Raw genomic sequence first — 1,153,433 nt, forward strand, 5'->3', positions numbered from 1 at the left:
GGAAGTGCATGCATATTCTGTGCTAAGCATTAAATTAAAAATGTTGAACAGTTACTGTCTAGACAGGAGACACAAAACAGGCAATTACAAGTTCAAGTGCTAAAATAGAGATAAAATATATGGTGGTTTAGGAAACAAGAAAGGCAAAGGCTCGAGTAAGAATTTGAATCCAAGCATTTTGATTCCTAATTGTATTTTTCTTACAAATAGAAAGGATTTTATTTTAAAATAGATACTGTGTAGTGTGATTAAGAAGACAGAAGAAGGGAGGGAGGGAGGGAGGGAAGGAAAGAAAAAAAGGCAGACTGAAGCCACAGTGGCAGAGGGTTCAACTTTGGTTCAGTTATTGCTGTTACCTTGGGCAAATCACGTCAATCTCTCTGCTTCAGTTTCCACATCTGTAGCATGGTGCCAGTATTACTCACCTTACCTCTTAGATTATAAAAGATTATATATACTTAAAACTGTACCTAGTGTATAGTTTGTACTATACAAGTGGTTGCCAAAGAAATTCTATTAGCGAAAGAATGGAGTTAATACTGAACTCCCCCAGGGTATGCTTATCAGTTTCCTCAAAAATTATAAAATGCTTAACTTGCAAAAGCTGAAGTTGACTTTTCAGAGTATAGTGCTTGCTTTATCAGTAAAATTGTTCCGTTTACATTGACAACAGTGAGATTTAGGGCTAACTAAAAAGAACAAGAACTCTTGATCAGAAATAATGGGAACTCCTATAATCTTCCAGGTTATTTGTATATTGCTGTATGGTGATTTAATTTTATTTTTTTAAGATTTAAAAAAAAATTTTTTTTTAAATATTTATTTTTGAGAGACAGAGCATGAGCAGGGGAGGGGCAGAGAGAGGGAAACACAGAATCCGAAGCAGGCTCCAGGTTCCGAGCTGTCAGCACAGAGCCCGATGCGGGGCTCAAACCCACAAACCGTGAGATCACGACCCGAGCCGAAGCCGGACGCTTAACCGACTGAGCCACCCAGGCGCCCCTAATTTTAATTTTTTAAAAGTATTGTTGGCACACAGTGTTACATTGGTTTCAGGTGTATACTTAGAGACTGGACAGCTCTCTACATTATGCTAAGGTCACAACAAATATAGCTACCATCAGTCGCTACACTATGACAATACCATTGTTGACTATATTCCCTATGCTGTACCTTTTATTCTCATGACCTATTCCATAAATGGAGGCCTGTACCTCCCACTCTCCATCTATTTTGCCCATTCCCCCCCACCACTCCCCTTTGGCAACCATCAGGTTGTTCTCTGTATGTCTATTTCTGCTTTTTGCTTTTTGGATTCCACATGTAAATGACATCATATGGTATTTGCCTTTGACATACTTCACTTAGCAGAATACCCTCAAGGTCCATCTATGCTGTTACAACTGACAAGAACTCATTCTTTTTTACATGAATAATATTCCATTGTATTTGTGATGCCAGTCAGGCTGAGGACCCAAGAAAGAGGACCTCAGGCCCCACACTAAGAGGGTTCTTGGCTTTGTGTGAGAAAGATTTCAAGAGCAAGCCATTTAGACAAGGGACAAAGATTAAGTATACAAGAAAGGAGCTACTTCATAGACAAAGTAGCAGTCTCCTCCCAGGAGAGGAAGAGGATCCTCTTTTGCCTCTAAGGGTTTTAGAAGTTTTTGTTTCATTAGCTAACCATTTATAGGGAAGGGATTACTCTTTAACTGGGTTTCTTATTCACATTGAGCAGTTCATTTTTCCACTGTCTTAGAGTTGTTCCCACAAGGAAGCAATTTTAAGGAAGACCATCTTTGTAGCTTTGATTACCGTCAGGAGTGGTGTTTTGTGGTCTTCCGGTTGGATCTTGTGACTTTTTATGTCCTGCTTTTAGGTTAAGGGTCAGCCTAAAACCAAAATTGCTTTACTTTGGTCAACTTGTCTTCTAAGCCTCTCTTCCCTCTGGCCCCATATATATGCCACATCTCATCCATTGAACTTACATTGCTTCCAGATCTTGGTATTGTAAATAATGCTGCAATAAATTGGGGTGCATATATTCTTTCAAATTAGTGTTTTTCTTTGGGTAAATACCCAGTACTGGAATTACTGGACCATACAACTTTTTGAGGAACCTCTATACTGTTTTTCATAGTGACTGCACCAATCTATACTCCCACCAACAGTGCACAAGTGTTCCTTTTTCTACACATCTTTGCCAACACTTGTTATTTCTTGTATTTTTATTTTAGCCATTCTGACAGCTGTAAGGTGGTATCCCGTTGTGGTTTGAATTTTCATTTCTTCGACTATTAGTGATGTTGAGCATCTTTTCGTGTGTCTGTTGTCCACCTGTAAGTCTTCTTGGGAAAAATGTCTATGCAGGTCCTGCTCTTTTGTTGTTGAGTACCATAGGGTGATTTTAAAAACATGATTTGTACTACAGAATACACTGAACTAATGCAGTGCTAAACTGATCTCCTAAGGCAGGAAAATAAACTGAAAGTGGTTCAAAACATAGCCCTCAGCCCAACAGGACACAAAATCTATTTCTAAGTCTTCCACCCCTACCTCTATCTCCAAAGATCTATATTTTCCTGGAATAGTATTCTATGTGGGGTATTAAGTGCCTACCTAAACCCTGCCTATATTTTAAAGTTTAGAATATTTTTATATTTTTCCTCTCTTAGAGCCACACTCTTATGATCAAAAAACTGCACTTTTTTAAATGGAAAAGTGTATCTTATTTTATTATTCCTAATGTAAGCATTTGATGCCAAAGAAACAAAGGTAACTTTACAAACTCAGAATGTTTGCAAGTACATGAAATTTCCATTTTATTGTAGTTTTCTGTCACATGAGCTCAAATGTGTTTCTCTACAACAACTTCAGCATAGCTGCTTTGGAATTATTTCAGTCATCTTTAACACGTGACTCTACCAAATACTTTAAATCTAAAATAAACATAAAATTTTAATTAACTTTTAGATGAATGGGGTAAGAAATAAAGTCATCAGGTGATGGTTGGGACTGTTAATTTCCAACAAGAAACTGTTGAAATGTTTCTTCTGATACAATAGTTATAAATAAAAATTTTCAAAAAAACAAGGGCAGAACAAAAGTACAATAAAAGAAACTTCTGCAGCTTAAGCCTCCCATAGTCCTAAACCTGAGAGAAGCAAGTCAAAGCACCTTTCCTACAAATTAAGTGGGTTTCCAGTATTTCCATGTAGTTAAGTTTTAGAAATACACACTCAAGACCTATCATTAATATATCTACTACCTTAGCTCTGGTTGTATTAATTATGCCTGAAGAGTTTAATACCCATCCAAGTCCAAAGGTGGAAGAACACATAAACTGGTATGGTAATGGGCAGGAGCAGACTGTAAAAGCACAGGCTTGCTGTGCTAGTGCAATCCTGTGGGAAGTTTTCTTCCACAGAGGCTGAGTAGAACAGTCCTGCTAAAGAGACCAGTGGAATAAGGACAGTCAACGTAGGAAGAGACAGAAACATTATTCTCCCCCACTTATTACCTGCCAGTCTGACTTTTTAAAAGGTAAGTGGTATTAAGAAAATTTAGTTGTGTGTGTTGTTTTTAATTATCATCTAGTGCTGCTCCATTTCTTCTTGCTTCTTATTTTGATGTGTCATCCTAGCTGCCTGTGGTATCATATTAGGAATCCCATCAATAATTGGATAGGCTATTCCCAATTCTTCATTGATCAATTCATTTGTCGATGCTTCAAATCTGAGGGGGGCAAAAGGAAAACAGAATGAATTGTGGAAAATAAAATGCTTGGAAGAGCTTGCTTTTCAACAAACACCATTTATCCAATTCTTGACAGATTTAATTCCAAAAAAAATCAGAATTAAACTGCTTTTAATTCTAAAAGCAGTATTAGCCAATTGAAACATTTCTCTTAGAAAATGAATCTCTATTTTCATTTTAGTCAGTTTCTCTCATATTTTATTTTTCCCTTTATTCTCAAGCTATAGCTGAATATGCATTCTTTAAATCCAGTCAAAAAGATCTCCCCTTTTCATCCAAACATTCCTTCCTTACTCTGGTCAACCCCAAAACCATCCCAGTTAATTTACTATTAAACAGTCACTACAGAAAAATTCAATTTCCCCGTTTTAGAATGCATGCATGCTTAACAGAGCAACCCTACTGATCCATTAGAAGGAAACCACTGAAAAATCAAGATATACAAAATAAAAGTTTGAGGAACATGAAAGCACAGAAAGAGGAAAGTCTGGAAAGCAATGCGTCTGCAGTGTGCCAGTTACACAACGAAAAGGTAGTTTGAATGATTATTTCAAGGTATAAGAAAATGAATGAGTACATTCATTATGGAAAAAATCTAGAAATAAAAATGCAAGAAGAATGAAAATTAAAAAATGGCTAGCAATCTACCACCCAAAGATAACCACTGATAACATCTTGGTGTTTAGTATATTCAGTTTGCAATACTAGTGTTGTCAATGTTCAGTTTTAGTAGCCTGGAACTGTAGAGCTGTTTTCCTTAAAGGTTAAAGCCTTTCCAAAACCCAGCTTGTCCAGAACTAAGACCCAAAGAGGCAGCATACACAGCTTAAACGTTTACAATCGTCACGCATCAGCTGAACATTTTCACAAGAATCTGGAGGTTACTACAGTGTTTTTCATCATCTTGTTTTAAAAATCTGAATGCCTTGGACCGGTCATGACTCCCAACAGCTCAAAAACCTGGCGATACATTAGAATCCGTTAGGGTCCTTTTAAGAAAACACCTTGCTGGTCCAGCCCCCAGACCGCCCAGCTGGGTAGGCCAGGGGTGGTGCCCGGGAATCTGCATTTAAAAAAAAGGTGCCCTGGCGATTCGACTGCGAAACCAGTAAACGCTGCGATCCATCACTGTGGATCTGCGGTTTGATTTGGGCGGCCTAGGACTCGACTCCCCTCCAGCCTGCCCCCGCCCTTCCCGCCTCGGTGGGAGGTGCGTGATAGCTGAGCCAGCCGGGATCCAGAAAATGGCAGCAGGAAATACTCGGACTGACCTGAAGGGCGCCCCAGTGGCTGTGAACGGCCGCACGGCCATCCCACCCGGTCCCCGCCACCGGAGGGCGCGAAAGGAAACTCGCAGCCACCGAATCTCACCTGAGCGGCTTCTTGGAGAGTGGGCACACCAGGAACTCGAGCAGGGCCGGGTCGAAGACGCGGGGCGCATTCCCCGTCTTCTCGCTCTTGTCTGCGGACCGCCACGACCCCGACGCGTGAAGGCACCTACGGGCGACCGCGGACGGCAGCGTGCATGTACCCCGCAGCGATAAGGCGAGGAGCCAGGCGCGCGCTCCGCTCAGCATGGTCTGGCAACCAGCGACCACACCGCAGCCCGGGCCGCGTCAGCGATCTCCGCGGCGAGCCCCTCACCTGCCAGACTCCGCCCCTGGTGCTGTGGAAATGCAGTCCCGGGGCCGAAAGGGGCCAGCGCTTTGGTTCCGAGGGCGCTCCCGCTCCGACCGCTTTTTCCGCCGCACCGTTGGGTAGTTCTGAGCGCGGCCGGCAGCTGGTAGCCGGAGGACTCTAGTCACTGTTCCACCGCATTTACAAATTACAAACAAAACCAATACTTAAATTGGGTGAGTTAAGTTTTCAAACAAGGGGTTCCAGGCAGCCAGCGGCCTGACCTCAAAAGTCGCACAGTGTTAAACTTGGCCTTACGTGGTAATCTCCAAAAGGAGGTTTCAAACACAGTCATATTGGGTATGTTAAAGCATTGGTTTGTTTTATGTAAATCTTTACCATACCCCGTGTGACCTTGTTTGTCTTTTATTTTTTCTTGTTTTATTAAATTAAAAGTTTAGAACCCGAAAAGAATCCCATAGGCCTCTTAATCCAAGATTCTTACCCTGTGGGACTCACTGTTCAACTGCATAATGAGGCACAACCAGTTAACTTCTATAAATGAGCTTGGAGTCAGCAAGGAGTCTAAACAGTGTCATCAGGCGGATGTCCGTTGGTTGAATGGGATATCCATTCAATGGATTTTTCAACCCCAAGTTTGCCCTAAGGAAGTGATAACAGGTTTGATCTTCTTACAGTGTAGTAGATTTGGGCTCTGGGCCCTGGGAGCTTGGTTTCTGGTCCATAGTTTACTAGCTGTGTGACTCCAGCAAATGACTTAACTACTCAGTTTCTTTATCTTAAGATAATGGCACCTACCTCATGAAATCTCCTCCTGGGGACCAAAATGGGATAATGCATGCAAAGAACATTTAGAAAATTGAGATAACTTAATGCTTAATTAATGTTATCTGTTAATTTTATTTCCTCTGTTCTTTCCAGTTCTGTATGCTAGAAGATTCTTTTGTTAGTCAAAAAGTTTTTCCTTTTGTTTTGCTGCATATTGACTTGAACCTTTTTTGTATCATTGGATTTTATCATTTTACACTTTGAGGTCTTGGGAGGTAGGAGAGGGAGGGGTGTACACCGATACAAATACAAGATTATATTTGCAAATTTCCCTTCCACTCAGCAATGTGAAAATGAATTGAGAAATTTTTATACTGTTTATTTACTTTATTTTAAAAAATACACTACATTATTTGATGCTGTTTGTTCGCTAATGCTCAGAAGACTTCAGCATCAAGCAGTTTTCAGGGAGGTAGCCTCAAGAGGGACCATTGTAAAGTTCCTATGTTTGCTTTCACAGTATTTCCTACTAAGGCAGTAGCAGGAATTAATATTTCAGTTGTAGTTAGTTGATACTCTGAGTCCTACAGAAGGAGTGGACTATAAGAAAGATATATTTTAACTATATTTCATCAAGCTGTGAGGAAGCAAGCCTTGACTTCTGCCAGCACTGATTGGACCCAAGCAGGCTGGGCAGCCTTGGGGTCTTAGCCCTTGTGGGGCAGAGGCAGGCAACTTTATTTGAGACCAGTTTTATTACCCTCAGTTTGGCCTGACTGGCTGACTGATTGCTATCACCTGGGTTTTCTAACCAGTTATAAATAAATTAGTTTCAGTTTGCCTCCACATAGAAGGTTCAAAGCAGGTCAGTTTACTTTCATTTACTTCAAATTTGTAACACCAAAAATCAACGATCAATATTTAGGAACATCTGAGTGTGTAATGTATTAGTCCAAACCATGTAAATATTAATTTATACAATGTCCTTAAATAGCCCTTAGTAATTAAGGAGTATAACTCATTTCTGCATGAAGTATATATACTAAGCTCAATGTAGATGGCAATATAGAATTGTAAAGTCATTAGTCCTTTTTTACTGTTGGCATGACTATCATCTTTCCCATCACAGAGCACTGTGCACATGTGTAATTATGTGATGGGTCCTGGGTTCAGCTAGTGTAGAGCTGTGTGATCTTGGAGAGGTTACTTAAACTCTGCCCTAATCTTCTCATCTCTAAGGTAGTATAATAATAGTACCCACCTTACTAGAGTTGTTGGGAGGATTAAATAAAATAATACAAGTGAAGCAGTTAGCACAGAGGCTGGTGCACACTGTACATTTAAAAATGCCAGCAGCTGCAAAATGACTTGTTGTGGTGAAGTTGGTAAAAATCTGGTGAAAAAGGGAAAGCACGATGTACCACTGGGCACCTTAATTTTAACTGACATAGAATTTTTATCTTTTCCAATATGGATAATACTGACACACAGCTCTTTGGCTATCATATATATTAAGTGAGTTAATAATCTTCGGGCAGATTAGAGTCTAGAATATATATTTAAATAAATTCCCATAAATACCAAATTTGAGGGGCATTGAAATTTGGAGTCTGATCCAGGGAAAGTTAAAATCCATTTTCCACTAGATGGCATCATCCAGTAGTTGAACTACTATTTATTCCTGCTTGTATTTTTCTTTCTGTGATTACAAGGGTAATAGATGTATTTATTATGAGGAATCAGCTCATATGGTTATGGAGGCTGAGAAGTCCCACAACCTACCATCTGGTTGGTGTTCCATGGGATGGGACAAATGTGTAATGACATGTATCCACCATTATAGTATCATACAGAATAATTTCACTGCCCTAGAAATCCCGTGCTTTACTTGCTCATCCCTTCTTCTCCCCTAACCCCTGGAAACCACAGAAATTTTTACTGCTGCTATAGTTTTGCCTTTTCCTGAATGTTATATAGTTGGAATCATACAGTAGGTAGGCTTTTCAGATTGGCTTCTTTAACTTAGCAATATACATTTAAGGTTTCTCTGTGTCTTTTCATGATTTGATAGTTAATTTCTTTTAACTATTGAATAATATTTTGTTTTCTGGATATACCATCATTTATTAATCCATTACCAATTAAATGACATCTTGGTTGCTTCTAAATTTTGGCAACTATGGGAAAAGCTGCTATAAACATTCATATGCAGGTTTTTATGTGGACATACATTTTTAACGCATTTGGGTAAACACCGAGGACTGTGATTTCAGATCATATGGTAAGAGTGTATTTAGTTTTGTAAGAAACTGCCAAACTGTCTTCCAAAGTGACTGTACCATTTTGCATTTCCAACAGCAATGCCTAAGAGTTTCTGTTGTTCTGCATCGTTGCCAGCATTTGGTATTGTCTGCCTTTTGGATTTTCACCATTCTAGTAGGTATGCAGTGGCTGTCTCCTTATTTTAACTTGCAAGTCCCTGGGGATGTATGGAGTTGAACATCTTTTCCTATGTTTATTTTCTACCTGTATATTATCTTTGGTGAGGTGTCTATTCAGATCTTTTGTACATTTTTTAAATTGGATTATTCATTCATATTCAGTTAATGCAGACTCTTGATCTCAGCTCGGGACTTGATCTCAGGGTTGTGAGTTCAAGCTCCGCATTGGGCCCAGTGTGGAGCCTACTTAAAGAATAAATTGGATTGTTCATTTTCTTACCATTGAGCTTTAGGAGTTCTTTGAACATTTGTCCTTTGTCAGGTATGTCTTTTGAAATATTTTTCCTAGTCTGCAACTTGTCTTTCATTCTCTTTATATGTTTATTATACCAGAATAAATAAAAGATCAGAATCCTGAGACACATATAAATCCAAAGTATCTTTTCATCAAAGATCTTTTATTTTTACTCAAGATAATCTTAAGTAACCGATATCTATTTCCTCCACACATTCTTTCACCTTCTGTTTGCAGGGTTTCTCTCCTTTGTTGCTGAACACTTTCAAAGTTGTGAGCAGAGATTTTTGACCCCACGTAACCCTAATCTATGAGAGGCACAGAAAAAAGAGGTGCACCAAGATAAAGCATTGTGGTCCTAATTGAGCCACTGTTTCTCTTCCTGGAGTGACTGCAAGATAGTTGACAGTGATAACATTCAATTACAATTTGAATGTTCTCATTTGGCACATTGAATGTCAAGTCTCCTCCAATCTCATACAGTGATATTACAAGGTAGAAAGAATGCAAATATTTCTCATGGCATAATGTAAGATACAAAAATGGCAGAACATTCCAGTCTCTGTTTCATTCCCTTGTTATAATGAACACAACCTTCTTATGGGAATGGAGTGACCTACTTCAATGTACCTTGCTTTGTATGTGATAGTTTAACAAGTTATTCACAAGTGTAGACAAATGGCCAAGAACTCCCAACCTATTTCCATGGGATTGTGCGAAGGTTCTTAGCACAGTGGCTTATGAGTCCCTCAAAAAACTAACCTCTGCCTCTCTAGCAGCTTTTCTCACTGTGGCCACTTCCCATCTTGGATTCAGCCATTCTGAATCATTTTCTGTTCCACTAATAGCCTAGGCTGTTCTACAGCTCCATGTCCTTTGCTCATGCCATTACACCTGCCCTGAATATCTTTTTCTCCTTTTGTCCACCTAAAGCACTTACTTGTCTTTAAGACCCAGTTTTAACACTGCTTCTTTTATGAAGATTTTTTTAATTTCTTCCTTTTCCCTGTACCCTAGGTATTAGCCAACCCATCCATCATGTACAATGATACACTACACACGGACACACATAATGCCTGTACTGCTTCATCGCCATTATTCATTTATATGTAAGATTCTTTGGGTCACATACCATGTATGCTTTATTTCTTTCTATCTGCATCTAGCACAATGACTGGCCCATAGTAGGTTTTTAAAAATGCCTATAAAATGAATGTAGTATGTCAGTACCAGATGTTTCATTGTTCCTCTTGTCAGCAGAAAAAAATTATTATGCAATTATAAAACATGCCAGGAACATAGCTACCAGTGAAAAGAATAGCACAACAAATTTCTTTTTCAATGTAGAGAAATTTGAAACACATAAACTATTTTTCCAGACTGGCTATAATTTTGAGCAACATAAGTTAGGGCAGAGGTACTAGAAGGAGTATTGTATTAGATCCGTCTTCTAAATTATTTTTTTGTTTGAGTTTATGTATTTTTAAAATTTACATAAAAGTGGGGCACCTGGGTAGCTCAGTTGTTTAAGCATCTGACTTTGGCTTAGGTCGTGATCTCACGGTTCATGAGTTTGAGCCCCATGTCAGGTTCTGTGCTGACAGCTCAGAGCCTGGAGGCTGCTTTGGATTCTGTGTCTCCTCTCTCTGCCCACCCCCTGCTCACACTCTGTCTCCCCCTCTCAAAAATAAATAAACATTTTTTTTAATGTACATAAAAGTTACAAAAGTAAAACAAATAATTCTTATATACTCTCATTGAGATTCCCTAAGTTAACAACTCTATAGCTAGTTTTTAGAAAGCTATTTGAGAGTAACTTGCAGAAATGAGGTTTAACCACTCCAAAACTTACCAGAAAACATTTTCTTACCTAACCATGATACAATGATCTAAATCAGGAAATTAATATTTATACAATGTTATTATAAAATCTACAGATTAAAACTTTACCAGTTGTCCCATTAATGTACTTTTTATAGCAAAAGAAAAAAAAATATTTCTGGTCCAGGATCCAATCCACCATCAACCATTATATTTGTTTCCCATATCTTATTTGTCTCTTTTAGTATGAGATAGTTTTTGTTTTTTTGTATTCCATGATCTTGACATATTGAAGCATACAGGCCAGTTACTTCTCAGCAAGCCCATTCCTTGACTTGAATTGTGTGATATTTCCTCATGATTAGATTCAGGTTATACATTTTTGCCAGGAATACCAAAGAGTGATATTATGTCCTTTTCAGTTCTTCATACTAAGAAGCATCACTTGTGATGCTCATTCTACACATTTTACTAAAGTGGTGCCTGCAAGCTGTCTCTGCTATAAATTACTATTTTTCTCTGTGTAATTAAAAATCATGGGGGTTACATAAATATCATATAGAGATGAGTTTATATGTAAGGCAAAAACAAGAGAGCAAGTTTCTTAAGTGATCTAATGGGAAATTGTGTAGTTCTGTGGCAAATTGTTTAGCTCTGTTATTTGATTTTTCTAGAAATTGCATATAAAAATTAGAAGACTGTTTAAAATGGCAATTTTCTGGGGTGCCTGGGTGGCTCAGTTGGTTAAGCAGCTGACTCTAGATTTCAGTTCAGGTCCTGATCTCACAGTTGTGAGATTGAGCCCTGTGTCAAGCCCCTGCAGGCTCAGTGTGGAGCCTGCTTGAGATTCTCTCTCTCTCTCTCTCTCTCTCTCTCTCTCTCGCTTGCTCTGCCCCTCCCCGCCCCTCAAAATAAATATAAAAAAATAATGAAATGGCAATTTTCTGACATTTTGAGTTTAGCCTCAAAATTATTTACAAAGACAAGATGTGTCTCTGTATTCCCATAGAGCTGAATATTAAAACCTTAAGTAAATGGAAGTTTTGCATTCAGCAACTCCTCAGGGAGATGACACTTGAATAGCAGGAGAACTCCCTATTTCTATGTCTATGCATTTGGCTCTTCAAAAACCCTCTGACAAGAAGATAATGTCCTATGTTATTAGTCATACTTTACAATCAAAAGAACAGACTTATGTTGGTGTTGATGAATCCTGAGTTCCAGTTTCCTTGTTCGCCCACATATTCTTTTTTTTTTTTTTTAATTTTTTTTAATGTTTTATTTATTTTTGAGACAGGAAGAGACAGAGTATGAACAGGGGAGGGTCAGAGAAAGGGAGACATAGAATCTGAAACAGGCTCCAGGTTCCGAGCTGTCAGCACAGAGCCCGGCGCGGGGCTTGAACTCATGGACGGCGAGATCATGACCTGGGCCGAAGTCGGCCGCTTAACCGACTGAGCTACCCAGGCACCCCGTCATATTCTTAAAGAGAGAACTATGCTGAAATTATGTTTTGATGCCTGTTTACTTATTTTCTGGAGTTATAAATCTAGTACAATAAATAGGATGCTTCAGACTATTCTTTCAAATGCATCTATGTCACTGTAAAGGAATCGTGGATTTCTTTTTAATCCTTAATTGTTAATTTTTTTCTTTATTGAGGCATAATTTTTACAAATAAAAATTGCATATATATATATATATATATATATATATATATATATAATGTGATGTTTTGATATACATATATACTGTGAAATAATTACCACTATCAAGCTAATTAAAGTGTTCACTACCTCACATAGTTACCATTTTTTGTGTGTGTTTACAGTGAGAACATTTAAGAGCTACTCTGTTAGCAAATTTTAAGTATACAATACAGTATTAATAACTATAATCACCGAGCTATATATTATATCTACAAAACTTATTCATCTTGCATAACTGAAACTTTATACCCTTTAACCACCATCTCTCCATTTCCCCCACCCCCCAGCCCTGGCAACCATCACTTGACTGTTTCTATGAGTTAGGCATTTTTAGATTTTACATATGGGTGAGATCTTGCAGTATTTGTTTTTCTGTGTTGGGCTTATTTCTCTTAGCATAATATCCTCTAGGTTCATTCATGTCACAAATGACATGATTTCCTTATTTTTAAAGGCCAAATAGCATTTCATTATACATATATAAAATATATATTATTTATAATAATATTTATAATAATATATTTACACATCAAGGAATTATATAATAATATATAATATATTTTATTTATATAATATTAATAGAATGTAATTATATATTATATAATATATATGATATATGATATAATATTTCATTACATATATATTTCATTCTCTTTTTAAAATTTTTTAAATGTTTATTTTTTTTGAGAGAGAGAGTGAGACAGAGCATGAGCTGTGGAGGGACAGAAAGAGGAGACACAGAATCCAAAGCAGGCTCCAGGCTCTGAGCTGTCAACACAGGCTTGAACCCAGGAACTGCGAGATCCTGACCTGAGCCAAAATTGGACGCTTAACCCACTGAGCCACTCAGGCACTCCTATTTCACATTCTCTTTATCCATTCACCTGTTGATGGACACTTAGGTTGATTCCATATCTTGCTTATTATGAATAATGCTTTCAATGAACGTGGGAGTCCTGGTATCTCTTTGAGATACTGATTTCATTTCCTTTGGATACATACCCAGAGGAGGGATTGCTGGATCATATGGTAGTTCTAGTTTTAATTTTTCAAGGACCCTCCATACTGTTTTCCAAAATGGTTGTACCAATTTACATTCCCACCAAAGGTATACATGGATTCCCTTTTTGGGGGGATGTTGAGCACAGGTGGTAGAGGGAAAGAGAGAATCTCAAGTATGTTCTACACCCAGAGCAGAGCCCCACATGGGGCTTGATCCTACAACCCTGAGAGCAGGGCCTGAGCTGAAATCAAGAGTCAGACACTTAACCAACTGAGCCACCAAGGCACTCCCTTTTTTGTGTATCCTCACCAGTGTTTGTTGTCTTTTAGCCATGATAGCCATTCTAACATATGTGAGGTGATATCTCTTGGTTTTGATTTGCATTTCCCTGATAATTAGTGATGTTGAGCATTTTTTCATATACCTATTGGCCATTTGTATGTCTTCTTTTGAGTAGTATCTATTCAAGTCCTTTGCCCATTTTAATATTGGGTTATTTATTTTCTTGCTTTTGAATTGTTTGAGTTCCTTTCATATTTTGGATATTAACCACTTATCACATGTATAGTTTGCAAGTATTTTTTTCTCATTCTGTAGGTTGTTTTTTCACTTGTTGATTATTTTCTTTCCTGTGCAGAAACTTTTTAGTTTGATGCAATGCCTTATATTAAAAAAAAATTTTTTAGCATTTTTAAAAAAGTTATTTATTTATTTATTTTGAAAGAGAGAGAGAGTGTAGGAGAGGGGCAGAGGAAGAGAGAGAGAATCCCAAACAGGCTCCATGCTGTCAGTGCAGAGCCCGATGCAGGGTTCAATCTCATGAAGTGTGAGATCATGACCTGAGCCAAAATCAAAAGCTGGATGCTTAACTGAATGAGCCACCCAGACACCCATCTCTTTGTGTATTTTTGTTTTTGCTGCCAATGCCTTTGGGGTCATATCCAAAAAATCATTGTGCAGACAAGAAATATTTTTCCTGTTTTCTTCTAGTAGTTTTACAGTTTCAGGTAAACATTTAAGTCTTTAATCCATTTTGAGTCAATTTTTGTATATGTTGTGAAGAATTTCATTCTTCTGCATGTGGATAACCAGTTTTCCTAGCATTGTTTGTTGAAGAGACTACCTTTCCCCACTGAATTTTCTTGAGATCTTTATGGCAGATCAATTGACCACAAATGTGTGGATTTATTCCAGGCTCTCTATCCTGTTCCTTTGGTCTATATTTTTATTTTTATGCTGGTACCATACTTAATTGATTACTATAGCTTTGTGATATAGTTTGAAATCAGGATGTGATACCTTCAGATTTGTTCTTGTTGCTCAAGATTGCTTAGGCTATTTGAGGTCTTTTGTTCCATATGAATTTTAGGATTTTTTTTTTTATATGAAAAATGCTCTGTGATAGGAATTGCGCTGAATCTTTATTTTTATTTATTTATTTATTTTTTTTATTTTTTATTTTTTTTATTTTTTATTTTTTTTTTATTTTTTAATATATGAAATTTACTGTCAAATTGGTTTCCATGCGCTGAATCTTTAGATATCTTTGGACAGTATGGACATTTTAACAATATTAATTATTCTAATCTGTGAACATGGGATGTCTTTCCATTTATTTCTGTATTCTTTTCTTTCTTTCACCAGTGTTTCATAGTTTTCAGTGTACTGATCTTTCATCTTTTTGGCTAAATTTATTCCCAAATATTAAAATTTTTTGGATGCTATTGTAAATGGGATTGTTTTCTTAATTTCTTTTTTGGATAGTTTGTTGTCAGTGCATAGAAATGCAACTGATTCTTATGTATTGCTTTTGTATCCTGCCACTTTGCTAAATTTATTTATTTGTTTGTTAGTGCTAATAGTTTTTTGGTGGCATCTTTAGGGTTTTCTGTATATACGATCATGTCATTGACAAACAGAGATCATTTCACTTCTTTCCTTCAGATTTGGTTGCCTTTCATTTCTTTTTCTTGCCTAACTTCCAGTACCATGTTGAATAGAAGTGGTGAGAGTGGACATCCTTGTCTTGTTTCTCATCTTACAGGAAAAGCTGAAAGCTTTTCACCATTGAGTATGATGTTAGCTGTGAGTTTTTCATATATGGCCTGTATTATGTTGAGGTATGTTCCCTATAAACCTACTTTGTTTAGGGTTTTTATCATGATTGGATGTTGTACTTTGTCAAATGCTTTTTCTTCATCTATTGAAATGATCATTTATCCTTTATTCTGTTAATATCATGTCTCATATTTATTGATTTGGATATGTTGAATCATCCTTGTATCCAAGGGATAAATTCCACTTGATCATAGTGTATGATCCTTTTAATGTGGTCTTGAATTCAATTTGGTAGTATTTTGTTGAAGATTTTTGCATCTGTATTCATCAGGGATATGGGCCTGTAAGTTTCTTTTTTGTAGTGTCTTTGTCTGGCTTTGATCTCAGGGTAATGCTGGCCTTGTTACATGAATTTTGAAGTGTTCTCTCCTCTTCAATTTTTTGAAAATTATTGACATTAAATTTCTCTAAATACTTATGGAATTCACCAGTGAAGCCATTAGGTTGTAGACTTTTTATTTTGGGGGGTGGGGTAGGATTTGACTACTGATAAAATCTCCTTATTCATTATTAGTCTGTCCATATTTTTTTAAGTTTATCTATTTATTTTGAGAAAGAGAGAGAAATGGGGAGGGGCAGAGAGAGAGAGGGAGAGAGAGAATCCCAAGCAGGCTCTGCACTGTCAGTGCAAAGCCCGATGTGGGACTTGAACCCACAAATTGTGAGATCATGACCCGCGCCCAAATCAAGAGTCAGATGCTCAACAAACTTAGCCACCCAGTGCCTCTAGTCTATTCATCTTTGTAAAAATATCTTTTATGATCACGGGAATCTACCCCCAAAACCGAGAGCACACTGTATACACTGTATGTTAGCCAACTTGACAATAAATAATATTTTTAAGAATTTGCTTTATGATTCAATGTTGGTAGTTTGTGTTTCTTTCTTTTTTTACTTTTTAATTAATTAACTAATTTATTTTTTAATTTGCATCCAAGTTAGTTAGCATATAGTGCAACAATGATTTCAGGAGTAGATTCCAGTGATTCATCCCCAGTATTCATCCCAACAAGTGTCTTCTGAATGTCTCTTACCCATTTAGCTTTATCCCTCCTCCCACAACCCTTCCAGCAACCCTCTGTTTGTTCTCTACATTTAAGAGTCTCTTATGTTTTGCCCTCCTTCCTGTTTTTATATTATTTTTGCTTCCCTTCCCTTATGTTCATCTGTTTTATACCTTAAATTCCTCATATTAGTGAAGTCATATGATATTTGTCTTCCTCTGACTAATTTTGCTTAGCATAATACCCTCTAGTTCCATCCATGTAGTTGCAAATGGAAAGATTTCATTCTTTTTCTTTTAATGTCTGTCTGTTTGTTTGTTTTGAGAGAGAGAGCACAAGTTGGGGAGGGGCAGAGAGAAAGGGAGACAGAGAATCCCAGGCAGGCCCCCCACTGTCAGCACAGAGCCTAATGCAGGGCTCAAACACACAAACTGTGAGATTATGAGCTGAGCCGAAATCAAGAGTCGGATGCTCAACCAACTGAGCCACCCAGGCATAACCCGGCAAGATTTCATTCTTTTTGATTGTTGAGTAATACTCCATGGTATATAGGTACACCACATCTTCATTATCAATTCATCCATTCATGGACATTTGGGCTCTTTCCAAACTTGGCTATTGCAGTAGTGCTGCCATAAACACTGGGGTGCATGTGCCCCTTCGAAAGAGGGATAAATACCTAGCAATGCAATTGCTGGGTCCTAGGGTAGTTCTGTTTTTAATTTTTTGAGGAACCTCCATACTCTTTTCCAGAGTGGCTGCACCAGTTTGCATTCCCACCAGCAGTGCAAAAGAGATCCTCTTTCTCCATATCCTGGCCAATATCTGTTGTTGCCCGAGTTGTTAATTTTAGCCACTCTTACTGGTGTGAGGTCGTATCTCATTGTGGTTTTAATTTGTATTTCCCTGATGATGAGTGATGGCGAGCAGTTTTTCATGTGTCAGTTGGCCATCTGGATGTCTTCTTTGGAGAAGTGTCTATTCATGTCTTTTGCCCATTTCTACACTGGATTATTTGGTTTTTGGGTGTTGAGTTTGATAAGTTCTTTATAGATTTTGGATACTAATCCTTTATCTGATATGTTGTTTGCAAATATCTTCTCCCATTCCATTGGTTGCCTTTTAGTTTTGCTGATTCTTTCCTTCACTGTGCAGAAGCTTTCTATTTTGATTAAGTCTCAATAGTTCATTTTTGCAAGTTCTCTTGCCTCCAGAGACATGTTGAGTAAGAAGTTGCGCTGGCTGAGGTCAAAGAGGTTTTTGCCTGCTTTCTGCTCTAGGATTTTGACGGCTTCCTGTCTTACATTTAGGTCTTTCAGCCATTTTGAGTTTATTTTTGTGTGTGGTGTAAGAAAGTGGTCCAGGTTCATTTTTCTGCCTGTCGCTGTCCAGTTTTCCCAGCACCACTTGCTGAAAAGACTGTCTTTATTCCATTGGATATTCTTTCCTGCTTTGTCAAAGATTAGTTGGCCCTACATTTGTGGGTCCATTTCTGGGTTCTCTATTCTGTTCCATTGATCTGAGTGTCTGTTTTTGTGGCAGGTAGTTTGTGTTTCTAGGAATTTACCTTTTTCTTGTAGTTATCTAATTTGTTGGCATATAATTGTTCATAATAGTCTCTTATGATCTTTCATATTTCTGTGGTATCAGTTGTAATGGCTCTTCCTTCACTTACAATTTTATTTATATTAGTCTTCTCTCTTTTTTTATTAGTTAATCTAACTAAAGATTTGTCCATTTTTTTAATCTTTTCAAAAAACCAGTTCCTAGTTTCATTGATCTTTTGTATTGTCTCTATTTCATTATTTCTTTGATCTTTACTATTCCTTCTGCCAACTTTGGGCTTAGTTGTTGTTTTTGTTTTTTTCCTAGTTCCTTGAGGTGTAAATTAGGTTGTTTGAGATTTTTCTTTTTTTTTTAAAATGTTCATTCATTTTTAAGAGGGAGATCACATGCACTAGTGGGGGGATGGGCAGAGAGATGGAGAGAGGATTTGAAGCAGGCTCCACACTGACAGTACAGAGCCCAACGTGGGGTTCAAACAGACCATGAGATCATGACCTGAGCCAAAGTCGGACGTTTAACTGACTGACCCACCCAGGTACCCCAAGATTTTTCTTTTTTTTAAATGTAGGCATTTATCGCTATAAACTTCCCCTTTAGACCTGCTTTTGCTGCATACTATAAGTTTTGGTATGTTTTGTGCTTGTTTTTGTTTGTTTCAAGATACTTTTGATTACCCTTTTGATTTCTTCTTTGACCCATTTGGTTATTCAGGAGTGTGTTGTTTAATTTCTACTTGTTTATGAATTTCTAATTTCCTTCTGTTATTGACTTCTTTGTGGTACCACCTGAAATGGTATCTTTTGAATTTGTTAAGACTAGTATTATACCCTAACATTTTATCTATTTTGGAGGATGATATATGTGTGTTTGAAAAGAATGTGCATTCTGCTGTGGATGGATGGAATGTTCTGCGTATGTCTGTTAGGTCCATTGGGTCTATAGTGTTGATCAAGATTGCTGTTTTCTGGGGTGCCTGGGTAGCTCAGTTGGTTAAGTGTCTGACTTCAGCTCAGGTCATGTCTCACAGTTTGTGAGTTCAAGTCCCATATCAGGCTCTGTGCTGACAGCTCAGAGCCTGGAACCTGCTTCGGATTCTGTGTCTCCCTCTCTCTCTATCCCTTCCCTGCTTGCTCTCTCACTCTCTGTCTCTCTCTCAAAAATGAATACACATTAAAATTTTTTTTAAAAAAGATTGCTATTTCCTATCTTGCCATTTGCAATGACGTGGATGGAGCTAGGATGTATTATGCTAAATGAAATAAGTCAATCAGAGAAAGACAAATACCATATGATTTCACTCATGTGGAATTTAAGAAACAAAACAGATGAACATATGGGGAGGGTGGGAGAGAGAAGAGAGAAAAACAAACCACAAGAGACTCTTAATGATAGAGAACAAACTATGGGTTGAGGGAGGGAAGTGGGTGGTAGATGGGCTAGATGAGCTAGATGTGTAATGGGTACTAAGGAGGGCATTGATGAGCACTGGATGTGGTATGTAAGTGATGAATCACAGAATTCTCCTGAAACCAACATTGCATGATATGTTAACTAAAATTTAAATTAAGTTTAAATTCAAAAAATAGTTTGCTGTTTCCTTATTAATATTGTGCTTTGATGATCTATCCTCTGAAGAAAGTGGGATATTGTAGTCCTCTACTATTATTGTATTGCTGTCTATTTCTCCCTTCAGTTCCATTAAACTTTGCTTTATATATATATGGGTGCTCCAATGTTAGGTGCATCCTTTTTTAAAAAAAAAATGTTTATTTATTTATTTTTGAGAGAGAGAGAGAGAGAGAGAGACAGAGAGAGAGAGAGAACAAGCAGAGAAGGGGCAAAGAGAGGGAGGGAGATACAGAATCTGAAGCAGGCTCCAGGCTCTGAGCTGTCAGCCCAGAACCTGATGCGAGGCTTGAACCCATGAACCATGAGATCATGACCTGAGCTGCAGTAGGCCGCTTAACCAACTGAGCCACCCGGATGCCCCTAGGTACATCCTCTTGATGAATTGATCTATTTATTATTATACGATAACCTTTGTCTCTTGTGAGTTTTTGACAATGTTGTTTGATGGCTATCTTCCTCCAGTGTCTTCACATGGTCTTTCCTGTGTGTGTATCTATCTACTGTCCTAATCTCTGCTTCTTATAATAACATCAGTCACATTGGATTAGGGCCCACCCATATGATCTCTCTTTACTTTAATTACCTCTTTAAAGGTCCCATATATAGTCCAAATATATAGTCACATTCTGAGGTACTAGGGGCTAGGATCTCAACATATTAATTTGGAGGAACACAATTCAGCCCATAACACTGCACTTCCAGTTCCACTGGCTTGGCACAAAAACTTAAGCTCTACAGGATTTAAAAGAAGGTTATCAAACATCTTAAAATCCCTTAATAGACTATAATACATATTTAAATATGTTTAATTTTTAAAAGGAAGCCATTTGTAGAATTCTCATCTATGAGGGAATTATGCATGAGAAACATTCATTTTTAAAGTAATGATGGCTCCAAGGAAAATATCTATTTTCTCTTTTTATATACTTGAAGGTAACTTGACTATAAAGAGCTTTTATAGTCTGAATTAAAAATAACTTTTTCAGGAAAAATTCTAAACTAAAGCCTAATGTACAGTTCCCCTCATGTAAAGATGTAATAATTCAAGTACGTTCCATATCTAATTTCTCCTTAATAGTGATATAAGTGTGAATAATGATCACATATTTTAGAAAGGACTTCCTTGCCCTTTGGGAAATAATCAGGTAGGGTATGCTAAATTATAGTACAATGAAAAGAAATCAAATATCAGTGGCTTGAAATAATGAGTTTATTTTGTGTTCATGCTATTAGGTTAAATCACATGAGAGTAGCAGTATTTAATCATTTTTAAACTAGGGATACTGCAACTTTGTATAGATAAACCTAATCTGTATCGGTCATAGATTGGTCTGGGTCTCTACTCCTTGTTGTCCTTGCTCTTTGTTTTCACCAGCTAAGATGTGGCTGGTTACTTTGAGGCAAAGAAAGGAACTGAAGAAAGTGCACATATTCCACATACTCAAATATTATTGGTCAAAAAAAGTCACAAGGCCATGTCTAACTTCAGTGGGGTGGAGAAGTACTATCTAAATTTCAGGAAGAAAGAGAACTGGAAGTATTTGTGACTACCAAATTTGGTAATATTTATGTCAATGTCAGTCTGTAATAAGGATTCTTTTATAGACTTTTCTAGTCCTCCTATGCATCATAGAACCTGCTTTTGAACAATCACACGACTTGATTATCCAGATAATTGTTGTTGGCTTTTGTGTGTTACAAATATGGAAATGCCCTAGACATTGTTAATCCCAGATGCATTTGATGTCACTTACATAGACTTTGTCACAGAGTTTCAGAAATAGTTTTTGGACCTTGCTATTGTTGAAATAGTAGATTTCCAGTAATTCTTCAATACTGGGTCATGTTCTTCCATAATATGTAATATAATTCCTATGCTAGGGCTATTTTTTTCAAACTTTTCCTGTGTCTAGAATTGGAATGCCGTGATAAACATTGAAGAAACCATGTTTCAATAGTTTATTTACTATTTTGTTTTTCTTATTCCAAACTTGACATATAATATGATGTAATATAATGCAAATAATATAAACTATATTCCAGATGATATTTATGTTTAATAATGAAATAGATGACATCTTTATTAAACTGGTTGGTTTTATTAACCAGAAAGAACTTGCTGGTCTAGTGAAATTCCAGTTCTAATTTTGTATTCTTTGTTAGAGTAGTGGTATAAGAATTGCTTTATAATATTTTGGTTAAAAAGTACAACAAGTATCTAGTTACTGTGTTGTGTGAATCAATATCAAAGGAATGTATGCTTGTAACTTTCAGTAACAGCTTTACTGAGATAAATTCATGTATATACAATTTAAACATTTAAAGTGTACAATTCAGTGGTTTTTAGTATATTCACAGAGTTGCACAACCATCACCAAGATCAATTTTAGAACATTTTCATCATTCCGCGAAGAAACTTCTTAGCAGTTACTCTCCATTTCCCCAATCCCATCCCACCACTGGCCCTAGGCAACCACTAATATACTTTCTGTCTCTACAGATTTGCCTATTCTGGATATTTCCTGTAAATGGAATCATACAATAGATAGTTTTGTGACTGGTTTCGTCAATTTAGCATGTTATCAAACTCCATCCATGTTTTTAAAAAAATTTTTTTTAATGTTTGTTTATTTTTGAGACAGAGAGAGACAGAGCATGAATGGGGGAGGGTCAGAGAGAGGGAGACACAGAATCTGCAGCAGGCTCCAGGCTCTGAGCTGTCAGCACAGAGCCCGACGTGGGGCTTGAACTCAGGGACCGTGAGATCATGACCTGAGCCGAAGTTGGACGCTTAACCGACTGAGCCACCCAGGCGCCCCCAACTCCATCCATGTTGTAACATGTATCAATGCTTCATTCCTTTTTACTGCCAAATAGCATTCAATTGTATGGATACACCATATTTATTTATCCATTCATCAGTTGGTAGACATTTGGGTTGTTTCCAAGTTTTGGCTATGAATAATGCTCTTACGAACATTTGTGTTAAAATCTTTGTATGTCTGTACATATGTTCTTATTTTGCTTGGATATGTACCTAGGAGTAGAATTGGTAGGTCATATGATAACTCTATGTTTAATTTTTAGAGAAATTTTCAGATTGTTTCAAAACAGCTGTACCTTTTTATATGCCTTTTTTAAATGTTACAAAAAAATTTTTTAACGTTTATTTATGTTAGAGAGAGAAGGGTGGGGAGGAGCAGAGAGAGAGGGAGACAGAGAATTCCAAGCAGACTCTGAGCTAACAGCAAAGAGCCCAATGTGGAGCTCAAACCCACAAACTGCAAGATCATGACTTGAGCCAAAGTCACGCACTTTAACCGACTGAGCCACCCAGGCATCCCAAGATTTTTAAAAATATTTATGTAATCTCTATACTCAACGTGAGGCTTGAACTCACAACCCTGAGATCAAGAGTCACATGCTCTACTGACTGAGCCAGCCAGGCATCCCCCCATTTTACATTCCTACTAGCAATGTTTAAGAGTTTCAATTTTCCACATCCTTGCTAGGCCTTGTTATTGTATGTCTTTCAGATTATTGTCATTTTAATGGGTGTGGTATTTCCATGTGGTTTTCATTTGGATGTTGAGTGTCTTTTTTTCATATGTTTATTGGCATTTGTCTATCTTCTTTGGAGAAATGTCTGTTCAGATCCTTCCAACATTTTTCAATTGTGTTCTTTGTCTTTTTATTATTGAGTGTAAGAATTCTATGTATAATCTGGATACAAGTCCCATGAGAGATACATGATTTGCAAATATTTTTGCTCAATCTTTACGTTGTCTTTTCAGTTTTTGGTGGTGTCCTTTGAAGCACAAGTTTTTCTCTTTTTTTCTTTGTTTGCGTATGCTTTTCTATTTGTCTTTAAGGAAAGATTGCCTAATCCAAACTCACAGAGATTTACACCTGTGTTTTCTTCTATGGCTTTCATAGTATTAGCTCTTATATTTAGATCTTAGGACAATTTTGTTAATTTTTAAAAATTTTCTTTTTAATGTTTATTTATTTTTGATAGAGACAGGGAGACAGAGCACGGGTTGGGAGAGGGGCAGAGAGAGAGGGAGACACAGAATCTGAAGCAGGCTTCAGGCTCTGAGCTGTCAGCACAGAGCAGACATGGGACTCGAACCCACAAACTGTGAGATCATGACCTGAGCTGAAGTCCCACACTCAACCAACTGAGCCACCCAGGTGCCCCAAATTTTGTTACATTTTTTACATGGTGTGAGGTAGGAGTCCACCTTTATTCTTTTGGAAGTGAATATACAGTTGTCCCAGCACCATTTGTTGAAAAGACTATTCCTTACCCCTATTGAATTATCTGGAGACCTTTGTTGAAAATCAACTGACTGTAAATGTGAGGGTTTATTTCTGGATTCTTAGTTCTATTCTACTGATTGATATGTATATACATATGCCAGTACCACACCATCTTGATTACTGTAGCTTTGTAGTAAGTTTTAAAATTGGGAAGTGTGAGTCCTCCAACTATGTTCTTCATATCTGAGACATTATTTTGGCTACTCTGGGTTCCTTGAAATTCCATGTGAGTTTTAGGATCAGCTTGTCAATTTCTGCAAAGAAGCCAGTTGGATTTTTGCTAAGGAATATTGCTATCTTTATAACATAAGTCTTCTAATCCATGAACATGGGATGTCATTCCATTTATTTAGGTCTTTTTAAAATTTTTAAATGACTTGTGATTTTCAGAGTATGAGTTTTACACTTTCTATTAAATTTATTCCTGAGTATTTTAGTCCTTTTGATGCCATTACAAATGAAATCATTTCCTTAATTTTCAGTTTGTTATAGAACTGTAAAGCTACTATATAGAAATGTAATTTATTTTTATATGACTCTGTGTCCTGAAACCTTACAGAACTTGTTTATTATTTTGGTAGTTTGTTTTTTACTAGATTCCTTAGGATTTTCTATATACAAGCTTATAACGTCTACAAATAGAGATAGTTTTACTTCTTCATTTCGAATCTGGATGCCTTTAACTTTATTTTATTGCCTAATTGCCCTTTCCAGAACCTCTAACACAAGGTTGAATAGAAGTGGCAGGAACAGACATCCTTGTCTTTTTCCTGATCTTAGAAGGAAAAGTTAAATCTTTCACCATTAAGTATTGTTAGCTATGGTTTTTTGTAGGTGCTGTAAACAATCTTTTAAAGAATTTATAATTGTTACATTCTTCTCTTACATAGTTTCATTACCTAAATATAATAGTAGAGCACAATTTGGTAAAATTAAGAGAAATATTAAGCAAAGAATAAGATTACTTCTTATTTTCTGCTATGTAACTATTGGGCATCTTCATCTTTGTTCTTGCCCTATCTATAACCTCCACCAAGGAAAGTGATCCCCCATTGGACCCTACCGTCTCAGAAGCCATATTTGATATTGTGCTATTTTCCGTTTTTCCTCACCTTCCAACCCCTTTTGTTGGGCTGGAATAACCATCTAACCTAAGAATAACCAATCCTCAGGTGAGACAGTAATCTTCACCCTCAGACGCCAGATTAAAAAGCATTATTTTCACTAAGTGAATACTCTTTCTCATGATTGGACATAAGGAAAAAAGGAAACAATTTGTCAGTTATTGGTGCAAGTTCTAGCTGAAAACTTATATGAGAACAGAATCGGCTTGGGAGGCCATAATGGATCATGTATAGCTAAAATTACAAAAAAGTAGAAATTATAAATAAGCAGAAATAGTTACTAAAGCAGGATAGAAAGAAGTAGATACATAGGCTAGAATTAAGTAACACAACAGAATAGTACAGGAAAAGTTCTTGAACTCTTACATCTCAGGTATCTAGAATGTGCTTAAATTCAAAACCAGTCTTCTCCAGCCCCAATTCTTGGGCTTCCGTGAGATCTTAGTCTTTTTATCCCTCCACATGAGCCAACTTGAAAGAGTCCTTGTTGCTAGAAAATAAATGAAATAACTAAAAACAGGATAAACTCATTATAATAATTTTTTTTCTCAAGTGACCTGAACTCTAATGAGAAAGACATGGGAAGAGAATGGAAATTATTTTGGGGAGAGTAAAAATGCATGAAAATAATGAAGAAAGAAAATAGATGAACCTTAGGGTCCTTGCCCTTAAGCAACTTATGTTGCCTAATGTTGCCGTTAGTTGTTAGAAATGCAATTAGTATTGACTAATTCCTATTTAAGAGAAATATTTGATAATGTGGTAATGATGAAATTGTTAAAATGACAATATTGTGCTTGATAAATTCTTCAAGGATAGGGCATTTGGGAAGAAACCTTGTTAATGGCAAACATCCCTTAAGGATTTAAAATGGTATGGGTGGCAATATGAATTATAGATGATATAAATGGCAAGAAGCTGTGTCTTGGCAGCTGGCACATGGTTTTAGATGAAGAATAAAGTAATTGTGAAGATGAGGTAAATAAAATGATTGATATTAATTACAGTTGGGCTTTAAGCAATAATGACTGCTATTTAGTCTTTGTGAACAATTGAGGTGTAGGCTGTAATTTTTCCCAGCTGAATTTACTAATTCTGCTCAGCTGCCAGGTAAAGTTAAAGGACTTTACTAATTAAAGATAGGAAGAGCTAATGGTGGAAAGTGTATGTAATTGAGATTGGGGCAATTTTTGACATGTTAGAGGAGTGTATGAGAAGTTAATGAGATACCTTGGCATTTAGTTGGGAAAAAGAGAAGGCCTAGCTCCATGGGCAGTATCAGAATGGCGATTGAGGTATGGGGCTTACATTCCATTTATTGGCCTAGCAATCATGCCTTGTTGATTATAGCAAATTTACTAAAATGTACTGCTTTGAGATGGTGATTTTGGCTAGGGTGTTAATTTCCAAGCTTCCTCAAGCTAATGTTCATGGAAAGCCAAACATAGGACCTAGAATTGAAGTAAATGAAACAATGGTCACACAGGTGAACTTTAGTACAGAAATAATATGGTATAAATCAACATTTTTAGAGTGTGGATTCAGCAGTCTAATTAATTGACTTCGCTGAATTGTAGTGGAGTATGAGAACATGGAAGTTTTGCATTCTCCTGCAGGTTTGAGTCCTAAAATTTCTTTCTTCAAAGTAACTCTTATCATTCATATTTTTATTGCATATTACATTAATGAGTGTTCTCCAGAGAAACAGAACCAGTAAGATAGAAATATAGATATGTAAGAGATTTAGTGTATGAATTGATTCATGCAAATATGGAGACAAGAAGTCCCATAATCTACCAATGCAAACTGGAGAACTGGAAAGCTGGTGGTATGATTCAGTCCAAGTCAAAAGTCTGAGAAGCAGGAACGTTGATGGACTAGTTCAAGCAAAGAGAACAGATTCTCCCTTCCTCTGCCTTTGTGTTCTATTCAGATCCCCAAAGGGAACGGGATGATTTTTACCCGTGTTGGTGACAGGGATTTTCTTTACTCAGTCTACTAATTCAAATACAAATGTCTTTCAAAAACATCCTTATAGGCACACCAGAAATAATGTTTACCAGCCATCTGGGCATCCACTAGCTCACTCAAGTTCACATGTAAAATTAACCACACGTATACAAGTTATTATGAGGCAGTTTGAGACATGTTGCAACACATGATTTTTTAAGATGGAGGAAATTTGTTTTCAAGTGGCTATTGGGTATGTCACAAGTGGGGATTTGGTTACATTCATGGGATTATGGTGTTATAGTTTTATATGCTAACTATATAGAGTTTGATATAAAATGCTCTTGAAAGGTGATATTTATTGAGAATGATATTGTCGTATTCTAACAAAGCATTTAAAGTGAACACAAAGAATTTTTCATATAACCCGAAATAAATTTAAAAATTCAGTTCTGGTGTGATTGTGGTTGCTTACATAAGAATGCAGATAAATTCTATCATTATCAGAGATTTAAGAGGAATATTATATTCCTTAGTTACAATTGATATGATGAGAAAAAGAAGAAAAAGTATAGGAAATATTACTCTACAGGAAATTAGTGGCTTGTTAAGGTCTGGTCAGAAGCGGCTTAGTTTGGTAAGCTTATCTAGGTGAGAGAATAGAGTAGCCTGACAGATGTAGTGAATATGAATAGAAGCTTCCAGTTTATATTTATAATCAGATTAAATTTGGGGAGATGCATCAGAACAAGAGTTTGGAGGGGCTCCTGGGTGGTTGAGTCAGTTAAGCATCTGGCTCTTGATTTTCACGCCTTGATCTTGATCTCAGGGTCGTGAATTCAAGCCCTGTGTTGGGGATCCACACAGGGTGTGGAGCCTACTTAAAAAAACAAAAACAAAAACAAAAACAAGAATTCGGAGTCAGACTCCCATAGGTGTTAGGAGCTTTGAAATTGATGATATTGGAAGCTGTAAAAGTATGGAAAAGAGTCATGGTTATTCTTCCTTTGTTGATGCTGGCTTTCCACGCAACTCCTTGGCATGATCCATAATATTTTTCTAGCCTTAAGAAACACCTTGCCATTCTCCAACATTGTTTAGTGAAAAACAAAGCAATCTGAGTAGCAGTAGTTGTGCTACATAGGAGGTGCACTAGAATTGCTAAACCACAAGTGTCATTGTGAAAAGCAATAATTTTGAACTTAGCTATCCAAAAGTTTTTGTGCGAACATTTGCAATAAGGGATTAAAACATGAATAAAATGGTAGTAAACCCTAATAGTTCTAAACCACATTATTTTGCAGCATTAACTGCAAATACTCTTGTTTTACAAGAATTAGTTGGTTGAGACAAACACTTTCAAAAGAAATAAGCAGTTTGGTTACATGCTATCAACATTTATGAGTGCCTGTTATGTGAAAATAACCACTATGGTAAGAGCTGTAAAACGGGCGTTCTTCAACTACTTCCTTTTCGAAAACCTCCCCCTCAGATCAATCACAAATCTTATAACTTCTACTTCTTTATCCTGGCCTTGATTTAGACCCTCACTTGCACTCAGTTCCAACCTCATTACTGATCTTGCTTGCTCATCATTCCATAAGCCATCCTTCATTCTGCTCCCACAGCTATCTTTGTAAAATACCAATTAGGTCATGTTGAATCCCTGCCTAAATTTCTTCAATGGTGCCTTGCAGCCTTCAGAATGAATTTCATAGTCCTCTGTATGGCACAGGCCCTTCTTATTCTCATTTTGGTTTCTCTTGCTTTATTTCTCCCCATATTTTCTCACGCACCTTATGTTCACGCAGAGCAAGCTATTTGCAGTTTTGCAAAATGAACTTACATCACTCCTTTCCCTGTATGTATCTTTTCAGGTTCATTTATTTCCCCTCCCCTCTTTACTCTTTTGCTTCTTTCACTTTCTTGCCCCAGTCTGAATTAATCGGCCAACCAGAGCACCCATAACTATATCATAACACTTTCTATATTGACCTGTAATTGGTTAAACTGTTTGCATCTGTCACTGGACAAGGAGTTACTTAAGACAAGAGCTATTTATTTTATTTTTATTTACTTAGTGTTGGCATAGTGCCTGGCTCATAGCATGGACTCATTAAGTGGTCATATGTGCAGTCAAACCTTCCTCCTCAATATCTTTCATGTAAATCCTCTCTTCTCAATCTCTACTGCCATTGTCTTAAGTTCTTATTGCTCAGTTGAAATCCTAAAACAACCTCTGTCACCATTGTTTTTAGTTCTTTGCGGTGATGATTCACTCTTCATACTGTCACTACTTAATGTATTTTAAAAATATGTAGACTTGATCATTTCACTGAAGGACTTAAAATCATATGTGCCTCATCATTATATTAAGAATGAAGTCTAAAAAAGCCAAACTTGGGGTGTCTGGGTGGCTTAGTTGGTTAAGCATCTGACTCAGGGCATGATCTCACAGTTCGTGAGATCAAGCCCTGCATCAGGCTCCACCCTGTCAGCACAGAGCCTGCTTGGGATTCTCTCTCTCTCTTTCTCTTTCTGCCTCTTCCCTCTGTGCTTTCTCTCTTTCAAAATAAATAAATTAAAAAAATAAATTAAAAAGCCAAGCTCATAGAAACAGAGAGTAGAATGGTGGTTACCAGGGGCTGAGAGTGGAGGATGGGGAGAGGTTGGTCAAAGAGTACAAACTTCCAGTTGGATGATGAACAAGTTCTGAGGATCTAATGTACAGCGTTGTGATTACAAATAATAATACGGTATTATATAATTGAAAGTTGTTAAGACACTAAATCTTAAATGTCCTCACCACAAAAAAGAAGTGGTAATTATGTGCCAGGATGGAGGTATTAGCAAATGCTATGGTGGTAGCCATTTTGTAATATATAAACGTATCAAATCAATACCTTGTACACCTTAAGGTTACACAGTGCTATATGTCACTTATATCTCAATAAAGTTGACAAAAAAAGAATAAAGTCCAACTCTTTAGCAAAACATCTAAAGGCTTTCAGGGGAGAAATCCTGTCACCCTTTCTAGTCTTGTCATCCACCATGACTCATACTCTGTGCAGCCCCATGCTGCACTCTGAAAGTGCCTGTCCTGCCTCCATTCCTTTGTGTGCGTGGCTAGCTCTACTAGTGCTCTTGTCTCTGCACCTACTGTATTGTGATGGTTCCCTTTCTAGTCTTTCTCCTGTACAACTTTTTACTGACAGGGATTTTGTCCTGTTCATTTGTCCAATTGCTAATCAGTAGGCATTTGTTGAACAGGCAAATGAAGGGCATATTTGATACAACTAGATATACTGAACTAGAATTTTATTTACTTCTTTGTTTCCAATGGTAATTACTTTAAAGTACTTTCTGTGGGGGGCACCTGGGTGGCTCAGTTGGTTGAGCATCTCACTGTGGCTCAGGTCATGATCTCGCAATTCATGAGTTCAAGCCCCACATGGGGCTCTCTGCTGTCAGCACGGAGCCAGCTTCAGATCCTCTGTCCCCCTCTCTCTGCTCCTCCCGTGCTTCTCCTCTCTCTCTCTCTCAAAAAATTAATTAATTAAAAAAAGAAACTCTTTTTGTTTGTGTAAGAACTCCTGATAGGTCTAGGCTTTCAGTTAAACAGGCTCAAAACAGAAGTGTCATATTCATATTCATTCCAAGAGACATATTTGAATACTGGCTATATTTTAGCTAGCACACTATATTGCAACAGTTTTTTTGTTTGTTTGTTTCCCTTAGGTGTACAGTCTTGAAATTATTTCTATTAAACTTCTTCTGACCATCTATTTATCAAAGTCACTTTGAATTTTCTTTACTCAAAACATTAGTAATTCTTTTCAACTTAGTGTTTAACCACAAATCAAATAAGCATGCTTGCTATTCTACTATTTGAGTTCAAGTACAAAAATATTAAATGACATTAGCAAAAGAATGACCTCAAGTTACTGCCCTTCAGTCCCTCTGCCAGAGTAATAGTAAGTCAATGAAGATTATTGTGCTTTAATTTCTGATCTGTGGTGTTTCTACTTAATAATATCACCAATATTTAAAAAATTTTTTAAATGTTTATTTATTTTTGAGAGAGAGAAGACAGAGCACGAGCAAAGGAGGGGCAGAGAGAGAGAGGGAGACACAGAATCTGAAGCAGGCTCCAGGCTCTGAGCTGTCAGTACAGAGCCCAACATGGGACTCTAACCCAGGAACTGCAAGATCATGACCTGAGCTGAAAAGTTCAGACACTTAACTGACTGAGTCACCCAGGCGCCCCATTTTTATTATTTCTCAATAATGATCATGTAATTTCCCACCAAATTTAAACAGGAAGTTTTCTTTGCTAGGAGTTGCCAGTCTCTATTAGAAGATGATGCTTTTGATTTCAGATCAGGTTGTGATCTCATTGTCATGTTCCCACAGTCCTGAGATAAAGACCCACATGGGGCTCCACGTGGGGCTCCAAGGTCAGGCTCCATGTCAGGGTCCATGCATGTCTGGCTCTGCACTGGGCATGGAGCCTGCTTAAGATTCTCTCCCTCCCCCTTCCCTGCTTTCTCTCTCTCTCAAGTAAAAACAACAACAAAAAGATTCTTGTTCAGCAGATCCATGGCAATATTTCAAAGTAAGTGTTTTCATCTTATTAAAATATAATGGGCTAGTATATATATACGTATATATATATATATACGTATATATATATTTTAATGTTTATTTATTTATTTTGACAGGGTGCGGGGAGAGGGACAGAGGGAGAGAGAATCCCAAGCAGGCTCCATGCTCAGCATGGGGCCTCACTCAGGGCTGGATCCCATGACCATGAGATCAGGACATGAGCTGAAATCAAGAGTCAGACACTCAACTGACAGAGCCATCCAGGTGCCCCAGTATTTTTATTTTGTTTCTAGTTATTTTTTTATTCATTAATATAACACCTATATTTTGGACATTGGATCTACAAGCAATTTATGGTTTGCTTCATGATTCTATAAAATATTTATAAAGTAATAAACATAGTATACCTGACTCAGGAATATCATAAAAATAAATTTTTTTTTTTTTTTTTTTTTTACTAGAGTGCTTGTTTTAATTTCCTAGTGCTGCTGTCATAAGGTACTAACTATATCCTAGGTGACTTAAACGACAGAAATGTATGTCTCACAGTTCTGGGAGCTGGAAGTCTAAGATCAAGGATGCAGGCTTTGTTCCTTCTGAGGGGTATGAAGGAGAACATGTTGTTGCCTTCACCAACATTCCTTGGCTCATGGATGGCATTTCCCTGAGTCTTCATATCATCTTATCTTTGTACATATCTCTGTGTCCAATTTTTCTCTAATTGTTAAGTATACAGTCATATTGGATTACACCCCTAATGATTTCAACTTAACTTGATCATCTACAAGGACCCTATTTCTGAATAAGGTCAAATTCACAGGTACTGGGAGGGGGATTAGGACTTCAGCATATATCTTAAAATACATTTTAATGTTTATTTATTTTTGAGAGACAGAGCATGAGTCAGGGCAGAGCAGAGAGAGAGGGAGACACAGAATCCAAAGCAGGCTCCAGACTCTGAGCTGTCAGTACAGAGCCCAACGCGGGGCTTGAACTTGTGAACCATGAGATCATGACTTGAGCCGAAGTCAGACGCTTAACTGACTGAGCCACCCAGGTGCCCCTAAAAATACATTTTAAAGACAATTATTGTTTAAAAACTCAAAATTACATGGAAGACAGCTCTTCCTTTACATTTTCCAGGTTTTACAAATGGTAACTTCTGAATCCTAATCATTTTTAGTCCTTTGACTGTTTCTACAGTTCTAAACATTGAGGTTTATAGAATGAATGAAGCATACCTTTCTGAAAATATGATCCCCAGTGTCCACTCCTATATTGTAAGTGATATGGTTTAGAAAACTTCAGTTATTCTTTCAGCATACCAACATATTCCTGGATTTTTTTAGTACCAAATTTCTGTTTAATAAGAACATGACATTTAAGGAGTGTAATTAATGTTTAAGGGTACATTTCACAACGATGCTACAATACTGTGGCATCATGTCATGTGGTTTGTTGAGTGAGTTTATTGGTAGACTATGCAGTTTCAAGTGTAAGGTAGAGAGTTATGCTCCCTGGAGCCCAACTGGTTTCGCTTTTCTCATGGTTACAGAGGGCTTACACTAACCAGCTGTCTTGAAATGTAGAGCATGGGAAGGGACGAGGAAAATTATAAAAAGGAGTACCGATGGTTCAGCACCAGCCAGTTATCGCTGCTGGAAGGAACAAACGTCTGTCTTTTCTACTTCTACCAATGCCATTTTACCTTCATGGAACTCTATCATAATGTTCTCATAGTATTCTGAAATAATATGGCTTCCGTGCTCCTAATTTACTATCTTGGAGTGATTTAAGTATTGGAAGGCTGATTCTTATCACCTTAAAATCAAAGAATCCTAGAATCCAGGAACTTTGAAATGAACCTTATGCATCAGTGGGTTCAAAGTTCCAACCCAGTGCACAGAACCTGCTATAGCACCCTACAAATGTTATATTGTGCTACTTTAAAATATGAAGAAATAAACTATAACTGATATTTTATGATATAATATTAAATAGAAAATGCTAAGTATAATGACAAAAATATGATGACTTCCACTCAAGAATTTATGTTTATGCATGCCACTGTTAAATATATGTATTTATGTATATGTATATGTATATGTATATGTATATGTATATATACATATATATGGCTTAGATGTATTCAGGTATTTGAATATAACACTGAGCAAGACAGACACCAACGTGGTTCTCTCAAGCATTTATAGTCCCTCAGAGAATGAACATTTTATTTCAGTAAAATGTGGAAAGTTATAAATGGGGAAGTTAAGAGTGCAAGGAGCACATAACAGGACCCTTAAATTATTCTGGGATAAGACAAGGAAAGTTTCCATGATGAAAAGTCAGTTATGTCAACACTAATGAAAAGGAGTCAAGCATTGAGAGGCGGAGGAGAGAGGTTAACAAGCAAAAGCTGCAGTATGCACACAAAGACCTGGAAGTTGGAGAGAGCATGTTATTGATGATTCTTGCAAAGAATATAGCAAGTTATTCCATGTTATATCTATCTTACTTATTCAATCACAGTGTGGCTAATAGCCATGAACAGAGATAGGTAGATATCGAATATTTTCTTTTCAATGAATTTAATTGTGAGCCATCATCTACTCCTTTCATTTTTTACAGCTTTCTCTCTCCATCATCTCAGTGAAATTTCTCAGTGACAGTGAGTGGTTCAAGGTCCCTCAGTTCACATTTTATTGAAGCTTTTATTTATTTCTTGAGCATGATAAACGATGTCTATGTTTTATCTCATATAATTCTCATAACAACCTTGCCAGCCAGTACTATTATCTCCAACTTATAAATGGGAAAAATGAGCTTCAAAGAAGTTAGTTAAATAATATGCCCAAGGTCACACATGGCCAGATGCCAAATCCTGCCTGTCTGCTTCCCTAGTCTATTCTCTTTCCACTCTGCTTTACTACCTATAAATTGCACAGTGGATCGTGAGAGGCCAGGTTCTGAACATGAATTAAACTTTTTGAAATTGAAAGTCTCAGCCACAAGATTCCTCTTTTCTTTTTCTTTCTTCTTTAGAGAGAGAGAGAGAACATACGAGCTGGGGAGTGGGGCAGAGAGAGAGAGAGAGAGAGCGAGAGAGAGAGAATCCCAAGCAGGTTCCACGCTTGGCATACCCTGGGGTCATGATCCGAGCCAAAAGCAAGAGTTGGACACTCCACCAACTGAGCCACTCAGGCATTCCAAGATTCCTCTTTTCTATTCCCCTCTCATTCCTTCCTGTGAATCTTCACTCCATTCTCCCATATATATCACTGCCTTGGAAAGACTCATCTCTCCTGTGAAAACTAGAAATTCTTTTTTCTCTTTTTAAAAAAATTTTTTAAAATGTTTATTTATTTTTGAAGGAGAGAGAGACAGAGCATGAGCAGGGGAAGGGTAGAGAGAGGAATACACAGAATCTGAAGCAGGCTCCAGGTTCCAAGCTGTCAGCACAGAGCCCAACGTGGGGCCTGAACCCACAGCCATGAGATCATGACCTGAGCCAAAGTCAGACACCCAACTGACTAAGCCACCCAGGCGCCCTGAAACCTAGAAATTCTTTAAGCTCCAAAGTGCTTGATTTACCTGTTTTAATAATTGAAAATATACACCATCAGGAAATTTTTTCCTTTAAGTAAATTCATTCTTTCATGATCAGTTCAAATCAAATGTCTCATTAAGATAGTCAATGGCAGGGGAAGAACAGAGAGGAAAGGGAACTAATAATTCAGGCCCCCTTTGATAGACCCTTTATGTTAGACTATGTTTGACCCTTTAAAAGTCAGTAGCTCGTTTCATCCTCAGCGTATATGTAGGGTAGATATTAGAATTCCCACCTAGCCAGTAAGCAAATGTTGGCACAGTTGCCTTAGTTGCAGAGCTGGGATTTGAACTCTGGTCTGTAAGTATCCAGTGCCCATGATTTTTGACTATGATATGCTGATCATTCATTACTTTCAAAGTTTTCATTGAGGGATTCTATGTGATAGCACTGAGACTATCAAGATGAGAATTGATCTCAGTATTTTACCTTTATTTTCCAACTGGGTCTGAATTGGTGATTGGTAATTTGTGGCATTAGTGTCTGGCACATAATGTGAACCTGAATAGTTGATACATGACATATTTATTTAATTTTCATCCTAGAATTTGGCCACTTGTCACCATGTCTATATGAAGCTTCTATCCTTTAACTTTTCTCCTTAAATATCCTGTTTGAACTTATTATTAATTTGCCCCCACTGGATGCAGTCATATATCTATATGCCCATGCAAGTCATTATGTGTGTGCCCTAAATCTTGATCCTTTCCTCTCCAGACTGTACACATCTGTTCTCCCAGCCCTTTGTGTTTGGCCAGAAGAAGGATCTTGAAGTGTATAGACCTGGCGGCATTCCCCAGCATCACGGTTGCTCGTGTTTGGGAATTGGACAGTTCCTACTCACGTAGAACTTCGCGTGCGTCTGTGGGAAGCCCTGTACTTAAGTTTTTCTTTGGTTTGTCTATTGGTTATCATGCTGTCCCATAATTTAATTCTGAGTGGGTGGGAACTTGTCTATGTTCAGTATACTGTCTGCTTTCTCCCTATTTTATTTATTTTGTTTAATGTTCTCATCTCTACACCACACCTTTCTAAAGTGATGTGCAAACTGGAGGTTTCAGGTAGAAAGTCTCAGGTATATCTAATCAAAGCCTTACACATGTAAAGACCCCAATATTCCTGATAGGCCGTTGATATCCTCAGGCTTGTGACATTTGTTGGTCCCCAAATCTGCCATCCTTAACAATTAAGCATTTAGGCATCTTCAAAAACAACCTATGTCTGTGTTGTAATCTGACTCCAGTTTGAATATAATTTAGATGTAAATTTTCTGTATAGGACTAGTTATCTGGGACTACTTTATTCCATGTAAACCAAAATAAAAATATGGGAAATCAGTGAATTGGTTAAAATTAAACACAAAATGGAGGCTGGACGTGAAAATTCTCTGGGTGACAAACCATTTAAGCTATGTAAGCAAAACTGTATCTAACGTATTTCATGAACACAAGTAATAGCTAACTTAGGTAATTTCTTGCAAATGCCTCTGACATCATAAAAGAAACTTGTCATCTTCCTAAAAATGCTGTAAGGTAATCACTTTTAATCAATCCCCTGCCATGTGGAAACCCCCATTGTAATAGCCAGTCATTATAAAGGTTAAACAACTTCCTTATTTTCACTTCATAAGCCATCCTGTAACATTCCTGCAACCTGAACTTCCTATTAGTTTCAAATTTGAAAGCTCCCAATTCTAGAATGGTTCTTATATGCCCAATAAGCTCTTACAAAATACTATTTATTGATCTGATGGTTTTAATTTTTTATTTCTGGATTTTTGACAGTATTATGGGTTCAACTGTGTCCCTCCAAAATTCATATGTTGAGGTCCTAATCCCTAGTACCTCAGAAGGTGACTATATTGGGAGATAGGATTTTTATAGAAGCCATTAGTTAAAATGAGGCTGAGTGGACCCTAGTCCAATATTAATAGTGTTTTTATAAGAAGAGGAATTAGGACAGAGACACATTCAGAGGGAAGGACCATGTGAAGACAGGGAGAAGATGGTCATCTACAGGATAAGGAAAGAGATCTCAGAAGAAACCAAATCCTGCTGATACCTTGATCTCAGACTCCTAACTTCCAGAATTGTGAGAAAATAAAGCTCTATTGTTCAAGCCACCCAGTCTGTGGACCTCTGTTATGGCAGCCCCAGCAAACTAACACAACTGGCTTTCAAATGTGGGCAGAGTGGTGTAAATTTTCAATTAGACCCACTCAATTTAGGTAATATAGTACAGTACCAAAAAAGAAATCCTCCAAAATAATCAATTTTGACAATATTGATTTATTTTTCCTGATAATATTAATTATACCTTACTATGGAATAAGCCTCAGGAATTGAGGGTGATGTCCCTTGTTCAGTTGATGGCAGTAAATGAAGTCTATGTGGCCTTATGCCACCATCTAACTAAAATAACATTTTTTTAAAGATTTTATTTTTAAGTGATTACTTAAACTCAGTGTGGGGCTAGAACTCACACCCTCAAAATCAAGGGCCGCATGCTCTACTGATTGAGCCAGCCATGTGCCCCTAAAAATTTATTTATTAACATGTAAAATTGATACAAGTACAGTTTTTTTCCTTCACAAAGTCTATAAAGTTACATAAATGGGGCAATTTTAATCGTAAAATCTATATTCAAAATAACGGTAATTTGATTCTGTTATCTGAAAAATTATATTCTGGCAATACTTTCTTTTGGATATCAGATGCAAAAAGTATGGGGAAAGACTGTATAAGGAGGAAAAGAACAGGAAAAGCATTCACTAGATTTTAATCAAAACATTATTTGTTGAGTATTGCACTTTACTAGAATGAAAGATATGTATATGTTATAAAAACTAATTAAGACTGCTTTTGCTCACAAAAAGAAGCAGCTGGGTTTTAGCATTTGTGTGTATTCAAGATCAGTGTTCACTAGAAAAAGAAAATCCATGGCCATTTTAGAAAAAAATAAAAATGTAGCTTACTCATCAGTCATTAAAAACATTCTTTATGTGCACATGGAGCAGAAAGCTCATTAGGTTTATAATCCAGCCACTTCTAGTTCTTACAAAGCTTGATTTCTTGATTAGATGCAATTTTTAGTTGGATAGTTTAAACCTGAAATTAGAAATTTGTACAATATAACGATTTGGTCTTACTGCCACCAGGCAGTATCACTTAGGGACTCGTAAACCAAGGAATTCTGGCTTCTGAAATTCTGGGATAGGATGATAGGATAGTGACCCAAAGAACTCAGGTCTTCCTTTCACCCCCACATCTTTGCATTGTTTTGAAATCTGATTCTAACAACTCTGAGAATCTGGGAAAAGGAAAGTCCTCATGACAGATTCACTGATAGCCCTAAAGGTGATTCCCTGGGCTGTAATCTTCCCTTTCCAAAACAAATCAGCAGGAATAGAGAAAGTAATGATTTTAAAGGCTATCTGACTTGCAGCTCTTACGGCCTTTCTTAGCTGTCAGTAAAAAAAAACCTGTGATGTTCCACAAAAGATGAAAACTTCAAACTCCCCTTCCAAAAATGGTAGGATTTCAGAGTCTATTGCCAGGATCTAAAAAGCATTTCCACCATCCTTGAAGCAACACAACCAAATTGAAAAACGAAAATAGTTGACAGACCATGTGCATCATGCTGCCAGAACCAGAATAATCCTTCTTAATTGAAAGCAGATATAAAGACCCCTCCCTCATCTTCTCTTCCTACCATGCTTCAAATATGCAGGCACTACCTTCTAAGGCAGCCAGATTGCAGGTTTCCCTATCTCCACCTACCTCTACTCCCTGAATCAATCAATATTCACCTGAGAATCGCAACTTCCTGAAAGCAGGATCTAGGAAGGAACCGAAGTGGCATTCTGGGATGTATAAATCCCACCACACCCCAAACTCCAGAACACTGAAAGGACAAAGATAAGAAGAGTCCTTGTGACAGTGCCCACTGAGGGTTGCAGCTCTATGTACCTTCCAACTTTTCAAAGTATTTAGGGCTCTGGAAAGTGAGAGAAAGAGGATATACCATCTTATTCCTTTAGAGTTGCAGTACATGAAATCCTGCTGGTTACCAGAAATGAGTCTAGCTCAGGATTTCTCAGCCTCGGCACTGTTGGTATTTGGAGCAAGATAATTCTTTGGTGTGGGGTGCTGGCATGTGTAAGGTCAGCAACATCTCTGGATTTCTGAGATCTCTGGCTTCTACTTTTTTAAAAAAATTTATTTATTTGAGTAATCTCTACACCCAATATGGAGCTCAAACTCATGACCCTGAGGTCAAGAGTCAAATGCTCTTCTGACTGCTGGCTTTATTAGGTGTGAGTAGGACTCCTTCCCCCAAGTTATGACAACCAACAATATCTCCAGACAATGCTAACTGTCCCTTAAGGCAAAATCACTCTTGGTTGAGAACCTTTAGAAGAAGACAATCAAAGACATGATTAATTGAAGAAGAGATTGTTGGGCAGAAAAAAATGACCTAGGTATATGGGTCAAAATGGGTTACTGAGGTCCAGACAAAAATCTATAATTACTAATATTTATTGAGAGATCATTGTATGCCAGATATTACTGTAAGTGTTTCATCACATTATCATTATCTCATTTAGCCTGGGACCACCCTATGAGGTAGGTACTATTATCGCCTCCATTTTACTATTGAAGAAATGGAGACACAGAAAGGTAAGGCAGGGGTCCACTTTTAAGTTGAATTGAATCGAATCTGATCCAATCCCCCACAACTGGACTCCAGAGTCCATTAGTCCATTATCTAATCACTAAGCTGTAAACATGTGTATATATATATATATATATATATATATAGATATAGATATATATATATATATAGTCTTTTATAAATTGCAGGGCATTTTTCCATTTTAGTCCTGTCTCTCCCCCTGATTTATCTGTATGCCATGATGGTTTCTTCCTGCAGGTGTAACCTCAGGCAGGTAAAGAGTCTATTTTGTCTGTTTTTGTTTTTGTTTTTGTTTTCGTTTTAGTGTAGATAACTCTATTTTTTTTTCAATATATGAAATTTATTGTCAAATTGGTTTCCATACAACACCCAGTGCTCATCCCAAAAGGTGCCCTCCTCACTAACCATCACCCACCCTCCCCTCCCTCCCACCCCCCATCGACCCTCAGTTTGTTCTCAGTTTTTAAGAGTCTCTTATGCTTTGGCTCTCTCCCACTCTAACCTCTTTTTTTTTTTTCCTTCCCCTCCCCCATGGGTTTCTGTTAAGTTTCTCAGGATCCACATAAGAGTGAAAACATATGGTATCTGTCTTTCTCTGTATGGCTTATTTCACTTAGCATAACATTCTCCAGTTCCATCCCCGTTGCTACAAAGGGCCATATTTCATTCTTTCTCATTGCCACGTAGTACTCCATTGTGTATATAAACCACAATTTCTTTATGCATTCATCAGTTGATGGACATTTAGGCTCCTTATATAATTTGGCTATTGTTGAGAGTGCTGCTATAAACATTGGGGTACAAGTGCCCCTATGCATCAGTACTCCTGTATCCCTTGGATAAATTCCTAGCAGTGCTATTGCTGGGTCATAGGGTAGGTGTATTTTTAATTTTCTGAGGAACCTCCACACTGTTTTTCAGAGCGGCTGCACCAGTTTGCATTCCCACCAACAGTGCAAGAGGGTTCCCATTTCTCTGCATCCTCTCCAGCATCTATAGTCTCCTGATTTGTTCATTTTGGCCACTCTGACTGGCATGAGGTGATATCTGAGTGTGGTTTTGATTTGTATTTCCCTGATGAGGAGCGACATTGAGCATCTTTTCATGTGCCTGTTGGCCATCTGGATGTCTTCTTTAGAGAAGTGTCTGTTCATGCTTTCTGCCCATTTCTTCACTGGGTTATTTGTTTTTCGGGTGTGGAGTTTGGTGAGCTTAAAGAGTCTATTTTGATCATGACAGAGTACAGTTGCAGCACCAGACCCAATATCTGGGGCCTGGCACTCATCTTAATGCTTTAAGGCTAGAATTTGAAATGCAGTTGGCCCTTGAATAACATGGGTGAGAACTACACTCATCCACTTACACATGGATTTTTTTGGATAAATACAATACGGTACTGTAAATATATTTTTTCCTCCTTATGATTTTCTTAGTAACATTTTTATTTTTCTATGGCTTACATTATTGTAAGAATATAGTATATAATATATATAGAAAACATATATAATGTGTCTTAATCTATGTTTTTTTTTCTTTCATTGCATTTTTCTTTTCTTTTTTTTTTTAAATATGAAATTTATTGTCAAATTGGTTTCCATACAACACCCAGTGCTCATCCCACAAGGTGCCTTCCTCAATACCCATCACCCACCCTCCGCACCCTCCCTTAATCTATGTTTATGTTATCGGTAGGTCTTCTGGTCAATAGTAAACTATTAGTATTTAAGTTTTGGGGGACTCAAAAGTTTTATGTGGATTTTTGGCTGTGTGGGGGATCGGTGCCCCTAACCTCATTGTTCAAAGGTCAGTTGTATCTAGGTTAAGCCACAGATTTACTCTGCTTATTCGCGTTGGCCACACACGTAGATTCTGCTGCTGCTTCTCCTTAAGTGTTTCGAATAAACCGAATCCCATCCACTTGTCTGAGACCTTGACCAATCTAGAAACACCACCGCAGGGATTGTTTTCTATTCCCCATACTCCCTGGCAATATATGAGAATGTACTCTTAAGGCATTGCTTCCCTTGTGGGATTGACTTATCATAGGTAGAACTCTGACCTTCATCAAGCCTGAAATTATTATACCTCATGGGACACAGTGTTTGGGGTTAATACTGCCTTACCCACAGGGACAAGCCCTATAATACAGCCAGTTCCTCTGGTCCTGGTCCCTCAGAGCCCAGACTTCCATCCACCTTCCCCCAGGCTTTCTCTTAAAGTTCGTGCATGACTTCTTGCCAGTCAAGGTAGCAACACGGTTAGTTTTCTTGTTTTGTTTCTGGTATTTGTTTTAAAATATTATTTTGATTGTCTACAGAATTTATGTCACAAGCAAGGTGTGTGATATAGTGCCATTTGAGCAAAGCAGCTAAGTGATTTTACCTTTGCTAAGTGGCAAAGCCAGGACTTAAACCCAGATCATGAAACCATGGATCTTCAGGGTTCAAAAGACTTTTTAAAAGTCATCTAATCCAACGAAGTAAATGAAACTCGGATATATTCTGTAACATCTCTGCCAAGAAGTTAGCTAGCCTGTGTTTGAATCCCTTCCCTCCCAGGGCAGCTCAGTCTCCATCTTTGGCTATTCTGAGAGTCATTTGCTTAATCATTGTCACACTCTTTAATCATTCAACAAGTATTTCAGGGCCTGATATGTGCACCAGCAGGTACTATGTGGATTTTAAGGTAATTTCTGGAAGTAACTTCAATTAAAGATAGAAAGTGGAAAGTTCTACCAGAGGAGTACTGATAAAGTGCTATGGAAACTGTCAGACAGTTCTTCCTTCTATTGACCCCAAACCTACCTGTCTTACTGTGTAGCTTCCAAAATTCGGTCTTAATGCTATTCTTCCTAGCCATAAAGAAACACGTTATTCCATTTCATTACAGCTAGTGTGACATTCTTTAGCTGTTTCTCATAAACTGTTTTTCAGATTACTTTTTTCTTCTGATTACACCTCTCTGAACCCATTTCAGTTTCTCCTACGTTGCTCTGCAGGGAGATCCCTGTCTCTGAACAGTACTCCATATGGACTAGTTAGAAGAGAAGAAAGGTAGACTAACTTTTTCTCATTCTAGATAACTGTCATTATAGGGCACATAAAAAACTACATTTGCTAATAAGTTACCATGCTCATCACACTGTTGTCTCAAAGTGATCCTACTACTCACTAAAACCCACAATGCCAGACATTTGGAAGATAGTGTTGTGACTAGGGTCCCACTCTCCCTTTTTTTTAAGTTTTTGTTTGTTTGTTTGTTTGTTTATATATATAGAGAGACAGTGCAAGTAGGGGAGGGACAGAGAGAGAGAGAGGGAGAGAGAGAGAATCCGATGTGGGCTCCAACTCAGGAACTGTGACAAGGTAATGACCTGAGCTGAAGTCGGATGCTTAACCAACTGAGCCACCTAGGCACGTACCCCTCGGATCCCACTCTTTTACATTTTTTTAAGTGTTTGTTTTCTTTTTGAGAATGAGAAAGCATGAGCAGGGCAGGGTCAGAGAGAGAGGGAGACACAGAATCTGAAGCAGGCTCCAGGCTCCAACCTGTCAGCACAGAGCCTGATGCCGGGCTTGAACTCACGAACTGTGAGATCATGATCTGAGCTGAAGTCGGATGCTTATCCAGGCATCTCTGTAGGATCCCACTCTTAATCATCTTATCCTATCAGATTATATAAAATTGCTCATATGACAGACCACTTACTACTTAAAGTTAATTAATTATTATATTTAATTGTGATAAGATATATATAAAATTTACCACCTTGACCATTTTAAAATGTACAGTTCAGTAGCAGTAAATATATTCACATTGTTGTGCAACCATCACCACTACTCATCTTTAGAACTTTTCATCTTCCCAAATTGAACTTCTATTTCCATTAAATACTAACTCCCCATTTCCCTCTGGCAATGACCATTCCACTTTCTGTCTCCATGAATTTGATCACTATAGGTACCTTATGTAATGGAATCATATATTTGTCTTTTCTGTGACTGTCTTATTTTACTTAGCATGTGTTCAAAGTTCATCCATTTTGTAGCATGTGTCAGAATTTCCTTCATTTTTTAAAAAGTTTATTTATTTATTTTGAGAGAGAGAGTGTAGAAGGGGCAGAGAGAGGGCAAGAGAGAGAGAATCCCAAGCAGGCTTTGCACTGTCAGCAAAGACCCTGACACGGGGCTTGAACTCACAAACCTTGGATCATGACCCAAGCCAAAGTCAGATACTTAACCGACTGAGCCACCCAGGTGCTCCAGAATTTCCTTCATTTTAAAGGCTGAATCATATTCCATTGTACGTATGTATCACATTCTGTTTATCCATTCATCCATTGATGGACACTTGGGTTACTTCTACCTTTTGGCCATTATAAATAGAGCTGCCATGAACATGGTGTATAAGAATCTTTTTGAGACCTTCGTTTCAAAGGGCGTATTATTTTGGGTCTTTTGTACCCAGAAGTGGAATTGCTGGATCATATGGAATTAATAATTATTTTTAATGCTTTGAGAATATTTTTTAAAATGTTTTGCTTGGCTATCCCTGGAGATTTTTTTTTTTTTTTTGTTTCAGATCTCAGACAAGATATAAAATGTCAGGTCTGGATAAATTTAACTCAGTTTGAAGTCTCTCTGATCAAATTTGATTTTCAATGATAGCTGGTGCCAATTTTTGAAAAGTCTTTATTGGAATAGTAAGGACACTAGATGCCAATTACCTGTTGAAAAGTATTGAAGTCTAGATACTTTTTGGCAGAACACCAGTGAAGATCCTTTTGTGCAGGATTTCCTGAAGAGGAAATTATTCATTGTGTGAAAACACAATGAATAATCTGTATTCTAGTAGAGTTGGGACATGCAAATAGCATGCCAATGTGATTATGCTAAACACAATGTTGCCCTCAGAGTTTAAAAGCTGAATACTTATTTGGTCTCAATGTCATTTGAGGGCTCCTCTTTAGCCTGTCTAATCTGACAAGCATCAACAGCTGACACAAAGGTGATGTCACTTGCTTCCTTGTTTGCTCCCCACGTCTACTAAAAGCCAGGAGTGCTAGGCTCCCGTGACTTTAAGAGTCCATTCTCTAAAACAATAGAATTTAAGAACTTCAGAGAATAATAAAGAGCCCGCCTCTACATTGAAGTTCTTATGACTTTTTCTTTCTCCTTCCTGAAATACCAATTTACAGCATCAGACATTCTTTATATCAGTTACTCTATAAAAAAATTCCCTTGCTTTACATAAGGCTCATTTATGTAGAAGCCATTAACTTGTCACTGTCACTTTATGCATACATTTGAAACGTGAATCTTTTAGCTGTGTATATCCCAAATCCATTTAATATTTCATTTACATTTACTGAATCCCCTTGTATAAATGATGAATTGTCAGGATGTCACAGAATTGTCATCAAACCCAATTCCGTTAGTATTCATTGTGTCAGCCAGTGTGCTATGTACTGTGTATATACTGGTAAGTAACGTTTAAATACAGACACTCCCTCAAGGATCTTATACTCCTGATTTACATTCTAAAACCTATATTCTTTCAGTCTGCTTCACCTTAGTAAAAGGGTATTGCCATCTAATCAACTGTCCCGGCCAGAAATCTAGGACTTTTCTTTGGTTTTCCCTCTCTCAACTGCCCACTCTCCCTCCCTTCTTTGCTTCCTCCAAAATAGATTTGGCGACATCTACGTCTCTTCATCTCTACTGCCATTCTCTGAACTGAAGCCACTACCGTTTATAGCCTGGATTACTGTAATAGCCTCGATAACTTCCTAACTGGTCTTTCTAGCACTGCTATTGCTCCCCCTCTATCCCTTACCATCTATCCAGGAACCAGTGATCTGCTTAAAACCCCCCAGTGGATTTTCATTGCACTTACAATAGAATTAGAACCCCTGTAATACTCTGCATGGTATGTCCCTGACTTTTTTCTCCAAGCTTCTCTCCTGCCCACTCTCCGCTCTGCCCACTCTGCTCCTGCCACACTGGCAAGCTGGCAATCCTTTCAGTGCCTTGACGATGACAAGCTCTTCTCAGCCTCAGAACTTTGACACATGCTGTTCCCTCTGCTGGGGATGCTCTTTCCCTGCCTGACAACTCTTCACATCCTTAAGAATTAAGCTTAAATGTTTCCTCTTCAGGGAAGGATTCCCTGAAAATGCTGGATAGGTCTCTCCATCAATGTGTGTGTGTGTGTGTGTGTGTGTGTGTGTGTGTGTGTGTGTGTTTTACCTCAAGACTTCTGCTATTTTTTAGAGTATTTTTTAAAATTTATTTGTAAAAGCCTTTCTCATATATGGTACAGATACTTTCCCAGTAAGATGCTGCCTTTTAACTTTTTTTCAGGTTTAATTTTTCTTTTTCTTTTTTTATTTATTTTTTTACTGTCACCCTATTTATTTTTTAAATTTACATCCAAGTTAGTTAGCACATAGTGCAACAATGATTTCAGGAGTAGATTCCTTAATGCCCCTTACCCATTTAGCCCATCTCCCCTCCCACGACCTCTCCAGTAACCCTCTGTTTGTTCTCCATTTCTCCATATTTAAGAGTCTCTTATATTTTTGTCCCCCTCCCTGTTTTTTTATTATTTTTGCTTCCCTTCCCTTATGTTCATCTGTTTTGTATCTTAAAGTCCTCATATGAGTGAAGTCATATGATATTTGTCTTTCTCCGACTGACTAATTTCGCTTAGCATAATACTCTCTAGTTCTGTCCACATAGTTGCAAATGGCCACATTTCATTCTTTTTGATTGCCGAGTAATACTCCATTGTGTGTGTGTATATATGTGTGTGTGTGTGTGTGTGTGTGTGTGTGTGTGTGTGTGTGTTTGTGTGTGTGTATACCACACCTTCTTTATCCATTCATCCATTGATGGACATTTGGGCTCTTTCCATACTTTGGCTATTGTTGATAGTGCTGCTATAAACATGCGGGGGCATGTGTCCCTTCAAAACAGCACACCTGTATCCTGTGGATAAATGCCTAGTAGTACAATTGCTGGGTCGTGGGGTAGTTCTATTTTTAATTTTTTGAGGAATCAGGTTTAATTTACTGCTTTAAGTTTCAAGTAATAAAGCCCATTAATCTTTTCCATTTTGTTTTATGGTACCATGCCTAGAGTCCTTCTCCTCCACAAAATTTTGTAAGTAATCACTTATTTATTTATTTTTTCTGAAACTTCTGTTGTTACTTCTTAAACTTCTCTGGAATTTGTTTTGTGTATGGTGTAAAGGAGGAATTTATCTTTTTTCCCTCAAGTTGTTGGCCATGGCAATTTCTTCTTTCCTCCAAGGAGAAGAGTTTGTTATGGATTGGTAATGTTAAAGGACATGAATTGGGTCATGCTTTCTCAGAGTAGAGTCTTCTGGTAGAGGCATATATAATATTGTAGTGGGCATTAGAACAGGAGGATCTAAGATTTGGATTTGAGTGGTAGGGCAGAAATAGAGGAAACAGGTCACTATTTTGCCAAGCTAATGAGCTTAGGCAAAGGCACTTGTTCATCAAGTTTTAGACTATTCTCTAAAGTTCTGCATTGAAGTCTGGTATTAAAGCCTTATCCAGTAACAAGTGTGTTTGTTTGTTGTTGCTTATTTTTTTTTTAGCAAGGTGTTTATTTTTTTAAAATGTTTATTTATTTTTGAGAGAGAGAGAGAGAGAGAGAGGTAGAGAGGGACAGAGAGAGAGAGAGAGAGAGGATCCCAAGCAGACTCCATGCTGTTAGCGCAGAGCTACACATGGGTTTTGAACCTAAACCGTGAGATCATGACCTGAGCCAAAACCAAGAGTCAGATGCTCAACTGACTGAGCCACCAAGGTGCCCCCAAAATGTTTATTTTCATTTGCTTCTTCCTCTGTGTATATATTTCCCTTGTAGACCTTTAAGGGAAGAGGTTGTTAACATAGACTAAGGTTCAGATATTTCTGATCAAAGATCATGTTAATTATATCTTTCCATTTTCAACTCCAATTATACATTTGTTTCTAAGAGTATATTTTATTACATTATCTTCAATCAAATGCACATTTACAGGGGTGCTACATATATATGTTGGTTAATTTTTTTTTTTTTTTTTTTTTTTTTTTTTTGCATTGGAACAAAAGATATATCTAGAATGGCAAAGGAATAGGGAGAGAGGCTGAGGTCAAAAAAGCCAGTCAGGGAAATGTTGAAGTAATCCAGCATTACAGATAGGGACCAAAACTGGGGTTGAGGACGAGTGATATAGAGTGTGGTAGGCTGAATAATAGTCCCCAAAGATGTCTGCATCCTAATCTCTGGAACCTGTGAATATGTTCTCTTACATTGTCAGAGGGACTTTGCAGATGTGATTAAGGGTCTTGATTGAGATGGAGAAATTATCCTGGATTATCCAGGTGTGCCTACTATAATCACAAGGATTTTATAAGAAGGAGGCAGGAGGGTCAAAGTTAGGAGAAGGTGATGCTAGTTTGGAAGTAGAGATTGGAGTGATGCCACCATGAACTAAGGAATGTGGGCAGCTTCTAGAAGCTGGAAGAGGTAAGGAACACATTTTCCTCTGGAGCTTCCAGATGTAATCAGCCTTGACAACACCTTGATTTTTATCTCCATTAAGACTCACTTAGGACTTCTGGCCTCCAAAAGCATAAAAGAATAGATTTTGTTTTGTTTTAAGCCATCAAGTTTATGTTAATTTGTTAGAGCAACAATAGGAAATTAATACATAGAGGAAAAGATGAATAGAGGAAAGCCATTGTATGGTGGAAAATGATAGTATTTGATGATTGACCAAGTGAAGGGAGAAAAATTAAGGATCAAAGTAATTCTAAGATTCTGAATCTAGATTATGAAGGCAATGGAAGGGGAATTAGTTTCTGGGGGAAAGAGGAGTTCAATTTTATATATTTTGCTTGGGTTCTAGGGAAGGCATCCCAAATCAACTTTACCTTATATGAGGCTTTGATTTGGGGATTTCATGAAGGTGTGTTTAGGAAGCAAAATGCAGCTCCCTCATTGCACAATGAGGTTTATATCATTCAGATCAGTTATATCAGTTAGAGATGAAGTCATCTCATTTAAAATTCCCTTCTAGAGAGAATAGTTAAATATTAAGCCTTACTGCATTTTAGGACAAATGAGCTTATTTGATTCTTAGATTTGGTAAGCAGATTAAGGCAAAGGTTCACAATAAAGAGGAAGAGAAGTAAAAGCTCCATAGGGTCAATAAATACTCTTGGAATGGTCTTCATAATTATGTGAGTATATATGCACCATTTCAGATTCTTGAAAGGATAGAAAATCAAAACGAAAGTTAAGAATCGTGTACTAATGGCGTGGGGTACCAGAAGATGGAGGAGGAAGGGCAAAGGCGAAGGGGAAGAGAAAGGGCAACACACAGAAACTCCACAGTCATTCTTTTGCTGTAGCTTTGTACTGCTAATTCCTGCTCCTCTTTTCCTGTACTAGACCCATTTCAGGGCTTTTTGTGTTTCTAGAACCAGTTTGCAAAGAGGCTGCAGAGTTTGTTCTGTTGAGTTATTTTATTTGCTGATAATGTATTCTTTAAAAAATTCTGTTTTGGTGTTTTACCGAATATTTCATCTATATTTCTCAAAGGACTTTTCTAAATATTACAAATCTACTGTCTCCACAAAGTGAATATTAAAATAACTTAATAAATAATTATCATTGGCAATCTCTTCAAAGAACAGATGAGGCATAGAAATCTTAGGGAGCTTCTTCTTTTTTTTTTTTAAGATTTTATTTTTAAGTAATCCCTACACCCACCATGGAAGTTGAACTCACAACCCAGAGACCGAGAGTCACATGCTCCAGCAACTGAGCCAGCCAGGCACCCCGTTAGAAAGCTTAATTAACGCAACTATTTGTTTTTCAGTGATATAAATCATTGAGTTGCTTAGTTGATCTCCAAAGTAAACTGTTTCTGTGATTAAATTTGATGTCAGTCCCGTAGGCTAAGAGGTCCTTCTCAATATAGCTTAGATTCAGCATAACGAAGCCCACTGAATGCTTTAGAGGCTGACCTAGAGTCAGAATCTCTTCCCTAAACAATTTATTTAGGTAACTGGTTTTCCACTTCTGTATGGACCAAAACTAACAGTTTCCATTTTGTTTTACATGTAATGTTGACTTTTCAAAAAATAAAAATGATTAATGTCAAGATTTCCTTTTTAAATACTATAAAGGAATGGACTAAGTTTGTACTTGATGGAGTTTCCTATGGGCATGATTGATTTTCTTGGGTCATCTACATAGACATGAAGTTTCACTTTAACATTCAAAGTCTTACTTTGTGGGATAAATAAAATAAATTTAAATATTTTCCTGCTTCTACTGTTATAGTAATTCATAAAGGGTACTTGCTCTGCTGTAAGATCAAGGAAAATATAATGATTTGTCTTTGAAATGACTAGAATTTCAAGGTCAAGTTTTGTATAAGTGCCATCTTATACAATTCATATGCTTTCCGAGTGAAACTAATATGGAATTATGGTTTTACAGATACTATAACAAAATATCAGGTGGCGAGAGGCACTTTGTAAAACAGATTTGGCTTGCCTACATTTGTTTACAAAGGGATATCAATGCTTGTTGGAAAGATGTAGCCCAGGGAATATACTCGCCATATATCTTGACTAAGAATAGACTATGTCAATTTGGAAATGTCATTCTTTTTGATTGAGTTGACACTTTGGGAAGAACACACACGGAGCTCTCAGAGAAAGGGAACTGTAGGCTCAGATGCCAGATCAGTCAGTCCTGGCAATCAACCTAGTCACAGATGCCACAGCTAGACTGCATTAAAAGCCTATTTTGGATGCTTTTTGTAGCAGTGTACTTACCTCTGTACCACAAACTGGTGGCTTAAAATAACGGAAATGTATTATCTCACAGTTCTGGAGACTGAAGTCCCAAATCAAGGTGTTAGCAGTTTGGTTTCTTCTTCTCTGAGGGAGAATCTACTCTCTTTGCTTCTCTTCTCGCTTCTGCTGGTTACTTGGAATTCCTTGGCTGGTAGAGACATGTCACTCCAATGCCTATTTTCTCATAGCAGTTTCCCCTATGTCTCTGTGTGTTCACATGGCCTTCTAATAAGGACATCAGTTATTGGATTTAGGGCCCTCCTAATCCTCATGTTATGACTTATGACCTCATTTTAATGAAAGTAATTACATCTGTAAAAACCCTATTCCAAGTAACTCACATTCTGAATTTCCAGGTAGACATGGATTTTGGAGGAAATTATGTAATTCACTATGCTATCCAAGGCATTTACCCTCAGAAACATCAGTACAATTCATCAGAACATAACGCTAACAAGGCCCAGGGTAAAGGCTGGGTAGGTTGCTTTAAATGGTTCTAGGCTGGTAGCTATACATCCACCTTGAAATTTTATCTAGTTAATCAAAAAGAGAACCAGGCAAGAACTTGGATGGAATAGTACTAATCCACTTCTAAAGGCTACAGAAGAACTCAAAGTACGTGCCTCTCTAATAGTTGGTCAGTAAGGTCATTTTCTTCTATAAAGCCTGGGACACACTGGTATACATAATAAGGTGATTGATGGCAAAGGTGATTGGACCACAATGGATATTACAAGTCATGACACTACATTTTCTTTTTGAGAAATGGGCAATAAAATACCTTCTCTGGCTACCATTTTATTGATGGACAACATAAATTCTGACACTTTGTCTTCTTTTCATTTTGCTCTGGAACTTGGTGAACCATCAACTGATTGTTATTGGTATGTGCGTGTGTGTAAATAAGAATATGATTAACAACAAAAAAAATATGATTAACAAGAGTTTGAGTTTGTAAAGGACTTCCTTCCTGGAACCTTTTATTTTTGGCAGGTATGTGGGAAAATTGGGGAGTCACATGATATCAAATAATTTCAGCAAAGGACCAACAACACTAATCATACATTTTTATGCATTTAGTTATTTTTTTGATATGAATATGTAGAAACATCTTACCTAAGCTAATCTTCAGATGTGTGCCACTTGACTTTTTACTTTACTAGAATTTTTAAAAATTTTATTTTTAATTGTTTATACCCCACATATTCTAGTTGAGACATAAGATGACTTATAAAATTAATACAGTAAAAAAGATAAAATGAAAACCAAACCAAAGCAACCCCATTATTGGTAAGGGGGTTGGACAAAGGCTACTTAGATATTGTGTGTATGTTTAGCTGGTGCCATCTTTTGTCAGGGAGTATTGGCAATATAATATAAAGCCTTGTGAGTTTGCATTCTGCCTGACCTAGCAATTATTCTTTTTTTAAATAATTTAATTTTTTTTAATGTTTATTTATTTTTGAGAGATAGGGAGAGACAGAGGGCAAGATGGGCAGAGAGAGAGAGAGAGAGAGAGAGAGAGAGAGAGAGAGAATCCAAAGCAGGCTGCAGGCTCCTAGCTGTCAGCACAGAACCCGATGTGGGGCTCAAACTCATGAACCATGAGATCATGACCTGAGCTAAAGTTGGTTGTTTAATTGACTGAGCCACCCAGGCACCTGGCAATTATTCTCTTAGGAATTTATCTTAAGGAAAGAATCAAGGGTGAGGGCAAATATTTAGTTATATTCACTGTGTGTAACTGTGTTACACTATTGTTTATAATGGCAAAGAATGGAAAATAAACACAAAACGAGAAATTGGTTAAAGTATATTCATTTTGTAGATAAATATAATTTACATGAAATTTAAAATGATGTTATAGAATAGTATTTAATTTTATTGAAGATGTTAAATATATTGTTCAGTTCATAAAGCAGTGTAAAATATTATGTATAAAATGATCCACTTTTAGAAATGCATATATATGCAATAGAAAAGGATAAACAAAATAGTAAGAACTAAAAATGGTGGTGAATGGACTGATCTTTCCTTCTTATTTTTTAAAATATGGAAGCTTCATGAATCTGTGTGTCATACTTGTGCAGGGGCCATGCTAATCTTCTCTGTATCGTTCCAATTTTAGTATCTGTGCTGCCCAAGCGAGCACTGGACTGATCGCTTTTCTTTTCTTTTCTTTTTTTCTTTTTTTTTTCTTTTTTTCTTTATTTTTTAATATACGAAATTTATTGTCAAATTGGTTTCCATACAACACCCAGTGCTCATCCCAAAAAGTGCCCTCCTCAATACCCATCACCCACCCTCCCCTCTCTCCCACCCCCCATCAACCCTCAGTTTGTTCTCAGTTTTTAACAGTCTTTTATGCTTTGGCTCTCTCCCACTCTAACCTCTTTTTTTTTTTTTTTTCCCTTCCCCTCCCCCATGGGTTTCTGTTAAGTTTCTCAGGATCCACATAAGAGTGAAACCATATGGTATCTGTCTTTCTCTGTATGGCTTATTTCACTTAGCATCACACTCTCCAGTTCCATCCACGTTGCTACAAAAGGCCATATTTCATTTTTTCTCATTGCCACGTAGTATTCCATTGTGTATTTTCTTCTTTTTTCTTATACGTATTTTATACATCTTACATAGCTAATATCTATTACATTTATGAAGGGAAAAACAAGTTTGTTTTTTTCTTTAAGTAGGTGGGAAAATAAATGAGTACACGAGGAAAATGGCAGAGGAAAGTTAAAATGAACCTTGAAATGACGTTACTTCTCAAAATGCACACAGTAAGATTCTCTACAGATGGGACATACATTTTGTTCCAGGCTTTCAAAAGCCAATGGAAAGAGGAAAACAGAATTAGCTATAATATCTATAAGATACTATGGTGTCTTAAGTATCTATAAGGTAAGAACAACTTGTTGGTCAACCATTTAAAAGTAAATATAATGGCTGATTTTACTGGGCTTTTACTTTTACCTACATGTAGGATGAAAACAAAATACTGAAGACCAATAGAAAGTTAAATACCAGTTATCAGTTTCCCTTTATATAAAGGGTAGCCATAAAGTTTAGAAATACAAACAATACTATTTTATTTTTTTACAGATTTATATTAACGTATATTATGTTATATATCAACTTTACAGATAGAACCCCTCTGATTCCTTGTTTCTTCTGGAGTATGCTAAAGGTGTAGGTTTATTTAGTAAAAATGAGAGAAGTCAACCAAGATAACACATTGAAGATCCTTCTGCTAGGATGGAGAAAAATTGCAACAAGAACTATGTATTGCTACAAGAGAAAATACATTTAAAACATATCAGGTAATGTCTCTGTCATCAAACATGTCACATATTGTCATGGTAAAGCAAGAAATCATTTATTATGCATATTCACTTTGTTTCCAGAATTTATGGTCAAGTTATAAAGCTGCATAACATTGTTATATGTGTGCGCCTTTGAAATTCCATAGGATCACTTTAGTTTTTCTAGGATATAATAAAACTCCTTAAATTTAATTTGACCCAGATTTAATTTTTAACTTCAGAGAAAAAGGGTTTTTCATTTTGATGAAATTATTTTATTTTGATTTGACACAAGTAAACTTCTAGAGAATTTGTTTTTTGCATCTAGAAAGGTAAAACAGTTACCTCATTTTTCACAGTTAAAACATTTATACACTATGCAGTCACACAGGAACCGACATTTGCCATATTGCTCCAAGGACTTGTTTAGTCAGTGTAGTCATAGTGGTAGACTGGATGCTACTTCCAAGGGTACAAATTTTGGGACCTTTTGAAAAGAGAAATCTTCATGAAAGATGTTACTTCCTAAAGACTTTATTGCATCTTCAGGAACAAACCAAAGTTCATCCTAAAGGCTTTCTTAGGAAATGCTCAACCATCCCATCTTTTTAACATTAATTAATATTAACCTATATGATACTACTGAGTTTCTTAAGTTTAAAGTAAGATGGTTGTGCTTTATCCAAAAGGCTTGATTTTTATTTTTTTTATTTTTTATGCTTATTTCTTTTTGAGAGAGAAAGAGACAGAGTGCGAGCAGGGGCGGGACAGAGAGAGACGGAGACACAATCTGAAGCAGGCTCCAGGCTCTGGGCTGTCAGCACAGAGCCCAAGTTGGGGCTCAAACTCACGAACTGTGAGATCATTACTGGAGCCAAAGTCAGATGCTTAACTGACTGAGCCACCCAGGTGCCCCCAAATGGCTTGATTTTTAAAAATGCAAAATTAATTTATGAATAGTTTCAAGAAACACGGGGGGATAGTCATAGTTGCTGTGAGCTCTTTGTAGTCAGGAATAATGCTTCTTGTCCAGCAATACATATAGAAGACACTGAGTAAATATTTCATAATTATTTGATTGATGGCTATATTGATTTACCATGATATTTTCCTTCCAAGTTATTTTTCACATTAATAAATTAAGGCTGTATGTTATAGGACACTTTTCAAAAGCTTAGATAATTCAGCCTGGCCATACATAGGCTTCTTGAGTAAACTGTATAAAAGAACAAAAAACAGTGAACATATGTAAAACATGTTTACAACCAATTTTTCCTTTGAGTATTGACTAGATTGACAAAATGAGTATTTTGGGGGGTCGGGGGACAAAGAAACATCTTTGTCATTGTGTAGCTTCATAGGGTGTGCACACATTACCTGGCAAATAATCCTTTCCTTTCCCAGAGGTGAAGACACTTAATTCTTCAAAAGTATACCTCAAGTCAGAATGTTGTGGCCAACATGCTTTTTTCCCACACGTTTGATCTGAGATACCAGAAGTTTGTCTCTCTTTAAATTTACCAAGTGATGTTTGTCTGCAGGACAAGTAGGTTAAATATAGAAAACAATCATTATTACACAGGATTCCTACTGTACTAAAGATTTCTTGCAATTTGAAATAGGCATATGCACTTCAAGAAGTGAGCTGTAAAGAATGGGGCAAATCAGCATATATTCAGGCGGAAGCCCAGCAGCGCTGGGTATCATCCTCTGGTCACTGGGAATTCCTCACCTGCCCGGCGCTAGAGCTAGACCACATGATCCCTTCTGCCTGTCAAAGGCTACAGTGAGAACTTATCACACCTTTTATTATTTATTTTTTGTTTTCCAAAATTTTTCAATGTAAACTTTTTAAACATACAGAGAAGTTAGAAGTAATGTACAATGAACACTATCTACCTACCATGTAGCATCTACAATTAACATCTTGGTATACTGGATTTATCACATGTATATACAGCTATCCATCCCTCTATCCATCCTTCAATCCATCTTTTAAAATGTACATTTCAAAATAAGTTGCAGATGTCAGTATACTTCCTCCTAAATACTTGAGTGTGCATAGCACTAACTGGAGATCAATTTTGTTTACAGTTTTTTTTGTTTTGTTTTTTTTAAAGACAGAGAGAGCATGAGCCTGAGAGAGGGGGCGACAGGGAGACAGATAATTTTTTTTTTAAGTTTGTTTATTTGACAGAGAGAGAGAGAGAGAGAGAGAGCGCAAGTGAGCCAGGGAGGGGTCAGAGAGAGAAGGGAGAGAGAATCCCAGACTCAAAACTGTCAGTGTAGAGCCTGATGTGGAACTTCGGAACTGGAACTCACGGTGTGATCATGACCTGAGCCAAAATCGGGTCAAGACGTTTAACCAGCTGAGCCACCCACACGCCCCTACAGATCTTTTTTAGGTTAAATCTTTTATTTTTAACATGAATGCTTTTCTTTCATAAGATTTTTCATGGTTAGCATGTATGTTCTCCTTGGTATGTTTATTTGGATAATGTTTGCCTCCCTTTTGAAGGCAACAGGGACTGTGCCATTTTGCTCACCAACATATCCACAGGGGCTGGTATTGCAGCAGATGCACAATATACAGCATATTTGTTAGGGAACACATGGGAAGCCAGAAAGAAATGGAAGATGGAGCTATATAAATGCAAAGAAAAGGTAAATTATGGCCTCTCAAACTAGTTAAAATATTTCCTATTATGACTATTGTTGGTGCTGGGGCCATTTAAAGCCATTTTGGTAAATGGAGTAGGACATGTTTGTTGAGGAAATTGCCATTTTACATTGGTTCAATTAAGAAAATAAAATGAAAATGGATGGCTCAGTCGGTTAAGCATCTGACTCCGGCTCAGGCAATGATCTTAGTGCCTGTGAATTTGAGCCCCACTTCGGGCTCTGTGCAGACAGCTCAGAACCTGAAGCCTGCTTCAGATTCTCTGTCTCTCTGCCCTTCCCCTGCTCACGCTCTGTCTCTCCTTCTTTCTCAAATTTAAAATAAAACATAAAAAAATTAAAAAAAAAAAGAAGTACTCTAAGTATCTTCATTGATTCTTCTACATATAAGTAAGTTCATAGGGTTCTGGACGTTTATTTGGTAAGGAAGCTTATAGTGCCTCGGTTTGTAATTTAGACATCATTCATATTCCACCTCCAGGCTTGAGGTTTTGATAGCCAACTTTTTTCTCAAGATGAAATTTCATGTGATAAACATGAGTCATAGGGCAAATATATTGACTTAAATGCTGATTGATTATAAACCTCATATTTGGTACATGATTATAGAATCTCACTCTCTCCTTCTTAACCATGGGGTATCCCCCTTTCTCCCATGACTCTTCTCTGGCTATTCCCCTAGCTTCTTTTTGTGATACCATCACTAAATTAGGATTATGTCTTTGTGAGACACCTAGACTTCTATGAAACTGCCACACCTCTGGGATATAAGGGAATCCTGTTAATTTTGTCCCCGTGTATCTAAAGATGTCCAGTGTGATTCAAACTTCAAATGCTGGAACTATTTTCTTAGATGACCTTAGCTCCCTGATAACTTGAGATTTTGCTTTATCTTTCTTGTCTCAGGAGCATTTGACAACTTCCTTTATTTCACTGAGAGTTCATAGGCCTGCCAACAACGACCCATCCCCAGGATACACCACTCCTCAAAACTTTTTGTTTTTCTGGCTTGGTCGATCTATTAGATTCCCAGAACAGGTAACGGCAGACTTGACCTGATTTGAACGTCCTTAGGAAGAATCTGGCCTCAAAGGACCTTTCAAGTTCAAATGACAGGTTACAGAAATTCATCCGCTAGGAAAATCATTCTGTTGGATTAAAGTGGTACTCTCCTAGTGTTCTGCTTCTATGCTTCAAATTTAAGGGGTAAGTGGGGGACAACAGATACATGAAGTCATCTGTGAGAGTGTTTTCTTCAAAAGGACAAGGACGAGGACTACTCTGAAAGCCCCGTGACCTTGGGGAAGAGAAGAAAGCTGGGAGATTCATTGCCAGGGAAGGTAGGGAGGACAAACTTCTTTATCCATTACTGGGTTTTAAGCCACATGGTGTCTTTCAGATGGTAAGATTTAGTATCTGCTCTGCGACTTCTTTTCAGGCTCCTCCCCAGCCACCACCCTCCAACCCCAAGCCTTCCTGGCTCCTGCAGCACCGTTCTCCTCTTCGCACACCCCCCCCTCCCGCAACTCTCCAGGATGGCCGAGGCAGAGCGGGCCTCCGCACCGACTTCCTTCCCGCTTCTCCCACCACGCAGCCCGGCGTTTCGGCAACGCGCTTCCTCCAGTCTTCCGAAGGGGTGTGAAGCCGAAGACTCCTCCACTGGGAATAAAACGCTTAATAATTCATCCTCAGTTGTTACCCTCTAGATTTTTCTTGAGCCCCACGCTCAAGGCTTTTGGTCACCTCTGCATAAATATTAAGAGCCAGAGCCCCAAACCTAAAAAAACCGACCCCTAACCTGTCCCGCTCGCTTCCCCGCCTGTGAAAAGCAATCCTATTCCAGAGCGAATGCTCGGTGTCTTGCAGCCGGATTCCGGCCGACACACGCGGGGCCCGCGGGTCCTGTCACCTCAGGCTGCCCCCGCCTCCCTCCCGGCCTGGGCCTCTCCCCGCCTCCAGCCCGCGGACCTCGCCGCCCCGCCTCCGCCACGGCCGCCATTGGTGCCAGCCCGCCCCAGAAGGGCGCCCATTGGCCGGGTGGGAAGTCATTCGCCCAGCGCATTCCGCCGCCCGCAGGCTTGCGGGGAAACTTCCTTATTATTGTGACGCCGAAAACCGAGAAACCCCGAGCCGGGCCGGAGAGACTAAGCTGTCACAGTCGGAATCCTGAGCCGTGGTTCCGCGGCCGCCAAGGTGCGCGGGTTGGAGGTCGGGGTTCCAGGGAAGAGGGCACCGCGGAGCTGCAGCCGCGCGACCGCCGCGTTCCGCCGGGCACGGCTGTCAGCCCGCGGCTCCGGTAGGGGCGGCTGCGGCTGCGGCTGCGGCTGCGGCTGCAGCTGCAGGGCGCTCCCCGCGACGACCTGGGGCCGGCGCTCGGGGAGGTCGGGGCGCGGCGCCTGCAGCGCCTGCGGGACTCGGGGACGCGGGCGGCTGGGTTGCGCCGGGCTAGGCGCGCTAGGCGTCCCTCGGCATGGTGCGCGCCTCCCTGGCGTTCTCGGGGCTTGCCCTCTGACCAAGAGAGCCCCCGCGCCCGGAAAGGCCGGAAACCGCTTTAAAAATGGGAGCGCCCCCCACCTCGACTCGGCTGTCTGCAGACCTGGAGGAATTGCGACGCAGAAAGTCCAAAAGAGGATCCTCCCCTTCCTCCTCGCCTGCCCCTATTTGAATTCGGGGGCTCCAGTGACTCCTCGCGGTGAGGAACGCGGACGCTTCCCCGCGTAATGGGAGCCGGCTAGGCCTCCTCGTTTTGGGGAACCCCGGCGGCCGGGAGGACTTTGCACCGAGGACGCGGGGCTCAGCTTCCAAGCTGACAGCGCGGGTGGGGCCGCGGCGCCCGGCACCACCCACCTCGCGGAGGCCGTGCCCGGCCCTTCTGGCCCGAGTCAGCCTGAGGGGCGGAGCCGGGGCGAGGGTGTGTGTGAACACGTGTGTGTGCGTGTGTGTGTATGTGTGCGGACACGTAAGTGCGTGGACGGACGCGGGGGTGTCAGGAGCTGGGACTTTCGGTAGCAGGGGGCACTTTGAGTCATTTGTAAACGTGTGGAGTGGGCAAACTGGGGCAACTGACAGAGAAGAGCCTGTGTAACCTGAAACAGATGAGCCAGGGAGCGCGGTAGAGCAGCACCTAAAGCAACTGTGCAGTGATTCTGGGTATGCACCGCGGGACCCGGGGAATGTGTGTTTGAACTTGGCTTTTGGTCTGCCACTGATTCTGGCTGTTTTCTGGTTACGTTATACTTTAGCTTTTAAACCAGCCCCATTCGGAAGTACCTTGAATTCACAGCTAAGCAAGCCTTTCAGGATTTTGCTTGCATTCGTTACACACGGAATGTTTTAGGAAAGACGATTCGAGAGCTCTCTTCCATTTTTGTATGTCTTCTCGCTCCTTCCACAAATAGGAAGCTATTTCTAGAACCTTTCATTTGATGATTTGATAACATCAAGAGGGCTGATTTTTAACTCCAGACTGAGGGGAAAGAAAAGTGAAATAAAATGAGGATTGGCAGCCTTTTTAAATGCAGTGACTCTAGAGAAACATGTCTTGTTTTAGTAGGAAGATTACTGTGAAGCCCTCTCCTTTTGTACCTTATTTTACCTTGGGAAGAGGAAATGGCATTATAAATCAGAAAAGGGGAGTAATAGATATTTAACCACCTTTTAAAGCAAAATAGATGAATTACACATTATCGTCTGACCACACCGAGGCTAGGAACCTTCTGGAGAAAGTAGGCAGGATTCAGGGAGGAAGGTTTCAAGCCTCTTTGGCAAAACTCCTTTGCCATGTAAAAAAGAAACAGTTGATTAGCATACAGTTTTACTTGTTCTGTAAGTAGTTGGGTTTTTATTTTTGAAAAGAAAAACAAATTCTAAAATGTTCCAAATGGTGTGGTGGAGTCGTTGGTTATAGCCTTTCATTCTGAGTAACGAATGTAAATTTAAGATTTGCATAATAATTAAACGTTTTTTAGAACATGAGAGTTGCACTCCTACTGGAGGTACAAGATAGTTTTGCTGCAGTTTCAGAAATAAAAGTAATATTCTCCAATGAATGGGATTTTCTACACAAGAAGATTGAAATAAAGTTCTGATGATAATATATTAAAATTTTTGGAGGACTTTTTCTTTTGAGAGACTTAAAGTGGCTCTCAGATAGTCTCATCTTGTTTTGCATGAAAGAGGATGTGGTGATGAGAAGAATGAAAGAGAAAGTCTTCAGAACGGTTGTGGCAAAATAAGCTATAATGTGTGTGGTACATGGGAAAAATGGAGGAAAATAGATGAAATTGAATTATTTTTCAATAATTTCTCTTTTTAACCCAAATGGGAGATTTAAAAATAATATTTTTCCTTTATATCTACTACAATGCCAGTAATTTTTTAAGGTGCTGGGTCTCAAGTTCACGTTTAGAGATGACATCTTTGTAGTTGCTTAGAGGTTATCTTATTGGTCTTTAACCAGACTCCAGTCTTGAGGTACAGTGTTTGGGGAATATTTAAGCTTGCATAATATATTCTTATTTTCAAAACTTCTCATTTTCTTTTCAGTAACATGAAAGCACTGTGCCAATGTTAATTATGATTTCTTTAACTTGCAGGTCTGCAAGGTGAGGTAAAACCATCTGGCTTCTAGTCCAAATGCTAAGGGTGTGACCTGTGGTGAGTTACTTAATTTCTCTGAACCCAGTTTCCTCAACTTGTACATGGAGATAATATCTGACTCACAGAGTTGACAAGGGGATTAAACAAGATAAACTATGTAAAGGACTCAGGTTAGTATAGCTGCGTAGAAAGGGACCTTAACAGATCCTTAATGACTTCGTTCTGCTGTGATGAGGTGAACAGAACAAGGTGAGCCCAGGAAGTAGGAGACCTAGTTTCTGGTCTCTGCTTCAACCATTTACTTCTCAGAGGACCAAAGTTACTTGGCCTCAGAAGGCCTCAGCTGCCATTAAAATGAGGTTAGGAATGTAAGTCTCTTGCCTGGAGGTTGGATCAAATGGACTTTATGGTCTCTTTAATAAGATGATCGCTTTGATGATATAATTCTGGTCCCTTTAGATATTTACTGCATTTAGAAATAGTACTTGCTGGTGTCAGAGGCATGTGTTTCTGTGTGTGAACCAGTAACTGGATTAATTTTATTGTAAGTCAAGATGGATACGGGGGTAAAGTCTGACTGTCTCTTGGGATTGTTTACTTGCCTCTCCCCTGTCTCTGGCTAACATAGGTTCTGTTTGCCTGTAAATATCACCAGCGATTCAGCTAGTGTAAAATCACTGTGGGCAGTTTTCTTTAACTGTTTAGTTTAAAAATTGGTGAAGGGGTGGAACTTGGCTTCATTTTGTCTGAGAGATACTATCGCATTATGTTTAAGAGCATGGACTTTGGAGTCTAGATGAGATTTGAATCCAGACTTTGCCACTTACTAAGTTTCCTTTTTACCTACTTATTTACATGTTCTTCGGCAAGTGACTTAATCTTGCTAAGCCTCAAAGTTATTGTAAAGGGAAAATTAAATAATTTCTGTAAAGTTTTTAGCCAGACTCAGACATATAGTAGGCTTGCAGTAATAGTAACTATTTTTCTTTATTTAGCAAATATTTATTGAGCCACTACTGTAAGCCGGACACTTCTCTAACAGTAGGGAAATGAACAAAAGAAGCTCAGAATTACATTCCTGAATTCTAGCATACTGGTGATATTGAAAAACACCCCCATTTAATGACAGCTTCAGTTGTAGAAAGCATTCTACTTTCTATATCTGCTGAAATGTGCTGAGAGGAGAGTGCATGTTAGAATGGAGGAAATACAGTATTATTTTTTGTTACTTGATAGGGAATGCTTATCTAACATTACCTGGAAAACAAAACTGTGAACAAACTTAAGTCGTGAGGGTTCTAGTTTTCCCAGGTCTGGATTCAGTTCACTAGGTGCTTACCAAGCATCTATGGTTCTCCTGTGCTATGCTAATTAATGGAGACACAGAGATGGAGTGAAACCTGTCCCCTCCACAGAGAAGCTCCCAGTCTGCATGGGTGGAGAATTGGTGGACACGACGCAAGAATCAGCAGCCCTACCTTCATAGTACTTTTCATTTTCTTTATTGTGAAACAATGGTAAGCATAAAACCATATATGTAATATATATGCTAAGAAACAACAATAAAAGTTTAGAAGCAGAACATCAGCCATGTTATTGAAGCTCCCACTGTGCTCTTTACAGATTGTACCCTCCAACTTTCCTGTCCTCATAATCATTCATTACCTTGTTTTTTGTATTTATCCTGGTTTTTTTTTTTTTTTTTTTTTTTTTTTTTTTTTTGCTTTTCTACATGGCCTTGCCACCACTAATATGTTTATCTCCTAGTACTTGTTGTACTTTGTTTGGATTTTGTAAAAATTCATCATATTCTAAATTCTTCTGTAACGTTCCCCCCCCCCCCCAACATTGTTTTCAAGATTTAGCTTCAGTGGGGTTTGTGAGGTGCATTTATTTTTCACTGCTGTGCCACAGTTTATCCATTTTTTTTGTTGCTGGATATTTGAGTTGTCTTTGTTTTATCTATTTCAAACAATGCTGAAATGAACATCCTTGTGCATTGTATCTTGAGGCACATGTTAATGGGGTTCTCACTTCATTGTACAATAAGATAACCACAAGCCATATATGACTTACATTAAAGTCAAATACGCCTCAAATTTCAGTTCCTCAGTTCATTAGCCATATTTCAAGTGTTCCAATAGCCATGTGTGGCTAGTGGCTACCATATTGGACAGTGTAGGTATGTAACATTTCCATCATTGCATAAAGTTCACTTTTCGGGTTTCACTCCATCTTTGTGTCTCCAGTTCTCAGCATCGTGCAGGAGCACCGTAGATGCTTGGTAAATTGGACAGCGTTGGTCATAGGCGTAGGAGCAAAATTGCTGTCCTGTGGGCTATTCACATCTTCACCTTCACTAGATAATGCCAACTTGTTTTCCGAAGTGGTTATGCCAATTTACACTCCCACCAGCTGTAAGAGTCCTGGTTGCTCCATATTTTTGACTTGACACTCACACTTTTCAGTTCTTGCCAGGCTGGTCAAATGTCTTTTGAAGGCAGCCCACAGCTTAAACACACAGTGGAGAGATCATTGTTCTGGTTTCATGAAGCCCCAGCACCAAGTAATGAAGAAGGCACCACCTATAATAGGCTCAGCAGGGAGGAATAGAAATGTTTCCTGTGTTGGCTAAAAGAGAGAACCAAAGCTCAGCTGAAGTGAAGGAGAGAGAAAACAGCAAGGAGTGGATTCACATTATTGAAAACTTCTTTTTGCTTTCTGTGCCATTTCTGTCTGGTAGTAATATTTTTGACATTCACCAGAGTGAATTTTCTTTGTTACTGGCATTTGAATTTTGGCTCCAAATTTTTTTAAAGCTTGGATTTGGGGAGGGCCTGTAGAGCACTGAAGCCTTGGGAAAAAGCCTTGCCTTTTCCCGCTATTGAATAAGACTCCCCTTCTCCCTGTACACCATTTAGGAAATGGCTTCTAAGCTTATTTCAAAGGCAGCTTATCCATCTTATAAATGAGATTACAAGTCCTGCCAAGTGTTATTTAGGTTTCAGTGACTTTCAGACAAGGAATAAGAATCAGTCGTTAGGCTGCTGTGGGCATAGTCTGATTAATAAGACAAAGTTTAGGAATTGTAGCTTATCTTTTAGCATTCAACTTGCTAGGACTGATAAAAAGAGCTTTATATACTCTCTTGCCCTACGCAGAATTTAAAAAACTTTCTCCTAGCAACCTCGAATCCCCTTCATGGAAGTTATGACAGATGGCGGTAGTGGTGCTTTGCTATAGCACAGATTTGGAGGAACATAGCTCATGCTAACCACAGGGAGGAAGAAAGGAGTCATTCCCCCAGCCTCTTTTGGGAATTGTCCTGTTGGCTGTGGTCTCGGGAAGAGCACTAGGGCTAGGGAGTAGCAGTGATACAGCAGTTGACATTTATTGGTCACTTAGTACTTTATAGGGGCATCATGCTAAGCACTCGTTCTTTTCCCCATTTTAGAGACAGGAAACAGTGGCTAAATATCTTCCCCAACGTTTCAGAGCTAGCATGTGGTTAATTCAGGCTTGAACTTTAGTCCTTTTGACCCTTAAATAAGCCCTGATGAGATTATCCTGAATCTTTTACCAAAAATAGATGAGGAGAAGGGCTGGGAAAAGTACCAGGTGTGCCATTGAAGGAACAGAACGTCTTTCTTCTTTTGCTTTGTGATGGGAAAATAAGGCAGGAAAAGGAGGGGCTGGGACTGAAGTGGCTGGTGTTAGGTTCTGAACTAGAGTGCAGTCCTGTGTTCTTCTGTAGCATCTTTCATAATTTTGTGTTTTGTAAGGAAGGAAAAGATTCTACTCCTCTAGGAGCAAGGGAGAGACAGTGAGTGAGGAAAAATGGGTAGAAGGACCTGGGAGAGCAGAATGCCATTGATGAACATGGCTGAACATAAACCTTAAATTCTTGGATGCCAGTTGCTACCAGATTTTAAGTTTATTTATTTAGGGGTACCTGGGTGACTCAGTTGGCCAACTATCCAACTCTTGATTTCAGCTCAGATCATGATCTCACAGTTTGTGAGATTGAGCCCTGAGTGGAGCTCTGCATTGACAGCATGGAGCCTGCCTGGGATTCTCTCTCTCTTTCTGTGCCTGCTGCTCTCTTTTTCTCAAAATAAATAAATAGAGCGGGGGAGGGGCAGAGAAAGAGGAAAGAGAGAATCACAAGCAGGCTTCATGCTGACAGGGACTCGATCTTACAAACCATGAGATCATGACCTGAGCCAAAATCAAGAGTCAGATGCTTAAGTGACTGAGTGTCTTGCAAAGTGTCCCTTTTTTTTTTTTTTTTTTTTTTTTTTTAAAGGAGATAGAGGTTTATTGAATATACCACAAGGGAGCAGCAGACAGGACAGCAAAGGAGATACTGTCTTCTAGTTGCTACTAGATTTGGGGGTTCTTCTAGAATGTACTTTTAAGTGAAAGCTGTATTAATAGCTGCTTCTCTTCACTGCATTGAACTCCTCTCCTGCAAGCTAGATGATTTTAGGGCCTCCTGCTATATAGTTTTGGCAGAACACCATGATGACCTAGATCACATTTCTAATTAGGGTTGTTAATCCATTCATGGGAATACATTTTATTTGTGGTTGCTATTTCATTACTTCTCTTAGTAAGTAGTTTTTATTTGGTTACTTGAAGATTCCATTACTATAGCTCAGGTGGGAAGGATTTTTGAAGCTTTTTTGAACAATAGTTCTATTTGTCTCTTTTGAAATAAATGGTAGTTAAATCAGGATGAGGCCATACATTCGGCTGCTTATTCAGGCTTGTAGTTGGCTAAAGCACCTGGAGTTCAGCTGACTCTTAAGGACTGACTCATGCTAAACAGACTTATAAGAAGCTGATATACTCAGGATGCCAAATTAATAATGAGAAGTAGAAATTCCAAGAAGGCTGGGACTTTAGGGTCAGCCTGTCACAGTGTTCTGTACCCATAGTAGGAGCTGCCTTGGAAACCAAGTTATTTAAGGTTGCTTATTAATCATGGAATCTAAGCAAGGCAAGTGGCTGAGTGAATTTAATGACTAATGTAACAGAGTCTGATCTACCTACCTCCACTATTCAGCAGTGATTACTTAGCATTTCAAATAGGTTGACTGGTAGTGGTACCCTTTCTCTCTGGACAGTGCTGGAGACATTGGGAAGTTCTGACCCTATGGCTGTCCGTTTTCTAGGTTCCTTATTATATGGCAGACTCTGGGCCGAAACCCTAATTCTCCAGTTACCTAGTTGTGTGATTTAGTCAAGTCACTTCACTCTGTCTCACTGTCTTTTTCTTTTCCCTTATGCTTCTCTCTCTCTTTTTTTTTTTTTGTTTTGGTTCCACTTTTTTTCATCTGGAAATTAGACATGATAATAGCACCCACCTTACAGAGGTTTAAATGAGTTAATATCTGTGAAGCACATAGAAAAAGTGCCAGACATAGAGTAAGCTCAAATTAAGTCTTATCTGCTGTTATTCTTAATAATGTAATTATTAATATTATCAGTCAGGAGGTTTTTTTAATATCAAATGATAGAAATCCATATCAACAATATTAAACAAATAAAAAAGGGAGACTCCAACCTAGATAGAGTTGATTTTCATTATGCACGGTAGTTCTATGAAGTTGCTGCAAATGCTGTTAGTGAATACTGAGCTACTGCCTCTATACAGGGTTAGTTAGGTTCTTGCTTAGAGTCTCTGGTCAACCAATCAGTGTATAATCTTTTTTTGTGTGTGTTTATGTATATTTCTGTTTAGACACCTAGTTTAATATACATTTCTTACAAATGATTAATTGTATGCAGTATTTCTTTATGCTCTAACACTAGTCAAGAGGATTTTTAACATTTTTCTGACCCTCAGTAAGTGACAGTGTATTTCTTTGGTTATCAGCTTCGTAGCAGTGCTGTCCACCACACACTATAATCATCTCTGAATCCAGAGATTCAGCTATTTTGAACATCTTTTCTGTAGCTTCTTTATGCCGTACAGATGTTACTTTAGCACTTTCCAGAGTTGCTGCATGTATAGATCAGTGAATTTCTTCTTCCCTTTTTTAGATATATCCTGTTACTGATTCATTAACATTGAACTCACAGCCAGTAGCACTATAACTCATGTGTGAGTGAAGCTCGTCCAACACATGTATTTTCTCTGTGAGACACAGCACAGCTTTGTTGTACTTAGGAACACTAGAGATAGCACTTTAGTGCCAGGCCCAGGGGCATAGCAAAATCACCAACAAAAATGTAGAAATCTGGGGGCACCTGGGTGGCACCTGTTAGTCGGTTAGGCGTCTGACTTTGGCTCAGGTCATGATCTTGTGGTTCATGAGTTCAAGCCCCACCTCAGGCTCTGTGCTGACAGCTCAGAGCCTGGAGTCTGCTTCAGATTCTGTCTCCTTCTCTCTCTGCCCCTCCCCCACTCATGCTCTCCCTCTCTCTCTTTCAAAAATAAACACTTAAAACTTTTTTTTAAATACAGAAACATGTAGACTGCAGAAAGACCACTTTTTTACAGAATGAGAACATCATTTTGTTTGACTTTGGCTGGGAAAGTGCATGTAGGGGTGACTCAAATTTTTCCTCTCTTTGCACATGTCTGGGAATGACTGAGAAATGACCCAAATATTGCTTTTGGGTTACAAATAAATTTTAGTGAGTAAATTCACAAGTATGGAGTTCACAAACAATGAAGTACAGCTATCGTTAGGGAGAGTGAAGGTAGTAGTGCTGGCACCAGGCAAGAGGGGGTCCAAGGCTAAGTACCGTTACTAGGACCCTTTCTGTCCTTTGTCTTTGAAACTTTATAGCTGGTAGAATCATAATGTCTTTTTTTTTTTTAACTCTATTTTGATTTTTAAAAAATTATCTTTATTTTAATTTTTTAAAGTTTATTTACTTTGAGAGAGAGAGCAAACAGGGGAAGGGCAGAGAGAGATGGAGAGAGATCAGGCTCTGTGTGTTGGCAGCACAGAGTCCAATAAGGGGCTCTATTCCATGTAGCCATGAGATCATGACCTGAGCTGAAACCAAGAGTTGGATGCTTAACCAACTGAGCCACCCAGGCACCCTGAGTCATAATGGCTTATAGGTGTCCTCATGTGGCAGGGCACATAGCTTCCAGCAGCCTCAGTTGTCCTTCAGAGGCAAAAGGCAGCCTTCCTTCAGAGCTCTGGTGAGCTTACTGGGGAAGGACTCTGGCCCCCCTGGGAGTGTGAACCTATCCCTGCGCCAATCACAATGGCTTAGGAGGTGTTCTCTGATTGGTTTGCTGTGGGTCATGTCCTGTGGCTTAGGGGTGGGATTCTCTGACTGGCTTGGTGTGGCTCATGTGTATGGCTTGTGGCAGGGGTGGAGCGGGGGTTGGGGAGCGGGTATTCTTTGAATGCCTTGGCCAGGGTCATGCTTATCCTTGTGCCAGAGAGGGGAGAGTTTGTTACTAGATAAAGAGGGGCTTCGGGACATGGGTAAAAAAGCAGTTGGTGCCACTCTTGAGTTGCAGCTTTCTTTTACATGAAGTACATTTTAGCTATGCCCCCTCCCCCTGTTTTACTGACGAGTAGTGTTTCTTGTATGAATATACTGCAATCTGTTTATCCATCCTCCTGTTGATGGACATGTGGGTTGTTGCCATTTTTGTTTAGTATGAATAAAGCTGCTGTGAGCGTTGTTTATAGATCTTTTTGCAGACATACAATCATAGCTTCTTGATGTCATATTTTTAGACACACTGTTTGTACTTGGCTGGTTAACGGGATGGCTTAATGCTACAGCTGCCTAATCTCAGCCATTATCTCTTAATTCTGACTAGTTTCACGCTCAGAGGGCAGTTTTATTTTCAACTTTACTGGGCATCCTGTATTGTATACTGACTACCGTTAGTCATTCTGCAAGTAATTTTTGTGTTCTTGCTCCTGTAGGTGACCTATAAATCAGCTTGGGTGGCAGTTGTAGCCTAGTAGATGAGACTGTGGACACTGGCATCAGGCCTAGATTCATAGCCTGGTTCCTACTTCTTGTAGCTGTGTGACCTTGAGCGTGCTTCTCAATCTCTCTGAAGCTTGCTTTATCTGAAAATGAAGCTAAAAATAGTACTTATGGCACAAGGTTGTTGTGAAGATGAAATGAGATAATAATATAAAATGCTTATTAGCACAGTGACGGTTGTATGCTGCTTCTGTAATCATTGGTAGGTGGCGGGAAAGGACAAATTCATGAAACATTCAAAATGAAGAAGTTAGTTGGGAATATTAAATTATGAAAAGATTATGTGCTCTTGCTGGTCTTTTAAAATGTATATCTTACTCCCCTGCCCCAGTTTGCATTTTCTCTCTCCTCCTATGTAATTAACTCAAAGAGTAACATTTAAGCTTAATATCCTTTTAGTTCTAGAGTCTAGACAAGGAGTAAGAATCTTGGGAAGAAACAGAACTATTTGGTTAAGAAAGCAATTTCAGTCTTACATTTTATTTTCGGTTTTCCATACTTTTCCTGAAAGCCTTAAGAATTTAAAGAGTAAGTCAGGTAACATTACCATAGGTAGTCAAAAAATATTCTATTGTATGGAAATACCACATTTTATTTATTCATTCATCAACTGATGGGTGTTTGGGTTTATTTCTTCTTTTTGGTATTATGAATAATGCTGCTATGAATATTCATATACAAATTTTTGTGTGGATGCATATTTGCAATTCTCTTGGATACCTAGGGAGTGAAATTGCCAGATCATATGATACCTATACGTTCAGTCTTTTGATGAAGTGCCAGAATGTTTTCCAAAGTATCTGCACCATTTTACATTCCCACCAGCAACGTAGAGGTCTCCAGTTTCTATACATCCTCACCAACATTTGTTATTAACTGCCCTTTTTGATTATAGCCATCCTGGTGAGTGTGAACTGGGAGAGAGGGATGAGATTTTGTTTTTGTTTGTATGAAAGGGAAACATAAATTTCTAAAAGGTAGTGAAACTTTGGGCTGGAGTCAGCAGTAATCAGCCAAAAGTTGATTGAGAAGCTGCCAACTCAAAGAGATATGCTATACTGTGTGGTCTTTGTTTAAGGCAGTTAAAGTCTGGCTCAGGAGTTAAGTTATAAGATACTGAGAAAGTCTCCAAGGCAGTATAGTAGATGTGTCAGAGGGATGCAGGCTAACTGTGGCTGGAATGGTCCCCAGAGGCTTTCAGGTAGAAAGTGAAGCTTGACTCTGAGCCAGAAGGATGTGTAAGAAGAAATGGCAGAGAAGATAACCTTTTCCCCCCCATTTTTCATTTTTGTTTCAAGTGGTGAATTATTACTATCCAAGCTAACAATAGACTACCTAAAGGGGTTAATTAGTTCAAAAAATTTTTTTAATGAAATAGGCAGGGGCACCTTGGTGGCTCATTTGGTTAATTGCCAGGCTCGGTTTCAGCTCAGGTCATGATCTCGTGGTTCATGAGTTCAAGCCCTGCATCAGGCTCTGCTCTGACAGTGTGGAGCCTGCTTGGAATATTCTCTGTCTCTGTCTCTCTCTGTCTTTCTCTTTCTTTCTCTCAAAATAAATAAACTTAAAAAAAAATGAAATAAGAAAATTCAAAAGGTGCAAGGAGAAAGGACACGATGAAGTTGTGAGGGTAACTTCCAGATACTTATTGCCATAATGGTTTGCAAAATTGTTTTAGCCAGTCTCCTCTCCTGTACTCGGAGTTCCTCATCAGTGATCTAAAAATCACATTGTGTCAGTGTTCACTGTTCATTAATACAAAATTTGTTTAGAAATATTTTTTTGAACTCTTACTAAAACACAAAAATAGCATCATTACTATGAACATTTTCAGTGATATTATGTTATCATTTTGACATGCAAGGTATCTGAAGAATATTAAGGGGAGTGTTAGTATTTATTTATTTTAATTTTTTTAATGTCTGTTTATTTTTGAGAGAGAGAGAGAGATATGGAGGGGCAGAGAGAGAGAGAAAGGGAGACACAGAATCTGAAGCAGGCTCCAGGCTCTGAGCTGTCAGCACAGAGCCCAACATGGGGCTTGAACCCATGAACTGTGAGATCATGACCTGAACCAAAGTCGGACGCTTAACCGACTAAGGCACGTAGGTGCCCCAGTTTATTTTTATTTATTAGAGTTTATTTATTTATTTTGAATGAGAGAGAGTGCATCCTCCAGGGGAGTGTTATTTTTTTTTTTTTCATTGATTATATTTACTACTTCAAAGTGATTTCCTTGGGGTTCCTAGTGGCTTAGTTGTTTAAGTGTCCAACTCTTGATTTAAGGTCAGGTCATGATCTCTCAGTTCTTGGGGTCAAGCCCTTCCTTGGGCTCTGCACTGACATTGCGGAGCCTGCTTGGGATTCTCCCCACCCCTCCACTGCACGTGCATGCATATGTGCACACACTCTGTCTCCCAAAATAAATAAATAAGCTTTAATAAATAAATAAAAGTGATTTTCTCTATTTTTTTTTTTTAACCTTTTTTTACAGAACTCTTTTCTCGGCTACATGACTCCCTGAAGGATAAGAACAATGTTATGTTGGGGATATTGGTCTCTGGGCCAACCTGGGATCAGCACCAACCTGCAAGGGATTGTGGCTGAGCCACAGGTGTGTGGATTCATATCAGATAGAAGCGTCAAGGAAGTGGCCTGTGGAGGAAACCACTCCGTGTTCTTGCTGGAGGATGGGGAAGTTTACACGTGTGGTTTGAACACCAAGGGGCAGCTGGGCCACGAGAGGGAAGGAAATCAGCCCGGTGAGTACACCTAGTCTGCCTTGATGATTGGTGAGGAAAGGCTGAGGAAAGGGGGAGAGCTGGTGGAAGATTTTTGAGTGTTTATCTTTCAAGAGGCTCTGACTGGGTGCAGGGGTCTACTGTTTGGAACTTTTGTGTTTAATTCAAGTCTTTGAACAAAAAGCCAGACTTTTCCTTTTTCCTCTTATTAGATGACATATGTAATATCACTGACTGGGGGAGAGAGGTTGACTAATTTAGAGTTAAAGAAATAGATTTTCCCCAGTGATTGAATGCTAAGACATTTTGATCGTTTTGTGGATTTGTAATCCTCATACACTCAATATCAGAAATATTTTCACCTAATTTTTTTTTTCCTAATTGCATGTTCATTGTTTATTTTGGCCACATGCTTTTGTTTAGCATTTTGGGCTAAGTGCTGTGCTAGTTGTGAGTAGATAGATAAGTGGGAGGTAGTGATGATGTGGCTCTAGGGATCCTCTGTGGAAGGATGTCTGAAGTAAGTCAAAGAGTATGCTGGAGGGAATTGGGGAGTGGGATTCATTCCTTCTGCCTTTGGGGGTCAAGGAGGAAGCATGAGTAAGACTTCAAGTGTGTGTGTATTAATGTGGCAGGAACATTAAGCTTATTGCACACACCTGAGTGTACCCAGTCATTTTTATTTATTTTTTTAAAAAGCATGGGTATCAAGGTGCAGTCCACTGTTCAGGGAATGTACAATAGTACGGCAAGACTGGTGATAGAGGGTAAAAGGTGCTGTGCATATTTAAAGTCCGTTGGTTTGAATTACTTTTCTTCCCACCTTTTTTGTGTGAGGTTGACCTTCAGTATACATCTAGTGTGAATCTATGAGGTACTTTCTCAATGTTGGATTTTGGAGTAGAAGTGATGATGTTTAAATGAGTCTCCTTGTGGTGAGAAATGGTAAGATAGGGTCTTCAATTGTGACCATGTTGTGTGTTTTTACACTAACATGGGCATATGTCATTTTGTTTGTTAACTATCTTTTTTTATTCAATCCAAATCAAGTGAGGCTACCTACCGAAGTTTCATTAAAGAAGAGCCTTGCTGTTTTTTCTAGATGATTTTATCTAGGAAGGTGTTCGTGTTCATCTAGGAAGGTCAGTTTGGCATTAGGATCAGCTAAATTTTTTCCGTGACACACTGTCTCCCTTCTTTCTCATATTTATTGTCTCCGATAGCAAGTGGCTGTGTTCCGTAGTTCACCTGTCCGAATGTCAGTATTAATTTATAAATTAATAATGTTGATCATTGGATAAAGGGCTATCAGGCTGGTCTTAAGGAAGGAAAATTACGAAGTATGTGAAGTATGATATGTGGGCTCCTTCCCTGTTCTTTGCTCCAGGTTCCTTCATTGGAGCCCTCCCTCAGATGTCCCACCAGGCCTGCTCCCTGGAGCAAATCCTAATATTTTAGTCAGGGGTTTTCTAACATGAGGGCCCTGGACTCTTGGGATTTCACAGAAAGAGTTTCAGCATGGGCCATGTGTATTTACATGTGCAATGCACCTGATACTACAGGTTTTCAAATGTAAGTAGATTCTATTCATTAAAATAAAATTTTAGTAATGGTGCTACCAATTCATAATTGAGTTAGTAAATCCTATCCATTATGTGTTTTACCAATTAATATGAAAGTATAATATGTAGGAAGTTTTTTGATTTCTAAAAAAATTTTTTTTTTTTTGGAAAAGATTAAAAACCAAGGTCTTTCCCTTTCTCCTGTTAAAACTCACTTGAGTCTTACATAAAACCCGTACTCTTGCTCCGTTGCCCCCAATGAGAGCCAGTATCTAACAGTTAATGCCTAGAGAGGGATTAATGGCAAGTCACAGTCCAACAGCTTGGTCTTTCCCATGGGAATGTGTACATTCAACCAGGACTTAGAGATGTGTAAGACCTACTTCATACCAATAGTCCTTAAAGGATTTGTACTCACCCTGGCCAGTCTTTGAAGGAAGATGAGGAGGAGATCTTTCCAGTACTGCAGAGAGAACATAAGGTGAACCTTGGAGTCAGACAAACTAGTGCAGGCGTTACTCATCTCTGATTGTATGTCTGAGCCTCAATTCCCTTTCCTATGAAAGGGGACTTCCTGTCCTAGTGTAGCTCTTGATGCAGTAGATTCGAATTGTAAAGACGACTCTGCAAAGCTGCCTATGACCTGTGAATCTGCCCTGCTCAGGCCCTCCTGTCTGTCTGCTCTGTGACTCTGCCTTCTGTGCCAGCCTCCTTGGACACCTTTGTCTTAGAACCTGAGGTGAAAGGATTCGACCAGGGGTTGCACCTGAGAAAGGAAACAAAGAGCTTACAGTACAAGGATAGCAAAGACCTGTGGGAGGCACCATGGTGAACACATCTGAGTGCAATGTGGCATTGTTCCAGTGGAGCCTTCTGACACAGCTCTATAGAGTTAGTGGTGGGAGGTTTGTGGGCTCTGCGAGTGAGTGAACAGGAGCAGTCACAGCTTCTGCCTGCATACCCAGTCAGGCCAACGCCTCGGCCTGCAACTGTTCCCTGTAGGCAAGGCTGAGTGATTGAAAGAGACTTGAGCCAGAGGTGCCTCAAGAAGGCTTTTGGATTCCACCACAGAACCCAGCCCATGCTTGTAATCTAAATTTGTAATAAGCAAGGCTGTAGTGTAAATTACAATAAATTCCAGAAATTTCTGTTGTTGGCTAAGCTTGTCTGTTAATTATAAACTCCATAGCAGCTGTGGAATAGTGCCTCTTTGAATGGAAAGATAATGTGGGTGGGCACCTCCCTCTCTTTAACTTTTTTCTTTGGTAGGTGGGTTCTAAATTGGGGACCATTTGGGTTTATTTTTAATGAGTGGGAAAAAGAGAATGAGCTTGTTTTCTCTGTGTGTTTATTGAGAACTGTGACCTGGAGAGCTGCTAGGCATGGGGCGGGTAGGGGTAGTTAGTGACAGACAGACCCTGTTTCAGGGCGCCTGTGCTGGCCCTGGTCTGCAGGAATGTTATCCCCAAATAACCCCTGTGGTGTTTGGGAAGGGAATTTGATAGCAGACCACTTCCTCAGGATGCTTCTGGGGGCAGTGGGTGGGTTTGTGATTTTAAGTCGGTATCATTGCCCAGACCAAGGGTGTGAAAGGCTAAAAAGAGCGAGGGGAAGGAAAGATGGAAGAAGATGGGGTAGGGAATACACTGTGATGAAACTCTTCTGTTAGAACATGTTTCCTTGAGTCTGTCCTGCCAATTGATCAATTTATACATGTTGCCTAACTGGCATGGTTAAAAAGTACACACATTTATTTTTATGGAGGACTCCTGTACCTGTGACATAGCAGTGGTATAAAGCACACACACAATGATTTTAAAGAGTTTTTTTTCTCCTTGAGAACATCTAATAGTTTCCTATTGCTTTTGCGGTTCCTGATGCTGCTGTGCTTTTCTTGTACTCTCATTTCTTCTTAGTTCTGCCCTTATGTGACCAACTTTGTGTGTGTTTGTGTGTGATGGGGAGAGGGCGGTTCAAGGATTCATCAAATACTGAAACTCCTTGTTATTAAAGGCCTCATATTTTCCCAGTGTGTTGGGCAGCTTGGGGTTCTAGCTTAGGTATGTCACTGACTCATTCATTTGTGTGTTGGCCAAAGGCAAAGAGCCCTATGATTCCCAGAAGCATTTTTTGTGGCCACAGTATCAAAGCTTCATCTAAACTCAGTGTCCAGATTTTTTTTTTTTTTTTTTTTTTAAGTGTTGGATTGGAGCACCTGGGTGGCTCAGTTGGCTCAGATCATGATCTCATGGTTTGTGGGTTCGAGCCCCGCATTGGACTCTATGCTGACAGTATGGAGCCTGGAGCCTGCTTCAGATCCCTGTCTCCCTCTCTCTCTGCCCCTCCCCTGCTTGCTCTCTCTCTCTCTCAAAAGTAAACATTAAAAAAAATTTTTTTTTAAGTGTTGGATTGTAACTGTTTTGCATATTCCTCTTCCATATGACTTTTCTGTCCTTCATTCTCCCTGTTACATGATGATGTAAATCTTACCTCTCCCCCAAAATCAGGGATAGTTTCAGTGACAAGGGCATCGTAGGATTATTACTAACTGATTTCCTCATTTTTTTGCCCATGAATTCATCTCATAATTTCCTGAAACCTAGAGTTACAGAGCTACATTATAGGAAGATTTGTGTGCCTCCCCTCCTTTTTAATTTTTTTTTTTTTTAAAGAGGAAGCAAAACATGAGTTTTTCCTCCTAAATTATGTTTCTTTTAATTATGGTTTTTTGTAAGTAAAGCTACTAAGCTATACCTGAACATTAAGCACATCTTGAAATATTTTATTAAACTAAAATAGAAACTGGTTGCCCATAGAAAAAAAAATTCAAGAATTTTACCTTAGTTTACTGTGCTTCTCTTATTTCCACCCAGCCACATTGTCAGCACTGTATTCTTCAGGTAATCCACAAGTCTCCTTTCCCCATGTATAACTCTGAATTTTCCTATTGGGATTTTAGCCCAAGCTAATCCTTGTGTTATTAGGGATGTCTGAATTTATAGAAACCTCTTCTAACCTTTCTTCCTATTTAAGTAGGCAAGAACTGTGATAGGTACAATTATTTAATCTAACTTGACTATGTTAAAATTTTAAAATTCTGCATTGACATCTCAGGAAACCTTTTCATAGCAAACCTCAAGGATAACCATTTGTAAGCAGACTCAATATTTTTGTGCAACCCTGTTTGATTCATATCTATGATTGGTTCCTTTTCCTTCCTCCTCACTTAGTTTCTCCCTTTCTTGCAGGTAATTTAATCCGATTCACATTCACACTTTGTATTCAACCTAAGCATTTCCATAACGCCCATCACCATATGTAACAGCTTTCCCGCTGTTTGATAAATGAGGTTTATAAGGCAGAATATTTCAAAAGCAGCAATTCCCAGAGCTGTGGTTGCTGCTAACCCTGGTAGAAGTAACACTTTCAGAGAGCTTATCAAGTTGCTTGAGGGCATCTGAAGGACACAGTAACTCTGTCATGTTAATCAGCTTTTGCCAAAAAGCAAACTAGCTGAGCTGAAAGGATATTGAAGACATCTTATAATGACTTCCTATTATTGAAGTGCATATTTCTGTGGGCATACTCTGATATAAAAGGCAGAAAGTGCCATAGGAAATGTTCCGATCTCAACATTGGACTGTTAAGAGCCCCATCCTTTCCTCATTAGAAGTGGCAGGTGGTCCAGGAGGCTGCACAGCCCTTTCTGATGATGATGATGATGATGATGATGATGATGACAAAGGTAGTAATCAAACCCTATGGAATGTGGTGACTTCTTTTTAGCTGAGTGGACAGCTTTCTAGTTCAAGAGGTTTGGAGTTCAGGAGCCAATATTATTTAATAATTTTATTTCCTGGTATGGTTAATCAAAAGTTACTTTTTCCTGTCTGTACTCAGACTACTTTCTTTAAAGATACTTGAAAGTTTTAGAAAATATGTACTTATTTATAAGCATATTCTTTAATGTGAGGTGTTATTTGTGACTTGTAAAAATTTGCAGTGTTACTTTTAAGTAATTAGCGCAGTGGTTTGCATCGTGGTACAAGAGACTCCCTTCATTTGTTAATTGTAGGAGTGGTTAACTATAGATACTATAATCGCTTTCTATGTGCTTGACATTTTTTAAGCTGACTAATTCTCATGACAGTTCTGTAAAGTAGGTCAGTATTATCATTCCAGGTATATATAAAAGAGAACAGGAAAGGGGGTTGAGTTTCAGTTTTGCTTGTGTGCCGACAGTTTGGTTTTAGTAATCCTAGAATTTTGTCGATGGACATCTTTTTAACCTCAGGCTGATTGGAAAGGCACAACAGAATTTTATTCTCAGAACTGTTTTTCTTGTTAACATTTAATTTCCACTCATTCCTTACAAAAGAAATAAAAAGGATGTAAACTTGGTCACTGAGAAACTTGTATTCTTTAATTTACTGGTTGAATAACCAGATATTGTCAAGGTGTTTTGATTAAAGATATGGAGAAATAATTCCCTTTTCATCTTTAAAATCATCAGATGACTGTCAGCTTGTTCTTTTATACTCTTCTGGGTGCCAGGTAATCTGGGGGAAAAGACACATGATCATTCATATCTCAGGCAGATATATATTGCCTTGCAATTTGCCTCTTGTTCTTTGTTCCTTTATTTCCTCGAATTATTTATTTCTTATTCAGTCACTGATTGAGCAGATATTTACAGAGTGACTGGACTACTAGGTTCCTCATTTGTTGTAGTTATTGTTGGAACACGATGCATTTAGTGCAAATCCTATCCTTTGGGAGTTTATAAGCTAGGAGGGAATGTAAGATGTGTTTCTGTAAGTATTACATAATACAGCTCACCATGTGCTGAGCAAGTGATCAGGGTTCTAAATGTGTCAAAATAAGAGTTGTAGTGAAGAGTTAGGTCTAAGTCAGGTTACCGACAGTACTAAATTCAGATTTCTAACAAATGGCATCTTTTACAACCACACACATATCAAGTTCATGTTTATCTTAGGATTGTGAGCTTGTGGGAGAAGTGAAAGCTAGCATTTCAGAGAAGGGGCAGCTTTGGTAATGGTGTCATTCTCCAGGGATTTCCCATGTTTTCAGTGGGTTAAGTCCACCCTTTAGTTCTGAATTTTTGTGTTGCAGTAACAATTTTGTCATTTGGCAGTTTTGATCATCTCTTGTATACCTTGGTGATCTGCGATCTTCATAGATCTAGGAATGATAAAATGTTTTTAAGAAATTTATCAGTCTGGATGGTATATGTCTCTTCAGCTGGTATTTTACAGTTCTTCAGGAGCTACCAGAATCTGAGTAAATGCACTTTCATAGCATGTAATGTTGAAATCTTTGGTAACTCTCCAACAGATAGACTGTCTCATATCCTTGCAGACTTTGAATCAGGTTTTGACTCATTTTAAGACATGTATTGTAATTTGTATTATAATTATTAAATGACTCATAGCAGTTGAAATTGTTATTCTGAGTGATTTTCATTTGGAGTGTTAGCTAATTATGGAGGAAGCATAGTGAATAAGAGCATGGATTCAGGAGCTAGACTTCCTGTATTGTTATCCTGGCTCTGCCACGCACTGATTGTGTGATTCTGGGAAGGTTGCTTAACCTCTCTGTGTCTCAGTTTTCTTAGTTGTGAAACATGGATAATAATATCTACAAATTAAGATTTTTGTGAGGATACAATAAGTTGTATCTTGGGTTTTTGGAATAATGTCTGGCCCAAAGTAAGCACTCAGTTAGTGCTACCAGTAGTAATAGTAGTATTATAGTAGTATGTGTTAACATCTTCCATTACATTTTTTTTGATCCTACTATTCCAGCATATTAAATTAATAAATTCATTATATATGTATATATTATATATATAATAAATTTATTATATATTATATATATATATTTTTTGATCATTTTTATAGGTTCCCTTAACACTATAGGATCTGATGAATGGTCTTTGCATACAGGGGAGGGAGGTGATATAAGCTAGGGTCATTAAGAGAGACTTCACATGTTATGTGAGTTCTAAAGGATGGTCTGTTTCTTGATCTTTAGTTTTTTGGGGTCTTTCACCTTATTGGTCCCAAGAAAAACATTTTGCATATATAGGGCACTCTGTAAAAATGGGTTATCCACATACGGACATTCATGTATATATGTAATCTTTATGCCATGGTTAACATTGCCTCCAGCATTCTGGTCCAAAATTGCAAAGAGAAGTGAAGCAAAATAGGCATCTGTGGACATTATAGTACACCAAGGGCTTCTTTGTGATGCTTCTGGAGGACTTGAAGTGGTTTGGCGACAGTTAGTGGGGTGATTTGATCTTGCCACAGGTTCAGAAAATAGAGTACAATCAATTTATGCTGAGCCCAGCTGAATTCTGTGTGTGATTACTTTAGTTTTCCTTTTAGCTTTGATGGGCGTGCATCTTTGGGCAGGGATCTAAATGACCTGAAGGAAGGTTAAGTGGTTTTCCTTTCTGCATTCTGCAATCACCTAAGAAGAAATCACTTTGGAGTCTGAACCTGTCTAATCCCTGCTTTCGTTTTCCCCCTCCTAAATGGGCCTATATTAGGATGCTCTCAGCTGTAAGTAACAGAATACTAAAATATGGCAGGAACAGTGAGTAAAACTGCATATCTCTTTATAGAGGTCTAGGATTGGTTAAATCAGTGGCATAACGACATCATCAAGGACGTAGGTGCTTCCCATCTTCCTGTTCTGCCTTCATCATTTTGTTGTCTTTCTTCCTTGGGCGTGTCCCTTCCTAGTCACAAGGTAACTGCCACAGTTCCAGGCATCACATTCTCACACAGCTGTATTCAAAGGCAGACAGGAAGGGGAGTTTTCTTGTGTGTCATTTTTTAAAATGGGGAAAACCTTGCCTAGGAGCCCCCTCGTATATCCTCTTTTGCCTCACTGGCCAGGCCTGGGTTACCGTAGACCAGTCACTGGTGTGCCTGAGTAAGTGAAGTAGGAAATATCTGTCTGGCACAGTCAAGGGTCATCTCCTAGGACTGGGGAGGGGCCCAGCAGCCCTAAGAGTTCTGGTACAAGGAAGAAGTGGGTGATGGCTGATGGGTAAGCAACACACTGTCTTCTGCAAGGTTGGTTTCATATTGTGTGCATACTGGTGGGATCTTTGACACCTTAAAGTGGAGTCATGGAGTTTTATTTTTGTTCCATATTATAATCTATAGTTCCCTTTATGGAATCAATAGCAATACCTTAACATCAGCTTTTATAACAACTGATGGCTGCCCTTATGAGGCAATGACTTTATGATGTTTATGGTATATGATACGGAATTGTGTATTTTTTTTAAATGTATTTTTCATGTTTGTTTATTTTTGAGAGAGAGAGAGAGAGAGCGAGAGAGCAAGCATGAGCTCGGGAGGGGCAGAGAGAGAAGGGGCAGAGGATCTAAAGTGTGTTCTTCACTGACAGCAGAGAGCCTGATGCGGAGCTTGAATTCACAAACCATGAGATCATGACCTGAGCCGAAGTTGGATGCTTAACCAACTGAGCCACCCAGGCGCCCCAGGAATTAGTATCTTATTCATCTTTGTATTTCATTGCTAAGCACAGTGTAGTAGGCACATAGTGTAGGAAATATGGTGAATAAAATGTCTCTTAGGCTTTACTGTTTTGTTGCTTTGCCACGTACTATATGGGTTCTGGGAGATTTCTGGGGTTAGGTCAACAAAGATCACAGTGGTCTTTAAAGAAAATCACAGAATTTTAAGGATGGAGGATAAAAGAGTGACTTGAGTGATAACTATTCCATTTATGAGGCTTCACAGAACAAACAAAGGGTTTAGTATCACACAGCAGAACTTCTCTAAAGGGAGCTTTAGTAGACTTGGCAACTTCAGCTCAGTAAACTTTATCACTTTTACCCATTTTTAATCAGACTGCAAAAATCTTGAATGTCTTGAGAGCATTGCCTTTAGCAAATAGTATCACCTGGGCCATGAATCAGGTGTTCATTTATTAGCAGTCCTCCTGCATTTAACTGTCAAACTAATATAAAGTCATGAAATGAGGCAGACACTAAAATACACCGTTTCCAGTGTCTTCCAGCCCTTACCACCGTACCTTTTCCTGGCAGTAAGTAAATTTCTAGGTGAATAAGAATATCCATTTGTTAATACAATTGATACAAATACCTTCCAGTAACGGGAGGCTTTAAAACAATTATTTTTAATGTTTATTTTTGAGAGAGAGAGCACAAGCGGGGCAGGGCAGAGAGAGGGGTACAGAGGATCCAGAGCCGGCTCTGCGCTGACAGCAGTGAGCCTGATGTAGGGCTTGAACTTGTGAACCATGAGATCATGACCTGAGCTGAAGTTGGACACTCAACCGATTGAGCCACCCATGTGGGTGAGTTTATGTATAAGGCAGTGGTGGATGGATGGGAGTGGAATTTTGTAGTGATGTGGAGATTTATGCTTCTTGCCAATTCTCTAGCTCACTGATATGGTTGTAAGATTTCTTGGGTCTGATTTAGAGTCTCCATTTATTCCTAGGTGCTTTACCAGCAAGGTTTGCTTTGCCACTATGCTGTTTTTTTGGATGCCAAAATTAGCCTATTATGTTGAAAGTTTAATTTTCTTTCTTGTGATATTTTTCTCCTTTGATACTCTATCAGGTATTGAAATGAAAACATTTGCAGTGGGCTCAGACTTCCAAAGGAATATGATTTACCTCATTAAAATTTGAGAGTGAGAACTTTCCATGAGGTCTAGTCACAATAGCATCTCAGCCCGTCAGCTATTTGGGGAGTTGTTCATACTGCTAGGAGGAGAGTTATAAGGCTGTATCTTTTCTTTTTTTCCTTAATGCAACTACAATAACATTGACTATATTTCCTGTGCTGTGCTTTTCATCCCCATGACTTATACATTCTGAAACTGGAAACCTGTAGCTCCTACTCCCCTTCACCCATTCTGCCCATCCCCCCAACCCCTTTCTCTCTGGCAACCACCTGTATTCATGGGTCAGTTTCTGCTTTTCTACTTGTTTATTCATTTGTATTTCTGATTCTACATATAAGTGAAATATATGGTATTTGTCTTTCTCTGACTTATTTCACTTAGTATAGTATGCTCTAAATCCATTCATGTTATCACAAATGACAGGATCTTATTCTTTTCTTATGGCTGAATCATATTTCACTGTATGCATATACCAATTTTCTTTTTTTTAAACAATTTTTTTAATATTTATTTTTGAGAGAGAGACAGAGAGAGAGAGACAGAGACAGAGAGAGAGAGAGAGAGAGAGAGAGAGAGAGAGAGATGAGCGGGGGAGGGGCAGAGAGAGAGAGGGAGACACAGAATCCAAAGCAGACCCCAGGCTCTGAGCTGTCAGCACAGAGCCCGATGTAGGGCTCAAACCCACAAACTGCGAGATCATGACCTGAGCCAAAGTCGGATGCTCAACTGACTGAGCCACCCAGGTGCCCCATATACCACATCTTCTTTATCCATTCATCTATCGATGGACACTTAGGTTGCTTCCATATCGTGGCTATTGTAAATAATGCTGCAGTAGACATAGGGGTGCATATCTTTTGTAATTAATGTTTTTGTTTTCTTTCACTACCCAGTAGTGAAATTACTAGATTGTATGGAATTGCTGTTTTTAATTTTTTGAAATGCCTCCATACCATTTTCCATACTGGCTACACCAATTTAGAGCTCTTTCCCCTCCCTCCCCCACCTCTTTTCAAAGTAATATTAATGAGAGCTTGCAGAAAGTCCTTAAAAATTTAAAGAACCTGTTTCCCACTTTGCATAGATTTGTGGTCGGTGTACTTTATCAAGTGAAAAGGATCATTTATTGGTTTGGAATTGGCCTAGTGCTGTATGAATAGTGCTGATCATGGTTAAATAGATTGTGCTGAGTGAGACAGCAGGTTCTACATTCTGCATATACTCAGAGTATGTGGGGCGCAGGAACGGGGCAGGGAGGTGGAGAGTGGGGGCCCATTATGCCTTTAGGTGCAAGTCGCCTGGTTTCCTTTAAGGAGGTGAAGGCCGCTGATGGGCCATCCTAGGTCTTCTCCAAGCCCAACTAGAAGTAAGAATATTGGCAACCAGGAGAAGAGAAAGGAAAGACAGGAAAAGTGAGATAGCAGTCATGCTGAGCTTACCAGGAGGCACAAGTTAAGTGTTCTTTTTTTCTTCATATGGAGGGAAGAAGGCAGAGGTAATTATGGAGTGTTTTTATTTACTGTGAAGTAGCACATGATAGAGATACCCCAAACCAGCTAGTCATGAATGAGAAATTGGAAGTTTTTCTATGATGTTTTTATGAGTATTACCCTATGCTTTACCCATCTTACTGGTTTTCATTCTTCACTGAGGGTAGTTTCTGAAGCACGAAAGCTTTGGTGAATGTGTTTAGTATTTGCACTGTGGAGATGTTAGTGGTAAACAGTATATAGGCATTCTGGCGATTTCATGCTCTCCTGTTGGTCACTGGTATAATTCAGATTGACTAGATGCCTGTCTCCTTTCTTCTTTAATATTCTAGCTTTAATATAAAGCTTCCTTGGCTAGTCTTATAGGGAGGATGACTCATCTTTAGGTTTTCTAAATAGCGACTTTTTATATTTCTAGACTGACCCAGTGTGACTAGGAAGGGGTGAGCCAATTCCCAGAGATCCGTGAAGGATAGGTCTCTCTTCCCCTGCCCCTGTTTTTCTGTCTCTCTCTGTGTCTCTCACTCAAACACACACACACACACACACACACACACACACACACACACACCAGCAGACATAGGTTGAATGAAGGGAGGGTTCCAGTACACTTCACCCAGGATTGGGCAAGGCCATTGGACCCATAGAATTTCTTTCTCTTATCATTTTATGAGCTCAAGAAAAAAATCAAACTCATTCCATCTCCTCACTGCCCATCCCTTTAGTTTTTTAAAATTTTTTTTAATGTTTATTTATTTTTGAGAGATAGAGACAGAGTGTGAGTGGGGGAGGGGCAGAGAGAGATAGAAAGACACAGAATCTGAAGAGGCTCCAGGCTCTGAGCTGTCAGCACAGAGCCCAGTGTGGGGCTTGAACTCACAAGCCGTGAGATCATGACCTGAGCTGAAGTCGGACGCTTAACTGACTGAGCCATCCAGGCGCCCCTGCCCATCCCTTTATTAAATCACTGTATGAATTACCATTTAACTGCCTTGATTTAGATATTTGGGTCAGAAAAACACTGTTTTCAAGTTTGTCCATAGTTTTAATGAACCATTAACTCTGGCAGTGTTCCAGCCACACACAGCTGTCTCGAGATCTGAGGACTGACCCTCTAGTGTCCAGCGGGGGAGCTTCAGGCTTTAGTGCATGTGGATGAAACCAACCAGGGAAAGCTCTGTGACAGGAAGGGCTGGAGGGAGCCAAAGACTTAAATGAATTCTTTTCTGTTCCACCGTGGGTGCCTCCTCTCTGTCCCTTGCTTGGACTGAGTGTCATCATGATCAGGCCAGAGCTGCAAATCAAGAAGAAGCCATTGGTCTTTTTTCACTTCTTTTGTTCCTCTTCCTTTACTGCATTCTTGATTCTGAATTTTGTACATCACTGTTTGTTTAATTTGTATATTTATATTAAGGACTAGGGCACTTTGACTTTCTTTATGCTTTTAATACAGAATTTATTTCTGGTGAGGATTGCATGGCTGCCCAGGTGAGTCAGGCATATGCTACCAAGGCATTTCAGTGGGAAAGGACGGTTCACTTAATTAATGGAATTGTTAGAGTTGGCTGTTAACCTGCAAATAGACCTAGACCCCATAGCTCACTCCATATTCAAAAGTAACTTCCAGATGTATGAAGGACATAAATGTGAAAAGTAAAACTACAAAAACAATAGGAAAAAAATTAGGGGAATGTGTTTAGAAGCTTGATACAGGCGGTCCAGGAGCCATAAAGAATAATGATTGGCAGGTTTGCATTAAGTTAAATTTTTTCTGTGATACAAGGCATTCATGAACAAAACCTAAAGATGAGTCTAGGTTGGGAGAAATAGTGCCATGAATTACCAGATAAAGGCTTCATATCTCAAATATACCAGGGCATCTTCTAGTTGATTAGAAAAAGATAAGCAACCCTGTAATGAAATGGACATTTTACAGAAGAGTATTTACAAATAGCCAATATGTGAAAGGAAATGAAAATTAAAATGAGATACCATTTTTTTCATCTGTTTGATTGGCAAAAAATTTCAGAGAGTAATAATATTCGCTGCTCACTGGTACTGAAAAATGGGCAGTCATGCGCTGATTGAGGAAGTATGAGCAGCTACAATCCTTTCTGTAAATCACCTGGCTGTATTTAGTAAAATTTAAAATGGTTATACCTTTTGAATAAGCGGTTCTATTTTTAAGCTTCCTTACACAAATAAAAATGTTAATATATAGCAGAAGGAAATATTTCTAAGGATGCTTACTGCAGCAGCGTTTTCAGTGGCAAAGTAATGGAAACAGCTTGCTCATCCTCTAGGGAAGAGGTTGAATAAATATAACGGACAGTCAGAAGATAAAGCTTTAAGTACCATCTTTTATGCTGTTGACTCACAAATTATTTCCAGCCTTAACTTCACCGAATCCCAGGCTTGGTATCCGTTTAAAATCTCTACCTGGATGTGTAATTGGCATCTTAAGTTTAACGTATACCAAGCCAAACCTGATATTTCTTTTAAACCTGTTCTCCACCCCTTTTTCTCTTATTTTGTAAATGGCAGTACCAGTCGTCAGGTCACAAACCTTGAAGCCATCCTGGAACCCACCCTTTTAACTTTACTACCCTGTGAATTATGCCCCCCTGCCCCCCCCCCCCCAACCCTGCTATTTTCCTTCCCCACTTTGTTTTTCTTCATAGTTTAGGCCTGTCTCATATCCTGCATTCTGTCTTTGTCTTGTCTTTGTCTTTCTCATATTTGTTTCAGCTCCATGAGGATCAGGACTGTTTTGTATCTCCCAACACCTAGAATAGTATCTGGCATATTTAAGTGCAGCCTTCAGTAATTATTATTATCATTTTTTATTTATTTTCTATTTTGAGGGAGAGAGGCAGAGAGAAAGGGAGAGAAAGAGAATCCCAAGCAGGCTCCACAGCATTAGCGTGGAGCCTGATGCGGGGCTTGAACTCACAGAACTGAGAGATCATGACCTGAGCCTAAACCAAGAGTTGGATGCTTAACCAACTGAGCCACCCAGGTGCCCCAGTAATTATTTCTTGAATAAATGAATGATTATATCATGAAAGAAACAGAGTTACTAATTAAGGACTATAGAATCCCATTTTGTAGAAATAAAATCAAGCCAAATAAGTCAGAGAAAGGCAAGTGCCATATTGTTTTACATATATGTGGAGCCAAAAAAAAAAAAAAAAAAGGAAAGGAAACTCAAGCTTATAAGTACAGAGAACAGATTGGTGGTTGCCAGAGACAGGGGGTGGGGTGGGGAAGGGTGGGTGAAATGGAAGAAGGTGGTCGAAAGGTGTAAACTTCCACTTATAAAATAAGTAAGTCCTAAGGATGTGGGGACTGTCAAGAACAGTACTGGATTGTATATTTGAAAATTGCTGGGAGAGTAAATCTTAAAAGCTCTGATTACAAGAAGAAATTTTGTAGTTAGGTGTGGTGATGGATGTTAACTAGACTTATTGTTGTGATCATTTTGCAGTATATATAAGTATCGAATTCTTATGTTGTACTTAATATAATGTTGTATGTCAATTTTATCTTAATTAAAAAAAAAAAAGTTAATTGCAGCTCCGTGAAAAAAAAAGTCAAGCCCAAACTTTATTGAAAAAATTATGTACCTTTGATTTTTCCGTCCTGTGACTGTTATGTGGAATTTATTTCTAGACAGGCTTACTGAACATTAGCTGTCAGACATTTGCTTGTTGGCCTGTAATGATCTGCATGCTTGTAGGTGTGAAGCTCCAAGAAAGAAAGGTCACCCCTAGAAGTACTGCCTGCACTCCTACAGCAGAGTGGCCTGATTTGCTTTTGAGGACGTTTTTATGAAATCCGTTGGAAATATAGTTGACTCTTGAACAACACAGTGGTTAGGGGTGCTAACCCCTATGCTGTCAAAAATCCATGTATAACTTCTGCCTTCCCCAAAACTTAGATACTAATAGCCTACTGTTGACTGGAAGCCTTGCTGATAACATAAATAGTCAATTAACACATGTTTTGTATGTTATATGTATTATATACTGTGTTCTTAGAATAATCTAGAGAAAAGAAAATGATGAGAGAGGGGCGCCTAGGTGGCTCAGTTAAGCAGCCGACTTCAGCTCAGGTCATGATCTCAGGGTTTGTGGGTTCAAGCCCTGTGTTGGGCTCTGTGCGGACAGCTCAGAGCCTGGAGTCTGCTTTGGATTCTGTGTCTTCCTCTCTCTGCCCCTCCCCTGCTTGCACTCTGTATCTCTCTCTCTTTCTCTCTGTCTCTCTCTCTCAAAAATGAACATTAAAAAAATTAAAAATAAAAACAAAATGTTGAAAGAGAAAATACATTTACAGTACCATACTGTGTATGTGTATATATGTGTGTGTGTGTGTATATATGTGTGTGTATATGTGTGTGTGTGTGTGTGTGTGTATATATATATATATATATATATATATATAAATCCATGTGTAAGTGGACCCATGCAGTTCAAACCTGTGTATTCAAGGGTCAGCTGTACATTGTTGGTGCTGGGGACCCAAATATATTGAGTATTGACATCCTACAATGTCTTAGTTCCCTTACCCAAACCTGTGTATTCAAGGGTCAGCTGTACATTGTTGGTGCTGGGGACCCAAATATATTGAGTATTGATATCCTACAATGTCTTAGTTCCCTTACCCAAATATGTATTGAGTTTTTTGTATCTTAAAACTATAAGTATTCCAGAGGTACCTGGGTGGCTCAGTCGGTTGAGCATCCGACTTCGGCTCAGGTCATGATTTCATGTTTCATGAGTTCCAGCCCCGCTTCGGGCTCTGTGCTGACAACTTGGAGCCTGGAGTTGGCTTTGAATTCTGTGTCTCTCTCTCTTTCTCTGCCCCTTCCCTGCTCGCACTCTGTGGTAGATAATTGTACTTGGATTGCTAGGACAGAGTGCTGCTGACTCAGGATTGTACTTGTCCTCCACTCTGAGACATCATTTTTTTTAATGTTTATTTATTTTTGAGAGAGTGGCAGAGGGGGCACGAGAGAGAGGGAGACACAAAATCTGAAGCAGGCTCCAGTCTCTGAGCTGTCAGCACAGAGCCTGATGCAGGGCTCGAACCCACAAACCTGAGATCATGACCTGAGCTGAAGTTGGATGCTTAACTGACTGAGCCACCCAGGCACCCTGAGACATCTTTGTTTTTAACGATAGCTTTATTGGGATATAATTCACATACCATACAATTACCCACTTGAGGTGTACAGTTCAGTGGTTTTTAGTATATTCAGAGTTGTGCAGTTACCACCACTATCAATTTTAGAACATTTTCATCACCCCCAAAAAGACCTCATTCCATTAGCAGTCATTCACTTGTTTCCCCATTCCCCAACCACTGGCCTTAGGCAACTGCTAATCTACTTTCTGTCTTCATAGATTTGCCTATTCTGAACATTTTATGTAAGTGAAATACAATATGTGGTCTTCTCTGACTGGCTGATTTTAATTTAGCATAATGTTTTTAAGATTTACAGCATATATCAGTACTTTACTCCTTTTTGTTGCCAGATAATATTCCACTGTATGGATAATACCACATTTTGTTTACACTTGCATCACTTGATGGACATTTGGTTTCCCACTTTTAGGATATTATGAATAATGCTGCTGTGGACATTTGTGTACAAGTTTTTGTGTGCATATGTGTTTTCATTTCTCTTAGGTATGTATATGTAGGAGTGGAATTGTTGGGTCATAGGTAACCAGGTTTAACTTTTTAAGGAACTGCCAACTATTTTCCAAAGTGGATGTACCATTTTACATTTTTGCTAGCAGAGTATGAGGATCTGAGAGATTTTTAAAAATCATATCTGTCCATAAGAGTGCCTACCTTATAGGGTTATTGTGAAGATTAAATGAAAGAAAAAGGATAAAGCACTTAAAACAGTTCCTAGTACATAGGAAGCAGTGAATAATGCTAGAAATTGTAGTATTATTGATACAGTGGGTGCTCCATGAGTATAGCAGGTTCAGAATCAATGCAGTGTTTTGTGTAGCAAAGTGCATGTAACATAAAATTCAGCATCCTAACCATTTTTAAGTGTACATTTCAGTGGTATTAAGTACATTTATAATGTTGTGCTACCATTACCATCATCTGTCTCTGAAACTTTTCTCATCTTGTAAAACTAAAACAATAATGCCCCATTTCCCTGCTCCTTTAGGTGGCCATTCTGCTGTCTTTATGATTTTGACTCCTGTAAACTACTTCATATGAGTGGAATCATAACAGTGTTTGTCTTTTTCTGATTGTCTTATTTCATTTAGCATAATGACCTCAGGTTTTATCCATGTTGTAGCATATGTCAGAAATGCCTTTTTAAAGCTGAATAATATTCTGTACTATGATATACTACATTTTGTTATCTATTCATCTGTCAGTAGACATTTAGGTTGCTTTCATGTTTTATAGCTATTGTGAATTACACTTCTAAGAATGTGGGTGTACAGATATCTTATCAAGACCCTGTTTTCCCCAGGAGTGAAATTGCTGTATCATTTGATAATTTTTAATTTTTTGAGGAACCATCATACTGTTTTCCACAGGGGCCAAACCATTTTACATTCTCATCAGTAGTGCACAGGATTCCAGTTTCTCCCCATCCTCACCGACACTTGTTTTTTTCTGTTTTTCTGCTAGTAGCCTCTTTTTCTGATAGTGTGAGGTGGCATTTCATTGTAATTTTGATTTGCATTTCTCTAATGATTAGTGATGTTGAGAATCTTTTTATATGCTCATGGGCCATTTAAAAATCTTTGGAGAAATGTATGTTCAAGTCCTTTCCCCTTTTTGAATTGGGTTGTTTATTTTTTTGTTATTGAGTTTTAGGAGTTTTCTATATATTCTGGATATTATTCTCTTATAAGATAACAGGTTGCAAATATTTTCTCCCATTCTGTGAGTTGCCTATTAACTCTTTTTCAAAGTGCCTTTTGATGCATAATTCTTAAAAATTCTCATGAACTCCAGTTTGTCTTTTTTTTTCTTCTTTTTTTGCCTGTGCCTTTGGTGTCATATCCAAGAAATCAAATGTCAAATCCAATGTCATGAAGCTTTTCAATGCAATATTTCTTAACATTAGAAGCACTTGGACAACTAAAAAGAAAACCCAAAAACATGTGTGGTCTTTGAAGCTGAATTTGTAATTCCAGTGTTTAGGATGGACCCAGGTGTTCATGTTTAGAAAAAGACTCCCGGGTGCCTGCGTGCCTCAATCGGTTGAGTCACCAACTTCGGCTTAGGTCATGATCTCACGGTTTGGGAGTTTGAGCCCTGCATTGGCTTGGAGCCTGGAACCTGCTTTGGATTCTGTCTCCCTCTCTCTCTGCCCCCCTTACTCGTGCTCTGTCTCTCTCTCTCAAAAATAAACAAACATTAAAAAAATTAAAAAGACTCCCTTCTGCGTGTTGACTCCTAGGAAGGTGTCTCTTGGCTCTCTCAGGCAAATTTGATTACTCATCCTCTGTCCTCATAATATGCTGTATGCAATTTTGTCATTGGATTTACCTCACTATAAAAGAATCTTTAGGTCTATCTCCTGTTACAGATTTTGGGTCATGATTGATGGATGAGTGGATAGATGGGTGGATGAATGAATAACCAGCTTCACTTAGGTCACATCTTGGATGTTTCCTCTTCTAAGAAGCCTTTCCTAATTCTCTCTCTCCCATGCACAGGCTGGATTAGAAGCCTGTCACATGGGCTGCCTTTAGCAACCTATTCATACCCCTTTCATTATGGTGTGCTTAGCATCAGTACATAGGTCTTGTTTGCCTCCTCAGTTGTCAGCGCAGAGCCCGACACAGGGCTTGATCTCACGAACTTTGAGATCATGACTTGAGCCCAAATCAAGAGTCAAATGCTTAACCAACTGAGCCACCCCTGGGATTCACCAATTCTAAGTGTACAATTTAATGAGTTTTAACAGTCCTAGAGAATCAGGTAGCCATCACAGTCGTGATAGAGAACATTTCTTTCACCCCAGACCTCTCTTGTGCCTCATTGTAGTCAGTTCCATCTCCCCCATCAACTGTTTTTTCCCTACATCTGCTTTTTGTTATAATAGTTTTGACTTTTCTAATATATAAATGTATAATCTTTTGTGTCTGGCTGTTTAGAATAATGCTTTTTTTAAAGTTTTTTTTTTTTTAAGTTAGGTTTTCATTTTGGGGGTGGTATTTTATTTTTTGTTTCCTTTTTTAAAGTTTGTTTATTTTGAGAGAGAGAAAGCATGAGCCGGGGAGAGGCAGAGAGAGAGGAAGAGAGAGAGAATCCCAAGTAGGCTCTGCACTGTCAGTGTAGAGCCGGACACGGGGCTTGAACTCATGAACTGCAAGATCATGACCTGAGCTGATATCAAGAGTCAGCTGCTTAACCAACTGAGCCACTCAGGTGCCCCTAGAATAATGCTTTGGAGATTCATCTATTAAATTAAAAGAATAAAACAGCATTTTTGGTTTTTTTGATGGATAAAATATTTGAACATAACTTTGCCACAAATAAGATATATGAATGGCTCGGGGCGCCTGGGTGGCGCAGTCGGTTAAGCGTCCGACTTCAGCCAGGTCACGATCTCGCGGTCCGTGAGTTCGAGCCCCGCGTCAGGCTCTGGGCTGATGGCTCGGAGCCTGGAGCCTGTTTCCGATTCTGTGTCTCCCTCTCTCTCTGCCCCTCCCCCGTTCATGCTCTGTCTCTCTCTGTCCCAAAAATAAATAAAAAACGGGAAAAAATTAAAAAAAAAAAAAAAAAAGATATATGAATGGCTAAAAATAAGCACATGAAAAGCTGCTCAACATCATTAGTCAATAGTGAAATACTAATTTTTCTTGGGTAAATTCCTAGGAACTGGTTCATATGGTAGCTTTATAAGAAACTGCTAGATTTCCACGGTGACAGTACCAGTTTAAAATTCCACCAGCAGTTCATACAAGTTCTAGTTGTTCCCTATCCTATCACTTGGTATTGTCCATCTTTTTAATTGTAGCCATTCAAATTGGTGTGCAGTAGAATCTCATTGTGGTTTTTAATATACATTTCACTAATGACTAATGATGTTGAGCAGCTTTTCATGTGCTTATTTTTAGCCATTCATATATCTTATTTTTGGCAAAGTTATGTTCAAATATTTTGTCCATTAAAAAAATCAAAATGCTGTCTTATTCTTTTTCTTTTTTTAAGATTTTATTTTTATTTTTATTTTTTTTTAATTTTTTTTTTTTTTCAACGTTTTGTATTTATTTTTGGGACAGAGAGAGACAGAGCATGAACGGGGGAGGGGCAGAGAGAGAGGGAGACACAGAATCGGAAACAGGCTCCAGGCTCCGAGCCATCAGCCCAGAGCCTGACGCGGGGCTCGAACTCACGGACCGCGAGATCGTGACCTGGCTGAAGTCGGACGCTTAACCGACTGCGCCACCCAGGCGCCCCCAAAAGTTTTTATTTTGATGAAATTCAATTATTACTTTTTACTTTTAGGATTCATGTTTTTTGTGTTTTAAGTATTTTACATGAGATCATGACTGACCTGAGCCAAAGTCGGACGCTCAGCTGACTAAGCCACCCAGGTGCCCCTGTTTCTGAATACTTCATATATTTGCTGTTATTACACTTGGTATTTTAAAAGAATTTAATACTTAATTTCTTTAGTAGTATATAGAAATACAGTTAAGTTTTTGTATGTTGATCTTGAATCACCTTGCTAAAGTCTCTTAATAGTTCTAGTAGCATTTTTGTGGACTTCTTACAAATTTCTGCATAAATGATAATGTTGTCTACAATGTCAGAACATTTATTTGTTCCTTCCTGTGCCTTTTATTTCATCTTCTTTCTTTATTTCACTGAATGAACTGTAGAACAATGATGAATAGAAATGATAAAAGTAGATATCCTTGCCTTGTTCATGATCTTAGAGGGAAAGCATTCATTTTTCACTATTAAATGTGATGTTAACAGTGGGTTTTTCTTGGATTCCTTTTATCAACTTGTGGAAGATGCTTGATACTTATTAATTTTTTTAAGCTATGAGTATTGAATTTTGTTAAGCTATTCTCAGTCTACTGAAGTGATTGTATGTATATTCATTTTTAGTATATTGAGTGGTGAATTTCATGAATTGTACTTGTTTATTAAGTTGAACTTGCATTCTTGGGATAAATCTCACTTGGTGATTTTTACATATTGCTTCTTTTGATTTCTAAAAATTTGGTAAGGTTTGTGCATCTGTGTTCATGAGGATTATTGATTTTCTTTTCTTTCAGTGTCTTTGGTTTTGTTCTGTGGGGAATGCCAGCCTTATACCATGAGTTGGGAGGTGTACCCCCTTCTGTTTTCTGGAAGTTTGTCTATATTATATATAGACTCATTATAGGTTATTATTTCTTCCTTAAATGGTTGGTAGAATCTCCAGTGAAGCCATTTGAGCCTAGAGATTTCTTTGGAGGACATTTTTAGTTACAATTTAATTTTTTTTAAAGATATGAGAATAGTCAGATTACCTATTTTGTCTGATGTGAGTTTTCATTGGTTGTCTTTGAAGGAGTTTGTCCACTTCACCTAAGTGGTCATGTTTTGGTGCATAAAATTTTTTATAATGTCCCCTTGTTATCCTTTTCATGTCTGTACGTTCTGGGTTTTTTTTTGTTTTTTTTTTTTTGATGGAGATAATTTGTGTCTTCTCTCTTTGTTTCCTGATTAGACTGGGTAGAGGTTAATTAATTTTATTAATATTTTTAAAGAAAAAGTTTTTGGTTTCAGTGATTTTTCTTCTGCTGGTGCTGCTGTTCTTGCTCCTGCTGCTGTTTCTTCTCCTCCACCACCTCCTCCTCCTCCTCCTTCTTCTTTTCTATTTTATTGGTTTGTGCTATTACCATTTCCTTTCTTTTATTTACTTACTTTGTGCTTAATTTACTATTTTTTTCCATTTTCTTAATGTGGAAATTTAAATCACTGACTTGCCACTTTTCTTCTTTTCTAATGAGAATTTCATGCTAAAAAGTTTCCTTTTAAGCTTCACTTTATTTAGCAGTATTCCACAAATTCTCAATAGACATGTTCTTATTTAGTTCAAAGTACTTTGTAATGATTTCCCTTATGATTTCTGCTTTGACCTATGGATTGTTTAGAGGTGTGTAGTTTAATATCCAAATACATAGGGATTTTACTGATATTTTTCATTTAATGATTTCTAGTTTAATACTCTATGGTCACAGTACATATTTTGTATGATTTCAGGCCTCTTAAAATTATTTAGATTTGTATAATAGCCCAGAATACAGTCTATTTTGGTGAATGCTCTGTGTGCAATTGGAAAGAATGTGTATTTTGCTGTTGATGGGTAGCTAGTGTTTTATAAATATCAATTAGGTGAAGTTGATGATGTTGTTCAGTATACTATATACTTACTGATTTTGTGTCTGCTTGTTCTATCCATTAGTGAGAGTATAGTGTTTATTTTTATTTATTTATTTATTTTTTTTTTTTTTATAAATTTTTTTATTTATTTTTGGGACAGAGAGAGACAGAGCATGAACGGGGGAGGGACAGAGAAAGAGGGAGACACAGAATCGGAAACAGGCTCCAGGCTCTGAGCCATCAGCCCAGAGCCCGACGCGGGGCTCGAACTCACGGACCGTGAGATCGTGACCTGGCTGAAGTCGGACGCTCAACCGACTGCGCCACCCAGGCGCCCCGAGAGTATAGTGTTTAAATTGTTGACTATCGTTGATTTGTTTATTTCTTCTTTTGGCTCTCTAAGTTTTGCTATGTGTATTTTGAAACTCTAGGTATGCACACATTTAAGACTAAGGTTTATTTAAATTATTTAAGATTATTAGGTCTTCTTGATAAAGTGTTTCTTTTAATGTCATGAAATGTCATCCTTTATCCCTGATAATATTCACTGCTTTGAAGTCTACTTTGCCTGATATGAATATGGCAACTTCACCTTTCTTTTGATTAGTGTTAAAAGGATATATCTTTTACTTTTCATTTTTCTTTGTCTTTATATTTGAAGTGGGTATTTTGAAGGCAGTATGCAGTTGGGTCTTGCCCATCAATACATTCTATCTCTGTTTGATTGGAGTTTTTTCACATGCATATGTTTTTAAGAGAAAATGGACAGAGGACTGCAATCTAAAGATAAAGTAGATGGATCTCAATAAGAAATGTTTTGCCTGCTGTGATAAAATTAATATTTTTTAAAATTTACTTATTTTGAGAGAGAGTGAGCAAGGGAGGGGGAGAGAGAGGGAGAGAGAGAGAGAGAGAGAGAGAATATCTCAGGCAGGCTCCACACTATCAGTACAGAGCCTCACATGGGACTCAAACTCATGAACAGTGAGCCAAAACCAAGAGTTGGACACTTAGCCGACTGAGCCATCCTGGCATCCCTGCTGTGATAAAAGATTATTAGGTCTTCTTGATGAATTGTTCCTTTTAATGTCATGTCTTTTGATTGGAGCATTTAGACCATTTATATTTGAAGTAATTTTTGATAGGTAATTGTTTTCTGATTGTTTTTGTAGTTCTTTGTTCCTTCTCTTGTTCTTTTCACGTGATTGATGACTTTGTGTAGTGTTGCGCTTGTCTTTCTCTTTATTTTTTGTGCACATATTATAGGTTTTGGGCTTGCGGTTACCATGTGTTTTATATATAACATTCTGAGTATATATCGGTCTATATTAAATTGATGGTCACTTAAGTTCAAATACATTCTAAAATAACTACTTTTTTGCTCCCCTCTCCCTCTATCTTTTATGTATATGTTGTCATATTTTACGTCTTTTATTCATACTTTTCTCATTTCTAATTATGATCTTTTATTTTTCATGTAAAGAAGTTCTTTAACATTTCTTGTAAATGTTTAGTGGTGATTAATTCCTTTGACTTTTGTCTGGGAAACTCTTTATCTCTCCTTCAATTCTGAATGATAACCTTGCCAGATAGAGTGTTCTTGCTGGTAGATTTTCTTCTTTGAATATATCATGCCACTCCCTTCTGGCCTGGAGGGTTTCTGCTGAAAAATCAGTTGATAGCTTTTTGGGGTTTCTATATATATATAAGTTTGTATATGACTTAGTGCTTCTCTTTTGCTGCTTCTAAATTTTTCTCTTTATCTTTAACCCTTGACATTTAAAAAAAAAATTTTTTTTAACGTTTATTTATTTTTGAGACAGAGAGAGACAGAGCATGAACGGGGTAGGGTCAGAGAGAGGGAGACACAGGATCTGAAACAGGCTCCAGGCTCTGAGCTGTCAGCAGAGAGCCCGATGCGGGGCTCGCACTCATGGACCGCGAGATCATGACCTGAGCCGAAGTCGGACGCTTAACCGACTGAGCCACCCAGGTGCCCCTAACCCTTGGCATTTTAATTATTATGTGTCATGGATTAATTTTTTGAACTTTCTGTGCTTCCTAAGCCTGATGTCTGTTTCCGAGGTTAGGAAAGTTTTCAGCTGTTGTTTCTTCAAATAAACTTTCTGCCCCATTCTCTATCTTTTCTCCTCCTGGGACCCTTATAATGTGAAGTTTTGTTCCCTTGGTGTTGTCCAAGATATGCTTTAATCTATCCTCATTTATTTATTTATTTTTAAGTAACAGTTTTATTGCATATGAATATAGAGAGCCCAAAAGATGTGTTAGTGGTGTTCGTTTTTTTTTTTTTTTTTTTTTTTACCTAGATAGAATCAGAGGAGTTGCTACAATGAATAGTTTATTAGAACATCAACTGCATTAAGTGTCCACTTTTTTTTTTTTTTTAAGTAAATTCTACACCCAACATAGGGCTCAAACTCACAACCCTGCACTCAAGAGTGGCATGCAATACTGACTGAGCCAGCCAGGCACTCCCCTCATCCCCATTTTTAAAAAATTCTGTTTTTTCTTTTGCTGTTGAGCTTCGGTGCTTTCTACTACTCTTCTTCTAGGTTGCTGCTCCATTCTTCTGCATCTGCTAATCTGCGGTGGATTCCCCTTAGTGTATTTTTCATTTAGTTATTGTATTCTTCAGCTCTGATTGTTCTTTTTTATATTTTTGTATCTCTTTGTTGAAGTTCTCAGTGAGTTTATCCACTCTGCTCCAGTGCAGTAAGCATTTTTATGACCTTAAATGATTTTGTTCTTTTTCTGAGGTTTTGTTTTGTTCTTTCATTTGGATCATATTCCTCTGTCTTCTCATTTTACTTGACTTTCTGTGTTTGTGTCAATGGGTTAGGCAGAACAGCTACTTCTCCTGAACTTGAAGCATGGTTTTGTGCGTCATCATCCCTGTGTAGACTGTGTGTGCCTAGTGGCTTTGCCTGCCTAGCTGGAATTGTGGCCATGGGCTTGCGGTCTCAGGGCACTCGGTACTGTGGCTGCCCTGGTGGGATGGTAAGAGCTGAATTGGGTGTGGTTTGGTGTTGTCCTGGGGGCGGTTCCCCCCCCCCCCCCCCGCAGGCCTGCTAAAGCTGAAGTGGGTGTAAGCTGTGGGGGTGGTCATGGGGTATTCAGTATAGGGGGTGCTCTGGTATGATGACTGGTTGGTCAGCCAAGGTTGATGTGGGCCAGGATGTCCCAGGGCACTCTGCACAGGGGACATCTGTGGTTTGGCTGGAGATGAGGTGGGGTATTGGCTCTGGGTTCGTGGGGCATTCCATTTAGGGGGTGCCCTAGTGGGGCAGCTGGAACTGAGGCAGGCATGGACTGGGGTTCTGGGGTGCTCTATCAGGGGGATGTGCTGCCAGAGCTGAAGTCAGTGTGAGCCAGGATGTCAGAGCACTCTGCATTGGGGGGGAGCCTTAGCCAAGCTATCTGAAGTCGAAGTCATACAGGCCTGGAGTGTTCTAGGGTGCTGTGTACTTGTGTCACCTTGTTGTAATGGCTGTAATGAGCACTGACCAGGGATGTCGTGGTGTGTGTGTGCTGGGTTTCTCCTTAGTGGGAGGGCTGGGACTTGTGTGGGTTAGGGGTCTGGGGCTCGCTGAAGCAGTAGGCTGCTTAGGGTGCCTGGACCTTGTTGTGATCCATGCTTTCAAGGTGGAAGGGGAACGTAAACCATGGTGCTCTTTAGGACCTCAGACCTGGAGAGGGTTTCAGCAGCTCCTCTGCTGTTTGGCAGGGTTTTAGGGCTACTTCTTATATATTCTTTTTGCTCTTTTTAACCATGGCTTTTTTTTTCTGGGCCTCAGGGCATCCAGGAATGTTGTGGGCTAGGGACCCTGTGCTCACTGAGGTGGCAGGCCAGCTATGGCATCTTGTGGCTATGGCCATGAGACCCTGCTCTCATTTGCACTGTCAAAGTGCAGGAGGAATGCTAACCATGTCACTAGCCCCTTCGACCTGAAGAGAGTTCCAGCAACTTCCCTGCTAGTTGATAAAGTTTTAGAGCTGTATTTCTTATGTACTTTTATGTATCAGGTTTCTCTTTTAAACTGAGGCTTTTTTTCCTGTGCCCCATGGCAGACATATCTGCTCACGGTCCCTCAGTACTGTCCCTCCCCACTGCAGTTCACAGTGTTGGGGTGGGGGTTTGGTTAGTTACTGTGTCTCCTGTCTTTCTTGCCATTCTCTATGTGGTTTTTTGATATGCTAAAGCTGTTTAGTCAGCCCTCAGTTCTTCAGGAGGAATTACTGTATAAATAGGTGTAGATTTAATATGTTCCATGGAGGAAGTGAGTTCAGGGTCTTCCTACCTTGTCATCTTGGACCAGAACCATGCTTGTCTGTTAAAACATGGCATCAAATTATGCCATGATTGGCAATTCTGAGTTCCTAAAAAATAACTGAGTCATTGCAGCTGATCTTATTCTGACTACTGCAGTGCTAGTGACTCAAAAACACAGTCCTCTCCCCTTCCATTGCCTGTGACAGGCCTCCATATGTCCTACCTGCCTTAGTGTGTCTGGTTTATTGCATCTGAAAGCATATATGGTAACTTGAAATTTATGGCTCTAAGAAGACAATATTATCAGAAACATTCTTCATAGTGTTTTTTAGGTTTTTTTGGTTTGTTTTTTTGGGGGGTGGGGTGGGGACATTTGTATATAAACTTTAAGGCCCAAGATAAAGTCACCTGTCTCTGAACTGAGAAATACTACTCTGAAGTCTGTCATAATTGGTCTTTTTCTCTCATTCTTTAGTTGAAACTATTTGGTTCAATGATTGCTTAAACTTGGTCATAGGATTGGCATACATAGGATTAAGCAAGTAAACATTTGATATTCCTGGATAATTTAAATGAAGTATCAGCTGCTCAGAGATGCTGCATGTCTCCAGGAATCCAGCTCTACACCATATAGGAAGGTTAATATGACTTTAGTTGGAGCATTTGTGAGAGAGCTGTGTCTTTGCTTTTTCTTTTAATTTAGCTAGGTTGAACAAAGATAGTTTGTGGACTTCGTCTGATTAAAAAAAAAAAAAAATCCATACATGTCGGGGAAGAAAAATGTTATTTTAAGATTCTGGCTCTGGGTTTCCAGTTTCAGGTACGATGGGGCAAGCACATTCTTTTCTCTCTCTCTTGCTGAATGTGACTATAAAACCTGGACAGAATGCATGAAGTAGCTCTTTTTGGGTGCTGAAAAGCAAATGATGGCAGGTGGATTGGGAAAGACCAGAATTCAAGGTACCACTGAACTACCATTGAGTTCACCACTTTCCCCCTCTGGTCTTCCTGCCATTTGGTCCCAGAGGCACATACAGCTGTGGAAGTACAGTATATTGACTGGAGAGTTACAAAGGAGCTCCAAGAAACCTGAAAGTATTGGGGAGATTTAAGGGAAGGAGGAGCTTGAGAAAGCAGCTAGATATAGTTATCTAAACTCCTGGGCTCACCCCTGAGCTGTGTATATGTGGATCTTATCCTACTTCACATATAAACGACTCTGAGAACTGAACTAACACATACATCACCACCCATGTTCCAGGCTGGCCACCATGTGCTATGTGCAGGGCACAAATCTGAATAGCAGTGCAGAAGCTTTGAAAACTAAAACACAATTGTCAGCATTCTCCAGAAGATTTAAATAAGTCACAGAGTCTTAAAATACTCAAAATGTTTATGGTACAATTCAGAATTACTCAGCATATGTAAACCCAGGAAAATCTCAACTAGTATGGTAAGGGACAATCAGTTGATGGCAAAACTAGAATAACATAGGTATTGGGATTATCTGACAAAGATTTTAAAGCAACTGTCACACAAATATTCCAATAGTCAGGCTCAAACTCTAGTGAAATAAATGGAAAAATGAAATTCTCTGCAAAGAAATAGATTATATAAAGAGGAACCAATAAGGTAGCCAAAATGGAAAACTCATTGGATGGCCTCAGTAGCAGAATGGAGAGGACAGAAGAAAGAATCAGTGAAGTTGAAGATAGGCCAATAGAAATTCCCCCATCTGAATAACAGAGATAGAACAGAGTGAAGGTAAAAATGAAACAGGATTTTGGCGACCTGTGGGACAAGGACAGAAAGTCTAATATTCATGTCATGGGAGTCTTGTCAGGAGAGGAGAAAGAATGTGGTACTGAAAAGGATAATGGCTGATAAACTTCTAAATTGGCAATAGATGTAAACAGATTCAAGAAGTGCAGTAAACCCAAGTAAGATAAACTGAAAGAAATCCACACCAAGATCATAATCAAACTTCTGAAAAAACACTTGAAAGCAACCAGAGGAAAAACACATATTACCTGTAGGACAAGATTGAATCAAATCATAGTGAATTTCACCCCAGAAGCTGTGGAGGCCATAAGCGGCACAGCATTTTTAAAGTGCTGCAAGAATAGAAGTCTATCCAGAATTCTCTGTCCAGCAAAAAAATACCCTTTACAAATGAATGTGAAACAAAGGCATTTTCAGATAAAGGAAAAGTCAGAAAACCCATAGCCAGCACACCTGTCCTAGACAATTGCTAAAGAACGTTATTTGGACAGAAAGGAAATGATAACAGAAGGAATACTGGATATCAGGAATGAAGAAAGAGCAACAGAAATAGTAGGTATATGGGTAAATATTATAGACTGTTCTCTTCTTGAGTTCTTTAAAATATATTTGATTTACAGCAAAAATTCTAACATTGTGGTAGAGTTTTCAAAGTGTACAGATGTAATACTTAAGACACAGGGGGAGGAGGATAAAGGGACCCATATAATGATAAATTTTCTGCATTCTACTTGAAATGGTATTGATTCTAAGTAGACACTGAAAAAAATAATTATTTATATTGTAATCCCTAGAGCAATCACTTAGGTAACTATACAAAGAGATATAGTAAAAAGCACAATGAATTAAGATGGAATGTTAGCAAATACGTAAATAATGCAGAAGAAGGTAGGAATGAGGAAAAAGAGCCATGAAAAACAGAGGGAACACACTGAAAACAAATAACAGAAAGGTAGGTCAAAAATCCAAACATATCACTAATTTTATTAAATATAAATAGTCTAAAAACAATCAAAATACAGATCTTATATTAGATTTTTAAAAATAACCCTACCACATGCTATGTATAAGAAATTGACTTCAGGGACACCTGGGTGACTCGGTCAGTTAAGCATCTGATTTAGGCTCAGGTCATGATCTAACAGTTCATGAGTTTGAGTCCCACATTGGGTGATCTCGTGACTTGCTTCGAGTGAGCCCTACTTCTCTTTCTCTGCCCGTTGCTCACTTGCGTGCACTCTTTCTCTCTATCAAAAAAAAAAAACAACCCAAAAACAACAAAAAACAAAACAAAAGAAAAAGGAATTGACTTCAAAAATAATAATCTAGGAAGTTTAAGTATTTACTTCTGGCATTTACTTCAGAAAATGAAAATTTATTCTTACATAGTTACCTGTACACAAATGCTTATTGCAACTCTATAATTGCTGCAAACTAGGAACAGTGGTTTGTGGTACATCCATAATCAGTGGAGTACTGGTCACTGTGGGATACATGCAACAACCTGGATCAGTCTCCCAGTCATTGTATAGAGTGAGAGAATCCAGACTTGAAAGGTTAGATACTATAGAATTCCATTTATGTGATGCTATAGAAAAATCTAAAACTATAATGCTAGAAAAGGGATCAGTGGTTGTCCGGAGTTAGGGATGAGAGTGTGTGACTAAGAGACAGCACAAAGGACTTTTTTGGAGTGATGTTCCATATCTTGATTGTGACATGTGCTTAAATTCATAGACTTGTACATAATAAAAGGCCAGTCTTACTGTACAGTAAATAAAAAATTTGTTTTTGGAAAGCTGAAGCTGGTTTGAATGCCTTGGCTCAGGAACAAGATAGAATTTCTCTTGTGGAAATAACTCTTTCCTGTTATTGTTGTGTTATAGAGTTGAGTCTAAGCATAGCCCAGACCACCTCCCGCCAAATGTTTAGATGAATAATTAAGAAAGTAGTTGGAAAAGGCTTAGGACAAGACAGATACAGAAGGAAATACTGGAGAGAGAGAGAGAGAGAGAGAGAGAGAGAGAGAGAGAGCGAGCCTAGTTGTGTTGTGGGAAGACAGGGGACCCCCGGAGGAGAATCAGGCACTAGGAAATTCTCTTTTTGGGATCTGCAGGAGAATTTGGACTATTTTCTGTTTTGAGTGGTTTGTTGAGATAATCTTATTTCCATCATCCCAGATCTTTAGTTCAAGTCGGCTGCACCCCTCAGACTGGGTTGAGAGTACTGAGGGAACACTGCCAGGGGAGAGCAAGAGTGTAGCAGCAGGAGATGGGGCGTGCACTAGGGTGTGTTCAGTGGGAAGCAGGAATCAGGGTTGCGTGAATGTAAGGATTTAGAATCCATAGGATGGCAGTGCAGAGCATAGGATTTCTCACAGCATGGCCTTGTCTTTTCTACTATTAAAGAAAAGTACAATCTTCGAATAGGTGATTGGGAGAAATTCAGAAAGGATACATTTAAGTAATGAGAGTTTAATCCTTTTTATCATACCAACTGCTGACATTTAATTTATTATAGTTTTATTAGTTAAAAATTTAGTACCAAATGTTGATTACTAATTTTGTATATTCTGTATACTTTCCATCCAACTGCAGACTATTAAATGTATTTCTCATCTGAACAGACAATGAAGAAAAAGAGTCATTTTTTTTGTTATCCATACCTAGATTAATCACTTTATTGTTACTTTTACCGACTTAAAATCTTTCTAGTCCTTTTCCATGAAAGAATATAACACAGCCTAGTGGGTATAATCGCTCTGAAGTTAGAAGGACATGGGATCCAGTTCTAGCTCCTCCATTCATTAATTGTGACTCTTGGCCACGTTACATGTTTTCTGAGCTGAGGCTTATTATAACCCTGCTTCACAGGGTTGCTGCAGGATTAAGTAAGTATTGACATCATCCATGTACCCTCTAGGTTCATACCATCCTTCTCTATTACCACCCTTTGATGGTTTAATGCCCAATTCACTATTAGCTTGAGAATACATTAAAAATTGTGGTAGGCTCAAAAACCAGGTAGAAATAATCCTGATGTTATAAGTCCAGTTGAACTGCTGACTTGCTCTAAGCGTATTCCACATTTGTCACTGTTCTGCCCTATTCCTTTGGCTCATTCAGTGTTGAGAGCATTGCTAAAGACTGTTAAAGACTTTAAAGGGTTGCTATGAGAGGATCAGAGAGAAAATATACTTTTATCATCAAAAAATGCCAAATATTTCTCAGTATGTTTAATTATTTTAATGCGTGGGTTGAGGTTCTGTCATGATCTGCAAAATATAGCATATAGTCCTGACAGAATGAACCAGAGAGATTGCATGTGAAAATGTGCGCTGCAGCCTGACTGTTCCCAACTGGGGCAAGGGAGTGTTCAGGGAGAGGTGTGAATGAAGCATTCATTCCCACATTGGCCCGACCTAAGGAGTGTATTCTAGAAGAGGGATTATAATTTCACTCTAACAGATCTCCAGTCTGAATCAGATAAGCTGGGTTTTCTGGTCAGAAGAAATAAAATAAGTTGGATGTGGTACAGTCGGTGGTTTGATTCTTCATAGATTTTTGCATTACCAGACATTGCCTTTGGGGCTGCAGGTTTTATTGTTGTGGCAATGGTGGTTTGATGTCTGTTTTGATGGCTAATATGTGATGGTACAGGAATTGGTTTGTCTTGGACTTGACCAGATTGGGAGTAAATGGTACTTGGAATCTAGACATGCCCTTTCGAGGCTGTTCAGCTGTGGTAAATAAGATCAAGAGGGATGTTATTGGCAGATTTTGAGGCAAGAAAATAGGTGGCAGATCAGGTAGAGAGTATCCTGTCAGACAGTGGAGAAACTTATTACTGTTAATATTAGGCTAATGCTAATATCCAGACAAGAAAAGCTAATGGTTGGCATAGGAAGTCAGGTATTAGGGGCCAGGCCTCAGTCATGGCTGATGTGTCAGGCCAGGCATCCAGGCCCAGGAGAACATAAAAACTGCCCAACTCCTGGAACTGTGGTGCAAGGTGGATATTTGGTCAGACGAGTAGAGTCTGAACCACCTGAGGTACTTTGATTAGGAGTTTCTTACCTTATTCCGAAATAAAGACAGGACTGTTCCTAGTGTGTGAGGCAAGGCTGAGTTGGAACATAGGTTCTAATGGTGAGTCGAAGTTAAAGAAGTTGGGCAATGGGAACTACAGGAGTTAAAGTATCTTTCAGGAGATTTCCTTGACGTGAGCATATTTTTAGTTGCTTATTTTTTTTAAAAAGCTTTTGTTTTCAAGTAAAATATTTACACTAACTATGTTTAGCTCAAATAGCAGCTCCCTGCCTCCCCTGTCTTCACTAGCAGAGACCATTCCTGTCAACTCTTTTATTTAGCTCTTTCTTTTAATATTTACCTTTATATTTCTAAATAACATGCTTATAATGCTATTTTTTCTCTACATATACTGTAGAGACACTGGGGAAGATTAGCATTCTTTTATATTCTCCACCCACTCTCTTCTCTTCCTCACCCCTAGACACTTACCCTTTCCCAAATAGTTGAGTTTTTAAATCAATTGACACGAGATTTTTAATTATGTAAATTACATGTATTTGGTTATTGTGGTTGTGTATAACATGATTACTTTTATTTCCTATAAAACATTTTATGTGTTTCATGAAGTTAATGATTTCTTTTTATTTTTTTTCTTTTGCATAGTAACCTCTTTATTTTCTGAAATAACTGTAAAACCGTAACAATATAAAATTCATCAGATTGTATTTCATTTTTCACCTTAGAGGCATTCCTTCAACTTTACTTCATAGGCCTGCTACAGAGTGTTTTGGAAATGTTTTTCCCCTCTTCTTGTGTAAGATTTTTGTTTCCTGGGTCCTGTATTTTCCTTTGTTTTGGAGGCATGATCTTATGGTAACTTTCTGAGAAAGGCAGCATCTGACATAAAATATTTTGAGAGCCTTACATGCCTGAAAATTATTCTCCCCGCCCCCCCCCCCCCCCCCCCCACACACACACATTTGATTCATGGTTGGTTAGATACAGAATTCTCAGTTGGAAGTCATTTTCCTTGAGAATTGTGAAGGCATTGCTCCATTGTCTTCTAGTTTTCAGTATTGCTTCTGAGAAGTCTGATGCTGTTCTGATCCTTGTTCTATTGTATTTAAACTGTTTTCTTCTCTAGAAACTTTAGAGTCTGTTTTGGTGTTCTAAAATTTCAAGATGAAATGCTCTGAAGTAGGTCTATCATCAGTCATTATTCTGAGTCCTTCATAGGTCCTTTCAATGTGAAACTTAAGTCCTTCAGTTATGAGAACTTTTCTTGTGTTTCTTCTTTGAAATATTTTACCTTGTGTTTTTCTCATACTCTTTTTGGAGTTCTTATTTTTCTGTTATTGGACCTCTTGGAATAATCCCCTCATTTCTTTCTTTTTTCCTGCCTCTGTTTTGCTCTTTGCCTTTTTGTTCTGTTTTTTAGAAAATTTCTTTAATTCCAGTTTGCCATCCTGCTTTTGAAGGCTTTTTCCTTAAGATTTTACTTTATTTTAATTTTTGTTTATTTTTTTAGAGAGAGACAGAACACAAGTTGGGGAGAGGGGCAGAGAGAGAAAGAGAATCTCAGGCAGGCTCCACACTGATGGTAGGGCTCGGTCCCATGACCCTGGGATCATAACCTGAACCAAAATCAAGAGTCAGAGACACTCAACCAACTGAGTCACCCAGGCGCCCCTCTTAAGATTTTATTTTTAAGAAAGAATGCTGAATTTTGTCAAATGTTTTCTGCATCGACTGACAGGATCATATGGTTCTTTTCTTTTATTGATGTGATGTATCACATTGATTTGTGAATGTTGAACCCGCCCTGCAGCCCAGGAATGAATCCCACTTGTTCGTGGTGAATAATTCTTTTTATATGCTGTTGAATTCGATTTGCTAGTCTCTTGTTGAGAATTTTTGCATCCATATTCATCAGGGATATTGGCCTGTAGTTCTCTTTTTTTGCTGGGTCTCTGTCTGGTTTAGAAATCAAAGTAATGCTGGCTTCATAGAATGAGTCTGGAAGTTTTCCTTCCCTTTTCTATTTTTTGGAACAGCTTGAGAAGGATAGGTATTATCTCTGCTTTAAATGTCTGGTAGAATTCCCCTGGGAAGCCATCTGGTCCTGGACTCTTATTTGTTGGGAGATTTTTGATAACGGATTCAATTTCTTCGCTGGTTATGGATCTGTTCAAGTTTTCTATTTCTTCCCATTTAAGTTTTAGAAGTGTGTGGGTGTTTAGGAATTTGTCCATTTCTTCCAGGTTGTCCAGTTTGTTGGCATATAATTTTTCATAGTATTCCCTGATAATTGCTTGTATTTCTCAGGGATTGGTGGTGATAATTCCATTTTCATTCATGATTTTATCTATTTGGGTCATCTCCCTTTTCTTTTTGAGAAGCATGGCTAGAGGTTTATCAATGTTGTTTATTTTTTCAAAAAACCAACTCTTGGTTTCATTGATCTGCTCTACTGTTTTTTTAGATTCTGTATTGTTTATTTCTGCTCTGATCTTTATTATTTCTCTTCTTCTGCTGGGTTTGGGGTGTCTTTGCTGTTCTGCTTCTATTTCCTTTAGGTGTGCTGTTAGATTTTGTATTTGGGATTTTTCTTGTTTCTGGAGATAGGCCTGGATTGCAATATATTTTCCTCTCAGGACTGCCTTCGCTGCATCCCAAAGCGTTTGGATTGTTGTATTTTCATTTTCGTTTGTTTCCATATATTTTTTAATTTCTTCTCTAATTGCCTGGTTGACCCATTCATTCTTTAGTAGGGTGTTCTTTAACCTCCATGCTTTTGGAGGTTTTCCAGACTTTTTCCTGTGGTTGATTTCAAGTTTCATAGCATTGAGTGTCTGTAAGTGTGCATGGTATGATCTCAATTTTTGTATACTTATGAAGGGCTGTTTTGTGACCCAGCATGTGATCTATGTTGGAGAACATTGCACGTGCACTCGAGAAGAAAGTATACTCCATTGCTTTGGGATGCAGAGTTCTAACTATATCTGTCAAGTCCATCTGATCCATGTATCATTCAGGGCCCTTGTTTCTTCATTGACCGTGTGACTAGATGATCTATCCATTTCTGTAAGTGGGGTGTTAAAGTCCCCTGCAATTACCACATTCTTATCAATAAGGTTGCTTATGTTTGTGAGTAATTGTTTTGTATATTTGGGGGCTCCCATATTCGGCGCATAGACATTTCCTGATGGATAGACCCTGCAATTATTATATAATGCCCTTCTTTATCTCTTGTTACAGCCTTTAAAGTCTAGTTTGTCTAAGTATGGCTACTCCAGCTTTCTTTTGACTTCCAGTAGCATGATAGATAGTTCTCCATCCCCTCACTTTCAATCTGAAGGTGTCCTCAGGTCTGAAGTGAGTCTCTTGTAGACAGCAAATAGATGGGTCTTGTTTTTTTATCCATTCTGATACCCTGTGTCTTTTGGTTGGAGTGTTTAGTCCATTTACATTCAGTGTTATTATTGAAAGATATGGGTTTAGAGTCATTGTGATGTCTGTAGGTTTCAAAGCTGTAATCATCAAGACAGCATGGTATTGGCACAAAAACAGACACATAGACCATTGGAATAGAGTAGAGGCTCCAGAATTGGACCCACAAAAGTATGGCCAACTAATCTTTGACAAAGCAGGAAAGAATATCCAGTGGAAAAAAGACAGTCTCTTTAACAAATGGTGCTGGGAGAACTGGACGGCAACATGCAGAAGAATGAAACTAGACCACTTTCTTACACCATTCACAAAAATAAACTCAAAATGGATGAAGGACCTGAATGTGAGACAGGAAGCTATCAAAACCCTAGAGGAGAAAGCAGGAAAAAACCTCTCTGACCTCAGTCACACCAATTTCTTACTTGACATATCTCCAAAGGCAAGGGAATTAAAAGCAAAAATGAACTACTGGGACCTCATGAAGATAAAAAGCTTCTGCACAGCAAAGGAAACCATCAACAAAACTAAAAGGCAACCGACAGAATGGGAAAAGATATTTGCAAATGACATATCAGACAAAGGGCTAGTATCCAAAATCTATAAAGAGCTCACCAAACTCCACACCCAAAAAACAAATAATCCAGTGAAGAAATGGGCAGAAAACATGAATAGACACTTCTCTAAAGAAGACATCCAGATGGCCAACAGGCACATGAAAAGATGCTCAATGTCGCTCCTCATCAGGGAAATACAAATCAAAACCACACTCAGATATCACCTCACACCAGAGTGGCCAAAATGAACAAATCAGGAGACTATAGATGCTGGAGGGGATGTGGAGAAACGGGAACCCTCTTGCACTGTTGGTGGGAATGCAAACTGGTGCAGCCACTCTGGAAAACAGTTTGGAGGTTCCTCAAAAAATTAAAAATAGACCTATCCTATGATCCAGCAATAGCACTGCCAGGAATTTACTCAAGGGATACAGGAGTGCTGATGCATAGGGGCACTTGTACCCCAATCTTTATAGCAGCACTCTCAACAATAGCCAAATTATGGAAAGAGCCTAAATGTCCATCAACTGATGAATGGATAAAGAAATTGTGGTTTATGTGGATCCTGAGAAACATAACAGAAACCCATGGGGGAGGGGAAGGAAAAAAAAAAAAAAAAAAAGTTAGAGTGGGAGAGAGCCAAAGCATAAGAGACTGTTAAAAACTGAGAACAAACTGAGGGTTGATGGGGGGTGGGAGGGAGGGCAGGGTGGGTGATGGGTATTGAGGAGGGCACCTTTTGGGATGAGCACTGGGTGTTGTATGGAAACCAATTTGACAGTAAATTTCATATATTAAAAAATAAAAAATTAAAAAAATAAAAAAAAAGTCACTGAAATTTGAAAACTCTTCCAATAAATCTGTTTTCAAAAAATAAAAAAAATAAAAAAAAAAAAAAAGAAATTGTGGTTTATATACACAATGGAATACTACTTGGCAATGAGAAAGAATGAAATCTGGCCATCGGTAGCAACATGGATCGAACGGGAGAGTGTTATGCTAAGTGAAATAAGTCATAGAGAGAAAGACAGATACCATATGTTTCCACTCTTATGTGGATCCTGAGAAACTTAACAGAAGACCATGGGGGAGGGGGAAGAAAAAAAAAGTTAGGGAGAGAGCCAAACCACAAGAGACTCTTAAAAACTGAGAATAAACTGAGGTTTGATGGAGTTTGGGGGGAGGGGAGGGTGGGTGATGGGCATTGAGGAGGGCACCTGTTGGGATGAGCACTGGGTGTTATACGGAAACCAGTTTGACAGTAAATTTCATATTAAAAAAAAAAGATTTTATTTTTAAGTAATCTCTACACTCAATGTGAGGCTTGAGCCCACAACCCCAAATGAGCCAGCCAGGTACCCCAACAGCTTTTTTCTTTAAATTTTTGCTGCTGTATTTTCATTTTCTAAGATGATTTTGTTTCTCAGATGTTTCAATGGTCTTTATCTTCTTTTATTTCTCTGACAACATAAATTTTTTTCTGCTCCAAGATTGATCTTTATTTTCACAGTTCATTTTCTTCTGTTTGTTTTGCTCTTTTCTTTCATGTTAGCATTTTCCTTACATGTGATAATCCTGGGCCAGCCTTTTATATTTAAAAGTAAGGTACTAAAACGTGAGTGGAGCTGTGGGTAAGGCTTGTTAACTAGCAGGAAGCTGGATATTTCACTGGGGACCCACAGATGTCAGTGTCTGTGGATCTTCTCTTTTGGGCCTGTTTTCTCAGGGAAATCCTCTTTTTTGTTACCTACGTATGTATGAGACTGTCCCCGAACTGTGGGGAGAAAGTGCTTCGTCCGTTAGGGAGGGAGGGCTCTAGGAGGGAGGGTCTTATTGTTCCCAGGCAGAATTTCACTCATTGTCACTGCTTTTAGTCATCTGTCTCATTCCCACTCACATTTGGGCCTCTCTGGTTCACTCTCTGCAAATAGTAAACCTTCGGACTTCTCGCTGGAGAGAAGTACCAGGCACAAGAGAAGACATCTGGGATATGTGTTGCTGATGCATGCATACGTGGTACCAGTGTAGCTGGGATCTGAATTGATTTCTTTAGAAACATATAAAATTTATAATCTCGATAAATATACCAATTTAGTAGTTCTTTCTGAAAAACAAAACTGCCTAGGAGGATCATTCTGAAGAAATTCTGAAGAAAATTCTGTGTGATTTCTAGGCTATACCTTTTCCTCCTTGGTTTGGTCTCTTTCAGAGCAAATTGGAGCTTTGGCAGATCAGCACATTGTCCATGTGGCATGTGGTGAGTCCCACAGTCTGGCCCTCAGTGACCGGGGCCAGCTGTTTTCGTGGGGTGCAGGGAGTGATGGTCAACTGGGACTCATGACTACTGAGGATTCGGTGGCAGTGCCCAGGTAAGAATGTCATGGACAGGAATCTGACTTTTCAGATATCAGTTTTATAAATTCTGTTTCTTGCTGTTGCTTTGTTAGACTCTTTGTTTTTGGTTCTACTTCATTTAATTGCTATTCTTTTTTGGTGCCACTGCTGTGCCTTATACTTTATAGCATGTATAACAAAAATTGTAATTATTTATAGAAATGTCTATCTCCAGTTAAAAAAATGTGAGTTGTTCAAGAATTGTACTTTATTTATTCTAGTAACCTAGTTGCTAGCATAGTATTTGAAACTCAATAAATGTTTGAATAAATCATCTTTTTACTTGCTGGACTTAGTAACCTTTAAAATTGTAAGCCTAAACCAATTACTCAGTTAAGGACTTTAAACTACAATCAAAAGGTTGACCCACTACTCTAAAAATAAGCTATTATGAGCATTATGAGCAGCTAAAATAGCATACAGAAGTTTTTTTTTAACACAAAAATATTAATCATTCATTTTGAGTCTCAAATATTTACTTAAATTCTGAATCTTAGATGGTTTAATTAAGTATCCATCAGATGCTTCACCACTAAGTAAATATTCAAAATAATGAAATTACTTCCAGGTGAACTTCTTAGGGGTGGAGTCTCAGTTTTTCAAGAGTTCTTGATGATTAAAGAGGCCACCAGTTTATTTCCTTCATTTAATTCCTGTGTTTTTTTTTTATATTACAAATATATATAGCTTCCCCCCTACAAGAGTACTTGTCATATTCTCTGTAACTGTTTTTTTTAATGACTATCTGTTGTACAAAGCTGGGAGCTCTTGATGGCATGAGACCTAGATTATTCATTTTAGTGTCACTGTTGTTAAGGGTGCCCAGCACATGTGCTGCTTATTGAAAATCTGTTTAATAAACAACCTCTCCTTCCCTGCCCAGTTATTGTCCCCTTAGAGAACCAAATACTCTTCTTCCTCTTCCTTTTTGCCCTTCTTCGATTTATATCTCTTTAATCAAAAGCTGTTTTAAGGAAAAGAGGAACATGAAGAGTGATTTGATTCACTTCCTGATTTAGAACAGCTAATATCTTGGATTTATTTTTTCCAAAAATTAGTTTAATTTGGAGGGGAGAGAGTGGCAATAAAAAAAAGGGTGCTATATATATTTTAATGAGACTGTGTGATAATTAGGGAAAAGATTTATAACATAAATGACAAAAATATTTCACTTGATTACCAAAGACTCAAAGGTTTTTAGTGGCATTTCATTTCTAAAAGTGAAGTAACTTGTGTTATAGGAATGATTTAATTTTTGTTAGTCATATCTAAATTATGGATGACTTCTGAGGCCTTGGTTTGTATATAATTTTATATTTTAACTTAGTTGAAATAAATTTGTTATTTCATATCCTAGCATTGTGGAAAGTAACATAGCTTTGAAGTCAAACAGCTTCAGATTCTATTCTAATACAGGTTTTATTATTTATTAGGTGGGTGACCTTGAACAAACTGTTTAACTTATCTAAACCTCGATTTCTTAACTTAAAAGTGGTATCATGTATTGTGTGCCTTTAAGAAGTTACTGGGAGAGTAGAATGAGATGCGTAGGTAAAACATACTATATGCTTGCATTCTTTATATATCCCTCCTCTCCACCTCAAGGCTATAATTTCTCTGTTGTTTATCTTTGTCCTTTTGATCTGCTTCCTTTCTATGTGATTATGAAGGTTGTGACAAGAATAATGGTTGACCCATGAAGGGAGAATCATAGGGAATTTGAGTGGAAACTGGCCAAGGAAAAAAGGACTCTTACTGCATAAAATTTCTGAAACATTTGTCCCTTAGGTAGTAATACATTTTCCAATTTTAAAAAGTAGTGGGGTTCTACATGCTATTGATACACAAAACAACTTGGATGAATGTCCAGGGAATTATTCTGAGAGGGAAAAAGAGCCAATCCCAAAAGTTTACCTACTGAATGCTTTCATTTGTATAACATTCTTGAAATGAAAGAATTTTGGAAATGGAAGATAGATTAGTGGTTGTCAAGGGCTAGGATAGGGGAGGGGAACAGTGGTTATAAAAGTATAACATGAAGAATCCTCATGATGTTTGAACCATTCAGTATCTTGATTGTGGTGGTGGATACATGAACCTATACAGGTAATAAAATTAATACACAGAATTGAGTACAAATAAAGCTAGGGAAATAGGAGTAAGATTTATAGATTTTATTAATATTAGTATCCTGGTTATGATTTTTATACTGTGGATTCACAAAATGTCACCACTAGTGGAAACTGGACAGAGTATACATGTGATCTCTCTGTACTATTTTTTTTAAAATTTACTTATTGTTTTTATTTGTCAACTTTTTATTTAAATTCTAGTTAGTTAACATGTAGTGTAACATTTCTATATTATTTCCTATAACTGTATGTGAATCTACAATTATCTCAATAAAAAATAGTTGGGTTCTATTTGGTGCTAAATGCATATGTGAACTCTGTTATATAAACTTTTCGTATGTGAGAAAATAAAACATTAACAAAAGCAATATGTCCTTGCCACTCTAAATAATTTCCTCCCCACTGGGCATCTATATTCTAAGACACCCCTCTCCCGAGGGCATGTCCATCTGACTCCTTTGTTCCGTTGGCATAGACTTAATGCAGAGGAACATGGCAACTTGCAAGCTGTTACAATAGGGAACAGGAGATATTCCCAGGTGCCCAATTCTGTGGGGCAGCACCAGGCACTTTGCATGGAGTTTTTTCATTTATTTTTTTACCACAACCTGTAAAATAAGTACTGTTCTTGTCCCTGTCTTTCACATGAGCAAGCAGAGGAGCAGGATTTGAAATGTATTCATATGATTTTCCTCTTTATCATCCTAGGGAATTTGGGTTTTGCCCTTATTTTTTAAAAATTGTGGTAAACAAAAATTGTAAAATACACCAAACATAAAATTTTCCATCTTAACCATTTTTAAGTGTGTAATGTTAAGTATACTTACATAGTTATATGAACAGTCTCCATAAATTGTAAAAACCTATCTTGCAAAAATTGAAGTCTACCCATTAAACAGCAACTCCCTGTTTCTCATCATCAGACTTGATTTGTATGAATTTGAGTACTCTTGATATCTCTCATAAGTGTATTCATAAGATATTTGCCTTTTGTTACTGGATAATTTCACTTAGCATAATGTCTTCTAGTTTCACCCATACTGCAGCATATGTCAGAGTTTCCATTTTTTCGAAGGCTGATTAATATCCCATTGTATGAATATATGACATTTTGTTTTTCCACTCATCTATTGATAGACACTTGAGTTGCTTCTACCTTTTGGCCATTGTGAATAATGCTGTTCTGAACATGGGTCTACAAGTATCTGTTTGGGACCCTGCTTTCAATTCTTCTAGATATGTACCCAGAAGTGGGATTGCTGGATCATGGCATTGCCCTCATTTTGAAAACCATTTAGACACCAGCCATATTCCTGGGCATCTCTGTTCCATAACTTACTCCATTTGCCCCTCAATTGGAGATGAGAAGGTGGGAATTAACAGAGTTATGGTGGTCGGTTTAAGTGCAGACATGTTTTTTATTTTGTTTCGTTTTGTTTTTTAACAGTAGCTGCCTAACAGTAACTCCTAACCTGGGAGGTTGGTGAAAGAACTAGTAGAATTATATCATGTAAGATCATGTATTTGATTTTTAAAAGTCTTCTAGGAAAGATGTTATTGATTACAACCGTTGGGAATATTCCTGATCATTGTGCATGCCTCTTAAGAGGAAAACCTTTTCTGTTTCAGGTTAATACAAAAACTGAACCAGCAGACGATATTACAAGTTTCCTGTGGCAACTGGCATTGCTTGGCTCTTGCAGCTGGTAATGTAACATTGAAATATTATGCTAACATTATGTTAATTTGGGAAACATTTCTCTTTGCATTTGTAGGTGATGTTATCTTACCGGACACCTTTAACTAACTGGTTAGGGTCTGTGCAGTGCTGTTGGACAGTGGCATTTCTCAGACAGCCTTTGTGCAGCTTTTCTCAGAGTGTGGACAATGAAGAAGGTGGTCATCAGTGCTCTCAGGGGAGGATGAGTAGGAGGAAGGACCCAACCTCAGTGCTCTTGAACATACAGAAGATTGTTTTTTTGTAGCTACAGTCAAGCTACATTCTACTATCAAGCTTCTAAATAAGTGAAAAAGAAGGTGTTAGAGAAACCTAAGCCAGCAAATAATAATGCATTCCATGTTAGAATAAATTTGAGGGGAAGTTGGTACCAACATGTGCTTGATCCTCTGTGAGATAGTCCAGGTAGAAGCTGGACCTTATGAGCCCTGGGTTTCATGATCTTGGTGTGGTTAGAACTAGTTCAGCTTGTTTAGTGGATCTAAGCCTAGTAACTGGCCTATTCAAAACCGAATTGACGTAAACATTTAATTTTTTCTTTGCGTAAATGTTCATAGCCTTCAAAGGGCAGTAAGACTCAGTTTATCTCTCTGTTGTCATGACAAGTGGGAATTTTGGTTTTGGCAGTCTTAATAGTATGAAGTGTCTGTCCCCTCGCTCTCAGGAGAGTTTGGTGCGTTGAAGGGGAGCAACTAACAAATGACTCTGCTGGGCAACTATGTTGTTCTAATGAGGTTATTTTTGTGAATGGAACTTGTATCATTTCTCATAATACTAGTTATCCTGTTTTTATTTCAGATGGTCAGTTCTTCACCTGGGGAAAGAATAGCCATGGGCAGCTGGGCCTGGGGAAGGAGTTCCCCTCCCAGGCTAGCCCACAGAGGGTGAGGTCCCTGGAGGGCATCCCCCTGGCTCAGGTGGCTGCAGGAGGAGCTCATAGCTTTGCCCTGTCTCTCTCAGGAGCAGTTTTTGGCTGGGGGATGAATAATGCAGGGCAGCTAGGGCTCAGTGATGAAGAAGGTAAGCAAACTCTTTGTATGTATCTCTCTCTCTCTCTCTCTCTCTTTTTTTTTTTTTTTTCAAAAGCCCAGCTTATTTGTTTAACACATGCTTCTTGAGAGTCTGCTATGTGCTGGACCCATGTTAGGTACTAAGGGTGCAACAGTGAACAAGAAAGATAATACCCTTGGCTTAGTGGAGATTGCATGCTAGTGGGCAGAAGTAAACAACAGACCAGTAAATATATACTATGTCAGAGGGTTTGAGAGAAGAGTTAACCTGTTTTACATAAGGCTTCCTGGGAGGGTTTGCTTGATAAGATATTTGAGCAGACAGAGCCCTGCAGTCAAAGGGAACAGGGTGTATAGAGGCTGTGATGTGGGAAGATAGATGGTGTGCTCGAGTGAAATGAGAGGGGAGAAGAGTAGCAGAACTGGAGATCAGAGACGCAGTATAGGCCCAGTGACGCAGGGCCCTATAAGGCAAAGGAAAGATTTTGGCTTCCCTCAGTGAAAGGGGAAGACACTGGAGGTTTTGAGGAGAAGAGTGCTCTAATTTCACTTTGGCTATCACGGGTCCAGGGGAGGCTAGAAGACCCGTTTGGAGACAGCGGGAATAAAGTTGGATTTTAATATACTTTGAAGGCGGAGCCAGTTAGTTTTTCACATTGTTGGGTGTGTGGTTTGAAATAAAAAGAGAACTAGAAAGATAAAGGTACCATTTATGGAATGAGGAAAACTGTGTGTGCGTGCGCGTGTGTGCATGTGTGTGTGTGTGGTGCATGCGGTGAGAGTGGGCAGAGTTGGAAAGTGTGGGGAAACCATGAGTTAGGTTTTAGATGTATTAAAAACGAGATGTCTGGGATGCCTGGGTGGCTCAGTCAAGTGTTAGACTCTTGATTTCGGCTCAGGTCATGATCTCATGGTTCTTGAGATCAAGCCTCACATCGGGCTTCATGCTGGTAGTGCAGAGCCTGCTTGAGATTCTCTCTCTCTCCCTCTTTCTCTCTGCCCCTTATCCCCTCAAAAATAAATAAATAACCCTAAAAAAACATGGTATCTGCTAGACATTCCAGTGGACGTGTAGGCAGAAAGGAGAATATGTGAGTCAGGAATCCAGGGGGACCCAAAATTCATGTCAAGATAGCTGTGTTTGATATTTCATCTCAAAGACAAAATGGTAGTGACATTCTCATTTTTCTCTTATTTTAGATCGAGAGTCTCCTTGCCACGTGAAACTCTTACGAACCCAAAAAGTCGTCTATATTAGTTGTGGAGAAGAACACACAGCAGTCCTCACAAAAGTAAGGGACTCAGAGCGTTCTGGTTTGTTCTGTGATGCTTTCTTTGGTGCTAGATATGACACAGATGATTATTATTACTTGATTATTTTTGATAGCATTTTTTAGCATAGTGATGGTGTTTAAAAATAGTTCAATATAATCTTAAAATATATAGCAACATTTTTTGTTCTGTAAAACAATTAAATATGTGAAAAATAAAGAGCAATGTACTTAATGTTTTAAAATTATCAACTTATTTCTTCTAAAACAGTTATATCTAGAGAGAATGAAAATGTATTTTTACATTGAACAAATACTGTTATAGATTCACTTTAGTAAAATGTCTTAGCATTTATTCAAGTACAGCAGGGAATAAAGTAGCTCACTCACCAAGGAGTTTGTGGAGCATTTAATTTATTATATATGAATGATTGTGCAAAATCATGCCACGTCACCTACCTCTGTTTCTCCTTATTTTGTTTGCTTCCGAACACATCATTGTACTTTTAAACAACTTTTGAAATTTAAAGATGGCGCCTATTCCCTTGAGCAGTGCTGTCTTTGTTCCATAAAGATATAGTTTTAATTTCCTTTATTATTATTTTTTATTTAATGAACATATTAAAGATGTGATTTGGGTGAAGGATCATGTGAGTGTAGTGTTCTTGTACAGACTGCTGTGATAAGAATTTTGCATACAGAGATTTTTAGAGGAGTGTACTCAAACTCAGAGATACAGTGCAGTCATGTGGTATTTGTCCCTTGTTAGAGTGGAGGTGTGTTTACCTTTGGTGCTGGTTCCTGTGGGCAACTTGGACATGATTCCATGAACGATGAGGTTAATCCAAGAAGAGTTCTGGAGCTGATGGGCAGTGAAGTAACGCAGATTGCTTGTGGCCGGTGAGTGCTCCTCAGAGCTTCCTAGTGTCTATTAAGACCCAGAAATGAATTTTGTCTTTGTCGTGACCAAGCATATGGATCAGTATCTTAAGAGATCTTAACTGCATACACACCTATGGGGAAAGTTTGGAGAGAGTCTAATCTGAGCAGTGTGTGACAAGGATGGGTTTGAGATGAGTGGATCAAGTTGGGGACATTAGGTTTCTTCTGGGATAAAGACTGGTAGGATAGGGGGGAAGACATGAAGAAGGGAAAGTGAGAGAGCCTCAAAGAACTTCTTGGAAATTTTGCCTGGTCCACCCTGCTTCTTCTCTGTCATCCCACAGGCCAAATACAGCAGGCCATGCAGCCTTTTCTAAGTCTTGCCCATCCTTCTTGTTGCCTAGAGTCTCAGAGAAGGGCAGCATTATGGAGAGCCAGCTGCTGCTTGCTTGCAAACAGTCACATGTAAATGTGGGGTAGGATTTCTTAGGGGCATCCCTAGGTATTGCTGTGCTCATATGTGGTGGTTAAAAGAGTCTGAGTGTATGTCCCTATTAGTAGAAACTATGCTGGTAAGTTATTTTAAATTATTTTTCCCCAGACAACACACTCTAGCCTTCGTGCCTTCTTCTGGACTCATCTATGCATTCGGTTGTGGAGCAAGAGGTCAATTGGGAACGGGACACACTTGTAACGTTAAGTGCCCATCCCCTGTGAAAGGTTACTGGGCTGCCCATAGTGGCCAGCTTTCAGCCAGAGCTGGTAAGAGTGATTTTCATTGGAATTTAATGGTATTTTAAGTGATAAAAAATTTTTATAGAACACATATCTGTTTTTTACCTTGAAGTCTTTTGGAGGAAATAAATATGAGATATATTATTTTAACATTGATCAACAAATACTTGAGTAGTTACTATGCATGAGGCCTTATAATTAAGATCCTAGAGATCTTGATTGAGATCAAGCAAAAAATGTTACTTTGGCCCTAAAGACCTTGGTGGTGGTATATAAATTTTATTTATTATCATTGCTGATAATGAAAGTTAATGTTTATTGAATGCTTAACCAAGCTCCATTACTTAAGCTAAGCACCAAAAACAACCTTAAGAATTGGTGGTTATGATTCCTATGTTGGAGATGAGGAAATTGAGTCTTAAGGAGGTTAAGTAACTTGCCCAAGATTACATAGATTCTGGGGACAGGAATTAAACCCAGGTCTGCCTCATTCTAAAGCCTGTGCTCTTTATGCTTGTGCTGTGTTACCTTTACTTTTGCTACTCTGGTCATAACATCATGACATGGTTTCTTTTTATCCCATTTTTTTTCTTCCCTTAAAAAAATAAGTTAAATAACATAACATCCATTTCATTGGAAATCCAAATAAGGCAGTCACTCTATATGAGTGGCTTGAAATAATAAATCCAGGGGCTGACATGGAGCTGGAGAGCCATTAAAAAGAAGTGTGATTTAATAATAACTTTGATTTTGAAGACTATAACGTGACTTATGGCTTGATTAGGATTTTTAAAAAATGTTTATTTTTATTTATTTTGAGAGAGAGCAAGCAGTGAAAGGGTAGAGAGAGAGGGAGAGAGAGAGGATCCCAAGTAGGCTCCATGCTGTCAGTACAGAGCCCAGTGCGGAGCTCAGTCTTAAAAACTGTGAGATCGTGACCTGGCTGAAATTAAGAGTTGGACGCTTAACCGGTGGAGCCATCCAAGTGCCCCGATTAGGATTTTCTTTTTAAACAATAATAACCATAAGTTTTCTGCTGGTTTATAACTTCAGTGCAAGGACTGAGTCTTTTCCTCTTTGTAAATCTGACATATAGCACAAGGCCTGACACAGACTTCTCAGTCAGTCAAGATGTATGGAATGAATATATGAGCATCTAAAAATGTAGTGGAACTTACAATATAAAATAAACAAAATTTGGTTTTGATGATGTTCCCCACAGTGAAGGAATGGCTAGTTGTCCTCTTCTCTGTCATTTGAGAATTTCTTTTACCCCAAGGCATTGTAGTCATGCTAGGAATGCATGTGTTTAAGAAATATACCAATTTTAAAAACTCAAGTGTTGTATCAATTAATTTGGAACCACAAATTCTTAAAGTTTCATTACGACCTAATTTATGTGATCATAAATTTGTGTTTGGATGTTTGCCAGGATGATTTTATAACGTTAAGTAGGTAAATTTCAATTCATTATGTAAATGCTGTGGTTTTAGGAACCTTCATGGTAATGTGGGAGCACAGAGGAAGGCATCAAGGAGTATTCCGGTTAGAGGAAGTTTGAGCTGTGTCTTAAAGGATGATTTGGAGTTAGCCAGGTAGAGGACTGTGAGGGAGTGGGCAGTGGTGAGTACCACGGAATCACACAATTCCAGGAGCACCGTTGCAACTTCGCCCTAGGAGGCACCATCATGGAGAGTACAGTGTGCACGGGGGGGTGGTGGTGGAAGGAAAAGATGTGGAGGTAGGGAATAGTGTGGTCTGTTAGCAATGAAAGCAATGTGGTGGTATTGGAAAGTCACCGTGGATATGGTGTGATGGAAGATAAAGCAGGGAGTAGGAAATGGAGGTCCTTACATGACAAGCTTCATCCTGAAGGGGCTAGAGACCACCACACTCTGATGTTGGATTATTTCTTAGGCATGTTACCGTTGATAGTAGTGACTATTTAAAATTTCAGGTCAGTGGCATGAAAGATGAGAATGAAAAATAGAAACAAGGTCAGGATTAGCTGGCAGTTAGGGAGGGGGTGGAGGTAGGGTTGGAGTGGGGGATACCATTTTATACATTTATTTTTAATCGAAGTAGAAACAGTTTTGGGCAGAGAGCCAGGCGAGAAGGTTTCTTCTCTGATATAAATAAAATGGATAGGAAACTAGTCTGAAGCGTATTTTGGAATATTAGAAAAGGGGATCATGGAAAAAGCTTAATTACTGAAAAATGTGCTGTTGAAAATTTTTTTTGACAGATCGCTTTAAATATCATATTGTTAAGCAGATCTTCTCTGGAGGAGACCAAACTTTCGTACTTTGCTCCAAATATGAGGTAAAATTTCTTTTCACTCTTCTTTGGGGATGGAATAATGGTGAACCAATATTTATTGTTATAAACAATTACATGAGAGCAATGTTACTCTTTGTTTCTAACAATTTTATCTTATTAAGGTAAGCCAACTAGAACTTGAAGACATTCTCTCTATTTTGCTTCTGTGAAGTACCAATAACTTTCCTGGTATTTTAATCGTAGGATTCTGATTTATAATTTAAAATTATTTGTTTATGTCTGTATTCCAAAAGATATTTAAGGAGGCCCAGAGAGTTTGTAATAACTTTGTTATTATTTGACTTTCCATTTCTTCCCTGTTAAGTAGCAACAAATGCTAGGTATTTGAAAATTTAGTGGGTGTGTTTGATGTGATTGAGTATATGCAAAATATAAAAGAGATGATACAGTATTCAGATATCCTTTATCATTTATCATTTGCTCACAGCACCACACTAAACTTTCAGATTGTCTCCAATGTCACTGTAGTGGGTAAGTCAGGAAGAATGACATTCCAGTATCTTTTCAGGGTTGAAGGGAGAAGAGAAAGTGGTGCAGTATCTATGACAGAGCTTTTAATTGATTCTGTTCTTCTTGGACAAAGGAAGTCATTCTGAAACCAGGGGCACAGATTTGTTTCCTGCCCTGCACTCCCTTCCTTATTTTTGTGCTTTCTCTCCTCTCTTCTTCCTCGCCCACCCGCTTTTATTCAGGAAGCATGTATGGAGGACCAACCATGTATCGTGCATTGATTCTTATCCTCTCATGGAAGAGCAGGGAAGGGTTACTAGTGATGACAGAGAAATCAGAATTGGTTGGGAGGAAAAGAGGAGCTGTGGAGACAAGGGCCCTATGAGTCCTGGAAATTCTCCCCATTCGACTGATACTTTGCCATCTTTAAATCTAGTCAGTATAATTCTATGATGTGGTAGAAGAGGTTGTGCTGGAGTCTGTGGCTTCAGGTTGGACGGTGGAAGTGGACAATTAGATATTTTGCAGGTCAGGAGCCTGGAGAAGGTTCTGTTTAGTGCTACCATCTGGGGTGATTTGGAACTGCTGTGTTAGACCTATTTTAGACCTGGCTTCAGTGCTTCACAGAGAAATCTTGGAAAACTGAGATGCTTTTTTGTTTCTTCAAAATGCGAGTAAAGTGAAATATGAAAAGCACTAAATCTCTGCAGGATAATAATTTTTTGTCCATAAGTATTAGAGTTTGAAGTATTCATTTCCCTAGGAATTGACTTGAATAAAATTGTCCAACTTTAATTTTCCTGTGAAAGTTAACATAAAAACTTAGTTTTACTACTTTTATAAATACAGTACCTGATCTAAGTAGTTGGATTTAAAATTTATTGTACTTAACACTGTTGGGACTGGAAAACAAAACATTGATGAAAAGAATCTAAAATAGTGTAAGGTTAAAGAAATAGGGCAGATTAAAGGTTAAACCACTGGTAAGAGTGGTATGCATTAAAAATGTAAGATAACAAAGAAAAAAGAAACTAAAGATAGACTATTATTTAGGAAGGTGTTGCTCTTTCTCTTTAAAACTGAAGCCTGTGCACTTCTACTTGAGCATAGATGTTTGTTTAGATACAGAGACTGATAAAATCATATGTTTGCCCTGTTACCATCACACTTGAAGAATCACTTAAAAGACCTAAGAGAAAAGCATCTGTGTAGTGACGGCCTCCATTTCTATAAACACAGCTTATTCAGTGAATGCTAGGTCTGAGGTGGAAGAAGGAAGGGGAGGAGTTGGGTATAGATACTGTTTTACTACCTTTGATTCCACGTCTTGGAAATTTGGTGAATGCAAACCATAGCCCCTTTTTTTCCTTTCTTGTTGTTCACTGGATAGGATTGAATAAGGAATGTTGGGATGTTAGGGTGCATGTGCACCTGTAGGTGACATAATTCTCTCTTTCCCAACAGTTATTCTCAACCTTGGTTGCCCATTGATATCAGCTAGGGGCCTTTTAAAAAACACTGATGCCTCTAGAGATTCTGATTTAATTGGTCTAGAGTGTGACTTGGCCATCAAGATTTTGAAGGCTCTCATGATCCAAAGTTGAGAAAAGTTGATGCTAGGTCAGTTTGTTTTTTCTTTTTGGCCTACATATAATTAGAAGGCACAGAAAATTCATATCCTTTCCTTGAGTCTTTAAGTGATTCTGAGATTATACTTCATTCAGGGCATCTGTAGTTTATTGGACATGCGATGAAGAATGAGAAAGTAGTTCCACGTGAAATGTTTTATTGTAAGTATATGTTAGAGTCTCTGTTCAGCCACCACTGTAAATGAGGAAAGTAATTAAAATTTAGATAACACCAGTGGTTTTAAGACTAGGGTGAAGAGGCAGTCTTGCATGTGTGTGTTCAAGTGTCTACTTTGTCTTATGATTTTTCTCTGTGTCATTCAAGATGAATTTGTTCTCTCTTAGATGTCTGTGGCCATTTTAATAAAATAATTATCAAGACCCAGATGATCAAAAACATTGTCAAACGTGTGATTTGTTATATGCCTTTCTCCTTTCCCCTTATTATATAATATCTTACAACTATGGGGGAAGTAACAAAGAAAATTTACTTTGGAAGTTGTATTTTCATGTGTAGGTACAAAGGAAAAAATAATCATGTTATGAATTGATGGATGAATGGTTTAATATAACCTTTTCCCTCTTTTCTAGTGACAGTTATGGAGGGTATAAAGCACTTTCAACTTTTTCTTAGTTCTAGATCAAGAATAGGTTTTGGGTAATATCAGTTGAATAAGATAAATTATAGAAAACAAAAGTGCTTATATTTTTTAAAATCTCACTGAAGAAAGGATGTATAATGCTTGTAGCATTTGGAATTGTCGAGGCCATTATTGACATGTCCTTTTTGGCACCTTCCTTACAAATGTATAACTATATACCTGGAACAAGAAATTAAGAGTCATTACGTTTTCATAGATTATTGCAATATAGATTATAACTGAACTTTTTAATAATATATTTTGTTGGAGTTGTGTGACTAGTTATGGCAAATGATCAATACCTTAAAAGCCTTGATGTTACAGTGATCCAAAGCAGAGGGGAAAGAAGTGTGGAAAAGCCCTATTGGGTTTGTTTCTCTGGGAAACAGGCTGTGAGACTGAGATTTATGTTTAAACAGTCTTTCAGGGAGTGTGGTAGGAAGGCATCTATTTAGGGATGAAGGAGGCAGCCCTGGGCCTGCAGGGAGAGACTGTGGATCTGTGTAACAGAGGCCTAAGCCAGTCTCCTCGGGAGCTCTGAAGTCAGGATGGCTCTTCAGCCAGTCCTGAGTGGAGGCAAGGAGGCTAAGCCTTTATACTACACCTCTACCTGCCCCTGGACATTAGAGGGATGAAGCAGTGGCCAAGGGCAGTTCTCGGAGTGTAGCCCAGCTGGGAGCTGTTGGGAGCTTACGCTCTCAGCAGCTCAGGGAGTGTAGAGGGGGGTGTGGGCAGCACACCCCAGCTCCTGTGAACACAAGACTGAGAATATATGAGGAGAAAGAGAAAAGATCCAACCTACATAATTTCTCTTTTTTTACTGTTATATTTAATCCTCCAGAATTCTTCCCCTGCTGTTGACTTTAGGACGATGAACCAAGCACATTACACCAGTCTAATAAATGATGAAACCATAGCAGTTTGGAGACAAAAACTCTCAGAACACAACAATGCAAATACAATCAAGTATGTGGCTGCTTGTTTTCATTTTCATTTTTCCAGAGTACGTTGGAATCTTTTAGCTCAGTAATTTCCCCTACTTCCGTATTGAGGTTATGAATGGAGTTTTACATTTTAGGGAATCTTTTTATTTTTGTTTTTCTGGCACGTATTTCTTGAGGATTTGGTGTCCTTAGGCCCAGATAACATAATAATTTTTGCCCCCATTCTCTCAGAGTGTGTCCCTTAACCTTACCTTATTCAGATCTTAAAAATCCTGACTGATGAAGGCATGGGTTGGCTTTTATGTTAAAAAAGCTCAGTATTATGGTTTAACCTCAAGAGTTTCTTCATATGTGGATCCCAAAGCATCCCAAAAGTAAGACAAATGTTAGCTTACCTAACCTGAATAATTTCTAGCATTTTCACATTCAGAATGATTAGTCAAGATGGTAATATAATGCCAAGTTGAGAAAATAAAGTAAAAAGGATTGATGCCTTTTATCCCGCTTATTTTAAAGGAGAAATTTTTTTTGTGCACATTTTTATACATTTTCATTGACTTTCCTTAGTATTTTCATTTTTCTGCCATCTAATATTTGGGAATGAATGAATCATGCTCTGTGTACATTGTACACTGAAATGTGTATATCTTCTTTATGACATAGAGTGTAGTAGGGCAAATGACCAGGGCCCTAAACTTTGGGGTGCACCGGGATCATTGGGAATGCCCTTAAGCAGCTCATGGCGGTCCTCAGAATTTCTCTAACCTTAGGTGGGTCTGATGAGGAATTCAGGCTGGAAGGATGTGGGGGTGAGGGAAGGGGACTAGACTCATCATGAGAGGGGCAGGATGGATTCCGCTTCCCTGGGACCTTGACAGTTTACTAGTTCCCAGTTCTCTCATTTATAAAATGAGGGGATGGAAGAAGTTATCTCTAAAGACCATTCTTGACCCAGAAGTTATTGCAACCCCCTCCTTAACCATGTATTTGTTGTATTCCTTCCCTTTTCTATATACTAGATGAGAGGGTCCAAGACTCTTCACACGCAGTTTCATTCTGGGTCTTCAGACACTAGCTATTTTCCCAGAGCCTCTGTTATCTAGGTAATAGGAATAAACACTCACTTCACTTATTTTCAGTTTCTTTCTCAGATAAGAAACAAAATAGAAGGCAGTGGTTGTTTACTTATTAATTTGCAAAGACAGTTTCTGTGTTTGGGAGATAACAGCTCAACATCTCTTTTTTGATTATATTTTGTTTGTGTTGGGAGATGAGCTGGGGAGTATCTTAGTTGATGGCAGAAGGTTGTTCGAGATCATTATCAGGTACAAGAATTGTTCTTTCAGTAGCTTTGGTACTTTTGATCTTAACATGACTTATGGAAAACTTAAGTACTTGTCTATTTTGAGATGTGACACAATGTTTCTCTACAGCAAATGTACGTTTTCCAAGGCTTCATCTGGGTAAGAAAGAGCTGCTATTAATGAAACCCTGGAATAGATGACTAATCTATTATTGAGGCTTGAGTAACCATTTATTTGTAATTATTAAAGGCTTACCTACCTTTTTCTTTCTGAGCAGTGGTGTTGTTCAGATATTATCTTCTGCAGCCTGTTGGAATGGAAGTTTTCTTGAAAAAAAGTAAGTGATTTAGAATCTTAAAAAAATACCCACATGTGATGCAAATACTTACTCAGTAGCAAAGGCAGTGAAAGACTTCTGTTCTCTTTGATGGTGGTTGGCCTTAATTCACTGATGATGATTTGTGCAAAACTTGGAATGCCTAATAATGATGAATGAGAGGGTGTCAGGAAGGGCAATGCTGATTCATGCCTGGTTGGCAAAGCAGCAGATTAGCATAGAGACTATCTCAGAAAGAGTTGGTGTAATCAATAGTAAGATTTCTCAGGTTTTTCTGAAATGGTATCCCCACACGTGTACTGTATTTGTTCTTAAATTCTTAATTCTTTAATCTCCTGGGTTTCATTGGTTTGCTTTCCCCATAGATTTTTCTTTTCTCAAAACCAGTGAGCTCAGGGGGTGTTCCAAGGAAGCTTCAGGAGTTCCTTGGACTTAGGTCTAGCCCAGTTCACCAGGAGATTATTCGGGCTGAATTTCCAGGTAGAAAATAGTGTTTCTTTGCTTGGCCTTATCCCTTCTGCAGGTATCCCCCTGAAGAACCTCATGCAGCAGAAGGGTTTTGTCACGGGTTTTGATCTTTGGGGACCCCAATTCTCGACTATCTCTCGATCCTTTTTGTCAGTGACCAGGCAAATGAAATCCCAAGAAGAACTTAGAATTCAGTTCTGTATGTGAATCCCACTCCCTCCCCCACCAAAAAATGATGTCCCTAACTGGGTTGCAAGAGGTCATCTCAGAAACTTTTCTTCTGTTACAGCTAGAGATTGCCAAGTCATTTGTTTGTATCATTAGGGCCGCTGGAATGAGCTCATCCAGTTTATTTCAGCTTTAATATTTAGCTTTTTCCTTTAGGGAAAAGTCTTCAGGATTGTGCTGATGTTGGTTTTTTAGAAGTGGTTTTCCACCAGGCTGATTTATCTTCTAAGAGGACATTTGGCAATGTCTGGTGACATTTTTTGGTTGTTACAATGGTGGGGGGAGGGTATACTACTGGCATCTAGTGGGCCAAGACCAAGGATGCTGCTAAGCACCTCACAATCCTGTCCACCCAACAAAGAATTACTTGATCCCAAAAGTCAATAGCACCAAGGTTGAGAAACCTTGTTCTAGAAGGACAGCTTTTAATGAAGGTTGGGAATGGCTCTTGGCCAGACTTGTTAGGTTATTCATCCTTAGGATCATGAATTCCATAGAGAGGTGGGTAAAGCCTTAATTTTTTTTAACTGACAACTGTACTATTTCAGGATTTCTGCTTATATAGCTTATGAACAATGCCTCACAGGAAACCGATTGAAGTAAAAGACCACTTTTGCAAAGAGTAAATACATTTAGATAAAATGTTTTATTTTTTCTTAATAGTGTGACAGAAAGTACCTCTAAGCATATAGAAGGTTACATATAGGACACCAGAATTAATTTCTGCGTTTGGGGTAGATCTATTTTTAGAGCAATAACAACAAAGGACCCAACAAACAAAGCCCAAGCATCTCTTGATTTGACCATTTAGGTTTCAATGCATATGTTGTTGTTTTTTTAATGTTAGAAACTCTCTGTTTTTATGAGTTACAGCATTGCTGTCAGATAGTGTTAAAACTATTAGATGTGTCCGTTACCCATCAACAGAAGTCTATTTTGCAAACAGGAAGTTATTTTGTAATTAATAAATTTGGTATATTCAAGAGTGGGAATTTAAAAGAGACATTCTAAGTCTCAAAAAGGCTATGACTTTATATAAAGTTAGGAAAAACGATTAGTTGCTAGGAAGTTAAAAACAGTATCAGTGAAATTAGTCCTTAGGTGTATGTAATTGTATCCCTTGTGTAAGACGTTAACTTTGTATTTGTTGTGGATTTGATTTTTTTAAAAACACTTTATTGAGAAAAGCTTTAAACAAGGAGTTTTGTTCTACCTGCCATTTGTTGATGATTGGGCCAGTTTGCACAGGGGATGTTTTTGCACCTAGGCACAGCATCTCTACATCTAGTTCAGTGTACCATAATTACAGAGAAAGGCAAACACACAAGAGTAAATCATGGAAATAACACTCTGCTTATAAGTTTCAAGATAATCTCAAGTCGAAATGATGACTTGCTTGTACTTTGAATTGAAGGGAAAAAACACTTGAAAACTTTAAGATCATCTTGGAAAAGGGGTTCCATCCAGAGCTTGATTCTGTTTGGCTTCCTTAAAGTGTAATATTTTTACACAGCTTGTCTGCTGGGTCAAATTTAAATCTGATCGGTATGGATAGACTATTTTGTCTCCCTACTTCTAATTCCCAACAGAGTGTTTGCTTTGTTTTTCTTTTATTAACACACGTTTGAAATTTTTGTTTAGAATTGATGAACATTTTAAAACAAGTCCCAAAATCCCTGGGATTGACCTGAACTCAACGAGGGTGTTATTTGAGAAGTTAATGAGCTCCCAGCACTCCATGATTCTAGAGCAGGTAAGTTCTATACATTTGCAGAATGTATTCTTTTTTTTTATTTTTTTAAATGTTTGTTTATTTTTGAGAGAGCACAAATAGGGGAGGGGCAGAGAAAGGGGGACAGAGGATCTGAAGTGGGCTCTGTGCTGATAGGCTGACAGCATTGAGCCCATCATGGGGCTCAAACTCATGAACCACAAGATCATAACCTGAGCGAAAGTCTGACACTCAACCAACTTGAGCCACCCAAGGCACTCCTGCAGAGTATATTCTTCTTTTTTATTTTTTTTAATGTTTATTTATTTTTGAGAGAGAGAGAGTGTGTGTACATGAATGAGCCGGGGTGGGGCAGAGAGGGAGACATAGAATCCTAACAGGCTCCAGGCTCTGAGCTGTCAGCACAGAGCCTGACAGGGGACTTGAACCCACGAACTGTGAGATCATGACCTGAGCCAAAGTTGGACACTTAACCAACTGAGCCACCCAGGCGCCCTCAGAGTATATTCTTAAAAATGCATTTTTGTATTGCAATAATTCAACTTTAAAGAGAAACAAAAGAGTGTAAGATAAGAAGGCATAAATCTTGTATAAATCTTAATTTTACAATATTCACTTTGGGAATTTGACCTACCTTGAGCTTTCTTTTTAGCTTAAATCTTTTGAAGGAAATGCCCTTCCAGAGAAGTCTGCACAGGTGGAGATGTTTGACTTTTCATTCCATTGGTGTATCTCCTAAGCACCACTAGTGCTTGGCTCATGGTTGATTCTCTGTGCATACCGACTGAGTGGGAGTTGAGACTCTATCAAATAGCTTATGAATTTAGAGATCAGGTAACTAGATCTCAGCAATGTTTGAATTTCTCAGTATTCTTTTCTCTCATACAGATCTTAAACAGCTTTGAAAGTTGCCTGATTCCTCAGTTGTCAAGTTCACCACCAGATGTTGAAGCCATGAGAATCTATTTAATACTACCTGAGTTCCCCCTGCTCCAGGATTCCAAGTATTACATAACATTGACTATTCCCCTGGCAATGGCCATTCTGCGGTTGGATACAAACCCCAGCAAAGTATTAGGTGAATTTGCTAAAATCAATACCAGTGGTTTTGTATTTTTTATTTCATTGTTGTGACCACTGGCTCTCAGTGGACTGAGATCTGAGAATCTATTTGTCGCCATTTAATATCCTTAACATTCAAACCTTTCTTTCTTTGCTGTTGTCTTCTAACTGGCCATATTTGCAGTATGAGCAAATCGAACCATCATTTAGGTTATTTGAAATGATTCATGCCAGACTCGTCTTGATTTTTAAATATTCACAAAGTTAGATTAACTTTATTTTTTCACCTCCTACATTTGCTAGTAGTTAATGGTGCCTCAAGAATTAGTGTCTATCTGTTGCTCTTTCTCCTATACCTAATTTAGGGGGTGGGAGTGAAATGAGTAGTTTGGTGTGATGCACAGGTCTCCAAAAGAGGAGAGGAAGAAAATGACCTAGTGGAGACTTACCAAATGTTTGTTCTGTTTTTCTTTTTTAGGACAGTTGAGTCCACACTGATTTTTGCAGGCTACGGACACTTTGCTGAGATAAGAACCTTCCGTTCCTCAGTGAATTGGAGAGTGTCTCATGGAAGTAGCGCCTGAGATGTTTTTATTAATCAAGTGCAGAAAGTCTGTCACCTGGGTTTTTCCCCTTTTTTTTTTTCCTGGTAAATTTTTTAGGTGTTCATTGCAACTCAGTAACTTCTGTGTTCCAAATGGACTAGGATGTTACTTGAGTGTGTCTCCCCATAAGTAAAGAGACCTGTGTTCCTGAGGATGGAATTCTGGCTTTTCCATACTGCTTCTACCTTTGCAGAAGATATAAAAACAAAGAATAATGGAAGCACTAGTAATATGTTAGTCCTTAATTTTGTTTTTTTAAGACCAAAGCCCTTCGTGGCCTATCTTTTCAGGTGTTCTAATAGGCTATGAAGTAGAGAGATGGCAATCTCTGAAGGAATTTTACCTGACGTTTAGGGTTTTTTTTTAATTTTAATTTTAATTTTTTCAGGTAGGACAGTACAAAGAGATCAGAGTTGTTTAGTTTTACACTTGTTTTTAACTTCTAATGAAAGAAATTTAACTTTAAAAGAATATCTCAGAGTGTGGAAAACTCTGTAGGTACCTATTCACACAAATTCACGATTATCAATATTTGGCCCTTTTTGTTTTCTATGTTCCCCTTACCACCACCTTTTTACTTTTGGTGAAATATTTTTTAAAAATCATAGACATCATGTCATCTCATCCTTTAAGTATTTCAGTATGGCTGAATTTATTTCTGACAATGTAGAAACCAATGGTCTAGCCTTCTTGTCTGGTTATGAGAAAGCACAGTTTGGGGAGAAACAGAAACAATAGTTTTACAACTAATGAAACCTCTTGATGGGAAGGCATGGCTTCCATACTGCTGCTGCTTCTGGAGTGTGTCGTCCTATGCATCCCTGGTACAGGATGTAGGTGGAGGCAGAGTTGAGGGCAGCAAAGATGATGATATCTGAATGCTCCTGCCTGCAACATGTGCCTTAACATCTTGTCCACATGGATCTTTGGAACTGAATGTTTAGCTTGGCCTTCTGAATGAGTCTTTGAGAAAAAAAAGCAGATCAAGCTTTACAAAAAAAGCTCTAGGGGGTTCTTGTGCTCTCCAGAAATGCTTTAATGGATTCTTTTTAAAGTCAGTTTTGGGAAACTATATTTTAGACTAATGTTTATTTTTTAGCCGGATCAGTTTTTAGCTAGTAGGCAGAAGACATAAATAATTGATCAAAAATACATGCTGAAACATGTCTTTTCTTTCTTTCTAAAGATAACTGGTGGTCTCAGGTATGCCCAAAATATTTCATGAAGCTGGTAAACCTCTATAAAGGTGCAGTCGTGTACCTACTGAGAGGAAGAAAGACATTCTTAATTCCCGTACTGTTTAACAATTATATTACAGCAGCTCTCAAGCTCTTGGAGAAGTTGTATAAGGTGAGTATAGAGAGGATCCAGTGGGGAGAGGGGTGAATAGATGGTAGGCTCAAATGTCCTACTGAGGTAGTCTTTGGAAAGCCATTTTCCAGTTGTTTGGGTTTTAATTGTCCTCATTTGGTTCTTCATCAGGTAAATCTTAAAGTGAAGCATGTTGAATATGATACATTTTACATTCCTGAGATTTCCAATCTTGTGGACATTCAGGAAGACTACCTCATGTGGTTCTTGCATCAAGCAGGCATGGTAAGAATTCATCTAAAGCATATTCTTAAAGCTTTAGTCTTTTCTCAGAGTACAAATGAGGACAAGAAAAGCCCAATCTGAGCTGTACAATTTGTCCTTGACTTTGGTGTTAATGTCACAGGGTTTTGGCTGGCTTTGCATTCTTGAAACTTTTGAAGCGTTTGAGACATCATAAATGGCCAATAAGGAGTCATAAATGGGTGATCAGCCAGAATGGTACAAACTTTAATTAGTTGCCAACATTTTAAAAATCAAGGTATCTAAAGTAGTCACAGTTGTAGAAGCAGAAAGTAGCCTGGTGGTTACTGGGACCTGGGGGAAGGAAAATGGAGAGTTGTTTAATAGGTAGAGAGCTTCAGTTTTGCAAGATGAAAAAGTTCTGGAGATCTGCATAATGTGAATGTAGTTAACACTACTGAGTTGTACACTTAAAAGTGATAAAGATGGCAAACTTTATGTTACGTGTCTCTTACCATAAAAAAGTCAAGATACGTAAAATGAATTTCTAGTTTTTCTTGGAACTTAGAAGATCTGGCAACATGACCTGTCCTCCCAGATGGTACCAGTTGGCTAGAGTTCAATAGTAGCTCTTTAGATGAGGCTTATATGTGCCACAGTCCACACCGTCACTGGATTTTGACATTGAGGAAAGGATCATTTGCTAATTACCATCTTCCAGTAGCTAGCTTACTTCAGTTGTCTTATGTCAGTGCCTGAACCTGGTAGGCCACCTCTGATTTGGGATTATGGGTGTGAAGATGTCACATATCCCCGACCTAGCTCTCAATATATGTTAAATGAGCCATCCAAGGGACTGAAGATTCCTGCCTGTCACCATGGCTCTGCAAGAGCTGCTCAGTTTGATTGCAGACTGGCTTGGGACCTGTGCAAGGCTTTTTAGGACCTCCCATCTGTGGAGTATGTATACATTGGGAGTTAGGTCAGAAAACAGAATGATAATTTGGCCACCATATTTAGTGAAGTCATGTGTAGCAGATACATTTGGTGTGAATCCTGGCCAGTTTAACAGCTACATCACTACATTGAGGCAGTATTTTCCCTGTAGAGTTTTTGGAGGTCAGTAGTGCAGTAGTGGTTTCTAATAACAAGGAGTATAAGGTTTATTTAACTAAGAAAGATTATTTGCTTTGTCAAATAATAGATGATCAGTGCTAGACACAGTAATGTGTTTTTAATAAGCTTTTATTATAACCTTGACCTTGAAAAAACAAAATACTTTTCAATAAAAATGGGTTAGAATCTTCTAAATGGGTTTACATGGGAAATATAACGTGCAGGCTAGCAATGAACTCTTGCTTTCACATGCTAATTTAGAAATTGTAAAAAGAAGCTTTTCTGTTTTATCAACTTGCAAGTAGCTAGTTGTGGCAAAATAAAATGTTAAGAGCTGAAATAAGCTTTATGAATTATTTAGGCTGTTTTGTTTGTAGGTGAGGAAATGGAGGCCCACAGAAGTTCAACAATTTTCCCACCAATTTAGTTAGTTTCATAAAAGCCAATTCTTCTGACTTTGAATCTGCCCTTTCTGTGACTGGATGCTGAATAAAATACTTCTAATGAACCCTAATTCTTTTTGACTCTGAAAAAGAAGTTGCTGGTGTTAGAAATCTGGATTATCATGATTGAAGTCTGTGAATGGAGGTACTTAAGTGGGCAACTTTTACAAATTTTTTTTTTGTTTTAATTTTTTTTTAATGTTTATTTATCTTTGAGAAAGAGGGAGCATGTGAGCAGGGGAGGGGCAGAGAGAGAGAGACACACACACACAGAATCTGGAGCAGGCTCCAGGCTTTGCGCTGTCAGCACAGAGCCCAGTGCAGGGCCTAAACTCATGAACTGTGATATCATGACCTGAGCTGAAGTCAGAGGTTTAACCAACTGAGCCACCCAGGTGCCCCTACAACTTTTTTTAAGTTTATTTATTTATTTTGAGTGAGTGAGAGAGAGAGAGAGAGAGAGAGAGAACAAGAACAAGTGGGGGAGGGGTAGAAAGAGGGAGAGACAGAATCCCAAGCAGGCCCCTGCTGTCAGTGCAGAGTCCGATGTGGGGTCAATCTCATAAACCATGAGATCATGACCTGAGCTGAGATCCAGAGTTGGATGCTTAACCAACTGAGCCACCCAGATGCCCCTACAGCTTTTTTACGTTTTTTCTCTTAACATATGATAAGCACATACAGGTCTTGAATACCAGATGCTCATCTCTTCTTTAGTATTGCAGGTAGTTATTACAGAAAGATAGAAAATTAGTAGGTCAAATTATAGTGTGGCCTTTTGTGATTTCTGTGGAATTTTCTTTTATTGTATAAGGTATAGTATTATTAGAAATTGAAGTTTAAATTTCTTGCTATCTTGCGTTTTAATCTAGAATGCTAAAGCTTTTTGTACATAAATTTATTTTATTTTATTAATTTTTTTTTTTTAATTAAGTAGGCTCCATGCCCAACATGGGGCTTAAACTCATGATCCTGGGATCAAGAGTCACATGCTCTACGGACTGAACTAGCCAGGCACCCCTGTTTCATACATAAATTTATATGCTTTTTAAATTACTTTCATTAAAATTTTTTTAATGTTTATTTTTGAGAGAGAGAGCGAGAGACTGTGACCGGGGGAGAGGCAGAGAAGAGAGGGAGACACAGAATCTGAAGCAGGCTCCAGGCTCTGTCAGCAAAGAGCCCAGTGTGGGGCTTGAACCTGGACTGTGAGATCATGACCTGAAGTCGGATGCTTAATAGACTGAGCCAACCAGGCACCCGTGTTTTATTATTATTATTACTTTTTAATGTTTATTTATTTTTGAGAGAGAGAGACAGACAGACAATGTGTGAGCAGGGGAGGGACAGAGAAAGGGAGACATAGAATCCAAGGCAGGCTCCAGGCTCAGCCATCAGCACAGAGCCCAACACGGGGCTCAAACTCACGAGCTGTGAGATCATGACCTGAGCCAAAGTCGGTTGCCCAACTGACTGTGCCATCCAGGTGCCCCTTATTATTTTTAAAATATTTTATTTATTTTTGAGAGAGAGAGAGCATGAGTGGGGCAGGGGCAGAGAGAGAGAAGGGGAGATAGAGGATCTGAAGTGGGCTCCACACTGACAGCAGTGAGCCCATGTGGGGCTCGAACTCATGAACCACAAGATCATGACCTGAACCAAAGTCAGATGCTCAACTGACTGAGCCACCCAGGTGCCCCTTAAGTTACCTTTAATTGTTGGTAATGAATAATAAGTGGATTTTCCCTCACCTTTATTGATGAATACTTGACAAATAAAATTGTATGTTTTTAAAGTGTACAATGTGATTATTTTTGATATGCATTATGAAATGATTGCCAAGATCAAGTTACTTAACGTATCGATCACATACCTAACTCATTTTGTTTGCTTTTGTGTGTGTGTGTGTGTGTGTGTGTGTGTGTGTGTGTGTGTGGTGAGAATGCTTAAGATCTACTCTCAGCAGATTTCAAGGATGTATAAGTAGACCTTCATACGGGTCTGCTCCTTCTTTTGACCAAATACCCTTTCTTCCTTTGCCTTCTTTAGACCTGGCACTGTGGTCCTCCCCTGGAAGGAGGAGGGTCTTATGGACCGTTAACTCTGGCCTTGGCTCTGGTTCCTAACTGAGGCAGTTCTGTGTTTCTTTCCAGCCAGCCCACCTACCTGAGAGGATGGTGACCTCGCTCTCATTATAACTGCTCTCCTTCTGCAGAAGAGACATGGGCCTACTTCCCCAACTGGGCTCTTCCAGGGGTGAAGGGGTCAGGCAAAGGGTGATGGGAGGGACCAGGCCTGCAGAGGTGGATCTAGAGGTGCCTGGGAGGGCTTGCAGGGAGGGGCAGCAGGGTAGTCAGAGATGTGGAGCCAGGACCTGCAGACAGAACTCCTGATTGATGTCTGAAATAACTATGCTGTCCTAACAGAAACACCAGTATTGAAGTATTTACAGCTAGGATGCCATAATGCCAGCAACTGTTTTTATAGTCACTGTGGTCACTTCTCTCCCAGTCCTTTTTACAGTTGAAGTGTTCAAAACTTTATCTTGCTTTTATAGGCCAACACATGTTAAAGATCTTTCTTATCCTTGAGAATAAGCAAATAATGCTTAAATAATCTCTTCTGAGAGGAAGATTAGAAAATTCTGAATATTGCCACCAGTTGTAAAATAAACCTGCTTCCTTAGGCTGCTCATACTTTTTTCAGGTACCTAGACTAGAAGATCATTTTGTGGAGTGATGTTTGATGGTATATGGGCTTTTTAAAATTTTAGTGATTTCAGTTCCTAAATACAAAGTAATTAGATATGTAGGGATGAGAATGAAATTAGCCTGGATTATATATGTGTGATTCCATACCTTGTCTCACTGGACTGGAATCATCTCTCCAGTTCGGGTTTCTCAGTCTAGGGAAATGTTCCAAGATCCCTAAAGGAACCTAGTTCTAAAGAATTAACAGGATGGATTTTAATTAAAATTGCTGTTAAATTATTTCATTGAAATACAAACAAACACAAAAGGAGCTAGTTATATACTTCTTATTCAATAGCCTTTAAATAGGTATAGAACCAAACCATATCTTACAAATTAAATAAAAACCTGTAAAATCAAAATGCAGATGAGCCTCATGATTAAATGGAACAGCAAAAACGTCTTACTGAAACCAAACCCCAGTTGCATTGTGGAGAGGAACTGCATACTGTCAGGCCTGGGTGCTTGAGTTCCCAGGCCTGTCGGCCCTGAGATGACTCAGCTCTATTCTCTTTTCAGCTGCTATTAAACCTTCCTTCATGCAGCGGGCCAGGACTGTTCTGGCCTTTTCCTGGGCACAAATGCATCACTTACAAAGGAAGACTGCTTTTCTTCTTTTTCATTCCCCTTGGACAATTAAGTATATGATACCAGTGCGATCTTTAAAATAAATGAAAATTATTATAAGGAAGTTGTTGAGAATGCATCTTCATTAATTTTGTTTAAGGATATCATTTTAAAGAACCCACAGAATTTTTAAAAATTAATGGAGCACTCTCAGATCTCTGAGAATAAGACTGCAGTTTTCTGTTCTAGAAATACTGCTACAGATCAACAGGATATATATTGTTGATGTTTTTGTTTCTATTAAATCAATAAATAATGTTTGTTATATAACCTGACAACCTTCAGGAAAAAGATTTCCTTTTTTTCCCTTGGTAAACGAAATGGTGACAGACCTTGTAGATAGGCTTCATTTGTGGTTTTAAAAAATTTGTTATTATTCCCTTGCTCAAAATTTTATTTAGATTTATTCACATATTGATGAAATATCTTCTGTAGAACAAGCACTAGTCCACATGTTGTGTTAGGGACAGCTTTCTAAATACTCGTTTTCTTCTAAGAGAAACAACTCTGTGTGTGTGTGTGTGTGTGTGTGTGTGTGTGTGTGTGTGTATGTGTATGTAAGAAGGAGATGTAACATGCTGACAAAATGCAATCTGCAACATCCACTTTACCCAACAAAATTAATCTCTGAAATCAAGGTTGTAAAGCTCCTGTTTTAGAATTAGATTTCTTATAAAAGAGAATTCTTTTAATGCTGTGAATTGTGGAGTCAGTGAATGGTCTTTAAAGGTCTTTAAAATTTTTTATAATTGTTTTTGTATTTTTTTCTCAGTTTATACCCATCAAAACCTCTGGTATGTTCTATCAAAAATCGAGTCAGCCATTCAAATGGTGTTAGCTCTCTCCATGGCCAAATAGATAGGTTATATGATTTGTTGTTTGTATTTTACACTTGCAGGGAGTAGAAAATTCAGGTTTTGCAATCTAAGTAACAGACTTTTTATTTTTCTTTATACAGAAGGCTAGACCATCTATAATACAGGTAAATGATCCTTTTTCATTTACTTATATATTTATCCAGCACTGTTCTCTGTGGAACACTGTAATATTGCCAATAATATGTTTTATTCTAGGATACTGTAACACTTTGTTCCTACCCTTTCATCTTTGATGCCCAAGCCAAGACCAAAATGTTACAGACTGATGCTGAACTACAGATGCAGGTATCATATTTAAAAAATTATTTCCTCTTCTTACTGTGTTTTGTTTATCCCAAGCATTCAATTGTAACTTTCACTTAACAGGAGAGAGTGTATTTAGATGAGGGGCCATTATAACTTTTTAGAACTATTTAAATTTTTTCAGCAATTTTATGTTGGATGTAACACATATACATGAATGCATGTTTACCTGGATCAGGGGTTGAAAAGCCTTCTCCTAAAGGGCCACATAGGAAATATTTTAGTCTTTGTGGGCCATACAGTCTGTCTCAACTATTCAACTATCTGTGTGGTAGCACAGAAAGTGTGATGGACAGTAAGTAAATGAATGAGCATGACATTATGCCTATAAAATGTTCTGTATACTGAAATTTGAATTTTATATAATTTTCACATGTGAAATATTCTTTTTTTTTCATTTTTTTCCAGTCATTTAAAAATGAAAAAAAATTGTTATTTCAAGAGCTGTACAAAAACAGGCAGCAAGCTGGATTTGGTCTGCAGGCCGTCGTTTGCTGCCCTTGCTAGAGACAGAGTGATAATTAAATGGAGCTTGGTAATTCTTTATTGAATAAAAACTTAAGTTACAGAGATTTAATTTATTTTAAATACACATTTTTATTATAAAATAGAATTGATTTTGAGAAGTCTACAAAGACATTTTGTGAATTAGCAATTCAGATCTACCTTCCTACTGTTAGTAGTAGATCTATTACTCCGTTCATCCCTCTCTCTCTCTCCATCTGTCTTTCTCTTGCTTTCTGTGTGTATCTGTATATAAGTATCTGTTTTCACAGTGACTTATCCATGTTATTGTCAATGTAAAGGTTTTCCAGAGAAAGTAGACAGTTTCAAAGAATAAAAACCATTTAACAAGTGGTTCTTAGGTTTCTTTTCCTGCTATTTTGAGAGTCATGGTTTTTACCAACTCTCCATCATGTTTCCTGTACTCTGATGACTATTTCAGTCTTAATTAGCTGGTCTCAGTCATTTTCGTGGAACTGGTTATGGGTCATATGCTTCAGCTGTTTCATTTAATTTCTTTTGGTTCAGATTAGAAAGATTTGTGTGTTTCGTAAACATGAGCAACTTGGAAAATCAGAAATAACAAAACGGAGATGCGATCAGCCTGCTCCCCACCACCCCAGGTCCAAAGGCACAGCCGGCTGCGGTCTGCACTTACAAGGACACTGAGTAATTGTGTTCTTCGATGTGATGTTCCAGGTGGCAGTCAATGGAGCCAACCTGCAGAATGTCTTCATGCTTCTCACCTTGGAGCCTCTGCTGGCCAGAAGCCCCTTCCTGGTCCTTCACGTTCGCAGGAACAATCTTGTTGGAGATGCCCTAAGAGAGCTGAGCATTCATTCCGACATTGATTTGAAAAAGCCTCTCAAAGTGAGCCCTTCATTCTATTCCTCTAAATGACTTCCAAGGTTTTCTTTAAACAGGGGTGATGAAACAGCAGAGGTCTTATCATTAAAATTACGGAGTACAGCCATTCTTAAGGTCTTTCATTCATTTTACAATCATTTAATCACCTCCTTTTGTCAAATCAAACAGAATATCTCAACATAACATCAGATAAGGATGCCAGAGGATTACTTGAGGGATTATAGGGCTTTCTTTGTCCGTTCTCTTCAGTGAACCTGCTCCAGCTCTACCAGAAACAAGCAAACTAGCAAAACTAAAGCTTCAACTAGGTAAAACTGTCAAGTCAGCATCTAGCTTTGGTTGTCAAAGATTGGAGAGAAAGAAGGAAAAAGGTAGAATAAAAAGGAGTGAAATTGTCTGGGAAGCTGTTGACCTATCATGAGCGCTCTTAGTACCCTGAAGTTATTGAATTACTGTTTTTTCTTTCCTCATGGACTATGCATGTTTGTTACCACTTATTATATTCCCAGGGCTTAACACAATTCTTGGTTACATAGTAGGTGTTTGATTAGTATTTAATGAATTATATGAAGTTGTTTTAAATCATTTATCTTTCCCTTCAGATGATTTCCAGATCTCCATTGCCATTCCTATTTCCAATTTCCAATTTCCAAAAGGCAGTAGGCAAGAGACTGATGGTCTTCATGCTATTGTCACCCTTTCAGAACATACCATGAGTAACATCAGTCTGCCTGGGAATTCTTCCTGGAACTTATGGGTTAGATTTTTGATATTGCAAAGGCGGGGGGGGGGGGGGGTTGTCCCTTTGCCCCTGTTTTCAGTTAGTAATTCAGATGAGACACTTGTTGCTTTGTAGCATGTCTGAGTTAAATCTTCTGCTGGCATCCATAGAATCGGGGTCCTAGTATCTGTCTCTACCTTTTCTTTTGTCCTGCTCTTGGCAACCTTGAACTCACCCACAAGGGTACACTTTCTCAAATACTATTTTTAGCTCTGTGTCTGAGCCCTTGCCTGTACAATGGAGATGATAATAGTAATCGCTATGCATCAGACTGTTCTGAGGATTAGGTTAATAGAGTTTAAGTCCTGGCATGTAACAAACTCTCAATGAATCTCATTTGTTGGTTTGCTGCAGTTGTTACTGGGATGGTCATTGTGGGTCCAGGATGCCCCATGTAGATCTGTTTATAGCCTCTCACAGAACCCAGGTCTGTGCTTCCTTAGAATGCCCTCCTCACTTCCATAAGCATCAGTTACTGCAGGAGCCCCACTGAGAAAGATTTTTTCCAGAAAGTGTTCCTTTATCCAAATTAATCATTGCTTTTCTCTGTGTGCCAGAACATTTACCTCTCAGTATATTTGACTCTTTGAAAATAAAATGTGTTCTCAATTGATTATTTTATATTTGCCTCACTGCCCCAAATAGATGGTAAACTTTCCATGGACATATGGTAAACTTCTGACTTCCTTTGTATCCCTTGGAGTACTTAGGAAAAATTTTGTGTGTAAGTGCCTTGTTACTAATAAGTAGATACACCTTGCAGTGTTCATTGTGTCAATGTATTGTCTGTTATATATCCCTTCCTTTGTCCTGACTTTGGAAGGAGTTTGCTTTTAAAAAAAAAGATAAAACATCAAAGAGTTCCCTGAAGTATTAATTCTGCTTTCATTATTTTAAGGTAATCTTTGATGGCGAAGAAGCAGTGGATGCTGGCGGTGTCACAAAGGAGTTCTTTCTTTTACTGTTAAAAGAACTTTTGAATCCTATCTACGGAATGTTTACCTACTATCAGGATTCAAATCTCTTGTGGTTTTCAGATACTGTAAGTTAGTGATATTGCAGTTAAACAGATGGATTGAATTAAACTTTTCTTTTTGTGGTCAGACCGATCTCCTGACTTCTGACTTTGCCAAGGGGAGCATAACAAAGATAATTTAAACAATCCACTAGGGTATCTAGTCTTCATATTTCACTTGTTGCCAAGATCTCATGTTTTGTCACTCATCAGCCCCATTTCCCTTTCTAATAGTTAAGATCCCAGGTTTTGTTACTCTTTGAAGGGTAAAAAGAACACAGTGTGATAAAGAAATGGGTTTTATGACATGAGGAAAGTGGTAGTCAAATATGTCTTAGCTTAATAATAACAGTGGTATGTATGTGTGTGAGTACTTCTACAGATACATGCACACACTGTATTTTTGGAAATTCAGTAGAAGAGCTAAACTTTCAATGGCATCCGTTTTTAACCAGACTATAATTTAGTTCTTGTTTTCTTTTTTTTATTTTTTTTTATTTTTTTTTTATTTTGAGAGAGACAGAACAAGTGGGGGAGGGGCAGAGAGAGAATCCCAGCTAGGTTCTGTGCTGTCAGTGTAGAGCCTGATGCGGAACTCGAACCCACGAACTGTGAGTTCATGACCTGAGTCAAAACCGAGAGTTGGATGCTAACTGACTGAGCCACCCAGGCATCCCTAGTTCTTTTTCCTGTTGGAGTTTTCTCCCTAGATCTCCACTGTTCTAAAAAGGTAACTATTACCCACACGTGGCCACTTAAATTTAAATTTTATTTTATTAAAATTAAATAATATGTAATGGGGAGCCTGGGTGGCTCAGTTGGTTAAGCATCCAACTTCGGCTTAGGTCATGATCTCAACAGTCTATGAGGTCGAGCCCTGTGTCGGGCTCTGTGCTGACAGCCCAGAGCCTGGAGCCTGCTTTGGATTCTGTGTCTCCCTCTCTCTCTCTGCCCCTCCCCTGCTTGTGCTCTGTCTCTCTCTCAAAAATAAACATTAAAAAAAAATTAAATAATATTTAAGATTTATTTTCAAAGTTGTGCTGGCCACATTTCAAGTGTTCAGTGGGTGTAGCTGGTGGCTACAGTATTGTATAGCACGGAATAGAATGTTTCCATCATTGCACGAAGTCCTATCAGATAGCATTGCTTCAGAAGATTATATGCTATTGTCTCTGTCTCTAGATGGAGCTGTAAATGCTTAATGTTCTTTGCATTGAATTTTTTGGTGGGATAATTGAACTTTTGCCAGGGTGTTTCTCTGCTTCAGAAGGTAACTAAATATTAATGGGGTCTTTATTCTTTTATACCGAAAGTATTCTGAGGTAAATGGCAGAGTGTTTGGAGGGCTGCAAGCACTGCCTTTCTTTTTAACACATTTGTATGCATATTGAAAAGTGTTTTGTAGAGCACAACTGGTTTCACTTGATCGGCATAACCTGTGGACTAGCTATCTACAACTCCACAGTGGTTGATCTCCACTTCCCATTGGCTCTCTACAAGAAGTTACTGAATGTAAAGCCTGGCTTGGAAGATCTAAAGGAGCTGTCACCCACTGAAGGAAGGTACAGAACTAAAAGATAGGCAGATTGGTGTGGGGAATTGCTCTGGCTACCTGTGGCACAAGGATTAAAGGTTGAAAATACCTCACGGACAAGCTTGAGCTTATCAAGACATAGGGCTAGACTCTTAAGACGCAGATGCACCACTCCTTGCTTGAAGCATTGCTGGTGGCACCCCAAGGGCAGAGGGGAAAAAAGGAAAAGGGAGGTCATAGTTGCCCAGGGGTACCAAATAATCCCAACCTTCCTTATCCTGAACAAAAAATAAAGACTTAGAGACTCGTCATGGTCCAGAAATACAGAGGGAGAAAGTATTGAAAAGGGAGCATTAAAAAGTTTTTTAATTGAGATATAATTCAAATACCATGGTACTTACTTAAAGTATAAATTCAGTGACTTGTAGTATATTCAGATTGTATAGCTATCACTGCAGTTGTAGAATATTTTCATTACCTGAAAGAGAAACTTGGTGCTCCTTAGTTGTCATCCCGTCTTCTCATCCCCAAGCCCTAGACAAGAACTAACCTAACTTTCTGTCTGTGTAGATTTGCCTGTTCTGAATATTTCATATAAATGGAATCATATAATCTATGGTCCTTTGTGTCTGGATTCTTTCAAACCCAGCATGTTTTCAAGGTTGATCCATGTTATAACATGTGCCAGTACTTCATTGCCTTTTATTGGCAAGTAATATTCCATTGCATGGATATATATCATGTTTTGTTTATCCGTTCATTAGTTAATAGTTGATGGAAATTTGTGTTGTTTCCACTTTTTGGCTATCATGGATGATGCTACTGTGGACATTCTTGTACAAGTTTTTGTGTGGATGCAAGTTTTCATTCCGCTTGGGTGTATACCTAGGAGTCGAATTACTGGGGCCATATAGAAGCTCTGTGTTTAGTCTTTTGAGGAACTGCCAGACTGTTTTCCAGAGTAGTGGAGCCATATGTATGTATATATATGCCATATATATACATACCCATTTTAATGTTTATTTATTTTTGAGAGAGAGAGAGACAGAGCATGAGTGGGGCAGGAGCAGAGAGAGAGGGAGACACAGAATCCAAAGCAGGCTCTAGGCTCTGAGCTGTCAGCATAGAGCCCGATGCGGGGCTTGAACTCATAGATTGCGAGATCATGACCTGAGCCAAAGCCGGACTCCTAACCATCTGAGCCACTCAGGCACCCTTTGGAACCATATTTTTTTGTTGTTCTCTTTCTGGCTTTTAAAACCCCTTTTCTTCTGAGTGTTTCTGCCTTGATTTTAGTTAGCAGAAGATCACATATATTTTAAAAAACTTGTTTCTTTGGATTTTTGTAAACAGTATAATCCTTTTGGCTTCAATAGGAAGGAACATCCCCTTTTCTAGAAAAGAGTACTGATTTTAAGATGGAGACAGAGGAAGTGTGATTTCTAAGGTACCCTCTGGAAATGAGAATGCCACACCACCTGTGTTGGACACTACCACTGAGAAACCATAAAGGATAGGAGGGATGTGTGCACACAGAGGAAGAGAAAACTTTAGAAGGAGTTTGAAAAAAATAGTAGAGGAGACCCTGGCAGGGGGTAACTGAAGGAAAAGGCTAGAGAGTAGTTGAAGTGTGTGCTATATACTTTGCCAGCCTGGCTAAGGATAGATTTCAAGTAATGATTTTGGGTGGTTAAGTGGGAGTGGATTTAAACTCCACACTAGGAATTTTCTTCCTGGGCCACTCTTGATGGAATTGTCAGACTTGGAGCTCACTAAAGAAGAAAGTGTGAATGAGGTCTGGTTACAAGGACGTATTCTCTTGAAAGCTAGGATGTGAACGTTACTGGCATAAACATATTCTTGTTTTCAGGGTACATGTTTGTGTTCTTTAGTAAGACAGACACTAGCGTGTCTTTACCATACAGAGCCCCTTGCATTAACAAGTAAGCCATTACGATTCCCACGTAGATAAGGTGACTTTGTGGCTTTTTTGTGATGGAAGGTTATTCTAATACATGTGGATGAAGACATTCTGTAGGGCCACTGCAGTACCATGTTCTCATATGGACTTTCAAGCAATACCAGGGTTAAATGAACACAGGTATGTCAGATCTAAATCCATCATCGTTTCTTCACAAATCCAGTAAGAAATGTCAGTGGGAAAAGAGAACAATTCATCAATGTCTTACAGGTCTACTGCCATATTTTTTTTTTTCAGGTATAAGTAACACAATTTTCTGTCAGTCTGGATTGATGTTTGTCCTAGAATCTTCTTTTAGTTTTTCCTTGCAAACAATCTGGATATATGACTGAGGTAGAAACACTGTTGCAGTATCTAACTTGCCTCTTTTCATTTCTCCATTATTCTATGATTAGGAGTCTTCAAGAACTTTTAGATTACCCTGGGGAAGATATTGAGGAGACTTTCTGCCTCAATTTCACGGTAAGGATTTCCACAGTTTACTTCTGATTGTGGCATTCTCTTTCATTGTGCTCACAAGTCATAATTAACATTTAGTTTTTCTCCAAATCAAAGAATAAATTCAGGGTCTCCTCTGAACAGATTTTATTTTAGTTATAGTGTCTTGAATGTTAAAGGAATTGAGTAAATATGTTTAATAAATGAGTGAATGATTCATCTGTGTAAAGTTACTGAAACATTAATCCTCTTTACTCTTGATACATAGATTTCTAGAATTGATATCATTTTCTCTTTGATTGCATTTATTGGCCACTGCATGTCTTAAAACACAGGATATCTTTTAAGGTGCCAATGTTTTCTGAATCAGGTTCTTTCTCTTTTCCCAAGAATTTTCTGTATTATAAGTAGTGATTAAGCTACATTTGTTCCTAAAGCTTCTCGCAGTCATTTGGATTCTAGAAAGATAAGTGGTGAACACAATTGACACATCTCTTTTTTTCCCCCCTTAAATATAGATTTGTCGAGAAAGCTATGGAGTGATTGAACAGAAGAAGCTGATACCTGGGGGAGACAAAGTGACTGTGCGCAAGGAAAACAGGTTAGTCCTGACCTCGGACTATTGTAGATGTTGCTACTTTATTTCTCTGCACTTTTAAGACCAAGATTGAAGTTAATCCTTAATCCCTTCTGCAGAGGAAGCAAGGGTAACAGAGCAAGAATTTGCAGATTGTAATTAATTTTTAATATTAGAGGAAGCACAAGACCAAGATTCAGGAGATAACTGTTGTAGATCTAAAAAACCAGACCTCTTCTTGCATCCTTTCACATTTTTAAAGACAGCTAGAAGATCGTGTGGTCTCATGTAACATTCAGTAACCTTCTCTGTCATGTTAGCCTTCCAGACTAGGAAGCCTCACCTTTGGGGAAAGTAAGTACCCAACAAAAGTGGCTTCAGATGATGAAATTACCTTGACTCCAGGAACCTATTATAGAGGCTACTCTAATGTCAGGTAGGGGTTTCAACCAAAACTCAATAAGAATCTCTTGGAGCTAAAAGTACTGTCCTTTTGTTTTCTGCATAACATTGGTATTTTGTTAACAGCTTATGATCCACTTTTTAAAAAATAAATAAACAGGCTTATAGGGGCAGTTGGGTGGCTTAGTTGGTTAAGCGTCTTGACTCTTGATTTCAACTCAGGTCATGATCTCAGTTCTTGAGTTCAAGCCCTGCATCGGTGTCTGTGCTGTCAGTGCAGAGCCTGCTTGGAATTCTGTCTGCCTCTCTGCCTGTCCCGGCTTACGTGCACTCACACTCTCTGTCTCTTAAAAATAAATAAATAAACTTAAAAAAAAAAAACAACAGCTTATATATTCCATATAATCTGATAATATTTTTAGAATTAGGAAATTTATGGCAGATCATAGAGGGGAGTTTTTGGCCCAGGAGATTTCTCTTTTAGTTTTGATGATTGTTTTATAACCTATGTATGTAGGTATCTGCCTTTAGTTTTTCAAAGGATGAGTGAGCTTTTGTATCAGGTTTCAGACAAGATAATGTGTGCATCATTTTTTAGAAGCTAACAATGGGCTAGGCAGGAGGCCCAAGGAGGGGAACATTCAGAATGTCTTTATGTTACGATGAGTCATCATAAAGCTCTGTGTTTGATATACTGGGTTGGGCAGTGGTCTAGTGCAGGCATAGGCAATTTGTGATGTAGTCTGCAGTCGACGCAGTTGGGACTTACAGTTCTTTCATATCTTTATAAAAGCATTTCTCTTAAAGTACTTTTTGTCTCTGCTTTTTTTCCCTCTCTCTTTCTGGGTGAGTTTTTCTCTCTTCGTGTCTCTGCTTCTCTGTCTGTCACCCACTATTTGTCCTTATTCAATAGACATTTCTTTGAATCAACAATTGGATTGAATAGTTCAGAGACAAGCTACGCAGGAATACTGAAATATAACATAGTTTGTTTAGGGTGTAAGCTGTTCTCACATGCAACCGTATTTCGGAAGTGAAATAAAAAGACTCATTTGGGTGGTTGAATCTGAAGGAGTTCAGAGAAATCAACTTGGACAGATGTACCTGTGCACCCGGGAGGACAGATATAGCATAGAGCTAGGTTAGGAAGCCTACTAAGATTGAATAACAGATAGAGGCAGAGACCACAGTAAAAAGTGAAAGGTGCTCTGTAAAGTGGTGGCTAAATCTTTGTTGTTATTTCAGGGAGAGAACAGTGACTGAATGGAGCGTGGGGGGCATTGCTGGGGGACTTCATTTGGAGGACTCACACTAGCTTAGCCTTGGGGGTTAGTTTGTAGAAGTCTTTGGAAATTAGGTGTGGACTTCACTCAGCAGGTAGTAAGACACCACTGTTGGTTTGTGAGCAAAGGAGTTGCATGATAGAAATAGGTTCCTAGGACACTTTCTTTTTTCTTTTTCTTTTCTTTCTCCACTGTTTATATCTGTTGCTGACACATACACACTCATGGACAATGCTTAAGCCCAAGAGTGGTGCTGAGTCAGTGTAGAAGAACGTGCTTTTGTTTACAAGGCATGTGGGTTCCTGTCCTCCTCCTTTGCACTTGTTTGACTCTAATTGACTTCAGGGATGCTCCTACAACACATTTTTCAATAAGGATGTTCTGATGGCACACAGTTTCCTTAAAGGAACGATAATACATAAATTTAAGAGAGTAAAAAGAAGGAAACCCACATCATTCTTTCACTTGTATTGTGAAACTCCATTATTCTATTACCATGACGTTCTAAAAAGTAGCTTCAGAAGTGTTTAGGTCTTTGTACAATGCAGACTGCTATAGTTTTAAATATTGCCGGGCAGAGTGTGGCGGATCCCTGCTTTGATCGCCAGTATACTGTGTTTGAGTTTAAAGTGTGGAACAGCTTCTGTCTTTGATGAAGTTTAGGTTTTGGCTTTTCTGGGTCACTAGCACTCATTGAGCACATAGCGAACTCATCCATGCTGTTTTAGGCGCTATTTATTGTACATGGCTTTGTACTTGTGTCGGGAGGCAGACCTTGTTTCTATCACACAGTTACCTATTAGAGAAGCTTCTGAGAACTTAGTGTGATTACTGCCACATTGCTTAGTATCACTGTCATGGTTAGGGACAACTAGAGAGACATGAGTGAATTTCTATTCTTTTTATTTTATGCTGCAAAAGTAGAAATCATATCAGTAAAACATTTTGAGATCCTGGTAAGAAATGTTGTGTACAACTGTGCAAAATTAATCATAGCAGCTGTTTTTTCCTTTTGTCTATTATATGTCATAATCTCATCAGAGAGGATTTGGGTCCTTTTGGTTATTTATTAGATGGGTCTAAGAAAAGTAGATAAAAGAACTATATAAGAATAATACCTTCTGGATTTTAACTTGGGCAGTTGAGTACACAGATACTGCTCACATTGAAGTTATTTTTATTGACTTACCAGTTAGTTATTTGCTGTCACCGCTGCCCTGGAGGAAAATGCCAGAAAGGTACCAATTCTTAATCCATAATTTATTGTATTCCATTTGGTCTTAAAATTGCATTCTGCCCTTGGATAAGAGCTTCAGACAGGCAAATGAGTTACAAGCATCCAAGTAAAAGAATATCCGTGGGTGATTGCTGGTGGCTACACCCTAGTCAAATCTTGCCACAGCTGGTAATCACATCTGGATAATGACCACTCGTGGTTAAGTATTTCTCATACTGTGTAACATGGTGTTATTACCATTAATGAAAAATGTATGTATCATTCTAGATTCCCCCAAATTGACTTCAATTTAATGTAGTCAAATTAAATGCAGTTGATGTCTTCCCCCATTTCTGTCATACCGAAAAAGGGATGGGGAGCGTAGTAAAAGATCACACAGTGAGGCATGCCAGGCTTAAAGTAGGTGCTCCAAAGAGCATTCTGATTCCATAGAAAGAACCTGAGAATAAAACTCATACACGACAAACACTTCCAGCTCCTTAACATCTACTGAAGTTAGGACTGCTCAAAGACTTGAGTTGATCTCTTCAGATGGTCTCTAAGAGGTGTAATCTTTAAGATCTACCTTGTATTTGCATTGGGCTGTTACGGGAATAGCAGATGGTTAAAACGCCAGTAACATTTCTTGAGTACTTAATACTTGTCCAGCACTATACTAAGTACTTCACATGTAATCCTCTCCACTTTACAGATGCAGAAACTGAGCCACAGAGAGGCATAAGTAACTGTTCAAGGTTACACAGCTAGAAATCTAGGATTCAGGGCCAGAGGCAGGATTCAAAGCCAGGCATTTTGAGTGAGAGCCTGTGCTCCATAAATGTCAGCAAATTGCCCCATAGATGCCAAGACCAGAACTTGAGTTTCCATCCACCACCCCCTCCCTAACCCAATATGAAAAATGACTTAGAAGAGTTTGCTGTTTTCCTTTCAGGAACACTATGCAGTTAAAAAAAAAAAAAAAAAAGTTGGCTTAGGTAAAAATGTACTATATATGTGTAAAATTATATGTCTGAATTTTTAAACTTAGCTTGAGACGATGCTTATATTTACCATATTATTACAAAGCCCTCATGGATACCTTTAATAATGACTACACAGTCTGCCTTGTGAATGTGTGTGTTCTGTTCTCTCACTTTGGGGTATTTGGCTTCTATGTTCTTTTTTCTCTCCTTCCTCCTTCATTTTTAATAAGACTTTTCAAGCATCTTTTGTGTATAAAGCTTTCTTTGTTTGCCTTTAAAATTGCTTTTTTAATGGATAATATCCCAAGGATGAAATTGAATTAGTGTATATCATTTTGAATCAGTTGATAAATGTTTTTGCTAAATTGATTTTGCTAATGAATTATATACAACTTACACGTTATCATCAGTGTATGAGAGTACTCATTTTACCTAATCCTTATAAGCACTAAGTATTCTCCAAAAAAAAATAATAAATTATCTTGCATTTGTAAAATTTTGCATTTCTTCCACACATAGTCTACTTTACATATTCTGCACAGCTTTGATGCATTTTACTGTGAATTAGATAGAAGTGGACAATATTGTGAATGTACTATATGCCACTGAATTGTTCATTTAAATGGTTAATTTTATGTTATGTGACTTTCTCCTCAATAAAAATTGTTTGTGTACATGTTGTGTGCACGTGCAAATGTGTCTCTGTGTCTGCCTTGAGTGTTAACTCTCAGGCAGGGAGAACTGCTGTGTCATGCTTAGGATGCGACACTTTTCTGCGTAATGCTCTGAGAGACTGAATTGAATGTGTAATGCATGTTGCTTTTCTTTCTGCCAGTTATTTTGTGCTTTAGTGACAAATTTGGGCATGTAATGGATTAAAAATGGTTTCTGAGTGATAATGTTTGACCCATCTTAAAGGCAGGGTATCCTGCTAGACGTAAACATCCAAGTTTTATGGCTGTCGGAGAAACTATCAAATGAGCAGTGCAGGAAACAGAGGGTAAACATCAACTCAGTTGGGAAACGGTGGAAATTGACTGACATTGGTGAAAGGCATCGTAAACATCCCTGTATCCTGGGAAAGTGGCCAACAGTGGTGTGACTAGTAGCTAGAAAACCCTACAGCTAAAGTCTTACCATAAGTGGAAGAAAGACTGCTGGCCAGAGCACTCGGCTGGGAATGCGTGTATTCCAGACCTCGCTGGAGCCCTGGTCAACCTAGTGCTGCCCTCTTGGGATATGTCTTTCTGCCCCAGGCAGGGTTGCAGTATTTCCTCTTTTTAAAGTAGTCTGCTGATGTCCTTTATGTATTTCTGTATTGGGACTAAATGATTTTCGTATGATTTGTAGGAACTCTATATTACATTAAGACTATTTTCTGTAAATTGGACTCCTGTTTGCTTTTGAAAATGTGGAGTGCTTGTGTTTAAATTTTTATAATTTATTAGTTTGTGTGTTGTCATGTCTGTTACTTCTTTTGGTCTTATATTACTAATCTCAGCCTTCCCCTGCCCAGTAATTGATAAATACATAATGTATTTTCTTCACTTAAAAAAAATTTGGGGGGGACCTGTACTCTAAGGTGAAAGCTTGAATTGTTTCAGTATGGCTGGTTTCCTTAGCTATTCATACAGGTGAACATTAGGTTAATTATATTAAGGTCCAGATTCAGTTTGGGTTTTGATTTGATTGTGATAAATTAAAAGTTAATTTGGGCATAATTGTCACTTTTGTGATATTCAGTCTTACCACCCAAAGACCTTAACATTTCTTTCTTTGTTTTTCCTTTTCACATAGGCTAGACATATTTTTTGTTAGAGGTTTTTATAAATATTTTGATTTCTTCTTTCTATTCTGAAAGTGTCTTTTCATTTATACTGATCATTATTAGTACCTACAAATAGTTAATGGCTTTTGTATATTTATCCGGCAGCTGGTCAATTCCTCAAACATATTCAGTGTTAATAATTTTCAGCTGATTCTCTTGGGTCTTCTGTATATAATTACATGAATGCAAAAAAAATTTTCCCCAATAATTATACTCCTTATTTGTTTCATTCATTTTTTTCTTTTTACTAGATGGACCTAGAAAAATATTAAACAAGTCTCTTATTTCTAGAGATAAGAAATACTGAGTTTTATTAGTTTGTTTTTTTTTTTTTTTTGCTTCTATTAAGATAATCTTTGACTTCTTATGTAAATATGTTATTTTGATTTTCTCTTTTGGTTGGCCTGGCCCTAAGGATGATTAATATTACATTAAGGTTTATTTAACTCTACTATTGCCATTAGCAACAGGTCAGAGCTGCCTTCCAGTCCTTAAGGTAAAGCAGTCTCATTTCGCTTCTGCATAATTTTAACCCTTAAAAGAAATGGAAGAAAATGCATTTCAGTTTTTTATTTTGGGTGTGTGTGTAGGGGGGGGGGGGGGTCTTTAATTTTAAACTATTTTTTCTTCATTCAGAATGCCCAAATGTAAAGTTGAAGTAGGCCTTTTTGTATATTTATAATATCACATTAAAAGTCTTTTATCTCTTCTGGGAGGAATTCAAAACCTGATTTTATACTGAGGAAACCAAAATGAGACAGTTTATTGAATTTCTGGTTTCTGAATTAAAAGCCACATTCTTCTCTGATGAAGAATCATAAACTTAAGAATATAATGTTGTCTATTTTCTCCCCTTTTGTACCTGGGGAGGGAAGGAGGATTGAATTTCCAATCAGTGTCTTTATCTTTCATGTAATAATAAAACAATAATAAAATAATAATAATAGCTGAATTTCTTGAAGCACTGAGTATGTGTCAGATACTAGCGTACACTTTGTGTATTAACCTGACTTTTCATAATTGTGAGGGACTGTTACTATCCCCTTTTATAGAAGGAGAAAATGAACACAGACCAACTGAATTGCCTGAGGTTCATTGCTTACAAGAGGCAGAGCTGGGATTTAATTCCAGGCAGAGTATTCTGAGTCCTTTTGTTTTTTGAAAATAGTTTTATTAACACTACAGTGGTAAACAACTTTATGCTTGTTTCTTCGTAGATCACGGAGTCACACAAAATTCAAAACCCACAAAGAAGCTAAAAGTCTTTACATTAAATGTGTCCTTCCTAAAAATCCTTAACTGTATGTCAGTCTGTCCTCAAGCAGTAAAATTTGAATATGCACCATTTTTTATTTAATATGTCACATTTACATAGCAAAATAATGAAGGCACAGCTAATACAAGCAAACTTAAACCCTTCTACTTCTGAGCTGGGGGTGGGGACACACACTTGGATTGGTTCTTCAAGTATATATTTTTTCCAAACATTAGCTTCGTTGAAGAGTTCTGGTAATTTTCACAGCTACATTCTAAAAGCTACATGACAAAAGACTTCACAAGGATCAAACTACATAACACTGAATACACATGCTTTACAGAATTGGCTACATTCTACATCTTTTCAAGTAAATTAATATTTCTAGAATGCTAGGTAAAAGGATTTAATACTTAAACATTTTGGGTTTGTTTTTTTTACACCTTTGTAAATAGACACTACCAAGAAAACACATAAACATGAGACTGTAAATAACAAACACATATGTTGACAATATTATACAGGTTATACACCCTCCCTCTCAGAACCATGTTGCTTCTCTAAATTCAAATATTTAGAACATTCTTTAGAATTTGAAGTGGCAGTTTTCCAGGCCTCATTAAGCAGTACTGTCATGATCTCCATCACAGGCTTCCTCCATTCGTCACTCTTCTCTCAAGTGTAAAGCTGATGTCTGGGTTACAAAAGCAAAGTCTTAAGATGAGAGTCTTGGGTTCTGCTTTTCCTGCACTGGAAAATGTCCAGACTAAAGAAACTGAAGAATTAAACACTGAGAACATGTTCAGTCTTGGCCTGGGTGTTCCGTGTGTAGTGTGATGGCTGTGGGATGAATAGGTTTCAAAGTGACATTCTTTACTTCACATCTACCTGACACCCTTACTAAGCCTCAGTTGCAGTCCTCACAGAAGAGATCATGAAAAACTCATTTTAAATTTAACTCGTTTTCCTCAACACCTTTTGATATATTTATTGTTTCAAAATGAAAATCAAATTTGAAACGGGCTGGCCAGGATCTGATTGCTTCAATTTAATATTAGGAATGTCAGTATTGATTCGTTGTATTTTGGTCCCAAACCTGAGCCTTATTTTTAAGTCCACCAATATTCAAAAAAAAAGAAAAGAAATAGGGTATTTGTTTTCGGCGTCATCCTCCTCTTCAGAATCTCTGCCCCCGCTTATTTCTTGGCGTCATCAGACACCGCAGAATGGGGACCCTCATCTTTGGCAGCGGCCGCCTCCGCAGCAGCCTCTGCCGCAGCTTCCTCCTCCTCCTCCTCCTCCTCTTCCCCCTCCTCCTCATCCTCGTACTCTTCCTCGTCGTCGTCCTCCTCCTCCCCTTCTAAGGTCCATGCACATCCCTCCATCTCACCAGTGAGCTCTTGGATCTTGGCAAGTAGGGGCTTATAGATGTCGTTATACTTTTTTTCCAGAGCCTGAAATTCCTTATCAAATTTGGCTTCTATCTTATCGCATCGTTTCTGCAGCTTTTTAAGGGCCAGGACTCGGCATTTCACCGAATTAGGCAGGCTCTCGATAAAGTCATTTTTCGGCTTTGGTGCATTCTCTGCTGGGGTCTGGGGCTCCTCGGCCGTCTGACCAGCCGCGCTGTCGGAGTCGCCAGCCGCGCTGTCAGAGTCTCCCCCCTGCGCACCGCCTTCCGCCATTACCTCCTCCGCTGCGGCCGCCTCCGCTGCCGCTGCCGCCGCCGCTGCCGCCGCCGCCTGGCTTGCCTCCGCAGGTCCCTGGTTTTCCGAGTCGGCCATGTTAACAGGAGAAGCTGCAGAGGTCTAGGGTGGCTCCCGCAGAGACCTGCACCCGAGCTGCACCAGAGAGATCTTGAGGATGCGGCAAGTGGCGGTGACGTCGGCCGCGGCAGTGACGTCGGCCGCGGCCCCGCCCTTTTATCGCCAGCCCTTGACTGGCTCTCTACAATCAGCTGATGGTCTTGCCCCCATACTGCGCCAGCTTCCCCCTGTTGCTACCCTGCCATCTCCTTGGCACTGCAGCTGACGTCAGAACCTGTTTCTTGGATACTCTGCCCCCAGTCTGCCCACATACCTTCCCCCCTGTTAAGCTGGGCTGGGAATGGCAGCAGTACCCACGGCCCCCTTTCAGGAATTGCTTCAATGGCCTCAGTCTTTCTCAGTTTGCTGCTCTATCCCACTCAGGTCCTTGTATACAACTGTCAGTGTATCTGTCTTGGCCTTTGTCTGCACGACCCCACAACTGGCGTTGGTTGGGTGTCTCTGGCTTACTCTTGTGGAGTCAGCTTCGATCACCTCTCAGATTCCTATGAAGTCCTGTACAGAAAGCGAAGGCACTGGAGAACTAACTGTACCCCTCTGGGGTCCTGGGTGCATGTGTGTGGAGAGGGCAGTTTGCATGTCCATCTGCCCACTTAACAGCCCTTCTTGGTCATTCCTCAGTTTAGCGGCCTATGTATTGGTGGTAAATCTTCTCTCAGCTAACTGGATCTTGGAAACCGTTTTGTAGCCATTTGGATAGGGAATCTCAGGACCGTTGGTATTCTGGAATGTGTTCTAGAAGTTCCCTCAGAAATCTTTGGCCCGTGGGCAGGAATAAAGCTGAAGGACCAAAGAAAAGCAAGGCCTTAGAAGGTGTTAGAAGCCTTAGGCCCAGGGTAAGGGCAGCATCTTATCCATGTGAATGCATGTATTAAGTACTGTGGTTTATGGGGGACACACAGACACACATGTGTACACACAGACATTGTCCCCAAGGCACTCCATAGTTCAGTATCTGCTTTGTGGTCTTGCTGGGGATTTGTATCTGAGAGCATTTTTAAAAGGTCTTAAAAAGGGAACTCTCCTTCTTTAAGAGCAAGGTGAGTAGTCATTTTATTTTACTTCCCTACCTTGCTTATTAGATAGACCAAAGTGATAGCTTCTTGAATGAGGATGAGGACACATATTTTAGGTATGGAAGAAGACAAATGATCCTTCTTGGTATTTCTTAGGAATAGTTTCAAATTCAGCATTATTGGTTTAAATGCTTCTCTTTCACTGTACTGGAACTTGCTGAAGCTCTTCCATCAAACATATGAATGTTAGGAAATTACTTCCTAAAGTACAGTTGGTGCTATCTTGTGGTTTTTATGAGTATTAAATTAGATAATAATATGTAAAGCCCTTAGTGTTGACATGTAGCAAGCACTTGATGTATTTGAGTGTTTTTTTTACAAGTTAATTACATTCATTAATATGCAGAGATAACCTGCAATAATATTCCTTTTTAGAAAAGAACATTTTTGGGGGTGCCTGGGTGGTTCAGTCAGTTAAGCCTCCAACTTTGGCTCAGGTCATGATCTCATGGTTTGTGGGTTCGAGTCCCACATCAGGCTCTCTGCTGTCAGCGCAGAGCCCACTTTGGATCCTCTGTCTGCCCCTCTCTCCGCCCCTCCCCTGCTCCTACTCTCCCCAAAATAAAAACAAACATTAAAAAAAAAAAAAAAACGGATATTTTTGTGCCCTTCCCCAAAGAACCTTTTACAAAAAGCCCAGTATATTCCCATTAGCAAACATCCTAGTTTTTTAAATGTATTTGTGATTCTTATTGTGTATTTTACTTTCTTATTTGTGCTTCAGATAATTTACTTTCTTCTTTTTTGTTACCATTTGTAGTGACAGGTCTTATTGTTAAGGCTGAAATTCCAGTTTAGCTGAGTTTAAATGTGATAATACATCTATATTTAGTTGGCTGACACTATACGTATTCCACGTATCACGTTATTAGTGGAAGAGAGATAATAAAGTATCCCCTAAATTGAGAAGGCACTCAGAGACCAGAAAACGAAGGAGGCCACTCCATGCAGTTTACACAGAGTTCTATTCAGGGTAACTTACTGATGAGGGATCCGGTGGTGGGCGAGCTGCAGTTATTCTCCGCAAAATCCAGATGTTAGTCCCCTGATTTTATAGAGCGAGGAGACAGGTAGATGGGCATTATAGTGAGAGCAAAGGGTTCCCATATACCTATATAAATGGCTTGCGTGCACCTGACAGCTAACCTATAACTTGTGGAACCATCTGTACATCAGGAAGGGGAAAGACCATGTTATCTCTATCAGATTCATAGGAGGCCAAAACAAGCCTCCCCCATAATTTTAAGGTATGTGTGTTAATCTCCAAGGGCCCGGAACACGTATTCCCCGAGAGTAGTCACTGAGCAAACGTGAACAAGTTGGAGGACCAAAGATGGAGTCAGTATTGTCAGCAATCCTACACATATATTCCATTTATCATCTCTTAATGGTTGCATTTACCTTAAGGTTAGGAATGCTTTCTCTCATTTTAAAGGTAAGGAACTTGGAAGCAGAAAAATAAAATGAAATATTCTGTTACTGTATGTATTACTTGATTGACAGAATCAGAGGCAGAAACCAGGCCTCTGACTGTAGTGTAGAAGTTGGGACAGACTTTTTATAAAAAGCTAGAATTTTAATAAAATCCATTTGACTTCCTTGAGTTGGTTGAGACAAACAGGATGTGCTCATCTTACAGGAATTTTATTTTGCCATCTTAAAAAATCTTAAACTTTAGTGTTAAGCTAGGCTACTTTTTTCAAAAAGGTCTTTTGTTGAGATATAATTTATTATATTTTACATAAAAATACAATTTAATTATTAATTTATGTGTAATAAAATTTGTCCTTTGCTTTGGCAGATAAAGTCATGTAAACACTACACTGAGATGTAGAACAATAACATCATCCCAAAAAACTCCTTCATAGTCCTTCCCTTGTCAGCCCTGCTGACCACTGATCCATCTCTAAAATTGTTTTTTTCCCAGAATGTCCTATAAATGGAATCATATGTGTGTGGACTTTTGAGTCTGGCCTTTTTCACTCACCATAATGCATTTGAGATTCATCTGTGATGTTGTGTACACTAGTCATTTTTTTTTCCTTTTTATTACTGAGTAATATTCCCATTTGGGCTGTTTCCAATGTTTTGTGATTATAAATAATGCTGCAGTGAACATAAGTTTTTACTTCTCTTGGATACATAGCTACAAGTAGAATTGCTTGGTCATATTTTAAATGTATATTTAGCTTTTTGAGAAAGTTCCACAGTGTTCCAAAGTGACTATACCATTTTGTTTTCACACATACAGTAAGTAATGTATGAGCTATAGTTATTCCAAAGGTATTTGGTATTGTCGGGTTTTTCCCCCTTAATCTAATAGCTGTGTATAGTATCCTAAACGATTAATGATGTTGAGTATCTTCCAGTATACTTATGTGTCATTCATATGTCTTCTTTGATGAAATATCAGTTTATATCTTTTGCCCATTTTCTAAGTTGAGTTTTTTGTTTTCTTATTTTTTAATGGTTTTATATATTTTAGTTACAAGTCCTTTGTGAAATATGTGTTTTGTAAATATTTTTTCTAGTCCATGGCTTAGTCTTTTAATTTTTTTCAAAAAATAGAAATTTAAAATTTTGATAATTTTTTTTTCTTTTATGGATTGGGCTTTTGGTGTCATGGCTAAAAGATATTTGCCAAATCTGAGGCCACAAAGATTTGTTCCTATGTTTTTTTCCAGGAGTTTTATAACTTTTACATTTAGACTGTCATCCTTACTGATTTAGCTTTTATATAAGTGTGAGGTATATGGATATATACCTTTTGCATGTGGATATCATGTTGATCCAGAACCATTTATTGAAAACACTATCTGCTAAATTGCTTTTGCAAATTTGTTGAGAACTAGCTGACCATATTTGTGTGGGTATTTCTGGACTTTCTGTTGCATTGATTTATTTATGTGTCTATCTTTTTGCCAACAATACCCTTAATAACTAACTTTATAATAAGTCAAGAAATTAGGTAATGTTGAATTCTCTAACTTTGTTCTTTTTCACAGTTGGTTTGGCTCTCCTAGTTTCTTTACCTTTCTATATAAATCTCAGAATCAACTTAATAAACTTTTTTAAAGAACCTTACTACCATTTGAATCCAGACTTATACAAACCATTGGCAATGGATATAGTACTTGTTCTTTTAAATTTATGTATTTTAAAATGTTACCTTGTTAAGAGTTGTCTCATTTTGTGGGCTTTATGGACTCTAGTGTATAATTGAGGCTGCAGTAACACAGAATTGTGAGTAACGTAGATGAGCTATCATGTTGTGAAAACTTTATCTCAGCATATTGTAATTTCTCATGTAGCTGTCATATTGGAAATGAAAAGAATCAAGGCAGGGGAAAGGGAGGACACTTAGATGAGGTGGTTGGGAGCACAGGTCTGTATTCAGACATCTGGCTTCAATTTCTGCCCCTGCCCATGTACCAACTGTTCGTCTTGGATTCAGTTCTGAAATTGGAATAATGACAATTTACCTGAAAATTTTTGAAAATGGAAAATAATTCACAATTTATCTCTGCGGCCTCAAGAAACTTTTTTAAAATTTATTTTTGCATATTTTTTTAATTGGGACATTCTTCTACCATTAAATCCACTCAAAGAGTAGTTTTGAATATTCACTGAGATAGTGTGTATCTAAGAATTTATTGCAGTGATTAGTACCTAGTAAACACTCTGTAACTGTTAGTGATCATTATTAAAAGAATGTGTTGAGAGCAATACTAATTGACATACAGAGATTAGAGTATATGAGTTCGCTAGGGCTGCTATAACAAAGTACCAAAGACTGGCTTAAACAACAATTTATTATCTCAGTTCTGGAAGCTAGGAGTCCAAGAACAAGGTATTGACAGGGTTGGCTTCTTCTGAAGCTTCTCGTTTTGGCTGCAGATGGCTGGCTTCTCCTTCTATCTCTTCCCATTGTCTTCCCTCTGAATATTTCTGTGTCCAAATTTCCCCTTTTTATAAGGACACCAGTCATGGTGGAGTAGGGCTCACCCTAATGCCCTTATTTTGAACTTGATTACCTCTGTAAAGATTATATATCTAAATAAGGTCATCTCCTGAGGTACTGGGGTTAGAACTTCAATATATGAATTTTAGGGGGAGAAAATCCAGCTCATAACACTCCACCCTCTGGTCCTCTGAAAGTCTTGTCCTTCTCACCTATAAAATACATTTACCCCACTCCAACATCCCCCAAAATCTTAACACAATTCCAGCATCAACTCTTAAGTCCAAAGTCTCATCTGTGATGGTTAATTTTAGGTATCAACTTGACTAGGTCATGGTGTACCCAGATATTTCATGAGGTATTACTCTGGATATATGTAAGGGTGTTTGTGGATGAGGTTAACATTTGAACAGGAAACTGAGTAAAGCAGATTGCAGTCCCTGATGTGTGAGGGTCTCATCAGTTGAAGGCCTGAATAGAACAGAAAGGCTGAGTAACAGGTACTCTTCCTGCCTGATTCTGCCTTTGAACTGGGACATCAGTTTTTCCTCCCTACAGACTCTAACAGAAGCATAAACCCCTCCTGGTTCTCAAGCCTCCCTGTCTTTGGACTAGAACACAATTGGCTCTCCTGGATCTGCAGCTTGCTGACTGCAGAGCCTGGGGCTTATCTGCCTCCATTTGTGTACATGTACACACACATACCTACTGGTTCTGTTTCTCTCTGGAGAACCCTGACTCATATATCAGGTAAATATTGTCTAAATCCTGAGGTAAAATTCTTCCACAGCTGTGAAGCCAGATTCAAGTTATCTGCTTCAGTACGATGGTGGGCACAGGCATGGGATGGACATTCCCATTATAAAAGGGAGACATCAGGAGGAAAGAGGTCATAGGTCCCAAGCAAGTCCTAAACCTAGCAGGGAAAATTTCACTAGATTTTGGGGCTTGGAGAATAATCTTCTTTGGGACTATGCTGTATCCTCTGGCTCACAGGGGTGGTGGCCCTACCTTCCGTGGCCAAGAAGTTACTGGCTCTGGTTCCTTGACCTAATAAGCCCATGATGGCAGTAGTAGGCTCACTGGACTCTGATTTGCCTTTGGGGGCATTCTTCCCTTTTCTTAAAAGGTAATGCCTGTTTGCAGAGTGCGTCAGTTGGGTAGGTTCATTTCATACCAGTAGAATTCCAGAAGTCCAACAGTCTTCCTTCATTTTGTCCGTCCCTGTCTCTTTGGTGCAAACTGGCAGTGTTTCTGCTCTTAAAAGTTTTTATTTTTAGTAACTTTGTTGGCTTCCCAGACAAGTCACAGGGATGCAAAACCCTAGAACACAATTTGGCCCAGTTCTTTGCCACTTGATAACAAGATCACGTTTCCTCCAATTTCCAATAAGCAGCACATTTCCTTGTAAACTTCTCCAGAGGCATTTCAACATTCTTTTTTCTAGCCACATTGTTTCTGATGTGTATTTATTTTCTGACAACAAAAGCTTTCTCTACAGCTCTCCTCTTGTCTTTCTGTGCCCTCACCAGAATCTCCTTTGCTGTTTATATTTCTGTTAACTGTCTCTTCCAGGCATCTAGGCATTTTCTGTCAAGTGTCTCAAAACTCTGACAGCCTTTACCTGTTATCCAGTTCCACAGTCATTCTACATTTTTAGATATTTGCTATTGTAATACACCACTTCCTGGTACCAAGATTTGTATTAGGCTTCTCCAGAGAAACAGGACCAATAGGAGATATATACGTACAGATACAATGCTGGTTCACAGCTGTGGAAGAATTTTACTTCAGGGTTAATCAAACTAACTCTCACCCATACCTAATTTAGATGATATTTACATGATCTGTTAGGTTTCTCCAGAGAAACAGAACCAGTAGGGAGTGTGTGTGTGTGTGTGTGTGTGTGTGTGTGTGCGCGCAGGTGTACATAAATGCAGGCAGACCAGGCCCAGGATCTGCAGTCAGCAACCTGCAGATCCAGGAGAGCCAATGGTTGTAGTTATAGTCCAAAGGCCGGCAGACTTGAAATCCAGGAAGCACTGATGCTTCTGTTAGAGTTTGTAGGCAGGAAAAAACTGATACCCCAGCTCAAAGGGAACATATATGGATGTGTATACATACATATATATATAGAAAGACAAAAAGAGATACTGATCCTCAGGAATCTGTCACACAATTATGAGGCTGGCAAGTTGGAAATCTGCAGGGCAGGCTGGCAGGCTGACCATTCTGACGGGAGTGGATGCTGCAGTCTTGAGTCAGAAGGCCGTCTGGCAGCCAGATTCCTTCTTCTTTGGAGGGTGTGGAAGACCGCAGTCTTTTAAGGCCTTCAGCTGACTGGATGAGGGCTTCCCACTTTATGGAGACTGATCTGCTTTACTCAAAGTCTCTGATGTTAATCCTATCTAAAAAATACCTTCACAGCAACATCTTGACTGATGTTGAACTAAACAACTGGGTACCATAGCCGAGTCAAGTTGACACCTAAAATTAACCATAATCGTCTATAAGAAAAAATCCCATTGATGGTGCTTCTCATAGGCAGTTGTACCAGGAAAATCCTCTTTAGTTTTATCTAATGGGTGGGTTTTAGGTAAGTTGTGCATTGGATGCCTGTGAGAAACTTTTAGCATCTGTGGTTAAGATGTACAATAATCTTTCTAGTTTAATGGCTTTTATTTTAAAAACTGAACATTTAACCCATTTTAAAGATGAGAAAAGAGAGGCTTAGTAGTTAGCAGATACACGGCAGAGCATATATTTGAATCCCTGTCTGCCTCACTTATCCACTGTATTATACTGTCTGTTGGTTAGTTATGGGTGTAGATGGTGATTGTGTAAGATGTGTTTGCTTGGAGGAAATGCAGGATGTTTCAGTGTAGTGTTATGAAGTGGTATCCCACAGTGAAGGAGAAGTAGAAAGTATCTGTCTTTATAAGGTCAGATTTTTTTTAATTTTTAGAAAAAAGTTAAAATATAGAAAAGTACAAAGACTAAGATGACGAACATCTTTGTGTCCACGAACCAGAGTAAACAGAGTATGTGCTTCAGATTTTGTAATAAAACAATGACTGATGCCAGTGAGACTCCCGTACATCTTCTTGATCCCTTTCCTCTCTTTCACATCTTCTTTTCTTATACAGACAAAACACTTAGGAATTTGATACATTTTCTTTCATGTTTTTATATATGGGTATGTTAAGACCAAAATCTTTTTCCATTAATGATTTTATTTTATTTTTTCTTAAATTTTTTTGGTGTTTTATTTTTTATATTTGAGAGAGACAGCGAGCAGGGGAGGGGCAGGGAGATGGAATCTGAAGCAGGCTCCAGGTTCTGAGCTGTCAGCACAGAGCCCGACGCAGGGCTCAAATCCACAAACCGTGAGATCATGACCTGAGCCAAAGTTGGATGCTTAACTGACTGAGCCACCCAGGCACCCCTAATGGTTTTATTTTTAAAAAATCATACCACATTTCTTATATATACCATATATATAATTTCATACTCATAAACAGAATTTTAAAGCCATAAGCCATATAATAATTGCTAATATTTATAGTAAATTGAGGATTTTTTTTAAATTTATTTGCTTAATTTGCTTAATTTACTTAATTTACACCCAAGTTAGCGTGTATTGCAACAGTGATTTCAGGAGTAGATTCCTTAATGCCCCTTACCCATTTAGCCCATCCCCCCTCCCACAAGCCCTCCAGGAACCCTCTGTTTGTTCTCCATATATAAGAGCCTTTTATGTTTTGCCCTCTTCCTGTTTTTATATTATTTTTGCTTCCCTTCCCCTATGTTCATCTATTCCGTGTCTTAAAATCCTCATATGAATGAAGTCATATGATATTTGTCTTTCTATGACTAATTTTGCTTAGCATAATACCTTCTACTTCCATCCATGTAGTTGCGAATGACGAGATTTCATTCCTTTTGACTGCTGAGCAATACTCCATTGTGTGTGTGTGTGTGTATATACACACACACACACACACACACACACACCATATCTTCTTTATCCACTCATCTGTTGATGGACATTTGGTCTCTTTCCATACTTTGGCTGTTGTTGATAGCGCTGCTGTAAACATTGGTGTGCATGTGCCCCTTCAAAACAGCACATCTGTATCTCTTGAATAAATACCTAGTAGTGCAGTTGCTGGGTCTATTTTTAATTTTTTGAGGAACCTCCATACTGTTTTCCAGAGTGGCTGTACCAGTTTGTATTCCCACCAGCAGTAGTAATTGCTAATATTTATAAAGCAGCCTTGGTTGTAAGAACTCTTCATGGATTAACTCATTTAATTTTTATAACAGTCCCATGAGTTTTATACTCTTACTTTTCCCATTTTACAGATGAAGGAATTGAGGCATAAAGAGATTAAATAACTTACCCATGGGTCACAGGCTGTAAGTGGCAGAGCCTCTGACTCTTATAGATAGTATTGTTGTAAACGTTAAAAAACTTAGTAAATGCTATCATATTGTACTTAACATTCAAAAACTTGGGTTTCACTTAAACATTGTTCTTGAGATTCCGTTCATTTTGATAAATACGGGTATAGTTAATTCCATTAGAGTGCCGTGCTTAAATGGTTTCTGTCATATGACCATACCATCTTTTTTTGTCCACTCTCATATTAGTGGATATTTAGTTTTGTGTCTTACAATTCTGTGTATTATAAGAAGATGGTGCAGTGAACATCTGTGTACTTGTGCACTCACATGAGAGTCTCTCTCAGCCACCCACCTGGTAGTAGGGGTAGCTCAGTCAAAAGGTATTTACGTTTTCAACTTCTCTAGATATTGGTAAGTTTTTCTCCTAGATGTTTATGTCTCAATTCACAGTTCACATTCCCACTAGTGAGACACTGAATGCACACAGATGACGGCACAGACCATGTATGAAAATAGAACTCTGACCTGCAACCTGCAAAAACCTGCTTAGAAAACCAACCCCTTATCTACAATTGCAGCCCAGGAAGCCAACTTGCTGTGAACCAGAGTTGCAGGAAGTTAGTGTCTTGATTTGCATTTGACTGATTATTAGTCAGATGGAACCCATTGTATAAGACAGTCCTTTCCAGAAATTACCTTTTAGAATAGGTGAGGATGCAAATATCAGATGGTTTAACTTTACTCATTTCTGAAGAGAAAGGAAGAAGCCTACAGTCATTATTTTAGACTTTTTTTTAAGCAGAGAGTCTTTCCTTTTTTCAAACTAAATTTTAAGTAGGACCCTAATAAGCAAGATGAAACCTGGAGCTCCTCAGGTAAAATAAAGTCAGTGGTACAGCTCTACCTGCCTTGCTTCCTCCCCTGCCTACCTGGCTTCCCTGCTCCCCGATCACCTGAAACTCTAGTGGGATCCTAGGGCTGGGCAGTAACCTACGGATGCCTCATGGTGTGAGAATTTGATGAAATTCCACTTTTAATCTCTCTCAACCTCTGTGTTAGAAGGTGAACTTGATAAACTCTATAAGACTTTGGGCTAAATGTATTCTATTTCTTTGGTCTTCTGGCAGGCAGGAATTCGTGGATGCTTATGTGAATTATGTCTTCCAAATCTCAGTTCACGAATGGTACACAGCCTTCTCCAGTGGCTTCCTAAAAGTGTGTGGTGGCAAGGTGCTCGAGCTCTTCCAGCCTTCAGAACTAAGGGCTATGATGGTGGGAAACAGCAACTACAACTGGGAAGAACTAGAAGAGGTGAGCACAAACGGCACTGTCTTTACCTCCAAGGAAGCAGCAGTGGCCTAGGTAGCTGTGCCCAGAGCATGGTCTTCCAAGTGTTCTGTGGTTGAGTAGGAATCAGAGGCTTCCTGTATCTCAGGGGTTCTTTCTTAGTCTCAACTGCAAATGGTACACAAATGTATGTCCTCTCCTTTAAGATAGGTTTTTTTTTTTTTCTTTTTGTCTTTTTTGGGCAGACTGCCATCTACAAGGGTGATTACTCAGCCACACATCCCACTGTGAAACTATTTTGGGAAACATTTCATGAATTTCCATTGGAAAAGAAGAAGAAGTTTCTCTGTAAGTATCAGTAATGTTAATCTGGTGTTTGTCCACACTTCAGTGTTGCATATGGTGTAGGATGATGTACTCCATAGGTTAAGGTCAACTCTTTTAAATGGAGAAGAGTAAATAAGGGAAATAATCTACACTTCTTGTCTTAATGGTATCTCAGGCAAACACAGCTTGTTAAATCAGTATTTGTTGCCTAACAGGATGTGTTGAATCAAGGAAGAAAAACATTTCATTGATTTTTCCATTGCTCTAAAAATATTAGTTATTTTATATGTGATACCTTTAAATATTATTTTGATGGAATCTGATTAACTTCCCTTATCTCTCTAGACTTTTGAAGATTTTACAGTGCCTGCTGCAGATATAACTGGGGAGATATGGTTTTTAATAGTTTTATTGAGATATATAATTCACAAAGCATACAACTCACCCAATTAAAGTGTATAATTCAGTGGTTTTTAGTATATTCGCAGAATTTTGAAACTATCAATAATTTTTAGAACATGTTCATCATCTTAAGAAACCTCGAACTCTTTAATCAATCCGCATTTCTTCCCAACCTCTCACAGCACCTCCTTCCCACTGCCACCAGTCTACTTTCTGGCTCTGTGGGTGTGCCTGTTTTGGACATTACACGTACATGGAAGCCTATAATATATAGTCCTTGATCACTGGCTGGGTGGCATTTAAGAAGGGTAATATCTGGAAAGGAGAATGAAGCCGAGTTTAGGTGAACAAATTCAGCCATTCTATTCTATTTTATATTATTTGAGAGAGAAGGAGAACGAATGGGGCAGAGGGGCGGTGAGGGGGGAGGGAGGCGGGGGGAGGAGAATCTCAGGCAAGCTCCACTCTCAGTGCAGAGCCCAATGCAGGCTTGATCCCACGACCCTGGGATCATAACCTGAGCTGAAATCAAGAGTCGGATGCTTAACTGAATGAGCCACCCGGGTGTCCCCAAATTCAGCCTTTTAAAAATAGTTGAAATCTTTGTGACTGTATATAATTGGACCAGAAATTAGCCGGTGAATAGTATAAAATTTTTATCCATATAAAACAAAACAATAGGATTTGAAAGGTAGTCCCTTTTGCTTTATAAGAATGAGCATATATTAATATTAATGCAGGATTTACCTCCACATTCTTGTGCTTCCATGGAGTAAGGATGGAGGAAGTTGGGCTCACACAAGAATGCTTAAAAAAAGCCCTGCCTTAAGAGACTGTTAAAAAACTGAGAACAAACTGAGGGTTGATGGGGGGTGGGAGGGAGGGCAGGGTGGGTGATGGGTATTGAGGAGGGCACCTTTTGGGATGAGCACTGGGTGTTGTATGGAAACCAATTTGACAGTAAATTTCATATATTAAAAAAATAAAAAATAAATAAAAAAAATAAAATAAAATATATAAAGAACTTATACAACTCAAAATCAAAAAACCAAAAAAAAAAAAAAAAAAAAAAAAAAGCCCTGCTTCCCCTCTGCCTAGTTACATTGGCTCTTGGGAATCAGTGGCATATAAGTCAAATAGGTTAAAGTGTATCAAGGGAGCTCATAGGGCTATAACAACCAAGAGGAGCCTGCTCGTGGTCATGGAGATTTCCTTAAAAGACATTTTTCTCTTCCGAGATCATTAGACTTGTGGAAATTTTTAGTAACTCTACAGATTTTGGCAAGAATGTTTACATATCATAGCCTCAGGTAATAGGTTAGTTGAAAGTGCTCCTTAACCAGTGATTTGTTTCTAGTAATTTCCAGCAATTAACTCTGAGATTATGTAGTGCCAGAAAACAGAGAAAGACAGCTGCGTTGTTTTTTTGTTTGTTTTGTTTTGTTTTTGCCAAGTCACAGTGTTACAAGAGTGAGATGTCTAACAGAGTATCAGTGTCAGCTCTTCTGTTTTAAAAAAATAGGGAAAGGAGCAAACAGATCCCAAATGGATGTTCATTAGCTAAGGAGGGTTATATGCACTAGACACTTGGTAAGAGGAGACCTTGAGGTCACATAGGTTGTAGTCTTCTTCCTTGTTTCCCCTAAGGTAAGCTCTTCTTTTCCTATATCAGCAATTCCTTTCCTCTTGGATTCTGTGAAGGCTCATAACATTTATGAGGACATACATTTGATTGAGGCCATCTTTTATTTGAGGGCATTTTTGAGCATCTTTCAATTGGATGGATTATTTGTATCAGTATATAATCAGGGTCTGAAATTAGCCAGTGAAAAACAGAATTTTTATCCATATACAACCAAAAAACAGGATTTGAAAGGCAGTCTCTTTTGCTTTATAAGAACAAGCATGTATCAATATGAATGCCATCCATGTTGGCACATGAAGGTGTACTTCTCAGGCGATCCACACGGTGTCACACCTTCCTCTCCTTTCTGCGGAGAGCAGCTCCTTGTTGCGCAGCTGGTAATGCCGGGTCCCTTTCTCCTCAGTGTTCCTGACGGGCAGTGATCGGATCCCCATCTATGGCATGGCAAGCCTGCAGATCGTCATCCAGTCCACAGCCAGCGGGGAGGAGTACTTGCCTGTGGCCCACACTTGCTACAATCTTCTTGATCTCCCCAAATACAGCAGCAAAGAGATCCTGAGTGCACGGCTGACCCAGGCCCTTGACAACTATGAGGGGTTCAGTTTGGCTTGAGGCTCCCCAGCTTGCCCCAGATTTCCCTCCCTTCCTTGGTGTCCACATTGAGGCCCATACAGAAAACCATGGGGAGGGAGTTCTATTTTTTTATTGTATAAGTGAGTTGGGACTTTTGAATCCTGAACCCAGTAGATGTGTTTCTGGGCTTGTGAGCAGTAAGCAACCCTTTTGAAAAATCAGGGGTTAGGGATGGGGTGAAAAATTGGCTCTTAATATGGGAGGCATTTTTGTCTTTAAACCAAATTACCTAGTAGTGTTCCTTGCACTTGTGAGTATGTTGCACTCTGCTGGATACAATGGCAGTGGAATTTTAAACTCTTACTTCCCAGATGTCTCTCTCAGCCCTGATATTTCCTCACAGTGCTTCCTGTCCTCTCTTCTCATTCCTCTGCAAGAATGATTTTGACTAATGTGTCCTTTCTCACCTGCACGTGCGGAACGTCTCCTTTCTCTGCAGACTTGGAAATGCTCCTGGCTTGTTGCAGCCCTACTGTAAGGACTAAAGGGGAAAGGACTACTTCAGAAATTCCCAATTCCAGGAAGCTGGATCTGGGTCCATTACTTTGGCTGAACTCTTGAGAATTTGTGGGAGCCTTTATGAACACATCTTGCTTTACAAGAAGTTATTGAGGGACTAGCAATCTCCCCCTGGCTCTGCCTGGACCTACTTAAAGATGTGTAGAGCAGCTTAGCGTTGCCGCTGAGCCAAATTTTGTTTTGTTGTTCAGCCAAGTACCTTCGACAATAAGGTGAGGTGATAGACCACCCCCCCCACCCCTTCGGTTATCTCGCTTCTGGAGCAAGTTGCTTCTCTAAGGAAAGTAGAAATAATAAATTTCTTGTCCTCTTTCCTTATCAATTTATACCTTCTACCACTTTCTCTTTTCTTCCTCTCCTTCCCTTTTGCTCTTACTTCATCCCATTGTTGTTATCTGACTTAATGCTCCCTTCCTCTCCTTCTAGTGGATGCATGCAGTCTATTTTTTTAATTTCTATTTAAATTGCAAAATTTCTATTTTTTTTCCTTTTCCCTAATTGCTAACACTTAAGGACATTCTATATTATGGATCTTTTGTTTATTGCATTTGAAATGTTTGTTTACAGTGGGATTTCAGGGGGGATTGTGTTTAAAGAAAATATATGTATCAAAAATAATGACATGCTCAATCTTCTTCATCATGGGATAAGAAAATTCTACATGATCAAAGAATCCATGTCAGCCTAATTTTAAATTCTTAGTCACTAGAGGAAAGACTTATTTATATAAAATGAAGTATTTATGAACCGTGATACAGTATCAAATCTCAATGAAGGATGTAGATTTTGCTTTTTTTTTTTTTTTTTGGTTTTAAAAGTTATTTCAATGGCTAAATTGGTAGTTTTTTCAGTCTTTATAATACAAGAATAAAAAAGATATACAGTTATATGAAATGTTTATTTTCTATGTGTGTGCATATAGTTCAATATTATGCAATAAATTTGGTGTTTTAACTTAAAACTATTTTTTATTGTATTTGCAGAACGAGTAGCTTGCTTTCAATAGAAGAGTTATCTACTCAAATAATACAAGGTTGGATTTGGTTCCAGTCATAAGAAAGTAAAAGCAAGCACTAGGGGAATGGGAAAGAAAGCAGGGGCAGTACCCAGGATCAGGGAAGCAAGTAGCCTTATGAATGGATGGGACTTCTGAAGGTTGTGATGAGTGAAAAGGCATTTTGCATGGAGGAGAAGCCCTTAGCAAAGGCTTGAACATGGGAGCATATTTAGGGAAGGGCCAGGAACAATTTGAAGAGAGCATCAGAGGAAATAGAATAATGGTAAATAAGACTGAGGAGAAAGAAAGTAGCTTTCGTGCTGAGGAACCAGGCTAAACATCGGAACTTGAGTTGGTAGCCAAGCAGGATTTGTCAAAATGTTCAGAACTTTGGGGTGGGGTAGGGGGCAGTGATAGGACTTGAGCCTGGTTTTAAGAAGAAAACTGTGGATGGGGAGGGTGCATGTGGAGGAGGAGTCAGTCCTTGCCACTCTGAAAGCAGTGAGAGTGGCAGCAGTGGAAGTAGAAGAGTGCATGGACTTCTGTTAAGTTTCTCAGGATCCACATAAGAGTGAAAACATATGGTATCTGTCTTAACAGAAGACCATGGGGGAGGGGAAGGGAAAAAAAAAAACAGAGAGGGAAGGAGCCAAACCATAAGAGACTCTTAAAAACTGAGAACTGAGGGTTGATGGGGGGTGGGAGGGAGGGGGTTGGGTGATGGGCATTGAGGAGGTCACCTGTTGGGATGAGCACTGGGTGTTGTATGGAAACCATATTAAAAAAAAAAAATGCATGGAGGGATAGTCCAAGATGGCAGCTCAGGAAGACCCTGAACTCACTGCCTGTATGGACACACCAAGCCTATACCTATCTATAGAGATAACAAGAACCCTACTCCCAATGCTGTGAATTGCAGCAGGAAGGACAGTACTAGGGACTGTGAGTCGATTTGTCTGTCCTGGGGCACAGGAAAAAGCTGTGGCTTAAATGGGCAATTAGAATATAAAGGAACTAACCCTCCACCAAACCATGGGATGTTGGAGAAGCTGGCAAGTGCCACTGTTTATGGCCTCTCCTCCACCAGCACAGGAAAGAGCAGTGTCTGGATGCCCTAACCACCCCACTGCCCTCAGCAAGTCCTGAGCCCCAGACCACACCAGCCCTGGCTACCCTGGTGCATCGGGAAAAAACACCACGGTTTAATGAGCAACTACAATATGAACGAATGAGCCTTAGAGCTCTACCAAACAGTGGGGGAGCTGCAGAATACTCTGGAGTCTAAGAGGCAGGTGAGTACCATTGTTTACATTCTCCCTCCACCTTGATAGTGCACATAGAAGTAGGGCCAGGCCATCCCCTAAAGGAGACTGCACAAGGTGGCCCCAGTATGGCATATACTGGGACACCCCTGGACAACACCCACCATAGAACTATGGCGGTCTCACCAAGGTGCAAAGTATCCCAGAATACCCCAGGCCTTCACCTATTTTGGCTCAAGTTGTCTTGCCAGAACCCTGGGGAAGGAGTACCCCAAGACCTCCCAGCATGGCACACCTCAGCTCCACTTACCACACCTAGGTACTCCCAGTATGGAATACCCTTGACCCCTTTGCACAAGCTTTACCCACTTTGGCTTTGGGCACACCCTGTGCAGAGTACCCTGGGACCCCTTCAACCTGTGCCCACTCCAGTTCTCGCCATCCCATCAGGACTGCCCCAGTGCTGAGTGGCCCAGGGACTCTAGTCTGTACCTGCTACCGCTCTAGCTGGCTAACCAAAGTCAAAAGGCATGTGTAATCTACATGGGATGACCATACACAAAGCCATTCCTTCAGGTCTTAGAGAAGTTGCTGTTCTGCCTGATTCATATAAACACAGAAAGTCAAACAAAATGAGGAAACAGAGGGATATGCTCTAAATGAAAGAACAAGACAAACCTTCAGAAAAAGAAATAAAATGGAGATAAGTAACCTATCTGATATGGTGTTCAAACTAATGGTCATAAAGATGCTTATCGGCCTTCAGAAAAGTGTACATGAATTGTGAGACCTTCAACAAAGAGATGAAAATTATACAAGAGAACCAATCACAGTTGAAGAATAATTGTGTGAAAAATACTCTGGAGGGAATCAACAGTAGATTAGAGGACACAAAGAATGGATCAGCAATCTGAAAGGGTAATGGAAAGCATGCAAGCTGAACATCAAAAAGAAAACAGAAAAGGAAATGAGGCTAGCTAGGTTAAGGGATCTCTATCAGAGTGTGAAGTATAGTAACATGCATATTCTAGAAAGTCCCAGGAGAAGAGAGAGAAAAAGGAGAAAACTTTAATAGCTGAAAACTTCTCTAATCTTGGGAAGGAAATAGATATCTAGGTCCAGGAAACACAGAGAACCCCAAACAAAATGAACCCAAGGAGATCCACACCACGACATATAATAATTAAAATGTCAAAGATTAAAGATAAAGACAAAATCTTAAAAGCAGCAAGAGAGAAACAACTAATTACATACAAAGGAAACTCCATAAGGCTATCAGCTGATTTTCAGTGAAAACTGCAAACAAGAGAGTGGTATGATCTGTTCAAAGTGCTGAAAGGAAAAAACCTACAACCAAGAATACTCTACCTGACAAGGTGATCATTCATAATCACAAGCTTTCCACACATACATAAGATAAAGGAGTTCATTACCACTAACCAGTCTTACTAGAAATGTTCAAAAGATTTTTTTTTTAATTTAATGTATTTATTTATTGAGATAGAAGTGCAAGTGAGCGAGGGGCAGAGAGAATCCCACAAGTGACAGAGAAGTGGAGCTCACCCGGGGCTTGTGTGTTACCCGAAGAAGGGCTTGAGCTCACCTGAAGTGGGGCTCATGCTCACCTGATGTGGGGTTTGAGCTCACCAAACATGGACTTGGTCATGAGATCATAACCTGAGCGGAAGTCAGATGCTTAACGACTGAGCCACCCAGGCGCCCCCAAGGGATTCTTTAAGCATAAAAGGAAAGGCCATAATTAGAAGAAAACTGTGAAGGGGAAAAAAAACACACACACACACACACAAAAACAAAACAACAATGTATGAGTAAAAGCAAACATACAGCACTTATAAAACTAGTGTGAAGGTTAAAAAACAAAAATAGTAAAATCCATTATACCTGAAAAATTAGTTAAGAGATTTACAAAACAAAGGATATAAAATATGACATATATAAAATGTGGAGGTAGAAAGTAAAAATCTAGTTCTTGTGAGAATTTGCTTAAGTGCCCATCAATATAGATAGTAAAACCTTGGGTTGTAACTTCTGTGAGTGTTCTGCAAGACGAGCAAACATTTGTAATAAATTTTAACTTGAAAAACAAACGATGTCTTGCAGTAGTAGTACATGACACTGAGTGTCACATGATCACAACCGAGCCAGTGGTTCTCTCTCTCTCTCTTGCTGTGGGATTGTGGGTAATTGTCTCCCATGCTTGGATGCTTGGTCTCAGGCTGCAGTGTTTGGCAGAAATCTGAGATTTTTCAGAACTTTGGAAGGTGCCCACAACTGGAACTAGTGTATTTTTTGTCACTTCAAAGCACGTATGGACAGTTTTTTGCTTTTCCATACAAGGAATGCTTTGCTTCATTGTAGGGCAGCCTGCCTTCAGATATAGACCCTTTCCTCAGCTGCCTTATTACCAGTTACATTAAATACAGTATATGACAAGAGTTTATTAATACTTTACTGCTGTCAACATCCGTGTGAGCATATACAATGGCCCCCATGCAGAAAAAGATTCAATTAGTGTTGGCTAAAGTCATCCTGCAATAATAACCCTCCCCTCTCTTGTCTCCCTCATACCAGCCATCAAGGTTTTCCAAAGTAAGTGCAGGTTAACTTATTTTTCTTTATATTTTTTAATTTCTTCCTTATTTTATATTACAGTATTGTAATCATTTTTATATGAATATTTTTGGGCTATGGAAGGAATCATCTGAGTTGCCATTTCTTATGGGGAAATTCACTTTGATATACAAGTGCTTTGGATTATAAGCATGTTTCTGGAATGAATTATGCTCACAAACCAAGGTTTTACTGTATATGAACATTATGGTAACCACAAACCAACAAACTCTGATAGATACACAAAAAAGTAATGAGAAAAGAATCCAAGTGTAATACTAAAGAAAGTCATCAATCACAAGGGAAGAGAGCAAGAGAAGAAGGAGAGAACATAGAAGAACTACAAAAATAATGAGAAAACAATTAACAAATTGGCAATAAGTACATACTTATCAATAATTAAATGGGCTAAATGTTCCAATAAAAAAACATAGGGTAACTGAGTGGATTAAAAAAACAAAACAAAAAAGACCCACCTATATTCTGCTTACACACCTACAAAAGACTTGCTTCAGACTTAATGACACAGACTAAAAGTAAAGGGATGGAAAAAGATACTGCATGCAAATGGAAGTGAAGAAAAGCTGGGATAAGCAATATTTATATCAGACAAGATAGTCTTTATTTTTTTATTTTTTTTTATAAAAAAATTTTTTTAACGTTTATTTATTTTTGAGACAGAGAGAGACAGAGCATGAATGGGGGAGGGTCAAAGAGAGAAGGAGACACAGAATCTAAAACAGGCTCCAGGCTCTGAGCTGTCAGCACAGAGCCCGACGCAGGGCTTGAACTCACGGACCGTGAGATCATGACCTGACCTGAAGTTGGACGCTTAACCATCTGAGCCACCCAGGCGCCCCTGAGACAAGATAGACTTTAAAACAAAGATTAACAAGAGAAAAAGGAGGATATTACATAAAGGGATCAATCCAACAAGAGAGTATATACTAGTTATGATTATGCACCCAACACTGGAGCCCCTAAATACATAAGGCAAATATTAATAGACATAAAGGGAAAATTGACAGTAATACAATGATATTACGGGACTTTAACACCTGATTTACAATAGCTAGATCATCCAGACAGAAAATCAATAAAGTGGCTTTGAATGACCCATTAGACTAGATGGACTTAACAGATAAATATCAAACATTCCACCCCAAAGCAGCAGAATGCACATTCCTTTCAAGTGCACATGAAACATTCTCCAAGATAAATCACGTTAGGCTACAAAAAAAACTCAATAAATGTAATAATACTGAAATCCTATTAAACATCTTTTCTGATCACAACAGCATAAAACTAGAAATCAGTTACAAGAAAAAAAAAACTAGAAAAAACCACAAACACATGGAAGCGAAACAATATGCTACTAAACAACCAAAGGGTCAACAGAGAAATCAAAGAGGAAATTTTAAAAAAAGCACATGGAAACAAATGAAAACACAACAGTCCAAATACTTTGGGACATGGTGAAAGCAGTTCTAAGAGGGAAGTTTATAATGATACAGGTCTATCTTAAACCTCAAAAAATAAGGAAAAGCTCAACCAATCCAGCCTTACACTCAAAAAAAACTAGAAAAATAACAAAGCACAAAGATATTAGGAAGAAGGAAATAATAAAGATCAAAGCAGAAGTGTGTGTGTGTGTGTGTGTGTGTGTGTGTGTGTGGGTGTGTAGCCTCTATTTCATTTATATATTTGGCCTCTATTTTTCGCCTCTATTTCATTTATATATATACATATATATAAGCGATCAGCAAAACCAAGAGCTAGTTCTTTGGAAAGACAAAACTGATAAACTGTTAGCCAGACTCATCAAGAAAAATAGGACTTGAATAAAATCGGAAATGAAAGAGAAATTACAACTGACACCACAGAAAAACAAAGGATTATAAGAGACTACTATGAAAAAGTAGTAGACAACTAAGAAGAAATGAATGAATTCATAGAAAGATACAATCTTGCAAAACTGAATCAGAAAGAAATAGAAAATCTGAATGGGTCAACTAGTAATGAAATTGAATCAGTAATCAAAAAACAACAGAAAGTCCAGGACCAGATGGCTTCATAGGTGAATTCTAGCAAACATTTAGAGAAGAGCTAACAACTGTTCTTCTCAAACTATTCCAAAAACCAGAAGAGGAAAGAAAGCTTCAAAACTCATTCTAAGAGGTCAGCATTACCCTGATACCAAAACTAAAGACACTATAAAGCAAACCAAAAAACTACTTGATGAACATAGATGCAAAAATCAAAATTTTAGCAAACAACATTCAATAATACATAAAAGGATCATTCACCAGGAGACCTGGGTGGCTTAGTCAGTTAAGCGTCAGACTTTGGCCCATGTCATGATCTTGCAGTTTGTGAATTCTAACCTGCATCTTGAGATTCCCTCTCTCCCTCTCTCTCTGCCCCTGTCATGTTCATGTGTGTGCTCTCTCACAAAAAAATTGGGGGGGTGGGGGGCGTGGGAAGGATATGTTTAAATAAATCAGTGGATCAATTATCACAAACAAATGGGATTTAATCCAAGGATACAAGGATGGTTAGATATCTGCAAATCAATCAACATGATACATTAACAGATGAAGGATAATAAAAATTATATCTCAACAGATGCAGAAAAAGTATTTGACAAAATTCAATATTCGTTTATGGTAAAAACTCTCTACAAAGTGTGTTTCAGGGAACATACCTCAATATAATAAAGCCATATATGACAAATCCACAGTTAACATCATACTCAATGGTGAAAAACTGGAAGCTTTTCCTCTAAGACCAGGAACATGAGAAGGATGTCCACTCTCACCACATTTATTCAACATAGTACTGGAAGTCCTAGCCATAGCAACTAGACAAGAAGAAGAAATAAACAGCATCCAAATTGGTAAGGAAGATGTAAAACTATCAGTATATGCAGATGACATGATACTAACTATAGAAAACCCTAAATACTCTGACAAAAAACTATTAGAATAAATGAATTCAGTAAACTTGTATGATACCAAATTAATATACAGAAATATGTTGCTGTTTCTATATACTTGGTGACCAAGTATCAGAAGGAGAAATTAAGAAAACAATCCCATTCACAATTGTACCAAAAAGAATAAAATACCTAGGAATAAATTTAACTGAGGAGATGAAAACTATAAAACATTGAAATTGAAGATGACAAAACAAATGGAAATATATACCATGCTCATAGATTGGAATAATTGTTAAAATGTCTGTATTACCCCAAAGCAATCTACAGATTCTATGCAATCCCTATCAAAATATTAACAAATTAATTGAACAAATTAATTGTTAGATCAAATTGATATGAAACCACAAAAGACCCCAAACAGCCAAAGCAATCTTGAGAAAGAATGAGGCTGAAGGTATAACAATCCTAGACTTTAAGATACATTAAAAAGCTATTATAATCAAAACAGTATGGCACTATCACAAAAATAGACACATTAATCAATAGAAGAGAATAAAGAGCCCAGAAATAAACCCATGCTTATATAACATAATGTATAGAGAAATTAAATCACTATGTTATAAACCTGAAACTAACAGTGTGTGTCAACTATACTCAAAAATTAAACATAATTTTTTGAGAACAAGATCAGCTCTGTTCCCTCTGAAGCCACAGATCATGGTCCTACACTAGAAATCTAGGCTGTCGTCTTTAGGACCATCCCCGAGCAGGGCAAGTAAAATACCAAAGCTCTCCTACCATTTTTAAGTTGCTGTTTTCCTGATTTAGCATTCACTGGGCTATTTTCAAGTTGGTTGTGACATTAAAAAAATAAAACAGGGGCACCTAGGTGGCTCAGTTGGTTAAGCGTCTGACTCTTGATTTCAGCTCAGGTCATGATGTTACTGTTTGAGTTTGAGCCCCATGTCCGGCTCTGGACTGACAAAACACAGCCTTCTTTGGGATTCTCTCTCTTTCTTTCTGTGTCTCAAAAATAAACAAACAAACAAAAACAACCAATGCTTATATGGACAATCTACAACAAAGGAAGCAAGACTATACGATGGGGGGGGGAAAACTGTCTCTTTAATAAATGGTGTTGGGAAAATTGGACAGTTCCATGCAAAAGAATGAAACTGGACCACCTACACCCTATACAAAAATAAAATAGATTGAAGACCTAAACATGAGACACAAAATCAGAAAAATCCTAAAAGAATACACAGGCAGTAATCTGTTGGACGTCAGCCTTAGCAACATTTTTCTAGAATGTCCCCCAGGCAAGGGAGAGAGAAGCAAAAATAAACTATCAGGACTATACCAAACTAAAAAAGCTATTACACAATGAAGGAACCATGAAGAAATAAAGGGCAACTTACTGAATGGGAGAAGATATTTGCAAATGATAATCTGATAAGGAGTTAATATCCAAAATATATAAAGATCTTATATAACTCAACACAAAAAATGAAATTGATCCAATTGAAAAATGGGCAGAGGGCCTGAACAGAGTAGACATTTTCCCCAAGAAGACCTATAGATTGGCTACCCAGGCACCCCTTTCAATAAATTTTTTAAAACAATTACAATGTATTGTTTTACCAGACTTAATAGATGGTTTAAAGGTGGCAGGGAGGGGCACCTGGATGGCTCAGTCGGTTAATTGTCCAGCTCTTGATTTCAGCTCAGGTCATAATCTCATAGTTTGTGGGTTTGAGCCCCACCTGGAGCTCTCTGTTGGCAGCACAGAGCCTGCTTGGGATCCTCTCTCTCCCTCTCTCTCTGCCCCCCCCTCCCCCCGCTTGTGTTCTCTCTCTCTCAAAATAAACAAACTTTAATAATAATAATAATAATAATAATAATAATAATAAAATGTGTGAGGCACATGTATGGCTCAGTCAGTTAAGTATCCAACTCTTGATTTGGGCTAAGGTCATGATCTGCTTGGGATTCTGTCTCTCTCCCTCTCTCTCTGCCACTCTGCTGCTCACACTCTCTCTCTTAAATAAAAAGAAAAAAAAAAAGGTGGCTACCCCTGAAACCAAGAGCACACTATATACACTGTATGTTAGCTAACTTGAAAATATATTAAAATAAATAAAATAAAAATTTTTTAAAGGTGGTAGGGAACAGTAGCTTTCCAATAATAAGTTCTATTTAGTAAATATCTAATAACATGCATAAGTTTGCTATTAAGTTTGAGGGACAAAAAAATGCCTCATTTAATTTTTTTTAATGTTTATTTGTTTTGAGAGAGACAGTCTGTGAGCAGGGGCAGGGGCAGAGAGGGTGAGAGAGAGAGAATCCAAAGCAGGTTCTGTACTGTTAGCGCAGAGCCAGATGCAGGGCTTGATCTCACAAACTGTGTGATCATGAGCTGACTTGAAATCACGAGTCAGATGCTTAACTGAGCCACCTAGGCATCCCCTGTCTCATTTAATTTTGAATGGAAATAGCCAAGTTATTTTAAATTTCTGGTGTTTGGGATCTTCATCCACAAAATGAAGAGATTGGACCAGATAATTTCTAAGAATTTATTCTAACATAAATTTGAAAATTTCTCACAGTAACAGTAGAGTAAAAACCTACAGTAGATTCACAAAAAATAAAGGAAATCAAAGCATACTATGTTGAAAAAAATCATCAATTTACAAAGCAAGGTAGGAAGAGAGAAGAAAGGAAGAACTTCAAAACAGCCAGAAAATAGTAAGATGGCATTAGTAAGTTCTTACTTATCAATAATTACTCTAAATGTAAATGTACTGAATTCTCAAAAGATATACAGTAGTTAGGTGGATGAAAAAACAAGCAAGCAAGTATACAAACAAGAACAAGACCCAACTAACTATATGTTGCTTACAAGAGACTCATTTCAGCTTTAAGGACACACAGACTCAAAGTGAAGGGATGGAAAAAGATATTAACATAAGTGAAAACTGAAAGAGCAGGAGTAGCTATACTTCTGCAAAATAGGTTTTAAGCCAAAAATGTTAACAAGAATTAAAGAAAGTCATTATATACTGACCAGGTCAATTCACCAAAAAAAAAATCTAACAATCATTGTTATATATGCACCTAACATTGGAGTGCCTAATTACATTAAGAAGATACTAACAGATATGAAAGGAGAAATAGACAACAGTATAATAATGGTAGGGGACTTCAATATCCCACTTTTTAAAAATAATTAATTTATTTATTTTTAATCTTTATTTATTTTTGAGAGAGAGAGAGAGACAGAGACAGAGTGCAAGCAAGGGAGGGACACAGGAGAGGGAGATACAGAATCCTAAGCAGGCTCCAGGCTCTGAGCTGTCAGCACAGAGCCCGATGCAGGGCTTGAACTCACAAGCTGTGAGATCGTGACCTGAGCTGAAGTCGGACGCCCAACTGACTGAGCCATCCAGGCACCCCAATATCCCACTTTTAACACGGATAGATCATCCAGACAGAAAATCAACAAGGAAAATTGGACTTTACTATACGTTAGACCAAATGGGCCAATACATACAGAACATTCCATCCAACAACAGAATACACATTCTTCTCAAGTGCATATGGAATAGTCTCCAAGATAGATCATATGATCATAGATCACAAAGGATGTCTTAAAATATTTAAAAAAGAGAGAAATCAAACCAAGTATCTTCCAACCACAATGCTTTGAAAAAAGAAATCAGCAATAGGCAGAAGCTGGAAAATCAAAAGATGTATGGAAATTATACATAATGCTGGACAAGGAATAGGTTAAAGAAGAAATCAAAAAGGAAATAGGGGCTCCTGGATGGCTCAGTTGGTTAAGTGACCAAATCTTGATTTTGGCTCAGGTCATGATCTCATGGTTTGTGAGACTGATCCCTGAGTTGGGCTCCACACTGACACCATGTAGTCTGCTTGGGATTCTCTATCTGTCACTTCCCCACTCATGCTCACTCTCTCTCAAAATAAAGAAATAAACTTAAAAAAAAAGGGAAATAAAAACATCTTGACTCAAACAATGGGAACAACAAACCAAAACCTGTGGAATGCATCAAAAGTAGTTTTAAGTTTATAGCAATAAATGTCGACATTGAGAAAAAGGAAGAATCTCAAACAATCTAACTTTATACCTTAAGAGACTAGAAAAAACAAACTAAGCCCAAAGTTAGCAGAAGGAAGGAAATAACAAAGATCAGAGCAGAAATAAATGCAATAGAGACCAGGAAAACTATAGAAAAGATCAGTGAAGTTAAGAGCTGGAAAGATCAAATAAAGATCTTTCAATCTTTATTTGAAAGATAAAACTAACAAATTTCTAGCTAGACTAAGAGAAAAGAGAGAGGACTCAAATAACTATGTAAATGACAGAGGAGATATTACAACTCCTACTACAGAAATATAAAGGATCATAAGAGACTTTTATGAACAATTATACATCAACAAATTAGATAACCTAGGAGAAACTGATAAATTCTTAGAAACATACAACTTATGTCTATTTCAAAACAGACCAATAACTGGGGTGCCTGAGTGGCTCAATCTGTTAAGCGTCCCACTCTTGGTTTTGGCTCAGTTCACGATCTCATGGTTTCGTGAGTTCAAGCCCCGCATAGGGCTCTGCATTAAAAATGCAGTGCCTGCTTGGGATTCTCTCTTCCTCTCTCTGCCCCTCCCCCACTTGTGCTGTTTCTCTCTCAAAATAAATAAACAAACTTAAAAACAAAACCAGACCAAAAACAAGGAAGGAGATTGACTCAGTAATCAAAAACTTCCCAATAAGAAAAGCCCAGATGGTTTCACTGGTGAATTCTACCAAACATTTAAAGAAAAGTTAATGTAAATACTTCTCAAATTCTTCTAAAAAATGGAAGAGGTGGGAACACTACCAACCTCATTTTTGAGGCCAGCATTGCCCTATGCCCAAAGCATAAGGACACTACAAGGAAAGTAAACTACAGACCAATATCTATGGCAAAAAGTCTCAAGAAAATATTAGCAAACTGAATAGCACATTAAAATCATTGTACACCATGATCAAGCAGGATGTATACCTGGAATGCAAGGATGGTTCAATGTATGCACACCAATAAATGTGATACATTAAACAGAATGAAAGATAAAAATAATATCATCTCAATAGATACAGAAAAAGGATGTGACAAAATACGACATAATTCATAAGAGCTGTCAACAAATTGGGAATAGAAGGAACATACCTCAACATAATAAAAGCCATATATGATAAGCCTACAGTTAACATTATACTCAATGTTGAAAGGTTTAGAGATTGAAAGCTTTTCTTCTGAGATCAGGAACAGGTCAAGCGTGTTCATTCTCACGTATCCTACTCAATCAATATAGCAATGGCCAGAGCAATCAGGCAGGAAAAAGGAATAAAAGGCATCTAAATCGAAAGGAAGTAAGATTGTCTTTGTTTGCAAATGATACGATCTTACATGTAGAAAATTCTGATGATCCCATCAACAAAAAGTTAGCATTAATAAGTTATAGGATATAAAATCGACAAACATAAATCAGTTGCTTCTATACACTAACAATGAAATACCTGAAAAAGACATAAAACAATCTTATTCATAATGACATCAAAAACAGTATTTAGGAATACATTTAAACAAGGAGGTAAAAGAAAACTATGAAACTGTGATAAAATAACTGAAGGAAACCTAAAGAAATGGAAAGATATTCCATGTTAATGGATCAGGAGTTAATACTGTTAAAATGTCCATTCTACCCAAAGCCATCTATAGATTCAATGCAATCCCTTTCAAATTTCCAATGGCATTTTTCCCAGAAATAGAAAAAAAATCCTGAAGTTTGTACTGAACCACAAAAGACCCAAAATAGCCAAAGCAATCTTGATAAAGAAGAGTAAATTGGGATGCATCACACTTCCTGTTTTAAACTATATTAAAAGCTACAGTAATTAACATAGTATGGTACTGGCATAAAAGACAGACACACAGACCAATGGAACCTAGTCAAGAGACCAGAAGTAAACCTTTGCATATACAGTCTGCTACTATTTTACAATGAGCCAAGAATACTCTAGTGTCTTTAATAAACGTTGTTGGGAAAACTGGATCACCACATGCAGAAAAATGAAATTGGACCCCTATCTCACACTACTCATAAAAATTTAACTCTATATGACTTAAACACTCAAACATAAAACTTGAAACTGTAAGACCTCTAGAAAAAAAACAGGAAAGAAGTTCCTTGACATTGGCATTGGCAATTATTTTTTGGATATAACATCAAAAATCTAGCAGCAAAAACAAAAATTAGTACATGTGATTACATCAAACTAAAAAGCTTCTGCACAGCAAAGGAAACCATCAACAAAATAAAAAGGCAACTTACAGAATGGGAGAAAATATTTGCAAATCATATGTCTGTAAAGGGGTTAATATCCAAAGAAAGGAAATCGTACAACTTAATAACAAAAATACCAAACAATCTGATTAAAAAATGGGCAGAGGCAATCCCATTTCAGAGTATATATCCAAAGGAAATTAAAACAGGATCTTGAAGAGATATCTGCATTCCCATGTTCATTCCAGCATTATTCATAATAGTCAAGATATGGAAACGTGTCTGTCAGTGGATAAAGATGTGTATATACATATATACAATGGATTATTCAGCTATGAAAAAGAAGGAAATCCTGCTATTTCAACAACATGCAAGGACCTTGATAGCATTATGCTAAGTGAAATAAGTCAGATGAAGACAAATGCTATATGGTATCAGTTATATGTTTAATCTAAAAAGCCAAACTCATAGAAACAGAGAGTAGAATGGTGGTTACCATGGACTGTGGGGGAGGAAATGGGGAGATGTTGGTCAAAGGGTACAAACTTCCAGTTACAAGATGAATAGATTCTGGGGATCAAATGAACAGCATGGTAATTTTAGTTAATAATACTGTATTGTATACCGAAAAGTTGCTGAGAGGGTAGATCTTAAATGTTCAAACTATGCAAAAGAAGTAATTATGTAACATGATGGAGTCATTAGTTAATGCTTTGGTGGTATTTTACAACATATATCAAATCAACATGTTGTATACCCAAACTTGTAAAGTGTTATATGTTCAATCATATCTCAATAAAACTGAATATAAGTAAATAAAATATAATAGTCAAATCATAATTAACCAGATGATAGAAATAAAGGTGGAATGAAGAGAGGGCATACAACAGAATACCAAAAGAGATTTGAGGTGAAACTCAGTGAACAGAATATCTTATGTTAGGGTCAAGCATAGGAGAAAAAGTAATTTTATCATTTCTTCTTAAAAAGAAATGTAAGTGTTGCCTGTCTCTAGTTTTGTTTGCCTCCTAAAAATGGAACCAAGCAGATTTTAAGCCAGTTGTTAAGTCTCTAAAATATCGAAGAACATGATGGCCACGTTGCCTTTGATAACCTTAGCTTTGTTAGTACGTAAGGTTGCTTGAGTTAGGAATCTTCTGGTTTGTGACTGTCCATTTTTAAGAGATTCCTTTGTGACACATTGCTAGGAGCCATTGTGGGCTCTGCCTACAGCCGTATCTTGGGGATCAGGATCTCAAAGAGTAGAGGAGCAGCTTGTAGTAAGGCAGAAGAGGAAGAGAATACGTTCCGTGTTTTAGAAAAGGTGAAAATAAATTCTCTTGTGCATATCAAGGGAGTTTTTCAGTTGGAAGTGACATAGAAGCTACCACCATGCCTTTCAAACCCTTTTGGTGAAGAAGGATTAGTTAACTTCATAGACCAGAGCCCTGTGGAGAGTGTGGAAAATGTTGGTCTCTATGACTTTCTGCTTTGGGGTGCTAACCCAGACTGGCTCAAATGCAGGTAGGGCGGCTTGGGTTCAGGCTTCTGGAAACCAGGACATGCAACAGAACAGGTGCTGGCAGAGGTGTCTACCCAGTTGTGGGCAGACTCTTTGGATCTGTAGTAATAACAGCCCTTCCCACTGATTAGCTAATCCAAGCTTGGGTGCTTTGTGTCCTTCCAAAAGTAATGGATTATGTGCTCCTGAGTTATGTGTAGCATGGAGAAAATTAGTTTAGATGTGACCTCTTTTTCCCCCTTTCTTCCAAAAGTGACTGGATGCTTGGCAGGGTGCATAATCACATGGTCTTCAGATCTTTTAAAAGCGGATTTTCCTGGGCCTAATCCCAGGGGAGTTGGATACATTCTCTGGTAATTACTGATTCAGCTCCCATTGGTGTTGAACTGAGAAATTTAAGAATTCACACACACACACACACACACACACACACACACACACACACACACACATCCTCAAGTGAAGGCAAACCTTAAACTAGATTAGTCTTCCATGGTCACCTTTTCTTTAGGATTAGGAGAGAAGGAAGCCCAAGAGCAGATTTGGAAATAACCCCATTCCCCATGGTATCATAAGAGGCTAGAGCTATTGAAGGTGAAGGTGAAAAGGAAGTGCCAGCCAGGTACTGGCTCATGGTCCTAGCAGGACCAGACTGTCGCTTCCAAAGGCTTCTTGTTAAAAATGGGTTTCATGGTCCTTCATGCCTGGGCATTCTCAGGAGCTCACATGTTTGTGTAGCAGGCTCAAGGACTCTCAAGTTCACATCACTGGCAGACTGCTTGGAGTTTCTACGTTTCTGAGGTAACGTGGGGCAGGGCTTTATTCAATGAGACACTAAAATCATTTGTACCCAAAGCCTGTTATGCCACTGAGCAGTGGCACCTTCAGTTTGTTCCTCTGGGGCTGGTGAGGGAGTGGGGGGGACCCCGGGTTTGGTAACATTTACTACACTGGTTAAGAGCGTGCCACAATCCGGGGTGCCTGGGTGGCTCAGTAGGTTGAGCTTCTGACTCTTGATTTTGGCTCAGGTCATGATCTCACAGTTTCTGAGATCAAGCCCCACATCGGGCTCTGTGCTGACAACACAGAGCCTGCTTAGGATTCTCTTTCTCTCTCCCCGCCCCTCCCCCACTCTCTCTCGTAAATTTTTAAAAAATAGCATGCCACAATCCAAGCAGCTCTCCTCCCTGGGGTATGCTTCGGTTTTAGTTGTTTAAAAATACACCCTGAGACAGAAATTTCAGGACACTAAGTGACCTAGAATCAGTTCAAAGGTTATTCTGTTCCTTCACAGAGCTCAGGCATTCCCACATTGGTCTCAACTGCCGTCTCAGACAGTAAATTCCTTTTATGTGTGTGAGCGGGATTGGACCTCCCAACGTGTTTTGGGGAGCAGAATCAGAGGAGTTTGCCCTGCTCTGTGAGGGAAGGAGTTTAACAAGCATAGATCTTTCTGAGAAAGCCACACAGAGGTTTTGATGCAATTTTCTTGAAAATATCGTCACAATTTTATTTTCCTCAAGAGAATGGGTCAGTGTTCCCCTAAAATCTTGCTTACCCCGTTAGCATGAATTTGTATTTTTATATTTTAATTAAAAAATTTTTCTTAATCTTTATTTTTGAGAGAGAGAGAGAGAGAGAGAGAGCGAGCCAGTGGGGGAGGAACAGAGAGGGAGAGACACAGAATCCAAAGCAGGCTCCAGGCTCTGAACCATCAGCACAGAGCCCAACACAGGGCTTGAACTCACAGACGGCAAGATCATGACCTGAGCCGAACTTGGACACTCAAGCGACTGAGCCACCCAGGTGCCCCATGAATTTGTGTTTAAAGTGCTGGAGGTACATTCTGTTTATGACTTACTACAAACAAGGAATCAGAAGGTGAGGAGAGTGATGTGTGGGAAATACAAATCTCAACATCTTGTTGGAGTTCAGCAAAGAAAGAATCTTTGTCTCAATGCTGATAATAATAATAACCCACCACCATTTTTTAGTGAAGATTTATTGTTGTGCTTACTTTATGTTCGTCCACATAAATTCCCATAATGACCCCATTAACTACTATGGTTATTCCCATTTTTCAGATAAAAACACAGAGACATGGAGAGTGGGCAATGTACCCAGATCGTAAAGCTAGGCTGTCAGTGTGCAGACTGGGCCTTAAGCATCAAGCAGTCTTTGGTCTCTGCTCGTCTTGTCACTTGTGCTGGTCTCTGTTAACTTTAGGTTTTTGGAGCTGCTCATTTCCACAAATGCCCAGGATGCAGTCCACACCCTCTACTTACAGTGGGATCTCTGGACCAGCAGCATGGCAGCATCTGGAAGCCTGCTGGAAATGCAGGATGTCAGTGCACTTTCCTACCCGCCTGGGGGCTACTGTACCACAAGACCCCTAGATACTCACATGCACGTTCAAGTTTGAGAGGCACTGCTCTCTGCTGCCAGAGAGCAGGAAGTATATCCTTCACACTTTCTCTCCCTTCCCTCCCCTCCACTGAATCTTGTCTAGTAATTTTAATTTCTTTAAAAGTAACAATGACAGAAAAATCACAATGTCTCAAAATATCTTACCAAGAGTACTCAAAGCTACCCCACAGAAGCATGACAAGGATTTCGGAGCATCTTTGAATTGCTTTTGAGAAATTAAAGAAAAATTCCAGCATCACTCTAAGGTGATGGGTTTCAGAATTCACAATCACCTACGCTTTATACATACACGGGCACAAGGGAGGCATGGAGGTCCAAGGGGTCTGAGAGATTCCATCCTTTCTTGTGTTTTGCACTGGGCCACAGTTCCTGAGCAGATGCTGCACAACACGGAGCCACCCTGTGGTAGAAGCCTTGTTGACGGAGGGGACAAGTGAGAACCAAGTTGTCAACAACCCCAGTTCATGCCAAACCTCATTTGTCTGCCTGCCAGCCAGGATTCTGAACATACATTTGGGAATTTTGCCTTTTGCCTTTTACTGAACGTGAAGTTCTCCTGTGTGTGTATGTGTTGCCTCGATAAGCTGACCCAGTTTAGGGATAACTAGAATATGTTTGGTTTACAAGATTCAGAATCTATTTCTAGAAGAGGTAAGAACTCTAGAACCAAAAGGGACCACCTCTCCCCACCGTGCGTAGGTCCCCCTTCTGAAATTACCATTCAGGCGGTACCAACATTGCAAACGTACAGGGCAGGACGCATCTGCTCTGGGGATGGGAGGGGGAGGGCTTCCAAGGACCACCTCGCTCTGCCAACCAGCTGCAGAGCCTGATGTACTTGAGGCCAGCATCGTGTCCTGGTCCCTCACAGGGGCAACTCGAAAATACGACTTAAGAAAATGGAGGCATCACGAAATGCTGCGTGCCAGTTCCTTCTAGATGTTGTTACTTTGGACCCAGCGTTTCAAAAGTTAAATTACTCAGGGTAAGCCGCAGTTTTGGCAGAATGGCATTAAATCGCACCATCTTTAGAGGTTCTGTGTCTTTCTTGGTCAGAAGACATCTGTTGGAATCCTGGGCAGTACTCAAAGCCTTTTTTTTTTTTTTTTTTTTTTAAATTTCAGGCTATACATATATGTGTGTGTGATACACACACACACACACACACATATATACATTCAATATTTATTTTTGACAGAGTGTGAGTGGGGGAGGGGCAGAAAGAGGGAGACACGGAATCTGAAGCAGGCTCCAGGCTCTGAGCTGTCAAGCACAGAGCCCAACGCAGGGCTTGAACCCACGAACTGTGAGATTGTGACCTGAGCTGAAGTCAGACGCTTAACTGACTGAGCCACCCAGGCGCCCCAGGCTTTATATTTTTAATGTTCACTTTTGGCATGTAGAGCCCATGTAACACGTGTGGCTTAAAGAATACCCGCATGCCTAACCATCACAGGGGTGTGTTCTTAGCTGTGCCCCCCAACTCTGGAGGCTGTTCAAGGTGCTCGTGAGGCAGTGCCTGGCTTGTGGCAGCTGACGCACGGGGCAAGATGCTCACTTCAAACTGAAATGCACCTTTTCCTCCGAGTCACAGTATTCTGCTGGCCTTATTAGCGTCAGAATAATAAGTAGCTAACGAATTTACTATAATGGCCTCATTGACTTTGCAAAGATACTTAATTAAACACGTTTTTTTAGCTTAATGCCTTCACTTCTGCCCCTTCAGGCCCTTCCATGAATAGAGCACAGAGCAAAAGCCCATTTTTTTACCTAGAACCATGGGAATGCCTAATTTGTAATGAGTTTGCTTCACCTTCCAGTGACCTCCCTGGAAACAGAATAACAAAAGCTTAATCCTCATGAAGCTTCTGGGGAGTTCAGGGAACAGCAGTGATTCCTTAACTTAAGGTCAGACCACATAGGCAGCTGTCATACACTCCTGATTTTGTCAAAAATCTCAGAACATTCACAGTTAAAAATATTTTATTTAAGTTTACACAAAATACAGTCATGTACAAAAATGTACATAACGTTTTTCATTCAGTTTACATTTTAAAAAAGGACAACTGTAATTTCAAATACTTTCTGCTTATATGTCGTGTAAACATTGTTCTGGGCCCATATTAGTAACTAAAATTGTATCTACTCTTGGAGATTTGCATGACCGTATGTAGAGGTGCTTTCAGACTGAGAAAGAGATCTGCCAAACCCATTTCTCAAGACGCGAGCATGACCACAACAGGCTGGGTTCCAGGCAAAATGAGAGTCTCTAGAGACATAACTGCAGCTTCCCAGCCACATGAACTTGTAGGTGTACAGATTTCATTTTACAAACATTTTTGTGTACATCGGTAATTGACCTCAGCCTATGTACATCTAGTATGAAGGATCGTGGTAGAAGAATGCAGGCACCCACAGGGGCACACTCTGGATTCTGCAAAATGGCCAGTGCCCCAGTGCAGTGCCTGACATATAGATCATTCTTGTTTGGAGTGTGCCAGGTTGGCCACCATGCAAGGTGTGAGTGTGCACAATTTCAATGAACACTTGAAAATATGTTTAGCTAGTCTTACATCAAAATGTACTCGAGTACATTTTGAGGGTCAAGTGGAGAAAACATAAAAGAAGGGAATAAAAGAAAACAAAGCACACTGAGTTCTGCCACACACAATGTGCTTCAGAAGAAACACTGCTTCACATTTGAGTACAGTTTTGTCTCCCCCTGTTGACGTAACCAAGTGGATACTGAAAAGAACATCAAGGAGATGTTGATCATGAGGCAGAAACCACCTCTCTCCACCTAGGGGTGGGGAAAAAAAAAATCCAGGAAGCAGTGTGTCAGGAAGATTCTTCTTGAAATCAAAACAGAATTTAGACTACAACCAACTTTTCATAAAGCAGTTAATAGTTTATGGTACTCAAATACAAATATACCATCAAAAGTAGTAAGGTCTTACTGTTAAGAAAAGCGGTATCTTCATTATCAGATTAAGAATCTCTTAAAAAGTTCATCAACCAACTGAAATTTGATTTACCTTGTAAATCTGATCATTTCTGGATACTGGGCCCAATTCTGTCTGCTGGGAACTAAGAAGTTCCAGAAAGAACCAACCTAATTGGCACCACGACTGCCCCTTTTATAAACCTAAATATTCGGCTTATTAGGAATTCTAAGCTCAACCACATTAACAAATGCTCAGCCCCCAGGGGCTCCAAGACTGCTGGCCTCAGGACATCTCAGTGCAACATTTATGCTTCAAGCACAGCCCTGCGGCATTTGTCCAGAAATGCTACACCTGGGAGCAGGCACGCCCTGCAAGAGCCTCTTCAGCCACCACGCAAGAATTGCATCAGAATGAGACAACGCAAAAATGACACCAATGTCACAAACAGAGACGTGGCTGAGCCCTGCCTAGGCAATAAATAATAACCTTTAGATTTCAAACTGTCAACGAAAGGGAAGAAATCTAATTTTTAGCTCTCAATGCGTTCTTATAGCTAGCAATTCAAAAAAATTAGTTCCCCAGCTTGAAATTTGGTTTGGTCTTCGATGGAAATTTCCCCTGAATTGGGAGATCACTGAGATTGTGTGAGCTTTCTTCTACCAGTTTAAGACAAACATGCTGTCTGAAAAACTCAGCAGGTCCTGATCCTAAACCCTGCACAAACATGTCTGCAAAGTGAGATTTGAACTAAATGATGCAGAGATGAAATGCAGTCATGATACCGTACTGAATATAAACATCTATTTCAATGTTTACTCCAGACTGAACACGATAAAAAGCAAATGTGTGTGTGAAAATTACAAGCCTCTGCTATTTCTCATTCTTACAATCATACCATCAAGTTTATTCACGCTTTACCTTTACTTATCATTGCTATTAAATAACCCTCGACATTTGTTTTGTTGGCATGTGCTAATAAACACACACACATTCCCAAGAGAGCACAGGAAAAACCCCAGTCCAGAGTATTCTGTGTGAAGCCAATTAAGACACTGCCTCTAGGGCCATGAGACCCTGGGCTGCAGAAATGGTTGCTGTGGAAACAAATTTGCCTCAGCCTTTCTGGCAGAGCCAAAACCCACTGCCAGGTCTTCAAATAGGGTCTTGTGTAAACAGGGCTTTTCCGCCTTTAATGTGGGCGCCATTCTAGGAAGTATACAGATGAGAAATTACAAAGGAAAACACAACATACCATGCACAATTTATTTGACTGTAACTTGGTGTTTTCTTTTATTCATCATACAAATTTGAATGGGGAGTCCTGGATAAGTCTTTTAATTAATTTACCTTTGGCAGAAACAACAGATTTCAAACATTTAGTAGCTTCTCATTTATATAGCATTTTTCTTTTAAAATTCTGTGTGTAGCATATTAGTATTTTCAAAACAATACTCTTCAACAGATGTGCTTTAAAGGTTAACTGGTAATGATTTGATTTATATTATAGCTTATTTAAGAGAATAATTACTTAAAAAGGACACACTAGACATGTATTTCCTTAAAAAATACGATTTTTGGTCATGTGAATGATTCATGTTCAGATTTCAAAAATAGAAAACATCCTAAAGTGCTTAATTTTATTTATAATATAACTCCTTGAAATTATAGTGATCTGTAATGTAAACAGTAGAGCAAAGAATACCAAACTATATATTCATGTACATTTAAATTTGTAGGAATATGTACCGTTTTTAAATGTGTGGATTAAAACAGGGCACTTCCAAACACAGCTCATGCTTCTCTATATGATTATTGTTAAGAGCAAACTTAAAGGTATTCTTTTTCCCCACTCCTGACTTAAAACGATTTTCAACTGACACCTTCTACCTCACCTCAGCAATGGAAAACACTGCTATAAATCCAATCTGACCAGTTTCTCAAGAGCCCATTTCGAAACTGACAACCGGTCTGTATAGAGTTTAGCGTTCTTTTTATTTTCTTCTTATTATCAAACAAAACAAAATGGTACCCTTTAAGAAAGCAACTCTCAAAACAGAGGAGGGCAGCCTTGCTCTCCTGTTCATCCTGCGACTTGATCTTTAAAAGGCAGAGCCTGCTGAAGTGCCTTCTCTTGGCAACCAGTGGCTGGTGTGCAGACACTTGACCTCAACCTCACAAAGCACAAAGGTAGGCCTTGGACGGACAGGCAGAAACAGAATTCATTTTCCTCAGTGCAGACGCAGAAGGTTAAAAAGGAACAACAAATCACAAGGTGACATCAGCACAGCGAGAGATGAATGGTTTGGTGCTTTAAATTCCCTGGTCTTCCCCAAATGTCTAATATAGACAGCTTTGTGACACAGTCTTTGAAAAAAATTATAATCATAAGTGACCACACACCCTTATTTTCCTCTTTATACGTACATGATCTTGAAAATAGTGTGATTTAGATTCTGCCTTGGGCTGAGTTCTGAGGGCTACATTTACCCCTCAGGGGATTTTAGTGCAGGTTTACTTAAAAAAAAAAAAAAATTAAACTCTGATAAGTACTCAGAAGGTTTAGAACACAGGCTCGCTCTTTCTCTCTCTCATGATCCTCAACACTTAAGCTAAGAAGTAAGCAAGATCTTTTATGTTTGGTAAGAGTCAAATGAAACCAAGCCCCAAACAGGATGTCATAGCATGCTGGCCTTGCTCAGTGTTTGGTGTTAAAATCTGAGACTGATAAGTGCAATCCATGTTCAGGAAAGAATTTTCCAGGCTCTTCACCCTGTTGCCTGAATTAAAAATCAACATTAATATAGCCACATTCCCTCCATCCTCTGTAGATGATCCAGTCCTAGTCAGGAAACAAAATGCTTCGCCAGCTGAGGGAGTCTTGAAGAAACACACCATCAAATAGATGACTGCACTGCCATTTTGGGCAGGTACGGCTTCCGTCTTCCTGAGAACTGAAGGGGACACGATCCACACGGGTGGGGAAAGGCGCAGCTCTGTGGAAAGGTCATGAGAATGGCCCAGGCAGCAAACAGGGCTCCAGCACGTGTTCCCACTTTCCTCGGAAAGAGAACACGGACCTGCACAGCGAGTTCGTTCTCTAGAGGGAAGTCCTGAGCTTGTTTTCATCACAGTTAGACAGAGAATGGTCTCCTGTTTCTCAGTTATCCAGGGAAGAATAGTGTATATTCTCTGTAGATGAGCGTGTCTCAACGTAGTGATTCAGCACGGCCAACGTTAGTAAAGCTTCCCCTGCAGTATCCACGTGCACCCGTGGGATCTTGACTGTTCCTTGCAACAGTCTTAAGTCGGAGCAAGTTGCCCTCTCCCATGCAGACAGCTTCTAAGGCAGGCGATGGAAGCTGGAGCTGATCCCAAAGGCCCGAGGCAGTAGGGCTGTGTGCTCTGAGGTCCAGCTCCCACGCTGCCTTCCGGGTTTCGCAGAGCTGCTATTTACCAGGGGAGGCGGGTAGCAAGTCCAGCCTGCACCTTCAGCCCCCTTAGTGCCGGCTGGGGCTGTGCCCCTTACATGGACTTGGAATCAGTGTCTCTCTTGCTGATGAGCACCTCCAAGAGCCTTAATTTTGCCTTTATGTGCTTATATTCATTGTATTCTTCAGCCATAGGAGTGCGGTCTTCCTTCTGGACACTTCTAACGGAAACAAAAGGAAAGGGGGCTGAGGATCGTTTAGATGATATTGCTTATCAGGTGAATTATCATCATGTAGAAACTCTGCAGTTATCAACCTGTAGAATCGGTGTTCCCAAGTGTCACTTGGTATCAAGACTGATGGTGGGCTTAGACAATCAGCGAAAGACAGCTTCCCCCAGAAGGCACAGTGCAACTGAGTTTTTGTAGTTAATCTGGCATCTTGCAGAATGATATGAAGGACTAAAAACCGAGAAATGTTTTCTCTCTGATGTTGGTGTATGAATTTGCATTAAGAGTCTCTGTAGACTGAAATCCTTTATTTATACTTAAATGTCTTTTCACTTTTATAGATTTCATCTAATGAACTATTAAGTTTCTAATTACCAACTGGGATACCCATAATTTATAGGTTTAAAAACACAGAGTTAATACCCTGGTTATAAAATTACTCTTGGAATTCAGCAATTGGATCACATAATACTAATAAAGCTTTACAGTTTACTAGGAATCTTATATGCATACCTTTTATATGTGCAAGTACTAACTGAGAGCTTATTGTAGGCCAGGAACTGTGCTAAGTACCCTGTGTCCATGATCTAATATAACCCTCACCAGAGCTTGATGAAATAGTGCTGCCGTCTACATTCTCAACCATGGAGCAATACAGCCCAGCTGCTTCTAATTTCACTTTGAAATGCACATGTCAAACATTCAAATACCAGGCTTCCTTTTCTTCTTAAAGAGAAAAACAGGGACCCCTGGGTGGCTCAGTCGGCTGAGTGACTGATTCTTGGTTTTGGCTCAGGTCATGATCTCAAGGTTTGTGAGTTTGAGCACCACATAGGGCTCTGTGTGGAGCCTGCTTAGGATTCTCTTTTTCCCTCTCTCTCTGCTCACTGCCCCCCTCTTGCACTGTCTCAAAAAAAAAATTAAAAAAAGAGAAAAATATAAGAAAGTAGATAGCATGGGGCTTATATAATTTTGCTCAATGAACTGAAAGTTCATTGATTCATGCCCTGCCTTGTTCAAGAAAAGGGCTCTAGATGGCTTCTCAGCAGAAGGCAATGAAAGGAATAGCCATCTGAGAGTTGACTTCGCCCTGCTCTTTGAGGGGCTTCACTGTCCTCAGATATGAAATAATGGGACCAGATTTAATGATATCTGAAGTCAGAGTTTTAAACGTGTATGATAATGCACCTGGCTGGCTCAGTTGGAAGAGCATGGGGGTCTCAGTCTCAGGGTCATGAGTTTGAGCCCAACACTGGGTGTAGAAATTACATACATACATACATAAATAAAAACTTGTATGATTATTATAAATTCCCATTAACTATACTTGCTTAAAACCTGTGAAGTTTACATAATTTTATACAGTTCCTCAACAGGATATCTGCATAAAGTGACTATAATTACATGGAAAAAAAGATAAACAGACAAACCAAAAATATGTTCAGAAAGAAGAATGGAAGAAACATTAATTCTGGTTTATCATCAGTTATTATTTTGCATATTATTTCTTTTGTCTGCTTGTCTATGTTTTCTAAATATCATACAATGCATGGAGAAAGAAAAACAAGTATTTATGTATAAAAACTCACAGATCCAAATCAGGGACGCTAAAAATACAAAATTTATATGATAAACTGAAATGACCTGGAATACATTTTAAATACCAAAATTGATGTTTACAGTGCTTTTATTTCCAAACACTTTTGAGAAGGATGAAAGGGGACCTTTTAAAGGGAAACTATATTTATATTGCTTAAATAATTTGGATTAAAATAAAATCATTTTAAAATGTTAAAACTGAACTTCCATGTAAGAGAGGCAAATAAATCCATTCCCTGTCCTTCCCGGTCTCAGGCTGTGACCTGAGTAAGAGCTGTCTGTGGTCACTAGCAAACAGGGGATGCTATTCCTTAGCATAATGCTCTACAAGGTTGATTATACCATGTCTTGAAACTCACCAGAGAAAGGCATACTGTCAGTCTCATGGACTTACAGCTTCTTGTCTATTTTCATTCAAACCTGACAACAATCACCTTTGCTTTTAAAATAAGCCTAAAAATACCAAGGTTTAGAATTGCCCTTTCCTTATTTCTCCTTCTAGTTTACGAAGACAAAACCAAACCCAAACCAAAAACCAGTGCCGTCAACTGGAAACTTAGCTTCAAGCTGCTCTTTTTAGATTAGAATTTGATGTGACAGGTTTTATAGATGTTAGGTGAATTTACATCAGTCTTGGATACTATTCAAGGAGGATTTCTTGCTGAAGGATCATACAAACCTCACCATCTCACCGTAAACTGCCAGGGGCCCTGGGCGCGAGCCAAGGGACTACGTTACAGAGAGGAGGCAGAGGGCTTCCCACCTTTGGAGCACTGCATAAATCTGACAGGAGCAAAAGAGGGGTGTGTGTGTGTGGAGGGGGAGAAGTGAGGGGAAAGGAAGCATGCACTACCTTCCATTTTGTCTGAAAAAATTGTCTTCAAAATCACGAAGTTTCTTTCGAATCCTTTTCTTTTGTTCTCTCATTTCCTGAAGATGTTCCAAGAGTTCCGGTCTGAGAGAGACAGAAAAATTTCAAGAAAATTGGGTTAAATTGGAATTGTTATAGATATAATGAATGTGCAATTTGACAGGGGTTGTGGAGAAGTGGGGGGAAGCATGGAAATGCAAAAGCTGTTAAGGGAGCTGAGGGTCAGCAGAAATGGCGGTTTCCCATCCCCTGAACCAGATAGAGCTCCCCGGACTCCCGCAAAGCTCCTGCTACTTATGAAGTCTTAGTGCCCATGGCACTTTATCACATTTTGTTTTGAAAGAAAGATCTGTGCTTGGTACATGTTAAATGATGAGTTGAAAAACAGAACCACAGAGTGCCATTCTAGAGCCCTGACTGTTGAAGCAAGATCTTGCGTGCTGCCTCAAATAACATGCAATGGAGAATATAAAAATGCTGAGCTGGAAGTAAAAGAAAAAAATTCACCATTCTATTTACACAGATGTACCCCAGGACAACTTATTTAAATACAAAGGCTAAAATATTTAAAAATGGTATTTTCATCAACACATTTCAACACCACCATCAAAATGACATACATACATTGAAGCAGCATGGAGGTTTGAAAGCCCGGTGTCTTGGCTGCATTTTGATGGTATTTTATCATCCATTGGGGAAATAAACCCATCAGCATCATCTTCAAATTGGTCCAGGAAGCAACGTGCACTGAAATCGGTTTTCAGAGTGACTGTGAAGTCCGGCTTTGTGTTGCTGTCATCTTCTGAGCCCTCATCTTCTTCCTGGAGATGTAAAACAACCCCAATAAAAATCTGGTTACTTTTCCTGGCACTCTTTCATTGTAAATATCATGTAACGACCATTTAATTATCCAGACAGCATATAGTTTCTTCTGTATCTACATTTAGCAACACATATGCACATTATCAATATATAACTGAGCATCTATATGAACACAATAAATAACACAAACACTAAACACAGCCACTCAGTAGGGGGAAAAACTATAAAACTATAAAAACTAGTGTACAGCACAACTAACATTTGTCAAGACTGAGGATATGAAGGAACCACCATTGTAATTTATACCGTAAATCAACTGCAGTTAAAAGAATCTAAAAATCCCCAGCTCTGTGATAACACATAACAAAATCCACCACCAGCAGTCAGTGCATTAAGGATTCCTTTAGTTGTGGACCTCAGAAAATGTGTTTTTTATTAAGCTATGAACATCTTGAGAAATTAAACAATACAGCCTTTCTGTTTAAGAGTTGAGATTAAAACATATTTTGTGGTTGCTTGATGCATACAATTTTAAGAAAGTTTTGAAAAGATCAAACCATTTATGTTCTCATCATTGGGGTCATAAAACTCAAGTATTTTTTTCAAGGAGCTTCCAAGGGACGCGGCTGTATTTTTTAGCATCCAAGACTCTCAGAAAAGCATGATATTCTCTGTCTGTCTTGGCAATGCAATTAGAAAAACAATGAAGTCAAATCACAGCTTCTTAGTGCCAATTTAAAGCTATGTAAATCTAAGGATGAAATGATATCAGTCTAAGTGAAAGATTTTAAAAGAAGTAATTTACTGCCAAAATGTACAGTCAGACCAGAAGAGGATATCCCAAGATCTGAAAAATTTAAAAAGTGGTTAAGAGCACAGATATGCGAACAACAGCAAGCACAACATCGGCGGTTCGAGTTGAACCAGGTGACTTCAGTGCAATCCAGCAAATTAATCGCAGGAGGTGGGAGTAGTTACCATTGGTGGTCAAAGTATGCAAAGTGCCAGGGGTGGATTTCCTTACCATAAAGTTTGGTATGTTTCTAATACTGCCTCTGAGGAGAAATAATGTGAATAAACAAATAAACAGGAAACACAAAAACAAAAAAAGGACTATTGCACAACTATGATGAAAGTACTGCTCTGAAGGCACGAAGATAAAACTGGTCAAAACTAGGTAGCTCTCTCAGATTCCCTTCTGCTGTGACGTCAAATCTTCAATCTCTTTGCTTAGAAGTAAATGCCTCATTATTAATTTTTAAAAATTGAAATTATTAAAGAAGATTTTAAATTTATAGTGTCAAAGTGACTTTAAAACTAATAATTTTAAAGTTTCTCTTTTTTTGTGAAAGGAAGTTAACAATTCCCACCTATGTAGTTTTTAGAATTAATGGAGATAACGTATAGACCTCGCAAGCTACATGGGGCACAGAGGCAGTGCAGATCAACCTCCTGCCCCCATCCCCTGCTCTCCTGGATGAGGAAGGACCAGGTGGAACTACTGGACAGAAAACTCCACTGAGGCGAGGATTTGGGCCTGTCTGTTCACTGCTGTTCCTAGAGCCTAGCCAATGCCTGCATATCATAGGTGCTAATTAATGTCTGTCAAACAGTCTAGTAATTCAGTTTTAAAAGAAAAATACAAATTACTGGAGGAGAGTATAGCCTTGTAGCCCAAGGAAGGTAAGAAATAAAAGTCAGGTGTTTTGGACTAATCAATTACATCCCAAGGCCCTAAGAGAACTTAAAAAGATGAGAACGTGTCTTGCACACAGTGGGAACTCAAAGCATTTAAAGAGGAAGCTGAATAGATCTATTCTCAGTAAAGCTGTGAAAATCATAGGGGAAAAAGAAAAAAAGAAATGATAAACCTAGATCTTCAAATTATAAGACCATAGGGTCCTTGTGCACATTGGGTAGATTCTAGAAGTTATCAATACTAGATAACATCTGAACGACTGAAAAAGAATCCATGATCAACAGTGACCCCTTTAGGAAAACCATTTTTCCTTTATTGACAGGATTGGCATAATATTTGGATTTCAATAATTAATGAGGTGAGCTGATCTACGAAAGGAGAGCTGATCGTGAAAATTGATGCAGGGTGATGATGCAGGGTGGCATGAATCTGGAGGGAAGTCTGTAACAGGTCCTTTGCCGGACCCAGCCTTACTCAGTATTTATCAATCACTTGGATAAAGACGCAAAAGGCATATTCACAGAATGCACAGAGAATACAAAGTAGGGAGGGATATCTGATATGTTGGAATAAAATGTCTAGATTTAATCAGTTTCACCAGGCTGGTATATAGAAGTGTGATAAGTAACTAATTGAAAAAATTCAAGGTGGTACAATTTAGGTTAGAAAATAAAAGATGGACATATAAATGACAAGCAATCCAAGGAAAAGCAAGCTGGGGACTGCATAAATCAGCAGTGAGATAGGGCCGTGGGCAGTGGTTCTCAACTGGGGGTCACTTTGACCCTAGTGGACCTTTGGCAAGGTCTGGAGACATTTTGGGAAGGGGGTGGAAGTAGTGCACGACTGGCATCTGGTGGATGGAGGCCAGCCCCCAACGACAACAAGTTATCTGGCCCCAAAAGTCTGCAGTGTGGAAGCTGAATGCACGTGCCCCAGAAAGAGTACAGCGAATTCACAATACATTGACAGTCATGTAGGCATAGAGTTGTAGGACGAACGGCCCTGGATATCCAGATAAAGATCAGGATCAGTCCTTGCTCCACTGTCTTGCTGGCTAAATCATATCTAAAACAATGTTCAGTTCTGGGTATCAGTGAGTCCGAGGGCTCTAGGTAAACTGGTATGTGTGTATACAGCAGAACCGGTGGGTGGCTGGGAGGTGACCTGTATCACATGAGGAACAGGAAGAAGAACTTGGAGAAAAAACTTCCACAGGCTGTGGGTGAGAGCAGACAGGGGAGGTGACAGTAAAGACATGAAGGGCTCTCAAGGAAGAAGCAGTTATGCTCATTCCATATTGTTCCAGAAGGCAACACTAAGCCTATTAAGTAGAAAGTCATACATTAATAATAACTAAGAATATTATAATTTTAAGTCATTTTTATAGTTATCAAAGTTATTATATTCTGAAATTGCACATTATATAATTATTATTTTTTAGTATTTCAATAATGATAATTATAAAACTAACACTATAAAATCACTTTTTAGCTAATATTGGCGCTTAGCCCATGGAATGAGTGACCTTACTTCTCCATTGTTGTAAACTTTTCAAGGGTCAGGATGGAATCACTTCTTAGAGATAGTGTCTCTATTCTGTCAGATAAATTTTAAATTAAATTCTTATATTGGGAAGGAGAACTGACTAGACTATCTCTAGGATTTTTGGGCTAGAAGATGTTGGGCTCCAGAACTTGAGCTGGCTCTTTGTCATACACAGCTGGTTTCCTACCATTTAAAACCAGGGATGGTTTTTAAGGGAACCATGTCGATACAATCTTCTGATCTGCATCCATATCAAATTCTAAATTATATCAGAATTGTCAAGAATTAGTACAATCCAAACACATGCTAATAATTTGGGCCAGTTGGAACAAAATGAACTGAAAGACAACACTATTTACAAAAGCAATGTAAGCATTGCAAAATTATCTGAAATTCTGACCACCACATGGGCCAGGAGAAGAGCCATGGCCGAATTATAGTTGTGAAAAAGATAAACTAAGCCAAACAAGAAGATTTGGGAGAACGTCATCATTGATATATCTTCCATTCGTTTAGTGAGGCAATTATTAACTGTCATATTTTGGATGTATTAAAGAACACATTTTTATCTAGTAACAGTTCTGTGGTGTGCTTCTAAGAGAATTTCTAATTTTCATACACACAACTGCCCAAATTTCTTCAGTGATGGTGATTTCATTCTTGTGTGAAATTACCAGACAAAATTTGTCTTCTTTCATCAACATCAAATCTTATTGTAAGAAAATAGCTCCAATTTTTAAAATATAATATAGCATATTTGCCTAAATTTTATGTTTAGAGCATTTTCATAAAACAAGGTCTATTTAAAATAATATGAATAGTGAGCACAATCATTGCCTAATACCTTCAAATTAGGTCCATGAAGTATTTAATTAAGACCCCCAAGAAGTAAGAAAAGGAATAGAATAAATAAGAGAGAAGATAGTGTAACTTCTGGTACCTTCCTTCCGTCATAATGATGAGGACCAGGTAAGACAATGGAGCAGTTCTCAACTGGTGTCCCTCATGGGAACAAGGCCCTTATATTCTGTAATAACCTTTCCTGACTACAGTAAATAAATGACCACCTCAGGCCTGAAACTTTCACAGAAATATGACAAGTGAAACTCCTGAAACTCACTTCTGCTTTGGGTTTGACATTCCTTTCCAACTTAAACAATTGCTAAAATACAATTGCTGATTTAAAAAAACAAAAACAAAAACAAAAACAAAACTGAATCTGACTTTTCATCTCTAGAGCCCTGTAGAAGGAGTTCAGTTCGTTCCAGTTGTCTGGAAACAAAACCAGGAAAGAGGCTGATCCTGGTCCAGGCCAGTTGGGTCCCTACAGAGATGTACAGACCCGCGAGCACAGAGTGTACTCCCTCTCCAGCAAAAGCGGCCGCTGAAGACAAGGATTACCTGCATAAACTCCATAATTACTATGGGGGCAGAAAACAGAGCATATACTCCAGTGACTGCTGGCAATCGTACTATATTCCCAGATCAAGAGCAGATTATACAATCAGCCCCGAGGACTAAATGTGTTAGGGGAAAGTAAAAAAGAAGGAAGAGTGGGTGAAAGTGCGCCAGCAAGCTGTCAAAGACAAGGAAGATATCGGTCTATAAAACGATAGATTTTGTTGCATGCTATATGTATTGCCCCAGTTGATTTTGGGTTTTCTAGTAACTCAGTAAATAAGATTTCTGTGGAAGTTACCCAATGAGTTAATTAAAAAGGATTCTGGAATACAGAAAATCCATTCCAAAGAGAGGAAAAACAAAACTAAAAAATATTGTGAACCCACCCCCACCCCCCCCCCAAATCCCCGAAAAGCAAAATAAAAACAAAACAAACAACAAATAAGACACCAAAACAAGCAGGGGAATGAGATGCAATAAAGGAAATCAGCTCGACCACAGTATCAGTAAGAGATCACAGGCGGTTCCGGGCACTACTGATTTTGAGGGCACACTACAGGAAGCCACCACCGAGGGCCCAAGCACGACCTCACTGTGTCCACAAGAGGAAGGGAGGCCGGGAGAGCGATGCAGATTCAGCACGAGGTGAGCAGCGGGAGGTCCTCACCTTTATCTCCTTGAAGAAGGAAGCAGTTTCGCCCTCAATAATTGGCTGCAGCAAAGGGCTTCTCCGCTTGCTGGAGGGGGATCCCTGCAACAGGCGGTGACAGTTGGTTACACTGCGAACCCCTCTCCCTTTCCCACCAGGCCTCTGCTTCCTCTGAATCACTAGGGTTTATTACTGCCTTCGAATTATATACTCTAAACCCTCCCCACCAAAAATTCCCAGGAAAACCAGAAACAACCAAAGTTCTCGTCCGAGTTGGTGCTTCGCTCCAGAGCCCACAACCCAAACCAAGGAGGCCATGTTAGAGCAAGAATGGCATGTGAGTATGTGAACTGAACACAGAACAAACCTGAGGAGGAATGTGTGCTCCTCACTCTCTCTGCTGCCTGATTGCAATAGGTACAGGAACCCTAGAACTGTTACAAGCTTCAAGTAGAACAACATAGGCCCCTCAGGTGATTCAAAGGTTGTGTGACTTCCCTGTTTTACACTCACCTTATTTAGGGACACTTACTTAGGGGCACTAAGGGCTCCTAACTGGAGAATGAAAGAACTCCTTAGACTTAATCCTTTCACTGGTTAGTTTACTAATTTATTCCACAAAAAATTCCTAGAAAAGTAGCTTTCTTCTAATGTACCTGCCTAAAGTCTCTGGAACCTCATTCCTATGAACAAGTACACTGTCAGAAGAAATACAAAGATCATATCTCAGGTTTAGAAATAAACAAGGAGGGTGGGGCGCCTGGGTGGCTGAGTCAGTAGGGGGTGCCTGGGCAGCTCAGTTGGTTAAGCTTCTGACTTCGGCTCAGGTCATGATCTTGAGGTTCACGAGTTCAAGCCCCATGTCGGGTTCTGTGCTGACAGCTCAGAGCCTGGAGCCTCCTTCAGGCTGCTTCAGATTCTGTGTCTCCTCCCTCTCTGCCCCTTCTCCTCTCATGGGTTCTCTCTCAAAAATAATGAACATTAAGAAAAATTTTTAAAAAGAAATAAACAGGGAAGGTGCCTGGCTCAGTCAGCAGAGTGTGCGGCTCTTGATCTCAGGGTTGTGAGTTTGAGTTCTATGTTGGGTGCAGAGATTACTTAAAAATAAAATATTAAAAAAAAAAAGAAAAAAACAAGGAGATTTACTTTTGTAAAAAAATTATTTTAGAGAGAGAGGGGCTGCATGAGTGGGGGAGAGGGGGAGGGGGGAGAGGGGGAGGGAGAGAGGGAGAGAGGGAGAGAGAGAGAGAGAGAGAGGGAGAGAGGGAGAGAAAGAGAGAGAGAGAGAGAGAGAGACAGAGAGACAGAGAGACAGAGAATCCCAAGCAGGCTTCATACTCAGGGTGGAGTCCAATGCGGGGCTCAATCCCACAACTCCAGGATCATGACCCGAGATGAAATCAAGAGTGAGATGCTGAACAGACTGAGCCACCTAGGCGCCCCTAAACAAAGAGGTTTAAAGCAGGAATGGAAGAGAGGCAGCTAATGTAAGCATGCATTTTAATAACAACATAAAAGCAAGGCCATGTCTGTTGATTGAAACGTTTAAAAGCCATCAGGGGAAGCCCCTAATATTCCTGGAGAGGAGAGCACTGGGACAGAGGCAAGTGATTCCCCAAGAGAAGGACAGGGCATTAACGCTCACGCATAAGCTGGGTGGAAAAGCCAAGACTGGAATATGGGAGGAGGGCTAGCTGGCCAGCGCCTGACAGGCCTTTCCAGAGCTGAGAGCAAGTTTCCCGTCCCTTCTTTGGCCAAAAGCCGTTATGCGTAAGTCAGAGGATGGTGGTCTCCTTCCCTTTTCTTCTACCTCACGCTTGTCTGCAGCCTCCAAGAAAAGGAGGCTCTCTTGAGTTCCTTAGAGGATTTCTCCCTGGATAGGATTCCCAAGGGGGCTATCCCTCGCTTGGAGGGAGAGAGATGATTATTAACAGTGGGCCCTTGGGACAGAGAGGTCTGTGGACTGGAGAGGCCTAGAGAAACCACAGGCCTGTCCTGCTGGCACTCTGTCTCTGAGGAAAGGGGTGGGCGGTCCACCCAGCATGAGTCAGATCGATGTATACGTCAAAGCATGCCACCCAAAAGAAAACAAAACTCTATCAGCTTCACATTTGCTCATTTTTGGCAAATGTAGCCTCAGTAGTCTCTGATAAATCCTTCATTCCTCAAGCTTATGAACCATAAATATTAATGGCAGGTTTTAACTATGAAAGACTACTCATTAATGAGAAGGCAGGTTAGGGCTCTCTTAATATAGCCAGGGCCCATTCCAGCAGGCAATCAACCACAGAAAGGCGCCGTACTCACAATGATGGGTATGGTGTTGGCTCTGGACAGGATCTGTTTGACCAGCCGGTATCTGTCATACAGCGGCTTCATGACCTGACGTTCGTTCTTGGTTACCTGAAAGCAAGAGCGACGCAGCTGAGAAGCCTGCCTCTGGTGGTCAGGCTGTCAGCAGCTCAAGCTCAGGGCCTGGGGGAAATACAGATGATTCAACTCCGCTCTGGCCATTCTTGCAAAATGTACTTAAACTGATAATATTTTTCAGCCAGTGAATGTTTAAAATATCGACTTTAGTTGCAGACCTTTGGAAATCAGCAGCATTGCTTTTCCTCAATCAAAACTACGACCAGAATTCCCAGGTGATTCAGGTTCAGGGAAGAAGAAAGCATGTATTTCTATAATACTTACGGTGCGGCTCTGTAATCCATTTTGTTTTACATGTTTGTCTCCCCATGAAGTTGTTTTTAAGGACAAGGTTCTGGCGAACAGTAGGTATTCAAGGAACATCTGCTGCAAGACTGCATGGACTGACTCTCCCCATAGCCCTAAAATCTGGCAGGGCGCTCACAAATGTTTAAAGAACAGCCCCTTCAGGCAGTGGCGGCGGGGGGTGGGGGGGTGACACCCAACTCCCTGGGGTTTGGTACTAGAAGCCTTTCGTCATTTGCTGCTTCTCCTCTCCTGTCATACCTCAAGCTTCAGAGATAATCTAGGCTGTCTCCTACCTCTCTGCCTGGTCCTGCATGCCCTGCAAAGGCTGCCTCCCTGCTTCTTGGTTTGGCGGTTTCCAGATCAAGAGCCACCTCCCCCGTGCAGCATTTTCCAACATCCCCCATTCTGGGACACCTGCTCACTCACCTGTGTGTCACCTACTGCACCCTGTGTATACTTTGTAACTTCACACATGCTGTGCTATAGACTGAATGTGCATGTCTCTGCCAACCTCCTTTACTGAAACATAATCCCCCATGTAATGGCATTAAGCAGTTGGGACATTTGGAGGTGATTAGGTAAGGGTGGAACACTCATGAATGGGATTAGTGCCCTTAAAAAAGAGAGCTCCCTTGCCCCGTCTTCTAAGTGAGGACAGTAAGAGAATGGCTGTTGGTGAACCAGGAAAGAGCCCTCACCAGACACTGAATCTAACAGTGCCTTGATCTTGGACTTCCCAGCCTCTACAGCTGTGAGAAATAAACTTTTGTTGTTTATAAGGCACTCGTCTATGGTATTTTGTTAGAGCAGATCTGTGGATGACACATTTTATACCCTATAGTAACTATGTGTTGGCACATCTGTCTCCTTTTTAAGACTGTAAGGCCCTTGAGAGCAGGTGTTTGTGTGTTTTTTTTTTTTTACATTTTTTCAACGTTTTTTATTTATTTTTGGGACAGAGAGAGACAGACAGAGCATGAACGGGGGAGGGGCAGAGAGAGGGAGACACAGAATCGGAAACAGGCTCCAGGCTCTGAGCCATCAGCCCAGAGCCCGACGCGGGGCTCGAACTCACGGACCGCGAGATCGTGACCTGGCTGAAGTCGGACGCTTAACCGACTGCGCCACCCAGGCGCCCCCAGGTGTTTGTGTTTTGTATCCCTGGAAACTATGTCAGTGCCTGACATAATGGAAATATTACATGAATATCTGCAAAATGAGTGAACATTTAAAACATAAATATGTATGCAAAATGTATAGGTATGTATGCAGTTCACTTGTTTACTGAAATGGCCAAAGGGATCAAGTATCTTTGTTTTGAGTTTGCTATTTGTCTTCTGTGCTTTATTTCGGTGCACACATAAGGCATGAGTTACAGCGGTAAGGAAGGGCAAATAGCATTAGCTGTGACCATTTCTCTAATGGGCCTTTTGGGCCTCCAGCTTTGAAGACAACTGTGGATTATGCATGAATGGGTCACTCCTTTGTAACCTTTTATTTTTGCCTTTCTCAAAGTGGTCAACAATAAGTAGACTTTGGACAAACTTCATGTGTCAGGATAGGATCCTGCCATTATGCAAAAACATCTTGTGGACTTATTTTCTATTCAGAGCACTAAATAATCTTTTCTATTTCTTCCTAATGTCACAATGTTAAGAGTCAAGTGGAATTTTCCTATTTCTTGTTACCATATCAAAAGGAGTTTTAAAATTTTTATTTCACGGATGATTGTCAAAAAAGAAAGGGAATACAGACATCATTTTACACAAGAAAGTCTAAGGATCAAACTATGGATGTTACTACTGGACGCATGTACCACAACGGCTAACATGAAAGGACAGACAGTGCCAAGCATCAGCAAGAATGCTGAAGAACTGAACTCTCCCTCACTGCTGTGAAGAGTGGAACACTCTGGACAACTATGTGGCAGTGTCTACTAAGGCTGGACATAGGACTCCTCAGTTCCACTCTTTTTTTTTTTTTAATGTTTATTTATTTTTGAGACAGAGACAGAGCATGAGCAGGGGAGGGGCAGAGAGAGAGGGAGACACAGAATCTGAAACAGGCTCCAGGCTCTGAGCTGTCAGCACAGAGCCCAACGCAGGGCCCAAACCCATGAACTGCGAGATCATCACCTGAGCCGAAGGTGGACGCTCAACTGAATGAGCCACCCAGGCGCCCCTCCTCAGTTCCACTCTTAAGTATATACCAAACAACCGTGGCCTTAAGCTCACCAAAAGCCATACAGAATTATGTTCACAGCAGCACCTGGAAACCATCCATATGGCTAACAATGGGATGGATAAGGTATGTTCCCCAAACTGAATACTATACAGAATGAGGATGAATGAGCCACAGCTACAGGTAGCATTGTGCATTGATCTCACAAAAATAAACCCAAGTAAAATAAGCCAGACACTAAAGAATACATACTATAATATTCTACTTCTGTAAGTTCAAAAATAAGCAAGTAGAATCTACAGAGTTAGAAGTCAAGATGATGGTTTTTCCTTCACGCAGTGGAGGTCATGGTAAGGACTGGAAGGGGCTGGGAGCAGGGTTTTCAGAGGATCAGCAACATTTGTTTCTCGATGCTGGTTACCTGGACTTGTTTACTTTGTGAAACTGCATCAAAATATGTATTTATAATTTCAATTCCTTTCTGTATTTATGTCATACTTCAGCAAGAGTTGAACAACAGCCACAGATAAGTCTGAGGAGTAGAAATGGAAGGACTTGTACAATCTCACGTGTAGAATGACAAAATTTAGGACTGGAACACATGGAATAACTTTTTAAATACAAGATGTATCCATTAAATGTGTTTCAGATGAGGTTAAGGCACATCCTAATTGTCACCACATAACATGTGGAGAAATACTGTGCAAGATAAACAATAGTTTAGTGACCAAAAGACAAACCAAAAATAATCATAAGGAGCTAGCATTTCCCCATTGTGGACTTGCATCCTATTACTTGTTGCTTGGCATAAACATCTTTGGATTGTAGAGGATGGTCTGGATTTTAGAAGGAGACTTACCTGGTAAAACCAGTCAGCTATGGCAAATTTAAAATATTAAATATCTTTAAGTCTGACGGATGGAAAGAACTGTTACTACTTGATTTACACCAGAATTATTTTCATGAAATATCTCTGAAGACAAAGGCTTGGTGATACTCCCAAGTTAATACAATTTTCACTCACCATAAAGCCATGTCACATGCAATTATCAGTAGTGGATTTGTTAGATGAGCCAAAATCTAACCAACAGTTACATAAACAAAGCAGGGCCTTGGCTGAACTGCTAAAAAAGAGTCAGCTGATATTAAATGGACCATGGGAAAACTGTTTGGAAGTCAATGTCTCTTATTCTTGAATCATGGGCTGCTTGGAGATTCTGTTATTGACCCAGTTCTTGGTTCTGGCCTTTAAATGAGCCAATAAAGTTCTCTGAGCCTCGGTTTCCTGATTGGTAAACTGTAGAATTCAGATTAGAAAATCTTTATGATGTACAGTTGCTTGAAGATAACTTTAGGCTAAGCATGTAATACATGGTATTTTCTATTATACTTTCACTCCTCTTGCCTCAAACCTTTATTAGATTTTCATTTAGGTGGTAGCTGTGAATGGCTTTCCAGTGTGTGGGAAAAGGGTTACTACAGAGATGTATTTTGCACACAAATCAGGACAACGTAAAAACCTAGATACAAACATCTAATGGGGGAAGGCAGCTCCTCCCATTCTGTCTTTGTTTTTGATTAAAAGAAATCTTCATTTACTGGTCTCTTACCACTTTATTTGGTTGCTCTGTAAAGTCTCAGATAATATTTCCAGGTACCATGGGAACACCAGACAATAATTAATCCACATTTAAGTAGAGGAAAGTCTTGGACAGAAATTACAAAGACCTGATGAGACAACTGTATTTGCCTGCATTTATCTTTTGTGATGGTTTTTGTCTTAGCCTCAGATAAAACTTCCCTATAGAAATACCCATTTGGGGTCTGTTACCTGCACAACACAACAAAGGTCAAAGAGAAAATGATTGATGCTTTTAATTTGAAGATAAAGATAGAACTAGAACCATGGCATGTTAGAGCTAGATGAGCCTTGTTTTTTCATATGATGAAACTAAGCACCTGAGAGGGTAATGACTTGCCCAAGGCAGTAGATCTGGGTCAAGAACTCAGGTTTACTGACTCCCAGCCCAGTTTTCTTTCCATTCACATATGAGCAAGATGTGAAGTAAAGTAGAAACTTAACATGGTTAAGACATACTAAAAATGTCACAGTGAAGCATTTTCCTCTAATAGGGCTTGACCAAGTTATCTTCTGAATATAAAGAATTCTGCCTTCCAAGCTCAGAGCTCTGCCTGTATTGAGTTCACAAGACCTCTAGCTATCAATAGTAGCACAGAAGCACTGTGCCACCTAAAAATCTTCTTAGTAAAACAAGTGATTTGAGTTTGTGTGTGGAGGGATACCTCTGAGTCATAAAACCACTGGCAGGAGAAGACAAATGAGATGGATTCTTAGAACTATTGCATATTGGCCCATCAACTCAGAAAATGGCAACTGTTTCCTCTTTATTATCAGGTAAAAACGGTGGACTGTGCGATGAGCTGATGGCAACAGCCAACTTCGGCAAGATCCAGATCAGGATTTACATGCAGATCAAGTGGATTGATGGGCTACTCCAAGGAACAAATCAAAGCACACCTGATGGAGGGTCCAAAATAGCACTACAAGTAGGGTAATAAAATAACCAAAGTCACAACAACAGAGAGCAAGTAACAATCTCTGAAAAAACACCTCCTGAAGGGCCAGGCCCTGGACAGTATATGACCCTCTTTTAATATAGCAGTGCTCACAGGTACAGAGCACACAACAAGCTTTTGAAACGCGTAAGGGGCAGAAAACTAGCCAAAATGATGAAACAGAAGAACTCTCCTCAAAAGAAATTCTAGGAAGTAGAGACAGCTAACGAACTGATCAAAAACTATTTATAAATTTTTTTTTTAACGTTTATTTATTTTTGAGACAGAGAGAGACAGAGCATGAATGGGGGAGGGTCAGAGAGAGAGGGAGACACAGAATCTGAAACAGGCTCCGGGCTCCGAGCTGTCAGCACAGAGCCCGATGCGGGGCTCGAACTCACGGACCGCGAGATCGTGACCTGAGCCGAAGTCTCAGGCTGCTTAACTGACTGAGCCACCCAGGCGCCCCTGATCAAAAACTATTTAAGCAATATAACAGAACAAGAATTTAGAATAATAGTCATAAAATTAATTGCTAGGCTTGAAAAAAGTATAGAGGACAGCAGAGAATCTATTGCTACAGAGATCAAGGGACTAAAATATAGTCATGAGGAGCTAAAAATGCTATAAATGAGGTGCAAAATAAAATGGAGGCGGCCATAGCACAGATTGAGGAGACAGAGGGGAGAATAGGTGAATTAGAAGATAAAATTATGGAAAAAGAGGAAGCTGAGAAAAAGAGAGACAAATAAATCCAGGAGTAGGAGGGGAGAACTAGAGAACTACGTGATGCAATCAAATGGAACAATATCTGTATCACAGGAATTCCAGAAGAAGAAGAAGAGAGAGAGAAAGGGGCTGAAGGTGTACTTGAACAAATCATAGCTGAGAACTTCCCTGATCTGAGGAAGGAAACAGGCATTAAAATCTAAGAGGCACAGAGAACTCCCTTCAGACATAACTTGAGTCGATTTTCTGCACAACATATCATAGTGAAACTGGCAAAATACAAGGATAAAGAGAGAATTCTGAAAGCAGTTAGGGATAAACGGGCCTTACCATACAAAGATAGACACATAAGGGTATTAGCAGACCTATCTACTAAAATTTGGCAGGCCAAAAAGGAATGGCAGAAAATCTTCAATGTGATGAACAGGAAAAATATGCAGCTGAGAATCCTTTACCCAGCAAGTCTGTCATTCAGAATAGAAGGAGAGATAAAGGTTTTCCCAAACAAACAAAAACTGAAGGAATTCATCACCACTAAACCAGCCCTACAAGAGATCCTAAGGGGGACTCTGTGAGTGAAATGTTGCAAGGACCACAAATTACCAGAGACATCCCTACAAACATGAAATCTACAGATCTCACAATGATTCTAAACACATATCTTTCACTAATAACACTGATTGTAAAAGGACTAAATGCTCCAACCAAAAGACACAGTTTCAGAATGGATAAAGAAACAAGACCCATCTATTTGCTGTCTACAAGAGACTCATTTTAGACCTGAGGACACCTTCAGATTGAAAGTGAGGGGATCGAGAACTATCTATCATGCTACTGGAAGTCAAAAGAAAGCTGGAGTAGCCATACTTCTATCAGACAAACTAGACTTTAAATTAAAGCTGTAACAAGAGATGAAGAAGGCCATTATATAATGGTTACAGGGTCTATCCATCAGGAAGAGCTAACAATTATAAATGTCCATGCGCCGAATACGGGAGCCCCCAAATATATAAAACAATTACTGACGAACATAAGCAACCTTATTGATAAGAATGTGGTAATTGCAGGGGACTTCAATACCCCACTTACAACAATGGATAGATCATGTAGCATCAATAAAGAAACAAGGGCCCTGAATGATACATTGGATCAGATGGACTTGACAGATATATTTAGAACTCTGCATCCCAAAGCAACAGAATATACTTTCTTCTCGAATGCATGTGGAACATTCTCCAAGATAGATGACAAACTGGGCCACAAAACAGCCCTTCATAAGTATACAAGAATTGAGATCATACCATGCATACTTTCAGACCACAATGCTATGAAGCTTGACATCAACCACAGGAAAAAGTCTGGAAAACCTCCAAAAGCATGGAGGTTAAAGAACACCCTACCAAAGAATGAATGGGTCAACCAGGCATTAGAGAAGAAATTAAAAATCATATGGAAACAAATGAAAATGAAGACACAACCATCCAAATGATTTGGGATGCGGCGAAGGCAGTCCTGAAAGGAAAATACATTGCAATCCAGGCCTATCTCAAGAAACAAGAAAAATCCCAACTACAAAATCTAACAGCACACCTAAAGGAAATAGAAGCAGAACAGCAAAGGCAGCCTAAACCCAGCAGAAGAAGAGAAATAAACAATCAGAGCAGAGCAGAAATAAACAATATAGAATCTAAAAAAAACAGTAGAGCAGATCAATGAAATCAAGAGTTGTTTTTTTGAAAAAATAAACAAAATTGATAAACCTCTAGCCATGCTTCTCAAAAAGTAAAGGGAGATGACCCAAATAGATAAAATCATGAATGAAAATGGAATTATCACCACCAATCCCTGAGAAATACAAGCAATTATCAGGGAATACTATGAAAAATTATATGCCAACAAACTGGACAACCTGGAAGAAATGGACAAATTCCTAAGCACCCACACACTACCAAAACTCAAACGGGAAGAAGTAAATTTGAACAGACCCATAACCACCGAAGAAATTGAACCAGTTATCAAAAATCTCCCAACAAATAAGAGTCCTGGGCCAGATGGCTTCCCAGGGGAATTCTACCAGACATTTAAAGCAGAGTTAATACCTATCCTTCTCAAGCTGTTCCAAAAAACAGAAATGGAAGGAAAACTTCCAGACTCATTCTATGAAACCAGCATTACCTTGATTCCCAAACCAGACAGAGACCCCACAAAAAAGGAGAATTACAGGCCAATATCCCTGATGAACATGGATGCAAAAATTCTCAACAAGATACTAGCAAATCGAATTCAACAGCATATAAAAAGTATTATTCACCATGATCAAGTGGGATTCATTCCTGGGCTGTAGGACTGGCTCAATACTCACAAATCGATGTGACATATCACATTAATCAAAGAAAAGATGGAAACCATATGATCCTATCAATAGAAGCAGAAAAAGCATTTGACAAAATACAGCACCCTTTCTTAATAAAGACCCTCGAGAAAGTCGGGATAGAAGGAACATACTTAAACATCACAGAAGCCATTTATGAAAAGCCCATAGCTAATATCCTCCTCAATAGGGAAAAACTGAGAGCTTTCTCCCTGAGATCAGGAACACGACAGAGATGTCCATTCTCACCGCTGTTGTTTAACATAGTGTTGGAAGTTCTGGCATCAGCAATCAGACAACAAAAGGAAATCAAAGGCATCAAAATTGGCAAAGATGATGTCAAGCTTTCACTTTTTGCAGATGACATGATTCTATACATGGAAAATCCAACAGACTCCACCAAAAGTCTAGAACTGATACATGGATTCAGCAGTTACAGGATACAAAATTAATGTACAGAAATCAGTTGTATTTTTATAAACCTATAATGAAGCAACAGAAAGACAAATAAAGAAACTGATCCCATTCATAATTGTACCAAGAAGCATAAAACACCTAGGAATAAACCTAACCAAAGATGTGAAAGATCTGTATGCTGAAAATTATAGAAAGCTTATGAAGGAAATTGAAGAAGATACAAAAAATGGAAAAACACTCCGTGTTCATGGATTGGAATTATAAAATTGTTAAAATGTCAATACTACCCAAAGCAATCTACACAATCAATGCAATCCCAATCAAAATTGCACCAGCATTCATCTCGAAGCTAGAACAAGCAATCCTGAAATTTGTATGGAACCACAAAAGACCCCAAATAGCCAAAGTAATAATGAAGAAAAAAAAACAAAGCAGAAGGTATCACAATCCCAGACTTTAGCCTCTACTACAAAGCTGTAATCATCAAGACAGCATGGTATTGGCACAAAAACAGACACATAGACCAATGGAATAGAATAGAGACTCCAGAACTGGACCCACAAAAGTATGGCCAAATAATCTTTGACAAAGCAGGAAAGAATATCCAATGGAAAAAAGACAGTCTCTTTAACAAATGGTGCTGGGAGAACTGGACAGCAACATGCAGAAGAATGAAACTAGACCACTTTCTTACACCATTCACAAAAATAAACCCAAATGGATGAAGGACCTGGGTGTGAGACAGGAAACCATCAAAACCCTAGAGCAGAAAGCAGGAAAAAACCTCTCTGATCTCAGCCGCAGCAATTTCTTACTTGACGCATCTCCAAAGGCAAGGAAATTAAAAGCAAAAGTGAAATACTGGGGCCTCATGAAGATAAAAAGCTTCTGCACTGCAAAGGAAACCATCAAAAAAACTAAAAGGCAACCGACGGAATGGGAAAAGATATTTGCAAATGACATATCTGATAAAAGACTAGTATCCAAAATTTATAAAGAACTGACCAAACTCCACACCCAAAAAACAAATAACCCAGTGAAGAAATGGGCAGAAAACATGAATAGACACTTCTCTAAAGAAGACATCCAGATGGCCAACAGGCACATGAAAAGATGCTCACCATCACTCCTCATCAGGGAAATACAAATCAAAACCACACTGAGATACCACCTCATGCCGGTCAGAGTGGCTAAAATGAACAAATCAGGAGACTATAGATGCTGGAGAGGATGTGGAGAAACGGGAACCCTCTTGCACTGTTGGTGGGGATACAAACTGGTGCAGCAGCTCTGGGAAACAGTTTGTAGGTTCCTCAAAAAATTAAAAACAGATCTACCCTATGACCCAGCAATAGCACTGCTAGGAATTTACCCAAGGGATACAGGAGTGCTGATGCATAATAGGGGCACTTGTACCCCAATGTTTATAGCAGCACTTTCAACAATAGACAAATTATGGAAAGAGCCTAAATGTCCATAAAGTGACAAATGGATAAAGATGTGGTTTATATATACAATGGAATATTATTTGGCAATGAGAAAGAATGAAATCTGGCCATTTGTAGCAACATGGATGGAACTGGAGAGTATTATGCTAAGTGAAATAAGTCAGGCAGAGAAAGACATACCGTATGTTTTCACTCATATATGGATCCTGAGAAACTTAACAGAAGACCAGAGGGGAGGGGAAGGGGGGAAAGTTATAGAGAGGGAAGGAAGCAAACCATAAGAGACTCTTAAATACTGAGAACAAACTGAGGGTTGATGGGGGGTGGGGGAGAGGGGAGGGTGGGTGATGGGCATTGAGGAGGGCACCTGTTGGGATGAGCACTGGGTGTTGTATGGAAACCAATTTGACAATAAATTATACACACAAACACACACACACACACACATATATATGTTAATATATATATAAAGTTAAACTAATTGATAAAAAAATGGTAGACTGTGCAAAGAGAAGATAGTCCTGAACAGCAGATAACCAGATAACCAGAGGGAAGTATTTACATAAAGCTTCAGAGTTTGCATTTAAATTTGAACATAGTGTGTTTAGGGTCATGTTAGTTCCCAAGGTATTAAAATACAACATTAAAATCTACTGATGAGGAACAGCATCAAGAAGAATCTAGAAGTTGTGAGCAAGCAACTCCTTCCTTCCCCTCTACATTACCATAAAGGTATGGTTGACAAAGGTAATACAGTGACATATAGTTATGTGTTGTACTTCCTGTGACATGGACTTCGATGAGACTGGTCCTTAAATGTTAAAAAGGACATGCTTTCCTAATAATTAATAGAGATTTATGTAAATGAGTGTTTTTGTTTTTCATACACATGTCAATCTGTAGAGTGCGCCGTTAAAGCAAACAGCCTTGTTTAAAAAAATCTACAAAGCAGCAGACAACTGTTTTGGTCTGTGATTTTGATATTCGTTGTCCTTTCAAATCAGAATTTGTAGACTCAGCAAAAACCCATGAGCTTTGAGCACCTGCTTTTCTAAAAAACAAGAAAAAAAAACCCCAAAAAAGCAAAAAAAACCCCACAAACCCATAACAACAAACAAACGAAAAACAAAACAAAACAAAATAAAAAAAAAACCAACAACAGCTAGGATTTGGAATGAAAGTTTAGCTCTGGGAATACATGTATTTTTCTTCTAAGAAGAGTTTGCCCAAATGGTATTTACAGTTCAGGGTCCACGGTAACATCACAGATCTAAGAATGAAAAGTTCACTCTTTGATATTCACACTGGCCAGATATCAAATGAACTCTGCTTTTTGTGAGGAGGCTGGAGCATCATGTTCCAGAGGGAGGCAGACAGTCTGACTGCGAACCAGCAACTAATGCCACTCAAAGTTCTAGAGCACTTGTTTCCTGCCCTATGAGATGCTAAAATCTGGACCCAAAAGGGTGTTTTTCCAACATCTAAAAAAACCATGAAAGAAAAGGGAATAACAAAGCAGGGCCAAGATCTAAGATTTCACATTCCTAATGATAAGAGTGCTAAAAAAAATTTGTGTTCTTTCTCCTGGTTCCATCATTTAATAAGAAGTAGGCCGTAGACAGCAGAACAGATACTTGTAGCAAAAGTGAAAACATCATTGATTGGGCACCCCCAAATCTGCTACCAAGCCACTGTGTCCCACTACTCAGGCCAGACAGCCCACAGGTAAATGTGTGCGTGTGTGTCTGTCAGCCAGTCTCCATGACAACCTAGAACAGACATCTCTGAGGTTACCACAGTAGCTCAAAGCCAACAGAGCTGGTCTCAGTAGGGCTGGGTTCTGAATCTAGGTCTTCCTATCCCAGTCCACGTACATGGCCTCAGGCCAGGCAGAATGAGAGGATCTGTGCCCAACTCTGAGCAACAAACATCTGGCACACAAGCGCCTGAAGTGGCAGTAAAGATTAGGATGTGAAAGCAGCTGAGAGATCTCAGGCCTCAGGCAAGGAAGTCTTTAAAGGAGTCTATCAATGTCGTATGTAAATATACACCACGAGCAGAAAAGGAACGCTGGAGAAGGAAAGCACGCGAGTCCTGCCCACCTGTCGGCCATGAGGAGAGCTGTACTTAAAAGCCTCTGAGCTGACTGTGGAGAAGGGGTCTCTCTCTTCTAGAAGGATTTCAGTTTCACTTCTACAAGTGCTGAGTCCTCCAGGAGAAAAGGACAAAGTTTCACAATATATCTGAGCTCCAGTGCATTTACTATTTGGTTCAATGCCTTTAAAAAATCCAAAACAAAACTTGACTTGAAACAGAACCATTATCCCAGAGCACCAGTATTTTTCCGCTGTTGGGACAGGCCAGCCAAATCAGTCAGCAGCAGCTCCAGCTTTTTTTTTTTTTTTTTTTTAATTTAAACCTGATAAATCCAGAACCAAAATACCATGGAGGATGCAATCTATAGACAGTTCATTGGGCACACGGTATGTATCAGGTCTCTGTGCTAGATGCTGAGGACCAGGTGCACTGCTCGGTGAACAAAACCCAGAATTCCGGCCCTCACAGATCTTAGAGTCTAGTGCAATTCCAGGCTGGAAACAAGTCTTTATTCAAAAGAGTGTATTTTACATGAAAATACCATCTCTGTTATATAGCCAGGGCTGTGGCTGCAGAAGAGATCTATGCATTTTGGCTATATAAAAATCCTCTGGGAATATAAACTTCATGCTTCTTTAACACCTGCTCTTAAGAACTTGTTTTGTTGGGTTCTTGGCAACACTCTTAACAGAAGGTCACTAGGAGTAACTGACAAAGATATCTGATTACAAGCTCCTTAAGGAATAAAGCAGAAGCCTATTGGGCCACCGTCTCTCCCAGGACTCACAACAAACATGCAGTAAACATGCTTGCTGAATAACAAATCTCTTCAAATGCTTCCTGTTGCTGTGAAAAGGCAAAGCCATATTTTGGACTCCTCACACTTTTGGTTCAGGACGATGGCTGAAATTTCTCTACAGATAAACACTGGTTGCAACTACACTGAAGAGAGACTGAATTCTAGGGTAGATCATAACTAGTTTAACACCTTCATTTTATGGATAAGAATGCCTAGAGCCCGTCATGACTTGTAGGGGCAGATCTGAGGCCAGGGAAATTTCTAGGGCTCTGTGCTATAATCTATAATCTACACCCCTCTATCACTGTCCCCCTGAAGCCAAACACAAGTGACTAAATGTTAGCTGCAAACTAATTTGTCTTTGGAGCTCAAACTCCACAACTGCTTGAGAGTGGAAGGCTCTTATCAGTTTAGTCTTTGGAAAGCTTAGTTCTGGTGAAAATATGTAATAATCTGATAAACATCAGGAAAACTCAAGTGTACAATACTGTTGTACACAGAAGATTCATTTCTAAGGCCAAAGAGTTCACCCCCCACCAGAAAATTCAGTACATTCACATACCGGCCGTCCATGGATGCTTTCATAATATAGCAGAGCTTTCTGCAGAGCTACCTTCTCATTAGCAATCTGGTCTTTGGTCATATCCTGAATAAACACAAGGATAGAGAAATGAAAGAGGGGGAAACATTTACGAACATCCCAACTTCTTTATTTAAACAAATTTTCTCAAGTAACGTTAAAGAGAATCATCATACAATAGCTCCTTGAGCTCTATTCAAAGCTCACTTAGGAATGAGCTCTTCCTGACTCTTTTACTGGAAATATGGATAGCACAGCCGAGGCATCATCAACTACTTGCATCTCCCATGTGGCAGCAAAGGTACGCTGAATACTGAGGTAAGCAAGGCAGCGAGGCACATGGGGGTCAGCTCAATGGCCCAAGCAGTGACTACAGTCACAAATCACAAGGTCCCAAAGCTCTGTCTATAATCCTTCTACTTCAGACTCATCAAACCGTCTGTTAGCCTGAATGAGGTCCTTCTGTGATCTGTACAATAGAGTTTTCTGCTTCCAGTTTGTAGTCATAAACCAAAGTACCTACAGTGAAAACACTCGAAAGCTGTTTCAGCAGCCTCCCTAGGCATCTAAGAGTGTGGAAGATGAGGGTGTGGGAGGTCTGCAAAGGTGTCACCACATCTCTCTTCCCATTGGGACCCATGTGTCAGGCCCTATGTTCCTACCATGTTGACTGGAATGGTTTAGGACTAGCAGTTAGCTGGGGCCTTCACCAAATCGCCACACCTTAATGTCCTCAGGACGGCTGGTTTCTGTCCGCTTCTCCTGGAGCTTCCTCTGGATGGATTCCAGTGTGGCTTCAACGCTGGGCTTTATTACTTTATCCATGAGCTCTTGCTTCTTCTCCTCTTCTTTCTCAAGCTGGGAACCAAAACTCTTGGGGAGCGTGTTACTTCGCTGCCGCATCCTGGGGGTTAGGTCCTCTTCAGATATCTTTAGTTTTGACTCTAGTTGAAAAGATTTGGGGGTGGTGATACATGAGAATTGATGTCTGCTGAACCCAGATTGCTTTTCTGTGGTGTTAATAACTGTTTAGCCCCATCTTTTTGAAAGAAAGTATCTAATTATATCAGTAGTTAAAATCCTTGGGTTATTATGTAAAAGCCTGAAAAAATGCTCATGTTTTCTTGGATTATCTGGAATGTTTTCCAAATTCCTGGGAAAGCTTTAGCTATGTAACATCCATGCTTTGTCCACACTAACAGGTTTGCTGTTCTCAGAATGTGACAGACGTTTCCTATCTTTCTCCCTTACTGTTTATAGGTACTTACTGATTCAGCACTCAACTGCTGGCCAACTTTTTCTCAATAACTTACATCCCTCGTTTTGGAATTACTTTCCCTTTCTATTCTATTTGGTTGTTTATGACTGTCTCCTAAAAGACAGCATGCTTTTTGAGGGACAAGGACCAAATTCTTTTCATAGACATCTGTGTTTATAGGTCTTCTCCTAACACCACAGCAAATAAAACCTTGGTACTTTAGTAAGTGTTGACTTGAAACCATCATCCTTAAATTCGTGATTTGGGGAATTGGAGAAATGTTTCAGAATTTGCATCTTAGCTGATCTGAGTTGACCTGTGATAGAGACCATGGACAGACATGGGCAAGGTGTCCCCTGAACACCACATGCACTGGGAAGCAGTGTTAAGGAACTGGTCTTTTCTGAAATACTTCAGCCCGTGGTCAGGATGTGGTGAGATCATGAATTCTGCAGGTGGCATGTCTTACAGAAGCCATGCCATGGGTCTAGAACTTTACCTACCTTTAAGTTGTTTCCGGAATTTGGCAAGGTCATTTGTCCATTTTAGAACCTCTGGATTGGCTGCTTTGTCACTGTGGGAAGGCTGAGAAAGGGAAAATTTAACATAAATGTTTTCAAACTGGGGCAGGAAAAAGAAGAAAAGTTTGATGATGAGTTTGTTTTAAAGAGGAAGGGAAAGTTGAGTCCCACTGGAAAAAGAAATTAAACATGAACAATCACAGCAAACGTCACAGGTGTGATTCCACTGTCTTTCTTTACATCTGGTTATTTTTGATGCTTTCAAAGAATTCCTCAGAGGCAAAATGGTGAATTTCTATGAGGTCCATGGCCTGTTTTCATGAGTTGTAGGGCTCAGGCCATCAGGCTAACAGAACAGAAAGCAGAGGGGTGTAGGTTTTACACTGCAATCACCATGCAAATGCCTTTTTGCTGCACTTGGGGGCAATGTTAAGATAGATCTGAGAGTAGAATGAGGTCAACGCTAATGAAATTTTAGAAGATAATCTTGAATGAAGTTTTAGCCAACTAGAAGACATCATTTAATGATTTTTCCCATTCCTTTTCATGGATAAATGTATAAGATGTCGACTACAACGTTCAATTATTTGTAAGAATACCCTGTACAAGGAAAATGCTGATACATGATGTTTGGGACTTATCAGGGTTTCCCATCCAGTTTTTACTGCCTTTTTGTCTTAAGGTCCATAGAAATCTCCCTTAATCGTTCATCACTTCTCTGAGCTGCTGACAGGCTGGCATGTCAGCATGTCAGGGGACAGGAGGGGACAGGGAGAACCCTGCGAGGAGGCACTTACTCTGTACTTCCTCTCTTCTTCAAATCTATCTTCAAACTTTCGGATCTTCTTTTTAAGGCTCTGAATCCGTCGCGTGAGCTGGGCAGGCGTCAGGTCCTCCTGCTCATCATCGTAGGACCCGAGAGAGGAGCTCCGTCGCCTGTGAGGGGCACAGCGTGGGGCACTCACTGCCTGACAGGTGGGGCTTGGGGAAGGGGATGCAGCATGGAGGGAGAGGGTCCCAAAGGTCTCCATCCTCTTGAATAAGAAAAAGTTGACTACCAGTTCACTTTGTGACCCTGGGCTCTAGATGTCCCATTTATTAAATAGGTCTTTCTCTTGCTCACATTTACGATTAGCAAAGGTAGTACTAAACTATGTGCTGCAGACCCCAAAGTTACATTTTAGATAAGCTTTGGAAAGGATGTGCTAATGGAGATTCAGTATGTGGTGATATAGTTGGGCCAATTGAAAAATTACAATGGAGCCTGCATACTGGGATGGAGTATTCCCCATAGGTTCTTCCAAAGACTTACAATGTAACTTAAAAAATTACTAGCCATCAACACCATTCCTATTCTTTCTAATGTTATGGCGATGATGCAACTGCTTACCAGCAACACAGACATACCTCATGAAAGAATGGGAATTTGGGGGAGAAGGAGGCACTTCTGTGTCATCCAGGTATTGCCGACTCTGCCCATAAGCGTAGAACCGAGGAGAGAGCATGGGGTCACTGTCCTCATCCAGGAGCTGACGAATCAGGCGCCCAGCCTGCGGGGAGAGGTGCGCTTCGTCGGAGTCCACGTTCTCCTGCTGCCACGAGAAGGTAGGGACTGGCTCTGGAAAATACAGAGGGTAAGAAGTCAAAACCACTCATAAAAGCAAATTGTTTCCAGAGTGTTGGGTGGGGGGATGGGCTAAGTGGGTGATGGGCATTAAGGAGGGCACTTATTGGGATGAGCACTGGGTGGTGTATGTAACCGACGAATCACTAAATTCTACTCCTGAAACCAAGACTACCCTATATGTTAACTAACTTGGATTTAAATTTAAAAAAGAAAGAAAGGAAGAAAGAAAGAAAGAAAGAAAGAAAGAAAGAAAGAAAGAAAGCATAATTGTTCCCTAAGTTTTCTGAATGGTTTAGGATGCACTGGATTTGGGAGGCACTGAACAACCTCTCACTTCAGATTTCAGGTGCAGATGAAGGGTGCTATACCCCAACAGAAATCATCGATAGATCTGACAACCTTCATCTACCTTCTAGCTCTGTCCTCACTTGCATTCAAAAGAGAAGGGGATGAGAACGTGTTCACATGAGAGCATTGTGGAGAAGAAAAGCAAGTGCGTCAGCAAGAGAGGTATTTGGCGTCATGGATATGTATCCATCAGTGAAATGACCAGAGAGTCAAATTCATCTTGTGAGAGCCCATTTACCTAGTCTGGACTTCCATTTGGGTCTTTCAGTAAGCTGTTCATGTGCTTCTGCTTAGCGCTGGGATTAGCACATTTAAGATGCATGTTTTGCACTTGAAACTTCAGAAGCTGCTCAAGACTACAGTTAAAGTAAGGTGCTTACACAGATTAGTTAAAAACACAAAGAAGAATGGCTTGCAAAGGATAAATCTGTACAAATTATTTTAGTCTTTAAGGAGAAAAACCATACTCAATACAACCTCCTGATTTGTCATTTTTGGAGGGAATAGTGATATTTCTCTTTCCCTCAAGACCCACCTCAATATATTCCTTTTTTCATTAAAAAAGTCCTACCAGATTTTAAAGATAGATCTCAGATGATGTAGGGTATTTCATTTGTAGTACTCCCTGCATTAAAAAAAAAAAGTTATGCCTTAAGTATACTTATGGATTACTGTGATTTATACAAGGCTAGAATTTGGCCATGCTCTGAAAGTTTGGGATTCCTAGAGCTTGAATCATGTAACATTTGTTCCTCCATCTATCAAAGTGTTTATAAAATCTACAAAATTATCTTAAACAAGTACCTACTCAGTATTTTATTTAAAAGCATTATATTATAATCATAGAACGTTAGAGCTGGTTGAAACTTCATACATCATCTAATTTAGCGATTTCTCAGCCCTGGCTGCATGTTAGCATCACAAAGGGAGATATGTGAAACTTCTAATGCACAGGTTGTCAACCACGCAACTCAACAGAATGTTCAGGAGAGGGCCCAGATATACTACCTGCCCCTCCACACACACACACACACACACACACACACACACACACACACACTTTAAAAGCTGCCCAAGAGATCCTACATGCATTCAGATTTGAGAACCATGGATTCAGTCCAACAGAGAACATATAAGGAAAGTGAAACCCAATGAACTTAAGAGCAAATACCTAATCAATGACAAGAGTTAGGACTAACACTAGATCTCCTGACTTGAAGGAAAGCGCTTCAGTTTAGTATGTGCCAGATGCTCCAATAACAAGGATGACTGTGACGTTTTTGAAGACCCCACAGCAGAAGAGGTAAGCACATTACTTAAAAAAAATTAACCTCAGGTAGAATGACATCCGTAGGGTCTCAACATTTAAAGAGAATGAAGTTATCTGGGAACTCAGGTGGTAATACAAATTATTTTTAAAAAGGAAAGCAATGTTAAAGACAGATTTTTGTCCACTCATCTCCCAAAGTGGCAGGGAACACGTGGGTAGATGTACTTGACTAAAGCTGGGGGGGACCAGGAGTTCCCCTCATATGCACTAAATCTTGCAGCAAGCTCCTCCTAGGTGTCAGGGCTCAGATACAAGCAGCTCCAAACTGCTGGCAGAAAAGAACAGAAAATGGATGGAGGGGTGAGGGAAGGAGAGAGTCAGTGGAAAGTAACCCTTAGAGGAATAAGAAAAATGGAGTAAGCTGCAGAAAATGGAAGTATTAAGCTGGCTAGACTGTATCTTTTCATGATATTTCAGAAGACAGCAGCAATTTTCTTTAAGGAGTAGTATCAGTGGAGGCAGGCAGGGAAAGGGTTAAGATGGCTTACACAGTGTTGCAGCAGGCTATAACTTCACCCCAGAGTGGCAAAGGAGCAAAACACGTGGGGGGGGGGTGTGGAGGCCAAGGTGGCATGCAGGGGACAGAGGGCACCGGCAAAGCAAAGTCTGATATTGATATTGGCATATGGGCCATATGCCAGTTGACATTGGCCAGTTTGACATTTCGACTCATCACAATTTAAAAAGGTGTCACCTCAGATCCTGAAGTCCTTGAGTTTGTCTGAACCTAGCAGAATGTCTCTTTAGAAATAGAACAACTGGGGCACCTGGGTGGCTCAGTCGGTTAAGTGCCCGACTTCGGCTCGGGTCATGATCTCACAGCTTGTGAGTTCAAGCCCTGTGTCAGACTCTTTGCTGGCAGCTGGGAGCCTGGAGCCTGCTTCGGATTCTGTGTCTCCTTCTCTCTCTGCCCCTCCCCCGCTTGCATTCTGCCTGTCTCCCAAAAATAAACAAACATAAAAAAAAAAAAGAAATAGAACTAATCTTTCAGTTTTAAACTGTGTCTGAAACAAGAGTGTGTGTCTGTGACCATTATCCAAACAATGTCTCCAGTAAAAAAATATATCGTGATCCTGTATTAACTATAAAATACTAATTGTGGAACAGAGTTATGTTATCCTTTGTGGGTAACATGGGGCCATTCATCAGATTTCCCTTTTCTTAACACAGCTCCATTCTTGACCACTCACTTCACTGACAAGATGTCCCAATGTGTCCTTTTCCTAACATCACCAGTGGTATATATGAAATACAAAGTGGAAGCAATTCTAGCTTATGGGTGACATTTTCTCTTAAAGGATAGAGTTAGCATAAATGCATTCACTAAAAAGTGAGAAATGTAAAACCATTATGAATTTCAACCTTAAAAATAAAAGATTACGCTGCATCATTAGTATGCATGTAGAACAAAAGTGAAGTTTCTCACCCAGGCAAAATGAAATGAAATGGTTGTGTTTCTCCTCTTTCTCTCTCTTTTGGTTTCCATGGATTTATTCATGTACTTTTTAAATTGAAGTATAATTAACATACAGTGTTATCTTAGTTTCAGGTGTATAACATTCAACAATTCCATACATTACTCAGTGCTCATCAAGATAAGCGTACTCTTCATCTCCTTTATCTATTTCACCTATTCCCTCCACTCACCTTCCCTCTGGCAATGATCAGTTTGTCTGTCAGAATCTGTTTTTTGTTTGCCTCTTTTTTTCTTTGTTCATTTGTTTTGTTTCTTAAACTCTGCATGAGTGAAATCATATGATCTTTGTCTGTCTCTGACTTATTTCACTTAGCCTTATACCCTCTTAGGTCCATCCATGTTGTTGCAAATGGCAAGATCTCATTCTTTCCTTTTATTCTATATGGTCTTATAGTTTAGAACATATAGTGCAATATAACTCAATCAATAAAACCAACTATTCCTCTGTTTTAGTTTGAAATGATCTAAAAATACAAGGCCTACTCATGTTTTGATAATTGACACTTACCTGGACAAAGAAGAACTGAATAAGAACAATGTAGTAAATGACAGTGTGTTCAGAGAGTGATCGTCCGCCTAGAGACTGTTTTGAGCATATATTCATTGCCATACCCCATTCCTAGTTTGGGAAATAGCTTATGTTTTCAGCAGTAATTCAAGAGCAATGAAATGGATGAAGATATCTCAAGAAAATTATCCAAAGGGAAAACAGAAAAGATTTGATGCTTCAAATTAGATTTTCATCTTAAAGCACCACATAAAACAAATGCAGCTTTATATCTAGACCAGAATTCCTTAGGTACAGTGATTTTAGCCACGTGTCTTGTCACAAAGAACTCTGACCATAAATATGGCATGTCTCTCTATGAAAAATTAACCCACCAGGACGGCTGACATCAGAGCAAGTCAGAAGTAAAAGAGATGAAAGCTACCTTAAAAAAAAAAAAAAAAAAAAAGGTCCTAGGGGAGTCCCAGTTCAGACGCTACAGTACACACAGAAATAAGGGAAATTCACCGTGGGAAGAAGAAACATAGTTCTGAGTAATATGAATGTGGTCACTGAGATATAGCTACACTCTGCTTAGCCAGCTGGATCCATTTGCTCTACAAAAGACAAGTGTCTGCTAAGATGATTTATTTGATAAATCTGCCAGAATTAAGGGAGCTGATGTTTTCCATATCTCATTTCCAACTCTGTGCTATTTTGAGTCATCGCTTCCTGGCACGATGTCATACCGCCCGCCTTTCAGGGTGGCTCCTGAGTGGTGTCAGGAGGTCTGTGTACATCCCAGACACAGGAAGATGTAGAGGGTATTTACTGGGGAAATCCTATTATAACGGTTTCCTTCGTGTTACAAAACTTAACTTGACAACAATGGTAGTCCTAACAAATCCTTCAAATAATCTGGGTTACAAGGAGCCTTAGTAGTCAGCTTTGTCAATTCAAATTCCATCCTTAATTTTCATATATCTGCTTTGTCTCTATTTGCAAATTTAGTAAGTAGGCCCCCACTTGTTCTATTTAAGTCATTAATAAAATATATGGAACAGACTAGAGCTGAGGACTTTCCTAATAAGAATACCCCCATTTGTGCCAACTTTGATCCATGTATCTGCACATTTAAGTACTGTTGTTAATCAGGTACTAATTCACTTTGCTACCTGTCTTCTATTCTTTCCACATCTGACAGGGCATTGGAGTCCCTGTTAACGACCTAGCTGAGGCCTTTTCAATGTAATATTTCCCTAATCCAGAGTCTGTCTGTCTGTCTTATTCATACACACACACACACACACACACACACACACACACACACACACACACACGGAGGTTGGTTTGGTATTTGTCCTTGGTAATCAGTGGAGGATCCAGTAACTATGGGCTTCTTTTCTGTGTTCAGAGTCACGCACTATCATCAGACAGAACTGGGCTCTGGTTTCAAAGAAGTCAAACTCAGGCTGGTTTTTCTTGAAACCATACTTGGAAACATTTACAGAAGATAGTAATAATATCAACTAACACTCACATAGTGCCTGTTAAGTTCCTATACTATGCCAAGCACTTTGCATCTATTAGATCCTTTAATCCTTGCAACAAACTTACTAAATGAATAGTACTCTGTTACTCATTATCATCTGCTGTTACACCTATCTAAAAATAGGGAAGTTGAGGCTGAAACTGTTAACACATTTACTAACATGTCCACAAAGCGACAAAGTATTAGAGCCATGATTGAACCCACGGTGTGCCTGGCTCTTAGTCATTATGGCCTACTGCCTGCCAGGATACATAACTGGAATTGCTGAGAAAGAGGCCTCAGAGAGGAAGTCAGGAGATTTGTTATCTCGAATCATCATTTTGCTTCTTTTGGCCTCAGTTTTCTTATCTGTATAATGGGAGGTTTCAGTCAAAAGATCTTTAAGATCCCTTGCTTCTTCATCATTCTTTTAAAGCATTTCTTTTCTGAAGTTATTTTTGATAAGTAGTGATAAATAGGAAATATGAAGTATTTTATACCCTTTAAAAATGTTCTTTTAAACTTAATCTCACTATGACAAAGTTAGTAGAATTGCTGATGGTTTAAACCTCATCCTCCACAAACGGTACCCTCCAAATCAACATGAATTGGGTGATTAGGAACATTCTAATTAAGCAATTAGAGGTGTCTAATGACTGCCTCTGAAGGGCTTTCCTCCCCCCCCCTTTTTTTTAAAGTAGGTTTCATGCCCAGCGTGGCACCCAATGTGGGGCTTGAACTTACAACCGTGAGATCAAGACCTGAGCTGAGATTGAGCTGGATGCTCAAACGACTGAGCCACCCACGCGCCCCTGAAGGATTTTAAGTAACAATAGTACATTTGATTTGTATATTCATTTAATTTGGCAAAGTAGAAAAAAAATAATGCCATGTGGATAGATAAAAAATGTGCCCTAATACATAGGTACATATAGAGAAAAAAAAGAAAAGAAAAAGCACGTATTACTTATCTGCCGACAAGCATGATTAGACTCTGATCCTAGCCTGTGGAATCTGTATTAGTTTCATTTCCTTTTTTGTTTCCCTGATAGAATATGCCCCCGAAGCCAGAGAACAGCTTTGCCATATGGCAGCATATGCTTCTGAGGCTAGTACTGGCAGGCTGCTCAGTGAGCACCGCCTCACCTGGTGTTCTGCGATGGCATATGAGTGAGAGGGTATGAACTAAAGTGTGAGAACAGGGAACAGACAAGCCAACCCAAAACAGGAGGCTACACTGTGTAGTGACTTGGAGACTTACAGTTGGATGCTGGCTCATAGGATTTTGGTAACAATGACTTCCATTTCTACATTTTATTGCATTGGTTTCACATTCACAGTTTAAATTAGTGCAAAGTGGACTCCATACTGCAAAGCTACCATTTTGTTCGTTTCTTACTGAAGCCATATATATATATTATATATATATATAATATATTAAATATTATATATAAAATATATATTAAATATTATATATATAATATATAATATATTATATATATTAAATATTATATATATAATATATTTATATATAATATATTATATATATAAATATATTATATATATATAATATATATATATAGCATGTATATTATGCGTGTATGTGTGTGTGTGTATATATACGATTCCTTTATTTTGACTATACTATTATAATGTAATTTGGAAATTTAAAATAAATATACAATAAAAAACGGCCACTGAAAACAGTAATCAAATGATGAAAACGGCCTTGAAATGAATCCATGTACATTTTCAAGATATGCAAGTTCAGCCACTAACACAGTAACTGGCAAAAAAAGTTAAAACAAATCCCTTCATTAATTACATGGGTAATACAATTAGTATTTCCAAGCCTATTGTATTTTTTCCCAATAAGCTTTTAAAAATTCTATCTCGTTTCCCAACACAACATAAAATGTTGATTCTTTTATCTAGAAGAGAATTCTTTACATTAAATAATAAAACAGTTTTAAAGAAACCGTAAGTTAGCTTTCAACCATACTGGAGAGGATTTTCATACTCGTTTCTTAAAATATGCTGGAAGAGATCGCAAATTTATGATTGACCAAGATAAGAATAATCAAACCGAGTCCATTTCAAGAGGAGGAAGAATCTACCTGTCCCTTTACTGAATACACCAAGATCATGTGGCTAATTTGAATTCTGTCCCAAAATCCTAGGGTTTTTTTTGCCTAAAGTTTTGTTTCTGATGTGAAGAGACCTTATTATTGAAACCCAAATACAACATTTGTTTTGGGTACTGCTTTTTTATTTGGGTAGCAGTGGCTACTGTGGGACTTTTTTTGAAGGGGAGGGGTTGTTTTTATTTATTTGTTTATTTATTTCAATAAATGAAATTTATTGTCAAATTGGTTTCCATACAACACCCAGTGCTCATCCCAAAAGGTGCCCTCCTCAATACCCATCACCCACCCTTGGGGAGGGGTTGTTCTTAATGTACGAATTTAAAACACACCTCATTCTTCCAAAGTACCGAAAACAAAAGAAGAACAATAAAATACTATCCAGGAATATATCACTTAAACTAAAAACAAAACAAAACACGCTGCAATTTTGTCTAATGACTGTATCGTGAGCTGGGAAGATCGTTGAAAATCCCAGACCCACTGCCTAATTACATGGTAAAGGGGGCTAGAACACGTTTCTTAGATTGCAAAGAGGGAGGACGAGAACAAAAACAGTTTGTTTTTGCTTCACCAAGCCGTGGATGCAAGGAGCATAATGGGATTGTTATTTTTCACCTTGCGGTCTGTTTACATCATCTTTTGGTCCTTCATCTATGCTCATTTACAAATGAGTACTTTTTGGTTTAAAAACGGGTGGGGGAGAAGACAAGGAAATCCAGGTGCTTTGGAAAAGGACTGATTTCCTGTAGCTGTAATTCTCTGTGCTGCTGTGTTGAGTTGTGCTGCTGTTCTGAAACCAAGCACACAATTTCTCCCTCTTTGTAGCCTCCAAACACACACTACACAGAGGCGGCTGGGCATGCATTTTGGATACACGCTGATACATGTTTGGATGCAGACACATGGATAATGAAAGAAGAGCAGGCAGAGCCTTCCTGAAATACAATTTGGACAAGATGAGGATACTCTCTTCTTCCTCACAAGTAAATTTCTAATGTTTTGCCAAAAATCTCGAGAAAAACCAATCTAACACACTGTATTACAGGCTTCCAAGCAAAGCACTTTTTATTCGTTGTTCTCTTTGATGAGCAAACCCCTTAGGCTGGCTAACCTGGCTTAAAAAAAAAATTCTATCCATAAAATCAATCATAGAAGCAAGGCAAGCCAAAGCATCTTTCTCGAAAAAACAGGAAGGAGATTTAATGAAGGAGGTAGATGGTGGGTGTGGAGCAGTGGGAAGAGAAGCGGGGTGCCCAGATGAAGTCCTAAACGTGTACCCATCCGTTAGTCCTCTACTCGGTACTACTAGAGGGAAAACACTTGCATCAGCACTCCTGGTGAGTTAAGAAATAAAAAAGGCTGCAAGGTGCCGCTCTGATAGAGGGCAAGCACATTTTCTTTCTTAGATTGCAATTACTCCTGGCAACATTTAACGTGACACATTCTATGCCAGGGAAAGGATTTTCAGTCATTTAGAAACACAGTTACTCCTACACCCATCGCTTTCATACGTCCATGTGGTTATATGCCTCTCGTTTATGCGACTTTATATATGCTCTGCCAATATTAAAGCATCCAAATAGCGGCTGACCCTACCTTCCCAGCTCTTCTCGTCACACAATGCAGTCAGGTCCAGCTCAGGCACTTCAGAGACAAAGCTCTCCTGCTGCTCATCGGCATCTTGGGTCCTCTGCAGTTTGGTGTCAGTTATGCCGGAGTGCTCCTGAATCTTCATTGTGGGGTTCTGCAATAACAGCACAATGTCCCCAAATATCTTACTGCTCACCAAAACCCAAAAATGTCTGCAGCAGTTCCACTCCTTCTGGATGAAACCTCCCAAGCTGAGGCTGTGGGTGTACCCAGCACAGAAATCAAAATCATAGTTTGATGCCCCCTGGATACTGGCTGGCCACCTGCATGCAAGAAGCCACTGTCCATCTATGCTCCTTTAACTTTTCCGCTGAGGAAGACAAGAGGATTTCCAAGAGCTGCTGCCCCTCCTGATAACTGCAGGCAGCTGACAGTCTTGATGGTTACTGATTGCGGCCAGGAATGAGGGAAAAGGAGTTTGTGTTTCCTTAAAGGAGTACAGCCCTGCAGACGGTAAACAACAACAAAAATCCTGCTACCGCCGTTGCTAAGGCTGTAGAAGCAACATGGTGTCTCCTGTGTGCAGACTTCTTTGCCCCGTAGGTAAACAGTCCGGCAAGGCCAGGAGCAGAGGCTGTGTGCACGAATGCCCTCCTGCTGGCCCTGCAGGCTTAGATCAATTAAGCAGGGCTAGCTGCACATTCCCAGATTTCCTGTGGTTGTTTTCTCCCCGAGTGTGGGGAGGACAGACTATTTATGGAGGAGCTCTGGGTATTAAAGCATTGTTGCGCAAATTCAAACAGCACAGGGGTTTGGCGGCTCATCTGGGCTAGCAGTAAGGAATACGGACTCTGGAAATGAGCCAAAATGACACAGGGAGCACTTTTTTTTTTTTTTAAGTAAAAAGCCAAGAACTGGCAAGTCAGAAATGCATAATTTATATCTTAACAAATATCAAACTATCACTTGTTTTCCTACTATTCTTCTAGTCTGAGTACTGAATACTGAGCTCCCCTTGGTTTTGCTCACTGGGGGCACCTACACCCGGCTCGGCTACCTGGGGGATGGGAAAACCCTCTCCCAGAGGCGGCTGTTTTAGCTAAGTGATTTTATGTTGACAAAATTTGCCCTGAAATTAATTCTTTTTTACCTTGCTTTTTTTTTGGCATCTTGTAAGCCCAACCATTGTCCCTTTCCCTTCTCTCCTAAGATTATAAACCCAAGTGTTTACTCACAAATACGCTTCTCAAGTAGCACAGATCTGTACAAGAGATTTTCTTTGGAGAATAACTGGAAATTTATTTTAGCAAATATATTAAAGGAAAAAAACCTAAACATCTGGAAATCATAAATGATTCCTTTAATGCATGAGAAATGTTCTCCTGCTTAAAATAAGCACTATTAAGATTTCCAGCTACTTTTAATAGCTATTCAACCCACTTTGATATCACCAGGGGAATAGACGGGGGCTTTTACTATTATATTTCCATGAAATGATGCACAAGGGGCTGCTATTTTCTTCACATTTGGAATAAAATGAAAGATCATCAATCAGTTCATGATGAGCTCCTAAAGACAGATGAAAATGCCAAGTAATCTAGGGCTTTAAGATACCTCAAAATGCTGCTTGTCTAATGGGGAAAACAGATTATGCACTTATGCTATAAAAATTATTTGTTCCTACAGCTGAGTCCTAAGTGGACCAGGGCTGAATGACCAAATCTGGCACTCAGTTTTTTAAGTTACAGGGTCAGCCACCAACCACCTGTGTGTGTGTGTTAGAATCTGCATACAGCAAATACACATTTTTCTCAATATTTTTAACACTGGTTACACTTAGAGACATAAAAACGAATATAAGAAATATGATTCCATATTGTAAGCATGACATATTCTTCTGGAAGAGCATGTATCAGCCCCTGACACTGTGCACTCGTGGAATGGATGTGGAGCTTGCTTTACAGGCAGACCTGGGCTTGCTGTGTGGCCGACATTTACTAGCTTGGTGCTCTGGCTGAACTGCTTCATTCACAACATCAATCTTGCAAGGTTCCTCTGAAGATCTGGGAGAAGGTATGAAAGGACACTAACACAGTGCCTGGAGCATAAGAAACCCACACAGGGAGGCCATCACTCTTTTTTCATTACCAGGCCCCATATGCAGATGAGGAAAACACTGCCGTGTCTGAAAATGCTAGAGAGAGGGGTTGGAGATGAGGCATGTTCCACGGCAATTCGAGGTGAACCGTGCTATCTCAAGGGGTGGAGTTTTAGATGCATTATGAACAAAGAAAAGAGCCTTTTGGGTTCCAGACACAAGTCAGCACTAGCAATTTTGGTGTTTTGGGGCAGTGTGGGTGAGAAGGGTTGAGGAGGAGCAAGCACGAAGACAGGCACCATGGGAGTTCACTGCAATGTGTACTTTTTATGACTGCTACCTCTGTCTGTATCAGCACCCATTTCAAAAGAAATTGAGATTACGAAATTTTTTCTACATCTGAATTAGCATCCATTTCAAAGAAAGTTAAAATGAGAATATTAAAGTTTTTTCTCCCCCCTCCAAAATGTACAGATTTATTCATTCTTTCAACAGCATGGTATGGGGCACCCACTGTGCTGGGTGTGTGAGACATGCACGCTCCCAACACTGAGGGAGCTGGCACTTTGTGGGACAGGCTCAAGAATGCTCAGGGGAGTTCTGAGCACAGTTGATTTGGGTGCCATACAACAATGGGCCACCTTGTGAATTAGTGAGCTGCTCTTCACAGTATTGCAATGAAGTTTGAGAGTCAGGTATGTGGGAGACAGAGAGATTACTGCCATGGGTGGGAGGCTGGAATAGATACCCCCTAAGTTCCTATTATTCTAACAAAGAGAATCAGGTCAAAACTTTTTTGTTTATTCAGTAATAACATCACATGCTATATACTTAAATAGGGATATTATGTTGTGTGCTATTATGTTGTGTGCAAAGATAATATTTACTCATTTATTTAACAAATAAATTTTTAGTACTTACTACATGCTAGGCCATTTTCTAGACACTGGAGATACTTCAGGGGACAAAATCAAGTCTGTCCTTAATGAATCTTACAGGAAGTGACAGTAAACGAAGAAAAACATGTCAGGCAGTGATATGGACTATGGACAAAAATAAAGCAGAGTAAGAGGGATGATGGAGATCAGGGCCACAGTCTGCAATTTTATAATGAGTGGTCAGGAAAGACCCTTCCTAAGAAGGGACATATGAGCAGAGATATGAAGGAAATGCAGAAGTGAGTCATCTACTGGAAGAACATCTCAGGAAGAAGAAAAGCAAGTGCAAAGGCCCTGAGGTATGGTCGCTGTGTTTAAGGAATAGCAAAAAGATCACTGTATCTGAAGTCACCATATAAGGGTGTTTAGATTGTGCCACATACAATGGGGTATCACTCACACTATAGACCTATATTAACTTACATAAGCTTCTGGACTTTCTGGCTCATTTTTTACACAGTAGTGGAGGGGTCTCTCTTACACAAACCGCAACAGCTTGCATAGCATGGGCACACTCAGCACAGCCCTCATCAGCACACCCACATGCTCGGCTCTGTCCCGCTGTGCTGTGATCGGTCCCTGAGGCTGCTCTTTCATTTGTCCTCTGCTCTCAATTTCTGGCCTCACTGGTCTCACCAGAACCTGACATGGCTGCCTTGCCTGGGGGTGCAGAGTGGGCTGCTGGTGTGGACCCGGGATTTATGTACACGTGGGATCTAGGGATGCTGCTCAGGGGCCACCCACGCTGAAGCTGTTCAGGCTCGGCAGCAATACGCCGTCATAAAACAACTCTTCCTTCAAATGTTAGTTAGCCTAGTTTGGGTGATGCACCTCTCCAGATCATTCCACACACTCTCCTGTTGCTCATCATATGGAATTACACTTGTCTACTTGCTTGTCTGCTTCTTCTACTAGATCATTAATGTCAAAATGTCAAGGACATTCTCAAATACCAAAATATTTCTGGTTTCAACTTTTGTTGTTTATATGTCTTATATCTTCAGCTGAATCAGAGAGTAAATGAGTTACAATAGTCCCCCCTTATTCTGAGGGGGTACATTCCAAGACGCCCAGTGGATGCCTGAAACCAAGGATAGTACTGAACCCTACATGCACTATGCTTTTTCCTATACATACATACCTATGATAAAGTCTAACTGATAAATTAGGCACAGTAAGAAATGAACAATAACTGCTAATAACATAGAACCACTGTACTGAATAATGTAATACAAGTCATGTGAATGTGATCTCTTTCTCAAAATATCTTACTGTGAGATACTTACACTTCTTGTGATGCTGTGAGATGACAAAGGTCTATGCGAGGTGAAGCGAGGTGAATCGTGTGGACATTGTGACACAGTGTTGGGCTACTATTGACCTTCAGGTGACATGTCAGAAAGACAATCATCTGCTTCTGGACCAGGGTTGACTGTGGGTAACTGAAATCACGGGAAGTGAAACTGCAGATAAGGGGGACTACTGCTTTTTCACAATTTTCAACTCAGAGATCCTTATGCCGTGGGGTCACACACCAAACCCTTGTCAAAAATGTTGTGCCTTCTGTTGGTGGGAATGCAAACTGGTGCAGCCACTCTGGAAAACAGTGTGGAGGTTCCTCAAAAAATTAAAAATAGACCTACCCTATGACCCAGCAGTAGCACTACTAGGAATTTACCCAAGGGATACAGGAGTACTGATGCATAGGGGCACTTGTACCCCAATGTTTATAGCAGCACTCTCAACAATAGCCAAATTATGGAAAGAGCCTAAATGTCCATCAACTGATGAATGGATAAAGAAATTGTGGTTTATATACACAATGGAGTACTACGTGGCAATGAGGAAGAATGAAATATGGCCTTTTGTAGCAACGTGGATGGAACTGGAGAGTGTGATGCTAAGTGAAATAAGCCATATAGAGAAAGACAGATACCATATGGTTTCACTCTTATGTGGATCCTGAGAAACTTAACAGAAACCCATGGGAGAGGGGAAGGAAAAAAAAAAAAAGAGGTTAGAGTGGGAGAGAGCCAAAGCATAAGAGACTCTTAAAAACTGAGAACAAACTGAGGTGTGATGGGGGGGTGGGAGGGAGGGGAGGGTGGGTGATGGGTATTGAGGAGGGCACCTTTTGGGATGAGCACTGGGTGTTGTATGGAAACCAATTTGACAATAAATTTCATATATTAAAAAAAAATTTTTGTGCCTTACAGAAACCCACTAAACAACAGTGTGGTGTGGCAGACAGGGGATGGGTTGAAGAGTTGGAGACCTGAGTTTCAATACTGGCCAACTAGCAGCAAGACCTTCAATGAAAACCTCTTTGTGCTTTAGCTTCTTCTTTTTTTTTTAAAGCTTTTTTTCTATAATGCAAATGCAAGACTTCATAAAGTTGGCATGAAGATTAAGTGAAAAACATATACAAAAATGGCTGGCCCATAGTTACTGTAAAAAAATACTATTTCCAATTATTCATTACTTCCCTTTCACATTCATTCATCTGGCAAGTGTTTATTGAACACATACTATGTCCTAGGCACTAGGATTACAGGAATTAACAAGATATGGAATTTAGTGTGGAACAAAGACACTGAACATGTAAATACCAGTGTCACATATGTTATAAAAGAAAAAAAACAGGATGCCAGGGAGCACATACTCAAGAGAGCTCACCTTGCCTGGGACCTCAGGTGACATTCCATGTTCAGGTCAAGGAACCATTAACTACTATTCACCTGATCTTTGTCAAGACTTGCCCTATCAAACTGGGCCTGGCTTTTTCAGTTCTCAGACTTCACTAATCTTGCTCCTTCCCTGACTTCAAATAGTTGAATTTTTGTTCCATCCCTTCTCCCTCCCTGCACAGGATATAAATAAGTAGCCTAATGGCTTACCAGAGCCAGGAGCGATGATATCAGAGAGTGTACTGTGTAATGCAGTTTGCACAGGAAGGAACCACACAGTGTTAACAGAAGAACCACATGGAACCATAAACATTTACTGTTTGGCCTGACAATAAAAGAAAGTGGACATAACAAATTTCCAAAGTTCATGGGAATCCCAAAGTTTCGGTAGCCGTTAGGGACTGGGTGAAATGGGAAGTGAATCTAAATAAATAGAGCCTTTAAATTATTCTTGCTCTCACATTAAAACCAATAATAACAAAATCCTAAGGCTTCCGTACAATACACCGAAGTTGAAATAACACGGTGATTCATTTCATAAATCCTTGTTGACAGGGATATTTCAGAATTTATCTCAATCCTGCTCAGGGCAAATAAAAGACTAGACTTAAGATGTTTGATAATTAATATTAATTTTCAGTCTTGATTGGAAAGCCTTGTCTTCTCTCTTACTCCTCTCTTTCTTTTTTCAAGCAGGATAAAAAAGGGAAATGGACTTCTGTTTACTATGAATGTCTTATTTGTTATCAAAGGTATGCTTCTAAGCTCTTCTAAGCAGTAGGCTTAGAAAGCATAAAGAATGTAAAAATATCTTGAAAGAATTTAACACTTCATTAACCTTATACTTCTGACATAAAATGACCTCTCCCAGATAAGGTAATACCCTTCCATGCACTCAATAATTCTTAAAGTTTTTTTTTTTTTTTTTTTACATTTATTCATTTTTGAGAGACAGAGACAGAGCACCAGTTGGGGAGGGGCAGAGAGAGATGGAGATACAGAATCCGAAGCAGGCTCCAGGCTCTGAGCTGTCAGCACAGAGCCCCAAGTGGGGCCCGAACTCATGAACCGTGAGATCATGACCTGAGCCGAAGTCAGATGTTTAACAGACTGAGCTACCCAGGGGCCCCCCGGATATTTTATTAAAATGCCAGCCTTTTGAAAACCTACCCAAAGAAATCATACTTTAATTTTTGGCATTTTGAAGGGACTCTAAATTTTTTTTCATTGACCATTGGAGATCTCAAGCAGATTCTCTTTTTGGATAAGATGAGTTGATTCAAAAAATTAAAAAGATGTGCCACAAAGGGATAAACCGATGTTCAGGTGTCAACACATGCATCCAAACAAAAACACATTTAAGGGCTGCAAAATGATTACTTCAAAAATAAAGTCACAGTTGCGCCTGCATTTGTGTCTGAGCAGCAGATTCTAAAACCAGCTTCTCTCTGCCTATCTGTCCCTGTAAGGAGCATCACCAGTGTTCCTCATTCTCATGGAAACGTGACTCAAAACAAGAAGGAAAGACCACCTTTCCCAACAGCTCTCATTTGTTGTCTTAATCTCACATGGATCTCAAGAATATGTAAGGAAAAATTTAAAGGACGGTATTAAGGAAGACAAATTGTCTTCATGAAAAATGTAGCTGGAAACAACATCACATCCATCCATGGTGGGCATGTAAGTGTTGGCCTCTCAATCTGATGCTGTAGGAGGTGTGAAATAGAATACTGATTACACAGAATTCTAGGAGGGGTAACCAAAGTCTAGACTTATTTTTCATCTCTGCAATTTAGGAATTATTGTGGTATTACCAGAAGACCAGATTAACTATTTAGGTTGTAAAATAAGTTCTAGAAAGTGCTGCACATGTTGAATGGTAAACAATCACAATACACGGCAAACAAGGGAAAGAGCTTTAAAAATGGAAAATGGATCTTTTTCACAGTCCATCACTAACAATTAAATATACATTTCCTTCACTGAAAGAAATCCATGCCTTCATGAGGAGAAACATCATCCGAATCTTATGGAGTGATGGCTTGTTTTTCTCCTGTGGGGCAGTTGTGAAAGAAAGGTGACATGGATTGCCGAGGCTAGATTTTAACTCACTGCCTAATTTTATCTCCTAGCTGAACTTATTATGGTGGCAATGATTATTAATAGTGAGTGCTTCAGGACAGCCAACCGGGGGCCGGGTGCTGACTGGTAACTGCACATGGCGGACCCATGTAAGAATAGGACCTGGCACATGGAAGAAGGACTTGAGATTTTTTCCCCATGATTCATCCAGTGCCATAGGAGCTGCCCACAAAATACCAAGGCAAACTGAGTTTAGCATGGGTTGAGTTTCGGTGCCACCTGGAATTTACGAGTTAATGTTATGAAGTCCATCCACAAAGGCTGCTCTATACCCTTTTATCTTATAGAGGATAATAGGCTGAAAAGGGAGGAAACGGAGGAGACCTCTCTAGGAGGCTGGCGAAGCAATTTTCTTTAAAGTAACGTTCAATGGCATGATGACTAGGTGCTTGCTGTGAGCAGAGGAAAAGAACAGAGAGAGGGTGAAACAAGAAGAAAAAGGAAACAACGCGATCACGGGGAAAATGTGCTCTGACAAAGGTACCTGGTGTCAAGGAAAAAGATGTTAGCTCGTTGCCTGGGTCCCAAGGAAGGAAGCTGAAATGGGTTGGAAATCAGAGATGAAAGAAGTGGCCCAGCAGCTGGAAGTCGGAAAGAGGAAGCATTCCCCTTCCATTATCTGGCTAGGTCGATGAAGTATACGTGACAAGAACTGAACATAGGGAATATGATGAGTCCACAGCATTGGCAGGGAACAGGGGGAGTTGGCAATTAATTCCCAGCTCTTTTATGCCAATTGTACACAAAGTGTGCATTTTTCTAAGAAGAAGTCTACAGCTTTTAGATTCTCAGTCTCCTGGATTGTAAAACTCCATAGAGGGTAGGGACTGGAGCCGTTACTGAATCGCAGCTTCTAACACAGTATGTGTCCACAGCAGGACTCAATGCATGCTCCTGAGTAAATCCATCAGTGAATTAGAAAATGTCCAATAAAGATTAGGAATCACTGGGTTAGAGGAAGAGTATAATTAGTATTTCAAGATTCAGAACTCAAGAACAGGTTGAAAAATGCTTTAAATCTGGCCAAAGAGAAAAATTGATAAAAACATTGAAAGTAGAGTTGAAAGCATTTGGAAGTAGATTATGTACACATACGTGAATGAAAAATGGGGTTAAGCACACTGAATGGAAGCCAGGGTTGGGAAAAGGGAAATCATTTTGGCCAGCATGGCGATGCCCTTGGAGAACAAGGAATACAGGAAATCACCAAAACTTTAAGATATAAACAACATAAGAGGGTTAGATACTTTTTCTCCATGGCTTACTTAAAATGAGACAAAACTCAGAAAACAAATTGGGTTTAGTAACTCACACTGAGTTTATCTTAATTTGAAAATTAATGAGATAAATCTCTGTGATAGATCCACTAAACTTACTGCCTATTTATTTCAATCACTTAAAAAATGCATAAAACATAAAAAAAAATCAAACCAGTAGCCTTGGCTTTTTGTTTTATTTTACAGAAAATCTAAAGAGAAATCTCCATGCTATTGAAGTTTCTCTCTGCAAGCAAAATAAAAGATTTTAAAAAGCTATAGAAACCAATTTGACAATATATTTCATATTAAAAAAAAGAATTTAAAAAGCAAAGAAAAGAGTTCTTATGATTTCTCATGGAATCTTTATGTCTCAGTATTTGCCTTCTGAAAACCAATCACAGTCCTGTCCCTTAATCTCATTATCCCTTACTGACAGTCTAATAATGCTTCCCATGTGCTCTCAGGAATGTATGAACAGCCCCATTACAGTCACAATTTTCTTAGCTACTCACCTCAAAATGCTGGGTATGTCTGCCGTCTTTTTCATTTTCTTTGCTACAAGTAACAGCAACAACAAAATATCATAAAAGGTCAATCTGTTTTAGAACAATGCTTTTCATCCATTGAAATTTATGACTTCATTCATTTTAAAAGGAAGCTGAGTGGCTCTAAATTAAATTCTGATAAAATTCGAAAACAAAATAAAACAAAAGAAATCAAAATAAAACAAAACTAGAAATACAACAATGCATACAGTAGTCTTTAAGAGCACCATGGCAGATTTTCTATTCCAAGCATTTCCCATGCTACAAAATACTGTTGGTGAACATACAGTCTTTTAATTCTATTCTTTTTAGTTCTTATAAGGCACACTGCATTAAATGAGAAAAAAAAAAGCTACTCATGCTCTTGTAAGCAATTTGAGGAGAAAATGCTAAAATTACCTTTCATCGGACATCAGTTCAACATCATCAGGTCCAGCCCTCTCATGAGATGGTGTGGAGTTGAGGCTTTCCATATTCTGTAACAAAACAAATTATTTGTTACCCAGTAAGAATGGTAAGAAACATGCAACAGAAGATCCTCCTTTATTTAAAATAGTAAAATCAGATAATATGCAGATATAAGCTAATTCAAGTCCTATTTCTATCTTTGTTAAAACCAGTAAAATTATGACAGTTTAGTATATGCCACTTGCATAAAATTGGATGTTGAGTTTCATCATCCCCTTAATGAAGGTATCTGATACCATCATAGAAATGATCACTATATCCTATAATGTCCTTGTTAGGTATCATCCATATCTTAGAGCTAACCATAGCAAAACCCAGATTGTCAGAACATCAGGGTGGCGGCATTTGAATTAGAACTAAGGAGGGGCGCCTAGGTGGCTCAGTCAGTTGAGTGTCCAGCTTTGGCTCAGGTCATCATCACATGGCTTGTGAGTTCAAGCCCTGCATTGGGCTCTGCACTGATAGTGTGGAGCCTGCTTGGGATTCTCTCTCTCTTTCTCTCCCTCTCTCTGCCCCTTCCCCACTTGTGCTTTTTCTTTCAAAATAAATAAATACACAAGAAAAAAAAAGAAAAAGAAAAAGAACTAGAACTGGGGAATCTGACCCTGAATCTAATTAGAAACCAACGTAACATTCATTGTTCATTTAACATATTTTCAGTATAAACTGCAAATATAAAGTGGGAAAACACATAGCTAAACTGTAAACTATCCATAAAAAGAAATGGCGTAAAGAACCTTTGTTTCTGTGATATTTAATATTAATCTTTATATCAGCTAAGATGGGAAAAATATAAACAGGAAATTTACTTTGAATAGCATGTATTTCAGGTTGGCCAAGAGGGCTTTAATACTTATCGGGAGGCATATCTGTAAGGTTTTTTGACTGCCTCTGTGAATGTAGCCAAAGCTTTCTAAATACAATCCAGGCAACTGAGCACATAATAAGTAAGCCATCCCCATGAAGGAAGATTACAAATAAGCAAATGAGAACACATTTACATTCACTAAACTGAAAAAAAAAAAAAAAATAGCTGCCTTGGAGATCTGAACCTGAATTTCACTGAACTCAAAGATTTGTATCTGCATTAAAAGGACATTAAGCACAACCCACCTATTGTGTATCATTAGAATAATATTATTGAAGCAACATGTGTTCATCTACATATTCATAGCCTTCCATCGTGAAAAACCCTTCACAAAGTAAATCTGACTAAGGTTCACAATAATCTGATGAAATTGACATATATAAAAATCTTTACAAAATAAACACATAATTGGAGTAGAAAACTAATCTTTGGCTCAGTAGATGAATGAATTATTTTCCATTTACCTTGGTTTGACCCACTTACCTGGAATTCGTAAAGTTTAAAACCCTGGGCTCCATCAAACAGTAGAAACAAAGGGAGACACAGTAAGTATTAACATAATAGTTAGAATGGTGACTCTGGAGTCAGAATGTTTGGGTTTGAATCCTAGCTCTATCATTTACCAACTGTTATGATCCTACCTGACCTTCAATTTCCTCTTCTGAAAAATGGAGATCGCAAGACTTAATATAGGTGGTCATGAAGATTAAAGGAGATAACACATGTATAAGCACTAGAATAATACCAGGTACATTTAAAGGATATTAGCTATTGTTGTTGATGCCATGATTATTATTTCTGAAACTGTGAGATCCACCTCCCCTAAAATATTTTACTATTATTTCTCCAGTTAAGGAAATGTCCCCAGGAACTGGAGTGTTTGTGTCTTCCATTACTAAACATCAATTTAGACACTTAGATAATTTACACAGTTGATTTGAGAATCGATCTGACAAATGAAAATTATGACAAAATTCAATTATATATTTAGAAGAGGCCTCTCTAAAATGGATCTCCTTGAAGCAAAGCATAATTGCTCTTATTACCCAAATGTGATCTTCCTGAAAAACAAGAGATATATCAATGACAGACAATCTTTGTTTGTTCTCATTGGTAATCTTTAATAGATTATCAAAATCTTTAGTGTAAGATCTTGGGCAACAGTATTAGGTTTCCTAAAGTTATGGAACATGAATTCCTAGGGAAAGTACAACCTTCTACCCTCAGATAATTTTAGAACTGTGTCAATGAAATACATTTTTTAATTATACGCGAATGACTATTTCTGAATAAATAAAAATCTTCACATTAAGGCTAAGAAATATTCAGAAAGAGAACAGAAAATAAGCTTTAATATTATATGAATTTAAAGATACTTCAGTAAGATGCTATAAGAATTTTTTTCTAAATAGAAAGAACCAAGATATAATTGATTATAGATTTTGAGAATTATAGAAAAAAGATAGCTATGTTAATAATGGAAAGCTTTGCAAAAAACGGTTGTAAAATGTGAGAAAGTCTAGCTGTTCTCCAGGGTTAAAATAAGTAAGCAATAACTTCAACTCCCTCCCCGACTCCACTTTTAAAACATGTTTGATCCCTATGTTTGAGAACTCCCCAAGGATTTGAGTTTTTATAGATGTAATAGACAAAGGGTGACTTTCAAAACTGTTCTATATTCCTAAGACTTTATGACAATTCCAACTTTCATGTTGTCTACATGTTTGAGACTGTTGAATATTCATGAGCTGCTTTCACTTAAAGCAGCAAGCAAGCACCCAGTGTTCCTTTGCCAAGGCAGTTGGGTTGTCCCTATACCTTTTGGGAACAGGAACATGTGAAGAATGTGTTACAACTGGCAACCTACCTCAATTTTTTTCAGAATGAAACAACAGTAGTAAAGATCTCTGAATACAGTAACAAAAGTACCTATTTCCATGGGCACAAAACATGTTATAAATTCTAACTTCCATTTTTTGCCTAAGGTTTAGGAAGGAAAGATAAAGAAATAGATCAGCAATTCCTCCACTTCAGTGAGATGAGAAAAGAGGAAACAGAATGTGTAGGTTAAAATAACAGGTGAATTAGAAGACTTCCATTGTATGAGAAGTATGCTACTGGACTTTCGAATGTTCTGCAGTTGTTAATAGTATTTGTCTTATGAAAAAATACTGACTCAATGCCTTCTGAAGATTTTGAACTGTTTTATGTCCCAAACACTTCTCTAGGTGTGGTAAAAGAGTGGTTCATTAATGTTTTCATTTATTAAAGGTTAAAGTAATAAAACTCTTTAAAAATGTTTTATTGCATTCATTTTTATTTTAATTGGTCTTCTAAACTTAGGCTCTTTTAAATAGGTCATTTTAAGAAATAGCAAAGAACAGATTATGACTTTAAGTATAAATTAATGAAACTGCTTCTTGAACTGTATTAAAAAAAACAGATAAAGCTTAGTCTACAATCCATAAAATTCTGCTTCATTTAAGGCTTACCAGTGACTTTCAAAACACACATATCTGCTATGATATAATTTATTTGGACAGTTTTTATGTGTCAGAAGGAAGTGAATTTTAAGAACCACCTTCCTTAATTATAAAAATATCCTGAAATCTAAAAAGAGCAAAAGCCATGAAAAAATTAGCCTGAGACTGTGGAATTTATTTTCAATTCTTCCCCTTGGCCCCCCTCTCTGTTTTGGCATTAAAAGCTAGACTCAAAACCTGTTTGACCACTGAAGCACTTGAAAACACTTGGAGCAAGGACAAATTTGTCTTCTAGAACTGTAAAATGCTGACAAAGCCTTTATAGAAGACACTGAAAAAAAATGCCTTCTCTCAATATACAAACAGCTCAGTCTGAAGGCTGCAGAGAACACTGCTAGTCAAAACAGGTTCATTATTCTAACCTTGAGCTCTCAGAGAAGGAGAATATTTGACATATTCTTATTAACGAAGGATTAATGTGGATTTGAGTTTCTTTTTGTACATTTTATGTTTTCTTGCAGAAAACTGTATAACTTAATCCATATTTAAAAAGAACTACTGGTAGGGTACGAGAATGCCGATAGAAGAGGTTGCTAGCTATCCACCCAAATCCACTCTACTTTCCTTCCACAGAAATAAGTAGCCCCAGGCCCAGTAACATTTCCTGGCCTCTCTTGCAATGAGATATGGCCACATGATTAACTCCTCTCCTTTAGGCTGTGTGAGGCAACGTGTGTGGCTTCCAGGCCTGGCTGATAAACTACCCTGGCAGGTACATTCCTCGATGCTCATGATGTCCTTCTGTGAGTTGCAATGGAGATGAAAACCACCGTAGTGTGCTGGAAGCTACTTGAAGAAGAGGGAGACAGTTGGCCTGGGTCTCGAAAAACTGTATGGACCAAGTCCTCCACTTCTCTCCCTGGCTCTCAACTCCCGTTTTAGGTGGTTATGGGAGAAAGAACATTTACTGTGTTCAAGACCTTGCATTTTGGGCCTTTTGTGACACAATTTGCCCTAAAAAATATGGCACCCATTCATGCACTCGTTTTTTTCAACACATGATTTTGGTAAGTGCTGAACTCTGCTAGGCATTGGGGTGCAATGGTAAATGGGGAACCAGACAGACACTGGTCCTTGCCATCACGACTTCTGTATTAAGTTCTTGCTCCAACTGTGGTTTGTTACACTCTTAATATTTTTCATTTCTAGATAGGTTCTTTCTGAATGATAATATTGGCAAATCAAAATTCAAAGTGGCTAGCATATTCTTTCCTTATTCAATAGTATGTACAGGAAAGAAATACTAGATGTGTATAAACATGGTGAGATTGAAAAGTCAGAAGGGTATTTATGTTTCTTAGGTGAAAGGTAGCTTGTGGCTAGGACATAGGGGCAGACCTTTAGCGTAATGTAAAGGAGGTAGTGGGGCAAACCATTCAAGTGTCTGATGAAATAGTCTTTAGGTCAAAGTAAGTTACAATCAAACCCCTCCACCCACCCACTAGGTTCCACCCTCTATCAATTACTCAAGAACACTGATTCTGCAATGGATCCCCTTCTCTTGCACATCAATTCCCTTCTCTATTGACTTATCTTACACAAATACTCTGCGATATCACTCTTTTAAATGCTCTCTCTTGATCTTGCATTGTCTCTGATTCTGCCGCTTCATTTTTCCTCGCTCCTAGAGAGCCACACGTGTTCAAAGACTTTCTACGCTTGCAGTACCCAATTCATTTCCTCTGATTCTTTCTTGAAATTGACCAACTGGATGGTTTCTTCTTTCCTCCTACCTAAATCTACCATAAAGGCAGATGTGGGTATTGCACTATTCCAATTTCTCTCCTCTGATTTGTTGCTGACTAAAATCCAGTAAGGCTCTTGCCCCATGTTTGTACTGAAGATTGCTAGTTGCTCCTTCCTAATCTTTTTTGCCTATACCTTCTCACCTGCCTACAAATGTTGGTATGTCCCAGAGTGCAGTCATTGGAGCCCTTCTTTTTGCTTGTTCCCTACGTGCCAGTTGAGACCATCCCAAGGCTTTAAATGCCAACTGGTGCCAAAGATTTCCAAACTTATCTTCCAAAGACTTTTCCAAACTTCATCTCTCCCCTGAGCTCCAGATTCACACACCTAACTGCTTACTTGACTTCTTTACTAATGAGCATCTCAAGCTCAACATATCTGAATGGAACTTTTGGTTTTTCCCTCTGAATTTGCCCCTCCAATATTATTCTCCATCTTTCCAGTTACTCTTTAAAGGTCTTGGAGTCATCCTGCACCCACCTCTTTCTTCACATCCACATCCAATCTATTAGAAAATCCTCTTTATTCCCTCAAAATACATCCATAGTCTGACCTCTTCTTGCCACTTAATGGCTATCATCCTGGCCTAAATTGTTATCAATTCTTGCTTAGATTACGTCAATTATTTTGCTTTAGTGTTTGTTCATCCCTTACCACCTCTGTGCTATTCTTAACACAGTTGCTAGAGCGATTCTTTCAAAAGGTATATCAGAAAATGATTTTCTTCTTTTTAATCTTCTAGTGGTTCCTCATCTCACTCCAGATAAATCCCAAAGACCTAAAAACAGCTATAAAGGCTTAAGTGATCAGTACCCTTGCTACATCTCTGACCTCATTGCTTATAATGCTCCTTCCTCAACCCTGTTCCAACCACAGCAACCTCTTGCTTATCCTCAAATAGGCGAAGCCTGCTGCCCCCTCTCCCCTCTCCTCACCTGATGGCTCACTCTCTCACCTCTTTCAGGTCCCTGCACAAATCTTCTTAGTGAGCCTGACCAGGGTATCTTCTGTATATCAGTCCTTCACCCCCCACCACTTCCTGTCGTCTCTGCCCACTGCATTTTTTCCCACAGCATGTACTGCCATCTGACTATATATTTTCTTGTTTCTTATTTGATCCTATAAGAATGCAAACTTCAGGATGGCTGTGAGTGTATCTGTTTTGACAACTTCTGTGTCTTTAGCTCCTCAAAGAATGCTTGTCATACAGTTAGTTGTTGTATAGTTGAAGGAATGAATAACTTTAAATCAGTGGTTCACAATGTGGGGCTTTTTTACATTACATTGACACTACCCAGAGAATCACTGTCATGTAGTTTGTGACAGGAATTAGTGCACGGAAAACAAGGGTTGAAAATTGCTGCATTAGGTAGATGACTGTTTTGCAGGGGCAGGTAAGACAGCCTGGGGACAGGAGAGGGTGGCGGTATGCAGACATGTCAGGTGACTGTTTTGATATTCCAGGGCAATTATAACAAGAGCCTCAGTGATGTAATGGCAATACAAAGGGACAAGGGGGTCCTTCATACCATTTTTAAAGTAGAGTCCACTAAATTTGACAACTAACTGAAAAGCTGGAAGAGGGGCTGGGGGCAAACAAAAGGACCAAGAAGATGTTGACTGATGAAATCAGATGGGTAGCCTGGTGAAAAAGAGATTCAGGAGGAAAAGACAATGAATTCGGTTTTAACATGCTCACTTTCTAAGGTGGACTGCAGAGAGCTTCAATCAAATGTTGACTTGGCAGTCATTGGTAGAGAGGTGACATCTGACACCATGTGAGTGGCAAAGCTCTCAAGCAAAGATGGAAAAGAGAAATGAGACAAAACGGAGCATCTACATTCACCTATGCTTTATGGAGGCTGAGCCAGTGAAAGAGATGACGCAGAAGAAAGTCATCGTGATCACAGGACACAGGAGAGGTCAGTGTCACCAAGGTGGAGAGGGAGAGGATTCTGAGAAAAAGGGAAGAAGTATCAAGCCCCACAAGGGCTTGAGGAGTCAAGGACCAAGAGAATGTCAGAGCACAGGGGTCTTAGAAGAGCAGTTCCAATTCCATGTCCAGACAGCGACAGGGAGAAAGCAGGTTTCCCAGAGAAGTGGGTGTAGAATCTGGGTTACTGGGATTGAACAAGCAAGTGTGAGAAGCAAGATTCAGAACAAGGAAGTGCAGACTGTTCAAAATGTTGGATAGCAAGTGAAGGAAAAGAGACTGGTCATTAGAATCTAGGGAGCAGAAAAGAACTTACGTGTGAACAGTGTTCAGTTTTCTCTATTCTTTAGCACATTTAGTTGCATTTAAATCTCACAAAAAAACCACAGTGAGGCATTAACAGTCCCACTTTACAGATAAAGTAACTGAGGCTAAATAACATGCCCACTCACCATAGATATTAAGTGATAAAGTTGAAACTGAAAACTGAGGTCTGACTGCAAGAGCTATGCTCTTTCCTTGAACCCTGCCTGTGATTTCAGAGGGTGCACAAGGCATTAAACAGATACCATTTATAAATAAGAGAGCTGCTAGACTATGTTTTCAGTTTTTGTACAATAAATGTGATGCTTACTCTATATTTTATAGAATTAGTATACTCATATGGGGAACATCTGAAAAACAGAGCATGCACTAACAGCCGCTTTTTTTTTTTTTTTTTTTTTTTTTTTTTTTTTTTTTCCTGAGGAGGCTTCATGCCCAGTGTGAGGTCCAACAGGAGCTCGAACTCATGACGGTGAGACCAAGACCGGAGCTGAGATCAAGAGCTGGACTCTTAACTGAGCCACCCACGCACCCCTTGAGTGACAGCTACTTCTAATACTGCTGCTACCACCACCATGATACAATCAATCACTTTAGGCTTATTTCCTTTCAGTCTTTTTTCCTGGGAATGAACATTTTTATATACATTTGTACACACACACGAGATACATAAATATACACACATACAAATATGTACACATATACGATACATACGTTTATAGACATACATATATAAAAATGTACAGAGACATAGATACATATATAAACGCACACTTCATAACCCACTTTTAATATTGAAGGATATAGTAGACTCTCAGCACCACCACTTGTGTGTGACCTTGGAGATGTTATTTAATCTCTTCTGCCTCATTTCCCTCATGTTTAGAATGAGAATAATAATAATAAAAAAATCTGCCTTATGGATAATTGGGAGTACTAGAATTGATAATATATACAAAGCACTTAAAATATAACTTGTCAATGTTTTTTATTTTATTACATGGTCTTCTAAATAATAATTTTACTGAACTGACATCCACATTACTAATCTGATCTCGTACTTTTAAGCATTTAGATTGCTTCTAATTTTCCATGATTATGGAAAGCCTTGCAGTCAGCAAATTAATACTCATGGTCTTTTCCATATTTAAGTAGAACTGAGTGGCAGAAGTATGATTACTGGATAAAATGCATGACTGAGTTATGGGCTTTTGATTCAAGCTGTTAAACTGCACCCAGAAGAGGAAGCTTTTAGAGGTGGATGCTTTTTCTAGGCCAACAGAAATGAGCCAGTGGACAGGAAGCCATGAAAACCGTGTGAGTGAGTGTATGTGTATGTTTGTACATGTACATGGGGGTGGGGAGATGGAGGTAGAAAACAGAATTTACACGGACAGTTCTTGAGTTAGAGGGTAACCTCAGAAATTAGAAAAGCCATGTTATCATTTGAGCAGGTGAGAAAATAAAATGAGTGGAGTTCTTAGAGATGTTTTGAAGCAGGAAGGAAGCTGCTGAAACACAAGCTGGGTGTCCTAGTTCTTCCAAGTGAATGAGGAGACAAGGTTTTGCTCTGAGAATGACTGCAGGGTACAGGCATGAGCTAGGAGTTTAAAGGAGGAGGAAAAGCTTGGGACCGTGGCAATAATTAGAGATAAGGCAGAACACTCTAATGTCACACACTACCACTAATTTTTAAGCTCTGAATTCTCTGTAGCCTCTTGGTTCCTGCTGGTCATGACTGTCTCAAGAGGTGACAGGGCAAAGGCGAAGTGCCCAGCCAGTTCCCACCTCAGAGGTTCCAGATGTGCAAGATGCTTTTTTTGGTCTACAGCATATTCTCCTTGGTTGTGTTGTGGGCTGGTGTGATCAGTGTGAAATTATCACTCGCTGTGTTCAGGTCCTCTCCTCTCATTTACTCTGGAAAATGGCTTTTGCTCCTATCTCTTCAACAAAACCGCTCTTATTCAGTGATCTCCAGCTTGCTAACCCCAGTGGTCAAACGTGCAGTCTTCTACTTGACCCACCGTCTGACCTTCTCTCCTCTTTGAGATACTGGGTTCACCCGGCTTCGAAGACATCAAATTCACCTTGTCTGTCTTCTACTTTGCTAGTCTCTTAAGTCTCCTCTCCTGGTACCTTCTCATCTCTCCATCCTCTAAAGGTTGGTGTGTCTTATGGCTCACAGCCCCTGAGGTGACTTTTCTTTTCTGTCCACACTCACTCCCTTGGTCTTTCAAAATACATCCAGAATCCATCCACCACATCACAATGACTGCAATGCACCACTCTAGGAGGAACTGTTCACATTTTAGTCTATGGGAACAGTGCCTCTAGAGTAGTGCATCATACAATCTGCAAGGAAATACATGCTGACTCTGGTATCACCTTGTTCAAACCATCATCATCTTAATTCCAGATTATTGCAATAGCCTCTTAACTGGGGTTTCTCTTTCTGCCATTGCCTGCTTACTATTCTCAACATAGCAGTTGATTCAAATTTCAGTAAGTCAGATCACTATTCTACTTAGAACCCTCAAATGGATTCTCATCTCATCCATATTAAAGGCAGAGTTCTCACAATGATCCATGAGGCCCTACTTCATCTGCCCACTTTCTCCCATTACCTCTTTAACTTTGCTCACTCTCCTCCAATCACAACGGTACCTTTTTTTTTGTTTTTTTGAACATTCCAGATAAATGATTGTCTCAGGGCCTTTGCACCTACTAGGATAGTATGGCTTGCTTCCTCACTTTCTCTAAGTCTTTACACTCAAATGTCAAATTCTTGGGAGATCTTCTCAGATCACTCCATTTAAAATTGCATCGCTTGCTCCCTCACAATTCCTGTCACCATTTCCAGCTCTATGTTTCTTCCTAGTAGTTATCACTATCTGACGTATTTTGTGTTTTACTTACTTATCTTGATTATTGTCTGTTCCCCCTACTAGATTGTAAACTCCATGAGGACAGTAACTTTTGCCTGTTTTTCTCACTGCTGTATCCCCAGGACCTGAAATATTTCCTGGCACATAAAGGCATATAATTATGTATGCATTTCTCCCCTCTCCCACCCAGTTTAGAAATAAATGTTTACTCAGGGTGTAAAGCACGTGAAATGGAGCAGGAAAAGGTTTTGGGGGAGATTTGGGAAAAGTAAACTTAGAAGGTCAAAAGTAAGTGACAAGTTAAGATGCACAACTTAACTTTTAGGATGGAGTCTAAAGACTTGCTATGTTCCCTGGCTATTTGCTTTGTGGTTACCTGTGAAGATCAGATTTAAAAATTCATGGCATATGACAGTTAGAAAAGCTCTTAGACAGCACCTTTACTTTCTACGTGGAAGTTGTGTTGGCAGGGTTTTCAATTATTCACTGCAAAATGACATGGTCCACTTGGCTCACTTATGTTAATACATGACATTCACAACCTGGAATGAGGAAACTGGCAACTAACATGGGGGCAAACCCTTTCACCTAAAAAGACCAAGATGGCATTGGGCTCTCCCATTCAAATGTTTTTAAGCAAAGAATGTCTATAGTTATTATATCAATCAAACACAGATTCTAAGGAATAAATGTACTTTTTCACTTTTATTAGCTATTACCACCATGCCAATTTAAGACATGATTCCTTGTGGAAAAGAAATATTCATGGCTTCAGTTCACGTAAAAAGGGACTGAAATAGAGTATATTCTTTCCAATGAAGTGTTGGACTTTTAGTCATTGTAATCTCTTTGGCAGATAAGCAAATTGTGGGCCAGATAAAGAACTAATGAAATTAGCACCATTTATTTTACTTAAAAATTTACTTTTCCCCTACGCAAGAATTAAGTTAATGCTAAAAACATTTAATATGTATAATGGTTCCAAAGCTTACATTCTTTATTTGGAGTGTATCAGAAATGGACCTGAGGTGGGTGATTGCTTCTGTCCCTTCTAGCTGGTCACTATTACTTCTAGAAACAGAGCATCAAGACATTTGGAGGGGAAAAAAGAAATTAACATGTTTCCCTGAATTTGCCTTTATGTGTATTTTATTTAGGGCAAAATTGGGAATCTTCTCTGAGCACATGCATAAATTGACAATGGAAAAGAGGTGGTCCATATTAGTAAATGTATGAAAAACCCAGCATGGAGCTAAAAGCTAGTCAGAGATAAAATAGATCAGAGTATTTACACATTGCATGGTAAAAGCGGACATTGCCTAATTTATTATGGGGACTCCAGCTCATGTTATATTATAAATTTTATCTTCAGTTTTTATTGTTGTTGTTAAATTTTTAAAAACTAAATGGACTAAGAAGACACACTTTGGTTCTCACTTTTCAGAGAAACTGAAGCATATACAGAAAATGATGACGTATACTAATAGTATACAATAGCTTGTAATAACTTATATATCAAATCAATAATCCAGGGTTCAATTCTGAGGTAACTGTGTAAGAGGCTGATTTTTTGTTTTTTTTTTGTTTTTGTTTCTGGTTAATTTGGAAGAAAATAGTTTCTAGAGTATAGGTTTAAACTAAATTTCTGAACACAGAGATTTTTGTACACAAAGATAGTTGACCCTCTTTCTCTATGTAGTTTTCTTTCACTTGGCTTTAAGTTTATTAATTTTTTTAAATAGTCATATATTCAAGAACAAACAGAATGGGGGAAAATAAAAAGGCTTTATTGGCAATATTTCAAAAATAAATTTAAAAATGCTCCAAAGAATGAGATAAAAATCAGGCCAATTTAAATAAATAGTAAGTGTTCTGTCTTTGTTTCTTTTGGTAGAATATAATTTTTCTTGGCTTTGATTTTAATATTAAAAAGAAATATAAGTGTGCATATTTAGTAGCTCTAAGGTCTTCACAACTCATATCCTATAGTCCTATAAGCTCATGATTGGAATTATTATTATTATTATTTTACATAGCAAAGAAAAGAGATGTGGTATTTCCTAACTGGCTACAAGTAAAAATTTTACAGAATTTTCACTTACCACAAGACCATCTTGATTTTCACTGAGTTCAGAGAGTTTGGAACTGGATTTCTGACGTTTAGGTTTGCCCCTTTCTCCAACACAACCAGAAGTATTTTCATACAACTTTTCCACATCCTGAGCACTCAAAATACAATCTTCGAGGCTGCTGAACCCAGAAGGAATATTTTCTTTGTCGATAAGTCCCCTTGAAATTAAAAAAAAAAAAACAACAAAAAACCTTGATTTTATTTTAAAAGGTAAAAGGGACATTTTAATGACACTGTCACTGCATCACATGGGAAATCAGGAGGGTGCCCAGAAATTCCATTTTGCCTCTTTGATCAAAATCTGAGCACAGTGCTACTCCTGAGACCAACTGGTGCCAAATAAATCACATTAAAAGAGAAATTATTCCTAGAGGCAAATTGGCAGGGACTGTGTTTCTACCAATGAACAACTTTTGTATTTGTACCAAAAGTAATTTGTATTCAAACAGAGAGAACAGTGCAAGCTTACAAAAAAATCTTCCCATTATTAATAAATTACACCCCCCCACATACACATTTTATAATCCAATGTGTGAAGAAAAATCTGAAAAGGAAATATGTTGTCTTTTTCTCTAGAATGGGACATGCTGATTTTTCCAAATGATGAAGACATTTCAGCATAGTAGAAAAGCATGAGTAACAGAATCCAACTGCATTTGATAGTCTTGGTAGAAATAGCATAAGTTTATAAAAACTACAGAATACACAATATTAAAAAAAATTTTTATGTTTATTTATTTGAGAGAGACAGAGTGTGAGCCAAGGGAGGGGCAGAGAGAGAGGGAGACTCAGAATCTGAAATAGGCTCAGCTTAGAGTCTGACGCGGGGCTCGAACTCACGAGCTGTGAGATCACGACCTGAAGTCAGAGGCTCAAGTGACTGAGCCACCCAGACGCCCCCAGAATACAAAACATCTTAACTTAAATATGGATTTATTACTTATCAGTACAAAGTTTCATGACTTAGTTTTAGCTTCATGACTTAGTTTTAGAAGTAGATATGAATGCCATAACTATAGAATTTAATTCACTTAATATTACTGAAACAATGAGTATCTTAAACATTCCCTCAAGGAGTTTTCACAAAATTAAATTACTTAGCAAATTATTTGTCTTTTACTACATCATGGAACAAATTAAGCCATCAGTATAGCGTCATGGCTTGCCAGAGTACAAATGAATGAGATCTCTCCCTTATTGTATGACTAAATTAAGGTAACTCCCTACTACTCATGGAAATACATGAGCTCTAAAGAGCAAAATTGATGACTACATTTTACCATCAGTTCAACCACATCCCAAAAAGAAAGATAATGTTAAATATTTATTCTGCAATCTAAATTCATATCCTGTTTTAGATGAGCTTATAATGGAGGCAAAATTATGAATTAAATATTTTACTATCTTAGACTATCTTTGGTGATTTTTAGCACTCCACATTTAATTTAGTCTTATTTTATACAACTTTTAATGTAAAAACATATAGACTTAGTAAAAGTATATAAAAGATTGATGCAACAGTTATTAGAAATATCCTAAACATAAAATAACAGAAGGCATGAGAAAGCTGATAGGGGCTAACATGCTGGCACATATACTCATGCAAACACTCTTAAATCTTCCCCCTTCATGTGCTGCCTTTTATGGATAGTTGGATGAGTTTGGTATCAACTTCAAAAATAGTTGTTTTACTATATAAAATCTGTCTAATCGCTCTTCTGATTTCCTCTAACTCCTGGGGTATACATCCTACTATTATTTTTTTAGTGGGGGTGAGGGTTTATGTTTGAAAGCTCTTAGGACAGAATTGTTTACCCCCAAATTCCTATGTTGAAGCCCTAACCGACAACGTGACTGTTTTGGAGACAGGGACTTTACAGAGCTAATTAAGGCTCAATGAGGCTATAAGGGTGGGGCTCTACTCTGTTAGAACTGGTGTTATTATAAGAAAAGGAGGAGACACCGGGAAAGCATGCACACAGAAGAAAGGCCATGGGAGGACACAGAGAAGGCACTGTCTGCAAATCGAAGAGAGAAGTCTCTCATCAGAAACCAACCCCATCTGCACCTTGATCTTGGACTTCCAGCCTCCAGAATGGTGAGGAAATAAATCCCTATTGTTTAAGTCCCCCAGGTAGTACTTTGTGAAGGTAGCCCCAGCAGGCTAATACAAAAGCTAAAAACTAGTTTTAGAAATTAAAACACAAAGTTTATTTTATAATCTTTTTGAATAGCGAATAAATGACTGGAATAAGTCCTGTCAAAATAAATATATGAAAATCTGTTCAGTGTGTTCATGTGGAAATCCTGATCTCTTAAAAAAAAAAAAAAAAAAAAAAAAAAAAAAAAGGTCTCTGAGTCAACACCTTTCAGCCACAGTACAAATGTGACTGTGAGAGCACTGGAATACAATTCCTGACTGCAACATTCGGACAGCTTTCAATCATACTGGACATCACTGAGATTTGACCTGAACTCAAATCTCTGCGGCTTCTCACTTCATCTAGAGTTTCTCCCTCACCCCTACATGCACACTTAATGTTCTAGTAATACCTAACTATCGTTCCTCTAATAGTACAGCATAATTTTTTTCTTTTACTTTGAACTAGGAATTTAATATAATATTTGTAACAAAGAAATCTGTATATACATTTCCAATTTATTGTGTATTGGACAGTTGAAACCACTTTAACTTAAATTACGCTTTGCCTCTTAGAAAGTATTTATTATAAAATTTTCACACACATAGAAAAGAAGAGAGACTCACAACGAACTTCCATATACCCCTCACCAAGAGTCAACATTTCCATGCATCTGGCAGATGGCAAGCTTTTTAATAAATGAATTAAACTGAAACCTTTCACATAATGAACATGTTCCTTAAACCTTGGTATTTTTATGGTAGCAAATAATAACATAAACCTGACGTTTCCTTTTAAATTTAAACAATAAATAATTAGCATTAAAATGAAATATTTACAGTCTACCTTCTGTATTTGTTTAAACAATGTCACGATGACTTTAGTATAGACTTTATTGGCTCTTTAATCTCATCCTGAAATATGGTCATCACTGGCTTTAAGGATATATTTTTTTAATTGGTTGCAGCTCTAAGTTGTTAGGAGGCCAAACAATAGACAAAAATATAATGAGTTTGTATATTTAAGAACTCTTTTTTTTCCTTTTTTTTTTTTTTTTTGATGGGGAGAGGGGCAGAAGGAGAAGGAGAGAAAGACAAGCCGGCTCCATGCTCAGCACAGAGCCTAATGCGGGGCTCGATCTCACAACTGTGAGATCATGATCTGAGCCAAAGCCAAGAGTCAGACGTTTAACCGACTCAGCCACCCAGGCACCTCTTTAAAAACTCTTTTAGCCATTCCATAGAGTTATTAGTTTTGAATAGAATATATTAAAGTCTAGCTTAATTTTTATTTTTTAAACAAAGCCTGATGAAAATCTTTGATAAATGAATCAATTATGCATAAGTATATACTGAGAAGAACATACTTACTATAGGCTATGATAATGATTCTCAACCTTTGCACAATCAGTGATATGTCACTGTATCTCCTGGGGACATACTGGAGAGGACTTTCATGGGGACAAAAGTAGTAGGTCTGGGGCCCTGAGAGATAAGGGCCTCACTCCTCCACAGCCCTGGTGAGCTCAGAGAGGCAGTGCAGTGTGGCGTGGAGGTTGAAGAGGAAGGACTATCAAGACACGCTAATTACCCAGAATGTCAGGTGAGGAGGAGGCCATATGACTAGGAGGGCGAGGCCAACAGGGAACACAGGAAGGGGACTTCTGCATGCCCAGACCACACACCAAGGAGAAAGAGTAATGCAAGACTGTAAGTTACCTTGGCCACACACAGTTTGCAGCCCGAGATTCACTCACTCAGTGCACAACTTAATCTGACCACAATGAGTAAGCAGCATGAGCAGGGAAGGAAATTACCAGAGAAGAAACTTTAAGGGGAAGGCTGGAGTTTCGTGGGTCGTTAGATTAGTCAGCTTCTACCATTCTCCATCTCATTTGTTCTCCTGATATTGATAGTAAAATATGATTGAGATAACTTATATTAGAAACATTCCCAACTCTGGGAAGCTAAACTCTGCAGGAAAGGTTACTTAGTCTGTGTTTCATATTTTTCTGTCTATCCCCATTCACTGTGACCTTACCCCACTGTGCTGTGCCCTGCCTGCTGCTGTGCACCTACCATCAACACTTCCACTGTCTGTCTCTGTTCTCTGTCTTGTGCTTACTACCACTTGCATCCAACCTCAGCTTGCTGTCCACCTGTCCAAACAAAGAGAGTGGAAAGCACGACGTCGTGACATACTAAGACTATTTTTAAAATGCAATGTGTTGCTACATACTGTTTGGCAAAAAATGAGGCAGAGGATATGAACAGTATTAAATAATTTGTACTTGCTGTGTAACATAATTTAGGCAGTACACAAACTAATTATATTCCTAAACATTTTCTATAAAGTTTAGTCAATAGCTAATTTTAAACATAAATACCTCCCGAATTACAATTTTTCTATTCTCTAAAGGTAGTATTACACAGCACCCTCTCCAACCCAGCAGCTTCAAGACGATTAAAAAAAAATTTTTTTTTAATGTTTTTATCTATCTTTGAGATGGAGAGAGACAGAGCATGAACAGAGGAGGGTCAGAGAGCGAGGGAGACACAGAATCTGACGCAGGCTCCAGGCTCTGAGCTGTCAGTCAGCACAGAGCACCATGCAGAGCCCGAACTCATGGACTGTGAGATTATGACCCGAGCTGAAGTCGGACACTTAACCGACTGAGCCACCCAGGCGCCCCTAAGACAATTTTTTTTAAAGTGCTGCCTATATCACTTAAAAAGTCAGTAGGTTATACCACTGATACTGTTTTATTTCTAAAATTACATTTGTTAGTATAGCTCTTAAACATCTTGACAATATGCGGCATGGTATTTATTTACACGACTTGTCTTTTGTGTCTTTCTTTAATCAAAAAGAAATCTCTTTTTTCCCTTAGATTTTGATGTAGATTATGAATCCAGGTAAAAAAGAATGAGGAGGACTAGGGTCTGATTTAGTCTTTGACATTTAATAAGGAATTCAAAACAATAACTTTTTAGAGACTAAATGCTACGGTAGATAAAAATAAAATTTTTGGGAAAAATATATGAATATAACTTTATTTTCCATGACAATTTAAATAATGATTATTCAAACATATGGATAATTATTTATTTGTATTTTCTCAAATCCCTGAAAATCTCAAATTCTTGACATTCATGCTGTGGGAAAGCTTAAAATCAGTCACTATAATAATAAAGAACACAAACATTTTCTTTTCTGATTAGACTTAGGCTCAACATTCCTTACCCTAAAATGTAACCAACTGTCAGAATATTACAGTGATATTCTAATATTTCATCAGGCCAATACAGCAGGGAAATCTGTTGATTTCATAAGGTGTTCTAACAGCTAAATGAATGTTGTCTAAGAGAAAAACCACCTCTGGACAGGCATAGGGCCATTTTCTCCTCCAGTGGTTCAGCATCCTTCTCAATAAGATATTCATGAGGAAGCCATGAAATGTATTAAATCAGAGGTGGTTTCCTACAATATACATCTAGACAACATAAAACATCTAGAAAAAGCTGAAATATTCATTTAGCTGCCTACAAATTTCCAAAAGTTACCTTAGAACAGTCAAGGGCACTTGGGTGGCTCAGTCAGTTAAGCATTTGACTCTTGATTTTGGCTCAGGTCATGATCTCACAGTTTCGGGAGTTCAAGCCCCACATTGGACCCTGTGCTGACAAGCGCAGAATCTGCTTGAGATTCTCTCTCTCTGCCTCTCCCCTGCTTGCACTCTCTCTTTCTCAAAAACAAAAAATAACAAACTTAAAAAAAAGAATAGTCAAAATGAAACTTTTAAAGTTTTAACCTGAATACTGAAATGGGAATGGCTATAATGCAGTGACTAATTCAGGTGTATATTTTTAAAAGGAGAAGAGAAAATCCAAATAAGAGGCACCAATGCCAACTCACACATCTCTGCTGCATCGAACTTCATCCTGCTCTTTGGACTGGCGGCGGCGCTGTCTGGCAGATGTGGAAGAAGACGCTGATGATGTTCCAGACTCTGAGTCCTCTGAACTTTGGCCTCCAGGGCCATTAACATCAAAAAGATGCTGCTCTACGGCTGACCGGATGGTTCTTTCTAAGAGTCTAATAAAAAAAGAATACAGAGTCACTCAGGTAATCAAATTTATCAATGATTGTCTTTAAAAGTTTGTATCTCTAATTTTGGAAAATCTGTATTTCCAATGGTAGATCTACTATAGTTTCATGAACAGAGATAGCATATGAGACATCTCAAAATATCTGTATCGTGTGTTAAAGATAAAACCCAACCTAACAAATCCTACCAATTTGATAACCGTGTTTCTCATCTCTGTAGTTCCAGGATTACTGAAATGCTCACAGCAAGTCTAGCAACAGTTATCAGAGGCCATCAGGAAATAAGGGTCATTTATATAAGGCAGAATGAGGAAATATTTTTTTTTCCTCCTAGAATAAGAATAGACCTATTCTTATAAGGGTGAGTTCCTCCAGATGTCATACCAGTTCTTTAGAGGAAGGCAGTATGGTTTGTGAAGCAAACTGGCACAAATAATTTTATGATGGCTATTATCTATTTAGAATCCCTTTAAGATAAAATTATGCAGGGAATAATGCTATTAAAAAGGAATACCTCACGAGAACAATTACTACTTAGAATAGCAAAATCTTTCTGAACCTCCATTAAATTAAATTGTGATGTATACAGTTGAAGCTGCATTCATGCAAACATCCCAATACTCATTACTGAAGATGGTAGGATAGATTTCCTTCGTCCAACATGAAGAAATACTTCAGTACAGGAGCTAAAAAGAGTGCACGATGGGATAGATAAGGTATCCCTCTAAAGCTGTATAATCTTTCAATGTGTCCAAACTTCTTTTATCACCACACTATTTAATTCTAAATAGCTGGCATGGAAAATTCTAAACATATTCTCCTCAAACCACATTTTTCTGCACTTGAAAAAAGAATCACATCCAAACTCATCAAATGGTACACATTAAGTATGTATAGTTTTTTGTGTCTCAATAAAGCTATTAGAAAATTTAAAAGAACCATGTACATAGTTTTAAAATGTTCAGATTAAGAAAAAAACATTTGCTTAAATAAAATGGGTTTTAAGAAATTTAAGAACTTCAGATTTTCCAAATGTAGTTTTCTACCAGATGCATAGTAATTTCATTAAAACTATTTGTAGACATTGAACAAGTATAGTCTAACTTGGGCATTAGAACTTTTATATTTAGAACTCCATATCCCATTGATTCAAGATTACCTAACAGTGGCACACAGGGATGTCAGTGAATTAATATGTACATACAAACCCATCCCACATCTTTTCCAAACTATGTAAGATATAAAAGAAGTAAAGGTTGTCAGGAAACACATAAGCAAGAACACATCAGTCTTGGTATAATTCCGGAATCTCTTTAAAATTCACAAAGCTAAGAGAGGTCAGTCCTGCCCTCTCACTGCTTCTTTACCTAACAAAGAAGAAAAAAAAATCCCAATTTATCCTGTTGGATCCAAATTCATACTAACTAGTGCTTTTTTAAATTCTCTCTACCTCCTTATCACATCTTCCCTCCTTTTCTGCCTGATCCCTGTTGATGGAAGATGCTCTAAAAAGGCCCATTTATGTCTCAGCAAGGAAGGAAGGAAGGAAGGAAGGAAGGAAGGAAGGAAGGAAGGTGTGTTGGAAAGTCTTTGAGCAAGAAACTATTTATAAATATTTATTTAGTGCCTAATATACATCAGGCACTTTTCTGTATGTTAGGGATACAGCCATGAATATGACAGACAAGACCCCTGTGTTTATGGAGCTTATGTTGCTGCTATGAGGCAAGATGGGTAATAAATCGTGAAATTTCAGATGATGATATATTCCCTCCAAAATGGAGTCCAGGATTGGAGAGTGACTGTGGATAGTCAGGGATGGCTTCTCGGACGAGAGGACATTGGAACAAAAAAGTGGACTATAGGAAAATTATTGGCCAGGCTGAAAAACAGCCAGTACAAGGGCTCTGTGGCAAATATACGCTTGGCCTATTCCAGAAAGAGAAGGTCACGAGGTTGCAGCATAATGAGCAATCTAGTCAGAGAGGTAGGCAAGGGCAGGTAACTGGAGTTTAGATTTTAGACCATGTGCAATTGGTGGCCTGAGGGAAAAAAAGGCAGATGATGGACATAATCAATAGAACACTATTGCTGCCTTGTGGAGAAAGGATTTGTTGCCATCATTAATTTGTTTTTGATTCTGTGTCCCTATTGGGCTGTAAAGTCCCTGAAGGCAGAGCCCAAAGCTTATCTGACATTACACACTTAACACTCTGCTTGGCATAGTGCAGGTACTCAATAAATGCTGGCTGATTAAACATTATGAGGGAAGAAGAAAAGATACTGTTACTACTTTAGCCTTTAATGACATCCTTCATTGCAAGATACCTCCCCCAACACACATTTTGCAAATATTAATAGACTCTGACATTATTTTGACTGAAGCAAACATCTTGCATGTTCAAACGGTTGAGTCGTCTCTAGTCACACACCCACACAGAAGCTCAAACAGGAACACTTCTTATTTAGTCCTCTTCTCTGGTTTTAAAAATAATCATTGGTTGCTTACTGTATTAATTTCCCAATACGATACACCATTAGAGTAGCTTTTTTTCTGTTTGATAAATGGGAAAGGAGGGGAAAAAACCCAATCCAAAAAACTTACTCTCCAGTTGTTGAAACATTGCTGACTTGGGATACATGCGTACTGTGGAAAAGAAGCACAAAGAAATAAAGTCAGATTAGAGCACAGAGACTGTGAACCCAATGTCTGAAGGGGATTCCAGGCTGAAAGTATCAGCCAGACTCTGACTGTTCTCTGTACAATGTTTAACCATCCACTGACAGATGCTGATTTTCACTTATTTCTAGAATTAGAGGATGGCCCTGGGTGTTTACTCCTGAAAGGTGCTTCCCTCTGCCCCTCCATTTTAAAGATGTCTATGACATAGAGTTTTAAAGTGATCTTTACAAACCATCTCTACCTTCTAACCCTACCACCACGGTTCTAGTTCAGGGTCTTTTCATTTTCCCAAAATGTTAATACAATGTTGCTGACTGCCTTCCTGCTACCAACTCTACCCATTCCTGGCGCTCCCCAGCCCAAATCTGGTCCCTCCTTGTCCACCTCCTCCAGATGTGCATACAGAAGCAGCTTTCTAAAGCTGCTCTGAACATGCAGACAGCAGCAGGAACCACAGGGGACAGAGAAGAAGGAAGCAACACTGGTTTCTACAGGACTATTTCTAAGCCATTTTTTCTTCTGAAGTTCCTCAAGATGGAGAATCCCTCAAGCTCTACAATGTTTCATCTCAACACCTAATTTACAGCCCTTTTATTGAGCATTTATAAACTCCTTCTACCTCCCCATTTTATCCAAAGCCTGAATTCCTTCAAAAACATTACAAAGTAGTCAAACGTTAAGTGGAACAGTGGGATTATAGAACACTACCTGATCAGCACACTCTGGAACTTCTCCCCTCTTGCTTGCACCCTGTGTTCATACAACCACAGTGAGGGTTGAAGCTAGCAAATATTTTAGCAGCATCAATACCAAGACTTTCTCACAGTCAGCCTTCCAGTGCTTAGTCAGCTTCTAAATCAAGATTCAAAAGTCTGCTTAAAAGAAAATCCTTCATGCTTATCAAACTACAGTTTTACATAACAGACAAAACAGTGCCCTTTTTTCCTCATTCTTTGTAGAAGACACCTGAAGAAAATGACAGTCCTTAATGACCAATACTGATGGCAGCCTTTCAAGCACCCCAAACATCCTCATATGTGCTACGCAATTTTCAACATACAAAATTGATTTTTTAAACCACCTGTTGGGTTTTTCTTCTACGTACATGTGTATCTCATCTCTTTCCATTCTGAATCTAAGTGCCTCAAGGGACGGTATGACACTTCTCCTTTACTGCTATTATGCTCCCTACCATTACCACTATCATCAGACAGAGCTTAGCACTTATTATCCCAGAGGTGATCAACACTCACTCTTTAGCCCAGAGAATTTCCTTTAAAAAAGCCATAGCTATTTTCACGGCCACAAACCACAGTCAAATCCCGGAAGAGACACAAAAAATAATGCTATCGTTCACAAGGGAAACTGATGTGAAAAATCGCAATAAATGAACAAATGAACAAATAAATACACTCTAACACTTACTGAGTACTTAGTATGTTTCAGACACTGTGCTAAGTATTTTGTACATAGATTTTCTTGTTTGCTGTTTACGATAGCTCCCTGAGGTAGGTATTATTGTTTCCTCAATTTTCAGATGAAGAGGTTAGAGGTTAAGAAACTTGCCCACAGTGACAGAGCCAAGAAGTAGATGAGCTGGAATTTGAACCAAGAAAGTTTTAGCTCAGAGTCTAAGCTTTTAATCACCACACCAGACATTCAATCCATCACTAACTAGAAGAAAAACTCACTAGAATCATCTTTGTAGATGGAGGCTTGGACTTAGGTATTTTACTTTGCTTTTAATCACAACCATTTTTTATCTGCTTCACAATGCCTGTTATTCACAGTGGTTCCCAGGTTACATAACCAATAATATATCCTTTGCTGTTCTCTGTCCTTAAGTGGAACAGGCAGTTCCTGCTTTTGATGCTTTGTGGCTCACCCTCTGTAAAGTCAACACTGTATAATTAACTCCTGCATTTCACTTTTCAATGCAGTTGCACAACCTTAGTTTTGGGAACATGGACCAATGTGAATGATGACTCCAGGAGAATACAGAAGAGGGAGAAAATGTGGATCTGCTAGATGCTAAAAATATTCCAAAGACATGTAAGTATAATCAGCCAATTAGTCCTCCAGGCCATCTCAGAATGAGGAGATGTACATCCTTTCTTCTCTTCTACATACTTTTAACCTGAACTTCTTTTTGCTTATTAAAGCATACACTGATGTTTTTATGTTCCTTTTGGGGGGCTGGGGGCCAGGACACAAAAAGAAAGGTGAGGAAGAAAGAGACAAGAAAATGACATCAAGTAGAACCAGGTTTTGAGATTACTAACTGAGGAAGTGCTTCTCAAACATTAAGGCATAGCTGAATCACCTAGGAGCTTGTTTACAAACAGACTCTCCTTCAATAGTCTAGGTCTCAGGAAGGGGACTGCCTTTCTAACAAATTGTACAGTGATTCTAGGGCTGCTGATTTGTGTAAGACACTGATTAGCAAAGCTGTAATTCCCTGCAACTCAAATTCTTTAAGACTTCAATTACTTGGATATCACAATAGCTATTTTTAAACTTTCTAATCTAAGTAATGAGGGTATGAGTTGGAAAACTTAGGCTAGCATAAGTGAATAAAAGGCAACATGTCAAAATTTCCCTCGTAGCTTGTAACCTAAGCCATGTAAATCAGTCTTGTAAATTTTATTTATTTATTTTTCAATGTTTATTTATTTTTGTGAGGCAGAGACAGAGTGCCAGTGGGGAAGGGCAGAGAGAGAGAGAGAGAGAGAGAGAGAGAGAGAGAGAGAGAGAAACACAGAATCTGAAGCAGGCTCCAGGCTCTGAGCTGTTAACACAGAGTCTGATGCAGGGCTCAAACTCGTGAGCCACGAGATCATGACCTGAGCCAAAGTCGGCCTCTTGACCAAATGAGCTAGTCAGGTGCCCCCAAATCAATCTTTTTTTCTTTTTAATGTTTATTTACTGATTTTTGAGAGAGAGTGTGTGCACAAGTGGGGGAAGGGCAGAGAGAGACACACACAGATCCCAAGCAGGCTCCATGCTGTCAGCAGAGAGCCCAATGTGGGGCTCGAACCTACGAACCATGAGATCATGACTTCAGCTGAAAAAAAGAGTCAGATGTTCAACTGACTGGGGCCACCCAGGCACCCCAACATAAATCAGTCTTAAAGAGCCATTTTCAGAATGCAAAATAAATGAATAAATCAATAACAAAAACAAGTAATTAAATCATATTCAATTTTGCTTATATATTGATCTTAGGTCAAATTTATGATAATTTAGTTTCTTCAACATTCCTTTGGAAGTTTTGGTATACTTAGCATGCCCATGTTTTCATGTTTTTAAAACAGAATTTGTGTAAAGCAAGTATTCTGAGAAGAGAATATTTTCCATTGGAAATCAAAAAAGGGAAGTTCCGGTCTCAGCTCTGCAGTTAATGAGCTGAAATCATACATTGTCAGTTAGCCTGGCTGTTTGGATTGGTTTCTTCCTACAGAAAATGAAAGGCTTGGCTACTGATCTCTGTGGTTTTCTTTTAGCTCTAAAAGTTTACTTCCCTAAAGTTTAAATCATTACAAAAGGTTATAACTGCATAATGTTTTATGATAGTTTCGGTCATAGTTATGGTTTATTAAATACCAATATGGCTTTGGTGAGGTATCCAAACACCTCTATAGTTCCTGTGGGATAATTCACCACTAACAAGATTTCTAAGAATATTTAATGACAGAAATAGGGGTTATATTTCCATAGCTATAATTGACTCATGAAGGTAATTCTAAGACACTGATAAGAGAACAATAAGCAAATAAGCTAAAGTGAAAGATTTCCTTCAAGCCACATGTAGCTTGTTTTTTATCCTCTGCAGAAAGCTAAGAGTAATGAATTCTTTCAGAGCCCTTTGCTAACAAAATTTCTTACCATGCAATATAAACACTTGAATATGGAAGAGATCATATCATAATGTTGATAAAACAAGTATTCAAAACTGAAAGAGGGGCACCTGGGTGGTTCAGGCAGTTAAGCATGTGACTCTTGATTTTGGCTCAGGTCATGATCTCACATTGGTGAAATGGAGTCCCCCTATGGGCTCTGCGTTGACAGCCACAGACAGAGCCTGCTTGGGATTCTCTCTCTGCCCCCTCCCCACCATGTATGGGCATGCTTTCTCTCTCAAAATAAACAAACATTAAAAAAAAAAAACCTGAAAGAAATAAGCTTATATGCAGACTCCAGCACTATGGACAATTTCATTACCCAAGCCTGCTGTAAGCGACAGTGCAACTGCATTCACTATTGGTATAGTTATTTAAAATAGATTCTAAGCCTACTCTGCAATACATTCTAAATTTTTTTTAATGTTTATTTATTTTTGAGAGAGAGAGAGTGAGTGAGTGAGAGGAAGAGGGACAGAGAGAGAGGGAGACACAGAATCTGAAGCAGGCTCCAGGCTCTGAGCTGTCAGCACAGAGCCTGATGCGGGGCTCGAACCCACAAACTGTGAGATCATGACCTGAGCCAAAGTCAGATGTTTAACTAACTGAGACACCCAGGTGCCCCTGCAATATATTCTATGACATACTTAAATATATTTAGTCCGTATCTCTATTAACAAAACTCAAACTACATTTCTGGAAGCTGACTATGCTCAACAATATTAGTCTATAAATTTGCATGTGATAAGATGCACAGAATGCCTGTTGACAAGTGATTTTCTAATTAGAACTCTTGGTCTGAAATAAAGAAATCTACATATAAAAAGAATGAAGTTTCAATTCTACTAAAATCCGACATCTTGAAAGAGCATGTGTTCTCTTTTTCTGTATGTTCTCTTACTTCAGTGTGTTTTCTTTTCTGTGGTATATAAATCTGAAGCAGGCTCCAGGCTCTGAGCTGTCAGCACAGAGCCGATGTGGAGTTCAAACTCACGAGCTGTGAGGTCATGACCTGAGCCGAAGTTGGACGCTTAACTGACTGAGCCACCCAGGTGCCCCTAATGAATAAGGATATAAAAGACAATTAAGTGATATTTAATTCAGCCTAAGCATGAAGATCATGTAACTAATCAAAATAGCATCAAGCTCCTAATTTGTCTATTTAAGAGAATACACTATTTTTAGTATTATTTTAAAATACTAAAACAGTTGATATGCAGCGTCAACATTATAAGATGAATCTAATGTTATTTCTTGCAATTGCAGAACAGATTTCTAATTAAAGCTTTAACCATTGTCTTCAGTGGACAGTGTCATACAATAAAACAAATACACTTGATCTTCAGTGTTTATTCACTTTAAATTTTAGCTATTATTATATGTAGAAATTAATGGAGCATTTATAGGTGCTCAACTTTGACAAAAATTGTATCACTGTTTTGTGGTGGTGTTACAGATAGTTCGGATTTAAAAGGCCTCACTTTTTTGGTTTTAAATCATATACTATGCATATAATACTAGAACATAAATTGAAAACATACTACATGGATATGAGTCAGTAGGAGGAAAATATTTATCCTCATACTTTATCAAGTATGTTTATCAAGTATGTTTATCAAGTATGTTTATCAAACATTACACTTCCTAGTCCCTTAAATATTAGGATTGATTTGAAGAAAAAAAAATTATTCTTCATTCCTGTATTTTCATAATCTATTAAGTAATTTCTAACAAATTAAAGAGAGTCCATCAAAATACTGAAATACTCACTTTTCTGTTCAGGCCCTAATTATTGGAGTCTTTAGTTTTACATATTTAGCATGTTTTTGCATAAAAAGAAATTCAGTTTTAGTTTTTTGACCAGGGCCTTTATAAAGCAAAATTATGAATGAAATGGATAGTTCACTATGTATACTCCTTTACAGATAAGTTTACACAGCTCTGATTCTCTCTCATTTAATCTGGCTTCAGAGTGTGTCCTTAATACAGACATAATCCTTATTCTCAAATAATGCTATTCATATACATCTTTGGCTATACATTTAGTTATTTTCTTAGAATTAGAACAGATTACTTGATCTTTGGATCCAAATGGAATTTTCTTCAATTTTTTTTTTTTTTTTTTGAGAGAGAGAGAGAGAGAGCAAGAGAACACACATGAATGAGAGAGCATGGGAGACGGAGAGGGAGAGAGAATCTTAAGCAGGCTCCATCCTCAGTGCAGAGCCCTGACTTGGGCTCACAACCCTGAGATCATGACCTGAGCTGAAATCAAGAGTTAGACATTTAACCTAAAAAGGCACCCAGGAGCCCCTTCTTCTCAAAATTTATTTTTTATTTCTATATTTTCAGGTTTACTAGTATGAAATTGCAAGTAGTCTCTGATCTTTTAAAAACTACTACATACCTTGACTGCAAATTTCAATTTGGATTATTAGGATTGTTCCATTTTTTCTCAAGTTTATTAGAGGCTTTTCTCTATTTTTAATATTTTTCAACGTTTATTTATTTTTAAGAGAGAGAGAGAGAGAGAGAGAGCACGTGCGCGAGCGGGGGAGGGGCAGAGAGAGAGAGGGAGACAGAATCCGAAGCAGGCTCCAAGCTCTGACCTGTCAACACAGAGCCCCATGCAGGGCTTGAACTCACAAGCTGTGAGATCATGACCTGAGCTGAAGTTGCACTTAACCAACTGAGCCACCCATGTGCCCCAGAGAGGTTTTTCTCTTTTAAAATTTTCATTTTTATTCCTAAAGAACCAGTTCCTAGATTCAAACATCAGTTCTGCTCTTTTCTCCGTTTCTTTTATTATTATTAAAACCTTTTAAATTTCTAAGAGGTTGCTTTTCTTCCTTTATATGGTTTCTTATTCCGATTGTATGGCTCATTTATTTTTAATCTTAAGAAGATGAAGTCACCTTTTAAAAAAGAGCTTAGAGGGGTTTCTGTCAGTTCAGTGTCAGACTTTGGCTTAGGTCATGATCCTGCAATTCGTGGGTTCAAGCCCACATCAGGCTCTGTGCTGACAGCTCAGAGTCTGGAGCCTGCTTCAGATTCTGTCTCCCTCTCACTCTGCCCTCTCCTGCTTGTGCTCTCTCTCTCAAAAATAAACATAAAATTTTTTTTTCTAAAAGAGCTTAGAACTCACAAGTTTTCATACGTACTTTCCTCCTTTTTCTTATCAATAGTCTATACTAGTTTTTATTTTGTCTTTGAATTTTTTTCCTCCCTTTAGGAGAGTTTTCATTAGTTGATTGGGAATTTTTTGGTATTAATTACACTGTGGTTAGAAAACATGACTGTTAAAATTTCCACTTTTTGAGAACTTTCAGATACAGCTGAATAATTCTTTAGAAAGTAGCAGGAATGTTTGAGCCCTACTTGTATGGTGCAAAGTTTAGTATGTAATGCTCATTTTGTTTTTTAAGTTTATTTATTTTGAGAGAAAGAGAGAGAGCACGATTGAGGGAGGGACAGAGAGAGAGCACGAATAGGGGAGGGACAGAGAGGGAGGGAGAGAATACCAGGGAGGCTCCATGCTCAGCCCGATGTGGGGCTCGATCCCATGACCATGAGATCATGACTTGCACTAAAATCAAGTCGATGCCCAACAGACTGAGCACCCAGGCACCTCTGCAATGCTCATTTATTTTAAATCTCATTAATTATATCAGATACTATGCTATACTGTGTGCTATGTACTTGATAAAGTTTGTTATAGACAAACAGTTTTATGTATAAGTTCTATACTTCAAATTTATTTGCCTGTTTATCCTTGAGTTTAAATTTCTTTCATTTATTGCTGTGCTATTTTACACATGCTAATATATAACCTTTACGTGCTTAGTCATTTTGTTTGCTTGCTTGTTTTTATGAACAAACTACTTTTATGAAGTAGCCTTCATGCCCAGCATGAAGCCCAGTGTGGGGCTTGAACTCATGACCCAGAGATGAAGACCTGAGCTGATCAAGAGTCAGATGCCTAACCAACTGAGCCACCCAGGCACCCTACAATTTTAGCTTTTATCAAAGAATTTGATCATTTACATTTGTTGTTATAGTTGATGTATTATTCTAGTTTTGTGTTTTTACTTTATGTTTTCTAATTTGGGAACTTCCTTTTCCTTTGATTTCTGTCTTTGCTCTTATCTTCTGGGGGTATTTGGATTATAGAAATCTTATAGAGATTTCCAATAGTGGTTTTTCTCATACCCATACATCCCTAATTATTATTTATCTCTGATTATTAAAACTAAAACACCTCCCCCAAACAAAACTCCCACTTCAATTAAAAAAAAAAAGAAAAGAAAAAAAGGAAACTCTACCTTCTATGAAAGACAAGAAATTCAGAATGTTATTACTTTCTTTGCCCCTCCATCAATGATAGTTATCAAGTTTCTACTACTTTGTAATTCACCTCTCAATTAGATGGGCATAACCTTTGATTTCTACTTTTATTTCTAGTAGTATGTTTGTTTTCTTAGAATCATAATTTTTAGGTTGGCTTTCCAATCTCTACCCTTCATATCTAGCATTATTTCTCCCAGTTTTTCTTATCTTTTTCCTTTCCATTTTGGAAGAGCTTTTCAAGTTTCTTTCTCATCACATACTTGATTTATTTTTTATGTTTTATTTTTTAATTAATTAATTTTTTTTTAGTTTAGAGAGAGAATGTGAGCCAGGGAGAGGGGCAAAGAGAGAGAATCTTAAGTAGGTTTCATGCTCTGCTCAGAACCTGACACAGGGCTCATTCCCATGACTCTGGGATCATGACCTGAGCCGAAATCAAGCATCAGACATTCAACTGCTGAGCCACCGAGGCACCCTTGTGCTTGACTTATTTTTAATAATTTCTGCTCTCTATTGTTTCCCACATAGTTTTTGAAATCTCTGCTAATACATTTCTAGGCTCCCTTCTCCTCATTTCAGTTATTCTTCTGTGTCCCTAGCCTTACAATTGTAAACCAATTTTCCCCTTACAGATTCCTACTTATGTTTCACAGAGGGTTAGTCATGTCCTTGAGCATATTTTTGAGAAGATTAGTAATATTACTTTCAAGTTTTCCTCTGAATCGTATAAAACGCAATTCTCTGCAATCTGTTTTTACATGGAGTCCTCAGAGCAAGTCATCCTTTCTCTTAGTTTGTAATTTTTCTTTATAGGCCCCAAATAGTTCTTCATGTTTTGTGGTTCTGAAGGAATCAATCAATCCAGGCACAGCTATTACCAACAACTTGGGTGGTAGATCATTCTTTATTTCATTGTCCCTTGGCTGTGGGTAGATGCCAGCTCATGAATTTAGATTTGAAGAGCCACCATATGAGTCTGCACTAGAATAATCTATAACGCTTAGATAGGTACACTTGCTATTTGGTCCAATTTTCTAAGCTGGAGAATCAAGAATAAATTTGTACTTTGTGCAGTGTACTCTTCAAAACAGGCATTATGTCTAATAATCTTCCTGCCTTTATCCTCTTCTCAAATGCTTTAAGTGACTGAGTATCTCAGGAGGACCCCCTCTCCTTTCCATTGTTTTGTATACTAGACATTCTATCTTTGAAGAGATACTGACATAAAAAAACTAATGGGGGCAGAGAAGTGAAAAAGAATATGCAACTCAGCTCTGAATGGTTCAGAGAATAACTTTCTGTTCAGTAGGGGGAATGTCACTTGTTTTTCTGGTCAGTAGTAGACAAAGGAAGGAAGTCAACTAATTTTTTTTTTCCCCTTCCTTCTCTCTTTGTGACCATTTGTATTGTTTAGATAGTGGAGCGTGAAGTCTGTAAAGTAATAATAAGTTTCTCAGTCCATCCCACTGATGTGATCTTTGATATATGGTTTTCTTTATCATTGTTATAAAGCGATCTCTAGTTTTTGTCTTTAATATCATCATTACAATTTAAATGGGAATCTGGAAGTACTTCTATTAGGTAGAGCTAATCTATTTGTTTAAATTAAAAGTTTAAATTAAATTCAAATCTGAAGTTCTTTTTAAAATTTATTTATTTTTAATGTTTGTTTATTTTTGAGACAGGGAGAGAGACAGACAGAGCATGAGTGGGGGAGAGGCAGAAAGAGATGGAGACACAGAATCGGAAGCAGGCTCCAGGCTCTGAGCTGTCAGCACAGAGCCCAACACGGGGCTCAAACCCAAGAACCGAGATCATGATCTGAACTGAAGTCTGACGCTTAACCAACCGAGCCACCCAGAGGCCCTGAGCTGTCAGTACAGAGCCCAACGTGGGGCTCGAACTCACAGACTGCAAGATCATGACCTGAGCCAAAGTTGGATGCCCAACTGACTGAGCCACCCAGGTGCCCCTGAAGTTCTTTTTTTTAAAAAAAAAATTAAATTTAAGAGACAGAGGGAGGAGCAGAGAGAGAGGGAGAGAGAGAATCCCAAGCAGGCTCTGCACTGTCAGCACAGAGCCCAATGCAGGGCTCAAACTCACAAACCGTGAGATCATGAGCTGAAATCAAGAGTTGGACGCTCAAGCGACTGAGCCACCCAGGTGCCTCTAAATCTGAAGTTCTTATAAACAGAAGTCTAAGGAAGGCAGAAAGACTGAAGAATAGAGCAGCAAGAGGTCTAGACAGAATGGCTCTAAGGATGTCATTTCCTGTGAGTAAACTTTTCCTTTGCCTTCTCATGCTGAGGAAAGATGTAAGAATACAAAATATAAAAATTCATATAATTTATCAGTATAGCCTAAATAAGAAGCTTAATATTTTAATTAACACTGATAGAATTAAACCCAGAATCTATACTAGTCTCATACTAAGTAAAAAATATGACTAGCTCAGAAACCAAGAACTTAATATTGAATACCTAAAGAACTATATGATACACATTAGTTAAGTTTATAATCATTCTTCAGTATAAAATAATTATACTAGTGGTCTGGTTTAGTGTTTTCTAGCTAGGGGTATATCTCTTATGTGACACATTTTTCCCTCAAATTTTTTGTTGTAGTAAAACACACATAAAATCTATTATCTTAACCATTTCTTAGTGTACAATTCAGTGGCACTGAGTATATTCACATTGTTGTGAATTCATTCCATTCATCTCCAGAAACTTTTTATCTTGTAAAACTGAAGCTCTGTACCTATTAAACAGTAACTCCTGATTCTCCCCATCCTCCCAGCCCCTGGCAACCACCATTCTTTGTGTCTCTATGAATCTGATTACATTAGGTACTTCATGTAAGTGGAATCATACAGATGTCTTTTTGTGACTAACTTATTTCACTTAGCAAAAATGTCCTCAAGGTTCATCTGTGTTGTGCATGTATCAGAAGTTCCTTCTTTTTTTAAAGGTTGAATGAGACTCCACCATGTGTATACACTGAGTTTTGTTTATCCATTTATCCACTGAGGGACACTTGGATTGCTACTGCCTTTTTGGCTATTACAAATAATGTTGCCATGAACATGGGTGTACAAGTATTTCTTTGGGACCCTGTGACCTGCTTTCAATTTCTCTTCATCTTTGACCACACTTGTTATTTTCTTTTCTTCATAGCAGTCATCCTAATAGGTCTGAGGTGATATTAGAGTTTTGATTTGCATTTCCCTGATGGTTAGTGATGTTCAGCATCTTTTTGTGTGCTTATTTGTTGTTTGTATAACCTCTTTGGAGAAATTTCTATTCAAGTTCTTCGCTCATTTTAAAAATCATTTTGTTGTTGTTGATTTTTTGGAATTCTCCATATATTCTGGATATTAATCCCTTATGAGATAAATGATTTGCAAATATTTCCCCCATTCTCCTTTTAATTTCTGTTGGGAGTGTCTTTGTTGTTGTTGTTTGATGCACAAGATTTAAAAACTTTCATGAAGTCCAATTTGTCTACCCTTTCGTTTCTTTCCTGTGCTTTTGGTGTCATATCTAAGGAATCACTGCCAAATTCAGGACTGGGTAGCTTTTGCCTGATGTTTTCTTCTGAGAGTACTTACAGATTTAGCTCTTACATTTAGACGTTTGATCCATTTTGAGTTAATTCTTGTATATGAGATATTAGGTGAGCGGCCAACTCCATGCTTTTGCATGTGGATATCCAGTTTTCTCAGCACTAGTTACTGAAAAGACTATCCCATGACACATTGAAAATATGGACACCGCTCGAAGGTCAGAATCTTGGCTAGTGAGATGCCAGCATCTTTAAAGAGCTCTACATACTTTGTATCATAATGATGGTATTGTCAAAAAACAGAAAATAATAAGTGTTAGGAAAAACATGGAGAAATGGGACTTGTGCACTATTAGTGGAAATGCACTTAGAAATGGTTAAGATGTCAAATTCTATGCTATGTGTATTTTGCCACAATTAAAAAAATTAAAATGGTTAAAATGATACAGTTAATGTTATTTATATTTACCCTCCCCCCGCAAAAGAACTGTACAGGCAGAGATAATATGCTTCCTCAGTTTAGAAACACCGAGTTAAAAAGGACAATGGAAACAAATATTTTTAATATATACTTATTTGTGTTCAAAGATACCCAAATGTCTAGTTGACCTTATTATCTGGGAAAAATCAAGTAGCTAATCAAATAAACAGCCTGCTTGTTTGCTGTATTTGGTAGTCAACAACAAATAGAATGACTGATACATTACTTCTTTAAACTATCCCATCTAAAAATGAGAATTTTTCCCTCAAAATGGTAATTTAGAAAACATACAATATGCTTGAGAAGAAAAATAAACTATTAAAATGTAATAAAGTATGACCAAAAAGTCATAAATCTACAATTCCAGCACAAGTTGTTTGAAAGGTAATCCACAAAGAGCTGTTTAAAAACTTTTCTACATAGCAGGACAGGAGTGGCATGATACAGTTTTCAGATCCCATCTAATGTCAGGTAATGTTTTTGTTTTGTTTTGTTTTGTTTTGTTTTAATTTTTAAAATTTGTTTATTTTTTGAGAAAGAGAGAAAGAGAGAGAGAGAGAGAACATGTGCACAAGCGGGGTAGGGGCAGAGAGGAAAGACAGAATCCACACCATCAGTACAGAGCCTGACACAGGGCTCAAATCTGCAAACTGTGAGATCATGACCTGAGCTGAGATCAAGAGTCGGACACTCAACTGACTGTACCACCCAGGCGCCCCTGTCGGGTTATGTTTTAATCTGAATTTACCCAAAGCTAAATATTTCTTCAATGTAAACTCTACAGTTAAAAGATTTTCATAAATTAATGATCCCTAGTTTCAAGGAATGAAAATACTAAAATACTCAAGAATAAGTCTGTATTCCAAATAGGTAACTTAGAAATAAATCTATTTGATATTCCTAATTCAGGAAAATTAAAAAAACATGTGAATACTGAAATTGACCCTAAGCAATTCCAAACCTGCTAAAATAGGAATTTAACTTCAATTTGCACCTTGAGTATTAAAACTTGGGCTGAGATTGATAAAGACTGTCAATTTTAGAGTTTCAATGGAGCACAAAATGAGAAAGAAAAAGCAGAGGAAGATTAGTGCAGTTGCTAAGAGGCAGATGTTAGGTGAGCAAGGAGCCACCATTCAGAGGTCAGGTGACCAGTGAAAGAATGGTTACAGGTATGTAGCCCCTGAAGCACATTTAGGATTTTGATAAAGTATGGGCAGAGATGCGCTTTGTATACTGGCTGTATGTATCATCTACGTATACAAACTATATATATATAATCCAGGAATTTGTAAAGAAGGAATTCAAGAGTAGAAGTCGGATGGAATGGGATAGGATGGGATGGGATCAGGACAAGATCTGAACCTGGCCATAAGGAATGTGAAGATAGTATAGGTGAGGTGGGAGTGGACAGAGATGAGGAGGAATGGAGAGTAGAGATGAAAAGCCTTAATCCCAGTGAAAATAAACACAGAAATCAAAATCTGAGTTTGCGGATACTGAAGACCCAGACAAATAAAACTAGAATTAGCAACAGATTCTAGCCAGATCTGACTGGATGACAGGGAAAAGAATTCAGACAATAACAGGCTGGATGTGGCACACAACACCTACGGCAAGTTGCTAATCTGAGCAATCGAGGTAGGGGCACCTTTCTGGGAGTCTAGCCGAGACTATGAGAGGCCAGGGTATAGACATCCTTGCCAAGAATGTTCTTCACCTGAAGTCTGCAGGTTCTTGTTTATTTTGTAGCAATCTTGCTAAGGGTTTGGCATAACCCATTCTTCCCTTTCATTTCCTTAATCACTTCAACAGGGTGGGTGATCTCTAATGAGCATCTGGGGAACAATGACACCTACTGTTTGAGCTACTGTATCTGCAGTAATCCTGCCCATGAAATGGCAGCAAGTCAGATTTGTAGCCACTCTTTCTTTCCTTTGCAAAAAAAATAAAAAAATAAAAAAATAAATAAAATAAAGTAAAATAAAAATAAATAAATAAATAAATAAATAAATAAATAAATAAAATTAAATTAAATAAAGTAAAATAGGACGAATGGTTCTGGTGGGTTAGGTTAGGTGCTGAAGAAGTGCTGAAATTTCAGAAGACAAAGTTCTTGTCTGAGAAGATATTTAATCTAGAATGAGATTATATGAGTGCATGTCTATTTATAACAGTCCTACCTTACAAGAGAAAAAGCTGAGGATAAATGAAATGTATTGTAGACTAACATATGGTTCAGCCATGAGTGTTTACAATAGAGAACTGTAATCACAGAAACTGAAATTCTACAAGATGAAAAATGGAGCAAGGTCATGACTGAAATGGCCTCTCTGGTTCCCAGTTCCTGCATCCCACCTTCCTTCTTCCCCCAGCCACAGAAAGGTCCTAGAACCTCCATGAGTGGACTGCATGTCCTCTGCATGCTCTCCAGCTCTATCTATCCTCTGCCTCAGATACAGATTCTGTCTGCATTATACATAACGTACCGGGTCTCCACTCCAATAGCTGGATGTTTGTCTGATATCCTGCACCTGAATTTCTTTATGGATCATCTGTTTTCCTTCCTCTGAAACTGGAGCCCTGCATTGCCTTTATCTTCTGTTTTGATCCAGTCTTCCTAAAAACTGCCCACTCCCAGACCTACAGCCACTGAGTTTTGCCATTCTACCTCATGCTGGACCTTACAGAATAAACCACCAACTGGATCTCCTGCCACTGACCCGCTATTTCATTCCTGTCCCTCTGGCTGGCTGGCTGCCTGTGGCTGGATTTACTTCTGCTGAGTGCCCATCTCAGCTGATGTGCTCATCTCTTGTTTGGACCTTTCCTCTCTGTCTCTACCCCCCCCCTCAAAAACAACAACAACAACAACAACAACAACAACAACAACAACCAGTTAACAATGTCAAAATATAATATACAGCACACAATATTCAACATTCCTAGTCAGGGAAGATATCATTTTGCAACTACCAGTCACTTTTTACTTTTCAAAGGCACAGTAAATATAATTTTGGGATTTTAAAGAGCCAATTTAGTTTTTCATCATGGTGACAAATCATTACGAAATTCCTAAGTCTTACAGTTAACTCCCCTTTCTGAGCACTGTAGGAATGAAAACTTAATAAAGTAGGAGGGAAAGGGAGACAAAGAAGCTACAGAAGTTTTAATATATTTAAAACATTTAAGCATTCATTTGTTCTTACTAAAGGTAGTGTCAAAAAAGTGCACTAATTTATAAATTAAATTAGCAGTGGACATGTTATGCTTCTAGTTCAAAAATCTGGAAGAGCTGTAATCATAGTTAACAATCATGTTTTCTGTCTTCCACTTGAATTCTGTATGCTAGAGTAACCCAAGAAAAGTTAATCTCAAACCAGCCATGCAAATAATTTGAAAACAAAACCAAAAAAACTCCCTCTAAACAGGTTCATGTGTTACTAATAGATTCTCCCTACTTCATGCCAAGTAGATAATAAAAAAAGTTAAATTAACTTGTATGAACCTAGTTCTTAAATAATTTCTAAGACTATCATATAATGTTATTCAGAAAAATAAACTACATTTGAGATTGTAATTTCAGGCCAAATAATAATTATTATTTCATTTGTGGTACAGCTCCACTTTGTTAAATTTTCAAAAGAGCGTCTGCTCATAACTTCCTTCTTCTGCAACTTTAGCTCTCCTGTAATGTGGGCTAGCGTGCACATTCATTCTTTTTTCCTACTTCTATAATATTTTAGTTTTTATGACATTTAACATTGAAAGGTCAAATAGCCTCAACCAAGAGTTGTGGTAAATACATTTTCTTTACATTCTTTTACTTTCATTTTGCAAGTATAGAATTTCTTTTTCAAGACTAAATAGTCTAAATAATTTTTAAAAATTATCACGCTAGAAGACATGGTTATGTCTCTTTAAGGACTTAAGACTTATAATTTCCATCTGCTTTTTAAAATGGTTAAAAAAAATAAAATTCAATACTATGTAAAACATAGATTGATGTTGCCCAGAGGAATAAAAATAAGACATTCTGAGAACAGTTCTCATTAGTTGGCATGATCTAGTGCTTTGTCTTTTGTATTGTGTAAAATTTAATTTCCATTAATATATGATAATCATTTGTTTGATATTACTGTGCATATTTACATAATGAATACCAGAGTGACCACGTACTGGGCAACAACTTCCTCATGTGTTTAAGGTAATTGTATAGTTGAGGTAGCCTATGAAGTAGAATATGCTGATTTGATTGGCAGGAAACCAGAGTGAATCAAACGGACCACCATGTTGTCTCAAACTAAAACCTCAAATGTTCTCTCTTTTGCCACAAAGTGATTATGCAATATGCTTCAAGTTGCTGAAGGACAAAACAGTACTAAAAAGCAATCACTTGGCTAAGACTGAAGTCCTATGACACATTTCTGAACTATTGTTGGTTGAATTAAAGTCTAAATCTAACTCTGGGGCTATTACAACAAATCAGATTAAAAAATAAACTCTTTATCACACATCCTGACATTTCTTTTAAAAAAGGAGATTTCACAACTAAGGAAAGAGTTAACATCTACTTTGAATTCTGTAAATTTACCTGTTGTAATAGTTGTTATTCTGCCTCTGTAAGCTTTAGCAAATAGCCCTAAATTCCATCAACTCACTGAATACTTACTTTCACACTTAACATAGCCGAAGACTTTTTTCAGCCAATGAGCCTTGTGCTCACACCCCTCCCCCATCTGCATATATGTATAGAATAGAAATTTTTAAGACACAGGTAACGGCCTAATCATCAGGAGGTTTCTGAAATTAAAATGACTACCTTGGCATTTCTGGGTTTAAAACAAAATATCTTAATCTTTTCAGCTCTGTTAATTTAAGATTTCTTAAACCAAAGAGAAGAAAAACACAGCATGAACAATATGATGAAGAGTTCTAATAAGCTTAGTTTGGCCATAGTGTAGAACATTCTATTGAAAAGCATTAAAATGGGCAAATAAACTCAAAGGAACCTCACCCCTCCTCCATTCCCTGTAACAGAACAACAAAAATAAAATAAATACCTCAAATAGAAAGGTGACATAGGTCTTTCATCCTCCTGCGAACTAAAAGGAAAATAAATTCTGAATTAATTTCTGTTAATATTTTAACATGTCAATTTTACTAAAATTCTGTTCTGCCTGTCAGAAATTTTATTTTGACACATTAGAGCTAATCTCACAAAGGAGCAAGGTTAATAAAACATACTCTACCTTGGACCTAGCCAAGGTCAATTACTTCTTCATGGGAGACCATCAAGAGAGGTTTCTTTCAAGATTAGCCTAAGGCAAAAGTAATTCACATCACACTTTCAAGAGGAAGCTTTTTACTACCTTATTTCTACAAGCCCAATCCAAGTTCTATATATTATACATAAACTCTTAAAATGATTGCATACATACTCAATTACCTCAATAAAGTTAATTATAGCTCATTACCACAATGATGAAAGTAAGAAGCAGCCAACAAAATATCCCTGTTAAATGTGAGCCACTTCAGGAATGATGCCCTAGCAATGAGAGGCACATCAGTAAACAACACTCTTGAACTTTGTTTTTGACAGTTACTTTAAGTATTAATGAGTATGGATAACACGTAAGGACATAGATGAAATTATAGAAATAGTTGACATTATTCAAACAACATAGAAGCAATATAAAACTTAATGCAAAGGTATTTTTAAAAATGTAAAATATATACAATAGTTTTCCCTTTAATATGTGTTTTTCTTCTGATAAATGACTTCAAGGCAAAGAATGAGTCAGTCTCTCTCCCTTAGTGTCTGCTGGAGTGATCTTTGAACCTTTTTGATTATGCATTCATGAAATCTGCTTTTAAGCAGCCACTCCCCTCAATATATGACTAAGTATCTACCTCTATTAATTATGTGCATGAATTAAACAGATAAAAGTAGAAATAGAAACTGTTAAAATTAAAAAGAAGCTCTAAAATTTTCTCCTGTACTCCTATGGCTAATCTTGTATACCACATGGGGTGCACACCACCTTAGGGGAAGCAACTAGGTAATCTCAGCTTTCCCTCTCAGCTTATTTTTTATTTTCTTAAGCAACATTGATGAAAAAAGTTTGCTTCAGTTGGTAATATATTGGCAAAATCTTATGACAAAGTTATACTATAAAACACATACACACAAACACAGCTGTCCTCCAAAGGTCTTAACATTTTAGTTGAAAGACAGCACACAAACTAAGACATACTATTTCTCATTCTTTCATGATTTTGGTTTCCAATTTCATTACAGCTTAGCTGTTCTAATGTTTATGTTGCCAAAGATTTTAATGTTTGTGATCACTTGTGCCAATTCTTTCTAAGTGAAGGGTAAGTGATGCATCAGCTTTATTACGGACTCTAATGTGGGTGGATTGAGGGCAAAGCTTGTAGAGTCAGGCTGGGCAGCTGAAGAGTTAGAGGTAACATGTGGGAAATGTCCAGGTGTCTTGGGAAAGAAGCCACCTGGAGCTGTGCTATTACAAGAGGGGACTACTTGAAGCCAAACTGATACAAGGAGCTTACATATTAGCTTCAAAATATTCCTTGAAAGCACTTAACAAATTACAAAAAATGCTGGAATTGGGTTGTTCCCAAATCAAGGATTCATGATCAAGAAGTACTAATTATGAGCAACACTATGCAAAAAGGCTGCAACTAAAAATCCGTAACGGTTTTGTTATAGGAAAATTGCCTCCGTGTGTTATAAAATGGGCACCGTACTAAGTATTTTTTTGCTCAGAACAGATCCTGAACTCTAACATGTAACAAAATTGAATGAAAATTAACAAGGGTACGTTAGTGAAGATTTAATTAGCAATATGGTTGGTTTCCTTAGAATTTAGATGATTTAGATGGTGCAGAGTTCTAAACACAGCTGTTCACATGTTTTGGCTAATGTTTATTTTGTGTGTGTGCTAAATTTCTTCGTAGCAGAGGCAATCAAAATCAATCCTTTCTGCCTTCACATTTTTTTCTGACATATTTATTCATTAACTAGGTGCCACCAGGTGCTCTAACATTAATTATCTCACATAAATTCTCCCCCAAACCCTCCCTGGCACTTGCCTCTCAACGTGAGGAAAGTGGGCTCAGAGTGGGCAACATAACATATGTGGGTCACACAGCTAGTGATGTGTAAATTACTATATTACATGTTAGTCCATTTTCATTGTTTACCATCTTCCCTTCAGTTTTAACCTATCAGAATACGGTGGGATGAATAGGCGAAGAAAATTGATGTGACAGCCAGTCTGCATTCCAGCAGCCCTCAGCAAGATCTTGTGGACTTTATATCCCATCATAAAGATTCTAGTGACTCTACACCAGACTTAGTCGGTCCACAATGCATGACGACTGATAGCATGTATAAAGTGATTATTTTATTGAAGTGTACTCTGGCAGTATAAGAATATCTCCTGATAGAAACACAAGTTTTTAATCATAAGCAAATATTTGTCAGGCTGCATCAGCCTGAAAACAAAGTAAAGTTGTCCATGAAAGACAAAATGAGAAACTCTTAATTTGGATATGTCCCTAAAGTTTAACTAATTTTGCACGTTCCAAAAAAGAAAATGTAAAACTACTGAAATTTAAATAAAATAAAACAGGCTTAGTATTAGATTTCTTCAGTCAGCAGTGGTCAACAGGGCAGAAATCCACACACAGTACTCAAGGACAACAATATAATTCAAAACGAAAATGAAAATAAATCAATTTTGATAGTTAATTAGCATATTTCTCTTTTCCTTTTCATAAAAGTACCTTTTCCTTGGGTTTAGTAATGTAATCTTGACAAAGGTATAGATTCTAAAACAACTGAAGCACTGATTTCAAATTAAGTCAATTAATTCTAAAAATCAATTTAATGCACTGATTTCAAGGCAATTTTAAGCAAAAATGGCTAAGGAGAATTCTTCCAAACATAACTGAGAAAACAAACTTTTCCATACAATTTACATATCAGAACATAAGACATTTGAAAAAAAAATCACCATTTCTACATTGGTACAAAATGGCTATTTTGTTATTGTTACAGTCCCCAAATGTCTACTTATAGAGGTTATTTATGCCTGTTTCTGGATTTATGTCAATCTTAGGCATGTCTGATGGTATTAAACGAGTCATAGTTTTTGGCCTAAATTTTATTTTATTTTTTTAATGTTTTATTTTTGAGGTGGGGGGGGGGGGGAGGACTAGGGCAGACAGAGAGGGAGATGCAGAATCTGAAGCAGGCACCAGGCTCTGAGCTGTCAGCACAGATCCCAACGTGGGGCTCAAACTCACAAACTGTGAGATCACGACCTGAGCCAAAGTCGGACACTTAACCGACTGGGCCACCCAGGCGACCCTTGGCCTAAATTTTAAATTGAGAATTATTTGACTCATTTTTAAATTTTTAAAATAAGAACAAGTACCGCAAATGAAAAAGGGAGTGTGTGCCATAAAAGTAAACCAATGACAAATTCTAACAAATTGGAATTCATTCAGTTTCCTCCTTGGTTACTAACATAAACTCCAGGTTTTAATTATTTCCTGTTTGCTAACCCTGAGTAATGGCCAAGTTTAAGCAGCCAATTAGTTTCCCTTTGTTTTCTCTTTAAAATTCAAACATACATTGAGAGATTTGGGCAGCCACCTCATGTATGCCAGGCAATCAGGTGCCTGATGTCCTCAGACACATGGTGATCTATTCTCTCAAAACAACTGTCTCTGGGAAGAACACTGATCAAACAGACCCAAGTAACAGTCCAAATCTAGGAAGCTACAACTGTGACCGGCAATAACAGATATTATGTTTTTAGTGGGTCCTAATCGAACTTATTTATATGGCTCAACACTAGTAAATGCACATAAATGAATGAGAGCTAGACTTACATTACAGTTTCTTCACGAGCTGTGCTAATTTCTAATGTGAGGCCAATGAATACAATACCCATCAATTTAATTACATGGAAAGCTAACAGATATCACAAAATGTATGGCATTTTCTATGTCTGAGAAAAAACCAACGCTTTTGGGAGAATCCCGAGGGTGGTATTCAAAATGGAACTTCCTCTGCTGGATCAAACCACTGTTCCAATCAATTACCTTTTGAGTTATCTCAATAAATGCTCCAACTAGTCCAACTGTCTAACTGGTTGTCTGGCTACCAAAAAAATGAACATCACCTGCATATTTAGCTACACACTTTAACAAATTTTCGAGTGATTTGATCTAAAAGAAATAGTTCGCAAGTGTTCCTTGAGTACTGAGGAGTATGAAAAACAGGTAAACGCTAAGGATTAAGTTCTATTCATTGAAGAATCTAGGAAAACCATCAAACAACAAAACAGACAAATGACAAAGCAACAAAACAAAACAAAAACAACAAAACAGAGCAAAAGGGAGAGACCAAGTGAGGGAGTAATAAAAGATACAATTAAAAGTATTAAGTAAACATTTTTTCTGGAATTCAGGTTTTTCCCTCATGTTGCAGCAGAATGTGCTAAGTTTTCTTAGACGAATTTTCTTAGAGAATGATGAGGTGAATGAAGTTAGCAGATTTTTTTCCTTCCTTCCTCTGCAAAACCTAAAGTGTCACACTTGAGCATTTTCAATTTGTCCCCAGTGCCAGGCATTAACCATGTACTACTCCAAGTGGAGAGTGATGTAACAGCTGGTGTTGTCCTCAGATTTTTGGTTTGGCCTCATTCAGGAATATGGAAAAAAAGCCACAACAATCTCTCTGTTCTTTTTGGGAAACAAATGTAGATGTTTTCAGATTGGTTCGTAGGTAAGTGTTTGCAGCTGTAATTTTGGGGGGATATTTTTGTAGATGTACGTATATACTTCTTTGTAAGTTTTGTAAGTATTATAAACCCAAACAGTTTTGGTTAGTTTTATTATTTGCATTTTGTGATTAAGAACACAACACGTGGCCAGTAGAATTAAAAACAAATTATTGAAGTTCAGGAGCAAATTGATTTTCCTGACCAAAGGGTAAATGCAAAGAGCTGAAGCTGTTAATATTCATAGGACAACAGGAATTTCTGGCCAACACAAAGAGGTATTATTTTGGAGGCAAAATAAACAGACAAAACAAAAAGACACCCAAAAATTTAGAAGTTTTTTCTCAATTAGAAAAGAAAACATTCTTACCATTTTCTTGATCGCCTAGTGGAAATTTGAAATATACCGGTTAGGGGTTGAATTGTGTCCCTTCAGAAAGATATGTGGAAGCACTAACCCCAGTACCTCAGCATGTGACCTTATTTGGAAACAGAGTCTTTACAGAGGTGATGGAGTTAAAATGAAATCATTAGGGCACCTGAGTGACTCAGTTGGTTGAACGTCCAAGTTGGGCTTAGGTCACGATTTCAGTTTGTGAGTTTGAGCCCTGCATCGGGCTTGCTGCTGTCAGTGCAGGTCCCACTTTGGATCCTCTGTCCCCCTTTCTCTCTGCCCCTCCTCTGCTTATGCTCTCTCTCTCTCTCAAAAAAGACAAGAGAAAAAGAAATCATTTGAGGGGGCCCTAATTCAGTATAACTGGAGTCCTGGTACAAAGGGGAAATTTGGACACAAAGACAGACATGCACCGGGAGAATGCTGTATGAAGATGAAACTGTATCTGCCATTAAGCCAAGGAACTCCTAGAAGCCAGGAGACAGGCCTGGAACAGATCCGTCTCCAGATCCTTCAGTGAGCGCATGGCTTTGCCAACATTGATTTGGAACTTCTGGCCTCCTGAACAGTGAGGCAATAAATTTCTCTCATTTCAAGCCTCCCTGTTAGTGGTACTTTGCTATAGAAGCCCTAGGAAACTAATAAATCTACTAAATGTTTTTTCCCTAAATTCAGAAGTAAGAACCTGCCTAACCAAAGTGTCTTCATCTTACAAAAAGTTTGTGTCTCAAAATTCCTTTGTAGACACGCTCAGACTAGAATTTATTTCCAACACTGAAATGGGGATTTGATTTCCAGGCCTGTACTAACCTCTCATTCAAATGAACTATCTTCAATAAGTAGTCCAGAGACAATATTTAAAAGAAACCTCTGGTTATGATCCAGTTAGAAACACATTTTACGTCATTATACATACACACAAAATGGACACACATTTTATGAAATTTCCTTACTTTTGATATTTCCATTGTGTTACATTTTACTTACGTAAAATTATATAAAATACTAGTCACAACCTGCTAAATTCATTTTATGACCACCAATAAGTCATGACTCACAGTTGAAAAATAGTGTTCTAATAATTACACTTCTCCCTTGCTTGATATATACAATGATACTCAATGAATGTTGTTGAATTAAGATCTATGTTCCCACAGGAGAGAAAGAAAACACTCGTTCTTTCTCTGCTCCATTGCCACAACCAGCAGTGGGCCAAAGAAGTACAGATTTTGTCCAGTCTAGATGGCAGAGAGGCACAGAGAGGAAGTGGTCCCAGATAAACCCAGCAGTGGGCATGAGAACATAGTTCTAGAAAGCCTTGGGTACTTCCAAGTCTCTTTTAAATATTCTTTTCCTTGTTGAACCACAGGATGGTGTCAAGAGTGAGACTCAGGGACACGTGATCTCTTTGGATTCCTCCTGATTTCATGACGATGGCATTCTTTATCAACCCACATTCTTTTAGATTCAAAAAACATACTTGGAGGGAACTAAGGAACATGTCATTTTTTTTTCAGTTCCATATCCCCAACTACTTCTATCTCTGGATGCCTTTCTAATGAATATAATTCAGAGATTTGAGGGGAGTGAGGGTGTGCACACATCGGGGAAGAGCTTCTCATCAGGGAGAGGGAGGGTTCCTTTCTCTACTTCTATCGTGTCCCTTCTGACAGTCAGAATGTCAGAAGTGAAGACAACTACCTGCTGACTGACCGACATGCCAAGATGCTCACCCTGCACTTCATAGGGGATTTTGCCCAGAGAAATGTTTTGAAGTCACAGAAAGGAATTCCTTTTATAATACAGAAGTCATGTTAACAAGCCAACTGCTCTCCTTAAAGAAGTTTATCCCTCAAACTCACAACTGGTCAATCCCCAAATTGTGCTGATTCTACCTAAAGAAAAAAAGACAAGTCTCTTGAACTTGATCTTTCCATTACCACTGCCTTCGTCTTTCCCAGGGTCAGTACAGTTTCCCTGCCATTCACACCAGTTTATCCTTCATATTCCAGCAGGTTCATCCTCCTAATTTAAAAGCCTCTCCCACTTCCCCATTGCCTTGAAGTAAAATCCAAATGTCTAAACCTGGCACTGAAGGTCCCTCCCAATCTAGGTCCATCCAACATACCACTGTAGACCAGTCACTACACTTTTGTAACTCCTCCTGTTTGTACGTGCTGTTCCCTCTGCCTTAAATGTTTCTTCCACCTCTCTCAGCCTGGGTAAATATTTCGTCTTTCAGCTCAAGTGTCATCTAATCTGGAAAGTCATCTCCAGCACCCTGGAGAGGGAGCCGCCTCTTTCTGCAGGCTCCGATACACTGTTCATAGCTATAAACGAGCAGCACAACACCAGAATTCATGAGTTCAGGGGTGCCTGGGTGGCTCAGTCGGTTAAGCATCCGACTTCAGCTCAGGTCACGATCTCGCGGTCCGTGAGTTTGAGCCCCGCATCGGGCTCTGGGCTAATGGCTCAGAGCCTGGAGCCTGCTTCCAATTCTGTGTCTCCCTCTCTCTCTGCCCCTCCCCCGTTCATGCTCTGTCTCTCTCTGTCTCAAAAATAAATAAACATTAAAAAAAAATTAAAAAAAAAAAAAAGAATTCATGAGTTCAGATGCTTGCCTCACCTCCTGGATTCGTCTTTATCTCTGTACCACTACCAGCATCTAGCAAGGTACCTAGAACACTCCAGTGCTCAGTATATGGCTGAGTAAAATCAGCATCACCAAGACTTTGCTAAGTGCTAACACTACCAGTTTGATGTAATATTTTGAAAACATACACTGTTTAAATAGTAATAATTCATTTATTATTTGTAAAATGAATTGGGCTGGCTAGAAGCATTTTCAGCATGAACATGTAGATTATTTTAAGTGCTCTTGTTCTCTTCTATTCAAAACTTAATGAAATCACAACAATGCCACAGGCTTTCTCTCCCATCCCGAGACACATGAAATTATTTTCTTTCCTTCCACTGCACAATGAGGTGGGAGTTCTGCCACTATGCCAGCAATGTAAATGCCGTACTTTCTGTGGTGTTCAGTGAGCCCAGAAAAGGATATGTTCAGGCAAGGTAATACGGCCTTGCCACACACTGTATCTGTTTGTTCTGGCTTGAGAGCAGGAAAAGAAAATTATTTCACTTCACTGCAGACCCAAAGGTTGTTTGGGGCTTAAAAATTTTTTTGGTTTAGTCACCAAACTATTTTCAAGGCAGTTGGAAGCTTTCACTTGTCTCTGAGAGCCTTGTTCAGAAAAGTGAGGTTTATCACGGATTGCCTTGGGGAGGCAATAATTGAGAATGCTAAAACAGTAACTTTACGGGGGAGTTGATATGAGTTGATGAGAAAATACTTTTAGAACGTTAATAAGTAAGTTAAAATATTTTCTGATCTTTAGTTCAACAAAGTAAAAGAATATGAGGATACCTGCAGAACAGAGGAAGGAAATAGCAAATAATTTTTACTAACTCTTAAAAATAATTACCATTATAACATTATTGATGGTTTGTTGATATAGTTTTTATTTAAAAGATCTTAACTTCCCAAACTGTTGAGTCTGAATGTGGGTTTCTTGAGGGAGACAAAAATATGCAGAAAGCAATGCAAATTATCCTGTCATCTTCCTTCCTCTGCCAGAGGAGGGTTTTACACAGTAAACGAAGTCACTGACTTGTTTCTACTCTATCATGATTCTTACATTGGTTTTTAGGATGATGAGGAACTTGCCAATGTATGAAGGCTTGATGTCTACCTTCCCTTCAGCTTTGTGATCTTCCATAACTACATGCAAGAGCTCGTTCAGCATGTTCTGAGTGGCTATTATGCGTCAGAGCCTATAATAGGTGCTGCAGATACACAGGCTAATAGGATATGGTCCAAATCCTCACAGAATTTATAGACCAGGGAGAAACAGAAACCCGACAGTTGATAATGATTAGGAAGAAAGGATACATGGCTACCATGTATTGAGGGCTTTACCTCAATAAGTCAAGGCTTTGGGCTAAGAGCTTCACATTCATTTTCTCATTTGATCCTCAAAGACACACTTGGAGAGAGGTATCACTAACTGGATTTTTTTCAGATCAGAGAAACAAGTCTTCAAGAGGGTAATTCACCAGCTGGAGGCCACGGAGCCAGGCAGGGCTGAGATTAAAGTCCGCGTCTGTGGAAGCCAGGGCACCAGACCTTACGCTCAAGCACTATGCAGTCTGTTAGATTAGGGTCATGTAGGCATTATTAGGAGAAAGGTCACAAACAGGAGAACTCTTCCACAAGGGAAGAGAGTGTGCAAAGGAAGGAGGCAGCATGGAGCAAGTGCAGCTCTCCAGACGCGGCAGGTGCATCTAGGCAGGGGCACCCGGGACAGGCAGGCGTTGGAGTTTTTGCTAAGTCAAGGAACTGAAAGTGAAGGAGTCATTTATAAAAATACTACACAGTGTATCAATGGTCCACTCTGGCTGGCTGTCAGTTTGTAATCTTGATTTCAGGGGCTATTTTAATCTAGACAGTGAAGTTATAGTTCTTTCCATGATCATTTTGCTGACAGCAAAATATTCATGTATCATACTAAGCTCTTTCTAAGCCCTTAACTTTTTCTGGCCGTTTTTATTCCCTTCAATATGATCTGAGTAAAGCAGTTCAGTTATTTGCTTTTATTGATTTTTATTCTTACAGTTGATGAGAAGATACATGATTTCCTGACCACAACCTTAAAGGTTTTATCAAATGTATCCTGTGTCTCTCCTCTCCCCCACTGCCCAGTATTTTTATTTCTTTACCTAGGTATCTTAATTTTGAAAGTCAACTTGCTGGGCTTCCTAATATTTTGTGGGTTTTTTTTTTTTCACCATTCATCTCCCCACTATTTCCCATTAACATGCCATTCTTATGCGAGAATTAAAATTAGTTTCCACATGTGGCTCTGTGACAACCTGCCCAAGTGTTATAATGTAGTGTCCAGAAGAGGCAAATGTTTAGAGACAGAAAGTAGATTAGTGGTTGCCTAGAGTTGGGATGGGGGGTTAAAGGGATATTGAGGGTTGTTTTCGTCAGTTTGGGCTGTTCTAACAAGATACCATAGATTGGATGGCTTAATAGAAACACTTACTTCTCACAGTTCCAGTGATTGGAAGTCTAAGATCAGGATGCTAGCAAGATCAAGTTCTGGTGAGAGCTCTCCCTGGCTTGCCGGCTGCCACCTTCTTGCTATATCCACCTATGGTGGGGGTGGGGGTTGGGGAAGAGTGAGCACTCTAGACCCCTTATCTCCTTATAAGGACACCAATCCTATCATGGGAGCACCACCTCCATGGCCTCATCCAAACCTAATTACCTCCCAAAGGGTCCCATCTCCAAATATCATCACACTGGGGATTAGAGCTTCAACATGTGAATTTTGGGGGAACACATTTAGCTCACGATGGGGATTGACAGCTGAAATGTACAGGGTTTCTTTTGGGTGATGAAGATATTCTAAAATTGCTTGTAGTGGGGCGCCTGGGTGTCTCAGTCGGTTAAGCATCCGACTTCAGCTCAGGTCACGATCTCACGGTCCGTGAGTTCGAGCCCCGCGTCGGGCTCTGGGCTGATGGCTCAGAGCCTGGAGCCTGCTTCTGATTCTGTGTCTCCCTCTCTCTCTCTGCCCCTCCCCTGTTCATGCTCTGTCTCTCTCTGTCTCAAAAATAAATAAACGTTAAAAAAAAATTAAAAAAAATTGCTTGTAGTGATGGTTGTACAATCTTGTGAATGTACTAAAAAATCATTGAATTATATACTTTATATAGGTGAATTACATGGTTATGTGAATTATATCTCAATAAAGCTTTTTAAAAAAAGTTATTTCCAGTTCTTCTTAAAGAATAAATAGTCCTTTTAAGAGGTTTTATACAGTACAAACTATTTCTTGGCAATTCATTCTGATCATCACATAAATATATAAGGGTCATAGGAAAAAACAGGGCAGAAGGTTTTGAGAGTTTCAAGAGATTTGATTCCAGAGTATTTGTAATGACACTTCCTGCAAACCATTCTTTAAGCCACTTTTCAATATTCATCCAATGAAATGGAATGCAATGCTAGAGCCTCACCTTACCTGTGTTAAGAAGTCTTGCATTCAAAAAATTGAAAGGTACTGAAGAATAAAAGAAAAAAAAAAACCAAGAGAAAAGCAATATACTACTATTCTTCATGTCTGAGTAGTTTTGTCATTTAGGAAGAACTATCATATTCTTTAACTCTAAAATTGCTCCCATACGTAAGTATATGAATCATTATCATCCCATTTTATAGATGAGGAAGATGACCTGATCAAATTCACATGGCTAGCTAGCTGTCAGTCTCTGCACATGTTTATTTGATAGCAAGTTTACTACCTTTCTGCTGCTTTCCCCACTGCTTTGCACTGACTATTCAACACCTCTAATTCTTCCATGGTTTAGACAGGGTGATCTCTGTAAAATTTTAAAACATCCCCATCTTAGTTCATAATATCCTCTTAATTTGGAGTAATTAGCAAATATTTAGACTCAGAGACACTGTAACCATCCAATGAGAGAACTCACAGAGGTCTTAATTATTCTCAGTGACTTCTTGTTACTACCAAGTATAGACTAGATCAGTGATGAAATCTAAGTTTAGATACACAAACCCATAAGGGTTAACTTGGGTTTGAAGTGAGGCATCTTTTAACTCCCTCTTAGACTGTGTCTATGGAGGGATTAGGGGACAAGCACAGAGTGCTATCCAAGTATCAACAAGCTAGAAAGAATATTTGGCTTACAGATAAGGTAACTGGTTGTGTCACCACCACAAGCAGTAGAGGGCTCTCTAACATTACACACAAGACGCACAAGCAGGACTACCATTAGCTGGTGTGTTTTCTGGTTAACTCCTGCATCATCCCCATATTACCCATGTTTTCTTGTTTGCAAAAGGTTATTCTAACTACCAATGCCTGGTCAGACCAGATGAATTCTGCTGATAAGACGTTTCAGTGAAATTTTCCCATGCTGGGCCACTACTAACCTGTTAATGAACCCTGGGCTCATGCAAATTCTTAAAAAGGCCATTGCAATTTGGAATTGCAAGGTATTTCACCATCATAAAATAAGTAATCAGTAACAGACACTGAATACCATAATCTGAGAGATGGAGTAATGAACAAGAGAATCATGTAAACTTTCTTAATCTCAGTTTCCCACTTTGGTAAATAAACCAGGGAAACAAGAGGATGCTAACACATGAAAGCAGGTACATTAGTTTAGATTAATCATCAGTTCCTGACTTCATCTTCCATCATCATTCTTTGAGGATATAAACTGACTTAGTGGTTATTGGAAAGTTAATCGAGCAAATCAAAATACTGTTGTGAAAGTTGAGAGTTTTTTCATAGACATAAGACTCAGGGTTAAGATTTGTTTCTTAGCCTGTCAAAATCTTTCTATACATAAAATAGAGATCCTACCTAAAGATCCACAATATGTAAGGAAAAAAGTCCAATAGGATATAAATCATACAAAGAGCCTGAGGTATAAGTAAAGCCTGGAATCTGATAAAACATACTATCTCATTAGTGACAGAAGGTAAATTTAGTCACCTGAGAAAACAAAACTCTATGCAAGGCTCAAGATCAAGAGTCATATGCTGTACCAACTGAGCCAGTGAGGCACCTCAAGAAAACTTATTTCATTTCTTAACTTAATATGGTTTCCCAACTTACCTCAGATATGATTTTACTTCTTTTGGGGAACTTTGTCAAATGGCAAGAATATCTATACAGTGCTATAGAGTGTACTGAGTTTTATCATTCAGTATAAGAAGTACATAGAGATATTTTAGTATCTTCAAAAATAATGGAGACAGTCTTAATGACTCAACAGATATGTAGTAAGATCCCATCTTTGAGCCATTTGAAGTGAATTGTAAGAACTGAGTCCTTCACTTTATAGAGGGTCATATTTTAAACATTTAACCTCTGCAGTTTTTTTCTAAAGGTCATGAGTTCTAAACAGTCAACTCCATCTTTGAAGGTCTATAAATTACATTAATAAACAGATAGCAAAATATATTAAAGGGAACCAAAGTATTTATTTCATTCTTAGCTTTCAACCTCATCTGTTATTCTCATCTCAGTTACAGATTAGCAGTAGCAAATTTATCTTCTACATACTTTCACAACATGCTAAGAAAGGCTAAAAAGTCACTCATGGAAATTGTAAGCTAAGGAGACATTAGGGTAAAAACACACCCTCTAATAAGATCATATGCTTATATGAGGTTAAATAAAACAAAGTAATGTTATCCATGTAGGCACATCTCTATTATTATGCTAATCACACTGTCTATTACTGAACTCATCACATGTATTGTAATTGTCTGGTACTGTGACTGCATCCTCACTAGCATGTGGCCTCTTTGAAGCAGAGCTTGTGTCTTGATTACTTTAGTATCCCTGGTAGTACCAAGTGTTTAATATATTCAACAACATTGTAAGTATGCTTTGACAGGTAACACTAACACCTAGTAATTGAAAGCATCGATTATGAAAAAAAAAATACTTCACGTAAGGTCATGATATTAAAGATGTTATTTGGGGACGTTGAGTAGTAAAGTGTTAGATTCATATATATACGTATATATATATATATATATACGTATATATATATATACGTATATATATATATACACCTGCTGTCAATGGCTTTACACAAGCTATAATCATTAACTAGAGTTTAGATGTGTGTTTCTCTTAATGTTTGGACCATTTGTGCCAGATTTGCTTTCAGGAAGCTTGCCAAAATGTATTTACTTTCCCTGTCACACCCAGATTCAGATTCAGTAACTCTAGGGAAAGAGGGCAGCAGGAATAAGCTGTTTTAAAAACTTAGTTCCTCACGTAATTCTCATGCATCTGAAGTATGAGAATCATTGGCCATTCTGCTCAATACAAATAGGAAGCACAAATTTTTTTTAACTGGTATCTTGAGCTATTCTTTTACTCATCTACTTTTAATTCAGTTCTAGCCCCTTACTGCTCTTAAACAGAACTGAGCAAAGCATTCATGCCATCAGTCAGCACACATACCACAAGGCTCTGCAACCTTCCTGCTTCAGGCAGCGTTAACAGTGGGGTCGGTTGGCAACAGTCAATCAGAGGCTCACAGGAATCCCTAGCCTAAGATACTGAACTGGATTTGGAAGAAGCAATTATGCATAGGAACAGGAAAGTTTTCTGCATACATGCTTAAATTCACATGAGATCCTTAATGAAGAGAACTACACCAACCTGCTCCTTGCCTTCAGGAGGTTTATAATCAAAGGCAGGCATAGGCTGGAAGTGAAGACTGCAGGGTAATCAATCAAATTAAATTCTCAGAGCCAGGGAGCAATGAATACACCAATCAGCATTCTGAATGCAAATTCAAATTATTCCTCTTACATAGGCTTACTAATATGGACTAATAATGCAAAATAATTCTGGAGGAAATCATGCTAGTTCTATTTTAGCTTTCATTAACTCCCTCAGCAATGTTTTGCCAGTATAAAGATCTATTTTCTTAACAGTTATTATATCATCAAGCAGCTTAATACAGAGTTCAGTAATAGCCAAAATTCTTATCTAGAATATGACTGCTTAAGACCTTTAAGATTGATGTCATTATAAGAAAAACAAGTCCCCAACTTTGAAGTTGGGAAGCAAATCAAGACTCCAAAAAGTGTACATTAGATTTAGTCTGTTGCAAGCTTTAAGCATGTGGCCCTTTCTACTGGGTCAATATAGAAAAATTTCAGACCTATCCATAAACCACTTTCTGCTCCCTTGGGTTATTAATTTTTAGAAGAGGAATTCTTGGGACACCCCCATCTAGTTCCCATTTCATTGAGCTCGTCATTACAGTGAAAGAAAAACAACCACACTGGTCTATGTCACAGTGTACATCTGCAGGGAACACCCTGCAAATAAACACCGAATTTTTGTAAACCTCATTTTCATTGTTAAAACATGGACATTCAGAAAAATATCGGTGGCATGGTTTTTAAAATTGAAATTCACTTTTTCGCAGATATTTTCAGTCTTATAAACTATTTACTATTTGACATTTGAGATCATTTTCACTAATAAAACCCTTTAGAATTTTCTGAAAGGAAGCATTTACATGGAATCAAATGATAATGCATGTAAAGTTGAAATATAATCATATGGTTGGAAAAAGTAAATTTAAAAATCATAAAACGTGACCTTGGGCAACTTTGAGACTTCCTCTGTGCCTCAGTTTTCCTACTGTGAAACTGAAGGACTGAATTCCAGTCATCACAGACGTGACTTCCAGTTTTAACATTCTAGAATACATTATTCACTTATTCATTCACCAGCAGTGTTCTTTTTAACAAGCCTCTTTGTTTAAATTTACCTTTCTTTGCTTTGGTATAATTCCTCCACCCCACCCTCTGCAATCCATACTACAATCATTAACGAACAAAATAGAGCTGTGTGCTCAGTCATTCTTACATAGCAGTTCTTAGAAAGGTGTTATATATATATAAATACATCTATCTAGAATTATTTATGGGGAAATTCTTCCTTAACATTTATGTCCGTGTATTACAATGTACTTATTGACAGAAAACCCTTGCTTAGATCTGGACTCCAGGAGAGATCCTAACATGCATTTTTAAAAGGTCTTTAGCGTATCACCATCCTTTAAAATGAGCTGAGAGCTTGCCACAGCTTCCCAACATTGCTAAGAAGCTGACTCAGTTGTATTATAAATCTGTTCAATACATTCTTTAGTTTCTGTTTTCCTTCAGATGTCAAAGATATTTTCTTACATTTATTCTCTTTCAAGGAAGGAAATAATTGGACACAACAATCAAGTGAGAAAGATAAGAAATTGGGCATAAATGTCAGTAAAAGCAGCAGTACAATATTCAAATTCTTCTGGTCTCAGGGAAGGACATCATGTACGACAGGCTCCACACGTTTGCAGCACACGACTAAAAGATGCCAAGTATTGGCAAAGTTACATGGTTTCGTACCACTCAGAAAATACAGAAGAGAATAAAACAAAACAAACAGGAAAGAACACTACCTTTGGAGAGGCATGATTTCACAGGCCATTCTTGTATATAAATTTGCCAGGGACCCTCACAACTGTCTCTTCCACGCCAATTGGGTCCGCCTATACAGGAAACGTCTTCTCACAGTGGCTAAGCTGGGCTTGGGGGTGAGGCTGCACCTCACAGCTGGAGAAGCGACTTGCTCTGCAGTTAGCCAGTGTGCTGCTGCTCCCAGCCTCCAAACTTCTTCAAGCAATGCTATTTTATCGGCCGCCTCTCTACATTTACACTGCAGTCCACTTTGACCTTTTGTTCCAGGGACGCAGCTGAACCATCCAGCCAATCAGAGGAGCAGCTGTTGTAGTGCTTAAAGGCGCTGCTTCTTTTGCTCCTGCTGCTCCTCCCTCCTCCTGCTTCTCAGTGGGCTTGCCTAATTCTGGTAACTCGAAACTTTCCTCTTAGCAAATCCACAGAGGAGCTTGTCAGTCTGGGGAGAGCAACCAATAACTACAGCAAGAGCAAAGAGTCCCCCTTACTTCAGTGTTACGGAGACTGCCAAGGAGGAAATCCATTTGTCAAGGGAAGACACTGCCCTATGAAACTAAAGGTTTCTGTGACAGAAGGCAAGAGCTGAGCTCCATCCTGTCTCTTCCTTAAAAAAAAAAAAAAATCCAAACAAATCACTGGCATTGGAAGGCATGATTCTTCTAGGAGGAAGGCATGCTTCTAGACCCTTGCCCTACCCACATTTATTTCCTGCTGTGTGTTTACACTGCGGTGGTTACCAGTCACTGGTGACATCACCCAAGGCACGTAGCTCACACTTCTGGGGAGAATACATGTCCTAAGACTGTTCAACTTCTCAGGGGATCAAAGGGTCTACTCCCACGCAAGTTATTTCAACTTATTATCTCTTCATTTTATCTGTATAAAATTGAATGTGTTTATTTGTATAATCATTTTCCTCTAAGAACATCAACAGTATGTTTTGACTGGTTGCTTATTTATGTATTTATCTAGAGATCTATTTATCTATCTAGCTATTTATTTATTTATTTTTTACAACTAACACCAAATCAATTTTCCATAAGGTCTGCTAACTGCCTGTTAATTATCCAGTCTTCCCTTGCAATTTCTGCTTCAGTATGGAATACTAAAGTGTTGTTCTGGGGAACGTAATTATTAATCCATAGATTTCATACACTGCAGGAACAAGAGAAGTACATTTTTAAAAGATTTCTTTCAGGGGGCCTGGGTGGCTCAGTCAGTTAAGCATCCGACTTCAGTTAAGGTCATGATCTCAGAGTTTTGTGGGTTCGAGCCCCACGTTGGGCTCTGTGATGATGGTTTGGAGGAGCCTGGAGCCTGCTTCGGATTCTGTGTCTCCCTCTCTCTCTGCCCCTCCCCTGCTCTCTTTCTCTCAAATAAACATTAAAAAGTTTTTTTTAAAGATTTCTTTCATATCACGAGAGCTTACAAGGAGTTATAAGAAAGCTCAGGGCATCGCTTTTAGAAGAAGAAAGGGCAGAGGGACAGAGTCCATGGTGTTGAGAAACAGTGGGGTCTTAAAGGTCCAAATAGGTATCTTCCTCCTCTGTAGTTTTTCCTATTTTTTTTTCCACAGACCACTCATAATTCTGAACTTAGAACACAAAGTCTTATTATGTGTCCTTTCCTTTACTATACCCGCTAATAAAAGCATTTCATTGTCTGATTAATCCTCTACCATATTTATGAAAATGGATTAGTCATCCTGAAACTTGTGTTCAGATATTAAGGTAAAATATCAATGACTAAAATCAGCCTTTAAAACAGTGAAAGTTGACTTAAGTCCAGAATTTACTTTAATTGCAATTGTCAGTATATTCTTTTTTAATATCAGATTTGGAAATTCTAATTTGATTCTATAATAACAACTTAGTTCTGTATTTTTGCTAAGTTTATTTTTCAAAATGCCTTTACATCTTAACACTTCAATAAACCGCGTGAGTTAGAAAATCACTATTACATACCGTAATATCTATTTGATTGTTGAGTAAACCAGGTACTAGAAAATTAGGTAATTTGTTCAGATTTACATAGGAAGTCAGTAGCAGAACAGAAACTGGACTAGAGCTTCTTAGGTCTGCTCTGGAATTCTGCTATGTCATAGTGGTTACTCTATACTATAGGAGTTTTTAAATATTTTGTAAGATACAGATAGGTTTAGAAACACAGTGGACCCTTGAACAACACAGGTTTGAACTGTGCAGGGTTAAATATAGTAGGGTGCTGTAAATGTATTTTCTCTTCTTACTAATTTTAATAACATTTTCTTTTCTCTAGCTCACCCGATTGTGAGGATACAGTGTGTAATATACATAACATACAAAATATATGTGAGTCGACTGTTTACATCATCGATAAGGCTTCCAGTCAACAGTAGGTCATTAGTAGTTAAGTTTTTGTGGAGTCAAAAGTTGTGCATGGTGTTTTGACTGCACAGGGATTGGCGTCCCTAACTCATATTGTTCAAGGGCCAACTGTAGTTGAAGTTCAAATGAAGTAATATTTTGTCTTTTCTCAGTTTTATGAACACATCAATACTATATGGCTAAAAGGAGTTCGATAATAAAGGACCTAGCATCATAAACATAAGCTGTAACTCAAACTACAATTTGCATTTAATATATACTAGAGAGAAAACATTGAAGAACAGGGGCACTGGGCATTGAGGGGGGCAGCTGTTGGGATGAGCACTGGGTGTTGTATGGATTTGACAATAAATTTCATATTTAAAAAAAAAAGAACAGGGGCATTCATATTTTAACCTATGATTCCACCTATGTTTCCTTATAAATTAAGTCTTCATATCAGTATTCCTCTAACATGCCATATTGCTAGTGAGACATCAGTGGTTATTTTTAAAAATTACCGAACATGAGAACTCCACAATTACATGCCTTTTCAAGTTTCTATTATTTATAACAATTCCTCCTCTTTTGGGCTCTCGGTCTATTTTCTGGGCATTACTTGATGATCATTGATGAATTTATACCTGGACTGCAGCTCTTTCTCTCTACCACACCCACTGCCAAAGTCCTTGATCACTTAAATACTTTGCTATTTCTATTCCTAACATCCTTGTATCAGTTCTTCAGGTCGGGCAGCAGGAGTCTCATTCCCTGGACTCTGCCAGTTCTAACTCCCCAAACACTGATATCCTGACTGCATCTGCTCCACACTTAGCCCTACTGTTCATCACTTACCCCCCACGCTTCTGCCTCCCCCACTCCTCCCTCTCTTCCTTAGCCTTCTCTTCAGCAACAACTGTTCTGTCTGTAGAGTGTAACCTGCACCCAAACCAACTGGCATGCAGCTTTAAAAAAAAGGCACATTCCTGGCTCTCCACAGCATTTAGTTATTTCTAAAATGGGCTCACTAGCATCCTCCGCTTCTTCACCCTCTCTAAATCCTGCCAGCTGGGTTTTCTACTGCCAGACCGCTAAAACATTGCAAAAGAAAGTCACATAACCCTGGCAACTAGTGACACTAAAAATTCATGCTATTTAACCTCAGCATGAACCTCGATACTGTGTGGCAACCTTTTTACTTATCTTTAAATGATTTTTCACTCCATCCCCATAGAAACTGCTACAAATCTTCACTGCCACAAATCTGAACCTCTCTCAGTCAGTAACTGCCTCGCCTCCTAAATTTATTGAGGAAGCCAAGATCATCAAATGCGAGTCATTACCTTTGTTCTTCCCTGTTACCCTTATGGGTTTAAGTGCACCCCCGCTGTCCATACATACACAACACACACAACACACACACGAACACACACACAATCTTGCCTTCCTCTATTTGACTTCTTCCTAGTCTAGCAGAAAAGGTCTCATTCACAGGACTCCAATTTCTTATCTACCTTTTGGATCTCTTCATTTCCTCCTTTCTCTGGAAGAAACCTGATCTCTCCTAGATCTTAAATCTGTCCCCCTTCCAATAGGAACCTGAGTAAGTATCCCCTAGCCTTAAAATGTTTTCCTCATCTGCCTTGCCTGCTGGTGCTGCAGTGCTATTTTCCCCTCCTCCCACTGACAGACTTCCCCAAAACCTACCTCTGCTGTTCCCACTTCTGCATAAGTTACTGACTCCCCCACCCCATGCCAACGGACGTGGGACTTCACCACTTTTCTGAAACTGCTTTAAGGCCACCAATACTCTTTGGACTGTTAAATCTCTACTCTTAACTTTCCAGAAACATCCACCTTTGGTTTTCTGAAAGTTTCTGGTTCCCTGTAATCTTTCCTGGGGATTCCCCACATGTCCTTGATTACTCCATTCTCCTTTTATTTCATTTGTCCTTCCTTCTCTCTTATCCCCTCCACACCTTGCTTTCTAGTCCAGCACCATTCAGTACAGACATTTTATTAGGGCTTAATAAGCTGTGCTCTGGAAATACACTCCTGGGGATTGGATCCAGACTCTACAACAGATGAGCAGTGTAAACTTGGGCAGGCTATATAAAAAGCTCTGAAGTTGCTCTGAAGAATAAATGAGATCACATACGTAAAACATGAAGAATAGTGCCTGGCAAATCACTAAGTGCTAAATCATTATTAGTACTATTATCCTAATCAACACTTCCAAGGCCTCATATTATCTTATCCCCAAATTTCTCCTCCTCCTGGCCCCTCTTGTTAATGACGTTGTTATTCTCTTTATGAATCAGATTCAAAGAGTGAGTCATCTTTATTCCTCCTCCCTCGCCTCTCCTTCAAGCTGTTGACTGTCCTGTCTCTTTAATTAGCTGACCTTGGTCATTTGCAGTATGAGAATGATCCTTCTGCCTCCATTCACCTGATCTCCAAGATCTCCAATGCATACATTTCACTGTCAGGGAGTTTCCTACTGGGATTGTAATCTGCTCACTCACTCTTCTGCTAGAAACCTTCATTACCTCCAAACCATCTTTTTGATGAACCCCAATTCTTTAACATAATGACTAAGACTCTCCACCAATTAACCTCAATCTACCCCTCCAGTTCATCTGCTTATACTTCTTAAAGAAATCACTCCAGACAAACCTGGACACTATTTTTTAATCTGCTCTAAACTCTTCTACCCCAAACATGTGTTCATGCTGTTCCCTGTCTGGAATATTTTCCGTTCCATTTTCTTCTGGAAAAATTCCATGCATACATCAGGCTTTGGCCAGTTAAAAGAAATTTATTTTCCCTTTTCAATTTGTACAGCCCTAGGCATCTCTAATATTATTTATACCCCCCCACCCTGCCCCAGTTTTATTATTATTTGAACCTATATATTATTTCCCTACTGGAATATAAGATCTGCAGGATAAGGACTCCATTTCTGCTATAGCCACTACACAAAATAGACACTTAATAAGTGCTGAATGAATTAACTGATAAACCGAACACTCTTCCAGAAACTGAAGCATAGCTACTTTAATTGGATTTTAATTTGTTGAGCAATATTTCCATCCAGTTTTTAACATTTCCCATTGTAGGCTAACACTTAAGATAAAGTAGACACCTCATGTAGGTTCAAATAAAGAATGATAACCAGTAACTGACAAAAGAAATAAATCAGAGTTCATGCATTGCTGTGCAATCACTGCGATGTAAAAAGTAGGATTCTATCCCAGACTTCTGAAAGCTTTTTTTTTTAATTTTAATTTTTTAACGTTTATTCACTTTTCGAGAGCCGGAGACAGAGTGTAAGCAGGTCAGGGGGCAGACAGAGAGGGAGACACAGAATCCTAAGCAGGTTCCAGGCTCTGAGCTGTCAGCACAGAGCCCTACATGGGGCTCAAACTCATGAACTGTGAGATCATGACTTGAGCTGAAGTAGGACACTTAACCAAATGAGCCACCCAGGCGCCCCATAAAACTTCTGAAAGCTTTTAAGCATTTTACATTATCCAGTTTCTCCTGGATTGTCTATTTCTTTTTCTACAATTCAGCTGGCTTGAGGACTTCTAATTTTCTTACATAATTTCTTCAGCAGATTCCAAGAGCTTGGTTCTATGTGTGTTTGCCCTTGTGCTATCAAGAGCAACAATTGCTCCAAAAATGATGTGGCTTCATTTGCTTCAGTTTCAACATCAATTTGAAACAAAGAACTAAGAACATTTCTTGGCCACATTAGTTCGTTTTCATATATTGTTTTAAAATCAGACTGATTATTTCCTAAGACAAAATGACATATTAAAGTAATTTCTTTCTTACAAGTTTGGTAACAAGGTGCTTCTTAAACAAGGTTTCTTCCTCATATTTTTATCAATCTTTGTAAAATGGACTAAGGAGCAACACCTTTCACAAGACAGTCACACAGTCCTCATAAATGGTAATGACTAAATCTGATAGGAGTTTTTCATAGTCATGAAACCAATATTTTCACAGTATATACCATTTAGATATTCTGGTATTGCTGCACAGGATCCTGATTAAACTTGCTCTTTGGCAATCTGTGTTAGAATACCAGTGAATTCCTCAGGCGCCTGGGTGGCTCAGTCAGCTGAGTGTCCAACTCTTATTTTGGCTCAGGTCATGATCCAGGGTTGTGGGATCGAGCCGAATCGGGCTCCGTACTGAGCATGGGCCTGCTTAAGATAATTCTCATTCTCTCTCTCTCCCCACCTCCTCTCGTGCTCTCTAAAAAAAAATAAGTAAAAAATAATACCAGTGAATTCCAGGGCTCATCAGAAAACATCATCATCATCATCTACAACAAATGTCACACACAAAAAAAGGGGGCGGTGGGTAGGAACTGGAGAGGTAGTATATGTAAGGCAATTAGCATTTCTTAAGAATCTATGCTGTGCTCATTTTATTAGATGTGGATCTGAAGAAGTTAATTAACTTGAACACTCAGCTAGTAAGTGGCTGACATGAAGCCAGCATCTGAACGCCATAGCATTTCCACTATATAATAACTCTTAAAGATTATAAAGTATTATAATTACCCATTGATATATATTATCAATGAGCATCAGGAAATAAAGAATCCTTTCTTTTCTTTTGGTCTGAGGTTTACACTTAGATGAGTGTGTATGCTTATAATATCTTATAATGCTTGTCTGAACCAAAGACATACACTGGACCAGAACAAACCTCTTCTGCTATCGTGAGTCAACATTGTGTGTGTGTGTGTGTGTGTGTGTGTGTGTGTGTGTGTGTATGTGTGTGTGTGTGAGTAGTAGCAGCAGCAGCAGCAGCAGCAGCCATTTGTAGTTGCAATGGGGGAAGGAAGTGGCTGGGGTGGGCTGTTGAGAGAAAGAGGAAGATAGAAAAAAGATGGAAAAATTATGCTTTAAGTGGCATTCTTAACTATATTCCTTTTATTAAGAAGTTAATATATGGAAATGGGAGGTGGGCTGTCACTTGTTTTTATGTAAAAAAACCCATCTTACGGTATTTAAGGATAATTATTAAAACCTTATAAAGGATTTATTTTAGAAATCAAAACAGTGACACTCAGAACAGGCTCAAGCTAAGTGGAACAGGGAATTTCTAGTTAGGTAAACTATTTCCTTTGTTAACAACAGAAATAAACCTGCTTGCATTGCTTAAGGCCAAAATAAAAAAAAAAATAAGAAAATCAACGTAATTGTTTTCTCAGTTATTAGACTTGTCTATAGTAAAAGATTGCTGAAAAAAAAATCCCACAGGGACAGAAATTATCTAATTGGTTTAATTCTAATGGTGGATCATGCTTTTAAAACTGTGTACTGGCTTGCTTCATTAAAATATATCTGACCAGCCTTGCCGGACTCTCAGATGGCTCAGAGGGTTCATTTACTCAGGTTCTAACATCCTACAGAGGTGGAATGACAGGGAGCACGCTGCTTTAACAATGAGGCAGGGTTCCCAGGCCTCAACACCTGGAGATGCATTACTCAGCTGCCCTTCCTCACCTGCCTGATGGCTCTGATTTTATTAATTCTAATAATCCTAATATAGAAAATAAGATATAGAACATTCACCAGAAAGGCTAATGATTTCAAATTGAAAGACAAGTGATTATATTTCATGGTACATGAATACACAGTTCTGCAGAAATTCATACAAAAGCTTTCTCTAATTTTTTTAAAGTTTATAATCAATGGAGAGGGAGAGGGAGAGGGAGGGGGAGGGGGAGGGGGAGGGAAGGGGAGGAGAGAAAGGGGAGAATCCCAAGCAGGCTCCACACTGTCAACATACAGCCCAAGGTGGGGCTCTAACTCACAAACCATGAGATCATGATCTAAGTCAAAATCAAGAGTCAGATGCTTAATTGACTGAGCCACCCAGGAACCCCTATTTTTTCTTAAAAAAAGTAAATTTATAATGACTGAGGGACTGAAATTTCTCCATAAAAACTGGCTAAAAATAAACTCTTTGAGACAACTTACATAATTGTTCCCCAACTTTCTGGGACACAGAAAAATCCACATTTTTGCCAGATGGAATCTCAGTTAGTGATCACTGCCAATAAATAAGTGCTCGAGTACATTTTCCTGGAATGGGACTCCGTGGGCATGACTTTCTCTAAATGTCCCTTGGGAGTCCAGATAATAGTGTTTCTGTTCTTATAAAGTATGTCGTGTCCTACACAACAGCTGCTACCACACCTGAGATCTGCTGCCTTAAATTGTCCCAGTGAACTTTCACCCTGTTAAATGATATTTCCTGGCACAGGAGAAGCAGGTTTCAGCAGAGCTTCCTTAGAGAAATGTCAAAGTTGCTCAGCGTGATATGGTAACCGACAGTCTAATTCTGTATCCATACAACATAAAATAAACCTCATCCTTCTGAGACTTGAAATACTGAACCACAGGCACAAAGTCTCTCAATGTCAATACTCTGGCTGGCAATATTTATTTACTTCAACACAAAGCATTGTGCTTTGCTTTGAAGCAACCAATAAATAAATAGGTGAAAATGTATTTAAAAACAAAGTAAGAGGAAGTGGCAATTGTGTTACCAAGAATAGGTCACATTAAAAAAAAAAATCAGTCATGGTACCTTAAAATGCCAACAACCGTACTGCATTTTAAATGATCTAATTTTTTATTTCTGAGAGAGAGAGAGAGAGAGAGTGAGCTGGGGAGGGGCAGAGAGACAGCGATACAGAGATTCTGAAGCAGGCTCCAGGCTCCCAGCTGTCAGGACAGAGCCCAACGTGGGGCTCGAGCCCACGGACCGCGAGATCATGACCTAAGCTGAAATCAGAGGCTTAACCGACTGAGCCACCCAGTTTTGGTTTTCTAAAATCAGGTTCAGATTTTTGATAAGGGGACCAAAAAGACACAACAGTGGGGAAAAAATAGTCCTTTTAGCAAATGGTGTTGGGACAACTGGACATCCACATGCAAAAGAATGATTCTGAACCTGTACCTCACACCACGTATAAAAATTAACTCATATGTACTATATACCTAATTGAAAGAGCAAAAGTATAAAACTCTTAGAAGAAATCATAGACCTAAATCTTCGTGACTTTGGATTAAGCAATGGTTTCTTAGATAGGACATCAAAATCATAAACAACTAGAGAAAAAAAGAGATTAACTGACCTTGATCAAAATTAAAACCTTTGGTGCTTCAGAGGACATTATCAAAAAAGTGAAAAGGCAATTGTTAGAATATGAGAAAATATTTGAAAATCACATATTTGATAAGGGATACTATCCAGAATATATAACTAACTCTTCCAACTCAGTAAAAAGTCCAATTTTAAAAATGGGCAAAGTATTGGAATTGCCATTTCTCCAAAAGAGATATACAAATGGCTAATAAACACATGAAAAGATGCTCATCATTAGTCTTTAGAGAAATGCAAACCAAACCCACAAAGAGACACCATTCTACACTCAGCAGTATGGTTGTAATAAAATAGACACTAACAAGTGTTGACAAAGATGTGGAGAAACTGGAAATATACTTTGCCAGTAGGAACACAAACTTTGAGAAATAGTTTATGGGTTCTTGAAAAAGTTAAACACAGGTTATTGTATGAACTAGCAACTCCACCCCAGGCATATACACGAGAACTGAAAACATGTTTTTACAGAAAGACTTGTACAGAAATGTTCATACCAGCATTATTCATAATAGCCCCAAAGTTCAAGCAACCCAAATAAATGCCCATCAACTGGTGAATAAACAAAATGTAATGTCTACCTACAACAGAATATTATTCATCCACAGAAAGGCATGAAATACTGACACATTACCATATGGATGAACATTCATAACATATTCTAAGTGAAAGAAGGCAGAGGCAAAAGATGTAAATTGTGTAACTGAATTTATACACAATGGCAAGAGTCAGAGCTTCATAGAGATGAAATATCAATAACAAGTGACAAAGTGGGTTTAATAAAGGGTTAGTATCCAAAATATATAAAGAACTTACACAACCCAACACCCCAAAAAATCCAGTTAAAAAATGAGCAGAAGACATAAGTAGACATCTTTCCAAAGAAGATATACAGATGGCCAACACAGACATGAAAAGATGCTCAACATCACTCATCATCAGAGAAATACAAATCAAAACTACTGTGAGGATGTCACCTCACACCAGTCAAATTGGCTAAAATTAACAACACAGGAAACAACAGGTGTTAATAAGGATGGAGAGAAAGGGAAGCCCTCTTAACACTGTTGGTGGGAATGCAAACTGGTGCACCCATTCTGGAAAATAGTTTGGAGGTTCTTCAAAAAGTTAAAAATAGAGGAGTGCCTGGGTGCCTCAGTCAGTTAAGCATCTGACTCTTGGTTTTGGCTCTGGTCATGATCTCATGCACTAACAGCCCAGAGCCTGTTTGTGATTCTCTCTCTCTGCCCCTCCCCTGCTTGTAGGCATGCTCTTTCTCAAAATAAATAAATAAGAAAAAAAAAAAAGTTAAAAATAGAACTATCCTCTGACCCAGCAATTGCACTACTAAGTATTTACCCAAAGGATACAAAAATACTGATTCAAAGGATACACGCAATATATATATATATATATATATATATATATATATATATATATATATATATATATATATATATATGTTCCCTGTCTTTAATGTTTGATGATTTGTGTAATCTATCTCAGAGTAATCTTGATTGGGGTCCTTTGAGCTTCATGCATATGGATGTCCACATCCCTTCTAGGATTCAGGTAATGTTCAGCCATTATTTCTTGAAAATATATTTGATCATGACCTGAGCTGATATCAAGAGTCAGATGCTCAACCAACTAAACCACCGAGGCACTCCTCAGCCATTATTTCTTTAAATAAACTTTCTTCCCTTTTCTTTCTCTCCTCTCCTTCTGGGACTCCCAAGTTGAAATATATTCATTCACTTGATGGTGTCATGTAGATTCCATATACATTTTCACTTTTTTCTTTTTAATTTTTGTTTCTCTATATATTCTAAATGACCTGTCTTTATTTTCTGATTCTTCATGCTAAAGTCTGCTGGTGAAATTCTCTACTGAATTTTCACTTCTGTCATTATATCCTTACACTTAAGGATTTCTGTTTGGTTCTTTTTTATGGTTTTCATTTCTTCATTACATTTTTAAATTTTTTTCAAGTATTTTTTTATTTCATTTAGTTGTCTGTGTTATCTTCCATCTCACTGAATTAAAAAACATTTTTTTAACATTTATTCATTTCTGAGAGAGAGAGACAGAATGTGAGTGGAGGAGGGGCAGAGAGAGAGAGGGAGGCACAGAAACTGAAGCAGGATCCAGGCTCTGAGCTGTCAGCACAGAGCCCGACGCGGGGCTGGAACTCAGGGACCGTGAGATCATGACTTGAGTCGAGGTTGGACACTTTTGTCCATGGACAGCCACTAATTTAGTGGTGTTGTGGGGGGAAATGAGAGGAGGACCTCCTATTCTGTTACTTTGCTCTATAATTTTTAAAGTAAATATAAAGACAAAATATGACACATGGCCTAATCTTAAAGAGAACACAGGCATACCCCATTTTATTGAGCTTTGCTTTACTGCACTTTTCAGATACTGCATTTTTTATAAATTGAAAGTGTGTGGCAACCCTGCATCGAGCAAGTCTACTGGTGCCATTTTTCCAACAGCATTATGCTCACTTCATTTCTTCATGTCACATTTTTGCAATTCTCACAATATTTCAAACTTTTCATTATTATTATATTTGTTATGGTGATCTGTGATCAGTGATTATGACTCACTGAAAGCTCAGATAATGGTTAGCATTTTTTTTTAGCAATAAAGCATTAAAAATTTTTTTTTAATGTTTATTGATTTTTGAGAGACAGAGAGAGACAGAATGTGAGCAGGGGAAGGGTAGAGAGACAGGGAGACACAGAATCTGAAGCAGGCTCCAGGCTCTGAGCTCTCAGCACAGAGCCCCATGTGGGGCACAAACCCATGAGCTGTGAGATCATGACCTGAGCCGAAGTTGGCCACCCAACCAGCTGAGTCACCCAGGTGCCCCAGCAATAAAGCATTTTTAAATTAAGACATATAGATTGTTGTTTCAGACATAATGCTATTATATACTTAATAGATTATAGTATAGTATAAATATAAAATTTTATATGCACTGGGAAACTGAAAAAATCATTCAACTCACTTTGAGATATCTGCCTTATTGTGGTCATCTGGAAACCAAAGCCGCAATATATGCCAGTATCTAAAGACAAGGTAGTCCTGGAAAGTATGGGTTATGTGGTGGCTGTAGGTATGAGAAAAAGACAAGCACAGAGCTGAGGGAGAAGAAACTGGAAAGACAAGTAGAGGATAGAGCAAGGAGTCTCTTATAGGCTGTGTACATATGAACTACCAAATAGTTCTGAGGAGTATCATCTGTTTAAAAGTTTCTGGGTCTGCAGAGTTGGTAAGGAGTGTGGCAGTAATGAAGCAAAATAAAGTCAGTGAGATTGTCAAAGAGTATTTGGGAATTGGCTGGCTATGGGTAGATGATGGGGAGGGGGCAAGAAAGAGTTTGACATATATGAGGGACTAGGCTGACCAGTGTGTTAGAGTGATGTGGGGATATGGCTCAGTAGAGAATTCTCAATGGGAGACAGAGGTGTAGAAGTCATTGTATAGAGTTAGAAGTTGAAGAAAGAGGCATAGGGCCAGCTTGTGTAAAGAAAATGAATCCAGCAGGAGAGGGGAATGCAGAAAATGCAGTAATTATCTAACCACAAGGTGATGGAGGCCTAACTCAGAATTGAGCTCAAGGGGGGAAAATGGAGAAAGGGATGTTGGAGAGACTGAAAACAAAATACTGACAAGGTTTGGTGACTGATTATAGAAAAGGTTTTGAGTCTAGTGCTTGAGTGAATGAAACCCATGGCAAAGTGGAGAGGCAAAGGGGAAGACAAGTTGTCTTTGGTAGGGTGAGTTTATGGTAAAGGCTGAGGTAGAGATAGCTGACAGGCACTAGAATGCTAGAACTGAGTTCAGGTCCAAGATAGTTGATTTGAAAACTATCATGCTATGACTAGATTCACTGTGGAGGGGACAGGAGACAGAGATGGAACAGGTAGCCACGGAAGGAGACATGAAGGTCACTGAATTTGGAGGTGGGAATGGAAGGGAAGGAACATCACAGGTGGAAGCAACACAGGAAATGGGGAATTTTCAAGAATATGTGAAGAACTACAATACATTAAGTATGATGAAGATTGGTTTTTAAAAAGTAGAAAGTATTTAAAAATACATTCTGTATAAATACACTGAAATAAGTCTAGGAGAATATACAACCAACCTACCATAGCAGGAGGAGAGGGGAAGGAGTTAGAATTATGGAGCCAGGGGGCATCTGGGTGGCTCAGTTGGTTGAGTGTCTGACTCTTGGTATCAGCTCAGGTCATGATCCCAGGTTGTGGGATTGAGCCCGGCATCAGGCTCTGTGCTGAATGTGGAGTCTGCTTAAGATTCTCTCTTGCTCTCCCTCTGCCCCTCTTCCCCTGCTCTCTCTCTCTCTTTACTGAAATAAATAAATTAAAAAAAAAAAGAATTATAGACCCAATGATTCATTGGGAACTTCAGTGTTATCAGTGATGTTTTAAATTTTTCTAAGAATCATCTACTCCCCATACAACTCATCAAAAATATTGAAAAATGGAATAAATGGACAGGAAAGCACTTTTAGAATAAAACAACTCTCTTGGACAGAAACACTCTCTCAAGAAAAGATTTGTCTTTAATACACGACTTATTGTAGTTTACCTTATTTACCTATCAAGTTAAAAACAACCCTGCAACAAAGTTACTTTCTTTAGTTGTATAGTCTTCATCATATTATTTTAGGTAAATAACTGGCAAATGGTAACTATTTATTCTGATTGCAGAAAAGGAAAGCATTTAAATCACTCTTCATTTCTTTATCTCTTTATGCAAGAGCCAGGTACAAAACTTTCACTGTCTATGTATCTATAGGACCCTCACTGTGGGACAGGAGACCACAACTTCTGTTGACACAGAACCACACTGGGTAACTTTTCTGCTTATGACAATGGACCCCTGACATTTTTTTTAGTGAAAATCCCAGGATGTTGGAGCTTTTTTTCTATGTCTCCCTGAAATACTGATCATTTTGATAACTTCTGATTACAGCACTGCACACCATTACCTAGAATCCTTCCAGATTCTGTCCAAAGAGCTTTCCTTCCCTCTTCTCCCTAAATCAGCTTCCAAGAGGGCCTGGCCTTTATTCCTGCCGCCATACTCTGTCATATTCGATGAAAAGTATGAAGGAACAAATTCTCTTAAAATGTAACAAACATAACCTTCTCTGTAGACAGCATTTACTTACAACAGTAGTTGCATTTTAGCAGTTTGCAATCAAGTGACTTTCTTGTTAGAGTACATCCATTTCTTACTACTCCAGCAATTGTTTGTTCATTTGTTTTGGTACTTGTATTTTTTTAAAATAATGTTATTGAGGTATATTTTATGTATCCTAAAATCTACTTTTCAAGTCTACACAGTTCAGTGATTTTTAGTAACTTTACCAAGTGGTCTAGCTATTGCCATAAATCAGTTTCAGAACATTTTCATTCCTCCCAAATAAAATCCCTCAGAGCATTTACATTAATCTCTGTGCCTCCCTGGTCCTCCACCCCCAGCCCCGGAGAATCACAACTCAACTGGCTATTTCTTTAAACTTGCCTTTTCTGGACATTTCATATAAATGGCAACATACCATACATGGTTTCTTGAGTCTTCACGGATTTTATAGAACAAAACTAGAGATTTTCCTTTGGCCTTTAAGAAAATCACACGTTTAAAGAAGTATATTACCTTTCAAATAAAACCTTGCAATAAATACTATTAAAAATCTAAAAAACTAAAATATTAATCCTGTTTTATTTAAGTTCTAAAATTTAAGAACATTCTGAAGGTAATATAGTGCTAGAAACATGAATGATCACTTAACCTATCTCACACATTGAAACAGATAGTAAGACAGCTATCCCTAAAGCTTTTAATCATTTTAACATCTCCAACTTTACATGTAATAGAACTTACCCTTTTTCCTTTTGAGGATGGATGTGTAACTTTCCCTTCTAGGAAAAATTTTAAATGGCTGGTTTCTTAATATATTAGTTAATGCCTACAGGTAGGTGTGTGTGTGTGTGTGTGTGTGTGTGTGTGTGTGTGTGTGTGTGTGTTATTTTCGTCCTCAGTATCTTTGAAAGGAATAAGAGTATCATGTGTAGCGAAAGGAACTGGAATGTTCCAGCCTTGCTTAAAAGGATGCACCTGTCCAATAACCTCCTGTTTTCTGTGAGTGCCTCTGATCCTCCAAATTTGTACACTGTGCTTAGAGTGTGGAGAAGGGCAGGCACTGACTCCTTTGAAGTAGGCAGGTCAGGTTAGAAATTATGCTTTTCAGTCTATTGTGAGTTTCAGTAATGCACACATCTCAACTACAAAAAAGAATTTTTAATAGTATTTTTGAAACTGCTGCTGTGAGTTTTAGATGACATACATGGATTAGCTAATGCTTTCACTGAATTAAGTGAACATGTCAATAAGTACTTCTGTCTTTGGCTTGGAATTCAGTATAAAATAGATAATTCTACTAAGCTCTAACAAAATCAAGAGATACTTATCCTTAAGCTTTTTTCATTGAATCACTCTAATTGGGACAGATTCTATGAAGAAAAATGATTGTTTATATGATCATAGCCTCAATGCCAATTTTTGAAAATTATAGAAATATGGAAAAAAATGTCATTCATCTAAATAAATTATGCTCCAAGATAGAAATCAGCCTGTAAGCAGTAAGTGATATCCCCTCCTTTTTGAACTCTCAAAACATCACACTTTAAGTGTGTAGCTCTCTTTACTTTTATTTTTGCAGCCACTATCTGAAGACTAGAAAATAGTGAATACATGTTGGTAACAATTCATACTTCTATTACATCTTAAGAAGAAATGAGACTCCCTAGAAGAACTGAAATGAAGAAGAAGACCAAGTGAGACAACCTGGGGAAAAATACTGAACAAGGCCTCAACTCTAAACATTCAAAGTTATCAAAACACACTGTTAGCCAAAAATTGCTTCTCAAAAGCCCTAGAAATTAGCCTTTAACCTGTTGTTTAAAAATCATAGGACATTTCACCATTCTGGAAATCTCAGTACCAAAAGGTTCTTTCTTGGTTTTATCTTTGTTATTAACTAATATGGTAATTCTGCTGTAAACCAAACCATGAGGTATAAAAGTGGTGCACTGATTTTTAAAGTGCAGACAGAACGATTTTTTTTTTGTAAAGTAAACCAAACTCACCAGGTCATAGACCAAACAAGAATAAATTCTGCTAAATTTTTTTTCCACAAAGAGCAACTACAGAATAAAAAAATCAATACTAGGAAAAACCCAGCTAAAGGCTGCCTGACAATTCCTAGAAAAAAAGTTGGTAAACCAAAGTAAATCTTGTATTAGGTAATAGGCACACAACAATGTATTTAATACACTATTGCCAACCTTTCTGTTTTAAGACTGGCACAACTAATCAACTGTTAAGGAAAATCTTCCTTAAAGACTTAGAAAAAGTTGTGTGTATATCACATATACCACTTTGAATTTATTTAAAAATTTATGAACTAGGGTGCCTGGGTGGCTCAGTTGGTAAAGCATCCTACTTTGGCTCAGGTCATAACCTCGTGGCTCGTTGGTTCAAGCCGTGCATTGGGCTCCATGCTGAAAGCTCAGAGTCTGTAGCCTGCTTGGGATTCTGCGTCTCCCTCTCTCTCTGTCCCTCCCCCATTCGTGCTCTATCAAAAATAAACACTAAAAAATTAAAAAAAATTATAAACTAATAACTTGTTCTGGACAATAAATAGAAACAGCTTCATCAGTGCATTTTTGAAATGAAAATTGCCATAATATCCATTCTCTTACTTCAAAGATATATGAAGGATTTAAAGTTTATTTTTAGTTAAATTTATTTTAATTATCTCCATTTGTCTTTTGACAATTTGTCTCACCATCTATGAAGAGGTATATAAACAGTAAATAGTAAAATCTCTGAATGGACATTACAGATTATGGACAGAGACAAGAACTTGGATGAGTTAATACTGCATGATGATGAGTAGCATGGTTTCTCTCTCTTTTTTTAAAGTATTTATCTCTGAGAGAGAGAGAGAGAGAGAGAGCGAGCATGCTCAGGAGAGAGCAGAAACGGGGGAGGAGGAGAGAGTGAGGGAGAGAGAGAGTCCTAAGCAGGCTACATGCTGGTCATGGAGCCTCATGTGGGGCTCAATCTCACCAACCATGAGATCTTGACCCAAGCTAAAATCAAGAGTCAGATGCTCAACTGACTGAGCCACCCAGGTGCCCTATGAAACTTTTTCCCTTTCATTTTCTGCCTGGATGAATTAAAAAAAAGATACAAAGAACAAATATTAAAATTTTTCTTTTCATTATTTCATTAAGGCATTCCTGGCATAACTCTCTACCAAGTAATTTCAGAAGATAACATCTACACTAGCTCTTGTCACCCAGCCACTTGACTCGGATATTTAAACTAGAGAAGAAAACTTTAAAAAGGTCCAGTATTTCTATCTTTGGCCTTTATTATTTTTGGAACTTTCCTCACTGCCCAAGGCCAGTTCCTCCACTGATAACACCCTTGCCGTTCAGTGGTGAAGACTGCACATTGCACAAACCCGGCCCCAGCAGCACAGCTATCCAGCAGGTGCGTAGCCTGTGCTTCTCAAGATGTTGCTCCCTCGTTTCCGAATTCCCTCTGGACGCCTTGTTGTAGTACCTCCAGGCTAGGAACATCAGCGTCTTTCTGTCCATGCACGCAAACCGGCCTTTCAGTTGTTAAAATATTTTAACACCCCAAATGGAGTAAAACAAACAAAACAAGCCCAACCCTTTCTGGACCGAGTCCACTCGTGCCCTCTGTCAAAGTGCAGACTCGTCTGCCCCTTTGCCAAGGCTCACAGGTGGCGCTGGGTCCACCATGTGGCCTTCTCACTGATCCCACGCACCTATAACCTCTCCTTCCGCACAGATGCCACAGGAGCCTTTATAAAATACAAGTCTGCTTGGATTGCCCGCCAATCCAGCGGGCATCCTACTTTGGCTCAGGTCATAACCTCGTGGCTCATTGGTTCAAGCCCTGCATTGGGCTCCATGCTGAAAGCTCAGAGTCTATAGCCTGCTTGGGATTCTGAGTCTCCCTCTCTCTCTGTCCCTCTCCCATTCGTGCTCTATCAAAAATAAACACTAAAAAATTTTAAAAAATTATGAACTAATAACTCGTTCTGAAGGCTCGCAGATATTCCTGAGATCACATTCTGTCATGGTCAAGAGAAAATCCAAAGCCTTTAATATGGGGGACAGTTTTTCATGATCTGATCTATTCAGCCTCTTAGCCCACCTCTAGCCTCATCTACATTCTAAACCCCAGGGTCCTGAATCCACTGCAACACTTGCTGTTCTCTGAGCTGTCCTCACCACCCCGCATGTCCTGGCACATGTTGTTTTCTTCCAGGAGCACCTTGTCTCGATTTACCTGCCCCCCAAACTTCTACTTATCCTACTAGTCCTATTTCTAAAGTCGTCCTCTTTCTGAAACCTTCTCTGACTCTCCTCTCCAGACGTGGTCTGTTCCCCTCCTCTGGCCTCACACAGCACCCTGGGTATTGTACTGGAAGCTTTTTAAGAGCACCTGAATCTTACTTATGACTTTATCACCAGACCATTTCACAGTGCTTGGTAGATGATGGGCACCTAGTATATGTGTGTTTAATGATCACAATTCAAGTTTTATTTACTTTTCCTCTGTGCCCCCAAGTGTAAGACTTAGGTCTCTTAATTCTCTGAATTGCCAGCACCAGCAAGTAAATGCCACATAACTAGATCTCCATAAAGATTAATGACAGTTGAATGAATCAATACTATAACTAACTCCAGCCCTCCCTTGTCTCACTGATCCTGCAGGCTGATGAAAGATTACTTTTTCTAATATATAATTTTCCATGGTTCCCATCACCTACTCCTACCCAGGTGAAACTTTTACTGGCTTCCTATTACTTACAGGATGAAGCCCACTTCCCTAGCTCAGTTCTTTTGCATAGAAATGCACTTTCTTTGACCTTCACCAACACTCTCTTCCCCCTTTGCATCTCAGCTTAGGCTTTCCCTGCCCAAACTAAAATTGTCTTTGCGTGAGTCTGGGACATTAACCCGATTTAGTTTCTTAATATCCCCACTTGTTAGAGCTGAAATGATCTTCACAAGCTCCCCACTGCCCCCCGCCCACTTTTTCTAAGTGTTTTCCTATTACTCCCTTCACTAAAATGTAAGTTCCATAAACACAGGGGCCTGGTTGGCCTTGTTCAATGCTGTATCCCTGATCCTAAAGCAGTTCCTGGAACCAGAGATTAAGTGCTGATCATTTGTTCAGTGAAGGAAAGAATAAATGCAAAAATACTTCTAGTTGGCATTCAAGGTCCTCAGTGACCTGGGTGCCCTCCATTTTCCCAGCCTTATCTCCAACCAATTCCTCACATGATACCTGTTTGCTATTTCCCAAATATCTCTATTAGACTTCCTGACTAGGCCTTCTTTTTCTTCCTATTTAAATTCTCTTCATCTTTTATAGGAATTCCTTCTTTCATAAGGCAATCCAAAGTGGTAAGCTCCTGAGCTATTTATCTAGTTAATGTCTTAAATATCTTTCAATTCTCTAGAGCTTTCTTATAATGGATTTTTTAATAAATGGGCTTTAAGTTATAACAAAAGACTGAAAATTCTTAAAGGAAAAAACTTCCAAATGCTAGGAGTTAATAAGATTCAGACTCCATTTTATCTATTAAAAAAAAAACCCTACATGTCTTCTTCAAGTATAACAAAGAGGTTTGCTTTCCAGTATAATGTGCAACATAATAAATAGTTAAAATGATACATTCAAATGTGTTAGTGACAGCTGGTTCCAGTAACAACTCTGATGTCCATTTTGACTGCAAATATAATGTGCAACATAATAAATAGTTAAAATGATACATTCAAATGTGTTAGTGACAGCTGGTTCCAGTAACAACTCTGATGTCCATTTTGACTGCAAATAATACTGGCCACTGACCATATTATGAAAAGGGAACCAAGAAGTAACTCTTCCCACTTACAACTCTGAGCCTAGCACAGTCCAGTTGACTAGATACTTTGTTTTAAAACATAAACAAAAAAGTACATATAACAAATCAGGAACACTTCTGTGGTAAGAACTATTACTCAAAACAATTCTCAAAACTTAGAATGAGTTTTAAATAGTTTTACTGGTCTGCATCCTGTTGACCCCAGTGGTAGTTACATGCAAACATTCCTAAGTATGCCAGGCTATACATGGGAGCAGACAATACATGATGTAACATGTAAACAAAAGAAACATGCCAACCTGGATACCAACTTTGCACCACTAGCATCTTCTGCTGAATTCACATCATTCCAGTAGGGTTTTCTATGACTTAGCCGCAGGCTGACCTGAGGAACACCATCTGACAGCTCTGGTTGTGGTACTCTGTGTGACTGAATAGATCCCTCACTCCTGGATTTTGGGATCTAGAAAATACAATTTGAGGAGGAGGGAGGATTTAAAAAAATCTTTCAGATTAAGTTATCAAAGATAATTTGTTCTAACTTATTAGTAACCTAATGTATTAATGACATTCCAGAAAAATACCAACCTAGGTATAGAATTTAAAATATTAAAAATAAATTGCTAAAAAGCAAAGGGCACAGGGAAGGGGAGATATCAACACTTCCAAGGGGAACTTTCAAACCATATACAGCCCACATCCCTTTCCTGGATTCTGATACAAATCTTCCCCAGGCTTACCCCCTCCCTCCCTCCCCTAGCCCCCACCATTAGAATAATTATGCTGTGTAATGAGAGATTATGAGAGTATATCAGAGTGGCAACCTGGAGTGAAGGAAAGAAGAAATAGAAAAAGACAGGGGAAAAAAAAAGGGCTGAGAACCAGTGAAATGAAGGATGACAATATCAGAAAGGTGTCTAGAAATATTTACTACCAACAAGTAAAATCTGCACCAGTTCGCTAATAGTTTCTGTTGTCATCTTCTTTTATAGGGCAAAGTATGGTGTAATACACTTTTAACTAAAGAAATAGCTAGGAAAAATGCACCTTTTTAGTTCTCTTCTGTCTCTAGAGGCACGGGCAACACAAGTGCCAAGTAAACCCTGGTGTACTGACTTCTCCTATCTGAGGTTATGTGCTCCCTCCAACCCCAGAAACACCCTCATGCTTTTATATTGCATCAGAAACAATGTGAATACAATTGATATCCTTCTCCTGAAATTGTGTAAAAATCATGTGAGAGTTTCAGGAAAAATTCAAACCCTCAGATCAATTGTATTTGTTACACCGGAAGCTCTTTCTCATCTCCTGGACTTTTCTTATACTTGTCCTTCAACTGGAATGTCATCTATTCATCACTGGCCACTCACCAATTGCCTAAGACCAAACCAAATCTTAACTTCCTTTGAGGCTGAGAGAAGAATCCACTTCCCCGGGCGCCTGGGTGGCTCGGTTGGTTGAGCGTCTGACTTTGGCTCAGGTCATGATCTCACGGTTCATAGGTTCGGGCCCTGCATCGGGCTCAGTGCTGACATCTCAGAGACTGGAACCTGCTTTGGATTCTGGGTCTCCCTCTCTCTCTGCTCCTCCCCTACTCAAACTCTGTCTCTCTCTCAAATGACCTTTCCCAACTTTGAATTCCTGTAATACAATGCCACAAAATCCATGCTTGATCTCATGTCGCCTGATAGTTGTTTTATATTTCTAAGTTATATGGCTTCAGCCAGATGTCTGGACACAGAGATTATAGTCTCATTCTCTTCCCCTTTCTCCTCCTCTACTGTGTCCTTTTCCTCCTCTTATTTATATTATTATTTTTAACATTTTAGCCATTGAGTCTAGTTAAGTTTTGAACCCATTAATACTTATTGTCAGACAACACACTTTTTTTTTAGAAGATATTTTTTCTTTTCTTTCTTTCTTTTTTAAGTTTATTTATTTTGAGAGAGTGCATGAGCAGGGGAGGGGCAGAGAGAGAGGAAGAGAGACAGAATCCCAAGCAGGCGTTGCAGTATCAGAACAGAGCCCAACATGAGGCTCAAACCCATGAACCATGAGATCCTGACCTGAGCCAAAACCAAGAGTGAGATGTTTAACCCACTGAGCCACCCGGGTGCTCCAACAACATACTTTTCAACTGTAAGATATTCCAAAGACACTGACTGACCAAGAAACTAGGGTAACAGGCAATTAAAAAAAGTAATATGGGGACAGTTATAAACATCAATATTTAATAAATTCATACCTCTATGAGAATTACAAAAATAACACATGAAAATAATTTAGCAAATAGTTACATTTACCACAGAGCAAAGTAAGTACTCAAAATATTAATTTTAATATTAATTTAAATTAGTTTAATATTAATAACTTATTAATATTGTTAAGTAAAACTTGCCCAAATCTGACAATTACCAATGAATTGTTCCACTACATTTCTCTGTAGAGTGTTCACAAAAGTTCATGAAAATCAAGGGAAAGTGAATTTTTTAAAATTATAAACTATAGTTCACTGAGATATTTGCCAAGATTACTTATGAAAGAAATATTTAGGTAAACAGCAAGAGAACATATTAAAAGTACAAATATATGCTATTATATATTTCATAAAAGGGGCTCTTTTGCATGTGGCTATTTTTCATATGAGTAGACAGGAAAAATAAATACACTGAAAAAGCAGTAAGATTTCAAACTAGTTAGCTAAAAAATCTCATACCCAGACTTAATTCTCTCAATATTAAAACAAATATAAGAACAGTTGTTTGGCAACATTTTATGGTGTTAAAATAAGGACATAGCATTTTAAGTTCAGTGATAATTTGGGGGTTCTAAAGTTGATTCAATAGTTTATGTAAAGGAGAAATATTCTAAGGTAGAAAGGTAACATGTAGCTGATTCCACTTGGTCAGTTTACATTAAAATAGACTACATAACACAGATCACTTAAGACTCAGATACCATGAACTATATCAGGCACATTTTTCAAAGTATTTTTCTGTGATGATTTAATCTCTATAAAAATAAAATAGAGGGGCGCCTGGGTGGCTCAGTCCATTAAGCATCTGACTTCGGCTCAGGTCATGATCTCATGGCTCATGAGTTGGAGCTCCACCTCGGGCTCTGTGCTGACAGCTCAGAGCCTGGAGCCTGCTTTGGATTCTGTGTCTCCCTCGCTCTCTGCCCCTCCCCCACTCATGCTCGGGTGTGTGTGTGTGTGTGTGTGTGTGTGTGTGTGTGTCTCTCTCTCTCTCTCTCTCAAAAATAAGCATTAAAAAAATTTTTTTAAATACAACAGGATTGTCATTAGCCATGAACTTTAAAATATAAATTTATTAATATATACTAAAGTAGTCCAAAGAGCTGAGCTTATGCACAAGGACATGAAAACACCACATGAAGCCTATGAGAGAACAAAATTGTTAGAAAAAGGTAGGTCAGTAACTCTGAGACCATTAGAACTATAGAGTGTATATATATATACACACACACACACATATATATACACACACTATATATATACACTATATAAATATATATATACACTATATATATACACTAAATATACACTATATATACATATAAACTATATAAATATATATATACACTATATAAATATAAATATACACACACACACATTTTAAAAGGAATGCATGTTTTTAAAGGAGATAAATGATACCATCATGAAGATGTACCTTCAAGACTACACATTTCATTACAGATATGATTACTGTAGGAAAAATAGATAAAAATCTAAAATCTGCTGCTCTACCTTTGTCATTAATTTTAGTACAAATGTATTAACTTTGAGAAAAGTAAAGAGATCACTGTCTTTGCCTTAGCTGGAATTGAGCTTTGATTTGAGCCTTGGCCTTATAAGGTAGGTAGAAGAGATAGTTTTATTTTTATGCTCTGAGTGTCCACCTCAGATTGTGTACCGTTTACACTTTAAGGTGGTATTCAGGGCTCCTTTCATCATAGAACTCTCGGAGGAGGAGGAAGACCCCAGTTATCCAAGGCAAAGGATACAAGGAGACATCTTATTACAGTGTAGCCTTAAAGCAGTTGTTCTCTCCAGCAGCCAGTTTTGTCCGGAGACATTACTGGTTGTCATGATGGGGGTGAGTGGGTGTGCTACTAGAGTCTAGTGGGTAAAGACCAGGAATGTGATGAAGCATCTTACAATGCACAGGACAGCCTGTCACAAAAAAGAGTTATCTGATCCAAAATGTCAGTAGGGCTAAAGCTGAGAAACTCTGATTCAGGGGTATGGTAAGAAGAAACCTGTATTGACCCAGCTCCTCTTTTTCTATCCTTTTCTTCTGGCTCCACCCTCCCTTTTTTTTTTTTTTTTTTTTTTTTTGCCATTGCCAAGATGTAATGGGCCCAGGTCAGCTATAGGTTTAGCAAAAATGGGCCAGCTAGGTCATCTAGGCCTGCCTTGTCTAGTCATGGGTGATATTGATTCCGTGAGGTTCAGTCAAGCTCTGTGGGGCAGGGACTCCAAATAGGGCTAAAAGCCTGACTATGATAAATGGAGTTCATGTGCTTTGAGAGATCCACCTGCAGTTTCCCTCATAATATGTGGCTGCAGTTAGAAAACTGCCAACCATCTGGAATACTGAGGTGACAAAGCTTTTCCTTTCCACTGGAGATATCCATTAAGTCACAGCAGACTTGGCTTCGTTTTTTTTAGTGATTGCTTCATGATACTGTACTTGAAGGTGAAAACTATAAAAGCCCTCAAACCATTTATGAAAAACACTTTGCTCAGAAGAATTCTGCCATTGACTGTTTGAGATAAGGATCTAGGCACTTGTTGTGTGATTGATGTGTATAACCGAAATACTAACAATTCCAGAGACTGTAAAAAGAGCACATTCCATGCATGTATTTGCAGGTATGGAATAGTCTAACACAAGTAATTCAAGTTGCTTTAGATTTTGAGATGCCATGGGGCTAGAAACAAAAGAATAAGCTTTGATAAAGTAAAATTAGGAAATATTCTCCTGAATGTTGCTGCTATTAGTTGTAAAGATGTAGTGTTACTCTGTGTTAGGCATGGTTCCATGAGATTTATGTCAATTAATCTATTTAATTGTCATGACAACCCAAAGAGGCAGGGACTATTATCACCATCTCACAAATGAGGAAACTGAGGCATTAAGAGTTTGAATTACTTGTTCTATTGAGTAAGTGGCAGAACTACAGTTACAACCCAGGGAATCAGGCCTCAGTTCTCGTGCTTACCATTACTTTCTATATCTGGTTACATGTTAAACATTAGAATTGCAAGAAGAAAAGACACTTTTGGATGAAAGTCACGTTACAGTCCATAACGCAAACCATTTTCTTCCCTTTTTTTGGCATTAGTAGTTAAAACTCTCTTTAAATTTATCTCTCTGGCATCTACTGAACTGTTCTAGCAGTATAATCTTAGGAGAAAAAGTCAGTTATGAGGACAAAACTATAAATGTATTCATATTTTTTTATTTATAATGGGCCAAAAATGTAAGCATTTTACAAAGTCAAATTACTATCATAGGCAATTATAGCACATCTATATTTTGAAGGATATCTTAGCCATTAAAATATCTCTAAAGTTTTTAATGAGACTGTGAAATTGTGTTATGATATATAATACAGTGTGAGCCCATTGAGCAAATAAAAATGCATATAGGTATATACCTCCAATAAAACTCAGATCATCACCATACTTAAAACATACAAAAATAAATTTCAAAGGCCAAAAACAAATTTTGTCACAGTCAACACTGCCAATATTTTAACATGGTCTCATCTTTAAAAATTGAACAGGAAATCCAGAACCAGAAAAACATCTGTGAAACCAGGCTCTGATTTACCTTTATACATTGATGTGACTAACAACATTAAAAAATCATGTGCCTCAATTTAATATTTATCCATATGAATCTATCACTGTGAGGCCACAATTGTAAGTCATAAGTACAGGCCCTCCATCCCCCAGGCAACTGCAGGGTAAGAGTTGTGTGTCCTACAGGACTGAAACAAAGGGATGGCAGGTGAGTCAGGAGGAAAGGCTCAGTTGACTAGACTGGGACCAGTCTCTAAAATCCGAATCTCCCTTTTCTTTCTGTAGGTGGAGTGAGTTCACTGCTTATTATGGGTTTCTTCCCAGCAAAGTAATGTGCATATGAATCAAGTGCAGGAAAATTTATGGGTCTTTAGAATGATTTGATAGTTATCTAGCTGTGTTTGAGAGACAAGATGAGCCTACGGTCCTCCTACTATGCCGCCATCTCAGCTCCCCTCCTCAAGTGCAGGACAATTTATAACAACAATTTAGAATGCTATCAAAGTAGTTTTAAGTTTTTTGAAGTTCAAGCATAAAAAAATAATATTTTGGTCTTAGGAGTCACCCTAAGTCCTGGTCAGTTGCTGGGCTTGCATTTTGAAATTAGAAAAACTGTTAAGTCTATTCTTTTCATCCTCAGATACTTTGAGCTCTGTTTAGAATAGGGCAGAAAATCACAATCAAGGCTCAAATAATGAAGGAAGTTGTGACAGAAGGAGTCTGAAAAGTTAATTTTTAACATTTAGACGTTCTAAATAAAGACTATTAGACTGTCTCATCTCCTTGACCGTTTTTTCCCTCTGCTTATCATTTGTATGGAAGAGGGCATAGCCTCTTGCCAAACTTCATGCTCATTCAAGTCATAATCTTCATAAGAAGAAATGGTGACATAACGGAGCACTAGAAAAGAGATGTTAAACTCTGATTTTTTTAAAAAGACATTTCTAGGGTAAAAAAGGTTAAAAAAAAGTCCTCTAAATCTGAAAAAAGCCTTTGTTTTTAATTAAAAATATCTAAGTTTGCTTTTCAAAAGTGAGGGTTTTTTTTTGTTTGTTTGTTTTTTTTTTTTTTTTTTTTACTAAACAGCTGCAGTTCTTCTGATAATCGGATCAATCTATTATGTGCCAGCGACAGTGCTAATTGATGGCCCAGGTTTTTTCTGAGAAAGCTATTAACATGTTTTAGGGAATTTGGGGGAATTTCTTGTACATACTTTTCCTTCCTTCCTTCCTTCCTTCCTCCCTCCCTCCCTCCCTCCCTCCCTTTTTTTGTAAAAGTGGGTCAGTGTTAAAGTTATAACTAATTAAAATCTCATCTTGATCTAAGTTTTAGTCTGTACTTTAGAATAAAATCACTTTAACTTTGTTAGAAAAATTGTGTACAAAGACAAAAACTTCACAATTAAAAAAATAGTTTATCTTGAAAGAGATCAGATAGAGCAATTACAGGTTCAGAGTGTGTACCAATCAAGTAAGGAACCCTCAGCACTTGGTGTTCCTTAACTGTTCTCTTTTCATCTCCTTTCCCCTCTGCAAAGGTAGGTGCCTCACAGCAGAGATTTTTTGTTTGTTTTGCTAACTGCTGTAGCCTTGGCTCCTAGAACAGCACCTGGCAAATAGTAGGCAACCACTATATATTTGTGTAATAAATGAACAAATGAATGACCAAACTAAACATCATCTACCTTCCTCCCAGAAACACTGAAATGTTAACAGATTATCCGTAGATATGATAAAGTAAATTCATTCTCCTGTGTAAGCATTGCTCTTATTTTAGAAATTTCATTTATATTGTTTCAAATCTTGTAAGTTAATTTTTAAAATGGCTATGGTACAGAAATGGGAAGAAGGGGCAGGAAGCTACATTTACTCAGCATAAGCGATCCCACAGTAGAGCCGTCTGACCTGGGACATAGGCTCAAGAAAGTCTCACCTTTTTAGAATCTGCTCACAGATCAATCTGTACATGGCAGTAAGCTGAGGCTTATTCACATCAACACAGTTCCAACTGCTATTTTACAAAGTTATTCATTTATGTCCCTGACTTCAGGTCTTTTACCAGGGAAAAAAAATCACGCAGAAAGTAATTGTAAAGTGAGCAGTTTAGGAATTTACATAGAAGACTTTCAAAAATTTTCCTTCTATTAGTAAAATAAAAATTTGCTTTAAAATTTTTGATCACTTATTTCTAATTATCAAAATCAATGATCAATCAATGAGAATGTTTATCATCTCATCCCAAATACAATCTTTTGACCTCAAGTTCTTGCTAATGTAGAGGACAGGATTATACAGGGTGAAGGAGTCTTAAAATAGGCTGTTCTCTGGAAGCTTATTCCAAAAGGATGCTACCAACACTGGAAGGAATGCTGTGAAAAAGTGGTTCTGACCCAGTGGGGCACATCACAATATCCTTTGGAGATTTAAAAAGTACACCTGCCTTAATTTATCCTACCACCCCATTTCTCAGTCTGAAGGAATATCTCTGAGACAGATCCTGGGCAGGTGAATTAGAAACAAACACCTTAGAATAATATGTGCTGCTGCTGACTCAAAGTTTTAAAATTTGCCAAGAAGCAAATAATTTCTCTTTGAGGTTTTGAAAATAAGTGTTGAAGTAAAAAAAAAAAAAACATTATATAACTGAATTGTTTGATTATAGCTGGTCATATAAGTTCCACATTTATACCAGAAAAATTAGGTGGAAAATTAACAAATCAGATGTTTATTTTAGAACCACTCAGGTTTTGAATTGAAGAGAGGTCTACTCCAACTCCTTTATTTCAAAAATAAAGTCTAGGGGTGCCTGGGTGTCTCAGTTGGTTAAGTGTCTGACTCAGATCATGATCTCACAGTTCGTGAGTTTCAGCCCCTTATCGGGCTCTGTGCTGAAAGCACAGGGCTTGCTTGGGATTCTCTCTCTCTCCCTCTCTCTCTGCCCCTCCCTTGCTCATTCACTCTCTCTCAAAAATAGATAAACATTAAAAAAAAATGAAGTCCAGGGGTCCAGAGAACTGAAATGAGCTGCCCAAGGTTGTATAGATGAAGGAAAACTGGCTATTAAAAGTCCTTTCTCCTGACCAAACTGACAGTGAGAAATAAAGTGATAAAGTGTAAAATTCGGGGCAAACTAGCCGATTAGTGGTAATCCAAGGAGGCAACATACCTTCTGTGGCCCAGATGGCAAGACCTTGGGCCAGGAGCATGCTGCCATTGTGTGAAGTTGTAAGCTACCTGGCACAGTCTCATTATCGGTGCCAGCCTGACATACAGGTTTTGTTTATTTGAGAAAAACGCACTTCTATCTTGTTTAAGTCAATGTTGTTCGGGGTTTATTTATATGCAAGCGAACCTAATCCAAACTGATACAAGATTTTGCTCAAATACTACTTTATCAGTAACGCCTTCTTTGACACAATTTAATAAATAGCAGAATTCTCCCTTATGCACTACTCCCCACTTCCCTGATCTTGCTTTATTTATCTCCACTGCACATAATACCATCTGACACACTGTATATTTACTTTTGCTTATTTATTTGTTGTCTTTTCCTCCTACCCAGATATAAATTCTATGAAGGCAAAAACCCTCATGGGTTTGTGTTACAAACATGGTGGGATGGAGGGAGGGCTAAGGAAGGGCATGGCTCACCTTAAAGGGAAATATAACCACTTACTTTTATTGGGTCAAAATTTAGTCACATGGTGACACACAGCTGCCTGGGAAGTTAGAGCAAGTAGTCTTATAGATGTAATTCAGTGTATAAAGCCAAGGGAGGGAGGGAGAATAGGTTTTGGGGAGGCCACTGGCAGTCTTGAACACAGAGAAAGAAAGAAAGAAAGAAAGAAAGAAAGAAAGAAAGAAAGAAAGAAAGGAAGGAAGAAAGAAAGAAAGAAAGAAAGGTCTGAAAGGGATGTTTGGGGAGGAACACTCCAGATAGAGAAAAGAGCAGGGCAAAGGTCCTGAGAAGGAAGCATGACTCCCAAGTCTGAGGGACAGTAAGGAGGTCACTGTGGCTGGAGCTGAATGAATCAGAAGAGTGGCAAGAGATGAGGCCAGTGATGTAGCAAGAGGGCCCAGATCATGTATACCCATAGGTATTTTAAAGACTTTGGTTTTTACCTTGAGCAAACAGAAACTTTTTGGAAGATGTTGAACAGAAAAGTAACGTGTCTGACTTTTGTTTTAACAGGGTCATTACTATTGCATTGAGAAGAGACTTGTAGAAGGGGCAGAGTAATACAAGGATACCAACTAGGAAGTAGCCGAGATGCTTATGGCTTGAATCCAGGAGCTGGTTAGAAGGTATTATTAGATTCTGGATATAACCTGAATGTGGAATCAACAGGATTTGCTGAAGCACTGGATGTGAGGCAGGCAAGAGTCAAGGATGATGAAACTGCCATCAGGGAGTTAGGAAAGATAGCAGGGAGTATAGATTTTGGTGGGTAAATCAGGAGTTTATAGCCTTGGATGTGCTAAAAACTTTAATAACTTTGGACATGCATGCACCTAACAGAGAGTTGGAGACAGCTGGATATGGTAGTTGGAATTGAGAAACTTGGACTGAAAATATAAGTTTAGGAGCCATCTATATATATGGATGATATTTAAAAACTAAGTAATTAGAAATGATCGTCTAGGGAGTGAATCTAAATAGAGAAGGGAAGAGATCAGACCAAGAACTGATATCCAGAGCATGCCAAGGTTGGAGAAAGAAGACCCAGAGAGACTGAGGAGTGAACAGTGAGGTAGAAGGAAAACTAAGAGAATATCCTGAAAGGCAAGGGTAAAGGGATTCAACAGGGAAGGAATAAATACAGTTACCATGTTATAAAACAATTCCAAAACACGTATCTACATAAAGACTTGTACATGAATGTTTATAGCAGCATTAACTGTTATAGCCAAAAAGTGGAAACAACTCATATGTCCATCTACTGATGTCTGGGTAAGCAAAATGTGTCTATCTGTACAATGGAATACTATTCAACTATAAAAAGGAATGGAGTACTGATGCATACTATAACATAGATGAATCTCAAAAATATTACGCTAAGTGAAAGAAGGAAAACATAAAAAGACACATAGTGTATTATTCCATTTATATGAAATGTTCAGAACACACAGATCTACAGAGACTGAGAGTGGCTCAGTGACTTCCAGGGACTGAGCAATGGGAAGTGACTGCATATGGGAATGGGGTTTGCTTTGGATGAAGGTGTTCTGGAATTAAACAGTGTAGACAGTTGCACAATTTTGTAAATATACTAAAAAATCACTGCATTCTAATTTTAAAAGTGAATTTTATGTACATAAATTATATCTCAGTAACACTGTTATTTAAAAGAGAAAGACGGTGTGATCAAGTGTGTCAAATGCTGCTGACAGGGTGAAGAGGATGAAAACTGAGAATTGACCCCTGAATCTGGCAGTGTGTCGTCACTTGACAAGAGCTGCTTCATTCACGTAGTGGGACTGATTAGAGTGGGTCCAGGGAGAATGTAGAAGAGGAAGTGAAAACAGCAAGCTTATATGGTTCTTTTGAGGAGTTTTGTTGTAAGGAAATGAGTGATTGCTAAAAGGGGCTGTGGAGTCAAGGGAGAGGTTTTTTGTTTTGTTGTTTCATTTTTTTTTTAATAAGGAAGGAAACAGTATAGCATATTTCTATGCTAATGGGAATGATTCAGTAGACAAAAACCTGATGACCTACAGGGGATAGGAGGGGGGAGAGGATTCAGGGAGCAGAGTGCTGGGGTGGGTGCAGTATGGGACTAGGTTCACAGTGGAGGGGCTGATGTTGGGCACAGCAAGTGTAGCACACCTCCTGTGTCTAGAAGAAAGGAGAGAACATGGCGTGGGGGGCAGGTGCAGGGTACATGTGAGGGTGGGAACAGGTGAATATTCTCTCTTCATATTCTCAGTGAAATAGAAAGTAAGGTCATCATCTGAGACAGAAGGGCGAAGAGGCAAAAGCTGGAATATGAAGGCCAAGGAATAAGTATAAAGCAGTTGTTTGAAAGAGAGGAAGAGTGGAAAGATAGGGGAGAATGGCAGGCAAGCAACATGAGGGCTGAGTTGAAGTTGGTAGTCATATACTTAAAGTGAGACCTCAAACCTGTAGTAGAAGGAAGAAAATGACAAAGATCAGGGAAGAAATAAATGAAAGAGACTAAAAAGGTAATAGAAAAGATCACTGAAACTAAGAGCTAGCATTTTGAAAAGATAAACAAAATAGACAGCTCTTAGCTAGACTCACAAAGGAAAAAAAGAAGACTCAAACAAAATTAGAAATGAAAGGAGACAACTGAAATACAAAGGATTGTAAGAGACTACAAAGAATAATTACCTGCCAAACAAATTAGACAACCTAAAAATATTCAATCCACTAAAACTGAATCATGAAGAAATAGAAAATCTGGGGGCACCAGTTGAATGTCCAACTTTAGCTCAGGTCATGATCTCACTCATGGCTTGTGAGTTCGAGCCCCGCATCAGGCTCTGTGCTGACAGCTCAGAGCTTGGAGTCTGCTTCAGATTCTGTGTCTCCTTCTCTCTCTCTCTCTCTCTCTCTCTCTCTCAGCCCCTCTCCTACTTGTGTTCTGTCTCTGTCTCAAAATTAAACATGAAAAAAAAAAAGAAATAGAAAATCTGAACATACCAATTACTAATAAGGAGCAATGATTAACTCAGTAATCAAAATCCTCCAATAAACAAAAGTCTAGGAGCAGACAGCCTCACAGGGAAATTCTACTAATGTTTAAAGAGTAATTAATACCAATCCTTCCCCCATAAAAAGATGACTAGGGAACACTTCCAAACTCATTTTACAAGTCCAAAAAGTCCTGATATCAAAACCAGATACTACAAGAAAATTATAAGACAATATTCCAGATGCAAAAAATTCTTAACAAAATATTAGCAGCCTGAATTCAATACTAATTAAAAGGATCACACACCATGATTAACTGGGATTTATTCCAGGTATGCTTCATGGTCCAACATCAGCAAATCAATGTGATACATCATATTAACAAAATGAAAGATAAAAATCATATGATCATCTCAATAGGTGAAGAAAAAAAGCATTTGAGGAAATACAACATAGATTCATGACAAAAACTCTAAAACAATGGGTATTGAGAGAACATACCTGAACATAATAAAAGCTATATATGACAGGCCCACAACTTATCATAGTCAACATGAAAAGCTAAAAGCTTTTCCTTTAAGATCAGTAACAAAACAAGGATGCCCACTCTTGCCACTTTTACTCAGCATAGTGCTGGAAGTCCTATCTAGAGCAATTAAGCAAGAAAAAGAAATAAAAAGCATCCAAATCAGACAAGAAGTAGTAAAACTATCTCTTTGCAGAGGACATAATCTTATATACAGAAAGCTCTAAGACTAGACCAAAAAAGGGTTATAATTAATAAACTCAGTTAAGTTGTAGAATATAAAATCAATATACAAAAATCAGTTGCATTTCTATATACTAATAATGAACCACCAGAAAGAGAAACTAATCCTCTTAACAGTTGCATCAAAAATATTTAAATACCTAGAATAAACTTAACTAAGCAGTTGAAAGATTTGTACACTGAACACTGTAAGACACTGATGAAAGAAACCGAAGATGACACAAATAAATGGAAAGATATTCCATCCTCATGGATTGGAAGAATCAACACTGTTAATATGTCCATGCTACCCCCCAAAACAATCTACAGATTCTGTACAATCCTTGTCAAAATTTCAATAGCATTTTTCACAGAAATAGAACAAGTAATCCTAAAATATGTATAGAAGTATAAAATCCCCCAAATAACCAAAGCAATCTGGAGAAAGAAAAAATCTGGAGGCATCACATTTCCTAATCTCAAACTATATTACAAAGCTATAGTAAACAAAACAGTATGATAATGGCATAAAAATAGACACAGAGATGGATGGGGCAGAATAGGCAGCCCAGAAATAAACACACACATATACGGCCAACTAATTTACGACAGAGGAGCCAAAAATACACAACAGGGAAAGGGCAATCTCAGTAAATAGTGTTGGGAAAACTGGACAGCTACATGCAAAAGAACAAAACTAAACTATTATACTATACCCCAAAATGAACTTAAGACAGATTAAAGACTTAAATGTAATACCTAAAGCCATTGAACTCCTAGAGAAAAAACAATGGTGGTAAGCTCCTTGAAATCAGTCTGGACAATGATTTACTGGATTTGATACCAACAGCAAAGGCAGCAAAACCAAAAATGGACAAGTAGGACTATTTCAAACTGAGAAGCTCCTACACAGCAAATAAAAAGAACAAAACAAAGAGCAATATGCTAAATAGGAGGAAATATTTGCAAATCATGTATCTGTTAAAGGGTTAATATGCAAAATATATAAAAATTCAACAGCAAAAAAATATTTTATTATAAAATGGGCAAAGAATCCATACAGACATTTTCCCAAAGACATAGGTGGCCAAGAGGTACATGAAAAGATGCTTAGCAACTCTAAACATCATGGAAATGCCAATTAAAACCACAATGAGATATTGCTTTACATCTATCAGAATGGCTAACATAAAAACACAAGAAATAATACGGATTGACGAGTATGTGGAGAGAAGGGGACACTTGTGCACTATTGGTGGCTATTTAAATTGGCAAAGGAAGTATGAAAAATAGTAGAGGTTCCTTCAAAACTTAAAAACAAAACTACCATATAACCCAGAAATTCCATTTCTGGGTATTTATATGAAGGAAACAAAATCACTAACCTGAAAAGATATCAGTACCCGCATACTTACTTCAGTATTATTTACATCAGTCAAGACATGGAACCTAAGTGTCCACCAAAATATAAATGGGTAACATAGTATACATACATAATGGAATATTACTCAGCCATAAGAAAAGGGAAATCCTTCCATTTGAACCAAAGCAGATGGATGTTTAGGGCATTATGCTAAGTGAAATAAGTCAGACAAAGTACTATATCATCTCACTAAAATGCAGAATCTAAAATAAATAAATAAAGTCATGGATACAAAGGATAGATGGGTAGTTGCCAGAGATGGTGGGTTGGGGGGTGGGCAAAATGGACAAAGGTGATCAAAAGACACAAACTTCCCGGTATGTGATAAATAAGTCCTGGGTATGTAATGTACAGCATGGTGACTATAGTTAACAACATTGGTATACATTAAAAAATTGCTAAGATAGTAGATCTTAAAAATTCTTATAAGAAATTTTAAAAAATTAGTAACTTTGTATAATGATGGATATTAACTAAACTTATGCTAATCATTTCACTGATTATCTGTACTAGGTGCAGATATCTTTTTGAGACAGTGATTTCAGAATATATATATATATATATATAATATATATATATATAAAATATATATACTTATAAGTATATATACTTTATAAATTATATATATATTATTTGTATTTATATATATTTGTATATATATATTATTTGTATTTTTGTGTGTGTATATATGTGTGTGTGTGTGTATATATATATATGTATATATATATATATATATATATATATATACATATATATAGTAAGATGTTAGCTTGATATTCTAGCTTCTCCAGCTCTGTTCAGCAGGTAGGGTAGATAAGGAGTAAGCAGAGTGTTGGTCTGGGAGAAGGCTGAGATTTTAGGATAGTAGATCTCTTTATTCTTGTGTTGTAATTGCTTGTTTACATGCTATTGGCCTCATTAGATTGAGTGATCCCCAAGTTTATGTCTTTCTCGTTGTTTCCCCTGCTTAAGTCTTTGACATATAAGAGCTGATTAGTGGATGTTCAATATATTTTCCTTATGAAAACAAATTTATAAATTACTTCATTGGTTTTTCTTCTCCCCTTCACCCCAAACATATAGCTGATACCTCAGACAGATTTACTTATAAATTATATATTACAAAACTATAATCAGGTTTTCTATGCAAGTTCTTTACATTTAAATGGAACAAAATAGTATTTTCAAAAAGTAATTACACTCTGTTTACTGAGCACTCATCAAATGAGTTCATCAAAGCATCTTTTAATAATGTCATTCATGAAATCTTGCCATTTGCAACTACGTGGATGGAACTGGAGGGTATTATGCTAAGTGAAATTAGAGAAAGACAAAAATCACATGACTTCACTCATATGAGGACTTTAAAAGACAAAACAGATTAACATAAGGGAAGGGGAGCAAAAATAATATAGAAGCAGGGAGGGGGACAAAACAGAAGAGACTCATAAATATAGAGAACAAACTGAGGGTTACTGGAGGGGTTGTGGGAGGAAGGATGGGCTAATAGGGTAAGGGGTGCTATGGAATCTACTCCTGAAATCATTATTGCACTATATGCTAACTAATTTGGATGTAAATTTAAAAAAAAAATAAAAAATAAAACAAGTTAAAAAAAAGTAATGTCATTCATGGGTTCTTGAAAATACTATCTTCTTCTAAGCATAAATACGGGAGAGGGGATGAAGTCTATGTTTCTCCAAAAAATAAAAATTAACCCCCCCTGGGAAAGATAAGTATGTGCAGAATTCTATGCTCTAAGAACTCCTCATACTATTCCACAAGAGTTGGGTTGCTTCCTTTGGAAAACTAGAAATCTTTCTTTCTCCTATGATTGTAAGTAGTAACTACCATTATTATCTAGTGATATCTGGTGCTTAGCTGTGATAAATCCATAAGTGAAGAAACATTTTCTATAAGGGGTAAAATCAACTCACACATCAACACCAGTGAAGGAATACTGCATTTAAAGCTCTTTCTAGGGGTGCCTGGGTGGCTCAGTTGGTTAAACATCTGACTCTTGATATTGGTTCAGGTCATGATCTCACAGTTTGTGAGATAGAGCCCTGAGTTGGGCTCTGTGCTACTTGGGATTCTCTCCCCACCTTTCTCTTTGACCCTCCAGTGCTTGTGAGTGCATTCTCTCTCCTCTCTCAAAATAAATAAATAAAAATTAAAAAAAAGTCTTTCTGAAGGTGCTGTTATAGTAAGCAGAACAGTACATTTGCATTTGCATGTATTTATCATTCTGTGTTGTGTGCATGACTGCCAAAAAATGATTTAAAGGGATAAAAAATGCTATTTATAATCCTAGCTTTTTTTTTTTTAAATGTTGTCCTTACTATAAACAAGGAAAGCTGATGGAATGTTTTGCACTCTTTGCCAAACTCTGAAACTAATGAAGCCTCATCCACTAAGCCACTTGGAAACTATTTGCCCTGGAGTCAATGAGGTCTCTTCCATTTTGCATGAAGTGTCCTTTGTTAGGGCACTGCTCAATGTGACAAAACTATGACTCATAACTAACTATTTGGGTTTAGTAAAATGCATATCCTCAACAGGTTAAAAAACTTTTCTATTATTGTAAGTGAATACAATAAAACCTTGGACCGTGAGTAACTTGTTCTGCAAGTGTTCTGCAAGATGAGTAAACACTTCTAATAACTTTTAACTTGATACATGAGCGATGTCTTGCAATATGAGTATTATGTGATACCGAATGTCATATGATCACAACTGAGCCAATGGTTCTTCTCTCTCTCACTGCAGGACTGTGGGTGATCATCTCCCATGTTGGGATGGTTGGTCTCAGGCCACGGTGTTTGGCAGAAATCAGTGATTTTTCAGAACGTTGGAAGTTGCCCACAACTGGCGCTAGTGTATTTTTTGTCACTTCAAAGCACCTATGGACAGTCCTTTGCTTTTCCATACAAGAGTAAGCTCAGGAATGCTTTGCTTCATTCTAGGTCAGGCTGCACACAGACATAAACCCTTTCTTTTGCTGCCTTATTGCCAGTTACATTAAATACAGTATATGACAAGAGTTTATTAATATTGTACTGTAGCTGACATCCGTGCGAGTGTATATACTGGCCCCCATGCAGAAAAAGGTTGAAAAGGAAAGTGGTAAGAAGAAGATGATTACTGTGGAAGTTAAGAAGGAAATCATTGAGTAGTACGAATGAGGTATCGAGTGGCTAAAATTGCAAAATTTAATAAGAAGTCTACGTCTGCATCTTGTCTGCAGAGGAGGAGGAAAAGAAGATGGAGGAATCCCTCACTTCAAATGAGATTAGGGAGATGTGTAAAATGTGGGAAACAGTGGACAATTTTGTAGAAAAGCACCACCCAAATAAGGCCATAGCAGTGCGAGCAATGAATCTGTTTAATGGCAATGCAATGTCACATTTCCACAAAATCTTCAAAAGGAGGCAAAAGCAAGTGTAATTGGATAGGTTCCTTGTTAAAGCTGCATGAAAAGAAAAAGATTCCATTGAGCCAATAGATAGCAGTGATTCCATTAGTGATAGTGAAAGTTGTCCTACCCAATAACCCTCCTCTCTCTTTTCTCCCTCACACCAGCCACAAAAGTTTTCAAAGGTAAGTTCAGGTTAATTTATTTTTCTTCATATTTTGTATTTTCTTTATTATTTTGTATTATATCACAGTATTATAATCATTCTTTTATGAATATCTTTGGGTTGTGGAACAAATCATCTGAGTTTCCATTATTTCTTATGGAGAAATATGTATGAAGTTTGCTTTGATATACAAGCTGCTTTGGATTACAAGCATGTTTCTGGAACAAATTATGCTTGCAAACCAAGGTTTTACTGTACTTTGTTTTACACATATTCGTTTACAGGGGAAAGACTGGCTTTGAATTCTATTTTTCCCTGTTACCAGCTACATAATTTGGTGCAAATCCTTTAACTTCTCTGAGGCTCATCTATGTAATTAAAAACCTACACCTCTTATGATGTTATGGAAATTAAATGAGATAATTCATGTTCCATTAGCACCTGGAATAGAGTAAGCATGAAATAAATGATAGAACTGAGATCTATTAATTTTAACAATTATAAAATAAATTATAATGTAAATAATTATAAAAATAATAAAAAACATCAGAACTTGGGAAGACATGTCACTATTACCAAATGGTTTAATTTTAAATAGCATTCCTCAAATTTGACAACAATGGAATTCAATAAGCATTTATTGAACAATTATGACATGCTGGGCCTCAGGCCAGGCCCTGGCATCATTAGTGATGTTGGCTGTAGTCTTAAAGAAGTGGATAGTCTAGCAAGGAGACAGACACATAGACTCTAACCTCCAGCAATAAGCACAATTAAAATAACAGCTAACTGTTGGGTGTTTACCAAAAGGTAGGGATAATATTTTAGCACTGTATATATATTTTCTGATTTCCAATAAAAAATAACCGTACAGGGGCACCTGGATGGCTCAGTTGGTTAAGCATCCAATTACAGCTCAGATCATGATCTCACTCACGGCTTGTGAGTTTGAGCCCTGCATCAAGCTCTGTGTTTACAGATCAGAGCCTGGAGCCTGTTCAGATTCTCTGTCTCCCTCTCTCTCTGTCCTTCACACACTTGCACTCTCTCAAACATAAATAAACATTAAAAAATTTATTTAAAAAAAACCCCTACAAAACAAGTACTATTATTTCCATTTTATAGTTGAGAAAGCAGAGATACAGAGAATTTTAAAAACTTGTGTAAGGTCACCCAGGTAGTAAGTGATGAATCTGAGACTTGAATTCATGGCAATCTGACATAACAGCCAGCAATCTTAACTATCATGTCTCCCTACCTCTTATATTTTCAAAAACATTCAATAGCAACAGATATTTATTGAGCACTTGTCACCAGTGGGGGCATTAAGGATACAAGAGAGCATAAATCAGACCCGAATTCTGTACTCTGGAGCTTGTAGTCTAGCAGAGAAGACAAATATTACTCACATAACTGCATGAATATATACATATATGCTACGATAAGTGTTAGGAAAAATCATAGGTGTTAAGGAATGCATAATGTATGCAATGTTATTGGAGAACAAGGTACACAATTAATTCTGCCTGAAGTGGGTGAGGAAGGAAGGCCTTTCAGGAAATGAGAACAGGAGAAAATATATATAAGAAGCCTGAAATGACTGAGCATGGAGAGGAAGAGAAGAGAGGGTATGAGTTGAGGCTGAAGGGTGGGGCTGTGGTAAAACTGCTGAAGGCATGTATACTGTGCTAATGGGTTTGATCTTTACTCATTATTCAGTGGGGAAAAAGGCATTTTATAATAGCTATTTTGGCCATGGTGTGGAAGGAAGGGAAAACTAGGGTGATACTGATATATTTTTTGACTGAAACTCCCACAAGCACTAACCTTTATTGATAAAACATAATACCCCAGATAATATTCATACTTTTTTCATCTTTTAACTTTGATATTCATGAAATAAAGCATGTTAAATGGAAAATTATTGGTTGCCTTCTCAGAGCTCATATCCCTTCTTCTCCTATGCCAATGTCCCCAATTTCCACTGGTATTCCAATTGTATTCCCAATTTCCTAACAAAGTGACCTCTCTCATGGCTCTAAGAGTGAATCATGTGATCTAGACCAAGCCAATTAGCACTCCTATCTCCTAGCTATGGTAATGTCATCAGGAAGGTGAAGCTCTGGAATTCTCCTGGGAATGTTGAGACAAAGGTGCTCTCTTGTCAATCAATACCAGTTCTGCCAAACAGGTTAATGAATGACCTTAAATTGATAAACTGTAGCTTTCAGCAACAAAGTGCCACCTGATGATTTCAGAGTTAATTTGGTTTATGTTTAAATCAGACATATTTTCAGATTAAAAATAGAGTTCATATGGAATATGTAAGAATACCTTTGGATTCAAATACAGCAAACAAAACCATTCTAATTTATTTAAGCAACATAGGGAAATTATTGGCTCACATATTAAAATCCCTAGAAATACTGTGAGCTTCTGACAGTTAAATTAGTCAGTTAAATTAAGATGGGAAATTAGGGGTGCCTGGGTGGCTCCGTTGGTTAAGCATCTGACTCTTGGTTTTGGCTCAGGTCACGATCTCACAATTCCTTAGGTTGAGCACCACATCAGGCTCTGCACTGTCATACTTGCTGTCTGTCTCTCTCTAAAATAATGATTATGGGATAAGTTTACTTTCCCTATCCACATTGTCTATTATTATTTTTGCGTTAGCCTGCATCTAAGTAGAGGTCAGAGAAATTATTCACTTGAAAACCGACTCATCAGATGAAAAGGTAAAGCTGAGAAAGCAGTATGATTTCTTAATTATAGGAACTGTAAGAGGAGTGCTATTCTAGTAGGCATAATTTGAAGAAAAGAAAAGTATTAAACAAAGGGGAATGTAATTTTCAAGTAAAATGATAAATTCACCTGCCTATAGCTAATGAATAATACGTGCCTTATAATCATTACGTAAATTTTTTTTTTTTAGTTTATTTATTTATTTTGAGAGAGAGAGAGAAAGAGAATGAGTGGGACAGGGGTAGAGAGAGAATCCCAAGGCGGTTTGCACTGTCAGAGCTGAGTCCCATGCAGGGCTGGAACTCACAGACTGGGAGATCATAATCTGAGCTGAAATCCAGAGTCTGACACTTAACTGATTGAGCTACTCAGGTGCCTTTAATAATTACGTGTTTTAAAATGACAATATAGTTGTAAAATAGGCCAAACAGAATAACAACAACAACAACAACAAATCAAACACATAAATTCTGAGCTTTAGTATCTGGTAATGGTAATAGCAATTGATGAAAGTGATCAGTAACGACAATAATTCAGGTGTTTACACTGACCTATCACAATTGTGATTTTACATTAGGAGTTGGAAAACTGTTTTTGCAAAGGCCATACAGTAAGTATTTTTGGCTCTATGAAATATATGGGCTTTGTTGCAAATACTCAACTCTGCCATTACAGTGTGAAAGCAATCATAGACATTCTGTAAAGAAATGCACATGACTGTGTTCCAACAAAGCTTTATCATTATTATTTTTTTTAACAGAACTTTATTTACAAAACAGGTGGTGAGTGGATTTGGTCTGTGGGCCATAATTTGCTGACCTGTGTTCTACATCATTCATTTCTTTCAGCTTCTTTTGTGTCTATTTGTGTGAGTGTTCAATCATCACAACTTTGTGCATAAAATTTTATATTAAATTATTTTAAATTATTTGACTCAATTTTTTACATAAATGATACAAATTGGAAGGGAACTGTCATTAGGAAAGGGTGAGTTACTGGGTGAATTTATTGTTCATCACAAATTTTAGCTTTAGGGTTGGCTACAAATAGCACCATATGGTATGGCTAAAACAGAAAACTGTCTTATTTGCCATAAAGTAGAGGACTGAGTTTGAGGTGAGCAAAGCAACTTCAGAGTGAGGGAGAAAATCCTGGAAAGGAAACAGCCAGATAAGGAAAGTCTTACACTGTGTGTATAAATTTTGCCCGCCCTTGGCTGTTCTCGAAGCTACGTGTACACAGGTCAGACTATAAGCAGCAGAGCTAAGGAACAAAGAAACAAAGATAGATTTTGATCTGTTATTTTCCACAGGGAGATAGAGCTTAGATTTTCTGTCCAACCAATATAACAAAATCAAGAAGCTCTACAAGATAGTATTCATGGTATCCAGAATGTAATAATAATTTGTAGACATATGAAGAAATAGGAAAATGTACCTCATATAAGAATGAAAGGTAACTGAGAAAGTCTAATCTGAGATCCAGATGTAGGATTTTGTGGACAAGGATTTTTCAGCAGTTATTATTACTGTACTCAAGAACTTAAAGGAAAATATGGTAATAAATATGCTCAAGTAGGAAATATCAGCAGGAAAACAGAATCTATAAAATAAAATAACATAAAATAAAATAAAATAAAATAAAATAAAGTAAAGTAAAATAAAATAAAATAAAATAAAATAAAATAAAATAAAATAAAATAAAATAAAATAAAATAAAATAAAATGAATTTCTATACAAAACCCCACAATATTTGAGGGAAAAATTCACAACATGGGCTAACAACAGATTTGAGATGACAGAAGAGTCATTAATATTTAAGACAAAACATTAGTTATTATCCCACAAGAAGAACAGAAAAATACCCCTGTGAGATAATATTAAAAGGTCTAACATACAGCTACTTGGAACCCCTAAAAAGACAAGATAGGCTGAGGCAGAAAATAATACTTTAAGAGAAATAATAGTTTAAAACTTCTCTAAATTTGTTGAAAACGTATTTTAGTTAAAATACATAAACATAATTTATAGTTATGAAAAACATAAATTTATAGTTAACCCCCCCCCACAGTAAGCCTCAAACAGGATAAAAGAAAACCAATTTAAACATATTATAGTCAAACTGCCGAAAACCAATGATACAGGTGCAATACTGAAAGACACTGGAGACAAATAAATATTACATATATGGGAACACTAATACAATGATTCAGAACTTACCTTCAGAAAAATGAAACAAAAGAGACCAGAAGACAATGAGTTTAAAGGCAAAAGGAAAAAAAGTAATCATAAATATAGAACTCTTTACTGGTCAAAATATCCTTCAAGACTCAAAGTCATATGTAGATAAATAAAACTAAGATTTCATAGTACACGTGAAACTAATGTGTGAATTATTCCTCAAAACAATTACAACAAAACCACACAAACACAAACACACACACACGCACCTCTAAGACTTCATCATCAGAAGATATATACTATAAAAAATGCTAAAAGAGATTCTGTTGAACAGAAAAGGTAACAGAAACGGATGATTTCTGGAATGAAAAGTGCCAAAAACGACATCTACCTATGTATGTGTAAATAGGAAAGACTGTGTTTCTTTTAACTTATTTGAAGTACATATAACTCTTTAAAGCAAGAATTATAACATTGTGCTGTGGAGTTATAAAGATATCATACATATGCCAATTATAGCATTAAGAAGTGAAAGGAGATAAATTAATCTATGATTACAAAGTTCTTACATTTTATGTGAAGTAGTACAACATTAATTCTGAATAGATGGTGAAATGTTAAGGATGTATATTGTAATCCCTAGAGCAGTCTTTAAAATAACAACATAAAGACCCATAGCTAAAAAGTCAATAAACTAAAATGGAATTTTTTAAAAAGGTGAAGTAACCCCAAAGATGACATAAAAGAAGCAGTGAAATAAAAACAGAATGAACCTACAGAAAGTAAAATGATAGACCTTTATCTAACCATATTAATAACTGCACTACTAAAAGGCAGAGCTCGGGGTGCCTGGGTGGCTCAGTCGGTTGAGTGTCCGACTTTGGCTCAGGTCATGATCTTACAGTTCATGGGTTCAAGCCCCGCGTCGGACTCTGTGCTGACAGCTTGGAGCCTGGAGCCTGCTTCAGATTCTGTGTCTCACTCTCTGCCCCTACCCTACTCACACTCTGTCTCTCTCTCTCTCTCTCAAAATAAGATTAAAAAAATTTTTTTAAATAAATAAATAAATAAATAAATAAAAGGCAGAGCTCAGTCAGAATGGATAAAAAATACTTATATATTGTCTATAAGATATGCTTTTGAAATATAAAGATGAAGAGTTTGAAAATACATGATAGAAAAAGATGTATCCTTTAAAAGTAAGCATGAGAAAGATAGAATTGTTTTATTAATAAAAGATGAGGTAGACTTGAAGACAAAGAGAATTACCAGAGATAAAGGTAAAATATCTTTATGATAAAAAGCTAATTCATCAGGAACATATAACAATTGCATACATGTATATGCCTTAAAACAGAATTTCAGAATAATGAAAGCAAAAAATTGACAGAATTAACAGAAGAAATAGATAATTCTCTAGTCAGAGATTTCATTCATTCATTCACTCATTCATTCATTCATTCATTCATTCATTCATGTTTTTGGTCAGAGATTTTTTTATTTTTTGAGAGAGACCATGTGCCAGCTGGGGAGGGACAGAGGGAAAAGGAGAGAGAGAGAATCTTAAGCAGGATCCATGCCCAGTGTGGAGCCCAATGCAGGCTCCATCTCATGAGTGTGAAATGATGACCTGAGCCCAAATCAAGAGTGGATGCTTAACTGACTGACCCACTCAGGTGCCCCTAGGCAGAGATTTTAATACCCACTAAGCATGTCATAAAAACAAGACGAAAAATATCTCCAAAGATATACACAATTGCTAAAATAACCTTTAAAACATAACCAGCCACCTTGACTTCACAGATATTTGTAGAACATTATAATAAAAAAATTGTAAGATACATACTTTTTTCAAGTCTGCATGTAATATTCACCAAGATAGATCTAATGTCAAGTCATAAAAATAAGTATCAGTAAAAAGATTAAACCATAAAGAATATGTTCTCTGATCACAATGGAATTAAAAATTAATAACAATGAGATATATAGGAAATGTTCACATATTTGAAAATTAAACATCACACTTCTAAGTAATCCATATGTCATTCAAAACAGAATAATAATGAAAATATGCTAAAATTTTTGTGATGCAGCTAAGGAAGTATACAAGAAGAAAAAAATTCCGTCCTTGTGTTCTACCTTAAGAAACTACAAAAAGAGGAGCTAAGTAAACCTATCATAAAAGGAACAAAGCTTCTAGAAGAAAACAGGAGAATATCTTTGTGAATTGAAAATAGGCAAAGATTTCTTAGGACTAAGAAAGTAATAACCATAAAAGAAAATAATCAATAAATTAGACAATCAAAATTAAAATCCTAGAGGAGAATATAGGTAGCAACCTCTCTGACCTTGGCTGCAGCAACTTCTTACTAGACATGTCTCTGGAGGAAAGGGAAACAAAAGCAAAAATGAACTTTTGAGACTTCATCAAGATAAAATGCTACTGCACAGCAAAGGAAACAATCAACAACTAAAAGGCAACCAATGGAATGGGAGAAGATATTTGCAAATGACATATTGGATAAAGGGTTAGTATTCAAAATCTATAAAGAACTTATCAAACTCAACACCCCAAAACCAAATAATCCGGTGAAGAAATGGGCAGAGACATGAACAGACACTTTTCCAAAGAAGACATCCAGATAGCTAACAGACACTTTTCCAAAGAAGACATCCATATGGCTAACACACACATGTAGAGGTGCTCAACATCACTCATCATCAGGGAAATACAAATCAAAAGCATGATGAGATACCACCACACACCTGTCAAAATGGCTAAAATTAACAACTCAGGAAACAACAGATGTTAGCGCAGATGCAGAGAAAAAGGAACACATTTGCACTGTTGGTAGGAATGCAAACTGGTGCAGCCACTCTGGAAAACAGTATGGAGGTTCCTCAAAAAATTAAAAATAGAACTACTCTAAGACCTGGCAATTGCACTACTAGGTATTTATTCAAAGGATACAAAAATGCTGATTCGAATGGGCAGATGCACCTCAATGTTTATGGAAGCTCTATCAACAATAGCCAAATTATGGAAAGAGCTCAAAAGTCCATCAACTAGTGAATGTGGTATATATACACAATGGAATATTTCTCTGTGATCAAAAAGAATGAAATCTTGCCATCTGCAACAATGTGGATGGAACTGGAGTATATTTATGCTAAGCAAAATAAGTGAGTCAGAGAAAGACAAATATCATGATTTCCCTCATACGTAGAATTTAGCAAACAAGACAGATGAATGTAGGGGAAGGGAAGGAAAAATTAAATAAGGTACAGAGAGGGAGGTAAACCATAAGAGACTCTTAAATACAGAGAACAAACTGAAGGTTGCTGGAGGGGAGATGGGTGGGGGGATGGGCTAAATGGGTGATGGGCATTAAGGACAGCACTTGTTGGGATGAGCACTGGGTGTTGTATGTAAGTGAAGAGTCACTAAATTCTACTCCTAAAACCAATATTATACCATATGTTAACTAACTTGAATCTAAATTTAAAAAATTAAAATAAAATCTTCCCCTTAAAATCTTTTGATTATAAGAAGATGCCATTAAGAACATGAATTGTTAAAGTTCCAGGGTAGAAAAATTCACACACAACATTTATCTGACAAGTGATTGGTATCTAGTATATAAAGCACTCCTACAACTCACATCAGGCAAATGATTTGAATAGACCTTCAAAAAGAAACATACGTGAGTGGTCAATAAGCACATGACACAGTACCCCAAATCATTAGTCATCAGGGAAATACACATTAAAACCAAGTAAGCTACCACTATACCTTCTCTGGAATGGCTAAAATTAAAAAGATGGAAGTCCTGGAATAGAAAAACATAATTAAAGCAAAAAAAAATCCAAACAGTTGTTCCTTCTAGGTAACAGGGACAAGGATCAACTGAGGAGGGGCACCAGGAACTTTCTGAGGTGTTGTCAATGTTCTACATCTTCATAATTGTTTGGATATTTAATTATCTAAATTAATATAGGTGTATAAATTTGTAATATTTGTCAAATGACATATTTAAGATTGTATATTTCACTGTATGAAATTTTACATCAAAAAGTAAACAAATATTGAACTCTAATGAACTTTATGCTTAAGTATTTAGAGGCAAAGTGTATGGATACGTGTAACTTAAAATGAAATACATAAAATATAAGATGTGTTGGGAGATGGATAAAGAATGGATAGATCCACATGTAATAAAGTACACGGAGTAAAATGTTAATCACACCATCTATGTGAATTAGCATATGTGTGTTCATTGTAAAATTCTACTTTCTATCTTAAAAATTTCATAATAAAATATTGGGAGAAATATATAAGAAATCAATGCAGTTTCATTCATATTGAAATCTTTCTAATACATCAAATCTAGTTTTCTAAAAACTGCTTAAGGAACCAAGACTCCTTGGAGAAATGGCTAATTCCAGGTCCATGACAGGAAAAGTACTATTAAAAGTACATAGAAGCCAGTTTGAAAAGTCTCCCACTGGCTAATGTGGCACATTTTATACAAACAATAAACAAAAGGCTTACAATTCATTGAATTATAAAAGAATCCATGAGTCCATGATAATAGTAAAAAGACAAAAGGGGTAAGATGGGGGGGGTGCTCTTCTTTACAGAAAAATGCCTATTAATAAATATAGAAGAAATACTAGAATTAGAAAATTTGCACCCCCAGCAAAATAAATTATTTAAGCAAATGCCCTCAATATATGCTTACGACATTGTTGTGTGAATGCTGGGCAACAGACTATTCAGTTGGTGTCAAAGATTACTTATCAATTACACATGGAGAAAAGTCATTTTACAAGAGAGATCTGGCAGACACTACCTCAACCAGGTGATCAAACTTGACATCATCAAATAAAGAAGTATGTAGACATTATATACTTCCTAATGTAATGCAATTAGAAACACAAAACAAAAAGATTAACCTCAATCTACTAATGAAGTAACAGATAAATCTAGACTGTGGCACATTTCACAACAGGAGTTGGCAAATTGTTTCTGTACAGGCCCAGAAAGTAAACATTTTAGGCTTCGTAAGCTAGAAGGTCTCTGTTGCAACTATTCAACTTTGTGTTGTGGTGTGAACGGGTATGGTTATGTTCCAATACAACTTTATCTACAAAAAAAAAAAAAAAAAAAAAAAAAAAAAAAAGGTAGGTCTTGACCAACGGGCTCTAGTTTGCCCATCTCTGTTCTGTTCCATGATACTTGTCCATGTGTCTAAAAAAAAAGTCAATATCATCAAAGAAGAAAAAAGGCAGAATGTTCTAGATTAAAGCTACAAGGCAGGGGCACTTGGGTGGCTTAGTCAATTGGGCAACTGACTCTTGATTTTGACTCAGGTAATGGTGTCCTGGTTTGGGGGTTCTAGCCCCACATCGGGCTCTTGGTGTGTCAGTGCAGAGCCTGCTTGGGATTCTCTCTCCCTCTCTCTCTGCCCCTATCCCACTCATTTTCTCCCTCAAAATAAATAAATAAACTTAAAAAAAAAAAAGGCTGCAGGGCAATAAAACTCAGTGTTAGATCCTTGATCTGATACTGGACTTTAAAGATATTCTGGGGACACATGAAGACATTAGAATAAACATTAAAAATTACTTTTGTTTATTGTGTCAATGTTAAATTCCTTCAGTGTAATAATAGGATTGAGATAATGTCCTTGTTTTTACAAGATATATGCTGAAAACATGTCTGAAAATTATTTTCAAAAAGGAAAGATAAAGCAGATATAGCAATATGTTAAAAACAAAATAGGCCATCTACTATTCTGTGTTCAATACAATGGGTATGTAGGAGAAAAACAAACCACAACAGTTCACTGAAAACAAAATGAATAGCTCAAAGGGCAACATATAACAGAAATTTTCTTGAAAACTGTAACTACTTTTTGGAACTTCAAGGAATATAATTACATTTTATTTTACCAAAAACTACTTCTAAAGTTTCCAAAAATATAAGATCTATTTTGCCAAGGATGTTAAAATACCAACACCAAACTTATCTCCATTTTTAAATCTTGAAAAAAGAATGATTCACAGGTGGCCTTAATTTTTGCTAAGGTCTAATCAACAAACATGATACTATGCTTGTATCTGCCCTGTCAAAGTCTATAATGAATGTTTAATCAAAATATTTTTATGTTAGTCTTAGCACTTTATGAGAGAAGTTCCCTGCTTTTTCTCTAAATATCCCAAGTTAAACTCATTCTTTTCCTAGCCCTCAAATAAGCTTTTCTTCCTTTAGGGCTTGCCTTGATGAGGGTAAGAAACATCTACCCACTCTGATCTGGAAGTCATTCCTCTGAGGTTTTTATCTATTTACCATCTTCCCCTTCTTATCCCTTTAGTTTAGGCACTTCTTAAGTCTCATTTGGACTATAGCTTCCTACTTTTTAATCCACTATGTCTGTTGACAGGAGTGATCTGAGCTTATTCCCTGATTAAAACTGTTCCATGACTTTCTACAATCCAAACTCTACAGCACTGCATGATTACACCAGACTATTTCTGCAGGTTCATTTCCTGCTGCTTCCTGAGACACACTATACACAGTAAGACCAAGATTTTTCAAGTCTATAAAAATGCACATTCTGTCTTATACCTCCTTGCCTTTGTACACTCTTCTCTCTTTGCAACACACTTTCTTAGAACCCTTAAGTTCTATCTTGGCTACTCAGTACAAATGTAATTTCTCCACGACTTCAACATAGGTGAAGTAATAGTCATCTGCCTTCTTCTTAGTTTGCATATTACAATACGGAGAAGATTATGTCTCCTCATTTATGTGCCAAAGTGACCTATATGCTAATGATTTTTAAATTTGTATATTTGTCCAGTCTTCTCTTCTAAACCCCAAACCTATTTCCAACCATGATCTTGAATTGACATCTCCATTTGGAAGACAGTGAAACTAAAGCAAAGAGCTTAGGGAGCACACAGTAGGGCCAGGGCTCAAATGATTAGGTACATGGTCTCCAACCAGCTCATTCCCCAGGCCAGGAACATGAGAGTCATCTTCAACACTTTCCTTTCCCTTCATCTCTCACACAAAATGCATCACCAAATTCTAATTCTGTCATTAATAAAGATCTCAATAAGTCTACTTCTCTTCATCTCTACCCACTCCAGGCTTCCATAAGTTATTGCTTGGACAACTGCAGTTGTTCTAACTGGTTTTCCCATTTCTACTTTTGCTCTCTCCCGACTGTATTCACCACATAGGAACCAGAATTGTATTTTCTTTCTTTCTTTTTTAAAAAATTTTTAGCGTTTATTTATTTTTGAGAGAGAAAGAGAGTAACCTGGAGAGCGGCAGAGAGAGGGGGAGACACAGAAGCTGAAGTAGGCTCCAGGCTCCGAGCTGTCAGCACAAAGCCCAATGCAGGGCTTGAACTCACAAACCCTGAGATGATGACCTGAGCCAAAGTCATATGCTTAACCGACTGAGCCACCCAGGCACCCCCAGATTTTTATTTTCTAACCATAAATTTGGTCATAGTTTTCCTTATTTCAAGTTTATCAATGGTTTGCCATTTCATTTTGGTGAAATTTCCAATGTCTTATTAGCCTATAAGGTCTTTCTTTAGCATTATGTGGAAATACTCTCTGCATCTCTCACAGGGCTTCAGCCTCCTGCCAGTGGCTAGGTTCCCTTCATCTAACGCCAAGACCTTCTCACACTGTTACAAAGTTTGAAATTCTCTTCCCCCACACCTACTCTCACTCGTCTTTGGTCTCAAAAGAAATCTAACTTCCCTTAAGAGGTGTTCCCTGATGCATCAGCTTAAATCAGGTGCCCTTGGTATATGCTGTCAGGGCACTGTTTTCCTTCCTAGCAATTTACACAAGTTGCAACCAAATATTTGAGTATTAGTCTATGTTCCTCACTAGGTTGAAAACTTTTTGTATCAAGTTCAATATCTAGATGCTCAGCTTCTAGTTCAGTGCCTGATGTAAGACAGACAATTAAATATTTTGAAAACATAAATTAATAATGTGAGCTAAAATAACACAGGATGGTAAGACAAAGAGAAGAAATAATCAAAACAGACACAATCCAGCATGAAACGACCAAAAGGACTAACATCAAAAGATAGACAAAATTTAGAATATGTAAGCAAAATCACTATGGGCCAAGACAGAAAAGAACCAATTGTAATGATACGTATAATTTAAGTATTTACATTCTCTCCAATTATGCCAATTTTTTCAAAATCCAAGATTAACTCTAAACCGAAACTTTAGTAATCTAAATTTATGTTTCTATCCTGATGCTTATGATCTAACACAAATTATCTCTCTGTGCTTTCTTCTTCCTCAAAGACACTTAACATTTCTGCTGTGAAAATAAACAGTAATTAAAATGTAAACTTAAGGGGTAAATTGGATAGCCAAAGGAATCTTGAAAAAGAAAAGCAGAGCTGGAGGCATCAAAATTCTGGACTTCCAGTTATATTACAAAGCTGTAGTAATCAAAACAGTACGGTACTGGCACAAAAAATAGACACATAGATGAATGGAACAGACTAGAAAATTCAGAAATAATCCCACAATTACATGGTCAAGTAATCTTTTACAAAAGAGGCAGTAATGTGTCATGGGAAAAAGACAGTCTCTTCAACAAACGATGTTGGGAAAACTGGACAGCAACATGCAAGAAAATGAAACTGGACCACTTTCTTACACCAATCACAAAAAGAAACTAAAAATGGGCTAAAGACTTAAATATGAGACCTGAAACCATAAAAATTCTAGAAAACAGGCAGTAACCTCTTTGACATTGGCCATCGCAATGAGGCCATCGCAAGGAGATATATCTCCTGAGGCATGGGAAACAAAAGCAAAAATAAACTGTTGGGACTCATCAAAATAAAAAGCTTTTTCTGCACAGTGAAGGAAACAATCAATAAAAGAAAATAAAACTAAAAGGCAACCTATGGAATGGGAGAAGGTATTTGCATATCCAACAAAGGGTTAGTATCCAAAATATATAAAGAACTTATACAACTCAATACCCAAAAAACAAATTAAAAAATGAGAAGACAAGAACAGACATTTTGCAAAGAAGACATCAGCTGATGAATGCATAAAGAAGATGTGGTTTATATATACAATGAAATACTACTTGGCAATGAGAAAGAATGAAATCCTGCCATTTGCAGCAATGTGGGTGGAACAGGAAGGTATTATGCTAAGTGAAATAAGTCAGTCAGAGAAAGACAGATATCATGTTTTCACTCATATGTGGATCTTGAGAAACTTAACAGAAGACCATGGGGGAAGGGAAGGGGGAAAAAAGTTACAAACAGAGAGGGAGGGAGGCAAACCATAAGAGACACTTAAATACAGACAACAAACTGACAGTTGATGGGGGTGGGGTGGGGGAGAGGGGAAAGTGGTGATGGGCATTGAGGAGGGCACTTGTTGGGATGAGCAATGAGTGTTGTATGGAAGCCAATTTGACAATAAGTTATATATATGTGTGTGTGTGTGTGTGTATGTGTATATGTGTGTGTGTGTGTATATATATATATATATGTGTGTGTATATATATATGTGTATATATATACACACATATATATATATATATATATACATATATATATATATATATATATAAAGACATACAGATGACCAACAGACACATGAAAAGACGTTTATCATCACTTACCATCAGGAAAATGCAAATCAAAACCACAGTGAGATATCACCTCAAACCTGTGAGAATGGGTAAAATCAACAACACAAGAAACAACAGGTGTTGGCAAGCATGCAGAGAAAAAAGAACCCTTGTGCCCTGTTGGTGGGAATGCAAACTGGTGCAGCCACTCTGGAAAACAGTATGGAGTCTCCTCAAAAAATTAAAGATAGAACTAGCTTACTATCCAGCAATCGCCCTACTGGGTATTTACCCAAAAGATACAAGAACACTAGTTAAAAGGGATACATGAACCCCAATATTTATAGCAGCACTATTTACAATAGCCACGGTATGGAAGCAGCCCAAGTGTCCATCAGTTGATGCATGGCTAAAGAAGAGGTGGTATGTATGTATGTATGTATGTATGTGTATATAGACATAATATTTCCCATAAAAGAAGGAAATATTATTATTCAGCCATAAAAAGAAGGAAATCTTGCCATTTGGAACAACATGGATGGAACTAGAGTATAATGCTTAGTGAAATAAGTTACTCAGAGAAAGACAAATACCATATGATTTTACTCATATGTGTAAATTAAGAAACAAAACAAATGAGCAAAGGGAAAAAAGAGAGAGAGGCAAATCAAGAAGCAAATTGTTAACTATAGAGAACTGATGGTTACCAGAGGGGAGATGGGTGGCAGGATGGGGGAACTAGGTGATGCGGATTAAGGAGTGCACTTGTGATGAGCACTGGGTGCTCTATGGAAGTGCTGAATCACTATATTGCATACCTGAAACTAATATAACATTGTATGTTAACTAATTGGAACTTAAAAAATAACTTTAAAAATATACAAAAAAATAAAGACTTAAAATGAAAAAAAAAAAAACAAACAAAAAGCAACAACAACCAAATAAACTTAAGGAGTAAACAGTTTGAAAAGTACAGTATCATTCAGTATCATACAGTATTAGTAGTATGACTGAAACGGGGAATAAAAAAATACCTTTGCCCAGTGACAGACCAACATCATAATAAAAAAAAATCTGATACAGAATTTTTCTCATTAGTTATTCTGTTCTAAAATCTATTCAATGGAAGGGTGCCTGGTGGCTCAGTCGGTTAAGCATCAGACTTCTCCTCAGGTCATGATCTCACGGTCCGTGAGTTCAAGCCCTGCGTCGGGCTCTGTGCTGACAGCTCAGAGCCTGGAGCCTGCTTCAGATTCTGTGTCTCCCTCTCTCTCTGCCCCTCCCCTGCTCACATTCTGTCTCTTTCTCTCTCTCAAAAATAAACAAACATTAAAAAAATTAAATAACTAAAATCTATTCAATAGATCATAGGCAGATTGAATCTTAATATACCGTAACCCTTTAGTCATGTCACTTCTTTTACTCACAAACCTTCACTGCCAATATTTTTAACATAGAATTAATTCACACAGCTACTTATGAAAAACACTAAGGTTGCAATTGGGAGCCAAATGGAAAAGTACATTAAACTGAAAGATAATTTATAAAGGAGAAAACGTAAGTAATATAGAATTCCATTAGAAATAAATAACACGCAATTTAGAACTGGGTCTTATTTTTCTGTACTTGCTCATAGACAAAGATAACACCTAATGGTGGTAAGGATATGTGCAATAGACACTCTCATATTTTCCAGCGGCTGTGTCATTTTTTATAACTCTTTAGTAAAAATTTAACTTAGCAATAGATTTCAAGGGCCATAAAATATTTATACCTTTGAACTAGTGAATCCACTTTTAGCAATCTATCCTGTGGATGAAATTCTAACTAAGAAATAAAGCTCATGCCTAAAAATATTTAACCAAACAGTACTTACAGTACTGAATATATTATAACACTGAAAACATCTGAAATACAAAATACGACAATGGTCATCACTGTTACTATGAGCCCTTGCTAATATAGAAAATGCTTACACCAATAAATTAAGGGAAAATATCTTTCTCAAATATATCACATACATGTAGGAAGAGAGTGCTTTAAGAATCATCTGTAAGATATATAGAGCTATTTATGCCTATAAAGTCGAGGTACAAGAGTCCCTAACAAACAAGCAGATTTTACAGCTGCATGTGATAGTAACAGCATGGGGCAATGAATAAATGTCACCACAACGAGTAAAAAGTCTGACTATCCAGGCCTGACGTTATGAAACTTACATGTAATTTTCCATAGCAATATCCACATTGTAGGTAAGGCATTAGATTCCTAGAATACTCCACTAAAGCCTATTTAGCTTATAACATTGAAAGTTTGGTAGGCTAGCCTTATCAGCCTGTATTTCAAATGCTTAGTTGACACATGATTTTCAGGATGGCTGATGAGAGTAAGTTGTTTGCAATTGGATTCCTTTACATACAAAACATGTCTAATGTTGGTAATGGAATAACAGCTGTCTTCATGGAGAAAAATACAGTCACTTTAAAATTAATTCAAAGATTTTGCATTTAAGAAAGACTCTGAGTTATCAGTTAAAAGTAAAATAAGAAAACTTTCACTAAGCCCTACATGCTTACTCCATGACCCAGGCTATATATATCACTTACTAACATATATTATCATTAATTCTCACAACTACTCTGCAAAGGAGGTAGTATAACATAATGTAGCATATAGAACTAAACAACAGGAGGCAATAAAAGGGTAAAGAATTTGAGCTTCAGAAGCAAATATCACCCTGGCACTTACCTATGTAGGGAAAGTTAACTAGCCTCTATAAGCCTCTATCTTCTCATCTATAAAGAAGGAAGGAAGGGGCACCTGGATGGCACAGTCGGTTAAATGTCTGACTCTTGATTTCTGTTCAGGTGATAATCTCATGGTTTGTGAGATCAAGCCCTGTGATGGGCTCTGCACTGACAATGTGGAGCCCGCTTGGGATTCTCTCACTCCCTCTCTCTCTGCTCCTCCCCTGCTCGTGCTCGCTCTCTCTCTCTCTCTCTCTCTCTCAAAATAAGTAAATAAAATTAAAAAAAAAAAGTTAGGAGGAAGGGAAATGCAGTAGACTTACTGCTATTTACCCAGTATTAGTAAAATTCCCTCCAGACACATGCTAGGGTTGTATTTCCTGTCCCCACTGTGACTGGGTTGGGTAATGTGATTAGTTCTGAGCAATGAGTTATGAATAAAAGTGACAGAATTACTTCTGGGCCAGAGCTTTTGATTGTCAGCACAAGATTCTACAGGACTCTTTCTTTTTCCTCTAGCACAGTAACTGGCCACATTTGAGATGGGCTGCTCTGTCAGTACACGTCTCTCAGTGACCAGCTGAAGCAGAGCCCCCTTGTCACTGAAGTATAACCAAGGCTACATGGATGGATAAAGGTCATTTCTATCCTACAGTACTGTGATGATTTAATGAAGTAATATTAGAAGTATTTCCACAGTGTCTAGAATAGAGTAAGTACTCAGTGTCATCATTATTAGATGTTACTATTCTTATAAATTAGAGTACTGAGATCATAAAGTATCCTACAATGTACCTCAGGATACACTACTATTAAATGACAGAGTTGCTTCTGTAAAGCTATAAAGCCGGAAATCTTTTCATTAAAGTCACCTTCTTCTTTTATCTGATGTAGCAAAAAACTAAAAGGCCTCTAGTAACTATCTCTTTGTTCATATACGTGTTTTTGTTGTTGTTTCAAAACCTTATCTCTCTTGCAGAAAAAGATTTTCTTTTATTCTCTAAGTTTGTTTTCTGTTATTTGCTGTTTATTTCATTTAATAAATTTTATCAAATAGCATGGCAACTGTTACGTAAGATTTAATCATCAAACATCTTTATGGTTTGGCTACAACCCATCTTTCAGAATTTATCTTTTATTGCTTCCCTTTATAAACCTTCTGTCCATGCTAGTTTGGCCTATAAATCGTACAGAACATACAACACTCATTTTCTCCTTCGAGTCTTTGTTTATGCCACTGCAACTGAAATCCTTCCTTTGTCCAGTTTTCCAATTCTTCTTTTTAAAAATTTAAGTTCTCTTTCTTCCACAAAGTCAGCTCTAATCAATTTCATAGCACATATGGTCTATTTTACTTATTTAAAACATAATTTCATAGGATTTTATAAGATAGCTCTGTATTGCAGGGGCATATTCTCAGAATCCCTTGTCAGGAGGGTTCTGGTTAATTTCTTCCAATGGGGAATTCTCCTGAGATCTAGAAGGCAGAGGAAAGGACGACCTACTTTGGGTATAATAACTGGCTCACAGAACTGCCTGAAAGCAAGTAAATTAGAATCACTTACACTGTCACATTTTTGATGGAATTTACTGTCGATCCCTTCAAACCACATCTAACAAACCGAGAAACCATCACCACTGTCATGAAAAACCATTAGCCCAGACTTAAAAAAAAGCCTCTGCTGTTCAAGAGTTAAACAATCCCTGAGTCACCAAACTTCTTCCAACAGGTAGCAAGCTGTAGTTTAATAAAGACACACTCACTATAAGAGCAATAATGAGCAAGAGGGGATTCTAAAAGGTAAAGGCAGCAGCCAGAGAGAAAACAGACAATGGAATCCTTGCAGAAAACAGAATCTAGGCCTAATCAAATCACCTCCACTTCTTCCTGTGCACCTGTCTGTAAGTGTGTGCATTCGCGTGTGAATGGGATTGTTTAGTCCCATTTGTATACGGGTATATGTGTGTGTGTGTGTGTGTGTGTGTGTGTGTGTGTGTGTGTGTGTGCGCGCGCGCGCGCGCGCGCGCAGGCAGGGACACCCTGTCTTATTACTGCGTAGATTCTCCAATCAAGAGGAAGCATGTCTGGCCCCGACAGAGTACTAACACATCACCAAGAAATTCTGGAGCTTGAGCTGATTGTAATGACTGGTTGGTTTTTTGGATTTTCATCGTCACAGAAGGATTGAGTGTGTTTTCTGCACAGTAAGAGAAATGGAAAAATATATTTGGCAAACAGAAGGGTAGGCTGGGGCAACAAGTTTTCCCCAACTCCTACTTCACTTTCCTTTTCCTAGGCACACCAGAAAATTACATTTCCCAGATTCCCATGGATGTTACTGAGTTCTGAAATGTGAGTAGAAGGGACAGGTGTTGTTTCTGTGCTGAGGCAGTTAAGTGCCTGTGAACTTTTCACGTACTCCTTTGTTCAGTCCTGATATTAGAAGCAAACACTTTTTAGATGACACAGTTGAAGGATGGAAGCAGCCTGTGATCTGAATCACTGTTTTGAGGCTCACTGCTTATGAATCTCTCCCTCCTTCCATCAGAAAATGACTAGAGTGGGAAATAAACTTTTTAAAACAAATCCAATTGTATTATAGGGATTTTTGTTATAGCAGTTAGCATTAATAACTTTGATTAGACTTTGGTCATATTTGTAGAACAGGGCAAACCAGGGAAAATGGGAACAAAAAGGCCAGTGAGATCTTTAGGATTAGTGAAAAATCAAAGAAACCAGGCTAAGATTTGATAGTTTGCAAAATAGGATGGTGAATCCAAAGGTTGACCTGAGATCCAAAAATCGGTCTAGCACATGTAATGTTTTGTATGCATGTCTGGTATCCAACCTAGTTCCTTGAGGAAGAAGACAATGGCTTTTCAAATTTACATCCCTAACACCTGGCACAGGATATATTGATGAAATATCCAACACTTCAAGGTGTTTATCAAAGCAGGGCAGATTTGTAAGAGGAGATGTTTCAGGCTTGGGAAGGTCAGGGATTCAGGTGTGGAAACCCAGTCTTAGCAAATTGGGTACTCGGGACTATGAGACCAGACTATGTACTGGATTCCATGAGAGTGCCTAATCTAGAGATACTCTCATAAGGTTCTTCTGTTCCTTGGCCTATGGTTACAATTGCTTACAGCAACTGGAAAGAAAGACAGGGGTTAAGTGAGCCAAATTATTAGATTGAGAGATAAGGTAGGTACATCCAGATACATCAAAATTTGAATTTTTATTTAAGGTAAATACTCAACCCTGTATTATATTTTTACTTGATAGTTTGTGTATATTATAAAACAAAAGAAATTTGTGTATAAAACACAAGAAAATGCTAGCCAAATAATTGAATCTACCGGTCATTAATTCTAAAGAGATTCCAAGAATTCTTCAAATGGTTCAGTGGTAACTTAGGAAACCAAATAAAGAATATGCTTATAATAAATAACAGATTTAATCATAGATATAACTCTAATGATAAATTAACAAAATGATTTATAAAAATCTTATGCTACTGGGTTGCCTGGCTGGCTCAGTTGGTAGAGCATACAACTCTTGATCACCCGGTTTCGAGCTGTAGCCCCATGTTGGGTGTAGAGATTATAAATAAATAAATAAATAAATAAATAAATAAATAAATAAATATCTCATGCTACTAAGCACTGAAGAGATAGCTTTGAAAAGTGATTTCCTAAGATAATGAAAGAGGCAAAAAAGAAACAGAAAATGTTATCATCCAGCACCCATAGAGGAGATGGCAAGATATAAAGCATTTTCTATCTAGTAAAATAAACATATATTCATATATAAAAACATATGGGGGCAGAAAAAGCAGATGGAAAATTATTTTAAGAAAAGTTCAAGAGAGATAAATCAGGAAAAAATACAGTTAAAAGCCAAAAGTCTTAAATTCCAGATATAATTATGTGTTTAATGGTTATTGAACCCCTTCCAAATGAAAAATGTACTAAATTTGACTGAATTCTCACAAAAGCAAATTTCCCATAACCACACACACACGCATACACACTCACTGCTTTCATACAGAATAAGATAAAAAAAATTGATTAATTCATTTGTTCATTCTCAAGTATTTATCAATGGATCACTATGTGTCTGACATTGGGAAAATATTACCAAAAATCAAACCCAAACAAAACACACAAAAAAAATAAGGAAGGAAGGAATGAAATGACATGATCCCAGAAAGAGTTCTCTAATATAATAATGGACACTCAAGACATCAAAAAAAGCTTTTAGTAAACAGAACAAATACACTCAAAAGAATTGATCATCAAGCTTCAGTATCAAACCATACAGAAAACATACTTATAATACATGCCTATTGGGGGAAAAGCTGTCTGACATTAGGAAAAAAAAATCTACCATACAAATAATAGATACAAAGAAGACAGGGAGGAATAATGAGATCAATGAAATGGAAAATGAAGATACAACAGAGAATCAACAAAACTAAAATCTGGTTCTTTGCAAAGACTAATAAAGTTTCTGGCAAGCCTAATCAAAAGCAAACAAGAAAAAAGTTCCCAAAAGATAATATTAGAAATGAAAAAAAAGTTTAAAGATTTAATAAAGATTTAAAAAGAAGAGGAAACACTGAAATATTTGATGCTGATAAATTTAGTTAAAATAGTTTATATTCTAGAAAATGTAACATCAAAACTAATTCAGAAAAGATAGAGGGGCACCTGGCTCAGTTGGTTAATCGTCCAATTTTAGCTCAGGTCATGGTCTCAGGGCTAGTGAATTGGAGCCACATATGGGGCTCTCTGCTGTCAGTGTAGAGCTGGCTTTGCATCCTCTGTGTCCCTCTCTCTCTGCCCCTCCCCCACTAGCGTGTGCATGCCCTCTTTCTCTCAAAAATAAGCATAAAAAATAAGAAAAGAGAAAACATGAATAGGACTATAAGCATTAAAGATATTGAATCAGTAGTTAAAAATCAACTCACCAAAACAAATTTTAAAAACAAACAAAATAAAAAACAAATAAACCAATAAATAAACCTCACCGGGCCCAGACAGTTTTATATGTACAAGATTGAAGGAATTTGATCATCGTGATCTTAAACTATCTCGGAGATTAGAAAAGACTCTCCTTATCTCATTTTGTTAGGACAGTATAACTTTTACACCAAAAGCAGGTAAAGTGAAACATTTAATTTCTTTTTTTAGTGTTTATTTATTCTTGAGAGAAAGAGCACAAGCGGGGCAAGGGGCAGAGAAAGAGGGAGACACAGAATCCAAAGCAGGCTCCAGGCTCTCAGCTGTCAGCACAGAGCCTGACCCAGGGCTTGAACTCATAAACCATGAGATCATGACCTGAGCCGAAGTCGGATGCTTAACTGACTGAACCACCCAGGCACCTCATGTAAAACATTTATAAACATAGATGCAAAAATACTAAACAAAATATCAGCTATTCAAAACTTGCAAGGTATTTAAAAATATGTATCAAGATCAGCTTCAGAACTACTATGCTCCAGTGATGCATTAGTTTAAGCTTAGATAAATTATCAGTATAACTTCCCACAAGAAAAGAATAAGTGAGAAAAACCATGTAATTATCTTCACAGACACAAAAGGAAACATTTGCTAAAATTTAACTTTCACACAAGATAAATATTCGAAACAAATCATAAATACAAGGGAACCTCCTTAAGGTTATAGGGTTATACCTACAGCAAATAGGTATACCTATTTGTAAGGTTATACCTACAGCAAATATTGTAAACCTAATATGTGTATGTGTGAAGAAAAACATATATGGAAACATACTAACTACTATCATATGGAACAAAAGCAATGAAATAATGAGTTCATTTTGAAGTCTTTACTGAAGGAAAGCTATGTGCCTGGCATTGTGAAAAAATCACACACAAAAAAAGTAAGAAAACGAAATATGCCGTGATGATACCAAAAAGTCAAATGTAGAAACTGTCCATAAAATCAGGAAGGAACTCAAAAAGGTACGCTATCACCATTTCTATTTAGCCTTTACAGTATATAAAAAAAAGATTAAATGATGAAAGGCATGAAAAAAAATCAACAGAACTCATCATTTTCAGATGATATGACTGTCTACAAAGGAAATCAAACAGAAGTGATCAACAAAATATTAGAACTAATGAGAATTTGGCAAGGCCTCTAGATGTAAAAGTCAATAATAAAAATTAGTTTTAACACTAATTATCAGCAACAAAGTTGGAAGACATCATGCATCATGAATATTTCATTTATAGTATACTAGTATAGTACTAGTATAGTATAGTATTTCATTTATAGCATTATAGTATAGTATAGACAAAACGTGGGATACCTAGGACAGTTAAGAAGAAAATTATATTTCTTAAATCAAAAGACATTAAAGAGGTCATGAGCAAATAGAGTTCTATGATGGTCATGAATGGAATACTAATTTTCATGAAATGAATCTATCAATTCAGTTTAAATTCTAACTAAAGTTTCTCATGAAATTTGACAATATTCAATCGAAAAAGCAATGGACCAAGAATGGCCAAAATAATTTTCAAGAAGGGAAGAAAAACTGAAGAAACTGGTTTTACCAGATATCACTATTTAGGACATTCCAATAACATGAGATAAACAAATGGATAAAGCAACCAATAACAAAGCCCAAAACATACAAAACATGTGACATATAATAGAAAGGACATTTCAAACAGTGGGGAAAAGATGAACTATTGAACAGACATGCTACATTGATTTTTATATATAAAATTAGATTCCTACTTTATGCTTACAAAGAATTCAACTTCAGATGGATTAAGACTAACATATATGCAAAGCAAAATTTAAAATTTTTTGAAAACTATAAAGTTGGTTTTCTTAATGACCTCAAGGTATGTGAGGATTTCTCAAACAAGATATAAAGAACACAAAAACTAAAAACTAATAAATTTGACTACATTAAAATAAAAACCTCTTATACATTAAAAGGCACTACATTCAATATAAAAAGAAAACTAAAAAATTGGGAAAAAGTATCTGAGACATATGTAACTGAACTAACAAATTCATAGAGATTATTAAGAAAAAAGCAAACAGGGGCACCTGGGTGGCTCAGTTGGTTAAGTATCTGACTTTCACTCAGGTAATGATCTCACAGTTTGTAGGTTTGAGCCCTGCGTGGTGCTCTGTGCTGACAGCTCAGAGCCTGGAGCCTGCTTCAGATTCTGTTTCCCCCTCTCTCTGCACCTCTCCCGCTCACACTCTGTTTCTCTCTCTCTCAAAAATAAATAAGCATTAAAAAAAATAAAGCAAACAACCCAATAATAAAATTGGCAATGACAGGAAAAAGTAGTACTCAGATTAATTATCAGAGATATGTCCAAGCTTAATAAGCACATGAAAAGCTGCCCATATAAATTAATCAGGATAGACTACATTATAGTGAAGGTACAAATTAACCCAGAAGTCTCAGTGGCTTAACAAAACAGGTTTACTTCTCAGTAATGACACAAATCCAGTGTGGTTTCACAGGGGGCCTCTGCTCCAAAAAAAGCCACTAAGGGACCCATGCTCCACTGTCTAGTTGCTACACTGTAAGAAAGGGCTAGAGAGTCATGCACAATTTTTCAATTCTCTGCCCTCAAAGCCACACTTGTCACTTCTGCTCACAGCCTACTGGCCAGAAGCAGCTGGCTGGCCCCAGCTAACTGCAACCAGGCTGGGAAACATTGGGGAAATGCATGGGTATTCAGTGAATAATAAATGTCTCTGCAACAACTAGAAATTAGAAAAATCCAAATTAAGGCAATAGCAAGACGCATCTCACACTCATTAGACTGGGGAAACAACAACTCTGATATTACCAAGGACTGGTGAGGATGTAAAAAATGGAAACAATCATCTGCAGCTGTTGAGGATATAAATTGGTACAACATGTTAAGAAAATTATTTGTAAATTTGGGACAAATTAGCGATGTACATACTTATGACTCTACTTCCCACATGTGCATAAAAGGTGTTGTGAAAATAATTTACTCAAAAATGTTTTAATAGCAAAATAGTGGAAATAATCTAAATATTGGAGATAACCTAAATATTGGAAAAAACCCAGAATGATACCTAAATAAACTGTCATATATTCTTACCCAAAGTGAGTACTGATAGAGAATACTGAACAGAAAAAAAAAAAAAAGAACTATATTAAGTAGTTAATATAGTATCTGGCACTTGATCAACGTTAGCTCTAATTACCACCACCACCACCACTACTTTTATTAAAAGCAGCAGCATGCAAACTAGCCTTAAACATGGAAATGCATAGTATAAATAATGTCAACTGGAAAAAGTAGAATGCTAATTAGAATGTACACATTAATTAAAGCAATATAAAATGTATGCATGTCCATTAATATTTCTAAGATACTCTAGAAGCTTGGTAAAATTTAATGCTTATTAAATTACTCTATTAATTTGCTTACTGAAAATTAAATTATACTGCCACTAAATTTATCAAAACCCTCCATTTTTAAAATTTCTAGTTTACTAATAGGCATAGGAATTTTTAAAAACATTTAAGAAAACAGGGTTGTGACAACTATTGTCATCATTGAAGAAAATCTCCTTCATAAATAATTCATGGTCCTTGAAACCATTAACATTTGAAAGAAAAATAATTTAACAGTTGCTTCTATTACAAAAATAGAAGCAGTGTATTTGATAACTGCATTATCTTTATTACACCTTTTATAGTTAATATGACTTTGTATACTAAAGGAAACCTCTATAAAAGCATTAAGAGAATCCAATAACTAACTAAAACTATTATGTGCTTATAATTTAAATTTCATCAGCACAGTTTTATCTGGTGATAAAAGGAAGGCAATATATTATCTTTTATTTTATACCTTTATCCTAGCATTGGGTGGATCTGGTATTCATTCTTATACCATGACCTGACCTTGAATTTTTTGCTGAAGCCAAGAACACAGCAATGATAGTGGGAAGTCCAGAGCATAACCCAAAGGAAAGGAGAAGAAAAATAATTTTCTACCCTCAATTCACTGGATGCTATTCAGGGTTTATACTGTGGCCAATGAATATAAGTGTGAGGCTTATTTAGAGACTGAGTACCTGTGTTTGGTAGAAAAAGACCATCTTCTCTAATCCTATTAGGTAACAAGGAGTTGTCTCTATGTTCAATACCTCTTTATAGATCTATTTGATATTGTCTTCTTTATCATCTATTCTGATTATTTGTTTACATATGTACTCTACACAGTATTGGGCATGAAATGGTTATATGAATATGTCCTTGAGTTACCAGGGCTGGTGATTGTTGCTCATTCAGGAAGTGTCATGGCACTGTGTAATGGAGATACTTTTTTTTCAGCTTGGACTCAAATCAAGAAGTGGCTTTCCTACCTAAGGAAGAGAAATATAATCCTTCCTATTGCCTAGGAACAGAGACAGCAACTGTCAGAGAAAACACAGATAGGGACAGATGGCTTAGACTAGAGAGATCTCCAGAGTCGATGGACATATGCCATTTCTGGATTACCATGTTATATCTCTAGCCATATAGGGAACAGAAATACTTAGCTGTCCAAGGCAAATACAGCTGTAACTGGAGATATCTGAGAAATACAGCTATGGAGGCCAAATGGAGTAACATTAATACCAAGGATACACATCATTCTCTTAGCTCACTATGTCACTCTAGAAAGGACACACCAACCATATTTTGAAGGTGTTCTCAGCTTTAGCTTTCAAATATCAACTGGAGGAAAAAAGATCTTAAGATAAAATCCTGGTGAAAGGGTTAGTTCCTTGTAATCTCTTATAGCTCACATGCTCTGCATCATTTCTGGGATTTGAAATTACAAGGATTTTAATCACTCATAAACTAAGCAGAGCTTAGTTTGCTCATGTAAACGTAAACTTGCTCATGAAAGGCCACAGAGAAGCTTAAGTTAAAAACCAAGGCTTAACTAATGAAGTAATTTCTCTATTGAATTAGTTTATTCATGAACTGTACAGCAAGACTGGTAGATAATAAATGTACATTAATTACCGATTTTGTATACAGCTGAAACATTCCAAATAGGATTATTTTCATAAGAATGATACAATCCCTTCAACTTTTATGACAAGTTTTGAGATGATCTTCATTTAGGAGGTGATTCATTTAGGGTCTTTTCACATAAAGGTAGTTATACCAATATAGGAGTTAATAAGCAAATGGTACCTAATGATTTTCCTCAAATCATGCATTTTTTCAAGGCATTTGTTTATGAGTTTATTTTTTACACTGAATTTTTATTAATTCACAATAAATAAAATTTCTATAATACATTGGAATTAATTATACATAAGTTTGTAGACACAGATATTTCAGTGAAAAAAAAAACCCCAAAAATAGTTGGTAGCTGAAAAGGAAAGCATGCTGGATAGTTTCGATAATTTTCCAGAAAAAAATCAAGGTGGAATAGGTTTTATTAAAAAAAAAAAGGTGTTTTTATTTCTTTTAAAAATAAACCACAGACTTACTGTAATTAAGACACTAAGCAATGACTCAATACTTAATTTGCCTTTAAAAATAAAGCCACCATTATTTTTACGGTAACTTGCAGTTAAAAATCAGAGATAAGAATTCTTTTAAATTTTGCTTACAGTGAACTCAAAGTTTGGTGAACATTTTTTTTCTCAGAACTAGGAAAAATAGTAGCTCTATAAATCTCCTGGTGGCCAGTTATGAATATTCTATATACCTAATAGGAGAAGTTCTACTTAAAAGATTAAAGATTAGGAAAGATACTCTAAAATTAACGCAATCACTTTTCTGGTTGGACAAATAATCAAATAACTTTCCATGACATATTTTGGGTTAAAGGGGTTTTTCTTTTCACTGGCAAAACATGTGAATTTTGGATTTTTCTTACAATAAGGAAAACAAAATTTTACACATTAGATTATTCTGTCATAGGCATGACAGTTCTTATTTCTTCCTGGTTAAAATTTACTTAACTGATCGTGTGTTGTTTTTATAATTACGAAAAGTCAATAAAGTGATTTGTATTTAAAAAAAAAAAGAGAAATTACAGCTAAACATTTCACTTTACCCCTCAAACAACCAAGGAAAGATTACTACATTTGACTATTTCCTATGATTTAGGCTTAAAACAATCCTGATTTAATATAAGTAAAACCATGTACTAAAATATATCACTGTTAAATAATAGGAGTATCTTAAAAATTGGGGGATGAATATCACCTTGGATTAAAGCACTAAATGAAAAGTGCTTTTTACGCAACCAGGACCAAAAATACAAATAAAGAAAAAGGCTGAAGGAAATGCAAGACACAGAGCATGGAATCATGAGGACATGAATAACCCTGCTAAATGTTTCACATGGTAGCCCAAAGGAGCAGACATAACTTACCCTGGTTTTTAGAGATGGTTTTTGCATGTCTAAGTCTTTTGTCAGAAGGATGGGTAAGGGGTTCTTACAACTGGCCTCCTATAAAAAAGTATAAAAGAAGTATTAGGAACCAAAGAACATTACCCTAACTGGAAATTACAAGGTTGTAAAAAGCAATTTTGATGGGAGACAAGGCATTTTTGGCTTGAGCTGCTTATAGCAGAAGCCACAGAGACTGTCTTGAGGAACCAAAACATTTCCTTTCTTATTGTTCATCTACAACAGTGAAGCAAGTAAGATAAGATGGTGATGGAGTAGGTATGGGACACACAGAACACATATTCAGAGATGACCATTAAAAAAGTCTCATCTATGCTATCATGTAATTTACACATCCACAGTCAGTTCCTCTCTTCTTTGGAGAAACAGGGGGTTAATTCTCCAAGATATCAACCACCAAACTTAGGGTTGCCAACTTTCCCTACAACATTTTACAAATGCGTTCTTATTCTGTAAATAAGAATCTTAAATGAATTCCTTCAATTAGTTTAGCAAACCACTATTGAACAGGGATAGTTTCACACCAACATCCTGAGGAAAAATATCTGAGTATTTGTTTCCAAAATTACTAAGCTTCTAAGTCCTCGGTTCACACCAAAATAGTACTTGCAAAACTAGCAGAAATTACAAGGAGGCAGCTCACATAGAATTGGATTTACTATTTATTTCTATGTGACAAACAACAACAGTAATAATCTCATTAAAAAATAAAAAAGGGCCTCACTTCTCAGTAGCCACTAATTTGGATACATTTTTCATAAATGATTTCATTTCCAAATTAAGGTAGAAAAAATATATAAGGTCATAGACAACAATAAAACAATAAGACAAAAATAAAAATAAAACAATAAAATAAAATAAGGAGAAAATAAGTTCAATTTCTTTCACTTGCACTATAACATCAACCTCTGTATCCCATTCCTTCCCTCATCATGCTCACCATCCACCACTCCATTATTTAAATTATAGGTTTTTCTCTCCAGTTTACTTAAGGATCAGTTAATTATAACCTTTTAAACAATGTTTTAGTCTACATACTTTATAATATTACTAAAATTTGCTGGAATTTTATTCATTTCTAAAGGGAACAGTACATTATTAAGATAAAATGTCTCTAATGAAAATACTACTACTACTTACTACTAATGAATACTTATTGAATCTTAGGATTTGGAAGGCACTGTGCTAATGTCTTTGCATTAATGCCATTTTTGCCCCCAGTAACCCTATTAGGATTATGTACTATTATCATTACTCCCCCTTAAGGGTAACGTAAAATCTTACAGAAGTACTTGCCCAATGTCACATGGGACTCAAAGATGGCTCTATAACTTTATGAACTCTTTATTACCTCTAATATCCAATATACTTGACATCTTAAACCACTAGGTTGTACAACCATAACATTTTAAAGCCAAAGAGTTTTTAAAAATTAGCTATTCTGCCTGCTCATCTTATTTTACAGATGGGGGATTTGAGGACATCTGAGGTGATGTGCCCAAGATTACACAGAGAGTGAGAGAGCTGAGACCCATGCCTGGACCACAGAGTTGTATGTGGCACCTGTTCCAGCTTTGTGCTAGGGAGCAATATTACCAGACTCAGAGGAGATCAAGAGCCTCCTCTAAGCTGGGGGTAGCTGTGGTCCTGCCAACACTCTCAGCTGCCTGTGGCCTCACGTACAGCCCGATGGAAAGGCCCAAGGATACGTTTCTGAACTCTCCAAACAAGCACGCATTCTAGTCCTACCCTTTCCCACAAGTCACAACACCTGCTGGCAGTAAGCTGCTTACTGGAAATAGTGAATGAACCCATTCCCACTTCTGACTCACTGTGAGAGGGATCAACTATATCCAGCATGACATTTAGGAGATCCAAGTGATTAACTGCATAGTCTATTGCGTAATTTGACTACACTTGGATAATATAATTATGCTTAATCTTTATACCCCTTTTAAAACTACTTGTATATAAATGCTAGAATGTCATGCAAGAAAAAAAAGGCTGACTCTTAAGGGAAGCTAATAGGAATAGCTGACCTTTGTTTATGACTGTCTGAATGTTTACAAATGCCTACAATTCTTTCTTCCTTATGCACAGGCTAAAAGTGATAGTGTTTCTTTATTCCTCTTATCTCCCCCCACCCTGTCCCTGTGAATTAATGAGTACAAGGTTGATGGTCAGCTTTTCCCTATAAAACTCTGAAAATATTTTCTGTAAACTTTTACCTGAAAATGCCGCTTAATGAATTATGTTTATTTTTTTGTTTTAGAACTTTAAATTCAAACAACAGAGACAAAGTAAAATTTAGTAGTCAGAGAACTGAACTGGAAGTCGAGAGATCTGGCTTCTCATCCTGGTTTCCTAACCAACCGGCTATAGGAACTCAGGCAAGCATTTTAACCTTTTGGACATTCCTTCGTTCGAAGATTTATAAAACAATTGGATTAGGTGAATTCTGAGAAACTTTTCTAGTTTATCAAGATTCTATGATTCTTTCAAGAAGAAGCAATATTTACTGACAAAAAGGTAACCCACCACCTGTCTGGAGTTGCATTCCCAATGTCCCGTGAGATTGCTGCTGAAGCGCTGGTCCCCCCTCCCCCCCATGCAGGGGGCAGTGAGCCGGGGGGCTGCAGAGCCACAGAGGGAACACCTCCCACAGGGCTAATGTTGGATTTCTGGAGAAAAATTAATGAATTCCACTAGTAGCTTAAATAAGTAACTGGAAAGAACTCCATGTATTCTTTTAAGACAGATATATTATGGAGTGAAGTGAGAAATATTTTTAAGATAAAACTTTTTTACAGTTATGCCTTTAAAAAAGCCATTTACACTGGCAGGCATATACCTAAGAGAATTAAAAACAAATGTCCACACAAAAACTTGTAGACCAACACTCATAGCCAGAATTATTTATAAAAACCAAAAAGTGGAAACAACCCAAATCACACGATAAATGGATAAAGAAAATATGGTATATCCACACAATGGAATATCAATCAGCTATAAAGAGGACTGAAGTATGGATACCGGCTAGACACAGATTAACCTTGAAAACATCATGCTAAGAGGCCAAGCATAAAAGGACACATATTGTGTGATTACATATATTTTAAACATCTGGAATAGGCAAATAGTGACAGAGTGTAGATTATGGTTGCTGGGGGCTAGAAGGAGGGAAGTGATTCCTAATGGGACCAGTCTATATGAGTTTCTTTTTAGGGTGTTCAAAATGTTCTAGGGGTGCCTGAGTGGCTCAGTCGGTTGAGTGTCCAACTTCGGCTCAGGTCATGATCTCACGGTTCATGAGTTCGAGCCCCACGTCGGGCTCTGTGCTGACAGCTTGGAGCCTGGAGCCTGCTTTGGATTCTGTGTCTCCCTCTCTCTCCCTGCCCCTCCCCTGCTCATGCTCTCTGTCTCTCAAAAATAAATAAATATTTAAAAAAATGTTCTAGAATTAGGTAATGGTTGCCCAACACTGTGAACATCCTAAAAACCAATAAATTCTATATTTTAATTAATTTTTAAATTTACATCCAAGTTAGTTAGCATATAGTGCAACAATGATTTCAGGAGTAGATTCCTTAATGCCCCTTACCCATTTAGCCCATCTCCCCCCTCCCACAAGTCCTCCAGCAACCCTCTGTTTGTTCTCCATATTTAAGAGTCTCTTATGTTTTGCTCCCCTCCCTGTTCTTATTTTTGCTTTCCTTCCCCTATGTTCATCTGTTTTGTATCTTAAAGTCTTATGATATTTGTCTTTCTCTGACTAATTTTGCTTAGCATAATATCCTCTACTTCCATCCATGTAATTGCAAATGGCAAGATTTCATTCTTTTTGATGGCCAAGAAATACTCCGTTGTATATATATACCACATCTTCTTTACCCATTCATCCATCGATGGACATTTGGGCTCTTTCCATACTTGGGCTATTGTCAACAGTGCTGCTATAAACATTGGGGTGCATGTACCCCTTCGAAACAGCACACCTGTATCCCTTGGATAAACACCTAGTAGTGCAATTGCTTGGTGGTAGGGTAGTTCTACTTTTAATTTTTTGAGGAACCTCCACACTGTTTTCCAGAGTGGCTGCACCAGTTTGCATTCCCACCAGCAGTGCCAAAGAGATACTCTTTTTCTGCACCCTCCCCAACATCTGTTGTTACCTGAGTTGTTAATGTAACAAATTGTATATTTTAAATGGGTCAGTCACAGCATGTGAGTAATACCTAAATTTTTTGCAAAGTCATTTAAAGCAAGTCCCCAAACACCCAGGGAGAAGGGAAGAGACCTTGGGTTTGTTTGAACTCCTCCCTTAGAACTTCTTGAAAAGGTTTGAAGGGGGAATGATTTGTGTTTTTAAGTATTAAAGTATATGTGGGCATAAAAATTCACTCTAAAAATTTTAATTGAACCATATCATGTGTGGCATTCTAATGCTAGTCACCAGAGAAGGAGAAGGTAATGATAAACAAATTAGACATGATTACAGGGTATATTTATATTTAAACATTTCATCTGCTGAAATGAGACTTAACTGATTGCTCACTCTAATGACATTTGTGCAATAACCAACTGCTTAAACCAGCTGTGTCACTTTGGTATCCTGAAAACACCATTTAAAAATATAATAGGGATGGAAAAATACTTCATCACAGTTTTGTTGGCCTTACTATTGGACATTAAAAAAAACCAGAAAAAGCACTCACTGTTCCCTCAGCCTAGCACACTACTCACACAGTAATTCACAGGTTTGTTTCCTCATTTCATTCAGATCTTTGTTCAATTTCAGTAGAGAGGATTCCCTTGCTGGAACACCTTATCTAAATTGACACTACTCTCCCCTCCCACTTAATGCTCCCTCTCTCCTCACTCTCTTTCATCTACTTTATTGATTGATTCATTAATTTTTAAGAGAGAGAACGCAAAATTGTGAACAAGGGAGGGGCAGAGGGAGAAAGAACGCCCCATCTCACGACTCCAAGATCAGGATCTGAGCTGAAATCAAGAGCTGGACATTGAACTGACTGAGCCACCCAGGCGGCCCCTCTCTACTCTCTTCATAGCCATTAGCAAAATCTGAATTTAATACTTTAAAACTGGTGGTTGCCAGAGGAGAGGGGGTATGGGGTTGGGCAAAATAGGGGAAGAGGCATGGCAGCTACAGGCTTCCAGTTATGGAAGGAGTAAATCTTGGGAATAAAAGGCTCAGCATAAGGAATATAGTCAATGATACTGTCCTAGTGTTGTACTGGGACACATGGTAGTTAAACTTGTAGTAAGCATAGCATAGTGCATAAACTTGTTGAATCTCTATGCCATACACCTGAAACTAATGTAATGTTGTGTGTCAAGTAAGAAAATTAAAAAAAAAAAATACAAGTTCTAATTCTTTGTCCATCTCACTCTATTCTGTGAAAGGGCTGGTTAGTCTTGCTAGTGAATAGATCCACAGGGCCCAGAATAGAAGCTCAATTGTTGAAGTGAATGGGTAAACCAGATGAATGAGTAATACCCCTTTTCTAACCTTTCACAATCCCCTGGGCATTCTTCCTGTTTTCAATTCCCTCCATCAGCTTACATTTCAGGACTCTTCATTCCTTTGCTAATACACTTAGTTTTCTCCATCCTGTTTTCAATCGCTGCATTCATCTGGAAAAAGCACAACCTTGGATGAATCCAGCTCTATGCCTTCTCTGTGCTGGAAATTGAGCAAATGAAAGTGGTTGGGGAAAGTATAGAATTGGTTGGTGCTTTCATGTTAATTTTATTGCCATAAATGTTGAGTGATCTCTAACGCACAGCAATTCTGCTATAATTCTTTAGCAACTTGATTTCCCATCCTGCAACATGACACTGCCTATCTTCTCTTTTCTCAAACTCCTTTCATTTCATTCTTGCTTCATAGCTCATTGGAAAAACAGAAGCATTGGGGCAGATGCTACTTGCTGCCCCACCATCAAATTTACTAACCTGTCTGCAAACATTCCATCCTTTCTGTCTTCCCTCCAGTTACAATGAAAGATAAGTTGCTGATCCTATCAGCGATTCCCTCCACCCACCCTGGGGTCTTGTCTCCTCTTATTTTCTCAAGGATTTCACTCCATCAATTATCCCCTCATTCCCTCTACTAGGTCATTCCCATTAATCACAAGCACGTTCTGGAATTTTATCTTTTTGGTTTTTAAAACACTTCCTTAATCTCATTTCTCCCACTGTTATGGTCCATTTTTTGGCTTTCTTTTATAGCAAACTCCTTTGAAACAGCGGGTCTTCATTCCTGTCTCTACTTCTTCATTTTCAAAGCCCTCAAAACTGTTTTGTTGTTTTTTGTCATCACAAGGGGTGAAATAGTCACAGCTTAGTCTCCATCTTACTGGGGTTTTTAGCAACATCTGATTCAGGAAACTCCTTATTCTTGAACTACTCTTCTCCATTAGCTGCCAGGACATCACCAGTAGGAAAAAGAATAAATTCCTCCCACTGACCAACTCCACATAGTCTCCTTCCTTTGCTGCTGCTTCTCCTCTAAACAATTAAGTTACATATTTATTGCTTATTGCTTTATTTTCTGGATCATTAACTATATAGAAGTCCTATGGAAGCGAATAATTGGTTTTCTTTACTCACTACTGTAACTACAATGCCATAGAAAAGTGCCTAGAATAGTAGGAGCTCAACAAATACATGTTGGATATGGGGCACCTAGGTGGCTCAGTGTTCAAATCTCAATCTCAGCTCAGGTCTTGATCTCAGGGTCATGAGTTCAAGCCTCCACTGGGCTCTCTGCTGGGCATGAAACCTACTTAAAAAAATGCGTGTTGAATAAATGAATGAAGTTGGGGTGACTCAAGAGTTGATTAAAAAAATCTTCCATTCCTAAATGATACAATGATCTCAACCACTTTTATGGCTTTTATTATTTTTTAATGTTTATTTTTGAGAGTGAGAGAGAGAGGGAGGAAGGGAGGGAGAGAGAGGGAGCGTGTCAGGGAGGGGCAGAGAAAGACTGAGACACAGAATCTTAAGCAGGCTTCAGGCTCCAAGCTGTCAGCACAGAGCTCAACGCAGGCCGGAACCCACCAGCCATGAGATCATGACCTGAGTTGAAGTCGGACACTTAACCAACTGAGTCACGCAGGCTCCCCTTTCATGGCTTTTAAATCAACCAATACACTAAGGACTCCCAAATTCCATTTGTCTTTGATGTTTCTCCTAAGTTAACATTACTTTTAATTAACTGCTCCCTTGGCAACTCTACATGGCTGCTAATAAGCTTCTAAACTTAGTACATCCAAACCTGAGTTTATACTTTATCAGCAAAAAAGCATCTGTCAGTCCTTGAGTCTTCCCCAGATTAGCAGATGGCACCCACTTGCTCAAACTAATGTCTTAATCTACTTTATTTCTTCCCTTTCCTATATCTCCCACATCAAACTCACCATCAAGTGCAGTCAGTGCTACCTCCAAAATAAACTGGGATTCGTTCCCTTCTATGTACACAGCTACCCCCAAGTCATAACCATCATTGTTCACCTAAATTATTTCAGTCATCCTGCCTTCTACAAGGTTTGTATATGTAAATGGGATGATGTCACTCCTCTGTCAAGGTCTCATCATTATTCCTGGACTTTCTTTGCCATAACCTACACAGGCCTGCTTGATCCAACTTTTCCCTATTTCTCTAACCTCATCTCCTACCATCTGCCCTCTCCCTGACTATGCTTCAGCCACAATGGCCTTCTCTTCTCTTCTTCATATACTCCAGATCCCTTCCTACCTTCAAGTATTCACCCTTTATGTTTTCTATTTCTGGAATGCCTTTCCACCATTTTTTTAAAGCATGGCTGCGGCATTCTTATGCTTCAGCGTCTGTACCAGCCCCTGTCAACCACCAATCTACTCTCAGCTTCCAGGAGTTCAACTTTTTAAGATTTCCACATATATATGAGGTCATACAGTATCTACCTTTTTATGACTAGCTTATTTCATGTAGCATAATGTGCTCTGGGTTCATCCATGTTACCACAAATGTGAGGATTTCGTTCTTTTTTAATGACTGAAGAATATTCCATTGTAGATACATGCAACATATTTTATTTATCCATTCATCTATCAATGGACTTTTAAATTATTTCCACACCTTGGCTATTGTAAATAACACTACAATGAACATTGGAGTACAGATATCCCTTTGAGACACTAATTTCATTTCCCTGGATATGTACCCAGAAGTGGGATTGCTGGGTCATATGGTAGTTCTATTTTTATTTTTTGAAGAACCTGCACATTGTTTTCCAAAATGGCTAAACGAATTTACATTTCCATCAATGTAGTACAAGGGTTCCCTTTTTTTCACATTCTCACCTATACTTTTTATCTTTTTGATAATAGCCATTCTGACAGATGTGAAATAATATCTTGCCGTGGTTTTGCATTTCCTTGATGATTACTGATGTTGAGCAGCTTTTCATGTATCTATTAGCTATTTGTAGGTTTTCTTTGGAAAAATGTCTATTTGGGTCCTTTGCCTTTTTTTTTTTTCCTATTGAGTTACATGAGTTTTGTTTTTGTATTAACCTCTTATTGAGTATATGGTTTGCAAATATTCTCTCCCACTTTGTAGGCTGCCTGTTCATTTTGTTGATGGTTACCTTTGTTGTGCAGAATACTACAAAGTTTGTGTTTTAGTTTGATGTAGTCTCACTCATTTTTGCTTTTGTTATCTGTGCTTTTGGTGTCAGATTAAAAAAAAAATCATTGCCAAGTCCAATGTCAAGAAGATTTTCCCTTATGTCTTCTTCAACAAGTTTTATAGTTTCAGGTCTTATGTTTAAGCCCTTAATCCATTTTGAGTTATTTTTTTTTATGTATGATGTAAGATAAAGGTCCAATTTCATTCTTAGGCATGTAGATATCCAGTTTTCCTAGCATCATTTATTGAGGAGACTATCCTTTCTCCGTCAGGTGTTCTTGGTACCGTTGGGGAAGATCAGTTGACTGTAGAGGCATGGATTTCTATTTAGACTCTGGATTTTGTTCCATGGTCTATATGTTTACTCTTATGTCAGTATCATACAGTTTGATTACTATAGTGTGATGTTACTAGCTTTGCTCTTCTCATTCAAGATTGCTTTGGTCATTTGGGGATTTTCATGGTTCTGTATAAAATTTAGGACTGTATGTTTTTTCCTTCTATTTCTATAAATCATTAGGATTTTGACAGGGACTGTAATGAATCTGTGGATCACTTTGGGCAGTACAGACATTTTAACAATATTAATTTTTCTAATCCACGAACGTGGAATGTGTTTGCATTTATGTTGTCTTTATTTAAAAAAATTTTTTTTCATGTTTATTTATTTATTTTTGAGAGAGAGAGAGAGAGAGAGCGAGCGAGCGTGAGCAGGGGAGGGGCAGAGAGAGAGGGAGACACAGAATCCGAAGCAGGTTCCAGGCTCTGAGCTGTCCGCACAGGGCCTGACGCGGGGTTTGAACTCGTGAACTGCGAGATCATGACCTGAGCCGAAGTCGGATGCTTGCTTAATTGACAGAGCCACCCAGGCGCCCCTATTTATGTTGTCTTTAATTTATTCATCATTGTTTCACAATTCTTAGTGTATGAGTCTTTCACCCCTTTGGTTAAATTTATTCCTCAGTATTTTATTGTTTTTGTTGCTAACGTGAATGGGATGTTTTCCTGATTTCCTTTCAGATACCTTGTTGTTTGTGTACAGAAACATGACTTTTTTATGTTGATTTTGTTTCTTGCAACTTTCCTGAATTCATTTATTAGTTCTAACAGGTTTTGAGGGGCATGGTTTTTCGCGCTTTCTATATGTAAGACCATGCCATATGCAAACAGAGACCATTTCACTTCTTTTCAGATTTGATTCAATTTATCTATCTATCTATCTATCTATCTGGTTTAATTGTTCTGGCTAGGACTTCTGGTACTATGTTGAATTGAAGTGGGAAGAATGTCCATTCTTGCACCTGATTTTGGAGGGAAATCTTTAAGTATTTCCTCATTATGACACTACCTATGGGTTTGTCAGATATGGCCTTCATTATGTTGAAATAAGTTTCCTCTATACCTATTTTTAAAAGGGATTTCGTTATGAGTGTTTTAAGCGTTTGTTTCTGTTTTAAGTTTTTTAAGTGTTTAATCACGTTTTTTTCCTTTAATTTTGTTAATGTGATATATCGCATTGATTTGTTTACATTGAAATATTCCCGTATTCCAGGAATAAATCTCACTTGTTCGTGTTGAATGATCCTTTCATGTGCTGTTGAATTTGGTTTGCTAGTATTCTGCTGAGGACTTTTGCAACTATGTTCCTCATTGATACTGAGCTGTAGTTTTCTTTTCTTGCAGTGATGTTGTCTGGTGTAGTAGCAGGGTAATGCTGGCCTCATCACATGAGTTTGAAAGCATACCCTCTTCTGCTTATTGAAGAGTTTAAGAAGGATTAGTTTTTTGTTTTGTTTTGTTTTTTTCTGCATCTACTTTGACAATGAAGACCATTCTCAGCAGTCAAACTACCAACATTTCAGAAAATGCTGACATCACTCTGAAGTGTTACCTGAAGCATTGTTTTTGTGAAGATCCCCAGAGGAACCATGCAGGTGGACTTCAACCACATCAGTGTAGGACTCAGTCTTTTTGAAAAGAAAAAGAAGGGGTTCCAGTTTGACAAATGGTGGGAAAATAGAAAGGAACTAGCCACTATTTGTACTACCTGTAGCAATGTACAGAACATGATCAGGGTGGTACACTGGACTTCAATTCTAATATGAGGTCTGTGTATGCTCACTTTCCCATCAATGTCATTATTCAGGACAATGGTTCTCTTGCTGAATTCCAAAGTTTTATGGTCAAAAAATACATTCACAGGGTTTGGATGAGGACTGCCATGGCTTGTTTAGTATCTGAAGCCCAGAATGATGAGTTAATTCCTAAAGGAAACAACACTGAACTTGTATCAAATTTTTTCAGTAAGCCACAACAGGATATCATAAACAAGGATATCATAAAATTTTTGGATGGGATCTGTTTCTGAAAAAGGAACAGTTCAGCAAGCTGACCAGATCTAAGCTGTCCAGCTATAGAAACAGCAAGATGTCAGATGATACCTCTGACTTATTTGTGATGTTTTAAAGATGCAATAAAAGTTGTGTATTTTTAAAAAAAGAAGGCAGATTAGTATTAATTCTTCTTTGAAAGAAATCTGGTATTGAGGTTTTCATTGTTGTTGGAAGTTATTTGATTACTGAGCCAATCTCCATTTTTGTTTGTTCAGGTTTTCTGTTTCTTAATTCAGTTTTGATAGGCTGCATGTTCCTAGGAATTTATTCATTTCTTCTAGGGTATCCAATTTGTTCACATATAGTTGGTCATAGTAGTCCCTTAGGATCCTTTTCATTTTTTTTTTTTTAAATTTTTTTTTAACGTTCATTTATTTTTGAGACAGAGAGAGACAGAGCATGAAGGGGGGAGGGGCAGAGAGAGAAGGAGACACAGAATCAGAAGCAGGCTCCAGGCTCTGAGCCATCAGCCCAGAGACCGACGTGGGGCTTGAACTCACGGACCGCGAGATTGTGACCTGAGCCGAAGTCGGACGCTTAACCAACTGCGCCACCCAGGCGCCCCAGGATCCTTTTCATTTTTTTTTTTTTAATTTTTTTTTTCAACGTTTTTTATTTATTTTTGGGACAGAGAGAGACAGAGCATGAACGGGGGAGGGGCAGAGAGAGAGGGAGACACAGAATCGGAAACAGGCTCCAGGCTCCGAGCCATCAGCCCAGAACCTGACGCGGGGCTCGAACTCACGGACCGCGAGATTGTGACCTGGCTGAAGTCTGACGCTTAACCGACTGCGCCACCCAGGCGCCCCTCCTTTTCATTTTTGAGGTAGCTATTGTAATCTCTCCTCTTTCCTTCTAATTTTGAGTCTTCTTTCTTCTTTGTTAGTAAGTCTAGTTAAGGGGTTATTAATTTTTTAAATCTCTTCACACAAAACTCAGTTTTTTTTAAAAAAATATTTTAACGTTTATTTATTTTTGAGAGACAGAGATACAGCACGTGTTGGGGAGGGGCAGAGAGAGAAAGGGAGACACAAATCCGAAGCAGGCTCCAGGCTCTGAGCTGTCAGCACAGAGCCTGATGTGGGGCTTGAACCCACGACTGCAAGATCATGACCTGAGCCGAAGTTGGACGCTTAACCGACTGAGCCACCCAGATGTCCCACAAAACTTAGTTTTATTGATTTTTCTATCATTTTCTGTTATTTCTGCTCTAATCTTTATTATTTCTTTTCTTCTGCTAATTTTGGGTTTACTGTGTTCTTTTCCCAGTTCCGTGAGTTATAAAGTTAGGATGTTTGAGAAATTTGTTTTTTATGTCAGCATTTATCACAATAAATTTCCCTCCTAGCATCTTAAATGTTCCTCCTTCCTTTTTGTAGCATCATATAAGTTTTGGTGTGTTGTGTTTTTGTTTTAATTTGTCTTAAGATGCTTTTTAAATTCCCTTCTGATATCCTTTGTGACCCAGTGTTGTTTAATAGTGTACTGTTTTGTTTTCAACTATTTGTGAATACTCCCATTTTCCTACTGTTACTGATTTCTAATTTCATTCAACTAAAGTTGAAAAAGATACCCAGGATGATTTCAATCTTCTTAAATTTGTTAACTTTTGTATTGTCATCTAAGATGTAATCTACCCAGGAGAATGTTCTGTGTGCACTTGAGAAGAATGTATATTCTTCTGTTGTTGGGTAGAAACTCCTGAACATGTCTGTAAGGTCTATTTGGTCTATAGCATTCTTCAAGTCAACTGTTCATTAATTCTTGTCTAGTATTCTGTTATTGAACGTGGGGTTGAAGTCTTCCCAGTATTATTGTATTGCTGTCAATTTCTCTCCAGATCTGTAAGTATTTGCTTGATGTATTTAGGTCTTCAAATGTTGGGTACACTTATATTTATAATTGTTAAATCTTCCCACAGAACTGACCATTTTATCATTATGATATGATCTTCCTTGCCATAGAGATTTTTTGACTTAAAGTTTATTTTTTTCCTGATATAAATATAGTCACCTGGTTTCTTTTGGATACCATTTTCAGGGAATACTTTTTTTCCAGTCTTACATTTTCAACCTCTGTGTGCCCTTAAATCTAAAGTGAGACTTGGGGCACCTGGGTGGCTCAGTTGGTTGAGCATCTGACTCCTGACTTCAGCTCAGGTAATGATCTCTCACCATTCATGAGTTCAATCCCAGCATTGGGCTCTGTGCTGACAGTGCAGAGCCTGCTTGGGATTCTCTCTCTCCTTTCTCTCCCCCTCCTTCACTCGTTCACATGCATGCTCGCTCTCTAAAAATAAATAAACTTAAAAAAAAATAAAGTGAGACTCTTATGGAGAGCATATTGCTGGATATTGGTTTATTTTTTTTCAAGTTTTTATTTGAATTCCAGTTAGTTAACATATAGTGTAATATTAGTTTCAGGTATAGAATTTAGTGATTCATCACTTACATACAATATCCAGTGCTCATCACAACAAGTGCCCTCCTTAACACCCATCATCCATTTAGCCCATCCCCTCACCCACCTCCCCTTCAGCAACCCTGTTTGTTCTCTATAGTTAAGAGTCTGTTTATGATTTGCCTCTCCTTTTTTCCCACTAAGTTCATGTTTTGTTGCATAAATTCCACACGAGTGAAATTGTATGGTATTTGTCGTTTACTGACTTATTTCACCTAGCATAATACTCTCTAGTTCCATCCATGTCATTGCAAATGACAAGATTTCATTCTTTTTTATGGCTGAATAATATTCCATTGCATATATATACACCACATCTTCTTTATTGACTGATAAATGGATGTTGGTTTTTAAAAATCCATTCAGCCACGCTATTCCTTCTGGAGAGTTTAACCCATTTATATTTAAAGTAATTATTGATAGGTGAGGACTTATTGTGATTTTGCTCATTGTTTTGTTTTGCATTTGTTTTGTTCTGTTTTTCCACTCTTTCATTTGTTATTTAATTTTTTTGAAATGGTTTGCTTTGGTTCTTTTCTCATCTTCTGTGGAACTATTATAGGGTTACATTTTTTCATTGTGGTTATCTTGAAGTTGCCTAAAATATTTTTGCAGCTATAATAATCTATTTTATATTGATAACCATTTAACTTTAGTCACATAATTCCACACTTTTACCATCCTGACATACTTCGCTTTCTTGTGGTCAGAATTTGGTTCTTTTTAAATTGTGTGTCCATTAATAAATTTTTATTTTTTAATTTTTAGGATTAAAAGTAATTTACACATCACTATTATAATGTAACATTATTCTGCATTTGTCTATATTTTTACTTTTAGGGGCACCTGGGTGGCTCAGTCAGTTAAGCATCGACTTCAGCTCAAGTCATGATCTTACGGTTTGTGAGTTCGAGCCCTGTGTCGGGCTCTGTGCTGACAGCTGGGAGCCTGGAGCCTGCTTCAGATTCTGTTTCTCTCTCTCTCTCTTTCTCCCCCTCCCCTGCTCGTGCTCTCTCTCCTTCTCTCTCTCTCAAAAATAAACATTAAAAAATGTTTCATATATTTACTTTTACAGTGAGATTTATGCTTCTGCCTGTTGTACACCATACTTTTATTTCAGTTTGAAGATCTCTTTTTAGCATTTCTTTCAATGTAGGTCTGGTGGTGACAAACTTCCTCAGTTTTTGTTTATCTGGCTCAGTTTTTGTTTTGTTCCCTTGGTTTGTTATTTATTCTTAAGGGATAATTTTTCCAGCTATAGTATTTTTTTTTTGTTTTTTTTTTTTTCTTTTAGTGCTTTGAATATGTCAGTCTACCCTTTCCTTGCCTGTAAGGTTTATTCTGAGAAATCCACTAGTAAACTTATAGGGGGTGGAGGGCTATATGTGATGAGTCGTTTTTCTCTACTTTCAAATTCTTTGTCCTTTATTTTTTTTTAAAAATTTTTTTTTTTCAATGTTTTTTATTTTTTATTTTTGGGACAGAGAGAGACAGAGCATGAAAGGGGGAGGGGCAGAGAGAGAGGGAGACACAGAATCGGAAACAGGCTCCAGGCTCTGAGCCATCAGCCCAGAGCCTGACGCGGGGCTCGAACTCACGGACCGCGAGATCGTGACCTGGCTGAAGTCGGAGGCTTAACCGACTGCGCCACCCAGGCGCCCCTCTTTGTCCTTTATTTTTGACAGTTTGATTACAATGTGTCTCAGTATAGGTTTCTTTGGGTTGATCCCATTTGAAGTCCTTTGAACTTCATAAATCTGAATGCCCATTTCTCTCAAATTTGGAAACTTTCCAGCCTTTTTTTTTTTTTTAAATAGGCTTTCTACCCCCTTTTTTTTTTCACTCTTCTCTGGGACTTCTGTAATACACATATTGATTTACTTAATGTCTCATAAATCCTGTAGGCTCTCTTCATTCTTTTTCATTCTTTTTAATCTTGTGACTGGCTAATTTCAGATGACCTATATTTGAGTGTGCTGATTCTTTCTTCTGCTGGACTGAGTCTGCTGCTGAAGCTCCCTACTGCATTTTTTCATTTCACTCATTGTATTCTTTTGCTCCAGAATTTGAGTGGTAATTTTTATGATTTCTCTTTGTTGAACTTAATTTGTTCATGTATTGTTTTCTCAATTTCATTGAGTTATTTATCTGCATTCTCTTGTAGTTTGCTGAGCTTCTTTAAAACAATTATTTTGAATTGTCAGGCATTTCACAGATCTCCATTTCTTTGGGGGTCAGCTCCTGGGAATTTTCTGTGTTCCTTTGCTGCTGTCATGTTTCCTTGATTTTCCATGTTATTTATTTTCATATGTTGGTGTCTTCACTCAGCTGTTGTAAGCAACAGCAGAGACTATAGGGGTCCTCAAGACTGTGGTTGTTCATAGTGACAGTGAGGGCTGCTGGGGTCCTTTTGTTCTTTTTTACATCCACAGAGGGAAATCAAAGCCAAGAGGATCCTTGTTGGTAAAAAATGTGCTTTGGCCTGTAGAATAATCTGATGCAGGTAAAATGCTTTTGTCTACACTTATCTATGTGGCCATTCTTGGTTTTTGAGCTCCATTTAGTTGCTAGGTCTTCTTCATTGTACTCTGAAGCTTTCCCAGAGCTACTTTCATCCATTAGTGGTTGTCAGGTCATTGTTTTTGTGGGTGAACCAGGGCTGGGCCTCCTATACTGCCTTCTTGCTTATGTGCTCAGCTTTTGCTTTGTGTTCTGTGAAATACCCCATGTACTTCCAAACAAGTACTTTACTTTTCCTTTGTTTTTTAGTCTTATTTTAGCCACATTTCCTTTTTTATTGTTTGCAACCAAAGTACTTTAAGTTATGCAAATATTTACTACGGTGTCACTTATAGTGTCGTCACTCAGTAGAAAAATGTGTAATAAAATCTTGCAATAATGATGATGATAATCAAAATAGAATACTGGTTATCACTTACATAGTACTTACTATAGGCATGGCATTTTTCTAAGTGATTATATATTTATTTATGTTATCTTCACAATAACCTCTCATAACCCTATGAGATATATACTTTTGCTATCTAAATTAAAAAATATATATTTATTTTTACAGAGAGAAAGAGCACATGCATGAGTTGGGGAGGAGCAGAGAGAGAATCCCAAGCAGACTCCGTGCTGTCAGCACAGAGTCTGATGTGGGGCTTGATCTCACAAACCTTGAGATCATGACCTGGGCCAAAATCGAGTCAGATGCCTAACCAACTGATCCACCTCAGTGCCCCTATCTAAATTCCTTATAATATAGAAATTGATGTATTGAATGTAAAAGTAGCTTGTCCATAGTCACACACCTAATAAGTGGCAGAGCTGGAATTTGAAACTAAGCAGTCTGTCTCCAAAGGACTGCTATTAACTGTATAAAAGAATTCTGGAAGAATCCTTCCTATTGATCGGATAAGGAAATGTTGAAAGTTAGGTAATCCTGAAAGTAAATTACAACAGGACGATTTAAAAATGATACATAGAGACCCCTGGGTAGCTCAGTTGGCTGAGCATCTGACTTTTTTTTTTAATGTTTATTTATTTTTGAGAGAAAGAGAGCATGGGAGCAGGAAAGGGGCAGAGAAAGAGGGAGACACAGAATCCGAAGCAGGCTCCAGGCTCTGAGCTGTCAGCACAGAGCCTGATGTGGGGCCCAAACCCATGAACCGTGAGATCATGACCTGAGCCAAAGTCGGCCACTCAACCTACTGAGTCACCCAGGCACCCCATGAGCATCTGACTCTTGATTTCAGCCAGGTCATGATCCCAGGGTCATGGGATCAAGCCCCATGTCAAGCCTGCTTAAGATTCTCTTTCTTTCTCTGCCCCTCCCCACCATCTGGATGTATGTCCACTTTCTCTCAAAAAAAAAAAAAAAAAAAAAAAAAAGAAAAGAAAAATTAAAATTTTAAAAATGATACATATAAATAATACTTTTTTTTTTTTACTTGAAAACACCGAAATGTTCATTTATTTTCCAGTCTTTTGATGTGGGCATATTTTTGGGAATAGTCCAAGAGCTTGGAATTCCATACCTTTTTCCTTGTATAAACCACAATCATCATGTATCACCTATACAAAGTAAAAATGTAAACCTCTTAATCTTTATCAAGTCTTTCCAATGTATTCATCTTTCCTTTTGTAACAGAAATAATTCTTTGTGTACACCATACCATCTCCTCATTTCCTCTGTGTCCTCTCCTTAGGCACCAGGAAGACAACATTTCTAGTCTCTCTTACAGGTTGGGAGCAATATGACTGAATCTGCTCAATCGAATTTAAGAAGTGTTTTAAACCACTTCCAGGTGTAGTCAGAAACCTATCCCATATTCTAAACCTCTTCTTTTCCTGCTGAAGCAATTTTGGAGGAGGGTTTAGAAAAAATGGAGGAGGGCTGCTCAACTCACTGCACTACGAAGTGACTGAGAAATAACCTTGAATTATATTAATCCACTAAGATTTCAGAATCTCTTACAGAAGCTTGTATTAATTACTCTGAAACCATTTTCCTACAAATAGTTATAATGGCGTTAACATTGCATTTGTTTAATTAAATTATACAGGTACTATAAAGAATAAACTGGCATGAATAGTTTTGGGAAAAGACAAAACTTTTGATTAGCATAAAGTAAAACCAGTAATGAACAAGTATATGAGAGAATAGCTTATTAGCCACCAGCCTTCAGCGTTGCCATGGACAGCAGTCAGTAGGCTTTAAAAGCAAATGCAGAGAATTGATTAAACTGGCAAATCAGTTGGATAGAGTTCTGTTAAGCAAACTGTTATTGTGTACTCTAGAAATGTGAACCAGTACTAATTCCAAGAATAGTTACATGACTTTCCTAGTATAAATTTGAGTTAGCTTTTATTTAGGTGTACATGGTGCAATTCAATAGATGTTTTTGAGTAAATATAAGAAACTAGAGTAAGTGCTTTGGGAGACACAAGAATGTATGAGTTACTCTACAATTTTTAGAGAAAAAAATGAAGGATAAGTAAATAGGAGATCTTGTTCTAACCCTTGAAAAACCTATAATGCAATACAAGAGGAGGAAAGCAACTCACCCAATGCAAAATGCAAGACTTGTCCTAAAAGAAGGAGAAAGAAAGTGCCCTTAGACAATAGAGGAGATGGAGATTAACTGCACCTGGAGATGAGAGGGGGCTTCATTGAGCGAGTAGAATTTGAGACGTCTTAGGTTGGACTCCCACCTACCCAATTGAGAGTAGGCACTACAACAAGGATTGAGGGCAAGTAGTTCATTTGAGTGGTTCAGCAGGGAAATGGGTGACAACGGATGGAAGAAAAGAGCTAATAAAGGTGTCATTACCAAGCTAGTAGAGCTTCTGCAGTAGTTCTGAGACTCCAACTTGGAAAGCTCTGGGAAACACTTTAAAACACACACAACAGAATGATTCCAACCAAGGAGTAAAAGGAGCTGGGAATATAAACCTCCTGTTCCTCCAGTCATTAGTTAAGGGCTGCTCCTGGAGGTATATTCCTTTCTAGGCACTTGTGAGTCACAGAAATATAATTTCTATCTTCAACTGAAGAAAAGAGCAGAAATTTAGCACTAAAGCAAATTCAAGTAATCTTTTGAAAATCTGCAAATATGCAAGTGAATTTCCATTAACTGAGGGTCTCTACTTGCCAAATACACACAATATAATGATTTAAAATAGGCAACTTCTGAGATGTCAGATCCCAAATATTGTCATCTCACTGTAAGTCATTTAAAGGTTCTAGGGCACAATGTTTTCATAAGCAAAGCACTTTAGTCTGTCTTCTGTTAAATATTTTTCATAATAGGAAAGAAGGAATTTAACACCTGGCAGACATATCTCATCTATTCCAATGATTCCTGAGCTTTCTAGTGTTTATATGTGAACACTCTACAAAATGTCTGGGGAAAAGAAATTAACAGCAATATGAATTATAAACACGTGACTATGATCTAAAAGAGTCGCAGAACTACCCCAAACTAAACAGTAACTTGTAATTCTACTTTTATTACTTAATAACTTTTAATACTACTTTTATTACTTAATGCTTTACATTCATTGATAACCTAATCAGTTGCAGCTACTGGAAAGTGACTATTTGAATCATGCAAACAACATTCTATTATGCAATTTTATCTTTGTTTCTTAAACATCATTTACTATATTTTTTAGCCTTCAAATTCAGAACCAATATAAAAGGTACAGCTCACTGTCCAAAGAAAGGTCTTACCTGAATAAACCAGCAAATAAACTTTAAGTTATTGCTACCTCTGAGTTCCTAGGTGCTCAAAATGATAACATTTTGCTGAGTACTAGTCACTTTCACTATGTAAGTTCACCCACACATAAAGGTAACAGCCAAATTACAAAGCATTAGACAGCATAAACACCAAAACATTTTTTATTTCCTATTATGACTCCACTGCTTCCCAGTTTGGAGTATTCTTGAGGGGCTATAGAAGAGGTTAGGAGTAGTGAATGCATAAAGGACTAGAATCAGAACAGAAATCTTTCCTGACACCAAATTACTACAACACATACTGAGTGAATAAATGTGTAAATATTCATGGCATTGATATTCCAACTTAAACTAAGATTTTGGTTATTTCCATATTTGGCCTATAATGAGTACTTTGAGTTTAAAACTCAACTCTGTCATTTACTACTCTTGATCCTGAATCATCTACTCTTTAGACTTCCTCACATTCAAAGCAGAATTAAGTTCATTTACCTCATGGGGCTACTGTGAGAAGTACATGAGATAATATGTATAGAAAATTTTGTATAATATCTGACATAAATATCTCCCTTTTGTCCCTCTGTTCCTGCACTGGTTCTATGAGTTTGTTATAGACTAGAAGTTCCTTTAGGGACAGGGGCAGGTCTTGCTTATTTTCTGAGGAGGCTAACACTTAGAGTTTTGCACAGGGTAGGTAGGCATTTACTAAGAAAATAAGTGAACATTTGAAGTTAATTTGCTTAAACTGTAGCCCTAAATGAAAAATAAAGACACATGCAATTTTTTGAGCATGAAAAAGACGTGGGAAATAATTTCAGAAGTTTATGTAATCTATCAATTTATGTGACTTTTACTCTACAGGAACAAGACTGAACTTTGTAATCAAACTTGTCATACCACATTATTGATAAGTGAGTACTTCCCTCAAACTAATCACTATGAAAGGTTATTCTAATATTTTTCTTTTGCTTAAAAACATGTTTTTAGCTGTTTTGAGAGTTTGCTTATGAGTCACTCAGGAAAATCAGCATAATTATTTGATAGCCATATTTCAATTTTAAACACAAAAATTAATATTTAATCATAACTCCCCAACTTAGTGACCTGCTGTGGTTCAAAAGGACTACTGATTATTTCCTGTTATCAAATGAAGCATTAAAGTACAAAGATTTCCCAGTCCAATGATGACAATGTCCAATACAACGCATGAATGACATATGTTCTGAAGTCAATTTCAAAAGAAATTCCCCAAGGTATAATGAGCAATAGTGACACTGCCTAATAAAGACAGTCTCAGAAGATGTTTATGTGGAATACAGTGATACTCATCCAGAACCTCTAGATGCATATTTAACAACATATTAATCACATTATTTTGTGTATTATATATGAGGCCCATTAGCCCTATTAAACACATACAAATGTAATTTATTCACAAAGCATGCAAATAATATGTATATACTAGGCAGACCAGGCTCGCCTCCTTCCCAACTACATCAGTATCTGCCATCCTCTTGGGTAAATTCAGGGCCAATAAGAACAAACCATCAGTGTGTTTATTCATCATCTTTAACCATCTCCTTTCCAATGACTTTCTCTTCTCCACTTCAGTCACTCATTCTCATGAATACAACCTAAATCTTGTCGCCACTCCAGACTGCTCCACCTCTAAAATTACTGATATAAACATCTATTCTCTGTTCACAGCTTACCACTCTTCTAGCCTGCTTGCTCCCATCTCAAATATTCTCTGGCCTAACTAAGGTCACAAGTACCTCCTGTTGTGTTATCCTTTCATATCCTAACTCACCTGTCAGCTCTTCTCACCACTTTCACTATCATTACCCTGGCCCAAGCCACCAGCATTTCTTAATCAGGCTATTGTGATAAACTCCCAATGGGTCTCTCTTCTTCTGTTTATTCCTTTCAATAGTCTGTTCTCTGCCTAGTAGTTCCAGTAATCCTTTTAATATATAAGTCATGTCAGGGCACTCTTTTGTTCACCACTGTCTAATAAAATACTGTCAGGGTAAAAGTCAAAGTCCTTACCATGACCTTTAAGAGCATCCATGATCTGGTCTCCTGATGCCTCTTTGACCTCATTTCTTTAACTTTCTCCCTAGCTCAGTGTCATTCAACCATACTAGCCTTATCAATTCTGCTTTAACAGACAAAATAGGTATACTCCCACCTCAAGGCTCTGTACTCCTCTTCTTCCTGTATGGAAAGCTGTTCTCTCAAGTGTCTTCATGGCTTGCTCCTTCCTGCAAGTTTCTGTTCAAATGTCCCAATGTCAATGAAGCATTTTGACCGCCCTATTTAAATGAGCAAATGCCATTCCTCTACTTTACCAGTATTAGTTCTCCCTCTCCTTCCTTTTGTTCCACAGAATCTATCACCATCTGACATACTAATTTCTTATTTATTTCCTTATTTATTGTATTTTCATTAGAATATGAGCTTCATAAAGGCAGAGACTTGTCTATTGCTTACTATTGCCTAGAATAATGCTTTGCACATAGCAGGCACTCAGTAATTATTTAGATTTAATAAATTCAGCTTAGATTACATGGTGCATTACCTAAACCATATTTAAGCCACCAAATTTTGTGTATGTAAATATGTGGGTGATTAAGATAAGTCTTGAATATGAGGGAAAAACTCTTAAGTCTTGGATTTAGATCCTCCTATGAAGACAGACTACAGAATTACTCTGAAGCTAAAGATATTAAACTACAGCTGTTAGAGGTCTACTTGAAAGATAAGTTTCTCCTAACCTAGTTATTTAGAAATGCAGATTTGATCTTCCAGTTTGGCAAAATAAATGCATTTCTATTATGCTCCTTCCTTGAAACCTACCAAAACCAAAAACAGTGAAAAAGAGAAAAGAAAGCTGTACCTTAAAAAAGAAATGGCCATAACTATAAAGAACCAACTGTGAACATGACTTGCCAAATTCAGCAAAATGTGGATGAAAATGCCAAGAGCCAACATATATATTCTGAGACCTCCAACAGACAACAGTTTTCTCCAAATGTCACAGTCCTAAGAGGTCTATCCAAAATTCCTTTGATTGAAGTAGCTAGATTGGACATGCCCATACCATTGCAGAATCTGGAAAAACCTTATAGGGACCTTAGTTCACTCCCAGAATGAGAGAGAGAGAGAGAGAGAGAGAGAGAGAGAGAGAGAGAGAGAGAAGTTGAAGAACTGTCCTATAGATAAACCTTTTTCCTCATTTTGCCTTGGCTCTGGAGAGGCTTGTCTACAAGTGTGGTTGATGGATGTGTTGTACAAGCCATGATCAATTTTGTGGCACTGACCAGAGTCAGTTGAGTAGAAATAGATATTAAGCTACTCCCCTGAGAGCTTATTACAAACAGGCTGCACTGAAGAATGACACCAACTTCCTGCTTGCACCAAAGAGATAAAGGAAAAATCTAAAGTGCAACTTAAAATAAGTCCATCTTGTTCTTAAAACCTCTCATTATTCTCCCATTCCTGTGAGTGTTAACTCCACAGTTAAACTGCATACTAGTTCACTCGACTATGTAGCTCTTGTGCTACTTCCTATGGCCTGGCCAGAAACGTCTGCTCACCATTACACAAAGAATACATGACTTAAAGCATATCCTTCTGCCTGGAAGATTCTCTGCTTGCTTCCCTGTTCACGTCCTCTTCCCAGCAACTAATGGAAATCCCATTTTTCACAGAGCCACTTCAAAACTCTACTCTTCCATAAACTACTACTTTTAAAAAATAATTCATTTTCAGGGCACCTGGGTGGCTCAGACAGTGGAGCATCTGACTCTGGGTTTTGGCTCAAGTCTTGATCTCACAGTTTATGAATGCAAGCCCCACACTGGGTTCTATGCTGATGGTGCAGAGCCTGCTTGGGATTCTCTCTCTCTCTCTCTCTCTCTCTCTCAAAAATAAACATTAAAAAAATTCATTTTCAAAAAACATACCTGACTACACATATTAAATACCAAAATCACTTTTCTGTCCATTGAAGGGACAATCATATTCAATTCTTACTTTTCCAGATACAAGAGGATACTTAATATTACCATAATTAAACAAAAAAACCCTAAAATAGTGAATAGCAATAAATGTCTAGAGGCAGTAATTCTTTTGTCATGAGTAACACATCTGATTGTCAACTTTATTTTTTTTTGCTTTTGACTCTGTTTTCCTTCCATTATCAAGCTTGATTCTCTTTAGGGTAAAGAGAAGTAAGGAAATATAAAGGTGATGTAAACCTAACAATTTATTTTCAAGCTAAAAGTTATTGAAAACGTGCTATTTTTATTTCATTTAATCCTAAGAAAAACCAGTCAAAATTAGTGACTGTTGTCCTATTTTATAGATGAGGAAACTAAGGTTGAAGGAAAGACTGAATAATTTGCCCAAAGTCACACAAACTGGAAATTTTAATCCATTCTATCTTATTCTAGACTGGAGTTTTTAACTCTGTGCCCTAAGCTTATTGATAAATCTATCTACTGAAGTATCCTTGACTGGATCATTTCAAAGTAAGCCAAGGTCTTCAGCAATTACACTCTTTACAGTATCACTTGACCCCTCCCCTTCAACTTAATACTTTGCATTTCTATCCTATTTAACTGGTTTTGAAAATACTTTCCTAAGCATTAATGGTTTGAATCTCACAATAGAATCTATAGATTTTTTTTTTGCCATTTAAGATGGCAGAGATACTATAAATTACCCAGTCATATTGCTGAGTAGCCAGGTTATAAATACACACCCTCTTATTCTAATATCAGAGTGCTCTTTCCAGAACTGTTAAAAACTTTTAAAAGTATCTAGAGTACCTTTTCTCAAGATAGGACAGTCATGAAGTACTCAGTGAACTATCATGTTTTCAATTTTATTCAATTATTTTGAAAATAACTTAATATTACTTTCATATTATGTACAAATTGTGACCAGAGACATTATTTTCAGTAAAATGAATAGAGTCCATCTACTGAATGCAAGGAATTTTCAATGCCAGGCATTAAGCTCAATAGCTTGAAAACATGAGACCTGAAATGACATTGTTTCTACAATCACGTCAAAGACTTCTTAGTATATCAAATGTATGGGAAGGAGTGGTGGGAAGGAAGTGTGAATAAGCAGGGTGGGCTCAAATCATGAAAACTCCTGTTTGTTTTGCTAAGACTTAGATTTTATACTATAGGGATGGGTAAAGAAAACCCACTGAAGAATTCTGATACGGGATTGACCATGTTTGTATTTGCATGATAAAAAAGTAGCTCAGGCAGAAGAGGGAAGATGGGGTCACAGGACAGACTAGACTCAGGGAAAACAAGAAGACTGTTGTAACAGTCTCCCAAGGATCACTCAGACTGCAAATCTGGCTGATTATTAAAATTGCCAACGAAGCCTTTTAGAATGCAGGTTTTGAGGCCCCAGTATGAGTTTCTGACTCTAGGTTTGGGTAGCCAGGTGATTGTGATAATGAGCCAAGTGTAGAATACCCTTGCCTGGATGAGAGGCTATGAGGAAGTAGTAGTGAGCAGGGAGATACTGAAGAATTAACAGGTTTTAGTGATTGCTGGACATCAACCTGGAGCAGTTGTGTGGGTGGACGAAACCATTCATTAAGACAAGTGGAGCATTAGATCTTCAAGGACAAGAAAAGATGATCAGACAATCCATGGGACATGCAAGTGACCACTAGGCCCTAGTGACCACTAGGCAGTTAGATATTTATGTATGGTTTGCCAAGCACAGCTGTGCATTAAAGACTGAAGGATGACCTTAGGAAATAATAATGTTTAATTCTGACTGAGAATGAAGAGTCCTCAAAGGAGACTGAAGAAAGGTCAGGGGAAAAAAGAAGCAGACAAGAACCATTTAATATTCACTCAAATATTTAAAAGAGAAAATTTGATTTGGGGACAGTGTGACAGCTTGAAATTCCAAGTAAAGGCATCTTAATGACATATTGTGAGCAAAAGAGTGGGAGACAGATCAATGACAGCAAAAGGTTTATTTACTTAAGGCAGGAATATAGTATGATCAGGCTTTTATAAATTTTAGTTTTTTATTTTAGGGAGAGAGCACATGAGCAGGGGAGGGGGCAGAGGAAGAGAGAAAGAGAATCGTAAGTAAGCTCCATGCTCAGTGCAGAGCCTAACCGCACAACCCTGGGATCACAATGGGAGCTGAAATCAAGAGTCAGAAGCTCAATCAATGGAGCCACCCATGCGCCCCTGATCAGGCTTGCTTTTTAGCCACACAACTCTATCACTGGTAGGAAGGAGCTGGGAGGGGAGTGAGCCTGGAAGCAGGATAACAGTTTGAAACTGGGTGCCTGTGATAAGGTCCTATCTAAAGCAATTGTAATGGGTAGACAAGAGACACCCATTCCAAGAGACAGAAGATAGTATGAGTCCCTACGGGACTGGTAAAGACTAGAGGAGTTAAGGATAAACTAAGGATTCTAGTCTGGCAGGCTGGAGGCTGGGAAACTAGGGTTGGAGGGGATAAAACACAAAGTTTTGGGTGTGAGGCACCAGCATGGCATTTTCTAGATAGTGGGAAATACAGCTTTACTGCTGTTCTGACAGGACAGGCTTGAGTGATGGTTTCAAGGTCATCAGCAGTATGGTACCTAGAGTAAAAGACAGTTATTCAGGAGAATATGTACTTAATGAGTGTAAATGAGTCACAGTGGTGATTGTCAGGAGGGTCAGAATGTAGTACTCAGAATCAGATAGAATACTGCAGATACTGCCAGACCTACACCAAGAGCAGTGAGAACTACATTCTTTGTTCTGCATACTATTGGTCCATTCAGTGAATGAATCTTTGGTATTTTGGAACAATTACATCACACTGATATTTTGTACTGTGCTGGAAAATTAACTAACATCTGTGGATGATTTTCAAATTTAACGATTATTAATTTTGGTCTCCTCTGGGCTATATGTGTACAAATCATTTTACAAACCTAAGTACAGCACTTTCCAATTATAGCGATTGTATCAGGTATGATGCGTTTGGTGCAAGAAACAGAATGCTCTGCTAAAAGTAGTTTATATTTTAAGGACCTTTATTTCCCTCATGTAACTCAAAGTCCAGAGGTAGGCATGTTTGGGGCTGGTTCAGCACATCAGCAAGGATGAGGAATCTAGCCTCTTTCCTCCTTGGGCTGCTCACTTCAGTGTGCCAGTGATACAAAGGGCAAAGATGATGGCAACAGCTCCAAGCATCATACCTTCAGATGATAACATCTGAAAGCAGGATGAAAGAGATGGGCATCTTACTCAAAGGCCTGCTACCTTCTGTTCTTTGTAATTAAAAATTAAAAAAATAATTTACATTAATTAAAATGGATAAACCTTAAGTGTACAGTTGAATGAGTTTTGACAAATGCTTACACCCATATAACCCACATCCCTAATGAGATACAGAAAATTTTCATCACCCCTGGAGAGTACCCTTGGGCATTTTCCTAGTCAATCACAACCACCAGGGCTACTATACCCAGAGGAAAACCACAGCTCTGGTCTCTCCATTCTTTTTTTCTTTAGTTTATTTATTTTTGAGAGAGAGAAAGTACAAGTGAGGAAGAAGCAGAGAGAGAGGGAAAGAGAAAGAATATCAAGCAGGCTTTCACACTGTCAGCATAGAGCCTGATGAGCGGCTCTACTCATGAACCAGGAGATCATGACCTGAGCTGAAGTCAACCCTGACCTAAAGTCGGACCCTTACCCAACTGAGCCATCCAGGTGCTCCTTCAATCATTCTTTTTAATCAAGGATGACAATCTTTCCCAGAGGCCTTCTGCCCCCAACACACTTTGCCTTACATCTCCCTGGCCAGAACTATCTCAATCTTCCTTTAAGTCATAACTAACTTAAATCTTAAAGCTAAAGAGGATGGTAGTAAAAACCATTGTGACTCATTCACGGAACCCTTGGAACTGTGGGAGAGGCCCATGTGACCTGAGCACATTGCTGCAGGCCCAAATAAAATGCTCATTTGTTTGAAGCAAGAAAGAAGAGGGAAATGGTACTACACACACACACACACACACACACACACCGCACACACACACACACAGACATGCACACACAGACACGCACACATCATTCTGTTAGTCTACATACCCAGCCATCCAATATCTGAGCTATTTTTCCAGCTTTATTTTACTTGCAAATGTGCTAAGTATGGACTCATTTAAGTCAATGATTAAAATGCTGAAAATAACACAAACAAATGTAGAGACCTGCCCTACGTTAACACCAGTCCAAATTCAAAGTCCTTCATCCTGGTCCCATTGCAACCAAACTTACATTTGTCTTGGCCCCAAATCTCCCTAAAGCCCACAAGGATATTGTGAACTTCATTCAATCTTTTATGACTCTGTTCCCCACAATGGGGTACACAGAGGTATGTCGGTGGATACATTTAGTACTTCTTCCCCTTAAAAGCCCATTTCTATACCTTAGTAGTTTCCATGAGCCTAAGCTTATTCTCAGCTCACTTTATGTGTCTGTCATTCATGCATACTTATTACTACTTTTGTGCCGGTCTCTTCTTCTACATATCCTTCTAAAAGCTGAGCTCATGAGAATGACCAGAATAAGAACTTGTTTCTTTTAGTTACCTTCCAGTTTTCCAATTGTTTAGTACGTTGATGATTTCATTGTCAGCCTCCCATTTCCTTTCTAATCCAGTATGCTTTTGGTTTGTATCTAATATGTCCCTGATTTTAGGAATTAAAAAACTGCTTCCTAAACAATGTCCAAGTTTAGATAACTGATTATAGCTAGCATGTTCTTTATTTTTATGGACCCTAAAATGGCACTGGCATATTCCATTAAAATAATTTCTGCAACTTACATTTCGTCCTTACTGGCTGTAACTAGATTCAGAACATCATATTCCCTTGTAGCATAAGCTACCATCTGAGATGAGACTATAAGCAAGATCAGTAAAGAATGCACCAACTATTTTGCTTTAGCAGAGTGATGCTTCCACGGTATAGAAATGCAGTTTTCAAACATGATCTTTATCTGCCTCTAGGCCAGATCTGAAACTTGCATTAGGGGAGTAGCAGTCATACTCTTTATCTACCTAAGATACCTGTATTTGACTCCCACAGTACTACCAGTTTGTGTGTCTTATTATCTTGTACTCTCATACTAAGTTCTCCACTAGACTTAAATCTAGTAGCTCAATGAGTTCTAGAAAGGGACTCCTTCTATATATTTAAACAGGTGTTGTTTTACTTACACAGCATATAACCTCTTCTTGGCATATTCCAGTGAATATATATATATATATATATATATATATATATATATATATATCAGCAAGTTTGTCTTGCCTAGGAGATCATATTTTTCTATTATATTTTAGGCTTATCTGATTATCTTACAAGCTCTAGTTAAAAAGTACAAGTGCTAAAAAGTGTTAATCAGAGATACAGCTGTAGCAAAGTCAATAACTTTTTAATACTTTAAAAAGAGACCTTTGCAAAGTACTCTAGGAGACAGAGGAAGAAATTTAGGATGTATTTTTTTTCTATTTAAAAGAGAATTTATTTTAATTTTTTGGTAGCAAGACTGTATCTTCTTTCCGTATTTTCTCTGGTGAATCACGGACATATTTTCTCAGCTACTGTGTTGCCTCCAACTTACATTATTATTGTATCTCATCATTTTATCTATGTATTATTGTTCCCTTCTTTCAAAGTTTAAAGTTCTCTTTATCAGTTTGGCAAGATTCCAGATAGACGCATTCCTCTCAGATGTACTATAGTCCTTACAAGGAGTCTGGATAAGAAAACCTAGTTTTTGGTTTTCTTTTGCTTTTTTGGTAGAGTGCTACTTGATACTCATTACCTTTTATTTCTTCTTCAAAGTCATGTTCTCAACTGGAAGAAGGGATGAAAATACCTCTTCAATGACCAAAACAAGTGTCTTGGGTTTTATCAGTCATTGCCATGTAAATCAACAAGTATAATGCAGTCTGTAAAGGTGATAAGTCTCGGGAAATCTCCTAAGGGAACCTCCCATATCCATTCCATCATGATTTGCCTCAATATAAGTGAGAAAGAAATATGATCCCTCCCATGGAGGATTTGGCTTGGTTTATTGTCGGACTTTCTTTAGAGACCTACTTACATTTCCCTAATGTGTAAAGGATAGGTTATAAATTATCGGCCAATGTATAAAAAGATGGAGATAGTATTGTTAAGGATTCCTTTACAGCTTATAAAAATACTTTCCTTTACTGATGATAGTTGCCAGGGGATACATATGTGGGACTTAAAATCTGAAGGTGAACTTGAAAGTGTGCCAGACACAAGGGAAATAAAAAGACAGTAACATTATCTTCAGGAATTTGCCATCTACTCAGTAAGCTAGCACTCTTAACACAGCTATAAGCACATATCTCTGCTGTAACACCAGGCTTCCATAAAAATCAACCAGAGCACTGGGCCTACATAAGTGATTTTGAGATGACTTTACAGCGGCAGGGAAACATGAATTCACAATTATTCTCCAATCTTAGAAGAATATAGATCAGTTAAATACTTGACACAGAGATTATTTTCATAAACAAAATTCAATAAACACAGGAATAATAATCTAAGTTATACCCATGACATTTTTATGACAAAGAATGATCTATATAAAATGTCTTCCATTCAAAATATAAGCAATACTGAAGATTATATACCAAAGTTACTTACTTTTACTATGATAATCCTAGCCATGTTTTCACATCTCTGGTTATCATTTCCTGTATACTCTACTTCAAACAAGGTATCATAATTTTCTAGTAATTTAGCCATTATCTTGTTGCAGATGTCTTGTTCTTTCATGCCTTCAAGCCCAGGTGGCACCCTAGAAATAAGGAGAAAAAATGAGAGGACTTACTTTGTAAAAACAAAAATGCCAGTACAGTTGACTCAGGCATATATTTTAACATCTCCTGTATGATTGATCAGCCTTCTTAGAAGGACACATGGGATTTTCAACAAGCTATATGGTGACATGTATGATGTTGATGGGACAACTGGCAAATTCCCAAGATCTGCATCAGTAGCTTGTGCTGGCTGAATAAGAAAAGTACATGTTGTTTAGGAAGAAGGTACAGGTTAACATAGGTGCCATAATTGTGTATATTAGAAATTGCTACACATAAGGTAACATTTATATATAACAAATATATAATATTCACATATAACATTTATATATAATGATATAATATTTGTATAAATATATCATTTATAAAATGATAAAGAAATGTTATCAGAAAAAATATTTTATCATGACAGAAATTGCTACAGAAATAATAGCAACACAAAAAGATTGCTTAGATAACGCACAAAAGTACATAAAAATACGAATACTTCTGGAAAAAATACTGATACTATTGAAGCTGAGTGATGGGTATATGGAAAATGTGTTATACTACATACTATTCCCTCTTCTTTTGGGTATGTTTAAAAATTTCCATAATTAAAAAAATGTGAAAAAGATCTTCTGAATGCAGAAGACAGAATAAGGTAGCAAGACAAGGTACAGATTATGAATATCTCTTTAGTAACAGGGACAAATGACAGGGTTAGTAGTTAGAATCGATAAGAAAGTAAACTGAAAAAAAGAAAAGACAAAGGACAGGAGTTGAAAAACTCATAGAAGAAAACCGGACATCAATAATCTTATGCAAAGATACTTAATCTCATTTAATAACCAGTGAAATGCATTTAAAAAGCAACACTGAGACATCAATACCCATTTATATTAGTTTTCAGTGGCTTCTGTTACAAATTATCATACAATGTTGCTTAAAACGACAGAAATTTATTCTTTCATAGTTCTGGAGGCCAGCAGACTGCAATCAGTATCATTGGGCAGAAAGTAAACTACCAGCAGTGACACACTAGCTGGTAGCATTCCTTGCCTGTGATTTCAATCTTCAATCAAGGTCAGCATCTTAAAATTCTCTCTGTTTCATCTTCATATGGCCTTCTCTGTGTGTTGAGTCCAGAAACAAACCCACACTTTTATGGTCAATTAATCTATGATAAAGGAGCCAAGAATATAAATGGGGAAAGGATAGTTTCCTTTAATAAATGGTATTGGGAAAACTGAACAGCCATATGCAAAACAACGAAACTTGACCACTACCTCATACCATGCACAAAATCAACTTAAAATGGATTAAAGATCTGAACATAAGACTTGAAACCATAAAACTCTTATAATTTATATTTTGTAAACTGTAAACATGTGCTGCTTTTCATTAAAAATGATGGATGATTCAGAGAGCAGAACCAAAACCAAAACCAAAACAAAACTAAAAAACAATAGGGTGAGGTTGAAAACCATGGAGAAATATTTCCAGGACTTGAAACCTAGTCAAGAGATTCCCAGCATTAGATTAGATCCTGATATTAGAACTGCCATTGAGTCAAGCAGAAAGTAAAAGAAAAAAAAATTAAACTACATAAAAACAAATGAAAACAAAAACACAATTGTTCAAAAGCTTTGGGATACAGCAAAAGTGGTTCTAAGAGGGAAGTTTATAGAAATACAGGCCTACTTCAACAAGCAAAAAAAAATCTCAAACAGCCTAACATACCCATACATGCTAGAAAAAGAACAAACAAAACGTAAAACCAGCAGAAGGAAAAAAAAAATAAAGATTATAGGAGAAATAAGTGATATAGAAACTAAAAAAAGAATAGATCAATAAAACCAGGAGTTGGTTCTTTGAAAAAAAAAAAAAAACATTAAAATTGATAAACCTCTAGCCAGACTTATCAAGAATAAAAGAGAAAGGACCCAAATAAATAAAAGCACAAATGAGAGAGGCTAAACAACCAACACTCCAGAAAGGCAAAGGATTGTAAGAGAATATTATGAAAACCTATATGTCAACAAATTGGACAACCTAAAAGAAATGGGTAAATTCCTAGAAACATATAATCTCCCAAAAATGAAGAAGAAAAGAAAATTTGAACAGACCTATTATTACCAGAAAAGAAATTAAATCAGTAATCAAAAAACTCCCAACAAACAAAAGTCCAGGACCAGATGGCCTTACAGGCAAAATCTACCAAATATTTGTAGAGTTAATACCTATTCTTCTTAAACTATTACAAAGAATAGAAAAGGAAGGTAAACTTCCAAATTCATTCTATGAGGCCAGTATAACCCTGATACTCAGGCCAGACAAATATACCACACACACACACACACACACACACACACACACAAAAAGAGTACAGGCCAATATCCCTCATGAACATAAAAGCAAAAATCCTCAACAAAATACTAGCAAAAAGAACCCAACAACAATTTAAAAAAATCATTCACCACAATATAGTGGGATTATTTCTGGGTTGCAAGGGTTATTCAATATTCTCAAATCTATCAATGTGATACATCACGTCAATAAGAGGATAAGAACCATATGATCATTTCAGTAGATGCAATGTAAAAGCACTTGACAAAGTACAGTATTCATTCATGATAAAAAAAAAAAAAAAACCCAACGAAGTAGATTTAGAGGGAACATACCTCAAAATGATAAAGGCCATATATGAAAAACCCATGACACTTCTGAGTGGGGTATCAGCCTGGCTCAGTCAGTAGAGAGAGAGTATGACTCTTGATTTCAGGGTCTTGGGTTGAGAGAGAAAGAGAGAAAGAGAGAAAGAGAGAAAGAGAGAAAGAGAGAAAGAGAGAGAGAGAGAGAGAGAGACAGAGACTTCTGAAAAACCCAGAGCAAATATCATCTTCAATGTGGAAAAAGTGAGAGCCTTTCCCCTAAGGTCAGGAACAAGATCAGGATGTCCAATTTCACTACTTTTATTTTACATAATACTAGAAGTCCTAGTCACAGCAATCAGACAACAAAAAGAAATAAAAGGCATCCAAACTGGTAAAAAAGAAGTAAGACTTTCACTATTTGGAGATGACATGATACTATATAGAGAAAACCTGAAAGACTCCAGCTGAAAAACTGCTAGAACTGAAACACAAACTGTACATTCTCAGGATACAATATCAATGCACAGAAATCTGCCCCATTTCTATACACCACCTATAATGAAGCAGCAGAAAGAGAAATTAGGAAAACAATCCCAATTACAATTGCACCCAAAATAAGATACCTCGGAATAAACCTAACCAGAAAGGTGAAAGAACTGTACTCCAGAAACTGATAAAACACTGATGAAAGAAATTGAAGATGACACCAAGAAATGGAAAGATGTTCCATGCTCATGGATTGGAAGAACAAATATTGTTAAAATGCCTATAATACCCAAAGCAATCTACATTTTAAATACAATCTCTATCAAAATATCAATAGCATTTTTCACAGAACTACAACAAAGGATCAAAAATTTGTATGGAACCACAAAAGACCCCAAATAGCCAAAGCAATCTTGAAAAAGAAAAGCAAAGCTGGAGGCATCACAATTCCAGACTTCAAGGTACATTGCAAGTTCTATTACAAAGCTACAGTAATCAAAATAGTATGGTACTAGCACAAAAAATACACACATAGATCAACGGACCAGAACAGAAAACCCAGAAATGAACCCATGACTAAATGGTTAACCTTCAACAAAGCAATAAAGAATATCCAATGGGAAAAAGATGGACTCTTCAACAAATGGTGTTGGGAGAACTGGAGAAGAACATGCAGAAGAAATGAAACTGGACCACTGTCTTAAATCATGCACCAAAAAATCCTCAAAGTGGATTGAAGACCTAAATGTGAGACCTGAAACCATAAAAATCCTAGAAGAGAGCACAGGGTAATTTCTCTGACACTGGCTACAGGAATTTTTTTCTAGATAGGTCTCCCAAGACAAGGGAAACAAAAGCAAAAATAAACTATTGGGACTCATCAAATTAAAAGCTTCTGCACAGCAAAGGAAATAACTAAGAAAACTAAAAGGCAACCTGTGGAATGGGATAAGATACTTGCAAATGACATATCATTTGATAAGGGATTAGTATCCAAAATATTTAAAGAACTTATATAACTCAACACCCCCATACCAAATATCCAGTTAAAAAATGGGCAGATGACATGAACAGATATTTCTCCAAAAAAGACATACAGATGGCCAAAGACACATGGAAAGATGCTAATCATCCCTTTTCATCAAGGAAATGCAAATCAGAACTACAGTGAGATATCACTTCACACCTGTGAAAATGGCTAAAATCAAAAACACAAGAAACAACAAGTGTTGGTGAGGATGTGGAGAAAAAGGAACCCTCTTGCACTGTTAGTGGGAATGCAAACTGGTACAGTCACTCTGGAAAACAGTACAGAGGTTCCATGTAAAGTGAAAAATAGAAGTATCCACGATCCAGCAATCACAGACCATCAAAATATATGAAGAAAAAATGAACGGAATATAAGGGAGAAATACACAGTTCTACAATAGTTCACTAGTTCAATACCCCAGTCACAACAATGGGTAGAAGGGACAGATAGAAGATAAGAAACAGAGGACTTAAAAAACAAACCAGCTACATCTAGCAGATGTATACAGAATATTTTACCTGACAACAACCAGAATAATCACTTTTCTCAAGTGTATATAAGACATTTTCCCGGATATACCATATATTAGGCCATAAATTAAATCTCAATACATTTATTCTTTTTCCATTTTTTATTTTTATTTATTTTTTCAATATATGAAGTTCATCGTCTAATTGGTTTCCAATCAACACCCAGTGCTCATCCCAAAAGGTGCCCTCCTCAATACCCATCACCCACCCTGCCCTCCCTCCCACCCCCATCAACCCTCAGTTTGTTCTCAGTTTTTAAGAGTCTCTTATGCTTTGGTTCTCTTCCACTCTAACCTCTTTTTTTTTTTTTTCCTTCCCCTCCCCCATGGGTTTCTGTTAAGTTTCTCAGGATCCACATAAGAGTGAAAACATATGGTATCTGTCTTTCTCTGTATGGCTTATTTCACTGAGCATAACACTCTCCACTTCGATCCATGTTGCTACAAAGGGCCATATTTCATTCTTTCTCATTGCCACGTAGTACTCCATTATGTATATAAACCACAATTTCTTTATCCATTCATCAGTTGACGGACATTTAGGCTCTTTCCATAATTTGGCTATTGTTGAGAGTGCTGCTATAAACATTGGTGTACAAATGCCCCTATGCATCAGTACTTCTGTATCCCTTGGGTAAATTCCTAGCAGTGCTATTGCTGGGTCATAGGGTAGGTCTATTTTTAATTTTTTGAGGAACCTCCACACTGTTTTCCAGAGTGGCTACACCAATTTGCATTCCCACCAACAGTTCAAGAGGGTTCCCGTTTCTCCACATCATCTCCAGCATCTATAGTCTCCTGATTTGTTCATTTTGGCCACTCTGACTGGCGTGAGGTGATATCTGAGTGTGGTTTTGATTTGTATTTCCCTGATGAGGAGCGACATTGAGCATCTTTTCATGTGCCTGTTGGCCATCCAGATGTCTTCTTTAGAGAAGTGTCTATTCATGTTTTCTGCCCATTTTTTCACTGGGTTATTTGTTTTTTTAATGTGGAGTTTGGTGAGCTCTTTATAGATTTTGGATACTAGCCCTTTCTGATATGTCATTTGCAAATATCTTTTCCCATTCCGTTGGTTGCCTTTTAGTTTGGTTGGTTGTTTCCTTTGCTGTGCAGAAGCTTTTTTATCTTCATAAGGTCCCAGTAGTTCATTTTTGCTTTTAATTGCCTTGCCTTTGGGGATGTGTCATGTAAGAAATTGCTACGGCTGAGGTCAGAGAGGTCTTTTCCTGCTTTCTCCTCTAGGGTTTTGATGGTTTCCTGTCTCACATTCAGGTCCTTTATCCATTTTGAGTTTATTTTTGTGAATGGTGTGAGAAAGTGGTCTAGTTTCAATCTTCTGCATGTTGCTGTCCCGTTCTCCAAGCACCATTTGTTAAAGAGACTGTCTTTTTTCCATTGGATATTCTTTCCTGCTTTGTCAAAGATGAGTTGGCCATACGTTTGTGGGTCTCGTTCTGGGGTTTCTATTCTATTCCATTGGTCTATGTGTCTGTTTTTGTGCCAATACCATGCTGTCTTGATGATGACAGCTTTGTAGTAGAGGCTAAAGTCTGGGATTGTGATGCCTCCTGCTTTGGTCTTCTTCTTCAAAATTACTTTGGCTATTCGGGGCCTTTTGTGGTTCCATATGAATTTTAGGATTGCTTGTTCTAGTTTCGAGAAGAATGCTGGTGCAATTTTGATTGGGATTGCATTGAATGTGTAGATAGCTTTGGGTAGTATTGACATTGTGACAATTTATTCTTCCAATCCATGAACACGGAATATTTTTCCATTTCTTTATATCTTCTTCAATTTCCTTCATAAGCTTTCTATAGTTTTCAGCATACAGATCTTTTACATCTTTGGTTAGGTTTATTCCTAGGCATTTTATGCTTCTTGGTGCAATTGTGAATGGGATCAGTGTCTTTATTTGTCTTTCTATTCCTTATTAGTGTATAAGAATGCAACTGATTTCTGTACATTGATTTTGTATCCTGCAACTTTGCTAAATTCATGTATCAGTTCTAGCAGACTTTTGGTGGAGTCTATCGGGGTTTCCATGTATAATATTATGATATCTGCAAAAAGTGAAAGCTTAACTTCATCTTTGCCAATTTTGATGCCTTTGATTTCCTTTTGTTGTCTGATTGATGATGCTAGAACTCCCAACACTATGTTAAACAACAGCGGTGAGAGTGGGCATCCCTGTCATGTTCCTGATCTCAGGGGGAAACCTCTCAGTTTTTTTCCATTGAGGATGATGTTAGCTGTGGGCTTTTCATAAATGGCTTTTATGATCTTTAAGTATGTTCCTTCTATCCCGACTTTCTCGAGGGTTTTTATTAAGAAACGTTGCTGAATTTTGTCAAAGGCCTTTTCTGCATCGATTGACAGGATCATATGGTACTTTTCTTTTATTAATGTGATGTATCATGTTGATTGATTTGCGAATGTTGAACCAGCCCTGCATCCCAGGAATGAATCCCACTTGATCATGGTGAATACTTCTTTTTATATGCTGTTGAATTCGATTTGCTAGTATCTTATTGAGAATTTTTGCATCCATATTCATCAGGGATATTGGCCTGTAGTTCTCTTTTTTACTGGGTCTCTGTCTGGTTTAGGAATCAAAGTAATACTGGCTTCATGGAATGAGTCCGGAAGTTTTCCTTCCCTTTCTATTTTTTGGAATAGCTTGAGAAGGATAGGTATTATCTCTGCTTTAAATGTCTGGTAGAACTCCCCTGGGAAGCCATCTGGTCCTGGACTCTTATTTTTGATGACTGATTCAATTTCTTCGCTGGTTATGGGTCTGTTCAAGCTTTCTATTTCCTCCTGATTGAGTTTTGGAAGAGTGTGGGTGTTTAGGAATTTGTCCATTTCTTCCAGGTTGTCCACTTTGTTGGCATATAATTTTTCATAGTATTCCCTGATAATTGCTTGTATTTCTGAGGGATTGGTTGTAATAATTCCATTTTCATTCATGATTTTATCTATTTGGGTCATCTCCCTTTTCTTTTTGAGAAGCCTGGCTAGAGGTTTGTCAATCTTGTTTATTTTTTCAAAAAACAAACTCTTGGTTTCGTTGATCTGCTCTACAGTTTTTTTAGATTCTATACTGTTAATTTCTGCTCTGATATTTATTATTTCTCTTCTTCTGCTGGGTTTGGGGTGTCTTTGCTGTTCTGCTTCTATTTCCTTTAGGTGTGCTGTTAGATTTTGTATTTGGGATTTTTCTGGTTTCTTGAGATAGGCCTGGATTGCAATGTAGTTTCCTCTCAGGACTGCCTTTGCTGCATCCCAAGCGTTTGGATTGTTGTATTTTCATTTTCATTTGTTTCCATATATTTTTAAATTTCTTCTCTAATTGCCTGGTTGACCCATTCATTGTTTAGTAGGGTGTTCTTTAACCTCCATGCTTTTGGACGTTTTCCAGACTTTTTCCTGTGGTTGATTTCAAGCTTCATAGCATTGTGGTCTGAAAGTATGCATGGTATGATTTCAATTCTTGTATACTTATGAAGGGCTGTTTTGTGACCCAGTATGTGATCTATCTTGGAGAAGGTTCCATGTGCACTCGAGAAGAAAGTATACTCCATTGCTTTGGGATGCAGAGTTCCACATATATCTGTCAAGTCCATCTGATTCAATGTATCATTCAGGGCCCTTGTTTCTTTATTGACCGTGTGTCTAGATGATCTATCCATTTCTGTAAGTGGAGTGTTAAAGTCTCCTGCAATTACCACATTCTTATCAATAAGGTTGCTTATGTTTATGAGTAATTGTTTTATATATTTGGGGGCTCCTGTATTCGGCGCATAGACATTTATAATTGTTAGCTCTTCCTGATGGATAGACCCTGCGATTATTATATAATGCCCTTCTTCATCTCTTGTTACAGCCTTTAATTTAAAGTCTAGTTTGTCTGATGTAAGTATGGCTACTCCAGCTTTCTTTTGACTTCCAGTGGCATGATAAATAGTTCTCCATCCCCTCACTCTCAATCTGAAGGTATCCTTAGGTCTAAAATGAGTCTCTTGTAGACAGCAAATAGATGGGTCTTGTTTTTTTATCCATTCTGATACCCTATGTCTTTTGGTTGGCACATTTAGTCCATTTACATTCAGTGTTATTATAGAAAGATAAGAGTTTTGAGTCATTGTGATGTCCGTAGGTTTCATGCTTGTAGCGATGTCTCTGGTACTTTGTCTCACAGGATCCCCCTTAGGATCTCTTGTAGGGCTGGTTTAGTGGTGACAAATTCCTTCAGTTTTTGGTTGTTTGGGAAGACCTTTATCTCTCCTTCTATTCTAAATGACAGACTTGCTGGATAATGGATTCTTGGCTGCATATTTTTTATGTTCATCACATTGAAGATCTCCTGCCATTCCTTTCTGGCCTGCCAAGTTTCAGTAGAGAGATCGGTCACGAGTCTTATAGGTCTCCCTTTATATGTTAGAGCACGTTTATCTCTAGCTGCTTTCAGAATTTTCTATCATTGTATTTTGCCAGTTTCACTATGATATGTCATGCAGAAGATCGATTCAAGTTACGTCTGAAGGGAGTTCTCTGTGCCTCTTGGATTTCACTGCCTTTTTCCTTCCCCAGATCTGAGAAGTTCTCAGCTATTATTTCTTCAAGTACACCTTCAGCACCTTTCCCTCTCTCTTCCTCCTCTGGAATACCAATTATGCGTAGATTATTTCTCTTTAGTGCATCACTTAGTTCTCTAATTTTCCCCTCATACTCCTGGATTTTTTTATCTCTCTTTTTCTCAGCTTCTTCTTTTTCCATAATTTTATCTTCTAGTTCACCTATTCTCTCCTCTGCCTCTTCAGTCCGAGCTGTAGTTGTCTCCATTTTATTTTGCAACTTGACAGCATTTTTTAGCTCCTCCTGGCTGTCCCTTAGTCCCTTGATCTCTGTAGCAAGAGATTCTCTGCCGTCCTTTATACTGTTTTCAAGCCCAGCGATTAATTTTATGACTATTATTCTAAATTCACTTTCTGTTATATTGTTTAAATCATTTTTGATCAGTTCGTTAGCTGTTGTTATTTCCTGGACGTTTTTCTGAGGGGAATTCTTCCGTTTGGTCGTTTTGGATAGTCCCTGGAGTGGTGCGGGACTGCGGGCACTTCCCCTGTGCTGTCTTGAATAACTTGCGTTGGTGGGCGGGTCCGCAGTCAGACCCGATGTCTGCCCCCAGCCCACTGCTGGGGCCACAGTCAGACTGGTGTGTGCCTTCTCTTCCCCTCTCCTAGGGGCGGGATTCACTGTGGGGTGGGGTGGTGTGGCCCATCTGGGCTACTTGCACACTGCCAGGCTTGTGGTGCTGAGGATCTGGCGTATTAGCTCAGGTGGATAGGCAAGGTGCACAGGGGTGGGAGGGGCAGGCTCAACTTGCTTTTCCTTTGGAGATCTGCTTCGGGAGGGGCCCTGCGGCACCAGGAAGGAGTCAGACCCGTTGGCGGGATGGATCCGCAGAAGTACAGTGTTGGGTGTTTGCGCGGTGCAAGCAAGTTCCCTGGCAGGAACTCGTTCCCTTTGGGATTTTGGCTGGGGGATGGGCGAGGGCGATGGCGCTGGCGAGCGCCTTTGTTCCCCGCCAAGCTGAGCTCTGTCGTCTGGGGCTCAACAACTCTCCCTCCTGTTGTCCCCCAGCCCTCCAGTTCTCTGAGCAGAGCTGTTAGCTTATAACTTTCCAGATGTCAAGTCCTGCTTGCTGTCGGAACACACTCTGTCCGGCCCCTCCGCTTTTGCAAGCCAGACTCGGGGACTCTGCTTGGCTGGCAGGCTGCCCGTCTGCCCCGGCTCCCTCCTGCCAGTCCGTGGAGCGCACACTGCCTCTCAGCCCTTCCTACCCTCTTCAGTGGGCCTCTCGTCTGCACCTGGCTCCGGAGACTCCATTCTGCTAGTCTTCTGGTGGTTTTCTGGGTTATTCAGGCAGGTGTAGGTGGAAAATAAGTGATCAGCAGGACGTGCGGTGAGCCCGGCATCCTCCTACGCCACCATCATAGGGTAGAGATAAATCTCAATACATTTAAAAAGATAATCATTTTACAAAGTAACCTCTTGGACTACAATGAGGTAAAGTTAGAAATTAGTAACATAAAGAAAATTTGAAAATCATCAAAATTGTGGAATTAACACATGTTTAAGCAATCGATGAAACAAAAAATAAATTTCAAGGAAAATAAAAAATATTTAGAGATGAATGGAAATGAAAACACAACAAACCAAAACTTATGGGATGCATCAAATAAAAACCTAACTTTACAGCTTAAAGAACTAGGAAAATAAAAATAAATAAATACAAAGCTAGCAGAAATTGAAAAATTATAGATTACATTAGAGATAAATGAAATAGAGAAATAGAGAAGAATCAATGAAACCAAAAGTTGGTTCTTTGAAAATATCAACAAAATAGGCAAACCTTTAACTAGATGAATTTTTAAAAAAAGAGGAGGGGGTTCAAATTGTTAAAATCTGAAATGAAAGTGGGGACATTACTATGGATTCTATAGAAATAAAAAGAATTATAAGATTATACTATGATATTTGTACACCAATGAACTGTATAACCCAAATGAAACACAAATTCCTAGAAACACCAAACCTACCAAGACTCAATCATGAAGATATAGAAAATCTGAATAGACCTATGGCTAATAAGAAGATTGAATCAGTAATCAAAAATTTCCCAACAAGAAATGCCTTAGACCTGATAGCTTCATTGGTGAATTCTACCAAACATTTAAACTAATACCAATTTTTCTCAAACATTTCCAAAAAATTGAGGAGAAAACATTTCTTATCTCATTCTGTGAGACCAGCACTACCTTATGTCAAAGCAAGACAGAGATACTACAAGAAAACTACAGAGCAAAACTCCTTATGAACACTGATGCAAAAATTCTCAACAAGATATCATCATACATAATTTGGAAGCATATTCAAAGGGCTATAAAGCATGACCACATAGTATTTATTCATGGAATGCAAGGATGGTTCAACATACAAAAATCCATCAATATAATATGCCACATCAACAGAAAGAAGGAAAAAACCCGACATGGTCATCTTGATTGATGCAGAAAAAGCATTTGACAAAATTCAACACCCTTTCATCATCATCATCATCATCAAAAACAAACACTCAACAAACTAGGAAAAATGGAAATCTATTTCAACACAACAAAAACCACATATGAAAAACCCTAACAGCAAACATCACATTCAATGGTGAAAGAATGAAAGCTTTTCCTTTAAAAGCAGGAACAAGGCAAGGACACCTGCTTTCACCACGTTTTCAAACATAGTACTCTACATTCTAGCCAGAGCAATTGGGCAAGAAGAAATTAAAGGCATCCAACTTGGAAAGGAAGAAGCAGGGGCTCCTAGGTGGCTCAGTCAGTTAAGCGTCTGACTTCGACTTAGGTCATGACCTAAGTTCGAGCTCCACATCGGGCTTTGTGCTGACAGCTCAGAGCCTGGAGCCTGATTCAGATTTTGTGTCTTCATCTCTCTCTGTCCCTCCCCTGCTCACATTCTGTCTCTCTCTCAAAAATAAATAAACATTAAAAAAATGTAAAAAAAAAAAAAGAAAAAGGAAAGGAAGAAGTAAAATCATCTCTGCTTCCTGATAATATGATCTTAAGATCTCTAAAGATTGCACAAAAAATCTGTTAGAACTAAAAATCAAATTAAGCAAGGTAGCAGAATACAAAGTCAGCAGACAAAAATCAATTGCATTTCTATAAATAAACAATGAACAATCTGAAAAGGAATTAACAAAACTATTCCATTTGCAGTATCATTAAAAGGAATAAGATACTTAGGACTATATTTGACAATGGAGGTGAAATGCTTATACAATGAAAACTATAAAATGCTGTTGAAAGAAATAAAAAATAAATATATATAAATATTTCTCATTTTCATGAATTGGAAGACTTAATATCACTTAAATGTGAATATTACCTAAAGCAACCTACAGATTCTATGCAATCCCTTTCAAAATTCCAACAGTATTTTTTTAGAAATAGAAAAGCCCATCTTAAAACTCATATGGGATCTCAAATGATCCTAATAGCCAAAACAAATGCAATAAAGAAGAACAAAAGCAGAAGACTCACATTTATTGATTTCAAAATTTACTACAAAGCTATGATAATCAAAACAGCGAGGTACTGGCATAAAGGTAGACATATAGACTAATGGAATAGAGACCCTAGAAATGAACCTTTGCTTATATAGCCAAATGAGTTTGACAAGGGTGCTAACACCACTGAATTCAAAGTGGACTATCTTTCAATAAATGGCACTGCAAAAACTGGATATTTATGTCCAAAAGAATGAAGTTGGCCCAAAACCTAACACTGTATACAAAAATTAATTCAAAATGGACCAAGAATCTAAAACAATAAAACTTACAAAAAAAATAAAAAAAAAAAACTTCACGACATTAAATTTGGCAATGATTTCTTGGATATGACACCTAACGCTCAGGCAACAACAACAAAATAAAGTAGATCACGAAAATTTAAAAATTTTGTGCATCAAAAGAGACTATCTACAGAGTAAAAAGGTAACCCACACAATGGGAGAAAATATCTATAAATCACATATTTGATAAGGAACTAATATTTAGAATATAGAAAGAACATCTAAATGTGAACAACAAAAATCTGATTTAAAAACTGGCAGAAGACTTGAACAGTAATTTCTCTAAAGATTCATGAATAGCCAACAAGCACATGAAAAGATGCTCAACATCACTAATCATCAGAGAAATGCAAATAAAAATTACAATATCACCTCATACCCATTAAGATGGCTGCTACAAAAAAACCCCAGAAAACAACAAGTGTTGGTGAAAATGTAAATACATTGGAACCTTTGGGTACTGCTGGTGGGAATATAAAATGGTGTAGCCACTATGGGAAAAAGTATGGCAGTTCCTTAACAAATTAAAAATAAAACTACCATGTTATCCACAAATTCCACTTCTGGACATATTCCCAAAATATCTGAAGGCAAGGTCTGGAAGGGATATTTGCACACTCATGTTCATAACAGCATTATTCACAATAGCTCAAATGTGAAAGGAACCCAAGTATCTATCAGTGAATAAAAAGATAAGCAAAATGTATTGTATTTTACATACGATAGAAAATTATTCAGCCTTAAAAATGGACAAAAAATCTGCAGTATGCTACAACATGAATAAACATTGACAGCATTATTTTATATAAAATAAAACAGCCATAAAAAGACAAATACTGTATGATTCCACTTACTTTAGGTACTTAGAATAGTCAAAATCTCAAAGATAAAAAGTATAATGGTGGAAAAAAAGTATAATGGTGGTTGGCAGGGGCTAGGGTCAGGAGTGAGGAGTTACTATTTAATGAGTATAGTTTCAGTTTTACAAGATCAAGTTTTGAGGATGGATGTTGGTGATGGCTGTCCAATAGTGTTAATGTGTTTAAAATCACTGAAATGTTCACTTAAAAATGGTTATGATGGTTAAGTTTCATATTACATGTATTTTACCACAAAAACATTAAAACAAAAAAGGAATTGCATTTCTCTCTACGTTGCACATAAGACAACTGAGAACACTGACATCTGGTTATTATGACTCCTCAGTTATGACTGCTTGATGAAAGGCAGATAAAGTGATGAGGCAGGACAGATTTGCAATAATCATATTCACATTAACAACATGTTAAAGCTATATGCATTACATGCATCACAGCATTTAACAAAAATAAGATTAATGTTTTATTCAATAGAATTACCTTGATCACTTTATATGAAGTCTAGATCACTTTATATGAAGTCTAGATTCTCCTGTTAAATAAATTTGAAGTTTACCCTAAATAGCTTATTTTACTTACCTACATGTTCTGAAGACACTTTCATGAACATCATGCCAAAAGTCTGCTGTGGTATTTACTATAAAATTTTCAGCGTTGTGAATGTGTGTTTCATACTCCAGACTTCTGTGTTATGCACACCAGGTGGGACAGTGGTTGAAGACTATTGCTCAGTCTAAGCAACGGGAGTGTACTGCCCCCAGTGGGGACAAAATCATTTTTAGGGTAGGTGAAAAAAACTTACTGTTTTTGATATATAAAGTACACACAGAGATAGAAAGCATATTCTTGATATTAAAATTTAATTAGGGGATGGGGGCATGAAAAAGTCTAAAAAGCCTCCTTAGGGGAATGATAATAAAAAAATAAAAAAAAAAAAAAAAAACAACGATGGAGAAACCCTCCTCTAATCTCTCCTCCAGGAAGTTACTGTGACAATTAATACTGGCTTTGAATATAGGATTTACTTTGGAGTTGAATGAACAGTGCAGAGGAGAGTGGGGCTCTTGGAGAAAAGAGCAAGATGGAAGGGTCAAGGAAAGCATTTAGGATCCTGAGCTAGAAAATAAGGGTTCAGGGGTGCCTGGGTGGCTCAGTCAGTTAAGTGTCCTACACTTAATTTCAGCTCAGGTCATGATCTCACAGTTCATTGGATCAAGCCCTGTGATGGGTTCTGTGCTATTAGCAAAAGGATAAGAAAGGATAGGATAGGATAGGATAAGATAGGATAAGGAAGGAAGGATAGGGAAGGATAAGAGCCTGCTTGGGATTCTGTTTATCCCTCTCTCTCTGCCCCTCCTCTGCTCATGCTTCCTCACTCCTTCTCAAAATAAGCAAACATAAAAAAAAAAAAAAAAAAAGAAAAAAAGTTTCAGTACCTGGTTCTACCACTTATATAAATGAGCCCTTGTTTCTGGCTTTATAAAATAGACATGTTGGTAATATTAATGTTGTAGGGATCTCATGAGAATTAAATTTTTTAAAGTTATGTGAAAAATACTTTGCAAAGTTATGGGATCTTAAAATAGTCAGTGGTTACCAAGGATTGGGGTGAAGGTACGGGTTGACTAAAAGGGACATGAGTAACTTTTGGAATGATGGAAATAGTCTGTATCTTAACTGTGGGGGTGATGATGATGAATTTTGTCAAAACCCACTAACACTACCCTCAAACGGATGCACTCTGTGATAATTGTGCCTCAAGAAATCCAACATTTAAAAAAAGTACCTTGCAGGGGCACCTGTGTGGCTCAGTCGGTTGAGATTCCGACTTTGGCTCAGGGCATGATCTCATAGTCTGTGAGTTCAAGCCCCACATCCGGCTCTGTGCTGACAGCTCGGAGCCTGGAGACTGCTTCAGATTCTGTGTCTCCCTCTCTCTCTGCCCCTCCCCCGCTCATGCTCTGTCTCTCTCTCTCTCTCTCTCTCTCTCTCTCTCTGTCAAAAATAAATAAACATTAAAAAAAATTAAAAAAGTACCTTGCAAACCATAAATAATCATACCAATGTTTTCTATTATGCAGAATAATTTCTACCTTTCACAGTAACACTGTTGGTTTACACTGAACTTGCCATTGGCTAAAATTCTCATCTTTTTCATAGGAATTGGTATTAAAATAGGTCTTTCTAGTTCCAATCCCTCTTGAGAATCAAAGTTCAAGACTAAACATTTATTCACTGTAAATATCTGCTAATTCTCCATCTATTTTTTCCACTTATGATACAATAAAAACTAACACTTGTGTGGTCTTCTTCAATACATTTTTTTCTAACCTTGCTATTCAACATGAGTTATTTTTCTCAGCTTTTTTTTGTTGACTAATTTTGTATGCATAAAGTCTTCTGTCTTAATCTGAGTCAATAAAAGTCTTAAGTAGGTAAAGAGTCATGAGATGCTTCATTTTTTTTTACAGATGCCTTTTATTTTAATGTTTATTATTTTTGAAAGAGAGAGACAGACAGAATGTGAGCAGGGGAGGGGCAGGGAGAGGGGGAGACACAGAATCTGAAGTAGGCTCCAGGCTCTGAGCCCAATGCAGGGCTTGAACCCACAAACCGTGAGATCACAACCTGAGCCGAAGTTGGATGCTGAACTGACTGACCCACCCAGGTGACCCAAGATGCTTTATTTGTAACCTCTCTTTGGGTTGTCATCATTTTGATTCATCAACATCCTTAGAATATGACTGCTCATCCAAGCCTGAACGTACCTAATTGCATTATGTCTAGATCACATTGCCCAATCTTGTCTATACACATTCTACACAAACATTATGTCCTTAACGTATTATTTTGCAGTTCAAAAATGCTGACATGCTGGGACATTCCCCCTAATGTGGTTCTTGGAAAAAGAAAAAAAAATATTTTTGAAAGCAATCACTGGAGGCCAAATTTATTAACTATTTTAAAAGGTGTGAAAGTTTCCCAATACATACTGTCTTATCTATAATCAATTGCAATTGACTTATACATATGATAAGAATGAAAACTTAATAGAAATGAAAAGCTGGAAGATGTTTTTTAAAGATAACATTCCATAATAAAGCTCCTAATGTTTCTTGGAACTGAGGTGAAGCAGTGGAAACAAAAATTTCCAGAATTGTTTTTGTACCTGGCCCCGCCCTTGGCAATGTTTCCTTCTTAAGAACTATTGATGTTGGTGCTTCCAGGTATTCAATTTATATTACGTGTGTCAGCTCCCATTTCTTTCCCTTCTCATTGCAGATTGAGTGCCACTTATAATACAGTCATTGAGTTAGTCATCTCTACTGAAAAGCACTAATAGAACATAAAATTTCCTAAATGAAAGTTCTAGACTATTAAATCAACAATTAGTCAACCATGTTTTTATAAAAATCAGTATTTTGGATACAATGGAAAATCTCACATGAATTATTCAAGGTATTTTCAAATATCCAGATGTCTGACATCAAGTTACCAATCATTTGGCTGGACAAGTAATTTTTGAGAACTTTATACTGGATAACTAGGTATGTTTCAATCTCTTAGATATATAGATACAAGGTTTCATGCAAAAATAATAACTGATTATTATTCTTAAGGATATTGATATTAAACCTACAATAAGAAAAATTAGAAGTCGATATACTTAAGCAATGAAGACTGGGGTATTGTTACTGTCATTTTCAGTAGTTCTCAAAAGATTTGCCATGTTATATACTATAACTAAGCATCTCTTTAAGTGTCTTATAGAAAAGCTATCAATAGTATAGCAGCAAGGAGACTACTGAGATAAAGGTAAGGGGGGGTGAAAGGGGTTTTTCTGAACCACTACCAGAATTAAAAGAGTAACAGTGTCAGCGTCTCAAAGGTACATAACTGTTTATCTGAAAGGATCACAATCAGAAAGGGCGTATCAGATGCTGGTGAAGATGAGTGCCCCAATTTAAAATTTGCCTCAAATTTTCCATTACTCCTACTTTTATACAAGCATGTGGCTGATGTTAAGGCAGATTAACTACGATGGGTTAATAACTCAATTATGATCTTGTTAAATTGTAAGATCCACAAACAGTCAGGATATCTGTGGAGTTTTAAGATAACCTGAATCAGACAGAAAAGTTACAACATGACAAGAAATGACACATAGAGGGAAATGGGGTTCATGTACAGAGGTATGAGCCCTTCACCGGTTGCTCTGCTGCGGACCCGGAAGAGCGATGGGCTAAGGGCCAGGTGGCTGTGCTGCTGTGGTGCTTCTGCTGGATATCACTCTTGCCACCTGGGCAGCTCATTTTCAACATCAGCATTTAGTTCCGAGTGACATCTTGGATCTCCTCCATTAAGTTTGCAGAAACTCAACTTTAGGACAACCTCTCATTTCAAAGCATGAGGTGAAAAAATCTCACTTTCCATTTAAAGAATGAATTTCAGGGCCATATCTATATGAACAATTTCAAAGTCATTGATAACAGAGAATATCAGTTTTAGTCCTGGTCTTGCTTATGAATCTTATGCCCAACAAAAGTGATTAAGATTAGACTGTTAGCAGTCTGAATGCCTCAAGTAACTTCCAGCATTATTTTTATCATTTTCTCCTGGCTTTCTCATCTGATGATATAACAATACATTTTCAATCTCACAGCTTCTACTCATGATGTTTTTTTTCCTGTAAAGTCCTTCCTCTTCTTCATTTAGTTAAGTCTATTTATCTTCCAAGGTTCAACTAAGTTATGTCCCCCACTCCATTAGAATTATCTGCTGCTTCCTTATTCTGACAGAATCTGTTTCATCTTCTAGTATAGCATTTATTAGACTCTGTTTTGTGTCATAATTTGCTGTGAAGGTATTTCTCTCCATTACACTGTGAGTTATCTTAAGGGCAGGGAGTCTAACTCATTTAAATCTCCAACATAACTTACAAAAAACTAAAAAAAAAAAATGCATAGTCTTAGAAACAGAACTTATCTTTCTAGTTTCTTTTCAATTTATCTAAAAAGTTACTTGCCACTTTCAGGTATAAGATAATAAGGTCTAGGGATATGATGAATAGCATGATGATTACAGATAAAAACGCTACATTATATATTTGAAAGTTGCTAAGAGAGTAGATCTTAAATGTTCTCAACACAAAAAAGAAATGGTAATTATGTGATGTGATAGAGGTATTAGCTAATGTTATGGTGGTAACCTCTTTGTAATATATAAGTACATCAAATCAACACACTGTACATCTTAAATTTACAATGTTACATGCTAATTATATCTCAGCGAAGCTGGGAAAAAATAAATTCTTAATGTCGCCAAAAAATGTTAATTTTCTCTTTGCACATAAGTGGACCATATGCTTGAACTGCACAATATAAAATACAGTGTAAAGAATATACTGAATGTTCTTGTTTATATCAGAATAAATAATATATACAACACATTACATCTCCAATGGGAAGAAATAGTCCCCAAATTAGCAAGTTAAAGGCAAAAGCACCCATCTTGGATCTAAATAACCTTTGAGAAGAAACAACTGGAATGTTTCCACATGAGACAAAAAAACATTGGGCAAGACTTTTGACAAAATACCAAAAACATACGCTCTTCACCCAGAGTGCATCTTGTAATTCCTGAAGATAAAAGAAAACTTGGATCATTTATTGTTACAGTATCAATACATTTTCAGGTCTCAGTTGAGATGGATAACAGCAGTTATCAAACCAGTAAAACAACAACAAAAGTTCAGAGTCTCAAAATTATAATACATAGGAAGAAATTTTTTGATACCTAGCTTAATGGTATCTGACAGCAGTCTAGCTATAAACTGTCAAGAGTCTCATGAATCGTAGTTAAAACACGGTGAAAATGTAAAAAAAAAAAAAAAAATACCATATAACTCTTGTTTTGTCCCCTGTACTCTTTACAGATACATGTGCTTTATTCTAAACCTTAGCTCAGTGAACACTACAGAAAGGTTTCTTCAAGTAACAAGCTTGACTAACTCAAATTTCAGCTCCTTGTCCTCCTCTTCTTTTTTAAACTGTGGTTAAAAATAAAAAACCAAAAACATGTAACATAAAATTTACCATCGTAACCATTTTTAAGCGTATAGTTCAGTAGTGTTAAGTATACTCACATTGTGAAAGAGATCGCCAAAAGTTTTCATCTTGCAAAACTGAAACTCAATAGCCTTTAAATTATAACCTCCCTTTTCCTGCTCCCTGAGGTCCTGGAAACCAACATTCTGTGGTTTCTATGAATTTGACTACTTTTGATACTTCATAGAAGTATCATCATATAGCATTTGTCTTGTTGTGGACTTTCCCACTTAGGATAATGTCCTCCAGGTCCATCCATGTTCATGCAAATGACAGGCCTTCCTTCCTCTTTAAGGCTGAATAATATTCCCCCCTGTATGTATCTACCACATTTTGCTTATCCATCCATCCATCCATCCATCCATCCAATCAATTGATGTTTTGTTGCTTCCGCCATGGCTAATGTGCATTGTCTCTTTTTATATGGAAGTGTTAAATAGGAACAAAGTGTTTAAATAGTAGGCCAAGAAAGGATGGAATAAGAACAGTGAACAAATTCTAAAGTCAGCCTTTACTCAACAGAAGTGAGCCGAAATATTTGGAAATAACAAACACTTTCTGTTTACTCCAGAAAAATAAAAGAAAATGTTACACTTCCTGAATTTAGTTGGTCTGCCAAAAGTGAAGACAAAGTGGGTCTTGAGAAAATCCAAAATAAGATAATTTGGACAACACATAATACCTTATAGAGTATTATCTATTTCTGTTTCTTTAGTCTAAGGACATTTTTGTCAACTTTGCAAACAAGTAAATACTTTATCAGTATTAAATAATAATTTTATCAGAAAAAATGAAAATGGATTCATGACCGTGAACTTATTCCTTTTATCTGTTTCTTTAGGGCAGCCCAGGTACACACAGGAGGATCCTACTATCCAAGAAGAGTTAGAATACTTTTATAAGCACTAAACTGTCAGCTATCTATCCATAAATCCAACCATCCATCCATCCACCAATTAATCAAAGTATCAGAGGCTAGGCAAACACTGACACTTCTACATGGATAAATCCACCTTCTTTCCCAAAAGAAGTTTATAAGTGGCATCAGGGGGAGTGGTCAGAAAGAAGACAAATGTTAACAGGCTTAAACAACTATACAAAAGATGACAGTGATACAAAATATAAGGCTGTTCAAAATGTTACAATAACTCCAAGAAAAGTAATTATTACTTGTTATTCCTACCAACACCATTTTCTCTTTCCCAGCCCTTAATTTCTTGATTATAATCCCAGTGAAATATCACTCTGTCAGGTCAAATCAGTACAAGTTAACTTTAACACTTGTGCTTCTTTAACACCACTCATAAATTTGTAACTTTCATAAAGATTTTAAGATTGGATGCTACTTAGTTTTATCTTTCCTCTTAGTTTCAGCTGCAGCAGAGCCCCAGATAAAAGACCTTTCTTAATCTTAAAGTAAATTCAGAACATTAATATAATCTATCTGAAAACAGGCAATCCCCAAGTGATAAACAATTGTGCCTGAAAAATTTACATTGTAACTCTGACAACTGTAAAAACTGATGAAATAAATCAGAGGTGATGCTAGCAAATGGAAAGATATTCTACGCTCACAAATTGGAAGAATTAGCATTGTTAAAATGTCCATTACTACCCAAAGCAATCTACAGATTCAATGCATTCCCTATCAAAATAGCAACAGCATTTTTTCACAGAATTACAATAAACAATAAACCACAAAAGACCTGAAATAGCCAAAGCAATCCTGAGAAAGAACAAAGCTGGACGTATCACAATCCCAGATTTCAAGATATACTATAAAGCAGTCGTAATCAAAATAGTAACACAAAAACAGACACAAAGATAAATGGAACAGACTAGGGAGCCCAGAAAGAAATTCATGTTAATATGGTCAATTAATCTATGACAAAGGAGGCAAGAATATATAATAGGGGAAAAGATGGTCTCTTCAACAAATGGTGTTGACAAAACTGGACAGCAATATGCCCAAGAATGAAACTGAACTACTTTCTACCACCACACACAAAAACAAGCTCAAAATGGATTAAAGATCTAAACGTGAGACTTGAAACCATAAAAATCTCAGAAGGGAACACAAGTAGTAATTTCTCTGACAATGGCCACAGTAACATTTTTCTAGATATGTCTCCTGAGGCAAAGAAACAAAAGCAAAAAATAAACTATTGGGACAACATCAAAATAAAAAGTATTTGCACAGCAAAGGAAACCACCAACAAAACAGAAAGGCAACCTATTGAATGGGAGAAGACATTTGCAAATGATGTATCTGTTGAGGGGCTAACATCCAAAATATATGAAGAATTTGTATTACGCCAAAGCAACAAATAATCCGATTAAAATGGACGGCGGACATGAAGAGCCATTTTTCCAAAGACGACACACAGATAGCCAACAGACACATGAAATATGCTTATCATTATTTCTCATCAAGGATATGCAAATCAAAACTGCAATGAGATATGACCTCACACTGGTGAGAATGGCTGAAATAAACAACACAAGAAACAACAGGTGTTGGCAAGGATGCAGAGAAAAAGGAATCCTTGTGCACTTTTGGTGGGAATGCGAACTGGTGCAGCCACTGTGGAACAGTATGGAGGTTCCTTAAAAAGTTAAAAATAGAAATACCATATGATCCAGTAATCCCACTACTGTGTATTTACGCAAAGAAAACAACAACACTAATGTGTAAAGATACATGCACCTCTTTGTTTACTGCATTATTTACAAGAGCCAAGATATGGAAACAAACTAAGTGTCCATCAACAGATGAATGGATAAAGAAAATGTGGTGTGTGCGTGTGTATGTATATATACATACATATATACATATATATAAATGAAATATTATGCAGCCACAAAAGGATGAGATCTTGCCATATGTGACAACATGGATGGTCCTAGAGGGTATTATGCTAAGTGAAATAAACCAGACTGAGAAAGACAAATACCTATGGTCCCACTTATATGTGGAGTCTAAAAAACAAAACAAATGAATAAACAAAAACCAGAATCAGACACATAAACACAGAGAACTAATGGTTGCAAGAGGAAATACGGGGTATGGACAAAATGGGTGAAGGGAAGTGGGGGATACAGGATTCCAGTTACAGAATAAATAAGTTATGGGAATAAAAGTTTCAGTGTGGGGAATACAGTCAATGATATTAGTAACAGCATTGTATGGGCCAGATGGCAGCATAACCTATAAACCTGTTGAATTAGTATGTTGTACACCTGAAACTAATGTAATATTGTGTGTTAACTATACTGAAGAAATTTTTAAAAATTCACATTGTAGGTCATCTAGAATATAGAACATATTCTCTCATTAAAAAAAAGCATGGTGTTTAGGTTCTTATGTCACACTCCAAAAAATCAGTTTAACATATAAATTCGAAGATTTGTATTCCTCACAACATAAATGAAACTAGGAGAGCGAGAGGAGCATATTATATGGTGTTAAAAAATATTTTTTGTGAATTTATTCAGGAACCTGAAAAGTGTAACAAAGAGCATATGTGGAAGAAGTAGAAGAGGAATTTGCATTGAGTACTTACTGTGTATTGAACAGTATGCTAAACATTTTGAATTCATGATCTTATTTAACCCTTGCAACAATCCTAGGAAGAAGATGCTGCTATTACCACTGTTAGAGATAAAGCAACATTACACAAAGTGAAAAAAACAAACACGAGGGACCACATACTGTGTGATTCCATTTGCATGAAATGCCAAGAAAAGGAAAATTTAGAGAAACAGACAGTAGATAGATTAGAGGCTGCCTGGAGAATGAGTCAACGGTAAAGTGGGCTTGAAGGGTCTCATTGGAGGAGTAAAAATGTACCCAAACTGATTTGGTAGTGGTTATATCATTCAGCAAATTTACTAAAAAAATCACTAAATTGTACACTTGAAGTGGGAGAATTTTATGACATGTAAAAATATACCCCACTAAAGCTATTACAAAGAAAAAACATAGAGAAACACAGGCCTGGAGTTTAAGGAAAATACCCACGGTCACTATGTTACTTTCCTATTGTTGTATAACAAATTACCAAAATTAGTGGTTTAAAGCAACACAGATTTATTATCTCATAGTTTTGGAGGCTAGAAGTCCAAAACAGGTCTTGTTCGGCTAAAATCAAGGTGTGAGCAGGGATGCATTCCTTCCTGGGGTAGAACAATTCTTCACCTCTCCTCCCATCATCACATCTCCCTCTCTGACCCTCCTGCCACCCTGAGGGCCCTTGTGATGACACTGGGTCTACCTGGATAGTCTCATCTCAAAATCTTTCTCTTAGTCATGTCTGCAAAGTCTTTTCCACCATAGAAAGGAATATACTCCCAGGATTCAGGGATTAGGATGCAGCCATTTTTGGGGGTTAATTCTGTCCCCACTGCAGTCTCTTCTCTAGGCAGGTTGAAAACCAAATCCAGGGCCACATAGCCCAAGCACCCTCTTGCTTCAGCACTGCATTACTGTGTGCTCCTGGCTGACAGCAAGAAGACACTGAGATAGTTCTGAAAATGTCTTCTCAAAATAAACTGGATACTCAGAAAGAAAGGAGTCTAGGGTCTTAAAAGCAACTCTCATCCTCCAGAGTTCTAGGGGCAGCCATCTCAAATCTAAAGTGGTTGGCAATTCACATGTATGGAAACACCTGTACTAAGTCAAGAGCAATCTCCCATCTCTCTGCAAGACATAAACGACAATGCTATAGGGAATCCTTTAGGAAAATAAACTGTCAGTTATTGTCTTTCTGCTTCATTCTTGTTTGCTTTCTTTTCCTTCTTTTAAAAATAAACAGCACAATTTTAACATCCTGAGGCTTATTTCTGAGAAAGGCAGTTTAAGAATTGTTACCCTTTAAAATTTTTTTTAATGTTTATTTTTGACAGAGAGAGACAGCGAGAGACAGCGAGAAAGAGTGAGAGAGAGCAAGAGAGTGAGAGAGCATGTGCGTGAGCAGGAGAGTGGCAGAGAGAGAGGGAGACACAGAATCTGAAGCAGCTCCAGGCTCTGAAGTGTCAGCACAAAGCCTGACGTGGGTCTTGAAAGCACAAACCATGAAATCATCCTAAGCCAAAGTCAGCCCCTTAACCCACCGAGCCACCCAGGCAAGCTAATAATTGTTATGCTAATTATGGGGCACCTGGGTGGCTCAGTTGGGCATCTGACTTGATTTTGGCTTTGGTCATGGTCTTGCAGGTCGTGGGTTGGAGCCCCGTATCAGGCTCTGCACTGGCAGTGCAGGGCCTGCTTGGGATTCTCTCTCTCTGAGCCCCTCCCCCCAACCCCCAAATAAATAAACTTAAAACAAATCATTGATATCCTAATTCTGAGTGGAAGTATAACTGAAGATATAAGAAAAAATTATAAGTTCAACTATAAAGCAATAGAAAGAAAAATAGGGATAAAAAAAACAGCCTGCCCAAATAATCAGGAACAATCTCTTGGGTTCTACTCCCTCAATATCATCTGCGTTAAAGAAAGAAAAAATACATGAAAGAGTAAAAAACCATTTTTTCCCAAAATCATCAAAACCTCAGTTTAGGGGTGCCTGGATGGCTCAGTTGGTTAAGTATCCCTTTCTTGATTTTGGCTCAGATCGTGTTCTCATGGTTCATGGGACTGAGACCCACATTGGGCTCTGCGCTGACAGTATGGAGCCTGCTTGGGATTCTCTCTCTCCCTCCCACTTGCCCTCTCTTGTCTCTCTCAAAATAAAATGAATGAACTTTAAAACAAACAACCCTCAGTTTAAATATTAAGATGAGTACTTGGACACTCTCAGGGATGGAAAAGAATGGAGACAGCAGGTAGGAAGAAATGCATAGAGGTATCCCCAATACGCTTTTCATTAAAAAACATCTTTTTAACAATAATTTCTTTATCATGATAATTAGAACATTAATTTTTTAACATAGTAGGATCCTCATCTTGATATATTATCACATCCTTTGATCAGTTGCCTTGCCAGACTTCCCTCTAATACTGTCAGTTTATTTTCTGCATTTCCGCCCCCCCATGTGACTTTCCCAATACCCTGTATAAATTACAACCCAAATGTAGCATTTCTTTGTCACTGTAGGCATTGCCTTTTGCAAAACCACTTCTTGAAAAAATTAACAGGATTATTGTTGAATAATAATGATTTACTTATGCAATGATTTACATTTGTAAAGAAGTTTTGTGCAAATTGTAACAAAACTGAATTGCCAGTGAGATAAAAATTCATGAGGAAACTAACAAAATTATGCCTTATGGACATCAACAAACTGCCTTCTTAAGAAGCACAAACATCCAGCTGCACTAATCCTCAACACTTTAAGAAGGCCTTCCTCTTGCAGCTTGTATTTCAAAGTTCATGTTAAATCAGCTTCAGACTATACTCTCTGTAAACACAATAATCAAATGGTGATTTAATTCCAAGTTAGCCTAGAGCAGCCAATAAAATCCATAAAAATTTGAAATACCTTACATTGAAATGGAAAAAAAAAAAAAAAAAAAAAAAAAAAAAAAAAAAAAAAAAAAAACTAAACAAAAACCCCAGAAACTACAGGTGCAATGAAATCTTTAAAATAAAATATCCATTTGAAAAATAAAAGGAAGCAAAGTTTGTTTTACCTACAATTCACTTATTCACTTAACAGATACCACCTACATTTGCCAAGAACAGGGATACATCGGAACATATTCCTGCCTTTGTAGAACTTGCCTTAGTGGTGTGGGGAGGAGGCAGACAGGAATGTGGGAATAAATACAGAATATATCAAATATTGCATTATATCTCAAGTAAGGGGACTTGAAGACTCATTCAATGGAAACATTTTGGATTCATTCCATTTGAAGGGTTCTAAGCACAGCTTTTTATCTTCATGCTGTGCAATTCCAGTTCAGAATTTACGGAATCTTCTCTTATACATGGATGTTTTACCAAGCCTTGGGAAGTGAATGGAGAAAAGAACAGGTTAGGGAAAGAGAGGGGAAAAGGGGGAGAGAGAAAGTAAAAGAGGAGGCAGGTAAAGGAGGTAACTAGGTAAGAGTCAGAAGAGAAGAAGAAAGAATGAACGAGATGAAGGAAGATTCTGAACAAGCATTTGTATGACAAAGGATTTTCTACAAGAGAACAAACTAATCCACTGCCTGTGAAAATGAAAGGATAAGAGCAAGGATGAAGCACTTGCATACTTTTCCAGAGGAGAGAGAAAGGAGGTGGGAACAACACTGGGAAGAAGAGTTCCAAGTGGATTGTGGCAGGGAGGCTCCAGGGTGGTGGGAGCAGGGAAAGGGGCACTCGGTGTATCGCCGAGGAGTTGCTGCCATTTGTGTGTGTACGTGCGCCCTCTCAATTATGAGGCAGTCATCTAGTAAACTGTGTAGATTTTAATTTCATGATATAACTAGAAGTCAGTGAAATGTTTATGGGATGTGCATCATCATTCATTCAGAGTAACAATCAACCTTTCTGGCCACTGAAATGTGAGTAGATAATATTCTAATATTGAAAACAGGCTAAGTCTTCAAGAAGGTACTAATTATAAAACAAAGGAATGCTAAAATTATTACAACAGTGTATATAGACTAATGTTTGCTGATATAGATATTCATGGCATAGTAACTGATGAAGGAGCATGGGGGAAGCTGAGGACAAAATACAGGCTAACAGCACCCACACCCCACATGGACTGTGTGTGATATTCCTCGGACACTCCCAGCTACCCAAGAACAAGGGAAAGGGGTTTAAGCGCTTGCCGTGGCGATGTGGGAAACTAAGGCAAATTAAAAAGTAAGTTTCCTTGGGATGAGCACTGGGTGTTGTATGGAAACCAATTTGACAATAAACTTCATATATTGAGAAAAAAAAAATAAGTTTCTTTACTGCCTATAGCCCACTGACAGGTCCTTGAAATCAGCAAAGTGACCTCCCTCTAGAAGCCCAGCTGCCTCAATGACACTTTGCTAGGGGTAAAAGAGAGCTAAGAATTCTCTTAGCTTAACATTATCCCAACCTCGAGAATACTCGAGAATAAAGTAAGTCTACTTCCTTTATCTCAACTGCCCCAAGTTATATGTTGGCAATCTCTGCCCCCCCCCCCAACTTATACATCCGAAGGGTCTCATGACTGAGGTTTCATTAAGCGGTAATAAATGGTGTTTCCCCAGCAACAGCTAGCCCCTCAAGGTCCTGGAAACCTTGCTTCCAAAATTCCTTAGAGACTTACTCTATCCCTGACCCCCTCCCAACCTGAGGGTATATAATAAGTTACCTGTCATGACCCTATTCAGCTCTTCCTGCCCTGTGTCCTGTCCCCGTGCTCTATTATAATCACCTTTTTGCACCAAAGACATCTTCAAAAAAATTCCTTCCTGGTCATTGGCTCCAGAACCCCCACCATCACCCCAAAACTTCATCAGTAACAACAGCAAGTATGATTTCTTTTCTGTAAAATTCATTTAAATTTCTGTATAGATATTTCTAAAAGAATCTTCAGAAAACCGTGAATAGCAATGGGCCAGTGGGTAATTTTGGTTTTTTGGTATGATTTTAATTCCTCTGGTATGATTTTTGGTATGATTTTAATTCCTTACAAGACGCAGTGCCATTTTAATGAAACTAACAACGTTACTTAAAAAAATTAAAGTAATGAGAGTATGTGCTTCTGTGAAGCAAAACAATCTGGTAACAGTATCATTACCTCACCAGACCAAACACCTACTTTTAATAAGACGCTCCCTTGTTCTACAGCAAAAGGTTGGCCACCCAGAGAGAAATTACTAATACTCTTAACAATTTCATTTGAAACCTTTTTAGTAAGAATGAGATAATTTCACCTCAGTGCGACCTCTAGCAAAACTATCTTTATTAGTAAAAAGGCAATATTAAACATCAAACTATATTTTACATAGTTTTGATGAAAAAGTCAATAAAAACATGTAAAAGAAAGCCTCTTCAAACTGTGAGTAGTAAGTGGCATTCTTGTATGTGACTATACTCTTAGATCAACTAAATTAAAATCAGTTCCCTGATAGTACTAAAAATTAATTTTATGCCCTAATTTTGTTGCATAGGTTTAACCTTAAAAAAACAACAACCACAACAACCAAACAGGTCTCTACTGAGTAAGCATTGCTGATGGGTGAGTACCTCTGTATAATGGCTGCAAATTTCTCTAGAATAATAAGATCAGAGTCTCCTTTCAAAAGTTTTTTTTTTTTTTTTAATTGCGATTCATAGTTCCTTGTTTATATGTTTAAGTGATCAGGCAGTCTGCTAGTTGGTGCTAAAACTTATAAATAATATGGTAGAATACTTGTATTATTTGAAACCTATTAGACTGACATTAGGGTATTTCAAACCTGCACATATCTACATTTTTTTTAACTTGTTTTATTTTTTATTTTTTTAAATTTACATCCAAATTAGTTAGCATGTAGTGCCACAATGATTTCAGGAGTAGATTCCTTAGTGTCCCTTACCCATTTGGCCCATCCCCCCTCCCACGACCCCTCCCATAAGCCTCAGTTTGTTCTCCATATTTATGAGTCTCTTCTGTTTTGTTCCCCTCCCTGTTTTTATATTATTTTTGTTTCCCTTCCCTTATGTTCATCTGTTTTGTCTCTTAAAGTCCTCATATGAGTGAAATCATATGATTTTTGTCTTTCTCTAATTTCACTTAGCATAATACCCTCCAATTCCATCCATGTAGTTGCAAATGGCAAGATTTCATTCTTTTTGATTGCCGAGTAATACTCCATTTTACATATACACACACACACACACATATATATGTGTATGTATGTGTGTGTGTGTATATATGTGTGTATATATGTGTATGTATGTGTGTGTGTGTATATATATATATATGCACACACACACATACATATATATATATATATATATACATATACACACACACACACACACACAAACACATACATACACACACACACATTTTCTTCATCCATTCATCGATGGACATTCGGGATCTTTCCATACTTTGGCTATTGTTGACAGTGCTGCTATAAACATTGGGATGCATGTGTCCCTTCGAAACAGCACAACTGTATCCCTTGGATAAATACCTAGTAGTGCAATTGCTGGGTCATAGGGTAGTTCTATTTTTAGTTTTGTGAGGAACCTCCACACTGTTTTCCAGAGTGGCTGCACCAGCTTGCATTCCCATCCACATTTCTTTAAAAGGCACCAGCAATAAATGAGTCATCTGATGGGCGAGCCCACGAATAAATGAATACTTCGTGTAAACTGTGGTGTATGGTACACTCCTCAGGCAGGTCTCATTAAACAATAGCACGAATGAAAAAGAGAAGCTGTAAACAACTTCCCATGTGCCAAAAAACTCAATGCGTTTGACTTCTATTCAATACAAACAAAAGCTTCCTGAACAGTCAACAAGAAATTAAAGGAACTGCAATCTGCCTACCTAGGTTAGGCAACAGAGTACAGTGATAAGGTGGATTTGCATACCATTCATATGCCTGAGAACAACCATAACGGTTAATTTAATGAATATGTAAACACTTGACTCATTTTGATCCAACCAATATTTACTAAACACTTAGTGCTTGCTTTGCTGGTGGGAAGTATTTCAGACAATACCAAGCTTCTTTAAAGGATAGCCCCTGCTGTAAAGAAGCTTCTATAGGGGCGCCTGGGTGGCTCAGTCAGTTAAGTGTCTGACTTCAGCTCAGGTCATGATCTCACAGTTTGTGGGTTTCAGCCCCGCGTTGGGCTCTGTTCTGTCTTTCTCTCTCTCTCCACTGCTCTCCTGCTCTTGCTCTCTCAAAAATAAATAAATGTTAAAAAAAAAAAAAAGTTTCCATAGTGGTGGGGAAGGTAAGAAAATTATAAAAATATCATAATAGACTATTTCCATAACAAAGGTACAAACTAGTATAAGATAGGTCACAAGAGTTAAGAATTGTGTATTTTTTGGGGGTGGGGGGTTGTCTGTTTAGGTATTAAAAGTATAATTATTAGGGAAGGTTTCCAGGGGGTAGTATTTGATAGAAGACTTAAAGACTGGGTAACATAGTTAATTCAACTACATTTGCTCTGTTACGTCTTTTATAGAGAGCACCAACTAGAAGGCATGGTCAATCAGGAAACTCACATTCTGTTCTTTCAACAAAATATTTAATGGAACATCCACAAAGATGTATTTGTTTGTTGGTATATGTTTTCTTACTGCCTCTTCTGACATAATGGGAAAACAGTCACATAATCATACTTTACATCTTTAATCTTCCTTTAAAATTGAATAAAATGAATAAAATTGAACTGGCAATACTAAGCATACTTTAGACTTAGCCATACATAATAAATGCTACAATTTGAGCAGTTCTGACATGTCTCTTCTTGTGTGTGATGAGTACCCTCACCTTTAGTGGAAGAAACAGCGCCTTCCACACAGGGAGAAACATAAAAAACATGGACATCTATGGATTATTCACGAATTACAAGGTGATCCAAAGGAGACTTAGTTTGCTCCTTGTGCATAGAGAGCTTCTAACCTAAGAATGTTCCTCTATCAAAAATATACAGTAAATTTCTCTTTCAAACAAAATATCCCTTCTACAATATAAAGGTGAGATATTGAGGCACAACATAAAGTAAATTGTAATCTTTTCAGAACATTATAAAGGAAGGAAAAGTGTTCAAATTTTGTAGCTACCTAAAACGCCGAAAAGGAAGCTGAACACAGGCAAAACTATCTTAGGTTCAGTAGTATACAGGAGCGCAAACACCATGCATTCTTCAGTGGCATGAGGTATATTCACATTGTTGTGAAGCAGCTCTCCAGAACGTTTTCATCGTAAAAAACTTGAATTCTTTAGCTATTAAAGAGATCTCCTTTTTCCTCACTGCCCAATCCCTGGCAATCACCACCTTACCTTTAGTTTCTATACATTTGAATAGATACATCATTTAAGTAGAATCATAAAGTATTTGTCTTTTTGTGACTAGCTTATTTCACTTAGCATAATGTCCTCCAGGTTCATTCATACTGCATCTTGTGACAGGATTCCCTATTTTGTTTATAAAGTTTTTTTTTTTTTTAATTGAGAGAGAAAGGACGCGCTCCCATGTGGGGGAGGGGCAGGGAGAGAGAGACATGGGGCTTGATCTCAGGAACCATGAGATCATGATCTGAGCCGAAATCAAGAGTAGGATGCTTAACCAACTGAGCCACCCAGGCGCCCATGAATTTCTTTCTTTTTTAACGCTGAATAACATTCTCTCGTATGTGTATACTACATTTGGTTTATCCATTCATCCATAGATGGACACATGGATTGTTGCTACCTCTTGCCTATTGAGGATAATGTTATGAAAATGAGTGTGGAAATATCTTTTTGAGACTCTGGCTTTCAATTCTTTTGGATCAATATCCAGAACTGGGATTGCTGGATCATATATTAATTCTACTTTTATTATTATTATTTTTAACATTTGCTTATTTTTGAGAGACAGACTCAGAGCTGGAGCAGGGAAGGGGCAGAGAGACAGAGGGAGACACAGAATCTGAAGCAGGCTCCAGGCTGTCAGCACAGAGCCCGACATGAGGCTCGAACCCATGAACTGTGAGATCATGACCTGAGCCGAAGTGAGACGCTTAACCAACTGAGCCAACCAGGTGCCCCTCTACTTTTAATTTTTGAGCAACACTTTGAAGACCTTTTGTGTGCCTTTTGATTACTAATGTGGTTTCCAAACTGGATTCTTACCTATTAAATTCTAATTACATAGATTATTAGTATAGTACAGGTTAATTCTAGGTAATTGCTTTTTCTAAAATAAACATTAGATTCTTGAGGGTTACATCCTTTTTTCTAGAGCATTAGACACAGTAATGAAAGACATTTCCATACAACTTACAACATAACAAAGAACGGTGGTAAGGAAGTCCGTGGAACAAGCATTGTATCATCACAATTTTAGGGGGAAAAACCCAAACTTTGATCAACAGAGGCTCCCACTGTGGGCAGGGGTGGGTAATGGGAGAAGAACGCAAAGGAAGTTCTTTTGGAGACTGTAACTCAGTTAATACCCAGCTCTTAGCAGGAGTTTTATGTATGTTGTTTTTCTGGCTATTATGTCCCTCAATAGTGCCTAGTGCTGCCACATGGAGGGGACTAGCTGAGTGACAGAAGCCACAGTGGCTTGAGTGTGTTTCCTCTCCAATTACTTTCCTCTACAATTACTTTCCACTGCTACTTACTTTTCCTGTTTTCTCCTTTCCACAAAGGACCTACCATAATGTCAATGCTCATTGACTAAAGGTTTGTTGACTCAAGGTGGGAGGCTGTCTGGGTCCAATGGCCAAGACAGACAGGTAATAAGAACTATTTACATTATTTCTGATATAATGCACATATAGAACACACCTTTCTAAAGTGTCAACTTTGCACTTATGTTCTGAACAATTAAGGGGGGTGTGGGCCAGACAATCATAGTTTCCCAACATAGCAAGTATAATAATATGAGGATCAGTGGCAAGGTAAATTGTTTTTTTTAAAAGCCTTCTAATTTTCTGTTGGCCTTGACCTAGAATCAAGCTTTGATGAAGTAGGGATACAATACTGAGTCCACAATTAAACTTTCTGTTTAGAGTTTAGAACACTTGGCAGTTGCTCTCAATCTTTTTTCTGCCTCACATGCATGAGCAGATATACACTGTTCTTTTTTTATGTATTTAAAAAAAAAAAATTTAATGTTTATTTATTTTTCTTTTTTTTGAGAAAAGAGAGACAGAGTATGAGCAGGGGAGGGGCAGAGAGAAAGCGAGGGAGACATAAAATCTGAAGCATGCTCCAGGCTCTGAGCTGTTAGCACAGAGCCTGGTATGGGGATCAAAACCCCAAACCGTGAGATCATGACCTGTGCCAAAGTTGGACGCTTAACCAACTTAGTCACACATGAGCCTCTACACTGTTCTTTCTTAATGGCAAGGGAATTGCTAACTTAATTTTCAAAAGTGTTTTGGAGGGTTTTACCCTGTCACCCCCTTTCTCTCCCTTCACTGTCCCCTCCCCCATTTCTTACTTCATATTCCTGCCCTTCTCACCTTATCCAGCCTAATAAGTATTTAAATCCGGGATGGAAGACCTAAATAATTGCCTTTTTTTTTTTCCCCCAAGGAATCAAGCGGCATGTATTTTCCCTCTGTATTCTCAAACTATTACTTATTTAACCAAGAGCAATCCCTGTAACCCTGTTAGAGACTTCTGGGTCACATCACAAAGTACAAGCAGTCTCTTCCATCAAAGGAACATACATTTTAACTAAGGGTTATAAAACATTTGTGAGAAAATTAAATAATAATGTCATCAGTATAAAAGATGTTCCAAGGAGGTCATAAAACTTAATGTCGAAATTAACAATGACAGAAATAATACTTAAACATACATCATTTCTACATTAGCTCATTAGATTTTATCCTTAAGACCAGTCTCTAGTAATTTTCATAATTTCTGTGTTAAATACAGGAAATTATAGATCAGAAAATTTAAATGACTTATACAGATGGCACAGTTTTTAAGTGGCAAAGATGGGAGTTTACCCAGGCCTTAATTCCAGACCCTAGATTGTAGTCGCAAACAGGATAGGAAGCTCACGGGTAGGAGGGGCTGGGAGAGACCACCTGGAGAATGCTGGGAAACAATCTGCCTAGTGGGTAGACTCGTAGGAAGGTTCTGGAACAAGTTAGGAGTGGAAAAATAAAGGCATTGGATTGGAAGAAAGTTGTGAAGAATGCATAATAGGAACGTAATGGGACATTGAGCCAAGGATTCAAGGTAGGAGCAGAGGGACAAAGAGTTGGGTGGAAGCCAAGCCTGTCTGGGGAGAGCCTCACCTGCCAGAGTTGAATGTTTTTCCTAAGTAATACCAGGCTTTAGGTAGAGAAGTGACAGGGCAAAGACTGCATTTTAGGTGGATTAATACTGGTGTTGGAAAAGATAGAAATGGTTGCATTACAATGGAAGGATATGAAATCAAAGGTCCTGGGCCAGACCCATGCTCAGTCAATGATTATAGGAGCTGGGCATGCCATAGTCCTTTACTGCCGGTTTCCTTTTCAAGAGAGTTGTGTGTGTGTATGTGTGTGTGCGTGTTTTAATGAGAATCAAATTAAATAGCAGATATGAAAGCACTTTTAAAATCAGAACATGCTACACAAATGCAATTGCACATATTAATTTGAACCAAAGAGAGAGGTTTTTTTTTCTTTTTTGAGAGAGAGAGAGAGAGAGAGAGAGAATGAATGAATCAATGAATGAATCAATCCCAACCAGGCTCTACAATGTCAGCGCAGAGCCTGGACCCATGGGCTTAATCACACAAACCAAGAGATCCTGACCTGAGACAAAATCATGAGTTGGATGCTTAAATGACTGAGCCACCCAGGCGAACCGCCCCCCCCCCCCCCCCCCCGAGGGAGATTCTTAAGGCAGAGACTTCAATTGGTAAATTACTGTAATAATTCAGAGAAGAGGATGAGAATATAGAATAGGGTGATAGTAGGAAAAACTTAAGATTCAGGATCTGAAAGACATTATAAGGAAATAGTAGGCAGAACCAGGCACTGATGTTTATCAGGAGGATCAGTGAGAGAGAGAGAGGAGGGTGCCAATTCTGCCTGAACAGAAGTGAAGAAGTAGGAAAGTTTATCAGAAGTTGTGAGGGAAGGTAAAGGGGACAAGTAAAAATGACCACCAAGCACACAGTGGAACAAGAGAGACAGGCCAATCTGGATAGAGATTTGGGGCCTGGATCTTCTTCTCTATCTCATTTCACTCTCCCTCAGGCAGCTCTTCCACATAATTTCAAGAGCTTAAAACCCTTCCAAATCTGCTCAGGATTCCACCTCCACCTCATCACATTCTGCCACACTGTCACCCCCCTTCACCAGGACCACCCCAAAAGCCAGTCCGCTGCCCTCTACACATCTCCCACTGCAGCCAATTGTGATCTTTAAAAAAGGTGAGTCAGGCAATGTCACTCCCCTGCTTAAAACCTTCCAACTGCTTCTCCCTCTACGGAGAGCTAAGTCTAAGCTCTTCACTCTAGCTGAGGAAGCTGTACACATCTACCCCGGCCTTCTTTTACATTGTCAATTCCTACTATGTTCCAGAAACAGAGCCTAGATCTTATCTTAGCCTCAGATAAGGCCTGAGGCTTATCTAAGCCTCAAGCTTAGCCTCATCTTTCAGCCTTTGAGCTAAGTGTTTCCTCTACCTGGGGGGAAAAATAACAACAGGTAACATTCACTGAGTGCTTACTATATATAAGCACTGTACATGTCTTAACCCACTTACCTTCTTATCTTTAACGTAAATGCTAATAATATGTCCCTTTATGGAGGAAAAGGAGTCTCCGAAAGATTAAGGAAACTACCCCTAGAGTATATAGTTAGTAAAAGGCAGAGGTTGGAAGTGAATCCAGTCAGCGTGGCACCAGAGACTATATTCTCAAGTATTTTCTAACCTGAAGTTCTCATACTCCTGTTCCTTGCTTGGCTGACATCTTATGCTTCATATCTCAACATAAGTGTCACCTCTACAGAAAGGCCATCTCTGACTTCCTAATGAAAAGTGGTCACCGTAGCCTGTGCTATTGTATCATCCCATCCTCAGTCATAAAACAGTGCTTGTCACAGAGCAGGCCCTCAAATACTTGCTGACTGAATGAGGATTAACAAAGTAAAGCACCAGACCCCCCACCACCACACACAAACTTAAAAAAAAAGTTTGCTACAATTACTAGAATTTTAGAGCTGTAAGACAGCTTTTGAAATAATATATTCCAACCTTCCCTTTTGTATCTGAGGAGAGTTGAAGAGATATAGTGAATTCCCTAAAATAATTAGCCATGCAGCAATAATGCAAGTACTTGAATACAATGCTCCTAATAGCCATCTTCATTTGTTAAACTTACTCCATTGCTTCCAACTTTGAGGGGCCTTTGATAGTATATTTTGAATCAACTTTTGATGACTGAAGCCATATAATATGCTTAATTAAGAAAAAGAACGTTAGGAAACTAAAAGCCCATGTATATCTATCTATCCATCCATCCAGCCAGCTCATTTTATGTGTAGGTTTATGCTCTGTTTTGTTTTTAATATCCTATATCACTACCAATGCTCGGCATTATACTTTTTTTCTAACTTTATTAGTCCTAAGGATGAGAAATGATGGCTCTTAAAAAAAATACTCTGGTTACTTACGAATTTTAACATCTCTTCATATACTTACTACTCTTCTATAAGCTATCTATCCATTATCTTTTGTTTTCTGTACAATTGAGAAGGTTTTTTTTTTTTTTTTTTTGTATATTCTCAGTAGAAATTCTTTGGTAGTTTTAAACATTGCAAATATCTTCTCTGAGCCTGTCATTTGTCGTCTTTCACTAACAAAAATCTTTAATTCTGATATAATAAAATTCATCTTTTTTTGTTTTCTCCATATGTTTTGTGCTTTGGGATTTTATTTAAGAGCTTTTCCTCTCCCCTATCACAACCATATTCTCCTTTATTTCTATTCATTGTATAATTTTTCCTTTTGCAGTTAGACCTTTAATCTACCCAGAGTCCACCTTTGGACATGATGCTAGTTAGGTATCCCATTTCATTTTTTCTCCATGAATAAAAATGCCAGTTTTCCAGCACGATCTTTTAGTTTATATACAAGTTTATGTTTTTGAAAGAGTGGAACTGATAGCATAACTGACTAACAAGGAGAATGGCTAAGAGATTGACTAGTATTTTGCTCATCTTTGAAGTCATTTTCAAAAAAGAAAAGCTGCTAAGTTGTAAAACTAGTAACCCCATGTTGCTCTACTTTAACGTTAATTAAGCTTAAAATATGCCAGCCTTTAAATTCCCAGACTACCCCATTTTCTCTTCATCCAGTATGGTATAGGTAAACAAAACCCAAGCTGAAAGTTGTATGCCAGGCTTCATACATCCTAGACTTTTAGCACACTGATCTAACTTAATCCAACTTTGCCATCTCTCAGGGTGAGCATGAACTCTCCAGTAAGGCAAGCACTTTTCTTTCAATAAGGCAAACCTGTTTCTACGTAGAGACAACTAGGATGTGTACCTGATTGAGCACACAGAATAAGGAAGGGGTGAATCCAGGGCACACCTGAAGATGAACTATTTCTCTGAGTCACCTTGGTTTCTTTAAGATAATTATATTTGGAACAGGACCATTTCATCCATTAGCTAGAGAGCCCAGGGCTTAAGAGTTTTTATGAGACAATGAAAATGTTTGAGATCCCAGGATTCCAAAATATAACAAAAGGTCAAACAAGAAACCAAAAAAATCCCCAAACACTACAAAATTAAAATTGCTAAATACTTAAATATTTAAAATACTGTATTAGGTTTTTAGTAACAGCTCAATAGAAATCAATTTAAAAGTACATTATGATTAATATGGGTCGTGGGTGCATTTGAACATGTTTGATATGATGTGGTGTGGAGCTGCCAAAAGCAAGAATTCAAGACCTGAGAGAGTCTTGATGGAAGACAAGATGGAAACACAAGACGTCTAGAAAAGCAATACGCTGAAATAAATGAAAGGAATATTTCCCATACATGTTTAAAAACATTTCCACGAGAAAGATTAATCCATGCTCATAGAAATTACACTTTATATTAGAAACAAATACTGTAATTACATTTAGGAAACAATAGTGCCTAAATTTATATACGTCCCTGGGCTTCTCTCTCTCTCTTCTAAAAAACTAGGAAAACCTATTTTAAAGACAAATTTGCCGTTGTAATGCTATCACTGATCTGAGGCCCCATGATGCGTAGATTTACAAACTAAAGAGAATTTGCTTTCTAAGAAAAACATTGGACAATAATATTAGTAGGTTCCAGGAAGTATTCCAAGTTTCATATATGTTATGTAAATATATATAGTCATATATACACTTACACACAGCTATGTTCAAATTTGTCAACAACCGCTATGTAAGGTAGCTAGTATTTTTACCCCTATTTTATAGATAAAGAAACGAAAGGTTTAAATAACTTGCCCCAAGTCGCATTCTTAGAAAGCAGTGGAGCATGGGGCACCTGGGTGGCTCAGTTGGTTAAGCGTTTGACTTCAGCTCAGGTCATGATCTCGCGGTCCGTGAGTTCGAGCCCTGCGTCAGGCTCTGTGCTGACAGCTCAGAGCCTGGAGCCTGTTTCGGATTCTGTGTCTCCCTCTCTCTCTGACCCTCCCCCGCTCATGCTCTGTCTCTGTCTCAAAAATAAATAAACATTAAAAAAAATTAAAAAACATAAAAAAAGAAAGCAATGGAGCAAAGTTTAAACCGACACAGTCTGGCCATATTGTCTTGTTTTATAAAATTATATAAAACCTGAACTGTAAGTTTTATTACATCTTCATTCATCACAAAATTGTTCCCACAATCCAACAAAGTAATTCTCTAGGCTCACTAGGAGAAATAAACTTTGCTTATTAGTAACATTAAGGAGAACAAGATACCATGTGACCAGTTTGTCTTTAAATATTCTATTAATCTTTAATCATGACTGGGTCTCTGTTATTTCTAACTGCTAACAGTTAAATCTTTAAAATCCAAAGTGATTTAACCTTCTACCTGAGCCCAATCTAACACAAAAATATTCCAATCAACTATGTATACACATAGGTAACATGTTATTCAATCCAGTTCCATAGAACCCATGAAAAATTAGGTCATCATTCATTCACATTCTGCTTTAGTAATCTAGACCAGAAAACAAACCTATCTTCATATTTCCCCCTTTTGCTCTCTCATGGAAAACTCAGAGGCAGCATGACATATTTAACAAAGACTGAAATGGTAAAAAGTTGAGAACTTTAAGTTTAAAAATCAAGTCAGCCACAATTTATATTAATATATCTTAAAAGAGTACTAATTCCAGAAACAGGCTTCTATTCTGATTCCAGAGGAAGAGTCCATTTTTTTCCCCATGTAACATTATGCTTCTTATAATATTTTCTCAGTGAGTGTTCTTCAGAAGATTGTTCTTTTGGAAGCCGTATAAAGTGTCATTATGTGTCTGCAATTATTAGTTTGAATGACCTCTACATCTACAAATCCAGGATATGTTCCTCAGTTCTATTTCTCCTTGATCTCTCTCTCTGTATAGTTCACCCTTTCTTTGAAATTCTATTTTCTTTGGCTTTGGTGCTGCTACACTAGAGATCATTCCTATGATCTCTCCAACTGTCTTTTCCAATCCCCTAACTATGCACATTCTCCAGGATGTCCCTGTTCTTGAAGGGTTTGTCCATTTTGTTTTCAAGAAACAAATTAGAATGACTTCCAAACTCTAGCTCAGACTCCAGATTCTCCTCTAACATAATCACAGTTGCTTATCTCCAAATCCCTGATGGAGAACTCTTGGGAAGTAATAGAGACGAGATGAGGCTACATAAGAAATTATGAACCAAATCATTAAAGGCTTTGAATGCCACAGTAGAGAAAAGAAATACTCTTGAATGGAGGTCTTGGAAACAAGAGAAGGGTATGATCTGATTTTTCTAGTAACAGCATGGATTGGGACTGAAGTGGGTGAAAGTAAAAAGGAAAACCAGAAGTTACCAAAACCAGCCTAAGAGGAGGTTGAAGAGATCTGGCAGGGGGTGTCAAGTGCATTAAAAAGGAGACATCTAAGTCAGCCAAGCTTGAATGAAGCACAAGCCACTTCTCTGGCATACACACTCATGTACTCACATGATCAGAATCTCCATCTTTCCATTGCAACACAGATCGCAACTGTAATTCAGTAATTATTTAAGGAATCTCCTCTTTCCCCCCATATCATATGAGGTCCCTGAGGGCATGAACCATGATGTTCGGCCAACATTTGATACACTGCCTTCTGACACATAGTATATGCCTTAAGAAATATTTGGCAAATTAGTAAATAACAATTATAGACAACTAAAATCACGTAACAAAATCTTACTGCTGAAAAAGAAAGTCACGTATCTGGTAGCAAACAGAGCTAGAAAAATTGACTTGCTTAAAGTCATAAAGCTAGTTAATAACATAGAAGGGAGTAGAATCTGTTCCTCCAAGACTGAGGCTCTATAGTAAACCTCATAGGAGAAAATAAAAGACAACTGTATATATATGTAGCAGGCAGATGTGAGGTATTAGGCAATAATTTCTGGAGACTATGATACAAGTGTGCATACACACTCCCAAATACAACGTAGAGAATATAAATTTGCCACTGGATTTTGTCAACAGCTAAGAAGAATGTCTCTTCCTCTCCCTCCTCCTCCCTCCCTCCCCCTCCCTTTCTCTCCTTCTCTCTCTCTTTCTATATATATATATATATATATATATATATATATATATATATATATATATACACACACACACACACACACACACACACACACTTATATTTTTATGTATTTACATATTTTTGTGTGTATGCCTAAATTTGCCACTTGTCATCACTGGATGATGATTCAAGGAGTTTAAAAGGTCACTGCTATTTTCAAGATTACGCTTTAACAAGACATATGGCACTAGTTTTAATTTTGAAGGCTTACAGACAGCAACCACACTCCATTATTAAAATGATTTTGTGTTCACTTTTTCTTTTAGAGACATTTAAAATGAGAAAATCTGGGGTCTTGGGTGGCTCCATTGGTCAAATATCCAACTCTTGATTTTGGCTCAGGTAATGATCTCAGTTTGTGAGATGGAGCCCCATGTTGGGCTCTGCACTGACAGCACAGAGCGTGCTTGGGATTCTCTGTCTCCTTTCTCTCTGCTTCTTCCCTGATTACACTCACTCTCTCAAAATAAATAAATAAACTTAAAAAAAATAAAATGAGAAAAGCAGAATGATCAGAACCTGCATTTGCTTTTTTCTCCCAAAGAAAAGAGAATTTGTTTTAAATTCTTTCACTTTTTCAAGCTTGTATTTAACAACTGACTATACATACATGGGCCATATCAAGTCAAGTGCTACAATAAACGTTATTAATCTCACAAATAACCCATGACTAGTGAGACAAAGTATGGTGCAATAAGCAGCATCTATAGTATTATCTTGAGAAAATACGTGATCTAGTAGAAAACATAGCAGATCAGGAGTCAGAAGGCACCCTATTCTTAGTCTTCCTGCTTACTAGTCATATAACTTGTGGCCAATCATTGATACCCACCCACATACCAGCCACCCCATGGAGTCCCATGTCAGCCTTTATAAAATGAAATCATCTGGCTTGCTCTCTTAAGATTGACGTAAGAAATAAACAAGATCATGAATGTAGAAGTCCTTTGAAAGTCTGTTTGAAAAGAAACATGCAATTTTATTTTTTAAAGTAGTATTTAGCAGAGTAGTGTTGATGTCTTCAGGCTGGACATTTCTCTTTAATAAATAACCAACTGACTTAAAGGACCTTGAATTTACGCAGGGCCATATAGTTCTCCAGATGATCATTAACTGCCAGACAGATGTTATTGCTTAATCACTGCATTCCCACAGACATTGAAGAGGTCCGGAGATTATTTTTAAAAAGGATAAGAAATCTTTGACTCTGGACCAAATCAGCAATGTTCAACCACTAAGCCTGGTTATTTCTCTAGAGAGGTATATTCCAGAGAAGAGTTCACACATTTTAAAAATATTGCATCACAGTGGTGTTGTAAAAGACCGGCAAACCATCTATTTCATATTTTCTCGTATCAGCACTAATCTATAATGCACTAATCTAAGATTACTATGAAAAAACATCAGTGCTCCTTGTAATATAAGAAATTATTTCATATAAGAAAACATACAAATTACACTGCATAATTTTTAATATTATTGGTTGCTTGTTTCATATATAACAAACAAGCAATCAGTATGCTGGACAACCACTTACAGACCTACTGTCATCTCTTAAGTGAGACCAAGATCAAGAAGCATCCTTTGATTATTTTTGTTTGAGAAAACCAAGGTTTGAAGTATCGTTATCATTAAAATAATAAAGTTTACTCTTCACACATAATACCAGGAGGAACAGTATGTATGGCTTATATAAAGTTATAAAACATCATGATTTCTGAAAAAAATGGCCATCTGATGGAAAATTTGTAGTATTGTTTTCGGTATGCATATTCAATTTCTTATGATTCAAATTCATGTTCTTAGCTGATAGTAATAGTTTTAGTAATAGACTTGAGCTTACTATTAGACTGAATTATATGAGTTTCTGTTTTTGGTCATTTTGAAGTAGAAAAATAGCAGTTTTATATGGTCAATACTTCTATCCATCTGATGACAAATCCAAAGAACAATGATTATGTAGAAATCTTTCTGCCCAGTCTGTTTTTTACTGTCCTTAAAAAACAATTGATTATTCTCTTGCTTACTTCCAGGTTTCATTTGTAATGGATCAAAATCAATACCCAGTTTCATTTTAGCTGAATAATCCTAAAAACTGATATTTCATACAATTCAGTTCTTTAACCATAAAAACATGAGACTACCAACTACGCTTTTGGATTCACCATGAGAAATAGATGACTGAAGGATATATTTTTTCTACACACAGAATTTAATAAATGTAAGTCTGTCATCTTCTATATAAAAAGTCCTAGCTATGAGTAATTAAAAAATCACATAAACTTGGGGCACCTAGGTGGCTCAGTCAGTTAAGTGTCTAACTTCAGCTCAGGTCATGATCTCGTGGTCCATGAGTTCGAGCCCTATGCTGGGCTCTGTGCTGACAGCTCAAAGCCTGGAGCCTGCTTTGGATTCTGTGTCTCCCTCTCTCTCTGCCCCTCCCCTGCTTGTGCGCTGTCTCTCTCTCTCTCAAAAATAAATAAAACATTTAAAAAATCCTTTTAAAAATAAAGTATATATACATGGGAAAAAAGCTGGAAGAAAATAGATAAAAAATTTAAAGTTATCACATTTAAGTACAGTGATTAGTGGATGATTTTTCACTGTATTCCTTATAACTGCACATATTTTTTTTCAAGCTTCTACAGTTTTATAAAACAAAAAATACATAAGTAGAAACTGGACCACACGAGGGGATACATCCTTTTAATAAACGAATGACTCAACATTAAATATATTCAACTATACCTGGTAAAATCTAAAAGCTCACTGGGAATTTTTAAATCTAGAAAAATGTGCTGAAGTTCTTTAGGGAATATGCACATAATTATCCAGGACAATCCTGAAAAAGAAGAATTAAGTGGAATACCACACATGTCATTAAAATATAGTATATGATACTAGCACCAGAGAAGCAGACTGATCAGGGTAGCAAAACATAACCCAGAGAAAACCAAAATATATTTAAGAACTTGATATAATGATAAAAATGACATTTGAATTACTTGGCAAAATATGAATTATTCTCTAGATATTGTTTGGTTAACAGGCTAACTATTCAGTGAAAAACTAGACCCTTGAATCATACCTTACTCAAAAATAAATTTCAGTAGAATTCAGTACCTAAATATTAAAAAATGGCATATATCCTAAGAAAAAATGTAAGAGAATATTAAATGACTTTTAGATTCCCTTACCATATCTGTTGTAAAACAATGTCCACATATATTCGAGGTTTAAATATTAAAATTTAAAACCTCAAAAACATTGAGAGGGTATTAGTAAATATTCTCATAACCTTGAGGTTGAAGGCCTTTTAAGGGTCACATCAAGCCCAAACAACACAAATTGAAATATCTCTAAACTTCTCTGTGGCAAAAGAATTATGAGGTTCTAACATGAATTATAGGAATTCACACAATGTGAATTATAAGAATTCATGTAATAGGAATTACAATTATGTGAATTACAAGCTATGAGAAATATTTTCTATGTATAACAATAGATTAATAGTGATAATCAAAAGGAACTCCCACAAATCAACAACAAAAACAGGGTAAAAAAAACTGACAAAGAGCATAAAGGCAATTGACAAAAGTAAAACTGGGAAAATAGGCTCACAAATACATTAAACCTTACAATAATCAAAATACAAAAATCAAAACTTGTATAAGAAATAACGTTCATTTATTATACTGGCAAACGTGTTAAGAAATGATAACACCAGTGTTGGAGAAGGTGTGGGAAAGGAGCCACAGCCACAGACTGCTGCTCACAGTGTGAACTGGTACAACCTTTCAATGAAGAAAAAATTTGATAATATGAATATTCTTTGACTAGGCAAGTCTACTTTCAAAAGTACATCCAAAGAAAATAATTAATGAAGTGTGAAAAGATGTATGTTCAAGAGTAGTCGCTGCGATGCTGTTTATAGGGGAAACACTTACAGAGCAGTGATTAGGGCTTGGAGCTCAGGAGCCAGGCTGTCTGGATTTAAAACCCTGACGCACACTTCTTAGCCATGTGACCTTGAGCAAATTACAATTTCAGCTTCTTCATGAGAAAAGGAAAGATAAGAATAGTACCTGCCTCATAAGGCTCTGAGAATAAGTATGCAAATAAATGAAAAGCACCTAGAACATTGCCAGGAGGTTAGTAAGCACTCAATAAATACCACCTATTATTGCTGAGAAAAAAAATGTGAAATGCCCTTTATAGGGACAGCTTAAATAAAGGATATTGATCAAAGGATGAGAACGCAATGCTGTCATTATTAATGATGATGTAAAATTTTAAGTATGGAAAAATGCCATGATTAGAGGGCATGAAGTTTTAAAATAAAGGTTATAAATCAGTATTACATTATCACCCCCACCTTTAATCAGACGTAAATATAAATGCATATGTAAGCATGCAATGAATATGAAAGCACAGAAACCTAAGTGTGAACAGTGACTGGGTCCAGGTAGTCGAATTATGGAGGATTTTAATTTTCATATTTACACCTGGGCTTTCTTGGTTAAAAAAAAAATTTTTTTTAATGAACATATGTTACTTTTGTAACAAAAAAATAAACTTATACCCATTTTGGAAAAAAAGGCAACTGCAAAGTCAATTATCACCCTTACAAGGGACAGTGGGATAAGACAGAATTATAGGCAATGAGGTAACTGCCGCAAAGCACAGGTATAGGTTTCAGCAGAGACGGGAGGAACTTTCCAATCACCCACTCCTTAATATGCCAAAAACATGTTTATGAAGGATAACAGTAATAAGTATAATTGTGGTAAAAATTAAATGAGCAATGTGCATTTTATGTATTTATACTAATGAGGTTATAAATATAGGACAATGTGAGACCAGAGGTTATAAATATAGGACAATGTGAAACCAGGGCTTGGGTTTAATTTCTAAAAATCTCAACTATCTACATTTTTCAATCCAAATTACCAATTTTCCAAAAGTAACATTTGGGTTGAAAACCAAACAAAGCTGCTTACTAGCTATTAGCAGATAACATGATGGCAACATTGTAGGCTTATCTGGTTACACATCCTGTTTGTCTACAAATTTAGCTGATCTCATCTAATATTTACTGATGTTGCTCAAATACTTTATTACACACACATAAACATAAATATCATGAACCACGAGTTACAAGTTAGTGATTTGGTACCATTAACTTATTGTGTCTTTTTTCTGCAAGATTTGAAGGAGCCCCAAACAACTTTAAAATAGTTTTTATACTGCCACTAAGCAAAAATGTACTATCTTGGATTAATGCACACATGGAAGGGTTTATTCAAAATCTAAAATTCCTTTCTCTTTTTTATGTTTTATTTTTGAGAGAGACAGAGTAAGGGAGCAAAGGAGGGGCAGAGAGAGAGCAAGAGAGAGAATCCCAAGCAGGCTCCACACTGTCACAGCAAAGCCGGATGAGGGGCTCCAACCCATGAACTGTGAGATCATGACCTGAGCCAAAATCAAGAGTCCGATGCTTGACTGACTGAGTCACCCAGTCGCCCATCTCTTTAAACATCAGAAATAGCTAGAATGGGAGCACCTGGATGGCTCAGTCAGTTAAGTATCGGACTCTTGGTTTCAGTTATGGTCATGATCTCATGGTTTCATGAGTCCAAGCCCAATGTTGGGCTCTGCACTGGCAGCATGGAGCCTGCTTGGGATTCTCATTCTCCCTCTCTCTCACTGCCCCTCCCCCACTCACACTGTCTCTCTCTCTCTCTCTCTCTCAAAATGAATAAACTTAAAAAAAGAAAAAGAAATAGCTATAATATTACCGAGTGCCTTACTGATTATATCGATACACTTGTTTCAAGGGGTAGGATTAATTTACAGATCTATAGACAAAAGACATAGAAAGCAAAGAAAATGAAGAAGAATTTGATCAAAATGGCTGAATCATCAGTAGGTGTTAGCTTATTTACTTACTAGAGATTAAATTTTGATGTAATTGATGTTATTAAATGATTGAAACTAACTATGCACAGTAGATTTAATGCAAAGGATCAAGAATAGTAACAAAAATAAATCTCAGCTAAAGGTCATTAAGGCAATTCGGTGTCTTGTTAATGTCATTTAACAAATACATTTTTAAATTGTTGAAATAACAGTAAACACAAATATTTAGTTTTTTCCAACATTATTCTCAGCTTTGAACACTTTTTTTGGTCAAAGGAAACTTTAAATTCCAAGGAGTCATATAATAATATTGGGGAAGTAGAACATTTACAGCGGAGTTGGTGTTTATGAGGAATTTAGTTTCCAAAGTCGGCATGTGAAAAGATCCTGCATGGCTAACATTATCCTTTAATATACTTAAAGTACAACATCTCTCATCCTATCTTGAGAAAACCAGCTTTCCTTCTGTATTGGAACAGTCTGCTCTCTGTAGGTACACAGTGCCTTAGAGCAGATTCTCAAAAAAACTGAGACTAAGCCAAGGATGAGGATGCTGGTGCATTATTTTGGGATGGGTACAGGGCAGCATGGGTAAGGAAAGAAGGTAAGTAGTGCAACAAAGTCAAGTGTAAATAGCTATTTCACAAAGAAATCCCAAACCACACATCAGTTGGCTTGGCAGATGCTTTGTTTGGCAGTCTGGAATTCAAACAGATTGGCTGCAAGAAGAAGCCTGGGATAAAGTATTCCATGGGAGGAAGAAAAAGGGGATCTACCTAGTTCCCTCCTGACTTCTATTTTCCATTGCCAAGGTTCACTCAGAAGGATTTAACTGTTCTAGACTTTCATGTTGCCTTATCCAGCCCCTCTGGCAGCCCATCAGGAATTCAGGGTCCAAAAGCGGTGGGGGAAGCTGGTTGACCCAGCCATACGACTGTGGCCAAGGAGAAGGATCCAGCATTCCCAAGGCAGGTGAAAAATGAAACACTGGTGGCAGACTGGTCTGGGAGGTGGGTAATGCCAAGGCAGTCTGAGCACATCAGAAGATTTGTGTCTGATATGAACACAAAAGTTGAAGAAATTGGTCTGTATATTTACAAGTTTTATTGGACAAGAAAAATTTTCTTTAAATATTAAAAAGTATCTCAATATTCTAAGAAGCTTGTACCAAATGTAAAAATAAAGTGAAAACTAAGATAGCTGAGGTAAGAAAAAAGTCATGTCTCCGATCTCTTGTTTCTAAGGAGCCCAGTCACTAACTAGTATGATGTACAGAATCTATAAAACCTGATCTTTCCCTTAAAATAATTTTAAATGTGTTCAGTTAAATGCACATGTTTTCCAACACTACTCTACTAATTGTGTACCATGTACAAAGATTTCCTCTTATGGTCTTAAGTCTCAAAATAAATCCTGTAAGTCCCATTGTACAGAAAATGTAACAGAAAAATAAATAATTCAGAATATCAAACCTACCAAATGCCAGAAGACTAGGATAACTTTCTTTTATTAGGTCATACTATCCAAACCATGGAAAATCTAGTATCCATTTTAATAACTATCAAAACTTAGGGAAAGCAATTCCTGCTAATCTCTAAGAATAATATTCTTTGGAGGATTTTTACTGGTTCTAGAAAATAGGATATTAGAAATTTCCTTAGAAAAGTCATACATAACATACAAAGTTTACAGTCCAATGTTTGCTAAATTTTTCATAGAAAAATATGCTGTGCCATAGTATACTATGAAAAATTATTATAACATTATAAATATATAGTGGATTCTGTGGAGTGATATTCAGATTCCTTCTTCATGTTTCATTCATTACCCTAGCTGCTGAGAGTAATGTCTACTTATGGTTCATAGCTGAGCCCTCTCCCAAGATTATACCACCTCCCTAGGCACATCTCATCTCCAGTGACTGATGGAAAAGGTTAAATGTACCAATGCCCTTGCTCAATTTGAGAGATCTCTGAAAGGCCATCCAAGCTCCTAAGTACATTTGAGACTGCTGGAGGACTTTGTTATAATTGCATGAAATATTCAACTTCTTCTGCCTAATCCTACATCTGTCTATGGTTTACAGGTGCAGCTCCAAAGAGCGTTACCCTATACAACTACTATTTGAATCCTCTGTCTCAGGGTTTGTATCTTGGACAATTCAACTCATAACAAAAAGTGATACAGTAATATTCAATGTAATGTTCCAAAATGATACTGAGGGAGCATTAGTTTTAAATGTGTTTATTAGAGGAAACAAAGTCTAAAAATAAATAAATATTAAACAAACAAGCAAAAAAAAACCCCTGAAGACCTAATAGGAAAATGGGCAAAAGATAGGCACAAACACATCATGAGAAAGGCAAACGACCCTTAAACAGATATCCCATAAAGATGTCTAACTTCATTCATAATAAAATAAATGCAAATTAAAGCTATGTTAGCACTACCAATGAACAAACTAAAAATAATATTAATTATATTTAGAATAACTTAAAAAATACTTAAGATTCAACAAAGGAAGTGTAAAATTTGTACTCTGAAAATGATAAGACATTGTTGAAATAAAGACAACACAAGTAAATGGAAAGATATCCCATATTCATGGATTGGAGAATTTAATATTGTTAAGATGGCAGTACTCCCTAATTTGATCCACAGATTCAAAAAAATTCTTATCAAAATACCCCCTGGCTTTTTTGCAGAAATTTATGAGATGACCCCATACTCATATGGAAAAGCAAGGGACCAAGAATAGCTAAGACAACCTTGAAGAGAACAACACAGCTGGAAGATTGACATTTCCCAATTTTAAAACTTACTAAAAAGCTACAGTAATCAAGTAATCAAGACCAGGAATCAAGTAGTACTGGCCTAAGGATAGATGTATAGGGATCGATGGAATACAACTGAGTCTAGAAATAAACTCTAGCAATTATGGTCAATTAATTTTCAACAAGAGTGCCAAGGTAATTCAAAGGGGAAAAACAGTCTTTCCAACAACTGGTACCAGGATAACTGCACATCCACATGAAAGGAATGAAACCGGACTCCTTCTTTACAAGGCACAAACATAAACTTAAAATGAACTTCTTAACATAAGAGTTAAAACTATGAATCTCTTGAGAAAATATCTTCGTAAGTTAGGCAAAACCTTCTCAGATGCAAACAAAAGCATAAGCAACAAAAGAAAAAAAATTGGTATACTAAACTTAATCAACATTTTAAAAACTGTGCTTGAAAGCACACAATCAAGAAAATGAAATGGGAGGGACTGCTGGGAGGATGATGGAGAAGGAGGACCATCACCTCATCTCATACCACAGTCACAACTAGGTAACACTCACATCAGTGTAAATAACCTAGAAAATGACCTGAAGACTGGCAGAACAAACTCCACAACTAAATGTAGAGAAGAGGCCATATTAAAGAGGGTAGGAAAGGCAGAGACAGGGTCCACATCTAAATGGACTCATGGGACTGTCCATTAGAGGGAGGGATGCCACAAACATGAAGAGGGGAGAGAAACAGATCCTCACATCAGGGAGCACACATGGGGCTAAATGTCATGAATTCTTACAGCCAGTGGGACTTAAAACCTGGAATTTTAAAAATCATCAGGCTCCACTCTGGGAGAGCCAGGAAGGCAAGAGAAAACTTGAGGAGATAGCACAAAAAATACCCTGCAGAGACACAGCATAGAAGCAGTAGTTTGAAAACCGCCTGGGGCATATGGGAAGGAGAGTTGTTTACAGAGCAAGTCCTGAAGAGACAGTCTCATTGGGAGACTCCTCCTGGAACAAAGAAGTTGGTAGGTGCCATTTCCCTCCCCTATCCCCAGCACAAACACATAGCCACCTGCAGAAATCAGCATGATGCCTATACTAGCTACTTGTCTTGCTAACACCATACCTCCTGCCCCCTCCAGCCAGGCTTCTCTCAGTCCTTGCACAGCAGGTCCCTCCTCCAGAACACCAGTACAAACCTTGCTAACACCATGCCGCCTCCCACCACCCTTACTCTGTGGATCTGCCTGGGCTAACCTGGCTGGCCTTGGTTTCAGCAGTTGCAGGTCTCCTCTTGAAGAGGACCAGCTGCAAATTTTGCTAACACTGCGAGACTTGCCCCCACTTAAGTTGTGGATCTGCCCCCTCCAATATGCTTTTGGCCTGGGTGCATCCCAAGTGGTGCCACAGGCCAGGCAGTGTGCAAGTAGCCCTGACAGGGGCCAGCACCACACCAAGTGACTACTGCCCCGGCAATGGGCTGAAGGCAGACATCTGGTCTGACTGCAGCCCTGCCCACCAATGAATGCTTCCCAGGAGAAAACACAGGGAAAGTGCCCTCCAGTTTGGTGTTACTACATCTCTGACAAATGACTGGTCTGATTCAACTCAAGCCCATTGCGGCCATAGACTGGCCCACCAATAACACAGGAACCAAACACTGCCCACAACAGGCAAAGAGAGCCACTGCAGGTGACTGGACTGACAGAAAAAGGAGCTGAGCCACAACAGCAGGGCACGATCAACACACACAGGGGACTGCCCTCAAGTGCCAGATTCTGATGAATGGGGGGGGATACTGTACTGCAGGGTACTACAGGACCTCATCTTCTTAAGTCTACTACTTTCAAGATCAGGAGATGTAGCTGACTTTCCTAACACACAGAAACAGACCCAGAGAGTGAGACAAAATGAGGAGACAGAGAAATATGTTCCAAATGAAAGAACAGGACAAAATCACAGCAAGACAGCCAAACAAATTGGATATAAAATGGAGTAACATGCCTGATAGAGAATTCAAAGTAATGCTCATAAAGATACTCACTGGACTTGAGAAAAGACTGGAGGACATCAGTGAGACCCTTAACAAAGAGATAAAAAAGAGTCAATCAGAGATGAAGAACACAATAACTGAAATGAAAAATATACCAGATAGAATAAATAGTAGGTTAGAGGAAGCAGAAGAATGAATCAATGACCTGGAGGACAGAGGAATGGAAAGTAAGTAAGCTGCACGGGTGAGAGGAAAAAAAATCATTTAAAATGAGAATAGACTTAGGAACTAAGGATCATAAAGTGAAATAACATTTGCATTACAGGGGTTCCAGAAGAAGAAGAGAAAGAACATGAGGCAAAAAATTTATTTGAAGAAATAATAGTTAAAAACTTCTTGAATCTGAGGAAGGAAACACATCCAGATCCAGGAGGCACAGACATCCCTCAACAAAAACAACCCAAGGAAGTCCATATCAAAAAACATAGTAATTAAAATGGAAAAAAGTAATGATAAAGAGAGAATTTTAAAAGTGGCAAGAGAAAAAGCAGCTACATACCAGGGAAACTCCATAAGGCTATCAGTTGACTTTTGAACAGAAATTTTGCAGGTCAGAAGGGATGGCATGATATATTCAAAGTGCTGAAAGGAAAAAACCTGCAGGCAAAAATACTCTATCCAGCAAGGTTATCATTCAGAATAAAAGGAAAGACAAAGAGTTTCTCAGACATAACTTTAAGACATTCATCACCACTAAACCAGCCCTGTAAGAAACGTTAAAGGGGAGGCTTTGGGTGGATAAGAAAGAACATAAGTAACAGTAAAAAAAAAAAAAAAAAAAGTACAAAGCACAAAAGCAGTAAAAATAATTATATATATAAAAATCAGTCAAGGGACTCACAAAATAAAAGGAGGTAATGTAGCACTGTATATCTAAAACATGGTGGGAGGGGGACAGGAGCAAAGAACAGGTTCAAACTTAAATGACCATCAACTTCTGCCATATGCAGAAGATGTTATAGACAAACCAATGGTAACTGCTAATCAAAAACCAGTAATGGACAGGCAAGGAATAAAGAGAAAGGAATCAAAGTATATCATTAAAAGGTAAATAATCTTGAGTCAAAAGAGCAAAGACAGGAACAGAGAAAAACCACACAATCAACCATAAAACACCTAACAAAATGTCAATAAAAACATATTACCAGTAATTACTTTGAATGTAAATGGACTAAATGCTCCAATCAAAAGACATAGGGTGATGAAATGAATAAAAAAAAAAAAAAACAAAAAAAAACAAACATGTATACATGCTACATGCCTTCAAGGAACTAATTTCAGACCTAAAAAAAAAAATTCACATTGAAAGTAAGGGGATGGAGAAACATATATCATGCCAAAGGATGTCAAAATAAAGCCAGAGTAGCAATACTTACATCAGACAAAATGGACTTTAAAACAAGGACTGTAACAAGAAATGAGGAAGAACACTTCATAACCATAAAGGGAACAATCCAAGTAGAAGACATAACTACTGCAAATATTTATGCACTGAACATGGGAGCACTTAATAACATATAAAGCACTTAATAACAAACATAAAGGGATTAATTGATAGTGATACAATAAGAACAGGGGACTTTAACACCCCACTAATGTCAATGGACAGAATGTCCAAATAGAAAATCAACAGGAAGCACTGGCTTTGAATGACACACTGGACCAGATGAATGTAACATATATTCAAAACATTCCCTCCTTAAAAAAAAAAAAAAAATCCCTCCAAAACACCAGAATACACATTCTTTTCAAGTGCACATGGAACATTCTCCAGAATAGATCACATATTAGGCCACAAAACGAGTCTGAACAAATTCAAAAAGATCGAAGACATACTGTGCGCCTTTTCTGACCACAATGCTATGAAATTAGAAATCACCACAAGAAAAAATCTGGAAAGAGCACCAATACATGGAGGTATAACACACTATTAAGCAATGAAACCAAGAAATCAAAAAAGAAATAAAAAACATATGGAGATAAATGAAAATGAAAACAGTCCAAAATCGCTAGGATATAGCAAAAGTTGTTCTAAGAAGGAAGTTTATAGCAATACAGGTCTACTTCCAGAAGCAAGAAAAATCTCAAACAACCTAACCTTACACCTAAAGAAGCCAGAATAAAAACAATAAACAAAACCCCAAATCAGGAGAGGGAAGGGAATAATAAAGATTATAGCAGAAATACATGAAATAGAAACTAAAGACCAACCAACCAGGGGCGTTTGGGTGGCTCCAGTTGGTTCAATGTCCAACTTTGGCTCTGGTCATGATCTAGCGGTCCAGGAGTTCGAGCCCTGTGTCAGGCTCTGCGCTAACAGCTCAGACCCTGGAGCCTGCTTCAGAATTTGTGTCTCCCCTCTCTTTCTGTCCCTCCCCCACTCATGCTCTGTCTCCTCTCTCTCTCTCTCTGAAAACAAATAAACATTGAAAAAAAAAAAAAACAAAAAACAATAGAAGGGATCAATGAAACAGGAGCTGATTCTTTGAAAAAAACAAAATTGATAAACCGTTAGCCAGACTCATCAAAAGACAAAAAAAAAAAAAAGGACTCAAAAAAATAAAATCACAAATGAAAGAGTAGAAACAACAGATACCACAGAATTGCAAAGGATTTTAAGAGAATACTACGAAGAATTATATGCCAACAAATTGGACAACTAGAAGAAATGGATAAATTCCTAGAATAACCTCCCAAAACTGTATCAGGAAACATAGAAAATGTGAATAAATGGATTACTAGCAATGAAATTGAATCAGTAATCAAAAAACTCCCAACAAAGAAAAGTCCAGGACCACATGGCTTCACAGGCAAATTCTACCAAATATTTAAAAAAGAGTTAATACTTATTTTTCCCAAACTATTCTGAGAAATGGAAAAGGAAGGAAAACATCCAAATTCATTCTATGAGGCCAGCATTAGACTGATGTCAAAACCAAATAAAGACACTGCAAAAAAAAAAAGAAAACTGGAGGCCAGTATCTCTCATGAACATAGATGCAAAAATCCTCCACACTTTAGCAAACCAAATCCAACAACACATTGAAAAAAAATCATTCACCATGATCAAGTGGGATTTATTTCCAGGATGCAAAGGTGGTTCAGTATTCACAAATCAACCAATGGGACACATCACAGCAATAAGAGAAAGGATAAAAACCATAGGATCATTTCAATAGATACAGAAAAAGCACTGGATAAAGTACAACAACCACTCAGGAAAAAAACCTCAACAAAGTATGTTTGGAGGGAACATACCTCCACATAATAAAGGTTGTATATGAAAAACCCACAGCTAACAACATAGTCAATGGGGAAAAACTGAGAGCCTTTCTCCTAAGGTCAGGAATAAGACAAGGATGTCCACTCTCATCATTTCTATTCAAATACTGGAATTCCCAGCCAGAACAATCAAACAAGAAAAAGGAATAAAAGGCATCCAAGTTGGTAAGCAAGAAGTTAAACTTTCACTATTTGCAGATGACATGACACTATATAGAGGAAACTCTAAAGACTCTGCCAAAAAACTGCTAGAACTGATAAATGAATTCAGTAAGGTCATAGGATACAAGAATCAATGTACAAAAATATGTTCCATTTCTATACACTAATAATGAAATAGCAGAAAGAGAAACTGAGAAAAAATCCTATTTATAATTGAACCAAAAATAATAAAATATCTAGGAATAAACTTCATGAAGTGAAAGACCTATAAAACTGTATGCTCTGAAAACTGTAAAACACTGATGAAAAGAAAGTGAAGATGACACAAATGGAAAGACATTCCATGCTCATGGATTGGAAGAACAAATATTGTTAACTGTCCATACTACCCAAAGCAATCAACAGATTCAATGCAATCCCAATTGAAATACCAACAGCATTTTTCACAGAAGTAAAACCAACAATCCTAAAATTTGTATGGAACCACAAAAGACACCAGATAGCCAAAGAAATCTTGAAAAAGAATAACAAAGTCACAATTCGAGAGTTTGAGTTATACCACGAAGCCGTAGTAATCAAAACAGTATGATACTGGCACAAAAATAGATACACAGATCAGTGGAACCAAAATAGAAAGCCCAGAAGTAAACCCACATTTATATGGTCAATTAATCTTCGACAAAGCTGTAAAGAATATCCAACGGCAAGAAGACAGTTTCTTCAACAAATGGTGTTAGGAAAACTGGACAGCTACATGCAGAGGAATGAAACTAGACCCCTTTCTTAAAGATATACACAAATAAACTTAAAATGCATTAAGGACCAAAATATGAGACCTGAAAACATAAAAATTCTAGAAAAAAGCACAGGAAACAATTTCTCTGACATTGATCCTCGGAACATCTTTCTAGACAGGTCTCCTGAAGCAAGGGAAACAAAAGCAAAAATAAGCCATTGGGACTACATCAAAATAAAAATCTTCTGCATAGCAAAGAAGACAACGAATGAAACTAAAAGGAAACCTACGGCATAGGAGATGTTTACAAATGACTTATCTGATAAAGGGTTAGTATCCAAAATATAGAGAGAACTGATACAAACAACTCAACACCCCAAAACCAAATAACCCAATTAAAAAATGGGGAGAAGACATGAACAGACATTTCTCCAAAGAAGACATGATGTTCAACATCACTCATCATCAGGGAAAAACCTCAGGTTTTTCCTGAGGATGTGAAGAAAAAGGAACACTTGTGCACCGTTGGTGGGAATGCAAACTGGTACAGTATGGAAGTTCCTCAAAAAATTAAAAATAAAACTACCCTATGATCCAGTAATTGCACTACTGGGTATTTACCTGAAGAATATGAAACATTAATTCAAAGGAATATATGCACCCCTATGTTTATTGCAGCGTTATTTATAATAGCCAAAATAAGGAAGAAGCCTGCGTCCATTGATAGATGAATGAAGGAATATTATTCAGCCATAAAAATATATATACATATATATACAAATAACATATTATTTCACTCATATGTGGAATTTGAGAAAGTAAAAGAACAAAGGAAAAAAAGACAGACAAACAAACAGACTCTTAATTGTAGAGGACAGATGGTTACCAGTGGGGAAGTAGGTGGGGGAATGGGTGAAATAAGTGAGGAGGATTAAAAATACACTTTTCTTGATGAGCACTGAGTAACATACAGAATTACTGAGTCACTATATTGTACACCTGAAACTAATATAACACTGTATGTTAACTATACTGGAATTAAAAATTTTTTTAAAGGAAATGAAAAGTAACTCACAGAAAGAGAGAAAATATTTGCATATCCTGTATTTACTAAGGGGTTTATATCCAAAATACATATAAGACTCTTAATACATATAAGACTCTTAATAATAGAGACAATCTGATTAAAATATGTGTAGAGCATCTGAACATTCCTCCAAATAAATAAAAATAGCCAATAAGCACATTAAAAGATATTCAACATCAGGGAAATGCAAATCAAAACAATGAGATACCACTTACCAGGGAGATTCCAAAATTCCTCTGAAAGAGCAAATATAATAGAAAAATAGAGGACAAGAAGGAGCCATACAAAAACGAGAAACAAACATGTATACAGTACTCATGTATTCCCACTCATGTGGGAAGTTAATATGTGATAGAGTTGGCACTGTAAGTTAGGAAAGAGATATGCTACTCAGTGTATAATTTGGCAACAACTATCTATTTGAAGAAAAATCAAACTGGATCTATACATGATACATGCCATATAAAAAAGAAATTCTAGATAAAAGTGAAAAGGTAATCATAAAAAAGCTATAAATATAACAGAAGAAAAATACGTAATGTAATACCTTTGCTATTAATGTAATATTAAGCAAGAAACAGTATTCAGATTTATTAAGCAAGATACAAATGTCAACAAAAAGAGGAAGAGTTGAAAAGTTAATTAAAATTTTTTTAAATTTAATATATAAATTGCCATAAAGCTAAAAGGCAAACAATCAAAAAGAATTTTTGTAATTTTTTTTTTCTAAATAAGGATTAGTTTTTAGAAAACCTAAGGGACTCCTACAAAGCAACAAGAGCCACAACTAAAAAAATTCAAAGCACAAGACAGACACAAACTACAGTGAAACACAAATACTAATGCCACCTACCACCTAAATCTAAAATATACTCAACTTCACAAATAATTAGGATATCCTTTTTTCCCATTAGATCAACAAGTACTGAATTATGTGTTAACATTCAGCATAGCAAGGTTACAGGGAAACAAGTATTCTTAAACACCAATGGTAGAATCATAAATTGTTACAGCTTCATTAAGGGCACCACACATTAACTTTAAAATGTGTATACTCAGCCAAGCAGTTCCACTTCTAGGTTACCTTTTCTATAGAAATAGTTGCAGATGTACATAAGGAATTAAAACAATATATTCACTGCAACACTATTTTCATGTAAAAGAATTGACACTTAAGTGCTTATCAGTAGAGGGAAAATTAATCAGGCTAGGGGAAATTCCTAGTATTCAATAGTTAAAGAATAACGTATGTAAGTAGAGTGATATTAAAAGTTCCAGTGATACTAGTAAGAGCAATCAAGCTTCATAATATATGTATCATTATAAGACTTATATTTAAAAATTAAAGTTTTATGGCTGTGTTCAGACATAAGGATGGAAGGATATATACCTACTGGCTTTGGATTTTTATCTCTAGGAAGGAGAGGTTGGCATGGGAGGTATTAATGGCGGAGACTCATGGTAGAGACTTTATTTGTATCCTATATACTTTCTATATTATTTGAGTATTTATAATGATAATATTACATGATCATCTAAATTTAATAAACCTGTAACTAGGATTACATATTGAAAACCTATAATTTAAGAGTCACCCAGAAATCCAGAATACAGAGCACCAAACATTCATCTGCTGTTAGTGCATTTTCTTCCATTTTATAATTATATATTTCATAGCCAGTTATCTTTTTATATCTAAAATTTTATGTTCTTTCAAAAGTTAACATTATTTCATGAAGATGTTTCTTTATTCAAAAAAATCTTCCTCACCTATCAACTAGACAAGGTATTCACCTTAGGTATTAAGAAAAGCACTTCCTTTGTTTGCCTTTTAGTGGGTCTTGGTAAGAATTATCTTTGAATCTCAGCATTCCACTGATCATCTTTGTAACATGAATGGACTAAGTGTGGTCAAAAGTTGAAATGTCTACTTTTCCTTAACTTGGACAGAGGAACTTCAAAGACAACATAAGCCACTTCTGCCTCTTTAGAATCAATCAGATATAGGAGACAGTACAGTACTTGGTAAGAAGTTCAAAAACAGTTATCTGTTGTAAGAATTATACTCTATTTCAGTGTGAAAAGGACCTAGTAGTGACTTCCAGAACTGTAAGTTTAGACACACATACCAAGTAGATCACAACAAAGTACATATACTTAATGCTGTTGAACTATACACTTAAAAATAGTAAAATGGTAAATTTTGTTAGTGTATTTTACCATCAAAAAGGATAAAAGCTATACTAAGCAGTAGAGCCTATAAAAACTCATTACTTGATATTTTTGATTGACTAATTGAAGCAAGTTACCAGAAATTCCAGATCAAGCCCAATCCAGTAAGTCAGCAATGAGGTATGGATCTGTGAGTTATAAAATGATCACTCTACTTACAAAATCATTTTCACCTCTTCTAGAATTTAGGGTTTCAAAATTATTGAACACTTTTCTAGTTATCTCTATTTCTTACATGTAGGTTACTAAACAAAGGTTTATTTTGAAGATAGGAGTAAAAATAAATACAGCCTAATACAAAGCTTTTGAGTAAGAAATTAGTAGAGGCTATGTGTGAGATATTTATTCATAAAACCCTAACATATCCTATGAAATGCTATTATTTAAAACTTAAATCTCTAAGGTTACAATGGGGATAGTTATTAAGGTAGAACATCTCACCAGAGTAGGCTGTGAATGTCCTGGAACCCTGGAGTCACTATGATCTAAGCCAGAGTTTATATTTGGACAGTCATTCTGAGGTTTGTACTATTCCTAGTTCTGGGCTGCTGAATGAGCTTAGCTGAGTATATAAACAAATACACTATTAAAAAAATTGCTGAGAATTTCTGACGGCTTTAAAAGCGGGAGCGTTCTTTGTTCTTATTACTAGAAGAAATGTGTTTGATGTCAGTGGGGATTAATAGATTAATTAATAGGAGAGTTAAAAGCAAAGTCCCTGGATTGCAACATCATATTTTACATATCAACAATGAAATACCTTTAAGGAATAACAGGGAAAAGAAAACATGAAGTTTTACAAACATTTTTATGGCCAGTGCTATAGCAGCCACCAAGGAGACTACTTTATTTCTAGTCTAGTTTATTCTTAGAAAACAAATGTAGTTGAGGTTACATTTTTCTGTCACTGACATATTGAGCTTGAATTTTTTCATTTATTAGCAATGATTTTAACTATCACATTAAACAATTATGCACTATATTATACTCCTTCCCTTTCTGCTAATCAATGTTTCAGATTAGAATTTTTAAATGCCCTTTTTTAGCAAAAGTAAAATGTATTTCCAGAATTTTAAAGGCAGTTGTTTGAAATATTACAAATTATGGTTTCACGAAAGGCATATTTGCCTTCTTCAAAATTGGGATGAAAAACAAGGCTAAATGCCCAATAGCAAGATAGAACTTCCCCAACATAAACTGGTTGACTTTTCAGTCTGAAATATGACTCTACATCCCAAATAATTTCAGGCAGTAACAAAGGGAAAAAGTAGTATGTGATAATATTAACAGCAAAGCTCCATTAACTTACTGAAAGCAATTTGGCCCAAATACAGTGGCGAGATTGTGAACATTCATGCGATTCTGCACATGGTGCTTGGCCACTTCTGTCAAGAACTGGCATAGGTACTTGAGGAGGCAGTAGTGGACGTCTGGCAGCTCTTTTATTAATGCTCTTAAGCTACTGTCCTGAGCATCATTTCTGTCATCTGGAAAGAAAAAGAATAAGAAAAAAATGCTCTCAGGCATATTTCATAGTAACGACAACAAAAGCACAGAGGCATAATAAAGTCTAACATTTTATTCAGGAAAAAATTCCTGAAGACTTAAATATTAAGGCCATCAAAACGTGGGGGGGGGGGGGAGCAGTTTTGCTTTTTCTTTGATTGTTGAGTATTTAACTTTCCTTGATGTTAAAGATTTACTAACTTATTCAAGACACTCTGAAAATCATGAGCTTTACTTAGTGCATTAAATGGGTTCATATTTCACTTCTGTGTGTTCCTTACCCAAAATTAAGACTGGCTTTTTATCCATTTGATTAAGGTCTTCAAGTTTGTTAAAAACAAGAATCTCTTGGTTGAATAAGATTTAATACAGGAGACATTTCTAGGTCACAATGAACAAAACTAAACTAGTGATCAGGAATCTAGATAGAGAAAACTGAAGGAAGCTATTTTTTTTTAATGATCTATAATCCTATTTAGGCATGTACTGTATGTATGGATGTACGTACGTACTTAATTAATTTTTGAGAGAGTGAGAAAGCAAGCATGGGGAAGGGGCAGAGGAAGAGGGAGAGAGAGAGAATCTCAAACAGGCTCCACACTCAGCATGGAACCTGACACAGGGCTCTATCCCACGATCCTGGAATTTATGACCTGAGCCAAAATCAAGAGACAGAAGCTCAACTGACTGGGCCATCAGGCGCCCCAGAGAAAACTGAAGGAAACTATTAATTTCTACATAGCTTTTTCTCTTTCCCATGTCACAGAGTTTAGAATTTGGTATGTGCTTTTTATACAAAGCCTACTAACCTATATAAAGCCAAAAATATCTTACAGTGAGCCAAAATTCAGACACATATATGAAAAGTTTCCCTCAATTCTCAAAGATTTATGTAATTTGTCAATATTAAATACAGAAAAGTTATCTTAAAAAATTTTGTGTACTATTTTCTTTCAGAGGCAAATATAAATCTTTTATAGCAAATACTTTAGGGGAATAATCATAATCCGTCCTTTTAGGCACATGTCTAAGACAATGAAAACTTAATCCAGTTATAACTAACATACACTGGATTCCTTAACTTAGATAGGTCAGCTACTTTTAGCCAGTCAAGTGTTAAGAAACAGCAAAGTGAGGCAAATGTGTTGCAGTGGAAGAGGATTAGTCAGTGTTACAAAACGCATGCATAACATGATGCCACTGAAGGAAGTGAAAACCTAGAGAACATGCAGAAAGTCACAGAAAGTGCTGCTGAGTGGCTGCAGTGCTAGGATTAGGAAGGTCAGGAGTCACTTCCTGGATTAGAATCCTCCTTCTGGCACTTGCTACCTGTGTGAACTTAGACTCGATACTAGACTCATTTATAAATATACTAAACTCATTTATAAATGGGAATATTAACTACCTCATTGGGTTGTGATGAGGACTGGATGAGTTTAAAGTTGCAACGTACTTAATATTTTTCAAGTTTTTATTTAAATTCTAGTTAACAGTTGCAAAGTACTTAAAACAGAGAGGCTTACACACAGTAAGTGCTATGTAACTACTTGTTAAACAGAGCAACTTCTTTTACTTCACCATCACTAATTTGATTTTATGAGAACTGAGGTTTTAATGACATGTCTTTTAATATAATGAACCCATTTCACCTTTATGAATGTTAGAATACGGGATGCTGCCAAAAAATAGCAATGCCAAAAATGTACAGACTTCAATCTTTGTTAAAATCGCTTTGGAGAACATTCCCTTTATGACTGGAATAATGATTTCTCACTGACCACAAATGATGTGATCCAATAATGTATACAATGTATAAATGATGTGATCCAATAATGTATACAATGTATAAATAGTTTTCTTGGTATTAGAAAATTTTATTTACTTTAAAAAAAGAAAAATCATATTTAAATACTTTGATAATCCATAAAACCATGTGGTATGTTGCTTATGATGGCATTGTTTTCCACTGTATTATGATCTTGACTAGGTAAGAAATGGAAATAATTAAGTTTGGAGTGATTAAAAACTAACTGAAAACTACCCATTTCTCATCCCTTTGTGTTATAAAAATAAATATGAACTACAAGAAAATGAATTCGATTTTGCCCTTTTTATTTTCTTACAGTGACTAATCCAGAGTGAATCTGGGTGTTTGCATGGGTGTGTACTGTCTGCCTAAAATTGTGGTTTAATTCCAGTATTTAGGAATACAAGCAACAACATTCTAACAGCCTTGATAATGGGCCATTAGCCTTCTGGCTCTGAGATGAAACTTCAGATCCTAAGTTAGACGATGTGTGAAGACACCAGATTAAATAAAACAAATATTGAAAACAGTTATGAGTTTATGACAATAACATCTTTCAAAAAGAAGGAGCACTTCCATCATTTACTTCCAAGTTTTGAAATACAATAGATAATTTTCCCAGAAGTAAAACTGACAAGTAACGGGAAGGGAGACAAACACACACAACCTAATTCCTTTATGGCATGAATGGAAGGATCACTAAATGTGTTCTCAAAGAGAAAACACAGTTGAGGAGAAAGTATCTTGTACGTGTTTCCTACCCCAAAGCATTTGTTTCCTATGACTCAGTGATTCACTCACTGGGCGAGTGAGTGTCCTCTCCTTCACAGGCTTGAATGGCAACACACTGAATTTGAACTATGAATACTCACAATTTACTTCCTCTGTTCAGACATACTGACACTGCCGTAAAGATCTTAATTTATTAGCGTAACATTTGTCACCTCTTTTCCTACTAAGTACGTGCTAACATACTAGGACTCTGTAATTAGCACTGTTTCTAGAAACGTGGTATCACTGCTATAGCCAGCCTGAAGTAATCTTACAGACAAGATTTCCTATACGTGAGAATAATTGTTCAACACCTTTAGGGGAGCCTTGTAGAAGTATGCCCAGCATAGCATCACTGGGCAGTTGGCAGTATTTGTGCAAATGTGCCTTTTGATGCCTGAGAGAAAAAGTTCATAGTAATTACTATTGCTTGCATTATTCTTTGATGTGCTGATACGTAAATATAATAAACATTGCCTTGTCATTCATACTCTTGCGTTGATATTGGTAATTACAATGGCTTCCTCAAGGTCTCACATAAAAAAAGTGAGCAATGTTTCTATTTTCATGCACATTTATTCATATATTATTTGTGATACTTAGCACATGCTTTGTGCATCTGGCATTCTCTAATGCTAGGCATACAGTACAGAAAACAAACTTCATGCATAATTATGAAAGTTATATTCTAATTTTTTTAAATTTTTTTTAACATTTATTTTTGAGACAGAGAGAGACAGAGCATGAACGGGGGAGGGTCAGAGCGAGGGAGACACAGAATCTGAAACAGGCTCCAGGCCCTGAGCTGTCAGCACAGAGCCCGACGCGGGGCTTGAACCCACGGACCGCGAGATCATGACCTGAGCCAAGTCAGCCGCTTAACCGACTGAGCCACCCAGGCGCCCCTAAAAGTTATATTCTAATGGGAGAGACAGGCAGTCTAACTGTATATATGTGAGTGGTAACATCAGTGCTCTGAAGAAATATAAAGCAGAATAAGGGAGAATAAAGTGGAGTGACACAGGGAGGGAATGTTATTTCATTCAGCATGATCAGGGAAGGCCACTCTGATATGGTGACTGAGCAGAGAGCTGAAGGAAACAGAGAATTGTATGTTAAGCAGTAGTAATGGCAACGGCAAAGGCCAAGTTTGGGAGGGTGGCAGGAAATGAAATCAGGAGACAGTGCGGTGGGGGTCGGCGGGGAGGGAGAAAGAGCCAGGGAAGATCATTACAGTCTTATTATAAACCATGCTCCCCCGCAACCCTGAGTGAGAGTTTTGAGCTGTGAGGAGGCTGCATTTAAGAGGACCACCCTGGTTGCTGTGCTGAGTCTGGACTGTGGGGGGGTGGGGGTCAGTAGAGGCAATGGAAAGCGGGCAGCTGAGCTGGGAGACTCCACAGTCCCTGAGAGAGAGGCTGGTTGGCCTGGAGCAGGTTGATAGCAGTGGGATGGCAAGACATGGCCAATTCTGGATATAGTTTGTATCTTGTTTGTTTTATATATGCAAGTTCTTTGTTTTCTATGTGAAAAATACATGAATGGAATACACATTCAATCATTCAACAAATATTTACTGGATGGCTATTCTGTGTCTGGCACAATTCTAAGCGTTTAGGATACATCAGCAAACACAGCAGAAACCCCTGCCCTCAGGGAACTTATGTTCTAGTAGGTGTGACACTGAACAGTAACTACAGTAATAGGGATAGAGGGAATTCAGAGTCCTGGCCCCGGGCTGATGGTGGTAATTACAATTATATACGCGCTTTGTCAGCAAGGCCTCATTGAGAAAGTATTTGATGTTTATTGTCGGTTAATGTAAAAAATTCGCAAACCAGCAAATGTAAGCTCATTCAGAGTTGGAGGCTGAGGTGTAAACATCTTTTAAATTCCCTCAATGCCTTGCATATAAAAAGTGATAAAGAAATAGTTTTAATAGAATGATGCTTTTAAGATACATAGAGAGTAAGACAAAATAGTATAGAAATAAAAAGACATATTCCAAATTTTGAAGAAATGTGGAATAATTTAGTCCATTTATACAACCAGCTGGATTGAAGTGTTGAGTAGGAAGGGGATCACAGAGGATCCAAATGATAACAAAAGTGTCATTTGATGGTCAAAGGGTAAGGACACTCAGCAATGAAATTCCACACAAGAAGAAGTGAAATGCACCTCTGCAGTTGTACTGAAATATTTTAACTGTTTAAACTTGTAGTTATCTCTAGAATTAAACTGGAATAAGAATTAGAGTATGTTATAATTCACGAGGCAAAAGGTTTAAGAAAACTTTGCAGATGGAATAGTGGTTAATAATTGAAATAGTCATCATTTTCCTTGACATTAATCTTTTCATAGGACAAGAACTTTCTGTATTAAAGAGTCACTTCAAATTATACAAGTTTTCCTGAAAGTTTGCATTTGCTGTTGGCTAAATTTGAACTATTTCTCAAGCTAAAAAACAACTGCACAATGAGCACAGTATATATAGTATACAGAGGAAACTACTCAGCACTTAAAGACTGTACCATAAAAACTTTTGTCCCAGATTAAGTAGCAAACATTGAACCACGTGGCCAGTATTTGTTCTCATTAAAAAAAGATTATGATCATAATCAGTAATGCTGAACCTATACCACGGGATGGCACTTAACTCTAATCTGGACATTCATCCTGGTGTTTGTCACGTGCTTTGACTTTTCAATGACCATGAAGTTATACTCTACTTACAGCCTTAGGCTCAAGGAGAAAAAACAACAACAACAATAAAAAGAGCAAACTGCTAATCTCTACCACGATATATCTCAGAGCCACGAGAAGGTCAGCCATTAAAAGAACCAAAATATTTAGCCTCATGGCGCCAGATTTATCGAAGTAGCTTTTTATTTCCTCATTAAGCCTCACAAAGGATTCATGAAAACTTGCTAATCTGTTAGAACAATAATAAGCTGTTGCTGATTTTGAAGATGAGGAAAGGTCACAAGCCTGAGCATGTGGAAGCCAAGAAGAAACCAGCAAGAAAACAGGGATCTTGGCCTTACGACTGCATGAAATGGAAAAGTGCCAAGGTTCCAAATGAGCCTGGAAGCAGCTTCTCCCCTGGAACCTTCAGATAAGAACCCAGGCTGATTGACATCTGGGTTTGGCCTTGTGAACCTGGAGCAGACACCAGCTGGGCCCACAGACTTCTTACCCACACAACAGTGAGGTAATTTGTGTGGTTTTAAGCCACTAAATTTGCAGAAATCTGTCACAGCAGGAATAGGAGTCTAATATATCTCCAGTTAGAACGAGACTGAAACAGAGATTAACTTGCCCATGTTCACACAGCACCAAGTAGCCAAGCTATAAATCAGGTATGGCAGTAGGACCTCAGAGCATATGATCTGATCAGTGTGCACTAACAAACTCAGATATAGTTGTTATCATTGTTACAGAGCAACTACCACACTGTGTCATACATGTAAATGTTTAACAAAAGTTTCCTGAATCAGCAAATGAACAAGCAAAATTGCTGAGTATTGGGGGGGGGGGTAGTCTTAATTCATTTATGATACATTATAGCTTCTTAGGTCCTGAGGCGTAGGGGAGAAGCATTTTAATACAAGCCTACACGAATGTCTAGGCACAAAATGCTTTGTAGAATACGTGAGAACAAAACATAAGTTATATTTCTTTCTAAATATGCATTTGTAAACAATAGGAAAAAGAATCATAAAATGCCAGCTACATTGGAATACACTGGGTTTTACCCTTGCATTTCATACCCCAGGAATGGAATCACTTCTTTAGTGTGGCGAGAAGCTTATCTAAACAACATAATTATATTTTCTGGTTACTGGAATTGGTAGATTTCTATGTAAAAGTAAAGGTTCTATTTTTACAGCTCTCTTAGAATCCTTGCCAATGACAACGTTCTCAAGGCCTCACACAAATTTCTCAAAGGGTGTGATGATAAAGTGACTAATAAAATTTAATCAAGTGCAGTCTATTCTTAGATATTAATGAAACTACAAATCTTATTCTGATTAGATTCTACAAGACTCACAGGTGTGTTTACTACAAATCAGCCAATATCTACACTGATACTCCTGGCTCCCAGAATGAACCTGCATGGAAAGGCAAAGGCCTATAGGATAAAAAAAGAATTTGATGATACTTTACTTTTCAGTCCCATGACAAAATACTCCTAATGATGCCTAAATAGTATATCAGCAAGTCTATTCCGTGGGCACTTACTGAGTGCTGAGTGCTTGTTAATGGGGACAAGCTGGCATAGATAAAAAGATAAGAAACACATGAAACAGTCCATCTAAAGTCAAAACTGCAAGTTCACATCTAGGCTAGATGTTAGACACAAGCATTTAACAGCTAAAGAACCTGTTTATGTGGGAATGTCAGTACACAGGAGAGTGAAAAAAAGCAATCGCAGCACTTAGGAAAGGGAGCCTCCTACAATATAATATGTGAATTTTTAACAATACTGGCAATATCCCAGCTAACAAAGCTTGGCTCTTTCCATAAATCTAGTTCTATATTAAAGAGGCAAAGTACAGTAAGTGTGTAATTTCAGTGGAAATCATTTTACCACCAGTTCCCACCCTCTAAAACCCTAGTGATCCAACGCTCAGCTACAACTGGACTTATTTGGTGTCATAGGAGGTACACCAACAAACCCAGTTTTTAAGTCTATTTTGGATGTTGCTTCCTTCTCCCTTAAGTCCTCAAATTATTTATGGAATCAGTGTAAAGGTTGATAATTTCCACGGGTTTAGCAAAATACTGGTATTCAAAATACAGCTTGACAGAGTTAGGGCTGAGCTAGAGGCGACTAGCAGGCCAATCATTTGTCATCCCTTCAAATTGATATTCTTTTAACTTTCATTACATTTTTTACATGAGTTGATTTCCTAATACAAATAATATATATATTATATATATCACATAATGTATATAATATACATTTATATATATATTAATTTACTGGCTGTTCTTTTTCTCTTCCAGCTCAAATAAGATGCTCTTCACATAAAAACATTAGTGACAAATGCAGAATTTACTGGAGATTTCATCAACTCACAATTCATTCTAAAAATCTCCAACAGACATTATCTTCTTGGCCCTTAAGCAACCGGTCTCCTCTCTGTTTGTCCTCTTCAAGTTTATAATTCATCTGCTATTAAAATTCTACTGCCTCGACTACAAGGATAACTAAAATTAAAAACAGATAATAATAGGTGTTGGCAAAGATGATGAAAAATCAAACCTTCATTTATTGCTGATGAGAATGTAAAATAGTACAAGTATTTTGGAAAACCATTCCTTAAAATGTTAAACAATGTCACCCTGTGACCCAGAACTTTCACTCCTTGGTAGATACCAAGAGAAATGAAAACACATGTCCCTACAAAAACTTGTACATAATTGTTCGTAACAGTATCATTCAGCCAAAAGGTGTAAATAACCCAAATGTCCATCAATGGATAAATGTGATATGTTCATACAACAGAATACTAACCAGCCATAAAAAGGAATAAAGTACTGATGTTCCAACATGGATGAAACCCGAAACATACACTAAGTGAAAAAAACCTGTCACAAAAGACCACATACTGACTCCATTTACATGAAATGCCCATAAATCTAGCAAATTTATGTAGCTAGAAAGATTAGCACATGCCTAGGGCTGGGAGAAGTGGGAGAGGTGGAGAGGAAGGGAGGAGAGTGCCCACTAATGGGTATAGAGTTTCTTTCTTTCTTTCTTTCTTTCTTTCTTTCTTTCTTTCTTTCTTTCTTTCTTTTTTGGAGTGATAAAAATGTTTCAAAACTAGATAGTAGTGTTGTTGTATTCTGAATATACTAAAAGCCACTGTATACTTCATTTATTATTTATTATAATTTATTGTCAAGTTAGCTAACATACAGCGTATACAGTGTAGCCTTGGCTTCAGGAGTAGATTTGCATGATTCATTACTTATATACAACACACAATGCTCATCCCAACAAGTGCCCTCCTCAATGCCCATCACCCATTTTCCCTGCCCCTCCCCAACCACTGCCCATCAACCCTCAGTTTGTTCTATGTATTCACTGTACACTTTAACAGGGGCAATTTTATGGTGTGTAAATTGCATCTCAATAAATTTGTTCTAAGGAAACTATGTTGGCTTTAAAATCAAGTATAAGATGGGGCTCCTGGGTGACACATTCAGTTAAGCGTCCAACTTTGGCTCAGGTCATGATCTTGCAGTTCATGAGTTTGAGCCCCGTGTTAGGCTCTGTGCTGAGAGCTCAGAGCCTGGAGCCTGCTTCAGATTCTGTGTTCCCCCTCTCATTGCCCCTCTCCTCTCATGTTCTGTCTCTCTCTTTCTCAAAAATAAACAAACATTTAAAAAATATAAAAAAGGTCTCCTGGGTGGCTCAGTCAGTGAAGTGTCTGACTTCGGCTCAGGTCATGATCCCCCAATTGGTGAGTTGGAGCCCCTCATCGGGCTCTGTGCTGACAGCTCAGAGCCTGGAGCCTGCTTGAGATTTTGAGTCTCCGTCTCTCTCTGCTCCTCCCCTGCTCACAGTCTGCTCCTCTCTCTCTCCCAAAAATAAACATTTAAAAAAACTAAATAAAATCAAGTATAAGTCAGTGGAGACCTTTTAAAGATAAGCTTATCTACTTTTCCTAATACCTTACTAAAATGACAATGAAAGAATTAAGAAATATAAGCTGTCAAGATAAAAAGAACAGCTGACAATAGTGGATTAAAGATCTTTACAAAGTTACATACACATGAGTATACATATACACACACGCACATACACATTCAAGACCAGTTGTTCTAATGCAGATTAACTGCTCAGCCATGGGCTCTCTATCCAAGTTTGCATAATCCCACTCACTACTTAATGTTATCTGGTACAGTCAAAAAGGAAAATAAAGATTTGTATGCATACTTAGCAAACAAAATATAACCTAGTTGTCAAGATCTACAGTCTTAGACATCATGGGGGGTTACAAACACAAATAAGGTTTTCCTGTCACATGGATCTAGGAGGGAAGTAGAACCAACTGGAATGTCATCGAAATGTGTAGTCAGGTTTGGAAACCTCCAATTTATTCCAGTGGAGGTCTTGCAGAAACCTGATTGACTGGTTCCTTGGGCAAATATGCAAGTGGCAACTTTTTTTTTTTTTTTTAATTTTTTTAATGTTTATTTATTTTTGACAGAGACAGAATGCAAGTGGGTTAGGGGCAGAGAGAGAGGGAGACACAGAATCTGAAACAGGCTCCAGGCTCTGAGCTGTCAGCACAGAGCCCGACGCGGGGCTCGAACTCACGAGCTGTGAGATCATGACCTGAGCCGAAGTCGGACACTCAACCGACTGAGCCACCCAGGTGCCCCGCAAGTGGCAACCTTTAACTCTTTGGGTTTAGGTCTGCCCAGAAACACGGAATAGTTTATATATTTGGCATTGTTTCTAGGAAACCTAAAAAGCACATAATGAAAATGGAAAGGGCTTAAATATGGAGTTTTAGTATAACGATTCTGTTTTTCATAGAAACAAATTTGAAGGTTGAATAATTTCAAAAGAAGGGGAACTTCTCAGTAAGAAGGAATTAAACTCAGGGAAGGAAATATGTCATATGCTTGCTATGGAGCTCATACTATCCAAGAAGAGATTACTTAATAAGTAGAATTGTAACTAACCAACATTTGCATGGTACTGTAATATTTTCAAGGCAGGGCACCTGAGTGGCTCAGTATGTTAAGCATCTGACTTCGGTTCAGGTCACGATCTCACGGTTCATGAACTTGAGCTCTGCCATCAGGCTCTCTGCTGTCATCACATAGCCTGCTTTGGATCCTCTGTCCCCTCTTTCTCTCTGCTCCTCTCCCACTTGCACGGTCTCCCTCAAAATAAACTTAAAAAAATTTGCAAGGCAAAACCACTCAGCTAACCTCCAACAATAAAAATGGCATTATGATACATAGTATGTGTAAAAGACAGGCTTAACTCAAACTCACCCTGGTGAATTCTTCACGTAATGAAGAAAAACATAACTCAATCTTAGGCACAACTCAGCTTATTAAATTAGGTTTCTTTACAATTAGGCATTGTACTGATTGAAATGGTCCTGTTATTAGGGTGCTTTTCTTTAAAAAACAGTTGCTGACTAAATTATCAAATTCTCATAAACTAAAATTCACAGGCTTGTAACTCTCACATATTGTTTGCACAGCTGCTACTATAAAATTCTGTTCCATTTAAAATCAAGTACAGGGGGAGAAAAAGGAAAGGGGGAATGTCCATTTTAAGAAAAGGATTGATCACTTGTATTTATCTAATTAAATCTGCTTCCCAAGAACCCACTAAAATGACAGTAAAAGATGTTTAAAAAGTATACGCACAAAAAAAGGGCAAAAAAAGAACAGCAGAGGAGAGAGAGGGAGATGAGATTCCAAAGACATTTGGAAGTGAATGCAAGGGACTGAAAACCCCAGTCTGTTCTAAGGTCTGTCAAGGCTCACAGGAGCCTCCACCACCCTGTACATCCAGGCAAGCATGCGGTTAGGCAGGAGGGCTGAGGCTTAGTCCATGGATAATGTCAATGGATTCTTACACTCTGGAGATAGTGAAGGGCTAGAGCAAGGAGCATAATTGAAAATCTGAGGACCAGTGAAAACCTGCTTAGAAAGAATGGGTGCATTAGCACACTTCCTACTTCCGTGCTCTTGAGGAACGAGATGGATGAAGAGAAAACTATGTCCACGTACAGACATTTGTGTGTCCCCAAATCAAATAGGCTACATTTCCGTCCATCTATACCCACTATCTAATCCTCTTAAAGCAAAGTATATCAGTAGACAAGCCCACTGTCCCCATATACAAATGTTTCTCTTAAATTCTATCATCCAAGATCACCCATGTTTACATGAAGAAATGCAAGAAATCCCACAACACAAATATATGGAAAAGAAAACTATAAACAACAACAACAACAAACTTGCTATTATCCTCAGAAAGATAAGATTAAGAATAGGATTCTATAAAAAGAATAGAGTGCTTTGAAAAAGAAATAGCACTAATATTTTGGATATTAACAATATAAAAACTAAAATTTAAAAAACAAGCTTGGAAAATACAGTTGAGAAAATTGCATAGGAAATAGAATTAAAAGACAGTGATAAGACAATAAGCATTCAAGACGGTGATATAAAAAGATCCTGAAACTATCTCCTCCCACAGACAAAACCAATCTAAAGCTACATATGGAATAATTTCCTCTGAAAAAGACCTGAGAAACAGTGTAACAGCAACTGCACAAGTATGAAAGAAGCACACTGAGATGGGTAGGAGAGACAGAGACATTCTCCACACCCCCCCCCCCCCCGAAAAACCCACTTCAGGTACAGGAACCCACAATACAGAGGGATTTCAAAAATATGTGACTTTTTCCTGAGAAGCAAGGAATTTGTGTCCCACATCAGGCACCCCAACCCTTGGGACCTACAATGGAGAGATAGGCTGCCAAAGCATCTGGTCTTGAAAACCAAGAGGGCTTACATTCAGAAGAACCATAGAGCTGTAGAGAATGGAGAACCCAGTCTCAAAGGGTATGTATGCAGATTCATTTGCCCCAAAATCCAGTGCACAAGTAGTATGAATAGTACCTAGACCTTATGTGAAGAAGATCCACTTGCTAGTCTTAAAGCCTCTGCTGGAGAGACAGGAACCTATTCAGAATCTCTGGGGATGGAGCCATTGGCAGGTGCAATTTTTGTGTTATTCTACCTTGGTAGTACAAGTGGTGGTTGGTGCTATGTTGGTACTCTCTAACCTGCTAGCACTGGTAGGTATACTGCTGCCACAGAACCATCAGGCCAAGTAGGTGAATTCCCTGCCCCTTGTGCCACAGCTGCAGGTGCATGCAGCCCACACATGGGATGCCCCTTGAGCACCTGGCTCTAGAAGCCAGGGGGGGAATCACACATCTGGGCCCTCTGGGCCAACTTCCACACATGGCCAGTCCTTCAAGACTAGGAGAGGTAGCTATTTTGCCTAATATGTAGAAATTAACAGAGAAAAGTCAAACAACATGAGGAAGCAGAGGAATATGTTCTAAAAGAACAAGGCAAACCCTCAGAAAAAGACCTCAATGAAATGGAGATTAAAAAAAAAAACTACTTGATAAATCAGAGCAATAGTCATAAAGATACTTATAAAACTTGAAGCATGGAAGAACACAGAACTTCAACAAAGACAGAAAACATAGCAAAATACCAAACTGAAGTCACAGAGCAGAATATGACAGCTGAGCTGAAGAATACACTAGAACTGTTCAAAAGCAGACTAGACTAAATATAAGAGTGGATCACTGACCTAGATGACAAGGCACCAAAAATCACCCAAACAGAGCAGCAAAAAGCAAAAAGAATTAAAAAAAAAAAAAAAAAAAAAGGAAGATAGCTTAAGGGTCCTACGGTACATAAGGAGACTAACATCTCCCTTACAGAGGACCCAGAAGGAGAAGAAAAAGAAAGGGGGCAGAAAAAATTATTTGAAGAAATAATGGTTGAAAAGCATGGAAACAATCTAAAGGTTAACAGATGCATGGATAAAGACACACACACACACACACACACACACACACACTGACACTATACAAAGGAATATTACTCATCCATGAAAAAAAGGAAATCTTGTGATCTACAACAATGTGGATGTACCTCGAAGGTATTATGCTAAGTGAAATATGAAACACAAAGACAAATATATATGATATCACTTATATGTGGAATATAAAAAATAAGACGAACCAAACTCATAGATACAGAGAACAGACTGGTGGTTTTCAGGGGGGGAGGGACTTGGGGAAAAGCTAATATAATGTTATCTACTAATTTTGCCTCAAAAAAGAAAAAGAAAGATAACATAGGATAATTTCAAAGACCCAAAGAGGGTATTTTCCACATAGGATGGACTTAGAGTGCCGAGAACAATACACTGAAAAAAAGACTCTGGGAAATAGCAGGTCCAAGAAGGAAGACAGGTAAGAGATTCTCAGAATCAGCCCTGCAACCAAATTAGATGGGAACAGAAGAAAAGGGGCCAAAGAGGAATCTCCCCAGAAATAAAGAATTGATAAATTATTTGAAAAGTTTTGAAAGGTTAGTGGATTTATTGGAAAATTTTTGCAGTTTGAAAAAATCTGCAGATAGGTTTATAGAAAATTATGTGAGTGAAAATGTAAGACACATAACATCTCACACATACACACACACATACCCTTATGTAGTCATAACAAGTCAAATATTAATTAGGACATCAACTAAACTTGTGATACAACACTACTGGGAGAAATTGCTCGTTGGAAGAGACAATGTAACAGCTAATTCTACATATTTCATAAGCAGAAGTGATGAGATAATGTCTGCAAGAAATTAAGATATAACATTGTAAGAATATTATCAAATGGAAGCAAATACCAAGGAACAGCTAAATAAATGAAATCTGATTTCCTCTAGGAAAGAATTGAGGACTTCCAAAGGGTGTGTAGGGGTTGGCTGGTTTTCCTTACTAGTCTCTTAATTTCATTTGATTTTTGTTAAAGAACTATATGCATCTATTACATAAAATAATTTCTTTTAATAAAGGAAAAATATGTCCAAGAGAGTGAAGATGTATTTTAATGAAAGTAATAAAGTTACTTAGGAATTGGCATTTCAGTATTTGATTAATTTTATTGAAAGATTACCAAATCCAACTAGATTTACATCCCACCCAACACATTCACTATGCTTACTGTTGGAATCATGTGCCTGTTTTCCAAACACCTCTGTTCATGTAATCCTCTCTTCCTAGATTAGACACTACCTATGGGAATTCTACCAGTCATCCAAAGCCTAGGTGAAGTACTACCTTCCTCTGATCATCTGTTTTAGAAGGGATCCCTCCCCTTCTGAACCCTACTTCTATTCCGTGTATCCTAGCTCACTATTACTTCTTCTATTCCCAAACAAAACTGGAAGCTCATTGCTGGCAGGACAGTACCCTACTTTTTTATGGGAGCAATAGTAAAGCAAATGCCTTCACCTCAAAAATTGAGAAGAAATTTTTATTTTTGAGTGAGTGAGTGAGTGAGAGAGAGAGAGAGAGATCATGAGAAGGGGAGGAAGCAGAGAGAGAGAGGGAGAGAGAATCCTAAGCAAGATCTGCACTGTGAGTGCAGAGCCTGAAGTGGGGCTTGAACTCAATGAACTGTGAGATCATGACCTGGGCTGACATCAGAAGTCAGATACTTAACCAACTGAGCCACCCAGGCAGTCCTAGAAGGAATTTTTTAATTGCCAATTTCATATACATAACAGGCAATATTTATTTGCAGGCTTCAATTTCCATTAAAATCATATAACAAACAAAATAAAAATTAACTGGCAGTCAATACAAAAACATTCCCAAGTCCATCTTGTGTGATTTGCCAACTCAACCAATAATCAAAAATACAAGTAGTTTCAATAAATTTGGGTAAGAATTTTGAAATCCTTATTTGAACCCCAAACTGTGGCCTTTTGTTACTCTTTTCTACTCTTTCTTAATTATTAGGCAGGAAGTGTACTTATTCTTCTATAACACTTTTGTGATTTTTTTTTAAGAGATGGAAAAGGTAGGATACAGAAAAGGTAAAGAGATCAGGGTTAAGCTTGAAAGTAAAGAAGTGGGGGGAACTGCACTAAATGGCTTGCCTTCTTATAATCAAGAAAACAAAAGGCAGAGGCACAGGCTGAGGATGAACTGGGACATAAGCATGGGGGAAGGAAGACTACTATGAAAATGTGGATTCCTACATCCCATCTCTATAGAGGATGATTTAATTGGCATATGACAGGACTTGATCTCTGGGAATTTTCAAAGCTTCCCAGGTAACTCTTATGGGCTGCCACAGCTTAACATTTATTAAATGGCTTAACATTTATTAAATATTTATTTATTTTTGTTCTCAATTTTGCATGGATAATCTCAGTTTCCCCAATAAGCTCAGGAAGTAAATACTACTTTAAAGGTTAAGGAAAGGCTAGGGAAACTAGGAGTGGTGGTTTTAAAATGTCCACAAAGCCTGACACTCACTCCTTTAAAAGAGGGCACCAAATCCCCCTCCCCTTGAATACAGGCCAAATTCATGACTTGATCTTCATGAATAGAACATGGTACGAATGGTGCTGCTTGTCTTCTGAGGCTCAGTCACTGAAAGGACGGCTTTCATCTCTTTCGAGTTGGTCATACCAGGGGAAGCCAGCCAGCAGCCAACGGGAGAGATTGATAGAAAACAGAGCTGTGGCCTCTCACCAAGAGCCAGAACTAAACTGCCAGCCACGTAAGGGAATCACCTTGGAAGCACATCTTCCAGCCCCAGTTAAGCTTTCCGATAATTGCAGCCCTTGACGGTTCTGGACCACAACTTCCTGGCAGACTCTGAACCAGCACTGTCCAGCTAAATCACACCTAAACTCCCAACCCACAGAAACAGTGAAGGAAAATAAGTGTTTACTGTAGTTTTAAACCACTAAGTTTTAGAACAATTGTTATATAGCAATAGATAGCTAATCACTAAGGTACAAGGTTCATTTGATCATATTCATGCAGCTAACAAAAGGCAAATGGAGATTTGAAACTAGTCAGAAAGGATCCAGATCTTCTGCTCTAAGCCATGTGCTCGAATTTCTTTCTTCAAAATGAAGATTATCCTGCCTATACCTTATTAGAGCTGGTGCTGGAATCAAAAGATACTATATAAATAAAACATCTGCAGCTATTAAACTGAATAGTGAGTAGGTACTCAGCATCTATTATTACCACTAAAAGACATAAATTCTTAAATAGAATATTAAAACAGGGACAGAAAACACAAAAGAAATTATCTATATAAAGGAAACATACCCCCATAAAAAGTTTTCCCATGGCAGATCATTTATTTTAAATTTATTTGTTACTTCTAGGTATGCTAGTCCTTTAAAACTTCTAGAACAAAAACATCAATTCTGTAGTAATGTCTCACCTAATTAGCATCCACTACAGGATTTTGCTACTTTTTACTCATATACCTATCAATTGCCATACATTTTTAAAAACAGTGTTATGGACTAAACTTTGTTCATACAAAACACACAGGTTGAAGCTTTAACCCCCAAACTGACTGTATTTGGAGATAGGGCCTTAAGGTAATTAAGGTCAGATGAGGCCACAAAGGCAGGACCGTAATCCAACGTGCTGGTGTCCTTGTAAGAAAGGGAAAAGACACCAGGAGAGCTCACACACAGAGAAAAGGCCATATAAGGACACAGTGAGAAGGTATCATCTGCAAGCCAAGGAGGGAGGTCTTATCAGACACCACCCCTGTAGGCACTTTGATCTTGGACTTCCAGCCTCCAGAACTGTGGTGATAAAATAAATTTCTATTGTCTGGATGAGTCTACATAGAGGACTATAAAATTCACATCTTTAGCCTTCATCCCTTTCTCCTAAGCACTGACATTCATTTTATTCATCTATTTCAAATAAGCTCCTCTTCACGGCCCAATAAGTACCTTCCCCTCGTGACTTTATCTGTTATTAATGGACCAATTGTCAAGATGCCACACCAGGATCTCTCTTCCTTCTTCAATAGCAACAGCTGGATCTGAGATAGACGATTAATAAAGAGATCACCAGAACCTACCAAGCTAATAGCATTTGAGCCTTTGGCATAAGTCCCAGATCCTACCTGGAGATAGGGAAGGAGCATTAGTCAGCCACAAAACGTTCCTAGAAAGTTCATGTCTATGCTTCCTTTCGGGACAAACGATCAGGTCTGACAGGCGGAAGCATTTTAATAAGTAAAGGACCCACCCTCGGTACAGACAGAAAAGACTGAATTACTGAAGACAAAAACAAAACAAAACAAAACAAAAAACAGCTGTCTTGGGTCTCCTCAAAGCACTGAGTTAGCAGGGAGCTCTCCCTGGTGCTACTTCAACCTAGTCTTAAAACTTCCTTCCTGATTTATTAGTTTCTATTCACAACAGTGTGACAAACTGGCCTTCTGGCCCTGTGGCCCTCCTCAGAGGTATGGGCATCAGGATCCAGCCACCACACTACCCCTCCCGTTCTTCAAGTCACATAAACTCAAAACCTTCTGGTTATCTTTGACCCCTTTCTTAATCTCATTATCTAACTATTGGCCACCCTGTTCTGTTTATGTTTTCTTTAAAATTCCATTACCAGTTTCTGTTGAGATGCTGAGAAAGTTATGGAGATGGATAGGAATGCACTTAATGCCACAGAGGTGTGCAGGTAAAAGTGGTTAAATAGTCAATTTTATATTACATGTATTTACCTCAATTAAAAAAAAATTCCACTGCCAATTATTTGTCAGATACAGGTCCTTAGCATGGAGACCTCCGTTTCCGCCAGTCTTCTAGATATTCTCCCTGCACGCAGCCTCTTCCCATCCATCCATCTTACATAGCATCACTTAAAATACTGCTTCCATCCTACGACTTCTTTCTTCAAAAATTTACTGTTTGTAGGTTAATATTAATTCCTTAACCTAACATTCGATACGCTCTACCATCTAGTCTCATTCTACTTTTTAGGCAATATCGTGTGCTAATCTCCTGTAGCTACCTACTGACAGCTCTGCCAGACATTTCTCTTTTCCACAGACAATGTTTTTGTTTTCGTGCCCTTTTCCTCACCTAGATGATTTTCCTCTCCATCCAAAGTCATCTTATGCGCCCCAGTTTACTTTTTCCACAAAGTGTTCTCTGACCACCATAATCTAGACTGATTTCCCCTCTCTTCTTGTTACCACTGACAGGATATTCTTAATACTCATTTGAAGAACTGTAGAATGTTTACCACACACATTCTACCTCCTCCAATCACACTCCTTGAAGTCAGGATGTTTCATCTTTTATTTCTTGGTATCATTCTGTATCCAAGTTGAAGGTACTAAATAAATATTGATGGACTGATCCAATTCCAACTCACCAAGTAAGAAAAAAAAAATTTGTTGTGAGATAGAGATACTTGTATTTATATTACAGAAGATTTCTAACAGGGAACTTTCAGATAAAGGGGTTTCTAGTTAATCCTAAATGAAATGAATGCTATCCTAAAACCTTTTTATTGCTTGCAATCCACATCTATTCCCAAAACATATGTGCGATTGTTAAAATAAAAACTAGACACGTTACTGGCCCACCAAGATAAGGATAAGAAAAAAAAAAATGGAACATTGCCAAGCTGAGGCAATTAAGCTAAAACCTCAATCAAGAAAAGTGAGTAGTCGCAGTGGGAGGGAAGTTGAACATGGCAACAAGAAAGGATGATCACTCAAGTCCTTTATGGTCTCTCTTCAGTGTGAATTGTCTAAACCAGGGCTTTGACTCAAGCAAAAGGTTCTGGCAGACATCAACTTTAGTCGGAAGTTTTTGATAAACATCTGGTATGCAGAAATCTTGGTATGCTAACCTAAAATAGAATCTCAGAACTTCAGACCTCAGTCAAGTCTAAAGTTGAAAATCTGTTATTAGTGAAAGAATCTCAATGGTGTCCTTCCACCCAGAGGTCATTGTTGGTTTACATGATCAAAAGATGACCTAGAGCAGCAGGGATGCTTCCATGCAGCATTCAGACTATCCTCTATGCAACTGTTGGTTTAGCTTCAATGTCTTGAAAAAATACCTAGTTGAGGCTCCAGAATTCTGTAAAGCATGAAAGAGAGGATCTTGATCTGGAAAACTAAGTATATTCAATGATCAAATAGCTTGCTCTTTACACAGGATAGAACTCAAAGGCCCTTAACACTTTTTAGAAAAGAAATCTGGCAGAGGGTTGTGACAGAATCTAAAAGCTGCTTAATCTGTTGTCATGAGGACTGAAATATAAAAGCAGGGTAGTTTTTACTAAGGAAGTTTTATCAAAATAATGTCTAGTGAAAAAGGGGAGAGGAGAATATAACTGGCCAAGTGGTAACATCTGCCTTTAGTGAGTCTGTGAAGAGCCTTGCCGCTTCCAGCTTTCGAGTGACCTGTTGTCATGTGTACCCTCTTCTGTAAAAATACCATATACAGCAGAAACCAACAGAAGCACCACTGCTTTTCTTTCTTTTTCCACCACCTGAATTAGGAAAGAAAAATTTATTTTCAAGAGGCTATACTGTCTGATACCTAAAGCATACTTTATTACCTCCCCTCACTTAGCAGCTTATCACTAGTAGGTACCTTCATTAATACTTCCTTTATTGAACCTATCAGATGTAGCCCCAGAGGTTTTCAGGAAATGAGAGACTACCACCACTAAGGCAAATGTTAGGGTCTCTGCCCCATTTAGAATTTGTTATTTGTGCATAATCACACAACCGCTTGAGTATATAGCCAGTCTTACGTTTAAAATGACAGCATTTGCTTTTTGGCCATCAGGGAAAGAGGTCATGAATGAAAAGATATTGTACAAAGACCAAAATTATTACAAAATATCACTACAATGTAATTAATAAAAATAAAACAGTGCATTCTCCTAATCAAATGCAAGCTGTTCTAAGAAACGTGATAAAACCTTTTAAAATTCACAAGTATTCACAAGTATTAATATTAGTATCTAATATTAAGACATAATATTATTAAAGATTCTTAATGCTATATATTTGATTCTTAATTATTTTGTATAAAGCACATATTTAAATCTTCAACTAGCTTTTGTAGCAATTATTTTTAAATGATTTTCAGAAATTTATTTAATTATTTCATCATTTATTTTTATATTTATCATTTATATTATATTATATTTATATCATTTATATTTAATCATTTAATTATATTTAAATGATTTTCAGAAATTTAATATCTCCATGACAAGGATATTATATTCCTTACCAGAATCATTTAGGGAGTAATGTTTACCCCCTTGAAATCCTCACACATGTAAACGTGAAAAAGTTGTTTGTTTGTTTTTAGTTTTTTTTTTTTTAATGTTTGTTTTTGAGAGAGAAAGACAGAGTGCAAGCTGGGGAAGGCCAGAGAGAGAGAGGGAGACAGAAGCTGAAGCAGGCTCCAGGCTCTGAGCTGTCAGCACAGAGCCTGATGAGGGGCTCGAACTCACGAACTGTGAGATCACAACCTAAGCCGAAGTAGGAAGCTTAACCGACTGAGCCACCCAGTGCCTCAGAAAGTTCAGTTTCTAATGAACAAGCCTCCAATATGTCACTTGCACTTATTGATATAGAAAGCTTAAAATACTGAAATAACCAGAACAAATGGTTCTGTATTTTGTACTTTCATATATAATCATGATTTTTCAAATAGAATACAACGTACAACATGGCCTTCTAGCATAACCATTCTTTAGTACATATACGACATGAGAATAATTACTCTGCTACTTTAGAGGAATGTGGCTTTAAGTAACATCCTTTTTAATCTGGCAATTAACACTCTTACAAATATATTTTCTCTTTTTCACTCTAACTTGGCAAAAATAAGAATAAAATGGCTTTTCAAGACTAAATCATTGTTCTTACTATATTTAGGAAGGAGAACTAAATAATGATTATGCCTATAGTTACTACCTTGACTTCACTCATATGAGGACTTTAAGATACAAAACAGATGAACATAGGGGAAGGGAAGCAAAAGTAATATAAGAACAGGGAGGGAGACAAAACATAAAAGACTTAAATATAGAGAATAGAGGGTTACTGGAGGGGTTGAGGGAGGGGGGATGGCTAAATGGGTAAGGGGCATTAAGGAATCTACTCCTGAAATCATTGTTGTGCTATATGCTAACCAACTTGGATGTAAATTAAAAAAATAAATAAAAATACCAAAACAAAAAAAAATGAAGTTTCGTCACTTAAGATCACTTCATCATGCAATCAAAAATAAATTTTCCTCCAGTTGTGTAAAAGGAACACAATTGTTTTAGGACTCAATCTTGCTTAGGCGAGAAACACAGCCCACTGTTGACCCTCCAGTCTCAAAGGTCACTAACCAAATACAACTTAATTAATATCTCCTACAGAATTTAATGCCTTATTTCCACTCCTTCTATGATAGCTACTCGCCAGAAAAGAATTTCTCTGGCCCACAAACATTAGAGTTTTTCAGTATTAGTACACTTAATGGTGGCATTTCATAATCCGTTTAGTATTATTTTAGGGTAGAAAATGAGGGCCTAGAGTAAAATAGAAAAATGGATGTTGTGGAGAAACCACTAATATTTAAAAGTTTCTCTTAATATTTGAAATTTAGGTGTTTAATATTTAAAGGCTTAGTTTTAACCAAAACATAAAGCCGCCTGAAGTGCTGGACGTATTTAAGTGCACTAACCCTGGAAGAGTTGAATGAATCGAGGCTGTAGGGCTGAGGTGATCACGCGCTCTGGCAGCTCCCTCAGGAAGAGCTTTAACAGACTGGCTGCTGAGCAGACGTCCCCATCTTTCCCGAGCTCCACCGGCACTCCACTCTCAAACTTCCATCGGAGCTGTTCCACCACCTTTACGTTGCCATTCACCCTAAAAAGGCCTTCCTGGGTGAGTCCTGGGGCAGGTGAGCAGACATGCAAGAAAAGAAATAGAAGTCTCTCGCAAACAGACACTAAAACTCTAAAGAACCATAACAACAACAGAAAATAAATTTCAGTGCAGGATTTTCCAAATAATTATCACCTACTGGGAGATGTTCATATTTTATAAAGATGCTTTGCTAGAATAATAAATTTTCAAATCTACTATGTATCAACTAAAAAGATAATATAGGATTGTGATAAAAGCTGACCTCTAAAAATAAGGTTAGAACACATAGAAACCTAGAATAAATGCTCTTCTACAAAGAAACTGCATTTATAACCTTCTGTAGTACATAACAGAAACTGACCCTGGGCTCCAACAGCACCGTAGCATTTTGAAAACAACTATGTGAAAAAACAAAAACAAACAAACAAAAAAACTAACACGTATGTGAGAAACTTAACTGTGATTACCTTTGTAATAAATAAGAAATATTTCCTTTGTAATCACTAAATTCAGAGGATAACACTCTATGAGACTATAAAGTAGTATAAGACAAGATCCTTGCTGTCCCCCAATTGACGGGGGATCTTATTGTCGGCTGGAGCAGCAGAGAAGCCTCCATACAAGAGCCTTTGGCTGCTGTGCACCATCTTTGGCGAAAGCATCAGGAAGACTGGGGCTGATGAACTGTGAAGCTAATTCAGTTTAAGCTTCAGGGCCCCTCATTTATTTAGGCTCTTTCCAATGTTCTGTCCCTAATTCTGTATTCTTAACTTTGTATTCTTTTTCCTAAAAAGGGCCCTCAAAGGGTTAAAGAGCAGGACACAGAAAACCATGATTCATCCCTGAAAAAGAATGAATATATGAATTGCAGAGACAGGACAGCATAAAGGAAGATAAACAGATGAAAATGTGGAGAGTTTTTGTCAAAGAGTGATAGGGTAATAAAATGGAAGAAATGGGATAGAGCCACAAATATCAAGTTCAAGAGTGAAGACATGGGGCTCTTGGCTAGCTCAGCTGGTAGTGCATGTGACCCTTGACCTCAGGGTCATGAGACTGAGCCCCACAATGGGCATAGAGCCTACTTGAAAAACAAGCGAAGACTTTATCATGAGAACATTAAGGAGTAGGGGGAACATGATAAAATCAAGGGGTAAGGAGGATCTTGCTAGCTAAGTAGAGAATGGAGAGGGCAGAAAGCTTGCCTTAGGGAACCACATTTTACTCTAAGGCAGTAAGACAGATTCTGGTGGGAAGGAAGTGAAAAGTAGAGAAAAAAGATGATTTGGTAACTTAGTACAAAAAGGAAATAAGGAAGAGTTGAAAGGTAATTTTAAAGTTTACAAACCAGGAATCCAGGAAAAAGCACTGTAAAGGATAAGGTGAGGTGGGGGTGAGAGACAGTACCAGGTTCAGGGGAATGGTAATGATTTCCAGCTCAGTATACTGGGGTTTAAGGAGACAGAACACCATGTAAGAAAGTAAGCCAGCCTGCGGAGGCATGCTGAAGGTATAAGAAACAATCTTTCTAGTAAAGAGCAACCCAAGGACTCAACTGCACCACTCTTCTTTTGAGAGTCTAATGGTGAAATTTAGCAATGACTTAGGGCACTGAAGCCCATTAGAATTATTCAGATGTGAGCTGTTTGTTTATATCAGCTTTCGCTTCTTTCTCTTACATGCTAGTTGTATTGTTCTTTCTAAAGAAAAAGAAGAAAGCTAATTTCATTTTAATTTGTAATTTGATAAAAAATTTTATGAACCCTTCAACTTAAAAAATATTTAATGAGTACTTAGCATTGTGTTAAGAAACTTAAAAAAAAAATCTTTGAAAAAATAAATTCAAACACTACCATTATCCTTACAGAGTTCATAGGCTGGTAAGATGTTTGCATTTATTTTATTATTTTTTTATCAATTTTTTTTCAATGTTTATTTATTTTTAAGATACAGAAGGAGACGAAGCACAAGCAGGGGAAGGGCAGGGAGAAGGGGAGACACAGAATCTGAAGCAGGCTCCAGGCTCTGAGAGGTCAGCACAGAGCCTGATGTGGGTCTCAAACTCATGAACCATGAGATCATGACCTGAGCCACAGTGGGAGGCTTAACCGGCTGAGCCACCCAGGAGCCCCAATATATCTGCATAATGTATATGTATGTATATTTATACCTATATGTGCATATACATATATGCACATATTTATACACGTGTGTGTGTGTGTGTTTATAATTTGGATATCAAAAGTTGACATGAATTTTAGCTCCAATTTTGACAAAAGTTTGGGAAACCAGAGAGGATATTTGAAGTATTTTAACAACCAATATGACCAGGGCACCATGTAATGAGAGGAAATACCAGCCAGTATGTGTGGTAGGCAGCTTCTCAAATCACCCTAGTGATGCCCATCTCCTGGTTTCCACACCCATGTGTAATCCCTTCCCCTCACCTGTGATCTGGATCTAATGACTTGCTTCTAACAGAATATAACAAAATTATGTTAAGGTTCTAATCTTGTGTTTGAAATTAGGTTATAAAAGACTGATGTTCATTTTACTTCTCTCTCTCTCTCTGGCTTTGCTGGCTTGCTCACTCTGATGAATCAGCTGCTTTTTATTTTGTTAGCTATTTTATGAAGAGGCCCATGTGGCAAGGAACTGAGGGCGGTTTCTGGACAGCAGCCAGTGAGTAACTGAGACCCTCAGGTCAACAGTCCACAAGGAACTGAATCCTGCTAATAACCATGTGACTGAACTTGGAAGTGAACCCTCTCCTAGTCAAGTACTATTATGACTGCAGCTTTATAAGAGACCCTAAGACAGAAAGCACAACTAAACCGTGCCCAGATTCCTGACCCACAGAAACTGAGATAATAAATACTGCTGTTTTAAAGCTACTGTGCTTTGGGGTAATCTGTTACACAGCAACAGTTAACTATTATGATATGACATTCTCTTGAATATTGAAGAATATCAGTTATTGAGAGACTTCCTGTTTAACTCATTTTTAAAGCTTTCAAGGTTTATTTCTTCCATTCTACCAGCTTTATCTATAACTTCACAATTGTGTACTGCCATCAAGCAGATAGCACACCCAAAAGAGAATCCCATCCCAAGGCCCAAATCATGAAAATTTAGAGTTTTGCGTCCCAGTCCTGTATCTACCCAGCTCTGCAGCTTTTTCTTGGCCAGCAAATGCCTCTTGGACCTGATTTCACAGTGTTTTTCTAGCTTTGACCTTAAGGTTTTCTTTTCCAACAAGGCTTTTTGACCCTTCCCTCAAATAAATATTTCCAGTTATTCAAAAATAACTACCCAGCTCCAAGAACTAGCTTTGGTTTTCAAGGTTCCTGATCCCACTGGCCTTTACTGGTGGAGAGATAAGGTATAAATGGAAGTCACTTAATGCTTCTCAGTTATTTTTTTCTGACCCTATTTCATTTGTTTGTATGACCCTCTCACCTCAAAAACATCTCTGACCCAAACAATTCTTATACCCAGTGATTTTCAACTAGGGACAATTTACCCTTGGACAAGGCTCCATTATACTCTGGGGAAAAGATCTATACAGTTTCTTAAAAAAGCCCCTTATGGATTTATAATATATCCAGTACCCATGAGGCTTATCAGATTATGCAATCTCTCAATTTTCCTACTCTAAATTCTTAGGAAATGATGATTTTAAAAGAAATGTCCAGAGGAAGGAGATGTTAGAAGGCTTTGTGGAGTTACTCTCCTATATTTCTGGGATTCCTTTATATTCGATTTCAGGAGTTATGGGATAAACATCATGAAGCAACAACTTAATTATTGGTTTAAAAATGAAAGAATTATATAAACTAAAACGTATCTACACCATTGATTGTCACTTCTCCATACAACTGAGGTATTTATTTCAAAATAGTATGCATACGTCGTTAGAAACTAAGTGTGCCATAAGTCAGAATTTGCTTAACTGGCATGCTTTGTAAAATAAACATAAAAAAAAAAAAGGGGGGGGGGGGCGCCTGGGTGGTTCATTTGGTTAAGCATCAACTTTGGTTCAGGTCATGTTCTCATGGTTTGTGAGTTTGAACCCCGCATCGAGCTCTGTGCTCACAGCTCAGAGCCTGGAACCTGCTTTGGATCCTGTGTCACCCTTTCTCTATGCCCCTCCCCCACTCGTGCTCTCTCAAAAATAAAATAAACAAAGTTTTTTTTTTTTTAAACTGGAACACTTTGGCCCAGAAAGTACTAGGACAGTACATGAGCATATTCTGCCACCTGGTGGTAGATGGAGAGTCCTACACTATTTAAAATGGTACATTCCAGAGTATCTTCATGCTAAAGGAATCCAGTAACATTGTCAACAAGATTAGTTATTTTAAAATAGTGTGAAAATGAGATGCCTTATAACTTGTAATATTTTCCTTCCAATGGGAAAAAAAAATTTTTAAAAAGGCAAAATATGTAAAGAAAAAAAGTTCAGAGTCTTTTTAAAAGCCTTCCTATAAACCTTAACAAACCCTTTATGTCCTAAAATTCTTTTATAACAAAGAGTTTTCCCTCAAGTTATTAAAGGTCTCCATTTATATTAAACATCAAAGTATGACCCCAGTATCTACCTAGGCTTAAATGATACAACCAATCATTCCTGACAGAGTGCCTATTATATTGTGTAATACACAGTAATACACAGATGCACAATAAATATCTATTGATGTAAAAAAAAATTAATGAAACTAATTGAAGTATCTTGCTCACAAATTTTATACTACCCTTCAAACTTATACAAGGGTTTTGGTTTATTAACATGGTAGTTTTAGACACAATAAGGACCTTTTAGTTGTCTACACAGTAATTAACTATGTGGCCTTTCAAAATATAGGGTAGGTGCCCTACCTACCTTAGCTTGCCAAGCCAAGATTCAGATTCCATGGAATCTATCATCAAGGGATGGCTATTCTGAAAATATTCCACTAGAAATTCTATTTCCCATTTCTAGTTAAGAATAGATTTTCTATTTTACATTCCTAATTAAGAATGAATGATTTAGCCCATTAAAATATTTAGTTTGCATTACCTGAATACACCCTGTTAAGGTAGAACTATGGGTAAGATGAAATAGAATATCTAATTCATATTTTGTCAAAATTTCATACAGTGATGCTGTGAATTTAACTGGTTCAACTCTTAGAGTTGATTATAAATGCACATATCCTCTGACCCAAGAGTCTACAGATACACTCATAGTGCTTGAAATGACACATGTTAAAGTTTAGTCACTGAATCATTGTTTATAGATAGCAAAAGACTGGGTAAAATTCGATATTCATCACCATGTGACTGCTTAAAGAAATAGTACATACATATAGTCAAACATTGTACAAGGGGAAAAAATAATTACATGAATAAAGCTCTTTATGTGATATGGAAAGATCTCCACAATATACTGCTAAATGACTTTCTATAAAGATTCATAACAGTATGGATGATATGCTATATTTATGTTCAAAGGGAAAAAAGAAGATATGCATATATGATTATATATTCATAAAATATCTTCATAGGAATATATCAGACACTAGTGAAGCAATACTGTTACTGGGAAGTAATACTGATAATGAATGATCAGGGGACAGGTTTTGGAGGGAGAGATTTTAAATTGTATGTCCTCCTGTATTTTGTACTACATAAGTATATTAACTATTCAATATTTTTTTAAAACTTAAAAACAAAAGTGATTATTACATAAGAGTAATCCCAAGAGGTTATTAGTCATTGTTGGATGAAAGATCAGAACACTGACTATGCTAAAACCAAAATATTTTAAGTAGTCACACTTTGGTATCCAAATGAATAATACTCAACCTTACTTAAGAGATTAAATTAATTACCTAGAGATCCTTTGTATCTAAATCAGTAGGACACAGTTTTAATCAATACTGAGTGTTTGAGTCCTTCAAAATCCTAAATTAATATAACCTGGCTTCAAGATCCTCAGGCTGAGGTCCCATCGTCATGCCATGATGTATATGGCACCTTTTTTGTCTAACCTATTTAAAGTATTGTTATAAACCCAGAGCTGTTCTCTAAGAATCCTACCTGTCTGTAGCTTATCATCCTCTAAAAATACAGAGATAGCTTCTATGAAGTAAACATGCAAGCCTGGCTCTTCAGTCTTCAGAACAAAATATCATTTTGGCATCTACATAACTAGTAACCTGGGCAAATAGCTGTTTTTCAGTTAACACAAACACCTGAGCTTCTGAGGTCTGAACTACATGCCATACCATTCCTGTCACAAGTTGATTCACGTTCCTACAGAGGAACAGATACACTGTGCTTCTCACGTATTCCCAGTGAAGGATCTTAGCGGCAGGTGGGGGCTGGGGGATGGACTCATAATCATCAGAAGATAAGGGAGCAAACTGCACAAAGTACAGAATACCTCTGAAGTCTCAAGTTTTAACTTTAAAAATTCCAACTAAGTTTCAGCTCTACTCTGCAGTGAGTCTTTCATGTAGAAATGTTGCTTCAGTATAGAAAATAATGAAAATTCCAAGCTTTTCCCTCAGAATACTTCCTTTTCAAAACTTCTAAAGCTTACTGATATTTATTATGCAGTTTGGGGTGTTCCCATAATACTGCACCCTCATTTGAAAAGCATGAATATCGAGGATATGAAAGAATTTCTACTTATCCAGGTTTTTAAGTCCTAGTTTAAATAAAATCATTTAAAAAAAGCCGTAAGATAGCTCTCAATAACAGATTTATCTTTTTATCATTCAATGAACTATGGTATTCTCCAATTGTTTTACATGCTTAATTATATCACTTCAAAAGTAAATGACCCCCCATAAGAGGCTATATATCATATCTTTTTAAACTATCCCTACTGAGCTATGAAAGCAATCAAAGCATCCAGTAAGCTCATGACTGGCCTCAGCTGAAAAAGATACTCCAAAAGTGTTATTACACTAAAAATTAGTATCAGTTGGAATTTAATGAAATCAAGAGAAGTCACTAGTAATATTAGAACAGTGTATTTTAGAACTCAAAACTGGGATCATTCCAAACTAGAAATCTCAACGATTAAATTGGTCCATGGTAAACTGAATAGTACTTTCAAAATTATATTAAGCAGTAATAATGCTCTTAATGTCCTTTTTTAAGGGAAAAGATGTATTACATAATTTGTATCCTAATTAAGGTGTTTTAGGGACTATTCTAATACACTGTGAAGTCGTTCACACAAAAGCATTCTTCTTGTATGCGAGAACTGTAAAAACACCAGAATTAAAACATAACTGGGGCGCCTGGGTGGCGCAGTCGGTTAAGCGTCCGACTTCAGCCAGGTCACGATCTCGCGGTCCGTGAGTTCGAGCCCCGCGTCAGGCTCTGGGCTGATGGCTCGGAGCCTGGAGCCTGTTTCCGATTCTGTGTCTCCCTCTCTCTCTGCCCCTCCCCCGTTCATGCTCTGTCTCTCTCTGTCCCAAAAATAAATAAAAATAAAAAATAAAAAAAATAAAAAATAAAAAAAAACATAACTTACCATGTTTCGTCAAATACTCCACTATATTCTCCACTATTGCTGGAATGCCGTTCTCAGTGAGTCCCTGCTGCTGAAGGTCTTGGAGACTGACTCCAAATAGCTTTTTATACGTGGAACTTCTCTGCTCATTTAGTGGCACCGCCACTATCTTTTTCATGTCTTCTTTCAGCCGAACCGCTGCTTTACTTTGCTTAAAAGACCGTAAGAAAAAAGAGCAGTCAGTCATATTTACCACAGGAGGTTGCATGGTGACAGGGGAAACACCTGAATTGAAACAGAAGTGTCTGGGGACCTATAGTAGGGGTCTTTCCTTATTGTTACTTCGACTCCAATCAGAACTACTAACATCTCTCACATGTTGCTCTGTGTTATGAATGGCACATACTGATAGAAAGGTTAAAAGGAATGAAAAGTAACGAGAACTCTAAAGCCACAACTTAACTGTAGCTAAGGTAGGGAGCAATACACTGCAGTATCTAAGACAGATTATTACAGTAACCAAGGGGTGGGACTCAGAAGTACCTGGCCAACAGGAAAATAAAACATTTATGAGATTACCGAAACTCCATGCAGATCCCAGAATAAGATTTCTAAAGATTAAAACGTATCTAGATACCATTTTAAGGTAACTTTAATTTGGAGCCTTAGGAAAAAACGTTTATGTAGAGTGAACATTCCTCTGATTTAATCATTCTGTGAATATATCTAATCAGTATTTTTTGACACATAAAATCAGTCCAATTCTCATTGAAGTTCAAAATATTCTATGAAACAGCAACATTTCAGGGAATCACAAACATTTTCAACAAGACTATACATAAGTAAAAAAATGCAGCTTATGTTTAATTCAAGTTATCACCACAATGAAAAATCCATATAAATTTGTTTCTTCCTTTTAATAGAAATTTGTACTACAAGGGAATATTATATTAAACCATATTAAAATTTGTCTTTTATAACCGAGGGATTTTCTTTTTAAAGCATATGTACTATATAAATGTTAAGTATCTATGAGTCTAAACACTGAAAATCTGGAAAAATGCAAACCATTTTCAGATTGGGGGTAACTTTCACTCTTTGAGAATGAATGTGGCAACCAACCAAAGTGTAAATATTGTAAGTGCAAGCTCATTAGTATCTCAAAGAAGAAACCTTACCTCCAGTTTAGAATTGAGGAAACAAAGATCAGAGTTAAGTAATCTGGCACAAGTCACAGAGGTGGTAAGAGAGTGTCATCCTCCTCTAAGATCATGTTCCTCTCCTTACAGTAGATTTATATTAATGTCCTAGTGTAGTTCGTATGTAATTACAGTAACATACTATGATAAATCCTATATACTGTATGACCCAAATAATGACACAAAGTTAATTCTACAATCTTGATTTTGAGTAGGGTCCCTGTATCCTCAGTTTGAATCTATAACCTACAGAATCAAACCAACTTCCACAGAGATATATGCATCTTTTTAAAAAAAGTATTTATTTAAATCCAAGTTAGTTATTTTACAGGGTAGTATTGGTTTCAGGAGTAGAACCCAATGATTCATCACCTACATATGATACCCAGTGCTCATACCAACAAGTGCCCTCCTTAATGTCCATCCCCCACCCAACACTCCTTCAGCCATCCTCAGTTTGTTCTCTGTATTTAGGAGTCTCTTATGGGGGCAGCTAGGTGGCTCTGTTGGTTAAGTGTCTGACTTTGGCTCAGGTCATGATCTCGGGTTCATGAGTTCAAGAACCACATCAGGTCTGTGCTGACAGCTCAGAGCCTGTAGCCTGCTTTGGATTCTCTCACTAAAAATAAACATTAAAAAAATTATTAAAAAGTCTCTTATGGATTGCCTCTCTCTCTGTTTTCATCTTATTTTTCCTTCCTTTCCCCTATGTTCGTCTATTTCTTAAATTCTATATATGAATGAAATCATAGGATGTTTGTCTTTCTCTGACTTATTTCCCTTAGCATAACACACTCCAGTTCCATCCACATTGTTGCAAATGGCAAGATTTCATTCTATTCGATTGCCAAGTAGTATTCCACTGTATATTTATACCACATCTTTTGTATCCATTCGTCAGTCGATGGATATCTGGGATCTTTCTGTAATTTGGCTATTGCTGACAGTGCTGCTATAAACGTTCATATTTGAAAGCCAGATTTTTTCTAGCAAAAATTCTGCAAATGTAAAGTTACAATAGAGACTTAGTATCTATTAATACAGATAGCTAGCAACTATAGAGTAGTAGTATGGGCAATTATTATAATCTGTTACCAAGGAAATTATGAATGTATTAATTAAGCCAAATTTGTAACAGCTAGTAATTTTTTGTGTGTGTGGGTTTAAAAACCTATCAATCTCCTTCAACTGAACATAGGAGAAATTTCAGTCATCCAGGTATAGCTGGTGAGCAAGAAGCCAAAAAAGTTACCAGTATTTAATGAAAACTTTGAAAATACTCTCAACATGTAGCATTAAAAATAGCTGACAATAGTCACGATCTCACGGTCCGTGAGTTCGAGCCCCGCGTCGGGCTCTGGGCTGATGGCTCAGAGCCTGGAGCCTGTTTCTGATTCTGTGTCTCCCTCTATCTGCCCCTCCCCCGTTCATGCTCTGTCTGTTTCTCTCTGTCCCAAAAATAAATAAAAAACGTTGAAAAAAAAAAAATTAAAAAAAAAAAAATAGCTGACAATATAAGGTTAAATCGTACACATTTTATCTTACTTTTGTTTTGTCTTCTTACAGAGACAATACAGCTTAGTGTTTATTTTTTTTAATATGAAATTTATTTTCAAATTGGTTTCCAACAACACCCAGTGCTCATCCCAACAGGTGCCCTCTTCAATGCCCATCACCCACTTTCCCCTCTCTCCCACCCCCCCCCCCCCCAGTCAACCCTCCGTTTATTCTCAGTTTTTTAAGAGTCTCTTATGGTTTGGCTCTCTCCCCCCCCCTTTTTTTTTTTCCTTCCCCTCCCCCATGGTCTTCTGTTAAGTTTCTCAGGATCCACCTAAGAGTGAAAACATATGGTGTCTGTCTTTCTCTGTATGACTTATTTCACTTAGCATAACACAGCTTAGTGTTTTAAAGCATGAACTGTGAACCAGGCTTCTTATTTCAAGTCCCATTCTGCTCTAATTAGCTGTGAACCTTAGACAAGCCACTCAACTTATGTGTGCCTATCTCCTGATCTATGAAATGGTGACACTAAGAGTTTCTATCTCATAGGAATATAGAACACTTAAATGAATTCATATACATAAAGGAATGAGAAGAGTATGTGGAACACTCATTAACTAGGGATTATTATAAATCATCACAACCACCATCATCATCATCATTCTTCTTCCAGGACATTATTCTGATTTCTTCTTTAAAAAAATGGAGATACACTCAATTATTTCTATACTCAATGTGTGTCTAAAGTTTGCTGTTTAAGAAGGCATCATGGTCAGCTCATGTTCGGTTGGTAGTCTGATGATCTAATCATTCTCTCTATATTTCTCATGTCCTAAAATATGTAAGAATGACTTTTGAATGATAAAGATAAAATAATTTTGTATAGAGGCACCTGGGTGGCTCAGTCGATTAAGCATCCAACTCTTGATTTCAGCTCAGGTCATGATGTCACGGTTCATGAGTTCGAGCCTCATGTTGGGCTCTGCACTGACAGCATGGAGCCTGCTTGGGATTCCCTCTCTCCCTTTCCCTCCACTCCTCCGCAGCTCACACACACCCTCAAAATAAATAAACTTAAAATAATTTTGTATATATACAAAATTATTTTAAGTTTATTTATGTATAAGAATTCCTTAAGTTTTTATTAGACAGTCAAGACTTCCTTAGAAATCCTGTCTATGTTTAACACCTTGGACTAGTGCTCTTTCTGCTAACAATCCCTGCTCTTCATTCTGTCCTTTACTTGGAACTACAGACCGTATGTTGGGTTTCCTGTTAATAGACAGTGTAGATAAGCAAACCTGGCATTATAGATGAGAGAATTTTCAAGTAAGAGACAGGCAACTGACCTCACAGACTGTGAAGTGACTACAAACGAAGCTACTTGTTAACTCAATATAGAGCCATACCACATAGAAAGTTATATGTAATCATAATAAAGGAACCTCTGATTCTTGTTTTTATTTGATAATATAATTTAGGTAAATGTTTAGAAAATAGTTTTAAAAAAACCCCACAATGAAACAAAGCAGCTGCCTTTCCTAAGTCATCAGAATCAATTCCTCAGCGATCAAAAATACATACTATAAAGTCTTGCTCATCCTAGTTGGTGAAGCAAACAGCTAGTAGGAAGCAATAAATAGTTTAGGCTGAAACTACTATACTACTTCAGTAGTTTATACCTAAAGTGTTAAAAAATATACAACAGCTTATAACAAATATAATTATCTCTTCTGGCAAGTAAGAAATATTCAGTAGTCCCTCAGTCATGGAAAAATAAAATAACTGTAGAAATAAAGTCATTTATGATTAATTCTTTTTTTTTTTTTTTTTTTTTTTTAAATTTTATTTATTTTTGGGACAGAGAGAGACAGAGCATGAACGGGGGAGGGGCAGAGAGAGAGGGAGACACAGAATCGGAAACAGGCTCCAGGCTCCGAGCCATCAGCCCAGAGCCTGACGCGGGGCTCGAACTCACGGACCGCGAGATCGTGACCTGGCTGAAGTCGGACGCTTAACCGACTGCGCCACCCAGGCGCCCCTGATTAATTCTATTTAAACTGAAATTATTTTTTACTCTTAGACAATAATATATCATTATCTCTTTATAAATGTCAATATCTATGGAATTTCAGCTTTTGAAATGCACATCTTTCTTGATTTAATACAAGCTAAAAACTGTAATTACTAATTGAGTCAAACTTAACTGTTTAAACTTTGGTTTGTGTATATTCCTATTCATCACTTGAGTCTGGAAACCGGACCACATGGGGTGTGTTTATGTACATATGTAAAAGTAAATACATTCCTACATTTAAAAAGACAGGGAACTTTGAGATTTTACTGTTGGAATACTCCTTATGGGTCATTTAGTACATATACCATCACCTTAGGAATAAAGAAACCAGAACCCAAAAACCCATGGTGCACTTCATGGAAAAGGGCTGAAACTAGAGCCCATTTCTCTTCAATTTTATACCAATATGCATTTTTTATAATTAAGAGTGGGTGATCTAGTTTTTATTCCCCCCCCTTTTTTTCTTTTTACTAAAAAGTAATTTAGATAGCCAACAAAATGAACATGCCATGACTATAGCAATATTTGTTAGTTTGGGGTCACCTAGTCTCCACTTCCCCCTTTTTTTGTAGTAACATATCCTGTCTTTTGGGGAATGACTACAGCCTTATGAGTAACTCTGTAGGGACTGCCACCGAAAAGGAACACCTTACCCTGTTCTTTAGCAAGAACTGGACTCAGGCTCCCTACCAGGTCAATTAGACCTTTTTCTCTTGCAGGCCACTGAGGCCTGAGTGGACTGTCACAAACACAGAAAAAGGCTGGAGCTAATTGGTTCCAGCTGCAGTGCTCTCACAAGATGTTAATTAACCATGAGATTAACTCTTGCCACCTGCATTGTTGGAGCTGCCGTGGTCCTTGAACTGCTCTGACACTGGTGCTTCAGCTGTTCCCTCCGTGTGGTGACTTTCTAGTAAAGTTTCTTTGTGCTTAAGGTAGCCAGAATCCATTTCTGTTCACACATGTGCATGTGCACGCGCGCACACACACACCCCTCCAACTGATAAAAGTATTTTGGAAAAAAAAAAAAAAAGAATAATTGGAGCATATAGAAAACCAGGATTTTAGAAAAGAGAAAATCAGAAGGAGAATGATGGCTAATTTATATGGAGTGAGTTTTTGGACTGTATCAGTTATGGCTTAAGATACTTTAGAGAGCTTCATTCATTAAACCCTAATAAAGAAACACCAGAAAACAAGAGCCTTCTGTGATCCCCATTTCAGAGGCACAGAAGATCTAAGTAGTGTGCTCTAGGTCACATCAAGGATGTGGTGTAGCCAAGAGTCACACTAAGGCAATCCGAGTCCTGAGGACAGATGCTTAATTCTGCCTCCACACAGGAAGTAGTGAGAACAAAAAGCACATGCTGGACAGTCCACTGCCCTTGTTAGAAATGAGAAAATTCTTCTTCCTGTGAAATAGGAACATAGGATTATTTACAAGTTTCTTGGTCACCCTAAAATAAAGTCAGAGATACTCAAAAACAACATCAATATTTCTATTAGACCTGAAAAAGGAATACTTTCATCAATCCCATAAATGCACTGAGTTTCAGAAGCCTTGAGTTTTATAATAGCTAACATTTATTGGGTGATTTTATGGCAGCTCTGTCGTACTTTAAAATTAACATCTCTAAATCTTGACTGTATCAGTAGGCATGTTTACTATCCCCATTGGGACAAGTCAATTAAGACACAAAGAAAAAGGAACTTGTCTAAGTTTACAGAACTAGTAAGTGTTAGAGAATGTAAACCCCAAGTCCTCTGGCTCTAGCGTTTGAGCTCTTAACTATGACACGGTAGTTTATTTCCAGAACCTTTAACATCGGTGGTTCTATATGAGCCCCAAAGGGACAACACTACATGAAGCTCTTTGTTGGCAGAGCTTAATATAAAAATCAATTTGAGACTACTGAAATCAATGGCTTGTAATTCTTTAAGGCAATCCTCCAAGAATTTAAGTACCAGGATTTTAAGGTACTTTGAAGAACAGTCAGATTACATCGCTGGTTAAATTCAGAACTGTGGGCTTAAAACTCTCTGGGGCTAGGACTAATAAATCTAACCATGTATGTGGACAGTAGAAAGCCACTCCGCCACCAAATAAAAGGAGTGCAAGGAAAGCACAAGATAAACCTGAAATCTCTTGTTCCAGAAAGCAAAAAAATGGTCAAGGATGAATGGGATGTATCAAAAAGACCTGTGGGCTAGATTAAACAGGCTTCTATGTGCCAAATCTGAAACAGGTGGAACCCCAGGACTAACAACTATAAGTGCTAATAATATACTGTGGAAATAAAAAATGATTTAGGAGGAAAGAGTTGGTTTTTTTTTTTTTTTTTTTTAAGTATAGGTGCTCCATGCAGAAAATGCTGCATCCAAATGATTGGAAGAGTAACAGTAACAGAATCATAAAATCACCAACTTCCCTAACTCATTTAACAAATGACCCTATTGAGGATTATCAATGGACACTAAAATGTCAAGTGAAAAGCTGTTGGATAACAGGATCTTCACAGCATCAAAGATGACATAGTATTTGCTAGAGAAAAAAAGTCCCTTACACTTGATACCTGAGTATATTCACCTTAACTCAAAAAATCAAATTTATCATCATTTATTCTAAGACATGACATTACATGCTCTTGATTTAATGCAATGCAAAATATATCATATATAAAGTAATCTTGCCACATATGTTTAAACTGATGAAAATCTAGCTTCTAAATCTAACTTACAGTTTACAGGAAATACAAGAGCCAAAAGAGTAAGTGAAAGAGACCATGAGAAAACAATGCACACAAATCCAGAATGAGGAACATTCTAACAGACAACTGGACTCTTCAAAATATCAATGACATGGGGGAAAGACAGATTCTAGAGTTAAAAGGAACTAAAATACACAAACTTCAAATGTAATATATGAATCTTAATTGGTCTTGGTTTAAAAAAAACAAACAAAACCCTCATTTCTTTGAGACAATTGGGGAAATCTAACCATGTGTTGTATACTAGATGGAATTTTTAGAAGTGTTTTTAAGTAGCATAACATTGTGTAAGATCTAATTTATTTCACCTGTAGTGTGTTCCTTATTCTTATGAGGTGCATGCTGAAGTTGGGGTATAGTATCAGGTCTTCAAATACTTTAAAATTGAATACGAAGTGCATGCATACATGTGTATCTATGTATATATGTATTATGCTATGCATATACACACAAAGACATAGAATGGGCACAAATAGAGTAGAATGTTAATTTTTCAATTTAAGTATACAATATATGAAATGTTCATTTACTATCCTTTCAACTTTTATGAATACTTTTTTTAAAATAAAAAGTGGGAAAAATAGGGACATCTCAAAGAGACTGCCTACTAACAAGGAGAAACACCATTTTGACAGCACAATTAGGAGAGAAAGGAACATATTCTCTTCAAATTCCAATTAAAAAATTAACAACATTGTGAGATTATACTTATACAGAGACATAGACAATCATATAAATTTGGATAGGGTTGGATCATTGAGAAAGCACTCCATCTGAAATTAGGGTACCTAGGTTTGAAAACTTGTTTTGCCACTGACTTATGTTTCTCAACAGGAATGCCAGCCTCTGGTCAAATGTGCAGCTTTGGAGAGGGGCAAAGGCAACAATAAGAAGGATGACCCATGGTCTCTGTCCAGCCATAACAGCAGAGTCAACTTAGGGGCCACTGGGAGGACAGTACTGCAGCCAAATCATCACATTCAGCCTACTGACTATATAAAATTTTTCATCTACACCAAGACTGGGTCTTCATATTTTAAAAATTTTCCACCTAAACCAAGATTGGGTCCTCATCTATTAAATGCAGTAACACCTCCTAAAGTGTTAGGAGAGTTTAATAAGGTAACAAATGTTAAAGTACCTATCACACAACCAGAAAAGAGTCAATGATGAAAAATGTTAAGAATTTCTTTGGGTAGGGGCGCCTGGGTGGCTCAGTTGGTTAAGCATCTGACTTTAGCTCAGGTCATGATCTTATACTCTGTGAGTTCGAGCCCTGCGTCGGGCTCTGTGCTGACAACTCAGAGCCTGGAGCCTACTTCAGATTCTATGTCTCCCTCTCTCTCTGCCCCTCCCCTGGCTCGTGCTCTGTCTCAAAAATAAATAAAAACATTAAAAAAAATTTCTTTGGGCAACCAATTCTTTGAGAAGACATTACGGCAGAGTTTGTAGTTGCTTACTAATAGGTAATTTTTCTCTTCTTCCCCATTCATAGAACTCTAATTTTGTTTGATAGGGTGGGGAACAACGCACCCAGTTAAAATATACCACCTTGCAGCATTATTCTTATAGATATGGATAGTCATATATGTAAGTTTAACCAATGAGATATAAATGGAAGTTGTTAGGACCACCAGAAAAAACTCCTTAAAAGGAAGGACAGCTCATGCTGATCCCCATATCCCTTGTTCTCTGCTTAGATGACAGATATAGTGCCTAGTATCCATCTTGTGACTATGTAGCTACCCAGAAACTAGAAGCTAAACTCTAAGGATGGTAAAATAGAAAAAAGAGAGACTTGCATTCTGATGACATTATGGAGTCCACTCAGAATACCTATCTATGAATTTATTTATTTTCATGATACGGGGAGGGGGGGGAATCCCATCTCAAATAATGCTATCAGAATTTCAACATTTATTCAATGTATTGTTAAGTCAAGGAAATAAGCAACATTCTGTAAATCAATTTTTCCAAATCTAGGTCATGAATTTTAAAAGTCAAAGCACTTTTGGGGTATCTTATTACACAACATGTTGTAGCATCTAGCAGTATCTACATTCTCTGTAGATCTAAACAAGGATTCTTAAGCTAGAATCCATGGATAATGAATCCAACAAAGTACATGAAACATTCTATTTTTAGAAACCATAAAGATAGCACAAATGAATAGAAAGATAATCCATGCTTATGGATCGGAAGAATATTGTTAAAATATCCATACTACCTAAAGCAATCTCCAGATTCAACACAGTCTCTATCAAAATTCCAATAGCATTTTCCACAGAAATAGAATAATTCTAAAATTTGTATGCAACCACAGAAGACCCAAATAGCCAAAGCAATCTTGAGGAAGAACAGAACTGGGGGCAGCACACTTCTTAATTTCAAACTGCATTATAAAGTTATAGTAATCAAAATAATGTGGTATGGGCAGTAAAAACATATAGATCTAACAGAATACAGACTCCAGAAATAAATCCACACATATTTGGTGAATTAATTTACAACAAAGGAGCCAAAAATGTACAATGGAAAAAGGACAGTCTCTTCATTAAGTGATATTGGAAAAACTGGACAGCCACATGCAAAAGAATAAAACTATACTACTATTTTATATAATACACAAAAATTAACTCAAAATGGAGCAAAGACTTGAACATAACACCTGAAACCATAAAACTCCTAGAAGAAAGCACAGGCAGTAAGTTCCTTGAAATCACTCTTAGCTTTAATTTCTTTGGATTTGAAAAGCAAAAATAAGTCGGACTACATCAAATTGAAAAGTTTCTACACAGCAAAGAAAACCATTAACAAAATAAAAAGACAACCTAATGAGAGAAAATATTTGCAAATCATATCTGAAAATAGGTTAATATGTATAAAGAATTCACACAACTGAAGAGCAAAACAAAAAAAATCTGATTAAAAAAATGGGCAGAAGATCTGAATCGACATTTTTCCAAAGATGACAAATGGATGGCCAACAGGTACATGAAAAGATGCTCAACCTCACTAATCAGAGAAATACAAATTAAAACCACATTGAGATATCACATCACATCTGTTAGAATGGCTATTTTAAGAGATATGTTAGAATGGCTATAAAATGAGATAACAAGTGCTAGCAAAAGTGTGGTGAAGAAGTAACCCTTGTTTGCTCCTAGTAGGAATTTAAATAGGTGCAGCCACTATGGAAAACAGTATGGAAGTTCCTCAAAAAATTTAAAAAAGAACTACCATGTGAACCTGCAATTCTACTTCTGGGTATTTATCTGAAGAAGAAAAAAACACTAATTCAATAAGATATGTCCACCTCCATGTTCACTGAAGCATTATTTTCAATAGCCAAGTCATGGAAACAATCTAAGTGTCCATCAAAGAATGAACAGATAAAAAAGGTGGTACACACACACATGGAATATTATTTAGCCTTAGGGATGAACGAGATCTTTCCATCTTTGACAATACTTATGGACCTTGAGGACATTACAGTAAATAAAATAAGCCAGAGAAAGACAAATACCGCATGATCTCACTTTTATATGGAACCTACACCAACAACTCATGAGCTCATAAATACAGAGAACAGATTGGCGGTTGCTAGATGTGAAGGGAGATCAAACGGTACAAATCCAGCTATAAAAATAATTAAGTCATGGGGATGTGAAGTACAGCACGGTGGCTGCAATTAATAATGCTGTACTGCACATTTCAAAGTTGCTGAGAGTTTATCTTAGAAGTTCTCTCCACAAAAGAAAAATTTTATTACTATGTATGATGACAGATGCAAACTAGACTTAGTGTAGCAGTCACCTGGAAAGTTACGCAAATATTGAATCATTCCATTGTATACCTGAAACTAAAGTGTCCTATATCAACTATACCTCACTTAAAAAAGAAAATCTTCATGTCAAAGGAGGTCTCTCATGGGAGAAATTAAGACTCAAAAATATTTAACATTTATAGAAAGGTAAGGCTTAATCCAGAAAAGTTTTTTTTTAACTGATTATGAAAATAAACATACTTAAAAGTATCTTGTATCATCTTGTGTCTCACAAATAAGTTCAACTAAAGCCTACAACTTAGGCAAAAAAGATTAAAAAGATAAGTCCTTATATTATCTAAGGATTATATTATACTATATTACATTACCGAAATGTTCAAAAAAGGATTTAAAAAAACCCAATAAAAATCTTGTGAATTTTATCACTTCTGAAACCACACAGACTAAGAAAAGGATGAAGAAAAGTAACAAGACAGAAAACCTGTAAACTTCAATTTGTATGTAAGCGCTGCTGAAGGGGAAGGTGGGGCAGGAAGTTTACTGCAGACATCACACCAGTACTGTGAGGAGGCTGGAGAGGTCCAGTGGGGATGTAGCAGTGAAAGGTCTTTAAAATCTCTTACCGTTTTTGTTTTAAACATATAGTACACTTTAAGAGGGAGATGAATGGAGCTCAATTGCTTAAAGAAAGAGGAAAGAAGGTGCAGAAAGTGCTACAGTAGCTACAAGGACATCAAAGGGGCAGATATCAAGAAGCACAGAAAAATACACTATCTATAGTGAATGCATTCCCTTGGAGAGCAAGTTTATGAAGAAAAGACAGCAGAGCCCTCCTAATGCAGGTTGGCTTATGAGAGGCAAAGGAGAGATGGGCAAACAGAAGCCATGTTTAAGAAAACAGTCCTTTTGGTAGCAATAGAAAGAGTCCCAGGGCTGTGTAACTTGAAAAGCTGCCTTAGCCCCTGATCACTACACCCCCAGGAGCCTCTTGCTACTGATATCACAAAAATCCATCTCATTGAAATATGAGTAAGAAAAAAGGAACATTACCAGCAACTATACAGAGACAGTACTTGAAAAAAAGTATAAAAAAGCATGACTTTCCTAAAATAACTCATCAGAAAAACCTTGCCAAGAAGCAGATGGAAATTGTAACCTAACAAACAGAACAAAATAGAATAAGGAAATGACACTAAAAGACAAGCAATAATAACATATAAATTTGATTTTATCAAAATTAACAACTTAAAAAGACAACCCACAGAATAGGAAGAAATACTTGCAAATCTTTTATGTGATAAGGAATTAATATCCAGACTATGTGAATTATTTCTAGCATTCAGCAGTCAGAAAACCAAATAATCCATTTCATAAATTGGGAAAAAAGCTGAATAGGTATTTCTTAAAGACAATATACAGACAGTCAATAAGCACATGAAAAGATATTCAATATAATTAGGGAAATGTCAATCAAAACCACACTGATCACAAGCAGTGACCTCTGGCCATAGCAACTTCTTTCAAATAGGACTACTGAGACGAGGGAAACAAAAGCAAAAATAAACTATTAGGACTTCATCAAAATAAAAAGCTTCTGCTCCCAACAAACAAGAGTCCAGGCCTGGAAGGCTTCCCAGGGGAACTGCACCAAACATTTAAAGAATTAATACCTATTCTTTTGAAGCTGTTCTTTTGAAATGGAAGGAAAACTTACAAACTCATTCTATGAGGCCAGCATTACCTTGATTCCAAAACCAAAACCCCACTAAAAAGGAGAATTACAGATCAATTTCCCTAATGAACATGGATAAAAAAATTCTCAGTAAGATATTAGCAAATCGAATCCAACATACATTAAAAGAATTATTCATCACGATCAAATGGGATTTATCCCTGGGCTGCAGGGCTGGTTCAATATCCACAAATCAATGTGATACATCACATTATTAAAAGAAAAAATAAAAACATGATCCTCTCAATAAGTGCAGAAAAAGCATTTGACAAAATACAACATCTTGTCTTGATAAAAACCCTTAAGAAAGTAGGGATAGAAGGGACAAACCTCAATATCATAAAGGCCATATATCAAAGACCCACAGCTAATATTATCCTCAATGGGGAAAAACTGAGCACTTTCCCCCAAAAGTCAGGAACACGACAGGGATGTCCACTCTCACCACTGTTCAACATAGTATTGGAAGCCTTAACCTCAGCAATCAAACAAGAAGAAATAAAAGGCATCAACAAGGAAGAAGTCAAACTTTCATTCTTCACAGACAACATGATACTTCATGTGGAAAACTCACCAGCTAGAACTGATACATGAATTCAGCAAAGTTGCAGGACACAAAATCAACTTACAGAAATCTGTGGCATTTCTATACAATAATGAAGCAACAGAAAGAGAAATTAAGTAATCAATCCCATTTACAATTGCACCAAAAACCCTAAATACCTAGGAATAAGTCATAGAAAGTTTAGAAAAGAAATTGAAGAAGACACAAAGAAATGGAAAAACATTCCATGCTCATGGATTGGAAGAACAAGTATTGTTAAAATGTCGGTATTAACCCAAAGCACTCTACAGATTCAATACAATCCCTTCAAGTAACACCAGCATTCTTCACAGAGCCAGAACAAATAATTCTAAAAGTTGTATGGAACCAGAAAAGACCCTGAATAGCCAAAGGAATGTTGAAAAAGAAAACCAAAGCTGGAGGCATCACAATTCTGGACGTCAAGCTATAGTACAAAGCTGTAATTATCAAGACAATATGGTACTGGCACAGAAACAGACATGTAGATCATTGGAACAGAATAGAGGAACCAGATACAGAACCACAAATGTATGGCCAACTAATCTTCGACAAAGCAGGAGAGAATAGCCAATGGAAAAAAGTCTTCTCAGCAAATGGTGCTGAGAGAACTGGAAAACAACATGCAGAAGAACGAACCTGGCCCACTTTCTTACACCACACACAAAAATAAAGTCAAAATGGATGACAGACCTAAATATAAGACAGGAAACCATCAAAATCCTAGAGGAGAAAACAGGCAACAACCACTTTGACCTTGGCTGTAGCAACTTATTACCTGACATGGGACCTCATCAAGATAAAAACCTTCTGCAAAGTGAAGGAAACAATGAGCAAAAGTAAAAGGCAACTGACGGGAATATATTTGCAAATAACATATTGGATAAAGGGTTAGCATCCAAAATCTACAAAGAACTTATCAAACTCAACACCCAAAAAATATATAATCCAGTGAAGAAATGGGAAAAGACATGAACACTTTTCCAAACAAGACATTCAGATGGCTAATAAACACATGAAAAGATGCTCAACATCACTCATTACCAGGGAAATACATATCAAAACCACAATGATGTAACACCTCACACTATTCAGAATGTAAACAGTAAAATTAACAACTCAGGAGACAACAGATGTTGGCAAGGATGTGGAGAAAGGGCAACCCTTATGTTCTGCTGGTGGGAATGCAATCTGGTGCAGCCACTCTGGAGATCAGTATGGAGGTTCCTCAAAAAATTAAAAAATAGATCTACCCTATGTCCCAGCAATTGCACCACTAGGTATTTATCTAAAGGATGCAGAAATGCTGATTTAAAGGGGCACATGCACCTCTGTGTTTATAGCAGCACTCTTGGCAACAGCCAAAGTATGGAAAGAGCCCAACGTCCATCTACAGATGAATGGATAACGATGTGGTATGTATAAACAATGGAATATTGCTCAGTGATCAAAAAATGAAACCTTGCCATTTTCAACAACATGGATAGAGCTAGAGAGTGTAATGCTAAGTCAATAAGTCAGAAAGACAAATACCATATGATTACACTTGTATGTCAAATTTAAGAAACAAAATAAATGAGCAAAGGGAAAAAGAGAGGGAGAAAAGCCAAGAAACAAACTCTTAACTATAGAGAACAAACTGATGGTTACCAGAGGGGAGGTGTGGAGGGGTGTTAACTAGGTGATGGGGATTAAGGAGTGCACTTGTGAGGAGCACCAAGTAGTATATGGAAGTGATGAATTACTATATTGTACACCTGAAACTAATATTACACCGTATGTTAACTGGAATTTAAATAAAAACTTAAAAAAAAAAGATGCAATGTTAAAAAAAAATAAAAACATCCTTCAAAAAATATATCAGGATCATTCAGCAATTTAACAAAAATAAAACAAACCCACAGTGAGATGTTGCTTCACATCCATTAAGATGGCTATTATTAAAAAACAAAAAACAAAAACAAAAACAAACCAAAGGGGCGCCTGAGTGGCTCAAACGGTTGAGTGTTGTATTCTTGATTTAGGCTCAGGTTATGATCCTAGGATTGTGGGATCTCGCTCTTAAACAAAAATCAAACAAAACAAAAAAACAAAAAAAAAACTCAGAACAAGTGCTGACTAGGATGTAGAAAAATTGGAACCTTTTTTCATCACTGGTGGCAATGTAAAAATTGTATAGGACTATGAAAAACAGTGGGTTCCTCAAAAAAGTTAAATATAAAACTTCCATGTGATTCAGCAATTTCACTTCTGGGACTATTCCTTAAAGACAACGACTCAGATACATGTACCCCTATGTTCACAGCAGCATTACTCATAATAGCCAAAAAGTAAAAATAATACAAATGTCCATCAACAGATGAATAAACAAAATGTGGGATGTATACACACAATGGAATATTACTCAGCTTTATAAAGGAATGAAATTCTGACACATGCTATAACACTGAGGAAGTCTGAAGACATTATCAAAGTTAAATAAAACAGACACAAAAGGACAAAAAGTATGTTTTTATTTATGAGATACCTAGAATAGGCAGATTCACAGAAATAGGAAGTAGAACAATGGTTACCAGGGGCTGAGGGGGGAGGGAATGGGCGATTATTTAATGGGTAGCAAGTTTATGTTGGAGATTATGCAAAGTTCTGAAAGTGGATATGTTGTTAAGGAGAGTTAAGGATTGTTACACAACATTATGAATGTACTACTGCCACTGAATTGACATCAAAAAATGGTTAAAATGGTAAATTTTATGTTATGGACATTTTACCACAATTAAAATAAAAGTTAATGAATTTATTACAATAATGAAAAGATACCACAAAGCAGAAATGCAAAAATGTAGGGAAGAGATAATCAGTCCAAGGAGAAATGTGATATGGAAACTGGCAGAATCATAAAGGGAAGAAAAAAAATATTTCAGAAATGAAGACTAAATTATAAACAGCACAACAAAGGGGAACAGAAACCATTAATGGCCCAGTAAGGGATATAGAGGACATAAATGAGAAAAGTAGATATAATGAAACATTAAGAAATGAATGACAAGGATTTAAAAGATAACTACAGAAAATCAGTTTAATGAGCTCCAATATATGTGTTATTAGAGTCTTCAAAGAAGAAAACCAAATAATGGAGAATATTTAAAGAAATAATTTGGAGGGGTGCCTGGGTGGCTCAGTTGGTTAAGTGCCCAACTTTGGTTCAGGTCATGCTCTCACAGTTCAGGAGTTTGAGCCCCACATAGGGCAGAAACTGCTTTGGATTCTGTCTCCCTCCCTCTCCCACTCTCTGTCTCTCTCTCTGCCCCTTGCCTGCTAGTGCTCTTTCTCTCTCAAAATTAAATAAACATTAAAAAAGTAGTAATTGATAAAAACTTTGTTTCAATTGAAGCCTTGAATCCACAAATTGAAAAGGCACACCTTAGACCCAGAACAGTCCACATGAAGATGTATTCTAGGGAAATTACTAGACTAACAATAAAGAGTCCTTTGGGCAGCCAAGTAAAAATGTCATAATAAGGAAAGAAAATAAGAGTGGCCTCAAACTAACAGACTGCTGTATTTAACATCAGAAGACAGTGGAATAAGACCTAAAAAATATTTAAGGAAAGACCGCATGCACCAAATTTAATAACCAGGTGTCCTTCAACTACAAAAGCTATAGTTTGAATATACAAAGGCTAAGGAAATATTATACACTTGAACCTTACTTGAGAAAACTATCCAAGGACAAATTTTAACCAATTAATAAAGGGCTGGGAAGACTTTGATGAAGTGACAAGTAAATAAATTTTTAAAAAGAAAAAAAATTTTAAATTTAAAAATCAATAATTTAAAAAATATAACCATGTTATACGAGGAAGGAATGAAGAACCTGGTATAATTACCCTCAAACGGGAAAATCTGAGGTCAAAACATTTCTAGGTTTTAAAAGAGCTGCCATGTAGTTCAGAGAACAAAACTAGAAAGTGATAACTTAAACCAGTTATCTGGAGACAGGTTTTAAGACACAAAGAAGAAATGATAGTCCCTTCTAAAGACAGAACAGATTTTCTCAGGAGATGGTGAAGATCCTAACAATCAAAGATAGGCAAAAACAATGTGATGCTATTTGTCATCCATTCTACTAATGCAAATTTCTTTGAAAAGAGAAAATATTGGTAAGAAGCAGTGGATAAGAAACTGGTTAAAATATCTGGAGGGCAATTTGGCAATGTTGAAGAAAAACTGGGACCTCCTTCCGGCCTGTCCTCCCTCTAGCCTGGTCTCCAAACACAGGGGAGTGGCAAGTAACAGTGAGCAAGACTCCTATCTTAGACAAATGGGACCTCTAGATATTCACAGTATATTGTTACTTGGGAGAAAAAAGAATTCTATGAAACTAATGTCAAGTCTAATCTGTTTTTATAACTATAGGTTCATAAAAAATGAACCTATAGGACATAAGCACACATGGTACGTGTTTATTTCTGTTACAGAATCTTATTATTTTTTTTACTTACTTCTATTTCCTAAATTTTATACACTAGACATGTATCACTGTTATACCAGGAAAAATGAAGGTTATCATAAAAAGTTAAATTCTCTATATAAAACGAAGTTAAGACCCACTGCTGACTTCCAGTGATAAAACACAGGTATCTATCTGCAAATTATCTCCCAAACAAAACAATACGAAGGTAAACAAAATTGCCAGAACAGTCATTTTAGGGATCTAGAAACTGACCAAAGGCAAACAAACAAATTGAGAGACACTTATTTGTGAAAAACTGATGAAATTTAGTAAAGAATAATGGGAGTTTATGGTGCTCTTGCCTGGGCCTACACCCTACTCCTCCTACCCCTCTGGTGGGGTTGCCACAACAGTAATGAAACCATCAGCTTTGGTGCTGGCTGAATTGATCTGAAGGACAGGACAAAACCCTTCACTCCCAGTAATATATCTGATAAAGGACTTGTACTGATAATATATAAAAAGAACTCTTACAACTCAAGAAGAACAACCCAATAAAGAATGGGCAAAAGACACGGATATTTAACCAAAGAAGACATACAAATGGGTAATATGTATATGAAAAATGTCTAGCATTATTAGTCATTAAGAAACAGCATCACAAATTCACTAGAATGACTAGGAAAATAAAAAGATAACAATACCATATGCTGGCAAGGATGTGGAGAAACTAGGATTCTCATATAGACAATGAGAATGTAAAATGGTGCAATCATTTTGGAAAAATTTTGGCAATTTCTTAAAACATTAAACATAAATTTAGAATATGATCCAGCAATTCCACTCCTAGGTCCCTATCTGAGAGAAATAAAATACATTGTCACACAAAGACTTGTGTACAAATGTTCATAGCAGCATTATTCATAACAATTGGAAATAACCCAAATGTCTATGAACCAATGAATAAGTGAACAAAATGTGATATGCAATAGAGTATTATTTGGCACTTAAAAAGGAATAAAATACTGATGCATGCTACAACATGGATGAGCCTCAAGAATATTATGCTAAGCGGAGTGTCTGGGTGGCTCAGTCAGTTGAGCGTCCAACTTTGGCTCAGGTCATGATCTTGTGGTTCATGAATTCCAGCCCTGCACTGGGCTTGCTGCTGTCAGTACAGAGCCTACTTCAGATCCTCTGTCCTCCTCTATCACTCCCCAGCTTGCGCTCTCTCAAAAATAACATTAGAAAAAAAAGAATATTATGTTAAGTGAAATAAGCCAGTCACAGAACATATATTTTATGATTCCATTGATATGAAATGTCCAGTAAAGGTAAATGTACAGAAATATTTAGTTAACATTTAGAAAATAGTAAATTAGTAGTTGTCTGAGGTTTGGGTGGGGGCAGAGGGGCAGAGGAAGGGAGGACAGATTGTGGGAATGGAACTAATTGTAAATGGGCACAAGGGATCTTACTGAGGTGACAGAATGTTTCAGAACTAGGTTGTGGTGCTACTCACACAATTGGTAAATTTGCCGAAAATTATTATAGTGTATATTGTCTTTTTTTATTAAAATTTTTTTTTAATGTTTATTTTTGAGAGAGAGAGCGTGAAAAGGGGAGGAGCAGAGAGATAGGGAGACACAGAATCAGAAGCAGGCTCCAGATTCCCAGCCGCCAGCCCAGAGCCTGACGCAGGGCTTGAACTCAAACTGCAAGATCATGACCTGAGCCGAAGTCAGATGCTTAACCAACTGAGCCACCCAGGCATCCCTGTATATTTTCAATAAGTATACTTTATGGTATGTAAATCACACTTCAAAAATGCTGTTAAAAACATAGAAAAGAAAGTGCTTAATAACTTTTTGCCAAAATAAGTCTGTGTATCAGTAGAAAGAATATACTGACGTCAAAATGCTTTTCCACATTCTTCATTTTATTTTTTTAATAATTTTATTTTTATTTTTAAAAGTTTATTTTTTTAATATGAAATTTATTGTCAAATTGGTTTCCATACAACACCCAGTGCTCATCCCAACAAGTGCCCTCTTCAATGCCCATCACCCACTTTCCCCTCCCTCCCACCCCCCATCAACCCTCAGTTTATTCTCAGTTTTTAAGAGTCTCTTATGATTTGTCTCCCTCCCTTTTTTTTCCCCCCCTTACCCTCCCCCATGGTCTTCTGTAAAGTTTCTCAGGATCCACATAAGAGTGAAAACATATGGTATCTGTCTTTCTCTGTATGACTTATTTCACTTAGCATAACACTCTCCAGTTCCATCCATGTTGCTACGAAAGGCCATATTTCATTCTTTCTCATTGCCAAGTAGGATAAATTTCTTTATCCATTTGTCAGTTGATGGACATTTAGGCTCTTTCCATAATTTGGCTATTGTTGAAAGTGCTGCTATAAACATTGGGGTTCAAGTGTCCCTATGCATCAGCACTCCTGTATCCCCTGGATAAATTCCTAACAGTGCTATTGCTGGGTCATAGGGTAGGTCTATTTTTAATTTTTTGAGGAACCTCCAAACTGTTTTCCAGAGTGGCTGCACCATTTTGCATTCCCACCAACAGTGCAAGAGTGTTCCCGTTTCTCCACATCCTCGCCAGCATCTATGGTCTCCTGATTTGTTCATTTCAGCCACTCTGACTGGCGTGAGGTGATAGCTCAGCGTGGTTTTGATTTGTATTTCCCTGATGAAGAGTGATATTGAGCATCTTTTCATGTGCCTGTTGGCCATCTGGATGTCTTTAGAGAAGTGTCTATTCATGTCTTCTGCCCATTTCTTCACTGGATTATTTGTTTTTCGGGTGTGGAGTTTGGTGAGCTCTTTATAGATTTTGGATACTAGCCTTTTGTGTGTCCAATATGCCATTTGCGAATATCTTTTCCCATTCCGTTGGTTGCCTTTTAGTTTTGTTGATTGTTTCCTTTGCAGTGCAGAAGCTTTTTATCTTCGTGAGGTCCCAATAGTTCATTTTTGCTTTTAATTCCCTTGCCTTTAGAGATGTGTCAAGTAAAAAATTGCTGTGGCTAAGGTCAGAGAGGTTTTTTCCTGATTTCTCCTCTAGGGTTTTTATGGTTTCCTGTCTCACATTCAGGTCCTTCATCCATTTTGAGTTTATTTTTGTGAATGGTGTAAGAAAGTGGTCTAGTTTCATTCTTCTGCATGTTGCTGTCCAGTTCTCCCTGCACCATTTGTTAAAGAGACTGTCTTTTTTCCATTGGATATTCTTTCCTGCTTTGTCAAAGATTAGTTGGCCATACTTTTGTGGGTCCAATCTGGAGTCTATTCTATTCCATTGGTCTATGTGTCTGCTTTTGTGTCAATACCATGCTGTCTTAATGATTACAGCTTTGTAGTAGAGGCTAAAGTCTGGGATTGTGATGCCTCCCACTTTGGTCTTCTTCAATATTACTTCGGCTATTCGGGGTCTTTTGTGGTTCCATACAAATTTTGCCTGGAACACCCTTCTCCTCAGATTTGGCTTCTAAGGCTGCTGCAGCCTTATCCATCTGGAGTTTGTAATTCTTGGCTTGATGAAGAATGGTGTTCCAGTGCATGGTCTTTGCATATGGGTTCACCTTCAACATGATTCTCAGGTTTTTCAGTGGATTCTTCTTGAAGATTCTGCGATGAATCTTCTTGCATGGTGCTTGGAGGGCTCTCTGGATCTCAGGGCTCTTCAAGATTCTGCTAAGGTCTGTATTAAGCATCTTACGCATGGGAAGGTTGTAGTTACTCTTGAGGAAGGCAGCCTTATGCCATGTGCCATAGAAACCATCCAACTTGCGGAAAGAACTTTCAGTCCAGATGCAGAAACGTCCCACATGCCCCCCAGGAGTAAGTTTCAAATGTTCAGTTTGCTTACATTAAGCAAAGTAATTCTGGGGATGTTTCTGAAGGCCTTGATGATACCATTGTCCTCATTGTAGATGAGGCAGGGTCCCCTACGCTGGATACAACAACGGTTTCTCATTTTGCCCTTGCCAGCTTTCATTCACTGAGAGGCATAGACCTTTTTGATATCATTCCAGGCTTTAAGTTTCTTAAGAAGCAAAATGGCTCCTTGGTCTTCTTGTAGCCTTCAACTTTATCTTCAACCACCAAAGGAAGTTCTGGAACCTTCTCAATACGATGACCTTTAGACATGACCAGTGCTGGTAAGGCTGAGGCAGCCAGGGCAGAGCAGATGGCATATTGCTTCTGTGTTGTGTTCACTCTGCGGTGTCAATGGCTCCAGGTTTTGGTTGGTGTGAACATGCGGCCCCCTTGACACATATTTCCAAAAGCACCCTGGCCAGAATGGTGAGTCCCACCACCTCGAACTCTAGGAATTCGAGCCATGGCTCTGCCAGTACCCCAAGACTCAGCACTGGTTTGATGACCTGCTAATTCACTGACAGCATATGGCTGTTGTTTTTGCATAAGCTGGTGTGAACAAAGTTCATGATATCTGGCTGAATGGGAGCCTTGAATACAGCAGGCAGAGTAACATTTTTGCCAGATGACTCCCCCTTTTTGGAGTACACGGATATCAATGGATGAGCACACGCCATTGCAGAGAGAGAAGAGGGCCACACTCCTCGACATTCTTCATTTTAATAGCACACATTATCGCTCTTCAGTAATTCTAGACAAAATAGGTAAATTCTGCAATGGGTCACTTTTAAGTAATTACTGCTTCTATACCAATATATAAAAAAAAATCTGAAAGCACAGAATCATTGTGGTGCTTAGAATCCCTTGGTTATCTGGGGACACTTTTCTGGCTCAGTCTGTGAAGCATGCAACTCTTGATCACAGGGTGGTGAGTTCAAGCCCTGCACGCGTGGAGCTTACTTAAAAAAATAAATATATTAAAAATAGAAAAGAATTCCTTGGTTATTTGGAGAAAGAGGGGACAGTTCTTAACGTCACTAATGTTAAACCTTTTGTTCATCATTGTTACAGTCAGTCTTAGCATAGCCAAGGAGGATTTAAACAGCAGAGAAGGGTCTTGCAGGAGATTGCTGTGAGTCGAATTTGAAAAATGCTCTTGCAAAGGCTATTCCTGCCATTGTTTCTCAACAAGTTTAGTGAAATGTAAAGCCAGAAACAGAAGGATGCTTTTTAAGAAGTTACAAAGACTCAACTAAAGTTAAAGAAGTAATATGATAAGAACTACAGTGTTAAAAACATTTCATTTTTGGAAAAATTAAGACCAAAACATATAGCTTCAGAAAATCCAAATGGGCTTAAAACCAATGCTGCATATTAGTACTTGCAGGCCTACCTGAATTATTTACAGTGTAAAGCACAGAAATAAAGATTTGTGTATAAGATCATTTATTTACATTTTAACTAAAACTAGTTTCTTAAATATTAAAGGAATCTCTTGAAATTAAGGCCAAAAGTAAATTACTATCATTGATAAGACAATTTTACATCACAATTCTCCTTGAACTGTTTTTCTTTAGCTTTTCCACTGCTATTCTACATTTTTTCTAGAATGAGCCATTCAACTGAGTTCTATTGTAGAATTTCAATTTATATCTTTTTTCATAGTAAAAATTTAGCAATCTTGTAATAATATCCTCTATTTACACACACACACACACACACACACACACACACACACACTTAGCATCTTTTTAAGACTTCATTTACCAGTTAAAATCTGGGACCTAGCTTTATTATCAAGATCATGGAATTCTGCCTTCAGCTTTGGACAATCATCCAGTCCTCCACATAGAGGAAGCCCTAACTGAAAGAAGGATAAGGGTTAAAAGACCTATGTGTGCTAAATTTCCAAAAGTCTTACAAACTGGCTGAGAGCTACCAATTCTGGGAAGTACACACTGATTCAGAGAATCCTAGAACATTGCAAGGATACCTCACCTATAACTCTAATTCCATGACCTTCCTATGACAAGTCAACCCATGACTACTCATCCTCTTCTTTCTTACTTGTGGTGATGGAGCACTGACCACCTCATGAGACAACCAGCTCAATTTTTAGATACTGCAATCTTTAGACACTTCCTTCTACTTGGTCAAACTGTTTCATTACATTCTACCCAGCTCTAGTCTGCCCTATGATGTGCAGGGAAAGTCTATATCCTTCTATATATTAGACAATTTCAAGTAATTTATATATTTCAAAATGTATCTGTAAAAAAACTATAGATATTCAAATATTCAGTGCCTTCATGATTATAAACTAATCATTATTTAGTCTAGACAGCTACCATTCCATTTTTTGAGTAGTCTTTATTCTTTATTATTATTTTTTTTAATGTTTATTTATTTTTCAGAGAGACAGACACAGAGCATCGGCAGGGGAGCGGCAGAGAGAGAGAGAGAGAGAGAGAGAGAGAGGACACGAACCTAAAGCAGGCTCCGAGCTGTCAGCACAGAGCCTGATGCAGGGCTCGAACCCCACTGACCATGAGAGCACAACCTGAGCTGAAGTTGGGATGCTTAACTGACTGAGCCATCAGGTGCCCTGAGTAGTCTTCATTCATAATAATTTAAATATATGCACTCAATCAAAACTCAAACATGAGAGTTTAAACTAAAAAGTCTCCCTATCCCAGTTACTATGTTTCCTTGCAAAAGTTTTCTATGCCTAATTAAGGATATGCATATTATTTTTATTTATTTATTTATTTTTTATTTAAAAAAAAAAATTTTTTTTAAACGTTTATTTATTTTTGAGACAGAGAGAGACAGAGCATGAACAGGGGAGGGTCAGAGAGAGAGGGAGACACAGAATCTGAAACGGGCTCTGGGCTCTGAGCTGTCAGCACAGAGCCCGACGCGGGGCTCGAACTCACAGACCGCGAGATCATGACCTGAGCCGAAGTCGGACGCTTAACTGACTGAGCCACCCAGGCGCCCCATGCATATTATTTTTAAAAAGGAAAATATAACTATACACTATTGTGTCTTTATGCACCTAGTTTTTGTTACTTGATCAATTTGGAGGTCTTTCCATATTGGCACATACAGCTGTTTAATATTATATTATCTAGAGATACTATACTTGATTTAACCCATCTTATTTACTATAATGTTTAGGTTATTTACAGTTCTTACTATTACAAGTATTTCAGCAATGAACATTCTTGCCAACATTTTTACATAATTGTACAAGTTATCTGTAGGATAAATTGCTAGAAGTGAGATTGCTAGATCAATAGGTATACAAATTATACATTTTGACACATACTGCCACAGTGTCCTGCAAAGATGCTCCACTGGTCTACATCTTGATCAAGAGCATGTAATGCTGCTGTTACTTGTGAACGTACCATTCATAAGCTTTGGTCCATTTTTAATTTTTATTTTTTTTAATGTTTATTTTTGAGACAGAGCATGCGAGTGGGGGAGGGGCAAAGAGAGACAGGGATAGAGGCTCTGAAGCGGACCCTGTGCTAACACAGCACGCTGACGCAGTGAGGCAGTGAGCCGGATGCAGGGCTTGAACTCAAGAGATTATATGACCTGAGCCGAAGTTGGATGCTCAACTGAGCCACCCAGGCGCCCCAACTTTGGTCCATTTTTTAAAGGCCAGTTTTCTTTTTCTTACTGACTTGTAGGAACTTTTTCTACATTAAAAAAAAAAAAAAGTAAATTTTTTTAAGCCTGTGTATTATAAGTATCTGTCCTAGTTTTGGCATTTTTAAATGTTATTTGGGATTGTGCAGACATTTTAGTTATTTGTCAGAAAAATTCACCAATATTTGTCTTTAGGGTTTCTAGTTTGGTTCTTCTTCAGAAAGACACTCCTTGATCCAAAATTATTGTTTTATGGTTTTACTTTGGTATTTATATCCTTGATCCATCTCTAGTTTAAAGAGTAAAGAAGAAATCCAGCAATTATTTTTATTCAACTGGCTAGCCATTATAATTTCAAATGTTTTAATTTCTGTTAATATCTGATGTGGTAGACGCTCCAAATTTAACAATCTTAAAGAAGTAGCTGTAATAATTCAAAGTTGTTGCAGCATCTTTTCCCATAAACCAAGTTCAGAATGACAAATTTTTAAAAAATCTCGAATCTGCCTGCTAGTTACAAAACTTATATTTAGTTATATAACTTATATAAACTTAATTATGCTATGATTTGCTACCTCTTTATAAACCATTGGAAATCCACAATTACAGATAATAGCTCAAGTAAGGTTTCTTACAGTTTCTATTTCAGAAACTACTAGACACAAGCTTCTTTATCTTTGGAATTTCAGTTGTGTAAATCACTTTAAGATTTAGATTGGATTAATCTAATTTATTACCTTAGCCTAGTCTTCTTTACCCAGTTACCCCATTCTTCCACTTTATATGCTTCTTCATGCTCGTTTTCACCAGTCACTAATGCTTACTTACAATCTTCTGCACAGAGACATTAAACCAATATACACGACTAACTGTGCTTCAAATGAAACTGAAATTAGTAACCTAGATACTAGGGACTTTACCCATGATCAGATTCTAGACACTAATTTTGACCATATTTTTGTTTGATTTTTTATTTCTGTATGGCAGAGATGAAAATTCTTCTTGCAATACAATTCAGATTTCCATAGGAAAATTTACATGCTTTTGTTTGCCTGTTACTAATCTTGTCTTCCTCTAATACCTCATCAGTTTATTGTGGAAAAACAAAAGAGTAAAGGCTTAATCCTGTTTAAAATTTGGTCTAAATCCAATAATATCAACAGTCCCTTCAGAAGTATAATCCATCTGTAAGGACAGTATTAAGGAAATCACCTTTAAAAAAAGACATAAAGTAGACTGCCACATAACAAAAGTAATTTTTTTATGAAGTTTTCAATGTATTTTTACATTACTGTTTTATTTGATTCTGACAACAATCCTGTTTAGGCTGTTGTTATCCCTACTTGATAGGTGCGGAAAGAGAGAGGTTAAGTTTATTGCCCAGGGTCACACAGCCAATAGCCAATAAGTGGTTGAGCCAAGATTCAAACCCATGTGTCCTGCCTCAAATCCTGCCTCATTCCAGTTCATGACAAGCTTCCCAAAACCAATGCAAAGCAAGCCACTGCATGATGAAGTTTATCAATTAAGATGTTTTGGCTGCATGTAATTGAAATTCTAGTTCAAACTGGCTAAAATAATAAGGCCATTTATTATCCCATTATACTAATACAAAGGAGTTCAGGGGAAGGAAAGATTCTAAGCTGGTAGATTCAGTGGCTCATGAATGTCACCACTGTTCTGCCATTTGCTGATGTATTAAGATATCCTTAGGCTGTCTTCCCTCTTGATCCATAGATTAGATATCTGTCAGCAGCACCTGGGGTGTGTAATTCCTTGTTTACATTCAGTATGAGAATTAGAGACAGAACTGCTTTATCCCAATTATGGAGCATACATCTTTCTCTTTGATTTGAGCATTTTAGGTTATGCGCCAGAAATAGTGTTTATAAATATTCCATGAGGTACTTCTCTACATTTCCAAACCACCTTTGCATCATATGGGAACATACGACTAGTTCAAAGAAATGAACTTTAAGAGAAATGAATCACTTCCAGAATGAGGCAGATAAAAACATGTGTACCTTCTCTATTTCCTTTTATCCCTGATATAAACTAGGGGATACACGGTCAAATGCTGAAACAGCAAATATCTCACAGAATGGAGGCAGTCTGGACACTAGAGTCACCAGATGGAGGAGAGATTCAACCTGCATCAGACTGTGAGTAATCCACAAATTTATCTGTTTCCCCAAGCTACTGAGATTCCAGGGATTTCCTGTTGGGACCCTTGGTATTAATTACCCTGATTAAAGCAGATTACATGCCCACCTGAGGGAAAGCTATGCCCTGACCAGCCCATATATCATCTGAGATGGAATGGATGTGCAGAATTACTTGCATTGACTCGATGCAGTTTTATAGTAAGAGAATTCATGTGTTATTCAGCTGGAGACTCAAATGATTTTTTAAAGTACAAAATATTTACAATTATACTGCTCATTCTCATAAATGGCAAATTGTGCCATTTTCACAAAAAGTACCATCAAAGATTGAATGCTTTTGCAGGCATGCCTTTAGCTTTATGAGGGTCTTCAAAAGACCCATTTAAACATAAAATACACTGAAGTCAGACATTAGGTTTTATAGTTTCACCTACCGTTTCTGTGCTAATATTTATTGAACAACTACTACTGCCAAGCCCTGAACAATATGTAAGAGATACAAATAAGAAAGGACACCTGTGTCCAAACTTTACTGTCTGCTAGTGAGACAAATATGTAATGTCAAGGAAGCTGAGCAGATGGTCAAATGTTCTTTATCAAGAAAGCATACTGTTTAATAATGTCTAAGGTCAGAGTAAATAACATAACCAAGATTTAAGCTCATGTTTGCCAGTTTCCAAAATGAGCCTACATTCTAAACCCCAAACAAACAAAACAAAAGAAAGACAGAAAACACAGAAGATGGAAAAAAAAATGAAGAAATCCATCATGGCATTTAAGAAATGTAAACGTAGTCTGTTTGTGATGAATTTGGTGCCAAACATCAAACTAGAAACAACAAAGATAAATAACCACGATGGGTTTTGAAACTTGAATTTGCAAAATATTTGTTTGTTGTATTACGTAAGACAATTCAGTTCAGCCAAATAGAGAAGGGAAAAACAATGAGGAGAAGTACAACTAAGTTTCAACAATATGTAAGGAGATAGTGTGGTGGACACAGTTGACATAGATAATTAAGTAGAGATAGAAGAAACAAGTTAAGCACCCAACAGTTATGAGACATCAAATATTCATCTCTTAAATGAGTCACCCATTGATTATACCCTTGCTGGCCCCATGTGTTATCTGCCTGAGATATGCAGATAAAAATCCATAGCCGTTCAGGAGTCTATTTTAGCAAGTTAGAATTATACCTAGGCACACTTGCCTCTGATGATAGAGCAAGCTGTGTTGGCTCAGTCATGTTCCATCTGCTGAGCCCCCTGCACACACTCAACACTGGTCCTCAAAAAACCCACTGTGACCAGGAAAGGTTGATGTGGTAGAGAAGACGAGAAACAGAACAGACAAATATCATGTAACACAGGACTCAGAATGTGGGCCTTTCATCCCACTGAAACCCTTTCTATGTAGGTAAGCCTAGCAGATCTTTCCCTCCTTGCTTTGTGCTGTGTTTTAAGCTGTTCAGTAAATCTGTGACTAGAATATCATAATATGGTTTGTGAACCTTTCTGTACTAGGACCACAGCTCCTGCTTGCACTATGGGATAGACATAAAGGTAGCTGAGGATACACAGTGATGAGGCTACAGGAGTGGAGGGGTCAAATTAGGGACAAAGGCTACAAGGCCCAGGACATCATTAGAATTGTTCCCAGCACCAACAAAAGTTGGAGTTAACTCAGGAGGAGTGGACTGCAAGGCCTGGATAATACCAACAGAACTTACCTACAAATTCACCGAAGGTTTGCTAAACACAACAGAGACCAGAACATCCACAATATAAAAATCGACACGCATGTATTCTGGGCCCCTCTTTCTTCAGCCATTGGGATATGGCAACTCCTACTTGCAAGCCCACCTTCCTCTAAATACCCAGATGCCACCTTGGACAGAACAGCAGGAGGTGCAAGAGGTCCGAAAGACTCAAGATTTCACCTGAGAGAGCTGGAGTCCTCCCAAAGTGACATTTAAAGCTAGAAGAGACTAAGGCAATATTAACTGGCAGGTATGGTTCCCATTCTGCCTGGGTGTAGTTTATTGAGGAAAAACAGATGTTATAGTGAGGAAGCTGCAACTTCTTTGTAAATATGAGTAGTAAGTGAAATTTTGAGCCCACTTTGGCTTTACTAACAGTGCTAGTAATATGGGAAGAGATGAAAAGAATGAGGAAGAGAAAGGTGGTTAGTCAATGGACATAGAAACGGAGGCTCTTTGAACTCCAATGAATGGAGTGTTCCACTTCAACATGCACACATATGCGCGTGCGCGCGCGCGCACACACACACACACACACACACACACACACACACACACTACAAATATCTAGTATTCTATTATTCTAAACAACTATCTTCAGTATCAGGATATCTGAGCCATTGCTACATATAAGATATGTCTAGGTAAAGAGGTCCCAAACTAAAAACAAGTATGCCAGCCCCTATACTTACATTTACATAGCTCTCACCTTTCTGCCACAAACATGAAAAAAAATATTTTTTTCTCCTTCAGCTATGTTTTTCCAGAAATACTATGCTAAAAATCCTAAAAACATAAGCATTTCCTATAAGTAGAACTGGGATAGAAAAAAAAAAAAAAAGGCTAACCTGAAGTTAAAGAATAGGAATGACTGAGAATCACTCCTCTACTAGAGTGAATAATCTCTTATATAGTATGATTTTCATGTCAACTTTACATGAAATTTTGCATATACTTTGGATTAAACTAAGGAAAAATATTCAGTTTCATACATGGGTCAGTGTGCACTTCAATCAAGGTAGAGATCAATGCATGCAGGCCACAGGCAAGAAGTAAGGGTCTAATCAGAGATGACTGTCTCAGGCCAAATAGGTTGATCTGCTGCTTCATACTCTACACATTTCCTGTCCTAAAGTATTTGTTTTCCAAACTTGGAAAGATGAAGTGAAATAGAAGGTCAGTATTTTACAATAGAAAAAAAAAATCAGATTTTGAAGAAAACTCTTGGGAATGATAAAAAGATAATCACCTGGATACCTGGATGCTACAAGGCTCAGGGCTAAGAAGAAAAGAGACAGACAGGCACACAGGATACCAAAAAGTTCCAAGCACAAAAATGAGGGAGTTTTACTATGAAAATTCAATCTGTGGGGCTGATTTACCATGTGGTGACCATTTGGGGCATATGTGTAAAAAATTGCCCACATATCTCTAGATGTTTTAGGATGCCATCACAACCTACCACAAATCGCAGCTGTTTCTGAAACTTGAAAAAAAAAAAAAAAGAAAAAAGATGTGACCTGTGATGATACAGAAGTCAGCAGATAAAGTTGATAATAAAGAATAATATATATTTCTCATTTAGCTCTTCTAGGGACAAACAAAATGCCCCCTTGGAAGACAATACCAGTTTATAAATACAAGTATGCTTGATATATATGCATTTTCTATATATTGAAATAAAAACTTAAATCACAGCATTCTGTAAATTGTATAATTGACAATACGTGGTTATTGCAAAAGTAGCATCGACAGAACTGGTTTTGAAATTTATTAATTCAGCCCTAGAAATACATGCATTTTCTCATGGATTTTACATCAGTGGTATTTATTGATGCTACTGTATTGTAACCAGGAGTTTCTACAGTCCATTAAGGTTTCACAAACATTTATCAAACAAGCTCTTTCTCTGTCACTTTCAGCAACCATGCTTCAACAGAAATTCTAGCATTACTAAGAGAAAACAAAAATGTGAACAGAAAAAGGTCATACACATACCCAGAAGGAACAAATTCGTGGTTATTTTAATTCGTTCTCAGTCTAGCCACTAGACTTTTCCAGTAACTACAATTAAGCATTCATATTTAACTCATCTATAATAAGGAAGTCTGAAATGCTCGAGAATGCTTTACTTTAAATCAAGTTGTCCTAACCGCATAAACTCCGGCACACTTCTTCCTTCATCTTTTTTGGAAAGGCAAACAGACAAAAATGCTGAATGCTGCCCCAAACACTGTTTAACGTCCATTTGAATAGATAGGCATTTAAGTAACAAACCTTCCCCCACCTCCTAGAAAGGAAAAACAAAATCGCACAAACATCTCAGCAAAACCAGGAGGGCACAGGCCTCTCCTCAGCCCCGCCGTGTCCACAGAAGACGGGGGCGGCCTGTACTCACACAGATAGCGAGAGCGCCTGCCCCCATTCTCGCAGGAAGTGCCTGGTAGAAGTGATGAAGACCAGATGAAAACATCAAAATGACAGCAAAGTACGAGAATTCCATTCAGTAGATATGATTTCATTTGAAACACAGTTCCTAATCCAGAGGCCTCAGAGGGAGCGAAGAGCAGCTCCTAACATTTTCGGAAGCGTGGTTTTGCTTCTCACTCGGCTGAACCCACATGGCTGGCAGGACTGCCTGGAGTTGAAATCTGATCCAGAGCGTCTAGTATTGGCAAGTAGAGGAGGTCATGTGACAGGGGCCTTAAGCTGCTGACATCTTTTTCTTAAACCTGACTTGCCAGATGCCACACACAGGCTTTCTCCGGTCAGAAAACACCCATCACCTGGTGGTATTCATTAATAGGAGGACTAAGTGCAAAACAGTGAATATGCAAACCTGATTCCTAGTTGCTAGTCCTAAGAAAAATTCACATATTCACACTCAGGTTTCAATCTGCAGGCACATGCCTCACTTTTCTGAGACACTTTTCACTCCCACTGCCCCTTAGAAACTAGTTAAAGTCTATCAAAACATTCTTCCCTCCACCTTTAGTCTATCAGAATTGTTTTAAGTAAAAATACTTTATTTTATGCAACTCTTACCACTTCTCATTACTTTTGAATTATCTTATTCACAGACACTGGTGATCAACGTAAAACAACATGTTTCTAGACTTCCACAATTCAACATATGTGATTTATAGTGTGGAAAATCAGCCTCTGGTTGACCTTTCAACAATGTCCTACTTCACATGCTGTGTCATTAGAAAATGTGACAGACTTTACAATTTCCAAATATTTGAACTGATAGCTAAAATATCCATTTCACATAAGCCAGAAGGACACTGTCCTATTTTTTTATTATCACTTTTTGGTCAAATCCTTTTTAGTGGCACATTTAAGAGAATGCTGACTAATACTGCGTGAGAAGTTTCACTTTACCCAATTTTAGAAGACTTAAATTGCCTCAACAACAAAACATAATAAAATTGTATCTTAAAGGCACAGGGTGGGAAGACCAGGGAAAGCTGAAGTCAGTTCCCATTTCAGTACTTCCCTTCAAATGTATATTTCCAGCCAATCAACAGTGCCCACAGCAAAGCCAGAGGACATGACAAAGTCCATTTTATTTCAGTGCATGCATTTAGAACATTGCAAAGACACTTCCACAAGTTGCACTAACACAATCCCAAGGCCAAACAATGGAATGGGAGTGGGCGAATGGACATAAACCCCTCCACTGAAAAATAAAACTTTTTTCTGCTTCCACCTAATGTAGATTTTATCACTTCTGCTTTCCATTTACCCATTAGAAAACTAGGCTATTAAAGAAAATTATTATAAAACAGACTTTTTCCACTACATTAAAATTTTGTCTTCTTTTTCTGAGGATACAAGTACTGCCAGTCTTTGGTGAAAAATAAAAGCCTAAAGATAAGGTCAATTTTTATCACCTATACTGGTTGAGGCACTATGCAACAATATACAATGATCAGAAAGACATGATACCTTCTCTTATGGATCATTCAATGGGAGGAGAGAGGAATGAAAATCAATAAGGCTTTTTAATTAGTCATCACAGAGGCAGTAACAAAGAAGCACAGATGAGGTAGTGAAAAAATAACAAAGGACACCCAAAAACATTTAACATATTTCGATTCTATTTTTTGTTTTTGAAAAACATAATTTAAATCTAATTTGTGAGTTTTCCATCCTAATTTTTTTCACTTAACATTATATCACTGACATGCTCCCATACTGTTAACACTATAAACAATTTTAATCACATACAATATTACGTTCTGTACATATAACGGTTTTTTTAGTCATTCTCCTATTTTTAGGCATTTACATGGTTTCTGATTTTATGTGTGTATGTGACTGTAAGTAATGCTTTATCCTCATTCTGATTATTTTCTAGTCAAGACTCCAGAAAGTGAAATTGTTGGATCACGTTGAATATTAACATGTGCTAACGTTGTTGACACACATTGACTCTGGCAGTTTATAATCCTCAATTCACGCTACCCAAGTTTGAATATTTTGTAAAATATTTCATAACTTAATAAATGAAAAGGACTTCTCACTTAAAATTTAGATTTATCATTAAAGATAAGAAAATTCATTAGTCATTTGTATTTTCTAATCCATGTGTGGCATTGTCCATTTATCAAATCGTTACTTAACAAGTCTCTTTTATAAGCTCATTTTAAGGATTAAATGATATATAATCTATAAAAAGCTCTTAGTATATTACCTGCCAAATAGTAATAAAAAAGCAATTTTGGATGCTTATCATATGGTTGGATTATTTATCTATTTGGAATATTTTTTGAAATATAGCAAAAAATGAGGATCTAAATTGATTTGATTTTTATTTTTCATTTAACTACTGTGGCCCACATGGTTAATTCTTTCCAGTATGCAATCTCTCTTTCTGATACTATTAGAGCTTCTTTTCCCTCTTAGTTGGGGCTGAGCCCATAGTTGTTCATCTACAGATTACATTTCCCAACCTTTCATACCAGTAGATAGGGCCATGATTCATTAACAGAGTGTGAATCGATTGGGTATGTACAACTTCTGTGTCGCATGATTCATAGGATCCTTCCTCTTCATCACATGTTGGAATGTGAATACACCTCATTTGGATCATACAGGAGAAAGAGTCCCAGGGGATGAAAGACTGAGCAGATGGAAGGAACCTAGACCTCTGAATGACCTTGTGGAGTATGGCTGCATTAACATGCTTGTATCAATTAGACTCCCATTGGAAAAAGAAATCAAACTCTCAAATATGTTACTATATTTGAAAGTCCTGTGTGTGTATAAAACAAGTTTGTCTTTAACCTAATATACTAACCAAATGACTCCCATTTATTGAGCAAGTTTTTCATTTCCCATGTATGATACTATCCTTACTATATATTAAATTCATATACGTACACATACACAACCAGGGTCTTTTTCAGACTAATATATTCTATCTAGGTTTTTCTTTCTTCCATAGTTTGCCTAGTTTTATTCCATATCCATATTTGAATAACTGTATCTTTATAATTGACTTAAATAGCTGATAAAGATAGCCTTCTCTAATTATTTTTTCAAAACTTTATTGCTCCTTCCCAATTTTTCATGATGGATTTCAAAAACATTAAGTAATGTTAGAACAAGTTAGAACATCAAAATATTATACCTTGCATTATTGTTCCTAATACATATATATAATAATACTACATAAGGATGACAAAAATCTAGTCCTTATTTTCACAAGTACTTGTACACTATTATAAAGTGAAATTAGTACTGTGCTAAACTTATCCTTATTTTTGGTAATGACTATATTTCACGGCAAAAAGATACCCTGAATAGGCCATTTAACAAACAGAACTAAAAACATTCTTCACATCAATGTCTTTCCATGGAATAGATCTAAAATTGGAGTCCGAAATAATTTTCCTCACCCCTAAAGAGATGCAAGTGATAGTAGAGTCTAATTCCAGAAAGTTCTCTGAGCTGACAAACATATATATTCCTAAGTATTGATTTATAAAGAATCTTAAAGATATACAAGGCCCAGCCAAGAGAGTTGTTTATATAAAATATGAGCTATCACTTTTTTTTCCCAGAAAGAATAAAGAAATTGTAACAAGTATTTTTCAGAATAGTTCACTCTGGTAGGCTAACTCCATGACTACTCCCAGAAATGCTGAAATACCAGGTCAGAAAAGGATCCCTATTTTCAAGATCTGTGGGCTCCCTGGAGGAAGGAGTCAAGCTGACTTCATAAAGGATGGTCAGATCCCTAGGATGCTTCATTCAAATGACCCTGTAAACTGGGGAAGTTTGATGAAGGGATCTAAAAAGGCCAAGTTGTCCTCTAGCCACCAAAGAAGCTAAAAATCCTTCAAAGTCGATCTCTCTGATGTTAACTGGCAGAGCTACCAGTTTTCAAAAGACAAAATCTCTTCAGCTGGAGTAGCAATAACAGTTGTCAGAACAGCAGCGGTCAGCAGTTACAGTACTGCTGGCCACGTAGCAGAGACCGGCGAGTATCATGGGGTGTGGTGGTGGCGGCACTGACAGCATCAATCACCTGATGCCCATTGGAAATGGGACATTGGAGGCTTTTCCTTCCAAACTCAGTCTGCCTATACTCCAGCTCTACCTCTATCCCAGCTACTTCTCCAGGAGTACACTAGCCTGGACCAGAATCAATGGCATCCAATCAGACAGGGTATCAGTAGTCAGTCAGCAACTATTTATTGTTTATATACTATCTCTTGACCAGAGAGGTTCAGATATTTGGGGTTTTGAATCTCTAGCAGCATGTGCACCTGAAAGATTATTTGCTCTAGGTCAGCAGTCAGCAAACTACAGTCTGTGAGCCACATCTGGCCACCACAGGCCCCTTCCAGCTACTCTAGATCAACTCCGGTTGCACCCATCTGTTTATATAACATGCCTGGCTGCTTTGGTACTACAGTGGCCAAGGTTAGCATCTGCAACAGAGACTGAACCTATGCCCCACAAGGCCTAAAACATTTACCATCTGACCCTTTACAGAAAAAGTTTGCTGACCCTTGCTGGTTGGCTATTCAGTAACATTACTGGGCATGAAAATCCTTATATATCCAAAGAAAGACTCTTCTATGGGCCTTGGCTCCTTGGAAAATAATGGGAAGTAGGTCTTTCTTGGGTTTATTAGTCTATTTGTTACCACTGCTCCATTACCTGGCCTTGGGACTATTCTTACCTTCTTCTAATTATTTTCTGAAGGATTTTCCAGAAAGAGGTCCAGTTCATAATCTGATCATATTTCTGTTCTGAAGTCTAGGTGAATTCTCATCCCATTTGAGGAAAAAAAAAATTACAATACTCCTAGGAAAAGATCGAATGTTCTGTAGCCATGGAAACAAATAGCCAATATAACTCATTTTAAACCTGTTCAATTGATCAGCACCTTCCCTCAGTAAACCAAGTAATTTTGCAAGCCAACCTATCAGTAACAGCCCAATTAAGAAGGGGCTCAGTCTAATAAGTAAGTCTTTGAGTGTCAACCAATCAATAACTGTCTCATTTGAGTAACCACTCTCCTTCCAATGATGTCACACTCCTGCAAACCCACCTGTATAATTATCATCAGTCTGCTCTGCTCAGAAAGACCATGCCTGACCATCAGAGTTTTCCCCTACTGTGACAGTAAGTTCAGCTTTGTCTTTTTGTCAGGTACATAGTGTTGATCTCGTCATTCTTTGACACATCCTTAGTTTACACATCCCAATTCTGTGGGTCATTATTTAAGCCTTATTGTTTGACCTGCATTTCTATTATTTCCTCACTTGCTTGCCTAACGTCCCTTTTTCCAGTTCTGTTTATGGCCCCACTTAACGCTTGGCATGTCACTTGACTAAGGCTAGACTGGATACTATTCCCTATCCCTTCCCTGGAAGCCAAAGCAGATCCACTTTGCCAGCGTCCACAGAAGGAGAGAATCAGGACCCAGTCCTGTAAGAAGTGGACAAGAGTACTGATGGGAATTGAGAGGTTCCATTCCTCAGTCCGGGAAAACTAGACAAGAGCTGCATTTTCTTTCGAAAACAGTTTATTTTCCCACTAAGGTTGCTAAAACCATAATTTAACTTCTATATTTCATAAGCACTTATATAATAGACAATGTGTACCTATTAGTATTCGAGGAATTATGGCTAAGAGGAGGTATGAATAATGGTATAGTACTTGAACTATGAAGTATATGTAAGAATTTTTTTGAGGACACTATTTGCAAATCTTGAGAAGGTAGTCCGTTTGGCCATTCTGTCTCACCAGCATAGTGATTTGAAAGGCCACATACCTAGGTGGGAATTACTAGCAATCAACATAAACACTTTAATACCCATTGTTCCTTACTCTGCCTGCTTCACAGTTTATGATTACTTCACAGACCCTGAAGGCACTTGAGTCTTAATCCTTCAATTAACAAATACAATACACTAAATTGTATAATCAAATTTAAAATGTGTGCCCTTAGTACTTAAGAATTTGAAGCCAGGGGGCGCCTGGGTCGCTCAGTCAGTTAAGCATCCAGCTCTTGATTTCAGCTCAGGTCGTGATCTCATGGTTCGTGGGACAGAGCCCTGCAGAGCTTGCTTGGGATTCTCTTTCTCTGCCCCTCCTCCATGCTTGCACACTTGCTCTCTTTCACAAAAATAAATGTTAAAAAGAAAAGAATTTGAAGAAAGCAAAAAACAACAACAACAACCCATGATGGATGAAGGTCACTGGAGCTAGAGCTGCAAGAAGGCAGGTGTTGAGCGGACTTCTACAGAAGTCACTGATTATGAAGGCAGGGGAGGGAGAAGGCATTCTTATGTGGGTCTTTGTGATGGGCAAAGAGACAGACATTAGCATGAAAAGTAAGGGACTTTAAATAGAAGAATAAGAAATCTAGGCAGGACCTCAGTCATGAACGAACCACTGTATGTTCTTAAATAAATAGCTTGACAAAAGTGCTGCCAGATTAATCTGAGGTCTGACTAAAATGTGCTAAAATAAAAAGGAAACTTCTTATAAATAAATGGACCCTGTTAACAATTGCCCAGCTGAGAGGATAATTTCTTGAATTTAGATACTGAAAGATAAATCACAAACTTTGTAGACAGAACTTGTAAGACTGATAACTGACTTTATATAAGAGGCAAAAGAGGTGTCACGTAGTCAAGAACATCATGAAGGAAGACTCTAAAATTTGTTTGCCAGGACAATGAAATTGTGCCAAGTAGTGTATCTTAAACGCCAGTCTGCCTGGCAAAGTTCCAATTTATGCTTGTTGATTCAATGCAGTTATTAATAGCATCGCTTTTCACTCTTAAAAGTGTTCTGGAAAGGTGAGGCTGAGGGAGGTGACAGCGAAGGGTGCTGCCAGAGTATCAGGACTTGCTCTACCAGGATCCTAAGAAGGGAGAGTTCAAGACTTCCATCTTTATATGTGGAATCTTAAAGAAAGAAAGAAAGAAAGAAAGGAAGAAACAAAGAAAGAAAGAGGAAAAGAAAGGAAAAGAAAAAAAGAATGCCACTAATATGGAGGATAATATCATATAGTCTAATTAGAATCCTAGGAGGAAATCAAAGATTGGACTAGAAAAACATTTTTCAAAATAAAAGCTGAAAAATTTCAAAATTGATAACAAACATTAACCCTTAGCTCTACAGACCTCTAGAAGGATAAAGAAAACCACTCATATTTTTAACAGTGCTAACAATGAGAGTTAAAGACCAAAAAAGCCTTTAAAGTAAACCAGAAAAAGATGCTTACTTTTTTAAAGTTTATTTATTTTGAGAGAGACACACACACACACAGAGAGAGAGAGAGAGAGAGAGAGAGAGAGAGAGAGAGAGAGCGAGCAAGCAGGGGAGAGGCAGAGAGAAGGAAAGAGAGAGAATCCCAAACAGGCTCTACACTGTCAGCATAGAGCCCAATGTGGAGCTTGAACCCATGAACTATGAGATCATGATCTGAGCCGAAATCAAAAGTCAGACACTTAACTGAGCTACCCAGTCGCCCATGGAACAATAGGAGTTACAACTTAGTTCTCAGAAGAAATAATGGAGACCAGAAAATAATGGACTGATATGTACACAGGGTTTTGAGGGGGTGGGGTGAGGCAAAGAAACTCTTACAAAATTAAAATTACATATCCAGAGAAAATGTTCTTCATAAGATGAAGGTGAAATAAAAACATTTTCAGAGAGAGGAAAGCTGAGTAAATTTGACGTTAGTGAGTTCACACTATAAGAAATGCTAAAAGGAGTTCTTTGGGTGAAGGGAAGTGATACCAGATGGAAAAACTGGATCTACTAAAAGGAATGAGGAATGTTGTAAGTGGCAAATATGTGGAAGCAGGTTTGATTCCCAGCAGAAGCTGTGGGTGTCTTGTGTGATTTGCTGTGATTCTGATGGACTTTGGTGTCCTGAAGGGACTTTAGGCAGCCTCATCATTTGGCTTCAGCATCTCCTAAAAAAAAGTTACACAAGATTATGGGAGCTGAAAACATGAATTCCAGTCCTCTTCACTTCCGATTTCCTTGGGGGGGTGATGGCATGGTCAATGATCCTTGGATTTGTTCTCTCATCTGAGGGTGAAGTTTTCACTTAATATCAGCTCTATACAGAAAGGAGAAAAACCTAAGTGTACAACTTACCAACAATTTGAAACATAAAATTCTTAAAGTTTAACTATCTTAAGAGAAAGTTGGAGGACCTAGAATCATCCTTAAGAGATAATGGCCTTTGTAAGGAGTTATCAAGAATGGCAAGAAGGGAGGCAACAGATGAAAAGCTAAATGGGTCCAATTCTGTACTTGAGGGTGAAACACATTTTAAAGAAAAAGAACAGAAGAAAAATCTAAATATTCAGACCTAGATGAATTGGTCTCTAACTTTACAAAGAGGGCAATCCCACTAGAATACAAATCAAAGTCTGTGATATCACTAGGGACTTTTCCAACCAGAGCTCACAGCAGACAGCATTTGGATATGGTCCTTCACTAAAAAGTCTGTCTTCATTGGAAAGATCTTTTCACTGCCCTCCACATACATTTTCACCTTGGCAACCAGGCTTCATTCCTCTACCTCTAATGCTGGTGCAAGGTCCTGTGGGCCAGTTTATGACATCAGGACCTGAGAAGGCATATGTTGACCAGGTCAAAATATCCCACCAAGGGATATTCTAGAGCCACCACAGCCTATAAGGAAGTTTTACAGAAATCTAAATTTCAGGTTTTATAAATAAGTTTTGTAAGTAAGATTTATTTGAATATCTTTAAAAATAGTTATAAATAAATCACTGTCTCAGTTTAGACTATGTATTATATGGCTACCCTACTAATAGAAGGAATTAATTAGTTGGGGAACAGAACATGTTTGGATAGAAAGTTGCATTTGATTTCAGGCAGATTCCAGAAATCAGTCACACAGTGGGAGGAAATTTCAGTAGGAAGTATACATTAGGAGCCTTTTCATAAACATCTCAAAGCCTGCTTCAGTCTTCCCTGGCTTCTTTAATCATCATAGCCTATTTATTCTACCTCTGAAAATTTTTCAACTCAATCTTCTCTCCACTATTGCAGCTATTCTTTAAAATTAAAAAATTGTTAAATGTGTGCCTCATCAGCATTCCTTTGGTGCAAGAACACCAGTAACTACCCTTCTGAAACAGATTTGATTATGTTACTTTCCTGCTTATTTTCTTCCTCTTCAGGCCTAAAGGCTTCATATGTTGGCTTCAAGGGATCTGTGATCATGCAAGTAATTATATTTGAATTTTGAGTGTATGCACATGAATCACGCATCTATCGTCATACTTTTAACTTTTTTAAGGAATAAAAACTGCTGGCCTATAGATTAAGTTCCAAACTCCTTAGCATAGCTTTCAAAGTTTTTCAAAATCTAATTTCATACTAGCCTCACCCCCATTATGTATCTTAAATTTTAGCTTTCTTGCTGGTAGTAGGCTGAATAATGGTCCCCCAAAGATGTCCACATCCTAGCTCCCAGGACTTGTGAATATGTCTCCTTGCATGGCAAATGAGATTTTCAGATGTATTTATGTTACAGATCTTGGGAAGGTTATCTTGGATTATCAGGGCTCAATCTAATCATATGGGTCCTTATAAGGAGGAGGAGCAGTCATGATAGAAGCACCCATTGTAGTCAAAGAGATCCCAAGCTGCTGGCTTGAAGATGTAGGAAGGTCACAAGCCAAGGAATGAAGATGGCCTCTAGAAGCTGGAAAATGCAAGAACTCATTGAGGGTACCAAGAAGAAGCTTGATTTTAGCCAGTAAAACTGATTTCAGATTTCTGATATCTAGAACAGTAAGATCATAAAGTTGTGCTGTTGTAAGTCACTAAGTTTCTGGTAATTTATCAGAGTACTAATAGGAAACAAATACATTGTTGTTTTTTTTTTTCAACGTTTATTTATTTTTGAGACAGAGAGAGACAGAGCATGAACGGGGGAGGGTCAGAGAGAGGGAGACACAGAATCTGAAACAGGCTCCAGGCTCTGAGCGGTCAGCACAGAGCCCGACTCGGGGCTCGAACTCACAGACCGCGAAATCATGACCTGAGCTGAAGTTGGCGGCTTAACCGACTGAGCCACCCAGGCATCCCTGTTGTTCTTTAAACTACTTAAGTGGTACATTGTCTGACTTCAGAATCTTTATGATCTCGTATTTGCCAGACATGTGTCTCCCTTTTCTTATTTAGGGAACTCATACACATACTTCAATGCCTAGCACGAAGGTCTCTAACATTCCTAACACTGCTCCTCTGTGTGCGCACATATGCCTGCTTTAAACCACTTGTAAAATATTTACACACAGCATTGTTATTGTTTGCAAATTTATCTTTCTAGATTGAAATCCTTTGAGGACAGAGTAACATAACATTTCCTTTCAGGCCTCACAACAAATATTCATATAGTTACTGCATTAAATGTGTGGTGATAAATCTTTGGTTGTTCCTGGCAACGCTTTGGGACTCACTTAAAAGTCAGGACAAGGGGTGCCTGGGTGGCTCAGTCGGTTAAGTGTCCGACTTAGGCTCAGGTCATGATTTCATAGTTCGTGGGTTCGAGCCCCACATCAGGCTCTATGCTGGCAGCCTGGAGCCTGCTTCAGATTCTGTGTCTCCCTCTCTCTCTGCCCCTCCCCACTCACATTCTGTCTCTCTCGAAAATAAACATTAAAAATTAAAAAATTCAGGACAAGAAACAGGGATCACATGAGTGTCATCAGAAAAAGAATTGAAATGTGTGAGCATAGACATGATTTGTAAGGAATTTTGGAGAAAAAAGTCCAGAGTTCTAAAAAAAAAAAAAAAAAAAAAAAGAGAGAGAGAGAGAGAGAGAGAGAGAGAGAGAGAATAAAAATATAGTGTGGAAAAACAGGTGAAGGTAGTCAAAAGGTACAAACTTCCAGTTATAGGATCAATTAGTCCAGTGACTGTAATGTTCAGCCCAGTGATTACAGTTAATAGTCACTACTAACTATGTATATTTGCATATATGTATTAATATTTATATATTCACTGTATATTTGTAATCTGTGGAGATCTTAAAAGTTCTCATCACAAATAAGAAAAATTTGTATGTAAAGTGATGTGATGGATGCTAATTAAACTTACTATAGTGATCATTTATCAAAATTATACATATATATATAATCAAATGTTGTATACCTAAAATTATATTATATGTCTATTTTACCTTAATAAAACTGGAAGAAAAAATAATGATCTAAAGATTGGTATTTCTGTAAGAAATCTGAATATAAAATTTTAACCTACAATTATATTAAGAATATAAAATCTGTAAGACAGAAGGACTATTTAGGAATATAGTGCTCATGGAAAGATATGTTCATAGTCCTTAATATTTGAGTTCTTCATTTGCAACATCTTTTTGCCAGGAAGATTCCTTTAAGTTTTTTTCAAATCTCGTCTCTAAATAAAGGTTAAGTTGAAATTCTTGAGGCAATTACTTTTGATTTTTTTAAACAAAAATCCACTTGTATATATGGATTGTATATGACTTGTGGCTGGCACAGTCCCTCACCTATTGCAAGACTGTAATAAATAATACAGCATAGTTTTTAAAAATCCAGCAAGTAAAAAAATACTTTGCTATATATATATGTATCATAATCATGTATATATGTATGAAAAATAAGAAAATATTCCTATTAACTGAATAACAATTCCCAGAACTAGAATTACAAGATGTTTCACTTTGTGAGGGGGTATAGGGACGAGTCAGTAACAATTGTTTATCATCCAAGGCTTTCACTTGTGTTCTCATTTACTTATTACAATTCCACAGCATACATATCATTCATGTTTGTCAAATGAGACCGCAGCTCAAGGGAGGTTGAGCAGCCAAACCTACGCTGAGACCTAGGTTTTCACAAATGCATTAAATTAAGATAGGTTAAATCCCCATTTGGAATGCACCTGGTTGCTAATTGTGACTAGGCTAAGGGTACTCATGTTATGAATATCACTGTCAATTACAAAATATAAACAGTAAACCAATATTTCAACTGAGAAAAATACTAGAACAAGAGGTACCTTGAGAGTTTTTTTAAATATTAATTATAAGCACATTTACCTATATTATCTCATTCAATCAACATGAAAACAAGCTAGGATATAAATGGCAAAATTCCCATTTTGCAACAACAAAAAAAAAACACCTGAAATTCATAAATCAAACTACTTGCCCAATCACACAGCTGGTAAGATGTATACACAGAGAATATAAATTTAATACTTTGCTTATTTATTCCCTTAACAATCAAATATTTAGTAAGATAATACCATGTGCCATGCACTATTGCAGACTATGTTCCTCTCCAGTGGATTACTTTTAATGGATAGAACTTATACTCCTGGAAACCTTAAAATTCATATATGAGTTATAATGTGCTAGGCTGCCATGGACTTTAGGAAAGATGGAGGGGTGCTGCTATACATTCTTGTACATTCATGTGGCAGTTAACTGTTTAATAACAACATCTCACATGGCTATAGCTGTAACAGTTTATTTTGTACAGACACATATTGATACTAAATATCTATTTTATCTTTTTTTTATTATTATTATTTTTAACGTTTATTTATTTTTAGACAGAGAGACAGAGCACGAGCGGGGGAGGATCAGAGAGAGAGGGAGACACAGAATCTGAAACAGGCTCCAGGCTCTGAGCGGTCAGCACAGAGCCCGACGCGGGGCTCGAGCTCACGGACCGCGAGATCATGACCTGAGCTGAAGTCGGCTGCTTAACCAACTGAGCCACCCAGGCGCCCCTAAATATCTATTTTATATATAACAATGTTTGTTTCTCTTCATTAGAACTATAGCAAAACTCTTAGTGGTCAAGGACTTAACTACCATAACCTGAGACAAATCAATTTCCTAATCATTTATATCAAAGAGCCTTACACTAGGGAGGCTGGGAAGATGGCAGAGTAAGGGGACGCCACGCTCACCTCATCCCACAGATACAACTAGATAACACTTCCATCAGTATAAATAACCCAGAAACTGACCTGAGGACTGACAGAACAAAATCCACAACAAAAGGTGGAGAAGAGGGCATTAAAGAGGGTTGGAAGGGTGGAGACACAGGGGGAAGCAAAATGGACCAGGGCACAAAACAGGCTATCATACCTGGAAGCCTGCACAGGTAAGATGAATCCCCATGGCATTTGGCTTTGAAAGCGAGAAAGACTGAATTTCAAGAGTTCTTACAGCAAGAAGGACTTAAATCCTGGAATTTTAAAAATCAGCAACTTGGTCCTGGAAAGGCCCAGAGAGCAATAGGAAGCCTAGTCCCTGCCCTTAAAGAGACTGCACCACAAAAAGCCCTTTGGAGTTACAGCAGAAAAACACCTGGAGCATATGGGAGAAAGAGCTATTTACTCGTCTCAGAGCATATCCCAAAAGGGCAGAGATCCTAGGAAGACTCCTCCAAGAACAAAGAGGCTGGCAGGTACCAATTCCCTACCCCCTACCCACCCATTGTCTCTTAGAATAAGCACAGAGCCAGCTGCAGGAACCAGAATGCTGACATTCACCACCTAACTTGTTTACATCAAGTCCACCCCCACGTTCTTCAGCAGATCAGCCATTTCCAGTCACACGTGCTTCAGTCCCATTGCTGTGGGTCTCGTCACCCAGAAGACTGGTACAAGCCTCCAAGAACAAAGAGGCTGGCAGGTACCAATTCCCTACCCCCTACCCACCCATTGTCTCTTAGAATAAGCACAGAGCCAGCTGCAGGAACCAGAATGCTGACATTCACCACCTAACTTGTTTACATCAAGTCCACCCCCACGTTCTTCAGCAGATCAGCCATTTCCAGTCACACGTGCTTCAGTCCCATTGCTGTGGGTCTCGTCACCCAGAAGACTGGTACAAGCCTCTGCCAATACCACATCTCCTGATGAGCATGCTTTTGGAGGCTTTGGTCTGATTGGGGGTAGTGGGATGGCAGCAGCATCGGTCATGCACAAGCCTGAGGCACACCTTGTTAAAATCGCACCTGCTCCTACCACACAGCCCTGGTCGGTGGTATGTGTCAATTCACAAGCAGACTGGCACACATGTTGTTAAAGCTGCTCACCCACGCTGGAGACCAAACACTGCTGCAACAGACAAAGACAGACTCTGCAGATGACTGGATTGAAGGCAAATGCAGCCAGGACACAACAGCAGGGCACTTGTAACACACATAGGAGAGACCCCCTGAGACACCAGGTTCTGGGGAAGAGGCAACACTGTACCGCAGGGCACTACAGGAACTTTTCTTCATACAGTCACTGCTTTCAGGAGCAGGAAGCAGAGCTGACTTCCCTAACACAGAGAAACAGAGATTTAGACAAAATGAGGAGACAAGGAATACATTCCAAATGAAAGGACAGGACAAAATCACAGCAAGAGACCTAAGTGAAATGTGGGTGAGTAATATGCCAGTCAGAGAATTTAAAGTAATGATCCTAAAGACACTCACGGTACTTGAGAAAAGAGTGGAGGACGTCAGTAATACCTCTAACAAAGAGATAAAAAGAATCAATCAGAGGTGGAAAACACAATAAATGAAATAAAAAATATACAAAACGGAATAAATAGTGGGCTAGTGGAAGCAGAAAAATGAATCAGTGAGTGACCTAGAGGACAGAGTAATGAAAAGTAATCAAGCTGAGCAGGTGAGAGAAAAATCATTATGCAAAATAAGAATAGGTTTAGGGGACTCAGTGACTCCATTAAGTGTAAAAACATTCGCATTACAGGATTCCAGAAGAAGAAGAGAGAGAAGGGAACATAACATTTATTTGAAGAAATAATAGCTGAAAACTTTCCTAATCTGGGGAAGGAAACAGATACCCAGATCCAGGAAGCACAGAGAGTCCCCAACAAAATCAACCCTAGGACGTTCACACCAAGACACATACATTTAAAATGGTAAAAAGTAGTGATAAAGACAGAATTTTTAAAGCAGCAAAAGAAGGCAGTCACATACTTCGAAACCCCATAAGGCTATCAGCTGATTTTTCAGCAGAAAATTTGCAAGCCACAAGGGAGAGGCATGATATATTCAAAGTGCTGAAAGGGAAAAATCTGCAGCCAAGAATATTCTATCCAGCAATGCCAATATTAGGAATAGAAGGAGAGAAAGAGTTTCTCAGACAAACAAAAACAAAAGGAGTTCATGACCACTAAACCAGCCCTCCAAGAAATGTTAAAGGGGATTCTTAATGGAAGGGAAAGACCATATGTATGAAAAGTAGGAAACACAAAAACTTAGAGTAAAAATAAGAATATCTGTAAAAATCAGTCAAAAGATTCACAAAATTAAAAGATGTAAAATATGACACCATGTACATAAAATGTAGGGTGGAAAGCAGTAAAGGGGTTCAAATTTAAGTTAATATAAGCTGCTATGCAGAAGATATTATGTACAAACTTAATGGTAACAACAAGTCAAAAACCAGTAATAGATAGGCAAAGAACAAAGAGAAAGGAATCCAGTATATCACTAAAGAAAGACAATAAACTAGGAAAGAGAGCAAGAGAAGGGCAGGCACAAACTAAAAAAAAAAACAAAAAAACAAAAAAACAAAAAAAAACCCCAAAATAAGTAACAAAATGGCAACAAATACAACTCTGTCAATAATTACCTTGAATGTAAGCAGACTAAATGCTCCACTCAAAAGACATAGGATGATGAAATGGATTAAAAACAAACAAACAAAAACAAAACAAGACCTAGCTTTATGCTGCCTACAAGAAACTCATTTCAGACCTAAAAACCCCTGCAGACTGAAAGTGAGGGGATGAAAGAAACATTTATTAAGCACAATGAGGTAAAGGAAAGCCAGAGTAGCAATACTTAGATCAGACAAAATAGGCTTTAAAACAAAGATTGGCATGAGGGACAAAGACACTATATAACCATAATGGGGACAACCCAACAATAAGGTATAACAATTGTAAATATTTATACACCCAAATACGTAAAGTAGTTAATAAAAACATAAAGGAACCATTCAATAGTAACACAATTATAGTAGGGGACTTTAACACCCCATTTACGTCAATGTACAGATCATCAAAACAGAAAATCAATAAGGAAACAGTGGTTTTGAATGACACCCCGGACCAGATGGGTTTAACAGATATATTTAGGACATTCCATCCTAAAACAGCAGAATACACATTCTTTTTAGGTGCACATGGAACATTCTCCAGAACAGATCACACAGTAGGCCAAAAACAAGTCTCAACAAATTTAAAAAGATCAAAGTCATATCACGCATCTTTTCTGACCACAACACTATAAAACTAGAAATCAACCACAAGGAAAAATCTGGGAAGAACAAAAATACAGAGAGGTTAAATAACATGCTAAATAAACATGGTTGACATGAATGGTCAACCAAGAAATCAAAGAAAAAATAAACACTTACATGAAAATGAAAACACAACCATCCAAATGTTTTGGGTTGCAACAAAAGTTGTTCAAAGAGGGAAGTTTATAGCAATACAGGCCTACCCCAAGAAGAAAGAAAAACCTTAAACAACCTAACCTTGCATGCAAAGGAGCTAGAAAAAGAACAACAAAACCCCAAAACAGCAAAGGAAAGGAAATAACAAAGATTAGAGTAGAAGTAAATGATTTAGAAACTTAAAAATCTCTATAGAGAAGATCAATGAAACCAGGATCTGGTTCTTTGAAAAGATCAACAAAACTGATAAAACTCTAGCCAGACCCATCTTTAATTCATTAATTAATTAGAGAGAGAGTGCATGCGCAGGAACGCACATGCACACAAAGTCATCAAATGGAAGAGGAGAAAAAACTGATACCACAGAAATATAAGTGATTGTTAGAGATTATGAAAAATTATAAACAAATTAGACAACCTAGAAAAAAATGGATAAATTCCTAAAACATACAACTGACCAAAACTGAAGAAGGAAGAAATACAAATTTGAACAGACTGATTATTAGTGAAGAAATTGAGTCAGTAACTACAAAAACTCCCAACAAACAAAAGTCCAGGACCACACAGCTTCACAGACAAATTCTACTGAACATTTAAAGAGTTAATACCTATTCTTCTCAAACTATTCCAAACAATGGAAGAGGAAAAAAAACTTCCAAATTCATTCTATGACCAGCCTTACCCTGATACCAAAACCAAATAAAGACACCACAAAAAAAGAGAACTACAGGCCAAACTCTGATGAACACAAATGCAAAAATCCTCCACAAAATATTAGCAAACCAAATCCAACAATACATTAAAAAAAAAATCATTCACCACAATCAAGTGGGATTTGTTGCTGAGATGCAAGGGTGACTCAACATTCACAAATCAATGTGATACATCACATCCATAAGAGAAAGGATGAAAACCATATGATCATTTCCAGAGATGCAGAAAAAGCATCTGACAAGGTATAGCATCCACTCATGATAAAAACCCTCAACTAATTAGGTTTCCAGGGAACATACCTCAACATAATAAAGGCCTTATATGAAAACCCACAGCTAACACCATACTCAATGGGGAAAAACTGAGAGCTTGTCTCCTAAAGTCAGGAACAAGACAAGGATGTCCACTGTCACCACTTTTATCCAATATAGTACTGGAAGCCCTAGCCACAGCAATCAGACAACAAAAAGAACAGAAGCCAAGTTGGTAAGGAGGAAATAAAATTTTCACTTTTTGCAGATGACATGATACTATATATATATATAAAACCCTAACAATTCCACCAGAAAACTAGAACTGATAAATGAATTCAGAAAAGTTGCGGGATACAAAAAATCAATGTACAGAAATCTGTTGTATTCCCATACACTAATAATGAAGCAACATTAAGTGAAATTAAGAAAATAATTCCATTTACAATTGCACAAAAAAATAAAATAGGAATAAACTTAACCAAAGAGGTGAAAAACCTCACTCTGAAAACTATAAAACATTGATGAAAGAAATTTGGGATGATGAACAGAAGTGGAAAGGAGTTCCATGCTCATGGGTTGGAAAAATAAATATTGTTAAAATGTCTATACTATTCAAAGTAGTCTACAAATTCAATGTAATGGCTATCAAAATACCAACAGTATTTTTCCACATACCTAGAACAATCCTAAAATTTGTATGAAATCACAAAAGACCTCAAATAGTCAAAGCAATCTCAAAAAAACAAAACAAAACAAAACCCTAAACTACAACAAAACAAAAAAAACCCTGCAAAACAACAGATACCTCCAGGTTTTGGGTTTTTTGTGTATCACAATTCCAGACATCAAGTTATATTACAAAGCTGTAGTAATCAATACAGTATGGTACTGGCACAATAACAAACACATAAATCAATGGAACAGAATAGAAAGCCCAGAAATAAACCCACAGTTTCATGGTCAGTTAATCTTCTACAAAGGAGGCAAGATTACGCAATGGGGAAAAGACAATCTCATCAACAAATGGTGTTGGGAAAACTGGACAGCTAAATGCAAATGAAATGGACCACTTTCTTACACTATACACAAAAATTCAGAATGAATTAGGGACCTAAATGTGACATCTGAAACCACAAAAATCCTAGAAGAGATTACAAGCAGTAATTTCTCTGACATTGGCCATTAGCAACATTTTTCTAGATATGTCTCCTGGGGCAAGGGAAACAAAAGTAAAAAACTATTGGGACTACATCAAAATAAAAAGTGTCTGCACAGCAAAGGAATCCACCAACAATTCTAACAGACAACCTACTGAATGGGGGAAGATATTTGCAAATGACACATCTGATAAAGGGTTAATATCCAAAATATATGAGTAACTTATACAGCTTAACACACTAAAAACCAAATAATCCAATGGAAAAATGGGCAGAAAACATGAACAGTCATTTCTCCAAAGACGACACACACAGATAGGTAACAGACACATGAAAAGATGCTCGACATCACTCATCATCAGGGAAATACAAATCAAAACCACAATGAGATACCACCTCACACCTGTCAGAATGGCTAAAATAAAAAACTCAAGAAGCAATAAGTGTTGGTGTGGATGTAGAAAAAAGGAACCCTCTTGTACTGTTGGTGGGAATGCAAACTGGTGCAGCCACTGTGGAAGACAGTATTGCAGTTCCTCAAAAAATTAAAAATAGTACTACCCTACAATCCAGTAATCACACTACTGGGTATTTACCCAAAGAATACAAAAGCAGTAATTTGAAGGCATATATGGACTCCTAGGTTTATTGCAGCAGTTTTTACAACAGCCCAACCACAGAAGCATCCCAAGTGTCCACTGATAGATGAATGGATAAAGAAAATGTGGTATGTGTATACACATACACAAATATACAGCCATATATATAATATATATACACACACATGATATACAACCATAAAAAAGAATGAAATCTTTCCATTTGCAACAATATGGATGGAGCTAGGGAGTATAATGAGAAAACAGAAGAGAAAGGAAAGCTTCCATATACATTGCACAAGGTTAGCAATACCCTGATACCAAAACCAGTCAAAGAAACCACAGAAAAAGAAAACTACAGGCCAGTATCCCTGAAAAACATAGACGATACACACATACACACGGGAATATTATGCAGCCATAAAATGGATGAAACCTTGCCACTTATGACAACAAATAAGTCAGATTGAAAAAGACAAATGCCCTAGGATTTAACTCATGTGTGGAATCTAAAAAATGAATCAAATTAATAAACTAACAAAAAGCAGAATCAGACCTATAATTACAGAAAACTGATGAATGCCAGATGGACTGGGGGTGGAGGAATGGGCAAAGTGGATGAAAGGGAGAGGAAGATACAGGCTTCCAGTTATGGAATGATTAAGTCATGGGTATAAAAGGCACAGCATAGGGAATATAATCAATGTTATTATAATACTGTCGTTTGGTGACAGATGGTAGCTACACTTGTAGTGAGCATAGTATACATATAGAGATGCTGAATCACTATGCTGTGCATCTGAAAGTAATGTAAAACTGTGTTATCCATACTAAAAACATAATAAAAAAAAAACTCATCTAAAAACTTTCTCTTGAAAGTCTCTATGACTGTAACAATGATAAACTAAAACCACCTACTGATTAAAAAAAAAAAAAAAAAAAAAAAAAAAAGACCAACAACTGAGGAACAAGGAAGGTCAGCACAAAGTTAACTCCTGTATTGTAGTAACAGATATCATTGTTAAATAGTCTGTTTCTTTTTAACAGTACTGGAAAAAAAATTGAATTGAGAAATTTTAAAATTCCAGTCAGCTTCGAACTATGGATTTAATAGTCCTAGAAGTTTCTCCTCAACAAGCAATCACGTAATTGTACATCAATTTCAGTACATTGATAGGGACTTTTCAAATTGTTAGCGAGTTTAACTATTACATCCCCGTAGGAAAAGAACACGATGTAGAAGATAAGGGAAAGGGAATAACAGAAATTTTTGAACACTACAAGCTTAAATGTAGAGAGAAAGAAGTTGGGAAAAAATACATATGTGGGTGTTGGTGGGTGTGGGTATATAGGTGTATTTATAGGTATATACGTATATACATATATGTGTATATATATATATACACACACAATCATATTATATACATACACATATATATAATAAAAGAGGGGGAAATATGAAACACCAAGAAGATAACTATCACCTACCACTACCTTTTGAAATTGGCCATGTCAGGGTTTAGGTTGACAGATACACTAAACTAATAAGGGCAGGATTAGACCCCTTTCTCCAATTTCTGTAGTTTTTAAACTATATAAGGAGAAGATAATAGCATATATCTCAAACATTTTCTAAACGGATGACTATTTTAAGACTGTCAGTTGCACCTTACCCACATTTTGTATCTTTACCATTCCCTTCAGATGCCTAAAATCAGGCTAAAAATCTGCCCACACCACAATATACGTAATATGCTATGATTTAGGATTCAAGCAAAGAAAGAAAATGTGCATCTGTTTTGGATTAATGAAATGAGAATTTTCAATAGATAATCCTGAGGTAGTTTTTTGAATTTCCATAGATATATAATCCACCTTCACAAAAATTCTACAATATCATTATATGTGTATGAATTAAGCCGGCCTTTCCCACTATAGTTGTCTTTTAGCTACCTAGAGCTCCTTTCAAAGCCTCCTTTCTTAGGAGGTTAAGAGAATGTGGGTATTTCCTTCTAGTCAAAAGATGCAGGAAATAACATCATAGCAAGTATTTACTTAGGGCTCAGTGCAGAGTGTTGGGTACTCTGCATAGCAATTTATATATACACTTTTAGTTCATCCTTATAACAAAACTAAAACAGTATGATTTTTATTCCAGTTGTCCAAATGTGAAAGATTTTATAGAACCAGTCAGAGATTCCATGGCTGGTAGATGGGAGAAGTACCAAACAGAGGCTGTTTCCAGAACCCATAAAGTTTATCACTAAGATGTACTGCCTGTCTGGTCTAAATTTATTGTTTAGTAAATTTCCAGAACAATAGTTGAGGTTACTGTAACATAAAAACAGAATTGCATTAAAACATTAAAATTTTAAAAACACAATCAACGGATAAGGAAAAGACAAGTACGGGAATTCAAAATGAATTAGCTATGGCAATGAAGCACAAATTTAAACTCAGAGATTTGTTGCAAGTCAGTGCTAAAACGGACCTATCTAGTTCTTTCTTGTGTCAGATAAAAGAAAGACAAGTTTCATCTGGAAGTTGCCTTTTTTCCTGACATTAAAGATAGTCCAAATTTTTCACGGGAATCCTTAAGTAAAGAAAGGGACAGTGTATCACAAGCAGTACTTTCAACATCAGTGGGGCTAAGAACGGAGATATTCCTCAGGAGGTTATTTCTTACGTCTCTCCTCTAAGAAAGCCGGTGGAGGAAGAGTAAATTGGATCACTTAACACTGTAACTTTGTTATAACCCAGTTAAAAACTGGGCTAAGGATCTGAATCGCCATTTCCCCCCAAAAAGATACATAAGTGATAAATAAGCACAAAGTGATGCTGGAGATAGCCATCAGGGAAATGCAAACCCAAACCACAATGCAATACCATTTCACACACACTAGGATAAGGAGAAAAAAGATTAGAACAAGTGTTGGTGAGGATGTGGAGAAATTGGAGCATGCTACAGCCTGAATGTTTATGTCCCTCCATAATTTACATGTTGAAATCTTAATGCCCAATGTGATGGTATTAAGGGGTGATGCTTAGGTCATGAGGATGGAACCCTCATTTAGGGAATTAGTGTTCTTACAAAGGAAACCCAGAGATTCCTTCTCCTTCCACTATGTGGAGACACAGCAAGAAGGTACCAGCTATGAACCAGGAAGTGAATCCTAACCAGCCATCACACTGAATCTGTTGCAGCTTGATCTTTTACTTTCCAGCCTTAAAAAATGTGAGAAATAAATTCCTGTTGTTTATAAGCTACCCAGTCTGTGGTGTTTTGTTGTAGCAGTACAAATGGACTAAGACAAAAGGACTAGGAGTCCTTATACACTGTAAAAAAGTAACTTGCTTTAGAAATAGCTCCTCAAGGAGCACCTGGGTGGCTCAGTCGGTTAAGCATCTGACTGGCTCAGGTCATGATCTCGCAGTTCCTGGGTTTGAGCCCCACATCAGGCTCTGTGCTGACAGCTTGGAGCCTGGAGCCTGTTTCAGATTCTGTGTCTCCTTCTCTCTCTGCCCCTCTCCTGCTCATTCTTATTCTCTCTCTCTCCCTCAATAAACACTAATTTTTTTAAAAAAAAAATAGCCCCTCAAAAGTTTAAACACAGACCTACCATATGACCCAGTAATCCGAATCTCAGTTATGTACCTGAGAGAAATGAAACCATATGTTCAAATGTCTGTATGTACAAAAACTTGTGCATAGATGTTCATACCAACATTATTCATAAGAGCCTAACAATGGAAACTTGAATGTCCATCAACTGATGAATAAATGTGGTACATCCATATTACAGAACAGTATTCAGCAATAAAAGAATGTGATGTACTAATGCATGCTATCTAACATGATGAACCTTGCAAACTTTATGTTCAGTGAAAGAAGCCAGTCACAAAGTACACATATTGTATGATTCCATTTATATGGAATGTCTAGAATCTGCAGATCCATAGAGATAAGTGCTTGCCAGGAGCTGGGGAACAGGAGAGGGTTGGGGGGGATGGAAAGTGACTGCTAACAGTATGGGATTTCTTTCTGGGTGATGAAAACTTCTAAAATTGATCAAAGCTACTTGAGAAGCACTATCATGGGAACTTTTTAATCTAGAAGCATGGAAGCCAAGTATTAATAACAATCTTCCTCAAACATAAGAGAGTCTCACTAAGGTAGAATTGCATTATGATATTATCTACACAGCTAAATTAGGGATAGTTTCAAGGCTGAATGAGCTTATCTATCAATGATTATCATTTAAGCTTTTTTGGATCCTGGATCCTTTAAGGATGTGTTGAAAGCTTTGAAGAAGGTAGGCATGGTGTTACCCCAAGGAGTCTAAATAACTTCACAGACATTAGAGGAGGACTCTCCATGATTGTAGTAAAATAAGACAAAAACAAGAACATTGCATAATGCTGCTTAAATGGAAATGTAATAAGTGAGTGTTGGGGGGGGGAGGGTGGAAAGCTGGGTAACCACAAAAATGATCAAACATCCCCCTCTCCTGGCTTGCAGGACTGACTACCACTGCCTCTCCAGTGAAACTCTAGCATGTCCCTGTAGCTTCCTGGATAAAAATTAAAAGACCCAATAGTCAATTGCTCCTGCTTTCTGGCAGCACTTAATCCAGAATAGACTCTTCACTTTCTTTAAACCTCCCTAAAATCACCTTACCCAAGTCCTTGTGCCAAGCTCACCTGACTCCCTCTTTTTGAGATATTCCATGGTTTTTCAAGGTATGGATCTCCCTTACTGCAGCAGTAAGCCCAATTTTGGCAACAGGTTGTGTTCCTAGTAATATTTGGCTGATAAGAAGCAGTATCATAAAATATAATATGCTATTAAGAGTATGTATATAAATTTTTATGTTTATTAGGACTTTATGTTCTCATTTAAAAATGTGATATAAACTATACTATATAGGAGATAATTACATTGATAAAAGACAATGGATACACCCTAAAATGTTTAGTGTTATTGTGTCTGAATGCTAGTTTATTTTCCGTTTTGCTTTTCTGTATTTCTTATTTTCCTTCAAAGATGGCTTATAATTTAAGAAGAGAGGGGGAGGGGGAAGAAGAAAAACTCCCTTCCAAAAGAATATGAACGAAGAACTTCATATTCAAAATGGTGGTCAGTATGTAAGGTTTTCAAACTTTAGCATATTAGAATTTTTTGGGGTGCTTGCCAAAAATGAAAGGTTCCTGGGTTTCATCCCTGGAGTGAGCCCCAGAAGCTACAGTTTGGACCCCAGGTGATTCTGACCCATCAAGTCTGAGGAGCAACCTTGGGAGAAGCAGTTTTTGGACAAACTAGAACAGAATAATGTACAGATTAACAGAGGAAGGATTGGACTTGTTTAGGCTAAAACAGCAGCAAGCAGAGCCTTAAAGCATGAAGCTGCATGTGTTGAGCACAGGGAGCATGGGTGGTCTGGTGCACAGTGGCTTTCAGGAAGGTGGATTTCATCAATCTATGGGAAACTGAGGACTCCTTTAGAGAACAATTTGGAAAGGTAAAGTGGGTCTAGATTTTACTCAAGTTTCCAACCCATACTGTGGCCACCAATTAGCAATTCACTGGTTTCTTCAATTTATATCCACATTTTTTTTTTTTTTTTTTAGGAAGCAAGTCTAATTTTTCCTTAAACATTTCCACCAGTAATTTTCATTTTTTCAACCCTATCAAATCTTTTTTATCTTCCTAGGAACTCATTGTCTTAGCTTTGCCTATGCTGCCAGTCAATTGAAAACCTACTGCCAGCCAACAAGGAAACACAAAAAACAAAATTAAGTTTAAAAGCCTCCTACTGGGCATCTATAGAAGACTCAAGAATATGAAAAAAATCACTATCTTTCAATATCAGGTTAAAAACCTTCTTAAAAAAGATAAGGGATTTTCCAAAGAGTAATCTGTTCTGTCATTTGTGTCCAGAAATTTTCAAGTGGGAAAGCATTTCTACCTTTAACTATATAAAAGGGATTTTTTAACACTAAAAATGAATGATTTGGGCTTTTGTCTAAAATACAAGGTGAAATAACTTTACAGCTAAAAGAGACTTCAAAGAATAGGTTTTCATTTTAAAGATAACAACTGTTTTATATCTTGTTTGCCCTAATACACTCCAAAATATGTTATATTTTAGCTACAAAAATCCCCTCCATATTTTATGTCACTCAAAGTAGGTGACAAATGTTCTTTGTGAAACCATTTGCTGCAAATCAATTGGCAATATTTTTCAATCATTAAGAAATACTATTTGATATTAAATCAGCTTAATACAAATGGAATAATAGTATCAGGTCTTCATCTTAAGCTTACTGGAGTAGCTAATTTGGGTAACTTAACCAAAAATTTCCAAGTAAATGAGGATCAGTGATAAAGTAAATGAAATAAAAAAAAAACAAGAAAGCAAGAAAGCAGTTGCTTTACAAGAATTTACCTAGAGATGTACTATTCTATTACAAAACTATCATGCATGAAACATACTACGGAAAATGAGGCTGCAAAATGTATTTGCACTGAGATTATCTTAGTAGAAAAGGGAATTTAGAACTTTGAATGATGAGAAACATAAGCCATTTCAGGTGATTTGGAGTAGCCTTCAGCAAACCCACATTCCAACGAACCAAATGCCATGTCTGATGAACACTGCTACAGACTTAAGGTACCCTCACAACCAGAATGCCATTTTGGTAGGTTAATGTCGAAAATTCCATTTTAACAAATGGCCACTTTAATTATGCAAAAATAAATACCCACAATGTACTTTTTCCTCTTTTTACATCTTTGAGTTAAATATTTCCATTGTGATGGTGGACAGAGCACATTGCCTTTAAAACCAAATAGTTCTGGCTCAACTCTTTATTCTGCCACCTACGTTTAATAGATTCACACACCTTTTGGCTTTTGATTCACTGTACAAAAAATAGAGGTACCGTTGACCTCATAATACAAGGATTAAGGGATACCACATACAGAAGGAAAGAAATCCTGGTAGCAGCATTCCCTCAGGAGTGAACTGTCTTCTAATTAGAGAATAAATCACAGTGAATGGTAAGGGACAGGTAGAAAAAAGACACAGAATAGAAAACTTCCCTGTGTCATAAAGGAAAAAGAATCTAAGATATCACAAACAGCTCAGAGGGAAGGTTGGGGGGATGCTGAGACAGAAGAATGTTGGGGAGAGGAGAGGATGGCATGTCAAGACGGAATGAGGTGGTGACCCAAAGAATGGACAGTAAGAAATGCCTGTGCTCAGCCTGGCTCCTAATAAAACCAGGAGGACACACGCTCTATTTTAAGCCCCCCCCCCCCCCTTCTTGTACTTGAATACAAATCTTCAACTAGTAACCCCTCCCCTCAACAAAAAGGAAAAAGTCTGTTATAGAAAACTAGCTTGTGTAAAGACACAGCTGTCTTGGGTAAAGTCAAGTCTTATTAATAAGTCTACTAAATACAACTGCCTTGTGGGAGGTGGTGTTTTGAGGCAACCAAGGCATATGGGCTGTGTTCCAGATTTAAACTCACACAAGGTGGTGAAAAGGGAACACTTCTAAGAGATAAGACATGATCAAGCTGGAGAATCAGTAGGAACAGAGAAATGATCCAAGGGGTATCTGGAAAGAAATTAAACCTCAGAGATATCGGGCAAGGGAGAGAAGAGACAGGGGTCACTTTATTTAAATACATAATAGGACCCAGTGACCCCAGTAGGCTGGCGGGTGAGGGAGAAGGCCAGGGGGCTAACATCTGGTTACATGCCACCGCCAATGGTTGGTAGTCGGTACATATCGGCTCTTTTTTCTTAAGGAATGGATACCATATCAGATACAACTGTTTTCACACTTCTTACAACTATGGGGGAGGGGGGGCAAACTTTTAAAAGTGATATAAAACTTGCATGAAGTTGTACTTTACCTCAAATAGTCAACCAAACTTGCAGAAACTGCTTGGTTGATAGTTGGGAGGAAGGGTGGGGGGAGGAGGGGGAAGCAGGTATTTGTCTAAAACTACTTCACAGCATAACTAGGAGATCACAGATTTTCCATCATGCCAGGTAGAGGAAAGCTGCGATTTTCAGGTAGGCAACTGAGCAGTTTGGGCGCGGGAGTCAGATAGAAGCCTTACAATCATCTCTTTGCTGCAGTATGAATGCTCAGGTCAGTTCCCTTATGAAACGTTTTAGCAACAATATGGCCTTTACAAACAAATGACGAATTACCATGCTACTTTATGTTAACGAAAATGGCTAGACATTTATGTTAGGGTATTGGAGAAACTTTAGCCTTTTCCATTTTTCAAAGTATTATACACGCACAGAGAGAGAGAGAGAGAGAGAGAGAGAGAGAGAGAGAGAGAGAGAGACGGAAGGCTAAACGCGTTTCCTTGGTAAACAGGTGCTGCAGGATGGAGGTGCAGCCACTCCCTTCCCCTGGGAAGGCTCTGAGCAAACCTCCCCCCCCCCCCCCCCCCCCCCCCGCTATAAGGAACGGAGTCCGGGAAGGGGGAGTTGGCATGGTTCAACGCAGAGGTTATTAGTACACAAGTGCTGGCATTCGGTCCATTTAGAATTCCAAAATAGAAACTAATGCTACCTCCGCTTAAAATAAACCAAGGGACTATTTGTCAAACTGCAAATTTCCTCATTACTACCGAGAAGCAGAAGGAGAAAAGGGGCGGCAAGAAACTCACGAGGGAGTCTCCCACAGGCTCACGCGTCTCCCAGGTGCAGTCCGTCTTGCACAGGGTCCGCTTCTATGGTGACTGTGACTTCAACCCTGGAGCATCGCAACCAGGGAGGGAATACTCGATACCCAGTTTGACCAACCCCTGCTGCACCTCAGGAACCCCGGGCTTGCTCAGGTAGATTATGCAGAATGTAAGCCCAGCTCCTCTCCTGAACCCGGTCCCCAAAGGGAGCTAGCCTTCCTGCCCTCGGCCAGCAACCGCGTCTGCTCGCTTCTACCTTTGCTCATGATCCTCGCTCCGACTCCTCCAGTCCCAGGTGACGGGCGCTGGAACGCACGGGTGCAGCGGCCGCTATTTGTAAACACGCTCCACGTGCGCTCGCCCAGCCCCATTCGCAAGCCGCTCGTGGCACCTGAGGATGAGTAGCTTTCTCCAGAGCCCTCAGAGGGTGCGATTTTTATTCCACCTGAGAGAGGAGGAAGCCTCGCCCCCAGAGGCGAGCCACTGAAAGAAGGACCAAGACAGGGTGGACTTGGACCGCCCCCTGCTGGCCGACTAAATAGTCTGCAGGCTAGAGCAGGCAGGGCTTTAGCCAAACCCACGCCGCGCCTAAAGAAGCTGCAGCGGCCGGCCCCGCCCCCGCCCTCTCGCCGAAGACCCCGCCCCCGGGCCGCGCGCACTCGCCCGCGCAGGCCCCACCCCCTTGCCGACACAGCGTTCTTGCGGGGGCGCGCGCGTGCACCCTAATCCCCCGCCTTCCGGCTCCGGCGGCGACGCTCGCCGCTTGCCGCTGCCGCCGCGCCACCAGTGTCAGCCTCCCTCTAGAGACTCCATTTGCTTTCAGGGCGGTCTGGCCCCCGCGCGGGCTGGCGGAGAGCGATGCCCCCGGCCCGCTGACTGGCGTCCCCTGGGCCAAGCGCTCGCTCGCTGCGGCGGTGACACCCTGGTCGCCGGCGTCCACGGAGGAATCCGGGCTCCCTCCGCGTGAGCAAAGACGTCCCGCGCTCCGGAGCTCGCCCTGCGGGGAGAGGCCCTCGCTAACGCGGCTTGTCTCTGACCTCTTAATTTCAGGAGGTAGGCAATTCAGGTCCCGCTGTCACTCCAGATAATGCCTAAAAGCATTATTTGTCGGATTTTGCCATCACACTGATAGGAGGCGTTAATTTTCTCAATATAGTTACAGGATAGATACGAGTAATGCCACAGACCCTGATATTGAAAAAAAAAATGTTTTTGGTATTTTCCTTTAGGTTTCGGAGGCACCGAGTGCTTATACAGCTCCCCACAGGAACTACTTCTGTTGGCCCATCGAGGATCATCTTTCACCAGGATTATTTTAACATCTTCACTGAGCCTTCCACTCCATACCTTCTACCATGAGTTCTGATTTCTACCAATGAAGTTTTTGATGCTTGCTTTAATCATGTGACACCACCTCTTGTCCGCCTTTTGCCTTTCCAGTTGCCAAATACATTAGGTATAAGTTTGTGTCATGTTAAAGTACAAAGTTTTCTGCCTGTCCATTTTCACCTTATTTGCACTGCTCACTTCTGTCCAGCTTGCCTTATCTCGCCTGCCTATGATTTCCATAACCACTCACTTGAATAATTAATCTCTAGCAGTCCTTGCCTAGAAGAGGCTGTATTCCATACAGTACATTGCCTGACAAAGACAGCGTCAGCGGATGAGTTTTTCCATTATATTTTCCCATATGTCATGTCTACAAGTCCTCTCTTAAACTATTTATCCCTGGCACATTTCCCAAAGTACTCCCACCTGAGTCTTAGTTCCTTTAGCAAAGAGTCTCTACCTGTAATGAAAAGAAGAATTAAATACACAATAGGACTGTTTTAGAGACCTTACTGGTACAGATTGGTTGCAGTCTCCTTTGAGATTGCAGTTCATGAAAAGACCTTAAACTAAGTAAGGAGGAAGAAAGAAGATAGGTTTAGTTAAAACTAGTCCTTGTTGAAAGAACTTTGTAGGCTTTAAACAACAAAGTGAAGAGAGTCACATAGGCCTGGCCTGGAAATTGGCCAGCATACCATCCATCTAGGTCCTGCGGAGAAGGGACGGGATCTTAAAATCCCATTTTCTAGTCTCATTGTATTCAAATCTAAGTTGTTAAATATCTTGTTCTAGTAATTGCTTAAAATATTGGACATTTAAAATGTTGGGGAAACGTAAGCGTGTGGTGTTGACAATTAAGGACAAGCTTGACATTATTAAGAAACTTGAGGAAGGCATATCTTTCAAAAAGCTTTCTGTAGTGTATGGAATTGGTGAATCCACGGTTCGTGATATTAAAAAGAACAAAGAAAGGATAATAAACTATGCAAACAGTTCAGATCCTACAAGTGGGGTATCCAAACGTAAATCAATGAAGTCATCGACATATGAGGAACTTGATAGGGTTATGATAGAGTGGTTTAACCAACAGAAAACAGATGGGATTCCAGTGTCCGGAACAATTTGTGCAAAACAAGCCAAATTCTTTTTTGATGCTCTGGGAATGGAAGGTGATTTTAATGCATCATCTGGCTGGCTAACTCGATTTAAGCAGCGCCATGGTATTCCAAAGGCTGCTGGTAAAGGAACAAAATTAAAAGGAGATGAAACTGCTGCCACTGAATTTTGCGGTAACTTTCAGGAATTTGTCGAGAGAGAGAATCTACAACCGGAGCAAATTTATGGTGCTGATCAAACTGGATTGTTCTGGAAATGTCTACCATCAAGGACATTAGCTCTTGAAACTGAACAAACTACTTCTGGTTATAGGTCAAGCAGAGAGAGAATCATTATTATGTGTTGTGCAAATGCCACTGGTTTACACAAGCTTAATCTTTGTGTTGTGGGAAAAGCAAAAAAACCCCGTGCGTTCAAAGGAGCTGACCTTTCAAATCTTCCTGTCACTTACTTCAGTCAAAAAAGTGCATGGATAGAACATTCTGTTTTCAGACAGTGGTTTGAAAAGTACTTTGTGCCACAGGTACAGAAGCATTTGAAATCCCAGGGGCTTCTAGAAAAAGCAGTGCTTCTTTTGGATTTTCCCCCAGCACATCCAAATGAAGAATTATTGAGTTCAGATGATGGCAGAATAATTGTGAAATATTTGCCACCAAATGTCACAAGTCTAATTCAACCTATGAGTCAGGGGGTTCTAGCCACAGTAAAAAGATACTACCGAGCGGGACTTCTTCAGAAATACATGGGTGAAGGAATTGACCCAAAAATGTTTTGGAAAAATTTGACAGTGTTGGATGCAATTTATGAAGTATCAAGAGCTTGGAACATGGTAAAATCTAGTACCATAACCAAAGCATGGAAAAAACTTTTCCCTAGCAATGAAGAGAATTCAGGCATGAACATTGATGAAGGAGCCATTTTAGCAGCTAACTTAGCAACAGTTTTACAGAATACAGAAGACTGTGAACACGTTGACATTGAGAATATTGATCAGTGGTTTGACTCTCGGAGCAATGACTCAAGCTGTCAGGTGCTAACAGACAGTGAAAGTGCTGAGGACCAGGCCAAGCCTGCTGAACAAAAACATTCCAATAAGACTAGAAAAGCAGAACTGAATCCAGAGAAGCATATTAGCCATAAAGCTGCACTTGAATGGACCGAAAATTTACTGGATTATCTAGAACAACAAGAGGACATGCTTCTGTCTGATAAACTGGTATTACGGAGGCTTCGAACAATAATAAGAAGAAAACAGAAGATCCAAAATAACAAAAGTCACTAATAATACTCTTAAGTGTATTTGTATCTTTGTGACTTTATCTGCAGTGGAACTTCATTATCTTCTTTGAAGTGCTGTGGATTTTAAAGCTAAATACATTTTATAAATGATTTCAGGATTAGATGCCATTTTGGATTACTTAAATTACTGCTCTTTAATGTTGATTCTAGTACGTGACCATTTCCATCCATGTAACTTGTTTGTTTACTCTTTCTAATCTGTATTATACTAGTTAGATCATAAGGTACCTGAGGCCAGATATCTTGTGTCTGTTTTGTGCCTGAATTTCAATGTGTCTAATAGAGGACCGTGCACACTATAGGCAATCAATAAATCTTACTTAAATTAAATTTTTATGACTTGCTCTGAACTCCAGTTTCCAAATGAAATATGTTGGGGGTAAGTTTCCATTTCTATGATGTTTCCATCTGCTGAAATTTTTGGAACTTAGCAAAAATTTGTCTGTGCAACGAGAGCACTAAAGGAAAATAGTCTCAAACCTGAAATATGGGATTCTATATCAACAGTATTTGGGTAGTCAGCAATTCAGATTGGCCATCTCTGAGTATAATGAAGGAAGAAGAAACATAAAATGTCTCCAGGGAGAGGGCTTGCACTTCACTTTTATTCCAACTGACAGCAGGGAGAGTTCCTTCAGAGTTGTAAAAAGAATGCCATCCCCATTTCAGAAAAAATAGTTTTCAGTTCCCAAACCATCGTAATCAGAAGAGGTAAGAGTTATACTTTGTTGTCTTTCATTTCAATTCGTCATTAGATATATCAATAGTTCTTGTTTTTATTTATTATTTAAAAAAAAATTTTTTTTTTAACATTTATTTATTTTTGAGACAGAGAGAGACAGAGCATGAACAGGGGAGGAGCAGAGAGAGAGGGAGACACAGAATCTGAAACAGGCTCCAGGCTCTGAGCTGTCAGCACAGAGCCCGACGCGGGGCTCGAACTCACGGACCGTGAGATCATGACCCGAGCCGAAGTCAGACGCTTAACCGACCAAGCCACCCAGGCGCCCCAATAGTTCTTGTTTTTAATAAGCTGTTTGATATTTATATAACACTTTAAAGCTTACAAATTATGTTGTTTACTTTCTTATAGCATATTTTTTTCTGAGGATAATTGAGAACAAAAGCATGCATAAAATTTGTGGAACCATCCACCACATGAACAGTGGACTAACATTAAGTAGAACATGAGAAAGATTATTATAGAAGAGTATGGGCTGCTGTGTGACCATGGGCAAATTATTTAACCCATATGTGAATTAGGAGTAATACCTGCCTTAAAGAGTTTTTGTGAGCAGCATATGATTTAATGTATGGATTTTAAGTATTATGGGCTTAGAAGAGGACCTGACTCAGCTTAAGTCCTCTTGAATGTTAGCTACTGTTACTGAGTTCCTGAAACTATGAGTTTCAAAAGTTATGCTGAACAGACCCGGTGTGTGACTCAACTGTGAGGTTGCTGTGTTAGGAAAACCCTTTAAAGGGAAGTGAGATAAAAGACAAGTAACTAGCTTCAGTTGAAATAGAATAATAATTTATTTCAGTGAAAACTGAAAGGTTAACCCAATTTAGAAATCATTTCCTGACCATCTATTGCTAGGCACAGTGAGGTCTGTGGGCACATTTAAGACATCTTAGATTGAATTATAAAATAAATGGGAATGGAATTGTAATTTCTTTGCTCCCTGGCCTGCTAATAAAATAAATAGATGTTACCATTACTCATAGAAGAGAATCTATATTACTAGTATTGGCATAATTTACTGAAATAATAAAATACCTTAAAAGTAGATAAGATAATAAGCAGGACATTTGAAATATTTTATTAAATTACAGTAACAGAATCAGTAGAAAAATTCAGAGCAAAAGAAACATGACAAAAAACTCTGGTTATAGCAGTTAAGCCCAGCCATATATAGGGAGCTGTGTTGTGATTGATTTGAGATTTTAGAGACCCTGACAATTCTTCATGAGGCTATCATTAGAGTGCAGGGCTCTGCCTTTTGAGCTGAGGTTTTGGTTCAGGAAAGCCTATTTCAGAAAACCACTAAGAATCCACTTTCTTTGGGAGAATTCACCTATTAACACACCTTCCTCAGTTTACACAGTTTCAATTACTGGATGGGCCTGAGGAAATGAAGACTGTACATGGAATAAGTCCTGAGGCTATTTGTCTTCTTGGAGACTAAGAGATTCAAACCTGATAATGGTAAAGACATACTTGAATGTTGCTTTGCATTTTTCACAGTCTTTTGCTAACAACTCTTCAAACTCCTTTCAATTACGATATTGAAATGGTTTAATCTTGTGTTTTATCATACATGCTAATATAAACTGTGCATTCTAATTCCGTATTTAATTGTAATACAAAAATCTTTTCCCTTTTCCAAGTTATATGGTAATTATATTTTCTAGTTTGAGAAGCACAGAACTAATGTGCTCTCATTTGGCTTTGTGCACTTTGTTTAAAAATTTTAAGTTTATTTATTTATTTTGAGACAGAGAGCACGTGAGCAGGGTTGGGGCAGAGAGAGAGGGGAGAGAGAGAGTCCCAAGCAGGCTCTGCACTGCCAGCACAGAGCCCAGTGTGGGACTCGAACTCCCCAACTGTGTGATCATGACTTGATCCAAAATCAAGAGTCAGCCGCTCAACTGACTGAGCCACCCAGGCACCTCTGACTTTGTGCACTTTAAAGAAAATAGTCGCAAATTCTAACTTGGTCACCATTTACACAAGTACATATTTTTTTAGAGGATTTGAAAGACTAACAAAATTCACACCAAATGGAAAGTGTTTGGCAATTAAGAGTGTACTATTTATTTTTTTATTTATTCATTTAAAAATTTTTTTAATGTTTTATTTATTTTTGAGAGAGAGGCAGAGCATGAACAGGGAAGCGCAGAGAGAGAGAGAGAGAGAGAGACAGAATCCAAAGCAGCTCCAGGCTCTGAGCTGTCAGCACAAAGTCCGCTGCGGGGCTTGAACTCATGAACTGTAAGATCATGACCTGAGCTGAAGTCAGACGCTTAACCGACTGAGCCACCCAGGCCCCCCAAGAGTATACTTTTTAAAAAGAAAAAGTATAGTTGGGATATTTATTATTTCATAATTCAATCTCAGAGAATAATACAGAGGTTGATTGGAAAACTTTGAGTGCTCAATAATATAGAAGAATTGGTAGGGCCCAGATCAATAGCCACAGTCAATTTAAGCAGAATTATAGGATTATAATGGCAGTCTTCTTCTGGTATTCATTTTGTTTTCACTCTAGCTTCCGGCTGAGCTGTACAGTCACTTCATCATGAATTTTCTGGATTTAGGGAGGATCACAGTGGACTAAATGGCACAGCTGACTTGAAGCAGGACACAGCTACTTAAGTCACAGGCTCAGAGACACTAACCCTCCAGTGATATGACTAACAGCCACCTAAATCAAATTTAGAACCTGTACTCCTAGTTTGGAACTCTTCAGGAAGGCTATGTCTACTTATTACCTGGATATTTTTGCAAAGTTGACCTTTCCTGATTTAAATATATACTTTATCTACATCCTAAGCAATGACACCTGTAAAATCACAGGTCTTGTGTGCCAGTTGTGGTCTTTTTCTAGTTTAAAGTAAATACAAAACAATTTTTTTTAAATAATTTGACCATCTGTAACCTAAAATCATCTTGCATACCTCATTTGCACACTGAGAAACACTGGCCAAACAGGGTTGCTAAAGGTGAACAGACTGGAATGCAAACACCAGCTTCTCTGCTTTCTCCTTAGATAACCTTGGCAGCTTTCTGGACCTCTCTGAACCTGTTTCTTCATACGTAAAAGGTTGGTGGGTTATACAGGTACACTCCAAGGTTGCACTAACACCTGGTCTCCAGGCTCGGCCCAGGGAATGAGTCACAGCTGTTCTCTCACAGTGACCCTGCAGACTTGCAGGGGGCCTGGGCACCCCTGTTGAGGTCTAAGGCACTGCCTCACCACTGGGAATGCTGGCTGGGGTGTCTGCATGAGTCCAGAGGGCTTTGCGGAGTCGCCAGGCACCAGGGACCACAGAGTGTGCTGTCAATCACCACGGGGGCCCATTAGCAAAAACCAAAAAAACACAGGTGGGGCTTGCTCTAGCTGCAGTCTCAGATATCAGGGCTCAAAGAGAAATGTGTTCTTCCAAGCAGCTGAAGGCATACTCGTGAGATGATAAGCTTGTATGCTAAAAGCAGAAATGCAAACTGCCTGTGCAGATTCAGTGGGGAAGCAAGGGTAGATTTGGACCCAGTCACAAAGCAGCACTAGCATTACTAGTAACAGCACCAATAGCACTGTCTCCCTCAAAATGACGAGTCCAGGGGTCACTGGGCCCGGTTTGCCCTGCACCATCCTGGTTTATACTAGTTCTCTCAGAGTAAGTGTTGTAGTGCTCCTTTTAATCTCAAGTGTCCCAGTTTAGGTGAGAAATCAGACGATTTCCCTACCGATGACCCAGAGAAAGGAGTTGATCCGCCCAAAGTCACACAGGGACCAAGAAGGAAGTAGAAGTTGTGTCTCTCAACTCCAGACAATGTGGCCTAGTAGCCAAGGATATAGGCTCTGTCTAGACAACAAGCCTCCAAGAGCTGGATTGTAATCTCTTTCACACTTCATCCTGGATCCCAGCACTGCACCTGCCTTCTTGACACAGGCAGGAAGTCTCTTATTGAAATTCTGTCTCTCCTGGAGGACAAAAAGTGCTCCCAGGTCACGTGCTGAATGTCTGCTATGTGCCAGGCACAATGCTGAGTGTTCCACAAGTCAACATATGCTTTGTGATCCTCAATACAAATCCTGTGAAGTGTATTAATACACCTGTTTCAGAGGGAGCCCCCAAAGGGAGCTGGCAGAGACCCAACCAAACATTCCTGTCTGAGAGAGGGCCAGAGATCTCAGCCCTTGAGGGAAGCTGTGGTCCTTGGTTCCCTCTTGGGCATCCATGCTACAGGAATCCATGAGGCATCAGCCAAAGCCTTTTGTAAAACCACATTTAGCACCCAGAAGTGTGCTGGCTGTGTATAATTCCAGAGAAAGCTTCCACCAGTGTTATTCCCCAGGTGGTTGAGTATCATTGTAAATTCATCGGGCTCAGAAAATCCTTGAATGAAGCTCCATGCAACTGACAGGTGCAATCGTCATGAGGGCCTCTTTTCAATCCCCTTCTGATCAAAAGATCAGGCCTGGGGCTGGAGGGTGGGTCTAGCCATATCTCTACATGTCACCAGGGTGGCCAACATCACTTGGATGGATGGAAATCACTTGGGGGGTGCTGGAGCCCATTGCTGTTTGCAGCTTCTCTTTCTTCTTGTTCACATGACCCCAAGCCCCAAGGCTACCTACCTCTCACACTCATGTCAAGAATGTACTTGTTTAGTATAATTTGGAAAGCCAGAAACAAGAAGTATTATAAATGCATAATAAAGTATGTAAGAAATAACTGTCATTTACATTTGTAGCCAACCTAAAGATGAATATGAACATACTTAGTGTAGTTCCTTTATGGAGCTTTACATGTGATTTATGAATATCCCTACAATTTTGAACATAGACCAGAATAAAAATTTCATGGGGATTTTTATTTTCATAGTGACCCTATAATGAGATTATCAGCTATTACCAGTAATAACTGATTAAATCACTGAGGGATACAGTAGAGTTACTGTACAGATATCAAAGAAAATCCGTGAGATTTTGGAACTCTTAACTTTTTTTTTGATAGAGAAAAACTGACTGTAAAGTAGTCTCATTAACCTATGAGGTAACCTCTATCAAAGTGCTTTTGTTCTCATGGGGAATCTTAACCAAATCATATCTAATTTCTTCTAATTAAAAATGGTACCTAATCCTTTGCTCCATTTCAGAATATGTTGATCTTCTGGAGTTTATTTACAAAGAAAACACAACTACCTTTGAGCCTAAAAAAAGACAAAGTAAACTTAAGGCAAATAGTTTTTCTCATTTACTGAAGCAACTTTTTCTTGTCATAAAGTTTTAAAGATACCTTTTTCTTAATGAGAAATGTCTGAGGTTATGCCTGTAAACTTAGTGTGTTAATTTGAGATGATAGAGAACATAGATGTTTTGTTTAATTCCCTTTTTGGTTTTAAAAAATTAGCTTCAAAGTTCAATTCAATAGGAACTTTAATCTGTGTGATCTAATACGAACTAATATACTTTAAGCTCTTTCAGAATAATCACAACACAAAGCTGTCTCACAAAGCATAGTCGTATTTTTAAAATAATTGTAATTTTGGGACAATAAGAGATAGCATTTCCATTTTCTGTTAATCAGCTTTTGGGGCCATTTACTGATTGACTTTAACATTTAGGGAGTTTGTGTCTCCCCTGTGTATTAATAATAAGATATTTCACTGATAGCACATAAAATACTTAATTACTTTTCTGTAAAAACTAGAGAATGCAGACACAAACTAGAGCTTGTGTCTCCTCTGTGTATTAATAAAATATTTCACTTATAGCACATAAAATACCTAATTACTTTTCTATAAAAACTAATAGAGAATGCAGGGTTTTATCCTGCACTGTACAAATATTCAGTACTATAGATTAGGCTCATGTCAGCTAAATGGGCACATATATAATAAATTCATTTCTACCATGAGAAAAAAGACTGTATTTTCATTGATCCTAAGATACACATTTTACTGTTTATGAAATTGGGGTAATTCTTACAATCAATAGCATTTTATAATTATAGTTGATAGCATTTTTGTGTTTTTAAATGATACCTAATATTGTTTATATTTCATGAAATATGATAAAAACTTTTTTTGTGTGTGTTAATCTTGCCTTCCTTTTTAAAATAGAATAATGGTGTACATAAAAATTTTTCATTTAGATTTATATTTATAAAAGGCATAATTATATGCTATATATGAATATGCAAAAATTAGATGTTAAGATAATCCAGCTTCAGAAGTCCTATTTCGTAATACCATCAATTGCTCACACACACACTTCTGTTTTACACACACACTTCTAATTTGGGAGAAAAGGTAGGGTATTCCTTTTAATTACAGAATGTTTTTAAAAGATGTGTAGCTTTATTTTATTTAAATATATAAGATAAATTGTAGAACTAAAAAAGTGTAGCTAAGTAGTGGTTTTATGGCCAAATAATGATACATTATTTGATCCATTCTAATGATACATTTTAATGATTCATATGTGAATTAATCTTGGTAAGAAGTTTCTAGCTTGTTCAAGAATAGCATGTTTTCTTGTTTATATGTTCTATCCATATAACATACATAATAGTTTTTTAAATACATTTATTTAGGTTTCCTTAGTTTTTGTTTGTTCGTTTTTTTTTTTTAAAGTAAGCTCTATACCCAATGTGAGCTTGAACTCATAAACCTGAGATCAAGAGACACATGCTCTACTGACTGAACCAGCCAGACACCCCAACATTTCCTTAGTTTTAGCCCAACATCCTTTTTCTGTTCCAGGATCCTATTCAGGAAGACACATTACGTTTAGTTTTCATATCTCCTTAGACTCATCTGGGCTGTAACAGTTACTTAGAATTTACCTGTTTTTGATGACCTTGACAGTTTCAAGGAGTACTGATCAGATATTTTGTAGGATGTCCCTATATCATAATTTTTGTTGTTTTCTTTTGTGCATTTCTTGCCTACCCTAACATAAAGGAGATTGTGAAAGTGCTATGATTAGAAATACATTATAAAAGTATGAGAGAGAGAGAGAGAGAAATAAATTTTGATGAGGATCAGGGAAGGCTTCTCATCACAAGTAAAGCACAAGCTTGCTCTTGAAGAAATTAGTTGTGTTGTGGTGGGATAGGGGGAATGAATATGAACGATGCAAGTCATATTGTAGTGACAAACTGATATGATTTCAACATGTTTATTAAAGGTGTAATTAGAAGTAACAGTGTAAAGTTTGGTAGCTGGCTGAAGGTTTCTTCCCCCCTGACACCAAATGGCTGTTTTGTAATTCTGACACTAACTACCCAGAGTTAGATTCTACAAGTTTAAGGGCTCCATTCCACACTCCATTTCACTTTAGATGCTAGTTGCTGGTACCAGGTCCCCACTAAGTTTACCCACACTTCTGTCTGACAGTTACAAAGCTGGGGTTTTTCACACCCACACCATTACAATTATAGTTTATTATAAAGGATGTGACAAACTCCCAGATGTAAGGATACATAAGGTGAGATCCACAGGGGCCTCTTTCCCTGTGGAGTTTGGTGTGCCAACCTCCTAGCACATAGATACACATTTTTGGGAGCTTTCTAATTTCTCTTCTTTAAAATTTTTTATGAAGGTTTAAGCATGTAAGTATGATTGACTAACTCATTGGCCATTGATGATTCATTCAATTTCCAGCCCTCTCCCCTCTCCAGAGGTTGGGGTGGGGCCAAAGCTTTCAAGCTTCTAATCAAAGCAACCAGCCTCTATCCTGAAGCTATCTAATGGCCCATCAAGAGTCATGTCATTAGAACAACCATCAATTCCAAGTTAACCTAGAGGAAAAAGTGGAGAATGAGAAGACACACATAAGTGGAGGAACAAAAGTGTAAATGTTTGAAGGAGAAAGAATATAGAGGGAGATTGAGGTGCAGAAAGAGATGAGCAGGTCCCAATCCTTTGAGGGAGAAGTTGGAGAAGGAGAATGTGCTCCTCAGAGTCACTGTCATCATCTTCTCTGCCAATGTTCTTAAATGACATATGTATACACAGCTGTCATAAAAAGCAAGATATTCCAGAACACTGCAAGTCTTGGTGGAGGATTGTTTAACTTCCTATTTCTAGACTTCTCTACCCCAGTTAAGCCAATTTATTCTCATTTTGGGCTCCATCTGATACTCTGAACCTAGATTTGGTTCTAAAATGCCCCCCTTAAGCAGCTAATTTTAACTCTTTTGGTCCTTTTTGCTATTTCTATAAATATAATCTTACTCTCTTTTGTGGCTGACAATTGTCTTCTTTCCTCTTGCTACTTAGCACTAGATCATTCATCTATTTCACTAATACTTTTTTAAACACCTACAATGTACTTTCATAAATTTAAGCTTCAGGAGAGCAGGGACATTAAATGCCTGGGCAATCCAGGACAATCCAGTCCCTGAATAGTTCTGGTACAAATGTCAATAAATATTAGTTGACAGAATGAATCAGTATTATATTGAGCACTATATACATAGTTAAGATAAAAATTCTGTTCTCAAGGATTTTATAATAAAAGAGTGGGGGAAAAATGGGGGCATCTATGTGGCTCAGTCAGTTAAGCATCTGATTCTTGGTTTTGGCTTAGGTCATGATCTCATGGTTCGTGAGTTTGAGCCCCATATTGGGCTCTGTACTCACAATGCAGAGCCTGCTTGGGATTCTCTGTCTCCCTCTCTCTCTGCCCCTCTCCTTCTCATGCTCTCTCACTCTCTCTCAGAAATAAATAAATAAACATTTAAAAATTACAAAAGAGTGGGAGAACATAATTTCTTCAAATGATTACAGTAAACAATTGTTTAATGAAAGTCAGAAAGGAGAAAATCTCCCATATGTTTTGGACCACAAAAGACTACATCTTCAGTGAAAGGGAATTGGAAATAACCTTACAGGAGGGGCAGTAAGAAAACTTTATTGTCCAGAACTTGGCTGTGAGTGGGAGGAATAGAAACATTTTTCTTGAGAATTTATTTATTTTTTATTATATTTTTTAATGTTTATTTATTTTTGAGACAGAGAGAGACAGAGTATGAATGGGGGAGGGGCAGAGAGAGAGGGAGACACAGAATCGGAAGCAGGCTCCAGGCTCTGAGCTGTCAGCCCAGAGTGGGGCTCGAGCTCACAGACCGTGAGATCGTGACCTGAGCTGAAGTCAGACGCTTAACTGACTGAGCTACCCAGGCACCCCAGAGAATTTATAAACACAAGCTTGACTTCATAGGTTTGCAATATGAATTTACTCTATCTGTGGGGTCCCCAGACCATCAAACTGAGGGTTTAATTTAAGGTGGCTAAGCTTATAGGACCTTGGTAGGAATAACACAAATCCTCTCTGAAAGAATACAACTTCAGTGCAGGCCTCAGAAAAAACTTCCATGGATAAAGTTCCAAAGATCAACAGCTCACAGAGAACAAGAGCTCACAAGGCACCCTGGTAAGAGCCAGCAGAAACAATTGAGAACAGTACCAGACTCCACTTAGACTCTACCTATTGGAATTATTAGCTTTAGAATGCAAACATAGCAGTTTAGTTTGTATACAGAGACATCAAAATATGAGCAAGGAATAGGAGACTTAAAAAAAAAAGATCAAGAAGATTTGAAAAGTAAATAGAAGTTCGACAATAAAATATAGTTATGAATATAGTAATTACAAATGGGTCACTGTGACCTCTGTCAGAGCACAGTGATTTGAGGGATGGGAGCAGAATGAAGTTAATAGTCAGTTGAAGCGTTAATAACAGTAAATAAACTATACTTATATTTTTTGTGCTTTTCCTGTATGTGTGTGATATTTTACAATTTTACAATATTAAATAGAAGTTAATAAGTGATGAAAAAACAAGAAAGGTAAGCACAGACTATTTCTAGTACCTTTCAGTGGTGACAAAACTGATGGTGATGAGGAAAGACAGGGAATCCCTTCCTCCTTCAGTGGATAACAATCCTACTTCCAGATAACAATCCTACTTCCTTCTCTTTAACTAAAGGAAAATGGGAGATGGCATAAAGAGGGAGGGTGGGAAGATGAGGGAGAGGGGGAAAGAAGATTAGGAATAAGAAGAAAAGGCAAAGTAAAAGGGGAAAGGAGGGAGGGGAAAACCCATATAACTACATCGAGGGATCCCCTGGTTCCTCTGCTGGACTTTGTGGCAATGGAGAAAAATACGAAGGTGGGAGAGAAATGGGGGCCATGTGAAGCACATTCTAGGTCGATCAGCTTGAAAATGAACATTGTATTAAGACTTAACTTTTTGACTGTCAGTCATTAATTACAATTAAAAACTTAATGCTAACCTAATCCTCTCTAATTTCATTTTCAACCAGAACTGGATTTGAACCTAACCAAAACCTACAAACTCCATTCTGCAAACCTTGAAACATCACTGCTTCTTAAAAACAAAAAGTGTAAAGTAGGACATTCAGTTGTCAGCTTGAATTTCCCTTTTTTTATAAACATGGTTAAATCCTCTCAGAGAACCAGGCCTAGGGCAAGGGGAAGGGCATGAAGCCCACCCACTATTGGATTTCATAGATCTACAGAAATGTAATTCATCTTCTTGATTTTGTAGTACTAAGGATTAAACATCTATCCAACTCCTTTGAATGAAGTTAAAAGTCAGGTAATATTAAAAAAGCACAATATGATTTTCAGACAAATAGAACAGTATGTCCATTTTAGTTCTTTTCAAAATGGCAAGTCAAAGCATATTTTATTTCAAATACAAAATAATAGCATAATTATATAATTAGAAACATTTCTCAATTCTAGTCATTGTTCTCTCATCTTATTTTACAAAGTACTTTAGAATGACCATTACATTTTCTCCACATTATGCTTCTATTTGAAAAGTAACCTGACATTGGGATGTTGTATTCATTATGACTCATTATAATGCAAATGTTATAATCCAACCTATACTGGTTTAAAGGAGGAATGTCAAAGTTCATTGAGCACTGGACTCCACAGTTCAGAGGGAAACCTGGCGTTAGGTCTGGCTTGATTGAGGACCTAGCTATGTTTTTAGGATCCATCTCTGGTGTCAGCCAGGCTGGCTCCTCCCATCACATAAGGGTATTGTTGAGCTCTAAGCCCCATTTTCTACTCATACCATCAAATCCACCTCCAGCAAATGTCTCCTCATTCCTTCGTGGCTCTGATAACTAATGTATGCCATTAGGCTGGAGCTATAGACAGTGGGATGGGTCTGACTGCCTGGCTTAACTGAATCAGGGCCCAAAGCTGTTAGGGTTAGAGCAGGGAATTGTCCCTTCTAAGCAGCATTGCTGAGAATGAGAGAGGGGTGGTGTCCAAATAAAACTGGAATAAAAGTATACAAGCATATTTTACTTATTTGTGCATTTTGATCAAGACACTATGGCCAATGTCTCCCTTCCCTTTGCCACTCTCTTGTTACGTATTTATTTAACAATTACTGAGTATCTTCTATATCTCAGGCACTGTTTTAGGAGTTGGAAATATAAGATTAATGCTTTATTATATCACCCAAAATGGAAACCCAATCATACACTTGCAATACAATATTGTTTTGATAAATTATAGAGTGGAACATATATATGTAAATCAATATAAAATTATGATTATTTCTGGTGTGGCAAGGATAATACTCTGGCTTCCAGGAGGAAGAACTTTTCTGAAAGAAAAGTTTCTCTGGAACTAGAATTGTGTTCAAGGTTTTCCCCATCGCCGTCCTTTACCCCTAATGGAAATTGCTCAAACTGTTGGTTGATAGAAAGAGGATATGCAGCATCTAAACAGGGTTTTCCTAAAATGTGGAACAAGTTTGTAATTTAAAGAAAAAAGAATTCTATCCCTTCTATTATTTATTATTCAAGCTTAACCATTAAAATAAAAATTAACATATGTGAAACCATCCTATATTAATACAAATGAGAAGGCAAATATATAGTTCTTTTGGTTAATCTATTTCCCCACCCTGGGATATTTGAGGTCACAAAACCAGGGCCTGGGAGAACCAGATTTTAATGAAATTCCTACAAAAAGATGTCTAGAAGGCTTGTTGCTTCAGATGTAGCAAAACAATATCTGATTGGCAAGTGGCCACTTTGAGTTTTCTCCCACTTAGCCAGAATCCTAAAATTAATTTTCACCATGTTCTGTCCCCGTGTAATCCTTATGCTGCAGAGAGGTGGAACTGTGAGGTGGGCTGACTGGATTCTGACTGCCTGGGTTGGAATTCTTGCTCTGCCTTATCCTAACTGTGTGATTTTTTCTCTCTGTTTCTCTTTCCTCATCTATAAGATGAAGATAATAACAGGACCTACCTCAGAGGATGGGTATGAGGATTACATGGATTAATATATGTAAAGTGCTTAGCATGCTTGGAACATAGTAAAGGATATGTGTTTGGTTAAATACACACTAAACACACACACCCCATGTGCACACACACCACACACACACAGAGTAATTTCACACATGTTGGATAGTCAAACTGGAATTATGATTTTATAATTCCCTTATATAACTATAAAGGAGTATTTTATTATTCGACTTGGCTTATTCACTGAAGACTATTAAAACTTAAAGGATTAGATTGGATATCTTGCATACACATGAACTTTCTAACTCTTGCATTGAAGATGGCTATCACAAGTACTTGTATTTAATACGTGTTTTATAGTGTCATAGTTGTATGTGTTCCACAACAAGTCCGCAACGGGTATAAAAATTCACAAGTATCATGAAAATAAAGGGGGAAAAAGGTCTCATTTCTAGTTATAGCTTCTCGGTGGTGTTCATTTTTCCTTTCTTTCTTTCTTTCTTTCTTTCTTTCTTTCTTCTTTCTTTCAAGAGAAAGAGGAGGGAGGGGCCGAGAGAAGAAGAGAATCTTAAGCAGGCTCCACACCCAGCATGGAGTCCAATACAGGGCTCAATCTCATGACCTTGAGATCATGATTGTGAGATCATGACCTGAGTTGAAATCAAGAGTTGGTTGCTTAACCGACTGAGACACCCAGGCGTCCCAATTTTGCATTTCTGAACATATATTGGCAATGGGAATATAAAGACCAAAAGGAAGCTTTTCCACTTAGTGTCAAAGAAAAGCCACAGCATACTTAAGGAATTCAGGAATGAATGTAGGAAAACTGTAATGAGGCATCTGGGACACTTGTTCTTCATCATTTGTGAAATATGTGGTATTTCTTAACCAGGGAAGTACTGTGCTTCTAAAAGGCGTTCGAGAATGTGCAGATACCTTATACTTACATAATATTGTTTGTCATCTCTCAATAAATCTGTGGGGGGGGGGGGGCGGGAAGGAATGTGCAGGTGCTACCAGCATTTAATGGGCTTGGAATAGGAATGCTAAATGTCTTGTAAAGAGGGGGAGAGTCCTGCAAAATGAAAAACTGAGATGCTCAAAATGCCAATGGCACCTGGTCTTCCTGCACTGATGATCACAAAGAATGCTGTAAGACAAACAACTGGCCTGGAACATGGGAGACCTGTGATGTGGACCTGCTTGACTCCCCAACTAGCTCTCTGACCTTGAGGGAGTCCTGAAATCGCTCTGGATTTCAGTTTCCTCACTTATAAACATAATGGAAAAAGTCCCTTTCATCACTACTTGTTGAGTTAAAAGTCTAAAGATGGTTACTTTGCTTTTTTAACAATAACTTTTCAGCAATATCCTCTCCAAGTGACGTGATAATCTATTTGAAGCCACAACCTTGCACAAATATTGTCCTAAAAATATTCTAATAAGTCTTTAACAAAAATATTTAGTTTTAATTGGAGTAAAAAAAATTGAACAAACTTGAATTCAATTTTAATGTGAAATTATTATTATTTTCTAATTTAATATATCTGTACTATATTTCAATTTATTCCTATTCAATTTATTCCTAGTCCATTCTAGAAAGCTGCATCTAAAAAAATGAAAGTACATAAAAATTCACTTATGAATAATATCACCATAGTTCTCCTTCTCAGAAATAAATATCAAATAATACACATAATGAGAAAAGGCCTATCTGACCAACAGAGCTAATGATCTCCCTTACAGAGACAGTTTATCAGCAAATTCTGACCATATTTAGAGTTGGCCAATTTCAGTGTTTGTCTCTTGAACCTAATAATAGCTGTAACTCACCCAAAATTGTTATATTAAATTTGCAACTTATAATATAGGGTTAACTGATGCAGAGCATATTTTTTTACATTTACATGGTGAGCACCTAAAGTTTAGTTCTTTCATTTTTATTATATAATTACTTAATTTTATCATATGACTAGACTCTTATTCTATATAAAGCGAACACTATTAAATATTGATGTTAAAGGACTGACAAAGAAATCCAATCCAATATACTCTGCCTTTGCTTTGCTAAAACCCAAGGATGGAAAGTTTCTCTCATAACATTTTTCCTCCTAAGGAAAGCAGTTTGTTGTCAATATCACGCAAGCCCCTGTGTGAAAATGAAGTTGATGCGTGCCACTGAGAGTAGCGGAGACCACCTTCCTTGTGAAAATATTTTAGCCATTTTGAGTCAGGAGAGGTGCTATTTAATTGTGTTCTGTACGTGGGCATTCAGTCCATTCTGACTGATTCATGGATCTGCTCTAAGCTGTGCAGCTTCATTTTGAGACCTGGGATAAAATACATAAAAGCCATTACTGGATAGCATTGGCAAACTCCAGACCCAAAATAGATTTCTAAAAACAAAAACTCCCTAAATCTCTGAGCTCCTGATGGGAACACAAGAACAACAACAACAACAACAACAACAACAACAACAAAGTGAGTTTTTGTGACACATGAGCTAAAATAAGTAAAATCACTTCTTCACCTTCCAAGAGCCTTTTTTATCCATGTAATTGTTTTAAATATACCCTTATCGTAGGAGATAAAAAGACATGTGGGAGGATTTTTCTGTTTGTTTTGTTTAATTTGTAGGAAAATAAATTACTTTTTATTTGAAATAAAATGTCTCTTCTTTACAAATCTTTAAAACTCCAATTTCTAAATAATTGCTTATGTCTTATATCAATAGTTATTGCTAACAACTGATAATATCAGTCATATCCTTGGCTGGAAAGGCTAAATGATATTTTTAAAATATTTTCTTGGGAAACATAAAAATATATTCTAGTAGTATATTCTAGTAGAATAGTAGGGTTACTATTCTAGTAGTATGAAGCTACCTTAGCTTTTAAAGTACTTTTTATACGGAAGATATGAACACATGGACATTCATTCATGTTGTGAACAGAATTCACTTTGAAAAGTTAAAAATTCTTTAAAACAATTTTTTAATGTTTATGCATTTTTGAGAGAGACAGAGCACGAGTTGGGGAGGGGCAGAGAGAGAGGGAGACACTGAATCTGAAGCAGGGTCCAGGCTCTGAGCTGTCAGCACAGAGCCTGACATGGAGCTCGAACCCACAAACTGTAAGGTCATGACCTGAGTTGAAGTTGGACACTTAACTGAAGGAGCCACCCAGGTGCCCTGAAAAGTTAAAAATTCTATATTTTGATGATAGTTAATTTTTTCCATTATAAAATGATTGTGTGCTTATTATGAATTATGGATAATAGTAATGAAGGTAAAAATTAAGAAAAATATATATCACAGTCAAAGAAAATTATAGTTAGCATTTTGGTATATATACATCTAATGTTACATTAGATACATTACATGTTAATTAAATACATTAATGTTTTTAAATTAAATTATAATTTGTGATGATTAAATGAACTAACATATTTATGCAAAGTAAAACATAGGCATAGTTTAAAATCAGAGTACTGTAAGATTTATAATAGTAATCCCCTCCCTTTCCTACCCCTGAGCCTTTATCCCCAAATTCAACAATTATTTTCAATAGTTTGTGTGGATTCCAATATTGTCTCCACATCCAAAGATATCTACATCCTGATCTCCAGAACCTGGGAATATGTTACCTTACTTGGTAAAAGGGATTTTGCTGATGTGATGAAGTTAAGCCCTCTTGAGATGGGAAAATTGTCCTGGGTTATCTGGGTAGGACTGATGTGATCCCAAGGGTCCTTATAAGAAAGAGTCAGGAGGATTGGAATCAATAGTAGGAAGTATAATGATAGAAGCAGGAGGTTGGAGTGATGCAAGGAAGTCCAGTTAACAGTCCATCTGAACACCTAGCAAACAGGCAACATCCTCTGCCAGCCAAGTGAGTGAGCTGTCTTAGACTTTAGCCCTGCAAGCCAAATAATGCAGGTGGCCTCTGGAAGGTGACAAAGACAAGGAAATGGATTCTCCTTGCACAGCCTCCAGAAGAAACTAGCCCTGCTGACCTTGACTTTCACCCATTCTAATTGATCTCAGACTTCTCTACAATAGCTATAAGAAAATACATTTTGTGTTGTTTTAAGCCACTAAATTAATGATAATTTTTATAACATCCTGTTACATTTTTATAGAGTCCTGTTCTTACTTTTTTCCAACGTGCAGATTACTTTTTCATTTCTCTGAAACTATGATTTTTTTTTAAAATAAATTAGGTTTCCTTTTATTCTTGTACATTGATTTTTGGAGATCCTCTTTTCTGGTTTTTCTCATTCTATTGTTTTATTATTTTGGATACCTATTTATATTTTAACAGTGAAACCCTGAAAAGCTGTGAGGAAGAATTGTCTAAGTGGATAGATTTATCCCTAGGATGTAGAGGGTAATTGATGGGCATATGGCTATTTAACTGAAATCTCCCTGTTTCTGTTCCTGTGCTTCATAATAAGTTACCCTAAAGTTTTGTGGCCTAACATAATTATTTCATTTTGCTTGATCCTTTGGTGGGTCAAGAATTCAAGAGGTTCAGCTGGGCAGTTCTCAGATGGGGTGTCTCATGTATTTGCAGTCAGATGTCAACCGAGGCTGACAGACTCATCAGAGCTGGAGTCAAAGATAGCTCACTCACCCGGCTGGCAGTTGATGCTGGCTATTGACTGCCTGCTTGGATGGATAATAAACTGTATCGCCTACATGTGGCCTTTAGAATATAGCAGTCCCAGGTAGTCAAACTCCTGTCAATCCCAGAGCAAGCAGCCCAAGACAACAAGGTAGATGCTTCTTGATCTTTTCTGACCAACCTATAGAAGTCACACAGTGTTATTCCTCTTCATTCTATAGGTTGAAGCAGTCATATGCTCACCCAGATTTAGGGGAACTGGATATAGATCCCACCATTCAATTGGAGAAGTGTGCAGATTTTGGAGATTAATTATTTATTCTGTTCCATCAATCTATTTGTCTATCTTGACACCAACACTATAGTTTTGTAGTAAATCTTGAAATCAGGTGGTGTTATTTCTCCAAATTCGTTCTTATTTTTCAAAGTTTGATTTGGCTATTTTAGGTCCTTCGTACTTTCATATGAATTTTAGAATCAGTTTGCCAACTTCTAAAAAAAGAGGGATGCTTCTGAGATTTTGATTCTGATTGCATTAAATCTATAGACCAGCTTGGGGAGGATTAACATCTTAACAATATTGAGTCCTCTCGCCCTTGATCATGGTATATCTTTCCACTAATTTAGGTCCTCTTTAATTTCAGTCTGCAATGTTTTGTTCTTTTTCAGGTCTAGGTCTTTCACATCTTCTACCAGATTTATCCTTAAGTTTTTCATATTTTTATGCTATTGTAAATAGTATTGATCTTTAATTTCAATTTCCAATTGTTCATTACTAGTATATGGAAAATACAATTGACTTTTGTATATTGATCTGTATCCTACAACCTTGCTAAACTCCTGTATTAGTTGTAGTAGCTTATTGTAAGTTCCATTGGATTTCCCACATAGACAATCATGTCATTTGTGAATAAAGACAGTTTTACTTCTTTGCTTCTAATCTGGATGCCACTTATTTCTTTCCCTTAACTGATCATACTGGCTAAAACCTCCAGTACACTGTTGAATAGAAAGGGTAAGAGCAAACATTCTTGTCTTATTATCTGTGAGTTTAGATGGAAAGAATTCTGTCTGTTACCATTAAAGTATTAGCTGTGAAGTTTTAATTTTTTTAAATATTTATTTTTGAGAGAGAGAGAGAGAGAGAGAGAGCGAGCAGGGGAGGGGCAGAGAGAGAAAGAGAATCTGAAGTAGGCTCTGGGCTTTGAGCTGTCAGCAGAGCCCCACACAAGGCTCAAACCCACAAACTATGAGATCAAGACCTGAGCCTAAGTTGGACATTTAACTGACTGAGCCACCCAGGTGCCCCAGATGTAGGGTTTTATACCTATGCCCTTTATCAGGCTGAGAAATTTCCCTTCTTTTCTAGTTTTGTTTTTTTTTTTTTTTTTTTTTTTAAATCAGGAATGAATGTTAGGTTTTGTCAAATGGTTTTACTGAGTCTGTTGAGATTATTGTATAGTTTTTCTTTTCTAGTCTGTTTATATGGTGCTTTATATTGAAGGATTGCAAATATTAAAACAACATTGCATTCCTGAGATAAATCCCATTTAGTCATGAAATACTACCCTTTTTTATATATAGTTGTGTTCGATTTGCTAACATTTTGTTTGGAATTTTTGCATCTATGTCAAAGAGGGATGTTAGTCTGTATTTTTCTCTTGTTTTAAATGTCTTTAATGCTGATCTCATAGAATGAATTGGGAAATTGTCCCTATTTTTCAATTTTCTGTAGACTTGGTGTTATTTCTTCCTTAAACATTTGGTAGAATTCACTGGTGAAACCATTTTGGGCTGGAGTTTTCTTTGTGGAAATTTAATTTTAAAATAGATATATGACTATTTGCCTTATCTATTTCTTTTTGAGTGAGCTTTGGCAATTTGTGTCCTGCAAGAAATTTTATCTATTTGTTGAGTTTATTGGCATAAAGTTAATAATATCTCTTCTTTCCCTTTTAATATCTGTAAAATCTCTAAAGATGTAACCCTTCCATTTCTAATATTGATAATTTGTGCTTTCTTTCTTTTTTGTCCTTATTAGTCTGGCTAGAGGTTTGTCAATTTTATCGATCTCAAAGAACTGGCTTTTAGTTTTATTGATTTTTTTCTATTTTCTACTTCATTGATTTCCATTTTATTATTTTTTTCTCCTGCTTACTTGGGGTTTAATTTGCTCTTCTTTTTCTATTTCCTTAATGTGGAGGCTGAAGTTACTGATTTGGGAACTTTTTTTTCTAATATAGGCTGTAAATTTCCCCCTAGCCACTGCTTTAGTGGCATCCCAGAAATTTTGGTATGTTTTCAATTTTCATTCCATTTAAAATACTTTCTTATTTCATTTTGACTTGTTTTTCTTTGCTTTATGAGTTATTTAGAAGTGTTCTAGTTTTCAAATATTTGGGAATTTTGCAGAGATCCTTCTGATTTCTAATCTGATTCTATTTTTTTCAAAGAACTTACTTTGTATGAATCAAATCATCTTAACCTTATTGAAACTTGTTTTCTGGCCCAGAATATGGTCTATCTTGGCAAATATTCTGTGTGTACCTGAAAATAATGTATATTCTGCTGTTGGGTGGAATGTTTTATGAATGTCAGTTAAGTTGTTTGAAAGTATTATTTGCATTTTCTGTATCTTTACTCATTTTCTGTCCACTTATTCTATCAAAAATTGAGATAGACATATTGAAATCTGCAACAATACTTCTGGATTTGTCAATTTATTTTTTCACTTCTACCCATTTTTGCCTCATGTATATTGAAATTCTGTAGTAGGTACATAAATGTTTAGAATTTTTATCTTATTTTGATGAATTGGTCCCATTATCCATAGGAAAACACCTTATTTTATCCCTGGTAATAGGTTTTCTTGTTAAGTTTGTTTTCTTTGTTATTAATATAGCCACACCAACATCCTTGTCATTAGTGTTAGCATAGTATATTTTTTCCATACTTTTAACTTGTTTTCATCTTTATATCTGAAGTGGGCTTCTTATGTACAGCCTATAATTGGATCTTATTTTTAATCCAATCTTACCATCTCTTTTAATTGGAGTATGTATGTAATTTTCCAATATAGTTGGATTTGAATATATGATTGTACTATTTGTTTACTACTTGTCTACTGTGTTTTGCTTACCTTTTTGCTTTTCCTAACTTGTTTTGATTAGTTAGATATGTTCTGATTCTATTTTATCTCATTGTTTGCTTATTAGCTATAATTCCTTGCTTTTTAGTTTAGTTGTCACTTTAGGGTGTATAGTATATATATATTTTAATTTATTATAGCCTATCTTCAAATTATCATACCACTTCATATACAGGATAATATTTCAATAGTTTACTTCCATTTTTCCCCTCCTTACTTTTGCAGGTATTTTTATAATACATTTTACTTTCTCATATGTTATAAACCACAGGCTACACTGTCATTAGTTTTGTTTAATTACAGGTATTAATACTAAGAAACTTAAATAAAAAGAAAAAATTATATATGTTTATGATAACCATCGAGTTACCATTTCTAATACTCTTACTTCTTTCTGTAGATCATATTCCCATCTAGCATCATTTTCCTTCTGACTGAAAAATTTCCTGTACCATTTCTTGTAATGTGGGCTTGCTGCTGATGAAATTGGTTGGCTTTTACATGTCTGAAAAGTGTTTTGTCTTCATTTTTGAAAGATACTTTGGGAGCTATAGTGTTCTGGGTTGACAGTTTTTCCTTTCACTACTTTAAAGATTTTGCTCTACTCTTCTCACTTGAATTGTTTCTGATGAGAAATCTGATGTCATCCTTTCCTTTGTTCTTTTGTATGTAATGAGGCTTTTTTGCTCGTTGCTAGGATCTGTTTCTCACTGGTTTGGAGAAGTTTGATTGTAATGTGCTTTGATATAATCTTCTTCATGTTTCTTGTGCTCGAGTTTGTTCAGCTTCTTTGATCTAAAGCTATTACAACATAGTGCTTTATTCAGAAGAGGTACTAATGTCAAAAATCCATATAGATGAAATGAAAAAAGCTCTGAATGACACTACAAAATTGTTAACTTTATTAAATAAAGACCAGTTCATTTTTAGAATGTTTAAAATTGTGTTGTCATTTGGATAAGGATCATGTAAATCTTCCGTTACACGTAGAAATCTTGTGGCTTGGCTTAGCAGACAGAGTTGCAATAGTATGTTTTAGGCTAGAAGGTGAATAACAGGAGGATTTGCAAGAAAGTAGTATAGGCCACATTCTGTTGAGTGTTTTGAAGAGGAGGGCTGCAACTACTAGCTACTAAGGCTTATTTTTCATCACATGAACCAGTTTACCGAGTATTCACAAGACCCTAGAGAAAGTAGTTTGACTTCAAGTTACAAGAGTCTTCAATTTATAACAATCTGGCCCTTTAGGAGAAATTATATTGCAGTCAGAAATCTTGGTATTTTCCCCGCTTGGGAGTGAGGAAGGTAGCACGAGTTAAGCTTATTGAAAACCACCTGGAAGAAACCACCACATAAAATGGAAGAGTATTGCCTCTTTCTTTCAATACAAGGTCGAGAGACCCTTTCTCCGAATCTTCTGCTCAGCCTGAAGCAGAAGAGCCAAGACTGAGAGCTGCAGTCTGATCATGCAGTCAAGAGGAGGTTTACTGATCTGTCTCTGGACAAGTTGTGATTTCTGTGAAAGAAGAGTACCTTGCTAATCATAGGAAAGCAGCAAACATTTCACTGACACTTTCTTCTACTCATTACATATGTGAGCAAGCTGTGACTTGCTTAAGAATCATGAGCAGGGGGGCGCCTGGGTGGCGCAGTCGGTTAAGCGTCCGACTTCAGCCAGGTCACGATCTCGCGGTCCGTGAGTTCGAGCCCCGCGTCAGGCTCTGGGCTGATGGCTCGGAGCCTGGAGCCTGTTTCCGATTCTGTGTCTCCCTCTCTCTCTGCCCCTCCCCCGTTCATGCTCTGTCTCTCTCTGTCCCAAAAATAAATAAAAAACGTTGAAAAAAAAAATTAAAAAAAAAAAAAAAAAAAAAAAAAGAATCATGAGCAGGAATGAAAATCATCTCATTTTCATTGAAAATGAAGTTCTTGCATGCTTATCTCAAGTTTGATCTAGAAGTGGATAATTATGGAATAGCAAAACAAGCACAAGTTTTATGTTATTTTGTTCTTTATTTCTAGTTTCAAAAATAACAGTTTTTATGCATGAGTAGGGATATAAAAGAGATTTTAAAAAGCTAACCTATAATAATTTCACAACTGCTAGGCCTATAGTTGAGCCTAATCATGTTACTCAGGAAGAAAATGATTTTTTCGAAGCTTTGTATAAAACTACATCTTAAGATCTATTTTTATTCATATTCTAATGGCTTATGGTTTAGTAGCTGTACTAACTGCAATGTCAATAATTTTTTATGTTGTAACTTTTAATTAAATCAATTTGAAACTTATTTAAATTAAATCAGCCAAGTCTATTTTCAGAAAAAGTAAATTATTTTTTTTCTTTTTTGGCTTCAGCCACTATTTAACGGAAATTTGTTAGGTTGCCTTAGGTTGTTTTGATATTTATGAAGAGGAAAGCAAGACATTAATTTCAAGACAAGTAAGTCTAATTTCTTTTTTCAAGAAAATTTGGGTAAAAAATCATTTTAGTTTTCAATAGGGAAAATATCACAGCTTACCTTGTTAGCCACTTGTAGAGTAGAAGTTTATGATACACATTTAGGCCTTCTTAGGTGTGGCAACCACAAGAATATGCCTTGCAGACCCCCAGCTACAGGGGATGTGACTGACCAACGGTGCTAGGCACTGAACTCCATCCCTGTGCTGGTGCTGAGGCCACAACTCCCATGAACTGCTCTCAGCGGGGGACTGAGTGTGGCAGGAATACTGAGGCAGACCCATTCCTGGATGTCCTTAGTCTCTTCTGATGGCTGATTTGGGCTCAGAGACTCCATGACACCCTGGCTGACCCTTCCTGGGGCTTCATGGCAATCTAGGACACTGTCACCCAACCGTCCTTCTCTCTCCTTCACACAGGTCATTCGTGCTTGGCTGTCTGATGGTTTTACCAGTCTTCCCTGTCTCTTTCTCTCAAAGGTGCTTCCCTAGTAGAATCTTTGCATATGTAATCCTGTCTTTGCATATGTAATCCTATCTTTGCGTATGTAATCCCTAGTAAAATCTTTCCATATGTAATCCTGTTTTAGGACTAGGGTTAACATCCTGGATCTGGTTAAAAAATCAAGTAGGAAATAAAAATGAAAAGGAAACCTAAATTTTCTTTGCCAGTGTATGTTAGAGTTGTTGTCTTTTGTGGGGAGAAAGAATCACAAAAAGATTAGACTAATAATAAGTTATCCACAACCATTGACAATTGTTATTGGATTATTATATTTATAATTTACCAAGCACATTAAAGTCCTATGACTTGTAGACATAAGAATATTTATATAGGAGTACCCTGAGACTTGACAATTATTTCAAGAATCCCTCCACATTTAAAAGATTGAAAACCAATATTCAAGACTGTTCATGACCTGCTTCAACTCAATCTCATCTCATTCCATGATCCTCTGGGTGTTATATTTTGTGTTGAAGCTGAAATATTCTGCTCCCACTCTGCAGCTCAAAGTAGCTGAGTCCAATTCCTGTCAACACAGAAGCCCACCCTAAAAGCCATTTCCTGCCTGTTTCCTTTTACCTCTTCCTTTTGTGAGTTGTGGTTTCTTTAATAGAGTCTAACTGGACTGCAGTTAAAAGGCCAGATGCTAGTCCTGGAGGGATTGCAAATTTTTGCAAGATTTTTAAGACATAATTTGTGTACAGTGATAATATGAGGCTAACTGTTCACAGATTTAGGGGAGAAAAATCAGCATTTTGGTATTAAACACGGCAAAAATCCCAATTGCTACAACAGGCTGTCACAATCACAATCAGGAAAGGGGTAAAGTCTAGTATAAGAACATTCTGTATTGGAATCAATCTTCTTGAAACCTGTCTCCTTCACTAACTGTATCACATTTGGCAAGTTACATTAGTTCTCTAGTTTTCTTATCTACAGAAATAGGAATTACAATGCATACTTAGAAGAATTAAATGCAAAAATATATGTAAAGTGCTAGCACAGTGTAATCTTTGTTAAAGGATAGCTCTTTTTTTTTTTAATGTTTACTTATTTATTTTGAGAGAGAGGGATAGAGAATGAGCAGGAAGGGACAGAGAGATAGAGAGAGGGAGAGAGAATCCCAACCAGGCTGGGCACCTTCAGCACAGAGCCCAATGTGGGGTTCAAACCCATGAACCATGAGATCATGACCTGAGCTGAAAGCAAGAGTTGGATGTTTAACTGACTGAGCCACCCAGGAGCCCCGATAAAGGGTAGCTCTTATCATTAGCAAGGAAGATTTAATATAATTTTTTATCTGAGTACTACACTATGTAGTCATTTTGCACCTCAGACTGCGATCACATTCTTTTCATATGTTAATTTTTATTATCACAAAACATAGGAACAAATTTTAAAAACCTCAAGGATACTGAGGCTCCCAAAGTCCAGCATGTACACTCCCCTTGTATGTCCCTACTTGAAGGCCCTCATCTCACTCCCGCTCTCCATGGTGTCTTTAAGCCTGGAGCCTCTCTATTCATCCTTTCCAGAGAATAAATGCTTGAGGGGAGAGGAAGGGATAGGACATTGTGGGACCAACCCGGGGTAACAGAGGGGCCCTGGCCATGCAGGTATTTTGTATGGAATGTTCCAGCAAGTCCTCCATTTTTAGACCCTGGCCTCACAAGATCCTGAATTTGTTGGTGCCTCTGCTTGCACAAGGCAGATGCCCTCACCTCCCATGTGGGGTGACTTGTCTGCAGTTTCCAGGTTGTCACCTCTTGAGGTTGTCACTCTGGTAAATTTGCTACCACTCCTCCATCTACTTTCTGTCTTCTAAGAATTTGTTGAAATATGTTTCCTGTGGTTCTCCTTGTAGGACAGCCCACAATACTGACCATCTTTAGCCCTCTTTCTAGGGCTTTGTTTACCTCCATCCACTCACTGACGCCCTGGGGCTACGTGTTCTAGGCCCCTTGGAGGTTAAGATACCCACCAAGGCTGGGATGGGGGAGGCTTGACTTTGGCCTTCTGTAAATTTAAGGATAACACAGTCTCTCCCCTTCTTAACACACAGGTGGTGCCACGAGACCTAAATGTTAGATGTCAGTTAGGTGTGTGTGAACACTTTGATCTGACTACAGTGAGCTCTGCAGGTCCCCTCGTCCTATAAAATCTGTAGATTAACATCCAGGCTTTGTGGAGAATAACTGCGCAGCTGGGGTGTAGCCCATCTGATCCCCCATCATTAGGTTACCCTGAGTAAAACTCTGTGTATACTGTATGGAGCAGCCGGCTCTGTTTTTCAGTCACAAAGTGCCTTCTCAGTTTTGGGGATCCCTTCCCCACCTTCTAACATCCCCCTACAATCCTTTTGTCCTTGTGAGTTAATACTTTTAAAAATCCCTTTCATATCATTTCAGAAAGATTTGGAGGATTGGGAAAGAAGACAAACACATGTGGTCAATTACTGCTTTTAAACCTGAAGCGGATGTCAGATTCTAACACCAGCCCATATGACGAAAATTGCATTTGGACAAAATTTACCTTGAACCCATGTAATATGGAAAGAAAATTATCTTTAAACATTAGAGTTCCAGTCAGCTTGGTGAGATACTCTGTGAGAGGCACATGGGACCTTTGGCGTGGGAGGACGACTCCCATTGCCCACCTAATGCTCTCCTCTGAACATGACCTCCTCTGCTGACACCGCAAGTGGAGTTTGTTATTTAGTCCTATGCTATTATGAAAATTACAGAAATATAAAATATAAATGTATATAAATATAAAATACATAATTTTTGTGGAAATATATAATATACAGATATAAAAATAATAAAAAGCAATTATTTTTTGCTTTGTTTTGTTTTTACTTCTAAGTCTTCGCATAAATAAAATGTGTACAAGATGCTACGTGTAGCTCTGGTAGTTTCTGAAATCCTTCAGTAGAGAGTTTGGTATAAAGGAATCTAAGCTGAACACGTAGGCAAGGTTAGGAAGTCGTGACAGAGGGAGGAGGAGTTGGTAGGTACTGACTAAGGCCCGGGACAATGGCTAAGCTGACAGCACCTGAACCAGAAACACTCTCTTCCTACTTTGCTCTTTGTACTTTTTTTTTTTTTCTCCTTAAGGTTTATTTATTTTTGAGACAATGTGAGAGACAGAGTGCAAGCAGCAGAGGGGCAGACAGAGGGAGACACAGAATCCGAAGCGGGCTCCAGGCTCGGAGCTGTCAGCCCGGAGCCGCAGCCTGATGCGCGGCTCGAACTCACGAACCGCGAGGTCATGACCTAGGCCGAAGTCGGACACTTCAACCGACTGAGCCACCCAGGCGCCCTTGCTCTTTGCACTCTTAGTCTTTGTTCGTCCCGGGTTGCAGACCCCACTTCAGCACACTTGGAATCAAATTAAAATTGTGGAAAGGCTTGGAGCGAGGGTTGGTTTGGCTTTCCACTGCACATCTACTAATGAATTGTACTTTTCACTTTTATTCATATAATTTGAAATAAAAACACATTTAAAATGAGATAATGTATTGTGTAAGCACTTTACGCTTTGATTAATTCAGTTTCTTTACCTCAGTTAATCTTCACAGCAATTCAGTAAAATAGATACTGTTATTACCCTAATTTTACTGATTAGTAAACTAGGGCTTAAGGGAGTTGAGTAACTCCTTCAGTTCCTACGGTGGCAGGCCAAGATTCTGTGATTTTATTTATTTATTTATTTATTTATTTATCATGGTATCCTGAGTGGTGGTGGTGGGAGGAGGGGGGTGGGGGGGTGGGGAGGGAGTCTCTATTTAATTCAGACACTTAAGGGAACATGATCACAAGGACCAACACTTAAAAAATCTCTGTATTGCCTCTAAAAGTCAGTTCCTAGCTCTTAGAATAAACAAAATTTTAGAAGTAACAAGGAGAGGAACTGGAGAGAAAAATATTTTGTACTTGCCACTCACTCACCATAAAAAGGTGATTGATTATGATAACCGTGAACTCAAAGTTTTCTGGACATCTAGGTAAGAGTTTGTTTCAAAACATATCTGGATTCAAGAATCAGGCTGATCTAATATTACTGTTTTCTACACTGAAACTTGGAGAAGTAGTTATTAGAATTATCTTTTAAAAAGTGTCCAGTTTTATTTCAACTTTATAATGCAACTGTAAAAGTTTTATTTTAACTTTAAAGTAAATCTGTGCTAATTTACTCGTGCTAATGAAAGCCTTTCTGCACACTGGCAATCTATTCTAAAACTGCTTATCTGAAAATGTTACGTCTGCCAATGATGACAATATTGTCTGTAATCAATTTTGTAACTTAAAAAAAAAAAGCCTCCCTCCCTGTTTTCCCCTTATGATACAGCATTACTTTTAAGATTTATTTTAGTTCGTATTTTCAGACTATATCTGCTATCAGCCATAGAAAAATGACAGACCCCAAACCTCAAATGATATCTGGACCAGCTATTATATCTAACGAACACATTTTATAAGCTGACCTTTTTATATTTATAGTTGAATAAAATTGTTTTATGAACAAGGGCATCATTTATTAAAAATATATATCTACACAAAGACTTTCATAATAAGCCTTTAATGTGATTACCTAATGCCTTTAATGTTAATAAAACAAAGTTTTTTCCTGAACTAAAAGAAAATGGCATTTATTTGGGATCAAGTAATGAAGCTCTTTTACTCAGGAGATCACTAACTGCCTTAACTAGGTATGCAGTAAAGTTATAATGATCAGTTTCTTTTTATAATACTTTCTTGACAGGGGCTCCTGGTGGCTCAGTTGGTTAAGTGACATACTTCAGCTCAGGTCATGATCTCACACGGTTCATGGGTTCGAGCCTTGCATCAGGCTCTGTGCTGACATCTCAGAGCCTGGAGCCTGCTTCGGATTCTGTGTCTCCCTCTCTCTCTGCCCCTCCCCCACACATGCTCTGTCCCTCTCTCTCAAAAATAAAATAAACATTAAAAAAAATTATAATACTTTCTTGACATGTAGACATGTTTTAAAAAGTTGCCAATGTAACAATTGGTGGAGCTTATTGAAAGAAATCTGCAAAGTACAGTAGTATTTCCTTTAAAATTGGATTTAGAAATCACTTGTGGGCTTAAAATATGGCTCCTCTAAAAATATTTCTTATTATGTGCATTCTGTTAGAAAAATGTTATGAATAGTTTGGTGACTTTGACAAGTTCCGGTTCCTAAAAATAATATCTTCCAGTAATATTTTAGTTCCTTCAAAAACAATGGTCACTGAAAGATTTCTGTCTTTGCCTATAACATTACCAGTGCATGCAAAATTTCACTGCCTTCCATTTAGGAACATTACTTTTTGGACATGAATTATAATTGCTTATAAAACATTTCTGAAAAAAAATAGCATTACAACGAAAAGCAATATCCTACTTGCCATAAAATAAGCAATGAAGTTAAAGATTAGTACAATTAAATTTAATCTAGGAGGATCTTAAATTAAGACACAGCAGTTCGGCAATGTACCTTACAAAACAGAATCAAGAAACCAGGCATAAACTGGTGATTACAAGGAGAATACATGCAATTCAGTGCATTTGGGGCTCTCAACTTCAAGTGATGGATATGACCAATATGATAAGCATATTGGCTTAAGGTTGACTCCAACATTATCAGTGCTAAGGCTTTTTATGTCTCAACATATTTTTGTTTCATTTAAAAATAATGGCCCAATCAGAGGTGCCTGTGTGGCTCAGTCGGTTCAGTGTTAGACTCTTGATTTTGGGTTGGGTCATGATCCCAGGGTCATGGGATTGAGTCCCACGCTGGGCTCCATGCTGAGCTTAAGATTCTCTCTCCCACTCCTTTTGCCCTTTCCCTGCTCATGCACATGCTCTCTTTCTCTTTCTCTCTCTCTCTCTCTCTCAAAAATAAAGGCCCAATCAGAAATTCTATACAAGTGAAAAGCTCAACAGAGTTGTGATTGCAATTTGAAGATTTGATGATATTTTTAAAGCATTAAGGTTACAATGATACATTCATTTATCAGGACCATTTAAATCAATAAATATTAATGCTTATGTTTTATTGTATCTATATGTCAAAAGTATATATTTTTAAATAATTTACTTTCACCAGAAGGACTAGACAGAAATTTTGGGCCAAATGAATTATATTCTCTAGGATAATACAAATCCACTAAAGAAAAAAAATTATTTAACATTTTTAGGAAATGCATGTTGAGTTTTTCTAATCAAAAAGTATAGTTTATACTTATAGTTAAACAAAGATTCTATGGCAATTAAAATTAGGTAACCTTATATTAATATGCCAATAGCTTATTGCTTTGCTTCTCGGGTGCTTAACATCCTTATTTCTCATTAGCGTTTTTTCAAAACATAATGGTCTTTTAATGTCTTTGATATAAAAAAAAAAGCTTGTCAGACTTACTTTCTTGATAAAATTTGCTTAAAGACCCATAAGGAATAAAATCTATTACTAAATGTAACAATCCAGACTTTTACAAAATAACTTGTAGAGTCCTTCGTTTTTTTCTATCTAACAATTGATCTCTGATCTTCACAAAGACTATTTGCTTGTAAGTGATTTCATAGCGATGTGTCTTGCTCCATCACTGAAGTGTAAACGCGGGGACTATTCATAATGAATAGGAGCATAGCTTTGAGACTCAGACTCCTTGGCTTCAAATACCAGGTTTGCCACTTAATACTGGTTGTGAGACTTTGATCAAGTGACTTCATCTCTTTGTGTCCCAGATTCCCCAACTATGACATGGGAATAATAATAACTCTTTTTTTATATAAAATTTTTTAATGTTTTTATTTATTTTTGAGAGACAGAGAGAGACAGAGAACGAATGGGGGAGGGGCAGACAGAGAGGAAGACACAGAATCCAAAGCAGGCTCCAGGCTCTGAGCCGTCAGCACAGAGCTGGCACGGGGCTCAAACTCACTAACTGCAAGATCATGACCTGAGCCGAAGTTGGACGCTTAACTGACTGAGCCACTCAGGTACCCTGGAATAATAATAATTCTTATCTTGAAGGATTATTGAAGGTATTAAATGTATTAATACGGGTCAAACATTTGGAACAGCATCTGGAAACTAGTGAGGTTGAAAAAAACTCTGAGCCATTATGAACATGAATATTTATTTCTACAATATTTTATTTCCCAAGATACTGACTGCCAGCTAGGCAAAAATGAATCTTAATCAATATCTCTAAATTTCCTGATGGTTCCAGTAAGCTGTATCTTTTTCATACAAGTGAAAAAAACTCTGCATCTTGTGTACTCACTGATTTTTTTTTTTGCAAGGGGAGACATAATGTTATTAGTTAAATTCTGTCCCCCTAAAAAGATCCATTGAAGTTCTAACCCCAGTAAGTCAGAACATTATCTTATTTGGAAATAGGGTCTTTGGAGATTTAACCGGGTTAAGATGAGGTCATTATGGAGGCCCATACCCCAGTATGACTGATGTCCTTATAAAAAGGGGAAATTTGGACACAGACATAGAAGGAAGAAGTGTGAAGATGGCTGTGTGACTGGAGTCATGCATCTAGGAATGCCAAGGATTGTTGGCAAGGACTAGAAGCTAGGAAGTGGCAAGGAAGTTTTCTCTTCTGAAGCCATTAGAGAACATGGCCCTAGGTTAGCTTGATTTTGGACTTGTAGTCTCCAGAACTGTGAGACAATCAACTGTTGTTTTAAGCCACCCACCTTTTGGTACTTTGTTATAGCAGCCCAAGGAACTGAATACAAGTGACAGAAATTTATCTACACATCTAATGAAAAACTGAGGTGGCTACAATTAATCATTGTCCCCCACCTTTTTTTTTTTCTTGAGGATCATACACTCTGGATTTGAAGAAATGAATACCTAATTTCTAGATGTAAATGAATTAATAAAATTATTTTTGATCAGTGAATGAAAAACATTTATTTCATTCCTTTCATTAATTCACTGTATTAGTCTACAGAACATAATTCATTTGACCAAAAATTTCTGTCTAGTCCTCCTGGTGAAAGTAAATTATTTAAAAATAAAACATTCAGTGATGAGTCACAAGCAATGCCACAAGGTGCTTGGGCATTTTGTATCTTCTTATTAATAAACTTTTCAAGGACTATATTTGTTGATGTGGTTTTTTTAAACTCACATTACTATAAAAAAATGATCTGTTTTTATATTCTGAGAGACAAATGAACCTGTAAATTAAGTTTTCCTTAGCTTTTTAAGTGCCCACCACAGTTGTAGACCCACACAGTGGTTGAATTAGCAAGAAATTAACAGATCGGGTAGTTCAACTAATTTATTTCTCAGAAGAAGAAACTGAGGTCAAGGGAGGTTAAGTAATTTCGACTTCTAGCTTTCTTTTCTGCATCATACCACTGAGGATTTAAACATAATTTAGATCACATTTAAAAGGTCAGATTTTCTGGAACTTTCTGTATTCTCTTCGTGGCTTCAAGCATAGTGGGCTACTAAAGAGATAACTGTTTAGTGGGGACAATGCTTATTTATCACTTATCTTGAAGCTATAAAGAAAACTTGCTACTAATGGTTATATAGAATGTGGTTGTCCATGGTTGACCTGTCCTTGTTATAGGCATAATGTCTTACAGCCAGTGCTTGTGAACTCTATATTGTTTTCTAAAGGCAGAAGCCTTCCTTAGGGTGGGTGAGGGAGAAGAGATATTTCTAAATGAGGCACCAAGTCGAAACTGTTCCTGAGGCTTGGAAGCACATGGGCATTTTTTGTATGTCCTCATATCCCACCATAGCTGACTTTGGAGGTACAGAGTGAGGAGGTAATGAGAAAGATCAACAAACCAAAACAAAAAAGAATCTAGGGTCAATTGCCAAGATTTAAAAAAGAGAAAAGGCATAACATTTTTAATAAATGACTTTGTCTAGAGCTATCAGTCAGTTAATAGTTTACAGATTCTCCCTATAGTTAATAGTTTCATTAATATTTACTTATCTACAGTTACTTAGAGATCTCTCTTCATCTTCAAATAGTATTCACTTCAAGTAATATCAAATTTACTTTCTGCAAGAAATTGTGCTAATCACTTTACAGATGTTGCCTTTTTTAATGCAACAAAACAACATGAAACTACCATTAATATCTTCATTTTACAGTAATGAAAATGAAGTTCAGAGAGTTTAAACAACTTGCTTAATGTTGCATTGCTAGCAAACCGTGGCCAAGATTTAGACTTAGCTGTAACTCCAATGGGCATTTCCATTCATTATCTAATCACAGGGTTGATAGAATCCCTGACTGGGCGTATTTCCCATCTCCCTTCTGTTAGGTGACATATGGGCCCTCCTGCTGGTTAAGCACTTGGGTCATTCTCTTCATCTGGGGTCAGCTTTCAGTATAATCCTTTCTTCCTGCAGGCCCCAGAGATTTGGTCTGCTTACTTTTCTTTTTTCCAGCTGTCACTACTGATTCTCCCTCCTGTGATTCATCTTCTACTAGAATTCTGGAGTAGAATACAGATCCCCTCTTTTCCTCTTCCTGTTATTCCTGATTAAAAAAACAACCCTCCTAATGGGAATCTCACTAGCAACTTCAAGTTGTAATGTACTAATATTAGTAATTGCTGCTGTGTTTCACTAATATAAGCTTACTTTTGCTATTGCTGTTAAATTTACTGTTCGTAATTATTTTTGTATATGTTTTTAGACACTTCTATGGCAATGAGTAGAGTTTCAATTTGACTCATATTTATAATTTCTTAACCCTTGCCCTTTCTGCAGACTTGCAGCTGCCCTGATTTATCTTGCTAGGGCTTATACTTGAAAGATAATAAAAGATATTGAACATCACATGTCTCAAGATTTGCATTTTAAGAAAGAAGCTGAGAGGAGAGAGCTGAATATTAGGCATTTCAGAAAAAGCTCTCACATTAGCCAATCTTGCCTTTATTGAGACTGATATTATTTAATGTTCTAAATGCTTTCCATATACAAATTCTATGATGATGATTATCCACATTTTACTGATGAAGAAATTGAAGCACAGAATCTAGCCAAGAATACTAATAAGTGATGAACCTAAGCTTGAAACCTAGGTCTGTATAAAGAGATACATTAAGTGGCTTCTCACAAATGTAGTGTAGGAACACAAATCATGAGTAAAGAACACATTTCATTTTCTACATTTTTTATCCTATAGTTCCCTTGAATCTTCATTTGTTTTCATATTTGTAGTATTGCTTGATGCTTTTGAAAAATTCATCTCTTTTTATTCTGAAAAGTTTAAGATTAAGTAATAGATGAAATGTTTTGTTAAGTGTGAATTTTATAATTTAGTCTTTGTGAGGCTCGTTGGTAATTCTTTTGAGGTCCTTGGTTTAAATTAGTTTCTCTAAATTTAAACTCTTAAAAACTTACATTTGCCATTTGTCCTCTGAGTTCTTTGATATATATAAGTATGTAATTCACATATAATAAAGCCTTAGTTACACCATCAATTTCACAGTCCCGTTCTTGTAAGCTTTACCAGCTGAAACCTTCTTTCTACAATTAAGTGGTTTTGTTTTTGTTTTTTATGTATTAAACTCTTAAAAGACATCAAACATTCTGAGTGAATTAATAGTTTCTATGGGATTTGTTTTTTCTGTTGTCTCTTTTTGAGGGAAAGAGCAAAAATAAAAATACCCTTCCCTAGTAAACCGCCCCCCCCAAAAAAAAAGCTGGCATTGACTTCAAAACCCAATTATTTGTGTTTAATAGACAGTTTAATATAAATGTGTTTAGTAAATCATGCATAGTTATTTTAGCAGAATGGTTCTGTAATCTCAGAAAAAAATTTTTTTTAAAGAAAAGATTAAAACAAAGATTATTTATCTAACAATAGTATGGTCACTTTATAGTAAATGCACATTATACTCCTAAAATGTCTCCTCATTTGTAGTCATAAACTTTCCTGACAGAACTCCTATGAGCTTACGATGCAGGTAAGCTTATATTTTATCTCATTTTATTAATCCTTTAAGGAATTTTTTTGTTAATTTTTTTTTAATTTTTATTTATTTTTGAGAGAGAGAGAGAGAGAGAGAGAGAGAGAGGGAGACAGAGCATGTGCAGGGGAGAGGCAGAGAGAGGGAGATACAGAATCTGAAGCAGGATCCAGGCTCTGAGCTGTTAGCACCAGAGTCCAACAAGGGGCTCCAACTCATGAACCACGAAATCGTGACCAGAGCCAAAGTTGGATGGTTAACTGACAGAACCACCCAGGTGCCCCATGAATTTCTTAAGACACCTTAAAAATGGAACAGACCATACAATAAGGGATGGGAAACATTTTAAAGGTTATTAGTAACAGCCAAGAATCAATGATACTACTGAACTCCAAGGCCATTTTTGGGGGGGGAAAGATTATCTTATCAATATCTATTCTTGGTGAAATTATTTTTCCTCTATTTCTAGAGTCAGTTCAGGTTCAGAAAGATGCCTTTCAGAGGGAAGAAGCTGATAGAGCTTTATCCATGACATTTTTAAAAGACCCAAAGTCATAATATAGTTTAACCCTGTGGAAGTGTCTGCATATTGGCAAACATCCAGAACTATGCTGACCACATTTCAAGTTCATAATAGCCACAACTACAGAAAGTTCTACTGGACAGCACTGATTCAGAGTCAGAAATTGTAGTAAACATATTGAGGGTCAGATAGATTCGCAATATTGATCCAGATAGTCGGTAACACACAAAAGTAATAGAGACTTATTTCTCTTAAGCATGGCACATTTAGAAAAGATAAAAATAAGTTAAAAATTTATGCAACAAAAGTTGAATAAAACTCATCAATATGTGAGGTAATATGCAGGCAAAGCTGAATAAAGTATTATTTCTGACCTTGAGATAATTATAGTCTGTGGATGGCTGGACGAACATCCAATCACTAGAAACTTTGAAAATGTGGGTTTTGCCGTAATGATATTAGGTGCTAAACAAAGAAGACATTAGCCCTGTCTAGAGGAATTGAGGAGGACCTTAAACAGGAAGTGATCGTTGAATTATTACATTAACGAATCTGTTTGGTAAGGACATACAATAGGAATATGAAATAAAAAGCTCACTCTTTCTTGTTGCCTGTATAAGTAAGTTTGGGCATGGCCCTAACTCTGAGGCAGTATACTTCATCAACGTTCTCTAGCGTTCCCTTGGGAATATCTGTCCACTGCATACTATTCTAAAGGCATATACTGTATTTTATGTCTATAACTTGGCCTACTGTGTATACTTTTTGGAAATGCAGGACTAACAACAAGAGCTGCTATAACCAACAGGATGATAGGTAGGAAGGGATTAAATAGTGAAAAGCCCAAGCATTCCCTTGCTTCTGCCACCAGGCCATGATTAATGGTGTAACACGTAACACAAGAATGTCACGAAGGGCTGCAGAGTGCGTGGCTCCACCCTCAGTGACTCTTTTGGGTTTTCATTTTTTAATTTTTTTCAAGTATTTTTTAATGTTTATTTATTTTGGAGAGAGAGAGAGGGAGAGAGGGAGAGAGAGAGGAAGTAGGCAGAGAGAGAGGAGACACAGAATCTGAAGCAGGCTCCAGGCTCCGAGCTGTCAGCACAGAGCTGACACGGGGCTCAAACTCACGAACCGTGAGCTAAAGTCAGGCACTTAACTGACTGAGCCACTCAGGCGCCCCTCTTTTGGGTTTTTAAATGCCTCCCAACACCACAGCTGGAGAAAACTGGTAATTAACGCCCAAGAGAAAACTGGACTAGGACAATAAAAGAATGGAAAGCCCAGGTTAAGAACACTGAAGATTACTGTCTCTGAAGACATTCTGGTGTGGACATGGTAGGACAGGAGCAATAGAGCACATGGGGAATCCTGGAGTGGGGTTGAGCGGTCCATATAGGATCAGAGCGGAGACTAGCCTGTAACTATGCTGTAAGCACAATCATGACTTCCTTAAGTGAAAAAGATAGGAAGTTAATTATAGAGACATTGCAGTATATTAATAAATCTGTATAAGTCTTCATATAAGTCAGGGGTCAATCAGGGCACCATTAGGATACATCTGTAACAATCAGATATTTGTTACTGGAATTTGATTCTTTGCAATTCTGGGAACTGGTAAAATAGCCTCTCTAAAGATGTCTTGGCATCTGATGCTGGAATTTAATTTTTTTTTTTAATGTTTATTTATTTTTGAGACAGAGACAGAGCCTGAGCAGGGATGGGGCCAGAGAGCAAGAGGGAGACACAGAATACAAAGCAGGCTCCAGGCTCTGAGCTGTCAGCACAGAGCCTGATGTGGGGCTCAAACCCACAAACTGTGAGATCATGACCTGAGCTGAAGTCGGACACTCAAGGTACTGAGTCACCCAGGCGCCCCCCTGATGCTGGAATTTAAAGTCCACAGGGCAGGCAGTTGGGGAGAGAAGATGGATGGTAAGCAGGGGAGCCCCAAAACAAGCTAGACCCAGAAGCATGAACTGGATCCCACAAGGAGAGTCAAACCTCTGTCAGTTCTGTGACCTTGAGGGTACGGATCTCCTACAGAAGTTGGGACCCTTTGTCATGTGGCTAAATACACACCAGGGTCAGGAACTGGAGGAGCTGAAGGAGGGTGGAGAGGAGGGTTTGCAGGCCTGGCCGCTGCTTCACACCAGTGGGGTGAGGATAAATGAGAACGTATGTGAGCTACAAAAAAGACTGCCACTTCACTTTCACCATCCAAATCTCACAGAGTCTCTCTTGGGTCTCATCCCAACCAGAAACATACCAGGAGAGTTCTGGGAAATGTAGTTCAGCCTGGCCACGCCGCCACATTGCAAAGCTACCACAGCTTCATTGCAGAATACAGGTTCTGTCATACCCAATGATCTTTTTTTTAGCTTCCTAGAACCATGTGTTAAAACAAACAATGATTGCTTTAGGTATTTATGTAGAGAGATACCCAAATGGAGTGGATTCTGGCTATTCCGCTTTAGAGTTTTAGCCAAGTGGGCAAAACCAAACAAGTATCACTTCTTAGAGAATTTTATCTTGGTGAAGATATGCCTATGTAATGTCAACTTTCACAGCCACATACACTTGGTTACTACCTTCCTGGGAGTTAAACCCAAGAATTAAATGTAGATTTTTTTCAGAAGTGTGCAAAAATTAACTAGGGAGGTAAAAATGATTAGATAAAATTCTTAAGTTTTTTGGCTGTGTAACCATGAGGCTGAGAAACTCCTCTATGAGTGAAAATGAGTAAGAACCACATAAATACATCTCACTAAACCCAAACTACACATATCCTCTACTCATTTCTGCTTAGCAGGATTTGGAAACGCCTAGGTACCCTAAAAGCAATACATGATAGGAAGTAGGAATTGAAAGAGACAGTGGTCTGAAATGGTTGTGATTTAAATTTCTTATTTTGCAAACTCTGCAGAATCATATAAACGTGTGAAACCATTGCCAAGCCTTTTTAGAATCACGAAAGTGAAGTATACAGAAACTTAAGCTTCTTTAGGTGTGTGTGGTAAATCTGCCTGTGGGCCGTGCTTAATTACGATTGGCTGTGAGGTCCCTGAGATCACTGCCCGCACTGCTTAGCTCAGTTGTGAGCACATTTTCATGTCTTATTAAATGTATGTTGAGGAGAGAATAAAATGAAGGAGAGAGAGGGGAAGGGGGATGGGAGAGAGAGAAGGGGAATGGCAGGTGGGAAGAAAGAAGGAAGGAAGAGACCAAAGAAAAGAAAGAAAGGAAGGAAAGTAGGAGGAGAAAGTGAGGAAAGTGAAAGAGAGAAATGTACTGGGTAACTGAGTTAATCAAAGACAAATCTTAGGGGCACCTGGGTGGTTCAGTCTGTTAAGCATCCGACTATTGATTTCAGCTCAGGTCATGATCTCATGGTTTGTGGTTTCAAGCCCCGCATCCTGCTTGGAATTCTCTGTCTCCCTCTCTGTCCTTCCCCCACTTGCTTTCCATCTCTCTCTCTCTCAAAAATAAATTAATAAACATTTAAAAAAAAAGGACAAAAACTTAGACTAGAATCCAGATAAATAAATAAAACTATACATGTATTTTGCAGGCTTAAACTTGGAAATTTATGATTATAAAAATATTAGCAATATCCTTTATCATGTAAATGTTCATTACAACATAGTGTAGAAAAGTAATGTTTGTGTTGCTAAAATTAGTGTTTTGTTCTTCAAAAATACCTTATTCAAAGAACATGTCCATGGATCTGTAGGGTCTTAGTGAAGATTTATTTTTGAAAATTTTGATGTGTACTACTTCTTTGTTTAGTGCTCAAATATAAACTAATATAATATAATATAAACCCCTAATATAAACATTAGGGGACAGGAATGGTCAGTTTTGAGTCTCTGGATCCCAAAGAGCCCATGGCTAGAATCAGGTGGTCCATGAACCTAGAGATGAAAAAATTTAACAATTTTCCACTAATTTCTAGCTGTAATTTACCATTTCTTTCACTTTAATTTCACTTTAAAATATTATATTAAAATATGTCCATAGTTTTCCAGAATCTCATGGACACAAAAAGCATTAAGAAACCTACATTTTGCAAGGACAAAATGTCTCCCTTCATTGCGGTACTTTTTTCTAATTAGTATTCTAGAGAAGCTGATGGAAACTAATGGTGCTTACAGACATAGTACACAAGGTGGCAGCACATCATAGCTTATTTTTCCCAAATCGACTTGCCTCATTCTTGGCCATATCTGAGTGTTAAGTGGCAGCTCTAAGATAATTAGAATGTAATACATTTTTTAAAAATAGCTTTTGAGGGGCGCCTGGGTGGCTCAGTTGATTAAGTGTACGACTTCGGCTCAAGTCATGATCTTGCGGTTCGTGGGTTTGAGCCCTGAGTGGGGCTCTGTGCTGACAGCTCAGAGCCTTGGAGTCTGCCTCTGATCTGTGTCTCCCTGTCTCTCTGCCCCTCCCCCACTCACATTCTAATAAGTGGCAGAGGTAGAATCTGAATCAAAGACGTCTCTAGAAGCTGTGCTCTAAACGGCTACTTTATACTGCTAGGAAGAAATGAGCGTGGCAAATGAAGGCAGGAAGAGAAAGAGGGAGGCGAAAATGATGTACAAGGTGAGCCCAGGGCTGGTCGTCACAACCTGTTGTTTTTTCTCAGGGAAGCTTTTCCTGACTCTGAGGGTTTACTCTTGAGAGATATATCTCGAAGCAGGGGGGTCTCTAGGGCCCCAGCTCAGTTAGAAAGCTTGGCTATGGAGATCTGCACAGGACTTTAAAACATGTTCTCAATTTTTTCTTCCACCATTCTCACAGACAAAATTGCAAAAGCTTTTCAGGACCCCATAGACCCCCAACCCTGAAGCTGGTTTTGGGTAGAAAGACCATCAAGTCAGCACCACCAGACTTGATGATAAATTCTGTGTGTTCCGGTACATGATACACTGCCACATATGGCATTCTATTTGTTGAAAGTATGGATAGGCATGTTTAATATAACAAAGCAAAATTCTATGTACACTTATAGGCATGAATAAAATGGTATTTAAAAGCATTTATCTAGCATTGCTCCGTATTGAATACATAGAGGATGAATCTGCAAATTGCTCATGTTATTAATTCTACCTATAAGGTGGAAGATAAACTTGATGATGATTAGGTTTCCAATACTTAATTTGCTAAGAGAAACATCTGGAATATGACTAGGACTCCTCCTGGCCAGAGCAGCTGCTGCTGTCTTCATATAAGCAAGAAGGTATTGAAAATTCTTTAGCACTCTGTCAGGCTGGCTGGAGAAGAGACGACTCACTGAGCAAATTAGCCTCCACCTCCCCAAGGGCCCTTCAGCCCCAGAGCACGTGGAAGAGAAGCAAGATAATTTTCATACTCAGTGAGATGTGTGAGGAAGGTCTGAGAATTGAGAGCCACTGCTTACAGAATGAAAAGACAACAAAGAGGGAAAATAATGAGAACTAATAATTGTCCAGAAGGTCCCTATTTTTAGGGAGAGAAGGGATGCTGTTGTAAGACTGCAGGGTCACCTGACAGTATGGCAGGGTTTCAGTGGATCACCAGCCTGAGTCAAAAGGAAGAGCAAACTGGGCACAGTGTGGAAAGTGAGAAGACCATGAACTGACTTATAAGAGAATGGTTTCCTTGGGTCACACCAACCTCAGATGCCTCAGTAGCTAATGCAGTGCAGACAGCATCCCAAGATGAGGTCAGACAAGTGCAGCCCGAAGAAAGTTAATAAAGATGAGAGGCCAATGCGCAGATCAGATGTGTGCCCTACCACCATTTGAAGTCATCATGTAAACTTCTTTCTGGATCTAGACGCCATTCTGGGAAAAATGAGGGAGGGGAGGACATGTAGAGGGGCTGCTGTCCAGAAATGACGTTTGGAGCTTGAATGGACGGACTACATTCTCAAGAACTAGGAGGTAGCCAAGAGGTGATTACATTGCTTTTATTTGGCTAAGTGTCGATGTTCTCATTTCCCACATCCCCTCCTCATGCCCATTCGAGTGAAATAAGGAACACGTGGACAAACTGAACTTCATTACAGATCAAAGAAATTTCTTCCCTAGCGACTTGTGACTATAAACAGTAAAGCTGCTATGTGTCCAAAACACAAGTTGCTTGCCTACCAAGAATTCGGTGTGCTACACATTAGCATCATGTATAAGTGCTGCAACATTTCTCTGTTGTTATAAATTCCCTCTGCTGTTCACATTACACAATACTGACATAGATTCCGGTAAGAGGAAAAGGAGTATGAAAATAGTCATGTCAAAGTCAGCATTTGAAAAGATATCAGTATACTTACATTATGTTTAATCTATTCATACAGTCATCTATTGCTATGTAACAAATCACTCAGAACTAAGTGGTTTTGAGTCTAGTTTAGTAAATATTAGGATATGTGGGTGCCAGTCCCTCTTTGCTGCTAACTGCCCATGATCCTATATAAGGATGCTCATGACCAAGCTTTTCTTATTGTCATTACTTGGACTACAGAATCCTTAACTGAGTAGCCCTGAAAGAGTCAAGAATCACACCTATTCATGCAATTTATTATCAACCTACAGATGGCACTTTTGTATAAGCAGAAGTTCAACATGCATATAGAAGCTCAATTTCCAAACTTATGCAAGAGACAAGCATATCAGAAAATTAAGTCCTCACACATTTATTTATTTATTTATTTATTTATTTATTTATTTTTAATTTTTTTTAACATTTATTTTTGAGAGACAGAGAGAGGCAGAGTATGAGCAGGGGAAGGGCAGAGAGAGAGAGGGAGACACAGAATTCGAAGCAGGCTGCAGGCTCTGAGCTGTCAGCATAGAGCCCCATGCAGGCCAGAACCCACAAACTGCAAGATCATGACCTGAGCTGAAGTCGGATGCTCAACTGGCTGAGCCACCCAGACACCCCAGTCCTCACACATTTAAATAGCACACCATTGTCGTGACTATAGCAAAGTAAAAGGAAGGAAGTAGCCTCATGTAAGGATTTTCTAAGTGAACTCTTATCTAGTCATATAATCCACCCACTGAGACAACATAAAAAAGATCCTTTACACTTAGGCATATCCTCAATTTACCAAATATTTAGAAAAGTCCATTTTGTGAAATACCAAATTTCTATCTAAGGGAAAGAGATAGAATCATTTCTACTATCCTTCCCCCCTCCCACCCCCTTTCTTTTCTTCCTATTTATGTCTAGAGTCTTTTCCAAAACAAATACTCATATCTTCTCCTTAGTTGATTGTTTTGAATAGTTCATTAGTAGATCATGTCTGGAGAGTTGTTTTAATTTTCAGTGACCCTATTATATCCTCATACATTATCCCATCTCTAAAGTAGTATCATATGACTCAGGGTATGTAGTTGGAGGTATCCTGGAAGGATTGTTATCAAGGAAAGTGTGCCCAGAGTTAACTACTTCAACTTGAACACAACAAGTAAACGTGATGTGCATCATGGATGCAATGCTGCATATAAAGGACATTATTAAATAATGTATCATTTAACCCTGGGCTTCTGTGTTACTAGGAGGGGTGGGGTACCTTATCCGGCATATTTTAGAGTTTTAGGTGTTAAGCCCAATTGATTGTAAGAACTCCAAAGTTAGGCTGAATGTTTCAAAGCCGAATGTTATGTGGATCTGTCTTCCTAGTGTGGGCCGCCCATGCCTTGGGTGCCTGGTGTGGGGTTTGCTCCTGTCCCCTCTCTGCATTCGTGGTGTCCCACAGACAGTCTCTTGGGGCAGTTTGGCTTGACTATGTCTCTGCCCTTCCAACCCTCTTCAAAGTGGCCTCTTCTCTGCATTTAGCTGTGGAGAGTCTGTTCTGCCTGTCTTTGGGTCATTTTCTGGTTTATTTACACTGATGTGGGTGTTATCTAGTTGTATCTGTGGGAGGAGGTGAGCCTAGGATCTTCCTACCCCACCATCTTCCTATAGCCCTACATGTTTCTGGAACATTTCAAAAAATTTAAAAAATATATATTTTTTCTAATGTTTATTTATTTTTGAGAGAGAAAGACAGAGTGTGTGAGTGAGAGAGGGGCAGAGATAGAGGGAGACACAGAATTTGAAGCAGGCTCCAGGCTCTGAGCTGTCAGCACAGAGGCTGACACGGGGCTTGAACTCACAGACCGGAGATCATGACCTGAGCTGAAGTCGGATGTTTAATCAACTGAGCCACCCAGGCGCCCATAAAAAATTTTTTTTTAAATATTTATTTTTGAGAGAGACACACACACATACACACATGCTGAGTGGGAAAGGGGCAGAGAGAGACAGAGACACAGAAACTGAAGCAGGCTCCAGGCTCTGAGCTGTCAGCACAGAGCCCAACACGGGCTTGAACTCACAAACCACGAGATCATGACCTGAGTCAAAGTCAGATGCTTAACCAACTGAGTCACCCAGGTGCCCCATGTTTCTGGCACATTTTAAAGAAAACTTCATAGGTAGTCCCTCCTCTCTACTGCCTTGAATTTTGCTGATCCACTTAACAGATCATAGTTTTAAAAAATCTATATTTCACTTTTATACAGTATTTTTTTCTTGTTGATTCATCATTTTCAGGCACAGATTATTTCCTTTGTACATTATTCATTCATCCACTCACGAAACACAGAATGAAGACCTAATACCTATTCAGAATGATGACCTAATACCTATGCAGAATGACATTAGCTACTGGCGCAGGGTCAGGGCTTCAAAGATTAATTTAGCATAATTCTCTTCCCTCACAGGTTCATAACAAGGATGGCCCATTTGTGGCAAGAGTGCCACCTTTGCCTTAACCCTTCATGCTCACAGCAACACTGGACCTTCGGGCTCCTTCCAATGACTTCAGAATCCTTTTTAATATACCACTCACAGCAACTACTCCCAAAAAAGAGTTTTGCAAGGGATAAGATTGAAACATTCAGATATTTATCATCTGATAGTGCTACAAGTACCACCCTGTCTTTGACACAGCCCTCATCTTCCAAGACCTTGTGACTCAATGGGACAGTAATGGTTCCTACCCTTGAAGGGTGGGGGTTCTCAGTAAGATGAAATACTGGATGCTCACATGTAAAGGAAGGCTTAAGAACACTGAGAGAGAGACAAACAAATATAAATGGGTAAAATGCTATATTCATCTCATACTTGAGAGGTAAGAAAGGAAATTAATAACTGAAGTCTGCCTAGAATACCCCAGCACTCTACTAGATTATTTACATATAGTATGTCACTTCATCCTTGCAACGACTGTGTGAGGTTGGTGTTAATATCCCTTAACAGTTTAGATAGCTTACTGATGCTGCACATTGGACAAGAGATGGGGGTCAGATTTCAGACCCAGGCTCATGTAACTCCCAAAGTCTCTCTTCTTTGTGTTGCATTGAGTGGTCACATCAGTCAGATAAACTTTTTGGTTTTAAAATGGGAGAAATCCAAATAGTTTGGAAAAACAAAGTGTGGCTAAAGCACAACTACATTTGCTTAAGTATTGGAGAAGCAAAGTCTCAGTGTCAATGCTTTTCCAGCTATGTCTTCGACAAAGAAATGGGTATCCAAGGTCGATCCCAGATTCTACTGGCCTCTTACCAGCTCAGATTTACAATACGAATTATTGCAGCTCTAAAATATTTGATTTACAATAAATCCAGTCTTTGACTAAAAAGTGGCACAATTTATACTTCCCATATGCTAAAATCTTAAAAGGCAGGGTAGTTTAATGAAGGGGAAATCTAGTGATAATGAAATCAGGTAAAATCTTCCTTAACCACTTGACAACTAAAAGACTTTAAATAAATCATTTCATATGTTGGAAAAGAAGAATATATAGTACCTGGCTTTTCTTCCCACCTATAAATACATTTTCTTATTTCTTCTTTATTTGAAACTGGGGAAGGAGGAAGTTAGAGTTGACACCTAAGGGACAGGAAAGAAAATCCAAACATTGATTAATTTACTTACTCATTTGACAGACATTTATAGAGCTCTAATAATGTGCCAGCCACTGTGTTATCCACTTTCACATGTTATTTCATTTGATTCTTTTAGGAAGGCCACGGGAAATGATTTTTATCCTCATGTTATATGAAAAAGCAGAAGATCCAAAATGAAGATGGAACAGAAAAAGTATTGGACTAGGGATCAGAAAACTTGGGTTCTAGATCCCTTTGTTACTAATTAACTGTGGAACTTGGGAAGAACTTTACATTCTCTGTGACTAATTTTCTCTTGTAGTGAAAAAGAGACCAGACACAACCCTAAAAGCAACGTATGTCCCTTTCTACTCTTGAATTGTGAACTCAACACCTGTATTTGCCACTTGCTTTGGCTTTTTCCCTTTACATTTAATTCACTTTTTTCCCCCTATTTTATTTTACTATTATTATTGCTACTAAATTTATCTAAGCCAAGTTTTTAACTAGAGGTAAGAAATCTAGGGTGTTTGAGTCAGAAAGAGTTTCATTAACTTTGGACCAGAGTGCAAACTTTTATAGGCAGGTATGTGCCTCATCTTTAGCTTCAGATATTCCTGTAACATGATGTTCTTGTTGTTGATGCTAAACTTAGGGGAAACTATGCCTCATGGAAAATTCCAAATTAGTGTTAGCTTAGGAAACTTTTTTTTATCAGATACATTATTGGATTGACAATAGGAAACACACAGAGAACCATTAACAGTATTTCAGAAACTGGTACCGAGAATAGCTTGTGTGTGTGTGTGTGTGGTGTGTGTGTGTGTGTGTATCATATGTATATATAGTATATATATTTAATTAATATGTAATTTATTTAATATATAATGTATAAAAATTTTATTAAGATATTGTTCACATACCTTAAAATAACTCTTTAAAAATGCACCACTCAGTGTTTTTAGTATATTCATAGATTTGTGCAACCATCACCACTACTTAATTTTAGAACATTTACATTATCACCCCCAAAACCACACACTATTTAGCAATCACTCTTTCCTTTGCCCTGCTAGCCCCTGGAAACCACTAACTATTCTCTGTCTCTATGGATTTGCCTATTATAGATCTTTCCTATAAATGAAATAATACATTATGTGGTTTTAAACTGGCATAATGTTCACTTAGCATAATGTTTTCAAGGTCCACTGATATTGTGGATCAGTGTCTTTCTTTCTTTCTTTCTTTCTTTCTTTCTTTCTTTCTTTCTTTCTCTACAAATTGTTTTATTTATTTATTTATTTATTTATTTATTTATTTAACTACATTGTTTTTTTATGGTTGAATGGTATTCCATTGTATTTATCCATTCATTTCTTGATGGACATTTGGGTAGCTTTTATTTTCTGGATATCATTAAAAAATGCTACTCTGAATAATTGTGTACAGATTTTGTATTTTGTATGGACGTACATTTAAATTATCTTGCATATATATCTAACAGTAGAACTGCTGGGTCATACAGTAATCCTATGTTTAACACTGTTAAACTCTTCCAAAATGGCTGTACCATTTTATAATCTCACCAAGTGTGAGTTCCAATTTCTTTTTATCCTTACCAAGACTCACTATTGTTTATCTTTATTTTAGCCACCCTAGTGAATGGGAAATGGTATCTCATTGTGGTTTTGATTTGCATTTCCCCAAAGGCTAATGCTGTTAATCCTCTTTTGATGTGCTCATTGGCCATTTTATATCTTCTCTGGAGATGTCTATTCCTTTTTTTTTTTTTTCTTAGCCCATTTTCTGATTTGATTATTTGTCTTTTCAATATCGAGTTGTAAGTGTTCTTTATGTATTCCAGATTCAAGTACCTTATTTGACATATGTTTTAGACATATTTTCTCCCATTCTTTGGATTATCTTTTCACTTTCTTGATTATGTCCTTTTTATTTAATATTTAAACAAATACTTTGGGAGAGAGAATAAAGGAAAAATGCCAAATTTCAAATGATATTAAAATTTATAAACAGTGAAATATAAAAGAATGGAAGATGTAGAAGTAGGTAGCAAATCACCACACCAAAGTCAATACTTATAAAATGTATCCAGGGAAAGAAGCTCAAATAAAAAGTTAAAACAATAGCTATTAGTTTTCGAAGAACCAGGACTATATCCCACTAAATTTTACATTCAGGGACGGTTGCTGCTGGTGTCCACTTCATGGTCCAAATTAATATTTTGGCTCCTTAAAAGACCAGGATGTTTCAGTAAGAAAGACAAAGGCAAAGGAAAATATAATCACACATATGAAACCATGAAAAAGGAGATAGTGGAAAATCTTTACTTTTTTGAAAAATTCTAGAATGTAGAAATTTGGAGTTCCTTAATGGTGAAGAAGATAGCTTAAATACAGATAAAATAAATTATATATATATATATTATATATATATATATAAAATATATATATAATAGAACTTATTACCACCAAATCTTATAAATAGTAGAAATAAGATGTATTATAAAAAAGATTTTTGGAAAGATTTATACAGACTCAATGATGATAAGAGTTTTAATAGGTTGTAAAACCTCCAGTCTCTGAGGAGAGTGTCATAAAACAGAGGCACTGTAGTTTATCATAAATATCTTTTGGAACTACTGTTACAGGCAAAATTAAAGGCCAGATGGAATACTGATGATCCAATTCCACTAGACACTTCGTATGTCCTAATAAATAAGTAAAGTATGTACTTAATTCATTTCAGGTTAGAGGTTCTTCCCTATTTTTCTTTAAATAGCTACTGACCTTTATTCTAGTTAACTTTTCTGGTTCCTTGTGAGGAAGAAAGCTAAGGAAAAAGAGTAGTAAGTTTGGTTGATACAGCCAAAATTTTTAAAATCTCATCTTAGTCTAATGAAAGACATTATTTATGAATTGATTAATTGAATTTCTGGGTTTTAAGATAATATTGTAAACCATATTTTCTTTTGTATTTTTTATTTTGACACTCTCCCAGCCTCCACGTAGGAAGGTCAACTAATTATTAGAAAATGAATTTGTAAAATGACCTTGAAAAGGCTACCGAGTTTGGAACCTGAAGATTTGTGTTTGACGTTCTTTAACATCACTATGTACTCTGTAATATGACTTTGGCCCAGTGATTTTGTTTCTACATTGTTTCAACCGGGGATGAAAAAAATTACCTCAAAGGGAGACTGTTTTGAGAAGGCAATGGGCTAATGTATATAATGGTGAATTGTGATCTGTAAAGTTACTCATGTGTTAATTGCACATATTTATGATCAATAACATTACAGAAAAACACCTGTCCCCTTCTCCCTCTACATCTTAGACTTTGAGGGGGCAATAATCTACTAAAAGTCTCTTCAGGATGCTGAAACTTTTTCCTTAGGGGATCTTTACTGAGATCTAGACAAGGGTAGATCCAGGCAGAGAGTGTTACTCAAGCCATTTAAGTTGCACATCAGAGCAGATTATTCACCTCTATCTGCATGATTCTTGTATCTATCTCTCCACTGGTTCCAATAACCCAATAACAACATTAATTCACACTAATTTTTTTATATATTTATTTATTTTTGAGAGAGAGAGAGAGAGAGAGAGAGAGAGAAACAGAGAGAGACAGAATGTGAAGGGGGGAGGGACAGAGAGAGAGAATCTGAAGCAGGCTCCAGGCTCTGAGCTGTCAGCACAGAGCCTGATTGGGGTGGAGGGGTGGGAAGGGTGTGCTCAAACTCAAGAGCAGTGAGATCATGACCTGAGCTGAAGTTGGAGCTTAACCAACTGAGCCACCCGGGTGCCCCTAATTCACACTACATGAATCACAAATTTAAGATGCACTTAATTTAACTTACTAAATATCTATTGCTAAGTATGTATTATAATGAGTAAAGTTCTGGAATGATTACGACATTTATCTATTTATCTATTTATTTAGCTCCATGCCCAGCATGGAGTCCAGTGCAGGGCTTGCTTGAACTCATGACCCTGAGATCAAGGCCTGAGCTGAGATCGAGAGTTGGTAGCTTAACCAATTGAGCTCCTATACTATATTAAAAGATTTATAATTACATATGATTATTATAGATTGTGTTATGATACAAAAAATTTATACTGATAAAACAGATTTGAGAATAAGTCTTTATATATTCTCTGTGGGGCTACCAAAAGTGATTTTTGTGGGGCTCAAAATTAAGATTGAAATTGGTTTTTAAAAATTAATTTTTTGTTTTGTTTAGCTATGCATAGAGAGGCCCTATCCTAAGAGATGATCTCTACATTATTGAAACATTTGGAGATAAATAGTCCTGTTTAAGGAAACCTTAAGACTGCACCAGGACACAGACATATATACATAAAAACGAACATTATAAAAAGGGACAAACCAAACCTCAAACCTAATAGAGCAATTTATAACTAAGCCATCCACAGAATTGTGTTAACATTTTGTTCATGTTCAGGAAGAAATGAGTTACAACTTAGAAATATGCTAGTAGCTTACCAGTGTTATTCAAGAGGCAGTATTCTTGACCAGTGGACATATGCCTTGGGCTCCTTTATAAGACTAATTCTTGTACTAAATATCAACGCTTCAGATTTCTAGATTAACAATAAGTACTCAGCAAGTGTATATAGCATAGAATCAATCTACCATCAGTTCTCAAAATTGAATTTTTTGGTCCTGTAAAGCCAAAGGCCACATCTAGACCCATGGTTATTAAAGTACTTTCTTTCCCCTGTGAGCAGAAGTGATATTCACATTATCCAGCATGGCATGTGTACTGACCACTAGGAATGAAATCACGGACTGATTCAGAGTCCCTGGGAGTGAAAGACCAAGATAGTCTGGCCTGTGAAGATCTCAATGGTTCATGAGCATTAACATCAAGGAGTCATCATCTAGGAATCAAGCATCAAGGAATTTACATCTAATGCTTTTATTTAAATAAAATTATTATTAAGTTTATTTATTTTGAGAGAGAGAGAGAGAAAACACAGAGTGTGAGTGGTAGGGAGGGACAGAGAGAGAGGGAGACCCAGAATCTGAAGCAGGCTCCAGGCTCTGAGCTGTCAGCCCATAGCCCCACATAGGGCTCGAACTCATGAACCTGAGCTGAAGTCGGAGGCTAAACTGACTGAGCCACCTAGGCGCCCCCACCCCCTTAAAAATGTTTTTTTAATATTAAGTTTACATCTGACCTTTTTAAACCGGGTGATCTTTTTTCAGAGAATATAAGATTGCCAAAGAAAACCAACATTAGCAAGTTCTGACTCCAGTAAGTAGCTGCTAGAGAAGTATGCATCCTATTGTCTTGAATATTTCTAGCTCATGCCAAATGAAACAAAACTTTAAGAAATAATCTGTGAAAATGGATAATGACTGGAAACTAAACATTAAAAGAAGCTAGTAAATTCCAATCCATCTGAAAAAAGGATAATATGCCAACAATTTCATTATTTGTTTCTCTTTTGAATTCTGTTATGAAATTTGATAATTGAACTTTAGGACATTTATCTTGGGGACATCATTGTTATTCAATAAATTATTAAACTACCAAATCTCTACTGAATATTATTATGTGTAAGATTTTCTTTTTCTCTTTTGTGTTTATATATGCCTTATCACTCACACAGCACTCAATTATGAATAAAACTGAATTTTGAAAACAAAGGAAATTGCAGACAGTACTTCACATAGTATATACTATATACTACACTAATGTTTTTTATTGTGCAAAGTCTAATTCATATTGTTATACTTCTAAATGGGTCTTTTATGCCATCTGGTATGTAATTTCACTAAAAACCTATAACTAAACATGCCTGATCATGGAAAAGTTATTTTGTTGCCTTGGAGGAGGGAGGGTCTTTCTAACTGTGATTCATAATTTAGACCCATAAAATAAAAGATTCAGAAAATTAACTGCATAAAAATAAATATGTATGGCAAAACAGCATTGGCAGAAACAAAAGCTAAATGTTGGAATAAAAGAAAGAAAAACATTTGTAATTCATATTACAGAGTATTAATTTCCTTAATATATACAGAACTCATAGAAATAGATAAGACAAAAACAATCCAGTAGAAAAATGGACAAAAGATTTCAAGATAGTGTTTACAGGAAAATAAATGTAAGCAGCTTTTAAGCATATGAAAATATGCTCAGCTTTGTTCATTCATAATAGAGAAATACAAATTAACCAGAATGAACACCATTTCCCATTTACTATATTGTTACATATCTGAAAGTTCCATAACACAGTGTGTGCGTTGATGGAGGGCAACTTGGAGATTGTCTCTAAATTGGAAATGTAATCCTTTGACCCATGGATTCTATATGTAGCACTATAAATTTCACATATATTTGCACACATTAAAAAAGAAGTACAAGATTATTCATTGCAGAATTTTGTAAAAGAAAAAGATTGGGAATAACTTAAATGTCCATCACTAAAACACTGGTTAAATAAATTATGGTAACTCATATAATACAATGTTATGAAGCTTCAAAAATGAATGCCCCAGCCTCTTGAATGTTGAAAGGACAAGGTCTTTCTAAGATAGGGTTAGAGCACTGTGTATTGTATGTTGTCTTTTTTTTTTTTTTTTTTTTTTTGTAATTTTTCAACGTTTATTCACTTTTGAGAGACAAAGACAGAGCATGAGTGGGGAGGGGCGGTGAGAGAGGGAGACGCAGAATCCAAAGTGGGCTCCAGACTCCAAGCTGCAGCATAGAGCCTGATGCAGAGCTCGAAGTCACAGACCAGAAGATCATGACCTAAGCTGAAGTCAGACACTTAACCAACTGGGCTACCCAGGTGCCCCAATGTTTCCTTTTGTATAAAAAGATAGACATATGAATATATGTTTGTATTTTCTTATTTACGAATAAAGAAGTTCTGAAAGCATAAACAAGAAATTATTTGCACAGGTGGTTAATTGGGTGCCTGGGGACAAGGAAGAGAGGAAGATTTTTCACTCTTTATTATTTATAATTTAAATAATATATATGTATATAATCCAAGTGCTAATCCAAGGTTTTCTTGTTTTCTAAATTAATTTTACTGCAAGATGTAATCTACATGAATCTCCTAGAATCTGTAGAATTAAATGGGACGGGACTTGTAGTGTAGACATCCAGTGAGCAAATTCCAAGAGAACAATAGAAATGCCCGTGGAAAATATCACTGTTTATCAACTCTACTTCTCAGGCTCATTTCCTGAGTTTATCAGACAGAACCTCTGATTTAAAAATATATAGGCTTAAAAAATTGAACTGAATTCATAGTGGCTCACTCACGTTAATAGAGAAAGAAGCTAGAAGCTGCCGAGGGACTGTATATTATGGTCATGCACATGACATCTGAGAGTCACAGTTCTATCTGACTGGCATTTCACAGGAAATTAAGATTAGAATTCTGTCCTCAAGTCTTAAGACCTGAGTTTTTTTTCTTGCCACATTTACTATTAAATACAGGTACAATTCAGCTGAAAGGAATTCAAAAGAAATAACCCTAGAAACAGCAAAATTGCTTCCTTTTTATAACAGAACATATATAACAAGAAATGGAGCAGAAAATCAGTTTTTGTTACCTTCAGAAGCCTAATAACACATTTTGGAATGACGTGGTGATACCAAATACAGACTTTCTATCTCCTTGTGGGGCCTTTGTCTCATCTAGAAATTTGTCCAGTAAGAACTCTGGCATAACAAGTCTACTCTCAAACAGATGGCTTCGAACTGCTCTTTCGTTCTTGAAACTGGCAATTATTTTGTCCCTGAGTGCTTGAGGTTTGGATGGGAGTGATTTTTTTTTTCACAACTATCAAGCACATGAATGAACAGAGGCCTTCATTTACAGGAAATAGATAGCAACAGTGGAAACCTCTATTGCACATATTTCAATGTTGTCATATAAAGCAGTGTTTCTTTTTATCAGCAAGTGGTTTATAAATGTCGACAGCCTCGCCCCCCCCCCCCCCCCCCCAAACAGCCTGGTTTCTAACAACATATTTGATTATGTATTCACTTTGTAACATTCGGTGCCCAGCATCAAGTATTCTGCTCCTGTTTTAAGCAAACTGTTTAATTAAAGCTTCAACAAGGGTCTCTAGAGCTTTAATAGCAAAGCATTACATTTGAAAGCAAGGTAATGCACTTCTAAAAAATTAATTGAGTATGGCCTCCTTATGTCAAATAAATAAAAATATACAAAGTGTTGCCTGGTATCAGTCTTGCCTTCTGAAAATCTTGTGAAAATACTAACTTAAAATCATGTTGTATGATTATATAACATATAAATCATGTTATACACGCTATTGACTTACTTATGTATTCAGTCAACAGCATATAACCCTTAGGGCCCAATCCATGGTAGGAGATGGTGAATCCTACTTGCCCTTTCTCTTCTGGCAATGGCACACTCTCCCTCGGCAGACACACCAACCCAGATATTCTAAAGAACAAACTGAGGGTTGTGAGATTGGTTGTCGGGGGGGTGGGGGGGGTGGGGTGTGTGTGGTTGGAGGGATGGGCTAAATGGATGATGGGCATTAAGGAGCGCACTTGTTGGGATGAGCACTGGGTGTTATATGTAAGTGATGAATCACTGGGTTCTACTCCGGAAGCCAAGACTACACTTATGTTAACTAACTTGAATATAAAAAAAAATAATAATAAAATAAATAATGATTAAAAAAAAAGAAGCCAAGAGACTTGGCAAAGAAAACAGAGTTCCTAAATGGAACAAGTAACTTTCCTTCAGCTTCTGCAATCTCTATAGCAAATTTGCTATTAGCTACATCTGAAAGTCTAGAAAGAGTAAGTATTTAACTCAACAGAAATGCCTTTAGTGCCCATGGCACTAAAGCCACTCTGGGATATCTATGTAATACCAAGAAGAGAATGAGTATGTATTTTATGTAGTTCTTTAATTTGATCATCTTATTCAGCAAATTGTGAAATTTCACCAAATTTTAATTTCTCTCCTTTGAAAGAGAGCATTGCTGTGGAGGAAAGGACTACATTTGGCTTAGGGCAGACTCATGTGTTCTGCAGTGAAAAGCATTGGAATCAAAGTTTGATATTTGAATCTTATTTGCCCGCATATTATCTATGTGACCCTTGTGAGCAATCATCAGTTTGTGAGCCATAGGTTTTCATCTAGAAAATGGGCTGCCCACCTCACGGTGTTGTGAGGATGAAATGAGATGATACGTGTAAAATTGCCATCCATTGACTCTGGCATGGTAAGTACTTAAGGCAGCAAGATGTTACTATTCTGAAGTATTCCAGACATTAGTTTTAGTCAAAATTTCCAGCTGTTGGCTTTTCTTTGCCAGTTTTTCAGGTCCATACTAGAACAAGAAGACCGTTTGGTGAATACTATGTGCCAAGTCTGAAAGGTAAAGGAGAGGTACTTTTAAAATAAAAATGAGAGGTGCAGGAGAAATGATCCAGCTTGCATATGATTTCTCTTGATAGGACTGACACAACAAAAAGGCACTTATCCCTCGCTTATCAAAATAGACAAATTAAATTTCCAGACCATCCCAAGGTCAAGTTCAGAAAGTCAGCAGTGGGAGGTTGAGGTTGGAAGCTACATGTGAGCATCAAGAATAAATCAAGTGCACTCACCTTTCTGAAAACAGAGAAAGCACAAGAGGCCTTTGTTAATCAGACAGGAAAATCATAGCCTGAAAATGCTGACAGTGACATTTCAAAAGTCTCGATTCCTTAGTAATAGGCAAGAACATGTGAAGAAGGAGGAAAAAAAAAAAATCCCTGAAGTTATAAAAAGAAAACAAAAGGATCAAATATCTATTAGATGTGAGAACTTTCTCTTGCAAGGTTACTTCAGTTCACATTTCCTAAACGGGGACACCTGTGTGGAGGGAACACGAGGCCCCACTTGTGAGGCACTGTGCTGATAATTTGTGCCTCTGACAAATGCCATCTGATTGATGGCCCCACCCATCCCACTTAAGGCAGTCAGACACATACTGAAGACAGAGAGTCATCTAAATCCAAGTTCATTTATAAAATACCAAAGGGAACAGAACCTCTCATGCCCTCCAGATTCCCTCCCACCCTGGTGCTCTCAGAGGCTGGAGACTCATGGAGACTAGCCCCGTGATGAAAGACTAAGGGGACCAGCAAACATCCCAGGTTCAACCCAGACACAGAAGCATATAGGATCTTCATCAGCCTCAAGTAGACACAAGATGTCCTCTGTCTCTACCCTAACTCCTTGATCAACCACTCCTTCACGTTCTTTTCCATCTCTCACTGTCTACCCACAAAACTTCTGGAGGCCTTAATAACTGAGTCCCTTGCCTAAGAAATTCTTCCTGGTTATCCACTCACCCTTTCTCCCAGCCTCTCTCCTTCCATCTAGACCCTGAACCATAAATAATTTGTCTCTCTGTCAGTCTAAACTCTGGGGATTCAAATGGTGAAATGCCACCTAAGTTCAAACGATGATTCTCCCAAGCTATAAGCTCCATTGTTCCAGTTATAATAAACCAAAATGCCACGAAAGGAGCACCAGTCTATATTCTTAAATCTTAAGAAAGAAAATCAGGTAAGTGATCAATCAGGCAGTTGCCCTGGGAGAAATCAGTCTTTCCTTGTCACAGCCGCCACGTATCTGCCATTGTTGTTTCGCATCTTTGTTTACTGACAAGGATTAGAGAAATCTCCAGGCCCAGCAAAGGAACAGGCTGCTTCCCGCATCTAGTCTCTCCACCCAGACAAGAACACTGGGTCAAGGTACAGAAGAACATGGCAGTTGGCCCAGAAATGATTGGAAACAGGGAAGCAACAACCTCAGAATCACAAAGGCTAAAGGGAGGAGTTGGAGTTGAGAGGTATGCAGAGAACTGGCATAGAAGTGAACTTGGGTCACACAATGAACGGAAGAAAAGGGTGATTGTTTTAAGTTAAATCTCTTTTCTTCCTTTTGTTGAATTAAAAATCACAACTAAAAGCTTAGAGGATTTATAGGCTTTGTCTAAGGTGCATATCTTTTTTTCCTTCAGTAAAACAATATCTTGAGAGATGAATAGGACTGCAAATGAATTTTCTTTTTTAAATCCAGGATGAGACATTAAAAAGCAGGAAACAGTGTAAACATAAGTATTTTTATCTAGTCATTGAAAATGTTTCAGCAAGCATGAATAAAGTGACCTTTAAGCTACCATAATACAGCCAAAATAGATCATTCAGCAAAGGAGGGAGACTGAGTTCCACACAGATAACAAAAGTATCTTAGAAATAGATACAATTGTATCCACTTAAAATACAAATTGCTGTATGAATTGAGATGCACCATGCCCAAAAAGTGCCCTGGGATTTTGGAACAAAGCTTGAGCTTGGATGGTTCTGACTTTGTATTTCCATGACTTTGAGAGAGTTCTGGAGCTACTCTGGGCCTCGGATCCTCATCAATAAAAGGAGAGAGGGCTGGGACTTAGGTTGCATCAAGGTCCTTCCTGCTTTGGAATTAACTTCACTATCAAGATTTATAGAGAGAATGTCCTAAGAAACACAATCAGCCTGTCGTCTGGGCATTTTTTCCCCTGTCCCTTCATATTTCACTATGGGGTTCACTGACCCCTTTCTTAACAATTAGTTGCAAAACTCTTTAGTGAAGCTGTTACACTGTGGCCTTTGGGCACCGCCAGACCTGGGATGGGTCTTATTGGCAATGTGACAATGAACAAAGGACTGTGCCTCTCTGGACCTGTTTCCTCCTCAGATAAATGTAGTACTTATAGGTTTGTTAGAAATAAAATGACATAAGTCACATAAAGAGCTCAGCACAGCACCTGCCACCCAGTGACCACACGACAAGTGATGTATTATAAACTGTATGGTGCATCTATAATATGCAAAGTGTATGATAGAGTCAGCATAACATAACCGGTAAGTACATGTGCTCTGGGCTCTGGAGCCGGATTTCTTAGGTTTGAATTCTCTTCTGTCATTTCTTAGCCACGTGGGCTTGGGCAGATTACTTAAATTCTCCATTTCCTCATTTGTACATTAGGGATCGTGATAGTATTTACCAAGTTGGGTTGTTGTGAGGTGTAAATGAATCAGTATGAAAACTCTTAGAATAGTGTCTAGCTCAGGGGAGACACTATTAATTAAAATACTCAGATCACCTTTTAATTAAAGGCTGATGCCCAGAACATATTTAAGCAAACATTTTTTTTTTTTTTTAATTAGCAGCTTAAAGTGTAATTACTTGTATTCACTTTGGCCACCTCCTGCTTAAAACCTTTCAAATAAGTATTGTCTTTTAGAGGGCAATTGAATACCATCAGGGTTGTAGGTGGGAACAAGGTGTATCTGTAGAAAGTTCTTCCTCTAATCGAGTCCGAGGTAACTGGCTCTAACCCCTGGCTGGCAAATTTTATCTCCTAAGTATGCATTTTTCCAGCATGACAGTAGAAACTATGAGATGAAATTAGCTGCCTTTGTGTTACTAAAATAATAAATTAAATAAACCAAATAAATTTTGTGTCATTTCACATACAGTCTTCGGGTCAGGGCTTTTTTCAAATGAAACTCTGTCTTTTCCCTCTTGCGTCTCTTTGGAGATGCTCTTGATTTTCCCTTTACCTGAAAACACACATGACTCACACTAGCCAGCAGAGCTCTAAACCTCATTATCTGATCCTGTTTTATGGTTGAGATAGAACAGTAGGTCAGCTGTATCTGGTATACGGTAAGGCTTTTGGGGAAGAACATTAAATTCAAGTACCACTGATTAGTGAAATAATTTCAACAGCTGTGATTTCAGGAGATGGAGATTCATAATATGGATTAAAAAGTCAAAAGTCTTTTGTGTTAAACTTATTGAATGCACTTATCTAAAGTTGTAGAAGGTGATGTCAGGCTTGTGCAAAATAGTTTCCAGTTAATGGATAGTGAAATGATGAGGCATTATTTCGCAAATTATAGAAGTATCCTAAAAACTCCTGCTTTGTGCCCCAGAAGGCAGATTTTCCTCTGATGGTAATAAATGTATGAAAATTCTCTTTGCTAATGTATGCTCTCCATGTGTTTTCAGAAGGGAATAATGTCAATCATCATCAGTTACTTTGATCTCAAAGGTCCCTTTCATCTGTAAGATTTTGACTCTGACTTATTGAACACCCACACTATGTGAGCACTTTATCCAATGTTGGCTTTTATTCCAAATGTTGAAACAGGCTCCAGAATCTCCCCAGAGATCTTCCTCCACACAAGAATGCATGTTCTCTCCAATCACTGCAGTGTTCCCCAAGTAACCATGTATCTTCAAAGACAAATGACTTTTCATTATGAAGTTGCTACTGAAATAAAAATTTATTGAAACACTCACTGCCAATCCTTTTAACATTCACAAGTCTTGGAAAAGTCTCTTTTGCTATATCTTGTATCCACTTTATTATAAACCATGTAAAACTTAAGAGGGTCTTGACATCATGCAAACTACCATATACATGAAGTAGCTTGATGGTTATTTTCAGAAATATGAAAAGCTTTGTGCTTGGTACTCAGTAAATGCTCAGTCAATAGGATTTGAATAATTAATGGGTAAATTAAAGTTTTGTAGATCTAGAGAATATATTAAATGTAATAAAAGAAAACATTACTGGAATAAGTCACAAGTACCATTTGAGATACTAAAGGAGGAGCATTCATAGTTAATCGTTGCCAGGAAAGAAACTCTTCAAACTGAGTGCATTTTAATGAAAAGGCTATAATTAATGTATAACCTAATTTGGCATAAGTAGATAGAAAGTGTCAAAAGTGAAAGTATCTGCTTTTGCTTTACAGATAAAGTAAATGGGAGATTTTCTTATTAATTTTCTATCTTTCACATATAAATCTTTGGATTCAATTTTTTAAAGTTTATCCATTTATTTTGAGAGGAAGGGAGGGAGAGAGGGAGAGAGACACAGAGAGAATGAGCACTAGTGGGGGAGGGGCAAAGAGAGAGAGAGAATCCCAAGCAGGCTCCACACTATCAGTGCAGAGCTCAATGTGGGGCTTCATGACCTTGAGATCATGACCTGGGTCGAAATCAAGAGTCAGTGGTTCAACCGACTGAGCTGCTCAGGCGCCCTAGATTCAATGTTTTTGGCAAGAAACATAAATATGTTTTATCTTTAGAGAACATCTTAATTTTTTTTTTTTTTTTGTCCATGATATTGTGCTTTCTGGGATTCAAGGTGCATTGGCCATATTTGAATGATATCTGCTCAACGGAGGATAACATTCTAGGAATACGTCAAGAACCTTTTCATTTCTATTGATTAGCTATCTGAATGAAAAAGGTAAACATGAAAATAGAAATCCCAGTGTTGCTTTCCTAGGCTCTTGCACCAGTGCTGTGTCTCTAATGCTGCTCTGAGGACAGTGTGGCCTAGGGGAAAGAATAGGAGCTTTGGCAGCTGACAAAATACCTGGAATTCTGGCCAAGCCATTTTCTAGCAGACCTCAGACATGTTACTTAACCATCTCGGGCCTGCATTTCTGTTTTTGTGAAATGGAAATAATATTTATACCATTTGGCACACACATTGCCTAGCATGTATTTTTTTTTTATTGAAGTATAGTTTATACACAATGTTACATTACTGCCAAGTGCAGAGCACAGTGATTTGAGAAGTCTATACTATGCTGTGCTCATTACAAGTGTGGCTACCATCTGTCATCATACAATGTTATTGTAATACCATTGAGTGTATTTCCTAAGATATATAGATTTTTTAAACTTTTTATTTTGAAATAATTTATACTTCTAGAAAAGCTGCAAAAGTAATACGAAGTGTTGTTATATAAGTAGGTTTTTAATGAATGTTACTATTTCTTTCTCTTCCTGTGCAATGTAAATTCGGTCTACATGTTTCTATTTCAAAAACAAAGGAAGAGCTTCAAATCTTTCCTTCCCTTTGATTTGACCTCGCTGGTAATCAAATATTTACATTTTTTTTTTTTCAGTAGACTTTATTTTTTAGAGCAGTTTTAGGTTGATAGCAAAATTGAGTGGAAAGTACAGGGCATTCCCATTATACTCCCTATTCCCACACGTGCATAGCCTCCTCGATTATTAACATCCCCCATCAGAGTGGTACATTTGTTACAATTGATCAGTCTATACTGACACATCACTATCACCCAAAGTCCAAAGTTTATATCAGGGTTAACTCTTGGTGTTGTACATTCTGTGGGTTTTCATATGTACCCACCACTATAGTAGCATACAGTATTATGCAGTTTCACTGCCCTAAAAATCCTCTGTGCTCCACCTATCTATCCTACCCCCTCCCTACTCCCTGGCAACCATTGATCCTTTTCCTGTCTCCATAGTTTTGCCTCTTCAGGATGCCATACAACTATGATCACACAGTATGCAGTCTTTTCAGATTGACTTTTTTTCACTTATTAAGATGCATTTACGTTTCTTCCATTTATTTTCATGGGTTTTCATTTCTCTTTAGCCCTGAAAAATATTCCATTGTATGAATATACAGTAGTTTATTTATCCATTCACCTACCAAAGGCCATCTTGGTTGCTTCCAATTTGTGGCAAATATGAATAAAGCTGCTAAAGACGTCCAAATGCAAGCTTTTTAGAGTTAAACGTTTTCAACTCATTTGAGTAAATACCAATAAGAGTGATTGCTGGATCATATGGTAAGAGAATGCTTAGTTTTGTAAGAATCTGCCAAAATGTCTTCCAAAGTGTCTGTCCCATTTTGCATTTCTACTAGCAATGGAGGAGAATTCTTGTTGCTCCCCATCTTTACCAGCATTTGGTGTTGCCAGAGTTTTGGATTGTCAACACTCTCATAGGTATATAGTGGTGTCTCACTGTTGTTCTAAACATATATTGTTTAGGTGCTTGAACTGTTTGGGAGGTTAGAGTTAAAGTCTTTTTCTCTAGGAGACACTTGTATAAGTCTATGTATCAAATTGATAAATGAAGAGGGGATTGAAGTTTCAATTTATATTACTCAATGGGGCGCCTGGGTGACTTGTATAGAGTTGTTGGTTAAGCATCCGACTTCAGCTCAGGTCATGATCTCGGGGTTCATGATTTCGAATTCAAGCCCTACATCGATCTCTGTGCTGACAGCTCAGAGCCCAGAGCCTGCTTCAGATTCAGTATCTCCCCCTCTAACTGCCCCTCCCCTGCTCATGCTCTGTCTTTCTCTGAAAGGAAAAAAAAAATTATGTTACCCAGCAGAGTCACTTGAATACCAGCTTCTGCTGGCCAAGAAAACTAGATCCACGGTGAACATCATTTTGGTGGAGTCTCCTTCCACCAAAACTTCAGCCTAGTGTGGGTACATAAGAAAGGCATACTTACAGACTCAAATATGATTCAAGAAAAAGCAAAATCATTATATGACAATGTAAAAGAAAAGGAAGGTGAAGGATCTAAAGCTGGAGAATTTAATGCCAGCAAAGATGGTTTGATAGTTTTAGAAAGAAGTTTGGCTTACAGATAATAACAAGAGAAGGAGCTTCTGCCCACCAGGAGGCAGCCGATGAGTTCCCAGACTCACTTGGAAAATCATTAAGGAGAAAGAACAGTTTTGCTGCGTTCCAAAGATCTTAGACCATTGTGTTTTAATTTTCATTTGTCTCTATGTATTTTTTAAGTTTCCTGTTCGATTTCTTGGTTGACTCATTCATTGTTTAGGAGCATGTTATTTAACCTTCATGTGTTTGTGCTCTTTCCAGATTTTTAATGGCTGATTTCTAGTTTCATAGCATGTGGTTGGAAAGAGACATGGACCAGCACGAACCTTGCTAACACTGCAGGTCTGCTCCCACATGCTTCTGCAGACTCACCCTCTTCAATATACTCTTGGATGGAGCCCATCAAAGAAGTACCAGAAGCCTGGCAGTGTGCAAGTAGCCCCCATAGGAGCCAGCACCACTCCAAAGTGACACCTACTCCAAGGAGAGGGAAAGATAACCACATACCAGTTAGACCCAGCAGTGGGCTGGGCTCAGACAGCTGGTCTGACTGCAGGCTCCACCCACCAGTGAAAGTTCAGGGTACAAAACAGGGAAAGCTACTACCAGCAGTTCAGTGCTACTGCCTCTCTGGCAAATGCCTGGTCTGACTCAACTCAAGTCCAAGATGGCCCCAGACTGGCCCACAAACAACACAGGGGAACAAACCCTGCCCACATAAGAGGCAAAGAGAGCCCACATAAGGCCCACATAAGGCAAAGAGAGCCATTGCAGATTACTGAACTAAAGGCAACAGTGGCTCAGTCTCAACAGCAGGGTGCAAACAACACACATCGGAGACACCGCTGAAGTGCCAGGGTCTGGTGAACAGGGAACAATTCACCACAGGGCACTACAGGAGCTCTTCTTCATAAGGCCACTACTTTCAAGAGCAGAAGACATACCTGCCTTTCCTGAGACATAGAAACAGATACAGAGAGTTGGATAAAGTGAGGAGACAGATGAATATGTCCTAAATGAAAGAAAAGGACAAAAATCACAAGAGACCTAAACAAAATGGAGATAAGTAATATGGCTGATAGAGAATTTAAAGTAATGGTCATAAAGACACTCCCTGGACTTGAGAAAAGAGTGGAGGACATCAGTGAGATTCTCAACAAAGAGATAGAAAACATAAAAAAGGATGAATCAGAGAAGAACTCAATAATGAAATTGAAAAACACTAGATGGGGGAGCCTGGGTGGCTCAATCAGTTAAGCATCTGACTCTTGATTTCAGCTAAGGTCATGATCTCACAGTTCATGAGATCAAGCCCTGTGTTGGGCTCTGAGCTGACAGTGGGTAGCCTACTTGAGATTCTCTCTTTCCCTCTTTCTCTGCCCCTCCCCTGCACTCTCTGTCTCTCTGTCTCTCTCAAAATAAATAAAACATTTAAAAAATACACTGGATGGAATAAATAGTAGACTAGCAGAAGCAGAAAAACAAATTGGCCACCTCGAGGACAGAGTAATGGAAAGCAATCATGCTCAACAGGTGAGAGAAAAAAAATACAAAATGAAAATAGACTTTGGGAACTCAGCGACACCATCAAAAAGAGTAACATTCACATTATACAGATTCCAGAAGAAGAGAGAGAAAATGGGACAGAAAGTTTATTTGAAGAAACAATAGCTGAAAACTTCCTAAATCTGGGTAAAGAAACAGCATCCAGATCCTGGAAGCAGAGTGCCTCCAGCTGAATCAACCCAAGGAGGTCTGCACCAAGACACACGGTAATTAAAATGGCAAAAATTAGTCATAAAGTGAGAATTTTAAAAGTAGCAAGAGAAAAAAACAAAACAAAACAGTTACATACAAGGAAAACCCCGAATGGCTATCAGCTGATTTATCAGCAGAAATATTGCAGGCCAGAAGGAAGTGGCATGATATAGTCAAAATGTTGAGGAAAAAAAAAAATCTGTAACCAAGAATACTCTACCTAGCAAGTCTATCATTCAGAACAGAAGGAGAGATAAAGAGTTTCCCAGACAAACACAGATTTAAGGCATTTATCACCAGTAAACCAGCCCTATAAGAAATGTTAAAGGGGACTCTGAGTGGAAAGGAGAGACCATAAGTAGTAGTAACAAAGGTAGGAAGCACAAAAGTAGTAAAATTAAGTATATGTATGTATTTATACATATGTATTGTATGTGTGTGTATATACATATGTATATTTATGTACATGTAATAAATACATAAATCAGTGAATGGACTCATGAAATAAAGGATATAAAGTATGACACCGTATACTTAAAACATGGTGGGAAGAGGAGCGAAGAATGTGTTCAAACTTAAGTGGCCATCAACTTTGATATTTTTATTATTATTAGTTAAAAATTATGGAAAAATTTATCAGAAATCTTGATATGGAATGTATATTGCTTTTTTGCAAGAGAATTCCAAGGGAAATTCAGTACGTCCTGAATGTGTTGGGTTACTTTTCAAAATGTTCTACCCTCAAACTTATATAGTAGCAATTTCAGTTAAGCTGGGCTACTGTGAGGTTGAAACTGTGAATGGTTGGACGCCACAATGTAAAGTGCCCCAGAAGATAACAGCCTTGGCCGTGGTTCAAAACACAGTTCATATGCTAAGTCCAGCAGTCAGCAAATGACTTTAAAATTTTTATAAGTTTGCACAGATAGTGAAATTTGGAAAAATCCACATCATCTAACTAAGTTAACATGATGATGGTATCTACTCAATTTCATGTCTTCTTTACACCCCACATATTCATAAAATATTATATAATACAAAGTTAGAAAAATCTTTAGTTTCCCATCTCTACATTAAAACAAAAAATACAGCATATCATGTGATGGAAAAATAAAGTTTGATTTTAGGAGGTGATAAAATTTTATGCCACTGTTCTTTTCTTTTGGAGAAAGGGAAGAAATTAATATTTCCTAAATTCTCACTTTATATGGACTGTCTCTGCCTTAAGAGAGTAATTTGGGTTTGAAAGCCCCTTCACAGGACAAAATATTAGAAGGTTAAACCTTAATTATTATTAAAAATATTATATAATTTTTAAAAAGTACTTCTGAATCTCAAAACCAAAACTATTTGTATTAAAAACACTATATTCCATTAAAATGGAAAAAGCTCATGGGGGAAAGTGAGATAACCTTGAGAATTACAAATGTAGGAGGACTGGAAGACACTGGGAAAAGATATTTATTTATTTATTTTTACTATTATTATTTTTTAAAAATTTACCAGAGCCCAGGGCAGCAGCCTCAGCAACTGGGACCCAGAGAAGATCTTACTGGAATGGCAACCTCCCTTTTCTCCTCCTGTCACCTTTTAATCGTCTCTCTGCGCCTCTCAGAGTCTGGAAATACCCAGAAGCCAGTTGGCATGGGAGTCTGGGAAACAGTTTGTATGGATTAGTTCTCTGTGATATGAAGCAGAGCCAGGGGGGAAAAGGTAATTATCTGAGAACAAATAAGTGGATGACCGGCATAGTCATATAACAAACCAGTTCCCCAACTGAAACACATAAAGTACAAAATAGTCTGTTTCCATGAGTTTGATTTTATTTATTTATTTATTTATTTATTTATTTATTTATTTATTTATTTTTTAATGTTTATTTCTTTTGAAGGAGAGAGAGAGCATGAGCAGGGGAGGGGAAGAGAAAGAGGGAGACAGAGAATCTGAAGCAGGCTCCAGGCTCTGAGCTGTCAGCACAGAGTCCGATGTGGGGCTCGAACTGATGAACTGTGAGATCATGACCTGAGCTGAAGTCGGACGCTTAACTGACTGAGCCCCCCAGGCACCCCTGATTTTTTTTCTTTAAAGATTTCACATGTAACTGGTACCACACAGTGTTGTCTTTGTTTGTCTGCCCTATTTTACTTAGCAGAATGCCCTCAAGGTCCACCTGTGTCACAAATCACAAATGGCAGAATTTTCTTCTTTTTTGTTGTGGAATAATATCCCATTCTGTGTGTGTGTGTGTGTGTGTGTGTGTGTGTGTGTGTGTACTTTGTTATCCATTGATGACACTTAGGTTGTTATCATATCTTGGCTATTGTGGATAATTCTGCAATGAACATGGAGGTGCAGGTATCTCTTCAATACCCAGTTAGCATTTCCTCTGAATGTCTACCAGGAAGTGAGACTGCTGGAGTAACAGGAAGGAAATAGGAACAGGTTTGTAAAAGGGTACCAACTTTCAGCTCTAAGATGATTAAGGTCTGAGGAGCTAATGTAATACATGATGACTACAGTTGATGACACTGTATTATATAATTGAAATTTGCTAAGAAAGTAGAACTTAAATGTTTTCACCCTTTCTGCCCTGCAAAAAAAAGATAAATATGTGAGGTGATGGATGTGCTAATTAACTAGCTGGAGGGGATCCTTTCACAATATGTATGCATATCAAATTACCACAATGTGCACTTTAAATATCTTATAATTTTACTCAGTTATACCTCCATGAGGCTGAAAAAAAACCCCAAAATAGTTGTTATAAATGAAAACAAAAAGTGCTTATTAAGCCAAAGTAGGAGTATTCAACAGAATACTTCAAAAAATACAATTCTCATAGCCCAATTGAGTATTTTTCAGGATTTTACTGCATTACATATTGAATTAATTACTTTGCATCTGCTAAATCCTTTAATCTTCAGCAAGGATTTAGGCACTATTATTCATATAAAACAGAAATAGTAAGGCTCAGAGAGATTAAATAATTTTCCCAAAATTACTTAATTAAGCAAGAAAACTGAGGTTTGAACCAAGCACTGCCCGATCCCCATACCATTTCCACTAGATCATGATATAAACATAATTAGGTAACCACTAAACAAATGAAATGTGCCAATCAACATTATATATATATACATACATATACATATGTATATACATACATACATACATACATACATACATACTGAGAATTTGGGGTTTATCACCTAAAAACTTATAATTCACTTAATCTAAACTCTAGACAAAACTGATGTAAATTTATATTTGGTCTCAGATTCGTGTTTTTTGCTAAGCCAGTATTTCTCAATATGTTCTCTGAATCATCTGGAAGGCTTGTTATAAATTTAGATTTCAGGGGCTCACTGAATAAGATTCTCTGGGAGTATGGGGAATAAGCTTAGGAATTCTCTGAGCCTGCACTGATGGGTTAACAAGGCATAAAGAATTACAAAGCCATAGGATGCTCACACCCAAATTTGGGTAAACAAGATTAACTAAATAGATATAGAGAGGGCGGGGCAAAAGTCCCAGTATAGAGAGGGTGGGGCAAAGGTCCCAATACAAGGGTATATGAGGTAAATAAGATTAGGTATTCAGGATGGATAGCCACCCCCCCCACCCCCAATTTAGTACTATAGTAGAAAGCTGCTTTCACAGGAAGGAAGGACCAAATTAGGTAAACAGGTAAATAGGGCTATAGGCCTATGCAGGGTGAAGTTGCCCAGAGTGGAGCTAATTATCAAAAGAAAGGTGCCTTGTTGACCCTGAGGTAGCATGCTTTATCTGTCCTATCCCCTAGGCTACCTAAAATAAACAGACTTGGCACCTGATGTCTGCTGTTAACAACCATCTGCCCTGTGCCAGGATTTAGTTTTATATTGACGCCAAACCCCTAACACCATATATCTTCAAAACCCCCTTTCCCTCATGCCCATGACTTGATATTCACAGCTTTATGGTCTCTTTGTGCACATCTATCACCATGTTTGTAAGCCTTCTGATCCTAATAAATATGGAGCAAGGACCCTTAATCGGGGCTCTTGTCTCCTACCGGACATTAGCCATCTCTTGCATTTTAATCCTGTGTCCCACTTTCTTGCTAGACAAGAAAAAACTCAGACCCAGGGTTATGACATGGGAATGGTGCCTGGCAAGCTGCATTTGAAATAATCTCTGCCATGGATTCTTCAGCACATGAAAGTTGACAATTCCCAAAATGATTCTATTTGGTCACACTACTTCTTCTACCAAGAGTTATTTTTAAAATAATTTTCCTTACAAAAGGGAAAAAAATCAAAACAATCAAAAAAGACCAGAAATAGCAAGGATGTGGAGAAAAGGGAACTAAGGAAAATGTGGAGGTCCCTCAAAAAAAAAAAAAAAAAATGGAACTATCATACGATTTAGCAATTCTGCTTCTGGGTATTTATACAAAGAAAATGAAAACACTAACTCAAAAAGATATCTGCACGCTGCCTCCACTTCACTGCAGCATGATTTACAATAGCCAAGATGGGGAAACAACGTAGTGTTTGTTGGTACACGAATGGATGATGAACCAAGTTCAGTCTTCAAAAAGAATGAAATCTTGCCATTTATGACACCATGGATAGAACTTCAAGAGCCGGTTGATAAGTGAAAAAAAAAACGAGACAGAGTAGGACAAACACCATGTGATCTCTCTTATAGTGTGAAATTAAAACGAAAACAAAAACAAAAAACCAACTCAAACCATAAAGCCAGCTCATAGATACTGAGACTGATGGTCACAGAGGTGGGATGGGGGGGGAGGGGTAGGTGTCTGTGGAAGAAAAGGACTAAAGGGATCAAAATGATAAGATAAACAGGTAGATAGAAAGCTAGATAGATGATAGATAACAAAAATGACCAAAAGGAACAACAAAACAAAAACTGCACAAAACCAATCTACTACCTTATATATAGAATCTTAATTCAAAGCTGATTAAGCCTATTCAGGTTGGTAGTATCTTTAAAGAGTAATATGTGATATATGATTTAGACGTATGACTTCTGAGAAATTTGGTCAAGTTACAAACATCTCAGGCTAAGTAGTAACTCTAAAATTTGATAATCCAAAAATGTCGTTAAAAGAGAAACTCCAAGGTACAAGATTTTATTTATTTATTTATTTATTTATTTATTTATTTATTTAATGTTTATTTATTTATTTTTGAGAGAGAAAGAGACAGAGACAGAGCACAAGCAGGAGAGGGGCAGAGACAGAGAGAGAGAGAGAGAGAGAGAGAGAGAGGCACAGAACTGGAAGCAGGCCCTAGGCTCTGAGCTGTCAGTGTGGAGCCTGATGGGGAGCTCAAGCTCACGAACTATGAAATCATGACCTGAGCTGAAGTCGGACACTCAACTGACCAAGCCAACCAGGCGTCCCAGTACAATATTTTAATGAACAACTTAAAATCTTCTTTAAAGTACCAACTGATTAATTATTTCATAGGATGATTTTTACTATCAAAAGCAACGGATGCCTAGTTTTATTCACATTAAAATTAATTTAGTTACCTAAGTCAAATTTGCTGTTACTTAAATTCGATATTAAGATTCCACTTAATATGTGAACAATGGGGACTTTGTCTTCAAATATATACATTTCATTTTTATACTTCTGATACTGCTTTCCCCAGTCTTCTAATTTCTGAGATGATCTCAACAGGCTATAAGCTGGTTTTATGATATGGAATCATATAAGGCTTATGATACATGTTGGGCAGTTAATGTATCATACATACATTATATATATCATCTAATTCAAATCACAAAGCATTCACTTATCCAATCATTCAATGACTCTTTATTGACCACCTACAATCCGCAAGCAGAGTCCCAGACTCCAGTGATGCATTGGTGAAAGAAAAAAAAAATCACTGCCCTATTGCAGCTTGCATTCTAGCAGGGGAGACAATATACAGTAAGTATAATAAAGAACTAAATTACACAGTACGTTAGAAGATAACAAGTGGATAAAAGAAAAAGTAAGGCAGAATAAAAAAAGAAAAGATTTAGAGTGAATTCTCCTAATCTCGGTTTTCAACACAACAAACAGCAACAGCACAAAACTCCAAAAATCCTTTCTCAAAGAGTAGATTATTACTAATTCCTTTCTTAACATAAATTTAGACGGCCCATGAGAAGTCTTGAAAGCTAGTGAACGTTGACTAACATTTTGTACTTGGTCTCTATCTGTGAGAATGCTGAAAGCAAGTTTAAAATAAAAAAGGTGCTACAGAAGTTTCCAGGCACTTTGGTATAAGTGCTGCATGGTACCAGCAGGAACCAATTTGATCTTCTGGATGTGTTTGACACATTTGATGTGTTTGACACAGCAAATCTTGGAATATGTACAGAGAATCTTTTTGAGAACTTTGTAGGAAATGCCTTGCAAATTATCTACATTAACAATTTCAGTCTTTGCTGACCAATCAGATGCAAGCACTGAAATGGAGAACGCTGTCAGTGCTACCTGGAACTCTAGAGGTCTCCACGGAGCCAAGGAAGAAGGATTTTCCCACCCAGACTGGAAACCAATTTATGAAAAGTTAATGAACAGCATTAACTTGTATAATTTACAGGCCTTCTCCCAAGAGAGTACAAATGAGTAGAAAATTAAAAGAGCAAGTGTCTGCTTTTCTTTTTAGTCTCTAACTTTAAAAAATAATTACTTATTTTTTTTTTTAATGTAAACTCTACCTCTAATGTGTGGCTCGAACTCACAACCCCAAGACCAAGAGTTGCATGCTCTACTGATTGACCCAGACAGAGGCCCCTTTACCTTTTTTTAATATATAAAATTATCAAGTTTTGTTTTAGTCTTGTCAAGAGATGAGTCCTTAATAATCAAAAAGGGGAATAAAAGAAAGAGCTACCACTAGCAGGGAGTCACTTCATGTCTTTTTTCTCTCTGTGAATAAACAAAATCCTCACTTTATTGTATAGTGTGCAGGTAAATATAGCTTTGCACTCAGTTCTGTTTCCATTCTGACTGGTCTTTGCAGTGACCTTTGGAAAATGATTCCTTTTTGTACTCCTCTTAGCAGCTAAAATGAATTTACAGACAATCTTTTCACACTTGGTTGATGATTGCAAAGGTGCTCAAATTCCACGAAATGTTGTGTTATATAAACTTTATATTGTCAGGTTGTTCTCTGACAAAATATTTTTTGGGTACACTCTTTTTGGGAATCTTTGAGGACATTTTAGGAAAAATAAAATTGTGTTAAGAAGGCATTGTTTACTTATTGCCGAATTGGTGTTTTTTGAGCATCTTTTATGAGCCAAGCATGTTTTTAGGAGCAAAGTTTTATTCCAAGAATTATATAATATATCTGTTAAAGAGGCTGTATTTGTGGTAGTTAATAATATGGGGTCTAGAATCAAGTGGATCTGTTTTAATTTAGGGTTCATCATTTACTAGCTATCTGTCCTTGAGCAGGATACTTAAATTGTTTAAACCTCAGTTTGCTCATTTGTAAAGTGAAAATAAAAATTGTACCACCTCACAGGGTTATTATGAGATTTAAATGAGATAATATATGTGACACTAATTTTATATTTCATTTTCCTTATTGTATAGAAATCAGCAAGAATGGGACTGTTACAGTTTTATTTACTTCCCTTCTTCCTCCTCCCCCCTCCATCCTTCTTCCTCTCCTAGGTGGCTTCAATCAAATTCCTCTATTTCTGTGGAGAGGGTGGGATAGGTATGAAGACAATTTCTTTTTATGGTGATGGGGCTCAGGACATGCCGCCCCCAAATATGGCACCTTTGCATACTGAATATTTTAGGCTGAAGGAGTTGGGAATAATGGTAGAAGGTCACTCTGTTCTCTCTTGACCCTGTCCCCCTTAAACAGGTCATAAAACCCCCTTGTGGGAAGTACCCTCCCTATTCCCAGAAAGAAGGAGATCGTTATCTCCAAGGACAAAGGGATGCCATGAAAAATCTGAACAAACAGGACTTGCTAAGTTTCCCACCAGTTACTACACTTTATCTCTTATATTTCTTCAGAACCATGCATTCTTCATCAAACCTAGCATAAAACAATCAGGTCTGTTTCTTTGGGACGTCACTTCCCCACAAAAGTTCCCTGTCAGGTAAAACTTAGTGTATGCATATGCTTTTCTCTGGTTAATCTGTCTTTAGCAGTTTATTTTTAGGCCCAGGCAGGGAACCTAACAGATTTGAGGAAAACTTTGTTGGCCTTTTTTATGTGTGTAAACTTGAACTCATTGTGGGAAATACACTAGGAAGGGAAAGCAGAAGTAGCAAGGAGAGAGATTTTTTTCCCCATGGTGGGAAGGGCCTCTAGATCTTTGGGACCCAAGAGGAGCAGGAAACTGAGCCCAGGTCCACGGTGGTGGCTGTGGCTGGAGGCGGCATGAACTTGGTAGGCCCTTCCAGGGCACTCCTCCTCATAGGCTGGACCCATACACTCAGACTCCTAGCTGTGAACCGTCCCCACAAGCGGGCTTGGCACAGACATGTGAGGGCTGCCTGTTTACAAAAGACCAAAGGGTTTGAGCAATTTTATTAGAGTTTGTAATAGCAGCAATAAAAATGGGCCAAAGAACAGAGAAGCTGTTCCCCATTTTCTGGAAGTCACATAAACTGTACTCATTGTTGGGTGACCCCCCCCCCCCCCCACACACACACACACAGGGAAGAAGAAGTGTACCTCACTAATGACTGAAATTGAATTTCCTTATCAGTTTGGCAGGATTGGGTTTGGCATGTAATTTGATATGAAGACTATAGACATATAACTTTTCTTTAAATACCAGGCTCATGTATATAGAACATTCAACACAGTGCCTGGCAAATGGTAAAGCACTTAATCAATGACATCTACTATTATGGCATCTTTAATTTGTGTGGAAAAATCTTTCTTCACGTGCTTCAACATATTGCGGAATGGACATAACATCCGGGTCATAGAATAGCACGAATGCAAAAAGTATCATGTTGAGTTTAAATAGGGTATTTTACGTACATGAAGGTATGGGATGGGAATTGTCAAATATCTGAAGTTATCACTCACTCCACTGTCAGCTAAGAGTCCAATTCATGTGTTGATGTTAATGAGTCAGAGTTCTTCTGAAGGTTGCAGGGAAGGTAATGAAGAGATCTTTTCTGGTCTTCCTGGCCATATTCTTGAACTTTGAAGCCCATGCTGGAACAGACGCTATTATCTGGGGAGAATGGAATAAATCCCCAAGGGTTCTTACCAACTCCAAGTCTGAGCCAGCAGCAGGAAAGCTCGCTTAACTTGAAGATCTTCTCATTGGCTTCTGACAAGCTACTTCCTTCCTGAGGAGTGTATTGTTAGCATTCATCCCTCACCCTCAACCAGGGAATGACACTCTGACTGGTACCCAAGGAACAGAGAAACGCAGAAGTGAAATCAAATGGCTCTGGCACTACTAACATAGAATCACCAACAGTTCACACGTCAAAATTCTCAAAAAGAAATTTAAGAACTCTATTTCCGTTACTGCTCAAATGATTACCTTTGAACACTTTCATCTCTATTGGACCTGATTAAAGTAAGAAATGTGATTGTGTCAAGTATTTCAAAGTTAGTAAATGCTCTGAAATGAACGTTTGAAAAGCATTATGTTAACCAAAAATCTTTTATTTCTTCTGTAGAACTGAACCTTAATTTAAGAAAGTCCAGCATGGGCAAATCTGACCTGAACAAAGATGTGAGAAAATGGAGGCACAAAGAGGCAAGTAACTTGCCCAAGGTCACATGGTTAAACATTGGCAAAGCACGTTGGGACAGTATGTCTTCAGAGCTCTGCGCACAATCACTGTGCTATACATCTGTTTGTGACTCGTATTTCACTTCCCTGAGTTGCTTGTTTGTGTCCTTTGCTTATTGTTCTCACATCCTCATATCCCCAGATATATGTGAAGTTCTTGCTATGTTAAACTTTTGCCAAATACTTGTTGCAAACATTTACTCCAGATTGTTCTTTATCTTTTATGAAAGTGTTTGTGTTTTGAGAGTTTTAAAAATACTCTGCAATTTAAAAATTTTTTAAAGTCAACATCAGCCTTTTGACACATTTAGAAAGCATTTTAATTATTCTTAGGATTTAAAAACTATTATTTGCTTTTTGCTTTTGTACACTTCTTTCTTGCTTTCTACTTTAATTCTCTAATCTCTCTGGAATTCATTCTGATAAAAAGCAAAACTCCAACTGATTTTTTTCCCCCAAATGGCTATGCAGTTATCCAAAAATAAGTATTGTTAATAAATCTTTTAACACTGATTTAAGCTACAACTCGTATTGTAGATTTAATCTTCATATATAATTGGGTCTGTTTTAATACTGTCTCTCCAACTAAACCTGTACCAATACTGTGCTATTTTATATTTTATTTTTATACACTGTAATATCCAGTATGAAAAGTCCTGACTTTATTATCCTTTTTCAGAAATAGCTGCCTTTTCTGCAAGTTTATTATTTCAAGGGAATTCAAGAATAGCTTTATTAACAATCTCTTCCAACTCCCAAAATTCCGCTGGAATTTTTATAGAGATTGTATCCATTTTGTAAATTAACTTGGTGAAACTGAAATTTTCCAATTATTCAGTTTTGTGGGTGTCTCCATCCACTCAACTCTTTTGATAGTTTTAAACCATGTGTTACAACTTCTCACTCAATTTATTCATAGATTTTATCTTGTGTAGTTGTTGTGAATAGTTTCTTTGCATTTTCTAATTCATCGTTGTTTGTCCAAAGTCAAGATTTTTATTTTTTTGTATATTTATATTTTATCTGTATTACTGAACCCTCTTTTTTTATTCCCAATAATCTTTCAGTAGCTTTTCTTGTGTTTCTTGTGTTTTCAGGTAATAACTATATTACCTGCAATAATGTTGCTTTGCTGCTTATATAGGTTTGTGGGCTTTTTCAAAAAATAATTTTATTGATTAGCATTTCCAAGTCCACCATAAATAAGCAGCCTTGTCTCTATTCTGATTTCAATCAAATTCTACTTTTTTCTTCCAATGAAAGTTCACTTTTGGTTGGTCGTTGTTGACAAGTCTGAGTTGGTCAAGCACTGAATGTCATGGGCAAGCAGGGGACAATTACACCATTATGATAGACTCCTCACAAGCCCAGGATGACTGCGGCCCTAGGTCAGAATTTCCAGGGCTCCCCCTGATTGAGTCCAAATAGTCATTGCTCAGTGGACAGAGGATGATGCTGTGGACATAGTACTTTGAAGAAAGAAACCCAATCTTAGGAAGATCTTGAGAAGTCTCAGAGGTGCATCAGCAGCTTGGTGGCTTGCATGTTAGTTCAAATTATATGGTTTCATCTGATGGAGCTTGGGACACACTACGTCAAAATATGGCACCTTGGAATATGAAACATTTTAAGCTGAAGGAATTTGAGAAAATGGCAGAAACAGGAAGGTCACTCTGACCTGAATCAGATCATAAAACCCTCATGTGAGAAGTGCCCTCCCTACACCCAGAGGAAAGGAGCTTTTCACCTCTGAAGATGAAGGGATGCCAAGAAGAATCTGAATGAACAGGCACTGCTAAGTTTCCCCCTCTTACTACTCTTAGCTCATACTCCTTAACCTATCATATTCTTCCTATTTCATCAAACCTAACATAAAACAGGTCTGTTTCTTTGTGTCTTCATTTCCTCATGAAGCCTTCTGCATCATGTGAAACTTATATTAAATAAGTGTGTATGCTTTTGTCCTGGTAATCTGTCCTTGACAGTTTAATTTTTAGACCCAGCCGGAGACCCTAAAAGCATTGAGGAAAACTTCTCCTCTCTTCTACACCTTGATATCCTTCACATCTAAATAGAGCTTTTTGATCTTAAACCTCCTCTAAGAGAAACTGCTTTCTCATCTCTCCTTATCAAGAAACAGTGCTGCACACAAATGAGCAATAAGAGCACTGACTTCCTCCGTGTTCCTCCGCTCTTTCCAAAGACACCATTGAAGGTAACTGGATTGGGGTAAGAGGGTGTGTTTTGTTGTACTGATTTAAGGAACTAAATTGGAGTGGTATCTGTAGAAAAAAAGTTTTTCTTCTGACCCTGCTATGCATCTTCTTAAATCTTTTCCTGTCAAGAGTGAAGCTTGTCCTTGTAAAAACAGGATTCTTGGAATATGGCTAAGCTGGTGTGACCTTCAATGATCTGCCAAGTAGACGTCTGTCTCATTAGGCAGGTTAGTGGGCCTGAAGGCAAATATGTTACAGTATTATCTGCTCGTGTTGAAAAGCAAATATAAAATGGGTGTCTGTGCATATGAAAAAAGAATAAAAGGAGGCTTTGACAAGGCAACTACTTTATTAAGCATTCTGCGCTACCTACCTTTTCTGCATTTTTAGGTGCAGAAATCTGGGTTTCCAGGGCTTCTGATAGTGTTAATAAAATATAAGTTGTCGATGCATGTTTGCTTAGAATAAAATGTAAGTGTTTATGCATATTTTCTTAAAGCACGTTGGAGAAAGGGATCCTTCTACTTAGGTTTTACTAACACTTTCGCAAACAGTAGTCCCCTTTTATTTTTTTTACTTTTAAAGTTTATTTACTTATTTTGAGACAGAGAGACAGAGAGAGCAAGCAGGGGAGGGACAGAGAGAGAGAGAGAGAGAGAGAGAGAGAATCCCAATCTGTGCTGTCAGCACGGAGCCCCATGTGGGGCTCGAACCCGCAAACAGGGAGATCATGACCTGAGCTGAAACCAAGAGTGACGCTCAACTGACTGAGCCACCCAGGTGCCCCAACAGTAGCCCCCTTTTAAACAAACTTACCAGGCAGCACAACAGTAACTGGCAGCCTGTGGCACCACTTCTTTGTCCACATATTGTCTGGTTTCTTGCACTATTTTTTGTGCTTCCTGACACAAACTTGGATTACAGTAACCCAAGCTGGGATTAGTTTTGACTAATTTATTATAAGGCCGGCCAGCTTATAATAAATATCGAAATACTACTGGTGCATTAAAATTTCCTGTAAGATATAATGAGATGGAGAAAATGATATCATCAGAATTCTTCCTAGGGAGGGTTCTGTATGCGGTTGGAAAAAATATGTTGATGCTGCATTCTCCGGTAGAAATGCACACTTGGAATTGCCAGGCTGCCTTTCCGAAGGGTGGCCCTGGTTGGATGCAGGATTTTATTTTGCTGACTGAGGTATTAGTTTGGGGCCAGAGTGAAATTGTTAGAGATAATAAGAGAAAGGCCACCTGCTCTCCATGAAGCTTTTAGCGTCACTTCAGTATGACGATCAATGAATATGAAAAAATATGTAGGCCTGATCGAAGTATGGAGAAAGGATATTGAATTGTTACATCCAAACACAGGGAACCCAAACAGCAAAGTAAACACATGAAAAGATGCTCAACTTCACTGGTCATTAAATAAATGTTAACTAAAACCACAGAGATGTTGTTTTCTATTCATTATATGACCAAAGTTAAAGCTGGCAATATTAGGATACACAGAAGTTCATTATGTTATTCTCTAAAATTTGGGGGTTGTGAAACATTTCAGTGTAAATGGATTTGAAAAAATAAATTGATCTGAAGGGGTTCCCACAGTGCCCATGGGTCTCCATCTGGCTCTGTGTTAACCACTTGTTTCTTTTGGCCTTGTATCAGGGTCATGTGAGAAACCTGATATTCTAGATCTCAGGCAGGATATACTCTCACAAAATGCTCTCACTGGAATTCCTTTAAGGCACTAGTATTTTGGGTTCCAGGCATTTTGTAATGAGCTGGGTTCTAAGGCTAAAGTTGAAGGCGCTACAAATGGAAGGAAGTTCCCAGTAGGAGACAAAATGTTTTCTTGTTTTCTGTGAAATTCAAAAGAGAAAGTTAGGCATTTTATGGTGGCTTGCATGTCTTCATGATTCTGAAGAAAAAGGGCAGACTTATCAAGTATCTGCTTTGGGCTCAAGTGAGATGTTAAATGAAAATATATTAAAGACCTCATAGGAGTTTATTGCATAGTCAACACTATTTTTTCACCAAATCATTTTCTTTTCCTTTTGTGTACATAGGAGACTATATTTACTCCCTTCCTGCTAATTACTTGTGGGCACGTGTCTGAGTTCTGGTTAAAACAAAGTAGGTGCAGATGATTTCTGCCACTTCTAGACCCGCCCATCTTCTACCCTATTTCTCCCTGTTCATACGTCTGAAAATTAAGGACTGTGAGACGGTGGAACAAACACATGAAATAAATCTGGATCGTTCAGTCACCGCTTGGAGTAGAACCACCCAGGAAAGCAAGATACCTGGGGACACCTGCACTGGTACTGGGTGTGTATGAGGAAGTGCATCTTTATTGTGTTAAGCTGCTGAGATACTGGGGGCTGTCGCAGAAATTAGCCTATTTTGACTTACCCAATCAATTTCTTACAGTAAGATATAGTTTCTTAAATGTCTAATTTATATCATTGAAGGAAGCTCTTCAAATGTGCCAGGACATGGGGCGGCTGGGTGGCTCAGTCAGTTAAGCATCTGATCTGGATTTTGGCACAGGTCATGATCTGTGAGATGGAGCCCCGTTTCTGGCTCTGTGCTGACAGTGTGGAGCCTGCCTGGGATTCTCTCACTCTCTGCCCCTTCCTTGCTTGTTCTTGCTCCCTGTATCTTTCAAAATAAATAAATAAACTTAAAAAAAACCAAAACAACAAATGTGCCAGGACAGCTATCAGCTAACTTGGAATTATTTTACTATTAGCTAGACATTGAAATAAAGGATTTTGTAATGACTCAATCTGTTTTCCTCTTGGCATGGTCTCTCTAGAGGAGAGACAATGTGGGAATTGGACATGCTTTATGAGGAAGTGATATAAAAGCTGGAGAGGAAACTAGACTTTTTTTTTCAAATATATATTTTCTATTTATATAGAAGTAAGCAGCAAAAACAAGCAAGAGTATAACATGATGCATGTAAATGTTAGTATACATTCTTTAGAATACACAGGAAATTGTATTTATAAGAAAAGAGAACCTGTACGAAGCTGTTGCATTTCTTTTGGCTACATTTTCCGGCACTAGAGGGGATTCAATCTTTCACTTGTGACCTCTCCTTCTTCGTTCGGTTTCTAGAGAGTACCTCTGGAAGAGGACTGGACAAAGGAGCCAATCTGAACTATTTTGGAGGAAACTTGATTTTTGAATTCTGCTGTACACACATCAACGTTTGATATTAGTATAAACTTCCAGTTTCCTTGATGTGTTCTGTGCAAATGATTTCCTGCAACATGCAAGGGTCTGAGCCAGCTCCTTGTAGCCCTGGTAGCTCAGCCAAATACATTCTCACTGATCTGACTTCTTAGATTTTACCAGTATTTAATCTTGGATTATAGTTTTGACTAAGAGTTGGGATTTAAGTTATATTTATATGGGTGGGCTTTTACTTTTCAAGTGAGGTGACAAGATTTGAGATACAGTGAAGTTTTAAGGACAGATCTAAGCAAATCACACCGAAGTTTGATACTGAGTGCAGCATAGGTCACCTGAGACCAGAAAGGACTGACTGTGTGTGGGAAGATAATAGTATCCTCCACACAGTGAAGCCATGACTTACATATCCAGCTGCCTCCTCAGCACCTACTCATGGATGCCTAGGAGTCATCTCAACACTGACAGGTTCAAACATGAAATTTGGTTCCCCATCCCCCATACTGGTAAAGGCCACTCCATCCAACTCAGCATCACTCTTGACTCTTTCTTTGTCCCTTCCCATCTAGTCTGTCAGGATATTTTGTGGTCCTTCTTTTAAAATATATCCTAAATCCAACCCTTTCTCAACTATCCCTACCACTATTTCTTTCCTGGATTATCTCAATAGCTTCCAGACTGTTCTGCCTGTTTCTACCTTGCTCATGGTTTTCTCCATGTCACTTAGATAAAGCCAATGCATTAACAATGCATTTTTAACAATGGCTTCCAGGTTTTACCTCGTCTGTGCCCTTCTCTCCCCCTAAGCCTTTTCTACCTCATCACCGATCCCTTGCCCTGGCACTCACTTTGTTCCAGCCATGCTGACTTCCTTGATCTTTCTAGAATATACCAGACATGACCTATATACCTCAGGGCCTTGTATTTGCTGTTCCCTCTATTTAGAACACTCTTCTGTCATTCTCCATGTGGATTAAATGTCACTCAAAAGTCACTTTATTGGTGAGGCTTCCCTGACCACCTGAAATCTAGCAAATCCTTTCCTCAGCACCCTATCCTCTGGAGCCCTTACTTCCATCCACCGTGCCAGTGGGTGCTTCCTAGCTCTCTCTACTTGTTTTATTTTCCTCTGTAACACTTATTCCCATCTGATATTCTTACGTTTGTATTTTTTTTTTTACCATCTTAACCATTTTCAAGCATACAGTTCAGTAGTGCTAAATATATTCACATTGTTGCACAACAGACACAGATAAACAGAAAGTTTCTTTAGAACTCTTTCATCTTGCAAAACTAAAAATATCCTCATTAAACATTAACTTCCCCTCCCCCCCAGCCCTTGGCAACCACATTTCTACTTGCCTTTTTTTTTTTTTTTTATGATTTTGACTACTTTAGATACTTTGTATGAATGAAATTATACAGCATTGTCCTTTGTTATTGGATTATTATGCTTGGCATAATATCTTTGAGGTGCATGTGTATTGTTACATATGATAGGACTTCCTTCTTTTTCTTTTAAGGCTACATAATCTCCTGTTCTATGTACACACACACACACACACACACACACACACACACACGTTTTATTCATTCATCTGTCAATTGGCATTTGGATTATTTCTACTTCTTGGCTGATGTGAATAATGCCCCAATGTACATGAATGTGTAAATATCTCTTTAGGATCCGTCTTTGAATTCTTTTAGATATGTACCCAGAACTGGGATTGGACTTTTAAAATATCTATTATGTTTCTCCTAATAGAATGTGAGCCCCAACAAGGTAGGAATACTCTTTTATTAACCATTATATCCCCAGTACCCGGCACAGATAGGCACTGAACACATACCTGTTGAAAATCAAATTAATATTATTATTTTAATTTATGTGCTGCCTGCCTCTACTAGAATGCAAGCTCTCTAAGAAGAGGATCACTGTTTTGTTTTTTTTTTTCACCACAGTGTGACCCCAGTGCTTAGAACAGCTCTTGGCTTGTGGTAGGTTCTCAACAAATATTTTTTAAATGAATTAATGAAGGTCTTTAAATGGAAAGATGCTTGAGGAATAAATACCAATTGCCAAGAAAAATATCAAAAAATAGTCATCCTCACTAGTAATCAAAATACAAATTTCAACAGCATCATGTTGATCTATCAAATTAGCACTTTTTCAAGCATGTATTTTAAACTTCAAACTTAAAAGTTTCAAGAACAGTACAGTGAGCACTCATACCTTTCAGCTGGATTTGCCTGTGTTAGAAGTATGACAAATTTGCCTTTTTTCTTTCTCTTTCTATGTGTGTGTTGTAAATAAACACAAACAAACAAACAAACAAACAAACAAACAAACAATTTTACCATACCACTTGACTTTGTTGCAGACATCATGATACTTTACCCTTAAACACTTTGGTCCATATCTTATAAGAAGGAAATTCTATATAATCCTTATTCAAACCCACACTCAGATAATTTATCATTAATATGATGCTGTTATGTAACATATGGCCCATATTCAAACTTCACTAGTTGTACCAACTATGTTCTTTTTTTTTTTTGTTTATTTACTTATTTTGAGAGAGAGAGAGAGAGAGAGCCAGCATGGGAGGGGCAGAGAGAGGGAGGGAGAGAGAGAGAGAATCCCAAGCAGGCACTACACCATCAATGCAGAGCTCAATGTCGGGCTTAAACCCATGAACCGTGAGATCATGACCTGAGACAAAGTCAAGAGCTGGATGTTTAACTGACTGAGCCACCCAGGCACCCCCATCCCAACCACGCCCTTTATCAGTATCTCTCTTAACTGAAGATGTAATCAAGGATTATGGATTGCTTATACTTGCCATGCCTCTCCAGTCTCCTTTTATCTAAAGCAGTCTCCCACCCCTTTTTTATCTCTTTCATGACACTGACATTTTTGAAAGTCCAGGTGAGTTGCTTTGTATGATGTCTCTCTATTAGGATTTGTCTGAATGCTTCTTTATTGTTATATTCAGGTTGATCATTGTCTTAGTCTGTTCAGGCTACTATAACAAAAGTGCCATAGACTGGGTAGCTTATGAACGGCAACATTTTTCTTCTAGTTTCTCATAGATCTGGAGGCTCTAAGTCCAAGATTAAGGTGCTGGCAGATTCAAATCTAGTGAGGACCTGCTTCCTGGTTCATATAGAGCTGTCCTCTCATTGTGTCCTCACATGGCAGAAGGAACAAAGTAGCTCTCTGGGGCCTCTTTTAGAAGGGGCCTAATCTCATTTATCAGGGCTCTGTCCTCATGACCTACTCATGTCCCAAAGGCCCTACCTCCAAGGATCATCACATTGTGTTTAGGATTTCAACATATGAATTCTAGGGGTCACATTCAGTCAATTGCAATGCTTTTTGCAGAAATATTATCTATTTGGTATTGCATCCTGAGTGCATGCTATGAAGGGTACATAATGTCAGTCTGTCCCAAAGTAAATAGCAACTAACTCCAGGCTTAGCAAGAGTGCAGTTAATAGGGATTCATATACTGCTGTGCATTAATCTCACTGATGATGTCAGTTCTTAAAAAAACTTGCATGCATTTTAGGTAGCATATTAACAAGTAGATCTTTTCTTTTGGAAGAAGTAAGGTCAATTGTTTCCTGTCTCCTCTGGTGGCAGAAAATGGAAAAATTTACCAGGCAGACACTGCAAATGTTAGCTAAGAGAATTATAAATCTGAGATTCTGAGCACTGCAACAGTTCCTGTCATTATTGTTCTTGGACAACTTATTTAGTTATTGGTCACCTTTCTGATTTTCAAAAGGAGGGAAAATCATGCTTGCTGCTTACCTAATCCCTCTCACAAAGGTTCTGGGGGTCTGGGCCAAGAAAAGGTATTAAAGGGGGTACCAATTTTGTAATTGAAATGAAAGACATACAGAGAAGCAACACTCTAGTATTATACAGACTGTTTCCATAATTAGTATTCCTTGGAAACTGCAATTTCAATATATTGTACATTTACTAAAAAAGTAAGCAACAGATGAGACTGGAGCAAGCATATCCTCAAGAGAAAATAAAACACTTATCTCCAAAATCTCTCCTACAATTAAAAATTTACCATCTTAAATATAATCCTGTAATTAAGATGAAGCCCCCTTTTTTTTATTAAGAAAAATTAATGGGTCTTTAGTACAAGAGTAGTTTATAAGATGAATGGGCCAAGGTCTATCAGAGGAGAGAATCTCATAGTCCCAAGTGTCAAAGCTTTGTCGGGGGGTTGAGGAGGTACATTGCAATTATTACAGAGGAATCTGTAGAAAACAGACACCATGTAGTTGAACAAAATTAACCATGTTTTAGCCAGTTATCTTCTGAGGTAAGGTCTATACATTTTTTTAAAAAGGCACCTAACTCACTCAACTATTCATTGCCTTAACTAGAATTTGATTCTTGATGGAGGAAACTGCTTTCTATGCAACAATTTATTTTTCCAGATCTCATGTTCCAAAGGGTCATGAGTAAGGCTGACACTCTTCTGGCTGTCCACTGCTTCCAGTCTTTGGCAATTCTACATTTGTGAAGCTTAGGCATCTAAAAAGCCTTCATAGTCCCCTTTCTGTCAATGATCTGACCTCCTTACCTCTTCCTCTTATTTATTCAACATCTTGGGACCTACCTAGGGACCTTGGGATCCCTAATACTCAAACAGTATTTAGACCATTGTACGACCAGCTTCATGGATGTTCAGCCTGTGTTGTTATATAGAGCTCCACACTTAGAAGGGCCCAACACTTGGTTAAATGATCTGCTACTGCTACCTTAAAGCTCTTAAGTTTTGAACAAGTTTCATTTTGTCCTGGACCTTGCAAACTTTATAGGCAGGACTGACTTCTGTTACAACCTAGGTTTCCCAGGAAGCAGATTCGGAGATGCAGATTAGCAGAGAGGTTTATGGGGATTGCTGTTGGTGTCACCACTGGGCAGGGGAAGAAGCTTGGTTCTGATGCAGTCTCGATGAAGACCTCTTCAACCCCACAGGCAACTCTGATACTAGAGTGGCTTTTAGGGTCGTCCTAACTTGAGGCAAGGGAGCCAGGCTTCTATTTAACTGTTAACTGTCACCAGATGTGAGATTCCCCAAGAGGGCAGCACAGCCTTGGGAGGCTGACTCTCTCCAGCCAAGGAAATTCCAAAGACAGTCTACAGCTGAGAGCTATCTATCAGCAGCTAGGGGAATCTAGGTGGCACACTATAGCATCTCTTACAACTACCTATCCAACCATTTAGCCCTTAGTTCCTCAAACATTATTCTTTTAATAGCTTCAAAACATTCTGGGGTACTTTTTTACTGAGCGGACTTGCTTCATTTTAGAAATCTTTCTGTCCTCACTCTCACTGCTGTGGCTGAGTTAATATATGTTTGTAACACAATTTTCTCTTTCTTGGGACAAAGTTACCTTTCCCTTGTATTTAGGTTGAAATTGAGTCCTTGTCAACGGAAATATGAATGGACATAATATGCCACCTCCATCTGAGACAGTTAAAGGTCGGGTGGGTTCTGCACACACACTCTCTCTCTTTTCTTCTGTTGGTTGGATATAAAGATCCACAGGATGGCAAAGATACAAGATAGAAGCATTTCCAGCCCCTAAGTCACTTTTGGAAGAAGCTTTTAAAGGACTGTTGTTTCTATCACACTGGACTGTGATAACAGTGACTGAAACACTGCTCTTCCACTTAAACAAAACAAAACAAACAAAAAACATCAACAAAAGTCCAGGCTTTTAATTTCTGCTTTTATCCCCACCAGGCTATGAGCCCCTCTTATCCATTTTCATTCCCAAGCCAGTTTGCAACTTACAGCTGAGTCATTAGAAACACGCTCTTTTCTACACCTTTATTTGCTTTGTGTACTCTTCTGCTGTGCCTTCTCAGCAAAACCTCAACTTTGGAGAAATTCAGCAATCCATTTTTTCTACTCTCATAGCAGAATGGCTAGGCACTGCTGGACAACACACCGTTTGTCTGAGTAATACCACCAAAGAGTCATAATTTCCATTCTCAACTAGGCCTTTAGCATCTCCTAGAAGTCCTGGATCCAACTCTACTTGGTCGCTTCAAAAACCTTTCCCAAATTCACCAGTTTCCATATACCCTCTACTCAGTCCTTATGTCAAATAGCAGACACCTTATTTCTTTAAATGAAATAAATCTCTAGACAGATCTCCCTTTAACTTCCTTTAACTATAAAATTTTGGATAGTACTCAAGAGAGACATGAGATAGAAGGGATGATTTTCCCCCCCATTTTTCCCCTTTGTTTTTCTAAGCTAAATTGCAAATTAAGCCTGCCTTTGAGTCCCCACTTAGCAGGTTGTGAGACATTCAATTTCCAGCTTATCCTGAAGTCTACAAGGATCCTGAGGGCTTGTGTGGGGTCTGGTACATGGGGAAAAGGCCTCTGGGCCCCATCTCTTATGGGAATCATGGTGATATTTCAGAGTCCAAACCGGTGGGCCCACCTAAAGAATGAGTGCCTATTTTCCACTTGTTCTCTCAGAGGTGAGGCATTTCTGTGCCTGGTGTCCAGCATTTGTATATGACCATATCTAATTTCCCTCTGAGTTTTGGCCATCCCCTGAGATGCTTTCAGAGACTGGGGACCCTTGTCACAGTGTCTCTCAAAACATATCAAGACCTTCATTCATTTTTAATTGAAGAGAATTCTATGTCTTTGATTCTCTGACTACTTCAATATCTCTTCTTAAAGTTACTCAGCTCTCACTCCATTCCCCAATAGGATGATCTAGCATAATCACTTCAATGTCTTTCAGTTTTCAAACAAAAAAACCTGGGGGCATTCTGTCTTCAAGAAATTTGTGCTTGACAACCTAGAAGAAATGGATAAATTTTTAGAAACATACATTCTGCCAAGACTGAATGATGAAGAAAGAGAAAATGTGAACAGATTAATTACTGGTGAGAAGATTCAATCAGTAATCAAACACCTCTTAACAAACAAAAGTTTAGGACCAGATGCCTTCACTGGTGAATGTTATCACACATTTAAAGAAAAATTAATACTAATCTTTCTCAAACTTTTCTAAAAAATAGAAGAAGGAAGAACACTTCCAAATTTATTTTATGAAGCCAGCATTTTATCCTGATATGAAAACCAGACATGGACACCACAAGAAAAAAAAATTATAGGCCAATATCCCTGATGAACATACATGTAAGATCCTCCACAATTTTAGCAAAGCTAATTCAACAATGGATTAAAAGGACCATACACCATAATCAAGTGGGATTTATTCCAGGGATGCAAGAATTGTTCAACATTACAAATTAAACTCTGTAATACACCACATTAACAAAATGAAGAACAAAAATCACATGATCATCTCAATAGATGCAGAAGAAGCACTTGACAAAATTCAACAAACACCTGTGATAAAAATTCTCAACAAAACAGGTATAGAGGGGAATGTACCTCAACATAATAAAGATTATATATGACCCACAGCTAACTGTATACTTAATGATGAAGAGCTGAAAGCTTTTTCTTTAATATCAAGAACAAAACAAGGATGTCTACTCTTGCCACTTTTGTTTAACAAAGTATTGGAAGTCTTAGCCTGAACAATTAGGGAAAAAAAAAAAGAAATAAAAGATATCTAAATCATAAAGGAAGAAATAAAACTTTCATTATTTGCAGATGACATTACATATAGAAAATCCTAACAACTCCACCAAAAAAGTGTTAGAATAAATGAATTCAGTAAGTATGCAGGATACAAAATCAATATACAAAAATCTGTTGTGTTTTTATACACTAATAATGAACTATCAGAAAGAAAAAATAAGAAAACAATCCCATTTAGGACTGCATCAAAAATAATAAAATACCAAGGGATAACTTAAATCAAGGAAGGTGAAACACCTATACCCTGAAAACTATGACACTGATGAAAAGAACTGAGATGACACAAATAAAGGAAAAGGTGTACCATACTCATGGATTGGCATAATTAACATTGTTAAAATGTCCATACTGCTCAAAGCAATCTATGGACTCAATGCAACTCCTACCAAAATACCAGTAGTATTTTTCACAGAACAAGAGCAAAGAGCCCTAAAATTTCTATGGAACCACAAAATATTCCAGATAGCGAAAGCTACCTTGAGAAAGGACAAAGCATTGCTATCATGCTCCTTAATTTCAAACTATATTACAAAGCTCTAGTAATCAAAACAGCATGGTATTGGCACAAAGACAGACACATAGATAAATAGAACAGAATAGAGAACACAGAAATAAATTCAAATTTATATGGTCAATTGACATATGATAAAAGAGACAAGAATATACACTGGGGAAAAGAGTCTGCTTAATATGGTGGTGGGAAAAACTGGACAGCCACATGCAAAAGAATGAAACTGGACTACTTTATCACACCATACACAGAAATAAACTCAAAATAGACTAAACACTGAAATGTAAGGCCTGAAGCCATAAAACTTCTAGAAGAAAACATAGGTGGTAATCTCCTTGATATTGGTATTGATGATGACATTTTGAACTTGACTCTGAAAGAAAGGCAACAGAAGTAACAATAAACAAGTGGGACTACATTAAACAAAAATCCTCTGCACAGCAAAAAGAACCATCAACAAAAAGGAAAGGTAATGGACATCCAGGGAATATGGCAGAGCAGCAGGATCCTAAGCTCACCTTGTCCCATGGATACAATTAAATAACACAGACATTAGTGTAAATAAAACAGAAAAGTGCCCAAAGATTGGCAGCATAGATTCTCCACAGCTAAATATAGAGAAGAGCCCACACCAAGGAAGTTTGAAAGGACAGAGACATGCTCAGGAGGTAAACACACCCTTGAGACTGTCTGAAGGAGGGAGGGATGCTGTAGGCATGGAGAGAAAAGAGAAATAGGCATTCACCCCAGGCACCCCAGGCAGGTGGACCAGCACTGGGAAGACAAATCCTTATAACATTTGCCTTTGAAAGCCAGAGGAGATGAATTTCATGAGTTCTTACAATCATCAGGGCTTAACACCTGAAGCTTTAAAAATTAATGGGCTTGACTCTGGGATATACAGAGGGTGAGAGGAAACTGAGTCCCTATGCTTAAAGAGATAGCACAACAGGCAGCTGTGCAGAGATACAACATAAAAGCAGCAGTTTGAAAAATGCCTGGGGTATATGAGGAAGGGGATTTATTTACTAATATCAGAGCATGTGCTGGATGGGCAGGAATCTTTGGGAGAATTCCCTAAGAATAAAAGAGCTGGCAGGCACTGTTTCTCTCCCTAACCACCAGCCTAGATACAGGGACACCTGTGGGAACAATCTTAGCACAGCACCAACACTCTCCACCTAGCTTGCTCACAGCCTGTCCCACTCCCACATGCTTCTGCAGATCTGCCCCCTCCGACCCGGTGGCCTGGGGAGAAGTTTTCCCACATAACTGCAGTTCCTCTCTCATTATGGCACTGCAGGCCCCATCCCCACACTCTCTTGTTGACTCACCCCCTCCAGCCCTGTGGTGGATGTCTTCTAAAGTGGGTCCAGTTACCCTCACACAGCAGACCTATGCACACCTTGCTAACACCACATTCCCAGCCCTGTGTTCTCCTGTAGACTTGCTTCTTCCAATTCCAATATGCCCTCAACCAGACCCCATACAAAGAGCTGCCAAAAGCCTAGGAGTGTGCAAGCAACCCTAACAGGCCAGGAGGACTCTAAAGTAACTCCTTCCCTGGAGAGAGAGAAGATATCATACACCTCAGTCTGAATGAAGTCTCAGCAATAGGCTGAGGGAAAAATCTGGTCTGACTGCAGTCCCCACCCACCAATGAAAGTCTCTCAGGGGATGACATAGGGAGAGTGCCCTGGAGTTCCATGCTTCTGCACCTCTGACAAATGTTTAGTTTGACTCATCTCAAGCCCAAGATGGCCACCGACCAGCCCACTAATAACACAGGGACCTAATCTTACCCACATAAAGCAAAGAAAGCCTTTGCAGGTGACTGAAGGAGAAAGCAGCCTAGCCACAACAGTAGGGTGTATGCAACACACACAGGAGACACCATTAAAGCACTAGGCTGTAATCAAAGGGGACATTGCACTGTAGGACACTACAGGAACTCTTCTTCATAAGGCCACGACTTTTAAGAGCAGGAGATGTAGCTGACTTTCCTAACACATAGAAACAGACACAGAGAGTTAAAATGAGGAGACATAGGAATATGTCTTGAATGAAAGGACATGACAAAAATCATAGCAAGAGAGCTAAACAAAATAGAGATAAGAAATATGCCTAATAGAAAATTGAAAGCAATGGTTATAAAGATATTCATTGGAATTGAGAAAAGAGTGGAGGACATCAGTGAGACCCTCAATAAAGAGATACAAAACATAAAAAAGAAGTAATCAGACATGGACACAATAAATGAAATTAAAAATACATTAGGTTGAAAAAATAGTAGACTAGAGGAAGCAGAAGAATGAATCAGTCATCTGGAAGATAGAATAACGGAAAGTAATCAAGTTGAAAAGAGAGAGAGGAAAAACCAATACAAAATAAAAATAGACTTTGAGAACTCAGCGACACCATCAAGTATAATAACAGTCACATTATAGAGACCCCAGAAGGAGAAGAGAGAAAAAATGGAAAAGAAAGTTTATTTGAAAAAATAATAGCTGAAAACTTCTTGAACCTGGGGAAGGAAATAGAAATCCAGATCCAGGAAGAACAGTGTCCCCAACAGAATCAACCCAAAGAGGTCCACACCAAGACACATAATAATTAAAATGGCAAAAAGTAATCATAAAGAGAGAATTTTAAAAGCAGAAAGAGAAAGAAAACAGTCACATACAAGGAAAACCCTATCTGGCTATCAACTGATTTTTCAGCAGACTTTGCAGGCCAGAAAGGAATGGCATGACATAGGCAGCATGCTGAAAGAAAAAAAATTGCAACCAAGACTATTCTATCCAGCAAGGCTATTATTCAGAGCATAAGGAGAGATACAGTTTATTAGAGAAACACAGATTAAAAGAATTCATCACCACTAAACCAGTCCTACAGGAAATGTTAAAGGGGACTCTGAGTGGAAAAGAAAGACCATAAGTAGGAGTAAGGAAAGTAGGAAGCACAAAAGCAGCAAAACTAAGTATATCTATGAAACTCAGTCAAGGAGGGGTGCCTGGGTGGCTCGGTCAGTTAAGCGTCCAACTCTTGATTTCAGCACAGATCATGATCTCATGGTTTTGGGATCAAGCCCCATGTTGTGCTCTGCGTGACAACGTGGAGCCTGCTTGAGATTCTCTCTCCCTCCTTCTCTGTCCCTCCCCCACTTATTCTTCCTCTTTCTCTCCCTCAAATAAATACACTTTAAAAAAATCAGTCAAGGGATCACAAAACAAAAGGATGTAAAGTATGACATCATATATCTAAAACATGGAGGAGAGAAAAGTAAAGAATGGGTTCAAACTTAAGTGACCATCAACTTAATATAGACTGATGTATACATAAAATGTTATATATAAACTGAATGGTAACCACAAATCAAACCAATAAGTATAATACCTATCAATAATTACTTTGAATGTAGTGGACTAAATGCCTCAATTAGAAGACCTAGGGTGACAGAATGGATAAAAAAGCAAGACTCATCTATATGTTGCCTACAAGACACCATATCAGACCTAAAGACACATGCAGATTGAGAGTGAAGGGATTAGAAAAGCATTTATCAGAGGAGGAACCAAGATGGCAGAACAGCATGGAAGCTTTTTGTGTGTCTCATGTCCATGAAATACAGCCAGACCAACACTAAACCATCCTACACACCTAGAAAACTGGAGGATTAACACAACAATCTGCACAATCTGAACCACAGAATTCAACAGGTATGCGGCACGGAGAGCTGAACTTGGGGAGCAAGAAGCCACGAAAGGTAGGGAACCGCTTTTGAGGGAGGAGAGAGGACAGAGACTGGGGAGGTGGGGAGAATATGGGGAAATCACCCCTCCCCAAAAGCAGCTGGAGAGAAAGTGGAAAATTGGAAACAGCTGCAGGGACTAAACTAAAAGGGGAGAAAGGAGAAAGGAGAGGGTTTAAATTCCATTAAGACTGCAAACAAGGGGAGTGCAAAGGCTGCAACTCCGCAGCTTGATACCTGGTGGTGCTCTGGTGGGAAGGGCGAATCCCCAGGAACAGAGTGGGGTCTGGGAGGTTCTCGGGCCACAAGGGGAAAAGTGGTTCCACTGCTGGAAGGACATTTGGTAGAGATTGTTGAAGCCACCTGGTCCCAGCGGACCCCAGAAGGCAGCCACATTCTCTGGTGCTGGGGCAAGGTCGTTAAGGGTGAAGCCTGGTGCCAGATGTGTGTTGTGATTTTCCATAATCCCCGAGACACTGCTGCTACACTGTCTCACGAACTTTTTTGGGACAGGCTGGCACCTGGCTGCAGTCTCGGGGTACCGGCAACAATAGGGTCCAGTGGGATACCTGGATACAGCCGAAATTTGGCCATTGCTCATTCAGCCATTGCTCAGTGAGACCCTCCCGCAGAGGGGCAGATCAGGTCAAAGCCACAGACCTTTGAAGTAAGGGGATAGGGAAAACAGCCGCATCTGAGACAAAACTTGGGAGAGAGGTACTGCCTGGGGCCTGGTCACGGAGAATGAAGAAGTGGGAGTGGATGAGAGCTGAAGACGGAGAATAGGTGCATGATTGCTGATCCGCGAGAACAGACTGGGTGGCTGGGTGGTGCCATTTTCACCGCTCCCGCGCATGCGCATAGGCACCTATAAACCCTGCAACAATCCACCCCAGTAGGCTAGCAGCGTCATCTAGTGGAGAGCAGAGCTGTTACACTGGCCCCAACTGGGCCAACATTGCTCTTCAGGAACACAAGTCTCACTGCTGGCTTGGTTTATAGACTATAGAGAGCTACATAGACTGACTTCTAGGGGAAAACGAAGCAATTTCAGTCCTACTTCAATCTGTTGGTAGGTTCATCTGTTCAATTTTCTTTCTTTTTTTTTCTTTTTCCTTTTTCTCTTTTACAATTATTTTCTTCTTCTTGAATACAGAAAGAACTCATTTTTATTTTCAATTTTTATTAAAAATACCTTTCTTTAATTTTTATTACTATATTTTTTACTTTTCTGTAAATTTTTTCAAATTCTACTTTACTTCCATCATTTTATTTTAGTCTACTTCAGTGTACTCACCTTTTCAAATTTTCAAACAATTTCTTTTCCTTTATTTTTCTTTTTTCCTCTTTTTCGTTTCTTTTCTTTTTCTTGAATGCAGAAGGAGAAAAATGTCATTTCTACTTTCAATTTCTATTAAAAATATTTTTTATTTAATTTTTATTACTATATTTTTTGCTGTTATGTAATTTTTTTCAAATTCTGTTCTACTTCCATCATTTTATTTTAGTCTACTATAGTGTATTCACTTTTTCAAATTTTCAAATGATTTTTTTCTTTTTTCTTTTTTCTCTTTTTAGTTTTTTCCCTTTATTCTTAAATACAGAAAATGAAAAAATTCATTTATTTTTAATTTCTATTAAAATATTTTTCTTTAATTTTTTCTACTATATTCTTTACTTTTATGTATATTTTTTCAAATTCTATTTTACCCCGTCATCTTATTTTAGTCTACTTCAGTGTATTCGTTTTTTCAAATTATTTCCTTTTTTTTTCTCTCCCCCTGCCTTTTTTTTCTCGAATCTGTCAAACCACTTTCAACACCCAGACCAAAACACACCTAGGATCTAGCATCATCTATTTGATTTTTTATGTGTGTGTGTGTTTAATTTTTAATAATAATATGTTTCTTAATTTTAATTTTTTTTAAATTTCAATTTTTCTACCTCATTAATTCCTTTTCTCCCTTCAAAATGACAAAACAAAGGAATTCACCCCAAAAGGAAGAGCATGAAGAAACGACAGCCAGAGACTTAACCAGCACAGATACAAGCAAGATGTCTGAACCAGAATTTAGAATCACGATAATAGGAATACTAGCTGGAGTCGAAAACAGATTAGAATCCCTTTCTGCAGAAATAAAAGAAGTAAAAAATAACCAGAATGAAATTAAAAATGCTATAACTGAGCTGCAATCATGGATGGATGCAGTGGCAACAAGGATGGACGAGGCAGAACAGAGAATCAGCGATATAGAGGACAAACTTATAGAGAATAACAAAGCAAAAGAGCACGATTTAAGAATTAGAGAAATCAGTGACTCATTAAAAAGGAACAACATCAGAATCAGAGGGGTCCCAGAAGAGGAAGAGAGAGAAAAACAGGTAGAAGGGTTATGTGAGCAAATCATAGCAGAAAATTTTCCTAACCTGGGGAAAGACACAGACATCAAAATCCAGGAAGCACAGAGGACCCCCATTAGATTCAACAAAAACCTACCATCAACAAGGCATATCATAGTCAAATTCACAAAATAATCAGGCAAGGAGAGAATCATGAAAGTAGCAAGGGAAAAAAAGTCCCTAACTTACAAGGGAAGACAGATCAGGTTTGCAGCAGACCTATCCACAGATACTTGGCAGGCCAGAAGGGAGTGGCAGGAAATATTCAGTGTGCTGAATCAGAAAAATATGCAACCAAGAATTCTTTATCCAGCAAGGCTGTCATTCAAAATAGAAGGACAGATAAAAAGTTTCCCAGAGAAACAAAAATTAAAGGAGTTTGTGACCACTACACCAGTCCTGCAAGAAATATTAAGGGGAACTTTCTGAGGGCAGAAATGATTTTATATATATATATATATATATATATATATATATATATATATATATATATAAAATATATATATACCAAAAGCAACAAAAGATTAGAAACGACCAGAGAACATCACCAGAAACTCCAACTCTACAAGCATCATAATGGCAAAAATTCATATCTTTCAGTACTCACTCTAAACGTCAATGGACTCAATGCTCCAATCAAAAGACATAGGGTAACAGAATGGATAAAATAACAAGTCCATCTATATACTGCTTACAAGAGACCCACTTTAGACCTAAAGACACCTTCAGATTGAAAGTAAGGGGATGGAGAACCATCTATCATGCTAATGGTCAACAAAAGAAAGCCAGAGTATCCATACTTATATCAGACAATCTAGACTTTAAAATAAAGACTGTATCAAGGGATGCAGAAAGGCATTATATCATAATCAAGGGGTCTATGGACCAAGAAGACCTAACGATTGTAAACATTTATGTGCCAAATGTGGAGCACCCAAATATATAAATCAATTAATCACAAACATAAAGAAACTCATTGATAGTAATACCTTAATAGTAGGAGACCTCAACACCCCACTCACAACAATGGACAGATCATCTAATCAAAAAATCAACAAGGAAACAATGGCTTTGAATGACACATTGGACCAGATGGACTTAACAGATACATTCAGAACATCTCATCCTAAAGCAGAATATACATTCTTCTCCAGTGCACATGGAATGTTCTCCAGAATAGACCATATACTGGGACACAAATCAGCCCTAGGTAAGTACAAAAAGATCGAGATCATACCATGCATATTTTGAGACCAAAACACTGTGAAACTCTACATCAACCACAAGAAAAAAATTTGGAAATGTAACAAATACTTGGGGACTCAATAACATCCTACTAAGGAATGAATGGGCTAACCAAGTAGTTAAAGATGAAATCAAAAAGTATATGGAAGTCAATCAAAATGATAGGACCACAACCCAAAACCTCTGGGATGCAGCAAAGGCGGCCATAAGAGGAAAGTATATAGCAATCCAGGCCTTCCTAAAGAAGGAAAAAAGATCTTAGATACACGACCTAACCTTACACCTTAAGGAGCTGGAAAAAGAACAGCAAATAAAACCCAAAACCAGCAGAAGACAGAAAATAATAAAGATTAGAACAGAAATTAATGCTATCGAAACCAAAAAAAAAAAAAACAACAAAAAACAAAAAACACTAGAACAGATCAATGAAACCAGAAGCCGATTCTTTGAAAGAATGAACAAAATTGATAAACCACTAGCCAGTTTGATCAAGAAGAAAAAGGAAAGGACACAAATAAATAAAATCAAGAATAAAAGAGGAGAGATCACAACCAACACAACAGAAATAAAAACAATAATAAGAGAATATTATGAGCAATTATATGCCAATAAAATGGGCAATCTGGAAGAAATGGACAAATTTCTAGAAACATATACACTACCAAAACCAAAACAGGAAGTTTAGAAAATTTGAACAGACCCATAACCAGTAAGGAAATAGAATTGGTAATCAAAAATCTGCCAAAAAACAAGAGTCCAGGGTCACATGGCTTTCCAGGGGAATTCTACCAAACATTTAAGGAAGAGTTAACACCTATTCTCTTGAAACTGTACCAAAAAATAGAAATGGAAGGAAAACTTACAAATTTTTTCTATGAAGCCAAAATTACCTTGATTCCAAAACCAGACAGAGACCCCAGTAAAAAGGAGAACTATAGACCAATTTCCCTGATGAACATGGATGCAAAAATCTTCAACAAGATATTAGCCAACCGGATCTAACAATACGTTAAAAAAATTATTCACCACGACCAAGTGGGATTTATACCTGGGATGCAGGGCTGGTGCAATATCTGCAAAACATTTAAAGTGATTCATCACATCAATAAAAGAAAGGATAAGAACCATATGATCCTCTCAATAGATGGAGAGAAAGCATTTGACAAGATACAGCAACGTTTCTTGATAAAAACATCAAGAAAGTAGGGATAGAAGGAGCATAACTCGAGATCATAAAAGGCATATATGAACTACCCGACGCTAATATCATCCTCAATGGGGAACAACTGAGAGCTTTCCCCCTAAGGTCAGGAACAATACAGGGATGTCCACTCTCGCCACTGTTATTCAACACAGTATTGGAAGTCTTAGCCTCTGCAATCAGACAACACAAAGAAATAAAAGGCATCCAAATTGGCCAGGAATAGGTCAAACTTTTACTCTTCGCAGATGACATGATACTCTATATGGAAAACCAAAAAGATTCCATCAAAAAACTGCTAGAACTGATCCATGAATTCAGCAAAGTTGCAGGATATAAAATCAATGCACAGAAATCGGTTGCATTCCTATATACCAACAATGAAGCGACAGAAAGAGAAATCAAGGAATCGATCCCATTTACAGTTGCACCAAAAACCATAAAATACCTAGGAATAAATCTAACCAAAGAGGTGAAAAATCTATACACTGAAAACTATAGAAACCTTATGAAAGAAATTGAAGAAGACACAAAGAAATGGAGAAAGATTCCATGCTTCTGGATAGGAAGAACAAATATTGTTAAAATGTTGATACTACCCAAAGCAATCTACATACTCAATGCAATCCCTATCAAAGTAACACCAGCATTCTTCACAGAGCTAGAACAAATAATCCTAAAATTTGTATGGCATCAGAAATGACCCCGAATAGCCAAAGCAATCTTGAAAAAGAAAACCGAAGTAGGAGGCATCACGATCCCAGACTTCAAGCTATACTATAAAGCTGTAATCATCAAGACAGTATGGTACTGGCACAAGAACAGACACTCAGATCCATGGAACAGAATAGAGAACCCACAAATGAACCTACAAACGTATGGACAACTAGTCTTGACAAAGCAAGAAAGAATATCCAATGACATAAAGACAGTCTCTTCAGCAAGTGGTGCTGGGAAAACTGGACAGCAACATGCAGAAGAATGAACCTGGACCACTTTCTTACACCATACACAAAAATAAACTCAAAATGGATGAAAGACCTAAATGTAAGACAGGAAGCCATTAAAATCCTCAAGGAAAAAGCAGGCAAAAACCTCTTTGATCTTGCCTGCAGCAACTTCATACTCAACACGTCTCCAGAGGTGAGGGAAAGAAAACCAAAAATGAACTACTGGGAACTTAACAAAATAAAAAACTTCTGCACAGCAAAGGAACAATCAGCAAAACTAAAAGGCAACCGACAGAATGGGAGAAGATATTTGCAAATGACATATCAGATAAAGGGTTAGTATCCAAAATCAATAAAGAACTTATCAAACTCAACACCCAAAAAACAAATAATCCAGGGAAGAAATGGGGAAAAGACATGAATAGACACTTCTCCAAGGAAGACATCCAGATGGCCAACCGACATATGAAAAAATGCTCAACATCACTCCTCATCAGGGAAATACAAATCAAAACCACAATGAGATACCACCTTATACCTGTCAGAATGGCTAACATTAATAACCCAGGCAACAACAGATGTTGGCAAGGATGTGGAGAAAGAGGATCTCTTTTGCGTTGTTGGTGGCAATGCAAGCTGGTGCAGCCACTCTGGAAAACAGTATGGAGGTTCCTCAAAAAGCTAAAAATAGACCTACCCTACAACCCAGCAATTGCACTACTAGGCATTTATCCACAGGATACAGGTATGCTGTTTCGAAGGGACACAGGCATCCCCATGTTTATAGCAGCACTATCAACAATAGCCAAAGTATGGCAAGAGCCCAAATGTCCATCGATGGATGAATGGATAAAGAAGATGTGGTATATATATATATATATATATATATATATATATATATATACACATATATATATATGTGTGTGTGTGTATATATATATATATATATATACACACACACACACACACACACATATACACAATGGAGTATTACTCAGCAATCAAAAAGAATGAAATCCTGCCATTTGCAACTACATGGATGGAACTAGAGGGTATTATGCTAAGTGAAATTAGTCAGTGAGAGAAAGACAAAAATCATATGACTTCACTCATATGAAGATTTTAAGAGACAAAACAGATGAACATAAGGGAAGGGAAACAAAAATAATATAAAAACAGGGAGGAGGACAAAACAGAGGAGACTCCTAAATATGGAGAACAAACTGAGGGTTACTGGAGGGGTTGTGGGAGGGGGGGATGGGCTAAATGGGTAAAGGGCATTAATGAATCTCCTAAAATCATTGTTTCACTATATGCTAATTAATTTGGATGTAAATTTTAAAAAAGAAAAAAGAAAATTAAAAAAAAAGTATCATGCAAATGGAAGTGAAAAGAAAGCTGAAGTAGCAATACTTACATCTGACAAAATGGACATTAAAACAAAGACTGACACAAGAGACAAGAACACTACATAACCAGAGGGGAACAATCCAGAAATAAGATATAACAATTGTAAACATTTATGTACCCAAAATGGAAGTACCCAAACACAAAAAGCATCTATTTAACACACATAAAGGAAATAATTGATAATAATACAATAATATTAGGGGACTTTGATACCCACTTAAATCAATGGACAGATAACCCAAACATAACTGCAACAATGAAATAGAAATACCAACAGCATTTTTTTACAGAACTAGAATAGTACTAAAATTTGTATGTAACCATAAAAAACCCTGAATAGCCAAAGCAATCTTGAAAAAGAACAAAACTGGAGGTATCATAATTTCAGATTTCAAGATATGCTATAAAGCTGTAGTAATCAAAACAGTATGGTGTTGGCACAAAAAAGACACTTAGATCAACAGAATAGAGAGCCCAGAAATAAACCCACATTTATATGATCAATTAATTCATGACAAAGAGAAAAGAACATGCAAAGGGAAAAAGACAATCTCTTCAACAAACAAATGGAGGCTGTTTCCCTGGTGTTGGGAAAACTGGACAGCAACATACCAAATAGTGAAACTGAATCACTTTCTTACACCATACACAAAAATAAACTCAAATGGATTAAAGACCTAAATGTGAGACCTGAAACCATAAAATCCTAAAAGAGATCACAGGCAATAATTTTTCTGATATTGGTCATAGCAACATTTTTCTAGATATGTCTCTCAAGGCAAGGTAAACAAAAGCAAAAATAAACTATTGGGACTACATCAAAACACAAAGCTTCTGTACAGCAAAGGAAACAAAAAATTATTCTAATAGACAACCTACTGAGTGGGAGAAGATATTTATAAATGACATATATGATAAAGGATTAGTATCCAAAATATATAAAGAACTTATACAACTGAACACACAAAAAACAAATAATCCAATTAAAAAATGGGCAGAAGACATGAATAGACATTTCTCCAAAGAAGACATCCAAATGGTCAACAGACACATGAAAAGATGTTCAATATCACTCATCATCAGGGAAATTCAAATCAAAGCCACAATGAGATATCACCTCACACCTGTCAGAATGGCTAATATCAATAACACAAGAAACAACAGGTATTGGCGAGGATGTGGAGATTGTGTACTGTTGATATGAATGCATACTGGTACAGCCACTTTGGAAAATAGTATGAAAGTCCCTAAAAAATTTGAAAATAAAACAATATGATCCAGCAGTTCCACTTCTGGGTATGTATCTGAAGAAAACAAAACCACTAACTACTTCAAAAAGATACAGGTACTCCTGTTTTTTTTATAGAATTATTTATAATACCCATAACATAGAAGCTGTCCAAATGTCTGATTGTTACTAGAGGAGGTGGGTAGAGGATGGGTGAAATAGGTGAAGGGAATTAAAAGTACACTAATTTTGATGAGCACTGAGTAATGTAAAGAATTGTTGCATTGTAATATTATACACATGAAACTAAGATAATACTGTATATTAAATATACTGGAATTTAAAAATAATAAAAAAGAATGACTTGGCATTTGAGTTTTTTCCCTCCTGCCTTGCTTAGAATTCAATCGTCAGCTCAAGTAATAAATATAGAAATTGAAAAAAAAAAAGGCAACCTACTGAATGAAAGAAAATATTTGTAAATCATGTATCTGAGAAGGGGTTAATATGCAAAATATGTAAAGAATTCATACAACTGGGGGCACCTGGGTAGCTCAGTCAATGGAGCATACAACTCCTGACTTTGGCTCAGATCATGATGATGCCAGGGTCATGGGGTTGAGCCCTGCATCAGGCTTCACATTGACTATGGAACCTGCTCAAGATTATTTCTCTCTTTCCCTCTTTCCTTTGTCCCTCTCCCCTCTTGTGCACTCTCTCTCTCTCTCTCAAAACAAAAAACAAAAAACAAAAAAACCCCAAAACTCATACAATTCAATAGTAAAGGAATCAAATAATCCAAGTAACAAATGGGCAGAGTATACGAATAAACATTTTTCCAAAGAAGATATACAGATGGCTAATAGGCACATGAAAATGTGCTCAATGATACTAATCATCAGGACAATGTAAATCAAAACCACAATGACATAACTCCACACCTGTTAGAATGGCTATTGTTATAAGAAATAGTAGGTCTTGACAGGGATGTTGCATAGGGAACCATTGTGCACCATTGGGGAAGTGTTAATTGGTGAAGCCACTATTGAAAACAATATAGAGTTCCACAAAAAATTAAAAATAGAGCCACCATATGATCAGCAATTCCACTTCTGGATATTTATTTGAAGAAAAAAAAATCACCACTTCAAAAAGATACAGGAACTCCCATGTTCACTGCCACATTATTTACAGTAGCCCAGATATAGAAGCAACCAAAATATCCACTGGTGAATAAATGGGTAAAGAGAAAGTGCTACATATATATAATATAAAGCCATAAAAAAGAAAGAATCTTTCCATTTGCACAATATGGATAGACCTTGAGGGCATTATGTTAAGTGAAATAAATCAGAGAAAAAAAATACCGTATGTTCTCACTTGTATGTGGAATCAAACTGCCACCCACTCCCATACATACATACATACATACATACATAGAACTCATAGATAGAACAGACTGGTGTTGCTGGAGACAGGAGTAGTGTAAGGCAGAATGGCCAAGAGAATCAAAAGGTACAAATTTTTAGTTATAAAATCACGGGGATGTAACATACAACATGGTGTAGTTAATAATACTGTTGACTGTATTTGAAAGTTGCTACAAGAGTAGATCTTAAAAGTTCCTTCACGAGAAAAAATTTGTAACTCTGTGTGGTGATGGATATAAACCAGACTTATTGTGGTGATCACTTAACAAGGGCAAATACAAATATTGAATCATTTTGTTGTGTATCTGAAACTACTGTAATGTTATAGGTTAGTTTTATCTTAAAAAAAAAAAAACAAAACCCAGAGAGAATTAACGTGCTGTCTGGTTTGAGCTGCTTCACATTAGGGCTTCTTTATTATCACAATTTAGCCCATACTCTAATTCATGCCATTCATTTGTATGAATTATTTTTCAAATTATTGTAAAAGTTTTACTTATAAGTATTAGAAAAATACATTGTTCTCTACTCTTTGTTGCAAATTCATTTTGAGGCTATATATTTGTATTCCATTATGATTCTTTTATTTCAGGAAGAGAATATATTATATTTAAAAAGGAAAAATATATAAAAATGAGGCCACCTCTTTGGAAAGAAGAAAAATCTAGTAAGAACAAGGCACAAATTTATAACTTAGTTGTTTGTTTTGCCACTCTTAATTGCATGTACGTCCATCCTGCTTTCCTTTCTTCAGGGTTTAGGTAATTTATTAACCCTGACTTTTATCTTGTTTCTTTTTCTCTCTCAGAAAAGCTTGATTAGGAATGATTCTTCTTTGCTCATCCTAGAAACATGCCTAAATCTCAGCCTATCTAAAAATTGCCCTTCAGCTGCATGTCCCTTTTGAGCATTGTCCACTTCTCATATCAAAACATCCTCAAAGAGTCGGTCTTCACTTCCTTGCATTTGCATTCACTCCTTAATACCAGGTGTCTTCTGACCACAATTCACTGATGGTGCAGTTGCTAAGGTCACTTGTGACTTCCAGTTTCCAATGCCAGTGAAAATATTTTAATCCCTATTTGATTATACTACTTCACTGCAATGGAAATTGTGGATTAGCACTTTTTCTGGAAATTGCCTGTACTGTTTCTACTTATACCCATAATCTTTCTTTGACCCCTTTGCCAGCTTGTCTTCCTCTGGGGACCCTAACATGGTGGTGAGTCCCAGGAATTGGCCAAGAATCACGGCTTTTCTCATTGTACTCACTCTTCCTGGGTGATTTCATCCATCCTCATGTATATTTTTCGAAATAGGTAAAAGATGGTTTAAAATTTATATCTAAGGTCTTTTAAATTAAAATATCTAAACCTCTATGTGGCACAATCCTAGTGCCTTATGATGATATTTGTATATTACTTTAAAATACTATGTCATAGATACTCTGAAAGCCTAAACATACCGAATATTTTAGAGATCATCAGACTTTCATAAACAGAGCATATGAGTTTAATGAGCCCTATAAACTGTAAACTTTGGGATGGTGTTCTAAGTTTAATCTCTAAAGTATCTCAGATAGTCCAGATTCTTTGACACCACATATTAAAAAAAATAATAATTAGCCAAAACCTATCTCTGGAATGGTACTTCTCTTGCCTCAGGGGAAGCTATTTATGAAAAGTATTTTTGGAGCAACAAAAAAGACATAGAGCTGACACTTCATTATTCTTAAAGAACAGGTTGCATGACTGTGTTGTGCTGGTTTGCTCATTAGTGGTAGATTGTGTTTTCCATGGAAGACTAAATGATCTCTAATGTGACCTTGTCACTCTCCCGTCTGGTTATAGGAGTTTGTTTCTTCACCCCCTTCAATATGGATAGGTCCAGTGGCAGCACTGGTGGCAGACTATGGCAGAAATGACTGTCAGTTATGAGTACAGCCCTTAGTTGCTCTTCATTTAGACTCCATGGTGTGGGAAGCCCACACCACATAAAGAGGATATGCACAGATGTTCTGGTCCTGGCTGAGCTCCTACCCAAAGCCAGCATTAAAACCAGCCCTGTGAAGAGCCATCTTGGATGTTCAATCTATCTGTCTCCAGAAACCCAGAAGACATGACTCCTCAGAGAGTGGAAGAAAAAAAAACACCCAATTGAGATCATTCATACCTCAGAACAGTGAGAGATTAATAGTAAAATTGTTTTTCAGCCCACTAAGTTTTAGAGAAATTATGAGAATTGAGAGACTAAGATTAACGTCTATGTTTACATCAGAATTTGGTCTGAGACTTGTTTCCTTTATAAACTTGTGTTGAAGTAGTGGGGAAACTTAACCCTTATCCACCTACCTCCAAATATTGTTGGCTATTGAGATATAACAAAAAGAACCTAAGTGTTACATGTGACCAAATAGACTTGGGGAGATAAGGCATTTTCATCAGTGCTAACAGAGCAAGAATTTCAAGTCTCAGAACCTAATTAGGCCTGTGCAATATAATTTGTGGAATAGCAGAATTATAGCTTCAAATGTTACCTTGAGTTATGGGGTGCTGACATGGCTGGGAGTAACGTCAGTAAGCCCAGAGATCTAGAATTCTTCTGTTCTTATGCACAAAGTGTCCATATAGACTAAGACACTGCATTTACATTGCATCTCCTTGAGTTAAAAAGGAGACATTGAGGAATTGTATCAGCCATTTCAGTCTTTACTTTTGCATTGCTTATTGGCTCCTTCAAGAGCAAGCCAAAGCAAAAGCAGTCTTGAATGTGTCCAAGTCAATATTCTCATTCATCCTTAAACTTTGACCAGGTGGCCTAGTGTAATATCTCCACCTGAACACACCACAGGCATCTCAAACACATTGTATTCCAAACTGAGCATATCACATTTCCTCCTAAACCTACTGCCATTACTATCTTCTCTGTCTCAGTAGATATTAATCTCCATCCACCTGTTCACCAGATTTCTCCTTCTACCACTCTTGTGACATCCAAACAGTATCTGAGAATGGCTAATATAACTTTCTTAAGTTTTTAGGAATCTCTTCATAATGTTTTAAGGTTGTGGTCTTAATCATGTCTCATTTAGATCTGATTTATCTCCCTGCCTCCACTATTGTCTATTTCAAACACTCCCTCTACTCAGCTAGCAGAGAAAGCTATCCATGATGTAAATCTGACCGTGTCATTTCTTTGTCAAATCTGTTATCCTGATAGCAGCATGGCCTCCTTACTCTCCGCTGTTGCTTCATTTCCCACCACTGCACTCAGAACACTAAAATCATTCTTTCGACACTGCCCTCTCACAAAACAGCAACATGTATCTTACTTACACATCACATACCAAACTCTTTCTTGCCTCAGTGCCTTTGCTTGTGCTGTTCTCTGCTCCACATACCTTGTCTCCATGGCTTTCTCCACCATCTTTGTTTTCATCCTGGTTAATTTCTCCTTATTCTTTAGAACAGTAGCACCTGAAAAAGTCCTAATGCCTAGGCAATACCCCAGACCAATTACAATAGAATTTGTGTGATGGCTCCCAGGAATGTATATTTTTAAAAGTTCCCCAGGGGGGCGCCTGGGTGGCGCAGTCGGTTAAGCGTCCGACTTCAGCCAGGTCACGATCTCGCGGTCTGTGAGTTCGAGCCCCGCGTCAGGCTCTGGGCTGATGGCTCGGAGCCTGGAGCCTGTTTCTGATTCTGTGTCTCCCTCTCTCTCTGCCCCTCCCCCGTTCATGCTCTGTCTCTCTCTGTCCCAAAAATAAATAAGAACGTTGAAAAAAATAAAAAATAAAAAAAAAAAAAAGTTCCCCAGGTAATTTCTGTGGCAGCTAAGGCTGAGAAAAATGCTTTAGAGTCAGGATGCTTCTGTTTTCCCCAGATTGAAATGCTCTTTTACGATCTCATAATGTTCTGTAACATCTCTATTATTGCACATTTCACAATGCATTATAATGAGCTGTTTACAAGTTTGTCTCCGTAAAGAATATGAGCTCCTTTAGGGTAGGGACTGTATTTTTTTTCAGATTTATATTTTCAGTATTTAGCTTAATGGCTGGTAAGTACTAAACAATCAATCACTCTTTATGAACGAATGAATGAGAAAGCAACTAATGTTAACAAACATTTTTCAGAATAATATTCACATTAAAGGGAAAATCTCATCCTATTTTATTCCAGTACTCTCCATTTTTTTTTTCTGTTAAATCTCAAAGCACATAAGCATGACTAGGGTTAGAGTTCATAAAATTTGCTTTATAATTTGGAATGAAGGTATTCAGAAACCAATGCAAACACAGCAGATTTTGGGTCCTTTCAAAGAGGTCGCTGACAAGCCCAAGAATACACAAGCTAGTTAGGTGGCAGTGAGGTAAAGTTTCTTCAAAGACAGAAATAGAAAAGGGAAACGTTTAAGGTTTACTCAAGAACTTTGTAAGAAAAAAATCCCTTTTCTCCTACTTACTGTAGTTTGATGAGAAACTTCAGTGAGTTAGCTAGATATAATAGACCATAAACGTGTACTTTTGAGAATTGAAAACAATGTAAAGAAGACAATAACAATTTAGAAAATAAAATTAATTAAAACCAGAATGACAAATATATCAATCTGAAAAAACACATTCTGAGGCCATTACAATTCACTAACCCATATCTGAGCATCTGCATTTCAAGTTTCTGTGAACTTGAACAAGAAAGTCCCTGATACCAAGAAACTTAGCCTCATAATAATGGTAATGGGAACAATAGCATATATAGCTATTTTGAGCATCTACTATGTGATAGGTTTTGTCCAAAGATCTTTATTCATATATGGCATCTAATCTATGGTTAACTAATTATTTTCACTCTTTTAGATGAAGAAACTAAGGCTCAGGGAGATTAAGTCATTTGCCCAAGTTTGGTAGAACTAAATTTCTATTTTTGTTATTATTGTTGTTCTAACCCATTCTGCCTTCCTAATATGGTATATTAAAATGTACATCAGTGATAAAAATTAGAAAGTGATATGTGCTTTAAGGAAACAAAGGGTACAAGAATATATAGTGTCAAGTTTTACCTCTCACTGTGGGGCAGGGGTTGGGGGCCAAGGAGGGGATAAAAGTAGACACGAGGGGAAGATATCTGCTTCACCTCCTACATGAGGAGTAGAATTTTGTTGTTGTTTAGTAACTGTACTCAAGTTTTTTTTTTCTTTTGTGGTTTTATTATGAAATATATTTGAATTTACAAAAGAGTTATAAAGATAGTACAGAAAGTTCCCCGGTACACTTTACTCAATTTTCTGCCATGTTAACATCTTACAAATCCTTGAAACAATGATCAAAAGTAGTAAGTTAATTGTCATAGACTCTGGGTCTGGAGTTCTCTCTTGTCCAGCAAGAGAGCAGGACATAGGATTAAAATGGGAGAGAGGCTAATGTCCAGGAAGAGACAAGAGCCACAAATAAGTGTCCCTGTTCTGGTTTTATTAAAATCAGAAGTCTTACAAACGTGATGGGCATGCACAAAGAGACAATGAAACCATGAACATTAACTCATGGGTGTGGGGAAAAGGAGTTTTGAAGATATGCTGTGTTAGAGGTTTGGGTTAATACAAAACAAAATCCTGACTGGAAGGAAGGTTGTTTACAACAGGCATGAGGCTCCACATCTGTTTACCTAAACTGGCCCTGGGGACAAGAAAGACAGAGCATGCTTCCTCAGGGTCAACAAGGCACCTTTCTTTTACTAATTAGCTCCACTCTGGGCAACTTTGCCCTGCTGCTGTCTAAAGTCCTGTTTTCCTGTTTTTGTCCTTCCTTCTTGTGAAAGCAACTTTCTGCTATTGTACTAAGCTGGGGTGTTTCCGCCCTGAATATCTAATCTTGTTTACCTCATCTTGATGTTTTTATCCTGAAGCTTTTCTATTTCTGTACATTTGTCCTATACAGGGGGTCTTTGCTGTTTACCTAATCTTGTTTACCCAAACTTGTGTGTGTTCATCCTGTGGCTTTCTAATTCTTTATGCCTTGTTAACCCATGGGTGCAAGCTCAGGGAATTCCTAAGCTTATTCCCCACAGTTAACACTGATACAATACTAATTACTAAACTACATTCTTTATTCAGATTTTTCCCACTAATGTCCTCTTTCTGTTCCAGGCTCTAAGGAATAGAATTGTATCCGGAGAAGATGGAAGAGGAAAATATTCCAGGAAAAGAGAAGTCCCAGGAATAATGAAAACTAAGGGTACTTCTTCTAAGATGATCAGTAACATTTATTAAATCTAAATGACTATACTAGGAAGTGGAGAATTCCCCATTGCTGTTTTTCTTCCTGTCCATCAGCTCTGCCTGGCTGAACCTAAAGTGATAAATAAAGAGGAAAATAATTTGTGTTATTCCCTTGCTGCTCTGTTGTATTTTCCTTTTGCATCACCAGTAATAGAAAATTAGGCTGTGCACATTTCAGTGCTAATGCACTCTCAATGGCTTTTCTGTCTCGGTCTGACAGTTCTGGCTTCATCACAACATACCACAGATCTGAGAAAAATATGCCAGTCTATGCTGTGTTTCCCCAAATAACTTTTTCATTTTGCAGAGTAGAAAGAACCTACTCTACAAAAAAGGATAAACAAAGCTATTAAGTTCATCGTAGGTCTTCTAAAAGGCTTTCAAAAACAGGCATATTAAAAAAACAACAACTACAAGCTCCATAGAACAGTAATATCCTGGACATAAATTTAAAGAGTATGTCTCCATTGAAAACAACTATGACAGAAACAGTCACCTAAGTTTCTGGGAATATATGCATGATAGGACATTTTAACTTTGCCAAGTTCTAGGTGAAGAACCAAAAGAGTACTTTTTCAGAGAAATAGCAAATATGTCTCCACATTGACTTCCTTTTTTCTTAATGGATTTGATGTATTTCAGCCATGTTTACCTATTTTTCCATCTCGCCCTGTAGATGGATCATTGATTTATATAATGAATCAATAAAATTTTATTTTTTAAATAAAAGGGTACTGTCAACTTCCCTTCTTTGACTTTAAAATGTGTGATATACCTGACATGATCCAATGCAGAGGCAGGGCTGTAAGCTAGATGTGTCCACGTTATCATGGATAATGATTCAAGGTCACCAGACATCCCTACTTTCCGTTCTTGGTGAAATTGCAAACTGGGACATTTTTAGTGACATTACTCATAACCACACTATGGTTGTTTAAATTGGAAGGAATGATAATGAGAGTAATTTGTGGGTAATTAAGCCTCTCTTTTCCACCTGTCAGTTATGCAAACTACAAGGACATGAACAGCATAGTCATGTATTGCTTCAATTAAAAATTTCATGAAGACTGAATAATGTGGGTAGTCCATTAGAATGTTAAAGAGGAAAGAGTTGAAATCTGTTATGCTCTCAAAAAGAGTTTTATTGAGATATAATTTACATATCATAGAATTCACCCTTTTTAAGTACATAATCCAATGAATATTAGTATGTTTATGGTATTATACAATCATATTCCAGAACCTAAACTTGGAACATTTCCATAACTCTAAAAAAACACTTTGTGCTCATTTAGTGACTCCATTTTGCCACCTTCAGCCCTTAGCAAACTACCAGTTTACTTTCTCTATATATTTGCCTTTCTAGGACATTTTATATATATAGAATCATACATATTGATATTCTTGTGTGTCTGGCTTCTATTGCTGAGTGTTTTTTGAGTTTCATGCCTGTTGTAGCACGCATCAAAACTTTGTTTCTTTTTATTTCTGAATAGTTTTCCATTCTATGATTTACAGGATTTTGTTTATTCACCAATTTGATGGATATCTGAGCTCTTTCCACTTTTTCTCTATTGTACATCATGCTGTTATGAATATTTATGTACACGTTTTTTTGTGTGGACATGTTTTTATTTCTTTTGGGTAGGCATCTAAGAGTGGATTTGCTAGGTTAGTTAAATGGCAAGTCTAACTTTTTGAGGAAACTATCAAGCTGTTTTCCAAAGTGGCTACCTCGTTTTACATTCTTAGTAGCAATGTGTGAGGATTTTAGTTTCTGTACATCTCTGGCAACACTTCTTGTTGTTTGGGTTTTTTGTTTTTTGTTTTTGTTTTTAATTTTTTAATGTTTTTATTTATTTTTGAGACAGAGAGAGACAGAGCATGAGCAGGGAAGGAGCAGAGAGAGAGGGTGACACAGAATCCAAAGCAGGCTCCAGGCTCTGAGCTGTCAGCACAGAGCCCGACGCAGGGCTCGAACTCATGGACTGTGAGATCATGACCTGAGCTGAAGTCAGACGTTCAACCAGCTGAGTTACCCAGGTGCCCCTGTTTGGGTTTTTTGTATACTCATCCTATTGGGTGAGAAATGGTATCTCATTATAGTTTTGATATTCACTTCCCTAATGAGTAATCATGCTGAGCATCTTCTCGTGTTCCTATTGGTTTATCAGGTATAGCTTCTTTGGCTCTGTGTCTGTTCAAACCCTTTTTTTTATTTTACAGTTGGGTTATTTGCTTATTCCACTTTCCTGTCTCCTTCTGGAGGAAAGCCCTATTTCAAATTTTAGGGCCATTATTTCTTTGCATCTAAAAAATTGTTTTCATAATGTATTGCACTTAAAAAATTGTTTTATTAGGTAATCCTAAACAAAACATTGTTTGGCTTCTTCTTAAGTCTTAAAAAATGGATTTATATTGTGTATAGTCTTCATGAATAGAAACTTGAATATTCTCATAATTCGATTTTCATGTTGGGTAAAACCAATTGTTTTCCCAACAGTGGTACTAGAATAGTTAACACAGAAAATTATTAAGTGAAAAAGTAGTGTGAATGAGAACATGCAGCAGCTGATTCTTGTTTCTAGAAGATTTAACTGAGTTATTATAAGTGAGGTATAAAAGTGACAAAAAGATGCCCCCAGAATTTATGAACATCAACTATTGCACTAATTCTAATTGTTATTGGAATGTAGAGCTAGTTGCTTCTAAATTGTCCTCTCCTCCTGGGAACTTTTGAGCTTGTGAGACTAATTTTTTCTAGTTTTCTTGTCTCTTTTTTTTTCTCGGAATCTGATCATTATCTTTCATTTCTCTCACTGCTTTCAACATGCTGTTTCTTATCTAACAGATTTAAAAAACAGATAATCTAGATTTAGATTCAATATTTAGGCTCTGATTAAGAGCCTGGGGGATTCCTTTGAAGATGAGTTAAGAAGCTTTAGTGCATGGATTATGTGAAATATTTTCATTGCTGAGGTCTCTTTTTGTTTCCTTCTTTGTTCTTAGCTTTTTTTCTGACAGATTTCAGAGTATAGGTTTGAAGTTGAATTTGGTTTTGAATTATTGCACTGCCATTTTATTGGCCATGAACAAATAACTCTATTTTCTTTATCCTCTAAATGGGGATAGGAATGTGTTTATCATAGCATGACACAAAATAAGAGGGTATCACTGTATGACATAAAAAGATATTTCTCAACACCTAGTATAAGCATCAGTAAATTTGTGGATAGTATCATTTTATAATATTAAAGAAGCTTATCAACAATATCAAGCCCTCAAATTGTTCTTTGGTGACATTGGAGAGTAGGAAAAATAAATACAGTGTAGACAAGAAAGACTGTACTTCATAGATAAGATATGTAATGCTTGTTAGGACAAGAGAGGGAAGAATTGGGAACAACTATTAGACGGTGGGAGGTGGTGGTGGTAGGAATGGTGATAGGGAAGAAGTATTTCAGGAAAACCAGATCAGGAAAACTCCCACTTCCTGGTGAGGACAAGTTGATCAGAAGGACTGTACCATCAAGAAGGTCCTGGAAGGGGGCTTAAGCATTATCTAGCTCAGAAATATCAAATTTTATCACCTTACCAAGATTATCTTTTATTACTTTCTGTCCCTCGCCCCCAGACTCCACTGAGTAAATCTGTTCACCAAGAGATCTGATGTGCTAGTGAATTAACTAATTTGTGTGGGTGAACAGAGTCTAGAGAGAAGAAGGATTTTTTCCCCCTTTCTCCTCTCCAGAGAATGAAGAAGGGGTGGGGTGGGGACTCAGAGACTACTCAGAGACTACGGAAAGCATGTGGACTCTTCTCTAGGTCTCATCTTGGCTAGGGTCCATGGCTCCACCTGAGATTTATTCAGAGAAGCCATTCTTCCTCCTTTTGTACTGAATCTGGCTTAGCCTAGGTACAGTAAAATCTACAGGGCATATGAGCTTGTCAGCAATTCAAGGATCTGTAGCACTGGAATGTCAAGGAGATAACCTCATGGGCTTGGCAGGCATCCCTAGAAGGTGTCTGCAACCAGGGTGGTGGTTTTTGCAATTGCAGATGGATTTGCAGACCACAGACACCATACAGTTGACAGGAAGACAAGAATTTCACTCGCTTGTGGGCATTAGGGTAACTCCCCGGGTATTCTCAGAAGTAACTATGGGAGAGATGGTTAAGGAGGTAGCTGATAGCTATACAGATGAGGGTGACGAATCAGATAATTTTTGGCTTAAATGATAATGTAAAATCATTTAAATCCCCAGGGAGATGAAGTTCCAAGATTTTTGAGTCATTTAAATAATAATTCACAAATTAAAACAAAAATAACCAAATGTATTAATCTAGGACAAAATTATTTTAATTATATATTTTTTACTAAAAATTATATAATTATAATTAAAGTCTTTAGAATTATAATGTATTAGTTAGCATATGCATTGTCATTCAGGCATAGGCCCCTGTATTTCATAGATCTTTTAATCACATTCTAGAATCTCTAGGGGTCTAAGGACTTTAAATTGGGAATGGTGACATAGGTCATCTCTTTCTATTCAGATGGATAAATGAGGAAGTGATAAAGCTCATATTAGAACTAAGGTTTCTTTTTCTAAGTTAGTGTTTTTTTTTTTTTTTTTTTTTTTTTTTTTTTTTTTTTTTAGTCTTGCACTTTGTTTTTTCTAATCCTTTTTTTAGAAGTTTATTTATTTTGGGAAAAAAAGAGAGCATACATGAGGGAGGGGCAATGAGAGAGAGAGAGAGAGAGAGAGAGAGAGAGAGAGAGACAGGGAGAGAGAGGAATCCCAAGCAAGCTCTGCACTGTCAGCACAGATCCTGACTTAGGCCTCTATCTCATAAACTGTGAGACCATGACCTGAGCCAAAACAAAGAGTCCAACACTCAACTGACTGAGCCACCCAGGTACCCCCTCTTCTAATATTTTAATACCCATAACCCATAGCCATATGTTTCAAGTAAGTAACTTAGCAAATGTATAGAGCAATTAGTGAATTGTACAACAGTCAGATATGCAGGTAGCCCATTTCACTCATCTCAGATGAGTATTTTGTTGCTGTGGATGGATCTAGGGGAGGGAGAGATGTGTCGGCTTATGGCAGAATGTCACCAAGATTAGTAATTGGGTAAAGCAAAAATCCAAGATTTACTTACTTAGTACTACTTAAGAAGCCAAGTACAGATCTTGGGAGAACAAAGAACCAGCACGGTGTTGGAGCAGAGAGAGTAGAACCTATAGTAACTAGGCTAGAGAGAATGTTTACAGGTTCAGTTGGTTGAGGGAGAGTGGAGGGGAACTGGCATCTGGGTCTACCAGTCTCAGAGGCTGGTCATCCAGGCCATTCCAGCAGAGGGCAGTCACAGCTTGGTTTTTTTCAAGCAGTTCCTGGTTTCATTCCTTGGCTTTTACTGCCAACTCTGAGCGAACTCTGGGGTCCTAGCTCATGATGGAGGATAGCTTCCCTTGTCTATAGAGAGGGAAAAAAGATTTTTATTGAGGTCTCAAATTCCAGAGAGGACCTGGGTGGAAATGCAGCTACACTGTCTTGTGCAGGGCATAGAACTGAGAGTCAATCCATATAGATTTTCTTTTTGCTTGTCTGCTTCGAGTTTGATCAGCTCTCTATTGGGAATATGTCCATTCAGAATACAGTATGTTTTAGACAAAGGCCTGACCAAAGGTATGATTGCTTAACTAAAAGTTACTTGCAATGGAGAAAAATACAGAGATGTTTGAAGGTGGAAATTTTAAGGTATTTAACAGATTTAAGAAATGTATGGGGTGGGGGGGAACCTACCTATTTACAAAAACACCCAGAAGGCATTTATTTAAATAACCATTTTGCTTATTATTCTTGATAATGAAGGGTAGCAGAAAATGCTATTTCAAAACATGTCACTTTTAGTATATTGGTTATTTTGAGCTGTAGACACTTGAAAAATAACAAATGCAGGGAAAGGCAGTCTCTGCACTCCCCTTATTTGCCTGAAGACAGATCCTCTAAAAGGAACTCAATTATCATACATCACCTCCCCAGGAGTCTCATCACATGAGAGGAGGCTAGAAGTCCATACCATTCCCAAACCAACTTTCTCACAATCAGATCTCCCATCTGTTCTTCTAAGGGATCATTCATATTTCCTGTAAGTTATTTATATACTCTCCCCTACAAAGTCTACTTCTCCCTTTTTCTTTTCTTATTAAGATGATATAAGCCTGAATTTTAGGTCACTTCAGAGAGTTACTCATTTTTTCCTGGGTTTCTCTCATGTACACATGAGGTAGATGTGTTAATAACTTTCTGTTTTTTCTTGTTGATCTACTGCTAAAGGAGTCTCAGCTAAGAATTCAGAAACATAGAGGGAATATTATGTTTCCTTCCCTACAATAATTTAAGTCTACACTCTACAACTTTGTTAATTAACTTTGTATTTAAACATAAGAAAATGAAATGTTACACTATTCTTAGCGCTACTGGGTTTTAGGTCATTATGAAGCATAAAATGTTTCAATTACTTCCTTTTTTTTAAAATTTGAATTTAGGATTCAGTGTGTATTTTAGCCAAATTATTCAATCTCCTTTTTCTGATTCTAAAGGGAAATTAATTCAAGAGACTCATCTCCCAATAAACTGCCAATCAGTTTATCATAAAGTCTTAACTATTGCATCTTATTCTTGCCATACTTACATGATGTAATAAAGTTACTAGTTACTGATTTTGCAACAGAGTAGAATAACTCTTTGGTTCCAAGTTGTAATATATCTCAAGGGTTCTACATCCAGTTACAATGTGTGTTCTACAAACCACCAAGCAACAGGGATTCCAGCTGGGTGTTCTGTAACTCAACACAATTCTGACACTATCCACCTGCAGATAGCATCAGATCCCACAGGTTTAGGGGCTCTAGCCCTACAAGACTGCTCCCCCACCTTTCAGGCACCAATTGCAAGTCCAGGTTGCCACCTGTGCTTCTGACCAAATGACATCAGAGGTTCCAAATACCCTCTCCTTGGGTTTGATTAATTTAGTAGAGTGGCTCACAGAAACATTTTACTTACTATGCCAGTTTATTATAAAAAGATACAATTCAGGAACAACCAGATGCTAGAGATACATGGGGAAAAGAAAGGGGAAAGGGTGGAGAGATTTCATTCCTTTTCCAAGTGTACATCTCTCCTTAGAACTTCATGTGTTCACCAACCAGAAAGCTCTCTGAAGGGTCCTTTTGGGTTTTTATGAAGGCTTCATTACTTAGGGATGATTGATTAAATCATTGGCCACTGATTGATCCAAATTCCAGACCCCCTTCCTTCTTGAGTGGTCAGGGAGTTGGTCTGAAAATTTCAACCCCCTAATTACATGATTGGTTCCCCTGGTAACCAGTCCCTACCCTAAACTGTTGAGTCCAAAAGTCCTCATTAACATAATAAAAGACACCCTACAGCTCTCATCACTTAGGAAATATTTGAAGGTTTTAGGAGTTCTGTGTCAGAAATAGGATGAGGGAAAAATACAGTTGACCCTTGTATAACACTGGGGGTTAGGGGTGTCCATCCCCTGCACAGTTAAAAATCTGCATACAACTTTTGACTGCCCAGAAAATTAACTACCAATGACCTACTATTGGCTAGAAGGTTTACTGATAATATAAACAATTGACATATATTTTGCATGTTATATGTATCATATACTGTATTCTTACAATAAAGTAGGCTGGAGAAAAGAAAATGCTATTAAAATTCATAAAAGAAAATACATTTACAGTACTGTATTTATTGAAAAAAAAATCCATGTATAAGTGGATCCAAGCAGCTCAAACCCATGTTGTTTAAGGCTCAACTGTATATATTCCTTATTATAAATCATAATACCACAATAACCCAATTAGAAATTTGAGTCCACAATCTATGTCCTAACTCTGGCAATTCCTAACATTCACTTTGGTTTAAAGATTCCCATTGATGGATTTATTTGTCAGAAACAAGTTCATATACATCCAGCTGGATATAAATATACAGTTTCTATTTTTATTTTTTTTTTTAGAGGAAACATTTTGTTCATTCTTGTAAGAGGATGAATATGATTAAATTTCCTACCCTTGAGTAGGGGAGAAAGGCCATTATACTTCTAGGGACTGGGTCCTCCTTACCTTGGAGGTAGGGTGTGGCAGATTACAGATTATATTCAATCCGAGGCTTTTCTTACAAGGTGATTAACACTCATCTCAATGGGGTTTATGCTCCCTCCCCTTGAATCCAGGCAGGGCTATGATTACCTTGACTAATGGAATATCTCAGAAGGGATGCTATGCGATTTCTAATGCTAAGTTATAAAAAGGATGTAGTTTCTTTCTCTCTCTCTCCTGGAGGAATATAGGAGTTGTATGCTCAGGTATAGGTGGTTGAGAGAGGAGTGGTATTGATAGCTAAAAATTCCAACACTTTGAGGTACCAATTTATACTGTAGGTATCATATGGGCTCAAAGAAATTTGATATTAATCCTATTCATATTATGAGGGCAAAAACTCTCTGAAATCTACAGGTTAGTCAAATAGTGAAAGGAGGAGGTTTGCTTCTCCCTGTCCCTTTTAAGTTAAACTGAGAGAGTTTTCACTTAGAAGACTTTCCAATATCCCAAGAGTGGAAGTAGAGACTGAGAAAGAAAACCCAGGCCACAATAACCTTATCTTTCTCAGGGACTAAAACATTTGATACACAGGAGATAAGCTTCATGAGAGAGAATTGCCCAACCATTGACCATTTAGTTCAAGGTCAGAAAACAACTGTGATGTCTCCTAAGAATTTGAAAGGACATGCTAGAGAGGTTTTGATTAACGGCATACTTTTTTATTTATTCCTGTTGCTTCTTGGAAATTCATTTTGAGGGTTATCGACAGGCAAGACACAGAAAATGAGGAGTCCTGTCATCTGAACAGGCTGCTAACATGCACTGGTGTCTTTTATTACATGAGTACAGTCATTAAATTGCTTATGCCTTAAGTCGTCACGTACCAAATTCCTGATGGCTATATGTGGATAGGAGGTATACTGAGGAGGTCCACAATATATTGTAATTCCTAGGGGGAATACTGAGCACCTTGGCGTATATTATATTAGAGAACCCTAAAGCTGAGCACAATGACAAGTAAACATTTCTGTTTCCCACTAATTTTGTGCTGACCCACATGGCTTCTCTGCTCAAGAACATCATGTGATTCATTGTTTTTGTATTAATAACACTGAACACTGGTAATTTTGTAGTTTTGTAATCCTGCACTGACATCTGGCATTCTTTGTTATGCTTATGTTCCAGTGATTACAAACATAATAGGTACGAGTGAAAGAAAACAATAGGCCCCACATATTTTACACAGTATATATATTATACTATTTTTCTTCTCAGCGTTCACAAAATGATTTTTTGTGGTACTATCGCTTGAAACTATTATGGCTCACCAATTAATGTACATTAAAATTTACTAATATGGTGATATTGTATATCTAGTGACAAATAATTTGTGACATGTTAAAACAAGATACTCTAAGTACACAGTAGTGCAAATATACACTTTCACATTCTATACACTGTGGTTTCCTAATTCCATTTTTTATCTTCTTGACTGAACTCTATAAGCAAGGGTCAGCAGTTCATCTTCTGAGCTCCTATAGTAACTGATAATTGCTTTTGTGTGTGTGTGTGTGTGTGTGTGTGTGTGTGTGTGTGTGTGTTTTGATACTGCTGTGTTTTATGGTTTACATATCTGGGAACCTCTGAAAGGTAAGGTCTATGGATCATTCATGTTTCTAACACCTACATGTCACATATGTGCTTGGTACAGATGCTTAATTTAGGTCTACCAAATGAAAGCATGGTTCTTTAGATGTCATTATGTTTAAATCTATTTTGGGTTCTTGGATTAAGATTCTGGTTGAGATTTAACTTAGTGTAGAAAACTTCTCCCAATTACAGGCAGAGTTGGTATGCCCTGTAAAGTTCTCAGAAATAGATATACACTGTTTCTACTTTTACAAAATTGAGAATTTATCTGCCAGGTCAACTGTGTTTATGCTTATTTCTTCAGTATTTCTATTATTTTTCTCAGAGAGGAAGTATTAATACATTGTCGGTGGCTTCCTTTCCTTATTTATCCACAAACATGTTGACAGTTCCTGTTTTATTACAATGTAACTCCTTGGAAGATAAATCTAAAACCTTATTGAAATTAAATGATTATATCATGTGTAAATTCATAATTACTTTAAATATCTCAGTCCATACATTTGGCCATTAGTATGAGGATTAGTGTCTTTAAATGAGCATTTCACCTTAAGGGGGAAAAATGTTATACCAAGCTTTGGTTCTTTCATAAAGGAAGCTATAATTAAAAATGTATACCTTCCAATAATTTTATTAATTATCTTAAAACATGCTCAAGGCTTATTCATATATTTCATAGTTACATTTAGAAAGTTCAAAAAATGTAATAATTATTTATTAAAATACTTTTGAGGGTAGAAAACAATCTCATTTCTACAAATAACTTTTAGGAAGGGGGGTCCAATATGGTGGTATAGAAAGACGGAACTCACCTCCTCCCACAGACACTGAATCTACACCTGCATATAGAGCAAATTTTCCTAAAAAAGAACCGAAGGCTGATTCAACAACTTCTGCACAACAAACAACAGAGGGCCCACATAGAAAGGAGGCGAAATGGAGTAATGGCTGGAACCCCAACCCTAATGCTATGACCTGTGGCAGGGAGGAATATCACTGGGGGTCTACACACATACTTGTTTTCCCTAAGGAACACTGAAAACACAGCAGCCTAAAGGGCAACTAGATTATAAGTGAAGGAAATCCATTTATTAACCCTACAGTGTCTGCCAAATGGATGGAGAACTGTTGGAATTCTCTCTGGGTTTTGTTCAGTATCATTTTTATATTCTCCCTCTACCATGATAGCACACATGTCCTGGTCTACCCTGCCCAAGTCCCCTTCAGCTCCAGTCCTCTTGCCAGGTCACCCCTGGACTTGCCTTGGGACACTTCCAGTCCACACCTGCTCTGGACCCAGTTGTCTTACTAAGGCAGTGGTGATAGGTTCTAGGACCCCTCCAGACCACATCTTCTTTGACTCCAGCCTCTTTGTCAGGGCAGCCCCAGTACAGCATACCTGGGGGCCCCCTGACCTGTGCCCATTCCAGCTCCAGTTGGCTTGCCAAAGCTGCCAGACACATGCAGGCTACACAAGGCTGCTCCTTCAAGACTGGGAGAAGTAGCTGTTCTGCCTAATTCATGGAAACAAACACAGGAAGTCAACACAATGAGGAGACAAAGAATATGTGCCATGTGAAAGAATAAGATAAAATCCCAGAAAAAACACCATAATGAAATGGAGATAAGTGATTTACTTATCAGAGTAATAGTCATAAGGATGCTCACTGAACTTGGGAGAATAGGGGAGGAATATAGTGAGAACTTCAACAAAGGGATATAAAATATTAAAAAGAACCACTCAGAGCTGAAGAATACAATAAATGAAAAGAAAAATACACTAGAGGGAATCAACAGCACATTAGAGGAATAAAAGAATAAATCCATGATCTGGAGACAGAACAGTAAAAATCACCCAATTAGAACAGCAATGAGAAAAATAATTAATAAAGTGAAGATAGTTTAAAGGACCTCTAGAACAACATTAAGTGCACTAAAATTCTCATTTAGAGGTCCCCAAAGGAGACTAGAGAGAGAAAGAAGAAAAAAACTTATTTGAACAAGTAATAGGCTGAAAACTTCCCTAAGTTGGAGAAGGAAACAGACATCCAGGTCCAGGAAGCACTGAGAGTCCCAAACAAGATGAATCTAAAGAGATCTACATGGAGACATGTCACAATTAAAATAACAAAGTGAAAGAGAGAATCTTAAAGGCAGCAAGGGAAAAATAAATAATCATATATAAGGGAAACTCTATAAAACTATCAGCTATTTTTTTCAACAGAAACTTTGCAGGCCAGAAGAGAGGGACATGATATATTTAAAGTAATGAAAGGGAGAAACTTACAACAAAGAATACTGTACCCAACAAAATTATCATTCAGAATTGGAGAGGTAAAGGATTTCCCAGACAAGCAAAAGCTAAAGGAGTTTATCACCACTAAATCAGCTCTGTAGGAAATATTAAAGGGACTTCTTTAAGCAGAAAAAGAAAAGGCCTTAACTAGAAATAAGAAAATATATGGAAGAAAAAAATCTCACTGGTAAAGGCAAATACATAGTAAAGGCAATGGGTCGGCCACTTAAGAAGCTAGTATGTAGGTTAAAAGTCAAACAATAATAAAATCAGCTATAATTAACATAAGTACTTAAGGGATACACAAAGTAAAAAAGATGTAAAATATGATGTCCATAACATAAAACATTGGTGGGGGAGTAAAAAGGTACTGCTTTTGGAATTCATTTGACCTTAAGTAATGATAAATATAGTGTTACATATATTATTATATTTATTTATATATATTAAATATTTTATATGTATTTATATCATATATCATATATATCATATATCATATTTATATCATATACAAGTAAATATATTAAATATATTATATATTTATATATTATATATATTTATATAGTGCTACATATATTATCATATTTAAAATATAATACTACATATATTATTATAACATATAATACCTTATTACATATTATATTGTTATATATTATTTTACTTTATTATACATTATTATATATTATATATGTTTAATTTCAATATATATGGATACATATATGACCCTCATGATAGCCACAGCCCCAAACCTACAACAGACACACATAAAATAAAGCAAAAGGAATCCAAACATAACACTAAAGACAATCATCAAACCACAAGGGAAGTGACAGAGAAGAAATGAACAGAGAACTATAAAAGCAACCGGAAACAATGAACAAAATGGCAATAAGTACATACCTATAAATGACTACTTTAAGTGTAAATGAACTAAATGACCTATAAATAACTACTTTAAGTGTAAATGAACTAAATGCTCCAATCAAAAGACATAGGATGACTAAATGGATAAAAAACAAAAACAAAAACAAAAAGCAACAACCCAAGCACACCACAAAACAAGACCAAGAGACTCATTTCAGATCTAAACACACATAGAATGAAAGTGAAGGGATGGGAAAAGATATTCCACGAAAATGGAAATGAAAAGAAAGCTGGAATAGCAATATTCTTATCTGACAAAACAGACTTTAGAACAGAGACTGTAACAAAAGAGAATGGGCATTACATAATGATAAAGGAGTCAATACAATAAAAAGCTATAACATTTATAAATATTTATGCACCCAACATGAAACCACCTAAATATATACTAAAAAGTTAACAGATATAAAATGAGAAATTGACAGTAACACAATAATAGTAGGGGACTTTACAACCCTACTTATATCAATGGATTGGTCATCCAGACAGATAATCAACAAGAAAATATTGGCCTTAAATGACATATTAGACCAGATGAACTTAAGAGATACATACAGGACATGCTATCCAAAACTGCAGAATACAAATTCTTTTCAAATGCACATAAAACATTCTCCAGGACAGATCACACATTAGGCCGCAAAACAAGTACCAATAAATTTAAGAAGATGGAGATTATATAAGGCATCTTTTCTGACCATAATGATATGAAACCAGAAATCAATTACCAAAAGAAAACTGGAAAAAAAACCCCTCACAAATGTGGAGACTAAACAACATGCCACTAAACAACCAATAGTTCAAAAGTCAAAGAAATCAAAGAGGAAATAAGAAAAATACCATGAGACAAAAACAAAAACACAACTTTTCAAAATCTTTGGGATATAAGAAAATCAGTTCTAAGAAGGAAGTTAATAGTGATACAGACCTACCTCAAAAATAATAAAAATCTAAAAAAAATAATCCAACTTTACACCTAAAGGAACTAGAAGAAGAAGCACAAAGCCCAAAGTTAGTAGAAGGAAGGAAATAATAAAGGTCAGGGTCAAAATGAAATGATATAGAGACTAAAGGAAATAAGAACTAAAAAAAACCCTAAAAACAAAAAACAAAAACAAAAACAAATAACCCTCAAAACAAAAGATTACTGAATTAAAACCTAGCTCCTTGAAAAGATAATTGATGAATTAGATAAGAAATTGGTAAACCTTCAGCTAGACACATCAAGAAAAAGAGAGAGAGGGCCCAAATAAATAAGATTAGAATGAAAGAGAAGTTATAACTGACATCACAAAAATACAAAGGATGATAAGAGTCTACTACAAACAATTATGTGTCGACAAATCAGAAAACCTAGGAGAAATGGAAAAATTCCTAGGAATATATAATCTTCTAAGACTGAATCATGAAGAAGTAGAAAATATGAATATTGATTATAAGTAGTGAAATTAAATCAGTAATTTAAAAACTCATCCCCCAAAAAGTCTAAGAGCAGACAGTTTCACAGTTGAATTATATCAAACATTAAGAGTTAGTGCATATCCTTCTCAAATTATTCCCCCCCCCCAAAAAAAAAAATGATGAGAAAGGAATGCTTCCAAGGTCATTTTAGGACACCAGCACTACCTTGATACCAAAACCAGATGAAGGTACCACCAAAAAAGAAAATTACAGGCCAAAATTCCTAATGAACATACATACAGAAATTCTCAATAAAACATTATCAAATTCTATTGAAAAACAAATTAAAAGGATCATTCACCATGACCAAATAGGATTTATTCCAGTTCAACACCTGCAAATCAATCAGTGTGGTACATCACATTAACCAAAGGATAAAGACATGGATCCCACTCTTGCCACTTTTATGCAACATAGTATTGGAAGTCCTGGCCACAGAAATTAGGCAAGAAAAATAAAGTGCATCCAAACTGAAAAGAAAAGTGTTAAGACTAATAAATGAATTCAGTAAAGTTACAGGATACAAAATTAACAAACAGAAATCTGTTGCATTTCTATACACTAATAAGGAGCATTAAGAGAAGAGAAATCAAGAAAAAAATCCCATTTACAACTGCATCAAAAAGCATAAAATACCTAGGAAAAAACTTAACTAAGGAGGTAAAAGACTTGTACTCTGAAAACTACGTTATTGGTGAAAGAAACTGAAATGACACAAATAAATGGAAAGATATATCATGCCCATAGGTTGGAAGAATTAATATTGTTAACATGTCCATACTACCCAAAGCAACCTACAGGTTCAATGAAATCCCCATCATAATACCAACTCTAGAGAAAAGAATCCTAAAATTTCTGTGGGACCACAAAAGACCCTGAATAGCCAAAGCAATCTTGAGAAAAAAATAAAGCTAGAGGTATCATGTTCCTTGATTTCAAATTATACTACAAAGCTATAGTAATCAAACTAGTATGGTACTGGTAGCAAAGCAGACACTTGGATGTGGAATAGAATAGAGAGCCTAGAAATAAACCCATGCATATAATGGTCAATTAATCTATGACAAAGGAGGCAACAATATACAGTCGGGAGAAGACAGTCTCTTCAACAAATTGTAATGGGAAAACTGGATGCTACATGCAGAAGAATAAAACTGGACATTTACACCATACACAAAAATAAATTCAAAATGGTTAAGGACTTGAATGTAAGACATGAAACCATAAAACTTCTGGGAAAATAGGCAGTAAACTCTGACAATATAGCTTCAACAATATTTTTCTGGATCAATCTCCTCAGGCAAGGACAGCAAAAACAAAGATAAACAAATGGAATTTAAAAGTGAAAAGCTTTTGCCTAGTGATAGAAACCATCGATAAAATTAAAAGGCAATCTATTGAATGGGAGAATATATTTGTAAATCATATGTCCAGTAAGGGGTTAATATCCAAAATATATAAAGAACACATGCAAATTAATATAAAAAATCCAAACAACCCTATAAAAATTTAGAAAAAAACAATAAAAAAACAAAATAATAAACAAAGGCTTGAATAGACATTTTCCCAAAGGACACATACAGATGGCCAACACGTATATGAAAAGGTGCTAAATTTCACTAATCATCTTGAAAATACAAATCAAAGCCACAATGAGATATCACCCCACATTGATCAGATTGACTTTTACCCAAAAGACAAAAAATAACAGGTGTTTGCTAGAATGTTAAGAAACATTGTACACTGTTGGTGGAAATGTAAATTGGTGCAACCACGATGGAGGTTCCCCCTCAAATTAAAAATAGAAATACCACATGATCTAGCAATTCCACTTCTGGATATTTATCTGAAGAAAATGAAAACACTAGTTCAAAGAGATATTTGCACCGTTATGTTCATTGCAGCATTATTTACAGTAGCCAACATGTGGAAGCCAACTAAGGGTCCAATGAGATAAAAGGATAAAGAAGATGTGGTGTACATATACAATAGACTATTACTCAGCCATAAAAAAGAGTGAAATCTTGTCACTTGTGACAACGTGACTGAGCCTACAGGGTATTATGCTAAGTGAAATAAGTCAGACGGAGGCAAATGCCGTATGATTTCACTTATATGTGGAATCTAAAAAAACAAAACAAACCAAAAAAGTAGAAACAGACTCATAAACAAAAAGAAGAAACTGGTATTTGCCAGAGGCCAGAGGGTAGGGGATGGGCAAAATGGGCAAAATGGGCAAAATGGGTGGGGGGTACAGGCTTCCAGTTATGGAATATATAAGTTATGGGATAAAAGGTACAGCATAGGGGATACGGTCAATGGTATTGTAATAGTGTTATGAGGAGATGGTAGCTACACTTGTGAGCATAGCATAACATTCACTATGTTGTACACCTGAAACAAATTGTGTGTCGTTGTGTGTCAACTATACTTCAAAAAGAAATTAAAGTGATAAAAAAGGACATTGTATTCTGAGAAACTGGAAAATTCATCAAGAAGATATAGCAATTTGGGGTGCCTGGGTGGCTCATTTGGTTGAGCGCCTAACTTCGGCTCAGGTCATGATCTCACAGTTTGTGAGTTTGAGCCCCGCGTCGGGCTCTGTGCTGACAGCTCAGAGCCTGGAGCCTGCTTCAGATTCTGTGTCTCCCTCTCTCTGCCCCTCCCCTGCTCTCACTCTGTCAGTCTCTCTCTCAAAAATAAATAAAAAATATTAAAAAAAAAAAACTCACAAAGATATAGCAATTGTAAATTTTAATTAAATTTTTTTTTTAAAAAACATTTATTTTTGAGAGATAAAGAGAGAGTGAGGCAGAGCACAAGTAGGGGGCGGGGACGGGGGGCAGAGAAGGAGACACAGAATCTGAAGCAGGCTCCAGGCTCTGAGCTGTCAGCACAGAGCCCAATGCGGGACTTGAACCCACGAACTGTGAGATCATGACCTGAGCTGAAGGTGAACGCTTAACCAACTGAGCCACCCAGGCACCCCACAATTATAAATTTATATGTGTGTAATAAAGCAGTCCAAAATATATGAAGAAAAAATATACAATTGATAGACAGTTCCATAATAATATTTAGAAACTTCAATATCCCACTTTCAATAATGAATAGAAAAACTAGAGCAAAGATCAATAAGGAAACATAGGACTCTGAAATAAAGTAGTAATTCTCACTTCCAGATAGGAGTACAGAAGTTTTGAACTTGAGAATATCAACTTCAAGCAAATCACAGGCTCAAAACAAAGCAAGCAATATTCATTGCCTATGACATATAATTCTGTTTATGTGTAAACATTTCCTCCATATGAATCTCATATTTTTCCACTGTGAAGTGGTTTAATAACTGGTTACAGATATTGACAGATGTAATGGCTAATTTGCAAGGTAGTATCTTTATAACAAACAATAAATTAAGTTAATAAGTATATTATTAATAAAATACTGGAGAAGAATGAAGCATTGCCAAGCATTTTGCAGAATAAAGAATATTGGCCAGCAAAACAAACAAACAAACAAACAAACAAACTCCCTCCAAACAAGAAATAGCTTTTACTCAATTTGTGCAACAGTATTTCAGGTGACGCATAAAACAATGTCTTAATACATCAAGATCTTTTTTTTTTCTTTTCCCCTGAAAAGGGCAAGTAATTTTATAGTTTCCATAAGTAGTCTTATTTTTTTGCATCCTTGGCATACAACTAATTGTGGTTATCATGAACATGAGATTTGCATAGAAAATGAATATTTTGATAGCATAACTTGTTTTTTTCTTCCTTCCTCCCATTATACATAGTATTTAGAGGAAATATATTTGAGAAAACTTCATTTTCTTCTAGAAGTAATTGTTTCCTTTTTTTTTTTTAACCCCACCCTCGATTTGGGAAGATTTGTTACTTTATTTGTGATGCAGCAAAAAATACTCTAGTAGCTGGAGTTAATAAAACTTAGTAAGGGCTAATGGAAGAATGAGTCAGGTCATAATGAGAAAACCATTATGTTTTATTGAAGCAGTATCTGACATCCTGTCATTAGCATTTCATGTGCAGTAAAGCAGCCGGAGTGAACTAGTTAGGTAAGTAGACGATGACAGGCTTGAGTGGGCTTTGGCCATGGTGCCACCTCAACAAGCTATATGTAATTAGCCTTCTGCGTTTCAACTTTCATTTGTAAAATGGGAAGGTTAATAACAATAATGCTTACATCATAGGGTTATTGTAAACAGCAATAGATAATGTATGTAAGAAACTTAGAATAATGACTGGTATGTAGTAAACATTCAATATACCTTAGCTATTATTGTTAATAGTAACAGTCTCGAATACTAAGGTATAATCATTTATATATAAGTTTGTGAACAAGGGGCAAATAATTTTAATGATCCCATTTTATGAATGGGGAGACTGAGGTATATAATTTCATTAAATGTTTATCCTAAGAGCCTTGAGATAAGAGCTTATGCCTGGAGACATAACAACCTAGTACCTATTTCATACGAGAAGGCTTCTCCTTTACCGAAGATGGCACCTGTATCATGTAGTAAAGAAAATCTTATATGCATATCATCTACATTATTTACTCCAGGAAATGTTTTTCAAATTATAGAGCACTGTCCCTAACGGTAGGTGAGAACAATAAACTAATAATACTGGCAGCCAAAGGGGCATAGCTAGAAGAAGCCAGCCAAAAGAGAGAAATTTATCTGAAATCGCGTGTTTTATCATTTAAAAATGGTGAATGTGTCTTTTGATTTTTCTTTCAGTTGGATTTTGGTAGGAAACAGCTGGCACCTTCAACCTGGGTAATTGAGAAGAATTTTATAAAGAGATTGTGTATAAAGGTGCTGGTAGGGTGACCACAAATTAGGAGTGCAGTACCACGGGATCTAGTGACAGGTTGGGGTCAAGCGTATCACTCCTAGACCTGAGGAGTCCAGGAAAGGAGGAGCAACCAGAACCCAGCCTAATGGAAATGTCTGCCTGGTAGGGGCTCTGGCTTTGTTGAACATGACACAGACAACACAAAGCACCCTAAGGCGGGTATCCGGGAAATAAACGTCTTACCCTTCCCCCTCTCTGCCACCCATCTCCAGCCCTCTGCTAGGGCTGAAAGCAGAGGGTAGCGGCATGGCCAGGGGGCCTGTGGGACCTGTCTGTACAAGTCAGCCTGCAAGAGCACAGAGCAAGATGTGCAGTGGTACAAGGTGGATAGACAAGAGCACATGGAAGATTCCAGCACATCTATATACATTTATATTTGATATTTGCTTCAATATTAAAGTGACTTAAGTACTTACCCATTAAAACTGCCATCTCATGTTTCAGGAAAAGTGATTCTTCAGGATGAAACGTTTCGGGTCCTGGTTTGGGGAGTGGGAGCACAGAAATAAGTTCCTGACTGAAAAGTTGATCTTTGGCAATTTCAAACCCCCAACTCAGTGCTGTATTAGTTTTCTTTTGCTGTGTAACTAATGACCAGAAACTCAGCAAATTTAAGCAGCACATATTTGCTATCTCACAATTTCTGTGGTCAGAATTATGGGTGCAGCATTTCTGGATTCTCCAAAATCCAGGCGTTGGGTCTTGCCTGACAGAAATCAAGGTGTTGGTTAAGGGCTATGGTTCTCACCTGAGTTTGGGGCTCCTCTATCCGAGCACACTGGTAGTTGGCAGCATTTATTTCCTTGTGTTTGTAGAGCCAAGCTGCTGTTTCTCTTCAGGCTGTCAGCTGGAGACTTCTCTCAGCTCCTAGAGAGTGTCCACACCTCCTTGCCACGTGCCTTCTCCATTTGCAGTTGACAACATAGATTGTTTTCTTACAGGCCTGCTGGAGTGTATCTCTCTGACTTCTGGGACTAGCTGGAGAAAACTCTCCTTTTAATGGGCTCACGGGATTTGGTCTGGTACATGCAGACAATTTTTTTTTTAAAGTTTATTCATTCATTTTGAGGGAGAGAGAGGGTGCACTAGTGAGCAGGGAAGGGGCAGAGAGAGAGGGAGTGAGAGAATCCCAAGCAGGCTCTGCTCTGTGCTGTCAGTGGCTCGAACTCACAAACAGTGAGATCATGACCTGAGCCAAAAGAGTCTGACCCTTAGCCGACTGAGCCACCCAGGTGCCCCATTCTCTCTATTTTAAGGTCACCTGATTTGGGACCTGAATTACATTTACAAAATCACTTCATGGAAGTGATTGATTGAATGACTGGAGGAAGGAGTGTGTACATCAGAGGCAGAGAATCTTGAGGACCATCCTCAAATATTGTCTACCACAGTGGGCCTGAATAAACCAAAGTGGAGTCACCTGGGACTCTCTTCCCACAACCTCTGCAAGGTCTAAAATGCATGGTAATCTGGGGTCTATAGACTAGCAAGAGCTGCAATAGCGGATGCATTCAGGATCCAAACAGCATGGCTCAGTCACATGAATTTCCAGTATTTTCTATTCACACGAATCTTCACGTCAGGTGGCACGGTCATCATCAACGACATCGTTTATTTCAGTCTGGGGGACACCCCCTCGATTCAGCAGAAACAGGCCACTCAAAATTGTAGATGCAATCCCAATTCAGATTTAAAATGTCCAGTCTCATGCAATAATCCTTATTTTGTTTATAATTGAAAGTCTTCTCTTATCAGCTCCACAGACTCACATGAAGAAGGGGGTTGTGATTTGGATTCTTGTTTCTTTCCACTCCTTAGAGATTCCTTTTTTTCCCCCAAGTTTATTTATTTATTTTGAGAGACAGAGAGCATGAGTGGGGGCAGGGCAGAGAGGGAGGGAGGGAGTGAGAGAGAGAGAATCACAAGCAGGCTCTGCACTGTCAGCATGGAGCCCAGTGTGGGTGGGGCTCAAACCCATGAACCGCAAGATCACCACCTGAGCTGAAATCAAGGGTCAGGCACTTAACCAACTGAGACACTCAGGTGCCCCTCCACCCCTTTGGGATTCTAATTCTGCCAAATAGTCTGGTTGAAGGCCAGGGAAAGAGAGGGAAACAGGACATCTGGAAAGGTTATAATCTTCTAAGTGTTGCATGCTCTGGTGCTCTGGGCAGGTGTTTACATCTAAACTGCTCTCATTGGCTTTCTGTAGATTCTTTTAAAGTTTATTTATTTATTTTTGAGAGAGAGAGAGAGAGAGAGAGAGAGAGAGAGAGAGAATCCCAAGCAGTCTCTGTGCTGTCAGAGCTGAGCCCAACGAGGGGCTGGAACGAGGGGCTGGGCTTGAACTCAGGAGCTGTGAGATCATGACCTGAGCTAAAACCAGGAGTTGGTTGCTTAACCCACTGATCCACCCAGGTGGTCCTGTTTAGATTCTTTACAGAACCTTCCCCCGCCAGTCTCCCCTCCTCCTTTAAATGTGCATGGATGCTGCTCACAGATTTGTGTGCAGGTGTTCAGGTGTATACTCCCTCCCCTCCTCCCTCCCTTACACACATCACCAGGGATCTCCAACCTACAGATCTCTTAGCATTGTCCTCCAGCTCTTGGGCATAAAGCTCCTAATTCAGTCCCTGTGAATTTTGAAGGTTTCCTCCAACAGCATTCAGCTGCGGTGGAAAGAGATTAGTGAAGTTGAGCATAATTTTATACATTTATGATGCTTGCTGATAGAGTTTGACAAATTTCTCTGTTGTATTGCTCATCCTTTGTAATTGATTTGTAGATGTTCTTTCGATTTTTCCAAATTCTAATATTTTGTCAGTTACATGACTTTTTTTAATTAAAAAATTTTTTAATATTTATTTTTAAGAGAGAGACACAGAGCACAAGCAGGGGAGGGGCAGAGAGAGAGAGAGAGAGAGAGAGAGTCAGTCACAGAATCTGAAGCAGCTCCAGGGTATGAATTGTCAGCATAGAGCCTGATGCAGAGCTCAAACCCACAGCCAATCAGATCATGACTTGAGCCAAAGTCAGACGCTCAACCAACTGAGCCACCCAGGTGCCCCACATGACTTCTCTTTAAATCTTAGTTACTTAAGTTTTAAATTTTAGTGTAAAGTTACCGATTGTTTTCCTTTTTCCTCCTTTTTTGAATTGGTAATATTTTTATTAGCATTTAACTTTATATTTTAAAAATCATATTTGGGGCGCCTGGGTGGCTCAGTCGGTTGAGCGCCCGACTTCAGCTCAGCACATGATCTCGCGGTCTGTGAGTTTGAGCCCCGCTGACAGCTTGGAGCCTGGAGTCTGCTTCGTATTCTGTGTCTCCCTCTCTCTCTGCCCCTCCCCACTCATGCTCTGTCTCTCTCTGTCTCAGAAATAAACAAACATTAAAAAAATTAAAAAAATAAAAATCATATTTGATATGACAAAGTTAAACTGAATCAAAAATATTTTCCCAATTCTTAAAGGTCTGGCAACTCTAAATGTTTGAACGTATTATCCTCATACTTTAAACAAAAAGGGAAATACGTTTAAAGTCACATAGGTATTTCATAGTAATATTTAAAATTATTTTTAGTACTTACCTAGTTTTTAAAAAAAATGTTTATTAATTTGGGGGGGTGAGGGGCAGAGAGAGAGACAAAGAGAGAATCTCAAGCAGACTCCATGCTGTCAGTACAGAGCCCTACACAGGGCTTGAACCCACGAATTGTGAAATCATGACCTGAGCTGAAATCAAGAGCTAGATACTCAACTGACAGAGCCACCCAGGCTCCCCACTATTTATCTGGCTTTGTGTATATATATATACACACACACACACACACACATATATATACACACACACACATAAATACATATATATATACATAAATACATATCTATACACATAAAAGATGTAGGGAAATATACACACACACACACACACACACACATATAAAGTTTGCGAAGTAGAAGAAAATGGCAAAATGCCAGCCTTTTTGTAATTGAGTGATAAAGTTCAAGCAAAGAAGAAAGCAAATCTCAAAGGAGTATGGGAGATAAATGACATTTTGTTTTGCCTATGTTATTTGATCCACACAATTTTGCAAAGTAGGTACTGTTATCCTCAACTCACAGATGAATGTGCTGAGTCTCAAAAAGACTAGATGACTTGGACAAGGAATTTGGCTTTAAAGCTGAAATTTGAACCCAGTTTTCCTTGGTTCTAAGACTGGGTATTTACTACTATATCCCTTTGAACATCCAATTTATATGTCTCAGGTATCTGCCATTGAAAAAAATTGGCTGAAAACAGTGTGCATTTATATGCAAAACCTCCCAAGAGTGAAGACATACGTGCAAGTGCCCAGCGGAATGTTTGGCACATAGCTATTATCCTTTGTATTGACTTTGGGCAAAAAGAACATAGGTAACAGGAAAATACTTTCCAAGCCTTTAAGAAATCTTACCTTGCTTCTAAACACCTGTAATATCTTTGACAATGACATTCTGCTTAGTTTTTTTTTAATTTTATTTAAAAAATTTTTTTAATGCGTATTTATTTTTGAGACAGAGAGAGACAGAGTGTGAACTGGGGAGGGTCAGAGAGAGAGGGAGACACAAAATCTGAAGCAGGCTCCAGGCTCTGAGCTGTCAGCACAGAGCCCGATGTGGGCTTGAACTCACAGACCGTGAGATCATGACCTGAACTGAAGTCAGAAGCTCAACCGACAGATCCACCCAGGCACCCCTGCTTAGTTTTTTTTTTTTTTTTTTTTTTTAATGGCAGGCCAAGGTTCCTGTGCTGTTTGATTAAGAGGTGTCAAGTGGGAATTAAAAAAAAAAAAGATGTAGAGAAATAATCATCCTTGAGATGCCAGTACTCCCACCAGAAATCTTTCAAGCACTTTCAGCTTCTATCCTGACAATTTGAATTTCAACTATCTTAGTCCTCTATGCTATATTTAGAAAAACCGGCTGCAGAACATTAACATAGTTCTAAGGGTCTAAAGAGTTTAGAACTCTGTAAATTAGCTGACTGATAGTCTAGGGTGGTGTTGAGGAAAATTAAACAATGTTGGTATTCATGAGTTCATTAAGTATGGGTGGTAGACTGAACGTGATCCTATGTGGTTTACAAAGAAAGACTTCACAGGAAACAAAAAATATTTTGAGTCCACAATCAGTCCAGTGAAGCCAGATTAAGCTATGAAGGTTGCTCTTGTATTTACTACTCAGCATTACAGATGTGGATGGGTGAGAACAGTGGCTGGAAATGTCATCTAAGGAGACAAGCGTCTGGTTAGTGGAACAGAAACAGCTACAGGCATAAGACAAACTATCTCAGCCCCCTGAGGACCTTTGTGTGATCTAACTTTCCACAAATAGTATTTATATCTTTGGAAACACATGAAGTTTAACTTTTAATGGCAGCTCTATTTTAGGCCAAAATAGTGTGTACTTATATACACAGTAGTTGGAAGTTTTTTTTTATTTAAAAAATTTTTAGTTTATTTTTTGAGAGAGAGAGAGAGAGAGAGAGAGAGCAGGGGAGGGGCAGAGAGAGAGGGAGAGAGAGAGAGAGTCCCAAGCAGGTTCTGCAGTGTCAGGGTAGAGCATGGTATGGGGCTTGAACTCATGAACTGTTGAGTTCACACCCCGAGCCGAAATCAAGAGTCAGATGCTTAACCAACTGAGCCACCCAGGCACCCCAGAGTAGTTGGAAGTTTTGAAAGAATCACTGTTTAAAGTATATAGAAATTTTACTAAGTTATTTTTGAGAGTTGGGGTTCATAAATCTTACACCTCTCCCACTCTACAGTTTCTTGATGAAGATAGATTCAAGGAGGCACAAAGAAATCCAATGATAGTGTTAGTTTTATAATGATTAAGCTAGATTGGAGGACATGGCTGGACTTTCCATCTTCTTCTAGGAACTTAGACCACAGGATCCCAACTTATTTACCCAGGAGTAGGCAGAGAGGCTGAAACTACACAGCATACACCTGGATGGCCCTGGGCAGGAGGCCGCTAAGCCTAGATGTGACATAATATAAGCTTGAATACAGGTGCTCTGTGCCACCACAAGAGCTGATGCACCCTGTACCTCCATGCCCTCCTGTATTTCCATGAATGTCAAGCTCTTATCACTTTCACCAAGCCAAGAGCAAAAGTATGCACACACGCACACACACACACGCTATATCATCAAGAGCAGGAAAAAAAATCACTGCTTCTCATCTGCAGGTGTTGTTGATTCTGTGGGAATTCTATTTTAATCAAAGGAAAAAAACCCCTTTCATTGTAAATACTTTCAGCTCCACTGTAGATTTCTAGCAGAAGTGTGTCACGTTGAAAATCAATTGATTCTAAACGTCTAGGGCTAAAATAACACTTTTGACAGCAGTGCAAAAGCAACAACAACAAAAAGAACAAAGTAAATTTGAATCTCTGTTATGTTTATTATGGAAAATGAAATGCAAAAAATCATACTTAAAATTTTTTGAGGGTAAAACAAAGTCATCCGTCGAATTTCCTTCCTTCCTTCATTCAAAAATCAAATTCAAAATGAGAGCAGAAGTGTATAAATTCCAAAATCCTGATCTATCCTTATTTAAATCCTAATATTCCATATTTTTTTCTAGGAAATAAAATTTTATTGGTAGGTCAATTTCTGGAGGATGGGGACTTTCTTGAATAAACCATTTTATGACTTTCATATATAGACATCATGAAAAGATATAAATTTAGATTCTAATATTGATACATTCATAAATGGAATTTCACTTTGAGTACTACTGTTTTTTTCAGAGATTTAACATTATACTACACTTTTGGTCTTTCTCAGCTGAGTATTGACACACACAAATGATTTTCACATTGACAGCTATAATTTTTCTGGGTGGCATTTAAATTAATATACATCGTCCAAAATAATTACACGAATTTATCTTTTAAGCAACAGTAAATATTGACAAACATCAAGATTTCACATATTCTGCTCTTATAAACAAGTATGGTTTTAGTAGTTTAAAAACACAGCCAGCTATAGTTACAGTGTTCTTATGATTGGTTAGCCTTTTATTTTTATCTAAGATACAAAGATGGCACATTAATTCTCCAAAACATAAATACATATTAAATATTAACTTTCTACTGAGAAATGGTTATATTTGCACTTTGCCACATGGAGTTCTCTATTAATGGAAACTCATATACCATTTATATCTTCAACCTAATACCCAGGCAACATAATTTTTAGTGTCAAGGAATCAGGGTCAAATTACATTAGATTTTAGGAACCAGATCAGACTTTTTGATCTCTAATAGAGTATTTCCTTTTAGGAAAAATGAGAGAAACTCAAACATCATTTCACTGATTAGAATTGTGATAAGTTGACAAGTGTTGTCCAGTGTTGACATTTGCTGGCTATTGTCTCTCATCTTGTTATCTAGTCCACACAGTATTACCTGTTATCAATAATAGGAATTTACTTGAGTCCACTTGACGGAACTCCCAAATGCTCATATTCTATTATCCTGCCAACATCATCTGTAATTTAAAAAAAAAAAAAAAAAAACTTTTACTCTTTGACTTCTCTTTGGTGTTGCTAAACATCATTTTGCTTATCTCAAGAGAATGCGTAAAATCATTTTCCTCTTCAAGGGATCATATACTGTTTTGAAACCTATGGATAGATCTCTAAAAAAAAGGTAGGGCTTTTATCAGCCTGTGCAAATAAACACACGAATAAATGTACAAATGGAGCCTACAAAACATAATTGATTTTCCCCAGTGTTTGTCATTTCCAGATGTAAAATTAGGTGCTTAAAGAACAGCATTAAACCTTTGAAGGTGCTCAGGTACCAGTCTATGACAATAACTAGATTTTCATAGTGAGGCAGGGCTTTCCTAAGCACCAAATCTGCTACCTGGGAGTATAACACCATTTAACGGGGAGCATTTGATCCCATGTTAATGTATAGAAAACAGAACAGTCATGGAAAGATGCAGTTTTCAATTGTTTTAACTTGTAATTTATTTAAATATTAACAGTATGAATGAAATGCATTTATGTGTGTATATATATGTGGGTAAGCTATTTACAGTTATGCCATGTATACATTTTTATGTGTAGAAAATGAAAATACTCATTGATTAGCCCTTTTGAGGCTTTTGAACAACTGTTTCGTTTTCCTGCTTTCGTACAACTCTTTGAGGATTTAGGTTAATTCATACAAGGTATGTACACAATCACACCCATAGCATGTACATCCTAGTCACACACTTACCACGGAGAGGATGTGTGAGGAATGTAAATCATGCCGGTGGTCAAAGAACTGACCTTACCTGTGACTAATGGCATGGTTAATTAACCTGGCAGATTTAGTAACATGCCAGTGTATTGCCAATGTATTCAGCCTTTGTGATAATTATGTTACCTACTCTCAGAAATGATAAAACACACACACACACACACACACACACACACACACACAACAGCCCTTTCTGACCTTCAGAAATGAAAGGACAAATTCTGTTACTGAATACACATGTACACTTCTGTTGGCTTTATTCATTTTCATACATGTGCCTACCCGATGACAGAACTTGGTTTTGAAATGGGACACGGCATGTTTTTTTTTCCTACACATAGAAAGAGAAAACCAACCACTCACAGACTATACACACTTACAAAATGTATTGACATACCACAACCGGCTACAGTATTATGCACAACATATTGTTCACATGTTAGTACAGCAGAGATAAATACATTGAGGAATTTAGGAATTATTAGTATATTTCTTTCTTGAGTTTTCAGGTCAGGCCCTGTTGACCTTTCTCAGCCTCAGGAAAGCTATGTCCAGATGTCCTTAAAATAAAAATTAGTCTCTCCTCTCCTCTAGGGATTGAGGAGCATGACTGTAATACTGCAATCTTCTGATTTACCAACATCAGTTTAAGATGTGATGGAAAACATTATGAAAAATAATTTACTCAAAGATGTGGCCTAAAAGAAGCATTTAGGAATCTCAGCTAAAATCATTAAGAGATCCTGATAAACATGAGTAAGCTCCTTCTACCCACCCATTCAACATAGTTTGCTTTGTACAGTCTTCATGTGATATTAAAGCAATGATATGAAACAGAAAAATCATTTATCCACTTAGAAGCTTTGCTAAAAAATAGGCAATCTAATTTTTTAAAGTAACAAAGAGTAATGCTAGTAGTAATGTTAAAAAGCAAGCCATAATTTTCACCCTGCAAATCAGTGGATGACATCCCCGCATCATAAGAGATCAAGAAAGAAGTTAGCATTTCTCTCCCACTTATTTCTCCTTAACACATGTAAATCACTAGGTTATTTCTCATCATAATTCTCACCATGCTGGTTGATGATTTGTATCATTTTATGAAATGTAAAATAGTGACTTATTTTTTTGCAGCCAATTGATTTTGAGCTTGAACTGAAAAAAGGGCTAGTATTTAGAAACGCCCATCTGGAATATCATTTTCTGTAAGGCATTATTTGAGGCCCTTTTTGATATGAGTACTCATGTTTTAGTTATTTTACATTTGGGAACACATTTTTTTCATAGCTAAGGCTGGTAATCCTCTAGGCAGAATTAACTGAATTGCTTTGCTACGTGCAAGTGTCCAGGAAGAGTAATTACTATATATTTAACCCCTCTGTTTCAACAAAGTTTCTGGTTGGATCTATCTTGAATTTTAAGCTAGCAAGACTTTTTGACTCCTTTTTCGTCTTGGCTAGCATTAAGACAGAGATGTTACCTTATCTCTACTAATGTCCACCGGCGCTGTATCTCTTTATAGAGCTCCTAAACACGTTTTTCGAGCAAGAAAGCAGAAATTATGCCTTCGCTTGTTTTATCTTGTGGGTTATAGTCAGTCTTCACGGAGCAAACCATATTACATAACGGTGTGCTCGTATAGATGCACTTGCTGGTATAACTGCCTCTTTTTGGCACATTATTGCTTGGCTTTAATTTCATTTTCAACAGTCTTTATTCTCATGATGAGTATCTGAGATTTCTGGGTCTTAAAAAAATAACAAACTTGTGACTAACATCTTGTTGCACCATTCTGGCCTCCATAGTCATTTCACCAAGGCCCATGGTTATTTAAATGTTCTTTATAATTATCTTCACCTTGACTTAACTAATAGTCAACAGTAATTTTTCAGGATTTTTTGTTGTTTCTATCTACACATATATACAGATGTATCGGATTTACTTTGAGAGGTTATCTGGTTGTGGCAAGTGAGTAGTTTAGCTGGTGAGTGTTCACAGTTAAGAGTAGCTGTAATGACCTCTGGCAGATGTCACTGATTACTTGTGAGACAGAATTTTTCCACCTCAATCCATCTTCATTTATGTCCTTGGTCATCGCAAATAAAGTTTATCTTATTTCTGCAGCCAAGGAGAATTTTTTTTTCCCAAGAGTAGGATAAATTTCATGGAAATGTTTCAGTATTTACAAGACTATTTTTCCCCCTTTGCAAAAATGTCTAAAATTTTGTAGACATCCTTAAGCCTGTGCGTCTGCAAAGATGACATTTATAATTACTCATCCAGTTGCAGAATTCCATTAAGAAGGCTATAGTTACAAGAATGGACAGGAGATTTAGCGTATCACCTGTTATCTGCCAGGTGGCAGCAGCTGACCCACATTTGGAGAGATTCAACCAAAAGGGCCACACACAGCATCAAAGAACGTTGCTCACAGAAAACAAAATGCTCGAATATCAATATAAAATAGCAAACACTGAAGCAGACCTGGACAAGACTTCTGATTCACTGTGTAGACAAAACAGGGGTGGGGACAAGATGGTCAGCTCAATTATCCAAGATACTGCTGAGTTCACTGTATTATCATCACAAAGGGAAATTCACAGGCTTCATTTCTCAAATACCGTTTAGGACAAAGCAGGAGAGAGTAAACAGTATCATCTCCATGGCAGCATCGTAGCCGATTAGTAAATCAGACAGGAAGAGGCCCACACAAGGCTACAAGTGCCCAAGTGTCAGTAAAAACACATATACATATATGCAAACCTTATCCTAATGTATTGTTTTTCTTTATACTGATTCTTAAAAAGTAGACAAGAGATGTGGTGAATTATCTGGTACTAGAAATGGACCACTTTTTTAACACTTGCACAATATGTAGGAGGAATAGAAGATAATTTCTCACATTTTGGCAGCAAAACAGTAACAGTGGATACAGCAAAGGCCAAACAATTTACATTAACAGCATACTCATATATATCCTCTGTAAACAAAGTGTAAAGTCACAGGATATTATATTCTTCATGTGGTATATACAGGTATTCTCAGAATGATGGGAACTCCTAGAAATGAGAGAAATGACATTAGAATAAGCTAGGAACAATAAAACCTCAATACTCTCAGGATGCAACCAAAAGTCATTTCCTTTTTCTGTTTTCTAGTTGAAAATGACAAGCTCCTATTAGAGATTTGGTCCCCAAATTCAGCCTCTAGGGTATATGTTACACATGCATATTCACTACAGTTTGTTTCAATTTTGAGATGTAAGCTATAACGTGAAGAATACTGGTGTCCAAAGTACCAATTATCAGACAATTCTGAAGATTAAGAAGTCATCAAAAATCAAATTATATTGACATAGCTGAACTTGTCAAGGTAGGAAAACACACTAATATATTTTATAAATATTTCATTTTGGACGCAAACAAAAAGGATTCTCCGACCTAACAAAATGTTAAACTTATGCCATTGGTCCAAAACATAAACATAGAGCAGTTGGTCTGTGGCACCAAAGCCAGTAATCCAGAAGGACATAATTAGAAAAGCACTGATGATAAACATATGACAGCTCAAGCGGTGCCATTTTTCTTGTGGTCATTAAAATAGAAAAATCGACATTTAAATTAAAATTCTAGTATTCACTGGGTAAGCCATAAAGCCTCTTAACACTGTAAATATTTCATTATCTTCCAGACACTGTGTTCTAATTCATCTCTCTTATACTACTTGCTTAAGAAATATTTTATATTTCCTCCATATATCTCAATGATTAAAAAGCATGTTTTTAATTTTCTCTTTAACGTGTTATTTATTTTTGAGACAGAGAGAGACAGAGCATGAACGGGGGAGGGTCAGAGAGAGGGAGACACAGAATCTGAAACAGGCTCAGGCTCTGAGCTGTCAGCACAGAGCCCGACGCGGGGCTCGAACTCATGGACCGTGAGATCATGACCTGAGCCGAAGTCGGCCGCTTAACCGACTGAGCCACCCAGGCGCCCCTGATTAAAAAACATTTAAAAGGAACAGAACATCTAAAAGAAATTAAGGCCAAAAACAATTTTCAACCTGCTATGTCATGCAGCCAGGCTAAGAAATAGCCCAACAAATTCAAAGAATCTGCTATGAAAGCTGTTTTCCACTTCCATTTTGTTGAACCAACCTAAGGAGTCACAAATGATGTGCTGCATGTCAATGTTGTGTCACAGATTGAAGTGAGGGAAAATTTTCAGGTTAAGGTTTTATGGTATGAGTACTTGGAGTGTCATAAAGCAAAAGCATGGCTTGTCTTCAGGAGGCTTCATTATTTACCCACTCGGTGGTCTTTTCCTTACTGTTTTGAAAAGCTGTTCCTTCTTTAAGATTCAATACACAACTAAACGAGAAAAGTTTTATACTATTTTATGACAAGCTCTAGAGTGTGGCAGAAGTAAAGGTGAAAAGTAAAAAAACAAAAATAAAGATTAAGAAGGAAAGGCTAGTTCCAGTACCAAAGAAAACCAAAGTTACTAAATCAGATCTTAGGTTTTACTATCAGAGGCACGCTGCAACGTTACATTTAGTTTTAAGTAACTTAACGTGATTTTCTTTTAATTTAATGTGCGACAAAGGTCTACAACTCTCTTAGGCCTCTGCCTCATTTTTAACTTGAGCTATTTACAATTTATAAGCTTACATTTATAATTTATAAATGTATAATTATACATTTCTAATTTCAGTAATTCTAATTCACGTGGTTACTCTAACCTCATAAGAATAAATATTACTACCAGATGCTAAATTCTTCCTTTCCCCCTATTTTAATGCAGGAACAGCCTGTTCTGGCCCCTCCCTACACAGCCGAGGATTACCTGGGGCCCACCCATCTGGAGCGGGCGCTGCTGACAGCTGCTACTGTGTACACAGGGTGTTCTCTGTGTGTACACAGCACGTATGCCAACGTGTGAGGGAGACAGGCAGTGAGGAAGGGGTAGGAGGGACACGACACCCTGGCAAAAGCATCTCCAACAGAAGCCACACGAACACTACTACAAACGGGTATTCGAGGCCAAAGAGAGAATTTTAGACTACATCTCTGATCCTTAACAGTAATTTGATTGATAATCTGATGGCAATTTCTACTGTAGGTAGTATTCTTAATAAGGGCCAGTTGGTAAGAAATGGGAAAATGTGCCTAATTAAAAAATTCAAAGGGTGGCTCCAAATGTAACCACTGTGATTTTACCATTCTTAGGCTCTAAGAGTACTGGGGCTGCAGTCCATTTATGCAGTTGTCATCTACGGTCCTATTGCTTTCAAAGAAGCCAGGGGCTATTTACTAATTTGGGTTGTGCTCCGTTTAGCATGTGGTGTTAAAGCTCAGGCACAAAAGATTTTTCCCTATATGCTCAGAATCTGCAAAAGAGAATTAACAAAAATAGAAGCCAAAACAGAGGTTTTGAGTTTACTGCACAAACGCCATTTATGCGTCACCAGAGAGAGAGAATACATGGATAGATGCTCTTTTCTGGCTCATCGAGGGGAATGAGCTCAGAGAAGGCAACCAGGGAGCACCCCTTCCACATTTAACAATCTGGCTTTGTAAATGTAAGGTGGAGACGAACAATCTCCCTACATGAATCTAGGAGGGGAAACTTTTCCAGAGCCCTGCCTCATCTCCCTTTTCCACACCCCTCCAACTCTCAAGCCACTACTGGTCATCCCAGCCCAGTACCCTGCAAGACACTCATGGGTACAAATGAAAAGCTCCTCTTCTGGAGGCAGGTGAGCGCTGAGCTCAAACAGGTGCCTATGGTTTCAAAATCTATAGCCCACTAGAAGCTCAAACCAGGTTTTAGTAAGGGCCTTTTTTTTTTTTTTTTTTTTTTTTTTTTACTGGGTTTGAAGGATGAGACACAATGGTATTTCTGTTAAAATCAGTAAGTTGACAGAGGCTACCTTTTTACTACAGATAAGAAATTTAAGCAATTAGATGATATTAGTCTACCTACAAAAACATGAGAAGTTTGTGTTCTATTTGGTGTTCACTACATTTTCTATTAGAAGCTACTGCATAAGCAAGTCAAAAGGAAAACACAAACTGCATCCCATTTATAGGAGTTGAAATTAGACCCATTGCTTTTGTTACTTCCTTTTTTTGACACAGAAAAGGTTTCAACACAGAAACCTTAACACTCTCAGCAGAATGTTTTTGGAGAACACCTGTACTACACAAACTTTAGTATACTTAATAATTTGATGACTCTTTCCAAGAATTCAGTTGCATGTACTTCCTCTAAAGAAATAGAAATTTCATCTCGTCAGAATCATAGAGATGCCCCTTGCCTTCAGTGCAGGAAAATCTGTAGATATAAATTCAAGTTTTACGTGGGCAGTATTCATATTCAAAAGCTCAGCTAATTTTCCTAACATAACTTTCTTACATTTGTTGACGATATAACAAGGTTTACCAAAACAGTTATCTGCAGATGTTGACAAATATTAATTCATTTGGTATTGTATGCATTTAAATGCTTTTCCTTAATGTCATCTGGCTGAAGAGCAAGTAGAATTTATTTCACAGTTTTACATTATAGTTCTTATCGTCTACTTAAATTCTGTGTGGTAATAGCATTCTTATTGCAATATGACTAGAAAGTATAACAGTATTTTTGCTAGTTTTAATATTAAGCAGGGATTTTAATGGAAACACCACAGTGTGATATGTTGAGGCAGTAATACAAAGTGACACGTATTTAATGATAGTGCTAGTTCTATAAGTAACATCATATTAAAAAATCCAGTGAATGTTATTTCCTCTTAATTAGGGTCATTAACCTTCAGTGGAGCTTTCTTCTTTTCTTTTGTTCTTTCTTTCAAATTGAAATGATATTTTTATTTATGGAGCCCCAATCAAAGGACCCAACAATTCTTAATAGCAACTTCCAATAGTTGATTCTTGCTTGCTTGTCTTCCTGGTCTCTCCAAAAAAACAAAAACCAAAAACCAAAAACTAAGTAAGCTTTGACAAATAGAGACACTTAGGAATACCATAAATATACACAAGGGTTCCCATACACATTCCCTTTCAGTCTAGCACAGAAGAAGGGGCAGGACGAACACAGCAGTTGGGGCGTCGAAAGTTCTGCAGCATGGACTGTAAAACACTGTGCTGCCTTCCTTTGAGCTTTTTATTTGAAGAAGTATCTGAGGAAATGGATCTCCGGGTCTGGCTGTTTTGAGCTTTGATTAATTTCTCATGTTCCCTGATTTGTCTTTGTAGATGGTTCTGGATTGCGATACCCAGGGACTCTGGGTCCAGGGAGGCACCATACACTTCCCAGGTCATGCCCTGCTCATCCCACACGACGTCCCTGACACGCTTGGACTGTTTCAACTGCAGCTTGGAGTCGGCAGCCAGCTGCTTTTTCTTCTCTCCTGGGGTGAGTCCCACCTGGGCGGCAGCCGCGGTCACATTTAACTTTTGCTCCTTGAGGAACTCGCTGACTCGGCTGGCCCGCCGTGGGCTGGCTTTGACCAGGCGAGAAGGGGTCCTCTTGCCAGAACCTGGACTGGAGTCACCCATGGAATCGGATGGGAGGCTCAGGCTGGTGGCTGTCTTGGTCTGTCTATTTTCCTCCAGGGTACCCTCCTGGTTCTTCCTCACTGGGGAGGGCGTAGGACTAGCAGCTGACCCAGTGCCTCCACTTTCTTGAGATTTAGGATTGAGCAGCAGGGTTTTGGCCTCTGCCCTGGCCCTGACATCAAGGATATCGGTGCCTCTACATTCTTGTTTTACTATCTGAGGAGATGCTGGCTGCTTCTCTCTTGCATCTCCTTTGTCAGTGGGATCCAGGCTCCCGGGCTGGTTGGCTTTGTTGGCAGGACCACAAGAGTCAGAGAGTTGGCAGTCTGGGTTTGTTTCGTGACCATCTGTGGTTTTCACTGCAAACTCAGATGGCTTGGTTTCAACTTTCCTCAATTCATGATTTGTTTCGGTTTGACTTCCTGCACTGAAAGAAATCTGGTCAGTGGGGCTGGCTTTCAGGGACCTGGAATTCACACCTGAAAGCTGTTTAGAGGTGGGCTCTTCCCTTGCTGGGGTCATTCCTGCAGACCCTGTATCTTCCTTACACAGATCCTGAGTATTACCGGATGCCACGGTGATGGATGAGATCTTAAGGACCTCACTCGGTAACCTCATCAATTTGCATTCCCCTTGGAGAGCTGTGGAAACAGCGGCAGCTGCCTGGATGTGCACTTCTGGCATGATGCTGGGGCACGGACCTGACCCTTGTGGGGAGTGGATGTTGTCAGATAGCTCCAGCGTGTGGCTCCCACTGCCGCTGCCATTGCAAATGACACGCAGCTGCTCTTGTTCCAAACACTCAGGAATTGGGGTTTCCTTTAAGAATGCAGCGAGGATGCTGGGGCTGGTGGAGACCGATCTGTTCTCCACACTTGCCACTGCCTGCACCCCAGCATCTTGCCGAGCCCTGTCGGGAGCTTCCGTGACCTCACTTGCAGCTTCGTTGGTCATTGTACTTGCTTCTTTGAACCTTGACACCTGATCTTGAGGACGTGTGGAGACTTTGCTAGTGAGGTGGGGTGGTTGAGGTGTCACAGAAGTCACGGACTGGCTGTCTGAGGTGGTGGCTGAGGGCTGTTTGTTCCCTGAACATCCTTCTTCTCTCGCGGGAGAGTCACAGGACCTTGTCTGGGAGTCGCATATGGCTCCCGGCCTTGCCCCTTTGGGTTGGCCTACAGGAGACGAGGGGTGACTGAACACCTTGGCTGCTGTATTTGCAGTCTGCAGCATTCCCTGGATTGTTTTTTGAGAAGAAAAATCACAGGGCACTTGGTCTTTGCTGTTGCTCTGGGTGCTTCCCACAGGGCAATTTGACTTTTCAGGTTTTTCAAGAATCTCCCCATCCGAGGTTCTCTGTGTTTTCAGCAGAGTATCTTCAGGTCCTGATAAGGGGCTGGCATTGAGCTGGTCACCTGGGGTCACCTGGTGGGTGTGTTGGTTGGCTGGCATTGTAAATGCTTCATCTATGAGATCCTTTCCTGCTGCAGAACATGGGGCTGGTGCTGTGGGTTCACTGCTTCCTGGCAGCTGGGTTTTGTCAGAACTGCATGTAGGAGACACTTTTTCCACCTCATTGAAGACACCAGGAGAAGACATGTCTGGCTGGGTGGTCTCATGCTCAAAGGCCTGCATCAGGACCTCAGCAGCTGCACTGGGGCTGAGGTCTGGCTCTGCAGGAATGCTGGAAAGGCCATTGGTGTTCTCACACAAGACGGCTGGTGGAGACCGAGGGGAGGCAGGCTGCACTTCTCCTAGATCCTCTTCTTTTCCAGAAGCTGTGATCAAGGAAGTTTTAGCCGATCTCAAAGGGTCAGGTACAGTCCCCATGGAATTCTTCTTCAGGAAATCCTCAGAGCTCTCCCCAGAACAGTGTTCCACCTGGGAAGCAGTTTTAGCTCAGTGTAGGGATGGAGTCAGGGACGATTCCTCTGAAGGATCAATCTGTGAATCAAGGAAATAGTATGATTAACACGGTACAGCATTTAGGGGTTGAAAATACAGCAAACTGTAATTTGTACAAGATCTTATAAGCACACTAAACCTTTTCCTCGTGTATTCGTTGCTATAAAACATAGATCTCGGGAAGAAAGACTTTGAAAAAAATATTTTAATTATACAAGTATTATTTGGTACATTAGTTTCTGCTTGCATCCCATTTCTGTCTGCAAATAGGTTTTTAATGTATTTACCTAAGCATTTGATAACTACCCAAAAGTCATTTGTGTAGTCTGATTTACCAGATATCCGAAAATCCTATAAAGCTACTGTAATCAAATCAGTAAGTATTGAAATAGGCCTAAACAGATACGTGAAATAGAATATCTAGAAATAAATCCACATATAAATGAAGATTTAATATATGACAAGAGAGGCATTTCAATTTAGTGGCAAAATGATGGATTATTTAATATAAGGAGCTGGCAAACTGTTTATGCATCTGGAAGAAAATAAAGCTAGATCTTTATCTTATACCAACTCCAAAAATAAATCCTAGATGGATTTAGATAGATTAAAGGTTAAAAATGTAAAATAAGTAATTAAATAAATAAAATCCTATAAGAAAATCTAGGAACCATAAATATAATCTAGGGGCAGAGAGGGTAGGCTTCTCTTGGCAAGGGAGAAAACACACAAACTAAGAAAAACATAAGGGATTGAATAAAACCCAAAAGTTTTGTATGGCAAAAGATACCATAAACAAATACAATAGATGTGAAAAACAGATGTTTAAAATCCTAGAGGACAGGCAAAAATATCTATCATATAGCAGAAGCTCTTAAAAATTTTCAGGGAAAGAAAATAGGTCTTTGGAAAAATGGACACAGAACATGAAAATGCAGCCTGCAACATAGGAAACGTGACAGTCAACAAGCTTTTGGAAAAATGATCAAATTCATCTGTAGTCAAAGAAAATGCAAATAAAGTAACAACGAGATTTTAGTTTACAATACTTCCACCTGCAAACCTTTTTTTAAAAAGAGCTGTAACATTATGGCCTGGTGAGACCTAGCAAAAGGAAGTATTTTTATTAATTGTAGGTGCATATTGTGTATTGTTACAGCTTTCTTAGGGAAGCAGTTTAGTTTTTAAAGCTAAAAATACACATGTCCTCGACTCTGTGATCCTAACTCTATCAACAGATGTAAAATACCAGCATATATAGATAGGGATACAAGTATGTTTACTGAAGTACTATTTGTAGGGGCAGAAAAACTGGATGCAAACTGATTTCCATGAAAAGGGGGAGTAGTAGAATAGATCAAGACATATCTCTACTGTAGAGCATAATGCAACCATCAAAATAAACAGTTAATTGGGCTGTAACTTTTCAATTGGGAGGGATTTCTCCAAGGTATGGCTGAGTGAGAAAAGCAAGGTAGAGAAAAGAATATATACATTTTCCTTTTTGTGACACAGTGACTTAAAACACACAGTGACCTAAACACACAATGACCTAAAACAGACTGTGTATGTGTACAGACATGTTTGTATACGATTATATAAATTCTAAAAATATTTAGACTGAGACATATTAGGTCTTAAATGGAGGGAATGTGAGGAGTAGAAGACAGTAAAAGAGAGATGGAGGTACTGAAAGGTGGGGAAAAACTTAATTTTTTAAATCTGAATTTTATTTACTTATATTTTTATTTGAGAGAGAGAGCGAGCAAGCATGGGAGGGAGGGGCAAAGGGAGAGCAAGAGAATCTTAAGCAGGATCCATGCTCAGTGTGGAGTCCGACACAGGGCTCTACCCCATGACCCCTAGGATCATGACCTGAGCCGAAATCAAGAGATGGATGTTCAACAGACTGAGCCACCCAGGCGCCCCATTCCCATCCTTGGTCTTGACTGTTTTCTGCTAAAACCCTTTGTCCAGGTGTATATTCCATTTCTTCCTTATTGGAGTTTTCTGTCGCAGTCACTTACTGGGCACCAAGCCTGTCTTCCCCTCTGCCCCTTCCTCATCCGCCTATATTATGCCTTTCCTCCCACTCTCTGCCCTCCTCATCCTCAAAAAGCCTACCCATTCTTCAAGGCTCCACTTAAATCTCATTTCCTTTCTGAAGGCCTCTAAAGCTTTCAAGTCATAAAGTCTTTCTCTCTTTTAAAAATCGTACAGCTGTGGTCATCTGGGTCCTTCTAATGTGCTGTTTTTGTACCTTTGTTACTCGTGTAAATGTCTTATTTCTCCAAAAGTACTTCAAGTTCCAGGAGGGAAGGGGACAAGCTTATTGATTCTTTTCTGTTCACTCCACAGGAGACAGTGCAAAGTCTTGTGCATAAAAAGGTGTTAATTGATCCCAACTTCCCTCCCAAATGGCTATTATTAAAGCCTTGCCAAACTTCAAAATAATAGGAAATGTTAACCCATGACATGGAATATTAATCAAAACACACAATTTAAAAGAGTGCTATTTTTAAAAGTAAAAAAAAAAAGGTTGTATCTTATTTATGAAACTTTATCTGAATTCAGTGTTAGGCAATTAAAAACAAGTACATTGGACACCTGCTACAAAAGCGGGAAGGTTTCATAAAGCCAGGAGTATAGAACATCTCCTGTGTTATATAGCTGGAGCCAAGAAACCTGGTTTGCAAAGAGGACTGTGAAATATAAGCAGCTCAAAGTTCAGCAACTGAAGCTGAAAGACTTAGAAAAAGACAACATTTCATAAAGCTCTCAGAATTCGCTGTGTTTACTTCCATTTTCCACAGATACCTAGTTGATTATACTAGTTTAACTTTAAAAGGTGTTTCCTTTTGTTTACTTTGTCAATAGAGGCAAAATCCATCAATTCAAGAATCAAGAAGAAAGGGGCCCCTGGGAGGCTCAGCAGGTTGAGTCCGATTCTTGATTTTGCCTCAGGTCATGGTCTCCAGGTTCCTCAGACTAAGCCCCTAGTAGGACTCTGTGCTGACAGTGTGGAGTCTGCTTGGGATTCTCTCTCCCTCTTATTTGTGTTTTTTTCCCCTCTCTCTCAAAATAAATACACTTTAAAAAAAAGAATCAAGAAGAAAAAACAGATTCTTGGCTCATACTTGTGATCTGAAACTCTTGATTCATGGATAGATAGGAAATCAAGACTTTTCTCAATCATATCTGCTAAAGTAATTGTTACAACATCTCCATGTGTCCAGGAATATTTTCCCCTCCCCTCTCCAACTAGAAGCAGAAATCTATAGTCTCCAATAGGTTAGACAGATAGGGTATTTTAAAAGTGTAATTACTTGGTGGTTTAGAGTGGGGAGTGTATATCTTTAAAATCAAGCTGAGTCCATTATGATAAGATTTAATAACCTCTACAAATGAAATTGCTAACAGGTAATCCACAGACTGAATGAATCCCTGCAGGTGTGTGTGTGTGTGTGTGTGTGTGTGTGTGTGCGTGTGAGAGAGAGAGAGAGAGAGAACTGCACGGTTTCCCCTTCTCTTCTCTCCCTTTCTTCCCCCTCCTCTCTTTCCTCCTTCCCCCTTCCTTTTCCTTTCTTTTTTTGTTTTATGAATTGAAGAGATCTTTCATAAAAAGCCAGATTTCCCTCTTTTTGTTAATTTTTAAAAACTCAGAAGGTATGCATTTCTAGGCAGCAACCACCAGGTAGTGATGATGAGGGCTGGCTACGTTGTTGAGCATGGACTTTCCACATGGCCCATTCCCCACTACCTTGCTTTCCTGGTTTGTTATTACTTACCTGGGCTTGTGTGCGCAGTCAAATTTGAGAACTTTGGTCTAAGAATACTGACAGAGTAGACTTCCCAACCTAATTTTTAGTCCTCTGAGAGCAGTTCAGCATTGTCTTTAAGAACATGGACCCTGGGGCAGAATTCCTGGATTATAGTATCAGTTCCACTAGCTAACTCTAACTCTGTGTGCTTGGGCAAGTTAACTTAACCGCTCAAGGAACCCATTTCATCTATAAATTGAGGATAATAATCATGGTACTGCCTCAGTGGGATATTGTGAGGAATAGATTTAACATTTAGAACAAACAACATCTTGGCATATATTAAACATCTTATGAGTACTAGCTTCTTTTGAAAACCTTGATATTTAGGCTTTGATCTGTGTTAAAGAAAAAAACTATTCTGACACTTGTGAAAATGGTAAGGAAGACTTTACTTAGGACTATTGGGATACGTGTCAAGACTACTGCATAAAGAGAGAACGATCAAGTTCAACTCCAAATACAATTGCAGTAATAAGTGGGGATTTTTAACTAAAGAGCAGTTAAGGGGGGGTGTCAGTGGATCAAACATTACTAAGAGGAGAAATCAAAGGTACAGGGACTCTTGTTGAATGCAGGCCAAGTGATCAGACACCAACTAGGGGATGGTGGGAGAGTGGGAAATTTAATCTGTTATTGAGGATATCAGATATTAAGGGTGGGAGGATTCTCTCTAAACTGGCTTAGCAGGATTCTTGCTAAAACTGGAGACTACAAGAACAGGCATGGAAGCCCAAGACCGAGGCCTAGTCAATAAGAGGGCTCAGAGGAGTCTGACTAAGGTTGGTCAAAGAGAGAGTCTTTGTCATATGCACTGGTGAATATGGATTTTCTTATAATACTCTCTGCAGCAATATGAATTCTTTCTGAATTGGCCATAAATTGCAAAGGAGCTAATGGTATCTCTGATTTTGTCTTTCAGTTTGATAGGAACTAGATTCTTAATAGCAGGTGTCTTTGGTCCTTCTGCCCTTAAAAACATGAGCAAGGATTTAAGGCCTTATTGCAGCAATGCAGCAAGCCTGCAAGGTAAATATTATCCACCTTTTACAGGGAAGGAAACTGAGGTCCAGAGGTTAAGTAACCTACTCACGGCTGAATACCTATAATTCCTATTGAATTGAATTTTTATGGGTGCAAATGCCTGGGCTCTTTCTGTGAGCTTCCTTATTATCTGTAACCCTGGAAAGAAAATGTAAAGCAAGAGAAATATATATCTCTATCTCTATCTATCTATCTATCTATCTACCTATCTACCTACCTATCTATCTAGAGGAGAGAGAGAGAGACTTCTTTTTGCAAGTGATCTGCAACCCAGGGGCAGCCTGCATGGCATTAACACAGACTACCATGACATTCATAACTGGTCACTTTATGAAAAGCCTGCCTTGCCGAAGGCTGACACTGCCACCATTCATCCTGAAAATAGTGGGTTCCACTACTATGCCACGCTGCCTATTTTCATAACAGACACCCACGCTTAATAAGACAAGCAGCAGGGAACCTCAGCCCTTTGTGATTTGCTACAGAGCTGCTCTGGTGGGAAGAGCATTAGACAGAAAGAACAGAGAGAGGCTTGGCAGTCCTGGACCGGCAGGATGCTAGTACATTGCAGGTCATGGCGATAATCTTGTGCACAGCAATTACCTTTGCCTACTTCAGAACTGCCGCATTGCTAGAACAAGGACTTCAGGATGTCATCGCATCTCTTTTAGTGACATTCTAGGTAAGTGTTACAGGGACCTCGGTGATACCTCTGTCTGCAGATATCTGACAGCAGTTTTTAGCCTTCAGATGGATGATGCAAAGACCCTTGAAGAACAGTGAGGCAAGAGGTAAGAGACTATTAATCCTTAAGAAAAGGATAAAGAAAAAAAATGTCATCTGGCATCCTATTCAACCTGATTTTATTTTGCTCCCTTTAATCAAGAAACTTTGCCTAGATATTTGCATTCTGAGCCCAGCAGATTGTGCCAGTGCACAGTTTTAAGGAGAGGTGATTCAATCCCAAGAAACACCCACAAGCTAGGAAAAGCAGTTCGTTCTTTCTTTAAAAATTCATACCTTCGCAGTAACAGCTGCCTCAAATGCACTTCAAAGATACTTGCTGAAAAATTGGTTCTTCCCTTCGAACTGCATCTAAAGCAAATCAGAATGGCTGAAGAGACAAGAAGTCTGTTTTGCTCAGTGCCATTGACAGTGCCCGGTAGACTTTTAACCCTAATGGTTACTTTAATAAAGGCACAGGAGAAACAAGCCGCATCCTTCTCCCCATTCAAGTCATTTGTTCCACGCTATTCTAGAAAAACAAATGCATGGTTTATTATCTCATTGAATTCCACTGTAAGTAGGGCCAGATAAAAATCTCTTAAGAAGTAAAAAAGGGCTTTAAGACGCATGAAACCCCAAGCAGATCCCCATCTTTTGTCAAACACAAAATGTGAACAGGCGGCTTCTAAATTCACCACAGATAGAAATCACACGGCTCAGCGAGCGCTTACGTTTTTACTTTCTGTATTCCAGACACAGTTCTGCAGGTGAACTTAGTTAATCCTCAGAATAACTCCATAAGGATGAACCTACTATGAGTTCCACTTTGCAGATCTGGAAGCTGCGGCAAGACCACACAAGCAATCAAGGTTAAAGACCCAATTTGAATCCAGACCCTCTGAGTACAGAATCCATGTTGTTAACCAGTTTTACACAGGGTTGAAATAGGGCACTTTTCATGGAGGCAAGCTCAATGACCTGTGGAGGAAGCCTCATCAGACAATATAGGAAACAATGGAAAACTCAAAAAAAAAAACCAAAAAACCAACAAAAACACCCACATAGCCTTAAACCCCTCTCACTGATTCGGATGAACAGAGGTAAACTAGACTACACAAAAATTCCTGTTCTTCATAATGATTAATCCCATTTGGACATTTTAAGGGCCACAGACTTTTCTGGGAAGCTGATGAAAACTAGGGACCTTCTCTCTAGAAACACAAACTTGCCCACACGTGTGTTTGTAGGTAACTTTAGGGGGTTCCTGCCTGGAAACCATTCCCAGACCATCCATTAATATCCTTTTATCTAAGAAAAAAATTTTATGATAGGAAAAGATAGGATTCAGTAGGCAAAGAGGGAAAGGTTAAGACCTGAGGTCCCGGGGTGGGGCAAAACAGGTATTTGGGAACAATGCCAGGAGGTTCTGACCACAGCAAACCCCCTTGGAGTAAGGTTCCTCTTAAGACCATAGCAGACACCACCTACTCCCCCTCAGGTTCCCCTCAGTAATTTGACAAAAGACCTAACTAAAAATTAGTAGACAATAAAAACAACTTCAGTATGGCCATAGACCACCCCTCATACAATGGCATCGCGCCAATGAAGAATGGACAACCCAGCTCCCAGAGTGATCCAGCCAATAAGGGTAGGACCTGAGAAGGAGCAAGGGGGAAAGGAAGGTGGGGGTGATCAGAATTTTACAGAACAAAGTCCTTTGCCTATTGTCGTGGGCATTCACTTTCTAATGTCCCCTCTCTATAAAGAGAGCTTTCACACTATTCTTACATTTTGATCTTATACTCTGACAAACTTTTGCCTGCTGCTCATTTATTTTGTGTCCACCTCTTCGTTCTTTGAAGTGCTAGACAACGAATCCCGGTATTGAGATAAAAACAACAAACAAACCAACCCTTGCAGCACCACCACAAAATTAAATTTACCTGCCTCACATTGTTGTTATAGCATTTAAAGGAAATGAGCTAAATACTTAGCATAGTTTTGGGAAGATAACAGATAATCATGAATTATTACTATTTTAAAAAATTATTATTTTGGCGTCATTTACCCGAGGAGGCATGCATTATGCGATATATTTCATAATGACTCTGTCTTAAGTGGTCCAGCAGAAATGTTTACTTTTTATATTCTCCCCAACCCATCTAAAGACTATTATTTGAAGAGGAAACTTTTAGCTAATTCACAAATTAGCACAAAAATGAGGTCTATTCTTTTTAGGTCATGGGTGACACATGAACTTTTGGGTTCTTTCTCAGCAAAATCAAGACTCAGGTTTTAATGACCTTGAAAAATTAACCCCTCAAAAGCACTATTTTCCTACCTGTGGAGATAACTCATAGCTAAATATCAATGTTTCTATTTAAAAATGCTTAAAATAAGTTTTGTTTTTTTTTTTAATTTGAACTCTTCTGGGGAAACATGAATAAAATAATTGTTTTGTTACTTCCTCCCTTGTCTAATCAAGCTGGCTCTTCTCATTTACTCTGTTTGCCTGATGGATATTTGAATCTGAATGTTTTCCTCTTCTTTCGCAACTCGGCTCTGAAGGATTTCAATTGCGAGCGTATTTTAATTGCAAAGAGAGTGCAACAGGATCTCTGGGCTAACTAATGGTTAAACAACACCCTATTAGCCATAAAATAAGAGCTCTGTATTTGCATTTTAAAATCCTGGGTGAGATATGATCTAAGCTGCCCGCATCCCAATTTTCTCAGGATATATTTAGCGCCACTCAGCCTTACAAACAAGTATTCTTGTCCTTGCTCGGTTCCTCCCTGACCTTGCTGATAGCCGGCCGCCTTTTCCCCTGGCTGCCGCACTTCCCCTCACACGCCAAGTCAAGCTCATTAAAACCAGGCCTCCGCTCCACCTGCTTTCCCTCCGGCAAAGGCGAGTGGGGGCCTAAACGGAGACCCTGGCTGCCCAGCTGCAGGCGGAAAGCTTTTAGCGATTTCTGCTTTTAGCTCACGTCAGACACGGGCCAGGAACCTCTCCTTGCACACTTGCTTCTTTAATCATTTTGAACGATGGGAACGTGCCTGGTGGCAGTACCTGTGGTGAAGGAAACAGGAAAAAAGCCGTACGTGGAGCCGGTCAGTTGGGGCTGTTCTGCTCCTAGAGAGCAGGGAAACCCCGGAGAAGGCAAATTAGGAAGTAGATAGATTCCTCAGGGCCTGGCATCTGGACCTTGTGCACAGTGCTGCCTTTCTGCTGAAGGAATCATACACATTCTTTGGGGGCGCCTGGGTGGCTCAGTCGCTTAAACGACCCCCGGACATCTGCTCAGGTCATGATCTCTAGCTTCCTAGGTTCAGCCCTGCATGGGCCTCTGTGCTGACAGCTCAGAACCTGGAGCCTGCTTGGGATTCTGGGTTTCCCTCTCTCTCTGCCCCGCCCCCTGCTGGTAAGCGCAGGCGCAGGCACACACTTTCTCAAAAATAAAAAAAAACCAAACACATAAAAAACAAAAAAGAAATAAACAATGGGTCACTCTCCTGCTTTACAGTCTGTAAAACACTGTTTCAGGTATCATGAGGTACTTAAAATTTTAATTTTGGCCTAAGGAGATTTTAATACATTTGAGGAGATAAGGACAATTCAGTCAGAAGTTAAAAATGAGCAAGATACTATATAATTAAGTGACTAATGCTGTGGTAATAAACTATATTTAATATATATATTAAATATATATATTTAATATATATATTTAATATATATATATAATATAATATATAAATATATATTAAATATATTTAATAACTAAACTAATATAATTAAATATATTTAATAATTAAACTATATATAATAAACTATACAGTGCTTCAAATCAGGGGAAAGGCCAATATTTTTTATTCAATTGACATTTCCTGGTAGTTTTTTTTTTTTTTTTGTAGGCTAGAAAATATCACCTGTTAAGTCTAAAGAAAAAAAATGGACATTTAGAAATTAAGAGAAAGGTGAAGCAAGTAAGAGTAAAAAAGAATGGTCTTTGATTGAAAAGATAATAATCTCTTAAGTCAGACTGAGATAATTAGGAAGTACTGTTAAATTCATTCACTCATTTAATAAGCTGAGTGCCTTCTTTGTGACAGATATTCAGGATACAAATATAAATAAAATATAGTCATGGTTTTGAGGAGTTTAAGGTTCCTGAAAATCATTAATTTCAATACAATAGATGTAACAGAAACCAAAAATAAAAAACAAATGCATGATGGAAGCACATCATTTTATTTGTCATAGACCTTAGGTTAGAGAGAGTGAAGAATCCTAAGGTTTATAAGATGTATTTAATGTGATCAACAAGAAGTAGATCAGTTTCTTACCTTGGCACCACTGACTTTTTTAGAGCAGGTAACTTTGTGGGGGAGGGAAAGGGGGGTGGACTGTTTTGTGCACTGTAAGATGTTTCACAGCATCTCTGGCCTCTACCCACAAGATGTCAGCAACATCATCACCCTCCATTTGTGACAAACATGTCTCCAGACATTGCCAATGGCTCCTGGGAGGCAAAACTGTTGCCAGGTGAGAACCACTGATCTAGGAGATGAGCATATTCACCTTTGATAGTAGGGAACATCTTTAGAATGAATACCTGTGAATTGATGGAAGAGACTTTGGACTTACTCCAGCTAGGTAGGAATTAATGATATAGTTTTCTGTTCTCCTGTTAGAGATAGTGCTCTTCATATTCTGCCTGTGAAAATGCAAATTGGTACGTCTATAGAGAACACTTTGCCAATACTTGTCAAAAATATAAGGTCACATACACCTTGACTCAGCAATTCCATGTTAGGCACTAACCTTATGAGTAAAATAAATAAATGTACTCATTGATACATGTGCAAGGTTATTCACAGCATGAAATAAAAGATTAGAAACAATCTAAATGTCCACTAGAAGGGAGAGGGTCAGTTATAAAACTTATGGTACTTTCATATAATGGTGTACTAAGCACCCATATTTAATAAGGAGAAAATCTTTATGTATTGATATGTAACAATCTCCAAAATATATTAAGTAAAACAACAATTAAACAACAAAAAGTCAGCAATAATGTATAAAGTCTTAAGATGCAAAGCAGTATGTTTAATATGCATTTGTATTAAGAGGGGAAAAGCCTTTTGGTTGTATATATATACACTATCTCTGCAACAATAAATAAGAAATTACTATCAGAGGAGGGGAACTGGGTGTTTGGGGGATTGGATGGATGGAAGACTTTTCACTCTATAGCCTTTTTGTACTTTTTGAATTTTAAACTCTGTAAATGTATTATCTATTCACAAGTAATCAAGAAATTAAAAGCTGGTGCTCCTCAACTAGGCAAAACTGAACATTCACATGTGCTGAAGCTTTTCTATCAGTGATGATGGCTTTATGCTGATTTATCCTTCTACACTCTTTCTATCTGCTCTTTGCTATGTAAGAGGTTAGCCTGGCCATGAAATTAGATAAAGGAAACCATAATTTCCTTATCCATGTTGGTTATCTACAAGCTCCAAGCTAGGCAATGTAATCATTTTTCAAAGTCAGCAGCTGAAAAATGCTTTCTAAAGTGATGTCTGTTGGGCCACTAAAAAAAAAGTTTACTTAAGTTTCTTTTCCCAGACTCTCTGACTCCTGTTTATCAGCTGATTTCTTCCCCCCTCCCCTTTCCTATTCCTGGTAGCTCTATCAGCTGGTCCTCATATTATATACATCCCTCCAACAATAAATCCAAGGATGGCCAAAGCCAAATCTATGAAATTGGGTCAAACATCGATGAAAATGATTAATTAATTAATTTTGTCTATATGATGAGAATTAGCTAAATGTAAAGATATGAAATTTAGAATACATATTTTAATTGCCAATTATCAAAGCCACCTCTTCAGGCTTTCCTGAATTAATCGTATTTCACAGCAGTGCATTATCACACTACCGTACCTGCTCTTGATTCATTGATTCCAAAAACTTACCCTCCACTTGCCGCTAATGTTATCTTCCTAAAACAAACATATAGGTATGACACCTCTCTGTGCCAAACAATTTAATGGTTCTCCATTACCAGTAAAATAAGATACACTCTCCTTAGCACAGTTTAAAAAATGTGCTTCATTATCTCATTCGTTTCCCTGTCAAGACTGGTGTCCTGTCTTCATTATCATTTGCTACACCTGTATGTCACTTTTCTTACAACAAGCCTCAAAGAAGGTTTATCTTCATTTTTACAGATGAGAAAACTGACGCTCAGAAAAATGCAGGATGCCCAAGGTTCATGTTCAATAAGTGGAAGAGCTAGAATTCAAAACCAAGTGAGTCTGATTCCCAAATTCTACTGCCTCTCAGAGCACGAGAATGGGAGGTACAGATGAACTCATTATGTATGCAGATAACAGACAGCTAGTGAGTACATCTGAAAAGCATTTTTGAAAGGTAATTCCTCCCTAAGACCGTCCCTGATAACATTAACCAAAAGCCACTGTGCAGTCTCTCGTCTCCTGCAGCAGCTTGTTTTTTGTTTTACTGACCTCAGGGCACTTGGAACATTTTGCCTCATTCTTGATTCTCCAGGCAGAGGGCACAGCCCGGGCAAAGGCAGGAGCTTGTGGGGAAGAGTGAAGAGTTCAGCTTCACAGCTGGAGCTGAGTAGGAGGGGAGGTTAGAGAAGGTGATCACACAGGGCTTCCTGAGGTCTTTGTGCAGGAGTGAGGTCCCTCTAGACGAGGCTACTGTTACATTGCAAGTCTTCTGACTTCTACTCTCTGTCACTTCAAATGTTCTATTATGCTTACTTGTTTTTCCATAGCACTAATCACCTTTTAGTGATTAAAAGGTGATCACCTTTTAGTGATTAAAATACTGCAACATTTACCCACTTATTATGAGTATTAGATATTGATTATCTTCCCCTGCTGGAATGCAGGCTCTAAGAGGGCAGCTTTTATCTGCTTTTACTCATTTGTATACCCCAAGTGCCTAGTGAAATGAATGGCCTATAAAAAGCTCACAGCAAACATGTGTTGAATGAATGAATGTTGCCTTTTGCATTTTAGCCTACTTTCATCATATGCCATAGTTTCTATGATTTTCATTTAGTTTTTACTGGCATTTGAAGATCGATTTTTCCTTGAGGACATACATATATAGCCAAGGTAACCATATATTCTGGATGTTTTGGGGAGGAGTGTATTTTAAAGATACTGAGTTATATTTCCACCATAAATATTCCATACATGCCTCAATTTTCATTTAAGATGTGGTCCTAACAGAAAGGGACACACACACGCGCGCACACACACACACACACACACACACACACACACACATGTATATGTCTTTTGTTCTTTTTTCCTATTGGCTAATTTAGACAACAAATTCTATTCCTCCAAAGACATCTGCTATGTATGGAGATGGGCAACTTCTAATTCCATCCCTAGAAGGGGTTCATCTTATCCAGCGGCTTGTAACTAACTTATTACAATGTCTCTTTTTGCTTAAAATACTTAGGAGAACTTGTAATATGTAAATAAATTTATAGAAAAATACCAAGCATTAAACAAAATTGTTTCAGATATGTCTTTCCAACCTAGGAAATTCTTCTCTCTGCTCTTACTATCTTTTTTGGAACATTTAAAACATTTTAAAACTTTGTGATGAATTCATCAAGGTAATAGTGGCTAGGAACATACACTAACACTAAAATCCCAGATTACTATGATTTGGTACTAGTCTAAACATTAAAATGTTGTTTGATTTCCAATAACATTTCAGCTGATGTTTATTTACTATACTTTCGTTGAACCAACCTTCCTTCCTTCCCTTTTTCTCTCCTCTTCTTCCCCCTCCCACCTTTTTTTAGTTGGTATAAGCCTAATATGATTTATTTGCCAATACTTTATAATAAATTGTAAAGCATGAACATAAATTGATGCGCTGCTTTTCATTACTTATATTGTAATCATTTTATATACTTTGCAGCTATAATTATAAGATATGAAAAGTTTTCAGAAGTTTCCTAGGTGAAGCTGACAAGTCCACAGAGTTGAGAACCACCATATTATATAAAACCATCTTCAGATAAATTAATAAAACACCATATTTGCTTATTTATGTGGCAGAGATTAAAAATAATGGTCAACATTTGTAAGGGTGGGGTGAGAATGGCATTCTCGGTCATGTTATAGGTGCACAAATTGATGAAGAAAACTACAAATATCTATACCTTTTGAACCAATAATTCTACTTCTGGGAACTGAGCCTAAGAAAGCAAACAAAATAACTGGTAAGGGTTTATGACCAGTGGGTTTCATCATAGGGTTGTAAGCTCTCTACATAACCTCCACCTAGCTGATGAGCTTTCCACTCCCAATGTAAGATTTACTGATGGAACCCATGACTCATGGAACCTTGGCAGCTGGTAAGCCTGCCTGGTTTGCTCCTGTTATGTGGTATGAAAACCAAGAGTCAGTGGCTCCTTCTGAACTTGTTCACGCCAGTTGTCTTTGTTCTTGTCACTGCATAATTTAACTATATTACATAAAAAAAGATGAAACTTGAGTGCAAACGTATTTTTGTTTCTTTGAAACTAAGTTGAATGCTTTGATAAGCCCTGACGAAGGTGGGTCCCTAAAAAAATGTAGTTATTGAATAAGAAGTGTGTGAGACAGCTGTCAAAGAGGAAAATAATTATAAACACTTAACATTCTTATTCTTAATTAGGGATGCTTTACTTCAGTGTAACAAAAGTGAAGTAGGAAAATATTGAGGGTCCGTGATGAATTTATGTAAGAAAGAGGATGCAAAACTTCAACCAGGGGTTCCATTCTCAAAGAAAACATCTGCCCTGTATCACAAGGCTCATGCAAATTCAAATGTTTTCAGTTGGAAGAAAAATCTTAAGAATATATGTATCATTTTATAATTCCTTGTTTTCTCTAACTTTTTATCAATTGATTCAACAAATTATGATGCTATAGGCTGCAAGAAATATACATCTAATATAATATGTAGGAAATATATATGTAGAAAAAATATTAGAAGGAAATGTACTAAAATATACAGGGTCGATATATGGTGGGATTATGGGTGATTATAAAAATTTTATTCTTTATTGTTTTTTATTTTTTATTTTTATTATTTTTTTAAGTTCTCTTTTGAGTGGTTTTTAGTTTTTTTTCAATATATGAAGTTTATTGTCAAGTTGGTTTCCATACAACACCCAGTGCTCTTCCCAAAAGGTGCCCTCCTATTCTTTTTTATTTTTAAAACCTTGTAAACGTAGGCTTATTTTAACAATGTAAAATGTAGCAAAAAAAATGTGAGGAAGATTAAGAATGGGGAAACAAGATTCCTACCAAATTGAACCCCAAAGCTCCAAGGTTTCCCATTTTATAATTCATGTTAAATCTCTGCGTTTCCCCATGCTAAGCATATTTATAGTGCAAAAAGTGGGAAGGGTGTTTCTCTATGAAGCTGCACTTCTAGATCTTGTTTTATCTCAATGCTCTGTCTCAGTTTTCAGATATTACACCAGTTCTTTGCCTAAATCAGCTCTGCGCATGAGTCCCAAGTACATGATTAGACTCCACCAGGTATGTGGGAAGAAATCTGGGGTTAAGCTTGCCCAGCTGAGGTAGTCCTATATGGTGCTGATTTAGAGTACTTAACCAGCTTTAGAAGGTCAACAATCACCCTGACCTAGAAGCACATGATGGCTCTGATTCAAGAGCATTAACAAGCCTTTTCTGGGAGTTGCTTCTCATTGCTTCTCATTGGTCCTTGACATTCTTTCCTATCTGGGCCCCAGTCAGTCTCTGGCATCTGGTTTAAGCCATTTAAATGCCACAGTCATTTCTTTTCTACTTCTGGCTTTAAGAAGTATTATCTTCTCTTTCTGCTTTTTTAATGTCTATAAGTGCTACAAGCTTTGACCTTGAATGACTGGGAATATTTCAGCTGTACAGGGGGAAGGAATTCAGAGAAACTCACAGAGAAAGGTGAAGATATAGGGAGAATATACTATTCACTCAGGGAAGGGTGGGTTGTCCTGGAAGTTTAAACATAGTGTACTCATAAACAGGGGTATCACTGAAAATGTTTATCAGCTAGTACACACTTGGATGTGCTTGACTTTATCAGTTTGGATGCTACTTGTAAAACTACTGATTCTGGTATGTAGTTACATAAAAGTGGCTACTGGGAACCAAAAGCTGAGATGGTAGACTGGCTGAGAAAGGAAAGTCTTAATGGCGTTGTTAACAAATTTGGGCTTTTTGGTAGGCAGTAGGAAGCTACTACCTGATTTTCAACAAGCCAGCGAAACAATTAGGAAGTTTATAAAGGAAGCAGGTTTTAATCTGTACTGACTAGCAGGGAAGAATCCACAGGTAGGTAGATCAGTTATGAGGCTACTGCTACATAGCAGGTAAGGAGGAATCCATCGATGTTGTCAGTATAAAGAATATAAAGAAAAAAGGGACATGAAAACCATGGCTGAGGTGGTACTGGAGCATCTAATGTGCTCCAATGTAGGGAGCAAGGCTGGGGGAAAAAATCAAGGACGATTCCAAGATTTCAAATCAGAGTGATTTGTTGCGGGGAGGCTGTCAAGATGACTCAAGAACAAGAATGGGAAACAAAGCTGGACTAGATACCAAGTGGGTGTCTGTGCTGAGGGTGGGGCAATGGCATGGATGAGGAGCTGTAGCTACTCCTGCCACTGCCATCTCTCTCTGTGTCCAACTCACTCCCAATAAACATATAATCCAATAAAAATAGTGCACTTAATATCCAGCCTCCATTTCTAATTACGTTGGTCCTGCAACTCTCTTTTATATAAAAGTTCTGGAACCAATACTAAGGTGTATGAGTAGTGAATGATGGAAATTGTAGGCTTATAGCCAGAGTGTGTGGGAGCTGGCTCACATGGCTGGTTGTGTTCATCTCTTCCCTACTCTGTGATCAGGAACATCATGTAGGTAGCCTGAAATTGGCCATAGTGGTGGGAATATTTACACCACAGAAATAGGCAAACTCTGCAAATATGGATGTTTTTCTTCCAGAGAACCTGTTGTTGAATATTTATACCTCTCTTGAGCAACTGGCTATGAAAATTTTAAAGAAGTGAAATTTTATAAAAGCTCTTGAATGATTATGAAGCAACATTTAACAATATCAGTTGGAAGGAGAAGGAAGAGCAACACATACGATTTTGAGGTACACTTGTTACACATGGCTATCAAGATTCACGACAGGTGGGATGGCAAGATTTTTTTCCACCCAGGGGGATCTCTAAACATTTCTAAGTTAGTCGTTGGTTCCTTGAGGGAAAAACTTCTGATTTTTCAAACAGTATGAAATACTGCTTAAAGTACTCTGGCACAAATTATGTTTTTCAAAATGACCACTGTGGGTGGTTCCTGCTTTCATGCTCCCTGGTGCAACGGTCCTGCTGGATTTCCTCTACAAATTTAGTTAACAATTCAACTGAGTGATAATAAATTTTTTCATCAGGCTAGCATGCTGAATGTGTGAAACAGTTATTAAAGAGCAAATCCCCTCAATACTGTAGGCCACTAAACTTTTTCAGGGCACCTTTCTGGAACTATGTCTGTGTTCAAATGTCAACCCCACCCCAATACAACCTCATTTGCCGGATCTTCTCCTCCCTTCTCCAAAATGCCACTGTAGTTTGTATTCACTCTTTTTATAATGAATCATTTCTAAGGCTTAATCCCTCAACTGTGAAATTTATTACAGAAATTGTTAACTAGAGCAGGCAGGATACAAGAAGTGATTATGCCTGAATGACATTTTGGTTGGATTAAGGTTAAGATACCCATTATTGAGAGATATATTCTCCTATACAGAGCAAAATACATCTCTTCAAGCCTACTCGGAAGAAACTATAGATTGTGCAACAGAGATTCCCATGTTATTCTCATGGCAATTATTAGGCTCTAAAAAGAATCCAGTCTCTTGCTATGTGGTTTAAAACATAATTGGTGCTCAAAAATGCTTCTGGAAAGAAAGGAATATTGTTTCGGTAGCAGTAGGGCTCCACTGCAGTAAACTTTAAACAAATATTTGAGGCACTAAAGGAATAAAGGTCCCTTTTGCTTGAAATATTATTTTAGAATTGTCAGATAAATTTAATCAATAGCATGTGAATCTTGAGCATTTATTCATTCTCTTAGTCATCTTGAGTATATTTATTTTTCACTTGGGGAAAAGTATTTAGCAAGATTTGTTGACTGATTATCATATTAAAATTACCAAAACAGAACAGATAGTAACATTAAAGAGTATTAAAAAAGTGAAGAAAGGGAGGTGGTCAATTTATTCACCATAAAAAAGGGTAAGGGAGTGGGACTGTAACCGGTTAGGGAGGATGATGGAGAAAAAAACGACCTGGAGCCTGGGCCTCAATGTTGGTGCGAAGGTTACAAAAGTTGTTTTTAATGGAAGATTGCAGGAAGTGGGTGGAAAAGAGAAGGCAGTAAAGTCACAAAATGGCAATTGCTGGTGTTGGGTACTGAGATGGGTCATACTGTACCATACCACAGACATCTTATCTATATGGTGTTCATGATATGAGCTGTTATGGTGGTCATGACAATGATAGCACTTACTATTTTAAGATTTATAAGAATGAAATTCTCTTTTCACATTCGCAATTATTTTTGGGGTATTCAACTCAAACTTCCATTTTGTCTGATTTTGTTTGGTACTTTTCTGATAGCATGTTCGTAATTATTTTAAAATAAGTGTGGTTAGTGGGAATTTTGCTTCAATGGAATATTTAGTGTATCACTTTTTTTTTTTTCCTGTAAATATATCAGCTATACCAGTGGATTTCAAGCTTTTCGGACACATTCCGGTGTATAAAAAATTACATCACAATTCAGGACATATCCATTCATATCACAACCCATTCATATCCAACTGTTTAGTCTACTAAAATAAAATGTTACTAAAAACAATACTTATCTTTTGATATTTTCTGTTCAATTCCATTACATTTAAAAATGCTAACTAAAACCTACCAAATTGGTACCCATAGTGAGGAACAGACTGAAAAACAGGGAGATTAACTCAGATCCATAGAAAAGATAACCAGGTGGTTAACTTGGGCCTCTGGTACCTAGCACAGAATCTAACATGTAGAGCTTTAGAAATGCTGAAAACAAGAAAGAGGGAGGGAATCACATCTTTTTGGTAGGTCATTTATTTTTCTCAGTTTAAAAAAGATTTGGTAAATCCATTACATGGCAATTTTACTCAGATTATTTCATCTACAAATTTAGTAAATTTGTTCCCGAGTCTTAAATTCAAGTTAATGGATAATCTCAATTTTAACATTAATCCAACAATCACTACACATTGAGCTTTAAATCTCCAGAAGGTTATGGACAGCATGGGAGTTATAGATGTGGCTATAGGAGCTGTAGCTCTCTGGCAAGCACCATGTCCTGGTGACTGCCACATTTCAGTAAGAGACCAGGCAAACTGTGCGTATGTGTGTGCATGGGTGCCCGTACACGCATGTGCACTGTGTGGTGAGCACTCATACTTGGGGCTATAGGGGCAACTCATCTAAGAGTGAAACAGTGCCTTTGTCTAAGAAGAGAGCTTGAATACAAGATAGGGTTGGCCCTCTGATTTGAAATTAGAACAGAAGCTGGATATCTAATTTTAAATTTTTACCAGTGATGTCTACGTTGTACTATTAAAGGTAGTATAATCAATAAAATAATAACATCCTGCTTACAGCCAGCAGCCACTTAATGCTAGATGGAATTAGCACATTCTTTGACCTTTGGTTGTATTTGAGTGTCTTGGAATCAGTAGAAAAAAGGAAGCAAAAGAGAGATAAGAGACTAAGGGACAACTTTCCTCTTCCTTCTTCAGAACAGATTCTGTGACAGTTGGAGCAGATTTGCTCTGGCAGTTTTCTGCCCCAGCTAACATGGTAATAATTGCCTCCACTTTTGGAGGAGGAGCAAAATGTAGCCCTCCTTCCTCTCTACTCATTTCCTACCAGCTCTGCAAAGAGCTGCAGAAAACATGTGCAAACCCTTCCTTGGTTGTTATTTATTCCTTCCTTAATGAAATAGACCTTTGTTTGCCTCCTTGTCCACGTCACCAGTAATGACGAACTGTAACATCGTCACTCTAATGCAATATGGGATCCTAATCAGACTGGTTAATATTTGCCGATACATTTCATAAAGAAGAAAGAAAAACAAAACCCCGATCTGCCTAACTGATCTTAACAGTGGGCCAGTTTTGTGTAGAGCTCTCAGTTCTATAATGAATAATGTCTACAGTTAACCTAGGCCAGGCAGACAATTTCAAGGGAAAGTTCTGGCAGCCATACCTGCCTCAACAGAATTGATTCCAGGAAATTCTTGCTTAAATTAGTAGAACAGGATATAAAGTGTGCCCTGTTTTGACGCTTAAAACTATCTTTTCCCTTGGCCACACAGAAAATAATAGAGGATATTTTTTGATACTGTCAATGAATTTTGAAAACACCAACCATTGTTTCACAAATATTTACTGGTCACCTACTATGCACCAGGTATGATCATGTATAATTGTATTTTATACAACTTTTACTCTTATTTATTCTATGAATTGTCTATACTCTGATCTTTAGAACCCTTTGGAGTATTTATTTTATTTCTATTATTGTAGCTTTTGCTAATTGTATTCTAATTCATATTTTAATGCAATCTTTCTTAATTATAGATCCCCTTCATTAATTAGTATTGCACTAGCTATGGTGGCCCATCAGAAGAGGGATAGAAGTGAGTAGACGGATAAGGAGAAATTAATTATTATTTAATTAACTAAACATATAGGGTCCTTTTAGAGCAGTACTCATAAACTTAGTTGAGAAATATGACTAATTCAACCCTCAGCAAAATGAGGGGAAGGTTTGGAGATTTCCCATATACCTCTGCCCCACACATGCACAGCCTCCCCCACTATTTAAAAAAAAAAAATTTTAAGGCTTATTTGTTTTTCAAAGACAGAGAGAGACAGAGCGTGAGCAAGGAAAGGGCAGAGAGAGAGGGAAACACAGAATCTCAAGCAGGCTCCAGGCTCTGATCTGTCAGCACAGAGCCTGACGTGGGGCCTGAACTCACAGACAGGGAGATCATGACCTGAGCTGAAGTTGGATGCCTAACTGACTGAGCCACCCAGGTACCCCACAGCCTCCCCCACTATTAACATTACCCACCAGAGTGGTACATTTGTTACAGCTGATGAACCTAAGTTGACGCATCGAAATTACTCAATGACAATAGTTTACATAAGGGTTCATTCTTGGTGTTGTACATTCTATGGGTTTGGACAAATGTATAAAGACATATATCCATCATTATGGTATCATAATACAAATATCAAAATACAGGGTATTTTCACTGCCCTAAAGATCTGTGCTCCATCTCTTCATCTCCCTCTTTACCTCTCCTCTGCCCCACCAACTCCTAGAAAACAACTGATCTTTTTACTTTTTCCATTATTTTGTTTTTCCCAAAATGTCAGATGGTCAAAATCACACAGTAGGTGTCCTCTTCAAATTGGCTTCTTTCACTTAGTAGTATGCATTTAAAATTCATCTGACTTTCATGCGATTTCATTTCTTCTTATCACTGAATAACACTCTATTGTCTAGATATACCAGGGTTTATTTATCCATCTACCTGTTGGAAGGTGTTTTGGTTTCTTCCAAGTTTTGGTAATCATGAATAAAATTTCTATAAACATCCATGTGCAGGTTTTCGTGTGGATACAAATTTTCAACTCCTTTGGGGAAATACCAAGCAGTGCAACTGCTAGATTGTATGGTAAAAATATGCCAAATTGTCTTTCAAAGTGGCTGTACCATTTTGCATTACCAACAATGAATAAGGTCTCATTGCTCCATATCCTTGTCAGCATATAGTGTTGTCATTGTTTCAGATTTTAGCCATTCTAATTAGTATATGGTGGTATCTCATTTTTGTTTTAATTTGCATTTTCCTGATGACATACAATGGGGAGCATCTTCTCATAGCTTTTTTGCTCTCTGTATATCTTTGGTGAAGTGTCTGTTCAGCTATTTGGCCAATTTTTTTTTTTTTTTTAATCTGGTTGTTTGTTTCCTTATTGTTGAGTTTTTAAGAATTCTTTGTATATTTTGAACAACAGTATTTTATCAAATGCATCTTTCTAAATATATTTTGCCAGTCTGTAGCTTGTCTTCTAGTTCCTTTGACATTGTGTTTTGCATAGCAGAAGTTTTTAATTTTAATGAGGTTCAGCTTATCAATTTTTTCATAGATGATGCCTTTGGTGTTGTATCTAAAATGTCATTGTTATACCCAACGTCGCCTAGGTTTTCTTCTAGGAATTTTGTAGCTTTGCATTTAACATTTAGGTCTATGCCCTATTTTAAGTTAATTTTTGTAAAGGGTGAAAGGTCTGTGTATAATTTATTTTCTTTTCTCCTTTTCCTTCCTTTGCACATGGATGTCCAGCTGTTCCAGCATCATTTGTTGAAAAGACTATCTTTGCTCTACTGTATTTCCTTTGTTCTTTTGTCAAAGATCAGCTGACTATAATTATGTGGGCTTATTTCTAGACTCTGACAACATAACAATTTTTCATTGATCTGTCTATTCAGTCACCAATATCAGACTATCTTGATTACTGTGTTAAGTCTTGAATTTGGGTAGAGTTAGTCCTCCAAATTTGTTCTCCCTCAATACTGTGTTGGTTATTCTAGGTCTTTTACCTCTCCATATAAACTTTAGAATCAGTTTGTCAATATCCACACAATAACTTGGTGAGATTTTGATTGGGATTACATTGTATCTATAGATCAGATTGAGAACTGACATCTTGACGATGTTAAGTCTTCCTATCCATGAATACGGACTATCTCTCCTTTTATTTAGTTCTTGGATTTTGCTTATCAATTTTTTAGTTTTCAACATATAGATCTTCTACATATTTTGTTAGATTTCACTTAAGTATTTCACTAAGTTATTTCACTTATTTGGGGTGCTAATGTAAATGGCAGTTAATTTCTTTTAAAAAGATAGACATCTATAGCCAAATTATAGAAAGAACCCAAATGTCCATAGACTGATGAATGGATAAAGAAGATATATATATATATATATATATATATATATATATATATATACACACATACATATATATATACGTGTATATATATATACACACACATATATATATATACACGTGTGTGTGTGTATATATATATATATATACATACACACAATAGAATATTACTTGAAGACCAAAAAGAATGAAATCTTGCCATTTTCAACAACATGGATGGAATTAGAGTGTATTATGCTAAGCGAGATGTCAGTCAGAGAAAGACAAATATTATAGGGCTTTATTCATATGTGGAATTTAAGAAACACAACAGATGAACATAGGGGAAGGGAAGGAAAAATAAGATAAAAACAAAGAGGGAGGTAAACCATAAGAGACTCTGAAATACAAAGAACAAACTGAGGGTTCCTGGAGGGGAGGTGGGTGGGGTGCTGGGCATTAAGGAGGGCACTTGCTGGGATGAGCACTGGGTGTGATATGTAGTGATGAATCACTAAATTCTATTCCTGAAACCGTTACTACACTATATGTTAACTAACTTGGATTTAAATTAAAAAAAAAAAAAAAGGCTAGACATCTGTCTTATGTTCCTTTACAGAAATCACACTAATCTGCTATACATGTAGTATATCCTCCCTTCACCCACCCCAAAGCCTTTAAAAATAAAAGCAAAGAAATATAAATGTATTAAAAGATAATGTGAGTGCACTGCAAAGTGTAAAGAAACGAGGAAAAAGTTACAGATTATTATTGTCAGGCATATTGACATCGTGCAGTGTTCCCAGCTTCTTCTCTATTATTCCCATGATGGGAGTTCAAAGGCAGAAGTATCATTTCTCCTACCCTCATTTGTAAATTGGGCATGTTGGCTGGGCAGCGCTCTGTCTACTGAAAATCCAGAAGACGGGCTCCTGAAGCTCTAAATGGAACTCAAAATTAATATTCCCATATGTCTTGGAGAGACATATGTTTATGAAATGACAGCTCATAAGGCTATGTGTCCAATAAGCTTGTTTGGATGGACCTAAATATAAAAATTTTCCATTATAACAATTTTTAATGTCTTTTTTTTTTCTGTTCAACAATTCATTCTAATACATGAGCTTCTCACACATCTTGGGATGGACCCTCAGCTCAAACAAAGAATATTTCTCCTAGAGCCATTAAATTTAATGGGAGTATTGGGGCCTCGGGGGACCCTGGAGGAATTGGTACTGGCTCTTTCTTGCTTCAGAACCACTGTGCTTTGCTTGTGCTGAGCCAGATGTCACTCCATATGGCTGCCTGCCCATTCTTACTCCTCTCATCAGATCTACAGCTTAGCTTTGCTCCCTTTATCATGAAACCTTGTGGAGTTAGTCAACAATACTGACCTTCAGATTACTTGTCTGCAAGAAGGAGATTGTCATGTCTGTCCTGTCCACCGACTCTGGGGCCACCTGACATGGACATCTGAGTCATCCCAAATACCTTCTTCCATCATCTGCCCTTGGGTGTCTGAGGCCCTAGGATATATTATCTTGTCACCTGATGCCCATTATTTGACTCATAAGGCCCAGCCTTCATCACTGGATTCCACCCAGTGTCATGCTGCGATCATTGGTAACCTTGATGTGGATGAATCCAAAAGACTTTCTTTCTGCTTTTATCTTAGTTGACTTCTTAGCCATATTCAACACATGCCTGGTTTCCTTTTTGAAATACATGCCTTTCTTAGCTTCCATGACCCACAATCTATTTGTTTTCTTCTGTCTTTCTGCCTTGCCCATCTTGGGTAGCTTTTTGTCCTCAGCTCAGAATGCCAGAGTTGAGCAGATTTATTCCCTGCCTTTTTCAGTACCTCCTTCCCCCCTGGGTGATCATAACTAATCCTACAGCTTTATAGCCCACCTTATCAGTTACCTATTGCTGCAATATTGCTATGTAATTCAGTGTCAGGTAGCAGTGAGTAATTTCAGAGTGAGAAAATTGAGCCTCCATGAAAAAAATTAACTTCTAGATGACATAAGTGACATGAGCCTCTAAACCTGATTCCCAGGTTATTGCATTTTCCACTGTATTAAGAACTTAGAAAGACAGGAACCATTATAGCCACCTCATTTCTATCAGGAGCCATTGCAGAACAATCACGTTTCAAAATAATTTTTAAAAACTCTCCCATATTTTAGTTCTCCAAAATTCTGTACAAATATGCCTTTAATGTCTCTTGTTAATGTTCCTTATTTAATTCTTAAATGAGAACTTTCGTCCATTTGCCACAACTATAATATATTCAAATTCTCCTTCTCTCTTCAAATTATTGTAAATGGCCAATCCCTATGAAATGATTCATTATATCTACATTTTCAAGTTCGGTATAATAAAATGGTACTCATTTGGAATAAAGGAGGTATCCATTAGGATTCCTGGGTGGCACATAGCAACAAATGATCTAGGATAATTTATAGAGAAGAGGACTCTGTTGGAGTAATAATAACAAACACCTATAGCATTTACTCTGATTAGGCACTGTGCTAAGCATTGGGCTAATTAATTCCTGGGAAACCCTATATGTAGGCACTTTACAGACGTAGAAACTGAGGCACAGAGAAATTAAGTAAGTTGTCCCAGATCACACAGTTAGGATGTTGCTAAACCTGGATTTGAATCCAAGCTCTGTGGCTCCAGAGTCTTAGACACTACAGCATATCTAAGATTATGGGGAAGTCATAAAATGAAAGGGAAGGCTACAGAGGCAGGTTCAGAAGAGGTTAGAAACCAGGGTATCCCTAATCAGGAATAAATGAACTCTAATCACCCCTCAAACACCTGTCTCAGTTAAAGTCTCCAGATTCAAAGTCCTGGGAGACAGGCCCAATTAGTCCTTACATAGGAGAGGGCAGGGCACCTTAACTGAAGTTCTACTAAGGCTGCATGCAAAGGGAAAAAATCAATTCCCTAAGAGGAAATGGAAGTGTTGTTATAAAAGGAAGGGAATTTGGAAGGAGTGGGCAGCAAAACAATGCCCACTATATGGAGCATGAAGGAAATATTTTTATTCATGTTAACAAAATGTTCACAGTGACATTTGTGTGAGAGATCTCTCAACTGCTTTAAGAACATGTACTCAGTAGACAACTTTAGTTGGAAGAGATATCTGTACCCCTTTCCTGCTACTAACCCCACTCCAAGCCCTCTCTGGAGAGTCCATGTTTTCCCACTTGAGTTGGATCACAGCATGCTCAAATATCTATCATCATTGAAACACTCTTCCCTGACCCCATATAGCTATTGATTCCTATCTAATTCTTACACAGCTGTGCTTCCCTCATAGTCTAACTTCTTAAAAAGACAGTCTACAGTCCCTACATCTCCCTTTCTGCACAGTTACTCCCCAATCTACTATCATCTACTTTCCTCTGTCATTCCTGCATTCTACTAACACTGCCCTTGCTAAAGTCACCAATGACTGGATTTTGCCAAAACAAATAACCACCCTCCCTTCTTATCTTGACTTCTCTGCATGCAGCATTTTGCATTCTGAGCACTCTGTCCTTCTAGAAGCTCTCTTACCTGTGATATGCTCACTTGGTTTTCCTCTTTTCTCTACAAAAGTCCTTCTTAATACCACTCTTTGGCTCTTTTTTCCTCAGTTCCTTTCCTAAATGTTGGCATTTCTAGAAGTTCTGCTCTCCTCACTTTATACATTCAACCTGGGGAACCAATTACTTATATATTCATCAATCTCAAATGCATCCCCAGCCAGAACTGTACCAGTCTCCAAAAGAGCAGCTCTCCTCTTAGAAGTGTTATTGATGCCTCTCATTAGATATGGACCAAAACTCATCCACTCTTACCTCTAAATACATTCCTCCCTCTTAATTATCTCAGCCAGTGTTACCTCCATTTCTCACTTGAGCCAGATACTTCAAAACCACTCTTGCTTCTCTCTTCTCCTTTCTCACATCTCACTAACCAGTGAGATTTGTCTTATAGACAATTCTTTTTTAATATCTTCTCTGTCTACCACCTCTTCTCTAGTTTCCCTACCACTGGTATAATGTAGGCACTTACCATTTCTTGCCAGAATTATTTCAAGGACTTCCTATATAATCTCTCTGCTTCCAATCTGTATCTTCTTCAGTTTTCCACACTGCTGCCACAGAGATTTTTCTAAAATGCAAATATGATCATGTAGCTTCCAGAATTAAAATCCTTCAATGACAGCCACATGCTTCATGAGAAAATTCAAATTCCTGAGCTTAGCACACAGGTTCCTTGTGATGAGACTCCTGTTACCTCTTCAGACACATAGCTTGGTAGGATCCCCAGAGTGTTTCAATCCAGCCATTAAGAAGGATCTGTGGTTACCCAAACATGTCAAGTCTCTTCACCTTCATCCATAGTGCTTTGTGTTTCTTGAATGCCCTCTATACTGGGGTGAATACTGTCTCCTAAAATTTAGGTCCACCTGGAACCTGTGAATGTGATCTAACCTATAAATAGGGTCATTGTAGATATAATCATGTGAAAGTGAGGTCATACTGGGTTAGGGTGGGCCCTAAGTCCAATATACTGGTGTCATAAGAAGGAAATTTGGACATAGACATACACACACAGGGGAGAAGGTCCTGTGAAGACACAAGCAGAGATTAGAGTGGCACATCTAAAAACAAGGAATACTGAGGATTGCTGAAAACCATCAGAAGCAAGGAGAAGGATGTGGAAGTTTCTTCCCCAGAGCCACTGGAAAAAACCAACCCTGCTGACATGTTGGTTTCAGACTTCCTGTTTTGTAAGCCACACAGTTTATGGTATTTTATAATGGTGGCTCTTGGAAACTAATATACCCTTCCTACTCTTTTCCCTTGCTAACCTGAATTCAGCTTAGCGTCTCTCTGGCAAGCCTTCCTGGTGCTTCCCCACCCTCCAGGCTTGGATGCCCTTCTTCTGTTTTCCCATTGTATCTGTATGTATCTCTTATTAAAATGCAGTGCTATGCTGTCATCAGTAGATTTCTGTTCTTTGTGTTTTCTTTGTCGGGTGATAAGCTCTAAGACTGTTGAGAGGGTGCCCACCTGACAGTGTCAGGATCCTGCATGTGCAGTTAACATTCAGTGAATGTTAGCATGCCTCAAAAGACGTGTGATTTTATTTCTTTCAAACGGAATATCACAAACCATCAGGTAGAGAGGAGATAAGTAAATGGGAAAAATAAGATCTCACATTAGGCCAACAATGTGCGATGCGCTGACAATGAAATTACTTTAAAATAAAAGAAGAGCTGTTTGGATTACTGAGGTTAATTTTATTCACTAGTGCTGATGAGAATTGTGTGCACGCTGTCCCAAATTATGAATTGTTTGCTTTGCATTTTTTTACTAGAAGTTCTGACTACCAGCTCATAATGAAAAATGTATCATATGAGTATCTAAGTAATAGAAATATCCTTCACAAACAATAAAATAAATGGAAGTCAGGGAAGTTTACATTATGCCTGACCATTGGGCAGCTGTGATCTCTCACTTGCTCTGGTGGCGTTCATTCTTTATTGGGTAAACTTCCACAGGTTTGTAGGAGCTCATTAGGGAAGGATCAATCCAAAGTGTGTAGGATGTTAGCCTGAAACTCACTTGTCAGAAGTGTTGGCACTTTATTCACTAAAAATAACCTCTTCATGGCCTGAAGTGGCTTAGTGGGCTGTACCCTCTTCATTATTATGGGAATTATAAAACAGTCTCAGTGTTTATGTTAAAGATCTCACCAACATGTGGAAATCTGCCTAATTAAGCTATAAAAAAAATGAACTTGTTTCCTTTTAAGAATTCATTAATTGTTTGCCATACATACAATTATATTCCCCGCAGATGGTAACATAGGCCATTGTTTCTAAAAGTGGTAACAATAGTAGCCACATCCACTCAGGCCTCAGAAGACCACCTGTTATTAAAATTAACAAAAGTTGCCAAGGGCTTTAGTATTTTGACTGCAGAAGATCTTGCCTAATTGAAGGCTATGAGATGAGATTAAAACAGGGCCTTTACAATGATTATTTTTCTTATTCACTCAACTGTTATGCAGCTAAGCAAAAGGCCTGAAGCACCATGAAACAAACATGTTACACTTTGTGGCTATGTCAAATTGTTTAACACAGACAGGTGCTGGGCCTGTGGTAGGTACAAGAGAGCCACAAAGATGAGCAAGACTCAATCCCTGCCTTCAGAGGCTGGCGTCTGCTGAAGACAAAGGCAATTTCAGTGCCAGAAATTTCAACAGTAACGTAAGAGGAGGCTGACTCATTCCATCTTGTGTAGTCAGGGAAGGCTTCCTGGGGAAGCTGTGATCTGCTGCAGTGCTGAGAAGGAAAATTCATCAGAAACAAGGTAAATAATCACACAGATCGTGGGACACACAAGATGGGCTTTGGGAACAGCTCCGAGTTTAATGAAGAGTGAGGAGGGAGGAGAAATAGTAAGGCATCAGGCCCCAAACGTGGAGATAATATTATCTATATAACTAACTCCTTAATTCACTCATTAAACATTGAGTAGTTGGTATGTTCCAGGCACTGAGGCTATAATGGTCAATATACCAGTCTTCCCCTTCAGGAAGTTCTTTTTTTAGGTTTAATTTTGAGAGAGAAACAGAGAGAGAGAGAGAGAGAGAGAGAGAGAGAGAGAAAGAGAGAGAGAGAGAGAGAGAGGGAGAGAATCCCAAGCAGGCTCTATATTGGCAGCACAGAGCCTCATGCTGGGCTCAAACTCACACACCAGGAGATCATGACCTGAGCCCAAAGCAAGAGTTGGACGCTTAACCGACTGAGTCAACCAGGCGCGCCGCCCCTCCGCCCCAGGAAGTTCTTATCCAGTCAGGGAGGCAGAAACCTAAAGGACTGATTGGAAACAAGTTAGTGAGCCTCTTGAAAGAGGGAGGTACAGGTGTCATGAAAGCTCAGTGTTAGTGCATCTGACAGAGGAGCCACCCAAGGCCTCTGAGTGTAAGCGACAGCAAAGCGGCCTTGAAAATCCAGCAGGAGTTTGCCAGTGAGAAGGACAGAGCATTTCAGGTGCACATGAACAACAACGTGTGAGCAGCTGTGCAGAAGCAAGAGACAGCCTGTTGGGAGGAGTGGTTGAGGGTGGGGTGGGGTTGGAACAATAAGTGAGCACTGCTAAAGCTCCAGATGCAAGGCTGACAGCATAAAGCAGCCATCTGTCAAGCGATGGGGCTAAGGGCAGCAACCAAGTGAGGCTGTGCTGGGCCGAGTATGTCTTTTCCCCAGGTCATGGGCAGTCACTGAGGGCTTGATGGGGCAGGTGTGTGGAAGCCTGAGAAAGAAGGACCTATGGGAAGGCTACTGCAGGAGGTACTGTGAGAACCGGGGCAGTGATCATAGGAATAGACAGGAAGGGATGAATCTAGAAATACTGAAGAGATCAAATCACCTGTGCACTGTGATTGACTGAATGTAAAGGATGAGACGGAGGGAATATCCAAGGCTTCAAGATGAGGCAGGAAGGTAACAGGATGCTGTGATCAGTGTAACAATAGAGGTATTTACACAGTACCCAACATAAGTCAGTGAGGGAAGGGACCCAGACCACCTTGAGGAGAGTTCTGGAAAGCTTTGCTGAGCAAAATGACCCCTGAGCTGGGATCTGAAGGATGTAGAGTAATACATGAGAAGGAAAGGGTGGAGGAAAGGAGGCCACCCAAGGCAAGGGAAACAGCACAAACAGAGGGAGGAGACTGAAAACAATACATCAGAGAATGATCAGCAGTGCAGAATTCCTATGTCCCTTACCTTCTGGAAACATTTCTCTGTGTGACAGGCTATATATTGACAGGTGGTTAAAGTGTGCTTCTAGGATCAGATGGTTTGGATTCACACCTGGCTTGCCACTTACCAGCTGCGTGGCCTTGGGGAAATTACTTAACTCCTCAGTGCCTACCTACGGCATGTAACAAACACAGAGATGAAAACAGCATCTACTTCATAGGGTTGCTGTAGGCACTCAGAAGAAAGCTTGGCACCCACTGTTGGCTAGCAGGCAGCGGTAGCATTGGTGATAGTGGTAGTAGAAAACTTGGCTTTTCTTACTAATACAAACTTACCACCAGCTCCACCTTGCAAGTCTACTGCCCCTGCTATACCCCTCTTCTCATCCCATCCACGTCATAGCTATGGAATAATCAAAGGTCCATAACTTGAAATTTTAATTCTGAAAGAAAAAATGTGTTGGAAACCTCGGGCTGCACTGTGAAAATCTCAATTCTCTACTCTGTCATACAATTCACTTCTTTCTATTTTTCTTAAATATAACTATCTCCTTTCTCTATAGACATTCCTAAAACAAGCTACTCAAGATTCACCTGTATGCAAACCAAAATTGATGCTGATGGGGACAGGTAAAGGAAATCAGTGCATCCAAGAAGAACAACAGAGGACTGGGTGTTTGGGCGGGGACCATTATGGACAAGAAGCTTGTTAGAATATCCACTCTTTACCTAAATCCGTAACTCTGCTGTCCCAACCGCTTAATTTATTGCCAATGGAAAAAGAAGGAATACACTAGTTTTTCAGTTAAATTCATCATTTTCTGCTTGACTTCATCAGTTGCTCATATTCTCCCTCTCTCCCTTTTTCTTTTTCAGACCATAATTCTCCCCTTAACTTTTAGACATTTCCCTTTTTCTAGAGGTTGGTCGACTACACTTATTTCTTCTTAGATAGAAGGAATGTTTTCCTTATGCATATAGACATAAAAATTAAGGGAACACAAGGCTTGAGAAGTTGTCATATTCTCTGAATGTTTTAGGAGGAAGTAGAAGTTAGGTGAAGCACTAATTTGCAAAATATAAAAGTGTTCACTTCAGAAGCCAACTTGCCTCAACAAAAGTATGGTTTTTGCTGATATTGTTAAAGTTGTACAGATGATAATGTCAGGTGGGTGATGCTCAGTATAACCACTGAATAATAATAATAATCCCCCAAATCTTGTACTCAACTTTATTTCTTATCCTCTGTCCGGGGCCTGCTTCAGAACAACTGTGATATTTCCCTTTCAGCCAAATTCACCTTTCAGTGTTGCTTTATTATATTCTGTTTTAATCACATCGGATATACCTTGTTTTCATCTGAGAATCCACATTCATATTCAGAAAGCTTACTTTAAAAATGTTATAGTTTTCTCGTCTTTCGTCTTTGTGTTTTTAAAATGTGACTCCAATTCAGGAGTGCCTGGCTGGCTCCATTGGGTTAGCATCCAACTTTTGCTTTTGCCTTAGGTCATGATCTCACGGTTTGTGGCATTGAGCCCTGTGTCAGGGTATGTGCTGACAACGCAGAGCCTGCTTGGGATTCTCTTTCTCCCTCTCTCTCTGCCCCTCCCCCAGTGGTGCTTTTTCTCTCATAAAATAAATAACTTAAAAAAAATTTTTTTTTAACATTTGTTTTTGAGAGACAGAGAGAGAGCGTAAGTGGGGGAGGGGCAAAGAGAGAGGGAGACAGAATCCGAAGCGGGCTTCAGGCTCTGAGCTTGAACTCATGAACTGTGAGATCACGACCTGAGCCAAAGTCGGACGCTTAACCAATGAGCTACCAGGCGCCCAAAATAAATAACTTTTAAAAAATGTGATTCCAATTTCAATTTATCTCCACCCTCTATGTACATCGCTTCTTATACATTAATTTCTTATTTTTCTTGTATTTTTTTTGTCATTACTTTTAGAAGCTTCTTGACTTTCAGGATGATTAGAAAACAAAAATCTCAAAGAAGAAAAGTCACTAAGCACTCACGGGAAAACTATGTGCTTTCTCTCATGATATGACATAACATAAATACCTTAAATACAATAAAGACACTTAAACAATTTTTAACTTTACAAGGATTTGGAAGGCAGTAGCACATGAATACTTACAGAGCAAATTATTTTTTTTTAAGTTTATTTTGAGAGAGAGACTGCACATGCAAATGAGTGGGGAAGGGGAAGGGAGAGAGACAGAGAGACAGAGAGAGAGACAGAGAGAGAGAGAGGAGGGAGAGAGAGTCCCAAGCAGGCTCTGTGCTATCATCAGAGAGTCTGATGCCGGGCTCAAACCCACAGAATTGTGAGATCATAACCTGAGCCGAAATCAAGGGCTGGACGCTTACCTGACTGAGCCACCCAGGGGTCCCAAAGCAAATTATTTCTAAAATCTACTACTCCAGCCTCAAATTCTTAAAGAATTCAATACTGAATTCAATGGAAAATTGAACTGAATTCAATAAACATGTACTGAGGATTGCCATGTATTGGGCATTGCGCTAAGCTTTGTGGGGCTATGCAAAGATACGTAAAAATTTATAAAAGCTGGCTGATGTGCTTCAAAATTGAACATTTTAGAGAAGATATCCCCCTAAAAACAACTTGTACGAATCATGTAGAGGAAAAGTGCTGTGGGAATGCAGGAGAGCAAACGTTCAATTACCACTAGGGTGAACTTAAAATAATTTTTGGCGGTGGTAAAGATTTTTTAAAACTATACACATACACGTTTATTTCCTTAAGCCATGGATGTTTGGAGTTTATTATTATCATTAGAAGTTAGGCTACTGTGGTCACTACATCCAAACTGATCATATTGGACCACGTACTGTTTCCCAGTTTGGAGTAAAATTTGAGTTGGGTTTTAAAGCTGAGCGTATGGGGCAGAGGAGGAGAGCCCAGGCAAAGATTCACAGACAGCAACTCATAGACTTACTATTGTCCGTCATGGTCCATTGTACCTGGAGCTTAAGAATGTATGAAGGAGGAGGGCTGGGAAGGGGTGTATGGGGTTCGGACTGAGATACTTGCTGGGAGATATGGCTCTAGGCCCAAGTCTATTACGAATAGACTTCAATGCCAGGTTAAGAAATTGAATTTTATTTCAGAAATTATTTCCAAGTTCTATGCCTTGAAATGAGTGAAAAATGAATGATTCCATCAGCTAAAATGTAAAATGAAAGAGAAAAAAGAAATGTTTGTGTTTTGAACTGTTTTTGAATTGTAGGAAAATCATAATGAAGCCTGAAGGTAAGAAAGATGTGGTAGGCATATTTCATGATAATATTGGTAATTGCTGCAAACATGGAAGAAAGTTTGCTCTGGTTTCAGTGTTGGGCCAGCAAATATATCAACTGATGACAAGAAAACAGTTTTATCAATTTCCTTGGGAGATCCCACACTTTTGATTAATGATTTGAGCATGCAGAATAAAGGGCCATCGAATTTCAGAGCCACACGGGTCTTTAATGGTCACAGAACCCTGCTCCGTGCCTTGGATGGGTTTCCCCAGAGTAACTGCGGTGGTCCCAGAGCCTTTTCTGCTTTTTCACTGTGTGTCCTTAACTGAATACATTTTCTTTTTCTTTTTTTTTTTTTAACGTTTATTTATTTTTGAGACAGAGAGAGACAGAGCATGAACCCTTAGGGTCAGAGAGAGGGAGACACAGAATCTGAAACAGGCTCCAGGCTCTGAGCTGTCAGCACAGAGCCCGACGCGGGGCTGGAACCCATGGACCACGAGATCACAACCTGAGCCAAAGTCGGATGCTTAACCGTCTGACCCACCCAGGCGCCCCAACTGAATACATTTTCAAGGTGGTTGATTTGAGGTGAGACACAAGGTATGATCCTGGAAGGGAGGTGTTTTTTCCCCCCCCTTTAAAAAACCAACTGGTTCTGGGGCATCTGGGTGGCTCAGTCAGTTAAGCATCCAACTCTTGGTTTCAGCTCAGGTCATGATCTCACAATTCCTGAGTTCAAGCCCTGCACTGGGCTCTGCGCTGACAGTGCAGAGCCTGCCTGGGACTCTCTCTCTCCCTGTCTCTCTGTCGCTCCCTGCTGCTCTCTCTGTCTCTGCCAAAATAAATAAATAAACTTAAAAAAAAAAAAAGCAAACTGGTTCTTATATGAATCAAAGCATAAATTCTCAGCCTCTTAGATAAAAAATTAAAAAATAATCACAATACAAATACGTTTGATAATTGTATAATGTTGTCTTGGGCACTACTTATTCCTAAAATGATGTAAAAGTGTGTATATCAGAGCAGTGCTCTTTCCCCCCTTCCTTAATGATTTTCTGCGTCAATTAAGTTTTCAGTGCCACCCTTAAGACTGAAAGTTAGCATTAATTTCATAAAAAATGATATATTCCACATTAGGGCAGAAGGAAGCAGATGAGCAAGTTCTTCTTACTCTGTGTAACCTGGTATTATTCAACATTGGCCTGGAGAGGAGAATTTTGTGTTTCCATGCAGGGCTCCCTAATGAGAGTTACTGAAAAACAATGTGCTCTTGTCAGAACAGTGTGGAGCTCTTCTAAAACTGGGATGGAGCTACGTTTTACCCTTTAAAGGTCAGGAGATATTATTATGCAGCAAATTGAGCCTATGATTTATCTTTTAGAAAGGCAGCATCACACACATACAAAACCCACAAGGTTTGGGTTACATTTTAAAAAATTCTAGAAGATATTGAAAATGAGAATTAATTTCCAATAACAATGCTAATAATAGCTCCAGTTTTTAAGCCTAAGATATTAGATTAAGTATTATCTCTTATTTACTCTCCACAACACACCAGCAAGGAAGGTATCATTTTCTCAATTTTAAAATGAGGAAACTCAATTTTATTCCTCATCCCCTTTGAACTCCAGCTTTGTTTTCACCACTGATCCCCTCTGCCTGACACTCTGAGACTTTCCTTTCTACTTTTGGACAGTGTTTTTGTAGTCTTTGATCAAACTTATTCCTTTTCTGACCCCTAAATCTGAGTTGATCAGGAATTTTCCTCCTCTGTCCTCTTCTTTCCTGTCCTTGGAAATCTCTTTCACACTTGGGATATCTAATGGTGCTGATCTAGTAGCTGTAAGTCCTGGCATCAGCCTCTCCCCGTGTTCCCATCCTCCTCCACTTTAATACCTGCAGGCCAGATATCTGATGTGCATGTCATGGCCGGTATCCCAAACAACGCCCAACCCGGGATTCGGCATCATTGTGTCAAAATGAACTTCTCCTTCCGACATCTCTATTTCTTTTAATGGCACCAGTGTTCTCCCGGTCAGGTCTGGCTTAAAATGCTGGAGTCATTTGGACAGCTCCGACTCCCTCACCCCCTATGTTTATGCAGTCCCAATTCTTGTCACATCTCTGGCTAGAAATATTTGCAACTTTCCTTCCAATAACTGGGACTCAAATAACATACCTCTCACCTTCTACAGCTTTTAAAAATACAGAGACTTATGTGATTTGTCCCACAGTTTCGAAGCGGAGTTAGGACTTGATCCCAGGGTTTCTGACTCCTGTTTTTTCCAAGGGGGGAATATTGCAACAACTATGTCTCCAGGCCCTGCTTGAGCTGGTCCAGGTGCCCCAGGCACGGTCTCTCTACTTGGTTCCAACACAGCTTATATAAGCACTAATAGTCACTGTCTCATAATCACTGACAAATGACCTCATTTTAAAACACAGATCTGATCACCTCATGCTCAGCTCAAAATCCTTCAGTGCCTTCCTCTACTGAAAAATGTTCTCATTACTTAACCTGGCACCATAGACATCCTTCGGTTTGATTTCCACATAATTTTGGAATACTGCTTCCCACAACCCCCTCTATTCTCCAGCCAAATGGAACTACTCTCAGTGTCTCAAACATGCTTGAAGCATTTGCCTGCATTCCTCTCTCAGGCTATGGCCTCTTGGAATGGGCTCCCTGCCTTTGAAAATGCTGTCTTTTCTTTCTTTCATTCATTAATTCCAAAACATTGATGTATCAACAACAGTGTATCAGGGTCTGTGCTAGACATGGGAGGAAGCTGGTGAATAAGATAGAAAGGATCCATTTCTCAGGGACATTAGGATCTACTGGGTTCTTAAATTTCGGGACAGATGCCACACTCTTTGCAAAATGTCTTTCCTGATACCCGTGGCAGAAAGTGATGACTTCTCCTCCCAACAGCCATAGCACAGGGAGAAAACCTATTGCAGGATTTATCATAATCTGATTGAATTACAGTTATTGAGTCTTATCTCTCACCCTAGGTTGTAAGCTTTATTTTTGATGGAGACTCTAAGTAGCTCAATATTTAGCCCTCATAGCACATAGTACAGAGCTCCACATAGAAGACCTCAATAAATGATATTGGAATAAACAATGTCTCTCAGAGTCTGTGACTACGAGATTGGGCAGGGAGAGCAGCACACTCCATTCACACACAGTCAGGAGAGGACAGTAAGCTCACACTCCTCTCACACCCCCCCACCAGATGGTTAACATAACATTATTTTGGTCAACAGAATTGTCAGCTGATATCCAGGGCCCCATGATACTTGCCTTTATCCATTTAAAGAGAGTTTTGAGACCAAAACTAACACAAGATTTCTGGTCATCAGAGCGCAGATCTGTTCAGTCTGCACATTTTTCTGTGTCAATAAGCAGGAAATAGGATTAGCATCTTCCCCATATGGTCTGTTTTTCCGACTCCAGAACCAGAAGGCTGCTAAACTCTGGACCATGATTCTAGGCTGCATTTGTTTCATGAAAATTAAAAATAATCATGTACAGTTATATTTACTCTTTTGGGGTACAGTTCTAGGAATTTTACAAATGCATGGTTGTATGACCGCCGCCACAATCAAGATATAGAACAGTCCCATCATCCCTCTAGAGACATACCCCTTGACTATTCCTTTGTAGTCAAACCCTCCTCCGCTCTTAACCACTCATCTGTTCTCCACTCCTGTAGTTTTGCCTTTTCCAGGATGTCCTATAAATATAAAAGTACATAGTTGTTTCGGTCTGGTTTCTTTAATTAGCGTCACATACTTGCAATTCATCTGTGTTGTTGTGTGTTATTAATAGTTTGTCCCTTTTTATGGAAGAGTGGTATTCCATTGCAAAAGTGTGCCACTGTTTATTTATTCACTCCCTGAGGGACATTTCGGTTATGTTCTGGTTTTGGTGATTGTGAATAAAGCCACTACAAAATATGTTCTTGGGTTACCATAGGTTTTCGTATTGCTTAGGTAAATGGGAGTGAAATCGGCAGGTCACATGGTAAGTGAATGTTCAATTTTATAAGAAACTGCCAAAATGCTTTCCACAGAATGAGTCAGAGGTCTAGTTGCTTCACATCCTTACCAACGCTTGGTTTTCTCAAGACTTGTTTTTTTCTTTTTTTTTCTTTGCCCTTCTAGATCTATATAGCGTGAGATAGGATTTTAAGATTTCATCTTTTAGAACCATAATATTTCCACTTCCACACTAAGGCCACACTCAATATGTCCTCCTCCCCCTTCACTTGGATCTTTGTATTATCCCTCCCACTAGATTAAGGATTCCTTTGTGGGTAAGGAACAAGTCTTAGCCATTTTCGTATATATAATGTGCTGCCAACCCACCTCAAGTGTGGGGATTTGCAACAACAGGAAATAACACATGCTACTTAAATAAATGCTCCTATATGATCAGATTTGATCAACACATAATGACACAACTAATGTATCCAAAACATAATATCGTTTGCCCAATTTTATCAATTGTTTTATGCCATAGGAATTTTAATAAAATTGTGCACTTTCCTCCCTTCTCACAGATATTGTATATCCCCCAAAACTTTCATTTGTTTTGGGGGATATTTGTCTAGATTATGGATTTCAGTTTTCCTGCTTTATCAAAGGGCAAATTAGAAAATATGGTTAGGGTGGTGAAATATTTGAGTAACAGATTTCTTGTGCCAACATGAAAAACGAGATTTTTCTTACTAGTACTTTAGTAAGAGATTATGACCTATTTATTTTACAAATTATATCACTTACTTGCATTTTTTTTTAAAAAATGAGCTATAATTGACATATATCATTATAATCATTTCAGATGTACAACATAATGATTCGATATTTTGTATATAATGTGAAAATGATCACAACAGTGTCTAGTTAACGTCCATCACCATACTGTTACAATTTCTTTCTTGTGATGAGAACTTTTAAGATACTTACTCTCTCACCAACTTTCAAATATTCAACACAGTGTTATTCACTATAGTCACCATGCTGTACATTATACCCCTGGAGCCAATTTATTTCATAACTACAAGTTTGTGTGTGTGTGTGTGTGTGTGTGTGTAATCACATTTGCTTTACCCATTCATCCATTAATGACACTTAAGTTTCTTACCTTGACTATTGCGAATAACGCTGTAGTGACCATGGCAGTGCAAATATCTTTTCAAGTGTTTTCATTTCCTTCAGATAAATACTCAGAAGTGGAACTGCTGGGTCATATGGTACTTCTATTTTTAATTTAAAGTTTTGAGGAAGCTCCATAGTGTTTTCCACAGGGACTGCACCCGTTTACATTCTCACCAATGCTGCACAAGGGTTTCCTTTTCTCTACATCCTTACCAATGTTTGTTATTGCTTGCCTTTTTTGATAATAGCCATTTTAACAGGTGTGAGGTCATCTCATTGTGGTTTGTATTTCCCTAATGATTAGTCATGACTAGCACCTGTCAGTCATCTGTATCTCTTCTTTGGAAAAATGTCTTTTCAGACCCTCTGCCCATTTTTTTAAAAATGGGTTTTTGTTTTGTTTTTGTTTTTGTCACTTACTTGCACTTCAATGTGCTTTTTAGGTGAGAGGAAAAATTGGAATTACAGGGGGAAACTGTAATCATCATTTATCAAGTGAGTTGGGGCAAAAAAAAGAGGTTGAGAGTCACTGATAAAGACTCAATTTCAAAAGTGAATGTGTCTTTGAAGTGCCACGGGCCAACCTCCCAGTCATTGCCAGTATCCTGACTATAACATCTGGTTGAATAGTTGCACCATTAGAAAGCTCACCACTTCATATGGCACCAGTGCATGCATCCTCGCGTGCAAGAGTCTCAAAACAAAATAAATACAAAACATTGGGAAAGCAGCTTCTTTCTAACCAGCTTCTGTTTTTCTGTAACTTTGTATCATATTAACTTTCCGTAGCACCTACAGAAATCTAAACATGGAGTTTGGAATCTATTGTGGCAGAAAGATGTTCACCTTGCATCATCCAGCCACGAGCAGAGTTAATCTCATTAACTTTTATAATGCAAGATGATTTATATTTTGAAGAGATGAACTCAGTGGCGTAAACGACATGAATCTTGGAACCTGTTTTTATATATCACTCTTTCTGCAACTTTAGTTTTTGAATGGAAGTAAACCAACAACTTACAGTTGTACATAGAGAAGAAAATTTGTATAAGTCTATAGAAGAAAATGTCTTAAGTATAATCTATGCGTAGACTGGACTCTGAGCCCTTTAATGGAAAGCATTCTTGCAGAACTCAAAAACAAGGGGCTTTCTAACCTTAGACATTTCTCTTTCTATTGGCTAGTTTCCGGGGTGGTTTTGTACGAAGCTTAGCTCAGATGGAAATCCATTCCCGGAATTCCCTTCGCTAAATACTTCTTCAGTATAGTTGGCCACAAGGGAAATCTCTGTGATATTTGGTGGCAGAAGTGGGGCATTAGCATTATTCGGCTTGGAAGAGCCCTGTGGTGCAACAGCGGCTGGGCGGCTGGGTGCTGATCTCCTGGCTCACCTCAGTGACCTCAGGCAGCAGCCAGGCCGCAGGTCCGCACCTCCCACCAGACCCTCTCTCTCAGCCTCTGCCCAAGGTCTGTCAACAGCTCTGCAGTGAGAAGGGTGAGCCCCTTTCACGGTTTTCCCAGGTGGCTGTGGTTGGAGGAGACAGGAGTCCAGTGGGGATTCTGTTTTGTCTTTCTGTGTTCCAGTTTGTCTTGCGGGTTCCAGATTGTCCCTGTTTCACTTCACATCCAGCTTTTCTTTCCCACTGCTGGCTCTGTTAGCCTACCATCACCGCAGGCCCGATATCAGATGCAGAACAACTGCTTCCCATAGAACTTTTTATAAGCTCCCATGATTATGTAAGGTCTAACACTTATGATAAATCCATTATTCTACATCCACCGTACCGTTACTGCTTTCCTAACTGATATCGCTTCCATAAATTGTTTCTATTCAGAATATGCACTTGGTTACAAATGGTCTTTTTGTGCCTGACTTAAAAAAAAAAAAATTATGATAGAGGCATCTGAGTGGCTCAGTCGGTTAAGCGGTTAAGCGTCTGACTTCGGCTTGGGTCATGATCTCATGATCTCACGGTTCGTGAGTTTGAGCCCAGCGTCGGGCTCTGGGCTGACAGCTCGGAGCCTGGAGCCCGCTTCAGATTCTGTGTCTCCCTCTGTCTGCCCCTCCACTGGTTGCACTCTGTCTCTCGCATTGTCTCAAAAATAAATAAACATTAGAAAAAAAATTATGATGGGGCGCCTGGGTGGTTTAGTTGGTTGAGGGTATGACTCTTGATTTCAGCTCAGATCATGATCCCAGGTTCGTGGGATGGAGCCCCACGTTGGCTGTGCACTGAGCCTGGAGCCTGTTTAAGACTCTCTCTCTCTCTCTCTCTCTCTCTCTTTCCCCTTCCGCCCCTCCTCCCGGTTCTCATGCATGGTCTCTCAAAACAACACCACCACCACCAACAAAAAAAACCCCACCTGAGCCAACTAGTTGTTTCTTCAAAATACGTTTTAATGTGACACTTGGAAAGTTGGATCTACTCATAGTAAAACATAAACTACAAATTTGGAAACGATTTCAAGTAATCCATTTTTATCACACTGTATGTGTATTGAGAGCAGATAAATACTGTTCCAAGAGTTTCAAACTCTTTAATATTTCTTAATAGTAAGATTTTATGGTCTTTAAAGGTGGAGAAGCCTCTTTTCATCTTTACATCCTTACATATTAGCACATAGATAAGACCTTATTAAACACTGGCTGAACTACGTAAAGAGCAAATTTCAGCTTCCTGTTTTTTTACAAAAAAGAAAAGAGCAGCAGTGTGTGAGCAAGCGACCACAACCAACTGCATCCTCTGATGCTTGTCTCACTATTATATAGAAACTCCAGCAGGAAACCACAGCTATATCCTTTTCATCAGTATAGAAAAATCTTATGAATTGTTGGCAAGCATAAAACAGCTCTATTGACATTACATAGATAGTGGTGACAATTTATACTCACCACATCCGGGTGCTTTACAACATTTTCACAATGTTTCTCAAGGACAAATTCCAGAGAAAAGTAGGCATAATAATAGTTATACCTTAACCACTTGCCAGGGGGTAAACTATATAGAAAAACAATAAATGCCGCTGAAACTCAACTCCTCCCTTGAAGTAACTGATTTTAAAAAAAACCTGATAAGTGCTAAAATTTTGCATTTCACTGAAATTTGCAAAAATTTCTAACTGACCAAAGATGCATTAGCCTGTACTCAAAAATCAGTACTGGGGCTCCTGGGTGGCTTAGTTAGTTAAGTGTCATGATCAGCTCAGGTCATGATCTCAAGGTTTGGGAGTTCAAGCCCTGTGTTGGTCTCTGGGCTGACAGCTCAGAGCCTGTAGCCTGCATTGGATTCTGTGTCTCCCTCTATCTCTGCCTCTCCCCTGTTCACACTCTCTCTGTCTCTCTCTCTCTTTCTCAAAAATAAACTTTTAAAAAAATTGTGACCATACTAATTTTTCCCTTTGTATTCAAAATAGCTCAAGAATTGGACCTTTCTAACTACGAAATGTACAAACTCCTTTTGTCCACTCTCATGTATAATCCTATTTAGGATTTGGATAACACATGTTTTAAATTTGTAATATGAGCCTTGACAATGTGTTTTATCAATGAAGGGACTTTCTAACGAAGATCTCTTAATCATTTAGGAAATACAAAGAAAAAAATATGGCAGAAGTCCAGGGCTTTCAATGACTTTCATTTTAATGGGAACCACAGACATGTAGATTCATTTACACAGAAGTCAGAGAGTACAGACCTGTAGCTTTCTTGTGTGTCTACAACAAAACCTACTATGGAAATTCTCCACAGTATGTTTGTTCCATGAATACATGTGTGAACAACTGAATGCATAAATTATTGGTGGCAATGGAGAGGAGGGAGATAAGAAGGGCATCTCCAAGTTCCAGAAAAGGCTGAAGAGACTCCAAATCCAGAAAAAAAAAAGAGGCCCAAGAGAGAAGAAAAAAATGAAAGACCATTTTAAAAACCTGGACATTAAAACTAGAATTGTTCTTAGGAATTTCTGGACCAAACTGTTCATTTCTAGAAAGAACCTGAGGTGCCTTGGGTAATGACATGACTTCAAGTACCATTTTCACAGATTGTGACATGTGTGTGTCACTTTCATGATTTTTGCCTTATGGTGCTTCTTATCTAAACTATTTTTTACTTAATGCTTTTTATTCAATTGACTTTAATTGGTGCACTAGCTGAAAATATTAACCTAGTCTTAAGAAATGCTCTCTCTGCAAAGTAACAGTTTTGATGTGCTAGTAATGTATTTTACATATAGCAGCATATGGTGTATTTAGTATATGGTATATTTAAAAAATATTAAATATAAATTTATTTTAAAATAAATTTAAAAATATACCATATGCTAAATACATTATAGGCTATATTTTTAAAATATACTTTAAATTTATTCTTAGTATATTTCAAATTTTTTTTAATGTCTATTCATTTTTGAGAGAGAGAGAGAGACAGACTGTGAATGAGGAGGGGTACAGAGAGAGAGGGAAACACAGAATCTGAAGCAGGCTCCAGGCTCCATGCTGTCAGCACAGAGCCCGATGCGGGGCTCAAACCCACAAGCCGCAAGATCATGACCTGAGCCAAAGTCAGACGCTTAACTGACTGAGCCACCTAGGCGCCCCAATACATTTCTGAAATAAAACAAATTCATAACTATTAAAATAAAAAGTAAATCTGTATACCATCTAAGATCATCTTACAGGTCACTGATCAAAATCTTCTGCATTTTGAAAACTAGTGCACTTTGCCATGCCATCCCCTGGAACAAAGCATTTGGATTCTGAAACAACATGAAGTGTTGTTTGTGGTAAACACATTCCAGATTGATGACAAGAGTCCAGTAATAAGATCAATGCCTGCAGGTGACTTCTGCCTATTTTTCTTTTAACTAGAAAAAAATCAATTGCTTATTAAGGAACAAAAAAATAAATTAAGGCAGAAGTCATGGCTTTAAAAACAATTAGTGGATTTTCATCTTTAAAATGGATAGAGATAATATATATTCATCTACCTGTCAACTATCATTAATTTATTAGGAATACGGTTTTAAGAAGGAGCTTGTCTCAAATGAGCCTTCTGTACATAGACTGTCTTTTTTTCAGCCTTTAATTTGAACTAGAACACTTAGCTGCCAGCTAAAATGAGGAATTGCTCAACTTTCATAAGTAAATGAGTATCTATGATTAAAACATCAATCACGGAAACACTAGTTCTATAAATAGTGTCTAAGTCCAAAGTCCACAGGTAGGGCTAAACACAGACACATGCTTTGTTTTTCTCCTTATATGTGTGTGTGTGCGCACGTGTGTATGCACGTGACTATCTGATAGGTATTTGTTTTTCTCTTGAGAAACAAAGAAATGTTGTTTGCTGAACATATGTGTCACCTGGATATTTTGATAAACATTTTTATTTTTCAGTTTAACCGCCTATACAATGATTTATAAAGTTTTAACCTAAAATGTTTGTTTGTCCTTGAACTCACTCTGTTTGCTTAAAAAAAAAAGTCTTATCTCTGATTTATAAGCTTTCAGTTTGGTTTTTCAGCAACACAAAATGAAATTTGAGATAGGAGAAATCAGGCTATAAAATCCAACCTATTCCTCTGCTTTTGACCCAGTGGTAATAATAATAATGTTAATACATTACAGTGTGGTATAGTAGTGAAGTGAAGCTTGTGACCTTTGAAGTTAGACAACTCTGAATCTACACACAGTTGAGTCAGATACTATCTGAGGGACCTTTGGCAAGTTTTTAATCTGTTTCCTCATCTCTAAAATGGGGGAAGTAAAAGTACAAATCTCATAGATTTAAATGAGAAATGGGTTTAGCAGGATGTCACTAGCAGAAAAGGCTAAAGAATGAAGTTTTGAAAGAATCTGAGTTCATTAACTGGACAGATTTGTAGTCTACTCATCACCCATTTCCTTACAGTGGAAAGCAAATGGATGAAGAGAAATGTACTAGGGTTCTCTTATGCCCTAGAACCAAGATAGCAAAAGTGCCCTGAGTGGTTCCCTTAGGCTCTTGATCCTCATTTACCTCAACTAAATTCCTCTTCCCTACGTGTTTGGTTGGTTTTTCATTCTTTCTCACTTACCATCCTTAGTTCTGAAATCTAGGTACTGCCTCTTCTCTTATTTCCCCTGTGCTGCTACCTTCTGGGCAGCAAAGCAAGAAAGTTCTCTTCTCAGCAGGAGTGAATACACAAAAATGGAATCACTCACCAGTCAATCCAGAGATGTGATTTACCATTTAAACTCTAGGGTCTTAACCCTGAAGAGGAAGACCAGGAAAGAGTGATAAGCACCATGTTAGGAAAAAAGGATAGCATGAAGGCAGGGGGTATTTCACCCAACAACTATGAAAACCCCAAGTGTTTTCAGTACTCCGAAATGGGTATATTACCCAATAATGCTCTGATTCAAGATCATCTTCCAAGGGTGAAGGTGATCCTCGCAAGTCTAATAATCCCAAATGGCAGCCTTTCACTTGTCTTAAAATACACTAGCATATTACAAACCATTTATAAGCAATGGTAAAGTACCAATGACAGCAAATGATTTATTAAAAGACTAATTTAGATCAGTTTTCTGTAATGTCAGTTATGTTGATCTCGATGATAAAGTAATTTTTATAATAATGTTACTCTCATTTATCTCACTTGCATTTGTAGATGTTTTCTTGAATAGAAAAAAATGAGGGGCGATGAAGTTACATTGAGGTTCTGGTATTTTCACGGGGAGGAAATTTCCTACAGTATATAAACTAGCTGTCCACAGAAACCTGGAAGATTTCTTAATCTTACACCTTCCCTATCTTGGTCACATTTGCTCCCCTCTGTTTCTTAGTTGTTTTTAACAAGATGAAGTTGAAAATACATATGTCTACCATTTCATTTTTGACGACATTAAGGAAGTGTAGTGTGGGAAAGGCTTCCTCCAGTTTTCGAGCTGGCCTGGCTGGAAGAAAGGACCCCAGGTGTGGTGAGCAGGTGGCGAAGCTCTGAAGGGGAACGGAAATTAAGTGAATTGCTAGGGCCTAAAGGAAGGAAGAGAGAGGTCTGTTTGGGACAGAGAAAGAAGCCTGGTTGTTAGGCTGTAGGGGAATTCCCAAGGAACCTCACCAGGAAAAGAACCCACTCTAATGCTGCTGAGCATATTTATTAATATGTTTATGTAGGCCAGGAGTCTGGGAATTATTTGAGAGTTCAGATTATGTTTTATTCATTTTTGAATCCCTAGCACATAGCACAGGGCCTAACATATATATCAAGTACTCGATACAAATTTATTAAATGATCCAAGCATCTATCTTCCTCAAATCAGAGCTTCAGCCGGTCCCCTTTCACATTCTATACTTCATCTCCTAAATAAAATCCTATTTCCAGTTTGAGGAATGCTTTTATTTCATTTGCAAAGCAGAAGAAGCTGACATATCCCCAATCCATCAAGCTCACATTATTAACTTTTATCATCCCTCTCTGAGAGTTAGACTCACTACTCAAAAGTAGTGAGGGATGATCTTTAAAAACCCATCATTACAATTTTGGACATCCAAATAACCACCAGGGAAATAGAACAGTTCTTCATAAGAGCATGAAAGTTTTAGTGTAACTAAGTTTATGTTATTTCAAATCACTAAGAAAAAAATTACCTTGACCCCTAAAGAATTTTAACACCTATGGTCTCTTACATGTTATCAATACATTTTAGGTGTTATGAAGACACGGACATCATTCCACATGGAAATGCACTCTGTCCAAAGAAAGCACAGAGTCAATGTAGCCCCGTGTCCTCTGTTGGCTTCCACCGATACTATTCTCAGCCCCGTCTTCTTAGAGTGAAGATGGTGAAGCACCGACACTTTGGGATTAATAATTTGATGTGAGGATGTTTTTAGAAGCGAGGTGGGAGGCACAGTGTGGGGGTGGTACGCAGCAAAGTGTGCACGAGGAAGGAAAGTGGCAGCGGTAGTTGAGAAAGAAAGTGATTTCAGAGAGCTATTAATTAAGAGCTTTCTCTATTTTCGAGATCTGCCTGAGGTTTTCATCCTATTGTCTCAGAAGGGCATATGCCTTTACTTCTAATGTGAATGATCAACTATGACACAGTCAGCTCATTGTCAGCCCTAGTAACAGATGAGTTCCACACAATCCAGTGGCCACACTGCGTAGTGATCTCAGGGATGAGTTAAAAGCACAGCCAACTGCCATTGTTAGATGCACATTTCTCAGCTGTACAGACACAGACACAAACTGGGATAAGAGTTGATACTACTTCTGACAGTTGGTTCTCAATTGCCAAGCCTACGAAATAGACCTCACCATTACCTGAAAGACTGAGATATGCTTTGGGCTTTCAGGAGGCTAGGCAAGTTTGGCATATACCTAAAGAGTCGTATGTAACATAAAGATATGGTGTATTTAAACACACATAAAGCAATCTGATGTAAAATTGTAGTTATTGGTTAAAGAAGAAATGAACTGTTCTACGGGGGGTTGATTTTGTTTGCTTGCTGCCAAAAGTGGTACGGTAAAAAATAAGCAAACTGAAAAATTCACTCTTCTCTTACTAACAGACCACGTCAACCCAGTTTGTATTCATTAACCTTTTGCAGCATCTGCATGTTTTGATGATGGAAACTTTTTAGACTCTCGTGATAGTTTACGGGAGTCAACGACATTGACCACAATGATCTCTCTACTTTGTAGAGTCACATCAGTTTCATGAGTACAGTCACAGCACTGGAGGGCCCAGGGATACTTAGAAAACATCACAAACTCAATCCCTATTAACTGAAGTTGTTGAGCACAAGTGGCTTCTATGAAGCCTCAGTGTCAGAGAGACAGTAGGGAGTAGTGGAGACTATAATGAAATAAAGATGTAGCACATACTGTTACTTAGCTTCTACCCAGAGAGTATGTATCAGTGTCTCATTTTTTATAATATATCTCTTAAGTTTTAAATATTGCCTTAATGAAAAATAAATACCTGCGAGTCAAATAAAACATGATCTTCCTGCTGGGCCCACAAACTGTGCCAGTTTTTAATTTCTGACCTGGTATATACATCTTCAAACCTGAGGTCTGGCCACGTTAAGTGAAATGTATCGGGTCTCTCAGATGCTCATGGCAAAGGATTCTTCTGCTCTGAGTATCTATACGTGTAGACACAAAATCATCCCCATGTGAAAGGAGATTGCATAGGCATTTTCACTTAATGAGAGCTCAGCCCCTAACCCTGACATTGACAGATTTCTGTTCGGTGACTGCTTTCGGAACATGTTCAACATGAAAACAAGACCAAACCTCCACACTCATTTGTCAGAAGCAATTTCTACTCATTCAAGGATGCAAGGGAAAATGCATATCCATTTATTAACCTTCGCACTGATTAAAATCCTCATTAGCATTAAAATTCTAGTTGCTTCATTTTTACCTGTATTTTTCAAGGAGAAATAATTTGTAGTATTCAAAGAAAGCCGTGCTTAGAAAAAAAATATTACCAAGTGTAAATTAAAAATTCATGCTCTGTATAAGAAAGTAGTTAGAGACAGGGCATAAGAATCACGGAGGGTTTACTGAAATAATTGATCTCTAAACCATGTTTTGAGGGGATTGAGAAGCTAATTTAGGATGAAGGATTGAGCATTCCAAAATGATGTAATGGCAAAGGCAATGACCAAAGTCCAACAAAGTGGACTCCATGATGAATCAATTATATCTTGCATTTTGAACAATTAAAAAAAATTAATGTTTATTTTTGAGAGAGAGAGCGGGGTAGGGGCGGAGAGAGAGGGGAACAGAGGATCTGAAGCAGGTTCTGTGCTAACAGCTGAGAACCTGATTGTGGGGCTTGAACTCATGAACTGTGAGATCATGACCTAAGCCGAAGTTGGACGCTTAATTGACTGAGCCACCCAGGTGCCCCTTGAACAACAATTTTTGAGAAGTGTATCAGGAGAAAGCAAATTCATATCAGACTAAAAAAGAAGAAAGATGATTAAAAATGTCTATATTATATTCAGCAGTCCTGTCCTACACAGACATGATTTGGGATAAAAATCTGGAGCTGATGCAAAATTCTGAATCCCGATGATATCTGCTATAGTGTACTTATTAAGGCAGACACATAGGCACAGACTATAACATTTTAGAAAAAAAATTGTCAACAAGAATTGAAACAAAAAAAGATGCTCTGATTACTCAGAAAATATAGTGAACACAAATGTTTAGCTCCCTCAAGCATTTAATTTACCCAAAGTTGTACATTATAAAAAAGAGAAGAGTCTCCCATAGACACAATATGATTGTTTTAATTTTAGACTATTTAGAAATCAATATGCTGAAAAAACAATCAAGAGTCTATCCCCATAAAACATCTTGATTACTCCCCTTGAACTAGATCTTCCACTTTGCTGGACAATTTGCAATTCAGGCTTAAAAAAGGATCCTCTGCAACTCCTTTTCTCCAGAAAATTAGTAGATGGAAATGTGATCTTTTAAGGAGCACTGGAGCTCTCTGTCCAGCTGTCTGTTACTGAATTAGCAAGAGTGCTGAGGTCCCTGGAGGTGCCTGTGACTGTGAACTGTTACCCTCTAGCCTTGAGTTTTTTCAAGGTTTGCTTGGTTCTGCAAGTGTCACAAGCTGTGACTACTGACTAAAGCAGTAGGGTTGGCTTCGGTATCCACCGGGTTTAAGACCCAAGAATTAACATGTTTAAGTGGAATCTGGTGTGTAAGTAAGTCCAAGAAGGCTCCCTGCCTCAGATTGCACAGCTGATGCCCACAATTTTTCTGCCACATCAGACCTCTGGGACAGAGATCACTGCGTTGTCACTTAGAAAGGCTCACAGCATTGACTCTCAATTTCGGAGGAAGGGCTGCAGGAATAATTAGATTCCCTTCCCCCCACCACTCTGGAGCCATTCATATCCTCTCTTCAGACCCCATTCCTTCCCCCCTCAGCAGAAAATCGGTAGAGAATTAGAAAGAAGAGGTCCAGGTTTTAGCCCCAGCTTTAACAATCATGAGGACACATTATTCACTCATCTGGGGCTCACCTGTTATCTTTTTTCTCCCCTGTAAGTAAGGGCAAGACTGAACAGTGGTGTTCAAGCCTGGCTATTGGAATCATTTTAGGACCATCATAAAATATAGATTTCCAAGCCCTACATTTAGATTCGGATTCAGATTCAATAGGTCACAGCATTTAGCCTTCCAGCTAAGGGTCCGTTATTATTACCTGGTAATAATAATTCAGGCCCCCAATTATTCTGCCAGCTTTAAAATAAAACCGATGATCTAATTATAGACATGAAAAATCAGAAAGCTGTTATTGTGCTGGCAACTCCAATAAGCCCAAATAAAAAGCTGTGAAAATTTTTCTCACTGGCATTCAAGACAGTAAGTAATCTAAATTGTAAGCTCATATACATTTTCCCCCATGAAATTCAATAAAGTCTTTTCAATTCAAATGCAGCCTCTAAATGTTTTTGTTATTCCGGACTTGACTCTTATGCAACAAAGCTAGCTTATCACTAATCTAAAGATTCTGATGAAGGAAGATGAAAAAGGAGTTCAGGACATCTTTATAGAAAAGTGAATCTCCATATTTGACTGAACTCCAAATCAACTAATTTGGGTACCCGAGTCTCTGTTTTAACTGGCACTGTTCTTCTGGTTGAAGGTATAACTGTTTTCAAAAGGGTATTAATATCATAATGTTGTTCTATTCCATAGGAAAGGTAGCAAGAGCTGAAAGAAGCCCACCAAACATTTTAAAAAACACAAATGAAGACATTCTCCTCTGATTTTATCTCCTAATAGCTCGGGTTGCAGCAAAACACACTGATGGTAATTTCTCAAAATGCATGCAAACGTACTTAAACATTTTACTAAAATGCTGAACAAGTCATAGAGCAACTGAAAAATAAAATCTGGCAGGTTCTGCCCTTTCTTTTGGGGTTATGAGTACCAAGTGGTCTGATTCATCTTCAAGAAGCTGTTGGTTTCTAACACGGGGGTTTATACCTACGAGGCACACAGGAAAGGAGACTTGTAGGAGAGAATAGAAAGGTTTGCTGGATTTGTGACAGTCACTTGATCACCCTTGCCCCTCTGTGCCAATGATGGTACTTGTGTTCTGGGAAACGAAATGCTCATGCTACAATGTGGTATATCGCGTAATTTCAATACTTCATTGAATTCAACTGAAACAAGGCCTAGCCAGTAAATTATTGCAAATGAGAGTTTTTTAAAGGCAGGAAATGACAGATTTATGATGTTATGGCCATGCTGACTAGATTTTCTTAATGGAGTAGTATTAGGAAAAGAAATCTTATATTCAAAATAACAACTCTCGGCTAATATTTTAGTCTAAACAGAAATCCTGCTGTGATTCTCTCCCCCCACCTCGATACTCATTTTCTTTTCTAAATGTTTCTTAAATAAAGCTCACACTACCCTGCCTCATTCTTTACTTCTTCCTTCTATATCACCACTCCTTCTGCACTGCCCACCCAGATCCATTCATCTTTCATAAACTAGCTCACATTCCACCTTCTCCTTGAAGCCTTTCTAGATTAATGCAGTCCCCAAGGATCTCTTTCTCATCTGACTTTAGTGTCATGAATTAATGGTAAGTCATAATGTCTTGCCTTTCTCAAGGCAGTTCTGCCTTTCAGAATATTGTGTAAATGCTTGTGTATCAGATTTCCTGTTGACTCTTGGGGTCTGACAAACAGGAAGCATCTCTTCTTTGTGTCACTTAAAGCACTGGCTTTTGGACTTTTTGGACCATGATGCATAATAAGATATACAATCTACATCATAGTCGGATGTGTATATATACATATAAACATATATTTAATCAAAAAGTTCCATGAACTATACTTACCCTTCTATTCTGTTTTACTCTACTTCATTTTTTGAAAATAAAAATGCCATCAGACCCAGTAAACTGACTTCACAATGGGTTGTGACCAGTTCTAGAAGGGCACTTACTGATTACCATGGGGTTGCTATATACATTTCCCTCACTTAAGACATAATTTAAAAATTGTGTGAGACCTTTTGGCTCTCTTTAGTACATGTTTCGGAATTATTTTTTTTTTTTCATCCACTTTTTCAAACCATCATACTTTTGCCTTTTGGGTCATTGGGGACAATTAATCCCTGGCATATACAGTACTTTCCATCTTTTTGCCCTGAGCACTGTTGTCATAAAAATAAGATCTCCTGCCTCCTATAAAACTCCAATCTCCGTTCTCTCATTCCCTTTTATTCTCACAATAGGCAAAGTAGGGGGTAGACATTTCATGGATGAAGAAATTGAGACATAGAGGATTATGACTTTTTCAAGGGTACGTCTCCTTTTTAATCAGGTTCTTACAAATTAGCGAATAGGGGGGTTCAGTTGGTTAAGCATCTCACTTCGGCTCAGGTCATGATCTCGAGGTTTGTGAGTTCGAGCCCTGCGTCGGGCTCTGTGCTGACACCTTGGAGCCTGGAACCTGCTTCAGATTCTGTGTCTCCCTCTCTCTCTCCGCTCCTCCCCTGCTCACGCTCTGTCTCTCAATAATAAATAAACGTTAAAAAAAATTAGTGAATAGCGTTTCTAGATATTTGAAGGGTATAACATTGGGTGATGTGAACAACATAGAGCCTCCCTGGATATGCATGTACCTAACTTACCCAGGTCAAACAGTTTACGGTCATGACCAGATGAGTTAGTGGCCCTGCCGGACTTCAGTGTGAGGGTGGGTCTGCTTCCTTTCACACTCATCTTTCCGTCTCCATCTTCTCTCAGTTTTTCACCCACCCAGAGCTACCTGTTATTCCTGGGCCTCTTCATGTTTTGGCCCCTGTACCAGGACTGCTCCTCTCTCTCCTCTTTACCAAACTAGTTCCTCTTGTTCTTCAGGTCCCTGCACACAGTCCTCGTCCTCTCTACCTCCACAACCTGACTTCCGCAGCATGGTCTACAGGCCCTGTCAAGCACTGAACCAGGTGGTACTCACTCCCTGCCCAGTTCTGCCAGCAGAGGCTGTGTCTCGCTCAGTCTTCTATTCCACAGACGAGGACCATGGTGAGTTCTAGATAAACAAGGTTGATTGCATGAATGAATCAATGAATGAGTGCACAGAGGGCAGAAATTGCTAGCACTGAAAGAACTCACGCGTGAGCTGGGGCTGGAACTGTGTGTCCTGACTCCCAATCTTTTATGATTTTGGATTCCATGACGGACATTTTAATGCTCCCCCATAAGTTGTAGGTTTTTTGACTGGGAATTCATACAGTGAAGGAGACCTATATCCCATAAGTATATCTGAGGCACAGTCAAGACAATGTTGCAGGGACAAATAATTAAGGCAAGTGTATTGAGGCAATTAAAAAATACCCAAATTTCAAAATGGCTTGTTGGACCTCACCCCAACCTCCAGTTGAGACTGATCCGATTCAGGTCATGTTTCAGGCCTCCACTTCCCATATGAAGCCATGCTTTTTTTTTTTTTTTTTTCTCATCATTTTCATAAAAGTCTAGTTAATGATTAGGTGAAGCCTCACCACACCACAACACACTGTACGTGGCTCAGCGTGAGTTCCTCTGCTCTGTTTCCAAAATAAATCCCAGTGATATAACATCTAGACTTGCAATGGCGATTACTACTCTTTTTTCCTGTTTATGAATCAACAACCCATTTCCTCGCCCCCCACCCAACACATAAAAACTTAAAAAGTGCTCTTGGTGATTCTATTTAAAGAACATTCTCTAATACAAACTCCTGTCATTCGCAGATAGCAACAGAGCAGATTTTCTTCTTTATGCTGTGACTCATGTGTCTTTATTCCCAGGCTCAGGGCAGGCCAATGGTGAACACAATGGAAAAGAAAGAATAGTTTATAACTGGAAAATAAGCACATTCAAGAGAAGTACACTCAAAGCATTATCAAAGTAAAATATGCAGCAGCACCAACAAGAGCAAACAAAAGCCCACGCGAGAGATGTGTAAATATTTCATGAGACTAAGCCTTAATCAACTCTCTCCCCAAATCTTGCTGGGGTTGTAAACACTTCAGTTTCTTTCAGTCCTATCATGACCCAGATTCCCCGCAAAAATAAAATGAAGACACGGACTGATGGTTCTTTCACAAATGTGTTGTGAAAAATATTGCCATGGAGCATATCCAGGTTTGCTTTAACAGGAAGATCCCCTTAATAAAAGGTGCTTGCTTCTCGGTGACTCTGAGCTGCTTTCTCCCCTCCTCCTCCAACCCTTGCCTTTTCCCCACCGCCTCTGCTGCTTTCTGGACATTCACATCATCTTAACCTTGAACTGCCTACACTCCAAGCAGAGATTTCTCCCACTGCTTCTCCAGGAGGCCCTTCAAACCCGACGGCTGTTTGCTGCCTTCCCACCACCCAAAATTCACTTCCCAGTGTCCAAGAACCCCTCTTCCCCTGCACCCCCTCTTTTATAGTCCACTGTTGTGTCTGAAATTTTGCATCTATCTTTTAGATCTGCCTGGATAGCGTGAAAATCTGTTGTGTGTATATCGGCTGGCAGTGTTCTTCAGATTTTTTCCTAAGATCCATCTCTACAGAACCCTTTATAGCCTCTAGTCTGTACCCTGACTTAATGTGGTTCCAAAGTTCACCTCTACATGCTGAACAGGTCTCTACAATGATTTCCCTTTATCAACCTCTGCCTCCCCTCCTTCTCTCTCCACTTGTCTCAAGATAAACTATATATGCAAGTGTGTATGTGGATAAACGCACACATACATGTATATACACACACATATGAAATATATGAAAACTACAGCGTTTTGACTCTAAAGAAAATAGACATGGGAAAATGAGAAAAATACAAGTATAGTATTGCCAAACACACACACACACACACACACACACACACACACACACACCCCTATTTGGATATTCACAGTGTGCAGACCTGATGGATTATAATCCCCACGCCTCCCAGCCCAAGAACAAGAACAAACAGGCTTCGTCTCCCATTTACCTTCAAAGCCAGAGCCTAAGGGAGCAATGACCTTGCAGAGAAATTCATCACCTGCGAGAAAGACGGCCCCTCCTGGAGCGCAGGACGGGATGGGGACAAGAGCAACAGGCAAACGATCAGCGGGCAAAATGTGGGACCGAATCCATACCCCCGGCGGTACCGAGCACACCACAAAGCTCCGGTCTCCCGGGCTGGACGCCGGGCAGAGGTGGCGCAGGGGGGCGTCTCCTCCCGCGGCCGCCGGTCGCCTACCTGCTCTCGCTGGGCTCACCCCGGCGCCGCGGGGCCGCTGCCTGCGCTGTGGCGGGGGTTTCCCGTCGCATATCCCAAGCGGCGGCTCTCGGCGCCACACGGATAGCTCCGGCGGGCTCCGGAGCGGCGGTCCTTTTTCGCCCCGTTCCGGGAGCTAGCTGGGTGCTCGCAGGAACTGAAATTACTATGCAAAGAGCAGAGGCGGCGCGCAGGAGCCGGGCGGAGACCGCGGGGGCCGCCCCCACCGCGGGGCTGCAGCCGCCGCCGCCCGGCACGGAGCCAAATTGGAGGTGGGAGTTCACGTGCCCGACTGCTCCTCCGTCAGGCCCGGGATGCGCCCACCTGTCCACGGAGGGCAGCGCCGCCGGGCCGGAGCATCCGGGGAAGGGGCTGCAGCTTCGCAGGCAGCGGCGGCGGTGGCGGCGGCAGCAGGGCGCCGAGCTCCGCCCCCGCCGCACCCCAGCCCAGCCTTCCAGGTCCCCCGGGAAGGGTTTGCAGCGGCTACTTGCAGCGCGGCAGGGGGGTGGGGGGTAGCGGGGCAGCGGCTGGAGGGTCAGCGTTCTGCTGCAAGGTGACCAGCGGCAGGTGGAAAGTTAAGGAGACTAAGGTAGAGGACTAGGGCCCAGAGCGACTCGGCAGGAATTCTGGCCGTTGCTCCTTCCCACAGGTCACCAGACTCCATGTATGTGTCTAGACTCTAGCAGACGGTTTCTAATAAAGCCACGTGCAGCGAAAATCTGAGAACAAGGAACTCCCCGACGTTTCACATGTGTTGCAAAACGGACAGTATCCTGCGTATTTGGAGATGGCATTGCGGACGGTTTTCTTGTCCTTCTTCCCTCTCCCCCACCCCCACTGATGGGCGTGGATGGCTTTGAAAATCGTCCCTGCCAAGTGGCTCCGGTAGTACTATATGGATGTGTAGTATGGTTAACAGCTAGAGATGCTGCAAATGATACAAGGAAAATAACTGTTATTAACTGAATATTGTTGGCAGGCACTATGTAAAAGGCCTTATATGTGCCTTCTCTGAGTTCCACAGCAACTCAGGGGGGTGGGTATTGTTCTCCACTGTATAGGCAAGAAAACAGGCTTCCATGATTTAGACACTTTGGTTGAGGCCACACCCTAGTAACCTGCACAGCCAGGATTCAACCCACTCCAAAATATGTCCTCTGAACTAGTACACAGGACTCACCCAAGGATCTTGTTGTAATGAAGATTCTGATTATGTAGGTCTTATGTGGGCATTGCTAAGAAGCTCACAGTGATGTCCATGCTGTTGGCCAAGGAACCAAACTTTCTAACCTACTAGACCAGGGATTTGAATTAAATTATTTCACCCTAGCTCTAGTTGGTTGATAACAACTTTTTTTAAATTCTTTTTTATTTTTGAGACAGAGCGCGACAGAGCACAAGCAGGGGAGGGGCAGAGAGAGAGGGAGACACAGAATCCGCAACAGGCACCAGGCTCTGAGCTGTCAGCATAGAGCCCGACACAGGGCTCAAACCCAAGGACCGTGAAATCATGACCTGAGCTGAAGTCAGATGCCTAACCAACTGAGCCATCCAGGCGCCCCATGGCAGCTCTCTGAAGGTGGGTTAAGAAGGACTCTGTGGTTGTATCTTGGCTCCTAGTCAGAGAATACTGTAATCAGTTCATCATGTTCAATTTGGTTGTGGAGAGATGGTTGTGACAATGTGCTGGGTGGCCATCCCCTTCCAAAACAACAGGGGTGGCTATGGTATAATATCGAAGGCGTTGGTGCACCAAGGACAGATATCTTCCATTCCAGTTCTCACCCTCATTAAGAAAAGCTTAAAGTTTTACACCTGACGTATGTAACACAAAACACTTTACAAAGCGTGCACATAAATAATTTTATCTGTCTTTATAACAACACTGTAAGGCAAGAATAATTTCATGTTACAGGAAAGAAAACTGAGGTGGACTGAGTTTCCTGAGGTTAACAATTAATATGCAGGCAGTAGTGGTTAGACTGTGACAGATCTCTAATTCAAGGTTGTTTTTACTATGCCACGTGGGTAGTTCCTACTGATGCTGTAACAAATTACTGCAAATTCAGTAGCTTGATATAACACAAATGTATTAGCTTACAGTTCTGGAAATTGAAAGTCTGAAAATAGGTCTTACAGGGCTAAAATCAAAGGACCAGCAGGGCTATGCATTCCTTCTGGAGGCTCTGAGGGGATAATCTTTTCCTTCCTTATTGGTCCCAGTTTCTGGAGACAGCCTATATTCCCTGGCTTGTGACCATTGTGATTACCTTGGGTACACCCAGATAATCCAGAAGAATCTCTCCATTTCAAGATCCTTAATTTAATCACATCCATGAAGGGCCTTTTGTCATGTAAGGTAACATATTCATAGGTCCCAGAGATTAGGATTAGATATTTTTGGAAGATTATTATTATGCCTACTGAAACCTCAATTGGTACTTATCTTAACAGTTTCTACCATACCTTATTGGTCTGAATGACACTGAGGTAATCCTTAGGGGAAGTCCTAACTGCTGTTAAAGGCCCTCTTTAACAATACAGAATTGTTCAAAATTCTGCTTCTCAAATATCTGCTTCTAGGATAAATAATGCAATTCAAAACTCAGACAAAATCGAGTGTAACTTCAATTCCAAACCAAGTGATGGTTTTTGAAGTGATGAGAAACAGTAAACCAGTATGTCAAACAAAATCAATAAAAATTATTGAACACCTTTTATGCTCAAGACATTTATAGAAAAACTCTGATATAGAGAAGTTTATCATATTATTGGGGCACAGAATTTCTGAAAAGTGAAATAATAAAGGATTTAAACAGAAGAAATAATAGGAGAAGCCACATGAGATGGTATATGATTAATTGCCAAGTAAATTAGATAAATTTGGAAGTTAGACTAATACTGGAGAGTAGATACAAAACTGGAAAGGTGGGTTGGAAAGGTTGTGTTGCTTAGGATCTTAAATGTCAAACTAAGGAGTTTAGACTTCCCCTGCAATAATAACACTGATAATAACCCCTTATGTTCACATAGAATAATTTACCAAGCACTTTTTACATATTTTCAGTCACTTGACTTCCTCCCGTAAGCCCCCAGAAAAGCAGGCCTGTGCATGCGCATGCAACACACAAGGAAGGAAATGCAAGTCTCTTATCAAAGTGGTGTTCTTGACCATTCTATGTAAAATTGCAGCTCCCCTTCCCACTTACATGTGCCATTCTTTTATCTTCCTTACCCCTGCTCTATGTTTTTCCATTGGGCCCACTACTGTATCTTGATAGAGTATATATTTGTTTATTGATATCTACTGTTTATGAGGGCAGGGACTTCATCTCTAGTTCACTGCTATATCCTTATCGCCTAAAATAGTGTCCAACACTTATTAAGTGCTCAGGAAATATTGTCGGATGGATCATTATCTCCAATTTAGAAATCAGGAACGAAAATCCCAGATGTTTAAATGACCTTCATGATGTCCAACAGCTAAAAGTGCCTTTACCAAGACTGAAGCCCAATGTCTGGCCCGATGCTTTTTTTTTTGATAGACTATTCCCTTTCTGAGTGAAAGCTGTTAGTCATGTTTAAATAGGGGCAGCAATATATTTTAAAAAGATAAGAATTTGAGAGTAGAATCCTCTCTAAATGTCACATCTTTCCTAAAAGCTTCATCCATCTAGCTGGATTGGCAAGAAACATTGGCAGGACAGAGTTACCAACAGTGAATTCTGGAGGGCTGCCGTCAATTCCATGCTAGTTAGCACTGACTAATACTGTAAGTTGTTTTGTAAGTGTTCTGTTAATTCATGTGCACATGTCTTGACACTCTGGATTATAGGCTTTTGGTCTCAGGGACTATAACTTCTATTTCTTTTATTTATTTATTAAAAAATCTTTTTTAATGTTTATTTATTCTTGATAAAGAGAGAGACAGAGCACATGTGGGGGAGGGAAAGAGAGAGAGGGAGACACAGAATATGAAGTAGGCTCCAAGCTCTGAACTGTCAGCAAAGAGACCAATGTGGGGCTCAAACCCATGAACCATGAGATCATGACCTGAGCTGAAATCGGACACTTAACCGACTGAGCCACCTATTTCTTTTATATCCCTGCATTCTGCCCAGTACTGGGTTCTAAATAGACTTACCACTGCATGGTTACAAGAAGGCTGCCATCACTACAAAAATTATTTTATTACAGGGCACCTGGGTGGCTCAGTCTCTTAAGCATCTGACTCTTCATCTTGGCTCAGGTCATGATCTCACAGGTTTGTCGGACTGAGACCCACATCAGGCTCTGTGCTGACAATGTGGAACCTGCTTGGGGTCCTCTGTCTCCCTCTCCCTCTGCCCCTCCCCTGCTCGTGCACATGCATGTACTCTCTTTCTCAAAATAACTAAACTAAAAAAAAAAAATTCTATCATTACAAACCACATTCAAAACAATGTAGGGGATCTGAATATGCCACTGCAAAATATGTCATTTTGTCATATGTCCAGTTTTGAGCTGGAGGCAAATAGGAGTCAACAGATGCATAAGAAAGCCTTCTTGGAGCTTTCCTTATCAGACTAAAAGAAAACTTCTGAGAAATGAGGACTGCTATAAGCCCCTTTCCTGGGAAGTCTTGTGGCCATGAAAAAGATGGAGAGCCAGCCCCAAGATGGGTCTGCGAACCAATCTTACTAAAATAACCCTTGGCTTTCATTAGGTTCCCCTCATACATTTACCTTGCCACAGTTTGCTGCCCCTAAAAGCCTATACCCCCTTTTCCTTTGTCTGGTCATTTCTCTACAAAATGATGGCTCTTTATTAAGATAAGCCCACCCATTTGAGTCATACATCACTGAGTTTCTACTGGATCTATGCACAACGCACAGGTAAATAAATTCGGTTTCTTTTTCCTGTCTTAATTTGTCTTTCTCTGTCTATAGGGCTTCAGCTGGAGAAGTTAGGAGGATAGAAGGAAAATATTTTTTTCCTCTTCTACAACAGGAAGAAAAGAATTCCTGTGGAAAAGGGAACCTCCATTTTTTTTTTCATGGAAGAAAAACATTTTCCAGAACCCACTCTCCTAGTCCCAAATAGTTGGCCAGAATTCAGTCACCAAATCACCCAGGAAGACTCTGAAAATGGGCCCCTAGCAAGGAGGAATGGACCTGCCTTGATTTTTCTAGGTTGTCTAGAAAAAATCCTGGTGCCCCAATCAAAATTGAGGTTCTGTTAGTAAGGGAGAAGGAAGGTCGGCCCTAGGATCATCCCTTAGCAATATCTTTCACAGACACTGAAAGTGACTGTGACTCACATTCAGGTCTGTTTGGAGGTTCCCTGCCTGCATCTGGATTTCTGGAAGACCCTAGCAAGCCGTATAAGTTAGGTTCCTACTTATTTTCCTCCCTCCCTCCCCCCTCTCCTCCTTCCGTCCCTCCCTACCCAACTTCCGGTTCCCCCTCTTCTGATGCTAAGTAGCCTTCTGCAGCATCATCTTTTGCCTACTTAGTATTCCACTGTATATTTAATCAATGTCCTATTGCCAAATGTTTAGATTATCTCTATCTGGAATATTCTTAAGCTAGGCTTGCTCAATTGATTGCATAAGAGACACTCGGATCACTGCTTGTCCTACTGACATCATCTCTTGCTGCTCCCTAAACTCACATTTTCTATTTCTGTAATAGTTTTTATCACACTAGTAGATTGTTCTGCGACACCATGACTTTGCTTTGATTGTGCCCTCCACCCACCCCCCCCTGGAAGTGCCCTTTCCTCATAGCTGCTTATCAAATTCCTATTCACCTATCAAAATTTGAGTTAGCTTTCGCTTCCTTCAGGAACACTTGCCAAAACCACCCATTCTTCTATTTAATTACTTCCTCCTCTGTGATACATCTGTATGAAGTATCCATCCTTGTCGTAGTTAATAAAACACTGTACTACAATTCATGTTTTTTCTCCTGAATACACTCAGAGTTTCATGAGAACCAAGTCTTTGTATTATACCATTTTTTATTATCAAACGTAGCACATCACCTGTTGATTGTTAACATTTGTGGAACTTAAGGCCAACAGTTTTTTAAAGAATTGACTCTGCTCCAGCTGTTGCGCTAGGCATTTTGAAAATCAACTACTCTAATTAAAGTGAGAGAAGATGGAGCAATCATTTCATCACAAAAGATTTCTAGCTAACTTTAAGATGAAGGAAGAGTCCTAAATGGCTTCAGGCTCTGACAACTGGGGTTGTGTCTACACTGTTGTCACGGGTATGCAATGTGGAAGGATTTGGTTCTTCATCTGGCCATTTTAGCCACGTACACTTGTGGATAGCCACCTTCTATTTAAAACCTGCATGTCATACATGTGAAAGTCTATTTCATACAGGACTGTGTTCCAGTGATTATTTTTGCTAGGTGCTTTTGGGCTATAAGGAACAAAAATCATGCTCAGTTCACCTCAGCTACTGGAAACTTGTTTAAAGTGCACCAGGAAATAAGGATGCAGGGAACCATCTATGCCAGACACCTGCTGTCTCTGTCTTCTTGACTTCCATTCACCCCTTGCTAATGACTACATCTCAATTTTCCATTGAAGAGCTACATAACTCAGTCCATGTGACTAGGTGGGGCTGACCCTGACCAAGGGGTAAATAGTATGTCTTACTTAGAGCAATAGGAGAACCACCTGTTCCTGGTCACAGTAATTGGATCATGGATGGGTACAAGACCCAAACTATTACTAGAACTCTTGGGAAAGATGGGTCTCCTGACTAGGTATAATGTAAACTGGAACTGTTAATGGAGGCCATTTGTAGACAGTTTGTATGAGGGAGACATGAAGACAAAGGAAAGGAAAGGAAAGCAGAGCTGGGAGATGGAGAGAAAGTGAGGAGTTCTTTTTCTGGTGATATAATTTAAACCATTACATTCAGCCATGCTTGAATTCAAGCTCCACCACTGAATTTTACGTTGGTTAATTATTTTCAAGTTGGGATTGCCTCCCACAACTGAAGAGTTCTTATAGGCTCTTGTAATAGCTGCATGGAAAACGGTATATATTGCTCAGGATACAGCAGCAGACCCTGTGATCAACAGTGATGCTTCTGGTCCAGTGTGAAGCTCTCTGGTGACTTGGTCACATTGTCCCTTTAGAAGCAGCCATCTGCTGTTGCTTCTCCTTCTGAAGACTCTGAAGAACTTTCTAAATGCTTCTTTTCTGCTTCTCTGCCTACACAACTATTATCTGAACCCTTTTTTTTCCTCTGCACAAATTGCATTCAAACTTCCCAGGAAAGAGAATTTGATTGACTGCTTGATACATTCCACTGACTGCTTGATATAGTCCCTTAAATGTAGGGAGTGCTTTCTTACAAGTTGTTCCCTCTGGCATGATTTACTGCCCCATATCTACCTCCTTCATTTGGCTAATACTTACTTAATTTTCATGTCTCCGGTAAAGCCATTTCTCCTGGAAAGGTTATTTGAGTCCCCAGGATTGAGTTAAGTACTTCTACTTTGTGTTCATAAAACACCTTCCTGTTTATCTCTTGATATTTCATTGCCTATTTACTTGTGTGCCTCTCCACTTACCACTCTTAGACTGTAATTTCTTTCTGAACAGGAATTTTTTCTTGGTTTATGTTGAGCGCCTGGCACAGTTCCTAGCACACGGTAGATACAAAAAACAATATTGGCTAAGTATTGAAAAAATATTTGCCATTGAGATTATGGTCTATCCTAAGTCTCTATTAAAAATCTCATTGACCAAACTAGCAATGGGTCTCCAGAGTTGGTTCTCTTAACTTATCTAGGGTGTAACATCAGGAAAAGGAATTGGAATATAACTAATGAAATGAAAGCAGTAGAGTGCCAACAGTTCATATGTACATTTAATTTACATCAACATACATACATACATAGTATTGGGGAGAGGTAGTGAGAGAAATACAGAAATAACAATGCATATAGTATGCATTTGGCATGACATTTCACCATTTTGCATTTGACCTGGGAGCTGTTCCCTCATGGCAGCTCTCATAACAGGGTCATTATCACCGGGGATGATTCTAGTGTTTGAAGGTACTTTTTTTCATATGACCGCTAAACACAATGATGCCTAAACATCAATTAACCATTTCATTTGGTATTAGACCAAAGGCTCAGAAATCTGTTCTAATGCTGGAAGAAAGGAACCAAAGGAGGAGTTAGTACTTTCTTCTAATGAAAAAAAAAAAAAAAAAAAAGATTATTGATAGACAGATAAGCTAGTGTCGAATATATATTTTGACTGGAGAGGTTTGAAGTCTTTGCCTTTTCTTGCTCCATGTTGCCACAGAACTCAGGCTTTTCACTACATACCCTCCAGCTCTCTAGTCCTGAAGCCAGCTCTGACCAAGACAGGCAATAGACTCACATCCTGTAGCTGGTGACATGTGGAAATAATCTCATTGAATTTCCACATTTGACATGGAATGACTAAGGTGGACCATGAACCACCATATCTGCAATGATGATCAACCTTCCTCTCTGTTCTCTATCATGTTCTCTTCATTCGTATGGTCCTACTTCTGCCTGGTTTTTTAGTAAAGCTGCATTCGCTGGCACTCCAGCATGCTTGTTTGAGACCCTGACCCTTCTTAGCTCTTGCCAGCCCTTTTTATCCAATGGCAGTGGGATGATGGTACTTAGGTGCAATTTTTTCTGGTAATTGGGTGGAATCCAGCTCTAAATTAGATAGATCTCCTGGAAAGAGAATGCAACTAGCATGTAGTTTTAAATATAACCACCATCCTCAGTCAGTTGAGCATCTGACTTTGATTTTGGCCCAGGTCATGATCCCACAGTCATGCAATGGACTCGCACTGAGCATGGAGCCTGATTAAGATTTTCTCTCTCTCTCTCTCTCTCACTCTCCCCCACTCATGCATTCTATCTCTCTCTTTCTCTCTCAAATAAAAAAAAATTCAAATAGAACCACCATCTAGAGACTGTCTTGCCTCATTCACTTCTAAGTCTGTTCTACCTTCCCTCCACTTTAAAGATGTGAGCTCTATGTAACAAAATTTGCCCATTCTTTCAGACACTATTACTTTTTTTCTGAGTCAGGCCCATAAACCAAGGTAGTTTCCCTAGTCCAAATTCCCAGCCTTCTCCATCTGCTGAGATCACCAACATCCTCCATAAAAACACAAAACACAAAAAATTATTTAACAGTGCTCATCAACTGATGAATGGATACATAAAATATGGCATATTGTACAACGTAATATTACTTGTCAATAAAAAAAATTATATATGTTCTAGTTAAAAAATAGTCAAAGGATCTGAATAGACGTTTCTCCAAAGAAGATATACAAATGGTCAATAAGCACATGAAAAAATGTTCAATATCATTAGTCAGAAGGAGAATGCAAATCAAAACCACAATGAGATACTACCTCATACCCATTAGAATGTCTACTATCATACAACAGAAAATAAATGCTGGCAAAGATGTGGAGAAATTGGAATGCTCATAACTGCAAAAGGGAATTAGATATGGTACAGCTCCTTTGGGAAACAGTTTGGCAGGTCCCCAAAAGGTTAAACATGGAGTTACCACATGACCCAGCAATTGTACCCTAAGTATATCCCAAGAGAAATGAAAACATATGCCCACAAAAGAATATGTACACAGATGTTCATAACAGCATTATTCATAGCAGCTAAAAAGTAGAAAAACCCAAATATCCATCAACTGTAGTACAAACACCCATAAAATAGAATTTTATTTGGAAATAAAAAAGTATTGATACATGATACAGCATGGAAAAACTCTGAAAACATGTAAAGTGAAAGAAGTCACGAAAGATCACATTTTGTAGGATCCCATTGATAGAAAATGTCCAGAATACAAAAATCTATAGAAATGGAAAGTAGATTAGTGATTGCCTAATTAGGGCTGTAAAGCAGGGAAAAGGAGAGAATGTGGAGTGACTGCTAATGGGTATGGGATTTCTTTTTGGGGTGATGAAAATGTTCTAAGATTAGATAGGGGTGATGGTTGCATGACACTGTGAATATATTAAAAAACATTGTACAATTTAAAATAGTGAATTGTATGCTATGTGAATTTTATCTTTTTTTTTTTTTTTTTTTTTTTTTTTTGAGAATTGGAGAGAGAGCAGAGGAGAGGGGCAGAGGGAGAGAGAGAATATTAAGCAGGCTTCGTGCTGAGGCTCAATCTCGTGGCTACAAAATCATGACCTGAGCTGAAATCAAGACTCAGGTATACTTAACAGACTGAGCCACTCAGGCACCCCATTAATTATGTCTTAATAAAGCTGTTTAAAATATTTTAACAGATAGTTTAAGTCCGATTGAATATTTTTTAAAGTTCTCAACTTCTGTTATTCTAAGAATGAGCTCACGAGTAACCTTTTCATGTCTGTTTCCTTAATGCATTATCCTGATCAATGATACTGTCAACCTGTGCAAATATGTCAACCTGTGCAAATAAATTGATATTTTGGTTTGCATATCCATCTCTTGTGAGTCTTTTTTAGCCCAGATAATTTCCCCAGAGTTTGATCACACTTAGGGTGAACAGATAGAATGGATTTTAGCAAACTGCAAAGCTAAACACCTGGCCTGTGTTAGCCTCATACAGGTACTACATCCCCAAGAGACTCTGCCTAAAATAGCCAACCAGACAGCCAGCTAGCTGGCCTCTTGCTCTTTCTTTTTGGCAGGTCTAACCTACAATATATTGGATGGAATGTTCTTTTTCAATGAGGAACTGTAAAGATTCCTGATGGAAATGTGCAGTATCATATCACAAAAGAAAAATAGAGCAGAAATAAATTTAAAAAATAAGATATAGTTCCTGATTTTGTTTTCTGCAATGGATATGAAGCCTTTGCAAAAATAAACAGTGATTTGGCATTTCGCATCACCACTGCATCAGTCGTTAATAAGGACTGAATTAATGAATGAATAAACTCACGTTATCATATTGTTTGTGGATTGATGAATATATTCAGTTTTCCCAGACTGGTTAAGTTGATGTAGTTATGAAATTGCACAACTCAAGGAATAAAATTGTATTCTATGTAAATGGTGTTTTCTGGATTTGTGCAAAACAGAAAATCTGATTTATCTAACAGCTCTTCCAGAATGGTAGTAAAACCTGGAAAATCAAAGGAAAAATTGGTCTTCCTATCCTATCTTTCCCCTTACCTCACCTAAAGGTAGAATTGTACTAGGTGTCCCACTTTACTTCCTGAAACTTGAAGCCACCAAAGCACTCCTTATTGTCAAGTCAATCAGTTTGATGCCTATTAAGATCCCAGAGAAATTTAGGTTATATTTAGTTCTTATGGATTTACAGACTCATATTCATTGATAATTATATTAACATTATAATATTCAGTTGGCTTAATTTTCTATGGCTGATATTCACCATGATGTGGTAGATTAGATATTACTGATTTTTAGGTAAGGATCCAAATAGAAACGGGTGAAATGCATTTTACGGATTTACATACTTTGGCTGCCATATCTTATATCCTAAATTGACTCTTTTGCATGGGTGAAGACAGAACCAAACACCTAATCAGTCCATAAAATGCAAATAATATGGTGGAACAGAATTTCTAAAAGACATGATTCCCTTTCCTGGGAGACATGGTTATTGACCATGGTAAACATATGCATACACATACATATACATACATATGTAAATGTATACATACATATACATGTACATGTATACATACACATACATATACATACACATAAATATACACATATATGTACATGTATACATGTATACATATACATGCATATGTACATATATATGCACATACACATATATACATACACATATATACACACATACATATATATATACACACACATACATATATATAAACACACAGTGTTATTATATATTTATATATAATGTGTGTCTAAATATGAATATATGTGTGTATATATCAGAAAATATATGAATTTACAGAGGGGATCCATAAAGCCTAGATATATCAATAGTATGTTTTAATTTTTTATAGATTGAAAGCACCTCTGATGAGATAATATTCTTCTAAGTATTATCAGATTTTCTGGAAACAATTTTTTTTTATTTTAGAGAGAAAGAGAGAGAGAAGGGGCAGAGAGAGAGGAGGAGAGAGAATCTTAAGCAGGCTCCATGCTCAGTGCAAAGCCCTAGGCAGGGCTTGATCCCACCACCCTGAGATCATGACCTGAGCCAAAATCGAGTCAGATGCTCAACCGACTGAGCCACCCAGGCACTGGTGGAAACTTTTTATACATAAGAAATACGAATGCAAAAAGACTTCTTTAGTTAAGAAGACTATTAGATTTTCCTAATCACCAAATGGGTTATTGCTTCTATTTGTAATTTCCAGGATGACTTATCTCCCTAATTATTCATTTACTATAAGGAATCTCTATGTTTCTCTCTATATAAGATAGTTCTAGAAGTTATGTCAGAAAGCATATTGGGGCACTTGGGTGGCTCAGTCAGTTAAGCGTCTGACTTCGGCTCAGGTCATGATCTCACGCTTTGTGGATTTGAGCCCTGTATTGGGCTCTGCACTGACAGTGTGGAGCATGCTTGGGATTCTCTCTCTCTGCCCCTTCCTAACTTATGCTGTCTCTCTCTCTCAAAATAAATAAATAAACAACAAAAAAAGCATACTAGGGGGTGCCTGGGTGGCTGAGGCTCAGGTCATGATGGAACCATGGAATTGAGCCCAAAGTTGGGCTCTGTGCAGACAGCACAGAGCCTGCTTGGGAGTCTCTCTCTCCCTCCTTCACTGCCCCTCCCCCACTCTCTCTCTTTCTTTCTCTCAAAATAAATAAATAGGCGTTAAAAAAAAAAGAAAGTGTATTAGTATAAAATGGATCTTTTTCCCTATAGCAATAATGCTACCATTAGGTCTGATTTTTCTGATCATGAATTCAACAACAAAATGATTCAGAGTTAAAAACAAACAAATACTAAAATCTCTACAATCATTTAAAATAAGATTATGTTCTAAATTCTATAAAATTACATAAATAGGATATGTACATTATTCAGGATATCTCAACGTACTACCATGTACATATATAGCAACATATTATAACTATATTAGATTACTGTATCATAATGACACTGAAAACAAGCCAGCTCTAACAACCATTGCACTAATTATACATGATTCAAGGAATAGTTTTGCTTGCATTCTTACAATTCAGAAGGAGTTGGGAGGAATAATGTTTCGCCAAATTCTTACTAGCACCGCTTAGGGAAGTTTGAGTGGATTTTTTTTTTTCTCTTGAAAAGTTTTCCTGAAGCAAGAAGTCTTCAAAATCATTAAACTGTTCTGACAAGCAGATATTTGTTAAGATTCTACCATATGCCAGACACTATGCTAAGCAATGAGGACACACAGTTGAATAATACACAGCCCTGCCCAGGAGGAATTCATAGTTCTGGGAGGGAGACAGATGCATAAGTAGTTGATTTCCATATAGGCACGAGCGACACATGAGACACTATGAAACACGGGGAAGCTGCAGTTTTGAGAAAGCAGTTCTTTGTAAAGAGTCTTAAATTCAAGATGGAAAGGAGGTAGTGGGATGATGAAGAGGGATGTAAAAGAGACATTTAAGAGTATCCTGTCCTGTGCTCCAAACAGGTCACTAGAAAACAGTTACTGTGGTATTACCTATTTGAAGTCCTTATTAAGAAACATAGTTCAGTCAATAAAATGCTTACTTAGTGTTATATTATGTATTGGGCAATGTTCTAGATGCTCCAAATACAGGGATGAATAAAACAGACAAATGTCTCTGACTTCAGGAGCTTACGCTCTACTGAGGGAAACAGATAAAAACTGAATAAACAAATATATGTTATGTCAGATAGTGATGAATGTCATAAAGGGGAAGAGAAGAGTTAAGAGACTGGAGTGACAGGGTGCTATTTTAGATGGGTGGAGGTGATCAGAGAAATCCTCTCAAGAGGTGGTTTTGAGCAGAGTGAAGTTAGGGGGCAAGCTGTGTGTGTCTGGTGAATAGCGAGATAGCTTTTCAGATAATAAAGGCTCTGAGGCAGGACCTTGACTTGGTATATCTAAAGGTCAGCAAGAAGACTAAAATGGCTGGAATACATGAAACAAGGGAAAGAAGAACAGGAAATGAGTTGGTGGGAGTGGCCAGAGGCCAGCTTACATAGAGCCTTTATTCTTACCAAATCTGTTTTTTCTACTTCCTAGTTCCATAGCTCCTGTATGATTTTCTCTCTTCTATTGATCTTATGGAGGACTACAAGGCCCTGGGAAGTCCTGGATCTCTGACTAACCACACAGAGGACTAACCACTGATTAGGAACATTTACTTTGGATTTTTTTTTTTTTTTTAATGTAAGCACATGATTCAGTAAACTACGCTAAGCCACCAAGATTTGGGAGTTTCTTACAGTAATCATTGACTCTCACTAATAAAGCTTTGTGGTTGGTGGGGTTTGAAAAAAAGGCATCTAGTGAATTTGATATTTGAGTTCATTTTCTTTTCTTTATTCTTTACCTTACATCCACCACCCCTCAAGTTAGGAAAACTTTAAAGAAGCAAAGTGACCATAGAAGATCAGTGTGAAGGCTTTTCTTTTTAAGACAGGTGGAATAGTCACCCTTCCTTGTCATAGTGATGTTGAGGGATGTAGACGTGAACTTCAAGGCTTGTAGGAATCATCAGTTTTAGCCTCCTCCCTGAAACAGCGGGGATTTCCAAATTCTTTCTCTGCCCAGTTCCAAGAGGAATAGCCGGAACAATCAGAAGTATAGAGAAAAACATTTATTAAATAGAATTGAAGTTTAGACCACCTCATTTATAAAAGAACAATAGGTTGCATGAGAAAAGGAATGTATATTGGAGAATTTGGCTCAATAATTTACCTTAAAATTTAGATGATTCTTCTGCATCTGCGTCTTTTAGGTATAAACATGTGGCTAAGACACAGTTATTTTTATAGTTCCCAACAGCATATTTTAGATAATTTTTTTTTCTCCCTATAGGACCATTCCTCTAGGTTTTAAACTCTCTTATATTTCTGAAGTATCATGGTACCACTATGGCATTCATTGTTTCACTGTTTTATAATTGAGCATATACTCTGCTTCTGGCACTATTCTAAGTGTTAGGAATATAAAACTTTTGCTCTCATGGAGCTCGGGAAAAAAATGAAATTTGACTGCAGTATAACTTAGTTTGGTTTTACTTCTTGTATTAGTTTCTATAGTTGCTATATTAAGAAATTACCACAAATTTAGTAGCTGAAAACCGCACAAATTCAATCTTATGTTCTGGAGGTTACAAGTCTAAAAGGAGACTAATGGGGCTAAAATCAAGGTATTGGCAAGGCCACTTCCTCTGGGGGCCCTAGGGGAGAATCTATTCCTTGTCTCTTCTAGTCTCTAGAGCTTGCTGACGTTCCTTGCCTGGCAGCCAAATCACCCCAATTTCTATTTCTATCATCATAGTAACTTTTCTATCTGACCTCTCCAAGTCCCTTTTATTTATTAAAAAATAAATAAATAAATAAATAATGTTTATTTTTTGAAAGAGAGAGAGAGACAGAGTGTGAGCAGGGAGGGGCAAAGAGAGAGGGAGACACAGAATCCGAAGCAGGCTCCAGGCTCCGAGCTGTCAGCACAGAGCCTGACGTGGGGCTCAAACCCACAAGCTGTGAGATCATGACCTGAGCTGAAGTCAGACGCTTAACTGACTGAACCACCCAGGTGCCCCTCCCCAAATCCCTTTTAGAAGGATCCTTGTGATTTTATTTGGCCTACCAGGATAATCTCACTGTCACAGATCATTAATTTAATCACATCAGCATAGTCCCTTTGCCACGCAAGGTAACATATTCACAGGTTTCTAGGGATTAGGATGTGGATATCTTCAGGAGGGGGCACACTTTTGAGCATACCATACTTTTCAGTATCTAAAACCAAAGAACTTATTTCCTTTGTCAAGGTGAGCTTGGAACTTTTTCTGCTTGTCCTTCTCAGTCCAGCTCACTGAAACATGAGTGTGTTTTGTGAACTAATAGGATTCGAATGAGGCACTTTATTGAGCCTGTGTACATGGCTTGCTTAATTCAGGACATAGTACTTCCCTAAAGCTGTGACTCCATGGCATGCTTTTATCCGTTGTATGATAGACTGTGAACTCCTTGAGAGCAGAGCTCATATTTTATCCATTTCCTTATCTGTTTTACCCAGTATCACACCTCAGACACAGTAAGTGCTTAGGAAATACTTGTTGTATTAAATTAAATAGTTTTGAATGCCAAACTCATTGTCTTGTCCCATGAAACCCACATCTTCTTCTATTTCTTTTTCTATTAATTATATCACCCTCTAAACATACTTCCAAGTTTGAAACTGTGATCATTTATATCAGGGGTCAACAAACTATGACCCTTAGGCCAAACCCAGCTACCACCTGGGTCTGAAATTCAACTGGAACATTGCAGAGTTGAGTAGTTGTGACAGAGACTGTATGGACTGCAAAGGCTAGATTATTTACTATTTTGCCCTTTACAAAAAAATGTTCTCTAACTGTTGACTTAGGTGAAAATGCCCAACAAGTTATCTTCTGGGATGGGGAAGATTTCTTTTTTTTTTTTTTTTTTTTTTTTAGCTTCATGAGATTTTTTATTTTTATTTATTTATTTATTTATTTTTTATTTTTTTTTTTAATTTTTTTATATATGAAATTTACTGTCAAATTGGTTTCCATACAACACCCAGTGCTCATCCCAAAAGGTGCCCTCCTCAATACCCATCACCCACCCTGCCCTCCCTCCCACCCCCCATGGGATGGGGAAGATTTCTATCCACATTACTTCCTTAAATACGACTCCTTCTCACTGATTCTTCCCCAGCTCATCCTTAATCCCCACTTATACCAACTGCCACCTTATTGTTGAACTCTTCATAAGGCAGGAATAATAGATGTGACCTCTGAGGGGCAGGAATCATAGCTGGCTTGCTTCCTTAAGTGTACTCAGTAACTGTTGCTTTGTGAAGGGTGCTCTTCTCCAAGCATCTGACCAAAGTTTATTGTTTGTGATCTTTTCTAGGCCTTCTTCTGGGTATTTCATGTAGATACTGAAGTCATTCAGAAGATACCTAACTTGCGTCTTACTGTGGCTCCTGCACAAGTAGATGCTTCAGGGCTCATTAAAGGAGAGTCTTCATAATGGGGAAAATGCCCAGAAAATGGCATTGTGGAAAACAGAAAATTATGCCAAGGGGTAAGGATAAAATACTTACGGATTTTCTATTGTGCTTTTAGTTATTTTAAAAGTGTATTGCCTGGCAACAAAATAATCAATAATGAGAGAAGGAAAATCTATGTAGCATGGAGTGGTACCTTATGTTTCATCCTTTATCTAAAATATATATAAACCGCTAAGATGAAAGTGAGTACAGCACAACCTTGCTGGGTAATGGTCAGAAAGAGATGTCTTAGTTTGGACTGGTTGAGCGCATTACTAACCACAGAGGTTAAGATGGATGAGAACTAAGGGTTTATAATGTTTCTCTTTTTGGTGCCTCCCTGGATTCTAGCTGGAAGAGTCTCCTCATCCTCTATTTTGTCATTGGATGAAGACATAAATCTGACGAACCTATTTCCTTAGATATTCTACTGTCCTGGTGACAGAGAAACCTAAGCTTTCACAGGACTTTCTTGAGGGGAAAGACATCTCTTTGATGTTAAATTTCAGACCTTTATTCATGCATGTAAACCTTGGGCCATGTGGGACACATTTCTGTTACCCAATGGCCAGGAAATAGCATTAAAAACTCAGGTGCATCAAGAAAAAGGAATTCCTCCTAAACCTGAGCTAATTACCACACAAAGAGGTGAGTAGACAACGGAAGTTACTTCAGACTAGGAATGGGCTGTAGGTTTGACCCTTGGAAAGAGGTATTCGTTTTCCCCTTTTTATTGGTATTTTTTTTTCTGATTGCAGCAACATAGATTAATTTTGTCTTTTATGAGATATTTGAATGCCAAAAAACCCAAAGACTACAAATAGTCACATATGAGCCTAGTAATGGGTATTTCAAAATTCTGAAGTCTAGAAATTTTTCAGTTAACAAAAATTCGATCAAAATAGAGTATACATGCATCACACAGAGATACTTACAGACATGCATGTGTCTGCCTGGATCTATCTATCTATCTATCTATCTATGTATTGATCATCTACCTATCTACCTATGTATTGTTCTATAGAAAATGGCAATTTTTCAGAACATTTGTTGCTAAAAATGCATGTTTTTAAAATATAATTACAATAGTAATGAGGTCTGTAAAGGATAAGGTGAATAGTAATGATATTTCCTCCTTTATATGTTGCTTCACGGTTGAGTCCTGGGTAACAGCAATAATATGTTTTTTACCTACAGGTTACAATGTATATACTCATCAGCTTTTTTCCATTATGGTCCATTATACCCTTTGAGAATAAATATGCCACTCCCACCAGGGTAAAGATGAGAGTTTAATTCATCATAATAGGAAAAAGATACTGGATTCAGAATACTATTCTTACACAACTTTAATATATGAGACAACTCAGAACAAACCTGGACAAGATTTACCTTCCATGTTTTAACATTAAGGGTGGGTCAGTTTTTATTGCTGGAATCAACCACAAAGAGTCAACATAATTATGTAATATTTTACAAAAGTTAAGAAATAGTAACAAATCTCTGATGTTCTGAGTCTCTGTCTATACCTTGTTCTAACCTAGAAATGATTCCTCTGACAGCTCATGTTTAAATCTTATTAGGTATACACTTAAAATTATGCCAAAACTCCACCCCTGCCAACCACACTATCACCCTCATCACCTCCTACATTCTTTCTCTCTTACTTAGTATTTCTAAAACCTTTCTAATCTTATTGTTTCCTTCTCCCACTCTATCCCATAGTTAGTACTTATTTTTGCTCCACTTCTTGGATTTGAATATTATTCTGATTAAGAAGTGTCAAGATTCAATCTCCAAATTTTCCTTTGCTCAAACATCTCCTTAAGCCCACTCAAATGCTTATCTCACCAAGGTCCCCAAATGCCCTGCTGAGTTTGAGCGTCTAGTACTGTGGATTTCACCACTTTTCCTATTGACAATGTAGACTATAGGTTAAGTACAAAGCACAACTGAAAACGACAGTCTCATTTTGGCCTTCCCCACATCTTCTTTATTTTTTTTTAATGTTTATATATTTTTGAGGGCCAGAAAGACAAGGGAGGGCAGAGAGAGAGGGAGACACAGAATCTGAAACAGGCTCCAGGCTCCAAGCTGTCAGCACAGAGCCCGACACGATGCTCAAACCCACGAACCTTGAGATCATGATCTGAGCTGAAGTCCAACACTTAACCAACTGAGCCACCCAGGTGCCCCTCTCCAATTCTTCTTCATTATTGAGACTCTAACAATGGGAAGTGAGCAAGTCATCTTCACTGCCAGAGCAGGGGCAGTCTCTCTGTGGTTGGGCATTATTTCTGAACCTTCTGTTCAGGTGTAATATAGCCAGAGGATAGGGATTGTGAAGCGGAGTAGGATTGGAGGAGAAGAAGAATCTGCAAAGAACACCTGGATCTGTAGGGTTGCAAGTAGAAGCAAGCTTTGTCCTGAACTGACCTGTTAAACTACCTGTTAACTGTTCACTGACCTGTTAGGCAAATTCTAGGCTTCTCAAACCCATGTTCTATAAAGGGAACATCATGAAATCTCTCTTTTAAGTTTGTCATGAGACTGGGCATAATGCATTTAAAGCACATAGCACAGCCCCTCACACATAAGTGGCACTCATGTAATGACAGTTTTGTTATCAGTTTTTACTTAGGAGACATCAGGGCTTATCAAGGAATTGAGAAAGAGTTAAAATTTTCAGAGGCATTGTGGCAAACACATACTTAGACTGGAGTATCAAGTGAATGTGAGAGGGAGTTTCAAGGGCTTGGCTGTGACAAGATTTGTTTTCAGCACACAGTTGGAAAGCCACCACCATCACACCCACTCAGCACTCTTCTCACCATCGTCTCCAAATGCCCTGACATGTCTGAGAGTCTGCTAATATGGATTTCACGGTTCTTTCTATTGAAAATGTAGACTTCAGGTGTCTTAGTTTGGGCTGCTATGATAAAAATACCATAGACTACATTTGTTTCTCACAGTTCCAAAGACTTGGAAATCCAAGATCAAGGTGCCAGCAGATTTGAGGACTGGTGAGGGCTTATTTCCTGGTTCACAGACAGCTTTCTTTCTGCTGTATCCTCACATGGTGAAGAAGGCAAGAAAGCTCTGTGGGTCCCTTGTATAATGGCATTCGTCCATTTGTGAGATGTCCTCATGACCCAATTGCCTTCCAAAGGCACCATCTCTTAATACCATTACATTGATACTGACATAGGAATTTTGGAGGAAACAGACATTCAGTCCATTACAAATAGATTAAGTAACAAATACAACTAAAGCAATGGTTTCTTTCTCTTGATCCATTAAGCACTGCTTGCTCCTTCCCTAGGACATGTTTTCTTTTTTAGCTAAAAAGTGACATATTAGAACATGCGTCAGTGGCACCTGCTAACCTCTATTTTTTATTGGAGTATCTACAATGTAATCATGATGCTCAACCCCAAATTAGGGCATAAAATGGCTCTGTTCCTTGATGTACAACAAGAAGGGAGAAATAAAAGGTAGGTTATTGTGTTTTCTTTGAAAGGTCAATTATATGGCCACTGTAATTAGCTCAAGGAATTTAGGAATATCTTGAGAATCTTCATTCTGAAGTAGTTTTACCCACTTCATTTGGAGGAATGACTCATCTAAGAGAGACAAAGAGATGAAAGAGCCATCAAGTCCCCAGAAGTTGGCCTTACTTTGCCAGGTCCCACTCCAGAGAGTTTGTTCACTTCTGAGGATGGAGGGAGTGGGGGAGCGACACCACCCAGTTCTGCTTTTCCTCTGACAATGCATGTGACCTCAGACAAATCAAAATCTGTCTGGGTTTCATCTAGAAAATATGGAAGCAGGATTACATGACTACATTCCTTATAGCCCTAACAGGATATCAACATCAATATTTGAATCACTGTTCTGACCCTTCACATCCTCCAGGGACTCTGGGTGCAGGAAATGAAAACTGCACAGGAAGCTAGGAGTCCTGTTGTCTTAATGGCTAGTGGAGTGATAATGGTCACCACTCTCTGGGCTTCAACTTTCTTTTCTGAAATGGGGTTCAGTGGAGAGCAAAGCAGACATCTTTCTCACCCACAGAGCAGGGCTGAGAGGTGAAGGAAGACAGAACAGAGCAGATGATGTCAAGATTCTTTCCACCTCCTAAATTCTCTGAGTTATCGTAGACATTTGTTTACCATTACTCAAGCAAAGCAAATAGAGACGATTTCGTGGAAACTATATTCCTGGTTTTTGTTCTGTGTTAGTTTTGTTTTTTTTTTTTTTTTTTTTTTTTTTTTTTAAGACTGACTAGTAGGGAGCCTGGATGGCTCAGTCAGTTAAGTGTCTGACTTCAGCTCAGGTCATGAACTTGTTGTTCCTGAGTTCAAGCCCCACATCTGGCTCTGTGCTGACAGCTTGGAGCCTGGAGCCTGCCTTGGATTCTGTCTCCCTCTCTCTCTGCCCCTCCCCTGCTGGCGCTGTCTCTGTCTCTCTCAAAAATAAATAAACAAACAAATAAATAAAATAAACATTAAAAAAACCCCACCTGACTAGTAAGAAGAACACAATTCCTAAAAATATCTTAAAAGTCCAGTTTCCTGGGGCGCCTGGGTGGCTCAGTCGGTTAAGCGTCTGACTTCAACTTCGGCTCAGGTCATGAAATCGTGGTTTGTGAGTTTGAGCCCTGTATTGGGCTCTGTGCTGACAGCTCAGAGCCTGGAGACTGCTTTGGATTCTATGTCTCCCTCTCTCTGCCCCTCCCCTGCTCATGCTCTGTGTCTCTCTGTCTCTCAATAATAAATAAACATTAAAAAAATTTTAAAAGAGTCCAGTTTCCTGAGAATGTAGAAGGATTTCTTATAAACCCAGGAATCAAAATGATTTATAGACAATCAGGATTTAGCCACAAAATTATTTGTTTTGTTCAACTGTATTGAGTGCATGAGTTTAATGAGTAACACTTACTTAAAATTACTTCAAATTCTTGCCCTTATTTGTTAAGAAAAACAAAGGACAGAAAAACCCACATGGGGTAACTATATACTATTAATCTTATGGATTGCTATTTCTGAGAATTATGAAGAAAGATTAATCCTCATGATTAAAGAAAGGCAGTGCACTTCTCTTTACAATGGGGTAATTTGTATGGTTGCAATTAACTGTCCTTCCCAGCGCAGAAAATCCTGGAGGTTAGAAAGGACATGCCATTGTTTTCTGTTTAGTAGATGTAGATTGGTAAATCAGAAATCAGACTATCTTATGTTCACATTGCAATTAAGCAGCAAGGAAGATAAACAAAACTAAATATAGCTTTAGAGAAAAAACACTTTCCAGTTGTCTTTAAAATTTCCCAAGCTCAGACTACTGTATGAAATATGAACTAGAATGTTTTCTTCCATTGGGTATCAAGAGGTCAACTAGTCCCCGTTTCATAGATTATCTGAGATCAGCTCAATTGAGTCATTAGTGGATAAAGATATTGTAGCTATATATGAGTAAATAAACCAAAGACTACATAGATAAAAGCTCTAGACTATGACTTTTTAAAATATGGTTTTAACTCATTATTCATTCCTTATGATTCCTCAGCATATAGTAAGCACTGGCCCTAACGAATTCTTACTGCAATTACTATTGTTAATTTCTTTGTTGTTTTGTTCTTGGCCCATCAACATCTAAGTCCAAATAGCTAGAAGTGTCTTTAGGTAGGATTCTAGTACTTTTTAAAAGTTAAATGAGTAATTCAGGGCCCCTGGGTGGCTCAGTAGGTTAAGCATCCAACTCTCTGTTTTAGCTCAGTCATGATCTCACGGTTTCATGAGTTAGAGCCCCTTATTGGGCTCTGTGCTGACAGTGCAGAGCTTGCTTGGGATTCTCTCTCTCTCTCTCTCTCTCTCTCTCTCTCTCTCTCTCTCTCTGCCCCTCCCCTGCTCACACTGTCTCTGTCTCTCTCAAAATAAATAAATACACTTAAAAAAATTTAAAAGTTAAATGAATTCAAAATTCTTAGGATTTTTCAAATATAGCATATTGTTTAATATGACATAACCATTCACTTTAAGAGTATAATCGTAGCACATTACAAAAAAGAAAGAAAATAAAATTAGGATTTACCTAAGAGAGAAAGCTGGCTGGGATGCTTTAGTAATAAATGCTATTTTCTTTGAATGAAGAAAATATTTCTGAAGATCTTCATTTTATAAATTCTGTGTCTTTTTCTCAAGTACTTTCTTCAGAGATTTATGACTAAATAACTCCCTGATGAATTCTCTTCAGAAGACATCTAAAGCCAGGTAACCTGAGAGTGGAAAATCATCCTGCCACAAGTATGTAGGCCTTCTCCTCATTGTATCAAATCCCCACAAATGGGTTGAAAGCTGGGATCCTGCCTGACTTGCCCTGGCAGCATAAAACCATTATTAACAGAGCCTTGAATGATAGACCTTGAGAGGGCCTCTAATGCGTCATCCTGAACGCAAGGACATCGTTGAAAAAAAAGGACATGATATCATTTAGAATATTCTAAGTTTCTGTAAATATAAACTAGGGTGTGTGGTAACCCATATATTTGGGCTAGGGAGTTTTGGGGGGCACTGAGGACTTGTATAAAAATTCCAGTCATCGTTCCTTGATTTTCTCTGCCCCCTCCACAGAATTCTCAGTGGGACCCTGACTCTCTCCTTTCTTTCCACTTTCACTTCAAGGGTTCTGGGGACTTCAAGTTCTTTTCCCGTGGCTTCTCTAACTTTGCTGCTACAGAAGCCCAGATCTTTCTAGGCCTGTCAGTGTTACTGTCCCTGTGGTTCTCATTCAACACTCTCATTGCTTTCTCTTCCTGTCACCAGTTTCCCTCGCTCTCAGAAACTTTGCCATTGGAGAGAAGTTTCTTCATCATGGATTACTGCTTTCTAGGTCCCTAAGGCTCAGCTTGGCTGCTTTTTCCTTGCAAATGCTGAATTAGGAATTTTGAACATGATTGCCAGAGCCCAAGGGTAGCACAGCAAATGTGCTCCTTGGTAACGATTGCTCAGTGACACAAAATGAGGCACATATTTTATCAGCCTAGTATCTCTGCCTTCTCTTATGCTATATTTTTCTCCTCCTCTCCTCCCTCTTTGTGTGGGGGTGCTAACATACTTAACCTGAGGATTAGGCCCATAGTTTCCTCCCCTGATGCCCAGGGGGTCCTCCTAATAGAGCTTTCGGTAGTATGGTCTGATTCCCCCAGAGTCTCTAAAGCAAATGGAGTGATCAGAATCCATATTAGTTTTCTATTACTACTGTAACAAATTATCACAAATGTAGCAACTTAATTAAGCACAAATGTATTACCTAATAGCTCATAGGTCAGGAGTCTGGTATGGATCTTACCAGGCAAAAATCAAGGTGCCAGCAGGCTAGATTTCTTCTTGGATGCTGTAGGGAAGAACACCTTTTCTATTCAGACTGTTGGCAGAACATCGTTCCTTTAATTGTAGGACTGGGTTTCTCCTTTTGCTGCCTGCTGGGGATCATTTCTAACTCCTAGGGGACACAACATTCTTTGGCTCATAGCCTGTTTCCTCCATCCTCCAAGCTGATAATGGCAGATGACTCTTCCTCATGCTTAGAATCTTTCCTCAATCTTCTCCCACTCCATTTCTTAACGTCTTTGCCTCCCTCTTCTGCTTTTAAGGACTTATGCGATTAGATTGGGCCATCTAATCTGGAGGTCTTTATCCTTAACCACATGTGCAAAGGTGTTTCTTTTTTTTCCATGTAAAATAACATATTCCCAGGTCCTAGGGATGAGCATGGGTGCATCTTTGATGGGGGGTGGGGGGTCATTATTCTGCCTGCCACAGAATCTGCTCAGTGATTCTTCATGTTTTGGTATTTCCAAAACCATGGCTTGCATCTAATAGAAAGTTGCAGACTAAGATTATGCTCTGTATTAGAAGACTTTTATTGGATCAAGAAATTGAGATATGGTGAGAAAATATATTCATTAGGTTATTAAATGGAGAAGTCCAAATGGCTTCAGACACAGATGGATCCAGGAATTTTCTTCATCATGTGATACATCATTCCTTTGCTCTAGTTCCAAATTCAGGCAGGTTGTTTCTTTATGTCTAAGCTTTTGCCCTATCATTTCAGCAACCCCAGTCAAAAGGAAGGTTCCTCAAGAGTTCCAATGAAAGTTTGGGAGATAATTTTAGTTCACTCTGTTTGGAACCAGTTATGTTGTAGTCAGGATAATGCAGTGCTTTGATTGGCTAAGCATGGGGTAAGCCCACCTTAATCACAGGGACTGAGTGGATGGAGGTGCTATTGCTCGAAGGGGGTGTGAATGCTGGACAGGCAAAAACAACAGGTGTCTACTATTCTTCCTCAGAACTCTGGGGAATTACTAAGTAGAGACTTAATATCTAAAGATTAAACTAGAAGTTGCAAGAGAAAGAGGAAACAGAAGCAGGTGGTCTTTGTATAATGTACATAATAAAATATTTACATGAGTAAATCAAAGTGACTTACCTAAATATTGCACATTTATGTGCACCCTTCCATTATGATATATGTGATTTTATGCACATTACTTAATCTTGTTTCTCATATGTAAAATAAAGTAATAGTCCCTCTTGTTCGGAGTTGGTGCAGGGACCATAGATATTGCATGTGAAGACTCCACCACAGTGTCTGGCATATAGCTGATGTTCAATGAAGGGCAGATATCACTATCGTCATCATCCTTTTAATAAATCTCAACTTTTGTCACTGTCAGAGGCACAGTTTAAGTTACAGCACTTCTACGTTTAAGTCTTCCTGGAGGGCGAGTAAGCTACTTGTAATGCTCCACTTTAAATGTCAGACTTTAAATGAAACTTTGATCAATTTGTTCTGAAGCCATTAGACCTTCTTATTAATTCAGCTCTGAGGAAAACCCCAATAGTTTTAAATGTATTGATGCTGGTTGAAGTTAATTTTCATTGAACATAAACCAGAGGCAAAGTGAGGTCAGACTAGCGATGTTGCCAACATGAAATTTGCACTCTTCTAAGATTTCTTTCACTGCTGCTCTCCATTAAATCCATTAAATTAAAGTTTCATTTTGTTAGCCAAGACGGATATGATCCTGAACCTGTATGGCTCTCTTCTCGATCTTCTTTTTCTTATAGAGGGACATCCCCTACTGATAAATAGGATTGTCTGTAAGCTTTTTAAGGGTAGGGAATGTTTCTTATTCACTGTTTTATCTGTCCAGTAGCCCTGTGCTGAGCCCTCAATTAGCTGCTAAGAATTTCTAGGATATTTATTTAGAAATAAGGAGGGGGAATATACATGTATGTGTTCATATGTGGTTTGATTACCAAGTTGGGGTAAGTGTAAGTGAATTGGGGTGGCAGAAAAATGAGGGAAAGATTAGAGAATGATAAAAAGGAAAAGAACTTTAAACTAACCATTAGAAATCAACTTGGGGTACATGGCCAGTATCAAGGGTGCTACGAACTTTCTGACATGCTCTGTAAAATTTCAAGCGTATGCTTGTATGTGTTTTCTAGCAGAGGATTTTCATAAGCATGTAAGCAATCCAAGAAGGTTTTTTTTTTTTTTTTTTAAATTCAGTATTACCAGGCAGAGTGCAAGGATCTTATGTCATAGAATAAGACCTATTCATATAACACAGAATAAGATACTTCAAATGATTGTGTATTGTTATTCAGATTTTTTTTTTAAAAAAAGCTAAATTCAATGTTCCTTCAGGCTTATTGGGATGACCTCGTACATGCTATCATCAAGAAATGTGATTTGGTCTAGAGTTTGCACTTTGCCAGTCAAATCCTTAGTTCAATGTTCTAAATCTGAGAGTTCATGTGACTTTATTGTCCAGGACTAGCCTTGTTAGTAAGGAAGCTGGAGAAGCATGCTACCTACATGTGATGTATGGGCAGCTGGTGAATACAGGTGTTGAGAATGTGGAAACTGGGTCTAACCTAGCAAAGCCAGAATCCAATGGTGGGGGGGGGGGGGGTGAGGAGGGGGTGGGGGCAGGGGAAGAGAATGAGAGAATCAACCTGATCCTACATGCTGCACCTCAGAGGAGGAGTTTGCTGGTGAGGGACATTCCATATGTAAATGAGGAGGGGTGGGTAAGTAAAAAGAAACATTCCAAGGGGCAGGTAATAATAGATAACATTTAGTGCAGGCTTATTACATGTCGTATACAGTTGTAAACATGTTCTATATATTTTCTCCTTTAATCCTTCAAAAGCTTTATCAGGTAGGTTCTAGATTACCCCTATATTTTGCAGTCCAGAAACTGAGGCCAGAGAAATGAAGTGACTTGCTCAAGGTCTCACAGCTAGTAAGCAGCAGAGGAGAGTTTGAACCCAGGCAGAGGGGCTCCATTACCCACCCTCATCACCACTACATAATATACCTCCTTATCCACCTTGTCCTATCCTAGCTCTTTCCTTTGGCCAGCAAAAAAGTGGTCAAACACCAAAAGCTTCAGCCCTCTTGTGCCTCATGTCCATGAAAATAGCACTGAAAATATAGGGGGACCTTCTTTCTCTCTTGTACTTGAGATCTTAAGAAGTTTGTTGCTTCCTCAACCCCTCACCCCTTGGTCACATCGGGAACTTAGTTTACCTGGGTCTCCAGGTGAGCGTAGGATTAGAGCTTCACTCTGCTCCAGATCCTATTGGAAAATGGCCTGTTTCCTCTTCTGCCTTTGTTCTTTGCTTCTTTTGGAAGAGAGCCCTGTCCTGGACTCCCGCCCATTAGCTGGGGCCCTAAAACTCCCACCCTCTCTTCACTTAGCTTTTTATTTTTTATTTTTTTTTTAAATGTTTATTTTATTTTTGAGAGAGAGAGAGAGACAGAGAGAGAGAGAGAGAGAGACAGATCATGAACGGAGGAGGGGCGGAGAGAGAGTGAGACACAGAATCCGAAGCAGGCTCCAGGCTCCGAGCTGTCAGCACAGAGCCCGATGCGGGGCTCGAACCCACGAACTGTGAGATCGTGACCTGAGCTGAAGTCGGACGCTTAACCGACTGAGCCACCCAGGCGCCCCCACTTAGCTTTTTAAAGCTTCCTTCCCCTAGGAGGCGATAACTGCTGACAGGATTACTTGTGTAGCCTTGAAACAAATCCTCCCAAGACCTTACTGCTTTGCTGGCTGGAAGTCTCTGCAAATGTTCCCAGTTAGATTGCCTGGGCTCAAGTCCCAGCTGTGTAACGTTAGGCAAAGTAATTACGTTCCTGAACCCTCAGTTTCCTCATGTGTAAAATGAGGCTAATAAAATATCCCCTCATCGACATTGCCATGAGCATTAAATAAGATGCATGTAAAGTTCCTGACACAAATTGAGCACTCAAAGAAATAATTATTTATGTCTTTCCACTAGAACAGACCTTAAGAAATTCAGCTTTGTGGCTTAAGATGTTGATTCTTCCCCCAAAGGGTTTAGCTTCTCTGTTGTTTTTTTTTTTTTTTTTTTTTTTTTTTTTTTTTTTTTTCCAGACCCTGCTCTAAGTAAATATGGGCCCCTCCTCTGCAGTGTGCTTTGTGGCTAGGTTTACACAAGTTATGGCAGTCATGGTTCTGAAACCTAGGGACCTGGGTCCAGATAGGACCAATGGGAGTCAAGATAGCTCAGTGTTCACAAGAGGTCCACAAAGATTAGGGGAGGAAGGAGGACGGGGTAGGAAGTGTGTGGATTCAAGGGCTACAGACATCATAGTGTTTCTTTCTAATGAACCTTTTAATGGGTCACACTGAGGGCACAATTTAATTCACGTTCCACTAGAGAATGGAACTGAGAATCTTCATACATTTCCTGGTGTTTTACATGTCGTTTTCAGGACCAGGAAAAGGGTTGGGCTCACCGGGGGATCTTACAGTATACAATAAGTATTAGTTTTCTATTATTGCTATAACAAATTGCCACAAATTTAGTGGCTTCAAACAGCACAAGTTTATTATTTTACAGTTCAGGAGGTAAGAAGTGCAAAATGAGTCTGCAGGGCTGCGTTCCTTTAGGAAGCTCTATGTGAAAATCTATTTCCTTGCCATTTCCAGCTGTGTTTTCTGGCTTGTGGCTTCCTCCTCCATCTTCAAAGTTAAAACTGTAGCATTTTCAAATCTCTGCATCTCTCTCTCTCTCTCTCTCTCTCTCCCCCCCTCTCCCTCTGTGGTCACATCTCTTACTTGTCTTTTGCCTCCTTCTTTCACTTATAAGGACCTTGTGATCATATCCTACTACCTGATAATCCAGGATAATTTCCCCATCTGAAGATTCTTAACTTAATCACATCTGCAGAGTCCCTTTTACCATTTTAACTGACATATTTACAGGTCCTGGGGATTAGGATGTGGGCTCCTTTGGGAGGCCATTCTTCCCTGTTTTGTGAAACAGGAGAAACTCATGCAGGGGAAACACAGCAGGCCCTGACAGCTAGCCTGGCCTGGTAGGTTTTTTCCCACTATGAATCTTCATGGTTGCCATGACACATATAGACAGCATGGTCCTACTACCTGTGCTTAAATTATAACTCTCTACTAGGTAAGGAGGCTTCATGTTACACAAAAGCTTGCAAAATACAAGATTTAGGATGTTTAAAATATGTGCTCATCCTCAAATGCTGACAACTCTTTTTGGCTATAAAGTGAAGTGTTGATATTTTATATAAAACACAGTCCTACACAGCACACATTTTTTTAACAAATAGAAGAAAACCCATCCCAAATATAGGCTCGGCAATTTACTTCAAAGATAAAAATATTAAATTCCAGAGAAATATTGAATTCCCAGAGAAATCAAGAGAAATCACTGAAAAGGGATAATTCTTACATAGGAATTATCACTAGTCCCTGGGATCCACACTCCGTGCTTAAGACAGGACCTAGTAGGGGTATAGGTCCTATTGCAACATCAGTTTTTAGGACATTTTCCCCCTTAAAATGGCTCATCTGTGCCCAGAAGGGTTTGGTAAATATGAGAGAAAGATTTGATAGAGATAGTGGATATAAGTGTGAAACTATTTTTTAAAACTTCCATGAATATCATGGTCATCTATGAGCATGAAGGGCACCCTCCACTCTACTCAGAATTCAGTCAGGGATTGTATTCGTTTGCTGGTGCTGTGATAACAAATAACTACAGACTGGGTGCTTAAGGAATGAAAATTAATTTTCTCACTGTTCTTCTGGAGGCTGGAAGTCCAAGATCAAAGTTTAAGTAGGGTTGGTATTTTCTGAGGTCTTTCTCCTTGGCTCACAGACAGCTGACTTCTCACTGTGTCCTCACATGACCCTCCTTCTATGTTGTCTGTGGCCTAATCTCCTCATTTTATAAGGATACCAGCCATATTGGATTAGGGCCTACTCACCTGCCCTCATTTTAACTTAATTACCTTTTGATAGCTCTATCTCCAGGGGGCACCTGGGTGGCTGAGTCAACTATCTGACTCTTGATTTCAGCTCAGGTCATGATCTCAAGGTTGGTGAGATCGAGCCCCACACTGTAGCCTGCTTGGAACTCCCTCTCTCTCTCTCTCTCTCTCTCTCTCTCCACCCCCCCCTCTCCCTTCCTGATCATTCTCTCTCTCTCTCAAGAAAAATAAAATGAAATAAAATAAACTTAAAAAAATAAATAAAAGTCTTATCTCCAAATACAGTCACATTCTGAGGTTGGTGGTTAGGAGTTCAACATATGAATTTTGGAGGAATACAAATTAGCCCGTAATAGGGACTGACTGAATTTATTCCTTTGCATTATTTTTTGGTGGGGTAATTTGTCCCAGCTGTGTCCATCACTCTTCCTGGTGAGAGAAGGGTGAACTTCGAAGGGTCCTTGCCAGTCACCAGGTGGTGTTCTCAACCTGGAACAATCAAGTCAGCATCACATTCAAACCAAGAAACAATAAACCCTTTCTCGGTCCGTGTCTCTGTCAAACTCACTCAAAACCTTGGGGATTTAGAGGTTACCACAGAAAGTTATTTAAAGCCATCCAAGCTGTTATCTGTTCCTTATTTTAGCATTTCATATTAACTCACAATCCTTTTAGGACAGAGGGTTAAATTCTTTAGCTCTTCTCTGTTTCTGTCATTTTCTTCTCATACGTCCTGGGGTTTATATTTAAAAACACTGCTTAGAAATGCAGAAATGAAATTTTATTTTCTGTGACTGAATTCAACTTGCCCATGAATATCCCAATCTTGTCAGGAACTGGGGAGTACTTGAAGCTGCCCTTTCTTGTTTTCTTGGTCACTTTCAGTTGAAATTTTCCTCTTTTCCAGGGTAAGTCAGTGTTGCTGCTCCCCTCCCTGCCCCCAGGATGGGATCTAGATTCCCAGGGAAGGCCACTGGTCCTTGTTCTGACATCCTCCTGTCTCCCCTGGTGTTGCCCTAGGTTTTGGATTTACTGTACAGTTCATGAAGCTTAAACTCTAGGACTTCTCATTGGCAGAGTTCTTCTGAGCCCTTGGAAGGGGATGCAGTGATGGGTTTTACATGGTCATAGATTTTGTAACATTTGTAGAAGTAAAATATTTTAATAGCAATTAAAGACCATTGTTGCTTGCATCTTGATTTCCATTCCACCAAACTTTCCCTCGTATAAAGTAGCTTTGGAGTGGCTATAGGGGTTTTGTGGATCTAACTAAGGGGAAGTCTAGATGAGGATACATTCAGTTTGTATTAATGTGACATATTCATGTGGTTTACAGTCACTTCTATGAATAGTTAAATTCTATGCTGGTCAACGTTGGGTGGAAATGGCTTCTAGAAATATTCTTATCATCTGCTGTACCAACTCAAAATCATACAGAGTTGGGGTGGTGTCAGGATATAGTGCCTACGATGCCTGGCACCAGAAATATGTGGGGAGTAGAGGAGAAAACAGCTTGGGAAAAAGCCTAGGGAAGATTCTTCCAGTTACCAGAGGGGTAAAATTGTAAGCAGAGTATTTATTACTCATTGACAACTTGACATAGAAATTTTCCAGATCAGAAATACACTCAATAATGCAGCATATACATTATAAATATGACATATATATATATATATATATATATATATATTGTTTTATGTATTGTTTTATGTATTATACATTATAAATATGACATATATATATATATATATATATATATATATATATATATATATATATATAGTTTTATGATGGAAATTATGCAAAATAGAACTTAGAATTCCTGTGTTTGTAAGGTACAAGCACAAACAGCAGGTACAACTGTGTGTGAAGCCATATGACTTATGCTTTCCAACCATCGGGGGAAAAAAAAGAACTTATTTTCTTTTCCCAAATATTTAAAGAAATATTCACTTCATTCTTAGCATTGTATTTTTCACCTTGTTTTCTTTTCTCTCAAGGGCTCCCCAAATCCTACAAGCTTCAGGGTTTCCTATACACCTTATCTGGCTGTCCTTACGCCCCTTGAGTGGTGAACATTGTAAGTTGGCACAATAGGGACCCGGATTCCAGAGCAGGGAAGGCAACTCTGCATTTCCCTTGTCCAGACCCTAGCGCTCTCCACGCCAGTGTGACCTGAGCATGCGCATTTCAGCACACCTCCTCCCATTTCTGAATTCCGGGAGTACGTGATACCCGAAGGGCATGCAGGAGCATTTAAGTAAGATATGGAAAACAGAAGTGTCCTACCTTCTACTACAAATCCTTTTTGTTTGTTTGTTTGTTTGTTTGTTTTAATTTAAGGAAAGCTACTGCTTATGGAAGGCGGCCATGGGCTGAGCCCAGTCAGCAGGAACAGGCGTACCGGGGAAGGGCATGCAGGTAGAGCGGATCCAACCGCAGGGCCCCCTCCCTGGTGCCAGGGGACATCGCCTGGTGGCTTTCTGCGTCAGCTGGGGGAGGCTTCTTAGGTGCTTTGTGCTTTTGCACCATTCTCAAGAAAGGCCTTCTTAGAGGAGCTCAGCCCGGGAGCCTGTGCCCTGGGCTCCCACCTCCACGTGGGGATGCTGCTCTGCAAGTCCTCTTTCTGAACAAACATTTCATGCCAACGTGTCTACTGCTCCAGTGTTGGCGTGGGTGTGGCAGGGATAGTGGTGGAGCCATGCAGACACACTGTGAAGCCATCTTTAAGTGTTTGGATTTCAGATTGTTCCTACCAGTACCCTCCAAGTACCTCTTCCCGTGCTTGGATGAGCTTGTGTGGCGCCATGGTGCAATAAACAAGAGCACAGACTGGAGCCAAATCGCATAGGATCAAATACCAGAGCCGTCAGTTACAAACTGTGTAACTTTGGATAAGTTACTTAACCTCTCTGAGCATCAGTTTCCTTGTCTGTACAAAGATTGTTATGTGGATGAGTGACTTAACATATGTAAAGTTCTTGGAATACAAAATGCATATGTTTCAGCTCTTATAATCTCCTGACTGTAGGGTATGCACTTGTACTATATCCTGAATCTTTCCTGGCCGGTGGCTCACATTAAAAACACTATGCTCTGGCCTTCAAGCCTTTGATCCTTGATATTTAAAGAGAAGCTTTTGGGATTTATAATATCCCCCCCCCCCTTTTTTTATCAAAAAGGCCCAGAGGTGCCTGGTGGGCTCAGCTGATAGACCATGAGATTCTTTTTTTTTTTTTTTTAATTTACCACCTTAATAATTTTTTATTAATTTTCTTATTATCAAAATAAAGTTTATTTGTTTTGAGAGAGAGAGAGAGCAAGCAGAGGAGTGGCAGACAGAGAAGGAGAGAGAGAGAATCCCAAGCAGGCTCCATGCTGCCAGTGTGGAGCCAGACATGGGGATCGAACCCACCAACCATGAGAACCATGAGAACCATGAGAACCGTGTTCTCATTTCATGAGAACATTACCAGACCACAGGTTCGTGACCTGAGCTGAAATCGAGAGTCGGACATTTAACCAACTGAGCCACCCAGGTGCCCCAGAACATGAGATTCTTAATCTCAGGGTCCTGAATTCAAGCCCCACATTGGGCATGAAACCACATTAAAAAAAAAAAAAAAAAAAGTCTCAGATGTTACAATGAAAAGTCCAGAGACGGATGTAAGTGACTGTTTTGGAAGTCCAGAAATGGACATAACTTTTTCTTTATGCTTGTATCTCAGCTATAAAGACATTAAACTTCTCTGAGGCAATGGATACGTCTGGCTAATAAGGAGAAGACAGTGAACAAAGATTTTTTTTAAAGTACAAATATTAAAGTAAGAACCTATTGAAAAATGTTACATAAATAACAATAAAGGAGAACCAATTCTTTTGATTTTCTTTAAGGGTGTCAGTATCAGGTCATGCAATTTATATACATTGCTTCAACTTTATACTATTCTATTATATGGAGGGTTTGATTTCTGAGGTTTGCAGAATTTCAAGTTACTTGCCTGAACTATTAAGTATAATAAGGGATAGGCCATGATTCAAGGTGATGTTTCGCTTCCAAAAGACATTCTCTTTCCACTCACTGCTCTTGACACCCCACCCCCTGTTTCATAAAATTTAATTCTCAGAAAGGAAAACATCTGACGAGAAAATGACATCTTTATGTAAAGAAGAGGTTTCCGTCATCAGCCAGAGGTGTGTTATTGTGGGAAGCATCTTCCTCAATCTTTAGAGCTTTCCCTCTGTCAGAAGCTAAAGAAATCTAAGGTGCAGATTCTATCTGCAAGTTTGACATCTATTACGAAAGTCTATCTCAGTGATATCGTGTACTCCATTCTAATGAACTCTCCTCTTCCATAAATTCTGCCAATACATTGATTCTATTTAAAAAATTCAAGCTGTCCTTGTGGAAAAACCTCATTCCACCTCTCTCAATTATTTGTTGCTTTGACTCTAAGCATAATTTTTATTCTTATGAAAAATTCCTCAGAAAAAAACTGTCCATCTCCTTCCCAGAACGAATTATGTTGATCATTTCTAAGATGGTGACAATAAAATTTTGCTCTTACTTCAAAATAGGAACAGAGAGATCAAATATGTGAACTCGTTAGTCTGGCTAACATTGAAAACTAGCACCATACAAGATGCCATGTGAGTTTTCAAGCTTGATCCCAAGTGAAAGCATGAAGAAGACAAAATTTGTTTTATATAATCCACTCTCTCCTTTCTTGGCACCTGTTGCCTTGCCTTTATCTCCCATTCACAACACTATATCTAACATTCTAATTCATTTTTTAAAAAAATTTTTTAAAGTTTTTATATATTCTGAGAGAGAGAGAGAGGGACAGAGAGAGAGAGAGAGAGAGAGAGAGAAAATCCCGAGCAGTGCAGAGCCTGATGTGGGGCTCAAAGTCACGGAACCATGAGATCATGACCTGAACTGAAACTAAGAGTTGGAGGCTTAACCAACTGAGCCACCCAGGCATCTGTCTCATTCATTCTTTACTTCTCTCTCTCAAGATCTGGTTTCAGGGAAGGGGTCTGGTATACTCATTTCATGAGAACATTACCAGACCACAGCTTTTTTCCTGTCTTCCTTCTCAGTTTCCCATATGTAGGTTCGTGAATATGCTGTTTCCCTCCCACCTTCCATTCTTCCCTTAGGGTTATTTCTCTTCTGGTTTTCAATTTAATTTATAAGTGAGTTAGGAGCCGCTTAAATTATTTCCATTTTGCCACATGGAAGGGTTTAAAAATAGATAATTCTGCCCACAACCACATTATCATGTAACAATGTTCTGTAAGTTCTGGTTAATGTAATAAGATTGAATTAGAAATAAGCTGTACATACATTTTGGAAAAGTGAAGGCAACATTATTATCTGCATATGTGAAGATATACCTAGAAAATGTATGTGACTAAACTAAAAAAAAGTATTGTAATTTTAAAAAGTTCAGTAAAATGGTATTTATGGAAAGTGTTTAATAATAACTGTGTTATTCCAGCAATTCTCATTTAGAAAATATAATGAAAAAACGAGCTCATTAATAGTATTAGCAAAATACACAAAATAAGTTAGAAATAACCTTATCAAGGATTGCAGGGATTATAGGAAGTAAACTATTTTTTTATAAATAGGTAGACAATATGCCTTTGGAATATTTGGAGACACATGTTCTAATTATGAGGGAATTGAGTATCACGATGATATTTTATCTCAAATACATATGTGAAAATAATTCTAATGAAAATTCAAATGAGATTAAAAAATCAATAACTTTACAGATGTTTCCAAGGTATTTTATTTTATTTTATTTTTATTTTATTTTATTTTATTTTATTTTATTTTATTTCATTTTATTTTGAGAGAGGGGGAGAGAGAGAGAGAGCTTGGGAGGGACAGAGAGAGAGAGGGAGAGAAAACCCCAAGCAGGCTCCATGCTGTTGGCATAGAGCCTGATGTTGGGCTTGAACCCACAAACCATGAGATCATGACCTAAGTTGAAATGAAGAATTGGACGCTTAACCTATTAAGCCACCCTGGCGCCCCTCTTTTGTTTTGCTTTGATTGAAATATAGTTGACACATATATTTCCAAGTTTTTTTTCCAGAAAAATAGACAAAAAGGACTAAATTTATTGCTAATGAAACTTAGTTGGATTATTAAAAAGTTTAAATAAAATATTGTATACAAAGATTTTGCAATTGATTAGATGTCAATAAATTAAAGTTTTCTACATGGTCATTTAGTGCTTATGGGTTCTAGAATTCCCACAGGTCTCACCAACCTGTTACAATGAAGTCTTAACTTCCAAGTTACAGTGACTTAGGCTCTATCTTTGATACTGAAGGACTTCTTCAATTTCCTGTCAAAGTCACCCCTATTTATTTCTAGGATGTCAGGATGTGTCACTTGTATCCAGGAGAAGTGGTTTATGTTCTTCATGAGTCAATCACCACAACTTATCGCCTGTGTTCTCTGTGAGAATGTCCCAAGCTTACTCCTCTGAGCCCATAGCTGCCTGCCCCTCAGCAAGCTATGGCAAAGTTGGAGAGAACTGTTCACCTGGACCTAATGCAGTAATGTTTGTGCCCAGAGCCTCAAGTGGCCTTTATAAAGACATCTTGTAAACTTTCTGCCCCATCTCATCATCAGGACTGAAATCCTGACCTCAATCCAGAAAGAGGTAGATTTAAGCCATCTCTTGTCATACCCAGCCCTGTTCTCCTCATCTTTCTTCTCAGGCTTTCAAACTTCTCTATTCTATTTCAACCCCAAATAAGAGCTCTGTACATCATCAAATCACATGAAGAGATGAGACTACCAGGTCATCAAATACAGTCAGATTCTGAGTACAAGTTCATGTTCAGCAGAGACATTCTGCTGTATAAGAATCTTCCTAACTGTATTATAAGTCATTCACTAACAGTGATTTATTATGGTATATTAGGTGCCAAGCAGTTAAAAAGTTAAAAAGTCAGGGTTTCTGTCACTGGGGTATCATATCACTGGGGTAGATGTCACTGGGGTATCATGAGAGGGCTTACCAGATGCATTTCTCAAATATATAAACTACATTTTCCTACTCTACCAAGCTAAATATGCTACAAAAGAGCAATTGAATTTATTATCATGACTTGTTCTCAATTAACTGATACTGGCTTTTAGAATTCTTTATTTTATTTTTTAAATGTTCTTAAAATCCATTTGATGGTATTTCTGAGAATCCACATCAAAGTCACCAGAATATAGAGAAAAATCAAAAGAACATCAACTTATTGCCAGTATTTCAGCAGCTCTCTGTAGAGCTACAATACTGACTCACTGCCCTCCATATTCAGTTAATACCTTTTCATATAATATTCTAAGACAGAATGGCTGAACTCTGAAAATAATCATGTGCTTTCTTACAGTACCTCTACCCACATTATAGACTGACATGGGCATAATTATTAAATAAACATTTATTGAACATAAACTCTTAACTGGCAGCTGTTTTATGTATACAGGTAAAATGGTGAAGAAAACACAATCTTATTCAAAGATGCTTATGGTTTGGTGAAGAAGACACATTTATAAACAAATGGTAATGATGATGCTAATGCTAATGATAGTGACTATGATATGATAATGATAGAAGTATAATGGGGAGAAGGATTTTTTTAAAAAGTGGTGCTGGGTTAATGGCTATTTAATTGACCATCTCACAACATGTTAAAAAAATATTCCAGAGGGATTGTAGATTTATATGTGAAAATTAAAGCAATAACTTCTAGAAAACAACATAGGTGAATATTTTCATTACATTGGGCAGGAAAAGATTTTATAAACCAGACATCAAAAAGCATTAGACATAAAGGAAAAGCCTGATAAATTGGACTTCACTAAAATTAAGAATTTCGGTTCACTAAAAGATACCAGTAAGGGAGCAAACCACAGAGTTGGATTAAATATGTGTAATACATATATCTGGTAAAGAATTATATCCAGAGTACTTATACATCAATATGGAAAAGTACCCCAGAAAACATAATTATAAATGGGCAAAACACTTGAATAGGCACTTCACAAAAGAAAATATCCAAATGACCAATACACATTTACAGATGTAATCAGCATTACTAGTCACCATGGAAATGCAAATTAAAATAACAGTAAAGTACATGTACAAAAAAACTAAAGTTAAGCAAAAAGTTTACAATACCAAGTGTCAGTGAAGAATGATTTGAAAAAACTGGCAGTTATTAAAGCTAATCATACAATACTCAAAGACCCTGCAATTCTACTTCTAAACAAGTTAAATGTATACATGTTTACCAAATGACTTGTACAAGAATGTTAATACTCATTATAGTCACCACCACCACCAGTAGAAAAAAAAAACAAACAAAAACAGAAACAACTAGAAATGAACCAATTGTTCATCAAAAGTAGAATGAAGAATACAGATGAAGAATACAGCAGGGGGAGAGGAGAGTCTCTTCAGTAAATGGTGCTGGGAAAACTGAACATCTACATGGAAAAGAATGAAAATAGACCTCTCTTATACCATATACAAAAATCACTCAAACTGGATTAAAGATTTAAATGTAAGACCTGTTAATGTAAGACATTGTAAACTTACCGGAAGAAAACATAGAGGAAAATCTCACGAGATCGGTGTTGACAATGATTTCCTGGATATGATTCCAGAAGCACAAGCAACAAAAGTAAAAATAAACTCAAAACTTCTGCACAGCAAAAGAAATAATTAACAAAATGAAAAGGCAACATATAGAATGATAGAAAATAGTTGCAAACCACCTATCTCATGATAAGGGGTTAATGCAATATAGAAAGAAATTCTACAATTCAATAGCAAAAAGCAAATAACCCAATTAAAAAGTGGGCAAAGGACTCAAATAGACATTTTTTTCCACAGAAGACTTACAAATGGACAATAGGAATATGAAAAGGTGCTCAATGTCATTAATCATTAGGAAATGCAAATCAAGACCACAATGAGATATCACCTCATACTTGTTAGGATGGCTATCATTAAAAAGAAACAAAATTGTAAGTGTTGGTGAAAATGTAGAGACATTAAAACTCTTTTGCATTGTCATTGAGAATGTAAAATGGCCACTATGAGAAACATTAGGAAGTTTCCTCAAAAATTAAAAAATAGAACTACTGTCCATATGATCCAGAAATCCCACTTCTGGGCATTTGTCAAATGTTCATTGCACTCCCATGGTTATTGCAGCACTATTCACAATAGCCAAGATGTGGAAGCAACCTAAGAGTCCATCAACAGATGAATGGATAAAGAAAATGTGATATATACACATAAGGAAATATTGATCATTCTTTAAAAAGAAGGAAATCCTGTCATATGTGACAACATGGATGAATCTTGAGGACATTATGGTAAATGCAATCAGTCACAGAAAGACAAATACTGCATGATTCCATTTATATAAGATATATGAAGTAGTGAAACTCATAGAAAAATAAAGTAAATGGTGGTTGCCAAGGACTGGGGTTTGAGAGAAGTGGGGAGTTGATGTTTCATGTGTATAAAATTTAAGTTGTGCAAGGTGTAAAAGTTCTAGCGATCTGCTATACATCACTGCTTAAAGTTAACAACAATGTGCTCTATACTTAAAAATCTGTTAGAACAGTAGATCTCATGTTATGTGGGTGTTTTAAAACACACACACACACACACACACACACACACACACACACACACAGAAAAGTCATTAGAATAAAAAATTAAGCTGAGGATGTATTCAGAAAACAGAATATTATGCATTGCTCTACAGTAATGAAAATGAATGGGTTATTGCTACATAGTATGTACGAAAGTGAGTAGATCACTCAAGCACAGTGTTGAGTGAATGAAGCCAGGCACAAAATTACATATTGTACCATACTACTTTACAGTTAAAAATAAACAAAACCAACCTATGCTGATTGAAGTCAGGATTGTGGAGACCTTGAAGGGTTGGGTAATGAGTAGGGGCCATAAAGGAGGTTTTCAGAGTGCTGGTGAGGTTCTGTTTCTTTTTATCTGAGTGGATATGCAGGTGTGTTTCACTATGAGAAAATTCATCAAGCTGTGCACTTATGAATTGTAAACTTCATGAATGCTATGCCCAATATAAAGTGCACTTAATAGTAATAATAACCATCATTTATTGAACATATATGGTATCAGGTGCTTTACCTGTATTAGCTCATTTAACTTTCCCAACTATCTTCTGCTTCTTCTACCAGCTATCTTCTACGTTTGTTTCATAAGTGAATAAACTGGAACATCAAGCAGTTAGGTAACTTGCCCAGGGTCACACAGCTTACACAGCAAGTGGTAACTAGAATTCCACTGCAAGCAGTTTGGTTTTCCAGCTGGCTTCTTAATGACTGTGCACAACATAGTACATCAGAGGAGTGAACCAAGGGTTGTGCTTTCAGTGATTACATGCTTCTGGGCAGACAAATTCACAGACATCTCTGGGGACAGCTGACTGCTTAAACAGCCTTGAAGAGAGACTAGGTGTTGTCCAGGCACGAAAGAAGAAGAGATATCTCAGGGAAGACAAATAGCATGTGCAGAAGTAAGCAGCACTGAACTTGAAAATGCCAGTAGTTTGGTGTGGCTTGTGAGAAGTGTGAGAGAAGGGTCCCTAAGAACCTGTGCATAGACAAAGAAATTTGGCTTTTATTCCTGATGAGGGCGAAACTATTTTAGGAAGGATAATTACGTGATAAATTTTACATGTGAGAAATAACATCCTGTTGGCAGTCTGGAGGACAGATCTGAGCAGAGAAATCAGAGTCAGTATGACTGTTTGGGAAGTGGAGCACTAGTAATCCTGAGGGCAGAAGAGGTTGGGACAAAGGGTATTTTGAATAGTACATTCTTGGATATTACCACCAAATACCCATCTGGAAGGAGATATGTTCCTCTCTCCTCAGCATTATAAAGAAATCTCTCTTCCTTCAAATTTATTCAGTAACTATTTACTTGAGTACCTTCTTTCTGTGAGGCACTGTGTAGAACATTCTTACAGATGGGCCACCCTCAGACCTGCCTGCCTACAGGTGAAGTGGGACAGAAGTTCTGTAAATTTGATTGATAAAATGCTACAAGAGGTGTAGACACTGGTTTTTAAAAGAGAATTAGCTTTCAGATGGTGAAACCCAACTAAACATGCAATAATTTTTTTATTAAAATTCCTATTAAAACATGTATGACTATTGTAATAACAATAATAATTGAAACAATTTTAATAGTTATAGCCAACCCAGCTCATTGCCCTCTTAGAACAAAGAGGTTGGATGGCCTGGGAACATAATGGAAACTATTACATTTATAACCTGAAAGGGTGAAACATCCAGGTTGGAAAGCATGTATGGAAGTGGGTCTAAGAATCTGTCTCAGCACTATCATTGAATCAGTAGCCTGTGTTTATTCTTTGAGTATAGTAATTCGAGACTGCCAGCACTGACATTCTAACTCCCTCTCTCTGATGAAGGAATCACGTTGAGGGGTGAAGGAGTGAAGGAATGGACACGATCAGTTCCGTCTTTCCAGGCAGGCTGGGCTGTCTCCTTGGATATGTGCAGGCCCCTGGTAGATACAGTGAGGACGATAGCTTCTCTGGGCCCCAGCCCATACGACTTCTCAGGCCCTATGCTTGGCTGTGGGCAATAGATGTTTCTCTGTTTGCACTAGCTCCTTTTTAAATTTAGTGGTGGGCAGCTTGGACCCTTGACCTGACTGGCTATTTAGATATGCTGTTGCCCAGTCTGCCCTACAGGTAAGGATAACATGCCACAGTTTAGCCTGGCTGTCTGCCTGTGATGTCCAGGAAACTTGCCAACTTTTCTTGAAGCCATATGCTCAGGCAATATTCTTTTAGATCATATCTCGTGAGAGAGTGGAATTCTGCAGTGAACATATTCAGCCCTCTTTATTTTTAGGGGGAGAGCAGAAAGCCAGGTTGAATTTCTTGCCACCACAGTTGCAGAATGAAATGGGTACAGTTTTAAAGGAAAGCAATCCCTTATTGTATGTGCGAAATGTCTTTTTTTGGGTCTCCCCTCAATTATAAAGATCAGAAAAGTCAGCCTAAGTATTGCCAGAGAAGGAAGAACTGGGGAGAGTCGGGGTGCTCATTATCCACTGTAGCTTTTTTTGCGTGTTGCTGTAAGAGAGACGCAAAAGCCAGAATTAAAGACCGGTAACCATGAGAGATAAGACTTGCAATGATTGAAGGAGGAGAAGCAAGGGCTTAATGAGCAATGAGGACTGTAATCATAGCTGTGAAGAGAATTAGGACAAGGATTGAAATATGGAAGGCATGGGGCAGGTTAGGAGACTGAGTCATTGAATAAATGTGGTGCTTTAATGTAAGGCCCTGCTTAAAGCATCAGATCAGACTGAACCCAGCCACTGTTGAGCACATATCCTTGATGTTCATATATTCTGTCTCTCTGTCTCTTTCTTTTAAAGGAACATCAGAAAACTTTTCATCAGACATCCAATTCTAGTAAGGGTCCAGTTGTTTTCCGGATAGAGTACCTTCACCCAGTTCCTGCTATTTTCCTCTAATGATGAACTGGGTTGGTCGCCCTAAAGAATCATGAACAAGCACTCTTAGTGATCCTTGAGAATTCTAAACTAGTGGAGCACTCTAAGTGTCCTTTCTCAGTACTTCTTTTCTTCTGGGTCTTGATCTCATCTCTTTGTGCTCCTAGAGCTAAAGATTTTCTAGGCAAAAGATACAGCACCAACAGCAAAAACAAAGAAAGAACAACTAATATCTTCTTAAAAATGTCATCTTGTGTTACTTTTCTCTTTTAAAGTGTTCGGTGGCTTCCCAATACACTGGGAATACGGTATTTCAATGGCAGCATGCCGTTCCTTTCTGATCTCATTCCCTACTACTTCATCTTTACTGGCTTATTCTAGCATAAGATCTGATCCTTGAACCTGCCAAGATTTTATCTGTCTAGGAGACTTTGAAGTTACTCTCTCTCTCTCTTCATGCAAAACATTTCCCATATCTCTGCACCCCTAAGTTCATCTTATCATTCAGATCTTAGCTCTTAGATCACCTCCTCAAGAAGTTCTCATGGCTTCCCTTTCACATATGTGCATGCCCCCCACCTGTCACTCTTAGCACACCTGCCTCTTCCACCTAAAATGTACTTTCTGGCATTTACCACTATCTGAAATCAGCTGATCAATTAATCAATTTTTCTATTCTTCCTTATGTTTCCTCATCTGTATCTCTCTTCTCCATCCCAATTGAATGGAAGACGAATCTTCACTCGTGCTATTCATTGTTGTATTTTCAGTGCCTAAAACTGTGCTTGGCACACAGTGAGTATTCAATAATTATTTAGTGAATGTTGAATTAAAAATATCAGAAACGCAAGACATGAAAAATTTTAAAGCCCCTAGATCAACCTTTTAAATCCACAGTGTCCCCAATTTTTCTGATTTTATAATTGCTCCTTCTACCCAAGGAGTGACCTCCAGCATTGTGATATTTGTCCTAATTGTGTGTAAGAAGAACAAAAGACAGAGACCTAGATCATATAGTATGAAAGCTAAATGGCAAATCATTTCAGTTTGGTTCTCTACATATAAATTTAAAATACTTACCCTTGGGGCACCTGGGTGGGTCAGGTGGTTAAGCAACAAACTCTAGATTTCAGCTCAGGTCGTGATTTCACAGTTTTGTGAGTTTGAGTCCTGCGTCAGACTCTGCGCAGACAGTGTGGAGCCTGCTTGGGATTCTCTCTCTCTCTCACTCTCTCTCTCCCTCCCTCTCTCTGCCCCTCCCCCACTTGTTCTGTCTCTCTCTTCCTCTCTCTCAAAATAAATACATAAGCATTTAAATAAAGAAAATATTTACCTTTAATAAATTGAATCATCTAACAAGTATTTATTGCTAACCAACTCAGGCCTGTCCTAGGCAATTGGAGTACATCAGTAAGCAGAAGAGTGATTCCTGCCCTTTTGGGGCTTACTCATGTTCCTATCTGCTTTCTAGGTCATTTGGCTCAATCAGGAGAATCTTCAAGTTCTGGAGAATTTGTTCTCCATGCTGAATTATCTTCTTTATTTGTAAAATAACAGTGATATGCTTAGAAGCCTCAGCTTTTCTTAAATATGCAAATAACTTGTTCTGAAACACACATTTCTAATCATCTCCAAAAATATCGTACATTATAAATTGAATATATAGCAATACCATTTTTAACAGGAAGTCTTCTGTGTAATAATAAAGCTAAGAAAGTACATTAATTCAGAGGGAAGAGCAGACAACAGAGATTATTCAAATAGAAAACCACAAACATCTCTTTCTCTAAAAAGCAATGCAATTCAGTTACTAGGTCATTATTCTATTTTCTTTGATAATATCAATGTAAGGAAACAAATTACTTGAGCAAAACTCATACTTTAATTTGTACTCCATAGAGAGGTATTTGTGTATACAAAACAATATTTTGAAAATTTGTCTTAATTCTAGATTGTTTATAAACCTGAGGAATTAGTAAAATAAGCTTGAGATCATTCAAGATTAAAAACCCATTAAATAATTTATGAATATATCCTAACACAGGCAGAACCAGTCATTTAAAACTAACCAAAGCACCCATTTTTTATACACCAGAAAGATAGGAAAAAGCCATTGTTATTTCTCTCCCTAGAAGAAAGGACCACCCTCTTCTTGTCAACCTGGGTGTTCTTGGGAGACTCATAACTATTAAGTCTTCATTCCATTACAGAGAATAGCAGGAAAATGTGAACAGTCCTAAGGCACAGAGCAGTGGGAAATACCAGCACTGCTTTTTCCAGGCACCAGTGGCTGGATGGTTTTGCAGTTGTGCTATTTTCTAAACCACCCAAAAGCTGAGAAGGGTGGACAGGACTGGCATCTTCTTTTAACTATATGCAGCCTGATCTTTATTGTGTGGGAGGCCTGTGTAGATCATGTTGCATTTAGAAAAGTGCTGTTCTTCCTAGATATGGGAAGTCCAGTCCCATATCCCAGTCCTAGACTGGACTCTCCACAGGAATGAATGTTTGTCTTTGGAAGAGTTGTGTCTGATTAAACTGATGCTCCTAGAAGTCCAGGGAAAACCTTGATTCCTCACTTTACACTCAAGTGTGCCAAAGCCTTCTGGCCTGTCTAGAAAGAACTTCCTCTTCTCAGCCCAGAGTTAGTCTGGACTAAATAGTCACAGTGCTGGGAAATGTGTTGTTGCGGAAATCTATTTCCATGAACTGCCTGATGATAGGAGCATATTATAAGCAAAACTAACCTTGAGGCAGGGACTGAGTTTCATCATCATGGATGGGAGACTTGCACGTTATCTGACATTCTTTCTAATGCTGTGAAAACTTGAGGACAGTGGAGAATAACTGGGTATTCTAAACACCAAATGTAAAAGGCCAACTTTTTTTTGATGCCTGTCTCTTGGGCATCCATTTACTAAGGAGAAAGTAAATTCACATGTTTGTGAATATCGTTTAAAATATTTCCCTTTTTCCTTTTCTATATTCAAATTAATACATTCCAGTACACCATAAAATTCTGATGGTGATGTGGACAACTAAGAGGTATGTCAGTTAGAAAACTGAGGCTCATATTTACCTCTCATGTTTACCTCTTTACTGATGTCCAGCCAGAAAACCCATATGGTAGCTCAGAATTCAAAGCAGGTCCATCAGTGAATGATCTGTGGCCCCAAAGAACAAAACAGGTAGCCAGAGCATATGATATGGATGAGAAGCTAGTTGGCAGAAAGATGGTACAGGAACAAATGCTAGACAGACCTCTTCTTTCTTCACTTAACATAGAAGAATATAAAAATGGAAGAAAGAGACTGATGATAGTTCAATGGAGAGAAAGAAAAATTCCTCAAACTAGTATCTTTTAAATCTAATAAATTTTTATCTATTCCAAAATTCGTGACTTTCTAGAATTTAATATCTTATCATCATTTATACTTTTAGTCAAGACTAGCAGCAAGTATTCAATCACATTAAGAGTGTTGAGCTAGGAAAAAGATCAATATTGATGCTCTGTAACAAAAGAGACAAGTAAGGTAGTACTTACTGTCACTCTGAATGAAGTATGGCTGTGGAGTAGTCAATAAAAGAAAAGAATACCAAAATAACAATTGACAGAGTGTCTCAACTCAATAACATGTAGTCTATTCAAAGGAATATTTATTACTGGTACAGTGAGCAAATTAGTGATATCATGAGTGGCCAGTTCACTCTGAATTTTGCTAGAGTCTATTAAATTTGAGGGTTTAAGTGATTTAATAACACACTGATATAATCTTGAATATATCTCACTGCTCCCAAGGCAGCAGACACAATATAGAAGAGGTATGTCCGGGTTGGGGGTAGGTGCAGAGATGTGATTTGGAATCTGGAGGCTACAGAGGGCAGTAGTTCAAAAAAGCAAGTCCTAGAGCCAGGCTGCTGGGTTGGATTCCAACCCCACCTAATCTCTCTAAGCTTAGTGTTCTTGTTTATGTCCATAAAATGGGAATAAAATTTGTACCTATTACAAGGATGCCTGGGTGGCTCAGTCGGTTAAGCTCCCGACTCTTGATTTTGGCTCAGGTCATAATCTCATGGCTCATGAGATGCAGCCTCTCACCTGTTGGGCTCTGTGCTGACAGAGCAGAGAGCCTCCCAAGTGGAGCCTGCTTTGGATTCTCTCTCCCTCCCTCTTTCTCTGCCCCTCCTCCACTCACACACGTGGACACTTTCTCTGTCTCTCTTTCAAAATAAACAAACTTACAAAAAATTTGTACCAAGTACAAGAGGTTATTGTGAGGAACAAATGAGATAATTTATGTACTGCAGTTAGTATATTGCAAGTAAAGTTTAGCGCTTATTGGTATTGCCGTGGAAGACATTTCTTTGCCCAGTTAACTATATCCAAGGAAAGAAATGTAAATAATAGGTCACAGGGTCAAACCAGACTGAGCCTCAGTGCTTCATTAAAATTCTCCCACATACTGTTCTCCCACTAATCTGTTAAGATTATGTCTGCATGGGAAAAGACAAATGAAATCGTAAGAGTGTGTATTAGTTTGCTCTGGCTGCCATAATAAAATACCACAGACTGGATGATTTAAACAGAACTTAATTTTCTCACAGTTCTGGACGCTAGAAGTCCAAGATCAAGGAGCCAGCAGAGGTGATTTCTTCTAAGGCCCCTCTCCTTGGTTTGTTGGTAGCTTTCTTGTCACTGTGACCCCATATGATCTTTCCTGTGTGCATGCCCATCCCTGCTGTCTCTTTGAATCCTTATAAAAACACCAGTCATATTGGATTAGGAGCCCATCCTAATGAACTCATTTTAATTTGATCACCTCTTTAAAGAACTTATCTCCAATTAAGGTTACATTCTGGGGGACTGAGGTTTGGGACTTCAAAATTTGAAGCTCATGACACATGCGTTTGTTTATTACAAATAATCAATGCATGAAATTTGTATTTTGAAAGTTTCATAATCTTTAATTAGAAAATACTTCAGGGGCGCCTGGGTGGCTCAGTCGGTTGAGCGTCCAACTTCAGCTCAGGTCATGGTCTTGCAGTTCGCGGGTTCAAGCCCCGTGTCGGGCTCTGTGCTAACAAACAGCTCAGAGCCTGGAGCTTGCTTAGAATTCTGTGTCTCCCTCTCTCTCTCCCTCTCCTCTGTTCATGTTCTGCCTCTCTCTGTCTCTCTAAAATAAATAAATGTTAAAAAAAAAACTTCAAAGTCATACATTTATATTAAAAAAAATAGAAACACATGGAGACAAATGTTAAAGTTGCTTTTGCTATTTGCCGTTTTACCCCTCTCAATCAGGACACGTCTGGTGGCAATAGTTTCATATGTTTCTCTAGAGAACTTTTATAGATTTACATGTGTGTGTGAAATATTATAAGATATATGTGTGTGTGTGTGTGTGTGTCATTATGTCATGACTATACTATACAATATTACTTAAAATTTTTTTTAATGTTTATTTTTGAGAGACAGAGACAGAGACAGAGTGTGAGAAGGGGAGGGCAGTGAGAGAGGGAGACACAGAATCTGAAGCAGGCTCCAGGCTCTGAGCTGTCAGCACAGAGCCTGATGCAAGGCTAGAAACTAGGAGATCATGATCTGAACTGAAGTCAGATGCTTAACTAACTCAGCCACCAGGCACCCCTATATTACTTTTATAACTGAATTTTGGTCCTCTTTTGTTAAGTTAATAGAATTAACCTAAATAAATTTTTCCTTAAAAATTCTGTTTTTATATCCTCATTAACATATATTAATCCCAATGTACTTTTATAAGTTCTAAGTTTTGATTTTCACATTTAAATCTTTAATTTTCATGGGAATGATTTTATCTTTGCAAGAAGCGAGACAGGGATCCTATTCTCATATTTCTAGTCAGTAGTCCCAGCACCATTTATTACCTAGTCCATTCCTGCTTCACTGATTGTTAATGCGGTAGTTGTGTACCAAGCTTTCCTAAAGGCAACTATCTCCCTGTTTCTGTGCTCTATACTAGGTCCCATAGCCTTGTCTGTCTTTCCTTCATGGAACCACTCAGGTGTATTATATCTTGCTATCTGAGAAGGCAAACCCTCCTATTTTGTTTCCCTACCTACTTTTTAGCCCTTTACCTGTTTATACAAATTCGGGGATCAGCCTGATTTACTTTTTGACCGGAGTTGTTGGGGCCATTCAAACTATAAACTAGAGCATTTTTTGAAGAATAGGGTATTTTAGCATTTTTTTTTTTTTATTTCTCCCTATTCTCCTCTCCTCCGCCTCTCTATGCCTTCTGTGCTTCTGCACTGAAGCACTTTGTCAATGGATGTTGGAGTTCATAGATCTATACTCTATGCCTTATCCCCTCCTCTTCTCTCATACTTTTGATCATTTAGCTTTTATTTCTTTACCTATTTGCATGGCATTCGAAAGCAATATCTAGGATTGATTTTTCAGCTGCGTTTCATTTTCTATTCATCTCGCCTATTGATTGTTTTAGTAATTTCTTTTTCTTAGCAGCCTCATTCTTAATGGATGAGTTATCCTTTTGAATCTTTTAGAAGTTACTAGTTGTGCTTATTTTCAAATGCTCCTTGGTTGCTTGGGACATTTGTTTCTTTTGTTTATCGATTTTATTAGCTTCTATGTTGTTGATTTTCTTCAAATGGTTGCTTAAAATTCATTGTCTGTTATATCTATAGTTGATATTTTAGATTGCTGTTGGCAGCAGGAGAATATTTCAGTGTGCAAATGAAAGTTTCTGTTGTCTTGGCAGCGAATAGAGACTCAAGACAATGTGAGCTCACTCCTGTGTGTATGCATGTATGTGTGTGAGTGTGTGTGCAAGTAGCAAAAATATGGCCTGGTTGGCTTTCTTTTAGGGAATGTTTGCTGGGTTATCTTCGATGTGCAGAGGTTTTGTGTCCTTTCTGGATGCAATAGGTCACCTAGAGCTCTGTCCTTCTCCATCCCTGGGCTCCCATTTTTGAAGGGTTCCATTTGTGAAAGGCAGTTGCTCGAAGTTTGCTTCTGGAAACAGGAGACTGGAATAGCCAACAAGGCATAACATTTTCTAGCCCTATTCCCTCTGAACTTAGTATTACTTCATGATTCAGCTCTGTTGCATTTTTTCATCAGTTTATTCTCATCAGAAATGCTTTTCTGTTCTGGTGTGCTGATGACACATTTCCTGGCTTGACAGGATTGCTGAGGATTTGTTTTTATGTTATTTCAATGGGATTTTTTGAAGTAAGAAAGATAAAGCCAGGCATCTTGAACCAGAAGTGTTGAGTCGAGAATTTAGAATGGAGCAATACATCTCTTATATTGTGTTGTGTGCTATGATTAGAAGCAAATGAGATAAGTTCTTGCACTGAAAAACCATGTCATATACTTGACTATATTTTCCATAGAACTCAGAACAATAAGTATTTTTTATGATTGAATGATTAAAATCACTTTTTCTCAAAATAAGATTTATTCTTCTAAAGTATTTAGGTAAATGTTCCAAAATTTTTCACTTTTTATTTTCAATTTACTAATATGCTATTTTTTTTTTGCACCACATTCCAGATATCATCTCTTTATTCCCCAGACTAAACTGAGACATTATTTTCAGTTTTTTAAATTTTAACGCAGTATTTTTGCTAGCTTCTTTCCAACTTCTAATGCCCATGTGATAGACCAATTGTTATGGACTGAATATGTATCATCCAAATTCATATGATGAAGCCCTAATCCCTAACGTGATGGTATTAAGAGTTAGAGTCTTTGGAAGGTAATTAGTTTAGATAAATTCATGAGTGTGGAGGCCCCATAATGGGAGTAATGTCTTTATAATAGGAAGAAAAGATAGCAGAACTTCCTCTCTCCATTATGAGCACACAGCAAGAAGGCAGCTGACTATAAGCCAAGAGAAGAAGTCTTGGAATGAAACCAACCTTTCTAGCACCTTGACCTTGGACTTCCCAGCTTTTGGAACTGTGAGAAATACATTTCTATTGTTTAAGCCACACAGTTTATGGTATTTTGTTATGGCAGCCTGAGCTGACTAAGACCCCAATAACACCAAGAGTTTCTGGAATAGGATACCCAGAGTAGCACCTCAAGTAAAAGGCTTTGAATGGAGACTTGGGCATGATTAATTCCATTTTCAGCTTGTCTTTGGCACATTCTCTTCTGTTTTGTGCTCCTATAGGACAATACAAATGTCTTGATTCTAGAATTTCTTATTTCTCTTGTATTTAGACTTGTGAATACCTCAACGGTGCTTATAATTTCATCCTTAAAACTGTAAGTAGAATAATTTTGTAGAAATAACAGTTGTTCAATAATGTTCTGTAAATGAATGAAATATATTTATCTGCTACATCAAGTATAAATGGCTCAGGCAAAAGGGAAGGTTTTTTTTTTTTTTTAAATCACTTTTAATCCAAACAAAAATTTAAACAAATCTAATAGGTTAGTATTCACATAAAAAGCATCTCTACTATTTAAAACTAAAGGTCTTGCTTCTGAGCTTGTGGCTAGCAAATTAACTTGACCTAATCGCATTATTGAATTGTGTATTCAGAACAAAGATTTGCCTCTGAAAATATTTTAACATGTTACTTTAGATTTTGATGTGTATGCTGAGCTTTGAGAAAATACGTAGGTTCTTTATTGCCCTTTGAATCAAAATAATAACAAGCAATTAAAATTTATGGTTGTGGGGGATGGCAAACTGAGAGAGTCTCTCTTTATTATATTCTCTTTCTAAGTATAAATCATTATAATTGCTTTTGAAATAAACACAAATATGACTCAGCAGGCTTATCAGTCATCGTTCCAACCCCAAAGATTTACTGTGTGGCTCTATGAGAATCACATGTAGCTAAGGAACTCATTTAGGAAATGACGACAACAAAATAACCTTTTGTGTTCCAGTCACCTGGGTCTTGCTACGGTTCTTACTAGAAAGCTCATGTGACTGCGATAGCCCACACTGCTGTTGGATATGAGAGTATTTCACTTATGTTCAGCATTGTTTCTACGTGATAAATCACTTTGAATTGCTAAGGTTTAATTTTGTTTGAAACGCACTACTCAAATAATGGATTTGGCGGCTTTGCTGACTGGGGTAGGAGCGATATCACAATTATTTCATGGTGGTTATTAAAAACAAGCATTGAGGGGGGTGTCTCTGTTAGGGAAAGGATTCTCTACTGATAGCGCTTCAAATATCAGAATCTGTAAATAACCAGGGGGACTTTTGTTTGAGGTGAAAAGATCTCCAGGATATGATTCAAGAATTAACACTGTTGTAAGTGTAGATTTTGTGGATGGCTTTTCACATATTTTCTTTCTGTCACCCATCAGTATGGCACTGTGAACTTTTGTGCACCATACAATTGTTTATATGCTCACTTGCAAGCACATTTCCGTGAAGAGGATTTGAGTCCCTTCTCAACTAAATGGGAGCTGAAACATGTAGAGAAAACTTAGCAATGATTTGTGTTTATAATGTAATGGAGCAAAACGTGCTACCCCAAAATGCGTCTCTTTGGCACGTGAATTATTTCAGGCTGATTATTTTTAAAAAACGGAAGGCTCAGGAAGTTTTTCTTTTTGCCTCCCTGCTGACTGCCTAAAAGAATTTAGGTAGAAGACTTGCTCCACGAAGGGAGCTATCACCATAGATAACTATTGTATAATATGAACTGGGTATGGTAGACATGGAGGAACCTAGCAAGGCCTGTTTGATCGAAGTGCCCTAGGTCCTCTTGTTTCTGAATGGCCTAGCAAACATTTATTTAACATTTACTAGTGAATTCCTTTTTTCATCTTCCTGTGAATTGCTTTCTTTGCCTTTGAAATCCTAGACCCCAACCCTTGTCCTCTTAGTTTAGGATGACATATACAGCTGTCTTTGGAATCTGTCCTGTGTATGTGGATTTTTCATATGTAAATAATTAAATTTGATTTTCTCCTGCTAATCTGTCTCATGCCAGTTTAATTCTTAGATCAGCCAGAAGAATCATGAAGGATAGAGGAAAAAATTTTCTTCTAAACAATAGCTAGTCTTAAATGTCCAAACTTCCAAGTGACATTATACCTATTTCTATAGTCTACTCTCCAGCAAGTGCTGCATGGTTATATAAGCTGTACTCCATCCAAGAATTAAAATGTGGATGCAGACTAAAAACGTAACCTAAATCATTATATTTATTTAAAGTCTTATTTACTCCATTTCAAGATAATTAGGACATTCATCACTTTTATTCTGTTATTCTGGTTTGCAGTAGAGGGAATTTCATCATTTCTCAGAACATCTTGATTTTATTTTTTTGCCAAGTGACAGGTTTACTTTCAAGATCATCCAGATATGCTCTCTTAAAATTGGTAAATTAAAATGTTTTACCCTTCTTGAAGTCTCAAGAAAGTCTTGAGTCTTGAAGGGCTCATTTTGGTGCACCCTTGAAATTGGCAAGTCAGTAAACCAAGCTCTCTTCTTTCCAAGCAAAGAATCCTTGCAAGGTATAGTAGATCTGCAGACACAGATTCTAATTCTAGCCCCACTTAATACTTGCTAAGCCATGTTCGTAAGTCATTAAACTACAGTGTAGCTTCATTTATTAAATGGATTACTTCATGACCTCAATGTGTCCTCTCTAAAATAAACCTGAAGTACTTTGTGCTTTGTAAGTACCTCATGTTTATCAATAAAACAGCATAGTGCAAAAGAACTCCATTAAAATTATATCACTAGAGGCAAATAATCAAATTTTTACAAGTGCAGGAGTAGAGTAGTACTAAAAAAATGGTATTGACTTATACTAAATTCTAATGGTTTAAAAGCAGATATGATATAAAACAAACAAACAAACAAGCAAAAACAAAAAACCCCACCAGGATTCCATTTGTACTTTCTAATAAAATAACCCAGGTGTAGTCAGAGAACTTATTTATAGATCTAGCTTTACAGAAGTATAAATTCATAAGATTGGAAAGGGCTTCTGAAACTATTGAGTCCAATCTCCATCTCACTCTCATGGGATACTTAAATCCTTTCTGCATTACCCTTAACAAGAGATTATTTAGCTTCAAGTGATATACCTCTAATGACACACACACTTCAGTAATTACATTTAGCTGCTTGAAAATTCTTCCAAAGTCTGCTTCCTTATAAGTTCTACTCAGTGATACCTGTTTTGCACACTGAGAAAACTGGAAAACAAAACAAAACAAAACAAAAAAATGTTGGTTCACCACCCTCTCAGGAGCTTCCCAGGTGTAATCTGAAACCAGCATGCAGAGGGCAGAGAGAAACCAAAGAAAGAGGCAAGCCACTCTAGGTTGGTAGACTGCTGGTTTAATAAGCAAAAGAACTTACTACCAGACTTGTCTTGGGCAGCAACAAGTTGGATGGATCCCCATGCCTGTCTACCAAATCTTAAAAGTTTTTAAAGAGACCTTAATTGGATTCACTCATGTATACCTTGCAGGTGTTCTCAACACTACATCACTGCCTCAAGGCTCTGTTTTTGGAGCAGCCTCTGGGAGCGGGAAAGGTAAGAGAACCCACAATCTAAGGACAGGAGAGGGGGTAAGGAGCTTCTGAGTGCCCAGCTCCAGCTCACAGGTGAACTGGTGGTCACGTCTTCCCCAACACAAACCAAATCTAAACCAAACCCAACCCAAGCCAATCAAAACAAAACAAAGCAATTGCATCTTCTATGTGAACAGCCTTTGAATATTTGGAGTTAATTATCATGGTCCCAAATGTCTTATTCTTCAAAAGATTTTTCTTTTCTTTGTGACATCCCATGGCATCATTCTGTGTTAGCACTAACTGCTAATTATTATCCATTTGTACATGTCCTTCTGAAAGTCTGGTGTCAGATTAACTCATATTCCAGGAATGGTTGGAGCAGTCTAGATTGGTCAGAATTAGCCAATATCTTCCAGTTTCCATTGTATTGTGAACTAATAGGACTCTACCTGCCAAGACATAGGACAAAAGTGCTATTTTTTTTTTATTTTGTCGCTCTCAAATCCCCCCAAAGTGATAGATGTCTTCATTCACTTATTCATTTATTCAAGAAATACCTTCTGAGCACATACTAATTTTCAAAACTTTTCCTGTGTGTTGGAGATCAATAATGGACAAGACGGAGGTGACATTTGCTTTATGGAATTTATAGTTTAGAAGAAGAGAGAGAAAAATAATGTTACAATTTGGGGCTTGCTAAGTAAAAAGTTTGGGCTACAATAGATAACAATGTGTAAAGGAAGGAATATAAAGTAAATTAGGTGGTCCACAAGGTTCACTCTCTGGAAATAAGAAGTAAGAAGTCATTAACCAAGGATTTAAAGGTGTCCCCTGTTGCTTTTCAACTCCACTGCTCCATGTTTGTTGTAGTTTTGCCCCTGTTAGGGTGACTGTTCACAATAGCTGCCCACCTCCTCTGGACCACACGGGAAGAGCTGCTGCTGCCTTGCTTAAGTGATCTGCTCAGGTGATTTGCCTGTGCAACCCATGCTCATTGGGGGTTCCTACCCTGGAGCAAAGAACTTTCTTTATATTCTATATTAGTTGCCTAGAGTTGCCATAACAAATTTCCACACAGATGGTTTAAAACAACAGAAATTGTCTAACAATTCTGGAGGCTAGAAGTTCAAAATCAAAGTGTCAGTTGGGCTATGCTCTTTCTGAAAGCTCTGGTGGTTGCTAGGAATCTTTGGCCTTAATTTATAGATGCATTCATCCTATCTCTACCTCTTGAGTCACATGGTGTTCTCCCTGAGCCTGTGTCCAAATCGCCCTCTTCTTAAAAAGACACCAGTCTTAAAAAGACACCTAATCCAATATGATCTCAACTTGATTACATTTTCAAAGACTCAATTTCCAAATAAGGTCACGATCATAGGTATGGAGGGTTAGGACTCAAACATGTCTTTGAAGGGGACACAGTTCAACCTGAAGTACACACCAGTGTTCTCAGATGCACTGAGTCTGCTTTGTAGAGTTTCTTGCTGACCACTTATGGGTCTCCTTTGTTCAGCTAACTTCTCTTTCACAAATAGAGAAAACTTTCCCCTCATTATGTCTAGCTCTTTTAGAAGAACCCCTTACCACAATAGACAAACAAACAAGCAAACAGAATCCTTGCTTGGGCTACCAGTGACATAATTATTTCTTTAATTTAATTTAATTTAATTTAATTTAATTTAAGTTAAGTTAATTTAGTTTAATCTTTTTTAAAGAGAGAGAGAGAGATAACACAAGGAGGGGAGAGGGGCAGGAGGAGAGAGGGATATAATCTCAAGCAGGCTCCACACCCAATGTGAAGCCTGATATGGGGCTTGATCCCATGACACTGGGATCATGACCTGAGCCAAAATTGAGAGTTGAACACTTAACCAACTGAGTCACCCAGGCACCCCTCTTTAATTTCTTTTAAACAATAATTATTTTCTTGCCATCAAGTAAACTAACTGCCCCAGCAACCAGAGGCAGGGAGTGATGAAGGTAAGCCTCCTAAGCACAACAAATCATCTTTTCCTCCTGATTTTCATCCTACAATGTTAAATTTTCATTGTACTTTTAGTGATTTCTCTTTCAGTAACCTTGAATTTCTCTTGCACTGATCTCTTTCACCCTGAATTCATAGACCAGGTACACTGTTCTGTGTCCATTCTTTAGTAGTGGAAGGGGTTGAATATTTATTGCATAGATATCCTGAATCCCATGGAAATTTTGAATTCTTTAGAAATTAAGGAGGTTTGTTTTTCAAGAGAAGTTAGTGGAGAAATGAGGAAAGTAGTGTCAGTTTTGGCCCAGTAAAGATACTCTGTTGTACTGACACCACCAAGAATCTCTCCTCTCTCTACAAGGACAAAGACGTGAGAGTGACCCAAAAGATGGGACACATCAAGACTGCACGGGCCATCTGTCCTCCCTGCTGAATGTGGTAACAAGGTGGAGAACTTAGCTGATAAGCCTGAACAACTTTCAAAAGAACATATGCAAAGAGAAATGGCAGGGTGAAACATTGAGTTAGGGGCCCAACTAGATATTGAACTAAGTGAGGAAGAAGAAAAACTGGGGTTTTTAATTAAAATCACATTTTTAGAACCCTTTATGATACTAATGTATGTGTTTATGGGTATGCATATAAGCCTCTGTGTGTGTGTGTGTGTGTGTGTGTGTGTGTGTGGAATTTGTGGTGTGGGCAAGTTTTCTGATTAATGGAAAGACAAATTGCAGAGTAGGACAGCAATAAATCAAGAAGTTCAACTCTAGCCCTATTTATATTTTTGCTTACTAAAAAAAATTCCTATTACTACTTTACATCATCAGCTATAAAATGCACATTTTAGATATATTTTAGCATCTCTAAAACCAGGGTGTGTTACAAATGATAATGTCTTCCAACTGTGATTGTTGGTCAGGGAGCAGTTAGGACAAGGTTGTCATTGCCTTTAAATACAAGAATAAGGAAATAGCTTCACGTATTGTCATGGCCACTTTATTTGAATTATGTGTATTATTGGCATCACAAATATTGCTTTCAATTGTTGTTTAACATCTTTTCAAAAATAGCACAATATGCTTTAGCTTTACAATGAAAATTTATTGCATGTGCAGAAAAGACAACTAAAACATTATGTCTAAATACTGCTGAAAGAATCCTTTCGATATGTGTGAAACAAAAATTTTATATGGTAAAAACCTATGTGTCACAGTTTACTTGGAACATTTTTTTTTTTGTTAGTGGTACCTAACATAATGGCTCATCTTCAATAAATGACATGTTAGAGTCAAGAAAATGCAGTAATTTATTCCCTCAAGTACAGTGAAACATGAGCTCTTCAAAACCCACTCTTCCATAACTGACTTCCAGACTAATTATACACTTATGTCTATATAACTAGGGAAAAAAATCTCTTCTGAAGCAACTCAACAGCAACAGAGGACCCAGAGAAAAATGACTGTATTCGAGAAAAAATCTAAAGATAACTTTATGAATCCTATTACAAGTACCCTGGCCCAAACCACCATAATCTCCCACTGGAACTATTGCAACAGCCTGCTTCCTCAGTGGCCTCCCTGCAAACCCTCCAGCAGCTTCCCGTTGCATTTAGAAGAAAAGCTAAATTCTTGAGCAGAGCCTGCAAATCTCCACCTTCTCGAACTATACCAGGTTTGCCACTTTGCCTTCCTGCTACTCTGACTTGCCAGGCATCTTCCCATTTTGGTGCCTGTGGAATGGCTCTTCTCACATCCTGCAATACCCTTCTTCCAGTTCTTCTAACTTACTGCTTCTTGTCATTCAGCCCAAAAGTCACTACCTCTGAGAGACCCTCCTTATCCAGTCAATATAAAATAGCCCTTTAGTTGTTAATGTATCACAATTTATTTTGTTTTAATAGCATGTAACACTCTCTGAAGTGATCTTACTTGGTCACTTCTTAGTCGTCTGTCTCTCTCTGTAACATATGACTGCACCAGACATGGGGACAGTAGGGGCGTGTCTGTTTGATCCCTGCTATCTCTAAACACTATCACTTTGCTATTTGTTGAATGAATGAATGAATAAACTGTAATTGGACAGTCTTGTATGAAGGAAAAAGTGTTTCAATGGGCTGGGGACATCTATCAAAGCCTAGTTACATAAAAATATAACTGTATATAAATATAAATATATAAAAGTCTGATGATGTAATAATTGAAAACCATTTCAGGAGAATTTGAAATTTAAGAAATAGAAAACGAAGAACATAAAGTGGCAGAAGAAGCAGAGTGACAGAAGCCAGCCGTGATGGTAGCGACGTAGGCACATGTTAGAACTGGCTGTTGATGATGTGTAACCAGTGCAGACAGTGGAGAGGAAAGACAGACGGCAGAGCAGTTTGAAGTGTTGAGATGGGGAGAGCGCACCTGTTCTACGGCAAAGTCCTTGTGGGCGTTAATGTGTTCCACTCCAGACTGCCAAACAGCTGAGCTCAGTGGTCTCTGGCGGGGAGGTGGCATTCACTATGGAAAGTAATGTGGTATTAATAGAGTTTTATATTTCTAAAGTACTCCTAGCAAAGGCAAAGGCTTATGAGGATCAGGGCAAATGATGTGAATGGGAGAAGCAGGCTGGGTGAGGAAAGCTCATGCCTCACCTAAAAAACCCAGCTGCTGCTCACCTCCAGCCATTGCTGCTCCAAGGGAATGTGGGTCCAGAATTATGAGATCTTCTGACTTTCCTAGTAGTCCAGATGTCTGGATTTTTTACATGAAGTTTCCTTACGTTTCAATGTTGGTGACAAAATAATGCACAAAAACACATAATGGACCAAACGAAATCAGATATGTAGTCCAAATTTGACTCACAGGTAACCAGTTGCATCCTTTAGTTGATAAGTATTTTCTCAATACTACCATTTTCAAAATATCCAAGAACCTTATACAATAAATAAGTGGCAATTTAAAATTTTTGATTATAGAATGAGCATATTCTTCTTTTAAAATAGCTTGAAAGTAGGGGCACCTGGGTGGCTCAGTTGGGTAAGCACCCGACTTCAGCTCAGGTCATGATCTTGCAGCTTATGGGTTTGAACCGTGTGTTGGGCTCTGTGCTGACAGCTCAGATCCTGGAGCCTGCTATGGATTCTGTGTCTCCATCTGTCTTTGCCCCTTCCCTGCTCACGCTCTGTCTCTCTCTCTCCATCAAAAATAAATAAACATTAACATTTTTTTTCAAATAGTTTGAAAGTACAGAAAAGCATAAAAATTTGGAAACAAGAAAGTCTGCTATGGATTCTGTGTCTCCATCTGTCTTTGCCCCTTCCCTGCTCACGCTCTGTCTCTCTCTCTCCATCAAAAATAAATAAACATTAACATTTTTTTTCAAATGGATTCTGTGTCTCCATCTGTCTTTGCCCCTTCCCTGCTCACGCTCTGTCTCTCTCTCTCCATCAAAAATAAATAAACATTAACATTTTTTTTCAAATAGTTTGAAAGTACAGAAAAGCATAAAAATTTGGAAACAAGAAAGTCTGCTATATTCCTATATTAGATAACATTCTGTAGATTTTTTCTATAGTTAAGATGAATGATCATTGATAAAATACACGCAGGTATTCATATACAAACACACATACCTACATATAGATAGGCATCTAAGTAGCTTTACATCCTGCTGTCTCTCTACGTCAGATTATAATATTAAAGGATCTCCTTGTTATTTAAACTTCTTATGAATATTATCTTAAAGGCTGTGCACTACTCCCTTGTAACTATAAACGATTATTTACTTAAAGTTTTCTTTATTTTGGATGTTGACGTTGCTTCCATTTTTTTTATGATAAATAACTTAGCAGTGAGCATCTTTATGGTAAATATTGGCTTGTATTTCACATTATTTCATTGGATGTGATTGCTAGAAGTAGAATTATTAAGTGAAATGGTGATGAATGAAACCAAATTATTTCAAAAATTTGGCACAAAATCCATTTCCAAGAACAGTCTTGAGAATGCATAGCATATTCCTTTCCATCATTAAAAACTACAGAAAGAAACACAATTTATACCTGATGTAAGTTTATTTTATTTTTTTAATGTGTATTTATTTTTGAGAGAAAGAGAGCTTGGGAGGGGCAGAGAGAGAGAGGGGGACAGAAGATCCGAAGTAGGCTCTGCTCTGACAGCACAGAGCCCAATGCAGAGCTTGAACTCACGAACCACGAGATCATGACCTGAACCAAAGTCAGATGCTCAACCAAATGAGCTACACAGGTGCCCCAGTTTATTTAATTACTAGTAAGAGTAATTATATTTTATGAAACAGTTGGCTAGCTACTACATGTATTTATTATTGTTATTATTATTATTATTATTATTATTTTTAGTTATCTCATTTCCTTCTTTGGTCATTCTTCCAAATTTGAGGGTCTACTAAATATATTAATCTTACTTTTCTTATATAGGAGTGGAGTATTTTTCTGTTGATGTTTTATTTCTGGTAGGTTTGGGTGACAGAAGTAGTTAGTGGCCTAATGGCTTTGGTGAAAACAGAGCTACTCAGGGGCAGCCTTGGGGAGTGACACTCTAGGGAAGCTGAGTGGTTTCCTAGTGTGGCAATTATAGTAAGAACCCCAAGGAACACCGTGGATTAGAGGGATCCAAGTGGCTTTGGTTACTTTTGGTCTGAGCGTGGTAATTAGAGCATTACACACATTTGAATATGACCAGCAAGCTAGGGACTGAGGAAAGCAACTGAGAGAGACAATGTGGAATTTCTTCATTATGTTCAATGTTGCAAATAAGTAGGCTGAGGCCAGATTGGTTTTTGTGCCTTTGTAGGTAGATGTTTTTTCTCCTTTGGTGGTTGTTGACTTTGCAATTATTATTGCCATAATATATCTACTTTAAAATTGCTTTTTCATGAGACACAATGAAACCTTTCCTTGTACCTTCTCACACTTCTGTTTGATTTAGCAAAGTTTTTCTCTATTTGTTATTGTTACACTTCCATTTGTTCATATTTATTCTTCAGTAACACCCAAAATTTGTAGGTTGGCTCTCTATCTCTACTTTTCCCTCTAATCATCTTACTTTTCCTGTTAAGTTGGTTCTTAGTGTTGTTTATTCAATTACCACATTTAATTTTTTTTCCTTTTTTTGTTTTACTTTTTTAAAGTTTATTTATTTATTTTGAGAGAGAGAGAGAGAGAGAGAGAGAGAGAGAGCACGTGTATGCACAAGCGGGAGAGGGGCAGAGAAGGAGGGAGAGAGAGAGTCCCTAGCAGGCTTCTTGCTCTCAGCGCAGAGCCTGACTTAGGGCTCGAACTCACGAACTGTGAGATCATGACCTGAGCCAAAATCAAGAGTAAAATGCTTAACCAACTGAGCCATATAGGTGCCCCAACATTTAACATTGTTTCTTGATTGCCACCAGAACAGATTTAAAATTTCCCATTGTATTTGGGGATTTAAAAAAGTTATTTTCTCATTTTAATTTTGTTTCTTTTCTCCATTGTCTTTGTTTTAAGTCTTTTTCTCACTATGGATTACTTCTTCCTTCCATAAGAGGTCCTGCCTTCTCATATGACACTGAATGCATCAAACATATATTATCTGAAAGTCGTTGTAGCTCATTGTACCTTCTGTCCTGTTGGTGTGTGTAATTGTGTATAAATGTGTCAAGGAGAACAAAATACTGGTGTTGAAGACAGGGCATGTGGGTTTTTCACCATGAGGCCACATTTCTGCCCATGGGAAACATGTTTTTCTTTCTTTTCCACTCTTCCATTTCTAGTGTTTAGTAGAACCTTGTCAGTCTCTGTGTCAGTTCAGGTCCTTTGGGAAGCAGATGTCAAGATGGAGGTAGGAATACAAAGATTTATTGGATATAATGCCTGTGCATGGTTAAGAGGAGAGGGGCCAGAAGTGATTGCTTCAGAAGGCAAGCCAGGTCTGAATGCTGTGAAAGGAGAGGATTGGGTAGAAAGAGGTACTGATGGAGGTGCTGGTCCAAGCGTGAATTGGCCAGCCCAGTGGAGGTTGCTGTTAGAGGACTTCCTCATTGGGTAGAAACTGCCAAGCCTAGGTGCCCCCAATATGCATGCCATTGGCTGGCAGTGATCTGAGGAGAGAGTGGACACTGCAGTGGACCCTAAAGGCATGGGTGCCAGAGAGAAACTTGCAGCAGGCTCTCTTGATGGAAGATCCAAGGAAATATCACCGTAGCTACTGCAGAGGGGCAGTAAGAAAATCAATACTTTTCACTTAGACATTCCAGTTTCTGAACCCAAGCTATCAATCATAGTTACTAAAGATATTTTTCTAAGTCTCCTCTGGAGGTGTCATTTTTTTCCCAGAAAAAGCAGCAAGAGTAATGATCTGTAGATTTGATAGGGCTCAGCAGGCTCTATCATGTTGATAATCCATCATTTTACCTGAGCACGACACATTCTTGCATAAGCATGTCTGTTCCATAGTACTGTCCTTTTGCTTGACCTGGGTTACCTGTTTCAGATAACTTTTGAATCCTCTCTACTCTTGTTTTTATATAGCCTGCCTGCTCCTGTTTTAATTTCCTCTCCTTCCAGGCCTGTGTCAACCTGAAACAGAGACCTGATTGTTGGTTGTCTTCCTTTTGTGTTGTCTTCCTCTGAGAAGTTTAACAATTTTGAATCACCTCAGCTTACTCCCAGTTTAATGCCTTCCAATGACATTCCACTGCATTAAAAATAAACCATTAACTTCTTACCATGATCTACAAGATCCTGTGTGATATGCTGCTGCCAACCTTCTGACCTCATCTCCTTGACTAATTGTTCTTGCTTACCATATTCTAAGCACACTGACTTTCTTATAGTCTCTTGAATACCCAAAACTCTACCTGGGCTCAGATTCTTCCCTCTGCTTATAACACTTTTCCTCCAGAGCTTTGCCCCATAAGGCTTCTGCTTAAGTACTGATATTTCAGAAACCTCCCTTGATTGCCCTGATTAGAATAACCCACCACAGTTGATCTCTGGTCCCTTACCATGTCTTGTCCCACTCCCAGATGATGTACCATAAATCTGTTTTGCTGTACATCTTACTGCTACTTTGTGTCACCATTTTCTTAGGCTTGGCACAGACATTCAAGATATTCACATACTAGTTAGATCAGACGAGACCTGGCACATGCTACAGTGCAGTGGGAGGCCTCAAGCGTTCTAGGGAATTCAAGATAATGTCAGCTAGTCTCACTGCACCCAAGATTTCCCCATCTGACTCCAAATCTTTACTCTGCTTTTTCATTGTCTGAAATTATGTTATTTATATGTTGTCTTATTTAATATTTATCTTTCCCAGTTAGATATAAAGTTCCAGGATGTCAAGAGCTTTGTTAGGTGTACAAATTACTGTATGCCTGACCCTAGAACGGTGCCCAGCACATAGTAAGCATTTAAAAAAAATATGTGTTCAGTAAATGATGGATGATTAAGTGAATGGAAGTCTTTCTGTGAAGGATCTATATTTCTTATTCACACCATAGCTTCTTCAATCTTAACTATGTGCATGATGACTGTATTCATTAGAGTTCTCCAGAGAAACAGAACCAATAGGATATACATATATAGACACATAGGTATAAGAGATATATTGTAAGAAATGACTCACGTGGTTATGGAAGTTAAGTCCCACATTCTGCTGTCTGCAAGCTGGACCTGTAGGAAAGCCAGTGGTGTGATTCAACTCAAATCTGAAGGCCTGAGAACTTGGGGGTGCTGGTGATGTAAGTCCTGGTCTGATACTGGAAGTCAAGTACCAGGAGTGCAGAGGTCCAAGGGCAGAAGTGGATAGATGCCTTGGATCATGCAGAGAGAGCAAATTTGTTCTTCCTGTGTTTTTGTTCTATTCAGGATCTCAGCGGATTAGATAATGGCCACTCACATTGGTGAGGGCAATCTTTACTCAGTCTATGGATTCAAATGCTGATATCTTCTGATGCAGATTGGGCATTCTGTCAAGTAGCCAATACAGCTGGTCACTCTGCAGCCAAAGCTGCATCCTCTAGGGCTATTTCTTTTCACTTTCCTTTTTGGCTTCCCTATAGCCCGAGGCCATGCTAGCCTGTCCTTCCTTTTCATCTTCACTATCTGACTTTTGAAAAAACAATCTTCTTCCTCCTATTGGGACCCTGTTCTACAGCCTGTCTCCTGACTAAAATTGTCAATTGAACTGCAGGTCGCATTATACCATCTATTTTTCTACCTGATAAAAATTCAAGTTTTTAAAACAACTTTCATGGGGTTTATTTTTAGTGTGCTACTGAAAACTTTTCAGAATCAAGAGAATCAACATGCAATTGATACTGGATAAATTCTTTTTCTCAGTGCTACTGCTTCTAATGCATACCTTACGTTTGCATTCAGAGAGAAGCCACCCCAGTCATTTGTTTCTTATGAATTTCCCTCAAACATTACAACCCTCTTGGAGAAGATGGAGGCATTTTCTCTCATCATGTTAGAGTATTTTAAACCTTAATGGAAGTATGTGGTTCAGCTCTAATTACTCTGGGACGATATAAGATGGGCATGGATGGTTTATTTCTTGTGAGTTCCACATTCAGAGACTAAAGAACAACAACAACAACAAAAGCCCAGAGACAATAAGTGGATTAGAAAAAAAAAAGTGCTGATTGTTTTCTATTTAAAAGCTCTATTCCTGTAGGTATATATGATGTAGGGAGCACACTTACTGATCTAGAGTGGCCTGCATTGCAGAAGTCTGGCTTCTGATGCCCTCTTCATGTGCTGGCATGTCCAAATTACCTTCTGTGTAAGTGCGTGGGTAAAACACTGCAAGCTGAGGGGATACAATCGTGCAACATTGGCTGTTATCACAGTCTGGCTTCAAGAATACTGAAAACATGATTTGCAGTTTGTATTCTGATACTAAGGGCTCTTCAGTTTTTACAGAATCAAAATAAGCTTTATTATTCTACGACTGCTTTGACTGATTATCCTTCTCTCATCGCCATTTTTTTGTTCTTTAGCAAATTACCTCTTTGCAGATTTTTATAGGTGCAGAATTTGGGCAGGAAAGAATAAATTGTGCTAATCAGTCATGAGCTGTTCTTACTAATTGATTAAGCCACCTAGGTCCTTTTTGGAATCACAAGAAGGTAAATATTATGAATTGATTATTACATTGCTTTTCAATAGGTGTCATGCAGTATTTTTTCCTGCATAAGTTGGTGTAAAAGTGCAGTAATGTTTGCCTCACAGATGAGAAAAAATAGCAACATTTCTTTCACACAATAGGAAAATGAGGGGAGCCATGTGGTTTCAAAGAATAACGATGCCTTTTTTGACACTGCTCCTAGCAATAGTGCCAAACCTTTCAGATTGTCAGTAACAATAACAAGATGAGTGACGCTTCATGCTCCAAAGCCCCATCGGCAGTTCCTCCAGCCTTCCCAGGGACTCTCTGGCAAGTTATAAGGACAGCTGATGGACAGGCTCTGGGGTGACAGTGTGCTTAATCACTTAGGCCTATAATAACTGTATTAATTAGCATTACCTGGGCCTTAAAAAGGTAAAACATGCACGCTATATGTAGCCAAACGTGAAATGCTTCCAGAGCTATGTGGTTTCTCTCATTGTCAAACATCTTAACAAAAGGGCAGTTGTGTGAATTAAGTGATTAACGTATGTAAACTTCTTGGTACAGTGTCTGGGATACAGAAGGCGAAGGATGAAGGAATTCACTCAATAGTGCTTATTGGAGACTTACCATGTGCCAGTCAATGTTCTAGACCTAAGCTGTCTAATATGGTGGTCCCTGGCAACAGGTAGCTATTGAGCCCTTGAAATGTGGCTAGGCAAAATTGAAGTATGCTGTAAGTATAAAATATATGCTGGACTAAAAAGATATGGAACAACAAATAAAAGAATGCAAGATATCACATTAATATTCTTGTATTGATTAGATGTTGAAATAATATCTTAGATACATTGTGGTAAATTAATACATTATGAAAATTAATTATTCACATTTGTGGCTCACATTACATTTCTCCTGACAATACTGGTCTAGATGCTGAAGCAAAGTAGGAAAATAAATACAAAAGATCTTTGTTTTAGGGCTTACATATTAAGAAGAAAAGATCGATGAAATAATACAACATGAACAAATATAGTCAATCTTCATTATTTACAGTTCTATATTTGTGAATTTGCCTGCTTGCTAAAATATATTTGTAAGCTCCCAAATCAATACTTGTGGCACTTTTGCAGTCATTCTCAGACATGTGCAGAGTGATAAAAAATTTTAGTTAGCTTACGTGCACATACCCAGCTGAAGTCAAAGGTCACACTCTTCTTATTTTCCTCTCATACTATAAACAAATGTCCTTTTGTGGTCTGTCTCATGCTGCATTTTTTACATTTTTGTATAGGGGTTTCTTGGGTGATTTTGTTGTTTCCAATGGCTCCCAGTGGTAGTGCTGAAGTACTATCTAGTTTTCCTAAACTCAAGAGAGCTATGATGTGCCTTATGGAGAAAATATGTGTATTTGCTAAGCTTTGTTCAGGTGTGAGTTATATGGCTGTTGGCTGTGAGTTCAGTGTAAATGAATCAACAATACATATTAAATAAGGTGTCTTTAAACAGAAATACACAGAAAACATGGTTGTATATTGATTAGGTGGTGAAAATATGTCTGGAGGCTTGCAGGAACCTGACCCTATATTTCCCTTAGGAGAAGTGGCTCAGTATTCCCCAATTCAGCATTCACAGTGATGTTATAGAGCATACCTGCCATAAATGGCAAGAATTGGCTGCATATTATATAAAGTCAGATGGTGACAAATGCTATGTGGAGTGTAAGGAAGGAGAGGGATGGATATGACAGGAATGGAAGAATTGTTAATTTGAAAAAGGACAATGGGGAAAATCTCTCCAAGCTTGCAAGATTTGAGAGCAGAGTAGAAGGTGAGCTTAGAAGCATCTGGGAGCCAGATCATAACATGCCTGTAGGCCATGGTAAAGACTCGGGATTTTATTCCACTTGGGATTGGAAGGCTTTGGAGGAGTTTGAGGGAGTAATAAGTTCATGTTACATTTTAAAGGGTCACTCAGGCTTCTGTGAGGAGAAGAAATTGTCAGGGGGGAAAATAGACAAGTTAGACAGCAAGTGTTACAGTTGAAGGGAGAGGTGATGGTTGCTTGGTACCTACACGGCAGCACCTACCATGCTGCAACCCTTTCTCCCTTTGCCTGTCATGTCCACCCAGAGTTCAAGGCATATTTTCTCCCTTGGTTTTCTAGTTGGCCCTCTGTCTTAGTTTTGGTTTTCTCCAAAGCTGATCCTGTTAAGAACTTTTGTGCAGTTACTACACCAGAAGTGATCCTAGGAGGCAGAAGGGAGGTACAAAGAAGTGGACAGGGTAGAAAGCTCAGGGTGTACTGTTGAGCTCCTTCTTGCTATGAGAAACTGGGGCTCAGGCTCTCTGGGGCTTCTGAGGAACCTTGGGAATTAGCCTCAGGATGGTAGCTCCTTACAACAGGAGGCTGGGACAGTCTCTGTCCCAACTGAATTGAGGGCTATCCCTGGAGACACTAACTCTCTGAACATCTGGGCTACCCTGAGTGAGCAGACTGGTTGAGCTCCTGTGGCTTGAAGAAAAGCTCCAAGATAGCAAAGTGGAAAGACACAGTGAGCACATGAAGTGGGATCTTGGCAGCAGGCACAAGGATTAGTCATCTCAGCTACAGCTAAAATGGTAGGTGGGCCAAAGGGATGATGCATGAGGCATAATTCTTTTGTTCCATCTTCCAGTCCCTTGTTCAAAATTGAACCTACTGAGGAATCTCGGACTGCGCAGCTTGCTCCTTAGAAACCCATTGAGTACTTGCATTCTCAGGAAACTGGGTTTTGTACCACACAGACCCCCTGAGAACCTGTTACCATCCTCATCCTCTTTCAGTTTGAGGACTGTTCTTGTGGAGAAGCTAACTTAGGTATTTGCCATCCTAATTTATCCTGATCCTGACTAGATGTAATGATTTTAATTGCAGGGCAACTTCCTTGTGCACCGGACCTAGCTCAGTTGCCACCACTTGGTAGATGCTGACCTTAGGAGAGTCACATAAACTTTCTAAACTTTATTCTCTTTAATTACAGGAGAGGAATGGAAATAGGACCTCTTTTGTGAAGTGTCGTGGGAATTAAATGAAACAATGCAAATAAAGCCCTTAACCCAATGTCTGGTACATAGTAAGTCCTCATTGCATTTTAGTGGTTACTGTTATCCCAGATGCTTCTAGTTCTTCCCATTACCATTCTCCACTTAGTTTTCCTCTCCACTGGCAATGTCATGAAGTCCCGAGGTGCTCACCAATTCTGGGTGTGCTGTTACCACTAGATATGCATATCTCTAGGGTCAGGACTCTGCTCCTGCTTTCTTTCTGCCCAAGGATATTAGCCTTCAAGGATCTTTACCTATGACTCTATCTCATGAGTAAGGCTTGAATTAAATTTCATTTTGCTACCAAGAATGTGGTCCATTTTATTCAATTATTTATAATTTACATAGAGAATTTTGTCAAATTCTTAGTGATGATTTTATCAAGTTGGAGTGGTTGTTTCTATAGGCATTTTTTTACTATCTTACATCTATTTTACTAAATAATCTGCCAATTTATTTTGCCTTTGATCTTTTTAAAAAAGGGAATAGGAATGACAGAGAAAGGGGAATAGTTCTAAAGATAAACAGTGGAAACTGGACGCCTTTTATATTCTGGTTATGTCTTCATAGGTCTTTCTATAATTCTAAAGGAGATTCTCTGAGTCCTTGATGAGCCTTGTTCTGAAAGTTATTTATCTAAGAAATAATGACAGAGCAAGTTAAACTTAAATTGGGATGACTTAGGAGACTCAAGGCTATATTACTTCTGCAGGAGAGCAATGATACTAGTTCCAATGAGAATCTGAGACTATTTCTGGAAAAATCCTGCTGTGTATTCTAACATTTAGAATGTTTCAAGCTCTTATGAGATAATTTCGTATGCTGAACTCTTTGAGACCCCTCTGAGGTGAAGTATGCCTAAAATTTACACAAAAGGGGTTGAACACAAAGATATATAACATACTACTTCTGCTCAAAGAAGAGGCTTTAGAATTAGAGAGAACAGTCAAGACACATACAATACAAAGTGTTATGGGAAGGTAAGAAAATAATGGAAATATTCTTCTATTTCTGTTATTACTAGAAATGCTTATGGGAGAAGTTGCATTTGAACAGTCGCTGTGGATGGGTGGGATTTTGGTACCTGGAGTTATAAAGTAAAAGAAGACCATGGGCCTTATAGGGAGAAGAAATAGCTTCAGTAAAAGCAAATGCATTTGAGTTTATTGTGAGCTTAAGAAATGGTAAATAGAACAATTGGACAGATACATAAACTGCCTGGAGGTATAATCTTGAAATTTCTTCAGTTCTATCTTCATGAAATTTTTATTTATTGGAAAAAAAAAGTGTTAAATTTCCTACAGTCCTAAAAACATGAGTAGTGTATACATTTTATTCTTCACTGTAGATGTCAAAGGCACTGCCATCACTTAATTAAAGAAAATGTTTATTTATTTTGAGAAAGACAGTGAGCAAGGGAGGGGCAGAGAGAGGGGGAGGGAGAGAGAGAATCCTGTCAGCACAGAGCCCAACGTGGGGCTCAATCTCACAAACTGTGAGATCATGACCTGAGCCAAAATCAAGAGTCGGATGCTTAACCAACTGAGCCACCCAGATGCCCCTGCTGTCACCTAATTAAAGTACATATTCCATGTATATATACCCTTGACTTTGCATTTCGAGCATTGGACATAATTTTTTATGTATGTAACCTTTGTGGATTTTAAAATAATATTTGTGGCATATTTTTAGTGAGTGTAAGGTAGAAATTATTATTAAAACAAAGTTATATAAGTGGCTACTAAAATGGTAAACCATAGTAACGTCATTGATTAGTGATCTTATTCTTCAGTTTTCTACTCAGCTCACTTATTTGAGGCACATTCTCTTTAGTAACACTGGTATAAAAATCAGATCAAGCTGGATTAAATTCTACCTCTGCTCTTCATTAGATCTGTAACTTCTGACACACCTCTCAACCTGAGCCTCAATGTATTTAGCATAAAATGGGAGTGACAAACATAGGGTCATGGCAAGAGTTAAGTACAGTATGCATTGAATGTTTGTACTTGGCAGTAAGTCAAATGCAAGTTTGAAGTCACCAAGATATCCAAATGCTTTATTGTCCCACTGTAAAAAAGACACACTGTGCTTTGGAGAGAGAGAACAGATGTTCCTAGATGTTAACATAGTCTGGCTCACTGGGGAGTTCTGAAGTGTGCCAGGCAGCTCCGTTCTTGATTGCCTTGACCTTGTATCAATCACACAGCTCATAATTCCTGCTTTCTTCTTAATGTTGACTGACTGATATCTCTTGAAAAGCATCTCTTGAAAAAGAGATGTACTCTTACCTTAAATATTAGTCCTCTCTGACTTTTTTAAAAGTATCATTTTCCCATCTCAGAGTTCTCACTATTGGGGCAACCAATACCAGCTGCTTCCCAGTTTAGATATGACCTATTGTTCTACCTTGTGGTAACTTTACGACTTACAAGAAGGAAGGAAGCAGATGTGGAAGCAATAAATACAGTTCATTATCTGGATAAAAATTTGACTGGCAGAATTCATCTTGGAGTTGCCAAATTAAATGCAAGAGAGTGCATGCAATTTGACTAAAGAAAATATCAAGTATCCTTTAGCTGACCACATGTCCCTATTTGGGGGAAGGTGGGACTCCAGGCCACTATATGAGGCAGCAGAAACACCAGAATGATCATAGCAGAGGTGCTTCTAGAGTTTCTTCCTGCTGTCCAAATCCGACTTTTCAGGTCCATTGGAAGTTTCTTGGGCATCTCAAGTAGCCACTCCCAAAGAAAACTCTTAATCTTCTCCCCACAGCTAGTTATTCCCCTAGGCTTTCCTATCTGAATAAACACCAAAAATTATCCACAAACACATGGAAATCACAATCTTTGGAGTCATTCTTGATCCCTCTACCACTTTCTTCTTCTAAATATAATCCATCACAGAGTTTAGTCAGTCTACTTTCCGTCATCTGCCCATTTCCTCAACCACAGCCCTGGTCCCAATCACATCATCTTTCATCTGAAGATTGAAACTGCCCCCAAGTGGAATCCCTGTGGGCCTTCTTGGTCATTTGTCTCTATATCCAATACATACTAAATTTCCATCTTAGCAGCTTCTTTTTCTGCTAAAAACCCTTTAATGGTTTCTCATTGCACCTAGAATAAAATCCAACTTTCTCACCACCTCCTACTTATACCCCCAGTTTCCTCTCCCCACCCTCCCCACTGCTCTCTCTGTCCCAACTGTTTGTGCAGTGTCTTCTTTAGTGTCTATCCAGCCAAACTCTTCCTTGCCTGAAAGCAACCCCTAACCTGACTGGAAGGCTCCCTCCGCCTTTATATAGATGGCTTCTTCTTATCATTTAGTCTTGGGTTAAACATAATCTATCTTGACTTAATTCACAGTAACTCATCTCCCTTGCTATTACATTTTTTTTGTAGTACCATGGTTTGTTCCTCTCTTTCTTGGTATCTATTTGTATTTTATATACATACATATATATAAAATATAATTATATGTATATGTATATATAGTGGTTAACTAATTTAATATCTGTGTCCCATACTGGAGAGTAAGACCCTTGAGATCAGATTAGAGCCCTTAACACTATGCACACATATGTGCTTTGAACATTTATTTTGAATTGATGAATGGAAAAGATAGCAGTAAAGCGCAGTGAGTTCTGAATAGGCATGGGGGTAGAGGGATGCTGAGTCTCTATTCACCACACAGAGAGGTCACATTGATCTTTTATTTAAATCTTTTTGTTTTATTTAATACCATCTTTGTATTAGGAAAACTGGTTGAGAGTATTATTTTTATTTTCAAATTATTTAAGGAGCACATCATTCTACAGATCTAGGTTAGCGGGGAGGATTGTCTTCAATGCCAGGATCCAAGGTCCCCCCGCCCCCACTCCAACCTAGCAAACAAAAATAAATGTCTTTGTCTTTTGCAGAAACAGATTTGTGAGCCAGAGTCCTTGACATGTCACCAATCATTTGGCCCCAGTCCTGAACTTCCCATTGGGAACTTTAAGAGTCACATCTTTAAGGCATCTTATTACATAAACTGATCACATCCAACTGATTTGGGACCACTTTCCTATTGGGAGCTCAGAAGAATCCTTTGTTTCTAGCAGGGACATCCTAAACTTGAGAACATTTAGTTTGTAGAGTTTTGGCACATAATGCTGAATGTATTATCTGATCAGTAGGCACTTCGCAGTTCATAGGATGCTGCAAGTGCTCAGACTTCTGAGCCCAGATGACAGCAAGTGGAGTCTGGCTAGGCCATGCTCAAGGGGAGAGGTGATCTAACACAATATACTTATTCCGAGCTAGCGTTGCTCATCTATTAAAAATTATATAGCAAATAACCTGAGCTTATCGACGTGGGTGACCTGGGCAACTCAGGAGATCATTCTAAAAGTAGCCATATTCTGGAAATCATTCTTGCCAAAAAAGATAGACATTTAAGTGCCATTTCTACAAAGTGAGCAAGATTCAGGAAAAGCTAGACATATGCTCAATGAATTCAAAGAATCTAAATTATGGGGTCATGCAAATATTAAAAGTTATTCGATAGCCAAAAGTTATTGATGGAGATTGGTAGTAGACAGTGGCTTTCAAAAAAGACTTTTTATTTTTTTATTTTTTACTATGGTCCTACTAAGTAAGAAACACAAGTTCTATAAGGTAATACTTATCCATACCGTAGATACACTTTTTCCTTCCCTTCCTTTACTTTCTGTTCTTTCTGCCCTCCTTACTATCCTTTCCAAAATAGCTGGTTTCAACCCACTGGGTTAATTTCTTGACCTTCTGATGGGAATTAACTTGCAGTTACCAAAAAATCCCAAAACCAAAAAAGAAACAAACTTTGATGTAGAACATACTTTAAGTAACAGAGTTTCTCTCACAATATAATTAATTAGTTCGGCACGTAAAGTGAACTTTGAACAGGCACACTGGCAGAGACTTAGAATGTTCTGCAAATAGTTACAAGAATCCTGATGCAGGGAATCAATAACCCAATTCTTAATGGTCTAAGACAAGGACAGTGTTGGCCATACACCAGAGAATCAATAGAAATTAATCAACACAAGAGGAAGGTAAAGTATATTATACCAGAACAAGTTGTTAGGAGTATAAATATGTTTCTTTGTGAAGAGGTATTATCAAACACCCATTTATTCTTTTGTTTGTTTATTGAACCAATGTTTTTGAAAGTTCTAGTTACTATTTTTTTTAATGTTTACCTATTTTTGAGAGAGAGAGAGAGAGAAAGAGAGAGAGTGCGTGCATGAGTGGGGGACGGGTAGAGAGAGGAGGGAGACCCAGAATCCAAAGCAGGCTCCAGGCTCTGACCTATCAGCACAGAGCCTAATGTAGGGCTTGAACCCATGAACCATGAGATCATGACCTGAGCGGAAGTCGAACGCCCAACTGATTGAGCCACCTGGGAGCCCCTGAAAGCTCTAAATCCTAAACTGGAGTAAGACACATCCTCTGCCATTAATGAACTTATAGTGAAGGTAGTATTTGTGCTTTAATATGTATTTTGTGGTAATTAGTATATAATAATATATACTAGAATAAGTTAACTGGAAAGAAGAAAACCACACATAATTCACATTCTACATCATAGTTTTATTTGTTTTCAATTAAGCCTTCTTATTAGCTGGTTTAAGTCCAGAGTCTGGACACCTCTCTAGATACCGTATGTAGATATTTAGATTATGTGGACACCAAATCACAATCATAGCCAGGTTGGTGGAGATTGAGAGTGGGGAGATCAAGTAACTAAAACCTTCAAAACAAAGCTGATTTTAAAAGTTTATGTCTCTTTTGAAGTATCACATATTATGCTTGCACATATTAAATACATAATTTAAAAAGACAGTCTTCCTATGACATTTTTATATTAACATTGAATTTACAGACCCTTACACTGTTTAATTTAGAAATCTATTAGACATCACATTTTATTTATTTTTAATTTGGTTAGTGTCTTGCCTATCCCCAACTAATTATAAACTCCTTAAAGATAGGACTTTATTCTCTCTTTTTACATATTTCTTAAATGAGTGTGGGATACACGGCAAGTATTAAATGAAGTTATGTGTTCATTAAATGATAACCATGGAAAATTGTTCTCCCTCCTGAAATTGGGGGCAGAGCCATGACTTGCACGAATATAAGGTTAAGAAAATCATGTTTTTTTTCCTGTGGTAAATAGCCCCTTTGTTTTCTAAATAGTCTGTGTCCTGTTGCTGCTGCCAGAACTTATCCTCTGATAGCTGTAGCCACCTAGGGCCTGAAGTTATAGGGTGTATGAGTCTTCTGTGTTAGTTTCCTGGGGCTGCCATAATGAAGTACAACTAGGCGGCTCAAACAAGACAGATTCATTGTCTCATAATTCTGGAAGCTAGAAGTCTGCAGTTAAGGATGTCAACAGACTCAGTTCTTTCTGAGGGCTGCCAAGGAGAATCTACCCCATCCCTCTTTCCCAGTATCTGGGGGTTTGCTGGCACTCTTTGGGGCTCCATTGGATAAATGGCAATCTTCTTCCTTCTTCTCCATGTCACCTTCCATCTCTCTGCATGTCTATCTTTGTGCCCAAATTTCCCCTTTTTATAAGTCTTATTGGATTAGGGTCCACCGTAACAACTTCATCTTAACTTGATCATTTACAAATAATGACACTTTCACAGGCATGGGGGTAGGACTTCAACAACTTTGGGGGGAACAAAATTCAACCCCAAACAGCTATATTGTGAGAAAATCCTTTGATTTTAATGAGAACATCACCTATACCATGCCAAGAGAGCTAGACAACAACCTTGTCCATGCCTGATTTAGAGAAAGAGAGATTTACCTAACTTTTACCATGAATTCTAAAGGCCCCTCTCAATTCCTGCTGTTATTTTATCAAGGGGTTTTGTTTGCTTGATTATTCCATGGTTTAAAACATCCTTAAATAGACCATGTCTACATTCCCAGCACCTTATGTCATGTACCAAATGTAGCCTTGCTTATATGTAGGAATCATACAGAAAACTGCTTCAGGGACCTCACAGTTATCTGGAAACAGCAACAACAAAATAGGATATCTATTAGAAAAATATTGAGGAGATCAAGGCTATTTTTTATCGAGGAAAACATGTTATGTTGAATACCTACAAAAGAAGGATGAAGATTCAGAAGTGTTACACTTTCTGGATTTACTCAAACTCTGGCATCCATAGCATCAGGTCTCTGCCACCTCAAGTTTTAATAAACAACATACGTAGTATTGAAGGTGTTAAAAATTGTCTGGTAACTGAACCCAAGTCCATCTGCCTGATGCATAACAAAGCCAATCACAGACAGGTTTGTAGCAAACAAAGAGTTTTTTGGAAAGGTAGCCAAACAAGAATATGGGAGTACAAGCCTCAAATCTGCCTCCCTGAAGTGGGAGAGAATAGGTTGTGTTGTTTTTAAATAATCATAGCGGTTGGAATTACATAAATATTGATGAAAAGGGCAGGAAAACACTACTATTCATGAAGACAGATGGGGCATGCTTATTGAGTAAATATATATGTAACATATATCCCATGTTCACTTTGGAGTGGAGACTTAATATCAGAACAAAGCAAAATTCAGTCCCTGATGTGAAGAAGTTATCTTAGGACAAGGAGAAAGGGCTATGGACATGCTCTAAGAGCTGGTATAAACTGGATAGGGTCAAAGGAATGCAGGGCCCTGATAGTTCACAGACTGGGGCCATATCAGCTGACCTTGAATCCAGGCTTCTGCAGAGGCAGCTAGTGGATTTATTAGTGGGGTTTGACAAGCACAATAGCTGATCTGGGGGCCGCAGTTCTCTGAAAAACAACCTTTAAACGTTGTGCTAGTTTCAACCTTATTAACCCTATGGAGGCACAGTTTTGGTCCTACTATAAATGCATGCACTTTGAAGATTTTTCCAGAAGCAATGATAGATGTACCAGATCTGCTCTAGTGTCTCATCCTGAATCCTGTTTGTGACTAAAAAAAATCAGGTTAAGAAGATGAAATGGTGGCATGTTAACTGCCCCCCATGGGTATGGGTTTTATTTGTGTCATGTGCTAATTTCCTACAAATATGGCGGAGGATATTACCAAAGCTTAGAGCAGAATTGTTCATTGAAGACATGACCAACGAAGCTTTTCTTATAAATATACCAAAAAAGCCAGGTATTTACATAATTATCAGAGATTTTAGAGGGCCAGGGTGAGAGAAATAAAATGGAGCCTTAACTTCAGGTATGATTTCAGTCATTATTAGACTTATTTGTATGTACTTTCTTAAAAAGAAACTCACTATTTTAGATAGAAATCCATCCTGCCTGAAAGTACGTTCTTTGACTTTTCTGTCCATTCATCCATATCAATGATGCTGAAACATTTTCTGGGTAGTTTTGAATGGACTATACTTATATAAAATATAAGTATATATTTTATATGCTATAAAATTATAATGATAATTAGTATTATTATATCAATACAAAGAAAACATAATGGTTAAGAGCATGAAATCTAGAACCAGAATGCCTGGGTTTTACTACCAGCCTGATAGTTATGGACACTGAGAAAAGCACTTACCCTTATTTTGCTTCAGTTTCCTTCTTTGTAAAAAAGGGATAATAGACTTATCTCATACAGTTATTGCAAGAATTGAATTTCAGTCGGCCATTGAACAGCACAGGGATTAGGGACACTGACGCCCTCCCCCAACATAGAGTAGAAAATGTGAGTATAACTTTTGACTGCCCAAAAACTTAACTACAAATAACCTATGGTTGACGAGAAGCCCTACCAATAACATAAATAGTCAATTAACACATATTTTGCACGTTATATGTATTATATACTGTATTCTTACAGAAAAGTAAGCTAGAGAAAATAGAATGTTATTAATAAAACATATGGAATAGAAAATACATTTACAGTACTATACTGTACTTATAAAACATCCCATGTATAATTGAACTTGCACACTTCAAATTCGTGTTGATCAAGGGTCAACTATACTTAATATACATTGAATTACATGACTGTACATTTAACTGGCACCTCACTGTGTCTTCATGTGGTGGAAGAGGGTGGGGATTTCTCTGGAGCCTCTTTTATAAGGCACTAAATAAACCTACTAATGAGGAACTCATCTTCATGACCTAATCGCCTCCTAAAGACCTACCTCCTAATACCTCATCTTTCAGGGTTCGGTTCAACATATGAACTTTGGAAGGACATATTCATTTTTTTTCTTTTTCAAATTTTTATTTAAATTCTAGTTAGTTAATATATAATGCAACACTGGTTTCAGGAGTAGAATTTAGTGATTTGTCACTTACATATAACACCCAGTGCTCATCCTAACAAGTATCGTCATAACACCCATCACCTACTTATCCCATCCCCCACCCACCTCCCTCTATCAACCCTCAGTTTGTTCTCTATTGTTAAGAGTCTCTTATGGTTTGTTTCCCTCTCTATCTTTTTTCCCCCTTCCCATATGTTCATCTATTTTGTTTCTTAAGTTTCACATATGAGTAAAATCATATGGTATCTGTCTTTCTCTGACTGACTTATTTCACTTGGGAGAATATACTCTAGCTCCATCCATGTGTTGCAAATGGCAAGATTTCATTCTTTTTTATGGCTAAGTAGTATTCCACTGTGTGTATGTACACACACACACACACACACACACACACATATATATATATATATATACACACACCACATCTTCTTTATCACTTCATCAGTTGATGAACACTTGGGCTCTTTCCATAGTTTGGCTATTGTTGATAATGCTGCTATAAATATTGGGGTGCAGGTACCCCTTTGAATCTGCATTTTTGTATCCTTTGGGTAAATTTCTAGTAGTGCAATTGCTGGGTTGTAGGGTAGTTCTATTTTTAACTTTTTGAGGAACCTCCATAGTGTTTTTCCAGAGTGGCTATACCAGTTTGTGTTCCCACCAACAGTGTAAGAGTGTTCTCCTTTCTTCTGCATTCTTGCCAACACCTGTTGTTTCCTGGGTTGTTAATTTTAGCCATTCTGATAAGTGTGAGGTAGCATCTTATCATGGTTTTAATTTGTATTTTTGAGGGACACATTCAGACCTTAGTATTCAAAATTGAATAGGAGGTAAGTTGCTGAAGAGGAAGAAGTCAGTATCTAAGGTAAAGAAACAACATAAGCAAATGAACTTGAGTAAGCAAGAATAAGTCATCCATGTATATAATTAGGGAATCAGGAAGGGGAATATGAGAGTCAGGGAAGAAATTAGAAAAAAATTGACAAATAAGTCTTATGTTGCAGTGTAGTAAGAAATAAGATTGAATTTATAGGGTTAAAAATTCTTTATGGAGAGCTTCAAAAGCTAGTCAGGAGTAGAATTTAGTGATTCGTCACTTATATATAACACCCAGTGCTATATACCAATATAAATATAACCCAGTGCTAAATATACCAACGTGATTAAAAAAAAAATCCTACCTCTCTTTTAGCACTTCCAAGTTCATACTATTTCTTTATTCAAAAAATATTTGACTAGATATTCTGTGTTAGATACTGTAACAAGGTAGCTGAGTAGTACCTCCCCAAAATTCAAGTTCACTTGTAACCTGTGAATGTGACCTTATTTGGAAACAGGATCTTTGCCAATGTAAAGATGCAGTCATATGGATTAGGATAGAATCCTAAATCCAGTGACTGGTGTCCTTATAAGGAGAGTGACATTTGGGAACATAGAGACACCAAGATACAGAGATTGGAGCGTTGCAGCTACAAGCAAAGCAATGCATAAGCTAGGAGACATACATGCAATGGATTTTTTCTTAGAGCCTCCAGAAGGAACCTACTCTGCTGACATCTTGATTTTGACCCTAGCTTCCAGAACTGTGAGAGAATAAAGTTTTGCTGTTTTAAGCTCCCTCCTTAGTGGCACTCTATTATGTCAGAGTTAGGAAACCAACACAGAACTATTTTGGATGTTGGAGATACAACAGGAACAAAATAGATTAATTTTTTAGTTATCTTCATATGTTATCTTTTCTCCTAGACTATAAGCTCCTGAAGGAAGGATTGCCCTTGCTGATCTTTGTTTCCCATGTAGTTCTATGTACACTATAGTCAAAACATAAAGATTTAACAAACAGTGTGCTAGATAATGAGGAACAGTTGAAAGTTATAGAGTGAGCAGGATGGAATTGAGATAACATAGGCTCAACTATCAGCTGCAGTGATGACTAGCTGTGGGTGATCTTGAGCAGGGTGTTAACTTATCTGACCCTCGCTTCATCTGTAAAATACCAGCTCTAATACCTACCACTTGGTATTGGGTGAGAGGACTTTAGGAACATGTAAAGTGCCCAAATCATGATTACCTGCTCAATAAAATTAGTTTCCTTTCTTTCCCTCCTCAGTAATGGTAGAGGGGAAGCAGGTTTTAGGAAGACTGATGTGGCAGTGGGCTATTAGGTTGATGAGATGGCGAGGGAGGGTGTTAGAGTATTCATTTTGGAGACAATAGAAGAAAGCTTGCTGTGAAATTATGAGGAGACAGATTGGAATGGTGAAAATGTGAACTGAAAAAAGAGGACAAATACAGAAACAAACCTAAAGAATAATCTATAGAATTTAACTGCTTTTTGGGGAAGGAAAAAAATACACTGAATCAGAATATTCACCCTGACTCCTAGGATAGTATCTTGAGACACTGACAGCATTACTGACACAGTCAGGGAAATTCAGAAGTTTGGTTGTTAAAGCTGGAAGACAAGCTTGGTTTGGTTCAGACTGAATGATGACAGGGCAGAAATATGAAAGCTTCTAGGACAAAATAAGGCAGCAGTGGAGGAGAGAGTTAGAAATGCAGATCTGACCACCATCTGAAGCCAAGTAGCAACAGAAACCATGAAAGTAGGTGATTTAATCAGAGGCAGTGTATAAGACAAAAGCAAACATAGAGTCAGAGCAGAATCTTGATGAGAAATAAGAAACACCAGCAGTTGAGAATAAGAAAATGTTGCAGAAATCATGGTAAAATGAATCCTTTGATTTATCAGTGATGACTAAATGAAGGTCTCATTTGAAAGAATGCTGTCGCTCTCAGTGTCTCATGTGACAGGCTGCAGAACAACATGGATGGTCCCTGGGGAAGATCAGTGTTTGTAATGAACATCAATTGAATCTTGATTTAAACAATGTCATACGTATCTTTACTGTTTAGCTATTCCAGTGTATTGCAGAAAAGCTATAAAACAAAATAGACATTTAATCTTTCTTGGCCAAAGTTGGAGAAGACAATATCTAGCATATATATTTTTCTCTCCTATTTGTAGTTTCCATGATTCTTTGAACTAGCTAAATATGTAACAGCTGTTGGAAAAATGCTTTGTGATTAAATGTAGGTAAGTGGCCTTTGCTTCTAGATGATATAGATTCATTGTAGAATTTAGGCATGTGTAGGCAGTATCTGGTGGGGGGTGGAGACAGATATTCCAGAATTCTGTTCTGTGAGTGTGAGGAGACTCCTAGAAAGAAACTTATCCCAAAGAAGATGTTGGATTCATGAAAGGTTCATGGACTCGTATGGTGGGGTCATCAGAGTGTTTGCTCCTTTCTTCTTGTCCCTTATGTTACACACATCTCTTGATTCCCCAACACAAACCCAGGGATGTCTATCACCCGAGTCCTGACAGTGAAGTTCAATGGGAAAAATAAAACAAGACAACGATTTCCTTAAAGTCTCTGAGACAAACAGAGAACAAGGCAGCACTCTCTTGGGGCCAGGTAAAAAGGGTAATGTAAAAGAGGCATTCTCTAGGCCTTTTGAGCAATAATATGGAAACAATGGCCACCATACAGACACTAGTAACCTTCACATCAATCACTGGCAGCCTCTGGGAAGAATAGGAAAAAAATGGCAGTAATTAGACAGAGGACAGGGGACTTAGAAAGAAATGGCAATAAGAGATAGGAAGGCTAGAGTGTATAACATCTGCTAACTCCTGTGAGGATGGTGGCACTTTGGCTTCTAAATAGGTTATTTTATGTGAAATATTTGTGGACTCGGTCTATCACAAAATTAATTTCTGTCAATTTATTAAAATAAGGAAATGTTTATATAAACTTATCATAAACTTATGATGTTTATGTAAACTTATAAACTTATAAACTTATCATCATATATCATGAAATTATGTTAGGCCTAAAATATAAAACATTCTTCCTTCTGTTTTTCTTTTCACATTTCTATCATCCAGTAGAATGCTGTATTACAGAGATAAATATCCCAAATTCTAGTTCAGAAGCCATGCTTCTTGTAGAAGAGTATAATTGCATTATCTGTGGTAAATTTATAAGCCTATGATGTAATGTTGAAAACTATGATTTTGCATATATTGATTTTAGTGTGTAATTTGTGCTGGCAGTGATTTTCCACTGGCCATAAGGAAGAACTATTTTAATTAACTATGATAATTCAACCATGTCAATTGGAGATGCACATAAACACACACACACAAAATCCTGAGAAATACCATAAGATTTTAGTCTATTTTGTATAAGTGAATCACAGGTCTTGGCACATAATAAGTACTCAATAAGATAGGAGCTACTATAATTATCATCATGAAGAGTCACTGGGTTAAGAATAGCCCTACTGAAAAGTAAGAGCTACATTGTCTTGATTACTGTATGATACTCTGAGAAAATAGGCTCAGGCGTTACTTTGTCAGGTAATGGTTTGTAAATATAGTTGCTTTAAACAAACCACATGCAGCAGGAGAGGCAGGTATGCTCCTAGAACCTTACCCCAAGAAACCTCTGTTCAGTTTAGTCCATCATTCCAGTCTGTTCATCATTTAAATTCCTATGACTATGGCTTCTTCTAGCAAGATACGGTATAATCTATTGTCTCAAGGTCTAGGTTCTGATCTTAGATGTACGTGATTTTGAATCTTAGCTTTATTGGTTGTTAGCTCTGTGACCTTGAACAATGGTCACAGACCATTGTAATGGTACACAGACCAATGTTCTGTGTAATGGTACACAGAACAATGGTACACAGACCACTGTAAAATGACGTTTATAATAACAGCTAGCTCATAGGGCTATTTTGATAAAACAAGTATACATCACAGAGTAAGTCTGATATAAATCAGCTCTTTGTATTCCTGGATGCTACTGTGGTCTCTCTTTTGGTGATGACTCTACACTATCTGACTTCAGCTGTGACTCAGTGCAAACACAAATTGTTTGCAACCCTGAGTGAACCTCAGGATTGTCCCTCTACTCCCCCTTTCATATAATAGTTTTCCCAGATTTCTTTGCACACATGTGTTGGTCAGTATTTAGCCTAAGACTTGAGCAGAACCCTTAACCAATATCTAGAGCTCTCTCTTTCTCTTTATCTATCTATCTATCTATCTATCTATCTATCATCTATCTATATATCTCCATCACTCTATCTTTCTATTTCTCTTCCTCTTTCTGGGCAGCAGTCTCCTTTCCTGTACTCTGCTGTGTAAACACTAGCCACCATGATCACTTCTGACCCTTGAGTCCATCTCTTCAACTCAAGGGAGACCACTGAACTTTACTTAAATTCCCTCTCCCTACCCCACAGGCCGAAAATTCCCTCTAGGTTATCAGCTGAAGCAACTATAGGGCTTACTTCATTTTCTCACTCTTAGGAATCATTATACTGCACTCCTTGATGTTCTATGTGTATATAGAGCATTGTTTTTATATACTTTGGCTATTCTTTAATGTTGATTCTGATGACAGGATAAGTCTGGGCCATGTTACTCCCACTGGTCCAGAAGTGGACATTGCCCAAGTAAAGTATCTTTTAACCATGGCAACTAGGTAGATAGTCAACTTGACTTTCATCGACTGTAATGGTTTTACATTTCCCTGATATATATGCAAATCCTGAATCATATGCTGGTTCTAGAAACTGTACCTTAGAGTGTTATAAAACTGACCTATAAACTCAAGCCTGCTATTCTCATCCTTCTCAACAATAAAACTGGCCAATGATTAACTTTCTGATGTCATACATTTAGGAAATCAGAAAAAGATTATTTTTCTTTTAAAACTATAATGAAATGCTCTATATCTAAACTTCCTGACAAATTTTAATTCAAACATGGATGTACCTGAAACATTCAATTATTCATACATTAAAAATATTTATGGAGCACTGACTTTGTGTCAAACAGGCACTGTTCTAGATGCTAAGGATAAAGCTGAGAACAGAAAGGTAAGATTCCTCATTTGTGGGATTGAGATTCTATTGTTGGTAGTGGGAAGACAACTAATAGAAAAGCAGATAAATGTATTAAGCAAGAAATAAAAGAAAAGAAAAGAAAAGAAAGAGAAAGAAAGAGAAAAAGAAAAGAAAGAAGAAAGAAAGAAAGAAAGAAAGAAAGAAAGAAAGAAAAACATGATAAGAACAAGCATAATGCAAGAAATTAAAATAGGGGACTGCGGGCCTGCTTTTGAGTAAGTAGTAGAATGGCTCTAAAGGAGTTATATTATCTGAAAGAAAAAAAAAAAAGTAAGTACGAAGAGATCAGAGACAAAGCTTTCCAGTTAGGCAGAATGAATGCAAGTATCCTATGGCTAGAAATGCACTTAAAGGTGTTCAAGAAAGGCTAGTGGTGGTAGGTGCAGTGAATGAGGGAAAGGGGATTCTGAGAGGTCACAGGAGTAGGCAGGGCTAGGTTACTTATAAGGTGGCTGAAGAGTTTGGAATTACTTTAGAATGATGGGAAGCCACTAGAGATTTTAAAGGAAGGAAGTGACATTATTTGATTTACATTTCAAACCCCTTCTGACTACTATGTGAAGAATTGTAGAGGAGTGAAAGAAAAAGCAAGGGAACAGTTAGAGGATATAGGATGAATACAGTGAATATGGAAAGAAGTGGATGCCTTGGGATAAGTCTTGGAGGTGGAGTCAACAAGCCTTGATGGATTAAATGTAGATTATGAAGGATAATGCCTAGATTTTTGATTTAAACAATTGGGTGGATTGTTATGTAATTTAATGGGGAAAAATTGAGAGTGAAGCAAGTTTGTGAAAAACTATTGAATTGTTCTCTTTTTCCAAATCAATTTTGAGATGTTTATTAGAAAGCCTCATGGGTGGGAGGAGCCAAGATGGTGGAACAGCATGGAAGCTTTTTTTGTGTCTTGTGTCCATGAAATACAGCCAGACCAACACTGAACCATCCTACACACCTAGAAAACTGATTGGAAGATTAACACAACAATCTGCACAACCTGAACCACAGAATTCAGCAGGTGCATGGCACGGAGAGCTGAACTTGGGGAGCAAGAAGCCATGAAAGGTAGGGAACCCCTTTTGCGGGTGGAGAGTGGATGGAGACTGGGGAGTGGAGGAGCATACAGGAAAAGCACCTCTCCCCAAAAGCAGCTGGAGAGAAAGTGGAAAATTGGAAATAGCTGCAGGGACTAAACTAAAAAGGGAGAAAGGAGAAAGGAGAGGGTTTAAATTCCATTAAGACTGTAAACAAGGGGAGAGCAAAGGCTGCAACTCTGCAGCTCGATACCTGGCGGTGCTCTGGCGGGAAAGATGAATCCCCAGGAATAGAGTAGGGTCCGGGAGGTTCTTGGTACACACAGGGAAAAGCGGTTCCACTGCTGGAAGGACATTTGGTAGAGACTGTTGAAGCCACCTGGTCCCAGCAAATCCCGGAAGCAGCCACACTTGCTGGTGCTGGGGCAAAGTCATTGACGGTGAAGCCTGGTGCCAGATGTGTGTTGTGATTTTCCATAATCCCTGAAATGCTGATGCTACACTGTCTTGTGAACTTTTTGGGGGGCGGGCTGGCACCTGGCCGCAGTCTCAGGGCACTGGCAACAGCAGGGTCCAGTGGGCATTCCTGGGTGTAGCCGACATTCGGCCATTGCTCATTCAGCCATTGCTTGGTGAGACCCTCCTGCAGAGGGGTGGATCGGGTCAAAGCTGCAGTCCTTCAGAAGTAAGGGGCCAGGGAAAACAACTGCAACTGAGACAAAACTTGGGAGACAGGTATTGCCTAGGGCCTGGTTACGGAGAGTGGAAAAGCGGGGCATGGACGAGAGCTGAAGACAGAGGACTGGTGCACAATTGCTGATCCAGGAGAACAGACTGGGTAGCTGGGTGGCACCATTTTCACCACTCCTGCGCATGCGCATACACACCTACGAGCACCACAGCAATCCACCCCAGTAGGCTAGCAGGTGCCATCCAGTAAAGAGCGGAGCTGTTACACCGAGCCCCGCCCAACTGGGCCAACTTTGCTCTTCAAGGACACAAGCCTCACTGCTGGCTTAATTTATAGACTATAAACAGCTACATGGACTGACCTCTAGGGGAAAATGAAGCAATTTCAGTCCTACTTCAATCTGTTAGCAGGCTCATTTATTCAATTTTTTTCTTTCTCTTTGTCCTTTTTCTCTTTTACAATTCTTTTCTAAAAATGTCTGTCTTTAAATTATACTATATTTTTTACTTTTGTGTAAATTTTTTCAAATTCTACTTTACTTTCATCATTTTATTTTAGTCTACTTCAGTGTACTCACCTTTTCAAATTTACAATTTCCTTTTTTTATTTTTCTTTTTTTCGGTTTCATTTCTCTTCTTTTTCTTGAATGCAGAAAGAGAAAAACTTCATTTTTACTTTCAATTTCTTTTAAAAATACTTTTATTTAATTTTTACTACTATATTTTTTGCTTTTATGTAAATTTTTAAAAATTATATCTTACTCCCATCATTTTATTTTAGTCTACTACACTGTATTCACTTTTTCAAATTTTCAAACGATTTCTTTTTTCTTTTCTTTTCTTTTTTTGTCTTTTTTCTCTTTTTCATTTCTTTTATTTTTTCTTAAATACAGAAAACTAAAAAAACATTTTTATTTTTATTTTTTATTAAAAATATTTTTCCTTAATTTTTTCTACTATATTCTCTACTTTTGTGTATATTTTTTCAAATTCTATTTTACCCACATCATCTCATTTTAGTCTACTTTAGTGTATTCATTTTTTTCAAATTCTCAATTTCCTTTTTTCCTCTAATCTGTCAAACCACTTTCAACACCCAGACCAGAGCACACCTAGGATCTAGCATCATCTATTTGATTTGTGTGTGTGTGTTTAATTTTTAATTTTAATATTTTTTATATTAATTTTTTAAATTTCAATTTTTCTACCTCATTAATTCCTTTTCTCCCTTCAAAATGAAAAAATGAAGGAATTCACCCCAAAAGAAAGAGCATAAAGAAACAACAGCCAGGGATTTAACCAGCACAGATACAAGCAAGATGTCTGACCCAGAATTTAGAATCACGATAATAAGAATACTAGCTGGAGTTGAAAATAGATTAGAATTATCCCTTTCTGCAGAGATAAAAGAAGTAAAAAATAGAATGAAATTAAAAATGCTATAACTGAGGTGCAATCATAGATGGATGCAGCAGCGGCAAGGATGGACAAGTCAGAACAGAGAATCAACGATATAGAGGACAGACTTATAGAGAATAACGAAGCAGATAAAAGGAGGGAGATTAAGGCAAAAGAGCACGATTTAAAAATTAGAGAAGTCAGTGACTCATTAAAAAGGAACAACATCAGAATCATAGGGGTCCCAGAGGAGGAAGAGAGAGAAAAACGGGTAGAAGGGTTATGTGAGCAAATCATAGTGGAAAACTTTCCTAACCTGGGGAAAGACACAGACATCAAAATCCAGGAAGCACAGAGGAACCCCATTAGATTAGATATTTTCAAACCACAATGCTATGAAACTCTACATCAACCACAAGAAAAAATTTGGAAAGGTAACAAATACTTGGAGACTGAAGAACATCCTGCTAAAGAATGAATGGGCTAACCAAGCAGTTAAAGAAGAAATTAAAGTATATGGAAGTCAATGAAAATGATAGCACCACAACCCCAAACCTCTGGGATGCAGCAAAGCCAGTCATAAGAGAAAGTATATAGCAATCCAGGTCTTCCTAAAGAAGGAAGAAAGATCTCAGATACACGACCTAACCTTATGCCTTAAGGAGCTGGAAAAAGAACAGCAAATAAAACCCCAAACCAGCAGAAGACAGGAAATAATAAAGATTAGAGCAGAAATTAATGCTATCAAAATGGAAAAAAAAAAAAACAAAACAGTAGAACAGATCAATGAAACCAGAAGCTGGTTTTTTGAAAGAATTAACAAAATTGATAAACCACTAGCCAGTTTGATCAAGAAGAAAAATGAAAGGACCCAAATAAGTAAAATCAAGAATGAAAGAGGAGAGATCACAACCAACACAACAGAAATAAAAACAATAAGAGAATATTATGAGCAATTATATTCCACTAAAATGGGCAATCTGGAAGAAATGGATAAATTCCTAGAAACATACATGCTACCAAAACTGAAACAGGAAGAAATAGAAAATTCGAACAGACCCTTAACCAGTAAGGAAATAGAATTAGTAATCAAAAATCTGCCAAAAAACAAGAGTCCAGGGCCAGATGGCTTTCCAGGGGAATTCTACCAAACATTTAAGGAAGAGTTAACACTTATTCTCTTGAAACTGTTCCAAAAAATAGAAATGGAAGGAAAACTTCCAAACTCTTTCTATGAAGCCAGCATTACCTTGATTCCAAAACCAGACAGAGACCCCACTAAAAAGGAGAACTATAGACCAATTTCCCTGATGAACATGGATGCAAAAATTCTCAACAAAATATTAGTCAACCGGATCTAACAATACGTTAAAAAAATTATTCACCACGACCAAGTGGGATTTATACCTGGGATGCAGGGCTGGTTCAATATCTGCAAAACAATGTGATTCATCACATCAATAAAAGAAAGGACAAAAACCATATGATCCTCTCAATAGATGCAGAGAAAGCATTTGACAAAATACAGCGATCTTTCTTGATAAAAACCCTCAAGAAAGTAGGGATAGAAGGATCATACCTCGATATGATAAAAGCCATATATGAACGACCCAATGCTAATATAATCCTCAATGGGGAAAAACTGAGAGCTTTCCCCCTAAGGTCAGGAATAAGACAGGGATATCCACTCTCACTACTGTTATTCAACACAGTATTGGAAGTCTTAGCCTTTGCAATCAGACAACACAAAGAAAAGGCATCCAAATCAGCCAGGAGGAGGTCAAACTTTCACTCTTTTCAGATGACATGATACTCTATATGGAAAACCCAAAAGATTCCACCAAAAAACTGCTAGAACTGATCCATGAATTCAGCAAAGTTGCAGGATATAAAATCAATGCACACAAATCGGTTGCATTCCTATATACCAACAATGAAGTGACAGAAAGAGAAATCAAGGAATTGATCCCATTTACAGTTGCACCAAAAACCATGAAATACCTAGGAATAAATCTAACCAAAGAGGTGAAAAATCTATACACTGAAAATTATAGAAAGCTTATGAAAGAAATTGAAGAAGACATAAAGAAATGAAAAAGATTCCATGCTCCTGGATAGGAAGAACAAATATTGTTAAAATGTTGATACTACCCAAAGCAATCTACATACTCAATGCAATCCCTATCAAAGTAACACCAGCATTCTTCACAGAGCTAGAACAAATAATCCTAAAATTTGTATGGCATCAGAAATGACCCCGAATAGCCAAAGCAATCTTGAAAAAGAAAACCGAAGTAGGAGGCATCACGATCCCAGACTTCAAGCTATACTATAAAGCTGTAATCATCAAGACAGTATGGTACTGGCACAAGAACAGACATTCAGATCCATGGAATAGAATAGAGAACCCACAAATGAACCCACAAACGTATGGCCAAATAGTCTTGACAAAGCAGGAAAGAATATCCAATGACATAAAGACAGTCTCTTCAGCAAGTGGTGCTGGGAAAACTGGACAGCAACATGCAGAAGAATGAACCTGGACCACTTTCTTACACCATACACAAAAATAAACTCAAAATGGATGAAAGACCTTAATGTAAGACAGGAAGCCATCAAAATCCTCGAGGAAAAAGCAGGGAAAAACCTCTTTGATCTTGCCTGCAGCAACTTCTTACTCAACACGTCTCTGGAGGCAAGGGAAACAAAACCAAAAATGAACTACTGGGACCTCATCAAAATAAAAAGTTTCTGCACCATGAAGGAAACAATCAGCAAAACTAAAAGGCAACCGACAGAATGGGAGAAGATATTTGCAAATGACATATCAGATAAAGGGTCAGTATCCAAAATCTACAAAGAACTTCTCAAACTCAACACCCAAAAAACAAAGAATCCAGTGAATAAATGGGCAAAAGACATGAATAGACACTTCTCCAAAGAAGACATCCAGATGGCCAATCAACACATGAAAAAATGCTCAACATCACTCATCAGGAAAATACAAATCAAAACCACAGTGAGAGACCACCTTACACCTGTCAGAATGGCTAACATTAACAACTCAGGGAACAACAGATGTTGGCAAGGATGTGGAGAAAGAGGATCTCTTTTGCATTGTTGGTGGCAATGAAAGCTGGTGGAGCCACTCTGGAAAACAGTATGGAGATTCCTCAAAAAACTAAAAATAGAACTACCCTATGGCCAAGCAACTGCACTACTAGGCATTTATCCACAGGATACAGGTGTGCTGTTTTGAAGGGACACAGGCACCCCAATGTTTATAGCAGCACTATCAACAATAGTATGGAAAAGGCCCAAATGTATAAAGAAAATGTATATATATACAATGGAGTATTACTCGGCAATCAAAAAGAATGAAATCTTGCCATTTGCAACTACGTGGATGGAACTTGAGGGTATTATGCTAAGTGAAATTAGTCAGTGAGAGAAAGACAAAAATCATATGACTTCATTCATATGAGGACTTTAAGAGACAAAACAGATGAACATAAGGGAAGGGAAACAAAAATAATATAAAAACAGGGAGGGGGACAAAAGAGAAGAGACTCAAATATGGAGAACAAACTGGGGGTTGTTGGAGGGGTTGTGGGAGGGGGGATGGACTAAATGAGTAAGGGGCATTAAAGAATCTACTCCTGAAATCATTGCTTCACTATATGCTAACTAATTTGGATGTAAATTTTAAAAAATAAAAAATAACGTTAAAAAAAATAAAGAAAGAAAGCTTCATGGAGATACTGAGTGCAAGTTGGATGTATAAACCTATAGTTTCAGAAAGAGACTAAGGCTAGATAACTAATTTTGGGAATTGTCACAAATAGATGAGATCTAAAGTATTGGATTTGAGAAAACACATAAAGGAAGAATATTTAGATAGAGAACAGGAGGGATCCAGATATGGTCTTGTGCAATGTCAACTTCTGAAGTTTATCAGGACATAGATGGGGGACTTAGGAGTGAGCTGTGAAGTGAGAGGAAAACCAGAAAAATAAGAGAATGGTCAATGTACCAAATGCTCATGAGAACATCTGGTAAGAACAAAAAGGTAACCACTGGATGTGACAATATGGAGGTCATTAGTAACCTTGATTAGTGCAGATATAGTGAACTAATGGGACAGAAAAGATGATGAAAGAATGTGAGGTGGAAAGAAAGAAAGAAGAGGTGGAAGGGAGTGGGTATGGACCACTCTTTAAGGAAGAGCCTGTGCTGTGAATGCAAGCTGAGAAATAGAATGGAAGCTGGAATAGGAAGGGGTTCAAGAAAGGATTTATTTTATTAAAGAAAGGAAACACTCAACATGTTTTAGATAAATGGTCATAATTCACCAGAGAAGCAGAAATCAATGCAGGATAAAAAGAAAGTAATTACAGTAACAGAGTCCTTGAAAGCAAAAGGAGAGAGCTGTGGAGCACAAGTGCACAAATTGGCCTTGGATAACCCAAGGGATGCTTCTTTCATATTCATAGGAAGGTACAGATATGGGTAGGCTGGTTATTTCACATTGTAAAGATGCATGAGATATTGTCTGATAGTTCTAATTTTTGGCTAATTATGAGGCAAAGTTGCTAACCGAGAGAAGGCTAGAGGAGATGGATATAGGAGGATTGAAGATAGCAATGCATGAAATGGTCATTTTGAAGAGTCATATGACAAATCCCATTGCTGAGCAGTGTTGTATGCCCCTTTGAGTTTTGTGGCCACACTGTGCATTCAAAGTCAGTAAGAGTGTGTGTTTTTTCCCCAAGAGAGATAGGTTTCAGGCTGAGATTAAGTGTATTAGTTGAATTTAATTAGAACTAGGGTTTTGCCAAGAGAATATGTTGCCAAGAGAAATGGGAGAAATAGTTAAGATTGTAGCAGTAGATAATTTAATGATGGACCATGAAATCTAAACTCTAGCTAATGAAGGAAGGGAGCTTATGACAGGGGTGATAGTGAAAAAGCAGTCGAATCAGTGAATGGGGTGCTTCATGAGGTAGGAAAACAGTCTGGGAGAGATGTTATATAGGAATACTGAAAAAAAAAAGAAGTGATTGGGCATTCTTTCATCTCTGCTGCATGTATTGAAACAAAACATCTAAAGATATAGTGTGTTCTTTTTCATGTCAATACTGGAAAATAAGACATCTGGAGATAAGTTAACTGGGTAGAGAAGACTAAATTGTATTGATTAAATTTTTGAATGATTCAGAGGAAGACATAATTTGGGATGTCAATGCATTTTGGATTGTTACATTTTTAAGAAGCATGGAAAGCACTTTTTATTTTGTATTTTTGGCTTACAACCCAAACTCCTCATCAGCCATTCAATTACACCTAATATCTGGCCTTCTCCCAACTCTTAGATGTTCTTTTGGCTCTCTCTCTGTTCAGGATAGGAGCAGAAAGTCTTTTCAACTGAAAAGATTCATGAACACTGACTTTGGGTTTTGTCTCATACTTATGTTTTCATATTGATTGTAAGATTAGAGTAAGCATGAAGCAAAAAAATAAAAATAAAAAGTTTTTATCATGAGCTTTGCCAGTAGCAAATACTCCAATTCAGTATTGTATAGCTACTTTCCTTCTCATACCTGCCTTGAATCAGATTCTTTTATCAGAGAGGACACACTTTTAAACAGACTGAGCTGAAACCCAACACTTTTTTAGCACAAGGGTTAACATATCCTGAGAGAGGACAGTCATGAAAACCAGGAGGTGCTCCATTCTCAATGTATATAAATAGCTTCTCTCTCTTATATACTTCCTCCATGGCTATTTATAGAGCATGAGGAAACTAGAATATGACCAGTCTGTCATCCAATGCCATATATTCCATAAAAACTGAAACCATTGGAAGCTATTGCCAATCCTAACCAAAAATGTAGATAGGGATTTTTTTTAAGTCAAGTTAACTCAAAAAACCTTTTTAGAGGAAAAGAAATTTGAGAAATGAAAATGTGACAAGAGTTGTTTCTTTATGTATCAGTTACTGGTAGTCAAATTATTTTCCTTGTTCTGTTGTTTGCAAAAATCCAAGCGATAAGCTCTCTTTCTGGACCAATAACCCAAAAGTCAGACAGGTGGTCATGAATAGTTTCTCTGAACTTTTATATATAGAGATTTCACATAAACATGACAATAGTGAGAAGTAACTGTATTTTCTATAATGCTGGTATTGAATTTATTGAGAGTGATTCCATCATAAATAAAAGTATCTCACACAAAATGTTTCTTTGAGTTTTTCCATGTAAAGGAGAAACTGCCTTTTATTATACAATGGAAGCTAGAACCCATTTTCTTTTTGTGTTGGTTTTGGCTTCAAAAATAAATTTGAAGATTTTGATGCTTAATATTTCTAATTTCTTTAATAAACTAGAGTCTGCTGTCCCCATCCTGGAATTTTATTTTGTATCAAATATTTCTTTTTTTTTAATGTTTATTCATTTTTGAGAGACAGAGAGAGAGTGAGCAGGGGAGGGGCAGAAAAAGAGGTAGACAGAGAATCTGAAGCAGGCTCTGCAGTAATAGCAAAGAGCCTGATGTGGGGCTCAAAATCATGAACTGTGAGATCATGATCTAAGCTGGAGTCTGATGCTCAACTGACTGAGCCACCCAGGCACCCCTCAAAATTTTTTTTAAAAGTTCTTTTGCTGTTATTCTCATGTATTTTTTAAAATGTAAGCCATAGGACACCATTTTGGTAAATAGAATTGGAATTTCAGAATGTTACAGTTGACAAGAACTGAAAAAAGAGATTGTATAATCTCCCAGCTTGTATAACATAGAAAGTGGGCTCAGAAATGTTATGTAAATTATATAGCTAGGAACTGGCAGAGTCAGTACTAAAACTAAAACTTAGATTTTCTCAATCTAAGCTTGGTGCAAAGTAGGAAAAATTAAACTAGAAATTATATGCAATACACAAATTTGCTTTCTTTTTTAAACTTAATGTTATTGCCTGTGAATTGTTCTATATGGGTGAGATTTGTTCCCCCTGGCTTGACTCCAAGCTTTCCTGTGGTAGGCCCTGTTTAGTCTTCCAATATTCAGTAAACACTTCATTAAATAAATCACAGGCCGGAACGACTTTTTTTCAGTCACTTATTTACTATCAATGTTAATGGTCAACTTATTTCTTTCCTTGAAATATGAAAGACTTACCCTATTTGAAATCCTAGAAATATTTGCAATTTTACATGGAACTTTTTAACCTTAGATTTATCTTAATATCTTTAACTTAAAACAGTACATTTAACATTTACTCCTAGAATACTATATATAAATGACAAATTCTCTCCCCATCCCAACTTTAAAACACACACATACATGGCATGCACACACACACTGAACACAAATTTCTGTCATGCAGAGTGTTTGAAGCCTTAATTGGGATGATTGAAGATGTGAGAATTGTTCCTTCTGACACTCAGACTTTCTTATGCAGATTCCTTTTATAGGCCTGTGGTGATGACTCCTCTGCTGGCCTGTGCCCCTGTTCAGTCTTTTCTCACAAATCGTTTGTCTGATTTCCACCCCCGCCTCTGCCCATGTGGCACATTTCTGAACCATTCCTCTACCGCAATTACTTTTCTTAACAGCTAAAGCATCTTTTATGCTATAGTATTTTTAAATGATCTTGTTAATCCTAAAACAGACTCCTTCGTGTTCACTACTTTTCATTCTATGCTCCCCAGTGAGACGGGTGCTAATGGGAAGTGAGATATTGACAAAGAATAAGCAACAAGAGTGAGAAAAATAAGGAAAAGGTGTAGATAAGGTAGAAATTGGATAATTGTCCCTTAACATGTGATTTTTGTCTTGTCCATTATCCTGGAGAGCTGGAGGAAATAACCCTGTGTGATGAGGGGTGTGGTGGTAGCACAGTCTAGGCCTGAATCTACTGGTAACCCAAGGGGCCCTGAACAAGTTCTGGAAGGATACAAATGTGCAAGAAGGGGAGTTAGGATTGGTGATGGGTGATAGTCAATTCAAGGGGAGCAAATGAAAGGCAATAAGAACAAATTGCAATAGATTGGGGAAGGGAAAAAAGTAATTGACCTATATTAGTGTGGTTGATATGAAAATACTCTCAACCTAGGTGTTACTACCTCCATTTTACAAAAGTCAAGTGTAAGTCTATTTGGTTTCAAAGGTATATTCATTCTCCTGTGTGATCTGCAGAAAGTTCAGAGTTACAGATTCAAAAGTCAAGAATAGAGCCTGTCTTCAGATAATGAAATTAAGAAACATGGGATTAAGTGAGTCAGTTCTGCAAATTTTAATCACAGCAGTTTGTAGGTTTGCATTTTACATAGTTTACTTCCTCTGGGTTTTAAGAGTTATGCAGCATTAACACATGCAAAACTTCCAAATAATTTCTATTCTACTTTGGAGTGCTTGGTGTCTAATATTTTAGATATCAATAATACTTTTCATAAAACAAAGATCCAAAAATGAGGATTATGTTTCTCATCCACTCTCTGAAAAGGAGATCACTCAGAATAAAAGGAAAAGTTCTGAAGTCTGTCTATGCTGCTCAGGATGGTGGCCACTGGCCTCATGAGTCTATGGAGCACTTTGGATACACCTAGTCTAGATTGAATAGTAGTTTAATTGTAAAATACACTCCAGATTTTGAAGACTTAGTTTGTGAAAATATAAAAGATCTCATTAATAATTTTGTTCTTGATTACATACTGAAGTGTAACAATTAGGATATATTCAGCTAAATAAAATAAATCATTAAAATTAATTTCACTTATTTCTTTTTATTTGTTTTTTTAGTGTGGCTACTAGACAATTTAAAATGACATGTAATTTGCATTTGTGGCTCACACCACTATTGGACAGTGTTGCTCTATATTGCCCTGAACTCTATTGCTTCAGGGCTATATTCTGTGATATATTGGCAGCCTTCCAGGTATTTTCCAGTTCAGGAAATGCCCAGTTATGTGTTATATACATAATATGTTCCATGATTTTCTCTCTCAGTATATATTTTAGCTTTCCATGTATTTCCCAGGTTAGGGAATGCCTAGTTATGCCCACTGACATATCTCTACGAACCAAGGTGTGGCAATATCTAACACTTACCCTGGCAAACCTTCAAATGGCCTCCCTATTTTGAAGGGAAATTTTACTAAGAATATAGATAAACAAAACAATTCAAGTAAATTAAGTTGTTATAGGTAGATACCCTATATTTCAACTTGATGGGAATTTCGGCTGGTGTTCATTTATTCTTCCCTTCACTCATTCATTTATTCCACAGATGTGAAAGAGGGTGTCCTGGGAAAGATGTGTGTTATGAAAGACTGCCCCAGACCACAGGGATGGAAGAAGTCCAAGTAATGCAGGATACAATCTCAACTGATGAAAATGTTTTGATATAGATTACTTATTATATTTAATCATGCTCAGCAAATAGCTTTGAACATTCATTTACATATTTGTTAAAGTATAGGAACTGCCTGATTTTTTGTTTATCCTTATGCAGGCTAAATGACCTCTCAGACAAGGAAATAGACCTTGGATTTTATTCTTCCATAAAAGGAAATGTTCCCTAGGCTTTAGAGCAACAATAACAAAACTCCCTGCAATATATTTGGTTCTGTTAAGAGTTATATAATAATTTAAAAGGATTGTTGATGTTCATTCTAATATTATGTTTGGGTTAATTGTACCTTTGAGGCTTGTTATCATAAATGATACATCTAATAATAAGCTGAAGCTGTCATAAATATATATGATCTCATTCCTTACCATGTTCTTTCACCAAATTGGGTTTCTACTTATTTTCTTACATCCTTATTTCATCAATCTATTAAACAAAAAAATTTTGAGTCTAATTTTGAAAAGAAGAATAAAAAACCGTCAAGTATGATGAAGTGGTGGATAAAAAAATTCATGTGCCTAAATTTGCTATTGAGAGACAATAAATTATTTTCTTTTAAACGTTTGTTGTCATAAAAATTTCAGGCCCCTGTCCAAAGTAATCAAAGCACAAATCATAGTCAGTACTAGTCATCAAAACAAGTTACTATAAATAAATATATGATACTTTCTTTGAGGGTAGGAATAGATCCATTATGGAAAATTTCCAATATCTTCATGGGCAGCATCTCAAAGTACTCAGATCTTAGCCCAGGTGGATTATAGAAGAAAATGCTTCAAGACTAGAACTGCCAAGACATTCAGTGTTATTTCTTCTTTCAGAGGCAAAAACAGGTAATCAGCATGAATAATTCCCTACTTTGGGTATGTACGTACATTTTTCTAAATAAAATTAAATCTGATACCAACTCCTCCTGGCCCTTGGAATTTCTTAAGCATAAACTTTCCTTTTTTTCAGTCATTTATTCTTTTTTCTTTTCTTTTTTTTTTTTTTTTTTTTTTTTTTTTTTGTATGAGGTTTGATGTATTCTTTGGGATCTTTATAAAAACTCCAGGGCTTCTTGAATTCGTTATGTGTAAATTAGTCTAAAGTGACAAAGGCAGCTATAAATTCAGCGCCTTATACAAGTTAAAAACATTTATTTTCTCACATTAAATTCTGGCCAGGTGGCCAGGGGTTAGTGGGATTGCCTTCTGTGTTTTGACTTGCTTTTGTCAACTCAAGGTTTTCAGTTCTTGATCCAAGATGGTTTACTGCCCACATTCCACTTTAGGGAAAGAAAGAGAAGAGGCCACCTCCTTTTGTGGGTATGTCCTTAAGGTTGTACACATTATTTCTGCTTCAATAGAAAATGGGCACATGGCCACATCTAGTTGCAGGGGAATTTGGGAATGTAGTTATTGGCTGAGTGCCTCACTCAAAATCCTACAACCATGGAAGTGGGACAGGGGCATAGAAAATGACTAGAAGTCCTTGCCACTTTTATAATCAATGAAAATTAGGAACTGGGCTCTAGATTGAAGCCCATAATGGTAACCACTGAAATGGTGGTGGTCAAGTTTATACAGTGCATCTGAATATAGGTTGTTCTACTTTTTTGGTGTTCATTTCCTGGACATCCATGTATCCATGCAGCCAACTGTGTCATCTCCTAGAAATAATAGGACTCTGGAGATAATAGAAGGGCTCTAGGCTCTGCCATTTGGAAATTTGCCTCCGTGGTGACTCTCAGTCTAGGGAAACAATTCTTTTCTGGGTTTATGCCACTTTTTCCCCTTTAATAATGCTTCAAATTTCAATCTCTATATTCTCATATCCTGAGATAATTCCATTCTGTTATTCATAGGACCCTGAACTCTCAAAGTATAGGGGTTATTTTTTTAAATTTCTTTCAGAAAAATAAAACAAAAATGAATTTTTAATTTCCTCCAGTATTAAGAAAATTGTGATTGTCAAACTGGATGTCACACACTGGAAGCTGTGGACAACCTAAGTCCACTGATGTATTTTGTTAGGTTTGCAAGTTTTTGAGGGGTGGTGGTGGTGGTTTGCTAAATTGAACTACAATCAAACTAAATTGAACTCCAAGATTGAAAAAAAAAAAAAAGAAAAAGAAAAAAAAAAACAAAAACGTGATCCACCAATCTCTATATGTAATCCCACTTCTGTATATATATCCAAAGAAAATGAAAACAGGATATTGGAATAGGAATAATATCTAGCCACAAAAAAAGAATGAAATCTTGCCATTTGAGGCAACATGAATGGATTTAAAGGGTATTAAAAGTGAAATAAGTTAATCATACCATATGATTTCACTTATACGTGGAATCTAAAAAACAAAACAGAAATAGGCTTATAAATACAGAGAATAAGCTGGTGGTTGCCAGAGGGGAGGTGGATAGGGGCATGGGCAAAATAGGTGAAGGAGATTAAGAGGTACAAGCTTCCAGTTATAAGATAAGTAAATTGTAGGGTGGTAAAGCATAGCATAGGGAATACGGCCAATAATATTGTAATAACTTTGTATGATTACAAACGGTAACTAAACTTCTTGTGGTGATCATTTTGCAATGTATATAAGTCTTGTATCACTATCTTGTACTCCTGAAACTAATATAATATTGTATGTCAACTACAGTGCAAATTAAAAAAATAATGCCAATATGGTTCGAGCAAGTCTGGGGTAGGACCTGATGTTCTACTTTTCTTACAAGCTCCCAGATGATGCTGATGCCGTTCTTCCATGGAGCACACTTTGAGAAGACTTGAAGGGATTAGAACACTTAGGAAGTGATAAATGTGGGCTGAAATATATGACTGAGAAAATAAGTAAGGATGAATTCATAGTAGAAATAATAAATATTAAGACAAACCAAAGATATTACAGAAGAAGTAACTGAAGTAGATGTAGTGTGAGAACAGTCTTTCAGTCAAACTTTAAGAAAGAGTTTGATGCCTTGTGAAAAATTTGAACATACTGTAATTACCAGTGTTGGTGTATGTGCCCCTCTAAACTTATGCATGTATGTGCAGTATTCAAGAATTGAAATCAACAAATATTTATAGATCTGACTTGGTGCAAGCATTGTATCATCTAGCACACTGAGTAGATCTTAGATATAAAAAGATTCGGGACACATGCTTCTTCTCAAACAGCTCATCATGGTGTTAGAGAAAGAGATAAACGTAAGTGACCATAACATAGCACAGGAAGTGCTAAGCACATGGTGGTCCACTGGGTGTTTTTGTTTTCACCTTTCTAGTAGTAACTATACTCTGGTTTCCCTGTGGGAAATCTACAACTGTCTTCCCAACACATTCCTTCTTCACTTTTGTGATGTGGACTCCTGAACTCTACCTTTGGGGCCCAGGGTAGAGCAAGTGAATTAGTTCTGAACAGACAAACTATAGTGTTCTGGACACACAGATTGGGCAAGGACGGATGCATGGTACCTCAAGAGGAAACGAGATTTCCGTAAAACTCTCAATTTCCAGTGCGATAGGAATCTGCAAGAGCCTCTAGCCATCTCATTGCCACTGGGGCCTCAGGATGAAGCGAATACTGACATCAAGAAAGCTGACCTCTTTCTGATCTCTCTTGAGCTCTGTATCAAGCTATCTCTAAAGACAGATATACTCCCTTTAATTTTATAAGCCAATAGATTCCATTTGCTTAAGTATAACCATCATCATCATCATCATCTCATGGTGATTACATGTATGTGAAAGACTTCCCTCATGTAGTTAATTAATAATTATATATACATATATATACATATATAATTTCTTTCTTTTTGATGAAAACATTTAAGTTCTATTCCCTTAGCAAATTTTAATTATATAAAACAGTGTTATCAACTATAGTCACACATGTTATACATTAGATCCACAGATCTTATTCATCTTACGGTTAAAGGTTTATACCCTTTTACCAACCTCTCCCTCTTCACCACAACCCCCAGTTGCTGGAAACCACTTTTCTATTCTCTGTTTCTATACTTTTGACTTTTTTTTTCTTTTTTAGAATCCACATGTAAATAATATCATGCAATATTTGTCTTTCTTTTTCTGGATATTTCATTTAGCAGAAATATTCCAATAGCATATATACAGTTATACGTAAATGTTAGATTAGCATAAATACTCCAATAACACACACACACACACACACGCATATATATATATATATATGTCACATATTCTTTATACATTCATCTACCAATGAACATTTAGGTTTCTTCTATATCTTGGCTATCTTGTTATTAATTTTCTTTTCTTACTGGTTATGGCCTTTTCTTTTCTGCTTAAAGAAGTTCCTTTAACATTTCTTGAAAGGCTGGTTTTATGATGATGAGCTCTTTTAACTTATGTCTGTGTAGGAAACTCTTTATCTTTCTTACAATTCTGAATGATAACCTTGCCAAGTGGAGTATTACTTAAAAAAAATTTTTTTTAAATGTGTATTTATTTTTGAGAGAGAGACAGAGCATGACTGGGGAGGGCAGAGAGAGAGGGAGACACAGAATCTGAAGCAGGCTCCAGGCTCTGAGCTGTCAGCACAGAGCCCAATGCGGGGCTTGAACTCACGAGCCGTGAGATCATGACCTGAGTTGAAGTTGGACAATTAACCGACTGAGTCACCCAAACACCCCAATCTCTGTGTCTGTTTCTATATGTTAGGTAGATCATCTATGTTTCCTGCTGTTGAAGGAGTGGCCTTATGTATAAGGTATCCTATGGGGCCTAGAAGTGCAATCCTACCTGGCCCCCAGAACCAAGTGTTCTAGGTATATCCCATGTGTAGGCTACACGTGCCCTCTTTTTGTGTCTGGGTGGTAACTGTTTTTGTTTTTGGTTTTGTTTCTGAGCTGTCAGCACAGAGACTGATGCAGGGCTCGAACCCACGGACCATGAGATCATGACCTGAGCTGAAGTCGGATGCTTAACTGACTATGCCACCCAGGCACCCTTGGGTGGTAACTGTCATGGGCATGCTGGTGGGTGGGGCTTCAAGTGGTTTAGGGGGTGCCTGCTGAAGTGGGTGGGTTGGATAGGGCTGGTCAGCAGGGGAATGCCAGCGTGGGTTGGGTGTTGCTAGCAAGGCAGTGAGGAGTGTCAGAACTGGCACCTGCCTGTGTCAGGTTAGCTAGGCAGGAGGGCAAGAAAAATGTTTTCCACTAGTGCTTCCATTTCTCTAGAAAGTTCCTACAGACCTCTGCCCCTTCTGCAGATGCCTTAGAATTAGTCAACAAATCTTCACATATACCCCAAGCACTTTTCAAACTGCCTCTGTGCTGTGTAAAGGAGAGAGTGTTTGTGTGTGGGTACTTTAAGGGAGAAGTATTGGTTTCCTATATCTCTCTGGCTCTCTTGGAGTTAATCTTCATTGATTTTTCAAAGCTCTGGAGTTAAGTGGGTATTTTCAAAGCTAGGTGATAGGGGGACTCATCTTCCTGATATAGGAACCCAGGGCAAGGGGTGCCTGATATAGGACTTTAGCACGTCACTCCTTAGGGAGGACTTCCACGCCTGTGAAATCCCTTCCTTTTGCGGGTCACTGTGCCTACAAGTGCAGATGCATCTCTGCCCCTTCTGCTCTTCTCAATGCGGCTTTTTCTGTAAATCTTTGGCTGTGGAGGAGCTAATTTTCTAGTTACTGGGTCATTGTTACAGAGACTTGCTGCATATGCAGTTGCAGCTTTGGTGTGCCCAGGGGAGAAAGATAACTCAGGAGCTGCCTACTCTGCCATCTTGATCCCGATACCAATGTGCAGGCTTTAAATATCTTGCAAGTTTGTATGTTAATTATACATTAATAAAGCTGAAATTAAAAGCAAGAACTAAAATATTTCTGGCTTCTCATGGAAAGCTGGAAGATGTGGAATGTACATACTATGGGGTTGTATTCCTGTGGAGCTGGAACTAAATAGCAGCCATCCATCCTGTTTAGAAAGAACATGCCATTTCACTACTCACAGACACCTTGTCCACATAGTTCAGTTATATCACCTGTCTGGCCCTTATAGATTTTTTTCTTTGAGGTGATGCTTAAATGAAGAGAACTGGCTCCTGTGTAAAGGAGAGATAAAAATAATTTTAACCTTTTTTTTGAATACCTGCAAAGTGGAAATCATGGTATAAATTAGTAGCTTTCACTTCCCTCTCTGCCACCCCCCCAAAAAAACACAAACAAAAACTGACTTCAATAGTATTTTGCCATATTGTGGAAGTATATAAAAGATGTAAATATATGAAAAGCAAAATGACAGTACAATGATCCAATTATGATAAAAGGCTGTACCTTTTAGTTAAGGAAATCACTGGTACAAGAAACCAAAGTGAAGAGATTGAAAAAGACATCAATTTATTTTCTGTTTGCTGAAAAAAAAAAAAAAACATTGAGTAAAAATCATGTGATGATGCTAATTTTAATAATAGGCAAACTTTAGGAAGAAGTTACTTTAACTCTTCACTTAAATGATGAAGAAAAGTCTGCCACGGATTACTACTTATTTCTCTTAAATGGAATTTCAGCAGGCTATTCTAAATTGTGTCTGTTCTATCATTTCAATTCTTTGTGATTTTCTAATTATGTAAGGCAACAAGAAATATACAGTGAATAATCAGCCCTTCAACTATTTATTCAAAAAAAATTAACATATATGCCAGGCAGTTGGTTTGGTTATAGAAATTCAGAGATAAATCTGCCCTTAAGTTGCTCATATGGGTTGGTGAGTAACCCCACATGCATACACAAAGTCTTGAAAATCATAAAGCTATGGAGTGTTTAACCCCATATGTTCTTTCAACTGGCTATTAATAACCTATTGATCAAGAAAAATCAAGAAGAAATAACTTAAAATCACTTAAATCAGTTCTATAGAACGAACTTTCTAGCAATAGTAAACCCCAAGGTAGAAAATGGCTTCTCAATACAAAGATTTATGGGGTAAATTGGGCCAGAAACAGTCACAAATTGTAAAGGAAGATTTAAGGTGAAATTTAAAATTTTGAGTACTGCAGGTGCTTGGAGTTATAGAATGCTCTAGATTCTGGTTACAGAAGGAGGGGAACTCAGAGTGCCACAGGGAAAAATTTCCATATAAGCATTCCTGGTAAAATGCCTTAAAGAGATTATAGAAGATAAGGGTCTAGATCTCCATGCTCCCAGTAATTCATTTTATATATTTTTCATTCTAAATAAATATTAACTTTTACCTTAATTCTGCATTTATAAATTTGTATTCTTTTTCTTTTTTTAATTTTTTTTTTTAACGTTTATTTATTTTTGAGACAGAGAGAGACAGAGCATGAACAGGGGAGGGTCAGAGAGAGGGAGACACAGAATCTGAAACAGGCTCCAGGCTCTGAGCTGTCAGCACAGTGCCCAACGCGGGGCTTGAACTCACGGACCGCGAGATCATGACCCGAGCCGAAGTTGGCCGCTTAACCGACTGAGACACCCAGGCGCCCCTGTATTCTTTTTCTTAAAAAGCCTAATTCTTTGTCTTATTGTATTGGCTTCAGACCTAACAAAACTTGGATCTGCCCAGTTTTCTGGGAATCACCGTGAGACTGGGATTGATGGAAAGAATCTAAACTGGTACAATTGAGGAAATAAAGTAGTTTTTTGTTTGTTTGTTTTAATAGGAAAGAATGCAGAAACTTATTCAAATGGGAAGAAGGAGTAATTTTCCCTCCTCTGAGAAGACTCCTTTGCCGTTTTCAGTCCTAATTCATTATTTTGGGACACTCTGAAGTGTCTGCCTGCTAACCATATTCAAGTACAGAGAAAAGCCTGGGGTGTAGCTGAGAGCTTCTTCTGGACCTAGGTGACTAGAAAGTCCTTTCTCGGGCATCCCAGTATTTGACCAGAACTAGATGTCCCTTGATGGCCTGTGTCCTCAATTCACTCTTCTGTGGTTTGAATTCTGAGATTGGTCTGAGGACCATTGTAAAGAAAAAAATTCCCTACGAATTTCTTCAGGTATAAAACGATTTTTATGCTGGAGCATGAAGCTTTTTGAACACTTTAATGAGAGCAGAAAAGGTGTTATTTTAAACTGCAAGGTGAATGGCAACCTGCCTACTTATCTATAATCTCTTTTCCTTTTAAAATCCCTGCCAAATTGTTTATGACATTTATGGGGTTTTGGAATGGTAGTGGGGGTTCAGAGCCAATGGCCAAGAAAGAATTGTTGAAGACATCTTTGGTGCAAAAAGGTGATTTGATTAAAGCATGAGGACAGGACCCATGGGCAGAAAGAGCTGCACTGGGGTTGTACAGAGTGGAGTTGGGGGAGGTAAAGTCAAGAGGAAGTTTCTTAAAGGGATATTTCCATTTGCTAAAGGAGACTCACAGATGACTGGAGGCCTAGATATTGTCAGGCCAAACTTGTTTTACCCTCTAGCAAAGCATTATCATTAAGATAATAGGAAGTTCCTAGAGATCAGGATATTGATAAGATTACCCTTTTCTTGTAATATTACTAAGATATTTGTAAACTGATGGAGAATCTATCTGTTTAACCATTTGTTTTCCGTCCTTTCCTTTGTTTCTTGGGCAGGCCAGGAGTGCCTGAGGAATGTCACACATATCCCACAAGGGGGGTGAGAGGGTTGTGCTAGCTTGTGTCCTTAACTTGCCTTATGATCCCTCATCAACATGAAGGAGATAATAGGAACTGATGAACTTTGGTGGAGGTTTGCCTTTCCAGCAGAATCTGGGGCAAAGGTGACTTACCTTCCAGGAGGGATACTTAGCAAATAGGTGACTTAATTCACTTCTGAACTCAGGACAGAATTATCACTCTAACATCATCATCCTTGGGGAAGGGCTTGATGATCCTAGCAATGCTGGGAGTCATTTGCATTGTTGAGTTAAACTGATCCCATTTCACAGGGTTAGATGAGAACTCATCCCATTGTCTCCTCATACCTAGGGAAGTTGAAAATCAACTTCATACCTCAAGGAAAACCTCAGTTTGCTGGCTTATCTTCCCACTGGAAAATAAACTTCTGTTTTAACTGAATTATTTGCAAATCCATTTCTGGATTGGTCTGCATAGATGCTGAGATAACCGTGTTGGGATAGTCAAATTGGCTAACATACAATGTGTGAAGTGTGCTCTTAGTTTTTGAGATAGATTCTTGTGGTTAATTGCTTACATACAACACCCAGTGCTCATCCCAACAAGTGCCCTCCTCAATCCTCATCACCTACTTTCCCCTTTACCTCATGCCACCGTCCACCCTCAGTTTGTTCTCTGTATTTAAGAGTCTCTTATGGTTAGCCTCCTTCCCTCTCTGTACCTATTTGTTTCCCCTTCCCTTCCCCCATGGTCTTCTGTTAAGTTTCTCAAGATCCACATATGAGTGAAAACATATGATATCCGTTTTTCTCGACTGACTTGTTTCATTCGGCATCCAGTTCCATCCATGTTGCTGCAAATGGCCAGATTTCATTCTTTCTCATTGACAAGTAGTATTTCATGTGTATATTAACCACATCTTCTTTATCCATTCATCAGTTGATGGACATTTAGGCTCTTTCCATAATTTGGCTATTGTTGAAAGTGCTGCTATAAACATTGGGGGTACATGTGACCCTATGCATCAGCACTCCTGTATCCCTTTGATAAATTCCTAGTACTGCTATTGCTGGGTTGTAAGGTAGTTCTATTTTTAATTTTTTGAAGAACTTCCACACTGTTTTCCAGAGCAGCTGAACCAGTTTGCATTCCCATCAACAGTACAAGAGGATTTCTGTTTCTCCACATCCTCGCCAGCATCTAGTAGTGTCCTGAGTTGTTCATTTTAGTCACTCTGGTGACTACGGCCTACGCTGGCCGACTCCATCTTGTTCTGTGTTCTCCACCTTGAGTGACTGTGTCCCCGACATGACCCCTTTTCCGGGAAAATCGCAGAAACCTCAGACCGCGCCTCCTCCCCTTGAGTAACCTCCTGCTCACCCGTTCAAACTTCCTGATCAAAACACGCCCAGCGACCTGCGTAACAGGACTCCGACCCTTCCCCAGCCAATCAGCCGAGGCCACGACCCTTCCCCAGCCAATCGGTTGAGGCCACAGCCATTACCTCACCAACTGCCCCTAGACCCCTATAAAACCTTTGTGCTTTTGAAACTCACTCTCTCTCCCTGGTATCTCACCGCTGCGTCGGTGCAGGTAGGGGATTGAGCTCGAGCTAGCTCGAATAAAGGCTCTTTTGCTTTTGCATTGGACTCGGCTCCCTAGTGGTCTTTGGGGATCACGAATTCTGGGCATAACAGTGGTATGCCAGTGTGATTTTGATTTGTATTTCCCTGATGATGAGTGATGTTGAGCATCTTTTCATGTGTCTGTTAGCCATCTGGATGTCTTCTTTGGAAAAGTGTCTATTCATGTCTTCTGTGCATTTCTTCACTGGATTATTTATTTTTCGGGTGTGGAGTTTGGTAAGTTCTTTATAGATTTTGGATACCAACCCTTTATCTGATATGTCATTTGCAAATATCTTTTCCCATTCCATCGGTTGACTTTTAGTTTTGTTGATTGTTTCATTTGCAGTGCAGAAGCCTTTTATCTTCATGAAGTGCCAATAGTTCATTTTTGCTTTTAAGTCCCTTGCTTTTGGAGATGTGTCAAGCAAGAAATTGCTGTGGATGAGGTCAAAGAGGTCGTTGACTGCTTTCTCCTCTAGGGTTCTGATGGTTTCCTGTCTCACATTTAGATCTTTCTTCCATTTTGAGTTTACTTTTGTGTATGGTGTAAGAAAGTGGTCTAGTTTCATTCTTCTACATGTTGTTGTCCAGTTCTCCCAGCACCATCTGGTAAAGATACTTTTTTTCCATTGGATACTCTTTCCTTCTTTGTCAAAGATTAGTTGGCCATACACTTGTGGGTCCAATTTTGAGTTGTCTATTCTATTCCATTGGTCTATGTGTCTGTTTTTGTGCCAATACCATACTTTCTTGGTGACCACAGATTTGTAGAGGCTGAAGTCTGGGATTGTGATGCCTCCTGCTTTGATTTTCTTCTTCAATATTACTTTGGCTCTTCAGGATCTTTTGTGGTTCTATACAAATTTTAGGATTGTTTGTTCTAGCTTTGAGAAGAACGCCAGTGCAATTTTTGATTGGTTGCATTGAATGTGTAGATTGCTTTGGGTAGTACTGACATTTAAACAATATTTATTCTACCAATCCATGAGCATAGAATGTTTTTCCATTTCTTTGTGTCTTCTTCAATTTCCTTCATAAGTTTTCTATAGTTTTCAGCACACAAATCTTTTACATCTTTGGTTAGGTTTATTCTTATGTATTTTATGGTTCTTGGTTGCAATTGTGAATGGGATCAGTTTCTTTATTTGTCTTTCTGTTGCTTCATTATTGAGGTATAAATATGTAACCAATTTCTGTACATTGATTCTGTACCCTGCAACTTTGCTGAATTTGTGTATCAGTTCTAGCAGTCTTTTGGTGTAGTCTTTCAGGTTTTCCATGTAGAGTATCACATCGTCTGCAAAAAGTGAAAGTTTGACTTCTTCTTTGCCAATTTTTATGCCTTTGATTTCCTTTTGTTGTCTGATTGCTGATGCTAGGACTCCCAACACTATGTTAAACAAGAGTGGTGGGAGTGGACATCACTGTCATGTTCCTGATCTCAGGGGGAAAGCTCTCAGTTTTTCCCCATTGAGGATGATATTAGCTGTGGGCTTTTCATATGTGGCTTTTATGATGGTTAAGTATGTTCCTTGTATCCTGACTTTCTCAAGGGTTTTTATTAAGAAACGATGCTGTATTTTGTCAAATGCTTTTTCTGCATCTATTGACAGGATCATATGATTCTTATCTTTTCTTTCATTAATGTGTATCACATTGATTGATTTGTGAATATTGAACCAGCCCTGCAGCCCAGGAATGAATCCCACTTGATCATAGTGAATAATTCTTTTTATATGCTGTTGAATTCAATTTGCTAGTATCTTATTGAGAATTTTTGCATTCATGTTCATCAGGGATATTGGCCTGTAATTCTTTTTTTTGTGTGGGATCTCTATCTGGTTTGGGAATCAAGGTAATGCTGGCTTCATAGAATGAATCCAGAAGTTTTCCTTCCATTTCTATTTTTTGAAACAGCTTGAGAAGGATAGGTATTAACTCTGCTTTAAATGTCTGGTAGAATTCCCCTGGAAAGCCATCTGGCCCAGGACTCTTATTTGTTGGGAGATTTTGATTGCTGATTCAATTTCTTCACTAGTTATGGGTCTGTTCAAATTTTCTATTTTTTCCCGTTTGAGTTTTGGTAGTGTATGGCTGTCTAGGAATTTGTCCATTTCATCCAGGTTGTCCAGTTTGTTGGCATATAATTTTTCATAGTTTTCTCTGATAATTGCTTGTATTTCTGAGGGATTGGTTGTGATGAATCCATTTTCATTCATTATTTTATCTATTTGTTTCCTCTCTCTTTTCTTTTTGACAAGTCTGGCTAGGAGTTTATCAATTTGTTTATTTTTTCAAAAAACGAACTCTTAGTTTCACTGATCTGTTCTACTGTTTTTCGGATTCTGTATTGTTTATTTCTGCTCTGGTCTTTATTATTTCTCTTCTTTTACTGGCTTTGAGGTTTCTTTGTTGTTCTGCTTCTAGTTCCTTTACGTGTGCTGTTAGATTTTGTAGTTGGGATTTTTCTTGTTTCTTGAGATAGGCCTGGATTGCAATGTATTTTCCTCTCAGGACTGCCTTTGCTGCATCCCAAAGGGTTTGGTTTGTTGTGTTTTTATTTTCATTTGTTTACATATATTTTTTAATTTCTTCTCTAATTGCCTGTTTGATCCATTAATTCTTTAGTAGGATGTTCTCTAACCTCCATGCATTTGGAGGTTTTCCAAGCTTTTTCCTGTGGTCGATTTCATGTTTCATAGCATTGTTATCTGAAAGTGTGCATGGTATGATCTCAGTTCTTTAATATTTATTGAGGGTTGTTTTGTGACCCAGTATGTGATCTATCTTGGAGAATGTTCCATGTGCACTTGAGAAGAATGTAGCATTCTGCTGCTTTAGGATGAAAAGTTCTGAATAAATCTTTCAAGTCCATCTGGTCCACTGTATCATTCAGGGCCATTGTTTCTTTCTTTTTTTTTTTTTTATTTTATTTTATTTTTTTTTTATTATTTTTTTTTTATTAAAATTTTTTTTTTCAACGTTTTTTATTTATTTTTGGGACAGAGAGAGACAGAGCATGAACGGGGGAGAGGCAGAGAGAGAGGGAGACACAGAATCGGAAACAGGCTCCAGGCTCCGAGCCATCAGCCCAGAGCCTGACGCGGGGCTCGAACTCACGGACCGCGAGATCGTGACCTGGCTGAAGTCGGACGCTTAACCGACTGCGCCACCCAGGCGCCCCAGAGCCATTGTTTCTTTATTGAAACAATGATCTGTCCATTGTGATAAGTGGAGTATTAAAGTCCCCTGCAATTACTACATTCTTACCAGTATGATTGCTTATGTTTGTGATTAATTGCTTTATATATTTGGGTGCTTCGAATTTGGTGCATAAACATTTGTAATTGTTAGCTCTTCTTGATGTATAGATCCCATAATTATAATATAATGCCCTTCTTCATCTCTTATTACAGTCTTTAGTTTAAAATCTAGTTTGTCTGATATAAGTATGGCTACTCCAGCTTTCTTTTGACTTCCAGTAGCATGACAGATGGTTCTCCATCCCCACACTTTCAATCTGAAGGTGTCCTCAGGTCTAAAATGGGTCTCTTGTAATGGGTCTCAGAAAATAGATGGGTCTTGTTTTTTAATCCATTCTGATACCCTACGTCTTTTGATTGGAGCATTTAGTCCATTGACATTCAGTGTTATTATTGAAAGATATGGATTTAGAGTTATTGTGTTATGTGTAGGCTTCATGCTTGTAGTGATGTCTCTGGTCCTTTAGTGGTCTTTGTAACATTCCACTCACAGAGTCCCCCTTAGGATCTTTTGTAGGGCTGTTTTAGTGGTGGTGAATTCCTTCAGTTTGTTTGCCTGGGAAAACCTTTACCTCTCCTTCTGTTTTGAATGACAGACTTGCTGGATAAAGGATTCTCGGCTGCATATTTTTTCCTATTCAGCACATTGAACATTTCCTGCCACTTCTTTCTGGCCTGCCAAGTTTCAGTAGATAGGTCTGCTACTACCCTTATGTGTCTACCCTTGTAGTCTAAGGCCCATTTATCCCTAGCTTCTTTCAGAATTCTCTTTTTATCTTTGTGTTTTGTCAGTTTCACTATGATATGCCATGCAGAAGATTGGTTCAAGTTACATCTAAAGGGAGTTCTCTGTGCCTCCTGGATTTCAATGTCTGTTTCCTTACCCAGATCAGGGAAGTTCTCAGCTATGATTTGTTCAAGTACACCTTCAGCCTCTTTCTCTGTTTCTTCTTCTCCTGGAACTCCTATAATACAGATATTGTTCTGTTTCATTGAATCACTTAGTTCTCTAGTTCTCCCCTTGTGTTCCAGAATTTTTTTCTCTCTCTTTTTCTTTCTCTTTTTCCATACTTTAATCTTCTATTTCACATAATCTTCACATAATTTTATCTTCTATTTAACTCTGCCTCTTCAATCCTGGCTGTCACCACCTCTAGTTTATTTTGCACCTCATTCGCAGCATTTTTTTGATTCATCCTATTTTTTAATTCCTTGATCTCTGCAGCAATAGATTCTCTGCTGTCTTCTATGCTTTTGCAAACCCAGCGATTAATCTTCTGATTATTATTCTAAATTCTTGTTCAGTTATATTGTGTATATATCTTTTGATTGATTCTTTAGCTGCCATTTCTTTTGAGGAGAATTATTCTGTTTCATTTTGGCTAGTTTTCTGTCCCTTATGTGTTTTAAAAGCTTGTTATGTGCCCTGCACCTGTGAACACTAGTATATTAAAGAGGGGTGATACACTGTCCAGGGCCTGGCCCTTCAGGAGATGTTTTTTGGAGAGTGTTACTTGCTCTCTTTTGTTGTAATTTTGGTTATTTTATCTCCCTACTCGTAGTGATGTTTTGAACTCTCTGCCAGGTGTGCTTTGATTTGCCCTATGGCATTGAAGTAGCCCTATGGCCCATCAGGTTGTTGTCCAGACTCTTGGAGTTCAAAGTCTTTTGGCCTCAACACTGCTATGTTTGAGAGATGAAGGAACTTAGGATTCCCCTACTTCTCCACCATGTTGGTCCCTCCCCAAAGAAAACTTATTTATTTTTGAGAGAGAGAGCACCAGAGGGGCAGAGGGAGAGAGAGAGAATCCCAAGCAGGCTCCTCGCTGAAATCTCGGTGCCTAATGTGGGGCTTACATTCATGAACCGTGAGATCATGAGCTGAAATCAGGAGTCAGATGCTTAACTGACTGAGCCACCCAGGTGCCCCAGCAGAGATTTTTTTAAGGAGTTTAGAAGACAAAAAACATCAGAATAGAGAACTGCTAGTAAAACAGAATTAACAATAGTAACAGAAGCACACTATGCCAAGTGAATGAAAATTACAAAGGAGGTAAGATTACTGAGAGAAAACAAATAGAATTTTCCAGAATCAAAAACATGTCTTCACTTAACTTCCAGAAAATAATACTGTCTTGTTTATCCTTCTACCTCATTAACTTCTTTTTTCTCTTTTGATGGATTCCTCTCTTCTCCCAGAGTTCAAACCTTTGTCTCTTTATCTAAACTAACTCTATGTGACTCATTTGTATGCCTACTACCGCCAAATTTACATCATCTGCCTAAATCTCTCCTTTGAGTTCCAGACTTTACCTAAGTAAGGAAATACATTCTGTAGGCAGAATAATGGTCACTCAATGATGTTCATACTGTAATCTCCAAATTTGTAAATATGTTGGCTTACATAGTAAAAGGGACTTTGTGGATGTGATTAAGATTAAGGACCTTGAGATGGGGAGAGTATCTTGGATTATTCAGGTGGGTTGAATCTAATCACATGAGGCCTTAAAAGTTGAAGAGGAAAGCAGAGAAAGTGAGTCAGAGATATGGGGAAGACAGAGGGAGAAGAAGAGATTTGAAGAGTCAGGACTCAACCCACCCTTGCTGACTTTGGCGATAGAGAAAGGGAGAACTAAACCACGGAACATGAATGGCCTCTAGAAATGGGGACTGGCCCTCATATGACAGCCAGAAAGCAAACAAGGATCTCAGTCCTGCAACTGCAAGGGACTGAATTCTGCCAACAACGGATTAGCAGGAAACTGATTTTTTAAAAATGTTTATTTATTTTTGAGAGAGAGAGAGAGATATCAAGGGAGGGGCAGAGAGACAGGGAGACACAGAATCTGAAGCAGACTCCAAGCTCTGAGCTGTCAGCACAGATCCCAATGTGGGGCTTGAACCCATGAGCTGTGAGATCATGACCTGAGCCGAAGTCAGATGCTTAACCGACTGAGCTACCCAGGTGCCCCCAGGAAACTGATTCTTAGAGCCTACACAAAGAAATGCATCCCTGCCACACTTTGATGTTAGCCCAGTAAGACTTGTATTGGACGTCTCAACTATAGAATTGTAAGATAATAGATGTGTTGTTTTAAATGACTAAGTTTGTGGTAATTTGATATGGCAGCAATAGAAAACTCACATTAATATTCAATGGTCAACTTGACATCTCCATTTAGATGTTTAATAGACATTTTAAGATCAGCATATAAAAAATTGAATTCTTGTTCTTACCCCAAATACCCACAGACTTTCACATCTCAGTTAACAATAACTTCATTTTTCTAATAGTTTGGGCCAAAAACCTTGGAGTCATGCTTGATTCTTCTCTTGCTCTCATGCACTCCATAGTTGTCTGCCAGGAGTTTGTGTGAGTTCTATCTTCATTCTATATTCATGTCTCCCCTTCACCAATGTCACTACTCTGGTCCTAGTTATCATTATCTTTCACTTGGATTCCTGAAATACCCTTACTATGGGTCTCCCTCTTTCAATACTTGACTCTTGGAGCTTCTCATCAACAGAGTAGACAGAATGAGCCCATTAAAAGATTTGTTATGTCATATGACTCCTTTGCTCAAAATCCTCAGTCTCCACATTTCACTGAGGATAGAAGCTACCAGAGGTAACTACAATGTCTTAGATGATATACGCCACTCTCTCCTGTTATTTATTTATTTTTTTTTAGTTTTATTTATTTAATTTGAGACAGAAGAGAAAGCACAAGCAGGGAAGTGGCAGAGAGAGAGAGAGAGAGAGAGAGAGAGAGAGAGAGACCCAAGCAGGCTCTATGCTGTCAGCACGGAGCCAGAGGTGGGCTAGATCTCACAACTGCAAGATCATGTACTGAAATCAAGAGTCAGATATTCAACTGACTGAGCCACCCAGGTGCCACTCCCCAATTATTTCTGACTTTATTTTCTATTACACTGCCCATCACTCACTCTGCTCCAGCTGTATCAGTATCCAAAGCAGACATTCTCCCACTTTAAGGTCAAGGTCAGTTCAGTTGTTCTTCTTGCCTAGAAAGCCCTTCTTCCATATATTAGTGTAACTAAGTACCCACCTCCTTCATGTCCTCACTCAAACCTCTTTCTCACTGAGGCAGGGTAGGCTTCTACTTTAATACAGCCATCTGTTCCCACCTTCATGTATTCTTAATCTTCCTTACCCTACTTAAATTTTTCCTTGTCTTCCATAGGACTTATCACTTTCTAAAATGTTATATAATTAACTTAATTATTATGCTTATTGTGGATGTCTGTCTTTCCCCACTAAATTATGACTTTTGCATAGGTAGGGACAGTTATCTGTTTTATTCATTCATAGACGCCAAGAGCCTGTACCAGTGCCAGGAACACTGTAGATGCTCCATTGCTGTTTTTTGAATGAATATGTAATTAAAAAACAACAGAGGAAATGAAAAGAGGAAGAATCTTGGTGCATTAAATTAATAATCTGTAAAATCAAATTGATATACAACCACACAATATGGAACAAAAATACATGGGAATAATGACTTAAAAGATAAGGAGATAAGGTAGCTAGATCCAGGAGTTTAATATGCAAATGATAGCAAGTTTAAAACGAGAAGAAAGAACAGGTGGAGGGGAAGCAATAACTCATAAAATAACAGAAAGAAAAAAATTCTGAACTGAAAAAGTTTTGTGTTTTTAAATCATGTGAACTTAAAACATCTTTATCTTCTGAGAGAATTTGACAGACCACATAGCCAAAGAATAAGTCAGCATATATAGGGGAGGAAAAAGTTTGTCTCCACCCTCTTTGGGTTCCTGGCCGAGTCTGAAAATGAAACTGACAAAGACAGATTAACAGGAGAAAAGTGCACAGGTTATTTAATACAGGTTTTATGTGACATCGGAGCCTTCATCAGGAATAAAGGCCCAAAGAAACAGTTAGATCTGGGTATTCTTATGCTGGGTTTGATGGACAATGGTTGGTAATGGAGGGATATGATAGGTTAAGGAATATGAGCAAGTGTGGTAAATTGGGGAAACTTAGCAAGGCCTGTTTGGATCCTTTTCAGCGTGCCTTTACCTCTGGAGACAAGGACATTCTTTTTCTCTCCATATAGGGAGGGCATCTCTCATGTGAAGGCTTTATGAGTTATTTCAGAGCAGAAGGGGTGAGGGGTTTTGGAGAGAAGGTTAGAGTGACCTGCTTGCTTCTGCTGTTTTCTCAAATTCCTTCAGTTTCAAATATTCAATGTGTCAACATGCCGTATTTTAATCCCATCACATATAAATAATTTGAATACTAAAATGAGCAAATTGATCACCCAAATCTATGTCTATCTCTACAGATGGTAAACAGAGAATACTTGTTCTTATTTTCCTTATAGTTTTGGAACACAGAAAAACTACTCATGTCTTCGAGAACTAGCAGAAAACTTTAATACAGTGATGGTATGGTGGAGTGGGGTGGAGGCGATAAACTTAGGAGTCTTGTCTCCTGGCTCAGATCTGTCACTCTGACTCACTGACTATGCACACCCCACCTCTCTAAGCCTTAGTTTACCATGAAAGTGGAATAAAGCCTACCTTACAGACTGCTGTATATAATATATGGTATATTATTTGAGTAAATGCTTATGCAAGATCTAGCATAACATCTGGCAAGTTTTTGTCACTTAGCCAATAGTAATTGTTATTGTTAATATCTGAGAATTAGGATAGTAGAGAATTTAGACAATATGTATGGAGATAAAAAATAGGTGGCTTTCTAGATCTCTGCATCCTTTTTACTGGGGTAACCTTGGAAATAATTCCTTCATAGAAGGCAACAATGAAAGTAAGTGAACAAGACTTAAGAAAGAATATCTGAACTGTTTAAATTGGTTAAGAAACATCACTGATGAGACAAACTTTAAAATAAATAAGCACTCTTGCATGGCATATGTTTAAAAATTATCGCTGACATTTTAGAATGTTTTATAATGTATTAGTTCAACATTATTGCCACATTAGTGGCATTAGAAGGTTTAATATTCTTCACTAATGACTAAGTAACAGTCTGTCAGGAGATGATTTGGATAATGGGAAAACTCAGATTGAAACAGTCTTTGAGGGTATAAAATATCCTTAAAGTACTTGAAGCTGTACTAAATTGTTTCATAATTATTTAATGGCTCTAATCTGCTTTTTTTTTTTTTTTTTTTTTTTTTTTAAATGGATGTGTTTTAGTGCAACTCATGAAAATGAATGCTTGGTAATTAGCACAGAGACAAAAGGTATCATAGTTGAACAGGTCAGATTTCAGGGACTGTTGCATCACAGTTCTACTGTGCTCATGCTCCTAAACTGAGAATTGTCTAGCACAGTCTGCTCATCTTGAGGAATACAGGTAAAGCAGGGCGGGGTGTGGGGGTTCATCATTTTGCTCACTTGGATATACCCGGCACTGAGCACTGGACAGAGCACAGTGAGCATTTCAGTGAAATACATACTCACGGAATGAAATGAATAAATGGGGGAATGAAGTATAGGCAAAGAGCCTAATGGTCTAATTAGGTCTAATTTGTCTAATGACAAAGAGCTTAAGGTCATGTCAGGAAACACTGAACTCTCTCCCTTTACCCATTGCCCGTGGTTACATTTCCTGCTCAACTCTACCAACTGGGTTTCTGAAACCTGCTTAGTGACTTCTGTGGTGTCAATTTTCTGTCTTCTTGACACGCAAGTTTTTTTTTTTCCCTTCCTGATCTTCAACCGCAGACCTTTTCCCCATTTTGTGCTGCTTGACCTCCCAAATATAGAAGGTACCATCAGCATTTGAAACGGAGACATCAAGATATTAACCGAAAGTGGATGATTACATAGGGATCTATGTTTCCTGGAAGGGTCCTTTAGATAGATGTGCTTAAGCACATCTATCTAAAAAAATTGAGAAGGCTACTTTCCTTGCGTTACTAAAAATCACACCGCTATTGGGCATATTATTTGTTTATGCAGCTGCCCCAACAAGATAAAGAAATTAAAATTCTCGCCAGAAAACTTACTGATGAAAGCTATTCAGAATTTCTCTGCACCGCTAAGAAATGTTTCTTCTTAATCTTCAGGCAGACACACATAATCTATGAATGGATATTCCATTTTACATGGTACTTATTTATATAAAATAGTATCCAGTCACACAAGTTGCTTTGCATACTTATTCATCTGTAAGGATGAACCCCTCAGGGAATTAAGGAGCAGTTTTGCAAACCGTCAGGCAAGTCGGCTCTTATTTGGGACAGTTCTCCCCCTAACCAGCTTGGTTTAATCCTGATCTCACAAAGCAGCTGTCTTCCCTGAGCTTCCCCTACTTTGATTCACCAAATGTCCTTCTTAATCATCTGCTGCTGCCAGATGTCAGAATCCCCTGCTGCTATTGATAGTCTTTCACTTGTGGTAAATATAGCTCCTGTTGACTCAGTTGGCTTGCTCCCTGCACAGCTGGATGAGTAGCAGAGGGGCTTGGGAAAGAGGCTGAACACAGACTGCGGAGTCCTGAGAGACGTGGTTACAGCTGGAAGACCGAGTGCCTGGAAGAGCCTAAATAACCACACAGCTTGCGTCTGACGCAAACTTCCCTGTGAAGTGGAATCCTGCCTTCCGTTTACAGATACACTTGGTGCCTGCAACGTTATGTGTAAGGCAGGCTCACGTCTTCTGTGTCCCTTCATCATAAATTACTAATACAGAAAATGTTAATAACAAACTTGTTTCTTTTTTTAAATATTAAATTTATTGTCAAATTGGTTTCCATACAACACCAGTGCTCATCTCAACAGGAGCCCTCCTCAATGCCCATCACCCACCCTCCCCTCCCTCCTCCCCTCCCCCCACATCAACCCTCAGTTTATTCTCAGTTTTTAAGAGTCTCTTATGTTTTGGTTCCCTCCCTCTCTAACCTCTTTTTTTTTTTCTTCCCTTCCCCTCCCCCATGGTCTTCTGTTAAGTTTCTCAGGATCCACATATGAGTGAAAACATATGGTATCTGTCTTTCTCTGCCTGACTTACTTCACTTAGCATAATACCCTCCAGTTCCATCCACATTGCTACAAAAGACCCTATTTCATTCTTTCTCATTGCCAAGTAGTATTCCATTGTATATATAAACCACAATTTCTTTATCCATTTGTCAATTGATGGACATTTAGGCTCTTTCCATAATTTGGCTATTGTTGAAAGTGCTGCCATAAACATTGGGGTACAAGTGCCCCTATGCATCAGCACTCCTATATCCCTTGGGTAAATTCCTAGCAGTGTTATTGCTGGGTCAAAGGGTAGATCTATTTCTAATTGTTTGATGAACCTCCACACTGTTTTCCAGACCAGCTGCACCAGTTTGCATTCGCACCAACAGTGCAAAAGGGTTCCCATTTCTCCATCCTTGCCAGTATTTGTAGTCTCCTGATTTGTTCCTTTTAGCTACTCTGACTGGCATGAGGTGGTATCTGAGTGTGGTTTTGATTTGTATTTCCCTGATGAGGAGCGACGTTGAGCATCTTTTCATGTGCCTGTTGGCTATCTGGATGTCTTCTTTAGAGAAGTGTCTGTTCATGTCTTCTGCCCATTTCTTCACTGGATTATTTGTTTTTTGGGTATGGAGTTTGGTGAGCTCCTTATAGATTTTGGATACTAGCCCTTTGTATGATATCTCATTTGCAAATATCTTTTCCCATTCCATTGGTTGCCTTTTAGTTTTGTTGATTGTTTCCTTTGCAGTGCAGAAGCTTTTTATCTTCATGAGGTCCCAATAGCTCATTTTGGCTTTTAATTCCCTTGCCTTTGGGGATGTGTCAAGTAAGAAATTGCTGCAGCTGAGGTCAGAGAGGTTTTTTCCTGCTTTCTCCTCTAGGGTTTTGATGGTTTCCTGTCTCACACTCAGGTCCTTCATCCATTTTGGGTTTATTTTTGTGAATGGTGTAAGAAAGTGGTCTAGTTTCATTCTTCTGCATGTTGCTGTCCAGTTCTCCCAGCACCATTTGTTAAAGAGACTGTCTTTTTTCCATTGGATATTCTTTCCTGCTTTGTCAAAGATTAGTTGGCCATACTTTTGTGGGTCTAGTTCTGGGGTTTCTATTCTATTCCATTGGTCTATATGTCTGTTTTTGTGCCAATACCATGCTGTCTTGATGACTACAGCTTTGTAGTAGAGGCTAAAGTTTGGGATTATGATGCCTCCCACTTTGGTCTTCTTCTTCCAAATTACTTTGGCTATTCTGGGTCTTTTGTGGTTCCATACAAATTTTAGGTTTGCTTTTTCTAGCTTCGAGAAGAATGCTCTTGCAGTTTTGATTGGGATTGCATTGAATGTGTAGATAGCTTTGGGTAGTATTGACATTTTAACAATATTTATTATTCCAATCCATGAACACAGAATGTTTTTCCATTTCTTTCTATCTTCTTCAATTTCCTTCATAAGCTTTCTATAGTTTTCAGCATACAGATCTTTTACATCTTTGGTTAGGTTTATTCCTAGGTATTTTATGCTTCTTGGTGCAATTGTGAATGGTATCAGTTTCTTTATTTGTCTTTCTGTTGCTTCATTATTAGTGTATAAGAATGCAACTGATTTCTGTACATTGATTTCGTATCCTGTGACTTTGCTGAATTCATGTATCAGTTCTAAGAGACTTTTGGTGGAGTCTATCGGGTTTTCCATGTATAATATCATGTCATCTGCAAAAAGTGAAAGTTTGACTTCATCTTTGCCAATTTTGATGTCTTTGATTTCCTTTTGTTGTCTGCTTGCTGATGCTAGGACTTCCAACAGTATGTTAAACAACAGCGGTGAGAGTGGACATCCCTGTCGTGTTCCTGATCTCAGGGGGAAAGCTCTCAGTTTTTCCCCATTGAGGAGGATATTAGCTGTGGGATTTTCATGAATGGCTTTTATGATCTTCAAGTATGTTCCTTCTATCCCAACTTTCACGAGGGTTTTTATTAAGAAAGGATGCTGAATTTTGTCAAATGGTTTTTCTGCATCGATAGACAGGATCATATGGTTCTTATCTTTTCTTTTATTAATGTGATGTATCACATTGATTAATTTGTGAATGTTGAACCAGCCCTGCATCCCAGGAATGAATCCTACTTGATCATGGTGGATAATTCTTTTTATATACTGTTGAATTCGATTTGCTAGTATCTTATTGAGAATTTTTGCATCCATATTCATCAGGGATATTGGCCTGTAGTTCTCTTTTTTTGCTGGGTCTCTGTCTGGTTTAGGAATCAAAGTAATGCTGGCTTCATAGAATGAGTCTAGAAGTTTTCCTTCCCTTTCTATTGTTTGGAACAGCTTGAGAAGGATAGGTATTATCTCTGCTTTAAATGTCTGGTAGAATTCCCCAGGGAAGCCATCTGGTCCTGGACTCTTATTTGTTGGGAGATTTTTGATAACTGATTCCATTTCTTCACTGGTTATGCGTCGGTTCAAGTTTTCTATTTCCTCCTGATTGAGTTTTGGAAGAGTGTGGGTGTTTAGGAATTTGTCCATTTCTTCCAGGTTGTCCAATTTGTTGGCATATAATTTTTCATAGTATTCCCTGATAATTGTTTGTATCTCTGAGGGATTGGTTGTAATCATTCCATTTTCATTCATGATTTTATCTATTTGGGTCATCTCCCTTTTCTTTTTGAGAAGCCTGGCTAGAGGTTTGTCAATTTTGTTTATTTTTTCAAAAAACCAACTCTTGGTTTCGTTGATCTGCTCTACAGTTTTTTTAGATTCTATATTGTTTATTTCTGCTCTGATCTTTATTATTTCTCTTCTTCTGCTGGGTTTAGGCTGCCTTTGCTGTTCTGCTTCTCTGTCCTTTAGGTGTGCTGTTAGATTTTGTATTTGGGATTTTTCTTGTTTCTTGAGATAGGCCTGGATTGCAATGTATTTTCCTCTCAGGACTGCCTTTGCTGTATCCCAAAGCATTTGGATTGTTGTATTTTCATTTTCATTTGTTTCCATATATTTTTAAATTTCTTATCTAATTGCCTGGTTGACCCATTCATTCTTTAGTAGTCTCCTTCTTTAACCTCCATGCTTTTGGAGGTTTTCCAGACTTTTTCCTGTGGTTGATTTCAAGTTTCATAGCATTGTGGTCTGAAAGTGTGCATGGTATGATCTCAATTCTTTTATACTTATGAAGGACTGTTTTGTGACCCAGTATGTGATCTATCTTGGAAAATGTTCCATGCGCACTTGAGAAGAAAGTGTATGCTGTTGCTTTGGGATGCATAATTCTGAATATATCTGTCAAGTCCATCTGTTCCAATGTATCATTCAGGGCCCTTGTTTCTTTATTGCTCCTGTGTCTAGATGATCTATCAATTGTTGTAAGTGGAGTATTACAGTCCCCTGCAATTACCACATTCTTATCAATAAGGTTGCCTATGTTTGTGATTAATTGTTTTATATATTTGGGGGCTCCAATATTTGGTGCATAGACATTTATAACTGTTAGTTCTTCCTGATGGATAGACCCTGTAATCATTATATAATGCCCTTCTTCATCTCTTGTTACAGCCTTTAATTTAAAGTCTAGTTTGTCTGATAGAAGTATGGCTACTCCAGCTTCTTTTGACTTCCAGTAGCATGATAGACAGTTCCCCATCCCCTCACTTTCAATCTGAAGGTGTCCTCAGGCCTAAAATCAGTCTCTTATAGAAGCAAATAGATGGGTCTTGCTTTTTTTATCCATTCTGATACCCTATGTCTTTTGGTTGGAGCATTTAGTCCATTGACATTCAGTGTTATTATAGAAAGATATGGATTTAGAGTCATTGTGCTGTCTGTAGGTTTCATGCTTGTAGTGATGTCTCTGGTACTTTGTGGTCCTTACAACATTTCACTCACAGAATCCCCCTTAGGATCTCTTGTAGGGCTGGTTTAGTGGTGATGAATTCCTTCAGTTTTTGTTTGTTTGGGAAGACCTTTATCTCTCCTTCTATTCTGAAAGACAGACTTGCCTGATAAAGGATTCTCAGCTGTATATTTTTCTGTTCATAACATTGAAGATTTCCTGCCATTCCTTTCTGGCTTGCCAAGTTTTAGTAGATAGGTCTGTCACTAGTCTTATCAGTCTCCCTTTATATGTTAGAGCATGTTTATCCCTAGCTGCTTTTGGAATTTTCTCTTTATCCTTGTATTTTGCCAGTTTCACTATGATATGTCGTGCAGAAGATCGATTCAAGTTACATCTGAAGGGAGTTCTCTGTGCCTCTTGGATTTCAACGCCTTTTTCCTTCCCCAGATCAGGGAAGTTCTCAGCTATGATTTGTTCAAGTACACTTTCAGCCCCTTTCTCTTTCTCTTTCTCTTCTGGAATTCCTATTATACGGATATTGTTGCATTTGATTGCATCACTTAGTTCTCTAATTCTCCCCTCATACTCCTGGATTTTTTTTTATCTGTCTTTTTCTCAGCTTCCTCTTTTTCCATAATTTTATCTTCTAATTCACCTATTCTCTTCATCTGCCTCTTCAATCCAAGATGTGGTCGCCTCCATTTTATTTTGCACCTCATTCATAGCATTTTTTAGCTCCTCATGACTATTTCTTAGTCCCTTGATCTCTGTATCAATAGATTCTCTGCTGTCCTCTATAGTTTTTTCAAGCCCAGCGATTAATTTTATGACTATTATTCTAAATTCTTGTTCCATTATATTGCTTAAATCGTTTTTGACCAATTTGTTAGCTGTCGCTACTTCCTGGAGTTTCTTTTGAGGAGAATTCCTCCATTTCGTCATTTTGGATAGTCCCTGGGGTGGCGTGGAACTGCAGGGCACTTCCCCTGTGCTGTCTGGAGTAACTTGTGTTGGTGGGAGGGGCTGCTGTCAGACCCGATGTCTGTCCCCAGCTCACCACTGGGACCACAGTCAGACTGGTGTATACCTTATCTACCCCTCTCCCAGAGGCAGGACTCACTGTGGAGTGGTGTGGCCCCTGTCTGGGCTACTTGCACACTGCCAGGCTTGTGGTGCTGCTTTGATGGGATCTGGCATATTAGCCGGGGTGGATCTTCAAGGTGCACAGGGGTGGAAGGGGCAGGCTTAGCTCACTTTGCTGTCTGTGATCCTCTGCAGGAGTGGCCCTGCAGCACCGGGAAGGAGGCAGACCCGTCAGAGGGATGGATCCACAGAAGCACAGCATTGGGTGTTTGTGCAATGCAAGCAAGTTGAGTGATGGGAACTGGTTCCCTTTGGGATTTTGGCTGGGGATGGGAGAGGGAGATGGCGCTTCCCAGCGCCTTTGTTCCCCGCCAAGCTGAGCTCTGTCCTCTGGGGCTCAACAACTTTCCCTCCCATTGTCCTCCAGCCCTCCCACTCTCTGAGCAGAGCTGTTGATTCTAACATTCCAGATGTTAAGTCCCAATGGCTGTCAGAACACACTCCATCTGGCCCCTCCGCTTTTGCAAGCCAGACTCGGGGATTCTGCCTTGCCAGGCGGGCTGCCCCTCTGCCGCCCTGGCTCCCTCCTGCCAGTCCATGTAGTGTGCACTGCCTCTCCTCCCTTCCTACCCTCTTCTGTAGGCCACTTGTCTACGCTTGGCTCCAGAGAATCCGTTCTGCTAGTGTTCTGGCGGTTTTCTGGGTTATTTAGGTAGATGTGGGTGGAATCTAAGTAATCAGCAGGACGAGGTGAGCCCAGCGACATCCTATGCTGCCATCTTCTCTTCCAAACTTGTTTCTTAACAAGATTTGCCTGGAATATTCACTACTCCAGTGTTCTTAGTGTGTGGTTCTTGGATAATATGCACCAGAATCATGTGGGGGGCATGTGTGAAAAATAGAGATTTCAGGGCTCCCCCCAGATTATCAAAATCAGAATCCAAGTCCTGAGAGCCTACATTTTAAATAAACTTTCTGGGTAATTCTTACACTAAGTCCAACTCCATGCTTAAATTAAGTTCCATGAAGTTATTTAGGATCCATATCTATTTTGTTCCCTATGGTATATTCAGCATAAACTCAATACCTGCCAGGCAATAGTGCTGTATTTTTATTTTTAAATAAAATATCCAACTAGATCCCAAATATCTACTTCATCTTGCTTTTGAAGATCTTTCTAAATAGTGGAAATAAAACTATACTGCATTCTGTAAAGCAAGAGACAGATAATCTTGTTTTGTAGATGTATTCTCAACTTTTGCAAAGTCACTGCTGAGACTAGTTTATCTTACTCGCCAAGAGCCTATTTTTGCAAGTATTTTTTCCATTTACATCACTGGATGACTCTATAGCCAGCATGGCTTTGCTGTTATAATGTTACAAATGGAGAGTGTGTTTGTGTTGTGTGTCTTCTGAGTGACGGAGACGCCAAAGACACAGAGCCCCAAAGTCAGAGATGCCTGCTGCCTATGCTACAGAGCTCAGCTCAGGTTGCTGTCAGAAAGGGACTTGTGTTGGTAAAGATTCTGCTGAAAGAATTAAAAGAATAAGTAGACATTTTAAAATCAGTACCTCAGAATTTAATAGGTCCTTTAGGACTGTATTTTCCAGAAGGAAAAAAAGTTGAGGGGGAGGAATGTATTCTCAAGAAGAAATCCTTTTGCCCTATATTTAACCACAATTAGCTGACTTTCTCCAAGAAAAGGTGTACATTTAATTTTATTTCTAGATTTGTGATCTATGCAAGTTATTCATAGTTACTTTATCCTTCAGGTCTAAAAAATGTAGAATACAATAGAATTGGCAATGATCCCAAAGACAATGTTAAGTAAACATAGGGGCTTATGGGCATCTCTGGCTAGAAATTAATTTGACACTCTTTTGAAAGAATATTCTTGAATTTTTTTTAGGTAAGCATGATTAACTGAACTCTTACTTGTGCCAGACACTGTTCTATGTATTTTATGTGTGTTGATTCACTTAACCCTCTCAACATGCCAGTGCAGAATGTTCTGCTATTTTCAGATAAGAAAGTAAAGGCAATGAATGAGAAGTTAAGTAACTTGCTCAGCATCATATTCCTCCTACGTAGCCATATGCCCCCACAGGGATTTCTCAGGTACTCCAAGTTTGCTCCAGCAAAGGGCAGAGAAGTCCCCTGGAAGGCTATGCTAATGCCTAATCCCCTGGGTACCAAAATGAATCCCTGCAGCTCATTTGGCCCAGCCTTCTGAAATAATCTGTTATTCCAGCATGCTCATTTACTGGAGCGGGGCAGGGTTCCTGCACCAATCCCCTCAAAGGGCTTTCTGTAGTGTTACTTTTATTATACCTACTCCTTTGTAAGGTAGATTCTGGTGAACACAATGTTCGTTTTCTAAACTCCCCAGTGATGCTTTCAGGAGCCTTTTACAGTAGTCTCATATGCTGAACTACAAAGCTGCTCAGGTCCCAGGAAAATAGCATCTAAACCTAAGAGCCCTTAGAGTCAAGCCAAACTTGAGATATTTTGAGGCCAAACCCTATTCCTAATGGGTAATGAGGAATGCTGAATTCAGCTCCTTGTCACTCCCGCTCTTGCCTCTGGAGAGGACATGAGAATTATTGATTGAATTAGCTGATGCGGGTGCAGGCCCTTAATGTGTTATTATTGTTACCTTTCCCAATTAGCTGACGTAGGGGTTCACTAACTGAACTAAAATCTCTAAAAATTGACCTTAGAACATATACCAAAGAGTATATGGCCAAGCTCCCACTACCCCTCACCCCCGCACAAAAATCCAAAGTCCTGAGGATTACACAATGAGCAACTGATAAACGTTTTACTTGCAACATAATAGGCTTGAAGGAACTTCAATTAGCTTTAATTTGAAACATGGTTTTTGGTGCTGATATACATGGCATGGGCTTTTCTCATGCTCCCTGAGATTTATCTGAAAAAAAATCAAAACAAAACTATATCTTACTAAGAAGGACATTTTGATTTTTCTGGGAAAACACAGTTCCAAACAAACTATAGAACTTTATTGAGATACCAAATGAACACTTAGGGTCTCAATCTGGTAATTTGATTCTTCTAGCAGGATCCACTTAGCAAACATATTTCTCATTATAATAACCATGTGTGTTTGAAAAGCAGAAAGCAGTTACTTCTGGCTTGTGTCTAATTTCTTGGGAGCCCTATGTAGTATCCAGTAATATTAGACTTGTAATTGTGTTGAGTACCATTACAGAAATTTAGGTCTGTTTTATACTGAGAATTGATTTTTAAATAACCCACATAATGTTGGTGGTAGAGCTTTTGAGAATTATGATGTAGCATGCTTTAACTGATACTAAGTACTTACTATATATTAAGAAATGTATAATTTGCTGGAGTTACTATGGTAAATTGAGTTATATATAGTCCAATCTCAGCTCCTAAAGAGTTCATGTCTAGCAAGGGAAAGACTCATAAATAAGGGGTTTAAGAGGAGAGCAGGGAAAGCCTCACAGAAGTGGCACTTAATTAGGGTTTTTGAAGAATGAGTTTGTGTTTCTTCCTAAGGAAGAAAGAGGAGGGCTAAAAACATTCTGGGTAGATGAACAGCCGGTGTCAATCATGGTGATGTGGTAGTGGAGTTCTATGAGGTGAAGGCCAGCCGCGATGAATGCCGGGGTCAGGGTCAGAAGGCAATCTAGAAAAGGAAACTTGAAGGGTCTTGTATGCCACGTTGAGTTCAGACCTGACTTATAGGCCGTGCAGAAACACTAAAGGTTTATAATCAGTAGAGTGACATGATCACATCAAGGTTTTAGAAAGACTACTCAGCTGGCAACAGAAAGCAGGAATTCTGGTGGTCATACTAGAGACAAGGTGAGCATTTAAAGGGTTATTGAAATAGTGTAGGTGAGAGATAATGTTGAATAGAAGCGAAGCTTCCATGATGAGGATGGAAAGGAGAGGAAAGATTAGAGAGACACTTAATTCCAGTCTCTTAAATCAGTGGATTTTCAAGTTTTTTTTTCTTATTTATTTTTTTTTTTTTAACGTTTATTTATTTTTGAGACAGAGAGAGACAGAGCATGAACGGGGGAGGGTCAGAGAGAGGGAGACACAGAATCCGAAACAGGCTCCAGGCTCTGAGCTGTCAGCACAGAGCCCGACGCGGGGCTCGAACTCACGGACCGTGAGATCATGACCTGAGCCGAAGTCGGCCGCTTAACCGACTGAGCCACCCAGGCGCCCCTTCAAGTTTTTTTTTCTTTTAAAACATTTTAATCTTCCACCTCTCTAAGAAAATTAATCTGAAATACTTATATAAATTTTATTTTGTTAACAAATGGTAATATGTAAGTTCATGTATGCATTTGCTTATAATAAACTCAATTACTGAAATTAATGCAGCTCATTTATTAAAACACATTTACTAATAAAATCTATGGTTACAGATGAGAATCGTTGCACTTTATCAGCATCGACATACAATTTACTTAATGTACTTTTAGTTTCATATAATAGATTCATAGAAATAAATAGTTGTAAAGGGTAAATGATCATTGTTAAAAATAACAAATCACTGTAAAATATTAGATACTTTTCTATCACATTGATCTGGAAGATGGCAAAAGCAGAATTTGGGCATGTTTGTGTCAAAATTGTATTACCAATAATATTTAATAATGCTTGCATTCCCTGTAATAAATGTGAAAGTCATTTTACCTAAAATGTAAAAGTATTAAATTATTGATGACATTATATTATTGCAGTGTGATATATGCAATAATATATATGTCACTTGCTTGTTTTACAACTGATTTTTTTTTTTGGCTAGAAGTACATTTTCTAAGCCAGTGTTCCTAAATCTTGTCAGCATATGGTTGAGAGTAGCACACATATGCTTTAGTAATGAACTCTCTTAAATAGCTTTATGTGAGCAGATGTGGGTAGGTCTGATTTCCAAGAAAACATGTGTGTATGTGTGTGTGTGTGTGTGTGTGTGTGTGTACATGTATACATGCATAGGTATTGCAGAAGCACCACAAAACTAATTTTAACTACCAACATATCTTAATGTGTTAATAATCACCAATATGTTAAGTCATGGTTATGGCATATTTGAGTTATAGAAAAATATACAAAACATGGAATTTGGCTTAAACATTTTCCCTGAGCATAGTTTGGAAACTATGCCTGGATTATTATGTCTTATAATTAGCCTCGTGTTGGCCATGATAACATCTGGAATATTTTAAATTTATTCTTATGTGTCAGGTTATATTATTACCTAAATTTTTGTACTCTTTTGTATAAGTAATTTTGGTAGAAAGCTCTTTGTATAGAGTTTAAATGCATTTGTATATGAAATTCCTATTTATTCTAGCTCAGGAAGAAGGAAAGTACTTACATTTTTGCAGAATGCTGATTCAAGGGTCTATAGTGGGAAGTCAGCACTCAATAGACAAACCTCATTCAGAAAGTCATCATTGGATAGCCTCTATGTTGGTGGTTCTTCACCTTGGCTGACCACTGGATTATGCAAGAAAACTTTTTAAAAAATCCTAATGCCCTGATACCTGGGTTCTTCCCTCAGAGATTCTGTTTAATTGGTATGGGGTGAGTTCCAGAGGATGGCATTTTTAAAAAGTGCCCTTGCCAATTCTAACATAAAGCTAGTTAGCACTGGAAATCCCAGTTCTATCTGGCAGACCTTATGTTGGGCACCAAAGGAACAAAGGTTATCAGTGTCTCCAACGGGAAAGGAAATAGAAAATAATTCAAGACACAACTACCAAATTTTTCTTTGTATTCCAATTTTATGATTCTCCTGTGACAATACTATTGATATAAAAAACCTACAACCATTGCCAAAATCACATGTAAAAGTATTATGGATGAAAATTTCTTCTATCAGTGTGCTACCATTCTAAAACATCTATATTATGAATCTAACATTAAAAAAAGTCTTCCGACCCCCCAAAAAGAATAATTCAACATATTGTACTAAGTACCAAAAATACAAATAGAGACAACGTATAAACTGTGATACTGAATTTAAAAATAAGTAATTAAATCTGATATTGAGCTGATGATGATAGACTTCCAGTAATTATAATGTTGGAGAAGCATGGAGAAGCTTTTGGTGGATTCCTGGAGGTGATGATGGTTGTGGTGGAAGAAGCGCTCTCTCAGAAGGGAGGAAATGGTGTGAATAAAACTACAAAGCCATGAAATGTAGGAGATCATTCTGTGTTTTTGACAGTGAAGAAAAATGCTTAAGCACTTTAGAAGTCATCTGCCCCCTTTCCTTGATCCTTAGCACAACTTCCCAGAATGGATCTATGATCCCCCTTTTGTGGCATCCCGTGTATACGGGGAGGCCTGGATCTTAGCAGTAAATTTTTATGCTGAGAAAGAGCATTAAGTCTTTCAGAAAATAATGCCTGAGTAGACATAATTTTATAAATGGAACTTATATAGCTTGAAAAGTTAATGCTTTTCCCCAACTGGGCATCTTAGTCACTTCTCAAGAGCAGGACAAGAGCCATTACCTTGTCAGAGTAAAACATAAAGCAAAGAACTCTTTTCCCCCATGTCTAATAGAGCAAATCACCTACATGGAAAGACATTATTTTTGCCTGAGAGATAGGAGCACATGGTGAGTCATAAATCAATAAAAACATAACCATAAGCTATTTAGTGATTCATCCGTTACTTATTTCTAAAATAAGCCACAAGCAGAAGAGCATTTTACTTATATCCTCAGTGTCTGTGCTGAGATGCACTCATAAAGTTCTAGGGTCAAACTATACCTTTGACTGCTAGAATAAAATTCCCATTGACACAAAACCTCAGGAAATCTCTGGTTTGCAAAAGGGTAACAATTCCTAGTTCTCTGCTTCCACTTGAAAAAGCTTTCAGATTTTCTTTTCTTTGTAACTAAATGAAATTGAGTCTTACTTTTCATACTTTACTATTTTCGAAAAAAAGTTTGCTAAATGTGGCAAACTTTTCCAAAAATGACCAAAGCAATATGCCCAGGACCAGATGTTCTAGCAATTTGCCATCTCCCATCCAGAAGAAGAGTCTATTTTTCTTTTCTTGGAAACTTCGCAATCTTTTATGAATGCCCAGATAAAAAGAATGTGGTACAAGAGATTTAGCATGTCTTCTCTTCTCTTCTCCTCTCCTCTCCTCTCCTCTCCTCTTCTTTTCTCCCTGGGACTTGGGGCAGATATCTGTGACTGCCCCAGTGAAGTGATGTTTCTGAGGCTCAGTCATAAGAAGTGCTACAGCTTCTCCCTGGTGTGCTCTCTCTCTCTCTCTGTCTCTCTCTCTCTCTCTGTCTCTCTCAGGATACTTGCCCTAAGAATTCAGCCACCATGTTGGGAGGAAGCTCAGGCCACATAGAGAGGCCATGTGTAGCTGCTTTGGTAGACAATCCCAGCTAAGGTCCCCATCAACAACCAGCACTGACTGACAAACATGAGAGTAATGAAATCTTTAGATGATTCCAGATCCCATCCTTGGAGCCACTCCAACTGAGGCTGAGTATAGTAGAGTCAATTAAGATGTCACCACTGAGCCTTGCCTAAACTGCATATTTAGGAACAAAGTAAATCATTTTAAGTCGATAAGGTTTGGAGCTTCTCACACAGCAATAGGTAATAGGAACACAAAACAATAATAATGAACAAGCTGATTTTGTTTTCATTTTTCAAGATTTAATCAATGCCAATTTGCATTCACTAAAAAGACTTTTATTAATCAATTATCAATCTATTGTAATATAGCAGAAAGCAGAAAGAAGATTGATGAACTACTATAGAATGGAGGGAGAGGAATTTATGTTTCAGAATTATTTCTACCTCCAATCACCCATTCTCCTCCATCACCTAAGTTGGTTTGGAATTCTAAGTCTGACATTTAATAGTCAACTTATTTAGGGAAGACCAGAGCTCAGAAATTTAAATAAGAATACTCAAACCTGTACCTGACTTGCCTCAGCCATCCTATTTATTAATATGCAATGAATATATCAGTCTCAAGAAATGCTGTCATTGTCTTCCTAGGATTCCCTCTTTCATCTCATCATGGACAGATACCCAGCCTGCACCTGATGGACAGTGTTTTCAGTGCTATTATCCCTAGCATAAAGCAAACTTTTGATAATGGCATCTGCCACCCAGCGTGCTAGACTCCCTCATCTATACCTCAGCCTTTTTTTTTTTTTTTTTTTTGCCAAATCCTCTTGCGGCCGATCCTGAGCTACCACTTTCTCAGTTTTTTTTCCCCAAGGTTGCTAGCACAGATGAAGAAGTGTACTAATTTCAAACGAGCATTTGCTCTTATTCAGCAAGCCTTCTAAAAATTCAGCCCCTGATGACTTCTTAAACTGCTACTAGTTTGGAAGTTAGCTACCTCGGACTTTTTCAAAATCCCCTACTTATACTCAGTGCTTCTAACTGACCTAAATCCTTTTACATGAAGTTAGAGGCCTTTGGGACCCACATTCCTTCTTCTGCAATTCAGTATCTTTATATCTCAGTAGCTTTGCCTTTATACCCTCAACTATATCTTGGGACATGTACCTTCATGATTTCCATTTCTTTCTAATGTGTAAAAAGAATATTGCCCTGGACTTTCTTCTGTTCCTTCATCATACATCCATCCTCCTCTGCCTGAATATAGTCTCATTAGGCCAACCTACTTCTCTCTGGTCTTGCTGTCTGTAAAACACACACACACACACACACACACACACACACACACACACATATACACACACACTCAACTGGAAAAAAAAAGCCCATAAACCTCATAATTATAATGGGAATTGCATTCTGTTATACATTACTACACTTAATTACATTTTACATTTTATTTTATTTTTTTAAAAGTTTATTTTATTTTGAGAGAGAGAGTATGCATGCATGAGCTGGGGAGGGGCAGAGAGAGAGGGAGAGAGAGAATCCCAAGCAGGCTCCATGCTCAACATAAGGCTCTATATTATGACAATGACAAGATCATGATGAGATCATGACCTGAGCAGAGATCAAGAGTCAGACACTTAACCAACTGAGCCACTCAGGTACCCCTATATTCTACATTTTAAAATTCTGGCTATACCTACTAGTAGTTTGAGGACTGCAGTTGCAAAGCACTGGTCTAGAAGGAAAGACTAGGTTATAAGTCTGAGCATTATACAGACAGGAATGGGCCAAACCAAGAAGGAAAAACCAAAAACCAAAGTTGGTGTCAGGGACAGCAGATAGCAAAGTGCAAACAATAGAGACTTGAACAAACCAAGTAGGACAGAGAGAAAAAAAGTTCAGGAAGCAAATTGATGTGTGCATTTAGAGCCTCAAAGCCAGTGGAAGGACAGGTGGGTTACTTCCCAAGGAGCTGGGCCTTAATGTTAACCACACTGGGAATGGGGTCCTGCACGGTAGACAGAGAAGGGCTGGCTTTATATTCCCTGCTGCGCTCAGTTCAAAGCAAATGTTTATGGAGAAGAAGAAATGTAAAAAAGTTAGACTGACTAATGCAGAAAGACTAGAAAGAAGGCAGATATATAGCCTCTCTATTGAGGGAAGTTTTAGCAGTTGGAGCATCTATGGGGAAATAGGTACAAGGACAAGAGAAAGAAATTGTTCAATTTAGAGAAGGCCTTAGGTTTCTCCAATCCTACATAGAATACAACATTTGGGGACAGGATCCAAATGAAGGCTTATCGCCTGGAGAAAAATACAGCCAGGTGTGCTAAATTTTCCTGTGGTTCTGATCTAGCACAGGTAGAAGGTAAGGAGACTAACAGTAAAGAAGCCACCAGCAAAAGTATGTAAGATTATTTTCAACTGTTCTGTACCTCAGTTTCCGCCATTGTAAAATGTGGATCATATTAGAATCTCCCTTAGGATAATTGGAAGGATTAAATTAATATATATATACATAAAGTGTTTAGACAGTTCCTGGCATATGATAAGCATTAAGTATAGTGGTTATTTTTATTACTACATTCAAAGTACTATAAAATCTTGATTCCAAAATTTCCAGAAGTCTTTGAAACTCTTAGAAGTTGCTGAGTAACTTCAGCAACTGAGTCTTCAAATTGCACAGGATAGAGAAACGTCTGTGTTTTATATTTTTCCATTCCTTTTCAGCTTGAATAACACTCCTGGCCTCTTCCAAACCCCTCAAAGCATCTGCTCCCCAGAGGAGAGGAGGGGCTTATCTATGGAGTGAGCTTGGAAAAACAGCTTAGAATGTGTCACTTTGTCTTTTCTCTTCTCTTTACTTTTTGGATCCAGCTTGCCTGCAGGAAGTATGAATTCCTTACTCCATTGTGTTATCAACCCGCAAGGTCAGAACTATGATTTTCCAGAGCAGCCTGTTTTCTTGCTGGGAACATTTCTCTAATTCAGGAGTGAAGTAGAGGAGCCTTGTTGTGGCTGTAAGTCTAAGACAAGTCATGCCTTCCAATCAGGAAATTATTATAAAAGCACCTATATTTTAATATCTATCTCTGTGATCTCTGTGTCTTTCAGTTGGTTTTGAATCCAGGAGTGGAAGGGAAGGGTTTTTTTGTGAGTTCCTAAGTCTTGGGAGCTAAAAATCATACAAGGCACTAAAGTTTTAATTTCAAAGCAATTAAACATTTTGTAAAAGGTATACTGCTAAATTTAGATGTTTATTTCTTTGCTATCTTGATCCTCTTGTATATTCAAATTTTTATTTCCTCCTTACACTGTATAGCCGACTAAGCCATTAGCAACTTTAATAAAGTGTTCTATTTTTGCAAAAGGATGTTTTGCTAACATGTGCTCTATCCATGCCCAATGAATACTTGGTAGCCACCCAAATTGGAAGCCAATTTTCATAGTGGTAATTAATGACAACACTGCCATCCCCATCACATTCAACCCTGTGTCTCAATTAATATTCCCAACATATGGTGGGCTAATGAATCACTTGTATCTATTAGTAGGGTGCATCTGTTCAAACCAATGGTCTCCACTAGGAGGGTGTATCTGATTCACTTTGGGAGCTTCTATAAAATGCACAGGAGCATCCTTCCCTTCCCTAGGACAAGATTCTAGCTACCTTGCAGTCAGAGTAATCAAACAGATGGATAGATTCTTAATTTGTCTTTTTGATTACTTTTTATGCTTGATTTCTGAGTCTTTCAACCTTAGGTTATTTATTATTTTATTCTAACCTGTTTTTAATTTTCAAATATACATCAGATAGGTGTTTTGCTTGTAAGGTTGATATTACTTAATGTCTAGGAGCATGAAATTTTATGCTATTAGTGAAATGTGGATTAAGGACTGTCTTGCCTCTGTGTGAATCATCTTAATTAGTCTTAAACCCCAATTTCCCTTATCTGTGAAACAGAGACAGTAGGAATATCTTTCTCATAGGAATACTGTGAAGATTAAAAGGCAAAAAGAGATGATGTAAAATATGTGAACAATAGTATGCGTTCAATAAAATGTTAGCTACTATTGTTATTATTGTCTTGTGTTAATTTCGAGGAGAGAGTTTTTTTTCTTTTGATCTTTGTCTAAGTATCTGTAGTTATTTCTTTCTTTCTATGTTTCGGTCCAACCCTCAAAAGGCTTTAAATGACAATTATCCGTTTACTTCAAGGGAATAAAATCACTACTCTATTAGCCTTAATTAGAATTAATTAACATCCATGCCAACTGTATGACAATGGACAATTTATTGCATAATTCTTTGAATAAATATTTTTGAGTCCCTGGAGATTGAGTAAATTCTGTCAGATTCCTTTCCTCAAATTGTATCATTTGCTTTAAAATATTTTACTATTTCAGATGAGACTTCCCCAAAAATTCTGAATCATTTATTTATGTCTGTGTAAGAGAAAATAAACTGATTTTGTTCAATCAATAATGAACCATAGCATGAAAGACTTAGTGTCAATTTCTCCGTCCAATAATATGTATACCAAAATGAAATTTCACCCATTTCTATCTTCCATGCTTTACTATGAATTAGAGCTTCCGGATAAAATGCAAGATACCTGGTTAAATTTAAGTTTCAGACAAAAATTGAATTATTTCTTAGTATAACTATGTCCCAACTATTACAGGGGGTACTTTTCATTATTTAGCTAAAATTCAAATTTAGCTGGCATTACCATCTGATATTCTTGCTAAGAATGCAAGCAGAAATAAGATTTTAAAACTGCAATAATAGTAATACGTTTAGTCCGATTGCTAAATTTAGAGATTACCAGGCTACACTGTTTATGTATATACCTAGAGAGAGATCTAAAATTTAACTTGACCAACCAGTTATTTGCCATACCTGAAGAACAGGCTGCCTGCACTCTTTCATTTTGTGGTTATAGGACACATAGGTCAATCTACAAATTCAGGACAAGAAAGTTGTTGGCTGTCATGCTAGTCAGGCTTAATTGATATACTATCAAAGGCTCAATTCAAACCTGCTGTCTGGCCCTAAGCCCCATCCTGCTTTCCTACCTTTCCATCTGTGTACAACTCCTCCATTGATTTCTCAGTCTTCATCTGGAGTTCCACCTGGGTAGAGCCGGCAGGATCAGATTAACACATCAAACACAGAAATAGCCTCCTACATAGATTGGTGAGTAAAGGCTATGAGATCAGTACTTAACAGTGACTTTTGCCTATAATTTAGCTGTCAACTTCATTTCTGTGAGCTCAGACTTAATGACCATGTAACACAAACTTCAATTTTAGAAGAAATTAATTTGGCTTCGTGCCTGTTTCTGTAAATGGGAAAACAGAACTCCCTTTCCTTTTTCTGAAGAGCACAATTTCGGCTTACGTTCTGTAAATATCCAGTCATCTTTCCTACCATTCAAGTTTCTTTGCTTAGCCTCTAGTGCTGCCACGTAAACCAGTGAAAGGGCCATGGGAACTAAATCATGGAAACTGCATACTAAACTGAGTAAAAAGAACATAAAGGGGTCATCTGCTGAGTTGTGGGAAACCTATAAAGCATAAGAAAATGGGTCAGACATTGCCCTTCTTCAGACAATTAAATGTATATTTTTTCTTAAAATTTTCTACCTTCAAAAAAGGCATAAAACATTTCCTATTAAAGTAATTCTCCTGGGAATGTCTACACTCTCTCTTGGAAAGGGGACATAGTAATCACTCAGCAGTACATTTCTATAAGGAAAAAGATTGCTATCGGTCTATCTTTTGGGTATAACTCTCAATGATAAAAACAATAAATTTAAAGGATTAGGTGGCTGGACTTATTTCTGCAAAATAACATTAATAGTTGAAGTTATAGAGTTATAGTGGGAGGGAAGTGCTTAGTTTGAATAAAACACATGCACATGCAAATATATCAAATTTACTATATGTATTGAGTTCATATTATTATAAAAAATAATTATTAAAAAATCATAGACTACCAAAATTTGAGGATCATAAAAAGATTAGTATGTATATCAATCAGATAATGTCTCAGAAAAAGTAAAGGATGAAGATTACAATATAATTAAAATATGTATCATATTTTATACATAATTTATATTTATATACATAAATTTTATATTATTTATGTATATACATAAATTATATATATTATATATATAATTATTTATATACATAAATAAAAATTATACATAATTTATACATAATTTAGTCTGCACAAGCAGACTAAATCCTAGAATAATATATACCTTTGGTCACATGAAAGGCACATTATATAACCCAAATATACACATGGCCTTTTCCACAGAGGTGTGTGTATGTATGTATTCAGTAGAACAAATGTTCTCTAAGAAAGGGTTTGACAAATTACAGCCACAGTGAGGATGCCTGTTTTTGCAAATAAAGGTTTAATAAACCACAGACGTACCCATTTGTTTATGTATGTAGTCTATAGATTTTTTTCACACTACAAAGTGAACTTGAGGAGTTTCATTAGTGACTATATGGCTCACAAAAAATTTTTGGTAAAACACTTCCCTAGCTATTTATCTAATCTCTAAAGGAAGCTAAATACATGGTTATGGTATCTATAATAAAAAAAAAAAACAAAATATGAACAATCTTGTCTATTTTAACAATTTTATAACATGGAATTCAATTTAACTCTTGTGTTGGCAGAGGAACATGAAAAAATCCCAGGTACTGGGTAAGGATTTTAATATGTGTGAAGATAGGTAGAAGAAACTTTCTTGTATGTCTTCTCTAATTTTCTTCTTTTCTTATACTTCTGCTTATATTTCCTCCCACTCATTTTTATTATTCTTTTTCTATCTTCTCTTGTCATTTATCTCTGTCTTACCTGTCTTGTACTTCCCTCATATATTTAAATTTTGAAATTTACATAAAAACGTAAGGACTTTTTGCATAGAAAACCTATTTATTTGTATCCATATGAGCAGTGTTGAAGATTTTTCACCTCTGATGAACTAAAAGGATAAACTGAGTAAGATAAATAGACCTCTCGACAGTTTTACCCACATTTGTTTGTTGCTGTGTAACAACAAAGCAGGAAGAATTCTCTTTCATTCAACATACTTGTAATAACCTTTGGCAGTAACTGGCAATTTTTTAAGACGCTGAAGATTGAAAAATAAATACAATCAGTTCAGATCTTTTTTTGTTCTCTTTTGTACCTCTTGTACTTTCTTCTAAGTAGTTAGGCTAATTTATACATTGTGTGTACAAATTTGTGTGTGTGTGTGTGTGTGTGTTTGTGTGTATTTTAGGTTTATTTATTTATATTGAGAGAGAAAGAAAGAAAGAGTGTGTGTGCACAAGCAGCGGAGGGGCAGAGAGAAAATCCCAAGCAGGTTCTGATCACAAGCTGGCTCCTGCTGCCTGTAGAGGCTTTATGTGCCCTGACAGGGCTCAAGCTCATGAATTCAATCATGAGATTGTGAGCTGAGCTGAAATCAAGAGTCAGAAGCTTGAGACTGAGCCACCTAGGCACGTCACAACTGTGTGTTTTTTAACTGGATCTTGTACTAGACTGTAATATCCATGAAGACAGGGATGATGTCCATTTGTTTTACTTTTTTATTCCCAGTGTCCATCATATACTAGGTCCTCCAAGAATGTTTATTGGATGACTTAAATGAATGACAAAGGTTTGTTGAAACATTTTAATGATCAGAATGACAAGGTCATATACATCTTAGATTAGTCAATCTAACAATAGTCTGAAGTTTAGATTTAAAGAAGATCAGACTGTAAACTATGAGTTGGATCTTGTGATTTCCCAAGACCAAGACTCAGAAAACTCTAACTCAAAGAAACATTAACTGAAAATGTTTTATGGGCCAGATTGTTTCAAGTATTTGGTAATCAAGACAGGATTGATTAAGACACTGTCCTGACACTTAAGATGATTAAAATTTAGGATGCCCATGAAATGTGTAATGAATTCTGATTAGAAAACTCAGAGAAGAGCGTTTAATGCAGAAGATGGCATTTGAAAGGGCACTGAGGGATGAATAGGAATCTGATTGGTAAAGAGTATTGTGGGAATAAATAAAGCCAAAGAGGGGTAGAAATGTTTGCTGTTTTAGATACTGCCTGGGGAAGTGGTCTATTGTGAGAGCAGTACTCAGGGAAAGCTATAGCTTAAACTACTAAGAAAGGTGCCAACATACTTATTGTAATAAAAAGCAATGGCGGGGGGCACCTAGGTGGCTCAGTTGGTTAAGCATCCAACTTTGGCTCAGATCATGATCTAATAGTTCACGAGTTCAAACCCTGCATCAGGCTCTGTTCTGACAGCTTGGAACCTGGAACCTTGGATTCTGTGTCTCCCTCTCTTTGGCCTTTTCCCACTTGCACTCTGTCTCTCTCTCTTTCAAAAATAACTAAGCATTTGAAAAAAAAAAATCAATGGTGAAGCACTGAAAGTCCTTCAGTGGATATAACATGATATAATTGTGTTTTAGGAAATTAAGTTTGGTGGCTGTATCAGGAATAGGTTGTCAATGAGAATTCTGGTAAGAATGGTATGGAAATAACTCCAAAGAAAGACAATGAGACACTAAACTAGTACACTCATTATGGTGGAGGAGAGGAAGAGCAAATACTAAGATACTGAGAAGAGAAGGAATAACAAATGTGGACGTGGCATGAGTGTTAGGGGTGAGCTAAAGCTAGCACCATGGGAAGATTCCAATTCACTAGCACTTCCCAAATATGAAAGAAAGGGTTGAACCTATTCAGGATGAAAGATGGGTCCCCTTTTGGCTGGGAGAAATGGGATAAATGGTTAAAACACAGATTGGATACAGTTGTCTCAGAATGTATGTCAAGCTTCAAGTATTTCATGATGAATCATTTTTGAGTCATGGGAATGAATGTCATATTACATGTTACTTGTTTGCACTATATCTTTTATTTATTTATTTATTTATTTATTTTTCAACTTTCTTTTTGTTTTCAATTTTATTGAAATTTCATTTTTTCAATTTTATTTGAAAGACAGAGCATGTGCATGCACTTGAGGGAGGGGCAAAGAGAGAGGGAGAGAGAGAATACCAAGCAGGCTCTATGCTGTCAGTTCAGAGCCCGATGCTGGGCTTGAATCCACAAACCATGAGATCATGACCTGAGCTGAGATCAAGAATCTCATGCTTGATCAGACTCAGCCACCCAGACACCCCTGTACTATACCTTTTAACATTGAGAGGTTGTAATGTTGAGAATGGGAATCATGACAGTGAAAAAAAGAAAACTAAATCTCTCTCAGAGTCTACCTTTTGAATTGACAATTACACCATAAAATGAACAGTTGAGGTCTTACCCTATCATCCTTCCCAATGCAGTGAGTTTGTAAAACAGAAATCTGAGTGAACTATAATCATTTTTTTTCCACATTTGTTGAACTGGGGTACAGACTAAGTGCAATTCAATGGGGTTAACTTTTTTAGTACATTGATAAACTGGTTATAATCTTATGAATCAAGGTACCAAAAACACAAATAGGATTCTTAAACAAAAATCTATTTCCTAAAGTTATAGGGAAAAATGCACAAATAATTTATAATCATTATTTAAATTGGTAATAGGAATTCTTTAATAAATTATTTAATAGAACTGGGTAGCAAATAGGATTTAAACTTCATTTCTTTAACCATCCAACAAATGTAATAACACCAAGCTGCAGAAGCAAAAGGAAAAAGGAAACAAAGAATAACTGTTTACTTGATAGGATATTTATAGTTTGTGTATATACTGTGTGTGTGTGTGTGTTTGTGTGTGTGTGTGTGTGTATACATAAAAGAAATCTGATCTTTCATGTGTAGAAGAACAAAACCAGATATTTATACAGTTCCTCAATTTGGGGCTCTGAAAGGCAAGAACCTAGAAAGAAATGCTTTTTCAAACCAGTCTGGTTCTTTGCCCCATGATGGTTAACACCTTTTTCTATCCCCTTATGTGTGCCCCTTAGTCCTCAGCTACTAGCCTTCATCTTATTTGCCAGCCAGCTTGAATGGGATCTATTTGAAAAACTCCAATGAGCTTTTGATCTTCACCCTTGTCATGTAATTGGGATTCTGAACTGTTCTAGGGTCCATTCCTGTCAATTCATGATAGGTGCTTTTGATGTCATGACAGATTTTAGGGATAAAATGGTAAGACATACCCAGCCTCATCATAATCTGTAAAGAAAAAACAGATGAAACATCAAAAATAACATTGGATGATAATTACAATAATAGAGTTATATACCCATTATAGAGGTGGCAGAGAGGAAAGAATGATGAAATGACAAAAAAAAAAAAAAGAAGCATGAAAGAAATTAAAAGTTTGCCACACCCTCTATAACTTGGCCTCTGTATTGGTCTCTCTTTCCATATCTTTATTCTTAATAACTTGCCAAAGTCCCATTCTCCCCCAGGAGAATTGAGTTCTGCCCTTGAATATCAATCTTTTTTGATAGTAACCATTAGAATTTACTGATGATGCCTTTTGTTTCCAGATCCTCATTCTGAATGGCACCTGCTCCAAATTCCCTATTTGTGCATTTATTCTCTGTCCTGGTTACCTATTTGCCTAAACTGAGATACTGTGGTTGTGACTCTTGGATACTGAGCTTTGCATCTGTTGTAGATCAAGCTGTCCCTGAGGTAGAACTTTAAAGAATCAGGTGCGAGTGATCTATAAAGAAGCGCTCTCTGGAGAAACAAGTGAGGGGAAAGAGGGAAAGAAGCCAAGCAGGTGTAGCTCCAGATGCAGCCCGTGGGGAGCTCTGAGGTATAAATTACATTTTAGAGATTGTCTTATGTAGAGGCGAAGGAGCTGGGATTTTGCATCCTTCTAGAAATCAGTCATTGGGTACAGGTAGACCTGGTAGTCTGTGTGATGGGGGATCTAACATACCAGGCACTTGCAGGCTAGGTAACTCAGCATACAAGGGAGAGACTCTCAAAGACATAGGTTCACCTGTTAGCACAGCAACCAGAAGATGGTGAATGCTGGGAAAGAGGGTCAGAAGGAATCTGAGGAGATATGGTGTCCTCTACAGGTTCACACTGTATCTTCTCCATGTTCATGCCTGCGATGCCTAGAGGGCAGGCATGTATCAGGTGCTGGAATCTCCTCAGCCTTTTCTTCCCACTAGAGTTCTCTGGGTTATGTCGTCCCCCAAAATGCCTGCATTCCTGGGAAGCTATAGACCCTTCAAGGATGAGAAAAAAACAGGATGTTCTTGCTGCTTAGGAGACAGTAAAATCCCACATGAGCAGAGAGCTTTTGGTTCATATTAAAACACCCTTCTGTGTTGAATACAAATTTTGAAACTTTATTATGCACAAAAGAAAGGTAAGATTGATCTTTGGATTTGAAAAGCATAAGCTGTTTCCTGATCACTATCAAAAACAGGATAAAATATTTCCAGGATATTTTGTATTCAGATTTATTGTGCTCCAAATTCAATCTTTCTGATTAGAAAGCTTATTTTTGTTATAATATAAAAACGAGTGTAGGACAAGGGTATACAGCTTAAATCATTTTTTGCAACTTCAACCATAGAATTTTAATATTTTAAACCATGATTTTTATTTATATTATGTGATTAGTAATTAAAAGTAACATAAAAGAACATTTGCCTTTTTCTCTATTATTCCTATATGAGGCTTATCATTATAGTGGTTTTCTGTCCTTTCTTCCTATTTCTCTGAAATAAAATATTTAAAAAGTTCATACACCTAGGGTGCCTGGGTCGCTCAGTCGGTTAAGTGTCTGACTTGATTTTGGCTCAGATCATGATCCCGTGGTTTGTTAGATTGAGCCCCACATCTGACCCTGCACTGACATAGCAGAGTCTGCTTGGGGTTCTTGCTCTCCCTCTCTCTGCCCCTCCCTCTGCCCATGTGCTCTCTCTCTCTCTCTCTCTCTCAAATAAATAAATAAACTTTAAAAAATAAAAAATAAAAAAATATTACAGGAGTTATAAAACTGTACCTTTGTATACCTCTTATGAGAAAAACAAATAATGATGTAATCACATGGCAATTTCAATTTGTTGAAATTAACAACTTTCAGGTCAAATAGAAAGCTAACAGTGATTCAACTCAGTATCTAAGAGCCTAAATTAATATTTGTAATTATTAGTATGGCATAATTATTATTGTGAACCAAATGGACTAACTTGGATTAGTATCATTTAAATATATCCTATTTTGACTCTATTTCTTGGAAAATTGCTAATTTATGTACAATAATTCTTACCTAATGAGACCAGTCAATTATCCATTTTCCTATCATTCTGGATAAATGGACACTGACTCTATCTTTGTTTCCATCATACCATGTTTGTGGTGACGTCATAGTCCAATTTTAAAGATAATTTTATTTATCACACTGGAATTGGCCAATGCCTGGAAAGGTTACATCTGTAAAGTAAACATAAAACACTATGGAGCCGAGTGGAGACCAAATGATTTGTTTACATTTAACATTGATCTTTTTTAAAAGCTCATTTCCCTGTTTTGTTACAGATGGCAGTGGAAAAAACAATAGAATCTCTGAATGAAAAATCCTCAGATTACTTTGTTGTAAAAGCGGGTCCCTGACATTCTTCCTGTTCGGCTAAGAAGATGCTGACATCTACTTTGTTACCTTTGCCTCTGAAGGTAGGAATAAAGGTTATTCATGCCTTGTTGCTTGGATGTTTCTTCAAACACAGAATGGTAGCAGATGAAAGGAAACCACATGTTAAATTGCATGATGGCAGTGCCATTGGGAGGAAAGAGCACACTATTTGCACACGTTTGTGACTGTAGGTTATGTTTCTTCATGTTCTAATTTTGATAAGCTTATGCAAATAGGTAAAATTAGCATGTTCCTTTTGTTCCCAACAAAAGTCCATGATAGTACTGGGAAGACAATGCTGCCTTTTGCCTTGTTACCTTCTTACATCTGAGTAATAATTAAGAAAAAGATAGATGGTTGGTTAAATACTTTATTATTTACAGTGGTAAATTGACAGTTTTACAACTTTCCCGTAGATAGCAGAGTATGAGCAAATTGATAGTCTTTGAAGAAAAGTCGGTGGAAGTTTTATTTCATAATCTTGTTCGAACTGTTGGAACTGTCATTCATGTGTTGAGTTCAAGTTGTATTTTATTTAAATGGCCTATACATTTTTAAAAGCAACCTTTTAATATATTCTTATCTAGTGGGCTAATCCTCGTTTTGCTTTCTATGTCAAAGACTATAAAAAGGAGGGCATGATGCATTTTCCTGGTACTTTGGACAACATGTAAAGATTAAAATTAAACAGAAATTCACAAAATGTCAGAGGCATTGTTCCTTTTAGTGGACTCCAAGCGCGATACCTAGGAGCTATCCTTTTTTCAGTTACTCTGGATATGAGGCTGGATGTCAACTTATCAATAAATTTTCCTTTTAAAACTATATGTTTTATATATACACATGACATAATCTAAAAAGTGTTTATTAATACTGGAGAGCAAAGATTTTAATTTAGTTTTTCTACCAAGTGATATGTCGAAATGAGTCCTTCTGGCCCACACTTCACTTCCCAGTAACACTGGGAGTAACTTGAACTGCCAAACCTCCATTTTAAATTATGAAAATATGATATCCACAGAGGCAGAGGTCACTGATGGGCTTTACCAGGCTTAGTCAGTATTTTCTAAAAGACAGTTACCCTGGAAAGTAGTTAATAGCACAGGCTATCATATCCAACTACCAGTGCATCAGGAATTCTTGGTTCAACCTGAAAAATATATCCAGAGTCTGACAATTTATTACTATTTGTGCCCCCTTTTCCAGGGCACATCACCTCTCACTTTGATTATAGCTAAAATCTTCCAATTGGTTTCGCTGCTTCTGTACTGCTCCTGCTGCAACACACATATCAGGGTCATTACCAACACAGCTGCATGAACAATCCTTACACAAGTCAGGTAAAGTTGTTCCTCTGCTGAAATCCTTCAATGGTAGCCCTCATTACTCTGAATGAAAGCTCAAATCCTTACTACAGCCTCCACTGCTCTGCATGACCTGCTTCCTTCTCTGCATCACCTCTTTGACCTTTCTGACCTCCCTATCCTTCCCTCTAGTCCTTCTTCAGCCCCACTGACCTCCTCACTCTTCCTGCCTCAGAGCTGTTTCCTCTTCTCCCAGATATCTCCAGGGCCTACTCTTTCTTTTTTTCAACTCTTTGTGCAATGTTTCAAATGTTATGTTCTCAATGAGGCTGCCCTTTATCTCCCTATCATACCCACACTCCTCCTGGACACTTCCAATCCTTTAATCTTCTTTCCCACCTGACCCTCCACCCCCCTGTAGTAGCACTTACTTATTATTATCTTTATTTCTCCCTGCCTCCTCTACTAGAATGTGAACTTCATGACATTAGGGATTTTGACTATTATGTTCACTGATGTACTCTCAGGGCCTAGCACATTATAGATGCACAATAGGTATTTTTTGAATGAATGAATGAATGAATGAATATATTGCAGTATTGACCCATAGCCAATATTTCCCAACAAGAGCAGAATGGGTTCCCAGAGAAGCAGAGAAGTATCCCCACTCCCCAGAATAAGAAAAGAGGGAGGAACTGAGCTATCCATACACTTTCCCCTACCAAATTCACAAATGACTTTCCTTCTTGGAGGTGGGGCAGTTAAGGTTTGGTGAAAGGATGGAGAGAGGTTTCACATACGGAAGAAAACACTGGGAATGGGAAAGAAGCATTGTCTCCTAATGATATTTATATTTTTCCTCTGTTGAAAAAAAATTATTTTGGTTAAAAGTAATATATTTCAGATATTTGGAATTGTTAATTTTGCTTTCAGCAAACACATAGAGATGAAAAGTCAGTCAAAGTGCTTGGAATAGAAAGAATTGCTCAAAATATAAAACTGAGATGGGTTTATAATGGGTTAGCTGTCATGGGAACCATTAGCTGTCATGGGAAAGTCAGGAGAAGGCTATGCTTTATTTGTTTTTTTTTTAACATTTATTCAATTTGAGAGACAGAGAGTGAGCGGGGGAGGGGCAGAGAGAGAGGGAGACACAGAATCTGAAGCAGGCCCCAGGCTCTCAGCTGTCAGCACAGAGCCCAACGTAGGGCTCAAACCCACAAACTGTGAGATCATGACTTGAGCTGAAGTTGGATGCTTAACCAACTGAGCTACCCAGGCACTCCATGGCATCTGGGTGCTACCCAGGCGCCCCATGGGCTATGCTCTTAAAATGGCAATCTTTCAATGGCCCCTCAACTCTAATAGTGTTGCAAATGTTTTCAAATTGCAAATCACTCCTTTAGTTTTCTTCAAGGTAATGAGAAACACATCATGAAGAAAGCACATTTGGGTGTTTGCTATATGCTTGGTATAAAATAGTGCACAAAATAAATATTGCTCTTACCCTTACAGAATCTACTGGGTAAGAAGTATAAGTAGATGAAGAGTGAAAATAGACTATCAGTAGCTCCAGACTTGTATGCATATTGAGGCTAAAGATGGGAAATGTTTAATCAATGTTTACAAAATGCCTCTTATGCTTCAGGCACAACCTCAAGTTCAGAGCATATAAAGATATGCTTGCAAACAAAATAGAGTTTGAAACTGGAGAGATTAAAATAGTAGGTAATTAAAATACAGAATAAAATGTATTATGTGTTGACTTGTACATGGAGCCATAGTAAGCAGAGAAAGAAAACTTAATTCAGGTTTGAGTTTCAAGAAGGATTCTTGGAGAGATTAGTGTAAGCAACAGCATAGAAATAGCAGAGGAAAAAAGAAAATGAGTTGGAAGATGGAAGTGAGATGCTTGCTCAGAATACAACAGAGTGAACGATGCAGAGATGAAAATGCAGCATGAGAAAGTGAGGGATGGGAAGGATAAAGGATCAACTTCTACATATGTTTAGGTAGAGTAAAATGGTGAATGGTAGGGTGAATGGAAAGAATGGGGGAAAGATAAAAGCTCAGATTTTTTCCAGAATAAAGTTAATGAAGCCCTCAGATGTAAAACCCATACTGTGTTCTAATTAGTAAATCACACACATGAATGAGAATGAAATAGCTGATCAACAAGGAAAAATTTTTAAAAGGAAGTAGTAAAGAAAAATGGGTTATTTACCAAGGAATAACAACTGGATAGCAGCAGAGTTCTCACTAACAATACGATGGAAAACATTAGAATCTTATTTTCAAAGGAGTGTGGGAAAATAAGCAGCAGGCTAGAACTGTGTTCTCAGAGAAGTTATCACTCAGAAGATGAAATAAAGCCACTCCCAGGATATACAAAGACTAAATGTTTATTACCCATGGGCTCTTGAAGAAAGTATTCTAAAGAATGAAATTCAATAGAGAAGAAAAGAGGGCTGAAAAAATCAATGGTGATCAAAGGACAAGAAAACTAGAAGTTTGTGTGGTGAAGGTCTGGGGGAAGAGGTGGTGAGAGGTGTAGGGAAGAGGAAATCAGAGGTGGGACAGGCCACCTTTGTATTTTCAGGGATGTGGGATTCTCCCGAAGGTTCAGGGACTGGTGGAAGGGTCTTAGCAGGGCAGAAACATTATTTGATGTGCGTTAGTAAGATCACTCTGGCATGAAGATAGAGAATTCGGGAGCAAACAAGACAGATGCCATGAGACCAGTTAGAGGTTGTGGGTGTAGTTTAGATGAGAAATGATTTGGGCCTGACCAAGGGTGAAGCAAGGAAGAAAACAGTCAGATTCTGAAACAATTATAGCAGTAGGATCTCAGGAATCCGTAAATGATTCCATGTGGGGAAAAAGAGGAAGCATCATGATGTCATTGGTTTTTTTAGCGCAGCTTTGATGGAGCCCAACTGCAGCAAGAGGAGAATGGGAGGTGACCCTGGGAACACAGATGACCCATGAGAACTTGTCCATGAATGGGTGGTAAGCCCTAGAGGAGCAGTCAGAGATAGATCAGAAGGAAGAAGGATTTTAGAATGCGAGGCTCATTCCAAAAGTGAAATGCTGATGGGTGAGAATGAGCAAGAGATGCAAAGGTTAAAGGTAGAGAGGATGAAAGGTGCCCGATAGAACAAGAACATGGGGAGGCGGAGGCTGAGAGTCTTGTAATACAAGGGAAGATAGGGAAAGAGGCAGATAAAAGAAACTCACAATTTCCTCCTCTTTTGAAAGTTGCACCATGACTGCACAGAGCAGTGATAAGCACATGCCAAGAAATTCAATGAATGAAAAGATAGATAAATGATAAACATATCCAGGCAGGTCCAGAAACAGTATAACTCTGACAAAGACCAAGATGTTTTGAAGACAGGTGTGGTAGACCTCTAGTGGCCAAAAAGAAAACTCAAAAATCTAATGGCTGAAAACAAAATTTAAATAAGATGGCTAAGGTAAATACATTTGCAAAAAAATAAACAGATAAAAGCATTGCTCTACAAAGATCCTGTGGTACCTAATCTTTGATGTGTTCAGTTTCTTATCAATTGAGTTTAAGATATTTGCATTTTGAGTTTACTTTCATAATTGACTATTAGAGTGAATGGCTTAAGGAAACTGAAGCCAGTAATCTTTTAATTAATATTAAACCTTAACAACAACAACAAAATACCTGTAGGAGGGGGATAATTACTTATGTGTGAAATTTCATGTACAAGCTAGATAAAAGAACTTATTCATTTTCAAATAGAGAAAAGAGGAAAGAGACAATTACAACCAAATGAGCCTTTGTATACAGAAGTCTCAGATATAATGCAAAAGGTGTATTTAAACACAACAACAGCAATAGGGGGTTAAAAAATAAGTAAAAATAGGGGCGCCTGGGTGGCTCAGTCGGTTAAGCATCAAACTTCGGCTCAGGTTATGATCTTATGGTTCATAGTTTTGAGCCCCGCACTGGGCTCTGTGCTGACAGCTCAGAGCCTGGAGAATGTTAAGGATCCTGTGTTTCCCTCTCTCTTTGCCCCTCCCCTGCTTGCACACTGTCTCTGTCTCTCAAAAAATAAATAAATAAATGTTAAAAAAATTTTTTTAACTAAGTAAAAATATAAAACTTAAAAAAAAAAGGTTGACAAATGATTTCAATCCTTGAAAATGAATAATAATATCCTAATTATTTTGAGTAATCTCAAGGAAGAATTATTCATTGACCTAAACTATGATTCTTTTATGAACCTGAGTGTTTTCTAATGGAGATGAAGTTGAGTTATCCTCAAGTTAACGACAATCAAATAAAATGTTTGGCACCAGCTTCAATTAATTAAACTCAAAAGATCTCCAGTTTGGAAATCAGGAAAGTATCTTGGATGATCCAGTTTTTCCATCACAACAGATTTTACCAACAATGTACAAGGCCTTAAGTAGATGAAAGAAAATAATGTACTTTAAAAGCATTATTTGTGGGAGGGGAGCCTGGGTGGCTCGGTTTGTTAAGCGCCCAATTCTTGATTTCGGCTTAGGTCATGATTTCATGGTTCCTGAGGTGGAGTCCTGCTTTGGGCTCTGTGCTGACGTTGCAGAGCCTGCTTGGGATTCTCTCTCTCCCTGTCTTTCTGCCCCTCTCCCTGTACATGCTCTCTCTCTCTCAAAATAAATAAAATAAACTTAAAAAAAATAATAAAAAAGCGTTATTTGTGGGAATTATGCAGCTGGAGGGTAGTGTGAGAAAATAAGGATGGAGTGAGGGAGTATAGATGTGGAAACTTGTCTAATCCATCATTTGAATTTAAAAGCCTGAGTGAGCAGACTTGAAAGCAGCTCAGTTCTTTGGGATTTCTTGTTTGGTTCTGACTCCTTTTTAATGTTCAACTTGATACTACTGTATTTGAGAATAACATTAATAAAAGTCTCTTAATTTTTCTCTAGACTTTTTAAAGGTACCATATATAGTATTTACATTCCTTATTGTCTCTGATCTGTCTGGGATTTAATCACAGGCATCATTCTATATTTTAAAAACAACAAAGATTTGAATCTGACAGGAATATAAGCAGTAGTCTGGAAGCAAGTAAAAAAAAAATCATGTGATGTTTAGGCACTTATAATAATAAAACATCTCTTAAAAGTATAGTCATATATACATAGAAGGAGAGGTTATCTCTGGATTTTTTTTTAATAGATAGTTTTATTCTGCATTTCTTATATTGTACTCATGCCCAAAGTTCTCATGTACTCATGCCCAAACATTACATTTGTCATTTTTTTAAATTTTGTCCCCCTAGCTTTATTGAAATATAATTGCCAAAATAAAAATTGTATGTATTTAAAGTGTATGCCATGACTTGATATGCATATACATTGTGAAATGATTCCCACAATCAAACTAATTAACATACCCATCACCTCACATAGTTGCCAAAATTTTTTAATGGTGAGAACACCTAAGATCCACTCTCAGTAAATTTCAAGCATACAATGTAGTATTATTAACTATCATCACCATGCTGTATATTAGACTCCAGAACTTATTCATCTTTTAACTAATTAATTTTTTATTTTTTATTTTTGAGAGAGAGAGAGGTAGCATGAGTGGGGAAGAGGCAGAGGAAGAGAGAGAGAATCTTAAGCAGGCTCCATGCTCAGCACAGAGCCCCACATGGGGCTTGATCCCACAACCCCGAGATCACAACCTGAGCCAAAATGAAGAGTCGGATGCTTAACTGACTGAGCCACCCAGGTGCCCTCAGAACTTATTCATCTTACAACTGAAAATTTGTACCCTTTAACCAACATCTCTCCCATTCCTTACCCCTCACAACCCTCATTCTGCTCTCTAAGAATTCAACTTCTTTAGATTTCACCCATAAGTGAGATCATATAGTATTTATCTTTTGTATCTGGCTTGTTTCACATAGCATAATGTCCTCCAGATTCACCCACGTTGTTGCATTGTGAATAATGTGTCAATGAACATGGGATTTTAGATATGTCTTTAAGATACTGACTTTATTTCCTTCGTGTATTTACCCACTGTAAAAATTGTGGGATTGTTGGATCATATAGTAGTTCTATTTTAAATTTTTTGTGATACTTCAATACCATTTGTGATACTTTAATAATGGCTGGACCAATTTACACTTCACCAGCAGTATATAAGGGTTTCCTTTTCTCCACATGCTCTCCAACACTTGTTATAACTTGTCTTTTCAATAGTAACCATCCTAACAGGTGTAAGGTATTATCTTACTGTGGTTTTGATTTGTATTTCCTTGATGTTTAGTGATGTTGTGAGCACCTCTTCATATGCCTATTAACCACTTGTGTGTCTTCTTTGAATAAACATCTATTCAGGTCCTTTGCCCATTTTTAAAATCAGATTATTTGGGGATTTTTGCTTTTGAACTGTGTGAGATCTTTATATATTTTGGATGTTAACCTCTGATCAGACATATGACTTGCAAATGTTTTCTTCCATTCTGTAGGTTGCCTTTCCACTTTGTTGATTGTTTCCTTTGTTGTGCAGAATCTTTTTAGTTTGGTGTAGTCCCACTTGCTTACTTTTGTTGCTCATATATGTGGTGTCATATACAAAAAAACATTTCCAAGCCCAATGCCAAGCAGTTTTTCCCTGTTTTCTTCTAAGAGTTTAATTGCATAGATATTACACTTAAGTCTATACTCAATTTTAGGTTAATTTTTGTGTGCAATATAAGGGTCCAATTTCATTCATTTGCATGTGGATATCCAGTTTTCCCAAAACCATTTATTGAAGGAATTATCCACTCCCTATTGGTGTTTTTGGTGCCCTTATCAAAGATTAGTTGACCATATATGTGTGGATTTCTTTCTGAGTTCTCAATTCTGTTCCATTGGTCTAGGTGCCTGTTTTTACGCCAGTACTATACTGTTTTGATTATTATAGCTTTGTAATATAGGTTGAAATCAGTAAACATGATGCCTCCACATTTGTCATTTTCTAAATGTTATTTTCAAGGGTTCAGTTTCCCTTATTGACTAGAAACTATAGCATGGCTGACAGAAATTGTTGTGTCTTTGTGGGCAAGTTCTGGAGCATCTCTTGGTATTCTGAGAACTGTCCTGAGCTGATCTATATGCAATACCAGACAACAAAACATATTTTCTGGACCAGTGTGATGATATCAGTCATTGTTTAATCATTTTTACAATTAGAGGAAAGTTAGAGAGATGTCAGAAATGCTAAGGGTAGCTATTGATAGGGTCAAAACTTCACAGAGAATAGCTGCAAATATCGGGAACAAGAAGGCAGGAGAACCTAGAGATAGTTTTACATTTGATTCAACAGATTTCTAACCTTAGGAAAGTCAGACTCTTGCAAACAAATATCTGTTTCAATATGCAACCATATTCATTCCTGCATATAGGACTACTATGCATATAGACCATAGTAGTCTAGCTTCTCAATAATGTTATTTATTCTAGCAACACTGAGTTCTATGGGATCACAACCTTCACTGATGCTCTTGCTTTTGCCTCTCCCTCAATTTCTCCCCTTCTCCTTCCTTTTCTTCTTTCCTTTCCTCTTTCTTTGTCTCTTAACAATTATACATTGTTCCCAAAATAAGAGAAGGGAGTGAGTTCAGGTTTGAAACTACCAGACATTTAACGCCTTTGTGTTTTTTGTTTAGCTATATTTTTCTTTATTTCTTTGTTGCTGTTGTTGTTGTTGTTGTTTGAGAGAGAGAGTGAGAGCATACACCAGTGGAGAACGAGCAGAGGGAGAGGGAGAGAGAGAATCTCAAGCATTCTCCATGCCCAGTGCAGGGGCAGATGCAGAGCTCAATCTCATGGCCATGAGATAATGAACTGAGCTGAAATCAAGAGTTGGATGCTTAACTGACTGTGCCATTCAGTTGCTTCTATTTAGCTAAATCTTAATTAATTTATTTAGCAAGCATATGCTTGCTAATAAATATTAACACAATTATTTTTATAGAAAAGATTTGCTTAGTAAATAGTGATTTAAAAAAGAAAGGAAAACTCAGTCTCTGCTGTCAGCAAATTTACAGTCTAGTGGACACGATTAAGAGTAAATAATCATCCAAATAATTTTTATTACAAATTAGAATGAGTGCTATGACAAATAGCACAAGTATATGTGTGTGAGGTGCCAGAGAAGATGTGACATTTAACCTGAGACCTGAGAACAGTGGTTATGGTTCTCTACTGGGGCAATTTTGATAATGTCTGAAGACATTTTTGGTTGTCACCACTGGGAAGGGGAAGATTTAAATTTCCTGATCATGTAGTGAGACTTCGGTTTATGTCCATAACAGAGATATTTTCAAAATGAAGTAATCTAGTTTCAATCCCCATAAATGATATTGTCCTAAGTATCTCTGCATTGATTAGACTTCAATTGCTTGGGGGTGAGTGTAGATAGCACCTACCATAAAGAAATCATTACTTAGTTTTGAATGTCAAATTAGATATTTTTGAGCACCTGGGAAAATAATTGCCTTGAGCACAGAGAAAGAAAAGTTTTCTTGAGTTCTAATACTTTCCTTTCATATATCAAGACACCTGCATATGATTCATATCATAGCATTTTATGATAAGAGATTCAGTAGATTATAAAGGAGTTTCTGATGTCAGGGCAATTCCCATTAGATAGGAAGAAGTAGAAGGTCTTTCTCATGCTGGAGGAGGGAACCGAAAAAAGACGAGGAAGAGGAAAGCAAAGCAAAAAAATCTGATTTGGATGTTGTTTCTTTGTCCTTAGTAATACTGAGAAAGGAATCTAAAACACTGAGAATTTGGGGGAAATCCAGGAGTCAAAGGTGTGCTTTATATTCTTCAGGGTTTCCCTCTGCTTTGTCCTTTTCTCTGAGTTGTTGCCATTGTCCTTACACTAGCTTCCCTCAGGCTAGCAAAATGGCGGCAGCTCTTGTCATAGCTCACATCCACTATCAGACCCTGAGAGAATGCTTTTGATGGAGCATTCTCCACAAGTGTTCCAAGATCCATTCTGATGAGAGAGATTTAGATCATACATCTTAACCAATCTGCATGAGGACCTGTCTGTCACTGTAAAGGAAATAAAATGTGCTAATCACTTAGTTATTGTCATATCCTCCACAGAACTCCAGGAGAAGAGTCAGCTTCCCTACAACCACATAGATCCCAAATGGAAATCAGGCACTATTGGTAAAAGGGGAATGGGTTCTGGAGACAGACACAAATGCCCACCCTTGTCTACTACTCCTTATGGTACCTAATAGCCATACATACTCTCAACATGATCAAGCTGACATGGATTGCATATACCTCATCTCAAAAAACACAACCCAGACTGATCTAGTTACTGACTGAAATTCTAGAAGCTTTGGTAGGAATCAAAATCCTATATATCACACAGCTTACTATCTACATTAATATGACTTACATTTGACAGACTATCCACATTATTCCAGGAGATTCTTGCCTAGAAGATGAAGTGGCAAAAAACTTTTTTTAACTTGCTCTTTCCAGGGTGTCTCAATAGATCATTCAACTGTGGTCATTAGACTGTGTGCTTCAAAACTTTCCCCTTGCTACGTCTGCTTATCCTAAACTATTAATAACAAACTTGGCCCAATCCCCATATGGTGCTCACACTGAACTATTTCCAGGTACAATGAACAAGAACTAAACCCTAATAAATATCCTGTCTTTGACCTTGTTATTCTGAAATGCTACCAATATTCCATCAAGGAAATGGTTTCCTTTACTGTGGTAAGCAATAAACATGATCAGAGGCTACCTATCCTCTCCCTTGTCCTTGAAATGTGAGTTCTGCTTGCTTTTTCCACTCCCAGAGGCTGCTCCAAGGACATAGCCTTGATATGGCTTGATATCAAGCCAGGATCTGGCTTGATAGTGATGTGGTGTTTAGAACATCTGCGTGGTATATATGACTGAAGCTAGTTAAGGCCTCTATGTAAACTATAAAGATTTGGTGGGCGGCTGCACGGATCCACTTGTCTTGTGGCCAAGTCAAGTCTCATGTATGTAAGTTCCCTTTGTTTATTAAAACTGCCACCTGGAGTGGCATGTATCTTCCTTTGGTCTCTCCCTGCCCTCCATGCATGGGGACCAGTTTCAGATTACACCCAGGGAGCTCCTGAGAAGGTTACAATCCAATAGTGTATCACCCGTTTCCCTATGCTGCTTAGAGGCTCATCTCCAACTGCTGTGAGTTAAGGAGCTTAGGGATTATATTCAGGGCCTAGGAAATCACAGGCTTGAAATTTAATTGGAAATAAAGCTCAATTAGAGTTTAGACTCTTCCAGCCTATTTGTTTCATAGTCCAGCAACCAAAGTCAGAGATCTGGATAAGTTGCAATCTTGAAGTCCAGTTCTTGCCTTCAAAATTTCTTTGGTAATAAGCCTCCATTTCTCTCCTTTGTTCAGAAAATCTGGGGGTCAGGGCCCAGCAATCTTATCTGATCTATGGTATAATAAGCCCTTAAAGTGGTTCTTTCTTTCTTCCTTCCTCTCTTTCTCCCACTTTTTCTTTCTTTCTTTCTTTCTTTCTTTCTTTCTTTCTTTCTTTCTTCTTTCCTTCCTTTGTTATTTTGGGACAATTTGAATCAATAAGCTGAGGCAAGAATGTGCTATTAAAATCCTATCTCCAAGCAGACTGTGTGTGAGTGGCTTCTCAAGGGGAATGATTAGTCTTTTTCTTTTCTTACCAATAGGAGCCAATTAGCAGAGGCCTGCATGGGGAACAGGAAGCAACAGTATTCTCCTGAGCCACAACTACATCCTAAATTGCTCTCCCCTTTCCTCCGCTGGCACTCTGACTTACAGTAGACAACTGCTTTTCCAGTCTTTCCAGGTTCCAGGTACTAGATTCTCAAGCAACTTAATAGAAATCAATGGTAGTATTTCTCTAAGCAAGGTCTTATTTTCTTCTCTCTGCTTTCAGATGACACTATCAAAACTATCTTATCTCTTTTATGTAAGAACTTATTGAAAGCCATAAAAAATAGTTAGCATTCTTTCCTCCAAGCTTCCTTAATGCTAAAGTCTCAAAATGTACATGATCTTGCTCTCAGGGTACAGAAAAACATACATGATTATTACTTCACTACTGTCTGACAAAAATTGCAACTTCTAACCACTGAATAAAGGTGTCTCTTTGTCCTCTACTCAACCTCTTTGAGGTAAGACCATATTTTAGAGTCTCTTAATGTTAACCCTACTCTTAGTCCCAATTTCTGTATCAAGCATATTAATGCCAAACAACAGAAATTAAGTATGGTTATCTCACAGGGGGAAAAAAAAAGTATGAAAAAGAAGGACAGTTTATTGGAATGAAATGGACCCCACAGATTCACCTGGGATCTGAGGGATAAAACAGGGTGAATGAACAGTATCTAAGGGACATGAAGATTAACCAGCAAGACTCCCCATGGTTACACTGAAGGATGGGTCAGGTCCAGGTGCTATCACCAGCCTTGCTGTGACCTCATAATGGCCATTGAGATGCCCTGATATCTAACTGTCATGACATGTTCTTATGTCAGACACCCAGAGTCTAAGTGCCAGGGTGAGCTTCCAGTGGCTTACCTTCAGTCATGTGTCCATCCCTCACCAATACAAGAAGAAAGGAGAGGATCTGTGCTCTCTTATCTTCCCTAATAGTTGGTGAACACCACAAATCATAAGATAACATGAATAATATTGAGGAGAATGAAGGCTGACAGGTCAAAGAACTGACACATACACAGTATTTATATCCTGTCTTTCTTTTCAGTAATTTGTCATCAATGGTATCCCTTGTCAATAAATGTTTTTTATGATTAAAAGAACGTTCAAGATCAAGATTGCATATTCATAATTCTATTGTCATATTTTGATATGGAAGTCTAATCTAGTAACCACTGATTTTTTTTTTAATTTTTTTTAACGTTTATTTATTTTTGAGACAGAGAGAGACAGAGCATGAACGGGGGAGGGTCAGAGAGAGAGGGGGACACAGAATCGGAAGTAGGCTCCAGGCTCTGAGCTGTCAGCACAGAGCCTGACGCGGGGCTCGAACTCACGGACTGTGAGGTCATGACCTGAGCCGAAGTCGGACGCTTAACCGACTGAGCCACCCAGGCGCCCCTAGTAACCACTGATTTTTATAGCCACTTTTATCAAGTGATCAGACATTTTTTCTATGTATTATTTATGGGGAATGTAATCTGTAAACTATATCATAGCAAAGGATTTTTGCCAAGTTTAGGGAGTTTTTTTCAATATCAAATATTTATATTTCTCTATTTTGTTTATATGAAACTTAATATGTGGGATATGGCAGCATCCATGAATAAAGGATGAGAGAAAGGGGAAAAGAGAGGGATGTGGAATGGGAAGGAAAAAAGAAGGAAGAGAGAGTTAATATTTACTTAGTACTGTGCAACTTTCCTTTATATAAATGATCCCATCTAATCTTCCAAATAATTCTAGATTATTTAAATCTGTAGAATATATTTTTCAAATAAAATTTTACCTGAAAACCATTATGACAAAGCAGGTAACTGTTGGGTAAATAGCTCTGGATGAGCAGTTGAGGGAGCGGGTACCCTTTTCGTCTCCCTTGGGATAGCACACAGCATAGTTTTAAAATCTACCATACAATTTATATTTTAAAAAAGACTAAATTCTGGTCAGTGTAGTTTTAGCAGTTAAGTCAATTATGTTGTGTTCTAACTTCACAGCTTGGTAATACGTACACTGAGTTTAAGTCCACAGTTAGCTTTCCCATGACTATATGAAATTTAAGTTACTTGTTTTGAGAAGAGGAGAAAAAGAGAGTGGGGGAAGGCAGGAAGAGGGAGGGAGAGGGAATCCCAAGCAGGCTTTTCACTGTGAACACAGAACCTGAGGTGGCTTGAAACCACAAACCACAAGATGAGGACATGAGCCAAAACTAAGAGTTGGACTCTTAACCATCCGAGCCACCCAGGTGCCCTGAGTTTCCTTTTTAAGTATGGAACGAAAGACTATAACTGGTAAAGACATTTACCACACACACACACACACACACACACACACACACACAGACTCAGTAAAGCAAAAAACTTTATTTCTCAGAATTTTTCATGCCTTAACTGTTACCTATAATGGGCATTTTATGTGTAGTGATAATTTCAGCATGTAAAAATAGACAAGGGATAAAGCAAAAATTCAACTAATCTCTTGCTAAATCAAAACAACCTTGACTTAAGGTCATGTGCTAAGATCCTAACCATATGGAATCATTTACCAGATGAGGCAGTTACTGGTTCAGTTATTATAAAGTAGTTCCTCATAGATGTTCTATGGCCCATTTTATGGTTTTAAAACATGACAGACTAAGATCAAATTCAGATAGTTGAAACAGGCACATGCAAGTTTGAAAACAGCAAGTAGAATCTGTGCATATTACAGGAACTGCCAGTTAAAGCAAGAGAGATGGAATGATCAAGGACATAGGGTATTATTTTGTCACTTTCATTTATTAAAAAAAATGAATGGAAACATTTACAAATATTTGTTTCATCACAGAAATATCCCATTACAGCTCCATCTCATGGACATCATTATCCTGTAAGAGAAAATTGTTCCCTTTGTGGACCGCAGACTTGAATAAATTCATAGCAAAATGCATGCAATTTAAAATCTATGCTATCTTTTCCCTTTCTATTTGTACTGGTTTCTCTTTGCAGTGGCAGTTCATGTTCTTAAAGGGATCCTGGTACAAGTTTCCTGCCTACACCCCATATCCAAAATCTCAGTTGATTGAAAGAACAAACAAACATTGTTTTAGCAGTTTAGTGTTTGTATACTTAAATAGGAAAAAAATCATATATTTGTAGAAATGTTAATTCTGTACTTTAAGATATTATAGGGGCGCCTGGGTGGCTCAGTCGGTTAAGCGTCCGACTTCGGCTCAGGTCAATGTTTCACGGTCCGTGAGTTCGAGCCCCGGGTCAGGCTCTCTGCTGACGGCTCAGAGCCTGGAGCCTATTTCAGATTCTGTGTCTCCCTCTCTCTCTGGCCCTCCCTGTTCACGCTCTGTCTCTCTCTGTCTCAAAAATAAATAAGTATTTAAAAAACAAACAAACAAAAAGATATTATATATGGCTACTATCAAACCAAGGAAAAACATACCATTCTCAAAATTAGTAGAAGGAGAAATTTGGACCCAGAGGCTACAACAGATTCATAGTTAATACTACAGAAGACAAATATCAGAAGCTGCCACATCTCACACCTACATCAGTCATTCCGAGCCACTCACTGACTTTCTTACACCTGCTTAGCCTCCCTTGAATCCATCTCCTCTTCCAGCTAGCTAAAGTCACCTTCTCAAAATAAAAATCTAATAATATCATCCTACTCCTTAAGTCTTTCATTGTGCTTGAGATAAGATGCAAAGTCCTTCTATGACTGACATGTTCCTTTTACAATACAGATATTTCCCACATCTGCCTTTTCTAGATCCAGAGTCTTACACTTTCTGATCCTTCTGCCTGAATGTCTTCTTCCCATTATTTGCTGTCTATTCCTACTCATGTATCAGCTGAAGCACCACTTTCTCAAGCAACGGACAGGAAATAAACAAATACATATTCAGATGGTATTAATTCCTATAGAGAAAGGTAAAGAGTGATGACAGGGTTGTTATTTTGCACAGGATCATCAAAAATGGTCTTGCTGATCAAGTAGTATTTGAGCAGACACCTGAAGGGATTAGAAGTAAAATTTTCAGCTTTCTGGTGAAAGAGCAGTCCAGGCAGAGCAGGAAGCTGGCCCTATATTTTATTTATGGGGAACAAAATCTGTTAACTATCTCATACCAAAGAATTATTTTTGTAATTCCATGTTTGGAGAGATTTTTTTTTTTCAAAATCAAATATTTCTATTATTTATGTATGAATTTGTTATTTGGGACATAGTAGCATCCATGAGTAAAGGATTAGAGAAAGGGGAAAGAGAGGGATATGAAGTGGGAAGAAAACAGGAAGAAAGAGAGACAGTTAATACTTAATGAGTACTATGTAACTTTCTTTTACTGTTTGAGAAAGAGCAATAAGGTAAATATGGCAAGCCAAGTGAGGGAGTCAAGCAAGGAGAACACTAGAAGACAAACTCAGGGGGAACGGGGAGACAGGCGATGGTGAGAAGTTTGGATTTTTGACTTGAAGAAAGAAGTGTAGAATGGAGTGAGTGAAGAAGTGAACAAAGGGAATCCAGGTTGGAGGGGGAATAGGTTAGGGTCTTGTTCAGGGTGTGGTACAAACAGGAGACTATTGTATGGGCCTTGGAATGTCTCTGAATAAACTGTGATGGCTTTGTATGGTATAAGAAGAAGAGCAACATGATTTGGCTTATGTTTGGATGATCAATCTAGTTGCTACGTTGAAAATAGAACAGAGGGGGCAAAGAATAATGGCAGCGAGCCTAGTTAGGTGCTTCTTGCAGTAGTCCCAATGATTAATGATTGTGACTGCACAAATGTGGTAGAGATGTTTGATGAGTGTCTGAAACCTGGGTTTATTTAGAAGATAGTGCCAACAGGAAAAAAAAAAAAAGAAGAAACAGTGCCAACAGAATTTACTAAGATGAGGTGGGAGGAAAAGAAGTGTAAAGAATTATTCCAATGTTTTGGCCTAAGAAACTATAAAGAATAGGAAATAGAGTTGCCATATACCACAAGGTGGAAAACTGGGGAAAATTTTTTGGGGGGAGGGCATGGGCAGGCTGCTGCTTCTACTTAAACAAAGAAATCCCTTTAGAAAATGTTGGGTTTGAGAAGCCTATTAGACACTCAAGCAGAAGTGTCTAGTCAAGAGTCAGATATAAAAATTTGGAGTTTAGCAAAAGATTCAAGGCCAGAGGTAATATTGGAGTCATTTGCAAATACATGGCATTTAAAAATTGAGACTAAAAGATGTTATTTTGAGAATAAGTGTAGATAAAAGATAGGAGGTCAGAGACCTCCAAGGGCACTCCAAATTTAAAGATCAGCAAGGTAAGGAGGCTCTAAGAAAACATTAGCCTGGTCTGAGATAGAAGGACATCCCAGAGATTGTTGTTTTAAGTGGAGAGTTTGAAAAAGTGGGGAGCAATAAATGCTAATACAGAAATGAGAGAAGGGACATCACTACAGGTCCCATGGATGTTAAAAGGATTCAAAAAGGAATATTATGAACAACTCAGTGCCCACAAATTTGATAAGTTAGATGAAATGGACAAATTTTTTGAAAGACACAATCTGCCAAAACTCAAGAAGAAATGGTAAATCTGAATTGTCCTATGTGTACTAAAGAAATCAAATAAATATTTAACATTATTCTAAAGTAGAAAACACATGGGGCGCCTGGGTGGCTCAGTTGGGTAAGTGACCAACTTCGGCTCAGGTCATGATTTTGCAGTTTGTGAGTTCAAGTCCTGCGTCGGGCTCTGTGCTGACAGCTCAGAGCCTGGAGCCTGCTTCGGATTCTATGTCTCCCCCTCTCTCTATCCCTCCCCTGCTCATGCTCTGTGTCTGTGTCTCAGTCTCTCAGAATAAATAAACGTTAAAATTAAAAAAATAAATAAATAAAATAGAAAACACGAGGCCCACTTGGGTCCACTAGTGAATTCTAACAAACACTTAAATAATTTGTTCCAGTTTCTCTATAATCTCTTCCAGAATATAGAAGCAGGGAGAATACTTCCTAACTCATTCTGTAAGGCCAGAATTACCCTAAATATAAAAATCTGACAAAGGCATTACTAGAAATAAACCCTACAGATTAATATTTCTCATGAACATAGATGCCAAGTTTTCAACAAAATATTAGCAAATTGAATCCAACAATGTATAAAAGGAATTATATACTATGACCAAGTAGCATTAGCCCAGGTATACAAGGCTATTTTAACATCCAAAAATCAATTACTACAATCCATCACATCAATAAGCTAAAAAGAAAAATCATATGATCATACCAAGAGATGCAAAAAAAGCATTTGACAAAAAAATGCAAAAAAAGCGTTGTGTTGTATTTTCAACACAAGCATTTATCTTTCTTTTTACTTTTAATCTACCCGCCCCCCACACACTTACTCTTAAAAAGGTCCAACCAAGTAAGTATATTAATTGTAACATACAATTAATGCTTATGGAAATAGTCTCTGTAGCTTAGAAGGATCTTTTAGGATTTACTGGCAAGTATGACACAATATCTTATTCTTTTGCCTCAGTGTGGTTAGTTCCACATACTTTAATAACATACAGCAGTGTAAATAATTTACTGTTTTATAATTTCTCCATACCTCAGTTTCATAAATAAGAATATATAGAATATTTAGAATGAATATTATTCATAAGTTTCTTGTAGATAAGAGTCAGGGTTTTACCTTTTTTTTTTTTTAGATTGAAAAAGTTAAAGGTATTAAGTCATTCTCTAGTTGTTCACATTATGTGTATCAATAATTTATTTATTTATTTTTAGAAATACTACTTAAGTATTTTTAAAGTTTCATATCTCTACATTTACTTTCTTTACCTTAAATTATGCATTAATTAATTTAGTTCCATTTTAGGTTTATTCAATGTCTAATGTTATAGGTCAAAATTATAATTTAGCAATTACCATGTTTTCTGCAAATTAAAAAAATCCTGTGTATTTAGAAGTTTAATTCATATGTTTCTGTCAACCTTTCATCAAACACTAGTTAATGTTTCAAAAGTTCCATTGAAATGAGAAGCTTAACAGAGCTACAAAAATTCAACTCGTCATGTGTTTTCAGTTTGTATAATTGATGCTTTTAAAAATCATGAGTCTTCTGGCACAAAAACAGACCCACAGATCAGTGGAACAGAATAGAGAACCCAGATGGACCCACAAACATATGGCCAACTAATCTTTGACAAAGCAGGAAAGAATATCTAATGGAATAAAGACAGTCTCTTCAGCAAGTGGTGCTGGGAAAACTGGACAGTCACATACAGAAGAATGAGCCTGGACCACTTTCTTACACCATACACAAAAATAAACTCAAAATGGATGAAAGACCTAAATGTAAGACAGAAAGCCATCAAAATCCTCAAGGAGAAAACAGGTAAAACCTTTTTGATCTTAGTTGCAGCAACTTCTTACTCAACATGTCTCCAGAGGCAAAGGAAACAAAAGCAAAAATGAACTATTGGGACCTCATCAAAATAAAAAGCTTCTACACTGTGAAGGAAACAATCAACAAAACTAAAAGGCAACTGATGGAATGGGAGAAGATATTTGCAAACGAAATATCAGATAAAGGGTTAGTATCCAAAATCTGTAAAGAACTTATCAAACTCGACACCCAAAAAGCAAATAATCCAGTGAAGAAATGGGCAAAAGACATGAACAGACACTTCTCCAAAGACATCCAGATGGCGAACCAACACATGAAAAACTGCTCAACATCACTCATCATCAGGAAAATACAAATCAAAACCACAATGAGATACCACCTTACACCTGTCAGAATGGCTAACATTAACAACTCAGGCAACAACAGATGTTGGCGAGGATGCAGAGAAAGAGGATCTCTTTTGCATTGCTGGTGGGAATGCAAACTGGTGCAGCCACTCTGGAAAACAGCATGGAGATTCCTCAAAAAATTAAAAGTAGGGGCCCCCAGATAGCTCAGACGGTTAAGCGGCCAACTTTGGCTCAGGTCTTTAATGTCTCTGTCCATGAGTTCAAGCCCTGCATCAGGCTCTGTGCTGATAGCTTGGATCCCAGACCCTGCTTCGGATTCTGTGTCTCCCTCTGTCTCTGCCCCATCCCCACTAGCACTCTGTTTCTCTCTCTCTCAAAAATAAATAATAAACATAAAAAAAATTAAAAATATAACTACCCTATGACCCAGCAATCGCACTACTAGGTATTTATCCAAGGGATACAGGTGTGCTGTTTCGAAGGGGTACATGAAACCCAATGTTTATAGCAGTAGCAGCACTATCAACAATAGCCAAAGTATAGAAGGAGCCCAAATGTCCATGGATGGATGAATGGATAAAGAAGATGTGGTATATATATATATATATATATATATATATATATATATATATATATACACACACACACACACTGGAGTATTACTCAGCAATCCAAAAGAATGATATCTTGCCATTTGCAACTACGTGGATGGAACTAGAGGGTATTATGCTAAGCGAAATTAACCAGAGAAAGACGAATATCATATGACTTCACTCATATGAAGACTTTAAGAGACAGAACGGATGAACATAAGGGAAGGGAAGCAAAAATAATATAAAAACAGGGAGGAGGGCAAAACATAAGAGACTCTTAAATATGGAGAACAAACAGAGGGTGACTGGAGGTGTGGTGGGGGGGGTCACATGGGCTAAAAGGGTAAGGAGCATTAAGGAATCTACTCCTGAAATCATTGCTGCACTATATGCTAACTAATTTGGATGTGAATCAATAAAATAAAATAAAATAAAATAAAATAAAGAAAAGGAATACCATAGGTAACTTTAAAAAAAGGAATCTCCAAACATTTATTTTAGAGATAGTCTCTGAACTTTGAAATATTTGTAAAATAGTATATATTGACATAACAATCCCTTTCTCTTGAAGCTTACTATAACTGTGATCAGGGAACTGGCAATAATTACCTTATGAAATCTCACAAATCAACAATGGCAGTGTGGAAAACCAATAAACACAGCTTTGAGCAAAACACCTTTTAAAAACTGTTTTAGGGGCATCTAGCTGGCTCAGTAGGTTAAGTGTCTGACTTTGGTTCAGGTCATGATCTCATGGTTCGTGAGTTCAAGCCCTGCATTGGGCTCTGTGCTGACAGCCCAGAGCCTGGAGCCTGCTTTGGATTTTGTGTCTCCCCTCTGTCTGTCCCTCCCCTGCTTGTGCTGTATCTCAAAAATTAAATAATAAAAAAGCCTGTTTTAATGATTAAAAAACAAACAACTCTTAGAAGTCAACATAGGGATAAATCTTTGTGACCTTGGTTTAGGCAATGTTATTTACAACATCAAAAGCACAAGTAACCAAAAAATAAAAGGTACACAGATGTTACCAAAGTTGAAAATGTTTATGTTTCAGAGGAAATAAATCAAGAAGGTGAAATGACAACTCCCATAATGGGAGAAAATATTAGCAAATCATATATCTGATAAAATACTCATATCCAGAATATATAAAGAACCTTTACAATTCAATAATAAAAAAGGCAAATAGTTCAACTGTCTTAGTTTGGATTGTATTCATACAAAATACCATAGAACAAAAATTTATCAGTGTTCTGGAGGCTGCACGTGTGACCAGTACCAGTATGGTCAGATTCTGGTGAGAGTAAATGTATGTTTATTCATGATCAGTATTTGATTTAATCCCATGGTGAGTCGTTTCATAAATAAATGTCATTAATTACACGAGACCCCTGTAGTGATCAATTTAGCTTAAAAAAAGTATTCCATCTAACATCATCAATTGGAAATATATTTCAGGAAATGGCAATTTCTTTTAACTAATGGATTGTAAGCTGAAACTCAAGTCAAATCAATACATTTACTGAATTCCTGTTATTGTGCTGGGGCACAGAGAAAATATTAAGTATAAAATCAATGGTTTTAACATCAAGAAAGTTTCTAAGTTCTTTGTAGTTCAGAAGATCATTATCAAAGTCCCGTGAATTCTTTCAGATCTATATCTCTGAAGCCTTTTTTTCCTGTAACAGGCAGAGATCATTGGGTAGTATTGTATCTTCTATTTAGGTTTATTTTAAGTATCTATTTACATGTCTGCTTGCCTTTCCACATTTTGAGCTCCAGGGCAGTAACCTCATTCACTTATTCATTCATATGACAAATATTTGTCAAATACTTATTATAATGCTAGGCATACAAGGATAAAAAAAGATGCAATTCCAGTTTCCATAGAATTTTTGGTGTAATAATATATAAAAGTAAACAGATGCACTAATTTAGTAATTGCTTCTCACATATGCAAATAAAATGTGACTTATTTTCTATAAAATACCACACTTTAGAATATAAAGTAATCATCTTTAAAATCTCTTCCAGCACAAATAATCTCTTTGGCTTGTTTCAGGCTTTTTGGTGTTAGTTTCCAGTCTCTAAAATTTCCTTTTCTTCCCCCTGCTCTAATTCCAGGTAATTTCTGAGTTTTGAGGAAACTTACTTGACCTTGTGGGCATAGGAGAGATGTAGGGGTGGGCTTGGGAGGCATATTGAGTTACGTGAATCCTTGCTGGTTTTCTGCAAAGTGTGGTGTCTTATCTAGTCCCTGACCAGTGCTGGCACCTACTTGGAAATCAATGGTTCCAGTCAGTGTTGAAATCCTGGAGTATTTTAGCCATGACCTCCAAGCCTTTGTTGGCCCATTGGTCCTCTCAGTACTCTGTATCTCAGATCATGTGGACACTTCTCTATCCATATGTACAGCACATGGAGATCTATGGTATTTATTTAGACTTATCTACCTCAGACTCCCTGCATTGATGTTGTTATTGGTTCTGTGCCAAGTTGGGTGTAAATTCAAATGTTGGGCTTCTCATAGAGGCCTGAGACTTCTGTCATGCCATACTAGGGGAGATAGACCATTACATTTGATGTTCTTCTATCTAACTGCTTTAGAACTGGACCCCAAAGGGGTTATATATCCTCCTTTTATCCTCATAATGACAAGTGAATTTCACTTAAAAACTGTCTTATCTATAAGGTAGTATCTTAAATACAATTTTGATTGCATAAGGCATTTATAGACCAGAGTGATGTTTTTAATAATCTTAGATTTTAATTCTATACTTAGCATATAGTTAGAATTCAATGAATAAATTTTCAGCCTTAATGTTTTTATACTTTTGAGGTAAATTTAGACTTATAGAAGAGTTGCAAAAATACTACAAAAAGCTTCCATGTACTGGTCATCCAGCTTAGCCTTATGCCAATATTTTACATGATCAAGGAAAAAAAAAAAGATCAAACCTGGGAAATTAATCTTGGTATGATGATATTAATGAAACTATAGAATCTCTTTGAATTCTACCAGTTTTCACACTACTGCCCCCCACCCCACTTCTTTGCGCTGGAAGCCAAGCTATCCCAGCTTGAATGGCAAGGCCCGGGCTGTAGACGGATTGGTGACTGTAAGGTAGCCCACCAACAGTGAAGCTTCTTGTACTCCTGCTTTTAGGTAGTTTGGTCTTAACATTACCTGGGGTATTGTCTGTTGGGGAATTGCCCTCGACAGGCCCTCTGGGAAAAGAACCATTAGGAAAGAAAATAAGTTTCCGCAAGAAATTGTGCAGCCTTACATTTAACCTTTGCTATCCCCTATGGAGACTCCTCTACTTACAGGAAGGATAGCCTCATGCATTTGCCAGCAAAGGCAGCCAACAAAGGAGAGACATATGGATTTGAAAGCCCCACTCTGGTAACTAAGGAGTGTGTCTATGGACACAGGTCACTCTAACCCCTAGGCCCACTTGGCCCCCAGGAAGCATTCCAGATGATGATTGAACCTAGTCGATTAAAGTAGAGAATGGTTCACTGGTTCCTAGGTGCATTGTCTCTCTGAGAATGCATAAGGCGTGGGTTTCTAAGGCCCTTTTGGCCCCCTTCTTGACACCGAGGACCCAGGTGAACACTTTTGTTCTTCAAAACCACGAATGGTTCAGGGAAACAACTAAGAGGTCATGTCCCTGTAACTGTTCCACTTGAAGTGTTGAGAGATAAATGACCTTTCATGAAAACAGCAAAGCAAATACTTTATAGATTATAGATAAACATAGATACATAATAAAAACAATGAAAGAAATTAATCAATAATCAAAGGGTATGCGGGAACTTTACAAGAAAATCGCCGTGTTATTTCTTAAAGGTTGTTTACACATAGGAACATTTTCAAAATTAGGTAATGTTAGAAAAACATAGATGATGTATGCTATGAGTAAATCACTAGCAAATATAATGCCACGTTTGCTACAATAAATCAGCCAGTTCAACACACTGCTGTTGTCTGTGTCCATTTTTATTTTTTGTTTTTATTTTAGTTTTGTTTTATTTTCACTTTTTGCCGACACCGTTCATCCTTTGGGAACCCCTGGACCTGCTGGAGCTGGACTCCAGTATCTTTGTACCAGAATCCAGTACAGAATCTCACACTGCATATAGTTGCCATGAGACTTCAGTTTGTTACAATCTGAGATGATTTCTCAGTCTTTCCTTGTTTTTTTTTTACAATCTTGACACTTTCGAAGAGTATAGGCAAGTTATTTTATAGAATTTTCTCCATTTGTTTTTTTTTTTTTTTCTTGATCATATTGAAGCTCTGAATCAATGGGAAGAATAATTCAGGGATGACGTGCCTTAATGCATTAAGCATCATATCAGGGGTAGATGATGTTGATCTGTCTTATTATTGATGATGTTAACCTTAATCACTTGACATCTGCCAGGTTTTTCCATTGTGAAGTTGCTAGTTTTCCCTTTGTAATTACTAAATATTTGGGGAGAGATATCTTGTGACTGAGCAAAATCCTATTTCTGCTTAAATTTTACCCATTAATTTTAGTATTCATCATTGGATCCTGCTTGAGGGAAGTGTTACTGTGGTTTGCTATTTTCCCTATCCTTTCTATATTTTTAATTGGAAATCTTCTGTAAGGAAGACTTGTCCCTTCTCCCATATTCATTCATTCATTCATTCATTCATTCATTCATTCATTCATTTGCTTATATTGGATTGATATTGATCTCATTCTTCGGGTTACAATCTAATACTGTCATTACTTTTTTTTGTTTCTCAAATTGTCCTAATTTTTGCTATTGGGAGCTTTTTTGGGGTTGTCTCCTGTGTCCTTTCAGTATGTATTGATCTTTTATTACTTATTCATAAGCACTTCCTTCTTTTTGGTATCACAAACTGTTCCAGGATCATCTTATGTTTTCTCTGCCAAGCCCTGGGATAAACCAATTTTCCTTTTATTAAGAAATAGTATTTGGAAACCAAGTTCATTTCTTCTGAGGTAACATTTCTTCCAGTACTTGGTACTGGATTGAACTAGGAAATATGTATATGTACCCTAGTTTATGCCTATAAGTATATCTATTTATTTCTGTCTGATATTTGTAGAAAAAAATCATGAATCCTTTCAATACCTCCATCTCCATTCTGGTACCACATGTTTCACTCTAGCATCTATCCTTTCCTTATTTGTAACTTCTTTCTTCAATAGTGAGAAACCCAATTTTTAATTTCTATGTATTTACTTATTGGTTCAGCCCTAGCATAAAAAAAGAGAACTTTCTGAACTTCTTACACCCCTGTGAGTAACAAATTTATCAACTGTGGCAGGGATTGTCAAACTACAGCTCATAAACCCAATCTGACTGGACACCTGTTTTTTATAAATTGTTTTATTAGAACATAACCATGCTCATATTGTATTGTCTATGGCTGCTTCTGTGTTCCAATGGCAGGGTGGAGTAGTTGTGAGAGAGACTTATGGTGGGCAAAGCTTAACAAACTTACTACCTGGCCCTTTACTGAAATATTTTGCCAACCCCTAAGCTAGAGCAGAGGGCTGTGTACATTTCTTTTTGTCTGTAGCTTTAAAGTATTGGGTTAAGTAACTGTTTGCCAGGGGTGCCTGGGTGGCTCAGTAGATCTTGTGACTCATGGGTTTGAGCCCCACATAAGGCTCTGTGCTGACAGCTAGGAGCCTAAAGCCTGCTTTGGATTCTGTGTCTCCCTCTCTCTCTCTGCCCCTAGCCTGTTCACGCTGTCTGTCTCTCTCTCACTCTCTCAAAAATAAATAAACATATAAAAATAATTTAAAAAGTGGTAACTGCCAAAGCTACTTAGGTCAGCTCCTTTCTGTAATTATGCGATTCATTTGTAATACAGCTAGATTTGCTACAGTCTGTATTCCATCCTTCCCTTCATCCTATTTGATTTTTTAAAAAAATTAACGTGGCGAAATGCACTCTTTGTGATGTACAGTTTTTGAATTTTGACAAATGCAATGAGTCATGTATCTACCACTACAGTTCCACATAGAACAGTTTTCTCAGTCCCACATTCCCTTTTGTTGCTTATTTATTCAAGGCCTCCCATTACTCCTTTGTCACTGGCAACCACTAATCTGCTTTTTTGTCCCTATTGTTTTGCCTTTTTCAGACTGCCATATAAATGGAAGGGTACAGAATGAGCCTTTTTATGTATGACTTCTTTCACTTAGCAAAGTGCATTTAAGATCTAAGTGTGTTGTTTTGCTCAAGTATTTACTATCTGGCCCTTTATAGAAAAAGTTTACTGACACCTATTATAAAGAGTAGAAAGGAGTGGGAGAATATGGGTGACTTTGTTAAAGATTTGATGTAGAAAGCAAAGAAGAAATGAAACCTGGTTTTGTAATTTTGAATTTGGGTTGTTGAGAGAATGTTTGACCTTAATAGAAATAGAAAAGCCCTATACTTGGGTTTTCTGAAATGGCCCAATTGTATTTATTATTATTTAAAACTAGAAAAATGAACAGTAAGTAGTCATGAGTTGGTCAAACAGTGAACCCATCAAAGTGGTAAGTATATTAGTTTAAATTCTGGGTGCTGGGAATGGAAGGCATTCAGTGGTAGGAGTCAGGATGCAACCATAGAAGAGTTTCCATGCCATTTGGCCTTCTCTCTCTGAAAAAGAGTGGTCCAGCAAGCTCCTCATAGGACAACAACGGAAGTCATTTCATAATATGTTTTATCTTTTACACATATTATCATTCGAAAATTTCAAATGGTAGAGAAGAAGTGAAAGTACCTCTGCAATTTCACATTCTCAAAGGTTAACTGTTGTTAATCTGTTGGGTAATTCTTTTAAGAATTCCTTATACAGATAGTTATAGATAGAGATATTACCATGTCATTACACTCTCCCATGAACTGTTTTTTGAGATAATAATATATTGTCTATGTCTTTTATTTAGTAATACCTCAGTTTTACTTTATTATTTTTTAATGATGGTATAATATTCTATTGTATAGCTGTGCTGTTATTATATAACTAATCTGGTTTTGATGTTAATAGTGATGATAGCTAAGTTTTCACTGTTAAAATGCAAAGAGCACCATTATATGCATACATATTCATAATTTCTTCACTATTTCCCTAGCAGAAATTCCTAGAAGCAGAACTTCTAGATTAAAAGATGACATTTTAAATTTTGTGTTTTGACATGAAAAGATGCTCAAAATTCTTCATCATTAGGAAAATACAAATCAAAACCACACTGGTCAGAGTAGCTAAAATTAACAACTCAGGAAACAACAGATGGTGAGGATGTGGAGAAAGGGGAAACCTCTTGCACTGTTGGTGGGAATGCAAACTGGTGCAGTCACTCTGGAAAATAGTGTGGAAGGTTCTCAAAAAGTTAAAAAATAGAATTACCCTATGACCCAGCGATAGCATTACTAGAAATTTATCCAAAGGATACAGGAGTGTTGATTCATAGGGGCACACGTACCCCAATGTTTATAGCAACACTACCAACAATAGCCAAAGTATGGAAAGAGCCCAAATATCTATTGATTGATGACTTGATAAAGAAGATGTGGTATATGTATATATGTATATATGTATATGTATACATATACATATACATATACATATACACATACCATGGAATACTACTCAGTGATGAAAAAGAATGAAATTTTGCCTTTTGCAAAAATGTGGATGGAATTGGAGGGTATTATGCTAAGTGAAATAAGTCAGTCAGAGAAAGACAGATATATGACTTCACTCATGTAAGATTTGACAAACTTAACAGAAGACCATAAGGGAAGGGAAGGAAAAATAAGATACAAATAGAGAGGGAGGCAAACCATAAGAGACTCTTAAATACAGAGAACAAATTGAAGGTTGATAGGGGTGGGGGGTCAGGGGTGGGGAAAATGGGTGATGGGCATTGAGGAGGGCTCTTGTTGGGATGAGCACTGGATATTATATGTAAGTGATGAATCATGGGAACCTCTCCTGAAGACAAGAGCACACTGTATATACTGTATGTTAGCTAACTTGACAACAAGTTTTTTAAAAAAGTAAATTTTGGATTTTGAAAGTTTCCACTAGTATTCATAGACATTTTTCGATACTTTTACAAGACTTATTTTCTGTTTTGACTATTTGGTGCCTAGCAAATACCACAATGTACTATTAGTTCTTTTATGAGTTTGGTCTCAATATACCCAACTAGTAAAAATTCTTTGAGAATGCTATCTTTTCTATTAGGTATATTGAAAATGTTTGTTCATCGATTCGTGTTACCTAGATATTGGTTCCACTGTGCTTTAGCTTTTAATAGTCTATAATCACGGGAAGTGGAATTAATACATATAAATGACTCTCATCCTTGTACCTTATGATTAACTTATCATAATTTTATGAATTGAGCATTCCAGTTTTGAATTGTGCTTATATGACTTTCCCTGCTATAATGAAAGACATGATCATTTATCTGGTTGCTAAATCCAGAAAACTTAATTGTTGTCGTTGTTATTGTTGTTTTCTACTTAATGTTTCTGAGATCCACCCATATCTCTCTAGTCCCAGAATTTCTTTTGCTGCATTTCACTCTTCTAGACACACTGGCAGCCTCTTAATTGTCTACCTGTCTCTGACCATGCCCTACTCCCAACCATTCAATTTATTACAGCTAGAGAGACCTTAAAACTGGGAGAGCTTTGAACAGGCTAGCCACAAGTTCCCCTCTCCCTCTGACAGATAGGGACCCCTAGTCAAGCAACCCTCCTATCACAGGAACCAGGCACAGTGGTTGCTTATCCCTGAGCAGCAGGCTTCAGTCCCCTGTCAGCCCAAAGAATTATTCAAACAAACCAATTACATCCTCCTGTACAATGCTTGCTCATTTGTCCCAAGTGCAACCCCCATGTGGCCCTGCATGGTATGTGATGTCCTCAAACTGTCATCAATCTTATCTGTCCAGTGTCAGGTGTTGTGTGTTTAGCCATCTTCATAACCATAGAGTAGGAATCTCTCCCTTACCAACTGGGTAAAGAGGAATTAAATAAAACACATATATACTATATCCTATGTTTTGGAAAAAAAGATTCTGTTGATTTCACTAAATTGAAATCATCCATAAGAACTCAGTATTGCAAATGAGATGCTCTGTCTCTTTTAGTGATCTAATTTCTTTTTTTTAAAAATATAATTTATTGTCAAATTGGCTTCCATACAACACCTAGTACACATGCCAACAAGTGCCCTCCTCAATACCCATCACCCACTTTCCCCTCTCCCCTACCCCTCCATCAACCTTCAGTTTGTTCTTTGTATTTAAGAGTCTCTTATGGTTTGCCTCCCTCCCTCTCTGTTTGTAACATTTTTTTAAACCTTCTACTTCACCATGTTCTTCTGTTAAGTTTCTCAAGATCTACATATGAGTGATAACATATGGTATCTGTCTTTCTCTGACTTATTTCACTTTGTATAATACCCTCCAGTTCCATCTGCATTGCTGCAAATGGCCAGATTTCATTCTTTCTCATTGCCAAGTAGTATTCCATTGTATACATAAACCACATCCTCTTTATCCATTCATCAGTTGGTGGACATTTAGGCTCTTTCCATAATTTGGCTATTGTTGAAAGTGCTGCTATGAACATTGGGGTACATGTAGCAGTGCTATTGCTGGGTTATAGGGTAATTCTATTTTTAATTTTTTGAGAACCCTCCACACTGTTTTCCAGAGCGGCTGCACCAGTTTGCATTCCCACCAACAGTGCAAGAGGGTTCCCATTTCTCCATATCATTGCCAGAATCTATAGTCTCCTGATTTATTCATTTTAGCCACTCTGACCGGTGTGAGGTAGTATCTCAGTGTGGCTTTGATGTGTGTTTTCCTGATGATGAGTGACGTTGAGTATCTTTTCATGTATCTGTTTGCCGTATGGATGTCTTCTTTGGAAAAGTGTCTATTCATCTCTTCTGCCCATTTCTTCACTGGATTATTTGTTTTTTGGGTGTGGAGTTTGGTGATTTCTTTATAGATTTTGGATACTAGCCCTTCATCTGATATGTCATTTGAAAATATCTCTTCCCATTCCATCAGTAGTGATCCAATTTCTGTGCTTCATTTAGATTTAAGCCTTCAACTTAGGAATCCTTTGGCAGGTGTATTCGTCAGAATTCTCCAAAAAAACAGAACAGAGATGTAGATGCAGATACAGATATAGATGAGAAGATTTATTATAGGAATTGGCACATGTAATCATGGAGGCCTAGAAATCCTGCCATCTGCCACCTGCAAGCTGAAGAATGAGGAAAACCAGTGACGCAAATCAGTCTGAGTGCAAAGGTCTAAAGATTGAGGAGCCCAATAGTCTAAGTCCAGGTCTGAGTCTAAAGGTCTGAGAACCAGGAGCTCTGATGTCCAAAGGCAGGAGAAGATAGATGTCCCAGACAGAGCAAAGAACAAATTCACCCTTTCTCTGGCTTTTTGTTCTATTCAGGCCCTCAGTGGATGGGATGATGCCCACCTGAATTGGTGAGAGTGAAATTTACTTAGTCTGTTTCAAATGCTAATCTGTTCTGGAAACAACCTCATGGACACACCCAGAAATAATGCTTATCAGCTAACTGGGCATTCCTTAGCCCAGTCAAGTGGGCACATAAAATTAACCATCACAGCAGGGGAAGTGAATATGGCCTCTTCTCCATCTCTCCATATATTCCAACCCTTCTCATCATCACTTTGCCCATAGGCTGCCACTGCAAGTTCCTGAGTTGGTTCTGGAGAGAGCAAAGGAGGCATGAACAAAATCTTACTTATGAGAAGTAGCTGTAACTTGGTCTTTGGTGCCCTCTGAGTATGGCAGATTTTCAGTGTTCATTCTTTTTCTCCTTAAATATTTTTGTGTGTTTCTTTGATATTCTCCCTTTGCAAAAAACACAAAAATTCACCTCTTATGCTGTGAGGAAAGTTTCTCCAGTAGTTTTTCCCCACATGCCCTGTCTCCAACTGCTTCTTCATTGGACAGCACACTCTCAAACTCTTCTTGCTAAAGCTCCTTGTTCCTGGGAGCAAACCCTCTTGAAGAGGAGTTTTCCTCTAAAATGATCCTTGTGTGCCTTTTTCCTCTAAGACCAACAGCCAAACATAGGAAGGAATCACGTCTTTCTGACCTACCACTACTGGCAAATATAGTCTTTCCTTTTCATTCTACAGACCCAGATTCAGACTTTTACTTTGGAATTTTCATGTGGGAGGCAAACACTGGATATTAAGGTTTTCCAAACTTTAGTAGGCAAACATTCGATTCTCTCAGCAGTAGCTTGGTTGTTCCATCCAGTAGCCTTAGCATGAGGAAGAAGCACTTTCTTCCTTACCCAAGGTGGGAGGGGGGCCCTACTATTTTTGGATAATTTAACCTAAAGTAATTCTCTCTTTCTTTTATTAGATTTATTTAGCTTATTATATAACAATAAATTAGGTAGTAAGTCAACAAGTGCAAAAATATTTTTTTTTTTCAACGTTTATTTATTTTTGGGACAGAGAGAGACAGAGCATGAACGGGGGAGGGACAGAGAGAGAGGGAGACACAGAATCAGAAACAGGCTCCAGGCTCTGAGCCATCAGCCCAGAGCCCGACGCGGGGCTCGAACTCACGGACCGTGAGATCGTGACCTGGCTGAAGTCGGACGCTTAACCGACTGCGCCACCCAGGCGCCCCGCAAAAATATTTTTTGACTGCTTACTTTGTAATTCTTTTATTTTTTTTATTTTTTTTATTTTTTAATATATGAAATTTACTGTCGAATTGGTTTCCATACAACACCCAGTGCTCATCCCAAAAGGTGCCCTCCTCAATACCCATCACCCACCCTGCCCTCCCTCCCACCCCCCATCAACCCTCAGTTTGTTCTCAGTTTTTAACAGTCTCTTATGCTTTGGCTCTCTCCCACTCTAACCTTTTTTTTTTTTTTTTTTTTTCCCTTCCCCTCCCCCATGGGTTTCTGTTATGTTTCTCAGGATCCACATAAGAGTGAAACCATATGGTATCTGTCTTTCTCTGTATGGCTTATTTCACTTAGCATCACACTCTCCAGTTCCATCCATGTTGCTACAAAAGGCCATATTTCATTTTTTCTCATTGCCACGTAGTATTCCATTGTGTATATAAACCACAATTTCTTTATCCATTCATCAGTTGATGGACATTTAGGCTCTTTCCATAATTTGGCTATTGTTGAGAGTGCCGCTATAAACATTGGGGTACAGGTGCCCCTATGCATCAGTACTCCTGTATCCCTTGGATAAATTCCTAGCAGTGCTATTGCTGGGTCATAGGGTAGGTCTATTTTTAATTTTCTGAGGAACCTCCACACTGTTTTCCAGAGCGGCTGCACCAATTTGCATTCCCACCAACAGTGCAAGAGGGTTCCTGTTTCTCCACATCCTCTCCAGCATCTGTAGTCTCCTGATTTCTTCATTTTGGCCACTCTGACTGGCGTGAGGTGGTATCTGAGTGTGGTTTTGATTTGTATTTCCCTGATAAGGAGCGACGTTGAACATCTTTTCATGTGCCTGTTGGCCATCCGGATGTCTTCTTTAGAGAAGTGTCTATTCATGTTTTCTGCCCATTTCTTCACTGGGTTATTTGTTTTTCGGGTGTGGAGTTTGATGAGCTCTTTATAGATTTTGGATACTAGCCCTTTGTCCGATGTGTCATTTGCAAATATCTTTTCCCATTCCGTTGGTTGCCTTTTAGTTTTGTTGGTTGTTTCCTTTGCTGTGCAGAAGCTTTTTATCTTCATAAGGTCCCAGTAATTCACTTTTGCTTTTAATTCCCTTGCCTTTGGGGATGTGCCGAGTAAGAGATTGCTACGGCTGAGGTCAGAGAGGTCTTTTCCTGCTTTCTCCTCTAAGGTTTTGATGGTTTCCTGTCTCACATTCAGGTCCTTTATCCATTTTGAGTTTATTTTTGTGAAGGGTGTGAGAAAGTGGTCTAGTTTCAACCTTCTGCATGTTGCTGTCCAGTTCTCCCAGCACCATTTGTTAAAGAGACTGTCTTTTTTCCATTGGATGTTCTTTCCTGCTTTGTCAAAGATGAGTTGGCCATACGTTTGTGCGTCTAGTTCCGGGGTTTCTATTCTATTCCATTGGTCTATGTGTCTGTTTTTATGCCAATACGATGCTGTCTTGATGATGACAGCTTTGTAGTAGAGGCTAAAGTCTGGGATTGTGATACCTCCTGCTTTGGTCTTCTTCTTCAAAATTACTTTGGCTATTCGGGGCCTTTTGTGGTTCCATATGAATTTTAGGATTGCTTGTTCTAGTTTCAAGAAGAATGCTGGTGCAATTTTGATTGGGATTGCATTGAATGTGTAGATAGCTTTGGGTAGTATTGACATTTTGACAATATTTATTCTTCCAATCCATGAGCAGGGAATGTCTTTCCATTTCTTTATATCTTCTTCAATTACCTGCATAAGCTTTCTATAGTTTTCAGCATACAGATCTTTTACATCTTTGGTTAGATTTATTCCTAGGTATTTTATGCTTCTTGGTGCAATTGTGAATGGGATCAGTTTCTTCATTTGTCTTTCTGTTGCTTCATTGTTAGTGTATAAGAATGCAACTGATTTCTGCACATTGATTTTGTATCCTGCAACTTTGCTGAATTCATGTATCAGTTCTAGCAGACTTTTGGTGGAGTCTATCGGATTTTCCATGTATAATATCATGTCATCTGCAAAAAGCGAAAGCTTGACTTCATCTTTGCCAATTTTGATGCCTTTGATTTCCTTTTGTTGTCTGATTGCTGAGGCTAGAACTTCCAGCACTATATTAAACAACAGCGGTGAGAGTGGGCATCCCTGTCGTGTTCCTGATCTCAGGGAAAAAGCTCTCAGTTTTTCCCCGTTGAGGATGATGTTAGCTGTGGGCTTTTCATAAATGGCCTTTATGAACTTTAAGTATGTTCCTTCTATCCCGACTTTCTCAAGGGTTTTTATTAAGAAAGGGTGCTGGATTTTGTCAAAGGCCTTTTCTGCATCGATTGACAGGATCATATGGTTCTTCTCTTTTTTTTTGTTAATGTGATGTATCACGTTGATCGATTTGCGAATGTTGAACCAGCCCTGCATCCCAGGAATGAATCCCACTTGATCATGGTGAATAATTCTTTTTATATGCCGTTGAATTCGATTTGCTAGTATCTTATTAAGAATTTTTGCATCCATATTCATCAGGGATATTGGCCTGTAGTTCTCTTTTTTTACTGGGTCTCTGTCTGGTTTAGGAATCAAAGTAATACTGGCTTCATAGAATGAGTCTGGAAGTTTTCCTTCCCTTTCTATTTCTTGGAATAGCTTGAGAAGGATAGGTATTATCTCTGCTTTAAATGTCTGGTAGAACTCCCCTGGGAAGCCATCTGGTCCTGGACTCTTATTTGTTGGGAGATTTTTGATAACCGATTCAATTTCTTCGCTGGTTATGGGTCTGTTCAAGCTTTCTATTTCCTCCTGATTGAGTTTTGGAAGAGTGTGGGTGTTTAGGAATTTGTCCATTTCTTCCAGGTTGTCCAATTTGTTGGCATATAATTTTTCATAGTATTCCCTGATAATTGTTTGTATCTCTGAGGGATTGGTTGTAATCATTCCATTTTCATTCATGATTTTATCTATTTGGGTCATCTCCCTTTTCTTTTTGAGAAGCCTGGCTAGAGGTTTGTCAATTTTGTTTATTTTTTCAAAAAACCAACTCTTGGTTTCGTTGATCTGCTCTACAGTTTTTTTAGATTCTATATTGTTTATTTCTGCTCTGATCTTTATTATTTCTCTTCTTCTGCTGGGTTTAGGCTGCCTTTGCTGTTCTGCTTCTCTGTCCTTTAGGTGTGCTGTTAGATTTTGTATTTGGGATTTTTCTTGTTTCTTGAGATAGGCCTGGATTGCAATGTATTTTCCTCTCAGGACTGCCTTCGCTGCATCCCAGAGCGTTTGGATTGTTGTATTTTCATTTTCGTTTGTTTCCATATATGTTTTAATTTCTTCTCTAATTGCCTGGTTGACCCACTCATTCGTTAGTAGGGTGTTCTTTAACCTCCATGCTTTTGGAGGTTTTCCAGACTTTTTCCTGTGGTTGATTTCAAGCTTCATAGCATTGTGGTCTGAAAGTATGCATGGTATAATTTCAATTCTTGTAAACTTATGAAGGGCTGTTTTGTGACCCAGTATATGATCTATCTTGGAGAATGTTCCATGTGCACTCGAGAAGAAAGTATATTCTGTTGCTTTGGGATGCAGAGTTCTAAATATATCTGTCAAGTCCATCTGATCCAATGTATCATTCAGGGCCCTTGTTTCTTTATTGACTGTGTGTCTAGATGATCTATCCATTTCTGTAAGTGGGGTGTTAAAGTCCCCTGCAATGACCACATTCTTATCAATAAGGTTGCTTATGTTTATGAGTAATTGTTTTATATATCTGGGGGCTCGGGTATTTGGCGCATAGACATTTATAATAGTTAGCTCTTCCTGATGGATAGACCCTGTTATTATTATATAATGCCCTTCTTCATCTCTTGTTACAGCCTTTAATTTAAAGTCTAGTTTGTCTGATATAAGTATGGCTACTCCAGCTTTCTTTTGGCTTCCAGGAGCATGATAAATAGTTCTCCATCCCCTCACTCTCAATCTAAAGGTGTCTTCAGATCTAAAATGAGTCTCTTGTAGACAGCAAATAGATGGGTCTTGTTTTTTTATCCATTCTGATACCCTATGTCTTTTAGTTGGCGCATTTAATCCATTTACATTCAGTGTTATTATAGAAAGATATGGGTTTAGAGTCATTGTGATGTCTGTATGTTTTATGCTTGTAGTGATGTCTCTGGTACTTTGTCTCACAGGATCCCCCTTAGGATCTCTTGTAGGGCTGGTTTCGTGGTGACAAATTCCTTCAGTTTTTGTTTGTTTGGGAAGACCTTTATCTCTCCTTCTATTCTAAATGACAGACTTGCTGGATAAAGGATTCTCGGCTGCATATTTTTTCTGTTTAGCACACTGTAGATATCGTGCCAAGCCTTTCTGGCCTGCCAAGTTTCAAAGGAGAGATCAGTCACGAGTCTTATAGGTCTCCCTTTATATGTGAGGGCACGTTTATCCCTTGCTGCTTTCAGAATTTTCTCTTTATCCTTGTATTTTGCCAGTTTCACTATGATATGTCGTGCAGAAGATCGATTCAAGTTACGTCTGAAGGGAGTTCTCTGTGCCTCTTGGATTTCAATGCCTTTTTCCTTCCCCAGTTCAGGGAAGTTCTCAGCTATAGTTTCTTCAAGTACCCCTTCGGCACCTTTCCCTCTCTCTTCCTCCTCTGGGATACCAATTATGCGTATATTATTTCTTTTTAGTGTATCACTTAGTTCTCTAATTTTCCCCTCATACTCCTGGATTTTTTAATCTCTCTTTCTTTCAGCTTCCTCTTTCTCCATAACTTTTTCTTCTAGTTCACCTATTCTCTCCTCTGCCTCTTCAATCCGAGCCGTCGTGGTTTCCATTTTGTTTTGCATTTCGTTTAAAGCGTTTTTCAGCTCCTCGTGACTGTTCCTTAGTCCCTCGATCTTTGTGGCAAGAGATTCTCTGCTGTCCTGTATACTGTTTTCAAGCCCAGCGGTTAATTTTATGACTATTATTCTAAATTCACTTTCTGTTATATTATTTAAATCCTTTTTGATCAGTTCATTAGCTGTTGTTATTTCCTGGAGATTCTTCTGAGGGGAATTCTTCCGTTTGGTCATTTTGGAGAGTCCCTGGCGTGTTGAGGACCTGCAGGGCACTTCCCCTGTGCTGTGGTGTATAACTGGAGTTAGTGGGCGGGGCCGCAGTCCAACCCGATGTCTGCCCCCAGCCCACTGCTGGGGCCACAGTCAGACTGGTGTGTGCCTTCTCTTCCCCTCTCCTAGGGGCGGGATTCACTGTGGGGTGGCGTGTCCTGTCTGGGCTACTTGCACACTGCCAGGCTTGTGTTGCTGGGGATCTGGCGTATTAGCTGGGGTGGGTAGGCAAGGTGCACGGGGGCTGGAGGGGCAGGCTTAGCTCGCTTCTCCTTAGGTGATCCACTTCAGGAGGGGCCCTGTGGCAGCGGGAGGGAGTCAGATCCGCTGCCGGAGGTTTGGCTCCGCAGAAGCACAGAGTTGGGTGTTTGCGCGGAGCGAGCAAGTTCCCTGGCAGGAACTGGTTCCCTTTGTGATTTTGGCTGGGGGATGGGCGGGGGAGATGGCGCTGGCGCCTTTGTTCCCCGCCAAGCTGAGCTCTGCCGTCCGGGGGCTCAGCAGCTCTCCCTCCCTTTGTCCTCCAGCCTTCCCACTTTCTGAGCAGAGCTGTTAACTTATGACCTCCCAGACGCTAAGTCGCGCTTGCTGTCGGAACACAGTCCGTCCGGCCCCTCTGCTTTTGCCAGCCAGACTCGGGGGCTCCGCTTGGCCGGCGAGCCGCCCCTCCGCCCCGGCTCCCTCCCGCCAGTCCGTGGAGCGCCCACCGCCTCGCCTACCCTCTTCCGTGGGCCTCTCGTCTGCGCTTGGCTCCGGAGACTCCGTTCTGCTAATCCTCTGGCGGTTTTCTGGGTTCTTTAGGCAGGTGTAGGTGGAATCTAAGTGATCGGCAGGACGCGCTGTGAGCCCCGCGTCCTCCTACGCCGCCATCTTCCGGAACCTCCTTACTTTGTAATTCTTACATAGATGATTTAACAAGCTACCCTAAACTGGAGGGTAGGTAGCATTAATGGTTCTGTTTTGCCTTTGGGCCTGACTTAAAACTGGAGCAGATGAAGCTCCATTTCAACATGCTGTTATCTTTTGTATCTAAAGTTTACCTTCTACAACATTAACTAATTTATATTCTCAACAGTCTAACTAGACTTTTTCTACAAAGGAATTTAGTTGTCAATAGATTTGCTACTTGAACGAAAGATTTTGAAAAAAACTCGATAATTTATTCAAAACTGTGTTGAGTGTATACTTAGTAAGTCCATTCACATTCATACTTTGAAACAGTAAGATCTTATGTTGAATCATATATTCCATGATCATTTTAAAATAAGTAACAATTTTAATAGTATTTGTTATGGATTGTTAAAGTAAGTCCCATCTTGTTTGGCATATTAATCTCCACATTAAAAAAATTTTTTTTTAAATGTTTATTCATTTTTGAGAGACAGAGAGGGACAGAGTGCAAGTGGGGAAGGGGCCGAAAGAGAAGGAGACACAGAATCCAAAGCAGGCTCCAGGCTCTGAGCTGTCAACACAGAGGCTGACATGGGGCTCGAACCTATGAACTCTGAGATCATGACCAGAACTTAACTGACTGAGCCACCCAGGTGCTCCTAATCTCCACACCTTAGTGGTAACAACGAAAGAAAATTTTTCTCCTTCAACATAAATTATTGTGCATTTTGAGTCTGAGACTCTTATATTCAGCTTTTCTCTGAATTTCAAAATAGGTCATGATAGGCATTAGGAGTTCTGAAGAGCTCTCTGAAGCTCCTGAAATTAATTATATGCAAAAGTTTGTGCATAAATTTACACATTATTGTCCGATAACCTAATCTTACAAGGACAGTCATCTTAAATGAAAACAATTAAAAAAAAACACATGTATTTCAAAGGAAACTGAGTGATAAACAACAACAAAAACTTCATTGCTTATATATCACAATAATTGTGTTTATGCATTTGTAATGTCATTCTACAAAGAATTTGACTTGACTTATAGAAATAAATTGGGTAAAATAAAATAAAAAAAAACAATGACTTTCAGTTTAAAAATGGAATCATATTGTCAGTAATTTCCCCCTTCACTTCTTAGAAATCACAAGAAGGCAACAATTAAAAGAAAATCTAATGCAAATTTCTTCTTTAATAAAACCAGTTGACAGGCAAAATCCCCTTCTCAGAAATAGTTGGAAAGTGTTCCAGAACCAGTGAAGACTCAACAACAGGGCTGTAATCAATTGCCACTGCAAGAAATTATGAATTTTTATGTAATCTCAGAGAGGAAGTCTACCTATGTATGATATAAAACTTAGAATATATAAAATAAAAGATTGATAAACTCAAGCACATAAAACAAAAGCAATAATAAAATTTCTTCAAGTAAACCTCTTGAAGAGAAATGACCAGCTGGAAGAAATATCTGCAACCCATTACATTTAATGATCTAGTTTTTCTTTCTCCTTTTCTTTTTTTTTTTTTTTTAAAGTTTATTCATTTTTGAGAGAGAGACAGACTGTAAGTGGGGGAGGGGCAGAGAGAGAGGGAGACACTGAATCCGAAGCAGGCTCCAGGCTCCGAACTGTCAGCACAGAGCCTGACATGGGGCTTGAACTCACAGCTGTGAGATCATGACCTGAGCCAAAGTTGGATGCTTAACCAACTGAGCCACCCAGGTGACCATAGTTTTTCTAATATAAAAAGAGATTTTAAAAAATCAGTAAGGAAAGGATAATCTATCCAATAGAAAAAGGGAAAATGATATAAAAAGACAATTAGCAGAAAATGCAAATGGATCTTAATCATAAAAAGATGCCCAGTTTCACTCACAATAAGACAGTACTATCACTATGATATTGTTCTTCACAAATCATATTGACACATGTAAAAAAAAATAGCAGGCTAGTGGGAATACAAATTGATAATATTTATATAAAGTTTTTGGAAAAATCTTTAAAAATTTCAAATATTTATCTTGTGAAAAAATAATATGCTTACAAGTATTACAAGAATGTAATACTAAGTAGCGAAAATAAGAACGTAGGGGATCTGTATGTAGTTATATGGTACTAAGTCTCTTTCTCTATATATTTAAAAGAAAATAGCAAAGGGTAAAATCATGGGTATGGCTTGCTTCTTTTCTGCAAAAAAAAAAAAAAAAAAAGAGAGAGAGAGAAAGAAAGAAAGGAAGAAAGGAAGAAGTAAAAAAGCATATGCACATGATTTTACATTCTCTGAAGACCTCTGGAAGAATAAAAAAATGATAAGAGTAGTTTTTCATGATTTGGCAGGGGTAGGGGGTTTTGAGTAGATGAAAGGTAGAGGAGTAAGGACAACTTTTCACGTATACATTTTTACCTCTTTTCAATTTTGGAACTTTCAAAATTCATACTATATTTGTATTTGTATTACATATTCAAATAAATAAAATTAAAGGCAAACTCAACCAACAATAATGGCAATATGTACAGTTATGATTTTGTACAGTTATTTTTTAGTGGAAGGACATATGGATATATTTATCTTTAGATTAAGGATAGCTGCAGAGTCTTTATTAACAAATGGTGATATTATTTGTATTTGTATCTTCAGAAAAACAACCCCAGTTGTTATTTATCTGCTAGAAAAATAATTAAATGCCTAAATATAGAGTAAAAAATATGATTCCATTTTCAATTTACTTTAATATAATTGTATTCCATGGCTCACTTATCAAATTATTCCTTTCTACAGAAGCTATTTCTTTACTGTCATGCATTAATAACACCACATAATCACTAGACTGTCCAGATACTTTCTTGACATGTAAAAAGTCATATATATTTAATATATACAACTCAATGAGTTTGGAGATATGTATACATATCACTATGTAAAGTGAAACCATCACTACCATCAGAACCATAGACATATCCATCACCTCAAAAAGTTTCCTCCCTCCTCCATTATTTATTATTATTATTATTATTATTATCATTGTGGTGGTGGTGATAGTGATGGTGGCGGAAAGGACACTTAACATAGATCTACCCTCTTAGAATATTTGAAGTATACAATATAGTATTGTTAGCTGTAGGGATTATGTGCTGAATAGTAACTCTCCAGAACTTAATTATCTTATATAACTGAAACTTTGTATCCTTTGACCAATACCTCCTCATTTCTCCCTGCCTCCAGACCCTGACAACCATCATTCTATAAGTTTGACTATTTTAGATTCCACATATAAATGAGATCATGCAATATTCGTCTTTTTTTGTTTGGCTTAATTCACTCAGCATAATGTCCAGGTCTATTCCATGTAGTTGAAAATGGTAGGATTTCTTTCTTTTGAAGGCTGATTAATATTCCATTGTATGTATATACCGTATTTTCTTTATCTATTCATTTGTTAATGGACATTTAGGTTGTTTACACATCTTGACTATTGTGAATAGTGAGTCAATGAGTATATGAATATAGGTATTTCTTCAAGATTCTGGTTTCAATTGCTTTGGATATGTACCGAGAGGTGAGATTGCATATGGTGGTAATGTTTTTAATTTTTTGAAGAACCTTCATACTGTTTTCCATAATGGCTGTACCAGTTAACATTTCCACCAACAGTGTACAAGGATTCCCTTTTCTCCATATCCTTATCACAACTCATCTTTTGTGTTTTTTTAATTATTTAAAATATTTTTAATGTTTATTTTTGAGAGAGAGAGAAGGCGAGGGGAGGGGTGGAGAGAGGGAGGCACAGAATTCAAAGCAGATTCCAGGCAATAAGCTGTCAGCACATAGCCCAATTTGGAGCTTGAACTCACGAGCCACGAGATCATGACCTGAGCTGAAGTTGGATGCTTAACCAACTGAGCCACCCAGGCACCCCTGGTTTTTTAAATGATTAATGATAGGCCTCAGGTTAAGATCTAAGCTTCCTGGTGATCAATGCAAATAAGGATACAAAATTAATTTTGTTACAAAGATTTCTTTTTGCACTATAAAGAATGGTTCCTAAAGCAGATATCCTTAATGACCCATTTGATCATGAAATCTCAATAATTTTAGTCTGGAATATTTGATTTCAAGCAATATAGCTTCCTGATGGACCTTATAGGATAAAGTTGTAGCAAAATGCACATACATGGAAAGAAGTGGGTATTTTTGTTATGTATGGTTGTTGATTATAAATCAAACACATTCTAGGGGCGCCTGGGTGGCTCAGTTGGTTAAGCGCCCGACTTCAGCTCAGGTCACAATCTCACGGTCCGTGAGTTCGAGCCCCGCCTCGGGCTCTGGGCTGATGGCTCAGAGCCTGGAGCCTGCTTCCGATTCTGTGTCTCCCTCTCTGTCTGCCCCTCCCTCGTTCATGCTCTGTCTCTCTCGGTCTCAAAAATAAACATTAAAAAAAAATTAAAAAAATAAAATAAAATAAATCAAACACATTCTGGAGGATGTCTTCCAAAGTTTCTGCATTGAGTTCTAGAACAAATCATCTTTAGCTACTATTTCTGAAATACATGGTGGAACTAGTATCCATTGAAGCTAAATCTCATCATAAATGTAGACACCAATTATCTTTCTATCCCCTATAGTAAGGGGACACACATCTGGCGTTTCAAAAGGAGTTTGAAATAATTAAGATTTTAATTTAAAGAGGAGGGTCAAAACTTATCTGTGCTTTCCATACCTCTAAATTATAATCTAATCAGTAAGTGGTTCTTACCCACATTTATTCTCATTGTGGCATCAAGATATATATGCTGTTTAAATATAAGTCTACAGCTTGACCCAAACTGTCTTCCTCTTTAGAGTTAAAGGAAAAGAGATGATGCTGAGGGTGATGATGAAAGTAGCGAGACAATAGCAGCTGACATTTACTGAGCACCTACTGTATGCTAGGCACTCTGATAAGCCCATTACATCCATTACATTCTTTAAGCCTCACAAAGACCTGTGCAGTACGTACTATTACTATGCCTATTCTACAGAAGGGGAAAAGTGGATTTTAGAGGGTAATATTCAAAGTCACACGGTTGCTGCACGGCAGACCCCGATACTGTAATGCACAGAATTGTGTACTTGGTAAGTTTAGAACAAATTCTAACACACAAAGGGTTTTCTGAATTCTAATTTTGTTCATCTTGAAATGTGCAGATGTTTCTACCTAAATCTATTCACAGGTATGCTTTAGGACCCCCTTTCATGGTACCTTTCTTCACCAAATACTCTAACTAGACAAAACCAATGTAATATATTGTCCCTGTTTTGGGTTGTTTTTGAATATTTCTCCCTCTTTAGTTTTGTCATAAATTTTCCTCACAAGCTGAGGCATTTTGAAGTGCAAGTATAAAATTTCAAAATTGAATTTTTATGCCAGTGGAATTCCCATCACTTATGTGTTCGATTTGTTCCTTGCGTTTGTAAGGATTCATTTCAGTGTCTTCCTGTTTGTAAGCTCTGGTACATTCATTATAATTCTCCAAAAGTTTCAAAAGTTGAAGGTTTTTTTTTTAAATCTCTATTTGTTAAATATTTCAATTAAAGCTTTTTAACTTATTTTTAACAAACTGTGAATTCCACTGTAATGTGATACTGTTGTAGGGCACTTAGAGTGGTTGTAGGGTAGGATGTCTTCGAACATTTTTATTTATTTATTTATTTATTTATTTATTCATTATTTTAAAAACTTTTTTAAATGTTTATTTATTTTTGAGACAGAGAGAGACAGAGCATGAGAAGGGGAGGGGCAGAGACAGAGAAAACATAGACTCCAAAGCACGCTGCAGGCTCCAAGCTGTCAGCGGAGAGTCTGATGCGGGGCTTGAACTCACGAAACGTGAGATCATGACCTGAGCTGAAGTCCTTAGCTTAACTGACTGAGCCACCTGGGTGCCCCTGAACATTTTTAAATTAAAGCAATAATAGGGACAGCTTTGGTGTCCTTGAAATAAAAATCGGGACTTGTGATCGTGGAACCATGCTTCTAAACAACATCAGAAGGCTCAGTTTTCTTGGTTTTGTGACCTGGAATACTGCTTCCAGCTTTTAGGTTCCATCTCTGACTGGAAACACTATATTTTTCTTAAAAACACTGAGCAAAGTCCTATCAGGATGGCCTCTGATCTCCCACTGTCTTCATCTGATAATACCATTAGTTTGTGAGACATACAATCTAAAATGTTATCATAGTTGTCTACTTCACAAATTGTGATTTTAGTTTATCAGTGTTCCAAATAAGACTTAAAGCTTTGCCATTATTGGCTCCTGTTGCAGTTATTATTGTCTTGAGGAAAAATCTATTGGGAACAATATAAGACTGTATGACAATGCTGCCGTTTAGCAGAATTTACTCTGAAAATTCTCAAGTAGTTTAGCATCTGCATAGAAGGCATTTTCTTAATTATACCTACAAAAAAGAGTTGAGTGAATCTATCAACTTCAACTTTATTAACGATTATATATCATTTAAAAAGATTTTGGCAAAACATTTATAATTTTAAATTGTAAAAACAATAAAATTGTATTAAAGTATACTTTTCAGAGAAATTTAGAGGATATTGTATTAGAGACAGATATCACTATGAAACACATTTAAAAAATATGGGGCACCTGGGTGACTTAGTCAGTTGAGCATCTGACTTCAGCTTGGGTCATGATATCATGGTTTGTGGGTTTGAGCCCCATATCGGGCTCTGCACTCACAGCTTGGAGCTGTGGCCCCGCTCTCTCTGCCCCTTCACCATTTGTGTGCTCTCTCTCTCTTTCTCTCAAAAATAAATAAATAAACATTAAAAAACATTTCAAATTATGAATATGTACCAAGAGTATTTATTTTGCTTGTTACCTTCTAATATTCAGATAGTGAATATAAAGTTTTAAAATTTTTAGCTAACACAGATATTTAATTTTTAATTTTAGGAAAAAAATTATATACTTTTGAGAATGATGTAAAATTTTTTTTCATTCTCAAAAGTGTCTGGATTTGGACAAAAAATAACACGGTCATTGTTAAGTCATTTCATTTAGGTGTAAACTGAGCTGTCGATACATGAAGTCCTGACAGTGTTGTCTAAGGGAGAGCCAAGCACATGAGGAAAACCAGTTTAGTGCAGTTTAGACAGAGAGAGAGACAGAGAGAGAGAGAGAGAGATGGGGTGGTTATTAAGTGTATTATAGAGAGAACTGTAAGTTTGAGCTGAAATAAAAAAATTAGTATATTTTTATATTTTATACTAAAAAAGTTAGTATAAAAATTATACTAAAAATTAGTACAGAAAATTAGTATAGAAATGCATATAAAAAATTAGTATAGAAATTTTCTGTCGGTTGAATTTGTCCTATTTTTCTTCTATATGTTGTATGAAGTTAGACTGCGACTATGAACTAAAAGAAAAGATGATGATTTAATTTTACCAATATGCTAAGGTTGTGGAAGAGTAATGATACATGATTAAAAAAAATTATAAACTCACAGACTGGAACTCAAAATTGTACTTTCTTAGGGTAGAATTGAGAACCCCCAACTTAACCTAGTAGAAAAATGTTTAGTTATTTCTAGAATTAGGGTGAAAATTAAATTCTAGGCAGAATTTCAAATAATATGCATATATTTATGATTTGCAGTCACGCCAACTGAATTTAATTAGCTCTGAATATTTTGTACTTATATATTAGGCATTTCAAATATGCTGTTTACGTATCTTATTGACAAGTCACAGAAAGGGTTATTTTGAACTTCAACAGAAACTAAACCGAGGGTGTTTTGGAAGGCAGGTGAGAGCAAGTAAGTTGAGTGAAACTGTCTCCCATACCTGCCTTTTCTTTACTATCACTTTCCTACCTTCTGTGGTCGGGGAAGATAATGGATGTGTTCCCAGAATACTCCTTTACTTACTAGAGGTGCTAAGCGAAAGTCTAGGGCCAAATATGATAAAATATGCTTAGAGAGGAAAATCAAAAGTATTTAACAATTTTGGGGGGCTCCTGGGTGGCTCAGTTGGTTAAGTCGGTTTGTGAGTTCAACCCCTGTGTCCGGCTCTGTGCTGGCAACATGGAGCCTGCTTGGGATTCTCTCTCCCCCTCCCTCCCTGCCCCTCCCTTGCTCGCTCTCCCTGTCTCTCTCAAAATAAATAAATAAACTTAAAAAAAAAAGTATTTAACAATTTTTAGTGAAGCATAAAAACAATTTTCCAGGGCAAAATAGTGGTTGGTTGTTATTTGTACCTTTTAGAGGAAATAGGGGAAACAAAGATTTTTTTTTTTTTTTTTTTTTTTTTAAATCAAAAGCATAGGGGCACCTGGGTGGCTCAGTTGGTTAAGTTTCTGAATCTTGATTTTGGCTCAGGTCATGGTCCCATGGTTCATGGTTTCGAGGTCCATGTCGGGCTCTATGCTGACAGTGTGTAGCCTGCTTGGGATTCTCTCTCTCTCTCTCTCTCTCTCTCTCTCTCTCTCTCTCTCTCAAAATAAATAAATAAACTTAAAAAGAAAGAGCATAAACTGATCAGATGTGATAGATCTAGAAATAATAACTTGTCAGTGACCTTGGTCTAAAGTCAGGAAGAAATCAAAAGTAAAGAAAGAATAAAGCTGGGAAAAACCCAACCCAGAGCAACAGCTTTGAGATGAAGCTAAAAGGAAGTTGACTTGAAATTCAGATTTGAAGATATTCCCCTTCTATGATCTAAGGATCTGGAGTAAGGAACTCCACTGTCCTGGTAAAAATATTCAAACCTTAGTTTGCAAGGCAGGGCCCTTTGTGAGACATCTCAGCTTCTGTTTGTTTCCTACTTGCTCCCAGTTAGCAGACATCCTGAGCTGCTCAGTGTCACACGTGTCCAGGCCTTCCTACCTCCTTGAAGACCCTGCTCTCATATTCCTCCTTTCCTAGACTACCCACACTGCCACTTTGAAGATGCACACACTCCTCATATTTGATCAAATGCATCACTTTTGCCATAAATCTTTCCTGATTCCCTCAGCTGGAAGTACTCTTGCCTTTTTACTTAATCCTCATCTCATTGCTGTGTATCTCATTCATCTCTTAGGTTATTCTATTTTGATTTGAAACGTTGATGCCTACCTTTCATAGGCTGTAAACCCTTGAAAAAATAGCATATATTTTATTGGGTACAGGGAAAGCCAACCTTGACAGTAAATACACAATAGTTAATTATTATATATGTAATTATTAAATTATTATAATTATAAAAATAATGACAAATTAATCGATTAATTGACATGGGTTATTTTTTTCAAGCAGATCATTGGGCCTTGGGGTAACTAATTTAAAAAAGGATACTGAAGCCTGGAAAACAAATCACAATGGAGAAGGAATTACTTGATACTTTAAAGCTGTTCATGTAATGTTACAGGAGACTCTAGGTTTATTTACTTCTTCCATATCTGGTTTTTACCATGTAGTAAACTTGAAATGACTGTCTGTCCACTGGATCACAATGGATAGGTTAAAAAGAGCAATGTATTTTTTTTTTTTTTTCTTCTAAGAATGGGAGAACCATGGTCAATTAGGGAAATATCTTCTCCCTTCTTACTGGAGTGGATGGAAGTAGGTTGTGTTATAGAACCTGAGACCCTCCTATTTTGAGGTATTCTTTGGGAACTATCCCATTTGATCACTTGTTACACTGTTGAAAGCTTCTAGCACAATGCCTGTATATAAGAGATACCCAATTAAAAAAAAATTGTTTACCTTGCTGCTGCATTACCAGATGCCTCTGAAAAAATTTTCCAGTTATGATCATTACTTATGAAATGAAGTGTTTAAGTCTTTGCAAACCATCAACTGGGAAATAGGTGGAGCATAATTAGGAGTATAAATGATACTTATTTCCTGGTAAATAACAGATAATTTATTTTTTATAGCTAGAATGAGAAATAGAAAGTCAGGGTGACAAGTGATTAGGAACTTTGATTTCCTTTAAAATTGTGATTCTATTGGGGCACCTGTGTGGCTCAGTTGGTTAAGCGTCTGACTTCAGTTCAGGTCATGATCTCCTAGTTTGTGGGTTCAAGCCCCGCATCGGGCTCTGTGCTGCCAGCTCAGAGCCTGGAGCCTGCTTTGGATTCTGTGTCTCCCTCTCTCCCTGCCCCTTCCCCACTCATTCTGTCTCTCTGTCTCAAAAATAAATAGAATATTAAAAACAATTTTAAATTGGGATTCTACTGTATATACTACTATTATAATATCAATAATATTGTAAACAGCCCTCAGAAGTGGTTTTCTTTAAATATAACAAAATGCATTTAAATATTCATTTCAATATTTTTCTAATATTTGAACAGAGGCTTAGTAAAGTCTTTAAACTTAAATGACATCTTTAAATTATATACTAAAAATTAGGATTTGACAGCACAGACCAATATTTTTATGGCTCCATGAAGCAACGCATATAGAAATTATTTAAATACCTTTAAAATCTTTTAATGAGGTCTACTTATATTAAATGGAAGTATCAAAGAAGTTGTAGCCTTGTAAATACAAAAATTTAAAAAAAATGAAATAAATTCTAAATACTGAGGATGGAATGAGTCCATAGCATTTCCTATTTTAGACAGTAGATGTCACCAAAAAGTTAAAGATGCCTGAGTAACAGCCACGCTTAGTACACAGATGTGATCAAGTATTATTTGAATTTATTTGTGAAAATATGTTAGAGTGAGAAAAACTTCTTTATCATAAATCTTTTCCCCACTGATGCCTTTATCTATTAAGTGCAATGTTTCCTACTATTGGACAGATTTAAAGCCTCTGAGAGGACAATGTATTTTATTTCTTTTTATTATTCTATCCTTTCCTGTCACATCTTGAAATTCCATTTATAATTTTTATATGTGGTCTGCAGATTCTAAGGATAAAAAGTTAACTAGGAATTTCCATAAACTTCTGAGATTCTCAGGTGAAAGGTGTTAAATGAAATGCATGCCTGATTGCAATATATGCCAAATAACTGTATTTTTCTTTTAAACAGGGGTAGAGGACTCTCCATATACTATCAATAATGCCAACATCATCTTGTCTGAATATTACTACCTAATAGTCAATTGAGGGTTGCCAGAGCGGCCTCTGTCAGTAGGAGGCAGAGAAACAGGATGAGAGCCCCACAGCTGCTTTCTCAATTTAGCAAAGGCTGACCAATTCCAACCTTGCACTAATGGTTTGATCCCAAAATATCTCAGCCTCCTGGGCTGAGGAAAGAAAAGCCAGGGGTGAGGCAATCCCACCTCCCCAGCCTTGGGGGAGCAAGCACATTGCTTTGAGGAAGTCCTACTCAGCAGCCACAGCCCCAGGAAAAATTGAGCTATCCATGAATTAGAGGGCCCCAGAGCATTCCTATGAAGGACCTATACGCAAGACTTTTTAGATCACTAGTTCATTTTCCCACTAGTTCTGAGTCCTAAAACTCTAAAATAGGTGTCAAATGTGTCAGCTCCAATGCCTTTGGGAACCGGGAAGATAACAAAAATGTACAGATTGGTCCAGACTGGTTGCTCCATTGTAAGACATTCCAATTCGAATTTTTGTCAGCCTGTGCCCACCCAAACACAAATCTATAAACTAGGTTAAGCCTCCAGGCTTTTAGCATTTGACTTTTGCTCTAATAGTTGGTTTGGATGTTTATGTATACTATTTAGACAAATCATTAACTTGGGACTTTATGAAAACAATCAAAGGATCTATGCAGGGAGACTGAGCTTGCATTCTAATGAATTCATGCAGCAATTTTTATACCTAATCATAAATGTAAAATTATAAAGGATATTATATAGAATAAAATTATTAGGGTAAAATTACAAAGGATATGGAGGAAAGTTCTGGTATCAGTATCAATTTCTCCTCACTAAGCACTTTGAGATCAATATCAATTTCTCCTCACTAAGCATTTGAGATGATTTCTGATTAGAACAGCTCTTGGTCCTGTCTGTATTGCCTTTTTTGCTGTCCTTGACCTGCACCAGACCCAAACCCTTGCTCTTGTATCCAAAACATTGTCAATTATTTCAGGAAAACATCCTGTCAAAACTCATCTGCCTGAATCAACAGCACTGATCAAACATTTTATTGAATATGTATATAATAGAAGAATGTTGTTTTGGAAATAAATTGCAGTGCAAGTTTAGTTAGAAGAGCTTATATTTTACTATCTTGAAATTACTGAATTCTAACAGAAACTCGAGCAATCTTTCACCTCTCCTTACATAAGTGAGAACACACTATAGATAAAAATTAGATACAGAATTAGCAATATTTCTGCTTTTAATGATTTTTCTTTTTCCACATTCCTTTTTATTTTTGACAGCTATGCAGTTTTTTTGAAAGCCATTTTCACTTAATATTCATTATATGATGCTATAGAATTCTCACACGTATTTTTATTATTGTCTAATACTCTTCTATCAAGTTGATAGGCCAAAATTTTAATTAATCATTTCCTATTGCTAAATATCTAGGTTTTTTTTGGAGAGGGGGTCTTCAATAAATAATTCTGCAATGAGTATAGATATCTTTTCTTTTAGATAATCCTTAAGAATATTCCCTTGGAGTGAGAGTATTCCATCAAATGATACTAAGATTTATATAATTTTTGGAACGCATAGTAAAAGTGATTTCTAAAATGTTTATCAATTTATGTATATATATATATCACCAATATAAATAATTACCTTATTTTTCATTTTGCACACTTACTAGATATAACATGCTTTCAAATTTTTAATTTCTAATTTTAATTTTTCCATTTATTTGTTTACTAATTTTTCCTTACATGTGCTCAATTTTTTTTTCTTTTTGGTACTATGTATTTTCCTGAAAATATTTCATTAGCTTTTTCCTCTTTATTTCACTTATGATATATTTTATTATAAAGAAAGGATACTTAATACATAGAAGAATCTATCTTTTCCTTTGTGGTATCTTTTCTCACCGCCTTTTTATCAAGATTGTAAATGAGACCACTTTCCTCCAAGGTCTTTGTTAATTAGTTTATATAATTCTTCTTGGCAGCCAAGCTGTGGGTAACATCCCTATTTAGTTATTAATCTACTGGCTTTGCAGGGAAGGCATGTGATAAAAATTATCCTTAATAATTCTCATTAGCTTTGAAACACTTGCTACAAATAAACTATTATTTACTGTCTTAGCTAATTTTGTTGGGAGTAACTAAAAATAAAAACTTGCTAATAATTAGAAGTACAGCAAATTCAATACAGTGTACTCAGCTCTGTGAATTGCAGACAATATTTTTTTATTCAACTTCTTTTAATATCCAACTCTAAATATCAAGGAATCAATTTACTGAAGATTTTTTTTCTCCCAACATAACAAAACTATCATTGCTTTAAAGAACACATAACTTGCCTTAACCAAACAGCTAATTTCCAATACTAGTTTCTAATTGGTTATTTAAAATGTTAAAATTTGCTTTCAAGTCAGTTTGCTCTTTTTCCAAAAGACTGTTTCAGCAACATGATTTGTGACTTCTTTCTTTGTATAGACACATCTGGCCTTAGATATTCCAATGTATAGATCAAAGAATGCTATTCTTTCCTTATGTAAGAATTTGACAGGATGAAATGCTATCATTAGCTTCATAAATATGAAACATTATCTACTATACCACTCAGAATCCAGGAAATATTTTATGCAGAAAGAGATGTACTACAATTGGTTGAATGCTCACAACAACCCTCCCGACGACAATATTAATCTCTCAGGCTTAGTATACTCACTCAAATAGACTAAAATAGACTGATATTTGCCTTCTTCACACATTTCAGATGTAATTTTCTTCCTCTTGATCTTCCTCCATAACATCTAGTGATCTCCAAATCGAAAGCTAAGAGAACACGAGCATGTGCATGGAAGAGACATTTCTTAAAGCTCACTACAAATCAGTACAACAGAAAGCACACCACAAATTCATGAGAAAGCATGACAGAATCATTGCATTTCTCATTAGTACCCCTGCCCACTACCTATTAGGACCACTGCCTGTTTCACATTAGGCACCCCCCTGATTTATTCTAAGCCCTATACCCTATGGGCTGGTGTTTATTGTCATGGTCATTATAAGCCATTATTATTTGTTCCTAGAGTGCAAATGAGCCTTTTTCCTTTTAATTCCTCTCTGGAAAAGCACCCCAAGGGAATGATAATTTGCAGAAAATGGTCACATGGTTTTTTTTGGCTTAATGAGTTTAATATGGGGTGTTGTAAGGGAAAGGCTAAAGGGACTGGAGCCTTACAATGCAATACTCTTAGATAACAGAATTTCAGGGTCAAAAGATATGTTGAGAGTCTTCTACTCAAGTCATGCTAGTCTCAAGAGACTGCTGTAAGAAAAAAGAAAGCTCTAGCAAGGAAAACAGGGTATCAGTCTGTGGGAAAGTCTAGAAACAGGAAAATAGGATGGCATAAATGAATGGAGAAATGCCAAGCTTTTGGGCAGCAATTTCAACATATTGTACTCAGGAAATCCTTATAAAAATGCATTCCTTTGTAAGGTTCTTGTGAGATTTGTTTCTTTGGTATTGCAGTGAAATTGTTAGTGAAGTGAGAGTATTAAAAAACAAGGTGATCCACAGCTTAATAGAAATGCCAAACCTCCTAAAACATCATAGAAAGAGTGCAGGGTTAAGGGTGACATGACAGATGTTTCATGCTGGTAATTTTGTTTGATGATGAAGTAGCTTCTTTTTGTTTTGTGAGTGAGACCTTCATCTGCCAAACTGCTGAGTCTCACAAAATGGCAGTATTCCAATATTTTCCTTCAAAAACTGAAATCACTTTTTTTTTTCCATGAGGAAATCATCTCTTAAAAGCTGGAATTCATATTAAAGTAGCAATCAGTAATGTCTGCACTATTCTTGGTAGTCCTATGATTAAATATTCTGGATACATTGGAATTATGTGTTATTGCCTTTTAAGTTTTATTAGGAAATTCAAGGAGAAGCTGGAACACTTTTTCTCTTTAGCAGTTATGTGTTTGGTCTCCCGTGACTATGACTAACAATATATCCTTAATTTAGAGCATCATTTTCCCGAAAAATGGTTTAGGAAATATATAGCCAGAATATGTGATTCTTTTTTGGCTGTTCTTCCCATTGCAGTGTTTTAGGATTATCACTAATCTTTTCCTGTGACCCAACACTGTGTCACTTCAGGCAATTGAACACAATAAAATATGGACACATTCTTATTGAAAAAGGATCTTGTCCTGCTTTGTTTAACAGCTTTCATATGAAAATCTCTTCATTTCTCCTTGGCTTCATTAGCTTTCAAAATTAATACCCAGTCCCTAAATACAGCAGGGCTAGATTTCTATTCTGCCAATTACCATGATCTGAATCTTTTCTACGCTCCTTCTCCTACATCATTAAAGTATGTTCTCAAATCTACCTTCAAATAACCACTTTATACCTCCTTTTAAAATCTTCTTCTTTATTCCTGTTTGTGGAATAAAAGTTAAGTCTTTATCTACCTTTGCACAGTGGATTTATGCTGATCTTGAAAGGCCCAGCTCATGTACAATTTCTATGGTCTTATCTTTAACTATTCCAGTCATAGGTGATTAATTCTTTTCACTAGATGTATTTTGAACACATACTATCTAGGCTCTGATAGAATGTTTCATGGAGAAGATGTCATTCAGGAGATGCTTTCAAGGATGAGTAGAATGTGACAGGCAGATTTTTTCTGAACAGCTTTTAGGGTGGAGGTAACTGAGCAAAGTCACATCAGTGACAAAGTCTACAACATGATATATTAGAATAGTCAAGAAGCCAAACAAACTAGGGTACAGGATTTATGAAGGAATAATGAGTAAAATAGCTGGGATAGTAGGTCTAGGCTAGGTCATGGAGATACACACACACACGCAGGTATGCATATATATAATTTTATTTTATTTTTTAATTTTTTTAACGTTTATTTATTTTTGAGACAGAGAGAGACAGAGCATGAGTGGGGATGGGGCAGAGAGAGAGGGAGACACGGAATCTGAAACAGGCTCCAGGCTCTGAGCGGTCAGCACAGAGCCCGACGCAGAGCTTGAACTCACGGGTCATGAGATCATGACCTGAGCCGAAGTCGGACGCTTAACCGACCAAGCCACCCAGGCGCCCCCATATATATAATTTTAAAAGCAATCTCAAACTTACAAATTTATAAAAAAGTGACAAGTTTAAGACAAAGAACTCTTATTTTCCTCCACCATTTGAGACTAACTTGTTCATCTAATGTTTCATTAAGCTGTGTACGTTAGTATGTATTTCATATAAACAAAGATGTGTGTCTCCTACACAACCATCCAATATCCAAATGTGAAACAACCATCCAAATATGAAAATGAATAAAACTATCTCATCCTTATACCTCATTCAGTTTCCTCCAGGTTTTTTTTTTTTTTTTTTTTCATTAATATCCTATAAAGTGCAAGGACCCTGTTTAAAATAATGCGTTTTGGGGTTTTTTTCTGAGTATTTCAAATACCCACATAGTCCCTTTGGGAGTCTGTGTGCAGTGCTCCAGGAAAGATGTATTTAGTTTAGCCCTGAGCACCTTACTTTGGTCTCAAACCACTCCAGCATTGTGTTCCTAGTGTGTCGCAACATTTTCTCTATAAAATTCATTTCTTTTTCTTGTAAGATTTCTCTCTTAATGACTTTTCTAGGAGACCATGTGGTTTTGACTAGACAACCAAGTGAGGAAAATTCTGAGTGCTATCTCTGGTCCAAAGCCAGATGATGAAACCTTTCCATGGAGGCTGTGCAGGTGGGTTCTTGGTCAGCTCCGCTAGTCCTCCAGATGAGTCCACGTGTCTAAATCTTCATGAGGACAACACACAAAATCCTCTGCTCCACATTTAAACCATCTGGACCCAAGGTTTGAAATTTTAAGCCACCTGGCTAATAATTCCTATTGAGCTAGAGTTGTAGAATAAATATACAATCATGATATTTTATGCTAGAGGAAAGACTATAAAAGAATGTTCTTTATTACCTTCGCTTCCCTACCCCAGGGTTGCCACAGGCTTATGCATGATTTAATTTTAGTTTTGATCTGAATTGATCTGTGTTCTACCCACAGGAAGGTGCTCACATGACAGTACAGAATTTTGATCCTCTTTCCACTCTGGTCTCTATGCTCACAGTGGAGTCTCACCAGGGCCTTTGTCTGCATCTTTTGGTGGGACTTCAGATCATTCAGATTTCTATTTCAATTAAGGAAATGTTTTTATCTTGCTAGTAATAAATGTTTAGGCCAGAAAATGATTTTCTTTTGATTTTCAAAACAACTTCTTGGAAAATGAAAATAATGCTCAGCATGGTATAAAATTTCAAGTGTCTTAAAACATTCGAGTACTAATTGTATCAAGCTAAACACATTTCAAAGCTGTGTCTCTATGTTGTGGTTACACTTGACTATGACATTTCTATTATATTATTTTTCATGATTTTATATATTTCCTTACTTTCATCTGATGCTAGTGGAAAATGTACCTGGAAGCATCACAGATTTCAGAGCAGAATTTTATTAGAGTCTGTGGCTCTCTCTTCTCAATGCCTCATTAGTGAAGAGGTGGCCTTTTTGAAGTTGGCTGCCAAGCGTCCTGCTGATTTTATTCCCCGCTGGTGTTTGGATCTTGACAAGGGCAGGAAGGAAAAGAAAGGAAAGCTATCCGTGACCCAAAGGCCTATGACTTTTGGGGAAAAAATGGTCCCAATGGGACCGTCATGACTAAACTACAAAATTTGTACGCATGTTTAAATAACATTGGATTCACCTTTCAAAGCAGATAATTACTTTTGAAATACACATGTGAAACATAAGCTTCTACATGTGTTTACAAAGTGTATAAAGACCAATACAGAAAAGAGTAAGAATATTACCATTTTATCTGTCTTCTAAGGGGAAGGGGTGCTTAACTGGGGTTTATAAGAAGAAATTTAAGGAGCAGAATTTCCAGTGTAGTTACCCAATCTCTTCTTTCAAAGGGATGACCTTCCATCTTTCCAAACAAGTATTCCCATTCTTTGACATTTACTAGTAGAATATTTGGTCATACCAATAGTAAAATATGTTTCTCATTTCCCTTTGTTAAAAGGAAATGTATCACCTATTGTACTAGTTCTGGATGAAGCTTACAGGTTTACTGGCAATTCCTGATAACAGTGTTGACAACAAATTCCATGGCTACTTAATAGTGAGTTTAAGGTTTGACCTTAAAATGCATACCAAATGTTCCTACTGAAGTATCTTGACTTCTTTATTTTTTTAGCTATACTAAAAAAAGTTAAGTTACACCTTAAACAAAGTAAAACCCACAGACACAGACATTGCTATTATTGGAGTTCCAGTTTGATCACTCACTGAATTCTTTTCCTTCACATCACTAAATGTATCAAAAGTATGAGGTACCTTATATAGCATAAAACATGGGTTCTAATCCATCAAAAGATCACCATGTAGTTTATAAATGGAATCTCTAAGAGGTGAATGAGTAGTTCCTCTATGTATGATTTGATGTACCTATAGTTAAACATTTAAGTATATTAAGTTAAACCTTCTCTACTCAGAGTTCCTTTTGCTATCAAGTAAAGACGATAATAACTGTGTGTCTGCTTTGGTGATTTGTACTGATGATCATATGAGAGATGCTTATAAAATTAATTTATAAATTGTGAAGCATTATATGTATGTGCATGATTGTTATTAATATTACTTAGCTTTATAATTTCTTAAAGTCCCCTTTTTTTTCTGTAAAAAAGATTGACATTGTACAAAACTAATGATTTGGTATCTGTGAATTAAATTAGTCATAAATTCCCCACAGTCCTTCCGTTTCTGGCTCATCATCCAGCCAGGATGGCCATCTCATGGTAAGAATGAGATATGGTAGGTGCTGATGTAGGGCATACAGTTTTTGGAATAACAGGGCAACTGAGAGGTAGCTCATTCGTGCTTCATCTTTCACATAGCAATTTGAACTGATCGCTAAGAAAATATGTGGGACATAAAACTTTCTCTTTGAAGAGTCATTTTTATTCTTGGGAGAGCCTATGCACACTACATTATCCCATTTCCCTTTACTTTCTTCATTTTAAAGAAATTCTGTCAAAGGAATTTTAACAAACCTAAATAGATTTTAAAATTTCCTTTTAAACTCTTAAACCTTCTTCATAGCTCTCTTAACAACTACTTTTAAGACTTTTCTAGTTTTAAAGCTATTTAATGAGAAAGCCATGTAAAAAACCCAACTTTGGAAGATATGAACATATATCTTCTGTGTAGGGGGGAAATTTTCCCTTGATCCTCTTCGGGTCTCTGACCTGGATCTGGAAGTTAAACTGACAAAGGTAGGTTTACAGGAGGAAAGCATACACACTGACTTCATGTAAGTTTCATGGAAGCCTCCATAGGGAAGTGCAGACCCAAAGAAACAGTTAAACTTGAGTATTTTTATGCTAGGTTTGATGATAAGTGGACAGTCCTGTAGGAAATATGACAGATCAGAATATGAGGTAAGTGTAGTAAATTAGAGGAAACTTAGTAGGGCCTGTTTGTTCAGATTGGCCTTGGTGTTCCTTGGTCTTCCGAGATAAGAATGTTCCTTTCCTCCGGGTATGGGGGGGGCCCTCTCACATGAGGGTTTTATGACCTGTTTCTGAGGAGAAGGGCAGAGGGAAGGGCAGAATGACCTTCTTGCTTCTATTATTTTCTTACATTTCTTCAGTTTAAAATGTTCAGTATTCCAAGGTGCCTATTTTGGGGTAGCTTGTGCTAAGCCTCATCACTCTATTAGTAGAAGCAAAGAATTGAAGGCTGAAAATGTACCTGCTAACTCAGTCTTTAAGAAAGTCAATCCCATTCCTACCCTATTTTACTTCTCTCTTTGGAGCATTTATCGATTCTCTACTAGAGGTGGGAGGGTATGGGAAGCATGAGGGAAATACACAGCATGCTGTGGGCCTGAAGGGCCTTAGTTTTAGTATATGCAGAAATGGATATTAGTAGTGTAAGACAGAGGACTATAGAAAGTATGTAATAATGTATTTAACTGAATATAACCAAGTGGGAATTTATATCTTACAGGCAATTAGTGTTACAAAAGCTATCTGTATAGGAATTCATTTTGACCTAAATTGTAAAATTATTAAAACTTATTTTTGCTATCTTTCCAATCTGCTAATATTTGCATATTTGCTTTTCCTGCTCCTTCCCTACTTCTAACTTTTACTTAGATCTTCTAATGATCAGAATGAACCATGCTAAAATTCCAACATGGTTGCCAACACTTTGCTCTTGTCTCCTCCTCCTTCTGATGCTCCTCCTTTTTGGTCAAAGGGTTTTTTTGTTTTTGTTTTTGTTTTTTTCCATTTTATAACTTCAAATTTGGAAAATCGGAAACTGAAACTTTTACACACTTAAGTTAACTCACAGATTTTAATAAAGTGATAGTTCTGGATATTTCCAAAACCATTCAGTGAAATACAAAAATGCTACTGCTGAGATTTTGTTTTCATTAAACCTTTTGGAAAGTTGCTTATATTGTACTGCCGAATAAAATTGTCTCACTGTGTAATAAAGACAAGGTAATATGGGCAAAATTGCAAGCTTGTAATTCTAATTTTTAAGCAAGACAAGGAAAAAAATACTTCCTGAATTTGTAATAAATGTATATCATTATACTTCATGTTCTATTTCCTTCCTCTTTTATCCAGGTACCTCCAGAGAATTCTTCAGATTTTTGTGTTTCCTTTTTTTTCTACTGTAAAACAACATGCTCTGTTTTTGAAGAGACTTTTTGAAGGTAATTTTAAACCTGTTGTTTCCAATGGGACAGTGACCGCATTGGTGCTTTCTCTATTCAATTTATCTCCTATTTACAGGTTTATGGGAAACAAGATTATCACCATTTTCAATCCTCTCTATGTTGTAGTTTCCTAGGAGACCAATAGAAATCCATTACTAACTTAGTAATGGTGAATGGAAAGGTTGAACTGAACTAAAAGTTGGGAGAAACCAAGCAGTTTCTAGGTTATTCCTGAATTTATTCACTAGGTAGTAAAATGGCTAAACTCTAAATGTTAACATGTTTGTATACATTTTAATCTCACAATGAAAAACTGCTTTCTGGGATTGTTATGAATTACTCAAAACTCCCTTTTTAATTAATTTACATTTATAATTTTCTGAATGGTAACAATCATAGAACACTTTTATAGGAGAGTAAAAGAGATAGCCTTCTCTCCTCTGCCTATTTATTATGTACTTATTTATTTGGGAAGAAAAATATCATGAACCTTCTGGGCTAAGATTTATCGGTCTATAAAGACTTTTCCATAAAAAAAAAAACAACTTTCCTCTAATTTTAGGAAGAGTGCGGTCTGTATCACAGAATTTGAATCTTGTCAGGGACTTTTATGTTTTCTAATTTTGTTACATAGTTGACTGAATTATGTCATAAATGCAGTGATCACAAATTCTGTAAAACTCTTAATGCCTTGATCACAAAATATTTCATGTATAATGTATGCCTTAGGTTTCTACCATATTTAAAATTCTGTGAGTTTTGTGTATATGTGTGTGTGTATGTGTGTCTGTGTCTGTGTGTGTGTTGTTGAAACAGTAATTATTAGGTACTATAAAATCTTATTGATTAATATAAGGTAAACCCAACTAGCATAAAAATGACCAAAAAAATCATATTTTAGTCATTTGTTTTAGGAATAAAATAATGGCACTAGTTTCCAAGCTTCATAAGGGCAGGGAGCATTTATTTACATTTGTTCTCAAAGAGATTTTGGTATAGTGCCTGGCATATGGAAAGGGTTGAGAAAATTTTTGCTGAATGAATGGATGGGAAGGATTTTTACTCAAAATGTCATTACTAGATTTCTATATGTTTTATAACTGGAAGGCTTCCCCCATATGTTTACTGAAACAGAGCCAAATACCATGCAAACACACATATCTTCTAGCAGGAAAAAATAATACTACAAAGTATTTTTGAATACAAAGAGTTCTGTCTACAATGCTTTATTAAACATTGTAACCTGGTTAAGATTGTGTTACTGTAGGGTTCAAAATATTAAGGGAATGAATTACTTGCTTTAAAATAATTAATGTCTATGAAATAATTAAATATAATATTTCAATGGCCATCATCGGCTTTTTGCATATTATTTTTTTAGGAAATAATGAGTCTGTGCAGAAAAACATATGTACAGGCCTTAATAGCCTTTGGTTAGAAACATCAGGGCTGATGTTTTAGATTTGTTTTGTCATATGGTTTAATCAGCATTAATCTCTTCCCTTTAAGTTATTATTTTTGAGAAAAGGATTTTAGAAATTAATTAAAATGGTTTTGTGTTTGAACTACAAGAGCAACATTGGGTAAATTTTATGGGAAAAATACCACTAAATTTAGCCAAAGGATCTGGCTTTCCAGGGCACTTTATACTGCCTTGTTAATGAATGACCCATTGAGATTTAATTTATACCAGCTCTGCTATACTTTAATAAGCAGCCACCATGTCTCTAAAGCGTGAAGTTAATGAAATAATGCCTATTTGGAGTTGGTTATTACATGCACAGAGATATTTTTTCTTGTTTAAAGCTAATTAACATGAAAGACAACTTGACTGTTTTAAATGAAATGAGAAGAAAATGAGAATGTTATGTCACAATGAGGCAGACAATGGAAATTTAGCTATCAAAGAAAAGTAGAACAAATATAAAGCACAAACACTTCAAATTATGATAACTTTGAGAAAATAAATGTCTTTTCAGGGAATTTTTAAACCAAGTAATGTCAGCTAAATGATCTATTCTTCACCAAAGTTTAGCCTAGTTCTCTATTTATATCATATATGTGACGCTCGATACTATATCATTAGTCTAGAAAACTGGCAAGAAATTCATTAAAAATAAGGAAGCACATATATGGAAATAGTGTTTAGATGTGTAAGAATACTCGTCAATGTAGCCTTTTATATCTGCGTCTTAGAAGAGGGCTTAACACGCCCTTAGAAATGCTGAGATTGAGACACAGTCACGAGATGTTTTATTTTTATGAGCCCTTTATTATGGGGCTAATAGATTCTTCCTACAAAAAGAGTTGAGAGCAAAGCTTTCTCAGCCTCTGAATTGTGGAGCACCTCAGTTTTCACTTGGAGTTAGGAGACTTTAAAAATGTCTCAAGGTCTTCCATAAAAGGAAGCTAAAACTAAAAGTGAAAGTTCCTTTGGGATGTCCTGAGAGGTGTGACCTTTCAGAATGGTGGACAAAAAAAGTCACCTGGGACCAGTGTTCGAATTGGATTCTGGGCCCCGCCCCAGTCAGTACGTCTGGCCCAGGAGTCAGCATCCCAGGTGACTCTGAGGCAGGTGATCTTCACACTACTCCTTAAGAAACACTGACTTAGGGGCACCTGCGTGGCTCAGTTGGTTGAGCGTCCCACTTCGGCTCAGGTCATGATCTCACAGTCCGTGAGTTTGAGCTCCACATCAGGCTCTGTGCTGACAGCTCAGAGCCTGGAGCCTGCTTCGGATTCTGTGTCTCCCTCTCTCTCTGCCCCTCCCCTGCTCATGCTCTGTCTCTCCCTGTCTCAAAAATAAATAAAATTATTTAAAAAAAAAAACACACAAAAAAACCCACTGACTTAGAAGCAAGACTAAAGAGGTCAGAGTAACTTGAACGCTATCCAACAATGATCAAGTTTTATACAATTTGTGATGGAAATAAAGCTCTCCTCCAAATTCTTCTGCTCCCTCTCTAAGCAACAGGATAAAGAAAAGGCAGCGATGGCCAAGAAAGGGAAACAGAAGCAGTTAATGAGACTGCAGGACCTCATCTGGAACTAAAGCACATACCAGCTGAAGAGAAAGAATGTCAAACACTATGAATTAACAGAAAAAGTAATCCACCGCAGGTGAATTTGGGATCTAATAATAGATATTAGGTGAATAAATCTTTGAAGTTTTTATCCTGTTGTGTAATGGTGTCAGGTTCGGTATTGCTTGGAAGAAATTTACCCTTGAAAGCACTTAAGTGATACTAATCTTTTATTTGTTTGCATTAGGAAAAAGAAGAAAGCTGATATAAGAAGTCTTCCTGAATTGTCACAAAAAAGCAGAACCACTTAAAATTACATGCATACAACTATCCTAATATGTCCTTGGCATTTTCCTTCTAAAGTACACCTAATTCACACAAATTAAAAAAAAATTATTATTTTGAGAGAGAGAGAGAGAGAGAGAGAGAGAGAGAGACGGTGGATGGGAAGGGGCAGAGAGAGAGAAAAAGAGAGAATCCCAAGCAGGCTCCCCATTGTCAGCACATAGTCCCACTCAGGGTTTCATCCCATGAACCATGAGATCATGACCTGAGCCAAAATCAAGAGTTGGACACTTAACTGACCAAGCTATCCAGCCACCCCACAACAATCTTTTAAATTACCTGCCTGATACCTGCATATGTCTTCATCCCATATGCTTTTAAATGTTGACTTGTCTTTCAATATAGTTTTTTTTTTTTTATTTTGGAATAGTTTTAGATTTTCAGAAAAATTGCAAAGATAGCATGGAGAGTCCCATAAACCGTTCACCTAGTTTCTCCTATCATTAACATCTTACAAACCAGGGCATATTTGTCAAAACTAAGAAGCCAATGCTGGTGATTTACTATTAATTTGAATTGCGGGATTTCACTGGTTTTTCCACCAATGCCTTTTTCTCTAGGACTCAACTCAGATAAAATACCATATAGTACTTTGTCATCATATTTCCTTTAGTCTTCTCTGGTCTTGTGACAGTTTCTCAGTCTTTTCTTGTTTTTCATGACTTTGATGATTTTAAGGTGTATTGGTTAGGTATTTTATAGAATATCCTGAATTTGGGTTTGTCTGATGTCTTTCTCATGACTGAAGTGAGGTCATGAATTTTGGGGAAGAATACCACATGAAGAAATGTTATTCTCATCATATCATATCAGGGCACACATGCTATTAACATGATTTATCACCAATGATTTTAACACTGATCATCTGGTCAAGGTAATGTTTGTCACGTTTTTCCACAGTAAAGTTATTTTTCCTTTTCCCTATTCTAGTCTTTGGAAGCAAGTGACTAAGTCCACCCCACATTCAAAGGATAGGGGAATTAAACTCCACTTTCTAGAGGGGAGGGAGGGTATCTATATAAATTATGAAAAATTCTTCTTTAAGGGAGATTTGTCTCTTTTCCTCCATTTGTTTACATCCATATAGCTCATAGATATTTACTTTATACTTTAGATTACAATCCAATAGTACATTAATTATTTTCATTATTCAAATTGTTCTAGCTTTGATCATTGTGATCTTTCAGGTTGGCTCCTTTGTTCCTTTAACATCTACCATCCCTCCCCTCCCCCTTTTAGTACTTCCTTACTTCCTGGTGCCGCAAAATGTCACGGGTTCACCTTGTGTTTACCTGCCCCATCCATGCAATCAATTGACTTTGATTTTTAACCTTATAAAAACAATGAGTAAATGTATTTGACTTCCTGTATATAATACCTTGTGCAATATCATGAATGCTTTTGCTGATACTGATGCTACAGGCCAACAACAAAACAGCATTTTACTGGATGCATTACACTGGACAAAATGTATTGAATGCTCGTATCTGGCCTGAAGACATTGTTAGGAAAGTGATAAAAGAGACACTTTAGGTTGGATTGCACACTTTCCTTTTCACTTCCTGCCATTATGTAGAAATAGTTTGGAGAGAACACTGTGGGGAAGGGCGGTGGTTTCACTACTTACCACACACAAAATCAGGCATGACCTTAGTGTTTGTTTTATTCAGCAAACTAAGTTTCCATGGTAAACAACACTGGCCCCAGACTCCAAACAGCTGGGAACTATCTTCAGCAAAAAAAAAAAAAAAAAAAAAAGTGTAATTTATTGCTTTTTTCTTTCTCTTCCCCTCATCTCCCATTAGTATTAAAAGCTCTGGTACTTCCATTATTTCAGCCAACAAATAAGTGGAATCATCCTCTTACACCCATCTTCTCGATGTCCTTATCTTTCTCACCATTGTCTATCCAAAACAAGTAGAGACTACTTTTAGCTTCTTTCTACCTTCTGGTACAGCTGGAAATTAAGTCAGTAACTAACTGCCTCTTTTGTCCTTTAACACTGGGAAGATGTACTGCCAAACAGGTAGTGACTGTGCAGTACAGGTTTGAGGGGTCAGCATCTATTTAAAAAGTACCTTCCTGGCCCCAGTCACAGAGCCACTGCTGAGAACTCAGCACCCCCTTTACCCACCCACCCCCCCAGTCCCCTAGCTTCCCAAATCACCATGCCCCCACCAGCCTTCTCTAGCTGCTGCCTTCCACAGGCCCTTTCCACCAAGGAAAAGGAATCATATCATATGTCTGCCATCCAGAACCTCCACTCTTTGGACTCTTTTGCTTATGCAAATAAGGTGATGATCTGCTTCTGTTGGCACTGAGGATAATATCCATGTAAGAATTCAACAGAAATGGCAGGAAGATCCTTATTATTCTCCAAGGAATCACTGATGATTATGATAAAAAGAAACTGGTGAAGGCATTTAAGAAATTTGTCTGCAATGGTACTGTAATTGAGCATTCAGAATATGGAGAAGTAATTCCCTTACAGGGTGACCAGTGCAAGAGCATATATCAGTTCCTCGTAGAGATTGGACTGGCTAAGGATGATCAGCTGAAGGTTCATATGTTTTGAGTGCTTTTGGCTCACCGAAGCTTAAAGGAGATTTCCTTGCAATGGATAGAATTTCCCTTCTGTTCCTTATCACAAGTTTTTTTGTTTTTGTTTTTGTTTTTTCTCCCACAAGTTTAAAAACCTCACAGCTTGTATAATGTAAGTATAATGTAACCATTATATTATGTAACCATTAACATATATAACCCAATATAACCATTTTGGGGTCTGCTTTTAACTTGGACTAGTGTAACTCCTTTGAGCAATAAACTGAAAAGAGCCATGCAAAATAACAAACAAACAAACAAATAAATAGTACCTTCCTATAATGGTTTTATCTGAGGAAAATAAGGAGTTTTTGCCTCCAATAGGTATTAGGAAAAACAAGCAAATGAACAAGTGAGATAAAAATACCTCTGCACAACAAAGGAAACCATCAACAGAATGAAAGGCAAGAATGGTAGAATATATTGCAAGTCATATACCTAATAAGGGGTCAGTATGCAAAATTTATAAAGCACTTGTACAACTCAATAGCAAAAAACAATCCAATAAAAAATGTTCAGAGGAACTGAATGGACATTTTTCCAAAGAACACATGCAAATGACCAAGAGGTATATAAAAAGGTGCGCAACATCACTAAGCATCAAGGAGATATAAATCAAAACCAAAATGAGATATCACCTCACACCTGTTAGAATGACTATCATCAAAAAAACAAGGGATAACAAATGTTGATGAGAATATGGAATAAAGGGAACACTTGTATGCTGTTGGTGGGAATGTAAATTGGTGCAGCCACTATGAAAAACAGTATGGAGTTTCCTCAAAAAATTAAAAATAGATATACCATATGATCCAGCAATTCTACTTCTGGATATATATCTGAGGGCAATGAAGTTACTACCTTGAAGAGATAGCTACATCCCTGTGTTTATTGCAGTGTTATTTACAGTAGCCAGGACATGGAAACAACTATATATATATAAATATATATATATATATATTTATATATATATAATGTGTGTGGGAAAACACACAAAAATATTATTAAATATTATATTTATTTTTATAATATGTATATTTATAATAAGAAAATATTATTCATTCATAAAAATGAAGGGAATCCTGCTATTTATGACAACATGGAGTGATCTTGAGAGCATCATGCTAAGTGAAATAAGTCAGAGAGAGAAAGATGAATACTGTATATGTGAAATCTAAAACTATGAATTCATAGAAAAAGAGAACAGATTGGTGGTTGCCAGGGGTGGAGGTAATCAAAAAGTATAAATTTCTAGTTATAAAATAAAGAAATCTGGGGATATAACGTCCAGCATGACAACTACAGTGAACAATACTGTATTGTATATTTGAAAGTTGCTAAGAGAGTAGACCTTAACATTTCTCATCACAAGAAAAACAAATTGTAACTATGTGAGGTGATGAATTTTAACTAAACATATTTTGGTAATCATTTCAGAATATATCCGTATGTCCAATCATTATGTTGTCCACCTTAAACTCATACAATGTTATTTCAATTATATCTCAGTAAAACTGGAAAAACCACTGTGTTTTTCCTAAATTATAACAAATAAGAAAAAGTGGTCTCAAAGTGGGCTTGAAAATCCACTTGATGTATACTTGAAAACCCACAAATTAGTTGGCGTATTCACATGTATAGAAAGACTGTCAAAATATATTAATGAAACTAAGTTTCTGGAGCCACCTGAAACAGAGCTCTTTGATCATTTCTTAATCTCAATACACAGCACTTGAGATTTCCAGATACTTTCTTCCTAAAGATTTTGTTTTCCCTAATATTCTTTCAGTTATCCTGATTGTGTTTTAGATAAAGACGTAATTAGGTGGTTGTACTAGATTGCAAGGTTGGTTTCAAAGTTTTGGCAAACACAAACACAAAAACCAGATTGTCATTACAATGGCACTAGTAGAAATGGGTTTTAGTACCTACAGAAAGAACTATGACTTTTTGGTCTCAAATGTCATTGCAGAGATGTGTCAACAAAAAGGTAAGAAAAACAATGGACTGATCATTCCTTCAGACAAGTGATGTTCAAACTTGTTGGTACATTAGAATCACCTGGGAAACCACGAAAAAAATAATGATGACTGAGGTCAATGTCTTGATGGGCCCAGGAATTTGCATCTCTTAAGACTTCCTAGGTTATTAAAATGTCATAGAACAAATTGTCAAATTTTAGTGAACATTTGAAATATCTCGTTAATTTGTTAACAGTGCAGATTCTTGGGACCAATGCTAGTATTCCTATTTATCGATCAGGTGTGGCATCCAGTAATCTACACTTTAAAAAGTAAGTCCTCAGAAGCTTTGGTTCTTTGCATAATACTTTAATCTTAACTGCCATAACTTTTAAAAAATATTTATCTATTTATTTATTTAGTGAGTTGGGGAGGTGCAGAGAGTAATGGAGAGAATCCCAAGCAGCCTCCACACTGTCAGCACAGAATCCAACATGAATCCTGAGGTCATGACCTGAGCCGAAATCAAGAGTTGGCCACTTAACTGACTGAGACATCCAGGCGTCCTCTAACTGCCGTAACTTCTTGTGATACCAGTTAAGGCTGTGGCAACAGCCAAGCCCCTAGACTTCCACGCTACTCAGAGCTGTACAAAACTCAATGGAAATGCTTGTTTTTTTTGCGAGCTCTGAGGTTTCCTTATTTCAGTATGCCTTCCTTATCAGCTAGATAACTCATTCTTTAACATTCAACTTATATGTTATCTATTCTTAAATATCTTGGTTCCTGCAAGCTCCTTCTTTCTCGGCCCTCGTGTCCCTATGCAATTGTCTTACTGTTTTGTAAACCTTAATATTCTTATCTGTCTTCCATAAAACACTAAATTCTTTCAGATGACCAACTGTGATTTTTGATTTCTGTGGTTCTAGTGTGTGCTTCCATTGCTAATCACTGGGTGCCCCCCAAATTCCAAGTCTTAATAGACAAAACATTATAAACACAATATACTGTTAAATATCCTATTTCAGTGATAAATGCAATATGCCATGGAAATACAGATATTTTTGTTCATCTGTGGATTTAATTTATTCATGATTTTTTTTCCTTCTCCATAATTAGCATGAATAATTCAGAGGAGGCTATATTCTGTCTAGCTGTGAATAAGAAGTTCACATGCAGTTGACTCAATTTTCCAAGCTATTGGAGAGGAACAAAAGCAGATAATCCAAAAATCGCTTACATTTGTGTGTGAAATACATTTTGGCATCTCCTTTGGAATAAGTGTGGCCAATGCTCTAGGAATTTCCGATATTTCATACAAAAGACTCAAGCCACATCTGTAAGACCTGATTCTCCAGAAGCCAAAAACATCCCTCCCGTTTAGTTCTTCCACACACCGCCCATATGGTCTACTTTCCTGAGAAGTAAGAGGAAGTTATTTAATGAGATAAAAATAAACCAGAAACGGATTGGCATTTGTGGTGTGCTGTGTAGTTTTAATCTTGGACTCCTCCTCCTCAAATGTAGTGGTCTCCTATTTCCACAAAAACAAGAATCTTCTGTTTATGTCAATAAAAGAGTTAATCTAGCAAAATAGTTTATGATATTGTTAAGATCTTAAATGCAAGCTAAAAGAATAAACAGAAATTTCTGGAGGTAATACAGTGGATTTATATTTTTCCCTCACAAATATTTAATCATTTATAGAGAAACTTTTTTTTTTCCAAAAAGACTTTTAGGTGCTTCTACAAATTAGATAATTTAAATTTACTCAAATAGGTACTTTTAGTAAAAAAAAACAAAAAACAAAAAAAAAACAAAAAACAAAAAAAACCCAAAAAAACAAAAAAAAACACTGGAAGTTTACAAAATCCAGATTAGAATTAGTTATCATATCTCCTATTAGAGCATCAAAATATGTTCGTGGATATGTAAATGTGGTGGATTTTTTATTCTTCTCTGTAAGATAGTGATATATTACTCAATATTGATAAAGTTTACAAAGCAAATATCCTCACTAAATATTTTAATTACAAAGCAATAGTTAAAATATCTTTATAAATTTTTGACTTTTGTTATAGGCTCAATCAGTTATGCCTCCAGTATTCCCTCTACCCCTTCTCCATTGAGTAAAGGCATGGGGATCTGTGTGGGCAGAAACTAAAGAGCAAGTTATATTCTCTTTCTGACTGGTTATTGGTTCAGGGAATTGGACAAAAGTTGATCCACTCAGAAGATAGCCCAGAAATTTTAGTGGATCATTGGGATGGTAAGCGTTCTCCTCTTGAACTAGAAGGAAAAGCATCCGTTATTTCAGTTGCAACTGGCAACTGTCTTGTAACCACAAGAGGAGTCAGTCTTGAGATAAAGATTCTTGGTAAAATCATTTAGTCATCAAATCAGGCATACCTGAAGCCGGCCCTCCTCTAGACTTTGTAGGTATGTTAACTAATAAATCATCTTTGTTGTGTACAAAAATGTATTTATAATACCTGTTATTTGCAACTGAAAAAACTCATAAGAGAATGAGCACATATGGCTTACATATTTGTCAGATGGGAGATAAGCAAAGTGGTTCTTCTAATGTGTGACAGAAAAAAAAAATCCCACAATAAAGTATAAAAGGGTTTACATCTGTGACATAATGTGTTTGAACTGGGCCTTAAAAATTGTGACTTGATAGAATGAGGTAATGTGACACAAAACTTGAGTGGCCTACTGGGAAGAAATGTTTCTTCATAATCTTCTTATGTTTGCTTTACACTCCATCTAAAATATTTAGTCACATAAAACACCTGGGTGACTCAGTTGGTTGAGCATTCAATTCTTGATTTCAACTCAGGTCATGATCTCAGGGTCGTGGAATCAAACCCGTGTCGGGCTCTGTGCTGAACGTGGAACATGGTTAAGATATTCTCTCCCTCGCTCTCCCTCTCTCTGTCTCTTTCTCTCTCCTCCTCTGCCTCGGCTCCTGTCTGCCACTCATATGTGTGCTCTCTCCCTACAATAAATAAATTAAGATAAATAAAATAAAATAATTTGGTTACATAATTCAGACTAGAAGGTACCTTTCAGATGATCTAGCCCAATCCTTTCATTTTATCAATGAGGAAACTGAACCTTAGTGAAGTTGAATGAGATGGACAAGAGCAGAGACAAATGTTTTTGCCTCATGACTTCTGATGAGTCCTCTTTCCACTGCTGTGTGCTGTTTACAAAAAACAAGCAAACAAAAATTAAAAAAACAAATAACTTAGTGAGGTAGGTTGCCTTATTGTTAGCAATCATTTCCTGTCTTGTAAGAGGCTTATATCTCATTGCCATTGCCATTTGACTCTTAGTGCCTCATCAGCAGCCTTGGCCATGTGATTTGCTGAGGTACATGTGAGTAGAGGTGGCAGAGTCATGGGACGCAATTATGTGGAGCAGCTTGCTCTTGGGCTATTTTAACAAGTCTCAGATGGTGACTGTTTTATCCTGGGTCCTGGAATGAGAAGACCAACTGAGCAGTGCCTTGCCTGGAGTTGAGATGTAGTTAAATTTAACATCTATGAGCAAGAAACATTTGTGGTAGTAACTTATTGAAACTTGGAGCTGTTGTTACTTCGGCAAAGTGAACTAATATTATGAGAGTCAGGAGCAGGTATACCATGTGTTGTAGAATGAGGAAAGAGGGAAGTCCTGTACATGTAAAACACATCCGTTGCTTTTCACTGGCTGTTTAGAAGATGTAATACTAGTTAGTCTCTTTCTCATGTCATTAACATCTTACAAAACCTAAGTTAACCTATTTCATTCTTTTTGCTTATTGTGAGGAAGGAGAAGAAATAGCATAACACAAGGTACAGATAAATAACATCTATGTTAATATGATATCTTGAGTCCATCCTGTGGTAGGACATAGTTTACTCTGTTACATATTTTTTAACATGTCTCATACTTGACTGTGAGGTTCTAGCAACAGGTACTATTTCAGGCACTAAATTCATAGACTTTTAGAGAGACACAGTTGTTGACCTCAGAGAGATCAGAGTTGATTGTCTCATTCTTGTTTAGGTATTGGGATATATAGTAGAGTACCATGGTTCATAAGAGACAGAGAGAGACAGAGATACAGAGAGAGAAATACATTTGTGTGGAAGAGCCAGAAGTCTCCAAGAGAGTATGATATGAGATCCAAATGCCAAAGAAGGAAAAGGAGTTGTCAAGACAGACTGAAGGGAAGGGATATGCAAAGATAATGATTCATCAAGTATTACCTCATGGCTGAAGCATAGGACAAATGTGAGGTGACGGGGAGAAGGAGACATTGGCTCAGCTATGACAGGCTATTTATCACATTTGAGGACCTGGCCTTTATTTTATGTATGATAAAATGTCACTGGAGGAATATGATCAAAGTACTGACATGGTCAGAATTCAGTTTTGCAAGTATCTTTATTTTGTGAGAATGAAGAAAGGAAAATCTGGTAACACTGGTAAGAAGACTTTTAGAAGTATCTGTATTAGTGTGGACAAGAAATGCTAAGATCCTGCATTAAAATCAATGGCTGTGGGATATGAGTATTTAAACTTATTTATAAGGTACACTTTGCTGAATTTTGTGAAGGTTGAGGTAGGAGTCACTTTCCCTAGGCAGTTAGATACATAGGAAAGTTATATTAAATATCTTAATGGGGGGGGGGTGGGAAGAGAGAGAAACAGCCTAGTGTAATGATTTTGGACTCAAGACTAAGAAAGAATATCATTTATTAGCTCTCTGGTTTTAATCATTCTTTTCTAAGTCTCAGTTTCTGCAACTATAAAATGCATATACTAAAGTACCTTTCTTACAGGGTTATGGTGAAAATTAAATGAGATGGGGCATAAAAATATTTTAATGTTGATTCTGAGTCATAATAGGGGATTTATAATTTTTTGGGTGTGTCTTTTGCTCCTTATCTTTATTCATTCTGTAACATCAGCTGGGATAGAAGCTATGGGAGATTTGGGGTGAAAGAAAGGAAAGGGGACAAATTCAATTTGAAAATCTAGAATTTGATTTTCTTGTAAGATACCCAGATAGAAGAATCTAGCAGATTGTCGGCAGTTCAAGGAGGTATCTCGTAGGTGATTTGTAATTCAAATCTGAGGCTAAGAAGAACCAATGACGGTGGGGGGAGACAGATTATGTTAAAATTGATGCCACAGGTGTGAATGATAATTGCCAGTGAGAATGTATAGAAATAAGAAGAGAAGAGGGGCAAAGAGTTAAGATAGGAGGCTGAAGAGTAGCCTGACAGTGGGTGGGTCATCAGCATAATTTTCTATAAAGCAAGGAAGACATTTTTAAAAGAAGGGACTTAATTATAGATAAATACTCCAGAAAGGATACAATATACTGAAAAAATTAAATATAGAAAAAGAAGTTACATGACAGAAGCTAGATGTATTAAGCATGAATTAAAAGTGATTAGAGAACAGTAATTTAAGGTATTTTTTTATATTTATTTATTTTTGAGGGACAAAGTGAGACAGAGTATGAGTGGGGGAGGGACAGAGAGAGAGGGAGACACAGAATCCGAAGCAGGCTCCAGGCTCTGAGCTGTCAGCACAGAGCCCGTGGGGTTCAAACCCACGAACCGTGAGATCATGACCTGAGCTGAAATCAGATGCTCAACCGACTGAGCTACCCAGGCACCCCTGAGGTAATTTTTTTAGGACCCTCAAGTGTGAGGGGAAGAAGACTGCAGGTTCCCAGCTGCTTACTTAGTCTCCACTCTGTCCTTACTGAGTAACAGAACCTTTGTTTATTTTTGGTCACAATAACATGCCCAGTTTAAATTCACATTTCCAAGCCTCTCTACAATTAGATGGCTAATAAGATACAATCACAAGTCAGTGGGTGGGGCTTCCAGGACAACTCTTAAAGGGCTGCCCCAGCTGGGAGCCATACTGTTGTTCCTCTCCACTTCCTCTTTCTGCCTTCCGGAAATGGGATGGAATGGCTGAGGTCAGAGCATCCGTCTTGGGACCTTGAAAAAAAGGTGAGAAAAATCTCAGGTACTTCAGCACTAATATTCTTGAACAAATGTTGTTAAATGTTTACTTCTGTTTTGTAAGAAGAATATGTATTTTAAGTCCCTGTTATTGGAATTGTTTTTAGCACTGAATGCAATTATAAACTGACAACGTGTGTTAGCTTGGTGACATGAAGTTAAATGAAGGAAAAATATATATGTATATTTATATAGACATATGTAAATACATATAAAAGTATTTTGTATATATATATATTTTTTGAAACAATGGCTTACATGGTTTCCAACCTTCTTGAGGTTATTATATTTTTTAGATTATTTTGCTATTCTTCCCTCAGTAGGGAACGCTGACACATCAGGAGCTATACTTAATAGATTACACCCAGTAACCTCATTTACACCTGCACCTGATTGAAATGATTTTTGGGCAGATGCTCTCATGGGATGAAACTCTGGGGAAACTTGGGGGTGGCCAATAAACCCATGAACAGATGCTTCTCATCACTGGTCATCAGGGAAAGACAAATGAAAACCACAATGAGACATCTTTACGCACCCACTAGAAGGGCTACACTAGAAAAGACTGACAATACCATGTGTTGGAGAGGGTGTGGGCAACTGGAAACTGGAAATCTTGTAAAATATATGACTCACATACTTGGGAAAAAAGTTTGGCCAGTTTTTCTAAAGTTACACACATACCATATGACCCAGCAATCCTATTCTTGTGTGTTTACCTAACAGAAATGAAAGTATATGGGGCACCTGGGTGACTTGGTTGGTTAAGGGTCTGACTCTTGATTTTGGCTCGGGTCATGATCTCATGGTCATGAGTTCGAGCCCCGCAATGCGCTCTGTGCTAACAGCATGGAACCTCCTTGGGATTCTCTCTCTCCCCTCTCTCTTTGCCCCTCCCCTGCTCTCTCTCTCTCTCTCCCTCTCTCTCTCAAAATAAATAAAATAAATATTTAGAAACAAAATGAAAGCATATGTTTACACAAACAATTATACAGAAATTTTCATAGCAGCTTTATTTATAATAGCCCCAAACTAGAAATAATGCATCAAGTGACAGGATATAGGAGTAGGTGAGTAGATAAACAAACTGTGTCACATCGTACATGAAATACTATCCCCAGTCAATGGCTGAGCACAGGGGAGATCTGGATTCAGTCCATTCCTAAGAGACACAGGCGTTCTCCAATGGGAGATTGCCTGAGGACACCTCTGGCTGGCCAAAGCTTTCTTGGAATTGCACTTTACAGTCTAAGAATCTCTTTTTACCCCCTCTTCCAGCATTCCACTTTTCTTTTACAGGTGTCAGAGCTGCATTGCTCTCTCTGCAGGCTCTCCACACCCTGAGTCCTCTCTCCTACATCCTTCACATTATTTCCCCTAAATCTCCTTCATGGCTAATCCTATCTTGGCACCTGTGTCCAGGACTATGTGAATTAAGACAATGATTGGGCTGGGTTGGGCTGAGGGTGGGGGATGAAGGAAATTTTGGAGTGATGAGAAAATTTAATATCTTTCTCAATGATATCTTTATCATTGGTGGTTATATTCATTTGTCAAAACTTGTTGAAATGTACACTTAAGGCGAGCATATTTTATTCCTCAATAAAATTGATTACAAAAGAAATCCCAAATGGTGCCATGGTTTACTGGTCAGGTCAGGAGTCATCAGGTAACATGTTTTGCACAGATTGCTAGGCAAAGGAGATAAGAAATCCGCATGGCACTTGTAAAAACATATTCTACACTTAGAGGTTGCATTTATAGATCTTTGGGAATCAGAAGTCTCCTTTCAAGGATAAGCCTATACTAGTAGTTCACGATGGTGACTTATTCATAAGTGGGCATGAAATGGTTAAATAACAAAAGACTGGATGGTGATAGCAAGGGGAATATTTGGAAGAGACAGAGAAATTACCATTAAGTAATGGCTTTCTAAAAAAAAAAAAGGATACAGTTTTTTGAGGTAGCTTTTAATCTGAAAATTATTTTTGCTCCCAATCTGGAATGGCCCCTGAATTTGTAACCACTGATGGTGCAGAGTGAGGTGGTATGTTGAGACAGCATCCAGCATATTTTATAAAGTACAAACATTGGAGGGAAAAGGCTTTAGCACTTCCCAGTGCATTGAAATTTTCCCTTTCCTTGTCAGTCTTTTCCCCAGATTGTGACTTCCATGAGAAGCACGGGAGTTCTGTCCTTTCTCCCTGTTTCTGGGTTAGCTAGCTCACCAAAGGTGAGCAATACATTTTTACTGAATAGGTTATTTAATGAATAAATAACTTCCCATCCCAATCACTCTTCTTATGAGGCAACTTCTCAAAACATTCCTTGTTCATTTTCTTCCAGACTCAGCTGAGCACCTGTAATGACATGATTGTTTTATTGATCTTGTTTTTCTTCATTTACTGTTTATTTATTTTTACTACCAGGCTTTAGCCTTTACTACAAACAAAGGAGTCAGATCAAAAAAGGATCCTGCTATTATAATTGAGGCCAGAGAACTTGTGTCTCACAACATCCCAAGTGCAGATGGTTTGTGGCATATAATTGAATTGTTAGGTTGCTCAATCTGAATGCAGTCTTTTCAAGGTGACTTACCACGGCAGAACAATTAGAAATGTCAGAATGCATCTGATACAAGATTTTTCATTGTATACCTTTTAAGAATGGCACAGTGTGAAATAAGCAATAGTTCTCTTTTTAAAAATAAACTTCTGGGGGCACCTGGGTGGCTCAGTCAGTTGAGCGTCTGGCTTCGGCTCAGGTCATGATCTCGCGGTTCATGGGTTTGAGCCCCACGTCAGGCTCTGTGCTGGCAGCTCAGAGCCTGGAGCCTGCTTTGGATTCGGTGTCTCCCTTTCACTATGCCAGTCCCCCACTCGTGCTCTTTCTCTGCCTCTCAAAAATAAAGAAACGTAATAAAAAAAATTAAAAAAATAAACTTCTAATGTTAGAATACCTTTTGATGACAGAGAAGTTGCAAAGATAGTACAGAGAGTTCTAGTATATATACCCTTCCACCAATTTCTCTGATTGTTAATGTTTTATATTACTGTGGTACCTTTGTCACACTAAGGAAACAACATTGGTATATTACTATTATCTGAACTCCAGACTTACATGGATTTCACTAATTTTTTTTCCCTAATATCCACTATCTATTCCAGGATGTCCCTGCAGGACACCGCATTGCCTTTAGTCATCACGTGTCAGTCTCCTCAGGTTCTCCATCTTTCCTAGTTCTTTACGAATGTGGCAGTTTGGAGAGAATATTTTGTAGAGTGTTCCCTCGATGTGGGTTTGTCTAATGTCTTTGTCATGATTAGCCTGGGGTTCTAGGTTTTGGGAAAAAGACCAGGGAGCTGAATTCTCATCACATCAGAGCAAGGCTACATGCCTTCACCATCATTTATTAATATGGTGTTAATCTTAATTACCTGGCCAAGGCAATGCTTGCCACCTTTCCCTACTTTGAAGTTCCTCCTTGTCTCTGCTGTAGTTGCTCTTTTCTTTGGAAGCAAGTCACTCTTATAGCCCACACTCAAATGTGGGGTGGGGCAGGGGGGCAATGTGAGCTCCACTTGCTGGAAAAGTGAGAATCCATGTAAATTACAAGAGATTCTTCTGTAAGAAAGGGTGGTCTTGGGGCACCTGGGTGGCTCAATGGATTAAGCGTCCACCTCTTGATTTCGGCTCATGGTTCATGGGATCAAGCCCTGCATCAGGCTCTGTGCTGACAGCACGGAGCCTGCTTGCAATTTTCTCTCTCCCTGTCTCTCTGGCCCTCCCCCATTTTCTCTCTCTCCCTCAAAATAAATAAATAAACTTTAGAAAAAATAAAGAATTGTCTCTTCTTCCTCATTTGCTTACTTATTACATCATTTATTTATATCAGTATAGACTTGGGATCTCTATTTTATGTTTTAAATTATCATCTAATACCAGGTATTTATTTTGTTGCTTAAATTGTTCCAGCTTTGGCCATTAGGAGCTCTTTCACCTTGGTTCCCTTGACAGACCCCATCCTTCTGTTCTCTGAGCACTGCCTTACTTTCTGGCACCCTAAGGTGCTTCTGGCCCCAGCTCTAGAGTCAGCCATTTCTCTGAAGAGCCCTGGTTCTTTCTATTGGAGAATGGTATCAGAACCCAAGATCATGGCACCAGGTAATAGTTCTTTTCTTAAGAGCACAATTATTGAAGTTTCAGTAGCTACTGATATACCAATATACCAATATATCAATGTATGCCTAGTATTAGCTAAAGGAAGAGTTTTATTTCATACATTAGATATATTTAACAGGGTTTTCTGTTTTGTATTATTTAAGTTCTGTTTACAGTTATTTCCTTTTGAATTCTTAAAAGATGTATGGAATATTAGATTATGGCAGGTATGCCTTGGCAGCAAGAAACAACTTTTTTTAAATTATTTTTTAAATGCTTTTATTTATTTGAGAGGCAGAGAGAGAGCACAAGCAGGGGAAGGGCAGGGAGAGAGGGAGACACAAAATTCAAAGCAGGCTCCAGGCTCTAAGCTGTCAGCACAGAGCCAGATGCGGAGCTCGAACCCATGAACCATAAGCTCATGAGTGGAGCTGAAGTTACATGCTTCACCAACTGAACCACCCAGGAGCCCCCTTCCCCTCCCCCAACAACTGGTTTTTAAAAGAACTCATCTCTGGATTGATTCTTCTCCCAGCATAGTTGTACAATTACTGTTAAACGGAGCAGAGGTCACTGGGTTGAAGAGCCCTGTTACATAGATACAAATACATTTATTTGGTGAATTTATCATATTTGGAGTTTGATATGTGCACTAGGGACCGATCCATCTTTCCCAAGTGGGCTTATGTTATTCAAGTTTGAGGAAATGGATACACTGCCATTAATTCTGATTTATTCATTTACAGTAAGAAATGCTATGGTGAGCAAACTTCCACTTCCCACCCACTACCCAAGCCCTCCATACTCCTTTCCCTAAAAGAGGCACTTTTCTGTTGTTCCTGTGTAATTGTGTCCCCTTGGATAACTTATGTAACGTCCATAAGTCCTTTTTTCCTTACCTGTAAAATGATTAAAAGTAATACCACTTCAGAAGGTTGTTGTATGGGTTAAACAAGACAAAATACATCAATCTCTTAAAAAAAACACACCGGTGGGGACACCTGGGTGGCTCAGTGGGTTAAGCATCCCACTTTCGGTTTCGGCTGAGGTCATAATCTCATGGTTCATGGGTTCAATCCCGGCATCAGGCTCCATGCTAATAGCATGGAAACTGCTTGGGATTCTCTCTTTCCCCCTCTGTCTGCCCCTCCCTCAATTACGTGTGCGCTCTCTCTCTCTCTCTCAAAACATATAAATAAACTTAAAAAGAAAACACTGATGAATATTAAGCATTTAATAAAGGTTAGCTACAGTCAGTAACTAGTGATATCCCAAACAACAGTTTAAAACTATAGTGAACATTTCAAATGCTGCAGCAACAATCTTCATTCTGGCTCAGTGTTGTCCTCTTAAAGTAGTGCAGATAAGCCATATCTATCTGATGAATAGAGATATGTCAGGCTAAAATATTCATGTTGGAGGCTGAATTTTCTGCATCAATCATCATTGTTGTGTAGATATAGGAATTGATCATTAAATTCTCTTTTTTAAAAAATACAAAACACATAAAAACTTTGAGCAGTTTTTCATGAACATTTATTCTTGCTCAATAAAAGTGTCTGATAGGGGTTGCCCAGTGTAGATTAGGTCCATTAAGATATTTTTGTGTTAGAAGACAGTGCTCATATTCATGAATTAATAAGTCTAGGTGTATCATTTTAATCTTATCACTTAAACCTTACAAATTGGCTTTTTTTTTTTTTGAGGCAGCTCTATTTGGAAATTGAATGACTAGCCTACAAAGCAATGGGGATTGTAGCTGCAAATGTACTTTATAAAGTACAAACTTTATAAAGTTTGTGTCATAGTGCTGTGTCATAAATGCAGGGCTGTTATGAGAAAAGCCTTGACAGAATGTCATCCCCTTGGATTATGGGGCACATGGTAGTCTGTCATTTGGGTGCATTGTGCTAACATGTGTTAACATGACTATTTCTTTATAAAAAGATACACACCAAAGATTATGCTCAATATCCATAAGAGTGTCTCAGTGGATCTTGAATTTTATCTGTTTAATTAGGCAGATATTGGCTCTTAGAATTATTAGTGCTCCAGGAGGACCCACCCAAGTGAAATCACCAATATCGCCTCCCCGTACAGTGGACTGTATCTCAAAGGCATATCTGTTCCAAAGAGCAGAAGTTGTGGGGCACACAGCTGTGTCCTACAATTAAAAATTACTCATGCTTAGTGCTTTTACTCTATTGCCCAAATTTAAACTCCTCTCCAGTTACAACTAATTTCTTCTGTTTTTAGTTTGATTTAAACCCTGAATTCAAGCCACCGTGTATATTGGCAGATTCTGCTTTGACCCCTTGCCCATTCTGGTCCTCCCCACACTGAACTCCATCTTTGATTCTAACCATGTTCTCTGCCTTGTGTAGCTATTTGGACAGCAACTCCCTGTCTTTTAACCCTTACTCGCTTTGGATTTCAGAAATTTAACTTTTGACTCCTGCTTAGAAATTATCCATGTCTATGTCCATAGTTTTGACCTTCTCACCTTGGATGATACACTCAGGATCCATGATCTAGTTGTTCGAGTCACTCTCCTGCACAGCTGAGTCTCACATGAGCACTGGACAAATAATGTTTCACATATTATACATGATACAGGTGGTGTGGAATGTGGTTTTTCTTTTTGGAGAATCATGAACACTTTTTTTTTCCTGAAAAGACAGAGAAAAAACTACAAACTATGAAGGGATGCCTGTGTGGCTCAGTTGGTTGAACATTTGACTTTCAGGTCATGATCCCGCAGTTTGTGGGGTCAAGACCCACATCAGCCTCTCTGCTACAAACTATGTTATTGGCAAATTTATTTTTTCATTTTTGAGATTTTTGTTATAAGTTACACAGTGGTAAACATGGTAATTTATTACTTTATTTAAACAAAGATATTCTCTTCAATTCCTTTCCTTCTTATATTTTCCAAACTCACGTAACTTCTAAAATGTTTGAAGTGATAGTTATTCTGATTTCAATTTTGATAGCATATAGATAATAAAAACAGAAATGTGAAAAAAGTATATCTTTAAATCAATAAAATATAGTAAGATCCACTTTCTAGAATTGCTATAAGTATCATGAGTTTATGCATGTATTTATTTCACTCAGTGCCTTGAGCATGAAGTGTGTAATTAATTACCTATTGTCATTGATCTCATGAAATAAATCATACCATATGGCCTACAATATCCTTATTAAATCTTAAATCTTTAGCCTTATTAAATCTTAAATCTTAAAATCTTAAATTTTACTCAAAGTAGGATCTCTGATGTATCTATGATATTGATCACCTGTTACTAAAAAAGTATTAAACGTGTGAAATGTGGATGGCACATACACATTATATATACATAGTACATATGCAGTAACAAGAAATGGAAAAAGTAAGCATACGCTATATCAGGTGATAATAGGTGCAGGAAAAGCAGGGTTGGGGACAAAGGAAGAAAACCAGAATGGGGTCCTATTTAATTTAGTTATTTTATTCTAAATCATTCCATTTCTTCTCTTTAATAAGTTTTTATTTTAGAGCCACTTGGGTGGCTCAGTTGGTTGAGTGTCCAACTTCAGTGCAGGTCATGATCTCACAGTGTGAGTTCAAGCCCTGCATTGGGCTTACTGCTGTCAAAGAAGAGTCTGCTTAGGATTTTCTATCCCCTTCTCTCTCTGCCCCTCTGCCACTCACTCTCTCTCTTTCTCAAAAAATCAAAAAACAAAACAAATTAAGTTTTTATTTTAATTACAGCTAGTGAATACACAGTGTTATATTAGTTTTAAGTGTACAATTTAGTGATTCAACACTTCATACATCATTCAGTGCTCATCTCCACAAGTGTACTCCTTCATCCCCATCACCTATTTCACCCATCTCTCCACCAAGCTCCCTTCTGGTAATTATCAGACTGTTCTCTATATAGTTAAGAGTGTGTTTCTTGGTTTTTCTCTTTTTTCCCTTTGCTCATTTGTTTCGTTTCTTAAATTCCACATATGAGTGAAATCATATGATATTTGTCTTTTTCTGACTGACTTATTCCACTTAGCATTATGCTCTGGTAGCATTATGCTCTAGCTTCATCCATGTCATTGAAAATGGCAAGATTTCATTCTTTTTTTATGGCTAAATAATATTTTTTGGTGTGTGTGTGTGTGTGTGTGTGTATACACAACCACTGCTTTTTTATCCATTTATCCATCAGTGGACACTTGGGCTGCTTCCATATCTTGGTTATGGTTAAATAATAGAGCTATAAAAATGCATGTTGTATCCCTTTGAATTAGTGTTCTTTGGTTAAATACCCAGTAGTGTGATTGTTAGATCATAGGGTAGTTTTATTTTTAACTTTTTGAGGAAGCTCCATACTGTTTTCTATAGTGACTACACCAGTTTGCCTTCCCATGAACAGTGCACAAGTGTTCCTTTTTCTCCACATCCCCTCTAACATCTGTTATTGTTTGTGTTGTTGATTTTAGCCATTCTGACAAGTATGAGGTGACATCTCATTGTAGTTTTGATTTGCATTTCCCTGATGGTGAGTCATGATGAGCATCTTTTCATGTGCCTGTGGGCCATCTGGATGTCTTTGGAGAAATGTCTGTTCATGTCCTCTGCCCATTTTTAAATTGGATTATTTGATTTTTGGATGTTGAGTTGTATAAATTCTTTACATATTTTGGATCTTAACCCTTTATCAGATATGTCATTTGCAAATATCTTCTTCCATTGAGTAGGTTGCCTTTGAGTTTTGTTGATTGTTTCCTTTGCTGTGCAGAAGCTTTTTATTTTGATGTAATCCCAATAGTTCATTTTTGTTTTTCTTTCCTTTGCCTCAGGAGACCTGCTTAGAAAATAATTGTTACAGCCAATGTCAGAGAAGTTACTGCCTACGTTCTCTTCTAGGATTTTTATGGTTTCAGATCTCACATTTAGGTCTTTGATCCATTTTGAATTTATTTTTGTGTTTGGTGTAAGAAAATGGTCCAGTTTCATTCTTTTACATGTTGCTGTCCATTTTTTTCCACCATTTGTTGAAAAGACTGTCTTTATCCCACTGGATATGCTTACCTCTGTTGAAGATTAATTGACCAAATAATTGTGGGTTTGTTTCTGGGTTTTCTACTCTGTTCTATTGATCTACGTGCCTATTTTTGTGCCAGTATGATATTGTTTTTTTTATTTTATTTTATTTTTTTAATTTTTTTTAACGTTTACTTATTTTTGAGACAGAGAGAGACAGAGCATGAACGGGGGAGGGGCAGAGAGAGAGGGAGACACAGAATGGGAAGCAGGCTCCAGGCTCCGAGCCATCAGCCCAGAGCCTGACGCGGGGCTCGAACTCACGGACTGTGAGATCGTGACCTGAGCTGAAGTCGGATGCTTAACCGACTGAGCCACCCAGGCGCCCCAATATTGTTTTGATTACTACAGCTCTGTAACATAATTTGAAGTCAGGAATTGTGATGCCTCCAGCTTGACTTTTTTTTTTTCTTTTCCCAAGATTGCCTTGGCCATTTGGGGTCTTCTGTGGTTTCCATACAATTTTTAGGATTATTTGTTCTAATTCTTTGAAAAATGCTGTTGGTATTTTGATAGGGATTGCATTAAATGTATAGATTGCTTGTGGTAATATAGACATTTGAACATTATTGGTTCTTCTAGTGCATGAGCATGGGATATCATTCCACTTGTTTGTGTCGTCTTCAGTTTATTTCATCAGTGTCTTATAGTTTTCAGAGTACAGGTCTTTCACCTCTTTGGTTAGGCTTATTCCTAGGTATCTTATCATTTTTGGTACAATTATAAATAGGATTGTTTTCTTAATTTTTCTTTCTGTTGCTTCATTATTGGTTTATAGAAATGCAACAAATTTCTGTACACTGATTATGTATCCTGAAAATTTGCTGAATTAGTTCATCAGTTCTAGCAGTTTTTTGGTTGAGACTTTCAGGTTTTCTCTATGTAGTACAGTATCATGTCATCTGCAAATAGTGAAAGTCTTACTTCTTCCGTACCAACTTGGATGCCTGTTGTTGTTGTTGTCTGATTGCTGTAGCTGGGAATTCTAGTACTATGTTGCATAAAAGAGGTGAGAGTGGATATCCCTGTCTTTTTCCTGACCTTAGGGGGAAAGTTCTCAGTTTTTTTTTCCCATTGACCATGAAGTTAGCTATGGGTTTTTCATATATGGCCTTTATGATGTTGAGTAATGTTCCTCTAAAGCCTACTTTGTTGAGGATTTTTATCAAGAATGAATGTTGTACTTTGTCAAATGCTTTTTCTGCATCTATTGAAATAATCTCTTATTGATGTGATGTATCACATTGACTGATTTGCAAATATTGTACCACCCCTGCAGCCCAGAAATAAATTGTATGGGGTCTTGTTTTCAAACATATCAGAGAAGACCTCTTTGGTAAGGTGATATAAGTACAGATATCTGGTTGACATGAGAAAATAAGACTTGTGTTTATCTAAGGGCAGAGGTTTCTTATTTTGCTTTGGAGAAATGATATATCCAAAGCATACTATGATTCTTGAGGTAAAATGGGAAGTTCCGCATTGTCCAAGTCAATAAAAAGTTTACCCCTGTGCTTTCAAAACAAGAGAAAAAACCATTCAACTTTCCCTAAACATCTGTGACACATTGACCCATGTCCAAGATTAATTTTCAAACAAACACTCTTAGATAACTGTGTTGCTAGGATACATATTCAACTTGGTAAGAAAGTTGTCTCTCAGATCATTGGCTTAAACTATTAGTGATCCAACAGATTAAAAATTTTTTTTAATGTTTATTTTTGAGAGACAGAGAGAGGGAGAGACAGAGCGTTAGCAGGGGAAGGATAGAGAGAGCCCTTCCCCTGCTCTCAAATAGCCCTCAAATAGCTATTGTTAGGATGTAAAGGTCTCAGTCAATCAGGACTCAAGAGTCTCAAGCAGACTCTGAAGCAGAATCTAGGCTCTGAGCTGTCAGCACAGAGCCCGATGTGGGGCTCAAACTCACAAACCACAAGATCATGACCTGAGCCAAGGTCGGATGCTTAACAGACTGAGTCATCCAGATTAAAATTAGTTTATATGATTGATATAGATTTTGTATCTATGAAACCAAAATAATAAATGTATGTGAATATCTGGTCCCTTTGATGTTGTGTATATATATATATTTTAAAGTTTATTTACTTTGAGAGGGGGTGCAGAGAGAGAGGAAGGATCCCAAACAGGGTCCATGCCCACGACAGAGCCTGATGTGGGGCTCGATCTCACGACCATGAAATCATGACCTGATCATGATCATGTCCCATCATTGGATGATCATGATAATTGGATCATGATGGTCTGAAATCAGAAGTCGGATGCTTAAATGACTGAGTCACCCAGGCACCCCTGTTGTTGTGTATCTTAATCTTATTTCCTCATTAAAACCAAGTAGTCAGAAGACTGGTTAGAAAAAAAAAAAATGAGACATGCTCTATTGATTTTTTTTATCAGAACAGTGCAATGGGAAGTTCCTAGGAATCATTGCCTTATTAACCTGTTGGTTCATCACATTCTTAAATATTTATGAATAATGTAAAGATTATCATGTGAAGGTCATGGAATTCTAGCAAAAGCACTGTCATTAACTAGGTGTATGATCTGTGGAAACAGCCTCTTTCTGGTCCTCAGTTTTCTCACTAGTTCAAGATGATTTATTAGGTTCTTGTGTATGCCAGGTTCCATGCTTGGTATTAGGGACACAGAAATGAACAAAAGAGCATTGTGAAGGAAACAGATATGCAAATGATTAAAACATGAATGTTAAAGTATACCAGTTTTCTGTTTAAAATAAAAACAGAATGCTAGTGATTAACCTGCCAGGGGAAATAGGATTAGAAAAATTTCAGAAGAGAGATGTTTAAGAATAAAAAAGAGTTAGTGTGACCAAAAAAAAAAAAAAAAAAAAAAAGGTAGAAACTCATCTTATATAGCTCATTAAGGATAGTTTAAATGTTCATGATCTTCTCAATATACCTTTTGGACTTTTGGAGCAAGACATGGGGCTAGATGCTAATAATATCAACTAACCATTAAAAAGTTATATTCAGACACTTTGAAAACGTCAAAAGCCTTATAAATATAACTCTTCATCATATAGATATTTTAAAATTCTGTTTGGGATTTTTTTGGCCTCATTTATACATTTCCTGCCTGAAACATAGAACTTTTGCCATAAAGTTTCAACTTTTCCTAAGGCATTTGACTAATAGTTCAGAATAATGACTTGATTTTATCTTATGCTTTCATAGCTATTAAGATAAAAAGTTTTGCCTAAGTACAGGTAAGTTCACTTAAAATGTATATTTCCATTTCTTTGACTGTGAGGATTCTTGTGAAATACAGAACTAATATCAACATTTATTTTTACTGCACCGTTGACGTGTAGCTTATTCCCTCAAACTGCTGCTTTTGTTTGAGATCTTATAGAATTCACTTTTAAAAAACATAGATCTATTTAAACTACTTCCCCGCCCCCTGCCAAGTTATCAGCTGAAGCATTTGGATCCACAAAGATTTTTTTTAAAGATTACCCAACATTTTCTCTTATCTTACAATAAGATGTATTCCTTTGGGATGAAACCTTGTTCAGTACTAAGACTACTCAGCCAAATGGATTTTTTGGTTGGCTGAACTCGCAGACACTTGGACACATCAATGGAAGAGCCATTGCTTTATCCAGTGACTATATCAAATAGCTATTGTTAGGATGTAAAGGTCTCAGTCAATCAGGACTCAAGAGTCTCAAAAAATTTTTTGATTTCTCTTTAAGAGCTATTTAGATCAGACTTGAGAACACAGGACCACTCTTGTTCAATAAGAAATGAAGTTGGCTAACAGACCAAAGGCTTTTACTTCAATGGAATATGAGAAGAATAGGAGTAGATCTCAGAATAATAGAATTTTAACATAGGAAGGGCCCTTAGAAGTAGCTAAGCAAATGTTCTCACTGCACATAGGAGAAAATTGAAATGTTAAATGTCTTCCAGGTACACAGCCAGTTTTACCATAAAGGTCCAGGAAGTGCATTTAATGTAGGACTCAAATTTGGGCTTTTGATATTACCTCCAAATCAGTTTACATAAACACACACCAAGCTACAGTGATACCATTGAAATATATTCATCCTCCAAATTAAAATATGCCACAATTTCTATAATCCTGTTTCCTTCACAATTTAAATAGGCAGTACCTTCTTCAATATCCTTTTCAAATATCCTGGAAATTTCCAGATATACATTTGAATCATTATTTTGGTCACTATCCACTTGGAAGTAAACTGAAGATGCTGTCGAAAGGATATGGAGTAAATATGCACAAAAAACATACGTGAAAACATAGCTGCAGGCAAGCTGGAACCAAAAAGTCTTTGGAGCTGTAAAAGATGAGGTCAAGGTAAATCCATGATAAAACAGAGTTGAAGGGAAAGCAAGACTAACATGGTGATGCATCACCCATTAATATATGAGAGATCTGAATAATCCCTCATGGGTATTTGACTGGAGTGTCAAGGATGCCTATTTTCATAGATACTCCTCTGGAGTACAGAGGGGACTAGATGGCCACTGGGGATATCTGATGTATGTTTATCAAGGCCCCATCGCTGCTGCTATGGCTGCAGCCACATTCACCTGGTCGGGGGCAGGCACAGAATAGGCAGATAGTTGAACTTAACCAACGATTTGGTTACAGTCATAAGAAGCTGGAATGATAGAAAAAGGGACATGGAAGCTGAGGCTATGTGCAGGGGAGAAAGTGTGCTGATGATTTGGAATCCAATCCGAGAAATGAGAGAAGTGAGGTGGAAAAAAAGTGATGACAGCATCAGTAGGTTGGGTGGTTAAAGATTGTTCAAGCAAACCAGAAAGAGCTGAGGGAGCTATCAAGGAGGTGGACTTTTGAAAATGAGATTTTGAAGGTGTTGCAGTTATTAGTAATACGAAAGTGTAGGGCAACAGTCAGCAAACCTTAAGCAAAGGGCCGGATGATAAACATTTTCAGCTTTGCAGGCTGTGGGGTCTCTGTCTCAATGACTCACTCTGCCATTGTAATAGGAAAACAGTCATAGACAATAAAAAAAAAGTGAACATGGGTGTGTTCCACTTAAAAATATAAAATCCATCCTTAGTTTGCAGGCTGGACAAAAACAGCTAGTGGGCTAGACATGGCTGTAGGCCATAGGCCAGCCCTCTGGTTAAGGATATAAACCATGGACATAAGTGGCTGAGAGTGAAGCATAAGACATTGGGTATAAGAGATGAAAAGAATTGAGGATTTGAAGAGCTAGAAGTGCAGACGAAACATCTACATAGATGTTAAACTCACCAGGAGCAAGGACAGGAATTCTGTAGGAATAAGCACTTGAAGCCAAGTGCTAAAATCGTCAATGAATAGGGAGTGAGCAGGCAGAGAGTAGTAGACACCTGTGGAAATGAAAGTTGGTATAATGATGACATGTACTTCAAGTATGTGGTGTTTTTTTTTTTCTTTTTATGGCAAGAACATTGATCTGGAAGCCATGATGGGAAGCAAAGACGCTGCCAACCCCACTTAGGCCTAGTGTGATGTGGGAAGAGGGAGAACCAAAATGCTCCACATCCAAGGCCTGCAGGGAAGGTAGTGTCCTTGAGGCATAGCCTGGTTTCAAAGACGCAGAAGGCTACAGGGACATTCAAAGAACTTGACGATGCAAGCTCTTTTGTGGATGTCATCCTAGAAGACACAGTGCAGGTGAAGGGCAGCCTGCTGAGAGGTTGGATGGCTAAGGGGCAATGCAGAAGGAAAGGCTGGAAGACTAGGAGTTCCCGTGTCTAAGGAGGAAGGTTGTAAATATGAGGGTAGTCTGTGTGATTTTTTTTTTTTTGCAAGGAAAGATAATGTTGAAGAATAATAGGTTCTAGTTATAGTCTCCTTCTAGATACTGATCCCTTTGGCTGTTATGGGGTGACACAGGCAGTATTTTAAAATGGGATAGGGAAAGAGAAGGGTTTTTCTTGAGGATTGTGATGATCCCTGTTGAGTCCTCTTAGCTCTGGCTGAGGAACCATGCATCCCTTATCATTGTATTGCCAGTGTCTAGAACAATTACTGCTAGTCCATCTGTGTGTAATAAAGAACAATATACAAACAACATTAGTAAAAGGCAGAATAAAAGAAGGGTGTAAGAAATGTACTGATGATGGATGGGGTGCCTGGGTGGCTCAGTCCGTTGAGTGTCTGACTTCATCTCAGGTCATGATCTCGCGGTTGACGAGTTTGAGCCCCCCTTAGGGCTCTGTGCTGACAGCTCAGAACCTGGAGCCTACTTGGGATTCTGTGCGTGTCTCTCTCTGTCCCTCCCCCCCCTCAAAAATAAATTAAACATTTAAAAAATTAAAAAAATATATACTGATGAAACAATTGGGGAAAAAGAATAAAAAGAATTTTTGATTAAGCATTCAAGAGGAAAATTCAAGAAGGCAATGCCTTGACAGGTGAAATTTTGACGGGGCGCCCACTGTGGCTCTGTTGCTGCTACCTGAATGGCTGTGAGGGTGTTTATGTGCTTATACAACCATCTGACAAGAATAGCTTCCAGGCATCCTGGTTACATCTGTGCATGGTCAATCATATAGAATAAAAAGATTTGGTCATTCTCAATTTCTGTTCTTTTTTTTTTTTTCTTTTCTTTTCTTTTCTTTTTTTTTTTTTTTTTTTTTTTTTACATTTCCCAAGAGATGAGGAGCTAGAAATAGCCAAATGAGTAAGAACAAATTGAAAGACACAAATCATCTCATCTGTTGTATGCTTTAAAAGGAAGCTGGGGCCTATTTGGAAAGGTATCCAGGATAGAGACATGAAAAGACCTGGCAGATTATTTCTATTATTTCCTCAAGGAATAAGAATCATTTAAAAAACAAAAACAAAAACACAAAGCCTTCACCTTCCAGACAAGTTTTGGTAAAGTGTCAGTATTGCATAAAGTGCCATGTTCAGTCAGCCTCTTCATAGGTACAATTTAGAGAGCAGAGAGCCCCAGGGCCCTTCCAGATCCAGAATGATATCTTTGTGCTGTCAGAGCAGGAAAGTAATAACTCAATGCTTTCCATTTGGATTTGCTCCTTTAGTCTAGTTTTTAATAAAATTATAGCCATAGGCTATTTTTATAAAATTCCCAAGTTGGTACAAAATTACTTTAGCCTTAAGGGTTCTTTCCCACACTTAGATTCACTTTACCTCAGGTTTTCTATCAGTCCAGATATAATGTGTGCTAGGAAATATTCCCTCTTCACAGATCTGAACAAAATTGAAGAAGGAGTTCTGAAGTCCTCATATCAATCAGATATTTCACTTTGGAAGTCTTTATGGATAAAGGTTAATAATGCTTAAACCCCCTCTCCCCTCCTTGGAAAAGTGTGCAAGCCACCTTAAAGAAAAAATACATTTTTTTCCATCAGTTTATTTGTCTTTATCTTCAATATTATAGAAAAAATTAGTTAACTGTTTCTGAGTAATAAATTACCCCTAAATATAACTGCTTAAAATAACAAATATTCATTATCACCTAGTTTCTGAGGCTCAAGAATCTGAGAGCATGAAGAACCTAGCTGGTTCTGGTTCAGGGTCTCTTGTGAGATTACAGCTTTCCATAGTTGTAGAACTTTCCATAGGAGCAGCAGATGTCTCTTGGCTCTGCTGAGGCTGGAAGATCCACTTCTAAGCTTATTCATGGGTTGTTAACAGGCCTCAGTTCCTTACTGGCTGTTAGCTGGAGGTTGGCATTCCTTGCCAAGTAGGTCATGTATTTATGACATGGCAATGGCTTTCCTCAGAGCAAGTGATGGCAGGGGAGGGGGGCAGAGAAAACCCAAGACAGAAGCCAGCATCTGTTATAACCTCATCTTGAGAGTGATGTACCGTCACCTCTGTCATATCCTATTGGTCACACAGACCAACAATGGCACAATGTAGGAAGGAATAGCACAAGGGTGTCAATACCAGGAGGTGGGGATCATTGGGGACCATCTTCGAGGCTGGCTATCTCTAATACTAATTTAATTTTAATGTTATGTTATAAAAGAATCACACATTTTCACAAATATAGAAACAGAGATTTAGAGGAAATAATTTATGTCTTTACTACCCAGAGACAGTTACTGTTACCATGTTGATATATGCATGTCCTTCTGGAGATTTTCTGTGCATGTGTTGATCACATGGTACATAGAAAACTGGTTTTTCTGAATTAAAAATCTCAATTAATTCTTCCATTACAGACAATTGTTTCATTATATAATTTTTTTTATTTTTGTCTACAAATGGGACTCCTGCCTTTGTGTGTAAATCACTCACTTGTACTCATGTTGCAACTTTAGTTTCCAAACCTGAATTGCCTGACCTCCGTTGTCCGACTGCAGAGTGTTACGTGGTCAAGAACATTCTCACTGGCTGTAGCAGTTAGTTGTTTTTCATTTTGGCAGAAAACCTTTGGCTGAGCAACAACTACAAGGTGAGGCATTCTGGCTGCCAGCCTTGGGTTGGGGGAATTTGGGGCATAGACCAGGAGAAAGGACGAGCCTGGAACTGGATTAAAAATGATCTGCAAAGGCTGACATGGGTCCACAACGAAGATGAAAACTGAGACGCAGGAAAAGCCCCTCCTTCCCACAGGGCAGAACTAATCTAGTCCTTTTGTCTGCATTATTGTTTCTTTGAAGAAGCTCTGAAAGAGGCATCTCTAGGAGGCAGCTACCAGGGAGAGAAGCAGGGCCTGCCACACAGCAGCTCTTGTTTTCTCCCACGGTGGTTAAACTTTGGTCAGTCCCCCATCTGTGAAGGCAAGGCTGGAGGTGAGGTGAAAGTCGTGGAGCGTAGGCCATTTCCAATGGATATTTTGCTTTTTTGCTTCTATTTTTTTAAAATACTTTTTCTGGTGGGGCGCCTGGGTGGCTCAGTCAGTTGGGCGTCTGACTTCGACTCAGGTCATGATCTCGCAGTTTGTGAGTTCGAGCCCCGCGTCGGGCTCTGTGCTGACAGCTCGGAGCCTGGAGCCTGCTTCGGAGTCTGTGTCTCTCTCTCTCTCTCTGCCCCTCCCCTGCTTGCACTCTGTCTGTCTCTCTCTCTCTCAAAAATAAGCATTAAAAAATAATAAAAAAATAAAATACTTTTTCCGGGGGGCCTGGGTAGCTCAGTCGGTTAATCTACTGATTTCAGCTCAGGTCATGATCTCTCAGTTCGTGAGTTCAAGCCCCATGTCTGGCACTGTCAGCTGACAGCTCAGAGCCTGGAGCTTGCTTCAGATTCTGTGTCTCCCCCTCTCTCAGCCCCTGCCATGTTCATGCTCTGTCTGTCTGTCTCTCAGTACTAAATAAATGTTAAACAAAAAATTTAAAAAAATAAAAATAAATAAAATAAAATACTTTTTCCTCATAAAAATAAAATTGCACTTTTTATAACATATATTAATATTAACCACTGCTATGGTATTAACAGCTACTATTATAAAAGTATTTTAAGTGTCTTGTTTAATCCAACCAGCATGTTGGGTGTTATTATCATACCCTCACTACTACAGATGAGGAAAGTGTGGCACAGAGTATCAGGTAACTTGCCCTGAATCACTGAGCTAGGAGTGGCAGAGTCTGGCTCCCAAGGGAGTACCCTTAGCCACTCCACGCTAATATTGCCTCCCAGTGTGTCCCAGGTACTATGCTAAGCAAGATGCATATATTCTGTCGTTTCATCTTTATACGACACTATGAGGTAGATATTATTTTCCACATTTTGGAGATAGGGAAACTGAAACACAGAGAAGTTATTGGCCAAGCTCCCATGGCTGATAGAGGCAGAGCTTACATTCAAACCAGCATTCATCCAGGCTTCCTTTATTGCTCATAGTCTCATATTCCCAGAGTAAGAGAACAAATTATTTTATGCTGAGCAGAAGATACATAGACAGTACTTCACATTAAGGGGAAGAACCCCTTGTGAATTAAATAGGAAAAAAGAAAAAAAAAAAAGGTTTGAACAGAGCATGCCAACTAGATTTTAAATCCTTGGTTTAATCATGACATGATTTCTTAATTTTTCTCAAGGTTGATGTTAAGTCATTTTGGGTTTTTCACAGATGGATGACAGAGAAGATGTGAAGTGTGATTGTGAAGTAGCAAAAGTTACTTCTGATAGATCATCTAGAGTTATCAGCGTACCTCAGTAAATAACGAAATGTAGATATACCACTCTCGATGCAGAATTTTCCACAGGCATGCAAATGTACACATAGGAACATGTGAACATACACACGTATAGACGCACTGAGGGCACACAGTCTTTGGGCCGGTATATATAGAATAAATTTACTGGCAAGTAAATCTAATTGTAAGTTCTGTGTTTGTGTACAGATATCTGAGGAGAGGTAGGCACTGGGTAATAAATACTGCTATTCCTATATTTCTATGTCGCATTCATATAAAAGGAATTTAAAAACTTTCACAGGTCTTCATTAATGAACTGAAGAAGTAGATTAAGGTTCTTTGTAATGGCATATAATTTTCTAATATTTTTGCTGAATGCTGTGTTTATGTGATCATACTTGAATATTACTATGTCCGATGTTTTGCAATATAAGAAAATACTTGGAATAAACCCAAATCACAAGAAGGACTAGGGATTCATTCCATTTTCCATTCTGTTTTTTGGCTCAGTTCTTTCCAAACATGGAAATAAACAGCTTATCTGAAACAAAAATGTTGACCTTTCTTGGAACAGGTTTTGTCATTGAACATTAAAGGTTCACACAATTTCCTTTCTGAAAGACAGACATATACTACAAGATCTGTTTGAATTCTTCCATCCAATGAAGCCTTAAATGGATATAATTTCAAACAATACGGCAGTGATCTAAGTTGGGCTTTGGGAGAGGTTTTGCCACTATCTTCAAAATTATACCTCTTGGGCAGGCAATGTCTAAACTGTGCATCAGTTCTTGGATCTATCAGCGTTTAAGAGAATTGTATTTATTTTTTTTCTTCACTTGTGGTGGCAGAGGCAGGCATAGCATTTGAAAAGTGAAAAAATTAAAATAGCTGTAACAAAGTGAGAAAATTGGCAAAATGTGGAACCAACAAAAACTAACACGTGTTTTGTTCAGGCAAGCCAAAATCTCTGGGACTAAATACTCTTAGCATTCCTAATTACATCTGCTCTGACAATGGTGAATACTCCCCACAGAGAAGGATTTTCCTCTTGGGCTCTTAGCGATGCCTTGAGATTTGTGCTACCAAGGTGACACCCACATTTGATATCTGGGCTGCTAGAAATGCTCCCGCCTTTTCACACTCCAGTCATGTAGCTAAGCAAGGTTATTGGTGAAACTTCAGCTGAAATCATTACCTCTCCTAAAACAAATTGTGAGCCAAGATTCAGTACAAGAAAGCTACTAAGAGAAAGTGTAATTGTACCACAATACAGAACTCAAAGAATTCCACTTGCTTGTTTGTTTCCTAATAAGAAATTAAAAGTGGGGCACCTGGGTGGCTCAGTCAGTTAAGCGGCAGATGTCAGCTCAAGTCATGATCTTGCGGTCTGTGCGTTCAAGCCCCGCATCGGGCTCTGTGCTGACAGCTTGGAGCCTGGAGCCTGCTTGGAATTCTGTGTCTCCCCCTCTCACTGCTCCTCCCCCATTCTCACTCTGCCTCTCTCTGTCTTTCAAAAATGAATACATGTTAAAAAAATTAAAAAAAAAAAGAAATTAAAAGTTCAGGTTTCTTTTATACAGAGTAGAAAGAAGTCCATATTATTATTATTGTTAAAGAGCCAATATACTTAGAGAAGAGGTTACATCTACATTATCACAAGGGTAAGAGTAGTCTTCCTTTCATTAACTACTAAAAACTAAAGAACATTTTGTATACTGAATCCTCTGTGTGGGCACCCACATTATAATGAAATGAAACACTATTTTTTAAAAATTTTTTAATGTTTTATATTTATTTTTGAGACAGTGAGAGACAGAGCATGAATGGGGGAAGGGCAGAGAGAGAGGGAGACAGAGGATCTGAAGCAGGCTCCAGGCTCTGAGCTGTCAGCACAGAGCCCGACACAGAACTCCAACTTGTCAACCACGAGATCATGACCTGAGCCAAAGTCGAACACTCAACCGACTGAGCCACCCAGGCACCCTGCAAACACTTTCTTTAAGCCATTTTTACAAACTTCAGTATGAACAAGTCCTTTGAAAGTTAGCTATCAAATGTAGTTAGAAGTTGTGACCTCCTCCTGGGTCAATAAAATAGTTACAGTTAAGATCTGCTAGCTCTTTACCTACTAATCCCATTTTCGCTTGGAAGATGAGCCTCATTTTGTTAAACAGAGTCTTGCTTCATGTCAGGAAGCTTGACCTTTCCTTTCTGTTTCCTGTTTAAACTGGAAAATTTCCTTATGTCCATACTTTAGTCAAATACCCTTTGCCCTCTGTATTATTTATTCCTATCAACCATTCTCTTCCAGTTTATTTCCTGAGATTCGTGAAATATTTGTCCAGCTGTTTATAATAACAACCTTAAAAATGGACATAAGCTACTGCTCAAATGTGCACCTGCTCCTAATATGGGAGTGAGTCTGGGCTCATTGTGCACCTAGCTCTCACAGCATCCTTCCCACTGCATAGATGCTCCATTTCTTTCACACAGGCTCTGCATTTCACTCCTTGTCTTCTGACCACCCTTAATGAGTATCAGATATTTAATTAGTAAAGCCATACATTCAAAATTTAACTTTTGACTTTTTGTCTTACTAAGAAAATACAAAAATGGAACTTTATATAAGATAATGCCGTCCACAAAAAGTAGAACCACATTATTTTAGTAAAAATTTTGAAACCAAAAATCACTCTATACAAGCTCTGAAATCCATGTATATATTCTAAATAATAAAACAAAATCTGGGTTTTTTTCTTTCTAATTTTATGGAAGCTTACACTAATTCCAAAAGAGATAATTGTGAGAATGAATTTAATACTGCTTTTTAAAGGTACTTGAAGATTCTGAAATGCAAAGAATTCTCTAAGAGCATTATATAATTTTAAAATATAAAAGTATAGGACATATTTTTTTTTTTCAACAACATAAAAATCTGGCACCTTAACAAAGGAAAAACAGTCTATCAAGTTCACTGGAGATGTAGTGAATACACATTTTGACTGAATGTTGAATGTTCAAATGTTAAAATCAACAGTTGGCCAAGATGGGTATCATAATATAGAAAAACATGTCAAATGCAAAACAAATCTGAAATGTTACTAAATAAAGTTTAGCTCTTGAGATTTTCTTTATAATTTTAGTAATCGCATTTGGAAGCTTGACATTATAGAGCAGAAGTATTTTTCAGCATTGGTGGCTGGTATATTTTCTCCTACGGTAATTATATTGCATGTTAGACTAAATAGACTTTCATTTTCAGCTGAGATTAGTGGAGGAGCAACTTCCTTTGTTTAACTCCTACAATCTAGGGAACAGCTGATGTAATAATGTGACCAAGTTATTAATACCCACCCCCCAATACCCCTGCCAAACTGTAACTAAGTTTCCCACCTCTTTGGCTTCTGGACTAGAGGGTGATGATAAAGCGATGTTGATGATGTGGCCCCACAAACTGAAGCTCTGTATCAACACTGAACAAGATACTTCCTGAATATTTTCAGAAACAGTCTTGCAATTGTGAATCTCACTTATATTTTTATATCTAATATTTTTCCAGTCATTGTCTGCTTCACAAAACCTCTTGAGAAAAATGTGTCCTTAAACCTGGGATGAAAATTTTGGCAATAGAAAAATATGACTGGCTTTCAGGATAGTGAAATTGTTCTTGAATTTCTATCTGCCACTCAGGTTTCTGTCTCTCACTGACAAGTACTCCTGGAGAGGAATGATGGAGTGATAGGAGGGTCTGTCCATCAGGTAGCATGTAAGAAATACATCTCATGATGTATTGGTTTGATTTCTTCCCCAGGTTTCAGCAGAAGAGAACTTTGCAAGCAACCATTAGTTTTTGCTATATCTGCAAAGTATGTAATGAACTTGATTTCTTTGCTCAAGTAGACTTTGAACATGTGATGGTTTTAATTCCATCTCAGTTGAACATCTTAAATAAGTGCAAGATAAGGTAGTTTAAAATATCTTAATAACATGTAGCCTGGTTTTGGTGAGGTAGGTTTTCATTGCAACCTTACACTTTACATTGATTACCAATATTTTAAATTAAATATTCAGATGTTCATAATAAATCCAAGATGGATAGATACATATCCGATAAAGTAAGTATAGTAAAATGTAAATGGTAGAAGCTAGGTGATAGGTACATAGTGTTACATACAGTGTTACTGTAATGTTTTTTTAAGTCTTTCTATATGTCTAAAAATGTTCATAAATAGGAAAAATAATAATTCTAAAACAACATAACATACATCATAGACCAGGATCTCTGGGGAAGGATCAGGGAGGGGGTAAAAGCTTGGATAAGGCAGTTTCCTTCAGTGGGAGGCCAACTCATGGGGAAGGACTCAGCGATGAACCTCATCAGTCTGTTCTCCTGGCTTCAGGAAGAATGAATGCCTCAGTGATGTACCACAGTGTCCATTGCATCTTATTCATATCATTAATGACATTAAAATGACTGTGAATGAAGGTCTCCTACATAATCACATATCTGTTGATCATACATGAGTTCATATTCAGCTGAAGCCACAGTAACACCCATATTTGGCTAGTACCCATTCCAGAATCCAAACTTTGGTACAACCTATGCACAACGGCATTTGAAAAGATCAATGATTTTTTTCCCCAAAAAATCAACCTATAAATTAAAAACAAACAAACAAAAACCCCCAACTTAGTACAAGTTAACAGGAATGTATTTTAACTGACTTGAGAACAGCTAATAGAAACTGCTGTCTATGTTCACTATGAAAATCCCCATGTTATTTTTCCCTTTATGATTGAGTCATCACGTTACACCAAAGTCCAATTAAATGTAGACATATCAGGGTTGATCATACAAACTTATCAACTAAAGTATACCATTAAATATATTTATTTAGTGTGAGAGTTGCCATTTATGACCACTCTGATGGTCATAGAACATGAACAGAGGTGAGAAATGTGCTATCATTGGTAGCTACAGTATTGTGTGTGAGATTAGAGGTCATAACTCAGACCTCATCATTTTGACAATTATGCTTTGACTATAGCGGCCACAAAGATGAGCCAGTCTGTCTTTCTCCCTCCCTTTGTTCATTCATTTGTTCTTTCCTTTCTCTCTCTATCCGTCTCTTTCCTTCCTCCCTCCCTTCCTTTTTCATCCCTCCGTCTCTTCCTATTGTGGTAAAAAACACATGACTTGAGCTCTACACTCTCACCAAAAATTTAAAGTGTACATCACCATATTGTTAATTATAAGAACAATGTTGCAAAGCAGATCTCTAGAACTTTTTCATCTTCCATAACTGAAACTTTATACACATTGAATAGCAACCCCCCATTTCTCCTCCATCCCAGCTCTTGGCAACACCATTCTACCTTCTGCTTCAATGAATTTAACCCCTTTAGATACCTCATATAAGTACAATCACAGAGTACTTGTCCTGCTATAACTGGCTTATTTCACTTAACAAAACATCCTCTAGATTCATTCATCTTATAGCATACGACAGGATTTCCCTATTTTATGGCTGAACAATATCCCATTGTATGTATACACCACATGTTGTTTATCCATTCATTTATAGGTGGACACTTAGGTTACTTCCACAACTTGGCTATTGTGAACAACACTGCAATAAACATGGCAGTGCAGATATCAATATTTTTTCTTCAGTTTTTCTGTATAAATAACAAGAAGTGGAATTGTTGGATCATGTGGTGGTTCTGTTTTTAATATTTTGAGCAACTTCTATAATGTTTTCCATGCAGCTGTACCATTTTACATTCCCACCAACACTGCACAAGAGTTCTAATTTCTCCACAAGGGATGATTTCTTACAACAGTTTTGTTGTGTTGACTTCAAATCGGTTCAGTGAATCCAGATATTTATTGGGTAGCATCATTGCTAAGAGACTGATCATCCATCCTGGTGTATGGCTGCCCTAAAAATCTCCAGGTAAAAGAAAATGATGGCTTTCCTTTGCTCTGTACCAGAGTATATTATAAGGAGCCATGGAGTTGTTATCACTAGTCAAAGAATCACTGATAAAAAAGTTCAAAATGTTGTAGTAATCTGTGTATGGATTTTTTTCCTGTATTATGGAAAGGCAAAAGAGGAACCATAACTTTAGATGTATTGTCTTAAAGTGAAAAGACATATGTGATGGGTAACTCTGTTAAAATTGTTGCTAATAGCAGAAAAGGGTATGCAGTGTTCCTGATGAGACTGTCAACAGGGACTTCCATCAAAATTAAGAGATATTTTTTGAGCACAAAACAGCTGTAAGCTCCATTTAAATCACTGTGGAATGGTGTGACTGAGATGTCAGTGAATTCTGAAAGAGCACATGTTATTTCTTCCTTTTGTGATTGAGTCACTGCCTAACAGAACAGTCCAATTAAACAAGCTGATGTTCTGGGTGTTACTTTAGTCTGAGAATCACATTTGGGAAATAAGTACATCGCTAATGAACATCACCTACCATACTGTGTGCTGTGTAAGATCCTTCTATCAGTGTCACTGACATTTTGCGCCTGGGATACCACAGTACTGGTGACAGTTTGGAAACAGGATGGCTAGAACTCAGGAGACTAAGTCAGTAGGCACACTGATAATTGCCAACTGAAATGTAGTCCTGGCTTGTTGATACAAAAAGATTGCCCCAGGCCTAGTGGAATTACCTTGGACCTTCTACCATCCTTGAAAGAAAAATGCTACTACAAGCATATAGCATCTCTTTCAATGTATACATTATTCTTAATCTGAAAATGGAGTAAAGGAAAAACTCTGAAATGACGTTATTTCTGACGCATGAGGGTGAGAATTTCTGAACAGTGGCTGTAATTTGGGACTGCAGTAAAAGATAATGAGAAGGGACAAGCAGGTGCTGAGCATAGCTGCTTCGGATGAATGCTCAGATTGAAGCCAGCTTTCAATGGAGGAAATCTGAAGAACTGACAATGACCAAAAAAGGTCTGAAGAAGGAAAAATTAAAGAGTAATCATGTGAGGAAATGTTTTTAGCAGCCTCATTATATTCAGAAAAGGAGGTGGAAGGTCCATGGGTAACACAGAGCTACCATTACACATGTGAGCAGTGATTATAGGGTTCAGGTTTGTTTAAGATACCTCAGGGATGAGGGAGAAAGGGTAGATAGTCTGTAATGGAATCTGCTGTATTGCTCATTTCAGTGTTGGCCTGATAAATGTTGGGTCCATTGAAAGAGTAATTTTCTTCTTTACTATTGGGAAAATATAATTAAAAACAAGATCTCCCAACCTGTAAAACCTTTCCACAAAGGCAGCCAAGAAAACAGTTTTATGATTGAATAAACATGAGAATATGATGCACATCACAGGCAACAACTCACTGAGATATTACAAAGACAGAAATCTCTCCCTTTTATAGAGTTAAGCAGATAGGACCCATTACATTCTCAAGATAAATGACAACTAATGCTCAGGTGAGAGGACATGACAGCACCATTTGTCACACAGTTAATTCTAGATTCATCTCATAATTGGGGTGACCATCTTATGGTAATGAATTGACTTTATCCAGAAGAAAAATAAACTTCTCATGTCTTTATGGTAGGAGGTAGTTTTGCAACTCGAAGCAAGGGCACTGAAATTACACTCCTACCCTCCCACAGAAACTGGGAGATGGGAGTATTATCTCCGATGTTTATATTTCAAAGAGACTGTTCTCAGATCCTTGAGGAACACAGCCTTGTGTCCTAAAGCAGTCAAAAGTCCTATTTTTCAAAGAGACTTATACAATTTAAGAGAGGGGGAAGTAAATACAATTACAAGTTATCTAAAGTAAATGCTCTAAGAAGTGAAGATAAGTCTGTTACATTATTTTTAACAGGGAGAATTAGCCTGTTATCTTCAATTTGTACTTCTCCTTACATTATTCATGAGTAACATTTCTGGCAAACTCCATCCTCTGGCACAATAGCTCTTGATATTTCTGAGCATTATGAGTCATTCTTAACATTAAGAAAAAATTATGCACCATTTCTCCGTGATAGTAGTTGTATATTTAGTACCCATTTATTGAGAAAATATATACTAATCAAACACTACTATGAATTCAGATACTCTTTTAGATCAGTTTGCATTTCATTACTCTAGACATCTATATCTATTTAAAACTAGTAGTATTGGGGCTTTTGTGGGATTGGTTGATTAAGCATCCAACCATGGTGCAGGTCATGATCTCGCAGTTTGTGGGGTTAAACCCCGCGTCAGGCTCTGTGCTGAAAGCTTGGAACATCGAGCCTGCTTTGGATTCTGTGTCTCCCTCTCTCTCTCCCCCTCCCCCACTTGTGCTCCGTATCTCTCAAAAATAAATAAACATTTAAATTTTTTTTTTAAACTAGTAGTATCTATATATGCAAAGCATAATGGTCTTTAGTTAAGCTATATTCCTTTAACACTTCCCACTCCATCATTGGCTCAAAATATGGAAAACATTAGTTTTTTTTTTTTTTTCAACGTTTTTTATTTATTTTTGGGACAGAGAGAGACAGAGCATGAACGGGGGAGGGGCAGAGAGAGAGGGAGACACAGAATCGGAAACAGGCTCCAGGCTCCGAGCCATCAGCCCAGAGCCCGACGCGGGGCTCGAACTCACGGACCGCGAGATCGTGACCTGGCTGAAGTCGGACGCTCAACCGACTGCGCCACCCAGGCGCCCCTGGAAAACATTAGTTTTAACTAAAATAGTTTCTGATTAGCTGAAATTGTTGCTGAAAAAGCACCTGGGTGCTGAAATTATTGTGTATCAACATCAAATTGCATTTCAAAATCAATTACTCAATTAACCAGGAATGAGCCTCAGGACACCATTTAGCTCTTCCTGATTCTATTTTACACAGAATCTGGCAGATCTGATCATCTGAAGTCTCAGACCACTACTGCATGGAGTCCTTCAAGGTTTAGTTAGAGAGGTCTGAGTGAGAAAGCAAGAGGCAGGAGGTGTAGCTGGGTCAAGGCGCTGTCAGGTTGTATCTGCTCTGTGCTGGTTGCCCCAGAATGGCTGGAATGAAAGCAGGGCAGCCAGGAAGATGTGAGGGAAGGTATAAGAGTCTCTTGATTCTGTTCATATTTAGCACCACGAGGTTACACTCGAGTTCAGTCCATCACAAAGCTTTTAGAGTAGTATCTGACAACAATTCCTGAAAAAGACACAATAGCAGACAGTTAATGAAACAAATTATTACATCCTGAGACCTTCCTCTTTTATGTGATGAGTGAGTGATCTCATTCCAGCATCCCATACAGAAGATATGCTTTTTTTTTTTTTTTTTTTCACATGAGATGGTTTATTTGGAAAATGATCCCAGGGAGATCGACTAAGGGACTGGAGATAGTACAATAGAGAAAGAAAAAAGGCCAGGCGTATAAATAGGTTACTGGTACTGGTTCTTGGAGTTTGGTCCTGCCACAAAGTTCTAGGGAACTGCTGGAAAGAGCCTCAGAATTTCCCACCTGGATGAAGGAGGAAACATTTATCTACCAGTTCTCATCCTTTTTTGTTTGTGTGTTGTCCCATGGAGTGTTAGCTTCTTTATACATCCAGATCCATTCATATCAGTCCCTCACTGAAACCTCAGGGAAACCCAGAGCAATACAGCTGGGCATGAGAGAGGTGCTGATAACCATCAGGTCACAGTACACAAAGCTAGTTGCAGAAGCAAAGGTTGGAATATAAATTGGGCCGAGAAGAAGTGAGGTAGGGTATAGGAGGTATCCAATACAGGAACTCACGTCCTGGCCTCCTTCAAAGCTGCTATAGTGATAAAAGTAGGCCTTCTCCTGGATGCCCATAGTGCCACTGGGGAAAGATCTTTGGAGCAGCCTAATTTTTTCAAACTTCCTTTATTTTCTTAAGACAATTGGGGTATAAGAGTAAACAATAGACATTTTACTGGTAAAACTTAATATGTACCAAACCCTTGATTCTTCCCTGTGACCACTCCAAAATCATCTTTTTCATGGTATATTCCTTCTCAACAAATGGCACCAGTTTTGACTCCGTTTCACGCATCGCACCTTGGAGCCACACTTGACATCTTTTCAACACACCAGCAGTCTGCAATGAATTACAAGCCCTTCACTTCACACCACCTATACCACCAACACACTATTCACGGGCAGCATCCCTTCTCATGTGCATTATCTCAGTGGCCTCCTGACAGTTCTTCATGGTTCCACTCTTGCACTCTACAGTCTGTTCTCTGCACAGTAGTCAAAGTTGCTAGTTACTTTTTAAAATGGTAAGCCATATTATCTCCTGTCTTAACTCTTACATAGTTCCATCAGGTTTCACACAAAAACCCGGGGTACCTGAGTGGCTCAGTTGGTTAAGCATCTGATTCTTGGTTTCGGCTCAGGTCATGACCTCACAGTTTGTGAGTTCGAGCCCCGCATTAGGCTCTGTGCTGACAATGTGGAGCCTGCTTGGGATTCTCTCTTTCTCCCTCTCTCTCTGTCTCTCCCATGCTTGTGCTCTCTCTCTCAAAACAAATAAACTTAAAAAAAACCCAAATCCCTGTTATGACCTTGTTGTTAAGTGATCTGGATACACACACACATACATATGTACATATATAGGATATTGGACATATATATTACAAATGGATCTATCTGCATATTTTATTATCTGTATATATTATAACTATATATATTATATGGTATAAATATATACATTATATATATTATCAATATACATGTTATGATACATATAAATGATAAATAAGTCTGTGGCTTCACTTCCTACCACTCTAGCTCTTACTCTCTGGTCTCTAGTTTTACTTCCCTGAGATTTCTCAAACTTGCCAAGCATATTTACATCCAGGTCTTTGCATCTGCAATTTCTTCTTCTTGGAGTGGTTTATTCTCTACATTCATACTTCAGTTCATATCCCAAAGAAACTTCCCAGAATGCCTTGTTAAAATAGTCCCCTATCATACTATATTCTCTTATACAATTATATTTTTCTTCATATAACTTATAAATAATACATATTATGTATATAATGTGTGTGTGTGTGTGTGTGTGTGTGTGTGTGTGTGTGTGTAAATTTGCCTGTTTATTGTTTCACTCAATAGAATATTTGCTATATAAGAGTATGGACTATGTTGAATTTACCATTCTATTCCTAATTTCTAGAGCCATTTTGGACACATATGGGTTCAATTAATCTTGTTAAATAGATAAATTAATTAAACCAGATCAAATGGCATTTGTGTTGTCAGATAGATTTCCCTTTACCTTTATGTGACTAGTTAATAATGGAAAAAGAAAACAACAACAGTGCAGCATCTCTGTAGTATTTGTCAGTCTTAACTAACTTCTGTACAACCACAGCCATAATCATATTTAATTTATGTTCACTTCATTGTCTAATGAGGGTCTTCTGGAAGTCCATTAATTTAGGGGTCAAGTCTGATAAATACTCCATTCTCTTTAATGTCCTGAGGTCATCTAGCCAGCACATGGGAGACAGAATTTGGATTGTAGAGGACATTTTAGGAGCTGCTATTGGAAATGGCACACATCATTTCCACCAACACCCCATTGCTCCGAATATAATCCTTTGGCCCTACCTAACTGTAGGGGAGGCTGGAAAATAGAATTTAGCTGTGTGCTAGGGCGAAATGTAACTCTGTCACAATAGACATACGGATGATCTTCTTTAATCCTTAAAAATCCCTGAGAGATAAGTACTCTATCCCCATTTAGAGATTTAAAAACTGACCCTCAGAGAGGTAGAGCTACAACCAAGATCATAAAGCTAATGATTATGTGGCACTCCAGATGTCCTGTGATTTTCCCTGTCATTTGGGGTACTGGAAATTTCAGAACACCAGTCATTTTGATGAGTCTGACCCTGCCCATGATTTTATCTGTGCTTTCACATCAATTAAGAGTAAATATAAGCCTTAAACTTGAATTTTTTTTAGTGGGTTTGCTAACAGACTGTGACTTTTCAGTCCCATTCACTCTATCTTCTTTGATTTTACTAATCACAGTATTTCAATAGTAAAGAATTTTATAACAAAACTCTTTATACTACTTTTCCATTGATTTGAATACATATTGAAAGTCTTAGTTGGTGGTCTGAAATACATTAGCCTTATTGATTAATGTTTCTGATTTGTCTCATTTTAGTCACTCCCACTTTAATAGAGTCATGAATTATACTTGATTACCACCAGTTACCAAACACTGATTTTTGGGGGGAAGAATTATATGCCTATCAATTGAGGTAATTAAGTGGATCATCAATGAAATAAGATTCAACTTGAATTAGTGAAAGTTAAAGAATTCATAGCAAACACCTGCAGGGAGGTTTGGTTTATATGGTACCTCTGTCACTCAGTTGCTGGTCCTCTGTGTTATAGGTTGAGAAATTATTAAAAAGGCCTTCAAAATCTCATTCATAAAATAAATTTATGAGACAACAATGACTAACATAGAATCCTAATTCTTCATTTATAGTAAAATATGTAATGATTAATGACTAAAGCATGCATTTCCTTTGTCTAGGGTACCCCTTCCTGCTGAGTAAACAAAATTATAGGCCTTAATGATTTCATAGCAAATAAAAAATTATGAAATTTGGTAGTTTTAAAGGAAAAAATGTCCAGGAATTGTTAAGACTTGACAAAATACTTCTATATCATAAAATTAAAACACAAAGCAAAACAGTAACAACAATAAATCTTCCCTAGGGAAGGCGAAGCTCTTGTACACTGGATATATTTTCGTATGTTCAAGATAGTGAGATAAATCCATGGCCAAACTCATGTTATCTCTTTCAACATTTTCTACAATTTACATATCCCCATGCAGATCAGATTTTGGTAAGACTCTTCTGCAATCAAAATAATTTTCAGGGGAGCAGTATTTTTAATGGAAAGGGCATAGAATTTAAAATTAGGCAAATGTGGGATTAAACCCATTTAACAGCCATTTATCTGATAATTTTTAAAAAATTTTTTTAAAGTTTGTTTATTTTTGAGAGAAAGAGATAGAGCGTGAACAGGAGAGGGGCAGAGAGAGAGGGAGACACAGAAATGGAAACAGGCTCCAGGCTCTGAGCTGTCAGCCCAGAGCCCGACACAGGGCTTGAACTCACAAGCAGTGAGATCATGGCCTGAGCTGAAGTCAGATGCTCAACTGACTGAGCCACCCAGGCGCCCCTATCGGATAATTTTTTTTTAATTTTATTTTACTATAATAAAAACACAACATGAATCTAACCTCTTTACAAATTTTTCAGTATACATTATTGTTGACTATAAGTATACTGTTGTAAAGTAGATCTCTAGATCTTGTTCATCTTGCTTAACTGAAAGTAATGCTCATTGATTAGAACTACTAATTTCTCCTCCGCTTCCCTCCCAGCCCCTCACAGCCACCATTCTACTCGTTGTGATTCTATGAATTTGACTATTTTAGATACTTGATATTAAGTGATATTATGCAGTATTTGTCTTTCTGTGACTTAAATCACTTAGCATAATGTCCTTAAGGTTCATCCATATTGTCAGATAATGCAGAATTTCCTTCTTTTTTAAAGCCTGAGTAGTATAGTATGCCATTGTACATATATACCACACTTTTTTTATCCATTCATCTGTTGAATGACATTTAAGTTTTCATATCTTGGCTATTATGTTGCAGCAACGAACATATGAATGCTAATATAGCTTTGAGGTCCTGATTTCAACTCTTTTGGACAAATACTCCAAAGTGGGATTGCAGGATCATCTGGTAGTTCTATTTTTAATTTTTTGAGAAACATCGCTAGTTTTTTCCATAATGCCTGAATGACTACCAACAGTGTACAATGGTTCCAATTTCTCCACATCCTCTCAAAAATTGATTGATTGTGTGTGTGTGTGTGTGTGTGTGTGTGTGTGTGTGTGTTTATAATAGTCATCCTCACAGGTGTGAAGTAATAGTTCATTGTGGTTTTGATTTGCGTTTCTGTGATAATTAGTGATGTTGAGCATCCTTTCATATACCTCTTGGCCATTTGTATGTCTTCTTTGAAGAAATGTCTATTAAAATCCTTTGCCCATTTTTAAATTGGGTTGTTTTTTGCTGTTGGGTTGTAGAAATTCTTTATATATTATAGATACTACTCTTTTATCAGATATGTAGTTTGAAGATATTTTCTCCCAATCTACAGGTTGCTTTTTCATTTTGTCAATTGTTTCCTTTACTGAGCAGAATATTTTTAGTTTCAGTTGGTCCAGCTCATCTACTTTTGCTCTTTTTGCCTGTGCTTTTCATGTCACATCCATGAAACCATTACTGGGACCTATGTCATGAAGCTTTTTGCTCATGTTTCTTATAGTAGTTTCATGATTTCATGTTGTACATTTTAAGTCTTTAGTTTATTTTGAATTGGTTTTTATCTATGGTGTGGGTCAGAGGCCCAATTTCATTATTTTACAACTATCCAGTTTTTCCAATACCATTTTTTTTGAAGACTCTATCCTTTCTGTGCTCTAGATAACATAGCACTTCTTCAGAACCCTCAGAATCTTCTGATACTTGGTCTTACTATAAACACCACATGTATTCTTTTCTTATCCTGGTTATTTCAAGGGACAGACCTACTTGAATCACACCCTGAAACTACTGAGGGATCTTTCCTCTTCTGGGCTCCAGTCGAAGCTAGGCTTCTTTGTCATTCAATAAATAGGTCAGAGTACTGTTCCTCTGTTTTCAGAAGCTGCTATTTTCAAAGTCTGAAAATGTAAACCAGATATTATATGTCTCCCTTTGTGCTGGAAAATCTGAGATACAAAAAAATTCCTCCCGGGGCACCTGGGTGACTCAGTCAGTTAAGCATTTGACTCTTGATTTCTGTTCAGGTCATGATCTCATGGTTTGTTACTTCAAGCCCAGTGCTGGGTTGTGCTCTGACAGTGTGGGGCCTACTTTGGATTCTCTCTCTCTCTCTCTCTCTCTCTCTCTCTCTCTCTTTCCACCTTTCCCCTTCTCCCCCCACCTCTCAAAATAAATAAATAAACATTTAAAAAATACTTACAAAAATTCCTCCTTTACCTTGGAGGAATAACACAGCATATCACAGACTACTGGATGATTGAAAACTTCACTGATGAGGCATGACCTTGAGTCTTTGCAGGTTGTGCTATTCAGCCTTTGGAGCACATTTATCTTACCTAAGCTGCCAATTTACATTTTAACCAAATTAACATAATGTCATAGATATAGTAGCTGTGGAATGTTGATATGGCTCAAGTCACTCTGGACTATACTTCGGAGAAGAACAGGAAAATTTAAGGGTAAGATAATACATGCATACTGTTGTCTATCTTATATAAGTATAAACTGTTTCTGATCCTCCTTACTGGTAAGGATGGACAAGAAGGCATTCAGCAGATCAGTGGCTACATAATACATACTGGAGCTGCGTTAATTTGCTCTAGCATAGATGCCATATCTGACACAGAAGCTGAAATGTGGGCTCCTAGTCAGCTAGTTTTCTGTATTTATTTAATTTTTGTAGGGGCCAGACTTTTGAATTGAGTTGAATATGATGAAGACCAATACCCCATCATAGTTTATGCCTTTAGTGTGGCACTAATCTCTTTGATTCATTTGATAATATGTTATTGCTCGTGATTTATTATATTTACTATCTTGGCCAGAGGTAAAGGGGCAGTTTCGGTAGCTTCCACTTGGTCTTTTCCTTATTATTTCTCTTATACCACAGTTCAAGGAACTAATATGGGGCTTCTACCAACTACCAACTATGTCTAATACAATTACACATTTAGAGAATGAGAAATAACTACTGGGTGTGACCACAACTGTGAGGTGAACCTACTCTAAGAGAACATTTATTAACTAGATAACATCTTTACACATTCTATTAGAGAGATGAAGATGGCAACCTAGACCTCCAAATATCAATGACAATATATCGATATATACCTAACTTTCAACATTTGGAGAAATTCTCTTCTACCAATAGGTGGTTAATGAAGAAAATGGCTGTAGTTCCCTTTAGAGAAGGATGGGGAAATTACTAGTGAACATACTTGTCGTAGTTTAATATGATGTTTCCTGGGGTGCCTGGGTGGCTCAGTTGGTTGGGCGTCTGACTTGGGCTCAGCTCATGATCTCACAGTTTGTGGGTTCTAGCTCCACATCAGGCTCTGTGCTGACAGCTCAGAGCCTGGAGCCTGCTTTGGATTCTGTGTCTCCCTCCGTCCCTTCCTTTCCCCTGCTTTCACTCTCTCTCAAAAATAAACATTAAAAAAAAGTTGTTTTTAAATATGATATTTTCTCACAGAATCCCAGAATTTTCTTTCAGCCAATGAGTTCTGGCTCTGAAAACTGACTTTAAGTCCAGAGATTGTGCATAGGGTCAATTATATTTTTCCATTGATTTTTTTCACAGTTTTAAACAAATTTTATCCAAAATACAGACAAAAACTGAAAGGATTATTCAGTGGATACCTGTAATCTAGATTCTATAATTAATATTTTGCTATAATTATTTATCAAATATCCAGTCATCTTATTCATCCTCCATAAATATATCAAATAATTTTTTATGCTTTCAAGGCAATTCACTTTATCAGTACACTTCATCCTTAAACATTTCAGAATGCATATCTTCATCTAGAATATAATATATACGTTAAGAATTTTTTTTCCCACAGTATAATTCTAAGCAAATCTATAGAGTAGGGAAATAAATGTCACATTATTCCTTTTCATTTTGTTTTGGTGAATGTCTTCACTGTTTGCATTGCCTGACAAAGGGCTTTAAATGTCTATATATCTGGAAAACAAGAGGAGACAAAAGAGTGTCAAAAACAAATAGCACTTTTGGCCTAAAACAAAACTCTTGCTCTAAAATAAAATAATAGGAAAAAAATAGCTATTCTTCTTACATTAACCCGTTTGACAAAGAAGATCTAATGTTAAAAATGTGTCTTTGTTTTTATTTGTATAAGATCCTGTTTTCTTTGATGTTTAACAAATTGTTTGATTCATTTCTTTTTGATTTGTCAAATATGAAGAATAGTGGATATGAAAAGGAAATAGTTGCTTTTCAAGTCAAGTCATTTATTGATCATCCCAAGTTTGGAAGAAAATAACTAAGGCAAAGTAGGACTTGATGAATTTTTGGTTTTGTCAGTAGAAGATTCTGCTCTTAAGGTGGCTTGTTAAAAGAAGTAGGAATCTATTTTCTCGTCTAAATAATATAAACTAGCAGGAAAGTAACAACAAAAATATGAGTAGAAATAAAAAGATATTTGTGGTAGCTTGACTTGGATTTTCTTTTTTCTTCAGTTACCTCTCATAATACTGACTCTTTCTTCTCCATACACAATTGATTTGGGCCTTGGAGGATGATGTGGCATAGAGTAAGGATATGGGCCTTATAATGATAGGGACAAAGGTTTGCAAAATTTTGCTATTTTCTATTGCCTAGCTGTGTACTTGAAGGAGTCTCTCACTTTCTCTAAATTTCATTTTTCTTTTCCAAAAAATGGTGGGAAATAATGCCTTTCTTAGAGTATACTTTTGAAAATGTTATTACACAATGAATAGTCTCTATTGATATTGATTATATTATTTGGCAGCATTAATTGAGGAGTTATATTCAGACACTCCAATGTATCTCAAAAATATAAAGTTGTTAAGTTCCTAACCTAAAGATGCATATTGTGTTAAAGAAAATTAAGAAAATCAATAGCTAATATACTTAAAATAATGCTATCAGAGAAGAAGAGATTGAATGGTAAAGAACTAAAAAAATAGTGTGATAAGGAGTTACATCCAGGGGTGCCTGGGTGGCTCAGTTGGTTAAGCATCCAACTCTTGGTTTCCACTCAGGTCATGACCTCGCAGCTTCATGAGTTTGAGCCCTGCATTGGGCTCTGCGCTGGCAGTGAGGAGCCCGCTTGGGAGTCTTTTTCTCTCCCAATCTCTCTGCCCCTTGCCCACTTGCACTGTCTCTCTCTCTCTCTCTCAAAATAAATAAATAAGCTTAAAAAAATTTTAAAGGAATAATATTTAATTAAGCCTTGGTATTGAGAAGATGTGAGGTAAATTGGTGAAAGATTTTATTTTTAAAGATTTTATTTTATTTTTAAGAGGAAGTAAGACTGGAGTTGCTTTTTGAATGATGACAGATAATCAGATGGGTGGACAAGAGAAAAAAAAGCTGTTCTAGAAAAAGCACCCCTGATGTATAAAGACACAGAGGTAGAAAAGAACATGGCTTGTTCGGGAGCTCTGTATGATTGATACAAAATGTATGTGTAGGGACAAGATAAAGAATGAGAGAAATAGGGAAGACCTATATGATAAAGGACTTTTGTTAAGAAATTTCACCTTTAAGCTAAAGGCCATGAGATACTGCTAAGAAGTTAAAACAAGGAAATTACAAGAATTTTAGGAAAATCACTACATCTTCAAAATACAGGTGTGAGAATGAAATTGGAGAAACTGGTTATGATGTTGTTGTAGCAGTATAAGCATTCAATTTAAGGAAGTAGTGAAATGTTAATTGGGGAGAAATTTACATTATATTTAAGAGATAGAATGGACTTCTTAAATATCTTAGTATATAGGATTTTGTATCTAATTGGTTATGGTAGTGATGGATCAGAATCAAAAAAAGATTCCAACTTCTGACTTGTGGGTTTGAGTGGATGGAAACCCAGAAAAGGGGTAGATTTTAGGAGAAAGACAATGATTTCTTCTTTGGATATATTGAGTTTAAAATGGTTATGGGGTATTCAAGTGGAAAAACAGTAGGGAATACTCTACAGAGTTACAACATTCACTCTATGCTGATGTGCACACTGACACATGCACAGTTCTGGAGTTTCTGAACCTGGCAAGAGCTAATTGTCAGAATGGAGATTAGCCATAGCCTTGATGTGTATTGGGACTCCTCAGGGGAATTTTATTTGCATAAAAGGAAAGAGAATGAAAGTTCAAAGTCTGGATAGTACCAACATTTAAGGTTGAGAAGAGAAAGTAAAAAAAAAAAAAAAAAAAAGGAAAAGAAAAGAAAAAGAACTGAATAGGGAAGGTGCAGAATTACCAATATTTACTTGTTTGTTTGTTCATTCAAAGAATATATGTTGATCTCTTTCCTAACCTGGGTTGGCCCCAAGTCAGAATCTGAGATGAAAGTATGCATTCAGTAATTTATTTAGAAGTGAGCCCAGTTGGAAGGCAGAAATGAGGAATTAGTGGAGTAAAATAAGAGAGCATTATCAAGGTGGCTCTCATTGCTGGTAACCAATGCTTAACCCTCTGGGATAATTTGAGGAAACTTATGTATATTTCTCAGGACTCTACACTCCAGGGATGAAAGGAAGACACATTTATCTATGGAATTCTGCCTTCCATTGGCCAGCAGTTACCCCACAGGTTCAAGTAACTCACACTTCTGGGGTGCCTGGGTGGCTCAGTCAGTTAAGCATCCGATTTCAGCTCAGGTCATGATCTCACAGCTCGTGAGTTCGAGCCCCACACTGGGCTCTGTGCTGACCGCTCACAGCCTGGAGCCTACTTTGGAGCCTACTTCTGTGTCTCCTTCTCTCTCTCTGCCCCCTCCCCCACTCATTCTGTCTCTCTCTCAAAAATAAATAAAAATTTATAAATTAAAAAAAATTTAAATAACTCACACTTCTGGCTTGTGCATCAGTAGCTTCTGCTAGGTTGAGTGGGTTCACCTGGGGAAGTCATACTGTAGCATTAGAAAGGCCTTCATGTAGGAATGGCAAAATATGTAGTACTGATCTAGGTGAGTACTGGCAAGTTAAACCTTCATCATTTTGGTTCTTGAATGGAACAGGGGCTGGAACAAGAGGTAGAACTGAATGGATAAAAAGTGGTACAGAAAAGTTTTGGGTAAGGTCCACTCCTTGCAGCCCTCAAGTCCTCCCTCTTGTGAGGGTTCTTCTAATTCATCCAAGAGTTTCCTCCAAGATGGAGGCCAGCGCCTCCAGCTGCATTCTTGGTGCAGGGAAGTCCTGAGTCAGGAGGGTGTGTGGTACTGGCCAATGTGAGGCCTTGTCAAATTGCAGATGGGAAAGCTGATTGACCCCTGTGGCTGGAATACAGGTGAGGCTGAACAGACATGAAGGGGAACAGTCTTCTAATACAAGCACTTGCTATCTACATCCAGTTCCACAGTGAGCAAGGTAAGATCATCCAAACCTTCATGTAATTTACTTTCTAGTAGATGAGAGAGGCAGAAAATATAAAGGAATTGCAAAAAGTGCTGAATTAAGACGAAGACAACATTTAAAATGCATTTAAGTTGTTTTGAGGAAAGGAGGAAGCTATAAAAAAGAAAAACATTTCATAAGTCTTTCCTCTTGGACTTAAAATTGTGACTACAGTTCACCCAACAACGTGGGTTTGAATCGTGAAGGTCCACTTATATGCAGATATTTTTGATAAATATAGCCCAGTACTCTAAATGTATTTTCTCCTTCTTACACTTTTCTTAATAACATTTTTTTTCTCTAGCTTACTTTATTGTAAGAACACAGTGTATGATACATCTAACACACAAAATATGTGTTAATTGACTGTTTATGCTATTGGTGAGGCTTCAAGTTAACAGTAGGGTATTAGTTAAGTTTTTGGAGAGTCAAAAATTATACGTGGGTTTTTTACTGGGGAAGGGGCGTGGTGCCTCTAACCCCCATGCTGTTCAAAGGTTACCTGTATTTAGCCTTGGAATAGAGAATACTATTTTACTCTCTACCTCCTTTGCTTTCTTCGTGTTTTCCACAAAAACACTTTTGGCAACTAGGCAAGCTTTTGTCACTTCCTTTGAATCAACATCTATTATGAGTTCAGCCGAGGGCTCTTGAAAAGATTTGCTTGCAACTTGGAGCTTTAAAGCTATTAAATAGTGAGAATAGCTCTGAACATTTTGGCTTTTCTCCAACATACTCTCCTCTTACTAAAAGGGAAGAAAAAAAAAAAAACAAAAACAAATGAAGTGACAGAAGGAAGAGTACTTATCCTCATGAACACTGACATTTTTCATTCATCGATATTCCCAGTGGAGCAGTGGGTTAGGATTTAAGTATATATAGAACAAAATTTTTCTTTTAATATTATATATATTTTAATATAAATATGTATACTAATGACAAACATATTTTATAAAATATATATCATAGGGAATTATGTGTTAGATTTTATATGTTTACATATATAAAAAATTCTCCACTGTGTTTCTCCTTTTAAGAGTGGTTTAAATTTAATATGTTACACATTTACCTATGTTCATCACACCTTATGCCTTTATGATTCTGAACTAATAAATCACTAAAGACAATATTTTAGCTTAAGTTGCTACATCATAATTTTGCTCTAAATCATTTGAAGGACAGCAGCAGCCAATAGAATCTACTTTTGTCTCACTTGGTGACCCTTACCAGCAAGCACATTTAATTATAACCCTCCTCATCTTGATTATAGTACTTTGCTAATTTGAAATTCCACCTAGTCAATTAATGTAGTTTGTAGTATCTGTAGAAAATCATGAACCCATGGTTACAATTTTAATTATAGCATACATTTTACAAATCTCTGCCATCCATCTCCAAGGACATTCTCCTTTGTGTAAATTGTCATGAAATGGGTCTCCTTCCTTTGACTTAATATTGCCTTCTTGAAATATAATGAATACCTTTTGATGACAGCATCCCTTTCTCAGTCAGCATTGGTGAGAATCATGAACTGCACTAAGAGGGTATTTTGCTAAATGCAGTCACGGGAGCAAATGTGCCATTTATAAAATGTCGTCCTGACATGTGGCATTTTTGAAACACTGAAAGACCTTCGTGTCTAACAAGCTAACATAAAGGGATAAAGGCCTTTTGAAAAGAAAAAAATACCGAGAAGAAAAGTGTAAAAAGATTAAAATGTATCATTTGTAAATGTATGCAGTTATTTCCCAGATTTCCACAAATTTAAAAGTCTGAGATTACTGCTGCCTTTCGACCATTAACCAAAAATAATGACAGCAATTGCAGAAAGGATAAGCAAAAGGAGAGCTAAGATTTTTCAATTTTGGTTTCTATGGTTTTATGGTATTATGGTTTGATAAGACATAATATAACTTATAGAGTCTTATAAGCAAAAACATGGGAATTATTTGTTTCCAAATTTTATTTTGTTTCTTTATAAAAATACTTAGTATATTTCAATTCTAATTATAAAAATGTAGCATATCCAAGATCCTCATAAAAAAGTCTTAACTTCAGAGATTTTATGTGATAGGCAATTAATTTATAAAGTTATGAAAGAATATTGAAAGCTAGTATCTCAATGGTCAATCTAGGAGATAAATATCTTGGCCATTGTAATAGACTCTGTATGATCCCATCGCTACAAATTTGTTTACCAGTTAAAATTCTCTGTAATAAGGTTCTTGAGGCTATACCCATGTTTCCTTTGCTAGCTCAGAGTAACAGATGTCACTCAAGAGTTTCATAGTGTCACATTTAACAGTTCAGGCCAGACTGTTCTAGTTCAAATCCCAGCTCTGTCATTATTAGCTGTGTGACCATGGGCAATTTATTCAACCTTTCCATGTCTCAGTTTTCTCATCTCTAAAAATAGGTGTAACAATGATACTTACCTTGAAGGTTTGTAGTGAAGCAAAACCAAAGCAAACCAAACCATAATAAACACTTAGAACACCGTACATTCTCAAATATTATCCATTATCAATATTATTTTTATTGTTATCACCCATAAGACAGTACTTATAACAACTAGGTCTTTGTCATAAATATGTTTGCTGATTTCTATTGTGTGTCAGTGCATGCTGTTTGCCCTACAGAGAAAGAAAAGAAGAGGGTGAGAGGGGAAAAAAGAAGGCTGAGAATTGTGGAAATTAACATTTTCATGTCAGATACAATAAAATACTTTTGCTGCACAAAGCGATCATCTACCGAGTGTATTTTCCTATGTCTCTGTTAATTCTCTCAATCACTTACTGATGCCTCACCTGAGTATTGATTTCATTACTTGAGTAATGTCATTTTGCAGCCTTGTCACTGAGGTAGCAGACTGAGAACTCCACAGACATTCTCACCACTGTAGTTGGGTGCCTGGACAAGCACCCCCAACAGCTCTTAATAAGAACTTATGAAAGACTGAGGTCTTCAAGGATGTATTTTTGAAAAGTCCCCACCATCTTCTCTAAAACCTCCCTCTTCCTCAGCCTGTTTGGAAGCATAAAGACAGAATCATGATTATTCTTACTCATCACCTCCTCCTTTCCCCAAGCTTAACAAGTAGGACTTTAAGGCCTCAGGGAAGAAAATGTATATATATATATATAACTTAGGGAGGAAGCTGGCAAGGCATAGAACACAAAATAATCAAAACTATAAATCACAAGTGAATATGCTTAGGACTGTGATGCCTAAAACCAAATTATTGAGTCAGCAAGAGCAGCAGGTTTTTGTGGATAACTCATGGATAACTATCATTTTGCATGTGTTGGTTTTGGGGATCTGGGAGACTTAACACTTCCCTACACTCTTATCCACATGACACTCTGCTCTCCAGACCCGTGAAGTTCTCATCACTTCTGAAAAATGCCAAACCCATTTCGTACACTTGATAGTTCTGTCCTTGTCTAGGGTGGTTCTAGATCCTCCCTCAGATTGGTGTTCAGATTGTAACCCCTCTTTGAAAGCTCTTATCATTCCCCCTTACTCTGTGTTCTCTCTACATTGATTGGTAAGACATCACAGCATTTATTTTATTACACTGTAATTTTCTAGTCACATTTGTCTTCCCTACAAAACTGTGTCTCCATAGTAGGAGATGTGTTTGCTCAACTCTGTGTTCCAGTGCTGGCCCGATGTCTGGAAGCACAACAATGTTGCTTGATAAATATTTGAGGAATGAATCTATACATGCAGAGAATTTTCTTTATTATTTATTCATCATAATTAAGGGATTGTCAATCAATTTCTTAGTCAACCAGACCCTGAAATTTATCTCTGTATTTTCATTTATTCTTTATCCTTTATACCTATTAAATCAATATTTACGACATTTCTCAATTTCCTTTCCAATGACAGAGTTTTTGTTTAGATGCCAACTGTCACATGTTTATAATAGTAAAATAATCAAATAGTATTGTAACTCTGGTTTTTACCTATCCAATCAATCATGTGCATTTCTAAAAGTTTAATTTTTCCAAAATACCTATTATTCTATTGACTAAAAGTCTCTATTTTCAAATCTATTTTATTTTTAATAGGATGATGCATATGTGGTAAGTAAATTAAAAATCTAATGTAAATCACTCTTCCACTCTATCTCTCACTTCATAGAAAACCATAGTTATCAGTTTCTTGGGTGTCTTTCCAGAAAATCTCTCTGTATACATATCTTTGTGTGCATATATGTGCAGATGTGTGTAGGAAGCTCCCACTTTTTTCTCTAAGAGTAGTACAATTGTCTATATACACCATCCCACATGTTGCTTTTTTTTAACTTAATATGTCTGAGAGATTGTTCCTTGTCAATATTTCGGATCTGAATAATTCTTTTTTTTTATGAAGAATCTTTCATTGTGTTTAAATATATATAACATAAAATTTACCATTTATTTTTTTTTAATTTTTTTTAACGTTTATTTATTTTTGAGACAGAGAGAGACAGAGCATGAATGGAGGAGGGTCAGAGAGAGAGGGAGACACAGAATCTGAAACAGGCCCTGGGCTCTGAGCTGTCAGCACAGAGCCCGACGCGGGGCTCGAACTCACAGACTTTGAGATCTCACAGACTTTGAGATCATGACCCGAGCTGAAGTCGGACACTCAACCGACTGAGTCACCCAGGCACCCCTAAAATTTACCATTTAAACTAATTTTGAGTGTACAATTCAGTGGTGTTTAGTACATTTACTATGTTGTGCAACCATAAGTGCCATCCATGTTGACAACTTTTTCATTAACCCAGAAACTCTGTACCCATTAAACAATAATGCCCCATTTCCTCCTTCCCTTAGTTCCTGTTTACTTATTTACTTTCTGTCTCTGTGAATTTGCCTATTCTAGGCACTCATATAAGTTGAATCCATGTAATATTTGTCCTTCTTTGTCTGGCTTATTTCACTTAGCATGTTTTCAAGTTCATCTATGTTATAACATATATTGGAAGTTTATTCCTTTTTATGACTGAATAATATCCCATTGTATATATCACATTTTGTTTATTCATACTTCTGTTCATGAACACTTAGGTTGTTTCCACCTTTGGGCTATTGTAAATAAAGCTGCTATGAACATTGGTATACAACTTTATGTTTGAATCTCTGCTTTCAATTCTTTTAGGTATACCTATACCTAGGAGTAAAATTGCTAAATTATATGGTAATTCTATGTTTAACTTTTTAAAGAACTGCCAAACTATTTTCCATAGGGACTGCAACATTTTACATTCCCTCCAGCTATACATGAAAGTACCAATATCTCCACATCCTCACCAACACTAGCTCTTTCCCCTTCCTTTCTTTCCTTTTTTTCTCTTTTTTAAATAATAGCCGTCTAAATAGTTGTGAAGTGGTATCCCATTGTGGTTTGGGCTGGCATTTCCTTGAGGACTAATGATATTGAACATCTTTTTATGTGCGAAGTGGCAGTTGCATATATTGCATTCTGGTCAAAATTATGAAATATTTTGTATATAAAAGTTTATATTTGACAAGTATGAAATGTAAAGATTAATAATTAAACAAACCCTAGAAAAACCAACACTCAACTTAAGAAATAGAGCATTCACCATACTGATCTAGGTCCTTGTGCTTACTTCCTATATCACAACCCCCGTGAACCCCCAGTCCAGAAATTTCTTACCTGGAATTTATATTTATTATTTTAACTTTTTCTATCTCTATTCCATATATATATCTCCTAAAAGAATTTAATGCTTTATTTTGCTTCTTATGAACTTTGTCATACTCTATGTATTTTTCTGATATTTCTTTACTCACTCAACATGTTTCTGATATTCATACATTTGGATTTTTATGAGTTATTTATTTCACTGCTATATAGTATCCCATTGTGTAACTATACTGCACTCCATTCATTTGCCAATTGATATTTGGGTTCTTTCTAGTTTTCTTGATATTACAGATAATACTATAAACATTTCTATACAAGTTTTCTGCTACATATAAATAAAAGTATAACTAGGAGGGGAATTGTTGGGTCATGAAACATGTTTATCTTCAAATTGATCAAATTACTTTCAAAGTACTTTTACAAAGTTATATTTCTACCACTCTCTCACATGATTTGTGTTGTATAGATTATAACATACAGATTGTAAGAATCCTCTCCCCCCATGTTTTATATTATATATGTTATTTGAAAAATTTTAAACCTTTTTTGTTGCTGTTGTTATTCTTATATCTGCTTGGTTTTTATAAATGTTTCAAAAATAAATTTGAAGATACTGTGGGAATCCATAGTTGTTGTGTACAGAGTTCTATATCTGTATATGTCAAGAATGAGGATGGTAAAATGTACAAATATGACAATGGATTGGTTGATTTTTCAGTTTTTGAATCTAGGTTATTAGGTACATAATGACTTTAATTTTTCTTTCTTTCTTTTTTTTTATTTTTGCCTAATGAACTGAACATTCTGTTATAGTGACTCATTCTTTGGCACTGCTTTCAATATTAATGTCTATTTTCTCTTACATCTTTGTGAGTGTTTTAATAGTAATTATGATGGTTAACTTTATATATCAACTAGACTAGGATAAAGGAGGTTCAGATAGTTGCTAAAACATTATTTCTGGCTATGTCTGTATGAGTGTTTCTCTATTTCTGGCTATGTCTGTATGGGTGTTTCTGGAAGAGATTAGCATTTGATTCAATAGACCAGTAACAAGTTCTACCCTCACCAATGTAAATGGGCATCATTCAATCCATGGGAAGCTAGAATGGAACCAAATGGCAAAGGAAAGATAAATTCTTATTCTTTCTTCTTGAGCTGGGAAACCCATCTACTCCTGCTTCTCAGGCCTTTGTACTCAGACTGAATTATGCTACGAGTTTTCCTGGTTCTCTGGCTTGCAGACAGCAGATTGTAGGACTTCTTGACCTCCATAACTGCACAAATCATTCCTATAATGGATTTCATATATCTATCTACTTCTGTATATATCCTATTGGTTCTGTTTCTATGGAGAACCCTAATACAGTAATATAGGTATATCAACTATTTTCAATTGTAGTTTTAATTTCAAACTACCTGTGTTCTTATGTTGTACATATTTTTTATAAACACATAGCTGAATTTATTTGTTTATTTATTTAACTTATATCCAGTCTTTTAACTGGAAAGTCATCGTACCTATGTCTGTTATGATTGTTGATATATGGATTTATTTGTTCTCTGATTGTTTTGCTGATGTTGAGGAATCAGTTTTGATCTAACTGCTGTTTCCCTGTAGGTAATGTAACTTTTCCTCTCAATGGTTTTAATATTTTATTTTTTACATTTTATATGGCTGCAGAACAGTGTATCAAGATTTAGATTTTTCTTATCCTGCTTGGGATTTTATACCTCTATATGATAATTTTTTAATAATAATTTTTTAGCATTATTTCTTCCATATTTATCCTTTTACATTGTTTCCAATATGTTCTTTTAAAATTCCACTTAAAGGTTGATTGGACCTTCTACTATAATTCTCTGTGTCTCATAATCTCTTATTATTTTCCATCTCTTTGTTTCTCTGTGACTTTATTTCCTGATATTATTAGTTCTGAACTTTTTGAGTTTTCTGCAGTGCAGATGGAATTATTTCTAAGCTTTCAACCGATAACGTCAAAGCTTCTAGGTTAAGATGGAGTGTAGATTCAATATCTAATTTTCTTTCTTCTAATGATTTCAGTTTTTTTAAACTTGCTTCTCACATAGTAAACACACTTATTTTGTATTCAGTATCAAAACATAACAATATCAGATGTCTTTGTGGTTTTAGGTTTGTTGTTTATAATTTTCTGCTGACTCTTATACATGGTGGCTTGTTTCCTTTATGTTCTGTGATTTTCTTTTTTCAACTCTGACCTCTTGTATGTTGCAACTCTATCTCTATTCCTTAAGACTAGCATTTGAGGCGGAATTTTAGAGGGCAGTGGTTTCCTCTTTCTACCAATTGCCTAAGGGCTCTACTCATTAGGGTCTTCCTACAGAGTTGTGTCCTCACCTCTCAGAATTAAGGGGATTATTGAAAGATCACTTTAAATGAAATTCAGTAAGATTATTGCTTTTTCTACATAATAATGATCCTCTTTAACTAAATTATTGCAAATCTTTTCATCAGAATAAATACAATTTAAATGTCACATAGCTAGTTTTAGATGAGGTACAGTAACTTAAGAAAAATTTTAAAGAATGCATTTATAAGTGTTGCATAAGTACTATTTCTTACTGTACTTTAGGAAAGAAAAATATAATTTTTTCCTTCATGAAATTTTTAGAATAAAACAAAAGAACTTCTAGACACCTTGAAGGCTACTCCTCAATTACTCTCACTGTATATCTGTTTACCCAATAATTTCTGACATCCAAACTAAAAATAATTTGATATCTTTCCAATACAGGCAGCTAGTCCTTTATATGAACAGACTAATTTTATTATTTTGATGGTTTAAAGAGAACTGCAATCTCTTGTGTTAAATGACTCCAGCTTATTAAGAAGAAAGACTTGAAGGGAAACTAAGTGATGTCCATGCTAGCAGATGCCTTCCTGCTGGATTTGGCCAATGGGAAGTACTGATGGAGATTGGAGGGCAACTAAGGAAAAACCAACTAGGCTATTTTTTTCTTCCCTCCCTACCTAGAGGAGCTTCTCTAGCAGTGGCTGTATCTCCTCATTGTTTCCTGCTCCCTCTGTTTGGGCCTGCTGTGGTTACAGCTACTGTCTTTTGACCCTACACTTTGGTATCTGATAAACAAACCCATCCCTTTGTTTCTCCAATCTAGGAAAGGAAGTGGCTTTCTGATGTTAATTACTAATTTCTTCAAAAGCCTAGATTCCAATTGTTAACTTGTAAAATTATGCTGATCTTTTTCTCTGGGAGTAATGCCAGTATATTCTAGAATATCATTTTCTTGTATCAAAGCTTTTAAATTCTCTGTCCTCCACATTTACTCTGTTCTTAGAAAAAGATACAGATACTGGTTTCATTCTTTCATAGGACAGAGGATTCAGAACAGGGAAATATCTGAGTCCTAAAAGGAGAATGCTATCTTGGGGTACCAAAGAAGCCAGTAGGAGTGAATAGCCACAGAGTAACTAGATCTAGCAGGATGGAACTAGGAGGCTGATGCTATGAAAATGATTTCAGTTACTGATTTCAGAATCAAATGTGAGAGAGTATCTTGAATAATTGCCTGGAAGAGATTTTTATTGTGGCCTGTTTTCATTGGTAACCTAGAGTATGTTGTGGAGAGTTCAGCTTAAATGCCTCTCTATTCTTCTGTTGTGAACCTAGTCTGGTTCCCACAGGCTGCTATATATAATGAATTTTAAGGCAAGTCTCGGGTGTAAAATGACATTATCCTAGTTAAGAATAGGTCACATGGACACATCTGGACACAAGATTGTTTGGAGACTGTAGTCCCTATCCTAGCCACTGCATCCTGGCAAGAACTCTATATTATGGAAAGAACATAACTTTTGGTGCACAGAAAGTGTCTTTACCATTTACTGTCTGCCATGTGAACTAAAGTAGCATTGCTGAAGAATCAAATAAGGATAATTTCTTTGGGAAAATAAAGTTTGACTGTCAAATAAACAACTACAGTACTTCCAAAGTCATGAACCATGCAGTCCAGTCTCAGAATGGTATTGAAGTCAAAGGAACACTTCTGAACAAAGTGCAAAGTAGCTCTAATCCCTATTACTCGCTAGGGTTTTGCTTCAAATAAGGTAGAGCTACACTGCCATGACTCAAATAGCATTGCTTCTTTTGCTCTTCTCTTTTAAATCAGGCCACTCCCAGTTTTCTACCCACCTTGCCAGACTTTCAGATGTTGACACTGATATACTCCAAACCTGACCCATCCACGCCATTTAAGACTTGGATTGCAGACTGCTATTTTAGGAGACAAACTAAGTTAGTACCATAGTTTTCTTCTCTACTGGTCACAGCAGTTTTAACGTACTGCATAACCAAGTTCTTACAGGTTATTATGTGTAGTACAAGTCTGAGGAAGCATCTCTTACGTGCAGGATAAAGCTTTCTAATTTACTTATGACAGAGATACCAATCAAATCCCAATGGTGGAGACCGGAGTACAGATCAGAAAACAACAACAAAAGTTGAATCCTGAGCATAAAAAGAAAGGGTTTAACAGAAACCCTGAGGTTTAGTGAAAAATGAGGCACTAACCCTTGGTAGTTTAAACTGGTTTAAGTGCAACAAAAATTAACCAAGACCCCACCATCCAGTGGAGCTAAGCCTTCTATGCATGGCTCATCTAACTGGCCTTAGTTGAAAAACAGGGCAGCACCTGGAGAAGGAATGTCTGAGAAAGGCAGAAATTAACACTCAAGGAATTGCCTAATATAATGCCAAATGGTTTTGACATAATTGAGAAATTTAGCTTTCATGAATTTATATACAACCAGTTTGGAGTAACAGAAATAAAATAAAAACTGTCAAATTCAAACAATTGTTTGAGCGCAAGATAAGCTTCTTGTTTAATTGTTGAATATTGCAACAATTCTTAAAATTCCTGAATGTGAAGACTAAGTCTCAGAGAGCTGTGCTAATTGTTCCCTACAAAAAAATCCTCTGGTTTGTTCATAATTGTGATCGTTGATTCTATGGAGGATAGGTTATCTCACTTTTGAATTATCTTCTTCCCCTTCCCAAATGAGCAGGCTGATCAATCATCTCTAAGCATTATGAGAAAAGCCCCTCATAAGTATATGTAAGCCCGTTTTTTAAATTGTCATCTTAATGTATGTAATTATTAAGTTCATGTTCAGCTTTATATCATTTCTAAATTATTACTACAGTTGAGTAAGCTCCATTCTGTTTGTTATACTGTACACATGTCTTATATTATTTCTTAATTTTATTGTGCATAATCTTTGCTTCCTTCTTGGTAATCACAAAAATAAAATTGTTATCTCTTCATAATTTTATACTTCTATTTATGATTACTTTTGCTATTTGATGAAATGCTATGTATAGCTATATCACCAAATAACACATTTTCATCAAATTATAGTTTTCTGAGAAAACTGGAATTCTAAAAGTAAAAATTTGAGTAAGAAAAATTTTTATGTCTTCAAGTTATTCCAGTCTCGGGGAGGCCTAGTATTGAAATTTTTATGTTTAATTTATTTATTCATCTTCCTACTCTGTCTCCCAAAAGATTTAAGTGACCATGTGGCTTTATAAATGACTTAGTGCTTTATGCCCTACTGGGAGGTCTACCTCCACCTAGCAAAAATTTAGCATTTGGAGGGACATTGAATTTTGACCTGATGGAGTTAGGGATCTCTTACTCATTGTGGAGTTAATATTCCATGTGGCTAACATTCAAAGTACTAACCAAAATTTACAAGAGGTGCACAGATGTGTGTTCAGATGTGTTAAGACAGACATGACTCCTATGACAAAGGAGGATGGGCACCAATTCAAGCCACACAGGTTTTTATTTTCACCATTTATAATGATAAGTAGTGAATTATAGCACATTATGGATGATCTTAGAGCATAAATTTTTAAAATGTCCTAAATCTTACAATTAGTATAGATAATGAGATACACGAAGTCACTTAAAGATGGATACATAAGTGAATCTAGAGTAAAATGTTAATCTAGACTAAAAACTTATCCAGCTTGACAGAGGTTTGAGTTTATGCAGCAAGGCAGCTGCAGAATTGGAAGCCTCTGACAAAGGTATTTCTGGGAATTTCTAGTCATTCATAAATATCTGAAAAGGATTTGATGGAAAATTTTAATTATTACTATCATTATTGTTTATTGTAATATCTTTTTAAGTCTGCTTTTTTTTTAACTGAACTGTCTGTGGTAGACATATTTTCATTTTGAGAGAAGGGATTTAATTGATTATTTTAAATGAACTTTTTTAATTTTGGAATTGTTTTAGAGTTACAAAAACATTTCAAAGATACTACAGAGTCCCCACATACCTCATACTCTGTTTCCTCTATTATTAATATTTTACATTATTTATATATTATATTTGAATATAAATATAAGAACATAATTATATTATTAATATTTTATATTAGTCTGGATCATTTGTCATAATTAAAAAAACACTACTGATACATTATCATTAACTAAAGTCCATACTTTATTCATATTTCATTAGTTTTTACTTACTGACTTTTTGTCTATTCCAGAATCCCATCCAGGATACCACATTACATTTCATCATCATGTCCCCTTAGATTCCTCTTGGCTATGACAGTTTTAGTGACTTGCCTTGTTTTTGATGACCTTGACAGTTGTCAGGAGTACTGGTCTGATATTTTGCAGAATATTCTTCAGATGGAATTTGTCTTCTACTACTAGACTGATATTGAGGCTTTTGTGAGGAAGACAACAGATCAAGTACGATTCTCATCGTATCTTATCAAAGATAACTCATACTCACATGACTTGTCACAATTGACGTCAACTTTGATCATCTGGCTGAAGTAGTGCTTGTTAGGCTTCTCCAATGTCAAGTTATTCTTTTCTACTCTTTTCAGACTGCAGCCTTGGAAGGAAGTATACAGCACACATGTCAAGAGTGGATAATTTTCCTCCCCTTCTTGAGAGTGAAGCATCTGGTAAAGTACCTATATAAATTATTTTTAATTACTCTGCAAGGTGATTTGTCTGTTTCCCCCCATTTACCTAGCCAATCATTTATACCTATATGGACTTATGGATATTTATTTTATACTTTGGGTTATAATCCAATACAATTTTACTTACCAGTTGCTTAAAGGCTCACCTTGTGTATTTTCTGCCCCAGTTGCTTAAAGGCTCACCCTGTGTATTTTCTGCCCCAGTCTTAAAATCAGCCATTTCTCCAAGGAGAAATTTTCTTTGAATTTTCTTTATTTGAGACTAGTATCAGAAACCAAGATGTGGATACTAGATTTGCTTATTGCTAGTGAGATGTCATTTCTTTTAGGTCCTCTTAGCTGACAGGGCAGAATATGTGGGCATATACTAACCTGTGTGTATACTATTAAAAAAAAATCAACTGAGTAAGTTTGAGGATCTAATTGGTTTTATTCAGCAATTGATGAATTGAGCAGCATCCTATCTAGCAAATAGAAGGAGCTCAGATGAGTTGCACAAAAGAAAAGGTTTATAGGCAGGAGGATAGGACAAGGAAGTTAAAAGAGTGGATTATTTCAGGGAAAGTTAGCTTCCTTTAAGGAAAGGCAGGGGGTTTTATTCATGTAGATTTCCTCACTAGTACTGGTCAAGAAATTCCAGACTAATTGTTTTAAAATTCTATTATTGAGAAAGGCTGAAAGTGAAGTTAGGTTAGGTATTAAGTCTTGGTGGGGCTTAGCAAAAGTGACTCCATCTTAGACCTGTTGTTTCTTTTTAAGGAGACATGTTCATAAATATTGTTATATGTAAGAATGTGTATCTATAGCAAGCTAACCATGAATTCATATTGATGTTGAGAACTTTAATTCATTACCATGTGAATCAATATAGTCTTCTCCCATTGCCTCCTCCTACTCTAGCCATGAGAAACCTGGCTCCCACTATTGCCATTCATTTTCTTAAGTGTTCATTTCCATTATATGTGTACTGTGATTTCAGAATTATTAACATACCCCTATGGGAAAAATTTGAACTCAAGTACAGTGCTTGGGTACAATTCCTTTGTCTTTAGCCCTATGAGTGATAAATATTTAGTTGAAAATGTTTGTAAGCAAATTGCTGAACTTATCGCCTGGTTTCTCTTTAATGCTTATAGTAAAGTGTGAGAGGAGAGCAAGAAATTGAAAGAACTGCTAAGTAAAAAGTAACCAGAATTGAAGATTTGGAAAATTCTCAGTCTATGCATATGGCAAAAAATGAGAAAGTATGTTCTGGAGAGAACATCACTGTCCAGTGTGCCTGGGCAATCACCTCATAAAGAGATTGTGCATAATTAAAAAAAAATTTTTTAACGTTTCTTTATTTTTGAGGGACAGAGAGAGACAGAGCATGAGTGGGGTAAAAGCAAAGAGAGAGGGAGACACAGAATCCAAAGCAGCCTCCAGGCTCTGAGCTGTCAGCAAAGAGCCTGATGCGGGGCTTTAACCCACAAAATGTGAGATCATGACCTGAGCCAGTCGGATGCCTAACTGACTGAGCCACATAATTTTAATCAACAATCTCAGCAGAAGCCAGAAATAAAGATGCGATTACACCAATACAGACGCTACTAGTTTGCATTGAAAGGGACAGAGATCAGTTGAAATAAAGGAAGGCTTTTAGACTTCAGGGGTTTCACACATGGAACAATAGAGTTATCCAGCTGTGAGCATGCCATATCCTGTAGGAAAGGGAGAAAATGACGTATATAAAGACATTTCAGAGATAATCAAGGCTGCCACTCACATCCACAAGCCCATGTGTACAAGGCTTCTTTCTTCTTAGTTTCATAGGGTGGGCCCACTTCCTTGGTGTCAGTAGCCAGGCTGTGCTGCAGAGATGAGGTGAGGTGGGGCCACTGTCTCAAAGCCATGCGGGTGAGACTGCCGCCCCAGTGGGCCTGGAGGACAAACCACTGAGCCAAAGATGATTATTCTCGAGTCTTAAGATCTATTGGGGAAAAAAAAAATCTACTGGAATTTGTCTTGCTGGGTTATGGGCTTTCTTGAGACACATTCCCCCTTTTTAATTTCCTATTTCTCTTATTTGCAATGAGGATGTCTATCCTGTGCTTGTCCCAGCACTGTGTTTTGGAAGTACCTAATATGTCTGGTTTCATGAGTTCACAGTTGGAGAGGTATTGTGTCTCAGGATAAAGCACAATTTAAGTCTTACCCATACATAATTTAGAGATGTAGATGATGTTTTGAGTTAGTATTGATGCCGGGTTGTATGAAGACTTTTTGGAGCTATTGGTTCACGGTGAATGTATTCTGCATGTGAGAAGTACATGAATTTGTTGGTGGTGGGAGGGTTGGGGGAAAAATGTTATGGCATGAAATTATGTTCCCCTAAAATTTATACGTTAAAGTTTTAACCTCCCGTCTGACTCTATTTGGAAAGAGGGCCTTTAAGGAGGTCATTAATGTTAAGGAGGTCATAAGGGCAGGGCCCTAATCTATAGGACTGATGTTTTTATAAGAGGAGGAAGAGGCATGGGAGAGTTTCTTTTTCTCTCAGCACATACACAGAAGAAGGGCCATGTTAAGACATAACAAGAAGGTGACTATCTTCAAGTCAGAGAGCGCTTATCAGAAAATATTTTTTTTTTATGATTTCTATCTTTATGTTGAACTTTGTGTATTATTTTTCAGGTTTCAGTGAGTTGTCTGTATTCTTTGGAAGCTCACTAAACTTCTTTAAAATAATTATTTTTGAATTATTTGTCAGGCAATTCATAGATTTTCACATTCAGGAGTTTGTTAGTGAAATTTTATTGTCTTCCTTCTGGGTTGTCTTTCTTCCCAACTTTTTGTGTTCTTTGTAGCCTTGCATTGGTGTCTGCTCACTAGAAGAAGCAGTGACTTCCTCATAGCCTTTACATACCGGATTCAGTAGGGAAGGAGTTTTATCTGTGGGTGGGCATGAGGCTGCCGTCTAGGATGGGGTGTGCAGTGGCACCCATCCAGGAGGCACCCAGGTCCAGTGAGTGCTGGATTTAGGAGAATGTATGGGTACCAGTTCTGGGAGGTGGGGCACGGTAACACTTGGTTCCAGAAGCATATGTGGGCACGTGGGCAATTGGATTTGGGGCTTCCAAGTCCAGGGGTATGTGGTGGTACTAAGGGTACTTAGCAGTGTTAGCTGAGAGGTGGTGCACGGTGGTGGCAGTTAGGGAGGGCATACAATATCTGCAGTTCTGGAGAGATGTGGCAGTTTGAGCTCCTGGTGGCTCCAGAAGCTGGGGCTCTTACTGGTGAAGACTGTGGGGTTCCTTAGCAGCAAAGAATCTGGTCCCTGGCAGTGGGAGGACTGCTGGTGTCTTCCTATACTGCTTTTCCTCAAGGGGGAAATCAAAGCTGAAAGGATTCTTCTTACTACTGAGCTGTGCCTGGGGGAAGGGATAACGTGAAACTATTTTTTCCCATCTCTTATATATAGTTATCCTCAGTTCTTTTGCCCCACTGGTTTGTTGCAGTTTCTAACCTGGACCGTGAAACTTTTCCAGAGTTCTTTTTATTCTAGAAGTGGCTAGGTCATAGTTTTTAGTGTAGAACAAGGTCTGGGACCTCCTAGTTGGCTATCTTGCTCTGCCTCTTTTTTGTCTATAGCCGGTAATCCTACGGGCAAGACACATTGCTGTATATCCTTCACCATAAAATTATTTCCTTGGTCAGAAGTTCTATTATATGAGAAGCTGTAATGATGAATAAGGAATGCCACAAATTCCAGTTGTAGCAGAGACATTTTGAGCACAGAAAATAAATTTGTATGAGGAATATATTTCCATTCCTGTGACATAAATGGTTGCTTCCTCCCTGATTGAAAGAGCCAATCTCATCCTTCTGGTAACCTTGGGAAAGGTTCTGCATCAGAGGCTCAATTTTAATCTTTGCTGTTGGCAGTTTGGCCTCTCCCTTTGAGCCATAGCCACTTTGTATATGCGCCCATTAAGCAATGACCAGGGTGGTTGTTCTATGAAGGAATTTGAGTCTCATTAATTTCCTGGAAGTGGTGAGTGATTGGAGGGGTTGCTGAGGAGAAATGGCCTCCCTTGTGAAGCAGTTTACAAAGAGAACATTCTTTAAAGTTTATGAGCCCTTTGTAGAACATTTGGAAAATACCAAAAAGCATATGGAAGAAACAAATTAAGAGTGGTTCTAGATAGGAAAGCATTCATCTATACATTGTTAGATAGATTTTTGTAATCATAAAAAGAAACCCTGGATTTTGAAAATAATTATTTCCCAAAGCTACTATTTTACCTATATTTTAAATCTATGGCCTTGACTGCTAAAAAGATGGTTCACATAATTATATCTATGAATGCAGGCATGAGCATCTGCTGAGCACGGCTTGGAAATTGACAATTAGCAGTAAATCAAAGGATTCAGACAGCCTAATGTTAACATCATCATTAAAATGAACAAGAAGATTACATTGATCAAATATGAAAAGAGTACTTAAAACATTGAATCTATGGGCTTTCCTGCAAATTATTACCTCAGAAGGCTATGTGATCATCTCTCCTTTTCAACTAATTGCCTGCACTCAGATGATTTTATTGCTGCATTATAATTCAAGATTCAATTTTAAAGTATTAAAATAGCAGCTTGTTTAAAAGGAACTATGCTTTTTCTCTATCCAGTTTTGTTCATTTTGATCTTAGACTCCAAACTTTAAGAGTTTGGAGTATTCTGGAAGACACTCCTCAAAAAGAACTCGAACAACACATCTTGGGAAACACTGGTGTACTTCAAATGGCCTTTCACATAGGCCTTTAAAAACCCAGGGTCTCCTTCTTCCACCCTCACTGTTGTTTAACATTGTTATTTTAGTTCTGGCCAAGGCAATATGCTCTAAAAAAGAAATAAAACATAATTAAATGAAGAAAGAAATTAAAAAAAATTATCACTGTTTTCTGAAACGTTCTGATTTCACAAATGAGGGAGTTGAGCACAAAGGGATCAATTGACAAGACCAAGGTTTAATAGCTCATTAATGAAAAAGCTAAGATAATAGAGCTAAGGTTTAGAAAAGTGGGTAGAGATAGACTTTTTGTGCATGGTTTATAATCTACAGAGATAAGGTGCAGAAGACATAATTTTAAGACTAATCTTTAGACATGGGGTCATTTATTTTACATTCAATAAATTTCTCTGAGAGTGCCTACTTACACAGGGAGACACTGTGCTAGGCTCTGGGGAGGAAAACACAGCCAAGGCAGATGCCATGCATCCCTGCTCGTAAATTGCCTTCATTCTAGCAGGGTTGCAGATGTTTCAAATGTTTGGCCAAAATTAATTACTATTGTAATAAATACTTCCAGACAGTAAGACACAGTGCTACTAGCCCACAAGAGAGAGGGATCTGATTTTCTTGGGCAAATCAGAGTAGAAAAAACAAAAAACAAAAAACAAAAAACAAAAAAACAAAGCACAATCCCTTAAGCATTTTGGTAATCCAGGTTTTCTTTTTAATTTTTTTAACTTATTCTTTTAAAACATAGGAAATGATACAATGCTACATTTAGAAACATTGGTGGTAATGAAAAAAACTTGCAATAAAGTGATCACTGGGTAAAAACATGATATAAGAAAAGTGAGATTAAAAGTCCAGATTGGGGCACTTGGGTGGCTCAGTTGTTTAAGTATCCAACTTCAGCTCAGGTCATGATCTCATGGCTCATTAGTTGAGCCCCATGTCAGACTCTGTGCTGACAGCTCAGAGCCTGAAGCCTGTTTGGGTATTCTGTGTCTCCAACTCTCTCTGTCCCTGAACCCCCATTCATGGTCTGTCTCTGTCTCTCTCTCTGTCTCTCTCTCTCTGTCTCTCTGCCTCTCTCTCTCTCTCTCTCTCTCTCTCTCTCTCTTTCTCTCAAAAATAAATTTGAAAAAAAAGTAGACTCCTTACCAAACTCCACACCCGAAAAACAAATAACCCAGTGAAGAAATGGACAGAAAACATGAATAGACACTTCTCTAAAGAAGACATCCAGATGGCCAACAGGCACATGAAAAGATGCTCAACGTCGCTCCTCATCAGGGAAATACAAATCAAAACCACACTCAGATATCACCTCACGCCAGTCAGAGTGGCCAAAATGAAGAAATCAGGAGACTATAGATGCTGGAGAGGATGTGGAGAAACAGGAACCCTCTTGGCACTGTTGGTGGGAATGCAAATTGGTGCAGGCACTCTGGAAAACAGTGTGGAGGTTCCTCAGAAAATTAAAAATAGACCTACCCTATGACCCAGCAATAGCACTGCTAGGAATTTACCCAAGGGATACAGGAGTACTGATGCATAGGGGCACTTGTACCCCAATGTTTATAGCAGCACTCTCAACAATAGCCAAATTGTGGAAAGAGCCTAAATGTCCATCAACTGATGAATGGATAAAGAAATTGTGGTTTATATACACAATGGAGTACTACGTGGCAATGAGAAAGAATGAAATACGGCCCTTTGTAGCAACATGGATGGAACTGGAGAGTGTAATGCTAAGTGAAATAAGCCATATAGAGAAAGACAGATACCATATGGTTTCACTCTTATGTGGATCCTGAGAAACTTAACAGGAACCCATGGGGGAGGGGAAGGAAAATAAAAAAAGAGGTTAGAGTGAGAGAGAGCCAAAGCATAAGAGACTCTTAAAAACTGAGAACAAACTGAGGGTTGATGGGGGGTGGGAGGGAGGGGGGGTGGATGATGGGTATTGAGGAGGGCACCTTTTGGGATGAGCACTGAGTGTTGTATGGAAACCAATTTGAGAATAAACTCCATATATTGAAAAAAAAAAAAAGTAGACTCCAGATGAGACAAACAGATGTTTGCTTTTCTCATTAGTAGCTCTCTCAGGACTCTTTTCCTAAGCCACATGCCTTAAGTAACATGTAGGCTGCAAGCCCCACATCACAGGCTGAATCCTGGTATAATTATGTAAGCCGTTGATGACACATTGACCTTAGATGGCACTTCACATGACATGGTACAAAGCCCCACTCCATTTCTTAGGTCAGGGCTCCTTAGGCAAGAGGAGGACGTGTCAGAGAAATCAGATAGGATGCAGTGCTGTTTGTTCAGATTCCAGCTGCTTGATCACTGTCATTGGGGGTCAAGACATACTGGCAATGTGTGAATAAATCCAGAATAATTCTACCCGTGATCCACAATAATTTCTCTCTTGAGGCAGAAAAAGAAATGCTACTAATATGGATATCAAGATTTAAGTATCTGCCAGAAATAGTTAAGACAGTGCAAAATTAATAATAATATTAATAATAAAATAGTGCTATAATGCTGCAAAGCAGCTAGGCAACAAGGTATTAGTAGCATGTTATTTTTAAAACTATTTTCAATAGTAGCTTTCTCTCACACACACAAAATTCATGTAAATGAGAGACAAATGTCAGTTTTGGAAAAATGGGATATTTATGCATTGATTTGTTTAAATATCTGGATAGCTAAATTTCTTTGGAGTTAGCTGATTGGTTTATGGAAGTCACTAGATGGCAGTCCCAACTAGTTAGTATGATACTACAGATCAGATTCAGATGCTTTTTAAATAGCAAAACCCAAAAGGAAGTTAGGAAACTAGGTTCATTCAGTGGTAATTCTGGGTGAGTGTTTATCTTAGCATGGGGAGACAAGCTTCTGAAGGCAATACTGAAACTGTGAGAAGATCCCAGAGTTATAGAAATTTCCAGATTTTCTACAAAGTAAGTCTCTGCAGATAGAATAATACCTTGTATTTGTTTGGAGTGTTATGGTTTATAAGGAACTTTCAGAAACATTTTTCTGATTTAATTCTCACAAAAGCCTTGGGTTTTAGGTATGGTTGATATGATTATCCTCATTTTACAAAAAAGCTAGAGTCTCTTCAGGCCAGTAGTTTTAAAACACTAAGGCTCTTGGTAACACATAAAGAGCTCGGGCACACTGCCTCTGTAACTTTTTGATAAAAATCTCACTGTTCTATCGTTTCCTTCTCTATTACATCTGTTGTGTCATTTTAATTTCATTGTAGAAGGAACTATTTAAATATTTTGTGACCTAGAAAAATAATTTGTCATTAGCTTTCAAAATTGTAGCCCTCTTTTAATTGAGGGATTCCTATCAAAATAAGGTGGCTCCTTCTATTTTCTTGTAAGCCAGCTCAACTGAACTCAATATGCTGTTACTGAGTGCCCTACTGTGAGCCAGGTAGCATTTTAGGTGCTAGTGGTAATAACATGAATGAGAGATCTTTGAGCAGCTCACGATCATGCCAAGAAAAGAAGCAGGAAAAATCTGACAGTAATACAATGTGATAAGTGCAATATTAACAGTTTGAGCAAAATGCTAGGGAGCACAGAAGCCTGAACGATTAATTCTGCCTGGGGAGGAAGCTTCACTGAACCGGCAACAGAAAAGAGATGGAAAAGAAAAAAAAATGAGTGCCCTGATTTAAGCCTTTTATTCCGTCTTCAGGAAATGTGGAGAAAGGCAACATTCAGAAAACAAATACTCTAAGATTCTTAAAAAAGAGGTCTAATGACTTATAGAGTAAGAATCACCTAGTTTAGAAGTTGCCCCAAGGTAATTAAATACACACTGAAAATCTTGAAAATCTTAGTAGCCTCTCAAAGAGATGTCTACATCACATTTATCATAGTGAGCCAAACAATAGATGCTATCTGTGCCCTTAGTTCCAGATCTACAAGCCTAGACTAGTGGTATGCTGGTGAATATTTAATAACTGGCTCTCTTATAAACAAAATCCTTGATTTGTAGCATTTGTTGATTTTTGTGGCATAAATATACCCATCATGGTCAATTTAAAATTTTCAATATAATGTCACCAAATGAAGAGTTGAGAAGTATTGCTCACAGTTGGCCCTCATGAATCAGCATGAGACATTTTGAGCAGATAAGAGGTCCAGAACTCAGTGCCTAGACTCATACTCATGGCATAACAGAAAACACTCAGTTAGCAATTCCACTTCTGGCATGGTCACTAAAAAGCTGTGAACTCAGGTGATCACCTAAACTCTGACATTAATTTGCTTACAATCTGTTGAGCACCTTGTGCTAGGTGGTATGTCAGCTACTTTACAGACATGTTTTGGAGACTCTGTACAGTTCTGAAAGGTAGGCATGATTATGTCCATTTTTCAGATGAGAAACTGAAGCTAACAGACATTAAGTGATTTCTTTCCTGATGCAATAATGAGTACAAGCAATACGAACCACTATGGAACTTGAAATACTATTATATTGTTAGAACAAATTAAAACGCCCATGCTTTGTTCCAGCAATTTGAGCTATTAGAAGATTTGTTTTAGGAAAGATATTCGTTTTTAAAATGTACATAGCACTTTTTATTTATTTTGAGAGGGAGGGGGCAGACAGAGAGAGAGAGAGGGAGAGGGAGAGACAGACTCCCAAGCAGGCTCTATGCTGGTAGTGCAGAACCCAACACAGGCCTTGATCTCACCAGCCCTGAAATCATGACTTGAGCCAAAAACAAGAGTTGGATACTTAACCCACTAAGCCACCTAAGTGCCCCATACATAGCACTCTAATTCTAGATCCATCCTCATTTGCTCTGTCAGTTCTGCCATTTCTTGGGAGTTCAGGAAGGGTTGCCTGAAGACTAGTTTGTTGAAATGTTTGCCTTTATTTAAAACGTTCTGAAAAGTTTTATAGTGTTATTGCTCATAAAATACTCATACTAAGACTGCAGAATTTTTTTATAATGTTAACACTTATTCACTTAAAAATACAGTAGGTATAAAGAATAAAACAAAATAGGAAAATATCATTTTCCCATTAGATAACCCTTGCTGTTGTTAAAAAGCTACAAAAGTATAGAAATAGAATTTTTAAGTTGTACAGAGAGATACAAAACACCTATGACAGCTATTCCCCTTTCAACACGTCTTTTCCCCCATAGGTAGTTACTATTCTGGGAAAGATAATTCTTAGAATCTCTCTCCCCACCTCTCTCATATCATGAGAAAATAGAGCACATAGCTTATGCATGATGATCTTTACCCCTATTTTTGGCATGATTTTTGTATGATTTTTAGATAATTTTAGAAAGTACTTTTTTCTGTTCACAAAGTGCAAGTCATTTTTATGGCTGTGTGTGGCATGTCCCCATATCATATGATCATCAATAGCAGAATCATTTAATATCCATAACTAAGAGATTTTATAAAAGCTACAATAGCTCTTCAATATTTCTTCCTAAGCTGTTACTTTTATTATGAATTAATTTGTAATAATCCATTACCACCGTAATAATAATAATTACTGTGTTTGGTTGCAATAATTTTAACGAGGTAATTGTCAGTATTATTCATGGCTTCCATAAATGGTGAATACTAGTTCTTCTGTATCTTAACAGCATGGCCTACAGGCCCTGGAAGTTCTAGCCCCAGATACCTTTCTGGTCCCTTCTCCTACTATTTCCTGCTCCTTCTTTTCTTTTCCAACAACATTGGTCTTGTTTTTCCTCAAAAAATGCCAGATACACTCAAGCTTCAGAGGATTTGCTTTCATTTTTCCCTATGTTGAGAATGTTTTCCCTCTGGATATCAGAATGCATGGCTCTCTCACCCCCTTCAGGTCTTCACTCAAATGCAACCTCAGCAAGTCCTTTCCTGCATATTTCACTTAAAATTCTAATCTACCCACTACATTGCTTATTCTGTTTATGGTTACTGCATACTTTTCTCTTAAACATTCACTTAGCAAACCTCTTGGTTCTCTGTCCCAGGGCTGACCCCTGGGGTGACATGAGAGCTAGATCACCCTGTCCTGCATGAGGAGCTGGATACTCCATAGGTGAGAAATCAGGAAAAAATATTTCTCTGCTTATGAGGTAAGAAAATTTCCTCCCCCCTTCTCCCCTCCCTCTCCCCCTCCTCCTATTCCTCCAAAAATAAGTGGGATTGAATCCTAACTCCAACCTTTGGTGTATAAATAAAAATCTCTCCAAGAGTCAGTCCTTATGTCTCTGCTTTTCCAATGTAAGGATATTTTCATATTTCGGGGCCTCATTCCTCCTTGAAATCTAAATACTTAGAGAGATAGCCTTCAGTTTTCCTTGTACCCTGGGGCTTAATATAGGGACCTCCTCTAGGCTGTATCAGAGCATTTAACCAGACAGATGGCTAGAGATATAATTCTCATATCCTACGAAAACTATCAAGAGGCTAGGTTTCTTTACAAGAATATTGAGGAATTCAGGGAAGTTTTCTCTCACTGTGGAACAGCTAGTGAATACTGGCTTTCAACAAATCAAAGGTTGTTACTGCACTTCATTGATTCATTGCACACATGCAAATCTTACCCAGGGTGTCAAGGAAAATGTAAGTAAAAACTTGTTTCCTTGTCATATTAAAATTACTGTTTATAATTTTATAGCATAAATGCAGAACCAGGTCTTCTCTAGAACAATAATCACAACAATCCTAGAATGTGATCTCTCCAAATATTGATTGCAATCCTGCCTTACACATTATGCCACCAATGGGGGAACACAGGAAAAGGGCCTATGGATTGAACAAGAACTGTCACTCGAGAAATGTTTATCCTTTCTCTGGTATAGCTTAAAGCTGACTGGGGAGAGCACATATCACCACATTGATTATAAGCAAGAAACGATATCAATCTGAAGGTTGATTGGCCTTGTAGGGTAATTGTCTTGAAAGATGGGGCAGGCAAACTTGAAGGATAGCCTGATATGTGGCAAGAAGCCTGCAAAGAGGTTGAGACATCTGCCCTGGGTACCAGAATTAGGGAGCTCTTGGTAAAGGAAATCTACTTCTACCACCACTGTCCTTGGGTGCTGTAAACTGGAGAAGGAGGCTGCGGTCAACAACAGTTGAAGTAGAATAGTGAGAGCTAACCCTTGGGCCTACATATATGGCTCAAGTGCAAAGATCATAGTGGTCCTTTAGTAGCTGTGAGCCCTAGTTGTTCAATGTGTGCTGTGAGTGAGATTCACTCAATATAGGCAATTTAGTGCTATTCCAACAGCCTAATCTTGTGTGACAGCATGAAAGAAATCCAATGCTGACTAGTGAGAGTTATCTTATCACCAGGTCATCCTTCCAAAATTAGGCCCCAGGGTCCTTGGATGACTATATGGTCAACCTCATACATTATGGTGGTGGTGGTAGAGTTGGACAATACCCTGACAATAGCCTGAAGAGCAATGGACCTACAGGAATCCTGGGCTAAATTAAGCATTCCATCCTGAGGCTACTGTGGGCCCTGGCTCATCCCAGGCACTGGAGACTTTTTCATGTTGAGGAAGTTCCCTTTTATTCCTAGTTTGTTGATTGCTTTTATCATGAGAGGGTGTTGAATTTTGTCAAATGCGTTTTCCATGTCTATTGAGAAGACCAGGGGCGCCTGGGTGGCTCGGTCGGTTAAGCATCTGACTTCGGCCCAGGTCATGATCTCATGGTTCGTGAGTTCAAGCCCCGCATCAGGCTCTGTGCTGACAGCTCAGAGCCTGGAGCCTGTTTCAGATTCTGTGTCTCCCTCTCTCTCTGTGACCCTCCCCCGTTCATGCTCTGTCTCTCTCTGTCTCAAAAATAAATAAACGTTAAAAAAATTAAAAAAAAAAAAAAGAGAAGACCATGTGGTTTTTGTCCTTCATTCTATTGCTATGGTTTATTAATTGATTTTTGATTGTTAAACCAAGCTTGGATAAATTGTTGGGTTTAGTTTGCTAGTATTTTGTGGAGGATTTTTACACCTATATTCGCAAGAAGTGCAGATTTCTCCTACTTTCTGAAAGTAGAGCATTCCTAAGAAATCTTTCAGAAGCTGAAATGGCATAAAGCATATACGCAATTAATTTATGTAGAAAAAATTTTGAGCATTCTTGGACCTGAAAAGTAACCTTTGTTAGGCTTTTCTGATACCATAGGAAACATTTTGGTAACTGATACACACAATAAATTGACATAAAGCACAGATAGATGCTCACAGACACAGTCAAGAACTATAACACCTTTACTCTAAGATGCTGAGTGTAGTTCTAGGGTGGGAGCTTGGTTATGGAACGCTTACTGCTCTGTGTGCATGCTGCCTCCATAAGGAATGGCTTGCTGCAAAACAAAAGCTGAACGCTATTTTTGCTTTTCACCTTTTTTTTCATAAAAGCAAAATTCTTCTTTGGATTTCTTTCAGTTAGCAAAAATAGACACTAATTTAGGTCTTTTGCAAAAGCAAAGTTACATAATGAGAACTTGAAAAAAGTTGGGGGTACCTGTTTTGGTCTATAGTTTTCTTGTGATGCCTTTGGTATTGGTATTGGCATCAGGGTAATACTGGCATCATAGAATGAGTCGAGAAGTGTTCCCTTTTCTATTGTTTGGAACAGTTTGAAAAGAATTCTTCTTTAAATATTTGGTAAAATTTATCAGCCATGTCATCTAGATTTGAATTTCTTTTCATGGAAAGTCTTATTACTAATTCAACTTTTTACTTATTATAGATCTTATCAGATTTTTATAATTTCTTAATTCATTTTTGATAGTTCATGACTTTCTAAGAATTTAGATGGTAGATTGAGTCTATTAGAAACAAATTTTCTCAGTTTTTGTTTATAGGGAAACGACTTTATTTTGCCTTTATTTCTGAATGATAGTTTTGCTAGATACAAGATACTTGGATGATAGTTTTATTTATTTATTTTTATTTCAGCTCTTTGAATGTGTTATCCCATTGCTTTCTGACCTCCATTGTTTCTGATGTGAAGTCTCAGCTTTTAATTTACAGGGGCTCCCTTGTATGGGATGAGTCTTTTTCTCTTATTGCTTTCAGGATTTTTTCTTTCTCTCTGCTTCTGAACATTATCACTATGATATGTCTGGATGTAAATCTTTTGCATTAGGTCATTGAGTGTTTGGATGTGTAGGTTAATGTTTTTCCTTAAACTTGTGAAATTTTCAGCCATTATTTCTTTAAATATTTTCTGCTTCTGTCATTCTCTTCTCTCTCCCAATACTCTTATTGCACGAACGGTGGTACACTTGAGACTGTCCTCTAATTTTCTGAGACTGTTAAATTTTTTTTTTATTATTTTTTCCTCTATTCTTCAAGTTTGGTTCTTCAACTTTGCTGATTCTTTTCTGTCAGCCCTTTCAAGTTCTAATAAAATTTTCATTTTAGTTATGTACTTGTCATTATACCTTCTTTTACTTATTTAAGCATTGTTTCCTTTAGCTCTTTTTTTAAATTTTTTTTAATGTTTTTTATTTATTTTTGAGACAGAGAGAGACAGAGCATGAATGGGGGAGGGTCAGAGAGAGAGGGAGAATCTGAAGCAGGCTCCAGGCTCTGAGCTGTCAGCACAGAGCCTGACACGGGGCTTGAACTCACGGACCGTGAGATCATGACCTGAGCCGAAGTTGGATGTTCAACCGACTGAGCCACCCAGGCGCCCCTAGTTCTTTGAACATATGAGTAATATCTACTCAAAAGTCTTTGGTTGCTAAGTTGGACATCTGGACCCTGTCAAAGGCAGATGTTGACTGCTTTTTCCCCCTACTTATAGATCATTCTTTCCTGTTCCTTTGCATGTCTTTTATTTTTTGTTGTTGTTGAAAAGTGAAATTTTTAGATAATATAACAATTCTGGAAACTGATACCTTTTTTCTGAGGCCTTTTGTTATTTGCTTGCTTAATATTTTACTGATTTGGCTGAACTATTGTAGTGAAGTCTGTTTCCCCTCAAGTATTTAGCTTGGAGAATGCAGTCTTGGGTACGCTCACAATCATCCAGGGATGACCATGATTTGGCCTCTTTTTTACTGTCTCTTCCCTTGTTATTGTTGTTAAGCTGTTTGTCTCTGTTGGTATCACATCCAGCTGTTAGCCTCTACCAATTTCATGCTCTTTGCTCTATTGTTCTTGACAATGTTCCTGGCATGAATTACTCTACACTCTGATCTATTTAAACTCAGTCCCCTTTGCAGGATAGTCTTTGAGGCCAGTCTATGTGGTTTATTCTAACCCTGGGGTGGGGTGGGGCTCTCCTTAGCAATTTTTATCCTAGTTATCTCTGGAAAACTTCCATTGGTCTACAGTTTAATTCATTGCTCTCATGGAGCTACCAGCCTCCTCTTAATTGTTTATCATCAAAATCTTCATTAATCTTGATGATATATTTAGATTTGAACTTCTTCATACTCTGTTCCAAATAAACTGAGTTCCCATGGGGACAGCTTCAGAACTCTCTGCTTTTATATTCTGCCTTGCCCCTCAGCAAAATCCCTACACCATTATTCTGGATGTGGAAGCAGGGTCAGTGGCCACTTCTCTTAGAGTGGTGTGCCTGCTTTATGAGCAGGGTATTAAGTGGGGATTTTCTTATAGTGAAATCTCTGCCCTACATGTTTGCTGGAGCAAGATCAATGGGGTCCCAGTATTTTCAGCCTTCTGCATCTGGGGTAGAGCCTCTGACCTACAAGTGAGGGCTGAGTAGAAGAAAGCGATCCTTGACCTCTTTTCTGCACTTGCCTGGATTCAGCCTTTAAAACACAGAGCTGGGGGCACCTGGGTGGTTCAGTCGGTTAAGCATCTGGCTTTGGCTCAGGTCATAATCTCTAGGTCTGTGGGTTCAAATCCCGTGTTGGGCTTGGCAGCTCAGAGCCTGGAGCTTGCTTCAGATTCTGTCTCTCTCTCTCTCTCTCTCTCTCTCTTTCTCTTTCTCTCTGCCTCTCTCCTGCTTGTGCTCTGTCTGTCTGCCTCTGTCTCAAAAATGAACAAACATTAAAAAATAAAATGAAATAATACAGAGCTGGAGGGGATAAGAAATGCTGGCAGCCTGACCCCCTCTGGGAGACACCACAACCTGGACTGGGAGTTGGGGGGAAGGAATTTCCATTTCTTGGCCACAGCCATGTAAGTGGAACTTCCATTTTGAAGTTGACATCATGGCTGAAATGTACACGTTCTGACTGTTCTTACAGAGATCTAATAGATTTTTTTTTAACTGAATGTTTTCATTTTCTATATGCCCTTAGGATAATTTAGAGACTTCAAATCCTATTTAAACATTTTACTTTCAACAGTTAAGGTTGTATTTGCAATGAAGAATTTCCATAGAATTCATATCATCATTTTCATATTTCATATGATACTCAAATAGTAATAGAAGTTAAAATTTGTTGAACAGTTAGTATTGCCAGAGAGAAGCTTAAGAATTTTACATGTTTTAACTCATTGAATTTTCACCTCAAATTTATGAAGTAGCTAATATTATGGCTCCCATTTTATAGATAAAGAAACTGAGGGACACAAAGTTTAAGTAGTTTAACACAAGCTGTTAGTGGAGAGCAGATTTTGAATCCGAGCAGTCTGGTCCCTGAGTTCATGCACTCAAACATTTTGCTATTTTCACCATTTGTCAAATAATTCAAAGCCTCCAATTTGCTGACACCTACACATAATCACACCAAACCCCCTTCATATTATAATTAAATATTTGCTCCCACATAATAAAAGTCCTTCAAACTACTTTTACTCAGAAATTAGAATTTTGAAATATGTACAAAAAGTCTTTCTTCTTTCTAAGTCAAAGGGTCAAGTTTGGTTCCTTCTTTAGCATCTATACCTAGACCACCTTCCACTTGTTGGTGAAGCTTGAGTCACTTCTAATGGTAGATAAAACTAATTCTAAATGTTTAATGAATCTTAAGTTTAAAATTCTAGGGGCACCTGGTGGCTCAGTCGGTTAAGCATCCTGCTCCAGCTCAGGTCATGATCTCATGGTTTGTGAGTTTGAGACTCACATTGGGCCCTCTGCTGTCATCACAGAGCATGCTTCAGTTCATCTGTTCCCCTCTCTTCCCCTCCCTCTCCGTATCTCAAAAATAAATAAACTTAAAATTCTACAGAGTCAAGAGGTTACCACACAACTCAGAACCAGATTTTTCTATCTAGCTTACTTAACTACCACTTCCTTAAGAAAATAGCATTGTCAAAGCTGAAGTGATATTCCCAAAGTCTAAAAACATTTTAATAAAACTCATATTGAGTGTTATGGACTAGATTGTGTTCATTCCCTCAAAATTCATATGTTGAGCCCTAATCCTATATTTGACTATATATTGAAGATCGGGACTTTAGGGAAGTAATGAAGGTTAATTAAGGTCATAAGGATGGGCCCCAAGTCCAATAAGACTGATGCATTTTTTTCAGTAAGATTTTATTTTTTAAGTAATCTGTACATCTTGCGTGGGGCTGAAACTCATGACCTCAACATCAGGAACTGGGTGCTCTAGAAACTGAGCCCACCAGGCACCTCAGGACTGATGTCTTTATAAGAAAAGGAAGAGACATAAGAGATTGCTCTTTCTCCCCATGCCACATACAGAGAAGAGACCATGTGAGGTCACAGACAGAAGGTGGGTTTCTCCAAGTCAGGAAAAGTGAAGTGTCCTCACCAGAAACAAACCTTGACGACATCTTGATCTTGGGCTTCCAGAGTCTAGAACTGGAAGAAAATAGATTCTTGTTGTTTAAGCCGCCCAGTCTGTAGCATTTTTGTTATGGCAGCTATAGCTAACTAATACATTAAGCTTAACCCATATTATTTAGAAAGCAGCTATACTCATCACTAGACCACCAATGCTTGCTGCCCATATTAGTTGAAGAAATCAGTAAATAGAAAGAGAACTGAAAGAAAAGTCAAAGCTTTGTTATTTTAGCTTCATCAGGACATTCAATTTTTGCCATTTATTTGGAGTCTACTACCTATAAACTTAAACCTTATTTGGTCAAACCACTCATTGAGTCGTACATGTATTTAGAGAAGAGATTTGAAAGTCAATTCTCATATAACTGGGTTTCTTTGGAAAGCAGCATCCAAGCATTACCACCTTGTGGAAAAAATTGAAGTATTTATGGCAGTATATACTCCAATATCTAAGTTTTCCTGAAGGTTAAATTTTCTCTTTAGCCGTCTACATACGGAGGCTCTACTTAGGGCATAGCTTATGCACTCAACTATATGTCTTTTGTGGGGAACAAATAAAAAAAGCCAAGTTTTTGGCTTTTCTTTTATTTTGAAATTGCCATGTCATGTTCTTCTCTTATTATTTTTCTAACTCCAAATGAATTTTAAAGCCACTCTAGAAAACAGTATGGAGGTTCCTCAAAAAATTAAAAATAGAGCTACCCTAAAACCCACTAATTGCACTACTAGGTATTTACCCAAAGGATACAGGAGTACCGTTTTGAAGGGATACACACAATGTTTATAGTAGCACTATTGACAATAGCCAAAGTATGAAAAGAGCCCAAATGTCAATCAATTAATGAATGGATAAAGAAGATGTGGTATACACACACACACACACACACACACACACACACACACATTTACACACACAATAGAATATTACTTGACAATCAAAAAGAATGAAATCTTGCCATTTGCAGCAACGTGGATGGAACTAGAGTGTATTATCTAAGTGAAACAAATCAGTTAGAGAAAGACAAATATCATATGACTTCACTCATATGTGGAATTTAAGATACAAAACATATGAACATAAGGGAAGGGAAGAAAAATAATATAAAAACAGGGAGGGAGATAAACCATAAGAGACTCTTAAATACAGAGAACAAACTGAGGGTGGCTGGAGGGGTTTTGGGTGGGGGGATGGGCTAAATGGTCAAGGGGCATTAAGGAGGACACTTTGTTGGGATGAACAGTAGGTGTTATATGTAAGTGATGAATCATTAAATTCTATTCCTGAAATTATTATTACACTGTATGTTAACTAACTTGTATTTAAATTAAAAAATGAAGGAAGGAAAGAAGGAAGGAAAGAAAGAAAGAAAGAAAGAAAGAAAGAAAATCCTAAGAAAAAAAAATTTAACATAAATAAATTATAACTTGCCTCTCCCATTTTCCTCTTTTGCAAGGATATGTATTAAACCAAGCAAAAAGCAGAGAAAGATTAAAGATGCAAAAGTTATGGTTGAGCTAGGCAGCCTAATGCTAAAAATTTCCTCTAGAGGAGGAAACAAGGGTGAAGAGGTGTTGCTACTTCTAAAGATGATGATTTACAAGTAGTTTAAATCTAATATGTTGTTTAAACTTATTATTTGAAAATTAAGGGTCTTTGATATTTAAAATGAATATTATTTTACAGATATTTTCATTCTTCCTCCAATAAAATCATTTTAGGGTATTACAATCACAAAAAAACTAACTAACTAACTAACTAACTAACTAACTAACTAAAGCCTTTTATCCTGTGTCTATTGACATGTCTGAAGCCTGAACCTTCAGATAGCAAAGGAGGTGCATTGACTTATGCCATGAGCTTTTATCAAAAACCTTGCTCTTTCTCTCTTAGTCTCCCATGATGTCGGTTCACACCTCACTGTGGCTACCTGTCCTTTGCCATGATATGACCCAAGTGACCCTCTGAACTTGGTTCTCAGCTCTGGATAAAACTAAAATATGAAGGGAAAACAGTTGGGTCTGCATCAAGGAAACTGTTCTGCCCTCCAACAACCAACACAACCACCAGCCTAAAATCTGCCTGTGACCTTAGAACTCCCTTTCCCCATCAAAACTAGATCTAACTCACTCCATGCAGATTGTAGCCCGTGAAGATCATGACACACTAGCATTCTGAGGTACAAACTCTGTCCATCTCTACCTCTGCCAAGACTAATGAAGTAAGGTAATTTCCAATACGATGATTTACATTTTTCTTTCTGTATTTCCTTATTTCCATAACCTGCCTTCAAACAATTAGCAGACACCATGGCTCCCTTGTGTGAGGGGAGGTCTGTGGCATGGAAGAAAACAGAACGTACATGCAAGTATGAAGGGCACATCATATCGTGGCTTTTAATTTTTGGAGTCTAAGCCCTCTGAGGAGATTGTGGTAGGCTTCTGAAGGTGAGAAGAGAAGGGCATATTAAAGCGAAACTCAAAAGAAGGAGAATCTCCTTCAGGAAAAGAGTGAGCCTCTGAGACTGGAGATGGCAAAATCTCCTTTTCAGTACCTGTAAGTGTGGGGTAGATCCTGAGTAAGGAATGGCTGTATGGTTTCCCAAAGATTCATTTGTTCTTCACAAGGATGAGAGCCGCAGACCTGCAGAGGGTGGACAACAATGGCACAATGGGAGTTTCTGAGGTAACTAGCACAGATGCTTTATGGTTGGAGTCTTTGGAATGCCTTGCTAACAGATAAAACCATCAGGGTCATTATAGTAAAGTGGTTGAAGTTAAATTTTAAACCAGTCTGGCCAGGTGAGGATTCGGGTTTGAAATCAACATATTGGACTCATTCAGATTTTAAACTAAGATTTCTGTGCACTCTATGGAAATGTACCCATACGTGCAACTGTCCCTACAGTTTGGCATTCCTAAACAATAGACTTAGAGATTCAACAATAGAGATTCAGACTTAGAAAGGAATCTCAATCCTTATCAGTACGAGACACTGACTTCCTCCACAAGAAACACCATCAAATCCCTTGCAGATGCAGGTGTCACCTCTAGAGGCCCTCCAAAGAAGAAGCTTCACTCAGGGAGATTTGGTCTCCTAAAGCCTGGATCACTGAACATATACTTACTTCGGACAGATGAGATAGAACAGTGGTGTTGATTGGTTGGGAAAGGTAAAAGAAAGAAAAAATAAAAAGGTGGAGGTGGAGAAATAAAATGAGAATATGAATAAGAACATAAGAACCCACATTAAACTTTAGTTTTTTTTTTTTAAATTTTTTTTTAACGTTTATTTATTTTTGAGACAGAGAGAGACAGAGCATGAACAGGGGAGGGTCAGAGAGAGAGGGAGACACAGAATCTGAAACAGGCTCCAGGCTCTGAGCACTCAGCACAGAGCCTGACACGGGGCTCGAACTCACGGACCGCGAGATCGTGACCTGAGCCGAAGTCGGACGCTCAACCGACTGAGCCACCCAGGCGCCCCTTAAACTTTAGTTTTAAACACAGGACATCACAGACTGTTTTATACCCATGGTACCCAGGATTTCTTAACATATTTGCCTTTGTTCTTGGCATCTTTGGGGAGAGTTAGAGGTATTCTGAATGCCCAAATACCAAAAGTGTTTGACTCTTTCCTTTAGCAGACTTTAAACAAATGTGACCTGAAGTCAGGTGTTTTTTTTTTTTTTTCATAGACATATTATCAGTGTCTATTCTAGACATATAATAGATACCAAGAATTTTGTTGAGTGAATATATGGGCCATATTTTCAGCCTTTAGAGAGTGACAATGAGGGAGGACAAGATTAAGAAGATGAATTAAAATCAATTAATTAATTATGAAGATGAATAATTTAAATGAACATTGATAAGAAATAACCTAATACAGTTTTCTCAAGCACCAAGAAAATTATTTCAATTATATGCCTTTTCTCCACATTTTCTTCTGGACTTTGGTGGAGAGTATGGATCTCCTGGTTTTAAGCATTGATCTTGTACTTATGAACTTTGTGACTCAGTGCTCTCTGGATCTGAGTTTCTTCTGTAATAAACTAGTTATAATAGCATTGTTGTTAAAAACTAGATAAAATAGTACCTGTAAAAATATAAACTAAAAAATATTGTATAGTGCTAGGGTGATATTATCACAAATATCACAATGCTGCCTTCTCTCCTGTTGAGATAAAAGACCTGATAAAACAAATTCCTTTTCTGAGGATCTAAATATCTGATTGTATTGCACTTACACACATGCGCACGCACACACACACACACACACACACACAATCACACACAATCACAAACACAAATCCTACCACACCCCGCACACACATCACTGCTCTGAAAACATTAAATTAAATTGTTTTCCATATGGCTCAGAACATCTGGTGATTAACAGTTAAATAAAATTAACAAGGCCTTCCATTTTTATTAGGCACATAGTCATCCATTGGAAGCAACAGCTATTTCCAAAAGATCTCTGTTTTCTAGTTCCCTTAAGTTCCAAGTTTCCCTGGCTGACCTGGCTTTGAACCTTGGTCCCTTGTAGATAAAGGGAAAGTCTTTGGCTTACTATGAAGGAGCCAACCTTTCTCTATGCATCTCATTGTCAGACTTCCATCCATCCCTGCTGTGCTTGCTATAAATCAGAGGACCTTCAGCTTTGATGTTTACTGCTTTTTATTTTTTTTGTTTCTTTTTGTCTGCACTACCAAATATCCTAATTGTGTGTGTGTGTGTGTGTGTGCGTGTGTGTCTGTGTGTATTATGTGTGACAAGCTTGTTCTATAGTGCATGTTAATGACTTTTTTAGCCATGGGCATTTTATTGTAGTAGCATCATGTTCAAACTGAGAAATAATTTATATTCCACCATGCCCTGGCAACATTCATTGCTACTAATATGGAAATAGTGTGGAAATGGACATTTTCTTGTGACATATTGCTTAATAAATTATAAACATTATCCTATCAGAACTGACACTGGTACATAAATGACAACATAAATGACCATTTGCAATATCAGGTGGCTTATGGTTCAGCATGAATATTTATTATGATTTAATATGAATACTTAATATCCAGTATAAAAGGTTGTATATGTCATTACCAGTAAAATTAAAGGTGCTTTGGTGATTTTAACATTTAAAAGTCATAGAGTTTAATAGCCTCACTAGGATCTTCATATTCTAAATGATTGATTTTAAAGCTCCATAGGCTTCAAGAGGTGACTAGAGAACTCATTTCAATTGCATTAAACTACAAAGAAAATGTATCTTTAGACACCATCTGGCTACTTATCAAAACAGATATGTAAGAACATTTTCACACTTACCGTTTCAAATGAAATGAATGCAGAGTAAAAATTATTTCCTTAATAGAGTAGGTAAAAATATATGCTGACTATTTTTCTGACTTTTAAAATTCTTCCTTTGCCATTTAACCACAAGTGTTATTTTACAGTTACTAGCACCCAAGGAGCTATTTTAAAGTTCTCTAACTCATTTACCCATTTTCTAGATGAGGAAACTGGCCTTTGAAGACAAGCAACTTGCCCCTGGTTTTGTTAGCTAGGTGGTAGCTTCCGGAAAATGCAGCTTTCTGCAGTTTTCACATATCGTGTTACACTTCCACTGTGCTGAGAGAACAGACAGATTTGGCAATGTCACAAGTCTCTTAGACCTAGGAATCTGACCATTTCTTAAGTGATTTGTATGTGTTCATGGGTGGCTCGATATAACAAAACAACAACCACAACAACAACTACAATGTGTAAAGTACTTTATAGAGGACTTTTCACATTCAATATATTCCTGAATTCTTAGAACTGATGATCTTTCCACTGCACTGTTTTTGTCTTTTTAATCCAGAGCCATTAATAATTTCGGTGTTTATAATTACTTTGGGAGACTAAAGCTTCTTGTGGTTGCATTGAAAAGAGTCCCTATGTTTATGTGAAAAAAGTAAAACCCTGAGCTTCTTTCTTTGTGTTCTGGATTTTTGAGTTATGCCTGCTAATCAGGAGTTGTAGTGAGTACAGTCATCTACAATAGTTTATCCTGGCTTGGGGGAAGGTGTGTACTTTGACCAAAGCTATAGAAAAGAGCAGAAAGAATTGTGAGGAAGCGATGTTCAGCGATTGTCCAAGTTTGCTTTCTTAAACTATAAAGACTGAACACACTAGTTAAAAGAGCTGTGTAGACTTCAAATGGCAACTAGGCCTTTTAACAATAACACCGCCAGGCAGAAGAAGGTCTAGAGAGAGGGTGAGTATTGAGATTTCCATCTTATGGCAGGGATGGAGGTAGAAAAATACTCATATCTCTAAAGAGAAAATAATAATTCTGCATCTGCACTATTGTCCACAAGTTCTGGATTAGGTCATGAGTCAAGAAGGAGATGGCTTGAAGGATGGTGTTTTAGTAATCTATTTCTAGATTTAGAGGCTTAAAATTATAATGCTTATTATTTCAAAGCTTGTGTGGGGCAAGAATCCTGGTGCAGCTTAGCTGAATGATCTGGTTCAGGATCTCTAATGAGGTTGTAGTCAGGATGTTGAGTGGAGCTGAAGTCATCGCAAGGCTTGACTGGGGAGAGAAGATCTTCCAACATGGCTCACTCACATGGCTGTTGGCTGGAGGGCTCAGTTCCTTACCATAAGGGCTTTTTCATAGGTCTGCATAAGTTTTTTTATGACATGGCAGCAGGCTTGCCCCAGAATGAATGATCTGAGAGAGAGTGCCGGTTGAAGGCTATAATGCCTTTTATGACATAATCTGGGAGGTCACCCATTATCACTATCACCAGTTTCTATTCATTAGAAGTCAGTCACTAAGTCATAATCAAGGGGAGGGGAATTAGGCTCCAGCATTTGGGAGATGAACTATAAAAGGATTTGTGGACATATTGGATGTCCACAGATGAGTTCATGAGTGTGTATGTAATTTAATGCTTAGAATTAGACTCATTCTGTGCTCCCAGTACCCAGCATGGTGTCTAGCTTCATGATAGGCACAATGATATATAATAACAATGACATCATTGTTTTATGGAATTATTGAGTGCATTTGCCGTTTAAAAAAAATACTTGACATTAATCTGGCACTTAAAGAACAGGCAAGTTTGTTTTTCATAGAACTATCTATTGTGTGATTACAGGTTCCGCTTTACAACTTCCCAGCCAGACTATACTTTTAAAAATTTATTGGAGATACAATTGACATACAACATTGTGTAAGTTGACTTACACATGACTGCTACTGTAGCATTATCTAACACTTCTTTCATGTCACATGATTATCATTTCTTCTAGGGTGGAAACAATTAAGTTCTAATCTCTAAGTAATTTTATAATACAATTTTGTTGTCTATCAGACTACATTTTTAAATGGTTTAAGACAAATTCTCAAATAGAAATCAAACAGTAGTTTTTAAATTTTATTTTATTAATTGGATTCACTGTTTGTGGCACCTCTTTCTCAGTTGAAAGTGACATAGAAAGCAGGCGTCTGACAATTTCTTACAGTTGACCTCTCGTGTAATTGTGAAACACAAAACATACTGGAGAAGAACATAGCACTACTCTTGACCACCACTAGATGTCCTCTGTTGGCTATTCTTGTCTATAATAATTTTTTGCTTGATTTCTGTCCTTTTGTTTACTTCTGTAAAATTTTATAAGCACATATATCTTAATGATTTTTTATAGTAGCCATTGGAAAAGGCTGATAAAGACACAGTTAAACACTGTGAGCTAGTCTGAATTAACTGAACAGGTATGTGGAGTCCGTGAGAGATTTTCGAACTCGGTAAAGAAGTTTTTTTGACTTATTTAAACTTTTTTTAGCTACAATAGTTTTCCCAGCAATTTCCCCAAATTACTTTTTCCTTCTCCCCCTTATAGTGAGTCTGTTTCCTCCCCATATTTATATATTTCTTCATCTATAGAGATGAAGGAAAAAAAAAAGGCCACCTCCATTTAAACTGAACTGTGTCTATTTCATGTTCTTGGCTTTGAAAATTGTCTTTCATGCTATGTGCTTTTCCAGATATAGAAATAATTGGATACTGCTGTAAGTTCAAATAAAAGTATGTCTAAGTATTTCATAAGAGCAAAGGATGATAAATTGTACTAAGAGCTGGCTGCTCATGGGCAAGTGATGCTCAATAAGCACCTCAAAGTTTTAAGTTCTTCACATTTCATTTTAATTAATGGATTTGGGATAGGATCTCTCCCCTTTTTAAAAGAATCTTACTTAGACACATTTACTATGATTTCATAACCTCATAGACTATCTTTGATATAAACTATTTTGTAACTCCCTCTTTTTAAAAAATTTTTTAATGTTTATTTATTCTTGAGAGAGACAGAGTGCAAGCGGGGGAGGGGCAGAGAGAGGAGACACAGAATCCAAAGCAGGCTCCAGGCTCTGAGCTGTCAGCACAGAGCCTGCCACGGGTTCAAACTCATCAACTGCGAGATCACGACCTGAGTCAAAGTCAGACTCTCAATCAACTGAGCCACCCAGATGCTCCCATAAATCCCTCCCTTTATTTAAGCTTCAACCCTGGAGTCTAATAGAAGCATTTTAATTTTATTAAATCCAGAACTTCCTCAACTTTTTTTCCCTTTTTGTTCATACCTTACATCTTTAGGATATTATCTCTTTGGATACGATCTTCCCTCCTGATGGGAAATTTCTACATAAAATTCTCCTCTTCTTCTAATTCACCAGTTTTCTAACACCCGGAATGTATTCCATTAAATCACAGCTTATAGAGCAACATAAAGCATAAAATTGTATTTTTCATTATCCCTTAATGAATTAAGTGAATTTAATGGGCCATTACTAATAATATTAGTAATAATATTAATCCAAGTGTTAGGAAATTAAAAGCATGACTATACTGGAATAAAGGAGTTGGTACAGATTGGTTCCAAAGAAGTATGTCATGTGCATAATTGGTCAAGTAGAGTCACTATTTACTTAGTAGATAGAGACTATGAAAGGGTTGCTAGAGAGTATAGTACTGAGATTGTAGAGGAACAACAATTTGGAAACAACAATTTGGAAATTGCTAACCATACAGTTAAGGTGATACTTTAAAAAGAAATGAAGAAGAAAAACTCCCAGGAAGCAACAGGTCAAATGTAATACAATGTGGTTCCTGCACTTAGGTCCAACCTCTCGAAAACCCTTCTTGGAGGATTCAGTCATAAGAAACCACAGTAGGTACAGAAATGAGAGAAAGTGAAAAGATAAAAAAGGGGTATTATAAGGAAGAGATTGAGAGAGACAGAGACAGACACGCACATATGGAGAACGAGATCCATTATAAAACTCAGAACAACTTAGGCAACACTCAAAGGGAAAGATTGGACAAGGGTATTGGAGGTCACATTTTTCTTTTTGGCCTACACCTTCCTCAGAGAAAGACATTACAAATTTGGGGATGAAGGGGGCTAATGTTGAAAGGAACAAAGATAATTTTCAAGAAGCTAGTAAGGATATTTTTGGAGGAAATTTTGGGAGACCGTATGTGTTGCCCAATGTTGTCTTTGCAATGAGCATTTACTTTGATTCTGAAAAGCTAAGTAAGAAAGGGAGGTTTCCAAAAGAATAATTAGGAAGATTAACAGCATGGTTTTACTTCTGTGAATTTGAGCTCAGATTTTAGGCATTGAAAATAAAAAATGAAGAAAATATTAACATATGAAGCCCTTTTCATGATTACAGATATGTGTTTCCTATAATATACACTGTGGCCAGATATTCAGAAATGACCTTCAATGGTGTGGGACAGTATGAAAGCCAAAAACAAGGAGGGATCCACCAAAAAACAAAAGCAAGTCCTGGCCAACTTGCTTTTAAGCATTTTTTTTTTTTTTTTTTTTGAGATATGGAACACAAACAGGAGGAGCAGAGAGAAGAATGAGATATATATGCTGTGATCTCATATGGATCATCTGATCTAAACTCCAGTACTTATAAAAAGGATATGAGTTCACCCAACCAGCCTTTGAAATAAATAACCACATGTGTAAATCAGTAAGCAGAACTCACAAAATTTCACAAAAGTGAAAAGGAAATCAGTGATAATCTGGTGTAACTTTCTTTTTATCTTCTAATGAAATCCTTTTATTGCATTCTTGATAATGAAAACCATATTTCCATCGGAAATTTTTTTTTTAATTGAGTGAACTCCCTGTTTCCCCAAAATACCAGTGAATTTTCATTCATAGACTCTTCCTTGTCTCTAGGTGCTTCAGATTCACTTAGTTGAATGCAATATCCATGTCAAGGGGGATGAAAAACATGAGTCTACTGCTGAGGTGGTAGACAACATTACAGAGAAAAATAATAATATAATAATATTCATTATGAGAAAATTTGTCTAGAAATTCAATGTGACAGCTAGATGGTAGCTTTTTCATGTAAAATTACAGCTGGTATAGGTAGCAAGCCACATTATAAATGATGAAGCAAGAGTTAGGGAGGTGGAGATTCAATCTGGCAGATCTGCAACCAGAGGCAGAGGTTCAAGAACACACAGAGAAGGCCAGGGAAATGAGCAAGTACTGTTGACAACCAGACTGAGGAGAGAGGCAATCTGCAACAAAGCGTACATATAGGCCATCAGTAAATCAGTTTAGATTTATTGACTACTTTAAAAAAAAATGGTGTGGGAGCAATTTGTACAGAACAGATATGGAAAATGATTTTAATAATCACCAACATTCCTTTTTCACAAGGTAAATGTTTTATATATTATGTAACTTATATAAACACTTAATGAGTGAGTCAAAATTAAGAAAAACTAAACAGATATAGTAAAAATTACCAGAAATCACCCTACTATGAGAAAACCCTATTTACCGCTTAGCGATCTTTTCCTTTAGTGCATCTTTCTATGCCCACGCATGTGCACACACAGAAACATACACACAAAATATATTATTTTGTATTAGCACTTATCTTTTCAAGTTAGTTTTTTTTTTCCCTAAACTTCTCTCTTCCTTTTCTTTTCTAGCCTTTTGTGCCACCTCTAGGTGATCCATGTTATAAACTTCATGTGTAACTTTCCATGGGCATCTTCATGCTCAAAATAATACATACATATAGGGTTTCCTTTAGTCACAGTTTGTTTTACAAAAGTGGGATCATATTAGCTAAGTTGTTTCTGCAACTTGATGTTTTTCTTGAAGTATTTATACTTTATTTGGTGGCTCTCTAGTGCTCCCCCAAATATGGCAGTAGAATACCCTATGATAGAAATGTGTCATGATCTATGTTGCTCCTGAATGGCTTCTCTTTGTCTCAGCTTTTTGCCATGATAAATGTGAAATAATCATCCTTGTGTATATAATCTTATTCACCGATGCTGTTATTTCTATGGGGTAATTTCCCAGAAGTGGGATTGCTGGGCTTACAGACATGTACCTTGTAAATTTTTAATTGACACTGCCAGATGGCTTTCCAAAAAGCCCGCAACTATTCACATTTCCACCTTTTTCCCTACATCCCTGCCAGTAGTGAGATGATTACATTTATTTCATTTCTAGCAGTCTGATGGGTGAACTGTGATTGCTGTTATTATTGTAATCTGCATTTTCTCAACTACTAGTAACTGCTTGTTCACAGGTTTGGTCATTTTTTAATTATGTGCCTGAGATTAGAGTGTAAATAAAATTTTAATGCATTTTTTACATCATCAGGAATAAATAACAAGAGGTGAAAGAAGATAAAAATGTTAAGTATACTCCTTGTAATAGCAAGCATTCCATGAACCTCTGTGGTATCACTAAATCCTGAGGCAATTAGAGAGTCCACCAACATCCCAGGAGTATGGGTGAGCAGCCTTAAGAGAATTCATTCACTGGTAGAAAGCTGAAGCTCAGATAGTATCTGTTCTATGGGATACACATAATTTTTAAATTAATAAGTGGTTGGGCTAGAGGATTTAAAGATAAAAGGAAGCAATTACATGGGTGGTAGGTAAATGTGGTTGGACTCAGCACATCAATAAAAAAAAGTCTAAATCCTGAGGGGGAAAGTGAAAAAGGGAGAGATGCATTGAACATTCTAGAGACCTGATTGGCATGAAAAGCCATAACACGGAAGCTAAGGCAAGAATGTACGTGTTCTGATGTAGAGAGTGCGTATCTGGGTGAGAGGCCATGTTTGAAGGTCTTGCTCCTAGTTATCTCTAATTCCACTTCAGCCAACATCTCTCGGTATGTCTCTTGACAGCATGAGACCCGGGTAACCATCTGACTTCTCAGCTTCAAGGCCAGTAGTTTTTTCCATTACTTTGCCCATGATCATTTGTAAAATAACTAGGACTTATTTTAGGCCAAATGTTAGGCTGGATTATTTTTTATTCTGAACCCTTTATAAGTTAACATATCTACTTGAAACTCTTATAGATTAATACATCCATATATTTCGAGGCAATCTAAAGGTGAATTTTTCAAAATCAGTTTGGCCATCTGTCTTCCACAACAGTGATAAAACATCTTTGACACCATTGATGAGAGCACGCAGGATTCCTCGAACTTCAATAATTCAAATGTGTCTAAAGGTATTGATTTTATGTTCAGTATAACAGAATTTTAAGTAGGGAGATAAAAATAAAGCAACACTAAAAATAGGTTGAATGGATTATATATATACAAAAAAAAAAAAATCCTTACATTACAGCTTTTGATTGAAGTTCCAAAGCATGTCTTTACATACAGATCCCCTTCACAAAGGGTAGGAAATATAGCAGCAAGGCATTTAAGAAAATTTTCTGATTGATCATTGGTTGACCACTAAGTTACACTGATACAAGGATACCCCCTAGGAAAACAAGCTTGAAAATAAAAACACAATATGCCAGACATGCCATGAGATTTCATTATGTACAATGAGTTCTCTCAGCATCAGCTTATACAAGAGTAGAAATGGATCTGTTGAGAGAGAAGCTTTTTCAACAATAATAAATAAGGAGAGTGAGAAAGACATTTGTCTTTACCTTAAGCCAAGTGAAGACTCTACCCAGAAAGGTCATCCAGAGGGGCAAAGTAATATAGCACTCCAGGGGCTAAATCAATATCTGTAAGCCAGACCAAAAAAATTGCTGAGAATCCCACCGCCAGATAACAATATGCAAAACAAACTTGAATTCACTCTTCTTCTAGGACAGCTGAGTGGAAATGGTGGCTAATAAATGGGGCTGAAGCTGGCAGGGTAAAGAGAGAAGTTCTTCCTGTGGGAAATCCCCAGTCTTACACTTCCAGCTTATAAGCCTGAAGGAATAATAAGCTAAGGAAACAGATAACTAAATGGAATAAGAATTTGGTGTTACCAGCGGTGAAGCCAAACTGGAGGTTAAGGTGATTAAGGAACAGTTCTTTAGATGGGCAAGTCTACTCTAGACTCCGGCAGCAACCATAAGGAGTTAATTTACCTGCAAAATCAGAGGGAACTCCTCACAAGACTGTTTTCACTTCTAACACCAGCTGCAATTTCAAGGGTCCCCAGGGCCACCCTCACTTCCAACCAGCTGGCTACATGTGGAGGTCCTCATGGACTCCCCCAGGTTTAATAATTAGAACAATTCACAAAATGCAGGAAAGTACCATACATAAGATCATAGTTTTATTATAACAAAAGAATACAAATTAGAACCAGCCAAAGAAGAAATGCAAAGGGAAGACATGGAAGTGAAAGTTACAAACTTGAAACTGTCACGTCTACGGGGCATGTTATTCTCTTGGCATTAGTGATGTGTGGTAATAAGCATATAGAGTATTGAAATCCAGGAGGCTCACTTGACTTTGGTGTCCAGAGACATTATTGAAGGTTCATTGTTTAGGCAGGATTGATTGAATCATGGCCTGCATGGTTGAACTGGATCTCTAGCCTCATCCCTCTTGGAAGTCATCTGGCTAAAAGTTCCAACCTTTTCAGCACATGGTTGTTTTTCTGGTGTGGCCAGACCTCATCTTAAGACTATTGATATTGCCCAACCCACACTGAGTCATCGCATTAACATAAATTATAAGGTGTGGTCCAAGGACCCACCATGAATGTTAAAGACACTCCTACCCTCTGAGAAATTCCAAAGGTTTAGAATTTATCTCCCACGAGCCAGCAGAAAAGGCCATACTTCTTTCTGGATAAGATTAATTCTTCACTACAGAAGTGTTTTCATTATTTCAAGGATTGCGTGTTCATATTAAAATGACACTGCTTTTGTGAAATATAACTAAAAGAGACTAAAATCCAAAGACAGGGAAAGAACTAGCCCAATAAGAGGATTTGAAGCATAGGTGGGAGAATGGATAGTTGCTTATGAGTACATACTCTTGAGTTCACTTCTCAATACATCTGTTAACTGACACAGGCTTATTTTGAAACTGCATTTGTATAAAATCAAAGTCTAAGCTCTTCCCATTATACCATGTGGTCATATTTTACATTTCTCAACAGAAATGAAGTTATAGTTTTAATTTGAAGAATGAATATAATTCTATCTGCTTAATTTTTCTTATCCAGAATAGGAAGCTTGTACCCATATATTCAAGATGTTTTATTGTATATAATCTTTAATTCATTATAGGACAACACTATGATGGAAGCTGTATGGATAATTCAGAGGACTTTCTCATGTTGAAAATTAAACTAGTGAGGAAGTTGGATTAACAATATGTTTCAATATAAACTACTTTAAAAGCCATTTTATAAAAATAAATTTAAAAAAAGATAATACTGCAGTGAAGATGTGATCCAGCTTTTGTCACTCTGCTTCACATAGTCTGAATATCAACATTAATGTAAAAAACAGTTGAGTTGGTCAGAAAGCCAATTTATGAAACAGTGCTAATGAGATATAAGTCAATTCATTTCATTGTATAATAAAATGGTCATGGACTGCTCCCATATGAAAAGAATACATTGTCTTCATATGGGTAAAAGGAGTTGAAAATGGAAAAGATTGCTTCCGGGGTACTTGGGTGGCTCAGTCAGTTAAGTGGCCGACTCTTGACTTTGGCTTAGGTCATGATCTCACAGTTCCTGGGATCAAGCCCCCAAATCAGGCTCTGTACTGACAGTGCAGAGTCTGCTTGGGATTCTCTCTCTCCCTCTCTTTCTCTGCCCCTCCCCCATGTGTGCAAGCGCATGTGTGGTGCACTCTCTCTCTTAAATAAATAAACATTTTTAAAAAATTGCTTTCATTGAACTTTTTCATATTTTGTTTTAGGAAAACTTATGAGATATTAATTTTCATATAATTTGGAATAATTTTAATGATTTTTTAATTAAACAACTTAATAAGTAATTACCAAATGTCATGCTTTCTCTTTCTCCCTTTGATAAGATTTTAATATTCAAAGCAGAATTCATTTCAAGTATGAATTCTGTATTTCAAAGCAAAACAATGGATTGGAATTCTACAAGTCCTTTTTTTTTTTTTTTTTTTGACTTGTCCAAGAATGGGATACCAAGTGGTGAGGTTACGTCTTTAACTGTTCCATGAAAAGTATGTATTCCAAAGAAAACCCTAAGGTTGATTTTAACCTTCCACCTTCCTGCCATGTTTCATCTGCTGCTTCCTATTCTCATCTCCTCTATCTTTATTTATCTTCTACTTTTACTTCAAGTCCATGACTTCTGTCTATCCAGGCCAATCCTCTTCTGAATGTCCTGTTCAGGAGTTGACATTCTTAGGACACTTCCTGTCTCCGCTCTTTCCTACTTAAGACATTTGCCTCTTCTCAGAGCATAGGTTCATCGGTTAAGATGGATTAAACTATTATCCATTCCAGGTACCTTGTTTGAGTTTTAAGGACTTATTCTCTAAAAATAGTGGACTTAATCTAAATGCTAGAGCAGAATTCCTGGAACAAAATCACTTTTCCTACTTGGAACATACTTGATTTCCTACTCATAGAAGCAGATTTATGAGGCAGAAGAGGCAGGCTTTGAAAAGTTGGGCACTGAGTTTACATCTCTATCACTTATTAGCTATAAGACCTAATGAAGTTAGCTAAGCTTAATATGCTTAATGAGGTTACCTACCTCATAGGTTTGTGGTGAGGATGAAATGAGATAATGTATGTAAAGTACTTCCCTCATGGTAAATGCTCAAGGAGTGTTAGCTATTATTATTCCTATTTATCTATCATCTTAAAACACTTGGGGATATTTATGAATAGAACAGAATTCATTCTAATTTTCCAAGTTCAAGAGATACCTTAACTAACAAAGGTTAAATAATTACTAGATTGATGCCACCTAAAAAAGCATGTGTTCCTTTTGGGTAGCTGGGGGTTTGGCTGCAGGTTTTTCTTATTAGCTGCAGCAAATTGTGCTCTCCACAATCAGATGGGGCCAATTGCTGATTTGAATGCTTGGTGTGTGCTTACCAATGTGAAGGGAATATAGTACTGTTTTCTGGGTGACGAAAAGTAAAATTAGCTTTTGTATTGGATTTTGCATTATAAAGAAGAATACGACTGTTCACCCTGCCTCTTATTCCTGGCATGTGTTAAATAGGTGGTTAAATATCTCTGGTTTTAGTCCCAGTGCAATTTGTAATGGCTATTTTTTGCCCTGTTCAAGCTGATGTGAGTCATACATTTACCTTAATATGTAAACGGTGATTAACTATCTTCAGGTAAATGTGTGTGATTTGATGACATAAATACAATAAGTGCAAATACCATGAACTATTATTTTGTTGCTGGATATTCATTCTATTCTCTATCTCATGGTGGCAAAATGGCTAAAGTCCCAGCTTTGTTGCTTCCCTTTATGGAACCAGTGTATAGTATTCCTGGAAAGGTACTTATAAGAATATCTTTCTTGCTATTTAATTTTCCTATAAAGTTGATAGTGGCTGCTTTGAAAAATCAATTTAGAAACATATAAAGAAAAGAGAAAACCTTTCAGAAAGTGTCATAGTTTTCTGGCAGGGGCTTTACCATTACAAGTATAAATGAGGAATTTTATAACTAAATATGAGATTATTGAGCCATTTTGTAGCCCTGTTGCCTAACAGGAGATGCTGTTCATAGTGAGCCAAGTTAAATATATATATATATATATATATATATGTATATATATATATTCATACACACACATATATACATATATATACACATATATACATATATATACACATATATTACGACTGTTGCTTATGATGATGCCTTATCATTCAATAGCTATTTTGAAGTTGGTTGATTGATATTGCTCTGACACTGATGAAATTCCTTAGCAATAGAGACCAGAGCACGGTCTTTCTCTTGGGAGTTGTGGTTATTAGGAACAGCAGCTTTCATCAGATCAGTTGCTAAATATTTCATCTACTTTCAGATAATTGGACGAAAACACAATTTACTGTTCTTCAAATAGTGCAGGCTCTTACAGGCCTTCACGAATGCCAAACCACTGCTCCTGATGGGACCACAGCATTCCAAAGGGATATTAAAGTGTAACATGTTATTATATGGCAGGAATGGGAACGCTTCTTTTATTTCTGCCTTAAACAAGAAGAGTATAAACAGAGGAGAAAATAGAAGTAAACCCATAAAAGTAAAACTTTGTTTCTGTTAGAATATTCCTAATAAGATTCAGGATGTCTCCACATATAATAAAACACGTAAGATTAATGTTTTGACATCATGGGTAACTGGTTTAGTTGTGAAAAACCTAATTGTAGTAGCAACCTAATGAAATATATTTTTAATCCCAGGGAAACAAAACCATTGAGACTTATGCAATTTTCTCACACTTATTCAGCAGAAGAAAAATTTGTAACTCTTCTGGGTGACTCTGATTCCATTCTAGCACTAGGTAGAGACTATTATTTATAATTGCCATGCTATCCTGATTTTTTTTTCTTCAAAATTTATGCTTACTTTTCTTTAAATTAGCACCTGGGGCTGAGAACCCAAGAAGTGGGTTGCATTTTATTCTTAAACTCTCTTTTCTCCACCATCATGTTAAAATTAGGAAGTAAAATGCAGGTATCTGGTATCCTTCTTAGGAGTACAAAGGACTAAAATGACATTATTTTTCATTTGAAGAACTGTGCAAGTCAATTTTGGTTGTAAGAAAAATTAGGCAAACATAGTTATATTTTTAATGTTTTGAGGAACTTCCATACTGTTTTCCACAATGGTTGCACCAATTGACATTTCTACCAACCGTGCATGGGAGTTCCTATTTCTCTACATTCTCACCAACACTTGTTATTTTTGTCTTTTTGATAGTACTTAATATGACAGGTATGTGGTGATATTGATTTTGATTGCATTTCCCTGATGATCAGTGATGTTGAGCATCTTTCCATATGCCCATTGGCCATCTGTATATCTTCTTTGGAAAAGTCTATTTAAGTCCTCTACCCATTTTTAAATCCAATATTTGTTTTTTTGATATTAAGTTGTGTTAAGTTCTTTTATATTTTATCTTTCTATTAGCCTTTTATTGGATGTATGATTTGCAAAAGTATTCTCCCATTCAGTCGACTGCCTTTTTGTTTTGTTGATGGTTTCCTTTGCTGTTCAGAAGCTTTTTGTTTGATATTGTTCTACTTATTTAACTTTTGTTGCTCTTGTCTGAGAAGTGTGGTCCAAAAAAGATATTGCTAGGTCCAATGTCAAGAGTTTACTGTCGATGTTTTCTTCTAGGGGTTTTATGGCTTCAAGTCTTACATTGAAGTCTCTAATCCATTTTGAATTTATTTTTATATGCTATATGCTTATATGCTGTAAGATAGTGGTCCAGTTTAATTCTTTTGCATGTAGCTATTCAGCTTTTCCAACACTATTGGTTGAGGAGACTGTCTTTTCTCCATTGTATATTGTTGCCTCTTTTGTCATAGATTAATTGACCATATATGTATGGACTTATTTCTAGACTCTATATTCCATTCCACTGATCTGTGTCTGTTTTTGTGCCAGTACCATACTGTTTTTATCACTACAGCTTTGTAATATAGTTTGAAATCAAAGACCAGAACCTCCAGCTCTGTTCTTATTTCTCAAGATTACTTTGGCTATTCAGGGTCTTTTGTGGTTTCCTATAAATTTTAGGATTCTTTGTTCTAGTTCTTTGAAAATTAATTGGTGTTTTGATGGGGATTATGTTGAATCCATAGACTGCTTTGGGTAATTGTAGACACTTTAACAATATTGATTTTTTTAAATCCATAAACATAGATATATTTATATTTATTTGTGTCATCTTCTATTTCTTTCCTCCATGACTTACAGTTTTCATAGTACAGTCTTTCATCTATTTAAGTTTATTTCTAGGTATTTTATTCTTTTTGATGCAATTGTAAATGAAATTATTTTCTTAATTTATCTGATAGCTCATTATAAGTGTATACAAGTGAAACTGATTTCTGTTGATGTTGTATCCTGCAACTTTACTGAATTCATTTATTCTAATGGTTTTCTGGTGGAGTCTTTAGGATTTTCTATATTTATTAGCATGCCATCTGCAAATAGTGACAGTTTTACTTCATCCTTTCTGATTTAGGTGACTTTATTTCCTTTTCTTGCCTAATTTCTCTGGCTAGGACTTCCAATACTATGTTGAATAAAAGTAGTGAGAGTAGGCATCCTTGCCTTGTTCCTGATCTTAGTGGAAAATGTTTCAGGTTTTTACTGTTATGAGACCAAGTGTAAGTTTCTCATATATGGCCTTTATCATGTTGATGCACATTTCTTCTATATCCACTTTGTTGAAAGTTTTTGCATAAATAGATGTTGAACTTTGTCAAGTGTTTTTCCTGCATCTATTGAGATGATCACAAGATTTTTATCCTTTGTTTTGTTAACATGGTGTATCACATTGGTGGATTTGCCGATGTTGAACCATTTTGCATCCCTCTCACTTGATTGTGATGCATGACACTTTTAATATACTGTTGAATTTGGTTTGCTAGTATTTTGTTGAGAATTATTGCATGTATATTTATCAGAGATATAGGCCTGCAATTTTTCTTTCTTTTTTTTCTTTTTTTCTTTTTTTCCTTTTTTTTTTTTTTTTTGGTGGTATCCTTTTCTGGTTTTGGTATCAGAGTAATGCTGGTCTTGTAAAAATGAATCTGGAAGCTTTCCTTCTCCCTTTTTTTGAATAATTGGAGAAGAATGAGTACTCACTATCCTTTAAATGTTTGGTAGAATTCAGCTATGAAGCCATCTGGTGCTGGGCTTTTGTTTTTAAGGAGTTTTTAAATTACTGATTCAATTTCATTATTTGTGATTGGTCTACTTACATCTACTTCTTTATGATTCAGTCTTGGAAGTGTGTGTTTCCTGGAATGTATCCTTTTTTTTAGGTTGTCCAATTTTTTGGTGGATAATTTTTCATACTAGTCTCTTAGAATCCTTTATATTTCTGTTGTATCAGTTGTAACTTCTCTTACATTTCTGATTTTATTTATTTGGGAACACACACACTCCCTCTCTCTTTTTGAAAAGACTGGCTAGAGGAAAACACTTGAAATTATGTACATATAAGGAATTCACACAAACATGAGAGATTCCAAAGACAGTCTGACAAAATGAGATATCTATGTCATCCTGAACTAAGGAGAAGGGGGTAAGGGTGAGAGACTTCAAAGGGAAGGAAATCAATTCACGGGAATCAATTCACAATTCAAAGGAAGATAAAAAAAAATATTTGCTGGACCATACAGAAACAATGGGACATAGAAATGAATTTTAATAAACAGAACTTTCTAAGTTCTAATGTAGTTTTCTATAATAATAGCTCCCATCCTGAAGCTAAATATTTTCAGACAGAGGGAAGGTCAAAAGTCCTTGTGCCTTCCGTTTCTTAAAAATAATCAACCTAGGCATGGCCTGGGTGGCTCATTTTGTTGAACATCTGACTATTGATTTTGGCTCAGGTCATGATCCTGGGGCTGTGGGATCGAGCCCCATGTAGAGCTCTGTGCTGTGTATAGAGCCTGCTAAGATTCTTTCTGTCTCACTCTCTGCCCTTCTTCTCTGCATGCGCTCTCCCTCTCTCTCAAAAAAAATACAAAACAAAACAAAAAAACAACAAAAACAAAAACAAAAACATAAAAACCAACCTAAAATAATCCACATGCTAAAGAGAAACAATTTGGGGTGGGAAATTTTGTTCCTCTACCCTCTGTTCTGGGTTTTCTGCCTGAGCTTTCTTTAAACTATTGGTTTTCATTATTTAAAAGGTCAAAGAGATGCCTCTTCTCATCACTGCCAGAAAAGCTTCTGTTCTGTTTTCCAAGCTTTCATTTCTTTGAAGCCTCTGAGTACTGTTTCCACTTGACCAACACCACAGGGAGTTCAATTATCAAAGAATGACTCCCTTCTGAGAATTCTTAAAGAAAAACACTCCCATTCTGAGATAAGATAGCAGATGCAATAAGTTTCCCATTCACTCCATAGGATATTAAACAATGTCAAATTGAATTCTCTGTAATGCAAGGTTTGGAGTGGATTTTTTCAGCTACAGAATGGTCAAGGCGCATCCACATAATGCCAATGGAGGCAATTTTGCATCCATTCTTGTTTTATATCTGGACACTTTTGAACGCCAGACTGACTTCTCTTTCTGTCTAGGACTTTTCTGAGCCATTCTTCATGGCTCAACATCCAAAACACACTCTAATTAATTTTCTGTCAACAGGACTAATGTTTAATTAAAAAGTATTGGGGGTAGGATAAATCTTGTGATGAACCATATCATTTGTTAAAATAAACATTTATTGAAATAAATGTGCTACAAAATGGTGCTTGGGAATCTTCTTTGCTAATATAGAGATTTATATTCCTATAGAATTTTGAAAAGTAAATAGTAAAAATACTCTGATTTGTTTAGGGTGCATGATATGTCAGGTGTTTGTTATCTCACTTAATCATCACCACAGTCCTGTAAGATAGATGTCTGTGATACACACTTTACTGAGGAGAAAGGGCTCCAGTGCACTAAAGAACTTGCATGATGTCAGACACTAGAAATAAAGAATCAGTGCATAATCCCAGGTTTCCTGGATTCCTTGCTCTGTGCTCATTTTAATGACCTCTTCACTAATGCTCACATCAGTTGAAGGGTAAGAAGATAAATCTATCCATAAAAACTTGGACATTATGAAACCAGATTCTTGGTCATTGTCTGCATATCTGAAAATACAAGAACACAAAACCCATATTGGTGATTAGTGTCCATTCTTCTGTGAAGAACAAAATTAAAATTGAGGACATAGATCAAAGAGTAAAGTAGATTTTGTTACTAGGATATTTCAATGTAAATTAAGCTAAATAATGAATGAGAATCAACTCTTTGGTATTTTCTTAAGAAATATGACCATCTGTTTAATGTTCTAATGCTGTGGTTACAGTGAGAGTATACACACACCCCCCCACCACACACACACACACACACACACACACACACACACACACACACACTTTAAAAGGGTACATCACATAGAATGTGAAATTCCAATATCTTCAAACTCCTATTCACAGGGAGTTATACACTTGAAGTCCTAAGTTTGACTATCTGGATCAGGTCTTGGTGGCAACACTTACTTTATGAATGACTTTGGGAAAATCATGTAGGCATCTTAGCCTGGTTTTTCCTCTTATACAGAGATAATAATATATAATTCACAGAAAATGTATGTGTACCAAATAGAATGCATGTGTTTTCAAGCAACAGAAATCCCAACTCAAAAGGGAATTTATACTTATGGAACTGCATATTCCAAGAGCAAATCTGGCTTGAGTTACGACTTCATCCAGATTTCAAACAAGATCATCAAGATCCATCTTTAGGATCTGGTTTCTTTTTATTTTGGTTCCAAACATAGGCATGGAGTAGGCTTCTGGCAAATGTTGATTTAGTTTTAAGCCCCAAATTCATATACCCAGTGGAAAATATGAGAATTCATGCACCAGAATTCCCAGAACAGGTCCTACAGTTCATTTATTGATAGTTTATTTTGCATCCTTACCCCTAAATCGATTACTGTAGCCAGTTGATGAGATACTGTATTTGTTTCAGCCGTTAAATTCTTAAGAAATAACTGGGCTGAAGATATACATTTTGGAGTTGTCTACCTATGGGGGATTTAAACTCACCGGATTGGGTACAATCACAAGGGAATATAGATAGAGGAGAGAGGAGGCCCAGGATTTGAGCACTGAAGTGCTTTAATATTAAGTGAGTGAGAAGGAAGAATCAAAAAAGGATACCAGTATGGACCAATCAAGAGAATGTGTTATTCTAAAAGCCAAGTTAATAATCTTTATTTTTTCTGAAAGGAGATAATGATTAACTGACTCAAGTTTTACTGATAAATTAGGTGAGAACAACACCAATAACTGAGAAACAATGAAGAAGTCATTAATGACGTTGATAATGATGATTTTAGTGACATGGTGAGAGTAAAAGCCTGATTAGAGTGAGTTTATAAGAAAAGTAGATATGAAAAATTGGGAATAGAAATAATAGACAAATATTTCAAGGAATTTTCTGCAAAAAAGAGCCGAGAAATCAGAGTGGTAACTGGCAAAGAAAGTGGAGTCATGAAAAGATTTCTCTAATATGGAAGAAATAACACTATATTTGAATGATGATAAAAATGATTTAGTAAAAATGAAAAGTTAATGAGGAATGAGACAGGGGAGAATTGCTAAAGTTATGTTCTAAAGGAAATGAGAAGAGACAGAGTCTACCAGAGGGATTGGCTTTGGACAGGACCATGGAAAACAACTCTAGTTACTAGACAGAAAAAAGGACAGTAGCAGGTAGGTGGTTAGATGTAGTGGCAGAAATCTGTGGAAGATTCCCTCTGTTTCAGTTTCTTGGTGAAGTAAGAAGAAAGATCATAAGCTGAGAATGAGAATGGGGAAGGAGGTGTTGAGAGTTTGAAGAAAGGGAAGAAAGAAGAAAAAAATTTTTTTTTTTCCTTAGGACAATGAGAGGGTGAAGGGACCTGAAAGATAAAGAATGTGATTTCTAGGCAGCATTTTAATAGCCTATTGGCAGCTTTTTTCATGAATTTAAAAGGAGAGCAGTTAGCTTAGATGTATATTTATCCCCAGTCACATTTAATGTCTTAGGTACATGTATGGAGTTGACAAAGAATTAGATTTAGCCGGTATTGTAGTATTAATGCTATAGATGAGTAGAAAACAGGCAAGAGAACCAAGGGAGTGTTTGGTTTAAATGACCATCTTCTCTTACTTATCGCAATAATCTCCTAAATGGCATCCTTGCCTTAATCCCGCTTCTCTCAAATTCCTTCTCTGCACTATATCCAGAGTAAGTTTTCTGACGAGCAAATTTGAGATCACTGTCTTATTTAAATCCCTTTAATGGATACCCACTGCCTTAAGGATAAAATCCAATATTCTTAACATGATTTTTATGGATCTTGATATTCTGGCATTGCTTACTTTCTTAGGCGCCTTTTCTTTCCACTCCCTCTTTACACTCTTTTTTTTAATTTTTTTTTCAACGTTTTTTATTTATTTTTTTTGGGACAGAGAGAGACAGAGCATGAACGGGGGAGGGGCAGAGAGAGAGGGAGACACAGAATCGGAAACAAGCTCCAGGCTCCGAGCCATCAGCCCAGAGCCTGACGCGAGGCTCGAACTCACGGACCGCGAGATCGTGACCTGGCTGAAGTCGGACGCTTAACCGACTGCGCCACCCAGGCGCCCCTACACTCTTGAATTCAACCAGAGTTAATGGATTTCAATTCTATGCTCTATCTAGCTTTTGGAACAATCTTCTCTCATTTTCAAACTCTTCTCCTGGTTAACTTCCATTTGTCCTTCAGGACTCAGATAAAACAATGATTTATGCAGGTGGTCTTCTTTGAAACACTATGGAAGTTTGTGGTTTTGCAACACGAAGGCTGTGATTTTCTGCTCTTACCTGTTTACTTATAAGATTTCATATGCAGAATGTTTTTACCCTACTTAAAAAAAAAAGAAAAAAGAAAACACACACACATTAACCTGTCACTAACCTAGGCTGATTCTTTCATTTTATAGGTGGAGAAACTGAGAGTCAGCTTTATAGATACTTAGTGAGAAAGACAAACTCAGGAATCTCAGTTCCTTTCCTTTTTACTCCAGCATTCTTTCCACTGTGTCTGTGAATGTCTCTCTGACTACAAAGTTCCTTTATTTTCAAACACTCACTGCTTACAGAGCACAAGGTTCTATACCTAGACCTCTGAGAAGCAGGACCTCATACCAGCCCTCAATAAACTTTTAATCTCAGGGGCAGACAGACACTAACAGATAATTTTTAGATCATAGTGTAACTGAACCCAAGTCTATCTGCCTGATACACAGCAAAGCCAATCTAAGATATCAAGTTTGTAGCAGAGAAGTTTATTCGAGGGGCAGCCAAATGAAGAGATGGGAGGCAAGCCTAAAATCTGCCTCCCCCCAAGGGAGAGAGAATAAGTTTTTTATAATAATAGGGGTTGAGATTACATGCATATTGATGAAAAGCACAGGGGTACTTATGACTATTCATGAGGGCAGATGGAGCATGCATATTAAGCAAACATATATGTAACATACATCCCATGTTCACTTTGGAGTGAAGACTTAACATCCAAAAGATGTTCAGCCCCCGACAGGAGAATCTTATCTGAGGACAAGGAGAAGGAGCTATAGGCATGCTCTGAGAGCTGAGCCAGTATAAACTCAATGAGGTCTTAAAATGCAGGGCCTTGCTTCTTCATAGGTTGAAACCATATCAGTTGACTTTGAGTTCAAGCTTCTGTAGAGACAGCTAATGGATTTGAAAATACACAATTAGATTTGAAGGAAACAGTTCTCTGGGAACAAGCTTTAAACTTTCTACTAGTTTCAACCTCATTAACTCTATGGGGCACTGTTTCAATGAGGAGGTGAAATAGTAGAGCTATAAAGTATTCATAAATTATAATTCTAGTTCATTGTCTATTGTTTTCATGTGTATTGATTGTATTGATCAAACTGCAATGTAAACTCTATGCACATAGAGTGCTTATTTGGTTTCTTTTGTGTTTTCTCTCCTTTCTACTTACTGTCAAATACAGGGTCTGTCTCTTACCAGGACCTTACTGATTGAATGGGGCTAATCCACTGCTTTCTATTTCATGTAAAACAATAAACACATGGCTGTACCAAGCAGGAAATGTAAAGCACTTTCTGAGTCAAAATATCTATTAGAAATTATAAAAAACTAAGTTGGAAGGAAATTCTTAGACTTGAAGGTGGACGTGATACAATACTTAACGCTAAGTCATGTGCTCCCAAAGTACTTTATCTATACTTCTAATTTAATGATCACAGTCACCCAATTCTGTCATTATAATTTTTCAGACAGGAAACTAAAGTATACAGACTTTTAAAAATCTTTCAAAATCATACAGTCAAAAAATTATAGAGCTGGTATTTTAACCCAGACAGTCTTACTTAGATGCACACACTTAACCAAATTACTACTATCTTTCACCAATCTTCAGGTCCCAGCTAACAGACCAAAACATCTTTTCAGGCCCTATTTTTTCCCCCAAATATACTTTCTCTGGGGCAAAAGGGTTATTTCTGATTAGGAACAGAGACATTTCCTTATATTGTGGGTAGCACTCATATTTTTGCCACCTACTGATATTACAATACAGATCTTCCTCTACTTATGATGAGGTTGCTTCCTGTTTAGGCCTATAATAAGTTGAAAATGTCCTAAGTTAAAATGCATTCAATATACCTAATAGAACACTTATACTAGTCTACATTTGGGCAATGGCATTCAATACAAAGCCAATTTCATAATGAAGTGTTGAATATCTCATGTGATTTATTTAAAACTGTAGTGAAATTGAAAAGTGAAAGTGAAAGTGAAACATATTGGTTGTGTGGATACAGAATGGTTCTAACTGTATCAATGTTTACTCTCATGACCGTGTGGCTGAACGGGAGCTGCGGTTGGTTCCCTGCTGTTGCCCAGCATCATGATAGAGTATCCACCACATATCGCCAGCCCAGGGAAAGATAAAAATTCAAAGTATGGTTTCTACTGCATGCATATGTCTCATGCACCATCGTCAAGTTGAAAAATCGTAAGTCAAGCCATCGTAAGTGGGGGACCATCTGTAACTACAGTCCACGCAATCATTCACATTTTCTCAAACTTCTAATAAAATCAAAAGATTTAAAAACCAGATTCTTCTGGAAAAATTGAAAAGGATAATTTAATCAGATTTGATTAAAAAAACTTGATTAATATGGATGAAATGCAATTCTGTATTTCCCTCAAATACAACTATCACTAATTTAAAATCCTTTCTGCATTCTGAGGTCAGTCTGTTATGTCGTGATTAATGGATAGGGCAATTTGTTTTTCATCAGACAGAAGCTAATATTAGATAACCTCTAATCCTAAGCAGACAGGCTACTTTAAGCTTTCCTTTTAGAACTGGGTCAGGTCTCCAGAGAACCCAGGCTTCCTTATTTGGAGGTGGATCTATAAAATGAATGATACTCACACATACCACAAAGGCTTTTGGGAAATCTTTGAGACGGTTGATCTTCTCACATGCCACTCACCAAAAGATAATGAAGGAAGACAAGATATTTACTTTCTTGGATGAAAGTATAAGTTCATGCTTATATATATAGGATCTTTCTCTACTTACAGTATACTATTCTCTGTTAAAATAAAAAGCAAAGACCAGTCTTGAGAATTACTCAAGTAGACAAAACCAGTTTAGGTGTAATAAAACTCAACTTAGTTTACTTTGCACAACTAACTTAATCTGGATTATTTCTTACTTATGCCTCTGGACATTATAAACAAAACTTGAACTGGTTATCTAAAACTGATAGGAGGTAACCACTAAACAATTCCCTATCATTTAAGAAAATTCTGATATTATAACCAATCCCTGTGAAGAACAAACTGTCACTGCTTTCTCACTGTATCAACTGCTTAATAATAATAAACCACTGAACTTTATTCCATGTTTTGGCTTAAGTGGTCCCAACTTGCAAATTGTCTTTTGGTGTATGTGATGCAGGCTGGCTGCAGAGGGGCATCCTGCAGGATCAGCCATGAGGGTCATTAGCTTCGAGGAGGATGGAAATCAAACATGAGCTGGAAGGAAGTGAAAACAGTTAATTGAAGAACTAGAGAGGGGAGATACCAACAGAGTATCTGGAAGACTCAGAAAGGAAAGGAGAATGGGTCTCATCTTTCATTGGAGTGTGGTGTACATGTCCTCTCAGGCATCCAGCAACTGGTTGAAACAAGACTGCTCAGGTGTCCTCCAAAAGCTACATATGCCCTGGAGCCATGGGTCTTAGTGTCAAGGTGTCTGGAGTCAGTGGTCTTGGAAAACATACATGAAGGACTTGCCTGATCACTCCTTAGGTGTATTCTATTGTGCTGGAGGACTCCAAAGAAATCATTAACTCCTTGACCTTTACAAGGGGAACATACCTCCTTACTAACTATAAGCCATGTGTACAGGGCAGGGTTGTGTTCCAAGCAAGAAAAGAAGTAGGAAAAGGAAGAAGAAAAAAATTTTTTTTCATGGAATCCCTTTAGTTTCCCTGCAAATTATGTATAATAACTTACTAATTACTACTTTGGTGATTCATTTGTTTCACTTCTATTATTTATGAACTTTTCAACTCATATGTATGATCTTCCTCTGTATCTTGTACTTACAGTATACTATACTATACTATACTATACTATACTATACTATACTATACTATTCTATACTATACTCCTGAATTTAGACTTAGGATTCATGGTTGTGCTGTTAGGAAGCTCTACACTACACATTTTCCTTATAATATTTACAGTATCTTAGAGATTTTTCATAATATAGTTTCACATATCCAAGGAGACAGCCACTCTGGCCTTTCAGCTAAAGGGTGAATAGAAAGCTCCATTGCCTCTGAAAGGAAAAAGACTGAGAATGTACAAATGATAAAGGTTTTTAAAGAACAAATGGCAACTTAACAAGACAAGAAATGGTCAAATGTGCAAAAAAATCAGTAAAAAGCTATTGCCTTTTGAAACATCAGAGGAGTTTCTGCTTTAAAGTCTTAATCTTGTTAAGATAAGAATTTGTCAATGAGCTCAGTGGGAAAATTGGATTATACTTTGACCCGTGATTGGATGAGTTGCAGAATATCTTTCCTGACAAATAATTAAATAAAAAATAAATTCAATTCTTCTTTGATGTGGGACATAAATATTCCCTAGCCACCATCTTCTTTCTTTCTACCAAAAAAGATACATGCTACTTAAATAGAGAGCTCTAGGGAACTATCCAGGAAAAACATTTTTTCCCCCTACCCAATTATTACTTGAAATCTTGCTATTTCTGCTAGTGTTTTATTTTCTCAAGCATAGTCCTTTACATTTTCATGGTCTTTTAGATTTTAAGTCACTCACACAGACATTGGTATTGTCTACTTAATAGCTATTTTTCCCTCTTCTTACTGATGGAACTCTTCCCCCCCTCCACACCCCCCACCCCCACCCCGGGGCTCCCAGTTGTCACTATTCCTGCATGTGAAGGCTTGCTTCAGGGAAGACTGGCCCCTGTCCATGCCGAAATCTTGATAACACAATTATGTTTATTAGATAATTATGTATTGATTAAGCCAGTTTTGGTAATCCCATTGCCTATTGACAATGATTGATTAAGGAGTACCATGTAACCTAATGCAGGTCAATGGGACATGAGGAGAAGATAGCTGGCAATTCTGAAAAAGATTTTTTTAGATCTTCAAAAGGCACACAAAGATTTGATCCTCTTCCTCCTTTGTCCCACCTCTGGACATTGCTGTTTATGCACAGTAGTTTGGTACTGGCGTACCCATCCTGAGACAACAATAAGAACTACCTGACAAAATGAGAAGCGAAGAAAGGAAATAAGGCTTTCAGTGCTGATTTGTTTTTTCAAAAGAAATTGCAACACTTCATCAAAATAATTTGAAATAAAAGTATGGAGAAATAAAGCCAACATCTGTTAATAGATATAGAAAAGGAGTTTTCAAGTGTTTTTAAAGATTAAAAGAAACTGTACAATGGCAGAACAAGTCAAGTTGGGAAATTTCCTCATTTCTGGCACATAGTAGGTTCTCAATATTTCAATAACTATTTGGATTATTGTCCATCCTTTTTGTTTAATATGTTGCTGTATATGAATTCCTGTAAATGTGTGAAGCTCCTCTTCCATCAACAAGTTTCCTGACTTGGATGTCTACTACTTAACTTTAGTAAAAAAACTACTCGTAAGTCAGGTATACTCCTAAAAGCACCTTCCTATCTCTTTATCTTCATCTTCTATGACTCCTCATGCTTATTTTCATCTTTAGCTACATGTAACCTGTGTATTTCTTTGACACTACATGTAACCAGTGTATTTCATGTACTCTCTCATGCATCAGCACCATTGTATATGTATATAATATAACCCTAACTTACCTCTGTCAGAGCTACTGTCAGAGCTTTTGGAGCCTCTAAATGGTGATCATGAGAACTGTGGAGTGTGGTGCAATAGAAAGTCTCTTTTCAACTCTGATTGCAAGAATGTAATGACCTTTCCTAAAATAAAAGAAGAAAATGCTGGGGTGCATAGCTGGCTCAGTTAGTAGAGCATCAGACTCTTGATCTCAGGGTCATGAGTTTGAGCCTCACATTGTGTGTGGAGCCTACATAAATTTAAAAAAAAAGAGAAAGAAGAAAATCCTTCCCTTCTCTCCAGCAACGTGGTAAACATGGTAGAGGAGACAAAGAGAAATATGGCTACTGTTCTGAACAAAATGAAGAAAGTCATTTCAGGGGTTAACAAGGAAAGTTTTAGACAGCAAACAATTTTCAGAACAGGTAGATTTGAAGAGAGAGTAAAAGATGGGAGCAAGGAAGTCTCTGTAGAAATTATTTGGTTAAGATTTATTTCTTGGGGGAAAAAAAGATTTATTTCTTGAAAAAACCTAAACAATGAGATTAGCAGAGACTCAACAATAAGACCTCCAACAGGATAAAGTGACACTCCCTTATAGCGTGCATTTGGCACTGGGCACACACCAACAGAGAAAGAACCCAAAGGGTAAGAATTCTTACAATTTTCTTGTGGTGATTTCAGTCATTTTCAAAAAATTCTTGCTGTGTTTACAAAAATCTCCCCAGGTATTTTGAAATATAAGTACTTTTACCAAGTAGCTTGTTCCTATTGTTTCTAATAAGTACATTAGGAAAACAAAGCAAGTAGAACTCTATTGGTCAGAGTCCCATCAGGAAATGAAACAAAATACATATTGAAATTGAGGTTGTTTGAGGAGCATCGAATAAAGAGACCATTTATAGGAGTATTGGCGATATGGAGGGAAATCACAAGATTTCCTTTGGGCTAGTAACAGGATGCTGTTACCACCCCTAGGTTTAAAGGGACAAAAGAAACAGAGCAGTCAATAGACCCCAAAGAGAGAGGGCCTCCTAGATGTAGCCAACCTGCATAAAGGAAAACAAAAACAAAAACAAAAACGAGTAAATAGATATGTTGACCTCACTCTCTTTCTTTACTCTGATGTTCTACTGGTGCTTCCATTGACTAAACCCAACCAGAAGCCTGAAGGCAAAGGAACTTGTTGATCCAGGTTGTGGAGGTCAGCCTTCTGTGACACAGTGCAAGATGGAGAATTGGGGAGAGTAGAGATACCACTGCAATCCCTTATAGGATGCTTTCTTGGCAAGCCTCAGTGATTTGAGTCTGAGTGTACTTACAGTACATTTGAACAGCGTTTATTTTGCCTAAAATGCCTCTCTATATCTCCATAGTTACAACAACCTGCCTACCCCTAACACAAGCTCTACTTGGCTAAAAATCTAGTTCAAGACACAAACCAAGTGTTAGAATCAAGGTAGAAACTATTTGTGTTTATTCCTGATAACCAGATGAATCAGAGTTAGAATCAGCTGAATAAAGCAGAAAACCCAATAAAATAGTAGCTTAAACATTATAGAAGTGTATCTCTTATACATGCAAATTGGATCTACTTAGGAAAACTCACAAATCTCTAGAAACTGTCCTGCAGTAAATGGGTGAACTTGTGCCATGTACTAGGAGACTCAGTCCAATGAGAAGTGGTCTACAAAGTTTATAATTGTCAGCTCACAACTTTAAGATAGAGAGACACTAATTTATACAGCTTTGTAGTAATGCCTGAAGAATCATTAGAAAACATTGAACTACAGTGCACCATTTTATATTTTAAAATGAAAAGAAAAAGAATAAGAACAATGATGGGAATAAAAGACTTGAGACATACTGCAAACACATTTTCTTTCAAGAAATGCAGCGAAGGAGGAATCTAGCCATGTAACCTCTAGGAAAAATAGTTTTCCCGGTAATTTCTTCCCCAGTAAGGATAATAATTGCCTATCTGTATGGTTCTCCAACTGCAAATGCATTTCAGGACTATGAAATGCACATAGGACTATGTGGCACAGAGGACTATGAGGAGTTCTGCTAATGATGGCCAATGTTTTTAAACTATGTGAAAGCTGGGGCAATAGTTGGACAGAGACCCATTTTTACTCACTTCTCCTGAGTAATCACTCTAACTGCCTAGTACATAGGGAGGCTGTACACATCTGCAACTAGATATTGCAAACAGGAAAATCAGCTCCTGTTCTTTGTTCTAGTAACATCAGACCTCATTTAAAAAAGAGATAACATTAAGAGCAACATTCCAGCCATCTATTATTACCGCCCTGGATTTTATTAAATAATATTGGTGGCTTGATTCCAGTATTAACTTTAAGAAAGTAACATCCCAAGGACTGAGAGAGAGCTATGTCACATGTTTCTTCTCAATTCTTGAAAAGATGATTTTGAAGCAAGTCAAACTGCTTTTTAAAAATTCAGATTATTGAAAATCATTTTAGTGGGACTAATTTTGTTCATTAGTATAAAGGTGGTGGTGGCCACTTAAACGTTGTGATTGTGCTCTGAGATGTGGTTGGGATTTTGTCAGTGACCTAAATGTCCCTATTGGAACTTTTATGATCTCTCTCTCAGTCTCTGTCTCTCTATTTCTCCCTCCCTGTCTCTATCTTTCTGTCTCAGTCTAGTTCTTGTTCTTGCTTCTACTCTCATTCTTTTTTCCTCTCCTCTTCCCCCACCTTCCATAAATGTCTCTTAACCTCATATTAAATATTGTACAACATTTTTGGAAAATTTTATAGAAAAATTATTTAAACATAGCTTCTGGAAGAATATAATTTTTTTTTAATTTTTTTAACGTTTATTTATTTTTGAGACAGAGAGAGACAGAATATGAATGGGGGAGGGACAGAGAGAGAGGGAGACACAGAATGGGAAGCAGGCTCCAGGCTCTGAGCCATCAGCCCAGAGCCCGATGCGGGGCTCGAACTCACGGACCACGAGATCGTGACCTGACCTGAAATCTGACGTTTAACCGACTGAGCCACCCAGGCGCCCCTGGAAGAATATAATTTGAACTATTGAGGGAGGAAAGGGGGTTAAATATTTAGACATTGTTCACACTTTCACATCAATATTACTAGCTAATAAAAATCCAAGAAAGAAGAGGAAAGGAAGTAGGAAAGAAGGAAGGGGGTGAGGAAGGAGATGATTGGAGTTAGAGAAGGAAGGGATAGGGGAGGGAAGGAAGACTAACCCTTCAAATTACAGGAGATGTGTTTGTGAAAGACTAAAAGGAATATACGAGTTCTGATGAGTCCTATGGCATTTGAGATTCTATAATAAACATTTAACTTTTTTTTTAAAGAATTTTAAAAATTGGTAAAACAGTAATTCAAAGAGAAATGTAATATTGTCTCATTCATTTGGAAATGTATTTGGTAAAATTCTGAGCAATTTTTCTCAATTGGCAGAGACTCAACACATTAAACCAATCCATTAAGTCTAAAGAGAAGAAATGAGAATAAAATTTTAACTATACTTTTTTACTGCTTTTGGTGTCAAAATAAGAAAATATCTCTCTCCACTTTGATTCATACATTGTTCTCCAGTTGGCTTTATAGAACTGAATTTAAATTAGGCTTCACTATACAGGAGTTTGCTACAGGTGTTCTGGAAATAAATTGTCTTTCTGGTTTAAATGTTAACTCTCAAATAAAAAAGCCCCAGGTTTGCTTTCATATGTCATGGTAAAAATCAGCTAGAAACAGTTTTGTATGTCCATAAAAAAATATTTTAAAATTGGTTCTAAAGTTTCATCTTCCAGATGGGCAGCCTTAAGCAGGCTCTGCTGAGATGGCATATTAAAGGCCTAAATATGCCTTCAGTCTACACATGAATTCCCAGGTTGACAATAAATATTTAAAGAGTTGCTGGTGTGTCACAAAAACAAAACTGCACCTTGTGTCTGTGTAGGAAGGTTTATAAATAAATCTGTTTTCCACTTTTTTCTTGCCTTTTTTTATTTAAAGAGGCCAAACCAGCTGCATTTTTAAGGGCTCACCACTACACTCAGCTACATGGCTGAGTTGCATTGTCATCAGAAGCTACAAGTAGATGCCATTTGAAACCATCCATATGTTCTATGAATGCTACCAATATAGAAATTCATGTTTCTAGTAGAAAATATTGCTCGCCCTCAGAGATCCAGATGACACTACTTGAGCAGCAGTAAGACTACATACATTCATTCAGTCACATGCAAACATTGTTCTGGGCCTTTTTAAGTTCTGTGGCTATAAAAATAATGGCAATCATGATAATAATATTGACATTAACAACTAAGCAACCGATGTCATTCATTGAACAACTCTTTTATGAGCATAGCATTTTATATCATTTAGTTCTCTCCAAAATTCTTTGAGGTGGATATAATCCATTTTTATAGATGTGAAATCTTAAGCCCAAAGGCAATGTTTTTGTTGTCACACCAGGGTAAACCAAAGAACTAATGTATAGTCTTCAAACTGGGACTTACTGTGTTTGTCTATTTACTTTAAGTCACTAAGATTGGCTATACAGAAAGCCACCTGCAACTAAGATGAGTTGACATCATATTGGATGGTGACAAACTGACCCAAAGAGGCCCTATCTTATAGGGGAAAGATGTGTGCTAGGTGCAAAAAATAGAAGGCCAACGAGAAAGGACAAGAGGGTACTTCAGCTCTAAGTCCATAATGAAAGATACATAATAATATGGTCCCACTTCTCCATTGGATATTTTTGAAAGCTGTGAGCTCCAGAATTACAAAACCTTTTTTTGTCAAAGATATTCAAGAAAGCAAGGGAAGATTTGCTGCTCTTTATTGAGTGCTAGTTCTGAATTAGAAACTGCGCTAAGTGCTTACGTAGTTTATTCGATTCAGTTCTACCTGCAAGGCAATATAGTTGCTCCCATTGATTATTGAGGTTTGGTGAGATGAGGTGGATTCCTGAGGTTCATGTAGTTCAGAGCATAGCTAATCTGACAGGTATGAAGTGATGTCTCTTTATGGTTTTGATTTGCATTTCTGTAATGATTAATGATGGTAAACATGTTTTTATGTGTCTGTCAACCATCTGTATGTCTTTTTGGGAAAAATGTCTCTTCAAGTATTCTGCTTATTTTTTAATAGGGCTGTTTTTATTTGTTTGTTTGTTTTTAAGCTGTGTAAGCTCTTTGTATATTTTGGATATTAACTTCTTATGGGATATATGATTTGCAAATATGTTCTCTCATTTAGTAGGTCACCTTTTCATTTTGCTGATGGTTTCCTTCACTGTGCAGAAGGTTTTTAGTTTGATGTAGTCCTACTTGTTGATGTTTGCTTTAGTTGCCTTTGCTTTTGGTGTCAGATCCAAAAACATTCATCACCAAGACTGATGTCAAGGAAGTTATGGCCTATGTTTTCTTCTACTATTTCATTGTTTAAGATATTACATTCAAGACTTTAATCCATTTTGTGTTAATTTTTGAGTGTTGTATAAGATAGTGGTCCAGTTTCATTCTTTTGCATGTGGCTGTGCAGTTTTCCCATCACCATTTATTGAAGGGACTGTTCCCTCCCCATTATATATTCTTGGCTCCTTTGTCATAAATTAATTGACCATATACAGGTGGGTTTATTTCTAGAATCTCTATTTTGTTCAGTTGATCTATGTATCTGTTTTTGTGCCAGTACTATGTTGTTTTGATTACCAGAGCTTTGTGAAATAGTTTGGAATCAGGGAGTGTGATGCCTATTATTCTACTTTTGACTTCATTTCCATTCCCCTGAGATGACAGCTCTAGACATTTCAGATAGAAATCAAGTACAGAAAAAATTTTATCCACCCCATTATAATGACAAATATTTATTGAGCACTTACTGCATGACAGTCATTCAGGTGTTTTATTTAATCCTGACCAAAGTCCATAATGTAATTATTTTTATTTTTTCTTACTTTACAGATGGGAAACTTGGACATATTAATTTATTTCACAAATGCATTTATATCTATTTCAGTGTAACAAATTAGCACGAAGTTAGCAGCTTAGAACAACACATTTAATTATCTCAGTTTCAGAAATCCAGACATGATTTAGCAGAGTCCTTTGATTTAAAATCTTACAACGTTGTGGGATGCCTTAAGTGTATGACTCTTGATTTTGGCTCAGGTCATGATCTCATGATTCCTGAGTTTGAGCCCCGTGTCAGGTTCTGTGCTGACAGCACGGAGCCTGGAGCCTGTCTGTTTCAGATTCAGTCTCTCTCTCTCTCTCTCTCTGCCCCTCCCCCACTCATGCTTTGTCTCTCTTTCTCTCTTTCTCTCTCAAAAGTAAACATTAAAATAAATTTAAAAAATACTAGTAGTGGGGCGCCTGGGTGGCTCAGTCTGTTAAGCATCCAACTTGGGCTCAGGTCATGATCTTGCGGTCCGTGAGTTCAAGACCTGCGTCGGGCTCTGTGCTGACAGCTCAGAGCCTGGAGCCTGTTTCAGATTCTGTGTCTCCCTCTCTCTCTGACCCTCCCCCATTCATGCTCTGTCTCTCTCTGTCTCAAAAATAAATAAACATTAAAAAAAAAATTTTTTTTAAATTAAAAAAATAAAAAAATAAAAAATACTAGTAGTAATAACAATGATGTATAATAATAAACTTGCTTTTTATTTAACAATATTTCATAATATTTAATATCAATAAATATAAAACTGTATCATCAGGCTTTTTTTTCTATGTTCCTAGTATTCTAATACATCACAAATAGTTAACTAACCCATATTTTTAGCTGTTTTCTTTCCCCAAATTTTCCAGATGATAGCTAATACTGTAGCAAAAAAATATAAATTTAGCATAGTGTTCTAGAAGTGAAATTCCTAATTCAGATACAATGCCAATTCAGGCAGAATAATACATATCAAAATGTCTACCAGAAAAGTGGTATCAAGTTACATTACTTCCAACAGGATATGAAAATATGAGTATTCTCACATCCTTACTAAGGCCTAATATTACCAGGGTTTTAAAAATTTTCCAAACTGAGAAAATATCGTATATTTTTATTTAAAATTTTCATTTTTTCAGTTGGTAATGAATTGAAGGTATTTTATGAACCAGGTATTTTATGAACTAGCATTTCATATATATGTTCAGTGTTTATTTTTTGTTAAATTATTTGCGGTATATACTGTAGTTTGTCATTTACATTTATATTTTATGATAATTTTGTTTTTATAAAAAAGAGTTAAATTTGCATAATCAAATTTATGCTTCTAATCAATAAAAGGTCCATCTTAAACTGCTTAAACTCATAAATGAGATCATGTGTGATCAACTGTGCTTGGGACTCAAGTCTGAGACTCCTTAAAACATTTTCTATTCACAGATTTTTCCACCAAGAGCATTAAGAGAACTTTGCTAACATTTCTTAATATTTTCTAGGCTAAGTTATTAGGACTACAAAAACAATTTCATAATGTCAAGTTGAAACTTCAGGGGTAAATGAAATAACATTGATCTAGTTATAAGTATACCATCTTGTTATATTAACTTGGTGCACTTACTTCACTAGAGGCCTGGTTAATAAGCCCACTCCTGTATACTTGTAATCTTTAGATTCCCCTTTTGCTCGTTGGAATCATATTGTTATACACTATTATGACTGTTAAATACTTTAGGGATCACTTACTTCCTTTATTTCTCAAATGACATTAACAACTTACATAAGTTGAGTGTCTGAATTAAGATTGCTCTGTAGTAAGACCAAAAACTAGGTCTTTTGATTTTCAGACTATATTATGTTTCTCCTTCATTAATCACCATAGAGATATTTACTGATTTTACTTTCACCCAATTCTTTGATTTCTGACAAAACAAATGTAAAATTCTGTGGGGTAATTGAAAAGTTAAGTGATAATTCTAAAAGGAACTCATTCTGTTGCTGATCAGAATTCAGAAGAAGGATTCTCAGTTGTTTTATTGCCACTCCTAACCCCGGGATCCCTGTTTTAATTAACAATGCCTAGGAGAAGAGAGTCTCTACATGGGAAAGCAGCAAGAGGTAAATTCTCATTTACAGGAGATTCTTCATTTAAAAAAAAAAATAGAGGTATTATAAAATAATCCAAACTCCTGAACTCTGGGAACAGCACTAGGACTCAGTATTATAGTCCAGGTAACTCAAGATATTCCAGAGATAAGGGCAGGTGTACAGAATATAGCTGATGGGGGCAAATGAAAGTATGAGTCAGGTACAAAAGCAGGGGTGGAAGGCAGATCAATTTGGATAGAAATTGGCAGTGAAGTAAAAGGTAGATCAGAAAGCTAAACTAAATAAGAAATTCTGTAAGAAAGTATTCTGATTACTTGGACTGATTCTCTGACCCTTTCTGGCTTTCTTTTAACATGGTGAGGGGCTGGATGCCTTGGGGAGATGCTTGGTTCCTGGCAGTCCCAAGCCTTTCATTTGGGATCAACATAGTTCCCAGTCCAGTCCTTCAGTTACCAGTTAGTTAATCCTACTCTCACTTCATGGCTGTTGCATGGGCTTTGAGGTAAGAAAAACTCAAAATCCAAGCCTCAGTTTCACTATTAACTATGTGACTTTGGTATATATGTGGCTTAGCTTCTAAATGCCACAGAGTGCCCAATAAATGATATGTACTTAGACTGTGACTCTTTCTATCGTAACTACTTTATTAAACCTTTATATTGTTTTTAAATCTTTTCATTAATACTAAGTGGTCCAGTTAGATTTCTCTTTAACTTTGGGGATGTAAGTTAAAAATAAAATCACATAAAGGTAATAAAAATAAATAAACTGTTTTGCCATAAAGTTTCTTGCTCAGTGTTTACTTTGATACATTGAATGAAAACAGATAAGGCATTAATTCTGATTAAAAAATGAACTGGAATCTTTAAAAAAAAAAACAACAAAGAAAACCTCACAATTTCTTAACAAATTAAAAGTCTCAAGAGAAATGAATCAATGACAACACAGTCTTACATCATGTACATACCCTTTTTATTATTTCTGGTAATAATTTCTCTAATTTGTACAAATGGCCAGCATCTCCCTAGGGCTTGAGTCATCCAGCAGCCTGATAACAAAATATTTGCAATCCTGTAATTCAAGATAAATACCCATTGCAAATACAGGAGAGTTACATCAGTCCTTCCCTTAAATTTAGATATCACAATTACAAACATTCAAAAAAATAAGTACATTTATTAAAGTCAGACACAGTATAAAATTCAATGTGATAAGGGAATAAATTCACTCAAGGCACAAAATTTTGTATTAGTAGTTGCTTAGTATAAAATTTCTAAACTCTCTTGAAATTCGAATATCACGTTTAACATTTGTTTCCTAATCTATTATATTCAGGTATTATTATGAAAATTCTTCTATTTAAAAACTTACCATCTTTTCAGCTTTGCCTACTCAACAATTTGTGGAGTTTCTTTGAAAAATAAAGTTAAGAATAATGAAATTATTAACATTATTATATTTCGCATGTCTGTCCTTTTATCTTTAAAATAACAGTGTCCTGATAAGTGGTATTTTTTATATGTGTGTATGCCATCTTTGTATCTCTCACTTTCTCACTGACTCACACCCACGTGGTAAACCAGGAAATATCCCCGATTTGGGTTAGTAGCTCCAAGCCATAGCAACATTTTTCTTGACTCAAAAGGGTTTTCTAAGAGAAATCTGTTTTTAGTGTTAACATAATTATAAAAATAGAGGCTATTACTACATGGCCATGCGTTCCCTTTTCAGGATCAGTCACAAGCATCTTGTTTTCAAAGATAGAGTCAATTAGGAAACATGAAAATCAACTTTACAGTTACAATTAAATCCACTGAAATGGGTCTTACTGCTTGGGAAAGTAAATGCAAAATGGGACCAACTTTATGGAGGGCAATTGAAAACTCTCCGTTTTTCTCCTTAAATTTTTATATATTTTGTTAATTAACTTCACTGCTAGAAATGTAGTTAATAGGGAAAAATCAGAAATGTGTGCAGATATTTACGAAAAAGACAGTAAAAACAACATTTTACTGTAACAAATGAAATGCCTAAAATATCTAGTAGTATGGAATTAAATAATTCTAAGATCTGTCTATATAATACAATATAGCATTTAATTGTTTTTATTTCATTTTTTAAATGTTTGTGTAGTTATTTAGAGACAGAGAGTGAGTGGGGGAGAGGCAGAGAGAGAGAGAGAGAGAGAGAGAGAAAATCCCAAGCAGACTCCATGCTCAGCTCAGAGACTGACACAGGGCGTGATCCCATACCTGAGACCTGAGCCGAAATCAAGAGTCAAACGCTCAGCTGACTCACCACCTAGGCAACCCCATTTAACTATTTTTAAATTAATATGTAAGGGCATGGAAATATGCTTATCATATAAAGTGAAGAAAGAATAAGCATTATAACTCCAATTTTGGGAGGACATAAGCCTAAATTATCCCTGTAATTATTAACAGATGGTAGGATTAGGAGGAACTTTTATTTTTTATTGCATACATTTTATGTTTTCCATAATGAATATATATGACTTATATAATCAAAATAAAATGACAAGTGATGCAAATGGTATATAAAATTTGTATCTATAGCTATAGTCTCTTATGAGCACAGGGGCTTCATTGACACATGGCTGCTGAATATTGGACAATTTGTTATTTTCTTGAATAGCTCAAGCTCCACATATACCTCCAATTTGCTACTCTTGCATCATTTCATAACTCTATTTTACTATTATCTGTTTAGTCACCAGAAATTTAAATTCACACTGATCTTCTTTCATTGTTCAAAAATAATTAGTACCAAAGTTTGTGTCATTATTTCTCCTAAATGCTTCTTGACTGTGTATTTTTTCCCTAAATCAAGGGCACCTATAGAAAAAAGCCTTAAAGTTGTAAACATATATATATATAAAGTTCACAAAAACATATTGAGCTTAATTTTTTGGAGAGTCCAACTCAGCCATATGTTATAGCCACACTAAACCCTTCACCATTTCCTAAGCAAGAAATGTTATTCCCTTTAAAACTTCCACTTGCTATATAAAACAGCAAAAATGCCTCTTCTCTGAATTCTCTGAGTATTTTGGGGACAGTTAACTGAGCCATTTTTTTTTTTTACTCCTCAAATTCTCTGCACGACCTACTTTTGAAGAACTCAGCTTACTGAGTTGTAATTATTTGCTTTCGATAAGTTTTCTTTACTAGATTGTGGTGTACTTTTTAAAAAGGGCCATACTTTAAATCTTAGATTTGAATCTTTTTTTCCCCTGTCCCCTATATTAATGGAGGGTGGAATATATGGTAGGCATTCAATTCTTTTTAACTGTATAACATTATTTTGAATGTTACTCTGTGTTATACTTCTAAATTCAAAGTGCAGATTTCTACTGATCAGTTGATAAATGTATCTATTTCACTTTAATCTCTGTTCATATAATACTTAGAATTTACATTGATGTCATTTAATAGTCAGGAAAGCAGCACATCTTTAAGAAAGATACTTTATATTATCAAGGTAATTATAGTGACTTTGGTAAGAAAACCTATCTTTGCTGAAAATCTGAGTTCCGGGATTTTGCCAGATATGTTAAATATATAATTTTGATTGATCCCTTACTTAAAAATGAAGAAACTGAAGCCCAGGATATTTAAATAATTTTGATAAGGTCTGAAAGCCAATAACTATTGGATTATTTTTTTTTCTGAGCTCCACCAAAAAATTGTTAAGAAGCAAAAGATAATACTACTATAACATTTAAATTATCTGAATATTTTTAAGAAATATTACCCAATTAGTAAATGTGTGGCTTGCTCTTGTTTCCCTTGTGTATCTGCAATTGATGAGATATTTGACAAGGTATCTCAAGATATCCTTAGGGATATACCAAGAAACAGGCTAGATATTAATGTAATTAAGGAGAAAATAAAGTGCTTGTGACACTTAGATTGATCCCAGTCTGTTACATTTTATTCTTTGAATAAAGAATTAGGATACTTATCACATTTGCAGATAAAATTGTGGATGTAAAACATTATACTGGAGGAGAGAAGCTGGGTGAAATAATAAGGAGAAAGATTAGAAGATTGGCCTAAATCCTTAAAATTGCATTTAAAAGCAATCAATATAAATTCTTGGTTTGGGTTCCAAAGGTAAAGATAACTAAATAGCAAACAGAGGTAAAGAAAATAGAATAAAAAGAAAGATTTGTTGTTTTCTTTAATTATCAGCTCAAGGCAAATCAATAGGTAATGTGGCTCCCTCAGACAAAAAAAAGTGGGGGGGGGAGATAAATAATGCGTGACTGAACTAACAGTTTGTAAGAAAATCATTTCCACTAATGCGTGCAGAATCTTTCAGATTTTAGCAGCTAGTAACAAATGAGGGTCTCCACATGGGGAAGGGCATCTGATAAAACAGACCTTATAAACCTGTCAGTACATTTTGCCTTTTTGTCAGAATTCAGCCACTTAATATGGTGTCCATCATAAAGTTGAATGCTAGTGTGCATTGCTCTCCTCCAGTACTAGCAAAGACAAAACTATTTTGCATGTGCCTTACAAAATTGAGCCTGGTTGGAATTTTCAGAGATTGTACTGAACACTAAGAGAAAACACAAGAGAAATTATCAGAGACTTCAAGAAATATAGAAACAGGTTCACTCACAAGATTTCAGCCAAGGCCCAAACTCTGCCTCAGTTTACAGGTTGTCCCAAAAGAAAAAGGAGCTTTCTATCCTGAATGAGTTCATAGCGCTTTGTATGTACAGAGCCAAAGTTTCCCCTTGGAGAATTAAAGTCACCTCTAGCTCTTAACTTGTCTGCACTTGGAGAATGCCATCTTTTGACTCATTTTCCAAGAACCAACTGCCCAATACCATACTCTGTTGACAAATCCTAGACTTCTACTATTCAGTTCAGCATTTAGGACTAAAAAATAGGAATCTTCCATGATAATTAGTCAGATTTGTGTTGCATGACTAACTTCAGTTTCACCTTTCAGATGGCTGTGTACCTCCTATAATTTTTCATGCTCCAAAGAGTAACAATATTCTAATTCAAAATATGCACTGCAAGACACGCTGTTAAAAGGGATTTGGTGTCAAAAATGTTTGGGAAACACTACGCCATGTTCATCCCTAAGGGAGTCATCAGGCACAGTAGCACGTTAAAATTACTGATGTGTTCTACTATTTAAAAGCCTTTTAGATTTAAATTTGCCAGCACTTGAGTTAACCGGAAGTTTTCCAAGCTAATCTGATCAAAGAACAAATTATGTATATGTGTTGTGTATGCGTACAGCACCTGTTAACTGCACGTGGAAGATAGCTTTTCTTCCCCAGTGTTGCCGTAACTAAAGAAGTATACAGTCAGATTTTACATGTAAACATGTAACTAGCAGATCATTCCCTTTAGGAAATAAAGTTTCTAGAACTACAGGGGTCTGGCTTTATGTGTTCAAACACATAGTATGTCACTTTTGAGAACCATTTTTCCAAGTAATCTGGACCTACATAATTTCTTTTAATGGAGAAAAACCAAGAGGTTCTATAAAATTATTAAAACCATGCCCCATGATTTCAGTTTGGGATAACTGGGGATGAGATACTTACTTAACATGTAGAAGAGGGATATAGGGTAGGGAAATATCATTGACTGCCTCAATAATTGCGTATGAAATAACCCACGTCCAATGAGTTTAGGGTTTTGTGTATTGTCTCAAGAAAACAAAAATAATAACAAAAACAAGGTCTCTAAGTAAATCCTACAGGGAGAGACAATTCAGCTCGTTATAACAACACTTTATAATGATTAGAATTATCAAATATTTAATAGGGTGATTCCCAAAGATACATATAATTCTTGTTACTGGGAGAAGTTCTTTGATTCACCTGCATTCAAGGTACTTATACAACTCCTAAAAATACAAGGTGACTTCTAGAAATGCACACCTAACAAGAAGCACACACACAAAGATATAAAAGCATTTTCTATAGCCCACATAGAGACCTCTTCAGAAGTCTAATTTACAAAGAAGGGAATGATTAGATCTAAGTAGAGAGATTAAACTTGTTTTATTGATGGTGCTTCAGCCTACTCAAAAAAGTACCTTAGCCAAAACAGTGAAGAGAGGAGTGTAGCTTTTGTTTTGTAGTTGGATTCTATGAATTTGAGAGCTTGTCAATATCTATTTATTATCAAATTCCACTGATTATGATTAAAGTATATTATTATTTTTTTAGTTTATTTATTTATTTTGAGAGAAAGAGAGAGAGAGAGAGACAGACAGAGCATGAGCAGGAGAGTGGAAGAGAGGGGGAGGGAGAGCTAGAGAATTCCAAGCAGTTTCTGCACTGCCAGATGCGGGGCACGAACTCGCAAACCGTGAGATCATGCTCTGAGTGGAAACCAAGAGTCAGACACTTAACCAACTGAGCCACCCAGGTGTCCCTCTATTTATTCTTTTTTAAACTACATCAAGCTTAGTAAGTTGATTTTACCATTCATTTGATTTCTTAAATTCTTTTTTTCTCTTCCTGAATTCAGTCAGATTAGAATAATTAAACAGAAAGCATTTAATTTGAATGATATATAACAATTAAAACCAAAGTAAATCAATCCAGGCTAATTATTTTATTGTTCAGTACTTAAGATTTTTCTATAAAGTATTTTCTTCTGCTGTTGTTTTCAAATGCCATTTTAATGAATACTATTCCTAAAGTATACATGTAAAGACCAGGCTAGACAATTAGAGATTTTCAGAATTGGAAGAATAAAAATAATCTTAAATAACCCTAGAAATAGTTGTACTACTTAAAGCTTTGACTGAAATGAAAAAGAAATTGATACACAAAGTTGTACAAATCTCTGTAAATTCTCTCTGGCTAAAAAACCTCAAATCCCACAGGCAGGTAATAAATCACAGAGGGAATACAAAGTTCATTCAAAATTATGGATTTCCATTGAAACTAAGATATCTCAGAGGCAATCAATTTCTGGGTGTTTGGGCAGAAATTAAGGGGAATACATTACCTTAAAAATGTACACAGCTCCCCCCTCTCAGTGTGGTAATTGTACCTGGCCTTTTATCACTAGATACTGATGCAGAGGACATAATTACAGCTTGGTTAAAAAAAAAAAAAAGTCATTAGGAAGTAGATTAGGTGTGATATCCATAATGAGAGTAGACATTAAATTTTAGCCTCTGAGGACAAAACAAGATGGCTCTCTTGTGAACCTCTTACATCTATCTTTATGTTAGTTAATAGACCTCAACTTCAGAAGAAACAATGCTAGAAACTGAACTTGAAAGAAGAGGAATAACCATGTTCCTCTTAATATAAAATATTTAAGAAAAACATTAATATTAATTCATAATTGATTTTATGGCAGCAAAGGTTGATTGAGTATATTATTAAAGTCCAAATATAAACTAAATTGTTCCTGTATATGAATATGTTTATGTTTATGCAAATGTGATGTATTTCATCTTAATCATACAGAACAAGAGAAAATACTCACAAGATCAAATATCTATCCAGCTTTTTCTAGGTCAGTTTGGTACCAAGTGCTGAGTATGGAGCCTGCTTAAGATTCTCTCTCTGCGCCCCTCTTTCTCCCTCTGCCCCTCTCCCCCACTTATACTCTCACTCTAAAATATGAAAAGAAAATTTGTCATTTTGCCCCATTCAGGGCAGCAGTGTGAAGAGATACTCATATAAAAATATATAAATTTTCCAGACAATTTAGTAAACAAATACAGAGATGTATTTTTTAACAATGTAAAAGAATTATTCACAAAAAGTAAAAATACCCTGAAGAATTAAAACAGGTATCCCCTCAGCATTTTAGAATTTTTATCTACATAACCCCAAAAGAGTGAACGTGTCTGTGTGTGTGTATGTGCATGTACATGTGAATTATACTTATGGGGAAAAAAAACTAAAATTATATACTATGCTTTTGTAGGAATGTAGGAATATGCTGTATTTTTTAAAAATTCTTCTGAATTTCCAATTATTCTATATTTTGTCATAGTTAAAAACTATTTTCCCCAAAGATAATTATATATATATGTATATATATGTGCATGTGTACACATATATGCATACACACACATATGTGATGCACACACTTTAACAAAGAGGTCAAATGTCTAAGTGTCAAAAATCAGTGTTTGGCCACAGCAGTCTATTGTCTTCTAGAATGAACATACAGAATAAAAGAATAATTCAGAAATTTTAATATATAGGTCAATTATTTTAATAACTAATTGTTTGGCTTAATAGTACAGAAACAAGAATATCTCATCACCATGAAGTCCAAGACTGTTTCTTCCAGTTCCCACACCACACTTGGGGTACAAATTGATGTAAAGAATATTTTCGTTCATTTTGCTTAGATTCCTGCTTATGATACTGTTGCCACCTGTCACATGTGATAAACAAAGGAGGCCAAGTTGGTATCCCATCTGTTAAATCATCTTTTCTAAGACTACAGGACTATCAAATAGAACTTTTTATTGAAACACTATGGTTAAAATGAGAATTAAATAATTGAACATTAAATACAGTTCTTAGAGGTTGTTTTACTTAGTGTTAAATATACTAGTCGCCAAACACTTCTACAAAGATAGAAACATACTATGATCTAGTCTTTATTTTTTATTTATTGGTAATTAAATTACTTAGAGCAGTTTGTTGGCTCCAAAAGAACACAGCGCTCTTCCTAAAATTTATCTTTGGAATATGTTTTCTGTTAACATTCATAAAGGTCAATCTATTAAATCTATTTCCCTATTTATTTCACAGTGAAAGTTGTTAAAAAGCTTTATGTAAATATAATTCACAGCTTGCACAACCATCACTAATTATTACTCTATTTTATTACTGTAATAATATATATTCATACTTTAACCGATAGAACTTTATTATAAATATATTTTCACTCCAAGTTACCTATATTTGCAAGTGAATAATGAGACATTAACGATGCATCAGAAGTGTATGTCCTTGTTTCTTGTTCATATCATGATGTTACTTGCTTAGATATAGATGGTAATCTATTTGATCATACACCTACTGACTATTCCAGAAATAACACTGCAGCAGACATTTGTCCATTTGGGCTTTCAAAAGATAAGACCAAAGATGAATCTTAATGTTAGAGTTGGGCCAAATCCAGAGGCCAGAACCAAACTTGGACACATCCCTAAATTACGTTCATCTTCTGGTGGTTGTCCCCCTAATCACCATGAGAACTGAGTGGTACTGTTGCAAGGCAGAATAACCAAAAATCACTTGGACAAGTAGCGCTCCTTGACATAACACTAGGAACTTGAAAATATTTGTTGATTGACTCATTAAACAATGAATATACATCTATATATGTACCCTGAGGCCAATGTATATTACCTGAATGTTTCATCCCTTTTAGTTTACTTACTATGTACTATTTTTTTCTTTTGAAGTCATTTTAAGGTTTTTAAAAAGTATTACAGTAATCTATAAAGTTGTAGAATTAACCTACTATAACTTCAATAATGAGAAATTTAAGCTTTTTTAAAAAAAATTTTTTTTAACGTTTATTTATTTTTGAGACAGAGAGAGACAGAGCATGAACGGGGGAGGGTCAGAGAGAGGCAGACACAGAATCGGAAATAGGCTCCAGGCTCCGAGCTGTCAGCACAGAGCCCGAGCGGGGCTCGAACTCACAGACCGCGAGATTGTGACCTGAGCCGAAGTCGGCCGCTTAACCGACTGAGCCACACATGCGCCCCTAAAAATTCTGAACAACATCATTACATTTTCATTCTGAAAGGGAAAAAAATAATTATTTTCAGTTCTCAAGTAGTATTTTTAAAACCTTTTACTATCAGTTCTCATGGAACCATTATTTGGACAATTTATTAAATTCACTGACAGTCATGTTGTAAACACAATTCTAAGTAATTACTGTTTGACACTTGCTTTTTTGGAGTAGCTTGACCATGGAATATTTAAAAAGGTGATATTCACTCTGATCATTGACCAGAACTGTTTTCAATGCTATCTTGACATGGATCAGTATGATAGCAATGCTTGGTGGTCATTGCTTCACAGGCAGAACAATGTGCTTAGAGAAGGCTCAATCCAGAGTGAGTGGAACCACTTCTCTGTACATGGCTTTAGGCACATCTGGTGCAAATCCATTATGAACCCTGAATTTGTGCTCCAGATCTTGCCCTCTGACCTACTCATAGTCACGTGAGAATGTGACTTCCACTCTAATAGGATAATAACATGTTTAAATGAATCTATAAACATTTAAAATTAAGTCCTAAAATCAAAATAATTTAACAGTCTAAACACCATCTAGTCTTAGTTTATATCTTGTGTCATATTTATTTGGCCAAGGCCAGGCCTCTCCATTGTCCACAGTACTTAGGTTCTCTTGATACACTGCTTAAGTACTGAAATGAAGACAAGGACTTAGCGTCTTTAATGTGTCTGTAATTAGCTTGCTAGTAAGAAATGCAAGTGATGTGTTCCAGGTCCTTGCTTATTCCAGCACAACCATAAAATCAGTCAGAAAGGAAGAGATAATAAGACAATGGGAGAAAGATCCAAAAGTAAATGAAAAAAAATATTACCTAATGAAATATCTGGAAAGCAATTGTTACATTTGTGTTAGAAAGACATTCATTATCAACAGAATCTATTCTAGAAAACAACCTCTCCCCAACACAACAAACAAACAAACGAACAAACAAGTAGTATACTTGGGTGGCTCAGTCGATTAAGCTAAGCATCCTACTTTGGACTTTGGATGAGCTCATGAACTTGAGGTATGTGAGTTCCAGCCCTGCAACTGGGCTCTGTACTGATAGTGTGGAGCCTGCTTGGGATTCTCCCTCTTCCTCTCTCTCTCTGACCCTGTCTCTCTCTCTCTCAAAATAAATCAAAATAGACTTAAAACAACAACAAAAAAACACAACAACTTGTAAATTCCAGGTATTTTTTTTTAGCTTTGAATGTATGTATTATCATTATTTTATCACAAATATCTAAATGTTTAACTATTTTACACAGTTATATTTATAAAACTCATGAATTTTTCTCTAAAAAAGGAAAAAAAAAATTCCAAATAAACTACCACAACCAGACATTGTAGAACATTTTCTCTTTAAGTATTATTTATTTTCCTGAATATTTTTAGAATACAAGAAATAGTTGATCTTTTTGTGTGTGTGCTTTTGTCTTAGTTCTAATCTAGCAATATAAAACACAAAATTTTAGTGGTAGGATTATTGGTCTCAATTTTATACCCTTCTATGGTGATAGAATTTTAAAAACACCTCCTCTTTTTTTAGAAATCTTGATAACTAAGTACAACCAAAAATATCCAAAAATGAATATTATTTTCTTTTTTTTTTTTTAATTTTTTTTTCAACGTTTTTTATTTTTTTTTTATTTTTGGGACAGAGAGAGACAGAGCATGAACGGGGAGGGGCAGAGAGAGAGGGAGACACAGAATCGGAAACAGGCTCCAGGCTCCGAGCCATCAGCCCAGAGCCTGACGCGGGGCTCGAACTCACGGACCACGAGATCGTGACCTGGCTGAAGTCGGACACTTAACGGACTGCGCCACCCAGGCGCCCCATTATTTTCAAAATTTGAAATAAAATATTGTTCACTGTCATTCTATATGATATATATTATATATGATATATATAATAATATGGATTTCATATATGTTATATATGAAAACACTTAGTAGACAACTTTTTTCCTCAAATGGCAGTTTTGAAACAAGAATACATACATGTTCAAAAGTAAAATGTAAAAATACAGGCTATTAAGAAATTAAATATTCTTCCAGGAATATAACCAGTTTGTATTTGAATTTCCACATCATTTTGTTTAAAAACATACAGAGCAGTTGGATGTGTTTCTCGTAAGATTGTGGTCATGTGAGATAAGGAAGCTAATAGGGCCCTGTAGGAATCAGACTTCTACATTTGGGTCCATTAACTTTTATTTTTCGTTTCAGTTGAAGAAAAATTGGAAAGCCATCAATTAAGAGATTTCTCATTGGTTTTCCATAGCTGACACATTGATACATGTTACTTGAGGAAAGGCTTACCTCTTTACCATTTCACATTTATAATTTCAACATTAGTGTTTGTGATTATTACATTTATCTCTAGAAGCTGTGGTGCTTCCATTCTGTTGGCCAAAGTGCTCCATCGCCATATGGAAAATGTTTGATTTTAATGAAGAATCTGGACAATCGTGCTGATTGTTTATCTTGACTAGTGACAGCAACAGCTTATACCACTTGAGTTGATGTTTTTCTGGACAAACGTTTTACTTCAAGTGTCTGTGGGGGCTCCCTGGCTTAGGTAGCAAATATCTGGGCATGAACTGTAGGTGTATGAGGCTCAGTCAGATGTCATCTCCAAGTTCCTGTAAACTTCTCTGGTGTTGATCGCCTAGCCTCAGTCTCTAATACTCGGGAGATTTTCTCTCTTGGATGAGAAAATCAAGTCTGATTGTTCTGACCCTCATTTTCTACCTCTTTGAGCAACTCATAAGTTATGGTTTTGGTTTTGTTTTAGCTGATCTTGGACTAAGAAAAATTTAATTTTTTCTTAAAATTAGTATATAATTTTGCTGTGTTAAATAATTTTGAAAATAAAATTAGGATTTGCCTTATTAGAAATATGAGATTTAAAACACTTAGCTTAAAAAAAAAATTGAGTCTTCAAAATTCTCTAATTAGATTTATTTTGCTGTTTGCTGATCAATCTTATGGTTATGACTCTAGATAGCTGATTATATCTGGAGATTGTAATAGGGATATGTTGACTAGAAATTATATTATCAATGAACTAAAATATTAAGGTCTCCCATAATCTTAGGATTTAGTAAACAGTGATAACTGTCTTTAGAGGCTACAGATCCCTGTAATTATCAAGAGGTGGGATTTGAGTCTCCTGGCTTAAATAAAATTCAAGTGAGAAATAATAAACCTATTTTGTAAATAACTATTTACTGACATAAATTTTATAGGAAATTATCATTGTATTTTAAAACTCTGACACATTAACCTATATACCAAGATTTTGTTTGGGATATGTCGTTGCCATCTAACTTAGTTGTTTTCTTTGTATTAGTATTTATCAGTTCCTGCTTTGATCCCTGCTACCCGCTGCCTCCCTCTCACTTACAACTAGCCTCAAGTTGACACAGACACCAAGCAGCCTGACTGACCCCCAGCCTTTGAGAAGGGGCAAGTCATTTTATCATGAATATGCTCAACATACCAATCATTCTATCCTGCCACCTTATTCCAGAAGCTAAAGTGTTTCTTCTTTTCTTTTTGAGAGAGAGAGCTGGAGCAGAGGAGGGGCAGAGGGAAAGGGAGGGAGAGAATACCAAGTAGGCTCTGGCACTGTAAAGTGCCAGCCAGCCAGATGTGAGGTTCAATACCATGATCCTGGGATCATGACCTAAGCCAAAATCAAGAGTCTGCCACTAGGTAGAATGAGCCACCCAGGTGCCCCCTTATGTTGCAATAATATTAAAGACTACTCAGTATATTTAATTTATTACATTTCAAAATAGATTTTTTTCACTAAAGAAAATAATTTTTAAAGAATTAGAGAAAGCTAATGTGCTATGAAAAATTCTTGTTTACCTGTTCAAATATGGCTACTTCCAAGTTCCCATAGTCTCAGTCATTAGAAAGATGGTCCCATTATTGAATTGAAACAACTAAGTGTTTTAGATCAGAGTTCTATTTCTAGCTCTTCACTGAGCCATTATATGAAGGTGAAAGCAAGGAATCAGATTAGGTGCGATGTGATTTCCTGTCAACCCTCATTTTACTTGAGTGTATCTAACGACAGAACTTCAGCCAGTAGATGGCACTATTTATCTCAGTGAGTAAAACTTTCATTCTCATGAAAATAAGCAATTAATTGCTGAATATGAAAATGAGTGGACTCCTTCACATTTTATTGTGAGTGTCCCCCAATTGATTTGCGTTCAAATATCACAAAAAGACATAAAATAAACAGAGATTTCCTCATTTAAGAATGGACAAACACACTTCTGGGACTTGGTATATTTTTCAAATAATGATATAAGGACATGAGAAATTTAAAAATATTAATTTGAAGATTTTTTCAAATGCAAATTATCATTTTTTAATGTTTATTTACCCATTTTGAGAGAGAGAGAGAGAGACAGAGATTGTGAGCAGGGGAGGAGCAGGTTGAGTGGGAGAGAAAGAAACCCAAACAGGCTCCATATCCTCAGCACAGAGCCTGTTGCTGTCCTCGATACCACAATCCATGAGATCATGACCCTAGCCAAAATTAAGAGTCAGTCGCCTATTATGGCTTAGCTATTTTCAGAAGCATGACAAGTATTTTTGTTGACCAGAAATGAAACTGAAACACAAAGTGATAAATAAGGTAGAACTTGCAGGCCCACAAGGCTTTGGGGCCAGAAGCAAGCTGATGCTTTAGGAAATTTGACACTTTGGGATAATGGAAACTAAATGCACATCCTGTAGATGGAGGACAGAACTCTATTCACTGCCTGAAACCGAAGATTTCCATTCAAATGGAAGAAATTTCAACAAAGCTGTGGCTTGCCCCTGCAGCTGTGGCCTGAGGAGAAGGAAGGAGGAAGCCTCCTTGTCAAGACCTGAGCCAAAGGGTCTCCTGGCTCAATGGCTACTCTGAGGTATGGTCAACATCACAGTGCCACACACACTCAAATTCAGCAATATTGTACAGGTTACTGGGTATAAAATCTCTAGGCAGGAGGGGTGGGGCTGAAATGGAGAATTACGGTCAATATTACCTGCAAATCAATATTCCTAACCATGTGAGAAAAAATTTTAAAGACAGCCATTGCATTAAATTTCAGTAATAAAACATTTATTTTGGTTTTAGAAAGAGGGAAAAAAAGTATTCAAAATTATAATATTTCAGATTTTAATAAAACTAAGAGACTTAATCTTGGCAGTTAACTTTGAGTGCTAAGCAAGAAAATTAAAAATGTATCTACAGCTAGATACATTCTATTGAAACTAGGATATCAAAAATAAAGAAAAAAACACTTGAAATCTACCACAGAAGAAAGTCATATTCCCATACAAGAACCATAATCAGACTACAGGTAGACTTCTCAAGAGCAGAAAAGCAAGCCAGACCCAGTAATACTTTACCACTAAAGAGCTGAGGTAAGCCAATGTTCACCTAGGATATATTCAAAAGAGAAGGGATAATATAATTTCAGACACAGAAAGCAAAAATAAATAAATAAATAAATAAATAAATAAATAAGTAAAAATAAATAAAAATTACTAATCATCTTTTTCCAGAAAGAACTATTCAAAGATGTACTGTAGAAAGTAGAATAAATCCAGAAAAATAAAAAAAAAAGAATAGGAAGCATGAAAAAACAGGAAGCATGAAAATTGGTAAAATATGTTGATAAATTTATTTAACTATTGATTACAATAAATATATAGAGGCTAAAAAGATGAAACTAAAATATTTGTCAATAAGAACAGATTGTTTGGGTGGGAGGAGGCAGGTAAAGCCAAGATCCTTGTTTGATTTAGGAGGAAGATAAGGAATAACTTTGCACATCACAGGAAAAACAGGCAAAAAATGGATAAACAGGGAAAATAAAACCATACAAATGCATAGTAAGAAAAATTGGAAATGGAAGGAAATGACTCTCTCAGAATAGTGACTGTCTCTAGGTAGGGAGGGTATCAGAAAGCAAGAAGTGAAATAGGGGTTTTGGATTATATCTTAACCTTTTGTGCATTAAATGACAAAAAGGGGGCTCCTGGGTGGCTCAGTGAGTTAAGTGTCTAACTTCGGCTCAGGTCATGATCTCACAGCTCATGAGTTCAAGCCCTGTGTCAGGCTCTGTACTGACAGCTCAGAACCTGGAGACTGCTTGGGATTCTGTGTCTTTGTCTCTCTCTGCCCCTCTCCCACATGCTCATGCTCTCTCTCTCCAAAGTAAATAAACATTTTTTAAAAATTTTAAAAAAGACAAAAAGATATGAAGTAAATACGCTAGAATGTTAACATTTGTTGAATGTGGGTGGTTGGTACATAGTCCTTATATTATTCTTTGTATTTTCTGAATGACTAGAGTATCACAAAATGTAAAATGATACTAAAGAAAAACAAAAATAAAAAGTATCATCTCACTACAAATTTATTAATTCCTTTTGTTCTTAGGCTCTGCTTCTGAAGTTTTAAGAGATATCAAGCATTTACCTAGAGCTCATATATTGGAGATCCGTGAAAAACTGTTTTCTTTAAAAAAATATATCAAACAAAATGGAATAACAATGAAAAAAAATCTGCTCATATTCTTTTGTATATTGCTTGCTTCTTTTTAGTTTTGGAATCCTTAGTCTCATGTTCATTTTACGTTTGTTTTAGTTGACTCCTGATAATTAAGCAGAGTATCATTGAGATGCTTTGTGCTACACATATTTCAGACTATCTGGCTGCATAAGTGCAAATAGAGAATCTTTCTTTAGCATTAAATTTACCTTAAGAAATAATACTGGAGGTATTATAATTGTACATTTTGGAGTCTGTTTCTAGGAACCAGAAAAATCTAACTGGACTACTTGTGGCATTTGGAAAAAACATTGGCAGTTTTTAAAATTGGCAGTTTTACTAAAGACAGATTAGCTGTCTCCTAAATTTAAGGGCTTTCATTGATATACATGATTAGCTTGGAACATAAAGATAATTTAAACCTGAGCACACTGAAGGATATTAAGGAATTATTCTTAGGTTGGGAATATGATTCCAATACTATACAACCTCTATTTCTGATATACATGAGAATTTTTAAATTTAAGCTTGCATGAAATCAATTAATAATTCTCCTGTAGAGGGAAGAAATACCTGTTTATATTCAGAACCAGCCACAAATGTTGCATCCTGGACAAAGTCAAAAAATGAACAGAAAATCTTTTAATACCAATATGGCTTGAAAGACCTGGTGAGAAAAAATATAAACTCAGGTAAATAAGTAGATTAAAAACCATCAGTGCCCTGACTCATAATGACCGACTGAACACACACATTCATTCCGTATGCTGCTGGCAATTCTATTGATGTAACAAAAAGAAAATATATTTATGAAGCACAGACCCGTAAAACAAGAATGGCTTTTGACAATAGGTTAGATATTACCTATGCTGTACCTTTTGTTCTCATGACTTATTCATTTCATAATTAGAAGCCTGCATCTCCCACTATCCTTCACCCATCTTACTCATCCCCCTACCCCCTTCCCTCTGGCAACGATCAGTAATTCTCTGTGTTTATAGGTTTGATTCTGTTTTTTGGATTGTTTTCTTTTTAAAAATTTTTTATTAATTATTAATTAATTAACTAATTAATTAATTGTTTTTTGGTGTTGAGTCGTATAAGTTCTTTTTATATGTTCTGAAATTAACCCTTTATAAAATGTATTATTGGAAAATATCTTCCCCCATTAAGTAGATTGCTTTCTTGTTTTGTTGATGGTTTTGTTTGCTGTACAAAAGCATTTTATTTTGATGAAGTCCCAATAGTTTATTTTTGCTTTTGTTTCCCTTGCCTCAGGAGATATGTCTAGAAAAATGTTGCTATGGCCGATGTCATAGAAATTATTGCATATGTTCTTGTCTATGATTTTTATGGTTCAGGTCTTGTCTTTAGGTCTTCAATCCATTTTGAATTACTTTTGTGTATTGTGTAAGAAAGGGATCCAGTTTCATTCCTTTGCATGCCTCGGCACCATTGTTGAAGAGACTGTCTTTTTCTCATTGCATATTCTTGCCTCCTTTGTCAAAGAGTAATTGGCCATATAATTCTGGGTTATTTCTGGGTTCTCTATTATGTTCTATTAATTGATGTTCTACTTTTGTGCCAGTACCATACTGTTTTGATTACTACAGCTTTGTAGTGTTTCTTAAATACAGGATTGTAATACCTCTAGCTTTGGTCTTCTTATTTAAAATTGCTTTGGCTGTTAGGGGTCTTTTGTGGTTCCATGCAAATTTTAGTATTATTTGTCTTAGCTCTGTGAAAAATGCTGTTGGTATTTTGCTAGGGATTGCATTAAATCTGTTGATTTCTTTGGGTAGTATGGACATTTAAAAAATATTCTTCTAATTCATGAGTATGGAATGTCTTTCCATTTCTGTTATCTTCAATTTCTTTCATCAGTATTTCATAGTTTTTAGAGTACAGGGCTTGTCTTTCACCTCTTCAGTTGAGTTTATTCCTAGGTATTTTAATTCTTTTGGTGGGCAATGATAAATGGAATTATTTTCTTAATTTTTCTTTCTGCTACTTTGTTGCTAGTATACAGAAATGCTACCATTTTGAGGGTGTTAATTTTATACCTTGCAACTTGACTAAAAGTAATAAATACATTTTTTTTTGGTGGAGTCTTTAGGGTTTTATATGTATGATATCATGCCATCTGCAAATAATGAGGTTAATTTCTTCCTTACTGATATGGATGTCTCCTATTTCTGTTTCTTATATGATCGCTATGGTTAGAACATTCCTTACTATGTTGAATAAAAGTGATGAGTGGACATCCTTGTCTTCTTCCTGATCTTAGAAGAAAAGATTTCAGTTTTTCTTCAATGAGTGTAGTGTTAACTGTAGCTTTTTTATATATGGCCTTTATTATGTTGACATATGCTCCTGAAGACTAGAAGTCTTAAACCAAAGTATCAGCCAAGACTTGATCTGTTTAAAGGCTGCAGGAGAGGATTTTTCCTTGCCTTTTCCTAGTTTCTGGTGATTGATGGCAATCAATCCATAGCATTATTTGGCAGGTAGACACATCACTCTGATCTCTGCCTCTGTCATCACAGGGTATTCTCCCTGTATCTGTCTGTGTCCAAATTTATCTCCTATTATGAGGAAGTCAGTAATTGGATTAGGGCCCACCCTTAATGCTTTATGACCTCATCTTAACTTGACGACATCTACAAAAACCCTATTTCCCAAAAAGGTCACATTCACAGATACTAGGGGTTAGGACTTAAACATATATTTTGGGGGGATATAATTCAAATTCAAACCAAAACATCAAGGAAGAAGAAGAAGAAGAAGAAGAAGAAGAAGAAGGAGGAGGAGGAGGAGGAGGAGGGGAAGGAGGAGAAGGAGGAGGAGGAGAAGGAGAAGGAGGAGGAGGAGAAGGAGGAGAAGGAGAAGGAGGAGAAGGAGAAGGAGGAGAAGGAGAAGGAGGAGAAGGAGAAGAAAGAAGAAGAAGAAGAAGAAGAAGAAGAAGAAGAAGAAGAAGAAGAAGAAGAAATCAAAAGCTTCCAGAATGACCATTACTATCAACAAACAGACAAGTTACTTACAAGGAAACAAAAATAGCAATGATCTACTCCTCAACAACACTGTGTGGGAGAAATAAAATAAAATAATATCTTCAAAGTATTGAAAAGATATAATTTGAAGCTAAAATACTATAACCCCTCTCCCCAAAAAATTATCAAATTGAAGACAAAAAATTTTTTGTTCAATCATATAAGTTTTCTAAAAGTTAGCCTTTTAGATCAAATGTTTTTTGGTGAACCCATCCCTTCTTTTACATCCTCTTTTCCCATAGCCTAATTGCAGCTAAGTTTGCTCACATTATATAATTCTGGCTAATGATAAGGGATTTTGTCATAGGGTTCATTAAAAAGGTTGTTTTATTATTTTTTTAAATTTATTGATGAAAATCCCATTGTTTTCTTTTTCTGTCTTTCCTACTAGAAGGTTTGCATTGAGGCCTGAGCCAGTAACTTTTCTATAACCATGAGGAAAAGAAAGTGGTAGAGCTGTTGGTCTATTATTATTATATAGCCCTGTACAAAGCTATCAGCCACCTATATCCAGTATTCTAGTTACAAAACACAAATAAATCCCTATTTGTCTAAGCTATTGTTACATATGTATCTTACTAGCAGACAAAGACAGTCCTCACTAACACATTACCATTAGATCCTTTTTGAAACTATTATTTGAGGATTTATTCCAGAAAAAGGAAGAAATTCTAGGAAAGATGAGATGGAAGACAAGAAACAGTGATAATAAAAGAAATCAACAACAATATTCAAGTTTTAATGGAATTATGAACAAATTAGTAACATTTTCAAATTTAAATTCAAAATGCCTTCAGGTAGTACTTTGGGAACATAGTGAAGGAAAGTACAGATAGAATAAGGCTTCTGATATAGTTGGAGCCAATATTAATTGTACATTTATTAATGGCATTTTTTTTAATTAAGAATTAAAATAATGGGCACCTGAGTGGCTCAGTCAGGTAAGTGTCTGACTTGGTTTTAGCTCAGGTCGTGATCTCACGGTTCATGGGTTTGAGCCCCACAATGGGCTCTGCACTGATGGTATAGACCCTGCTTGGGATTCTCTCTCTTTCCCTCTCTCTCTGCCGCTTCCCTATTCACACTCTCTCTCTCTCTCAAGATAAATAAATAAACATTAAAAAAAAGAATTAAAATGGTCAGAAAAAAGAATACAAAATAGATCAGCTTATAAACTGATAGAAAAACACGACCGCAGAAACACAATTATTCCAATAAGCTGTACAAATAGTAAGACAAAGAAATGGCAAAAAACATGGTGAATAAAAAAATTCGTAAAAATTTATAAAATAAAAAATAAAATGCAGAAATAATTTTAAATGTATCACTTCCCATAATAAGTGTTCAACAAATTACTCTATTAAAAAGAGAGGGCTAATCACATTTGGTAGGAGATAAAATATACAACCACAAGGTGTTTGCAGGAGACATACCGAATACAAAAAAAATTAAAAGGCTGAAAATAAAGAGATGAAATAGAAATCTCAGAATCAGCAAAGGCAGCAAGAACAATAGAAGTAGTGGTATAAGTAACATACAAAAGAATGTATGACATCTTTGACAGCAAATATAAAAGTGTTTGACACCAAATAATATATCATCAAGACAAATTAAGAAAAATATGATATAAATGTAAAGATAATTCAATAAATTCTCAGTTTTAATGGAGAACATAAACATATTTTTCTCAGAAATCAACAAGTTAAATACATAAAAATAAATTTAAAAATTAAAGATTGAATAAAGAAATCATAAAGGTTTATTTATAGCCATATCTTAAACTTTATAACCAACCAAGAGAACCTTTCCTTTTAAAGTATCCAAGGGATATTTGTAAAATTGACCATGTGTTAATTCGCTAAGAAATTCTCCAAAGCAGAAATTATATCAGTATTTTCTGTTAATACAATATATTAAACTAAAAATTAAAAAGAAAAAGAGAATAATTGTAAAATAAAATTATAAAGAAACTTGTCTACATTAGGATCAAAATTTAATAAAATATGTACAATACTTATACACAGAAAATACAAAACATTGCTGAAAGAAATGGAAACCTAAATAAGGGGATAGATAGACCATGTTCATGGACTGGAAGATTCAATGTTATTAAGATGTAAAAATACACTAGCCAAAAACACACTTATTAATAAAAATGTTTTACATTAAATGAGCCAATGAGTTAAAAGAGTACATTAAACTCACATAATGTAAGAAGAAAGAAATTGATAGGTATACAAGGAAAACAAACTAAACCAAAAATGGTCTGATCAATAAAAAACAATGCTAATTACCTTAAAGATAAAGTAGACAACCATTGGATGATGTGATAAAAGAAAAAGGAAAATGGATTAAACATTAGGAATAAGGAAGAGGGTATAACTATTGATATATATTCATGTTTTTTCGTACAAAGGAACTGACATAATTTTTAGTGATTAGTTTGACAATCTAAATGAAATGGATAAAACTTCAGGAAAATATAAACTACCAATATGAAGAGATTGAAAATGTTACTCATACAATAACTGTAGGTAATAATTAGTATAACTAATTGTAGTAGTTATGTGTAATTATTTTTAATAACATTATGATATCAGTATTATTTCCATTTTAGAAATTAGTATTCTAAGACATAGAGAAGTCAAGTAACTTGATTAGGTAACATAACCATTAAAAGGTAGAAGTCTTGGGGGCACCTGGATGGCTCAGTTGGTTGAGTGTCCGACTTCAGCTCAGGTCATGATCTCACGGTCTGTGAGTTCGAGCCCTGCATCGGGCTCTGTGCTGTCAGTTCAGAGCCTGGAGCCTGCTTCAGATTCTGTGTCTCCCTCTCTCTCTGCCCCTCCCCTGCTCATGCTCTGTCTCTCTCTCTCTGTCAAAAATAAATAAACATTAAAAAAAATTAAAAAAAAAAAGGTAGAAGTCTGTCTACAAAATCCATAATATTATACACTACATTATGCCATTTAAATAGAATTTTTGTTTCTTTCCTTCCATAAGAAAGATTTTATGCTTTAGCTTAGGAAATAACCCTGCATATTATACATAAAAAAGAAAAAAAATGCCTTTATTTATGCAAGTATAATTGGCATATGATACATTTACTTTCAATCATCCCAGAAGGTATTAAATAATATATTCATCAATTTAACAAATGCTTATTAAACGTCTATTTACCCATTAGGGAAAACGGACACTGGAAATCCGAAAGTGATTAAATCACAATTCTTCTCCATAAGAACTCTCAGTTTAAGGTAGAATTGAGTTATATTCTCATATTAATACTTTAATAGTATAGTGTTATAGGAATGGCAATAATAATAATAATGTGAACAAAGTTCAATAAGTGAACAAAGAAAGGAATGAATAACTCTGTGTGGAAATCAGGAAACATCCATAATTTTCTAGACATCTACTGAGTTCTAGATGAAGTAATATGATAAAAACTTACCGGAAATCTGTAAAAATATCTAAAAAATATAATGTATGCCTAACATCCCCTACACTGCAAAAGAAACCTGTCATTGATGAAAGGCAGTGACTGGAAATTATTTTTCTTCATTTAAGAACTAATTTGTCTTGAAGACTGGCCTGTCAACTATTTACCTGAGGTTGCTTTATATATGTAAATGTATTAATCTCCACAACACTGTTATGAGATAGGCATTTTTACCCATTTTACAAATGAGATAACTGAAGCCCAGAGACACTAATTATCATTCTCTAAAAAATATAACTACGGCAAACAGAAGAGTAAGAACTAAACTCTAGGTTACTCTTCTTGTGTCTGTTATATAATAATGGTGGGGGCAGAGCAGGCAGATGATATTGTTTTAGGTTAATGATCCTGGAGAAAGTTATGGGAATTACAGAAAGGGAGCTCCTTTAGACTGACAACCAAACTGGACCAAATGGAATATGATAAACAGACTAACAGGTAGAAAAGGTCTGGGAGAAATTTACAGATTCTGGGGTGTCAAAGAGGAAGAAATGCAATATTTTCTGTTCCAATGTACACACTGTATGTGAAGGAAGTTGAGACTTTCATGAGTATTTGACATATGAAAGAGAAAAGCTGACTGGAAAGCAGGTAAACAGGGAAGAGTGACCAGGGACAAACCTGGAAGATGAGCTTTGCAGACATGACTACTTTGCCTAGGGTTTGTTTTGCTTATCCTCACCTGGGTGGGGACAAAGCAAGCTGTATTTAAGGAAACTGTCATGTTCAGGTGTGAGTGTAGGCAGCTGTGCTTAGAATAAGACTTTATTATAAAAGTAGCTTTTATCCAGGAGATGTGGTTGCTTGAGATCGTTATTTAAACCAGGGATCTTTACGTTTTTTCGGCGGGGGTGGGGGGAATCAGAGACTCCTTACTAAAAAGGCACTTCCTGGAGAGCAGAGAATGGGAGACTCTGGAGAGGAAGCAGGAATACGATGAGAAGGACTGGCTGTGAGGTTGGTGGGTTTCCTGGTTTCTCTCTTAAGTATGCACCCATCAGCAGATCACTTGGTCAGGAATAAAAGTTGGTTAGAACAGGTGAAAGACCTATAGGCAAAGAAGGGGTTTCTGCATCCAGTGGTCTTAGACTCCTCCTCCTCCTTAAAGTCTCAGGAAGTCTGAGATTAGACTTGAAATATTAATAAGCCCATTCCTCTTGAGGTCCTTGAAGCAGCATTATTACATCTTCTTATTATATAGTCCAAATTTTAAGTTTTTTCTATATTCAGGACAGAGGCCAGATACAATGATAAGATAGAAAAAGTTTGATTTGGGCTTTGCTTTTTCAACCCATACAACTTCCTTTCTCAGGCCCACTCTGCCAAGTTCCTAGAATACTCATGCTGCCATTCACACATATACTTAGCCTCCCGTCATCACAATTGCTTGTCTTTTGTGTATTATTTTAGTAATCCCATTGAGGGAAAATCTTTACAGGTGTTGGAGGATAATAGTCATTGTATTATGCCTAGTGGGGCTGTTTGCATTTTAACTAAAGATCCTTATGATGTGCAAGTAATCTTTAAAAGAGGAATTTCAGGTACCCTAGAAGCCTATGGTAAAAAGATTTGTGAAGCTGAAAAACAATTTTTTCTTGGAAGGTTTTTTTTTTTTTTTTTAAATCCACAAAAACTGAGGGAAATGGACCTGAATTTCTTCACAGGCCCTATGGGAACTAATGCTATTTTGATCTGCATTAATATAGTATTGGGAAAATACATTCCTTCCAGTGGTACCCTTAATTCTAATACAGAGGATTACTACTACTACAAAGCTACATACCTCATCTGTGCATAAGACTAGCTCTGGCTACTGCCACCAGATACATAATGTAGACAATGCCAACAACACATTTTACCCCTCTATACCTTAAGGTCATGAGAGGCCATATGATCCTCCATTATAGAGTTTTCAGGAGAGACATGAGAACATAATTCAACAGACTGTATTGCTTTCCTTTATTACATTGGAATAGCTTTAATTTGGGAGGAAATCCAGAAAGGTGATAGCTGTGACAACTCACCCGGTAAATTAAAATGGCCATCTGTTTAAAAATAAATAAATAAAAAGCATTTTCAGAGGATCAGGCAGAAATATAGCAATCACAGCCAGGATTGATATTTTTAGTAATTGTCATTCTTACTAGAATAATTTATTCCTGTCACTCTTCAAAGCACAGTACATTTGGGTTTTTTTCCTTCATAAGCATACACATTCTTATTGAACCTTTCATAAAACATGACATATTTCTATCCAACTGCCTCCCTTTCCACTCCCAAATTAACCTTTGACCACCTCACTGTTACCAATAATTTAAAGATAATTCCTTGATTGACATTCTTCTTACCAAAATGATAATTTCCCAGTGACAGATGGTATCCCAATCCTAACATCAATTATTAACTGGGAAAAGTTTTTTTCTTTCTTTCTTTTAATGGAATAAGGCAAATCAACTAGTTAGTGAGATTCTACCATGTGTTTACCTTTGGATGACAAAAGACAAGATAAAAGTAATTCATAGTTTTGGAGTATCTGCTATGGTTTTAGCATTTAAACATAAATAACCTTACTTGAAGTTCAGAGTAGCTAAGCAAGCTTCCCAAAGTTATATACCTACATAGCTTTGAAGTAATAGATTCAGGGTTCAACTTCAAATCTGGGTAATTTGAGGACTGAGAAAAGACTCAGCAAAATATCCTGCTTCCAGGTATAGAAAAATCTCTTAGAGTACAGAAAGTTAGGGGTATGACTAAATAGCAAAGGTAAAGCCTCAGCAATCCAAAACACTTCAGATGAATGTGTAAAAGAAAGAGTGTGTCCCACTTGCCAAAAATTATGTGACTGGAAACGCGGTGGAGCTTGCTTTTCTTGAAGCAGGGAGCAGAGGAAAGGACCTTCTATGGATCCAGGTCCTGGAGGCTGGAGGAATACTGGAAGAATGGTTTTAGTGTTGGGGGTTGAGGTGGCCTTGACATTGAAGACAAGCCAGAGTGAGCAACACTGTCACCAAGTCTCTGGGCTACCTCCTGACACCCCCATGGTGAAAATCCTAGGTCATGTCTAACTTCCAGCATCATAAAATAATTAGTGAGACTGATTCTTTGGACATTAGAAAAGTAGCACCTTCTCCCTGAGATAATAGGAAAAGGATGTTTCTGAGCACAGCATGTGGATGGCATAGACCATCGAACATCTCCATCACTATCCACCTGCATAAAGAAACTGGATGTCTATGTGGAAGAGAACAAAAAATGCTGTATCTGTGACATGCTCTAACACAGAGAGCTCATGGTTTGGGTGGCATGGAGTGACCGTTGCTTACTGGAACTCTGGGGAGGAGGAGCATTTTCACTATCACCCTAAAAAGAGAAACCACTGCCAGACCAGCAGAGATAGTTTCTGCCTCATTCAGTCACTGTGCTGATCAGTCAACCACCCTTGTCTCACGGCAATATCACACATCCTTGAGAACATAACACAAACAAGCTAAGAATTCTTCCCTCCAGGCAAATGGCCAATCAGATCCTTTGCAGCTGTTAGTGGGATGATGCTAACAAGGACAAGTAAATGCTGCATCCTGTTATTTTCAGGCAATTGTAGACAAGATAAATGAGATGCCACTACTGATGGAAAGTTCAGAGTCATTTAGTTTTTACATATTAAAAACAACAGTTTGTATCTCAAGCTAGTATGTGGAACAAATCAGTTATAGTAGCTACCTTCTTCTAGCACTTTCCTATTCAAATACTATATAAACTTAACTAGAATAGTAGCTTTTAAATATTTCTGACCTTGTACGTAAAATAAGAAACAGGGGTGCGTGTGGGCTTAGTCAGTTAAGGGTCTGACTTTGACTCAGGTCATGATCTCCAGGTTCGTGGGTTCAGGCCCCGCCTTGGGCTCTGCGCTGACAGCTCAGAGCCTGGAGCCTGCTTAGGATTCTGTGTGTCCCTCTCTCTCTGCCCCTCCCCCACTCGCACTCTCTCTCTCTCTCTCTCTCTCTCTCTCTCTCTTAAGAATAAATAAACATTAAAAAAATTTTTAAAAAGTAATGTATCTTACACCGTGAAGCAGAAAACATATATATATATAAAATAGAAATACAAGCTTCACAAAACAATACTATCCTTGATCACATGTAGTACACTCCAGTATTTTCTCCTGTTTTCTTTTATTGAAAAAATTGTGAAACAGATTAGAAACTACCACTAGAAAATGACTGGCCTAGATTAAAGAGAAATTCAAATTGGCTGGATGTGCTTTGACTGACGGAATGAACATATATTGGTTTCATGGAATCACCCATTTCTAAAATGCTCAAAAGCATCTTTATAATAAACCATTTTAAAATTTGTTTGGGACAATTTAAATTATACTTATAATGAAGTTATTATTTTCCTACTTTAAACATCCAATCTCTAGCCCATCTCTACCTTCCTACATATTTTGTATTTATATATTTCTTCAGATTTCACTAACTCTGGTTCTATGATGTCTCAGGCTTCTTTAATGTCCTGTTTTGTCTATGCATTTTATCTATTAATCTAGACTCTATCTCATTCAAAGAAGATAGTTGCTCAATTAAAATTTTTTAATATACATAATTTTAAAGCAATTTCAAGTTTACAGAAAAATTGGGAGGAAGATAGAGAAGTTCCTCATATGCTCCCTGCCTTGCATAGTCCTTTCCCATTATCAAAATTCCTCCCACCAGAGTGGTACACTTATTGCCATCAATGAACCTACACTGATATTACCAAAAGTCCATAGTTTTACAGAGTTCACTCTTAGTGTTATACATTCTATGGTTTTGGACAAATCCACAATTACATATATCCACCATTACAGTATCAAGAATATTTTCACTTCCCTAAAAATCCTCTGTTCTCTGCTCTTTCATTCTTCCTTCCCCCCAAAGCCCTGGCAATCATGGACATTTTTATTTTCTTCATAGATTTGGCTTTTCTAGAATGGTTGGAATCATACAGTATGAATTCTTTTCAGATTGGCTTTCTTCACTTAGAAATATGCATTTAAGATTTCTCCCTGTCTTTTTGTGACTTGATAGCTCATTTCTTTTTAAGCACTAAATAATATTCCATTGTCTAGATATACCAGAGTTTATTTATCCATTAACCTATTAAGGAGTATCTTGGTTGATTCCAAGTTTTGGCAACTTTATTTTTTTATTTCTTTTTTAAATGTTTATTTATTTTTGAGAGAGAGAGAGAGACACAGAGAATGAGCAGAGGATGGGTCAGAGAGAGAGGGAGACACAGAATCCAAAGCAGGCTCCAGGCTCCAAGCTGTCAGCAGCACAGAGCCCGATATGGGGCTTGAACTCACAAACTGGGAGATCATGACCTGAGCTGAAGTCAGATGCTTAACCCACTGAGTCACCCAGGTGCCCCACCAAGTTTTGGCAACTTTAAATATAGTTGCTAAAAACATCCGTGCGCAGGTTTTTATGTGGGCATGTTTTCAACTTTGGTAAATACCAAAGAGGGCAATTGCTGGATTACATGGTAAAAATATGTTCAGTTTGGTAAGAAACTGCCAAACTGTCTTCCAAAATGGCTGTAACATTTTGCATTCCCACTAGCAATGAATGAGAGTTCCTGCTGCATCACATCTTCAATGATATTTGCTGTGTCAGGGTTCACAGTTTGGGCCATTCTAATAGTTGTGTAGTGATATCTAATTGTTGTTTTAACTTGCATTTCTCTGATGATATGTGATGTAAAGTATCTTTTGGATGCTTATTTGTTATGTGTGTATTTCTCTGGTGAGGTGTATGTTGCTGTCTTTGCCTTTTAAATTAGGTTGTTTTATTGTTGATTTTTAAAGTCTTTTTATATATTTTAAGTCACAGTATTTTACCGTGTTTTTTTTTTTTTGCAAACATTTTCTCCCAATCTGTGGCTTATCTTTTTATTCTCTTAACTGTCTTTTGAAGAGCAGAAAATTTTAATTTTAATTAATCCCAGTTCATTGATCCTTGCTTTCATGGATCATTCCTCTTGTGTTGTATCTAAAAGTCATTTCCACTCTCCAGGTTATCTACATTTTTTCTTATGTTATCCTCTAGGAGTTTTACAGTTTTATTTATATTTACAGCTTTGTTTTGTTTTGAGTTAATATTTTTGGAAATCGTGTAAACTCTGTGTTGAAATGGTCCTCCTGTTTCTCGTTCTGAATGTAGTTGTCCACTTGATCCAGCACCATTTGTTAAAAACATCATTTTTGCTTCATTGGCCTTTGCTCCTTTGGCAAAGATCAGTTGACTATATTTATGTAGTTCTATCTTTAGGCTCTCTATTCTGTTCCATTGATTTATTTGTCTATTCTTTTTGCCAATACCACTGTCTTGATTAATATAGCTATATAGTAGGTCTTGAAGTCTGATAGTGTTAGTTCTTGAATTTTGTTCTCTTTCAGTATTATGTTGGCTATTTTGATTTTTGCCTCTTCATATGAACTTTGGAATCAGTTTGTTAATATCCACAAAATAACATGCTAGGAATTTAATTGGGAACAAATTGAACCGATATATCAGGTGGGGAAGAACTGACATATTGACAATATTGATTCTCCTTATCCATAAACACAAAACATCTCTACATTTATTTATATCTTTGATTTGATCAAATATGCAGTACTTTCCTCATATAGATCATGTACATAATTTGTTTAATTTATACCCAAGTATTTCTTTTTTTGATGCTAATGTAAATGGTATTACTTCTTAATTTCAAATTTCACTTGTTTATCAGTAGTGTATAGGATGATATGGGTGTGTATTCTTCAGTTCTTTCCAGTTTTCCACATAAATGATTGTAATCTGTAATGACAGTTTTGTTTCTTTCTTCCTAATCTGTATACTTTTGATTTAATTTTCTTTTTTATTTTTTTGTACTAGCCATAACATTCAGAAAGATATTGAAAAGCAGTGGTGAGAGAGGACATCTATGCCTTTTTCCTACTCTGTGTGGGTAAGCTTCAAGTTTCTCACCATTAAGTTGTTTTATTGGTTTGTTGGCTTGTTTGTTTATAGATATTCTCTATCAAGTTGAGGACCTTTCCTTCTACTCCTAATTTACTGAGAGTTTTTATCATGAATGGGTTTTAGATTTTGTCAAATCTTTTTTCTGCACTTAGTGATATGATCATGTTGACTATTCTTCTTTAGCTTATTAATATAATGGATTATATTAACTGATTTTCAAATATTGAACCAGCCTTATATACATAAAATAAATGCTACTTTGACATGGTGGGTAAGTTTTTTATATATTGTTGGATCCAATTTGCTAATATTTTATTGAGGTTTGCACCTATGTTCATGAGACATATTGGTCTGTAGTTTCCTTTTCTTGTAATGGCTTTGTCTGGTTTGGATATTAGGGTAATGGTAGCCTTATAGAATGATCTAGGAAGTATTCCTTTATCTTCTGTCTTCTGAAAGAGATTATAGAGAATTGATATAATTTCTTCTTTAAATGTTTGGTAGAATACATCAATGAACCCATCCAGGCCTGGTGCTTTTTGTTTTGGAAGGTTATTAATGATTAAATCAATTTTAAATAGATATAGGCCTATTAGATTGCTTATTTCTTATTGTGTGAGTATTGGAAGATTATGTCATTCAAGGAACTGGTCCGTTTTGTCCAGGTTATCATATCTATGGGTTGTTCTTGGTATTCCTTTATTCTCCTTTTAATGTCCATGGGATCTGTAGTGATATTTCCTCTTTCATTTTTGCTATTACTAATCTGTATTATTTTTCTTTTTTCCTTAGTTAGCCTTAGTTACTCTAAAGTTTGCAATATGCATTTACTACTAATCCAAGTCCACCTCAAATCACACTATACTACTTCATGGGTGGTGCAAGTACATTATAATAACAAAATAATCCTAATTCCTCCCTCCCATCTCTCATATCATTGATGTCATTAATTTACTTCTGCATAAATATACATTAGACTGTGCATGCACACACATGCACACACACACATATACATATGCATACATAATCAAATATATTGTTGCTATTATTATTTTGAGGAAAGTATTATCTGTTGGATTGATTGAGAATAAGAAAAATAAAAGGTTTCATTTTAATTTCACTTCTCCAGTGCTTTTCCTTTATTTTTATATATTCAAGTTTCTGACTTATATCATTTTGTTTCTTTCTAAGGAATTTTTTTTAACCATTTCCTAAAAGGTCTGCTGGCAACAAATTCTCTCAATTTTTGTTTTCTGATAAAATCTTTATTTTTCCTTTACTTTTGAAGGATAATTTTTCAGAGTAAAGAATTATAAATTGAACTTTTTTTCTCTCAACACTTTAAATTTTTACTCTACTCTCTTCTTGTGTGTATAGTTTCTGAGACATCCAGTGTTATTCTTATTTTTGTTCCCTTACAGATAAGATGCTTTCTTTTGGTATCTTTCAGGATTTTTTCTTTATCTTTAATTTTCTCAAGGTTGAAAACTGATATTTTTATCCCTCTGAGTTGCCATTCATTTAATTAATTTGGTAACTGCTGCTTTCCAACTATTCATAAATATTTATTTAATTTTTGTCACTTAAAAATTGTGTATCAATGGTGACAATATTCCTAATAACTTTTAAAATTTTCGGAAAAAGAATTGATATAATGACATTTAGTATAGCATTTTTAGAAACTTTGAAAAATTTTGTTAATTTATTTGTATCTGTTTTAAAATGAGTTTATAAATTATAAGCTTTCAATTAATTAATTTTTATTTTTAAATTTTATTTTTTATCACTGACTAAAATTTATAAGTTATAGTAAATGCACAATTTTTTAAGTGTTCACCTTTGGCAATTATGTACACCACCCAAAGTGAGAAATAGATCATTTCTTTCACACAGAAAGTTACCTTGTGCTTCTTTCCACTTAAATGTTTTCCTTCCTGAAGGCAAACACTTTCTGATTTCTGTGTTAAGAACTGAAAAGTGTATATAACTTCAGTCTTCTTGAAAATTAGTAAGTTATCCTGTCAAAGTTTCACAGATTCTAAATTTTTTTAGGTTTATTTATTTATTTTAGAGAGACAGAGAGAGTGAGCAGGAGAGGGGCATAGAGAGATGGGGAGAGAAAATCCCAAGCAGGCTCCACTGTCAGCATGAAACCCGATGTGGGGCTCGAACTCATGAACCATGAGATCATGACCTGAGCTGAAACCAAGAGCCGGATGTTTAACCGACTAAACCACCCAGGCGCCCCTCACAGATTCTAATGGAAGACATAAATTATAATAATAGTGAAACAATTTTCCGTTCCAGGCAAAGAAGTCATGAAAACTGATTAGAGCCATTAAAGCGAGGACCAGGACAAAAACGTTATAAGAGATAGTGAACAAATAATAGAAGTCATTAATGAGATTAGTGACATTATGAGACAAGACTCAGGAGCTTGCTCAGGCTCTCTGCTTTCTGGTATGTGAAGATAAAATGATACATCAGTAGTCTGCAACTTTTCCAGAAGAGGGCCATCATCAAAACCCAACCCTGGTAGCACCCTGATCTCAGACTTTCAGCCTCTTGATGGAGACTGATTGGTGTGATGTTCACCAAATGATGTGATGTTCACCAAATGACTTCTAAGATTCTTAGTTTCATCATTTGATTCTAATTTTATTTTGAAGTACATTAATTTAAAAGGCAAAAGTCCAATTTAGCATATTACAAAATTAGCAAGACCTATGTGAGGTAATGATATGTTTTCATGAAAAAAGATTTTTCACTTGATACAATAGTATAAAAGTGAACTATAAATGCCTAAGACTAATAGCCATGATGAGATCTAAACTGAGGCAATTTTTATCTATCATAGGGAACCGTGCTAAACACACACACACACACACACACACACGTATGTATGTATTCATTTATTTTATTTTCCTATAGTTTAATGATCAGTGTTACTATTTTTATATTACATAATGGATTTCTACCACCTTGTTAGAGAAAGTCAATTGCTTTTTAAACTGTGAATGTTCAGGTGACACAGTCCTGACCTGTAATACATAACAGGAAGTCAGTGGGTGGAGCTTTCTTGAAGTTTTTTAAAAGGATCTGATTTAGCTGGCTTGTTCAAATGGAATTATACTCATAGAATAGTTTCACTATCAGAAATTAATTTAAAAATGCCAAAGGCTCTCCTGAAGAAAAAAAAATCAGCATTTAACCCGAAAATCTAATGATAAATTAGGAAGAAACGGAAAAGAGCCTGGGGGGAAAAAGGCAAGTAATGGATTTGTGGGCACTTATTAGGGCAGAGGTGAATCCATCAGACTTGAGGAAGTACATGGCAAAAAATTTTCTGCACAGAAATTCTTTTAGATGAAGATGGTTAATTCTGTTTTTCATATCTTATTTCATTATTTTTGTCTGCTTTCTACTTAGGCTCTTGCTACTGAGATTTAAATTCACACAGTCCATTATTTGGCAGAATGTATCAGGATGGTTCTCCCACCCTTCCCCAAGTTGTAGCGACGACAACAATTATATTCAGGTCTGAGGACTGTGTTGAAGTGACTTCCCTCCCTACTCAGTGTTGCCAAATTAGCTGAGCCCTAGCTCTGGTGTTTGATTTATGAATTCTTTCTTCAGTTTGAATTCTTCCCTCAATTGTGTGTGAAGGATTTTAGCCTCCTTTTTCACAGAAGAGATGATTCAATCAAGCAAAGGTTAGACATCCAAAGCAATACATTTGTTACAATGATTAACTTTGGAGATTTGGTACTCATGGCCTCAGCGGCTTTGTCAGTAATAGTTCTGCTCTATCAGCAATTCTGCTCTATGGGGATGGACTCCCTCTACCGCCACTGGGGTGACTTCTTGACAGCCACCTGCATGTAGAATCATGGTCTAGTGAGGAGACACTGTGGGGCAATAACAAGTTGTTTTTTGTTTGTTTGTTGTTGTTGTTGTTTGTTTTTTTATAATTTGTGGTACCTAAAAGAGAATTGCTTCTTCTTCCAATTAAAACCCAACTTATAATTTGAGATGAAATTGGGAACTTTTTTTTTTCATTTGCCAGCAAAAAAAAAGACTACCTAACAGCTGCCATGTACCAATCAATCCCCACAGAGGCTTACAACAACAACTATTCATTCAGTTCACATATCTTCAGATTAACAATTTGGGCTGCGATCAGCTGTGTGGTTTTTCTAGGCTAGTTATGTGTGAATGGTCTGCTGCTGGGTTGATCGGGGGGCTGGTTGTCCAGGATGGACTCAGCTGGGACAGTTTCTGTCTTCATTTGGGCATCTCTCACCTTCAGCAGACTTTAGCCTGGCCTTGCACACACGGTAGTGGCAGAGTTCTGAAATATATGGTTACATGCAATGCCTCAGGAGATGTCGGCTTGGAAACGGCACACCGTCACTCCTACCACATTCTCTTCACTAGGCCAGGGCAGGTATACAGATGAGAAAATAGCCTCTACCTTTTAAGGGGAAGAGCTGAAAATCACATTGAAAAGGGCACGGATATAGAAAGTAGCGAGGATTGTGATCACTTTTGCAAAGTGCCATGTTTGCCGTTGGCCAGGAAGATTGATTGCAGATCAACATTGGAAAAACTGATCTTGATCGAGGGCGGCAATTTAGCTAATATTGCATTCAGGTAAGGGATCGCTTATATGGTGTGGTGTGGGGCAGGTATGAGGCAGAGAAGTATATACACATTAATCCCTGCTTTGTCAGCAGATTGTACTTCTAAATCGTGTATTGTTTTTGTTGTTGTTTATTGAGAAAAAACAAGATATTTCTAAAATGTAGCAGCATGCAATTGTATGCTTCAGGCAGCATTTAGTAAAAATTTCCTTGAGACAAGAGAAAGAGATGAGAAGGACCTACAGACAATCAAGACTGTTCTACTAGATTAGCTTCTTCATGTTGAAAATCTGTCAAGTCTATGATTCATTCAGATAGCACTTGTTTTTGGTATAATAATGAAATTGTTGCTTTAGTCTACTGCATTCTCCTCTATTATTTTGTTCAAGCAAGATACTGTGCTGAATTGAACCATGAAATGAACTGTATTGAACAACATCAACAACAAAAATGTTGAGGTGACATCTGAATTTTCATTTGCTTGTTCAATTCCTTTTACGGTTATTACCTTGTTAATAATGTAATGTTTTTTTATGAGATATCAAATCAGAGAAGAAAACAACAAAGGTGAGTTAAGTTAGCATAGTTTAATATAATAAAGGAGTCAATAGCATCAGTAAAAGCAGTGGGCACTACACAGAACTCTCAGTTCCGTTCTTTTACAATGTAAAAATGTTCACTGTTCTAATCACATAGCTCTAATAACCAAGGATCACTCTTCAGCCTGAAAATATGATATTTCGAAGCAGATGAGGATATCAGGGGAAGAGAATCTGAGCTGTTAGAAAGGTCAAGTTAGGAGAGATTCATGTCCTCTAGGAACAGCCAGCTGATTACTGCGGCTGGAGAAATTTGAGTTGCGGGGGAGAAAGGAGAAGAATAGGTCAAAGAGGCAAAGGGCAGGGAAGGAGCAGGTCATAAAGAAGTTGTAGGCTACAATAATGAGTTTGACTTTTATTCTGAGATATGAGAAGCCAATTACAGAATTGTGAGCAGCAGACTGAAATGATTTGTTTTTATTTATAATAGGATCACTTTTCCTACTCTGTTGGAATAGAACATGTGTGTTGGAGAGTGGTAGTGGATAGATAGCTATATAATGGAAGCTGGGGGCCAAATTAGGAAGTATGTTCCTTTTTTCAAATCCATTCTTGGTACCTCCTCTGATCAGATTTATATATTAGAAGTCTAATCCTTGAGAAGTAGATTTCCCAGGTTACGTTGCTAACAGGTTTCAAAGCTGAATTTGAATAAAGAGAAACACTGTCATGAATTTAAAGGCAGAAAGAAAGAAGAACTAGGGTATTTCTCCCTCTCTTAATTGGTTCTGGTTTGCGCTTCTAGTGTCTGTTGCACATATTCCTTTGTCTAGTCCTTGCTGGGCAGACCGCTCTGGTAGCCACTTTATTTGGGTAGTCTTGGATCTTGGGTTCCAATAAAACTAACTTTAGGGGTGGGGTAGCAGCTGTCTGTAATAACTATCACCTGGATTAATTAAACTCTTTTGTTTGTTCTTTCAGATATTCTAAGATTTTTTGTAACTAATTGGCTTCTATTAATACCCCAAAGTAGGTTTTCTTATTCCACTGGACCTTGACTAAGAGAGTGGACTATTACAGTACTCAAGACTAAAGATGATGGTGGTTTGAAAGAGAATGGTAGTAATGGAAGTGACAAAAATCATTACATTCAAGATATATTTTGTAGGTAGGGTGAACAACATTCCTGATAGGTTCTACAAATGTTATGAGAGAAATAAAAATGATTCCTGTTTTTCCTGATAAATTAAAAATTGTATAATATCCAATAACTAAAGTGAGAACTATGTAAGTAAGACTACAATGGAGGAAATCAGGAATTCAGTTTTGGGCATGCTATGCCCAAACAAATGAGCATATGTAAAAAATAGAAGACTACAGGAAGTGAATGAGAGTTCCATTTACCACAACTTCGATTATTTAAATTTGTATAAATCAATGCTGTCCAAAGCAACTTTCTGAAATGATAGAAATATTTTTCTGTCTGCACTATCTGATATGGAAGCTGTGTTGGTCTTATATTTCTACCATAACAACTTAACCTCACATTTGGTGGCTTAGTCAACACAGACTTAGTATCCTGGAGTTCTGTAGGTCAGAAGTCCAGCACAGTTTCACTGGGATAAAATCAAGGTGTGGACAGAATAAAATTCCTTCCTGGAGGCTTTAATAGAGAATGCACCTGTCCTAGCTTCTAGAAATCACCTGCACTCTTTGGCTTTGCTCCCTTCATGAAATTTCTAAGCCAGTGAGGCTTGTTGATTCCTCTCAGATCTCATTACCCTGATCTTTTCCTCTGCCTCCTGCTTCCAATTTTAAGGATCCTTCTGATTATGTTGAGCCCACCGGTATAAATGCAGGCTAATATCCCTATCTCAGTGTCAACTTAATCACATCTGTAAAGCCCCTTTTGCCTTGTAGGGTAACATAGTCACAGGTTCTGAGGATTAGGTGTGGACATAACGTTGGGGGGACCATTATTCATTTTAGTTGTGTGGCCACTATCACCATATGGTGATTGGACTCTAGCCATAGCTAGTGAAGCTGAGAACAATATTTTTTTTTACTTTAATTTTAGTTAAGTTTAAATTTAAATGCCCACATGTGGATAGTGGCTGCTTCATTGGATAGCACAGATATAGAGGAATATAGGAATGAATAGAATAGGAAAATGTAGTATGATTACAGAGAAGCATTAAGAGCCTATGTAGGGTTTATAGTTGAATTTTAAGTAAGACTTGAGCATGGTTGTATTTCTGCAGCCATTATTTAGCTAGTGATGGCACCCATACACTTGGTTAGAGAACACAATATCAGAAAAAAGATAACTACAACCAAGGAAGAGGAAAGTTTTGGATTCAAGAAGTAATGATGAGCAGAAAGGCCAGAAAATGTTCAGTTAACTAAATAATTATTGAGGATGCTACTCCAAAGTTTAATGTAATTCTCAAAAGAGAATTCAAAAAACCGATGATCCACAATGTAATAAATAATTTTAATAATATATCGAAATTCAAATGATCAATTCTTGGCATTGAGGAAAAATGGATTGAAATACTTTGTTCAAATTTAAGGATAACTAACAGAATAATAAAAATAAGATACGGAATTTACAATTCATTAGAGAGAAAGAAGTAACAAAGTTAGATTAAACACAGAAAAGTTTTTTTTTTTAAAAACCATTCAAGAACATGAACAACAAGATGGCAGCAAAAAGTTTAAACATATTGATTACATAAATTCCTCTTTCAAAGACAAAAAACATAAGTTTTTACTCTTTTTAAGAGTCACATTTAAATGACACATGATGTTAAAAATTGAGCAGAGTAATCAGAAGCTAGACAATAGAAGCATGGAATAGAATTTTGAATCCACAATGCCTGTGGGACTCAAAAACTTTCAACCCAAAATTTAATTTAAAGAGGTGCCCAATTAGCAGTTCCCAAGATGGCAGAAACAAATACAAATCATTTTATTGGGGGGTGAGGTGAGAGACAGTGTGCCTGGCTTAGAGCTGCCTGTGAGTGTTCTAAAACAAAAACCTAAAATTCATAAGCCTTCCTTATGCAGTCCAGAGATTGTATTTTTTTTTATTTTTTAACAAAGAAGACCCATAAAGAAACATATGTACATAAGGACCATAAAACCCTCTGCCAACACCAATATTAATCATATTAGTTCTTCCTTTATAATGAAGAAAAAGAAACGATCACCAAAAATTTGCAAAAACTCAATTACCCGAAAGAAAAACACAACCAATTATAATTTATAGTCAAAGGTCTCTAAAAGACTTGATACTTTTGAGGATATGTTGCAAAAAATATATTTTTTTGTTAACAACAAAAAGGAGGATAATTAAAAAATACCAGGAAAAATATCAAAAGCTGCACAAAAAATGGTCGTAATATTAAACAAAGTTAAAACATGGCATGATTTTGAGATGTCAAAGAAATATAAGAGTAAAGAATATATTTGAACTTGATGTTTCAGAGTCACAGGGGTCCATGCATTACGCCTATCAAAAATTAAGGGTAAATCTAATACAGTACTTGATTCAGGAGTGACCAATACATAGACATAATAATGAAACTACAGTTTGTTAGTTTTGAACACTTTGATCAAACTTATGACTAAGCACAGAGAAATTAAATGTAATATTATTATCCTTTTGACATAATAATGAAAGTGTCTACATGGAAGCTTGAGACAAGAAGAAAATTAAGCTGTAGGGTCAATAATATCCTCCCATTACATAGTGGGTACTTGAGCTCCTGGTCTAAAGTCATATATTGTCATAAGAAACATAAGCTTAGAGATATTATTTAAGGAATGCCAGAGTGGATAATTGGCCGAGTGTCTGACTTTGATTTCTGCTCAGGTCATGATCCCAAGGTTGTGGGATTGAGTCCTGTGTTGGGTTCCACACTGGGAGTGGAGCCTGCTTGGGATTCTCCCTCCCTCTCTCTCTCTCTCTCTTTCTCTCTCTATCAAAAAAAAAATTACTAAGGTAACCACAGAGGAGTTAAAATAAAATATCTAGTATAAAATGACAAAGATAAAAAAGACATGACGAGTAATGTGAGCAAATCCTGATCTTTTGAAAGGAGACAATAGACAATGTCTAAAATTGTTAATCCACAAAATAGAGATATAAATAGTTTATTCACAGTTAAGGAGATAGCCATCAGCATAGCACAAAATTGAAGTGGAAAAAGCAGTTGCCTCTGGGAAATGTGATTATGGATGTTATAACATTGTACTGTCAAAATCTGCTTTTAAGAAAGAGGAGGTATAAAAAGAAAGGTTTTGTTTGAAATTTGTATCCTTAGAGAATTTCAACAAATTAATGTATCCAAAAAAGAATAGTAGCTATTTGAAAAGATAAAATGTCATATCTTTGAAAATCTTTTTTTTCAGTTTTGATTTTGTCTTTAACCTACAAGTTATTTAGAAAAGTCCTTTTTTGTTTGTTTGTTTCAAATTAGGTAGGTTTATTTTACTACTTTCTCTGTCTTTTTTCCCCATTAAACTAGAGATTTATTGTGCTCAGAAAATGTAATGCATTGAAATTCTAATTAGGATAATTTTTAGAGATTTTCTTCGTAGTCGAAAGATTTTTGCAATTGTTCTATAAGACTTTTAAAAAGACTGTAAATTATAATTTTTGCCAGATGTAAAGATTTCTTTTTTTAAGTTAGATTTTTTTTAATGTTTTATTTTTGGGAGACAGAGTGCAAGTAGGGGAGGAGCAGAGAGAGAGAGGGGGACAGAGGATCTGACAGTGCAAGTTGGGAGGAGCAGAGAAAGAGGGGGACAGAGGATCTGAAGTGAGCTCCCTGCTGACAGCAGTGAGCCTGATGTGGGACTCAAACTTTTGAACCTGGAGATCGTGACCTGAGCTAAAGTTGGATGCTTAACTGATTGAGCCACTCAGGCATCCCAAGATATAAAGATTTATGAAACCTAGTTATAATATTCAACTACAATACTATATAAAGTTAGGCTATGTATAATTATTTCTGAGAGTAGTATGTTAAAGCCTTGACCATTATAGCTTTATCTCTCCCTCTACATCTTTCGATTTCAAAAGCATGTTTTTTGCAACACAAACACCATAATTACTTCACATGTCATCAAAATAAAATACCTATTTTAGCCATTAATATTTTTTCATACTTAAAGACTTTTTGTTATCAGCTTTAGATTCACAGCAAAATTGAGACAAAAGTGCAGAAAGCTCCCATGTACTCCTTGCCTCCTCACTTACAAAGCCTCCCCATCATCAATATCCCCACCAGAGAGATACATTTGTGATAATTGATGAACCTATATTGACACATAATTGTCATCCTAAAGCCATGGTCTACATCAGGGTTCACTCTTGGTTGTACCTCCCATGAGTTTGACCAAATGTAGAATGGTATGTATACATCATTATAATATCATACAGAGTATTTTCACTTCTCTAAAAATCCTCCATGGTCTACCCATTCATCCCTCCTCCTTCCCAAACTCTAGCAACCACTGACATTTTTACCATCTCCCTAGTTGTGTCTTTTCCAACATGTCACATAGTTAGAATCACACCATATGTAGATTTTTCAGATTGGCTTCTTTCACTTGGTAATATGCATTTAAGGTACTTCCATGTCTTTCATGGCTTGATAGCTCTTTCCCTCCCTCCCCACCCTTCCTTCCTTCCTTCCTTTTTTTAAATACTGAATAGTATTTTATTGTCTAGATGTACATCTTTATCATTTACCATTGGAGGGTACCTGGGTTGTTTCCAAGTTACAAAACTAAACATAAAGATGCTATAAATACTTGTGTGTAGATTTTTGTATGGACATAAGTTTTCAGCTCCTTTGACTAAACACCAACAAGCACAATTACAGGATTACATTATAAAAATATGATATTTTATAAGAAATGACCAAATTGTCTTCCAAAGTGGCTGTATTATTTTGTGTTCCCACCAGCAATAAATGAGAGTTCCTGTTGCTCCATATCTTCATCAGAATTTGGTGGTGTCAGCAATCAGGATTTTAGTCATTCTAACAGGTGTGTTGTGGTATCTCATTTTAATTTACATTTCCTTGATTGATGATACAAGATGTGGAGCACTTTTTCAGATGCATACTTGCTATCTGCATATTTTCTTTAGTGAAGTATCTATTAGGGTCTTTGGCTCATTATTTATTTTGTTGTTTGTTTACTTATTTTTGAGTTTTAAGAGTTCTTTGTATATTTTGGATATCAGTCCTATATTAAATATGTCTTTGGCAACTATTTTCTCCCAGTCTGTAGCTTATCTTTTCATTCTCTTGACAACTTCCTTCACAGAGCAGAATTTTTTTATTTTAATGAAATCTAGCTCATCAGTGATTTTTTTTATGATCATACCTTTGATATTGTATCTAAATTCCATCAACATCATCTAAGTTTTCTCCTATTTATGTTCTACAGGTTTTACAGTTTTGTGTTTAACAACATTTACATCATAATCCATTTTAAGTTTATTTTTGTGAAAGGTGTAAGGTCTGTGTCTGGATTTGTTTTTTAGCACATGGATGTCCAGTTGGTGCCATTAATGTTTTCACCTTGAATTTTATTTTGTTGAATATAAACACTGTCTAGTATACATATTTTCATTATTATTGTGTATATATATTATAATATAATATGTATATATTATATATAATATATATACATACCTTCCTCACCTTCTTCTATAATTGTTAAAAAAAAAAACAAAAAAAAATGAAAGGAAGAGGGATGGGGCACCTGGGTGGCTCAGTCGGTTAAGCATCTGAATTCAGCTCAGGTCATAATCTTGCAGTTTGTGGGTTTGAGCCCTTTATCACGCTTCATGCTGACAGCTTGGAGCCTGGAGCCTGCCTGGGATTCTTTATCTGCCTCTCTTTCTGCCCCTCTCCCACTCACCCTCTGTCTGTCTGTCTGTCTGTCTGTCTGTCTCTGTCTCTCAAAAATAAATATGTAAAAAAAAAAAAGTTTAAAATGAAAGGAAGAGGGAGAAACATTGACAGAATGGTGAAGTAAAGCCCTCCAAGACCATTCCTTCATAAAAGAAGTAGAAACAATGGGAAAAATTATCAAAATTAAATTTTTTTAGAAACTTGGAAGCTAACTAAAAACATTCAACAGTTAGAAGAAATTTATTTAAAAAAAATTTATTTATTTTTGAGAGAGAGAGAGACATAGTGCGAGCAGGGGAGGGGCAGAGAGAGAGGGAGACACAGAGGTAACCACAGAGGAGTTAAAAATAACTTAAGTAGGCTCCAGGCTCTGAGCTGTCAGCACAGAGCCAGACATAGGGCTCGAACTCACAACCTGAGCTGAAGTCGGACGCTTAACCGACTGAGCCACCCAGGCGCCCCAGAAGAAGTTTATTTTAGAAAAACCATTGAATCTTGGTAAAAAGTGTGAACTTTATGATATTTTACATGTCTTATTCTCATTCCCATCTCACCATTTCTGTGGTAGCATTAAAAGCAAACAGACTTGCAACTGCAACCATGGTAGCTGTGAAACCACTAGCATAGAAGTCATTGGAGGGGGGAACAGGGGCTCAGAACTTTCTTTACAGAAGCTGTCTGAAAAACTCCATACTCTGTGCTTATCTAGCCATATCCACAGGGTATGTGTCTAAAACAATCATTGACAGTTATTTCAAATCACGACTTCCTGAGATGAAGATATGGAGCTCATAGAAAGTTGACAAAGAAATTTATTTGTTTTAAATTCCAGGGTAGTTAACATACAGTGTTATATTAATTTTAGGTATACAATATAGTGATTCAACAGTTTCATATATTACAGTTCTCATCAAGATAAGTGTGCTTTTAATTCTATTTCATCCATCCTCCCTCCTCCTCCCCTCTGGTAACCATCTATTTATTCTCTGTAGTTAAGAGTCTGATTTTTGATTTGTCTCTTTTTTTTTCTTTGTTTTGTTTCTTAAATTCCACATATGAGTGAAACTATATGGCATTTATCTTTCTTTGAGTGGCTTATTTCTCTTGTCATTGCAAATGGCAAGATTTCATTTTTCTTTATGGTTGAATAGTATTCCATTGTATGTATACCACATCTTCTTTATCCATTCATCTATCAATAGACATTTGGGCTGCTTCTATAGTTTGGCTATTGTAAAAAATGCTGCAATAAACATAAAGGTGCATATATCCCTTCAAATTAGTATTCTGTTTTTGTATTCACTGGGTAGAGACCCAGTAGTATGATGCCTGGGTTGCAGGGTAGTTTTATTTTTAATTTTTTGAGGAGGCTCCATACCATCTTCAACAGTGGCTGCACCAGATAGCATATCCACCAGCAGTGCATTTGCCAACATTTGTTGTTTCTTCACAACATTTTTTTGGGTTTTTGAGTTTTTAATTTTAGCTATTCTTACAGGTGCAAAGTGATATCTCATTGTGGTTTTGATTTGATTTTCTTGGTGATGAGTGATGTTGAGCATCTGTTCATGTTTCTGTTGGCCATTTGTGTGTCTTTTTTGGAGAAATGTCTGCTCTTGTCTTCTGCCCCTTTTTAAATTAGATTATTTGTTGATTGGTGTTGAGTCTTATAAGTTCCTTATATATTTTGGATACTAATCCTTTATTGGATATGTCATTTGTAAATATCTTCTCTCATTTAGTATGTTGTCTTTTCATTGTGTTGATTGTTTCCTCTGCTGTGCAGAAGCATTCTATTTTGATGTAGTTCCAAGAGTTTATATATGCTTTTGTTTCTCTTGCCTAAAGAGACATATCTAGAAGGATGTTGCTATGACCAATGTCAAAAATCCCTGCCTATGCTCTTTTCTAGGATTTTTATGGTATCAGCTCTCAAATTTACATCCTTAATCCATTTTGTGTTGATTTTTGTGTATGTTGTAAGAAAATGGTCCAATTTCATTCTTTTGCATGTAGCTGTCCAGTTTTCCCAACACCATTTGTTGAAGACACTATATTTTTCCCATTGCATATTCTTGCCTCCTTTGTCAAAGATTAATTGACCATATAATTCTGGGTTTATTTCTGGGCTCTCTGTTCTGTTGATCTATGTGTCTATTTTTGTGCAAGTACTATACTCTTTTGATTACTACAGCTTTGTGATATAATTGAAGTCTGGAATTGTGGTACCTGCGGTTTTGTTTTTCTTTTTCAGGACTACTTTGGCTATTTGGAGTCTTTTGTGATTCCATACAAACTTTAGGATAATTTGTTATAGTCCTGTGAAAAATGCTGTTGGCATTTTGATAGGGATTACGTTAAATCTGTAGATTCCTTTGGCTGGCATAGACATTTTAATGATCTTTTTTCTTCTAATCTATGAGCATGGAATGTCTTTCCATTTCATTGTGTTATCTTCAAGTTCTTTCATCAGTGCTTTATAGTTTTCAGAGTACCGGTCTTTCACCTCTTTGGTTAGATTTATTCCTAGGTATTTGATTATTTTTGGTCCAATTGTAAATGAAACTGTTTTCTTAATTTCTCTTTCTGCTGCTTCATTATTAGTGTTTAGAAATTCAAGAGATTTCTGAACATTGATTTTGTATCCTGCTGCTTTACTGAATTTATCAGTTCTACTAGTTTTTGGTGGAGTCTTTAGGGTTTTCTCTATATAGTATCATGATATCTGCAAATAGTGAAAGATTTACTTCTTCCTTACCAATTTGGATGCCTTTTATTTCTTTTTGTAGTCTGATTGCTGGAGCTAGGGCTTCCAGTGCTATGTTGAATAAAAGTGGTGTGGGTGGACATCCTTGTCTTGTTCCTGACTTTAGGGCAAAAGCTCTGTTTTTCCCCACTGAGGATGATGTTAGTGGTGGATGTTTCATATAATGCGTTTATTATGTGGAGGTATGTTCTCTCTAAACGTGCTTTGTTGAGGGCTTTATCATGAGTGGACATTGTACTTTGTCAAATGCTCTTTCTGAATTTATTGAAATGATCATACAGTTTGTATCCTTTCTCTTATTGATGTGATATATCACCTTGATTGATTGGCAATTATTTAATCACCTTTGTATTCCCAGGTATAAACCCCACTCGATCTTGGTGAATGAATTTTTTAATGCATTGTTGGATTCAGGTTGCTAATACTTTATTGAGGATTTTTACATCTGTGTTCATCAGAGATATTGGCCAGTAGTTTTCCTTTTTTGTAGTGTCTTTATCTGGTTTTGATATCAGGGTAATGCTGGATTCATAGAATGAATTTTGAAGTTTTCCTTCCCCTTCTATTTTTTTTTGGAAAATTTTGAGAAGAACAGGTATTAACTCTTCTTTAAATGTTAGCTAGAATTCCCCTGTGAAGTTGACTAGGCCTACACTTTTGTTTGTTGGGAGGTTTTTTTTTTTTTTTTTTTTTCTTACTGATTCAATTTCATTGTTGGTAATCAGTCTGTTCAAATTTTCTGTTTCTTCCTGCTTCAATTTTGGTAGTCTATATGTTTCGAGGAATTTATGCATTTATTCTAAGTTGTCCAATTTGTTGGCATATAGGTTTTCACAATATTCTGCTACAGTTGTTGTTTGTTATGTATCCTCTTTTGTTCATGATTTTGTTTAGTTGGGCCTTCTCGCTCTCCCTCTCGCTCTCTCTCTCTCGCTCTCTCTCTCTCACTGTTGGTATGTCTGGCTAGAGGTTCAATTTTGTTGATCTTTTCAAAGAACCAGTTCCTGGTTTCATTGATTTGTTCTATTGCTTTTTACTTTCTATATCATTTACTTCTTGTCTAATCTTTATTATTTCCTTCCTTCTGCTGTTTTTGTGTATTGTTTGTTGTTGTTCTAGCTCCTTTAAGTGTAAGGTGAGCCTGAGATTTTTCTTGTTTCTTGAGGTAGCTCTGTATTGTTATAAACTTCTCTCTTAGAACCACTTTTGTTGCATTGCAAAGATTTTGGACCATTGTATTTTCATTTTCATTTATTTCCTTAAAGTTTTCTATTTCTTCTTTGATTTCTTGGTTGACCTATTTATTGTTTAGTAAGATGTTGTTTAGCTTCCATGTATTTGTGCTCTTTTCATATATTTTTCTTATGGTTGATTTTTGGTTTCATAGTGTATTATGGTCAGAAAAGATGCATGGTATGACTTTCATCTTTTTAAATTTGTTGAGACTTGTTTCATGACCTGATATGTGGTCTTTTCTGAAGAATGTTCCTTGTACACTTGAAAAGTATGTTTATTCTGTTGTCTTAGGGTGGAATTTCCTGAATGTATCTGTTAAATCCAGCAGTCCAGTGTGTCATTCAAACCATTGTGCCCTTGTTGATTTTCTGTTTGGATGATCTGTCCATTGATATAAGTGTGGTGTTAAAGTCTCCTACTATTTATTATTCTATTACTATAGGTTAGTTCCTTTTTGTTATGAACTTTTTTTAATGTATTTGGGTGCTTTCATGTTGGGTGCATAAATATTTACAATTTTTATATCTTCTTCTTGGATTATCCCCATTATTATTATACAGTGTCCTTCCTTGTCTCTTGTTACATTCTTTGTTTTAAAGCCTTGGGGCCCTAAGTGGTTAAGCATCAGATTCTTGATTTCGGCTTCAGTCATGATCTCACGGTGGTGAGACTGAGCCGTGTGTTGGGCTCTGTGATGGGCATGGAGCCTGCTTAAGATTCTGTCTCTCCCTCTCCTCTACCCCTCCCCCACTCATGTGCGTGCACACACTCTCTCAAAAGAAATCTGTTTTGTCTGATTTAAGTATTGCTATTCTGGCTTTCTTTTGACATCCATTTTCACGGTAAATGTTTCTCCATCTCCTCACTTTCAATCTGCATGTGTCTTTAGGGCTGAAATGAGTCTCTTATAGGCAGCGTATAGATGGATTTTGTATTTTTATCCATTACATCACCCTATGTCTTTTGATTGGAGCATTTAGTCCATTTACATTCAAAGTAATTATTGATAAACATGTATTTATTGCCATTTTGTTATTTGTTTTGTGGTTGCTTCTGTAGTTCTTCTCCAATCCTTTCTTCTCTTCCTCTCTTTCAGTTTGCGGGCTTTCTTTAGCAATACATTTGGGTTTCTTTCTCTTTGTTTTTTGCATATCCATTACTGGTTTTTGATTTGTGGTTACCATTAGCTTTGTACATAACATCTACTACATATGGCAATATGTATTAAATAGATGGTGACTTAAGTTTGAACTATTCTTTGTTCTTTCCCTCCTCCATAGTTTAGGTATATGGTGTCATATTTTACATTTTTTTCATTTTGTGAATCCCTTGACTGATTTTTTAAGATAAATTTATTTTTACTGCTTTCCTGTTTCCTACTTTCCTCACTCTTACTTATGGTCTTTCCTTTCCACTCAAAGAGTCCCCTTTAACAGTTCTTGCAGGGATGGTTTCATGGTCATGAACTCCGTCAGCTTTTGTTTGTCTGAGAAACTCTTTATCTCTCCTTCTAAACTGAATGATAGCCTTGCTGGATGGAGAATTCTTGGCTGCAGATTTTTCCCATTCAGCACTTTGAATATATCATGCCATCCCCTTCTGACCTGCTAATTTTATGCTGAAAAATCTACTGATAGCCTTATGAGGCTTTCCTTGCATATAACTGTGTTTTTTTTCTCTTGCTGCTTTTAAAATTCTCTTTCTGCCAATTTTATTTACTATGCGTCTTGGTGTGGACCTCCTTGGGTTGATTTCATTTGGGTATTTCTTTCCTCTTGGATCTGGATATCTGTTTTCTTCTACAGATTAGAAAAGTTTTCAGCTATTATTTCTTTAAATAAATTTCCTGACCCCCATTTCCCTTTTATTCTTCTGAGATACCTATCATGCAAATGTTATTACACTTGATGGAGCTACTGAGTTCCCTATTCCCATTTTGCATAATGTTTTTCTCACATCTGCTCAGCTTAATTACTTTACATTTCTCTGTCCTCGAGGTCAGTGATTCATTCTTCTGCTTCCTTTAGCCTACTATTTATTTAGTGTATTTTAAATTTTAATTATTGTGTTCTTCATCTCTGATTGCTTCTTTTTTTATCTCTTTGTTAAGGGTCTCACTGTTGTGCTCCATTCTTTTCTCAAGTCCAGTGAGCATCTTTATGATCATTAAATTCTCTATCAGGCATCTTACTTATATCCATTTTGCTTAGGTCTCTTGCTGTGGTTTTGTTCTTTTATTTGGGACATATTCCTGTGTCCAACTCTCTGTGTCTGTTTCTCTGTGTTAGGAAAGATAGCTATATCTCCTGATAATTTAAAAGGCTAGATGCATGTGCAGGACTGTGATCACATCTAAGAAACAGCTGAGAGGGCTGTTTCTCACCTATGGTTGACTTGGAGTCTGCATAAACAATAATTGAAGGTTAAGGCAGAGTTGTAAATTGTCTGCTTGGGTGTTGAAGATGTGCCAAAACATTAACACAAAGAGCCTTACAAAGTCTGTGAGACTTAGTTGTCCAAAACATTTAAGAAAATCTGTCTAATCATTAGCTTATGACTAAACTAACAAAACAAGTACTTAATTGGCTGCATATAACAGGGATTAACTAATTCAGATTAACTGAATTAGTTCAGGAAAGTCACAAACAAAAGGAAAGCCATACAAAGATAACTAACCAATAACAAACAACAATACCAACAACCTTGGAAAGTGAAAGACATGTAATTTTCATCTGATTTCCAGAGTTGCTAAAATTAGTTATTTTAAATGTCTGTCTTTGCAATAAAGTATCCACTGTATATACAGAGGAAACAAGTCAATAGAAATGCCCCTGAGGAAGAGCCAGACACGAGACTTAGTAGACAAAGATTATAAATCAGCGTTACAAATATCTTTAAGAACTAAAGGTTAGCATATATAAAGAATTAGAGGAAAGTATGAGAATTATATCTCAAACTAAGAATAGAAATAGAAATAAGTGAAAAGAAGAATTAAGTAGAAATATTTCACTTAATAACTGATAAAAAATTTACTGGAGGGACTCAATGAAAGATTTGAAATGGTAGAAGAAAGAATAAGTGGAATTTAAGACAGATCTTTTGAGATGATCTATTCTAAAAACAGAAAAGAAATAAAATAAATAAGTAGAAACAGAGACATGTGAGACACCATATACAAATTGGGATTCCCAGAGGGAGATGAGTGAGAAAAAAAAGACAAAATGAGAAAATAAGTTAGTAGAATATAATTTTAATGAAATTACCAAAAATACTCATAGTTAAATGAAGTGACAAGATACAAAATAAATATACAAAACACAATAGTCATATATGCAAGTCATTACCAGTGAGATACTATACTGGAAAAGAAAATGTGTAATTCATGACAGTACCTACTGTGCAAAATATATGTGAATAAATAAAAACTTGGAACAAAGAATTTATAATCTATATAGTAGACTAAATGTTAATAAATATCCAATAGAAATAAACATACAATAGAAATATTACTTACAAATCATGATGAGGACAATACAATAGAAAAATAGCACAGTATACAAAATTTATCAGATAAATAATTTAAAGCGACAAATCACTTTAAAAGTGTGAAAGATGATCAACTTTGTGAATAAACAAGAAAGTACAAATTAAATCAGATCTCATCTCACATTGAACAGTGTATAACCGCACTGTTCAATATGTAGACACTTGGCACATGTGGCTTTTTAAATTTAAAAATAATTTAAATGAAACTTAAGATTTAATTCCTTAATTTTGGTGCTAAATTTTAAGTGTTTAACTGTGATGTGTAACTAATGGCTACTGTATTAGCATGGATATAAGACATGTCCATAATTATAGAACATTCTAATGTCCATAATTACAGAAGATTCTATTGGGCAGAGGTGGTCTATAAGATTTAAATTGAGGTGGAAGAAAATGGATCTTCATTGACTACTGATGGGAGTGTAAATGTTTTCTAGCCTCTTTGGAGAGAGATATGGCAATATCTAAAAAGTTAAAAATGAATTAAGTGCATTATGTTTTTAGGAAACTCTACCAAAATCATATTTTTACATATATACAAAAATATGTAAAAGGATACTCATCCCATTATGTTTTTTTTTTTTTTTTAATTTTTTTTTTCAACGGTTTTTATTTATTTTTGGGACAGAGAGAGACAGAGCATGAACGGGGGAGGGGCAGAGAGAGAGGGAGACACAGAATCGGAATCAGGCTCCAGGCTCTGAGCCATCAGCCCAGAGCCTGACGCGGGGCTCGAACTCACGGACCGCGAGATCGTGACCTGGCTGAAGTCGGACGCTTAACCGACTGCGCCACCCAGGTGCCCCGCCATTATGTTTTTAATAGCAATTGGAAATACCCTAAATATCACCGATAACAATTTATCTAATGTGTATAGACTGTTGGGTATAAAAGTAAGTCACAAAATAATGTGAATAGTATGCTATAGTGTGTGTGTGTGTGTGTGTGTGTGTGTGTGTGTGTGTGCGTGTGTGCTGTGTGCATGCTTGCATGTAAGATCTGTGGGTATTGTAGACTTTTAAGAATACCCAGTAAACTTTTATAATGATTTAATGGTCAACCGTAGATGGAGTTAAAGGTTAACAAAGACTATCATGTTTTGCTTTTTTTCTGTAGCATTAGAGGTTTAATCCATTTATGATTTAAAAAAAAAAAAAGGTTTATAGAAACCAAGTAGTGCTGAAAGCAATGCCCTAAGTATTTTTTCACCATGGTAGAGATTTCCTCCATATCAGAGAAATATATTAGGTAAACATTGCCACATATGCTAAGATATTATGAGTGTCATGCATCATTTGTCCTCACACATTGTTTCATTTAGATGTGGCATTCTCAATAATAAGGAATTGTATATACTTGAAAGAAAATGTTAAAGAATGCTTTCATGTTTTCTAATGCAGTGCCAAAGACAGTAAATTCAAATCGAATTCAAGCAATGGCTTGATTGTAGCTATACCAAAATGGCAGCAGAATGAACTACTATGTAGTTTTTCATGTCAGACTGATTTATGCTGTTTGCCTTAAGCCTGATTCTTCTCTTGAGGGCTCAGGGTGACATACCCACTTATGTAGGGCTATTCTAATAGATAGCCAAAATGACAGAAAAGAAATTTGAATAATTGTTTTTGTAGAATTGAAGAGTATACTTATATTATTCTAGCTGGAACCTTAAGTCAAGTAGTGGAAAAAAAAGAGATTTCATTATAACATCAGAGCTTACAGTGCATTAAAAAAATATAGCCAATTCTCTTTTAATAACACAAATAATTTTTATGGGAAGACATTTATATCCTGTACCTCCCCATCCCATCACTTTAATGTTAATTTTAATAATTTTAGTATGTTTTTTTTTATTTAAAAAAAAATTTTTTTTAACGTTTATTTATTTTTGACACAGGGAGAGACAGCATGAACGGGGAAGGGTCAGAGAGAGAGAGGGAGACACAGAATCTGAAACAGGCTCCAGGCTCTGAGCTGTCAGCACGAGCCTGATGCGGGGCTTGAACTCACAGACCGCAAGATCATGACCTGAGCCGAAGTCGGACGCTCAACCGACTGAGCCACCCAGGCGCCCCAATAATTTTAGTATGTTTTTATGAGACTCACACCTAACATTTTTGAAGAATTTTATTTTACTATATATATGACAATAAAATAGTAGTAATGTATTTAGTAATAGTAAATAGTAATAATAATAGTAAAATAGTAGAATGTATTTCTAAAATGTTCTTCTCTGAAACCTTTTCAATATTTCTCTCCCCATTTTGATTTACTGCCCTCTACCACCCTCTACCCTTAACTAAGATGTGTTACTGCATTAGGTCCCATTGTACTGGTCCATAAAGACCAGCCCTTCCTTACCATGGTTTAATGTGTCCTCCAACAAAATTTAATTATCCTGTGTTTTATAACCTTAGGATGGATGTTAGTTTCAGCTAGTCTTCTGTTGGGAAGCAATCTAAAACACTGGTGGTAACCAAACACCCTTTTCTGAGATGTTTGTATCCAGATGTAACCAATAGGAATAAAAACAATGACAATATTAAAGACAGCCAAAGAAATAGGGCCTTTTGAGAGGGGGGATGTCTGGGGTATGCTAAGACATACTACCCAAAGCCCTTCTTAGCCCTAAATGATGTTTCAAGTTAAGTGTTTAAATTAGTACATCCCATGTGTTCTATTTGTAATGTTGAATTTTTCCCATTCATTATATTTCAACAAATAAGAGAATGGATATGTTACTGGCTATAGCATTATTCTTGTCCTGTAGACGGTAAGACTCAATGCATATAACCGCTGAAAGGCATTTCTGTCTAAAAGCAGCAACAGAAAATGGATACCAGAAATCTTATTAAACAAGTTATTCAAACTTGTTTCCGAGATTTCAAGGTTATTTGCCAAAAGAGTCTTTCCTAATGTATAACATAAAGTGATTTCGTGAAATTCTATATTAAGAATCACAAAGATTGTTCATAAAAAATAGTCATCTCTATAAAAGTCTATAGATACAAATACAGCAACCCCAGAGTTAGAACAATAAAGCATACTTAGATGTCAAGGACTCTTCTTCAAAAATCTACTTATATTTGGGTAATAAAACCAACTGGGAACTAGGACACAACATTTTTTCTGACTTGATCAATAACTAGCTACATGTTGCCCATCACTTAACAGCATTGAGCTTCTTTACACTTACACTTGTGGAATGACTCATTTATATAATTTGTAAAATAATGGTGAGTAAAAAATTGAAATTTTTTTTTGTTATTTATTTTTGAGAGAGACAGACACAGCATGAGCAGGGGAGGGGCAGACAGAGAGGGAGACACAGAATCCGAAGCAGGGTCTAGGCTCTGAGCTATCAGCACAGAGCCTGAGTGGGGCTCAAACTCATGAACCACCAGTCCGTGACCTGAGCCTAAGTAGGACGCTTAATTAACTGAGCCATCCAGGCTCCCCCCCCAAAATTGAATTTTTTAAAGATTCTATCAGCTGTGGCACTGTATGAACTGAGGTTCTCCTTCTCGCTAGACTTTTTTAAATTAAACTTTATGTTTTAAAATAATAGATTCACATGAACTGTAAGCAACACAGAGCCATCCCCTTTCCTCTTTACTTAGTTTCGTCCAAAGGTAACAACTTGTGAAAATATAGGACAATATTACAGCCAGAAAATTTATATTGATTCAGTTAAGATACATACAGCTTGCTATAAATTTGATTCTTTAATATTTATCAGACAAAAGGATTAAAATTTTTGAGAGCTTAATGTATATTGTGTTTTCTATGCATTATTTCATTTAATTCTAATTTCATTAGGCCCCTTTGGAAATGAGGCCCAGCTAAATAGTAAAAGAGTCAGGTTCAGGTTCTGTTGACATCACAGCCCTTTTTCTTTCTACTATAACATGCTGCCCCTGGGAAAGATCTCCAAGGTCTTTATCACTACTTTGCATGGCGTTAAGTTGCACCACACATATAGCTGCCTATATATGTGCATCTGTTTCCATCAGGAAGCCTTTGCTTTTCCAGCTTTGCAGAGCCACATATGTAGGAAATTTTGAAACCTATCCAGGTCTAGGTCACCCAGCCCATCATCCATTTAGTTACAATTAAATTTGTCTTCTGGACTCCCTCCTTTTTTTTTTTTTTTCATCTTTTATACCATAGCTTCATTCTCTGAATGATAAATGATGTTAGAGTACAGCAGAGAAAGAAGCAACGTCATTTTAAAAGAAGTCATTTGTATGTTCCAAAGGAAGAAGAAGAGTTTACAATAAAATCTGCTCAGATGAGGTACTTCTTTATGTAACAAACAAACATACATACGCTTAACTAAAATAGGAATGCAAAATGGAAAATTGGGCTGTTCAGTCTTCTACCATTACCCTTTCAATCTCCTAGGGCAACAAACACAATCGTCTTTCTGAGCATCTAGGAATTCTCAGAACATTGGTGCCTCAGCTCCTTAGAAGTAATATTGGAGTAATTGGAATAACAATTGATTTACATAACAAATATGTACTGAATGTCTCCTAAGTATTTGAATTACAATACTAGGGACACAGGGCAAACCAAAAAGAACCCCTCCTGACCTCTTTACCAAAAAGAACCCCTCCTGACCTCTTTATGGGTGGGGAGCACAGAATTTTTAATGAATAACTATAGAAATAGATCTATACTTATATTCCATATGCATCATGGAGGGAATCCACAAAGTATTATGATAATGTATAAAAGGGCAATTTAATTAAATATGAGAGTTCAAAAAAACCTCTGTAAGGGAGTAACATTTAATTAGAGAACTGAAAGATGAGAAGATAGGTTTTACACTCAGAGATGAGCCTTGTAGCCTGGGGACTGGTATCATCTGAGTGTGTGCCCATTTATTTACCTGTCAGCCTTGTCATATATACTCCTTAACTGGGATTAGCAGCTGGAACACTTACACTTGGCATCTCCTTATAGCCTGGGAATCCTCACAACAATAGTGGCTAGGTTTCAAGGATGGGGAAAGAGAAGGAGTTAATGCACGATAAAACCTACTTGTAAATCTGTCCTTTAATCACTTCCTTCCTAGAGATCTAAATATAAATGATATTTGACAAATAAAGTTCATGGAAATTGATATATGAAAAAATGCATATATGTGACAAATGTTCCATTTTTTATTGAACATAAAATCTAGAATTGAAATTTAAGTTTTGTATCTATGGTACCAAAACAGACTTGCATGTTTTTACAACTTGGCTAAAAGTGTTCAAGGTGGCATCTGACCTGTGCTCTATTTTATAGGTTTGAAGTATGATAGTTAATTGTTCTCTACTTTCTGCCCTTCCGAACAAAAAATTGTCTTCTAAATGAATTGGCTCAATTCACATTAACCAGTTATCTACTTTTGGTTACCTCTATCTTGCAATTTTATTTATTTCTATGCGAGCAAACATAATATTTGACTGCACTAGACACATTCACCTGTCCTAACAGAGAGATTCCCAAGTGAAAATGGAAATAAACAGTGAAAGGAAAAACACAGTGCAACATGGTTAGTAGTTGCAGTGCACAGGCTCTGAGGTCACCCACCTGAGTTTGAAATCAAGTTGCACAATTTACAATTTATGTGATTTGTTTATTTAACCTCCTTGTCCCTTGGTTTCCTTTATATGACAGTAAGATTAATAATAGGACCAAACAAATCTTTAAGTATAAAAGAAGATAAAGCTTAAAAAAAAACACAGCCTAGCGTTTGGCATATTTTAAGCTTTCAGAAAATGTTAGCTCTTATGGCATAATTACTTTTACTAATAAGAAAAATGCCACCCAGTTTCTTTACAATGAGGGTGGACACATGGGGAAATAGGGTTGAGAGTGTTAGTATATGCTCCATCCTCAGACATGGAATCTTCTAGCAGAATGGGCTTCAGGGAGACCTAGGAGAATAATCTAGTATCATTGAGAATACAGCATGAGGGCAACTGACGTTGGCCTCTCTATGCACCTTTGTGTGACCTCTCAAGCCTCCCCAAGAATCTCTTTGGGTTAGTTTCATTATCATCTGCACTGGCCTCTGCAGTTTCACCTAAATATAGTTACTTTAGCAATGTGTCTAGTCAATTGAGGTTTGTTTGCTTTTCTCACGCTGGCTCAAGACAATCATTTGTTCTTAAAAGGGAACTGTGGGCCTGGCAGTCTTCTAGAGTTTCATTAATTCTTTCTGAAAACAGTCAGGTTGGGAAAAAGAATACCCAGCTGGGTTCCTATCCATCTCAGGGAGAAGAGGAATGCTTGCCTCCAATGTTCTTGTTACTGCTGTCAGTTGCTGGCCATTTAAAAATTGCCCCATTCTGTTGTGAGGCTGTTAATGCTCAGCCTCGCATTCTGGTGACTGTTAAGTCCCAAGCTGACTGTATTAGTTAGGGTTCTCCAGAGGAACAGAGCTGATAGGATATATATAGTTAATATAAAATACTTTTTGTGGATATTATGACAGGGGATTATTTATTATCTCCATTATGGAGAATGAGAAGTCCCAATGTCTGCCATTAGCAAGCTGGAGGACCGGGAAAGCTGGTGGTATAATTCTGACCGAGTTCACTGGCCAGAGAACCAGGGTACTCAATGGTGTAAATTCCCTGTCTGAGGCCAGAGGCCTGAAAGCTAGAGGGCTGCTGGTGTAAGTCCCAGAGTCTGAAGGTCAGAGAACCAGTATCTTCAATGTCTGAAGACAGGAAAAGATGGATGTTCCAGCTCAAAAAAAGAGAACAAGAATTTACTCTTCCTTGGCCTTTTTTATTCTTTTTTGGGTCCTCAAAGAATTGGATAATGTCAGACACTTTGGGGAAGGTGAATCTTCTTTACTCAGTCTGATTCAAATGCTAATCTCTTCTGGAAACACTCTCATATACACTCCCAGAAATAATGTTTTACCAGCTATCTGGACATCCCTTCAGTCAGTCAAGATGACACATAAAATGAATCATCTCATTGACCAAATGCCTGTCATTCATTATCATGCACTGATCTTTGGGACCTAAGATCAATCTGCTTCCCATTCTTATTTTTTCAACCATTATTTAAGTGTAGATTCTTGGGTAAGTGGTGCTTTGTCTTATCTCATATCAGTACCACTGTATGTTTCTGTTTCTTGACCCATACACCCTCTTCTATGCCTCCTACACTCCTTCTTCCCTGAGTCTCCAATTCCATTAGCAATGGACTCCAGATCCCAAAACTCTTTACAAAATATTTTGCGCATAATTTGGATTTAAATAAATTTTGTTTTCCCTAGAAGACCTTGATTAACCTCTTCTTCTTTCAAGCAGAGCTACGTGTTCTCTTATCTCTCGGGGTTGAGAGGCAGCATTGCCCACTCTGTGCTCTTCACTGGAACTTTAGACTTAGTCTTCTGTTTCCTTACTACAATTTTATGATCTTTCGTGGCTCATGCCAGCCAGCTATACAATCTTCATCTCTGTTGGGGCTAAAAACCAACCCAGAAGCTGTGTGTGTGTGTGTGTGTGTGTGTGTGTGTGTGTGTGTGTGTTGTTTTTAATGGTGTTTAATTCTCTGTTGTAGGTAGGTAGTATTCTCTAGTTCCAAAATCCTTAGGATTTATGCTGTGAAATTCCAACTAGGACTTGCCAGAAATTGCATAAAACATATTTTTTCCACCCCAAATGATGGGTCACATTTTTAAGTCTGAAACGGTGAAGGATCTGAGAGTTATTCTACTGTGAAGTTAATGAGTTAGCTGGTCTTTCTTCTACCAATCTAGCTACTAACAAAAAACTGCAGGCCTCTGGATAAGACAGTTTATTCACCGAGCATCTTAGCAGGGCCCTAATTCGCCTTTGAGCCACACAGTGAGGGACAGATATTACTTGGCACATACAGAGGTTGCAATATAGAAGAGGAACTCTGAAATCATGGCACATCTGCCTTCTTCCTCTCCAGAAGGGACTTTTGCTCTGGGATATAAACAAACCTTCTCGGGGGAGAAGAAATCATCTCTAGGTTTTTTTCTGCACCACTTTGGAATATAAACAAATGGCTCCAGGGGATATCTGTCTTTAGAGTTGTTATTCAACCATCCTTTAAACCGTCCTTTACTTTAACCTGGATCATGCAGAAATGTGAAAATAGTAGTTTCACATGACAATGGCCCTAGTTGTAGAACTGCTTTCATATCAGCTTGGACTTGCTGCAGGGCACCTTTCTTCCCTGGATTCCACTCCAGTTTGGCAGCTTCGTGCCATCTACTAAAGGTCAGGGCACTATTCCCACCAGTGGGATATTCTGCCACAGACTCAAAAGTGCTATCTTCTTAGCTTGCATGACACCAAAATCCTCTTAGGTGTGAGATGCAATAGTTTTGTAGGGGACATCCAGCATGACCCAGGTCATTGAGCCCCTCATAACTTTACCAATGTATTGGACCCTGATTCTTCATAAGGTCTGTCTCCTATCCTCTGTAGTTTGTGCATTTAATCAAAACTTCTCACATCTTTGTGACTTCTCGCTCAGCCAGTTCCATTAACATGATATTACCCATAAAGTATACTCACATGTGTACTCATATTCTATAAATATTCAGACAGTCCAGATCATTTCCAAATATATTATAAAAGATGGTAGGAGGGTTAATGTAGCCATAGGGCAAGACCATAAAAGTATATTTCTGTCTGTTCCATTATTACTACAACTTTGTTTTTTATCCTCCTTCTTAATAGGAATAGAAATGAAAACATTTGTTAGATCAATGGCCACACACCATGTATCTGAGCCCATGTTAATTATCCATATCCTACACAGCAAACAAAATTCATCTACTGGACTAGTGAATTCATCTGGAATATAATGGGGGCCATCATTCCTGTCCTTTGAACCTTTAAAGGTGGCACTAATCACTGCCATTCCCTCCAACATGCAACATTGTTTTTGATTTACCGACTTGACCAATGGGGTTGGGGTGCGATGATGTCAGTTTTAGATGCTTCCATGTGGCCTTTCTCACAACAACATAATCTATGAATTAGGAGGAGGAATTTATGTGGGAATCCTAAGAACAACCATTTATTCAGGACCAGGTTCCAGAGAACTAAACATTGGATGGTCTGGGAACCCAGTGAATTCCCTATAAACTGAACCTCAGAGAGTATTACCTTTATTACATTCTTCACATTACTGATGATCACATTAACTCAGGCCCGTGAAGAACCTTCTTTGAAATATTTTGTATTCCCTTTTCCTCATTATTATATGGTTACTTGAGTAAATGTCTACCTCTCTGAGGCCTGTAGGGGTAATTTTTCTACATATTCTCCCAATTTTAGAGTCTTGCAGGGCCCTTTCTCCTGAGGACCTTAGTCATTATTTAAGATCTGCAAAATGGCTTAGATCTGAAACCTGAGCAAGCATTTGAAATATTTTATTGGGCCTGGTGCCCTTAATCTCCTTTCTTGATTTCTTTTGATTACATGGATTGAACAATATCCTTGTTGGTTGCCCATCTAGATTACCCCTAAGAAACTGTGTTTTATCAACCATTTCCATGGTACCTTGTGGTTCAGGTCCCCTGTTTGCCATACCAACCTTGCAGCTCATTACATTCATTCTAACAGCCTAATGTTGAGTTTATTTTATTTCTGACAGTTAAGTGCCACTACCTGGCATCTATTATTCTGGGATTCTAAAATTCCCAGTTCTACGATTGAGCCCAATTATAGCAGAATCTCCTACTGTTTTCTTCTAGAGGAAAAGTAACCACTGATAGTGGTTTTAATGCTCCCCTCTCACTGGCATAATTTATCATTTTGGTAGAAGTATCCTCCAACTCCACCGATGAAACATGGTCAGCTAGTAGATTTTCTAACTCCTGTAGATACCGATCTAGCATTCCTGCTTTCACTATCTGCTACTGCAGTTACTCCATTTCTATTTCACATACTGTGGGTCAGTGCTCTCTCCAAACTTCTAAGTGTCAACCAAGTTAGAATTAGAACGCTCTAATTAGCATACTGAAAAATCAGTATACCAGCACCATCTTCTGAGGTCCTTGCCAGATTAGGAGATCCTGTACTATGGGAGAATATTGCCAGATTAGGAGATCCTGTACTATGGGAGAATATTGCTGTCAGTAAACTCTTAATTATACAACCTTCTGTTTCATCCACACCCCCACCTCCCTTCCCCATTTGCAACTCCATGGTCTGCCACCTTCAGAATCCAGCCCCATACATAATTTCTAGGCTTCTGCTAGCACATGTTGCCTAAATCATGCAGCTTTTTCAGGATATAGCCATTTCTTCTCCTCTAGTCCCAGCACTTGACTGGCCATGCTCTGCTGTGGCTTGATGCTACATCTTGATTTGGTGGCTAGGAGGGGATGTGGGATTAGGTTCTTTTGGCAGCATGGGGTACAATCTAGAGGATGATGCATTGTCTTTATGCAAGGGGAAACTAGAACCCTTTGATTCTTCCTCTAACAGAGAGGGGCAGAAAATTCCTATAGACCCAGGGTGTTGAAGTGGATCTGAGGCTTTGATATTCTCTACTTACATGGCCTTCTCATGTCTCAGAGTTCCACCTCTATCCAACTAAAGCCTTGACTTTATGTAGTTGAGATTTCAACCCTTGGAGATCTGCTATTGGCTGGGATCCTCTACTTTCTCTGTTGTAGACTGTAAATGATAAGAGTTACTTTATATGCAGTCTTAGAGGCTGAATTTCACATTGTGCTTTTGATTTGTGAAATTACCTTTAGGCATTCAGTGTCTTTCTCCAATGCATCAATTATGCTCAGCAAGAGCTATCTGATTCCATTGTCCTTATAATTAGTACTTCCACTGAACCTTCCAAAAGCCTGATATGTTGTAGCAGCCTGTACATTTCCCTTTTCTGGCGTTTCATTCATTTCAACTGAATAAAGTTTAATAACAACCAATTGCATCAAACTTCATTCTATCTTTTTACTTGATGCCTTTTCCAGTAAACAAAATTCAAACTGAGTTACAAGCCCCTACTTCAGCAAAGAGCAGAGTAATTACTCTATTAAATATGTAAGTATTAGATGTTTTTGGACCTGTGTGAGGATTTTCACTAAGTCCAATCACTGGTTACTTTTTAATATATTACAAATAGAATAAGGTTAATTTTAATAGCTTATATTGGAATTTGATTCTATCTACTGGAATGCCTCTGATTCACAATAAGACATAGATTGCAACTAAGCTAGTGGTTTCCACTGATCTAAAAATGGCCTAGCCAGGACAACTTGATGTGTTGGGGAATGATCCAGAGAGTTCTAGGCCATAGCTGTTGCTCAAGCTTATTAGAAGTAGACACTAGGATTCTTGACAGACCTAGTAATAGTTCTAGGTTAATTTTAGAATCAACTGTGTCAAAATTCTAGTAAAGCTGCCTTAACCTGTGGAACGTAATGGAATCTGTTTTCACACCCTCCCTCATCTATATTGCCAGAAATCTTTGCTATTCATTCCCAGTGCAATTCCTTTCTAGGCGGCTTGGCATGCTCTCACAGAAGCAATGCCATTCTTGCCAATTTGCATCCTTGAGGGTGAAGGTCAAGGGCTCCCAATTTAATTGATTTCCTTCTTTGATGAAAGGCAGGACAAGAAAGATGGAACTTCATGAAAAATCCCTGGTGTTTCCATGCATGTCATTTGCCAGTGTGCAAAACAGCAAGGCTTTCATCTCCTCACAGATATCCATGCTTGGTTCCTGTCGTCTGTTCACTGCTAGTATCTGGCCCTGAATCTAACATGCCACTGAATGTACAAAGGAGCCTGTTGTATTTTTTTGTCATTTCTGTTTTTAGCTTGAGCCCCCCTGATATTGCTCTGGCCCAGCAGTCAGCTGCTCAGACAAAGAGAGTCTGTCTCTTCATCTTGAAATTTCCTGCTTTCCATTCTTCACTCTCATGATCCAACAAAAGGATTTCATTAAAGGAGTTAAGTGCTTGGTTATTATCAGAGGGGAGAAAACAAATCCAGCTATTTTTGACCATGGAAGTCTTTCACAAGCCACTGAAATCAGCTTTCTTCACCTATAGTAATCATAAGGAATCACCCATGATTTCTATTGGTCATCTCATTATGCCATTGTAGAATGGGCAGATTTGTGTTGTTTAAAAACCAAGGGCAGATTATGTAACTATTCAAAGAACTCAATGTTTTTGTTGCTGGGTTGGTTGTTGTTGTTCATTGCTTATTTATGTGCTACTTGTATAGCCACTGAAGTTTTTGGTAAATTCTGAATGCTAAAGCACATAAGGCTGAGGTATTATTATTTCTTGGAAAGCAAGTAACAAAACAAAACAAAAACAACTTCTTCACTAACTCCATCAAGTACAGTTAGTAATAGAGTAACATCATTTAATCTAAGAGCAATCAGAAACTCTAGTATCTTGTAATGTTTAAAAGGGAACCCTAGCTTTTTTTTTTTTTTTTTTGCTTGCTTGCTTGCTGGCTTATTTATTTATTTATTGAGAGAGTGAGTGAGCAAGCATGCGAGAAGGAGAGGAGCAGAGAAGAGAGAGAGAAGTAGAGAGAGAATCCCAAGAAGGCTCTGCGCTGCCAGCAGAGAGCTGGTTGTGGGGCTCAGTCTCACAAACTGTAAAATCACGACCTGAGTTGAAATCAAGAGTCAGACACTTAACCAACTGAGCCATCCAGGAACTGCCCCCCCCCCCCACCACAGCTTATTTCTTAAAAGTTAGCATACCCACATATTACTTTATATACGCATTAGTGTATAAAAAAGTCACCATATTCTTTTTTCATACCATTAGGTTTTCAACTTTCTATAAAATTTAATACAGTTGAATGATTGCATTTCACATCTAAGATTTTGGAAGGCGCAAAGAGAAAAAATAAAGCTTATTGAGCTGGGTTTTAAAAATCTGAGTGTTTACTTATATGAATAAAATTGAATTTATTTTATACTGTATCTCTCTGTGTACTACAAAGGAAGACTGAACACACATTTTAGTTGTGTTGCTGAAGTAGGAAATATTCTGCCCATAACTTGTGAACAGATATTCTTTAAAGTATGATCATCAACTTTAATTATCATTAAAATTGAATTTGGTAAACTATCACACTCTTTTCTTTTTGGTTTTAAGAAACATCTTTTGGCTTAGTGTCTAGATGACAACCATTCTCTACCTTTGGAAACTGATACAGAAGGGGGTCTCCACCAGTCATGGCTATTCTATAGGCCTGCTGTGGTTGATTGGGTCTGAGGTGGACACCTCATGTAACCAGTGACCATTGCCTGATCCCAGTGATTTAGGAAGCTGGAATGAGAGACACAGAGACTAGGAGCTTCTAGTAGTTGAGTTTTATTGATGGCAATACCCTGAGGCCTATGAACTCCCACAGAAAGAACCTGCTCAGATATTCTGAAAGAATATCTGCTTTACCTGAGACCCACTTCAGCTCTAGCTTAGCTTGTGTGAGATGTGGCAGTATCTTCCTAAAAGTATGTTTATTTGTTTAATCTACCTCTGTTTGGTGTCTGTTACTTGCGAACAAATATATCTCAAGTAATATATTTAAACTGTATTTATCAAAAAAAAAAAATAATAAACTGTATTTATCATGTGTTGGCATCTATTTTTGCATTGTAAATGTTAATGTCCCCTTTTACATTTCTCCTACCTCCTAACAAATGTATGACAGATACTTCTCTCCAAAATTTTGTACTCAAATTAGAATGCTTACATTAACAACAATGAAACAAAATTCCAAGGATATCCATACTACAAAGTCCACATTTAATATTACAGTTTACTGCAATAAAATTGTTGACAGAATATGCCCTTAATCTAAGTATACAGAAAGTATTCAATCAGTATCTAATGAATTTAAATTAATTCATTCATTATATTTTTGGACAACTATATTCTTACCTCATTTCAGTACATTTCTAATATACCACATAAATGTTTTTGTAATTCAATATCCTATCTAATAACAGCAGTATAAAGATTGCTATTAAAGGACACAGTGTAATAATAATCAGCTCAGCATTTTAAATAATATTATATGTGTAACATATAGCTTTTTAACAATGAAGATTTTCTAAAAATATTTGTAATTATTTTTTAAATGTAAAGCTGCTTGCCATTTTACAAATGAGAAGCAATAGCTTCCAAAGCAAACCTTAGGTAATATCAAAATAGCCTTTTATGAATGAGAAATCAAGGAAGTGAATCCCTATCTCATTGCTGCACACACAAAAAAGCCACTTATCAAAAAATTCATCTTACTCTTGTTGGATAAAGTAGCAGCTATTTTTGTCCTTTGCTCTCTTGTAAGATCGTTAGCTTTGTGAGTCTTGAAACAAATTTTCCCAAATGGATATTCAGTCTCGTGCTCATTCATGGGTGCTCCATAAATACTGTATAAAAACTTACCGCCCTGGGAGGCTAATGAAGAACAGATGCAGGCAAAAACAAGATGGTGCAACTAGAGGAGAACATGGAAGCTTAAAAACATTAGTATGAGCAGAGGGAATAAAAGAAAAATGCCAGTTGTCAGCTTAAATGGAGTTTGTGGATGTAATTGAACAGCTCATAAAAATAGGTAGGAAAAAAGGATGATCTGCACTCTTACTTTCTTTCTTTAGGTTACAGCTGTGATTCTTGTAGAAGTAAAATGTGTTTCCGACTCATTCACAAGGGACATCAGTCCTATAGGTCTTTGTAACACTAGAAGTAGTTACACAGAATGTTTGAGTCTTAGGAAGTATGACAATGTAGATCCACTCCTCTTTAAGTTTAATTAGCAGAGTTTTTCTTTTCGGTTTGGTTTGTTTTTGACATAGGTTTCCAATGGACTAAACTTCAAATTCTGGTAATTCTGTAGCAAAAAAATATAGCTCTTGGCTATACTTATCACATTTTAAATTTCCCCAATGACTCTAACATGTGCAGCTTGCTGATAAAAAGGTCTTTTTGTTTGTTTGTTTCTTTTGTTTTTTTTCTGCACTGTCTTTAGCTCTTCTGATGTGTTGGATTTTTGTTGTTGTTGTTTTTCCTGTTCACCTAGTGACCAGTTAGGGAGGAAGAAGTAAGGATCCAGTGACGACAGAGCCAGGCAATATACTTTTCAAAGGTCATTTGCCCAGATAATTAAAGAATATGCAAAGAATTACTCATCAATTGGGACCTAGCAGTCAGCTTACCCAGTTGTGCAAAACTATGGTTATTTGGTTGTTGGAAAATAGCATGATGTCAAAGGCACAGTTGCTATCTTTCTCACTAAAACTTGGTTGATTTGAATTGTATTATAAAATTTTTCCTTGATTATCTATCACTGAATATTTGGGCAGGAAGTACACTTTTATTATTTTTGTTTGTTTGTTTTGAGTGGGGAGGTGCTGAGGGAGAGGAGATAGAGAATCTTGAGCAGACTTCATGCCCAGCATGGAGCTTAACACAGGGCTCAACCTCACAACTGTGAGATCATGACCTGAGCCAAAATCAAGCATCGGACACTCAACAGAATGAGCTACCCAGGCATCCTTATTTAATTTCTTAACCTCTCCTGAGTCACATCCACTTTAGAAGTAGACGGTCATAAATATTTTTATCCAGAAAAAACTACACATATATGTGTATATTAAATTTTATATAAAATTCAAATGTTGGCATATATTTAACGGTGATTGTTAAAACCTACCATTGGTACTTGAACCTCTTGGTTCACTCACAAATTAAACCTCCCTTTTGGAACTGCTACTATGAAGATTAGTCAGCTCTTGATAACTGAAGTTTTGCAGTTTTACTCCTGCCCTTTACGTAATATAATGTGTGCCTTTGCCCTTGTCACTGCCCTTATGAATCACCTGCAAGTGGAAAGATAGAGGCATTTATCAGAGAACCAAGAACCAGAAAGCCAAGCATTATTTCCACCCCCCTTGTATATATTCTGAAATACAGTATTTAGAATACAAAATTTTAAATGTATTTCTTTAGTGGATAAAGTTTAAAGATATATTAGAATTTCCTTACTGAATTTATATTACTGATACTCACAAGCATAATATTTAGTCAGTTTAACAGCTTGTAAAACATTTCTGTGCTCTATTACAGCCAAAAGTACAAAATGCAGGCTATATTTGGGTAGTGTGCAGTCTATTTCAAATGTATGTCTAAGGATGGAGTATTTATAGTTTTCTGTCATTTTTCTTTTTCCTCTACATAAGTTAGGATGATGTAAGTAAACAATAAGATTTTACTTTGCAATTTAAGTTTCTTTGTTTATGTGTTTCTTACTGAATCAAAAGGCTTTTTGGAAATTACCCAGTTCTCTCCAACATAATGTATAGAAAAGTAATGTTACACTGATAACAAAGTTGGAATGTATGTAAAACATTTTTCTTTCTGTTTCTTTTGCCCTAAGCTCTTATTGTTCAAAGTGTTTTTCCCCCTCTTTATAATGTTCACCATAGTAATGTAAGGAATTACTACACATTAAACCCAAACAGATATATTTATTTGTAATTCATATTTATTTGAATAATATCTACAACATTTTAATTATATTCCATCTTTTAAAATTTTGACTCATAACACTGAAGATGAGAAAATGGAAATGAAGAAATACTAGATGTTAAGAGTAATTAATTATAGTAGATTTTATTTAATCTTTACAACAAAGTATGTGAGTTCCATTATTTCCAATTTACATGTTATTTTCAGAGGGACTAAGATGTTTCCTAGGATGTCATAGCTAGAATGTGGTAGAGGTAAGACTTGAACCCAAAGATTCTGATTTAAAAATAGTCAATATGTTTTCATTTTTTTGGACAATTTCAAAATAACTGATAGAACAAGTATTTGGGATGAACTTTTCAAAATAAATAAGAATTTGCCTTTAGAGAAGCATTTGCCTAAGGTTAAAAGTACAGTAATTGAGTTAGTTTACATAGTAGTTAGGAATAAGTTTCCTCTTTTTACTTTGGTATCTCTTACCTCTGTTTTCCCATGCTTATTGTCTCTGTACTAGGATCTAGATCCATGGCATGTCATAAAAAAATTTATAAATTTTAATGCATTACACACACATACACACACTATTTGATATATTTTCTAGTCTATCCACTGTCTTTGATATCCTTTGATATCTTTTCTAGTCCTCAATTGTCAAAGGCCTTAAGTGACTGGCCTAGTTTAGAATCTTATCTCTTGTATATTTGCTGAGTTCACACCTGCTGCTATTCCATCTGCTACAATTTTAGATCACTAAGACCTTCTTGAAATATGTGGAAAATGTCAAACATAGTCCCAAAAAAGTGCTGCCTCCTTTTAAGCTGATGGTGTCCTGAAATGACTGAGTTTTTCTTTTCCTAAAGATAAGCACTTACCTTTTTGTTTTTTTTTTCCAGTGACCTAAAGTCCCTTTATTTAAAGGATCAAGGTAACTTGGTCATGGTTTAAAGGACAGAGAAGTAGCATTTCAAAAGTAAATGTCACTCTACTTGATGGTAGGCACTTGAAAGTTTATCCATGCCATACTTATATTAATTTTACACCTGAATGAAATAACAAATTTTAATCATGTTTTCACATTAGTGAATGTACAAAAGAGTTTCTTTCTATCTCAATCTTAATATATCCAGGACAAGATATTTTATGTTTAGGAATAACATCTAATAGCTTGATTCATTCATTCAGATATTTACTGTGTGCAAGATTCAACCTGGAACTGGACTATAAGGGCCTGAGAATATGTTCAGTAAAGAACCTGATAAGATTACATTTGTATGAGTATATGGGTCATTCTTTACGTATATATTTAGTTCTTATTTTTGTGTTTAAAATTCAGACATAAAAATTTATGTTTATTTTCTTGTATATTTGTATGTAAATTACTATACTTTTTTTTTAACGTTTATTTTTGAGACAGAGAGAGACAGAGCATGAACGGGGGAGGGTCAGAGAGAGGGAGACACAGAATCTGAAATAGGCTCCAGACTCTGAGCTGTCAGCACAGATCCCGACGCGGGGCTCGAACACACGGAGGGCGACATCATGACCTGAGCGGAAGTCGGCCGCTTAACCGACTGAGCCACCCAGGCGCCCCAAATTTACTATACTTTTTAAAGAAATTACTTAAGGATTACATTTTTTCCTCTTAAGCAATAAGGAAAGTATGGGGGTAGGAATGGATACAGTGGCTCCAAGGACCAGGAAATAGTAAATCCGGAATCTGTTGTATGAATAATTATCACCATATGGGAGCATTATTATGCTTCCAGTGTATGTTGGAGGATTTTTAGTGTTAATATTTTTATGCCTTCTAGAAATTATGTTTTAGAGTATTGTTATGAATTAGGGTAGAATTCACCTTTATTAGCTTTCACTGCAATATTTTATTGGTTGAAAGTTTAATTCTGTCCAAAATGGCAAGACCATGCAATCTTGGGTGTTTACTTCTTTATATAAAATAAAGGAATTGGACAATTACAAAATTAGATAGTTTTCTGAGCCTTAGCCCATAACTTTGTGGTCATGGTGGGCAGGGCTTCTCTACCACTGGGAGGAGCTAATGGGGGAGGAAAGGTAGAATTAATCTTCTGAGAAAGCTGTCAGCCCTCGTTGATAGACTGACGTTCAGAGCTATGGAGATTGATTTTTCTTCCTACATCTGCATTGGATTCTAAATCTTGAGCTGGTCTCACTCCTTGTTTTTTGTACCTTTTAACAATCTAGACTGTTTTTGAACAGTTCTTTCTCTTTGCTGTCGTGTGGGGGAATTTCACTACAATAAACCTAATCACAACTCCTGTATGAACTTAACAAGATGAAGGCATCCACCAAAAAGGAAACTAACTAGATAACCACACGAAACACAAATGCCGTCAAGGTTCTAGCCAGGAATTTAAACTTTTCAAATGTGTACTTTGAGGATTTTCAGAAAGCACAATGCCAATTAATCTGCTCCTTGGAATTTGTATGTTGGGGGCTTTGATTCTTCCCTGCAAGAAAACAAAACAAAAAATGAACTAAAATATGCGTTGTATCATAGAGATTGTAGGCCCAAATACATGGGAAAATGACATTTTTCATACTTCTGCTTTACCTCAGCCTAAGATATATATGACATCATTTGCATCTACATAAGATTCTCAACACTAATTCTTAAAATTTTTTAATTTTTCTGAGCATCGAAACCATGGTAAGAACTTTGCTTAGTATTTTGCCAAGTACCTCTCAGTCAAGGCTGACATTTTGGGCTATCTAGGCTGATAAGGCACTTTAAGTAGAGCTTTTTGTTAATCTATTCAAAACCCTGGTCTTTTGGTCTGTAGCCTGACCCTAATATTGCCAATGTACCGAAAGCTCTGGAATTCTACTGCTAGATTCCTGGCTTGGGGTGGACGGAATGCAGCTGCCTGCTGTCAGACTTTCCTTTTGCTGTCCGGACAAACAGTTCTTGTTCCTATATTCTTAGTATTGTATCTCACATGCATGTTCCTGGCTTCTTGTCATTTGTTGTGTAGTTATCTCCCTATTGCCTCTCTATCTAGACTTCTTCCCAGCATTTCCTTACAATGTTGTTCCTCCCAATAATGTCCTATACTACAAGTATCTGAGCCTGTTATACCTGAATATCATGAGATGCCTTCCTAATTTGTATGGATCACCTCACAGGGCCTTCTCCTCGAGGAAAAGTAATGCTTTTAATTCTGTCACTGAGTAGGCAGTGCTTGGGACTTTGGCTCACTGCTTTTAGAAACCTAGAAGAGATGATAAACTGAAACATCTGTCCCTGTCTGTTCTGCCCATAATGTGGGCCTGCTTTGAAGAGGAGGACAGTATAATTTTCCCAGCCACCCATCCTTAGGATGGCCTAGGACTTTCACTATTTCTTCTTCAGCAATGATTCTGGTTATAAGTATGTCTCTGACTACCAGGAGTTATGATTTTGAAGGGTTCCATTTGCTGTGTTTTGTTTTTAAAATAGTTGTTTGGGGATAAATTTCTACTGGATATAAAAACAGGAAAAATTAAAAGGACTTTTATATTCCTCTGCAAAATAACGATACTAACCACCTCCATCAACAAAATATCTTCCTTCTTCAGACACTGAAAATTATACAGTCTTTGTGTTTCCCATTCAGATAGTGCTACCAACAAACTTAGATGTCAGTGTAGGGCTTAAATATATTATTCCACACCATATTCTCAGTAGATTTATTTATCAACTCTCTATAAAAAATTTGTCACTTAAAAAATATCAGCCTTATTTTACAATTCACTGTGATGGGTTTTTTGTTCATTGGTTTGGTGATTTGTTTGTTTGTTGTAATTCTTGTCTGACTTTGTTGAAGGTATATTTGATATAAATGATAAATGCATTCAGAGTCAGAAACATTATACAGATATTAAGTGTTAAAGATTACAACATCAACACCTTCATATTGAATGTATTCCACAGTTAAATATGCAACATTATAGATTGGTCTGCATTAAACTGGTGATGGGTGTTGTGTGGGAGTAAGAATGGGAAAGGTTGTCAGTAAAGAAACAGCTCGAGGAATTCAAGTCAATTACAAACTGTCAATATGAGTTATCATCTATAAAAAGGTGTCTATTATGTGAAAATCCTTTTTATTCCAGAAAGAATTACTTTGAACGAACTACTTCTAGTGCATCCAGGAATTGTTGGCATGAAAACGATGACTGAAAGCTCTGTCTAATGGCCTGGAACTCAGGCTGATAGTGAAAAGCCAACAGAGTGTAGCATTAGAATGTCTATCCTCCCCATGGGCGGTAACAAAACAGCCAGATCAAAACTCCTTAATATTGATTTCCAGAGCTATTCTTGGACATAACTTTGAGTTGTGCCAAACTTCTTATTAGAATGGCAGTGAGTATCCACTGCATTTCATATCTAAACATTGCTGTGATAATTAGAGCTCAGAATCAGTTATTAACAATACATAATTTACAATTGCTTTAAATCAGGTATTTTCTTCTGGTTCAGATGAGATTTTAAAATTTATGAAAAAGGTCTTTATCTCAGTTTTACACTGTTGCTCATAATTTTCAGGCAAATGTCCTAGCTAAAAGTTTGGTATAAGCCACCAAGGGTACCCATGGCTTATTGCTGGGGACGTTTGCCAAAACAACTTGCCAGACTTCTCATCATTCAACATGGCACTTCATCTTCAACAGCAGGAGTCGGTCCTGCTGAATTACAAATGTTTGGCAGCCTCTCAAAACTTGTCTTAACCATTTCCATAGAGATTAGGGGGAGGTCTCACATCACAAATAATATGTTCTAGATGCTCATCTGTCTGGATTTAGTCTTCGGTTATTTTTACCACAAGGGTTGATTTTTGTTGGGAAATACAGTACTGAATAATAATTTTCTGCTACTATAATTTAGTTTCCTAGTCTGTGCCAAACAGTCCCGAGGGTAAAAGGACAAGCGTGCATGGTCCTACTGATTGACGTTTAGTATTTGCTACAGAGGATGATCTGACAATATTTTACCAGCTCACTTGCTCTTTTGCAGCAATGATATCCAGGGACTCACTAAAGACATAAAGAGAAACAATACTTTTCCTGGAACCATTTGATTGCTGGTATTTCTGTTGCTTCTAGTGTAATGCAGAAGTTGTCAGGTAAAATGTTGCTTCTTTGGGGCCCAAAATGAGCCTACCAAATGGCAGGTGTTTGGGGAAAGATATTAGGGAATGGATGAGTTTTGGGAAATGGATGGGATTCAATTGCCTTTTTTCCCCTTGTGGTTGATGATAACCTGTTTTGGACCAGTGTGTTTTAATTTTATATATGCTTCTTTTTCCTGGTGATCAGAACCAAAATCAGTGAACATATTGTATAAATATGAACAGCAAAATATATCACTTCAATACGAAGATACTGTGGCTTGGTGAGTATAGCTGAATCTAAAGATAGATGTGTTCTGTAAAGCTAGTATTTATGGTTTTGGTGCATATTTACCTCTTAATTGTCTGATGTATTTTGGTGCTAGTTATTAGTCTACTAGTATCCATACTGGTTATTAGACCATTAAAATGCTCCCGTAGCTATTAGTAAATAGCCTCTGTTCAAGTCTCCTAAGTGTTTCTACATCATCCTAATCTTGATTAATACAAATATAAATTTATTTGTGGGATATAATTAACACATAACAGTTTCAGGGGTACAACATAATGATTTAATATTTGCATATATTGCAAAATGATTACAACAGACCTAGTTAATATCCATTACCACACACAGTTACAGATTTTATTTCTTGTGATGAAAACTTTTAAGATCTACTCTTTTAGTATTTTTCAAATATATAATATTGTTCACTATAGTCACCATAGTGTATATTACATCCTTATTCATGACTTACTCATTTTATAGCTGGAAGTTTATATTTTTTGACTACCTTTTCCACCTTTACACCCTCCCCCTCCACTCACCTATTTTCTGCATCTATAAATTCCACTATTTTAGGTTCTATGTTTAAATGAGATCATACAATATTTATCTTTATCTGTCTTATTTCACTTAGCATAATACCCAGTTATCTCAAATGGCAAGATTTACTTCTTTTTTGTGGCTGAATAATATTCCACTATATATACATATCACACCACATTTTCTGTATCCATTCTTCCATTCATGGACATGTAGGTTGCTTCCATACCTTGGCTATTGTAAATAATCTTGCAATGAACATGGGATGCTTATATCTTTTTAAGATAGTGTTTTTAATTCCTTCAGATAAATACTTAGAAGTGGAATTGCTGGATCATATGGTAGTTCTATTTTTAATTTTTTGAGGAAACGTCACATTATTTTCCATAGTGACCACACCAATTTACATCCCCCCAACGGTGCACAAGGATTTTCGTTTCTCCCCATATTCTCCAATGTTTGTTATCTCTTGTATTTTTGATAATAGCCATTGTCACAGGTGTGAGGTGATATCTCATTGTGGCTGATTTCCCTGATAATTAGTGATGTGGAACACTTTTTCATGTAGCTGTTGGCCATCTGTATGTCTTCTTTATAAAAATGTCTATTCAGATCCTCTGCCCAGTTTTAAATCATATTGTTTTTGAATTGTGTGAGTTCTTTATATATTTTGGATATTAACCCTTTATCAGATACAGGATTTGCAAATGTTTTCTCCCATTCATTAGGTTGCCTTTTCATTTTGTTAATGGTTTCCTTTGCTGTACAGAAACGTTTTAGTTTTATGCAGTCCCACTTGTTTATTTTTGCATATGTTACCTTTGCTTTTGGTGTCAGATCCAAAAAAATCATTGTCAAGACTGATGTCAAACAGCGTATAGCATATGTTTCCTTCTAGAAGTCTTATGGTTTCCAGTCTTACACTTAAGTCTTTAATATATTTTGAGTTCATTTTTATGTATAGTGTAAGGTATTGGTCCAGTTTCATTCTTTTGCATGTGGCTGTTGAAAAAGCTGTCCTTTCCCCAGTTTATTTTCTTGACCCCTTTATTGCAAATTAGTTGACCATATGCAGGCATGGGTTTATTTCTGGGCTCTCTATTCTGTTCCGTTGATCTATGTTGTTTTAATGCAATATCATACTGATTGGATTGCTATAGTTTTGTAATACAATTTGAAATCAGGAAGTGTGATGCCTCCAGCTTTGTTCTTCTTTCTTGAGATTACTTTGGCTATTACTTTGGCTAAATATTTCTTACTGACTATAACTGAATATTTTAAATATTTCTTATTTCTATACCCTACTACTGCTACCATACTACTGGTATTACTACTCCTAATAGCATCACTAAGTCATTGATCTTGGGCTAGGCATATTTCTAAGTATTCTACTTATATTAACTCATTTAATCCATATGACAATGCTCTGAGGCAGTATTATGTTTTTTACAGACAAGGAGATAGAGGCACTGCGAGATTAAGTAAGTTGCTCAAAGTAGAAAAGGTAGGAAGTGACATAACTGAAAGTCAGCCTGCCTAGAATGGTTTTAAATCCAATATTCTTCCTACTACTCCTGCCAGCTTAATTAAGCAAACATCCTCGACTATTCTAGGTAAAAAGTATTATATTCTTTTCTAAGGTAAACACATAGACTTGCTACTATTATTTGTTTAGATCTGACTTTACTGGAGCCAAGCTTAGCTTTGACATTTGCAGACATGGGTTAGCTTTCATCTCACTGCAAGATATAGGGCAACCTGGTATTTAGTTTACCTACAAAAGGCAGTTAGGAAGCCCTAGAGGAACCTAATTAAAATGCAGCACATTTCCAAGGCACCATATCTTGCTGTGTTGCCATGGAAACAGTGGGAATTTCTGGTCATTGACCTTTAATGGAAATTGAGGATAAATTTTCATAGGGTTCATAAGAGAAGCAATCCCAGTATATTAACTTCTAGTTGCAGGACAACTTTGGAAATCCCCTATGCAATCCCACCTGACTTGAGAAGTATATTATATCAGCAAAACTTATTAGAGGCTCAAACTCCCACTTTTTGAAGAAACATTTTTTTAACTACTTCCAATACACCATCTGTGCTATTGGACTTAAAATAATCAAAGATAGTGTTGTAGCAACAATGAAACATTAAAGGAAATCTTAGATAATTATACAAGAAACATCAGAACTAATATTATATTTTGAAATAGTTTGCATTACATCTATTCTATTCCTTTTGGATTATGTAAATCTAGGCTTACTCAAATATTAAATGCAATATTACTGTATCAAAAAATATACCTAGAAACTCAAAGTATTATGAAATGTTAAGGTGTCCACATTTAAAAATACAAATTCTTAATGCTTGCCCTTTCTAGTTTATTTATAAATTCAGGCATTATATTCCTAAGTACGTATCATTGAAAATACTACTTATATGATATATATGTATACTTTGTGTGGGGCATATGTGTACGCCATTTGACAGAAAGTAAGGGCCTGTGATTCAACAGAAAAAATGACAAAGTGTACCTTACTGAGGACTGCTTTTTACTATATTAACATTTTTATTTTCTACTAAAAATAAATAACTTAGTTCTATCGTCAGGATATGCACACTTAATTACAAGGAAATGTCAATCAGGGAAATCAGGGTCTCACTGCTTTCTCTTAGAAGTGTGTCTCCATATACATATATACATATATATATATGTATATATAATATACATATATATATATGAGTATCACTTATTCTGGACATAGACATCTGAAGAAAAATAGGAATATTCTAATAATTATATGTAGAAAAGCAAGGCCACTACCCCAGTCCCTAAACTTCTAGAGGGTTCTCTCACACAGCTGTATGTTCTTACTCTCAGAGACAATGTGGGCTAGGGGCTGAGAACACAGACTCTGGCCCTATAATAACTGGGATTCCTGGCTTTGTGACTTATTAGCCATGTGGCTATGAGAAAGTTACTTAGCCTGCAGGAACCTCAATTTGCTCATGTAGAAAATGAGGATAATAATGGAACTTCTTAGGGTTGTTTTGAGAATTAAATGAGCTAATATTGATAAATGACTTAAATTTATATTTGACACAGTAATAAAAAAAAATTTCCTCTTCCAATGCCAGGGCAGAGCTCACAGGGAAATGCCACCCCCATTGCCCTCCTGCCCAAGACAAAGAATACAGTGAGATGACTCATCCTGGATAAAACAGAGTAATGTCAGTACAATGGACAGAGAAGTCTTTAGAGTTTGCTGTTAGAAAAGTGTGCTTTTCTTCCTCAGTACGGATGTAGACAGCACTATCTCTGAAAATTGATGGTTGTCCTTGAGATATGTGTGTGTTTAATCCAATAGTTGCCTACACCATGAGCCAGAAAGATGAGAAAACATATTTTGCATCTCATACTAAGGGGGAGATTTTGATAACAATCCAACTTTTAAGGCCAAACCATATATTAGATTGTTATGTTGTCATTTGGGTGCCAAAGCCCACCCTGACTTGTTTTGTTAAAGTCCCCATAGAGTCATATAAGGCTGAATAACTCAAACTTGAGGGAATGGTATCTGCAAAGTAAACCTAGAACCAGTCTAATGTTCAGACTACTTCTCAGATGGATGCCTCAGCAGTGGCTAGGAGATAAGTTTTCTGAAAAGGCTTGTGTGTCTTATACAACTTTTTGCTTAAGTGCTTGGTACAAGATAACCACCACTGGTGTATATTAGTACTAGAATGCTTTTTGAACAAAGATATTTTAATTTTTCATGTTGTTCTCCTAATTAAAAATACTCATTAATGTGTTGAAATCAAACATGAGACATCACTTCTTTCCAATTTAAGACCACATAGGCGGTTTAACACTCACAGAGGTCCCTTTCCAATTAGGCAAAAATGGAAGTTTCTATGGTGATCATGCTTAGAGTCATTACAGTCATTCCTTTCTCTTTCCTTGCCAATGCCCAATATACATCAAATTACTCACAATCACATAAAAACTGCCTAGCACCTCTAGAATCTTCTTACTTAAAAATATACTTTGTACTGGTGACTTTAAAAAGTAACTGCTATTTTTCTCCTGAATAACTAAAAAGGTAAACCAAATAGTTTTTCAACTAATTCATACAGGGTTTTCATAGTCAAATTTACTATCGGCACCCCTAGGGAGTTAATGAATCTTTCCTAAATAGAAAACCTTTGCTTAAAAAAGTATCCTGAGACTCATATATGTAGCAGAATTCAAAAGTCATAAGATTTTTATACATCTAGAGAATCAATATTTTTCTCATTAATTATATCTTATGCTGTACTTTTAATCTGCATGACTCGTCTTGTAACTGAAAGTTTGTACCTCATAATCTTCTTTACCTACTTCACCCATTCTCTTACCCACCTCCTCTCAGGCAACCACCAGTTTGTTTTCTGTATTTAAGAGCCTGGTTTTTGTTTTTGTTGTTGTTGTTTCTTCATTTGTTTTGTTTTTTAGATCCCACATATAAGTAAAATCAGATCATATTTGTCTTTCTCTTATTTCACTTAGCATAACACCCTCTAGGTCCGTCAGTGTTGACACAAAAAGATCTCATTTTTTATAACTAATATCCCATATACCACATCTTATCTATTCATCTATCAAAGGAGACTTGGAAAGCTTGCATATCTTGGACGTTGTAAATAATGCTATAATAAACATAGAAGTGCGTATATCTTTTTGAATTGGAGGTTTTCTTCCCCCCCCTTTGGGTAAATACCCAGTAGTGGAATTACTAAGTCATATCGTACTTCCATTTTTAATTTTGTGAGGAAACTCTATACTGTTTTCCAGACTGGCTGTACTAATTTTCATTCCCACCAATAGTGCACAAGTGTTCATTTTTCTCAACATCCTTGCCAACACTTATTTCTTGTCTTTTTTATTGTTAACCATTGACAGGAGTCAGGTAATATCTCATTGTGCTTTTGATTTACATTTCCTTGATGATGAGTGATGTTGAACATCTTTTCATTTGTCTGTTGGCCATCTGTATGTCTTCTTTGGAAAATTTTATTCAGGTACTCTGCCCATTTTCTTATTGGACTATTTTTTTTTTTATTATTGAAGAAGTTCTTTATATATTTTGGGTATTAGCCCTTTATCAGATATATCATTTGCAAGTATCTTCTCCCATTCACTAGGCTGCCTTTTTATTTTGTTGATGGTTTCCTTCACTGTGCAAAAGCTTTGTATTTTTGTATAGTCCCAATAGTTTATTTTTGCTTTTCTTGCCCTTGTGTGAGGAAAGTGACCCAAAAATATATTGCTAAGATCAGTGTCAGGGAAGTTACCATCTACGTTTACTTCTAGAACTTTCATGGTTTCAGGTCTTACATTAAGTCTTTAGTTCATTTTGAATTTCTCTTTGTATATGTTTAAGATAGTGGTCTAGTTTTCTTGACACTATTTAGTAAAGAGACAGTCTTTCCCCATTGTATATTTTTGCCTCCTTTCTCTTAGGTTGATTGACCATATAATCATACGTTTATTTCTGGGCTCTCTATTCTAGTCCACTGGTCTGTTTTTGTGCCATATCATATCACTGTTATTATTATAGTTTTGTAATGTGGCTTGAAGTCAGGGAGTATTATACCTTCAGCATTCTTCTTATTTCTCAGGATTGTTTTGGCTATTAAGGATCATTTGTGTTCCATAAACATTTTAGGATTCTTTGTTCTAGTTCTGCGAAAAATGCCATTGGCATTTTGATAGGAATTAAATCTGTAGATGGCTTTGGGTGGTATGGAAATTTTAAAAATATTAATTCTTTCAATTCATGAGCACAATATATCTTTCCATTTATTTGTATAGTGTTTAATTTTATTTGTATAGTGTTTAATTTTTTTTCCTCCAGTGACTTAACATTTTCCGATTACAGTCTTTCATCTCTTCAGTTAAATTTATTTCTAGGTACTTTATTCTTTTTGTACAACTGTAAATTGAGAAATGAGTAGTGCTGGCCTTCCAGAATGATCTGAGAAGATTTCCTTTCTCTTCTATTTTTTGGAATACTTTGAGAAGAACAGCTATTAGCTTTTCGTTAAATATTTGGTAGAATTTCCCTGTGATGCTATCTGGTCCCATACTTTTGTTTGTTGGGAGTTCTTTGATTATTAATTCAATTTCATTGCTAGTAATCTTTTTTTTTCAAATTTTCTATTTCTTCCTGATTTAGTTTTAAAAGATATCATTTCTAGGAATTTATCCACTTGAATGGACATTTCTTAAGGTAATGGTCTGGTAGTTCCCAGAAATGTTTAAAGGCATTTCCTAGGGTAAGTGATAGGAAGGTTTGATTTTAGAAATAATAAAAATAAAATGCTGGGTTAAACAAAGTTAACCAGATTCTCTCAGAGCCTTAATGTACTAATATGTTTTATTAATATCTGAAGCAGACAGTCAAAATTATTTCTTAAAATCACTGTTCGGTGGAACCCATTTTTTCTGTATAGCTTCTCAAGACACCACTGCACATCAGAACATACTTTGGGTAGTGTTGCTTCAGTAAATTCCCAGAGTAAAGGGTTAATGTTCCATCTTGTCTGCTTAACTCTTCCAAAATTCCTTCTCCTTCAAATGGCTGTCAAGAACTTTAATTGTGGGAGTTCTCAGTTCACATTGTTATAAGCATGATTTTATTATTTAAAATGAGATGGGATTAAAAATAAGATCTTTATAATGAGACATTTTAATTTTCACCATTTATATATAAACACAAGTTAATAAAACACATCACAAAACAGTAAAATTTTATAGTTAATATTTATAGGTGCATAGTTTCATGCTCACATATTTTTAAGTATTGTATATATTAACAAATTTCACAATACATCATTATTTTTAGACAGAATCATTAAAAGACACCTAGAAATCTTATAATATATGATAATAAATCACAACTTCTCAAGAACAGCAACAAAAAAATAGTGAAGATTTAGAAATAAGTGGTAGTCACTTAGGTGTTTTAATTTAACTTTTAGATTTGAAGCCACAATATCCACACAGCACACAAAGACCCTGCTACCATATATTCACTTCAGTGAGAAGGAAGCACTGAAATGCTGAGTAAGGGCAGGTACAGATAATTTCAATCACTGCTGATGGAAGAGTTTAAAATACACTGTAAAAACTTTGAGAAAAATGTCATGACTGGGCACGTTGGAACTGAGTACTTGTACAGGATGGAACATCTCTCAGTAGATCTCAAGAAACTGCGAGTAAAAGTATTTCTTATGCTTCGGGTTCATAGTCTTGATACCCTTCCTAATATGAAGAAAACCAAAAAGAAAACATGCAGTGTTAATATTAGTCATCAGGAATCAAGGATTTAGGGTGAATGAGATAGGACATGGATCACCACCTTGAATAAAGGTTCTGCAACTATTCAGTTATACACAATATGATCTTATTCTGTAACAGTTTTGTCTTCCTGTCAAATATAAAAATGAATTTTGCTGCTCAGAGTTAGGGTATCCAGATGCCATTTAACAATCATATGGTCTTTTTTTTGTAATGCTTATTTATTTTTGAGAGAGACACAGACAAAGTGTGAGGGGGGGGAAGGCAGAGCGAGAAGGAATTCGAAGCAGGCTCTAGGCTCTGAGCTGTCAGCACAGAGCCCGATGCAGGGCTCAAACCCGCAACCTGTGGGATCATGTCCTGGGCCAAAGTCAGATGCTCAACCAACTGAGCCACCCAGGCGCCCCAATAATCATATGTTCTAATCGTGTAGAACAAGTTAGGTGGTCTATCTTGCTCCCAGTTTCCTCAACTGTAAGTTATGAGAGCCAAATCAAGTGGCCTAAAATCCTCTTCCAGGGCTAAAATGTTCTAATTCTTAAAGGGAGACAAAGACATTAAGGCAGGTGACGTTTTGAAAATCTTTTCTTCATCCTTGGCTTCAGTTATTACTTCTATTCTAAATCCCCCTGTCCCCAAACAATATGTAGATAACATCCACAATAAAAATATTAAAGGCCTTAACTAAAGTGGTCAGAATAGTCGTCCTAAAGAATAACTTGAATCAAGATCCTGCTTTAAAACAAATAAATGTACCTTCAATAACTCAAGTTGCTTTCTGAATACAGTACAAACTTAAATGTGAAGGTTCTTCTAGTATTCTACAATTTGTCGTTGACTCATCTCTGCAGTCTTAATCTGTCACAATTCTCTGTTCCCTAAACTGAAATCCTGTTTAATTATTCACTGTTCCTCAAACATATCCTTATGCATGCTCAGACATGCCTTGCTTCCAATATTACCTGTTCTAGAATATCTTCCTTTCATTTTGGCCATCATTATCTCCCATCCCCTACCACACCAATCAACATCAACTCTTGTATAAAACTCCCGATGACTCTAAAC

At 37.5% G+C, this 1,153,433-nt stretch overlaps 8 protein-coding genes, 3 long non-coding RNA genes, 1 other non-coding gene and 3 pseudogenes across 30 annotated transcripts in view; 5 read left to right on the forward strand and 10 right to left on the reverse strand.

Moving 5' to 3' along the window:
* Positions 1 to 2,795: 2,795 nt before the first annotated feature.
* On the reverse strand, positions 2,796 to 3,500 carry PIGY (phosphatidylinositol glycan anchor biosynthesis class Y). The gene has a single exon (XM_060654652.3). It carries the CDS (start codon positions 3,498 to 3,500, stop codon positions 3,285 to 3,287), a length of 216 nt encoding a protein of 71 aa, XP_060510635.1. The 3' UTR covers positions 2,796 to 3,284.
* A 33-nt stretch (positions 3,501 to 3,533) lies between these two features.
* On the reverse strand, positions 3,534 to 5,437 carry PYURF (PIGY upstream open reading frame). The gene is made up of 2 exons (XM_060654651.3): positions 5,128 to 5,437; positions 3,534 to 3,735 (listed from the first exon to the last, which is right to left on the reverse strand). The coding sequence occupies exons 1-2, from the start codon at positions 5,331 to 5,333 to the stop codon at positions 3,594 to 3,596; spliced, it is 348 nt and encodes a 115-aa protein (XP_060510634.1). The 5' UTR covers positions 5,334 to 5,437; the 3' UTR covers positions 3,534 to 3,593.
* Positions 5,438 to 52,988: 47,551 nt separating this feature from the next.
* LOC132693394 (U6 spliceosomal RNA) lies at positions 52,989 to 53,095 on the reverse strand. The gene has a single exon (XR_009616780.1). It is a non-coding gene; the product is annotated as a U6 spliceosomal RNA (small nuclear RNA).
* A 1,350-nt stretch (positions 53,096 to 54,445) lies between these two features.
* LOC132692316 (uncharacterized) lies at positions 54,446 to 59,712 on the reverse strand. Of its 2 annotated transcripts, XR_013555206.1 has the most exons (3): positions 59,499 to 59,712; positions 55,623 to 55,780; positions 54,446 to 54,732 (listed from the first exon to the last, which is right to left on the reverse strand). It is a non-coding gene; the product is annotated as an uncharacterized LOC132692316 (long non-coding RNA). The 2 variants fall into 2 exon arrangements; XR_009616288.2 differs by lacking the exon at positions 54,446 to 54,732 and having other exon boundaries at positions 55,174 to 55,780.
* Positions 58,965 to 173,007, forward strand: HERC3 (HECT and RLD domain containing E3 ubiquitin protein ligase 3). 3 transcript variants are annotated; one of them, XM_060654647.3, is made up of 27 exons: positions 58,965 to 59,117; positions 61,520 to 61,580; positions 62,939 to 63,040; positions 71,995 to 72,262; positions 111,710 to 111,869; positions 115,656 to 115,732; positions 116,563 to 116,784; positions 117,975 to 118,066; positions 118,815 to 118,945; positions 119,529 to 119,689; positions 121,908 to 121,984; positions 125,563 to 125,687; positions 127,247 to 127,306; positions 129,644 to 129,755; positions 130,623 to 130,812; positions 132,588 to 132,751; positions 132,884 to 132,997; positions 138,850 to 138,873; positions 138,965 to 139,054; positions 140,276 to 140,446; positions 142,123 to 142,266; positions 143,635 to 143,801; positions 146,150 to 146,216; positions 146,711 to 146,793; positions 166,134 to 166,317; positions 166,539 to 166,641; positions 169,071 to 173,007. In XM_060654647.3, the coding sequence occupies exons 4-27, from the start codon at positions 72,037 to 72,039 to the stop codon at positions 169,277 to 169,279; spliced, it is 3,153 nt and encodes a 1,050-aa protein (XP_060510630.1). In that variant the 5' UTR covers positions 58,965 to 59,117; positions 61,520 to 61,580; positions 62,939 to 63,040; positions 71,995 to 72,036; the 3' UTR covers positions 169,280 to 173,007. The 3 variants fall into 3 exon arrangements, with proteins under 3 accessions (XP_060510630.1, XP_060510628.1, XP_060510629.1); XM_060654645.3 differs by lacking the exon at positions 62,939 to 63,040; XM_060654646.3 differs by lacking the exons at positions 58,965 to 59,117; positions 62,939 to 63,040 and adding an exon at positions 59,838 to 60,074.
* NAP1L5 (nucleosome assembly protein 1 like 5) lies at positions 153,631 to 156,215 on the reverse strand. The gene has a single exon (XM_060654648.3). It carries the CDS (start codon positions 155,518 to 155,520, stop codon positions 154,933 to 154,935), a length of 588 nt encoding a protein of 195 aa, XP_060510631.2. The 5' UTR covers positions 155,521 to 156,215; the 3' UTR covers positions 153,631 to 154,932.
* Positions 173,008 to 177,451: 4,444 nt separating the features above from the next.
* FAM13A (family with sequence similarity 13 member A) lies at positions 177,452 to 546,131 on the reverse strand. Of its 7 annotated transcripts, none has more exons than XM_078445913.2 (24): positions 517,642 to 517,872; positions 485,689 to 485,878; positions 477,973 to 478,182; positions 455,836 to 456,013; positions 394,599 to 394,752; positions 364,021 to 364,098; positions 317,333 to 317,496; positions 280,225 to 280,266; positions 262,793 to 262,834; positions 259,996 to 260,175; positions 253,911 to 254,097; positions 241,441 to 241,517; positions 241,009 to 241,051; positions 231,379 to 231,526; positions 222,243 to 222,453; positions 221,633 to 221,771; positions 220,818 to 220,899; positions 219,780 to 220,000; positions 219,039 to 219,122; positions 205,447 to 205,542; positions 203,158 to 203,241; positions 197,645 to 197,841; positions 197,003 to 197,104; positions 177,452 to 177,569 (listed from the first exon to the last, which is right to left on the reverse strand). In XM_078445913.2, the coding sequence occupies exons 1-24, from the start codon at positions 517,744 to 517,746 to the stop codon at positions 177,557 to 177,559; spliced, it is 3,027 nt and encodes a 1,008-aa protein (XP_078302039.2). In that variant the 5' UTR covers positions 517,747 to 517,872; the 3' UTR covers positions 177,452 to 177,556. The 7 variants fall into 7 exon arrangements, with proteins under 7 accessions (XP_078302039.2, XP_078302040.2, XP_078302038.2 ...); XM_078445914.2 differs by lacking the exons at positions 177,452 to 177,569; positions 517,642 to 517,872 and adding exons at positions 189,913 to 194,541; positions 545,951 to 546,131; XM_078445912.2 differs by lacking the exon at positions 177,452 to 177,569 and adding an exon at positions 189,913 to 190,747.
* Positions 374,346 to 375,234, forward strand: LOC144616159 (large ribosomal subunit protein uL6 pseudogene; annotated as a pseudogene).
* On the reverse strand, positions 485,981 to 508,339 carry LOC144615999 (large ribosomal subunit protein uL4 pseudogene; annotated as a pseudogene).
* A 286-nt stretch (positions 546,132 to 546,417) lies between the features above and the next one.
* TIGD2 (tigger transposable element derived 2) lies at positions 546,418 to 549,768 on the forward strand. The gene is made up of 2 exons (XM_060654644.2): positions 546,418 to 546,747; positions 546,924 to 549,768. Exon 2 carries the CDS (start codon positions 547,844 to 547,846, stop codon positions 549,419 to 549,421), a length of 1,578 nt encoding a protein of 525 aa, XP_060510627.2. The 5' UTR covers positions 546,418 to 546,747; positions 546,924 to 547,843; the 3' UTR covers positions 549,422 to 549,768.
* Positions 549,769 to 681,981: 132,213 nt separating this feature from the next.
* On the reverse strand, positions 681,982 to 748,869 carry GPRIN3 (GPRIN family member 3). 3 transcript variants are annotated; one of them, XM_060654643.3, is made up of 3 exons: positions 748,494 to 748,869; positions 690,894 to 693,345; positions 681,982 to 686,902 (listed from the first exon to the last, which is right to left on the reverse strand). In XM_060654643.3, exon 2 carries the CDS (start codon positions 693,229 to 693,231, stop codon positions 690,904 to 690,906), a length of 2,328 nt encoding a protein of 775 aa, XP_060510626.1. In that variant the 5' UTR covers positions 693,232 to 693,345; positions 748,494 to 748,869; the 3' UTR covers positions 681,982 to 686,902; positions 690,894 to 690,903. The 3 variants fall into 3 exon arrangements, with proteins under 3 accessions (XP_060510626.1, XP_078302034.1, XP_078302035.1); XM_078445908.2 differs by lacking the exon at positions 748,494 to 748,869 and adding an exon at positions 748,242 to 748,480 and having other exon boundaries at positions 681,982 to 693,345; XM_078445909.2 differs by lacking the exon at positions 748,494 to 748,869 and adding an exon at positions 699,192 to 699,708 and having other exon boundaries at positions 681,982 to 693,345.
* Positions 748,870 to 956,240: 207,371 nt separating this feature from the next.
* Positions 956,241 to 956,575, forward strand: LOC132693294 (eukaryotic translation initiation factor 1 pseudogene; annotated as a pseudogene).
* Positions 956,576 to 960,898: 4,323 nt separating this feature from the next.
* The window catches only part of LOC132692308 (uncharacterized), a 270,163-nt gene continuing 77,628 nt past the window's right edge, over positions 960,899 to 1,153,433 (forward strand). The window contains exons 1-3 of one of the 2 annotated variants that reach the window (XR_014137607.1): positions 960,899 to 961,001; positions 1,016,824 to 1,016,904; positions 1,102,806 to 1,102,878. This is a non-coding gene — a long non-coding RNA (uncharacterized LOC132692308). The remainder of the gene's footprint in view (positions 961,002 to 1,016,823; positions 1,016,905 to 1,102,805; positions 1,102,879 to 1,153,433) is intronic. The other variant, XR_013555204.1, reaches the window with a different exon arrangement.
* Positions 992,873 to 1,041,160, reverse strand: LOC144616158 (uncharacterized). Its single transcript, XR_013555205.2, has 6 exons — positions 1,041,087 to 1,041,160; positions 1,036,985 to 1,037,073; positions 1,034,401 to 1,034,450; positions 1,018,691 to 1,018,894; positions 1,016,727 to 1,016,831; positions 992,873 to 993,163 (listed from the first exon to the last, which is right to left on the reverse strand). It is a non-coding gene; the product is annotated as an uncharacterized LOC144616158 (long non-coding RNA).
* SNCA (synuclein alpha) overlaps positions 1,151,800 to 1,153,433 on the reverse strand; it is a 161,906-nt gene continuing 160,272 nt past the window's right edge. For all 7 annotated transcript variants that reach the window (XM_060654639.3, XM_060654638.2, XM_060654640.2 and 4 more), the window contains exon 6: positions 1,151,800 to 1,152,332. In XM_060654639.3, the coding sequence (XP_060510622.1) occupies positions 1,152,300 to 1,152,332 (33 nt within the window). In that variant the 3' untranslated portion in view covers positions 1,151,800 to 1,152,299. The remainder of the gene's footprint in view (positions 1,152,333 to 1,153,433) is intronic.

The sequence above is a fragment of the Panthera onca genome, chromosome B1 (genome assembly GCF_046562875.1).
Source record: "Panthera onca isolate mPanOnc1 chromosome B1, mPanOnc1 haplotype 2, whole genome shotgun sequence".
Taxonomy (NCBI): domain Eukaryota; kingdom Metazoa; phylum Chordata; class Mammalia; order Carnivora; family Felidae; genus Panthera; species Panthera onca.

Excerpts from the sequence above, each read along its gene's own strand:
- PYURF (XM_060654651.3), bottom strand. The coding sequence starts at position 5,333 with ATGCTGAGCGGAGCGCGCGCCTGGCTCCTCGCCTTATCGCTGCGGGGT. Across the intron at positions 3,736-5,127 it reads CTCTCCAAGAAGCCGCTCAG|ATTTGAAGCATCGACAAATG; the intron begins GTGAGATTCGGT and ends TGCCCCCCTCAG.
- PIGY (XM_060654652.3), bottom strand. The coding sequence starts at position 3,500 with ATGTTTCTGTCTCTTCCTACGTTGACTGTCCTTATTCCACTGGTCTCT.
- FAM13A (XM_078445910.2), bottom strand. The coding sequence starts at position 517,746 with ATGGAATTCTCGTACTTTGCTGTCATTTTGATGTTTTCATCTGGTCTT. Across the intron at positions 364,099-394,598 it reads CTAGGATTATCATAGTAAAA|GAGGCCAGTTGTAAGAACCC; the intron begins GTAAGTAACTTT and ends ACTTTTTTATAG. Across the intron at positions 222,454-231,378 it reads TGACGAGAAGAGCTGGGAAG|AGCCAGTCCCTACCTTCTCG; the intron begins GTAGGGTCAGCC and ends TGTATTTTCCAG.
- NAP1L5 (XM_060654648.3), bottom strand. The coding sequence starts at position 155,520 with ATGGCCGACTCGGAAAACCAGGGACCTGCGGAGGCAAGCCAGGCGGCG.
- HERC3 (XM_060654647.3), top strand. The coding sequence starts at position 72,037 with ATGTTATGTTGGGGATATTGGTCTCTGGGCCAACCTGGGATCAGCACC. Across the intron at positions 111,870-115,655 it reads GATTCGGTGGCAGTGCCCAG|GTTAATACAAAAACTGAACC; the intron begins GTAAGAATGTCA and ends TTTCTGTTTCAG. Across the intron at positions 132,998-138,849 it reads TCTTGCATCAAGCAGGCATG|AAGGCTAGACCATCTATAAT; the intron begins GTAAGAATTCAT and ends TTCTTTATACAG.
- TIGD2 (XM_060654644.2), top strand. The coding sequence starts at position 547,844 with ATGTTGGGGAAACGTAAGCGTGTGGTGTTGACAATTAAGGACAAGCTT.
- GPRIN3 (XM_060654643.3), bottom strand. The coding sequence starts at position 693,231 with ATGGGGACTGTACCTGACCCTTTGAGATCGGCTAAAACTTCCTTGATC.